The 975175-nt window shown below is 37.0% G+C and overlaps 7 protein-coding genes, 2 long non-coding RNA genes and 3 pseudogenes across 28 annotated transcripts; 4 read left to right on the top strand and 8 right to left on the bottom strand.

Annotated features, from left to right (window-relative positions):
- The first annotated feature begins 749 nt into the window (after window positions 1–749).
- FAP (fibroblast activation protein alpha) lies at window positions 750–74478 on the top strand. Of its 2 annotated transcripts, XM_015082759.3 has the most exons (26): window positions 750–952; window positions 1283–1367; window positions 18400–18498; window positions 19455–19549; window positions 20474–20548; window positions 22016–22068; window positions 25750–25822; window positions 26495–26615; window positions 27562–27716; window positions 29755–29858; window positions 32042–32177; window positions 36222–36266; window positions 42127–42231; window positions 42330–42400; window positions 45173–45226; window positions 46946–47070; window positions 50991–51038; window positions 56008–56106; window positions 56574–56643; window positions 57392–57586; window positions 62664–62718; window positions 70494–70593; window positions 71668–71732; window positions 72236–72308; window positions 72571–72644; window positions 74080–74478. In XM_015082759.3, exons 1-26 carry the CDS (start codon window positions 947–949, stop codon window positions 74179–74181), a joined length of 2283 nt encoding a protein of 760 aa, XP_014938245.1. In that variant the 5' UTR covers window positions 750–946; the 3' UTR covers window positions 74182–74478. The 2 variants fall into 2 exon arrangements, with proteins under 2 accessions (XP_014938245.1, XP_026911431.1); XM_027055630.1 differs by lacking the exons at window positions 750–952; window positions 19455–19549.
- LOC113598209 (uncharacterized) lies at window positions 50570–177524 on the bottom strand. Its single transcript, XR_003418847.2, has 10 exons — window positions 177070–177524; window positions 171232–171262; window positions 167080–167230; window positions 162925–162981; window positions 162003–162273; window positions 146935–147065; window positions 143425–143486; window positions 137026–137180; window positions 54546–54576; window positions 50570–50850 (listed from the first exon to the last, which is right to left on the bottom strand). It is a non-coding gene; the product is annotated as an uncharacterized LOC113598209 (long non-coding RNA).
- On the top strand, window positions 97105–107198 carry GCG (glucagon). 2 transcript variants are annotated; one of them, XM_015082771.3, is made up of 6 exons: window positions 97105–97255; window positions 100522–100622; window positions 102366–102527; window positions 104409–104546; window positions 105896–106039; window positions 106714–107198. In XM_015082771.3, exons 2-6 carry the CDS (start codon window positions 100531–100533, stop codon window positions 106718–106720), a joined length of 543 nt encoding a protein of 180 aa, XP_014938257.1. In that variant the 5' UTR covers window positions 97105–97255; window positions 100522–100530; the 3' UTR covers window positions 106721–107198. The 2 variants fall into 2 exon arrangements, with proteins under 2 accessions (XP_014938257.1, XP_026911432.1); XM_027055631.2 differs by lacking the exon at window positions 106714–107198 and having other exon boundaries at window positions 105896–106043.
- LOC106984551 (securin-like) lies at window positions 108828–109793 on the bottom strand (annotated as a pseudogene).
- Window positions 176582–252492, top strand: DPP4 (dipeptidyl peptidase 4). The gene is made up of 26 exons (XM_015082793.3): window positions 176582–176807; window positions 177334–177421; window positions 198626–198721; window positions 199128–199219; window positions 200571–200651; window positions 205379–205431; window positions 205543–205615; window positions 206415–206535; window positions 210746–210906; window positions 212586–212698; window positions 220481–220616; window positions 222672–222716; window positions 225134–225241; window positions 225507–225574; window positions 226483–226536; window positions 226922–227043; window positions 228849–228896; window positions 229382–229480; window positions 231901–231970; window positions 234300–234494; window positions 237232–237286; window positions 237876–237975; window positions 240366–240430; window positions 249460–249532; window positions 249795–249868; window positions 251382–252492. The coding sequence occupies exons 1-26, from the start codon at window positions 176802–176804 to the stop codon at window positions 251481–251483; spliced, it is 2298 nt and encodes a 765-aa protein (XP_014938279.1). The 5' UTR covers window positions 176582–176801; the 3' UTR covers window positions 251484–252492.
- Window positions 252493–257817: 5325 nt separating this feature from the next.
- SLC4A10 (solute carrier family 4 member 10) lies at window positions 257818–563790 on the bottom strand. 8 transcript variants are annotated; one of them, XM_027055637.2, is made up of 28 exons: window positions 546253–546508; window positions 466257–466392; window positions 441588–441669; window positions 413330–413476; window positions 391406–391544; window positions 384530–384690; window positions 369706–369894; window positions 360098–360189; window positions 359050–359139; window positions 353923–354080; window positions 350739–350826; window positions 342294–342440; window positions 333968–334068; window positions 330725–330899; window positions 330043–330176; window positions 329404–329649; window positions 305270–305375; window positions 299430–299591; window positions 297364–297477; window positions 296156–296317; window positions 287300–287551; window positions 284846–284914; window positions 279451–279624; window positions 278581–278703; window positions 269193–269260; window positions 265907–266023; window positions 265033–265049; window positions 257818–259936 (listed from the first exon to the last, which is right to left on the bottom strand). In XM_027055637.2, the coding sequence occupies exons 2-27, from the start codon at window positions 466335–466337 to the stop codon at window positions 265043–265045; spliced, it is 3384 nt and encodes a 1127-aa protein (XP_026911438.1). In that variant the 5' UTR covers window positions 466338–466392; window positions 546253–546508; the 3' UTR covers window positions 257818–259936; window positions 265033–265042. The 8 variants fall into 8 exon arrangements, with proteins under 8 accessions (XP_026911438.1, XP_026911437.1, XP_026911435.1 ...); XM_027055636.2 differs by having other exon boundaries at window positions 265033–265071; window positions 546253–546504; XM_027055634.2 differs by lacking the exon at window positions 265033–265049 and having other exon boundaries at window positions 360098–360186; window positions 546253–546521.
- A 98168-nt stretch (window positions 563791–661958) lies between these two features.
- TBR1 (T-box brain transcription factor 1) lies at window positions 661959–670310 on the bottom strand. Its single transcript, XM_027055643.2, has 6 exons — window positions 669465–670310; window positions 668720–668874; window positions 668221–668342; window positions 667477–667635; window positions 666222–666283; window positions 661959–662967 (listed from the first exon to the last, which is right to left on the bottom strand). Exons 1-6 carry the CDS (start codon window positions 670154–670156, stop codon window positions 662109–662111), a joined length of 2049 nt encoding a protein of 682 aa, XP_026911444.1. The 5' UTR covers window positions 670157–670310; the 3' UTR covers window positions 661959–662108.
- Window positions 670311–675084: 4774 nt separating this feature from the next.
- PSMD14 (proteasome 26S subunit, non-ATPase 14) lies at window positions 675085–772989 on the bottom strand. Of its 2 annotated transcripts, none has more exons than XM_015082816.3 (12): window positions 772864–772989; window positions 766562–766685; window positions 763770–763821; window positions 719578–719649; window positions 719236–719355; window positions 716469–716539; window positions 715330–715480; window positions 701310–701417; window positions 694661–694735; window positions 689587–689712; window positions 677984–678046; window positions 675085–675499 (listed from the first exon to the last, which is right to left on the bottom strand). In XM_015082816.3, the coding sequence occupies exons 3-12, from the start codon at window positions 763815–763817 to the stop codon at window positions 675401–675403; spliced, it is 933 nt and encodes a 310-aa protein (XP_014938302.1). In that variant the 5' UTR covers window positions 763818–763821; window positions 766562–766685; window positions 772864–772989; the 3' UTR covers window positions 675085–675400. The 2 variants fall into 2 exon arrangements, with proteins under 2 accessions (XP_014938302.1, XP_053071138.1); XM_053215163.1 differs by lacking the exon at window positions 772864–772989 and adding an exon at window positions 769076–769096.
- LOC113598389 (uncharacterized) lies at window positions 692061–692174 on the bottom strand (annotated as a pseudogene).
- Window positions 772990–802688: 29699 nt separating the features above from the next.
- On the bottom strand, window positions 802689–823231 carry LOC128312123 (uncharacterized). The gene is made up of 3 exons (XR_008291012.1): window positions 823030–823231; window positions 820287–820361; window positions 802689–802896 (listed from the first exon to the last, which is right to left on the bottom strand). It is a non-coding gene; the product is annotated as an uncharacterized LOC128312123 (long non-coding RNA).
- Window positions 823232–832876: 9645 nt separating this feature from the next.
- TANK (TRAF family member associated NFKB activator) lies at window positions 832877–926195 on the bottom strand. 10 transcript variants are annotated; one of them, XM_053215155.1, is made up of 9 exons: window positions 891359–891454; window positions 870566–870712; window positions 869190–869294; window positions 865972–866080; window positions 864747–864865; window positions 843519–843595; window positions 842963–843078; window positions 836834–837414; window positions 832877–833388 (listed from the first exon to the last, which is right to left on the bottom strand). In XM_053215155.1, the coding sequence occupies exons 3-9, from the start codon at window positions 869190–869192 to the stop codon at window positions 833209–833211; spliced, it is 1185 nt and encodes a 394-aa protein (XP_053071130.1). In that variant the 5' UTR covers window positions 869193–869294; window positions 870566–870712; window positions 891359–891454; the 3' UTR covers window positions 832877–833208. The 10 variants fall into 10 exon arrangements, with proteins under 10 accessions (XP_053071130.1, XP_014938322.1, XP_014938315.1 ...); XM_015082836.3 differs by lacking the exons at window positions 869190–869294; window positions 870566–870712 and adding an exon at window positions 925953–926195 and having other exon boundaries at window positions 891359–891506; XM_015082829.3 differs by lacking the exons at window positions 869190–869294; window positions 870566–870712 and adding an exon at window positions 911079–911230 and having other exon boundaries at window positions 891359–891506.
- LOC128312176 (60S ribosomal protein L37a-like) lies at window positions 853525–853812 on the top strand (annotated as a pseudogene).
- Window positions 926196–975175: the final 48980 nt, after the last annotated feature.

Genomic DNA, 975175 nt, shown 5'->3' with positions numbered 1-975175 from the left:
ACTTAAGACTTACTTCTATTTTCAAATGCTTTTTTATTTGTTTTAGAGGCTTTATAATTACTAAATGGTCTTTTCTCTCAGAATATATTCTGAGATAGGAGCAGAAATATCACTTTTGCAAAGCCATTTCCATTCTTCCAAAGGTCTGCTGGTAAATTATTCTTACTGATCTTTCCATCTTTCTGGCCTGTGCATACACACCTAACCCATACTAAATTTCACCAGATGGCATTTTATTTCTTTAAAGTAAAGCAGTCGTGGGTTTAGACAGTTGAATTTTTAAACTTCTGTATTTACTGAAAGTGCATATGGTGCTATATGGACAAAGAAATTGTGCTGAAAGAAAAACATTTCTGTCCGCAAGTACCTCAAAATCTCCCAGGGGAAGAAAAATGTGCAGTTATGTGGTGTATGTCTCATAAAATCTTATATGGCTTTAATTTTCTTTCTCTGCAAAAAAAAATAGACATATATATATTGTATGTACCTGGAAGTTCTACTATTTTAAATCATGTCGGTTGCAAATTAAAAGGTTATACCTGCCAAAGTGATCCATGAGCGATTTCTAAAAGAAAATGAAACATAAACCCAAACTTGTTAAAAAAAAAAAATAAAACTAAAACCTCTGTATGTCAACGTAAGCAGATGTTGGTGTAGAATTTACAAGGATGAGAAGGCTATAAAACCTCCCTTGAGCCACTCACAGTTCATTTTAAGGCCAAGAACGCCCCCAAAATCTGTTTCTAATTTTACAGAAATCTTTTGAAATTTGGCACGGTATTCAAAAGTCCGTGGAAAGAAAAAAAAAAAAAAAAAAAAAAAAAAAAAAACCTTGTCCTAGCTTCAGCTTCCAACTCTGAAGACAGACTTGCTGCTTTTCAACGGTTTTCACAGATCCAGTGACCCACGCTGTGAAGTCAGCTAACTTTCAAAAACATCTGGAAAAATGAAGGTTAGTAATATGCAGCCTCAGGTATTGCTAAAGAATGAGGACTAGCTCGGTTGAGTTTGATCAGAGTTTTCTATTGTTTAGAAGGTAAAGATTTATACATAAGTAGGCACTTCCTGGAGTGGGTTGGGAGGGAGAGATTATTCTGAATATATTGCAGAAACATTTGTTCTGGCCGAGCTGGAAGAATTCCAGCAATTATAGCCAGATCAGTGGAAAACAATCAAAAGCTTTGTGGGGAGGGAGAAATAGGATTAAGGCGTAAACAAAATCTTGTCATTTCTACTTCCTAGCAGAAACTGTGCATCTGTCAATTTTCTTTATTTTATGTAGATATGGTTAAAAATTGTATTTGGAATTGCCACCTCTGCTGTTCTTGCTTTGCTGGTGATGTGCATTGTCTTACGTCCTTCAAGAGGTAAGAATTTTCTCTGTTTTGCTCTCTCTCTGCTTAGGATAGCTTGGAAAGTGCACTAATGCATGGTCGCAAGTGATCGAACATTTCCTAAGTGTCTATTTCCCAAAGTAAGTCTGTTATTTCTAAGAAGACATAGAGGCTCACAGAGATGTTGTTGAGCAACCAGAAATACTGAGGAATTTAAGGCACAAGTAGGAAGGGATTTCCAGTATTACTTCAGCAATAGAAAAGCCTAAGCACTATTCCGTATCACTCCCCCCACACACACGCCAACAATATATGCTAAGTTACAAGTTTGGACAGGCCTTTAGAGAAAATATTTTTAACCAACATTGCTTTTCATTATCGGATTCGCTTATGGAAAATAAAGTAAGAATGGAAAAGTCAAAACAGAGCCTATGGGGTTTTGTATTACGAATCGTTCTAAAAATTTAAGAAGGCATTGGAAAATAGATATCGCAGGAATGGCTGTATAGAAAAGGTGAAATTGTTGCTCTGGATGCAGTAGCAATGAAAAATCAGATTAGAAGACTATCATCAAGTGAGCATTATGTCTAGTGATAAATTGATCCTTTTAAAAGATTAACATTGATCTCAATTTGCTGTAAGTTGGAAGATAGTGTGAACTGATATTGGGACTAGTCTGAATTTAAATTAAGACTGTCTACAAATAATCGAGTGATATTAGGGGAATAAGTTTTTATGAAACAGTTGATGACGAGAAGCTCAAATTCTAAAATAGAAAAAATATCACAACAATAACAGGTCTTGAGCGTTGGGATCTCAGGAAAGGAGAAAAGTTTGTACTAATAAATATTAAAAGCTTATGATAGCTAAGATGGGAAACATTTTTGGTTACAGGTTAACTGACAATAAATGCAGACCAGCGGTAAGCCTTTAGCTAAAAAAAATGATCTGTTGCTTTAAAAAAACAAAATGTAGAAAAATATTTTGAAAAATTCAAAATGTTACTGGGATTTTCACAGAATTATAAAATGAAGAAGTTAGTCAACAAGATGAAAGCAGTGTTCTTAGATCTTCAGTGTTAATCTTTAGTCCTTATTCCTGCTATCTTCTGGCACTGATTACTCTTAGGCTGCTGAGATGTATGTGCCCATCCATATTTTTCATATGTTTTTTCAAATTAAAATTGTTTTCAGACAAGTGTCTCACCTCAAAAGTTTTGGGCCATATTTCCCTCAAACTATTAATTGTCAGATGGTGGATTAGGTCTAAGTGACCTGTTGAATGCTAATCCGTTCAAAATTAACTCCTTATTTTGAGAGAAACTCACCAGTACTTGAAATCAACACTTTGCTCGCCCCAAAATTAATGTTCTGAGAACAAAAAGTGTGTGGATATTCTTCTGAGCTTGCCGCCATGTCCACAAGCAAGATTGGATTGCATTGGCACTTTGCAGTTTAACCCATAATTTTTAATAACAAACATACTATGGTTATACATTTATAAAAAGTATACAACACATAGACATTTGTGTAGTTGTATACGATCTCAATCCTTACCTTCTTCCCAAGGTTAGATATGTATATTACACACATAAATATATGTTATAATCTACATATATATTGAAGTCCTATCATTTGTAACATAGTTGTCCATTTCAACCAACAAGATTAGTCTCCGAGCAAAGTAATTTCTTGAAAGAGTGAAATAATCAAATTAAACTTTAGATAAAATTTTATTACTCCTCGAGCAACAGAAAAATCACCAAAAAAAAAGCTGAGAACTGTATCTTTTATATCCATGATACCATTCTTTTTCTATTCTAAGTTGGCTGAAGCACTTCTCAGAATTGCCACTTCAATAACTTGTACATGGGACTATTCGTTGCCTTGCTTTTCTGAGCAGGAACAGGTTTGAAGTTTTCCTTCCCTCAAGTCAGTGTATAGGAAGCCCTGATGCTAAGCACATCCTTCTGACCTCCCTCCTGTCTTCTCACCTCACTCCTTAATCATCCCAGATCCAGAACTTCGCTCTCACATCTGTCCGGTGCCTGGTCAGAATAGCATCTAAGGTAATAAGGCAGGAGGAGAAGGGAAGGAGGAACAGAGAATTCAATGCCAAGTAAGCTTCCAGTTAGCCTTCTCACACTTCCTCAGAAATACCATTACCTCACATTGGCCTCAAGTGCCCTCGTATTCTTAGCCCAGGGTTTCTGTGCCAGTATGAGGACAGTCTTCCTTTGAGAAACTTAAACACCCACTTAAGAAACATTGGCTTGCTTATTTATTAATTACCGAATTGAGTCCCACCAATGACCTGCCCATCATTGTGCCAGTTATTGGGGAAACAAAGATGCAGTGGTCTAGATTGCCTTCTTAAATGCAAGGTTAAAACCCACTGTGGATGCATAGTCATCACCACCAGAGGAGATTTCTGCCAATCCCCACCAGGTCTCAGTGACAGAAGGAGAGAGATGGGCTTTTCCACACAGGAGAAGGTCCCAGGAACACCAGCCTCAGTTCTAAAAGAGCTGTGGAGGAATTAGGCAGGATTTTAGGAAAAATAGAAAATGTAGTAGTGAAATGAAAAGATCCATTTACATTACTCACATAATAATAAAAACAAGGGACAACATTTTTGGATACTTCCAAAATTTCCCATTTTTATTTTCACCAAATGGGAAATTCATAGGGTTTTCTATCCCTTAGCCCAAGGCTATCCCCCTTGGCCTCAGCTGACTCTCCTTTCAGCGATGCCCTTTCTAGTCTCCTGACTCTATTCTTTTTCTCTCTTCTTCCCAAGCATCGCTCCACTTCTCTTGTGAAGATGCAATGAGGCCAAGAATGAAACTAACCTCCCCCCTGTTTTCGCCAACCCCAAAGACAAATGCACAGATCTTGTTACAAGAGATTTCAAGAGATAAACACAAACCCACAAAAAAAAACTAGAATTGGAAAGTGATAGAACTTCCAGAATTTCTTTTTTTTTTTAATGTTTTATTTATTTTTGAGACAGGGAGAGACAGAGCATGAACAGGGGAGGGTCAGAGAGAGGGAGACACAGAATCTGAAACAGGCTCCAGGCTCTGGGCTGTCAGCACAGAGCCCGACGCGGGGCCCGAACTCAGAGACCGCGAGATCATGACCTGAGCTGAAGTCGGCCGCTTAACCGACTGAGCCACCCAGGCGCCCCTAGAATTTCAAAAGTAAATTCTATATGGCCTTCCTTGCCTCATAATTTACACTCTCAGAATTCCTGGACCTGATTTGTATAAATTGTGTGTGAAAGGAAAGGTGGGCATGCACTGCCCCTCCCCTAAACTTCTACTGCGTGTTGAGTTCCCCACATGATAATGAGCAAATTCTCCACAAGTATTAGCTATTATTTTTGTTTATGATTTTAATATAGAGTAGCTACTGAAATAGTGACAGCCAGGATTTTATTGTGTTCTTCATCCTAACATACATGGCAAGTAGGCCGTTGATGTATTCCAATTTCAACAGTGTTCTCCCTTCTGAGAGTAGGGAGTCTTTACCCCTGGGTACCATCCCTGTTCTTATCCCTCACCTCCTTGAACGAAAAACAAGTATTTTTCAGAAACTTTTGTGCACAACGCACTCACATAGGACACTAGCAGCATTGGCGCAAAAGCAAGAAGAAAAAAGGAAGAAGATAAAGGAAATTGGAAAGGGAGGTGCAGAATAAAACTGAAGAAAAGAAAAAGAGAGGGAGAATGCAGTGTGGAGAAGTTGAAAGTTCTCCTGGGCAGTGCCTCCAGGATCTTTCAGTGGAAGAAGAACCATTGGAAGTGCAGCCTCAGATGTCCCTGAAATCCTCTGTCTACCTTTAAACATTTTGCCCCTTTTTGTCGTTTTGGGGTTGGCAGTGTTTTATACAAATTTGTATTAGTTGCCAATTTTTAAGAATCAGAAGATTTCACATAAAAATCTTAGATTTTTTACTCCACTTTAAATATTAGATCTGGCAACATTGGGCCCATGGTAACCGTTAGTTGAAAAGTAGGTGCTCTCTTTAGATGGGCAATGCATTCTCCAGTCTGCCACAGACCACACAACTTCCCATTTTATTGTGCACAGGACACCATATTCATTTACAATATCTGCCCGACTTCTGAAAACAGTTGGATTTTTAACCCTTGGACTGAATGAGGCATATGATTCCTCCTAGGATTAAAACTAGCAATCTACGGGGTTCCTGGGTGGCTCAGTCAGCTAAGTGTCTGACTCTTGGTTTCAGCTCAGGTCATGATCTCACGGTTTGAGTTCGAGCCCCACATTGAGCTTTGAGCTAACAATACAGAGCCTTCTTGGGATTCTCTCTCTCCTTCTCTCTCTGCCCCTCCCCTGCTCGTCCCCTGTTTCTCTCACAAAATAAATAAATAAACCTAAAAAATTTTTTAAAATAACAGTCTACTAAATATGAAAAACCTGAGATTAGCAGCCTAGAGTTATCCAATATCCACAACATCCAGTCCACTGTGGCTCCCTGACATGTCAATTATTTGTCCAACGATTATTTGTTAAACACCTTCCAAATAACTGCCACTAGTCTAGGGCATGGATGACAAGATCTCCATCCTTAAGAAAGAGCAGTCTGATGATAAGCAAATAAATATCGAAGATAGTTCAATTTCTTAAAAATGTTACCTAGAACAAGTAGAGTGAGGGTTGTATTGACATCTAGGACTGCCATAACAAAATACCACAGGCTGGGTGGCTTAAAAAACAAAACTTTATTTTGTCACAGTTCTGGTGGCTGGAAGTGCAGGATCAAGGTGCAGACAGGTTTGGTTTTTTTGGAAGCTTCCCTTCTTCACTTGTAGATGGCTGTGTCCTCACATGGCCTTTTCTCTATGCACACACACTCTTGGTGCCTCTTCCTCTTCTTATAAGGACACCAGTTATATTGGATTAGGGCTCCACCATTATGATTTTATGTAACCTTAATTATGTACCTCTTTAAGGGCCCTGTCTCCAAATACAATCACATCAAAGGTTAGAGCTTCAGTCTTTGAATTTTGGGGGACACAATCTGGTCTGTAAAGAAGGTCATCAATGAGCCTCCTCTGAGATGACAACTGAGCTGCGACCTTAAGGACAGGGGGGTTACAATCCTCAAGCCAGGGATAAATCCTCAATGCAGAGGGAAATGCAGGCACAAAGTCCCTGAAGCAGGAAAGTGTTTAAGAAGTTCAAGGAATCAAAAAGAGAATGATAGCTGTGAGGTCAAATTGTGTAAACCAGTTAGCACAGGAAAATATGTATATACACATATGTTTACAGTTATACACACACCTATATAAAATCTACAGTGATTGCTTCCTTAGCTAGGTAATGCCTTATATAATTCATTTCAGAAGATATCTGAAGCCATAGCCAATTTGGAAAGAACCGAAATCAGTATTTTGCAAGAAATAGAATTTAGGATGTCTGCATTTTAGGCAAAAATCCACAGTTGGTAATATTACTATTACTACTACTATAACCTCCGTCATCACTGTTTGTAAAATCAGATACATGTGAGACGAAATCATCTTCAAAGGAGATGTGAATATGTTTTTAGGGCTTGAAATTTTCCCAGTATCAACATTCAGAACTGTGAAACAGACTCCCTCAAACATCTAAGAGTTTTAAGCTTATTTTTTCACTGTTCTTTTGGAGGAAATATGGGCAAGTCTGAAGGATTGAGGAAAAGGTTCAGAAAGTTCATGGACATGAAAGAGCTTTTGAGTTGAGCATAAACAAATCAACTTTGCAGATTATATTTCTGTAATTTGCACTTGGATTTTTAAATCACAGAAGATGATTCTTGGCAAACTTTCAATGAGTTTTGCCAAATTTTAAATAATATAGAAAATAATCCGTGTTTGGATGAGTCCCATCATGCAGAGGAGTTTACCTGTCTCTGATTTCCAAAGGGAATTGTGTTACAACTTACACAAGAACTTCTAGTCACAGATATACTTGAAAAAAAAAAATCTCTAAAGCTCAAATCAGGTTTGTGTATTTGGGGATAAAAGTTTTTAAGAACCAGAGACAGTCAAACTGAGTCTTAAAATATATTGTAATAATTAGCACAGTAGGCACAAATTGAAATGATTTTCCATAGGATAATCAAACACGAGCCAATCTTTTGTTTAAAATTTATTCCCACGGGGCGCCTGGGTGGCTCAGTCGGTTAACCGGCCAACTTCGGCTCAGGTCATGATCTAGCAGTCGGTGAGTTCGAGCCCTGCGACGGGTTCTGTGCTGACAGCTCAGAGCCTGGAGCCTGTTTCAGATTCTGTGTCTCCCTCTCTCTGACCCTCCCCCGTTCATGCTCTCTCTCTGTCTCAAAAATAAATAAATGTTAAATAAATAAATAAATAAATAAATAAATAAATAAATTTATTCCTTATTTATATGCAAAGCAAAGAACTTATTTTTCATTTCAGTATCTTTGTGAATTAACAAAAATTATGTAGTAAAAACAGAATAACTGACAACTCTTATTAACCTGTATTCCTATTAATCATAAAAAGAATATGATTGCTTAGTATCTAAATTAAATTTTTTCATATAGGTTATGATTTTATACTTGGTAGAAAAACTGATGTAATAGAATATGTAAAATTAAAAAAAATTAATGTCTGTTTATTTGTTTATTTATTTATTTTGAGAGAGAGAGAGAGAGCACAAGCAGGGTAGAGGCAGAGAGAGAGGGACACACAGAGTCCGAAGCAACTCCAGGCTCTGAGCTGTCAGCACAGAGCCCGACGCGGCCCTGAACCCACAGACTGGGAGATCATGACCTGAGCTGAAGTCGGACACTCAACCAACTGAGCCACACAGGCACCCTTGATGTGATAGAATCTTTAAAGTAACAGGATGAAAAGACTGTATGCCAAAAAATCAGGTAACATATATAAAATGGAAAAATTTCTAGAAAGATGCAAACTCCCCAAATTTACTCAAGATTAAGTGCAAATCTGAATAGAACTATAAGAACTAAAGAGATTGACTTAGTGATTTTAAAACTTCCAACAAAGAAAACCCCAGGCCCAGATGGCTTCACTGGCAAATGCTACCAAACATTTAAAGAAGAATTATTACCAATCTTTCACAAACTTTTCCAAAAATAGAAAAGAATGCCTCTCAATTCATTCCACAGGCCGGTATTAGCATGACACCAAAACCCATAGAAAGATGTCACAAGAAAAAAAGTTACAGACTAATATCTCTCAGGAATATAGATAAAAAAAAATCCTCAACAAAATACTAGGAAACCAAATTCAGTTATGTTTGAAGGATTATATAGCATTACCAAGAGGAATTTATCCCAAGAATGTTGGTTTAACATCCAAAAATCAATTACTATAATAAACTGTATTAATGGAAAAAAAAGACAAAAACCACGTGATTATCTCAATGGACACAGGAAAAATTTAAGGAAATCTAACACTCTTTCATTGTAAAAGCACTAAGCAGACTAAAGATAGGAAGAATTTCCTCTATCTGATCAAGGTCATCTACAAAACATTCACAGCTAACATCACAGTGCTATAAGATTCAGTGCTTCCCCCCTAAGATCAAGAACAACACAACATGTCTTCTCTCATCACTTCTGTTCCATATTTTTTGATGGTTGTAACCAGGGCAATTAGGTAAGGAAAAGAAATAAAAAGGATTCAGACTGGAAAGGAAGAAATAAAATTATCTCTATCTGCAGATGATATAATATGGTTTATAGAAAATCTCAAGGAATTCACCAAAAGAAAATTATTCAAACAACTTAGAAAAGTTGCAACTTTAGAAAATAATAACAACTTTAGAAAAGTTGCAAGACACAAGATCAGTGTGAAACATCAATTGTACATTAGCAATAAACATACATTAGCCATAAACAGTACAAAAAGATCTAAATAAATGGAAATACATCCTACATAAACTTTATATAGATCAGAAAACTAAATATTTTTAAGATGGCGATACTCACTAAATTTATCTACAGATTAAAAGTAATTCTTATCCAAATCCCAGATAACTTGCAGAAATTGACAAGCTGAAAACTAAAATTCATATGGAAATGCAAAGGACCCAGAATAGTTATCTTGAAAAAGAACAAAGTTGGAGGAATCACACTTCCTTATTTCAAAACTTAGTACAAAACTTACATAGTCATAACAGTGTGCTGCCTGCATAAGGACGCACATATAGATCAATGGAATACAATTTCAAGTCCAAAATTAAAGCCTTATATATATGATTCATTGATTTTTTTGCAAGGGTGCCATAACAATTTAATGGGGAAAATGCTTCAACAAATGGTGTTGGGAGAACAGGATGTCCACATTAAAAACAGATATTGGACTTCTTACCTCTCACTATATGTAAAACTTAACTCACAATAGATCAGAGATTTAAATGTAAGAGACTTAAATGTAAGAGCTAAAGCTATGTGAGTCTTAAAACAAAACATAGGAATAAATCTTCATGTTCTTGGATTAGTCAATGGTTTCATAGATACAAGCAACAAAAGGCTAAGTACATAAATTGAACTTCGTTGAAACTTAATGCTTTGGGCTTACAAAGGATACCATCAAGAAAGTGAAAAGACTACCCACAAGATGGGGAAAAATATTTGCAAATCATATATCTGATTTGAATCCAGAACAAATAAAGAACTCTTAAAAGTCAATAATAAAAAGGCAAATAAACCAATTTAAACATAGACAAAAGATAGACATATCCCCCATCTAAAAAAAAAAAAAAGGTATGCAAATGACCAATAAATACATGAAGAGATGCTCAACATCATTAGTCATTAGAAAAACGTAAATCAAAATCTGAATGAAATACCAGGAATGAAGTTGCAGGTAGAGCAATTAGGTGTCCATTATAGTCTACCTAGTGAGAAATGGCTTGGTCTTGAAGCCATTGGTCTAGAAATGGAGAAAAGCAGACACGGTAGAGAGAGATTTTGGAGACAGGGTTGTCAGGTTTAGGTGCTGGAAAAAGGAAGAGGGGGAGGAGAGAAGTCAAGGATAACTCCCAGGTATTTGAATTGAGGAACTACATGGATGGTAGTGTCATTACTTGGAGGAGTCTGGAGGGGCAGCGTGGAATTCTTTTATTCTTAGCTTGTAACATACTGATTTTGAAATGCCTGAGAGATGTGCGAGTGGAGATGTTAAGGAGGGCTTTTTTTTTAAGTTTATTTATTTATTTTGAGAGAGAGAGAGAGAGAGAGAGAGTGCATGTACACACATGAACAGGGAAAGGGCCGAGACAGAGGGAAAGAGAGAGAATCCCAAGCAGGCTCTTCACTGTCAACACAGAGCCCCACATGGGGCTTGAACCCACAAACCGTGAGATCATGACCTGAGCCAAAACCAAGAGACAGATTCTTAACTGACTGAGCCACCCAGGCACCCCAAGGATAAGGTTTAATATACAGGTCTGGAATCTAAAGAACAAATCCAAGGGGGGTCAGGTGTGGCAATGGTGGTGGAGGTGAGTCAGGCCAACCATGTGTAATAGAAATCCTAAAATGAAATGGCTGAGGAAAGTGGCTCTCCTCAGACCCCAAGGAATACCAATAGAAGCCACTCCAAAATCTAAACCAGATATTAGAGGCAGATGAGCTGGCAACGTAGACTGAGTGAGCCTTCAAAAATAGACAAGGTATGCTTTTACCTTCAAGGTCACCCAAATGGCATTTACTGTTCCTGTTCTCATGCATTATGTTGACCATGTCCTCTGATCTTCAAAGCTTTAGAGATCATGGAAAAAAAATGCCCTAATTATAATAACATGGCACAATAATGACATAATACACAAACGGACTTGAAAAACTGACAATTCCTTTGACTTACGTTGTTTAGTGTTATTTGTAGAGAAAATTGTGGAAAATTGCTTTCAGAACTGCGAACTACTACATTCTTCAGTGAGACATTAAAAGGTTTCTTGCGACCTCTGCTTTGACGAAGCTCAAATTGCTTCGTTTTCTCTTCACCTACGTTTTGAGGTGTAATTATTCTATGCTCTTGTGTGTGGCTTGCTTCTTGACCTTATTTTTGTGTTTGTTTCGTTCTGTGGTTGTTTTAACGTGTGCTTTCACTTTAAATCACAGTATAGTAATAAAATGCGAGCCTCTAAGATCAGATAGAGCTGGATTTAAACTCCATCTCTGCTCTGTGTTAGGCAAGCTACTTTATCTCTCTAATTTCCATTTCCTAATCTGTAACATAGTGTTGATAATAGTACTTACACCCGAGAGTTGCTGTGAATATTTAATGGGACCAATACGTGTAGTGTACTTAGTACTTATAAGAACCTAATAAATTATTACTCGTCTAAGGCTGCCTCAGACCTATTTTTTTTTCAGAGTTGTAAGCCTTTGATCAAATATAATGTTAGTTTGTGAATAGTATACTTCGCACCCTAATACTTCCTACCCTAACCCTTGCGGTGTTCCCTCCAGAAACATGCATGACCTGGTGTGATGGTTGGAGGTGACGCTGCCTCACAGACAGCATCTCTGCAGACCCCACAGAAGCACAGGTGTGGTGTGTGTGGGGTCTCGGGTCACTTTCCCTGAGGTGGCTCATAAGCATTGCTTCCAAGTCAAGTTCAAAAGTGAGAGCAAAATGACCTAATAGCCATTTGTGTTCCCATTTAATAAACCGTATTTTCTCATTTAGTTTATGATGAATATTGCAGCTAACATCAGATGTCTCTGCTCCAACACTTACTCTCAGTTTTTCAGGACTGGAAAATTAAAGAGCAGAAATAGAAACAGAATCCTGATAAAGAATACACAAAGTTTTAAGAAAGAATTAAGAAAATAGTGAATCATTACTTGTGAATCATTTCTATGAATTGTAATTTCTTGGATTTGTAATTGAAGTAATTTTCAGCTTTGCTTTAATAGGTTGAAAATGAAGATAATTAAAGTATGGTTAATTAGAGTGTTTAAGCGGTGTATGAGTAACTTGTGCTAAAGACGGGCCAAATTGAATTTAAGGGCACTATCAGGAATTAGGTGTTAATCAAGTGAGTGTCAGCTATGTATAGAAGAGAGATGTGCTTTCAGAATTCATTTGTGCTTCTGTTCAACTATTTAAAGTTTAAGAATTATGGATGCCAAAACTAAACTTCCAAAATAATCAAAAGGTTATATTTCAAAATTAAAATGTTATTTGGAAAAGTGCATGAAAATCTATTTATTCATACAGTAACTATAGTGGAATATTTTTCAAGTGACTAGAAATTGTTTAGTGTGATTGATGCCACAGAGTTGCACTTTATACTGATTTACACACACACACACGTACGCGTGCACACACACACACACACTCAAACCACTAGAAAACAATGACTCCCATGCTTTCCCTGCAATCTTCCTTTAATCTAATCTGGGGCAGAATCAGCACACACACACACACATCCCTTGCCTTTTCTCCATTCTTCAAGGATCAGCAGAGGGAATGTACCTAAAGAGGAGTCCATGTAGACACAGCCTCAACAGATAATGAGCAGGAGGATTGCACAGGGGCATAAACATTAAGAGAGACCATCAACCTTTTGAAATCCACGATCAACACTTAGTTGTAGAGTGTCTTTATGTATGAGGTATGGATTGCGATGCAGACCAGGAATTTATAGGCAAAGAGCAAGTCCACTGATAGGCCCAGGAGTACATTGAATCAAGTAGATTCAACGAAATCACTAAATTTGGATTCTTTGAAGAAGCACCAACTTGGGGTGCTTGGTAAAAATAAAAGCTACCAGGGCCCCAGGGCCTAGAGATTCTAAATCAGTAGGTTTGAGACAAGGACTAGGAATCTGTTTTTCAAAAAGCACTCCCAGGGACTCCGAGGACTAAACTTTTATGCATTCTGTAAATGAAGATATGTCCAGGTAGAAGAGTGTATACATGAAATTCACAACATGGACAGGAGAGTAAAGAGTAAGGATATGCAAATCTTTGAGGGAGAATTGACAAAAATAAGTTAACACAAAATCTGTTTAGTTGATTTACTTTTTAATTCAACAATTATTTATCGTGCTCCCACTCTATGCCAAGTAGTCCTGGCTACTGGGCATATATGCATGAGAAAAATCAAATACAGACCCTACTCTCATGGGTAAACACCCACACCTTATCCAATTCACATAAATATAGAGATGAAAAGGGTATGTGTACAATAAATTTAGGTAAGTACTGAGATAGCAGTTAGCTAATGACAGTTTCATAGAACCCAGTGGAAGATCATTTTTGCTGGTAGCTGATACAGGGGTTTTAACACTGGTAGTGTAGTAAAACATAACTATGTTTATGGTCTTTCTAGATGTACAAACAACCAAAGCTTGGATTGGAAATTCTGAGTAAACTTCATGTTTCATAACTCATATTATGTGACCTAATGCAACTTCTCAGAACAGATATATTACTCCACTGCATTTATGAACATGTGGCCATTTTCAGCAGAAAGAAAAGAATGCCTAATTTAAATTCTTCCCATTTGATTTGGTACTCCTCTGAGCCCAGCCTGACTCTGGCATAATCACACCTTCTGAGCTCTGGCTACACCACACGTAAGGTTAAGAGCAGTGGCTTGCCCTAAATCTGTGCCATGAACCTTATTTCCACACCAACATAGCTGGCTCCTCTGGATATGTTTTTTGTGCATCCACTCATCACTTCTTGGGTGCTGGTGGGGCTTATTATCACTATACTAATTAGCAATCTAATTAATACATGTTTAAAATTGCTTTTCAGATATTTTGAGTCATAATAGGACATATGCTAAGTTCTCTATATAGATTGTTGGCATTTATAGCTACTATGCACCCATTTAAAAAAATGACTAACTAGGGAGTAGTATGAAATACACTTTCATGTAACTTTCCTGAATAATCTAAATTAGAGGTTCTAAAAGAGTAAATAACTAATCCTTAAAATCTTTTTGAAAAATCTGACAAGGATCAGTATGATTGTTAAGGATATGAAAAGGAAAATGGGTAGGTATTTTAAAAATAACTTGAAATTCTTGTTTTTTATAAACTTTATTTATCCATGTATGTGATATTAGTACTAACTGCATTTATGATCACAATTGTGATATTTCAGTTGTAAAGCTGTAAGGTGACCAAAATGTTCCAAACACAACTGATGAATTTTATTATATCAAAATAAAAGTGAACATTAATTATATACTAATGGTCTAATCTGAAACTGCATTTCCCATCTGTGGTTTTAGTAGATATTCAAAAACAAAACAAAACAAAAACGATGCCAGTGGTCAAATTAGTTTGGAAAACACTGATCAAGAATATTTATTTGGTTGGGCAAAATGGGTGAAAGGGAGTGGGAGATACAGGCTTCCAGTTAGAGAATGAATAAGTCACGGGAATAAAAGGCACAGCATAAGGAACATAGTCAGTGATATTGTAATAGCGATGTAACAGGACAGATGGTAGCTATGCTTGTGGAGAACATAGCATAATGACTGTATAAACTTGTTGAATCACTATGTTGTACACCTGAAACTAATGTAACATTGTGTGTCAACTATTCCCAAATTTTAAAAAAAGGAAAAAATATTTAAAGAATACAGATAAGTTAATAGCAAAAGCTAACATTTATTCACTGATTACCATGTTCCAAGCATAGAGCTCAATGTTTCATTTCAATTAGCTCACTTAATTTAACCTTCTACAGAAATGAAAATTAACTGTAGCTATGAATTTCTCGATTAAGCATAATTGCAAGTAAGGAAAATTATATGCAAGGATATTTAAATAGGAAAATCTATTATGTAAGTCATCAGCCAAAGTCAAAGCATTACTTATGCTAGACAAAAAAGTGAATAAATAAACCACCAATGTTATATTTATTTATTGAATTAATATCAAAACAAGTTTTTTACAAAGCAATTATCTAGGGCTTTTTTTGATATTCACAATAAAGGGATTCACTGAATTGAAAATTTCTTCATCTATAGGTTCAGGATTGTGTAGACAAAATTAAATGCATCTCAGAAAGGAAAGTAATTTCCACTGCAAATAGTATTAGAATTTCCCCTTGACTATATTAGAAACAGATTGTAATTTGCTTTTAGAAGAGTTAAGTAAAATTTATTTAAAATACTTAGCAAGTATTCTAATGTTATTGTAGTAAAAAGGTCTTTTATTCATTGAATAGGAATTATAAAAATCAGTGGTATATATCTTACACAAGAGCATTTAATTAAATAGAAGAACTTTTATTATGAATAACTATCTGGCTTAGAATTCAAGGAGAATTTAAGAAGATGAATATTTTAAAAAACCGAATAACTTAGCGTTATTATTTAGGGTCTACTTGCAAAAGGGTTCACCAGCCACCTGTTGTTCTTAAAGCCACCAGAATAATTTTTAGTAAATTAAGAAAAGAATTCAGTGTCCTAATTAAGCATATGGAGCATACATACATCAGTGTGAATCAGTTAAAATAACATAAGATGATATTATCCAGTTGGTCAATTAACTCTTATCACATGGCAGTACATTTATGTAATTACAAGGTTATAGAGCATGCTGATTCTCAAATTTCAAAAGCTAGTGTGGAAGTGCTGGAAGTATTATCATTTTCTAGTACAGTCCTTCATCATATTTCAGGTGAGTAAGCTATGATGCCAGAGATTGACTTACCAAAGCCATACGGGAAATTAGTAGTAGAATGATTCTGTAAAAAAAGAGGACATAGGTCTCATCCATCCATCCATCTTTCCATCCATCCATCCATCCATCCATCTGTCCATCCATCCATTCTTCATTTAAGGTATTCATCCATTGAACAAGCATTTATGAAATGCCTATTGTATTCTAGATACAAAGGATGTGATGGTGAGCAAAACTACACATGGTCCCTGAACTTATTGTGACTGAGAATATGGTAGAAGGTGGAGACATAATAATAAAATACTCAAATACATGCATGATTACAAATCAAGACAAATGCTTTCATGCAAAAGAACATGGTCTATGGCAATGTATAACAAGGGAACCAGATCTAAACCAGAGGGTCAGAAGGAGCTTCCCAGAGGAAGTAGCCGTTATATTAAGCATTCAAGCATGACTAGAAGATATGGGAGGGGAGAAGGTGGAAAGAAGGGCAGAAGCCCCAGAGAAAGAAATGAGAAAGCCCAGTATGTTTGGAATCTAAAAAGAAATGACAGAGAGGCAAGAAGGGACTGGAGGGCCATCCCAGACCATCCAGGGCCTATAGTTCAGACTAACATTTTCGGTCTTTATCCTAAGAGTTATGGAAAGCTATGAGACAGTTTAGCAGGAGGATAAAGTTACAGCTCTCATCTTCGACAGTTTTATTTTTACATGGGCAAATACCAGCTTCACGAATGCTGTTCAAGGTAGAGGACATTTTTCTAAGTTTTGGTTCTGTAAGTGATGGCCTGGAGAAGGGGTAGGGTGGGAGGGATGGAGAATGGCAATATGGACATGAAGGAGGACTGGAAGATGGCTGCCATACTATCCATCTGGCGTATCTGACTGTTTAGGAGCTCTGTAATGAATGTGTTCTGAGAATAGAGTCGTGTTTGAAAAACACAATTGTTTTGGAAGATTCAAACGTAGGTGAAATTTGCCTGTGGTCTGTCAGCTACCTTAGGTGAGGTTTTACATGGAAATCCTCTACTTCTGGAAATTTTAAGATCATTTGTGTAGATCATGTGGTTTCGGTTCTTTTTTTCTCCCCCTGTCCCACTTTCTCTTTATAAAAATCCCAGTCAGGATAAGAAATTATCTACTTTCATTGATACGTTCTCTCTTGAGATGTCTGAAGGTAAGGATTTTGGCTGATCTCTTCTGACCAAATGGGATGCTAAAATATGTCCTTGACAAACCAGTAGTCATCCAAGCCAAGCATCTATGACGAAGTACAAAGAACTGCTTAAAAGATAAGGTGTGGTTTTTTTTTTAAAGTTTATTTATTTATGTTGAGAAAGAGAGAGAGAGGGCTTTTCTCACATGAGCAGGGGAGGGGCAGAAAGAGAGGGAAAGAGAGAATCCCAAGCAGATTTTGCACTGTCAGCACAGAGCCCCATGCGGGGGCTCGAACCCACCAACCGTGAGATCATGACCTGAGCTGAAACTGAGAGTCAGACGCTTAACCCATCGAGCCCCACCCAGGCACACAAAGGACGAAGTTTTTAAGCTAGGTCTGCAATCCCAGCTTTGCAAGGTTTAGGGTTGTTGGAAGGTCACCTCATCTTTTAAAAATATATTTTGGTGGGGGGAGGGCCTCCGGGGTGGCACAGTCAGTTAAGCATCCGGCTTCAGCTCGGGCCATGATCTCCCAGTTCATGTGTTCAAGCCCCGCATTGGGTTCTGTGCTGACAGCTGGGAGCCTGAAGCCTGCTTTGGATTCTGTGTCTCCTTCTCTCTCTCTGCCCCTCCCCCACTCATGCTCTGTCACCCTTGTGGTTTGTCAGCTACCTTAGGTGAGGTTTTATATGGAAATCCTCTACTTCTAGAATTAAAAAAAATTTTTTTTAATATTTTTTTAATGTTTATTTTTGAGAGAGACAGATGGAGCGCGAGTGGGGGAGGGGCAGAGAGCAAGAAGGAGACCCAGAATCGGAAACAGGCTACAGGCTTCGAGCTGTCAGAGCCCTAGGAGGGGCTCAAACCCACAAACTGCGAGATCATGACCTGGGCTGAACTAGGAAGCTTAACGTCTGAGCTACCCAGGTGCCCCAGGTCATCTGTCATCTTATCTTTTATAAAAGACCTCTGACAACCCTGTGCTGCCTGAAGAGGGTTCCTACAACCCATCATGGCCTTCCTGAGTGCCCATCATACTCCTTCTGGTAAGCCAACTGTCTCTCTAGGCCTTGATTAGCCTCTCTATCAAGGCGATGACACTCACAACTCTTAACAGGGGTGAAAAGTTTAGCAATGGCAGTGTTTTCATTACAGGAGACAGGACAGATGAGAGACAGCCTCAGGATTTATTTGCGTTATTAATCATCTTTTTAGTAATACTGTTTCCATCTCCCCTAAAGTTCATGACTCTGAAGGAAGTACAACAAGAACACTCACATTGAAGGATATTTTAAATGGGACATTTTCCTATAAGACATTTTTTCCAAACTGGATTTCAGGTAAGTGGATTGTTTCTTTACCTTTTGAGGTTTTTGAAAATACGTGTTTTTGTTTTTATTTTTCGTGCCAATACATCTCAATGGTAACAGAGGCCATATCAATTGAAATAGAAAAAAAGAGCACTTACTTAGATAAGTCAAATGGCCACCAAAGCACCTTTGACAGAACCATTTGCCGAATAGTAATGATGCCAGTTGGATTTTCAGTAAAAAAGTGAAAGTTGAGAGTACACTGCTAGAACAATCTGAGCATATTGTATGACTCTTCTGAATATGCACCTATTTAGGAGAGGCCATAAGAATTTTACCAACAGAGAAATTCCATTGTTAATCTAGATAATCTGAGAAATGGACAAATCCCATCCTGGCCACAAAAAAAAAAAAAAAATCCTTCATAGACCATAAAATTGATATTTGCATATACGTTTTCAGAATAGGATATTGTCAAATAAGTCCAAACAAATAGTAAGGTCAACTAAATTATTTATGGTATTATAGTTTGTATCTAAAGTGGGACTAAACACATTTAAATATTTTCATTTTTCTCTTTAGAAAATAAAATGCACATCAAAAGAGTTTTAAACTAAATCAAACAAACCCAAATATAATGTATTTTTTAGTTCAAAACAAATACACCATTTTAACACCAGTTTTTAAACACACCAGTTTATCCTCTTTGTTGTATCACAGAGAAAACCCAATTTTATTCCCCAGCACCCTGAACTGGTCATGATAGGGCAGCCTACTAGCAAATGTGGCATTTTTGTGGAAAATAGAAAAGAGCATCCTTTCCTCCCTTCCACTGTCAGCTAATTATTTTAAGTCTGACGAAGCAATGTCCTGGACAGGGAAGAAAAGCAAAGCACATCTGTGAAATAAGGGAGGTTTCTCTTTCTTATAAATGCATTTCCTACTAAGGGGGATCATTTCAAGTTTGTTTTCCTTCTTGTTTAAAGGACAAGAATATCTTCATCAGTCTACAGATAATGATATAGTATATTACAATATTGAAACAGGAGAATCATATACCATTTTGAGTAATAACACCATGGTATGTATCCAGCATCATCTTCCTCCTCAAACCTTTGCCACCTACTCAATGACCAAGGAACAGAATCCAAACTCTCAGCACTTGACCTAGCCTTCTCGGATCCATCCCCCACTGAATTCTCCAGTTCTCTCTTCTAGTCACACTATACTACTGCCTTTGCCTCCTCTCAATCACCCAGCATCTTTCCTTCTCTGGGAAAAAAGTGTAGTAAGAGATAAGAGTTGAGAAAACATTCCTTATAACAGGCAAACTGAGGCTGAAATCCAGGTTCTGTCACTTCTTAGCTATGGAAAGTTAAATAAGGTTCCATACCACACCGGCCATGGTGTGCCTCATTTTCCCTCTCTGAAGAGTAGGAAGAATAATACCAGTCTGGGTTTCTAGAAGAGGTAAGTAGTGTAACATTTGAATGTGGGAGGACAGCACCTAACCTGGAATACACGCTCGACAAACAAGAACTATGAACTGTAGGCTTCTGCTGCTCTATGCTCCTAGGCTCTTCCCACTTTCTCCACCCTCAAAAGCCTACTAATGTTTTAAAGTCAAGCTCAGATGATACTCTCTTCCTCATGCAACCAATGATCCTCTGAATTTGATTTAATCAACTCTTTTTCAAATGCTTTCGCAATGCTATATTTGTATTTCTTCAATAGAACTTTCTAATTTGCAATACGCTACTTATTTTCAAGTTTAACATATTAAGCTTCCTGAAATCACAAAGTATATTCTATGTATCACATCTTCCTCTCATAGTGTTTAATAAATTTGTTTGTATACAGTAAGTACCATGTAAACGTTTTTTTAATTGCATAGACAGTATATGTACGTAAGAGTATGTCAATTATGCGATATCCTTTTAATACTTCACATTTACATGGATCTGGTTTTTCTTCTGTATTCTAATTGACTTATTTATGATTTCAGAAAAGTGTGAATGCTTCAAATTATGGCTTGTCACCTGATCGGCAATTTGCCTATCTAGAAAGTGATTATTCAAAGGTATTGACTATTTAATTTGGGTATATCCGTTTATATCTGCTACTAATCCACAGTTTGGTTTATAAAAGTAAGAGGAAGTGAGAGTATATTTTTATCTCTAAATATTCAAGAAGTTAATGTGAGTTCTAGATGAGCCTAAAAAACATAACTGAAGCACATACGCATAATTCAGAATTTGGTGCACTTGTCTGGCTATCCTCCAACGGTAGAAACTACTTTCCTCTGGGGTAGGGGACTTCATTTGGGGGCACTGATATTTATCAGAAATGGGACAATTACACTTCTATTTCTAAAACTAGTTGACTTCATAAGTCATTAGTTAATCCTCACATATTTTAACCTTGTGAAAGTTAATTGTTATGGAAAATGGAAATATCGAGGTGTAGCTTATTTAACTCACTTGCTCAAGGTGGATAATATATGGTCAGCGGTACACTAGGGTTTAAATCTGTGGCTTCAAAAAACTGGGGTAGGAATATCCCACCAAATCAGACCATTTACCTTTACTTCGTTTCCCCTTCTTGAATGAAGTTATAGAGGGAAGTTGATGATCTTATTTTTTCTACTTACACAACTTCGAGATAATTTTGCAAGAAGGCAAAAGAATTTATTATCAAATGAAACTTCTAGTGATTACCTTTAGAGAGAGAACCTTTTTACTGCCATTTTTCATATCCTATGTGAGATATAATACAGAATGAATAGTTAATCTTGCCCCCCGCCCCCAAGTTGTTCAGTCTGCTGATTATTTTCCAGTAGACCGGGTCCTGGTCGCTACCAGTCTTCAGGAAGACATGTTTTAACCAGTTGGAGTTTCTTTGCCAAGAGTTTGAAAGCTCTTTTAAGAAACAAAATCCAAAATAATATTTGTATTATTCACTAACCACAGAACAAATACACTTTATGAGAAAAAGAGCAGTTTTTTTCAGGAGGAATTATAAACTATGGAGCTTCTATTTCTTTTTCAATTTCTATTATTCTTAAAAAGTGTTATATTTTAAGAAAGGCAAACATGTTGTAACAAAACTCTGTGTTGAATAAAATTCTCTTTATCTAATTTTAGAGGGTATCATTGTAATGAACTACACAGGTTTGGGGTAATCCTTATGGCCAGGGAGATCATGGGGGTTTTACTTCAAATCAAGGTATAGCATAAAGGAAAAATTCTTAGGATAGAGTGTGTCAAAGAAAAGCTTTTTATATTAAGAAATGTCTTCGGATATGCTTTTTATGGAGTGAGGGTTGAATCACTGCTGAGATTAGTTCTGGAACTTAGACAAACATCACAAAAGTCCACAGTAAAACTCTTTAAATGAAGACTCTTTTGGAATTGAAACATATCCTTCCTAGTGCTTTATGAAAATAGTCCTTTTATAATTCTGAATCTTGAATCATTTGTTATTATACATTATTGATAGAAGCTTTTTAAGAATCATAATTTGTCTCTGTCTCTCTTCTTTCCGACAGCTTTGGAGATACTCTTACACAGCAACATATCACATCTATGACCTAAATACTGGGTAAAATTTCATATCTATGTATTGATACTACTTAAATCCATTATGATTTTTCACTCCATGCTCTGATTTAAAGTTAAGATTACATTATCTTGTTACTGATCTTAGTGTTTTACTTCTTTACCGTGTATGGGCACCCATAAAAATTAAGAAATTTAAGGAAATACTTTTATGAAACATTTACCTCTTTTTATTTGACAAATGTTCCGTATTTTTATTCACCAGGCAGTTTTATTCTCCCTACTTTGGAACACCAAATTATAAATATACCATTTATGGACATAAACCTACATACTGAATGCACAAACACGTGCATGGGAATGATACACTGCTTACAAGAGAGTGGCTGTTTCAATGGAAGGAAGCAGAAGGGCAGGAGATGCAAATCTCCTTCAGTTGTATCTAAACACAGACTCCATTAATTGATTTTAAATTAACTGTTACTAAAATTGCAAAACGTTAATATTTTTTAAATTGGGGCTGTAGATAAGTTGGCATCTGTCATACCATTTTCTTTCTTTCTTTGTATGCTTCACTATTTGAAATATTTCAATTTAATCAAAAAAAAAGAAAGAGAAAGAAAGAAAGAAAGAAAGAAAGAAAGAAAGAAAGAAAGAAAGAAAAAGGAACGAGTAGGTAGGCAGAACACCTAGTGAGGGAACTCCTGACAGAAGGAATAACCTGTAAAGGCCCCAAGAGAAGGGAGAGCACAGAGAGTTTCGGAAACTCAAAATAGGTCAGTTGAGTTGAAATTGGAGGAGGGCATGCTGACTAGTGAGAGGTGGTGTAAGGTTGGGAAGGAGTTGGGGCCAGGAAGCAAGGGCCAAATAATCATGAGGAAACCATTAAGAAGAGTTTAGATGTCGTTCTGATGACAATAGGGAATCAGATTTGCACTTTAGAAAAATCACTCTGACTCAGTATGGACAATGAATTGGTTTAGTTACTCATCTTAATGTGATATCCTATTTGCTGTTATATAAAAGGGAAAAATAATTATATGGCTTGAAGAGGTATTGAAAAATTTTATGGTCTATTTCCTCTTTTGTCCAGTAAGAACACAAAAATTCAAAACAAAATCTACTTGTTTTAAGAGTTCAGAAAAGAGTGATTCTGATCTTAAACTGTCAATTTAGGAAATATGAACTACTACATAAAGTAGAAACTGAACTCATCTAATATACTCTGGGTCTTTCTCTTCTCTGTATCCACATCATCACCAAATTCAAAAATAGGTTTTTTTCTTTTTTTAAGTTTATTTTTTTATTATTTTGAGAGAGAGAGAGAGAGAGAGAGAGTGTGTGTGTGTGTGTGTGTGTGTGCACATGTGTGCGGGGGAGAGGCAGAGAGAAATGGAGAGAAAGAATCCCAAAGAGGCTCCGCACTATCAGCTCAGAGCCCAACACAGGGCTTGAACTCACGAACCTTGAGATCATGACCAGACCTGAAATCAAGAGTCAGACACTTAACTGACTGAGCCACTCAGGAGCCCCTCAAAAAGAAATTATTGAACACCTATTATGTGAAAAGCATATATGGGGAGATACAAATGAACTCGAGGCACTGACCCTACTCTCAAGAAAACTTTAAATTGGTGAAGTAAAATCCTTACTCTTTCAGCACAATTTCTTAAGGCTTTAATCAATTCCTTATTTTTCTTTTAATTGTTTTGAAATTCTCCACATCCTACCTTAAGGTTCAGCAAATTAAACAGCATTCCAAAAGAAAGTGACAATACTAATATTTTAATTATGGCTTGTATAAGTTTTATGGCCTCGAATCATTTTAAATATTTAGCTTTTGTGCAGTGAACTTAGTCACTACTTGCCTGCTTGCTTTCTCTCTCTCTCTCTCTCTCTCTCTCTCTCTCTTTTCTTATCTGCACAACTTTCTAATTTGCCAAATTTGTCTTTTGTCAGGTAAATATAGCATAATTTAGGAAGTGAGGGATGACAAATTTGTTGAGATTCAAGGCAAGACCACATACCACTAATTCCAAATTTTCTATATGCTTCTGAAGAGTCTATAAAAATCTACCACAGAGAAAGTGAAGATAGTTCTGGTTTCAAGCATGGGAAGGAATACTGAGAGGAGACGACAGCCTTTGTGAGCAGCTTCCTCCACTTTCTCTCATAGTGTTAGTTATTTAGAAAACATAGAAAATGGCAGCTGTGGTGACTTGCCAGTCATGAAGAGACTCTGCGCTGAGATTTTCAGCTTGGCGCTGTCTGCATGCTTGCATAGATGATTCCACAGCATATGGAAACCTAAGACAGCGTTGCAATGTCAAAGGTAACATGAACGCTGGCCTGAGATAGAAATGCCTTCTCTTCTGGATCATTCCTTTGCCTGTGCCTTCACATGTGTTTCAATATATTGTGGACCTTCCCAGTGCCTGCTGCTCATATACTGCCCTCTGGCAGGCAGGATTCTCACTGCTTCACCAGCGGTCTCTCTCTTCCATGGCCATTATTCTTTCCCCAGTCAAAGCTGATCTGCCTGTGTTCCCTCACAGCTTGCTAGGCCTCAGGCTGCATGACCTAATAAGTTGTGTCAAAGTAACGTGGGTTACAATTCTTTGCAGGTTCCAGCTTTAAAAGAATGAGAAAAGTAGAAATGTCAGGCATGTTAGGTCCAGGCTGGAGTTAGTTTTTTGAGGGAGAGGACAAAGAGTCTTTCTTCAGGCTCCTCAATTTATACCTTGGAGGCAAGTCTTGTTTCGTTTATCTTCAAAAGCAGTCTTGATGAAACTATTAATATAATCTTCAAGAAGATAATAGTCAAAACTTAAGCATGGCATCCTATGACTCTTTAGCACTTACAAAAATCTGAACACATTCTCGTTGAAGAACTACAAAAGCCCCACAGTGCAAGTTAGTCAATTGAGTATTTGCAGGGTGAGTCTAGGCACCAAAGTGAGATTTTTGGCCAATAAGATATTTGAAATTTCCCCATGGGTGGAGAACTTTGCAAGCTTAAGGCATACTGCCCAGTGTATGATCTGTTTTTCAGTTTAGTTTGAGATCAGATGTTCCTTTCCTTTTCTGATTTCAAGTCAGATCCCTGGGGAGATTGTCAAATGGCATCTTATTTTCAAAAATTTGAAATGCATATGCATTCACAGAGATGGGGGTTGTAAATGAGAATGTGGAAGAGCACATATTAAACTTCAGCACAGCTATAGCATTTGAGAGCTGGAAGGCACTTCATCGACCATCTCAGCCTGATGTGTACAAATTTTACAGTCCTGAGGGTTAGGAGACTTGAGTTTAATTAGGGTCGGCCAAGAACCAGCGATGTGATTTTAAAAAGTCGTATCTCTCTAACCTCACGTTTATTTATTTATTTTTTAATGAGGGTGTTCCACCAGATAATTTCTAGAGATAGTCCCACTTTCACAGTCTATAAATCCTTAATAAATCTTTAATTCACTTCATTACAAAGGTCAGAAAACTGAGACCCAGAGAAATTAAGTGACTTAAGTAACTGGTAAAGAGCTGCTACCAGAACCCGATGCCTCCAGTGCCATTTTGTCACATTCTTTCCGTTAGGTTTGAGGAAGCCGAGGGCGATCCTTCATTTTTATTATTTACTTTTTTCTGTTTGTAAAGATGCTTTTTTTCCCCCTTGAACAGCAAGGTTTATTATTATTTTTTCTTCCTTTTTTTTTTTTTTTCCTTCTAGACAGTTTGTAAGAAGAAATGAGCTTCCTCGTCCAATTCAGTATTTATGCTGGTCGCCTGTTGGGAGTAAATTAGTAAGTGTTTAAATTATAGAAGTGTTTAATCATTTAAATAAAAGAGGAGCCATTTGATTTTGGCCTTTGTTAAATTTCCCTGCCTGAAAGGAAAAAAAAAATTCATGACTATTTTAGTGGTTAAAAACGGGAAGAGTTTTGATAAATTGAAACTCATCTGAGAATTCCGCAAAATCTCAAGCTCATGGATAGACTTCTTTAAATATCGCAGTCAAAAACTTTATCCTCATACTCAGCCAGAATGCGTTGTGCCAGAAAGCTGAGGAAAAATATGGTTTTCACAAGTTTCCCAGACTAGCTTCAGACAACATGAAATTTTGTCCAAGCTCTTATTTAAGGACTCTAAATAAAGATTAGATCTGGCTAGCTATTAATATTCAAAGATTTATTTGACTTTCTGTTAATATGTACAATTATTTATTTGAGTAATAAAACAACAAATATATGGTAAACTTTATGCTTTATTTGATAGACTTTAAAAATCATAACTGATGTTAATGTGAGCTGGTTGGTTTTTTGACCTATTAAAATGATACTTTAGTTGTGATTCCTTCTTGCATCTGGATTACCATGCATTTTGAAGGTATTAGGTAAATAATTAAAACAAGTTTACAGGCTTTATTGTATTTCTTATGGAATTCTCCTTATTAACTAACTTACCACCACTTCTAGGCATATGTCTATCAAAACAATATCTATTTGAAACAAAGACCAGAAGACCCACCTTTTCAAATAACATTTAATGGAAGAGAAAATAAAATATTCAATGGGATCCCAGACTGGGTTTATGAAGGTAAATCATATTCCTTTTCTACCGTTGCTGTTTTAGGCTTTTAATTGAAAATAATTGCATATATTTAGTAAAGTTTAGACAAGTGGTATGTTACCGAGATGAATGGTGGCATTTCTGAAAGCTGTTATCAGGTTATGAACAGGATGTACATGTTCTCAAAGAACAAAATCTAATAATCAGGCTGGTAAAGCTGATTTTCATGAGCATTATAAAGTGGTAGTAATAATTTACATTTCAAGAAGTTTATGGTCCTTAGATGCTGTGTTGGTACATTTCCTCAGGTTTCTTTTTTCTTGAGGAATAAATCTTACTTCCAAAACTAAACAACTGTCTACATAATTTTGCAGAGAAATATTCCTAGTTTTTGATACTTTTGTGAATTGTGTCCTCTTTGTAGGCCATGTAGGATCCAGGACCTAACTGGACTTTAAGAAGTCTTATAGTTCTTGCCTTTATTAAAAATTATATAACTGAACTGTTTTTGTTTTTTTGTGTTTTTTGGTTTTTTGGGTTTTTTTTGTTTGTTTGTTTTTTAAATATTCCTAGGAGAAAAAGTCAACATCTAACACTTATGTCACTCTTGTAGTGTAATTACAGTTCTCCTTGTTTGGGCTACATTAGGTGACTATAAAAACCAGAAGCTGCCCCAAGGGAAAAATCATTTATTGTTGAAATGCTTAATTAACTTACTTAAAGAATTACATTTCTGATTAATATCAATTCCTACGCAGACTGATTGATGTTTGAAATGAGGTATAAGTCAGGCTATGTCTTTAAACTCAGATTATTTATCTTTTTTAATAACCAAATTTTGGCATATGTCACACCCACATTAAATAAATTATTGCAGTCAGTAAATGGCTAATACAATATATTTTGAAGAATTTGCAATAATTTTAAGAGTAAGCCATAACGGTTGTTTGTATGCTTGTATTTTATTTTTCAGAGGAAATGCTTGCTACAAAATATGCTCTCTGGTGGTCTCCTAATGGAAAATTTTTGGCATATGCAGAATTTAATGATACCGAGATACCAGTTATCGCCTATTCCTATTATGGTGATGAACAATACCCTAGAACAATAAATATTCCATACCCCAAGGTATGTTGAGTACTTTCAACAGATGCTTCCGTTCCTCTGGTGTCAAAATGAGCAACCAACACCATGAATAGAGGTGGGATCAACAAGTTTGGAGAGCTTCTTATCCTTGTGCATTGTAAGGCAAACATTGTACTGTGCTCTATTATTTATGTGGACATCTGTTGCTTTGGACATCTGGTTGTGCTGGATGAAGTAGTCTTTGCAAAATCCATCGCAGAATCTTTGAAAAACATATGGTCTAGATTATGGAGGAAAAACAAGCTTAACTTAATTTTAATTTTTCATCTTTCATGCTCCAAATTCAGGGTAAAGTTCTGTTTTGCAATTCCTTCTTGAATTCTCATGTAAATGCGAACTAGAATGGAAAATACAAATGTTGAACTTGATGTTCCTGTCAGGTAGAAGCAGGCATGAGTTGTGATCTTTTCTGGACGTATAAGGTAGGTTAAGTGTGTGAATCTAATGTCTTCCTTGAGGAAATTAGACATGGAATGAACCCAATGTTTCTTGTATAACCATTCTAGAATTCTGAGTGAAACACTTTTCATTCAGTCCCATGTCTGAAGAGAGGGCTCCTGTATGTATAGTACGAGAACAGCAAGGTCACAGTGGAGAAGCACCGTATCCTAATTTGACTTGGGCAAAAAATCTGAAAAAGGATCAAATAATAAATTCTCCTCTTTTACAAGGAATGGAAGTGACTGTAGAAAATAGTTCTTTGTTCTTTGGTCCCTGTCGTGTTTACTTGCCAAAGAGAACACTGTTACAGATGGACCCAGTGGGTCCCTCTATGGATATGTGTACACACAAGTGGTTTCTGATGCGAGTCACAGTGGATATAGATAGAGAACTAGAAATTCTGGATAGTCTAAAATTTATGTTAAAAGTCATGTGATAAAAGATAATGGATAGGAGATGCATGTTTAGGTAGGAGACCCCTCAACAGCTGTATATAAAGTCTGAAAGACTGAAGACGTTTGGAAGTAAGAGAAGTGGCACTTGGGACCCAAGATGTAAAAGAATTTGGATCTTCAAGAAGGTGTAAGGCAGCAGGAAGAAATGGAGGAACCCAGAGCTGAGGACTAACTGACACCGACAGAGAAGTTGGGACCCAAATTTTCATGTTTTCCTTGAAGACTAGAGTTGTTGAAACATCTGACATCAAGCTGAGAGGTGAGGCAACTCAAAAGAAACCAGAAGTCCCAGCTAAGCTTCACAGTGAAACAGGAGGTCAGAGGAGAGCCTGGACAGTTCTTTAGATAAATCCAAACGGCATGGAGTCATTTAAGGCTGTGAACCTGAACTCTGTGGACTTAAATTGTTTGACAATTATAAGACTCTCTTTTTCTGTGTTAAAATAACAGGAACTCTAAGAAGCTGTCTGGGTGTGAACTACACTGTCATGTAAATTTAGGGTGTATAATAGCACAGAAAGTACAAAACAAGAAAAGTGCAAGTTCTACAGTCACTTTATTTGGAGGTGACATTTCCCTAATTTGGGGGGTATGATAACAGTAGTAATGTAACCAGCTAGGAGACCGACTGATGATTGTCCTAGACCAAATTATAGGGCAAAAAGCAAAAAATATCTTCTGTTATTTGTTGTTTATACTGTCTTCCCCCCTGCACTCCTTCCAGTACAGGGAGAAGTGATTATAATAATTATCCTAAGAAGAAGAAGAAGAAGAAGAAGAAGAAGAAGAAGAAGAAGAAGAAGAAATATCTGTCTTGAAAGTCAGAAAAGAGAATATCAATTATGGCACTGCATTTTCATATCCAAAATGTTTTCCCCTATGAATCAAAGCTCTCTCATTAATCACTTAAAATATGTGTCTTCACTCTGGTTGACATAATATTTGTAATTGCCCTACAAGTAAAATCGAAATGAAATTCCTGGTCATGTTATAATTCAAATGTTTTCAACAATGATATACTTAATATTGTAAACTTATAAAAAATGCCTAAACTCCTAAAGTGTCTTTAATATGCTAGTCATAATTAAAAATTTATGAGCATATAATCTCCATTTTTTCGGCAGGCTGGAGCTAAGAATCCTGTTGTTCGGTTATTTATTATTGATGCCACTCACCCTGAGCATATAGGTCCCATAGAAGTGCCAGTTCCAGCAATGATAGCATCAAGGTAGGGCAAGCCCAGATGCTCTCTTTCCACCTTAACCTGAATTTTAACACTTAAATTTCTTAGCTGAGATTTACACTTCTTTTCTAGTGAGTTTATGATATGTGTACTCTAAGCAGAAATAAATAAATAAAATTGGCATGTAAACCTAAATACGTAACCAAATTAAAAATGACATTTCTTAAATTGATTTTAAAGTGTCAGCCCCTTTCACACATGTAAGGATGATCAGAGCGATCAATCTAAGTGATACTCCCCTCAGATGTGTGAATGTCAACTTGGGATCAGCAGGCAAATAATAAAATTCATATATGTTCTCAGCCTGTCTTGTTTCAAGTCTGGTCTACGTTCTCTCAAGCCCAGGGTTTATAGATCATGTTTGATCACATATGCATGACTAACAAGAGGCCAACCCTCTCCAAATATTAGCAATTTTTACTAGGATGCAGTCTATTCACAATTATCTGGTTGTACAATTATCTGTTTGGGATTCACTGTAAGGAGACAAGGACATGAATCAGTCTCACTCCCCCAGCTTAGGGCCATATGTAGATCCTGTCTGATTAGTTCTGATTGTAGCAACCCTTCCAACCCTCCATCAGTCCTCTGTGGTCATTATGGTTGAAGCAGATCAAGGTAAGAGGCCGCCCACACCCAGCCTGGTGGGCCTCCTCACTACTTCCCAAACCCTAACAGGCCAGGGCATGCTGCCCCTTGCAGGAGAGTTGGCCAGGGCAGAATGATTGATCACTGACAGGAAAGAGAACCTCAGCAGAGGCCTCAGTGGGGTCTTGCCAGGGTGAATCTACTCTTGGATAATTTAAATGCTTTTTAATGTTTATTTATTTTTGAGAGAGAGAGAGAGAGTGAAAGAGAAAGAGCACGAGCAGGGGAGGAGCAGAGAGAGAGGGAGACACAGAATCCGAAACAGGCTCCAGGCTCCAAGCTGTCAGCACAGAGCCCGACGCGGGGCTCGAACTCAAAAACCGTGAGATCATGACCTGAGCCGAAGCCGGGCGCTCAACTGACTGAGCCACCCAGTCGCCCCTCTTGGATAATTTAAAATGGCTTTATTTGGGGAGATGATCCATTACTTCCCCCAACTACCACCAATCTAGTTGATGGAAACTTAGACTAAATACATCTTTCTTTTTCTTTCTTTCTTTCTTTCTTTCTTTCTTTCTTTCTTTCTTTCTTTCTTTCTTCTTTCTTTCTTTCTTTCTTTCTACTGTCGTTCTCCTTAGGAAGCAAATGGAATGATAGAAAGGGTACTGTATAAGGAGTCAAGAGGAGCATCTGTAAAATACTAACAATTTAATAGTAATAGCTAACATTTTCTCAGCACTTACCATGGAGCAGGCAGAATTCTCACGAACTTTAAGCACACTCAGCCAATTCTACAGCAAGCTCTATATTTGGTAATACTGTTATTCCCATTTGATAAAGAACCAGGGGCACAGATATGTCAAGTAAGTAGCCTTACGTAGTAGAACTACTAGGAGGTAAAACCAGAATCTGAGACAGAGACCCTTCCAGTTCTGTGATTTCTTTTATATCAATGTCCAGAATTCTGTGGTTTATTTACATTGATGTTCTCCATCTATAGGTTCATTCTCAGAGCCGAGTGATAGTTGCTGCCATTCATTGACACCAACTATGTGCCAAGCACTAATAGAGTTACTTAGTGTACATCATCTCTGATTATGATACTAAACCTGAATTTCAGCCCTTGACCCTGGTCACAGTTAAAACGAGGCCTCTAATACAAACTGCCTGGAGAGAAAGATGGGTATTTATCACACTTGGCTCTCTCTCAACCACTTAAAAAGTGAAAAATTGAGTCTACTCATGCAAAATAACCAGTTTAATGCTTTTCCCCCCTCTATATTGACCAATAGCTTTGGCCTCATGTCTTAAAATGTTTCCCAAGATATAAAAGTCCAAAATGAGGAGAAAGCTCGAATATAAAATAATTCCATAGATGAACCAACTCTCTTATAGATATTGTTTAAGGGTCAGCAAGTATATTTAAACTTTCTCTGAAGAGAAGGGAAAGTTCTACCTTCTTTATCTATGGAATAGATATTTCATAATAACAAAATACATCCTTGAGAAAAAAGAACTTGAGAAATTATTTGACATCATACTGGTCTATGGTAGTGACTTTTGTTTTGGTTTATTTGCAGTGATTATTATTTCAGTTGGCTCACATGGGTTACTGATGAACGAATATGTTTCCAGTGGCTGAAAAGAATCCAGAATGTTTCAGTTCTGTCTATATGTGATTTCAGAGAAGGCTGGCAGACATGGGATTGTCCAAAGGTAGGTCATATTAAACCCACAGAGGTGTATTTCTGAAGATGAAAGTGTATGAGGGAGGACTTATTTATAGCTAACATTTTGTATTATAAAGCCAGAATTACTGCATTCAACTCTTGATTGCTTTGCAAAACAAAACAAAACAAAACAAAACAAAACAAAACAAAAACAACCCTTTATTCACAGTCCATTATTTTTATTAAATAAGTAATAGACTCCTTGTTTTCTTGAATGACTTTAGCATTGAAACTGAATGGAGAAAAAGACTAAATGAAACAACGTAATATTGGAAAAATAAGGTATCTGGTTCTAAGTTAGGATGAAATTCCATCCTTTTGAGAATATAAGATTGGTAGTCAACAAAACCCAAAATAATGAAGATGAGAAGATAAGATGGGTCTTTAGGGAAATAGATATATTCTACTTAAAACAAAACAGAGGGGCACCTGGGTGGCTCAGTCGGCTTAGTGTCCAACTTCGGCTCCGGTCATGATCTCATGGTCCGTGGGTTCGAGCCCCGCGTCGGGCTCTGTGCTGACAGCTCAGAGCTTGGAGCCTGTTTCAGATTCTGTTGTCTCCCTCTCTCACTGCCCCAACCCACTCACATTATGTCTCTGTCTCTCTCAAAAATAAATAAACATTAAAAAAAAAAGAAATAGATAAAAAAATAAAACAGAAAAATGCCAACAGTGTTATGTCTATTCAATGTAAAAATACAAAAATAGAAATTATGAAGGAAATTGATGTCATCAAAAGAAAGCCAAACATTCCCATTGTAAAATTTAAAAGCAGATAATTGAGAATATGACATGAAATATCAGGTCAAACTACCCTGCTATCCTGTTATCTTGCAGTAATTCAGTGGGTTAATACAATAGAAATACTGTGCTAATTTTAGGAAGGGAAAACTTGAAAATTAAGCACAGATTTATTGTTGAGTTTTAATTGTTTCTATTGTTCAAATCCAAACATAATCTGTTAAATTAATGTGTTAGAAAAGTACTCCACCAATCTAAAAGCTTTAAAATGAGCCTGTTCATAAGTACTCCTATTAGAGACTCAGACACACAAAATGTTTTCTTTAAATAGGAAATTTGATGGATACATTTCATAAGACTTCTAATTATGAAGACATGTTTCATTAAACCAAATATAGAATAAACCTTTTTTTATCAAGCAAGAAAAAAAGCACAGAGGAATCAAAGTAAATCACTAAATTCCTTCTTGAAATTAGGACACTATGTTTTGCAAGAAAAGAGTCATATGAATCTATTTGGAAATATATCAGGACTATTATAGTCAACATTACTTGGGCTAAAAATATTTTTTTAAATCACTACTCTGTAAGAAGCTTGACTAATTTTGATGGAATATGCTAGAAGCTTTTTTTTATATCTTATTTATATTTTGCTATACAAAACAGAAAGATTTTGGCTTCAATGCAGTATCATAGGGGGAAAAAAAAGAATAAACTTGATTGTGGTAGTTAATTAGAAACCATTCATCTGATAAATCAGCTTGGGATGAATATATCTTCAATGTTTTTATTGAATCTAGGTATTAGGAATTGTTGATTTTACTTATTACTTTTAAACTGTAAGATCAGTCATTTAGACTAAGATTTTAGTTCTTAAAACTAGGCATTTAAAAACAGTAATCGCTTTGGAATCTGAAATTCTAATTTATAAAAATCAGGGTCAACTTTAATCTAAACTGACAGAATATAAAAGATGCTTATTCAAGGAGATGTGGAATTCCTTGGATATAAACTTTAACTTTACGGCCCAAAACAGTGATTAAATTTAGAATACCAGGTTTAATTAACCTTAGGATTTCAAAGCAACCTCTGTTTCAAAATAATTTGATAAATACATGGAACACATTTTCAGATAAGAACTGCAAAGTGTCGTGTTAGACAACAAAGCTGTGCCTTAAAATTTATTATTCCCTTGCTTTTTATGACAGTACCTTCTCTCATGGTTCCCTTTCTACTTCACTGACTTTTTGTTTTCAGCTCTTCTTTTTATGATTTCTCTATAAATCTTACTAATCTCCAAATTAATGTGTTTGTAAGGTAGGCTAACTGCTAGAACACCAATAAGACCCTTCTTATTATTACAACACAATACTACAATACAATACAATACAATACAATTAATACAATAGAAATTTTGGGGGGCGCCTGGGTGGCTCAGTCTGTTAAGCATCTGACTTTAACTCAGGTCATGATGTCATTATGGCTTGTGTGTTCAAGTCCCACATCCGGCTCTGCACTGACAGCTCAGAGCCTGGGGCCTGCTTCAGATTCTGTGTCTCCCTCTCTCTCTGCCCCTCCCCCACTTGTGTTTTCTCTCTCTCTCTCTCTCTCTCTCTCTCTCTCTCTCTTTCTCTCAAAAATAAATAAATAAATTTTTTAAAAAAGAAGAAAGAAAATTTTTACACATTCATGTAACCACCTAATACTGAGTCCAGGTTTGTGGGGAATTTTAATTGTTGGGATGCTCTGCTCTGCACAGTCACTCTAGGATCCAGGTTGATGGCATTTGTGCTGTCTTCATCTAGTGACTTCCAAAGCTAGTCCAAGGTTATTCAAACCTGATCACCAACATCCCACTGGGGGATGGAAAAGAGAATGGAAGATCACATATAATAGGTTTATATAGGTCAGGCCTAGACGTAGAATGAGTCACTTCTGCTCACACACCATTGGTTAGAATTTATCACATGACCACATCTTACTGGAAACAGGCCTGGGAAAAGTAGCCTAGCTATAGTCTTAGCAAACAGAGAAAATGATTGCTAATAATCTTCTAGTCTCTACCATAACTCTCAACTTACTCTTTAGGCAATTTTTATCTGTACCAGAGGTTTTGGTTACCATTTGCCCTCAAATTTATTCTGAAGATTTGAACTTTTAAATATCTCTGGCTACATCTTCTCTGATCCATATTTGCTGTCCATACCTAGATTAAGGCCTTTATCATCCTTTTTCCCAAACATTCCAGTAGCCTTCCAATTGATCTCTCTGCCTCTTTCTATCTTGCTGACTTATAATCCATTCTCTGTATCATGTTCACAATTATATTTTCCAAATTGTGACTTTGAACTCCTTCAAAGGGCTCGTCTAGAAGGGGAATCTAAACTTCCTAGGGTGGCATAAAAGTTTCTCCAAGATCATTCTGATACCCAAACATCTTCCTTCCTCTTGAACTCTTTTCCATAGTCACCTTCCACTCAGCCATATGGAACCATCCCTGTGGTCTACTAAGCTGGCCTGGTCTCTGTGCTGTTCATTTCACCTAGAATGATCTTTCTCTAATTATTTGTCTAGGAAAGCCTGTTCATCCTTTTATGCCCACTAAATTTTGGTCAACAAATGATTATACTGTCCTAAAATGTACACCAAAATAAGATTCTGTGCACATTTTAATATTCCTACCTACTTAATAAGATTAAGAAAAGAAAAAAAATTTAACCTAAACTCCACTATGAAATGCTTTTTAAAAAAAATGTTTATTTGTTTATTTTTGGAATAGGATAGAGTGAGAGTGGGCATGCGAGTGGAGGGAGGGGCAGAGAGAAAGGGAGAGAGAGAAATCCCAAGCCAGGTTCTGTGTTGTCAGCAGACCTGGGGGGCTCGAACCCACAAACCATGGGATCACAACTGAGCTGAAACCAAGAGTCAGATACTTAACTGACTGAGCCACCCAGACACCACTGAAATGGCTTTTTAAACTATATGACACCAAGTGCTTGGGTTGTGCTCAGCTTCCATAAATGAAATAATTCCAGGCACTGCCTCATGGAAAATTCAACCAGAATTATTAAAGGTTTTCAGTAAGATCCATCCCTTAGATTGCTCATGTATATGCAATAGTGTTGATGTATAAGATGTTGAATACGGTCATCTTAAATTCAAGTATGAAGTTAGGCTATTAGCAATGGTACACTCTGAGTGGGCAGCTTAACAGGTTCAAATGCCCAGATTTTGTTTAGGAAAAACTGTTCTCCTAATAGTGTGCTTGACGTGATCTTTCTTTCTTTTAGACCCAGGAGCATATAGAAGAAAGCAGAACTGGATGGGCTGGTGGAGTATGATTTTGCTATCTTTTCCTTATATTTTAATGACACTTCACAGATTCTTAGCCATCAAAGGACTTTTTTAAATGTATCCAAACTGACACTACTTGTGTCATAGAAAAAACACCAAGGTAAAAAAAACACAGAGGTAGGGATCCTTTCAGCAGTTTTGTGCCAGACAATTAATGTCTATATATTTAAAATTCTATTGAGAACAAATCATAGTCCTCATGTCACAACCTTAACTTTTTCAACTGACTCTCTGATATTCATAACTAATATTCTTATTAAACAAAATAAAGGCTCTTTTTCAAAAGCAATTACAATTCGTGATCGACTTAAAATAATACTTACTAGCCAGTTGAATCCAGAAAAACCAAATACATTGGGTATTCATAGTAATTTAAACACAATCTGCCTCTTATTCAATTTCATATAAACTGAAATGAATAAATGAATTATGTATTCGTTTCCAGTGTTTAAGTGGTATCAAATAGGAAATCGTATATTTTGTTATGGTTTGTGATCACTAGGTTTTTTGGATAGGCTTCTTCAGTGATTTGTAAGAATTTTTAGCGTAAAAAAAATCATGATTTACAAAGTTATCAATTGTGTACAATATTCTATTTGAAGAATATAAAATAGGACAGAGACCAAGTGAATGTTGCATGGATGCTGCCATTTATTACAAATACATGATTGAATTCAACTAGCATTTGGATTTAAAAAAACAAAACAAAACACAGTTTCTCTGAGTAGCACAAGCAAAGAAAAAGAAGACCCTTAGGACCTGGCTTAACACATTAACCCATGATACAAGGACAATAAAGACTTCAGAGTTAATTGTAAGATGATAACTCATAAAAATTCAAAGTTAAGATGGGTAGAAAGAAGGTAAATTGCAAAGTAAAAATCTTCAGATGTCAAAAACTCCTTGTACATTTTTCTGGAGTTAGCAATTTTAGCTTACATATATTTACTCTGTCTTTAGTTAAAGATATCTCAGTTCTAAATAACATAAGAACTCTTTGCCACTGTACTAAATAACATAAGAAAAATCAGCAGTATTCAGTGGAAGGACAGAATTTTCTAAATTTTTGGAATCTTGGTCAATCCATAGCTCATCTTCCAAAAAGACAACGCCTAGATCATTGTTTGAAAACTTGAGGAAAGGGGAAATTAATCTATGAGTTCACTCTCATTATAAAATTTCCAGTAAAGATTGGAGGCAAAGAATACTTTAAGACTTCCTTTGCTTGTATTCTCCGTGATGATAATATAGCTAGAGTTACTGCAGAATATTATGAGTGACATGATTTTACAAATACATAAACAAGGATACCAACAATCTTCTCAAAGACGTGATCTTTGGAATCCATGCACATTTATTCTGAAAATGCTGCATGCGTTCAAAACACTCTGAAATATTTTAGATTGCATCTTTTGAAATCTCTTATTTATAAGCAACTTGGAGTCAACATTTGTATCTTATCAATTTTTATAATCTGTATAGCACCAACCTTGTAATCTCAGCAAACATGAGCAGAGTGGATTAATTAATTAATTGGTTAATTGCCTTCTAAAGCTATAGAGCCTTGCTTTAAATACCCTCAGTGGAGGCACATACACATCCTTTGAGGGAAGATGAGATCCCTACATTAAATAAAAAATGATGCCAAAGTAAATCTAGTGAATAATGTATTATGTATCTGCAACATATGATTTTGTGCTAGATCATTTTAACATCTGTAGCTTTGGAATTCTATTGGAAAAAAATCATCTTTTAATGTATTCATCTCAATCTCTTAAAATTTAAAATAGTCAGTAAACTTTCTAAATACCCAAAGAGGTATTGTCAAAAATTCTTTGTAGTGATAGCTTTCAGGAGTAAGTTCACACTCTCCCAAGGCAGCTGCTTTGAAGAAGTCATTAGATTTTACAAGCTTTGACATGTCTTTTGAAAGTCAGGCCATAGCTTCATATGCTTATAAGTCATATGTCATAATGTGCTGGATAGCTTCCTTTGACCTATAATCAAATCAGTGACTTAATAAAATTACCCAGAAAAAAACCTAAGAGTATGAAATAACCTTTCAGACATTTGTTCAAGTAATATCTATGAACTTTTTAGAGAAAGTGTACAAGCTAGTCATATCAGTATAAAATTAAAGAGTGATATTGGAGAAGTTGTTCCTTTAGATTTTATTAAGGAGATTTGAACTGAAAAACACCTTTGGAAATCACCTGTGAATCAGAAAAGATTGAAGGACTTGCTAAAAGCAATGGACCTGTTACGGTGCAGGGCATGGAACTAGCAAATAGAACTTTACCTATCACTCTCTCTCCTCCAGCATGAGATAGTCAAGTGTCTTAATTTGGGGGATGTAGCCTAATATCTCCTTTGGTATTTGATCAGAAAAATAACAAACCATGAGTTCACTTTAAACAAATTTCTTTTTGCCCTGTAGGGAACCCACAAAAAGAACTATTTAATCAAAGAATGTAGTATTGAATCAGTAAAATTTGGAGAACAAACACTAAAAGCATAGACTACAATGCTGCATTTAAATTATTTTAAAATAATTAAGCAATACGGCCCCTCTCTTTGCTGTCAGTAAAACCCCTTTGTTCAGAAAAATGAGCTTGTGGGGTTTTTTTTGACTTTTAAGTAAGCCTTTATTTCCTTATTTCACAAATAAAGTTGGCTGAATTGGTTGCCGGAAAAACGAGTTTTCTGCTTGATGCTTGGAAGTCTGTGCTTTTCATCAAATGTGGACTCAGCTTAGGCATCAGCCTCTGATATCTAGGACCTTGGGTTGTTTACCAACCATGGCAAGAAATTATCAGGTGGTAAATAATCTCACCTTCCAAGTAAAACAGTTTAAATGGCTTTGCACATAGAGGTGAGTAATTTATCAGAAAATCTAAGCTGATAAAGAGACTGTGAAGAGGCCTTGTTAAAACTGAGGACCACCTAGTTACCTGTGCTTTCTAGGGTCCAGGTGTAACTTGATGCAAGACGCATTTAACTCAGGATGCATTATGGAGCTAGCTCTGGGAAAGTGAATGCGGAAATATTTCACACTCTCTTTAGCTCACCCAAGTTACCTGTTCATCTAAAGCAGCTGTCCTCAGTGTGCGCAATAAAAGGTGAGAAGATAACATTCTTTGCTTAGCGGAGATAGTCTTCCTGTTTGCCTGATTCTAAGATCTTCAAACACTCTGCCCTTTTTTTTTTTTCAATGAAAATGAAAGTTTTAAGTTTTAATCCAGAACAAAACCTTTTTTAAAGTTCCTTATTAACCAGAGGTGTGAGGAGACTATGTTTTTACTCTGGCATCTTAAAATATTTTGTGACCCTGGTTCCATTTTAGTGGTAAAAACAATGCACAGCCAGTTTTTTGTCTTCACCCTAAGGAGTGAGAGGGAGGCATTGGAAAGTGGTTACTAGTAAGTAAGGATATCATCATTTGTCTGAGAAGGCAAAGCTTCATTCTCAAATGAAACAATGGCTTGTCAGACTTATACTAACAAAATTCCATCCACAAAATTGCAAACCAGAATTTCTTTTCCCTGGGCCTCTTTTTCACTCAATTCACTCTTAATTTTATTTAGAGGCACAAGTCTCAATACACAGAATCCTACCAAGGCTGGTCTTATTATTAATGAAACTCATAAAGGAACCATGGAAGGAGACAGCAGTTTCTCCTTATCCCATTTTTTCATTTTGTGAAAGGCATCCATTCTGTGCCAAAGTGATAAGACTTAGGACAGGGTATTAGTTTCCTGGGATCAATGTGACAAATCACCACAAACTTGGTGGCTTAAAACAATAGAAATCCATTGTGTCGCCATCCTGGAGGCTGTAAGCCCAAAGTCAAGGTGTCAGCATGGTCCTGCTCCCTCTGAAGCCTCCAAGGAAGAATACTCCCTCTCCTCTTCCACCTCCTGGTGGCTCTTGGCAGGACTCCATTGGCTTGTAGCCATCTCCCCAATCTCTGCTCCCATCCATGAAGCCTTCTTCCCTGTGTCCCTCTGTGTTTCTTTGTACCCCCTCTTTTTATGAGGACACCATTCATTGGATTTGGGGCCCACTCAAATCCAATATGGTCACATCTCAATTCTTACTTTGATTATATCTGCAAATAAGGTCATTATCTTCCTTCATTTGAGCTGCTATGACAAAGTGCCATAGACTGAGTGGCTTAAAAACAACAGAAATTGATTTCTCACACTTCTGGAGGCTGAAGGTCTTAGACCAGGGTGCCAGCATGGTTGGGTTCTCGTGAGAGCTCTGTTCTGGGTTGGAGACCACCAACTTCTTGTATCCTCAAGTGATGTAGAGCAGAGCAAGGGAAGCAAGCTCTCTGGTGATTCGTAGAGGGCACTAATCCCATAAGGCTCTACCCTTACGACCTCATCTAATCCTAATTACCTGCCCAATGTCCCACTTCTAATACTAGCCCTAATTCATATTAGGGTTTCAAAATATGAGTTTTAAGGAGACACAAACAGTCCATAATAGTCACATTCTGAGGTTCTGGGTTCATGTAAATTTTGGAGAACCCTACCCAGATCACTACAGACACCGCATCGAATAAATTACATTTTAATAGCATGCAATCATAATCATCAATTTGGTCAAAAACCATCACTCAAAAGGCCTACAGCAACTAAAAGATACTGATAGTTTGGTTGTTGTTGCTTGGTCAATTCTGAAGGAGTTAAACATCTTGATTCCTTGTTGTGTGGAAACACTTCCAGCTAGAGAGAGCTGGCTTGGGATTATTTGTGGGAGTATCTACTGGCCGTGATGTAGAGTAGCTCTATCCTCACATAGCTATTTTACCATTTTACCTTCCTTTTATAACCCAACGGCCAGGAAAAAAGAAGCTGACAAATGTAAGATAAGGATATATAATTTTAATTTTTTATGTTTATTTGTTTTTGACACACACACACACACACACACAACACAAGCAAGTGAGGGGCACAGAGAGAGAGACGCACACACACAGGACCCGAGGTGGGCTCCACATTGACAGCAGGGAGCCGGACATGGGGCTCAAACTCATGAAAGAACTTGAGATCATGACCTGAGCCACCCAGGCGCCCCAAGGCTATTTTTTTTTATGGGAGAAACTACTAACTAAAATTTGGTCTGAGGACTTTTGCAGGATTTTAGTTATCTATACCATGAAGGATATGAAAGTGTGGTTTGCTGAGTGTCAGGGCCTCCTTAGGTCATTCACCAGTTCCCAGTAAATGACCAGTAGGGACCCTGGGAAGAGGTCAGAGATGGGTAATGAGGTCTGCTTTGCTCCCTGAGCTCAAGGAGCAAACCTCCTACTTGCTTGTCCTGGGTCTAGAAGTTTCTTTCCATCATGAAAAACTGTAACTAGCAGGGCATGATATTTTCATCTTTAAAATGTCTTCATTGAATCATTGGCATTAGGTGCCTGGCATCCAACGAATCAAAACTCAAAAAAACTATCAGCCTTAATGAGTCACGCTTTGGTCAAATACCACATTTTGAAGTTAGACTTGGCTACATGGCAACATTCATTTATGATTCTCTTAACTCTGTTCCAAACCACAGTGTCTCCAAGCATAGACATTCAATCAAATTAAACATTATAAACAGAGGGGCATGTAGTAGCAATTAAGCAGCAGTTGGAATGTGCAAATGCCTGTTAGAATTACTAGAAAAGCTGTCTAACTGAAAGAATGGCATTTCAGATGTGGTTGATGGACACTAGGGGAGGCAGGACATTCTGGTTCCGATAATCATGAACTATCCACTGCTTATAAAAAATTCTATAGTTTTAGTTTGGTTTGTCTTTTGAACATAACCTCTGTTCATTTCTTTCAGTTCTTTGTTTCAACACCAGTTTTCAGCTATGATGCCATTTCATACTACAAAATATTTAGCGACAAGGATGGCTACAAACATATTCACTATATCAAAGACACTGTGGTATGTTCCTTCCAAGATTTATCTCCTCAAAGATCATTCAGTTGAGGTTGCTCAAATAACGCTCAGCTTCACACAACATAATGTTTGTCTTTTTATAGGAAAATGCTATTCAAATTACAAGTGGCAAGTGGGAGGCCATAAATATATTCAGAGTAACACAGGATTCACTGTAAGTATTGCATGAAGCATGATGCACCATTCAGGTTTTAATTGGCACTGATGGACCCACAAATGATACTGTACCACCTCTTAGTTAAAAGCATTTTTTGTTACTTACTCTGTAGTGTAGTTCAGACAGCTGTGGTTTCATTAAAATTGTGTATTCTTTAATAGTTAACATGATTTCTTTTAGGAAAGAATATTTAGTCAGCAGTCACTTCTCTTCTGATACTTGGTAGATAATTACATTAAAAGTATAAAATTTTAGAAATAATAACGACTTTTAAACACAAATTTTACTCTTTAGCACTTGAAGAAATGAGCAAGCTTCAAAAGTCCATGAAGGGCAGCCCATAGATACAGAAAGTTTTTTGTAGTGATTCACTGTTAAAGAAGTTTAAGATTATTATCTACAACAGCTATCTTTAAAAAAAAGTTTATTTACTTCTTTTGAGAGAGAGAGAGAGAGAAGGAGGGAGAGAGAGCGCCAGGGGGGAGAGACAGAGAGAGAGGGAGAATCCCAAGCCGGATCTGTGCTCTCAACACAGAGTCCAACGTGGGGCTTGAACTCATGAACCATGAGATCCTGACCTGAGCCAAAGTCAGGAGTCAGATGCTTAATCAACTGAGCCACCCAGGCTCCCCAGCTATCGTTTTTTGAGCAATTACTTCATACCATGTACTGTAAAGTAGAAACAATTACCCTGGTTATACAGATGAGAAAGCTGATCCTTGGAAATTAACACGGCCAAGACTGCATATTTAATTAGTAGCAGAACTAGGATTCAAACCTAACACATATTAAATCTAAGGTTCTTATTGTGATCTCAACATGGGACTTCTTTCTTCCAGTTCTTTCCTCAGTCCATCCTGTGTGCTATCTAAATAAATCATCTTAAAATAATCATTTATGATCAAACTTCTCTAGTCAAGAATGTACAGTTTCTTTCCCTTGCTTCTAATAAAGTCCAAATCCAGGGTGCTTTCTTATAACCTGCCTGTCATTATCTGTAATTCTAAGAGCAAAGAAGGGGAATCATTAGTCCAGGCTCACTGGATAAAAACATGTCGGAAACCAATTGTCGATTTATGGGACTCTTGGAACATTTGACAAAGAGTTTGAACATTATATGGAGCAGTCATTACAATCACCAGCGTAAGAAGAGTGACGAGATAAACGTGGATGGCAAATTTCAGACATAACAGGGTTAGGGCTTCAGGGGAAACCAAAGTCAGGGAGACCCAGCTATGGTCATAATCCAGGCCTGCAATGATAGAGACCTAAATTAGAATAGAGGCAATAAAATATGGACTCTTTGAGGAAAAAGCTACGCCTCCTTTCTTTGTGTGTCCTTAGCACTTGACATAGTGCCTGACACATAGCCGGAATTCTGTAAATATTAGTTAAGTAAGTGAGAGGAAGGGTAGATAGACCATAAAGACAGATGGAGGTTGAACAAGACTGGTGACTTCGTGGCAGTGAAGGAAAAGGGAAAGGCAAGGCAAACTGGACTCTGCTGCAAGTGTCAGATGAAAGTAATCAATCGTGAAGCCTTTGACAGAACAAGAAAGCTGTGGGAGGGTGGGGGGAGGGTGGTGCTGTTTGGAAAAGATACTGAGTATTTTATTCACTAGTAGTTTGAGATGATGTGGGGGAAGGCAAGTGCAAGTGACCATCAGTCTATCAGAGTCTGTTGAAACCAGTAAAGTCATGTAGAAAAATGCTGGGTCAGAAGATACATTTAATCCTAGGAGTGATTGGCATTCTGTTACCTTTTCTTTTTACTTGCGGGTAACAAGGTTTTTATGACAGTGAACATATAGTAGTACCTGAGCCACTGAACAGCCTCAAGAATTAAAAATTGGTAATTAAACCTAACTTTCTACAGTCTATTATGCTCTTCTTGAAGGAAAAAAAAAAGGCGGTTTCTTCGTGATATTCAGATGAACTCAGAGGAGTGAAAATCATGCCACTAAATTGGATTTCCCACTTCATGGCTATATTAAGACAGGTTAGAACTGGGACCCAGATACTTAAGTAACAAGTATGTTCTCTTGTGACTTCTTTTGCATCTGGGTAAATCAACATGCCCCTTTGTGTTGTGTCCTAGTGTGGATACGTTTCTGGATTTATAACAAACTTCTCTGTCAGGGCTTCTATAAAACAAATCCAAAATATCTTCAGAATCACAAACAATTAAATAATACAACATAGAGAAACCAGTAAACTTTATCATGGTAAGGAAGGGGGTGATATTAATCAATATCCTAGCTTATTTTGTATAACTCATAAATAATGAATCAGAATATAATATACCTATAATAAAAAAAGAATATTTGGCACACTTTAATCCTCCTATGATTTGAAAGTCAGAGTAATTATATAAAATTCAGTGTTATAAACAGCAATGACTGGGGCACCTGGGTGGCTCAGTCACTTAAGCATCCAACTTTGGCTCAGGTCATGATCTCATCGTTCGTGAGTTCAAGCCCCACCTCAGGCTCTCTGCTGTCAGCACAAAGCCCACTTCAGATCCTCTATGCCCCCTCTGTCTGCCCCTCTCTCACTCATTCTCTCTCTCTCTCTCTCTCTCTGTCTCTCTGTCTCAAAAATAAATAGACATTTAAAAATAAGTTAATAACCAGCAATGATTTATCTACATAAGTGCCAATTAATATAGTTTCATTAGATGAACATTGGACTACATTGTTTATTAGTACTAAAAATTGTATCACCATTTAGTTATAAATATTTATCTAATAGCTTTTGAATGTATTTCAGGTTTTATTCTAGCAATGAATTTGAAGGCTACCCTGGAAGAAGAAATATCTATAGGTAATTTATGTCAATTCATTCTAGTATTTGTATACATTAATTTGAATGAAAATATGTCAGAGTCCTTTGGATACATAGAATATCTTTAAAGCATAAATGCAATAAAAATAATATATGAATTAAGGTAAAACATTTGGAGCATACTGTACCCCACATCAGTATAAAATATACACCCCCCAAATATTAGCTAACTCAAAATGTCTTCAGAAAGAAAAGCCAAGGAATTCTAATGCTGATAAAAACATGATACTAAATACTTCAACTAAATTTAGAGGTAATTGACGATGTTCATTCACTTAGCAGACACTAATTAAGTCCCTATTGTGTACCAGGTATGGCGTTGACTCCCATATTGTGTGATTTCTTTTAACATGGTTCACCTTGGCATAAGCCTATTAGGATTGGAGAAAATTCCTCTCTCTTCCCAAATTAGTGTTTAAGTTGGCCCAATTGTCCCCTTGGCAAATGGAATGGTGGCCTCGCCCCACTAAACATTTTTAGAAAGGGAGAAAAAATGAATGGTGCCCTCAACAGCCCTTTCTGATGTAGAAGTAAAAGGCATAGCTCATGGGCTGATAGTCTGCTATATGCCAGGCACGTTTTTATCTGCTTTACATATGTAATTCTGTTGAATCCCTACAACTTCAGGAGGCAGGCAATACTGTTATAGCCAGAATTTGTACCTGGGCATGCTGACCTAATCCCCTTACTGTTAACTGCCTACTTAATATTTCCAAGATTACACCAAAATGTGAACATGAATGCAGACTGTAACCAAGGGAATAAGAAATTTTCCCTCTGCTGCATTCCTCTGCTCCTTCCTGTATCATGACTTCTTATCTGTTGGGGAGAATCCTCTGTGGTGCCAGCAATGTCCCTGGCTCCCCTCTACCATGTCCAAGGCAAGATCAAGGGCAGCAGCAGAAAGAACACTGCAGCAGCCACAGATTATCTTACCAGTCACAACAGATTCTGACCCTGACCCATGTTGGCATCATACCATCTAGTCTGCCCCAAATGAGATTCTGATTCTGAATGTTTGGGGTAAGGTCTTGGAGTCTGTATATTAAAACCAACCACCTCCTTCAGGAGCCACGCAGAAGGTTCTACTGGGGAGAGGGTGTAGGTCCATGTTGGCTTATGTAAGAATGCCAGTAGGGAAGCATTCCCAGGAAGAGCTTCTCTGAACCAAAACTTCCTTCTGAAAAGAATGAAAGGCACAGGAGGCACTTAAAAACTGTGTTTTTTTTTTATTTCCAATTTGCTTATTACTAATTTCCCCTTCCAGATATATGATAAGAACAGCGACCCTTTTCTTGGTGAGACTGCCAGATTTCCTTGCATGTTTTACATGGGAGTACAAAAAGAGAGATGGAAAGATGAAGAACTATGCATTGCCAACCACTTTGTAAGATGTGAGAGATGAATGGCTATGGGAAGTGGTTACCTCACTTCCATTCAAGGTGTTAGGTATTTCTCCCACCCCAGAGAAACTGGGGGGGCTTCTTCCTCAAGTCTGGTGCCCCTTCAAGCAAAGATGATTGAAAATCAGGCTACATCAAAATACTGTAATTCCCCTTCACTTTAAATGATATTGGCAAGAGAAAAATAGAGTGGGTTTGATGTCAATATGTAAATTAGTCATTTTACATGGAGTAGTACATTTTGATAAATACAATCTCAAAATTTCAGCTTAGTTTTATTTTCATTTTCCTCTAGAATTAGCATTGGAAGCTATCCTCCAAGCAAAAAGTGCATTACTTGCCATCTAAGGAAAGAAAGGTGCCAATATTACACAGCAAGTTTCAGTGACTACGCCAAGTACTATGCACTTGTCTGCTATGGTAGGTAATGGACCCAACACGAACTCTACCACATCACTGCCAGTGTGGTCGCCTTCATCACCACTATCCTCTAGCCAATCTTAACTACGGGTTATCAAGTACCTTTATGGGAGGGGATCTTACCTATGTTATCTGACCTGATGCTTATGGCGGAAAAGAATGAAAAGAAGATAGGAGAGCATTATTATCTCTTTTTTTTTTTTCGCAGTTGAGGAAATAGAATAGCTTGCAAAAGGTCTGCTCTGCTGGCAAGCATCAGAGTTAGGATGGGACCAAGGATCTATTGACTGTAAATCCCAAGCTCTTACCCGCCACCTGCCACAGCACCATCTAGTTATATGCAAACACCATCTAGCAGCTATTGCAGCAAGACTCGAGCAATAGTATTAAGAGAAGCATTCTGTGTTAAAAATGGCTGCCGGACTTCGGCCCCATTTGCCTGGAAAATGTCAAACTCTTATAGCCAGGAGGAAGAATAACGTCCTAGAAACCTGAGCTCTTTCCCTTGGAGGCCAATACAGTTTCAGCGAGGATGGAAAATAAAGTTTGTCACCCAGAATGTCCTTTCTAAATTTGGGAAACATAAGAATTCATTCAAATGTTAAAAAGTCATGGGTAATTAAATACACTAAGTACTTCGTGGTTTTTTAGGTCGTGTGTACATTTAGCTAATCATTTCTATCCAAAATATTTTATTTTATGCATAACATCTTAGCTATATCTTGAACATATGAAAAGCAATGAAACAGGTCAGGTTGGGCATCAGTAGATCAATGAAATATGTTGGGGTCATGGAGATTTGGAAAATGGACTTGAGAAATACCTACTTTTCCATTCTCTGTCCCATCCCCATAATTAAATCCCTGAGTTTCTCTGGTGGGGAACAGCAAACAGAAGATGTTATTACAAAATGCACACCACTCAGCTCTTTCTGGTATCAACTCCCAGTGGAAGGCAGCTCAGAGAACAAAAGGAATCTTTGCCCGATGGAGATCCCTGAGCAGTTGCAGAAGACCCCAGGTTCTTTACTTCCCAGAAGGAAGGCTTCCCTGACATGCCATTCTCCTCACTCCAGTCATCTGGCCCCTGAACCAGAGCCCCAACTCATTTGACTGCGGAAATGAATAAGCATTTTACCCCAAATGCCCCCTGTAAGATGGCACAAGATGTCGGTTTGTTACAACTATTTTCACAAAATGTTGGGTCAATGACATCTTTGAAAAGCCAAGAGATTGTTGTTCATAATCGTATGTGCTGAATGTGGTTATGGTACTTAAAGGTATATATTAAATGTCCTTGTCAAATTATATGCAACATTTTTCAACCCAAGCTATGTATTCATGCAAAACATATTGAAAGCTTACATGCCAGGCATGTAGTATCATTGAATTAACTCTACTGAGTAATCTGTTTGTCTTTCTCTCCTGAAGGCAGAGGATGCTTTCCTTTAATCTTCACATTCATAAGGCCAAGAAAAATGGCTAATGCATAATAATTATGTATAATGTATAATGCATAATTGTTGAATGAACATAGGTACGAAAGAAGATCCAAGCATTACTGCCTTTTGTGAAGTCTAACAAAAAAACTTTTTCTTATACCGATATATTTACTGATAAAGACATCAGTGACCCTACACTTGCATACACTCATTTGTGTTTATGTGCGTTCTGCATTTGCATAATGCTTCAACCCTTTTTGAAAGCACTATGCCACTTTTTATAGCGGTTTGTCTTCCTAATGTTTGCTCGAGTCTGAGTGCCCACTGAAAAGATAAGGAAGCAAAGACTAAGCTCTCCTCAAAAGTTGGTGGAAGAGTCCTTTCTAGAACTTGAATCGCCTGACTTTTCCACACTCACTCTTGCTCGGCAGTATGGTAATTTCCCATTTAGCAAAAAATATACTGTGTGGGAAGCATCACATCGTCTGGTGTTTTTGAAGCTCCAGTAAAATGAGTCACTGAGCCATCATAAGAAAAACCTTGAAATCTTTCCCTTTAGGACTAAGAGTAAAGCCTCATTATGTAACTTCAAACTCTCCAAGAGAGATGGTGAGTAAATCCCAGAGAATAGGATTAAATAGGTGAAAACCCTCTTCGTGATGCCGATGGAACAAAAGTAATGCAAAGGGGGGATTCCAGACAATTGATGCTTTTATGTCATTTGTGCTCAGGTCTTTTGTATCTAGGGCAGTCAGTTATTATTTAGTGTCATAATTTGGCCAGAAAAGATATGCTAGTTGTCACTATTGGAACCGCATACCCGTGAAAATTCCATAGGATGGATGCTGGTTGACTAAAGTCAACAAATTCTGATTCATGTTTCATTTCCTTACATTCTGACCACAAATATAATATGCGTTTGTCCCTTCTAATACCTTTGAAGAAAAGCTGGCCAAAATGACAATCTCCGAAATTAAGTTCTATACAATTTTGGCACTCCACACAATAACGAATTGTTGTTTTTTTGAGGGAGTCTAATAAATAGTATCCCTTCTCCTCACTCTCAAGTTAGACTGAAGGGTCAAGAAGGAAATTAAACTATTTAGCTTTATTACTTGTAAATGTTAATTGGAAAATGTGGTTAAATGTGTCCAGCTTCCTAATATTGTACCTCAGAATTACAATTACACAAATATGGGTATGACTGGACAGCCACTGGCTGCCCCCACAGAGCCCGGCACTATCCTATTTGGAACACTGAGGACCCGACAAACGCAAGGAGAACGATGCCAGGAACAAGGTAGAAGAAGGAGTTACTTAAATCTAGGTCTTCTCAGAATTCATCAAAAGGTCACCCCCTCCTCTGCTTGCCTGGGATCCAGGGTGCTACCCGAATGATGTTCCAAAAAGAAGGCAGAAGCATCAGAAGTGCAACGAAGCTCTACCCCTAACCTCCATGTTGTTTCTTTTAACTCATTGACTGCCTGAGCAAATTTATCCTTTAAGAGGATATTATTTTATCTCTCAAGTGAGAGAAAATTAGTGCTTAATTATTTGTAGGTCTTGTTAAAATGGCCAGTTTCTGCACAGAGGCCCTGAGTTCCATGCTGGAATATGTAGTGGACACTGACGTGCCACCCAGAACCTCCCACCTCAGGACTGAACCCCTCATTCTGCCAGCTGCTGAGGGTGCCAGCGGCTGACACCTCACAGCTGAGCTCCCACCCTGGGACGTGCCTTGCCACAGCCAATGGCCACTCCATTCTGTGTAAAAGCCAGCCCGGCTGGTACATGAAGGCAACTCTGCAGGCCATCCAGCTCCGGAGCTCCCTGCGGGGGTCGGCTGAGTTTTGTGTTTTGACTGCACTGAAGCCCACCTTCCCTCACTGCCTCATCCCTCCTAATACTACCCCAGAAAAACCGCTCCCCCACAAAACTCCTGCTGGGTCTGTTTCCCAGGGAATGTGACCTGCCACAGCAAATCTGAACAGGCAACAGATTCTAGATAAATTTATTTCTTTATTTATTAATTACATAGAAAAAAGATGTTGAGTTCTACTGAGCATTGAACCAAGAAGCCAGACTGAAAGTATTATCTGGGTACTGGTGAAGGTTATTGGGTAATAGAGACTTAGCTAACGTAGCTCATACAGCATGGTGTCTTCTCAGAAGGCCATTTGCCACAGCAGTTTCTGGGGTCCATTTCTGTAACTAGATCCTGAACTATTCAGGATCCCTCCTGGTAAAGCGCACCGGTGACTCTTCTCTCACATCTCATCTCTGGGCTCTGATCTCTTGTGTAGGTTAAACTTAACTTACAAGGTGATGTTTTCTTCTCTCTGGGGGAAAAAAAATAGCTGTAGAATTAAAAGATGAAGTTGAGCCTGACATTAACCACAAAGATGACCAGCAGTTCTTATTGGAAACCCAGGGTTTATTTAAAAGCTAAAGCATGTGTTTGTTTTTATCCTGTGCACAGGCCCAGGCCTCCCCATTTCCACCCTTCATGACGGTCGCACTGATCAAGGTACGCTCTCTTGCATGCTGCTGTCTAAAGAAACCCTGAACTGTCGGTGACATCACACTAGAGGAAGCAAGACACTTTCCTCACACCAACACGGGGACTGTGATGGAGTCTTGTTATCATAAAGCCTATTGTTATGTAGATTTGGGTATTCTTTGAGTCAAACTGGACCCTATGAAATTTAACAATTATTTGCAGTAAGAACCTGGCATAACACGGATGGGTTGTTATCACAGGGATTCATACTGTCTTCCCCAATCGGCCCCCTAAAAAACACAGCAGCTTAGCACTAGAAGGACAGTTAGGATATTTAGCACAACCTCCTTCCCAAATCAGAATTCCTGCTTTTTTTGTAACATCCCAAACTGGAGACAAATTCCAGATATAAGTCCAGTTCAAAGCAGAGGGTGACTATCACGCTGGCTTTTTGTTTTAACAGCTACATCACAGTGTTGCTACGTATGAAAGCCCTGAAATTCAGAGGCTTTTCCCATCTTTAACTATGATCAAGATCGTCCTCCTCCATCCTGTATTTATGATATAGGTTAAAAAGGGTTCACAGACCAAAGATGACTGTCTTTGCCCTCAGCGGAGTTATCCAAGTGTGTCACTGCCCCGTGCTCTCTCAGCAATTCCCCGTTGTCTTCTGATTTACTATTAAAGGACATTTTAGGTCGAAGTTGATGGAGATAAGGGACAATGAGGGACTTGAGCACTTGTGCCTGTGATCCTGATCCCTGAACAGCTTTGATGACAAGTCAGGAGACTGTTTTGGGATTAGTTTGGCTGCCAGCACAATGGCTCAAGTATAATAGGTGAAAATATGGTAATGAGGAAAAACAGAGTCAATTCAGGAGCTCTGGACAGGACAGACATTGTAATACAGGGACTGTGAATTTAGTTTCATTTTGAAGTTTTTTTTTTTTTTTTTTAACCTTGTGGCTAATAATGAAATACTTTTAAGAATAAGTGATTGTATTTCTCAATATGGCTCAACCCAACCTCGAGTAAGAGACATTTTAAAGCAATACTACATTCAAATCTGTAATCTTTTGCTTTAATGGAAATTCCCATAAATGTATGATTTCCATTTTATCATGGCTCTTAAAGGTCAGCTTCCCTTTTCTCAGGGCATGAATTTCCACTCTCTTATTATCCTTCTCCTCTTCCTGCCAGGTATCGATTTCTGTACTGCATGCAAAAGTGTTACTACTTCTCCCAATACTTACAAAGCAGGCGCAGTGTTCATGTCATTTTCATTTGTCATATGTATTTATATGTTTTCTAACTCTCCTACAGAACGCAAATTTTTTTAGAGCATAGTTATGCAAACTTGCCTAGCGATGAAATTCTCCAGAGATATTTATCATAAAGGCCTGAGCTTTCAGGCGCGCCCCAGAAATTCCAGTTCAGTACCTCTTTGACTGGGCTAGAGAATTTGTATCTTTAATAAATTCCCAGATACGTCTTGGAGCTGCTTTTTGGAATTGATGCTGTGTCTTCTATTCATTTGTAGCTTTTGTTTTCTTTTGTTTTGTTTTTACCCATTTTCCATTGCATTTCATGCCAGAAATCTTTATTCAACATATGTTTATTAAGCACCTATCACAATAACCCAGGCACTGTGCTGGATACTAGATCTTAAAAATGAACAGATACTGGATTAGATATGACTGGATTAGATTAGGTAGATTTCCTTTCCTCAAGGAAATTATAGATCAATGGGGAATGCAGACATGTGAATGGACAATACTGTGGGGTAGAGAATTCAGATACGGGAAATAGAGCATGAAAGCACATAAGCAGGGCACCGCATCTGGGTTTCAGGGGTTTGGAAATGTCTCATAAGGATAGATACGTCAAACTGGAAACCCACAAATATGAAGGAGGTATTAATTCTGCTTGGATGTCTGGCTTGGTCAAGTGGATTGATATTGATGTTTTTTTACTGGAAGAGGGATTCACAACAGAGAGAATATTTTTGTGGAGATGATGAGTTTTATTTTTAACGTTGAGCTTGAGGCACTGCGACGATATCCAAGTGGAGCTGACTGGAGTGGCAAAGTTTTGAATCTGGACATCATGGGATCAGTTTGGACTGAAGATGAGGAACACGAAGTCATTACTTTACGAAATATATGGTTACTGAAGCCATGGAAGTGGATGAGACTGCAGAGTAGGAAAGATGAGGGTGGGCGGAGGTAGTAGAAAGTGAGCCTAGAATAAAACTGTGCAGAATACCAACATGAGAAATGGGAAGAGGAAAATGACCCTGTAAAGGAGACACAGAGGGACCAGAAGGAGGACAACCTTGCAGATATGGTATCAAAGAAGGCAGGGAGGAGGGCAAAGAAGGCAAAGAGGGAGTGCCCACCTGTGTCAAGTGCTGCAGAGAGTGAAGTGAGACCTGCTCTAAATCAATGAATTTAACAAGAGGGAATTAGCATTGTCTTGGTCGGAGCACTTTCAGAGAACAGTGCAGGTGGCAGCCAGAATAAAGCAAGTTTAGGCTTGCAGAGGAGGTAGATAAAAAGACAGTATTTTCAATAGGTCTGACTGAGGAGAGGAGGGAGAGGGGGGTGGATGATGGCTGGAAGCAGTTGATAGAAGTTCAATTTTGTTTTTGAAAGATAATAAACATTTGAGCGTGGTTAAATGCTGATGGAAGAAATGAAGAGACGAAAGGGGTTGAAGACATAAAGGAGGGGAGTCCCCAAGGAGTTGGGAAAATGGATGGAGTCCAGAGACAGGTGCAGAGATTCATCCCTGGCATTGTGCTGACCAAGAATGAAGAAATTACTAATGTGATTTAATACAATTTCATATAATGTATGCAAGTTTGTAGACGTTGCAGAAAATAGTACAGTGGCTTCATTTTATCTGCAAAGTGGGGTCGGGCCCTTTGAAAATAACATAGTACCTCAACCATGTGCTCTAGAAACCCAGAAGAGTTGGCCCTTGACGTAGCGCAGTTGAGGCTTCGTTGCTTCGGGCACAGCAGGTTACCCAACTGATTGAATGACCCCGTTTATCAGCTTTTCCACAGATTCCTCACATAATTTAATTCATGAGCAACATATAGTAGTTAATGCAACTGAAACAAAAGTTTCTTGCATGGTCCGTCCTTTTTCTTTTTTTATTTCATCATAATGAATAGTCCACAGAAAATACAGAGCACATCCTACGTACCTATCATGTACTAGGTACTGCGTATACAATGATGAGTGAAATAAGTTTGAAAGGTACAGTCTAGACTGCAGCACTCCTCCCACATTATTGGCTTTTAATGCAAAGCCACACAGAGAAGCCCAGTCGGCATCCCCCAACCACAGTCCTATGAAATCCCATTTTGCTCCAAGGGGTGGGCAAAATTGCCAAGTTACCGTATGTACAAATGCTTCTCTGCACTATAGAGCATTAATAAGCTTATAAATTAAACTTGGCATTCAATAAGTCTTGAATCAGTAAGTTCAACAGCTAGCCAAATGGAGAAGTGAAAGTCTAACCAACCTGCCAACACTTGGGTATGATCTTCCAGTACCTGTTGGTAAAATGATAAAAATAAATAAGCAAATAATAAATATAATAATAACTAAAATATAAAAAGAAATAATAAGCAATTATAACACACTCTGTGACTCCACACAGGATTCCCTTTATCCATAATAGCTCCACACACAGAACCCACACAAAGAGAATGAAGAATTGGCTCCATTGTACTTAGAATTGTATATTTGTTTTTTGTTTTTTGGGTTTTTTTCTAGTTTTAGCTTTTAAGATGCCACAAGTATCTCTTTCCTGATGGATTATCCAAAGTTAAAATGAAATTTATTATGTATCTTATACAACTCATACCAAAACATCTATACTTGTTCTAAGATTAAATATAACATGTTGGAACAAAATGCCATGAGTATATGAAAACTGAGAGTTACAAGGGAAGTGGTTTGGCAAACTTAGTGTAGTTACAAGTACTCCTCCAGTTCCCTATCTTCAAGGACCACTTTTTAAAAAGGCACAAAAACAAGAAGTTCGCAGGATGTCTTTTGTAAAACCTGCCATATCTCAGAAGTCATCCAGACCTTCTTTTAAAAAATAAATCTACAAATTCCACATGCCATATGAAAGTCTAACTTTTCTCTAGAAGATAGCCAGTATCAATTCCAGTTCAAAATGAAACTTGCAAAAAGCCCTCTATTGCTAGAAACCCATTTGCATAGATCACCAAACTACAGCCTCAGGAGATCAATGGATTGTTCAGTTTCGAAGATTAAAGTGTGAAACGGAATTAATTTCACATATAAACAGCAGTTTTTAAGAAGATCTTTTAAGGTGAAAGACAGAAAGAGAGCATAGTGTTATATATTGTTATTTTACTAAGGTATGTAACCACCTTGAGGGAAACGATCTGAAGGAATATAATGTGCAATAGTTCAATTACCAAAAAAAGGAAGAATATCGTGTATTACTTAAGCAGAGCAGGAAAGATTAAAAATAAACATGTATTTTAAAAAATCACAGAACTGATACTTGATTTTACACATTGAAAATTTTAAAAACAAACTTTGTAACTACATAATCAATTATTTTAATTGAGATTCCAGCAATATAGATTGTATTTCTTGTTTTTTTTCTTAGATGATACAAAAGTCACCTTCTCAGATCATACATAGTTTCACGTTAGAAAAGTTGGAGATGGGAAAATATGGGGAATAAACGTTACTGTCTCTGTGGTTCTGCTCAAAATGTGTTGCGATGCCATAAGGATCAGTACAGGAGACAATGATTGATGTCTTCATAAACTCATACCTGCTTTAAAGGCTGGGTTAAAAATATGCTTGGCAATATGAAACTTGCTACACAGTTCCTTATACCATTTCAGTTTTATCCATATTAAAACCAAAGGAATTTTAAGAAAGGAATTTTCTTGTGTTAATGCTATTAATTAAAAATGAGCATTTTATTTTTTAAGAAATTAAAATCCTGGAAGAAAACAAGGAATTGGAAAATGCTTTGAAAAATATCCAGCTGCCTAGAGAAGAAATTAAGAAACTTGAAGTGGATGAAATTAGTAAGATCTTATAAAAATTTCTCATTTACAAATATGAAGCTGAACACTTATCTTGCTTTTAAAAAAAATTACAGGGTAAATATTATAGTCCAAACACTACAATATTAAAATAACTTAATTCAAGCAATCTTACTACTATAATAGAGTTTCACAGAATGTCTTTAATATGCTTGTAAATAGAGTTGATCTGATACTTTTCTATAGCTCCGCTTCAACCCTGATATTTTTTAAAAGTTTATCTGATTTTAATTTTAGTATGTGTGCTTCTAGATAAACAATAACTCAAGATTTCTAGTAATTTATAAATTTGACAAAAATACACAGTAAAAATCAGCTTAAAACATATGCTCTATTCTTCACAATTAACTAGTTATAAATTTATTTTATGTTATATTGTAATTAAAGAAATACATGACATATAAATAATGACATATAGTGGAATAAAGATTTTTCTTTTTTTTCCCAAGCTTTATGGTACAAGATGATTCTTCCTCCTCAATTTGACAGATCAAAGAAGTATCCCTTGCTAATTCAAGTGTATGTAATATTTTCTTTGGTGTAAAAACTATTTACTGAAAATATGTTAAAAATTAAATACACATTTATGAGATAGAATGAACCATTCTCCTTGGTAACAGTTCCTATTGATGCTGTTTTTATATATTCCTCAACTAATCAGAGTAAATAAAATATGGCTATTTAAAATAGAATGAGGAAGTTTGGGGATTTTAGATGGACTGGCTTGCATTTGCTGTCTTGAATTTCCTTTGTATGGCAAATTGCCGAATGTGTCAGAATACCTTTGAGATAGAGAAATTGCAGCCAAAAAATATTGTAAATCATCTTAATGTCTTATGTAAGTGAGTTAGAAATGAAATAAGGGAATGGAATACATTTAGTGGAATCACACCCAAAATCAGTGCTGACCTACACACAATTTGCTTAAAACACCATGCATTTTTTTTAGTATATCTTATGCCTGCTTTTAGCAAGTGGCAGGTGGCAGAAATGACGAAAAACCCACACATATTCCTTGAAATGCCAACCCTAGATGTATCCGTTTTGGGGAATAGGAGAGGCTGTGTCCCAAAACAACTTCCTTGTAGCAAACCTCTGGGAAAAGCCTGGTCCTCTCTTGATTTTGAGCCAGTTCTAATGCCACTGTTATTGAAATTTTATCATACAAATGTACTGGAAATACTAAAGGCAATTCTTAGCTACAATGAGAAGTTGAGTTTTACAAAGGAATCCAAGGTTCTTTTTTTTTTTTTTTTTTTCCCTTTAGGTATGGTGGTCCTTGTAGTCAGAGCGTAAGGTCTGTATTCGCTATTAGTTGGATTTCTTATCTTGCAAGTAAGGAAGGGATAGTCATTGCCTTGGTGGATGGCCGAGGAACAGCCTTCCAAGGTGACAAACTCCTGTATGCAGTGTATCGAAAGCTGGGTGTTTATGAAGTTGAGGACCAGATCACAGCGGTCAGGTGAGCACCTCATTCAAACAAACTGGCGTGCAACAAAAGTCATGCAATCACTGTCGGGTTTCTCCATCTTTAATGATTTAATTCTTTTTGTCTGTTTTCCTAACTTCCTCTCAAGTTAACATTAATCTTAAAGAGATATTTTTGCCCAATATGAGAAAAAAAATAATGATAGACAAGAGCTAATAAATGTGTAGAAACAAGATTTATAGTGATAAATGACAAATACTCTCAGTGTTTCAGTCGTTCTGATATCCTTTTGTTGATTCACATGGCTCACAACTAGAAAAAAAAAATTGTGTAACTCTAGGGATGGTCTATAGGAAACCAAACATCTGAATTTGCTCAAGCATTGTGGATTCTATCTCATAGACTTAGAAATGTCTCAACATTTCCTCAACACCCTACACTTACAGATACTAAGCATTCTTTTGTAATTAAGCTAGCTGTGAAGTTTAGCTGTGTTAGCATGAAAGTGTTTTCCTGTTTTCATTTGACAAAACATGCATTTTACATAATACAAATTATATTATGAAAACATTCATGGGGAAGGCAGACCCATAACCTGAGTCCTTCCCAACCACATTCTCAACCATAATTTGCGTCTCCATCATCTTTTCTGAAACAAATAGAATATAGGCATCAAAATTGCTGTTTATTTGGAAACACTGTGCAGGATGCTTCAGGATATTTCTCTATAGTTGTTGGGTTTCTGTTATTATGTTGTGAGTATGTGAAGTCAGAGAACAGTAGTTTATAAATGTAAAAGCCAACACAGGCCAATTGCACCCTTAGTCGTGGATATATATATGTGTGTAACGGCTTAAGGTCAGACATTGTTGCACAACAAAGAGCAATTTAGAAAATTCATTAGCACATTCCTTTTATCATCTTAATGTCACTGATAGTTACTGATTTCAATATAGCATACACAATGAAGATTGTATTTAACAGCAAGGAGGTGGGCCCAGACAACACTTTTCTGTGTTTTTGTCTCTAATCAAAGCAGAAGAGTTTAGACTCACAAGTAATTATTTTTAAAAATAGAAAAGTAATCATAACCCATATGTTTTCAAATTTTCCTTCCATTCTGTGAACAGTAATATACACACACTTCTATAACACAAAATATTCAATTAAAAACAGTCTATTTGAATAAAATCTGACAAACGAATAAGTAGATTATTAAATAACACTATGAAATCTCTAGGTGTCATTCACACCTCATTTCTAGGAGGCTCCATCTTTCTTGCTAATCCAGATTATTTGGCCTGTCTGCTATTAACCTATTTAGGATAATCTTCTGCCCGATGGAGAGACACAGAAGAGATAGCTCAAAGAAAAATCCACCACGAGATCAGTTTCTCACATATGAACGCCATTGTGGAAATATGAACACCATTATCAGTAGTATAGACCTAATTCTTTAAGGATTATTATTTTTTTTTTGGCACTGCAGGTCACATCTATTTTTATTTAAACCATGCAATAAACATCAAGGGTACGCAATCCTGGGACCACATCAAAAGACAGATGTAGATTCTACCTCATTTGTAATTCAGTTACATCTTTTCCAAAGTTCCTAGCGCTAAACAGTGGTTTGTTCTGGCATTGGTTGAAAACCAAACTTAACAGAAGCAGCTCATCATCCCAATCTACCAATAACAACAAAGTGCATCATTATGTGTTTTGCACTTATTTACCACCAAAATTGCAGCATTTGTATTTAAGAATACCTCAAGAAACAGAGCAGATAGCTTCTTATCGTGTTTCTTGGATGGAATGAAAATCTAAACCTGAATCCCATGTACAGGCCTTAGCTAAAATTGTTATTTCTGCTGTTCAATATATAGGACATGAAGCCACAAATTGTACCAATTTTCACAATAATATAAATGTCTTTGGCATTTAGAATTGAAGATAGACCAGAGGCAGTTATTGGCTACCTTTACCTTCTCTGAGCCATTTTTAGGATGGAATCTAAAGAAAGTCTTCCTGCTATAGAGCAGGCATATGTTCACTCATTTGCTCAGCCATTCAACAACAGATCAAATATTAATGTATGCCATTGCAATCCACTCTGTATAAAACTGTGCAATTTTTATAATCTCTACTTTCAGTGCACTTACAATCTTTGTAAAATGGATAAACCCCTGGCACTCTGAAGGGACAGCATTGCCATTAGATGGAACTTTTACTAAACACCCTAGTGAACAAGGGGAGGCTGTGTGGCCTGTGCACAGCACAGCACGTATGCAACAGTGGAGATGCCAGTTGAGGCTGGTCTGGCTTTGCTTGAAACCGCCATTCTGCAAAAGTGAAAGGGAAGCCTTGGAACCGGATGCTTTGAGAAAACAAAAGCTAAAAAGGATAGATTTATAATGATGATCCTGGGAATAATTCAACCGCATGTCTGCCAAGAAGTGTTTTAGGAATCAGACACTGAATGTCTGACATGGGAATTGGGATTGTAATCCCTTTATGGTAGCCCTCAAATTACCTTCCCACGAAAGAATGAAATTTATCCCCTTCAATCTCATATAGAATGCAATCTGGGCAAACTGTAAGAGACTCTTAAATACAGAGAACAAACTGAGGGTTGATGGGGGGAGGGCAGTGGAAGAGAGGGGAAAATGGGTGATGGGCATTGAGGAGGGCACTTGTTGGGATGAGCACTGGGTGTTGTATGTAAGCGATGAACCACAGGAATCTACCCCCAAAACCAAGAGCACACTATACACACTGTATGTTAGCCAGTTTGACAATAAATTATATTTAAAAAAAATAAAAACTAAATTAAATGCAATCTGACTAAAATTTTTACATACCAAAAGAAAATCATGTGTACCTATTTGGAAATGAGAGTAAATGCTAGAGTCAATAAATAGATTTAAACAAAGCAAAGCAGTGTTAAAAAAAAAAAAAAGCCACACAAGCTCACTACTTTGACTACACAAAAGAGAATGCTTCCAAGGAGATGTTTGTGAGGTCAAAGCACACACAAAACTGAGACCTGCTTTCCCCAGACTCCTCTGCAAATGGTACATACATAGGTCCCATAAAACTTCGTTAGTTATAGGATCAGTTCTACTAATTTGGGGTATATTTGGCACTTTTGGCATTCCCACAATTTAAAATTTTTATATAACTTGAAGGTTAGTGGTGAGAAAAATCTATCATACTGTTATACCTGGCATCAACAAGAACATTTCCAAAATAGGATAATAATTGATCCCTAGGGTTCCAAATTGATCTTTGGAATAGGGTCATTTTTATGAGAGAAAAGTTGTGAAGTTCAGTTTAGCCTCCAAAATGCTTTTTCATTTGTTCCTAACATTTTTCTTCATTTAACCACACCATCAACAGTATTTCTGATAACTGTCTTTGGAAGCGCTTCAGAATTTGGAGGTAAATTTTATAGAGCTTTGGTGGCCTTAAAGTGCTCGGGTTATCTAGCTAACCTTTAACCTAGTCCTGCCACATTAAGTGTTAATGTTTCATTTCCATGTTAACTATTGCACTATCATTTCCTGTAAATGTCATCCTTTCGGAATAAACCGAGGAAGGGAGCTGTTAAGAATTTCCTGCTCCCATGTATCACCTGCTATTTGCTTTTACCCCAGATGCAAGGCAATATGATTGCTAGCTTCCGGGAGATCATAAAATCGAAATTGATTTTATGGCTCAGAACCGTCTTCCAGCACGAGTGGCAAGATTTTTTTTTTTTTTTTAACAAAGAGAGCGAACCTTCTCTTCTTTCATTTGGTTTGTGAAGTTTGTGGAAGAATTGCCGAAATGCCACAGTTTGCTGCACATTTTCTCTGTTTTATCATGAACAGCATCCACACAGGTAGCAACTTCCCGTTTGCTGCTGCATTTCTTCCCCGTAGACTCCTCAGTGTCCCTCAGAATCGGTGTAGGGTAAGCTGTGACTGACGGGGCTTCTTCCCATCTGTTTGTCCCGGGCATTTGCCCAACTCCTCTGTGCATTGGAAACGTGCATGTTGAATCAATGCAACGAGCAAAATGGTTGCTGTGAAATCCCCTTAAGAAACTCCATTATTCAACTAATGAAACCACTACATCTTACTTCCAGAGAAAAATGACAAAGGACATTAACATAACTATAGGGAACAAAAAAAAATGGTCTTTTTCTGGCGCTGCGTGTGCCACTTCGTTCTCCTCGCCTTCCCATTACTGTTGCATCCGGGTCTCTGCAATGGCTCATCCAGTTTGCTATTTTCTTCCACTGCTCCTGCTTCTCTGAGAGTTCCTGGAGTTCTTATCAAACCATCCCCCAAATAAATCACAATTGCTCTAGAACACCAATCCTCAAGGGGGCATGGGATAAATTAGCCTAAAATATTCCCATTTTCGCACCGACTTTGCAAAGTTATATTTCTGAAGGCTTCCCATGACTTTTATTTAAAAGTTGTCCTTCAGCACGGTCTCTTACTCCTAAGAAGACATTTATTTTCAAAATAGTTTTCAAACGATGGCTCTTCTGTGATGAAACGCAAACGAATTATGACCATATCCTAAAAGATACATATCCATGCTGTGACAAACCGAGGGTTCCTAAGTATGGAATGGGAGAGGGATGGATATTTTTTTGCCGATGAAAGCTACCGAAAATGAGATGGCCATTATCATTAACATCTAAGCATTTAACACTGATAAAATTTAAGGCAACAACAATGAAAATCTTTTTTTCCAAAATCTGAGGATTTGGATATTTGGTCCTAGTTATGGTGCTAGTATTTCTTGTGTTACTGTAAGACTAGGTCTTGACCTCTCTGAGTCTGCAGTAACTCACTCCCGCAATTAGGATACTAGACTTTCAGCCCGGAAAGTACGACTCAATAGATGTACAGTAGAGCCTAAAGGATCCTTTTTATGCTTTGCAGAAAACATGATCATATTCTTTTAATTATTTGTAAGTGCAGCATTATTATGCATGTGTTTAAACAAAGAAAATGAAGCGTTTCTATTAAATCTTTGGATTAAATATGCTTGTGTAATGAAGTAAATGTCATGTGTACACACTTAAAATTCTAAAAATTTGTTTCTTTTATTTTAGAAAATTCATAGAAATGGGTTTCATTGATGAAAAAAGAATAGCCATATGGGGCTGGGTGAGTTGTTTTATATGTTTTATGCCTGTTATTCAGTTCAGCAATCATAATTTTCTAAAGTGTTCGCTTATAAGGTTTCTCATGAAATGTTAATGTTGCAACATAATTTAATCTGTCAATGGAAACAGTCAGTTTGGGTAATCTAGGCTTCAAAGTGGTGGCTTTAAGTGTTCCTTTTTCCCAATCATTTAATTTCTTTCTTGTGTAGCAAATTAACTCATAATTGATACATTTTTACTTAATTTTTTGGTATTAGATTACAGTATCCTGAATTGAACTATGTTCATCAAAGGTTTCATTTCCTTTGTTATTTTGGAGTTAATAAAGATCTTTTAGAGTTCATAATTTCATTTTTTTAATGAAAAACTAAGCTAACATTTGCAATTATAGGAACTTTTAGAATACAAATTCCCTAGTACCTAGCCTATCCCAGTCATATCTTGGCTGTTTTGATTCTTTTTTTTTTTTTTTTGTAATCAAATTATTTTACCAGACCTAACATTAATTTGTGCTAACTGGAGAGGAGTATAATTTAGTTTCTGAGTTATAGGTCATGGAGATAACTGCCCACGTTTGAGGAGCTGTGCAGGTTCTCAAAATACACATTAAAAGGAAGAGGCAAAACTTCCCAATCATGGACAATGAAGTCACTGGAAAGTTTAGAGAAATATTGGAAAGAGTTTAGATTTGCCCATTATAAATTATGATAATTACCCTTCAAAGAAGATTTCCTGTTTCACTTTTTGGTCTGAATTTGTACATTTGCAAGTCAATTTGCAGCCGTTTGTGCTTGGGTTGTTTTTCTTGGCTGTTTTCTCTGAGAGCGGCCTGCACAAGATGGAGGGAATGAAACCCAATATTGAAGGGAATCTGCAGGCTCCGACTCAGCTCTCAGCTCAGTGACCAGATGAAGAGCTGTTATGAATTTGTGGAAAGTTGTTACTTCAAGCCATTTGGTCCTTCTTAAAACTATCAAATGTTAAATATCTAAACAGAATGGAATTCAAATGGGTGGAAATAAATGAAATATTTTTATAGTGAAATATTTCAGATAAAATCTCTCCATCCATTTTTATGAAATTTCTAAAGTAAATTTTCAAAAGATTCAAATTTCACGCAGAACACTTCCATGTAATCATTACCATTTCTCTTACACTTTTACTTTGCTTTTACTGCAAGCTCTGAAATAATCAGAAAGTGGAATTTTTAATTTCATTTCTACAACATCCTGGTATTAGTTTGGTAGAGAACCATCTATGTGGGATGATTTAAAGAACCCACTCATCACCTCAAAATACATCCATATCAGTCTGAAATTCTTCAATAAGGATTCTCACGATGTCTGGGCAAATGCTTCTAGAAGAAGTAGTATATTAGGTCCCCTTTATTGCTTACTTTCCAACATGGCAGTAATTGCAAGCTAAACCCTGAGAACATGCGCGGAAGAGGGAAATAAGTGAACAGCCACCGGATGCAACGCATGAGCAACCCCTGAATCAACAGGGCCCAGAAGATCCTGAAGGAAAAAGACCTTAATACTATACTGTTATTTAACAATTAGTTAAGAGTTATTTAACCCATCCATCCGATCACTGATTCAGGCGTTCTTTCATGCATGTAGTAAATTTTTATTGGATCTCAATTAGGTCTTATATTAGGTTCTTTAGAAGATGAAAAGATGAATAAGTTATAGCCCTGGCCCTCTGTTAGATAAAACAGAGAGCAAAAAAGCAATTGCTCAGCAACATTCCAAGTGTTAAGACAGACACAACTTACCGCGGAGAATACCAGGGAGAAGACTGGTTAATTCTGGCTATGAGAGCTAAGGGAAGATTCAGAAATGAGGTAGTGAAGATAGGTTAGTAGTGGGTCATGCCAGAGAATGGAGACAACATTGCCAGGGTCCGAAGGTAGCAATGAGTAGGGCACAGTTGGTCTGGATGCCTGAAACTTCAGAAGTGTAATCCATACATACTAAAGAAGGTGTAGGAAATTAGTTTGGATAGATAGGTAGCCAGACAACAGGAGGGCTTTTAGACTGCATAGAGAAGAATAGGCTCTCTCTGTGGCTTTGCAGACAATTCTCTTATTTTTCTATGTCTCCATCATCATTACACTCCATTCATTTTTTTTTTAAATGTTGGTGATTTTCAGGATCTGACCTTGGCTCTTATTGTTTTTCACTTCCTTGGTGACACCCAGGTAATTTCGAAAATGGTGATGACAGTCAGATCCCTGCCACTAGCCCCCACCTCTCTTCTCAGCTCCACATTTCAAATGCTCACTGGTCATCTATCCCAAATCAATGTCTTACAAGAGGCTCCGGCTTAACTCACACAAGCTAAACTTGTTATAGTCTGCTTAAAACAAGTCCTCATCTTTATTAAAGGACCTCACCACACACCTAGTCACCCAAATAGTAAGTTCAGAGCTATTTGCAACTTCTCCTGCTCCCCAGCTCCAACACTCCAGTGGTTAGTAAGATCTATCAGTTCTACCTTCAAACATTTAAATCTGTTCTCGTCATCCCCACAGCCAGTGCTTTAGTCCAAGTTTCTTCATATGTAATTTAGATCAGACCTTCCCAAACTTTAGCTTACATAAGCATCACCTGAAGAACTTATTGAAACAGGTTCTAGGGCCCTACCACCAGAGATTCTGATTCAGTACTCCCTGGGGAGGCCCGAGGATTTGCATTTCCCACAAGATCACAAGTGATGCTGATTCCTTTGGTCCAAGGACCATGGGTTGGGTAGTTCAGTTGCCTCTGAACTAGCCTTCCTGCTTTGACTTCACAAGGTGCAATGTTACTAATGAAGTTATTGTTCCGAAACAGGAATTTACCATGTTGCTTTTCTGCTTATATGCTCGCACATTTTCTAATGTACACATCAACCTTGACCTGGTGCCCAAATATATTTCCTAGCATGCAAAGCCCATGACAAGCTGGCTGAAACCTCCTTTTCCAGTCTCCTCTCTTTCCACTTTTCCCCATGCCTTATGAATAATTTGACTCATGTCTGTGCTTCCTCACTCCCATGTTTTTGTGAATCCTGCTCCTTGTACCTGCAATGTGTCTATCTTCTTCCATCCCCCTCCTCTTCCTCTGAAATGGAAAACTCACTTATTCTTTAAAACCCAACTCAGACATGACTTTCTTTGTCCTCCAATAGTTCTTTTTACTGCTCTTCTGGGAATTACCATGGTTTATCTTGTCTGTCTATTGGTTTCTCCCATGAAAATGTAAGCTCATCGAGGGAATGGACTTCATCTGTTTCTAGATTTGTTTCTCAAACGTTTGGCATAATACTTGGCTATCTCCTATATCGATGATGTTGTTTAAACTAAATTTAATCCTAGAAGTCAGTGTCCCCCCCACATGTATCTTATTAGTACCAAGGGATTTTTCAGGAAAAGTTTATCTGGTCTAATAATTTGGTAAATTATAAAGTCTACATAATAGTGTGTGCTGGCTCTGTGAAGGAGAGATTTCAATTAACAGTATTACCAAAAAGTATTTGATTCCACGGATACTTTTTTGAGATGCGCTCTTGAAGTCAGTAGGGAATAGAATTGGTGTCTTAGGAAGATCCTGTTGGCTGCAGAGCGAAGGAAGATATGAGGTAGGAGAGGGAGTGAGCCAAGGAGCTAGGTGAGCAGTAATATGGGCAACCAATGCCCACGGCCTGAATTTAGGCAGTGAAGTATGAGGTGGGAAGAGGTTCAAGTGCTCTTTTCTAGTATAATAAGCAGGAGCCTGCAAGACACTGAAGACTGGAAAGAGGAAGATATTGAGAATGACCATGAGCATTGCTTAGCTATTATTGTGTTTCATATCAAGGAAGGAAATATCTGTTTGCATGGAGTGTTAGGCGCCAGAGTGGTCTGAGAAACATACTGCAGCTAACCACATAAATTTTTGGTAGTCAGTGGGTGAATAAGATGAAAATCCTGCATTTCCCTCCATTATCCTGATTAAGAAGGGGAGAAGAGGCATTTTTATCTTACCCTTTTATTTTTCTGGCTCGCACAAATCAAAGTCCAGGAGCCCTGTTTTTAGTTTTATTAGATATCCACTGTGCACCCAACACTATGCCTAGGGAGTGTCTGTTATAACTGGTTCTTAACTAGGCAATTTTGTCCCTCAGGGGACATTTGGCAATGTCTGGAGTCACTTTTGGTTGTCACAACTGGGAGAGTGCTACTGGCATCTAGTGAGTAGGGGCCAGAGATGCTGTTAAATATCTCACAATGCACAGGACAGCTCCCCACAAAAAAGAATTACCCAGCCTAAAATGTCAGCAGTGCTGAGGTTGCAAAACACTGGTTTATTTGAAGAAAAATTGAAGTAATTATTCTGACAATTGAAGAGCAGCAGGGGTTTTGCCTAAATTATTAGAATAACAACCTCATTTATGGGCCTTGCTTTGTTAATATAGGCCTAGCCAGGTGGTGTTGAATAAGCATTAGTTCATGATTTAATCTTAGTTCCTTTCTCTTCCAGTGACTAATTATAAGCAATTTGAATTGCTATGTGCGATCAGCGATGTAAAAGTAGGACAAATGCACCTCTAATGAGACTACATTAGACTCCAAACTTAAAGTTCCCCAAAGAGGTTTGCCCTAGTGCAAGGACAGAGCGGAAAGTCATGGGTTGTAGAGGAAGGTGTCCTCGCTTTGAGTCCCAGCTCTGCTGTTTCATGACTCTATGTTCACTCTGAACCTCAATTTCCTCATCATGAAATGCAGCCCTGATTTCCTCACCAAGTCACTGTGAAGATTAGCTGAGTTAATAGGAAAGTCATATATTCGTCAAATATTTAGTCTATTCCCTTCTGTGTTCCAGGCCCTATTCTCAGGGTTGGGGATACCTTTGGTCACAAGACAGATGAAAATGTCGACCTTTGTGGAGTTAGGAATGGTTGGGAAGAAAAACAGCAAGCAAGATAAATAAGTAAAATGAATAAAATGTTAAATGATAAAATGCCCTGGTGAAAACCAAGCCAAAACAAGAAAGGAGCATGAAGCAGGGTTGGTGCAATTATAGATGAGAAGGACGGGTGAGATTCTTTGAGTTAAGACTTGAAGTGGGATATCCGGAGATATGTTCTAGGCAGTGTTCTAGGCAGAGTTCTAGAGTGTTCTAGGCAGAGGGCAGCAGCATTTGTGAAGGTCCTGGGACTAGATCATGCTTGGAGGCTCCAGAAAACATTAGGAGAGCCAACAAGCAGAGGGACATCTGAGGTGGGAGAAGGGAAGCAAAGTTGTGGGTCCTCAAAGAAGGTCACAACAGCCTTGGCCATACAAACATTAACTATCTATTATTATCGCCTGTAGGTAAAATGTTCCAATGTACATTATGGCTCACATAAGAGTGTTCTATAAACCCTTCAAAATTCTGTGCCCTTCTAAGAATGTTTTTAAAGATATCCTTCATTTAAACAAAATGGCAAGGCATCTAAGTGCAAAGGACAAAATTCTAGAATTCTCATGGCCAATCTGCTCCGTGGGTTCCTTTCTTGCGACAGCCACCCACTCTGCCTTGGAGCCCCACCCATGGGAGAGCAGAAAAAAGTCAACTCGGGTTTATTTTATTTCCTCTTCATTTCTACAATAGGAATAGCTTTTCTAAGCTGCCTGAGAATTTAAAGAACACCTACTTTTGTTGTGCTGCTGCTACACCAGTTTTGCTCTTACAAATTCCTAGAGACAATTTGTATTCATCCTGCAAACACGGAAATTTTATTTAGATACAGCATTATTATCTAATCACTGGGTAGATACAGATTCATAACTTGTAAGATTTCAAACAGAAATGTTCAAAACCCTTTTCACTATATAGAAGCGCCTTTGATTTCAAATCTTGTTTCATGCTATTTCAGCGGGACCCACTGTTGTTACTTGTAGTGAACACAGTTTTCCAATAAAACCACAAATGATAATATTTCTAACTCAGGCTTACTTTACTGTCTTTGAACCTAAAACTGAAAGAAAGAAGGAAAGAACTCCCGTTTCAGTATTAGTCATTGCTAACCTACTAATTAAAACAAATCATTTTTATAAATGAAAATTTTCACTTACCCAAAAGATTTTTAAACCCAATGTTATATTTTTAAAATATATTTCCCCTATTAAAACATGTTTTAGTCTTCTTTAAAGAGGCCATGATATAATTGGAGATGCTTCTATTCTGTGTTTTGTAGCCAAGGGTCCTCCATAAAATTCTTCAGAACTGGAAACCTACAACTGTAAACTAGTCAAAGAATTCTTCCTTGAACTCATCAATTCAGCAAGATTGTTTAGCTTACCGCCCCCCCCCCCCCCGCCCCATACCATGTATTTCACAGGTTAAGAATAGACCCTTGCTGGGGCGCCTGGGTAGCTCAGTCAAGTTAAGCAACTGAATATTGATTTCAACTCAGGTCATGATCTCACAGTTTGTGAGTTCGAGCCCCACATCGGGCTCCGGGCTGAGAGTCTGGATCCTGCTTGGGATTCTCTCTCTCCTTCTCTCTCTACCATCCCCCCTCTCAAAATAAATAACTAAGCTTTAAAAAAAAAAAAAAAGAGAGAATAGACCCTTGCTACTGACCTGCCCTCACTACCATGTCGGTCTGTCTGTCTGCCTGTTGTCTCTCACTCTATAAAGCTCTCCCACTCACTCTTTCACCCTCTTTCTAAAGACTGACTTTTCTGTGGCAACGGGTGATAAGATCTGCTGATCTAAGGGAATAGCTCCCAGAGGCTTGTGGTTATAAGGTCCTAAGTACAAGACACATTACATTCCTAGTTGGAAAGTCCCACTGTTCTCTTGTGACTTGTGGGAACCTTCCTGTGTTGGGGCAAGAATATGCACTGAGAATCACTTCTTAATCTAGCACACACATTTTGGAGGGCTCAGGACCCAGGGCACTGTTTAGTCCACATTCCCAGGAGAAGCATCTCTCTCAGGCATGTTTCTACCTTTGACTTCCAGGGAGAGATGCCAACTTATTGTGTTCTTTTCTTCAGTTTTAGGAAAAGGTTCAATATCCAGGTGACACAGGCAGACATCTCCTGTTGTCAGGGTCACATTTGATTCCTTGGGGAAGAAACTTGATGAGAGTTAACCCTACTCCTGACTGTGCCATTTGTATCCCCTTTTGCATGTCTTTGTTCTTCCATTAAATTTGTGGGGGCTATGTAAGACTTTACAATGGCTTTTCCTCCTTTGAACTGCTTTGCCAGAAATCTTCAGAGCAGAATATATAACACTACATTATACCCAAATTCTGGCCATTTCTCTAATATCCAGAAGATTCATATGTCCTTCCCTTATTGTTCTATTATGAAAACAAATAAGTTAATACACAGATGTGAGTTCTGCCTCCTGGGACTTTTGCAAGCTGTGAGAAGTATCTCGCTTTTCCATTTGGGCAATAATCTGCTTTCTTTGTGCATTTCTTTCAAGTAAAATCCTGGTTTTGCTCTGGCAAGGTCTTCATTGGAAAAATATGGAGGAAAAAATTTTGGCAGAAAAATTACAATTATAAATATCTCTTAAACTGCCCCTGCCATGCTCTGATTAGCACACCAAGTTATTTTTAGTTTACTAGGGGTGAAATTATGCTGTGTCAGGTGGAAGTCACTGCCAAGAGTGCAAGATAGACATTTAATCTACCCCATGCACATCCCCGGCGCCCATGAGTACTTATTGTGAGAGGAGTTGCTATAAAACTATCTTGGAGAGTTTCTAAAAGCAAATCTGGGACTGACTTGCAATGATGTCTCCACAGTCCTACGGAGGCTATGTTTCATCACTAGCCCTTGCTTCGGGAACCGGTCTTTTCAAATGTGGGATAGCAGTGGCTCCTGTCTCCAGCTGGGAATATTACGGTATGGAAACATTTCATAAATGTTGCTGCGAAAACATTTAACACATAATTACTCTATATTTGAGGTTGCTAGGAAAACAAATTATGCAGTAAAATTCACCCCAGCTTCACTGGGGAAAATATAATCTATAAACAAGGTTGCTTATATGATTCATTATAATCATGTTGCAGCAATCAAAGAAATCTTAAGAATGAGGAAGGACTCTTCTAAAACCCAGTATGTTAGTCTCTCCCCCAACACCTTGTGCCTCCTGCTAAACCAAACCTCTAGAACCAGAGCCAGCTCTTTGTTTTCGCAGGCACACAGGTGCAGCAGGTCTGGCTTTTAAGCACATTGTATGCAAAGTTAGGCAGAGCCACCGCTGTTCACCTCCACACCACAGTTTGCAGCTGCCAGTTCCTTTGCTCCAGAAATCAAAACAAAACAAACCAAAATTTGTTGAAAAGTACACCTCCCGTGTGTGCCTATTTTTATGATTAACATTAACGCAGGATGATCAGTCGGAATTAACTCTAATAATTGAACAAAAATTAGCTTTCATCAGATCCTCGTCCCTGTGCTGGGATAGAAATGAAGCCACTATAACTTGGAGGGAATCTTCATTCAGAAAAAAAAAAGTGTATGTGTGTGTGTGTGTGTGTGTGTGTGTGTTGGGAGAGGAGGATTTGGGGGACACAGTTTCACCCCACATTAAGACACCAATAAAAGTACTAGAGGCAGCTGCATTTGTGATTTCTTTTAAAATATAATGAGGTCATCCCATAAGGTCCTCCCTAGCTCAACATTTCCACCCCCCCTCCACCCCCACTGAAGGGCTTTGGGTAGAAGAGAAAAAACTTAAGAGCATCCTTTCTCGTGTTAGCTGTTCCTGTTTCCTCCTTTGCTTCGCCAGCCCTACTGAGGCAAATTGCAGAGCAAATGACTTGGGTGGAGCATTACAGTAAAGGAAAGCAAGAACCTTCCTCAGCAGCTCCACAGGGGAAAGTGGTGAGCAGTTCTCAAACTGAGGGGTCTTGCTGGTTAGTGAAATGAACCATTTCACATGCAAACAACATGTTCTTATATGTTTTACAGCATCTATCTACACGGAGCGATTCATGGGCCTCCCAACAAAGGACGATAATCTCGAGCACTATAAAGTAAGTATGTTCTGTTTAATTTAGGTCATTAACTGAGTTCCAGTATGTGCCACATACTTTTGAAGCAGTCATTCAGAGTTTACACTTTTGCTGGGGCCCCAGGCAAATGCGATGATCTTTTGTTAGCTGCAAAACACCTCCCTAGAGAGAAATTTACTCTCTTTGGATTCTCTTCTTTCTTTCCCCATCCTCCCTTCCCTCACCTCCCTTTTCCCCATCGTGCTGCCCACCCCCAACCCCCACACAGCTTGAGCGGGCATCATCTATGCCTAAGGTCTCACTCATATGTAACATATGACACATAAACTTTCCGTTTTTCAAACTAGGAATCAGATGGAAGTAATGCAAATGATGATGAAAATGTGTTGCTCTGACTCTTAAATATTTATCAACCAAAGCAATACATAATTTCAGTATTGGTGCTAAGTCCATCGCACAATGATTTAGCTAGTTTTCTATTAGAACTTGCAGCAACTAAAATGTTAATTTTTCCTCTTTTCCAGAATTCAACTGTGATGGCAAGAGCAGAATATTTCAGAAATGTAGACTATCTTCTCATCCACGGAACAGCAGATGGTGAGGTTTAAGCAAGACTCTTACACATAAAAATACTGAGCCAACATCACTTTGTTTAAGAAACATTAAGCATCCTCCTATGCCTATGCTCAGGGTCAGTACCTAAGAGTCAGGGACATTTCCATAAATGAGTGTGATTACTCACTGCTGACAATGTCAACTGCATGACTAGATAATTGTCGGTGTTCATTTCCAGGCGGTACATTGTCACTCTGTGCTTTCTGGTATTTAGCAGCACTTTAACTCTCTCTCTTTGTTGCAGATAATGTGCACTTTCAAAACTCAGCACAGATTGCTAAAGCTCTGGTTAATGCACAAGTGGATTTCCAGGCAATGGTACATAATTTCGTTTTACTCATGTTCACGGCCTTAGACCCGTAAGCTAAAAGGAAGAATCTTATTTTTTTGATTATAATTATTACTTTTTACTGAAACCTGGCAAACTGGCTGTAGGGTAGAGTGGGCAGAACATTAGCAGATGGGTCTCAGATCTTTCATGAACTCCCTGAAGGACACTAAGCAAGCCATGTCACCTCCGGGGATCCTAGTTGAGTCATATATGAAATAAAGGCATCCGTGAGATGAGCTGATCTTCTAGCTCGAAATCCAATAGTTCTGCGATCCTGCTTACATAAGTGTAGCTACATACTTAGAGTCCCCACAAAGGCCGGGAGACCCAAAGCAGCTAAAAGTCTCTGTTTACTCAGTAAGAAGCAATCATGGAATGTTACCAGAAGCCTCCGAGGCTCCCGGAAGTCAGGCGGCTCCGCTCAGAGAGCCCTTTCGTCTGTGTGTTCTCAGCACCTGACACATGCCTGGCCCAGCACACGAGCTGGTGTTTTCACCGAGCGAAGGAATGAATGAGCTAGCTGTAAAATCAAGGTTGCATGAGGAATAGGAAATGACAGCAGAGAGAAAAGTAAGGTGAAAACCACGGCAAGGGAGACAACCCCTGACAGCTGTTTCCCCCCTTCGGTGAGCATAAGTTCCCCCTCACTTGCTTTTCCTGAATAAGAACCTAGAAAAGGAAACCCTCATTTTGGAAATTTGGTTTTTAAAAATAATTTACAAAAGCGGACGTGAGGTTTTTCTGGTCTTTTTTATTGTGACCCCCCCCACCTTAAATTCACCTGATGAGTATATGGAGCATTCCATCACGACCACGATCTACCTTTATTCAGTGAAAACAATCATCTTACCAGCATCTCCCCAACAATGAAGTTTAAATTTATAATGCCGTCTCCCTGGGTGTTTTTAATGATACTATGTTTAACTCCTATAAAAGGTGTTTACAGTTATATGTGTTGTGGATTTCCTGCAGCAGACAGGAATTGGATTCAGAGGCTAAAAGCCTCGTGGAATTTTTGAGCTAGAAGGAGCCTCAGAGGAAATCAAATCCAACCTCCTCATTTTTCAAATGAAGAAACCAAGCTCCAGAGAAGCAAAGTAATAGACCCAACACACCAGCTCTGGAACCCATGCCTGCCTCCGGATCCCCCCCGGGATGCTGGCCACTGTTAAAGCTCAGCCACCAAGATCTAAAATCTCAGCTTAAAGAATGTGAGAGAATAGTGAGGGTTAATAGAAGGCTTTCATACCTTCCTGTTCTAAATGCTTACGTGTAAGCTAGTTTAGTTATTTAAGCGTGCTTAAGTAGAATTTCAACCACAATATTAGAAAAACTACCAGGACCTGAGAGCATGAGTAAGTCAAAGCTAGATGCATCATGTGCCTGTGGTTGTAACAGAGGCTTCTGTCTTTTGTGTTTCAGTGGTACTCTGACCAGAACCATGGCATTTCCGGCCTGTCCACGAAGCACTTATACACCCACATGACCCACTTCCTAAAGCAGTGTTTTTCTTTGTCCGACTAAAAATGATGCAGACGCAAGCCTGTATCGCAGTCTGAACACTTCATATAAATGCCTCCGACCATTTGCTTGTTTTACTCTTTCTGCTGTTAAATCCTGGTACAAACAAACAAATGAATGATGTTCTAAAGGCTGGCAGAAAATTAAAACTCAGAAGTTCAACCTCCTAAAGATTGTTTACATTTTCTGGCACTCTGTGAAAGAAGAGGAAAGGCAACCATGCCTTTTGCTTTGGACACAGACAATGTTTCATCACCTGTTTATTTGCGGAAAATAATAAAGTCAGAAGTTAAAGTGCTATTATTTTGTCTGTGTGAATTAATTTCAGACTCTGGTTTTATTACAGAAAAAAAATGCTTACACTAAGCAAGCACATGAATAATATTAGGTGGTTATGGAGGAGAAGAACCCAAGAGTTTGGGATTTTTGTAATTAGAATTCCAGATGCTGGAATGAGTAGCTCAGGGTATGCAAAAGCATTGTTCAGAAATCAAGTTTGAGATGCATTCTGCAGAGTCATCCTGATGTTTACACTCTATGCTGTCCCTCCAAGAAATGTTTCTTACATTTCTCCCAAATTTCTTCAATGTGGCCAAAAGCATTTGACAAGGATAAAGTCTGAATTTTAAATTCAAGCTCCTTTTAATAAATGCTTCAAATTTGGAAACATTTCTATTTTGTGTCTCTTCTAAGAATTAGTGATGCTAACTGCCTGCAGATTACTGAGCCACACAAAACTAAAACAGCAAAAAAATTAAATAAAATGGAGATTGACAGCCAGAAAGGAAAAGTGTTGTATCGATGAGATTTTTCTGGGGTTTGAATTCTACATTATCGATCTCCTTTTGAATAAAGAAAAAAAAAAGCCATAATGCTTGCAATCGCGAAGGTGATACTCCACCAGTAACAGTCCCCATCAATTAGAAACTTATGGGAGGCTTCCATCACTGTGGTTGCCACAGAATTAAAAAGATCCAGGTCACCGAAGATATTTCTTAAATGAATGTTGGAAGTGGCCATGAAGCCACTCCCTAGGGGACTTTTCATTGATGTGTTCCCTGGCACTAGATTGCTCTAGATGATTTCTCCCCACCTCTAGCTTGATTCTTCCTCATTGCAGGCAGAAGACCGTTGTCCCTTCTCTCATGTTCTATAACCAGAAGAACCAATCCAGGCATGGAGCATTACAGCAGGAAGGGGCCTCAGACCATAGACCACAGACTCTTCTAGAATTGTCACATATTTCTTTGTCCAGCTCTCTCTCCACTACTGCTTTCTGAAATCATGTCTCCCACGCAGGCCACATAGAGCCACCTCACCTTTCAGGAAGGGGTGCTTTGTCACGGGGCTTGGGTAACACCCACACAGATTCAGAATGGGCCATCGCCCCTCCTCCCCACATCTATGCAACTGCTGATGCCCTGCGGGGCAGAGAGAAGCTATTACCTCCCCGTTTTGTTCTGCGTGGAACAGCCTCTGAAGCAAGCCAAGATTTCCTCGTAATATTCTCATCATCCATTCTCCCCAACTGGGGGAAAAGAATAAGCAACGGTTCTTTCCTGATACCCTATCAAGGGAGACAACAGAGCAAGAGCAAAGAATAAGAAAATCTCGTTCCTTCAATGTCTTTTCTGCCTTTGTGGAATTTGCAAAGCTGTAATTTAATATCAACATGCAGTAAGTGGTCTCCCACCTCACGCCTTTGTCCCCACTGCCACAGAGGCCACTTCTAAAAGACAAACCGAACTGTGTCATTATTCCAGGTGGAAGCCTCCAGGATTCTCCACGGTCTACAAAATAATATTGTAGATATTAAATGTAGAATATTTCCCTCATCACAGAAAGTGCTATTGGATGATGCTATCCTCGGAATCTTCACAGACCATATCTGGGAACATAGCATATGGTGGAAGCTCACTGATTGATAAATGAGCGAATGCCTCTGTGTTCACGGAAGATTCATTTTTCTCCATCACTGTTGCTAAAGCCTTCCCTGACCTCCTCAGGTAGGGTCATCCAGGTGCTCCTCAGGACATTCAGCATATGTTTATGTATTCATTCATTCATTCAACAAGTATTTGTTGAGTCTATCTGTATACCAGTCACTGTGCAAGACTTTAAGGATACAGTGAAGAGCAAGGCAGTAATTTGCGAGGCAGGTGTTTTGTTTTTGTTTTGTTTTTAATGTTCACATTTTATACAGCTTTACTAGATTCTTCTTTTGAGGTAGAAGATAAAAGATACATAAATTACCAAAGGGAAAGATTTAATAGGAAATACCAAACCAAAAGGGAAAATTAAAAACATCTTTCCTTTTCTATTTGTAGGAAGCGAATTGTAGTAATAATTATCCTTTGACCACATTTTATTCCTATATATGAGATTTGGGGAGGAGGGTGTCCCAACACCCTAACTAATGCTGCAAACTATCATCATGCTTCATAGATCACAAACTTGAGATTTTCATTCATCCATTTGACACATATAATTGCAAGCCACTGTTTTAGGTACTAAAGTTGACCCTCCACCTCCCCAAAATACATGCATATTAAACAAAATGCAGGCTTATGGGCAAAACCTAAAGCCTTATAAAGGTGAAAAATGAATGTAACTACAATGCAAGTTCAAATGATATCAGTGCTATAGGGATGGGATTCTAACATGTGTAAAAAGGAAGCCGTAAAAAATTTCATCATCTCAAAATGACCTCAAATGTTAGCCCTCCAATGCTAGCCTTAGAGCTATTTTAAAAGGTTTCAAAATTCTAGGTGACTATCTCATATATCTTGACGTGAATGAGAAAGAACTAGTAAGAAAATGGGTATTTTGTTAAATTTAACATAAATGAGGGAACTTGCATTGAGGTTTAGAAAAAAAAAAATATGAAGTCTACCCAAAAGCATAAAATGTATGAATTATTTCCTTCCAGAAACACTTTTTGAATACTTATGCTTTGCATGACAGTACTCTAGGTACTGTAGGGCTTACAAAGAGGAATGTATGTACAATTTCTCCATTTCTAGACTGTTTCAGTAAAGGCGACTTAACGAATCTGATTTTCCCAACATTTGAGCATTTTTCAGAAACTGACAGATCTTTATGCAAATGTTGTTGCCAAGCTGTTTGTAATGGTGAAATTATACTTTGACAGTAACTCTTTAAAATATATTAAACCCAGCTAAGGTTTTTTTGGAAATGTTGCCAATTAAGTGACTTTAATGAGCTTCTTGATGGTAATGTAATTAAAATTCAGATGTTCTAATTGTAAAAAAAAAAAAAAAAAAAATTACAGTTCTGGGAAAGTTAACAGTAAAATAAGCAAATGTAAAATGAATTAGGACTAATTTAAATGGTGATTATGTGGTCTTCTGGGAAGATTTTACCAAAACAATGCTTTCAATTATGCTGTTTGTAAAGAAGAAAGAAGACACCTAACAGATATTTTAAATTTATCCAATAAAGCGGAGATTTTGAGTTTATCCAATCAAACAGATTAAAAAATTCTGATCATGGTGAATCATTCTCAGCCGTGAAAGAATTGCTAAAACACCCCTTGGCATTATGGACAGGCACCTTGACAATCTGAAGTAGAATGTGTAATTCAGGGAGAAGTAAGTGATTGGACCTTCCCAAGCTATTCATGGGGAAAACGTTCTGGCTCCTAGCAAAAGTCTCTAATGGCCACCTGCTCTGATTATTGGCATGCAATACTAACATGCTGGTCACAAACTCTTCTTTTTGACACACAGGTAATATATTTGGCAAGCTAGAGCAGCATAATTTCACCCTATTGGCCTCCAATTAATACCCCATTACTTACTCTACTTATTTAAAAAATTGCTTTGACAGACTGTGTTTTAACAAATATTTGTTGGTACAGCCTTACATACCTTGTTCTATGGTTCTACAGAATCTGTAACCTGTGAATAAGAAAGAGCAGCAATCTACCAAAGGGCATGCCACCATGGTTTGACAACTCATCCTCCTTCTTTCATAAGTAATGTCCATTGGCAAGCAAAGACAGGAGCATCGTTGCTAGCCATTAATTATTAGGGGCAGGAATTTTTCTCACTGCTAGAGAGGGTGAATTTCTGAAATGAATGTCTTAATGAAACATTTAAGATGATATATAAATCATTCATATGTTAAAATCTACTATCGATTCACACATATTCAGTTTGCTAATTGAAACATCCTTTCCAATATTCATGAACACAATCGAAATTTTAGATCTGTCATAGAATTTGCTTATATCACATCAGCATTAAGCTAAATTTTCAGTTTTGAGAGGTGATAAAAAGCAATGATGCTTTAATATACGTAAGCACTTCATATGGTGAAAGGAAGTAATGCCGCTGTCTGAAGATAAAAGTAATACTTCGCAGTGTTACAAATTCCCTCCTATCAAATAAAACACAAGGTAGCTCATATGTCAGTTCTTTGAAATATAATATGTTCATTATAACTTATTTTAGAGGTAACGGGCTTTAATAGGTAAGTGCACAGATATAAAAGTAGATTACCCAGTTTGCATCCCAACTCAGTAACATATTCGCTGTGTAACGTTGCTCAGTTTTCACGAGTTCTTTCTGCTTTGGTATCCTTATACATGAAGTTCCAGGGTAATAATAGTTCCTACCCCGTAGGGTTGTTTGGAGGTTTAACTTAGTTGTTATTCGTAGAGCTAACAGTGTCTGACATACAGTAAGCGTTCTGTTAGAGTTTGCTAGATACATAAGGTAAACCACTTTTTAGTTGGCATTTTCAATAAATTAATTTTAAAGGAATTAATAGTCTGATCTTTATTGCAGCATTGTTTGTAATAGCCAAATTATGGAAGCACACCAAATGTTCACTGACTGATAAATGGATAAAGATGTGGTGTGTGTAATGGAATATTACTCAACCATAAAAATGGATGAAATCTTGCCATTTGCAACACCATGGATGGATCTAGAGGCTATAATCCTAAGTGAAGTAAGTCAGTCAGGAAAAGACAAATACCGTATGATTTCACTCATATGTGGAATTTAAGAAACAAAATAAAAGGAAAAAGGAAAAAGAGACAAACCAAAAAACAGACTCTTAAATATGGAGAACAAACTGATGGTTACCAGAGGGGAGGTGGCTGGGGGTACGGAGGAAATAGGTGAAGGGGATTAAGAGTACATTTATCATGATGAACATGGAGTAGTGTATGGATTTGTTGAATCACTCAGTTGTATACCTGAAACTAATTAAATTAATAGTCTAAATAAGAAGCCAATAGTTTCTTTTCCATATCAGTGAATTTATTATAAGTGTGGGAATCATCAGTTCCTTATAAAGGAATCTCTATATTTTCTGAAACAATGTGACCCATGAGGAATAACTAATATAGAAATCATGAATGTCCAAGGAAGTTCATCGACTTTGGCACTTTCTCTTGAATGAGTCATTCAACCCCATATCTCAATACCTATCTGAGTATTTGCAAGCAGTGGCAAATACTATTGAATATTTGCCAGCAGTGATGGAAACACTGTTGGAGAAGACCTAGAGCCTGGGAAAAATGCAGTTGAAAGACATGAACAGTTTGTTTACCCAGGCTTCAGGCACAGCCCCCAAAGCACCACACAGATCTTCCACTCTGGTCCTATCTCTACCATGCTCCCATCATCATCCAAACTCCAGCCCCATGAGTCTCCTTTTCTATTTTTTTCTTTTTCTTTTTCTTTTTCTTTTTCTTTTTCTTTTTCTTTTCTTTTCTTTCTTTCTTTCTTTTTTTTTTTTAAATCCAACCTCATTTCTGTTTCAGGGACTGGAATGTGGTTTTCTCAAATTTTCACGTGGCTGTGTCCTTGTCACCTAGGTCTCAGCTCAGGTAATGTCACCTTAGACAGAATCTCTCTCATCACTGGATTTAATGTTGCTTCTCCCATAACCAGAGACTTCTAACTACATTATCTAAATTTGCTTTCTTGATAGCATTTATTAGCATCAGAAATTATTTTATTTATGTAAGTTCTCCTCTGGTACGTATTTTTCTCATTTGAATATAAGCTCCCTTTGAGCAGTGACCCTGTCCTTTTACCTCTCTGTATCCAGGGCCTAGACAGCCCTAGAATAAGGTAGGAGGAGCTTCGTAAATATTTGCTGAATGTATCCCCATATTCTGTGGATGGGAGGGCCCATGAAACTAGGATCCTTTTGTGTGACCTCACAGTGGAAACAGATCACATCCTTTCAGGAACTTAGCATGTGATAGGTACTTGCTGTTTCCCCCTCAAAGTGAAGAGAAAGTAAAATCCCTGAGCATCGAGTGGTCCAGAAGAATGAGATTAGGAAGAATATGAACCTTACCCAGAGATTCTGAAAGAGGGTGGTCTATGAAACAAAAATAATGTGGGTCAGGAAATGGAAGCACAGTCCACTGACTGCCCTACCCCTGATATCACTGCTTCTAGATCAATCACCAAGACACTGCAGACTAAGGAAATTTGACACAAAATCTTCAGACTAGAAACAGTCAAATAATTCTCTGGAATGCTATTGATTACTCTAGGAACTTTTATTTAAAAAAAAACAGTAGTTTTTAAAATATTTCTTACCTAATATGTTTGAAGTACTAATAATTTCTTTCATGTGATAAACAAGTATCCCGGTGCTTTATACTGTTTCTATCTCCTGGTTAGATAGGTCTTAAGTTCAAACCTTGGAAGCTTTGTTGGTTGATTCTTTTATTTTTTAATTTATTTATTTAAATTCAAGTTAGTTAACATACCGTGTAGTATTGGTTTCGGGAATACAACACAGTGATTCATCTCTTACACATAACACTCGGTGCTCATCCCAACAAGTGTCCTCCTCAATGCCCATCACCATTTATTTAGCCCATCCCTCACCCATCTCCCCTCCAACAGGTTGATTCTTTTAAATGCAGAATACAAACCTGCAGTCATCAAATATAAGCCAATGAAATATATCTTCCAAAAGTTGAGCATTTTAGATATTTGTCTAGCTGACAACTCAACATGGGTGAACTGAACTTTCTAGGGTCTCACTGATGGACCCAAGTGTAGCCCTTTGTATCTGCAAGATTGCCAAACAGAGTTCAAGAAAATTGAATTCTAATTCTTGCGATTTTGTAAAGCTCTGTATGTTCCTCAGATTCCATTACTCCCTCCATGTGCCACACTTACTGGACTAGATTCATGGCTTTGCAAGCCCTACGAATTCCTCTGTGCCCCAGTAGGTGATAATGCAAGGTAATTCCTAAGCCCTAAATCATCTTCCAAAAACTGAGACCTGTAGGTCAGATTATAGGAGCTAATCCCATGTTTTGATTCACTCTTCTCTCCTCTGTATCTCATAATCTTCTGGGATGATAGTGGTTATATACACTGAAGATTTCTTTCCTCTTCATATAGAGCTCTCTCTCATGAGTCTCTTAGGCACTATTTATAGAGATGGGGTGGAACAACAATCCTAGACCCCCTAGAAACACAGTGGCTGAAGTATTCCCCCTGACTCAGAAGGTAAAAGCAAGGCCAGGGATCCACCATGGTAGCTTGCTTGATGCTGGTATGAAAACATTCTCAAGGGAATTGTCATCAGCATCATTATGCATCATCTTTTTTGATGAGACTGATGTTATATGAATTAAATTGGTAGTTGAGAATCTTGTATGAGACAAATGTAAGGGATGCTTGGAGTAGAGTTCCCCATCTCAAGCAACTTTTGAGGCCAGCCAGGTCATCAGATGAATGGAACAGACCAAGGAGGGTGTTAGCAAGGTCTCCGGTGACCTAAGGGTGGGACTCTAGCGAGCTGGTGAGTATATTAGAAGGCATAACAACCACTGGCACAAGCTGTTGCCATGTGGAAATACAGGTGTATTATTTCTTAGCTTGATTTTTATCAAAAGAAAGTAGAAAAACGGATTTTTAAATGGAAACTCCCTCTCAATTTTGAACCTTTGACAACTAATTTCTAAGTAAAGAAAACTTATCTGTTTGGCCTATGGATATCAATTTCTATGTTAAGTAATAATTTAATGGCCTTTTTTTTGGGATTTCAATTATACACCCAGTACTCCATACGCATTATTCCATTTAAATCTCCAAACTCTATCTGGTTGGGAAAACGAGGTAAAACTGTGGAACTTGCCTAAGGTTCCATGGGTTCAACCATGGTCTTCCTACCACTACCATACCTCCCTGTAACACAGGCAATGCCATTCCAGAAGGAGTGTGTGGAATGCCTTTTCTTTTGTTCTATTACTGTCATTAATCACATGCTCAATATAGAGTATAAATAAACACAGCCCCAGTAGTAAGTAGGCTCTTATCAGTCATTATTAGAATTTAGGTACAGTTAATGAAGTAGCCATTAAGTGACTGTTTAAATAAATATTTCCAGGGTGGCTTTGAAAATGGAGTTTTGTGTCTCACTCCATAACTTGGTAACTTCCACCGGGTTCGCATCTTGCTTCTGGCCCTAGTGAAATTTTGTGTATGTACAGGCATACCATCCAATATGTAAATCTAATTCGTGTCTGGACTCAGAATGATGTTAGCTTTCCAATCTTCCCATCACCTCGTCTCCACTCGTCAGTATTTCTTCTAGATGACTTTTCTCTAATGTTACCCCTGCTCTGTATCTTCCCACACCTGTTCTCCTACCAACTCCTACATCACGGCCATGGAGCCACAGAAGGGGGCAGGATGGTAGGGAAGCTTCTAAAATATCACACAAGAATGGTCTCCAAGTTGGCATCGGTTGTGTCTTGCCAACAGTAAGGAGGCTGCCAAAGCAGAGGCTCCAGAAATAAAGAACAATGAAAGTGTAAACCTGAGGCTTTCTTCCTCCAGATTAGGTTTTTAGAAAATCAAAAAGTACAATTTGAAAGAGCCAAGGTAAAATAAGTATTTTGTATCTCTCCCCTGTGTTTAGCTAGTAGCTATCGGTGTCTGCTTTCAAAAAGTCATGTGTGCCTCCAGGTTGCCAAACGCTGTCAGGATGTCTGGAGTACTTCTATTATTTGCTTTTTCAAGATGCAGCATCAGGAACCATAAAATATTGTTTACATAATCTTTGGTGAAAAAGCCATGCCCAGTGAAACTCTACTATCAGTTCTTTGACGTAGACTCTTTTGCATGGTATTTCCTCTTAACAAATGTTAGGAATTTAACATTATCAAAGTGTTTAAAAATTGTGGAACACCTTATGAATAATATTCACGTCATCCATGTGCCATATTTCCCAGAAAATAAGTCATGGGAATCATGATGCAATTGTTAAAATGTGTAATTTATTAAATGTTTAATTTTCCATTAGAGTTTTACTCATTTTTAAAAAAGAATTTTATGCATATTTTATACATTTTCTATATATATGTTTTATATGTATACTGTACATGTTTACATATATATGTATATATTACATATGTATATCTAATGTGTACATGTATAACTATTTATAGGCCACAGTATCTACAATATATGAAGGACTCTTTTTTTTAAGTTTAGTTATTTATTTTGAGAGGGGAGAGAGAGAGAGCTGGAGTGAACAGGGGAGGGGCAGAGAGAGAGGGAGAGAGAGAGAATCCCAAACAGACTCCACACTGACAGTGCAGAGCAGAAGTCGAGAGTCAGATGCTTCACCGACTGAGCCTTCCAGGTGCCCTGAGAACTCTTAAAGTTCAGTAACGATTTAAAAATGGGCAAAGGACTTGAACAGACATTTCTCCAAAGAATATATACAAGCAGCCAACAAGCACATGAAAAGATGCTCAATATCCCTAGTCATTAGAGAAATGCAAATCAAAACCACAATGAAATACCATTTTACACCAACAAAGATGGCTATTAAAAAAAAAAGAAAGAAAAGAAGTATTGGCAAGGTTGTACTTTGCTGGTGGTTCAGTTGCTGTGGAAAACGGTTTAGCAGCTCTTCAAAATATTAAACACAGAACTGCCATACAACCCAGCAATTCCACTCCGAGGTGTACACCCAAAAGAACTGAAAACAGGTTCTCAAACAAATAGATGTACAAGCATACCCACAGCAGCACTATTCACAATAGTCAAAGGGGAAAACAACGCAAGTGTCCATCAGTGAATGAATGCAAGAACAGATTGTGGTAGATATATACCACGGAATAGTACTCGGTTATAAAAAGGAGTGAAGTACTAACACATGCTACAGCATGAATGAACCACAAAACCATGTTAAATGACAGAAGCCAGACACAAAAAGCTGTTGTATGATTCTATTTATGTGAAATATCCATGATGGATAAGTCCACAGAGGTAGAATGCAGACGGGTGGTTGCCAGAGGTTGGAGGAAGAGAGAAATGAGGAGTCACTGCTTAACAATAGAGAGTCTTATTTTGGAGTGATGGAAAAGTTTGGGTACTAGATGGAGGTAGTTGGATGCACATTGTGAATGTACTAAAATGCCACTAAATTACTCACTATAAAAGATTTGATTTTGTTATGTGAATTTCCTCTCCTTTAAATTCATTTATAATGGTTTTCAGTATAAGTAATCTATAAAAGTTATGGTACCATTTCTAGAATCAGTAGACTCAGGCATTTCATAGAAGAGTATATTCCAGGAAACTAGGCTCTTGGGTGTTTTATAAATATTTATTTTGATCCATCCTCATTGCTAATGAAAGGAATATTTTCATTCTCAATTAAAGAAAATTAAAATTTGTTGAGAGGGAGTCCCATGGAGGTCTCTGTACTGACAGTATGTAGCCTGCTTGGGATTCTCTCTCACCCTGTCTCTCCGCCCCTCCACCACTTGCATGCTCTCTCTCTCTCTCTCAAAATAAATAAACTTTTTAAAAAAAAATAGTCCAGACAAAATCTCATATTGAATGTTTACAACAGCATTATATATAACAGCCAAAAGTGGAAACAACTCAAATGGCCATCAACTGACAAATAGTTAAACAAAATGTAGTATATACATATAATAGAATATCGCTCAGTCCTATAAAGAAATAAAATATTGGAAAAAAAAGAAATGAAATATTGATACATACTACAACATTGATGAACCGTGAAAATACTATGCTAAGGAAGCCAGATGCAAAAGGCCACATACTGAGTGATTCTATTCATAGGAAATGTTCACAAAATGCAAATATCTAAATAGAAAGCAGATTAGTGGTCATCGAGGTTTGAGAAAGGGGCACTGGGGAGCAACTGCTAATGGGCACAGGGTTTCTTTTGGGGGTGATGAAAAAGTTCTGGAAGTAGACAGTGATGAGAGTTATACAACATCGTGAACTCACTAAAAACTACTGAATCATACACTTTAAAAGCTAAACTATAAGATAGCTGGAATTGCCAATCGTTTAATCTTTAGATGTCTTGCTATCATAGCCATCTGGCAGCTGTGAATGGATTCAGACAGCAGTCAAGGCAGATTCTGAGGAGGTTAGAAGATTATGCCTGGAATCCCACCACTTCTTTGCAGTCTTGCTCTAGAAAGGCTGCGTGGTCTGGATTCAGACCCAGAAGTGTGGCTTTAATTAACTTGACTGTTCTAAGCCCTCATCTCATCATTTGTAAAAACAGAGGCAAAAAAATAATAATAATAACTTACTGTGTCTTGTAAAAATTGGACAATAATATATTCAGAGAGCTTTGCCCTTAGTAGGCAGTCAGTAAATGTTCCATTATCTTAGGGGACTTGCTCCTCATTTCTGAAGTATAAAATAATCTGGCCTGAAACAACAGAAATATTTTCTATTTCATTCAATCTATTGTTATTTCTGAAACTGATTGCCTGTAATGAAGTCTCTAGATGAGTTCCAGGTGGAGTTTTTTAAAAAAGTAATCACCTAATAAAGCGCTAACCACTGGAATGAATGGCTGCCGCACTTTCGTTCAAGCACTCAGTTAAATGTAGCCCTGAAATTAATTTATACTGGATTGTTTTCATAAGCATCAACTGTCCTAAATGATACATTTATGTAGAACAAGTGCCCAAGAAAACATTAGATTTAAACTGGTGCTTAAGAAATCAAACCAAATGTTAAGATATTCATTGAATCACCTTTTTTGCTACACGTTGTGCCTAGTATTGAGAGGAAGAAGTGTCAAAAAAAAGGTGTAAGAGCCACAGGCTTTGACTTCCAGACTTTAGCCGATCAGTGTTTATGGAGGACACTAGTGATCACGGGCCAGATCTATGAGATGAGGAGAATCCGTCTTTCTCCATTATAAGGGGCTCACTATTAATACTCTGGTGGCTCTAGGAAGAGAAAAAATAATTTATTAAAGTAAAAGTGAAATATCAGTCTTTACTTCCTCTGATAATAGCCAACAAAAAAAATGATTGACTTTTAGCAAAAAAGAGTCAGAATTAGAACACAGTACTGATGCCTTGTGGGCTATAGGACTGTTTCTAGGCGCAGAAAGAAATTATTTTTGGTAATTTCTTACAAAATGAAATTGTGGATATTAATTCTCTGTGTTTGAAGAATAAAATAGCTAAACAATGAATTACAACAAAGTAAATAAAATTTTATTGTAAAGTAGGAAATAGTCTGGAGAGCTTTATAAATTATCCTCTACTCTATGATTTTATTATTTCAATATCACCAAAAATAGGCATATCTTTACAATACATCAGATAAATTGTGAATTGGCAGCATTGAGCAAGTTTCAGGCAGGGGCAAGTCTGATTATAAGGCATAATGTATAGAAAAAAAGTGTTTATAACTCCATTTCACATTTTCTGCGTTTTTTTTTTGGCATACAGATTTCAAATTTTAATATTCTAATGGCTGAAGTTACTTCCTTTTACAGAAGCCTTTGAAAAATTGCAATGTTTTAATTGGTTCACATTAAAAACTCTTAGAAGCTTGAAGAAAAAAGTCTTTCCAGATGAGCAAGAGGTTGGATAAATGTAATGACATATGGTTTGTTTTTTATAGCTACAATATGCGAAAAATAGAAGCATAACACATGTATTCAATGATATATATGTATTTATACATATAAATATATATTCTGCTTATAAATTATGAGATAAGATTATTTTGTACAAATGCAATTTTGTTTTCTTTCTCTTTCTTGTTCCCTTTATGAATAAAAATAACAACTGAAACTTAGAACAATTTTTAACATCTCATTATACCAGGGATCTAGCAAAAGATAAAATCAATGTATGCAAAGCCATGATGCCACACAGTCCCCTGCTCACGCTTGTGAGCCTCAGGCTTGTGAGACCCCTACAGGGTCTCAGAGCCTCGGGGCAGGAAGATGTCTGATGATCTTATTACTGAATATTTCCTGACCCAGCAGGCTTCCTCTGAATCATTCCAGATGGATGGGTCACAAACTGTTCCTTAAATGTTTCTCAGTAAGGGTACTTCTCACATCCTCTGGCAAACTCAGAACATCCCCTGGTAGTTCTTCCTTTATTGTCCCTGGATGCCTGAGCCCATCAGGTCACTCATAAACAGGTTTTTATACTTATAGCTCATAAACATTAGATTTTTACATTCTGTGTACTCAATTTTTAAATTTTCAAAGGCTATTGTTAAATGAATATACTTTCGTCATCAAAGCGTAAAAAAATCTCAAACTTTTCTCTCACATACTATTTATTTATTTATTTATTTATTTAGGAAGGCTCACACCTTTTCAGAAGGCTGTGGAAATGAGTGTTCTAATCTAGGAAGAACATGGCATATGGAGAGGATTATCTCTGAGAAACAAAAATGAACTTCAAACTCACAAGGCAATTTTACCTGTCACGCCCAAGTCACGTCTCCCGCCTCCGGAAGCACAGGCATACCCTCTGGAAGAATGTAGTGATGCAATCATGATTCCCTTACCCCTAAATGATGGCTCCCTCGCCCTGCTTTCACGGCAGTTGTTTCTCTATTGCCCAGGTGCTGTCCTGTGCTACCAATTCACCTCTAGACTTTGTTGCTCACCATGTGTCTCCAAACTACATTTATTTTACCTAGCTCATACTTAGTAACTAAAGGATCAATCTCGTTATATTTATTTACTTACTTACTTATTTATTTATTTGATGTTTTTATTTATTTTTGAGAGAGAGAGAGAGAGACAGTGTGAGCGGGGGAGGAGCAGAGAGAGAGAGGGAGACACAGAATCCAAAGCAGCCGCCAGTCTCTGAGCTGTCGGCACAGAGCCCACAAGGGGCTCCAGCCCACGGACTGTGAGATCATGACCTGAGCCTAAGTCAGAGGCTTAACCGAGTCACCCAGGCACCCTTTAAACTCCTTTTTTAAAAGGTAAAATTGGTATAATTATATGTTTCAAGCATACAACAGGGTAGTTTAATATTTATATATACCACACAGTGACCACAAGTCTGGTTACCATCCATTACCATAAAATTGAGCCCCGATACTCCTCCACTTACCTCCAACTCCCTCCACCTCTGTAAAACCACCAAATATATTCTCTGTATCTATGGGTTTGTTTTTGTTTTCTTTGTTCATTTGTTTTGTTTTTAAGATTTCACATATAAGTGGATTTCACATACAAGATTTTCTTCTTTTTTTATAGTTGAGTAGTATTTCATTGTGTATGTGTGTGTGTGTGTGTGTGTGTGTGTGTGTATTCCATCGTGTGTGTGGAACCCATTCACTTACAATGGACACTTAGTTGTTTCCATATCTTGGCTATTGCAAATAATAATCAACATAGGGGTGCATATATGTTTTCAAATTAGTGTTTGCATATTCTTTGGATAAATACTCATAAGTGGAATAGCTGTACTATATGGTGTTTCTATTTTTACTTTCTTGAGGAATCTCCATACTATTGTCCATAATGGCTGCACCAATTCACATTCTCACCAAAGTGGGTACTTTTCTCCACATTCTCTCCAACACTTATTGTTTCTTGTCTTTTTTATACTAGCCAGTCTAATAGATGTAAAGTGATATCTTATTATAGTTTTGATTTGCATTTTCATGATGATTAGTGATGTTAAACATCTTTTCATGTACCTGTTTTCCATCTATGTCTTTGGAAAAATGTTCAGACCTTCTGCCCATTTTTTAGAGTTGTTCTTTTGTTGTTGAGTTGTGTGAGTTGCTTACATATTTTAAATATTAGCCCCTTATCAGATACATGATTTGCAAATATCTTCTCCTATTTGGTAGTTGCTTTTTTGTTTTGGTGATGGTTTCTTTCAATGTGCAGAGGTTTTATAGTTCCATATAGTCCCATGCAGCCCTATTTGTTTATTTCTGCTTTTGTTTCCTTGGCCTTTAGAGTCAGATGCAAAAAAAACAAAAACAAAAAACAAAAAAACCCACATTGTTAAGACCAACATAAAGGAGCTTACCACCTGTATTTTTTCTAGGATATTCATGGTTTCAGGTCTTATATTCAAATCTTTAGTTCATTTTGAATTAATTTTTGTGTATGGTGTAAAACAGTGGTCCAGTTTTATTCTTTGCATGTGGCTGTCCAGTTTTCCAATACCCTTTTTTGAAGAGACTGTCTTTTCGTCACTATATATTCTTGCCTCCTTTGTCATAGATTAATTGACCATATACAAGTGATTGTATTTCTGGACTCTCTATTCTTTTTCACTGAGCTCTGTGTCTGTTTTTATGCCAATACTGTACTGTTTGATAGTTTTGTAGTTTAGTTTGAAATTAGGGAGTGTGATATCACCAGCTTTGTTCTTTCTCAAGATTTCTTTTGATATTCAGAATCTTTTATAGTTCCATACAAATTTCAAAACTATTTGATCTAAGTCTGTGAAAAATGCCACTGGAATGCTACAGGAATCTTAATAAGATTTCATTGAATCTGTAGATTACTTTGGATAGTATGAACATTTTAATAATATTAATTCTATCAGTCCATTAGCACAGATTATCTTTCCATTTATTTGTGTCTTAATTTTTTTTTACTACTTTACATCTCTTTCATTTCTGGTTTTATTTGAACTCTCTTTTTTTTCTTGATGAATCTACTTAAAGGTTTGTCAATTCTGTTTATCTTTTCAAAGACCAGCTCTTACCTATATTCAGCTTTTCTATTGTCTTTTTAGTCTCTATTTCATTTATTTCTTCTCTGATCTTTATTATTTCCTTCCTTCTACTAAATTTGTGCTTTGTTTATTCTTTTTTTTTTTTCCTAGTTCCTTGCAGTAGTAGAGCTGCATTGTTTATTTGAAAATTTTCTTATTTCTTCAGGTAGGCTTACATTTAAATTTCCCTCTTAAAACTTCTTTTCCTGCATTCCATAGATTTTGAACTGTTGTATTTCCGTTTTTATTTGTCTTCAGGTATTTCTTCATTTTCCTTTGGTTTCTTTGTTGAACCATTCAGTACCATGTTGTTTAATCTCCATATATTTGTGATCTTTCCTGTTTTGTTTCTGTAATTGATTTTTAGTTTTATATCATTGTGGTCTGACAGATATTTGATATAATTTCAATTAAGTTTATTGAGACTTGTTTTCTGGCCTAAAATGTTATCTATCCTGGGGAATGTTCCATGTGCACTAGAGAAGAATATATATTCTGCAAGTTTTGGATGGAATGTTCTGTATATATCTACTAAGTCCATCTGGTCTAATGTGTCTTTTAAGGCCAATGTTTCCTTATTGCTTTTCTGTCTGGGTGATCTATCTATTGTTATAAGTGGGGTATTAAAGTCCCATACTATTATTGCATTGCTGTCCATTTCTTCTTTCATGTCTGTTAATATTTTATTTATAGATTTAGATGCTCCTATACTGGGTGCATAAATGTTTACAAATGTTATACTCTTTTGTAGGATTGACTCCTTCATCATTATGCAATGCCCTTCTTTGTCTTTTATGATAGTCTTTATTTAAAAATTTTTTTTTTCTTTGAGAGAGAGACAGAGGACAGAGTGCAAGTGGGGAGGAACAGAGAGAAGGAGACACAGAATCCGAAGTGGGATCCAGGCTCTGAGCTGTCAGCACAGAGCCTGACGCAGAGCTTGAACTCATGAACCACGAGATCGTGACCTAAGTTGAAGTCGGGTGCTTAACCAACTGAGCCACCCTGATAGTCTTTATTTTAAAATCAATTTTGTCTAATATAAATATAGCTACACCAGTTTTCTTTTTGCTTCCATTTGTATGGACTATCTTTCTTCATCCCTTCACTTTTAGTTTGTGTGTGTTGTTAGATCTGAAGTGAGTGTTCTGTAGGCAACATATAGATGTTTATTTGTGTTTGTTTTTTTGTCCATTCAGCCACTCTAAGTCTTTTAATTGGAAAATTTAGTTCATTTACATTTAAAGTAATTATTGACTGGTATGTACTTAGTATCACTTTATTGATTGTTTTCTGGCTGTTTTTGTAGATCTTCTGTTTCTTTCTTCTTCTCTTGTTTTCTTTCCTTGTGGTTTGATTTTCTTTAGTGTTATGTTTGGATTCCTTTCTCATTGTCATTTGTGTATCCACTGTAAAGGTTTGCTTTGTATGTATGTATGCATGTATAGATTTTTATTTTGTCTCTTAACTAAGTATTATAATTTTACTACCTTCTGTAGCTTTATAAGTAGTGTAACTAATTTTATTATATATTTGTATTTGCCAGTGAGATTTTTAACTTCATATGCTTTGTTGTTACTAGTTTGTGCTTTTTCTTTTCAGCTTAATGGAGTCCTCCTAACATTTCTTGTAAGGTCATTTTAGTGATGATAAACTCTTTTATTTTTTGCTTACCTGGAAAACTCTTTATTTCTCCTTCAATTATGAGTGATAATCTTGTCAGGTAGAGTATTCTTGGTTGGAAGTTTATTCCTTTCAGCACTTCGAATATATCACTCCCTCTGACCTACAAAGTTTCTGCTGAAAAATCAGCTAATCATCTTATGGGGAAGTTCCCTTGTATATAACAAGTTGTTTTGTTTTGTTTTGTTTTTTTACCGTTTTTGATATTCTCTCTTTGTCTTTAACTTTTGACATTTTAATTATAATGTGTGTTGGTGTGGATCTCTTTGGGTTCATCTTATTTAGAACTCTCCACGACTTCTGGACCTGGATGTCTGTTTCCTTCCCCAGTTTAGGGAAGTGTTAAGCCATTATTTCTTCAAATAAGTTTTCTATCCCTTTTTCTCATCTTCTTCTGGGACCCCAATAATGTGGATATTATTTCACTTGATGTTGTCCTACAGGTTAAATGGTCAAGCTCTTTAGCTTTCAAAGTAACTGATTAATTGGTGCTAATGTCCTACCCTCACATTTATTTTATTATAGCTTTAATTTACCTTATTTTTTTTGGAAAATTTCAAACTTATACAGTACAAACAAAATCACATAATAAACCCTATTTACTCATCAGCCAGTTTCAACAATTATCAATAGTCAGCCATATTTGTATCATTTATACCTCCACCAACATGTCTTTTTAAATTTTATATATTTTTTCTTTTAGTTAAATTTTATATAAATTGAAATCACAAATCTTACCTGTACCATTTTGACAATTGGACAAACCTGGATACCACACACCCCTTTAACAAGATAGAATATTTCTATCTCCCGAGAAAGTTTCTTCCTAGACTATCTCCTCCCTTCCTCTTCCAAGGACAACCACAGTTCTGAATTTTTTTAACCTTAGCTTTGCCTGTTCTTGAACTTCTAAAAATGGATTCATACAGTATCCAGTGTTTCTGCGTATATAGCTTCTTTCACTCAGCATAATATCTGTGAAATTCATCCATATTGCTTCCAGTATCAGTTATTCATTCTTTTGTTGTTGTTGTTGTTATTGTTTAGAAGTATTTCATTGTATCAATTCCACGCTACAATTTGTCTAGTATTTTGCTTAGGTACAGACAATTCAGTTGTTTCCAGTTTTTAGTTATTATAAATAAAGCTGCTGTGAATGTTTTCATACATGTCTTTTTGTAGATAAATGTTTTCATTTCTTTTGGGTGAAATTACTAGGTAAAGGGTAGTTGTTTATTTAGTTTTAAGTTTAATCTTTTCCCAAAGTGGTTGCACTGTCACTTCTTTTTAAATTGAATCTTTTTTTGTTATTTTGAATAGGATCATTAAATCAAGTGAACAAAAAAACCCCACAGTATAACAAGTATATATTGAGAAGTATTCTTGGCATTGTATTTCAGTCTACCTGATTGTTCCATGCTGCCTCCTACGGGTAAGGGCTTCCATTAGTTTCTTGTGCATTCTTCCAGTTATTTTAATTTTTTTTAATTTTTTTTAACATTTATTCATTTTTGAGACAGAGAGAGACAGAGCATGAATAGGGGAAGGTCAGAGAGAGAGGGAGACACAGAATCCGAAATAGGCTCCAGGCTCCGAGCTGTCAGCACATAGCCCGACTTAGGGCTCGAACTCATAGACCACAAGATCACAACCTGAGCCAAAGTCGGATGCCCAACCGACTGAGCCACCCAGGCGCCCCCTTCCAGTTATTTTAAATGCAGTGATGAGTAAATAAACATATATTTGTCCCATTCCCTCTCCTAACACAAAAGCGGCCTGCTATGTATCCATAATGTACCTCCCTATTTCCACCTAACAACATATCTTAGAGTCTATATTGGTGAATAAAGAGCTTCTTCCTTGTTTTTTTTTCTAAATTCTGCTCTATTGATGGCTCCTTGGATTGTCTCTGACTTGTTACTGTTATACACAATGCCGCAATGAAGAATCTTGTACCCACATCATTATGTGTGTGTGTGTGTGTGTGTGTGTGTGTGTAGGAATAAAATTGGGACAAATTTTCAGAATGGTGCATGAGCCTCACTAGGCCAAGGGTTATAGGTATTTGTATTTTGTAATATTGTCAAATTTTGCCTACAAACATTTTGTAACATGATGTGCTCCCATCAGCAATGCAAGAGAATTCCCTTTGCCCATAGTCTTGCTACCAGGGTAATACCATGAACCTAGATCCTTTCCATTCCCAAACATTGCAACCCAACCATTCTGAACAGCTGAGGAAAATCAACATGCAAAATTCCCATACTCCATGATTTTGTCAGGTGAGGTCCTAAGAAGAATTCGATACATAATTTGTGAGGCCAAGTGCAAAATAAAAATGCAGAACCTTTGGGGTGCCTGAGTGGCTCAGTTGGTTGAGCCTCCGACTTCAGCTCAGGTCATGATCTTGCGGTCTGTGAGCTCGAGCCCGCCTCGGGCTCTGTGCTGACAGCTCGGAGCCTGGAGCCTGTTTCAGATTCTGTGTCTCCCTCTCTCTCTGCCCCTCCCTTGCTCATGCTCTGTCTCTCTGTCAAAAATAAAATAAACATTAAAAAAATGTTTTTTAAAGTGCAGAGCCCTTGATCAAAAGTCATTAAGAACTTCAAGATGTTGAGAGCAGAGTATTAAACCAAGCATGGGGCTCTCTAAACATATGGCTTCATGCAACAGCATAGGTTTTAGGCCCATAAAAGTTATCCCTGGTCTTAATCATCATAAAGAAAGCAAGAAATCTTTGAATAAATACCTTACTTTACTTTAAAACTTGATGCACATTTTTGTACTCTACTCCATACAATAATTATGTTTTATATTACATATACCAAGTCAAGTTGACCTTTCAGGAAAGTATATCATAGCTATTATGTGGCAATGCCCCCTGGCAGCCACCAGGCACCTCCCATATAGTCTGATGGGAGAACTCTAGATGGCATACCCCAGAATTTCCCTGCTCCTAGATAAGCTATTTAGCACTAGTCATATAAATACAAGGACACCGCTTTCTCTGCCTTACATGTGAATAACTGAATAACTGCAACAATGGGAATTGAAGGCCAAGTAGAGGCTGGCGTTGGGACAGTCATTGGAAGAAGATCCACAAGTCCACATTGCACTTGATGTTTGTCTTATTTTCTGATAATACAATGTCCATTAGGGAGCCTGCTCTGCCCCTGCTAGGTAGGAGAGCAGAGCCCTATACAATGAGGCTCATAACACTTCTGCATTTTCAGAATGCTTATTATTATGGTGTTGGGGACTGCCCAGAATCAGTGTTGGAGGGCTGGAGATGAAGCTAGAGGAAATTTCCTGAAAGAACTTGGCATAGGCGCTTCTGAAATAACAGAAAGCAAATGCGGTGGAGGGAAACAAGTTATGTAGTAAGATATTGAGAGATATTGGAAAAGAACAAAGCCAGGGACTGCGTTAAGGATTTTATATACATCATCCACAGAGCCCCCTTCTTAGGACTGCTCCACAAACAGGTAACACCTGAAAAGGAGGCCAACACAGAGGGATGAAGAGACATCTGTTCAAATAGGCAAAGACAAAAAATAGAACTGAATGTATAGTCAATGTACTCATGAGGACTGAGGTAAGAGAGGAGTAAACTGATCCACACTTTCAAGCCATTACTGTATTTATAAGTGTTAATCCACGTGTCCTGAGGAAGGCCACCTTTCTCTGCTCTTTCACCCCCTCTGCTGGTGGTGCTAAGAAGTAGTCCTCAGGTGAAAATACCAGCACACACCGAGAGGAAGGTGAAGAAAGTGAGATGGGTATTTTATACAACCAAGCTTCCCAAACTTTAATATGCATATTAATTGCCTGGGAATCTTGACAAAATGCAAATTCTTACTGGGTAAGTCTGGACTTGGGCCTGAGAGTCTGCATTTCTAGCCAGCTCGCTCCTAGGTGATGCTGGTTTTTGGACCACACTTTAATGAGCAAGGCTTTATACCATCGGTAATCACCAGTACAAACCCCTTTCCTGAGGTCTCCCAATTTCACATAGAACTGATCTCTGTGGCCTTTAACTGGCTTTACATCAAATAGTGGGTCCAAATCGTGATCAAACAGTTTAAGTTCCCTGGGAATGTTTCTCCAGCTGCTTCCACGATTTACTTCTGTAAAAGTCATTAGCTTTGGCATGCACTTGATGGTGTTCAAATATTGGAATCTAGCTAGGAAATGGTGCAATGATTTTGTCATATGGAATCACATTTTTATTTCACAACAGTCATTTAACCAACCCTCTCATTTTACAAATGAGGAAGCTGAGGCACAAAGAAAGGATGTGACTTGACCACAGTCACACAGCTTGTTGATAGCAGCCAGACTAAAATCTAATTACACTGACACTGTTCTCATGCCACCTGTCCAGGTCACTTCACATAACTCTCTTTCTCTAAAGTGACCAGACTCGTGTCTGCTAAATCCTGTATATCTTTAAAGTCCTAAGTGGTGGGTCACAAAGCTCAGGAAATGTGACAATATGCATCTCGTCTCAACAGTTTTCTTCACATTTTCTCTTTTGTGAATTAGTGTCTGGGTCTCTCATCAACAGTGAGTCTTTATATATCCATTAGAAGAAAAAAGAAATACTAGTTCCTGTCTTATTATCATTACCTATCTTGGATGTTTAATCCTCATTTTGCTGTATCCTTTCTGCCTGAATCCAATTTTCCACAACAGGACACATTAGGTCTTAATCGATATTTTTAAAAAATTCCTCTAGAAAATAGTACAAATAAATTTCGTAGGGTGGGGACGAGAAAATTCTGATTAAGTATGTGTTGAGCAAATGATTTATTACTTGGGTAGATGATAGAATGAACTGATTATTGCATTCAGATGAATGCATCATAATGAAACAACAAACGGGAGGACTTGTAAGACCCCCAAATGAGGCCCTGCTCAAAGTGAGGTTAGCCATAGTCTATGTAATTTCACGGGTTTTTTGTCTTCGGCATCAAAATTCACTTTAGAGTACTTAAGTGATTTTCATGCCTGACTGAGGGTGAAGGGTGAATTTCCAAACTGCCCTTTCCATTCCCAACAACAAAAAAAAAAGCAAGAGAGTAAATAAAAAGTTTCCTGGTCTCCGAGGTCCCACCCAATATAAGCTTAGAATGCAGATGAGCAAAGTGAGTAGGCGGGTGAAATCGTTTGTAACAAAAACTCATTATTTACAGATGAGAAATTTATACTGTCAGCGTAATATCTGTGAGTCTAAACAACGCTGAGAGTATATAAATACAGTGCACTGTGCTGCAGAAGTACAGGGCTCAGGACACACACATCCAAAGTTCTGAAAAGAGGGCTCGCTCTCTCTCCACCTGCTCTGTTCCAGTCAAGTGTCAGAAGGTAAGACGAATCGGGAGTGATTGCAAGATTGTAAATCTTGTTTGGGGTACAGTTAAGTATTTTTATGGGGCAAAGTATTATGAATTAAGTGCTGTTCTTTCATCTTATACTTTATTAATCATAATACAGGGGGCGGAATCGAGATGAAAAAGTGATATAAAACGCATTTACATATATTTATTTCAACATAATCAAGCTGAAAAGCGCATTGGATGAATAATTCAATTTAAAGATATAAAATAGAAAGAAAAAAAAAGATTCAAATCAATGCCCTTGTAAGATTTAACAGTTATGAGGACTGCATTTTAAAAGTAAATGGTTAACATTTTGAAAAATAAATATTTTGCTAGGGTTTGATAAATGTATATACTACTTTGAACAGAAGGCGCCTTTTAAATTCAGCAGAAATGTGTCCATTAGAGAAGCTATAGCAGCAATTGCTCCTTACCAATGAAAACTTATGGCTTTCCAAAAGAACAGAGTCAACATCATCCTTCAAATATTCAAATTTCTGATAAGTCTATCAAAAAATCAAAGTCCGTGAAATCAGTTCACTGTAAATGAGACATAGCATATTTGGTGCAGAAAAAAATATAGTCAGTTATTAAGAAGTCTTTGGATGGAACTGAATAAAACCACTGATGAATAATTACCTCCCAGGGATTGAAGACCAATAATAATAAATAATATATCTAAAATGTCCACATCCTGAAAGGAAATTTAGTAAGTCTCTTCAGAAAAAAGCAAGATGTTCTAAAGTACCCATTTAACTTCTTAAGGACAAAGAACAATTTTACAAAGATCCTCAAGGGAGAAAATGATCAAGGAGTGTGTTTTTGCCATGTGCACGAAGGACTTAGCAGAGGAAATGAGCCAACCGGTTTGAAAAGGACTTATTTGGCCTACAACACCAATATGTTTAGGGATATGATATAATGTCACCTTATCTACGTCTAAGGTTAATCTTTCTAAAAGGCTTCCTACACAGAGAATACTATCGTTACCATATTTTCCTTTAAATTTGAATGGCAATATGTGGTTCTTTAAAAAAACTGCAGATTCTCTCCCTAGACTGCCTAAAGGGGGGTAATTAAAATTCTTCTCTTATTGAGCAGGAGGTGGAGCTAAAATAACGTAAATATTTGCTTTCTCAGTAGTGGTATTCAAACAATTAATCTGATTCTTCAAATGTTCACAATTCCATAGGCTTCCACTAAATGAATAACTGACATCTTAAAAATCAGTTCCTTTTTCAGTAGAACTCATTTTGTTGACTGTAGAGGACTGAAGATACTCACTTCCCTACAGTTGCTTCTCTTTCAGTTCCCACAGTGGCAAAATCCCACCTGTTCTAAATCTGCCTCTGTAAAACATACTAGAAAATATCGTAAAATTTTTTGGATCTTTGCGTAGAAGGAATTATTTAGGACTAAACCGACTTTTTAAAAATATGTTTTAATGTTTATTTCTTTATCTTGAGAGAGAGAGAGCACGCATGAGCAGGAGAGGGGCAGAGAGAGGGAGAGAGAGAGAGAGAATTCCCAAGCAGGTTCCTCACTGTCAGCACAGAGCCTAAATGCAGGGCAGAAACTCATGAACCCTGAAATCATGACACGAGCTGAGATCAAGAGTCAGACACTTAACCACCTGAGCCACCCTGGCGTCCCTAGGACTACATTGACTTTTAACAGTGGGGCAATCCTAAAAAGAAATGCTTGCCACCATAATTTTTTTAAAAAATTCCCCAAAGCATGAATTTACAATTGAGAATTATAATCAGAAGACACACTTGCGTAGGTGACAAAGTTTCCTAAGTTTGCCAACTAGATGAACTGACCCAGAGCGAAATGCCAGATGAGGAACTTAATACTGATGAATGAAGAAGGATGAACCTGTAATTCCTAATGTGTTACTTTGTCTAATTGACTACTTAATCTAAAAAGACAGTATTTCAAAGAAAAAAAAAAGACCACTGCAGGTACTACAGTCTGCGTGTTTTAGTGCCAAAGACAGATAGTAAATATGGCTAGGATGTTCAAGAAAAGATTGATAGTTTAAAATGTTAATATTTATAAAATCCTTATTTCAAACCAAATGCCATTTGCCAAAAGTACTCATTCAAATCATTTACGGATAAGCATAATCAAACATGGATTGAAATCCCCACTTCTCAAAGTAAACACGGTCGGTCTTAAAGGTAGCAGGGAGAAGTCCATGACCAATACTGGACTCAAAGGTTCCATTCAGTAAACAGAGAAGCGTGCCCTGTGGGGTCATGCTGCTCACATTCATATTGATCCCCATCCCGTCCACACTGCATTATCAGGTCCTTGGCATCCAATGGCTTCACAGGGCATCTGCTTGAGATACGAAGACAAGCAACCAGGTGTATCCCACAACCAAGCCTAGGGTGTCAGTAGCGGTGAATGACGTATCCTGGACTAAGTCCAATTATAAAACAACCTGGGGACTTCCAAGACTTCAGAAGCAAGCGTTAATTTTCTTTATGACAGTGATCTCTTAGTTTCTTGGTTGTGATTGTTCAAGTTGCCAGAAGCATTAGTTTTTGTTGCAAATTGCTTGTCTTTAAAATGATTTTTCCCTTTAATTTAGAACAGGTCAAAGCACCCTAAAATACCTCAAATCTGTTGGCCGCTTTATAATTACAAAGTCTAGACCAAGTTACACTATTTAAAATATAAATGAATAATACATCTGAACCGACAGCTGGTATGCCAAGTTGTAGCCTGAGGCTGCTTTAAGATGGTTGAAATGCAGTATAATGTAAATGCTTGGAAGTGAAGGACTATTAATTGAAAGCCAGACTGATAGTGAAGGGGGTGGCATTATGGATAAAGTGCCATTCAGGCTAACCATATGTAGCATATCATCTACAGTAGATATTTTAAATGTTTATCATGGACATTTTTAATTTCAAATCTGGAAATGAGCCTTCTGATCATTAACACAAGTGTCCTACACTAATGAAAGAGCTTAGTTGGTGGTACATTGCTTTTTTTTTTTAATTGGGTGGAACATATCTTTTGTATCCTTTTTTGTCACCCCCAAAATCTGGGGAAAAATATCATCTACTATCTGAAATGAAGCAGGAAATATAATCAGAGTAAAGTTGATGACTAGCTTATACTTTCTATTTGTAATATTTACTTAGTCAAAATTGAACTAATCTAATTGGACAGGTTTAAATGTGGTTGCCTGTCTCCCCCCACCCGCACACCCCCCTCCCTGACTCTGTGTTCCCACAGGCAGCAAAAATGAAAAGCATTTACTTTGTGGCCGGATTGTTTGTAATGCTGGTACAAGGCAGCTGGCAACGTTCCCTTCAAGACACAGAGGAGAAATCCAGGTATTAAATCTCTAGACTTTAACTAACATGATATTATGGTTAGAATACAGCCTGTTAAAACTATGGTTCGTGAATAGGTCTCAGTAAAATACTCTGCACATTTTCCAAATGTTCAAGGTATCATTGTGATACAGGCTTTTCTGCAGTGTAGATCAGAGTATGTGCTGTTTCATACCCAAAGGGGTGGGCAATGTTGAAAATTTATTACACAGTAAATTATAGCTCTTTCGAATCTTCAGTTGATCCTATCTGTACATTCATTACATACTGTAGAATAGATTATTTTAACGATTCATACCAACTTTGTGTCCTTTTTAAAAATAATGGCTAGTTGTTAGCTATAAAAGTCATATGTGTTCATGATAGAAACTATTTTAAAAACATGCAATTTTGTTTTCAGTGCTCAAACTTCATTGTTCAGAGAAAACTGTTAATAATTTTGAAATTTGGTATATTACTTTCCTGTATCTTATGTGTATGGTGTATAAACGTATTCCAGATACGATGTTTTTTTTTTTCTCTTAGCATTATGTTGCTAGTTTTTTCTTATACCATTAAAAATACCTATTATATGTAGGACCTTTAATGCTTGCATTCTATTCCATCTCATAAATGTACAATATTTATTTAGCTATTCCTCCTTTATTGAACACTTAAGAATTCTTCAAATTTTCCCACAAAGAATACTGCAAATAACATTTTCCCCCTAGATTTCTTACTATTTTCTGAGGATAGATTTCTAGTAGTAGAATTACTATGTCAAAGGGTTTTGAATGAGTCTAATTTTTTTATATTATCTTGCCAACTTGCTTTCCAGAAAAGTCACACACATACACATTCCCATCAGCAGTATAGAAATACTTCTCTCACACTATCCTCCCCAGTATTTAATCTTCACTAATTTGACAGGTAAAAATAGTATCTCATTTCTATTTCTGAATATTAATCACATTGAATATTTCCCCATATTTACCATGCCAATGAACTGTTGATTTCTAGCATGCGTACTATCCACTATACAGTTTCAAATTATCAAGTGCACTTTTTCTTGTCTTTCTTTTTTTTTAAATGTTTTTAATCTATTTTAGAGAGAGAGAGAGAGAGAGAGAGAGAGAATGAGAGGGGGAGGGGCAGAGAGAGCATCTCAAGCAGGTTCTACCCTGTCAGTACAGAGCCCTATGTGGGGTTCAAACCCATGAACCATGAGATCATGACCTGAGTTGAAATCAAGAGTTTGATGCTTCATCAACCGAGCCACCTATACACCTCTTTTGTCTTTCTTTGAATGTTTGTCTTTCTTCCAGCATTAGCTATCATATACCCAGGTAACTAAACTTTTTTATATGAATATATGCAAAACAAAATTAGGAACATAAATCTGCTGCCCAGCAAATGATGTGGAATTTTTTACTCTTTTAAAATATTCAAGTCATTGATCTCTTCTGTCATTAGCACAATCATGAGTAGATGAATTAAGTGAAAAAAGATTTACTTAATCCCATTTCAGAAAAAAAGAAGCCAGGTGAAAAAATCTATTACTAGAATTCAGAATCAGAGTGTATTCAATTCCAATACAACTATGGAATTCCCATGGCAAGCCAAGGTGTCTCCGAACTACCCACTGAAATACTCAAGGCACCTGCCTTCCAGCGTCATACGGTGCAGTATTTTGTAGAGAGGTACTATTGAAGTGATTCTACTCTTGGGGAGAGATTTAGTTGCACCCATCACTGTTCTTTACAGATCATTCCCAGCTCCTCAGACAGACCCGCTCAATGATCCGGATCAGATGATTGAGGACAAACGCCATTCTCAAGGCACATTCACCAGTGACTATAGCAAGTATCTGGATTCCAGGCGTGCGCAGGATTTCGTGCAGTGGTTGATGAACACCAAGAGGAACAAGTAAGAGTCTGAACCTAGTCCAAAATTTGCACACAAATATATTACATAAATATGTCTAAAATTTCTCCTGTTTTTTTTTTATCATGTTCATCAGTTAGTGCACATAGGCTCTTCCAATTTCGGTGATTTTCAAGGTTGGTGATACTGTCTTTTGTATTATTCCTTGAACGTCCCACCCTCTCACCCCTTCAGTCCCCTTATCTACCCTCTAATGGGACTTAGACTTTATATTCTCACCCGTGGTCTTAGCGATATTTACCCTCTTGGGCCATTTTCCTTTAAAATCAGAAGTTGACTTTTGTGAACCTGCAAGATTAGGAATCTAATTTCTGACCAAAAGATACAGAGAATTCACCATTCCCTTGTAGGGTTCAAACTCATGATTGTGATCACATTCAAAGTATCCTCTAGCCAAGTTAATCATGGTAAGGAATGGAAACAGATGCAGTCTTTTTCTTGTAGAACACAATCCAAGATACACATTTAAAATTACAGCCTAGCTGCACAGCATAAAGAGAGAAGAAGGCAAATAAGAACACAAGCCTATCGTAAGGCATACATTTTAATGTTGGATTTTCTTTGACAGTGTTGGGTTTTTTGCTACATCTAGGCTACTGGAGGAAATCATCTGCAAGGGTTTCACAGAGATGGTGGAATTTCACAATTTCTTTGGAGGATGGCCCACAAGGGGAAGGGAGTTATGCATACAAAGTAGCTAAAGGAATCTAAAAATCAGGAAAGGGCATAGATTTGTCTGGATAGAATAGAGGTGTGCCTGGGTGGCTCAGTCGCTTAAGCATCCAGCTCGGGTCATGATCTCATTGTTCATGAGATCCAGCCCCACACTGGGCTCTTTGCTGACAGCGCGGAGCCTGCTTGGGATTCTCTCTCTCCCTCTCCCTGTGCCCCTTCCTTGCTCATGCGCTCTCTCTCTTAAAAATAAAAAGAAATAAACATTTTAAAAAAAAAAGAAAAGAGAAGGGAGAGAGGAAGGGAGAGCAACAGAGTAGACACAAGCCAACAGGAGAAACAGGAGAGACAGAGCGATTGACCAAAAGTTCTTAAGTGAAAGTTACAGCTACAGAAATGATGGTCATGGCCAGAAGAGACACTGGGAAAAGTTCCTGCCAAGGACTAGAGATGAGGCCTTTGGTAAAATGTGGAAAATCAGAAATTTGAAAAAAAAAATGGAAACAGCTGTCCTCATTTCTAGAAAAAGAATGCCACAACTTGGTAAACTAATGTGAGACAATTATTTTCTTAGGCAGTTTCTGTTGTGTGTTTCAGATAAACCTTCTGGGGTAACACACATCAGGGAAACTGAGGGTGGCTCGTCACCCACCTACACAGAGCACTCTGCACATGCTTGAGGGTGAAATGGAGCCCTCTTCTTCGCTTTCCTCGTTGCTGGCCCATCACATGTTTCCTTTAGTCCATTATCCTGTGGTCCTTTTGCTGGATTTTGAGATGGCCCTTGGCTTTCCCTAGAAGCATTGCATTAACTCTGACCCCATGTGGACTAACAACAAACAGCCGCCTTACCTGCAAGTAGCACAGCACGGTGCAGAACCCACTTATATTGAGACTGAAGTGAATGCAGCTTTAATAATCAATGGCACAGACAAGCAGGGGAGCCGAAAATGAGTAAGCCGATAGAGTGGAGGGGCTTTAGCCCACTTTCATTGTTACTAGCCCTGTCCCATCATCCTTCACTCCAGGTAATTGATGTAGCTTCAGGATGATCCCCCGGCTACCCTCATCTCCCAAATCTCCCTCAGCCCCTTCTACATAGGATCCTGAACCCCAGGCTGCACTGTTTAAAGGTGAGAACCATATTGCTAAAGAGACAGATCTTCAACTTAACTTTCACATTTCGTTCAGGAATAACATTGCCAAACGTCATGATGAATTTGAGAGACATGCTGAAGGGACCTTTACCAGTGATGTAAGTTCTTATTTGGAAGGCCAAGCTGCCAAGGAATTCATTGCTTGGCTGGTGAAAGGCCGGGGAAGGCGAGAGTAAGTCTGTACATTCTTATTTAACATTTTTTTTTTGCATGATGCTGAAAACTTAGACTACAGTTATCTATATATGGATCTGGATTACAGAAGCAATTAGTATAGTCTCACAAAGTGAGGAAATAACTCGTATTGGTGGGAGACAGTCTACAAAAGTCTAGTCTGTTTTACTTTTGATAGCAAGGGTTAATAATATTTGTAATTAATTATTATTCTCTATTAGAGTGGCATTGTAATTAGGGCATTCATTTGTCAATCCAGAACACTCTTGATAACAAGTAGAATGCTTTTTTGATAACTGTACGAAGACAACCGGCTTAAACGAGAACTGTCTTGGGAAAACTAGGTTTAAGGAAAAAGGAGACACAATGCTGAAAACAGAAAGTCCGACTGTAAATATTTACACGTGGGATCACATATATGTGTGTGTGTGTCAGGATTCAGGTAAAAATGTGATGAAGACTAAAAGGAAGACAATTTAAGATGTGTAATGAAATGACCCTCAAAGCACAGATACGTGGGAACAGTCATAGATTTAACGATATGCCCATTTTTTTAATAGGGCTGTCATATAGACAATCACCAAATTGTCAAAGTTGAAAATGAAGCTAGAGCCTTTTGGGACTTTCTTGGAACTTACCACAACCAAACAGATTCCTGAACCATCTCATTTTCTCCTGATCATTTTGATTGACATTTGAAATATGAGAGGCAGGAAATTCATGTTCAACTCTTTTTTTTTTCTTAAGTGAGATTTAAAACAAGTTCACTGAGCCTTAAAGAGAGCTTAAGGCAAAAGGAAACTAGTATTGTTACTGACTTAAAACATGATCAAACCGATGAAACTAATTGGTAAAATAGTCACTTACACTTGAGGATATTTTGTAGTGTTTTAACGTACTGCAAAAATTCCTGCTAGAGCAAACCATTCAAAGAGGAAATGTTATATGGACTAAACTTTAATCGGCTAATCCTGTACTTTGCCAGGCTGTTCAGACAGTCACTAGTTTTACGAGACATCATACATTTTTCTGATTTATAGACGAATTAGTCTCAGTAATAACATCTGTGCTGCCAATACACTAAAATATTCAAAGCAGCCTGGAATATTGAGAAGGGCATGAAGCTACTCCTTAGGTCTGGTTTCAGTTCCCAACTCTGCTCTTTCCTACCTAAATCATTCCCTTGCCCACATGCAGGTTTCTGTGAGGCTTTTCATAGCAGGCCCCTCCCGGGGAAATAGAAACTTACTGTTTTCTCAGTGACCCTCACACATGCTACCAGAGATAAGCAGTCAATAAGCACTTACTTAAAACCTTTAACCACTCATTTGGTCCTTATTCCTTCAGTTTCCCAGAAGAAGTCACCATTGTTGAAGAATTACGCCGCAGACACGCCGACGGCTCTTTCTCTGATGAGATGAACACAGTTCTTGACAATCTTGCCACCAGGGACTTTATCAACTGGCTGCTTCAGACCAAAATTACTGAGAGGTGACACCATTTTAGTTAATTCTGAAAACCATCAAAACTTTCATAACTATTATCATACAGGCTACAGGTGGTTCCCGGTGTGGGGGAGAGGGTCTTTATTTAGTCTCTTGGTATATAATCAAAATTATGAATCCTTTAAGAAAACATTATTATATTCACTTTTCATCAGTAAGATTTATTCATTTACCCCTCTATTGCAAAAAGCATTTCCTGAGTGTCAATAAGGGATAAGGCATTAGGAACACAGATATGAATGAAACATGCAGATGTTAAGGCATTTGCATATTAATGTCACATTAAAAATTGCTATTTATGGTGACATTTTAGCACATAGGAAAACACCAGTATACATGGTATTATGTCCTTACTGTAATAAGCATAGTAGTAAAAGTTTAAACACCAAAACTTAACCACTTATTTTCATAGGTTATAATTGCTTTTTATAATTTTTCATAAACTTTATATTTCATCATAGGGGAACTTTAGGATAAGTCGTCTCTGCAAATGTTTAAAGAGTTGAAAAGACTAAGGGATTTATAAGATGAAAAGATTGATGAACAAATTTTATCAAAGTAAATCACTGAAATATTTCCTGGATAAGTTAACTACTAAGTGTCATCTAAGTGTCATAGCTATTGTTAAATCACTACCTTTTTTTTTTTTTTAATTTCTAGGAAGTAAGTATGTCACTGTTCAAGATCACTTCACATCACCTGCCAGCCACATGGAATATTTGAAATTTTAAGTTCTGTAAATTTAAGAGATGTATCCTGAAGCCATATTGCTTTGCATGCCAATAAATAACTTTTCTTTTAATATTGTGTGACCAAAGATTGTAAATGGAATAAACCATGGTCAAAGAGTTGTTAAAATACCAGCTTTAAAATGTGGAAGTGCAGAATTCTCTCCTTTTCTTATCTTGGATGAAGTACCCTAACCTGCTTACATTTAGCAATGAAATTACTTTTCTGTGATGTAATTTGTACATATAAATTATTTCAATCACAGCATATCTGCACTGTAATGATAAGATAAGGGAAGGACTAGTAGCCACAGTGGTGAAACTGGAAAGAGAAATTCCTTCTTGAAACATTTGTCATAAAAATGCTCTGCTTTCAATATATAAATGGTAGATAAATAAAATTTTCAAGCTTCTTTACCATTGTCTGCCTTCTCTCTTCTTCATGACCCCACTCCTTCCAAACACCCCTTCTTCCTAAGCTCATAGCCCATGAGCCAAATCTGGTGACCAGACATGGCTTCATGATTTGAATGGCTGCACCGTGCTTTGTGGGCAACCCTGAAAAAATATATAAACGTATTGATTTCTGGCTTATCTTTAAAAATTAAATCATCAGTTGGGGCGCCTGGGTGGTTCAGTTGGTTGAGCGTCTGGCTTTGGCTCAGGTCATGATCTCGCTTTCCATGAGTTCTGGCTCCGCATCGGGCTCCGCATCAGGCTCTGTGCTGACAGCTTAGAGCCTGGAGCCTACTTCGAATTCTGGGTCTCCCTGTCTCTCTGCTCCTCCCCTGCTCATGCTCTCTCTCGCTCCTTCAAAATAAATAAAAACATTTAAAATTTTTTTAAAAAAATAAATAAAAATTAAATCATCAAGCAATATTAACCTGCAAAACAAATCTCATCTGGAGCTAAGTATCAGCTGTCTCCTGAAGAGTCACATGCTCATAGTCAATTTTGTTTATTTAAAAAAAAAAAAAGCTATTGTTTTTCTGGTCTATATTTCATTTATTTCCACTCTGATCTTTTTTATTTCCTACCTTCTGCTAACTTTCGGCTTAATTGTTCTTGTTTTTCTAGATCTTGAGATGTAAAGTTAGGTTGTTTGAGATCTTTTGATTTTCTCAATATACACATTTATCACTTTAAACTTCCCCCTGCTTTTGCAACATCCTCTGTATTTTGGTGTGCTATGTTTCCATTTTCATTTGTTTCAATATTTTTTTTTAATTTCCTTTTGGATTTCTTCTTTGATATATTGGTTGTTCATGAATGTGTGCCTAGAAACTTCTCAGGTCTCCTTTGTTGATTTCTAGTTTCATACCACTGCGGTAAGAAAAGATAGTTGGTAGTTGGTATGATTTCTATCTTCTTAAATTTGGTGAGACCAGCTTTGTGGCCTATCATATGATCTATTCTGGAAAGTGTTCTATATGCACTTGAGAATAATGTGTATGCTGCTGCTGTTGGGTGGAATGTTCTAGAAATGTCTGTTAGGTTAATTTAGTCTAATGTATGGTTCAAGTTCAACATTTCCTAGTTGGTTATTGGTTTGGATAATCTGTCCATTGTTGGAACTTGGGTATTACAGTCCCCTACTACGACTATGATTATATTGTTATCCATTTCTGCCTTTAGATATGTTAGTATTTGCTTAATATATTTAGGTGCTCTTATGTAGGGTGTGTCTATATTTATGACTGTTATATCTTTTTGATGAATTGACCCCTTTATCAACATATAATGACCTTCTCTTTTCCGTTACTGCTTTGGCTTAAAGTCTATTTTGTCATATGTAAATATAGCCACCCCTACTTTCTTTTGGATTCCACTTGTATGGAATATCTTTTTCCATCCCGTCAGTTTGAGCCTATGTGTGTCCTTAAAGCTAAAGTGAATCTTTTATAGGCAACATATAGTTAGGTCATGGTTTTTAATCCATTCAACTACTCCAGGCCTTTTGATTGGTGAATTCAATCAATTCACATTTAGAGTAATTTTTTTTAATGTTCATTTAATTTTGAGAGAGAGAGAGAGAGAGAGAGAGCACGAGCAGGAGAGGGACAGAGAGAGAGGGAGACACAGAATCTGAAGCAGGCTCCAAGCTCTGAGCTGTCAGCACAGAGCCTGACATGGGACTCGAACTCACAAACTGTGAGATTATGACCTGAGCCAAAGTCAGACACTTCACCAACTGATCCACCCAGGCGCCCCTAGAGTAATTATTGATATGGAATGCCATCTTATTCATTGTTTTCTGGCTGTTTTATAGTCCAATTGTTTTCTTCCTCTGTTTCTGCTTCCCTTTGTTAATTGGTGATTTTACATGTTTTTTTTTTTCTGTTAAACAATGGCTTTATTAACATAAAAACATACATACCCACAAACTATAAAGTGCTAAGAAACTTAAATATTTAAGTCATAGCAAGCAGGTGGCAATTCAACATCCAAGGCCCCCAGAATGCTTGAAGGAGACCACAGCAGATTATACTTCCAGAGTTAAGAGGTCATTTTTAGAGGGGAAAGGGAGCCACATGTAATAGTTTTTCAAGCTTCCACTTCTCATCCAGGCTCATGGGAAGCATTCTCTTCAAGAGGAGGTATGCCATTTCATATTCCTCAAGCAGGTCAAAACTCTTGAAGACTAGAGGATATAAAGGAAAGAATTTTTCTATTTCTAGATCAGCATCACTCAAGGCAGGAATGGAACTTTTTGCTTTAACAGTCTTCCCAGTCATCTGTTTCACAGGGAACTTTGTCTATTTCTATTTGAGGGCTCCATTAGTCTTTACTGACTTTTCTGTAGTTATGTTAACAGTTCTCAAAGCCTTTCTGGAAGCATTAGATAAGGCTGGTGGAGCACCAAACATTTTGCTAACATGTGGCATTGAAACCTGAGATTTCCCATTGAAGGCTCTGGCTTGAAGTCCAGATTCTAGCTTTAGCCCATCCTTAGGTGCTACACAGGTACCTGCATCACCATTTTTCCTTAACAACAAAGATCATAGCAGCCATTCTGGATTAGGCAAGGCTCAGCCTCTTTTTCTGCTTTTGATTCCCCTTTTTTTATCTTTTGTGAATCTTCTCTAGATTTTTGCTTTGTGGTTGCTCTAAGCTTACATAAAAACATCTTATAGATAAAGCAGTACATTTTAACTTGACGGTGACCTCACTTAATTCACATTCAAAAGCTCCACCAAAAGCCCCACAAAAGCTCTAAATATATATATATATAGAGAGAGAGAGAGAGAGAGAGAGAGCGCGCACAAGGGAGAGGGGCAGAGGAGAGAGAGAATCTTAAGCAGGCTCCAAGCTGAGCCTGCTGCGGGTCCAAGCTGCAGCTGCTCCAAGCAGGCTTGGAGCCTGATGCGGGTCTTGATCCCACAATCCTCAGATGACGATATAAGAGCTGAAATCAAGAGTCAGACGCTCAACTGACCGAGTCACCCAGGTGCCCCCCTTTATATTTTAGATGTCACAATCTACCTCTTTTTATATTTTGTATTCTGCAGATGCTTTCTATTGCATTTTTCATTTCATTCACTGAATTCTTCAGCTCTAGAATTCATTTGGTCCTTTTTATGATTTCTATCTCTTTGCTAAATTTCTCATTTTGTTCATGTATTGCTTTCCTGATTTTCTTTGAATTGTCTTTTTGTGTTCTCTTGTAGCTCATTGGGTTACCTAAAAATAGCAATTTAGAATTCTTTATCAACTAGATTGCAAAATTCTGTGTCTTTGAGTTCAGCAATTGGAAGATTATTGCTATCTTTTAGTGATGATATGTGTTCTTGATCCTTCGTGCTTCTAGAGTTTTGCATTGCTGCTTTCATATTCAAGGTAGTAGACACACTCTCAAATCTTTACTAGTTGCCTTCAAGTAGGATATATTGTTCATTGGTCCTATTATATGAGGGGCTTCTCTGACCTTTTATGGATACATCCACTCTACACTTCCTACTTCCTCTTGTGGAAGAATTCTTAAGCTTTTGTGTCTTCTCTGGTTCTTATGATTCACCAGGCTGGCTGCTGGAAACCTATCTTCTGTTTTCCAAAAGGTGGCACTACAGCTCAAGTTTGTGATTTCTCCCTTGCTCAAAGACCCTGATCTAATTTTATGAGTGTACTCCATTTACCAGAGCTGGCTCTCTCACCCACTGCACTGGGGAGCACACACCAAGGGACAGGCATAGAGTTGAGGGAGGTGTGGGTTCAGCATTTGGGGTATTGAGAGAGCCTACAGGCCTGATGGAGATGGGGAATGTCCACCATGCTTTCTTGTATGCAAATCGTTGCCTTTACCACTCCAAAACCAATGTACCCATGGGTGACTTAAAAGGCTCCATTTGGAACTAAAATTTGGTTTAGAAACTGTATCTTCATTGTACCAGAGTCAAAAGTGTGAGAACATCGCTGTGAATGTTCCAGTTCAGCAGCAGCCTTCAGAACCATGGGATGTCCTCATACAAAAGAGGAGAGGTAGTCAGCTAAGAAAACTGGCACATGGCTCCAATGAATGGAAAAGGGAAGGATAAAACAGAGTATGTGAATCAAGCCCAAAGGAATGACAAAAGTCAAAACCAGAGAAGATTAATCTTCCCTTAAGTAAAAGAAGCAAACTAAGGGACAACATTGGGAAATAAAGCTAAGGAAGGAGTCATGTAAGTGTAGAAATGAAGGTGAATTATTAGTTATATATTTGTTTAACTGTGTGTAATACAATCCCAATCACAGAGAGTTAACAATATAGGTGTTTGATTCTTACAATACAAGAAATCCAGACATAGGGGGTCCAAAGCTAAACATGTCAGTAATAGCACATGGTCTTTATCCTTCTGCTTTGCCATCGTTAACAAATGCCTTTCCTCCCATGGTCACCTTAAGATTGGAAGGTGACTGGCCCATCTCCCAGTTTCCTGTTCATCTTCCAGGGAAAGATGAAGAAGAAAAAAAGTGAAAGATGGGTAGGAAGAGAGAGAGGAAAAAGAGGAAGAAAACAAGAATAAGACGTATAGGAAGTGAGAATTAACAATCAGAAATACAATGAACTGATTTTGAGAAAGTGAAACACTCTCAGAAATCCTCAGATTTTCAATTTTGTCTTGCTGGCCAGAAACGTGCCCCATGACCACATCCTGGCTCTAAGGGAGGCTGGGAAATGCTGCCTTTCAGCAGCATACAAAATCAGGATCATATTTATTAGGAAAAGGGAAAAAATGAATATTATGTAGGGAACTAAAATCAAAAAGCGTATTACCACAGTCAGGGTTAGATGCCCAAGCTTTAGTTTAGTGAGTGTCATCTTTGTAGTTTGAGGTTTTGTTGGCCTAATGTAAGTCCAAACACACTTACAAAAACAAAAATTAAGACTGCCCCTGAACTCAATGTGAGAAAAGTAGAACACCCAACAAAGAAATTATTGGAGAATATTCAATGAGACTCATACAAGCATTTTATATCTTCAATTATAAAACTAAGTTTAAATAATGGGAATACAGGAGTAAAGGATTCAAGTTGAATTAACCAGGCAGATAGAAAAGAAAGCAGAATTGTGCTTTTGTCATCAGAAGGTAAAACTTAAGGAAAAACTATTACGGAAAGAAGAATACTTTAAGATCCTAAGTGTTATTGGGGACCCTGGGTGGCTCAGTCGGTTAAGCATCCAACTTCAGCTCAGGCCATGATCTTGCAGTTGGTGAGTTCGAGCCCTGCAACGGGCTCTGTGCTGACAGCTCAGAGCCTGGAGACTGTTTCAGATTCTGTGTCTCCCTCTCTCTCTGACCCTCCCCTGTTCATGCTCTGTCTCTCTCTGTCTCAGAAATAAATAAATGTTAAAAAATTTTTTTAAATAAATAAAGTTTATTTATTTATCTGGGAGAGACAGAGACAGCATGAGTGAGGGAGGGGCAGACAGAGAGGGAGAAAAAGAAAATCCCAAGCAGGCTCTGTGCTATAGCACAGAGCCTGATGTGGGGCTTGAACTCATAAAACCGTGAGATCATGACCTGATTGAAACCAAGAGTCAGACACTTAACTGACTGAGCCAACCAGGTATCCCTGAAAAACCTGTTTTTTTTAAAAAAGTGAAAACATACATACTATAAGAAATGTTAAAGAGTAAATAATTATCAAAGTAAAAAGAAAAATTTTTAATTAAGACTAATTTGAACAACTCTATGTTAATATATTTAAAAACAGATTTAAAAAATACCTGTATAAAAAATATAGCTCACCAAAATTGTCCTCAATATAGATGGACAATCTAGAGAGATCATTTTCCACTAAATAAGCAGAAAAAGGTTTTAAAGATGTCCCTACAAAAAAACAGGTGGAGCATATAATTTCGCAATGGATTTTTACTTAACCTTGAAACATCAGATAATGAATACTATTAAAACTATTCCAGAATACTGAAAACACAAAAACTTGTACATTCTTTTCCTGAGGTGAGCGAGTATAACATTGATACTAAAATATGAAAACAAATCGCACAAAATTTTACAGATGAATGTCACTTATAAACATAGATTCAAGTATCTTTTAAAGAGTCCAACTGTCCATTAAAAATACAATGTGGAGAAATTGGAACACTTGTGCACTGTTGCTGGGAATGTAAAATGATGTAGCTCCTGTGGGAAATAGTATGGCAGTTCCTTAAAAAGTTAAAAATAGAGTTATCATCAAACCCAACAATTCCACTTCTGGGTATATACCACAAATCATTGAAAGCATGATCTCAAAGAGATTATTTGTGCACCCCTATTCACAGCAGCATTATCCACAATAGCTAAAATACGGAGACAACCCAAGAGTTTAATGACTGATGAGTGGATAAACAAAATGTGTCATAGACATACAATGGGAAATAATTCACCCTTAAAAATGAAGGAAATTTGGGGGCGCCTGGGTGGCTCAGTTGGTTGAATATCCGACTTCAGCTCAGGTCATGTCTCACAGTTCGTGAGCTCAAGTCCTTCATCCGTCTCTGTGCTGACAGCTCAGAGCCTGGAGCCTGCTTCAGATTATGTGTCTCCCTTTCTCTCTGCCCCTCCCCTGCTTGCACTCTGTCTCTCTCTCTGTATCTCAAAAATGAATAAACACTAAAAATTTTTTTTAAAAAATGAAGGAAATTCTGCAACATGGTACAACATGGATGAACCTTGAGGACATTATGCTGAGTGAAATAAGTTAGTCACAAAAAGACAAATACTATATGACTCCACTTTTAGGATGTACTTAAAGTAGTTAAAATCATAAAGACAAAAATTATAATGGTGGTTACCAAGGACTGGGGGAAGGAGAGAATGGGAAGTTATTGTTTAATAAGTATAGAATTTCGGTTTTCAAAAAGTTATGGGGATGGAAGATGGTGATGATTGCAAAACAATGGGAATGAATTTATTATCACTAAACTGTATGTACACTTACAAATGGTTAAGATGGTAAATTTAATGTTACATGTATCTTACCACAATAAATGTGTGTGTGTGTGTGTGTGTTTGCGTGTGTGTAATGCCCAAGCTTTATTTTAGTGAGTGTCACCTTTGTGGTTTGGGGTTTTGTTGGCCTAACTTAGGTCCAAGCATGCTTATATAAACCCTACACTGCCTCTGAATTCAATGTGATAAAAGTAAAACATCCAACAAAGAAATTATTGGAGAATATTCAGATAAGACTCATTCAAGCATTTTATATATTTAATTATAAAACTAAGTTTATGGGCACCTGGGTGGCTCAGTCAGTTGAGAGCCCGACTTCGGCTCAGGTCATGATCTCACGGTCCGTGAGTTCGAGCCCCGCGTTGGGCTCTGTGCTGACAGCTCGGAGTCTGGAGCCTGCTTCAGATTCTGTGTCTCCCTCTCTCTCTGCCCCTCCCCTGCTCGTGCTCTGTCTCTCTCTCTGTCTCTCAAAAATAAATAAACATTAAAAAATAATTAAAAAAATAAAATAAATAAACTAAGTTTAAATGATGGGAATAAAGGAGTAAAGGATTCAGGTTGAATTAGCCAGACAGATATAAAAGAAGTGATGCGGATTATGCTTTGGATATGAAGTAGTTCAATATTAGAAAGTCCTTTAATACAATTCATCATACTGATAGGCATGAGAAAACCATAATCTCCTCTTCATAGATGCCAAAAAGGCACACCACAATATTGAATCCTCAATCATGATAAGATAGAAATTGACAGATACTTTTTAAATATGATAAAACATATACTGGCCCAAAAGTCTGCAGTTTACTTAATGCTATATATTGGAGAAATTCCCATTAGATTCAGAAACAAGGAAAAGACACCATTATTTTGGCTACTATTTAACACTGTCTTAAAGGTACTAAGAAATTGAAGAAGTTAAGGTAATTAAATAAGAGAAAGTGCACAGTGAAAAAGAATGTACTAAAACTATATCTACTTAAAGATGATGTTTATATATCATCTCAAAAGAATAACTCAAAAGAATAAATGGAAAAATACTACAAATAATAAGGTAATTTAGTATATTAGAAAGATACAGAATGAATATACAAAACCAATAACCTTCAGAAAGAAAAGAAAACAAAATGAATACATCAATTCTCATTAATTCATAGTAGTCATGTTACATAAAACCACGGTAAACACTGAATTAATGAACATTGGGCTGCTAGGGGAAATACAGAGCGAAGTTCCCACAAACCTCGATTTTTGTCAACATAAAGCCATATGCCTTATATAGGTTTGTTTGCCAATGTCCTTGTAAAACATACCAGTCTCATAAGCATTAAAAACCTCCTCTTCCACCTCGCTCTTTTCCTTGTAACACTTAGCAGGTATTTTAAAAATTCTTCTGTAGCTTCCTGATCTACATACACAACCTGCCTTGTTTACCTGCAAATGGACCATTTTCCACACCATATAACCTTCTGAAACAGAGCCAGCAGGCACTGCTGAGAAGGGTTTAACATTTTTTCTTCACCCTGGGTAACTTGACTGTGCAGCTCTTCAGCTTGTCCCCTATGGTTTTTTGTTTGTTTGTTTTTTGTTTTTTTAAAAGAGAAGTCACCAAAAAAAGTACAAAAATGTGGAAAGCATGACACTAAATAGACCATAAAAAAGACATTTATTTACAGTATGAGAGCTGAAAAAAGAAGGTAGAACATCACTTTTTTTTTTTTTATCTCAGCTGGGAATGTCCATAGAGCTACTCAATTTTTCACCGCTCTGTGAATGTCCATGAATGACCATGAAATTGCTGGATTGATTTTGGGATTACAAATAAAAGTTTGTAGGTGAATTTGCAAATATGGAATCAGCAAATAATGAGGATCACCTATAATAGAACCACAATAAGATGGCAGGTATAATCCCAAATATACTAGTTTTATACTAAATGTAAATAAACTAAATATTCATATTGAAGACTAAAGTTATCCAACCAGATAAAAAAAATGTCGAACCATTACCAGTGACATAGTCTGTACATAAAGACATAAGGAGTTAAAATAAAAAGACTATAAAAGTTGTAACATGCAAATGCTCACACAAGAAAGCTTGTGTTGATATATTAATAGCAGGAAGTAGACTCTAAAGAAACTAGCATTATTAGAGATAAAGAGGAGCATTAAGTATGATAAAGTAATTAATCCATTGGGGATATATAGTGGTTCATATATAGCTTAAAAAATAGATGAGGTCTAAAATGACAGAATTAAAAGTATAGAAAAGTTCAATCATAGTGAAAGACTTAAGCAACTTGGCCAATAGTTGGCAGAGCAATAGTTGAAAAATCAATAAAATCTGATAAACTCAATCAACAAAATAATTTTAATGTTTATGGAACAACGTACCCAGTAACAACAGATGAATATTCTTTCTAAGTGCATATAGAGTATTTATCAAGATTAACTTTACGCTGATCAAAAGTCTTCAACAAATTTCAAAGATTCTAACCACAGTAGAGTTAAGGTAGAAATCAAAAACAAAAGATATCTTTTTAAAAATGTTTTAAATGTTTTTATTTATTTTGGGGACAGAGAGAGAGGGAGAGAGAGAGAGAGAGAGAGAGAGAGCATGAGCAGGAGAGGGGCAGAGAGAGAGAGGGAGACACAGAATCCAAAGCAGGCTCCAGGCTCTGAGCTGTCAGCAAAAAGCCTGACACGGGGCTGGAACTCACGGACTGTGAGACTATGACCTGAGCTGAAGTCAGACCCTTAACCGACTGAGTCACCCAGGCGCCCCAAAAACAAAAGATATCTTAAAAATTTTTTGAAACTAGGTAATCACTTCTAAATAACCCGTAAGTTAAAGGGGAGCTCATAAAGGAAATTTAAAAATACTTTGAACCCTATGGTAATGAAGATACAATAAATACAAACCGGAGAGAGAACTAAAGCAGTGTTTAAAGTTAAAATATAGCTTTAGGGGCACCTGGGTGGCTCAGTCAGTTAAGCATCTGACTGGCTCAGGTCATGATCTCAAGGTTCATGAGTTTGAGACCCATGTCGGGATCTGTGCTGACAGTTCAGAGCCTGGAGCCTGCTTCGGAGTCTGTGTCTCCCTCTCTCGCTGCTCCTCCCCTGCTCGCGTTTCTGCCTCTCTCTCTCTCTCTCAAAAATAAATAAACATTTTAAAAAACATTTTTAATAAAGTTAAAATATAGCTTTAAATGGGTTTGTTAGGAAAGAACAAGTTTGAAATCACTAGCTTAAACTTTTACCTCAAAAAGCTGGAAAAAATTCAGAAATCCCAGAAAGTAAAAGAAAGGAGAATTTAAAAGATGGGAGAAAATAAATAAATAAAATTGGCAATAAAAAATAACAAAACCAGGGGCTCCTGGGCATCCAGCTTCAGCTCAGGTGATGATCTTGCAGTTCAAAACCAGCATGAGTTTGAGCCCTATGTCGGGCTCTGTGCTGACAGCTCAGAGCCTGGAGCCTGCTTCAAGTTCTGTTTCTCCCTCTCTCTGCTCTTCCCTCACTCACGCTCTGTCTCTCTCTCTCTTTCAAAAATAAATAAACATTAAAAAAAATTTAAAAAGCCAAACATTGGTTATTTGACTAGATTACTAAAATTAATAAATGCCTAGCAAACTAAGCAAGAAAAAAAAAGGAGAAAAATTACCTATAATAAAAGGGGACCTCGGTAAAAAGATGTTATAAACAATAAAAGGGTAATAAGAATATATTATGTAAAATTATATGCCTGATAATTTTGACAACCACATGAAATGGACAAATGCCTTCTAAAAATGTTACTAAAATAGACACAAATAATTGGAAAATCTTAATAGTTCTCTATTTTGGAAATTGGATCTATTATTTAAAAAAACTTTTCCATAAAAGAGATCCAGGACCAGATGGCTTAACAAGTGAGTTCTTCTAAACATTTAAGGAAGAAAATATACCAATATTATATAAACTCATCAAAATAAGGAAAAAATAAGTAATATTTCCCTGCTCATTTTATGAGACAAGGACAACCTTGACACAAAAATATGACAAAGATTCTGTAGCAAAGGAAAACAACAGACCAATCTGGTTCATAAACATAGGTGAAAAATCCTGTACAAAACATCAGTGATCAAATCTAGCAATATGTAAAAGGAATATTACAGTACAGAGAAACAAGGTATATTCTAGGAATTCCAGAGTGGTTTATTATTTGCAAAACAAACAGAAAAAATCACTGTACTTCACAACATTAACAAAAATAAATACAAAAAAATCACATGCTAGTCTCAATAAATGTAGCAAATACATCTGATAAAATTCAAAACACATTGGGGTGCCTGGGTGGCTCAGTCGGTGAGCGACTGACTTCAGCTCAGGTCATGATCTCGCAGTTTGTGGGTTCAAGTCCCGTGTCGGGCTCTGTGCTGACAGCTCAGAGCCTGGAGTCTGCTTTGGATTCTGTGTCTCCCTTGTTCTCTGCCCCTCCTCCACTCGCACTCTGTCTCTCTCTCAAAAATAAATAAACATTAGAATTTTTTTTAATTCAAAACACATTAACAATTTTTTTAAACTCTCAGAAGGAAATAAGGTTTAAGACAGTAAGAAACTGTACAGAAAACAAAACAAAAAAACATAGTAATATTAAATGAAAATCACCATTTTAAGAAAAGAAACAACAAAATAGAAAACCACTAACTACTCTAAGCAAGAAATAAAAGGAAACAATATTTAAAATAAAATGAATTGGGAAATAATCCACTGAAACAGATAAAATTAAAACAACTATGAGATTATTGAAAATGCTGAACAAATATATTTGAAAATATAGGAGAGGTAGATAAAATTTTAAAGAAAATATAATTTTAAACATTGACACTAGTAGAGATTTAAAAAGCTTAAATAAATCAATTTCCATAAAAGAAATGAAGAAAAGTATCAAAGAACCGCCTTGTAAAAAGGCACCAAGTCCAGATGGTTTCACATGGAATTTCTATCAAACTTTCAAAGAGTGGATAACCACAATATTTCAAAAATTATGGGGAATTATGAGTCTGGGGGAATAAAGGAAAAGAATGTCCTTTTTTTTTTTTATCTACATAGGAGGCGTACCATTGATATCTCAAGTTGTTAAAGATAGAACATAAATAAAAATTATGGACTAATTTCACTTTGAATATTGATTTAAAGACCCTAAAAATATATCAGTAAGTAGAATTCAAAAGCATATTAGAAATATTAATACACTGTGACCAAAGTTGACTTATCCCAAAATTGTCAAGAGTGGCTAAATATTAGGAAATCTATTCATGTAATACAGCATATTAAGATATCTAAAAACAAAGAAAATTATCATGATCTTAACACACCCTGCATAGGCTTTGAAAAAAAAATTAGCACCCATTCCTCAAATAAAAATTCAATAAAATGGAATTAATGCATTATACATTTATATCAAATGTGTAAAACCAGCAGGCTAAACGGTGGCAAAGACATAGCACAGCTAGAATTGTTACACGTTTCTGGCAGTAATATAAAATGGGGCAACCACTTAGGAAAACTGGCAATTCGTTATAAAGTTAAACATGCATTTACCTTATACATATTAATGAAAAAGAACAGATTATTATAAACAACCTAAATACCTATATATCTCTCCATAGGATAATGGTAGAATGAATCAAGTTACATTGACAAAATGGAGAACTACATAGCCATCAGAAAAAAAAAAATGTATGTATACGAATGAATATAATTTGAACAAGTATGTTCTTAGTGACTTTTTTAATAGTAAAAAAACTAGAAACAACCCAAATGTCCATCAACAGGAGAATGAACAGAAAAACTGGTGTTTTCATGCAATGGAATTTTACACAGCAATAAATAGGACAAGTTACTGAATACACGCAGCAACACAGGTAAGTCTTGCAAATAACATGTTACACAAAAGAAGCCAGATACATAATAGAACATACTACATGGTTCTATTTATATGACATTTAAGAAGAGAACAAAGCAAGCAATGGCGGTAGATGAGCTTAGTGGTTGCCTCTGGAGGAGATGGTGTGGGATTTGAATAGAATGGGCACAAGACTGCTTTCTGGAGTGATGAACATGTCCTATTTCTTGAATGAGATGAGGGTTACGTGGGTGTATACATTTATCAAAAATCAGCAAAATGCACGTTTAAGATCTGTGCATTTCACTGTATATAAATTTTGCCTGAATGAATTTAAACATGCAAAATGTGTGCAAATAAAACAAAATAAAACTCTATGGAGATATTATTTCTAATTCAAAAGCTTGACAGTACATTCTGTTGATGGGGATGTGGGTACAGAGTCTTTCAAACATTGCAGATGAGACTGCAAAATGTTATTACCCTTATGAAGAGAAACTTGACACTCTACCAAACCACTTGCACATTTGCCCTTTGACTCACCAGCCGTGGTTCTAGAAATTTACCCAAAGATACACACTCAAAAATTTTAAAGCTACGTGTAAATGAGATTATTCCTTGTGAATATTGATTGTTCATTGTAAACAATCAGAAACAGGGGCCCCTTGGGTGGCTCAGTCAGTTGAGCGACCGATTCTTGATTTTGGCTTGGGTCATGATCCTGGGGTTATGGGATCGAACCCCACTTCGGGCTCACACTGAGCATGGAGCCTGCTTAAGATCCTCTCTCCCTCTCTCTCTCTCTCTCTCTTTCTGCGCCTCTCCCCTGTTTGTGCTCTCTCTTTCTCTCTCAAATAAGTAAGTAAATAAATAAATAAATAAATAAATAAATAAAATAAAAACCATAAACAATCTGACTACCATCTGTAGGATACTGGGTGAATGGATTAAGATACAGCCATGCAATAGAGAACTATATAGCCATTTTAAAAAAGAAAGAATCTTAGGTCATAAAGCTAGGTTTGTTTTTAGTAGTGTTGTTAGTATAATAATTCTGACACTGTTAGCAATCAGGTTTCCAATGCATGAGAAAGGAGAAACAGATATGAAATCAGAAAGGGAAGGAAGCACTATGTGGACTCGAATTGGATGTATTAGTATGTATATGTGTGCATGAATATCTGTGTATTTTGTGCATAGGAAACACACAAGAATTAGATATAAGTATACGTGTACAGATATATTTGTTGAGAGTTTGGCTACACTACATAATATGCTAGGCCCTCCCTGGTGCACATGCCCAGATAGCAGCTGCAGAGTTACAGGTAAATGTAAATCCCTGCTCTGTGTCTTCTAAAAGCCCTCTTGATAAACATTATGCCCACTGCTCAGGGCGTTTCCCCTGGGACCAACTAAATAAGACCCCATGGTGGGGCACCTGGGTGACTCAGTCGGTTAACTGTCTGACTCTTGATTCTGGCTCAGGTTGTGATCTCACGGTTTCACGAGTTCACATTTCACATCAGGCTCTGCACTGGGTAGCATGGAGTCTGCTTGGGAATCTCTTTCTCCCTCGCTCTCTGCCCCTCTCCCACGTGCTCTCTCTCTCTCTCAAAATAAATAAACACTAAAACCAAACACCCCCTGGGGCTTACCAAAATCCTACTCTTTTGATTTGAATTGACCAATTCAGCCAGCAACCCCAAAGCACTCCACCCTCAAACGCTAATAAAGGCATGTGTCCCAGGTCCTCACGCTTTCTCTGCCTGCACTCTGCCTTGACCTCCTCCCGTGTGGCCTCTCACTTAAGACATGCTGCATACGTCCTCCAGGACCTGTGAGTAACTATTTGACTTTGTCTTGTGGTCTTTTCTTGAACTTTGGGTCACCATTCCACATCCCAGGGGTAACTTAACAAATGTTAATTTAACCGAGTCACAACACATACACACACATACACACACACACACACACACACACACACACGATTTCAAATACCATTTTCTACCAAAAAATCAGGAGCTCCTTGGAGAAATGTTTGATTCTCCTAAGGAATGTAAAGTACAAGATGAGCTTATGCCAGAAAATAAGGAAATGCTCAAAGGCTCGTGAAAGAGGTGGTACAAATGTGACAAAATGCTACACATTGACATACCTAGAAAGTGAAGAGTGTATCAGTGTTTGTTGCACTATTGTTTCACCTGTTTTGTAGTTTTAATATTTTTTCTATGTAAAAGATTTTTAAAATTTTATTATCTTTGAAGATACCAACATTACTCCAAAATAAATAAATAAATAAATAAATAAATAAATAAATGGAAAGAAGCAAGCATTTGTTATACTTTTTCTGCCCATTTAGTTATTTTAGAATAACATAATAGTTGGTAAAAGTTTTGTTTTTAATTTATTTTTGAGAGAGAAAGAGAGAGAGAGGGAGAGAGAGAGAGAACAAGCAGGGGAGGGACAGAGAGAGAGAGGGAGACACAGAATCCTAAGCAGGCTCCAGGCTCCGAGCTGTCAGCACAGAGCCCGACAAGGGGCTTGAACCCACAAACCGTGAGATCATGACCTGAGCCAAAGTTGGACACTCAACCAATTGAGCCACCCAGGCACCCCGGTGAAAGATTTTTTTTAATAGAATTCTTGTTAAAAAATAAAAAAGAAATTAGAGAATTAGAAAAATCACCATGTTGTGTTCCAAATTCCCAATTAAATACCCATGGGGACAAAATAGTGATAATAATGAATAGTAATAATAGTAATAGTAATCCATTATTTTGTAGCCATGGCTGGTGATTCTAGGTACATTTCTACCAACTCAGCTCCTCTCGCCACCGTAACAACTCTCACTGTGTTCATCTACTCCTGCTCAATTATACCAGATGCTCTGGGAGATGGAAAGTGTTCAGGAGCATGCCAGGCCCCTTGTATTTTAGAGCAGTCACTGTGACCCTCGCATTTTAGCCCCTTTCTTCTTTCCAGTTTCCGTTTCTCTTATCATTCTCTTTAACTCTCCCTTTGGCCATCTTATCGCTCTGGATGTCTTCTGCTTTGGACACAGACAGCTACGTCTCCTTCACCTGGGCATTCTCCTCTCTTTTCTCCTTTCACGTGGAACGAACTATTAATCTCATAAAACAACTTTAAAGATTGGAGGGAAGTGGCAATTTGGAAGAGCATTTCAGTTGAATGACACTGAAGATTTGAATTGAAATAATGAGAGTAAACAGAAAGGAAGAGGTAAGCATGGACACAAGTGACATGGCTAGAGAGTGGTAAAAGTATGCCTCCCAGAGCTCTGGTTTGGCATCTAGATGGTGTCACTCACTGAAGAGTTCATGCTGGATGAAGAGCAGGTTTGGGGAGCTGGAGGGAGATTTGTGGGTTTCGTTTAGGACATAGGAAAACTATCCAGTTGGCTTCTATACCACCCGTACCCCCAAAGAACCCACTAAAACCTATCCCACAAAGGAAGGATGCAACAGATCGAAGTACAGTGCATTAAGAAAAGACAGTAAAATGAGGCATACAGATAACAAGTGTAGACCACTGTGATCTCTCAAGTTCTGCCCAAAAGAAAGGGAGTAGAAGCAGCTACAAGGTCCCTGCATAAGGAGGACATAGCAGCAGTGTGGTTGGAAGGGCATTGGGATTGACACCATATCTGCATAATGGTTTATATCAAATTGAGACAATTTACTAGTTGTTCTGGTGAGAAAATAAGGGGGAAGAAGAGAGCCGATTAGTAGGAACAAGCGGTGGTTTCGGGTGACTGAACTGGTGGCTTTGTTAAGACGAGATGAGTTGCGAACACAAAGGTATCTCCCCCCAGCCTAGGCAGACCACACGATCAGCAGTTTGGGAAAGGTTGTCATTGAGGTGGAGTTGCACTTTCTTCTTTCCAAGGGAAGGACCTAGAGAAAAGAGGCCACGAGAGTGACAGCCTCAGTCCTCACCTGGCATGCCAGGTTACACAGGTAACAAAAATCGACTGAGGAACAACATGGCCTCAAAAACTTTCTGAAGGCAGAATAGGAGTTTAAACCATAACTTTGCTGGAAAGGAGTTCTGAAGTTTTGCTCTTTAGAAATGACATTTCCCCCAGGGCAATTACAGGTTCCTGCCAAGACAGAGAGAGTTCTTGCTATTTCCCCAATGTTTTTGAGTGATCCCTCTCACTTTTCCAAAAATTACCATTTCATTTTTGATGTTTGAAATCATTTCCATCTGACATCTGGAACAAATACATGGCATTTCTAGGAAACGAGCTTCTTTTTTCCCCCCAAGAAACTTACATTTATAGTAACACATCTTCCTTGAAAATTCATGGTGCTTCAGATTCTTAACAACTGTACACCCCAGCTAGAGAAACTGAGCGTAAACAGTGGTAGGTCAGTATGGTAGAATAGAGAGAAGATGGGCTTTAACATCAGGCAGAGTGGGACTTACATGCCAGCCCCATCAGTGACTAGTTGTACTGTTTTACCTCTCCAAACCCCAGTAAAGTAAGGAGAATGATCCCTACGTCATAATTTTGTGGTGCTATGGAAGTGACATAGCATATTCCAGGCTCGCAGCACTGTAGCGGGCACATAGAATCTTTCAAAATGGAATCCTCTACTACATAAATTATTTTATTTTATTTTTTAAATCTTTACTTATTTATTTTGAGGGAGAGTGCAAGCAGGGGAGAGGCAGAGAGAGAGGAAGAGACAGAATCCCAAGCAGGCTCCATGCTCAGCACAGAGACCAATGTTGGCCTCGATCTCACAACTGTGAGATCAGGACCCAAGCCAAAACCAAGAGACAGATGCTTGACTGACTAAGCCTCCCAGACGCCCCTACATAAATTATTGTAAAACACTTGATAAGCAGTTAATGTTATCAATGGTCTAGTAAATACACACTAGTTTTGTTATGGCTGTTGTGATGCGAACGTAACACTAAATAACTGTTATAAACCTAAAAATGGACGGTTAAATAAAGTCACGAAGTTCAAGACAAGCACAGACATGTTCACGAATGAGACTAGATTAGTTCCTTACTGCTGCCGACAAACCGCCACTAAGTCAGTTGCTTAAAACAACACACATCTAATTCCTTGCCGTTTTGCAGGTCAAAACCCCAAAATGAGTTTCGATGGGCCGAAATCAACGTGTTGGCAGGGCCACCCTCTCTCCAGGGCTCCAGGAAAGAATCTGTCCTCTTGCACTTTCCAAATTCTTGGAGGCTGCCTACATCCCTCAGCTGCTGGCCTCTTCCCCTACCTTCCCAGTGTGCCTCTCCAATCTCAGCTCCCAACCTTCTATCGCTTTGTTCTCCAACCCTAACCCTCCACCCCCTCCAAGGACACTGGCAACGACATTGGGTCTGCCTGGCTATCTCCCCGTCTCGAGATCTTTAACTTAACTACATCTGCAAAGTCCCCTTTTCCATGGACGGTAATATCTTCACAGGTTCTAGGCGTCCAGATGTGGGCACTTCTCAGGGGCCGTTATTTAGCCTGCCACAAAACCCAAGACTTATTACGCAGATGTGGCATGTAGAAAGTATCAATTTTGCGGTGAAAGGCTTGAGATTTATTCTGGGATGTAATATATGCCAGAAACAAAGAGGAAATGCTGTCATTTAAGATAAGAAACGTTGCTGTTTATTGACAGCTGATTAGAACTTGAGAAGAAATACCATTGCCAGTTTTGTATAGTGAGCTGTGGAATAGACTTACATGAGGAGCATTTTAAGTTACAAAAAACAATATTGTGGAGAGGGGAAAAAAAAGTCTTCTGAAAAATAAAGGAATTGCAACTGTGTAGCTTGGGGCGGGGGAGGGGAACAGCGTAAGTCTTAATAATTAATTGCAAGGGAGTGGAGTGTGGGCCAGAGATAATTAGCAGGAAGGTTTGCTCTTGTCTTTTCCATAGTCACAGAGAGCTGTAAAAAGAGGAAATGGGCCAAGCTGCAGTGAGAAGCTGGGTTTTTAAAAAAGGAAGTTCTTGACCATGAAGATCAGACTACCAAGGGAAGCTGTGTAATCTCCATCCTTAAAGAGCTTTAAAAATAGTATAAACAGCCATCTGCACAAGATGATTTATGCATTGACCTTCAGGAGGCGGGCCCAGATCATCTCATGAAGTCCCTTCCAAGTGTGGGATCCTATGATTTAATCAGTATGTGATTTTTCTCAGCTCCACATTTTGTGAGATAACCAGCAGATGGAAGCCACAAATCCCCCAACATCAAACCAGAATCATGGTTCCTCACACTGGTAGGGCCCGGTCAAGCTTGCCAAATTGGCATCAGTTGTAAAAATCATTGAAGGACCCACCTCAAACATTTATTTATCTCCTCGTGGGTGTCTGGACCACCCATGTCCACAAAATACAGATAATCCTTATACTGATTCATGTGCATTTAGCTTTGATTTAGCATAAGAGAAAGTTGCATACGTTAGAAGTATTTGTCTGTTTTTGAAACCCGAGGCAGTACCTCTCAAAAATGTTATTAGAAATTTCCAGACCCTCGTCTAAGCAGAAATGAGGCCAATTGGACACTTTGCTTTGAAAAGATTCACAGCTCACTTGGGCCTGAGTGCTTCTCACTTAGATGACAGATACGGTTCTCCGTGTACGTTCATTTGTTCACTGAACAAATATTTGAGTGCTGACTGCATTCTAGATTACGTACAAAGCATTGGGATGCAACAGTGAGTCAGACTCTGCCCTTCTCTCATGCAGCTTAGAGTCAACTGGGAGAGACAAACAAACAAACAGGGCATTTTGATGCAAAGGGATAAAAGCTGCAATGGAGTCAGGGACAAGGTGCTAACATCGAGGAGCAACCAACCCAGTTGGAGGGGACCCAAGACGATTTCTGGAGGAAGTGATGCCTAAGGCAGGGTGTCAAGCAAGGATGAATGGACATTGCAGGGGAAAGCAGGTGGTAGAAGGAGCATTTCATGGAGAGGGCACGGCCTGATTGAGGGCTGCATGGTCTGGGAAGTGAGAGTCTGTGGGTGTGGATGGAGCATGTCAGGCAGAGAAGGGTAAAAGGTGGCCGGGAGGAAGGGACTGAGGGAATGTCAGAAATGAGGCCTGAGAGATCAACAAGAGACCTCACAGGCTTGCGAAAAAAATTGGGACTTGGTGTGAGGATACTGAGCAGCCATTGAAAAATCTAGATCAGGTCTGTCCTTTTAAAAGGTATGTTAGTGCGAGTTTGAATTCAAGGGAATGAAAAACACTTACATGTGTCTCAGAAAAAGGAAGTGTGTACCGAAAATATAAGGAATCAAGGTAAGATCTGAATGTCCAAGCTGAGCGAAAGGGCAACAATATTTGCTGAGAGCTACAGTGCCAGGCCTGGGAGCATCATGGCGTCTCGTTCTTCTTTCACTGCTGCTCTTTCGTGCCTCATCCCTTCCATGTGCTCTTCCTGTTTTTCCAGTCCTGTTAGTGGTCACCAAAAGCTTCTGAACTTTAAGCGCTCAGGCTTGACAACTCAGAACAGACTGGTCCAGTTCTGTCATTCTTAGATCCAAAATGCCAATGAAAGGGACTTCCAGGCCTCGCTTCAGTCTAGGAGCTCATCTCTTGACTGAAGAGCCAGACGGGGGAGCAGAGATACAGGACAACAGGGCGGCCTTGCAGCAGCCAGTTGGATGGGGAAGGAGGGCTTCCTTCCAGAAATGGAAGGGGCTGCTTTGCAGCTTTGCCTGTGTGGCCTGGCTGCAACTTGAATTGATGGAAACCTGGAAGCAGAGCCCCTGTGGAGATGGTTGTATGTGCGGAGCTTATACCTGGGCTCAGTGAGGAGAGGTGAAGCCTCCATTCAGCCCAAGAACGACACAGGCGCACTAGCCACAAGCCCAGGGAAAGCTCTGGACCTCCGTTAGGCTCTACAATCCAGAGAACAGTTTTCTGGGAATGTGTTCTTATTCAAAACTGTAACTACTGGCAAGTTCTACTCTCATATATGAATTTCCAATCAGCATGCTTTTACTCAAATTGTTCTTTTGTTTCATCGTGTTACTAAAAAAAGTATGACAGGTTGGCATGCTTGTTTATGTGAATGTCTGCAACCATAATTCCTTACATGGTAATTTGGAATCATTATATAGGCTACCATTTATGAGATTCTCTGAAACAATAAAATCATCTTATCAGCATTAATAAAACATTCTTTAAATTTGTGAAGTGTGAGGTGTAAACCTTTTCATTAATGAATAATTTACTTCTCTAGAACTCCATCCGTTGTAAATTTTGACCAGCAGATGCTACATTAAGCTGTATGTATGCAGTTACCTATTTAACCACTAGATGGCACCATACATCTTTCCTTCTAATTTTCTCTCAAACTAGCTTCTCAGAAATGGGATTTGCTTTTTTTTGTTTTCATTGTTTTCCAAAGAGTTCATCGTATTTTTGCACCGTTTATTTAATAGTCATCAGTGTCACTACTTTTCTGTGATATTACCTTTAATCATGTATTACATTTCAATATATGCTACAACTGTGTTTCTAGGCAATTTTATTATTTTATCTGTCAATCGTTATGGCAAAACCATGCTGTTTTAATTATTTTAGTTTTACAATACATTTTAATATCTTCTATCACCATCATTTCTCCTCACTTGTATCTTCAATTTCAAAATCTTTCTCATCCGTTAATTTATCCGCGTGAAATTTCAGCTCATTTTATCACCTTAAAAAAATCTACTGGCAAAACAAAAAACAAAAAAAGGGGCGGGGGGCGCCTGGGTGGCTCAGTCGGTTGAGCGTCTGACTTTGGCTCAGGTCATGATCTCACGTTTGTGTGTTGGAGCCCCGCATCGGGCTCTGTGCTGGCAGCTCAGAGCCTGGAGGCTGCTTCGGATTCTGCGTCTCCTCTCTCTGCCCCTCCCCCCGCTCATGCTCTGTCTCTCTGTCTCAAAAATAAATAAATATTAAAAGACAAAAGATCTACTGGCACTATAATTGAAATTAGCAATAAATTTATCAGTTATTTTGGAGGAAAGTTACACCTTTGAAATATTCGTTTCCTTCAGCAGATTGAATGCTTCTGAACCAATGAATACAAGAATATACGCAAACTTCTTGGCATGTTACATGAGTGTGTGTGTGCTGGCGTACAGAATACATGAGTATATACAGAGGGACATAGTCAAATATTCCCTATAGAAGAGAAAAGTTGGGGAGAACTTCTCATGTCCTACTGTAACAGGTGGGCTAAATAAAGTACATAATCTCAACAGAATATTACTCCACTACATATAGTGATTTCAAATGAGAAAATACTCATAATAAAAGGCCAAGTAAATATATGTAAATATATATACAATGTGAGAACAATTTGGTTTAAAAAATAGATACCAAAAGCAATAGGTAATATGCTAACTCTTTCTCCCTGGGAGTAGCATTACAACAAATTTGTATTTTCTTTTTTTAATATAAAAAAAACTTAATGTTTATTCACTTTTGAGACAGAGAGAGACAGAGCATGAGTGAGGGAGGGACAGAAAGAGAGGGAGACACAGAATCTGAAGCAGGCTCCAGGTTCTGAGCTGTTAGCACAGAGCCCCATGCAGGGCTCAAACCTATGAACCATGAGATCACGACCTGAGCTGAAGTCGGATGCTTAACCGACTGAGCCACCCAGGCACACATAATTTGTATTTTCTTAACAATTTTTAGAATTTACTAGAGCGAGCATGTATTGCTTTCATAATTAGAAAAGCAAAACAAGCTTCTACATAAGTTTCAAGGAAATTGCAAAGATAAACCATTTTCTTATACACAGGTAGACATATACCTAGGCATTAGATTGATTTGTTGGTCAATTTTTTATAAAAATTACTTATTAAATGCATACATTTGTATTATTCAAATCAGAAAGTCTCCCGTGGTCAAAAAGTAACTTTCTGATACTTTTCCTACATATGTTCCCTATTCCTTATGACTTATCTCACGTTGCAAGTCACGGTCATCAGAAAGTGTATTGTTGTAATATTCTCCATTTTGACTTCTTTTGCACGATGTCTAATCTCTCAACTTTTTCCTGAGAACAAGTCTTCATCTTCCAGTAAGTAAGAAAATTCAGTGGGTCCCAAACTTTCTGGTCTCAGGGGCTTTCTTTCCTCCTACAAATTGTTGACTACTCCAAAGACCTTTGTTTATTTAGGTTATACTTATTAATATTTAACATACTTAAAATGAAAGCAGGGATTTCTAAACATTTATTTAATTCATTGAAAATAACAGAATAAGGACAGGTTGACCACAATGGATTTCTGAATTCCCCTCCCCCCAGGGACACAGAGAATGCACAGCTTCCTACAGAGAAATCGCCTCTGAAGAAAACCCAAGAACCAGCCAAGCAACTCTCACACATCAGATGAACAAGACAATACCTACCCTGAAACAGGTAGAAATGGCCAAGATACACTCTCGCCATAAGCCCCGTGCCTGGCACAGTGCATACAATCAAAAGGGTACTCTCAACTCCTAGCTTCTCCCTGAGGAATGAAGGGTTTGGACCCCACATTTAGTGCTACAACTTTTAAGACTCCCACTTTAGGGATGAGCCCCTAAACACTTAGCTCTGAAAGCCAATGAAGTTTTGCATCTGTGAGACTAAAGACTACAGCAAACAAAGTAATAGTTCTTAGCAGGAGTGACAAGCATTCACTGTAGCTATCTCCATAGGGCTCAGCACAGAGGGAGCAAGGAAAACTGCCCATCTCCCAGCCTTTCCCAATCAGGTCCATCTGTAAACTTTGAAAGCTGTGGATCAGTCTTCTAATTTAACATACATCTAAGGGCTGACTGTGTTCTTCTCCAGAGAATGCCCACTCTCACCACTTTTATTCAACATAGTACTGGAAGTCCTAGCCAGAGCAATTATGCAAGAAAAAGAAATAAAAGTCATCCAAATTGGATAGGAAGAAGTAAAATTGTCTCTATTTGCAGATGACTTGATATTATATATAGAAAATCTTAAAGATTCCACCAAAAAACTGTTGGAACTAGTAAAGAAATTCAGTAAAATTGCAAGATACAGAAATCAATATACAAAAATTGGTCACATTTCTGTACACTAACAACAAACTACCAGAAAGAGAAGTGAAGATAACAGTCCCATTTATAACAGCATCAAAAAGAATAGGATACTTAGGAATAAATCTAACCAAGGAGGTAAAAGATCTATACACTGAAACTATAAGATACTGATGAAAGAAACTGAAGAAAACAAAAATAAATGGAAAAATATTTTGTGCTTATAGATTGTAAGAATTGATATTGTTCAAATGTCTATCTATACTATTCAAAGCAATCTACAGATTTAATACAATACCTATAAAGTGACAATGGTATTTTTCACAGAAATTAAAAAAAAAAAAAGAGCAATCCTACAATTTGTATGGGACCACAAAAGACCTTGAATGACTAAAGCAATCTTAAGAACAAAGCTGGAGGCATCTCACTTTCTGATCTCAAACTCTATTACAAAGCTACAGTAATCAAAACTGTATAATATTGACATAACAACAGATACATAGATCGATGTAACAGAATAGAGAACCCAGAAATAAACTCATGCATATACAGACAATTGGTTTTTGAAAAATGAGTTAAATGAGCCCCTGAGACCAGAATATACGATGGAGAAAGGATAGTCTCTTCAATAAAGAGTGTTGGGAAAACAACATTGTCACATACCCGGGGTGAAACTGGACACTTATCTTGTACTAATCACAAAAGTCAACTCAAAATGGACTAAAAACTTGAATGTAAAACCTGAAGCAGTAAAAATTCTGGAAGAAAACTCCAAACGCTCCTTGACATTGGTCTTGGTGATGAGTTTTTGGATTTGACACCACAAGCAAAGGCAACAAAAGCAAAAATAAAGTGGGACTACATGAAATTGAAAAACTTCTGCTCAGTAGAGGAAACCATCGACAAAATGAAGGAAAAAAACCAATCTATGGAATGGGAAAAAATATTTGCAAGCCACATATCCAATAAGGGGTTAATATCTGAAATATACTGGAAACTCATACAACTCAATAGCAAAAAATTAAAATTAAAATTAAAAAAAAAAAAACGAAAACACATATAACCCAGTTAAAAATTGGGCAAAGGACCGAAATAGACATTTTTCCAAGAAGACATACAAATGGCCAACAGGTACATGAAGAGGTTCTCAATATCACTAATCATCAGGGAAATGCAAATCAAAAGCACAATGAGATATCACCTCATACCTCTTAGGATGGCTATTATTAAATAGACAAGAGATAAAAAATGTTGGCAAGGATGTGGAGGAAAGGGAACTCCTTTACACTGTTGATGGGAATATAAATTGCCATGGAAAACACTATGGAGGTTTAAAAGTAGAATGACCATGTGATCCACAAATCCCACTTCTGGTTATACATCCAAAGTAAATGAAACCATATCTCAAAGAGATGTCTATATCCCCATGCTCATTCAAGTTTTAGTCACAATAACCAAGTTATGGACACAATCTATATGTCCCATCAAGGGATAAATAGATCAAGAAAATATGATATATATACAATAAAATATATTCAGCCTTAAAAAAATGGGAATTCCTGTCATTTGTGGCATGTATGTACCTGGAGGACATTATGCTAAGTGAAATAAGCCAGACAAAGAAAGACAAATATTGCACACTATCACTTTTGTGTGTAATTAAAAAAGAAAAACAAGATCAAATTCTTAGAAACAGAAAGTACAGAAGTGGTTGCCAGGGGCTGGGGGTTGGGCAAAATAGAAGTTGGGAAAAAGGTACAGAGTTTCAGCTATAAAATTAATAAGGTCTAAGGATCTAATTTATATATAACATGGTTACTATAGCTGATAACACTGGCTTGTATAATTGAAATTTGCTAGGGGAAGAGAAATATTCTCTCACACACACATATACACAAAAGTAACATATGCGGTTATGTACATGTCAAGTAACTTCATGGGGGAATCCTTTTGCAATGTATATGGATGTCAAATCACGTTGTAGACATGTTTTATCGATTATACCTCAATAAAGCTGGAAAAGAAAGATTTTGTCTGAGACTTCAGCATCATTTGAACTTCTACTGGGGAAGGATATGCTTCCAATCTCATTCAGGTTGTTGACAGAACTCAATTTCTTGCAGTGGTCGGACTGAAGGATTTGGTTTCACCAAATTTGGTGGCTTCCAACTCTCAGTTCCTTGAGGCCACCTGTAGTTCCTTGCCACATAGGGTTCCCCAACATGGCTACTTACTTCCTAGGAGCCAGCAAGCGACTCCAGCAAAATGAGCACTACATTTTTTTGTAAAAAAATTACTAATCACACATACCCCAACACATTTGGCATATTCCATTGGTTAGTGTCTTCAGATGTGTTTATGGAGGGGGCTGGCTGTAGAAAACTTCAAATACTTTGTCTGACAGAATGAGAAAAGCCTTTCTGAGGAGGAAGTATTTTAGCTGAGACCTCAAATGAGAAGTAACCAGTTGTGAGAAGATGGGGGATGGAGGTGAGGAGCATTTTGAGGAAAAGGAACAAGAAGTTGGGAATGTAGCTATACCCATAGACAGAAAATACTATCATACTACTATAACAATGAGCTTTATTTATTTCTGTGTCTGTGTTCGCCATCATCCAGAAAGCTGTATAAATTACCTCAGCATCTTCAACTCTTGCATAGTATAGACACTCAGTAAATTTAATAAATGGGTGGATTTAAAAACAAACAAACCTATTGTAAGTTAACATTAGTAACCATTTTTTTTTGTGGAAAAAATGGTATTTTCCAAAACAAAAAGAAATAGCAAAAAATCGGCATTGTTTTACTTTTTTTAATCTCCTTAATTTCTAGCTTAATAGAAGACAGCTGGATTCTCATGTCTACTTCTGCAATCTGTTGTGCTATCATACATCACATACCCTCTGGAGAAAGCCATTGTACATTCACAAGACAAAAATTAAAAATGGAAAATGACATATTATTATTATTATTATTATTATGCAAATACTTGAGACCTGAAAAAGGTCTTGGGGAACTCCAGGGGTGCCCAAACCATACTTTGAGATTAATTACATAGCTGAATCAAACTAACTGAATTATCATTACTCCACATTTTTTCCTCTCTTTATTTTTTAATACTCATGTACTCAACTGAAACAAAAATAATTATAATGAGAAAAGAACACTAGCATAAAACAATGGTTCCTCATTATCCACTTGCCTACATGGAGAATACTTTAAGTCACACCAATGTGCCATTCTAGAAATTACTGGGTTTGTTGAAGTCATCTCACACCCCCACCTCATCACTGCCCCACCATTACTTGTCTACCCACCATACAGCCTACTTTCTGGCCAATAACTACTTTTATTTCCATCTCACTTCCTAAACCCCAATTCCAACAATGCTCCTACTGCATAAACACCTCCAATCCACTGAGCCCATATTTCCAGTGGTTCTCCTTATATCCTCACGCACTTCCCCCATTATCCAGCTTAAATTCCATGGTCACTTATTATAATCACTCCCTTAAATTTGTCCCCAATTTCTTTGCTTTGCTCTCACTTCACCAAACTCCCTTGGATAAAACCCAATCCTGGTTAAATTCAACATTCTGCCTACTCTGTGCCTACACCCACACCGATGAACATGTCTAGAGAAAAATCCACTGATGACATCAATCTAGATTCATGATCGCCAACATTATGTGGGTGATTAACCCTGTCCAGCAATTACATTGTATTTCCTTAGATCATTTACTCTTCTAAGTAACTATGTCTTACTTTTGTTCTTCTCAAACCCCAACGCCTCCTCCATCCTCATTCTCAGATAACTTTCCCTCCTATGTAACTAAGAAAACTAATGCAATCAGAAAAGCCCTTCCACATCTATCTATCTGCATGTGTGCTCATACCACACTTCCCTTCTTGCACTAGAGTGGAGTCATTCATATGCCTACAGACCAGCCCCTCCAACGGTATGCTAGATCCATCACCTCCTATCTACTCAAGCCATTGCTCTAGCAATTTTCCCTCTCTCTCCTGTCCAATTTATTCCTCTCTACTGGGTCTAGCCCATCAGCCTACAAACATACTTTTATTATGTATTCATTGATAAAAACTCTTCATCCTATATTTCTCTTCAGCTATTGCCCGTTCTTCTCCTTCCCTTAACAACAAACTCCTTGAAAGAGCTGTCTATACTTGCTGTTTCGATTTTGCTCCTTCTGTTCTTTGTTGAACTTACTCCAATCAAACTTTTACTATGATTACTTCCCCAAATTTGTTCTTATAAAGCCCATCAGTAACTTACATATTGCTAAATCCAACGATCAATTCTCTGGCTTCATCTTCCTTGATTGTTAGCACTTGACAGACTTGTACAAGCCTTCCTTTTTACAACACTTTTTTCACAGGACTTCCAGAACACTTTGCTCTCCTAGTTTTCCTCTATAGGACTGTTATGAAGGCAGAAGGGAGAAGAGTGCTATTTGAACCAGAATTGTACAAGTCTCTGTAGTCATTAGGAGATTGGGTTAGAGACAATAGTCAAATATAGAAGGCTTAGGAACCTTACCTGGGATTGAAGGAAAGAGAGTAATTGACCTTTGCATGATGCAATACCAGGGCATTGACCCTAGAAAGATAGTCCGGGGAGGAAAGTAGATATTGGCATTCAGGACATCAGCTCTTGGGGATCAGAGATCCAGGCAAATGGCCAACGGATGTAGTAATGACAGGCAAGGGGAAAGATAAGGTAACCATATTGAAAATCCCAACTCCAGCCCAGTAACCAAATTGTATTGATATTAATACTATTCATACATTTACTACCTAACTCATACAAAGTGGCTATTGTTCATGGCTATTCTTTCTGCCCAATATCTCTGAGCAATGTAGCTATTTTTACCCAACTGTATGGATGAAGAGACTGAGGTTAAATGGAGGTGTCCTGCAGGTTAAAACAACTGAGTAAAATTATACTGAGTTATTAACAGAGTTGAGACTAGAGCTCAGATCCAAGAAAGCCAATAAATAGTGCCATGGCATCAGCAACCAGTGCTTTACACACAGAATTCTGGGCGAGAGAATCAGAAGCTTCAGATGGCATGGTCCAGAAAGACCAGTAAATCAACATCAGATCTTGAGACTGGGTGCCAGATATGGGTGAGTGTAAGGATGGGGTGGGAATAAGTAGCAATACTGACAAGCCAGCAGGAAGTGGTACTTCCTGTGTGCCAGTACATGCAGATGAATTGAACTGAGTACAGGTAGAAGAAACAGGTGGGATCACCTGACTGAAGGAATGGAGTGGAGGTGTAGAAAGCTGAGTCATCTCTGACAATCATCCCAGAGCAGAAATAAACCTACAGTTCCCTGTGGAAGATCTGATGTTTACTTCGTGGAATCCCTTGGCATCTGTCCTGAGAAGAAGCAAACATGTGGCATCTAGTGGATTGGCCATTGGGTGCTATAAGGGCTGAGCAAGGGGTGGGAAGAGTGGAATTTTTCCCTATATTTAACTAGATCATCATCCAAAGGATTTTAAACAGTTCATGGAAAATGCATAATGCTCAAAAAATGGAGTGAAAACTTGACAAAATATTTTTCTGACATGCAATTTGTTACTTCTTCTTAGAGCAGGAGTTTTGAAATTTCAGGTGTAACAGTATATTAAACAAGTGTGACCCATAATGAAATCACAGCACCTGCTTTTATGATCCATTCCCCCTACACATGGGTTCAATGGAGTTAACCTTCCCTTGCCCTTGGATGAACACTCAGGCATATTCTAATGACTTTTTTAGACATTCTCAGATGTCTATGTCAGGAAAACGGTCACTTTAGTAACAAAGAGAGTTAAATCCACTAACTGGAGTATCTTACATAGTCCAAAACTGGAACTGATTTATTCTAAACCTCTTGCCTCCTTGCTTGGGCTGCTGCCCTGTGGAGGGTTATCCATGATTTCTTCACTCTGTGCTCTTCCTCTTCCCTTCTGATGTTCTTCCTGCAGCTTACTAGCCAGTTCCTGGGTGGAGCTAGAGTCAGGAGAAGAACAAGAAATAGTAAGGGGACAAGCAATGTCCTTCATGAACTAGTTTTGTCTAAATGTTTTAAATGTTTACAAATGAGTCTTTCTTTTATGAGTACTGTCATAAGCATCCTGTCAGGTCTCTCCTAGACCTCCCTGCAGTTCCCTTGTCCTGGACAGATGCATCCTATTATGGGTTGTCAAGGGTAGGATGACCAACCATCCCAGTTTTATCAAGGTGTATCCATCCCTGTTTTAGCATTGGCAGTCCCATGACCCAGGAAACTTATCAGTCTGGTTAAACTGGAAGAGTGGGTCACCCTAGTCATGCCTCTATAGCCCTTAATTAATCTGGTTATCAACTACAACTTCTGGATTCTGGTCCTTCACCCACCTAGACCCCTATTAGACAAAGACAATAATAAATTCACACTGCCTCACTCAAATCACCCTCATGCCTATTCCACATAGACTATTCCTTCGCTCCTTAGAAATTTGGAGGTATAAACCCTTCATCTTTATTGAATCCAAGTATTTGTAGCAATTATCTCCAAATGTACAAGGGAAGCAGCTCCCGGAACCTCCCTTCCTCTTTCTTGGAGGGAATCAAGTATACCGTGGGCCCATCAGAATAGATTCCTTTCCATTTACCTCTGAGAGGGTCTGGTGACATCCAGTGGGCCTCAAGGGGTGTCTAATTTGAGCTTCTTCTTGGGAAGATACATGTTCCTCATGGGTGTGGTCAAGCCTGCTTGTAACCCCTATGAGGTGGATAGTGAGCCTGTAAATAACCCTGACCTGGAGCTGCCTATCTTGTCTATTCTATGAGGTAGGATAATAAAGACATTATTAATTAAATCACATTAAAAATATAAGAATAATTTTAATAAAATAATAAAATAAAACTGTTATTTGAAATAAAATAGCAGTGATAAATAATACATTTTAATAAAATTTGATTTAAAAAATAAAGGTAGCACTTAACCCTGTTGCCATTGCCCTGTTTGGTTGACTTTCTTTCTTTCTTTCTTTCTTTCTTTCTTTCTTTCTTTCTTTCTTTCTTTCTTTCTTTTTAATGAAGTATAGTTGACACAGTATTACATTAGTTTCAGGTGTATAACAGTGATTCAACAAGTCTATACATGATGCTATGTTCACTGCAAATACAGCTATCATTTGTCTCCATACAATGTTATTACAATACCATTGACTATATTCCCCAGGCTATGCCTTTTATTCTTATGGCTTGTTCATTTCATAACTGGAAGCCTGTTCCCATATTCGGCTTTCTAAGGTGTAAGCTAGGCACTAATCTTCTGAGAATCCCAACCGCAAGAAACATCGTTCAAAATGCTCCCAATGAACCCACAGAAGTCTCCTCTTTCTAAAGTTGGAACAAAGGAGATAATACCCACACCATTCCCTAAGTTGGAGCAGCTTTTCTTTCCAAAGATGTCACTTCAAAATTCTCCATATCAACTCGGCATTTTAAAGTGGTTGAGGGGATTCAAGTCACGGAATGTAGATGTTGCATACTGTGATCTGGCTAAAAAATATCAGATCAAGTCTATCTTGGTGTCTCAGGCTCTAACTTTAATTTTAACACTCTATTACACAAGATTATAAAACACACACACACACACACACACACACACACACACACACACACCAAAACACTCTACCCAGTAGGTGGCACCTGCAGAAATACATGCAGAGCATTTGTAGCAGATTGTATTTTCCAAAAATTGCCACAGCAATGTTTATGTTCCCACATACTCTCCCAGAACCTTGACATCCTTCCCTCAAGCAATGGAACCTATTCTCTTCTGTCTGAATATGGAACACTTCAGTGACTTTCTTCTAACAAACACAATGTAGTGGAAGTCTGACTTCCTAGATTAGATCCAAACAGGTAATATAGCTTCTAACTAGTTTTCTTTTTCCTTCTTCCTCCCCTTCTCCCTCCTTGCTCTATGCTCTCTCTCAAGCAGCACTAGCTACATCATTTGTGGGACCTGAGGCAAAATGAAAATGAGCTGCTTGTTATTCAAAAATTTTAAATTTCAAGACAATGGTGACAGTGCAATAAACCAAGCATGGGCTCTTTTTGAGTGTGGGGCTTTGTGTGACTGCACATATCACAAGCCCAGGAAATCAGCCCTGCTGGAGATGCTGACCCTTGAAAGCCAGCCACCATGCGGAGAGGAAGCCCATGCTACATGGAGAAGCCACATGTAGCTCTTCCAGTTGAAAGCCCTAGGAAGACCCTCAGCCAACAGCCACACCAACCACCAGACATGTGACTGAACGAGCATTCAGATGATTCTAGTACTCAGCTTTCCAGTCTCCTGGATGAGGTCCCAGATGTTGTAGAAACAAGCTGCTGTCATTGTGCCCTGTCCGAACAGTCCATGTAAATAATAAAAGGTTCCTTTATGCCGTCATATTTTGGAGTTGTTACAAAGCCATCTTAATACAACAGTATGATTTATAGACACAATTTATGAAAGACTTCAGCCCAGTCACACCTGCCCACTACTATACCCTCAGACACCAGAGCCCTACAGTGTTGCTGAAAAAGTTCCAATGTTCTGGACTGCAACCAATACAACACCATAGTGACCAGACCACAAAACTTCCCATCTGCACCCTACTGCTGCCTAAAACAGCCCCTGCTTTTGGCATCTTGGCCAGCATCGAACCTTAACCATTCCCCAGATAAGGTTCTGCAGCTCCCTTTAGAGCTTTAGCCTTAGGACCTTTGAGACCATGCAACCCTGATATCATGGGCAACCCTCTAGGTACACTCGCCAATAAGACCGAACCCCCTCATCCCAAATTCAGACTTAGGTTTACTCTTCCAGCAACGTTGTACATTAAATTGACCTGAGGGAGTGGCTTCAGAACTTATGCATCATTTATATCAGGATTTCTATGAAAATGAGGGTCTGAAATCCAAATCTCAAAGTTTTGAAACCCAACCTTTTCATTAAGAACCACAATCTACTCCCTAAAAATGTACAATCCATTTGACTTAAATAGTTACTGGAGGCTGATGGCTCTGTCTTTCCGCCTGCTTATTTGAGTGACTTTGGGAGTCATATCTCTTGGAATCTAAAACACTCAACCCAAAGCAATGTAATATGTCATAGCAGTCTAGAAAAGAAATACAAAAACAAAAACTCTAACTAGAAGGTTAGACATTTTTTAGGTTTTACAAATTATGAAACCATGACCACTGAAAGAAACTCATCCATTATACAAAATGATGTTATGAGTTATTTTGAAAAATATAGGAATGTTCTCAAAGTAAATGGGGATTTTACTATAGTAAATTTATTCCATGCAACAACTTACTAAATTATCTATCTGTTCCACTCTTGTTAGTTCCCAAATTTAGCTGTTCCTAAGCAAAGATGCCTTTTTTTTCTGACTCTTCCTTTCAGTCATATATCAATGCTTGTACCATTTCAAAACCATGTAAACAATTAACTTACATGATACGCACTTTTAAAAAATCTAAATATTCTCAAATCTTGAAAATATTTCTCACATTCCTTTTTGGTATCCAGTTACCAAACAAAGTTAAATTCAGATTGTTATCAAACTTGTTTTCCATACCCAAACTGCATTCTGCTTATTTGGAACTCACCAAGCATAAGAAAAATTTAATAGAAAATTAAAATAAAATGGCATTGTACCCTTAAAGGGTTATATTTAATATTAAAAAACAAATCTGTGACTTTTTTTTTCTGTTTTCTTTTCTTTTTCCTGAACTATATCCAAATGAAACCAAGCAAGATCATAAAGAAAGGTTATCAAAATATGCAGTTCAGATTCCCTACAGGACCATTCCTATTGCCATAGTACTACAAAGTCGTAATAGCAGTAAACTATGAGGAAATGTGAATTCCTAGTTGAAAATCTGAAAACAGGATGTTAGAGAACAATGGCAAGCCACCCTGCCTAGTGGTGTATGTACAGTTAGAGAAATTGGCCAAATTTTATTATGAAATAAATGGAAACATTTTTAAGCACTTTGGAATGTTTTCATACTATTTAACTCCAAGTAGACATTCAATTATAAGCTCGTTAAATAAAATAATATGGTTTATCTCATTTTTCTCTCATCAACGACTGTGCAAGATGGGTAACACTATCACTGTTGCACGGGGAACACCTTGGGATTACTCAGCCACTAGCTGCATTCAACCCTCTTCCAACATCACACATCTGATGCTGCATTCACTCATTCATTCATTTTCTCATTTGTTTATTCCTTCACTCTTCACACCCAAAGATGTGCTTAACACATTTGAAGAGTACCCAGTTCAGTGGGGAACAGAGACACGGGAACTCAGACGTTCCATTATGGAGTAAGCTATGCGATAGAGGTAAACTGTTTGGAGCAGGCAGTACTCCCCAGAGGAGGTCATACTCAGTAGCATCCTAAAATAGAGATAATCGAATGAACTTGTTTTAATGCATATTGTCTAACTCAACACTTCTCAAACTATGCTGGAAGGAACACTAGCATTTGGCTTACTCTCAATATTCTGTGGATAACAGAATATCCCAATTAACAAGAGTTGCTCTGTGGTAGGACCAAGCACTTCATTCACTGTAAATAATTTAAGCTGGCTCCCTGTTTCATCAATAAGCCTGCTGAGTTTGATTATTCAGAATTAGTCCGACATAATCTGGCTCACTTATGCAATAAGACGCAAGAAATGATCTCACAGCTGAATATTCTGACCTGGGAGGATCAAGGCACAAGACCCCAGAACAGAGAAGACAACTGCTAAACATTGCATCATACCACAATTTTCAGCGTTCCTGTGGCTAATACTCTGCATGGCTTTTCTTAATTGCTTGAGAATAAATTGGACAGTCTTTGGATGAATTTAGTGGGTGTGATAAAAAGTGAATTCATTTTAAAAACAAACTAGAGGTGCTAATAAGCTGGATTTGTCAGTATTTAAGCAAGAAACCAAAACTGAGTTATCAAAGGAGCTTTTTGAAGTTGTACAAGGCAAAACCTCTCTACGCCAGGGTGAGACCAAGCAGCACCAACCACGAGAAGTCACTGAGCACCCACGTTTCCTGGGAGGACAGAGAAGGGAGCTGGGTGGATAATCTGAGCAGCACAATGTTGAAAGCTGAAATTAGAATTAGTTAGAAAAAATACAAAGTGCGAAGGAGCCTCTCCACACATCTTCAATTGTACGCAGCAAGTAGCCAGGTCTCAGTAACAACGTTGAGAAAAGCACACCCTTTTGTGAATTAGAAACTCGGCTGCAACCGAAGTAGCCCCACCTCTTGTGTGTTTCCTGCCATTGGAAGTCTCAAATGTGTGCTGGTAATTTCTACTACAATTTTCCCTCAGGATACAACTTGCAGCCATGGAATACATGGTAGGCGTTCTAAGGTTTGTTTACGTTTGCCATGGTTTTAAATGTCTGAAGCAAGACAGCACAAGTTCAGGGTGAAAGGGTGCCCTCTAGAACATGACAGGGCCCATCTCAGGGCTCACTATTTTAATATCTAAAGGGGCTTTGATTTTCAGCGGCACAGAATGCTTCTTACCTTAGCTGATACATCACACTTGCAAATAAGCCCCTTGGACACTTTGCAGCTTGATTATGTTAGCACCGAGGCTCCCCCGTGCTGCAATCAGAGCAACTAGGGGTAACAGAAATTTGTTGAGCGTTTGCCCTGTGCTGGCCTCTTTGCATTATTTCCTTTCTTGGCAGGGAATTGGGACTCACTGATTCTGAAGTACCCACACCTTGATTGCCATGCCGATAAAGTTGTCCCCACAGCACCTGGCTCAAGACACAGCAGGAACACACGTCTGTCCCTCAGCCAAGGTTCTTTCTACAACTCGTGGGAAGGCTAATGTCCTTTCTTATTCTGCCAAACTTCACGTGAAGTATATTCTGTACTTTGGTTACAGAGGGAGGGAGGGTGTGGGAGAAAAGAAGAACAGAGAAAACAATGCTCTGCTTCTCATGTAAAGCTGCAATTCTTTTTCGGAGGAAGTACAAACTGCATGAAAGTGCCCTGTTCCTCCTCTTTCTACATCTAGCTCCCTCCACCCTTATTTTCTTGGCTCTTCTAAGACCCATCTTTTGCTATAAGAGGGTAAATATTGGGGAGGGGCAAAGAATGTTTGAAAACAATTCTAGTTCTTCTTTGGAATCCCAGAAAGCATGTAAAACCATACTTTTACCCATATGCAATGTACTCACCTGCCATAGTTGCACTGGCTTCCTGACACCCCCACTGTCATTTGTCACCTGTCCTACCTATACTGTGATAGAAACATAAGAAAAGATGCAACATCATTTCCACAACCTTGTAAATGCTCAAATCTTTTTTTTTTTAAATTCTGGAGTTTCAGAGCAAAACCAAATGGCGCTAATTACTAAAAAGCAAGTTTTCCAAACCAAATAATAAATCATTTTGAAAGGAAATCTTCGAATCAGCCATTTACGGCATTTGGCTTTACTCTGTTTTACAAATACCAAGTCAGTCTTCACTGATCTAGTCCAATGAAAAATTAGGCTGAAAAAAAAAAAGAAGAAAAAAAAAACAAGAAATAACAAAATTAAGACTGACTCTTTTTTAGCATTGTAATTATAAGGAAATTTCACAATTACACATACATGTGTGTAAGTAATCTTGTGAATTTATATACTCATTTAACAGATGTTTTCCAATCATCTACAATATACTAAGTATGCCACCCCCAACCTTAAAGCCTTAACACTATAATTCATTATGTTCTCTCATAGGTCATTGGGCGGACTGGGCTCCGTTGGGTCATTCTTATGCAGGGTAGCTCATGTAGTTGCAATCAGATAGTGGTTTAAGCCTTCAACTGATGGCTTGACTGGTCGGGACTTCCAAGTTGGCTTGTTTCACAGCTAGGATGGCTGGAACAACTGGGCAGGCTAGCTGCCTTTCCTCCCCCTCTCCCTCCCTCTGTCTCTCTCACCACGTAGTCTATGACAAAGCCAAGTTAGATGTCCTTAGAGCCAGGAAATCCACAGCAGTCACACTTATGAATGCTGCCAGAGCACAGAGACTGAGGCAGAAATGCCACGCTTCTTATGGCCTCAGAAGTCACCAGCTTCTCTTCCACTGATTTATTGATTATTTATCCTATTGATTATTTATAATAATATTGATTATTATCCTGTGTAGCCAATTATTTATTGACTACACAGGACAAGCCTACATTTGCTGTGGGAAAAAATTACCCAAGGCATGAATACAGGGAGGTTTGGTTTGTTGGGGAGACCATTGTTAGCAACTAGCCAAGATACATAAGCACAGTTCTAACCTCAAGAAGCTAATAGTAGCTAAATAAACACTGAATTAAGTTTTAAGTCCCGACTACTAACTTTGGTTTTTCCATATGGTTGTCAAAGTCATTTCATCTTTAAAAACCAAACAACAAAAAACTGGACTGAAATACCTACCGAAATGAATTTTTAATGGTGAATTTTTAAGTATTATGCAGAAATTAACAAATCATGCTGTCAAGAATATTTATGGATGTTGCTCATATGGAAAGCAGGACACAGATATACATATATATATGGAAAGCAGGACACAGATATACATATATATATACAATATATATATATTGTATATTTGTAGACTATTCCTAATTTTGCTTAAAACACACATGTTAATACATGCACATGTACATACACATATAAATTCACAGAAATAAGACTAAAAAAAATCCCACGAACATATTTAAGATGGTTAGGATATAAGTGTTTGTTTTTGCTTTCTTTGTACTTTTCTAATTTCCACAATGAACATCTATTTCTTCTAAAACAGAATCAGTGTTATAATATAGTATATTTAAACTAATATCCTGAGAGGGAAGGAAAGTGAACAGTCTTTCTGGAATTTGGGCTTCCCAAGATAACATAATAAGATGGCAAATTAGCATTGAATCCTAATATGATACTTGGTAAAAGTGAAGTGAAGACTTCAGGGTAGCTGAGGTGAGGTTCACAGGACTTCAACATTAATCACCTTATATAGGAGGAGTTAGACAACAGAGTATTTCTTAAATGTCCTATGAGCAGAAACCACATCTTGACATAGGAAAGAGTACAAGGTCTCTGGGTTCTGTCCTCAAACACTGAGGTTCTTAAAAGAGAAGTGCTTTTGACCATGATATTTGTGTGATGCCATTTGACCTATTTCATAAGTTTCCAAAAAAGAGAATAAGAATAAAAACAGGTAAAAGAGGAAACATAAATATATATGTATGTCTCCACAGTGTATGAGGTCATCCATCAAGGCCATCCATTGGGGAATCCAGTAAATTGGAATTATGGTGGGAAGAATGCCCTTTCCTCTCCTATAGGAAGATTATATGGAGAGGAATAGGAAGAAATTTCAGTGGGAGGAGCCCATGAGTGATAAGAAGAAAGAAGAACTTAGTGGTGATAGAGTGGCTAGTTGAGCACTAAGCCACTGTCACAGGTAACGAAATGTAGGGCATAAACCACAGTTTAATTTAAAAATAACTCAGGGATGTTTGGATAGTTCAGTCAGTTGAGTGTCTCACTCTTCATTTCAACTCAGGTCATGATCCCAGGGTTATAGGATAGAGCCCCAAGTCAGGCTCTGTGCTGAGCGTGGAGCCTGCTTAAGATTCTCTTTCTCTCTCTCTCTCTCTCTCTCTCTCTGCCCTCTCCCCGACTTGTGCTCTCCCTCTCTCTCTCTTTCAAATATAAATAAATAAATAAATAAATAAATAAATAAATCACTCAAGTTCTTCATTTTTCAAGGACTGTTAAAAATGTTGAAGTACATAGTTCACAATGCTACCCTAAAAGTTTCTTTCCCCTTTATGGAATGTCTGCTAGTCACCTGCCCCAATATCCATTTTCCTTTTCTTCCTTTGAAGTAGAACCCGTGATTTGGCTGGACAGCTAGAATAAAGTAAAAACATCTCCCAGGTGTGGCCATGTGACTAAATTCTCGGCAATGAGTTTAAGTGGAAGTGTTGAGTGCAGCTCCTGAGAAATCTTCTCAAAGGGTGTCGGCAGGCCTTCCCTCTTCCTTCCTCCTTTATGCTGGCAATAATACAGATGATTTCACTAGAACTGAAGCTCCTATTTGGACCATGGGAGAGCCCGCTAAAGACAGTGGAATAAGAAGGGAGAAAGACCCTGAGTCCTTGATGCTTATGGAACTTCCATGACGGTGATGAACTACCTATGTTTGGACTTTTTATTTTTTATAATTTTTTAAGTGTTTATTTATTTTTGAGAGAGAGACAGACAGACAGAGCACGAGTGGTGGAGGGGGCAGAGAGAGAGGGAGACACAGAATCCAAAGCAGGCTCCAGGCTCTGAGCTGTCAGCCCAGAGCTCAACGCAGTGCTCAAACTCATGAATTGCGAGACCATGACCTGAGCCGAGGTCAGACGTTCAACCGACTGAGCCACCCAGGCACCACTATGTTTGGACTTTTTAAAGTGACTGAGGAAGAGGAACAATCTTCTATGGTAGGTAAGCTACCATTCTTCAGAGGATTTTCTGTTGCTTGCAGCTAAATGTAATCTTTGCTGATTCAAAGTCAAATCCCTTAGATTCTAAATCTCTATATCTTCCTTTTCTAAAATCCCCTAGAAAAACTCCTCCATACTTGCAGTCTCCAGGATCCCAGCCTCAGTCAGACCCCAAGAGGTTTTTCTTTCATTTCCCAAGAGAAGAACATCTCACCTCCCCAGTAACCAGGTTCCTGTCATTCCATCCACTCATTCATCCTCCTGATTTCAGGCTGTAGCTACCTGTCCTCATTCTCAATTCTTCACCACAGATTTCACATGGCTGGTGGCAATGGCAGGACCACTCTGGAAGTCAGGATGGGAAGAAAATAAGCAATCACAGCCTAATCTTTCTTAGAGGAAGGGAAAGGGAGTTGTGGGGAGATCCATACATTAATTAAAATTAATAAATTTTACTGTATCACACAACTTTGGGGAAGCGAAATAATTAAGGGAAAATTTCAATGTTGAAAAGATACATTTTTCACACGTGCAAATAGCTTTGTAGAAAATGCATATTTTTTCCTGTGATTATTTCTTGTATTGAATAAGATAAATTGAAAAAATGAAAAATCATACAGCTCTTTGAGATGATATTTGAGAAAGAGCAATTCTGGAGCAGCATTTTAATTATTTTAGATCTTACACTTACATGGCATTTAAATGCATTACTTCTTTTTACATCCTAAACAACTCTAAAAGGTGAATATTATTATGACCCTCTATACACAGGAGAAAGCTGAGGCTCAGAGAAGTCAAATCCCTCACCTACGTTCATATAATAGTTAAGCTAATATTACTGTTCTCAAATATTGCCTGTCCCACACTATGGGAGGATTAGACCCTGTCACATCTTTGGCATCAGGCTTGGCAATGTGACTTGCTTGGGCCAATGAAATGTGAGTAGAGGTCCAGTGTCAGTTCCAAACATAAGTTTTGAGAGTGATTCTTCTACCTTCCTTTCCTTGCTATGAGGCCCGCCTGCCTGGGTAGAAACTAATTCACTGAAAAAATATGTAGAATTGAGCCACAACTGGTGGACACTTAATCCGACCAAGAAATACCACTCTGTTTATTTACTCCTGTCAGACAGTTTAGACTAAGGTGATGCGCAACGTGAGTGAATGGAAAGCCTGGGTCTGAAAGCCCAGTGCACTCCATGCAGCATCTGCTTAGTGTTCCCTGGCATTTCAGCACAATCTAAAGAGCCAAAGGAATGGCCATAACTTTCCATTTCCTCCCTCCCCCATGGTGGGAATTTCTTCAGTCTACTTGAACCTGGCAACCTATTATCCCAGGCCGGTATTGATGTTTTCCCAAAGGGCCTGTTGTCAGGCCATTTAAGTGCAATTCAACACACAGGACTATTCTTGACTGGTGCCCAGGGCCCCTGAGGGCCCGGCTGCTACAGAACTCAGCTGGACAGTGGCTCTTCTGCCCACCAACGGGCTCTCACTCTCACTGCCATCAAACCCCAGCTCCCCACTCCACCATGGTCAAATGCACTAGGAGAGTTTCCCTGGACACTTCCCTCTTCCCCTCTTCCCTGTTCGAATCCCTCAGCTTTGTAAGAGGAATAAAAGCTTTGAGATTAGGGGTGTCACTGTAGTTCCAAGACAGAAGGCTTTAGGCAAGCCACAAGAAAAGGCTACTCATAGCTCACCTTTATTAAAAAAAGGGAGATCAATAGGTATCTTGTCAAGGTCCAACAAGGAAGGACAGCAATCATCACAGAGAAAGCTAACATTTAGGCCGGAGCTGTACCAGGACATCAACTGTGGCTGACATGGCTGCCAAGGAAACCCTGAGTTCCCCAGATTTCATGGCAAGGTTAAGAATCAGCTTGGTAGCTATGTGACAGGACCTTGGCGGCAGGAGGGGGGGGGTCCCAGAAATCTGCTGGGTAGAACACAACTTGGTCATCCTCTCCAAGGCTGGTGTGGCTTGAGAAATGTGCATAATAGTTTGATTATATTTGTCACAGCAAATGCTTTCTTACCAAAAGTGTTTATCCACCACTACCAAATACATGGATACGACAACTTGTGATGAGTTGAAACTGTGTAAGTTTTCCCATATCTTATTGTCAGTAGTAGTGTTTTTCATTGATATGAAAGAATATGGGGAAGTTTTAAATATCTACAAGGAAAAAATCGTACTGGTTACAGTGCTTTTTAAGGAAACCTTCTTACTTTTTGGATTTTTTGGAGCCATTATGATTTTAGTAACCATCTTTAAAGTTTATTTAAAATCCCATTCCTTATAAGACCTATTATCAAAGTTTTAAGAGGAAACTCAGTGGAAAAAATATCTTTGCCACAGGGCAGATGATGTGAGGAAATGTGGATATATATTTCTGATATATTTTGTGGACCAGAAAGGATTTGTAAACTCACTAAGCACCTGTTCAACTAAGCGGAAGTCCCACCATTTTATTTGCCCCAATCCTACATCTGAAGAGGGTAAAGCTTGAGGGAAAATGAGGAGGAATAGAAATTAGAACAGGGGATTACCCAAAGATTCAAAGGAGGAACCTTCAAACAGTTTGCCAGATAGGTTTGACTTGCAGTAAGAGAAGTGATTCCAAGGTCAGTTAGGGCTGTATTTTACTGTCTTTAGAACAAATATAATGTGTCTTGTAAATGGATCCATTTCTATGTTTACATATTCTGGTAAAGTCCTACATGTGTTTATGTGTGTGTGGGTGTGTGTTTCCCAAAAGCTAAGGGGAAAGGGGATTTTCCTCACTCTGGTGAAGCTAGCGGAAGAGATCTGTTTCTAGGGCCCATAAATCCCGCTGGCAACAGCTGTTCCAAATGGACAGAGGAGGAGCTCAAAAGGAAGGAAGAATGGGAACAGCTGTTATAACTGATGCTATGCTCCTCCTCTCTCCCCACAGATTCCTTTTGCTAGCTGTTCAAGTCTTCTTTTTCACTTTTTTACATGACATCTATCTTTTTTTTTTTATTTTTATTTATTTTTGAGACAGAGACAGAGCATGAATGGGGGAGGGTCAGAGAGAGAGGGAGACACAGAATCTGAAACAGGCTCCAGGCTCTGAGCTGTCAGCACAGAGCCTGACCCGGGGCTCGAACCCACGAACCGTGAGATCATGACCCGAGCCGAAGTCGGACGCCCAACCGACTGAGCCACCCAGGCGCCCCTACATGACATCTATCTTAATACTCTTTCCCCAAATTCCTCATGGCTACTCCCTTACCTTCATCAGGTCTTGCCCAAATGTCAGCTTCTCATTGAGACTTCTCTGCCCCTCCATTTATAATTTTTTACAAGTATTTATTTATTTATTTATTTAGTGTGTGTGTGTGTGTGTGTGTGTGTGTGTGTGTGAGAGAGAGAGAGAGAGAGAGAGAGAGCGAGAGAGAGAGAGAGAGACAGTGAGAGGGAGAGGCAGAGTGAGAGAGAGAGAGAGAGAGAGAGAAAGAGAGAGAGAGAGAATCTCAAAGAGGCTCCACTCTGCCAGCACAGAGCCCAACCCAGGACTCGATCCCATGAATGAAACTGTGAAATCATGACCTGAGCCAAAATCAAGAGTTGGATGCTCAACCAACTGATCCACCCAGGCAGCCCTCTGCCCCTCCACTTAAAAGTGCAGCCCTTCCCTCTCTAAACTAACATTCCCCATTCTCCCTTTCCACTTATTTTCTTGGTAGCACGATTTTATTCCTTTAAAATATAATATGTCATGCATACAAAGAGTATATAAAAGATATTTGTATATTATAAATCACACTAACAGAACAAACACCTACGGAGTTTACCACAACACAAGAATTTAAACCATTTTAAATTCCCTGTTGTCTTCCTCACCATATTCCTGATGTGTAACCAGGAGAATGTTCATAGTAGTACACATCATTTAAACCAAAACTGAAAACATCACAAATACCCATCAAAGAATGGATAAATGAACTATGATATATTCACCCAATAGAATACTCATCAGTGGAAATGAATGAACTATAGTTAAACACAACTGAGCATGGATAAATCTTAGAAACATAATGAGTGGAATAATTAAGTCCCAGAAGACCAAACAGAATATAAAATACCATTTATATAAAGCTCTAAAACAAGCAAAACAATGTTATTAACATGAATCTCCATAAATGTTAACACTATGGGACATATTCATCATCTTTATCTTAGCTAATTATTCAGATAAGACTCTTCCAACTTCAACATACATGTAAAATAATGTCTTCTCAATTCATGCCAATTTTAAACAATTTTAGTTCCCCAAATACAAAACTATATTTAACCTTCCAAGTTGGAAAATAGGAGTCAATCTTGACATCTTTTGTTTCTTGCCCACCATATAAAACTGATCACTTAAGGAAATTTTGCCTCTTCAATCTGGCCCCAATCTCCATCCAATTTCCCAGCTACCATCTCCTTAAATCAGATCTTCAGCTTTGAATTCTAGATATTTAAGTTTCCTAACTCACGTACCCATTTCAGCCTATTCACAGTTTTTCTGTGAGTTATCCAGATGATTAATTTTTTTTGGTTTTTATTTCAATAAATCTCAAGTTAATTTAATATGAACACAATTGATTTATCAAACAGTCTGAAATTGGTGAGAGCTTAAACTTGACACTTTTATTTTTGTCTTCAATTGCCACATTCATTTGTGCCAGGATAAATTCTCCTTTTCAGTTACTTTCAAATGACTTCCAGGCCAGTCCATTTTTATCCAGTTAAAACTTCCTTTTCATAGAGTTCCCCACTCCCCTTTGCCCCCAGCTCATGCTGCTTTACCCCTGGCCTTAAGCCTGTAGGGCACAAAAGGTGGGATCCTCACCTTTATTTGAGTATGTCCACTACTTGGGTGAGAGTGGGTGGGTGGGGAAATCGGAGTTATGAAGAGATACTATTGGGTCCTATGAAAGGGTGATGTTGTGGTTTTCACTTGATTATACTAATGACCCACTCCCTCAACATGGCTGCAGTGCAGCTGATGCCTCTTTGGGGGACACAATGTATGTTCCCTTCAGGGCACAGTGTTCTTGCAGGAGGGCTCATCTCACCATTCAGTTCTGGGTGCAGGAGATCTGATCCAGCTCAGTGTATTGCAATCTCTTATTCAGTTATACCTGAAGCCAGCTCATACTGGCCAATTGTTAAACTTTCAGAAATTTTGGGAGCTGTTTATTAATCCATTGGTAGCTTGAAACCAGCCCTGGTGGGAGAACTCACACTACACTAATTGGTGAAAACTATAAACCAGTTCTATTTTCTTTTCTTTTGAAAAGTGAGCAGTCAAACATTTACTAGAATTTACTAAAATGTCCACAGCTTTCATCTCTCCCCAGTAATCTACTCCACAGCCTCTTGCTGCTGGAACCTCTTCATCCCAATCCTTTTGGGCGGGGTACTGACAACATGGTTAAAGCCTGCTATCGCGCATAGTGTTCAAGTGACTCAGAGGAAAATCATGCACCCTTGCCACACCAAAGGGTGTGAGTGCCAACAATTGCACTGCTGGATGTTCACTCTTCCCCATCATCTCTCTCCAAATGTTTGCTCTTTCTGCTCAAACTAGGATAGGAGCAGTCTGAGCAATCAACTGCCTAAGGAGGCTTACAGCTCAGGAGAGAAATACTGATCCTCCCTTCTTAGAGCATTTACAATGTCTAGAAGCAATTCTCTTGGAGTCTCCTTTCCACTCGGAGAGGGGAGGGACTAACTTATCATACAAATAGCACTCCCAAGGTCTTGTCTCCCTGATGATTTTCCTGGGGCAGCAGTCCTCAAACCTTCTATCTCAGGATTCTTTTACCCTCTTGAAAAATAGTGAGGACTCCAAAGAGGTTTTGGTGGGTTATGTTTTGTGGGTTCCTAAAATGGAGGAATTTTTAAAACACATAAACACAGAAGCATACATTCTATTAGCCATCAGAGTGATGACATCATCTCGTTTCATGTAGCCTCTAGAAATCTCTACTGTGTACATGAAAGAATAAGAGTGGAAAAGGCAAATAATGTCATGTATATACATATATATATATACCTGTAAATGCTTTGGCGTTATTGACCCCTCAAATAAAGGTCTCCCCTCAACGGTTTCCCCTCAATGGTTGGGAGAAAATTCTCTATGAGCCTCTTGTGTTTCTGCAGGCCTTGCTAGCACAGGCACCAACTACCTTTGCTCACTACCTTTTTAAAGATGTTTGTATTGTGAACAACCTAGGAAAACTAAAGACTTTGTGTCCCTCCCAGTGTTTGCTCAGAAAAAAAGGGCACGTTTGATTTCTGTCAATTGTAATAAGGGTAATGTCTCTTTCTGGACTGTATACTGCTCTAGGCTATATATTTAGGAATTTTTATCCATAACCACAGTCTAATTTTAGAACATATTCACCACTCCACAAAGAATTAGCATTACCCTCTATTCTTCCTTACTCCTCTTCAGCCCTGAATAAGGTTTTTTAAATGATTATATCCTCACATTTTTGGAATTTGACATCAACAAAAACTTCACTCACTTAAGAAGATGATAGGAAATTTAAAATCATTTATTTGCAACTAACAGAATAGGGGCGTCTGGGTAGCTAGTGGGTTAGGTGTCAGGCTTTGGCTCAGGTCATGATCTCACAGTTCGTGGGTCCTAGCCCCGCATCGGGCTCTGTGCTGACAGCTCAGAGCCTGGAGCCTGCTTCGGATTCTGTGTCTCCCTCTCTCTCCGCCCCTCCCCCACTCACACTCTCTTGCTCTGAAAAGTAAATAAAACATTTAAAAAATTTTTAAAGGCATTTTAGATACTATTGAACCTTTTCATTTTCCATTAATTATCTATTGCTAAGTAACAAATTATCCCTAAATTTGGTAGCTTACAACAATAATAAAAATATATAATCTCACATGACTGTGGCTCAGGAATTTAGGAATGGTTTGGCTGAGCATTTCTGCCTCAGGTCTTCCACGAGGTTGCAGTCAAGTTGTGAGTAAAGGCTATGATCATCTGAAGACTTGATCGGGGATGGAAGATGTTCTTCCAAAGTGGTTCAATCACATAGTTACTATGGTGGGCTGGAAAATGGCCCCCCAGAGGTGTCCATGTCCTAAAACTCAGGATTTGTAAATATATTACCTTACATGGAAAAAAAGGACTTTACAGATGTGATTAAATTAAAAATCTTAAAATGGAGAGGTGACACTGGATTATCCACGTGGCCCCAGTGTGATCACAGAATCTATGTAAAATGGAGGTAAAAGTATTAGGATGAATAGTAGAGGGGTGCCTGGCTGGCCCAGTTGGTAGAGCATGTGACTCTCGATCTCAGGGTGAGTTTGAGCCCCACACTGAGCACAGAGATTATCGTAAAGAAAAAAAAAGATGAATAATAGAAGATGTGAAGACACAAGCAAGAGGCTGGAGCAATGCAAGAAAGGACTCATAAACCAAGGAATGTGGGGGGTCTTGAGAAGCCAAAAGAGGCAGGGAAAGATTTTTCCCCTTTGAACCTCCTGAAGGAACCAGCCTTGCTAACACCTTGACTTTAGCCCGGAAGGACTGATTTTGGATTCATGACTTCTGCAACTGTAAGATAATAAATCTGTACTGTTTTAAGCCACTACATTAATAGTAATTTGTTATGGTAGCAATAGGAAATTAATTCAATTGGAAAGTTGGTGCTGGTTATTGGCAGGAAGCCTCATTTTTTTGCCACAAGGACATCTTCTTAGAGCTTCTTAAGTGCCCTCATGACATGGTAACCAGTTTCTCCTAGAGCAAGTGATCCAAGCAAGAACAAGATGGAAGCCACAATGCCTTTCACTATCCAGCTTCAAATATCACACTTTAATTTACATAAAATCCTACTGGTTACATAGGTGAGCCCTATCCAAGATGGGAGGGGAGACTATGTAGGGCATGAATTTGAGAAGCAAGAGTTACTAGGGTCCACCTTGGAAGCTGGCTAGCACACACAAGTATTTTAGATGATAATAAAACTCTAATTTAGAGAACCTTAAAAGAGAAGTCACCTTTGTCTAGTTGCTATGCCACTAAAGAGCACATCAGCCAGCAATGGCCAGATGACCAACATAGGTAAAGACAGAGATTGGGGGTGGGGGGCACCTGAGTGGCTCAGTCGGTTAAGTGTCCCACTTCAGCTCAGGTCATAATCTCGCAATTTGTGATCTCAAGCCCTGTGTCATGCTCCATGCGGTATGGAGCCTGCTTTAGATTCTCTCTCTCTCCGTTTCTCTCTGCCCCTCCCCCACTTGTGTGCGTGCTCTCTCTCTCTCTCTCTCTCTCTCTCTCAATAATAAATTAATTAAATAAATAATGACAGAGATTGGGGCTTTTGGCTCACAGAGACATAGGCTGGCTTCTCTGACACTCCTCCTTCCCCTTCAACACTGGCCTGGGCAATGATACTGTTGGGGAAATACTCCTTGGACACCCTCAATATGAATTCATCCAGCAATTCAGCGGACCTTGTCACAGTCTGGATCTCTGAAAGCAGAGCCTGAAACAAAGACTTACATTCAGATAGTTGATTTGGGGAATGAGTTCAGGTCAGGGCTTGGAAGAGTAAAAGCAAAAAAAGGAGAGAAAATCAATAAAAAGATGTCCTTAGACATTAGCCACCATTATGGTGAATGAAGTTCAATCCCACAGAATCTTCTGGGGACCCTTTTGAAATGCATTCAGAACGATGCCGGGTGATAAACATTGTAAGCATTGAACCATCAGTTCCCATGCCCTTGGTCAAAAACTACTTCATGGGCATTTATTTCCCACACCTCCAGGTTGCACATGTGGAGGTGTCAAGGTGATATTTACAGAACCCCAAAGCCATAGCAGCTGAGAAGCCCTGGGGCAGTAAGCCAGAGGCACACTGAAAAGTTGCAAGAAAGGTGCTGCTGGGTGTACTTGGGGAGGCTGGTAAGTCTGTGTGGAAATTGGTCACCACAACAGAGACTGACAAAGTGGACTGAGAAGATTTGTAGTGCTCCACTAATGGTGCTCCATATTCACTCTTTGTCTAGGATGGAAAATCTGCAATTGGCTAGGGAAATAGAAAAGTATATGCCTAGATGGCAAAGAGCCACCTTGGCCATTCTGAACACGCAATATGGTGGCAGAGTAACACATGCTATATGTTTCTTCCTGGGAACCTTATGGCACTCTGTCTTCCATGGGAAAGGAGAAAGCAAAGTCTTTTTGCCATTTCCTAAGTCCCAAATGGTGTACCTGATGCCTAACAGGAAGCCCTCTAAAATGGGAGTTCCTTACCATAGATTTATCCTCAGCTTGGAAACCTAATTGCCAATTTTAAAGCCTAAGAAAAACCATCTCAATCGTTATTCTATTGATAAGCATATTCTAGATCACCCAGATGACTACCATATAAACAAACAAGAAAAAGATTCTTTTTTAGTGTTCACTGTGTTGCGTTTAATAAGATCAATTATCGTAACCTGTGGTAAGTTTAAAAAGTAGCTAAAAAAACTCTTCAACATTCTTCCCATCAAGACATCAAGACATGGGATCAATGTCCCCTCCCCCTGAATCTGAGAGGACTTGTGGTTCATTGTAACCATAGAACACAGTGGAAATGACCCTTGTGTGACTCCTGAAGCTTGGTCAGAAAATGTGAGGCAAGTTCTACTCTGTGAGCTGGGACACTTGGGAGCCCTGGGCTGCCACGTAAGAAGCCTGACTCTCCCGAGGGTCCCATGCTGTGAGGAAGTTGAGACTGCCTGCAAACGCCTATGTTGAAGCTCCAGTCAACCACCAGGCATCAACTACCAGAGTGAACACATTGAGTTACCTCCGCCCTTGAGTCTTCTCAGCTGAGCCCCAGATACCATGTGGATAAGACAAGTCATTCCCACCGTGTTCAGCCTGAATTCCTGACTCACAAAATCCACAAAGCATAATAAAATGGTTACTTCAGCAGCTCAGTCTTGAGGGAGACTTAATACATTAAAAGGAGGTCAAATAACTTCACAGCATGTTGTATAGATGAAAGACACACAACAGTTTGAGCAGCAAAAAGAGGTAAAAGAACTGAATCATCTTAAAACACAAGGTATTATAGGGTGCGTCTGGGTGGCTCAGCCAGTTAAGCGTCCCACTGTGGCTCAAGTCATGATCTCACAGTTCATGAGTTCAAGCCCCGCATCAGGCTCCATGCTGACAGCTCAGAGCCTGGAGCCTGCTTTGGGTTCTGTGTCTCCCTCTCTCTCTGCCCCTCTCCTTCTCACAATCTTTTTCTCTCGCTCTCTCTCAAAAATAAATAAACATTAAAAATTTGTTTTTTAAATAAAAAAAAACAAGAGGTATTATAGGCATAAGGAACTCTTTCATGATTATTAAAATTCATTCTTTTCATGAATTTATTTCAGCAAAACATAATCTTTCACATTAAGTTAATGTTAATTTGAATTTTAGAATTCATACGGTTTTGTTTTTATTTAATATGTAAATTCATTTGGGTTCTTTAGTTGTTTAATAAACTATAAGCAAAAGGAATTTATATATAACTAGTTAAAGTTGGTATATTATAGGATACATATTATAATAAAAATAATTTAAGTCAACTCTGAAAAATTTTCATTAAAAGGATTCATGTAATAATCAGATTTGCAAAAGATTGCTTTATATTGTTATCAGCTACCTTCTACTTAAAAACCACCAAAACAACCTATTGCCTGTTGCCTTTGGATTAAATACAAACCCCTTCATTAAAAAAACACAAGATCCTTCCCAATCCACCTCAAAAATCTGTCTTTATCTCTTCCCTCCCTTCATTCATTTGCCCTATGTTGCAGCCACCTCCAACTTCTCCCCAGTCTCCTCAGGAACTCCTACCCTTCCTTAAAGACTCACTTCAACTGCCACTTCCTCTGTGATCTTTAGAGATTCAGAGGATTCCTTTCTCTATGTTCCCACAATGTATCAGTCCAGGCCTGGCAGAAAACAGGTGGTACATTCAAATGGGTAACGTTTCCTGACAGAAACAAAACATTTCTTGAATTGACACAAGAAAACCTTACCATTAGCTCTGACTTTTGGTCAACAGATGCAGGCAGCCCACTGTGGAAGGAGCAAGAGATTCAATGCCTCACCTCATGTTTATCCTTTCCTCTGATCTGCTGCCAGGGTCCTGTTGGCTGAACCCAATAAGAAGCCAAAGGACAAAGAAACCCGCTGATACAGTAGTCTATCCAGATCAACCTCCCCAGGGAAAGGCAAGGTGGAGAAGGATGGAGGGTGGCAATGGGCGAGAAGGGAACACAAGACATCCAAGCTCTTTATTTATATGTGAATGATGTTCTGTTGCAATAACCTGTTTTCATGAGTGCTTTCCCACTGGACTCTGACCATGACATCATTACCTCCATATTCTCTGCACTTGGCAAAGGATGTGGACAGAGCAGTCTCTTAATAAGTGTTTATTGAATAATGAATTGATAAGGGAATGACATAGCTGAGAACACTGAGAGCATAACTGGTGTTCTTGAATATTTTTCAATTTTTATTTAAAAAATTTTTCTCTACAGTTGTTTTATTCCTATCATTTGGAATACACCCTCCCTCTTTTTTCTGTAATAAGCTCTTGTGTTATTTTTTTCCTAAGCAAAGCAGCTATTTGTATTGTATTTTCGTTTATTTGCATTTTGTTACTGAGATTTTAGTTCTTTAAGCCAGTTAGGATTATATCTTATAATAAAGCTCATTTTAATCTGTTTTATTTGTGTGTATATGATTGTAGAGCAATTTAATTTATAAAATAGGACACATTTATGGCACATGGCTTAAAATTTTCCCTTCAGTTTTGTTCTGATTTCCTAAATTTCTTTACACTATTTGTATGGATCTTGTCAATCAAATTTTATTCCGTATAAGAGATTAATAGAGGAATGCTACATTATAAGCCTTCCAGTTTCCTTGAATGATTTTTAGTATTCTGTAACACTTTTTTGTAATTAAGATTTAAATACCCAATCCCTCAAGACTTGCCATACAGAGAGCTGTCAATCAAAGAATTGGCAGGCTCTATGATCCGCATGATGAAGTCTTTATCCCTACTCTCTGATGCCTTCAAGACCAGCTTTTGCGAGCTGATCCTTCATTTCACATGTCTTAGAACTCACTCACACTTCTTATGCTTGGAAATGTAACACACAAAGTGACAACGTAATCCACAGCTAATAAGTTAGCGGCTATAAAAATGAACATTCACATAAACTTGCCAAGCATGGAGGATGGAGGTGTTACACCGTACTCGTGTATATATGTCTGCCAGGGCAATAGTACATATGCCTTTGGAGATGCTTCTAAGTTATGCAGAGAAGCCGACAATAATTCTTGAACTTTGTCGTCAGGATCCAGTTTCATTTAAGAGCCAAACCAACAGCATCAAAACACTTGGCCATGATCAGCCACAATCCAGCCGGTGAAGAACACATATAAAACTAGCCCTTGGGTTGCAAATTTTGTGGAAATAAGGCTATCTGAGCTGACTCTGTTGTGTCTTAGTTTGGGATACACGCTTTCACTGAAAAAATAATAGCAACGAGGGAGTTCTTGGATCTATTTTCTGCATATCTTTTAACTCCTTTCAGAGTCAAGTAAAATGAATAATCACTATTATTGCTTAGAGAAAGATTTTGATATTAAATTTATATCATTATTCTGAGTATAAAAATATAATTCTAGTGTTTTAAATTTTACATTCAAAATTTAAATGTTTAGGTTTATTCCGTTACAATTAATACTTAAATTAATGCATAATAAAATTTAACAGTGGCCTAAGATTTGAACCCCACACCATAAAACTGAGTTTTGCCCATTGAAATCTAATTTTAAATTTACCTATCCTACACAATAAGATAGGGTATTTGATGTATGATGCTTTAAACATTTATAAATTCTTGATTATATACATCTTGTTTTAATGTATTATATTTCTGAATATTGGTTTTTTAAAAAAATTTAATGCTTATTTATCTTTGAGAGACAGACAGGCAGACAGACAGAGTGTGGGCAGGGGAGGGGCAGAGAGAGGGAGACACAGAATCCGAAGCAGGCTCCACGCTCTGAGACGTCAGTACAGAGCCTTACATGGGGCTTGAACTCACGAACTGTGAGATCTTGACCTGAGCCAAAGCCAGCCAGTTTAAATGACTGAGCCACCCTGGTGCCCCATTGCGAATTTGTTTTTAATAAATGAATAAACTCTCTTAATGTCTTCTCAATAGGACTTTTTAATTTTTATCATTTTTATTTTTTATGTTTATTTGTTTTTTGAGAAAGAGAGAGAAAGAGAGAGAGAATTAGTGGGGGAAGGGCAGAGAGAGAGGGAGACGCAGAATCTGAAGCAGGCTCCAGGCTCTGAGCTGTCAGCACAGAGCCCGCTGACATGGGGCTTGAACTCATAAACTGTGAGATCATAACCTGAGCCAAAGTCAGAGGCTTAACCGATGGAGCCACCCAGGTGCCCCTCTCAATATGACTTTTTAAAATTGTGTGAACTTGTAATCACATATGTGAGGGAAGAGCATCTTGAGTCCACTGGAAAGGTGAGCAGAGATTTGTGTTAAGTGGAAGCAGAGTTGCTTATTGGCAGAGGAAGGAAGCCAACACATGCCTGTTATAGCACATGTTTAATGGATCTTATTTTAGAACTTACAAGAACCCTAAGAGGTAGACATCTCTTATCCCTATACTGATTCATATAGTAAATCTCAGGAGAGTTGGATAAATCACCCTAATGCACGGGGCTGGGAAATTGTAAAGGCGGGATACAAATTCAGATGATTTTAAAGGTTTGTTCTTTTTATTATCCCGCCTAGTCTTCCAATGCACAGAAAATAAAATAGACTATAAGTTTCTCAAGAATAGGAGCTCTGCCCAAAGCAGCATGTATGCGTGCACTCACCAAGCATACATTCGGGGTCTACTCTGAACCAAGTTTTGTGCTAGGCCCTGAGAATACAAGGGTGAAGAAGAGAAGCAAGGACAGTCCCCATCCTTGAGGAGCTTACAGACTAGAGAGGGTTTCAGAAGAACAAAGAGACTATGATAATCAGTATGATCAGAGCCATAGGGAGAGAAAAGTGAAGGTGCTCTATAAATTCAGATTTTCAGGATTTGGCAAGGTGAGTTGGAGGAAACAGCCTCCAAGCAGAGACTTTGCAAACAAGCATTGTTTGTTTGGGTGCAGGAAACCAGGGACGCTACTGGAAAGAGTTCCTGGAAGGGGATACTGAGTGAGAAAAGGCCTGAAACAAAGAACAAGGTCACACTGAGAAGGTGGCAAGAATGGTAGAGATGAAAGGAGATATTGCAAAGGAATTTACAGACAATGCTCAAAGGATTGGAAACAATAGGACCACACTCACAATTGAGGACAATGTCTCTGGGCAGAGTATAGAGATCCAACAGAGGGGTAAGGAGAACAAGGAGCAGGGAGGGCACTAGAAGTCAGAAAGCCACTAGGAGAAGTGGTGGTGGCCTTCACTAAGAAGTGGTCTTGGGGACTGGGAGGTGGGAGAGCTGAGTCTGGAGACTGATGTGAGGGAGGAAAAGCACACCGGGACTGTCCACAAGCTTTGTTAAGTTTCTTAAGAATATTGAGAGAAAGCCCTAAAACAATACAGCTCAAATCCCAACACACAGAATTTCATAGGAAACAACTATAAATTGATACTCCCTATTGACGTAAATGGAGACTTCCATGGAATATTACTCAGCCATAAAAATAATGAGATCTTGCCATTTGCAACAACATGGGTGGACCTAGAGACTACGATGCTAAGTGAAATAAGGCAGGCAGAGAAAAACAAATACCACATGATTTTGCTCATATGTGGAATTTAAGACACAAAACAAATGAGCAAACAAAGAAAAAAAAGAGACAAACAAAAAACAGACTCTTAAATACAGAGCATATACTGGTGGTTGCGGTGGGGGGGGAGATAAATAAAGAGGATTAAGACTACATTTAACTTGATGAGCACTGGAAATGTATAGAATTGTGGAATCATTATATGGTACACCTGAAACTGACATAACATTGTATATTAATTAGACTTGAATTAAAAATAAATTTTTTAAAAAGACAGTTCTCCTGAGCTCTAAAGTATAACTCTTCCTTTAAAAATCTTAAATTGCAGCATCCAGAGGGAAACTCTCTGATAATAAAGTACTCAAGCATTTTAAGGCATTTATCTTTAATGGGATTAGAAGTCTTAATCTACCTTCTTGGAATTAATAAGAGAGCAGGAATTCTTTTCCTCTAGTCCAGGTGCAGTCGTTCTATGATTTTGCATTTTCTGGTTGTCCACAGAAAAAGATTTGTTCCATGATTAGTGAGCCTGTTAGGTTCCTCCTTATGTTTACGCTGCACGGTGTTATCAGATACTCATTAGCTTCTTTATTAAGACCGTCTATTAGATGCACACAAACTGAAGAAGAGCATCAGCTCTTTTGCATAATTTTGAGTTGTGAATTATTCCTGTATTCTGTGTACTGGGACAAAAATATAATGGAGAGGCGTTACGTTCGGACAGAATTTTTTCAACCCAAAAATGTTTCTTGGAATTCTCATCATAACGGTAAATTAAAATTTTTACTGGTCATTTTTTATTAATTTTGTGTTAGCACTATTTATTCATACAGAGCAGTTTAAAAATGTAAAGCATTTCTTATTGAAATACATAGTCTTCAGTGAGGTAAAGGAAGATTTCTTACATCTCCCAACACAGTTCACCTCTGACTCAAACAACACAATAGTCATTTCATAAAATGTATTGACATTAGGGTTGAGAGTAAATTAATATATTTTTATAAGTTATGAGACTGATATTTAATTAGTGGGCTCAAAATAAAACAATTGTGTCTTCTTTCATCAAGTCCTGGTATATTATAGTATGGAACATGGTATCATGTTTCCACTTTGCAGCAGTATTTAAAATGATATTTGAACTTATCTTAAGTTTTTCTTAATAGCAATATGTTACTATTCCAATATCAATTTTATATTTGACACACGTATAAAATGTATTATTTTATGAATAAACCTTAAACATATCAGGTTGTACTATATTAAATTGTCATGCATAGGTCAAAAATAGTCAAGGATCAGGATTACCACATGGTTCAAATCTAACCTTTACATACCTGTTTTCGTATCCCTTTGCATTATTAGCAATGGCCACCCAGTCATTAAGTGAATGCCTAAAAGAAATAACATTTATATGACATATATTCCATTAACCACTAGTTAAAAGTACTTGACCCATACATAAGCCTTAACTGCCCACAAGGATGACTGGGTAGAAAAAAGGTCCAGAAATCTGATCCTATGTATATTTGAGTTAAGCTTATGATTTTCACTAAAATAATAAAGAGTTGTTTGTTTTTTAGTAAATTCTGTGCTCGAATAAAACTTCAAAGGGAAATTTCTAAACATAAATGACCTACTTACTAAGCATTGCCTTTCAAAACAATAGAGAGGATGGATAGTTACTGAAGACTGCCTACCAGCTATGCTTTCAATAGAGAATAGGAAAAAACAGAGGCTCTTCTTGGGAAAACAGGAAGATCGTGGACTTTAATTGGAAAACCTGGTTTGTCTGAGCAGTTTTATTTCACGTCCCTCAAAAGTGAGAATGCCTTGGTCATTCCTCTCTCAAAGAAGCTGTATGGCCTAGAGAGGACAGCAGGACGTTCGGGGAAGAGGTGAGGCATGTTGCATTCTAGAGCCTCTGAGATCCAGGAAGGAACTTAGAGCTGTCAGGTGGAGGTCTCTGTAGGGCCGAGGGCTGTCATGTTTCACCACTAGAGATAGCATATCAGGAGTTGCACAAAATTATTGGGTAGAAAGAAATTCTTGCCATTTATACCTTTTATGAATTATATTTATATAAAATTCTACTTGTGTTTCGCAATATAAGTATCTTAAATTTTTGCATTTGCTCTTCCATATGTGCATTCTTAGTTCCTGAAAACCCTGAGAAAGAAAAAAAAAGGTTATAAATAGGAATTAGAAGATCTGATACCTGCCCATGAAGTGTGTACATTCGTGGGTGGAAAAGATGAACCTACATGAAAGAGTTAGAGTATACACCTTAGTACACAGTTGTCCTCCTCCCTCAGGGCATTAGTCATGACAATACATTTCTGTAGCGCCTCCCTTCCCAGGAGCCCAAGCAACGGCCTGCAGGACAAACTGCCAAACAAGATACTCCTCATGATCCTTGGAAGCCAGTGACTCCATCTGGGAAACCAATTCAGTCTCTTCTTTCTAATCATAAGCCCCTCGGACTTGGGTCCTACCGAACCTTTGTCACGGTGGGGCAATACCTCAGGAGTCCTGGCAGGAAAATTAAATAATGCTGGTAAAAAAAGAATACCAATGACAACTCCACTCCCATTTATGGAGACTACCCCCTGCTCTTTAGAAGTGTTTTACTTAACTCGCCACACCTCTTAAATCTTTAAATACTCTTGTAAAGCACTGCTCCAAAAAGACAATGAGGCAGAGCCTGAGTAGGCAACTCGCCCACACTCTGTCTACTGTACCAATGTGCGTCTGTCCAGTGTTAGCTACCAAATAAGCCAGAGAGTGGAACAAAGAATGTTTGTTTGCATGACCGCAAAATTCTAACCCGCCCCCTACCCCCACCCTACCCAAAGTTTTCAAAGTTTCTAGAGAGATTCTGCAATGCAGTTTAAAAATCTACTGGGACTTTAAATCTATGGAAAAAGAAAATTGCCCAAATGTACCACCTCCTACCAGGAAACATCCCCATTACTTGTGCACCCCCTTCCCCTCTGGCTGGGTTACGCACCACTCGAGGGTACTGTTTTATAACAGTCTGCTGCAGCCCAGGCTGTCTTTCCCCTAGATAAGTTGTCTTCTCCCCACTGTCTCAGCTTAAGATTATTGCATGTACATTCCTTTCCTCCTGTGAACATCTGTTCAACATCCTTCAGACTGGAACCCATTCATGCACAGACCTTCGGGGCACTGGAATATTGACCCACAGCTTTTTCCTCTCACAACTATTTTTAGCCTTATAGTTTGTATTTTTCAACACTCCAGTCATTTTCATGCCTCTACTTAGTCTCCTCATTTCTCCATGTTGTGTAATATTCCTTTGAGTTATCTTTTTCCAAGGAACTCAAAGAACTCGATGATTCAGCCCTCTGCCCACATACCCACATGAGGAAGGAGGCTCTCCTCCCTGCTTATCTGAGGCACAAAATTGTTTTGGCTCCAGTGCAGCTCTGTTTTTCCAGCTGTCAAGCAGCAGCTGACCAGATTTTTTTTTTATCCACACTGAAAACTGACATGCAGCAAAGTGCGTTATGGCTGGTGGGGTGGATACAGGGTCTCAAAAAAGCACAGAAGCAAAATAGAATCTTGGAACTCAGAGTGGCAATGAACCTATGCAGAGAGGCAAGCTTGACAATTTTATTATGTGCTAGGTACCAGGCCAGCTGCTAGGAATAAACAGAATAAAACCCAGCCCTTGGCCCCGCAGAAGGGAAGGACACAAATGAATTAGCATTTATTCATTCAGTGTGTCTGTAAACACATTATGAGCAGCTATTACATGCCAGAATTTATTCTAGGCCCTGAGAGTACATCAGTGAATAACATAGACAAAATCCTTGGAGATGACTGGATGCAAAAAAAAAGCATCGGATATAATTATATGGACTGGAGTCAGACCTCTTGGGTTCGAATCCTGGCTGTGTAACACTGGGAGGAATGTTTGCCTTTCTGTGTGTCGTCTGTGCGGTAGGAACGGTAACAGTACCCACCGCATAGAATTATTAGGAAGATCACAGGAGCTAATACATGTCAAGAACTTAGCAGAATGTCTAGTACCTAGCATGGGGTCCATAGTCTTACATATTATTACATTAGATAATATGAACATTAATAAAAGGAAGTCTTATTTAGAATGGAGTCAGAAAGCTGGCAGGGGTAGTTTTCATGCTCCACCACTCCTCCGCAACTGCAGACCCAACAGGAAAGGATGCGCTTTGCACGTACGTGGTTACTACTTTACTACCCCAGCAAGCCCAAGATAGGCTCCCACCCCACTCCCCTCGACAGCCCAGCCAATGAGACACTGCCGCAACTCAGCCAATGAAGAGCCACTATACTTTGAACTCCTGGTTTACGCCAATAGGTTTTTTGTATGTAAAAGCCCCTCCCAACACCTCCCCCTTACTCTACGAGAGAGCCTGTCTCTCCTTGGTTCTACAGATTTGCCTATGCTTTTGCCATAGTTTGCCTGTCTCCAATTGCAATTCTTTGCTATTCCCAAATAAACCCATTTTTGCTGGTAAATTAACAGGCAGGGCATTTTTTTTTTTTTTAGATTAACGGTAATTACATTACAGAGTGAGAGAATTTTGTTAAAAAGAGGTGAGGCATGAAGCGCTCAGGGAGCATAGAAGCAAAGTACCTCACTTAGGAGGGGGGTTCGGTGGACAAACTTAGAGGAGCTCCCACCGAAGTCCAGTCCATAAGGTTAAGAGCTAATCCAATGAAAAACAGGGGGAGTGGAGTACAAGGCAGAGGAAACATTGTGCTTGATGATTTGGAAGCGAAGGAGAGAGCAGCGATGCTTGGAAGTGCACCTAATTTAGCATAGGTGGGGGAGGTTGGGAGAAGTGGTTAAGAGCGGAGATCAGATCATGACAAGGAACTCCAGCTTTCAGCAGGAGAAGCCATTAACTGTAAACAGGAAAGTGACAGAGCTGCACTGAGCGAAAGCACAAGAGAAGCCAGTCAGAGGAGACAGCTGCAGTGAACTGGATGGGAAGAGAGGAAGGCCCGAACTCACGTGAAGGTTTTGAGCTTAGAGGGGTGTGGACAAATAGCAGAGACAGGGAAGAGGCTGATGTGTAGCGTCCGAATGAGGGGACATCAAAGGAAGACTTGTGGCTTTCTGGCTTGGGCAGTGTGGCAGGTGACGCCTCTCCCTGAGGTGGCGCCTGATGGAGAAGGATCAAACTTGGTGTGTGGGGGCCCACGGGGGAGTGAGTGTGGCTAGCGCCAGCAATAATTAATAATTAACTTACTGTTGGCTAAATTGCCTCTGATATGCTTCTGAGTGATCCAGGCTGAGCCATCCAGGAGCTCAGATCCAGCAGAGAGATCCCTGCTAAAGAGATATGTGGAGAAATCATCAACATTTTGGAAAGCTTCTGGGAGTAGCTGAAGTTACTCATTTATTATCTCATTAAATCTCCACAACTCTGTGAAGTAGGTTAGAAAAAGACCCACGGGCATATAATAATTGGATGACAGACCCAGGCTTGTCTGACTTTAAAATCTTCACTCTCCTCTTCTCCACACTGCCTTCTGGGTGGTATGTCGAACGTCTGGAAGAAGCAGTTGTTTCTGTGTTTCATGGTTTTGGTACGTTGCTGATTTCACTCCAGCCCAACCCTGCTGTAGTTTCTGGAAATACAAATATTAATAAAACTTGTCTGCCACAGCCAAAGCAAGGTACAAGAGACAGAAAGACAACAGGTCGTTTCAATATAATATGGTAAGGGCAGTGGGAGAGGTATGCACAGAGCACATTTGCCACAACTTTCGAGAATCAGGAAGAGTTCTGGCCTCAAAAGTCCTAATAAAAGTGCACGTCCAATCAAATCCATTCCTTGGAATAGATGGAGTATGAGAGTGGAGAAAGGGGTGGAGAGGTGGGACCTTTGCCCGAGAGAATTTGTTTAGAGGAGTTATTACGCCAGGGGATACTTGGCATAGACGGGATCGTGAAAAGAGAAAAGAGCAAGACCTGAGTGGGAAATGGAAGGAAGAGCCCCTAGGGGACTCTCACACACTAAACATCAGATCCACAGCTCAGTGCATTCACGTGGCCTCTGGGAATTCTAATATCCTCCCTCAGCCTCCCCCCCCCAAAAAAAAATGCTTTGGGGGGACCAGTAAAGCCGTCGTCTCTGGAATTTGGTCTTGGATTTTGCTAGCAAGCTTGGATGGATTAGCAATGTAAACTCCATTTGTAAACACTGTGATCTCCATGATGGGCCTGACTTGTTCACTATGATATTCCCAGTACACTGCCTGACAAGGTAGCAGGCAGTAAGTATGAACCTTGATTGGATTAAAGCTAAATGTAAATTAACAGTTAGTTACACTCAGAAAATTAAAAAGGTTTTTTAAAATATATATTGCATTTTACATAATAGATTTACCGTGTTGAAATTTTTTGTTCTTCCTAGTAGAAGCCAGAGCCCTGAGTTGCCCATTGAAGAACATCTGATTAAGTTATTTTCTCATTATTCATGGCCATCATCTAGTTTCCACCAAAAGACTTTGGGTGGTCTTTGCAACGTTACTCATAACCACATGACCTGATTTAGAATCAATCTTCTGTTAAAAAGGACACCACAAACTCAAAATGGAGCCACATAGGCCAAATCACCAAACCAAGGCTTCATACCTAATCTAATTGCAATTCCAAACTCCCCAGAAATGTAGTCTTCATGGGACAATCAGGAATGTTCTGGTCAGCACCAATCAGGTAATCTGTCTCATGGACTCACCATCACCAAAAGGAAATTGAGGTGATCCACCTAATAAGATCCCCTGCCATTGCCCCAAGGAAAGGTTACCTTACCTGGAACAATCCTCTTCTTCTTTTGCGAATAACTTCCTTATCCCTTATCCGTCTCCCTACAAAGATCTTCCATTATGTACAACTTCTTAGAGCTCCCTTTTACCTACTAGACAGGATGCTGCCCGATTGATGAATTGTTTAATAAAGCCAATTGGATCCTCCACTTTACTCAATTAATTCCAACCAAATTAATAATCCACTGTTTCTTGTGAAATCTCTTATAGTTTATCTGCCAACATGTTAATGCTAATACATTGGTGGATATGACAGAAAATCTTAACTAGAAAGAGATAAACATTTGTAATGAAATCCTCAAGGAGTCACTTGAACACTGAGCCTTTTCCTAGGCCCCAGCAAAGTCAAAGTTAACATGTAAGTATTCAACAAACTCAGTAATCATGTATTTTTCTATATAAGACTCCTACTGAATGACTTATCTTAATTTTTTAGCACTTGCTTCTATTTCCAAGCATCTTTGAATATTATAACTGCTATCGTCAAATGGCCACAAAATGTGGACACATCATTTAAATTATTAAGATACTGATGCTAATAAAGGACACGAGAATGATGTATAACTGCCTTTGGGGTGGTCGAAGAAAACAAACATCAAGATGTGCATGCTGCTGAGATGCTGGAATAGAACAGTGAGAGAATTATTATTTATGGTATCTTTTTATTCATGTAATGTCTTCCATGGCTATATCTTCATTCCATATTATGGAAATAAAACAAAGACCATCCAAATAGGAACAATCAAAAGCTATGTTTTCAGAGCTTAATAGTGTAAGGGAGTCAGCCACCATCACTTGGCATTTGGGCCCAAGGCAGGCAGGGGAGTGGGAGTGTGTTATAGCTTAAAAAAAAAAAAAAAAGCAGGAGGTCTTCAAGTGTGCCCTGATTGGAGAATATTAGCATGGGAAAACAGGAAGAAGTCTGACTAGAAATAGAATATCTTGTAAGATTAGGTTGGGGAGCATATTAATCTTTTTCTAGTTAGTTCCAAGTTAGCGGGGGAAGCTGGCAGTCATTGACCAAGCCCTGACCAAGGTTGCTGTAGAGGCTGTAAGTCGGAATCCAATTGTCATATATGATCTGGTCATTATCTACCTGCATATGGAGTTTCTCAGCATTAAGATTTCAGAGGTTAGCTTTCCTAGAATGAACTCAGTATATCTATCATATGCTGGAACCAGTGCTCCAAAGGAGTAAATATATCCTGCTGATACTGAGTAATTGCCACATTGGTGTTGAAACTGTGTTAAATATACACGAAGCATTCTCACTGAGGACAATTTTGTTCCAAGGGAATGATTCTTGGGGGGCTATATATATATATACATATATATATTTGTATGTATGTATGTATATTTATATATTTATATTTATATTTATTGCTATTTCTTTCCTTACATTATAGCAACCACTACCTACCCAGCCCATCCACTCCACCACTAACTCCAGCCTCATAAACATGTATCAACAGCATCACATCTACCACATGTTTAAAGCTTGAAAAACACTAAGAAGGAGATGTCATCATAGCCACAGCCGCTTTGTGAGAATATGGTTCTAATGATCTTGAACACATTTTCCCATAAAGTCTTAAGTCAGTCTTCTTAGTAACTTAATAGAAGCAAATTCTCCCAATTAAAAAAACCTACAGAATATCCAGAAGGCACCAGTGAAAGAAAAACACAGAAGTCTTCTCCCCCTTGGGCTGGTGTCTGGTCTAAAAAGTAGCAAAAGGCCTTTCCCGAGCACTAAGTGTGACAAGAACTCCTTATTTGGTATTACTCATAATTGGGGCAAAGCAAACGCCCCAAACCACAGCTGGGAAACAGTTTTTAGAGAGTTATAGTTAAGTAAAAATCAATGTGATTAAATTCTTTTATGATAAGCTTCACAAAGAGAAGCACCTTCCCAATTAATTTTGCAACATCAAGTGTATTGCCCCTCATCCTGTCTCTGATTCTTCTTTCTCTCATCCATCCAGCACATACTACTGCCTGATTCTCACAGCTGAAGTTAAAATATTAACTTTTCCCCAGCAAAAACTTTCAGTTTCCCCAGCTGAACTTTCAGTTCAGCTCCCTAGTATATGCTGAATATTGAATTTAAGACCAAAGAATATTCGACAACTGACCTTTATTTCCCAGTACTCTCTAGAATACCCTATATCCTGGTGAAACTACACTAATAGATTTTGCCTGAAGATCCTCCAACTTTCTCATTCAGCCTTTGCGTGCAGTTGTTCTTTGGCCTAAAATTTCTTTCCATATATCTGAATCCACAGAATTATCCAGTCAGCTTTCTATCTTTTATATATCTTTTGGTAGGATTGAATTTTGTTGTAAATAGGTTCTATTTAGGATACAACCAGAATAATCTTCCAAACTATGGTTGGTAGGAAAAACAGAAACAGATGGGATCAATGTTGAAGGTAACCTGTAAAGTGAGTTGTGATCTGGATTTTAAAGGAGGTGAGGTGTGAGGTTTGGTTTGGGCAGCAGGAGTCCATTCCCAGATAAGTGGGGCAGATCACATGGGGGATAGGTATCCACTGAGCAAAAGAACAAATAAAAACCTTTGTACTTACTTTACTTATCCTCTAAAGCCAAGACCAAGGAGGAGAATCTGTTCAGCTCCCTCACCACTCCCTCTGTCCTGGCCCAGCCTCTCTCTTTCCCTTCTTTCTACTTGTGAGATCCCCCTTCTTCCATGCCTCTGGTTCCAACCCCCAAGAACACAGAGAGAGATTTTAGATATTTTTTCTTCATTTATCATTTCACATTTTCATTTTTTCAATACTTACTATGCATGTGTTCTGAGCATTTCACGAGACCCTGGAAAATGAAGGACCAAAGAATATTATAAAAGCATAAATGGAACATTTCCAATCTTTATGAGAAGATGATTAGCAAATAATACACACTATCACCATGTTGGGTTGTTTATTTCGTTATTTTTCATTTGGGCCCTCCCATTTACTCTTTGCCTTATCTTCCCTGCCCATTGCCTTATGAGTCTGACCCCTACAGATTGCATGCTCTATTATCCAGGTTTCTTTGCCCTCTGGCATTAGTTGCTTTCAGCCAGTAGGAGGTACCAGCAAGATATTAAAGAGAAGTAGGAGAAAGTTACCAAAATATTTATTCCTTCTGCTTTTCATCTATGTTGTGCTGTAATCTCACATTGGTTCCATCTTTGCAGGGCAACAGCTCACTCTAGGTGACCCCACCTCCAAGACTGAGGGTTCTTAAAAGGGGTTGTTCCCATAAACAGCTACAAGGATAACATGGTAACCAGAGTTTCACCTGCAATGATGGTGGTTCATTTATCATGAGGTACTTAAGAATGAAGTAGATGGACAGCATTCTAAACTATGGCTTGATTTAAGCAATCAGAAAAATTCTAGGTCTGTGGCAGAAATCTCACTTAAGTTGCCGTAATAGAAATTCATAGCCTCTTAAGTTTCCAGACTCAAACTATTTCATTCTCAAACCAGAATGCCATGTTTAAAATGAAGGCCAGGGGCGCTTGGGTGGCTCAGTCAGTTAAGCACCTGACTTTGGGTCAGGTCATAATCTCAAGGTTTGTGGGTTCAAGCCCCATGTCAGACTCTGTGCTGACAGCTCAGAGCCTGCAGCCTGCTTTGGACTTTGTGTCTTCCTCTCTCTCTGCCCCTCCCCCCACTCATGCTCTGTCTCTCTCTCTCTCTCTCTCTCTCTCTCTCTCTCTCTCTCAAAAATAAATAAAAATGTTTAAAATTTAAAAAAATAAATAAAATAAACATTAAAAAATAAAACAAAATAAAATAAAATGAAAGCCAGATCTTTTTGAGGAAGGAGCCTGCAGTTGCCACACTAACTTAAATCTTCTTCCAAGTTTCCCTCAGGAAGACACGTGACATAAAGTTAAGTTGGAAAGTGACCTGTGAAAAGGGACATGCTCAGACCTCCCGGGAGTTATTAAATACTAGCCCTAGGTTTATACTCATTTCTATAGGGTTAAAACACCATTATGGTCCAGTGGTATATTAATTTCCTATTGCTGCTGTAAGAAATGACTACAGGGGCACCTGGGTGGCTCAGTTGGTTAATCATCAGACTCCTGATTTTGACTCAGTCATGATCTCTCTGTTTGTGAGTTCAAACCCTGCATCAAGCTCTGTGCTGACCGCTGGGAGTCCGCTTGGATTCTCTCTTTCCTTTTCTCCCTGCCCTCCCCCCCAATAAACAAATAAACATTAAAAAAAAAAAGAAATCACTAGAAACCTGGTGATGTGAAACAACAGAAATATATCAGCTTATAGTTCTGGAGGTCAGAAGTCTGAAATAGGTCCTACTGGGCTAAAATCAAGGTGCTGTCAGGTGGTGTATTCCTTCTAGGCTCTAGGGAAGAATTCTTCTCCTGCCTTTTTCAGCTTCTAGCCTGCATCCCTGACTGGTGAAGAGACATTATGGTAAGAAAGGCCAATGGGAAGCCCCTGGAACTGTCCCTCCCCCACAGCTATAGAGTAAAATCAAAAGTAATACCACATCCCTGGTGGTATTATCACAAGATAAGAACCCAAAAAATGCAAGAATGCTGGTTTTCTATCCTACACTCAATTTCCCCATTCATTCAGTCAGTGCAAAAGTAAGATGAATTGTGGAAAATGTTTATGAATCAACCTCAGCAGCCATTTCCAGTGTGGTAACTTTACTGGGTCAAACAATATCGACCTAGTACCTGGGGGCTATTAACCTGAAGAATACTTTTTTCTTGATCTAATTAATAGGACGATCCAAAAGAGTTTTTCTTAACTTAGAAGGGTCAGCAGCATAGTTTCACCATCTTACTTCAGGGCTACGTCAACTCTCTTGCTCTCTGTCATAATATGGTCTCCCAGGACCTTGGTCGTATCCCATAGAATATCACACTGATCCATCACCTGGGTAACATTATGCCAATTGGACCTCAAGAACCATAAGTAGCGATTTCGTTATGTGCTTTAGTAAGACAAATATGGCCACAGAGTAGAGGGTAAATCCCATGAAAATCATGCAAAGTTTCAAGGAATTCAGTAGTCTAGAGTATGCCAGGATATCTCCTCTAAAGTGAAAGATAAGTCACTATACCTTGTATGCCCACCACGAAGAGGAACAGTGTTTGCCAGAACTCTTCAGATTTTGGAGAAATGATATACCACAACTGGAAGTGCTTCTCCAACCCATTTGCCAAGCGCTTCTAAGTCTGTCTGTCTCAAATGGGGCCTGGAGCAAGAGAGGGCTTCCAAGTTGAGGCTGCCCTGATACTTGTATCTTAATGATCTAGCAGATGCAGTACTTTTAGACATGTCTGTGGCAGCCAGAGATACCGTACAAGGCCTCTGGCAAACCCCAATAAGAGAATCACAGAGGGTATGCCTAAGGACTCATGTCCTTTTTGCCAATTTATTAGCTACCTATTGATGTATAATAAAATACCCCCAAAACTCTGGGGCCCATCTTAGATTTTGGCTACAACAGTCAATAATTATTCACTATACGAAAACCAACTCCTCTCTTTCTCCAGGGCCCTGGTAGAGACAGAAAGCATGATCCCGGAACCAAGACTACCAAGCATAGTAGTCTTCTAGGGCTGCTGTAATAAAATACCACAAACCAGCAGCTTACGCTTCTGGAGGCTGGGAGTCCCAAACCAAGGGATCGGCAAGGTTGGTTCCTTCTGAGGGCTGTGAAGGATGAACCTGTGCCAAGTTTCTCTCCTTGGCTTGTAGATGGTCATCTTCTCCTTGTGTCTTTTTACATCATCTTCTTTCTGTGCATATCTGTCTCTGTGTCTAATTTCCCCTTTTTATAACCACTCAGATTAGAGCCCACCCTAATGACTTCTTTTTAACCTGACTACTTCTGTAAAGATCCTATTTTCAAAACACCTGTAGCTTCATGGGGAGTTCTCGATAGCCAGGTAACAGAGGAAAGGTCAGCTTTATGCCAAGTAAGCTGGCAGCAGTCCTAACTGGATGGCTGCTGCATCACAGCCCCTCTCAGGGATGTCTTGGAATAGAGTAGGAAGAGAAATCTTCCTAAGGGGCAGAACTTTTATTACAGCTGTTTTTTTCCTTTTTCATGGAAAGAGAAATGGCCTGATATAAGATCAACACTGACTCATAGGTGGCAGCTAATGTGTTGGCCAGCTGGTATCTTAGGGACTTGGAAAAAACAAGCTTGAAAGACTGGTGATAAAGAAGTTGGGGTAGGGGAGATTTGGGAAAAGAATATCTTGAAGAGGGAAGGGTTTGAAGATATTTGTGTCTCATGGAATGCCCTCCAGAGAACAAGATTATCTGTCCCATGGATGTCAGCCAACCTCCCCCCAGCTTCCCCTTGCTGGATGTATGGTGCCATGATACCGGCATGGAGGCTAAGCGTGGGCTCAGCTGTATTGCCTTCCCTCTCCAAGGCTAATGTGACTTGTGGCTTCCTTCCTCCATTGCTTTGTGCACAAACTGATAAGAGCAGAGGCCTACACTGAGCCCCCAGTATGGCACCATTCCCTGTAGTCCTTGTTGGTTGGCTCTTTTCATAGCTCCAGCTCACAGGCTCCAGTAACACTATTGACTCACCTTCTGAGCAGTTGGAAAAGGGAGGAGCAGATGGAATTTAAATATATGACTAAAGGCAGAGTTGAGAGGAATTGGTAGCCAAGTGAATGTAGTAGGAGAATGGCAAAGAAAACCTGAGATGAGTGAAGTTTTCAGTTTTTGTGAATGGTGAATGGGAACACTTTGAATGAAGACAGGGATGATCAGAGAAGGGTAGGGAGAGACTGATGGAGGAGATGAAGAGTTCAGTTTGAGCCTCTGGAAGTAGGTGAGGGTGAGCATATGTATGCATCGTGAGCAACCAGTGGTTAAGGAGGGGGAAAGATCCTGAGTTTAGAAGCAAAGTCAGCACTTGAGATAAAGGATGAAAACTTGATTTTATTCATAACTATGTTAATGTCCCACAGGACTTTGCATGTTTGATCTTTTACCTCTAACTATGGACACGGAGACTTTGCTTTTCAGCTGCAGTGAACAAGCTGAAGAGGCCTTTAAGAAATGGTGGGGCGGGGACACTTACCCTCAGAGGAAGTAAGCATAGGGAGACCCTAAAGGCAAATGTTTACCACAGCATTTTATACTGAAAGTGCCAAATGCACAGACCTCACCTGTCTTGTCCCACTTCTCTATCTCCAGCAACTAGAAGAGGGTCTGGCACCTTGTAGCCACCCAAATATTTAGGGAGTGGTCAGAATAAATGGGAGGATGTGGCAATGAGGGAAGGAAGGAAGGAAGGAAGGAAGGAAGGAAGGAAGGAAGGAAGGAAGGAAGGAAGGAAGGGAGGGAGGAAGGAAGGGGGGAAGGAAGGGAGGGAGGGAGAGAGGAAGGAAGGAAAGGAGGGGGGAAGGAAGAAAAGGAGAAAGGAACCAACCTTCAGAGCATAATGGGGACGTGGGGAAGGGAAAAGCCAAAAAGACCTCCTTTTCCCTCACCCTCTGTAAGACCGAAAGATGAGAGGCCATGTGGAGTAATGGTTAAGAACATGGACTCTGAATTCAGGCTCCAAGACATCCTAGCTGAGCGGCTTGGACAAGTGACTTAACTTTTCTGTGCCTAGGCTTCCTCCCTGCAAAATAAACACAGTAAATGCTTACAGAAGCTCCTGGGGAAAAAGTAAGTTCCACATAAGTGTTATTGTTATTATTTTTGGCAACTTGATGAGAAGGTAAAACAAGCTGGAAATTCCCTGCGGAGGGTGAATTCAGATATTTAGCCTTTAAGCGCCATTCACAAATTGAATAATCCCATTCTCTCACTTTGCCTTCCAGAAGCTTTAAACACCCCCCTGCTTCCCAACATACTTTCACTAGCAAAAGACAGAGGCCTGGGTTTTAGCACAGCTGCCAGCAATGAGCCGTGAGTCCGCAGACCCCACGGGAGCCGAGCGCCCAGATCCCTTATTAGCCAAGGCCGACCGCCGTCTGTGCGTGGGGTGCGGCTCGCAGGCTCACTCCGGTTCCAGCTCTCGCCACCCCGCCCGCGCGTCCCGGGGCCCCCGTGCCCTGCGCGCCCCGGCTGCCGCCCCGCGCCCAGCACACGGGGGAGGCGCCTCTCGGGCGCCCCCCGGCCGGGATGCCAGTGCCCGGCGCAGGGCGCGCCTTCGCCCGCAGCCTGCCCGCGGCCTTTATACCGAGCCGGCCGGGTGCTCACTAATGTTTAACTCGGGGCCGAAACTTGGGAGCGCCCAGTGACTCTGCGCGCCGAGCAGCGGAGCTGGAAGCGCGTCTCGGCGGCTTGCCTGACTTCTGCCTGCGCTCCTGCTCCGAACGCTCAGTTCCGGGCACACGCCGACCATGAAGGTGAGTGAGGAGCGCCTTTCCCTAACCCCAGGGGCGAATTGTAGGTGCTTCTTCACCAGACTCTCCCCCAAGTGACCCCGAAGCTCGCGGAACGGAACCAGGGGCTCCTGTTCGGCGGAAGTTCCAGGGCCACCCTCGACAGGTGAAGGGACCTCCCCGAGTTCCCGCCAGGCGCTCGCCCCCCGGGGTTTCTGCTAGAAAGAGGTGCCAAGCCTTGGAGGACGCAGAGAGCCATCCATAAAACGCTCGCTCGAACCCTCACCTGGCTTCTCCCTCACTTGGCTTCTGACGTTCAGGAGGCGTAGAGAAGCAAACGCTAGTGTGCTTGGAGGCCAAAAGTTCAAGGGCGACCGCTCTTGGCAACCTCCGCGCTCCAAACCCTCCCAGCCCACTGTGCCCCCTTTCCAATGCACGACCATCGGCAAACCCCGCTGCCTAGGGTGCAGGGCGGGCCCCGACCCTCTACCTCTACTGCGCTGGGGCTCGACGGCTCGCTCTAACCGGACACGATCTGACCCGCCTGCAGACACCGTGGAAGGTGCTCCTGGGACTGCTGGGGCTTGCTGCGCTCATCACCATCATCACCGTGCCGGTGGTTCTGCTGAACAAAGGCAGTAAGTTCGAAACATATGAAAAAGATAAGACAACTGGAGACCGGGATCGGGTTCTACCTTACCACACCGAGAGCTAAGGATCTTGCTGGGGGCTTGGACCAGTGCACCAGGTTGTAGCTGAGGCTTCCCTGGTCGTGGCTAGATGCCCTTCCCGGGGTCTCCAGCGGTCAGGCTGCAAAAGGTTGGCAGCGGCCACATTTTATGTATCATAAATACACACTTCCTGAAATTAAGGAGAAGCCTTAGGATTTCTTTTTATTAAATTCCAAGTTAAATGTTTAATATGATTTCAACTTAAAAAAAAAATAGCCTCCCTAGTAGGGATCTTCAAAGGAGAAGATGTGGTGTTTGAAGGTCCCGAACAGTAGTAAGGCTGTCATAAAAGGAGGGGAAAAATGAGAGAAAGAAAACTCCCAAGATACAGTTTTGAGAAAAGACTGTATGGGGAACCCAGGTTCTTTTCCTTCCAGGGCGATGGAAAGTCATTAATTGGAGAGTTGAGATGCAGGGAAATAACTATTGACCACTTATAGCAGTATTTCAGAGTAAATCATAAAACTGGTGTACGTGGTAATATTCGGAAGGGGATGGGATCAGTAATGTGTGGTGGATTCTTTCATTGAAAGCCACCTTCATTTCTTTTAGCTTTCCTGACCCAGTGCAGCTATAGTTCCTGATATAAAATGTTCATGTAATGGAATACACATTATTGGGTGCAAACAAGTGAGAACAACTAGTTTGGGTCTCTTGTGGCCTTACTTTCCTTCTAAGTAAATATTTACTTTCATTTCAGTAAGACACATTCTAGTCAGCCAACTGAAGCATTCTCTCTGGATGCTCTATCTAACCAGGAAATGTGCAGGCAGTGCTCATGTACTGAGGGGTCTTCTCCAGAATTCAAGGTGACAGCTCAGAATTAGTTTGTGAAGCTATCAAGAACTATGTTTGCCTGGCAATTCCAGGACTGGGGCAGAGGTCCCAAAGGTTAAGTAACTGAGTGTGCTGACCTATTGATAATGACTTTTAGTTAAGAAAGCAATGGTTACCATCGTTTTAAACAATTAAATGGCAGACATCAGTTCACTTATATTTGACTCTTGTTTTTTTGAAATGATACTTTGTATGTTTAAACAACCACACACACAAAGCCTGGCTGTAAGAAAAGAATGGATCATCCATACGATCAATAAATATTCACGTGGCTTACATTATGTCCCAGGCACAGTGCTACTTGCTGCAAATACAAGGCTTGAAATTTTTAAAGATCTCTGACCTCAAGAACTTTATAGCTAGTGGGAAACAAATATGCAAAAAGTCATGCATTTTTTTTTTTAAAAACGGATAGCTCATTTGTCTCCAGAACATCACTGAAGCACACCACAGCATCACTGGAAGAATGGGTATAAAGCTGTAACTATCAGAACTTTCCTTGAGGAAACTTGGAAGGAACACCAAACTTTGATGAAGCCACTTGAAATGGGCAGTGAGATGGTCTAGGAGACTGGGTCAGCCAAGTGCCTTCTAGGGGTTAGTCGGGTTAACTACAGGGATTTTGCTTTGCCGGGGGAGCATGCAGACTAGAGAGGGGCTGTCTTGCCATTTCCTGAAAACCACACCTCGTCTCTTCCCCCGCATGAAATTTGGACAAATATTTCAAGAACATTCTTTTGGTGGGGACTTCTCCAGAGATTCCTGTGTCTCCATCTAAGTATTATGATTTGATAAGATAATTTAGAGAGGCTTGAGCAGAACAGACTTGCCTGTGGATTAGAAGGAGTACTTCTGGGAAGGTCTTCTCATAAGAAGTTTCTTCTGTGGGAATGCTTGAATGGTTACTATCAGTTTCTGGGGATAAGGTTTTCCAGAAAACATAAATGCCTTATGAGTCAATACAGAGACACAAGGGCACATCCTCTAACTGGATTATAAAAGGGCTCCTAGCAGAAGAGGAGAGTGGGAAGCAGCGAAAGAAGTTTGATTTTTAACCATAGATGATGAAGAACTCCAGGAGAATTGTGAGCATGCCTGGACTGTTGGGCAGGGCAGTGGGTACAGGGGTTGAGCAGGGCAAGGCTAGAGAGGAAGCAGGGAAGTGTCCTAGAAGACTGATGGTGCACAGCAGAATTTGGAGACTATAGGGCTACTCAGAAATGTGACCAATTAGACTTTGGTAATTGATTAAACATACAAGGAAGAGGAGGGTGGCTAAGGATGTTGCCCTTGGGCAACTGGGTGGATATGTGGTATCATGGGGTGCTTTGTTTATGCTTACACACTCAAGTTCTCTTCTCATATTTCTTAGTTGGAATGTATGTATATTTGAGGAGGAAAGGGAAATCCTCTTGTTTCAACTCCTGCTTTAAAGGGGCAGAAATGAAAACTAAGGAATGTGGCATTATCATTAAGTCCACGATATCATTCCTGGGCTGTGCCACAATGAAGAGCAGCATTCTTACAAAGAATCCAGAGTCATCACCCAAGAAGTGATGTCAATCTAAGTTTAAAGTTAAAAAAAAAAAAAGTACTAGGAAGGAAAAGGGGATAGGAAGTGGGAGAGAGCAAAGATAAATGGAAATAAAAGGAAGGGAGGGAGGAAGGAAGGAAGGAAAGGAGAGGGAAGGGGAGGGAGGAAGATTTTGATAGATCATGCAGAAAGCTAAGAAATAAACAACCAAAAGAAAGGAGGAAGAAATGAGCGAACCCAAGTTCATCCTCTGAGAGGTTGGTTTAAGAGAAGGTTAAGTGTTTCCATATGAAACACTGACTTTAGCGGAACTAAACACACCCAGAGGAGAGAGAGAGTGAAAGAGAGGCGTAAGCGTAATACTTCTGTATTTTTTTGTAGAATAAAAACTCCCTGAGGTCAGGAATTATGCATGTCATCAAGCAAAATTAAAAGCTCACCTCCTTCTGTATGTATAATAAATGATTGTATTTTGTTTTAAACCCTTCATATATCCTATTATAGAAGGATATTACATTTAAACGTTCAGTTTCCCAGAGAATCCTCAGTAAAATATATAAATATAATGAAAGTATAGAAATCCTCATGGCTTAGTGGTAATAAAATCTCTGACTCAATATTGGTGAGCCCTTTATTTCCCCTTTCACATTGTATTATAGGCTGGGCTTTTGAAAGATTTATCAAATAGTTTTATTATTGTATTTGTTATTTGTCAAATAGTTTTATTGTTGAGTTTTATTATGGGATAGAAACGTACCTGTTTTTCTCTTGTTCTTTTCACTGCTTTAGCAGTAAATTTCCTCAGTATCCTCTTTCAGTGCATGGGAAATTTGACTGCTCACCCATCCATCAGTAATAAAAGGAAACCCAGATGTGAAGGAGACAGGAATACTCAAAGAAAAGATAATATCTATGAAGTTTGCCTGAGGAAGTCCAGTATCTATTCCAGGTTTAAAAGCACATAAATGAGGCTGAATGAAAGCTTTGTATATTTCAGGGGACAGTTTCTAAACAGTGAGCTCTGTAAAAGGTCTGGTTGACTCCAGCTAGCTCAGTTAACTATTGTCAACCTTTGTCAAGTGCTCAGGAGGTCAGTGGGTTGGTCTTTTTCAGGCCAGCTATTGTGGCTCCCTAGCCACAGTATGTGCCTTAAATTTCTCTTATACATCTTGCCTCTCATCCCAAAGTGGATCAGAGAGAAAAAGGCAAGACTGTTTGCCCAGTTGATGGCTAGAGAAAAACAACATAAAATGACTGATTAGAGCTGGATCAGTGTAAAGTGCTGATGCCCATGGGAAATGTGGCCATAAATACACACAGGACCACCTTGCTTATGGAAGAGAAAGTATGCAAACATGTAATAATAGCTAACGTGTTCACTCTGTGCCAGGTATTGGGCAGAGGGCTCTCAATATGCTTTTCCTCTGATCCTTAGGACAACCCTTTGAGAGACTATTATCATCTCCATTTTTACAGAAATGTAAATTTTACTTTGAGAGAGTGCTTTAGTTACTTATTACTGCATAATGAATTACCTTGAAACTTAAAACCACAAACACTTGTTATCTCACAACTTCTGTGGGTCAGGAATTTGGCAGTGGTTTAGGTGGGAGGTTCTAGCTAAAGATCTCTTACGAGATTTTGATCAAGATGTCATCTGAAAGCTTGACTGAGGCTGGTGGTTCCACTTCTAAGCTCTCTCATGTGGCTCTTGGCTAAGACATCTCAGTTCCCCACCATGTGGGCCTTTCCATGGCATGTTAGGGTAGCTGGCTGCCCGTAGAATGAAAGATCCAAGAGAGCAGCCAAATAGGAAGCCACAGAGCCTTTTATGACCTTGCTTCAGAAGTGATATGCCAGCACTTCTGCTGTATTATATTGCTCGCACAAACCAGCCCTGATACAGTGTGAGAGGGCATTACACAAGGGCATGAATACTAGCAGCAGAGATCATTGGGGACCATCTTAGAAGCTGGCTACCAAAGAAGTTAAGAAACTTGCTCAGAGTTCCACAGAGTTGAAATTCACACTCAGACAACACAACTCCAGAGCTGATGCTCTTAAACTCCAAATCATTCTTCTGGTTTTGATCAAGTATAAAATTAATGTGGCCATATTAGCATAAAGTTACAATTTCCCACGTATATGCCTATATTATAATTTCATGGCTGCTAATCCCTGATGCCAAGTGTTCTGAGGAAACACACCTGCCTCTGGTACCTCCATTCCTATATAAAGCCGTGGACAATGACGTCCAGCTTGGGCTGATATCCTACCCTGTGGACTGGTCTTATTAAGTATCTTTACTAGTAGTAGGTCCAGATTTGTTCTTTGCACTCAATTACACTTACTTTGTTTCTAATGCATGTTATGGTATTTGATTTGATCTTCCCAGAACAATCCATTAAGGTATTATTATCTTGACTTGTTACACTGAAGTTTAGGGCTTTGTGAATAAGTACTAGAATTTGGAAATCCAAACCTTTTGACTTTTAGCCTTCCCTGAGTCTGCTGATTTCCATCTGTAGCTGTTTTAAAGAAATGCTTTGGTGGGAATTTTTGTAAGTGAATGATTAATCATTGCTTTATGGTTTGATACCAATTCCCTTTCATTGTTGTAAATCAATTATCTTATAAATATTTTTACCTTTAGTCTTCATAGCTTCAGCGTGACCTCTAAAAAAGGGTGTGTCTCTCAATTTCAGAGTAAACTAAAACCACAAAATCAGAACTTCTGAGTTAGCTGTGTTCTTTTTTGCCATGTACTATATTTGCAGCTTCATATTTCACTTCAAAATTACAGCTTTCTATGAAGTTTTCTGAACTCAATTATAAAGCATTTGGTTTAGTTACCTGTATACATTAAGTGTACATTTCTTCATTATTTGGTTCACTGGGGAAGCAAGTAGACCCGTGATCTTAGGTCACATATTTCAGCATCTAAGGGCCAAGAAGCAGAGGTAATTCCAAGCAGAGCCAAAGCCAGCAGGGACTTTGTTCTTGGCCCCCTGAGGACTAGGGTGGCTCAGGGTGTATAATGAAGGAAGAGGAAGCAGGAGGGGTATTAAGTGGGGACTACCTCATTCCCCTTCCCTGACTTCACACTGGGTACCTCCAGAACTGGCTGGGTGGCCCCTGTGGCCTTAACATGGTCTCTGTGGGGCTGAGAACCTCTTCTTATTTTCCTCAGTTGTTGTAAAGCTCCATCTACTCAAGCTTAAGGTCACAAATTTCATGGATGGCTCTTATTCTCTGCTGTTTTCCTTTATTCTTTTATTTTCAGGCAGGAAACTTATAAGATTTAAAACCTCCTGAGGGCTAGATGAGGACTACTGTTTAGGGCCAGATGCAGGATTTGTTAACTCACCAACATGTATCGAATACTTATGCATGTCAGGTGTTATTGTGGGTATAGGGCATCTGGCCCTAAACAGTAGAGATGAGGAGCCTGCTCCCACGGACCTGTATTTTTTTTTAAACATTTATTCATTTTTGAGAGTGAGAGAGACAGAACATGAGTAGGGGAGGGGCTGAAAGAGAGGGAGACACAGAATCCAAAGCAAGCTCCAGGCTCTGAGCTGTCAGCACAGAGCCCAACGCGGGGCTCGAACTCACAGACTGGGAGATCATGACCTGAGCTGAAGTCAGAAGCTTAACCGACTGAGCCACCCAGGCGCCCCCCATGGACCTTTAATATCTACAGGCAAGTAGTCGGCAAGCACATGAGTAATTTCAGATCATAATGGTGCTAGGACAAAAATTAAGTGTGCTAGAGAAGGTGGAGGGACACAGAAAAGGGGTTTCTTTTTATTCCAAGCATGAATGTGGATGATCTTAATTCCATTTTAAAAATATGTCTCTCACTCTGAGTAGATAATGGAGGTGAGTGGGGGCATTTGTGAGAGATGATGGCAGATTGGACAGGGTGGTAGTATTGGAGATAAAAAAAAAAGGAAAGCAGAATATACTTTGGAGGTAAAACAATGTATGGTGAAGAGCAAAGTGAAGAGTGAGGGAAGGAGCAGAGATAAGGATGACTCCTTGAATGGCTGTCTTCATAGTTAAAGTGGGGAACTTTTTATTGCTCTCGTGGCTCTATCTTTCCCACAAGAACTAATCTACAATGGTTCCTCTGAACTAATGCCTTTGTCCTACTGTGTCGCTTCAGGGATCAGGAGGCAGGACTCAGAAATGCCTTCTACACTGTGCACGTAGCACATACTTGTCAACAGATGGTAATTCTCCAATTCAGCAAATATTTATGGAGCATCTTCTAGATGCCAGGAACTTTCTTATCCACTGGAGATATAAAAATGATAGATATGGCCCTTGTCCTAGAACAATTCACCATATAAAAGGAAGCATAAACATTAACTATGGTAAAAAGGGCTAAGTGTCCTTCTAGTAAATGATCCAAGTGCTATAGATGCAGGAAAGGGCAATGATAAATGCCACCCAGGGAAGTCTGTACAGAAACCAACCAGGCATGAAGGATTAATCATTAATGGACTTAAAGACAATCCTTCCAATACTGGAGCCACTAGACTGGCTTCCAGGCATACAGTTCACCTACAAGTTTAGTCCTCAATGGTTTATGGCCCCTGATTCTGTATCAAACAGAATGTTTCTGGTGGCAGGTAACAGAGTACCCAACCAAAACTTGTTTAAAGTATGGAGTGTTACTATTGTACTGTTATTAGCATCTTACATAACTGGAAGTGTAGAAATAATGCCACTCTAGAGTCTGTTAATGCAGTGGTTTAACAGCATCCTCAAGGGCCTGGCATCTTCCTGTCTTTTCAGCTGCACCCTTCTCAGACTGTTGGCTTGTGTTCTCAAGTGTGTCCTTTTGGGGTCAAGCACATCATTGCTCACACAGCTGTTTTGCAAGGGAGAAGATGATGCTGTTTTTCATTCATAGTCTGTTCTATCAGGGAGGAAAAGCTTTTCCAGAAGTCCCTCAGCCCAAGGCAGACTTTCTCTCACGTCTCATTGGCCAGATTTGAGTCACTTGTCCATTCTAAACTAATCACTAGTGGGGGGTGGGGTATGAATTTGTGTTCTGGATTTTCTTTGGAACTGGAGTAATCAAGACTCATCTTTCTGGGATGAGGAGGAAACTTCTTCCTGAACACATGGCAGGGGAAGGGTAATTACCTAAATTGAATTGGGAATTCCAAAAGAAAGAAATAGCCGGGCACAGGGTGTCTGTGTAGGCATATCATAGATTTTTTCATTCCTTTATTTTTGTTACATTGAAAGATTTAATTTGCTAGCAAAAGAAAGTAGATGTCAACTACTTTGACCAGCTCTGAACTCCAAAGAATCTGATCATATAACTCTCCTTCCCCTCTTCTCATCTTCTTTCCTAACTGCCTGAGTTTATTGCAGAGCAGGGTATTATTATCCTGAATGTATTTTGACCCTAGTACTTGCTTTTATCATGGTATCCAAAGTGACTAAGGATGGGGAGGAATTGTATTTGAAATATTTAAGATACAAATCTGAGACAGCAGAGCGGGTCAGAAACATCTGAGGAGAATTACTCTCATTTTTTTCATTAAAAAGCCCATACAAATTGTCATATTTTATTCAATTCACAATGTGAAAAGGTAGCAGAGTCAACAGAAATTTTAAAAAGTAATGTTTAAAAAAATTTTTTTAACGTTTATTTATTTTTGAGACAGAGACAGAGCATGAACGGGGGAGGGTCAGAGAGAGGGAGACACAGAATCTGAAACAGGCTCCAGGCTCTGAGCTGTTAGCACAGAGCCCGACGTGGGGCTCGAACTCATGGACCGTGAGATCATGACCTGAGCTGAAGTCGGCCGCTTAACCGACTAAGCCACCCAGGCGCCCCAAAAAGTAATGTTTTAAATTACACAGTAAACATTAGACCTGCAAAAGTTGACCCAGGAAGGTAGGATTTGAAATAACTAGTGGCCATAAAAACAAAATACAATAAGTAAATAAAAGCAAACAAGATAGCCTCATAGTGTCTGGATTTGATGACTCAAATCTTTGTTGTTAAATCTCCAGAGGGGGCAATTAATCTACATGGTAATGATTTGATGAAAATGAAAATGGTTTGTACTGAAAAGCACATCTAGAACCCAACATCAGTGGCTTCTTGTAAAGCCTGGAAATCCCCATGCTCCCCACCTGCTCCCTTGCCTACCTTCCTAGTGGACTCTGTAATGTGTCTCCTCTCTCCCAGGCCCTAATATCCCCTCAGCTGATAACCTGGCTTCCTATTTTAATGAGAAAACGGGGCCATCAGAAGAGACTGCCCTCCATTCCCACCAGCCCCTCTGAGCATTCACCCACACTTGTCCCTCCCAGGGTGCTGGGTGAACTTTCCTGGCACCTGCCTGAGGCCAGATCCTCCTTTGGGCACTGATTCTGCCCTTTTTTCTTTGCCTAGAAGTAGGGCTTCAGTTCTTTCTTCTGCCCTCTGCATCCTCATTTTCTTCTCTCCATCTAATTGTGTTATAACCTCTCACATGAGAAGAGAAGTGAAGGGAAGGCAAGGGAAGGGAAAAATCTTTTCTGGATCCCACATCCCTGCCAATCACCAGCCCTTCCCCCCACTCCCCCCGCCACCGGCCCTTTCCCTTTCCCTGCTCTCTTTACCACAAAACTCCTCAAACAGCTTTGTGTTATCTCTGTCCACAGTTCCTCTCCCCACGCTGTCTTAAACCCACTGCAACAAGGCTTACCCTTACTCCACCACTAACACAGCTCAGTTCTCCTCAAGGTCTCTAACCTGTGTGCTGCTAACAGCAGAGGGCTGTTCTCTATGTGTCTCACTGCCCTATCAGTTAATCATCCTTTCCACCTCTCCCTGGGTTTCCACTCTTCTCCTGGTGTGTTCCTTCTACTTCACCACATGCCCCCTCCATTCTCCTTAGAAGTTTCTCTTCCTGTCTGACTTCTAACCTTTGACCAACCAGGGCTCCATCCTGGAACTCCCTTCCTTCCTTCCTTCCTTCCTTCCTTCCTTCCTTCCTTCCTTCCTTCCTTCCTCCCTCCCTCCCTCCCTCCCTCCCTCCCTCCCTCCCTCCCACTAGGTGATTTCATACACTCTCATGGCCTTAAACACCATCTGTAACCTGACATGCCCCAATTGCCAGACCAGATGTCTTTTGGGACCTCTGTGTACATATGTATGAGCAGGCATCTCCATTTGGATGTTATTGGCATCTGAAAGCAACATTTCTCTGAACTCCCCCTAAACCTGTTCCTCCCTTAGTGGACCTCTTCTCGGCAGATAGCAATTCCGTTTCTCCAGTTGCTGAGGCCAAAATCCATGCAGTTTCCACTCCACAGACCCACTTATATTCAACCTCCAATTGGTTAGCAAATCCTGTCATTTCTGTCATGTTCTTTCAGAATTTGACCATATCTCACCACCTCCACTGCCACCACCCTGGTCCACAATGCCATCACCTTTCACCTGAATTTTTACCAAAAAATCTTCCTATTTCTTTTTCTTTAACTTTTCTACAGTGCATTTTCATCACAACAGATAAGGTGACTGTGGTAGGCAGAACTCTAAAATGACTCCTTAAATTTCCTCCCTTCTCCCATGCACTAGCCTCTAAGATACATTACGATGGATTTAGTTCTCGCGATTAGGTTGTTCTGTGGCACGGCCCACTTCAAGAGAGGGAGATTACCTAGGTGGGCCTGACCTGATCATATGAGCCCTTAAAAAAAAAAAAAAAAAAAAAGCAGAGTTTTTCTGGCTGTTCACAGAAGGGGTAGTCGGAGGTTTGAGGCACAAAAAGGATTTTTCACGCCATTGCTGATTTGGAGGGCCCACGTGACAAGGGATGTGAGAGGACTCTACGAGGTGAAAGCAATCCTTGGCTGAGAGCCAGCAAGGGAACAGTGACATCACTCCTACACCCATGCAAAACTGAATTCTGCCAACAACCTGCATGATCTTGGAAGCAGCTTCCTCCCCTCTCTCCCCGAAAGCCTCCAGATGAGGGCTCAGCCTGGCTAATGCCTGGATCTCTGCTTTGCTAGACTGTGGGCAGGGAATCCAGCCATGCCAGGCTGGAATTTGACCCACAGAACCTTGAGCTAATACACAGGTGTTGTATTAAGCCACTATGTTTGTGTCATTTGTTATCCACCAATAGAAAACTGATACAGTGACCATTTTTAAACAGAGGCCTGATCACATTCTCCTCTGTTCAGACCAGTTGGTTGAGTCTCCATCTTTCAGAGTAAACACTGGAAATCTGGACAGCCAGAGAGCCTATGTGATCTGAGCCTCACTGCCTCTGTGAGTTCCTCCCCTGTTCCCTCCTCATCATTTAAGTACCTGTCCTCAGAGGTTCTGTATTTGCAGATCTTTTTGCCAGGATTCTTCTTCCCTGGGACTGTCTGTTGCTTATCCCCTCACTTCATTTAGGTCTCTGCTAAAATGCCACTTTATCCCTGGGGCCTACCCTCACCAAATTACTGGACACAGTCCTCTCCCCAAACCTGACCCTCCATTTCCCCTTCCCTGCTTTATTTTCAATGTGGCACCTATCACCACCTCACATATGGCATATGGCATTATGTACTTACTATTTGTTCCTATGTCCCCCCATTTGAATGTAAGCTTCCTGGGAGTAAGAGTTTTTCATGTTTTGTTCACTCTTATGTCTCTAGTGCCCATGACATCAAGGAACAGCATGTTTGTATTAGTTTCTGAGGGCTGCTGTAACAAATCAGCACAAGGTGCATGACTTAAAACAACAGAAACTTATCATCTTATGGTTATGAAGTCTAGATGTCTGAAAGCAAGGTGTCAGTAGGGCCATGCTCACTCTGAAGGCTCATGGGAAGAAGTCTCCTTTGTCTTTCTCCTGCTTCCGGTGGTTATTGGCAGCCATTGGTGTTCCCTGGTTTGTAGCTAGATCACTCTGATTTCTGCTTGCATCTTCACATGGCCTTCTTCCATCTGTCTCCACATGGCCCTCTCTGTCTTCCAGGTCAGCAATAATATGTCTTCACATGGCCTTCTTATAAGGACACCAGTCATTGGATTTAGGGCCTGCCCTCGTCTAGTACGACCTCGTTTCAACTAACTGCATCTGCAAAGACCCTATTTCCAAATAGTTACATTCTGAGGTTCCAGGTGGACATGAATTTAAGGGGAACATGTTTCAGCTCAGTACAGCCTGGCAAATATTTGGCGAATTGAAGGAATCATCTTGAAGCTCATGCAAAAAACATATTTTTTGATTAACATTTTAATGTTGCTCTAATTCTGATTAAAATACTTACATTCATAAATATGGAGTCAAGCCATCCATTTGTAGAGTACAGTGCTAGCAGCTGTTTGATGAAGATAAAATAATCCTTCCAGCTTACTTATAGTCTAGTTAAGACAAGACTGTTCAGATTACATATTTAAATAATGGTATAAAATTACTTGATTAGCTGGAAAAACATCGGGTGCAGAAAATAAGCACCAAGGAAGACGAGGAGGGAGAAATGAGTGCCATGTAAGTAGTAAGGGACAGATCCAGAGGCGTGAGGAGGGACAGTGAGAAAATGAAGGCCACCCGTGTGGATTGTTTACTTGAGACGTTTGCTAATAAATACAGGGAGAGAAATAAAGAGATAGCTGCAAGGTCAGGTAAATATTTTTTATGATGGCTACATCCTGTGCATGCTTAAGGACAGGGCAGAAGTAACCACTGACCGTGGAGATGCTGAAGGAGAAGAGGTGAAAACAAAGTCCCTTGGGATAAAGAAGGCAAGGACTGGAGACACAGGGCGGGCTGGCTTCTTCCTCCAAGTGCTGAGGAAAGGGTCGGTGGAGGGTGGTAGGAGGGGCATAGCACAGAAGTGGGAAGCATCGTGGGGAAGAGGCCCCTTAGAGTCGCTTTTGCTATAAAGGAAGAATTGTTGGATATTTCATTGGATAAATCCGTATTCTTTTGAAAATGGGTACTGCAGGACCTGATATATTTAGGGTTGTGCTATGTTCTAAATCTAGGGAACATGAAAAGAAAGGAAGAAAAGAAACTTGTTAAGTTCCTAGTTTTCTGATTCCTTTTTATGAGTTCAGGGAAAAGATAATGAGTTTCTGGATGCACCAGGCAAGAATGAATGACGGTGGTATGACCTCCTTTCCAGGAAGTCACAAAGTTTCCACTTTTAGTAACAGTCCGTAGAGAAAATTCTGGGGTTTTCAGAAAGAATTGGCACCCCTTTGACTTTGGAGCACTAGGACAAATTATGTTCTAATGCAACCTACCAACTCCTCAAGTCCAAATGATATTACCAACCTATCTATCTGGATTCAATGCAAACGTTGAATTTGAACACTTCCATAAAGTCTAATGTATCCATCTATACCAATTCACAAAAACTGCCAGCATGGAATCTACCATATGCGACCACCCTCCCAAATATTTAAGGTGTTTAGAAGGGTGGTAATAACCATAGGCTTCAGAGCCATATTGCCTGGTTCAAGTGTAGCTTCGGCACTTAGTAGCCATGGGACTTGAATCCACTTACTATCTATGCCTGTCTTCACCTCAGTTTCCTTACCTGTAAAACTGCGATGAGAATAAGTTATTAAATGTACGATGCCTAGAATAGCCCAGCACACTGGAGGAACTCTGTAAACATTTGTAGTTGTTATTCTTTATGTATTTTTAACTCGTATGTTCTTTTAACAGTCCCAGAGGCAGGTGCTATAATACTAACACTTGTCTCACAGAATGCTGGGAAGGGGAATGTTTGTGGCAGTTTTGTTTTCTGGTGATCATTTTTCCTTATATCCTGGCAGACAAACACTTATCACAGAGTGGCCTTGTTGATTATACCCATAAATCTTTCTGGAAAATTCTTCAGCAATTCAGTATTAGAGCTTTCAGCTTCACCAAATGCTGATGTTCTCCAACACCTTCTGTTGATATCTGACTGCAACTACTTTTGAGTATTTCTCAAGAGAAACCAGCTCTTTGCTAAAATAGCTGCATGTTTCATGGGCCTGTGAGCCATTTATCCATATAATTTATACATTTCCACCTTTCAGTTGTTTCTTGTCACCTGGAATTACACTGGTTTAATGTCAGTCAACATCGTGGGCGTAAAAGCCTTTATTTATAAATATGAATTTGGGCTATTATTGTGCCAGTGTTTATTCCCAGAAGGGTCCTAACAAGAGAAGAGGAAGTGACTATGAAAATGAATGAATGAATGAATGAAAGAATGAATGAATCACTTTTCATTTCAAAAAGGAATAAAGCAGCCCTGATGCCCTGTTTAGTGCAGGTTTCCTGTGTGGGCTTCCTGGGGTGAAGGCAGAGTGAGTAAACCCAGTGCAGACTGGGTTTAGATCAGGAAGTCCTCTGGCCTTGCACTTATTTGCCAGTGGCTATAAATACCTTCATCTTGACCCGAATTTTGAGGCATGAATATTCTGCCTACTGTCACTTTTCTGCATATATATTGGAGTCTTATGCTGATATTGTTTCAAGGCAATTAGAGTTTCAATTCAATATCTGTCTTTCAAAACTGATCTTGGGAGCAGTTTTGTTTCTGTTTTTTTTGTTGCTTACAGTTTTGAGGAATGTATACACAGTGTGGTCAAAGGAAAGCTAAGTCTGGCCACCTGTTTTTATAAATAAAGTTTTATTGGAGCACAGCCACATCCATTTGTTTACGTGTTGTCTGTGGCTGCTTTCAGGCTACAGGCAGACTCAAGTAGTTGCAACAAAGAGGCCTGACCCACAAAGCCTGAAATATTTACCATCTGGCCCCTTAAGAAGTTGCCAACCCCAGGCCTAGATATTGGATTCTTAGAGACTATCAAGACCTTATTTAAAAGGCAAAATGTGTTAGTCCTTATATTGTAAAAATCCAATGGCATGAAAAACACAGAAATTGCACTCAGTGTTTCAGCAGCGAGATTTAATATGAAAATTGGTTGCACAGATTAAAGATTAAAAGAGAAATTCTGAAGTAACCCAGAGACAGTAGCTGCAAGAATGTGCCATCTTTAGGGGTTGGAAACAAAGAGGAAGAAAAAGGACACAGAAGAAGGCTCTAATGGGTGTAAGGCACCCAGCTACTTCTGGCACCGTGGGGAGCCACAATGAGGCAGGACTGGGCATTCCAAAGGTGCTAGAGGCTGGACCAGGTGCTACTTCTGGGCGCATACCGACAGGATCAACAAGAAAACGGAAGTCCTTCCTCTTCTCCTACTGGCCAACCTACTAACTAGACCCATCTGGCGAAGTGCACTGCAGTTTGTGCTCCCACTGTCACTTGGAGTTCATTGTGCTGGTATTTGAAACCGTGTTACTATGTTTGTATTGTCCGTTTGTACTGTGTTTGTATTCATTCAACAAATACTTAGGGACAGTCTATTATATGCCAGGCACTGTTCTAGGCTTGTGGTGATGTGATAGTAAACAAAACCAAACACAAAAAAATCAGTGCCCCTATGGAGTTAACATTCAGTCAAATAAGGCAGAGAGTAAACAAGATAAGTAAAACATATGATATGGTAGATGGTGTCATTGTGAAGGAAAATAAATAAACAAGAAGGCCCATAGAGAATGCCATGAAGGGGGTGGGAGGTCAGGTCTTAAATAAAGACCTGTGGGGGGTGAGGAAGGAAGTCTTGGGGATATTTGAGGGTAGGAACATTCCAGGCAGAGTGTACCACAAATTCAAAGTCTTTGAGGTGATAGTGGACTGAATCTGTCTAGGGAACAGCCAGGAGGCCAGTGCAGATAGAGAGAAATGATATGGGAGGTGGGGGGGGGGGGAGGAGGTGAGACTGGAGTCATGACAGACAGCCTCCTACTAAGTTGTTCCCTTTATCCCAAACTGTTGCTATTCTGGGAAATATGAATTGTGACATTTGGTTGGCCTTTCAGAGCGGACTTTTGAAACTACGGTGATTATATACCTAACAAAACTTTGGTCATCTGACACTCTGATCTTACAGTAAATGCGTGGAGGGTATACTCAAAGGTTCTACAGGCTCCAGCTCAGTGGCCATGCATTTATCAGATATCACTTGGTGTACCTGGGATGTTTCTCTTATGAAGTGAATCTGGCAATTATGACGATAGTCTAATGCTTCTTGTGTTTAGTAATCAGAGAAACATCACGCTTCAAAAATTCTCCAAGTCACCAAGTTGAGTGTTTTTCCTCCCTGCTATAAAGTGCTGACTCCCACTATGGATGCTAGGGATGGCATGAGACATGTTAAAGGGAGAAAGTGATGTTCACTAGCACTACGCAAATAATTACATTGTGCTATCCTAGATGTTTTCTCAATGTGTCGCTCTTAGGCTGTCTTACTAGGATCATTTGGGATATGAACATAATGAAACTTATTACTGTAACTATTATTTTACTGCAGATAAAGTCCTAATCTCTGCACTACTGCAAGGTACTTGAGAGGAAAGACTCCTCTATTTGTGTTTGTGTCCTTGTTGCCTAGCACATGCTTGAAACAAAACAATAAATAGTGTCGCATACTCTAAGAGACTCTTAAATAGAGAGAACAAACTGAGGGTTGATGGGGGGGAATGTGTGATGGGCATTGAGGAGGGCACTTGTTGGGATGAGCACTGGTGTTATATGTAAGCGATGAATCACGGGAATCTACCCCCAAAATCAAGAGCACACTGTACACACTGTATGTTAGCTAACTTGACAATAAGTTTTATATATAATTTATATAAACACAGACACACACACACCACACAATGGTGTAGCACATCTGGAGGGATCCCTAAATTCTAAATCCTAAGCTAAGCATTTTGCATACATTATCTCATTTAATCACGGCACCTCCCCATGAGCTATGTAATGGTATATTCTTGTTTTCTAATAGATTAAAAAGTTGAGGTCTTGAAAGATTCAGTAATTTTCCCAACACCTCAGTGCAAGAATTGGACCTAGGCTGGCATCCAAGCTCTCTGATTTCAAAGCCACCAGGGATCCAACACTTTATTGGTATTTGTTGGATTTATTCAGATGGGTGGTAGCCTGCATATGCTACTGGATAATACAGGGTCTGAAGGGCCTTCCAGTCAATTTCTTCTTCTGCTTCTTGATTTTGCTTCCTCTGTCCCTATGTCAGGGCTGCTATTTTGCTGTGGCAAATTCTAAAGTAACACTCATTTTATTTCTTTAGCATCAATACAAAATGTTAACTGATTACCATATGGAACACAAGAACTCCATAACCAGATATCTTTTTCCTGTGTTTTAACAACTTAATGAGTTTATGATCCGTGAAGAGCACATTTCTTTTTAGTTGCATTGCATTAGCCACTTATTTACCAAAACAGTTTGTCTTTGTGAAGTAGAAATATTCACATCACAGTCTAATACAGACAGATAATTTATTATTCATAAATATAAAATATTCAAAATATTCTGTAATCATAAGGTAATGATTGGTCAAAGCAAGTCTATTCCATGGAACTAAACTACTTCCTCACATGGATCTTACCATTTTGGAAATACTTTCATTCTGAAATGATTTTGATCCTACTGCAAGACTTCATTAAGATACCACACACTTTGATGAGAATTTACTATTAGGTTGAATCACTTTACCGCTATTTTGTCATTTTTGACTGATAAGAGTGACATTTTCATTTGGTTCAACCTAATAGTTGTTCTCACCAAGAAAGTAAAATCTAAACTTGCTAACCTTGATTTTGGTTTTTAAATTAAACAAGACATGAATCTAAGAGTTTCTCTATAAGCTGATGGGTAACATATGATTAACCGCTTTGCTTGGCTAGCACGATGATTTGAACTGATAAGTCAAGTGAACGGCATGTCCCAGGCCCACCAGGAAAACCACACAAGCAGCCAAAGAGCTTCATCTGTTGCCACAGCAGTGCCCTGTGAGTGAGCAAGTAGACAAGGGAAAAGAAACATGAGCGTGTCCTGTAAGCATTTGACAGAAGAGGTTGTAACTTGGCAACAAATTATGAACTTGCTAAAGGTCAAAACTTGGACTTGGCACTCATGCCTTACAGAACTCGCTTATCTAGATGTTTCAAAAGTATCTTCCAATGTGCACTGCTTATCAAATGGCAAGGCAAAAAACAAGGAACATTTGTTGCTCTATTTGCTCCAGTTTAGCAGTGCTGTTCTGGGACTGGGTAGCCAGGATATGGGAGGCAGCTCGCAGGGTCATGGTAAAGTGACTGAGTGAGCCTAACATAAACCTAGGGAAGCCTGGTCCTTCACATATGTCCTGGGCCATAGCAGAAGTATGGCATCAGTGTTGATATTTGGAACATCAGCAGATGGATTAAAATCATACTGGGCCCATTGTGAGCAAAAAGGAGCCCAAACATGGTAGAGATGATGGGTTTGGGAAAGCTATGGCCTGATGAGAGAATGAGCTCAGCATTGTCTGAGACAGGAGAGAGGTGAGTGCTCAGTGAGTCATCCATCATGAATGTGAAGAATAACACCCTGGGGGGCAGGTGACATCACAGGGAATTTTGCTCAATTATTTTAATATTCCAGATTTAAGCATGCTACCCTAAAAAGCCAGGACAAATACCATTCTGTGAGATAAGATAACATTGTATGTAGTCTGTTCTAAGTACTCAGTCAATTCTCTTCTTACAAAGTCAAGAGTCAGTGAGAGATGCTCTATGTTGATACGTCTGTTTTATTATATATATATATATATATATATATATATATATATATCTTAGGTTGTTCAGGCTGCATTAACAAAAATACCATAGACTGGGTGTCTTACACAACAAATACTTATTTCTCATAGTTTTGGAGGCTGAGAAGTCCAAGGCAATGGCAGATTAAGTCTCTGGTGTCTAGTGAGGGTCTGTTTCCTGTGTGGAAATGTGGAAGAAGTGGCAAGAGAGCACTCTGGAGTCATTTTTATAAGGGCACTAATTTCATTCATGAGAGCTCTACCCCCATGACCTAATCACCTCTCAAAAGCCCCATCTCCTAATACCACCACATTGGGAGTTAGGATTTCAACATGTGCATTTTAGAAGACACAAACATTCAGTGTTCTCCACTGTAAACGTGTGTGTGTGTGTGTGTGTGTGTGTGTGTGTGTGTGTGTGTAAATTGTTCTATAGCAATAGGTCTACCTAGATATCGGCGGGTAATATAGGACTGTGAATGTCTATAACTGTTTATACCTTGAGCTGTACTAACTTTGGAATGTCTTTTGTGTCCATTTTAAACTAATAGCTCTTGCTAGGGTATATATCCTCAATGGTATTTTCAAATAGTACTTGCTTTATAGCTATTTGATGTGTCAGAGAATGATAAGTTGAATACAAACAATTCAGGGTATTTAGTGAATAAATCTATAGATTTGTGGTTTTGCAATCCAATATGAGTTTCAAATATTTTCTGTAACACAAGGCTTTACTTCCTGTTTGAAAGTTTGCATGTCCAAGCACTGGTTTTACCCATTTGCTATATCTCTGCTAATTTTCAGGGGTGAAATGCAAGACTGAATTGAAAAAAAACACATTAAAAAATCTTTAACATATTTAGCAAACTAGGCTTAAAAATATCAATGAAGTAATAAAGTTTAACTATTGAAACTGAAAGTTTTGTATGCAGAAACAAGGCAATGTTATCAGATAAGATCCAAATAAATAAAATCTTAAGAAGATCCAAATAAAGTCTTAAGAACATCTTTTAAAAGAGCATTTTGTGTAAGAGAATTGCCTTTCCACAGACTTTAAAAAAAAAAAATAACATGAGAAGCTGCTACTGGCTTTTCAGTCCCCAAAAGAGTAAGAAGAGTTATAGGAAAGTTATGATGGTGGCTGCTTTTGTGACTGACTTATGTTTGCATGTATGTGGAAAGAACAGAGAATATGGAAAAACTCTGTCATCACTGGAGGCTCTGTGGTTGGGGAAGGAGCATTACACTGGATTTGTTAGGCTTGTAGAATGATATCCTACATGTGCCTACTATGGTATAGAACTGTGCTAGGTACTAAGGTTGATGAAAAACAAAAATCCAAGGCCCTGTCTTCAACAAGTACATGGCCTCGCTAAGTATACAACACTGGTAGGCATGGAAAAATTGTTATCAGCAGAAGTTATTAAATGAGTAGTGTTGGGGCAAAAGTCAGAGGAGACAGCACTGAAGTCTTGATGAGAGAGGAGGGCGTTGGCAGGTGGAGGACTGTGCCAGCCTGGGAAACAGTTGGAGATGTTGTAGGGAGGAGGCTCAGGAGAAGGGGCAAAGTCAGAAAAGCCAAAGAAGGTTTACTGGGTTCAGTAGGCAATCAGCATGACGAGGTTAGAGGCTTAATGCACAGAGTGAGTAGAAATGACCCTGGAGAGTCTCATGCCAGACCGTGGAGGTCACGAGTGCCAGGCTAAGGAGTTGGAATCTTCCTGTGGGCATTGGGGAATCCGTGAAGGCTTTTGAAGAAAAAGTCACCAGGATGAAAGTGGATTTTGGGAAAACCATGCCAGAAGTGGTGCAGTGGAAGAATTGGACTGGGGAAAATTCAGGGCAGGATACCTGGAAGAAAGATTTCGCAGGAAGAATCAACAGGGTTAATAGGATGCAGGTGATGGTAAGAGAGAGCGACATCACAAATGATTTTCAGACTTTGAAGTGGGGTCTCCAGTAACAGAATCTAAAACCACACACACACATTCCCTAGGGAAAATTATTTTCGAAGGAAGACAATTATCTTATACAAGGTAGGTCTGGGGTTAGCATGGGACAAGTCACTAAGAAGGCCCCACACAGCACTGGAAATGTGAGTTTAGGGTGTGGAAGACTAAGGTAGTGAGTACACGTGTTGTTATGTATTTAAATGGGAAATATGCCTGAAGCCCAGGAAGTCCCATTCTCCAGAGTCCTCTGGAAGGAGAAATGTAGAAAGCGAAGAGGAAAAAGCTGAAGATTGAACATCAGGGCGTTTCTGCCTTTGAGGTGAATGAAGAAAAATAGAGTCAAGGAGGAGATGGAAAAATAAAGGCTAGAGACTGAGAAGGAGAAGCGAGGAGGTATCACAGAATCCAAGACAGGGTTTCATAAAAACCTCCCCCAAGTTCCAGGAAAGATGATAGAAACAAAGGTCACTGAATTGGGTACTCAGCAGGTCTTAAAGGTCTGTGCAAAGCAAGAGAGCTTGGAAGTGAACCTTCAGGCCTCAAAGAAGGACAGTCTGGCCTTGTGCCCATCTACTGTGCAGCCACATGTAGCTACTGACCAGAAGTGTGCCTAGTCAGCCTGGATATGCTGTAATCATAGACGACATGCCGGTTTCAAAGAAGTGGTATAAAAAAGAAGAATGTGAAGGATCTCATTAATAAAATTTAAATATTGATTGCATGTTGAAATGATAATATTTTGAATATTTGGGGTAAATAAAATATGCTGCTGAAATTATTTTCACCTTAAAATCTTTAAATATGGTTACTAGAAAATGTACTTAAGTTATATTTCCATTGGATTTTGCGGATCTAGACCTTATAGGGAAGCTCGCTAATATAGGCACTAACATAGCTCCGGGAGGTACACCAATCATATACGCTTTAACAGTTAAGTGCATTCACCCAGCCTGAAGTCTTTCAGAATGTGTTTTCCATTTTGTGAGTGTATTCCTGTATATTGTGACCAGTGTATATTACAGTGATCCATTTGTTTATTTTATCCAAAAGTTAGGTTATTCCATCTTACTGAACATTTGGCTCTTTTTTTCAACCAACAGATGATGCTGCAGCTGACAGTCGCAGAACTTACACTCTAACTGATTATTTAAAAAATACTTTTAGGGTGAAATTCTACTCCTTGCGGTGGGTTTCAGGTAAGGACTTTTTTTGGGAGGGGACAGATTTTTATGCTTGTGCTCATTCCAGTTAAGTTGTGGGGCACTTTGTGGCCCTGAGAAGATATCCTTGTTTGGTTAAACAACATAGGAGAGTTGTTTTGTTTTGTTTTTTTTCTCCTTAAGCGTGCAAAGAGAAATAAAACCTTAGTATTTCTTTGATACATACTATAAAAAGTTAAAAGTGAATTGAAACCTTGACAGTAACGATGGGGAAATGGATGCATACTAGTGTCATATCCATCATTTAATGTTTCTCTGACTTACAAATGCTTATTGAGTACTTGCGTGAATGTAAACATTAAGTTTTTACTGGATAATTTTTAGCTGATGAAGATATTTAATCATAACTTGAAATACTGATCTGACCATTTTCTTTCTTTAGATCACGATTATCTCTACAAACAAGATAATAATATCTTGCTATTCAATGCTGAATATGGAAACAGCTCCATTTTCTTGGAGAACAGTACATTTGTATGTTTAATCGCATAATTCATTCCTACTTTAAGGATAAATTCTGGGGATTTTTTTTTCATAACCTTTCAAATCATGAGTACTATCATTTCTCATCTGTTGAACTCTCTCTGCAGCATATGGCACAGTGGATCTTTCTCTTCTTCTTGGAATGCTCCCTGCCTTGGCTACTTTTTAGTCTCCCTTGACGATTCTTCCTCCTCTGCCCATACTCCTCAGTGTAAGTGCCCCTCAGGGCTCTGTCTTCACTTGCTGGCCTCTGTCCCCACTTGGCATGCTCTCCTTCTGTGAACTTCATACACTTCCACAGTATCAGGGCTCTCTTTTTCACCTTGACTCTTGAATGCACACCTTCAACACTAACCTCCTGCCAAGATCGAAATCTTTTATTTCTAGTAGCTTGCTTGCTCCTGTCCACCCATGGCCTCAAGATATTTTAAATTCAGTATCCCAAGTTAAACTAGTTATTTTCCCTTGACTCTCCCAGCAAACTGAAAGCACCCTATTCCTCTTCCTGAGTTCCCCATCTTGGTACGTAATGCTCTCCTCTGAGTCACTTAGGCTAGAAAATGAAATTCTACTCTTTAAATCCTCAGAATCCTCTTTGATTCCTGTGTGACCCCACCCCCATATTTAGCTATTCAACAAACCCTATCATTTCTCCCTCTGCAATGTCAAGTACCCCTCAGATTTCTGTTTCCACTGTAGAGTCCTGGTTCAAGGTCTTTTTAATCTGTGTGAGTGAGTATTCTAGCTTGTGTCCCTATCTCCATTCTGTAGATGAGACCATTGTATTGCCCAAGTCTAGGGCTGATGCAACCCTACTCATCTCATGTCAGATATCGTGTCAACCAGAGCATCTTTGTAAAGACAGATCTAAGATTCTATCACATCCATGTGCAAAAAGTCATTTATAGTTCCACTTTTTATATTTCAGTCCAAGCTATTTTTTGAATTTTACATCCTTCCACCTTATATATTTTCTGATGTACCCTATACTGTGTTCAGGTTATGCCTAATCTCTGGATAGTCTCTTAATACGCATGCCCTTTCACGCATCTGGTGTTTTGCTCATGCTCTTCCCCCTACTGGGAAATTTCTCTCTCTTTCCCTGATCCCTACCCTCATGGTGGTCTTCCGTTGGTTGGAATTAATCCTTCCCTCTCTGGTTCTCTAACCCGGATCACCATACACCTTGCACAATGGTCATTTGTGTCGGGGGATGTGCCATTTCTGGGAGCTCCCAAGGCATGAGCCACATGTCTAGAACCATACCTTGTACATAGTAATTACTCAATAATGACTGTTAAATGAAGCTGTTCAATTGTTCTTTTTTCTATCTGCTTGACAGGATGAATTTGAACATTCCATAAATGATTATTCGGTATCTCCTGATGGACAGTTTATTCTCTTGGAGTACAACTATGTGAAGGTAAAAGAAATGCTGTCTTACTATGACATTTAAAGAACCCTATGAACCCTAAGAGTATGTTACTTTATAACTGATTTCAAGTTCACGAATATTTAAGATTGACACCTAAGTAATATAATAGGCACTAAAATCTCATTAATCCAGCATCAAAAGGAGCAATAGCCATTCTCATTCATAAAGGGTAAGTCCAACAACTGTTTTCAAAGCAGTCTATTTTTTGGTGTTTTCAAATACTAAAAAGTACAAGTAATACATTATAGATATAAAATACAAGTTAAAATAGAACTTATAATTTAAATTGTTTGACTTGCACATCCAGTAACAGAACCCCTTATTTCCTTTGTCTCAGCTTTATATATAGTAAACTCTCAGTAAGTATTTGCTTTAGAAAGAGTCATACTTCCTCTCCTCCAGAAGAGACTCTGCAGGGTGGTTCAGATCACCTCCCAGCTTCCAGGTCCTACCATATACAAACCATTCTAAAGGGGGAGCCTCAGCTCAAAATCAGAGTCTCACACACTCAGGAAAGCTTAATCACATATTCTCTTCACGTTTAGAATGGCTACAAATTGCCAGTAACTTTAACTGCAGCTTTTTATTTACTTTTATTTTTTCTAATTCTTATTTATTTTGAGAGAGCGAGATGGTGAGTGGAGGAGGGGCAGGAAGCAAGAGAGAGAGAGAGAGAGAGAATCCTAAACAGGCTCAGCACTGTCAGCACAAAGCCCAATGCGGGGCTCAAATCCATGGACCATGAGAGGTCAAGGTGCTAGCAGATTCAGTGTCTGGTGAGGACCTGCTTCATGGAACACAGTTGGCCATCTTCTTTGTGTCCTCAAATGGAGAATGCGGCATGGAATCTCTCTGGAGTCTCTATTTCAACAAAACAAAACACGCCTTATTTATTCTTGAGGGAGAGAGAGAGAGCATAAGCTGGGGAGGGACAGAGACAGAGGGGGACAGAGGATCCTAAGTGAGCCCTGTGCTGACACCAGAGAGCTCCATGCAGGGTTCAAACTCACAAACCATGACCTCAGCTGCTCAACCAGCTGAGCCACCCAAATGCCCCTGGAATTTCTTTTATAAGGGAACTAATCCAATTCAAGAGGGTTCCACCCTCATGACCTAGTTACCTCCCAAAGGCCCACCTCCAATACCATCACACAGGGGGATAGGATTTCAAGGTATGAATAACAGAGGGTGGGCGACAAACATTATAGCCAAACTTGAATCCAGGTTAGAAGACTCCAAAGCCTGTGCTTTTCACAATAATCTTTCCCATCTTTGGCCTTCGGCTTCTCTTTGCTATGATGCTTTTGTAACCGCTTCTCTGTGTGGCAGTTTTCTGCCATCGAGACTTGGTCTAACAATCACTTTTTCATAGGCCTCTCTCCCTCTCCAGGCCCTAATTTATGATGCCTGCCTCTATTATATCTCTTGAGATTCTTTTCTCATATTTACTTGTCCATATCCCCCATTCAACTATGAGCTCCTCAAGGACAGTGAGCCTTTCTCAGCCAGTAATGCCTGACAGAGGATAGCCGCTAATGTTTATAACCTAAATAGGGGGATGAGTCTGTTTCAACGATGAAGTGAACACCCCAGACATTTTAGGTTTCCTTTTGCAACTCATGATGGATCTGTCATCCTGAGTGATCTCAAACCTTCTTAAACCTCTTTTTTTAGCCTGTAGCACACCGTTTGTCTCTTGCAGATAGAGCATTCAGAGGTTTCCCAGAAACAAGCATGGATTGTGTCAAAATAATCCAAGATTTAAAAAAAAAAAGTATGACTCACAAAAGTTAGAGACTAAATACATAATTGTTGGCATGAGAGGATAGGAGGGTGATAAATGATAAGTGGGAAATATTCTTCAAGGTTGGAAACTCTGGCTTGTGTCTCAGCTCTGCCATTATACAAACTGGGTATCCTTGAGCTACCCATTTTGTTTATTTCATTCTCACAGGTAAAATTTGATTTTTATATCAGTTTGGTTTATTTATTTTTTTAGTTTGATTTATTTACTTTCAGAGAGAGAGAAAGAGAGCAGGGGAAGGGCAGAGAGGGGGGGAGAGAGAGAGAATCCCAAGCAGGCTCCACACTGTCAGTGCAGAGCCTGATGTGGGACTCAAACCCACAAATCATGAGATCATGACCTGAGCCAAAACCAAAAATTGGATGCTTAACCCACGGAGCCACCCAGGTACCCCTGGTTTGGTTTATTTCTTGAACACAGACTATGTGGCTTGTGCTAGACAAGACTCCAGGTATTTAAAGATGAATAAAACACAATTTCTTTCATCTAGGAATATGGTAGGGAAGACAGACATAAAGACATGTTTTAATGTGTACATGCATTCACATAAAACATAATTTTCCATAAATTCAAATCTGTGTATATATATGTTATCTTCAGTCTTACCTTTTTTTCCTCTTATGCCTGGTTCTCTACTTCTCTCCACCCCCATCTTTTCCCCAGGTATCACATGTTAAGAATCGTGTGTGTGTGTGTATTATACTATCCAATCATTCTGTGAAGATAGATATTTTTTAGTTATTGCTTATTCCATAAAAAATAAAATCCTACTTTCCATACTTTTCTGTAAATTGCATTTCTCACTCAATGATACCACGTGGAACTTCTTCCAAGGATTCTGGTATAGTTCTACTTCGTTTATTTTTAAATTAACAGACTTAATTTTTTTTTAGAATAGCTTTAGATTTATAGAATATGAGTGGAAAACACAGAGTTCCCATATACTCCCTCATCATCCCCCACTTCTGTCCCACTTTCCCCTATTATCAACATTTTGCATTAGTATGGCACATTTGTTGCAATTGATGAGCCATTATTGATACATTATTATTAACTAAAATCCACCGTCTACATTAGGGTTCATTCTTTATGTCGTACATTCTATGGGTTTTGGTAAATCTATAAAGTATAATGACATGTATCCACCATTACAGGATTATATGGAATATTTCACTGTCCTAAAAATCCTCTGTGCTCCAGCTCTTCGTCCCTTCCTTCCTCCAAACTCCTGGCAACAACTGATCTTTTTACTGTATCCATTAGTTTGCCTTTTCCAAAATATCATGTGGTGGAATTATACAGTATGTAGCCTTTTCAGATTGGCTTCTCTCACTTAGCAATAGGCATGTGAGGGTCCCTCCATGTCTTTTTGTGATGTCATAGCTCATTTCTTTTTACTGCTAAATAATATTCCAGTGTCTGCATGGACCACAGTTTGCTCACCCATCCCCTACTGAAAGACATCTTGGTTCTTCTAAGTTTTGGCAATTATGAATGACACTACAAATTTGTAGGGTTTTTAGATATGTGTGAGTTTTCAACTCATTTGGTTAATAACACGGAGTTTGCTGGTAAAGTTATTTGGGTTTGGAGTTTCCTTTGTGCAAATATTTTTATTGATTGATTCAATGTGTTTATTAGATATGAGACTTTACAGATTTTCCATTTTTTCTTGTCTCAGTTTTGATAACTTAATTTTCAAGGAATTTGCCCCTTTTTTAACTTTTATATTTATTGGCCCCCCCAAAAATGTTTGTAATATGGTCTTGAAATCTTAAATTTTTTTAATGTTTATTCATTTTTGAGAGACACAGAGTGTGGGGCGGGGGGGGGGGGGGGCAGAGAGAGAGGGAGACACAGAATCTGAAGCAGGCTCCAGTCTCCGAGCTGTCTGCACAGAGCCTGATGCGGGGCTCTAACTCACGAACCATGAGATCATGACCTGAGCTGAAGTCGGACACTCAACCGACTGAGCCACCCAGGTCCCAAACAAGATGGCTTTTTTCATTTCTTTTCTTTTCTTTTTAGATTTTTATTTTATCTTATATTTAGTAGGCTCCATGCCCAACATGTGGCTTGAACTCAGGACCCCAAGATCAAGAGTCTGTGCTCTACTACTGACTGAACCAGCCAGGTGCCCAGGTCTTAAAATCTTTTAATCCCATTTTAATCCCATTTTTCATTTCTAATACTGGTCATTCACTGGTCTTTTTTTTCCCCCCTTACTTTTACTGTGTTAGCAATTTTATTCATCTTTTCAAAGAACCAGTTTTGGGCTTTGTTGATTTTTTTTTTCTCTACTGTTCATTTTCTGTGTGATTACTGATTTTACCTTTATTGTTTCTTTCCTTCTCATTTATTTGGATTTGGTTCGCTTTTCATATTTTAGATATTTGATACCATTGTTTAAAATATTGATGATATATATTCCAGGTGGCTTTCAAAAAAGTCTGTAACACTTTGTGTTTTCGTGGTCAATGTAGGAGAGTATTCCTCCACATCACCACCAGCGATAAAACTATAGATCTTTGAAATATTTTGTAAATAAGATGGTTGAAAAGTGAAAATCTTTATTTTCTTAAACAGGTGGACTTAACATGCTATGGTAAATGCTAGGAGTAATGTTTACCAGGGAGTAGCATGTGGGGAGCACTGTGATCCCAAGAAGTTTCCTTGGCAGGGGTGAAGCCAGAGCTAGGTTACAGGTGAGGTCCTGAGGAGTTTGTAGCAGATGGTCTCTGAGAATCTCTTCCTAATTCTCAAATTCTAAGGATTGAGATAGGGAACCAGAAAACGTGACACAGAATTATGCAATTTGTTATATTACTTTACATCTTCTTTTATGTGCCTGTATCAAGTGGCTGAACTATCAAGGATCACAGGAGCCTGAAATGTCTGTTTTCTTTTACAGCAATGGAGACATTCTTACACAGCTTCATATGACATTTATGATTTAAATAAAAGGTCAGTGACTTCCTCATAAAAGCTATTAAGCTTTTTTAGTGTAATAATACTTTTTTGAAAAGAAGAAATCCCACTGTGATTTATTCATTTTTCTTTTATCTTTTTTTTCAGGCAGCTGATTACAGAAGAGAAAATTCCAAACAACACACAGTGGATCACATGGTCACCAGAGGGTCATAAATTGGTTAGTGAGTCTCTTCTGTTTTCAGAGAAACATAGTGGCTCAAAGTTCTGACATGCAGAAGCTACTTTCCCTGATACAGAACAGACACTTAGGAAGCAAATACTTCACTATCAAATAGAGTGTTATTGCCTAAAATAGCATTTTTCTGGTCTTACACAGTAAATACGGTTCCTAAAAGTTTCTGAACTGCTACTGGGGAATTGTCTACATACTGGAAAAATGCGCTTAAACTCCTCAATTCTATTTTCTGTTGTACTGAGTTTGTTGTTTTGTTCGTTTGTTGAGGTGTACCTGCTTCTTGCTCGTTCTGTGGCCTTCTCTCTGTCACTATAGATATACCTCCATGTTCTATGGTGCTAGGAGAATGGCAGAAGTCCAAAAGAAACTGACCAGGAGGCGGGATGTTCATTTGTAGATGGGACTCTCCATTCTGACATGCATGTCAGCCCCCAGAAAGCAATGCGAAGCAGGCATCATTGTGTGAGAGTGGTCAGCCTCCTGGGTCTTTCTCATGTACTTCATTCAGCATGCACATGGTGGTGGTTGTAAGCTGTTTCTAATATGTGAAGAGTGTCTTTAGAATTATTTGGAGGTTATAGCTGTATACTTAGCATCTTTAAAATGTGAGGAGGATAGAAAAGGACTCTTTATCTTGCTCAAATTGAATAACCCAAGGTAGTCATCACATTTGCATACTTTATTGTTTGAGGATAAAATAGTTGATAGATATTTTTTAACTCTAGGATAAGATATATTATAGCAGGTTATTACTTATTAATCTCTTTTTCAATATTTCTAGGCATACGTTTGGAAAAATGATGTTTATGTTAAAAATGAACCAAATTCATCAAGTCATAGGATCACCTGGACCGGGGAAGAAAATGCAATATATAATGGAATAGCAGACTGGGTTTATGAAGGTAGAGACTTTAAAGCTTTTTCAAATTCGAAAGTCTGTAAGGTTTTTTTTTTAATAGTTAAACATTTCTTTTAAAATGGAGAAATTCAATGGTATTCAAAATAAGTTGCATTTCTTTTAAATGTCATCAAATCTCTTTAGCACTGACAATGCCAGGTGTCCCACAGCACAAGGATTTCTTAGCAGTAGCTAGTTTTGCCTGTGTCCTCATTGTCTCTCAATGCCCCTATTGTCTTCTGTCTCCTCCTACAAAGGGCCTTTCTGTATAGGTAGTTTTTCTGCTTTACTGGGGCATAAAAGCTTCCAGATTAACATCAGATGTTTCTCTAACTGGGCCTACCTAACCCAGAGTTACTGAGGAAAGCTAAATACTCCCACAGCATTCCAAGAGCTGACAAAATATTGTCTGGAGGTTGGAGACTAGAGGAGGAAGAAAGCATCTGTTTTACAGAGGATTTGTGTTCATTTGAACTTGGACAAATCATAATTTCCTGTTTTTAAAGAAGGAAAAAAATAATTAGAAAGGCTTAGGGGACAAAATGGGCAAAAAAAAAAAAAAACAGAACTAAAAATATTAAAAAAGGATTAGTCTTCCTTTTAGGGTAGAGTTTTAGAAAATATTAACAAGACATTTTTCATGTCTATAGTTGCCAAGGTACAAGGCCATTTTGAGACTGTTCCAAACTGTTTGCGAGGTTGCCTCATGCTTATTAAGTGCCCATCCTTAGTTCATCCTATGAGTTTTTCCTCATAGTTAAAAAAAAATAAAATAGTTTTTTTTCATGACGTAATATTGGTTCTTACCCAGTTCAAGTCCAGTTCCACTAAACGGCTAATGTTACAACAACAAAAATCACTTTAAAAGAAAGATAAATCCCCATGGCCCATAAATAAGATTTGATTAAAACTGATAATGAAATTTACTTAGCGATTGAAAAACATCTTTAACACCTGTTGGACAGCTTGGCATAATCTGAAGGACTGCCAGAGTGGACACTAGGTAAAGCCTCTTCCCAAAGCTGCGACTCGACGCTTCCTTATAACATCGGAGTATATCTCTAAGATAAGAACACACCTAATACTAATGTCCTTTCTAACCTAGAGAATAGCTGGAAATATCTCATTTTGCATTTTTATGACAAGCAAAGGAATGGCTTCCCGGTTCCACTGTGGGCCTATCTCTAGAAAATGGGACTTACGAGTTCCTACAGGGAAATTCCTACAATTGGTTTTGTATATTTATGAATGATCCGTACTTGGAAAGGGCACACTTGCTTCTCCGTATATTGGATCCACCCTCCCATTAGAGCCCCGGTCTCCACTGCAGCCATGATGACTTGTGGAGTATAAGATTGAAAGAGTATGTTCTGAGAGTCTATAGGTTCATAAGGAAAAGAACAAACAAAGCTGCAAGGTGTAGACAGGGCCACGTGCTGTATCATGGAGGGACACTCACAGAGTAGCTGATCATCTGGAACATGTGTCCCTTGCCCCACCCCCTGTTCCCAAATGGCTTCCTCTCTCAATTTCCCTGTGTTTTCACTTTGCCTTATTTCATGATTCTCCAATTGATTATTACCATAGTTAATAGGTGTCTTCTTTTGTAAAAATGATAATAATACTTTATCTCCTAGTATGAAGTTAATTGCATGACATTGACTCTGAAGTATGAGTGTAGTTTACCTAACCTCAGGGTGAGAATGAGAATTTTGAGAGCAAGGATGAAAAGGGACAGAGAAAGAAATAAATTTGGAAGATGGAGCACTCCTTACCCCTCAAGTAGTCGTGCTGACAGTGGGGGTGTGGGTAATTGAGTGCAATTCACGCTGAGTGCCAGTCACCTGTGAGGTGCTGCGTCAGGTTCTAGAGACGCAGGGACAGATGCTAACCAACTACTGCTGTCAAGGAACTCTGCCCAGAGAGGAAGACAAAGTTGCCAGGGGATAATCATCACAGAGTGAATTGACTGACCTATTCAGGGGAGGGCACTAGGTTCAGAGAGTACATAAGGAAGGTTGGAGAGGCTGGACAGGAGGTATCACGGGATAGTTGAGGGAAGTCGTGGGGGGGAGAGGTTGCCATAGACACTTGTGCTCACAGCCAGCTTTGTATCAGGAAGGGCTGGAAATCTGTTCCTTCCTTTGTTATTCTCCCTTCTTCCTACTATTCATTCTCAGCTCTTTGAGTTTGACCAGAAGTAGTTTTATAATAATGGTTTTAATACATCACGATATGGAAAAATATGTTCTGTATTACAAATAACTACCAATTCAAAACACAGAACACTCCCTGCTATCTGTACTTAAAAACATTTTTAAAAACCATAGCCTTGCTGTAATTGTATTCATTTTATGTAATTGCATCTTGATCTTAGACTAGAACCAATGGGTAGAAGCACAAGGAAGGAGACATCAACTCAGTATATGAAGAAGTTCTCAGTAGAAACCCCTTGACCTGGACTCACAAGTCCTGTACCCTTATTCTTGTCTCTGGCAATTATTTCAGTCTAACCCCTCAGTTGCCTTCTCTGTACAATGGGATATGAATAGACTCACCTAAAGATCTTCGTCATGACTGTATCAGATAAGTGTTTCTTAAATTCTAAACTGCTATGCAAAAGTAACTTAATGACATAGGTATAAAACAAAGTGCGGCAGGCTGCCTTACCGAGGAGGATGTCTCTTCCTTGGAAGAGCTGGAATAGGCATGGGTGGACATAGAGCATGAAGGTGAAAAGCATGGATTCAAACCAGACAAGTCTGGATTCATTCTTGATTCTCTCAGTTATTGGCCACATGACCCTGGGCAAATTACGTATTCTCTTGAAGCCTGTCTATCTCTTTGTTCATCTGCACAGGAAGCTACTGTGAGGATTAACTGAAATAATAGATGTCGGTTGCTTATCAGTGTCTGGCACATGGTTAGCACACACTGGATGCTAGTGGCTCATCATGATAATTATTACATTTTGTTATGACTGTTGTTGTTTCTGTCACTGGTACTACTATTAACCGTTATTATTATTGAAAACAAGCATTGGGAAGAAACTTGTAAAGAGGCTTCAGGAATCAGAAAAGTGATTGGGGCATGTGCTAACTCTGAGATTCAAGTCTCTATGCTTTTGCTTTTACCTTTACACCCACAGCAGAACATGAGATTTGTGGGTTAAATCTACATAAAGAGGAGCGCCTGGGAGGCTCAGTCAGTTAAGTGTCTGACTCTTGATTTTGGCTCAGGTCATGATCTCAAAGGTGGTGAGATAGAGCCCCTTCTGGGATCCCACTTGCGATTCTCACTGCCTCTTACTCTGCCCCTCCCCACTGCGTGCGCACGTGCACATGCTCAGTCTCTCTCAAATAAATTTTTAAAAAATCTACATAAAAGACTAGGAGTCTCCATCTCTTCTACCTGAGCCCTCTGTAAAAGAGGTTTTGGCATTTTAAGAGCCAGAGATTGTAAGTCCCAAGAATAGACTCCACAATCAACATAGGAAGGAACTACATTTGCCAGAGAATGAGTCCAATAGTGTTCTGGAGAGCAAGACCTTTCCTTTCATTTGCCTCCCTCTTTGACCCTCTTCTCTCACCATCAATGGATACACCAGAGGAGTGTGTTAATCCATGGGAGTCTTTAGTTTCTAGCCTAAGTGAAGGAGGTATTTCTTGATAGGGGTCTCACAGAGCTCCTTGTCATTCTAAATTCATCCTTCCCACACCTTGTTTGTGCCAAGAGTAGTAAAGTGTGGGCACCATATTAGTTTGATAGTCTGGAGCCACACACCACCCACCAGTACCCTGCGGGCTCAGTACAAACTGAGCCCAGTTGGGGAGAGTATGCTGGCATGTTGACTGTTTGAAAATTAGAAAGGAGAATCAGCCCCTTGTGTGAAATTTACTTTTAGTACGTTTTGCGGCATAAATTTAGAGGATTATAAGATAAAGAAAAAAAATGCAGAGCTTATATTAAATATTGTGTGCTAAAATATTCTAAAATGGTCCAACGGGTTACTTATTTTCACAATCCAGATCTATCCTTGAAGATTTTATTTTTATTCATTTGTATTACTCTGAATTTGGAAGCCCAGCAAATGCAAAATGGTTCATTAGTTGAACTCTACTGTAATTACTAAAGCTAATGAGAACAATATTTTGAATGCCAAAGCCAATTTATCAGCTACTTCTTGTAACAGAACAATTTATGTCTTTTTTCAGAGGAAATCTTCAGTGCCTACTCTGCTCTGTGGTGGTCTCCAAAAGGCACTTTTTTAGCATATGCCCAATTTAACGACACACAAGTCCCACTTATTGAATACTCTTTCTACTCTGATGAGTCACTGCAGTACCCAATGACTATGCGGATTCCATATCCAAAGGTCTGTACTCCCATTCGCATGGTGGTTCCGTGATTTGATGGGAAGAGAATGGTTTCATTTAATCCTTTCCTGCTAATGAAAATATTGTCAGTCTCTCTTCAACAGCTTGCTGTGATTACTCTTGCTGAAGTCAACAGCATCTGGCAATTTTAAAGTATTTTTATTATCCCAGGAAAGAGTGTGATTTAAGGTTTTGTAATTTCTCCAAAAACTTTGAGGAATGACAAGCCGAAAAAGATGGGGGAAATGCTTTTGAAAGAGGTAGGGGGAATAAAAACGTTTCAGTGGAGGAAAAGAGAGGCTGTCACTGAATCACAAACTCATCTTATTTGTAGAAGTTGGAGTGTGCCCTCGATGAAGTTGAAAAGCTCGGTTTGTGCATCAGGTTGTATTGCTAATTAACAGACACATGACTAGTTTCGGTGATTCTAGTATAGATTTGGCCCTAATGTAAATTTCACACGTCCTGCATTTGGAATAATAGTGTCACATCTTGATTTTCAAGGCTGTTCTCTCCCCTCCGGGATGCATGCTTATGATAATTGAACAGCTCTGTTAAGCAGTGTAAGCTGAGGAAGAGGAGGATTTAGAAGGGAACCAGGATTCTTCACCAGTATCATAATATTAATGGCCACAGTATCATCCATAGGAAAATCTAATAGTAAATGTTTTTGCTGTAAGCAACTTGGGAAAAGGGATTTTTATTTTTACCAACTCACTCAATTTGCTTCATGAAGAGCTGCCATTTTAGGAAGACAGAGGAAGTTAAAAGAAAAAAAAAGATCAGAGACTAAATATAGAGATGTATTTTCAGTGGAATGTTATTTTTTGATGAGTGAAACTGGCAAAAAAAACACATAAAATGCTCTCACTAAAAATATATTATTTCTAACTAATTTGTCAATTGAAGATCTATGTGTATATATTAAAAAGTTTTGTAGATTTCTGTCATCATATTGATTGCAAAGCTCAAATGTGATGAACCTGAATTTGGAGTGCAAATGATTGCTTCCTAATTAGCATTATTGGCTCTTGACTCAGGTAAACTCATTTTCTTGGTGGGTTGTGTCTTTGGCTGAACCCAAGGTATTCTTCCTAGCTGTCAGCCATTAGACTTCTTGTCTTTTGGAGTCAAAGTATATTTGCAAAATAATAGAATTGATTTTTCAAAAGCTTATCTTTGCACAAAATACATAAATTATGAACATCCATGATTTAAACAGGAGTGCTTTGGGCTGTCAGCATATGTTTCTGCCTGAATGTGAATAAGTTGCATTTCATGACTTTCTTTTATGTTCGTTTTATCTATATTAAATCTTCTATATTAAATTTTTTGAATTTTTTAAATGTTTATTTTTGAGAGAGAGAAAGACAGAGCGTGAGTGGGGGAGGGGCAGAGAGAGAGAGGGAGACACAGAATCTGAAGCAGGCTCCAGGCTTTGAGCTGTGTGTACAGAGCCCTACCTGGGGCTTAAACTCATGAACCACAAGATCATGACCTGAGCCAAAGTCAGATGCCTAACTGACTGAGCCACCCAGGTGCCCCTATATTAAATTTTTTAATGTGTCTTATTACTATAATTTTATGGCTGTAATGCAGACATTTTTATATCATTTTAAACCTGTGTAATGATGTTATGTTTTTTGCCACTACCGGTTCTGTTATTGTTTTTTCCTAGGCAGGAGCTGCAAATCCAACCGTAAAGCTCTTTGTTATAAAAACCGACAATCTCAACCCAAACACCAATGCAACTTCGGTGGAAATCACTCCTCCCGCTGCTATGTTGACAGGGTAAGACTCTTGACCAGAATGTGCGGGTTGTAAACAGTTTCGCACTTCTCAGGGAGGACATTTTAATGACGTGTGTGTTGAGAACCTGCTTTATGTCTTCACGCTGGGCACAGTTCTAATGATGGGGTTGCACAGTGAATAGAGAGAGCAGCCAGGGCCCCAGGTATCATGGAGCCTACCCTCGAGATGAGGGAGGCAGACAACAACCAGGTAAACAGAATCCAGCTGTGACAAATGTGAAGCCAATCAAAGCAGGGCAAGGTGATGGTGATGGTGGGGGGGAAGTTAAGGAAGCTCTCTCTAATGAGATAACCTGTGAGCAGTGACATGAGAAGGAGGGGGCGGCTAACCACCTGAATACCTGAGGGTGCAGTATCCAGGCAGGGGAAGAGCAGGTGCCGAGACCTCGTAGAGGGGACGTGTGGGGTGCACAGAGGCCCTGGGAGGAGGCCAAATGACCAGAGCTGTATGAGTGGAGAGGAGAGTGATAGGAGTGAGGTCAGATCATGAGGGCTTTGCAGGTCTACATGAGAACTAGAGGAATTCAGGGAAACTGTTACATTTAGGGATCCTCATGATGCTGATGTGCCTCAGGATGTCATTTGTCTAAATAATCCTTGATGGTTTGAAATTCTGCCACTGAGTACCCCCAGCCTCCTGTGCTTTTCCTATAAAGATGACCATGGTATTGCCTGCAGTTTAGGCCTGCAAGTTGCCTTCTATTCGTTTCTGTTAATCATGTTGGTTTTCTTGTTGCTTTTAAATAATAACCTGTATATACTGAATGAACACTCACTATTTGCCATACACAGGGCATTATTGCATGCTTTATTGTATTAATCTCTAACTCTCTCAGACAACTATTGTCATATGCCTGTTTTACACATAAGAAAATGAGGCTTAGAAGTTAAGAAAATGACCAAGTATGAGTCTATATTCAAACCTGTTTTTCTGACTTAGAAGAAGGAGCTTTTAAGTGCCCTTCTAGGTGCCTCCTTCTGTGTGAATTCAGCTGATGCTCTCAGATTCCTGGAGTCATCATCAAAGCAACATGGAAGCATCCTTATCAGGGTGGAATTGACCACATCAGGCATGCTGTAGGCTCTGCTCTGTAGTCATTAATTCATTGACTTGATTAGAAATGTCTATATTAACCTATTCATTTGAGGGGGGGAAGGAAATTGATTATCAGTAAATTTAAAAAATTGTTCTTCCTGAGTTTGTCTAAAGGTATAAAAATTTGCCTGGAGGTTCTAACATCTACTAGGTGGCCCCATCCAGTCATCTCTTCTATCAGCATTGCTTGAGCACCCAGTATTTATACTCACAAGTGTCCATAGGGCTGGATTCTGCCTTTCCAGCATTTATGATCAAGCAGAGGATATAACACATTGCAATAAGTGACTTCAAAAGCAGATATGACAGAGGTATAAGCAGAAGGCCAGAGGCATTCCAAGGAGGAGGAGATGAGTTTTCCATGATCCCAGCAATCAAAGAAAGCATCCTAAGGAAGGTGTGGGTTGAAGAGGTAGGGTTCCAGAGGGCACAGTTGAGGGAGGTGGCACTGAAGGAGAAGGTGACCCATGAGCAGGGAAGCACGGGGCTGTCCAGGGAAAGAGCAGCAGGTCCTGTGACCTAATGGTCTACAGCCAGCATCTGTCTGCAGGGAGGGTGAGCCACAGTCTCCTGCTCTAAAAGACACTAGATCCTGGAAGGGGCTTTAGATCTCACTCATGGTTTACAAACATTTTTAAGGACCTGGAAGCCCCCTCTTTTTTTTTTTTTCCAAGTGAGCTGCAACACAGAAGTACAGTACCAGAAAACAAATGAAGATTACTGCTCAGGTTGCAGGCATGGGCCCTGTCCCCTCAGCTTCCCCCCGGAGTCAGGATATTAGGCAGAACCTGCAGGGGTTCCAGAACACACTCAGGACAACACTGTAGAACACAGATGAGAGAACCGAGGTTCAGAGAGAGAAACTCATTTGCTCAAGGTCACATAGCGTGTTAGCATGGGAGCTGGGAAGAGAACAGAGGCCTGCACTTGCCAGACCAGATTCATCGAATAATGGAGTTTAAATGTATTGAGTATTTCTGTGGGCAGGGACTGTGCTTGGTTCTCCGCTCACATCTCACTTGAAACACTCCCTACAGTGTTATTGTCACGGCCATTTCACAGATGAAGAGATGGGATCTTCCCCACTTAGAAACCATGTTCCAGGACCTGAGATCAGGAAACCTATGCAGGTCTAAGGACTTAGTTTTTGCCCTGTAGGAATGAACCATTGCATCTTTGTTCTTTGTAGTTGTTTATGCTACATTCCTGGTGGGGACTGCCTCACTCACTGGGGATATTTTGTGTGAGACACATTTTACCAACAAATCATTTCTGGAAATGCCTCAGGAATGTGTTATATAGGGAATGTTACAGCTCTGGTCTCTGTTAACACCAGTGAGGCCACAGCTTATCTAAAACCATGCTGGAGGTCCTCTCTGGGGAAAACATTCCAATAGGTGGTGATGCCCCATTTTCTAGCCTTATGCAAACAACTGGCAGGGCCAGGTCAATCCAGGCAAGTTGGTAAGTTGCCCAGCACCCTCTGCTATGTTTTCTAGCAATCCACTACTTCCTGGAGTTGTAGGATCACTGGGAGTGTAGCCCTGTGAGGGTCCTCATGTCTCCTCCCTCCTCTGCCTAGGCACCCATCACTGATTTTCCCTCTGGGCCATATCCTTGCACCATGGAGCTTCCAGCAGGAGAAATCCTTGTGGAGGCTAAGGCTGGTTTGTTGTTATGTTAGGAATGGGCTCCTCTGCTGACAAATGAGAAGCGCATCCTGGCCACCCTTCCAGCAACCTGAGCCTGAACCTGAATCAGGGAGAACCTCCCTGCCAACCCTCATTGATTGAGAGGTCAGGTTGATTAGATTCATTAGGCTGCCCATTTGTATTGATGACTCATAATGGGGGGTTGTGACTCAAAATATTTGAGAGAAAACCACACATACTGAAAAACCGTAAACCCCCTAACTGCTTTATTTAGAGCCCTGTTTCACCTTGCTGGATTGAAGTAATAAGAAAGGGAGCAATCTTAACAGTAGTATCTCCAGTGCCTTCCAGGGTGCCTGGGATACAGCAAGTGTCCAATCAGTATTTGCAGCATAAATTGAATAAGCTGATGTGTGGATGAATGAGATATGCTATGTGTCTGACTTTATGTGTGTGCAGTAGTTTATACAGCCAGCACCAAAGATGACCTGCACAGTGACCCTGCATAGCAAATCCCTCTTTCCACCTCCTCCCAGCCATCTGCAAATTCTGTGGCCTGAGCTAGAGAATTGGGACGGACATGTTCTATTGAGGTGACCCCACCCCACATCTGGCCAATTGGCTCCAGGGACCAGTCACACCCAACTCATGATCTGCCTGCCCCTACCCTGTTTTTCTGCTCCTGCGTGATTCAATAGATAAATGTTTTCCTCTGAACGGCTGGCGATCCTTGGTCTATAAAGTAAGGATATTGGGGTCTAGGGTCGCCACCCGGGAGATAAATGAACTGGACTGAAATACCCTGGAAGCTAGCGACACCTCCAGAAACGAGGCCGAACAGCAGCTCACATGCTGTGGGTGCCGCCCCCTGGGATGGGCTCCCTCTCACCCTACCCCTCCTCAGCGATCTGTCAGCAGCCCCAGGAGGGCTGGCATCCATCTCAGAGCAGAGGGTGGCAGGGAGCCCGGGGCCAGCACTGGCAGAACGCCCACTTCCTTGGGTGATTCACCGAATTAATCACTCTACCGTCTGCAGTTGCTCTTAGGAGCAATTGCTCTCCAATATTCTTTCCAGTTAGTAATGCCTACCTGATGTTAAGTATCCTGAATATACCAAAAGAAACATTTACACAAATTAGGGGAATTAATGTAACTCAACAGACATTTATTAAATGCCTACTCTTCACAAGCCAACACTTTACAAGTATGACCTTCAAAAGCAAGTCTCTCCCAGTAGATTCAAATACAATTTGCTTTATAAAATTCAGCTGTTTAGTTTACACACACTCTGTAGGAATAAATAGATCTCATAGAGTGAGGAGTTCGATCCTGAAGAAAATGCAAGCAGGTCGAAGCTAGCCAACAATATTCACCAGAGGGATGGGTAGAGGTTCTACAGAGGGAATGACTGGGAACAGAAAATCTGAAGCCAACTGCTTGGTTTGAATCATGGCTCCAACACTTCCCAGTGTGTGACCTTGAGCAAGTTACTTAACTTCTCTACATTTCCCTTTCCTTGTCTGTAAAACATGAACTCTAGCGTTCCTAGCTCATAGGGTGCCACGAGCTTTATGTCGAGCCCCTGGAACAGTTCCAGGCACAAGTAGACTCCCCTTGGGTTTGAACTCCTACTGTTATGTCCAGGAATTACTCCACTGCTTTAATATTAAAGTCAGCCATATTCTCCTTGGTCTAATACCGTCCCAGAAGTCAGAAGAGCTTGTTGAATCACTCTGCCTAACCTGGGATAGGCAGCCACTGGCTCAAGGGAAGGCCGTCTTCTGCTCCTACCCACCATTTCATAACCAGTCTCCTCAGTACATGCCTCCCTGTTTTTACAGAATAAAATCAGCAAATAGCACACAAGATAGTTGATAATCCTGCTTGTTGGATTTTTTTGGTCTTAAGTGGGACTTAAACCTTTCAATAAAAAGTGCAGTTGGGTCATTGGTTCCCTTACTTTTTTTTTTTTTTTTTTTGAGTCATTGACATCTCAGACTGGCATGATCTTGGCTCAGGGCTGGGTTATGGGAGACAGACAGGGTTCTGTCTCCCCTTAATTGCAAATCCTGAAGAGAATCTGTGATTAAGCGGAAGTATGTTTATATGACAATTCAAAATGTACCGTCCCCTTGCTGGTGAAAGGCCACTCTGGAGGCATCACAGGGTACAGAGTACACCTCGGGCTACAGTGAGTGACAGAGGGAGTGGAGGATACAGGTTCATGAACCTTTGATCTAGAAATGGGCAGGGAAGGTGCCAGATGCATGTGAGTTTCCTGGCAGACTTCCTAAATTCCATTACTCCATGTTTTCAAATGGGGAAAAGTTATTTCTCTACTGCTGATTTCCAAACCTGGAGCATAATTTATGGTTTTTAGTAGATAAAAGGACTTTGTACCAGGTGATCCACTAATCATGTTAGAGAGTTTTCTGCCTGCCCCCCTCCGGCCCCTTCCCCCTACTAGGCCACTTTAGAAAAGGGAAGGCTCTTTTTAGAGCCCATGGTCCTAATCGATGCCCCGGAAGCCCTGAGATAATGTGTGCAAGTATGTGAAGAGGCTTTTTTTTCCCTTAGAGAGAGGTACATGATTTTCATCCAGTTTATAAAGGGATTTGATCTATGAGTAAGAACCACTAGCATAGAGCAGGGATAAGCACACCAGGCCCACTGGCAAATCCAGCCCCATGCCCATTTTTGTATGATCTGCAAGTAAGAAAGGTTTTTTACAATTTTGAGTGATGGGGAAGGAATTTACAATTTGAGTAATTGGGGAGGAAAATCACGAGAAGAATAATACTTCATGATGTGTGAAAATTATATGAACTTCAAATCTCAGCATTTCACTGGAACACAGCTACAGTCGTTTGTTTGTATATTGTCTGTAGCTGCTCTGGTGCCGCAAAGGCAGAGATAAGTAGTTGTGACAGAGCACATGTGGGCTGCAAAGCTTAAAAGATCTACTGTCTGGCTCTATACTAAGAAAACCTTCAGACCCCTGGTCTAGAAAGTTAATTTCAAAAGTTTTCCTTTCTCCCTTGCATTTCATTATTGCAGTCCCCTCTGTAAGTATTTATTCCTTATTCCCGGGAAGATTTATTTGCCTTACCATGTTCTCATTTAATGCCTGAGGACTGGGCACAGGGCAGAAGAGTTGGATCCAGTGAGGCGCCCTTGCTCCTGTGCGTGCAAAGAGGGGCTCACACTCTCACACCCTGCAGCCTGGCAGTCGTTAGTGGTAAGCACTTTAAGACTGGTTATATCAGTGTAGAAAAAGAGGGTTTCTAAGAAAGCATAGTGGATATTTGAAGAAGACCTAAGGAAGTCAGAGCACTGCAGTGGTTTCAGACTGAAGGTTGAACCAAGAGGGCAGCTAGGACCTAGCTCATAGGGTGTTCATGAGACACCAGCCATGCAGACTGATGGTGTACCGGTTCTTAATAAGCAAAAGAAAGGGCTGAAATGGAGAGGAGTCCCTATATGTGGGAAGGTGGTGCTTTGCTGCTGGGTGAAGGGGTGTGATCTTTCAGTACCTGCCACCAGCAGCGGAGACAATGAGGAGGTACCCCTGGGGACATTAACACAGGAGGTGTCCCCAGCAATAAAAGGGGGATAGCGAAGTGGTGATCCATCCTAAGTGCTCAATAAACAGTGGTTGTTTGCTTTAGTGTCCGTGAGGGGAGTGGAGATAGGTAGGACACGGTCTGTGAATTCTGAGTAAGGACAGAGCTATTTAAGCCACAAAGAATAGGATGGGATTTTTCCCTTCAGTGCTGCCTTCCAAGAATTTCGGTGAGTGTCTGTTTTGTGCCAGGTATTCTGCTAGGGCCTGGGGACACCCTGTGAACAAGACAGCTGTGGTCCTGCCTCAGAGAGCTTGCAGTCAAGTAAGGAGAGCAAAAAGATGCGAGGAGGGGGTGGTCACAGCCTGGGAAGGGAAGAGCAAAGGAGCATTTTAGCGCGTTCAGGGTGAGGAAGAGGATATGGCCATGGGCCAGAGGGGAAGAGAGGGAAGGAAAAAATTCTTTGGGAATTTTTCTGAAAAGGGGATAAGGCTTTGATCAGACAGCGGAAAGGAGTGATTTAAGAATCATTGTTCAAAATCACACTGGGGGCTAGGAAGAGTAAATAAAATAAAATATAAATGATCCAGAGCAAATATTTAGGGAGGCTAGCAGAAAATTAAATTGTGAATTCTATGCATCTCACTACAAATCAAAAGGTAGTTCCAAAACTGCTTAAAGGTATGTGTTGGAGGAAGACACAATGCTGGAGATCTCTCCAGTTGTATAAATTTTATGTTAAGGTTCCTTATTTTTTTTTCCACAAGTTCATGTTTTGAGTCTTGAGAAAAGATTTTTTACAGTATAATTATTTGATTTTCAAAGTTTGTAGAGATGTGGGTCAATTTTTTCCCCTTTGAAAATGAAGTTGAGAAAAAGGTCAGTTGTAATTTCACCCTAAAAGCAAGAATTTTCTAGAGAAGCACGTCAAATTACCAGAAAATATTCGAATCTCAGCCAGTGTCTCTGGCCTCCCTGTAATTTTCTCTCAAGACAGCAGAAAAGAGATGGGAAAATGTCACCCTTGACTTCCTGGCACCACCAAAGGCCAAGCTGAGGACTTGAAAAATCCCGAGCTGTGGTGTGAGTCACGTTTGCCAAGCCACTACTTGATGTTAGCTACTGTTTTTCCTGTCAGATATATTTTAATTTCCATTCAAAACTAAATTACACTTTAAGCTTTCAGAAAAAGTAAAATATTGTGTTATTAAATGCTTTCAACAATGATTTTAAATTATATGCCTATTAAGATTGATTTCAGTGAGTAAAATGTCTGTCTGTACCAAGGTCTGGAAATAGTTATTCTCTCTCCCCTCCCTTCCTTCCTCCCTCCCTCCTTGCTTCCTTCCTTCCTCACTCCCTCCCTCCCTTCCTCCCTTGCTCCCTCTCTTCCTTCCTTCCTCCCTTCCTCCCTCCACCCCTCCATTTTTTCCTTCCTTTCTTCCTTCCAGGGATTACTATTTGTGTGATGTAACGTGGGCAAATGAAGAAAGAATTTCTTTGCAATGGCTCCGAAGGATTCAGAACTATTCAGTCATGGATATACGTGACTATAATAACTCCACCGGCAAATGGATTTCCTCAGCGGTAAGGTTTAATGGGGATGTTCTGCTTCTAAAGCTACATGTGAGCCAAGGACAGTATGAAAACAGGCAAAGTGAGTGATTGGGAATCAGGAAATAAACTCTGAGTTTCTATTCTTTCTGACTGTCAGATCCTGAGGCAGTGGGTAAGTTTTGACTTTTAGAGAATCTGATATCTGGTGGTACTTCCGTTTCACCTTTACTCACTAGTCATACTGTTTTAGTTATGGATATTATCACTCGGGGAGGAGATGGTAATTGGAAACCCAGAAGACAGAATTTGATGTCAAAATTCAAAAAGCTCAAGAGGGCCAGTGGCTGCAAGGGCCATGAAGTGTGTTTCCATAGAGAAAATATGGGCAGTGGCAAATGACTGGCTGAGTATGTGTGAAAGAAAACAAGATTCAAAAGGCCACAAATCTGCTACCATACTGTGATTATCATTAAGCAGTAAACAGCTTTAGAACATACATAGATACCTACCCGGCTGAAAGGGTGGTAACATTAAGACAAAGGCAAGTGTTAATTCAAATCTGAGGTGCTTGGGGTGTTGGGGGGTTTCCCACAAGAAACTTCAAGGTTTGGCCAAGCTGGTGAATCAGAATTAAAGCCCCTTTGGGGACCAGCAGCCTCAGGAGGGACAAAGCCCAGGGAAGGTTTGCTGGAATATGTCAAGCACACCTCTACAAGCCATTTCCTGGTAATAGGCTCTGTGCTTACACACCTCCCCTCCCTGTTCCCATCCTGGTTGGACACAGTGAAGATTCTTGCCTCAGAAAGCTTGGGCACCCTGTATCTTGATGTGCTCATTTTGTTCATTTATACAGCAAACATTGAATACCTAATGTGTCCCAAGTTCTGTGCACAGCTCTGGATTCAAAACAAAACAAAACAAAAACAACAACAACAAATTAGACAACATGCTGTCCCCAAAATGTTGATGTTTTAGTAGGGATTATCATTATGATAATGAATAATAGTAGATACCATTTCTTGAAGACTCACAGTGGAGTCAGAGATTCAGTGAGGTTAAGGGGCTTGCTTCGGTCACATGACAGCCAGAATTCAAACTAAAAAAATCTCAAGCTTTTTGTTTCCTGTAAAACATATCATCCTACTATCAAGATATTGTGACCTAAAAGAGTATAAGCAAGGTACAGAGGTAATGTAGGGCACAAGAAGGCGATCCACTCAACTGGGGACAGGGGATGGGAGATGACAAGGAAGAACTAAAGCAGCCTGGGCAGATAAGGGCACAAGGACCCTGTGAGCAGAGGCTGTGCAAAGGCATCCAGTGAATGGCTTGGAGTGTGCAGGGTCTGGGGCTCCCAGAGGACCAGGGGTTGGGTTGAGGCACAATGATGAGAACTGAGGGTGGGGGTAGACTGAGTCTCAGGCACCATTCCCAGGAGTTTGGACTGACTAGTAAGACACAGGGCGCTATTTCCAGGTGTTAAATAGAAGAGGATCATGAGATAGAACCATCTGTTGCCAAGTGAGGTCAGCCAGGGGTTGAGCAGGGTGGAGGGCAGACTAGAAGAAGAAAAGAGCCACAGGGTCTCAGCCAGGAGGTCATGACAACAAACCAGGGGAAATCAGACAAGAACCTGAGCTAAGGCAGTAACCGTGGAGAAGGAAGAGAGGAGTCAAAGAACCAGGAGACAGGGGCTGAGGAGGTGGCTGTGAGTAGTGGAGGCATCTAGAGCGACTCCCACATCTCTGGCTTGGGTGAGTGGTGGCACTAGGCAGAAGAATAAAGGTGTAGGAACAAGCCGGTGGGGATGGAGGCAAGATAAATGACATCATCTTCTGTTCTGCACCTGTTGAATTGAAAATGCTGATGGACCTTCCAGGGCCACATATGGAGACAGAGCCCTAGGCAAGAGAGGTAAATGTTCTAATGCAACAGTCCTAACATAAATACAAATATATAAATGGAGACAGTTTTCAACTATTTTAAGTACCATTTCATTTGTATTACCATGATTTGCAGCTAAAGAATTAGAATGCATAGCTTACTTCTCTCTGGAACACTGTCCCTGTATTTTTCTCTCCCTAGGCACAAGAACACATTGAAATGAGTACCACTGGCTGGGTTGGAAGAGTAAGTGGTTAAGAGTCATGGTTTTTTTTTTTTTTTTCATATGGATCAGATACGCAGAGCTATTTAATATGTAGATATACCGGGGTGTCTGGGTGCCTCAGGAGGTTAGGCATCCAACTCCTGGTTTTGGCTCAGGTCATGATCTCATGGTCGTGGGATGGAGCCCCACAATGGATTGCACGCTGGCCATGGAGCCTGATTGAGATTCTCTCTCTTCTTCTTCCTCTGCCCCTCCCCCACTTGCACTCACGTGCTCTTTCTCTTTCTTTCTCAAAAAAAAAAAAAAAAAGTAAATATACCAAATGAGGGCCCTATGTTATTTGCTATTAACAGAAATATTACTTGACCTATTTCTCAAAATACTTAAATGCCCCCCGCAGAGATATCTTTTTATACAGAATATAGAACATGCTCAGCTGGAAGAAGTAAAAGGACAAGTTAAAACTTAATAGCAGACAAAACAGAAGACATACTCGAGGCAAACTGTAGGTCCTGGAAAGTAAAAAGCAAACCTATGCTGAAAAGCCTCTAAGATGCCAAATATGCTCATTGACCTCATCTTCAAAGTCCTGTGCTTTGGAGGCAGAAAACATGGCTTCCATCCACAGCCTACACCAATGTGTAAGGAGATGGGACTATATCCAGTAGCAACGCAGCGGCAAACACACCACACTGCTGTGTACCTCCCTCTGGAGGAAACAGTACTCGTGTGGCTTCACGCTTTCCTAGGCCCCAGATGCAGAGTTTCATCCAAGAAAGCACGGTGACCCGCAGGGACTTGTCACGCTTCTCGCTCCTGCTGCGCTCCGCCTTGGGCAGAATCACCAGCCGTGTTGCCACCAGACCATGGAATGAAACAAGTTAACAAAGGAAGTGCAGCCATTGCGGCACCTCATAGAAAGACGATGAACAAATCTCACCTAATTTTTATGACCACTTCTATTAAGTCTCCTTTAAGACAGAAACAAAGGAACAAAATGTGTAAAGATTTCACTCATATCTCTCAGGGCATAGAGGGGAGGCCCCTGGTCCAGGAACAGGACCCCTTCCAGCTGGGCTCAGAGTTCCGATAGCATTCGCACGTCCCTTTTCTTCAGGCATTGATTGGGCAGAGGGGAGAGGTTTGCCAACATGAAAAGTGGTTTCCTCCATGGCAAGAGACACGCTACACTTCCTCACGACTCTTTGAAAAAAATATGTTTTTTCCTCTCTGTATTTAACCAGACAGATGCCACTTTTCACACATTTCTACTAGGCACAACTCCATCCAGGGGAAACAGGGAAATGTATTAAAAAGATAAGGCTGTGAACACAGGTCTAGAGAGGGGAATGTGTTTCAGAGCTCTGTAATGAGAACACCAAGTGTATTGCACGCCTCAGCTTGCTCCATAAATGAATCCACTTTGAATCACTAAATAGAAGAGGGAAGCATTTTTCTTCCTTCCCAAAATGGGAGCTGATGAAAGAGGAAACATCTAGGGTAAAGTGAACCAACAATTTTAAAAGACCATCTCCTACCTGCTCTCAAATGTAGTCGTAAGGCGACATATTCCTTTCAGGCTGGGATAGATACTCTTCTGCTTAAACTACATTATGTTCTGAGAACTATCTTTTATTGAACTGTGAAAAATGGAAATTTTATAGTATATTTCCATACAACTACTTTTTTGGTAAATTGTTGATCCTATTTAGCAAAATGAAAAGACTTACCATAAAAATGGTAACTATAAAAATGTTTCCATGTGAAATATACGACAGACATTCCTTATAGCACCCAGTCCAGAAATGGTTAAAGACTTCCTGGCTTTCAAAAGGAAATATGTATTTTAAAAAGAGGGAATAAATCCCTCAAATTACAAACCACTTCTTATCTGAAACAGTAAAGATAATAGTCTGTTTCAAACCAACAAACAAAACAGTAAGCAATCAACTCATGGTTGTGGGAAGGGACGGGGTGTGGGGAGATGGGTGAAATAGGTGAAGGGGATTAAGAGGTACAAACTTCCAGTTACGATAGTAATAATAGTGTGTTTCAAGAAAGCACACCTGTGACATTGAGAAAATTTACCTCATAAAACTGAACAGATTTTTGCCCATTTGTAGCCAGAAGTCCTTGAGTTATCATCCACAGAGAGATGTCCAAAGATAACAATACCACTGCTCTGTGTTGAGTGTCCTGTGTAAGCCTTTTTATGTGCTTTCTCTCATTTACTGTGCACAAAAAATTCCCTGAGAGAGATCTTTTTGTCTGCATTTTCTAGAAGGAGAATTTTCTTTTGAGACACTGTGGTTTCATTTGGCAAGTAAATGAAGCATGGGTTTTGGGCAGAGATGTTGAGAGGACTTTCAAAATTAAAGTTGGTGCTGAGATGAGACTAATGTGCTCTAATGTGTTTTTTGTTTCTATTTTATTCTAGTTTAGGCCTGCGGAACCTCATTTTACCTCTGACGGGAGGAACTTCTACAAGATCATCAGCAACGAAGATGGCTACAAACACATTTGCCGTTTCCAAATAGATAAGAAAGTGAGTATTCCTACGTAATTTACTTCAGGTTGATCTCTTTTTTAATGCAACTAACTTGACGTGGAAATCATTTGGTAAAGTCGATCAAGGTGTACTAATAATCTGATTAATTCAAATTCCAAAGCAGTATCTAGAGTACAGTGGGATGGGGTGGGGACACCCAAAAAGGCCTAAGATCATCTGAACTGTTGCTATAAATGATTTAACCCTCCACTTAACTTTGGCGAGAGAGTTCCATAAACCTCTTTTTAAAAAATTCCGTTAGGATTGCACATTTATTACAAAAGGAGCTTGGGAAGTCATCGGGATAGAAGCTCTTACCACTGATTACCTGTGAGTATTCTAATAATCGATCGGATGGATGTAAATATAGTTGTTGTAATCACACCCTCTCTGCCCAGAAATAGGGGAAAATCTCCTACAAATAAAGAATAGTCTATTTGGAATGTGTTCAGTACTTTTTTCTTTTTAACATACGGAAGCCTTAATGATTTTCACATATGCTCAGCAGATTTGATACCCTGCCACCAAGTGGCTCTACCTCTTGCTCTTACCTGCTTTACATTAGAAGAGCTGTAGCCTCTTTTTCTTAAACATCTTAGAACACTGAACCAGAATCAGGGGCGTTTCGTGAAATGTTAACTGTCACCGAATTCTGGAAGGCTTGCAAAGGCTATTTTATATCTGTCCACGTTTCGGCCTCGCTTTTTGGAAAATGGAAAGCTTTGCAGAGGCTGTCAGCTACCATGCACGAATTGTGGCATGAATTGAGGAGTGTTATTTTTCATTAGAATCTAAGGCACTTTTATAATTCGTTATCGGGTGTCACCATGGAGGATTTTTGCCCCTGCCCAAAGCAGTCTTTGAAGGTCCTCTTTAGAAGTGGCTCTGTGGCCCTCAGGAAGATGGTAGTTTGTGTTCTAGAACAGAAAATATGGGAAAAAATAGGTACACACGGGCTCTCAACTTCAGGCTACTTGTCCAGTCACATTTTTCTTATAAGAGACTTTTTTTCTTTTTTTTTGTTTTGTTTTGAGTTTTTACTTGTCACTGTAATGAAGGGAGCAATTCCTGCATTCAGATATTAGAGATAATGGGGGAAAATGGCCTCTGGGGGAGAGGGAGCAGGGAAGAATGATACAAGAAGGGCCAGAACTAATGCTTGGTGTTGAGTTAAACAAAGTGTGCTTGACTTTCTTTAAAAACATAATTAATATACATCTCATTTGTTTTCTTCCCAGATACTACATTAGTAATGAATATAAAGGAATGCCAGGAGGAAGAAATCTTTATAAGTAAGAGCTCCACCAAGTTGTTGACTTGAGTCTTTTTAGCTGAAGAACAATTTCTGGGTTGTTGTTGTTGTTGTTGTTTTTCCTTGTCTTAACCAGAATTGTAAGTTCTAGTTTCTGTTCTAGAAGAACTTTGGTTCCTTTATAAATCAAACCTCCACATGTCACCAAAAGAGAATGGCTTTATTAGATGCTTTATGTTATTTCCAAACAGTAGGAGGTTTGAGGTTATTACGAATTAATTCATGTATCTATCTCACACTAAAAAGAAGTTTTTGAGCATTGCTTTGACATTCTGATAGCTTTGAAACCAGAATATGGCATAATTCAATTCCATCTTTTCATTTCTTCTTTCGTCAAGCACTTAATTTCCACCATTGGTTCACAGAATCCAACTTAATGACTACACGAAAGTGGCATGCCTGAGTTGTGAGCTGAAACCAGAGAGGTGTCAGTACTATTCTGTATCATTTAGTAAAGAGGCAAAGTACTATCAACTTAGATGTTCAGGTAAGTGTGAATGGACATGGGGAGGGAAGACAGCATCACCATGTCTGTCTGTCTACCCAAAGCGGTTCCTAACATTCCCTTAGGCTGCACGTTTTTCCAGCCTTCCACTCGCCAGCTGACGTTCCCTCTTCTCTTCGGACATCATTCACCACCCTCCTGGCTCAGTCTGCCCATTTGTCCCTTTCTCTGTCCCATCTGGGAAACATTCTTGCTGCCCTGCTCAGTTTTCTTCTCTTGAATCTGAGGTGCTCTTGAAATCACTGAAGTCCCCTTCTCTTCAAGCTCTAAGTGGTGAGTTAACCACCTTTCCTCCCCTTCTGGCCAAGAGACTTGCATGGCTTGCTTTTGAACACACACAAGTACACACACACAGTGGAGCCTATGTATAATAGAGGTAGTTCATTGTTTTAGACAGACAGATAGAGATAGATATATATTAGATTTTTTGTTGTAGGTTTTTTTAGTGTCGACTTTTTATTATTTTATGCACTTGCCCCTCTAAATGAGAAAATACATGCGGGTAGTGCCTGTCACCCAACCTGCTCACTGTTCCATCTTCTGTTGCTGTTTTATTTTCATTTTCTTTATGATAAATGAAGAAACTTGGCAAGGACGGGCAACAGGACTTCCACAGGTGGCACAGCTAATAAGAGGTGGCACCGGTAGAACAACAGGATCCAAGCCCAGGTCTCCACCTCCCAAGCACTCGGATAAGCACTATGCTAGGTTACTTCTCAAAATGAAAGAATCTGGATACTCTGGAAAGAATCCTCCCCTCACCGAAGAGACCTCCAAACCAGCTAACTGAATCTTTCTTTACCAGCACAGTTTCTTTATTATTACATTTTAGTTTCTGTGACTGTTTTTAGTCACCACTTCTTGGGCATGCATTTCATACTGGGAACTATGCTAGAAGTTTTATATTTGTGGTCTTGTTTGATTCCTAAGAAAACTCTATAAAGTAGATATTGCCCTCATTTTGTATGTAAAGAGATGGAAGCATAGATATGTTGTCCTAAGTCACACAGCAGGTAAGTCAGGGTTCAAACCCAGGTCTGTATAATGCCATCACTGTGGTTCTGATCACCAGTAAAACATTAATATTATCTAAATGCATGAAAATTAAATAGCTCACCAAATAGCTTTCTTATACATTACCTTCTAGTCTGCATCTACTACAGTTGGGATAAATAGTGAAGATATGTTCATGTGAGAAAAACACTTTTGCATGCCAGAAAGGAATAGCTTATCCAAGTCAGGCACTGTGCAGATGTGCCCCCTGGCTCGGGATTCCGTACGGGGGGGGGGGGGGGGGGGGTGGGGTGCGGGAGGGGGGGGAGAATCTGCCCCTTCCACGGGGAAGGGGGGGGGCTGGTTCCAGAGCTCCACCCTGAGGGGGCGGGGCCTGAGAGTGGGCGTGGTCATCGCAGGACTGTGGACTTAGGGTGGGGAAGGAAAGATAGCAGCTGTCAGGGGTCTGCTGGTTTAGTTCACAGATGAGGAAATTGAAAGCAACATGCCCAAGGTACCCAGTAGGGCCAGAGGTTCATTTTCTGCTTCATTCTCCTGATCCTCCTGCCTTTCCGGTAATACTTATTACAATCAAATTGCATTTATTTCAAAGAAAAAACCAGCTACCACTTAGTAAGCCCCTTATACGACTATGATAGTTATTCTGTCAAAGCTAAGTGGTATCAAAATGATGTCAAAGTTAAATGGTAACAAATGCCGTTTTTGAAAACTATGCTATCTCCTTTTCTTAAAAAAATCTCACCTAAAACATTTTTCCCTGATTATGTTAACAGGCCCTGGTCTGCCCCTCTATACTCTACACCGAAGTAGCAACGATGAAGGTACTTTCTAAGATTTCACCTTTTGTTTGCTCATTAGAAAAGTGCGTGTGAATAGGACCAACATGTACTTAGCATAGTGGGATTTTTTTTGGCTTTAGAGTGTTTGAACCATGATTTGAACTCAAGGTTTCTAATCTAAAGAATGCATAGTCCCTTGGAGTGCCTGAGTGGCTCAGTAGGTTAAGTGCCTGACTTCCGCTAAGGTCATGATCTCAAGGTCTGTGGGTTTGAGCCCCATGTGGGGCTCTGTGCTGACAGCTCACAGCCTGGAGCCTGCTTTTGATTCTGTCTCCATCTCTCTCTGCCTATCCCCAGTTTGTGCTCGCTCTCTCTCTCTCTCTCTCTCAATAATAACTAAATAAACTTTAAAAATTATTTTAAAAAAGAATGCATAGTCCATCAGTGAATTGCCACTTATTACAGCCTTGCACAATCCATATTCTTCACATTGTAATGAATGACTGCTGTCTCGAATATTTATTTAGAACTGAGGGTCCTGGAAGACAATTCAGCTTTGGATAAAATGCTGCAGGAGGTCCAGATGCCCTCAAAAAAACTGGACTTCATTATTTTGAATGAAACAAGTAAGTTGAATTTCTTTCAGAACAGAACTGCTCACGGAAACACCAATAAAAATCCCTCCAAACGTGACAACTTGATCTGAAAATACACATTTTATATTATATGTAAATCTAACCTAAGTTTATTTTGTCTATGAAATAGTCTGTCACGAGAACTGCTGGTTTTACTTTTTGTTTTGTTTTCAAATACAGCACCCTTCTATGTGAAATTTAATTCTGTTAAGAGGAAGCCTTTGGAAAAAAACCAGTATTGCTACCCCATACCCCAGCTTCATTTTGTTAGGAACTCTGTTCTATAAAGTATTAATTGCCCGTTTAATTTAATGATATCCTGATATATTTTGCCTTTAACCCAAAGAAGTAAAAAATATATCTGAGATGACTATAAAAAAATTAGGGTTGGCTGTAAAATGCTGAAACTTCAGACTCGGAAGAGAAATCTTGGATTTTTCTAACCTTCTCCCTGCCACAGTTAGCCTAGTCCCCGTGCCGGGAGCCTGGATGATGTGCAGAAACCACTAAGAATGGGGGGGGTGGGGGGTGGGGAGAGGTCTTTAAGCAGGAAATGCAGTCGGGTCGTTTTTATTTGGTTGCTCGTTTTTTCCATTAAGAGCTAATTACTCGTGGGGGATGGGGGAATCCACCAGGACTGATTTATTTCACATTTTAAAAAATATATAGGGTAATAATAGAAAATATTCAAAAAGATTCAATAGAAAAGATTCATCCAAGATTCATCCAAGATTAAATGGCAGGAAAAGCACCAGAAAACAGAGGGTGCTTCTGAAGAACTCCTCAGCATGGGGCTACTCAAAAATGAAATGTGCATAGAATCACCCGGAACCTTGCTAATGTGGCTCTGTGATCCAGCAAGGAGGGGTGAGCCCAGGGTTCAGAGTTTGGAATTAGCCCCTAGGTGATGCCAGTGTTGCTGGCCCCTGAATCAGGCATGGTGGGCAAGAATTTAGAGTTCTGGAGAGCCACCTCGACTGTTGGTGCAGAAGGCACTGCATACTGGAGACTTGACAAAAAGTGGGGGACCCTGAAAGTTTTTGACTCAGAGAAGCCATAGGATTGGATGGACAACCTGCTGGGGAGGTTGGAGCTTCCAGAACCACCTTCCACAGCCACCTCATCTGGGAGGTGGTTGTACATTCAAACTCCAGGAAAGGAGGGCTGGGGGGAAGTGGGGGTTGAGGTCTTGGAGGAGGGGCAGAAGGAGGTGGGACTGGTGACTTCAAAGAACCCCCCCAAAAGAAAACACTCCATCTTCAGAATGATGGAGCTAAAACACTTCTAATCAACTAGTACCCATTCAAACAAAGGAGAGATGAAATGGTGGGTTTGGCATACTTACTGAAAACAATATGGTCAACACATAGCTTGACATTCTATGGAAAAATAATAAAGACTTAAATTTAGAAGGCATAAAATAATCAGCAAAAGACAAATTAAAGAGAAATCTATTTATATAAAGATTTTACTCCTAAACCTTTCTTTTTACATCAACTGAAATAACTGTGAAAGAAAGAAAGAAAAGAAAAGAAAGAAAGAAAGAAAGAAAGAAAGAAAGAAAGAAAGAAAGAGAAAGAAAGAAAGAAAGAAGCAGCTCTAGAGATAATGGATTTTTTTCGTCTTCAAGCTAAATCTACTGAAGCTGGAAATAATCTGATTAAAATATGAAACATCTCTCTCTCTCTGTCTGTCTCTGTCTCTGTGTGTGTGTCTTTAACATTTATTAGTCTAACTCATCATCTTGAATTTGGGAGCAAAGGAAACCAATTCATTACTTAGGGCAAATTTTATTAAACTGATGCTAAATCAAGCACAGAGAATAAAACAGATCTGCAGACCATACAGAACGTTCACAACAGTCTGCGCCGTGTAAACCTGATTTCGTTCTGTGAAACACAGAGCTGAAAATGGGAACTCAGCTTTGCGGTCTGGGATGGCAATAAGAATTACAAAAATGTTATTAAATCAGAATTTTAAAATAAAGTTGGGGCCAACTAAAAATCCTAAACATCTTCAAGGAAATTCAAGAAGAGGAAAACATTTTGGAGGAAAGCTTAGAACATAAGCCATAAACAAACTAGATAAGTAGATCAGATGCCAAAGAACAGAATCATAAAAACAAAACATTAGCAATTCTAAGATGCACTTTTATTTTACAAGGCACCAATGTATTTAATAGATACATTAGAAAAGACTATGGCTTTAATCTTAACTAGTATCCTAACCTGAAAGAGAATATTTTTATATCTTAAAAACATGCTGAATCCAAGCAGTTCATTTTCTTTCTCAATTCTAATTTAACAAATTGTTGACTACTAGCTATGATTTATCACTGACAGGGATAAGAGACCTAGATCATGTGCTAATAATTATTCTTAATTTACTAATTAATCTTTCTGTTTGTTTAGAATTTTGGTATCAGATGATTTTGCCTCCTCATTTTGATACATCCAAGAAATATCCTCTCCTAATAGACGTGTAAGTATTCAAGAGGAAGGAACAATTTGGAAGTTAACCACTGTACATGTTTTTACCCAAGGGCAGTTTACAGAAAATTAACGTTTAAAAAATGTTAAAAAAAAAAATCCTTCCTCTCTTCCTGAATCATTGTAAAGCAGTTTTACTGTTTCCTTCTCCCATTTTGCAATCACAACCCCAAATTTTCGTTTTCTACCATCTTTCTAATGGAGAGAGTAGACACCCTTCTGTCATAATTTTGTTTTGATCTGTTTCTCTGCACTACAAGAGAATTTCAAAGAATTTTCAGGTCCCAGTTTTATCCTTACCTCTTGCCCATTTTAACATGTAAGAGATAGGTATTAATAGTATTAACAATTTCTTTACCCCCAAGTTTCCCCAAACATCTTGAATGGTGGCCTTTGATTCACTAGGACATCAGGTTTCTTTTCCATTAGTTTCTAACATATCACTGCCTGGTATTTTCCACTTGCATCTTTGGTGAAGAGACGATGTGATACAGGAAATTATTCATTATAATCCAAACGTCTTCAGGTGTTAGAGAAAGTTCTGAAACACAAATCTTTGAGCAGTAAATGTAAACTCATGCAAATTCTAAATATGGCATCTTTGTAAAATATTTTTGATAATTACTGGGAATATATTTTACTTTAGTCCTTCTAAAATTGCCCTGAACTCACATATGATGCCACAATGCCACTCTTCCTGTCCTTGCTTGTCTCATTTCCTTTATTAAAAACAAAACAAAACAAACCAACAAATGTGCTGGGGACCTGCTGCACACCAGGTGATTTGCAAACCTATATGAGTTCTATTGCGCCCATTGTATGGGGAGGGGGAAGGGAGGGACGTTAATATCCAACACAGCCTGTTGCACTGTATTTACAGTTCCATGTAAACAAAAAAAAGCTCAAAGAAAGAGAAAAAAGGTACTTTAAACTTCAAAAGATGCTGTTTGATTTTCAGTAAGCCTTATTACTTTGACTACAGTGACACTAGTTTGCTTTAGGTTTCAAACCCCCTACTGAAAACAGATCCTTTAGAAAACAGTGATATTTTTATCTTCTTTGACTACCTAGTAAGGAATGATTAGACCTCTCTTTTATAAGGAAAGTTTTAAAAAACAGAGTAAATTTACTGCCTGTTTTTTTCAGTTATTTTCCTCTTCCCATCCTAACATGTCTAAATCTTTGCTTTCTATTTCTTAAAATAATGTTGTTTAATCTTAGTGGGTTAGGTAACTTGACACATAACTAATATTAAGGGAAGCTATTACTCTACCATATCTAATATCATTGAATCTAATATCATTTCACATGTTGTTAAAAAATGTTTGCTCACCCAAGAAATGCATGAGAGCATTTGTCTCTTTAAAGTTAGAATGTTACAATATTTAGTTTAAAATTAAAGTACTATAATGTTTGTTTAAAATCAAACTTCTTTTGACTTCTTTCACTAGGAAGAGAAAAGGCATGTTGTGGAGGGGACAGTGAACAGATCAGTAGGAGAAATGGGCTTGGAGGGAGAGGTATAGGAGAAGGTCTGGGTCCAGGAGTCTCGTAGATCGTGCAAAGATGACATATTTAAATGTGATGCAAGGAGCTATCGGGAGCTTGTCTTGATTAACAAATGGAAATGAGAGGGCTTGATGGAAAGTGTGCATCCAGCTGTTTGGGAGTGGGAGTTAAACACGTTAATAAGTAGAATGCTGAACAACAACATGCCCATTTTTCAATACAGTCTACTTCTTTCTCCTTTGAAGTTTTAAGGAGTAGCATCCATTCATACTTTGGCCCATTCCACAATGACTCGTGCACATTTGTGGCCTTAGTGTGCAACCCCATCTGGGGTTGCGGGGAAAACAGTGCATATTATACACCAAAGTGGTCCTTAAGGAAGTTCCAGCCTAGGAAATACATTTGTAGTCGAGAAGTGTTGGTAAGCCAGGGAGGAAGGATATATTCAAAGCTGCCTTTATTGTCATTCTCATTAATTTTTCCTAACACAACTTCCCTGTCCCAACTGTTAAGTCTTTATTTCTTTGATTTCCAAGAAACATACGACTTAGAAAATGTTGGCCTGTGAAGTCTGTGTTTGATACCAGTCTTCAAAGATAATACTGATGGGCATCTTTGAAGGAAACACACAGCCATTATAGTCATGTTGCCAAGTTTTAGAGGGACCATTGTGGGCACCCTGGTGGCTGGCACAATTTCAGGCTCATGATCTGGAAAGATGCATACTTATTGTCCACAGGGAGTAGAAATATAAGCACTCCTCATTTGATTCAGAAAAACCACAAAGGCTAACAATTTGGGATTTTTCACAGATATGCAGGCCCGTGTAGTCAAAAAGCAGACGCTATCTTCAGACTCAACTGGGCTACTTACCTTGCAAGCACAGAAAACATTATCGTAGCTAGCTTTGATGGCAGAGGAAGTGGTTACCAAGGAGATAAGATCATGCACGCAGTCAACAGAAGACTGGGAACATTTGAAGTTGAAGATCAAATTGAAGCAGCCAGGTGAGTGACTAGGAGATGAATTCTAAGATCATCTGATTTTCCTCCCCCAATTTATATTTCCAAGTTGTAAAGCGTAAAGAATGTGGAGTGTTTTGGGATGCACCTTTCATCTTTGGGGTGTATTTTCATGAAGATAATCACATTTATGTAAAAATGTATGTCATTATAGACGTATATAAAGGTTAAAGAAGACACAGCTCTTAAATTCCTCTGTGTGACTCTAGAAAGATAGTTGGTATATGTGCTACCACCCTCTAGGAACAGAGACTCAAAATTCAATTAATACATGGACAAACTGAGGGATAAATGCACTCCTGAGGAAACACCTAACTCAACAAGTGAGCCATCCCTGTAGTCAAGTACAAGTGAAGGAGTTCAGTGTTCCTTTAGAATGTAGGAAGCTACACTACACGTGACAGCTATGAAGTCCTAGGAGTGGCTCTTACAGTCCGGATGAGGGTCACTTCGCCATTTGGGGGAAATTGTGGAGCAAAAGCCATCTTCACTAACAATTATAAGGGTTTCATTAAGTATGAACCACATCTCATTCTCGTGCTTTCCTGTCACGGGACCATAGATAGACATGATCTGGCTTAAGAGAGATTTTAATCATGAATAATGGTCACCATGTAATGCACATGTAACATGGGCAGTGTTTTGCCTGCATTGTCATGAGAACCGCACAGCAGCCCTGCAAGGTAGGCGTCTGTACCCCATATTTCAGGTATAAAAAAATTGCAGCACCTTAGGTAATTTGCCAGGGGAAGTCAGGATTCGAATCCAGTCTCCCAACTCACATACAGCTGCATTCAACTGGTAAATGGGAAATGTAGTCTTTTGAGGTTCTATAACCAACTGCATGGATGTCTAGGGAGACATTATAAGTGGTTGATTTAAAACAATGTTGTGGAATCATAAACTAGCAAATGCAGCAAAACTGTGAATGAATAAGTGGGTGGAAGAAAATGCTTTTAAAAACAAGGAACAACCAAAGAGAAGATAACAGAAAATTTAATAAGTATCCGTAAGTCTCTTACACCAAAGTTAATGATTTGCTATTTTCCTTTAAAGTAAAAAAGAGAGAAAGGGAGGTTTAGATTAGAAAGAGGATGAACTGGTTCAGGAGTAATGCTGTGATATTTTAAATCTAAATGTTTACCCAAATTGATCCTCTGTGAGAGAGGGCAGAGTTTCCATGGCTTCTCAAATCCAACATTACAGAATTGGGTGTCCACAATGTACATCTCCAGTTTAAAAAAATTAATGAGGGGCATTTGGGCCACTCGGTCAGTTAAGCGGCCAGCTCTTGATCACAGCTTAGGTCATGGTCTCACAGTTCAGTGAACTCCAGCCCTGCCTCTGGCTCTGAGTTGATGGTACCGCCTACTTGAGATTCTGTCTCTCCTCTTTGCCCCTTCCCCGCTTTTGTGCGCGCGCTCTCTCTCTCTCTCTCTCAAAATAAATGAACTTTAAACAAATAAAAAGTAAAAACTTAATGAGAATGTATTTATACAACAGAATACTATTTCAGTGACTGAAAAGAACAGCATACATAGATGAATCTCACAGGCTTTTGAATGAAAGAAGCCAGGCAAAAAGGTGTATATCCTGCATGACCCATTTTATATAAAGTTCAAAAACAGGTACAGATTGGAATCCTGAACATGAAATGAAATGTTTTCTTTTTGCAAAGGGAGAAATGTCCCAGAGGCTTCCAGGGGATAGTAATGCACTATATTTTAGTTTAAGGATATACTAATTTCCGTAAATGCTTATCAACTTGTACACTCATGATTTGGTGGACATTTCCATACATATATGTGGTCTAAGCTTTAAAAGTTTACAGGGAGAATATAATGAGTTGAAAACTACTTACTTTTAATTTTTGCTAATAATGCTTAACTCGGCATCCTAAGGCATATATCTACAATTGAAAACACAAAAATTCTCCCAAGTCACATACAGGTCAATGTAAGGGTCCCCAACCCACATCAATACTACAAAGTTAAAAGAGTCCCACTCGCTAGATTTCTCCTTAAAGGAAACAAATTACCTTTTGATATAAGGCTAAGATTAAGAAGAGGGTGCATAAAACATTTTTCTCATTTCTTTACCTCGATACCAATTCTGAACACAATTTAGTGGCAAAAAGACTTCTTACTTCATCAAGGAAAAATTGCTTCCTATTTAATGGGTGCTGAGCTAACTAATCAACACCCACCATAAGAAGGAATTTATTTAGAGAATGGTGTTTAAGTTCTCAGGTAGGGGGCCCAGAGACATTTCTAAGCCCCACCCAGATGTTCTCCATGCCTCTATATCTCTCCATGGTGGGGGCATCCTCTCTTAAACTGAAAAACATCTGGAGAGATTTAAATTCAATTATGTAAAGAAAAGTGCATCTGGGCTGCAAATTTTTATACAAAGCTGTGAAAAAAACTGCCAGGATTTGTTTTCTGTGAATCATACATACACACACACACACACACACACACACACACACACACACACAAAATTTTTGTGGACCCCCAACAAAAGTAAACCTTGTTCGTCTGGCCCTTGAGTTTAAAATGACAGACATCCTTCTCAGGTGTTTATTTGATTGCTGGCAGTGATTAATCTTAGATTCCAATAGGATGAAACAGAGAACAAATGGCAGGGTTTCCTATCTGTGCACTTATCTTAGTTTCTACACACAAAGCCGTGCTAATTCATGGACTTCTTCCATGTATTTTAGACAATTTTCAAAAATGGGATTTGTGGACGACAAACGGATTGCAATTTGGGGCTGGGTGAGTAGTTGTTTGGTTAATGAATCCGTATGCATATAGTTGGTGAATATAATCCAGAGCATGATAATTTACCTTTGGCATGTAAATATTTAGAGATGGAAATCATGTATTTTTAATCTAAGAAGATCCAAATAAAATGTCTTCAATCTCTAGGCAGTGAGTCCCTGTTGGTCAGGCATACAGCTTTGTTTATTCTGATCAAGGAGGGAGGTGAGGGAGGTAAGGAAAAGAGAGAAAGAAGTAGAATGGTGAGGAAGGGAGAGTAGGAGACAGGGAAGGAGGGAGATTTTCCTCACGAGTCAAAGTCAGTAAAGACCTAGTGTGTATTGATTTTGTTTTCTTTAATTAGTATCCAGCAAACTTTTGATGCCTTTCCCCCTTAGGCCTATCAAGAAACGGGATGAGGGCTCTGAAAGTGTAGTCTTTAGATATTGTCCAATTAAGGCCAATTTAAGCCCTTCTCTACCATGCTTTCTATCTCTGAAGAGGAACAGTATATAAAGATGTGAGAAATATGGAAACTGTGACTTGCTTACCATATGTCCTGAATTCCTTTACCTCCATAAAAATAACCGTTTCCATTCCTTAGTCATATGGAGGGTACGTAACCTCAATGGTCCTGGGAGCAGGCAGTGGTGTGTTCAAGTGTGGAATAGCCGTGGCGCCTGTCTCACGGTGGGAGTATTATGGTATGTAATTACTATCAGGTACCAAAAGATACGGAATGTTGACCTTAAAATTTTGATGACAAAACCATTCTTTTTTGAGTTTCAATGTTTCTACAGGAAATAAGCTGATTCATCGTAGATGTACTTTATGGATATCTAAAATCAAATGGTCTCCCTTATTCTGCTATTAATATCAAAAGCCTGGGTGATATTATTTGATATCTACACATTTACTTATCAATAAATACTGTTTTCCAAATTTCAAAACATCCCTAATGCTACATTTCTGCAGATAAACCCTTCCTTATCTTTATTCTGCTTTGAATTTGGGGGCTTCACATAATAGCAGAATAAAAGAAGCATGTATTTCTTTTTCTTCCAGGAAAGGTCAGATATAAGTAGGGCTCTTTAGGTGGGAAAAGGAGAACAGGGACAGGGAAATTCCTAGGGGGTTTGTCTTTTTCCCACTGTCTCTAAGTTAATGAAAGCCACTCTAGGATCTCCTTTTCATCATTCAGAAAATAATTATATAAGGCATCATAATTCCCAAGGGGGAGGGAGTGAGCACTGGAACACTAGGTAGGTGGTGAGAAGATGAATTATTTTCCTCACCTCTTCAGACCCCATCTCAAATCCTTTATGTGATAGACTCATTGGTAACAAATATGCTTATTAAATATTTTTGGCCCCAATATATGGTAGTACCAATCTTGTGGAAAGCCCTTTTTTAAAGCCCAAGTCAAGAGATTTATCTTATTAAAGATAAATAAATAATAAATACATAAATAAATAAAATATTGCTATCTTTATGTTAAAAAAATGGAAAGCATAGTTACAACTTAGTCCATATACAAATGGTTTTGTTTTCGTAGAAACCTTTCCTATTTGATGCTAATTGTTCTGTTGCTTAGCCTGTTTTTGGAGACCTCTGGTGGCCAATAAAATAATAGAAGCAATCTTTATGAGTTTAGAAGTCTAATAAGAAGAGAGCTTCATTAAACGTATATGGACCAACCCAACTTTCTAGACATAGGAACATTCTAGAATTCTTACATATGTATTAATTTGAACAATTTTATTGAAAGATCAGATAGAAGGAATACATAAATGGTATTTCAAAGATGTATTTGTAGAAGTTTACAACTGTATTATGCATTTAAAATATACTCATTAAAATTTCAGAACTTTTCACACATGTAAACCTGATTAACATAATAAAAAAGGGTTATTATGTTCTAGGACAAGAAGAACTGAAGTCCTCTGCTGTTTGAGGAAAAATTTATTTTGTTCTTAAAGACTTTTCCCCTCCATCACATGTACAACCTAAATTATTCATATTTAAATGTTAAAATATATGAGCATTTTATGAAGATCTTATATTTTAAAACATCTTTAAAATATTATATTTTCTATATTAGTGTCCTCTAGATATGTAAAATTACGTATAGCCTGTATTCCTTTTAATCAAAATGATAAAATATTGCCATTATTTATTTTGGAGGACAATACTTTGATCTCCATAGGAAAAACATAAAGAACACATGTGGAGTAACTAACACTCATTATCAATATAGTTTTTAAATCTACAGTGCCAGTCATTTAAAAAAGGTTAGAATGTTACCTGAGGTAGTTGTTGTCGTGTGTGTGTGTGTGTGTGTGGGTGTGTGTGTGTTGAGTGTCGTGTATATATTTATGCACCCTGTTTTCAACCATATTTATAGATAAAAGAGCTTACATCATTTCAGCAGATATTAATGTAATCTATTTCACAGTACACAACTGTTACAATACCAAAATTGAGGGCTCACCACAAAATGAGAGAAAACAAATGTTTGACGTGCATTGTGTTGGAGTAACTGACATAATACAGGGAAATCTAGCAAATAAATGATACCTGAATTCTTTGTTTTCATTATAGTGAATTTTAACCTGCCAAAAAAAAATATGATTTAAGTAAGCAACTAGTAAGTGAACATTATAAGCGGTTTCCAAAAGGAAATTAAGGTATATGCTTGTGTCAAGATCAAAAACTCCAGACAGTTGAGGCATTAAGCGACTTTCTAACTTAGATTCTTTGAGAGGATCAGATGATAATGTAAAGAGCCCTTACCTTGTAGCACTTCACATCTGATTTTTCTGCAGATGGATTATTGGTTGGGTTTTAGATCATCTAGTTTGATCTCCCTCTGCCCTCATTGGTTCTGGCTAAGTGTGGAAAAACGTGAGTCTGAGCAGGTGTGTCTGGTTGTATTAACACACCCAATAAAAATGATCTCAAGGAGACACTCCTGAGGGGGATACTGTAGACCTGTGCACAAGTTAAGACATGTGAAAGCACATAAAGTAACTCAATAAAAGGAAGAAACGTTTTATTGCGTGAATTAAGCATTTTGAATTCTTTTTCATCACAGATTCAGTGTATACAGAACGTTACATGGGTTTGCCGACTCCACAAGACAACCTTGACTATTACAAGGTAAGAGATGAGAAACCGGATCCATTTTATAACCTATTTATAAGTTGTTTAAGAACATTTTTAAGTGTATCTATTCTAGAAAATATATATTTTTTATTTCCAACAAAATTCTTGTTAAAAAGAAATAACACAGGTGGTTTAGAGATACTCCAATAGCTTCCCCTACTATATTCTGCATAATTACAGTCTTTATCGTATGCTATATAGGTCACAATATGCATTCATTTGGAAATACAAAGCAACACCAGATAATTACTTTAATTATAAAAATTTCATTTAGAAAACATGTCAAATTCAACATATTCCTTTAGAGCCCAGAAGACTCTCTAAACCTTTAGCTATATATTAAAATGTCTATGGTATTATCATAATTAAGATGTATGTACAAGCCTATGATTTTCTTCTTCATACCAACTATGTACAGTTTGTTCGAACCAGGTTTGGGTAAAACAGGTGATGAGTAGGTACAGTTGGGCAACGCCCTGCAAAGCCCTTGAACCCACATTACTGAATAGCATCCAACATGGCTGGCTGATGGGAGACAAGTGGGCAGGTTGCTCTTCAGACAAGCTGTAGCATTTAGAACGTGGCCCGGAAGCAATGCTCATTGGCAGCGGCCTGTGCTAGTGTGGATGCCATGGCGGAGCCAGAGCACCGTCTCTGGTGCCACACTGGTGTCGCCGGGAGTGCTAGCCTAAGTCTAGGGACCTGTGTGGCACTTGGGCCCTTCCAAAACTTTCCTGAGTCTATCTGTCACGTTTGTTGAAAACGCCAAAACTTGCAGATGACAAAGTAAATCATCTCGTGTTTACATTCTCTGAGGGAAATTCAAAACTCTTCTCAGGACAGTGAATTAAAAAGCAAGAAAAACAAAAAGAGGAGTAAGTTACCAAGATTTCTCATCTGTGCCACAAGTCTCTGTACACGGGCTTCTGAGCAGTATTTGTACGTTTCTGTAAGGTGCCGCCATTGCTATAGATTCTGAATCCGTGTGGTCAAAACACAATAAAACTAAAATGTTGAGTTTTGCAACTTAAGTATACACAGTTTAGTTTTCTCCCTTTGTGCTTTATTTGTGAAGGCTCAAGGCAGAGGCCGTGCAGGGAGGAGCGTGTGGCTGTGTCTGGGCCTGCGTGTGTGTTTTCATCTGTTTTTCGGTCGAGATAGGAAAGTGACGACCTGTAATGTGACATGCACAAATCATCTTCCACTGCAAAGCGGTCCCATTGTCAAGTTGTCCCCATTTCCACTGGTTGTCCCCCCTAATACTTTGGACTCAATTCTTCCCATTCTGTCTCCTCCACATCCGATAAGCTGCTGTAGACATCCTTTCCTTTCTTTGGCACCACTTTGCTGCTGTCACATGACTACCTGCTTTTGTAATAATAACCCAATTGGTGTCCCCTTTGCTTGTCTTTCTACACTCCAGTCTATACCACAAAGAGGTGTGAGATTAATCCTCACATTCTTACATACAACACTTTCATGGATCTTTTGTGTGACTCAACTGAATCCAACCCTCAGTCTTTAACCACGTGGTCAGCCTCCTTCTCACAGTGGTCTAGTTCGCTTGCAATGGTCACTGCTCTCTGAATATTTCTGGACTTTTCCCTGTTCTGTTCTTATGCCTGGAATGTCGTTGCCCCTATATATCCATTTACTAGGAAATCTGTACTCCTCTTCCAGTGGACTGACATCCCCTTTGGCTCTTAGGACGTTTTCTCGTATATCTCGTACTCTTCAGGTTATCTTGAATTCATGGTTATTTTGTAGTCCCTTTTCCCCTCAGCACTATTATTAACTGTTCAAGTCTTTACTGGACATTGTGTTCTTTAGATTACCCAATATGAGCCTGAAAACCTTGCCTGATTTAATGTAAGAACTTTTTGAAGGAAAAAATTCTTACAAAAATTGCATGTCTCCATCACTTCTCTCATTTTCCATCTGGAGTTTTCTTGTCCGTAACTTGACCAGGACGCTTACGGTATGGCGTATTTGCTGGGTTGCTGAAGGGTTTTCCAAAATATCCCAAAGTACTAAAAACTCCTGGAACCGAGGTGTACTGTCCAGGACCCTAACCCTGGCTCTAGAATCTGCTGGATGTTAAGTCAAAAGTTCATTTAAAAAATCCCGTTCTGAACAGTCTTTGAACCTAGAAGCACAGGGTCAAGTCCAAACCCTGACGTCTAGGGAAGTCCACGCCACCTACCCTAACTTCCCTCGACGAACATCAGCCACCAGGGCGTTTCCTCTTGGGCCAGCCCTCCCCCGATAGGATGATGGATTTTAATCTACCATTTCGTCCTGCATCGTTCTCCGGATTTTCCTGTACGCTCCTCGTTCCCACATCGATCCCGCTCTTCCTCACCTCTGCTTGCCCCGAGGTGACCACGTTCATCTCTCCCCTTAGGTGTTCGCTGCATGAGGTCGTCATGTAAATAGAAGTCCCTTCCCACTGCCAATGGCAACACGCGCACACTGGGTGCACAGAGTCACTCTTACACTTCACTGTACAGATGGCACCCGAGGACTGTTTAATCCTTCCACGCCAGGAGTCGAGTTTTCTTGGCACAAAATTCAGTGCTGGCAATGGACACATTAAAACTGCCAGTACCAGGGCGCTAAAGGTTCCCAATGTGTTACTCAGAGGAATGATTTGGGCGGGTGAGAGTTAAGGTGTGTAGGGAAAGTGAGGCAAACGCGTTCACTGAATTGTTTCCACCCTGGTAAGTTGCTTCCTCAGAGTGTGGAGAGCTGAATCTAAGTGCCTATATTTGGTGCACAGCAGGCTTTAGAATAAAGCTGCCCTCCTTTGTTTTTTAAATAAGCCTGTGCTTTTGTCTCTGGCAAGAATACATTCAAAGATTCTATTTTCCTCCGAGGCCCCAGCTGCCCCTCTGGACCCCATCTTTTACTTTTCTTTCCCAGGTTGTTTTTATTTCTCTCTCTCTGCTTCTCTCCCTCCCTCCCTCCTCCCACCCTTTTGGAAAAGACAAAGAAGACAATTCCTTAGAGGCTTTCAGTACCCTGTGCATGTCTGTGGGTCAGAAGGAGATATTTTGAAAATGGTTCCCATTTAGTCTGACCCACGGACTCTCTTCAATACATCCAGGACAGGGAGGACCAAAGTGTGTAATAAGCAAGTCCCTGATCTTTGTTTACATTTGCAGCTAATGAATCATCAATCAGTAGCCAGGATTATTATAGCCTTTATAAGAGAAGACGATTTTTAATTTAAAAAGAATGAGAAAAAGAATTCATTATTAGGTCATTGATAACCCGGATTTGGAAGAATTTAGAGAAATCCACATCACCAAGAGAAGCACATTGTATGAAGTAAAGGTCCTACTTATGATTTAGGAAAGGGAATTTGAGAAACCATTTGTGTACACAAATGGAACAGGTAGGGATGCCATGTATAGTTGTTCAGCTTGTGCACTGCTAAAAGCAGTCTACGCTCCGTTCACTAAGACAGGCACCTCTGGGGCTGCATAGAACCAGAAGGAATTCCTTTTCCTATTCTTACAAAGCTGCCATATAGATTAGCAGACCCTAGGACTAAGGCTCAGACCCAAAGCAGTGATACGAACAGTGACTCCCTAAGACCCTTTGTAGATAATCACCCACCTACTGCCAAGTGGCAAGGCAGGAGCACTTTTAAAGGCAGTGAAGCCTGTGGAGACATCTTTTCACTGAAACAGTTTCAGTCCACAGCAGACCAAAATGGCGACAGATTTGAGCAAAGGACTCAGATAGGCAATGAGAAAACCCTCAGCCCCACTGGCAAAAAAGCAAATCGCAGCTGCAGCCATACCTTGAGGAGTATGTTTCTCACTAACACTGATGAGTGGTCTTTCATATGGTCAGTCATAGGTCTTTTAATCACACCTATTAAAAAAATAACATGTGGTAGACTTTCACTCACCCATTCAAGGTGCCTGGTATTTTAATTGTTCAGAAGTTTATTAACTTGTTGGTGAGATAAAGCATGCACACAAAATTTTCAAAGAGAATTAAAAGAGAGTAGGTAATAAACTATGAACTCAAACATGACAGAGTACCCCCTATGTGTGGAAAAGACCAGCGGCTTCCAAATTGTGATGAGCCCCAGGAATTTTGTAGCTTCCGAGCATATAGGGCAGGGAAAGGAAGTGGCCAAGAAGTTAGGATTTCACCTTTCCCTCCCAAGCCCTCTCAAATGGTGTGCGTTTATGGGGGCGTCCAGTTTCATTTATTTCATTCATTGTTTTCACTCATTCATTCAGTGCTTGCTTCTATGGCCGGACACCCTTCTAAGGTCTTTACGTGGATTATTCTGTTCAGTTCTCCCTCACGTTCTCTGAGATAAGTGCTCTAATTATCTTCCTTTTACTGACACTGAACCTGAGGCACAAAAACGTTACATACATATAGAGACTGAGGGGTGGGAAAGGGTGGGGCACTTATGTGAAGCCAATAAAGAAAGATTTCGGAAATAAAGAGGGAGGCCGCAGACACTCTCCGTAGGTTGCAGAGAGGGACGAGGCAGACAGGGCAGCACACACATGAGTAGCAGGTACAGCTGGTTTCCTGGGGATTTGTGAAGCAGGTTGGAGGAACTGACAGATACCATGGAGGCAGGGCTGTGGGAAGAGCAGGCCAAATGGTGGCCTGTAAGGCAGGACATAGACTAGGGCGGGAATGGATTTATGAGTACGCACAGAGAGAGGCAGAAGATCAAGGGCAAGAGAAATGGGGCCCAAGTCCTGAGCCTTGTTGCCAAGAGAAGAGGGCAGCCTGGAACACACAGAAGGGACTGATTTAACTTGTAGAGGAGATTTATTTTGCATTTTGCTCAAAATTTGATAGGCTTTTGGCAAGTGTATGAAACAGTCATAGATTTGGCAGTCTTCTGCTAGCAGATTTGAAATGTTCAATCCTTAAGAACTGCTGCATCGTTAGGTTATGCAAAACAGGGTGCAATTTTGTAAATATGCCATCTTGTACTGATTTGACATTTGTTCTATTATCCCAGAATATGCCAAAGGGAGAGAGACCTTCAGATTTAAGCCAAACCTTAACTTGTTTGTTGAGTGCTGATAAAATGTTGACTGCTGTGTGATCTTTAAAGAAGCCAGTGTTGCTTGGTGAGGCCTGAGGTAGGGCCCCCTGTCGGGTTGATGGGTTCTCTTTCCTTGGCATCTCATGGATACAGTTGTTTGATAGACGTAAACAACTAAAACATCCGACAGAGCGGGTTGAATTCATTTTTTTTTCTTAACACATTTCTGTGGCCTCTGTTTTCTGTGGCGTTAATGGTGCTTCCCAACTTCCCAAATTAGCATTAGTTCATGCTCTTTACGAGGTTTTGGTTGCAAGCTGGGGAATGCATCGAGGAAGTCGGTATGCCCGTAATAGCTCACCGAGTTGCTGGCTGGCCGTTAGACTAGTGGCTGTTTGCTTTTTCTACAGAAATCTGGAAATGGTGATGAGTTGCTGGCTGGGATGCGAAGGGACATTGGGACATAATGCTAAGGGGAGAGACTTTGGAGTTAGACCTGTACTCAGATTTGACTTCCACCGTTACTAGCAGTATGAGCTTGGAGAGATTACTTGACTTCTCTGAGCCTCAGTTTCCTCATCTGGATAATGGGGATAGTCAAGCCTACCCCACAGGGTTATTGACAGGATTGAATGATACACCTGCACCTGCCGCGAAGTCAGCTTTCAAAATGTGGCAAGTGCCACCGTCATCCTCAGGAAGCAGACTGTCCTTCTGGTTCCTCGATGGCACAAAGGGTAGCTTCAAATTGTCAGAACTTCTGTTTCTTACACTCCTTCCCCGTTCTCATCAGCTCTCTCTTTATTTCAAAAATACAAAGATGTATTTGTTGGAAGGTGACTGAGGAACCAGCATGATCCAACAAGCAGCTACAGATGGTTCTTCTTAGGGCTGAAGGAAAAGCTCCTCACAGAGATGCTGTGGAATCGGCACAGCCACTGGACCAATCCTTCCCACTTCGTTTTGCCAGACTGTTGCTGACAGCGGGGCTCTCCGGAAGTTTCTAGCCTCGGGAGAGTGCCAACCGCACCACCATTGCATCCTCGCCCGTTTATCACTCTGAGCTTCCTTTTTAGTAGCTGGTGATAGACTATTCGGCTTCTAACTTAGTCATCCATTTCCTTTGCTATTTCTGTTGCCATCGATAGGCAAATGGGGATTATCCTATCCCAGTGGGTTAAAATAGCACAATGATATTATTTCTGATCATTAACCACATGTTCAGTGAACATGTCCTCTCTTTCTCTGGCTTGGGGCGAGGCCTTCCACAGGTTCAAGTGTCCCACACAGGGGACAGCCCAGGGTCTGTCTTGATTGAGAAGCCAGGATTCTTGGGTCTAGTAGCGGATGATCCGTGGTGCCAGAGGCGAGGGTGACGCGGCCACGTCCTTGGGGGGGGGGGGGGGAGGGGGAGAAAGGCTCTCTGCAGCCTGAGGGCCTGAAAGCGGGTGTGGGCCTCCAGGCCGCCCGCTCCTGCCCAGCCATCCACCTGGAGCAGGGAGGCCCCTCTTGAGGCTTGTCCCTGGGAGCAGGGGGACCGTGCATGGAAAAGGCACACCTACCTCCCAGTTGCAGGGGAAGCTTTTGTTTTATTTTTCTCTTGCCGCATTAAAGTATTTGTCTTTCTTTCTTTGTAGTGTAATATTGTTAATGTAAAACAATTTGCATCATGACACTTTTATCACAGTTTTCGTCTTTTTCTCAGTATGTTGCATTTCTCACCATGTCTAGTTCATCACAGCTACAGTGTGTACATCACAACATTTATCTTAGGCTCAGGGTTTTACTTGTTTATAAAAATTGTCTTCTTTCAGCCTGTATTCACTCCATTTAAGAAAAAAAAAAAAAAGGCAGCCAGAAACTGTTTTGGTCCAAACTCCAGTAGTTATCACATTCCTTGCTAACTGTCCTGCGTATTTATATGTCTCCTAACTATTACTCCGTGTTTCAATGACATTTCTCAGTTTTATGGCTCGTGGAGGTTGTGGGAGCAGCTTTTGCTGTTCACGCTGCCAAGCCAGGAAGGCCCTGTGGGGGCTCTGGGAGGTGAGGTGAAGTGCCGGGGCTGTCCCTGTGGGTCAGGTCTCGGCGGCGAAGTTGAGCGCGGTGGGTGAGCAGAGCGCTGGATTTCATGGGGGGCTGCTCGAGGTGGAGGCAGCCGCCAGGCATGAGCAGGGCTGGCAGCAAGGATTGCTCAGGGGGACGCCGACGGGAGCGCCAGGGCCTGGGGCTCCCGTTACCGACGGCCGTTCCCTGTTCGCGGGCAGTGTTCAAGTCCCAGCCTCCAGCTCCTCAAGCTTTGAATCCTACTCTGTGCTTCGTTCGGGGAGAGTGATTTCAACCCTTCCCTCTCTGGCGAGAAGAAACCTCTCAGGGCTCCGCATCAGCGGCCTCGTGGGAAAACACGCCTGCCGAGTCTCGCAGGGCTGTGCAGACCAGCTCCCTCTCGCTCAGTTCAGCCTGAGAAGGCGTGGGAACCCAGCGCGAAGGATACCCGTTGTCCTTGCGCGTTACAGATTCCACGACCGTCACTTAACAGCCTGTTTCTCCCTGCTCCTCTGCTGGAAGACCACATCATGAGCTGCTGGGAATTTTAGTGGCCTCAGCCCGGCAAGGCAAGCGAAAGCCTCCGCTGTCAGACCCCGTGCCCAGCGGACACTTCCTACAGGTGTAACCTAGTGCAAGTTGCTCACTTCTGAATTTGGGAGCCTCCATGGAGAAAGGAGGGTTTCTACAGACCTCTTTCACAGGAATGTTGGCAGGATTGAGCAGAGCAGTGTTTTTACAAATATTCCCATTTCACAGAAAACAGGATTCAGGGAGCAGCATGCCTCCAGGTGCACAGCTCACCGATGTTGAAACGGGATAGAACACAAAGCCTCTCACATTAGCCCCATCCCCTTCCTGCCAGACCATCGGGGTTCCCATCAAAAAATACGAAGCTGGTGTTAGCTACAAAGATGTCTGTGGAATACAAACCTTGGCACTCATAACGTTGACTTTGACCTCCCGAGATGCTGAAGACATCGCTGGATGATTTTTGAAGCTACGGGAAGACGACTGGCCCTTCCTCTGTCCGAACCATAAGGAGACAATAGAAGCCAACTCCAGCTCACCCCCCTCCCAAAGGCACTAGGATGTCTGTGTGACACTTGTACCTTCATCCCAGCTTTGTAAACGTCCCCAAACCAAGACGAGATGACCATGAAGGCCCCGCCCCCACCCTAGAAGTCCTGCCTGCCTGAGGCCAGTCTTCAAAAAGCTAACCTCTCAATGTTTTGCCCTCTTTCTCTGGCTGATTTGGGAATGGCTTGATCCAATAGCAGGATTTTCCCTAATACAGAATGAGGCAGATAACAACAACCCACTGATTTTCTGAGGCCACTCTTGATCTTTTTCACCCCTTTCCCCTCCCATATGTTACATTTGCCTAGGCTTGAAACATCTGTTCCAAAAGAGGTAATACTTGCTCCTCATTCATTGCCTAGCAATGTGGACCAAAGTTCATGTGACATATTGCAGAGTATGTTCAGTTGCAAATGCTATGTACAGGCTCTTTGAAATGTAGCATGTATGGCACCATGTGACACATGGTTGCCATGGCAATACACTTTTTGGCTGAACTACAGCATAAGCCCATGGAACATACATTGCTAATATGAGACTCTGCCCTGTGCTAATGCATAGGACACAGCCAATCTGGGATCTGGGACTCAAGGGGTTTTGCCTGCAGCCCTGGTGGCAGGTGCCCTCTGCCTGCGTGTGCAGGGAAGATGTGACATCCTCCCTTTCCAGTCCTGTCTCCCAGGCACAGGGCATGCTGTGCATTCTGCCATGCATGGAGACAGCATTTGCTTAAATATCGGTTTGCTATATTTTGTATCAAAGGGGGCCCCAGCTGAAAACATTTTATTTTGTAAACTGAAGTGAAAAATCAGTTTATGGCAGATCTTTTTTTGAATAATGACATTCTTTTTCCCAATTCCAGAATTCAACAGTCATGAGCAGAGCTGAAAATTTTAAACAAGTTGAGTACCTCCTTATTCATGGAACAGCAGATGGTGAGTTTCAGTTAATTAGACTTTTTAGTATCACAGACAGGTTTGCAATTTCACTACTGACAAAACAAAAGCATGAGGGGCAAGACTGTTACATTTACTTCAATAAAACAGTGTTGCTTTCCACAACTCACTTGTCTTGGGCTAAATGGGATGCTAAGTCCTAGAACTTCAAATAGTCCCTTTCTTCTTGTGCCTTTCCCACCCTTCCTATCAGAAAAGGAGCTGCTATTAGTTACTTTATGATTCCTTTCTCTCTCTGCAGATAACGTTCACTTTCAGCAGTCAGCTCAGATCTCCAAAGCCCTGGTGGATGCCGGAGTGGATTTCCAAGCAATGGTACAGCAAAACTTGGTGGAAACGGAGGGAACTTGCTGGTGGGGTCTAGTTGCCCCTCTCTGGGCTCCTTCTCCTCAAGCAGCCCCAGGACACAGGGACAGAATTAAAAGGGTTTTTATTTTTCCAATAAGAAGCTGGAAGTGATATCCTTAAAGCCATAGGCAGAGTAGTGTTCGATACTATTAGAGACTTGGGGGTTGAGAAGCACAATATTGCATATCTGGGGAGTGTCAAAACACTGCTCTCCTATCCATGTGGTTGTTCAGTCTCTCCCTGTTTTGATTCAAAAGTAATCACTTAGTAAATGTGTGGCAGACTAATTCTAAAGTGGAACCAGCATGATAATAGCTCAGCTCCAGTATGGAAATCCACTTCTGTCTAGGATGTATTACTAGCCATTCTAACACCAGTGGGACATTAATAATCAGCACGGCTGCGTTACCTTTTGTTGAACAGCCACAGGTGATGAACAGTTAGGCTTGTTTTGTGGAGTTGGAAATGGCTAGGGCTGTTGTTGCCTATATAGAAGGATGCTTCTAGATATTAAGTGAAATTCATTTTCTGCAATAGACCTTTTCAGGTCAAGAAGGAAAAAGAGACTGTGTGTGTATATAACCAACGTATAAATATGTATGTATGTGTGTATATTTATATGTACGTGTATGTGTGTGTTACACTAAATATTTTTGTGCAAATCACTTTCTTGCCTGCATCCACTAGAAAACCTGCTTTCCCTCACTGTCTTCTCACACACACACCCTTTGCTCTGTGATCAGTTCAAAGGGTGCCCACCATATGGGAGTGGAGCAGTTATTTGATACCAAAAACAAACAAATGAAAAAAACAAACCCCAAACCTGGTATATATCTTTTGGGTCAGATTCTTTTAGGAGGTCGAGGTTTATTTGTCTACTATTCAAAGAAGAGACACGATGCTTTAATTAGGCAATTTTTTAAAGTTCATTTATGTCTCCATACTCTATGGTTGCCCAGTAGTGACTTCCCACTTATTTAATGTAGGATGAATTGATAAATTTTTGCCTCGGGTCAGCTCTTTCATAAATAGCAGACACACAGATAGAAAATTCCAGTGAAAAATCAAAGTGTGTTTGCAGATAATACATTTGACTTCTGACCTCCTGTTAAACATATATGAAATATTGAAATAGATTTTCTAGCTCCTTGGTAACATAGGAGTGCATACGAGTGCTTTTAACAAACTCATTTATTCTAATATCGTTTCTCTCACTACAGTGTAGGAGTAATCTGACACTTGATAACAATTAAAACTAGTGTGCTTAGTGGGGTAAACATTCTTTCCTATGCATGAGGTGGTTCTGGGGCCTTTGAGCCAGATCTTAAAATGGACTTGGATAGTTTCATTAGAACATGTGTATATCCTTAAAATAATGTTTTAATTCTATGTATGCTTGTTGAGAGCTTATTTGAATTATTTTTTTTACAAAAAAGGAGACAACTGGCTTCCTACTTCTGACCTTTTTCTTCCTCCGCAGTGGTATACGGACGAAGACCATGGAATTGCCAGCGGCCCAGCCCACCAACACATATACACTCACATGAGCCACTTCATAAAACAATGCTTCTCTTTACCTTAGCACCTCAAACGGCTTGCCAAACCTCATTGAAAGCCATTTTTGTTCTGTCTCAAAGCTGCACTGTTATGATGATCGTGGAAAAAAAAGTACACGCAAATCGAGAAATTCAGCGTTACTCTTGTTCCCAAATCTCATATCTATAACCCTAAGAAGGGACTTCTGTCTTCACGACAGATTATTACCTTCCGCAAGTTTGAAGTATTCCGTCTGTTTCTGTTTATTATTTAAAATCATTACCACATCAGTTGCTGAAACAACTAGGAGTTGTTCGTATGGGAGCTCTGCATAGGTTCCCTGGGAAGCGTTCATCTTTTTCTAACTGGACCAGCCCATGCGTGCTCTCTTCTTTAAAGGGAACGCAGTGATGTCCCTGAAGCGGGGGTGAGAGAGGGAGGGTTAGGGAAAGAAGTGAGGAGGCATGGCTGGGAAGTCAAGTCTGAGCCCAATGACCCGACCAGACTACGGTCAGCAACTCTTGGAGGAGAGCTGTTCACAGCTAGATGGGCACGGTTTTCTGAGAAAGATTATTTAACCAGTCTCAGGAAATCATAAATGCAAGCACCGACTTCTAAGTAAAACCACAGCAGTTGAATAGACTCCAAAGAAATGAGAAGGAAACTGGCAACAAAGCAAGGCCCGCAGGTGCTGGTTATGGCTACAGGTGCTACGAAAGCACAGCAAGGGTGAGGGGAAAGTACTGCCAACGGGCTTCATAAAATACTGATGTTTCCTGCTGAGGGAGGCAGCCTGGAACTGAGATGTGAGCACATCAGCTTGCCCTGTTAAAAGATGAAAATATTTGTATCACATATTCTAACTTGAAGGAGTCCTTGCATCAGTTTTTCTCATGTCATTTCTCTGAGTGTCTTAATTAAAAGGGGATTTTAACTTCCTTGGACTTGTTTTTAAAAACCGAAAATAAACCGCAAAGTGATGTATTATTATTCCCGTTCTACATCCTGTGGAATTTCTCCTGGTCGTCGAATAAATGTTCCTTCATTTTTTCAGAGGTAATGCATTTTGTGTCTTGAATGAGACCTAAACCACACTGGCATATGGACACGCTTATCCAGAAAGGCTCTTGTTTATTTTGCTTGTTATCCCAGACTGCCTTGTAAACATGGAGAGAGTTCAGTTTTTGTTAAAAAAAAAAAAAAGCCAGATACATAAAAATGTGTTAAATTAAGCAGTTCATAGGGTTTTTATGTAATACATATATAATTTCTGTTATCACACACACATATATAGCATTTGAAAAACCCAAATAATTTTTATTTTTTATGTAATTTATAATTTTATTCCAGGAAACTACGATGACGCTCATATTATAGAAACAAATAACATCAACAATATCATCTCAGTATAGGTTAAGAAAAAATTCAGTTACTTAAGGGTTGAATTATTTGTGGCTGACACATCTATATTAATGAAAGCATAGATTTCAGATGCTGAATTTAGCCTAACAGATAACTGAGGAAATGTGATTTTTGTTCCGTTACCTGCAAAATGGCCTCATTTTAAAAAAATTGATTTTATGAACTCAGACTTAGCTTCAGACCATTTGCTGGAAAAAGTTATCTCAGAGTGAGCTCCAGCATAAAAATCTAAAAGTAGAAGAAATGGAAAAAATCTATCAATTCAACATAAGACCAGTGAGTCACACATAGGAATGGACAGAGGGTTGTGAAATTCAGCTTCAGTTGTACTTCGGGACCATGTCATTGAAGAGCTTCACCTTAAGTCTCAAACCCCACTCACCCATTAGAGACATAAATTGACCTTCAAACCTATAAAGCCCCTGTCATAATTCTATTTCTTAATAGAGTTCAATCATCATGAGTGGGCCAATCCCTGCAGAGTTCTATATCTAGAAACAGTAGTCATAGATCATATGTCCACACCCTGTACTGAATTAATAGTCACAAAAACAAGTAGAAATTCTTTTAATTGAAACCAAATATTGTGCAAGATCAGATGTTGTACAGATATTCAGACCATTTGGCAATATCAGATGTTAACATCAGATATTGCACAATCTCAGATATTTTACAGAAATCAGTAAGACTATTTTATACAATAGGTGTTATATAGTATCAGATACTACACAGATATTAAGACCCCTGTGTAACATCTGATATAGTACAACAGTAGTTTCTAAACATGTTAAATGTTTTCTCTGGCGCTCAGAAGGAATAAAAAACTCTAGCATGTATCTTTCATATAATGAGGGTTACAAAAGTTTAAGTAGATTTCATTTGGCCCTCCTAGGGCAAGAGTTACTCTCCAATAAGAGTTTTAAATTGGCTTATGGGAAAAGAAGGTAAAGACGTTGACAAAGAACTTAGAGATAAACTTCATCTGAGGCTAAGCTGGAGACACACAGAAACGAAGTGCAGTACCAAAATGTGAAGACTTGCCTGCCATTGACAGTTGCGGCCTCAGCAGGTGCACGGATGCTAAGATTCCTATCACACACAACCTGTTGGAGCTCAGCAGTGCCCAGGAGCAGCACATACACCAAAGGAAAGGAGCGATAGTCACATCTCTTCTACAGATCCAGAGTTTGCTTTTACTTTTTGCTCAAGATTTTTAGGAAGTCACTTGAAAATTATGGACATTTTTGGAAACCTTGCTAAAAAGGATGATATACCTCCATGCCTTCGCAAACAGAAGGCATAGATCAGTTCATCCTCTAAAGCCACCACCATAAAGATCAATTATCACGTCAGGCTGTATGTTATGTCATTCCAGGCATTTTCGGCTGTATGTCATTCCAGGCATTTTCTTTCTTATTCACAGGTGGTCACTGAAGCTACCAATGCTACTACTTGGTATTTGCTGCTTTTGAGCTAAGTTGACATGAGAATTGCAATTTATAAAACTACTAGATTTGCACAATATTTAAGATGCACTAAGTTCTAAATGAAAAACATACCAAAACACAATGATGGCTTTTTTCATAAAGAGAATTTTGTTGTCAACTTTGTGGTTCTTTCAGCAGTGTCCGAGATCCTTTTTACACACATCCTCAATGGTCTGCAGTGTGTATTCAGTATGTCTGAGGTATATAGGTGATTGAGAATGAGAGACGAAAGTAAGTAATAAAGCATACCATCACTGCCCATAAGAAAAGCTCAGAGCAAGGTATTAGTAAGACCAATGTCGTGCTCAGTATAAATTTATCATCTTTCCGCATGTCACCTGTGACAATACTAACATTTAAACCTGAGAACTGGAATTAATAGAAAAAAGTAATTTCCCCACTGCTAAATTGAGAAGGGTATCTTCTCTAGTGTTACGGACTTTAAACTTCCACAAGCTCAACGAAATTTGTTATTCTTCATAATCTTTCAGCTGAACAGTTCATCCCAATTTTGTCAGATTATTTGAAACACGTATCTGGTGAGAAGCTGACCCATCAAATAACCAAAACCCTGATTATTTCATGAAGCTTCTCCTCTCCAAGTCATGATACTTGTGACTTGTGAGCAAAGAATTTCATCGGGCAAGTTTTGTTTCCAGTGTTAATCACAAAAATATGAGTCACAAAGAAAGTGTAACATACTGAGAAGAAATATTACTCATCTTAACTTGATTCTGGTTGCGTGACCTGGAAGGAGTACCTTGTTAAGGAGGGCGGCAGTCGCTCCTCGCCTCCTGCTGGAGACTCAGTGCACTGCAGCCTGGATAAGGTGGACATGGGTTAGAATCTCCGCAGCACCACTCAAGCGAGAAACATTTTCAAGAGCGCTAGTCTCTTTGAACCCCAGTTTCTTAATTTGAAAGAAGTACAAAAACACCTACTTCACAGAATTTTTGCCTTGCTGTGAAGATTTGTGCATACACTATGCCGGCATTGTATCCATGCGGGCACCCTCAACCCCCACCCTTCCCCTCCTCCTATTCACGGCTATTGAGCTTTTTATCTTGGTTTATGACTCCACGGATGACTCCATAGATTACACAGTTCCCCACCTTAGGTGTCTGTGTCTACAGGTGCTGGGTATACAAAGATGTTCAGTAAGCATTCGCTTTTGCTTCTTTCTATACTGCCATACCGGCGAGAGTCTTTTCTTGGATCTTTAATGCATTCTTAATAAGATGAGCAGCAGCATTTTGTGATATATTTTACTTAGGATTCTGTCCGCAGCCTTTCCCAGCTGGAGAAAAATCCGAACACAGACCTAGGCTCTGGAAAGTTACAAAGAAGGGATAAAACGCTATTCCTAATTTTTAAGGAACTTATAAACAAATGGAAAGAATAAGTCACATGGCAGAAATCTAGAACTACACACACCAGAAGCAAGAGAATCTACGTACAAAGCTAAGACCGTGGTAAGAACTATGAGATGAGCGGAATGAAAATGTGGGCGGGGAAAGGTGGTTTCTGGATTCATACGGGCTGCCATTGGCTGAATTTTGTACTACACCTACATTTCTTTCATAGTCTCAAGATTACTATTGATACCTTTTCAGAACTTTTTTTTTTTCAGATACAACACAAAACATATCATATAAAGGAATGTTCTACATGAAAACATTTATAGTAAAACTATTGTATTTGGAGTTACCTGCATACCTAAGGAGTATGCTTCAGCCTGTTGGGTTTCAGTCACAATAAAAGTTTAGAGACTACTCACAGAGCGGTTGCTTCGAGCCTCGCAGTCATCCTGGATCCCTAAGGAAATGACTCCACTTTGTCCCCCACTATAGTCGACTTCCACTGCGCTGCTAGACTCATCTTTCCAAAAATCCATGCCTCTCCATTACTCAAAACTTTTAATGGACAGCGGGCAAAGATCATAATATACAATTTAACATCATTTTATAATAGAAGTGATCAACATCTATTTCTACCTTTTCTCACAGGTCTTCATTACTCTCCTAACACTCCACCATCCTGGGCTGTTTGCTTGGTTCCAAATATGCCACACATCAAATATGTCAGGCTCCGGTTACACCGTATAGCTTTACTTTTTTATTTCATTTTTATTTCAATACTGGCATGTGTTTGAGAATCTTTGCAGCTCTTGGAGTAGGTTTCCTTCCCTATTTCCATCCTAATTCATATGCTACCTCTTATATAACATTTTCCTCAAACTCTGCCCTACTCAAAGTTCCATCTTTAAGTTATTCTCTGCTTTCATTATGCAGCCAACTCAGTACATACCGCATTGTGCTCTAGCTATGTGTCTACCGTGCCCTTGGAAGCAAGGACCACAGTTCTCTTTTCAAAGTTCCAGGTCAAAAGTAGTGGCCAGTACACCAACAGAAGCTGAACTGGAGTTGTATCAGTGAGCTGCAGCTTTCTGAGGAAAACAACCAAAGAGATCTCAAAAATAAAGTAAGCAATCCTTGAACACTGGGCTTCTTCGAGGGGACTGATTACAAGTAATCTTTCCCAATGGAAATTTAGACAATCATATATCCAAATCGCTCTCACACAATTTTCAAATGCTTGTAAATCTCATTTCCTTTCACCTGATGAATATATGAGATAGTTTATTAGAACATTTGGGTAGCAATCTTGAAACAATAGTAAAATAATCAGGTGACCAGGAGTGAACAGCTACCGCTAAGCAGGAACAGAGGTAGATCAGTACAGATAGAAAAAAAAAAAAAAAATGAGCCACACTTTTAAGAGCCAAGAAAAATCCTAAAAGATCTAGATCTAGGGATTGTGTTGAAATAGAAGTGGCTTGTGAATTGTCAGTGGAGAGTTTCTATCAAGCTATGAATTTAAACTACACACCAAGGAGATATTCAGATTAAATTTAGGGAAAAACTTCCCAGTATCAAAGGCTGTTAAATGGTAGCAATTATAAAGTATACTCACGAGTCAAGAGAAAAATACTAAAGTACATTCGAGTTCTGAATGTAATTACTTCTATAACATACTGGCAGACGGCTACAAAAGAAAAATAGTCCCATCTGACCCATTGTAACAGGGAGGAGAGAAATTTTAGGAAATGCTTTTCCCATGGTGTGTGTGTGTGTGTGTGTGTGTGTGTGAGGGGGGTAAAAACCAAAGTTTATGGAGTTCTAATAATGGGAAAGCCTACCAAAGACCTTGGAAGGTTTTACTAGTCTGGGAGCAATGCCATTTGCACCCAATTCATTGCTTTCTGGAAAAATGAAGAGATATATCCTACTATAGCTCTCATAATATTCTGTTCATAAGGTTCAAATTGAACACTCTTGAAATATCTGCATCACCAAATTTTCTTCACAGGGGTGTTTAAACTTAAATATTACGTTCAAACAATCAAAATGTTCTACATCGATTTACTGACTAACACTAAGGAGAAAAAAGACAAGACACTTTGCATCACAATTTAAAATGTGCAAGGAAATTAATTAGGATAAATATTTATTTCCACATAACATTTCTTAGTTGTGAAAAACACAATATCCTAGTCACATTTACACATTACTTGAACTTTGCAATAAATTACATTCAAGATATTCAGTAATTTTGACCAGGAATCTGAGGAGATTAGGAGGAAATATATAACACTACATTTTTTTCTTATATTTTATATGATTTCAAAATATTAGGATTGACATAGAGCATTAAAATTCACACGAGAACAAAATAACTATAAAAATACTCAGAAATACAGAATTTCATTGGATATGATTGCTTATTCAAATAAGTGATCATGTGAAGGTCTAAATTCACTATGATCATTTGTAACAGAATGGTTATTAATGTATTAAAACACTAGGAGGCTGCTTTTAGGACTGACTGGCATGCACAGCTAGTCTAAATCATAAAACAATGGGAATGTTTACAATGTAGTATCTGTATTATAAAACACACAAAGGCAACACATTTGGAATGGAAAATTTCTGTGTTTTTCCTTGGCATTTATAAACACAGATTTTATTAACTGCAAATTATCTGTATATGTTTTTAGGTTTATGTTCCGTAAAAGAGATGGCTCCTCAAAAGACTGTGAGAGGAATTTTCAGAAAGTATCAAAATGTTGAACCTAATGGAAGCTTTGTTGGGTTTTTTAAATTTCCCTCACAAGCTTAATCACAAGAGGATTTTTTTTTCACTGTTCATATGCAGTTATACACAAAATATGTAATTAATAGTTTGGAAAAGCCACAGGGCTCTGAATTATTGTAAAATAGAACACCGCAGATTATAAGGTTGGTGATCACTGGTGATTCTTAGGAAACAAGAGCACTATAAGACTCCATCTTTATTAACTTCACATTCATCTAAAAAGAAATGAAATACTGTATTTTTAGTAATGCTCGGAAATTCTTAACTTTGCTTCCTCTTGTACAAGCTCAGTAAAAATGGATTCTTTCAGACGGACTGAAATATCTACAGAACCCTCTCAAACAGAATCTGAAATTTTCATTTAAAAGATTATTTTTCTACAACATGCATTCAATTAAAAAGTGGAAAAGAGCTTTGCAGAAGGAAAAAATTACAGTTGGAGACCTGTCAGCCTAACATTAGAACATGATTCAGAAGCAGCATTAAGCAGTACGTGACCTTTAGCAGCAGAGTAACTGGGGAGTGAAATTTCACGTACGAGGATTCACCATGTGGCCTTCCACGAGTGTGTATAATAGATTTATTTGGAAAACATTTGTTTTTAATGGGAGAGAAATTTAACAGCATATTTCTGATAAAGATTTATACTGAAAATCTCACAAAACTTACAAAGTTTTCCGGAAGTATTTGACACAAGCCTAGTATTTGATGGTGTAATCACAACTTGAATCACTAACCGACCACTACTTGACTCCTTGCATTAGTTTCTGATTCTTTTAAACAAGTTGTGAACAGGTTCTATGTATTTTTTCAAATGACTTTAAGTGTTAGTTAGATATATAAACTCTTATGTATTAAATGTATCGTAATAAATCAAGGAAATGCATAAATACAATTATTAAAAAATGTTTCCAAACAAACTTTTTGATTGGGGTCTTCTGAAAGAAGTCACTAACGCTAAGCTATAAAAAAATAAAAAGAAGTAAGACTACCTTTCAAAATTCTTCTGAATGAAATGACCAGGTAGCTTCAGGTCACTAAAGTAGGAAAATACAAACTAGGTAAATATGACATCTCTTTAAGAAAGCTATTGCTCTCATAAAACCAACGATGAGAATCCAGTGTTTACAAATGTCTAACATACAGCAAGGAGCACACAGATTCTTGCATTAGCTATTGTATATGCTCACAAGGGTATCTCACTGTTCAGAAGTTTAAACACAGAAATGAAACAAATTATTGCACTACTTACAGTGTGAAGGTGGATTTGGGATGAGAGACAGAATTTACAATACATGATCAAAGCAGTTTTATTAATAATTGTGGTGCTCTTCTCATATATATGTAAAAAATAAATTGAAGATCAAGTCATAGACAAGTCTCCCTGTCAACACCTTTCCCTGAGTCCGCTTTCTTCTCTTTTCGGCTTTCAGTGCTACAGGGGGAAGAAAAGGAGAGATGTATTACTGCGATCCAGCACGGAGACTGTGAGGTCTGCTTGCTCAGACACAAAACCCATCAGCCCCAAAGTACCACATGGGCCCTTAGCATTGCTCTTTCATGCTGCGAAGCATAGCTAGATAGCAACAATTACAACCCCCTGCACTCAGTGAGATGGAAACCAAGAACTGCAGAAAGGGAGAAATTCAAACAACAGTAACTAAAACACAAAAATCAGACATTTTTAAACAGGTCCAAAAGCATGCAAGATTAATACCATGGTCCTCATTTGGGCAAAGGAATTACTGCTAATTGTTGAAAATGCCAGTCCTGCCCCCGTCTGAAGAAAGCACTGACATCATAATGACACCAAAGGGATGTCACGGTAGGTATTTCAGGGCTCGCTCGAGTGGCTCATCCTTTGTGCACAGACTGGATCCTGATTTTTGGTGAGAACTATGTCATGGTCTGTTGGAAAGACACATCTCCGCTGTCGTCGGGGAGGCAGTCACCCCACACGCTGCCCTCCACACACCTGCGCAGACTGACCGTCACCCTGTCCATCAGAGGAACAATATTTTACCTCACTGCTTCTGTAATGAACTCATTCCCAAGTGACTTCTGTTCTTTTGTCTGCTATCCAATTAACCTTATCAGCGGGCAAGCTGGTAACAAAACTCTACCACTTCTGTCTTCGTGGGGTATTTTTTTGGTATTTTCCCAAAGATCACTTTTCCTACTCTCATGTTGACAGTTTTCATGGAAAACTCAAACAGTGTGCTCACGTGCGAGAAGCTCACAGCAAGAATACAGGCTTCGGGGCAGGGGCGGGGGGTGCACAGAATGGCTTACTCCCCAGTGACCCCCAGCACAGGGCAGCGTCACCCCCACCTGGGGCCTCTCCTGTCCCTCCCTGCCACTGATACAAGGGGTGAGTGGCAACTGGCCTCTGGGGCCCCGAGCTGGAAGAACCCACACACTTTCACTGGCCACTTCTTCCCTTAACCTAAATTTATGAGACAGTTGACAGTGGGGAAACCCTTGGTTTTAGAACTCTTCTCCAAGTAATAAAGCGACAGTTAAAGCCTCCTCCCCACCCCACCCCCCCTTTCTATGCGGCCTCCTGCGCAGCTCTCTTAGTGGTCAACAACTTAGACACATTCTACGAGTGTGTTTTTCAAATTGCTTTTCCTCCAATTCAAGCTCGAAACAGCCCTTCTCAGTTGTCACCACCACCCGGCACCATCAGGTAAGAAGTGCTGCAGCTTCTGCCGTCCGTGGCACGCTGCCAGCCCTGCGAGCTGGTGTGAGCGAGCGTCTATGGCACCCGGGTTTATGCCTGCCACACTTCTCAGCACGCACTACTTACAGGTCAGAGCAAAGCAACTTTTCTCCCTTGTCTTTTCTCCTTCCACAAGAAGAGATGACAGTGTGCACATGATGTGTTGAGAGCCTTAACTCTGTATTTTTAACTCCTCTATCTGCATGACTCACTTCCTTCTACTTTAAGTGCCTTTCATATGACAAGTGGCTGCTATCCTACTTTTCAAATTAACTTTTCCTTGGGCTTTACCTGGCTCCTCGTCTCTTCTCTTCTGCCAGACAAAGCCAGTGAAAAAGGGAAGGCATGGGGCAGCGGAGGAAGCCTGGACTTGGAACTGGAAGGTTAGGTTCAGTTTCCGGAAGCCAAGAAGGAACTCTGTGACCTCGGACTAGTTGTTTAATCTCTCTGCGGCTTGGTTTCCTCATCTGTAAATTTGAACTATATGAGTCCCCAAATTCTCTGGTAGTTCGAAGGCCAGGATTCTGAAGCTGGCATTCTCAATCGCAGTGGGGCCCTATCTTTTGAAAGATAGACTACAAGAGCCCATCTGTAGGAGACCCTAGGGATGCAGACACACTGGCACGGTTCCTGTGTGCATAATGCTAAGTTCCATAAGATTTTTATAAATGAGCACATTCCCAGTGGCACTATTAGTCACAAAGTGGTGAGAAAAGATTCAGAATGTTGACTTAATTCACAGATAATGCTTCTTCCTGATGTCCTGCTTTGGTCCTACTGGTTGTTTGGTTACAAAACAATAACCGATTAAATGATCAGGGCTTTTTTCCCTCTCTAAAACTGGTGGTTTTGGTGTCAGATTTCAACAAACTTATAAAGCAGAAATTTTATAACCAGCTCAAAACTTCTATGAAAAATATTATTGACTTGAACCCATCTTCTTACTGTATGCCTATTACTGTCTTTATTTCCTTGTTACATTCATTTTTCACAATTCCAATAAGTTCTAAACTTTCATTGTAATAAATATACATATTTACTAAATATGTAGCACATCTATGATGTGCTATTGCAATAGATACATATTACATAGCTGTTGGGTACCAGGTACTCTGCAAAGACCAAGGGATACAAGAGAGATGAGACAGTGCCCTGCCCCTGGAGGAGTCACATTTTAAAATCTAAAGAAATAATATTTCAGGAGAGAGCAGAACATGACCAGCTACCTTCATGCTGCCAACTAGTGATCTATGAAACTGTTATGTTTCGATCACACCAAAATAGTTGTTGCAAACAACATTTACCAAGAAGTCATGACAGGGCACAGGCCTAGGAAATCACAGCAAAGGAGGAGAATCCAGGATAGAAGAAGGTGGTGGAAGTGGGCGGCCAGAGGGGAGCAGAGAAGATGGTCCCAGAGCCTAGCCTCTGCCACCAAGGCAACACCAAGCACTGTTTTTCCTAATGTTGCCAGGTACCTTCCCAAGAAACGTCAATCTCGGTGTCAGTTGTTCGCCTATTCTGATGCAATGTGTGGTTTTTAATGAGACCTATTTCTGCCAATCCAGTTCAAGAAGCCACAGAGGACCTTGTCACATGTATGCACAGCACTGTTGAACAAGGATCAAATTAGACATCCTGCAGATGTGGTCAAATTTTCAGTGAGTTCTGATATCCTTCTTTCAATCAGGCAAGATAAAATATTGTTGACAACGAACAGTGGATGAAATGATGGATAAAATACAAGTGCTATTCCCAACTGCACTGTGGAAAAGTATCTAAGCTTCTCTAATAGGCATACAGGACCAATAGCAAGGGACAGGATGGAGAATAAGGAGAGGGGCCGTGTCAAAAACTGCAAGGAAGCCAACTTAGGCCTCAAGAGATACAGACCCTGGTAAATGGGTCTTTAGGTTTGGGTTTAGTTTAGTTTAGTTTTATGCACCAAGAGATACTCTAGTAGGAACAACACTGTTAGAGTTCTTGATCATCAGATTTCAATACCTTCAACAGACACACCATGAAAAAGCAATGGCTTTGGGAGGGTATTGTTGTTATTAGTGTTGGTGGTTTTTGGATTTCTGGAAGCCACACACTCTGCCAAGTTTCACTGTTATAAAGATGAAAGACATTAACCATTAACCAAGAGGAATTTTTCACATGGAAAGCTACAGACAATCCATCTAAAGGTAAACTTTCATTGCACAATAGTTTGAATCTCATGTTAGGAGGAAGGTATGTTCAAAGAGTAAGAAACAGGGGTGCCTGCCTGGGTGGCTCAGTTGGTTAAGCATCCAACTTTGGCTCAGGTCATGATCTCATGGTTTGGGAGTTCGAGCCCCACATCGGGCTCTGTGCTGACAGTTCAGAGTCTGGAGCCTGCTTCAGATTCTGTGTCTCATTCTCTCTCTGCCTCTCCCCCCACTTGTACTCTGTCTCTTGAAAATAAATAAATGTAAACAAAAATAAAAATAAAAACAAAGAGTAAGAAACAAGTGGTTGTATCAAAATATAAAGGATGGTCCTAATTAAAACCGAACCTGCTTAAAGCACACTACATTGTTTTACAACAACTAGTTTTTTTTGTGGTGAAAAGCATCACCTGACTATACTATTTACTTTAAGGAGTACCTAAAATACTATGACATAAAATTTTTTGCTTGAACCAAAGAAAAGCAGAGAAGGAGTTTGTACTATGGCTCCATTTAGTACAGGAAGAAAAGCAATCTATAAGTTGGTTGTCTCAAATTTTCTACATATTCTCATGGCTGGCATTTTATTTTGAGCTCATAAACCTGGAGTTCCCATTTTTTTTTAAAAAATCAGAGAAATGCCATATTTTTAATGTGAACGAGTCCATAAGCACATATTTCAATGGGTTTAAGAAATTACCCTTCTCATAATTCTGATTTTCTTCCAAGACCAAAACAGAATTACTGTGAGGATGACTCTATCAGACTGTAGCGGGGATCTTTGGGGAAGGAAGATAAAGCATGTTTTAGAATAAAATATGACTTCTGTTTGAGCCAAGCAAAGAAATACATGAAGATTTTAAAGCCCTGTTACAAGACAGAAAACATCAATCAGAAGTCTTTGAGGGAGCCTACTGAGTAACTTATATTAACCTCCTTTGGACTAAGTGTTAGAAGTAGTTGTTAAGAATGGAGAGAGGGAGAGGGGGAGGGAGGGAGGGAGGGAGAGAGAAAGAGAGAGAGAGAGAGAGAGAGGTGACTAATTCCAGATTTCTGGGATGAGAAGACTGTGCACATCCACTGTTTGTCTTTTTGGGATAGAGATGACATTGAAGCAGCATGCCATTTTGGGGTGACAAAAACCAGCAACAAGAGATATTCTGTAAGTCTAATGTATCATCTTTTCTGAGCCCATGTTTCCAAATATTTCTCATGAAGCCAGATAAAGCTTGCAGGTTTGGAAGCATGTGGTGCATAAATGGAAGCTCCCAGCTTTGCAATTTCTTAATTCAAGGATAAATTTTCTTTTTTTCCAATATAGAAATTTGATGTCATCACTAAATATGGTGCTGTGCGATTTGTTGATTTATATATGATGTATTCGTGTAAGTCATGTAGGAAAAAAAGTTCGCTCAAGCTTCCAACCTTCTTAAAGAGCTGAGTAGTTATAGGAACACCATAAACACTCAGTCCGATACTGGATCTAAGCCCAAGCCTTTCCATGCCTTTTGCCTCCCCAAAACTCACACAGAGAACATAGGCTGACCAGGTTTCTAGAAGACACCATTTAACACAGGAAATACAACCAAGGAATAGGTTTGAGGGAGAGGGTCTTACCTTTGGGGAATCAGCTTCTAGAGTGATTAGGAAGGGGAGCTTATGACAAAAATGTAATATAAAAATTAAGTAGAAAAAGTTAATTTAAGGTCATGAAAATAAAGGAACTTAATAACTAAACACTGTCCCAAATCCCTCAATCACTCTTTAATAAGAAGAGCTATTAGCATAACACAGAGATTTTTCTTCAGATCAGTATCTAAGAAGACTGGATGGTTTGAACGCTTATAAATTCTGGAAAATTCAGTTGGAAATCCTGTGATGACTCTTCATATTTAAGGACACACTCTTCCCCAGCATGCATTTACAACTTAGCATCCACAACTATAGGAGTGGTTTGTAATGTTTGCATACAGAGAAATATGAATGCATAGAACTTTCTGGAGCTGAAAGTTTTGGAGTAAGGAAGTTAGGGAAGATTTTCAGGGAGTTGGAACAGGAACCTGGAAATATACTAAGTGCAAAATCACCATTACATGTGCATATGGGGCTTAAGAAAGGACAATGGGGGAGTGCAAAATGTGGGCAGATATCTAAGAGGGTTCTGGGAAGTGGGTGATGAGTGAATATAATGGAACTTTATTGCAAAAGAGTAGGCCAAATGAATGTCCGAAAGTGGCCTGCATTGGGACTCATTTACAGCACCATTCTCCCCACTGTCATAGTTTTGGAATAAGCTTTTAATCTGAAAGGGAGATGTTGAAAAAAATACCAACAAATGTGCCAATTACAATTTCTGCCTACTTTTAAAAAGAGTTTTCTGAAATATTTTAGACCTAAATTCAATGGAAGCCAATACTATTCTTTCCCTAATAGATTCATGTCATAAAATGATTGGAATCAGTACAAATTCACATTATTTTGGAATTCAAACCTTTTAGAAGGAAAGCTTGACTCCTTATCTTTTGAGTTATCGGCAGTCATCAGAAGGTTCCTCCACAAGGCAGTCTTTGACATTTCATCGGAGATATTGATCACAGATGGATCATCTCTAGATAGAAGTTTACCCAAAATGAAATTTAAAAAAATTAAGTAATTGCAGTTATCTAGTGATAGAAACTACATATAGGACAGTCTTATACCTTTGTACAGTATTTTTCACAGTTAAAAATTAAGAAGTAAATAGTTCTCTCAATTATTTTTTTAAAATCTATGAAAAACAAACATCTCAACAAAAGATTCTAGTTATATAGACACTGGTTTTGGCTAGAGTTCTCCTAATTCATTTCAAATTACAGAGATGAGTTTCTGTGTGTTTATTGCTTGGGCTCTTGCCCCTACATTTGTAGCCGAGCAAATCAACTTCAGTCTCCTGCTCAGATTCTACAGTGGCTCTCACACACTCAGAAAAAAAAGCCTGGCAGGGGTGCCTGGGTGGCTCAGTCAGTTAAGCATCTGACTCCTGGTTTCAGCTCAGGTCACTTGCCGTTTGTGAGTTCGAGCCCTTCATTGTGCTCTATGCTGACAGCATGGAGCCTGCTTGGGATTCTCTGTCTCTCTTTCTGCCTCTCCCCTGCTTTCTGTCTGTCTGTCTCTCTCTCTCTCAAAATAAACAAACAAACAAACAAACATTAAAAAGACAGAGAAAGCCTGGTAGGTGGACCATAGGTTCTGTCCCTGCCCTCACCCTCCAAGTTCATCTCCTGCCATTACAGCCCTGCTCCTTCTACTCTGGCCACAAGCAGTGGTCTCCCGACTATTCTGGAACACTCTGGGCTTGCTGCCTCAGGGCCTCGTATTTGTCCTGCCTTCTGCCTATGATGTTCCTTTACATGGTACAACTCTTTCCCTCCTTTGTTTAAATGTCACCTACTCAGGCCTTTGCTGACTACTGTATTTAAAACTTCTGGGCCACCTGAGTGGCTCAGCCAGTTAAGCGTCCAACTCTTGGTTTCAGCTCAGGTATAATCTGTTTGTGAATTCAAGCCCCACGTCAGGTCTGCACTGACAATGTGGAGTCTGCTTGGGATTCTCTCTCTCTTTGCCCCTCCCCCTCTCTCTCTCTCTCTCCCCCCCCTCAAAATAAATAAACTTAAAAAAATAAAATAAAATTTCTATTTCCATCCACTCAGAGTACCCTCATCCTCTTTTGCTTCTTGTTTTTATTGCACTTTTCACCATCTAAAACACTATCCCATATTACTTGTGCCTTTATTTTTTGCCCCCCCCCCACCTCTATTCTACTTGAATATAAGTTTTATGAGGATGCCGATTCTTGACCATTCATCTGCTACTGTTTCCCCAAGAGTCAAGCAGGGCCTGACACTTGGTGCCCACTCAATAAATACTGGTTGAATAAATGAAGGCAGTCTGTGTATTTGGCAGATATCTTTCCAAATGACTAGAAAGGCCTTCAATATCAGGGCGCGTACAATGCTGGGTGCTTTGTTTGCATTTTAAAATGGCACCAATTTTAAGTGATGTCCAGAATTCTCTAAAATATTCCCAGGGCTAGAAACACAACCAAATAGAAGCAGAGATAAATTATAGGCCAAGTCAAAGAAAGTTTCAAGTGAGAAAACAGCACTCTCCTTACTGCACGAGGAAAAGATACTCTGCTGTGAAAAAAAAAAAAAACCACCTTCTATAGAAATCCTAGGCTGACCTCACATGACCCTCATCAGTGGTTGTTCACAGACGGCAACAAATTAGACTTTTTTAGAGAGACACCAAAGGTCTGGAGCAAAACCTTGGGTCTCACAGGGTCCCTCCCTTCCCAGTCTGGACATGTGTTCTTTTTAGTTCCTCAAATCCAGCAGCCCCTAGTAACTCAAAGCATGAAATCAACCAGTTTCCAAAAGAATGTCATATGGAATACATGTTTTTCACAATATTATGTGACAAAGAGCCTTGTAAGCTGAAGAGTTTAGAAAATACTGGATTGGGGAGCCTGGCTGGCTCAGTCAGTTAAGCGCCTGATTCTTGACTTCAGCTCAGGTCATGATCTCAGGGTTCATGAGTTTGAACCCCCACTGGGCTCTGTGCTCACAGAGTGAAGTGTGCTTGGGATTCTGTCTCCCTCTCTCTCTGCCCCTCCCCCATATGCGCTGTCTCTCTCTCTCTGTCTCTCTCTCTCTCTCTCAAAATAAATAAAAATAAACTTTAAAAAAAAAGGAAAAGAAAATTCTGATTAAAGAAAATTAAACTTTAAAAAAAAACATACAGCACTACTTAGATTCTTTAATATGCCAATATACACTATGAATCTCCAAATGGAAATGTGGTATGGAAATTTATTTAGCCAAAGAATCCTTTTGAGACGGGTACCACATGAGACCAAGTATCTATCTACAAAACACACGTGGGAATTTATTGATTCAATGAAACAATCAACAGGATTTTAAAACTTACATACAGTTTAAAAAAAGATAAAATGTCTTCGCATGTTTAGGTGGTAGATAATTATATTTTAAAAACCTAGGTAATGTGATTTTACAGTCAGACCCTGAAGATCTAGAAGATTTTTCCAATTTTTTTGGTAAATACTATGATAAATTCTTTCCAGAGGGAAAAGTTTTCTCTGCTTTTTTATTGGCATGGTCTTAAATTATCCTTAAGTGCTTCAATATCTATATATCTGTATGTAATTTTTGGCCAGATACGTTTTTAAGTTTTTATTATAACTCACAGGCATTTGAATTCTTTTGTTATGTCTTTGTGCATAAAGAAGATAGGCATATTTTGGAAGAGTTACATAAATACTTCCTAAAATGGCTGGTAGATGTGAATCCTTGAACTCAGGAAATAGATCATCTCTTTGGAAGTGCCATTTTTTAGGGGCAACTTCCCAGAGTTCAAACATTTACCAGTGATCAATTTAGTGAATACCTAGCTCATTTATCCTGGAATTGAATCTTGACCAGTCTTCAACTGATACTTTTAGAGCTTTTGTATACATTATAAAATATGAGAATAAAAGACTTCAGACAACAGTCCCCTGCCCCCCTTCATTTTCAGCCACTTGCCCCTACTCACGCAGCTACCAGTGTCAGAACTTAGTTCTAGGACAGGGTAATCTAAGTCCTACTTCCATTTCTTTCTATTCTAACACAGCTTCAACAAACCTTTGTAGGAATGCACACAGTTCACAATTCTTAAGTAAAGTATACAACAACACGTTTCATGACTCCAAGTGGTGTGCTTTTCCACGCGTATCTTACCTATAGTGCCCTTCCAATGGGAGCTGTACTGTGCCCTCATCTTCCATAGCTAGCATACTTTGTTCTTCCTGGAAAGACAAATGTAAAACATACAAAGTGAACCTGATGAATCTCCATTTTACATTAAAGAAGAAACACAGATTAATGTTTCACTATCTCATTAACCTCAGGACCTTCCACTTTGTTTGCATTTATTAATGCTAGCACAGGTCCTTTCGATAAAGTATCAGCTACCAAGAACATAAGTAATTAATGAGAGTCTCCTACCACAAAGTAGTTTAAATGCTAACAACAATCTCCTTCATGTCACTCAATGTAAAACGTGGTTAATTTCCAAGCAGATTTTAAAAAATAATCTACATTTTAAAAGGAAAAGAGTACGGGTAATGTAATTGTTTTCATTGTTATAAAGTGTACATTACATTCCCCGAATGCTCTGTTAGAAGGGAATGAGGATGTATTTAGAGAGGTGGTTCTCAAACTTTATTTTACATCAGAATCACGAAGAGGGCTTTAAAAAATATACAGATTACCAGGCCCCACCTCCAGAGTCTCTGATTCAGTGGGTCTGGAGTAGGGCCCAAGAATTTACCTTTTCCAGTGACTTTCCAGGTGATGCTGATTATGCTGGTCTAAGGACTACACTTTGAGAACTCCTGCTCTAGAGATTTGGAAAGAGACAGGAGAAGATGCCTTCCTGTATGGACCAAACACAGGTGTGTTTTCCACTAGGCACATCTTAGGCTTTAGTTTTGACTCAGATTTCTTCTTACAATGACAATATCCTACCCTTCCCCAACAAGTAGGGATATTTCATATAATCATTTCTTCATCTATAACACTTTAAAAGCATATCTTTATGATAAAGATAACCTTATGCTACCATATTAAAATGTCCTGGTTTAGGGGAGCCTGGGTGGCTCAGTCAGTTAAGTATCCAACTTCGGCTCTGGTCATAATCTCATGGTTCGTGAATTCAAGCCCCGTGTCAGGCTCTGTGCTGACGGCTCAGAGCCTGGAGCCTGCTAGGGATTCTGTATCTCCCCCTCTCTCTGCCCCTCCCCTGCTCGTGCTCCGTCTCTCTCTGTCTCAAAAATAAATAAACAATACAAAAACAATAAAATAAAATATCCTGGTTTAGTTTTCAATAATGTTATCAACCTTTTTCTATCCACCAAAATATTTTACTTATCTGTAGATTGCAGCTTCTATTTAATGCATTTATTCTTCAAATGAGTCAATTACCAATGCTTAAGTTCAGAGAACAATGTGGGTTCATTTAAAGATGTTAGAATCATTGGTTCTAAGTCCAAAAATGGAATTTTATTTATTCTATTGTATTTATTGTTTTATTTGAGTCCAGTTGAGACACGAGGCTACTAGTTTCAAGTGTACACGTAGTGACTCAACATCCCTACATCCCTATATGTTATGCTGTGCTCACAAATGTACCTACCATCTGTCACCATACAACACTATTATAGGATCATTGACTATATTCCCTGAGCTGTGCCTTTTATCCTGTGACTTGTTCATTCCGTAATTGGAAATCTGTATCTCCCATTCCCCTTCACTTATTTTGCCCATCCCCTACCCCTTCCCTCTGGCAACCATCAGTTTGTTCTCTGTATTTATAGTTGATCCTGCTTTTTGTTTGTTTATTCATTTGTTCTGTGTTCGAGATTCCACATATGAATTAAATCATATGGTATTTGTCTGTCTTAGTCTGACTTTTTTCACTTAGTATACTACCCTCTAGGTCTATCCATGTTGTCCCAAATAGCAAGATTTTATTCCTTTTTTGTGGCTGCGTAATATAGAAATGGAATTTTTAAGTTAGAGGTGAAGAGCTAGATGATTTCTTGACCAAATGGGAACTGAAGAGAGAAAATAGGGTGGGCCTGGAGGCTTAGCAGTAGGTTGCCTGATCTAAGTCAGCTTCCAGAAAGACTTGATCTTTGGCTGATGTCATTTCTTGCAGGCACGGCTGTTCCTAACATTATCCTCAATATACGGACCCTGGCCTCAAGTTGAATGCTGCCTCATCTGAAGAACCCTTGTCATATTTCTCATTACTTAAAGATACAGTGTTTTCCATCTAGAGTCTATTCAGCTAACCTATGACTATGAAATGTAATGTGGGGGCAGGTCTCATTTTCACTCTTGGAATGCTCTCTGTACACATCCAATCTACTGACCAAAGGCACGCTCCCCTCCGCTGGGACCTTATCCACCCTGCATACAGATATCTATGCCCAGTCTCTGTGGTGTACTAATGGAGAGGCCAGAGAGTACATGTCTCTGCTACTTCTCTACTTTTAAGTTCCCACCCACACCCCCAACCAAAAACCCTATGCTACATTTATACTCTGTGGTACTAATGCACGTGTCTGTTTCTCCCTTGCATTACAGGAACTAATCCTATTCTCTTTCTCTCTTGTTCCTCAGGGACATTTGTTCTTTTAAGATTCATCTGATATACTTTACTACTTGTGTATTATGCCTATTTCTCTTGTCAATGGAAGGACTATTAAAACTAATTCGAAATGAGTAGACAGCAACCATTGGTTGGAAATTACACATTTTAGCATTTGAGCAGAGTTAATCTGCTGCCTGGAAGAAGGCATGCCTTGCAAATGGGTTAGTCACTATATATGGAACATAATACATATGTCATATTAACTTATATGCACAACACTGAGGCCATGGACAGAGCATATGTATTCTTGCAGGTAAAAAAGTTTACTTCTGCTATAGAAAACATTACCTTAATGCACATGGAAGGACATACAGAGAAAACAGTCAGTGATCCCAAATGCTATTTAAGTAAAACCAAGATACAAACAAAATGCAATTCTCTCCTTGTCCACTGAAAGGTAAGCTTGGCATATCGTATGTTTTCTGACTAACTCGGAATCAAATGTCAGGAAGGCGTGTCGAAAGGTTTAATAAAGAGTACCATTCAAAAAGCAGAAGAGAGGAACAGCGTCACCAGCGCTTGGGTTACCTGGCAGCAGAAAACGAGGGCTCAAGATTGAACGTAACAGCCAAAAATTGGACCAAAGCTTTGGGAACAATTTTGTTTTTTCCTCAGATGATTTTCCACTTTTCTCTCCAATTGCTTTCAATAATTATTTTGCACTCTGTGGCTTGTTAGCATGTGTGGGCTTTATACTAGTCATAATTCTATCCAAACAAAAACTCATCACCTCTAAAGATAGCATTTCCAAGCCATGCTTATCTGAAGAAAAGGGGTGGCAGAGCAGCCGCTGCCTTGGGTGCCAGAAGGAAGCTGGGTGGGCCCCCGAGCCCAGGGACAGAGGGCCGGCTGCATCCCAGGCAGCGCTGTGAGGAAGCCAAAAATCTGAGACTTTCTGGGGAGGAACAGTCAAATCAGGCATTGGCCGTCACGACAATGACAACCTAGTTTATCTCAATCGTACAGGAACAGAGAGTGAGAGCACCCAGCTAAGTGCTACTTGTAAGTCAGAAGAACCTTGAAATGAGTTCCATTCAGCACTCCGCTCATACGGGGTCCCTCAAAAAATATGCTGAATTCTACAACATGGTGAAGATAGTAAAGGGTGATGATCAAAGTTGACCCAAAGACATCTGAAGGGTTTTGCCAGTTTGACTAAAGGGCTACTCATGCTGTGATTTGAATGGTCTCTTTTCACTAAGATAGTCAAAGCATTTGTCAGATACTGAATTGCTGAAAGATAGTCAATGCTATATCCAGTAAAAGGCAGGAAAATTGAGGGTTAAAACAATGAATCTAATTTATAGCACTCAAACATTTACTGAGCATGTATTATGTGCAAGGCACACAGTGGAAAATCCGGGAGCCATTCACGAATCCATTTGTCAAATATGTATTAAGCATAACCTACATGACAGCAGTCTGCTAGGTGCCCGTGATACAGCAACAAAGAGACAGACACTCTACTCTCAGAGGATGAGAAGGGTCATTGTAAAAAAATACAAGAAGAGGGGCGCCTGGGTGGCGCAGTTGGTTAAGCGTCTGACTTCAGCCTGGTCACGATCTCGTGGTCTGTGAGTTCAAGCCCTGCGTCAGGCTCTGGGCTGATGGCTCAGAGCCTGGAGCCTGTTTCCGATTCTGTGTCTCCCTCTCTCTCTGCCCCTCCCCCGTTCATGCTCTGTCTCTCTCTGTCCCAAAAAATAAATAAATGTTGAAAAAAAAAAATTTTTTTAAAAGATACAAGAAGAGAGGAAGTAGTATCTGAGCCAGTCTTATTTGATCAGTTTAGTAGAAGAAAGGAAGAAACTCTAGAAACAGTGCAGGCCAAGAATAAAAAGTAGAAATAAATAAGATGTGTTTGTATGACAATGAACAACCAGACTGGCCTGAGCCAAAGGCCTGTGCCGAGTGAAAAACAATATTGGAGTTAAAATGTGGTATGTTTTGATTAGTAGGATGTATGAATCGGAGTTATATTTTGTGATAGCATAAAAAATAATTTGTGTATCATGACAAAATGCTCTATGCTACCTTTAGTGAAATAGGTAGCATCTTCACTATATCCACTTCTCATGCAAAGTCTGTATCTATGTAGGAACCCCCAAGAAGCTCAAAGTACAAACAAAGCAGAGAGCCAGTGTTCACAAAGATGGCTAGAATATTAGAGAAAATCTTCATTAATTTTAGAATTCATAGATCTCAAAAAATGGAAGCGACTTTAGTGATCAAGTCTGACCCCTTTAGTTTATCCAAAAGGAAAACAAAGTCTACAGGACATAAGAAGTGTCAGACCATTTTCTTCTTTGATTACTAATAGAATAGAAAATGCTGCAAACATTACACACACACACACACACACACACACAAACTCTGAAAACCATAAAACTTGACATTTCTAAGAGCTATGTATTAAAATTTCCAACAGATAGAAGAGCCATTACATACAACTACTCACTTCAACAATGAAAGCTAAAGGTATAGTCTATATAGAATTTTACATAAATAATTGGATGCAACATATATTTTTCATCAGAATATTTGCTTCAGTATCTCTAAGTGACTTACCTAAATTATTACAAAATTCAGAAATTTTGATAGTGGAACCTTGGATTTAGAAGATTATATTCTGGAGAACCAGATACTGTGGTTTTAGAAAAGGCCTTATCTCAAATTTTAGCATGCAGCAGAATGACCCGGATGTCTGGTTAATACAGATTTTTGGACCGATCTGCAGAGTTTTGATTCAATAGGTCTGGAGTATGGTCCAAGAATGTGCATTTCTAAGAAGTTGCCTGGTGTTGGCTGATGCAGCAGAGGTCCTAGGACAACACTTTGAAAAAATCACTGCTTGAGGAAGAAGAATATGCTTGCCTCACTCTAAGACTCAATTACAAATAACACTTGCCTGTGTAATAATTAGGCCATGTTTCCCAAATCCACAACCAATTCTCATCTTTCTTAGCAGTAAGATCTGCTCTGTAATTTGTTTAACTGCACTTGTTCTTAGTTTGTTTTTTGCATCTTCTTGGCCTTGCTCATGATCCTTCTTCATACAGATCACAATTCTCACTTGCCTCCTGTTTTATTCCCATAGCATATATGTTAGAGTGAACCTCCCATAAACCAAGAAGTGTCAATATCATGATCACTGCCCAGAGCTGGATTTCCAGGATTTATCTAACATTAACTGCCTTCTGCCCCCACCCAGGAGCAAACATTCTGCTGGGGCTTTCTGCTTTTAACAGCAGCCCTTTTGTCAAATGTGTACAATGTCCTAGAGAATATTTAAGTAGAAAGGAAGGCATGTTGGTACTCTGAGCACATTTGGACATCCAGAATTTGATTCTGCAGTCTTCCCTTTACACAGAGCAATGTGCAAAATGTCAGGGTTCCAATATTCATTTCTATCCTGATTATAATCCTTTCTTTCTAAAAACTGAAGCATATGCATATGCATATGCATGAAGTACATGAAAATTTGGAACAGAAGCTCTGCGACCTTGGACTGGCCTGTGTAGCTATTTATTCTGCTTAACTCATTATTGAATTTTAAGGTCAAACTAATGTTTTCTCAATGCCATAAGACCAGAAGCGGGCTACTGATAAGAAAACCCTAGAGTATAAAGGTACAAGCTTGTAACTATCATCAGAAGGACAAAAGGTGAGCCTACTTTAAATTCAAGTCTCAGGGAGCTGAACATTTTCTGCTATTTACCATCTTTCCAGATCACAATCAAAGTTACTCAATTAATTTGAGCAATTGCAGAAATGCAGCATTTCTGGAGAACTTGTCCGTTTACCACCTGAATGCACAATTTCTTGGAAGACTGGGCCTTGGTATAAGATGCCACAGTAAGAAGATGAGATCCTTCAGTGGAGTCCATAGCCTCAAGAAAATGAAATACCGAGATCTGGGTGATCAAATAGAAAATCAACCAGAATTTAAGTTGGTTAAATCCTTCTTAAATCCTTCTTAAAATCTTCCCGTTCTCTATACTAATCATACATGTTTAATAACTAATTCCAAGTTAGAAAGTGAACATCTTTAAACTTCCTTTTCTCTCTCCACTTGTTGGATGGAGAATTACCTTTCTTTGCATTGGTCAGAACTATATTTTAATATAATTAAATTATGAATTATTTCTTCACTGTATTACTGATTCTCTTGTTTCTTTCCATGCACTGAGATTCGCATGAAAGCATCATTATATTAATCTATTTGAGACTTTAAAGGTCTGTAAATCTGCCTGATTAATGTATTATTGCAAGGCATTTCCCCCACTTTTTCTCATACTCTGATCTGAAGGATACAAGGACAAATTTGCCTCAATAAATCTTTAATCTATTTTTGTATCCTTTTGGAAGACATGGAGTCTGAGAAATTTAGTAATATTTGATTACTTCTAAAATATTTATCTTCATAATCAAAAAATAGTAAACACCCATTGGAATACAGTGGGCCTATAATGTAAAAAGGTTGGAAGCTTATTAAATAGGGTCTCTTTCTAGCTGAGATTAATAAATTCCAAAATGGTATCTGGCACACATTTATACCACACCATATATATGCAGCTTCAGGAGAGGTTCTGAGCAGTGGAAATAAGGGAGAATCTAAACTTTTCTTTAAATGACAAAAGGAGAGAAAATTAAATATAATATATGTGATATATACATTATACAACTTTTCATTTTACAAAGTTCTAGAACAGCAAGGATGCTCCATGGTATGGTAAGGCCTAAGGAGTGCGCTCTGAAAGAGATGATTATATGGCTGGGGCTGTTGCTAACTTTCTCTATGGAGGTAGTGGAGACATTCGAAATCAAAGCAAGAAAGTAAAGCAAAACTACATTTAGAAGTTACTGCTTTAATATACTTAATATCATTCTCATTATCAGAAAGACTCAGAAAAAGCTCATGGTCAAAGGGTTTTATATTCAAAATCATCTTCTTTGGAATTTAAACCTTTTTGGGTATTGTTTTCAAGAATAATTGCTGGATAATTTTAATTACATCAAGTATGGATAATTTAAGCCTTTTGAATGTTTATATTCCAGTGTCCATCTTATTTACATTTAATTTATACCAAATTCTGTCATATTTTTCTTGAATCCTATCTGAGGAGGAGGCCAAACCTTTACTTAAGCCCTAAAATGCAATATCATACTTAAGGCATTGTTGTTAAAAACCTTTCATAGTTAGGGGCACCTGGGTAGCTCAGTAGGTTAAGCACCTCTTAATCTCAGTTCAGTCAGGTCATGATCTCATGGTTTGTGAGATCAAGCCCCCCATCTGGCTCTGTGCTAACAGTGCAGAGCCTGCTGGGGATTCTCTCTCTCCCTCTCTCTCTGCCCCTCCCTTGTTTGCACTCTTGTCTCTCTCTCTCTCAAAACAAATAAATACATTTAAAAAACAAATCTCTTATAATTAGGGGCACCTGGGTGGCTCAGTCGGTTAAGTATCCCAGGTCAGCTCAGATCATGATCTCACCCCACTTCAGACTCTGTGCTGACAGCTCAGAGCCTGGAGCCTGCTTCAGATTCTGTGTCTCCCTCTTTCTCTGCCCCTCCCCTTCTCATGCTCTGTCTCTCAAAAACAAATAAATGTTTAAAAAACTTTTTTTAAATCTCTCATAAATAAGAATATATCAAAGAGAAAACTTAAGAAAAATGATAATTTTATAATATGATATTTCAATGTTGTATTAATATTACTAGAAGTATGATTTTAAGTATTCATTCTACATTACTTGGAAAAATTAAAATAATCATTCAAAATTAAGGTACATCATTATGATCAATCTCTAAAGCGGGGATCCATTGTCAGCAATGGGAGACCATGGAAAAGCAGCCCATATTTGTAAAAACATCTGAGCAGAAATTTCACTAGACTTTGGGGCCTAGTCTGACTTTAACTAATGACTGAGGAAAAATTAAAACCATTGAAATGTTTGCAAACAAATTCCCCAAAGGAGAGAGGAATAAAACCTTGGCTTGAGAAATTATGCTGTAGATAGGAAACTGAGTACATTTACTGACTGCCTAGTAGAAGAAATGGTGGAAAAAATAATGCACAATTCTTACCAAATATTTTCTTTCCAGATGAAAGAAATGGAAATTTTGTTCTTATGTTTTATAATCTATGGGCTCAATCATTTTGGTAGATAGTATACTGGTCATTTTTTTTTCATTTATACTTTGTAGTTTTTATAGAAAATATTTTTAATGTTATGATTACTAGCCTTCAAAAGAGACCCAGACTTACATATGAACTTCAAATATGCCATAAAACTTAAAACAAATGGTCTTAACACATGAAACAGAATAGGATAAATCAGTAGTCCAAGGAAGTAATTAAATCCCAAACTCTCTCAAATCACATTTACTCAATCTTAAATCACTTTGAAAGCAGGTCAGATCAGTGTAAGCATTTAATCTATTTCAAAAAAAAACACCCTAATTATATATTTTAATTAGAATTAGGATCTTTCCATTAAAACTTAGTTCCTTAGAAAAATACCAAGAGGACTAATATCTCTTTTTTTCCTTCTCACATATTCAACCAAAAAGCAGTCATTGCGGGACCATAACTTGGAAATAGTTAAGCATCAGTAAGGTTCTACCATCCACAAGGGAGGGAATAGAAAAGCAAAGCTTACAATTTGGAGGATAATGAAGTACAAAGTGTTTGCTTATTTCACTAGGGTTTGGTTTTCTCATGTAAGGTCTGTGATCAAGTTTCAAGTTTATGATTTTAAACATTAACCCTCCAAACATTAATAATCCACCTGTGGTTGTTAGTAACTGCTAACTATCTAAATATAAACATGGGATTGATTTTGCAAAGAGCTGTTACTATGCAAGTGCTCCTTTTTTGTCTCTTTATAAGATACTGATTTTGCTCAGACTTACTTCTTTTTCAGCATCTTCTAGTTTCTTTTTCTTACTCTCGGGCATTAAATCATCCAACCAGCTGAGTTCCCGTTTTGTAAACAGAAAGTCCATCAATTTTCTCACAAATACCAGAGCTAACACCTGAAGTAAACAATAAGATAGTTTAAAACAGGGAAAAAATTAAAATGGGAGATGTAGCTTTGGTTCTTGATGGAAACAAGTCAATTTCAATTAAGACTGAGATTAAAGTGGCACTTGAAGTCATGTGTGTATGAGACACTGTACCTTTGCATCCTTCAGTTCCTTTTCTTACCACATCCCCAGAATAACAGCTCTGATTTTGCCCAGTAAAGGAGTCTCTTAAAGAGGCCATTAAAAAAAAAAAAAAAAGCCCTACAAAATATATTGGATTGTTTCCTTTGATAGATGTAATTAATAATTTGCATTATTTTAATGAACATTAAACCATTCTTATCTGTGATATTTTAAATTATTTATAGTCACTCAAATTCAGTATTGGAATGCAGTATTTGAAATTTATATGAAATATTTCATAAAATTTAATTTTAAAATCCCCCTAGTTTTTCAGATTTGCTAGTGCTACATCTTCAATGCTACATTTTCAAAGTTTACATTTTTCTACCTAACTTCAATTAATTCAAACCACTGTGAATATTCAGAATGATAGAGACAAAACTAATATGAATCACTGAAATTCATACATAATCTCAAACTCTATCTTAGTCACTAGTGTTAGTAACTCAAGTTTATGCCATGGTTTCCAATAATAGTTCAAAATGACTCTATTGTTCCAATTTCAGTTTTATGTGTTTCCAAAGCAGAAAACCAGAGGAGGAGAAAAAAAAAGTGGACTTAAAAGTTTCTTACCATCATGGGAAAGACAATAGCAGCTCTTGAAACTTTTATTATCCACAAAAGGCCAAGGCAACTCATCTGAATAACTGTGAAGAGATGGACTTTTCGAAGTGGTACATGCCTTAGGTATATAAAATCTGGCTGATGTTTTGCAGGCATCCAGAAGAGCTTTATTCTATCAAAGAACTAAAAGATAAACAGACTAAATTTCTTTTTACAGACAACAATACAAGTAGGACAAGTAGATGTTCAATATGGTCCAAAATATGGTACATCTGGATCACACTTAAGTTGACCTCTGGGCATCAGGACAATGGGATTGCCATGCGTACACTCTGAAATGCACAATTTCAGTTTCATAGCATTCCACATTTTCTTGAATATGGAGACAGGCCATAACTTAGAAGAGTTTAAAAATATTAAAGTCAATGCTAAATGTTGCTACTTGGAAGAGTATAGCCTTGAGAGAAAAAAGAAAATCATCATCCTCTTTCTCATTATCACATCACAATTAGCTTGGGGATTCCTTGGCTCCCATACTCTCTCCTCTCCTGAAAGAGCTCATCCATACCCAAGGTTCAAATTTCACATGCTTGTTAGAGACTTCTAGACCTAGGTCTCTACTTCAGCACTCTCGGTCTTGCTCTCTCTCTCTCTCCTGAACTCTCGACCCAGATCCTGCTGCTGAGTAGGATGTTTTGATTCTGCTGTTTTGGCCCTGACACTTCGACCCCCAACAAGGTTTTGAGGTTGTCTTTAGAAACACAAACACCTTAGCCACAAAGACTTAACCTAGATGAATTACTGTTAATAAAGTATTTTCCAGAGCAAACTTTGTTAATTTGATTTCTTGATCAATTTCCTATAGTGCACGGTCAAATCATTTACAATTTTTTCAACTGTATTCTATCATTAGTTCTGTTTAAGTCTTACCATGAAGGTAGTCCAATTATTTTTGACTATATATTATTGTTACAATTTTGATTTTGAGACCATTTTTATGTACCAACGCAAAATTTCCCAATTCAAATTTTATATATGAAATTTTCACAAGAAGTTTAAATCTTCAATCACATTCTACTTACTAACATATTTTACTGCAGGTTAGTTTTATTCTATGTGGAGCGTTTTGTTTAATATTTCTCAGGCCGATTTTTGCAGTTTCCAATGTTTCCAACAAGAAGTGATTATTTAGAAAATGATGGTTTCAATCACTGTCAGTTCTTTCATACCATTTCTACAGTAATATCTATTATGCATCTTCAAAAGACTGATATTTGATCTTATCTTTTAGCTAATTTATGAAAAATTGCAAGCAATTCTCATCAGGTATTCCAAAATTAATATGCCAAGCGACAAATACCCATGGAGTAAAATGTCAGGGCCAAACATCCTTTTTTTTTTTAACCAAAACTTGCTATATATATATATAATAAGAATCTCAAACTCAACATAAACCCATCTTTTCTTCTGTGTTCCTTGACTTATGGCACAGCATGACCTTTCTTCCCTCAGTCATCTAAACCAGAATCATATGTAGGTTAGTTCATCCACTGTTCAGGTATTTATTTATATTCATTAATACCTTCTAAAATCATTTATTGAAAACCTTCTATGCCAAGTACCAAGTGCTGAATTTCTTTTTCTTGGTTTATCCTTCTCCATATTGTCCCCAAACATTTCATTAGCTCTTATTTCTATCTCTTAAATATCTCTTTAAATTACATGTCATTAAAGAAAATTTGGTGATTGGTGGAGGTGGGAATAGGGAGGAAATAAAGTAAAATCTCTGGCTTATAACTGAATGTTTCCGTTTCGATAGAACTTGTTTTTCCCAGCTATCATTTCTCCATTTGTGAAGCTGTTATTGCATAAGTGTTCTTCAGTGTGTGGGTGCTTCCATTGTTATTGCTTAAATGGCACATTTGCTTTACTTTGGATTCCTGAAGTGTTGGAATGAATATAGATGTGGTTATATATCTGAGTATAGAAACAGCATTCATAAGAACACTGTGATCTGTTTTTTCTGCCATGTTGCACAGTGAGAAGCCTAGATAATATGTTTCATAATATTGCCAAACAGGTAGCATACAGGTTCCTTCAGCATATAGGGTAACTAAGTAACCTGCTCCTGGAACTGTTGGTACCCAGCACATGCTTATTACTACTCAAGTAACGATAATCATGACACATGTATCCTGAGTTTTGCATTTGGCTTTTATCTTGCCCTAATCTCAATATTCCACTCCCCCACCCAGTTAGCCCAAATAGGAATTTCAACTTCCTGAGTTCGCGGTTCACTTAAATTTTCACTAACCCTGTTCTCAGTGTGAGACCCTGCTTGCTGTTTCATTCGTGCTATTTAAAACTCATTTTACTTTTCTCATGGGCCTTTAATAAAGTTTTCCTCAATTTTCAATTCACACCCCAAATAATTCCAAAACCTGACATTCTTGTTTAGTTCTAAACCTCATGGGTATAAAATCATGTGAGCGGAATTAGGAGGAAAAATCTGTTGAAACCTATCAAAATGATTTTACTTTGTTTCTTAAATTTCTGCTGCTGTATTTATGTGAGCCTGGGGCCTAATAATAAATACTTTTCACTTACAGATGAAATTAGTGCTCGTGGAACTTTTGCCAAAGGCAAAAAACAAACAAAAAAGCCCACAAAAAACAGTAAAACAAATAAAACCTCTTCGGTACTCTTCCCTATCTGCATTATCAAACCAATTCTTTCAAAATACATTTTTCATACATGAAATTATAAATGAGCAAGTTAAATCCAATTTGAGTAAAATTTAAATGCATAACACTTCTCAACCATTTCCCTCTCCCAGGTAAATTTCACCCAGTGTCAGGAAAAAACAGTTGTAGTATCTATTTGGGATGTCCAGTGATCTTTCAATGACTTTGTATTGAAGTTTTGCCTCAGTTCTGACATCCAGTACTTTCCTAAGGCTGAAGTGCTTTTTCTTCTCCCAAAGTCAGAAACTGGTTAGTTGTTCATTCAGGAAGAGATTTCTGTGCCGCCTGTCCCTCAGTGTCAAGAATTTAGCGAAGCTATCCCCCATGGTATTATTGCCTTGGTATCCGTTCTGTTTGGCTAAGCAGCCTGTGGTCACCTGATTTGACAACTAGCCCCTCATGTAAACACATGCCCTGGACTACAGCTGGCAGACTAACAAGCAAATGTAAGTTTCTGAGATGGCTCCCCGAAATGTCCTTACAATAAGCACTCTCCCCTAACTCCCACAGCCTTCCCCTTGTGTGCTCCTTAGAAAAGACCCCCATGGGGCTTCCCAAAACCCTGCTCTTTTTATTTAAATTGATCAATCAGCCTTAGACCAGGAACCCCAAAGCACTTTATCCACATATCCAAATAAAGGCACGTGGCCCAGGTCTTGATTCTTTCTCTGTCTGTACTCTGCCTTGACTTCCTCATGTGGTCCCTTCAGGTGTGCCAGGTACTTCCTCCAGGACCTGTGAGTGATGAATTACCTATTTCAATTTCTCCTGTAGTCTACCGTTGAACCACGGCTTGCCATCCAGCACCCTGTGCTCCATTAACATGTGTGAAATTTGACAAAATCATAATAACCAGGTGACCTTTCTTTCATGTATTTGAACAGCAATGCGACTAGTAGTGTCATAGGAAAAGCAGCAATTTATGTATTCCTTTTGGCCAAAAAAAATAAATTTATTTTCAATAAATAGCCCTCAGAATTCGTCCCCTTTCAAGAAAACTTTAGTGCTTCAGATCAATAATGTTAAGTTATAAGACAAGATTATTCAAAGGTAAATTTAAGTAGAAATCTGCCTCTGTCCTTGTGTGGCATTCTTCCCTGTGTCTCTCTGTGTCCTCTCTTCTTAGAAGGCTGCCAGTCACTGGATTTAGGGTGAAGATGAGCTCATTTTGAGTTCCAAAACTAATCTATCTCCAAGACTCTATCTTTAAATAAGGTCACATCCTGAGTTTCCAAGCGGGCGTGAATTTGGGGGAAGCACTATTCAAACCATTATAGTATCATAAGCACGAATAATTTGCTAAGCACCTCTGCAAAGATTTACAATACAGTTGTGGTCATTTTAAAATGTGTCCACAAATTCTTCCACACTAGTCTCTTCAAGAGATGGGGTCTAATTTCCCTCCATGTGTGCAAGCTGGATATAATGACTCACCCCTAACATATAAGAAAAAAATGGAAGTGACCATGTGTGACTTTGGCAACTAAGCCAAAAGGCACAGTGACTCCACCCTCCCTCTCTTTCGGGTTGCTCACGCTGATGGAAGTTAGCTTCCGGGTCATGAGGGCACTTGAGTCTCCTGTGGAGAGGCCTGTGTGGCAAAACAACAACAACAAACAAACAAACAAACAAACAAACCTGGGGCATCCTGCCAAAAGCCAGGGAGAGGCTGATGCCTTTTCCCACAGCCGTGTGATCAGCCATCTCAGACCCTGGTCCTCCAGTCCTATTCAAGCTTTCAGATGCCTGCAGACCTTGTCCACGTTCTGACAGGAACCACATGAGACACCTGGAGCTAGAACCACCCGGCTAATCTACTCCCAAATTCATAACCCGCACAAAATGTGAGATAGTAAGTGTTTAAAGCCACTAATTGAACTGTAATCTGTTGTGCAGCAATAGAAAATTCGTATAATTATATTGATTTAACCAATACTTAAACAACTAAGTTTTCCTTTGTACCTTGAAATTGCCTCACCCTGTACCTTTACTTTTAATTTTTTAAAAAAAGAATCCTATAACTATAATTGTAACAATGATAGAAACACAAGCATAAAAGGAAAAGAATCACCCAGGGTCTCACTACCCTAATAAATTGTTTTTATTTATCTGCCTTCCTTTTTGGTCCATTCACACTCACAGCTTTATAAACCTATGGTAGGTACAGCTTGTTTTCCTACTTTTTTGCTTTGGATTATTAAGCCATAAGCATTTTTATCATGTTCCTTTTATGGCCATCATAATTACCAATTTTAAATGACTGTACCATAGACCACTTAATTATTTTACTGCTGATGGATAGTTGGGTTATTTCCAATATTTTGATAGTATGTGTTACAATGAACATCTTTGTGCATACAGTTCTTTTCTGTTCCATACACACGATTACAGTAGCAAGGATTAAAAGCTTTTGGATATATTTTGAAATATACTGTCATTACTTTTCTAAGAGGGTTGTAAAGTCTAAACCTTATACAGTTTTAACATAACTTATGGTAAACAAAAGTACCTTAAAGTTAGGAACCAGGTTGAAGAAATTTAATTGTGGTCTGAAAGCTGATCGTCAGATGATGTCATTTTCTTAGCTATCACATGATTTAGCATGAATTGACCCAAGATAAGTCATCACAGATGTGCATCATTTACTGAAAGCAATTTACCTGAATTCCCTTTAGAGATGAAGCACCCATATAAAGAAACACCCCATATAGCACGGGCATGGGAATAAACTGTGAAAGAACAATTAGAAAAAAGATACAAGTTATTTTCAAATAACTGCTCATGCTGTTTTTCACCTACCAAAGAAAAACACAGAAAAATATTTTAGAAGCAATAGTGGGCCAAGTCAGAAGACTCAGGTTCAAATCCCCACTCTAGCACTTTTTTAGCTGCATAATCTTAGGTCAGTTACTTAAGCTCTCTGTGCCTTAGCTTCCCCACATATATCTAAAGAGGGATGGGGATAATAGGGTTGTTATGAGTATTTAATAGGCCAAAGCCTAAAAAAGTACATTTATAGTACATAATAAACAACAAATATTAACTATTATTATTGTACTACTATAGGGAAATTTGAATTTTGCCTCACAATGATAAGATAATGATTTTTATGTGACCACATGAATATAACTATACAAACAGGACAAAATAAAACAGATGACAGTTGTTTTTAATCTACCTGGAGGGGAAAAAAAGGTATGTGTTCAATGAAAACTTTGATATTTTCTGTACCAGAGTGCTGAGACTATTTCAGGCACAGGAATATTTAAGATGGTGAAAATTTTTGTTAGCATTTGAAGAGAAAAAACAAGACTAAATTTACTGAAAAGAGAACTACATTTATCTGGAAATAATTTAGGTGAATATTAGATATATTTTATAAAGTTATATTTATTTTTATAAAGTTTGTTTATATTATGTAACTTTATTGGTTTCTTAATTGGTCATAAACATGAAGCAATCTTGATATAAGCCTATTCTATTTATAACTGTCTAATTTTCTGTCACAGAGATAGTGAAATTTGGTATCAACAGTGTGTAGTGAAATTTGCTATAGTTTTTTTTCAATTTTTACCATTGTTTTAAATAAATACAAGTGTTACTTTAGTCTTTACCAGTTCTGAGCTGGAGTAGCACTTCCAAATGAATCTGATGCAGGTTATTATAGTAGTTTAGAAAAATGTAATTATTTATGCCATTGAAATGTTTTCTCCAGGGGCACCTGGGTAGCTCAGTCAGTTAAGCATTGGACTTTGGTTCAGGTCATGATTTAGCAAAGATTCGTGAGTTCAAGCCCTGCGTCGGGCTCTGTGCTGGCCGCTCAGAGTCTGGAGTCTGCCTCAGATTCTGTGTCTTCCTCTTTCTCTGTCCCTCCCCTGCTCTCACTCACTTACTCGCTCTCTCTCAAAAATAAGTAAACATTAAAATAATTGAAATGTGTTCTCCAATTACATAGTTTTAAATGAGGAAACTTTTTTTAAAGTAATTTCTATGTAAAAGTTAAGATATGTGTTAACCAGGCTAATACAGATATTTATTTATAAATAAATATAGTAGCTTTGGAAACTATGACTCAGAATATGCTTTTAAAATAATGTAATTTAATTCCCTTCCTCATCTTTTCTACATTTAATTTTTGGGTTGGTTAAGGTTATTTGATAAAGCTTATCTGTAACTATACACTGAAGTGTTCAATGGATGGTTTATGTTCACAGTATTGAAAGATTTAGGCTTCAAACATTCTCTTACACTGATTTCTAAATATGACAACTAAAATGAAGTTTTATTTGCATAATAAAGTAATAAGAAAGAAAAAAGATATTGGGATTAAAGATGAAGAATGGAGCTAACATCTAGATGTTCTTACATTATGCCAGATATTTGCAAACATGTGAACTGTTCAATTTTTCTCTTTTTACTGGACTAGCTCAGCATAATTCTAGCTCTATAGTTACTTATATAACATAGAAATGAATTCTTACAAATGTACTTGCAAAAAATGATAAATATAAGTAAACTTGTATAAATGACTGAAGAATTCCATCAAAATTTTCAAAGTACAGGCAAATAAAATGAGCTATAATTTAAAATATAATTGACATACCTTGGTAATATCTGTCAAAATTCTGTGACAAAATAATTACTCTTTAACGCTTTTCAAAATGGATTCAATTATTTTAAATGTGAAAAAATAAGTATATACAATAGTGATGTCCATGTAGCAGTTTCATGTAACATTTAATACACAAAACTGCATATGTGGCCATGACCATTACATTGCTCATCTCTGTACCTCTATTTTGCACTAGGTAATGTTAATTGCAAATACATCGGACAAGAAAATAGAGACTTTATTTCATGTAGGCCTACAGTGAACTCAAGTCAAAAATTAGCTAAAAATGAGTGACCTGTCCCCATAACTTGGTAACTGTTTCAAAATTATGATAATAATTTACACATCAAACTTTACTTTGCCAGACTAAATTTCTCATGTATTTAAGGATTCTGAAATATAGCCCATAACTTCCCGTTAAGAAGTTGTATAAACATGGTAAAGAAATTTATCATTTGTATCACATGCCCTCTCTCAACTTCATAAAGGTAGATTTAATTACCTTCAGAATACTGGTCATGAAGACTGATGAACCCATAAGAATAAAAATCATAAGCCCAGTAACCCTTTGCTCCCGAATGCCAAGAAACTTGGGCTGTTCTCCTGGAGCTGAACATTCTGATTCCAGTTTTAAGCTGTTGACATGAGTGATGGACAGGACAGTGGCAGCCACAAACCACGGCAGGCCCATGATGGAGCACACCCCTAGCATGACAGCCACCATCAATAGATCCAGATGGTACCCGCAACCTTTCTGTGGAAAGAAAAGACGATTCTCACAGAAACTGAACTTAGCATGGAGACAAATGATACCGCCACCATGAAACCATGAGAATAGAAAAGAGAGATTACCTTGAGTCTTAGACAACTGATTCTAAAATGCAAAACAAGTTAAAGATAAAAAGGTAACAGTGTGAAAACATATAATCCACTTAAAGAAAAGCTGCAAATGTTCCTTTTACAATTATGATTACAGTGACTTCTATCTACTTTAATAGGTTTAATGTATTACTGGGTTAATATTATGTTAGTTTCCATTCTATTTCTGTTGGATAATTGAAGTCATTATTAAATACAGTCACTTCTCTTAGTTTCCTTAAGTAGGCAAGTTGAATCACAATTCGTGTATCTACTCATTTGTGATTAATTCATACCAAAAACTTACTGAACACCATATACCAGGCATCAGGTAGAAAACAGAAAACAAAGTAAGGATTGTATCAACAACAAAACTCAGAATGGCCTGTGAATAGAAATTACTTCCTGACAATGCTTTAGAAGCCCTTCACATCAGATCTCCTAAAGAGAAACTCTTCTCAAACATTCTGTGTCCAATTGCCTTCTTTTGTCTCAATGGGACGGTGTCTCAATGTCTTACTGGGAAAAATAATATCATGGAATATAAGCTTCCTTATATTTACCTATTTTTATTCTAATACAGCTTTTATTCTCTATCTTATTCTCATCTGTTTCAGTTTCAGCACCAGAAATATTTGGCCCCTCCCTAAAATGAAAGTTTTTGTGTTTTCTACCTCTCTGTGATCCTGCTCCACTCTCACTGACCTCCAGGTGTTGCAAACTTCCATGCTTTCTAGGACCAGGCAGGAAACATAACTGAGGAAACAGGTGCAGGAGGCATGTGGAGTGGAGATGCAGGGAAGTGAGACAGCTCTCTAGGAGAGGGTGAGTGGCTGAGGGCAGGTGGGGAAGAGCAAGCAGCATTTCCCTCGCCTTCCCCCCACCATAGGAAATCATCAGCAAAAAGCCTCAGAGGTAGCAAATGGCTTGGCCTACTTTACACTCCAACTATTAATGACTACTTCATGAAAGGTAGTATGATAAAGTGGTTAACAGCTTAGGTTCTGGAGAAAGGTGGCCCGGGATCAAATTCTGGCTCAACCAATGTCCCTGGACAAATCATTTAACCTCTTGTGCCTCTGTTTCCCTATCTGAAAAAGGATGATGGTGATAACAGGAGGCACCCCTTTGGGTTGTTGTGAGAATTAAATTATTTAACTTTGAAAATCATTTAGAACAATGTCTAATATGCACTAAGCATTCAGTAAATGTTAGGGACTATTATATTCTGGCAATTGAACAATAATTTTTTATTTGTACTCATTTGTTTCAAGGCTCCTCAATAAAATTACATGTTTCTTAAGGGCAGGTAACTTATATAATTTCTCAATATTTCCTGTAGTTTTTTTTTAAGATTTATTTATTTTTGAGAGAGAGAGCACAAGCGGGTTAGGGGCAGAGAGGGAGAGGGACAGAAGATCCAAAGTGAGCTCTGCACTGACAGCAGCAAGCTCGAAGTGATACAGGGCTGGAACTCATGAGCTAGAGCCTTGAGATCATGACCTGAGCCAAAGTCAGACACTCAACAGACTCAGCCACCCAGGTGCCCCTTTCCTGTAGTTTTTAACACAATCATTGGCACACAAGAAGCAATCAATAAGGAACAGATTGGCTTTTTTAGAGGGAAATATGCATACTTCAACCATTATAGAATTGGGTTTAATAAGTATAATTTAAAATAAATATAGCCATTAAATTTGTTATTATGAATATGAGCAGAAATTACAAATTCTTCTAGAGGAATAATTTTGGCCTTTTTTTTTTTTTTTAACCAGGCAGTTTTACCAAACTACAAGCAGTTTCTAGTTAATATGAAAGCTCCTATAGTCAGGAGTGTGAAATATGCTGAGTATTTGTTGCATACTCGTCCTGGTGGTGTTTTCTTTCTGCTATTTTGTTTTGTTAATCATTCTATTAAGAGAAACACTCTTTTTTTTTTTAATTTTTTTTCAACGTTTTTTTATTTATTTTTGGGACAGAGAGAGACAGAGCATGAACGGGGAGGGGCAGAGAGAGAGGGAGACACAGAATCGGAAACAGGCTCCAGGCTCTGAGCCATCAGCCCAGAGCCTGACGCGGGGCTCGAACTCACGGACCGCGAGATGGTGACCTGGCTGAAGTCGGACGCTTAACCGACTGCGCCACCCAGGCGCCCCTGAGAAACACTCTTAAAGTCAATTGTACTTCCTTTTCTTTCTGTCTACCCCTACGAAATTATAAAAGTGCAGGAGACGACAGTGAGGAGAAAATGGCAGATATCCACATAAGGACATTTTCCTCCTGTGTTGTCACCACGACAGTGGCAACCTTCCTTGGGTTGGCTTAGCTGTAGCAATGTTCCAGCTCACGAGAATGCCTAAATTCAAATTCTCTCGTGAATAGGAATCTAGAAACTTTTTTTTTTTGCAAGTAACTCAGGAAAGATTTTTATTCCTAAGAGCTGGGACACCAGAAGAGAAACACTCTGGTGTCAGCTTAACCAAAACAGCATTGGAAGAAGCTTCACCAGAGCCACACTATGGTCTTCTAGTCCAATGAACAATTTGGAAGATGTAGCCACATAGAATAGAACTCAAATTTTGGTCCCTTTAAAGGACCATGTCTTAACCAGTTAGAGGAGTGTTTTGTCCTAGGGACTCTGGAGTGAGAAGGATGTAGAAAGCAAAGGACCTAGCTCTGCGTCTGAGGGAGTATAGTGTGAATGGTGCCCCCTGGGCTGTTTTGCAAAGTTAAGGTACTGCTAAGAGAGAATGGAAGAAGTGCTAACAGCCATGAGATAAATATCAGAGGAGGGCAGGGGACAGGGGCTTTGAGATTCTCACTTGCGCATGCGTTTTTTGGCACATCCTAGGCTTTCCCAGGGTTCATGTTCACTATGGCTTAATGATACAAGGAAGGCCTTCTTCATGATAGTGATTTCCTATAGCTCTTACTTAGGGTTTTACAAATACGATACAAATATAAACAGTGCAATTCTGGATTGCAGGAAGCAGACAAAATAATGGTTTCAGAGTGAATAATTTCATTTTTAAATTTAGAAAGCTAGTTTTGTAAAACACAAGTATCTAATAAACACAAAATACAATCCCCTCCCGATTTTGTTGTACAGTAATGGGAGCATCTTAATTTCATGTGAATCAAAGGAAATAAAGCAGGGCTGGCACTTCTACTAATTAATCATCATCCTTCTTGCGTTTCATTAAATATCTTAAAACTTGGTCTTTGTACCCAAATTATTAGCTGATAGGCATGACAGCCAAAGAGAAGTATCCCTTTGTCAGAGAGAGAACTCTGTACCTTCTAACATATTTCTGTAGATTTTTCTGAAATAAAGACAGAATCGGAGCTTTTATTCTCACTTTCATCCATGAATCACAGGAAATGGACATATGGGAGGAAAAGGGAGCATAGCAACAGGTGATGCTACACCAGACCCCACTAAAACCAACATGCAGCAAGACAAGAGGCCAGCCAAGAGGACCATCTGATACCCAGATGCCACTGCTGAAAAAATTCATTTCAAAGCTTGGCAGCAATTTCCTGCATCTGTCAAGTTAACCACATAAAAGACTATAGATTGACATGAAGAACCAGGCTGACAAAGAGGGCAAAAAAGAACATATCAAATGCCATAATCATCAAGAGAATGTGGTGCCAAATGAATGTTGCAAATGCATTCATTTACTCAAGTGATCTGAGATTGTATTGCTGTTTATTAAAAATGATGTCAAAAGAAGACTGAACTGTCTACAGAAACATGTAGAAAAGCCCACAGTTGTATCTTAACAGAAACTTTCTTTTCTGTAACATAGTGTCTTTCTTTCCACTTTTAGAGAATGTACTTTTAAAAAAGGCAGTTACTTCTAATGCTTTTCAAAGGGATTCAGCTAACCTATGCCTAGCCCACTTCTCTAGGTAAAAGACAAGAAGTGCTAGAGAGAGTATGGATTTGTATCTATATAGAATATAGATAATAATTTGCCTTCTCAAATTTTTACACTTGCATTTTGCAGCTTCTATCACTCCTGAATGACCCCAAAGACCATGAGGTGCAGTGAGTTGAAATTTTGCTAATTTGAGCCTCTTCATTCTGAGGGAGGAGGAAGTCACGTAGTGAGTTGGGCCAACTTCTTCAGCTCAACACAGCTTTACTCTGTATGTAGTAACACTCTCAAAATGATATAAACATTTTTAATGGCATGAAAAAATGCCCTATAAGAAAACTACTTTGGTAATGGAAGTGAAGAAAAGGTGAAAAGATCTAAAATGTAAGTTTGGGAGACATACAAATGATGAATTCCAAGGTGACTTGGATATATGATGTGGACTGAAATACACACTGTGGGGTCAACCAGGTGTTTGTTACAGAAACTAGAAAACATGATTCATTAAGCTTTTGGGGGGCATAATTCAACCAAGGCAAAAATGGGTTTTCAAGTGATAAAAAAAAAATTAGCAAAAGCTGAAAATGTGGTTAACTTGTGGTCTGGGGATATACTCAAGAAACACGTATCTTTTCCTGACAGTGTGGTTCAAGTCAAAGCCAAGAGACTGTGCAAACATTTTAGTGAAGCAACAGGTGGGGAGAGTAGCTATGGAACAAACCGTTACTCTGACTCAAGAATGTTCTGAGAATGTGATTTTTTTTTATTGTTATTAACAGGAAAATCAGCAGCAGCAGACCACACTATACTGAAGCTTATAATGGTTAGAGGTTAAAAAAAAAAGTGTTCAGCGTACGTAAAATATATCTTCACTGGAAGGAACTTGCTTTGCAAACATCCACATCTAAGGAGGAGGATGGGGTGTTCAGACTTACAGGGACCAAGAAAAGATTAATTCTTCTACTCATGGCAACATAGCAGAGCTTATGATGAAGTCAGACTTGCTCTATTATTTACTAAATCCAGGCTATGAAGGGATAAAATATAAAAATTTGATTGCATAGTCACTTATTTGTATAATAAAAAATTAATTATAAATAATGTAATATATTTTAGTAATTCAGCCTCAAGTTTATTTCAGGCTTTGGGGAGCCTGGGTGGCTCAGTCGGTTAAGCATCTGACTCTTGATTTTGGCTCAAGTCATGATCTCGCAGTTGTGAGTTCAAGCCCCATGTCGGACTCTGTGCTGACAGTGAGAAGACTGCTTGGGATTCTCTGTCTCCCTCTCTTTCTGCCTCTCCCTGGACCCCACAAAATAAATAAATAAAATTTAAAAAAATGAAATGTTTTAATGCTACATTTAATTCTACAAATGCAAGTACTTGAAAAGCCCACTTAAAAATGTTACATGATATTTTAGCTATTCCGCATAATATTTAAAGGGGAAATATAGTGTATGTGCTGAGTTGGAGCTTTGGAAAGACTGTGTATATCAAGGGCCTACCACAGGCTCATGAAGAAGGAGGAGCAGGTGTTATGTAATTTATAAGGTTTGGAGACCTAGAAAGAACAAGGAAATGGAATGGCCAAAAAAGGTTATATTACCCTCAGCAATCTTCACTTACTTCTATATTTTGTTTCAATACGGTTCCATTAATATATAGGAAAAAATACTGCCTGTACTAGTTTAGCTGGTAGTCTTTACAAAGAATAATTTTTTAGTGAGATCAGTGGGATTTCTGCCTAATTATAAAGGCTAAAAACAAAAACAAAAAAACCTAACTTACTTGAAAGGCTTACTTTCTTCCTAAAATAGGAGTCTTTTAGCTCATTTTAAAATGTGTAATATAATGAAATATATATACAGCCATCAAAAATGATAATGCAGATATATATTGGCATGGGATGACTACCATGTTAATGCTCTTACATGAAAAATAATACAAGTAACATAGGTCATATGAAAATATATATTTGGGTATATATCAAAATTTTAACAATATAATCTCTAAGAAATGAAATTATGTTTTTCACTTGTGTCTTTTAACTTTTTATATTGTCTATTTTTTTTTCATTTATTCTTTTTAAAGTTTACTTATTTTTGAGAGAGACACAGAGAGCACACACACACAAGTGGGGGAGGGGTAGAAAGACAGGGAGAGAGAAAATCCCAAGCAGACTCTGTGCTGTCAGCTCAGAGTCCGATGTGGGGCTCAATTCCACAAACTAGGAGATCATGACCTGAGCCGAAATCAAGAGTTGGACACTTAACCGACTGAGCCACCTAGGTGCCTCTATTGTCTAATTTTTTTTTAATTTTTTAATGTTTATTTATTTTTGAGAGAGAGAGACAGACAGACAGACAGACAGACAGAGTGTGGACAGGGAAGGAGCAGAGAGAGAGGTAGACACAGAATCTGAAGCAGGCTCCAGGCTCTGATCTGTCAGCACAGAACCCAACGCGGATCTCAAACTCAAAAACTGCGAAATCAGGACCTGAGCCGAAGTCAGACGCTTAACCGACTGAGTCATCCAGGCGCCCCCCTATTGTCTAATTTTTACACCAAAAGCATATGTGACTTTACAATGAAAAATATAAAGATGCTTTCAGTTTTAAAAAATAAATCAGTGTCTGGGAAAAATGTTTTCCTACTTCTTAACAGAGTTAACAGACTAACAATATTCAACCTAAAGTACTTACACATGTTTTATAGATCTATTTGATCAACTATGTAACTTTCCTAATTAAGTTGTGGCAGTATTTGCTTTTGCAGATGACAGATATCTTAAAAGCAAATAATATTTTTGAATAATTGTTATTAAATAAGTAGTCTATTAGACTTGGAAATCTGAATTCCTTGTTTTGAGGCCTGCACATCACTCAAAGTTTCCAATATTGAATGGTGTAGTTCAGTGGTATTTTGGATCCAGCTCGTATAGGCTTATGGGAACCAATAGTTTAATTTCCTAAATTTCTTCCTGCCAATTGATGTCACATTGGTAACTTGAAATGGGTCACGGTGGGAGTATTCACACCATGAAAATCAGCAAACATTATAAACCAGGGTCTCTCTTTTGTAAATGCAGAGAACTGGCTGTTAACCATGTACCAGCATACCACTTGTCTAGTTTCCAAGACTTTTCTGACATATTTTTGTAAAATTATCTTTCTAAAAAAAGTTTTTATTTAAATTCCAGTTAATTAACATGCAGTGTAATATTAGTTTCAGGTGTACAATACAGTGATTCAACACTTCCATGCATCACCCAGAGATCATCACAAGGGCCCTCGTTAATCCCCATCACCTATTTCACCCATCCCCCACCCACCTCCCCTCTGGTAACCATCAGTGTGTTCTCTATAGTTAAGAGTCTGTTTCTTGTTTGTCTCTCTCTTTTTCCCTCCGCTCATTTGTTTTGTTTCTTAAATTCCACATAATTAAGAATTTTGTCTGACAAAAACAAAAAGTGAAATTGAACACACTCCTTTTAAAAAAGGTTTGGAGCACTAGAGTTAGTTTCTACAAAGAGAATGAAGAACGCTCTTTGTTTTCAAATAGACACACATTTTCTCCAAAATATACACCAAATTTCTTCTTAGTAAGATTTATTGCAAATAATTGTGCTTTCTTACATTAATGCCATTACTATTTTCCATCAAATAGTTCAATCACAGATTGTTTAATCCTTCTAACAAACATACTTATGAAATCCTGTAAAGTAAGATTTCTGTTGCTCTGACAAGGAAACTTTCCCTAGAGTTTAAAGAGTATGTGAAGATAGCAGGGAATTATCCCCACTATATCTGATACCAGAACAAAACAATTTGATTAATTGTGCATGTTCTGCTTTTATAAGTTTTGATTTAGATTATTTTTGACCATTCATTGGTTTTGTTGATTTTATATAACATATTCCTAGAAGTGATAGTGCTTACATTAAATATCTCAGAAATACTGCACACCAGTGAACAACTTTGATTATTCACGGTTGCAAAATGACGGAGTCAGAATATAATAAATAAGATATATCCATATTTATTCTCTTTGTATATAAAAAAGTCATTGAAATGTGCAATAAAACTCAGCAAGGAGATCACTTACAAACTATAACATTTATGGCTGGGTTTTCCATAATGTCATAGACATTATGGAAAGATGAATAACTAAAGCAAATGAGAAATACCTTAATATGTAATTTGTTCCAATAATGAAGGCAACCTAATAGATAATACTTAGGGTCAAATAGAGAAGTAGAAGAATGGCATATACAAGACAAACTGGTAAAGCTGCACGTCGCCAGAATAGATGGTTATTTCACTAAATTGTTTTAAACATGGTAAAGGTACAGCCTTGGCAATGTGTATTTTAAGTTCTGGAAGTAAGGTTTCAGAGTGTAGGCTCAGCCAAGCGCTATAAATACATTAAAAAATTAAAAATTAATTAATTTTAAGCTCATTGTAAAACAAAGTGTCATGAATACAGACAATAAACATTGCAAACCTGAAAACATTATCTTAATATTTCACTATACAAATGAACAGGCAAAGTATTAAATATCAGTCGACATCCATTAAGTCATGAGCATTTGCATTAAAATGGATGCTAAAATATACCTTTAGCTTATGCTCTTTTCTGTTGATGATGACAGCTGTAATCTGTTGGTCCATAAAAATTAGAATAGTACAGAGCAAAGCTGGAATGATGGCAGCTATTACTGTCCACCATGGATTTGGACCTAAAGGTGTAACAAACCAGCCACGATCATCTCTGGTAGGCTACAGGAAATAAAAGAATGTATATAGTTAGTTACTGGATTAATGAATACCTAATCAAATTAAGTCTTACAGATGCTACCAGGAAAGCACCAATTATACACTGATATGCTGTGTGAGCTACCTTTAATAATAATAGTAATATCCACAAAGCATTTATAAGGTACAAGGCACTAGTCTAAGTGCTTTAAATATTTTAACTCTTTTTTTGTTCAGAACATTCTAAAGAAGATACAGAGAATAAAATTGAGGCATAGAAGGGCCTAGTAAGTTGTCCAAGATCCCAAAGGTAGTAAGTGGTGGAGACAGAATTTAAACTCTGACTGGCTCAAAAATCTATGTTCTTAATCAACACCTACAGTAAATAAAATAATATTAATATTTATAATTTGCAGTTGACAAATTTATTTACATTTATAAATAGCACATTGACAAATGTGTATAATTCTTATATGTGTGCACAGGCCATTATTTGAAAATAGCATACAGACACTTGGTCCTTTCCGGAGTTCAGGGAATGCTTCTGAACATTGCTGGTGCCTGAGACGAGTCCCAAAGGAATTCATTTTGACAATTCTTTGAGGACCTCCCCATCCCTGTCTGACAGGTGAGAAAACTGAGGCTCACAGAGGTTAAGTAACTGGCCCAAGAATTGCTTACTTATTAACATGGTCAGAATTCCAGTCCAGACCTAATTTTATCTCTTTCCCAAGGCCTATCCACTGCGCAATTTTGCATCAAAATAACGCATTTTTCCCTTAGTTTCAAAACATGTCCTTATCTTTCAGGAGTGTTGCATATAGATATTCCTACTAGAATAATTGACAGAAAAATTTTTCAATTAGCCTCTAGATAACACTTCTGGTTTTTTTTTTTCTTTTTAATATTAAACCAAAATTTTTACTCATGCAGTGGGCATTTTATTGGATGTTCTATTACCCTCTATTCCTTATATTTTCATGAAAATCTCAAGTACTAGGGTTACAGCTATCATCTAAATGAACATGCAGAGATGGAGACATAGATAGTAAATGCTATGATAACTTCACCTTGAAAACACTTGGTACTTGTAGTTTTGGAGATGGAATCCCAATGGCATAGTCAATTAAAACCATACACAGAATTGTAAGAAAGACAGCAAAGTCACTCACTATGGATCGAACCTAAAAATGATGAAAACACTTGTCACTTAAAGAACTAAAAATAGTAAGGAATACTCAAGAACACAATTCAGAATCACAATTTATAAACACTTTATGACATAATATCACAAAATTATATTTGATGCATATTATAATATTACAATTAGCTCTGTCAGAGCCTGAGTATATATTTATGTATTCTGTCATTAAGATGGATATGCACTCGGGGCATCTGGGTGGCTCAGTCGGTTAAGCGGCCGACTTCAGCTCAGGTCACGATCTCGCGGTCCGGGAGTTCGAGCCCGCGTCAGGCTCTGGGCTGATGGCTCAGAGCCTGGAGCCTGTTTCCGATTCTGTGTCTCCCTCTCTCTCTGCCCCTCCCCCGTTTATGCTCTGTCTCTCTCTGTCTCAAAAAAAATAAACAAACATTAAAAAAAAATTAAAAAAAAAAAAGATGGATATGCACTCAACCTTTCTAGAATCAGGCATTCTGTAATAGCTACATGGTGATTGTGCTGTTTTCAGAATTCATTTAAAATCTAAGTTTATTAAGTGCATCAATATTTAATACACAGAATAAGATTGCATGGCCAGCATTAGGCTGAATTTTAGGATTCTTTCTACCGAGGGTACCATTTTAATATGATAATCTAAAGCACAATAAAAGAATCTATTTATATTGAAGAAGCAGAATACTTTAGTTAGTTTATCTGGATTGTTAAGTATGGAAGCAGGGAATGTGTACAACAGAGCAGAAAAAATTTAAAGTTGTTCTGTATAAGCTAGTTCTTTTTCCTTTTTTTAAAAAAATTAATTCCAGTGTAGTTAACATACAGTGTTATAGTCATTTCAGGTGTGCAATACAGTGATTCAACAATTCCACACATCACCCAGTCCTCATCAAGATAAGTGTATACCAGTTTTTAAAGCCATTTTCCATTTATTTAAAAGAATTTTTTTGAAGTTTATTTATTTTTCAGAGACAGAGAGGGACAGGGTGTGAATGGTGAGGGGCAGAGAAAGGAGACACAGAATCTGAAGCAGGCTCCAGGCAAGGAGCTGTCAGCATACAGCCCGACACAGGGCTCAAACCATAGACACGGAGATCATGAACTCAGTCGAAGTTGGCTGCTTAACCGACTGAGCTACCCAGAGGCCTCAAGCCATTTCTCATTTATAAAGCCACCGTGGATTAATTAAATTGAGCTCTGGGGAGGGGAAAGGAATTAATCTTCCACCTTAGGGAAGGAAGAGGTGACAAAAACAGAAGTTTTACCTGGAAGAAACAGTTCTTAAAACATTTTCCTAGAGTGGAATTTTGATCATAATCTTTAGCTCATCCCTAAAAAGCTTGTTTTCTTGTTTCTTTTCTTTTTTTTTCTTTTTTTTTTTTCTTTTTGGCTGAGTCAGACATTATAGGTGTTACTTTGCAGTGTTAAATATTGAACTAAGCTGTTTCTCTGTTTACTTTCCTCTCCAAATATGCAGATGCAAACGTGGTGGGTTAGGGGGAGGGACTGACACTTTAAAAATGAAAAAGAGAATAGTGTTCCAATGAGTCTTGCAGGGGCTTTCCCAATTAGAGAATGTAACAGTGGCTCCTATGAGGTATCTGTCAGGCTGGAATAGTTCCCACTGTTCACTGGGCAAGAAAGTGACAATCAGTAATGCAGTGTGTGCTTTTGATTTCCAAAAGCGTAAGTGGCAAAGTGGGAGCTTATCTTTGGGATCTGAAGTTAGAATAAAAGCCCAGAGGGAACATGCAGTCCCAGCACCTGAATCACAAAGGATCCTAGCACCTCTCTCATCGCACCTGACTCCTAACCTGGCAAGCTCCTTCACATTAAAAAAAAAAAAAAAAAAAAAGCTTTTTAGTGGCTCCTTTTAGGACAGCAATTGCTATTTCTTTTGTCTTAAAACCCATATGACTATAACATACTTCGTGTTGATCAGGAAAATTGTAGTCGAAGTACCTTGGTTGGAAAATAGCGGCTGGTCTTGAACTGCTTCAGGGTGGCTGACAGAGTAACTGTGGAAAAGAACAGGATCACTGACCAAAACAGAACATCTGGGACATATGGGTGATCATGGCCACAGGCTCGTCCAACATATTCTCCATGCAACGATTTGCATTCCTGCCAGAGGAAGTAAAACAAATGGAGCAAATAAGGGGAAAAAAGGACGCATTTCTTTCAGAAAACTAACATCTTAAGATCAATCTCAAGGATTGAACAGAGTAAGCTTCATGAATTCTATTTGAATAGGTAGTGAGCAATTTTAGAGATTTAGATTATGTTAAAATTGAACACGAACCACTTACAACATTTTTTGCTTTTTAAAAATTATATTTAAATCTACAAAATTAATTGATTACCAATCAATGTATATTTAACCTAATCTCCACGAAGTTCCTAACACTAGATTTATTGAAAGTATGACAGACTTGATGAGTGGTAACTAGGGTGAACACTATGCCAAACCATTTAAATATATGATCTTAATTGATTTCTACATCCACCCTATAAAATGGGGAGATGTCATTATTTCTATTTATGTCTGAGGAATCTGAGACATAGAGAAACTAAGTAATTTGCCATGGCCTCACTGCTGCTGGGTAGCAGAGCTTTGAGACAAACATGGTGCCTGTGGTGGGAATATTATTGCACAGTGAAGAAGAACAGTGATTTTGTAGAATTATCTAGTCCAAAAGCTACCAAGAAAAATGAGAAAGGCAACAAGAAAACTATGATATATTGCTACTTAAAATAAAATTGGGAATCAAAGATGGAGCTCAAAATTAGGTTACAGAACAAAAGAGAAAGAGTTACTATGTGAATAAGGCAAAGTTCATATTTATTATGACTTGTCCTTGATCCAATATTGTTTTTTTCCTGGTATGTATTTTTATAAGCCCCTGAAGGATCATTCTAATTACTACCTTAGCCAGGAGGTGGCAGCAAAGTCAAAAAAATTTCTTTTCTCCAAGAAAAACAGCATTTTGAAAATTAATAATTTGAATTGAAATAAAAAATTATTTTAAACTCATTTTGATTTCTCTTATTTTATATTAAAGATCCTATTACTGAAGTATTTTTTTTCCAACACAGAGAAAATAGTGCTTTACGTGATCCAGTGACCTTATTAGTACTTGAGATATTCTGGACCTACACAGAAATTGAATTGCACCAGGGTACAGAAAGATCTTAGAGAAAAATATGGACTGAGGACTGATCAGCAGCAGACTCTGCCCAGTCCAGAGTCTGGACTCCTTGTATAGCAGAAAATGAATACCTTTAAAAGATTTTGGAATAGGTCACAGATAATCACATTTTCCAAAAACAAACCAACAGCCAATAAAATCTATTTGGGACAGCTACCCCTAAGGCTAGAATTCTTGAGAAATATTGTTAGCTTACCTTATAATTCTTTTTAAAAAGTTGTGTCCCCTTTTCTAATTTAGCTGCAAATATCTTCCTTGCTAGCTAAAGTTGAAATTCTAATTATCCATATTAAGCTAATACAGAGCACAATAATTTGGATAATTAAAAGACCAAAGAAACCACACCCTCCCAGCCTTACTTATGGTTTTAATTTTCCTTCTGTCAAAACTCTTAAAAAATATACAAAGTACCAAAAGTGAATTGTTGCTTTTTTAGTCTCTTCTCTTGCTCCTCTCCAGAGATGCTGGTAGAGCAATTATTAAGCAAAGTCATGATTACACAGAATGGCTAAATACAAACAGGAGCTAGGAGATGAGTTGCAAACACATCATCTATAGATTTGTGGCCATCTTCAGTCTTTTGTGCCAATATAAAAGTCTTCTAAATATTCCTTGGACTTGGCTGGGTCTTCTTCTCGACTCTTAAGAACATAGATGCCATTTAAAGGAGCATTCAGTGCTCATATAATCTATAATAAATTGCCAATAGCTTGCCTTGTTACTTTAATTCAAAGCAAATTTGAAAAGGGTGGGTTTTTTTTCTTCCTTTGTAGAGGGCAGTATGCTATTTAAAAATAAAAATCGTGACCTACAAAATTCTACATTAATTTTCTGGTTTATACTAACTATACCCCAAACACAAACACACACACACGAACCACTTATTTTATTAATAAGAAATTAAAGTTGGCATTATCATCTTCCTCTTTATATACATACAAGCTAATGTAATTCTAGCACTGAGACAATTCTTAGCCAATTTTGAGTCAATTGTTCATGAATATTTTAAACCTTGCCTAGGAATGACTGATTTTGAGATACTGTTAATATATATGTATATTATCATATATATATATATATATATATATATATATATATATATATATACATATATATGAAACCTACGTATCCTAACTTGCCATAAAAGACCTGAGTTAAACATTATACATGATAGCCAAGATATGAAAATAACCTATATGTCTGTTGATGGATAAATGGATGAAGAAAATGTGGTATAAATATACAGTGGAATATCATTCACCCTTAACAAAGAAGGAAATCCTGTCATTTGCAAAAAACATGGATGAACCTGAAAGAGACTATGCTAAGTGAAATAAGCCAGACATGGAATGACAAATACTTTATGACTTCGCTTATATATGGAATCTAAAAAGTCAACCTCATAGAAGCAAAGAGTAAAGTGGTGATTACCAAGGACTATGGGGGATGAAGAAAGGAAAATAGGGAAATATTGGTCAGAGGGTCTAAAGCTTCAGTTGTGTGGGATGAATAAATTCTGAAGATCTAATATATAACATGGTGAATATGATTAATAATACTGTATCATATAGTTCAAAATTGCTAGGACAGTAGACCTTAATAATTCTCACCAAAGGGAAATAAAAAGGAAGAGAAAGGAAAAGAAAAAAAAAGAAAAAGGAAAAGAAAAGAAAAGAAAAGAAAAGAAAAAAGGTAGCTATGTCAGGAGACAAGTATGTTAACCAGCTTAATTGTGGTCATCCTTTCACAATGTATACGTATATGAACACATCATGTTGTACATTTCAAATAGATACAATTTTTATTTGTCAAACATACCTCAATAAAGCTGAAAACCAAACTGAACCAAAATAAAACACTTGCATTAAGTAGTAAATTTGTGACATGGAACTAGTTTTCAAAACAATCATTGAGGGGCGCCTGGGTGGCTCAGCCAGTTAAGCGTCCGACTTCGGCTCAGGTCATGATCTCAGGGTTTGTGAGTGCGAACCCTGCGTCGGGCTCTGTGCTGACAGCTCGGAGTCTGGAGCCTGCTTTGGATTCTGTGTCTCCTTCTCTCTATGCCCCTCCCCCACTTGGGCTCTATCTCTATCAAAAATAAGTAACTGTAAAAAAAAATTTAAAAAACAATCATTGAATGTTTATTGAATACTTACTATGCATATAGCAGTTTGGGAGAATCAAAGAAAGCTCAAATTCTTCACCCTTGCAGAGTTAGCAAGGCATAAATTACAATTCATGAGATATGTAACAATTCAATAAAAACTTTTCAAATGAATAACGTATAAAGTAAATGTTATATCACTGTTTTTATAAAACCAGTTATGATAGCCATTAGCACAGTGTTTTATTAATAAAATGCTTTTGGTGATGCTGGGGATTACACTGAAAAAAACCCCAGCAATTATAATCAAGACAAAAAAATTTAATCGTTTTCATTGACTTAAAAATTACAAGATTTTTTCATTGTATAGCATTCCCTTTGGTGATAAAGGCTATTTCTGGTCAAGATTAGCAATTACCCATTGCAAAAACTGCTTTTAACTAATGAAAAATAATATGAAAATTTCTGCCATAATGTTAACACCTAGTACAGAACTAAAAAAAAAAAAAAAAGTGCAAGATTTGCTTTGATTGCAAAATATTTCTTTACTGTACTCTGCTTGACCCTAAAACTTTAATATATAAAATTAACTCATTGCCAGCCAGATCAATTGTGCTATGAGTCTCTTAGAAGGTTATTAAGGATTTTCCATTACATAGAATGAATATTATTATTTAACATTAAATTATTAAGAGAATATATATTACACATAGAGTAAATTATCATGTTAAATAATCTAGAGATTAAGTTACTGGGTGTCTGTACTGAAGAGGACACCAAGATGAGTACATAAGGGACGCTTTAGATGTAATATCTTTATAGTCTACCAAAGGGAATATAAATGGAAGATACATTGCTGACTAGATCAACCACAATCCCATGTCTAAATTCTAAGTAACTGTAGCATTCTTTCTTGTTCAACATTTCTTTTATTGGTCCATTTAAATGGCTCTCCGAAAGGAAACAGTTTGGTAATGTTATTTTTCTAGGGACAAGTAGATGGAACAGAATTAAATGTTAATTGTAACAGAAAGAAACAAGAATAAGTGAAAGTTTATTCTAGAGAAAATAACTAGCATAAGAAAAAATATAGGTCATAAAATAAATATAGGTCATAAAATATAGGTCAAGATAGAATTTTAAACTGAGTAAGCAATTTGATTTTGATTCTGAAAGAAAACATTTCATGGGGGAAATTTGCAGAACTAGGCAATAGGTCAAATGTTCCTATAGGTATCATACTTAGAGTTTTACAATATTTGAAAAACAAAAAAATGATTTCTAGGAGCACCTGGGTGGCTCAGTCAGTTAAGCATCTGACTCTTTCTTTCAGCTTAGGTCATGATCTCATGGTTTGTGAGATTGAGCACCCCCCCCAACCCCCGCTCCCAGTCAGGCTCTACACAGAGCACTCACGGCACAGAACCTGCTTGGAATTCTCTCTCTTCCTCTCTCTCTGCCCTTCCCCTGCTCATGTATGCGTGCATGCACACATACTTTCTCTCTTTCTCAAAATAAATAAATGAACTTAAAAAAAAAAAGATTTCTATGTTCCACTAACGGGCTCACTTGCTAAAATAGGTGTTTCATGCAATGAATTAGTATTCATATAGTATTATGCTGATGGTTATAATGGAATTTGAGCTTATACAGGTTAGTAAAGTGACAGGAGCTATGGATTATAATGTTTGTAACTAGAATAATTCAGATTCTATTTAACATTTAGTAAAAGCAGAACACTCAATTTCTCCAGTTATGATTAGATTGAACAGAAGAATACAAATACAGATGGAAAAAGAGGTGTACAGACATTATAAGAGATTAGGAAGAAATGAGAAATGCAGTTATGGGGTGGGGGAGGGGCAGAATCACAAAACAGAGGAAAGACAAAATTTTCCTTTCTTTTAAGTACAGGATTTAACCCTGATAGGGAAAAAAATCATTGCCATTCCTTTCCTTGAGTGAGAGATAAGAAGAAAATGTAAGTAAGAAAGCCCTTCCTGAGGAAGGTGCCAGAATTTTGTTAATAGTGATTTTGTTCTTCCTAAGACTTCAATATTTATACTAAAATATTAACAAACATCCCCTCCCCCTCAGCATATTCTGAACAGCTGGAGCAGGATTACAGAGTGAAATAAAAGCATTCGGGGTTCTTTACACAGAAGGACGACTTACTTCTGCCATATGGTTTCATTTAGGTCAACACCACTCTTATTTAATGTGCCTTCAGTTAATCTGGCCATATTATGATTGCTCTTAGAGTAACTCAGGCCTACTAACTATTAGTAAAACTTAATAATGAAGGAAAACCCCAGTTTGCTAATGAAAACCTAAAAATGAAATTAAAATTAACACAAAACTATTACTTGTATAATAGTTATGCATTCAAAATAATTCACCTTAGTGGCAATAATTCATTCAAAATATCAACAAAAGCCCTTACAGTAGTAAGATCCAATATATGATTTATTTTTCAGTGTTTAACTTACCGACACAGTTAGGTTCTCCCAAATTATGTCAGAAGCAGAAATATTGGACTCCCTCCATTCCTTCAATGTATCATTGCTAGGATTATGCGGTTCTACACAGTTACACCTGAAAAGGCAAAATAAGTGTCTTTTGTGAACTAAGTGCCTTTTGTCACTGTACTTGAAACAAATGTGTGATGGATCCTTCTTCTCCAGTGATAACTTTCCTCTATCTGAGAGAAAAGTAGTTAGGTCATCCTAAACTCCAAGACAGAAAGCATGACAGATATATTGTTATCTAGACATTAGACTACTGTATAGTACTTCCTCAAATGAGAGAGGTCATTTCCTCTCTGTCCCAGTGACAGGAAATCCCTAAATGTATTGGTTAGAACACAAGGCTTTTGGGGGCTTTTGAAACCAGGATGCCTCCTAGCCTTTACCATGACAATTTGCTCCTAAATTGTAAGTCATGTGGTAAAAATGATAAATATACAAATCTATTATTATAAATTAATTATTTTTATTAATATTATATAACCATATCAATTAAAGTTATAGTTAATTTATATTCTAAAAGTCATTTATAGTTTTTGCTAATTAGGCTGAAGCAAGTACTCTAGGTATCAAAAAAATCAATCAGTACACGAAAGCTTTTTTAATACCTACTATATAGAAGGTAACATAATGAATGCCAGGTGGGGATAAGAGAAGAGGGAAAATGCAAGATTTGGGCATAGTACTGTTATTATGTCATAGAAAACAGTTTTTGACTTCACGATTCTTTATAACTTTATAAATAAATCAGAAGAAGACACAAGCAAAAATTACCAAGAGATTAATGGTCTCAGATGTTAGTTTCAATTTACAAATTGTTTGTTTCCAAAAATTCATTCATAAGCTGACTATTTGTCCTTCAGAAAACAGTTTCTTACAGAAGCATTTTATAAAAATGGTGGTTGGACTCCCCGATTAACCCATATATATATATTGCATAACTTAAAAGTTATTTGGACTGCTGTATTAGTGGTATTAATCAAACTGTAGAACCTGACTACCATTACTAACATTATTTCTGTAGAAAAATATCGTATAGTTTCTACTTGGCAAATCCCTCTGCCTAATTAAACAATAGTCTCTCTTATGTCTTCTACTTCAGACACTTATTCGTTCACTTATTCTTCAAAGAATATCGGGTGTCTATTTATTATTGCAAGACACTCTACTTGACACACAAAAAGCATGCTTCCTGCTCTCACTAAGGAAGATTAGAAGATTCCTCGGCTGGGCTCACTTGGGGTTGGACCTCTAAGAGGGTAAAGTGTTCCAGTGAGAAAATTGGTGACAAAGGTTTTAAGGGACTGGGATATAGAAGCATTGGCTACTATGGGCAGCTGCAGTGACCCCCATGGTAGCAGAGGGAGAGCTATAGCAAAAGGGAAACAAAGGAGCCTGAGATGCAGTAGTAGACATACATTAATGCAATCTATTTAAAACTATAGGTTACTAAGTCCCAGGCACAGGCTGGCTGTTCATAAAGCTCTATTCTTTGCTGGCTGCATGGCCATGGGAAGACCACTCAAACACTCTAAATCTTGGTTTCCAACTGCAATAAAGTCTTGCTCAGGAGAATCCCAAAGAAAGTCTGGACTAAGAGAAGGGCTCATACTAAGCAAAGAAGTACAGTAAGAGGTAAAGCTGAAGATGTTGAAACTAATTGAGAGTCTAACTATACACTTGATTCCAGATATCCTCCCTCTACAACTGTACACTAATACTTCCCTTCTCCAGAAAAGTTATATTCCCCCCCAACAAAAGAAAGGTTAGAGTTTCCCAGAATCTTTAGTCAAGCTGATTAGTAAGGTCTTCTGCTGTACAAATCCAGTCCATAAGGAGTAGGAGATATGGCTGTTATTTCAAATGTGCCAATCCCATCACAAAGTAATGAGACACATGAAATAGGCCTAAAGAAAAGAAAAAATGAATCTGTAAAAACTCTATGAATTACCTGTCATAGAATTAAAATAACCATGATAAGGACTCTCCATGAACTCAAGAAAACAATGAACAAACAAAATGAGAATATCTGCAAAGAGACAGAAAATACTAAAAAGAACCAAACAGAAATTTTGGAGCTAAAAAATATGATGACTAGACTGAAAAATTATCTAGAGCAATTCAACATTAAGCTCAATCCAGCAGAAGACTCAGTGAACTCAAAGATAAGCCATTTGAAATTTTCTAGTCAGAAAAAACAGAATGAAAAACAAAATGAAGAAAGCCTAAGAATTATATGAAATACTATTAAGCAGACCAATATATACATTATGGAAGTCCCAGAAGAAAAAGAAAGAGAATAAGGAACAAAAAGCTTACTTAAAGAAAGCTTTCCAAATCTGAAGGGAAACTGACATCCAGATTTAAGAAGCCCATAGAACTTCAATCACAGTGAATTCAAAGAAATCCACACTGAGACACATTATAATTAAACTGTCAAAAGTCAAAGAGATAGAATTCAGAAAGCAGCAAGAGAAAAGCAATTCACATGTAAGAGAACCTCCATAAGACTTTCAGTGGATTTTTCAGCAAGAACTTTGTAGAAGGGAGTAGGATGATATAGTCAAAGTGCTGAAAGGGAATCTATCAACCAAGAATGCTATGTCTGGCAAAACTGTTCTTCAAAAATGAAGGAGAGATAAAAATATTCCAGAACTGGGGGCAGGGGAGTGGGGTGGGGGAAAGCTGAGGGAGTTCATCACCACTAGACCTACTTTGCAAAAATGGTAAAGGAAATTCTTCAGTGTGAAGCAAATAGACCCTGAAAAGCAACACAAAAGTATATGAAAGTATACAGACACAAAAGATTACTGTAATGGAGGGGTGTCAAAAATCGCTTTTTAAACTTTATTTATTTCGAGAGAGACAGTGAGAGAGAGAGGAGGAGGGGTGCAAGGAGAGGGAGAAGGAGAGAGAATCCCAAGCAGGCTCCACATTAAGTGAGGAGCCTGACACAAGTCTTGAACCCACGAGCCATGAGATCATGACCTGAGCCTAAGTCCAACACCCAACTGACTGAGCCACCCATGTGCCCCCCAAATCACTTTTAATCCTGATCTAAAAGTTAAAGAACAAAAGACTAAGAAATCACCTATTTTACCCATCCTCCCATCCACCTCCCCTCTGGTAACCATTAGTGTGTTCTCTATAGTCAAGAATCTGCTTCTTGGTTTCTCTCTCTCTCTCTCTCTCTCTCTCTCTCTCTCTCTCTCTCTCGTTTCCCCTTTGCTCATTTGTTTTTTTCTTAAGTTCTCAACACCTCACTTTAAACAATGCATAGCATCCTGACAGAAGAGAAATAAGGAAACAGAAGACTTAAACAACACTATAGACCAAATGAACCTAACAGCGTATATAGAATATTTCAGCCAACAGCAGCAGAATACAGTTTTCTCAAGTACATACAAAATATGCTCCAGAACAGATCACATGTTATGTCACAAAGCTATGCCTAACAAATTTAAAAAGACTGAAATCATACTAAATATATTTTCTAACCACAAGGTAATAAAACCAGAAAACAGTAAGAGAAAGAAAACCAGAAAATTCACAAATACATGGAAATGAAACAACACACTCTTGAACAATGAATGAATCAAAGAAGATATCAAAAGAAAAGTTAGGAAATATCTTGATACAAATGAAAATGAAAATACAATATAATGAAACTTATGGTATACAGCAAAAGCAGTATTGAGAAGGAAGTTTATAGCAGTAAATGCCTACATTAAAAATGAGGACAAATCTCAAACAACCTAACTTTAAATCACAAGGAACTAGAAAAAGAAGAACAGACTAAGCCTAAAGTTAGCAGAGGAAAGGAAATAATAAAAATCAGAGCAGAAATAAATGAAAGGGATTAGAAAAAGAGAAAAGATCAATGAAACAGTTTGTGTTATGAAAAGAGCAATGAAAGTGACAAATTTTTAGCTAGACTAAGGCAAAAAATAGAGAAGACTCAAGACTGGAAATGAAGGAGGAGGCATTAAAACTGATGGCTCTGAAATTAAAAGCTATTAAGAGACTACTATGAGCAATTATATGTCAACAAATTGAATAACCTAGAAGAAATGGACAAATTCCTAGAAACAGGCAATCTACCAAAACAGAATCATGAAGAAATAGAAATTTTGAACAGACCTATAACTCGTAAGGAGACTGATTCAGTAATAAAAAATCTCCCAACAAAGAAAAGCCCATGACCAGATGGCTTCACTGGTGAATTCTACCAAACATTTAGAGAAGAAGCGATGTTAATCCTTTTCAAACTCTTTCACAAAGCTGGCAAAGAAGGAGCACTTCTAAGTTCGTTTTATGAGGTCAGCATTACCCTAATACCAATGCCAGGAAAACATTCTATAAGACAAGAAAACTGTAAGGCCATATCTCTGATGTATATTTAAGCAAAAATCCCCAATAAAATACCAGCAAACCAAATTCAACAGTACATTAAAAGGATCATACATCATGAGCAAGTGAAATTTATCCTTGGATTGCAAGGGTGGTTCAACATAGAGACATTCATCAGTATGATATACCACATTAATAGAATAAAATATAAAAATCATATGATCATCTTATTAAATGCATAAAATGCACTTGACAAACTCAACATCCTTTCATGATAAAAACACTCATCAAAGAAGTAATAAATGAATTAAGCAATATTGCAGGATAAAAAATCAACATAAAAAATTCAGTTGAGTTTCTATAAACTAACAATCCATAAAGAAAATGAAGAAAACAATTGTATTTACAACAGCTTCAAAAAGAATAAAATACTTAGGAAAACATGTAACTAAAAGCATGAAAGATCTGCACTTAAAACTACAAAACACTGCTGAAAGAAATTAAAGACATGAATGAAATCATGTCTATCTAATCATAAAAATCTATCCATGTATTCATAGATCAGAAGACTTAATGTTGTTCAGATGTCCATATTACCTACCCAGTGATCTACAAATTCAATAAAATCCCTATCAAAATACTAATGGCATTTTTTAAAGAAATATAAAAATATAATCCTAAAATTCATATGGAACCACAAAAGACCCTGAACAGGTAAAACAATCTTGAGAAAAAAAGAATAAAGTTGGAAGTCTTACACTTCTTCATTTCAAAACACATTACAAAGCTAGAATAATCAAACAGTATGATACTGGCATGAAGACAGATATATAGACCAACAGAACTGAATAGAGACCCTAGAAATAAATCCTCATTTATGCAAGCAAAAGATCTTCAGTAAGGATGGCAAAACTACAAATGGGGAAAGGATAGTCTCTTCAAAAAATGGTGCTGGGAAAACTGGATATCCACATACAAATGAATGAAACTGGACCTTTATCATACACTGTATATAAAAACCAATTCAAAATAGAGAACGACTTAAAAATAAGACCTGAGACTATAAAATTTCTAGAAGAAAACAGGGGGAAAGCTTTATGACTCTGGCATTAGCAATGATTTCTTGAATGTAACAGCAAAATCACAGGCAACAAAACCAAAAATATTCAGTGGACTATATCAACCTAAAAAGCTTCTACATATCAAAGGAAACAACAGAAAGAACAAACTATGGAATGGGAGAAAATGTTTACAAACTGTATTTGATGAGGTGTTAATATCCAAAATATATAAAGAGTTCCTATAACTCAATTGCAATAAAATAACCTGATTAAAAATGGGCAAAAGACTTGAATAGACATTTCCTCAAAGAAAACCTACAAATGGCCAACAGCCACATAAAAAAAAATATTCAACATCACTAATCATCAGGGAAATGCAAATCAAAACTACAATGAAGTGTCACCTCACACCTGTTAGGATGACCATGATAAACAAAATCAACAAAACAAGAGGGAAGAACAGGTGTTGGTGGGGAAATTGGAACCCTTGTGCACTGCTGTCAGGAATGTAAATTGTGCAGCCACTACAGAAAATAGTATGTAGGTTCCTCAAAAAAATTAAAAATAGAACTACCATATAATCCAGCAACTCCATTTCTGAGTATTTATACAAAAGAGTTGAAGCCAGGATCAGGATAATGAAGATATATTTGCATTCCCATATTCATTGCAGCAGTGTTCATAATAGAGGTAGAAATAATCTAAATGTCCATCTACAGATGAATAGATACATAAAATGTGGTATACATATATAATGGAATATTATTCAGCCATTGAAAAAAGAAGGAAATCCTGTCATATGCTACAACATGGATAAACACTGAAAAAAATATGCTAAGTGGCTTATTAGCCAGTCAGAGTAGAACAAATACCTTATGATTCCAGTTATTTGAGGTACCTAAAGTAGTGAAACTTATAGAAACAAAGTAGAATAGTGGTTTTTAGGGGTGGAGGAGGGGAAAATGGGGAATTGTTCAATGGATATAGAGTTTTAGTCAAGCAATATGAAAATGTTTAGAGATCTGCTATGTAACATCTGCTGTACTGTACACTTAAAATTTTAATAAAGAGCCAATAGGATAGAATTACTGAATTCTTGGAAAAGATTGAAGACATTGAAGCACAGAAGGCAGGAGAAAAAGAAGGCAGTCAGCAATTCCAAGAAAGATACAAGGTTTTACAAGAAAAGCATATTCCAAAGAGGAAGAAACTAAAACATGGAATGATTTTGAGCAGCTCATGAAATGTTAAAAAGGAGAATTCATTTGACCACGATGTTAAGAACATTGCTGGTTTTGATTCTTCACTATACTGTATATTTATTGTTTTTGTGGTTGCTGTAGGGCTTGCCACATACATCCAGCTATTGGGCTCTACTAATTGCTGGCTAATTGCTCTATTGTTTTTGACAATAACCTTGGCATAAATTGCTCTGGTGATCTGATCCTATTAAATTGTAGCTCCTCTGCCGTTGAGGTCATTGAAGTTTTTCTGATCCTGGAAGGGCTCTTCTTAACTGTCTCATCCCCTGGTTCTCTCTGGTACACTAGCTAGCCTATTGTTCAATCTGTATCTCTCATACAGCTACCTACCACGTCTTAACTGCTTTCCACCAAAACTTCTATTATTTTTGAGACCATGTTTAGGCTCCACTTCAAAGAAAACCAATCTCTTTGGAGAGAATTTTGGGGCTCCCCTTGGGTAAAATCTCTTCTTTTTAGAATCATTTTTTTAAAAAAGTATTTAATCTGCTACAGAGGTTAATTATATTTGCCTAGGTAATATATAAGCTATGATTCAGGTTTCATCTGAACATGCAGAAGAATTGCCTCAAATCCTTACCAAGCTTTGTCATAAATTCAAATAATAACATAGATGACTATGGCATAGTAATACTGCTGAAATGAAAACTCTTAATATTCATTAGGAGCAATAGTCTCTTTCTTGTTAAAGTAAATTAGTACTATATTGTCTGAATTTGTTATAGCAAGTGGCAAACATTCTACTTTTTTAGGTAGCTAACAATTAGAATTCTCCATGTTGGTCATTCTGCTAATTTACCTCAAGAGAACAAAAGGGTCCAACACCATATAGTTTAATAGGAAATGATCTGAATACTCTGAAAATTTGGTGAAAGTAAATTTATATATGATAAAAGGAAAACAAACTGTAAAATAAAGAATACACGGCAAGTTTCTTGCAGAAGTAACGTAACAAGGGAGAAAGGTAGCACTACAACAGATGAATGGATACATCTATGTATAAATTTGTGTGTATACATACATGGATATGCTTTCTCCAGCTACCGTATATTATGATGCATGTAGATATGGTATGCATATAGCTACACTTGCATGGCAGAAGACACTTTGTTTCCTACTTTAATAGTTTGATTTCTACATTTTGTAGATGGAGGAAATGGAGTGGTAACTTATTCAAGGCCATACTGATTAGATTTGAATGCAGGTCCGCTTGACTCTGACCTCTGCTCTTTTAGCTACAGTATGCTTCCTCCAGCTGTTAACTTTGTGCCATTTCCATCAGCACAGCCAAGAAAGTGAGATGGCTCCAGAATAAATTAAGTAATCTATACCACACTGTATGCCAGGTATCACACCTCCATTCAGTATGCTTGCCCTGTGTACCATTCCCTCAGGGTTATGGTCTCTGTTTTCCAAAGTGAGTAGACTGTGTTAGTGAGGACAGTGGCATAATGTATTACTCCATTCCATTGTTCTTTCCTGTGCCTGCACCTCTCATGTTTGAAATCTCAGCAGTCCGTTCTCAGAGGCTGCACGCTGGTAAAGGAAGTCTAAAAAAGCTATCTGTATGAACCCTTAAGAGTTCAAAGAAGGCTCTGGGAACTAAGATTTTATGCTCTTAAATTTCAAAAGCAGATATTTCAGATAAGTAAATCAAGATAAAATGAGAAAACATCTCACTTTCCTGTTATTCACCTGTACTAATGAACTTAGTCCAAATAATTCTAATTCAAAACTCCCAAAAGAAAAGAAAAAGAAAGAAAAGAAAACTAGAGACAGCAAATGTGAAGAGATGAAATATGAGTTTGGAATAAGCTCTGTTGTTAATTTCATCCCAAATAATTTTTAGTAACTCTGGCCATAGATGGAAGGATTAATGAAAAAAAATTCTTCAGGTGCATAAATGGCCGGGTGCCTAGGACACTGGACTTTGGATTCTCCAGCCAGAATTCCTGTTTCATTCAATTCCACACATTTAGTTGAGTGACCTCAGACAAGTTGCTTAACCTCTATGTTGTCTTCTTAAAGTGGGGATAAGGATAGCAACCACATGGGGGTATTATGAAGGTAAAATGAGTTAATTTAGGTAAAAGCAGCTAGAAGAGGGTCCAGCATAAGCAAATCTTAACTAGGTATGAGGTATCATCACTGTTATTGTTATACAATTGTCACCACGACCAGCTCATAGACTGGGATGTTCAACAATCCAAAGGCAAGAGAATGACGGTATCTGCACTTTTTTACATTTTTAAAAACACCGCTTATAAAATGCCAATAATTTTGACTGGTGGTATTAGATTGTTTGGCTTAAAATATACTCTTCACCAAACACATCCTCTACTTACTCTGCCCAAAACAAAGCATGTGCTCTATGCCATCTTATTTATATAAATGGCTACAGAGTGATTAGATAAACATTATAATTAAATGCCCTCATCCAGAAGTCTTTGCTTTTGTTTCAGGGCTAATGGAGGTGATCAGTCTTCCTTACATGAGAAGAGCCTGTGGCTGTCTTCTGGAAAACATAATTTGGTAGAACTCCCTTCAACATTATTACTAATTTTAGTTTCTAGGTTGCAGATGCTCTCCCTTTGCCTTTGTAGTTATTATTAGTACCTTCCTGTGTGTGCTGAACAATAATGGTTTGTGATTCATTTTTTTGAAGTCTCTTTATTGACTAAATTAGCCCCCAGTGTGCTATATAGTAAGTTAAGTATTGATTTAAGGCATAAAATCAGAGAAACTATGATCTATCTGCAGAAGTCAAACACATTTTTATGCCTGTTCTTTTTTCTTTTTCAAAAAGTATTTTGAGTTAAAAAAAAATAATAAAATCACACTACAGAATATTTACAGAATAAAAAATGAAAAAGAAGTCTCTCATATTATTTCCACCAGTCATGGTAGTTTTTTTTTTAACATATTTCTTTTAGTTCTTCTTACGTATATTTTCAACATATTTATAAGCATACAATGTCTTTAATCTTTTTTATATAACACTATAATGAAAGCATTTTCCACATTGCTACATTACTCTTCATAATTATAATTTTTAGTGGATGTGACATAGTTTACTTATTCATTATTACTAACCATTAAATCTGTTTCTATTAAGATGACTATTTAAATAACACAGTGATAAGTCTTTTCTGAACATTTATTTCCACATTTTGGAATTTGTTCTTAGAAGAGATTGTCTAAGTGCTTATACTTATCTCTCTAGGAAGTCATTTAAATTTATAGCTATATCATGAAAAAAATAGCTTTTCAAAAATATGCAGAATAACTCCCTAAAACACCAGGACTACTAGCTAATACTAAAAATGTAAATACTCTCTCCATTAAATTCTTAAACTTTTTCTCATCTGAATTTCATTTCCATTCAAATAGCAACATCCTCTCCTTGGCCTCTAAGTACATAACTTTGGAAGTATTTCTCACTCTCATGACATTCTGCACCTTTATGTGTTAGCATTTACGTCAGCTGTAATTAAGCACTTATTTGTGTAATGTTTAATGTCTAACTTTTTCAATAGATAATATGCTACATAAGAGCAGAGACCCCATCTATGCTGTCATTTTTACATCCCAATGTCTAGCACATAGCAGGCAATGTTGCTTATTCATTCATTCATTTAATGGTTTAAAATTATTTTGTGCTGAGTACTTTGCTAAGTGCTATGGGGAAATACATAGAAATATATGACAGTCCTTGCCTTTTAGGAGTTGTAATAATAATAATAATCCTTTACTATTATTATTATTTTAATATATTGTAGGAGAAAGTTCGTGGGCTTTAAAACTGGATAGATTTGAATTTGGCTCTCATTTACCATTTATTGGCTATATGATATTGGGCAAATATTATATTTTATTATTAGTCTGTTGAAGCCTCATATTGATCATCTGTAAAGCAGGGTTAATACTTATTCTACAGGTTATTGTGAGGTGAAGTTATGTATGCAAAGTTTTGTTATAGTTCATATAAATTAGAAAGTATTTCATAATTTTTTTTGTTGAGTGAATGAATAAAGTCCTGCTAATTTGGATTTGCTTCCTTCCCCTCCCCCTCCCCCCATCCACTTTATTCACTTTCTTCCCATTACCATTGTCTGAGTCAATAGAAGTTAAACATTTCACACCTAGGTTATTGATCCTTTCTCTACTTTATATTATCACCTTCTAATCTATTATCACATAATTCTTCCCAGAGCTTTGTCATCATCCCCAAGTTTTTACCATATAAAACTTATTACAACACTTAAGGATCCATGCCAACTGGTCCAAGGAGTCCATTCTGTCTACCTCAGGGCCCTTGACTTTAATTATGACATGCTCATGTGAAACTTACAACAAAGAAAGAGAAAAACATAGACATGCCATATATAATAAACTCAAGGGTTTCTTCCATGAATATTTGTTCTATGAATATTTCCCAACTTCCCAGAGTAGTTTGTTACTTCTTCCTCCAGGATTTTATACACATATCTAGTATAAATACTGCGCTAAGCTGCAATTATTTGAGTATGCATTGCCTCTAGCTCCCTTCTCATTGATTCAACAAATACTTGATGTGCAGCACAATGTACAAAGGGCATCTGTAGGCTCTTCTTGATAATCACTGAGCTCCTTGAGAGTGGAGACCACATCTTGCTTATTTTCATACTACCAGCACTAACACAATACAGAGAAGACAAATGGGCACTGAAGGAATGAGAAGAGAATGTGTGACGAAAATGGAAAATCTACTTATTATACCTTAAAAGTTTTGCTCTATTCTATCTTTATAGGTTGCTCTTTTCCTGAAATGAGAAGTCAATTTGGTTATGGGGAACTGATTTGATGAGCACCACCTGGCCCTAATTAGCTAATCCTGTAACTTGCCATAGGATGAATTTCCCAGACTCCAGTTGAACACTTTGAAATATACAGAGAAAACAAGGCTTTCTTTCTCATAATCTTATCTCCTTTATCCCAAATATTATAGGTCTGATAGGCATCCTTCCAGATCCCTTATTTCCTATGTATTTAAAATATACTTCCTATGCATTTTTGAGAGTTAAAACATTGTCTCTAGAAGGCTGCTCTCAGGGGCTTACCTAAGGCCACAAAACAAGATATTGGTGCAGATTTCTATCCCCAAACTTTTAAGCCAAGTTGTTATCAAGCTTCTTAAAAATAACAAGCTGATGTAGGGCTTCAACACGATGTAGTAAAACTCATCTCTAGCCAAGATTTTTTTTCCCTCCTTGTCAAATGCCTATTTATGGGTAATAGAAATAAGTACTTTATGTTCTAATAAGCTCTAAAATAAGAATCCATTTTACCTCCATTATTCAAATATTTACGTTTCTTATCCCTCTATTTTTATATTTTTTTACTCCTGCTAGAAATTAAAAACTGCTTGAAGGTAATATAAAAAGACCTAAATACAATACAAATTTATCCAAATGCTTCTATATTCTAAATATTAATAATAAAAATTACTTTGGCAAACCAGTGGCCTATAATGTAGTACAGCATCAACAGGGTTCAACTAGATGTTAGATGGCTAAGGTTTTAGCCCCAGTTCTTCCACTTGGGTCAGCCATAAACCCTTCTGAGCCTCTGCTTTTGGGTTTTTTTTTCTTGTTTCAAGTTTTTTTTAGCCCTCAAAAGAGGTAATATTCATTCAACACTTACTCATTTATGCAACAAATATTGAGTATCTACTTTGTGCCAGGGACTGATTCAGACATCGGAAAAGCAGGGATCAAAACAGACTAAATTCCCTCCCCTCATGGACCATTTACTCTAGGAATGGAACAGACAATAAAATAGATTGACAGGCAAAGGTACCACTCTAAATAAGCACAAAACTACATGTTGGTGAGGATGTAGATCAATGGGAACTCTCATACATTGCTGGTGAGAATGAAAAATGGTACAACCACCTTGGCAGTTTCTTACAGAGTTAAGATACACCCTTTCATAAATCCCAGCAATCCTGATTCTAGGTATTTACCCAAGATAAAATGAAAACATAGCCCAAATAAAGTCCTGCAGGTGAAGCAATATAGCCCCAAAGCAGAAACAACCCAAATGACAATCAATTTGTGATTGGATAGACAATTTGTGGTACGATCATACAGTGGAGTACTACCCAATTAAAAAAAAAAAAAAGGAATAAATTGATGCATGCAACAAAATGAGTAAATCTCAACAGTATTTAAAATAAATGAAAAAACGCTAGACACAAAAGACTCCATACTCTATAATTCTATTTATATGAAATTCTAGAAAAGGCAAAACTTTGGAGACAGAAGTCTTATCAGTGATTATCAGAAGATGTGGGTTGGGTGAGGGATTCACTGCCAAGGGGCGTAAGGAAACATTTTGGGAAATGCTCTACATTTCAACTGTGGTGCTATTCATTTGTCAAGACTCATTTAAGGATTACTTAAAAGGGGGTATATTCTATTGTATGTAAATGATACCTCAATAAATCTTACATTTAAAAATATAAGTCAATTATATAATATTTTAGATAAGAAAGGGAGAGAGAGGAGGACATTGAAATTTTAGATAGAAAGTCCTCAAGTAGCAAATTTTGAAGAAAGTAAAGGAACAAGCCACATAGATATCTGGAGAAGGGCATTCAGGCAAAAGGAAGACCAAGTATGCAGATGGAGAGGCAGAAACATGACCAGTGTGTTTCAGGAAGGGCAAGCATATCAGGGTGACTGGAGCAGAGCGGTGAAGAAGTAGGAGATGAGAGAGAACAGATCACACAACAGCTGCAAGATAATGGCAAACCATCAGGAGGCTTTGAGGTGCAGAGTGACATGAGGTGACTTACGTCGTAAGAGAATAATCCCAGCAGCTTCATGGAGAACAGTCTATGAGAGACCAAGTGTAAAATCAGGAACACTAGTTGGAGGACAACTGTAATAATTTACACAAGAGATTATGGAGGTAGAGAAAGTGGTAAAGGGTGTTCAGATTCTATACAAAGCCATTTGATTTGCTGAGAAATCTAGGTGTGTGAGAAGGAGAGTCAAGAATAAAGCACTTTTTTTTTTTTAGTCTACACAGTTGAAAGGACGGGGATGCCATTGGCAGGAGGAGAGACTTGAGAGAGCTTCCTCTTACAACCTAACACAAATAGGACTAAACTATAAGCATCTACCCAGTATGTTAGTTTGCTAGAGCTGCCATACGAAAATACCACAGACTGGGGGGCTTAAACATCAGAAAGTTATTCTCTCACAGTTCTGGAGGCTGGGAGTCCAAGATCCAATGCCAGCAGGGTTGGTTTCCTCTGAGGCCTCTCTCTTTGTGCAGATGGCTGCCCTCTTGTTGTGTCTTCACAGGATCTTTTTGCTGTGTAAGTACATCCCAGTGTCTCCGTGTGTCCAAATTTTTCTCTTATAAGGACACCAGTCAAATTTCATTAGGACTCACCCATATGACCTCACTTAACCTAAATCATTTTAAAAAATTTTTTTTAATGTTTATTCATTTTTGAGAGACAGAATGCAAGCCGGGGTGGAGGGGGCGGGGAGGGGGCTGGTGACAGAGAAAGAGAGGGTGACAGAACGTGAAGCAGGCTTCAGGCTCTGGGCTGTCAGCTCCGAGCCCGAGGCGGGGCTCAAACCCATGAACCGTGAGATCCTGACCTGAGCAGAAGTTGGATGCTTAAGTGACCGAGCCACCTAGGCACCCCATAAATCACTTCTTTTAAAAGCCCTGTCTCCAAATGTAGCCACATTCTGAGTTCCTGGCTTCCACATACAAATTTTGAGGAAACACAATTCAGCCCATAACATCCAGTAATATGATTTCAGAGTGAGTAGGACCATCTTCCTTATCCTCCAAAAACTTGATTTTAGAATTTAAAAAAATTATGTGTTGGGTGCTTTATTCTTTTAGATATCAAAATTTTAAAAACTTAGAATATATAAAACTGGACTCCTACAAATCATCTTTAGAGCAAGTTCTAACAGACCAGGTACCTATGCAATGAAGACATGAGCAACACTGGAGTAAATGGAAGCAACAGAACTGGCCTGGACACAACCTCACAGAGACTAGCAATGAGTGTTCACTATACAACATAGTTTGCTACCCTTCACATACAATGCAAACAGGCTTGCCAAGAGATTGTTTATAAAGATAGGTTTTGGGGTGGTATACCGTTCTGCCTGCTACTGAGAACTGTAACCATAGAATGTTTTTATGAAGTGAATGCCTTCCTTTCCCGAGTTGTATATACATACTTCTTCACTTGACGTTTTCCTGTTTGTTAAAAAATAAATGTGAAGTGCATAAGCTGAACACCTTATATCGTCAAGAAATTCATTTATTAAAAAATAGGCTAAGCTAACTGAATTTGGTTAGTTTTATAAATATCTAGTAAGGAATAGTGTTCAGAGCAATTAGCATATTAATTTCAATAGTTAAAGGGAAGTGTTTCTTCCTCCCAAACAAGTTATTAGCAACGTCTCTAAGCATTCATTCAGCGTGACTAATACTATAAAGAACATAGCAGTTACACTTAAAATATCCAGCAAAAGTGACATGAATGAATAAATAACGTAGCAACCTTTTACATGAACAACAATAATTTTCCATCCCAATAGGAATGGCAGATACCCTGAGTAAAATTATCAAATCACATACAAAGTGCCAACACTGGCATTATACTCATCTCATAAAGAATTCATGGCGATGTGCCCAGCAGGTGAAATATTCCAAAAGCAGGATACTGGTACTGTTTTAGCCTATCATCAGGTACCAAAAATGGCTGGACAGTGAATCAGTTAGGAATTAAGCCTCATGTGCCATCTCCAGGAGTTGAGGCTATATGATTCACTTGACAGATTTAACTTTTAAAAAGACTTTATTTTTAGAGTATTAGGTTCACAGCAATATTGAGCAAAAGATACATATACCATATACCCCCTACCTGAATGCATTTATCACTTCCCCCGTTATCAACCAGAGTGGAACATTTGCTGTAATTGATTAACCAAATTAACATACCATTATGATTGAAAGTCCACAGTTCACGTTAGGATTCACTCTTGGTGTTGGACATTCCATGGGATTGGAGACATTTACAATAAGATGTATCCACCATTATGGTATCATACAGAGTAGTTTTACTGTCCTAAAAATCCTGTTTTATTAATGTTAAGTTTTACAAGTTCTGTGTAGGTTTTAGATAACAGTTCTTTACTAGACATGTCTTTTGCAAATATATTCTCCCAGTCTGTGACTTGTCTTTTCAATCTCTTGACATTATCTTTCGCCAAGCAGAAAATTTTAATTTTAATAAGGCCCATCTTTTATTTTTTCTTTCATGAATCATACCTTTGGTGTTGTATGTGAAGAGTCATAGCTTTAGTCATAGCTAAACCCAAGGCCATCTAGATTTTCTCCTACATTATATTCTAGGATTTTTATAATTTTGCATTTTACAGTTAGGGATATGATCCATTTTGAGTTAATTTTTGTGAAGAGTATACAGTCTGTGTCTAGATTCATCTTTTTTTTTTCATGTGGATTTTTAGCTGTTCCAGCACCATTAGTTGAAAGACTAGCTTTGCTCCATTGTATTTGTTTTTGCTTCTTTGTCAAAGATTAGTTGCCTATATTTATGGGGGTATATTTCTGGGCTCTCTATTCTGTTCCATTGGTCTATTTGTCCATTCTTTTGTCAATACCTCACTGTCTGGATTACTTAGCTTTATAGTAAGTGTTGAAGTCAGGTAGTGCCATATTCTCCAACTTTGTTCCCCTTCATTACTGTGTTGGCTATTCTGAGTCTTTTGCCTTTCCATATAAACTCTAGAATCAGTTTGTAGATGTCCATAGAATAACTTTCTGGGGTTCTACTTGGGATTGTGTTGCATCTATAGATCAAATTGGGAAGAAATGACACCTTGACAATATTGAGTTTTCCTGTCAATGATCATGTACTATCTCTCCATTTATTTAGTTTTTCTTTTATTTGTTTCTTCAGAGTTTTGTTGTTTTCCTCATATAAATGTTGTACAAATTGTGTTAGATTTATATCTAACTATTTTTTTGGAGTGCTAATGTAAATGGTATTGTGTTTTTAATTTGAAATTCCATTTGTTCCTTGCTAGTATATAGGAAAGTGATTGACTTTTGTACATCAACCTTGTGTTCTGAAGCCTTGCTATAATCACTTATTGCCTCTAGGAGTGTTTTGTCGATTCTTCCAGATTTTCTATATAAACAATCATGTCATTTATAAACAAAGACAGCTTTCTTTCTTTCTTTTCAATCTGTATACCTTTCATTTTCTTGTCTTGTCTTATTACTTTTGCCAGAACTTCCAGTATGATGTTGAAAAGGAGTGGTGAGAGGGACATTCTTAACCTATTCCTGACCTCAGGGGGAAAACTTCCTAGTTTCTCACCATGAAGTATGTTACCTTAAGGTTTTTCTGTATTATTTACCATGTTGAGGAAGTTCCCCTCTATTCCTAATTTACTGAGAGTTTTATCATGAATGGGTGTTGGATTTTGTCAAATGCTTTTAGTGCTGTTATTGATACGATCATGTAATTTATCATCTTTAGCCTATTGATGGAATGCTTTGTATTAATTGATTTTGGAATGTTGAACCAGCCTTGCATACTTAAAATAAATCCCACTTGGTTGTGGTGTGTAATTTTTTAAACATTGTTGGAGTTGATTTGCTAGTATTTTATTGAGGATTTTTGCATATTTGGTCATAAGAGCTATTGGTCTGTAGTTTCCTTTTCTTATATCTCTGTCTGGTGTTGATATTAGGGTAAACTAGCCTTATAGAATGAGTTAGGGAATATTCTCATGGTTTCTATTGTAGAAAATTGGTATAATAGTTTCTTTAAATGTTTGGTAGAATTCAACGAGCCTGGTGCTTTCTTTTTTGGAAGGTTATTAATTATTGATTCAATTTCCTTAATAGATACAGGCCTATTTAGATTATCTATTTCTTGTGTGAGTTTTGGCAGATTTTCTCTTTCAAGGAATTGGTCCATTTTATCTAGATTATCAAATTTGTGGGCATACAGATGTTCATGGTATTACTTTATATTCTTTTTAGTTCCCACGGCATCTTTAGTGATGTCCCTGCTTTCATTTCTGATATTAGCAATTTGTATACTCTTTTTTTTTTTCTTAGTTACCCTGATGAGAGGCTTATCAATTTTATTGATCTTTTCAAAGAACAAGACTTTGGTCCTCTGATTTTTTTTTCTCTGTTGATTTCCCTTTTTAAAAAAATTTTTTTAATGTTTATTTTATTTTTTTAATATGAAATTTATTGTCAAATTGGTTTCCTTACAACACCCAGTGTGATTTCCCATTTTTAATTTCATTGCTTTCTGCTTTTTTATTATTTCTTTTCTTTTGCTAATTTTTAAATTAATTTGCTTTTCTTTTTCTAGTTTTCTAAGGTTGAAGCTTAATTTCTTTTTTAATCTATGCATTCAATGCTATAAATTTCCATATAAGCACTGCTTTTATTGCATCCCACAAATTTTTATAAGCTGTGTTTTCATTTTAATTTAGTTCAAAATGATTACTTTTAATCTTACCAGTACAGTTCCTTACACTGATTAACAAGTCAGTACTTTCACCAATGAAAATCTATTTCCGATATTCAGCAAAGCCTTAGTGTTGATTGAAATGTGACTCACAGGCTTGTGATAACCTTTTCTGGTGTTTAGGCTCTCTGCTTTAATGTTAGCTGACTACTCCTGGAGTTTGGACTCCTGACTAAAATACCAGCTACCTATGGCTGTAAGTTAACCTACATACACATATTACCACAGTGTCTGTGCTGAGATATTTTAATATAAATTGAAACATCATTATATTCCACTTTAAATATTTCAGAATATACCCTTAAATCTAGGTCAGTTCAGGAAGTGAAGAGAAATGAGGTCAGTACTTCAAAGACTGTAAGCCTTCTGAGAATGGTCATCATATCTCAACAAAGTGAAATGATGAATTGTGGCCATGCAATGCATCTTAGAGAAGAAACCACCAATTTTTGCTTATCACTCTCCCTCTAATCTTGGATGCTTATGTAAATTTCTGCCCCTTCATAGCTATTTAACAACAAAGCATGAAAGATAATTCTATATAATGTCTGTAAATCTATAGTTACAGAGAAGGAAAATAGTAGCTAAAGGTGCATCTGAGAAGTAACATTATTGCAAGACAGTTAAGAAAGGTTTACTCATATCTACCAACCCCCTTGGCCTCTAGAGATAGAAAGATGAAGAGATTCTAATCTTGTACACATAGGCTCATAATCCATTAGGAACAATGAGGATAACACAGGCAAATAATAAAGTTATATTGGATATTATTGCTAGTGGAGATAAGACTTTATCATTGAAATAAGAATTTAATTCAGAGCAAAAGGGAAAGCAAAGATATCAAGGGTTTGGATTAAAAATCAAGAATGAGATGGGTTGCCAGAAGTGTATTTATTGAATAATCATTTATTGAGTGCCTACTATTATATTTATTAGATTCTAAAATGTCAGATAATCTACTTGCTTAATGTCAGTTGTAAGGGGCATTTCCAGAAATGTAAAGATATGAACATGCTCATTTTATGCACGTGCCAAGCACTTTGCTAGGACAATGGGCTCAAAGGGGTGTCTAATAGTCATGGACGTAGCATTACAGAGATTAACCTGGTGGAGCTACACATACATTACACAAATAAATACATAGAATATAATTACAAATTTATTTTGCAAGAAATCTGGATAAATTTTTCAAGTGTATATGTAGTAAAAATCTGATTTAAAAAGTGGAAACACAGGGGTTTCCCTAAATCTGAGTTTTATTCTTTATTTTTTGATGAGTGAGTACTATAAGGTCATTGAGCTATGAGAACTACCCTTTCATCTTCTTTTCCCCTGAATCTCAGAGCAACTTTTGAATCTCTGCTATAGTTTGCAGTCCTGCCTCTCATTTCTTCCAGATGACTTCTACACCATATTGGCACCCTGTCTAAATCTTCAGTCAGAACTAGTTTTATGGATCCAGATTTGTACATATGTAAGTACATTAAGACTCTCTTAACATCTCAAGTTTATTCAAAACTTCCTGTTGAAATTTTTAAGAGTCAGGTTAAATATACTGTAAAAGAGTACACTTGCCTTTACTTGCCAAACAAGCTTGGCCAGGTGACGTCAATTATTTTACAACACATTCAGTTAATCAATATGTATTAAGTATCACTTACTATAGTTACAGTATTATGCTGAGACTGGAGGGATACAATTATTACATGTTTTCTATCTTAAAAGAGGCTCAACTCTAGTTGAGGAGATGAGAAAAATAATACCCTTCTATGAGTATAAGGTCGGTCAATAAATAACATTTATCCAGAACAGCCCTGGGTTATGTGGAGGGCTGAGAGTTGGATAAAAACAACAAAGATAGGAAAAAAACAAAAAACAAAACCAACCAAACAAACAAAAAAAACCTTTCAAGAACCTAATAGTAAAATCAGTCCTCCTAATGGCTTGGTAATTGTTGATATTATTTAACTCTAGTCTGCTAGTATATTGAAAACTAGAGTAACAGACCCTGGTCTCTGCTTTGACCCAACCAACTGCAAAGAATTCATATCACCCCAATCTTTCTTTAGCTAGCCATCTTTGAAAGCTTTAGATTATTACTATATATTGAAGGAATATTTCATGTTACATAGCAGAATGCTTTATTCTATTTTTGCTGTTTCTTAAAATCAAAGCAACCTAGAAAAAGTTATTCCCACAAACTCATTACTTATTGCTAACTTGACATATTCAGCTTGATCATCTGGTATAATGTATATATTCTTGAAACTAAATTGATTATCTTGACACTTGCTCTTGGCACAATGAAAAGAAACTTATAGCTTCAAATATAAGGTCTACATATTACCACATTATAAGGTTAGGATGCCAAAGGAACTAGGAAAGTCTTTAAAAAAATCAAAGACATTTTGTTATTTCACTGGTAAAATTATGGGTTTAGGAAAATCTGAATACAGGAGGCCCAAGTATAAAGAATATCTGAAACGCACATCCTAAATATGATGCCTTTTTCAATATCTTACACCTAAACCAACTATGTGAAAGCATGGGCATATTAATTTTGCAAAGATTGCAATCTCAGATATGCTGCATCCTAGCTATGACATTTTTTGAAAAATTTTTCTTATAAAAACTGTGAAAGCATGAGGCCGGCAAACATCAGGAGAAAATTTTAGGTGACCATGAGCATGATGACACTTACAGACTGATTAGTGTGAAAAGGTCATGGTGGCAAGAACAAGAAAAACCACAAGTATCATATGGAGCTCACGAAACAGAAAATGCTTTGGGCACAAGCATGATATTACACTGTGCATTAGCCATTATTGTTAGCAATACTTTTCTTTACCTTTTTTAAATGCACATGACCGAAAGTACGCTAATAAATATATTCATCATACGCATAGCGAAATATTTGTTTTGCTTCTCCAAGACCAGGTAATAGCAATACCTGATCAGATTCATGCACACACTGTGAGTGGTACTGAGAGCCAGGGAATCATGGCGTGAACATCAAAGTGAAGATGGTTCAGTAAAGATGTCTGGTCAGCACATTTCCCAGGGAGACTACCAGTCTCCAACCATTTCACCTCACCACCCAGCAGGATGAACCCATCTTTCCATCTCTGCTGCCTTCCTTATTACGGCTGAGAAGGGCACATGGGCAATGGAAAACAGTGATTAGCACACATTTCTGCTCAGCCTTCACATAATTAGGTTTTAGATGTGTACACTGTGATAAAGCGTCACTTGAACCTAAACTCGTGGGGATCCTTTTTTAGAAAAGCGGAGATGGAAACATTAAGAAAGTCAGGACCCATGCAACTCTCCTCCTGATTGCCATGAAAAGCAGGAATCATGGGCAAACAAAGCTATTTTTGCTTTCAAATTATCCTCTGAGCATTTGTCTTACTGAACCCCACAATTTGTCTTGATCTCATCACTTTTGGGGAGGTTGAAATCCCATGTTTACCCACTCCCTTACCATCATCTCTAATCTCTCTCTTTCCTCTGCCTCTCTGTCTTCATTTTCAAACACACATAGCTCTTTTCTGTCACAAATTACCATTCTCAGGATCTCGCTGCCCTCTCCAGCAGGCACTGTTTTTCACTTTCTTTGACCAAATCGGCCTCTGCATACTTTCTCCCTTTCTTTACCGCCTACTCTCATCTTCATTTTTTGCAAACTAGCTTGTAGTCCTGCCCCCCCCCCCACCCAGTGCTGTTTCTTACGTTAACAATGATCTCTCTCCCTTGTCCTGTTTGATCTCTACACCACTGTCCTCTAAAGACTTCTTGACCCAGCTTTGTCCCATGCCTTTTACAACCTGACACCATCCATGTTTGTTTGTTTTTTGTTTCTTTTTCTGATTCTTCTTACTTTTTACCTATTGCTTGCATGCTCCCATTCTTCTATCTTTAAGCTATGACCATTATCCAGGGCACAGTCTTTGCTTCTCTGATCTTTTTCCTTTTTACACCTGGAGATTTTCGATGGTATTCCTCAGTCTGAGGTACTTTGATGCTGCCACTGAAGGTTCGGGAACAAATGGAAGGGTGGGTGGACAGCTGGCGCCTCCCCACCACTGCACATGGAATAGTTCTGCTTTTACCTGTTTTACTTGGGCCATATTTTGTCTTTAGGAGAGCTTATTTGTATTCATCAGTGTACTGATGTAATTTGAAAATTACATCAAACCCATAAAACCTGGATCCAGCTTCTTGTTTTACCACTATCTATTTGACTTTCAACAAATATTTCAAAGCATCCATGCATTTCTTACGTCCAGACCTGCACCATTCCTTCCATCTGGACTACTCTCCTGCCCCCTTCCTCAGCACTTTCCTAACTCCTACTGGTATTTTGGTCTTCTTCTTCGTCGTCTTCTTTTTTTTTTTTTTTTTTCTAAGTAGGCTCCACATCCAGCATGGATCCCAATGCGGGGCTTGAGCTCATGACTCTGAGATCCAGACTTGAGCTGAGATCAAGAGTTGGACCCTTAACTGACTGAGCCACCCAGGCACCCTGATGTTCTGGTCTTCTATGTTCCTTCCTCCAAGAAGTCTTCCATGAACCCTAAATCTGGGTTGGGTATTCTTCTAATGTGGTACCATTGCATTCTGCACCAATCTCTTAACACAGCACTTCTTTCATTGTGTTGCCTGTTTGTCTGCATCCCCTATTAAACTGGAAGTTCACTGAGGTCAGAATGTATTATTCATGTCTATAGCATAGTGCTTGGCATGTAATAAGTGTGAAAATCCAGGCAGAGATAATTATACATCCCTAGTACCTAGCATAGTGCCTGGCATGTAATAGGTTTGAAGATTCAAACAGATAACATACATCCCAGCAAGGAGATCCAAATTGGGTGACACTGTTCTCTAAAGAGAAACAAAAGGGCACGTGTCCATGTTATCCTTCATTCTGATCAAACTATTCTTCCCATTTGCCTGCTTCCTGAGTGTCCCTGACACCTCCTTCATCTGCTTCTGGATCCTGTTCACAACACCCTTGCTATTTGCTTTTATTGGGAAAGTTACTTTATGTTTCCACTCTGATTTTTCTTATCTGAGACAGAGGTAGAAAGACCAGGAAAAATTTGAAGTACTAAAAATCATTCTATTTTCAACACTGTATCATTACATCATTCTTAACAAAATCAGAACATGATACTATTTTGGCCTAATTTCAACAATTCTGATGTATGTCAATGGTAAATAAAGATAATAAATCTTCAAAGGATTTGGGGTCATATCTAAGCAGTTTATAAGAAGACCATTGGTGATTGATGGAGAGGTTATAACGGCCTTGTAAAGAACATATTGGTTCAAATATTTGCTGTACAAAAATGTACATACAAATGCAACAAAAAAAATCCTAAAATTAAATCAAAGAAAGGAATAATGTAATGTTTGTGTACTCCACAAACACAGTCGTAGAGAAATTCCAAACTCCTGGCATACTAAAACTGGAAAGTACAATAGGTACAGTCCCATCTTTAATCCTGAACTGCTAACATCACCTTCAACTGGCAAAGCCTGAGCACCTCCACCATTAATATCGTGCATTCTAAAAAGCAAAATCACATTTCAATTCGGTGAGTTTTGCTTTTGTTTTTATAATGAGAACTCAAGTATCAGATGAGTAGCTGATGAGGTGGCTTTTAAAATCCTGTTCCCCTCTGAGAGTCTGATCAGGGATTTAGATCCTGAATCAATGTAAGACACTTGATCTGCAATGGAAGTTCATCCTATTTTTTTTAAACAATAGCAATTTGTAAAAAGACAAGCCCTATGGCCACTAGGGGAAACGTTACTTACGAGTATTGGGTCAGCAGTTCCAAATCATTATGCATGTTGATTGGATATGCTTCACTGAGTTCAAACAACTTCTCTAGGGCCTCATAGATGAAGATGATGCAAATAAGAGAGGCGAAAGCTTCTTCGGTGAACCGGGTGATGTAGCAGACGAGGGAGCTTGCATCGGTCGCCACAAGTATGATACAAAGGGTTGCCGTCCAAAGTCCAATACTAGCTCTTAAAGACAGGTATGACAGCCCATATTCTCTAGGAGGAGGAAAGAACAGCGGAAATAAGGTCATTTAACAGCTCGCCACCATTTTAAATAGATGGGAATAAGTCTAATTCAGGAAGTGAAAGTAAAGAACCTTCACATCCCATGATTTTCTAAACTCAAAACGTTTGTCGAAAGGGGACATCTAAGAGGACAAAACTAAAAGAGGTTTCTCATGCTTAGAACAGAATATCATTTTTTATAAATTTTACATAGCAAATCGCACACATATTTTACTTTTCCTTTATTTCCATGGAGAGACAAAAATGGCAAACTGAATCAAATCCATTACGTCCACCTCTCCCAGCAGACCCCAAACATGATGTTGGGAGAAGTATAAATACGGTGGAGAAAGGGAGGAAGGGCCAAAAGTGTTTAACACTTACTTGCAAAATTTAAACAAAATCTTTTCAAACACCAAAACTGGTCCTGTACTGCCCAATATGGTAAGAGGCTGTCCACCAAAGAGGGAATAGGCTATCCCAGTCATAGATGCTCCAAAGAGAGATTCGATTGCACTCTGTGTAGAGATATAAATAATTCCATTACCTAAGCTACACAGGCAACCATTATACCTAGGAAGTACATGTTTAAAATACAGGAGGATACTCTTTTTCATTTGCTGTGAAAAACCTAGTGACCTTGGGCAGGATGTGGAGTAAGGGAATAAGAAAAGGGACAAGCAGTCAGGAGAATATGAATGGTACTGAATGGGGATGTGTTCTCTCCACATTCCTCATCTTGCTTTTCTTTGGACTATTAAAAGTTTACATGTATTTGCGGCCAGTGTCAGGACAGAAGCGTGGGCTGTGTAAGTGGGAAATGGATTCCTCGTGTCCATCTCTCTCTCCTTGTGCGAATGGGAGCCAAAGCCAGACAAGGACTGGGGTTGGGGCGGGGCCAGGGACGAGAGCAGAACCTTGTGTAAAACTAAGAATTAACAGTTCTGAGACATTCCACTTCCAGATTACCAGTTATAAAGGAATCCAAAACTAAATGTTGACTTATCTAACTATCATTCCTAAAACTGATTAGGTTTTAAAATTCCAGGGAAAGCACAATACATACTATACGACCTTCCGTTGCTTCTCCCAGCAGTCCTCCAAACGTGATGACTGGAGACATACACGCGCAGTAGAGAAATAGAAAAGATGCTAAGCACTGCAGGCTGAAAGCATCTCTGAAGTCACTCCAGAAGTATGGAGCTTTTCTTTTGATATCTAAAATAAGTCCCCCAAAAATCCTAAGGCGGGTGGAGGAGGGAAACACAAGAGTGAAATCCAAATATAAAAACACACACCCACAAAGCAAAATCCTCATTTCCTTTTTGCCAGGTCACAGTATACGTTTTCCATCAGCGGAGATGAGACCCATTTTAACCTGCTACATTGTATTAGCATGATCTACAGCGATGGCTTTGTACCACTGTGTCTCTTCAATTCCTAACTAAATATTATGCCAGCAACCAGAAAACCCCGTGTTCTCTCAAACAAGGTGCAGAGCTGTCCTTCAATCAAAATTCAAATAATGAGATTTAAGGATCACTCTAGTCTCCGTGCCATTTCTGTATCAATCTACCCCTCCTAAACTCAGGCCTACTACCCTCAGTCGTTGGCAGTATTTTCTAATTGTTTACATTTCATTTAGCATAGCAGAAAGTGAAGTTTGGGAGGATAAGGTGGCTTTTGCGTTCTGCAACGGTGAACATTACCCTGGAGAGAAGAAGTAGTGTTTAACCATGGCTCCAGTTACCTACTTTCTCTGCCAAAATATTCCTCACCACGTATTGTTTCAAGCAGGCATCTAAATGGCCTTATGGATGACAGTAATACCTAGTAAAGACAGATAGATTCCATAGTTGTTTTCATTTTTAGGAAATTAAGAAGGGGACCTTATAATAACCAACCCAGACAAATGTAATTTTGATCCATTATTGTCTAAACATATCCCAACATCTACCATTCACAAGACAATAATGGCCTTACTTAGTATAGATTCACTTATTCTAAAGATATCCCAAAACCACACCAAAACACTTGAAAGAGGATTTGGGGGGTGGAGGGGAGAAGAATAGCAGTAAATTGTGAAATGCTCCCTAAAATGTGAGGTCTAAAATATTTTTAATCTACTAGGAATGAGAATATTAATGAACAGGTATTCTCATTCTTTGAATATTTAATAATAATATATGGATTTAACACTTGGCTACTGAAAGCTCTTTGTGCTCCATGGAATAAAGATGTCATATTAAAATGAATAAGACTATGATTAAGTTCCTACACAAAGGTTAAAAAAAACCATTATGTTCCAATCTACTGCCAGTATGCTAGATATATTTGGATTATGCAAAGATATCAAATTTTTATTTATTTTCTGGATAGAAATGTTCACAGACAATCTAAGAACTGCCTCAAAAATTATTGTTCTCTTGAGACGCTAATTCTGGTTTGCCTTGAAAAAAGTGTATCTTCAGAATAACTGAAAATTTTGACTCTTACTTGTAATCACCCTGACCTGACTGACATAGACACAATAGTAACCTGTTAGTAACTATCTCACTATTACATAAGTGAGAGACTCCTTATGTTTTCCTGGTGATTGCTTCCATCAGAGGGATGTGGACTAGGAGAAAGTGAGAAGGATGAAATTCTAATTGAAAAACAGGACATTTAAACTCAAAGAAGCTTACAGAGAACCCATGAAACTCATACACACAAAGATCATCTTAGAGTCCCCTTTGTGCGTTTGATAAACATGTGCATATTTTTTTATTTGGGGAGGATCATTTCTGAGTGATCTGTTAACTTATCAAAGTCACAATTCAAAATAGATTTAATCCAGTATTTATTTATTCATTTATCATTTACATCCCACCTAATCCCCAAAATATTTTGAGGTGGTTATGAACTATTACTCAGTAGTTAATATTTGTAGGTTTGATAGCACTTTCTGGTAGACCACTGTTTTCTAATTAATTACTTATTAGGGCATAAAATAGTGTCAATAGCTATGATATTACTGTGTAATAAACGTGCTTTTAGCAGCAAAAATCTAAATCCGGAAGTGGGAGGTCATTGCAGAGAACAGTGCAAGAGCAGCCCAGATGTACACCAGCAACTCTCGGAGAGCAGATGAGTAATGGATACTTCAAGTCATGTCAGCAACAGAATCTGTGGAAGAACTCTGGAGAAGCGAAGATACCGGATATTGGTGACCTGGGAGGATTTAGGAAGCAGTAAGGAAAAGTGAACTTCCAAAAAAATCTAAGCTATGTGGCATGTTACACCTGAGAGAGAGAGAGAGAGAGAGAGAGAGAGAGAGAGAGAGAAACCACCCAAAATAAAAAGACAGCATTTGAAAATATGAAAGCAAACAGAAGGAGTAACCACGCTTCCAGTAAAGGGAGAAGGAAAAAATTGTTTGAATCATCTCAAATTATGTATGGAGGCTGAGGAAGACATTAAAGGACCTTTCCTCAGAGACAAAACATAGATAAAGGGAAAGAACAGAGGAGAATTAAAATGCATAGAGTTGTCAGAAACTCGAAAGTCAGCTTAAAGGACACAGCGCAAGCATTCCAGGAAATGGCCTTGAGAGGAAGGGGTACCAATCCTGCAAAGCCTTTGCCCTTGCCTTCAATTATAATGGAGGCTGTGTGCACATATTCCCTGAAGACAGACCCTCCCAAGGTTTTCTGATTTTCTGCTCACACATTGCTTGGAGAGAGACAAGCTGTCAAAAAATGATAAAGAACCATTTTGAGAAATAAATTGAAGCTTTCATCTCTTCAAAGATGTGTGATTAGAAAAAATAAATCATATGGCTCTTTCAAATTACAACCATAAAAATAAAAAATACTATTATATACATCCTACTTGCATGTAATGAGATAGGTTCTATAAGACTGAGTTCTTGGTATTTATTTTTATTTCCATCTGAACTTGAAGCTTTCAACAGGCCCTTTTAGAAGGGGCCACTGACAGTTTTCTTATTCATTCTACGAATCTGTGAACACATTTTATGCACAGCAAAATGAAAGACTAGGTAAGATAAAATGGAATGATGTAGTCACTGTGCTGGTTTAATAGTAACAAAAATGATTAGTAAATACTGGGAAATCAAATTTATTGGCATTACATAGGTGTTCACAGAATAGATATTCAAATAAATAAATACATACATACTCAAATAGGTATTTATTAACAGGTATTCAAAGTATAAAAAAAATTACATCTCTAAACAGCAATTCCTGACACAAAGGACAGTATATCATTTGGTCTTTGAAGTCCCATACAAGTACTTTTCACTGACCTTCCAGTTCGCTGGAGTTCAGGTCCACTGTGTCCTCCGTGGGGCTCTGCTTCCCCATGAGCGGCTGTTCCATTTGGTACAGCAGGAATCTTCCTCTTCTCCTGCAGGAAGTTTTTTGTTTTTGTTTTTTAATTTCAGGTGCTAGTTGTAAATAACAAAAACAATTTTTTTCCCTTGAGGCAATATGCAGAGTGGCCAAGAACCCAGGCTCTGTTACTTATTTGCTACATGAACTCTAATTAAAGTTATCTAATCTCCTAATGCTTCAGTTCCCTCCTCCATTCACGAGTGGTAGTAACAATACCTATCAGCGTGGTTGAGAAAATTAAATGAAGTGATGGACATCTACTCAGTCTTTCGATTAATCTTTATTGGTGCCTTGTGTGCCATCCCTTGTTACGGATGTTAGAAATGCAAAGGTGAGTGAGAAAAGGCATTCTATTAGTGGAGACAAGCAAGTCTCTAGTGTCAGGTAGACATTCAGCTAGGAAGACAATGAAGGAAAGGAAGGGGACGAAGAGAGACCAGGGTTGGCTAGGTTGGAATGAGGAGGCACTAGTTATGGTGGTGTTGTATGCCTGGCATAGTTCAACTGTTCAATCAACTTCAACTATTATCGCTAGCTATTTTTAAGGGTGGTTCCCTGTTATTCTGGCAGATATCTTCCTACCTAAGGAATGATTTACAACATGGTTCTTTCTGACTCATGGAGATCCCAGACTCTTACAAATGGAAACTTCCATTCAGTCATTGACAAATTAACTGAGGCTTATGGAAGTGCTGTCTTATCACAAGCCTGTTCCACCCACTTTTGTCGGTGACAGAGATTTTTAAAAATCATAAAATCCTCCCTATTGGTTATCCTAGAGGATGCCAATGTGTTCAAAAGGGCTGAAAAGTATCATAAAAATTTTTTAGGTGGTGCAGTTAAAATATTTACTTCACTGCCATTCCAAAATAGTCTAAGCATGTGAATTAGCAAATGATCTTATGTATAATGGGACATTTAGGTAAAGTGGCACAGGTTTAAAACATGAGAAAAACAGGTTTTGAAATGCACAAAATAGAGAAAAGTTCATTGCTTGATATTTTTACAACTTCCCAGGTATATGAATAGGTACAATGAACAAAAATACAAAGATAAAAGAGAGGATGTCTGTCAGCTGATGGAAGAACTGCCTTTACACATAAATAGCTATTATATACAGTAAAGGGCTTTAAGGGTGGCCTCGGTACCCTAAATACCCAACAGTCACCCAGGGAAATACTTCTTAGCTTCCATAAATCTCAGAAAGCAAGTGATATTATTTGGTCTCGTGGGTAATTATCCCTTACTGGCTATGTCTCATTGTCTTACAATGGAAAAAGCTATACATTGATAAGGCAAATGATAAACCATGAAATATATTAGCCATTCTAAAGTACCTGTTTCATCAAGGAGTGTTCATCTTACAGTAAGGGGGAAAGGTGTGTGAAAAGAGATGTATGAACAGTACCGATGAATATTCTGAGGAAAATATAGGAAATATTTTTTGTTCACAAACACAGGAATTTTGTTTTTTTAAAACAAATTAAAGAGTGTATATATATTTGACTACTCAACTTATGCAATCTACTAATTCAACCAACCAATACTTATTGAAAGCCAATTTGTGTCAGGTACTCAACCCCACCACTAAGACACCAGTGGACAAATCAGGCCTGTGGAACTCACCTTCTAATGGGGAACCCAAACAATAAACAAATAAGCACATAAGTAAATTAGTTCTACAATGTGTTAGATTAAAACCTATGTAAAAATGAAAATTTAGAGCAGAGTTAAGAGGGGGATCTGAGGTATGGGGTGGGTGGGTAGGGAGGAAGGAGTGGCAATTATAAACAAAGCAGTCAGGTAGGATCAGTGAGAAAGTGTCATTTGAGAAAAGCCTAAGGGAGCTGAGAGAATAAGCCATGAGAATAACTGGGGGATATCCAGACAGAAAGAACAGCAAGTGAGACAGTGTCAAGGCAGGGATATGGCTGTAGGGTTTAAAGAACAAAGAACAAAGAAGCCGACATTCTTGGAAAAGAGTTCACAAGGAAGAAAGTCATAGGAGTTTACTTTGAAGAAATAAAGGGAAGCCAGATTGTATAGATTTAGTAGACCATTGTACGTATTTGGCTTTTATTCTCAGTGAATTGAGAAAATGTAGGGTTTTGAGGAAAGAAGTAGCATGGTCTCACTTGGAGTCACTCTGGCTGCTGTGCTGATAACAGATGTTGGGGGCCAAGGACAGAAACAAGGAGAGTGATTAAAAAAAACTATTTTAATAATCTAGGAGGAAAAAATGATGGTAGCTTGAACTAGGATGGCAGCAGTAGAAACAATGAGAAATGGTGTAATTCTGGATAAATATTAAAGGAAAATCCAAGAGTATTTCCTGGAAGAATGGAAATCTAAGAATAAATTTAAAAATGAGTGTTTTTGGCTTGACCAACTATAAGTATGGAGTTAAGACCTACCAATAGAGGCAGGTGCAAATGCAACAGACTTTGAGAAAAGATCGGAGTTTCTTGTATACTTCAGGAAGTATTATATTGCCTTTTCTAATATAAATGCAAAGATGAATACAGATATAGAAATGAAACAATCTACAATTCAGTTCAAACTTTGGATATGTCAGGTTTTAGATATCTATAAGACATCCAAGGGGAGACATTGGCATGTAGATAAATAACTCTCAAGTTCAAGGTAAATAGTAAATTTGGGAAAGGATTTAAAGCTATAACATTGGATGATATTACCAAGAGAATGAGTGTAGGTAGAAAAGAAAAGATGAGCAAAGACTGAGCCCTGTATCATCTCAACATAAAGAAATAAGGGGAAAAAAGAAGAAACCAGCATAGGAGATTGAGGAGTGACCAGTGAGCTAAGAGAAAAACCAAGAGTGTGGTGTCTTGGGAACCAAGCAAAGAGAGTACAGGGAAAGGGGAGCCATCAACTCTGTCAAATGCTGTTGACTGGCAGGCAAATAGAATGCAGACTAAGAACTATGGGATTGAACAGTGTAGAGATCCTCGGTGACCTTCATGTACGTAGTCTTAGTGAAGTGATGGGGCAAAAGTCTTATTGGAGAAGAGGAATTGGAGGCAGGTAGTTCAGAGAACCCTTGTGCCATTTGGTTGCAGAGGGGAAAATAAGGAATGGATGAGTAGCTGATGGTGATAGCAGTATTGAGAGGTTTTTTTTTTAAAGATTTGCAAATTAGTAAGGTTTTATGCTAACAATAATGACATAGTAGAGAACAAAAGAATTGATGATATAGGAAAGAAAGAGAATTGGTGTAATGTCTTTGAGTAGGTTTGAACAGATGGGATCTAATGCAAAGGTAGAATGCTGACTTTGGATAATTCAATAATAATATATAGGAAAGCAGAGTATGTGGGAGTAGATGCCTGCAGGCAGGTAGATGTGGTGGTGGGAGTCTATGGAAGTTCCCTTTAAGTTATTTCACATTTCTCAGAGAAGTAGGAAGCAAATCTGAAAGTGAGGGTCAGAAGGATGTGCTGAAGATGTGAGGAGAGAAAACAGGTGTGAAATAGTCATCTAGAGAAACTTATTGGACCAGGGGAGATAGGATGATGAACCGGCAACATTAAGGGCCCACTTGAGGTATGTGGTCATGAACTAACGAGATTAGTCAGTGTAGCTGTTTTCCTTCAGCTACATCCAACTGCATCAATGCAGGTACAGATTAAAGAGTTGGATTCACACAGGGCTGTGGTTTTAACAAGCAAGTAACTGGCGTGAGAGAAAAGCAAAGAAGTTTATGGTATACACAAGGGAGTGATTATAAGGACCCACACAAAGTTCTAATTTTCAGGGTTATCCCTTGAAGTGGACAAGTTCTTCTTCTCTTAACTGATAGAAAAAAAGTATTAAAAATTCTGTGACTTATACATTTCAAAAGAACATAAAAACCACGGAAATTATCCCATGGAGGAAAACAGTATTTAAATAGTATAAAGTCAGAGTGCTTAATATCTTTTAATTTATCTTGCTCTGTCAGAGTGCTTAATATCTTTTAATTTATCTTGCTCCATTTAGTGAAAGAAAACATAGCTCATAGCATCTATTATTCAATTACAACATACATTTAAAAAATACTAATGTTGTAAAGAAGCATAGCAGAACCCAAGTGCCTTGATTCTTAATTCGATGTTCTTTCTACTATTGCCTCTTAATATTCTGAGTCCAGTAATTAATCCTGATTTTAAAGAGTCTCATAAAAACAATTTTAAAAATACAGAGCTCCCAGTCCTCCACTTGCCTCAAAAATATCATTTCTCAAAGGCAAGATGTTTTCAAAAATGCTTGACTTCAGTCTTAATGTTCAAAAAACTAAACGGTATTAACAAGTGACTTTTGAAGTCTCACTCATTTTCAAATGTATTAATATTTTCACAGAATTTTTCCCAAATAAAATCAATTAAAGAGTTTCTTTCTTACCACTTCAGAAAGCATTATATTGTCTTTTTCTAATATCATAAGTGCAAAGATGTTTACAAGTACAAAAAATAAGTCAATCTATAACCCCAAAAATTACACTTTCAGCAACTTCTTTTATTTTAGTAGATCAACTGAAACAATATGGCTGCAGGTACAGAATCACAAAATTGTAATTGTTGAGAAAAGGAAATCAAATAGTCTTTAATAATTATGAAATGACTTCAGAAATAAGACATCAGTGTGTATTTCTTAAATCGATAGGGAGATTGAGATTTTTTTCCCACCTCTGGCTAACCAGGAGAACATTCTATGTCCGGGTCTTAGTCAACTAGAGCAGTAAGGTCAGGCAAGTTGGACTCCACAGGGACAAAAGCCCTAGGGAAGGCTGAGTAGATGACATCTGTGGGGGCTGCAGGGGGCATAGTCAGTAGGAACAGACGTGGCAATATGAGTGGCCTTAACAAACATTTGGCTACAAATCTCAACAAAGTCAGGCCTGTAATTTAAAAATGACCCCAAATAATAGCAAAATAATAGTCTTTATTTTTACCTCTCTGGATTATATAATAAGTGAAATGCACACTGGAGTTTTAATTTTTACAATTTTTATATCATACATCCACACAAAGGTAACATGAACATAAGAATTCTAATTTAAAAATTCTGGGGTGCCTGGGTGGCTCAGTCGGTTAAGCATCTGACTTCGGCTCAGGTCATGATCTCGCAGTTTGTGAGTTCAAGCCCCACATTGGGCTCTTTGCTGACAGCTCAGAGCCTGGAGCCTGCTTCAGATTCTGTGCGTGTGTGTGTGTGTGTGTGTGTGTGTGTCTGCCCCTCCCCCACTTGCACTCTGTCTCTAAGATAAATAAACATTAAAAAAAAAAGTTAAAAAATAATTCTTCCCAATCAGAAATAAGATTAGCAGTAAGGGGGAATTTTCTATTTGATATGATTAAGCCATGCCTTTAAATTTCCTTTTTTTTTGTAATGCTTTCATTGCTTTATTTTTAAAAATACTGATCCACCTGGAACTTGTAAATGTTCCAATTTAATGCAAGACAACATTAAATAAATCTTGACATTAAGTAAAGAGTACATACTTATCAAAAAGAATATTATTTTTTTACTTTTTTTTAAGTTTTTATTTTAATCATCTGGTGCCCATCTTCACAAGGGCCCTCCTTAATCCCCATCAACTATTTCAGCCATTCTTCCACCCACCACCCCTCTGGTAACCATCAGGTTGTTCTCTATAGTTAAGAGTCTGTTTCTTTGTCTGTCTCACTTTCTTTTTTTTTTCTTTGCTCATTTGTTTTGTTTCTTAAATTTCACATGAGTGAAATCATATGGTATTTGTCTTTCTCTGACTGACATATTTTGCTTAGCATTATACTTTCTAGCTTGTTCCATGCTGTTGTAAATGGCAAGATTTCGTTCTTTTCTATGGCTGAGTAATAGACCATTTTATATTCACCTCTTCTTTATCCATTCATCTATCGATGGACACTCGGGCTGCCTCCATAATTTGACTATTGTAAATAATGCTACTATAAACATAGAAGTGCATGTATCCCTTTGAATTAGTGTTTTTGTATTCTCTGGGTAAGTAGCTAGTGGAGTGACTACTGGATCATAGAATAGCTCTATGTTTAACTTTTCAAGGAACCTCGATACTGTTTTCCATAGTGCCGCACCAGTTAGCATTCCCACCAACAATGCAAGAGGTTCATTTTTCTCTACATCCTTGCCAACATCTGTTGTCTCTTGTTTTTAATTTTAGCTATTCTGACAGGTATGAGGTGATACCTCATCATAGTTTGAATGGCATTTTCCCGATGGTGAGTGATATTAAAAATCTTTTCATATGCCTATTGGCCATCTGAATGTCTTCTCTGGAGAAATGTCTGTTGCCTTCTGCCCATTTTTAATTGGATTATTTGTTTTGGGGTATTGAGTTTTATAAGCTATTTATATAATTTTGATACTGACCCTTTATCAGATATCAAAAAGAACTTTAAAGCATTAAAGAGCTTTGAAGTGTCATTAAAGTTTAATTTCTAGAAATACAGCAGAATAAACATTCCTACTTAATAGACTTCAAAAAGTCTGAACTGTGAAATGTTCAGTGTGGCAAGGTGGATTGAATAGGCAGAAAACAAGATCATGTGACTTTATTTTTCAACAGGGTGATAGATGATGTCACCTAGGAAAAATATAAATTATTGAAAGCCTTACTGTATACATTTTTATCTAGTTTCCACTTGGTACATTATAAAATGGCAAGAACAGGCAGTAAGAAAATCCAGACACACAGCAAAATTCGATCTTTAATTCTTTGATCAGGTTTCCCTCACCAAGCTCCATACACAAAAGGAGGAGAGAGGAGGAAAATGCCAATGACCCCAGAGAAGCCATGGTGATGGGAGTGTTGTGTCTGGGCTGGAGGCTGAATTTTCTTTCCTTTTTAAAAAAAAAAAAAGTTTATTTATTTTGAGAGAGAGAGAGAGAGAGAGAGTGGGATAAAGGCAGAGAGAGAGGGAGAGAATCCCAAGCAGTCTCTGCACTGTCAGCACAGAGCCCAATGCAGGGCTTGATCTAAGGAACTGTGAGATCATGACCTGAGATGAAATCAAGAGTCAGATGGTTAACCGACTGAGCCACCCAGGCAGCCCAGGCTGAATTTTCTTAATATTCACCAATTTCAAAGTAATATATCAAAATATGGAAAGATAGCAATGGGCTTTTCTCAGGCCATATTTTACATGTTTATTAAAATTTTAATTTTCCTCCAGTATAATATGTTTTAAGGTGGGTTTAAAATCTTTCCAGGCATATGGGACCATTTGATTTGGTAGCATATCATCAATATATCAAATTTCTCAGTGAAGTGTGTTGGATAGCATTAAGACTCTGTAACTTCATATCCCTACCTTCTTAGCTGCTATATAGGTTCTGGTACCAATTCCAATGTGTTCCCCATTGAACCAGGGGGTTCTCCACACCAACAAGCAATGCTACAGATACTAGCTGGGTATCCTACAATCCAGCTCAACTCTGACACTATTTAATGGGACACAGCATCAGATTCCATTATTAAGGGTTTACACCTGCAAGATTGCCCCCGTCTCACCCCAAGTTGCCACCTGAGCTTCTGACTGAGTGGCTATAAATCAAAGATTCCCATGACCCTCTCCTCAGGTTCAATTAATTTGCTAGAGCAGCTCACAGAACTCAGGGAAACATTTTGCATACAGATCACTGGCTTATGATGAAAGGATATAACTCAGGAACACAGCCAGGTAGAAAAGATGCACAGGGCAAGGTATGGAGAAAGGGTGAGGAGCTTCCTTGCCCTCTCCAGACATGCTTCTCTCCCCAGTCTCCACATGTTCACCAACCTGGAAGCTCTCTGCTCCCTGTCCTTTTGGGGTTTCATGGAGGGTTCATTACATAGGCATGATTGATTAAAACATTGGCAATTGGTGACTGAATGCAATCTCCAGCTCCTTCCACTTCCTGGAGGTGGGAGGGTGGGACTGAAAGTTCTAACCCTCTAATCACACAGTTGGCTCCAGTGGCCAGCAGCCCATCCTGTGGTGAGTTCCAAAAGTCACCTCATTAACATCTTGCTCCTCACTTAGGAAATTTGAAGGGGTTTAGGAGCTCCATGCCACAAAAGGGAATGAACACCAAATATATATATATATGTTATTAAAAATCACAATAACACAATTTAAATCATTTTGAATCTTTTCAATGAGTTATACTTTTTTAGTACATGTATTTAAAAGACAAAAAAATGATGGGATTTTTAAGAGTGTTTTCAAATATACATACCTGGGAAGGAACATTTTTGGGAGGCTCTATACGAATGCTTGGATCCCATTCTCCAGGAGGAAGAACAGTAACCTGATCTAGAAATTCATCGATTCCTGATACCAAGTCATTGCGATCTTTAGCTTTGTAGGCAACATCATGAAATACCTACAGGAGGAAAAGATAAAAATAATAAATAAAGATAAAAAGTAATCATAAAATCTTAATGTGTTCAGTGTTTTCATTTCCCAGTTATCTTACATGTGATTATAACAATTTGAAGAACTAGGCAGCTCTAACTAAAAAAAGTTTTTAAACTATTATAATTTATTCTACGAATGCACACAGATATAGATTTTTCTTAGAGTGCTAGAATGAATGTTGAAATTTCTGAAACAAAAGTAAGAAAAAGAGAAAGGAGTATGAAAGGAATCTCATTCAGTTAGAATTAAGGATTCAAGCTTGGCAAAGGTTATTTTTGTGTGGCGAAATCAAACTTTCAGAAAGAAGCCCTTGCTTAAAAACAGAGATAAGATTTATAGAATATATTGAAAATTTTAGCAATACTTATACCCTGAAACATAAATTAAACTAATTTAAAAGGTTATTTTAATTTTTAAATAATAATAAAGTTATAAATGAGTGTTTTCTGAATATATATCACATCATCTATACAGTATAACAAGCATATTTCCATTCACAATGAGTTACATTTACACACACGCACACGCTGTGGTAGTCATTTATGCTATTGACAGACATCACAGTTCTTCTCGACATAGGGTAAGATGTCATTCCTTGCCTTCTTTGATAGTGGGATTAGGTGTACCCCATTTAGGTGCACATATGTCAATTTCAAATGGAAGTTATGACAATCTGCATGTAATTTAACGCATTGTCTTTTGTCTGCCGTAGTGACTGAGAAAAAGCAGGGTGAGGGGGAGCTTCTATGGGCCTGGGTACCTGAGCGACGATAATCTGCAGAACCCCTCTGCTAACTTAGGACAGACACAGGCCATGATAGAAATAAATGCTCACTGTTTTAAACCACTGAGATTGTAGGTGGTTATTCCTGCAGCATAACACAGAGACAAATGGTGTATTTAACATAACAAATGAAGAAAGTAAAAATAAAGATACATGGGATAATTTAGTCTATATTAAACATAATATGAATATTTCTGATACTTTTTGTATTTCATATAATATGAAATGGAGCAGACATTTGAGGCTTGGGGTTACTAAATTATTCTTATGCTGAGTTACATATTACACTGACCACCTTTTCTAAAATTTCCAGGGAAATTGTGTTTTCAAATATTCTACTTTTAGAACATTTGTTTTAGTTTCTGGTTTGATACTCAATCTAAACTGCTGAAGAAGAGATTATGATTATTTTCAAAGGCTTTTGCTTTACTTTCCAACCAAGAACTTTTCACAGATGATCATTGGTATGATAAACATACAGTCTTGTTTTAGGATAATTTGAAGACACCAAAAACATATTAATGGTTTAGTTGTATTTTGGGAAAGATATTTTTTCTAAATATTGACAACACTGATTTCCTACCATAAGCCACTGAGTTTATAGCTCAGAATATCTCTCCTCTTCTACAGAGTTTTATATGATCATGAGACCCAATCTAAACATTTAAGAGTTGCAAATGTTCTTAATCCCAACAAGAGTTTAACTACTGTTTCCCTGCTAGTAGCAGCTCTCTTGAAATCTTTCTTGATTTGACCTCTTAATTAAAAAACTGTTTCGGGGCGCCTGGGTGGCTCAATCGGTTGGGCCCCCGACTTCGGTTCAGGTCGTGATCTCACGGTTTGTGGGTTCAAGCCCCACATTGGGCTCTGTGCTGACAGCTTGGAGCCTCGAGCCTGCTTTGGATTCTGTGTCTCCCTCTCTCTCTGCCCTTCCCCCACTCACAGTCTGTCTCTCTCTCCTTCAAAAATAAACATTGGGGTGCCTGGGTGGCTCAGTGGGCTGAGCCTCCAACTTCGGCTCAGGTCATGATCTCGCGGTTGACAAGTTTGAGCCCCGCCTGGGGCCTGCCATGGATTCTGTGTCTCCCTCTCTCTCTGCCCCTCCCCCACTCATGCTCTGTCTCCCTTTGTCTCAAAAATAAATATAAACATTAAAAAAAATAAATATTTAAAAAAAATTTTAATTGCTTCAAAGGATCACATGATCTTATACCTGCTTTAGATATATGAATGTCCAAATTCATTCAGGGCAGCTGATTTCCTATTGTCTTCAAACTCCTCAGATACCACAATTTGTTTGATTTTAAATTAAAAACATTCTTTACTATTGATTTCCTATCACCAATTTCCCCAATAGCTTTATTTTAAAGGGCTCTTCTCCCTTCTCTTTGTTTAGCTACCCTAACATTCTGATTTCAACATACATTTGACTTTTAAGAGAAGCCTTCCCTGATCCCCTCTCAAACAAGATTAGACATCCTGTTAATACGTTCCTAACACCTTGTCCTTTTTTTGATAGCTTTCACTGTAATTATAATTATTGTATTGTTAATTATATAATTAGTTGTTTAATGCTTATTTTTCCTGCTAACACATGAGCTCTGAACATTCATTTAATATTTATCAAACTATTTATATGCTAAGGATACATCAGTGAATAAAACCAACAAAAATCCATTCCCTCATGGAGCTTACATTCTAGTGGGAGGGTAGAGATGGAAAATAAACAATATAAGGAGTGTATATATTTTGTTGGAGGGTGGAAAGTCCAATACAGAAAAATGAGGTAGGAAAAGAGAATAAGGGTATGACTGGGGGGTGCTATAATTTTAAGTAAGGTGATTAAGGAAGACCTCAGTGAGACATTTCAGCAAAAACCAAGGTATTGGAAGCAAGAGCTCTCCAGGCAGAGGGTATATCCAGTGCAAAGATTCTCGGGTGAAAGCATGCATGTCATATTTGAGAAGTAGCTAGGTGGCCAAATGCTGGGAAGGAATGAGCTAGAGGGAGAGCAGCAGGAAAGGTCAAAAGGGCAGAAAGTCATCCTGGGATTGTTTAGATCTTCATAAGAATTTTCACTTTTACTCTGAATGAGATAAGAAGCTATTAGAGGGCCTTGAGCAGAAGCCTAGCTCCTGCTGTTGTCTCGAGAACAGAAGGAAGTAGGCAAGGGCAGAGAGAGCAGTAGGAGTTCTATTGCGATGGTAGAATAATAATGGTGGCATGGGCCAGGTGACGGGGGTAAGAACCAGGTGATAGCAGTTCAGAAAGTCAGAAGTAGTAGGATTCTGCACATATTGTGAAAGTAGAGGCAGGCAGATTTACAGATAGATTGGACTTGAGTGTGAAAGAGGAGTCAAGGATGACTTCAGGATGTTCCATGAGGCCAGTGCCCAAAGCTTTCATTTCTACCACTTTATCTCCAATATGTAGTAGGCAATAAATATATATTCTTCACAATAATAACATGAAATATTTACAATTATTGTCATTCCCAGTTTGAAGATGAGGAAACTGAGGCAGAGAGAGTGGAAGTTAACTTGCTCAAGACCACACAATGAGGAAGTACCCTTTCCTTCTTTCTTTCTTCTTTCCTTTTTTCCTCCCCCCGCCCACCTCTCTTCCTCTCTTTGTTTCTTTCTCTTCTTTTAAAATATAGGAGAGTCTAGACCATCTTTATAAGGAGATAGAAATGATAGAGTAGGGAAGGAGAAACTGATAATGTAGGAACCATAATTAAGGAGCAAGTTTCAATGCAGTGGAAGGGAAGAAGGAAGGATACAGAAAAGGAAGCTGAAAAAAAGCAGCAGTGAATTAGGAAGAAACCTCAATAAATGTGTTTGTTTCATTCAAGCCTGCTTTTAATATTTTTGGACCTTCATTCTTCTATGTTTTTCTTAGAATAAGTTTATCAAGCTCCTTGATAAATCCTATTGGAATTTTGATTGGAATTGCATTGATTTCTCTCTCACCACCACTGCTTGCCCAAATTGTTGCAATGCCTCTCAAGTGGTCTCTCTGCTTTTTCCCTTGCTCCTCCACAAGATAAATCATGTCATTTCTTTTCTCAAAGTCTTTCATTTGCTTCCCAACTCCAAGTCCCTACAGAGACTGGCCTGTTGCCTCTTTGACCTCATTGCCTACTGCACTCTCCCTTTCTCCCTCCTGCCCAGCCATGTTGTCCTCTTTGCTGTTCCTCAGATATTCCTGGCAAGCTCCTGTCTCAAAGCATTTTCCCTCATTTATTCTTTTGTTTGGAAAGTATTCCCTCAGATATCTGAATAGCTTGCTCTTTCTGTTTTAGGTTCCTGATTTTAACTTGCAACTGTCTCCATTCCATTCCTATCTTCCTTCCCTGCTTTGGCGGTTTCCTCCAAAGCACTTACCACCACATATCATACATTTTACTTTTATGTATTAGTCTGTCTTTTCACTAGACTATTAGCTCAATGAAAGAAAAGGCTTTTGTCTCTTTTGTTCACTCATATATCCCCATCAACTGCAAAAGTGCCTGATAAATAGTTCACATTCAATAAATATTTATTGAACGAATTAATAAAGAACAAAGTGAAGAAGGAATTCGACCTAATAGAGACCAAGACTCATTATAGTAAGAATACTATAATTAAAATAGTGATGGCGCAGAGATGGATGGGGGTTTTTTTGAAAAGCACTTATTACCCACCATTGAGTAAATGATGGACTAACCAATAAATGGTACTAAGCCAAGTGATTATATAAAAATGAAATTGGATCTTTACCCATCTCCCATGCAAAAAGCAATTCTAGGTATATTAAAAACTTGTATATGAGAGATAAAGTAAAAAACTCATTGTACATAAAAGAATGTATTTAAGCAATAGTTCTTATTTCAAAATTTAGTTTCAAAACAAAGCACACAATTAATTTTAGCTGTTCTTCATGAAAAAAAAAGGAAAGAACAGGTATTCAACAATGTCAAATGCCAATAGGAGATCAAGTGACACTAAGTACAGAACATGGAATAGTATATCTGGTAAATAAGGACCTTACTGAAAGCAGTTTTAGCACAGTGGTGCCAACAAAATTCAGACTGTAACACATTGAGATGAATGAAGCTAAGATATCGAGAACTAGGTGAACACTACTCCTACAAAGCTGTTGAGATTCAGATTCAGTCAACAGTTCTTCAATGGTAGATGCTATATGAAGCAGTAGGTATTTCATTTTCAGGATGGAGGAAACCTGGACATGTATTTGATATGTATTTCTTAAATAGCTACTGTATTTGGGCATGTTCTCTGATTGAACAGAAAAGTCAGTACTGACTCAAAATCTGGGTAACAGAGAAAACTGTTGGCTCAAAAGCCAAGAACAAGAAAAAGAAAAATGATGTCACTCTCAGGAAATTTTTTGTTTTTGTCTTTCCTTTTGTTTTCATAAACGTTATTTCATTATTTATGTTAACATATATTGATTTTATTTCATAAACATTATTTCAGTATGTTAATATATATTGATTTTATTATTATTTTTAAATGAATTTCATAAATACAGATTTTTAAAAATTCTCAGTTTTAAGTTCTATTATGATAAATATTGGCATGCTAGTTATATAAACAAAAAGTCTTTGGTGTGCTTAATAATGTTTAAGAATGGAAAGGGGTTAATACAATGGTCGTAGTGCCAATAAGCAAAATCATATGATTTATCTCTAGCAATGCTTAACGGAAAGGAACAAAATAGATTACTCAATTGATTCAAGATCAGGTATTGCTAAGAGGACTAGCACATTCAGTCATTAACTCATTAAAAAAAAATTATTAAACCCTGACTGAAGACCAGATGCCAGGCTAGCTAAGTCTAAAGATACAAAAGGAAAAGACAGACTATGTATGTACAAGAAGTTTCCAGTATGGAGAGGAGAAAAACAAACAGAGCTCAGGCAACAAAAAGTTTTTTTGAGCACCTGACAAAACCAGGGCACAAAAATGAATAATAAGTGGTAACAGCTGTCACAGAATTTACAGGTTGATACTGTAATCCGATTCATCAGTTCCTTAACTAAACTTTATGAATCAAACTAAATTTTGTTCTTAATGAGTGTAATTATTCATTGCCTTCAAAGCAATTAGATAAGCAGAACAACTTGTCTACCTGTGTTTTGAACAACAAAAAAAAGTGCTTTCTCTTTTAAAAGAGAAAACATTTAAATATTTCTTGATATTCAATTAATGCACTATTATAATTAACATGCCCTTTATCGTTAATCGCCCTCGTCTTCTATAGTAACTTTCTGGCTGAGTTTCTGCTTCTCTATCCCACTGGTGAGAGTTACAAATTACTCTAAAACTAAGCTCTAAACTTTCAAATCTAAGGGATTTATGTTTGAGCCCTCACTAGATGGCCAATGCTTGTTCTCAAATTGGGTAGTTCTCTTTAATCAGGGAAATAGATGGAAATCCTTTCTTTCTCTGCTATCACTCTCACCCTAAAATTTAAAAAACATGGATGTTTCTCTGTTGTTCCACACCCAGTGGATTAGTTTTTAAAAACTTTGGAATTGAAATCTTTCTGTTGAGAAAGTCTTGACGCCTAATTGGGGAAAGGAAGAATTAGGAAGAGAGATACGTTGAGTATATATGTACCTCCCATGACCCAACGTGTCCCTCTTATCGTATAACCTATCCCATGCCCCAGAAACAGCTTAATGTAATGTCCTAATGTCTTAAGATGTGGAAACATAACACAAAATACATGTGCATAAAAGTGACAGTACTTAAATTGTGGACTACAAATCACAGTGGCATATATTTTGCAATGCTGTAAAAATTGTAAAATATTAATCATTATGGAACCACTTAAAGCAAAGATACTGTGTCTTCTCATGAGAGTTCTACTAGAGCAAGTGGGTGGTCCTCCTGAAGCCCTTTTTTTAACTCCCCTGTCTTCTCTCAGATGTCCTCAATAAAATGACATTCACTGTAGTGGACCGAGTAGTGTCCTCTCAAAACATAAATCCACCTGAACCTCAGAATGTGACCTTATTTGGAATAAGGGTCTTTGCAGATATAATGGAGGTAAAGATCTCAGGATAAAATCATCCTAAATTAGAGTGAGCCCTAAATTCAATGACAGGTGTTCTTGTAAGAGACAGAAAAGAAGAAAACACAGAGGCACAGGGGAGAAGGCCACATGAAGATGGAGGTGAAGACTGGAATTTTGCCACCACAAGGCAAGAAATGCCAGGAGCCACCAGGAGCTGGAGAGACAAGGAAACATTCTCCCCTAGAGCCTTCAGAGAGAATGTGGTCCTACTGACACCTTGAGTTCACACTTCTAGCTCCCCAAAATGTGAGAAAATAAATTATTCTTGTCTTAATCACCTAGTTTGTGATAATTTTTATGGCAGCCATAGAAAACTAATACACTCGTTGATTCTCAAACTGATGAAAAATATGTTTTTCTTCCGGTTTTTGGTTTCCTATGTGTAAATATCAATAACAAATCCATACAAAACCATAAAACATAATTTGGACAGATATAATAGAATTTATATCAAACCCTAAAGTTCAAAATTTCAGATTTCATAAACCTAAGGAAAAGTTATATAACAATACTAATTTGTTTTTTTTTCAAATTTTCAATCCAAAGCCATGTATTTCAATAAATACCTTAAATTCTTTTGATGAGATTCTAGAAAACGTATAGCCTGTTTATTATTTACTACTAAATTTTGAATGTATGACCCTTCTGTGGTCTTTTGTACTTGCTCTTCTTTAACAATCAAAAACAATAAAAAATAGATTTCCACAAGGTGCTGGGGATACAAGAAACCAGTTATATATTAGCACTTATGTTCTTATTTTCATGATCATACATTTTTGAGACATATACCTCTTTGAGAAGCTGCTAAAAACTTTTCTCCAGTCCCAAAAAAAGTACATACAAATTTTTTACACAGAAAAATTTGTGTGCTGTATCATAAAGATCACAGCCCCCTTGAAATCCATCTGTAGCTCCTCTAATGGTTCAAAGACTCTCAGGTTAAGAACATTCAGGCAAAACTGTAAAGAGAGTTGATAGATGTTGCATAGCTGTTGGTGTCATATATACTATTCAGATACACTGTCATTGTTTTCTCTTGAGGTCCTAAAATTATTTTGCCCAAAATAATTACAAGATTTGTAATGATATTAACAATGGCACTCACTTTAGCAGGACATACACTATAAGGGAATATTAATAAATATCTTCTAAATGTCACTAAATAAAGAATTTTCTCTAGAGTATGAGGTTTTAAAGCATTATAGTCATGTGTGTGAATTTATTACCCCTTTCAAACAAATTTTTTCGAAGGAAATTTTATACTGGAAACATAGAAGAAGGGGGATTTAATAGAGAGAAATCTGATTCACAACAAATAGTCATGAATACAGGAACTCCAAAAGTTAAGTGTACCTAATGGGGAAAATGTTCCCAATGAACTTGAATAAATACCTCATCTGTCATTAGGGTTGCAATTGATCTGCCAATCTCATGGTACTGTTGACCCTTTCCCAGGGGTCCCAGAAGAATGAACAAAAATCTGTAATTAAGAAGAAAAAAAAACAAAAAGTTTCAAGGTAGAAATATAAAAAATAACTTTAATAGTTACAGAATCACTCAGCTTAAAGGACTTATTTAAGATGGGGGATTTGATGTAAAATACTTACATATTTTTTCACAGTTTATTATTGTTTGGAAACATTTTAAGATGATTTCCACTTATGCTTAAGATCCCTAAGCAATGGGAACCCATGGTTATTTTGATCTCAGTATTTTCCCATATAGTTACCCTTAGAGTCTACATGATAGTGAGAATCTTAAGGATTATATAATCCTTAGAGGAGGAAGGTGAGAAAACTAAAATATGATTAAGCTTTTCTGAATTACAAGGAAGAGAACTCACTAATATTCAAGTTGTAGCATTGGGTAAAGAGGAAAAAGGTAACATAATAGTATGAACAAAGAAAGAACATGGTCAAAAAAATAGCAGTTATATGTGCAATTTGCATTAAATAAAAAAAACTGTCAGGAATCAAAAGATAAATTAGGCAGAAGAAACAGGGAGTTAATGATCTATTAATTCCAATTATGGAGGAGTATAAATACTAGCTACATTGTGATATTCCATCTAAATTAGACTGAAAGTCTAGCAAACTCATCGTCACAACTGGAGCTTTTGAAGAAATCTATACACGCTCTAGTTTTGGAGGACTCTGGCAATTATCTCTGAAAAAGGTCAATGCTGCAGAGAAATTGAGAAAATTTTAAAATGCCCTATATTCTGCAATATAATTCAGTGGTATTAATTTGCTAAATGGTTTATGTTCTTACGTGTGAAGACTAAATAGCTTTATAAGGTATACCAAATCAGATACTATACTCCTACCTTTCATTTAACTATAAACTTTAAAGATTGTACATGTTTTTACACGAAGCATATATTGCACAGTCTTAGAGAGTCTGACATCGATTCTTTTGTGTTAGTTTTACCTGAACCCAAGTCAATTTCTACTATACAGAAATGTCTACTACACATTTAAAAGAGGACCAGTTTACTGTGGTGGCAGGTGCTTTATCAACTATAATACTTTTAAGAAATTTTATAACCTATGTACATCTTGCTGTTTTTCAGGTTTCCACTTCATGGGCTATTTATAAAGTCCTAAAAAATTATTTTCTGACATTTTTACTATGTGTGCTATTATATTCATGGTGTGCCCTTTGTCCTCCGAAGAAAGAATAATTAGGAACCTTGAACAGCTTTCTTTATTCTACTTGTCTAACTAATCTTCTTCCATTTTTCACCTTTCCAAACTAAACAGTCTAGTCTTTTTAATCTCTCCCTTACACAGTGGCTCTACTGTGCCCCTAATTTTTCCTCCATTGTTCTCTACACATATTTTGCTATGTCAGTATGAAATGAGGTCACCTAAACCTTGACAGTTTTCAAAGTGAGGGTATGTAACCCCATTAAGGCTTTTCTCTACTCCTGGGAATTTTTCTTTTCTCTCCTTTGAAATACAGGAACTATCATTGTCATAAATAGCCATCATTGACGCAGAATTTCATCAGACACCTTCCTAAATGGTGGAACAAGAATTCACTGCTTGGAGGACTGAAAAGGAATTTTAAACTACTAAAATAATACCTCTACAATTAGTAAGTCTGATATCTGACACCTGAAGTCCAAATTCCCAGAAACTCTGAATAGGTTGCAAGTTGTATATAGAAAAAATGCGGTCTAATCAGAGAGTCAGATGCCACGTGAATGTGCTCAAGTTTTCTTCCCTCTTTTTAATAAAAGTTGGCATGTATCAGAAGTCTTGGGAACCCTCCCACAAGATGAACGGACACTTCTTCCTACAACCTGAATGGTAACCAGGTTCCTGCCTCAAATCTGTTCCTGTCACAGATTCAGGGATGGGGTCACCAGATCCCACTTCCCTTTGCTGAGCTCTTATGGAATGAGGCCTCTCCTGGCTAAACTAGTCCACATTTTTGGAATATTTTATCCACCAGCAAAGCACAGAGTGATATAATATGCTATGTTTTTAGTTAAGGCCAAAGATCCATGGCGGAAACGTATTTTACAAACCAAGAACCTGAACTTTTCATCATTTTTAAATTGGCTGAGGCATTCAGTGTTTGGAAGTGGAAGGATACTAAAGCATCTGGAACAGTTGCATCAATCAGAGGGCACCAATCATGGGGGAAAGGGGCCCTCCTTAAGTATGTTTTGCTATATGAATGCAGATGGAGTAAATAGCTGTCTGTATGCAGGAATCACATTTAATGGGAGGGAAAGGGAAGAAAACAAGGTCCACTGAATGAATCGCTAGGAACCTAACATGCTGAAGTTAATGTTCTTTTCTTTTTTCCACAGTTTTGCCCATGGACATATATTTTATTTATAAAATAGAGATAAACTATGAACAATGTAATTCAGTTCGTATTATCCTTAAGTTGTTAGTTTCTATGTATAGTTGAATGAAAAATATGTTTAGGTAATCAAATTAAATTTGCACTTTTGATTTGACTTCAACAACAGTACCATGATGCTACTACCAATAATTCTTCAGACTCTGCATGGGAAACACATATATGCCTGGGATGGAAATACACACTACATTAGATAGAGCAAGGCCTCTCTTAATGATGGCACTTGCATGTATTTGGAAGGCATACTAATTCAAGCATAAGCTATGAAACTTTTACTTTTCTGAGTCTGACCACACTCATATACAGGATCCTCTCTTCAGCCCACAATCAATTTTTAGCCACATTGCAATCCTTGAGGACAGCCCAACACTTTACCCTTTTTATCAACATTATAAGAAAGGATTTGTATGGTGATATTGACCTGGGTATTCAGAGATGAGGAGCATGCCTAACAGAAAACATCGGAGTTTGAGAGAAAGGAGGAAAGAACAGAATAATTTTTAAAGTATTTTTCTCCTCTTCCACAAACAAGAAGGGACAATTTTGTGCATTTCACATTCGTTTCTAGGAGAACTTTCAGAGGAAATTATACTTATTTACTCTTTGTTTTCTTGTTTTGGTTTTGGACAATTTCTTTTACCAAAAAAAAAAAAAAATGGTTTCAGAAAAATGCAAAAGATGCTCTTATACTTTTTACCTGGTTGGAATTGGGACTTCAGCCAGGCCTTGAAGCAATACAGCAGGAGACAACCTCACAAACGCAACCACAGTTCGATCCAAGAATTCCAATTCCCCAACTAAGATGTTTGAAGCTTCAGCACCTGGAGGAATCTTTTTCATAAAATGCAGATCAACCTGAGAGCATCACAAAGTAAAATAAGATAAACCAAAATTTGCTAAGTCATATCCCAGCACAGTGCTTCACAAGTGGTAACCCATCAATAAACATAGGTGAAATAAATAAAACTTATATAAATAATACGTAAATCAAGTTTTAACATAGTTAAACATCTCATTTGCCCTTTAAAAATAATAACTTTCTTCTTGTGTGTTTTTCGAAGTTCTCATATAGAAGGTGAATACTCTAGTTTCTCTATTCAATGTTTTTAAAAGAAGCTTCTTCAGCATCAGCAATCTTGAAATTTTCAGGGAGAAAAGCATATGTGCTCAATTAGATGAATATATTTTAATCATAATTTAATTAGTATTTGCCAATAGGCTTAAATATTTTTATATTACATCATCTTAATTTTGTGACACAATATTTCAACTAATACTCAAAATATGCCTATTTCAAAAGAAATATAATCATGTTTCTCTTTACAGTATAAATTATGATTTTAGTCTATCTTTCTTCTAGGTTTTCTATATCCTTCACATTCTATACTTGGCCTGACCACTCTTCAATTTTCATTTCTCATCAGACATTAGAATTTAAATATAGCAAAGTAAAGAAAACAATAAATGTATTAACATTTGACGTTGCTGAACGGGCAGAGTTGAATTTCTGATATGAGATGTCTGTGGTTGAAATGAATGAACACAAAACAAAAGCGATCATTTACAAGAAAAAAATGCTTAAAAGGTGAAGTCTGAAAAATGATTGTAAAACACTCTCAAAAGTAAATATCAATTTTTAATGGTCAGGGCCTCAGTGAAAACTAAGCAATGACTTTAAAGTCAATTTCACAAGGCCTATTTCTTGTTTCTAATTCATTTGAGTTGTTTTTATAGATACCTTTTTGTAGGGAGAGTAAGAGTATATCTGCTATAGTAACTGGTTTATGCTCTCATGTGAATGAAATGGGGGCCCAAGATCAAAGTCGGAATAGGTGCGAAGAGAGAAAAGAGCTTCAGTAAATATAGGTGAGGCTTGGATTTTTTTCTTTTGCAAATTTAATGATTTGAAAAGATTTTTTCTGAGAAGTTTACAATGAAAAAAATTAAAACTTTTGGATGAGGACCTTAGGAAGTCCACCACCAGACTGTAGTGACGACATTTAATATGTTGCTTTCAGAAATCAAGACCTCAGCATAGCTATTTGGAAGGATTATAACTACTTAATTTTTCTGTAAGATATGAGTGTCATAAAACATAAATACTATTATGTGACGTATATATTTTATCACAAGGATTAAACATAAAAATAATCTTCAGTACTCCACTAAAAATAGTAAACAGAACCAATGTTCTATTTTAAAGAAAAAGAAAAATGATTTAACAAACCAAAACTGCCTATAAAAAATTATGACAAGTATTATAAATTGCAAAATTTTCAAACTACAAATATACTTCCAAATATAAATCTGTAAGCTCATAAAACATATACATTGGGATATCATATGGTAAATATTTTCCTTTTATAGAATCCTTAATTTATAGATACAAAGTATTTATTTATCTTAATACTGGAAGGTTAAATTTCATGGAAATTTTTATCATATTTTTGTATTTATTTTTCAAGCTAGAAGAAATGCACACTTTGAAAATGCTTTAAATTGGTAATGCTTTACAATTTTATGATAATGCATACATTTTCAAGAAGGGACTAAAAGATACACTATTAGCCCTGTGAGAAAAACATAGTATATTTTCATCTTCATAAGTCTTTTAGAGCCTAACAAACAACAAAGTTTTTTTCTCCCAATGGAAATAACAATTACACAATGTTAATACACTGGAACAAAATTTAAACTAAGAAAAAAGCTCTTTAAGAAAATCTACAAATGATAAATAGGAATTATATTGGTAATAGCCATCATAACTTTACTGAGAAATTTAAATTCCACCCAAAACTTTCTATAAGTTTATTTATTGTTTGGCAAATGTCATAGGCTTCACTATTGAAGTCTGTGCCTCAGACTGGTGGCAATCATACAAATAAATGCCTTAAGATGCAATTTAATTAATTAATGAGTACATAGTGTGCTAAAAATAGTCAAATTTATAAAAGGAAATATACGGTCCTAGCATTTGAATTATTTTTGTATTACATAATACCTAATATATCTTGATTTACATCTGTTGTTTAGAAAAAACATTAAAATACACAGAATTTGAGGTTTAGCAAATTTACCTTTTGCTTTGAAATGTAATAATTTATAGCTTATCTGGAGTAGCCATTATATTATACTCATTACATTCTATTATTCTTGGAGTAGTCATATATTTGGGGGTAAGAGATTATATAACACATCATCTAATTATATTATTGCATTATACAATTACATATTATATTGTTCCTGGATTAGCCCTATATTTTTGTATTTGTGCTAATATACTGTTCATAAGAACCTTATCTGACAATCAAACCTTTTAATATAACAATGGTCTCCAAGACAATCCTCAAGTGGACTCAAACACTTGGAATGAGCATAAAGAAACCCTGGGATTTTCTTGTTCTCTGAACAGGACCTTGAAGAAATCAAGCTATACTCTTATGAATATGGATGTACACTCAGGCTTCTGGGCTCTCCAGACCTTTATGCTGAGAAGGGAAAGATGCTTTATGCTGGGCATTTTGTACTTAAGCCGTGGGTGAGAAACAGGTATATCTCTAGGGAACAAGGTTAGACAGAAGATCATGGTGAAACAAGAAGTGTCTGGACAAGCCACATGCTGAGACGGGAAGGAAATGCTGCTGGGACTTCAGGGAGAAAGCTTAAGTCTTAAGGCCATTATAGAAAGCACAAGAAAATTAATAGGGATTCTCTGGGGGAGAAATGGTGTTGTGATACTAACCAGCCAGTGATCTTGAGCAGCTCTCTTACTCTCTCTGGGATTCAGCTTTCTCACTTTCTAAATGAGAAGATTTCCAAGGTTTTCTACTGTTCAGGGATTTAATAATCCAACTCACTGTAGTACGTTTCACATACTAAAGACAGATGCAGAGGAAAGTTCTCTCTACATAGAAAATAATATGAAGTCCTCTTTGGATCTTTTGAAATAAAAGAAACATTACCAACATCTGAGAAACACTAAAATAGTCATCTCCATGTCAGTTTAAAAAACAAAGAGATATGGAGTGTTTTCACACATCTGCTTTTTAAAAGCATTATGGGAAGCAAAAACCTGATAACTCAGATTATGTTCAAAAACATTCCTTAAGTTAATGAATTTAGTGAGCTTATCCATTGGAAGGGTTAAAAATATGTAGATTGAGGACACTTGAATGGCTTAGTTGGTTAAGCGTCTGACTTCGGCTCAGGTCATGATCTTGCAGTTCATGAGTTCGAGCCCCGTGTCAGGCTCTGTGCTGACAGCTCAGAGCCTGGAGCCTGCTTCAGATTCTGTGTATCCCTCTCTCTCTGGCCCTCCCCTGCTCACACTCTGTCTCTTTCTCTCTCAAAAATAAACATTAAAAAAAATTTTTTTAATGTAGATGGAATATACCAAAGATATAGGATCAAGTCACATGTCCTTAACATCTCAAAATTCTAATGGGTTTTGGAATCTAAACATTAAAGCTTAAATATTTACGTAGACACAGTAACCTGGAGACTAGCCGAGCTTTGAGCAAATTCACTATCAAAGTGAAGTCATTAGAGCTAAAAATAACAACAAACAAAACAAAACAAAAACAAAAAAAACTTTACCTCATGTACCTATAAAATCTGGCATGAAAATTTATTTCCATAATGATGGATCACATGTGATTTTCCCCAACCCTATTACTCCGCCCTCCCAGTTTATAAGGTAAAAATTATTACTTGGAAAAAAGTTCCAGAACTAAAGGCTTAAATTCTATTAAATCTCATAGGATTTATTCAACAAATACATTTCAAGCACTGTTCAAGGCATGAGACATCCAGAGAAGACCAAAATATATTATATTCTGGTCTAGTATTTATTTTTGATACTACTATTTCCACTAATATTAACAACAACAACAACAACTACAGCAGCCACATTTTACTGAACATCTACTATATGCTCAGCACTCTGCCAGGCTCTGTGTATATATTCTCATTTAATCTTTACAACAAAATTATAAATACGTATTGTTATTCTTATTTTACAAATAAGGAAGCTGAAGTTCAGAGAACTTCTCCAAGATCAGATCGCTTATAAACGCTGGAGTTAGAATTCATGAACTGATTCTCTTCCTCAAAAGCCACGTTCTTTCCAGTGCCCCATGATATGCACGAAACACTGAGGAATATAGATGGTTGGCACTGAGTAGAGGGCTATAAAAATTTCACTTGCCTGTTAAAAGATGAAATGGACCAGCGATTGGAAATGTAATAAGGAAGAAAAGGGTTAAAGGAAAGAATGTATATCTTTTCTCTCTTCTGTAGTTCTAATTGTTTTGGGGGACCTGAACATAAGACTACCGTCTCCAACGGGCAGTATTCATTTGCTTTCAAATGTGATAAAGCATTGGTGAAGGCTGCAAAGATAGGTCAGAGAACTAAAAGCAAAATGATATGGAGATATAAAATTCAGTGTCAAGGGGTTATATCCTTTAAACAAGTTAAAAGGTAGTTTATTTGAAGGGATGTGATTTATTATCCTTGTTTTTGAGAATGTTAAATATGCCCTTGTTATACTGTTAGTGCCTGCATAAATAGGTAAGCAACTTTTTATGTCACTGCTTTTAAGATATTGTTTCAAATGAAGAATTTCAGAAATTAAATATATGGCAGTTTCTGACAATTTTGTTCCAACTTGCAGATGAATGAAGATGTGATGCTTTAAAAAGATGTGTTTTTTGGAGCGGCAAATGGAATACATTTGAACTGGCTTAATATTTGAATCACATGCCTCCATACGGTGAAATGAGCTTTGAACCACTGGAGAAACATAGCCCGAGTGTGCCCTCACCTCTCTCTCTTGCTGGTGTGGAGGTCCTTTTTCATGCCTTTGTTTCATCCCACAGGGACTAGTATGCCCCTTTTGTTGGCCTCCCAGTCCCTGCACGCATAATTAACAGACTTAAGCTGGTACACCATGCTCCCACGGAGACTTCGCCAGGCACCAGAGGGAGAACATGCACATGACTAGACCTAGGCCACTTGGGCATTGGCAGAGGCATTCTGAAACAGCAACAAGGAGCTGATGGCCATTAATCTTCAGAAGCTTGATGCAGGCAACTTCCTCTGCTCTGCCTCCCTTTCCCACCTCCTCCCACTGTTAAAGTGATTGCCAGTGCTAAGCATTTTAGGGGGAAAAGAAATCACTCTGGGTTAGGACTGTTTCAGCCACTCAGATAAAGAGGATTGTTGACTCTCTTTAGTTTTCGTTAACAGGGAAACGCCTCTTTCCTGTTCAAGCGTTAGTTTGCCATAACCTACAATAGCACATATACAATGTCAAGAATTTGCTGACCAAAATCACATGTATTCTATTTTCTTAGAATACGTTCAGGTAAATGATTTCATTTGAATTGTCTCTACTTAGATGTATCCCCCAACAGAGTCAGTTTTTATCATGTTTTTATTCAAAATTCTGTTGCCTTATTATATTCTAGTGTTTCCCTACACTAATGCCTTGCTATATTACCATGATGAATCTTCATATGATTTGTTTTTCCACAGAGGAAAAATGATTTTGAAAAAGAATAACCAGCAAAATTCTTCATCAATAAACTTCTGTGATATTGTCTGTGAAGTCATCTTTCTTTCTACAGGAGATACATTATACCAAGTGGCTGAAACCTGAAGACGGTACATAAAACTTACACATTTGGTTTTGTGAATAAGCAAAATGTTACATGTGAACTTAAATGCTAACATCATCTATTACAGGATCAAGCTTTGGCTAAGAAACCAAAACAGCGCATGCAAAAAGTTGTGTCAACACCTCTTAAAATGGGTAGTAATGTCTAGTAATAATTCAGCAGCTTACTTAAATGAGAGAGAGAAAAGCTTACCTTGCTAAAGTCAACAGTGCTGTTTTCTCTGCTCACATCATTTTTATTTTCAACACAGGCTGGAGCAGACTGAGGAGAAACAACCTGACCTGCTAAAAGAAATTGTTATTACAGAATACAAACAATTACTTACAGAATTCTAGACAGATTGAGTGAAAAAATGAATTAATCTAGGCTAACAGAGGTTTCTTAATGAGTTTATGAGGTAAGCATGAAAGGTCAATATAAATAGATCTATATCAATACAAAACTCTTATTTATTAGTTACAGATAGAAATGGGAGAATTCAGTCAAGAAAAAGAAAGCCAATCCTTAGATTAAAACTCAATAACTAAAAGTTATTCTCTATAAGAAAATCAGCTACAAAATATTTAAATCTAATCCTGGTTTGGAAACATCACTGATTTCTAAATTTCATCCAAAACTAATGACAGGTATAGATGACATATATTCATGAAAGGATAGATATCTATTACGACTTAAGCTCAGCCTGAAGAATTTTAAATGTAAAGATTTTTTTTAAGGGAAATATCTGAAAAGTACACAACTTATTGATGACTTCTAGTGCATCTGAAAAAAACGAGAAAAAATTCTTTGACAATAACACTTAGAGATTTCTATATGAGAGGTCTAATTAGAAATACCCTTCCCTTACTCAGTACTAACACTTTGAATATGATTTTATCCTTGTTACTACACAATTATATAAGCGTACTGATATTGGTCTGCATGGGAAAAGATCAATAACCTTGAATTGCATTAGTCTTCCATTAACACCAACCAGCAACCTCATTACTTTGTAGTCTTTTTCCCATTAGGAAGATTATGACATTAGTTAAATAAATGGACAGTAGAGGAGGGGATGTGACAATGTGTATTTAAATTCCAGTTCACTAAATATGAAACATCTTTTTTCAATCACAACTTATCTGAAATCTGCCCAAACTCTGCAATTAAATGATAAAAATTAACTAACTCTGCTTAATTTCACTTGTGTCTTTCTTCTTCTTCCAAAATCTCTCCCTATCCTCACTTGTTACTTTTGCTGGGAAATCAGTAATGACGAACCAGCTTTGAAGCCTTGACCATATTTATGACCATAACTCATGACTCCAAATTACTGCTCTTATTCTCCTCAGTCTTAGGAGTACTCTCTCCTCTCTGCCCGCCTCTTCTCTGTATCTACCTAAATCCCAATTTTATTCAAAGTTCACCTTTACTGTCATCTTTTCTAGTTACTAGAGTCTGTGCTTATCTGGACTTCTCTAAACTCCTAGTATATATACAAATAGGACCTTTTCTTTAAACTCTCTCCTGAAATCCCACTTACTCCTCGTTACCTAGAAATTACCAAGTGTGACTTAAAATACTAATAATTTACTTTCAAATATTACTATAATTTTGTTTTGGGAACTGTTAAGGCTCTCAGGCAGTGGTCATTTATTAATAGGTACAATTTGTTTTTATTTTAAAATTGTTATATTGCCAGAAAGTAATGGACTTAAGGTTCTTCCAAAACTTAAATATTTCTCTGCTTTCGCTAAACAAAGTAAAATAATATGGTGAAGATTTTAAAAATGAATTTTCAAGTGAATTTACCTCAAACTATGTGTGCACATTCTGATTATATCATATTCCAAGAAAAATAGGAACTTCAGAGAAACAACAGACTTAAGCTGCATCAGTTATTTTCATTCTCCCATTTCTAACTGCACTGTGCAGCTATGACTGTGACTTTTCATTAGCAGCCATTTCATTTATCATTCTCAAAATAATAACCGTAATCTTAAAAAACCTTTTACATAATGCATTTGTGCGAACAGATGTCTTCAATCACCAGTTTCACATCATTTCTCCATATTTTCATGAATTAGAACATTAGATGTATTTAAACCTAAATTTACTGAATGTTGTATAAAATTGAGTGGTGACATTCAAGGCATGGAAAAATTAAATAAACATATATCAGCTTTCTTATAATAATTTATTTCATGTGGTTTAAAACTACATGGAGGGACAATTATTTAATTCGATCAGTAAATACATGCAAAAAGAGAGTCAACCCAATGCGAAGTCACCAACTTCAAAGAGATTTTATGGGATAGACAGTGCGCTGTAACTTAATATCTGAATCAACTGGATAGCCTATGTTTTCACATATATACTTTAAAAGCAGAATATTTTATAAATTAACTCCAGCTCATGTGATATCTTTTAAACACGGGCACTAGTATTTCCTCTTATAAATATTAACATTTTGAGATTCATTGTTCTCTATGCTATTCTTGTTCTAAGGTGATGAAAATTTTACAAAATATTATCTCATAAAGGTGGTAATCAGGAAGAGATTCGAGTTCTATTTCTATGACTATTTGAAGTGATATGGATAATGACCTAGTGGACAGTTTTAATTAGCAGGAGACAGAGTAGATGATGACAGGAAATTTCTTGCAAGTTCTAGATTCTATAGATGTGTACAGAATGTATGCTGACACAGGAAAAAGGCATAGAAACTACTGGCCTATGATATACAAATATAAACCACAAATTTGATATATTTTACATTTCAGAGGTAATAGTTAAATAATAGTAGTAAATATTAGTAATAAATAGATTTAATCACATCATCAATCCTGCAAAGTTTAAAGAGAACTCCAAATTTTTTTCTTAATATGTATGTTAATTTGTTAAACTGAAACAATAGACATTAAATATGTTTATCTTCAAGGCAGCATCTGAAAACTTGGCAGGATGCAAAAAAAGTATATAGATATTATTATTTAAAAATTAAAATGACAAGTTTAGTTTGGGTTATTTTGAAAAGAGAGAAGCCTTCAAGGGGCTTAAAATATTGTTCTATATCTAGATCCATCTATATTCCCCAATATATATATATATATATATATATATATATATATATATATATATAACAAATTATGAATCATAGTCTATTGGATGACCAAAAATTCCATAAATCAAAATAAATTCTATAACTATAGTCTTTATCTTTGTAAACAATGATCTCTTTACTTTATTCCAACAATTATTGACTTTCAGAAGAAGGGGGAGGGCTTGGATTTCAAGACAACTTTTATTAACTTAAATACTGTTATATAAGAAAAATCAGAGGTTTTGAAAGGGCATTCCTTATTTTCTCTGTGATGTTTCAAACAATAGTAATTCACAGAATGACAATTTTCAGGTAGAGGACTGTACCTTCAACCAAAAGTGAAAATGTTTTCTAAAAAAATAACAAAGAATTTGCTAGGATATTTTCACTGCCAGGAAAAAATCGTATAAAGTTAGGATTAGCACTCACATATGTGTGTGGAAGCTTTATGAATGCTGTTTTTTTACGATACTTTTTCTAATCACAATACCACAATGCTTGCGAACATACACGTTTTTGTCTATTTCTTAATATTACCTTCATTTTGCCCATTGACCACTATCCACATTAATGTATCCTATAAATAAATGTCATTGCCATATTTAATCACATCTGTTATTATAATTACGTCAATAGTTTTGAGGCATGAAGATGACTATCCAAAAAAAAGAGACATTTATTGACTCATAACCTAATTATATTTAGAGTAAATTATCCAAAAACTAATGAAAAGTGGACACCATTAACTAGGAAATGGTCATGACTATTTCAATGTAAACATTTCAGACACCTAACTTCATCCTATATATGTATATTTTTCTAGGCTTTTAAACTCAACTAGTTCACCACTTAAATCCAAAATTTTAATATTTGTCATACATCTTATTAATTAAAGTGCATAGTACGTAGTACTCATTTTAGCAACTGCTTGAATTAATTTTCCTTTGAGTCATGAATTCATTTTTTCCTCTGGGCTTCCATGAAGGAGCATATATCAGCCAGATAACAAGTGGTTATAGACCATGAATTTTTCCAAGATAAAGTGTAAAAGATGTGGGACAAGCTTAGGAGAAAACTGAGAGTAATTCAAGTAACTACTAATTAGAAAATGAAAGCTCTGCCTTTCTACTTGTTACTTCATAAATTTTTCAGTAAGTCCATTGTGAGACTGGCATAGTCATTTCCCTCTTCATAAAGTTGTGAGGAAGGAACATGAAATTATATCAAAAGTACCATTTTTTTTAAACTTCAAGTGATGTCACTGTCATTAAACTATCTCATTATGGAAACACAACTGTAAAATACATTCTCAAAATATCTGTTAAGCATTATATTAATTCAGTTAATCCCTTACCTATAGTTTTCTTCTTCTTTAAATAAATTATGTATGTAAGTATTGTCAAACAGCAACTTTTACATTTCTATGTGGCCAAATTCAAATCAAGAGGAGAATAATACATTGCTCAAGTATACCATTATCTGCTACTGCTTAATCCACTGAAACTCATGTGTATTGAAGGAAACTGGGATGAAGACATAAAGGTACGTTACTATTAACCTAGAGACCAAGCTGATTTACACTACCTCAGAAACCTTCAACGCATTTAGAGTACCCAAGGGGTAGGAGATGAGGGAGGTACAGAGATGAGATGAGCCTGTTAGAGACAGACACAAGACAGAGCAAAATAAAGAAATATAAAGATGAATGACAAAGTTACATACATGTGTAACAATACATTTATTCATGGGAATAGAAAACATGAAGAAAGAAAGGCTAAATATTTAGAAAATGTTGATTAGGTGAGCTACATTTCAAAAACATAAAAAGTATGCACATAATTAAACTTCGAGAAATATTAGTATGCCTGAAAATAATTAACATAAGAAAGAACAAATTTAAACACATCATATTAGATATATTTTTGCTGTTAATATCAACTCTCGATATTTCAAAACTCAGTAGCAATATAGCCTCTTAACAGAACCATCACTGTGTCCAGTCACCTTGATTTTTTTTTGGAACAATGGAAAATATCTTTATTATACAATGTTTACTTCTGTCACCTACATATATCTTCAACATGTTTTCTCTCAAGTAATTCTAAGAATTATAAGTCTATCGCTTCTTGGTCTTTTGGCTAAGATCAAGTGTAAGAATGATAGGTCTAGTTTTTTTTTTCTTCAAAGATAGAACGTTATGAGATATAATTTAAAAATTTTTGGTATCTTACTTATGAGACCACAGTATTTAAAAAACATGAAAGCATATAAATATCTAAACACATAATAGCATTATATGTATGAAAATAAAAAGTACAGCATTTGGAAAAAGAAGAGATTATAAGGCAATAAAACTGGTTTCCAAAAGCCATAAATAAAAATCATTCACAATACACATGTGTACATTATTTTAAGAGCTGGAATCTATGCAGGCCTAAAGAATCAACTCATATCCCATCCTTCCAAATCTAAATGTTCTCCAGTCATTTATGGTTTTGAAAGTAAGTCAGAGACCCTCTGCTCTGTAACTCCTTTTGAGATCCTAAATAAAAGATACAACTGGAAAGTATTCATAATGGGGGGGGGGGGAGAAAAGATATATTAAGGAAAAGAAATAGATTATTAGTAAACACAGTGGAATGAGAAAAGCCTACACCTGAGCAAACTAAGAGTCTCAAATTATTTTTAAAAATGTAAATGTTATCAGTAGGGTAATAATACTCGATATTAAATTTGTAATCCAAATGTCTCAAAATGTAACCAAATGCATGACCTAAATGATAAAATATATATCCTGATATTTTTACTTTGCAGATCATTTTAATACAAAAGTCTTATTTTTATTTTTAGAAAGTCCTTCTGGTTTCAAGGAATTCTTTGAGTATTCTTGATATATTTACTCTGAGTACTTTCTACCCATATCTTTTTCAGGCTTTTAATGTTAAAGAAGATATTATTTTTCTATTATTTTTTGCTGTTGTTTTGCCAAATGTAACTGTCACTTTTTATTGAAACATCAGAATCAGACATTTAATTCTCACAGTTTTGATGCTTAATGAAAAGTGAAAGTTAAACACAGCATGGTGGCATTAAAATGCATGGTGGATCCATAGAATCCTGTATCTTGGCCCTTAAGAGAATGTGCAAAACACCAAGAAAAAAATTACACAAAAAAGTAAAGCTAACATATTTAGAGGTGAGACCGACAAATTATCACAAATCTCTAAAAAAAAGTTATGAACAAAATAGTGCAGACTTGGGGAAGAGAGGAGCTGGGAAATCACTATCTTGCAAATTAAATCTATGACATGGGGAAGATCCACACATGAAACTCAGACTGAAATACTGAATTTAATTAACCCTTGGGATTACTACCAAGGTAATATGCTCAAGGAAAAGTCAATTAAGGCAGCAGAAACCTTATCTAATATGACTCGTTTAGACTTCTTTACATAAATATCAGCTCATTTTTGAGGGAATTTCAACTGTTTTGCCTCAAAAGTGAAAGTATATTAAATAAGAGGGGGCTTATTTCTATCCCTATTATGGCGAAGGAAAACGTTAGTTTTCAAGTTTCTATAAAACCCGCTTTCCATTTACTTCCTATTCTATAATCTTAAAAAGAAAAAAGTCAATCTTTTTACAAGCAATTCCCTGCTGAAGAGATTTTTTTCTTAATAATAAGAATATTATTTTCACCCTTTTGGATTTCTTGAAATCGTTTTGCATCTCTCTGTACTACTGCACAAAAAAATAAATCCCTTTTGCATATGTTGAAATAATGTCAAATCTATATTTATGGCTATGAATTTCGATTTGTTTATCTAGAATTTGTCAGTTTTTAGAGTTCCTAAGTAGATTGAGAACCTTAGTAATAAAGGTCTTTCACACTTTTTTTCACTTCTGGATAGGAGACTTATTTCTAAATTGGTGAAGTCTATACATATTTTCAGAATTCTCAACACACATAATTATGCAAAGTGTATGAAGAAGCAAAACAGAGTCACAAGGAGGTGTTATAAGCCCAGGCTTAGAAAACCATTTCTGACAGCATACTTTACAACAATACTTAATTGGGTATATGAATCTTATTAGAAATGTTTCAAAAAAAAAAAAAAAAGAAATGTTTCTAAGTTTTTATTACCCTAATGTGTGCCTCAGAGAGATCTCTATGTGTTTTAGATAAAGGCTGATTATACAGACTGTGACAGAATCACTTCAGAACTACTCATATTTTAGTTTTCAGAAAAACTAAGCATTTGCCTCAGTAAGGCAAAAAGTAGGCTTTCAGAAAACTTTGTATTCCTTTGTGTCTATACTTGGACTTGTGATTCAAGGCTATAATTCTTGATTATAATTCTATCATTATAGAACTATTACAGAATTCTATATATCTATATATATCTATAGATCTATCTATCTATATCATATCCCATCCTTCCAAATCTATCTATCTAGGTAGATAGATCTATAGATATATATAGATATGTCTATAGATAGATTATAGAATTATAGAGAATTATAGTTTAAAGCCGTAACAAGGAGTGTATCTAGTCTACATGATATTACAATAAATTAATCATCCAGTAAATTCATTACCTTCTTCCCTCCAAGAACAAATGCAATAAAATTATTTTATAGTAAACATTATCCCCAGGAAAATTTCAAATATGAATTATGGCTAGTTCACAGCCCACAAGCCTTGAATTTTTAAATAAGCACATGTCCTTCTTATAGACATAGGTTTTATGGTATGATTTCTATTAAAAGTAATGAAATGAAGGCAGAATTTTTAAAATGTGCTTATATTGGTAGAGAATTAGTTCACAGAAATATTTTAATAAGATCTTTAGAATCATGTAGATATAAGCCCAATGTGAAAATTAGTAAATATCTGAGTCTGTGTTTTTTATATCATCACACCGAAATAAGTACTAGTATTATAAGCATAATAAAAGTACTACATTTAGATTGCCTCAGAATATAAAAGCTTCATTTCGTCACTTTTATGTATAACATATTTTAAAGCAAATTATGATTTAGAATATGAATATATTTTAAATATGCGCTATGATTCAAAGTAAGTTATAAATTCTCAAAATGCCCAGTGAAATCTACAAATACAAGCTGGTATATGTCATAAAGAGCTTTACTGAACTTTTTACAGGTTTCCATCACTATGCAAAAGTAAAGTGTTCCTATGAAACCTTTTATAAGCTAAAATGCATGAAGAGCATCCCCCACTTTGTGGAAGTTTGCCTTATGCCACTTCACTTTTAAGACCTACATTAGTACAGTAATAGCTTTTTTCATAAAAACAAAATCCTTTTCGGATTTCTCTTGGTTAGTGAAAACAGGCACTAATGTAAGTCTTTCATAAAAGTCAAGTGGCATAATGGGAACTTTTAGAAAGCAGGGGATACCTGTATATGCACAACTACAGACTGCTCTATAATGACAATGACCTACATTGTTATTGAAGCGTCTTTTAAAAAGCAAATAAGTATTTCAAAAATCATTTTGCCATTAAGAACTGGTTCTATGCTCTGAAACAACAGTACATCTAACCATCTTCAGTGATTTATTACAGCATTTTTTATAAGTATATGTTTGATTCAGTAGTAGGAAAATTGGTTTAAAAATCCTATTTAAAGCAAAATGTGGAGAGAACTCATTCTCATGCATTTGTATTTAAGGCATCACTAACGCTTTTGAAAGTAGAAGTGAAATGACATAAAATAGTCCATGCAGTAATATACGTGCTTTAGTGCATTTGTAGCAATCAGTCTGTCTAGTAAAGCATTTGAAATTACTTTTCATTAATTTTTTATCTTTTAAAGCTGGAAACTTTTATAGCTGATGAAAATTTAACAAATTTGTATCATCCTCATGATAACTTTATTTTCCTTCACAAGACTAATGTCCAGGATGGATGCAACAAGAGATTCCTAAGCAACTTCCTTAGTGCAAATGATGAAGGTTTCAAATAGATGCAAGAAGAGAACAAACCACACAAGAAGGAGAAAACAGTTTCAAGCATAAACTACTAGGAATAAGGCATGATTGCTAAAAAAAACAGTGGTTGGTGTCATCTCTGTGGTGTGAGTGGATAGTAAGTACATGTGGCTCCATGGACAGTGTGGACATAGCACAGCAAACAGCAATGAGCCTACGAGCTGGAAATCAGGCTTCATATATGCAGAGCCACCAGCTGGTCTTTTCAATCATAATCTCTCATGGAATTTGCCGACTATGAACAACATGAAATCAATATCTTTTTTCCACAAACAATAACTGGTGATCATTCTTCATTTTAACCAAAACAACCATAACTTAAAGCATTACATTACGTTCTCAAGTTGTGGAACAAGGACTAAGACTTTGATTGGGATACAACTGATGCTTGGTTTAACGTTCACTGCATTTGAGTACGTAACTTCTCATTAGACAAAAGTTCTTTTGCGTTCTTTCATGAGCATTTCAGGAAACTTAAATTCTTTGTTAAAATTTCTATAGTTTGATGCTTGATAATCAGACTATATATATATATATATGTATAGAGATATATGTATATATCTCTATACATACATAAAAGAAATAATTCTACAATAATTGAAAACTATGTTTTCAAATAAAATACGTTTTAAAGAATTTAGAGACACTTTGAAATTTCAGATACCTATAATAAACATAAAGAGTACAATAAAGAAACATTTACCATTTTTATCCATGGAATTGGGTTCTGATTGTTTCTTGCCAATATCAGCAAAGGAACGAACAATGGGAATTCTGTTGGTGAGTTTTTTCTGATTCTGGTGGTGATGCTGTTTCATCAGTGCCTCATGGACCCTGTGACGTATGTCTTCATTGAGCTGACCTGAGCTTACTTGTTGGTCAAGGACCATGTCTGAAGAGGAAAGGCAAGAAAAGATTAGCACTGCATAGTATGCAAGCAGCAAATCACTGAGTCCAAATATGCACACCCTAGATAATATTATTCATCTTAAAATAGAATGAACTCCTTTAAGAATCTCTAGATATGGTCTTACAAACAGAAACTTGCCTCTTTTTGTTGAAATGTTGCACAAAAAGACTTGGGAAAAAATTTTAATATAAACCGTTCAATTTAAATATGTAATAATTCAATGGAGTATTATTGTTTAAATGGACATAGTTGTATTGAGAACAAAGCACTTTATATTCTCCATTATTCACACTGATGGGAGGAAACAGTAGCAGTGGTAGTATCAATATAATTACTATGTTTAAAATTGTAGGGGCGCCTGGGTGGCTCAGTCGCTTAAGCATCTGATCTCGGCTCGTGTCATGATCTCATGGCTCGTGAGTTCAAGCCCCATGCCGGGCTCTGTGCTGACAGCTCAGAGCCTGGAGCCTGCTTCGGATTCTGTGTCTCCCTCTCTGTCCCTCTCCTGTTCATGCTCTGTCTCTGTCTCAAAAATAAATAAACACAAAAAAATTATAAAATTGTAAGGTGGCTTTATACTTATATTTTAATATGGTTTTTCTCCCTTTTTCTAGCAGAAAATGACTTCTGTATTTCCTCTTTAGGTAAACAAAAGTCCATCTGTAAAAATCTGAGACAGGGAGGCTTAGGCAGCTATCTAGTCATTGCATTTGGAGAGTAAACAACTCTTTCACATGGATATTAAGTCAACCCTGGCACACCTTCCTTGAAAATGTGTTTATATTTAAAAGGTCTTCTATAAACATAAAACAAAGAATAAAGGTGAGATTTCGGAGGCTATAATTAAGCAGACTGATATTTATCACAGTAGCGTCAGAAACACCTATAAAATAAGTAGATGAGTAACAGAATTTTAAGTTTTTTGGTAATATACCAAGATCACTTCAGTGAGCCTCATTGTAGGAAGGAGAGTAGATGGTGGAGTAGGAGGATCAGAGCTACATTTACAGAACTGAAAATGGCCTGAAGGCAGGCAGAACAGGCCTTCCACAGCTAGTCAGAGAGAGAACGCCATATACAAAAAGGTAAGAAAGGCAGCGATGTGATTGGAAACCAAACCCCTAGCAGCACTAATCACAGATAGGACTGGATATCACAAACATGGAAATGCAAGAGGATCAGACCCCCCACCCCCCAGGCAGTCCTGGCAATGAGGACCCACACTGGTAAGAAAAGTTCCCTTAAAATCTCTGCCTCTGAAAACCAGCAGGGCTTAATTCCAGGAGCTTCATAATTAACAGGCTTAATTCCAGGGGAGCCTTAAGGCAATAGGAAACTGTAGTCCCTACTCTTAAAGGGCCAGCTTACTAAATAATTCCGCTGAAAACACAGCACAGAAGCAGCAGTTTGAAAACTGTCTGGTGTGTACGTGAAGATTTATCGACGTACCAGAGGCACAGGGATCTACAGGAGATTTCACTGGAAGCGAAAGTTCTGGCAGGTGCCATTTCTCTTTCACTCCCCCCACCCCCATCTAGACAGCAGGACATTTGTGGGAGCCAGCTCTACACTCTCCATCTACCTTGTTAGCCCGTGTGCCCCACTCAACACACCTGCCTCTGCAGGCACCCCTCCAAAGCAGCTCTTGACTGGATCTGACTCCAGAAGCAATGGCAACAAATGCAAAAATAAACAAATGGGACTATATCAAATGAAAAAGCTTCTGCGCAGCAAAGGAAATCAATAAAAAGAGACATTCCTGAATGGTAGAAAATATATGCAAATCATATATCTGAGAAGGCGCTAATATCCAAAATATGTTACAATCTCACACAACTCAACACCAAAAAAATAAACAACCTGATTAAAAAATGGGCAGAGCACCTGAATAGACATTTTTTTAAAAGAAGACTAAAGGTAGCCAACGGGCACGTGAAAAGATGCTCAACATCAACAATCATCGGGAGATGTAACTCAAAACCAAAATAAATTATCACCTTATACCGGTAAGAACTGCTAGTATCAAAAATGACAGGAAGTTACAAGTGTTGGAGAGAACGTGGAGAAAAGGGAACCCTTGTGCACCGCTGGAGGGAATGGAAGTTGGTGCAACCACTGTGGAAAATTATATGGAGTTCCTCAAAAAATTAAAAATGCAATTACCATATGATCCAGTAAGTCCACTACTGGGTATTCACCCAAAGAAAATGTACACATTAATTTAAGAAGATAAATGCCCCCGGGGTCACCTGGGTGGCCCAGTCAGTTAAGCTACAGACTTTGGCTCAGGTCATGATCCTGTGGTTTGTGAGTTGAAGCCCTGCCTCAGGCTCTGTGCTGACAGCTCAGAGCCTGGAGTCTGCTTTGGATTCCCTCTCTCTGCCCCTCACCTGCTCACACTCTGTCTTTCTCTCTCTCAAAAAGTAAATAAACATTAAAAAAAAAAAGATAAATGCTCCCCCATGTCTATTGCAGCACTAGTGTCCATTAATAGATGAGTGGATAAAGATGTGGCATATACATACATATATACAACAGAATGTTAGCAATAAAAACAAATGGGATCCTAACATTTGTGATAACATGGATGGACCTAGAGGATACTATGCTAAGTGAGATAAGTCAGACAAAGACAAATACCATATGATTTCACTTACACGTGAAATCTAAAAAACAAAAGAAATGAACAAACAAACAGAAAAACAGACTCTTAAATATAGAGAAAAAACTGGTGGTTGCCAGAAGGGAGAGAGGTAGGAGGAGGAATGAAATAGATAAAGGAAATTAAGAGGTACAGAATTCCACTTATAAAATAAATAACTCATGGAGGAGGTCCCTGTGTGGCTCAGCTGGTTAAACATCTGACTTCAGCTCCGGTTATGATCTCATGGTTTGTGAGTTCGAGCCCTGCGTCAGGCTCTGTGCTGACAGCTCAGAGCCTGGAGCCTGTTTTGGATTCTGTATCTCCCTCTCTCTCTGCCCCTCCCCTGCTCATGCTCTATCTCTCTGTCTCTCTCTCTCAAAAATAAACATTAAAAAAATTAACACAAAAAATAAGTCATGGAGATGAAAAGTACAGCATAGGGAATATAGTCAGTACTAGTGTAATATTGTACAGGCACAGATGGTGAGTCATTTATTGGGGTGAGCATTGAGTAATGTATAGAACTGCAGAATCAAGTTCTATACCTGAAGCTAATATAACATTATATGCCAATTATACTTCAATAACAATTTTTTACACTTCAATAATAATTTTAAATGTTTTAATTTAAAAAAAAACATAGTCAATTCTGTTTTTAAAGAAACAACCAAAGTCGCAAACGAACTGATATTGTATGATTCTATTTATGGTACATACACACATACAGAGAAAGGATATTGTAATGATACACACCAAATTGAGTGAGAGTGGGTAGGAGTAGGAATAAATAGAAACTTCAAGGTTTTACCTTAGCATCAGAGTGACTCATATAAAACTGCCATTTTGTAAGTCAAAAACAGATATCAGCAATTTCATAACTTTTTCATTTTTTGCAGGAGGAGTTTTAGGTAATAAAAAATACTAAAGAACACTGATTAATCACATAATAACAACAAAAGAACAAGTATCTCCTTTTTCAAAACTAGGGGATTTGGAAGGGATAAATACATGAAACAGGAGGATTTTTAGGGCAGTGAAAATATTCTGTATGATATCATAATACTGGATACATGTCATTATACTTTTGTCCAAATCCATTCAGAATGTATAACATTCAGAGTGAATTCCAGTGTTAAGCATGGACTTTATGTGATAATGACGTGTCCATGTAGGTTGATCAGTTGTAACAAACGTAACATTCTGGTGAGGGATATTGCTAGTGAGGGAGGCTATGCATGTGTGAGTTCAGGGGGTTATGGGAAATCTCTGTATCTTCCCCTCAATTTTTCTGTGAACCTAAAACTGCTCTAAAAACTAAATTCATAATTTAACAACAACTTCAGTATAATTAATCTGCTCCCAGATTATCAAATATTAACTATTTAATTTTTTGAGGCACTCTTTATAAAAGGAGTAAAGCAAGCATATCACAATGAATTGCCTTCCACAATCCTACTGAGTACAACGAAAAATTCAATATTAGCATAATTCTCCCCTACAAACAATGTTTACTTCGGTGTAAAAGGGAAATGGACTAAGGAAACAGATTTGGGTCACTGTAGCACATTCTAGCTATGTGATCTTATAAAGTTGGATAACCTCAGGGTTCTTATTTGTAACATAGAGATAATATCTATCTCATATGCTGTAGGCCCAAATATATAAGGCACCTAATGGACTGATTAGAATATTGAGACACTCAGTAAATATTTTCCAGTGTAAGATTTCCTTTAAGTAAGTTATGGGTCCCAGGTTTGGATTTTGGGTGGTTTTAATACATTCATAATTATTTTATAATGGTATATCAAGTGAAGGCAGAGTTGGGTTTATCAATAACAGAAAACTCAAAGGAGGAGATTCAAGATGACAGGGTAGGAAGACCCGAACTCACCTCTTCGAATGGACAAAACAAATATACAGCTACATGTGGAAAATAGTCTGTGAAAAAACCTGAGAACTAGCCGAACACCTGTTCCACAACAAAGGATAAAAGCACCACATCAAGACCGATAGGAGATGCAGAGACATGCTCTCACCAAACACCCCACCCCCAGAGGGGCAACCCACAATCAGGAGTGATCTAAATACACACACACACACACACGTGCGCGTGCACACACGCACACACACCAAATAAGCTAATGTTACCACATATGTTAACTAACTAGAATTTAAATAAAAACTTGAAATAAAAGAAAACATCTAAAAGATCTATGGAATGCAACAAAGGCAGTTATGAGACAAGTTCACAGGGATACAAGTCTACTTCAAGACACAAGAAAAATCTCGAATAAGTAACTTTACATCTAAAGGCACTAGAAAAGAAGACCAAATGAAGCCCAAGTTAGTAGAAGGAAAGAAATAATAAAAATCAGAGCAAAGATAAATGAAATAGAGACTAAAAAGACAATAGAAAAGATAAATGAAATTAAAAGCTGGTTCTTTGAAAAGATAAACAAAAATGACAAATCCTTAACCAGACACATCAAATTTTTTTTAAAAAAAGGAAAATGCAAATAAAACCAGAAATAAAAGAGAAGTTACAACTGATACCACAGAAATACAAAAGATCATAAGCAACTACTATGAATCTACACCAACAAATTCAACAATCTAGAAGAATTGGATAAATTCCTAGAAACCCACAACCTTTCAAGACTGAATCATGAGGAAATAGATAATCTAAATATACTGATTACTAGTAAGGACAGTGAATCAGTATTAAAAAGAAAACTTCTAGTGAACAAAAGTTCAGGATCAAATGACTTCACTGATGAATTCTACTAAACATTCAAAGAAGATTTAATACCTATACTTCTCAAACTATTCCAAAAAATTGAAAGAAGGGAACACTTCCAAATTCATTTTATGATGCCATCATTATGTTTATACCAACCAGACAAAAACACCACAAAAAAAAAAAAAAAAGAGAGAAAGAAAGAAAGAAAGAAAGAAAAAGAAAATTACAAGCTGGTATCCCTGATGAACATAGATGCAAAAATCATCCACAAGATATTAGCAAACCAATTTCAACAATATGTTAAAAGAATCATACACCAAGATCAACCGGAATTTATTCCAGGAATGCAAGAATTGTTGAAATCAATCAATGTGATATACATTAACAAAATGAAAGATAAAAATCATATGATCATCTCAATAGATGCAGAAAAAGTATTTGACAAAATACAACACCCATTTGTGATAAAAACTCTCAACAAAGTAGGTGTAAAGAAAATGTACCTCAACATAATAGAGACCATATATGACAAACTCAGCGAACATCATACTCAATGGCGAGAAGCTGAAAGCTTTTCCTCAAAGATCAGGAACAGGACAAGGAGGCTCATTCTCACCACTCTTTGTCAACATAGTATTGGAAGTTCTAGCCATAGCAATTAGGCAATAAAATGAAATAAAAGACATTTTCCAATTAGTAAGGAAAAAGTAAAACTGTCACTACTTGCTGAAAACCCTGAAGATGCCACCAAAAAACTATTATAACAAATGAATTCAATAATGTTCTAGCATACAAAATTAATATATAGAAATCTGTTGCATTTCTATAAATTAATAATGTACTATCAGAAAGAGAAATTAAGTGAAAAAATCCCATTCACAATTGCATCCAAAAGAATAAAATACCTAGGAATAAATTTAACCAAGAAAGTAAAAGACCTATACTCTGAAAACTATACAACATTGATGAAAAAAATTGAAGAAGACACAGATAAATGGGAGGATATACCACACTCATGGATGAAGGAATTAATATTGTTAAAATGTCTATTCTATCCAAAACAATCTATACATTCAATGTAATAATCCCTATCAAAATAAAATGACATTTTTCACAGACAAGTAGCTTAAAATTTATATGGACCCACAAAAGACCCCAAATAGCCAACACAGTCTTGAGAATGAAGAATAAAGCTGAAGGTATCATCATCCCTGACTTCAAACAGCACTTCAAAGCTATAGTAGTCAAAACAGTATGGTACTGGCACAAAAACAGACACACAGATCAATGAAACCGAATAGAGCCCAGAAATAAACCCATGCATATATGGTCAATTAATCTACAACAAATGAGGCAAGAACATACAATGGGGAAAAACAATCTCCTCAAATAAATGGTGTTAGGAAAACTAGATACAGAATGAAACTAGACTATCTTACAGCACACACAAAAATTAACTTATAATAGATTAAAGACTTGATGGCAAGGTCAGAAACCTTAAAACTTCTAGAAGAAAACTTAGACAGTAATTTCTTTGACATCATACATAGTAGCATTTTCCTGATATGTCTTCTCAGATAAGGGCAACAAAAGCAAAAATTAACAAATGGGACCACATCAAACTAAAAAGTTTTTGCACAGCAAAGGAAACTCAACAAAACAAAAAGGCAATCTACTGAGTGAGAGAAAATATTTGCAAACCAAATATCTGATAAGGGGCTAATATCCAAAATATATAAAGAACTACTACAACTGAATAGCCAAAAGCAAAAACTGGACAAAAGATCTGAATCTAAAGACACATAAATGGCCAACAGGCACATGAAAAGATGCTCATCACCAATCATCAGGAAATGCAAAACAGAACCACACCAAGACCTCACATCTGTCAGAATGACTAGTATCAAAAAGACAAGTAATAACAAGTGTTGGTGAGGATGTGGAGAAAAGGGAACCCTCATGCACTGTTGGTAGAAATGCAAATTGGTGCAGCCACTAGGAAAACAGTATGGATGCTCCTCAAAAATTTAAAAATAGAACAATTGGGGTACCTGGGTGGCTCATTCGGTTAGTGTCCAACTCCTGATTTTGGCTCAGGTCATGATCTCACAGTTGGGAGTTGGAGCCCCATGTCAGGCTCTGCACTGGCAGAGGGATTCTCTGTCTCCCTCTCTCTCTGCCCTTCCCTTGCTTCTGTATGCTCGCTCTCTCTCTCTCTCTCTCTCTCTCTCAAAATAAATAAAGAAACATTAAAAAAAAAATACAACTACCATTTGATCCAGCAATTCCTCTTCTGGGTATTTATCTAAAGAAAATGAAAATACTGACTCAAAAATATATATGCAGCCTTATGTTTATTGCAGCATAATTTACAATAGCCAAGATATAGAAGCAACCTAAGTATTCATTGACAGATGAATGAATAAAGAAGATATTGTATTTATACACACACACACACACACACACACACACGAATAAACTCTTGCCATTTGTGACAATACAGATGGACCTGGAGGGTATTATGTTAAGTGAAATAAGTCAGAGAAAGACAAATACTGTAAGTTTTCACTTATGTGTATAATGTAAAAGATAAAATAAGTGAACACACAAAACAAAACCAGACTCACAGATACAGAGAACAGACTTATGGTTCCCTAGGAAAGGCAGGTTGAGGGAGAGCAAAAATGGTGAAGGGGATCAAGAGATATAAACTTCCAGTTATAAAATAAGTCATGGAGATGTAATATACAGGACAGGGAACATAGATAATACAGAGAGACACAGATGGTAACCAGAGTCATATGGTGAGCATTTCAAAATGCACATAAATGTCAAATTACTATGCTGTACACCTGAAAATAGTATAATATGTGTGCCAATTATACTTCAATTTAAAAAACCAAAAATTCCAATCAAACTATAAAACAATGAATTTCATTGGCTCACATAATGGAAAATCAATGTTAGGCTGAATTTAATTCTGTTTTTCTGACTCTGTCAGTTTCTCCCTCCTCTAGGTGTGAGTTCAACCTTAAGGCTGATTTTCTTTATGGTCATAAGGTAGCTGCCAACAGCAAAAAAGAAATATATATCTTTGTTGATATCCACATATTCTTTGACTTTTGTGACTTTCTCTTAAAAGACAAATTCTCTTAAGTCCTACTGACATAGCCCTGTCCATGCTGAGACAATCCCTGGCTAAGGAAATATTGTCCCCATGACTGGCTTAGGCTGATTAAGAACTAACCTTCACTCTGGAGTCAGTTTTCTAAACTATCGGTAGACAAACTTTTTCTGTAATGGGTCAGATAAAAAATTTTAGGCTCTGTAAACCATGCAATCTCTGTAACCACTGTTCAACTTTGCCTGCCTTTAGAGCATGAAAGTAGCCATAAAGAACATGTACACAAATGAGCATAGTTGTGCGTCAATAAAACCTTTTAATGGACACTGAAATTTAAATCCCATATGATTTTCATGTTGTAAAATATTAATCTTCTTTTCATTATTTTTCAATCATGTGAAATATAATACCATTCTTAGCCCACAGGACTAAAAAAATAAGGCAGTGGTGCATATTTGCACATAGAGTGTAATTTGCCAAACTTTGCTCTATTACTTTTCTGTTTACAATGTAAAGAGGTAGGATGTATGTGCAGGAATCAGCCATAATATTCACTCTAGTTACCTCTGAAGTCCCTTTCAATTCTGAAAATGTATGATAGTGTAGAATATTTAAATCTATATCTCACTTCTTTGGAGATAAGTAGTTATAATTAATTTGAAATAAAGTAAATGATAAATTACCAACATATGTGACTTTACACTGAAATCTTGCTAAGATGGAAAAATGTATATAAATATAAAATATGTAGCATAAACTTCATAATGAGAGTTGTAAAGTAGGTTATTAAAACACCAAAAGGATACCATTGTATCACAGCTTCATCTGTAAGCTGTGATGTGTATCCTCAGTTCAATATTCTAATCAAAATCAAATGAATCACATAAAACCCCATGTACATAATTACAATTTTTAGTTCTTACCAAAGTACAGTCTTTCCAGGCTTGAGCACTTCAAAAACCTTTAAGTCACTAGCTTCACAGTTTTTCAGAAATAAGGGCTTATTTGAAACAGTTACATAAGAGAAAGTAAATAGAAAAAAATGCTCATCTGCTCATTAGCCACACAGAAATACACAGTAAACTCCTCTGAGGTATAACTGCATCAAATAGATCCTAATGAACTAGAAAAGTTAATCATCTTGCTTAAGAACATAACTTATACTGAGGTGAGATTTAAGTACCAATGGGAATCTGATTCACTAATCACTTTCATTGTTCTCTTCACCACTATAACATACATTAGTGTTAACCTTGAAAAGTAGGAAAGGATAATGAGCCATAATGGCTTTGGGCCCAGCATCAAGTCCTACAATCTCAGCAGGCTATGATGTCTAAATAATACAGTCTAGCCTGCCAAAGCACAATGCCAAGATCTGGGTGATATCGGAAGAAGCAAGAACGAAAAGGATAAATAAGTCACATGCTTCTAGCACCAAGCAGGCTCTAGGAACACTCGTACCCTTTGTGGAAAAAGCCTCAGAAAATGAAAATTAAGTTTCATTTTAACTGGGCAATTATTTTATTGTGATCAATCCATCTTGACCAGTGAATGAAAACCTCCAGAGATCATGAGATGTTACCAATTCTATATAAATCTCTGCCTCTTAAAAGATAGTCATAATCATTAAAAGCCCATTGTTTTACAACTTCAAAAGATGTGAGGGGTAGGAGTGAGAAATAGAAAGAATCTAAATTCAACAGTTTGCTTGACCCCATTCACAGGAGTGTGTACACTAAAAATGTAAACTACCCTAAGAACACTTACTTTCCACATCAAGGATGGTAATAGTATAGACATATTTTAAAATGTGGCTATTTCCATACTCCCAAATCTGCAGATTACATTCAGTGGAGCAAAATATTGATTTTTCCTCCAATAGTCTATTTTTAACAACAAAAGTTTTTTTTAATGAGTTGAGAGCTATGACTGATAGTCTGATCATGGTACTAACTTTAATTTGGTTTTCATTTCTTACTCCCATTGACAGAATTAGGTTAAAGCATACACACGCAGACAGAATACTTCCATTATTAATCTTTACGGTGCTGAATTTCAAAGAGATTAACACAGCCCATAAAATCACGTGTAATTTATATGAATATAATTAAGAAGCATTTTAAATACAATTAATCTCCATATCAGAATAAATCATGGTAAGAAATTACATATGGAGAATTTAGGATTTGAAAAGGTTAAATAATATTTTGAAGGAAGACATTTAAGTTTATTCTGAGTTTCCTGAAACATTGGGAAATAGACATTTTTAAATTAACTTTGTCCAAAAGAAAATCCTACTTTAATTATACTAGACATTCTTGACAGACCTGCCAGATACAAATGGGATTTCCTCCTGTTAAGACTACAAAAATCTCTTTAAAGAATGATCTAAGACTCTATTAAATCAGAACATTGATATAAAAATCCTTGATTATTCTAAAACAATATCTGGGTCATATTTCTCTATTAGAAAATGTCTAGAAAATATTAATGCTGCAAAGCCTGCACACTCACAAAATGGAAGCGTTTAGAGCCCTTAAAGATACATATTATATCCAGCTTTTGGAAAATTGAAACTAGTGATTCATATGTTAGTAAGTGCTTACCATATAGGAAAACATGACAAATAAGAGGTGAAAATAAGTTCCAGTCTTATTATTAACCACTAAGTTCACAAATTATCATGAAATAGAATAAAACCAAACTTATGATTATAGGTTAATAAAAGAAATTATTCCCATGTCTGCAGGTATTACCTATGATACATCATTTTCTGTTTATCTGTTTATAAAATAGGGCATATATCCTCCTCCCTATCTCATAAAGGTTACCATGATACTAAAATATAATGTGAAAATATAAAGTTAGAAGTCTTAAAAATATGAAGCATACTTATTACGCTTAGCAATAGGGCTCAATTGCCACAAAGTAAAAATAGCAATAAGTAAACAGTAAGAAAATCATTATATGCTAAAGGGAGAAAATGTTCTAATAAGATTTTATTGAAGGCAGAAATAAATACCTTTGGATTAAAGAAGTCAAATTACAATTACTCAAAAAGAGGGAATCTCTTCTCATTAATGAGTGAAAAGGAATCTAAGGTAATAGTGATCAACAAGTATTTTTAATTATATGTTTGTAATGTGGTATTAGCTCTAAACTAATGACATCTTCTGGATGGTATTTTACAGAGTGCTCTACACTGTAAATGGGACATTCAAGATGAGCTACTTTAGAGACAGAAAGATACAGACTAATTAAACAAGAAGAATAAAAGCTATTTGGGGTATCAAGTCTTCCATTGAACTACTTTCCTTTGTAAGGATAGACTTAGAAAATGTAATTTGCTTTCAAGAGCGAGAATTAGCACAGCTAACAACCTTCCCACAGCTTGGGGAAAGGAGCAGTGGTAGGGAAAGGAAGCATAAATTTAGACAATAAAACGGAACTAAGGTGATGAAATGAACAGAGGTTTAGTCAAATTCATGGGAGAAGATTTCCTGGTAGAAATAAATTTCTAAAGAAAGCATTAGAAATTATATGCTTTAAGAAATTTAAAACCTGGTAAAACTATGAAGGGTATTTTCTGAGGTTAATTTTGCCAGGTTGAGGAATTTGACAGCCTCATTAGATATAGCCAATCCAAAAGTATTTTGGATTACTCCATTTCTCGAAGGTAATGTCATCACTGACATAAACAGCAGGAACAAACTCCTTATTTTGGGCAAGATCTTTAACTTTCAGAATCTCAGTTTATTTATAAAGAAAGGATAACAATAATACTACTGAGGCCCAATTTTGTTTTGAGTATCAAAAAGATAGTATAGAATTACTTAAAAGAGCTTCCTACATTGCAAAGTACCATGAAGAACCCAGCCATTTGGTTCCTAATTAAAACATAAAAATGTTTAGGGGCTACCGGCAGGACCCCATAATGTAAAGCTAAGAAATTAAGTTGGATAACTACTGTTCCAGCATTCACAAGAAGTTTGCTAATTCCTAAGTTAACCCTTTTCTTTAAGTCTTGATTTAGAGTGATCCATTACTGCATCCTGTGTTCCTCTGAAAAGTATACTGTATTTAACTTCATATAGCCTATTTGGCTCTAGTTATTTATTTTATTTTATTTTATTTTATTTTATTTTATTTTATTTTATTTTTTCTAGTTAGGTATTATATTTATTTTTTAATGTTTGTTTATTTTTGAGAGAGAGCAGGCATGAGTGGAGGAGGGGCAGATATAGAGACACAAAATCTGAAGCAGGCTCCAGCAGTATTGACAGCTCAGAACCTGACTCGGGGTTTAAACTCACAGACTGTGAGATCATGACCTGAGCTGAAGTCTGATGCTTAACCAACGGAGCCACCCAGGACCCCCTCTGGTTCATTCATTTAAAGGAAAAGCTATTTGGGGCGCCTGGGTGGCTCCGTCAGTTAAGCATCTGACTTCAGCTCAGGTCATGATCTCACGGTTGTGAGTTTGAGCCGAGCAGGGCTCTGTGCTGATAGCTCAGAGCCTGGAGCCTCCTTCAAATTCTGCATCTCCTTCTATCTGCCCCTCCCCCATTCTCTCTCTCAAAAGTAAATGAACATTAAAAAAAGTTTTTAAAAATAAAGGGAAAGCTCTTCATAGGTGTAGTATGAAACTCAGAAGGAAGGCTTCTCTTTCCTGTTTGCTTTTTTTTTTAATATGAAATTTATTGTCAAATTGGTTTCCATACAACACCCAGTGCTCATTCCAACAGGTGCCCTTCTCAATACCCATCACCCACCCCCCCCCACCCTTCCCATCAACCCTCCTTTTGTTCTCAGTTTTTAAGAGTCTCTTATGTTTTGGCTCCCTCCCTCTCTAACCTTTTTTATCCTAAGCCAGGATATCCTTCTTTTCACACTTATCACAATGTATGCATGCCTATCTGCATCAATGTCCAAATAAATAATTTTTAAAGTAATTAAACAATCATTAAAATCTGGGCAACATCTACTTCAAGTCATTCTCTTTCTTCAGCCAGTGGTTGTAGTATAATATAAGGAACACACAACTTACAGGGGCCCTTAGATGGAACAAGCACCATGAAAATCTCAGAATTTCTATTTTCTTACTGAAAATTGGGAATGACACTTCATGAGGCTATTCTGAAGATTAAATTATGTACAGAATTTTTTAATATAATATTCTCTCACTTATGGAATCAAAAAACATTTACAGAGTTTTGGGGTGTTTTTTCCTCCTCTGTAATATAATGCAGACATTAAAGTTTCCCTTAATCCTTTCTACTTTGCAAAAAAATTCTACATGGAACTGCTTTTATTTATTTTTTCCAAACTAGAAATTTTTTAAAACTGCCCAAGTCCTTGCTTTGTTTTTATTTTTAAAATCTCCATTAACTATTTTATTTATACTCTTTCAAAGCGTTTTGTATTATTTTGCTTTTATGAAAACACATTTATCATGTTTGTCATGTTTAATATCTTTTATCAAAAGATACAGGAGTTCTTTGTCCCTATTTCTAGAGTAACAGTAAGATGTTTCCTACATATAACTGCCTGTGTTCTATAGCCATAATAGGCTTCTAATACAAATCTCTCATCCCAGGGGCTAGTCATAGTATTAAATTACAAACTAATTTCAAATGCATTGCTTGCCATCCTCTGGAATTAATGAGTTTTATTTTAAGTTTAAAATAAATGGTCATACCTTTCTGTTCTATTCTAAATTAACAATTTTTGTATCTACTGAATTTTTAATATGATTATTTCAGGTATTTGAATATTGAAAAAATCATTTTCTAGTTTTATGGGTTTTTTTTCCTTCAAATTTCTAATGGTGACAGCTTAATTAAGCATGATAGTGGAAACAGTATATCCTAAATGGGAGTCAGGATTAGTTCTTTGTTCTAGACTTGCCATTAACAAATTAGACCATATTTCTCCAAATTTCAACTTCTTTTATCTAAAACAAGGGGGTAGGAGAAAGTCATTTTTAAGGTATCATCTGCTGACCATAAGAACTAATTTTCCAAGAGTCACAGAGTTATAAGGAAAAGAAAATAACAAACCTCAGCTATACCCATAAGAGTGAAACAAACTAAGGGGAAAAAAGATATACCTGCAATTTCCTCTAAAGTGTTGGCATGCATGTCCAGTAACACAGTTCCATTCAGAATACAACTTCTCAGTTCAAACAAGCTGTGCAACGACAGAGTGGCCACATAAGGCTTGCTCCATCTTTCTCCTCCGTCTTCCACATCTTCTTCAAACTTCAGCCACCTACACAAATAAATATTATCAGCACATTGAATATCATATTGTAGATGAATGATCCTTTATCCCAAGAATAAAAAGCAGAAACAGAAAAACAGTCACATTGCTTCTAGATTTTGTGGGCTTGGGAAGTAAAACCTAGCCCAAGTTATTTGGTTTATTTCATTTTAATTCCACTTAACAAGCATTCTTTTTGTCACTGAAAGATGTATAGAAAGCCAAGAAAAACTCAAATGTTATTTTTGTTAGTTTGTCAAGTTCTGAAAAAATATTTACTGTGTTTATTCAGTGGTCACTGTGAGTCTGCTGTAAAATTAATAGAGTATACTTCATAGAAGGATAACAGCAATTGAAACAGATGCAAAAGAAAAAGAAAGAATACTCATTTTTCTGTAGTAGGAGGTCTTAAAATAGAATATTTGATCTCCTGATAATTTTTCCATTCGATTTTTAGGGAGACTAGTATAACTTGGGCCCTCTTCTGTAAGAAAAATAAATATTAGGCATGCTTGGATGAAATGTAGTACAGTCATTTCCTGGGGACTATAGGAACCTGTAAGCACTGAGCTCAGTCTCTAATCCCTGGGCCTTCCTTCCAGGGATGGAGAACAGAGGAACCTGGATATCAAGGCGACAAATGGGAGACCACTGCCTTTTTGGAGTGAAATGAATTGTAATATTTAAGTTTCTTCAAGTAAGGTAAGTGGAAGGAATGAAGAGAAGAAATGGAAGAAATAAAGAGAAACCAGAGATTCTACTGCTATGGCACAAGCACTAAATTTCTCTCATTCTTTTAGGGACTTGTTGTCTAATCCTAATAGATGACCAACTTAATTCCACCATTTGTAATATGTCCTAAATAAAGCCTAAATTGCCTTTCCTCCCCTTCTCTTCACCATTTTTCTTATTTCTTCTCTCCTTAGCCATTTTGCCCAAACTTCCTCTTTCTGTGCAATATCACTCAAATTCTCTATAAAATATTGTATTATTGTTTTATGTAGTCAAATGATCCAGCTCCAGGGGAGGAGAAATATGTTGCAGTAACTAGTTAGGGAATCAGTGGATCAGCCAGAAAATAACCAACCACAAGGGCTAGTCAGAATGATTAATGTGCAGAGTTCTAAGAAAGATAAAGAAAGCTATTGATCTGTCCTCACTGTTCAGGGAGTAAAACATTGTCAGGAAATGAAAATGAAACCAATAGGGAAGAATAGTTGTGCCTACCAAAAGTTTATAGACAGGGAATACCTAATACCTACCATAAGTTTATAAGATATTTGAAGGTTGCAAAAATTTACATTTAAGCCACAAGTCACTGACTGTATTTCTTCAATGCTGGAATTTTATAGAATTTTTTTGTCAACACTGCTGGGAATTTTTCATATTATCAGTTTTAATGATTTTCAGGCCTTGATAGGGACATAATATTTCATAAATCATTTGATAGTTATTAGTACTGTTCATCAACTAATTCTCCCTCTCTACCTAGTAAAGAATAGGATATCACCACCTGGCTCCCCTTTTACTGGGTGAGATGATAGGACTACTGACTACCTCTGGATAATGAATTGTAAGCAGAAATTATGTGCATCACTTCCAGACTATATTTTTTGCCCATTCTTCTAATTGATTTGTGTTCATACTATTGAAATTTGGGAGTTCTTTACATATTCTACATATAATATTTTTGTCAAATATATGGTTTGCAAATATTTTCTCCTTATGTGCAGCTTGTCTTCATCCCCTTAACAGGATCTTTCATAGGACAAAATGTATTAATTTGGGTGAAGTCCAATTTATGAATATTTTCTTTTATAGATTGTGCTTTCAATATCATGTCTAGAAATTCATCATAGACGCCCTAAGTCCTCAGGTTTTTCTCCTGTTTTTTTTCTCACATTTGTATAGCTTTATGTTTCACATTTAGATTTGTGATTTATTTTGAATTAAGTTTGTATACACTCTGAGGTTTAGATTGAAATATTATTAATTTTTAACCTATAGCTGTCTAATTATTCAAGTACGCTGTTGAAAAGACCATCCTTTTTCCATTTAATAGCTTTTGCCCTTTGTCAGAATCCAGGTAGCTATACATGGTTTGGTCTTTCTCAGTCCTCTATTCTCCTATATTTTTTCTCTCAAATTTGTATAGCTTTATGTTTTACATTTAGATTTATGTGTTCCATTGATCTATGTGTCTATCTGAAAAGAAATTTTAAAAACAAATCTATCTAAAAGGTATATTCCTTCTTTTAGAATAATTTCCTTCAAACTGGAGGCTTGGTCTTTTAGAAAAGAAGAATGGAGTCTCTGGGAATTCCAGTTTGGTAGTTAAGAAAAAAAAAATAAATGGATGGACAATTTGATATGGCCATAGATTCTATGAATATAAAATAGGAAGAAGCATAAGATACTTCCCATAAAAGAAACTCACAAGTGATAAGTGTCGAGTTTCTAAACATTTCAAGATTCAGTGCTTTAGGCCAACTCCAGAATGATGTCAAAAGCTTTAAGAACTATTTAAATAATGTTTTTTAAAAGACTATGTTAAAAATTATATTTTATATTATATACATATATTCTCTACACACACACACACACACACACACACACACACACACACACACCCCTAAGTGTATTTCTCTTTTCTGTTTCTTTATTCCATTTCATATTTCAAAGATAGGAATTAAGAGGTCTGGGAACACACCAAATCCTGTTTAAAGATTTGTAGATTTGTAGTCAGTTGCAAAATGCCTGATTGCAGTTAATGACCTAAAGTGCTGCAATTTATTCCAGTTTTCAAATAAACTCAGCTGACATTTGTTTGAATAGCAAACTACAGCAAACAAGAGTCTCACAGGCATGAATGAGACGTAATGAACAATGAAAAAAAATCAAAATTGTAGGCCAATTGCATGACATTTTCTGTGGAGGGGGTGGACTTAAACCCTTTGAGATTATGTGATTTTCCTACGGTGTGTCTGGATCTGTTCTCATCCATGATTAACACATTGGAATCTCTTTCTACTAAACAACAATATAAAATAGGTGTTTCATGAATTCTTTGAAGATTAAGTTGATGATAATCTCTTCTGTAACACTCATATTAAAAATCTACAAAACAAAATTCTTCTGCAAATTAGAAATAGATGTTCTCCTTAGAAATTAACTCCCATTTATTCTATTCCCGCTAATTCCTTTTAACTTTCCTAAGAATTTTTATTCTCTGATTCTACGCAAATAGAAAATAAAATACCAACCAAAATTGTAGCCTGGAGAGAAGTTACGAACTCTTAAGAGAAAACATCCTCTTTTGGGTAGGGCTAAGGCTACAGATGGTGGAAGAGGGACAAGGTTAGGGTGGAGGCTAGATATTAACATAACAACAACCATAAAGTGCCTATTTTAAGGGGAAAGGGGAAGTGAAAGATATCCAAACCTAGAAATATTAGCTATTCTTCTTTTTTTTAATTTTTTTAACGTTTATTTATTTTTGAGACAGGGACAGAGCATGAACGGGGGAGGGTCAGAGAGAGAGGGAGACACAGAATCTGAAACAGGCTCCAGGCTCTGAGCAGTCAGCACAGAGCCCAACGCGGGACTTGAACTCAGGGACCGCGAGATCCTAACCTGAGCCGAAGTCGGACGCTTAACCGACTGAGCCACCCAGGCGCCCCAATATTAGCTATTCTTAATCCATATTATCTTCACATCTCATAACTCATGGAAAAATCTTGATGATTTAAACCTTTACTAATTTTGAATATCAAATGCTTTCAGAGCATCAGTAAAATTGTTTTGATGAAATAATCCGTTTTGACACTGCCATGTCTGTCTCAGAGGCCAACTGCTACCCCCTGCTTTGCCTCTTCTGAGCACATTTGTGGGAAGCATTTTTAAAGGGCAACTACAGTGAGTCAAGCATGTTGTCTTCATAATTGCACATCTGTGGTATCTTTGTGGGCTTTTCTATTAATAACATTATATGTTATCTATAAGCAGGACATTGGAATTGTGCTGATTTCATTAGCCCTTGTCATATGGCTTCTTTTAGGGTTTTTAAAAGTGAACAGCTGTTTTTCACAAACATTTATTAAATAATTATGATTCAAAAATTTAGCTTCAAAATCTAAAACTTTGCTTAAGTTTTACTTGGCAACAGCAGTGGGCATGAATTATTCAAGATGTGATATGTGACAGGTGCAATGTGCTGATAAAATGTCCTTTTTATTTCTACTATTAGTAGGTAGAAAATTATTAATCCCCCCAGAATACTAATCAAAAGAAAGAAGGGCTTCAAATATTTATGCTAATGACTTATTAGAATTAAATTGCATTTTCAAAATTAGATGGAATCCTAAATTAACTAAAATTAGTCCTTTTAGATGAACTAGGGCAAACAGAACAAAATTACTTCTGTTACTTTAAAACCCACTACATTTCTAAGCCCTCAATAAATACACTCTGTACTTCCCTGATGTATTGTGTCTCCGCCAAAATTCATCTACCCTCCTCTTCAATGTCTGTTGCTATTTTGATTGCTCATCAGATGTCTCCTTGAACCTCAAATAGCTGCACCATACGTAAGGTTCTAGAAGGATAGCTAAGAACACAGGTCCTATTGAATAACATTAGAGAATACTAATAACTAACTGGATCAACTCTTTTGTTCTTTATCCATGAACAACAATACATTTTGGTGGTTTAGGATAAACATGTCGTTCAGGTTAATCCACGAGAGTAAAAGGAACAGATCACTATTTTATCTGGAAGGTGAAAAATCACCAATCATTTTAAGAATAAGCGAGTTACTCCTGACAAAACACACATTCCAATCTTACTTCTCAGCTCTATCATGTAGGATGAGAGTAAAGAAAAGAATATAAAAGAAATGCTTCCAAAAAGTACTTCCCAGCAATAAAGAGACTCAAACTAACAACAGCTTCCTAGTCATCATACCCAACAGATCGCCCTTCTTCCTGCCATCCAGGAATAGCTAGCATTTCTTATAACCAGGTCAAGACAGATGTGTCTAGCCTTAAACAGGGATGTTTGCATTTTATTTTCTATATTTTAACGTTTATTTACTTTTTAGAGAGAGACTAGAGTGTGAGCAGGGGAGGGACAGAGAGAGAGGGAGACACAGAATCTGAAGCAGGCTCCAGGCTCTGGGCTGTCAGCACAGAGCCCGATGTGGGGCTCAAACACACGAACTGTGAGATTATGACCTGAGCCACAGTCAGATGACTGAGCCACCCAGGCACCTCCGCATTTTAAATTCCTTTTCAACAACTCTTTAGTCATGAGAGAGTAAAATTTATAATGCTAATTGGTGCATAAGATTATCATATATTGTTTTTCTGTCACCAAATAACAAAGATGAGCATTCATATTATATATTTGAAAAAGTCCAAAGCACTTAGTTTTTGATGCAGTTGGAAGAAAACAATAAGATGGATGGTTTTTAATCTTAAAATTTACCATGTCATATAAAAACTACTTCAAATTTAGTCCTATATTTAAAATATATAATAAAGCTTCAGAAAGAAAATGATTACATGATTTTTTTCATTAAAAAAGGTAATTCATACAGAATAACATACCACTAAACATTAAAAAAGGTAAATAAATAATACAATGGTTTGACATAAAATATGAACAGTTAGCTCACAGGAAAAAAATTAAAACATATGCAAAGATGTTCCATTTCACCAATAATTTTAAAAATGTAAATTAAAATAAGATTTATTTTTCGTCTATAAAATTAGCAAAAAAAAAAAAATCTAAAAGCTTAATGATTTACTCCAGCAAGGGTTTGAGGGAAATAAGCACTCTCATATACCGTTCATAAAAGTATGAATTACCAAAACATTTTATAAAGTCAATTTTACAATCTCTATCAAAATTTAAAAGCCTGCTGTTCTTGGTACATAAGTTCCGCTGCTAGAAATTCACCTTACTTAGGGGTGCCTGGGTGGCTTTGATGGTTAAGCGTCCAACACTTGGTTTCCGCTCAGAACATGATCTCAAGATTAGTGAGTTGGAGCCCAGCATCAGGCTCTGCACTGACAGTGTGGAGCCTGCTTGGGATTCTTTCTCTTCCTCTCTCTCTGCCCCTCCCCTGTTCATGCGCTCGCTCGCGCTCGCTCTCTCTCTCTCTCTCTCTCTCTCCAAATAAATAAATACACTTTTCAAATAAAATTGTAAAAAGTTATTTTGAAAAAACACCTATGTTGAAATGTACACATATCCTAGAAACACATTACAAAATATTTTTATCCTCACCAAATAGTACATAAATCCAGTATACCTACAGCCTCTTAGAATGCTTTCCCTTTCTTTAAAAAAAAAAAAAAAAAAAAAAAAAGCCCCACACTCAAATTATCATATAATATGCCTAGTTTGGGCACAGGCCAGCAGTTGAAAAGACAGAAATAAATTACTTTTAGATGCTTATTGTTTTCCTGATGACACACAAATTATGCTGCTGTTTATCTTTCAGGCTGCAGCTGTTGCTGGCTCTGCATCACTGTTTACTGTAATTGCTGTCTTCAGATCTCATTCTGACCCATATCCCATTATAGGATATGCCCAGGCCAGATGAGCCATTTCAGAAATCGACAGCACTCACGAATGTTTGCAAAACCGTGGCTTTACAAATCTCTTTTCCAATAGCATGAAAATTATTTCCTATACCTTTCCGCTCAGCAAAAATCCTCACCTGGCTGTTTCTCGCCATTCAGCATCCTCACCTTCACGCCAGCAAATCTCATCCAGTTCTGTGAAAAGGTCATGAGGAATGTGTTCCTCATCATCATCCTCAGTTCCAAGAATAAACTGTACTCGTTGTGATGGCGTGTCTAGAGAAAACCAGAGATGTGAGTATGCATTACCACGACTTCAAGCTTAAAATTTCCTGGTCACCCAACTCCAACACCACTCCAGACACACCTCCCTGCCCGCCCCCTGCAACACTCATCCATGGTAGATTTGGTAAATTAAAACTAAATTTAGCATTACCTGAAGTCTAGTATAATTTGGGAGCAAAAATATGTAAAATGTAGATACATTATATATATATATATATATATATACATATATATATATATATATATATATGTGTGTGTGTATTCAAAATAATATTATATATATTCAATATATATTCAATATATTCAATATATATTCAATATATATATTCAAAATAATATTAAATGTTATGATTATTTTTGGATTGTTTACAGCATTAATCATAGAAACTGTTTCTATATTTCCCTCACACACACATACATGCATTTTCTCTCATCATATATGCTATACTTTATGGGAATATTTAGAACAGGCTATGATAAAATTCACTTATACTAAAACTATGCTGAATGTAATTCACCATGAACTCCTCTGTGAGGCTCTTTTTTAGTCACACCTTTGTCCCTTCCCGAACCCTGACAACCACTAATCTGGTCTCCACTGCTATGGTTTTACCATTTCCAGAATGCTATCTAAACAGAAACTAAATCCAAAATCATCTGAGTACGATATCATCTACTGGTGGTGTTTGCTTAAACATTCAAAGATCTCTCAACCATGACTACAATGCGAGTCACTATGTTCTTGGTACGGGAGTAAAATAATGCGTGGTTTGGACACAAGACACACAGTCTCAAAGGTGTACATGGTGTTCCCGGAAAGAACATGTTGTTCACAATTTGAGGGTCTCTGGAGAAGGCACCTACATCAGTTGGCAGACATAGATTGACGGTGTTTTCTACAAGGCTTCCAGTCCTGCTAGTTGGCCTTAGAGTTTCCAGTTCGGTTAAGATAACTGGATCTAGACCCTGTTTCTAGACGCACTGCATGAGGACAGTTAGTCCAATCTCATCTGTTTGCCCACGCTACCCACGAAGTGGCATTTACTCATTCCACTGTGCGACCGCTACAGAAAAGGGGGTAGGGAAGACATCCAAAGGTGTTATTAGGGTTTTTGTGTGGGAGATGAAGGCACTGAGAACATCCTTGCATTTCTGATAAACTTCTTAAGTTCAAAAGCAATGATAATACAAACAATGGGCAGAGTCACCTAGCAGAGAATGGCAGGACAGCAGTCAATTATATTTATGGATCTTGTCACAGATTGGGAAAGACACATGAAAGTATCTTTCTTTATGAGGAATACTCCAGGAGAAGTTCTGGAAGATCATTAAATTCACTTCCACGCGGTACCATTAAGCGTGTTCATCTCCAGAAGCTATACCTTCACCTTCTTTCCACCCTACTCACACCCAGACCTTTTGCTGGAAAGGGTAAGAAGTAAAAATGAAAAGGGAATTTTCACAAAATTTATAAAAATTTATGCCTTCCACTTGAATTCATTTGGGCCACTGCAGGGAGACTTGGCAAGCAGTATACTTAACCAAGTGGTGATTATACTTATTATTTAGGACCGTGTCAAACCGACAAGAATATCTAAGTGCCTAAAACAGAATTAAGTACTGAATTCCCGAGGCCCCCTGTTAGCTGGACTACCACTCAGAGAGTGTACCAATCAGGATGGACTAAGGTTGCTATAAGGGAAAAGGGATGATATATCACATCCAGAAATGGTCTTGGTGGAATCTTGGATAGTCAAAGCAAGGTTATTAATCCCTTTCTTCCTGATCACTATCCACAAAGTGGCTGAGAGTAAATTATCCCTTTCTGGGGGGAGCCACATTCAGTGACCAAACTGCCTTCGCTAATATGTAGTACGTGGACTAGGAGGAAAGGAGGAAGGCAGAGTCAGAAGTCTTTTCATTTTGATTCTTGAAGATGTCCTTCCAACATTTAACAATAACAGATGCCGGTGGGTAATAGGGACTGTGGAAGGTCCACTGGATTTTTGAGTGAATTTGGGGGCAAAATAAAGCATGTTATCTAACTTCAAATGATTCAAAAAGCTGAAAACATAACACAGTTTAGTTTCAAGGGCCACAATGGCGTATCTAGAATCAACTGATCAGAGTGGAAGAGCAACACGATAACCTCAGATGAAAGACATCTGCTGACCTCTTATCAAGATAACATCTCCTAAATTCTAGCCCGGTTTCCATGTAAGGGCTACAGGACTTTCCCAGGGCTGCAGGCTGACTACAAGAATTTACCTAAAATTCTTTGGTGAGTGTTTCATTCTTTAGCAGGTCATTTATATCAGCCTGATAAACCCAATCCAGTACGGTAGGAGTCCAATATTAATTGGTGCCTAATCTGTGGTTTCCCCTTGAATTTGTCTCTTTTAGGGAAATCTTCATGACAGGGTCAAAGCTCTCTTGTAGCAGACAAGATCTACTGCAGAAAATTCCAAGAACTCTTACTTCCATCTCCAAATGATCTGAAGTTGGCATGGCAGACCATAAGAGGAATCTGAGCTAAACAACAGCTCAACTATTGCCATTCTCCTGTAACCAGCATTGCATGACCCACTTTACCCATTTCCCAAGAAAGCCAGCCAACATTCTCATGATTTGCCTGATTTGTGTACATAGGGCTGATGAATTTCCCTCTCATGCTCAGTGTAAGTACATATCTCTGAAACTATTGTCTGAAAGGAAATGCAAATTTGTTGTGCCAATTGCCACAATTGGACAGACCTGAGACTGACTAGAAGATTGTCAAGGAAGTCCCCTTGCCTAAAGGAGGGTTGGTACCAACCATTTAGGCAGCTGTTTTAAAATTTATTCCCTGGTTCTCAGCCTACAACTATCCTCTCACACTGCCCCAATTCCTCCTTTAAACAGTCAATAAAGTAAAGGAATATTTATTGCTCCACTGATTTACAATTTGATCAGCAAGTTTGCTACCAATCCCAATGGACTTCTCTCAACCCATTAGTCATCCCATGAATCAGCTCTGATGTGCTCCTCCTTCGTCCTCCAAACATCCATGTCTCTGTCAGCATCCCTTCCTCATTGCCAAAACTGTCAAGAACTGTGAAGGGTGTCAGCATTTACCCTGACATTTTATGGATGCTGGCAAAAGACAGGAGACTCCTAGAGACAAAACATAGTTTATCACTCACAACAATAGCATTCATCAGATTAAAATCATTTGTACTGGTACTCCAACCACAATTCCCATAGGAGAATGTGCAAAGAGCCAAGAGATGCTGCATAAACAATGGGTTGTGTTACAAGAGGGGGCCCATGTTATGGGACCCAACTCTTTCCTAAGGGACAGTAAGCCTCCCTGACCTCTGTCTCATAGGAAGACATAATGTTTACTAAACTGGACAGTAAACAGAGATACTATCTCTATCTTCCAAGTCTGTTCACTATACTGACATCCTTGAAAAGAAAGGCACAAAGGCAGTCAATGCCTCTGCTCACAAGATATAAAGGAACATGGCCACGAATATGGTTGTGGGGAGACAATTCTCCAAGGATGTGTCACTCTCAGAAAACATCTTTGGAGTCTGTCTTGCTAAATTGAAACTAGGCCTTATAAACCTTCTTACCATCTTTATACCTCTTAATATTCCCAACTTTATTTATCCATTCTTTAATTTACTCTCTAAGGATTATATATAAAAAAAAAAAAAAAGGATGCCTAGGGATTTTGCCTTCATCATTTCCTCTTTGGTTTATATTTTTAAAAGATTATCTGATTATTTACCTAGAGATCTTTACTAGGTTGCTGGACACAAAATCAAAATATAAAAACCACTCTATTCCTATATTGCAGTAAAAATTATTTAAAAATCTAGTAGAAAAAAATTCCATTTACTTTAGAAGCAAAATACAAGGCTATCTAGGAATGAATTAAAAAATATGTAATACATTCATAATGAAAACTATAAAACTTTATTAAATGATATAAAAGTAGACCTAAATAAATGAATGAATATATACTAATGAGAAGCCTCAATAGTGGAAAACTATCTCATAAATTCAATGTTATTCCAACAAAACATTTGGTATTTTCAAATATTTTTGTAAAACACAAAAGAACGAGTAAATCTGTAACAAACGCATAGTAATTACTGAATTCTATAATATTAAATATTTCACTTGTGAAAGTAAACCAACTAATCAGTTATTTAAAAGATTAGGTTACAATGATCACAATTGAGAGGATTTCAGAAGTCAGAAGTGAAAATATACATATAATACAAAAGATAGCATCATACTTTCTGAGTAATAAATAAATGTTTGTGGTGAGGAATTGCCTATCTCATTAGCTTTGTCTTCTGCCACTCTTTCCCTTGTTATTCCATTCAGAGTACATTAGCTTTCTTTCAGATTCTTAAAAATACCATGCTCCTTTCCATGACGGGGTCATTGCACACACTGTTTCCTCTAGCTCTCCTATGTATCGTTCAGCATCTACTTCGATGTGATATACTTCAGCAAGCCTACCTAAACAGCTTTGCAAAATACACGCAGAAACGCGCATATAAGCACATTCGTATGCAAACAATTAAGTTAGTCATCTGTTTTCCGAATTCATAGCACTCTGTACTTCTAGTTACACTTATCTTGATCGTAATTTTAAATTTGTTGCACAATAATAAATTAAATATTTTAAATTGTCAAAATTAGTCTCTTGGAAAAAAGTAGGAACAAGTCCTAAGAGAGAAAATTATGCATGCAAAAATGCTTTTCAAACTATAAAGTATTATATGAGTATTATTGATGATGATTGATGCTAGTGGTGTGTTATAATGATAATATAGGTCTATCAACATAGATTTAGAGTTTAAAACAGGAAGAATGAGAAAATAGTAGTGCCATTGATTAAAAGAGCTAAACATGGATGGACCTTGAACGCATTATGCTAAGTGAAATAAGTCAGAGAGAGAAAGATAAATCCTGTATGCTCTCACTTGTGGAATCAAAACAAAAAACAAACACACACACACACACACACACACACACACACACACACAAAGAGATTTGTGGTTACCAGGGGCAGGGGGGTGGGGACTAGGGGAACTGGAAGAAGGTGGTTGAAAGGTATAAACTTCCAGTTATAAGATGAATAAGTACCAGGCATGTAATGTACAACATGATGACTATAGTTAACACTCCTGTATGATGTTTAGGAAAGTTGTTATGAGAGTAGATCCTAAGTGTTCTTAGCACAAGGGGAATTTTTTTTTCTCTTTTTATTGTTATCTGCATGAGATGATGGAGGGTGGGTGTTGATTAACCTATGGTGGTAATCATTTCACAATATATGTAAGTCAAACCATCATGTTATATACATTAAACTTACACAGTGATGTATGTCAATTATTTCTAAAAAAAAAAAAAAAACGGAAAAAGAGGGTTGTCAAAATGAGAACCTGTATTACAAGCAGAGAGCTCAAAAAAAAAAAAACTTTCAGATACGCTGAATTTGAAGGGACTCTGGGACAAACACACAAAGATGGTCATAGGGCAGTTGGAGGTTTGATTGTGGAAAAAAGGGCAGGGTCAGTGGTAGAGACATGGGTGGCATTCAACCAGAGAAGTCATATGATTATAATGAATGAGTACTCAAAAATGAAAGAAGAATAGGGACAGAAAGAGACTCAACATCAGGGGAGTAATCAGCTTAAAAATTTGGAAGAAGGAAAAGGAGTTAACAAAAAAAATCAGAAAAGGAATAGACAGATATGTAAAAGAATTGACACATTAAGCAAATATATTTAATGGATACCTTCCATAGGTCAGGTACTATTTAAGGAGTGAATTACACTGATATAAACAGAAAAAAAATCTCTGCCCTCATAGAGAGTAGAGCTGATGGAGAGATAATATAACATAAGCCATGTTTGAAAAGGATTTCAAAAGAATAAGAAGTCAATAATGTCAGATGCTATAGAATCAATGATGAGAACTAAGTAGCAGCTACAGGATTTGGCTAGTTGAATGTTCAATAGCACTGCAATTCCAGAGAACATATATTATCAGAAATAAACAGGTTGTTTCCATTTGGAATAGAGATTATATTTTCAACAAAGGGTTAGTTAAGGAAATCAAACTTACATAGTTACACTTCCAGAGGAAAACCACTAATAGAATAGTAATTGTAAACAAGCAAGTTCCCTAGCAAAGTTTCATCTTTTTATTATTACCTATGTTACTTATATTGTTTTAATTACTCACATATTAATACCAGGTTCTAAAGTACAGTTTTCCTAATAATGAATGAAAATATTCTCCTTTCTGTAGGCTTTGTTTCCAAGTTCACTATTTTTCAGGCACTTTCTGGAGAATAGTCAACAGATATGTCAAGAAATATACTTTTCATAACAATATAACAAGTAAAATGACAGAAGTGAATTGTAAAATTTGCATTTTACATACATGACCTTAATGTCATGAAGACTGCAAGCTTCTTGAACTATGACATTTAGCTCAAGGGAGCAGATTCACAATATGAAATGTTTACCATTATGCATTTCTGAATTACTTTATCCTTGTTTTTTCCTCTTTATCCTTGTGTACTTTAGGTAAATCAATATTCAGATAATCTATCTTATTAAATTATGAAATAATGACCACTTTGATGTTTCTGTTTCAAATTCATGTCCAGTCTCTGCAGATCAATATTTTCCTTCATTTGAACTTTAAAATTTTGCTCATGTTTTTTAATATTAATTAAAATATTAATATTAATATTAAAATATTAATGTTTTTTAATATTGTCTGATTCCTGCTCATTTAGATTCCTACATTTACTATATTTACATAATTGAAATAATGTATTTATTGCTATTAATGATAATTCGCTCATTCTGTTATAGGGTAACAGATTAATAAAATAATATTTCAGCTGAAGCACCAAGAGCCAATATGTATTTCTCTCCAAAGAGGATATAAGAATACATGCAGAATTTATAAACCATGTTCCTGAAAACCTACTTATCTAACTCCTCACCCACAGTAAGGCTACAAAAGGTCATAAGTTGAAAATAGTAGACATGTTTTGGAGAGGACTTTTTCAGAGAAAGCTGTAATGTGAGTTCCAAGTCTCCTTGCTCCCCTACAAAGGCAGGGAAGAGGGGTGTCTACCCCTTCCTCGAGCAAAGTGAGTAGACCTCCAAGGGCATCAGAAGGGCTTGATATATCCCCTGCAGTGAACTGGGGTATAATTTCTGCCTGAGAAACACAGTCTGCCTAGCTGCTGATGGCTGAGATTGCTGCTTTAGTAACATACTCTTCCAGTATTATCAAGGCAATGGGAGTATGTATATTTTCTGTGAATCATATATGGGCCACACATGAGAGAGACAGAGAGACAGAAGGAGAGAGAGAGAGAATGTGGAATGTGGACTTATCTTTGATCCTGTCCAAGAGGCTGCCATGAAGCAGAGACAAGACTTTAGCAGAGAGGATCTGTTACTATAGCTGAATGCCTAGGGGATTAGGAGGAATAAGCAATAAGGCAGAAGAGAGTGCAGGTGAGAGACCCTCCAGGGGACAATGAGTAAATTCAAATCCTTATTAAGCCTAGAGTGTGTGAAATCAGCTTGCAATAGTACGAGTTAAGTAAGAACTTTCCTGCCCAACCCCCTTAGGTTTTCTCATTTCCTATGATCCAAATCTGAAAGGATCAGAAACCAAAGTCAGGACTATGAATGAACATCTGAAAGAAGAAGTTCAAGGTAGGAGAAAAGAAAAAAGCAACTACATCCTCTTTCCTCAACTGCAGCAGGCCTGGGCAAGACAAGGGGGAAAAGCCTTAGGGTTAAAGCAAGTTCAAATTTTTCACTATTACATGAGACTAAATATTTTAATTACTGATTAGAGGACTTTGAGTTACCTAAAAGTGACTAGAAAAGCTGAGAAGTCCACCAGAGTTTTCACTGGAGAGCAGAATAACAATCAGACCCACTGAATAAATATAAAGAGATGGTGCAAGATAGAAGTACTTTATGATTAAATCTGACATGTAGTATTCATTCAATGTAACAGTTACAAAAATCATACAAATGATCATACTTCTTTCATATTCATAAATGGGTCATTAACCTTTAAACCCTATGTTTTACTGACACAGTTGACTACGTTGAGATTATAAAGAGAGAGAAAAAAAAACAGATTTTTAATTTATTAGTATCTTCTATGGGCCTGCCATTTTCATTTACTATCTCTTCTATGTCTTACAATAACCCAGTTGAAAGGGCACTGGTATTAATCTTAAAATACAGCGCAGGGGCGCCTGGGTGGCTCAGTCAGTTAAGCGTCCAACTTTGGTTCATGTCATGATCTCACAGTTCAAGTCCTGCATTGGGCTCTGTGCTGACAGCTCAAGTCTGGAGCCTGCTTTGGATTCTGTGCCTCCCTCTCTCTCTGTCCCTCCCCCACTTGCTCACATGCACATGCTCTCTCTCTCAAAAATACAATCATTAAAAAAATTTTTTAGGTGCACCTTGGTGGCTTAGAAGGTTAAGGGTCCAACTTGGGCCAGGTCATGATCTCACGGTTCATGAGTTCGAGCCCTGCATCAGGCTCTGTGCTGACAGCTCAGAACCTCAAGCCTGCTTCAGATTCTGTCTCTCTCTCTTTCTGTCTGTCTGTCTCTCTTTCTCTCCCCTCCCCCACTCACCCTCTGTCTCTTTCTCTGTCTCTCAAAAAATGAGTAAACATTAATAAAAATTTTAAAAATAATCAGTGCAAATAATGAAGGAGGTTGAAAACCAGTGCATTCACGTTCATGAATAGGATTCAATATTGTCAAGATGTCAGTTCTTCCCAACATGATCGATACATTCAAAGCAATCCCAATTGAAATCCCAGAAAGCTATTGTATGGACATCATCAAACTGATTCTAAAGTTTATATGAAGAGGCAAATGATATTAGCCAACATAACACTGAAAAATAAGAATAGTTGGAGGATTGACGCTACCTGACTTCCATGCTTACAAAGAAGCGACAGTAATCAGACAGTGTGATATTGGCAAAAGAATAGACAAATAGATCAATGGAAAAGAATAGAGAGCCCAGAGATAAACCCCCATATATATAGTCAACTAATCTTTGACAAAAAAGCAAAGGCAATATAATGGAGCAAAGATAGCCTCTTCAACAAATGGTTGCTAGCACAACTGGATATCGCATGCAAAAACATGAATCTAGACATAGACCTTATGTCCTTCATAAAAATTAACTAAAAATGGATCATATTCCTAAATGTAAAACACAAATCTGTAAAATTCCTAGAAGACAACACAGGAGAAAACCTAGATGACGTCTGGTATGATGGTGCCTTTTTAAGATACAACACCAAAGACTATCCGTGCAATAAAGAATTGATAAGCTGGAATTCATTAAAATTAAACATTTCCAGCTTTGTAGGAGAGGCTAAAGTCTGGGATTGTGATGGCTCCCGCTTTGGTTTTCTTCTTCAACATTACTTTGGCTCTTTGGGGTCTTTTATGGTTCCACACAAATTTTAGAATTGTTCGTTCTAGCTTTGAGAAGAATGCTGGTACAATATTGATTGGGATTGCACTGAATGTGTAGACTGCTCGGGTAGTGTTAACATTTTAACAATATTTATTCTTCCAATCCATGAGCATGGAATGTTTTTCCATTTCTTTATATCTTCTTCAATTTCCTTCATAAGCTTTCTATAGTTTTCAGCATACAGATCTTTTACATCTTTGGTTAGGTTTATTCCTAGGTATTTTATGGTTCTTGGTGCATTTGTAAATGGGATAAGTTTCTTTATTTCTCTTTCTGTTGCTTCATTATTGGTGTATAAAAATGCAACCGATTTCTGTACACTGATTTTGTACCCTGCGACTTTGCTGAATTCATGTATCAGTTCTAGCAGACTTTTTGTGGAGTCTGCTGGGTTTTCCATGTAGAGTATCATGCCCTCTGTGAAAAGTGAAAGTTTGACTTCACCTTTGCCAATTTTGATGCCTTTGATTTCATTTTGTTGTCTGATTCCTGATGCTAGGACTTCCAACACTGTGTTAAACAACAGCAGTGAGAGTGGACATCCCTGTCGTGTTCCTGATCTCAGAGGGAAAGCTCTCAGGTTTTCCTCATTGAAGATGATATCAGCTGTGGGCTTTTCATAAATGGTTTTTATGATATTTAAGTATGTTCCTTCTATCCCGAATTTCTTGAGGGTTGTTATTAAGAAAGGATACTGTATTTTGTCTTTTTCTGCATCGATTGACAGGATTATATGGTTCTTAAACTTTCTTTTATTAATGTGATATATAACATTGATTTGCAAATATTGAACCAGCCCTGCAGCCCAGGAATGAATCTCACTTGATCATGGTGAATAATTCAGTAAGTTTTGATGCTTAAGTCATAAGTATTCAGGAATAAAATATGCTATTTTGCCAACTTCCTTCTTCCAGAGTAGCTTACTGGGGAGACGACCATCTCTTTCCTTCATCTCTTTTTATGTGATTTAACCAGGGGATTCTTCAGTGTGTACTTGAAGAAAATGTGTATTCTATTTTTCTTGGATGGAATGTTTTATATATATCTTTTAGAACCAAGTATTCTGAAGTATGCTTCAAGTAAAAAAAAAAAAAACTGTCCTTGTTAAAAAAAAAAAGAAAAAATAATTAAATAAATAAATAAAAATTAAATTAAAAAGTTCCAAAAAAATATTTTAAAATTAAATTAAATTTAAAATTTCTGCTCTATGAAAGATAATGTCAAGAGGAAAACAAGACAAGCTGCAGATTATGAGAAAATATTTGCAAAAGACACATCTGATAAAGGGCTGTGATCCAAACTACACAAAGAACATTTAAAATTAAACAATAAAAAAATAAACAGCCCACTTTTTAAAATGGGCCAAAGACAGAAGACATGAACAGATATTTCTCCAAAGAAGACATCCAGATGGCCAACAGACACATGAAAAGATGTTCAACATCACTCATTATCAGGAAAATGCCAATTAAAACTATAATGAGATATCACTTCACACCTGTCAGAATGGCTAAAGTAAAACACACGAGAAACAACAGGTGTTGGTGAGGATGTGGTGGAAAAAAAGAACCCTCTTACACTGTTGGTGGGAATGCAAACTGGTGCAGACACTCTGCACCTTTGGAGGGTCCTCAGAGAGTTAAAAATAGAACAACCCTATGATCCAGCAATCACACTACTAGGTATTTACTCAAAACACACAAAAAACACTAATTCAAAGGGATACATGAGCCCCTATGTTCATAGCAGCATTGTTTACAATAGCCAATTTACGGGAGAAACTCAAGTATCAAACAACAGATGAATAGATAAAGACAAAGTGATATCTCTACAATGGAATATTATTCATCGATAAAAAGGAATGAAGTCTTGCCATTTGCAATGACATGGATAAAGCTTGAAAGTATAGTGTCAAGCAAATAAGTCAGAGAAAGAAAAATCCCATATGATTTCAGTCATATGTGGAATTTAAGAAACAAAACAATGGGCAAAGGCCAAAGAGAGAGAGAGAGAGACCAAGAAACAGACTCTTAACTATGGAAAACAAACTGATGTCTCCCAGAGGGGAGGCAGGTGGAGAGATGGGTGAAATAGGGGATGGGGATTAAGGAGGGTACTTGTGATGAGCACTGGGTGATGTACGGAATTGTTAAAATACTGTATCATACACTTGAAACTAATTTAACACTGTATGTTAACTTTACTGGAATTTACGTATTTTGTTTTGTTTTGTTTTTTTTAATATGAAATTTATTGTTAAATTGGATTCCATACAACACCCAGTGCTCATCCCAACAGGTGCCCTCCTCAATACCCATCACCCACCCTCACCTCCCTCCCACCCCCCATCAACCCTCAGTTTGTTCTCAGTCTTTAAGAATCTCTTATGTTTTGGCTCCCTCCCTCTCTAACCTTTTTTTTTCCTTCCCCTCCCCCATGGTCTTCTGTTAAGTTTCTTAGGATCCACATAAGAGTGAAAACATATGGTATCTGTCTTTCTCTGTATGACTTATTTCACTTAGCATAACACTCTCCAGTTCCATCCACGTTGCTACAAAAGGCCATATTTCATTCTTTCTCATTGCCATGTAATATTCCATTGTGTATATAAACCACAATTTCTTTATCCATTCATCAGTTGATGGACATTTAAGCTCTTTCCATAATTTGGCTATTGTTGAAAGTGCTGCTGTAAACATTGGGGTACAAGTGCCCCTATGCATGAAACTTAATTTAAAAAGAATATAAATGAATGAATGAATAAACAAATAAACATAGGCAAAGACCTTAACATAAGCCTCACCAAATAAGATAAACAGATAGCAAATAAGCAGATACAAAGACTCTCCACATCATATGTCATCAGGGAAATGCAAACTAAAACAAGATACCATTATGCATCTATTAAAATGGCCAAAACACTGAATGGTGCTTGGGACCAACACCAAATGTTGGCAACAATGTGAAGCAATCAGAACTCTCACACATTGCTGGTGGGAATGCAGAATGGTGCTGCCACTTAGAAGACAGTTTGGTGGTTTCCTAGAAAACGAAACATATTTTTACCATATTATCCAGCAATCACACTCCTTAGCATTCACTCAAAGGAAGTGGAAACACGTCCACACAAAAACCTGTACACAGATGTTTTTAGCAGCTTTGTTCATTAAGTGCCCAAACTTTGAAGAAACCAAGATGTTCTTCAGTAGGTGAATGGATAAATAAACTGTAGTACATCCAGACAATGAAATATGATTCAGTGCTAAAAAGAAATAATCTATCAAGATATGAAAAGACATGAAGGAAATGCAAATGTATATGATTAAATGAAAGATGCCCAGGGGTGTCTAGGTGGCTCAGCCAGCTGGGTGTCCAACTTCAGCTCAGATCATGATCTCACGGTCTGTGAGTTCAAGCCCCATATTAGGCTCTGTGCCATCAGCTCAGAGCCTGGAGCCTGCTTAGGGTTCTGTGTCTCCCTCTCTCTCTGACCCTCCCCTGCTCATGCTGTCTTTCTCTCTCAAAAATAAATAAACATTAAAAACATTTTAATAATAAAATAAATGAAAGAAGCCCATCTGAAAAGACTACATTAGTGTCTAATTCCAACTACATGACATTCTGGAAAAAGCAAAAACTATGGAGAGAATAAAATATTCAATGGTTGGCACAGGATAGGAGGGGGGGAATGAATAGGTTGAGCACAGAGGATTTTTAGGGCATTAAAAATACTCTGCATGATATTATAATGATGGATATATGTCATTATGCATTTGTCCAAACCCACAGAATTTACAACACCAAGAGTGAGCCCTAAAGTAAACTATTGGACTTAGGGCAATTATGATATGTTTATGTAGGCCCATCCTTGGTAAAAAAAAAAAATATGTATATATATATACCATTCTTGTGGGTGATGTTGTTAGTGAGGGAGGCTATACACGTGTAGGGGTAGGGGATATATGGAAAATCTCTATAACTTCCTCTCCATTTTGTTCTAAACCTAAGACTGCTCTAAAAAATAAAGTCTTAAAAACTAGGGCACCTCAGTTTTTAAATGTTATTGTTCACACCAGTCTGCAGCCTATATCTTATGCATGATTTTATGTATTCAAGAAGAAGGAGAAAAAAGAAATTACGTTTATATAGCATATTTGCTTCAGGCATTATTTCTTTTTTACAATGTTAATAATGTGAGGTTTGGTTTTGTTACCAAATATTTTAGGAAGTTTGTCAAACTAAATTTTACAGCAAAATGAACAATAATTGAGTCAATAGCCAAGTCTGGTGCTTCACTACCTCTTCAAAGGAAGATGCCAATTTCCTGGATGGAACATGAATATTTATTTTGAAATGAGACTGATGAATTCCTATAAATATCAAATGTACTTAGGAAAATCAACAGTGTAACATATACATTTCCAATCCAGTGTATCTTAAAAAAGAACCTGGTACTGCCTTTTTCTTAAAAGTGTACTATCTGGGTGATAGTTTCTAACATCTACTAAACCAAATCTTATCAATATCAAATGAAATACTTCTAATCTGCCGGTTATCTTAGTGGCTGGTTGTTTTGGACCAAAAAAAAAAAAATCAGTACTTTGAATAGCCATTAAAAAAATGCATAAATTTCAATTTTAGAGTTACACTAAGAAATCAATTAAGTCTTTCTGTTAGACCCACCCAGTGTGAGCAGAGACAGCCATTTTGTATTGCATGACACCTGTTCTAACTACTCACTCACTTGTCAGCAATCACATCCCAGAGTAGCCATGCCTCAACATTGGTACTATGTTCCTCTTGTTTTTGAATCATTTTTGTCTCATCACTGTTTTCAATGACTTTTTTCAGTTTACTCTGCATCAGTAATCTGGGGATCTATAGTATCATGCATCCAGCCCCAAAACTCAATTGTTGTGCACATGAACTGTACATCTTTCCCCTCATAAATCATCAGGATCACTCACCACACACTTTAAAACACTAGTCATAAAAAAAAACACGAGGACAGTTATGAATAAAGAAAATTTGGAAGTCTGAGGTTGGGTACCAAGTATTTAAAAGACTTCTCTAAGACACAATGGTAACAGCAATAGTATAGAAAATGATGATTTATTAAAGTAAGATCATCTACTCAAGGACAAGAAGTATTTTATTTGGGTTCAAAATAACCTATAACTTCCTGTAGCCCGTTTTTCATTCTTTAAAGTATAAGTGATTGTACAGGTATTAGGGAATTCTCACAAAAGTCTTTTCATGATTATCCTACCAACATATTTTTAACACCTTAAAGAGGGGCTCAGGTTATGTTTCAATATGGCAAACGTTCAAATGTTTTAAGGACTATTCTTTTAATGTCTATGTACCTTACAATTGCATGACATAAATCATGGAAATTACAGTACTATAAAAATCAGAAAGATGTTTCTAGGCATAAATATTTGTCCTATGTTGATAGTTATTTTATTTATTTTTAAGATGGTAACTGAGGACACAGAGCATTATGATACAAACTGTAGCCAAGAATATGGTGGATCAAAATAAGGGGCTATTTCTATAGTTACTAAAATATATAATGGATATAAATAATAGCATAGATAAAGTTGCACTAAGGAATAATGGTCTTAGTAGTGTTTCTGGAATCTGCAAGACAGATCAAAAGACACCATTAGAACAATGAAAAGGTAAGCCATAAATGTGAAAAGGTATTTGAGGTACCACAGGACTTACATTGCTAATATATAAAGAAACTCTACAAATCAATGGGAAAAAAAATCCAGTAAAAAAATTCTCAATTAAATTTAAAATTTATTAATTTAATTTTAATTAAGTTTAAAAAATTTAAAGCACTAAAGTTGGATAGGCACTTCACAGAAGAGGCTATCCAAATGCCAAAGAGCATATGCAAAGTTGTTCAATCATATCAGTATTCAAGAAATGTGAATTAAAACAACATGGTATTATACACCTTACCAGAATGGCTAATGTTAAGATAATGCCAAGTGTTGACAAGAATGGAAAATGACATAAACCCTCATACTTTTCCGGTGGAAGTATAAATATGCACCCCACTTTGGAAAATTATTTGGCATTATCTACTCAAATTGAAAATACGCATACCAGGGCACCTGGGTGGCTCAGTTGGTTAAGTGTCTGACTTCAGCTCAGGTCATGTCTAATGGTTCATGAGTTTGAGCCCTACATCGGGCTCTGTGCTGACAGCTCAGAGCCTGGAACCTTTGGATTCTGTATCTCCCTCTCTCTCTGCCCCTCCCCTGCTCACGCTCTCTCTCTCTCAAAAACAAATAAACATTAAAAAAAGTTTTAAGAAAGAAAGTATACATACCCTACAGTTCAACAATAAGTTCTAGGTATGAGAAATACATGTGTGTACCAAGAGATATATAAAAATGTTCAAAGCAACAAAAGTAGCTTCAAAATGTAAATGATCCAAATGTCAATCAGTAGAATGCACAGCATATACAAGTAAACAGATACTACACAAAAATGAAAATTAATAAACTAAAACTATGGCCAAAAACATTGGTGAATCCCACAAAAACAATATTGAGCAATAGAGAAAGACAGAAACAAATATCTCCTATATGACTTCATTTATATGAAGTTCAAAAACTGCCAAAACACCCAGTATAACAAGACAAGCTCGTGATCCTTTTGGGGAGGAGAGGTAGATAGTGACTGGAGGGATCACTAAGAGAGGTTTGCGGAATGCTAGCCAAGATGGCAGTTACAGACATGTTGATGATCATTCACTGAGTTGGACATTTATGTGTCCACACTTTAACACTCTTAAATACTTGTTATACATTATAATAAAATGATTTTTCAAATATTAATACTGTTATATAACAGCTGAGAGTTAAATAGGAACAGAAAGTCATTACCCATCACAAAATAGCTTTCTGAAGTCATGTTTTCTATATTTGCTTTCTTATTTCCTGAAGCATATGCACAATTTACTATATAAAACTAGAAAAATCCTAGGCTTAATTCCATGGTTGTGCTAATTTCTATAGTACATTTGTGTCCCTTATTTTACCCAAGCATTTTATACAGTCTATGGTTTTTAGATGTATTTCTACTGCTTATAGATTAACTAATTATAATTGATCTACCTCCTATCATCTTTCCTGTTATGTTCTTTGTTGGGAGGCTAAGAAACAAATCAACATTAAAGTGTTCTGAATTTCCCTTGTTGTCTTCATTCTTTCACTGACTTCAGGTTTATGCTTCAAATTTATCATTTTTAAACAACCCATTCATGTTCCCGGTTGAAAATATAATTTCAAGGCACCCGGGTGGTTCAGCTGGTTAAGCAGCTGATTTTGGCTCAGGTCATGATCTCACTGTTTGTGAGTTCAAGCCCAGCGTCAGGCTCTGCGCTGAGAGCCTGGAGCCTGTTTCGAATTCTGTGTCTCCCTCTCTCTCTGCTCCTCCCCAACTCACGCTCTGTCTCTGTCTCTCTCTCAAAACTAAACACTAAAAATTGAAATATATATATATATTTTCTAATATCAGTTTTCTAATATCAGAATTGATTGTAATAGGAAGGAGAATAATCATCACATTCTTACACAAACTATCATGTTTATTACGTGCAGTAACAAAAGTAGGTTGAACTTATTTGCCAGCATCAAAAGTGTTTTCTATAATCAAAGCATCACCACCACCACTACCACAAAGCTGAAAAGATGGGTCTATCTTTGGACTCACCTAGGAATCACAATTCAATCATCAGATTTGGCAGACTAGAACGAACCATTGCAGGTCTGTGATATATGCATAATCTCTTTTGGCGACAGTAAAGGCCTGTTCACTTGTATCTGGATGCAGCACTAACACAACCGGGTCCCTAACAACACTGCCTTACACAACTAGGTCATATAATAAAGTGGGATCTGGCTGATGTTTCTCGTACAGTTTGGTGACAAAAATTTCTTAAGAGTGCCAAAATTCAAACATTTACCCCAAAATCTTTTTATTAAATTGATGTTTGCTCCAGAAATATGAGATAAATTATCACATATCTCCACAGATCCATACTCCAATTTACAACCTAAACTTCCAGGTTCCTAGCAGAGGGGGACCTATGCTCCCTCGTATTCTCCTTTATCCTATATCACTTTGGAAACTGAATTCTGAAGAATTTTCAGGCACCTGTAAGAATGTCTTCAAAATATTTTCTTTGAAATCCTTTCAAGTAAAATAAATATTTTTTAATGTTTATTTTTATTTTTATTTTTGAGAGAAAGAGACAGAGATGAAGAGAGAGTGGGAGCACGGGAGGGACAGAAAGAGAGGGAGACACAGAATCCGAAGCAGGCTCCAGGCTCTGAGCTGCCATTACAGAGCCCGATGCGGGGCTTGAACTCACAGACTGAAAGATCATGACCTGAGCTGAAGTCAGATGCTTAACTGACTGAGCCACCCAGATGCCCCTAAAATAAATATTCTTAATAAATATTCTCAGAAATTTTCTATGAAGCCTTCAGCATAGTAATCTCATATATGCTCACAGATATATCAAAGCAGAATATCAAAGCCCAAATCAAGTGGGATAGTGTTTATAACATGGATATGACTGGGTACTTGATTATCAAGGCACCTGAACTGACTGTGGGTTAGGAATAAAGACAGATGATTGGTCCTGAAGAAGCTGAAAAAAAAAGTGGAATCTAGGAAGTTCTACTGCTTAGAGACCACCAGGGTGCCAAACATTTGTCCCTGATAAAACAGATCTTAGGTCTAAATGTCAACAGAGATACTCAGATGGTTGGGGGAGGAAGGAAGTAGGTGGCATCCAAAAATAGTGGCTGACACATCAGAGGGAGAATCTGGGCCACCTGACTAATTTCCAGTTTTACCAAATAAAGAGGCAGAAGCTTCTTCAGATCAATGGTTCTTGATCCTAGCTGGATATTAAATCACCTGGGATACTTTTTAAAGAATAACAGTGCCTAAGGAAATATCCAATATTAATTGAAGTCTTTGAGGGTGGGGCCCAGCATCAATATTTTTTAAAGCTCCTCAGATGATTCTACTGTATAACAGGGTTTGACAAGGAACACTCTAGAGCTTTATTTGTCAACTTGTAGTGTGTATATCAGTTATCTAAGTATATTATTAATGTACAGATTCTGATTCGAAAGGTCTGGGGTAGGGCCTGAGATTCTGCATTTCTAACAAGCTCCCATGTGATGCTAATATCACTAGTTCATGGGCCACACTTGAAATAGCAAAATTTCTAGAACAGTGGATCTGAAGCTTGGCTGCACATTAGAATTATCTGGGGGTACTTCAACCAAATACCTACATTTAGGCCCCACCCCCAGAGATCCTGATGGGTATGGGGCTTGACCATCAATATGTTCTGAAAACTCCTAAGTGTAGTCAATGTTGAGAACAACTGTTGTGAAAAACTGACATACTGCATTAAGCCCTATGAAAAAAAAATGATGTCAGAAGCAGGGGGAACAAGTTTATTTATGTTTATTTAGTAAGCATTTCTCAGGTGATGTGAATATATTGTCTCAAATACTAGAAGATGAAAGCTCGAAGTAACCATTAAAGTTCAGCCCAACATATATAATCCATTCTCAGAATCTAAGAGAGAATCTGTATATAAGCAGGTGGAGGATTGAATAAGAAAAATCTACCTAATTTTCACTTTGTTACATTCCCAGACTCCACCTCAGAAAACAAAACAAAACAAAACAAAACAAAACAAAAAAACACCTGAAAATGACGGGGACCCTTATATACCTCTGAGCCCACTGACTCAGAGATCCTTATATCATGCAGGTGAAGATTCCCAGAATACGTTCCCTTACACACTCCAGACAACAGTCATTCTAACTCTGGCAGAAGTACATGCTACTGGGGGAAGGTTAATGCTCTAACTATACACACTGATTGAAACAAGGAGCATACTGATGCCAGTGCCTCTCTAAGAAAAACAACTGGGAAACTATACAAATACTACAAATTAATATATAGTCAAAATAATCTGAATGGCCCAAAGGAAGATCATACCTCTGAAAATTATCCACTTCAGGATCAAAAGAAAATGCCCAGCAATAGCTGGGAATCATCAATAGACTATAAATTATAAACAGAGACTCTATCAAGCAGAACAACAAAAACTAGTTAGGAATGGACAAGAGGAAATGTAAAGAAAATAGTACATGATAAGAAAAAATTTTAAGAAAACTAAAAATGCAACCACAAAATAAACCAATAACAGAAATAGTAAAATGCAAAACTGATATTGCAGATAATCAAATGGATAATATGAGAGACTAACTTTAAACTTCAGAGGAAAATGACAAAGAGCAGATATAACTAATCCAACAGGCAGATAATTAATATTCACAAAGAAGATAACAAAGGAAGTGGAACAGAATCAGATAAAATAGGAAAATGTGCTCTAAGTGGAAAAATATCAGTACGTGCACATCGGAAAGGCTTTTTAATATACCCACCATTAGGCCTGTCTTAGCAAATTTCTTAATTAAAGGGACACAGAAAAATGTCTATAAGCATTCAGGGTTAAAAGATACAATGTTAAAAAATGAAAGAAAAAAAAACACCCATAGAGACCATAGACTTCTCTGCAACACTTACTGAAAACATATTGAATAAAGCAATATTTATAGAATATTAAGAACAAAATTGTTACCCCAAACGTTATATGCCACTAACTTCATATCTGAATACAAGATAATGACTAGAGTGGTATTGTGGGTTTGAGCGGGGGTCAGGGATTATCTAAAATGGGAGTCTCTCTCATGTTTAAAAGATGCTGAGCATAATCCAGTTGCAAGGAAGAGATCAACCAGATTATAAATTGTGTACATTTCCAGGTAGGAGGAAACAGGAAATATAACTGAAAAGAAAACTCCCTTGTTACATCAAAAGAAAGTTTCAGATACAGGCACATAGGAGAGAATTGGAATGAGTTGGTTCTGATGACACATTTTCCCTCCAAAGTAGAAAGCATCCACTAAGTGATAGTGAAAAAACGGATGTTGAAGAATGATGAAAAAGTTTGAAAAATAGTCAATTTGAAAATCAAAGAAATGCAATAGAACTGGGAGGCACTGTTGAAGGTTGATTGTGTCAGGAATTTAAACAGTTACAATCTGCCCTGCTGAATGATTATGGTCAGCACAGTGGGCCCATTGTGGAGTCAGGGAGAAAGCAAGAACATGGAGGGACCCCCAACATAAGTATGGTTAAGTGGGAGTAATCGTATGAATAAAATTAAAACAATAAACCTATGATATTCAGAATATTAGCAAAAGTATTAGTAAAATTATAGGCTATGAAATCATAGCCTATCAATGCAAGAGAGATGGCAGCATGGATAGAAAAAAGTAGAGTGGTCAAGGAGTTGCACAGGTAGACAAGAAGGAGAGACACATGTTCTGAAAGCATTGACGATCTCAGAGCAAAGTAATTATGGTTGAGTAGGGGAACTAGGTGCAGTGAAGGAGAGGGTCATAAGAGATGGGAAAGCCAGGTTCTTGGTTATGTCATGAACACAGGCATTCATGGCACTCAGAAATTGTTAATAGTTACCGTATCACTATAGTTTGATATTCTGTATCTACTTCGAAAGGAAGAACATTCAAAATAGTAGAATGTCCATGTCTTAAGAGGGAAATTTGGGCAGCATCAGCAATGGTGTATGTGGGAACTTAATAAAGGCATTCCCCTCTGGATTTTTAACTACTTCCAGCAATGACTATTATTTGAATGTGTGTGTGTGTGTGTGTGTGTGTGTGTGTGTGTGTGTATACAATAAAGGGTTTATACAACTAAGTTTTACTACTTATGTGTATTTCCTCAATCACAAGGCTATATATATATATATATATGTAATTATATATTATATACATTATACATTATATATATATAATATATATATACAATAAAAGGTTTACACAACTAAGTTTTACTACTTATGTGTATTTCCTCAATCACAAGGCTAAGCCAATTCTCAACTTCACAAAGCACAAGTTGTGTTCAATCAAGTTTTTTTTATCTCTCACTTCTCCCCTATCTGCCCAACCAACATCTTTTGTAAAAGTATAAACAATTTTATGAGTATGAGGCATTATTGCTAATTATGGATTTAGCAAGTATATTATTACCATCGTAAATTTAATAAAAAACAAGGAGAAAGAGTCTTACCAAAGGAAGGTGACTCCCTTCCATCCTCTAATCCCGAATCTCTCTCTCTGTCTCTCTTTCTGTGTTTATGACCACGATGTCTGTGACGTCGATGGCTTTTTCTTCCTCCCAGGGGCACATGAACTCCAATAAACAGTGTCCGATGACCTTCATCAGAAGCAAATGCACAAATTAAACTCTGAATTATTCCAGAGTACAGAGGATAATGATTTACATATTAATAGAACTCCATTCAATTCAATCCAGCAAGTCGTTTTAGAATGTTTATGATATGTACATGTTGGGGCTTAGCACTGTATTTTTGCATTTATACCTATTTGAGTATACCACAAATCTATCACAAACACTTATAATACTAATTATTTGGTTGTATATTTTATAATCACCTTTAATTTATTGTCTTAATCTCTCTGTGTCTATTCTCCATAGTTTATAATTATACTCGTCTCATTAAAAAAAATAAAAAAAGCAATTGTTCTATTTTCTCCCTACCTCCAACTAATGGTGTTATCTTGCCAGTTCCCTTCCCTTCACAGTTAAGTATGTGAAAAAATCACTATCTAATAAAATAGATTCCACCAAGGTCCCCATTAATGCCAAATCCCATGAAATTTTTTCAGGTCTGTTATTTCTATCTGTGGCACTTGATACTTGACCACTCTCTTCTCTATGACCCCTTTCTCCTGGTACTCCTCCTCCTCTTTTGTTTTGCTCCTATTAGTTTTCTTTGCTGGTTCCTCTTCTATTCACCCACTCAAGGTTGGATATCCCCAGATTCTATCTTTGACCTTATGATTTCAGCTGATACATACATATTATGGGCTTTGAGATCTAAAATTTGATGCCAGATTGCTCTCTTGAACTGTAGGCCTATGTATCTATCCACCTATCAGACATATTACTGTGATATCCTTTTCACAGGCACATCAGACTCAACATGCCCGTGGAATTAGTCCTTTTCTTTGTCTCCCAAGAATCTACTATCATCTATCTTAGTAAGTGCACCATCTATCCAGTCATCTCAAAACCCATCTAAGTTATCATCAGGTCCTCCTTTACATCTCTTAAATCCATTCCTTCTTCAGTATCCCTAGTGCTATTCTCTTAGTTGGACTCTGATCCTGTCTTACCATGACTCTTAGAACATTCTCCTTACTGCTTTTTTTTTTTCTTTCCTAGCTGCATTCTTGTCCCACCTCTTATCAATCTTGAATGCTGATGGCTTTTTTTTTCTTTCAAAAAAGCAAATCTGACTAATTATTCCCCTGCTTTAAACTCACTGATTATTCGCTGTTGCCTGTAAGATAAAGCTTTTAGTACTCTATAAGACCAAACAGTATCTTGCCTCTGCCTATTTCTCCGGCCAGGCTTCTAAACACACTCTGCTTCACAAACTATGAGCCAGTATGAGCCCCTTCATCCCTTGATAGCCAGATGTTCTCAAGTCTCTGTTTTTATTTAATATTGTTCTTATTCTTCCAACTGTAGGAAATGTCTTTACCTTGTCTCTCCTGACTATCTGATAAATACCTACTCATCTTTCAAGTCTAGTGTAAGGATTATGCCACCTATAAAATTTTCTATACCCTCTCACTCTAAATACAGTTGACTACTCTCTCCCTTAAGGACCCTCTAGTGCTTAATCAATAACTCTTAATTGTAATTATTTACCTATAAGTAGTTTTCTTCCTAGGGAAGGCCAATATGTTAGTCAATTTGTATCGTTAGCACCTGACACAGTGCCTGGCATACAGCAGATGCCTAACAAATGTTTGCTGAGATAACAAATATTTTATTGAGTGGTATTGTGCTAGGTATCAAGAATACAAATATAAACAAGATATTATTTTATTCTTATAAGTCAGCAGTTTCAGCCCTTCCCAACTTGTATAAAAAGTGGAACTCACAAGTGTGATATATTGCCCTGGGTATCCCTGCCTTGAACAAATATATCAAAATCAATGAAGAGATATGAACCCCAAAACAGACATACATTAACCTGTGCATTCAATACAATCACAAATTTCTTCCTTTTATTTTAGTTAACATACAGTACAATATTGGTTTCAGTAATAGAAATTAGCGATTCATAACTTACATATGACACCAAGTGCTCATCACAAGTGCCCTCCTTAATACCCATCAATACCCGTCACCTGACATTATTTCAATGTTAACTAGAACAAATAATCTAAAATGTATAGGGAAAAACTGAAAGAAAAATAATCAACAACATTTTGATGAAGCTTAGGGAGGGAGAATTTACCTTATCAAATATCAAAATATACCACAAAGTTGTATACTTAAAATAATTCCCAAATGTTGGCACCTTAAGTGTTAGTAATTTCAAATTACTTGGACCATTGCTACATTCTTATCCTCTAATATGTTGAAGATTATTAATCAGGGAGAATGTGCAAAACAAGAAAGAATTCAGATGGAGTCTTGTATAAAACTAGCATTTAAGAATCAGAAAAAAGAGGGCGTCTGGGTGGCTCAGTCCGTTAAGCGTCCAGAGCCTGGTGTTGTCTCAAAGTCATGATCTCACAGTTTGAGTTCGAGCCCCACGTCTGGCCCTGTGCTGACAGCATGGAGCCTGTTTGCAATTCTCTCTCTGCTCTTCTCCCACTCATTCTCTCTCTCAAAATAAAGAGATAAGCTTTTTAAAAAAGAATCAGAAAAAGAGAAAACAAAGTTTAAAATTTAAAAACATGAAGTCACAGGCTTTCAATTCAATATGGGAGATTAGGGGCACCTGGGTGGCTCAGTTGGTTAAGTGTCTGACTTCAGCTCAGGTCATGTCTAATGGTTCATGAGTTTGAGCCTCACACTGGGCTTGCTGCAATCAGCACAGTGCCCACTTTGGATCCTCTGTCCTACTCTCTATCTCTCTGCCCCTCTCCCCCTCTCATAAATAAAGGAGATTAGATACCTGCTTTTTATCTCTATTTTCTCTGTTAACTATCTTCTTAATGCCAAGTTAGGAAACAGTTTCCTTTTTCTCGTTTTAAAGTTTATGAATTTATTTTGGAAGGGCAGGGTGGGGTAGAAACAGGGAGAGAGGGAGAATCCCAAGAAGACTCCACACTGTCAGTGCAGAGCCTGACAGAGGACTCAAACCCACAAACAATGAGATCATGACCTCAGCCAATCAAGAGTCAGAGGCTCAACCCACAGAGTCACCCTGGTGCCTCTAGGAAACAATTTCTTAAAGAGAGCCATAAAAAAATTATTAATAAGTTCTATTACATTTAAATCAGGAACTTGTCTTCATTACAAGAGTTGGGGAGGGGGGCAAAAACATAAAAATATATTTCTAACACATATAACTGATAAAGGACTAATAAACCAGATATAAAAAGAAATCCTACAAATCCTAAGAAAAAGATAAAAAATGAATAGGAGCACAGGCAAAAATTTTAAATAGACACTTAAGAGACAAGAAAATACAAATTGCTAATATGGGTAGGAAAAGGTGCTCTACTCCACTAGCTCTCAGGGAAATGGAAATTGAAACCATAATTAGATACCTCTATACTCCCACCATCTTGGCAAAAATTGAAATGGTTGACAATTCTATGTTTTGTTGTGGTACAGACCAGTTTCTCATCTAGTACCAGTAGTATTATACAGAACTACTTTGAAAGAATATAGCATTTTTATTGAAAATGACAATATGCATTCTTTATAATCCAACAATTTCCCTAGACCCTAGAGAATTGCATGAAGATGTAAAAATGTATAAGAAACATGTATAAGAATCTCTATAGCTGCACTGGTTATAAAGACAAAGTGCTGGAAACAACCCCAAAATACATTAACTGAATGCATAATAAAGTAGGGAGGTATCCACACCATGGGATATATACAATAATAGTGAACAAACCACAGATATGCACAACGTAGAGGAATCTCACAAACAGTACTGTGCAAAAAATGTATATATAATTTGCTTTATAAAGCTTTAAAAATGGAAAAACTAAAATATTTTGTTCAGAGATGCATATATAAGAAAAGATTAATACAAAAATCAGAATAGTTGTTTACGTCTACAATAAAAGTGAATAGAAGCTGTGACTAGGGACAGGCACATGAGGAGCTTCTGGGGCATTAGAAATGTTCTGTTTCTTGATACAAGTTTTTGCTTCAATAATGTTATGAAAATTTATGCATAAGCTTTCTGCTCTTTTCTGTATATATGTTTCATTTCAAAATTTAAAAAATCAGGGGTGCCTGGGTAGCTCCGTAGGTTAAGTGTCTGACTTCAGTTCAGGTCATGATCTCATGGTTTGTGGGTTCAGGCCCCACGTTGAGCTCTGTGCTGACAGTTCAGAGCCTGGAGCCTGCTTCAGATTCTGTGTCTCCTTCTCTCTCTCTGCCCCTCCTCTGCTCATGGTCTCTCTCTCTCTCTCTCTCTCTCTCTCTCTCTCTCTCTCTCAAAAATAAACACACATTAAAATTTTTTTAATTTTTTTTTAAATTTTTAAAATTAAAGAAACCAATAGGGGAGAGTTGCAAGAAGGGGACAGTTAACCAGTTTACATGCTATAAAGAAGTCATATAAGATTAAGACTAAAAATTAGTCGTTAGGTTGGAAATTAATGTTTACTGTTACCTTCTTAAGAGCAATTTCAGTGAATGAGGAAATGAGTAAACTTGAGGAAGTTTAGGGCTTTACAGACAGTGGTAGTTGAAGTAAACCTTAAGATCACAAAGGTTTCTAATAATTACTGGTTAAGATAACCATTCCCTGATGGATAAAGATAAAGGATAACATGGACCCAAGGGGCAAGTCTAGAGGCCTGGCTGGGTCTAGTGAATATTGTCTTTGTCTGTGAAATGTAGATTTGATGGGTATTTGCCCAAAGTAACATCCTAAAAAGTTGCCAAGCCAAGACTTAAAAAAACATCTGAAACCATATCCAAGCATAATCAGATAAGAGGATGCCAAGACACACAGCTGAACTGATGTCTTCAGAACATTAAATGCAAGGAAGACCAAGCTGAAGGAGTTTCCTGAGACACAATCTTGCAAGGCTGGTGAAAATATCAAAACTCACTTGGGTAAACAACTATGATTGACTTGCTGGATCACATGGTAAGCTTATGCTTACCTATATAAGAAAGTGCCAGACTGTCTTCCAAAATGGCTGCATCATTTATATTCCAACCAGCAATGAATGAAAGTTCCTGTTGCTCCACATTCTTGCCGACATTTGATATTGTCAGTATTTTGGATTTTAGCTATTCTAATGGGTGTGTAGCGATATCTCATTATTTTAATTTCCAATTCCCTAATGACAAATGATATTGAGCATATTTTCATATGGTTATTTACTGTCTGTATTTCTTCTTTGGTGAGGTGTCTGCTCAGATCTTTTCTTATTTTATACTTGGATTTTTGTTTTCTTATTGTTGGGTTTTAAGAGTTATTTATATATTTTGGATATAAGTCCTTTTCAAAACAAGTTTATGTATTTATTTTGAGAGAAACAGAGACAGTGCAAGCAGGGGGTAGGCAGAGAGAGTGGGGGGGGTGGGGAGAGAGAATCCCAAGCAGACGCCACACTGACAGTGCAGAGCCCAATGCGGTGCTCAAACTCATGAAAGTATGAGATCAGGACCTGAGCTGAAACAAAGAGTTGGATACTTAACCAGCTGAGCCCCCCAGGTGCCCCTTGATATAAGTCCTTTATCAGATATGCATTTTGCAAGAATTTTCTCTTTAGCTTGTCTTTTCATTCTTCTAAGTGTCTTTCATAGAGCATATGTTTTAATTTTAAAGAAGTCCAGTTTATCAATTTTTCCATAATAGATTGTGTTTTGGTGTTGTATCTAAAAAGTCATCACCAGGGGCACCTGGGGGCTCAGTTGGTTGGGCGTCTGACTTTGGCTCAGGTCATGACCTCACAGTCTGTGAGTTCAAGCCCCACATCAGGCTTGCTATTGTCAGCCTGTCAGTGCAGAGCCCGCTTCATAGCCTCTGTCCCCCTCACTCTCTGCCCTTCCCTCCATCTCTCTCTCAAAAAATAAATAAGAAACATTTTTAAAAATTAAATATTAAAATAAAAAGTCATCACCAGGCTCAAGGTCACCTAGATTTTCTCCTATGTTATCTTCTGCACTCTGCACAAGTTCCTGTTTTACTTTTAGGTCTATGATCCACTTTGAGCTATTTTTTGTGAATAGGTGTAAGGTCTAGACTCTAATCTAAATACTGAATTCACTCATTAGGTATTTGCTCCAATGAGTTGAAAGCTAAAACATAAAAACATGCACACAAATGTTTATAGCAGCTTTGTTCATAATTGTCAAAAAAAAACAGGAAACTAAGATGTCCTTTAAATGAATAAACAGTGGTACAGACATTAAATGGAGTATTATTAAACAATCAAAAGAAATGAACTATCAACCATGAAAATATAGCTTTTTCTTTAAGGTGTCTCGAATGAAGAAACCCTAAATTCATATTGCTAAGTGAGGAAGTCAGTGGAAAAGCTATGTACTGTAGGATTCCAACTATATGAAATTCTGGAAAGAGTGAAACTATAGAGACAGTAAAACTATCAAAGATTTTCAGGGGTTCAGGGAGAGGCGGTAAGAGTGTTTAAGTAAAGCACAGGGCATTTTTAGAGAAGTGATATTGTCCTGTATGATACTGTAATAGTGGATATGTAATCTTATAGATTTGTCAAAACTCATTGAAATGTAAAAAACAAAGAGTGAACCCTAATATACACTATGTAATTCAGTTACATTCCACTAATGTAAAATATTAGTAATAAGAGGAAATTGTGTGCAGGGAGGAGAGGGGCATCTGTACTTCCTGTGCAATCTCTACAGACCTAAAACTGCTCTAAAAAATAAAGTCTTTTAATTAAAAAAAAAAGTCAAAACTCATAGCTCATGGTAGATTACATGTAAGGGTGGAGAGGACTAATACTGTGTTCTCATGGTCACATATTTTATGAACATTTATTAGTGTAAGATTCCTTCATGATGGAATCTGGAATCTTGAGTGTCTGAAAATTTTGAGAAACTAAGAGGAAATAGAAGTGGGGTGGGTTAAATGGGTGGTGGGCATTAAGGAGGGCACTTGCTGGGATGAGCATTGGGTGTCATATGTAAGAGATGAATCACTGGGTTCTACTCCTGAAGCCAAGACTATGCTGTATGTTAACTTGAGAATAAAAAATACATAAATATAAATACATACAAACATAGGAAATAGAGGTGGAGATATACTTGGGTTGGCTTTAATGGAACATATTTATGTGATTTGCCATCACGTCCATATATGAATAAGTCATTGCTAGGTATCCTGGAGTTGGAATAGCTTCCAGGAATACTCCTCATACCCACTGTGCCAAACTCATCTGAAGTTGTGACACAAAGGTTCAGGGCTGCAGTAGTATCATAATGTGCAGGGACATCACAATGTGCCTTGCATTGGGAGCATGTGGGTAGCGGAGACGAAGCAAAGTATAGAGCCAGAGTTAGTCTCTGGAAAACTCCTCTAAATCTTACAGGTTATATATGCAAGAAGCTTGATAAGTTTTCGTAAATTTTAAGACAACCCTGAAAATTTTTATGAAATTATAAATAAGTTGTAAAGATGAAAGAAACTTTTCTAGACTACTATAAATGTTAATTAATAATAAAGAGTGAGTTAATTTTCCATATCCTCAACAGAAAATGATACTTAAAAATCCTTGACACTAGAGACCAAAAATTGGTGGGAAAAAGTATTACAGAGGTATGTCAGTTCCTTTTAAAAAGTATCCTATTTCTCCAAATGTTACAATTTTGTGCTATTATTCAGTTTCCCAATAAGTATTTGTTGAGATTTTTTCATTCTAAATAGATATCCACCTCTGATTTATATTCAAATTTTGATTTTTTTTCCCTAGAGAACCTTCAAAAATGCATGTTTCAGGCCCCACAAAACCTAGATCTGCCCACCTGTATGTGGGTAGCCCCCAATTCTGTGTCTCCATCTCAAACCTCTCTCAATCCCAGATGACAGTCTCACCTGACACCTCCACTACATGTCTAAAGTACTTCTTAAAATCAAGATGTACAGGACTAAACTCCAAGTCTTCTCCATCCCAACTCCCTCCTAAAAAAACGCTCCTCCACAATCCTGTCCATCTCAGTCGATGACAAAACAATTTTCTGGCTGCTCAGAACAAATACCTTGCAGTCACTGTAGACTCCTCTCTTTCTCTTAAGCGCACAACCAATCGAAGAAGAAACGTGTTGGAACACCTGGCAAAACATATCCAGAATCTGCCCACTTATTATTTCACTTCACTACTCTAGTCAGGGCAACATCATACCCAACCTGGATGACTGCAACAGTCTCCCAGCCGGCCTTTGTAGGTCCACCTTTAGCCCCACTGTCTATGCCAAACACAGTAGCAAGTGTAGTCCTCTTAAAATGCAAGTTAGATCCCATCATTCTTCATTTTATCCTTCCAGTGTTACCCTATTTTACTCAGAGAAGAGGCCACGATTATTCTAGGGCTTTCCAAGGCTCTTTGTGATCTGCACACCCTATTCCTTTTAGCTCTCTGATCCTCTCTGCTGCTGACCTCCTCCTCACTTACTCCTCACTCACTGATCTCCACTTCGCTTAAGCCACACTGGCCTCCTTGCTGTTCTCACTGCCACCCGGGGGGCTTGCCTCTGTCTTTTTTTACCTCCTGAAATATTCTGGCTACTTGGAAAATTCCTCACCTCTTTCAAGTCTTTGCTCATATTTCACCTTCTCAGCAAAGCCTGCACTAACCATCTACTTAATATTACACTCTACTCTTTCTGACCCTTTATGCTCCTCATTCTCCTCTATTTTTATTTTTTCTATAGCACTTACATACCATGTCATTAATTTATTATGTTTAGTGCTTCCTTTCTAGTTTCCCTCAAAAGTTTTTGAACTTAAGAAGCGCAGGGATTTTTTCTTTGTTCGCTGATGTGTCCCAAGTATCTGCAGCAGTACTTGATACTTCTTGGTGCTCAATACATTTTTATTGAGTATATAAATCTTTTGTATAAATTGAGATGATGGGGCGCCTTGGTGGCTCAGTTGGTTGGGCGGCCGACTACAGCTCAGATCATGATCTCACGGTCTGTGAGTTCGAGCCCCGCATCGGGCTCTGTTCTGACAGCTCAGAGCCTGAAGCCTGCTTTGGATTCTGTGTCTCCCTCTCTCTCTGCCCCTTCCCTGCTTGCGCTCTGTCTCTATCTCAAAAATAATAAACATTAAAAAAAATTTTAATAAAAAAAATAAATTGAGATGATAACTTTAAGTAAAATATATAGGTAATAGACACAATAATGCATTGGCTACTAAACACATTAAGAAATGTAAGAATGGGGGAAAAAAAGGTATGACCACAAATTTCAAAGCAACAGTGATAAAAAGGTCACAATTTATGCTTATGGAACTAAGGAGAAAGTATTTCATGTTTCTGCATGACTAGAAACTTCTAAAGCAGAGAAAACTGGAATCTGAGTTAAAGGACAAGCTTTGGGGGTTAAAGGTGGACAAAAAGACAGAAACCTTCAAAGAGAGGTAGACATTTATTTCTCAGATTTATGTCTTTACATTTCAAAAGATAATAAATCCCCATAGCTACCAGTTTATATCCGAAGGGTTTAAACTAGGGGATCTTCCTCTTCTCTTCCTTGAGATTTGGTTACATAAGGGAGATAAGATTTCCCTCCCTCTCTCAGGAGGGGAAAAGGGGGCTGTAGAAAAATTCCCATATAAACTTAATTCATAATCTTAGGGCTCCCCTCCTGTGCCTATAACCGTCTAGTTCTCATCATATCACCTGAAAGGGAAAGAATGGGGCATGGAGAACCAACGTGGTTATTGCTACAATAGTAAGAATCTGCCTCATCCAGACCACCTCATGTTTGCTTTTAGAACAAAATAAAGAAACGTAGATATTAAAAACATCAACAGATTTAAGAGAATTTCTACAAAGATTACATGAGAATAGAATAGATATAAAATATTAGACATGAGGCCTATGATATAGCAGACACACTTGTTACCTCCCTTTCCCTTCATCCTGCTCACCCTCAGTGGCTGAAAGGAATAAGAAAGCAGAATGAAGTTTTCCTGTCCTATTTCATCGTCTTTCTGTTTCCCTCTATATTGCCAAATTTTCTAACCCCAACTATAATAACCCTGGTTTCAGCAACTAGAGAATCATATTAGATCCTGTGGAAAACAGTATGTAAATAAAATTTCCAGGTTAATATTACCATAAATTTTTCCTCAAACATCATATTCAAAATTGAATTTTCCATCCTAGCAGAGATCACTTCAAAGAAGAAAAAGCATTCAAAATAATGAAAAATGTCATGGTTCAAATATAACTTGAATATTATTAAACCTAATCTATTTTTTAAGATTATATAGAGAACAATTTTATTTTATGATATATAAAGTCCAAAAATTTAGTTAAAAGAGGGAATCTTCTCAAATGAGCATTTTTTAAGTTAATCAAAATAGTCAATAATTACTTTTATGCCATGTTAAAAACCCCCAAATTAATAAAAATCTGGAATCATTTAGATACAAATGTATTTCCAAAATATTAGTAAAAATGGAACAGTGCTATTAAAAGCAAAGATTTTTTTCAAGGTAAGCACAGAACACTAGAATTCACTCAGAATTGACTCTATGTCACTTGACAGAAAATACAGTTTCCCCATTAGAAAAGCAAAGTTTCATTAAAGGTAACAAACACTGCTTTCTGAGTAAAATGTTGCTAACAAATCCTGGAATTTTGACACTCAAATTGTGTGGATACAGTCTCATGGAGCAGATACAGAACTACTGTAAAAATTTTCAGTATGTAAGAGGGACCAGTACTGAAACACCACTTGATGTGACTGTGGTCAAAGCATTCTGAATGTTTACCAAATGCAGTGAGATTAGAGGTGTATTTGGGGATGGAAAGAAATCCTACTATAATTAATAATAATACTAATACACTATTCTTTATTTCGCTGGGAGGAAAGAAGTCAAGCTACCTACTCTTGAAGAGAACTGTGTTTTTTCTGTGAAATGAATATAACACAGCTGGTGCATAGTTACTGAGTTGCTACAGCCATTCAGACGTATCATAGGAAAAGGTCAAGTACATTAAGCTGAATAAGCATGTGATCTTTAATTCCATGGAGACTCTAACAGAGTCAGAAAACACAACAAGCCATCATTTATCATAATATATCAAAGAATTCTAAATCCAACAGAAATTCTCTGCTGAGGGACAGCAACAGAGAGAAAGAAAAGAGACCACGAGGGTGTGAGTGTGTGTATGTAGACGCTCCCGCACTGTTGTTTCTTGGAGTGTTTCACTGAGAAAAAAAAAAAAAGTATCAAACCAGTCTGGTCACAGTCACCCAATCTCAGGGCTAGATTTGTAATGATTACAAAGCAAAGTGTCACATGACTATGATTATTCTATCAAAAAAATAGAAATCTTGTAGGTGCTAATGTTACTCATCAAAACAGCCATAGTCTGGGATTTACTAGTTTAGAAGGTACTGTGGTATATTTAAAAAAAAAAAAAAAAAAACTACTTCTTTTTACAAGTTTATGACACTGTTTGAGAAAAACAAAGCAACTAAATTACTTTGTATCTTGAGATTCAAGCAGTGTTATTTTTTCATCTTGGAACCTAAAAACCCTCAACATGTAAGGGTCAGCATTTGTCAAATAAATGAATGAAGCCTAATAATATCATATTTTCTAAGAGGAAAAAAAAAGCCAGGGAATTCCCAATTCTGGTAGGTTGTAAAACAGTTTGATATCGGATGTTTCCAGAGCTCTATGAGAGGCTAGAATTCAAATCAGGCAAGAAATGGGATAATAAGGAATGTTTATAGCATATGATCTCTGTACTTAAAAGATAACCATCCATTTTGTGAGGACTCAAGTCCAACAAAGAAAACAGCAGCCAATATACAAATTAGAATACAAATAAAAAGCAGTAAACAATTACAATCTGCATTAAAGCTAATGTTCTTATGTGGTATCAGCCATCAAATGCTGTAGGAATTCATATTAGAGCGAAATCAAGAATAACTTGAACAATCGAGGAAAGTTTCACGGAGAAGGTAGAACTTAACTTGAGTCGTAAACAATAAGTAGGTTTTGCATTAGCAGAGGAATGGGATAATGTGTGCAAAAACCAAGGAGCATTTTGGGGGGATAGTGTGAGATGCATGCTAGAGCAGGGGCAAAATAAGGAAAGATATAATATGTACTTTTATAATCACAGAAGCTCGCAATTTCACCATTGTTTTAAAACATTTATGTTTGTTGTTTTATGTTGCAAGGAAGAGGGAGAAAATAAATCAACATCTGTTCTGGGATACTTTAAAAAATGAACGCAAAAGAGAAGGTGGTACCCTCCACCTCCCCAACGCATTTTAATTAATTTATGATTTTTCAACAGCTCTGCCACTTTGCTTTAGGGAAATAGCTTAGGAAATGAGCAAAAAATGTAAAACTGTAAACTATTCCAGATTTAGTTTTGTATTGTGTTAATCCAAAAGACATGTGCACATGTAGAAAGTGGCTCATTCTGGGAATTACGGTAATTAAGGACAAAGAGAGAGACTCGTTTGGGAAAATGGAAGAGTCATTGAGAAGAAAAAGATTTCCATGAAGAAAGTGGGTGGGATTCAACTATAGAACCAAAAGAATAAAACAAAACATTGGAAAGTAAAGATGAAAAAACACGGCCTTTCTGTATAGTTATATACAAATAAGAGATAATGTGGTAGATTTTTTCTAATGGCCCCAAATATTTTATCAGTTTCTCCCAGCTGTGGTGAAATCTCTTCCTCCAACCCTTGACTCTTGGCTTGGCCAGATGACTTGTGTGGACCTCCGGGACATCAGCAAGTGTGACACAAAGGCTTGGAGAGGACTTGTGCGCCGGTTTCCTGCTGTTGCTTCCAGGAGCTCTTACGGTACCATGTGACCAGATCTATCACATCTGTCTAACATATAACTGCCAGGCCAGCATACGCTCTCTTAGCACCTTATACTTCCTTATAAAACTTTTCAAAGTTTCAAGTAAGTAACTAAGTGTATAATCAGATACATAAGGGTGCATTACTTCACTTCGGATTGTTTTCTTCCTCAAGAAAGGTGTAAAATAAGTTTCTGTGGTGTTAAATAACTTATAGGACATTTCTAACCCCTTCATTTATATGGAGTCAGCATTCCGTTTCAGATTTAAAATTTCTTTCAGTCAGAAAACTTAAAAACCTCCAGGTATTTAAATATTAAGCAAAGTTAACAAGGAATTTATATATTAAAGCATAGTCTAAATTTCACTCTCAAGATCACAGAATTTACAACCGGAAAATTCTTCAGAGACCGTCTGATTAAATACCTCTCATTTTAACATGTGAAATAAATAGGAGTTAACATTTCTAATACTAAACTAAATAAATAGAAGTTAACTCAACATTTCTTTATTTTCTTTTTTTTTTAATATGAAATTTATTGTCAAATTGGTTTCCATACAACACTCAGGGCTCATCCCAACAGGTGCCCTCCTCACTGGACTCAACATTTCTAAAACTAAGCATATTGCTAAGTAACCATAGCCAATAGGGCAATTTTAACAACTTAATATGGTTTTTTTTCCTTATATGAAACTCTACTATTTCCATGTTAAAATGATAGTATATTTTGTCATCTATATAACAATCTTCCAAATATCTTAATTTAGCAGTCATGTTTTTTTAATTATTCCCTTAGCATTTTCCTCAACTAATATTTGTATGAGATGACCTCTCCTGAGGTCATATCCACCTTCTCCAATATGTCTACCCTAGTTAGATATAATCAATATATGAAGATCCACAGGACACATCTGGAGCATTTTGGTTATGCCCATATAGACACCTACAGCACCTATTGGTGGAAATAATATTCCAGGAAGTGAAACATCCAGGGAAAATATGAAGAGTAAGAAGGAAAAAAGAATCAATGTGGAGAGAAATAAACATTTCAAAGATAGATGAGAATTGTAATTGTCAAAGTTTTGAAGAAATAGATGGAACCTCTCACATATTAATGGGAGTGTATTTCAGTATAATCATTCTGGAAGCCAATATAAAAACATGTATAGGGGCACCTGGGTGACTTGGTTAAGCGTCTGACTTCAGCTCAGGTCATTATCTCACAGTTCATGAATTTGAGCCCCATGGCTCTGTGCTGACAGCTCAGAGCCTGGAGCCTGCTTCAGATTCTGTATCTCTCTCTCTCTGCCCCTCCCCTGCTCACCCTCTGTCTCTCCCTGTCTTTCAGAAATAAACATTAAAAAAATTTTTTTTAAACCTGTATCAAAATTTTAATTTAATAACCTTTTGAGGTAGTGAATCTGTTTCTGAGATTATGTAGGGAGGGTCAAATGCACAGAGATACATATACAATAATGTGCAAAGCTGCTTTGTTTAAAAGACAAAAATGAGAAATAATCAAAACTTCCATTGACAAGGGATTAGTAAAATAAAGCATGGTATAACCATGCAATAAAATGCCAATTAGAAATTTAAAAGAATAGTATCTATACTAACATGGAAAGATGCTGATGTTTTGGGTTTTTTTTTAATTTTTTTAATGTTTATTTATTTTTGAGAGAGACACATACAGAGTGCAAGCAAGGAAGGGGCAGAGAGAGAGGGAGACACAGAATCCGAAGCAGGCTCCAGGTTCTGAGCTGTCAGCACAGAGCCCAATGCGGGGCTCAAACTCACAAACCACGAGATCATGACCAAGCAGAAGTCAGATGTTTAGCCGACTGAGCCACCCAGGCGCCCTGATGTTTTTTAATGAAAAGAGAGTAATTTAAAAGTTAAAAGGGTACCATAAATCCACTTATATATAGTTTAGTTATAATCATGTATATGTTTATGACACATAATTAATGTTTTGTTCATAATATTAATTCCATTATTAATCTGCTCAGAATATTAATATATTACTTTTAGGAGGTGCATTTTCAGGATTGTTGTTTTGCTTGTCTTCTTTATACTTATTGTATTTCTTGGATTTTTCTAATGGAATGCATATTATTTTAATAATTTTTAAAACACTAAAACTAATGTTATTTTGAAAAAATACAGAAATGTCAGGCAGAAGAAGAGAGGTTAAAGGGTAAAATAGAAAAATACCAAGGAAGACAGGATCTGAGAAAAGTATCAGCCAAGGAAAGAAAGAGAAGAGAAGAGAGGTCTAAAAGCTAAGGCATTGTCAAAGTTCTAAAAGCAACAGAGAATTCAAAAAGGATGAGGACAGAGAGCCACTGTATTTGGCAATTAAGAGCACTTTTTAATAGTCAAATAGGATACACACTAAGAAATAAGCTATTCACATAAACAGTCCATGCCTCAACTTACTAACATGACTTTTGTTTTTGCGATCACTGTTAACAACTGCATTGGTGTTGCTGACACTGTAATTTTGTATTAATAGCTGTGATGTCATAAAATGCTTTGGCACTATGTCATCTAATTAAATCATGGCAATTATCATTACAAGGAAAAAACTGAGTTATGCAAAGGATAACATAGGCATATTTTAAACAATTTAGCTAGAAATTAGATATCCTTTTGTTAATAAGACTTTAATACTTTTATTACAAATGCTCCCAAGCTAATTTAGAAGCAGTTTCGAAAGTGGTCAAAAGGAATATTTATAATCTTCCTGTCTCAGAGACAAAAGCTTAATTTACCATCAGAAAATTAAAATTTTACCTTCTTCTAATCACAAATTCAATTATTTTGTTTCCTTTATTGGCATCCCACCTGAACCTCATTAAGGGGTAGAAATGATAGAGAAAGGAAGCAAAGAGAATCCAATTTTTTTCATTGTGCTTTTCAGCAGTTCTGTCTAAAGGCAATAGGGACGAGTAGGCTGCCAGGAAAGCAGGAAAATAGAATGGGAAGTAAAAAGGTTCCTTGGAGAAAATATAAGACAGCATTCAGAAAAATAATCTCAGAATACTGGTACGCAAAGTGAAATTAATTCTATTGAGGTTCCAGTGCTACCAGTACTGCTAAATTATAGGTGTGCATTATCCAAAAAATCAAAATGACCTCTTTCAATTATTATATCAATTTATATTTTAATGTAAACATTTATGTGCAAAGTGGCGAGTGACATTTTTTTCCAAAGGGATGTAGGACTGAAGTGCCCTATCGTCAGCACCAGTATCTAAACCTCCTTAGAGAATGCAGGGTATGAAATAGAAAAGGGCCCGGTGCTTCTATGCCATTAGCACTTAATTAAATATTGGTGAATGATGACAACTTCCCTAGAAAGGTCCTACCTGAGTGGTAGCCTAGCCCCGCGTGTACTACTGTGAGACCGACCCTCTAGAAAGGCAACAACCTGAGGAGGCTACGCTCACACATAACAGAGGAGCTTTGAAGTAGGATCACACCAGGAGGAAAGATTAGCAGCTGACATAGAGATTTAGAATTAATCAAGAAGTAGACTAAGTTGATCTACTTCACAATGTCACCTTCATGGTCCTACTCTCTCATTATTAAACTGTGTCACTAAATAATGAATACCCTTAAGTCTCAGATGCCTGGAAAACGCAAAACTAAAGGGTAATATTAATATAAACCTATATGGTATATATTAAGAAGCTTTGGTCATTTGTGGTCTGTCTTCAAAGTTTTCAATATTTAAGGATTCAAATATTTAAGGATTAAAGGGATACTTTCTATGCTGTAAAATTCCTTCTTTTAATATTTATAGGATTATATTTAATGTAATGAAAAGGAATTTCTTTTCATCTATATCTCTGAAATAGTGATTGAAAATGTTACACACACACACACAGAGTCCTATTCAATTCACAAATGATATATTTAAGTCACATTAGAAAGCAGATACCCTCCTCCATCCAAAAAAAAAAAAAAAAAAAAAAAAAAAGAAAGCAAATACCCTAAATGCTATACCATACCTTTGATGGGTAGAAATATTATTAAACACAGTTTGACTTATAAAGAATAATGAAAAGTGATTAACAGTAAGGGCTTTATCCTAAGACCGGCTACCTAAAAACTATCATCCTAAGCAAGGGATACAAAATGTATATCCAGGACCCTGAAATTATGAAACCATAAATTTGCAGGATTTCATAATTACATATACACACTACAATATATGTTACTGTCCTCAAGCAAATACATGTCTATAACTATTTACAAATGGCCTAATAAGCCATAACCAAAGTTATAAAAATACTTTAAGATCTTTCAAATTTTCTTGGAATTACCATATACCATAAAAACAGATTATAAATAACTATCAAGTTGTTGCTCACTTCAAATAGGTAAAGCATCATGAATAAATTATATATATATCAAAATATATTGATGTGTGTCACATACACAAATTATGTGAAATGACTAAAATGAAGAAATACGGAACATGATGTATAGCTCACATGATAATTTTAGAAATAAAAGTATTTAAAACAATACTCTCTCATTTGTTTTTTATTCTTAGGATACCCATGGTAAAATACAAGAGTTCATTATGAAATGTGCTCAGGTGGCAAAGATTGCTCAAGAAGGAAATGAAATTTAATATTGACTATTCTTCAGTATTAGTCTATGTGCCTAATTCCCATTCTCAAATATTCAAAGTATTTGGCAGGCAAAATGTACAATTTCATATGGGTCCTATGTAATTAACTAATTTCACTACTCATTACCAATGGACCAACTACCACTTAGAACTGCCCCATTAATTGACATTGAGCCAATATCAACAATACTAAAGGCACAAAAGCTAATCAACCAATAATGGCAGGGAAAAATGAACCCTTTTCAAAGAAAAGACATGTGGAATAAGGAAACAATAAGATTATTCATTTTGTGGTGCAGCAGAGGCGAGAATTTAAAATAGGAGAACATGAGATTATGATCTCACTGGTTTTCAGTTAGAGAGAGGTTCTCTTATTTATGGAAATGAATCTCTCTAATGGTAATTTATTAACTATAAAACTCAAATTTTTGCAAAATTATTCAGAAAACTATTGTGATATGGGTATTAGTTATTGAATCCTTTATTTCTTTATAACAGGACATGAAAATCTTAACTTTTTTTTAAATAGTCACGATCAAATGCCCAAGTCCTCCAATCACCTTGCCCCATTCAGTCCTCTACAACACAAGACTCAGTATTATCTTTAATTCTGCAATACAGTTGTGAAAAGCCCAGACCCTTGTGATTTTTGAATCCCTGCTCTACCACTTGCTAGTCCTTTGGCCTGGCCTATTAGTCTTCTGTGCTTTAGTTTCTTTAACTGTAAAATGGAGATTACAATAGTACTCTCCTCATTTAGTAATTTCAAGAATTAAGTCATTGTCTACTACCTCATGCAAATATTGAAACTTCATCTACAGTCATTCTTTGCCCCATGCAGAAATTCCAGTGCTTTGGCCATACCATATTAACTATTCCAGAATATAACAAATGCTTCCTTCTTTGCCTTCAGAACACCCTTCCTCCTTCAAAGCCCACCTCTGTCTTTGTGAAGCCAAACTTGGTTTCTCCCAACAGAATCCACTTTTTCCTTCTCTTGGAGATAAAAGTTTAGAAATAAAATTCATAGGCCTAATTTTGGCTCTTTCTTGCCTTCCTTTTTTTTCAATTATTTTTTACTTTGATTGCAAAATACTGTGTCATAAATACAAGATCTGCACTCATTATCTTTAGTTTTTTGGTGGAAACCACTTTTGACATTATGATGATCATAATCAGAAAACCATTTCAGTTACCATAAGAGCTCAGGAATGGGGTGAAAGGAAGAAAGTGGGAGGATACTACCATTGATAGAACTATATTGTATGATCATTTTGTGCTAGGTGCACTTTGGGTGCACCATCTAGTAAGTGATCCCCAAAGGAAATAAACTAGTAAACCATTTTTCTCCTCAAGTGGGATGAACAAAAGAATATCAATATAGGGGTATACTTTTCTTTATTAAATCCGTGACTTAAAAGTATGTTACTGTCTGCTGTCTCTTTTATTTAATGTTGTAGGCCAAGATTTAAAGGTAAGTTTAATTTTTCCATTACAGTTCTACACTTATGAATTCCTGAAAATCAGATTGAAATATAACTAGATTGATTTATCTCAGTGCAGTGCAACATAATCAGAAACTTCTGTATTTACATGTAAAATAATTTCATGGGTAATTATTTGATGAACATTAATTGTGTACCTAATTACATTATATAAATTCACTCTTATGTGATTAGGGATATGTTATTGAATGACATATAAATGAGATTCAATGCAACATATTTTAAGTACCTACCTAATTCAAGAAAAAGTGCTAGATAACACAGGAGAATGTAAATATGTGTAAGATGATGATTTGTCCCTAAACAAGCTTATAAACAAAAAAGAAAGATAAGAAATAATGTACATAACATTAATATAAAAAAGATATAAACTCAGAAAGAGACGTGTGAAGGAAGAAAATAATTATTCTTCTCAGAGGAGTCAGGTAACACTAATGGATGGGAAAAGTGGGCATTCTATTCCTGTGTGCAGGGAAATCACTAGCAAACGGCGGAGATGGGAAGGCACCAATTTGGGCCAAACTAAAAGGCTTTAAACAGAAGTCTTGAATAATATTCCTGGGGTTTACTGTGTCTTCTATATTCTCAGACTGTAAAAAATACAAACATTTGCTAAAAATATGGAAAACAATAGTCTCTCACTAAATAGGTTCTTTATACATCAGTGATTTGGGGAAATATTTAACCTGTGAGGGGAGATGTGAGCTATAATGTTAGGCAACAAAGAAACATGAAAGGTAAAAGTGCAAGCATTCTACACCATATACAGACTTAACTCAAAATGGACCAGAGATCTAAACGTATGACCCAAAACTATAAATTAGAAGGAAATATAGGGAAAAGTTTTATGACATTGGATTTGGCAAGGATTTCCCAGATATGATACCAAAAGCATAGGCAACTAAAGAATAAGTAGACAAATTGGACTACATAAAAACTAAAATTTTCTCTGTATCAAAGGACACAATCAACAGAGTCAAAAGGCAACCAATGAAATGGGAGAAAATATTTCCAAATCATATATCTGATAGGAGGTTAATATCTAGAATATATAAAGAATTCATACAACTCAACAACAAAACACCTAATTAAACAAGGAGCTAAGGACTTGAACAATCATTTTTCTAAAGATGATGAACAAGTAGCCAACAAGCATATGAGAAGATGCTCAATATCACGAATTATTAGGAAAATGCAAGTCAAAAACCACAGTGAGATATCACCTCACACCCATTAGGATGGCTTCTATCAAAAACAAATAACCAAAGAGAAAATCACAAGTAGGGACGGGGCACCTGTGTGGATCTGACTTCGGCTCAGGTGATGATCTCACAGTCTGTGATTTTAAGCCCCACATCAGGCTCTGTGCTGACAGCTCAGAGCATGAAGCCTGCTTTGGATTCTATGTCTCCATCTCTCTCTGCCCGTCCCTGCTGACTCTCTCTCTCTCTCTCTCTCTCTCTCTCTCTCTCTCTCTCTCTCTCTCTCTCTTCTCTGTCTCTGTCTCTCTCTCTCTGCCCCTCCCCTGCTTGTGCTCTCTGTCACTCTCAAAAATAAATAAACATTAAAAAAAACCCTACATCTGAGAAAATCACAAGTATTGGCAAGGATGTGGAGAAATTGGAACCCTTGTGCACTCTTGATGGGAATGTAAAATTATGAATTGCTATGGAAAACAATATGGCAGTTCTTCTAAAAACTAAAAACTGGAATTACTGTATGACCCAGCAATCCCACTTATGGCTATATATTCATAAGTACTGAAGGTAGATTTCAAAGAAATATTTGCATTCCCATGCTCATAACAGTGCCCTTCACCATAGCCATGAGATGAAAGCAATCATTTGATCAACAGATGAATGGATAAACAAAATGTAGTATATACATACAATGGAGTATTATTTAGCCTTAAAAAGGAAAGGAAGTCTAACACATGCTACAACATGGGTAAACCTTGAGGACATTATGCTATGAAATAAACTAGTCACAAAGACAAATACTGCATGACTTCACTTATATAAGGGATCTAGAGTATCCAAATTCACAGAAATAGAAGATAGAATGGTGCTTGCTCCAGGATAGGGTAGGGAGCAAATGTGGAGTTGCTTAATGTGTATAGAGTTTCCACTTTCCAAGATGAAAAAGTTTTGAAGATTGGTTACACAACAATGGGAATATACTTAACACTACTGAACTGTATACTTAGAAATGGTTAAGATGGTAAATTCCATATCATGATTTCTTTAGCACAAAAGAAGCATTTTTTAAAAAATTGGCAAAAAACAACCCAGTTGCCCTGATTGGAAATCAATCTGTTCAGTCAAAATTAATAAAATAATAGCTGTCATCTTTACTAAATTTTCTTATCTTTATTATCATCTAGTTATTACTAGGACATACGACAGTTGCCATTAATTTATTCTTATGCCTGCAGAAGATATAACATGGTCATATCTGGAAAAAATTATTAAATTCTTTAAAAAGTACAGGCATCAATTGTGAAAAAGTGGGACCAGGGTAGACAATGAAGAGAGAATCTAAGTGAGTAAGGGTAACTGAAGGGGCACTTGGTTATTTTTATTGGGCCTGTGGAAACTGACCAGACCTATCTATCCATCCATCATAGAGTTTCAGACTCAGTACAGTGTTGGCACTCTCATACTATCCTTTTAACAGATTCACAAGTAAACAGGATCTGAAACCCATCTGGGTTTTTTTATGTTTATTTCTTTTGAGAGAGAGACAGAGACAGAGATGGGGAAGGGCACAGAGAGAGAGAGAGAGAGAGAGAGAGAGAGAGAGAGAGAGAATCCCAAGCAGGCTCCACACTATCAAAGCAAAGCCCAATGTGGCACTTGAACTCATGAACCCATGAGATCAAGACCTGATCGGAAACCCAGAGTCATATGCTTGAACGACTGAGCCACCCAGGCACTCCTGGAACCCATCTATCTTATCAAGGCCTCCAACATACTTGCCACTTCATGTTCATATGTTCAGTATAGTGAAACAACTTAAATGTTTTGCAGAAAATCCACTCAGTTCAAGTCTTTTTGGACTCTCTTATGACAATTGGTAGGAGATTTAACACAGCCCTGGAGCAAGACCATAAATGTATATTGTTATACTTTCCAAGGGTATGTTTACTTCTGGTAATCCTTCTTGATAGTAATAGATACAAATGCACTTTCCCCATCAATAGTTGTATACCACATGCCTGAGGTCATGTTAACCTGCTCTAAGAAGATTCCATTTCTGACAAAGCAGTGGCAATGGATGCCACCATTTGGCTGAGTCTGTAATCATCCACAACTGTCCTCTATGATTTGACAATTTCTGCAAAGATGGCACTAATCTCTGCCATTTCCATCCAGTATCGCATGCAATACTGATTTTCATTTACTCTCATGGCCAAGACAAGTAGTTTGAGAGCTTTCTCACCCACTACAACTGTTCTTAGCCCCACAAAGACACCAATGTGAAGGTCCTGCTAATTACCAAGTATATATGTCTCTTGGTACTGTTCAGGGAGCAGGAAAATGATGAATGAGTGAGTCAGGTTCCTCAGCAACAGACTCTGAGACAGAGATTTGTGTTCAGGGAGGTTATTGAGGAAAACTGTCAGAAATAACACCCTTGCAGAAATATGGGCAGCAGCATTTGGTAAAGGAAGAAGTTTAATTATGGTACAGTTGCAGTAAAGGCCTTCATTGATTCCAGAAGGAGCTTTGAAGCTGAGACCACCCTTCAGAGTTGAAAGAAACTGAAGCAAAGGGGCTAGGCCTTTATACTCCTTCACTGATGGTTCATTGAATGCAAGATGCCACAGAGGAGGTGGCTGCCTCAGCAAGAAACAGTTACTTTCAGGGAAGGTAATTTCTGGGGAAGAATTCAGCTGTGGGACAATAGCAGGCAACACCGACAGCAACCAGAGAAATAAGCACCTCAATCCTTAAGAGGGGATGTTAGTGTTCGTGGTAATATCCACTACTAAGGTTATCAGATTTGGCAAGTAAAAAGCAATAAATAAACATATTGCATGGCATACCTATACTAAAAAGTTACTCATTCCTCATCTAAAATTCAAATATAACTGAGCACTGTATATTTTATCTGTCCACCACACAGGTATTAAAGGGAAAGTAGAAGAAGGAATTTCAAGGATATTAATGTATTTCTCCTTTTGTAACCTGATACTTTGTACAGTACTAATCTCACATGGATGTGGGAGACCAAAAATAAAAACTGGTAAACCCCAACAATTTTTGCTCTACCTGCAATCCTGATTTGGTCTAATTACAGGGAATCAGTTGCTGCTCACTACATTTTGCTACTGGAATCAGAAATAAGCTTAGAAAGAACACTAGCAGTTTTAAGGAGGGTGGATTGTGGGAAAGAGAGCACCCAGTATACAGAGAGGGAAAGAAAAAGAGCAGTGGGAGTGAAAAAGAAGAAATGAGAAGAGACACCCCGAAGATAGATTCAAAGAATTTACTAACTGTCTGATGTAGAAAAACAGGAGGTGAACAGAATCTAATAAAATTGTATGCTCTTGATTTTAGGTAATAGGAAATAAGAGGAAAAATGGTACAAGATACACATAAAACAAAAACATATTTGGAGGGAGAAATTATACATTTGACATAACATTCATCAAAATGTATAATATATGTGAATACATTAGCTAATATACTATACCAAGCTGCTAATATGGTCAAGTGATCATTTCCATTAAACATATTTCACCTGAGACTTTATAGATATTTTTAACCACCTGGCATTTCTACAAGCTGTGCACAGGATGTTACATTATACTGGTAATTCTATTAGCTATTAATAACTCTTACATACATATAAATCCGATAAACACTAATTTTCAAATTTAAAATCTTAATTGAATGAAGAGTTTATAAATTGTGTATTTTTCTTCAATAGTAATTCCAAACTCGATTTTATTTAAAATAAATATCTATTTGTGTTTTATCTACATTACTAAAGAAGTTCTTTTTTTAATGTTTATTTATTTTTGAGAGAAACAGAGACAGAGACAGAGAGCACGAGAGGGGAAGGGACAGAGAGAGAGGGAGACACAGAATCTGAAATGGACTCCAAGCTCTGAGCATCATCGCTGAGTCCGAAGCGGGGCTCGAACTCAACAGCTGTGAGATCATGTCCTGAGCCAAAGTTAGACGCTTAATCGACTGAGCCACCCAGGCGCCCCGCTAAAGAAGCTCTTAAAATGTGGAGCTCTGGCTGTTTCCTTTAATTACACCAAAGGAGAAACTACTACCCACATTACCTGCAGCAATGCTATCTTTATAACTGGCACTCTCCCCTTACCCATTTTATATTATGCTGCCAGTCGATTTTTCCTGAACCATGACATCCAACACACTATACCTGCATTATTTTCTAATTCAGAATAATCAGTCCAGGAACCATTGATAGATCTATTGATTCTTTGTGTGCATCACAGCAGAATCCTGTATAGCACCCTCAGATGCTAGGATGTCTATCTACTTAGTATGGTCTGGGAGCAGAACAAATATTTAGAAAGTCAAAATAAGTAAGTTTTTTCTATTTTATTTCAAGATTCTAAAATGCAATGTTACATTTACACTCTGTGATGTTAATTTTAATCACCAGTGACTTAGCCACAATTATTCTCTTCTGGGATTAAAATGGCCACTATAGATATCAGTAAAGAGAAGAAAATCTGACTTATCCAGTTGTGTTCACCAATCAGAAATCTCTTAATCACACTGTCCTGAATACCATGCCAAGTAAGAAAATATGTATATAATACACATTGATAAAATAATTAAAATAAACTTATTAAATTCTGTTTTTGTAGTATGTATTTTCCATCCAAAGGGAACATTCAGTCTGTCACTGCAATTTTTTAATTGTTTTTTTTTAATGTTTATTCATTTGTGAGAGAGAGAGAGAGAGAGAGCACAAGCGGGGGAGGACAGAGACAGAGGCCCATGAGCCACAGAATCCGAAGCAGGCTCCAGACTCTGAGCTGTCAGCACAGAGCCTGGAGTGGGGCTTGAACTCACGAGCCATGGGATCATGACATGAGCCGAAGTTGAAAGCTCAACCGACTAAGCCACCCAAGGCGCCCCAGTATGTCACTGCAATTTTTATAAATTATTAAACTGTTAACTTTCAATTATCTGTGTGTAGATTATCACAATCTTTAAACCCAAGATGGTTTTTTCCTGCAATGAGTATACTTTTAGGCCAACTTCTTGCTTTACTGAGTTTTCTTAAATATGCTTAGTGAATACAAGTGTAGTTTAATTCATGACAGGACATTAGTAGCTGGTAAATATTCTACTGGGGAAAAAATGTAATATAATGGCATTTCAAATCCAAGGAGAAATTATCTTTATATTCTCCTTTATCAATTTAGATTTTTCAAGTTTGCGCTCCCTTCAATTTGTGTAATGAAAATAGATTGCATAGCAAATCACTACACCCACTCAGGAAGTATAACCTTCCCAGACCTGCATATTTTCTGTGCACCACACAAAATGTCAGGCACTGAGTAGGTATACTTGCTGAAAGTTTACTCTAAATATTATGTCAATTCTCCTGTTATTCAATTGTTGTAGCTAAATATAAGATCTAAGAACTATGAATTCCATTGTAATTTAGTTACCTGACAATTCCTAGGAGGAATATTCCTTACTTCTCAGCTGTGGTGGATTATTAAGAATTATCTCTGATTATTTTTACTTAAGATTACTTTTTTAACCAAAAGGTGAAAAATATCATATACCTGTGTCTCACTAATAATAATTTCTGGTTAAAAATGAAAATGAAGTAATAAGGAGTGTACATTAAATTGTGGTGTAAAATCAAAACCACAATAAGATACCACCTCACACCTGTCAGAATGGCTCACATTAACAACTCAGGCAACAACAGATGTTGGCGAGGATGCGGAGAAAGAGGATCTCTTTTGCACTGTTGGTGGGAATGCAAGCTGGTGCAGCCACTCCGGAAAACAGTATGGAGATTCCTTAAAAAAAACTAAAATTAGAACTACCCTATGACCCAGCAATTGCACTACTAGGCACTTACCCACAGGATATAGGTGTGCTGTTTCAAAGGAACACATGCACCCCCATGTTTATAGCAGCACTATCAACAATAGCCAAGGTATGGGAAAAGCCCAAATGTCCATCGGTGGATGAATGGATAAAGAAAATGTGGTGTATATATATACAATGGAGTATTGGCAATCAAAAAGAATGAAATCTTGCCATTTGCAACTACATGGATGGAACTGGAGGGTATTATGCTAAGTGAAATTAGGCAGAGAAAGACAACAATCATATGACTTCACTCATATGAGGACTTTAAGAGAAAAAACAGATGAACATAAGGGAAAGGAAACAAAAATAATATATAAACAGGGAGGAGGACAAAACAGAAGAGACTCATAAATATGGAGAACAAACTGAGGGTTACAGGAGGGGTTGTAGGAGGGGGGGATGGGCTAAATGGGTAAGGGGCACTAAGGAATCTACTCCTGAAATCATTGCTGCACTACATGCTAACTAATTTGGATGTAAACTAAAAACAAACAAACAAAAATCCTTGGAAAAAAAATTGTGGTGTAGTAATAACTATCAAGACTTAATGTAAATCTTATGCCAGGCACTATTCTAAGTATTTTTCCCTTAATTCTCATAAGAACTTTATGAAATATATTCTAATGTTACCCTTACTTTATTTTTTAAATTTTATATTTTTTAAATTTGAGTATAGTTGACACACCATGTTACATGAGTTTCAGTAGTGTATAACATAGTGATTGGACAAATTTATACATTATGCTATGTTCACACGTATACCTACCATCTATCACCATACAACACTGTGATGATATCATTGACTATATTCCCTATTCTATTCTGCACCTTTTATTCCTGTGACTTATTCCGTAATTGGAAGCATAGGTCTACCACCCCCTTTACCCATTTTGCCCATCCCTCCACCCATCTCTGCAGACATCGGTTTGTTCTCTGTACTTACAGTTCTGATTCTGTTTTTTGTTTGTTTATTCATTTATTTTTTTAGATTACACATATAAGAATTCTTTATTGGTCTGACTGAATTCATTTAGCATAATACCCTCTAGGTCCATCCATGTCATGACAAACGGCACGATCCCATTCTTTTTTATCACTGAGTAATATTCGTATGTGCGTGTGTATGTGTACGTGTGTGACCTCTTCCTTATCCATTTGTGTATTATAGATAGTAAGGTTGCTTCCATATCTTGGCCGTTATCCCTATCTTCTGTTTAAACGTTTATTTATTTATTTTGAGAGAGAGAGTGAGCAGGGGAGGGGCAGAGAGAGAGAGGGAGAGCAAGAGAATCACAAGCAGGCTCCACACTGCCAGCACAGAGTGCAATCATTGTTATCCTAATCTTAACAGTTGAGAAAACTGAGGTGCAGAGAAGTTAACTGGCTGAAGTTTTCATAGCAAATAAGGGGCAGAACTCGTATTTAATCCAGTGCTGTTTGGTTTCAGAGTCCATCCACTGAACTGTCAGACCATACTACCTCCCTGCTGACTTATTTGATCTTCTTCCTATTGATGCCTCCACCTCTCACACATATCTGAGTGAAACTAGAATGCCAGTTGTCTTTAACTTTCTTTCAGTGACAGCTTACTCTGACAACATAGGCTGGACTAGCTGCCCTTCCTGTCCTATTGTCCCCTCTCATGTAACACCTAATGTGCTGGACTGTCGTAACTTTTTTTTCTTCGTTCCCCAATTGATAGGAATTCCTGAAGCAATAATTACTGAAAGACTGGCATACAACACAATGTCTGGAATATGTATAGTAGAGATTCATTACATGTATGTTGGATGAATGGATACTTCTCATTGTTTTTAGGTCTGCCTGGTGGCATTTCAGGCTGCGTTAAAGCAATCATATCCACAACCCACCACCGCCACCATGACTCTGATATCTACTTTTACAATTCTCCAAATTGTGACAAACTTCATATTTCTCTTTGAAATACTTTAAGAAAGCATAAAAAAAACTATCCCAAAGGGGGAAAAGGGTCTTACCTTCTAAATCTTCTTTCTCAAAGTGTGTTTTGAGAATAGAACGAGTTCCACCTCTATCCACAACTGCCTCTTCATCATTTCTCTGTAGAATGGGAAGAAAGAAGATTAAATGACATTTCATTTGTCTTTATCCACAGGGATACTTTCCAAGACCCACTGTAGATGCCTGAAATCACACTAATACCAAACCCTATATAAACTATGTTTTTTGCTATGCATACATACCTATGATAAAGTGTAATTTATAAGTAAGGCACAGTAAGAGATTAACAATAAGAATGAAATAGAGCAATTATAACAATACCCTATAATAAAAGTTATGTGAACATGGTCTCTCTCTCTCAGAATATCTTCTTGCACTATACTTACCCTTTTTGTGATGACATGATATGATAAAATGCCTATGTGATGGGATGAAGCAAGGTGAATCATGTATGTAGGCACTATGACATAGCATTAGCCTACTATTGAACTTCTGATGGTATCTCAGAAGGCAGATCATATGCTTCCTGGCCATAGTAGACCTCAGGTCAATCACAGATAAAAGTGGACTAGTGTACATATATTCCCATAATTCCCTTAATTTCAGAAAATAAACTATAATTTAAATCCAATATTTTAGGGGTTTAAGTCAATCACTCAAATGTAAACAACTTTCTATTTGATTATCGAGTGTTAGTTTAAAAAGGAGATTAAATTTAAGTTAACCACATATTCAGAGAAGAATGTCATTTGACTTTCCATGAAATCGAAGGTAGTCAAACATTCCAGTTGCCATCATTTGTTAGTGAAATGAAAAACAGAAAACAGTTATCCTGTCAATTTCGTAACATGCATTTTTTTATCTCTGATAAAGAATTCTTGTTAACAAGAATGACATTTGGACTATACAAGGAAAATATGGAAATCATTAGTATTAACGCCACTAATGCTATGGCAAGGTGAAATAATTTCACTGCCATTTAAAATGGGGTTGGGGGAGGGGAGGGTGGGTGATGGGTATTGAGGAGGGCACCTTTTGGGATGAGCACTGGGTGTTGTATGGAAACCAATTTGACAATAAATTTCATATATTGAAAAAATAAAATAAAAATAAAATGGGGTTGGGGGATCTAATCTCTTGAAAGCAATTACCAGCAATTATTAGGTAAACTACAACTCTAATTACTTTGCTTCAGTCTAATGCATTTTATTCAAACTAAACTTTTAATTATAATCCTATACATTACACTTTCTCTACACAGATAGGGTTTTTTCTATTTTGTTTTGGGGTTTTTGGGTTTTTTTTGTTTTGGGGGAGTTTCTTTTATCTAGAATGGCTGGATGGAGGTTCTCTCTTCTGAGCAGTGTACATACACTGAAAACAATATACTCACTGATTTGGTATTCAATAAAATAATGGGGGGGGAGGGGAAAGTATAATCCATTAAACCATGCAGGAATGACCGAAATACAAAATAGTGAATGAAGTGAAAGACAGTATTTCCAAATTTTATTTGATTGTGAATATCTGTATAAAAATTGCTTTAAAAGTGAACATTGAACACAAGGAAAAAAGGTAGGAAGGGAAAGGAAAGAAAACGAAAAGGTAGGCTAAAGATGAATAAATCTTCCAACATGTATTTCTAAGCCTGTTCTAGTATATGACTATTAGAAAAAATTAAAGATTTCTGTTTCTTCTTCGAAAGCTTTAAATTCCCATGCATAATCTTGATAAAGATTTGGCCTCCATGTTTTAGAAATCAGTATTGTAAACTGTAGGGTTACAGAGTAAGGACCTATTCAACGTAGAAAGATCAGCTCTCCTATGCTTCACACGCAGCAAGACACACAGTAGAAAAACATGGTTTATAGCCTGTAGTCCTGTGTCTTTCAGACAACATGGGCTGAGACAGGTCAGGGCAGTGCCTGAAATCAGAACGAAAGAAACCTATACCACAAATGAGAGAAAACACGAAAATTAAGATATGATTCAGAGCCTACTGTTATTGTATTTGGCAAAGTTTTAAAAATCTGTTGGTTTGAGCAAAATAGCAATAGAAAAACTAAAGACTTATATATTTATATAATTTTCCTGAACTAGACAAATGCAAATTTCAGCCTCTCTAGAATCTATTCCTGATATGTTTACAAATTGCATTTATCCTCTGTACAAGACATATTCAAATATATGTCACATTGGAATATATCTCTGCCCTCCAGGGTGTTAGGAAGAATGCCAAAAGCTAAGTCATGCATCTGTGTTCAGAGGTCAGAAGAAGCATTATTCCACCATACATTACAGTGGCAGCCTTTTAAAACAATTGCATAATGGGAAGTTTTATACAGATGTTTGCCCCTGTATATAAAATATTTAATTCTTATTTCAAGGGCCTGAATCAATTTTCAACTTATACAAAACAGTTTTCTCCTTACTTATATACATTACATATACTATTCACGTACAAAAGATAATTCTACTGAACAGTTAATGTTAGGATATTGAGATAAAATAAAATTTTGCAGACGTAGAAGTGGAATATAAATAGGAAATAATTGGTTATTTAATTACAATATGAATTACAAGCTGCAGTGCCCTAATTTTAACGTTTCATTGATGGAAAGAAAAGAACTTGAAGCTAGAATATGAATGTAACTCAATGTAAGTGACTCATTTTGCAGTTTCATAGAACTTTAAATACTCTCCAGATAGACCATAGAAACATCAAATGTCAAATGTCTGGTCTTTTAGGTTGAAAATTCCCAAGATACAACTTAATACTAATACATATAGTGAAATTCCTCTACTGTGGAGATAGTTCAAAAGATTATTTCAATATTACTGAAGACTTTTTAACAGAGTACTCCCCTTCCTCCCTCTGACCAAGAGCAAGTAAGCAAGGGTGTGATGAATGAAGACAATGCAGGGACATGTGACACTGGGCACCAGACTATGTGGTAATCCCAAATACACCAGTAAGAACATTTCTAATTCATTTTGTATTGCTACCCTTTTTAGATTTGCTGAACATCAAATACATTAATGTACCCTAATATCCATATGTATTTACTTACTTAGAACAAAGTCTAGCACCAAGAGAAAACACATAAATCTATTGCATTGCCTCTCAATACAATTTACCCTTGCTACACTATTGGGTAAACATTTATTCCAGTATATAGTATAAGACAATGTTTTAAAATTTGGGGGTGGGGGGCATGACCCATAGTGAGAAATATATATTCAACACAGTCACATATTCATATATACGTTATCAAAACAAAGTTTCACAAACCAACATTTACCCTTACTATAAACAATGTGGTATGATATTTTCTATTCCAGGATATTCTGTTTCATTTAAAAATACTAGTCACTACCCATTAAATTTATTTCAGTACTTAAAAATTAGTGGTACGGATGCCTGGATGGCTCAGTCAGTTAAGGGTCCGACTCTTGATTTCAGCTCAGGTCAGGGCCTCGCGATTCATGAGTTTGAGCCCCTCGTCACCTCTGGCTGACAACGTGGAACCTGCTTGAGGTTCTCTCTCTTCTTCTCTCTCTGCCCCTCCCTGTTTGCACTCTCTCTTTCTCTCTCTCTCCCAAAATAAATAAATAAACTTTTAAAAAATAAGTTATGACCTGTTATTTGAAAAACACTGGGATAGACTATGACCCTGGGACAGAGTAACAGCAATTAGTTCACACAGAAATCACATCTTAAATCCATTTACATAGGCCTCTAACTAAATGAACAAATAGCAATACTATATTTTTCAAATCAATATTTTAATTTTTGAAGTTTCTGTCATGTTAAGTGTAGGGACACATTATGTAATTACATATATATCTTTTGATGAACTATTTTCATTTTTTTTCCCAACAAGAGAGTAATGGTTTGCTTTTCCTAGTTCCACTTAAGTACTTTTCTCCATGCCTTCCCAAGAAAGAAGGAACAAATAGTATTATCTAAGATCCTCTCCAGTTAAACTCTGCTTATGACTAAACTGAATTTGTATTCAACTATTTTAAGAGCAAACATATAACTGACATAACCAAATATAATTTATAATTTATATGTAGAAAATTATAATTTTCTACAATTTGATTACTTCTAAACCTTAATGTTAGAAGTGTCTTAATACACTTGTGTTGAATCCAAATGTATGTAAATGTAAATTGGGAATATTTCTACCTCCAAAGAAAGTCTTTAAAGGGAATAGTTTGCTGTTATTATTTTTACTGAACAATTACTAGAGAGCAATAACGGAAAAAAGAGCTTTCTAGCTCAGCTCTCATATTTGAAGTGACCTTGAACCAGTACAGTCTCTCATGAAAGAGCAATTAACATGGGCTAGCACATTTAGGTGTTAAAATATTTAGGAAAATATATCAACAATTTCTTCTATAATTGTTTGTAAATATCATGAAGCTCTCTATGAGTGTACAAAAATGCATTTTTTTCCTGATTTACCATAACTCTTGAGCACAATATCCACAGAAACTTTTCTAATTTATCAAAATCTAACAGTTAATCCCATGAGCAGAACAACTCAAACTTTTCATGTCCTTTTGATAATTCTCATCTCATTTGAGAATGAGTTAATAAAAGACAGAGCAGTTCATTTTCATTTCATTATTCTTCCCTGGACTATTTATCACATTAATTTTTTTAAAGCAACCTATCCTTCAATAAATGGGGCTGGGAAAACTGAACAGCTACATGCAAAAGAATGAAACTGGACCACCTTTTAACACTACACACAAAAATAAATTGAAAATGGATTAAAGATCTAAATGTGAGACATGAAAACATAGAAATTCTAGAAGAGAACACAGGCAGTAATTTCTCCAACATTAGCCATTATAATCTGTTGGTCTTGAATTTGCTCACCACGTTCTCAAAAAATGTTATTTATTTTCATTGTTATTTATATTATTATTTGTATCACTGGGGCCACAGAAATAAATGAGACATGGCTGCTTCCCTCAAAGAGCTTACAGACTTCACCTTCAGTACAACACACAATGGCATTATTAAATTCATACAGGGGATGTTCAGCCGTAACAGTTATTATTTTTCTCCAAGAAAGTAAAGACTCCATTAAAAAAGACATGTGAGCTGATGTTTAAAAGATCAATGTATCTTTTCCAGGCAGACAAGGGGACAAAGTAGAAGTTCAGTTGCAAGTATCAAGACAAGAGACTACTTATTTGAATAAGGGTGAAAGACATTAGTTGAACCCAGAGCAAGACTGACTAGATAATAAATTACAGAACTACTGTTCTCCTAACAATCCAAATGTCTGGAAAGAAAACCTCTAAAACCCAGGATGAGATTGAAAATCTTTTTTTTTTATTTTTTAAATGTTTATTTATTTTTGAGAGAGAGAGAGAGAAAGAGAGAGCGGGAGGGGCAAAGAGAGACAGAGACATAGAATCAGAAGCAGGCTCCAGGCTCCAAGCTGTCAGCACAGAGCCAGAGGAGGGGCTCAAACCCACAAACCATGAAATCATGACCTGAGCCAAAGTCGGATGCTTAACAAAATGAGCCACTCAGACACCCCAAGTTTGAAAATCTTGATGTAAAAAAGGAGGACTTCTAGAAATTAGAAATTTATATATATATATACACATATAAACTATATATATTTATATATATACATTTATATTTATACTTATATGTACTTACATATATAATCCTTAAAAACTCCACATATATTTATATAAAACTCTCTCTCTCTCTCTCTCTCTCTCTCTCTCTCTCTCTATATATATATATATATATATATATATACAGTACATATATATATATCTCTCTCCATATATATTCCTTAAGGTTAAAAATTCCAAAGATGGGCAAAGCAGTAGACTGGACAAAGGATATAAGAACTAGGGAACAGGCAAAAAGATCTGAAAAAAATCACACAGAACATAGCATAAAATGACAAGGATATGAAAAAAACATGAAATAGGTAAGTTTTAAAATGAGGATAATACGATGAAGTCTAACATATACCTAAATGGATTTCTAGAAGATAAGAATAGAGAAAATGAGGAAGAAGTACTATTTGAAAATAATAGGTAAAAAATTTCCAGAATTGATAAAACAGGATTCAGGAAACACAATGAATCACAAACAGGATAATTAAAGAACAATTAACACCTCTGAATATCATGTGAAACTGCAGAATGACACATTGTTACAGCAAGAAGAGAAAAAAAAAATGATTACCTACAAATGAATGACAAACTAATAAAAATAGACCCCAGAAGACAGTAAAATAAAATCTTCAGAATATTAAGGAAAAATCATTATAAATCTAGAGGTGGATACCCAGTAAAATTATCAATCAAGAAACACCCTTCTGACAAACAGAAAGAGAATTTATCACCAAGGCATCCTTTGTAATGGAATTTCAAAGTATATACTTTAGGAAGAAAACCAATGACCCCAGAAAAAAGGTCTCAGATGCAAGAAGGAATCCCAAGCCAAGAAACTAAAGGACATAAAGAAATATAAAGAAAATAAAAATAAGATGAGTTTAAAAATCAACTTCATGATTTCTAAGACCATTTCTAATTAAATTTTTAAAAATTGTTTTAATGTTTATTTATATTTGAGAGAGAGAGAGAGAGAGAGAGACAGTGCATGAGCAGGGGAGGGGCAGACAGGGAGGGAGACAGAATCCGAAGCAGGCTCCAGGCTCTGAGTAGTCAGCACAGAGCCAGACGTGGGGCTCGAACCCACGAGCTGTGAGATCATGACCTGAGCTGAAGTTGGATGCTCAACTGACTGAGCCACCCAAGCGCCCCTCTAGCTGATTTTTTTAATACATATTAAGTTGTTTTCTACTTTAGTGTAAGTAAGGGTCATTTTTGGTCTCTATTCATGTAGTTATCTGTGCTTTATCCTAAGATAATAACATTTATAACTCTTCATCAATACCCTTCTCCACTCCTGCAACCCCAAATCCTGATAGTTTCACTGACATACTAGAGAGTTGTGATATCAATTAGTATTAATTCTAAGAAGAGGATAAACACCTACATATACACTTTAAAATACAATTAGCAATTTTTAGTCTCTCCGTAGTGAGTAAAGACTTGTTCCTTACAACTTTGTAAGAATTATGAAATTAGAGCACTACATAAATATTAGCCTTCTCATCACAAATTAGGACAGTTCTGAGTTGGCCTATATACACAAAAGTTAATTATATGAATTATTTAAAGAGAAATAAGCTCATAGTACCTGACTTATACCTGAATTAGACTTGAATACTGAAAAATTTGCAATCTGAAGATAGAAAGAAAGTTTCCTAATAGAAGCAAAATCAACAAATCAAGGCAGAGAATGGGGATAGTAAAATAATATTTATAAGCAACATGGAATAATTCAAAGATATTTTTAGATAACTAAAAGGGTACTGAGGAGTAAGAAACAAAACATTAGAAGATGAACTTTAGTGATAAGAAAACAAGCAGTGCAAGGAGATACTTCATATACACTTGAGTTATAAAAGTATAGTGTTTAAATACTTAAAAAGCAAAGTAAGCAAGTCTAACCAGTTTGGTGTTTTTTTTCTTTAACTCCAGTGATTGTTTTTTAGTGGTATGCTTTACAATGTCATAGGCAAAGTGGTAATAATCTGAGTAGTGATGTAGTTTTAAAAAAAAATGGCTTTTGCTATATTTAGTACCCATTTTAAGCAAATTGATTTTCCTATACAAATGTCAAAAATGTGGGAAAGCCAATGGAGAGGGCCACTTTATTTACTTCCCACTTTAGATCTAAAAAACCAACCAACCAAAAACACTTGTGCTCTTAAATTTTCTAATTATCTAAAAATTCAAGGGATATATAGAAAGAAAATATAAATACCCTAGACATGGGGAAAATGTAATTACATTAAAAATGGGAAATGACATAAAGGCAAAGGATGAGTAAAAATGTGTACAGCTGACCACTGAACAACAGAAGTTTGAGCTGTGTAAGGCCACTTATACGCAGATTTTTTCAATAAATACAGTAAATGCATTTTCTCTTCTTTATGTTTTCTTACTAACATTTTATTTTCTCTAGCTTACTTTATTGTAAGAATACAGCATATAATATATATAACATACAAAATATGTGTTAATTGACTGCCTATGTTATCAAGTAAGGTTTGCAGTCAATAGTAAGCTATTAGTAGTTAAGTTTTGGGGGAGTTAAAAGTTATACGTGCATTTTCAACTGTGTGCGGAGGCTGGCGCCCCAACCTCTGCTTTGCTCAACTCTCTTACGAAGATGGATTATTCTTATGTTTCCTCAACTACTTATTCCCTTCACAAGACCAAAGACTATTATTTGAATTAAACTGATTTTTGATTGAGATGTGAGAATTTATTCTACTACATAGAAGAACCAAACTCCAATTATTAGAAATATATATGAATTATCTGTCCCTCTATGTATTATATAATAGAAACAGCCAAAACTGATTTATAGCTAGTATTATACCTATAAATGTTTATTGTTTATTAAACTTATGGTAACAATAGGCACCTAGAAAAGGTCCAGAAGAGGAAGCAGCATAGCAGCTAAGAAAATCTCTAAAACCAGACCACCAGGATTCATATCCAGTTCTGGTACTTCTACTTACTTGGCCATGTGACTTTAAGCAAGTTCTTTCTGCCTCAATTTCCTCAAATGCAAAATGGGGATTATAGTGTTTACTTTATACGATTTTTATGAAGATTAATATAAAGCATGCTAACATGCTTAGAACAGTACCAGGGAGTTCTATATTAGTGTTAGGTAAATACACTTTATCTTATATAATCCTCCCAACAGTTCTAGAAGATAGATATTTTTATCCCTATTTCAAAGATGAGAAATCTGAAGCTCAGTTAAGACAGGTTAAATAATTTGCCCAAGAGTAGTTTGTTCAACTAATATGAGGTAGGGTTAGGATTTGAATCAAATTTTATATGGCTTTAAAATTCATGTTCCTTCTACTGTGTCACATACTGATCCATTTTCTTAAAGCTTAGCCATTTTTCTCCCAATTTTTACATACCACATAAATAACATTAACAATAACAAATTTTGGGTAGAAAAAAATTAAATAACATTCAAGCCTTCTTTCTGAAATCTTATAATTTTCTACATTCTCCTCTAATCTATAGAAAACAAATATGCAAAAGCAGTTATATATTTTGATTTTTTAATCTTAAAGTATGGTTATTACTAGTGTTCACAATATCATGTTGTCCTCTTTCTCTTCCTGGACTACAAGAAGAGTATTATACATATCCCAGGCCCTTGTAGAACTAGTGTTGCCCAAAGGGACATAATCAAAGTGATGGTGTATCATGTCTGGACCAAAGTACAGAAAAGTGAGTGTGATTTCTCCATTTTCTCTCTTCCCAGGTGTAGAGACCAAGCAGATCAGGTGATCCGGTGGTGCAGTTATCTGTAAAATCACTGAGCCTCTGTCAGTCTGAATTCCTGAGCAACTGAGTGGAAGAGAAGTTCCCAGTCTCAGCCCTGACCCACATTTATTGTATTTATTGCATGAAGCCACTGAGATTTTAGAGCTGTTACTGCAGCATAGCTTGATCTATCCTAACAAGAAAACAAACATTTTTTTAATGTTTATTTATTTTTGAGACAGAGAGAGAGAGGAAGAGAAAGAGCATGAGCGAGCATGAGCGGGGGAGGGGCAGAGAGAGGGGGACAGAGGATCTGAAATGGGCTTAGTGCTGACACCAGATGCAGGCTTCAAACTCACGAACCGTGGTATCATGGCATGACCTGAGCCAAAGTCAGACACTCAACCAACTGAGCCACGCAGGAACCCCAAGAAAACATTTTTATATTTATACTTCCTCAAATTTGTACTTTCTAGTGATTACATATTTTATTGTTGATGTCATATAGTTTAGTGTTTAGTTAAGCCTTCCTGTAGTATTGGTCACTTAGATTTTTATCTATTTTCTCACTAATGTAAATAATTTTTCATTATTCGTATTTATAGAGATTAAATGATGGAAAACTTAAGCATAGAGATAAATTACTGTATTTACATCAAAACAGTGAGCACAACTGGGTAGTTATTTAAAAGTACGCCTTTAAAATGCAACAGAATGGTAGAATTGCTTTTTTATGAAATAAAGAAAGGTCTTAAAGGAAGAATTTAAGAAAAAAGTAGTAAAGAAGATATTCGTTGGTGCCAAAATAGCTAAGTGAGAGCAGAGATTTAAACATGAAAAGGGATGACAATAATGGAACTGTGAGAAAAACCAATGAAAAACATCCAAGAGAAAGGGTCAACATTATGGGGACAGAAAGAATGGGAAAAAATGTAGATGCAAAGTTTATATAAGAATTTATGTTTATTTTCTTAATAGTAATTTGGAAAAAATGATAGTAACTTGGAAAATAATACTTTAAAATGCGTTGTATATGTACCTTATTTATGTTTATGTATCTCTAACTTTCCTCAGAATTTTCAAGGAAGGAAGGGGAATTAGGAGAACAAAGAAAGACATAAGACTTCAAATTCTACAGAAAGATTATAGCTCATAACTGAGTCAATCAAATAATTGGCAAGCAGCCAGATATATTTAGCTATCACTATCCTAACATCAAGTAACTGAGAAGTACTGATTGCCATTATGTTTTGAAGAAGATACATCTTTATGGCAAAAATCTATAATTTATATGTGAAACAATGTCTTGTAGCCAGATATTTAGTGTTTAGGGTTTATCCCAGCTTAATTTTATTGTCCTTGTTCCTAATTTTGTCATAGAGGTTATTTTACAGAACAATTTCAATTGTGTAATTTTAAAATAGACATATGGTAAGCCTTCCAATCAGAAGCCAAATCTGTCAACAGGTCTATTTCATAGTCCCTGAGATTAAACCAGAGGGCGTACAATTTAGAAATAGACAATGGAACTCAAGAGTTCAGCAAAATAAACTGTTAAAGATAGGAGGACTTTAAACATTTTAATGTTTATTTATTTTTGAGACAGAGAGACAGAGTAGGAGCAGGGGAGGGTCAGAGAGAGGGAGACACAGAATCTGAAACAGGCTCCAGGCTCTGAGCGGTCAGCACAGAGCCTGACTCAGGGCTCTAACCCGCAGGGCTCAAACCCAGCAGCTACAAGATCATGACGTGAGCTGAAGTCCGACACTTAACTGACTAAGCCACCCAGGCTCCCCAAATATGGGAGGACTTTAAAATGTCATGATACGACTGATTTTATAAGGAGCTATAGAGTTTTATGAAAGAACCCCTGTCTATAATTTATATAGAGATTTATGTAGTTTATAGAAGTGAAATAACCAGGAAAGTTCAATCATTCCTTTATCAATCATTTGTTCATCAACAGTTAAGACTCATATGACTACTGCTATAGACTATACGTTTGTGTCTACCACTAAATTCATATTTTGAAACCCAACCCCCATTGTAAGAATATCTGAGGGTGGGGTCTTCGGGAGGTAATTAGGTCATTAAGGCAGAGCCCTCATAAAAGGGATTAATGCACTTACTAAAAACACCCCAACAAGCTCCCTTAACGCCTCATACTGTATGAGGACACAGACAGAATATGGCATCTATGAATGAGGAAGTAGGCCCTCACCAGTCACTGAATCTACAGAAGCCTTAACCTTAAACTTCTCAGCCTCCAGAATTGTGAGAAATAAATTCCTGTTTATAAACCACATAGTTAATAGTATTCTTTGTTACAGCAGCCTGAATGAACTACGACAATTGCTAATAATGGCCACAGACAATATTCGATGCTTTTCAAACATCATCTCACTAAACTCTATAGGATATTATCCCCAGTTTGCAAATGGGAAGCTGAGGCTCACAGTAATAAAGTAAGTTTTGCAAGATTACAGAGCTAGTGTCAGAAGCAGGATTTGAACTTTGATCTAACTCCCAAACCCATGTTCTTTGCCTCAGCAAAAATTCAGAAAAGAAGTTGAGCCAATTTAAACTTTGAAGAATAGTTTTTGAAATAGTGTGGAGGACAGGAAATGAGGCAGTAAGATTAGCACATACAAAGACATAGGAAAAAATTACACTTAATTAGAAAAGCCCAATTGTTTGATATGATTATCATAGTACAAGATACCCAAAAAAGCATAAAAATGAAGCTGGAAAGTGAGGGTGTATCTACATAATAAAGATCTTGGTGTGACTCACATTATTTCCCATCATATAAGCAAAGATTATGAATTATTTTATAATTTAACGCCTTTTAAAATAATTCTTTCTCTGCACAGGAGAAATACTTTAAGCACGGACTCATACATATGGTTCAGAAATGAGAAGCCATCTGATTTCAAACTACTGTGAATTATCTTATGGAGGATATAATATGGCTTTCTAAATCTTAGCTTTTCAGCACAAGTGTCTCTTGCTCCTGACCTCTTCTTCAAGAGAACATTAGACAACGCAAATAATAGGTCCTTAGTAGGACCTATTCAAGAAGAATAATTATTGAGATAGTGTGGAGGACAGGAAATGAGGCAGTAAGATTAGCACATACAAAGACATAGGAACCTATGCTTAGGTTCCAAAGCAGAGGAAGCTTAGGAAGCTTAGGTTCCTATGCATAGGAACCAAAAGCTTAGGACCTATTGCTATTGCCAGATAGCAATAAATTATTGAAGGTATATATAAAACTTATTGAAGTGACATAAATTAACCCTTAATATATTGTATCCTTCTTTCTTGAAAATCAGTATTTCTTTTGAAAAAGACCAACAATTAGGATCAGAAATAGAAAATGTAAACACAGGGCACTCAGTTGGTTAAGTATCTGACTCTAGATATCAACTCAGGTCATGATCTCAAGGTCCTAGGATCTAGCCCCGTGTGGGGCTCTGCGCTAAACCTGGAGTCTGCTTGGGATTCTCTCTCTCCCTTTCTCCCCGCCCCCCTCAAGCTCTCTCTCAAAATGAATAAAAATTAAAAAGAAAAAGAAAATGTGAACACTAATACAGATCTCCTTTTCCTTAGCAGCAAAAAAAAGTTTTTAGCTCAAGAAGTGATTGAGAAAAGCAAATTTAAAAAAGAAAAGAAAAAGTGAATACATCTCATGTATCAAAAGCTAAGCCCTCTATCTAACCAAGTCATACAATTTATTGAGAAAAAAGAGTGCAACATGGGAAGGTTAGGAGTAGATACACATGTGAATGAAGAAACTGGATTTGTATTTAATATAACAGAATTTCATATTTTAAAAAATCTAATTTATCTATTCTTTCATATAATCTGTGACAGCTGGTTCTTCATATAATAGAAGCAATGAGAGACATTTTTTTGGACAATCAAAAGAGAAGATTCAATTGAAGAAAGGCATTTGTAATGAAATAAAAACAATGCTTTCTATTTTCATCAGTTGTTGATGGTTTGATCAAACAACTAACAAGCACAATTTCTTTTTTGTTTTACAAGCACAATTTCAATTCATAATACCATTTATTAAGTGACTAGAAATGTATGTCTTCATGATACATCAACTGTCATTGTATTTAGGATCTCATTATTGTTACCTAATCATAACTACTATATGTCAACATACAGAAGAAAAATAAAAATATCAGCGCTTTCCTATGTGGTAAGCTTCACGGCTTTTTTGCCATTTGTTATGAATATAGTTTAAAATCAAGTTCAATAGTATAACAGATTATCTATGAAAAAACAAAAAGCATGCCTTAAGATGTGATTCTAATTCTATTTTGTTGGCATTAGCTCTTCCCACTCTTCCAGTGAGAAGTTCCAATCTTATGCTTCCCAGGCATAATCATAGAGGTCATCTGATGCAATATCTCCCCAACATAGGAATACCATTTACAATATCACAATATGTCTGATTTTTGCTTGAACAAATCTAGTAATAGACAGCTAAGTATGACATAAGTAAAGCCACTCCATTTTTGGAAAGTGATAATGTTTAGAGATATTGTAAGATTATAAGACCACCTTTGTATTCTCAGGATCGATCTACCTATCATCTATGTATCTAAAACAAATGGGATGAAATCATGGCAAGGCAGACTTTGATCTCATTCATTCACTGATTCATTCACTCACAAAATTATATATATAATTATATACTAATATAATATTAATTGACAATTACTTAATAAATTAATGATGCCTCATATAATTATATATATAATTTAGTGAATGACTGAATGAGACCAAAACTGCCTCCCTATGATTTCAACCCATTTGTTTCATTTTTGTTCCCATTTTGGAGCTATGTTACTATTGGTAAGAATGCAATAATACCACTAATGCTTAAACTGAATCTTAAAAGGACAAATGGGATTATCAAGGTGAATAAAAAGAGCATTCCAGGCAAATGGCACAACTTGTACAAAAGCAGGTGGTATCAGGGACTTCAAAAGATATACATCCCCAGTCTTTTTCATGACAGGTTTTTTTCTTTAGATATCCCATGATTATAACATCCTGATGAAGAAAGCATTAATACTGCGACTTTTACTGTAATTTTTTGTATGAGGAAAATAAGATACATTCAAGTTTTCCAGCAAGGCAATTGTAGAGCTAGAACTAGAACTAAAATTTTGGCTTTTCTGATGGCCATTTGAATGGTCAGTCACTAGATAATTCTAACTCTACATTCTGAAACTGTTAGTCCCTAGCTGTCCAACTTTTCTCAGCACTGCTTATAATTACAGTAATAATGAGAACTAACAACAACAACAACAAAGGTTTTGTAAGGTTTGCAATGTGCCAGACACAGTGCTAGAACTTTACAGACATTTATTCATTAGGAATCTTTAAACCAATGAGTATTCTGAGACTTAAAGAGGCCCTGAAACTTTCCCAGAACCCTCAGCAATTAAGGGCCATAGACCGGTTTGAAGCCAGGTCAATACTCTTAACCAATATGCTACACCGCAAAGGCATTATATTAGTTATTCATAAAATCTAAAATTCCTTAATTTTACTTTAAAATACTTAAGTCTGGTTCAACCTATTTATGGTACCTATTTATGTATCTCAGGTAATATAAATTCCTAATGGTGCCCAAAGTAACATAAGCCTTATTTTTCCATGAACTTGTCATACTAATTCCCTATTTTGTTATTCAACAAAAATGTATTAAGTAGTTACCATGTGCCAGGCAATGTATTTGTATTAGCTTTAAAGAAAAAAGAGGGGCGCCTAGGTGGTTCAGTTGGCCAAGAGTCCAACTTCAGTTCAGGTCATGATCTCACAGTCTGTGAGTTCAAGTCCACAGTGCAGAGCCCACTTCAGATCCTCTGTCCACCCCTCTCCCTACCCCTCCCCTGCTTGTGTTCTAAATAAATAAATTAATAAATAAATAAAAATAAAAGAAATGAGACACTGCTTTTGCCCTTAAACTGTTCATAGTCGAGATAGGAAAATCAATGACTACAATGTAGAATGCATTGTGTTTCAATTAAGGTAAATACTGGGATCCAGAGGAACATTAGGGAAAATCACCTAATTCACTCTAAAGGAATAGGGAATATTTCAGTTGCAGGCAATGCTTAATCTAAGTAAATCTTGTGGCATAATAGTTAGCCAGGCAAAAACAAAGAGAAATGAGGGGCCAAATATATTATAGGCAAAAAGGAGAGCATTTTAAAGGTTTGAGAGAGTCTGTCTCTAGCTAACTAATAGAATTTAGACTGAGTTTAATTAAAGATGGTTAAGTTTAAATGTCACTTCCTCATAGGGGCGCCTGGGTGACTCAGTCCGTTAAGCGTCTGACTTCGGCTCAGGTCATGATCTCACGGATTGTTGGTTCGAGCCCCGCATCAGGCCCTGTGCTGTCAGCTCAGAACCTGGAGCCTGCTTCAGATCCTGTGTCTCCCTCTGTCTCTGCCCCTCCCCCACTTGCTCTCTCTGTCTCTCAGAAATAAACGCTAAAAAGAAATTTTTAAATAAATAAAAATAAATAAATAAATGTCACTTCCTCATTCCTCAAAAAATTACAAATAGAACTACCATATGTTGCAGTAATTCCACTTCCGGATATATATATATCCAAAAGAAATAAAATCATGATCTCGAAGAAATACCTGCACTCCTATGTTCATTGTCACATTATTCATAATATCCAAGATAGGGAAATAATCTAAGAGTCCAATATAGGTAAGTGGGTAAAATAAATATAATGGAATATTATTAAGTCATGAGAAAGAAGGAAATCTTGCCATTTGTGACAGCAAATGTGATTGGATGGACTGAGGGCATTATGCAGTCAAATGCTCTACCACTGAGCTATACCCCTGGGACTGAGGGCATTATGCTAAGTGAAATAAGTCAGACAGAGAAAGACAAATACTCTCACTTTTCTGAACCCTGAAAATTATCTTGAAGGTAATGGGGAGTTTTAGAATGAATGTAAGTAAGCAAATGCCAGTCGCTGCTTTACATTCTGGAAAGAGTACTAAGGCAGCTGAATGATGATGCGTAGGTTACTTTGGGGATGGGTAACAGGAAGAAAAAGAAATATCAGTTAAGAAATGATTACAATAGTCCCAGTGAAAAAAGAATATGAAGTCACACTAAGGTCAAGACTATGGAAAGAAGGGGTAAACTTTAGACTCCCTAAGAGAAAGAATCTACATAACTTAGTAACTGGATGTAAGGTTAGGATTAAAAAAAAAAGTGGAAACAAAATTATCAGGTCATCATGCTATGGAAGACAAAGAGGTTTTGAAGAGAAAATAGTAAGTTAGTTTGGGACATACCAAGTTTGAGGTGTTTGTGAGATAAATGAGCAGAGATGTCTAATAAGATGCGATGTCTAGAACACTAGACAGAGATCAGGATGCAGACACAAACTATAGGTTTGGAATTCTATTTATTCTACTCTATTCCATTCGATTCTAAATTTGTTTTAATTTTTTTAAATGTTTATTTATTTTTGAGAGAGAGAGACAGAGAGACAGAGTGTGAGCAGAGCAGGAGCAGAGAGAAGGAGATACAGCATCTTAAGCAAGCTCCAGACTCTGAGCTGTCAGCACAGAGCCCAATGCAGGGCTCAAACCCATGAACCATGAGATCACATCCCGAGCTGAAGTCAGACACTTAACCAACTGAGCCACCGAGGGACCCCTTCCATTCTATTCTACAATCACCACGTACAGCAGCGGTTCTCAATTTTGGCTGTTCATGATATTCACTTGGAAAAGTTTTTGTAAATTAAGAAGCTGGGTTCCATCTCCATAGACTTTAGTATTTCTGAGATACGCTTGGGGCCTCAATGTTTTTAAAAAGCGAAACATTTGATTCTGATGTATAGTCACAATTAAGAATCACTGGTGGGTAATTTCAGTCATGAGTATAGATTAGCTCATGATTTTCAAACAGTACATTGCACCAATTAGGGAAGATAGAGAAGAAACTATCAGAAAGATTATGGCAATAATAACTATAATTTATTGAGCACTATGGCAGGAACTGTGCTAATGACTCTACATGTATTATTTGTAGTGGAAGAGAAACCCAAAAAAGGGTGTAATGAAAGTCAGTTAACACCTCTGCCAAGAAGTCTTCCCTAGAAGTTTCAGTTTGCCTTGACATCTCTTATCTCAATTCAGCATTTAGAATATACTAACTTATACATGGCTATCTAACTCACATTTACAGAACCCTAGGCAGTAAAACAAAGTGGTTAAGAGCAGGAGTTCTAGAGCTAGACTTTCCAGTTTGGATCTTATATCACGATATCCTTTGCTGGTAATTTTAATCTTAGGCAAACTACTTAGTTTCTTACTTAGTATACTATATATAATTAAAGTATAATGTGTATGTATGTATACACACCTATGTCCTAAATTTGTGTGTATGTGTGTGTATATACATAAGATCTTTGACGAGACAGATTTGTTTTATATCTTTTGTAGGTTTTATAACTTTCTCCTCAACTTTACCTAGTCCAGTGGGAAGTAATTATAGTGACTAGCACTTGGTAAGCTAAGCACTGTTTCAGGTTACCTTACTTTTATTAATTGATTAATTCAATTGACTTCATCAGAAATCTAGACATTAGTACATCAGCATCCCAACTTTACAGCTGGCAATCCTGAGGAGAATAGAGCTCAAGTAATGTTCCTAAAATAAACATTGCCAGTAAAGTGGAAGATATGGGATCCGACAAAGGGAATCCAGCCTGATAACTCTAGCTGTTAAGTATTATGCCGTATTGCCTCCCTTTATACTATGCAATAGACTCAAATTCTTATGAGATTGAATAATTTTTTTTTAGAAAAAAGAAATGGATACGAATAGATGTACACCTTTAAGTGCAGCACATTTTGCAATGTGCTTCATTGAAACCAGGCCCTTTTTGCCTTTTAGAAAGAAGAGTTTGATAAAGACATTCAATTATCTTTAATTCTTATTTACATTCTGTATTATCATTTTTGAAATGCTTGGGGTGGGGGAAGGATCACATCACTAAATGTCTTTTATCTACTTTTTTTTTGAGAAAAAATGTTTAAATGTTTTAAAGTTTTAAAGCAACCCAAAGCCCAATGATCTCCAAGTTTCTCCCAGAAATGAATCTATGATTCTAAAACAAGCACTGAAATTTTATTGGATCCCTACTAGAAGTATTACCCTTTCCCAGGCAATGTGAAGTCATAAGGATTAATAAGAACCTCACAAGAACGAGAAAATGAGGTTTTAAAGTAATTCAGACTTCTATAGAAAGAAACAGAATATTCTCAATTATATGGGTCTGTTAAAAATAGAGCCAGAAGAGCTACTGTGTCTGGTTTCATTTTTACTCACACTGGTGGTATTCCATGCGTTTCACTTCTGACATACTTTATATGGATTATGTGCTAAGTAAGAGTATTCAATTCCAATCTTTTCACAATTCCCAGGCACAAGTATCATCTTCCTGGGTCTGATAACAAAGTCACACCCCAGCTGTCACATTTAAAGGAAATCTGCTCTTGGATGTTACCCAGCTTTTTTACTAACCACAGGCAATACTGAAATGCTTCTGGTGTATGGAGGAGATTTAAAGGCAATATTAAAAGTATTTAGCAATGATGATTTATATTATCGTTTCTAAATGAACAATGAGTAAACCTAAAATATCCCTGAAACTTCCATGATTATAAACAGCATTTCTAGTTCCAATTTTCCCTAAGACAAAGTCTTTATTATCCAAATATTCACCATAGTGACATGTATATTCATTGTATTAAAATGATCCCTCTAGATTGTCCTTGGTCTAGTAAATGTCAAAAATAAAACCAAAGCTAAATCAGATTACCTACCAATAAAATAGAGTTTACATCAGGGACAAGCAGGAGGTCTCTTAGGATCTGAAATCTAGGACTTTTGAGTGGTTGTGGATAGACAGAAATGCTCTCACGTGCAATTTTGATAGAGAATTTTATTAAAATCCTTCATTTTGCTTCTACCCCCTACCTTGTCTACTAACTACTAAATCTACTCAGGAATTTAATTTTCATTTTCAAAGTCTCAAGAGGGTTAGAGCTCTAAGAATGACTGTAAAATATAGGTGCTGCTCTTTTGGTTTTTTATTTTATTTTCTCCCAATAAGTAAATCAACATAGACATATTCTCGGTTTAGAAATCATAATCTAACAGTCAAGACTGTGTACTATCTGGTCCCAACACACCTTCCTGTGTTAGCCTGAATTCTCCTACTGGGCTATAGCCAAAATGAACTAGTCAATACTAGTCAAACATACTATTTGCTTTCTGCTTCCATGTCTTTGTTCATGTTGTTTCCTCTGCCCCAAAGGACCTTTCCCATCTTGGCCAGTCTTGGTCTACCTCAGATGCTACCTTTTCAGACTTCCCTACCTTCTCATCTAGCCTCTCCTCTCCTGTCCCCATTCAGCTTGAAATATTCTGCCCACTGAATTCACAGCATCATGATTTACGCTTCTTTCTTCTCTCTTTTGAATCTCTAAGGCACTTACTACTTTCTACATTCTGTTGTAGTGCCTTGTATTTAGTGTTTATGACTCACTACCTGTGACTTCCTGAAGCAGGGACCTATTGGTCTTTATATCTCTCCCCAGTACTGTGCTTACTAGAACATCATAGTATTTTGTATGTTTGTTTGAAGAAATTGCACGGTGCTGAGATTTGATTGACCCTGTGCCAATTTGAAAGAAATAGCTGCACATTGAGAAAATTGCTCAAGAGAAGAGAACTAAAAGGCAAAGAGATCATAACACTTAAGCATGTATATTTCATCCAACTATCAAATTACTCACTTGGACTCTGGGGCTTGACAGAACAGCATGAGTTTGAAGTGCCCAGGTACACTTATATGTGGATTTTTTTAAATATAAATACAGTACACAGTACTGTAAATGTATTTTCTCTTCCTCATGATTATCCTAACATTTTCTTTTCTCTAGCTTACTTTATTATAAGAATACAGAATGTAATACATATAACATACAAAATAGGTGTTAATTGACTGTTTATGCTATCAGTTAAGGCTTCCAGTCAACAGCAGGCTCTTAGTAGTTGAGTTTTAAGGAAATCAAAGTTATGCACAGATTTTCAGCCGTGCAAGGGGTCAGCACCCCTCCCCTCCACATTGTTCAGGGGTCAACTGTAGATATTTTTACATTAAATAAACACCAGCAATTCAAAATAGCATACTCTATCAAATAGGAACTTGAATAGGTCTATTCACATACAGTATTGGATTTATAACACATATCATTTTAGTCTTTCACCTACAATAAAAACATTAACCAATAAAACTAAAATGAAACAAATAAAACAAGTGTGTTTAACTGTCAGTGAACGTTTTTGTACTGGACATTTTTTTAATGCTTATTTTTGAGAAAGAGAGAGAGCACAAACAGGGTAGGAGCAGAGAGAGAGAGAGAGAGAGAGAGAGAGAGAGTGAGAGAGAGAGAGAATCCCAAATTGGGTTCTGTGCTGACAGCAGAGAGCCTGATGCCAGGTTCCAACTCATGAACCACAAGATCATGACCTGAGCCGAAGTTGGACGCTTAATTGACTGAGCCACCCAGGGACCTCTTGGACATTTTTAATGATTAAAAAAATAACTCAGATCATTAAGTCTAAGCTATATAACTTCTCTATTTTTCCCTTAAACCTGGATATTTACTCCTGAATTTTAATATTCAACTACAATTAAGGAAGACCTGCAAAGCCCCCATAATCTTTTTTTTGTCATGAATGAAGTAGTTGGTGTAATATAAGAAAGCGAAGAATCTTTACACAGAATACAAACAGAAACTTAAGTCAGCCTATAAGCAGATGCAAAAAAAAACTTTAAACACAACATTTTTCATCAAATCACAATTCTTATAGTTAATAAATGTTATAATGCAATCAGATGTAGGATGTTTTTCCTTGTTTGCATTTTTATAGCCATCTTTATTTCAGTATACCATATGTTTTTGACTCAATTTCTTATTTGATAAGGAAAATGAAGGAAAGGTAACAAAACTAAACTACATGACTACTATTACTAACACCTGCTGATAGCTCATCCTAGCTCAGAGAATGTACATACTAATGTCTGTCAACATATAATTTTGGCAATAATGTGTTTGTTATAAATACCAGGTAGTTTTACAAATGTTTTATATATATCACCTCATTTCATCTTCACAACCACTCTTAGAGATAGGTACCATTATTATTTCTATATTACAAATGAGGAAACGGATACCCAGAAAGGTTAAGTAACTGGCCCAAGATCACATAGCTGGTAAGTGGTATAGCTAAGATCTGAACCCAGTGAACACGGCAGTCCAGATACTCAACCACCATACTTACCACATCTTACTGCAGCCAGCTAGCTGTTACAAACCAGGAGAATTTGAAGTCAATTTTCTCTTGCTCTGATACAAGAGAACAGGCACTTTGTAGGCACTACGGGGCAGTGTGCCCCACTTTAGGATTCTGGGAGAAACCAGGGTTTTGTATCCACTCTACCCACCTCCTTGCTACTTTTAGCCAGCATACTGGTATGAAAGTGAAAAGAAGTGGTGCCTGGATGTACAACAGCCAGCTGGCTAAGGCCTACATCCATATAAGTTTCTCTCAGTCCCCTTTCTCAAATCCTAAAGTGAGTCTCATTTGCCCCCATTTTATTGAAAAAAACTCCCTAATGACCTAGTTAGCATCAAACGCTCCCAAACTTGCGAGTCTTGATTTCCAAAGTTTAATCCCTATGAAGTCAAAGTCCCCTTCCATAATACACAATAAGACTAGACTGGTCACATCCCTCTTTTGAGCTAATTCGTAAGGTCCCTGCTTCTGTTTCCTGCCAATGGGTTACATCCACCTTTACTCTCAACATAAATTGCCAACTATGGCTCATAAAACACACAAAAATATTTTACAATGCCTTGATACAATAAATTATGCATTATAGAGTTACATGTAACTCATCCAAGGATTCATTAGTTTATAAATCAAGTTAAAACTGATCGTAGCATACCGTCTTTGAAAAGTCAATTCAAAACATGAGCATGGCTCATTGCATATACTTTCTCAGAATCTCCTTGAAAGCAAAACACAACTTTTTCTTTGCTGTACTTCTCACAACACCAAATGCAGTATTGTGCAAATTCAGTCCACATAATGTTGACTAAACGGAACAATTACTCAAATCGTTGCTTATAGACAGCTTACCTTTAGAAAACCTTTATGATGTAAAATGTTTGTGTAAAATAGTAAAGACAGAGGCAGCCATTGTAAAAAGCAGATGACCAATCATTGCTGGGCAGACTTACAATCAAATCCATTCAAAAGGTCAAGATCATCTGGCCACACAGGAAAAAGGGTTGACATTAAATTTAACTGTCCGTGACATTCTAACCAATCTTTACTTTTTAAGGTAATGCATTTTGACATAGCAACAGAGAGAACTTTTTCTCCAACATGTAAAAGAAATGACAACTCTAAGGCAGTAGCTTTTTTACCTTACAAAATTACTGAGATATCCTGTAAATGCCACTAAAGGAAAATAACCAAAAATCTTTATGGTTTAGTTCTTTTGAAAGGTCATGAATACAGTGAAAAATAGCAGAATGCTGTAAAACCAATACCTAGAAGAATCCCAGAGCAATGCCAAGAAACAGAATGTACTCATAGCGACTAATACATGCAAATACTGGAAATAAATTCTAACAGATTAAACAGGTTTTGTAGCAACTAAAAGGTATATCCAAATCATTCCAAAACTAATCAAGCTTAAGAATATGGCAATCTTCCCTACTAATAAGAATATAAGCTGGCTAAGTAGCCTGAATAACATATAAATTATAGCCAATATCAGTAGGTATAATTTTTAATGTGTTTTTAATTAAAAAGGAGAAACCAACCCCTTAACTGAAGTAAATCACTGTTTCAGACTCCCACTTCTGTCTTTTGATAAACATACTCCTTTTCATTACTATAGCATCACCCTGATGAGGCATTAAATCCTAATCATGCTACAAAATCATGAAAACAAAGCCATCTTTCTGTTGAGAAATGCTGCAACATTCTTTTTGCTTATTTAAAATGGAATACCTGGTCAAATATCTAACAAGCCCTCTAAAACTAAGGAAGAAATATGTGTAATGTAAAAAAATAAAATATCCTTTTCTTCAAAATTGGAATGTCAAACACGGGCACAGTGTCTTATCCAATTCTGAAGATATGTTATAACAAAACCAAGTTAAATTCATTATACTTTAATAAAAATAGTTTAAGATAACCAGCAGAGTTTCAAGATAAAATGGACACATAAATCCAAATTCTTTGCTGTGATGATTCCCTACTCTTTGTAATTAACATGTTTAATGTAGTCAAGTCTTTTAATTTTGAAAATGAAACTAAGCTAATGCGGAGTATCTTTGTATCAAAAAATCTGAAACAAGCTTAAATGTCACAAGCATTCTTTGTAAAAAAACAACAACAACACAAAGCAAAAACAAAAAATAGATTTATCATCTGCTTTCAGCTACAAGCAATGCCTTCAGCAGACATCTACATTAAGAGGAGTAAGAGCATCATTATTTCAATAGATCTGGGAAATAATTTAAACTTATGCCTTTTAAAACAGTTCAGATACTGCAATATAAATTTTAGGAAATTAGCTTAGATGTGGGCAAACACGATTCTACTCATCAAAGTTGTATTCCTGTGTGGTTGTACAATGGTAGCAACATCTATTTCTATGCTTAAGAAATTCCAGATAAAAAAATTTTTAATATTTCACTATCTATAAGCAGCCAGCTATGACGTATCCTTATCATACTGAACAAATTGTGCTATTTTTATCATTCGAAATAAGAGATGCACATGACTGTATTCGGGCTTAATCTGAAAAAATCTGGAGAGCCCCAAACCTTGCTTTTAATTACAAATAAAGGATCTCTTTCCTTACTCCTCACTTGCCCCCCTCAAAAGAAACCTAAAGTAAACATGAACTCAAACACACACATACGCATTTCTAAAATTCATATTGTTCACAGCTGGTGTCTATTACTATAAATATCACTTGTTCAAATCTCCTAAGAAAAATCTGATAATAAACAATTACATTGATTAATATATTCTACATGACTAAGAGCTAGAAAAAGCAAGAACTCAACAATCTAATAGTATCATCATAATTCATGAGAGCATACCTGATGACTTAGAGATTGAAAAGGCTCACAGGTTCCAGACTGCATGACCTTTCTATTTCCAGAAACCCCTAAAGATTGCATTTCCTGTCTTATAAAAGATAATCACAGCCATCTCTATGTCTCAGCATCTTCAGGGCTAGTGAAGAAAACATCAAACAGCAGATCTGTCCATCAGTATCTGTTTAAGCCATCAAGAAGATATCAAATCTCATATATTGTTTATCGTCTCCCCTTTGCAGTTACAAACACCCCCGTATTAAGGGACGATGACACAGTTGTATTTGCTGAAGCTGTTAATGCTGTCTGAAAACAGTAAGCTTACTGCTTGGAGCAATTCTGCATCATCCAAACAGAGAATGAGCCACATCCTTTAGATTTCCCACTTCTGCTACTATAAAAATTTCACTTGCCAAGAAGAGTTTGATTTTGTCAATCCTTTAAAAAAAATAAGCAATGTTCTACTTAATTAAGTATCCAATGTGTCTGCTGCAAATACCATGTTAAAATATCAACTCTTAATTATTAGGCAGTTTTCTTCGTACATGACTAAGCTTTAGATAATGATTTAATAAGCAAATTGTACTCCCATTTTAAAGGAATCTTCCCTCCAAACCATATGTATCATCACTCATCCAACCCATCAGAATTAGAAGTCCTTAAAAATGAAGAATTTTTATTCTAGTAATCTTTGAAAATTGTGTTTAACAGTCGATAAATAAATAGGTAAGCACATATTCACTTTTAATTCCTAGGAACTTCATTTTTATCTCATATTATTTAGACCAACATGCTTCAAATCAAACTACCTTTTATATTTTAAGATCTTCTTGTAAAGAGTTTAACATGCAAAATACAATGTGCTTTTATCAAATTCCAAAATTTCATGGTTAAACCTAGGAAAGAAATTTATGTAAGCTATTAGCATTTTTACTGTGATTTTTCACTGAATTTTATTTGTGTTCAACAAGGTTTTTATAATGCTTTCTTTCACCACAACATCATGGAATCAGGAATTTTAAGACTGATAAAGCAATCTGATAACAGAAAAACAATATCCTCTAAAATTATAAATGAAAAGATTTTCTTTTGTGGGGGGCTCTAAACACTAAATTCCAGTTAGTTAATACACAGTGTAATATTGAAAATATTTTCTTTACCATGTGGCAAAAGATTGTGTTTTAGAAATGACACAAAAAATAGACTAAAATTATAATCAATTTAACTGAATTCAAAGTTAGGACACTAAGTACAACATACTATCCTAAAACAGCCTTCACATTATGTATAGCCTGAGTTAATGAACACTTCATTTATATACTTGTGAACATTTTGTGTATAAACCTGTGAAATAAACTAAATAAAATTTAATGATAGCTAAAGTGCTTACAGAAAATGTTTTATATATAGACTAATAACTCATTATACTTTCCCTTCACCCACTCATGACATTTGATGAGCATAATATGTATTATCAGGGAGACTAGTCAAAATGAATCTTAAAGATTGGGCTTCTTTAAGAGGCTGAGGGGTGAGGGACAGGAAATAGGGAAGAAAGGGGAGATGTTGGTCAAAGAGTACAAAATTCCAGTTAGAAGATAAATAGGTTCTGGGGATCTAATGTATAGCATAGTGATTGTAGTTAATAATATAGTATTATAGACTTGAAAGTTATAATATGGTGATAATTATTTTGTTATATATAAATGTATCAAATCAACATGTTATACACCTTAAACTTACACAACGTTGGATGTCAATTATATCTCAATATATCTGGGAAAAACAGTTATTACACCTTAAATATATACAGTTTGTTTTTTGTAAAACAATAAAGACATCGGGCTTCTTCAATAGCCTGATTCACACTATCCCTTTAGAGAAGTTACTACCTCTAACTAAACTTGTGCAGTATTTCTATTTCCACTATATGTATACAATCACACACCTAGATGAAAAAAGTATGTAGGGAAACAGTATTTAATCTCTTATTGTATCTATGCAATATTTACTCTCTTACTGTAATCAAAATAGGACTCATTCTTGAAGACCTATCTTCTGAATAATACCCTCCTAAACTATATCATCTCCCTTTATATATTCATTCTTTCATGTATGAAATATCAAACATCTTCTATGTGTCAGACACTATATAGGTGCTAGAGACTTCAAGACAACAAATAATATGCCATCACAAAAGCCAGTTAATTAAACATGTTTTAAATATATTTTGTTATAACAGAAGAAATAGGAAGCAATGTAAGAGCAGTAACAAGGCGTCTGACCTTAGTCTAGGGATCAGAGAGTATCTCCTTAAGGAAGTACTGCTAAAACTGAGGAGCAGGTCACATTCAAGGAATGGTAAATACAGCGTGTTTGGACTATGAAGTGTAAGTCGGACAGGAGGGAGAGACAAGACTAGAAGTTTGAACCAAAGTCCAATCACAGAAAGCCTTAGAAGCCATTGAAGGCTTAGAAGCCATGGGGCTTTATCCTTAGGGAAATGAGAAGCCATCAAACATAAGCAGTTTTGCAATTTTACAAGACCCTGGTTGTGGCACAGAATCAAGTGTGTAAAACAAAACTGGAAGCAGAGAGACAAGCTAGATAATTTTGGTCAAGGGATAATGATGGCCTGAACAAAAGTGGTAACAGTAGAAATGGAAAGAAATTGATAGATTCTAGATACACTTTTTAGTTAAAAGGGATAGAATCTGGGGATCAACTGTGAAAAATAAGGGAGAAGGAAATGTAAGATTAGTTCCTAACCTTCTATGTTATTAGAGATTTCATCTTGACAAGCAATATACTTTCATCACATGCTCTGTTGTATTTATTTATCCTTATGTGCATATGTTTAGTTTTTATAAAATAGCCAGAAAATTGTGAGAAGACTCATTTTATCTTCCTTCTGTGTCTTCTTATAACGCACTTAACAAAGTTACTATAAATGACTAAATAAATGAGAAATAAATAGAACATTGAGATTTTCTTTCATATATTTTGTCATAACATGGATATAAACTTTGTTTTCATGGACACTATTATTATATAAAATCTAATTTTCTTCAGTAGTTACACAATCTCTGCAATAAAAATATGAAATCTGGAATACAAAGCTTTTAATTTCTCTACCATCTAGTTGACAAAATCACTTAAATGGAACAGTTATTTATAATTCATTACTTGACCCACTTAATAGTAATTCAACATAGACTAACCAACTACAATTAATAGATATCCATTTTTTAGATGACCATTGCACTGTGAAAAACTTATTCATACAAGGTGCTACTTACAGCAATGTTATTTAGATATTCTTGTATTAGTAAAGCACAATGCTTCTACATTTTTCTTAACAAATCTCTCTAACAAAGATTTGATAAAAGGGATGAGGAACAGCCAAAGCATAGCAAAGGAACTCCTTGGCCTGAATTAAGAAAGAACCAAAAGGGTGAAAAGCATAAATCAAAAGTAATTTTACATATTTAGTGATTTATTGAATATCAGACCACCTCAAATAATAAAGGATCAGCATCTTAAAAGCAGCAAGAGCTTTACAATAATTAACATATATTTAGCTTCTGTTTTTCACCTTTCAGGAACTTTGTGATCTAATGCCCTCATTTTCCACATAAGGTAACTGAAATTTAGAGAAGTGGAGGGACTTGTCCAAGGTCAGTTAGTAGCAGAACCAAGGCTAGAATTCAGAATTCCTGTTTCATTTTCCACAATAAAATCACTATGTCTTTTAATTTTATCTTTGTAATATGTACTTTATCTTCAGCAAAGTAACTTCCATTTTAATGTTGTTTCATATGTTTTTGATAGGCTGAGAAACATAGTAAATACTTCAGAAACATATTCATAGAGTCAAAAGTTTTTTATATTAAAGTTTACTTTTATCATAAAGCATCCATTTTTTATTTTTACTTAAAGATAACTGATTTCAGAGAATACCTCTGAAAAACCTAAGTAATTCACTTTGTTTTATATACTGCTGCTTTAGAAAGTGTATATTAGTTCAACTTTTCAAAGTAATTTGGGAAAGTGTATTAAGACCCTTAAAAATATTTCATTCTTGGGGAGCTCAGTCGGTTAAGCATCCGACTTTGGCTCAGGTCATGATCTCACAGCTCATGAGTTCGAGCCCCACATGGGGCTCTGTGCTGACAGCTCAGAGCCTGGAGCCTGCTGCGGATTCTGTGTCTGCATCTCTCTCTGCCCTTCCCCCTCTCGCACTCTCTTTCACAAAAATAAACATTAAAAACATTTTCATAATATTTCATCTTTCCAGTATATCCAGTTTCAGAGAATCTGTCCAAAGGAAATAATGGAGATTACAGTTTATGCACAAAGACGTTTGGTGCCACATTACAAGAAGAGAAAAAATAGGAACACAAGAAAAGGTTAATTAAATTATAACAAAAATGAAATGCCATGTGAACCACTGAATATTATGAATGAAAGATGTTAATGACAAAGAAAAGTGTACATTACAGAATATTAAGTGAAAACCAAAATCTCAAATATACTTCTGTGGTACAAAATCAACTATGTAAAACATACATTGAAAAAATAGATGAAATAATGAATTTTAAAAGATATCCCCCAATATGACTCATTTTACAAATATATACATCAGAGTCCATATTTTTACAATAAAAAGAGGAAAAAGTTTCTGAGAAGTATTTTATTTTTTTTTTAATTTTTTTAATGTTTATTTATTTTTGAGACAGGGAGAGACAGCATGAACGGGGGAGGGTCAGAGAGAGAGGGAGACACAGAATGTGAAACAGGCTCCAGGCTCTGAGCTGTCAGCACAAAGCCTGACGCGGGGCTCGAACTCACGGACCATGAGATCATGACCTGAGCCGAAGTCGGACGCTTAACCGACTGAGCCACCCAGGCACCCCTCTGAGAAGTATTTTAAAGTTGAACAACTGCTCTTGTTTCTATGTGCTTCCTCTTTCCACTAAAACCTATGCCTCAAATTTCAGTCTTTCTGATGTTGTATTCATATTTCTGCTCTAATTTAATAAAAATATTCAAATCTACTTCTATTAGATTATCAATACTTTAAAAATCATTCTGGATGTGCCTTGCATATCGTTTATTAATATACGTGTGTGTGACTATTTTCATGCTATTTCTATTGGGTTAATGGTGGTACAGACTGTTTCTGGCAAATCAGCTCTCACACCTACTTCAATGTTATATGAAAAAAAAATTTCTATAACAATGCTTAATGGTTAAATGGTATTCTGTCAAATAGAGGTACCATACTTTATTTAACCAAATCCCTAATCTTAGACATTTCGGGGTGTTCTTTTTCATTTTTCAATACTATAAATAATAGCATGATAAACATCTTTCCAGAAACAGTCTTATACATATCCTCTATTTCCTTAGGATAAATTACAATAAGTAAACTTACTGGATCAAAGAGTATAAACGTTTTTGTAGTTTTAGATAAAAACTGCCAAATTACCCTCCAGAAGTGTTATATCCACTTACATTCTCCAAGAAAAATATCTGATTTCCTCACTGCCTTGCCAGAACTGGGTATTATCATATAAATTTTATGTAAAATAATAGTCTCAATATGTGAATATGAAAATAAAGGAAAACTGGGCATACATTAAGACAAAGACTTAAGTTAAGGATAATTAAACCAAATATGACTATATTTATACATTTTCTAACAACAATAACAAAAACCTAGAAAAAATAAGCTTCCCTGTTTCTGTACACATACACAAAGATATAACACTGGTCTCTAAGGAATATGCCCTAAGATTGGAAAGCAAAACAGCAACCTTGGAATAAATGGTACTAAAATATGGCACAGCTAACTAATTAAAAACCAATGCAGCATCGGGAATATAGTCGATAATACCATAATAACGTGTATGGTGACAGATGGTAACTACACTTCTCGTGCTGTGCACGAACAGAATTCTATTCTAACACATAGAATTGTCAAATCACTACGTTGTACAACTAAAACTAATATAACATTGTGTTGACTATACCTCAATTAAAAAATGCAATTATAAATATGAAATTAGTCTTTATATTTTCTCTGTGACATCTATGGTATGAATCGATCTAGAAAGGAAGAATCATTCACCCAGTGCAATGCTATTTAACTCTTACAAAATATGAAACACAAAAACATACAAACAGAAAGATGAATTTTTGTGGTCTTAGGAAATCTTTCAAATGGTTATCAAACACACCTTTAGCCAAGAAACCACACAGGAGAACCATTAAATCTCCAAAATACCATATGTAAAAACAAATATTTTTGTGTGTAAATTTATTCTCTCCAGGCCCCACTTATTCCAGTGCCAAGTACATGGGGGGAAAACATAAATAAAAATTCACAATGTGTTTGGTCTTTAAAGATTTCACTGTTTTAAAAAAAATCAATAAAATCAACAAATCTTTTGAGTGAATTTTTCTAATAGATTTACCCATTATTAAAATGTCATCTTGGCAATACTAACATCGTACTTAAAGTGATAGTTATGGTGAATTGAAGACAGGACTGTCCTTTTTAATTCTAATGTAGACTGGGTCACAGGTCATAAATAAATATAATTTTTAACGGCAACAAAAAAAACACTGAGAAAAGTTAAAACACCTCATAGCCCACCCTTTATATGCCAAAAGGACACAGAGGTCTGTGGGTTGAAAGCACAGGCTATAGAGACAGACTATGATGTCCAATCCTGCTTCTATGACCTTGGGACCTCTATGTACTCTCTGCCTCATTCCTTACATATCAAGTAATAACAATCCTACTAGGGTTATTGCAAGAATTGTGATTAACATATGTGAGGCAGTTAAAATAGTGCCTGGCACAGAGTAATTGCTGAATAAATCTTTGCTCTTATTCCAAGAAGGCTGGCTTGTTTTAGTATTTCCTTCCTGTCCCCCAAAAAAAGACAAAAAGAAAAGTGGTATAAGATTATGAAACAATCAGAAGTACATACATAATTGAGTACAGTTTTCAAGAGCTGAAGATGGCAATGTAGCCACTCCAGATAACCAACTGTGTGGAGCGATTTTTTTAAATTCGAGGATATAACACAATTTTTATAGCTTGGGAGTCAGGCAAATTTTGATTAAATCTTTGATTCATCAATCAGAGTCCATGAGCAACTTGCTTAAGTTCCTAACCTCAGTTTTCTCATCAATAAATTATAGTTAATAATTTATTGCATAGAATATGGAATATTCTATTCCATAAAATTGATTGTAAAGTTAAACAAAAGAATATATATAAGACAATTAGCATAGTCTACCAATATAAAAGATCAAGAAAGTGGAAAGAAGAATCAATGAATCATGTAAAACTTGATAAGCTAAAGTTAGGGGGGAAAGTACATAGTAGAATAAAACCATTTCCTTTCCCCTTACTATATCCAGTGGCCATTTCTCTACCCTCATTATTCTCAATTTTGGAAACATTTATCTCTCAATCCTGGCAGAGGGTAATTACTAAATAAATGTAATTGATATGTTAATGATCAGCTAGCTAACCAAATCCAGCAATTTTTTTTAGTCTTTATTATTTCATCCTATCTAAAATTACTGTGTTACTAGTCAAAAACTCCCCATAAATGCCCTAGTCTAGCATTTGATGACCTCCAGAGTCTCACCCTGATAGACCTTTCCAATCTTAGTGATCCTCTGTGTTAGTTGTCTGATCCCACCTACATCCTATAGCTCACCATTCCCAATAATCTTTCGGTACTTGAAAGCCTTCAGCATTGCTCATGCTATACATGCAGATCTTGGTGCCATAATTTTTTAAGTGTAGCATATTTTACAAGTCATAAAACTTATATGGATCTCTGTTTCCTATTGGTAAAGTAGAGATAACAACAGTACCTATCTACACAGTGTTCTTTGGGGATTAAAGGAATTAGAAATATATAGTGCTTAATTCACCCAGTCTACCTACAACATAATAAGTATTTAACAACTGCTGCTGTTGTTGGAATGCATGCTTCTCCCTTTTTCCATAGACCTGGATCCTATCTTTTGACCCAAATTTAGGAAGACACAGTGGTCCGTGAAGCCTTCCCTGATCACATGAGAGGTCTTACCTCTCTCTCTCTCAGCTCTTGATCCTCAACTTTCCTTCCTGACTTCCCTGAAACCCCTATGCTTTCTTTTAGAGTTACATATGGCCTTATCTTCACTCTCATTCTCAATTACTAAGCTCTTTAAAACAGAAATTTATGTATGATTCATTTTCATATAAAACTTCATACAGTTCCCTGAACTTAATATATACTTGAAAATATTTATAGAATCAATGAAAGAATGAAGTCCAATGGTAATTTTTCAGACCACTATAATACACCTGTTTGGGGATGGCTGTTTCAAAACTGGTATTCTTACGGCAAACAGAGGAGCGGTTTCAAAGATAATTCAACTGAAGTAAAAACTATAAATGTCTGCCATGATATTTGCTGTCACCAAATATTTGTTCTGTTAAACAAATATTTCTTTATATAGTTCTCTTTAGTGCTTATGGGTTGTAGAAGACAGTAATTAGTCTTTTAAGAAGCTCCTTTTTTTTAATTTAATGAAAGAATGCTCCTTAAGCCTAACTGTAAATACAGCCATAATAATATTTTAAATTTTAATTATTGGGAACATATTCTATAAAAATATCCTAATGAATGAGAGCACAAAGATAGAAGGGCAATGATGTTTATGCAGTATTTGTAATAGCAAAATATTTGGAAAACTCTATTAACCAGTAAGTGTTTTGTTAAACATAAGTAGTATTAAATATATACCTAAAAGTCTTCAAGGAATCCCATTAAATTTCTAACAGCTATTATCACTGGGATTTTAGAGTGAGAGGATGACCAAGAAGGACTTGTCTCCAGGGGCACCAGGGTGGCTCAGTCAGTTAAGCATCTGGCTTCGCTCAGGTCATGATCTCACGGTCTGTGAGTTCAGGCCCTGCATCAGGCTCTGTGCTGACAGCTCAGAGCCTGGAGCCTCCTTCAGATTCTCTGTCTCCCTCTCTCTCTGCCTCTCCCCAACTCATGCTCTCTCTCTCAAAAATAAGTAAAACTTGAAAAATTTTTTAAAAAAAGAAGGACTTGTCTCCAAAATCATACCTCCTAAGTGATGAAAATGAAAGTAAACACAAAACATCAAGAAAATGAAATTTAAAAATCATCAACATTACTTTTCTCTCTTTCCCTCCAAAAGCAATCATGGTTGGGTAAATAAGAGTAAATAAATCAGTGTAAATAAAACAGCAAGAGTCACTTTGTAAATAACAGTCAAAATAAATACTGATTACAGGTATGCTAGTAGTCAATTTCAGACTGTGGCACATATCAGAAAACTTCAGAAACACAGAAATAGGGAAGAAAAACAAACTCTTCATTCAACTGACCTTAGGATTCTTAATTTCTCTGTATTTGAAAGTTATAATATTTATTCAGTCTCCATTTTACTGAACTCCAGATATCTTACTGTTATCACACTGAGGACAAAAAGTAATTGCTACATCATATTCACATACACAAATATTTTTGCTTAGTTAAAATTTCACATTTGATCCTTTTGTGTATAGATACATGGAGATTTAAACAGATTACTGAAATCTAGACTAAAGGCCATAATTACTTTGAATACAGGACACAGAAATACAAAAAAAAAGTATTCAGAGGTGACAAACTAAGGTTTTTAAATAAGCTGTTTCAATATCATTTACATCCAACAGTAACTTTAAACTAAAACAATTACCTGTATAAAGAGAAATTCTGCAAATTTATTTTCTGTTGATTGATGGTTGCTTTTAAGTTTCAAATTGGGTTAAGAAGGTTTTAAATCCTGTTTCAAATTAATTAAGTGAAGTAGCAAGCTCAGATCAAACAAGAATCTGAATTATTCTGGTCACAGTCAAACAAAACAGTTTGCTGTGTTTCCATGTTTCTCTGTTAAGTTCTTTGTCCTTACAATGTTTGGTTTTCCTTTCCCTTCTAACATAAATCTCTTCCTATAAAAAAGTATACACAGAAATAGAAAGGCTCTATTCCTTTTATTCTTCTATTTTTTTAAACAATCTGCTATACTTTCTGAATTTCACTCATTTTATGGTGTGCTGCTTTTAACACCATGAGGTCTATATAAAGTAAAATATGGGTCTGGCCTTAGGCAACTTGAAATATATTTGGGGGGGGTATGTGGGGGGGGGTGCAAAATTGTGCACAGACAAGAACAGTGCAAACATATGAGTTGTCCATACAAGTTTTATGGGAGTTGAGGGGTCTGAACGCCTGTGAAGATTTTCATGGTTAATTTCGAAGTTCAAATTATTGATTCCCCTGACCCCACAGATTGATTTATGCTAAGCAGCTATATCATCAAGTCATATGCAATAAATGTGTCTCAAGGTCAAACGTGTTCTAAACAAAATTATTAGAGAATGTAGGAAAGATGAGTAATAAAAGGAAAGAAGGTGGGGTGCCTGGGTGACTCAGTCGGTTGAGTGTTGGACTCTTGATTTCGGCTCAGGTCATGATCTCACAGTTTGTGAGATTGAACCTCATGGAGGACTCTGTGCTGACAGTGCAGAGCCTGCTTGGGATCCTCTCTCTCCCTCTCTCTCTGCCTCTTCCTTGCTCACTCTCTCTCTCTCAAAATAAATAAACAAACTTAAAAAAAATTTAGAAAAAGAAAAGAAAGTATCGCCTAGAAAAGACAGCTCTCAGAAGTCCTCAAAATTGGCATTACCTTAGTAAATGTGTCAAGTTTTGAGTATTTCCCTTAAATGTGCACCCTTAGGAATACAATTTTGTTTACTTGCCAAGATTTATTAATATATATGACTACTGAGGTACTGTCTCTCTAGTATATCACCATGAAAAGCTAAATTGTAATGAGTTGTTTAGCAAGTATAGCATCAAACCTAGATGAGTTAGCTATAATATTCAAATACTTGTTGTGTAAAGTAAAGATATCCCATCTACATGTAGGTAGGTCATTGGATAGGTAAAGCACTGAATTGCCTATATTGGACTTGATGGAGACTATCAACATTTGCCCCAGTAGCCTTCCCTTTGTCCATGCTCTCCTAGCTGCCGACTATTCTCCCTTCAGATTGAATAGTCTTTCGTTAGCAATGTTAATACTCAACCTGGTTTTAATCAACTTTTTTAGGGGCACCTGGGTGGCTCCATCAGTTAAGTGTCTGACTTTCATTCAGGTCATGATCTCACAGCTCATGAGTTTGAGCCCCACATCAGGCTCTCTGTTGTCCACACAGAGCCCACTTTGGATCCTCTGTCCCCGCCCCCCCCGCCCCTCCTCTACTCATTCTCTTCCTCTCTCTTTCTCTCTCTCTCAAAATAAATAACTTCAAAAAACAAAAAATAAAAAAAATAAACTTTTTTTAGATTTGGGAGTCATTTGGTCACTTTAAAGCAATGTTTCATATCTTTACGTATTAAATGTTGGCTTTACGATTTAATTCTCACAAGTCACTGTGACTACCTTATATTCAACACTTGGGGTGCAAGTCGCTACAACAATATTTCATGCACACAAGAAATATTTTTCTCACAATGAAATGAGTCAAATATGTTCAACATTCAAAATTTCAGCCTATAGGAAAATGTACCACAATTATTATCTATATGTATTTTTCTGAGTAATTACATAATTTTATATTTCTGCATACCTGCATAAAATTTGTTAAAGTATCTGGAAAATGCTGATTTAAAAAGGCAAGAGGTCAGATTCCAATGTGTGAAACCACATGTTTACAAGTCTTTCTTCTGGAGTAAATGTAGGCTCCACTTAGCCTACATTATTTTAAGGAGAATTTAAGTCTTACCTCATAAGTGAAATTTTCCTCAACTGCCCTTTACTTAGGTGACTACTCCTGTCTCTAAAACTCTGTGTCATTAACTTTACTTATTTGGCATTTAGTCTATACATGTGGCCTCCAAAACACATTACATTTTATTCGAATTTCTATTATGCCAGTTTACCATTGATAAACTTGTTTAATAACATTTATGTATATACTTTATTTCTTAGCCTATAAGCTCCTCAAGAGAGAGGACTTTTTTTTTTGAGAAAGGATTTTTAATTTGCATAACTAAACAATCAATCAATGTTTCCTGAGAAAGAATGAAAGGCTATCTCCTCAATGAGATTATAAACCCCCTGAGAGCAGGAAATATATTTTGGAATTCTCTAAAATCATAGAATTGAGTACATAAAAGTTCAATAATATTTATTGTTTCTTAATGACTACAATGTTAATTACATATCCATAGTAACATGGACTCTAATTTTTTAATTCAATTCAATTTTTTTTCTTTTTTTAGGGAATAAACTAAATTTGTAGAAATGTACTTATTTTCTCTATGTACAATGACAGTTTATACTTGTATCTCACTGCATCATATCTGCAGAAAATGAAGCACAATATAAAATATATGCAGTCTGTACATATATATACACACACACACACACACACAGTTTATATTCACATGGAAATAAAATTAATATCTATATTCAAATGGTCATCAGCTCTTTCAAATTCCAGTTTAAGAAAATTCATTCTATGGTGCTGATCTTAGACTGTTTAGTATACAAATGGCACCTGCCATAAGTATAAAAAAAACAAATAAGCAAGGTTCTGTATTAGTCGTTTGGGGACAACAGAGATGGATTGGATAGGCTCACACGCTATGATTTAAGACACAGGAAAAAGGCCAATGTGCCTGAAAGTCTCAGCATCAGCTGTCATTGTATATTTTACTGGATTAAGAACTTATGTTGCTTAGATTGAACTTTTAAATTTATTTTGAAGATTAGTATATGCCATATCCACTGCTTTCTTTGGAGACAAAGTTTTAAGTAGCCTGGGCACATTGGGTGCTCACAGCAGATCATGGCAGAAAGAACCAGATAAGAATGGGAATGGGAATGCACCAAAAGAAAAGGTGAAAGGTGCAAAGATGTATTTGTTTTACTTCACAATTCTGCCAACAGCCTGCCGCACTTAAATTGCATAGTTTACTTGCCCACTACAGTATTGATTTTACTAGCAGAAAAATTTGGTGCCCCAAAGCACTGATAAAAAAATATACTATAACCTGGAAAGATCTTGCTTTTAGTCTACGATATTTAATCTTAATTACCAGAAAATCAATAATCTCTGGTAGGGCAGCACTTTACTTGTTTTCATAATTTTCCCTAATTAAGGAAGCCACCCACTAAATTCCATTCATCCATTGTGAATGTAAGTTATTCTTTAGCTGTGAGTGGAAGACTAAAGAAAGGACACAAAAGTGCCAAGAGATATTTTAGTCAACAAAATATATATATATATATATATATATATATATACATATATATGTGTGTGTGTGTGTATATATATATATATACACATATATATATGTATATATATGTGTATATATATATATACACACACACACACACATATATATATGTGTGTATATATATTTTTTTTCCTTAACATTAAAAAGATAGTTCCAAAACAATTTTTAAAATATAGTTTGATTATAAAACAGTTTTATCTAATAAATTTAGGAAAATAAGTGGAATGTAACAGTTGTGGTCTTAGCTATTAAACCTCAGTGAGTACTAATACATTTCCAACTTCACATAAGAGATATATTTAGAGATTCTTTTTGGGTCGATAACTTTATAATCATTATTCAAATATATACTTTTTATTATTCTAGATACAAAAAAATGAAGAAAATATTCTTTATTCAAGGCTTTAAAATGACAAAATTATAAGCAGTTGCAAGAGATCATTAAGCCAAATGATCCTACCTTAGTGAAAATTAACAGCTAAGCCTTCTAAGGCAGACAATTTTTCTATCCTATGTTTAGACAGGATAGAGAATGGAGAGTTTTTCCTTGGTAACAGTATTTAGTGTTTACTTCCAGAACAAAAATGTTTTAAACTTTCTTTATAAGTAATTTTCTTACTATAATTAAGCCCATTTCATTTCATCCTTATCACTAAACAAAATATAATTATACTGTTGTTTTTATGAATAAAAAAATAATTACATTGGGAGAAAGATGAACATTGCTTACTGTTTCTTAACATGAAAACATTGCTTAACAAATATCTACATTTCCTATGGGAAAAGTATATGTTTTGGAGTAAAACTAGTGAAATTAGGAAAGGCTATATTAAAGTTTTAAATTATTATAATTCATTTAATTACATAAATGAACTAGCACTTGCTAAATTGGCTTGTATGATCATTCTAATTTATAAGATATTATTTTAAAATCATATCTATTCCTTTCTTCCTAATTACTAAAATACACTTCTTTATTACAGAAAACATAGAAAACAAAGAGCACAAAGAAGAAAAACATACCTGCAGTTCTAACACATTAAGAGAGCCACTGCAAATATTTTGATATATGTCCCTCCAATATTTAAATACACAGAATTTATATATAGATAGATAGATAGATAGATACATTTCTTTTCACTTAGGAATTCATCACGCATACTTTCTGATATTTTCTGTAAAAGTCTTCTCCAGCCTAAAACTAATGGCAGGACATTAATCTATCACAAGGACATACCTAATTAACCATGATTTCCGATTATTTTGTTGGTGTAAACAGTGCTATGATATATATAGCCCTTACTCAAAATTTTGCTCATACTTCTAATTATTTTTTCCTTTATTTTTTATAATTTTTAATGTTTATTTATTTTTGAGAGACAGAGTACGAGTGGAAAAGGGGCAGAGAGGAATACACAGAATCTGAAGCAGGCTCCAGGCTCTGAGCTATCAGCACAGAGCCCTACACAGGGCTCGAATCCACAAACCAAGAGATCATGACCTGAGCTGAAGTCAGATGCTTAACCGACTGAGCCACCCAGGTGCCCCTAATTTTCTCCTTCAAATAAACTACTGGAAGTAAAATTTCTCTGACAGAAGAAATTAATGCTTCCAGTACATGTTGCCAAAGCATCTTCTAAAGAAGAATGAAACTAATTGGTACCTGTAAGTAAGTAAATGGTAGCGTCCCTTTCTCTTATCCTTGCCTCAATACTAGTTATTTTCAATCTTTTAATCTTTAATAAATTGGTACTTGAAAAAATATATCTCAATTTTGTACTCATTTACCATTTCTATTACTATTGAGGTTATTTGTAATTTTTTGATAACTGCTTGTTCTCTTGATTTTTTTTTTTTGCTTGTTCTTTTTATTCTTCCACAAGCACATTGACAGTGTGCTTTATAAACTTCTCTGAAGTCCCAGGCTAAGGGATTTAAGATTGATTACAAAAGTGGTTTTTATACTAAAAATATCAACTTTTGATAGCACATATGCTGTAAATATTTTTCCAAATTTGTTACTTAATTTTTAATCTTATTTCTTCTATTTTTTATAATTTCCTCCCTGAGCTACCTCAGGTAACTCAGCTTCCTCTACCTTTCCTTTTTATATATTCTTGTTGGGACCTACCTCCTGTGCCCCCAGGACCTTGTACTTTATTATAGTATTTGCTTACCCATTCTCACCACCTGACTATGACCTCCATGAAGTAAGATTGTGCCTTTGTTAATACCACAAACTTCTATAGTGCATAATCTCTAGTAGATGTTTGATAAATATATCCCGGATCAATGAACTCAAAGATTATGCCTTCGCTCTAGTGTTCACATTTCCAGAGGAAAAATACTTCTTAATAATAACAATATTACTTGAAAAATATAATATTTAGTGACTTCAGAACATCTTTTCAAGTCTCAAACTACATCTTTCACCTTGAATCATTTTGATACATAGTGCCTCTCTACTTAGAAATGTAGGAAGTTCTTTAAATTAGTTTTTCTAATAAAAGGGAAAATTAACATTAAGTACAATACTGATTCTTTTTTCAATTAAAGAATAATTGCACATGCAATACTGTATTAGTTTCAGGTGTATAACAGTGTTTCAATATCTGTTTACATTACAAAATGGTCACCACAATAAGTCTCATCACCCTCTGTCACTATTCTTTTCTCATTCTAACCTTCTTGATTACACCTTTTATAACTTGAGTATATTGAGTAACTTCTCGATAAAGTAGCTGAGAAACTTCATGAAAATTTTTGGGTACATACGATTTGAATTAAACCAAATAAACTTGGATCATAATTATCAGGACATAAAAGAAAGGAGAAAATTCATTTTTGTATAGTAGTTAAAAGCCCAGTTAAGTCAAAGTGCTCAAGATCAAATACCAACCTCACCACTTACTAGTGTGTAATACTAGACAAATTACTTACTCTGGGATTGGTAATGGGACACACTTACAGAATGATTGAGAGGATTATATGAGATAACATAGGTAATGCACTTAACACAACGTCCAGATCATGATAAACACTCAATAAATGGTAGTTATTAGTTTTTAAATGATCTACCTATGTTGCTTTAAAGAATCATTAACCATAAATAAATAAATAAATCCCTGCTGGAAATAACCATGGATTTAGCAAAATTGAGTTTCCCAGGTGACAAGAAGCTCAGCTGCAAGTCAATGCCTGCACCTGTTTCTCTATGGAGTCCATGTGCGAACCTGTTGCTTATCTTCTCTCCCTAAAGAATCTTAACATGCATAATATATGACTCCTGAACTGTCCCTTTTTGGAACTCATAATCAGCAATTCTGGAAGATGACAACCTGTTTCTGCTATCCCCTCTCCAGCATCCTGAATGATGATGTAACAAACCTGTATTTTAAGTTATATCATCCCAAGCCTTTAGCCTATATTTGTGAAAAAGCCACCATGCATGATGCAAGAACAAAGACACACATGCAGAAACTTCATTTTATTTACTAACATCCTCTGAGCATTTAATCCCAGCATTAAACCTGTGAGATGGATATTATTTCTATATTTTACAGTTGAGAAAACCAAGGCTCAGACAGATCAAGTATATTTTCCAAGATCACACAGCTACCCAAGTGGCAAAATTCTTTCCTTTTCTTTTTATAAAACCCTATCCCCAGACAAACATCATCTTCTTCTCTTGAGCCCTTATTCAAGCCCTTCTCCAAGATGGCCCTGTTTTCTAGCTACATCTGGGAACATATTTTTTATTATTCTCTCCAGGGCACTCTTCCAGAAAATTTTCTGAATGAGCAGAACTAAAAAAAGGAATATGGAGAACTCAAATAGATTGCAAGGAGGGGGAAAATGCAAAATTACTATGCTCCTGCAAGAAAAGAAATGGCCACAATAGCCAAAAGGTAGAAACAATCCAAAATCTATCAATAGGTGAATGGATAAACAAATTGTGATATATTCATACAATAGAATACTATTCCACCTTATAAAGGAATAGAATTCTGATACATGTTTGAACATGGGTAAACCTTGAAAATATGTTAAGTAAAATAAGCCAAACACAATAGAAAAAAACACTATGATTCCACTTATATGAAGAACCTAGAGTAGTAAAATTTATAGAGAAATAAAGCAGAAGAGTGATTACCAAAGTTTGTGGGGGAAAGAAAATTGGGGGAGTTAATGTTTAATGGCTACAGAACTTCAGAATGTGATTATGGAAAAGTTCTAAAAGTCAATAGTGGCAACGGCTACACAACAATGTGAATGTACTTAATGTCACTGAGTTGTACACCCACATAGTGAATTTTATCCTTTTTTTGAAGTATAGTTGACATACAATATTATGTTAATTTCAGGTATACAACATAGTGACTTGACATTTATATACATTATGAATTGACCATCACAATGAGTCTAGTGACCATCTATCACCAACAAAGCTATTACAATATTATTGACTATATTCCCTATGCCGTACTTTATATCCCCATGACTTATTTTTTTTATACCTGGAAGTTTGTACCTATTAATCCCCTTCACCTAGTCACCTATCTTCCAACTTTCCTTCCCTCTAGCAACTACCAGGTTATTCACTGTATTTATAAGTCTATTTCTGTTTTATTTTGTTCATTTGTTTTACCTTTTTAGATTCTATATATAAGTGAATTCCTACAGTCTTTGTCTTTCTCTGTCTGACTTATTTCACTTAGCGTAATACCTTATAGGTCTGTCCATGTTGTCACAAATGGCAAGAATTCATCCTTTTATATGGTTGGTAATATTCCATAATATATATATAAAGTTTTCTTTATCCATTCATGTATTGATGGACACTTTGGTTGCTTCCATATCTTGGCTATTATAAATAATGCTGCAATGAATATATGGGTGCCTATTATCTTTTTAAATTAGCATTCTCATTTTCCTCAGAAAAATACCCAGAAGTGGAATCTCTAGATCATATGGTAGTTCTATTTTTAATTTTCTGAGGAGCCTCCATATTGTTTTCCATAGTGACTACACCAATTTACATTCCCACCAACAGTGTACAAGTGTTCCCTCTTCCCCACATCCTCACCAACACTTGTCACACTTATCTTCTTTATAATAGCAATTCTGACAGGTGTGAGGTTATATGGTAAATCATATATTAAGTAAACTTTATCACAATAAGAAAAATTGAGGAAGTTTGTCTAAGATGGCTATAGAGTAAGACCTTGAACTTACCTCCTCCCATAGACACAAAAAAATCTACAGCTACATATGGTAAATTGCCCCTAAGAAAAACTACCTAAACAAGCTCCTCCACAAAAAAGAATAAAAGGGCCACAATGAAACAGGTAGAAGAGGCAGAGACACTGTCGCCAAAACCTCCACCCTTGGCACTACAACCTATAGTCAGAGGGATATCACAATTATGGATATTCTCCCTGATGAGGAAGGGAGTTTGTGCCCCATGTCAGGCACCCCAACTCTTGGGATATGCACTGTAAAGATGAGTCCCCAAAACATCTGATTTTAAAGACCAGTGGGGCTGTAGCGAATGGAGACATCTCACCATGAGACCCAGCAGAAGTATCAGTTTGAATACTGCCTAGATCATAAGTGAAGGAGATTCATTTGCTAATAATAAAACATCTGCTGGAAAGGGAGGGCCTGTTGGAACTCTCTCTGGGGATGAAAATGCTGATGGGTGCCATTTTTGGTGTTCTCCCTCTACCCTATTAGCTCTGGCACAGCAGACACCATTTTTGCTTTCTCTCTGACCTGTTAGCCCTAGTGTCCACAACTCATACCCATGTGCCATTCCCTGCAGTACTGCATAAACCAGGTGAGTGAGCACCTCATCCTTGCACAACCCCACCAAAGACTGTCAAGCTATGCAACACACAGAGGACATCCCTTGATTGCCTGGCTGTGATGGCCAAGGTGATTGCATTTCTGGGCCATTTAAATCTAAAACAATGGCAGAAACAGTTCTTGGCAGGCTACCACCCCCAAGGCAATAAACAGCAGACTGAAACACACTCACAGTCTTCCTGTGGAAAGGCCTATCTACTTGACTTGGGACTTCAGCCTGAGAGGCAGTCTTTAGGTTTACCACACATCAAGAGGACACAAAAGTGCTCTCAGGGAATATACGCTGGGGGACACTATCTTTGAGCTCTCACTTGGCCTCAGTACAGTTCACTGGTACCTCCCAGAGAGGAGCTCATAAAACAATCAAAAGCCTGGATTTTGCAACTGTTGTTAAGGGGATATCTCTAGATCACTTGGTCTGGATGCCAGCAGGGTCTATGATTGTATTCCCACAGGACTATATATATTTGCATACCTTAAAAGCTGCTGCCTGAGGGTCTAGCTTCTAATCAGCCTCAAATTAGGTGCTGACTGAGATCCTCCCTCTGGACATTCACAGATCTTATCAAACCCTCAACAACTCTGACCTACCAAGAAAAAATCAGGCTGCTTAGACAATCACAAATATTTGAGAGATGACCAAGAGCCAAGGCAAGGTTGAATGATAGGCTCACCTCTTACACAAAGCGACACCTACAAGGTTGGGAGAAACACTCTTTTTGCCTAGTACACAGAAACAAACACAGGAAGTCAAGCAAAATGAGGAGACAGAGCAACAGATTGCAAATGAAAGAATAAGATAAAACCTCTGAAATAAAAACCTTAATGAAAAAAGATAAATCATTATCTGATAAAGAGTTCAAAGTCATGGTCATAAAGATGGTCACTATACTAGAGAAAGGAATTCATGAATACAGCAAGGACTTCAACAAAGATAGAAAATATAAGAAAGTACCAAAGAGAAGTTACAGAGTTAAAGAATAAAATAACTGAACTGAAAAATACACTAGAGGGATTCAACAGCCAACTAGATGAAGCAGAAGACAGAACTGGTGAGCTGGAAGACAGAAAAGTGGAACTCACCCAAACAGAGGAAGGAATAAAAAGTAAAAAGAATTTTTAAAAATGAAGTAGCTTTTCAGGGACTTTTAGACAACATCAAGCAAATAACATTTGCATTATAGGGGTCCCAAAAGGAGAAGAAAGAGATTTAGGGAAGAAAACTTATTTGAAGAAATAATGGCTGAAAACTTCCCTAACCCAATGAAGAAAACAGACATCTAGATCCAGGAATCCCAGAGAGTTACAAACAAGATGAGACCCACACCAAGATGCATTATAGGTAAAATGTCAAAACTTAAGGATAAAGAGAGAATCTTAAAAGCAGCAGAGAAACAACTTGTTATGTATAAGAGAACCCCCATAAGGGGTGCCTGGGTGGTTCAGTCAGTTAAGCATCTGACTCTTGGTCTTGGCTCAGGTCATGGTCTCACTGTTTGTGCATTCAAGCCCCATGTTGGGCTCCACACTGCCAGTGCAGAGTCTGCTTTGGATTCTTTCTCCCTGTCCCTCCCTCGTTCCCTCTTTCTCTTTCAAAATAGAGAAATAAAACTTAAAAAAGAAAGAGAGAGAATCCCTGTAAGATTATCAGCAGATTTCTCAGCAGAAATTTTGCAGGCCAGAAAGGAATGGCTTGAAATATTCAAAGTGCTGAATGGCAAAAATTTCCAACTAAGAATATGCTACCAGGCAAGGTTATCATTTAGAATTGAAGGAAAGATCAAGATCTTTCCAGAGAGACGAAAGCTAAAGGTGTTCATCCACACTAAACTAGCTTTACAAGAGATAATTAAAGGAACGTCTTTAACCTGAAAAGAAAGGACACTAATTAATAACAAGGAAAAATATATATAAAAAAAATCTTATTGATAAAGGTAAAAATCTTACCAATAAAAACAATGGATTGATCACTTATCAGTCAGTATGAAGGTTAGAAGAAAACAGTAGTAAAGATAACTATAAGCACAATAATTAGTTAAGGAATACACAAAATAAAAATATATGAAATGTGACATTGAACACATAAAACATAAAACATTGAGAGGGTGTGGATAAAAATGTAGTTTTAGAATGCATTCAAACTTAACTTGCTATCAACTTAAAATAGATTTTTATATATATAGGCTGTTATACATAAGTCCCATGGTAACCACAAACAAAAACCCACAGTAGATGCACAAAAGATAATGAGGAAAAAAATCTAAGCATAACAGTTACAAATTCATCAAACGTCAAGGGAATAAACCAAGACAAGAAAGGAACAGAGAGGAACTACCAACAAGACAAAAAAACAATTACTTTATCAACAATTACTTTAAATGTAAATGGACTTAATTTTCTAAAGACATAGAGTGGCTGAATATATTTAAAAAAAAAAAAAAAAGGACCCACCTACATGCTAGTTATAAAAGACTCACTTCAGATGTAAGGACACACACGACTGAAAGTGAAAGGATGGAAAATGTTCCATGCAAATGGAAAGCAAAAGAAAGCAGGGGTACCTATACTGATGTCAGACATACAAAGACTGTAATAAAAGACAAAGACAGGCACCACATAATGATAGAAAAGATCAATGAAACTTAGAGATGGTTCTTTGAAAATATTTAAAAAATTGATAAACCTCTGGCTAGACTCACTAAGAGAGAGAAGGCTCAAATAAATAGAATCAGAAATAAAAGAGAAGTTACAACCGATACGAAGAAAATACAAAGGATCATAAGAGACTACTGTAAACAATTAGGCACCAACAAATTGGCCAACTTAAAAGAAATGGATAAATTCCTAGAAACATACAATATTCCAAGATCAAATCATAAATAAATAAAAAATCTGAATAAATCAATTACTGGTAAGGTGATAAAATCAGTAATCAAAAAACTCTCAATAAATAAAAGTGTAGGACCAGATGGCCTCACTGGTGAATTCTATAAAACATTCAAATATTTAATACCTATGCTTCTCAAGCTCTTCCCAAAAAAACTAAAGAGGAGGATATGCTTCCAAATTCATTTTATGAAACCAACAATACCCTAATATCAAAAAGACAAGGATACCACACAAAAAATTATAGGCCAATATCCCTGATGAATACAAATGCAAAAATCCTCAATAAAGTATTAGCAAACCAAAATGGACAATACACTATAAGGATCATATAGCATGATTGAATGGGGATTTAATCCAGAAATGCAAGGATGGTTCAACAACTGCAAATGAATCAGTGTTACACATTAACAAACAAGGGGAAAAAATCATATGATCGTATCAATAGATGCAGAAAAAACATTTGATAAAATTCGATATCCATTTACAATAAAAAAAGAGAGCTCTCAAAATGTGAGCATAGAGGGTACATGCCTCATCATAACAAAAGCCATATATGACAAGCCCACAGCTAATATACTCAAAAGCAAAAAGCTGATTTTTCATTAAGATCAGGTATAAGAAAGGATGCCTTCTCTCACCACTTTTCTTCAACATAGTTATTGGAAGTCCTACCCAGAGCAATTAGGCCAGGAAAAAAAAAATCAAAAGGCATCCAAATCGGAAAAAAAGAAATAAAACTGTCACTATTTGCAGATGACATGATTTTACATATAGAAAACCTTAAAGACTCTACCAAAAAACTGTTAGAATAAATATATTCTATAGAGTTGCAGGGTACAAAATTAATATATAAAAATTTGACACATTTTTATACACTAAAAACAGAAACAGAAAATAATCCCCTTTACAATTACATCAAAAAGATAAAATACCTAAGAATAAGTTTAACCAAGGAGGTGAAAGACTTGTACACTGAAAACTGTAAGATACTGATGAAAGAAATTGAAGAAGACACAACTAAATGGAAAGATTTTCCATGTTCATGGATTAGACCTAATACTGCTAAAATGTCCATGTTACTCAAAGCAATCTACAGATTCAATACAATCTTTACCAAAATTACAATAGCATTTTTCACAGAACTAGAACAAACAATCCTAAAATCTGTATGGAACCACAAAGATCTGAAATGATCGCCAAAGCGATCATGATAAAGAAGAACAAAGCTGGAAGCATCACACTACCTAATTTCAAACTACAGTACTAAGCTATAGTAATCAAAACAGAATGGATCTGGTACAAAAACAGACACAAAGATCAATGAAACAGAATAGAGAGCCCATGAATAAACCCACACATATATGGTCAAGCAATTTACATAAAGGAGGCAAGAATATATAATAGGGAAAGAATAATCTCTTCAATAAATGGTGATGGGAAAACTGGACAGTCAATGCAAAAGAATGAAACAGGACCACTATTTTGCACAGTACACAAAAATGCAAAATGAATTAAAGACTTCAATTAAGACCATTACAAACTCCTAGAAAAAAACATAGATTGTAAGCTCCTTGACATTGGTCTTAGTGATACTTTTTTTGGATCTGACTCTAGAAGCAATGGCAACAAAAGCAAAAATAAACAAACATGATTACATCAAACTAAAAATTTTCTATACAACAAAAGAAGCCATCAAAAAATAAAAAGGCAACATACTGAATGGGAGAAGATACTTGCAAATCATATATCCAATAAGGAATTAATATCCCAAATAGATAAAGAACTTGCACAACTCAATAGCAAAAAGGCAAACAATCCAATTTAAAAAGGGGGCAGATGATCTGAATAGACATTTTTCCAAGGAAGACATACAGATGACCAACAGGACATGAAATGATGTTCAACATCACTAATCATCAGGGAAATGCAAGTCAAAACCACAATGAGATATCACATCACACCTGTCAGAATGGCTAGGATCAAAGAGACAAAAAATATCAGGTATCATAAGGAAGTAGAGAAAAGAGAACCCTCATGCACTGTTGGTAGGAATGTAAATTGGTGCAGCCAGTAGGAAAAATATTACAGAGGTTCCTCAAAAATATAAAAATAGAACTGTCCTATGATACAGCAATTCCACTTCTGGGTAGTTACCGAAAAAGTAAAAACATTAATTTGAAAGGATATATGCACCCTTATGTTCACTGCAGCATTATTTACAATAGCCAAGATATAAAAACAACGTAAAAGATGTGGGGTGTGTGTGTGTGTGTGTGTGTGTGTGTGTGTGTGTGTGTGTGTGTGTGTGTATTCAATACAATGTATTCAATACAATGTTAAATTCAATATATATGTATATATATAATGGAATACTACTTAGCTATAAAAAAAAAGAATGAAATCTTATCATTTGCCTCAACATGATGGGTCTAGAGGGTATTAATGCTAAGTGAAATAAGTCAGACACAGAAAGACAAATACCACAACTTCACTCATATGCAGAATCTAAAACCAAAACAAAACAAAAGCCAGTCCATAGACAGAGACCAGATTAGCGGTTGCCAGGGTAGAGGGGAGTTAAGCAAAATGGGCAAAGGGGATCAAGAGGTGCAAACTTCCAGCTGTAAAATAAATATCACAGGAATGTAAAGTACAGCATGAGAGGTGTAGTCAATAATATTGTATCAAGGGGTGCCTGGGTGGCTTAGTCGGTTGAGCATCTGACTTCAGCTCAAGTCATGATCTCCCAGTTCGTGAGTTTGAGCCGCACATTGGGCTCTGTGCTGACAGCCTGGAGCCTGTGTCTCCCTCTATCTCTGCTCTTCCCCCACTTGCGCTCTGTCTCTCTCAAAAATAAATAAACGTTAAAATTTTTTTAATAATATTGTATCAAAAACTTGAAAGTTGCTAAGCAAGTAAATTTAGAAGTTCTTATCACAAGAAAAAAATGCTGCAACTTTGTATGGTAACAGTAAATACACTTCATGTAGTGATCATTTTGCAAGTCTACCAATGTCAAATCATTATGTTGTACACCTGAAACTAATACAATGTCTCTCAATTATACTTCAGTTCTAAAAAATGGATATGATTTCTACTTCTGATTGTAACTCTAGAGTCTACTGTCTATTATAATCTTATTAGTTTTTATTTTCCCTACATATTTAGATCTTACAAAAGGATAACATTTTATGAAAGTGTTTTAGTTATTTGTCAAGCATTATACTTCTTTCACTCCAATTACCGTAATACCGAATCAGTGGAGCCATTACACTTCAAAATGCCTCTCTTTGGCTAGACATTTAAAAACTTCATCTCTAAAAACATTTCCACCAACCAACAAAGGAAGACAAAATAAAGAATGATAGTTGTAGCTTCAAGAACTCTAATAAAAGCCCCTAGGCTTTTCTCTACCTTAATTCTCCTGAACTTTTCTGTTACAATGAATATTATCATCCACCATCCTTTCCTTTGAAATTCTCCCTTTGGTTGGTTCTCTGTTCCCTATATACCTCACTGTGTGAATAATTTCTGTAGGTTCAGGACTTAACCTTCTGATCTTCTCTTTATATATATTCATTATTCAATAAAAGTTTATGGAATTCCTCCTAAGTACCTCACACCCTTGCAAAGGGCTAGGAATATAATAGTAAACCAAATATGGTCCTTGTCTCAATGGTCTAGTGTGAAAAACATAATTAAATAGGAAATTTTAAAACCTCTTTTTCAAGCCAATCTACTCTCTGTTCCATTGCTATATGGCATCTGTGGTAGTCTGTTATAGGGTGGCCCCAAATAAACCATGCTATCCTGTATTCACAACCTTCTGTAGAAATTCACTGTGAATCTCAGCTAGGCCTGCAACTTGCTTTGAAGGAATAAAATGTGCCAAGTGTGAGCCAACACCTTCAGGAATCCTGACAGCTTCCACTTTTGCACTGCTGGAAACCATGCACTAACATGTAAAAAGTCTGTCTACCCTACAGCAAACACCATTAGGAGACACCACGTGGAGGACACAGAGACCCAAAAAAAGCCAGCTACCAAGCACTTTCGCTTCGTCCAGGCAGGCCCCAGCCAACTCCAGATGAGAACCTTCAAGAACAGCGAAAGAGCCATACAGGTAAGCAACCCAGGTTACAGCCATACAGATAAGCATACAGATAAGCCACACAGATAAACAGCCCAGGTTACAGAATCATGAGCATATAAAATGATTGTTTACTAATTTGAGGGTGGTTTGTTCTGCAGAATTAGATCAACAAAAGAGCAGCTCACTGGACTTAAATCTATAAACTTCCATGAATATGTCATCATCTCATCTTAGAACTAAAAACTGAATTTGTTTGTCTTCCCATTCGAGTCCCATCCAACCAACTTTCTTTCCCCTGAAGTAACCACCATTCTTACAGAACTCTAAAAACATCATCTACACTCACTGACTTTATGGTATATTAGTACTGATGGATATTAATGAATGTTAGAATAAAAATGGTTGCATAGACAAGTAAATTTGAAAAACACTGGATTAAGTAAAATTATAAAACTCTTGACTATTAAATTTCTTAGAGACTTTGCAATCAAGCTTGTTCAATTCAAGAAAGGAATATAAAATGAATATTTTTAAAATATATTTGACATGGATTTCTGTTTTCCATAAAGTAAGACAAGTCTTTTACAAAATATGTTTTGGGAAAATGGACAAAGTAAGGGCAAAGTGACATATTAAAGAAAAAAAAAAAGAAGACAACAAGTCTGATAGTTCCTAAGGGTCTTCATTTTCTCAAAAGTCAAAAGTCCATTTTTCTATATATATACTACAGTTAAACAAAAATAAGAGAAAAATAGAAATATTAGCTCAATGTAGAGATAAGGAAGTATGATAATACTAAGAACCAATAGCATGGAACTGTAGTGGTTTGTGTCAACATAAATGCATGATTTTTTTTCTCATTAGGTCTGCATTCTAGGGAAGAAACATAGAAATTGTGAAGAAGAAAAGGAGTCGCAGTGATCACATCAAAGTTATAAAAAAGATAAGAAAGCTTGGTATATTAGTAAGAAGAGCATTAAAATAGCTATAAATGGGGGGGTGTCTGCCTGGCTCAGTTCAAGGAGCAAGAGACTCTTGAGCTCAGGGTCATCGGTTTGAGCCCCACATTGCATGCAGAAATTACTAAAAAACAAATAAACTTGAATAAATAAATTAATTAAATAATAATAATACAGTTTTTAAAAGGGGGCACCTGGGTGGCTCAGTCAGTTGAATGTCAGACTCTTGATTTTGGCTCAGGTCATAATCCCATGGTTCAAGGAATCAAGCCCTGCATGTGCTGACAGCACAGAGCCTGCTTGGGATCCTGTCTCTTTCCCTATCTCTCTGCCCCTCCCCCACTTGTGCACACACATACTCTCTCTCACTCTCTTTCTCTCAAAATAAATAAATGAACTTTAAAATAGCTATAAATGTCCTATAGACCAAACAACCAGTCATATGTAGTCCTAAGTTGTTTAATGGAGTAAAGTAGCTCCTGAAGATAGGAATCCTGGTAAAGACAAGGAGCTTGTTCAGTAAGTACAGGAAGAGAAGGAGCAGTTACTAAATTTTTGATCTAAGAAAAAGCTAATCAGGTTTGTAACATAAAAATTCAGGATTACAAAATATATGATGATATAATTAGGGGAAAGCATTCTGGACTAAAATTCAGAAGACTCAGAACTAACTAGCTATGCTACATTAGATAAGTCACTTAATATTTCTGGCTTCAGATTCTCATTTCCAAAATGAATATGAACTATATATGTAGTCCTTCCTGGTTTCAGAATTCAGTGAGCCTCTAATTCTAGGTGGATTTATGCCACATGATGATTAAGTCTTTAACAGTGCATGCCTGATGTGAAGTGCTGACAGCGAGGAATTATATGAGTCATGAGCATTAATGTTAGCAGCCAACTGCAGGGAAAGGAAGATTGTGAGTCTGTTATGTCCTCTATGATAGTTATAAATGGATTTGGGTGGATAGTAAATGATAATAAGTATTTGAAGTAAGTGACATCAACTTCACACAAGATCAAGAGGAGAGAAGGCTGCAATTTTATATTCTTTAAGTAAAACTGGGTAAGCCAATACTGCTGGCTTCTTCCAGAACTGAGGAGATTTTAAAAAAAAAGAAGAAGAAGAAGAAGTCATATTCCAGTCTATTGGTAAGTCATATAAATAGAGCCTTTAAAATATTATGGGCATCTATCTCTTCATCTGTGTGGAACACAGCCATTACCATTGTCTAAAGTCTCATCATCTCACCTACCTTATCTTGAAATTCTTCCATTTCATCTGACTCTAACCCTTCCTCTAAAATCCACTCTGCAGATTGCCATTAAAATAATATGCCTTTAAACTTGCTTTCATCACATCATTCTCCTATTCAAAAACTTATAATGGTGACCTCTTGCTATCCATATCAAGTCTAACCATGTCTATCAGATTCTTAAGGCCCTCCATAATCTGACCTCATCCATCAGTCTCTATTACTGTATTCTTCAACAAAAACTAACCATTCTAGTCAAGTATTTGCAACACAGGTCACCCTTCTCAACACCCTTCCACTAATTTCTCCTATTCCCCATACACACAACATTAATTCCCACCTCCATGCTTTTGCTATAGGCTCTACCTCTTAGAAACAAATATATTATCCCATCCTGCTCATTTATAAAAATCCTATACGGTGATTGGCTGAAATTCCAGCTAATTTACATATTTATTGGCCATCTATTTATAAATGACAACAGCTCTGCCTGCAAGAAGGTCATAGTCTAATAGAGGAAATAAATGTATGAACCAACAATTACAACACTCTCTGAGCAGAATGCAGAGTTCTGAATACATAGAGCACAGGCATAAATGGTAGATCAAAAATGGCTTCCTAAGAGAAGTAAATCTTCATCCAGTCTTTAATGAAGAGAAACATAAAGAGATATACCAAATGCAAAAGTATGAAGTGTCACATTGGGTTCAGAAAAAATGGAAGTAATTCAGGGTATATGGAAAATTGTATGTATTCCTGTGAAAGGGGGCAAAATATGAAGCTAGAAATACTGGCCAGGGTTAGAGTATGATAAAGTCTCAGTGACATGCTGAAGTGTTTTGATCTTGCCCCAAAACAATTGGAAATGACTGTCTAAGTAGGGGAACAGATTTAAGTGATGAGACCTAGCTTTTAGGAAGAACATTCTGATAGGAGAATGGATAAAAGAAGACCGAAAATGAAAGCAGAGACACCACTTACAAGGAGATTTTCATATACCACAAACAAACAAACGAATAAAAAATGCTGACTTGCAGTTGCAGTACAAGCAGCAAAGAGATTCTGGATATTTAGAAAGTAAAACTGATAGCACTTAGGGATTTGATTAATTCAATATGTGAAGCTGAAATAGAGAGCTTCTGAGGGTAACTTAACACCAATTTCTTCTTCCCATACTAATTACAGCCTATCACATGCAATTTGGCATTTAGATGCTATCATGTCATTTTGGATATTTCATTTTAGATGCATTGTTTTTACCTCCCTATGATGACACATCCACTGAGGACAAGGACTAGGCCTCTACTTTTACTTTTTGCATTCTTCTCAGCACTAAGCACACTAAGTGCTTAGCAAGTATTAGTAAACATTTACAGGATAACTTGTTTTATGCTCGATCGAGCAAAACATGACTTACTTTAGACTACAAGCTTGGACTAGATACATTTGAGCACCTTGAACATAAGTTCAAAACAAAAACTTGCAAACTGAAAAATAAACTAAAGACACAGAAGTCTCAACCTCCCCACTGTGCATGAAATATTTGTATCACTAAACAATCACCAGAATGACTAAAACTTAAGACTGACAATAGCAAGAATTAGTAAGTATGTGAAGAAATTTGAACTCTCATGTGTTATTGGTTGGAAGAAAATTTTTTGGAAAACTCTTGAGCAAAAGGTACTAAAGCAAAATGTATGTACATGCTACAACCCAACAATTTCACTCCTAGGTATACATCCAAGAGAGAGTTCATATGTCTATAAAAAAAAATATGTAGGAATGTTCATATCAGTTTTATTCATAATAGCTGAAAATTAAACTAATCAAATACCCATCAGTAGTAAGTGTAGATAAGTTAGTAAGTTGTAGTATATATTCACATAATGGAATACTACATATAAAAAAGAATGAAATACTGCCACACGCAAGACCATGTATGAATGAATCTCAGATAATGATAATCAAAAGGAATCAGACACTAAAAAGTTAATAGTGAATGATTTCAATGTATATGAAGCTCAGAAACAGGTAAAACTAATCTATGGTGTTGAACATTAGAATAATTTTTACCTCTGTGTAAGAGAAGGCGTTGACTGGGAATGGGCATGAGGGATCCTTCCTAAGTGTTGAAAAGTTACACAGGTATATACATATATAAACGTTCACTGATTACACAACTAAGATTCATGCACTTTATTGTGTGTATTATTCATTAAAACATTTTAAATACCTGTGTAATCCCTCATTTTGGCATTTATACAAACAACTTGTCACATCTTAGGGCAACTCATGAACATCCGGTTTCATGTACTCCAGTACATCCTCTCTATAAATGGCAAAAATGAGCAAGATTTTAAGGAGGGAAAACACTTTCCCCATCTCTTTGGAGTATTTACAGCTTGAATACCATTCTCTATTCCCATTTTGTATACAAACACTTCCTGACACCCCCTCTCTGAGTCATCTAAACCAATCATCCCAACTGGGTCCTCAAAGGAATTCAGCTGGGCCTAAAGGAAGTCAGGTGGTAAGGAAAGATGCATCTGTCTAAAGTTAACATCTTAAAATGCATAGTGAGGGGGTGCCTGGACGGCTCAGTCGGTTGAGCATCCAACTTCAGCTTAGGTCGTGATCTGGCAGTTTGTGAGTTTGAGCCCCTGATTCGGCCCTCTGCTGTCAGCGCAGAACCCACTTTAGATCCTCTGTCTCCCTCTCTCTCTGTCCTTCCCCCATTCATGCTCTCTTTCTCAAAAATAAATAAATATTAAAAATAAATAAAATGCACAGTGAAAAAGAGAAAAACAAGAAAATGAGATGGGTGAAGATAATAAGTAAAGAGTCCTCCCATCTAAGCCTTTGGAAATTGAAAGACCCCATAAGTAGGGCAAATGGGGAAAGGGAAGACCATGTTATTTCAGGGCATACCCTTTGCCTTCCATGCATCCATGACCTCTTGTAAAAGTAGCATTCTATTGCTATAAGAATTAGACATTTGGGGAGAAAACAAATGGATTATGTTCCATGTGTAATAGTGAAACCATTCATATTCATTTCTGCCTCTACCATTGGTTAACTGAGCCAAATCTTATCAAGTCACCTGATTTATCCATATATCAGTTTTGTCATATATAAAATAAACAATAGCAATAGCATCTATCATATAACTAGGATTGTGACTTGTACATCATAATTGCTTGATAAATATTACCTACCACTATTTGACCAAAAATTTGAAGTGATTCTGGTAAAACTGTCTGGTATTTGCCCAATCCATTAAACTGAATTGAACAATTCAAGGTATATAGCATTCTATACTCAAGAGTAAGATACCTGGTTAAATCCACTTGTAATAATTGTCTGGTGTTCTGCAGAGCACTAGCATCACAAAATTTTAATAGATACACTTTTTTAAGTTGTGTAATCAATAAACAAAATTAAATTGTTATTGTAAGGCTTCTCAGAGCCTTTAATGGGCTAAAAGAGATGGATACAGCATTTACCCATAGTCACCACACAACACAACTCCAGAGGGTACCATTTACATAGAACTACAAACATCAGTGCAAAAACAGCAGCCTAGCATTTTCCAAATATCTGAGTATCTTTTTCTGGAGCAACTCAATGTAAAAGTAATCCCCAGCAATACTGAATTAAGGTCAATTTCTCATATCAATATTTTTCAACATATTTAACATCATATTTCAAGATCATTTTTTTGCTTGTGTGCTTTTTCGGTTTTTTTTTTTTTCTTTTTTGGTTCCAAGGCCCAGTATTTATATACAATTAAACTCTCCAAAGTACAGGGAGAGATCATTCCATTTTGTAATACTTAGTCACACTCAATTTATTTTAATAGCATTCTCAAAACTTAAATGCCTTAACCTCTGAAATACACAACTTCTATAAGAGTATTAAAAGTGTACTGACTACAAAGTGAATTTCTTGGTTAGCAAAGATAATCAAACATTACTACATGTCGAAATTTCATGCAAGACATGAGGTAGAAAGGAAAGGGGAAAAAATGAGAAGTTTAACATACCAACACCAACAAAAGAACAACAAAAAAGGCACTGAATTACCTTTATTTCATTTAAAATGACATTTCAGCATTTGCATCTGTGGTCCATGACAGAACCCATACTCTTCTCAAAAGGGATGTATCCTGATCATTCCTATCCACCCTGATCCCATGGTTGTGTTATAAATGCTACCAAGAATTTCTCAAAGTAACACTGTTTTGTTGATCTTCCTGAAGTAGCAAGTTGTTCTTAAATCTGGGGGGATTACAGGGTCTTAAGATAATCTGATGATAGCTCTCTGCCCATATAAGTATACAAGGCAGAGCCACTGAATGTTATACCTACAATTTCAAGTGATTCATGCAACCTTTGAAACCTACCCATGATCTCTGGCCCTCAGGTTCTAGTCTACAGGTTTAGCACAAAGCGTATTTTCCCAGACTGCTTAGGTCAAAAACAGAATTCTAATTTTGAATAAAAATTTTAAAAAATACGTTAATTAAAGGACTCAAACATTTGTGACAGAATAATAAAAAAAAAATAAGCATAGAAGAGCAAAGCCAAGATATACGGCGTTTATTTCAAAATAAATCTTTTAACTAAGCAGCATATACTTTACACATTATTCACGAGTTTTTGGTAGAAGCGAATTGGAGCAGAAAAATAACCATTTTATATTTAAATAAACAAAATGTAGGGATAAGAAAGAAAATTTAAGAAGAATTCATGGAATTATAGAAGTGTAAAATTGAGGGGAATTAAAAGGAGCTTAGAAAAGATCTAGGTGAGTCCTTTTATTTTGTGAATGAGGAAAGGGAAAGCCTAACAGATTAAGAGCCTTGCCTAAAGTCACGTAGCTAACACGTGTAGGATAGATTAGGGTTTCTTTACTTTTACGTCTAGTTTTTAAAATCCTATAACACTCTTCCAAAATAAAATATAAAAACAAACTGCAATGAAACTGATTTTTTTTTAATTTGGGGAAAGATTATTGGGAAAAGCTACTAGAGCAAGACATGAGTCTTGGGAACCCTTGTGTGCCATGTCTGTGCTATCTGATATTCAGAGCCCTCTAAACTGGCTGGACACTGTGTGGCCAGGACCTAGGTGCACTTTCTTCTGTCAGAAAGATATTCACCGTGATGAAGGGTATCTTTGGCATATGGTAAAGAAAACCAAATCTGAAAATAGAACAAAAGGAAACTCATGAGGTTTCAAGAAGGGCTCAAAGGCACAATTAAGTCAGTGGGCAAGTGGGAGTTACTCCCTCATCACATAATACAGGCTGTGGCCTTACAGGCCACTGTCACACAAAGTTAATTACAGCTACAATAAGCTGGTCCGATTGCAACTTCTCAATTCTAATCTTGAAATGGATTTTATTTTCTTAAGATCATTGAAATGAGATAGGTCTGCTGTGTTAAGAGCTTTTTATTAAAAGTCTCAGTAAGCTGCTATAACTTGGAAGGAGAAACAAGTACTAAATGTTTGCCCGTTTTGAGAAATGTCATGCTTGAAAGGTGTTTGGTTTTTTGGGTTTTTTTAATGTTTGAATTAACTTAATAAAGTTAGTTCCCTTAGTTCTTTACGTCTGTCTGTCTCACTGGGATAGGCTTTTAAACAGCAGGAGTCATTTCTGTTTTGTTCACTGCTAGACCCCCAGGACAGAACACTTGCATCCAGCTCCTGTGGAGTAGGTGCTCAACAAAACTATTTACGTCTTTATAGAAAGAGCGAGGGTGCAAGGAAGGGTGAAAGACTATTTTCTTTCCAAATTGGGCTATATATGAATATATACATTGGGCGTGTGTGTGTGTGTGTGTGTGTGTGTGTATAGATATATAGAGATATAGAGATATATAGACATATAGATATAGACACACACACACATACACACACATATATATAAACAGGCTATGTATACATTTCTTCTCTTGATCACAACACTATCTATGTACAATATTATAAAAATTAAAACATTTTGTAATATAATTTTAGGTGATCAACCAGCTATATACATCTTGTTGAAATGTATCTATTTTAAAATACAGATTCTATTTTTTCAAATATTCCTGGTAAACAAACTTCTAATTCTTTTTTTTTTAATGCATTACTACTCAATGCTTTATACCCAAGATTCTCATGTTTCAAGGCAGTTTTAAAAATTCTTTGTATAGCATTTTAGTGAAATATAGAAGCAAAGTTGCATTATTTGTTTAATCTGTTTGTCAAAGTAGATCATATTCACCACTGCTAGGAAAATCTTACCAAGTTGCACCTTTTATATAATTTTCAAAAAAAACCATTTCTTCTTCTCTTCCTCCCTCCCAACTACCCACATTCGAAACAGTGATTATAATTTCACTAATGTACATTTATCAAATATTTCAAAGTACACCTTAACCTGATGAAACTGACCCTCACAACAAACCCATAATCAGCTGAAATTGAGGCAACGCATTGTGTGCTTTATTTTAAAGACAGAAAACTAAAATCTCGGGGTCATAGAGTGAATTAGGGAGAGTCCAGATACAACCTTGGACTCTTTCAACATCCATCCAAGAGTGCTATCGCTAATTGTTAGTTAACTCCATTCTTAGTTATTCCATGGCTTCCTCGACTTTACCTGGGAAGTATAGGGTATAATTAGTATACAATTCATTGCTCAGCTCCCTGCCCAAGGCAGTTTCCCAGTGCAATAACACTACACTAACACACCCAGGTGATAGAAGCATTGGCCTGAGATAGAAAACTCCAGAGTGGTTTGCTCTTTTTTTTTTTTTTTTTGATGACCTAAAATAACTGGCCTCCTTTCCTGAATTGCACCATCCCAAGATGTTTTCCTTTTACCTTATACCTCTGAGCACATATTTTTAAAATAACCAAAAAAACTACAGTTAAGCAAAAAATCCCTTCACAGAATTCTTTACATTTAAAGAAGCATAAAATTACATATTCATTTTGGTATAATTTAGCATGAGGATTTAATTCTGACTGAGAAGTAGATCAATAATTTGAATAAGATTAATTAACGCCTATTAACGTCAATTGTTAGTGCCACAACTCATTTTGTTGCATTGTGAACTGTTTGTTTATATATAATCATGAAATGACACAAACCTATATGCAAAAAGCTAAGTAATAAGTCATAAAATGTTTCCATATTTCTAACACACCTCAAAATAAAAGATGATGCAGAAAATCAAAAAGGCAAAGAACTCAGTGAATCAGAAAGACTGCTGTCTCTAATTTGAAAACAAGTGGGGGAGTAGATATTTGTTACTTCATTTCTTGTTAGAAATCCTGGGTTTTGAGGGAGCCAGGGTGGCTCACTCAGTTAAGCCTCCGACGTTTGATTTCGGCTCAGGTCATGGGACTCACAGTTCGTGGGACTGAGCCCTGCATCTAGCTCCACGCTAACAGTGCAGAACCTGCTTGGGATTCTCTCTCTCCTTCTCTCTCTGCCCCTCCTCCTCTCAAACTTTCTCTCTCTCTCTCTCTCTCTCTCTCTCTCTCTCTCTCAGAATAAATATATAAACTTTAAAAAAAAGAAATTCTGGGTGTTTTACAACAATGAATTTTGAAAGGCACTCCAGATATCTCTCAAGTTTCTAAAAATGCATAAAGCAGAAAAACTTATTATAAAATTAAAGTCTCCTTTTCAAATAATTCAAATATCATTTATCTCTAAAGAGGCCACCAGGGCTATCCTGCTTAAACAGTTTGGCCCATGCTATTTTCACTTCTCAAAAGCCATCAAGTCTTTAATGAACTGATTCCAAACTTTATCAGCAGTCTCCCTTCTTGGCACATCCCACCCACTAAACACCCTGTCTGCCGCTCATGACAGTTTGTCCACACACCCATTCTCTTTCTACCAAATTCCTTTCTGGAGTCAAAGCTCAGTTCACCTTTCCTGCTCAAGCATTCTCTAATTCACCCAAGCAAAATTAAATAGTCCCACACCACCAAACTCATTTCCACTTCTTAAGAACATATTACCTTCTACCTGGATTTATGTATTTTTACTCTTTCTGAATTGCAAGTACCTTGATGTCAGAGACCATTTTTATCTATCTACATGTCTCACCCCCCAGTTCCTAGCACTATGGTTGTAATTTAAAAAGCTAAAGTTTCCCTAACCACTGAAATGCTAGGAAAATACTTCACACAGTCCAATAATTTTCAGGCAATTTTTAAATTTATGTGATGCATTATATTGGGATATGTAAGATAAAGAAACAAATCAAAATCAAATCAATTGATATTTACTGAAAACTTATTATTACTGTACCTATTCAGTACAAAGGCTGTGAGGAAGCATACAAGCGTTATTAAAAGGGTTCCTTCATTCAAAGGATACTCAACAAGGACCATAAAGAGATTCAGACAAATACAACAGGCTCTCAGCGGAAGAAAAGACATCTTACACGTAGTGTGGTCTGAGAAAGCTTTACAGAGGAATGAGGTTTAATCTTGACTCTGGAGAATTTAATTTCCTGATTATAGGAAATGCTATACTCAAGTAGAAGGAACTAAGGAAGCAACGGCACAGAGACAAACATGCTCAAGAGAAATAATTTTCAGAAAACTAAGGAAGAGAAATTGGGTTGGACCAGACTGTAAAAACCCTTGTAGACAGAGTTAATCTTAAGACCTCGACTATTATCTAAAATCAAGGTAAATGGGGGAGTAAATTATGTGGACATAAGACAAAATCTAACCAAGAACAGAAAGGACTCAGGAAGAGTTGGGGGATCAAAGATTCCAATACCCTTGCTTCATTGATTTTCAATGTGCTGAACAACTCAAAACAGGTTACCTTCGAGAACAGCAAATTGTTCAATCTAACAAACAGGGTAAGTAAAAATTTCGTCTTCCCATATTCAATGCCTAAAGCACAGTAAATGCTCAATAAATGCTTGTGGAAGGCAGAAAAGAAGGAAGGAAGGAAGGAAAAATAAGGCGAAAATGAAGGAAGGAAGGAAGGAAGGAAGGAAGGAAGGAAGGAAGGAAGGAAGGAAGGAAGGAAGGGAGGGAGGGAGGAGGGAGGGAGGGAAAAAAGGAAGAAAATTGGTAATAAGGGAACTAGGGAGGTCTCTAAATACTAGCAACTTAGAAGGCTGCTTTTCAGACAACTAGATACTGTAAAAGACCTTGGAGTATGAAACAGTAATGATAATATTATTTATTACTGTGTGCCAGGCACTGCTACACTTTATATGCATTAATTCATTTAATCCTCACCACAACCCAAGAATTATTATAACAAATTTATGGATACCTAAACTTTGGCTAAGAGAGACCACAAAATAGGCACAGCCAGTGCAAGCAGTAAAACCAGGATTTTAACTCAGACCATCTGACTCCAGACCCTGCACTTATAACCATGGCTTTCCTCAGTTTATGGAAAAGACATCTGACCATGGCTTCAGAATGAGTCTAGTCGGTTTCAATGAGCCACCCACCCAGTTGGAGGCCTAGATTGGCTATCTAAATTATGATTCACCACACTACTATTTTACAGTGACAGCGACGATAACAATCTGTTGCCTTTTCTTTAAGATAAAAATAAGAGTAACATACTTTCCTCTGCCTACTTTAGGTGAATAGTGAGGGTTAATCATATTTTAAAATGTCAACTGTGCCCTATATTTATATATCACATTTATCTGATTGTTATCTGATATTCTTATTACCAACTTAATAGTATAAAAAGTATTATTATAAAATGATCTCTAAATCCAAGTGTGTTACTCACATTCACATTGTATGTAAGAGTACCTGTATGCCAAATTAATAGCACCAAAAGTAACCATGGCACATTTAATTACCAAATTAATCTGCTTAGACTTGAAAGGGCAGTCAAAAAAAAAAAAAAACACACGCTAATCTGTATTTTTTAAATATATAACCTCAAATAAGTGAAAAAGATCAAGTACCTTTCCAATGGATACATCCTTTAGTGTTCCTGAATAAGAAATGTTCGTCTTCAAAGGCCACAAACCCTACCCAGTCTCATAATCAGAATTTGGCAGCAAAGACATTGAATTCAGCTTGTTTCCAACAACAACAACAAAAACAAAACAAAACAAAACAAAAAGATAAGTCCACCTACTGGGCTAAAACCAAATTGTTGCATCTGATAAAATGGAAATTGTTTTACAGTCATAAAGCTTGTATCAAGGATTTCAAGGGATATTCAGAAGCTAATTTATCACAAATACTGACAGAAGGCAAGCTTCAACGTGAAGCAGATACAAACTAATTCATGCAAAAGGGGGAAAAGTCCTTCTACACAAAATTCTCAGCATAAAGCTTGAAACGCTAGAACTTGATAGCATGACACAATGCTTTCATTTAATAATGAAAGGTGCCACTTGTAGAACATTCAAAGTGAAATAAACTGAAAGGTGAAAATGCAGTCTATTTCTCCATGCACAAACTAGATGTAGAAAAGCAGGAATAAGGATAAATTAATCCATTTAGAAATCTTGTATATATTAAAAAAAAATTCTAAAAAGGAAAAAAATAGACATATCCATGTTCACTGTGGATAAAAACAAATCAAGTGATGTGTTCCAAAAGACTATATTATAACAAGGTATGAGAATTGAAATTTATATAAAGAAGGTCATGGATTTTTTGCACCAGTAAAATCTATTTTGGAAAGGAAAATCTTCAGCTGTCAAAGACAGAATCACAGAGTTGATAAAACACTATCATCTAATATTCAATTCTCTTTTCAGAATAATCAAGTGATCATGTGTTCACTACTTGAATACCTCCAGTATGAGGAACTCATTGTTTCTGAAGCCACCTATTCCATTTAGGGATAAACTGTCTCTGTAGCACCACTCAAAGCTCTGGCATTGTTCTCTTGTGACACAGAATAAACCTAATTCTCTAGGTGAAAGCCCTTCAGATAATTTCAAACAGCTATCGTATCCTTTCTAAATTCTCTCTTCTCAAGACTAAACTTTCTTGATCTCTTCACCCATTCCCCAGTGGCATAGTCAAGTCTTTACCTTCCTCCTCCACCCCAGCTGCCCTGCTCTTAAATGTAAAAGTCCAGGTATATACTCAGACCGGAACAGAGCTCATGAAACTCCTTCTGCTAGTCAGTGGAGTATTTTTTTTAATATAATTTATTGTCAAATTGGTTTCCATTCAACACCCAGTGGTCATCCCAACAAGCACCCTCCTCCATTCCCATCACCAACTTTCCCCTACCCACCCCCCATCAACCCTCAGTTTGTTCTCAGTCCTTAAGAGTGTCTTATGGTTTGGCTCCCTCCCTCTCTGTAACTTTTTTTTTCCCCCTTCCCCTCCCCCATGGTCTTCTGTTAAGTTTTTCAAGATCTACATATAAGTGAAAACATATGGTATCTGTCCTCTATATGACTTATTTCACTTAGAATAATACTTTCCAGTTGCATCCATGTTGCTGCAAATGGCCAGATTTCATTTTCTCACTGCCAAGTAGTATTCCATTGTATATATAAACCACATCTTCTCTTTATCCATTCGTCAGTTGATAGACATTTAGGCTCTTTCCATAATTTGGCTATTGTTGAAAGCGCTGCTATAAACATTGGGGTACATGTGCCCCAATGCATCAGCACTCCTGTATCCCTTGGGTAAATTCCTAGCAGTGCTATTGCTGGGTCATAGGGTAGGTCTATTTTTAATTTTTTGAGGAACCTCCACACTGTTTTCCAGAGCGGCTGCACCAGTTTGCATTCCCACCAACAGTGCAAGAGGGTTCCCGTTTATCAGTGGAGTATTTTAAAACTTGTAGTTAGAGTTACTTATTAGTCAACTAACATATATGTACCTCAACTATAAAGTATCTATTACTAAAGTAACTTATATCAGTAATGCTGCTACAGTGCAACATACGCCCATAACACCTTTGGCAAAACTGCCTTTAGTGTCATTTGACCTGTAGTGAAAAAAAATTAGACTCACTGCCTCATAGTTACACATTCTTGTTTGATTGTTGTAGCTATTATTATATTTTATTATCCTATTGTTATTCTATTATTTTTTTTAAAAAACAAAAATTATTTTGCACTATAATGCAACTACTATATATGACATATTTTGTTCTGGATAACCTCTGGTTTCTTAAAGAACTAAATCTACCCTCAAAGCATGAAAATCTGCTACTGCAGTCAGAACAGTTTGCCATACAAGTTCAAATACAAATTCAAGAGAAGAACAAAAATATTTTTAATGATCCAGTATTACTGGAATATATTTTTTTTCTCAAAGTAACTGACACCAAGTCATTGTGATAGGTATATTTTGACATGTTAAAAACTTCACTTTAGCTTACGGTTATAGATTATACTGAAGATATGGCTGAAAAGGTAAGTAGGGATGTCACAATGTCTTCCTATTCTCCTTTGTGCAAGGTCAAACTAGACCTTTCTTCTTGTTGCTGAATTATAAATGATAAAGTGTTTGTACATAATAACCTCCGTAGGTCCTGTCATACTGTGTTCCAATTATTTGTTAACTTGTCTTCCATATTAAAGTCCAAGCTCCTTGAGGGCAGAGAAGTTGATTTTCATCTGTTTCATCAGCTCCTAGAACAGAACCTGGAACTCAATAATAATACTTGCTAATATTTTTAATATTTGCCAATATATCATAAAATTAGGCAATTTATCCAGACTTCTCAGTCTCTTTTTCAGTAGGATGAAGAAAATGAGGGGAAAGAGATTATAACATCCAGATGTTACCTTAAGATGGGAGCTTAAAATGCTCAGACCTGTTATACCCCCAAATATACTGGCAAATGAAATGCTGCACATAGATATGAATACACAAACTGCATGTCAATAAAAATCAATAAAAAATTATCAGTGGCATTATGAATACTCTTTCCAATTTCAATAGTTCAAAAGTAATTTTTTATGAAAGACATGTTTATTGTTCACATCATAAAACTAAAAGCCTTTGCAGACCAACCCAATAGTGTCAAAGTAACCAAGTCTATTTATAGAATATAACTTATAAGCAGTGAATTTTATTAAATGGTTCATTGCATTTTACAAATCATTAGCATGAACAGAAATATATTTACATAAATTATATTGTTTCTTTCAAGCTATTATTAACTAGAACATGCATTTCAGTAGATGCTGGAATTATACTATGTTCAAGTAAGTATACAGCTAATCTTTAAGAACTCCTTCCATATTAAATGTTTCATATTCTTTATTATTTGTTATTTGAGAAATACTAGCTTATGAATTATTCATAATATCTAGCCAGATCTGTTACATCAGGTGTCAGATTAATCTAGGAGGTAGAAAGTGCTGAGTTTTACATGAAGTATTCATTAAACTTAGTGAACTCATTAAAGTATGTTAATTAGGTAATAGACAAAGGAACTTGGTATTTGGTAGAGATTGGGCACTGTTAATACCTTGCTTTGTGCTAATACCTTGGCTGCAGTTTTTTCCCCTTTAATGAGCACAGGGAAAAGCTGATTATTCCAAATGCAGAAAAAAACATCACATGTGTTACGTGTTGGAAAAATTGCCCCAGGTGACAAAAGGAAACACATACCAAAAGGAACTGGCACTCTAACAAAGAGAGTATCATTTCAAAGCTTCTAAAATTTTCTTTGGTACAATATTCTGTCATGAGAAAACTACGTGTTAATTTTGATATTCTCAAAAATATTTCATTATTACCAATTCCTGTTGGTAATACAGCTTTTTTTTAATCTCAATTAAGATCTGCCTATGTCACAAGTATATGATGCTTGTCCTTCCTTGTTTACTATTTGGGCTTTTTCTTTCTTTTTTTACACTGCAAATGGAAATACCTGAGAGCATGAAGGCTTATTTGTAGGTAAAGAAAAAAATCACAAATCGTGTCATTTCAATAAAATAATTTTCATAAACAAAGTAGCTTTCCAAAGGCTATACTAAGAATTTTCCACAGAAAGATCTGAACTTGAACAAAGAAAAAGCAAGCATTTGGATGCTCATGACAAACCACCACAAAAACTGCATTACAAAAATGGCCTCTGGGCTCCTAGTTTTATCTAGTCACCTCAAAGCTGACTGCTTAAATTCAATGAACCAATTTTCTATGGCTCAGTGTTACATGTGCAAGTTTGCTTATGCAAAACCCTTAATTTTCATACTAAAATGGAGTTGATTCATGAAAATAAAAATAAGTGTTTCTCTCCCTCTGTTAAATACCTTAGGATTTGGTCTTTCTTTGAAAATTAAGTATCTACTACTATACATTCAGTCCTTGATTGGAATCCCCTAGAATCCAACATGAAAGTTGAAACTAATATTTAAACATGCTTCCTTTCTCAGAGGACTTCACCCCTCTTGTTTTCCCCCATTTCCTCTTCTTTCTGTGGAAATAATTGCCACTTTACACACAGAATTTAACTACATAAACAAAATGATTCCACCAATATTAGAATGTATATGTCCTACTTAGCGATACAGAACACCACAGCCAGCTCCATTTAAAATATGACTGTATCAGGGGCGCCTGGGTGACTCAGTCGGTTGAGCGTCCGACTTCAGCTCAGGTCATGATCTCACGGTCCATGAGTTTGAGCCCCGCATCGGGCTCTGTGCTGACGGCTCAGAGCCTGGAGCCTGCTTCAGATTCTGTGTCTCCTTCTCTCCCTGCACCTCCCCTGCTCACACTCTGTCTCTCGCTCTCAAAAATAAATAAACATTAAAAAAAAATTTTAAATAATAAAAATAAAATAAAATATGACTGTATCAGTGCCATAGACCAGGCTAAAATATTGATCTTTAGCCTTTGTCATCAGATACATAGTCCTGATAGGTAAAGTAAAATAAAGTAAAATAGAGTACATAAAATAACCTCTTTTGAAAAGTTAAAGTGCAAGACTACTTCCTGTATCATCAATTCCAAGTGAAAAATGTACTCATTCTAAGTAGCATTTACCAAAAGCTGTTGCTATTTTTGGATTAAACCTGTCTTTCATGGGATGATTTCAGTTATGCTCCTACATTTCTGCCTATAGAAATATATTCTTAAGTTTCTGAAATAATTTGCATATTAAATGTCATACAAACTTTTCTAGGAATATATTTCAAATTTTAATTGTAGTATATTCATTAAAGTAAATTAAATGTCAAAATATTAAATGCAATGTTTTGGTATTGCCGCTGCTTCTTTGACTGTTTCTCAAAACTTCAAAAACTCACAAGCAAAAAAATGTTTCTGCTAAGAAAACCATGTGTGTATATAAGGCCACATGAATATGAAATACAGGTCAGCTAAAGGACATAACTTTGCCTATAAAAGCAACTATGGTACTACATAATTTTCTGACATTATATCAACTCACTCCCCTAAAAAATTAGAAAGCCCAAAGGAGAAAAAAATCCTTCTGAATTTAGACAATAAGAAGTCAATGTTTCCCATTTATATTTTCATTTTCTTTCTAAATCCTTCATGTTCTATACAGTACATTTCAAAAGAGCAATATTTTAGGAAAAGTTTCAAATGCAAACTACACATCCAAATGATCTAATGTGGTCTAGCAATGGATATCATAGTCTCTAAATATACTAGGGAGAGTTTATTTACACAAAGTCACTGTAATGGAATCTATAAGACCTTCTGTATGAATCATCTCTGATTACAGATTCTAAAAATGTCTTCCCGCTGGTTTACTCATTAGATATCAAATATCCCATTTTACCTTATATCAACATTCTATAATTTGCCAAGATCTAAACACAAATGCTATTCTGATAATCTGCCGGCCCAGGTAGCTTTTAGGCATTACGCCCATAACTACAGAAAACTATCAACTCTTCTGTTTATAGCTTCATATTAACTTTCGTGATACAGTCACTACAACAGACTGAATCAGACTGAATATTTATGTCCCCCACCAACACCACCAAATTCATATGTTGAAACCTAATCCTCAATCTGAGGGCATTTGGAGGTGGGACTGTGGGAGGTCATTTGGTCATGAGGATGGAACCCTCTTGAATGGGATTTAGGGCCCTTATAAAAGACACTCCAGAGAGCAACTTGCCCCCTTGCCAAGTGAGAACATAGCAAAAAGATGGTTCTCCAGGAACCAGGAAGCAGGCCTTCACCAGACACTGACTATGGCATTGTGATCTTGAACTTCCCAGCTTCCAGAATTGTGAGAAATGAATTTGTGTTGTTTATAAACCATACCCAGTCTATGGTATTTTTGTTACAGCAGCTCAAACAGACGAAGACAGTCATAGAGAGAGCCAAAATTTTCATGTATTTTATTAAGAAAACAGTATTCCATGCAAGATCAAAAAAGAAGAATTGAAGTTAGAATCTCAAAGCTTCTTGTTTCCACTTTTTCTCTGTCCAGTAGGCTACCGCCACTATTAAAAATATTTCCTAAATGAAGCTAACATTTCACTAGTGCAACAGAGCAAATCTAAGAAATGTTCCTTAAGATCATGTTTCGTTGCCTCAAAAAATTTCTTGGTAGTTGAAAAAAAATGTTATAAATATCTGTTAACAAAAAACACACAATAATGGAATGTATAGCCTATACATTTCTACATAATATCAAGGCCTTTTACTAAACCAGCAGTTGTTAAAATAAATTCATATTATGTTATAGCAATAATTTGGCAAGACTTAATTGTTTTATCAGCATTTCTAGAAACAAACAAACTGAAACAAAAATAATGTACAGATAAAACAAATTTTTATTACTGCTCCAACTCCGTAATACTTTGCAACGGAGATAACGCAATCAAATGTTCAAAGAGTTTCCTGCTTCTTCCATACTACCAAGTTTCCTGGCCTCTGTCTCCTTCAACTAGTTTTATAACTTATATTTTCTTCCACTTTATATCATCTCGCTCCATTAATAAGGATTTAGTCTATATTCAACTATGTGAAAAGGGAGTGTTGGATTTTACATTCTAATGAGATGCAATAATCACAATATTATATCACAACTTAAGAGGTAAAGCAAGAATCCAGAAAGAACAAAAATAGTGGAAAATAGTCCCTTAAAATACTTGTAGAAAACAATGGAATTCTAACACCAAGCCACCAAAGAAAAAAGGTGAGTGATTGTAAACACGAAATAAGCAGAGATAAACACTTCATTCTTTACTTCAGTTTTTTGGGGTTGGTTTTGTTTTGTTTGGTGATTATTTTCAGGGGAGGGGGGCAGAGTACTGCTATTTCTCTGAAATTGGTTTACTAAGTGGCTGCTTTCCTCTGGAAAATGTCGCTCCAGTATTTTAAAAATTGTTTTAGTCCCTTCAGAAATGAAACAGGATATAAGTGGTTAAAATAAACTGACTGGTATAAGGGGATCCCTAAGAGGCAAGTTGAGACACTGTGAGCAACAACATGAACGATATTGTCATTCTCATCAAACTTGCAAAAGCAGATTATGAGATTAGCAAGAGGGGCCCCCACAAGGACACATAGCTGAGCAGAGGGAGCAACACACTACCAAAAGTACCAGGTTCACACCCATCTTTCCTCTAAATTGGAAGTTAAAGGAGAAACATTTTGTCAACCTCACAATCATCCTCATTAACTACTTACTCTTTCATTAAAAGCCACTTCAAAACACAATAGACACTTCCAAGAAGCTTTAATGAGGATATACACATAACAATGGCTTGTCATGTGGGGACCAATAGGTAACTGTTCAGCGCCTGGGTAAAGAAACTGTATTATGGAGGCACCTGGGTGGCTCAGTCAGTTAAGCATCTGACTTCAGCTCAGGTCATGATCTCTTGATCAGTTGAGCTGGAGCCCCACATGGGGCTCTGTGCTGACAGCTCAGAGCCTGGAGCCTGTCTTGGATTCTGTGTCTCCCCCTCTCATTCTGCCCCTCCCCCATTCATGCTCTGTCTCTCCCTGTCTCTCAAAAACAAATCAACATTAAAAAATTTTATTAAAAAAAAAGAAACTGGATTATGGATTTAATACGACCAAGAGCTAAATTTTAAAATATGTATATGGCTTTGAAAGATCTACAGTGGCCAAGTCTGAAACGTACTCATTTCAATTTGAACTATACAAGCCTCCACTTGACAAGCAAATCATATGGGAATCTGATTAGCCATGGGTCAAGATATCTGAAGGGAACACTGTAGGGAAACAAGGGAATTAGGAACAAGTGGAAAGTAGTTGGTTTTTATTATTACTATCGTTGTATCATGTTTGTAACACAGCATACCTATTTTGACAGGGAAGAGTAGCTTCTAGTCACGTGGATTATTGGCAGATAATGTTAAAAAAAAAAACAAAACAACTTCCATCTCCTTAGAGAAAAATCGCTTTTAAATACAAACTAATTATAATAAATTAGAATTTTAAGGAGGCTAGAGAGTCACTCTGTATTTGTCTCCTCAAAACAATCAATAAAGAGGTTTGGTTATTTTATATACAGTTTTAAACCATGAACACTTAAGCAATATTTTTTTACCATAGGAAAAAAAAACAGTCTCTAAAAACAAATGGGATTTAATGACTAGATGGCCTCTTAGGGTCTCTTTAGCAACTATCAAGAATGAACACACCATTTAACACACTCATATTAGATCAAAGCAGTGGGAAGAAATTAAAGAGTCTATAGAGTCAGGATATTATTCACTTTAAAAATAATTATTAATGAATAGACTATCTCTTAAAACTTCTATATTTACTTTTTAAAAGTAACGTATGAGGTCCTGTGTTTGGCTTATGAAAATTGCAAGTTTAAATAAAATTCTGTTGTCTGGGACGCCTGGGTGGCTCAGTCGGTTAAGCAGCCGACTTCGACTTCGGCTCAGCTCATGATCTCGCGGTCCGTGAGTTCGAGCCCCGCGTCAGGCTCTGTGCTGACAGCTCAGAGCCTGGAGCCTGTTTCAGATTCTTTGTCTCCCTCTCTCTGACCCTCCCCTGTTCATGCTCTGTCTCTCCCTGTCTCAAAAATAAATAAACGTTAACATAAATAAATAAATAAATAAATAAATAAATAAATAAATAAAATTCTGTTGCCTGAAGTAAAGTATCCTAATGTCCTAAAATATTCAGTTATAGTGAAAAAAAAATACCATTTGTTGCTGAAAGCTTAAGTTTCAACACTTCTCCCTATTCAGTTTTGGATAAATCATGTTAGCTATGCAGTTTGAGTAATTCAATCTGCAAAATGGGAATGAAACCAGCCAATAGAAAGCCTAAAAATATTAATGAACTCCTCAGAGATCCATAAATAATGTTAAAAGACAAAGCAGTGCATTTTGAGGGGCATTCTAAGAAAATCTCCAAGAAAATTCCAGAAAGCATTTAACAGAAGCTAAGTATTCAGACTATCATAAAGATTTCTACTCTGAATCTAGTCAGAAGAAAAGACCTCCACCCATTCAGCTCATCAACATTGTCATTAAATATTATTTGCCTTTCTATGCTTATACTAGAAGAGAAATTAAATTAGAAGTTCCTAATGAGCAGCAGTAAGAAAACTATACAGTATAAATTAAAAATTGTTAAGGCTACAATTTTGAATTGACAACACGTGATCTGGGGTGTTCGGGAAATCTTATTCATGTAATCAGAGTTTATATCTAAATTTAACTTAATAGATGCTGACGTATTTAATATACAATGTACTTTTGTCCTTACTTTCATCCCAGACGATTGTATAATCCTTTTGACCAAATAAGATAAAAGCCCTGGATAACAATTATGTTCTCACACACTTCCACTCATCCTCACTGAAAATTCATCAATATATCATTACACTTTCAATTTTGGATAATCATACTTTAGCAGATGGAACATGCCACATAATAAAATACTCACAACAAAGTTAGGAGAGGTAAGGAGAGCAGTAAATACACTGGCTGCACCAAAATGCTAGAATGCCAAACAATTCCGTGCTTTTTAGTTTTTCTAACACACGACTCACATACCATACCCATGCAATGCACTCCTTTAAAGTGTAAAATTCAACAGTCTTTACTCTGTTCACAGAGTTGTGCAACCATCACCACAATTAACTGCAAACATTTTCATCACCCCAAAAAGAAACCCCTGTGCCCGTTAGCAGTCAATTTCCTTCCCCTGCCAACCTTCCTCCCCTCACCAGCCCTAGGCAACCACTAATCTACTTTCTGTCTCTATGGATTTGCCTAATCGGGACATTTCATATAAATAGAATCAAACAATATGTGGTGTTTGGTGATTTCCTTCAATTAGCATAATATTTTCAAAGTTCATTCATGTTGTAACCTCCACCAGCCCTTCATTCCTCTTTATCACCACATCATATTCCATTGTATGTATAAACTACATGTTTTTACCCATTCATCAATAGACAAGCATCTGGCAGGGCACCTGGGTGGCCTAGTTGGTTGAAGGTCTGACTTCGGCTCAAGTCATGATCTCACAGTTTGTGAGTTTGAGCCTCACGTCAGGCTCTGTGCAGCTCAGAGCCTGGAGCTTGCTTCACATTCTGTGTCTCCCTCTCTCTCTGCCCCTCCCTCATTTGCTCGCTCTCTCTCTCTCTCTCTCTCAAAAATAAACATTAAAATAAATTTAAAATAAATTTAAAAAACAAGAAAAATGAAATCAAGACAGGATCACTAAATTAAAACTTAGATTTTCGGGGCGCTGGGTGGCTCAGTTGGTTAAGCGTCTGACTTCAGCTCAGGTCATCATCTTGCAGTTTGTGAGTTCAAGCCCCACGTCAGGCTCTGTGCTGACAGCTCAGAGCCTGGAGCCTGCTTCACATTCTGTGTCTCCCTCTTTCTCTGCCCCTCCCCAGCGCTCTCTCTCTCTCTCAAACATAAATAAACATTAAAAAATTAAAAAAAGAAAGAAAGAAAAGCATTTGGCTCTTTCCACTTTTAATCTATTATGTGTAATGTTCCCATGATCATTCTTGTACAAGCTTTTCTGTGGGTATATGTTTTCCTTTGCAATTCATTTGTGAATACTCATTTTAAAAAGATACATAAAAGTATTTTCTTAAATACATAGTGAAAAAAAGAGGTTAGAGTGGGAGAGAGACAAAGCATAAGAGACTCTTAAAAACAGAACAAACTGAGGGTTGATGGGGGGTGGGAGGGAGGGGAGGGTAGGTGATGGGTATTGAAGAGAGCATCTTTTGGGATGAGCACTGGGTGTTGTATGGAAACCAATTTGACAACAAATTTCATTAAAAAATACATAGTTAAAACATTGTGTAATTGCCCCAGTACCTTCTCTTGGTGGGTGTGATTCTCAGTAAAATAATGTTCACCATGCTATGTGCAATTCCGGTTCCCCTTCTAGTTTGCTATTTGACATCAATCAGAATTACTATCCATTAAAATGATCACCAGAGCAAAAGAGCAAAACCAGGAATTTTTTAAAAGCCCTTATCTCATGCTCTCTAAAATAAACCAAAAAGGCATGAACCTATTGAGCAACAGGGAAAACACTACCATTTGTTTTACTCTAAATGTTTTATGCATCTGAATATTTCTTTAGATTGATTTGTTTTTTGCTTCTGGTTCAAGGTTCTATGTTGCATCTAAAAGGTAATGGATTCCGTCTAAGTAATTCTAATGCAAAATATAGTGCATTCACAAAGTAGAACTTCTCAAGTCATGGAAGTTCTTATTTGTTGATATTATTTGCAACTGGAGACAAATTACATCAGTACTGTGGTAAGCAGAATTCTAAGATGGCCCTCATGATTCCCACCCCCTGCTATTCATATCTTTGTGTAAGACCATCCCCTTGAGTGTGGGGAGAACCTGTAACTGCTTCTAGCCAAAAAAAAAAAAAAAAAAGGCAAAAGTGAAGGAATATAAATCCCATGATTATGTAATGTCATGTGACCAAGGTGAACGGATTTTGTACAATTAAAGTCCCTAATTAATAACAAGTTAATCAAAAGCAATTATCCTGGGAAGGCCTGACCTGATCAAGTGAAGCCTTTAAAAGAGGATCTGTAGGGGTGCTTGGGTGGCTCAGTTGGTTAAGCATCCGGCTCTTGATTTCAGCTCAGGTCATGATCTCACGGTTGGTGAGTCTGAGCCCCACATCCAGGCTCTATGCTGACAGTGCAGAGCCTGCTTGGGATTCTCTCTCTCTGTCTCTCTCTCTCTCACTCTCTCTCTCTCTCTCTGCCCCACCCTTGCTCACATGCACACACATACACACTCTCACTCTCTCAAAAATGAATAAATGAGCTTTAAAATAAATAAATAAGAGGATCTAGAGAGTAAAGACTCAAAGCAGTAACACTACAAAAAGGCCCAGGGCCCTACTCTGTCCCTTGAAGACACTGCTTACATGTACACACATGAGGACAAAATCCAAAAGTGGATGTATAAATAAATGTTTGAATTTCTAAATAATCATCCATAATGTATTAAAGATGTTACCCATTCTTTAGCATCAAACTGAAGATACTACCAGGCACAGAAGCTTCATTCAGAACCTAATTGGTGATCCTTCTGATATAGTGAATACTTATTGACAAACTGCCTATGATTTACATATGATGGAGAATATAAGGTTAGCACCCTTCAGCAGCCTAGCATTTATTGGCGGAGTCAGACATAAACAAATAACAACATTTAATGTCATATAAGCTACAAGGAACATAAAAACAACCTACATTACAGTGCAAATGAGGTAGGTATATATAATGAGTACAGAAATGGATCCACACAAATCAACTAAGGTTCGTGGAGCAGACTTCTGATGTCACTATGTAAAGGAAGGGGCTCACATTCATCACCCTCTAAGTGGTCCACTAAATCCTTCACATACAGTGCCATATTTAATTCTCATAATTCAGTCAGGTGGAGTTATTGTTACCTTTATTTTATAAATAAGAGTATTTCTAACCAGAGCCAGTAAATAACTAGACCTAAGTGTAGAGGGGAATGCCAGGATTTACACTTAGATCTCTAAAACTCTATAACATAATGCTTCTCATAAGTAGTTAACAAAATAAAACTTTACATTTGGTATACTTCTCAAAGCACTTTCAAAAATATTTCTGCTTATACTAAAACATCTCATAGGAATATAGCTGTTGTTATTATTATTTCCACTATATACTATGGAAACTACCATTCAGAGGTTCTTATCACGCAGTTAGTGAAGGAGGACTAGAACCTGCCCTTTGGATTGCTGGTCTCTTACCTTTTCCACAATACTCTTCAGCAACACTTTAGAGAGAACAGGAAGGGGGTGGGGTGGTGGTGGGGAGAAAAAGGAAAAGAAAACATAGCTGTGGCTCTGACCTCTAGCTGTTCTTTAACAGTGATTAAACCCCATTTTCTATGATCAAGCATCTATTTACTTCCATCAGTCACTAATTTTTGTCTATTTAAGTCCATGCTGTCCTTTCTTTTTTGGTAATCCTGAAAAAGTAGATGCAATTCACTGATACCATGTCACCTAAACATCTACTAGCATATTCTTTTGCCTTGGTTATTCTTTATTCCTCTCCAGCTTTCTGCAAAAATGACACACAAATCTGCTTGCCCCAATTTCTCTAATCTTCTTGCTCTTTCATACGCTTTTGCTAATTACTGCACTACCCGCAGCTGTTTTTCAACATTCCTCCTTCCTATTTGCCACACATTCTCCTCTCACTCCTCCTTTAAACCTCTTACACCATCACCTTCTCTTTTTTCCCTATAGAGATTCAGATTTCTCCGTTATAGTGCTTGTCTCTGGGAGCCCTCCTCAGTTCCCCAGGAATCCTATTATCTGTAAGACAGCACTAAAATGTTTTTAACGGAGTATTTTTTCTGAGCAAAATAAAAAGGAAAAAGAAACCCAAAAAAGGCAAATGTTTTGTCATTAAAGGGCAAAAGTATTTTAGAATGGTTAAAAAGGTAAATATTTCCTAAATGCCCAAATATTTACCAACTAAGCTTTTATCAAATTAATACCACTTGCTAATCTTTTCTTTGTATGCCCTAGTGGTTTCCTACTCACAGGTCCCCAATGTAAGTATATAATGTACAAAAGTACTCTGAGCAAGGCAATGAGCGGTATTGAAACCCCATCCTGCCTGAAATACTTTTCACTGACTTGCCTCTGCCCTAGGTGATCATCAACAGAATCACTTCTGCTAGTGAAGATAAGTAGCATGGTTGCACAAAACTCTGTTAAAATCTAAATATATAGTAACCATGTGACCCAGGAGAAGGAACAAAGGAGCACAAGCCTTGGCAATAAATGATGAAGTTATTTTAAAGACACTCTCCCTCTAAAGCTAATGTACAGGACTCTCTCAAACACCACGTAAGGAACTATTTCCTTCACTCTTACTGCTCCTATACCTATACAAATTATAAAGTAAATTATAATTTTTTTTACTTCAAAAGCTTAAATGCATCATTTTATGGTAGTTTATCATGACTTTGACATTTTCCCTACAACGCACATGGATGATTGCTGTCAAATGAAAGATGTAAAAGCAAATTTTATACCTTAGACAAAAACTAACCTTTTAAATCCTCTTATTATACATAATAATTACTGTAATGCTATTTTATGACACTTATTATTTCGTCTTTAAAAAAGTTTCAGAGCAAAGGAGGGTTCAAATCTACCTCTAATTTTTAACTATAAGTGTTATAAGTTTTATTTCTATCAGAACAGCATGGCCATCTATATACTCACTAATGCTCTGCCTTAGAAGTTAACTATCAGAAAGATTCTTGTAAAGCTTTAAATTTACATAGAATCATCTACTCAGACATTCTCAGTAAGAATAGATCTTAATTCAACCTAACAAAAATAGCCATGGGGACTTGTTTTTAATTTTCAATACAGAATAAAATTTTATCTGTATATCCATGTTTTCCTGCAAGGAACCACCTAGAAATTATTTTCATTTCAATGTAAACAGACATTGTAAGGGGACTTGCATTTCTTTCCGGTAATGGGGCACTAGGTAATTCAGACCAACCCTCCCACTGATAACTTTAAATTCCTTTATGTGAACTTAAAAACGCTCTGGATGAACTATAACATCTTTCTGAAAGCACAGAAGAACTAATTAAAAAGTAAGGAATTACTGGGCAAAAACAGAATGAAAACCAAACAGGCAAGTGCAGATTTGAGGCCACTCGCAACTCTGAGCTGCTCTGATCTGATTGAGAGACGCAACTGTACTCCTGACTGCCTCTTGGAATTACAGAGCAAGATCTGGAGGACTTGTGGGAGTGACTGAGATGTCAAAAGGCTGGAATCTCCATGTAAGGATAAACTGGAAGTGAAACAGCCTTCACTTCATGGACTTCAGTCAAGCACTGAATTACCTGAATGGCACAGAAAATTTCACATACTGAAATTGGATAAGATAATCCAGAATTGCTGGTACGTTGGACGCCTGGCAATAACAGAGGAAAAAAAAAATCACCTGAAAAGGATGACAACATCATCGTAGACCTTAAATTATTTCTATGAATAATTTTATACACACATTATTTAGCACATGATCAAACCGAACCAGACAAAGAAGAGCTATATAATAACATGAATAATAACCACCATAAATAACAGACAACAGAAATGGACCCACCAGTCCTCTATGGAAAGGAATTATCAGAGAATGTTTTTTAAAAAAACTATAATTACTACTACGATATGTCAATAAAAGTAAAACGTGATATTTTCATCAAGGAACTAGAACTATAAAAAGTAACATAAAGAATCAACTAGATAGAACTAAATATGAAACTAAAACCTATCATGACTGAAACTAGGGATAAATCAAAGAAATTATCTAGAAAACAGGATAAAGAGGCAATCTATAGAAAATGCAGGAGAAAGAGTAAGGAGATAATCAGATCTGGTGAGATAGTATAACTTGAATTGGAATTCCAGAAGGACAAACATTTGTTTGAAAATATAATTATTAAGAATTTCCCAAAACTAATGAAAAACATAAAATCACAGATTCAAAAAGCCCAAACAGGCCCTGAATAAGAAAAAAAGACCAAACAACTGAGAAACTTGTTGTGGAGATGGCAAAGGAATCAGTAAACATATGTTGAGACCAGAAACACAATAGAAAAGATCAACAATACTGAGTAAGATCTGGTTTTTCAAAAACATAAACAAAACTGACAAACCTTTAGCTAGACTAAGAAAAGAGAGAAGACTCCAATAAAATCAGAAATGGAGTAAGAGCGGACATTACAAATGATACTATAAAAATACATAGGATCATAAGAGACTACTATAAACATTGTAGGCCAACAAATTGGAATAACTCAGAAGAAATGTAAATATCTGTTGAGCAGAGTGATTGTCTCCTAAATTAACAAGTCAGCTAACATCTAAAAACAGGCATTGCTTGAAGGGAAAGAAAAAACATATAAGAAATTATGGCACAATCTCACCATAAACGGTGGGGGTGGGGGTGGGGGTGGGGGGAGAAGCCATGTTATTAACAAGTCAGATACTCTCTCATTTATTTCAATTGCCTGAGCATTTCATCTTGGCCCCATGTCTATTATAATTACCTATTTTAGTTTTTTTTAAGATAGCTCTTTAATTTCACAGAAAGATCTTATTTGTTGCCCCATATTAATGCGTTTATTTTTGTCAATAACAATTGTTAGATTGTATTCTAGCAATCTAAGTAGATCAAATAAGGGGAATATATTATAATTAACTTTACTCAACTAATAGCTTAATTCTAGAAAAAACGTGGGTCAAGAGACTATGAAATATTTTTATTTTTATGAATTTTATGGTGTAACAGCAAAGGGAGAAATTAACAATTGTGGATCTATTTTTTTTTTAATTTTTCTTCTTAAGGTTTATTTATTTTTGAGACAATGTGAGAGACAGAGTGCAAGCAGCAGAGGGGCAGACAGAGGGAGAAACATAATCCGAAGCGGGGTCCAGGCTCCAAGCTGTCAGCCCAGAGCCTGAGGCAGGGCTCGAACTCATGAACTGTGATATCATGACCTGGGCCAAAGTCGGACGCTCAACCGACTGAGCCACCCAGGCGCCCTGTGGATCTATTTTTATGTGCCATATAAAATGCCTACAAAAACCATGCAAAATAGGTATTATTAGATCTCTATTTTTCAGATAGATAAACTGAGGTTCAGAGTAACCTAGTTAACAGTTAGAGTCCTTTATCTTTCTACCACATATCCATATAGATTACCTAATAAAAAAGTATTCAGAGGGGATCATTTATTCTACAATGCTTCAAATTTATTGTTTTTGTTATCATAGCTTACTACACTTAGACAACATTTTAATGATAATAGATTAACTGAAGTAGAAAGCAAATCATCAGACATCTCAAATATCATCGGAAATGTTGTATGTTAAAATCCAGCAAGTTATAAATTTTGTAAATTTCACAATGTAACATATATTCCCCATTTTCAGGACATCACTTTTAAGCCCATAACATTCCAAATTTTTATTTTAAATGAGTTTTGGTTTTCATCACGTGAAAATAAAGAAACATCTATATTAACTAAGAATACATATGCGTTTCAAATATAGCTATATATTTATAAAGCAAAGCACATTTTTAAAAAACTCTTACAAAACAATGTTCTATGAGCACCTGGGTGGCTCGGTTGGTTGAGCAGCTGACTCTTGATTTCGCCTCAGGTCATGATCCCAGGGCTGTGGGATCAAGTCCAGGTCAGGCTCTGTGCTGTGTGGAGTCGGCTTGGGGTTCTCTCTCTGTCTCCATCTCTCCCTCACACACTCTCTTTCTCCCTCCCTCTCACTCTGCCCCTCTCCCCCACTCTCACACTCTAAAATAAATTTTAAAAATTAAAATTAAAAAAAGAATGTTCTAATTCTGAGGCCAAACATTTACTGGCTTGAATATTTAGCATCAGGTCAGGGATTTTTGAATGACAGGTGACTCATGCACCAAACAGTATTTCAAGTTATCATTTTAATGCGAAAATGGTATTCAATTTTACATCACTTATATTCTTACACATATTATTAGAATGCAATCTCAAAGGTGAGAGATTTTCAAAAATTCTGACTCAATTATTAGGTAGTGGTCACATTTGTTTTCATAGATTCTACACACCCTCACTTGTTTAAATACAAATAATTAGGGCACCTGGTGGCTCAGTCAGTTCAGCATCCGACTCTTGATTTCAGCTCAGGTCATGATCTCATGGTTTGTGGGATCAGGCCAATATTCTCTCTTTCCTTCTCTCTCTGCCTCTCCCCTGCTCACACTTGTGCATGTACATGCACGTGCCCTCTCTCTCCCTCTCTCTCAAAATAAATAAACTTTAAAAAATAATTTAAAAAGTAAAAACCAATAATTGTATAACTAATAAGTAACATTGTTTTCTATATTTCTTGTTTGTAAATATTTTTATTTCATTTACCAACTTTTATAAATAAATAGTGGACAAGTCATTCAATATTTAATACTCTGCCACTAAAATATAATTAGACAGTAATAAGTTGAAACAACTTTACAAAGGGGCTTGTCAAAATACGAAAGAATCCCGAAGAAATGAAATATCCTATATCACTTATAGCTCTAAGTATTTTTAAAGCAAAATATCAATATGTTAGGAAATAGGTATATTTGTATATGTTATTACCGTTGAGTTAATACATGACATACATATATATCTGTATATATGTATGTATCTTTTCCCTTAATTCAACATGATCCCTCAAAACAACAACAACAAAAAGTTATCGGGAACCAACCTAAAAGTTCCCAGTGGCAAAAGCTAGAACAATTTGAGCAACAAAATAAATAATACAGTATTGTATTATAACCCAATGTACAAAATAAATATGCATGAGTCCATGTTGATATAAATAAATGTTTGGATAAATACATAAATGGGAAAGAGAAGGTAAGTCTCTCTTACAGAATAATTTCATATAATGTATATAATAAATACTTCCCCCATTCCAGGAGTTCTATACAACCTCTTCTCGCAAGTGTAGCCTAATGACTTGCTACCAAAAAACAGAGTATGGAAAGAATAAAATAACAACTTTATAGTGGAGAAACGTGGCAAACCTTACTCTAATCAAGTGATCAAGGTTAACATCACCAGTGATAAGTCATATTGATATCATATACAACCTGATAGGACGTAATAAGAAAAGCATTTCAACTCTGTGATGTTCTTTCCAAAACCACATAACCCGTCTAATCATGAGAAAAACATCAGACAAATCCAAAGCAAGGAACATTCTAAAAAATACCTGACTCATACTTTGCAAAACTACCAAGGTCATAAAAAAGCAAGGAAAGAGAGAAACTAGCACAGATCAGTGGAGACTAAGAAGACATGAATACTAAATGCAATATGGTATCCTGGATGAGATCCCAGGACAGAAAAAGGGCATATGTGGATAAACTGGTAAAACTTGAATAGAGTTTGCGATATAGTTGAAATTAATGTACAAAGTTAGTTTATTAGTTTTGACAAATATACCAGGTATGATGTTAATATTAGAGAAAACTCAGTGAAGGATATATGGAGATGCTGTATCTTTGCATCTTTCCTGTAAATCTCAATTTATTCCAAAACAAGAAGGTTAGTTTTTTTTTTAACTCATTAGGCTTGAATAATAATAAAGACAATTATCTGTCTCGGTACACCTGGGTGGCTCAGTAAGTTAAGTGTCTGACTTAGTTTTGGCTCACGTCACGATCTCAGGGTTCATGAGTTCAAGCCCTGCATCTGAGAGTGCGGAGCTTGCTTGGGATTCTCACTCTCCCTCTCTCTCTCTGTCCCTCCCCCACTCGCTCTGTCTCTCAAAATAAATAAATGAACCTTAAAATACTGGCACAAATTTTGTACATACTACCACATTTGGGGGAAGTCATAGGTTAACAAAAAATTTCATAGAATGTATAAAAATTGGATTAGCCAATCTGAAACATAATTTTCTCAGCATTTATTAAAATTTGTAATGCAAATAGACATCTCAGTACCTACTCCAGAGAACATTCATAAATTTTTTACTGAGGCATTATTTAAAAAGGGAACAGATTTTGAAAACAACCTAAATGCCCATAATATGAAAGAGTTACCATAGACTATGGAATATGCAACAAACAATGAGATAGAGCAATCATCTAACATGCATAGATCTCCAAAACATTGCTTAAATAAAAAAGCAATTTGTAAAGGCAATAGTATGATGTCATTTTCAGAAACACTCACAATGTCATATATTATCCATGGGTATATGCCAGGTCTGGAAGCATACTCACCAAACTGAAAACAAAGGTTACTTCTGTGGAGAATGGAGGAGGCCAGCAGTCAAGATGGTGATCCATTGACACCTTAGAGTCTATGTGTTTTAGAAGTAAGTTACATTAATTATTTTAAAGTTTTAAGTATTTGTTTTTAAGAACATTTTAGTCCTACTAAGCACCAAGCTTATATGCAAAACTGAAGTCCACTGAGCCAAGTCCTTAACACCCAATGGCACATACTATATGTCTTCAATAAATATCTGAATGAGTAACTGAATGAGTGAGCGAAGAGACTACATCAGATACTTGTTTTGGAAAATACAGTTGCAACCTCACCTGAGAAACTTATAAGGTAACTCTGCCATTTCAGAGTATCAGAAGAAATGTTGATCAAATTAAGATGTGAGACATTGGAGTTTAGTTCTGGTTCTGCCATTAACTTATTTCATAATGGTCAAATATCCAACTGAACCTGAATTTGTTGATCATAGTTTCTAAAAAATAATGTTGCCTGTGCTAATGACTGCAGAGAGAGATGGAGGGAGGAAACAGAAAGGTGATTGTAATAGAAATCCCAGAAATTGACCCACAGCTGTATGATCAACTAATCATCAACAAAGCAGGACAGAATATCCAATGGAAAAAAGACAGCCTCTTCGGTAAATGGTGTTGGGAAAACTGGACAGCAACATGCAGAGAAATTAAACTGGACCACTTTCTTATATCATACAAAATGGATGAAAGAAATGTGAGACAGGAAACCATCAAAATCCTAGAGGAGAACACGGGCAGCAACCTCTTTGACATCAGCCATAGCAACTTACTAGACACATCTCAAAAGGCAAGGGAAAGAAAAGCAAAAATGAACTATTGGGATTTCAAGATAAAAAGCTTCTGCACAGTGAAAGAAACAATCAACAAAACTAAAAGGCAACCTATGGAAGATATTTGCAAATGACATATCAGATAAAGAGTTAGTATCCAAAATCTATAAAGATCTTATCAAACTCAACACCCAAAAAACAAATAACCCAGTGAAAAATGAGAAGACATGAATTGACATTTTTCCAAAGAAGACATCCAGACGGCTAACAGACACATGAAAAGATGTTCAACATCACTCAATATCAGGGAAATACAAATCAAAACCACAATGAAATACCACCTCACACCCATCAGAATGGCTAAATTTACACAGGAAACAACAGATGTTGACAAGGATGCAGAGAAAGGGGAATCCTTTACACTGTTGGTGGGAATGCAAACTGGTGCAGCCACTCTGGAGGACAGTACAGAGGTTCCTCAGAAAGTTAAAAATAGAACTACCCTAAGACACAGCAGTTGCACTAGTAGGTATTCACCCAAAGAATACAAAAATACTGATATGGCGGGGTACCTGCACCCCAATGTTTATAGTAGCATTTTCAACAATAGCCAAATTATGGAAAAAGCCCAGTGTCCACTGACTGATGAATGGATAAAGAAGATGTGGGGTATATATACATAATGTAATACTACTCAGCCATCAAAAAGAAAAATCTTGCCATTGGCAATGATGGATAGAGCTAGAGTGTATTATGCTAAGTGAAATAAGTCAGTCAGAGAAAGCCAAATACCATATGATTTCATTCATATGTGGAATTTAAGAAACAAAACAGATGAAGGGGGAAAAAGAGAGGGAGGCAAATAACAAGAGACTCTTATTTAAGTCTAGAGAATAAACTGATGGTTGCTGGAGGGACAGTGGGCAGGGAATGCGCTAAATGGGTGATGGGTATAAAGAAGGGCACTTGTGGTGAATCACTGAATTCTATTCCTGAAACCAATATACATTACATGCTAACTAGAATTTAAATAAAATCTTTTTAAAAAGACATAAGATCATATATGTAATATTTTGAAAAATGCATGGATGCTATTGTAAAAGAACCGAAGAGCTTTTAAAAATAAGTCATAATACTGTTTAACTAGGCTCATATCATCATTGCTCTGCCCCAAGTACCATTAGTGAACTGGTCCATGGCACTAGACCCAATGCTCTAACCCAACTCGTCTAACCTATATGACATCTGGACAATGGAAAGAAGTTTTACAATGTATGAAATCCAGAAATAGAAATTACCTATATTCAAATTTTAAAGAAACTAAATCTAAAAAAAAAATAGTTTAAAAGAGAATTATTATAAAAGTCAGTAATGTCACACTAATACTTTCATTTTTAGCTCAATCAACCTAGGTTTCCCTTTTTTCTCTAACAGGAATACATTAGATAACTAATCATTCCCATAACTATGTTGTTCTTTTCTAGTTCTTTTCTTAGAAAAATTAATTTATACATTTATTCTAAACTGGCTTTGAAATTAATGTTATATTTTGAGGAATACCTATCTAGTTCAAAATACAAATTAGTCTGTGTTAAATGTTCTCAAATACTGATTAAACAACATCCAGAAGTTCCTTTTATTATAATCATGTACATAAAAATGAGACTTGTACACTGATTTAGACATATCATCTTGATTATCAATATTTCAAATTCTTCATGGTTTAATCACCTCTAATTTGCACATGAAAATAAGTATGTTCCTTGACAATAATCCTAACAGATGTTGAAATAACTGAAATTAGTTTGTTTAATTGTTTGAAGAATTATAACACTATTAAACATGATAGGCATGTAAATGTTGCTAACTACTTGGTTACAAGGACATTTAAAGAACTACCTAGTTTCAAAGTTAAATCAGAGTAATTTGATTTCTGGTACAGAATGAAAGAACAAACCATAATAGATTTTGGTAACAGTCTTCAATTAAGAAAATCCTGTATAATCATTCCAGAAAAAGAAAAAGTTGATTTTTAAAAAGCTGTTCTAAAATCTCTGAGCATAAAAGACATGTAAGCCCTAAAAGAATAGTACCTATTTTAGAACTGTGAATAAGTGAGGAAGAAGTTAGAAATTATGCTGTCATAAAACTCGTTACCTAAGATACTGAAAATTCCAAAAACAATACTTATAAAAACCAGGCAAAAGGAAGAATTTCAACAAATGTAAAAAGTTTTTATATCATAGTAGCTAGGCTTTCCGTAAGCTTTTGTCAATATACCAAAGATAAAAATATCCGCTTACTTCTAATTTTGAAGCAACTAATTTACAAAGAAGAAAGCATTTGTTAGATAAAATTTTACAGCATTATCAGCAATGCTGATTATAAAATATATATTTACTTATTTAGACATTTGAAAACATATCTTCCAATCTCTTCTGATTCCCACATAGAACTTCAAAATCAGTTAATGATCCTTAAAAGTATGATTTTGAGCTCCAATAGGTAGCTATAGACTTCCACACAACCTGGAATTATAATGTGAAAACTATTAATTTAGCCTAATTTAGCTTTACAGCAGATATATTTCCCATATATTTTTGATGCAAAATTCAAACTGATAAAAACATGTTGAAGAGAAACGTCTGAATTTTTCATTTTTAGCATCCTAGGAGTCAATTTGGTTTAAAGGAATTATTAAATTTTAACTGCTAAAATGGAAGAACATCACAAAGAAATGCAACTAGTATTTAATGGGATTAAGCCAACCTAAACAGAGAGTACTCCAAATTTTCATTGTAAGCCATACAATTGAAAAACATACATGTTTTTAAACTCAACACACCTTTTTATAGAGTATCTCTACTGTATTCCAGCTCCTGTACCAGGCACTGGGGATATAGACATGATGCAGACACAGTCTAGTTTGGGAGATAGACTCATGTCCAACTAATTATAAAACGCATTGCTGGGAATGCAAGCTGGTGCAGCCACTCTGGAAAACAGCATGGAGGTTCCTCAAAAAACTAAAAATAGAACCACCCTATGACCCAGCCATTGCACTACTAGGTATTTATCCAAGGGATACAGGTGTGCCATTTTGAAGGGACACATGCACCCCAATATTTATAGCAGCACTATCAACAATAGCTAAAGTTTGGAAAGAGCCCAAATGTCCATCGATGGATGACTGGATAAAGAAGATGTGGTGTATATATACACAATGGAGTGTTACTTGGCAATCAAAAAGAATGAAATCTTGCCTTTTGCAACTACGTGGATGGAACTGGAGGGTATTATGCTAAGTGAGATTAGTCAGTCAGAGAAAGACAAATATCATATGACTTCACTCATATGAGAACTTTAAGAGACAAAACAGATGAACATAAGGGAAGGGAAACAAAAATAATATAAAAACAGGGAGGGGGACAAAGCATACAAGACTCATAAATATGGAGAACAAACAGAGGGTTACTGGAGGGGATGTGGGAGGGGGGGATGGGCTAAACAGGTAAGGGACATTAAGGAATCTACTCCTGAAATCATTGGTGCACTATACACTAACTAATTTGGATGTAAATTTAAAAAATAAATTTAAAAAAATAAATTAAAATTAAAAATTAAAATTAAAAAAATGCATTGCTACCCTGATTATGAACCTCTTATGGAAACGTAATCAGTTTATCTGTTTAGCCACCAGCTGTGATTATAAACAGATCACAGAATTACATACACTTTTCAAAAAAGCCACTAGCACTAGAAACTAGTTTATAAAACTATAACTTTTACAAAATATGGGGCAATCTGTAAATTTTACATATAGTTAACTATTACACTCAGTGGAACTTTAAGCTTCTGTTAAACTTTTTAAAACTTTGATTCAATTCACAGAATAGTCAGGTACATTAATAGAAGTTATCTCTATTGAATTATATCATCACCTTTTCCTTAGGCTATTTTCTTTCCCTCTTCCAAAGGTAAATCCTTCCTAATATTAAAGGGAATTTTGCATATAATTCAAGTGAACAAAAATGAGTAAGATTTTAAAAGTTTCCAAACACATTCTCTGCATTTGATAAATGTTCACTGCTCTTTATTTTGACTGGCTCTCAGATTTATGTAAAATTCCCTTACTTGGTTTTCAACTTGAATGTTCAGCCAAAACTAAATTCTTTGGGAATATTACATTTTATAAAAATCTTAACTTCTTGAAAATATAACAAAGTCCAAACAATACTGTGTTTTCTTGTACAGGCTTTATCCAAAATAATCAAAGGTGAACACTTGTATCTTTATTCATATAATATAAAACCACGGCAGTGGCTTATCAGAAAGGATTCTGTAAATGGAAAGTCAGACCAACATACAATAATTTCAAATATACTTGTAAATGGCTGGGGAGAAAAATCAGGGGGAGGCTAATAAGAATTACATGTTTTTGGAGCGCCTGGGTGGCCCAGTCAGTTGAGCATCTGATTTCAGCTCAGGTCATGATCTCACCATTTGTGAGTTGGTGCCCCACATCCACTGTTGTCAGCACAGAGCCCCCTTCAGACCCTCTGTCCCCCTCTCTGCCCCTCCCCCGCTCACACACATGCACTCTCCCTCAAAAATAAAAACTTAAAAAAAAAATTTTTTAATGTTTATTCAATTTTTTGAGAGACACAGAAAGAGTGAGTGTGAGTGGGGCAGAAAGAGTGAGTGTGAGTGGGGCAGAAAGAGTGAGTGTGAGTGGGGCAGAAAGAGTGAGTGTGAGTGGGGCAGAGAGAGTGAGACACACAGAATCTGAAGCAGGCTCCAGGCTCTAAGCTGTCAGCACAGAGCCCAATGGGGGGCTCGAACTCATAAACCGTGAAATCATAACCTGAGGCAAAGTCGGCCACTTAACCAACTGAGCCACCCAGGTGCCCCCAAAATAAATAAAACATTAAAAAAAAGAATTATATGTTGTCTTCCCTATACATATTCTCATTATTATATTTTGTTTAACAGCTATATGTTAGCTATGGGCAAATATTATCACAAGAGGTTGTGTGTTATAAAAAATAGTATAGGTATATCTACAATTTTTAATAAAATTTCCATTAAAGCCCATAGTTTCATGGGAGCATGTAAAACTATGAGAGAAAAAGTTACAGGGAATTGCCAAAATCCTTCCTATACATGGACACAGATAAAGTGGGTGGTCACATCTAGCCCAACAGGGATTCTTTCTCCATTTCCTTTTTAAAGAGAATTTATAGATTGATACAGGATATCCATTTGTTCTATCTTTTTGTAGATTCTACTTTTATCTACTTGGCATCCATTCATCACAGAACCAAGTATAGTAACTATATTTTCCTATTTTCTATATTACTGGTGCTTTGGCATTTGGGGCCTTATAGACCCAGGGAGAGATTGCCCCTTTCAGGACTAGCTAAATCCCAAAGATAATTAACACCTTGCCTACAAACATACTCTTCACATGCAAACTAACCAACCCCAAATCTATACCACCAACTTCCTCCTCATCTAAGTCACCAACCAAACCTAAATCATCTCAGAGCCAGGTACCAGGCGACCAGAGACCGCTTCCAAAAGCCCACAGGAATTATTCAAATTAGACAATTCTAAAGTGTTCACCCTGCCTTGCCTTTCCCAATAAAGGCTCCGGCCTAAACCTGTCCTTGCTCTTCTTCACCTTCCGAAACCTGTCTTCTGCCATCTGACCAAAAGCTATAGCTTCCCCTTGATCCTGCACAGCACTAGCAACTTCCTCTCCAGAGACCTGTCAGTATAATGAGGCTTTCCTGGGCTCCCCTGTGTTATTTTGCGTAACTAAAACTTTTGTACCTTTGAGCCACACCTCCAGACGCCCTCTCCTCCCCACCCTCTAGCAACACTCTCTTACTCTCTGCTTCTTGGTGTTTGACTATTTTATTTATTTATTTTTAAATATTTATTTTTGAAAGAGAGACAGACAGACAGAGCACAAGTGGGAGAGGCGAGGAGAGAGAGACACAGAATCCGAAGCAGGCTCCAGGCTCTGAGCTGTCAGCAAAGAGCACTATGCCAGGCTCAAACCCACAAATCGTGAGATCATGACCTGAGCCGAAGTCAGACACTTAAACAACTGAGCCACCCAGGCGCCCCAGTGTTCAACTATTTTAGATTCCACATACAAGTGAGATCATGCAGTATTTGTCTTCCTGTGTCTGGCTTATTTCACTTAGCATTATGTCCTCCTCAATTGTTTCTGAGTATTCAATTATTACTTCTGAAAATCAAATGGTCTCTAACTCTCTCAGGCCTAAATCACTCACTATGAAACGTTAGATGGATTAAGATCCATCTATTCTGATCTTATTGTAACCTCATTGTTATTTCAAACCGTAGTCCAAAAAGTCCCCAAAATCTTTAATAAATTTTATTTTGTTTAGTTTGTGTCTTTGTTTTTTCTTTGAAGAATGGTCAATACGAATGGACATTTTTGTTTTCCCCAGGCCCTCCTGTGTCTCCTCTTGTGGCCACACCTGACTGACCATCTCCTAAAAGGGCAATACTGAAACTATTGACTTAAAAAGATAATCTGAATTACCTTTGAGTCTTATTTATTTGTACTGATCCCTTTTACATGGACTGTCTGCACAGACATTATTATCAAAACAGTGCAAAATGTTTCCTAAGCCCATGATTGGCACAGTTTACTATACCTTCCCATGTGGATGGAATCTTTGCTGCATTTCTTAAAAGACAGGAAAGCCTTCTTTACCTCCTCCATTCTCATCTAATAGGGAGGTTGCCATTAAGGTAATTAATGTAACTGAATTAATTAAAATTTTAGATTCATTAAAATATGAGCCATTCATATATTAATGTTTGTATTAAAGTTCAATTGCATTTTGTTAAGCACTCTTGCTTCTTGTTTTCTAAAGATGCAGGTTATTTTTTGAGATAAATATAAATATGTGTTTATAAATTATTGAAACACAATCACCAAATTATTGTTTAATGGAACAATCAGAGATTCAATAAACTTTTAAAGTCTTTTCATTCCCTCTTCAAGATACTTTCTGAACCAAGAGAAACACCAGGAAAGTATATTTTTTCCAAGAAAAACTGATTTTAATGTCAAAAGTTTCAATGTAACCGTGAAAGGTGGTAGAATTCATTCTAAAATATTTGACCTACTGGAAATCAAGAGAACTGAGATTACTACATATTTTGCATTGAGATATATCACTAGCCTAAGGAATCAAAGATATAAGCCCTTTTATAACTTATACCAGATCATGCAACCATCTCTAAAGATGGGAGAAATCTGTTTAGATGAGAAAGTTGTATAATTCAGTATTCCTAGTCTGCGAGAGATAATGAAGTTTAAGTATGTTAAAAAGAAATGGTTTTTAAATCATAAAAGGGAACAAGTGAAATTATAAGCTACTTAATGTAATTTCATGAAAGGTTGATCTTTTTAAAGCTGTGTTCAAGATTGAGAATGTTTTAAATGAATACAGTTAGAATTTCCTGAATTATGAGAAAGCTTCATTGATTTTTTAAATGGACAAGGCGATATTAAGTTCACCGTTTCTGCATTTTTGTCCTCACAAAGATTTGGCAAAATATATTACCTTACATCACAGAAATGGTCTGTACTGGAGGTTCCAGCTCCTTTTGTTACACTAGCACTGGTATCTGAAAATTTTCTAATATCGGGCTAAGAGAGTGGATGTTCAGGATTTGTTGTTGTTTAGCTCTTATGATAACCACTTAAATGGATATTTATGTCAAAGACTAAATAGAAAGTACCACTTTACAATACCAAGACAAACATAAAACAATTACTGTTGTATAACTGTTACCAGATTATTTGATTTAAAAGTAGATTAACCTAATCTCCATTCTTAAGAACTAATTATATTTTTCAAGCCACGTAAGGAGAAAAAAAAATATTAAATCAGACTTATGAGCCCAGTTCAAACTACCATGCTTTACGTAAGTGACAACCTATTGGAAGGTCTAGAATTCTACTTTTGTCAAGTTTGTCATCTACCAGGATCTTCAGTTACTTCTTGAACATGACTCTGATGACATGAAAGGTCCTAGATGGTTCAAATAAGAATGACAGTTCTCTTCTTACAGGGTGATAAAGATGAAAGTGCTGTACATAAGAATCATCTTAATACACCAAATGTAACCTGTGCCTATTATAAACTAATAAACAGGAGCACCTGGGTGGCTCAGTCAGCTAGGAATCCAACTTCAGCTCAAGTCATGATCTCACAGTCAGTGAGTTCGAGCCCCACATCGGGCTCTGTGCTGATAGCTCAGAGCCTGGAGCCTGCTTCAGATTCTGTGTCTCCCTCTCTCTCTCTCTCTGCCCCTCCCCTGCTCATGCTCTATTCTCTCTGTCTCTCAAAAATCAATAAATATTAAAAAATTAAAAAAAAACTAATAAACAGAGCTGAGAAGAAGGATAAAAACATTGAAACACCTTGTGAATTGGACCTCTCCAAACTTCATTCTTAAAAAAAAAAAAACGTTTAAAGAATGTCTGTGGTTTTTGAAGAGGAACGATTTCATGCATTCGAAGATGACTGAAAATTTTCACGGCCAAAAAGGTATCTAGTATGGGTCTGTAATGATGGGGCCAGAGGTTCATATCTTCACTGTATAAAGAAGCCATGCATAAATATAAAAAAGATAGGCTAGTAACCACAACCAGCATTTTGGTAATAATTTGATAATTTTCCAAATCATTCGACATTCTTCTGAACTGTGATTTAAAAAAAAAACAAAACACCCCACTTCATAGAGAAACACTACCTATAGCAAAGTTGGAAATGGAATACAAAAGAAAGTGTTAGCAAAATGTTTCCAATTGCCAACATTTTAAAAATACCTGTGAGGCTTCTAGTGAAAATCTAACCTAGTTATACAATCATTCTGGAAAGAATTTTGACAATATTTATAAATAGCCTCAAAAATTAGCCTAGTAGTTCCTTAAAGAAATGACCCATCCCAGGGCTGAGGCAGAGAAAATACAAGATGACCCTGGAAAATCTTGTGGGGTCAGATACTAAGGAAGTGCTCAAAAACAAATGAAAACATGTTGAAAGGACGAGAACCAGTTGAAGGAACTCCTAATATCCAAAGATGAAACCATCTGAACAATAAAACTGGAATTGAGAGTGCTGGGATATGGCCCATAGAGTAAAATAAATATCTCTGAGTCCATACTGAAATAGGCAATTGAATAAATAAATGGAAGAGAAGTGACAGCTCTTCCCTATAGAAAAATCCTAATTTCTGAATGCAGAAAGAATGAAAGAAACAGAAAATCACCATTAGGCAAATACCACAGTAATAAATACATAATAAACAGGAAATAGTAACTGATGAATGCTATAATTTGTGGGCAAACGATTGAGGAAAAATAGGATATTTGCTATAGTTTCGAGTATCTCCTCCAAGATATTCATTACTACAAAAGGGAAATTTTTAATTTTACAGGTAGAAAACCTAGCAGACACCTCCATAATCAAGGTTAACATACCCAGAAATGACATCATCTATCCCCTGATATAACTCACTGAGAAGGAAACATCACTTCAGTGGTATTCTTGACAATAAATGCATAACCTCAATCTCATTGAGAAGCTTGGAAACACAAATGGAGAGATAATCTACAAAAAAAAAAAAAAATGCCCTGTACACTTCAAGAGTGTCAAGGTCATGAAAGATAGGGGAAGACTGAATAACTCACAAAATGGAGATGATTAAAAAGACATTGGGACACCTGAGTAGCTCAATCAGTTAAGCATCAGACTCAATTTCAGCTCAGGTCATGATCTCACAGTTTATGGGTTTGAACCCCACAGCAGGCTCTGCACTGACAGCATGGAGCCTGCTTGGGATTCTTCCTCTCCCTGTCTCTCTGCCCTCCCCTGCTCATGCTCTCTTTCTAAAAATAAATAAACAAACTTAAAAAAATAAATAAAAGAAAAAGAAGTGATATCTAAACACAAAATGGGATCCTGTAACAGAAAAATGACATATGATACCCTAATAAATACGGTGGTTTATTTAATAGAATTGTACTAATGTTCATTTCCTAGTTTTGATTGTTAACTCTAATTATGTAAGATGTTAATATTATGGCAAAGCAAATGAAAGGTATATGGGAACTCTTTGTACTATTTTTGCAATCACTGTGTTAAGTGCAAAATTTATCTCAAAATAAAAAGCCAAAAAATAACAAAATGAATGTTTTCTTTTATATGTCCTTTTCTATGCTTCTAAACTATGCTAAAAAATAAGTATTAATTTTATAATTAGGAAAAATGAACGTATTATATTTACCAGATATATTATTGGCTTGCATCTTATTACTGTCAAATGAATAAATCAAGTTATTACATAAGAGTTATTAAATCAATAATTCATTATCAAATTAATTATGCATATTGGGTATAAAAATCTTTGGTGAAACTATTTTCAATCAAAGAGAAATATTATGCCAATAGTAATAACAATGATAGCTATAATTTTTGAGGAATTACTCCAAACACTATAACTCATATATAAAGGTATGTACATAATTATATACATAATTGATTCTCACAAGCCTGCAAGGTAGATGTTACTATTATTGTCATCATTCTTATTTTATAGATAAGAAGAGTGAGGCTTTGAACAGCTGGGAAACTTGCCAAAGCTGGCATACATACTTAATTGGAACAGTTAGAACTGTCTGACTCTAAAGTTTAAGCTCTTGACAACTGAGGTCGACTAGTGTTGCTGCTTAATGTATTACCCATGATATGTTTAAGAAGGACTTGCATGCACTTAGCTCTGTTAGAAAGCAGTACAAAATTCTGTGAAACAATAGACTCTGCTTTTGAGAATCTAGCACTCTAATCAAGGAAACAAGTCATATCTATGTGTATTTATATATGAGTAAAAATAATTTTATATACACATATAAATTACAAGTGATATGTAATATGTAATCAATGCTAAATGAGTAAAATGAGCACTCAGCAATTTTGTAATCCATTATGATCTATAAAAAATATCCCCATTTTTTTTTTGCAAGATTTGGTCTTCTAGCATTCCCACAGCTAAAATAACTCAGACATACTATAATTTTTCAGTTAATTTTTTAAGGTAAATATTCTCAAACTTTAGTGTACATGAGAATCACCTAGAGAGTTCTTTATATTGCTTGTTTATTGGCTCCATCCCCTTGATATTCTTCATACTTGAGTAGCAAGGCCCAGAACCTGCATTTTTAATGAGCCCTCCTGATGATTCTGATACAGGTGCTTCTTGAGTGTGAAGTTTCAATAATAATCCCTTTATTTGTAAATAATAATAATAATATCTCCTAGAAATGCTGTGTAAAATTATATAATATCAGTTTTTATAGGTATTTATATCACAACATTATTCATTAATAAAACACAAAGTACATTATATACACTTAAATAACAAATTATACATTAGGTCTAGGTCCTGATGTCTGCATGTTTTTCCATTTTATTACCACAGTCTTATTTCTGAACAAATCAGAAGACTTTTGATAGGCTTATTCCAAAAGCAGCTTAAATATCAACAGGAAATCACCTCTGTATTTATGAAAGGAGCAGAGTGAATCTAACAAAAATGAAATGTGCTTCATAAGCAGAGCTATGTTTTGATTCCATCCAGTAGTTATTATATACCTAACTACTTTTTATGGCACCTGTTTTCTGGAATGTGACTAGGTTATCACCTTTGATATCAAAGCCTCATTAGTCAAAAAAAAGTCATTAGGAAGCAATTGTCTTCTCTAAATAATTTTGGTTTCTCAGAATAAGCAAGAATAAGCATTGGTAAAAATAAATGTTGGAGGCACTCCAGCAACCTAACACATTCAATATGCAACGGGAAAATTCTTCTAAAAAATACTTGCTTATTAAATCCTTAGAGCATAATTTTCATGATAAATGATCAAGTATTGATGATACTCTTATGAGGACTTCATCATTAGACCAAAACCATACCAAGTCCTTGGCTGTAATACATTCTCACTCTACCCCCACTAAGTCTGTAGATTAATCTCTATTTCCATTTTCTTGGAAGACTTCTGGAGTCCTAAACTCTTTGAAAATGGCCTAAGTTTAACATAGGAACGCATATATACATGGCATCCAGAAATTTTTGTGTCATTTTGTATACATAGAAGTCCTCACTAAAAAAAAAAAAAAAACAAACTACAAAACATTGCCATAAGAAATTAAAGATCTAAATACGTCGAGAGACAGTCCACGTACATGTTTTGGAAGACTCAGTATTGCCAAGATGGCAATTCTACCCAAATTGATCTGTAAATTTAAAACAATCCTTATCAAAATTTTTTCAGGGTTTTTGTAGAAATCAATAAGTAGATCCTAAAATTCAAAGGACCTAAAATAGCCAAAACAATTTAGAAAAAGAATAAAGTGGAAGGACTTATAATACTTGATACCAAATTTTACTATAAAGTCTCAATAATAAGACAATGTAGTATTAGGGTAAAGAAACACACATAGATTAACAGAACAGAACTTAGAGCCCAGAAAAAGTGACCTTCTACTGATAATCAATTTACTTTCAACAAAGCTGCCAAGAAAATCCACTGGAAAAAAAGGTGGCCTTTTTCACAAATGGTGCTTGAGCAATTAGATATCTATATGCAAAGAATTTAGACTCTTACTCACACCATACACAAAAATTAACTCAAAATAGATCATTGATCTACATGTAAGAACCAAAACTATAAAACTCCTAGGAAAAAACATACGAAGAAAACTCTTCATGAGCTTGGTTTAGGCAGAGTTCTTAGATTCAACACCAAAAGCACAATTGATAAAAGAAAAAATTGATAAATTGCACTTTGTCAAAATTAAAAACTTCTGTATTCCAAAAGTCGTCAAGAAAGTTAAGGCCAGACAGAAAATATTTGCAAATCATATTTATGACAAAAAAGTTATATCCAATATATGTACTATATATATATATATATATATATATATAACTCTTACAAGACAACAAATATCAATTTGAAAATGGACAAAATATTTTAATCAACATTTCGTAAAAGAATATATACAAATGGCTAATAAGCACATAAAAAGATGTCCAACATCATTAGTGCTATAGACCAAATGTGTTTCCCCAAACACATACTCCAAATTAGTAGATTGAAACCTAACCCCCAAAGTGATGGTATTAGAAGATGGGGCCTTTCTGGGGCACCTGGGTGTCTCAGCTGGTTAAGTGGTCGACTCCTGGGATAGGCTCAGGTCATGATCTCACAGTTTGTGAGATCAAGCCCAGCACTGGGCTCCTTACTGACAGTGTGGAGCCCCCTTGGAATTCTCTTTCTCCCTCTCTCTCTGTCCCTCCCTGACTCACACATGCACAAGCTCTCTCTCACTCTCTCTCAAAATAAATAAACAAACTTAAAAAGAAGAAGAAGAAGAAGAAGAAGAAGGAGGAAGAGGAGGAGGAGGAGGAGGAGGAGGAGGAGGGCCTTTGGGAAATGATTGGGGCTTTTATAAAAGAGGGCCCCAGGTAGCTCCCCTTTCCATCTGCCATCTGAGAACATAGCTGAAAGATGGCTATCTATTAACCGGAAATGGGCTCTCATCAGATACCAAACATACCACTCATTGATTTTGTACTTCCCAGCTTCCAAAGATGCACAAAATAAATTTTTGTTGTTAATAAGCCATCCAGTCTATGATATCTTGTTATAGTAACACAAATGGACTAAGAAAATAAGTCATTATGAGATTGCAAATCAAAATCACAACAGCATACCATTTTATACTCATTAAAATGACTATTCAAAAAGACAATATCAAGTGTTGGCAAAAATGTGGAGAAACCTAAACCCTTCTATTATGGTAGAGCTGGTACCTGTGAAATGGCACAGTCTCACTGAAAAAGAGTCCATTTCTTTGAACATTATATATAAACTTACTATATGATCCAATAATTCCACTCATAGGACTCTACCCAAGAGAAGTGTAAATATATGCCCACATGGAAACAATTATAAATGAAAATTTATAATAGCACCATATATAAGAACCAAAAGTTAGAAACTATACAAATGACTAAAGTCTCAATAAACAAAAGAAGGTCTGCTAGCCATATAATGTAATACTTTCCAGCAATAAAAAGGAACAAACTTCTAATAAATGCTACAATATGAATGGATCTCAAAAATGTTTCACTTAAGTGAAAACAGCCAGATGCAAAAGACTGTCTATTGTACAATTCTACTTATATTAAATGTCCAGAAAAGGCAAATTTACAGAGACGAAAAGGAAATCAGCAAAATGTAGATTAATTATTGCCTAGGGTCAAAAGTGGATATTGACTACACGTGGACTGGAGAAAGCTTTTTGGGACAATGAAATGTTCTAAAACTGGATTGCAGTGATGGTTGCTCAGTTCTATAAATTTACTGAAAATCACTGAATTGTACACTTGCAACAGAATTTTATGACATGTAAATTATATATATATATATATATGGTGCATTTATTATGATATGTAAAAAATCTCCTTAAGCATCATAAGATCTTACAAGAAACATACTTTGAAAATCAGTATAATATGATTGATAATTAATCTGTTTCCTTTGGATTTTGACTTACTATACAGTAACATAATACTGTATGAGGCTAAACCAACAATGACCTTTAAAAAATGTTGGTCACACAAAATGAGGTATAATGGAGAAAAAAGTATTTTCCTAGAAATTTAGTTGTTTTGATGTTCCTTATGCTAAAATTTAATGTATAACAAGAGAAAGTTCAGAAAAATGATCTGGAGAAAAAAAATAACGATTTGACCCAAGTGAAATAGTTCTCTTCCTCTCTCGTACATAGGATATGCTATATACTCTCTTAACTCAGCTTTGAGGATATATTCCCAAAGACCTCTAGGTCTGCAAATAGTTCAGTGAAACCCTGACTAGCCTTAGCACTGTCTTCACAAAAAGAATACATTTTGTTGTAGACATGATCTAGGGTGTGTGTGTGTTTGTGTGTGTGTTGTGAATCTTCATGAATTTTTCATTTGCTCTTTTCTTGATTTATATAAATAGGACTGATATAAGAATTGTTTAGATCCTCAATTTTTTCCCTGTTAGTGATAAAGGTTAAATAACTTGCCTATTTTTTTGCAATACTTTTTAGGTAAAATTCACCATTTTGCAGTATACAATTTAGTATAATTCACAATGTTATGTAACCATCACACCACTATGTAACTCCAAAATATTTCCATCACTGAAAACAAACAAACAAAAAAACAATAGATGTTAACAATCACTCCCCCAATTCTGCCCCAGGCCTTGGCAACCACTAATCTACTTTAGTCTCTAAGGATTTTCCTATTCTGAACTTTTCATATAAGTGGAATCATGTAAGATGTGGCCTGCAGTGCCTTACATTTTATAACATCTTATATCATAGTACTTTCATTTTTGAAGAGGTAGATGAAAAAGTCCATATTATAACGGTATTCCTTTTTTTATATTGGCTCTAATTAAAAAGAGTCACTTTTTAATTAGATGTAATATTTTCAAATGCTAGCTCAGTACTTATTAGCTATGGGAACCTGGGTAACTTACTTGACCTTCTCAGCCTTAGTTTCTTTATCTGTAAGGCTGGATAACATTAGCAACCTTTCAGGATTATCATGAAGACTAAAGATGTGTGTGCTTAGAGTGAGCCTGAGACAATACCTATTATTACTTCATAAAACTTGTCTAATTACCATCATCATATTTAACTTAGCACTCAGATGTTGACTCTATGCTAGAAGCGGGACTACACAATGATGGAAAGAATAAAGAGGTTTGGACTCTAGGCCAAGCTCTGCCATTAACTAATGTAAGCAGCATACCCTTAAATACATCTTCTTATCTCTTGGTTGTTCAGTTTCATCATGCATTTAAGTAAATTAATGAGTTAGTCCAAAACCTGCAATTGAGTTCAGTAGTCCTTTTCAGGCCAAAACATTTATGATTCCACAAAACAGATGCATTAAATACTAGTTACTCCCCTTTTCCAAATAAGAGCAACATAACCTCAAAGAGTATCTGAGACAACTCTTTTAAGTGGAACAATATATTAGAACTTTAATTTACACTTATTTTAACTACAATAAATAAAAATTAACTAATATTACTATATAGATGGAGAGTGGTATCCTCACAGAAAGACAAATGATCACGTGTCATGTATCCTATGAGGTAGGAGAAGGGAAGAGTGGAGTTTCTCTACAAAGCAGTGTTAAGAGTGGCACCCACATTTCTCCATTCACTTGAAGTATCTTGCAATGCACTATGGTCTATGCCCAATTTATACTTCTGAATTAATCATCATCCCAAGGTTATTAGGATACATTGGAAGTGTGATTATTTTGGGCCATGTTCACTAACTCTATTTGAGTTCCAGACCTTTACCCAGATATTTTCTAAGCCTCCATCAAAGACTATCTCACTTCCTCATCTGCCTTCAATATTTTTACCATAAACAATACTTGTAGGCTTTAGATTCTACCACTCATTAGCAACCTTGGCATCCCATATATACATTTTATTTTTATAGTCACTCACCATTGTAGAGTAAAAATTCAAGTCATAAAGGGGAAAATGAGGATTTCTTATACTGCATTTTGCTTCCTACATATTACTATGTGAGTATGTTTTTTTAAATTAGTACTATAATCTAAATCACCATTTAAATAAAATATAAATACCAATATTACTTAGCCAACTTACATATTCTTTTCATTACTTTGACATTTTAGTCCCCCTTTCCCTCATTTAATAACATAGAAGATTTTTCATAAGGTTCTTTTCACAAATAAAGCAATAAACTGGGCCATTTGGGAATCTAGAATTACCATTTTAAAAGGAGCTCTATTCCACCAATAAATTACCTTTAAAAAGTGATCTTTACTCTAGTTCCATACCTCAGGGCAGTTTTACAAGCAAGTTCAACTTAAAATTAGCTCCTTTTAGGACATCAGAATTTTATAAGGGATCCAACATGGAACCACTAAAATATCACCCAAGATTAAATGGCATGAGATAGAAATACTTGTTATAAAACTACTCTCCTAGAAGTCTCTTCCGTGGTCTAGTAATTTACTCCTAGAAGCAACTCAACACTCAGTGTCAAGGACAAATTTGAAGTCCTATGCAGTCCTAAATTCCTGGCTTCATGCTTTCAAAAGATTAATTCCATCTTTACTAAAAGGATACCACCCTCATTACTATCACAAATAGTCTTCATATTTACCCATCTCAAACAACTTATGACAATGATTATTTGAGGAGAAAATAGCAGTTTTTCTCTAAAAGCTAGATTGAGCTCTATCTCTAGACTAGCTAGAGACTGTGAGCACCATGTGGACAGGGTTTTTGTCTATCTTGTTCATTGCTATATTCTCAGCCCCACGAACATGTTTGGCCAAAAGTAGGCTTTTAATAAATGAAGGAATCTTCTGAACACGGCTTGATCCATAGCTTCAGATGTATCGGTCAGGTACTATCAAAGCCAGACTATACTCTGAGCCTAGAAGAGCTGAATGTCCTAACCCTTAGAGTGATGAGGGCCAATAAATGCTATGATGCCTTGTTCAGCAAAAGAAAATTATCTGTAAAGCTCCCTAAGGAGGACTGAGAAAAAAAGGAAACATGTCAGGACCTCCTTCACTCACACCCTTAAAATGTACTTTACATACACTAAAATGAAGGTAAACCTTGGAAGCTTAAAAAGAAACTTTTACTCCCTTTCCTCCCTATTAGCAGCTAACTTTTATTGAGCACTTACTAAATGACAGATATTTCACATAAGTTATTTGATTCACTCTTCTCAAAACCCAAGACATACGTACCATTCCCTTCCCGTTTTTCAGTTGAAGAAACTGAGGCTTATCACTTCCCCGGGATCATAAAGCATGTAAATAGCAGTGCTGTGACCTACCAGACTGTGTTTTTAAATATTATGCCATATTTCCATTTACATAATTATTTGCAAAGTCATCTGATTAATTTTCTAAAGCAGAGTCAAAAGCTATTTCTTCCTCCCTCTTCCAAGTATAAAAGCTCCAGTCCAGGATCTGATTATGATAAGCCTGATTAATAATATAATGTAAAAAAAAAAAAAATAGTGCTTTTCTTTCTGAACTAGTTTTAGAAGACCTATATTCCAGTGCTGGCTTCAATACTCTGTGACCCTAGACAAGTTATTCCAAGTCCCTATGCCTCAATTTCTCGTTTATAAAATTAAAATAATAAAATCTGCTTTACTTAAAATGACTGCTTTGAAACTAAAAAACAAGTCATAAAAGCAATTGAAGCTGAAAATACTATAGAAGTATAAAAGTAGGCCAGTAATTCAGCATCCATTCTAGCCTCTCAAGTTTATTTTTCATATAATCAACTGCTAACATGATCTTCTTTTGCCATTAAACTATGTAACTATGTAACTATTCTGTACTGGTCATTATCCACATAAAATGCAACCTTTGACTCCTCAAAAATTTCCATCAGACTGATGATAGACCTTGTTTTCTAGCCAAACTTTTATTTTCTCTGCTCCTTTAAGCCATACACTGATTGCCCATCTAACCCAGTAATGCTATCCTCTTTTAAAGTCTTCCAGTTAATTCTCACTTGGTCCTAAACCCTGTAAGTGTTCCCAGAAGTGACAACTCATATGCCACATCAAACTGACTTCAGCGTGCTTTTCTAGGCCAACTTCCAAACCCCTTCCCCCTAAAAAAAGGGGTTTTTCCATATAACTTAACCTTTCCTAAATCTCCATCCTTCAATTCCTATGTATAGTCCCTTCCTTTCATCCAAGGAATGATAGCTCTCTCTGACATTCTTGACATCCTTTATTCTGAGTACCCACAGAATCCTAATTTATATATCTATTCAAGTTAGGGAAGAGAGACAAATATTTTATTCTCATTTTTATAAAATAACTCCACTTTGATCCACAGAGAAATGTTTCTACTTTTAAGCAGGCAGGCTAATTGATATGCTTCCTTTTTTCCCCTCACAGCCCCCGCCCTTTATTTAGGCTCCATTCTTGGTAGTGACGCCTGCGTTCTTCCCATCCTCCTGCTCCCTCCCAGCCCAAATCTAGCGTCCTGAGGAGAACTGAGCATGCTCAGTAGCCACAGCCAATTCCGGGATGCAAACTGGCATCTTTTGCAGATTTTGAGCCCAGCAGGAGAGGTAAGGCCCTAAAAATACAGTGGCCCAGAATTTGCCCACTCCCCGAGGTATCATTTGATTTAAAGATGTGTTCACAGCCTAGAAATGGACGTGGAAGTGGACAGCTTGCTCTCAGTCCCTATTCTGCAAGGTGGGTCACCAACCTGAGTAACAGAGAGCTGAGAGCAGCCCCTCTTCCTGGTTTGGAGCAGGGAGGAGATTTCTGCTGTTCTGAGCTGTGATAGTGCTGATAGACAGCTGGAAGCTTGCATTTGGCATCTCTGTTGCATCAAGAAAATACTGTTGTTGTTGTTGTTGTTGTTGTTATTGTTATTGTTATTTTTCTTTTTTTCCTTGAACACAGCAACATCAGCTGCTCCAGGCTGAGAAAGATGTTGCCTGAAGAGCTACAAAGTCTGTAAGCCACCCAGAGACTGTGGAGAGGATAGGGAAACCAACTACTTACCCAAGATTTAGATCTGGCTTAAGACCCAGAAATAAGCAGGACATTTCTAAATGACAACTCATGAACCTTTCAGATATTCAAAGCTGAATTGTCAGCCTGTCCCCCCAAAATGCATACCTTCTTTGTATGTGAACCATGACATATTTCCTTTTAAGAGAGATTGACAAAATACACACACACACACACACACACACACACACACACACACACACACACAATCCTCCTGTTCTCCTTTCCCCTGGTTTCTGCAGATACTAAATCTCTAGAGCTGCAACAGCAGCAGATCCCCTTACCTCACTGCCAGGGGGATGAGGCATAGGGAGGAAATTTATCATGAATGGAATATGATAAAAAGGGAGGGGGGCTTCTCTGCAGGGTCTTCAGCCACCACTGCACAGCCTAAGAAACAGAGATAGGCAGAAACGGGCTGGAAGAGAGACACACAGCTGTCCCTGCTGCTAAAACCTAGCCATCTCTTCAAACAGCAGCAAACATGAGACATTTCATCACCGTAGTGCATCCATATTGAGAAGGGGGAAAAAAAATCATGTGCTTTGCGTTATGCATTTCAGTCACCCGAGATGGGAGGAGACCCCTGTCCATATGTCGTGGGAGCTATCCACCACCCCAAAAGTACGTTCACTGCATCTAGCCAGCCGACCGCTTGCCTGACAGGATTTGCAGCAAACGCGGTTAATCTGTGACAGCAGGTTGTCTCTTACCGTAGGCAGCAGCGGCTCCATTTGAGCTCCCTGGTCTTTAATCTCCATGTTTTGTAACGCCTCTGGAATAAGCACCTTTCTCTGCAGTGTCTTCAATGTCCTACACTCAGCCCGGCACTCGCTCTGCTTAGTATTCGGATCAGGTAGCTCTGAAGCAGGAGGCAATTGCACACTCCAACTCACCAGAGTCACATGGCTCCTACTCGCTCGGGCTGCTGGCCAGGTTTTGCACTGAATGCCTTGGATCCCTGGGCCGGTAAGAGAGATCTCCCCAGCCCTGTGTCACTGCCCACACCTGGCTGCTGATATAAAATACAGCCTGCAGTGCTGCAAGTCTAATGGACATTAAGAATCTCACCTAAGATGCTAACTTCTTATCAGACTAGTCCAAGGTGGACTCCAACCAACTCAGCCAGATTTTAACACTTCGAGGCAATTCACTTCATTCCCAGATCCCCATGGGAGACATAAGTCAAACAAGAAGATGTTAATAAGGTGTCCTAGATGTCCTGCTGTGAGTACATGGGGTCTTTAAAAACAGGTAACATGACATTGAAACTGATATGCCTTAGTGAGATTGAACTACGCATTAACAAAATCAGACATTAAAGTCATTGTTGACTCACTAAGAATTGGTCATACAGATACATTCAATATTTTAATTCTGAGAAACTTAGGCAAAGCACACGCTATCACAAATTAAAATATATTTTTCTCTGATTTCCCAACAAATAATAGGGAAAGAAAGTATTTTGATAGTAGCAATTATTAAAATACTAAAGCATTCTGAAGAGACAATGAATCTGACAAAAAGCATATACCCTTTTGCCTTAAAAGTATCAACAAAAAAGGGGTAGAAAATTCTCTAACTAATCCATGGGAGAAGATGTGTCAGTGAGAGGAGCTCTTTTGTAGGGAAAAGAAGTTGATAATGGTTGTTGAGTGACTACATATTTCCTAGAATTGATTATAAATCTAGAACATTTTAAGTAATGAAGCCCACGTATCACTGAATCCCAGACTGAGTACAAAGGTTACAAATGCAGAGGGGTTAGTAGAGTATGAGTGACAATTACTGAGATAGCTTATCTGAGATAAAAAATTTTTCACCGGATTTAAAAAGCATTCATCAGCAGGAGTGAATATTAAATTATTTTCAGCAACACACCAAAATTTTCCACAACATTCCTGATAGGTGGAATTATTATTACCTTTTATCTGTTTACCATCTCAATACAAATCTTTATAATAAACTCTTACCTTGATAAGAAAATATTTTGTTTTATAAACTAGAATGATTAATATATTTGAGTGGCAGTTTTGTGCACACGTAGAGATGATTCTAAGGACTTAAATAACAAGACATTGACTGGCAAGTTGCTAATTTGGGGCCCAACTTGACTTTCTACCATGGACTGATAAATAAAAGCTCCCTTTCCACTCACATAACCATAATAAAGCATCAAAACAACTTATTAGGATAAAAGTGGTGACCTCTCTAGACAGATAATTTCTATCTCATTAGGAAATTCTAAGTCATCCAGTTCATATTTGTTCAAAAAGAATTCAAATATAACTAGGAAAACATCTGACTCTTTATTCCAAGAGCCAAAATAAAAATAAGATAGTATGTATTTTAAATGACTTTTAAGCAATACTTTCCTATAATGTATATTGATAAACCATATAGCTACTTTGCTGGAACAACTATTCCTGAGTGTTCACTATATGCTAGAACTACTATTCCTATCGGTGTAACAGGACTTAGCCAGAGTTTCAACAGACTACGTTCTACTTCTAGAGTGCAAGGAAGCCCATATCTCTGAAGTTCTCTGATCCAAGATAATGAAATGAATGCTAGCTTAGTAAAAAGGAAAGTGGGGAAAGAAAGGGATCCTCAGTTAATCCACACTACTTCTATTTTACAATTCTAAAGACTTCAGAATTAAGGCCCATATCATAGGAAAATACAGCCACATCCCTAAGTGTTAATGAAGAAGTACTGATAACTTCTAGGGAAAAAAATCATCACTAGGGAGTAGACTTTTCACTAACAAAACCATAGAATTTTACAGATAGGCCCATGGAGACCAACTTCTCCATTCATCTTCAAACTCAGAAAGTGAAAAGAACAGAAGTTAGGGAACAGAAAATCCAACCTGTATGAGCAGCTTGTTTTTCCAACTACGTATTGTCCACCTTGGAGATCCTGATATGTCCTTGGTGGAGGCTAGGAGAGGAAGTAGCTGGTATATACATTTTGAAAAACACCCCAGGTAACTTTTCTCTTTCTCCAAGTCCAGAGCCCTTCCACTACAGTCAAGTTTCCTTGGATCCTAGATGATTAAAAATGAGTTCCTCCTCAGCCTGTTTTTATTTAGAAATCCGGTGAGATTTCATTAGCACAATTTGACAGCCATAATTTCAAACATAACATTAAGTATTGCAAAGGCTATATTTGTCCAAGGAACTGAATGTTTCAGACATCTAACTGGAATGAGACAATAGTCCAGTTTTCATTCAGTCAGTCCTACTATGTGTGCGGCACTGTGTTACTGATGCTGTTTCCCGTCAAACTGAGCAATATCAATGTGGAATTTTCCTCTCTGAAGAATGAAATAAAAGGAGCAATCGGCCACAAGCCAACCATACAAAGGGGAATTACAGAAAGCACTAAACAGAAGAGCCACCTTCCTTTCCAGCTGCCCATGTAGCGGCCAATAGAAAAGGAACACAGCCACCATGGTGTGCTTCCTTCCTTGATCTGTCCTGCATCCTGGGACTCTTGCTGACCTCAAATTTTACTAATCCCCCAAGTATGCAAGTCAGCATGGAGCCAATGTCCTTTCAGTTCCTACCTCCTTTTGCTATTTTAAGCCCTGGGGGTTAAGATATGCACATTAATGCAATGTTTATCTTAGAGAAGAGGCCATCTAATATTATATTTGATACATCTAATTGTACCTGAAGAAGGCACTGGACTCTAAAGGTTATTGCCAACACTATTATTTCAAGAAAACACTTTTTCATCCTGGTAATATTGGGTTCTGGCTTAGATCTGAAAGTCTTTTGCACTGACTCTTTTCAGTATAAAAGCGCTGAATTTTCGTTAGGCAACAAGATCAGAAATATATTCTGAACATTAATACTATGTTGTTGATAATATTAACTCAAGATTAATATTTTCAAACCGTCATTTTTCACATATGTAAATGTGTCAGTACTGTTCATATCATTTACTTAAATGTTATCTCCTTTTACTTCTATCCTTTGGGATCTATACAAATGTTCTAAACAATTTAAAGTACCTTATGTATATTTAATAAATTTGTCAAATCTAAAAGTGTTTAGTTGAATTTGACAAATTCAAGAAATATCAAAACTGTTATTTCTTGACAACTTAAAAAATGATGACATCTGACCATTTAGGAAAGGGAGAAAAACACCCACTCCCAAATGTGGCCTATCAGAAGGAAACTCATTGTAGAATAGATTTGAAAGGTGGCAAATCTTACTCCTTTTTATAGATGCTTTTGGCTACCAACCTGATAGGCATGATTCTGGTCATCAACTATCAAAAAAAGTCCCATTTCTCTTAGTTCATGATTGTTTCAATTTTCAGGATTAGAAAAACCGAAGACTTGATCTTCACTCTTTGCTCCAATTTACCCATACAGGGATACCCAAAAAAGGCCTACTCTGTAGATTGAGAACTAGAATACAGCATCTTAACCCAATCCAACTCAATTCAATAAACACTGGGGGGAGAGGGGAGTGAAACTGGTGAAGGGGATCAAGAAGTGTACATTTCCAGTTATAAAATACATAAGCCATGGGGATGTAATCTGTACAGCATGGTGACTATAGTCAATAATACTGTATTGCAAATTTGTAAGATGTTAAGCAAGGAAGTCTTAAAAGTTCCCATCACAAGAAAAAAAAATTATAGCTTTGTATAGTGACAGTTGGTAACTAGACTTATTGTAATGATCATATACAAATGTTAAATCATTATACTGTATGCCTGAAACATGGGACACTGCAAATAATGATTATTTTGTTGCAATTCTTCATGAGATGGTGTAGAAAAAGGACAAATTAAGGATTATTTAGCTACAAGATTAACTCTGTAATAAGTGTGACATTGATTATTTTCAGGTTAGGAATAGAGATGATACATTCAAGACCATTTAACAAAGACAGTGATTACTAGTCTTAAATGCTGATAATTGAAGACGCAGTAAATTGAAGCATGCATATACTTCCAGCTTACATAACAAGTAAAGGAAAATTTGCTTTTCTTCCACAAAAATAAATAACCTAAAGATTCTAGATCTCTAGATCTCTATCGTAAGGGGGAGAGAAGTGCTATTAGAAATTAATCATTTGGGGGTGCCTGGGTGGCTCAGTCAGTTAAGCTTCTGACTTCAGCTCAGGTCATGACCTCGTAGTCCATGAGTTTGAGCCCCATGTTGGGCCATGTGCTGGCAGCTCGGAGCCTGGAGCCTGCTTCAGATTCTGTGTCTTCCTCTCTTTGCCCCTCCCCTGCTCATGTTCTGTCTCTCTCACTCTCAAAAATGAATAAATGTTAAAAAAGAAAAATGTTTAAAAAAATGAAAAAGAAATTAATCATTTCGAGGGGGTGCCTAGTTGGCTCATTTGGTTGAGTGGCCGACTTCGGCTCAGGACATGATCTCCTGGTTCACGAGTTCAAGCCCCTCATCTGGCTCTGTTCTAACAGCTCAGAGCCTGAGCCTGCTTCAGATTCTGTGTCTCCTTCTCTCTTTGCCTCTCCCTGCTTGCATTCTGTCTCTGTCAAAAATAAAAGCACGTTAAAAGAAATTAATCATTTTGTCTTCTGGTCTACCTCTGTTTTTTGGACATATTTTTACTTAAGCACTTATCATACGATTACTATATTTCTTCTCTTCTAAACTATGGTCTCTTTAAGTGTAGGGTTCATGTCTTATTTGTTCCTGTATAACTTCTAGTACATGGTCAATTCTTTATATGTTTAGTTAATTAATTTTTATTAAGGTATAATTGACATATAACATTAAATATAATTATCTGAATTATTTATCATTTTTCTCTCTCCCTCAACCTCAAACTAGACCACAATTAATGGAGAAAGAACACACAGCCCTTTCTCAAGGGTGCACACTGGCAACTAAAGCCTTGTTCCTTCCCCCATCTTCCCCTCCTCCATTCCAGAGAATCTTTTGCTAAGGACAGACTAGTTTTTCATCTTTCCTTACAATGCTATTATTTAGATACTGTATACACCATGGGGTTAGACTTCTGAAACTTAAAACTGGCTTTTCTATTGCATCATCCATTCCTGAGACATTAAATCCCAATGACTACATTAAGAAATATACGGCAGTTAAGTAAATATAGGTGGGAAAACTTGATTAAGATAAAAAAAATTATCTTACTTCAACATTAATAAAATAGGGCAAAACTGAACAACTGAACATTGTTCTTCTATTTCTGGTATGAAAATTAATTTTTATTTAGGTGTTTGAATTCAATGCCTCCTCTCAAGAACAGAATTATCTCATAAATCAAGAAAGATACATAAAATTCATTCATTTAATAGACACTTACTAAATACCTCCTGTGGGCCCAATATTGTGCTAGACACTGGAAACCCAAAGTCTCTACCCCAAGGAGCTCAAAGTTTGGAAGACAGACAAATAATCAGACATTCCAAATCAGATACATGAAAGAAATAGAAAGAACACCAAATTCTTTCAGCAGCCCACGTGTCCATCGATAGATGAATGGATAAAGAAGATGTGGCGCATATATATATATATATATATATATATATATATATATATATATACACATACATACATATACACAGTGGAATATTATTCAGCCATAAAGAGGAATGAAATCTTGCCATTTGCAACAACATGGATGGAGCTAGAGAGTATAACACTAAGCAAAATAAGTCAGAGAAAGACAAATACTATATGATTTCATTCATATGTAGCATTTAAGAAACAAATGAGCAAAGGAAAAAAAAGAGGCAAACCAAGACACAGACTCTTAACTATAAAGAACAAACTGATGGGGACATGGCGGGGGGTGGGGGCAGGCAATGAGTAAAATAAGTGACTTGGATTAAGGAGTGCACTTGTGATGAACACCTAGTGTTGTATGGAAGTGTTGAATCACTATATTGTATACGTGAAATTAATATAGCACTGTATGTTAACTACAATGGAATGAAAATAAAGTAAAAAAAAAAAAAGAATGACTTTCCTATGATCTTCAAATACTACCTAGAAAATACAGATCCTATAACTTCAGGTACTTACAAACAAAGTAAGAAATTTTCCGTTTACTGCATCATCAGTGTTGGTTTAAATGAAATATTTAAATCGGTTAACAATTCTCAAGAAAACACATACCTTGTAAATAAATATTTCTTAAAGTTTATCTATGGGCAATTTACATCAAAATAGCCTTCCTGGGGTGCTTCTGAAAGTATTTGATGCCTAGGTCCCATCTCCAAAGATTCTTAACCGCAAATTCAGTTGAGAACATGGCACCTGTATTTTTAACAAGAAATTCTGATACAGATGCCTGTACACCACCTATTCCAAATTTTATTTCCATACTTTGTTACTCTAACTATAGCCCTTTTTTAAAAAAAATGATTTAAATGTCTGTAATTATTTAGCAAACAACACATAGCACTATAGAGTATTAGGATAGGTCTTAAATGAGCTAATGTGATATCCACCATTAAAAAATAAACATCTACCATTGTATGGAAGTGTTGAATCACTACATTGTACATCTGAATCTAATATTACACTGTATTTTAACTAACAGGAATTAAAATAAAAACTTTAAAAAAACACCTACCATTCATTAATGTTTACTGCATGTCGGGTACTATGCCAAGTATTTTGTACAATTATTTAATTTACTCCTCATATTAACACCAAGATGCATGCGTTAAACTCTTTACATATGGGAAGACTGAAGCTGAGTGAAGTTAAATAACTTGCTGAAATTCACACAGTGATTAAGCATCTGTATTAGAAATGCAACCCAGGCTATTTGTCCCCAGAGCACTTACTTTTGGTATCATGCTGTAACTGATCTCTAATTTGTCCACCTGGCCAGATAAAATATTTGCTCCCAAACAAAAAGAAGACCACCAGTTCCAAACTCAAAGTTGGTACTATAGTCAGCAAATTTTAAAAGAATGAACCTGGTCAAGCCAAAAATGAAATATTTCTATGCATACTTCGCATACAAGTGATGCTTTATAGTTAGGCTTCGCCATGGTTATTCGGGAAAGCATGTGATCCTAGGTCTTGACAAAAAATAACTGAGGTGGTAACTATTGCATCAGGATGAGAAGACCTACAGTGGGGATGCCCCTAACCAGGTAGTTTAAGTATTTCTTTGGCCAAAGAACATATACTTTCTCCATGTTTTCCACTATCTTTTCTATAGACAGGACAATTCAAAATTTTTCAATGAATTCCAGTTTAGAGGGAGATGCAAGCATGAGACAATACAGCATGATAGATTCTACTATGTAAACTCAGTGGGAACACAGGGGAGGGGAAAGCATTGTTGCCCTTTTTATCAAAAAATGATGAGTCTCTCTACAGAAGACTTATGTGGCAGCTACTATCTAAGGGCTTTACTATATTATTTAACCTTCACATTAACTCCATGATGTGGATACTTTCCCCCATATTACAGATAAGATAACTGAATTTTCCCAAACCAAGCTGGCAAATGGCAGGACTGAGATTTAAGTCCAGGCAGGCTGGTTTTACTGAGCTTCTTGACCTCCACACCACACTGCTTCTTACAGTGGGGAAAGCACGGGATTAGAAATCTCTGGCCCTAAGTAGCTCTGCAACCATGGACAGATTACTGCCCTAGTACTTTCCTTACTGGTTAAATAAGAGGGTTGGACTAAATGTAGTATATATTCTGCACCTACAGATACTAAAATAGGTAAAATTGAAGACTCTGACTCAAATGCAAGCCTGGCAACTAACTGGTTGTAAAACCTTAAGCAAATCAATCAACACTCCAAGCCTCAGGATCCAAACCATTTAGCATGTTATTACTAAAAATAATTTCTAGGGTTTCTAAATATGCCATACACTCATAAATCTTCAAACATCAAAAAGGAAACTTATGGGGTGCCTGGGTGTCTCAGTTGGTTAAGTGTCCCACTTTGGCTCAGGTCATGATCTCACAGTTCGTGAGCTCAAGCCTTACCTCAGAATCTGTGCTGACAGCTCAGAGCTTGGATCCTGCTTCGGATTCTGTGTCTCCCTCTCTCTCTGCCCCTCTCCTGCTTGCACTCTGTCTCTCTCCCTCTCAAAAATAAACATTAAAAAAAAATTTTAATACAAAAAAAGGAAGCTCTTCCAACTCCATGCTGCTATGTTAACCAATCCAATCAGACAGCCATCTCTCCTACTTTCCTCAACTACTCAGTCTTTAAAGAGTGTTCCCTCACTTGAGAAACAAAACATAAATGGTGTTTATTTGTGTATCCAACCATCCATCCATTTGTTGTATGATTCAGGGCTTAAAATCAATAAGTACATTATGTACCATAAATTATAAAATACATTATGTGCTAAGTAAATAAGACTATATAAAGATAACTGAAATATAAATCAAACTCTCAGAAAGCTTATGGTGTACTTGGAAATGGGGAAAGATAAACATTTGTTTAGCATCCCATATGATAACCTCTACAATAAACGTATGAAATGGGCTCTAGGGGAGAGGAGAGTAAAAGTATTCCACATAGGAGGAATAGTATGTGTTCAAGACTCTAACAAGTCCTATATGGCTAAAACATGGAATGTATAAAAGGAAGGGGCAGGAAAAAAGGACATAAGTGAAGACAAAGACCAAATTATGAAAGGTCTTGTTTGTCATACACAAGAGATTGGACTTTATATCACATGTGATAGAAAGATATCTAAGGATCCTGAGCAGAAGAGTGATATGATAATACAACCAGTTAGAAAAATCACTTAAGGGGCACCTGGGTGGTTCAGCTGGTTGGACCTCGAACTCTTGATCTCGGCTCAGGTCATGATCTCCTGGTTCGTTGTGTCAGGCCCGGGGTCAGGGTCTGTGCTGATAGCACAGAGTCTGCTTGGGATTCTCTCACTCCCTCTCTCTCTGCACCTCCCCCACTCACACACACATGTACACGCTTTCTCTCTCTCAAAATAAATAAACATTAAAAAAAAAAATCACTTAAGCTATAACATGGAAGATGTCGGGGCAAGACTAGTGGCAAAGAGACCAGTTAGTAAGCTGATAAGAGAGGATAAGAACCCAAACTATGATACCTCCAGTAATGATGAATAAAAGGAAAGAGTTCCAAGAGATGTGCAAAAGGAAAAATAGATATGACTTACAACATATTCAGATGCAGGAAATGAAGAATAGAAACATGCCTAGCATTCTGGCTGGCTGGATAGTGATAATATTCCACAATATATAGAAAACAGTAAAAGATGTAGTTTGCAGGAATGACTAAGGAATTCTATTTGGAAAGTAATGGGGTGCCTGGGGTGGCTCAGTCAATTAAGCATCTGACTTCGGCTTAGGTCATGATCTTGTGAATTCGAGCCCTGTGTTGGGCTCTGCACTGACAGTGCAGAACCTACTTCAGATTCTGTCTCCCTCTCTCTGCCCCCTCCCCCATGTTCTCTCAAGCACTCGCTCTTTCTCTCAAAACTAAATAAACATTAAAAAAAAATTTTTTTAAGTTTGTAAGTAATAACAGTGGTTAAGAACATAGGCTTTCTGGGGCGCCTGGGTGGCTCAGTGGGTTAAGCGTCCAACTTCGGCTCAGGTCATGATCTCACCGTCTGTGGGTTCGAGCCCCGTGTCACTCTGTGCTGACTGCTCAGAGCCTGGAGTCTGCTTTGGATTCTGTGTCTCTGCCCTTCCCCAGCTTGGGCTCTGTCTATCTCTTGCTGTATCCAAAATAAATAAACATTAAAAAAAATTAAAAAAAAAAAAAAGAACATAGGCTTTCTACTCAGGAGTGTCATTTAATATCTGTGTGACCTTGGGCAAGTTTCTTAAACTCCTAAAGTCTCAGTTTCCTCATCTATAAAACTAAGGTAATAAAAGAACGAGCTCAGAATTGTTCTGAAGATTAAATCAGCTAACACATATGAAGCACTTAGAATATTAGCAAGCAAATGGTCGTTTCTCAAACAAATAGTAGCTATTACCATTATTCCATTGACTTTGAGGTGGTTAGACATTGTGTAAAGGCAAATGATAAGAAAAGAGTTGGAAATATGGGTTTGGGACCATGAAAAAGTCTGAGTATGGATTATGTTTATTTTTTTTAATATAATTTATTGTCAAGTTGGCTAACATACAGTGTGTAAAGCGTGCTCTTGGTTTTTGGGGTAGATTCCCGTGGTTCATCGCTTACATACAACACCCAGTGCTCATCCCAACAAGTGCCCTCCTCAATGCCCATCACCCATTTCCCCCTCCCCTAACCAGATTAGGTTTCTTTAAAAGGTTATGTGGACTTAGGAAAACTCAGTGAATGGATGGCTGAGTAAACACCAATATTTAAAAGCCTTCCAGATGTTTCACTGATCCATTCATTATCCTAAATATTTATTTCAAAACTACTACTGAGTCCCAGTGTATAACTCTAGAAACTTTTCCAATAAATCAAACCATTTCCCGACCCTTCAGAAGTATTTTTGTACTCAATCTATTCTTCAAATTATTGTTTTTATTTGTATAAATCTGTGTTGATGTTCTATTTGCCCATTTCAGTTCCCCTAGAAAACTGTAATATCCTAGAAGACCCTCTGGAGCTATATATATATACTAAAGCATTTCTTCACTGACACACAAATAGCACCCACATATGATGGAAAAAATCATATTAATGATTTGTATGTTCATGTACAATTTTGACTCCTGTTTAAGAGCTAGTGGGACCCATGAGCAGTGTTAGTGTCAGGAAAAAAAAAAAAAAAGTGACCAAAAGTGGGTTTTAAAGGTCCTTGTCCATTAGCGTCAGTCTGGTGGCACTGCCACAATCTCAGAGTTCTACATGCTAATCTAGTAGCCTGCGTTTCAATTTTAATGTCTTAAATTACTTAAATTCTCAAGAAGTCTTTATTTTATTAATATTTCCTTTCTTCTTTATACAGAATAAGAGAGGATTCCAGAGCTTCCTGAGGAAATATAATGATGTTTTCTAGACCTGAGGAAATGGCAATCACAAAGATGGGGATGCTTACTCTCAAAATAATAATAATAATAATAACAACAATAATAATGATGCTGTAATATTCAACAAATGAGACAATGAAAATAATGAGAAAAGGCCAGGGAACCGTTGGGTTAAAAAGTGATTAGTTATCATACCCCAAGAGGTCAATGTTCTACTTACTTAGATGCCTGCCAAAATGTTTATGAGATCAGGAGCTTATTTGCACTGTGCCATTCTAGAACAATTCTCACATTAGTAAAAAGAAAGATCTGTAAGGTGACACATGGTAGCTGCACTTGTGGTGGAGGTACATTTGTCAAATCCCTAATGTGTACAGCTGAAACTAACGTCACATTGTATGCCAACTATGCTTGAATAAAAAAATGATCTAAAAACCAACCTGGAGGGGCTCCTGGGTGACTCAGTCAGTTAAGCAGCTCACTCTTGATTTCGGCTCAGGTCATGATCTCATGATTTGTGGGTTCATACCCCTCATCAGGCTCTGTGCTGACAGTGAAGAACCTGCTTGGGATTCTCACTCTCTCCTTCTCTCTCTGCCCCTTCCCCATTCACACGCACCCACTCTCTTGCTCTCTCTTGCTCTCAAAATAAACAAATATACCTTTAAAAAAAGTAAAAATAAAAATGAACCTTGAACTATGCAAAGCCAAGTTAAAATCACACAAACCAATGAAGAGTGCTTATACAATACTTCACTGTTTTAATGAATATTTTTTATTTTAAAAATTAGATTTAATATAAAAGCTTAATATTCTCCCTTTCAGTAAACTGTGTCTATAGAAAACAAGGCTTTTCAGACTATCACTGACCCAGTGGAAAGTTATCCTAGTTATAACGAAATTTATCCCTATTCAACAAATAATTGAGTACTTTTATGTGCAGATTCTTAATACTCACTGTCCTAAGAACTGGGGATATGGCAGGGAAATAAAACATTCAAAAATACGGGTTGATGGAAAGGGAAAGAATAAGGCAAAGAATAACTAGATATACAAGGAAAACATATAATTTGCGAGATGATGATGAGCACAATTCAGAAATGGAAAGAAAGTAAGGAGAATGAGGGTCTGGATCTCCAATGTTAATTAATGGTAACCACAGAAGACCTGACTGAGAATGTGACATTTGAATAGAGACCTGAATGAAGTGAGGTACTGGACCATGAAGCTGTTTGGGTGAATCCGTTTTCTAGAGAAAGAGAACAAGTGCAAAGAATAGATAGGAAATGAGCAGGGAAGGAAGCAGAGAAACCAGATAAGAAGTTTTTGCAGTGAGTCAAGCGAAAGAGGATAATAGCTTGAACCAGACGAAACATGGTGGATTTCTGAAGGCAGAGCCAACAGTATTTGCTGAAGAATGAAATGTGGATGAAAGAGAAAAAGAGAAGTCGAGGATGCCACCAAGGTTTTCAACCTGAACAAGTAGGACCAGCATTTTCTTTACCTATGACAGATGAGGACTGAGAATTTCACTTGTATTTAGTAACGAGGAAGTTATTGGAGACTTTCACAAGAGCCATTCATGAAGTGGTAGGAGGCAACTTAATAAACAAAAGGGGAAGAAAAATTGGAGTAGAGACAATAAACAATAACTCCAGAAGATTCGAAAAGAAAGGCAAAGGACAAAGGCAAGAGCTGGAGGGAGAAGTAAGCTCAACAGAGGAAATCAGTTATTATTTACCTTGCAAACCAGACCAGCAAAGTGAAAGTAAACACCACGTCTTTTCAAAGCATTTCACCATATCCCATTCGTGGCTTTTTTGTTTTTTGGTTTTTGTTTTGCCTCCTTCCTTGTGAGCAGCAAGTTAGTAAAACAGTGAAGTAATTGGACTTATTCTAGTCAAATTACAACAGTATAACAATGTCTGAAACAAGTTGACTGCAAAAACACGTACAAAATAGGTAGGCAACAAATCTTTTTTATCAGAAAGGGAGGTGGAACATTCAGTGGGAAGAGAGCTTGGCAGTTTGATCAGCAATAAATAAGGGCTATTTCCTTTCTTAAAATCCCTGATTACATAAGAAGAGCACAAATATTTTTAAAGTGTATCATAGTATCAGTTCTCTCACCATGAAATTTTAATTCCTGTTGTCTGGTAGACATAGATCTGCTGGAGACAGGAAGCAAAGAATGCCATTCAGCTGAATGAATGAATGAATCATTGAGGTAAACTATAATTTCCAGAGTCAGGTCAGGACATCAGGGATAACAACAATGTGGCTCTCTTCATAAGGGCATGGACGTTTTTTGTTTTTGTTTTTTTGAAATGAGTGAAAAAAGATACTGATTTAGGGCTTCATTCAAAAGATTCCACCAGAGTCTACACTCCATAACAGTATGGACTAAGTCTGTCTTGTTCCCTGTTGTTTTCTCGAGGTCTGTTTTGGTGCTGGATGCATAATAAGAATTCAATAAATATTTCTGAGTGAACAAGTGAATGAATGAAATCATGAAAGAATTAATTAAATGAATAAATGAATGAACAGCACCCAAACCGTACGTTAGACAATGTATTACAATTAGGGTCTTATCTAATAAAACCCACCACACCTAACTCTAACCACACATATAGAACATTTTAAAGACTACACATGTTATCTTTATTGATTAACCAAACAAAATACTATTCCTAACTTCACAGGGGTGTCAGTTAAAAAAACTTAATTTGGCTTTGTTTGTTTTAGAAGCACTAGAAGTTTCTAACAGGTAATATTCCTAAAAGTAAGACTACCTTTATTTTGAGAGAAACGCCAAAAAAAAAAAAAAAAATCTGTGAAGTCACCATAAATATGAATGCTGGTGTGGAGAATTCAGAAGCATGCTGTTTAAACAATATGAGTTGGAATAATCCTTAGCCTGACTGTGGCCTTCTAGAACAAAAGAAAGATTTCTTATATCTTAAGATTTCCTATATATTAATGTCTCCCACTTAGCATATTGATATCATTTATGACTAAATTACACTTTTAGAAATATACTGTTCAATATTTTTATTTTCTTGTCTGAGTAATAGAGACTAGACCATACCTGTGGGTGGGGGTAAGCATTCGCCTAAAAGAAACATGATTCTTTCTGTCAGTCACCCTGGGGCATATCTTAGACTGGGCATGAAAAAGGCTCTGAGTCCGGGATTCCTACAGACTTCTCTTTGGTGGGGATCAAGCCTGCTGCACAACATGATGCCATTTGGGAGCAAATTGATATGGGGAAAAATAGCTTAGAGAACTACAATACTGTCTTTATTCATCAGTACATCCCTAGAATAAAATCATTCAGAGTATGAACAACTGGTGGAGGGCATAAAGTGCCACCAAGACAGACTAGCAAAACAGAAAACTTCCTTTGGTAGTCCCAGACATTAATTGGGTAAAAGAAACTAGTAAGGAAAAAATTTCAACTACCCTATGTATGCAATGGATGTTTATAGTCGTGTTTTTCAATATTGTGTTGGGAATTTTTTGTTTTGCCTATCATGAAAGGTACCCTTCCCCTTCATCTGGAAAATGTCCTATTTAAGCTTTTGGCTAGAATTGATTGGTCCTATTGATATTGGTCCAATAGGAGCCAATCAGTATCAGTATGCTTTCCCTGGATTCTTAAACTTAATATGAGACAGACCTGGCCTGCATGCATGTCTGGTGGAGGAAATGTGAGGCTATAGGGCTGACAGAGACCATGCTTCTCACCATAAGAAAAAACCTGGGGGAGAATGACTCCAAATCATAAAAATTTATCAAGGAGATATGTAATGAGTGACAATAATTATCCTTTACCCTAGATGTAGTCCAACCCTTCCTGTGGTTTGATTACTAAAGCAAATAACCCTTTTTTTCCAAAGCTAGTTTAAACTAGGTTTCTGTCTCTTACAATTCTAAAACCAGTGTCCCTTCACTAAACACTATGCTGAAATCACTATATCATGGACATCTTGACATTTACTGTAATATTTATGAAATATACTCAAAACACTTGATAACTGATGGGTTAAGAGTTTGCAGAACTACTTTACCTAGCAAATGGACTAATCTTACCTAACATTCAGTGTCTATTTAACATAATTTGTTAATAATGGACTGGCAGCACACTTCATACTTGACCTGGAAGCTTTTAATTCACTCAAGAAGTACTTAAGTGTGACAACTGTTGGGGGGTTGGAGGGGGAACAAAAAAACACTAAGCCAGTGCTCTGTGCCAATGAATCACTTGGGGATCTTGTTAAAATACAGATTCGGGTCCAGTAGGTCTGAAGTGCCATCCAAGATTCTGCACTTCTCCAAGATCCCAGGTGACATCAATGTTGCTGATCTACAAACCATATTTTGAGTACCAAAGTGCTAAATTCTCTGGGAGATGAAACAATTAATGCATATTAACCATGCTTGAGAAGCTTTTAAAGTAAAATGAAATAAATGTTGTCAAACGAAATTTTAGTTTAAAACAAGATTTTATAACAACCAAGGAATGTGTGCAAAAGATATTTTTTACCCCATTGCTAAGCCTAGCAAAGCATAATTTTGAAATAATGTTTAGTAGCAAGGTGAAGGATTGGTTAGGGGTCAGGAATTGGATGGAAGAAAACCACAGGTAAGATTCAGGGATGGATAAAAGTCAGTCTCATTGCAGAATTAATTCTAAAAAGTATTTTTACAATATACATATACCAAAATAGTTACCTCAGATTGACTATATCCAAATGTGCTGATTCGGAGAAAAACATACACACAAGTATAACATACCATTCACCCAACAAACATTTATTAATTTTTTACTCTATACCAGTAGCTTTTCTAGGCTCTGACAATACAGGAGAAAACAAAATACAAAAAAAAAAAAAAAAAAGAAGACTATAATAAGTACCAATTTTCATACTTATTTAAGATTTAGGGCCCTGGGCACCCCAAAAAAGTGTGGTATAGAAATGCAGAGGAAAAAAATATCATTTCTGACTAAGATTATCAGAGAAGATTCAGTAAAGAAGATTGCAATTGGGGGCACCTGGGTGGCTCAGTCAGTGAAGCGTCTGACTCTTGGTTTCAGCTCAGGTCATGATCTCTTGGTTTGTGAAACCAAGCCCCACGTCAGACTCTGCACTGGCAACACAGATCTGCTTTGGATTCTCCCCGTTCCCCTCCACCCTGTCTCTCTCAAAATAAATACATAAACTTAAAAAAAAAAAAAAAAAAAGGTTGAATTGGCCTCAACTAGCAAGAGAATAAGATTTCCAGAGGTAGAAATAGAAGAACACAGAATTTTAAGTTGAAGAGATGGCATGAGAAGGAAAATCATCCGTGTGATAGGGGATTGAAAAGAGCTCAGACTGGCTGAATAAGAGAGTAATTGGGCACTTGCAAGTGATAAGGTTTAAAAAGGTAGGTTTTGTTTTTTGGTGTTTTTTTTTTTAAGTTTATTTACTTTTTAAGAATGAACGGGAGGGGCAGAGAGAGAGGCAGACAGAATACCTGAAGCAGGCTCCAGGCTCTGAACTGTCAGCACAGACCCTGAGGTAGGTCTTGAACTCAAGCACCAGGAGATCATGACCTAAGCCAAAGTGCCCCTCAGGCGTCCCCTAAAAGGCAGGGTTAAGTAAAATCATTTGTTCCAGTTTCAGAGCATTTTCACTAGCCAGATATTTACCCTAAGCCAGAATTCTTTTCCCCCAGATCTTTGTGGGTTTTTTTTTAATGTTTGTTTATTTTTGAGAGAGAGAGAGGGAGGGAGGGAGGGGCAGAGAGAGGGAGATAGAATCTGAAGTAGGCTCTAGGCTCTGAGCTGTTAGCACAGAGCCCGAGGTGGGGGGACTGGTAACGTGAGATCATGACCTGAGGCAAAGTCAGACACTTAACTGACTGAGCCACCCTGGCGCCCATTCCCCCAGGTCTTTGAGTGGCTTGCTCCTTCTCAAAACTCAGGTCGCAAGCTAAAATCCACCCTCAGAGGTGTTTTCCCTGAACAGTCCTTCTAAAGAGCTTAAATCTGAATTTCCCATAATCATCTTCTTGTTAACTTATTAGCTGTTTTCCCTACTGAAATAGAAGCTCCACTTTCCCTTCTAACCTTTATAGAATACGAGTGATCAGATTTACTCTTCTGCATGGAAATACATAAAACCTGGACAAAATATGTGAAACCATAGTTCTCAGACACTTGACATCAGGCAATGCAGGACAGGGATCCCAGAGAGATAGAAACAAAATGAGCCCCCTGAATACCCCAGCTTACCGTTTCGAGAACGGCTGTACCACAGGAAGGGGAGAACCCAGGCAGAGCTTGATGGTCTCCTTACGTTGAAGAGATGAGGCTGGAAGTCAAGACAGGTCAAGGTGGTCAGAGTGGGCAAGGCAGATACCTCAGAGGAAAGAGCTACACAGAGAGGGAGACCCAAAGAAGGCCTCCTCAAGTCTTCAGCTGGATAATGATTTAGCACGTGTGTGAAGAAACTACCTGAGGCACGTGGGAAAGGGAACCAACAGCAACACCTGAAAGGAGTAGAGGGATAATCCTCCGAAGTCAAACAGAGCCAGGGATACTACATTTTCCCATCAGAGTGGGAAACATCAAAACTCACAGGGCATTGGATAGAGTATTCAGAAATGTATTGCTTCAGGTGTGAGGCAAAATTAGCCCTAGTTAAAAGGCTAGTCTGTTCCTTAACAGCAAAGCTTGGAAGGATCAAAGTGTTTCCAAATAACTTAATTGTGTCCTGGAAAAGAAAAGCTCTAGAACATTTACAGGAATAAAAGCATATCCAGAAGTCCACAAGGTAAAATGCACAATATTTAGCAACTAGTAAAAAATTGTCAGGCATGCATAAAGAAGGAAAACACAGCCCTAAAGAGGATTAAAAAGTCAACCAAGAAAAAACAGACCTAGAAATAGGCAGATAAATAGAACTAGTAGACAAAGCAAAACAATTACTATAATTATATTCCATTATTCAAAAGGGTAGAGAAACAAGTAATCATTTTAGTTAGAGATATGGACCTCATGACTGACTTCCCAAAAATTTTAAGAATTATAAAGGGTTATTATGAATATTATGTCTGAATAATATGCCAACATATTAGATACTTTACATTAAATGGATATATTTCAAGAAAGACAAACTACTAAAACTGAAATCAGAAGAAATAGAAAATCTGAACAGATCTAAAACAAATAAAATATGAAATTAGTAATTTAAAACTTTTCCACAAAGAAAAACCCAGACCCAGAAAGCTTCACTGGTGAATTCTACCAAACATTTACAAAGGCATTTAAGGGGCACCTGGGTGGCTCAGTCGGTTGAGCGTCCGACTTCGGCTGAGGTCACGATTTTACAGTTTGTGGGCTCGAGCCCAGTGTCAGGCTCTGTGCTGACAGCTCAGGGCCTGGAGCCTGCTTCAGATTCTGTCTCCTTCTCTCTCTGCCCCTCCCCCACTTGCTCTGTCTCTCAAAAATAAATAAATGTAAAAAAAAATTTTTTTTTAAATAAAAAGGCATTTAAAAGAATTAATATGATAACATCACAAGCTCTTCCAGAAAACAGAAGAGAACTCTTTGCTGCCATTATGGGTAAAATAAACAAACAAAAACCCTATGGAGTTTCCCCAAAAATTATAAATAGAATTACCAGGGGTACCTGGATGGCTTAGTCAGTTGAGCACCCTCAGTGGCTTGTGGGTGTGGACCCTGCTTAGAGGATTCTCTCTCTCTCCTTCTGCCCCTCTCCTCAGCTTGCTGTAAAAATTAAAAAAAAAAAAAAAGAATTACCAGATGATCCAGCAGTCCCACTTCTAGGTATACATCTTAACCTGGGTATACATCTTCTGGATATATAGCTTATCTTAGTGAAATCATGAACTCAAAGAGATACCTGCACCCCCACATTCACTGCAGCATTATTCACCATAACCAAGACACAGAAACAACCTAATTATCAATGAATGAGTGGATAAAGAAAATGTGGGATATATAGACAACGGACTATTATTCAGCTATTAAAAAAAGAAGAAGGAAATGCTGCTATTTGCAATAACACAGATGGAGCTCAAGGGAATGACGCTAAGTAATAAGTCAGACAAAGACAAATACTATATGATCTCACTTACAAATGAAATCTAAAAAAGCCGAACTTACAGAAAGAGAGTAGAATGGCATTTACCAGGGACTGCAGGAAGGGGATAATGGGGTGATATTGATTAAAGGGTACAACCTTCCAGTTATAAGGTTAATAAATTCTGAAGATGTAATGTACACCATGGTAACTATACTGCACTATATACTTGAAAGTTGCTAGTAAACTTTCAAGAAAGTAAATCTGTTTTTATTTTTTTTAACGTTTTTATTTACTATTGAGAGACAGACACAGAGCGTGAGCAGGAGAGGGGTAGAGAGAGGGGGAGACACAGAATCCGAAGTAGGCTCCAGGCTCTGAGCTGTCAGCACAGAGCCGATGCGGGCTCGACCTCACCAACCGTGAGATCATGACCTGAGCCAAAGTCGGACGCTTAACCAACTGAGCCACCCAGGTGCCCCGAAAGTAAATCTGTTTTTAATTTTAGTTCCAGTATGGTTAACATACAGTGTTATATTAGTTTCAAGTATACAACATGGTGATTCAACAATTCTATACGTTCAAGAGAATAAATCTTAAATGTTTTTACTACAAAAAAAAAGAAATTATGCCAGGTGATGGTGATGGAAGTGTTAACTAACCTTACTGTGGTGACCATTTTGCAATATATACATACATGTATCACATTATCACATTATAAAATTTAAATTTACACAATCTTATATGTCAATTATATCTCAGTAAAGCTGGAAAACATTAAAATGTTTAAAACATAAAGAGGTTTCGTGGCGCCTGGACGGCTCGGTCGTTTGGTGTCAGACTTCGGCTCAGGTCATGATCGCGCCGGTCAATTTGAGCCCCATGTCAGGCTCTATTCTAACAGCTCAGAGTCTGAAGCCTATTTCAGATTCTCTCTTTCTCTCTCTTTTTCTCTCTCTCTCTCTCTCTGCCTCTCCCCTCCCTCTCTCTCAAAAGTAAACATTAAAAAAAATTTTTTTAAAGAAGTTTCAAAAAAGAAAATGTCTAGCCAGTTGTCTCACTAGCCAGATTTTTACTTTACACCAGAATTCTCTTCCCCCAGATCTTTGAATGGCTTGCCCCTTCTCATTATTCACGTTCTCGAAATGTGATCCCTGTACCCACATCATTACTATCACCTGGGAACACATTAGAAAAGGTGGTGCCCTACAATTTATAGCTCATTAAGACTTCCAGGTGATTCCGATGCACATTTTCAAACAAAAGTATGAGAACTGCTGCTTATTCTAATTATGGAATAGTTAGCATGGTGATTAAAACAGCTCAGGCTTGGATTTCAGTGTTGACTTCAACCAGTTACTGCCTTAGGCAAATCTGTAATTCTCTTTGAACGTCTGTTTCTTCACTTTAAATGGGGATACAAATTGTACCTACCTCATTTAACAGTTGAGAATTAAATAATAAAGCTCTTAGAGTATTGCTTGGAAAATAGTTTCACAGCCATTTATTATTGTTATCACTTGTGAGCTTACTAGAAATACAAATTCTTTTTCTTGTTAAGTTTATTTATTTATTTTGAGAGAGCACAGGGGAGGGGCGGAGAAAGAGAGAGAGAGAGAGAGAGAGAGAGAGAGAGAATCTCAAGCAAGGTCCACGCTGTCCGTGCAGAGCCCTAGGTGGGGCTCAAACTCACCAACCACAAGATCATGACCTGAGCTGAAATCAAGAGTCTTAACCAACTGAACCACCAAAGTGCCCCTTGAAATGCAAATTCTTAAAATGCAAATTATAAGACCTGAGATCTTTCAGTGTATATTAAGGCTTAGGGAACCTGACACAGGTTGTTCCTATTGTTAAGTCTCAGGTGAGAATCCTTTAAGGGTGTTATCTCAGCAATAGCCCTCAGCTGCACCTACATGGGGTTATGGTTGCTCTGCTCTGATTTTCCCCTTTCCTGATCCCATTAGCTTTTGACCTCCAAACCTCAAATGTTCTCACCCAGTCATGGCTCCTTTCCAGTTTTCTAGCAAGGTTATGGGTCTTTTTTTTTCTTACCAAAAATTAATGAGATGTAGCAAAAGCAGTTCTAAAAGGAAAGTTTATAGTGATAAATACCAACATAAAAAAAAGAAGATCTCAAATAAATTAATTTTATACCTGAAGGAAGTAGGAAAAAAAATAAGTCCAAGGTTAGCTGAGGAAGATGATAACAAGGATCTGAGCAGAAATAAATGAAATAGAGACCAGAAAAGCAATAGAAAAAAATCAACCAGGTTTTTTAAAAATATAAAATTTGCAAACCTGATAGCTTCACTGGTGAATTCTACCAAACACTTAAAGAAGAACAAATAGCAATCCTTCTCAAATTTTTCAAAAAATTAAAAGAGGAGGGGAAATTTCCTACCTCATTCCATAAGGCCATAACTATGGCCATAGTTATAAGGGTATAACTATGAGACCAAACTCAGACAAAGACATTATAAGAAAACTACAGACCAGTGTCCCTTATGAATATTGAAGCAAAAATCCCCACATTCCTTATGAATATAGATGGAAAAATCCCCAATAAAATACTAGCAAACAGAATTAGCAAGGTAGCAGGGCAATAGGCAAGAAAAAGAAATAAAAGCCATCCAAATTGGAAAGGAAGAAATAAAATTATCTGTTTGCAGACAATATAATCTTATAGGTAAAACAAAACAAAAAAACCCTCTAGAGTGTCCACAAAAAAAAATGTTAGATTTAATAAATGTATTCATCAAAGTAGCAGGCTACAAAGTCAATGTGTCAAATATATATACAAAGTCAATGTGTCAAAAAATTCCATTTCTATACAGCGAATGATCTGAAAACGAAATTATAAAAACAATTCCAGTACTGATGCATAGGGGCACTTGTACCCCAATGTTTATAGCAGCACTCTTAACAATAGCCAAATTATGGAAAGAGCCTAAATGTCCATCAACTGAATGGATAAAGAAATTGTGGTTTATATACACAATGGAGTACTACGTGGCAATGAGAAAGAATGAAATATGGCCATTTGTAGCAACATGGATGGAACTGGAGAGTGTGATGCTAAGTGAAATAAGCCATATAGAGAAAGACAGATACCATATGGTTTCACTCTTATGTGGATCCTGATAAACTTAACAGAAACCCATGGGGGAGGGGAAGGGGAAAAAAAAAAAAGAGGTTAGAGTGGAAGAGAGCCAAAGCATAAGAGACTCTTAAAAACTGAGAACAAACTGAGGGTTGATGAGGGGTGGTGGGAGGGAGGGGAGGGTGGGTGATGGGTATTGAGGAGGGCACCTGTTGGGATGAGCACTGAGTATTGTATGGAAACCAATTTGACAATAAATTTCATATATTGAAAACAAAACAAAACAATTCCATTTACAATAACATTAAAAAGAATAAAATACTTAGGAAATAACCAAAGAGATTAAAGACTTGTACAATAAAACTACAAAACATTGCTACAAGAAATTATTAAAGACATAAATAACTGGAAACACATCCCATGTTTATTAATCAGAAGATTTAATATTGTTAAAATGTCAATATTACCCAAAACAATCTAAAGATTCAATGCAATCCCTTTTAAAATACCAATGATTTCTTTTGCAGAAATATAAAAACCCATTCTAAAATGTATATAGAGTATCAAGGGAGCCTGAATAACAAAAACAATCCTGAAAAAGAACAAAACTAGAGGTCTCACACTTCCTGATTTCAAAAAACTTACTACAAAGCTGTAGTAATCACAACAGTGTGGTATCAGCATAAAGACAGACATATAGACCACTGGAATAGAGAGCCCAAAATAAATCCTCATGTGTAAAGTCAAATGATTTTTGTCATTGGTGCCAAGATACGTTCAATGGGGGAAAGAATAGTCTTTTCAACAAATGGTGCTGGGAAAACTAGATATCTATGCACAAAAGAATGGAGTTGGACACTAACCTTAATACTATACACAAAACTCAACTCAAAATGAATCAAAGATCTACATTTAAGATCTACAGCAATAAAACTTTTAGAAGTAAATGCAGGGCAAAAGCTTCATTACATTCGATTTAGCAGTGATTTCCTGCATAGGGCACTAAAGGCACAGGTAACAAAAGAAAAAATGGACAAATTGAACTACATAAAAATTTTTAAAAATTGTATATCAAAAGACTATTCACAGAATAAAAAGGTAGCTGACACAATGGGAGAAAATATTTGAAAATCATGTATCTGATAAGAGATCAACATTCAGATTATATACAGAACTCCTAAAATTCAACAACAACAGCAACAAAAACCCAATTCAAAAATGGGTGAAGGACTTATTTAAGATACAAAACAGATAAACATAAGGGAAGGGAAGCAAAAATAATATAAAAACAAGGAGGGGGCAAAACATAAGAGACTCAAATACAGAGAACAAATTGAGGGTTGCTGGAGGGGTTGTGGGTGAGGGGATGGGCTAAATGGGTAAGGGACATCAAGGAAGACACTTGTTGGGATGAGCACTGGGTGTTCATAGGGGATGAATCACTGGAATCTACCCCTTAAATCATTACTGCACTATATGCTAACTAACTTCGATGTAAATACATGCATACATACATACATACATACATAAATGTGGGTGAAGGACTTGAATAGGCATTTCTCCAAAGAAGATCTACAAATAGCCAATAAGCACTTTGCAAACAATATAGAGGTTCCTCAAAAAGTTAAAAATAGAACTACTCTGGGGTGCCTGTGTGGCTCATTTGGTTAAGTGTCCAACTCTTGGTCTCGACTCAGGTCATGATCTTTTAGTTTATGAAACTGAGATTGCACCCTGTCTAAGGCTTTGTGTTGACAGCATGGAGCCTGCTTGGGATTCTCTCTCTCCCTCTCTCTCTGCAACCTTCTCCATTCATGCTCTCTCTGTCTCTCAAAATAAAAAAAAATACTTAAAAACAAATAGAACTACCCTACAATCCAGCAATTTAACTATTAGGTATTTACCCAAAGAATACAAAAACACTAATTCAAAGGGATACATTCACCCCAATGCTTATAGTGGCACTAGCTACCATAGCCAAATTATGGAAACAGCCCAAATGTCCACTGTTGATGAATGGATAAAGAAGAAATGGTGTATATATATATAATAGAATATTACTCAGCCATAAAAAATAATGAAATCTTGCCACTTACAACAAAGTGGATGGTGTTAAGCAGTAGTATGCTAAGCAAAATAAGTCAGTCAGAGAAAGACAAATACCGTATTTCACTCATATGTGGAACTTAAGAAACAAAACAAATGGGCATAAGGAAAGAAATAGAGAGGCAAACCAAGAAACAGACTTGATTATAGAGAGCAATCTGATAGTTACCAGATGGGAGTTGGGTGGGCAGATGAGTTAACTTGGTGATAGAGATTAAGGAGTTCACTTGCTGGGATGAGCATCGGGTGTTGTATGTAAGTGTTAAATCACTATATTGTACACCTGAAACTAATATTACACTGTATGTTAACTACCTGGAATTTAAATAAAAATGGGAAAAAAAAACTTGAAAGATGCTCAACATCACTAATCATTTAGGAAATGCAAATCAAAACTACAATGAGACACCACCTCACACCCAATGGGATGGCCTGTCAAAACAAAAACAAAAACAAACAGAAAACAAGTGTTGGTAAAGATGTGAAGAAATTGGAACCCTCATACACAGTTGGTGGGAATATAAAATGGTACAACCACTGTGGAAAACAGGATGCAGGTTTCTCAAAAAATTAAAAGTAGAATTACCATATGAACCAGCAATTCCACTGCTGGGTACATGCTCAAAAGATTTGAAAGCAAAGTCTCAAAAAGATATTTGTATGCCCACGTTCATGGTAGCATTATTCACAATGCCAAGCTGTGGAAGCAATCCAAATGTCCATCAAGGGATGTATAGATAAGCAAAATATGGTACACACATACAGTGGAATATGACTCAGCCTTAATAAGGAAGGAAAGTCTGCAATATACCACAACATGGATGAACCTTGACAACGTTACACTAAAGGAAATAAGCTAGTCACAAAAAGACAAATATTGTATGATTCCATTTATAAGAGGTGTTTAGTCAAAACTATATAAATAGAAAGCATAATGGTGATCTCCAGAGGATGGGAGGAAAGGGGTGAAGAGGAAATTATAAGTATAAAGTTTCAGTTTTACAAGATGAAAAGAGTTATGGGAATGGATGGTAGTGATGACTGCACAGCAATGTGAATATATTTAATACCTCTGAAGGGTACACCTAAAAAATGGTTAAGATGGTGTATTTTATGTCATGTGTATTTTAACACAACAAAAAATGTAAAAAGAACATAAATAAATAGCTGAAAAAACTCAATGTCATTAAGTTATAGAAAATATTAAAAAGAATATTATCTATGTACTTAGAGATTAATATATATGAACATTTTTATACTTGTTTTTTACCAAGGTATTGTTTTGCTATAGTACAATTAGTAGAACTCTAAGTCAGAACACACAGAACACTAATTAAAATATAATTAGAATATATATACAAGGAAATTTCACTAGTTTTCTTAATTCAAAATTATTTATTATGCTACATCCCATATCTGCTAAAACTTCAAATTAGACAATTCTTGGTTAAAGTAGCACAAAATCAAGCTGGACAGATGGATATATACAATTAACTAGCTCTATAAATATTACAATGCACAAATTATAATAGAAGCACAGAAGAGAGAAAAATACTTCTACTACAGAGTAAATGATATGTTAACTGGTCCTTGAAGACTAGGTAAGAACTTGATGACCAGATAGAAAGGTATATTAACATCCTTATAGCATTGGAAGCTGTAAGAAAAAGACAGGGAACTGGAAAAAAAAAAAAGCATGTTGAGGTGACAATAAGAAATTTTTTTGTTGTAGCTAATTCATAGAATAGGTAAATGGATGTGACACTAGGGAGAGAAGGCAGAATTATGTGGGTGAAAAAACAGTTATACTAAGAAAATCCAACAATGCCAGGATAAGGAGGTAGGACTTTTTCTTCTGGAGTTAACAGAGTTCAACTGGTGATTTCTGAGTCAAGAGTGATATGAAACTTCTGATTCCAGCATGGCAAATAAACTCAGACTAGGATGGCCCTCACACAGAGAACAACAATAACTTCTGGAAAATTTACAAACCAAAACCAAAAACAATCTTGAAGCACTGGAGAATAAACAAAAGAATACAGTTTATGGAAGGAAATCAAAACCTGGAGAAGGTGAATAGCGCAGAATGAATTTCTTCATTTGTGTGGCCTTTAGCCCATAACCTTTCTGAAGGTCTTAAGAGTCAGAGGACAAAGATCAGGACCATCACTTCTACTAGGCAATGCAGTGGAAATCTCCAAAAATAGAGATGGAAAGGCCCAGCTTCTGTGTGTAAAATCTGCCCAGATCTCTGAGGGCTCACCGCATCTCGCATGCATGAGCAGACACAAAGCAGCCCATCAAAGATTTTAACAACTAACCTGAGACTGGAGCTGCCACTCAGGAAACACAGTACTTTGAATTCAACCAGGAAAATTGCCTCCTAAAGCCAAAAAAAAAAAAAAAAACAGCACTCCGTGTAGTAAAAGAAATGATCTACAATGTAATATTCACAATTTCCAGAAATTAATTCAAAATTATTCAACATGTGAAGAATCAGGAAAAAAAAATAACCCATTCTCAAGTGAATAAATAATCTATGAAGCCCAATTCCAATATGACAAAGATGTTAGAACTGGCACACAAAGAATTTGATGCAGTCATTACAAATGTACTCAATGAAATAATTGGAAATATGCTCTCAGTGAATGAAAAGATAAGAAATCTCTATTAACAAATGGAAAGTATAAAAAAATCTAAATTGCAGAAACAAAAACTATAAATCCTGAAGCAGAAGTTAATTGTATGGTCTTAACAGCAGAGTGGTGTTAATGGAGGAAAGAGTCAATGAAATTGCAGGTAAACAATGGAAGTTATCCAATCTTATGAATAGGCAGATTTTAAAAAAAGATTAAAACAATGAACAGAGCCTCAGACATCCATAGAAAAATATAAAAAAGACTAACATGTGTAACTGGAATCCAGGAATCAGAGAAGAGAAAGAATATGCGGGGGGGGGGGGGGGGGGAATGGAAGAAATAATGGTGAAAGATGTAAATGTATAATTTCAATTATTTGGCAAAATCCAAGCAATATAAATCTAAGCACATCATCGTCCAAATTCTGAAAGCCAAATATAAAGAGAAGAGTCTTAAAAACAACCCCTGCCCCCAAGTAACATAAACAAAAACAAAAAAAAACTTACAAAGTACTTACAGGGAAATAAGGATTCACAGGGATACTGCCTTTTCATCAGAAATGATAGTGATAAGAAGATAGTAGAACAATACAGAAAAGTTCTAAAAGGGAAAAAAAAAGGCAACCCAAAATTCTATACCCAGTGAAAATATTCTTCAAGAATGAATTCAAAGAGAAGACATTTTCAGATGAAAGAAAACTAAGCAAGTTTGTTGTCAAGATGCCTGGACTATAAGAAATGATAAAGGAAAGTCTTCAGGCTGAAAAAAAAAGGATGCCAGAGTAAAAGTCAGACATTTGGAAAGAAATTGACAGCATTAGAAATAGTAAATGTCTGAATAAATGCAAAGATTACCCTTTCTTTTTAATTCTATAAAAGATGACAACTATAGTAATAATTATAGAAGGCAGGTAAATGGAATATTATGGTTGCAAATGCTTATGTTTTAAATGAAGTAGTATAATATTAACTCTAAATAGATTGTAAAGTTGAGGATGTGTGCTACAACCCTAGAGAAAATAATTTAAGAGAAAAATAATTTTAAAATAATCCAAAGAAGAATAGCTAAAACTCCAATAGATGTTAGAAGAAAGTAAGCTATAAGAATATGCCTTTTCTCAAATATAAGAATATACCAATGGAATACTCGCAGAAGAAAATAAAGAATTTAAAGTTTAGAGAAGGAAGAGAAGTAAGAATCACTTTCTTCCTCCACCAAAATAACCAAATTCTAATTTTTTTTCAAACTGGAATGACACTGATATTTTCTAAATTCGGTCAAATGTATGAACAAACACACATTTACAGGTATAAATAAATAGTCTCTACAGATGCTTGAGTTCAGAAGTAGTGTTTCCTATGGGTCTTGCAACCTGTGTGGGCACAGGAGCTTAACAACATATGAGTGCACTCTGTCTGCGAACGTTCTTCTAAGTATGAATTCCTCCTTCTCTGCAAAGAAAAGGGGAAAGATTTCAAGAATAGGTTGCAGTGAGGTTAGGCATCTTTGGTATTTTAACAGCAGTTTATTTCTTGTTTTCAAATAATTTACAAATAACAGCAACAGAGTTTGGTTAAACTTCCAGCTCCCAATATAACTTATTGTCAAACTAACTTTCCTTTCTTTTCTTAAGCTCAGAGTATCTTTTACCAATCCTTTTTGCACTTTCTCAAAGACATACCCATCAATAGACCCCTGAATCTTAGAATTTGAATCAGCAATATTTTGTCTGTGACCTAGGCTTTAGTGCCACTCAGTGTTCAAATCACAGAATTGCAGCAAATCAAACCACCAAGTCTATCCTAGCAACCTCAAAACATTTACTCTGGATTTAAAGACATCAATTCAAGGTCTCAAATCCCTGCCTGCTTCACACTGCCCGATACATATGAGCAAGATGAAAATTCCAGCATATAAAAGATACCCGTTGGAACTTTGACGAGGAGAAAGTGGAAAATGAGTGCCAGAGATCTTAGCTTCTCCTTTCTCTGCTTGAATCATCTAGTACTGTGCCATGTTTCCAAATATAAATGGACTTACTGAAAGCATAGAAGAGAGAGATCACTTGCTCAGAAGGAAAAAAAGCATCCAGCCATTCAGGAATAAGACCTAACTAACAGCCCCACATTAACAGAAAATAGAAACACTGACGGAAGTTTATAAACAAATGCTGAAATTAAACCACCGATTATTGGGAACTAGGTTATATAATCTAAATTCTGTTAAGTAACATGAGATAAAATAAGCAAGCAGGCAATCTTCCACTTCTCACAACAAATTCCACACCAATTTTTCAAAATTTTCACTGTGTGGGAAAAAGATTTGAAGAATGAAGACTGAAATTGTGTTACAAAAGAAGAAATATCAAAATAAGAAAAGCATTATTAAGTAGAAAATAATTAGAAAAATAAGGAATAGGAAAGCAAATATAAATGTGGAGAGGTTAAAGAAAATAAAATAAAAATTTGGCCAGCAAGTGAGGCTAAGAAAAATTCACCTGGAAATTATGCATAAAATTACCTCATTAGAGTTCAGCTGGGAATAACATTACTGACAACTATCCATTTTAAAATCAAAATAATGATCCACATGTATTCCTTGGAAATTTTAAAAGGATGGAGAGATCAAAATTTCCTTTCTGCAAACCTGTGACTAGCCTTTCAAATATCTTACATGCAACAAGAGGTAATTTAAAGGAAATTTCATAGTAACCTTTTCTTCTTAAACAATTAAAATGTCTATTTATTGTAGAAAATTTTTTTTAATTAAAAGAACACAAATTATAGTCACACTATTGGGACTACTAAAATGATCCCTGTTAATATTATGGTGTAAACTTTTCCAGTCTTTCATCAATACAAAAATTTACAAGTTCTAAATGAAATCATAGTGATTTAATGACCTGATTTATTCTTTTAATATACAGTGTATATATTAAAATGTCATTAGTCTTTTAAAATATCATATTAAACATCTATCGTCTTCTATTTTATAGATGTACACTAATTTTTTTAACCAATGTTGGCTGTTTCCTGATTTTAGCTATCATAAACAGACACTGAGTTCTGAAACTAACTTGTAACTAAATCCCATATATATACATATATACATATGTATACGTATACACATATGTATACATATACATATATACATATATGTATATATATGGGATTTTTATATATATGCATATTTATATATATAAATCCCATATATATCCCATTTATATATATATATATAAATGACTATTTTCTCAGAAAAAAAAGCTGAAAATTGAATTACAGTGTGAAAACCATACAAAGTTTAGGGACTTCAAAGATGATTTTCTAAAAGAAAGGATTTATCAATTGTCTGGTTTTCTGTATCTTGCCAATTATGAACATGACCACTCTTTTTACATCTCTATCAGTTTGATAAACAAAAATGTTTTCTCATTATTTTCATTTGGATTTATTTGATTTCTGAAAAGAGTAAGTAAGTTGGTATATGTCTATCGTCTATTGTACAGCTTTCTTTGTGAATTGCCTGTTCCTATCTGTGGAATGGAGGGTAGTGTCTCACAGTGGTTAAGAGGAAAGAAAGAAAGAAAGAAAGAAAGAAAGAAAGAAAGAAAGAAAGAAAGAAAGAAAGAAAGAAAGAAAGAAAGGAAGAAAGAGAAAAAAGAAAGAAAGAAAGCATGGGCTCTGAGGTCAGACCATCTCAGTTTGAATTCCTAATCCATCACTAACACTAAGACCTCTCCAAGTCCTAATTTCTGCATCTGTAAAATAAAGATAACAGTACCTAGCTCACCAGATGAAATGATGGCCACTCTTTTATTTTTCAAGAGCTCTTTATAAGAAGGATTTTCACCCTTTGTTCACCATATGTGTTGCAGCCATTGTTCCCAGTTGTCACTTGCCTTTCAATCTTGTTTATAGTAGATTTTGGCAGACGGAAGCTTTAAATTTTCTGTAGTAAAATCTATCACTCTTTCCTTCAGGATATTTGCCTTTGGTATCATGCTTAGAAAGGCAACAGATTTAGAGAAGGAGTAAAGATAGTACAACTTTTTCAGGAAAGCAAAATATATCTGGCATGTGTATTGTGAATCAGATCAAAATCCAGCATTCTTCTCATGCACCTCTACTAAGCATGTACAATTTTTAAATAACTTCACTCTGAAAAAGAAATGCACAAAATTCACAATGTCAGTCACCATACACAAAACTTCCAATAATCACGGCCTGTCTAGTTCCCTGGTTTGGCTGAATCTTGGTTTTCAGCCTCAAAAAAAAAAAGGTACATAGAGACATACTGTAGTAATTAAATTAAGTTCCTCTTTTTAATCCATTTCCCAGATGATTGAAAAATTTGTAATAAAATTATTTCAAAAATCAAACAACTTCCCCAAATCACTCATATCTGAGGGTTTCGGCTTGTAAGTTTCTTCATCCTAGCCTCAGCAAATGTAACACAAAGACTTTCAAAGTTTAAGCAAAATAAATCCGTAGTAAGACAGCAAGGTGCTGTGCCTTTGAACTAGGATGACGTTTTCTATCCAGCAGAGGACAGTACACACAAGCTGAAATACCAAACTATAAATTGGTTCTTAGACATCTCTAACACAATAGCGTGATTTATCATGGTCTCATTACAGAGATAGTGTTTTATCAGTTAGTATCTCTGAAATAAAAGGGTAACCAGTAAAACATAATTGAAATTTAATAACAATTTTTCAAATTTAGATTAATACTAATTCAGTTCTAATATCTAAAAGACTTGAAAATCTAAAGAATTTCTGTAACAAGTAGAAGTACAATTCACTATTTATATTTTCATTTATAATTCACATAGAAGTTCAAACGAAAAAGTTATCACTAGCCTTACAAAAGGCTTGTCTTTAGCCATTGAAGAAACCGCATTTAAGTCAGCCACTTTGAAACCATTAACAGTAGCAAAGCATTATGCCAGGTTTAAAAAAAAAAACAAAAAACAGACTTGTGTTTAAAATCTCAGTCTTCCTATTTTGCAGATATTTTGGGCAATTTTTGCCTTTTTTACAATATAAAATTGTGGTTAATAAATCAGACCCATAGGAAAAGCTACTGGTTTCTCCCAGATTGCAAATAAGTAAACAATTGCATATCAGTGATAAATTTTTCTTAGTCTGCTACTCTATCCACCACAGTATGTAATTTTTTCTATAAACATCTTAAAATATGTAAGAAGTCATAAGAATTGCTAATACTACTTTTCAGCACTGTCATATTTTGTCCGCTGAGCCAAACGTACCAGATGTCTTTAAATAAAAGATTTAGACAGCATAAAAATAAAGTGTTATTGTATATGGGATTTTTAAAAATATACCAATACATTAGAAATACCATAAGGTTTGAATATATGTTATTACGGAAGAGGAAAAGAGTTTATAGATACTAACAGAATATACCTAAAGACATGAAGAGATAGTGACTGTAAATGTAGATAGTTAAGAAGAAAACAATAAAAAAATCAATGTAACACTCTGCATGATAAAGAATATTTTATCTATTTTAACATAATGAGCTAGAATCATACATTCTCATTTCTTGAAGAAAATGTGGATTTTTCATTTCCTAAAAGTAAGATAGCCCCATCAGTGTACAATTCTACTAGATCCTGTGAAGAAACCACTGTTGTCAAGTAGGTTGAAATGACTATGAGGGGGGTGAGGGGCTGTGAGGTGACCACTGGGATTAACTGGTGCTACTATATTTAAACCCATGCACTCACACTCACAACTAGTGAAAATGGAACTATCTGGGAGAACAGATTTGAAACAATAGCTTCATCCTGAGCTGCTCTTGTGCATCTGTTACATTTACACATTTCTATCTAGTAACTCTAGATGTTTAAGTGAACATTTCTATCCCCCCACCCCCATTTCTGTCCACAGATGATTATATAGGGAAAGGTAGACGCAGAAAGAAAGGAAGATGAAGACAGAATGGCAAATCTTATATCCAGACATGTAAAAAGATATAAAAGGATACATATGGACATAGTTATAAACATAACAAAAATAATGTTTAAATGCTCAAATAGTTTAAAGATTACCCTCCTTTGCCTGCAGAAAGTGTCAAACTTCTTTAGCATTACATAACATATTAAAGCCCTCCACAATCTGACCCAACCTGTATTTTCAGCCTAATCTCCCACCACGCACTGATATGAGCCCCTTACTCCTCACGTCAATGCTTGCCATTCTCCTAGGACCACAAAATGTTGTGCTTTTGAGCCTTTAAACAAGCCATGTCTTCTGCCTAGATCATCATCTTCCAGTTCATCTAAAGAACTTCTACTCATCTCTCAGGAGTCAGTTCACTTACCATGAGATAGTATTACTTTTTATTTGGATGTCAAGCTCCAATAGACTAGATTTTGAGCTCCTAATAGGCAAAAATAATCTTACTTATTTTTGTATTCCTAGCACCAATCACACTGCCAGGCATCAGTGTTGATTTATAAATGTTTGCAGAATGATGAATAAATGAATGAATGAACACATTCAATCAGGACTCATAGATCTTTTTTAGGAATGACAGAATCTGTTTTCCCTTCCTCTCCTGAAACACTCAACAACACTATAAATTAACTAAAATGGAATTTTCTTCCTTTGCCCAAAACCGCCCCATTCTTGTTCATAGCAACTACTAACCTCAGCAGCAAATAAAAGATTTTCTCTATTTTGAGACATTAAAAGACACATTATTCAGAAAGATAAAGTAGATAAATTTTTCCATATTCCCCCCACTAGGTACAACTAAATATCCTAGACATTATATATAAAATAAGTTCCTAGACTCTGGAAGGTGGAGAGAAGAAGGCAGACTGATTAGGGACATCAAAACCCAAGGAACAACATGGTGGTGTGCCCTTGCGTTTTCTTGCCTCATACAACCCAGACTTACTGCTGAAGAAGCCGATAACCTGGAAACACCAACAGGCATAAAAATAGCCCCAACAAAGGCTTGATCTATCTAACCAAAGGACCAAGGAAAAGTCAACCTAGTGAGACAGAAAACTTTTAGACAATAGTTGTTCAACTCTAGTCAAACACCACAAGAAAAACTGTGGCTCCACTCCCAACCATACCAGCAAAGGCCAAGTGAGGAGTCTAGACATCCACCCTCACAAGACAGTAATGAGGTGTTCCAACACCCTCACCAGAATGGTTGCAAAGGCATCCAAATAGGAAACTGGGACTTCTATCCCTGCTGGCCAGTAATATGATCTCCCCCTCCCTGCAGCGTCAGTGGAGGACACAAAGGAGCCAGGACTTCTTCCCTACCCAGCAACAAGGCACCCTTCCCATGAGGGGAGTGTCAGAGGAAGCCTAATGCAGAATAGGACTCTCACTATCACCCAGTGGTATTTAAGGTCATACCTACCACAGGGTCAATAGAGACAGTCCCCACTGCCACCCAGCAGCAATAAGGAGTCCCTTCCACTCAAGTGCCAACAATGTACTTAATATTCTTACTCCACTTAATATTAACATGGTGATACCTCTTCCCCTCCTTCCACTGCCAGAGTGGTGTCAGATAAACTCAATCAAAAAGGAAAGTTTAAGTAAAATGCAAAATCTCATAATATAGTAAGAACATGTCCACATTGCTAATAAAATATCACTCGCCACACTGACAACCAGAAAAGTCTCAAACTGAATGAAAAAGACAATCAATGGATGCCAAGAAGAGATGACAAAAGAGCTAGAATTAAGTGACAGAGATTTTTGTAAAACCCATTATAAAAATGCTTCAGTAAGCAATTACAAACACACTTGAAACAAATAAAAATTAGAAAGCCTCAGCAAAGAAAGAGAAGATATAGAGAAGAACCAAATGGAAATCTTGGAACTGAACTGAAAAAGACAATAATCAAAATTTAAAAGGCTTAGTGGACGGGCTCAATAGCAGAATGGAGAAGATAGAGGAAAGGAAAGGTGAACTGGAAGAGAACACAATAGAAATTACCGAATCTAAATGTACGTAATAGAGATTGAAAAAAAGAAGAATAAAAAGAATAGTGCTTCAGGGACCTGTGGGACTATAACAAAAGATCTAATATTTGTGTCCTTGGAATCCTAGAAAGAGAGGAGAAACAGGGCAGAGATGAAAAACATTTAAAGAAATAGTGGTGAAAACTTTCCAAATTCAGTAAAAGATATAAACCTACAGAATCACAAAGTTGAACACGACCCAAACAAAATAAACCCAAAGAAATCTACACCAAGACATACTATAATTAAAATCCTGAAAAGTAAAGCCAAAGAAAAAGTCTTGAGGGCAGCTATGACATCTTACCTATAGAGGGGAAAGTATTTGAATGACATGAATATCTCATGAGAATTCTTGGAGGCCAGACAAGAAGTGGCACAATATATCTCAAGTCCTGAAATAAAAGAAATGTCAACCAAGAACCCAGGACCCTACATCCAGTGAAAGTATTTGTCAGAAATTAAGAAGAAATAAAGACATTCTCAGATGAAGAGAAACTGAGAGAATTTAATACTAGTAAGCCAAAGGAAGCTCCCTAAACAGAAAAGGAATGATAAGAGAAAGAACGCCTGGGACATCAGAAATACAAAAAGAACAAGTAAGCAAAAAGTATTGCTAAGGACAATAGGCTGTCCTTCTGGAGTTTCCCAACTTCCATTACACAATTCAAGCAAATTTACAATACTGTCCTGTGTGGTACTAAATGTATGTAGAGGAAATATTTATGACAATTATATTATAAACAGAGGAAGGTAAATGGACATCAAAGGAAGTAAGGTTTCTAAACTTCGTACAAACTGCTAAAATGATAACACCAATTATTGTGATAAGATATATATTGAAATCTCTTGCAATAAAACAAAAAGGGAAACAAAAGACATACAGATTGAAAAAAAGAAGAAATAAAATGGTCCAGTTTGCAAACAGCATGACTATCTACATAGAGAATTCCAAAGAATACACACACACACACACAAAACCAACCTCCTAGAACTAATTGACTTCAGCAAGGTCATAAGATACAAGATGAACATACAAAAATTAATTGCATTTCTGTACAGTAGCAATGAAAACATAAACACTGAAATTTAAAATATAATGTCATTTATAATCACTCAAAATGAAATACAGTACTTAATGTAATTCTAGCAAAACATATTCATGATTTGCATGCTGAAACCTATACAAAGCTGATGAAAGAAATCAACAGAAATATAAATAAATGGAAATATATACCCTGTTCATTGGTTGGTAGGCACAATATATTAAAGATGCCAATTCTCTCCAAATTGGTATACACTTTTAATGCAATTCCTATCAAAATCCCAGAAAGATTAGATAAATAGATAGATAGATAGATAGATAGATAGATAGATAGATAGATGATAATAGGAAGGAAGGAAGGAAGGAAGGAAGGAAGGAAGGAAGGAAGGAAGGAAGGAAGGAAGGAAGGAAAACTCTAAAACCACATATCCAAGAAAGGACTATTGTCTAGAATATATAAAGGACTCTCAAAACTTAACAGTTTTTGAACAAGTCAATTAGAAAATAGACAAAAGGCATGAATAGAAATTCGCAAAGAAGATACACAGATGGCAAATCAGCACATGAAAAGGTGTTCAACATCATTAGTCATTAGTGAAATACAAATTAAAAGTACAATGAAATGCCGCTATACACCTAACAGAATGGCTAAAATTATTAAAAAGTGACAAAACCATATGCTGGTGAGGATGCACAGAAACTGGATCACTCATATATCACTGGTAGGAATGTAAAATGGCGCATCCACTCTGGAAAACAATTTGTCAGTTTCTTTAAAAATCTTAACATGCAACTACCATATGACACAACAATTGCACTCCGGAGCATTTGTCTCAAAGACATAGTCACAAAAAAAAAACCTGAATACAAATGTTTATGACACAAAAGTTTATTCATAATAGCCAAAAACTGGAAACAATCCAGATGCCCTTTCATAGGTGAATAATTAGATAAACTGTGGTACATCCATACCACAGACTACTACCCAGCAATAAAAAAGAATGAATTCCTGATACATGCAATAACCTGGATAAATCTCCAGAGAATGATATTTTAAAAAGTCAATCCCAAAAGATTACATACTACATGATTCAATGGAAAAGGGGAACATGTTAGGGTTATCAGGGCAGAAGGAAACGGGGGCAGAAGGAAACTGATATGGGTATAAAAGGGCAACATGAGGACCTTTGTGGTGATGGAAATGTACTGTCTCTTGACTATATCAATGTCAATATCCTGATTGTAATATTATACTATAATTTTACAAAATGTTACCATTGGGTAAAGGGCACATGGGATCTCTCTGTACTATTTCTTACAACTGTAAGCAAATCTATAATGATACCAAAATTAAAAGTTTTTTTTTCAGAAAGCTTTTTATTTGTTTAAAGAACTAAAAGAAGGAAATAGAATTATCTCCCTGCTCAACAAAATACATATGTTGAACATCTGTATTAAATCAAAGAATGAATGAGTAACTAGGCAATCCCTATTGGCCTATGCTTCATCTAGTGAACAGCTCTGTCTTGACCTCTAGGTAATTAAAATTAAACTCAACATGTTTGTTTTGTGTCCTGATGAGTTATGCAAGCTTAGTATAAAAGGTCAGAAGGAGTCTTAGAGGTCACCCAATCCAACCCTCCCATTTTGTAAAAGAAGAAATTGAGGACCAGAAAGATTAAATTGCAAGGTCAAGGTTAAATACAGAGTTAGTAGTGAACAAGGCCTAAGTTCCCATTCACCAGTCCAAAAGTCTTTCCATCACAGACTTTAATTTACACATCTCCAAGAGTGAAGACAGTCTCCTTGACAGGTATATATGGAGAATTATTAAAGGAATCTGCTATACACCATCTGAAACTGAACTCCCACTGCATACTCTCTGGAACAGAATGGCATCTTTTATACAAGATGGCTGATCACCAAACCCTTCCCTGCAAACTATCAGGAAAGAGAAAGCACAGCAAAGAAAAACATCCATAGCCTAGAAGCTCATCATCCCTCCTGGACAAGCACAGAAGAGATCCTCACCAATAAGGAGTTCCCTTGACCCCTAGAGACCAGGGAAGAACTTTACTTTGCATCTTCCTTCTAGCTGTATTCCAGCATTCTGGAACCTAAAAACATTAAATATTGATTGAGTAACTATTAAATGCCAGGTATTATGCTAGATGCTAGAGGCAGTGAACAAGAGGCACAATCCGAATCCTCAAGGAGTTTGCCATCTGTGAGAAACAATCACAAGTAATTACAATACAGTATGTTAAAGGTTAAGAGTACATCCGTAATACCCTGAGAGCACAAGAGGGAGATTGCCTCCTACTGGGAAGGGAGAGAAGGTAGGAAGGTGGTGGGGAGTGGGGGGTAGTAAGCATTCAAAATAACCAGACTGGGGCACCTGGGGAGCTCAGTTGGTTGAGCTTCAGACTCTTGATTTCGGCTCAGCTCATGATCCCAGTGTCAAGGGATTAAGCCTGGTGTCAGGCTCCTCGATGAGCATGGAACCTACTTGGGATTCTCTCTCCCTCTCTCTCTCTCTCTCTCTCCTTCTGTCTCTCTCTCTCTCTCCCTCTGCCCCTCTCCCCTGCTCATGCTTTCTCTCTAAAATAAAAAAATAAATGGAATAATCAGATAGTGAAGAATTGAGTTTTTTATGCAATTTACTCAACTGAGAAAGTATTTTAAGTTTATTTAGAGAGAGAGAGACAGAAAGAGCGCGCGTGCATGTGCCTGTAAGTGGGAGAGGGGCAGAAAGGGAGGGAGAAAGAGAGAGAATCCCAAGCAGGCCCTGCGCTGTCAGTGTGCAGCCCAACCCAGGGATCAAACTCACCAACTGCGAAATCGTGACCTGAGCGGAAATCAAGAGTCGGACACAACCCACAGGGCTACCCAGGTGCCCCAAGAAAGTAACTAAATAAAACAATTATTTTGGCCCTCCCATGGTTTACATTGAAGCTTTGGTAAATGCTTCTATAAATTTCATAATTACATTCTAATTTATCTGTTTTGTAAAATCAGCTTTTTATATAGATTTACTTTTAAAAGACTTTTCACTATTTGTAAAAGACTACTGTATCACCTCCCCCTACTCCCACTCCCTAAATCAGTTCTGTCAAAAGAATTTTTTATTGTATTTGTTTTGATACTTAAAAACCCAATATGTAACTCAAGCGACATGGTTTACATTTTTTTCCACGACTGGCATGCCATATTTTGTCACACCCACTAATCAGATATTTTCCACTCATCTCTCTGTTGTATATGAAGCTGGCAGAAGACAATATTCTAAATTGCTTTCCAATCACAGCACCTCAAGAGACTTAAAAACACATTAACCTCAGGCAAGATAGCATGCTTTCATTTTGCAGAAAAATAAAACACTAATTATTGTCCCCAAACCTTCCTTAAAGGTCAAAAATAAATCCATAAATGCAATAAAACTGAGAGAAAACTTAACCTAGACCTTAAGGGGATAAACTCTTGATCTTGGAGTAAACTTTTGAAAAACTCACTCTCGTTTAACTTCTTCCATGCCACAGTACCAAAACAAAGGGGGTTAATTAAGGACACAGTAATCTTTTGTCTGGTTTGCTTTTTTCTCATTCTCACAGGTAGAAGTGTAAATTACTTGTCTAGCTTAAGATACTTGTTCACGTTTCAGGTCAATGGATATCTGCTTAGAAGAAGGCAAGCACTGTGAACGGTGTTCTTAATTAATAATATCTTCACTGCATTGTTACATATTCTGGTAAATTGAAATCAACAGCAAAAATGCCTCATTTATTTCAGTAGGACTAAAGAAAATTTTAAAATTTATGTAGTACAAACAATATGTGTGAGCCACCTGTTTGCTTTTTAACTAAATGGATTGGTATGGAATGACAGCTGCTGCAAAACCAACAACACTTCAAATACTATATATTACTTTGCCAAGAAGATGAAATTTTGGTATCATTTACTTTATTACCATGGGACGTGTTAATGGAGATTCCTACAGAAGAGCACTGTAATGAATATTTCTAGCCACTAAGTGTCACTGTTCAGTTAAATATTTTAACTCTGCACTGACAGGGGCATGATGACTGTAGAGTCTTTTGAATGGGGTCAATCAGAAACAAACGAAATAGATTATATTATATAATACACTCAAAGTAACGCACAGGCGTTATACCAGTGCAAATTGCAGAAAGAGGAATTCCTAGAGATAGAGGTGTTGCTCTCAGTGGAATGCCAAGTGATCAAATCAGACATTTTGCAAGCTTAAATAAGGTTTGAGCTGCACTAAGCCTTGTAATCTGTTTTTACCAATATAAATGCCAAAACTGAATTGCCACTATAAAGTCTGCCAAGTTTCTTTGTATTGTATGTCAGTATGCTGTTTTCCTTGATAGTGCCATCAATAAACATGTCTGGGGATCAACCGTTTGTGATCAGATATGCTACTTTCATTGTTTCAAGCTGAGCTGATACTGTATAAAAAGCTAATGCCAGAGAAGTTCCATTCAGGCTTGAGCATTTGAGAGAAAGGATAGGGCAAATTCCCTGCACCCTGCATAGAAGGGTCTAGGTTAATGTTGGAAATCTCCCAATGCTCACAAGTCATAGACCTCATTTCTGAGACATGCATACATTGTAGACAACAGCATAATGCTCTGCCCCTTCTAGGTATTTTCCAAATAATTCAACAGATAAATATTCCAAGTTTCAAAGAACAGGATTTTCAGCCATACCACTCATCATTATGTAAGAGTCTTGTTATCTCAAGATAGCAATATTATTGTATATTTTTCTGGTTATGTCACCATACAGGATAAAAATATATGTTGTTGCTGGAGTTTCTTTGCAATTAAAGGATCCCTTCAAATGTTTTTCCTCAAAATAAAAAATCTATACACAGAGTTACTCAAATCTCTATCTTTTCTTGCAAGGCAGACTGCTTCCATTTTGAAACCACAGTTTCCTAGGTTCTCCTAAGTTTTGGGGGGCTTGCTTGTTTCATTTGGATTGTTTTTTGTTTGTTCAATCTTCGGCATTTCATGCTGGACAATCTTTCATAGTTATAATACAAGTCAGAAAAATTAATGATGGTAAAAAAATAACACAAAGAAATAAGCATGTTAAAAATTCAGAGCTGAGAAAAGTAAATGTGTAAGGGTAGGAGTGAGCAAGTAAAACTGTATAAAAATAGTATGTTCCATTACTATATGGATAGAATCTCCTTAGACCTAAAAGTGGAGACAGGACATTCATATAGCTAGAATGGTGTGAGCAAAGATGTTGAAGCAGTGTATTTTGGAGACAGTGAGTACAGCAATTTGGATTGAGTAAAGATTTCACATAAGAAAGTGGTAATTGACTAGGATTAAAAGAATTTTTGGAACCAGACTGGAATGGAAAACAAAGTCAAAAAGTTTTAGCTCATATACAGTAAGAGACAATGGGAACCATTAAAACTTGATATGAAAAAAAATGTATCCATAAGATTAATCAGACAGAGAGGCACAGAAAGTTTAAAGGTGGCAGATGACAATTTTAAAATATTTTTTTAAGAAGGTATACTGCAGGGGCACCTGGGTGGCTGAGTCAATTGAGCGTCCAACTTTGGCTCAGGTCATGATCTCGTGGTTCATGGGTTCGAGCTCTGCATCAGGCGCCATGCCCAGTGCAAAGCCTGTTTGGGATTCTCTCTCTCTCTCCCTCTCTGCCCTCCCACTTGTGCTCCCTCTCAAAATAAGCTTTTTTAAAAAAGGATGTGTATTGCAGATATAGTTCAAGATTCTTAAAAATGTCTAAACATTTACACCAATAAATTCTTCTGCTGAATAAACCCACAAAAAAATTATTTTTTTTAATTTTTATTTATTTTTGAAAGAAAGAGACAGAGCCCGAGTGGGGAAGAGGCAGAGAGAGAGAGAGAGAGAGAGAGTATCCAAAACAGGCTCCAGCCTCTGAGCTGTCTCACAGTTCGTGAGTTTGAGCCCCGCGTCTGGCTCTGGGCTGACGGCTCAGAGCCTGGAGGCTGCTTCAGATTCTGTGTCTCCCTCTGTCTGCTCTGCCCCTCCGCTGTTTGCACTCTGTCTCTCGCATTGTCTCAAAAATAAATAAACATTAAAAAAATTTTTTTAATAAGAAAACTATAAAACCTCTTCTTCTTTGTATACCCAAAGGTCCCCAAGATTTTCATGAAAAGAGTCTAGGGGGTCCATCCCAAACCAGTACACTGGCTGTAACAGAGGGGTGTTACTACTGGGGAAAAGCTGGCCGTGGCAGGTGGGGACCAAAGCCAGAATCTAAAGCAAGGGCTCTTGCTTCTAGCAACCATTCGTGCTGAGGCAGCACCTTGAACTGGTAGTAGCAATTATTCTAGAATCTCAGTTCCATTGTTCTAGTCAAGAAGAGAACTCCCAATCAAGTTGAACAGGGCCCACTCTGGATTATAGTGCTTTTCATTCCCTCTCTCAACCACTTTCACACAGTGCTTCAGGTCAAGACAGAAAAGGTTCTGGTGACAGTCAACTCACAGGCTTGAATCAAGAGGGGTTTTGGCTTTTATGTAACAGTGACTTTCATGGAGCACATAGGGCTAGGCAGCTCCAGAATGGAGAACAGTCTGACCCACATAGAATATAGGCCTTAAAGGGTTTTATATTTCTCCGATCACCACCTTCAGCTGTACTGGCTCAAGTCTCCCTCTCTTATCCCTTACAAACGTTTCAGAAAAAGTACAGAACTTTCTAGATCACTTTTAAGGTATAAAATAGCCCAATCTGAAATGAAACTTCCAACTTAGAGATCATTGCATCCTTTCCTCTGCAGTGCTGTCCAGGCCTTAAAGACAGAGTGACAAAGAAAACGGTGTGATCTTTCACTCCTCCTCCCCAGCCAGCCTTATTTTGGAGCTCCTTTCCCCCGGCTTGTGGCAAGAAGGGAAGAGTTTTCAATGAGACAAGTGGCTCTTTCTTATCTAATCCCTGTTGTTATCCTTTCTTGGCCAAAGCTGGTATTGATGAGGTCTGTGTGGCAGGTATCCAAATGTTGGCTCTTTCGTTAAGCAATGTGGTTCCATGGGATAGAAAATCTGCCTCCAGCTTGTCCTCTTCCAATGCCCCTCAGTTTGCACTCTTGGAGGTCCCTTCACTTCACATCTTCTTTCTGCCAGGACATACTTGCCTGGAGGCAAGTTGTCTTGAGTAGGCTTCTGTCAAGATGGCTGAGGCCCAGCTACCTTCCCAGCTGACTCTCCAAAAACTCACACATCCCTGATAGGCCTAACATGGGAGTGCAAGCTGTCCACATGGCCCCTCCTCCATCACACACTCTCCATTCTCTATTTTCCTGGTGAACAGGCACTGGACAGATTGGCAAGTCTATAGCATAAGCGGACATCAAACCAGAACTCAAATATCTTACAAGTAAATCCCCATCTCTTGGCTTGGGGGTGTTGAGCACCCCCTCTTCTTCCCCTCAATAAAAGAAGAAAAACCACAGCCCTCTCCCCTTAGGCTAACGATGACCTTCCCAGTGCTTTTTCTTCCTTTCACCCGAGTCTTCTGGTCTTTTGCTTATATAGCTGGGAGCAGGGAGAGGGGGGAGAGTGATATGGGTGGTGCTAGGGTGGGGATTAGGAGTAGCAGAGCCTGTTTACCTCTTAAGAAATCCTAATCAGGTGCAGGGTCTAGTCCCTAACTGTTTCATGCTTTCTTAGCTACTTGATGCCTCTTTGTCTCCAGCTTTGCGTTCTAGACAACAGGAAAAGTTCAACTCAATATCCTGTTACAAGAAAGGCTGTAGGAAGTCTCTGAACTGAGAAACACAGATTTCAAGGAAGCAAAATGCTGCCTAAATTAAGAAATTTTTTCCTGAAGTTGAAAACCTATCCCTGAAGGACAAGCCTGAAACACAGAAATGGAGCCCAAGTCCTCTTTCGGAATGCTAGAATGGTGCCCCTCCAGTTGTGCTCTGTAGAGGGAAAGTCATCTCTTAATAAGCCTAACTGCCAAACATTTTCTTTCTTTGGGCCCAGCTCTGGATTCATACATACAATCTCTTCTTAAAACTGGTTTCAAAAGGGGCACCTGGGTGGCTCAGTCAGTTGAGCATCCAACTCTTGATTTCAGCTCAGGTCATGATCCCAGGGTCGTGGGATCAAGCTCTGCACTGAGTGTTCAGGATTCCCTCTCTCTCTCTCTCTCTCTCTCTCTCTCTCTCTCTGTGTGCTCCTCTTTCCTGCTCTCTTCTCTCTCATGCACGCATGTGCACACATTCTCTCTCTAAAATAAAAAAAAAGTATTAAAACTAGTCCCCAAAGAATTGGAATCAGGTGCAGAACCGACTTCCTCAAAGATTCAGAACTACTGTTGGGATAAGCACTGGGGGTTGTATGGAAACCAGTTTGACAATAAATTTAGATAGATAGATTCAGAAATACTACTACCACTTGCACTGTCTACCCACTTCCCGTCTCACTCTGTCCACCTGTCCCATTTCCCTCTCTAACCTGCCCCATCAGAGTCCTTGCCCAGCCCCGAAAGATTTCCCAGAGTTCAAACCACAGGGAATAAGGTTAGAAGCTTTTTGTTCCTCATCTCCTTCTTGACATCACCACTGGTCTTCAGATGCATAACAAATGTGATCCAAGTATAGTACAGTTTTCTTAAACAAAACAGACTTTCTTTGGTCACCTTCCACCCCAAACTCAGAAATGGCTACTGTTTAAAACGGCACTTCATTGGGGTTTTTTTTTTTTGGTGTTGTTTTATCTTAATACATAACCATAAGATCTTTTTCTAGTCAAAATAAAAATGATTGGTAAGTCTCTCCAGTTTCTTTATAGAAGAAGCAGTAAGTCCCTAAGCCATATATGTGAATCCATATATGTGAATCTACTCCAATGATAGCAACTTCACACACAAAATTATTTTCCTTTTGAAAAAGTTGTCACCACAATCAGTTATAACTCTTGTGATTTGCCCCATAAACCATATAGAGACCACAGAATTAAAGTAAATTTAAAACCTGCCATTTTCCCTTTCCTCCCATCCCCAATTTCAATTAAATGAAAGACCAGAAAGCTGTATTTATGAAATGCTTAGAGCTCCTCAACCAGAAATGACTGCAGAAGACCACGTGTTGCTGCAAAGCTTCTAGTATCACTGACTATGAAACCGTGGTGATGGGGTGAGCTTCTGTCTTCCAGGGTTGAGTAGAATAGAATTTGAGAAATGTGGAGGCCAATAGGAAGAAAAATCTTAGGAACACACCCTCAAACAAAATAGGAAAAAGAAACCAAAACACATTTTTCATAAGCATGGCAGCACTATTTGGATACAATCCTGAGCCCAATTCAGCTTCCATAAGACCACTACCACAGACTAATAGCACATATCATTAGATTCTAACTTTAACAGCACAGCCTCATGGAACATATGTGCTGTCTGCATGGGAGGTCTGAGGGCTAAAGCTAGATCATGCAGCAAAAAAAAATGTGAGAAAAGCAGTGCACTTCTGAAAGATTTTACCGAATATTAACATCCATTAAAAACTTTCTTTGTGTTGCACACAACTCATAACCTTTACCCATCTTTCCCCTGCCTCACTCTGTAGTATCTGTATATAAACAATTGAGATAACTAAATAATTCTCAGGTTACTCACTAAAAATAAACCTAACTACAATTCCTTAGCAAGATGCAGTCTAAGTACTTATGAGCCACTAAGGCTTCTCACAGGAATCTAAAAAATTAGAGAAATGAAGATCCTCCTGTGAATGTCAAACTCTGAAAGCCTAATACACAAGAGTAAAGATGCAAAGTCACCTTAAAAGACAAAAGGAAAACCTTGCCTGTAAGACTTGGCTGCTATTTGATTAATTATATGATGATGCTTTATTAAATATGTCAATCAAAAGGGGAACTGACCAATCAAATACATACAGATAAAGAAGCCTCAGAAAGCTACATGTTGGCAGCATTCACCCAAGCACTTGTACATGAGAAAATCAGTGTGGGCCAAAATAAAGCCCACTGAAAAGACCATTAAATTAATCTAATTCTCTTTGTCTTAATTAATGCTCAAAAAAAAGAGTATTATGATTTTACTTCCCAGGTACATACACCTACAAGGAAAAGGTGGGCCAGCCTACATAAATTTGAGTATACTGGTTCTAATGGCAATTATATTTATTTTTATAAATCAATAATATTGGCTTCCCAAGTAACCTAACTACAAGTATCCTGAGCTCATCAGGATGACTAGAGTTTCTCACTACCTGTTCCAGTTAAAGTTCTCAGCATAAATTAACAAATCTACTTTATGAGCTTGATTGTTATGAGTCACCCACGACATATGGATTGAATTTACCATCAAAATTAACTTTCTAAATCTGCTGAGCTCAGGGCTTGATCCCAAGATAATAAATGTCAATTTGTGAACTCTGAGTAATAGCTTTCCATCATTTCCATTTAACAGAGATCAGCTACACTATCCTCCATAGGAATCACTTACTGGAACACATCCCATATACCTAAAGTTTTGAAATATAGATAAGATATTTCAAATAGGCCTTTAGGCCACTATTTCTCCACCCCTACCCTTGGCAGACTTCACAACACTCTTTCCTTGAAACCCAGATGCAACCTCAGAACCATTCTTAACATAATCTTCTAAACAGCCAGTCCATTAAAACTGGCATGAGATGAGACCTATTTGCCATCTCCGATATAGACTTTATGTGGTTTGGAATTGATATTTCACATTCTTCCATGTGTCAAAAGTTTAATTGTGTCAAATATATATGGCCATATTGTATTGTGATAAACCTTCACGGTAAAAAAATATTTTCTTTGGAAAAATCGCTAAAGAATAAAAACAGTTATGCTATTCCCATTAGGCTTAAGGTTAAACATTTAAAAGAGAAAATTAAATTTCGATCTTAAATTATTTGAGTTTCCCAATAGTAAAAGTCATTTTTCCATTTTTCTTCAAACTTCGTAGGACTGGGGCACCTGGGTGGCTTAGTCAGTTAAGTGTCTGACTTCGGTTCAAGCCATGATCTCACAGTTCACAAGTTCAAACCCAGCGTCAGGTTCTGTACTGACAGCTTAGAGCCGAAAGCCTGCTTCAGATTCTGTGTCCCCCTGTCTCTACACCTCCCTACTCCCGCTCTCTCTCCCTCAAAAATAAACATAAAAAAAACTTCATAGGATTTGTCCCATAGCTTTGCATATTGTTCAATCTTCTATATAGTAAAGAAGTTAATACCAATAAGACAGAGTGGCTACTTCAGAGATTAAAGGCACATACCAGCTGGCATAAAGCTTGGGACAAAACAGAAGACAGTGAGAAAAGATTAGCCAAAAGCCATCAGAGATAGCAATCATGATTTGTTAATTTTATCATAACTGCGCACAGAAAACATACATCATCTTACTCTATATGCTAGGACAGAGTGATAGTCTAACAGCAATATTAAAACGTGAGAAAAATTTTCATACTTAGTAGGACTATTCCTTTGTCCACTTCTACTAAAAAACTAACAGTAGGAATTAGGTTTAAGCTGTCTGATGAAGGACTAAAATTGAACACAAGGGAATTTTCCTCATTACGAAATTGTGAATGAGAAGGGAAAACAGGGCCCTCATTAAGTGTGCCAAAGGAAAGCATACTTTGATTGGGATAAATGCTAAGAAGTTGGGTGAGAAAGACCTTGTTGAAGCAAAGAGGATATCTAGACCTGGTGGGATACAGGAGTCTTAGGGAAGCTGAAAAAGAACGGTAATTATATTCTAACTAAAGTCACAAATAAAGCTTTGCTACTACATAAGCTGTATGGGAAATTTTTGCCAACTTAAATAAAAAATAACAAAATAAAATTAGAAAGGAAGAGGGAAATTATTTCCAGGTGACATAGTGATGTAAGTGGAAAAACCCAGAAAAATCAATGGAAAAACTACAATAAGATAATTCAGTGAAGTAGCAGAATAGAAAATTAAATAAATCAATAGTTTCATGTACAAATTATTACCAATTGGAAAATAATAGAAAACCCCTAAATTGGAAAAGAAATGTGCAAACCTACATGCCAAAAGCTATAAAACTCTCATTAAATACATAAAAGTAGATGTGAACAACAGAAAAATCATGCTGTTGATATAATCAATTCTCCTAAAATTTATTTTAACACATCTCAAAAAGGGGAAAAAAGTAGCAAGAAGTTCTTGGATCTAGATATGTAGATTCTAAAGTTTATATATAAAGGGGTGTCTGGGTGGCTCAGTCAGTTAAGCATCTGACTCTAGATTTTGGCTCAGGTAATGATCTCATGGTTCACAGGACTATGGGGTTCTGTGCTGACAGCATGGAGCCTGTTTGGGATTCTTTCTCTCTCCCTCTCTGGCCCTGCCCCACCTCAAAATAAATAAATTAACATTTAAAAGTAAGTAAATAAATAAGGTTTACATATAAAGAAGAGTAATGGGGGTGGGGGTGGCTAGGCCTATCAGATCTTAAAAACCCTACAAAGCCTCTATCACTTATTTTTAAAAGGTATTTTTTTAAGTTTATTTATTTATTTTGAGAGAGAGAACACAAGCAGGGAAGGAACAGAGAGAGGGGGCAGGGTGAGAGAGAATCCAAGCAGGCTGTGGCACAGCCTGATGCAGGCCTCAAACTCACAAACTGTGAGATCATGACCTGAGCCAAAACCGAGTTGGACGCTTAACCAACTGAGTCACCCAGGCACCCCGTCTCCATAATTTATTGACACATAAATGGACCAATGGAACTGACTATAAAGTCTAGATATAGAGCCAGTACATATCAAATGTTAGTTTATCATTAAAATGACATCTTAAATGATTGGGGGAAAATAATTTTTTACCAAATAATGCTGGGACAATTGGATAACCATCTGGAAGAAGACAGAATTGGAGCAGTACAGAATAAATAAACTCCAAATGGTTCAGAGGTCTAATATAAAAATATTACACAGCCATAAAAAAGGATGAGAGATCTTGCCATTTGAAACAACATGGATGGGCCTAGAGGGTATTACACTAAGTGAACTAAGTCAGACTGAGAATGACAAATACAATATGATTCCACTCATAAATGGAATCTTCAAAAAAATGACTAACCAAATGAAAAGCAGAATCAGAATTATTAATACAGTGAACAAATTAATGGTTGCCAGAAGGGAGAGTAGTGGGAGGATAGGCAAAACAGGTGAAGGGAAGAGGGAGATACAGGCCTCCAGCTATGGAATGACTAAGTCATGCGAATAAAAAACAGAGCATAATGAATACAGTCAATGATACTGTAATAATGATGTAATGGGACAGATGGTAGCTATACTTGTAGTGAACACAGCATAATGTATAAAACTTGTCAAATCACTAATTATACACCTGAGACTAATATAACATTGTTTGTCAACTATACTCAAAAAACAATTGATGCGGACCTGTCTGTCTCAATCTGTAGAGCATGCAACCCTTGATATCAGGGTTGTGAGTTCAAGCCCCAAGTTGGGGGTGGAGTTTACTTAAATGAAAAAAATTGAAACTTTATAAATACTAGAAGAATTTATACCTTTATTACACGGAATGAGGAAGCCTTTTTCATGACTTAAAATCCAGAATCTATAAAATAAAGATTGACAAATTTGACTTTATAAACATAAATAGATTTGCACGACAAAAATATACACATACAGAGATGTGTGCATACAGGTATAGATATATATAAAGAACCTAGAACAAATGATGAAAATGACCAAAAATCTAACAGAAATATAGGAAAGTAACAGTTCACGCAAATAGAAATACTAATAACCCTGAAACAAATTAAAATGTGTTCTACCTGCAGCACCTGGGTGGTTCAGTTGGTCAAGGGGCCTTGACTCTTGATTTCCTCTCAGGTTATGATCTTATGGTTCGTAAGATCCAGCCCTGCATCAGGCTCTGCACGGACAGCACAGAGCCTGCTTGGGATGCTCTCTCTTCCTCACTCTCTGTCCCTTCCCTGCTTGTGCGTGCACACACTTGCTCTCTCTCAAAATAAATAAATAAACATTTTTCTAATGTGGTCTATTTATCTCATAAGAGAAATGCATATTGCACTACACTGAGATCCATTTTTTACCTATCAGACTGGCAAAACTCCAAAAGTTTAAAAACATACTCTGTTGTTCAAGGCTGTAGAGAAACAGGCACTCTCAAACATTTGTGGTTGGAATACAAAATGATGTGATCCCTATTCAGAAGGAAGTCGATATCATAAAAAAAAAAATACAAATGTGTTTACTCTTTACCCCAAAATCCCACTTCCAGCAATCTTCTCTGAAGATATACTTCAAGAAATACAAAACTGCATGTATACAAGGTTGTCCAATGTAGCATTATTAGTCATACCAAACAATTGAAAACAACTCAAATGTCAGGTTAACTGAACAGGTCAACAGGTTACATCCACAAAATTGATAAATACCATCCAACCATAGAAAAGAATAAGAAAAATCTCTCTGTACTATGATGGTGTGATCTCCAGAATATACTATGTGAAGAAAGCAAGACATAAAACATGCTACCCTTTTTGTAAGAAAGGAGACACAAGAGTGTGTGTGTGTGTGTGTGTGTGCATTTATGTATTTGACTAATTTGCAAAGAAACATTGGAAGAATTAACCATAAACTAACACAAATTGTAAACAAACTTTAAAGACAGATTAGGGGTGAGAAAAATGGAATAATCATGTAACACTCAAGACAAATATGCCTACTCTACAATTTTGCCTAGAGCCAGCACACCTGTGTGCAGGCATACACACACAGAGAATTTCTCTATCCTTTTTTTATTTTGGATAATCTAATATTACGCAGTACCCTGACACAATTAGAAATTGAGAGCCACCACAAAATCTAAACTATCTTTTTGGCTCATATTTTGTGGTAATGCATAATTCACATCTAGTCATAAATGAAAGAATGAGTACCATATAAAAATTTGGTGGCTGCTTCTCTGAGCTGTGTTTTATATTAAATCAACGGAATTTACACAGTTTTTATATAAGGGGTAGGTCAGTTTTGAACATTTTTATAATAATTCTAGGTCTGTATATTATAGAAGGAAAAAAACTTCTTCATCGTATCTTGGGATTTTATTCACATAACTTATAAAATAACACACTTCTAAAATATAAGTCAAATGTAAAAACCTTTTATGAAACAGTAATAAAGGACTAAAAAAAAATACTCTCACTATTACCTCCTACATAAATTTTATCCTAAGGTATTATATAATGAATTTTAAGGTACTATATAAAATGAAACAAAATTTATACCAAGGTTCACTTCAATGACCATTAAGACATTTAAATCAGATGTGGAATCTCAGAGGCAATGCTATTTTAGAATGGCTTGGGGAAAAAATTAGGAAATGCTCATTAGGCTATCCAGATGGAGAAACAGAACTAACACCTTTTCTTTTCCCCAATGAAAGACCTATTAAAAATTGTGCCATATCAACAATTTAACAATTAAACTACTTTCAACATCAAAGAAAAGCAATTTAAAGGTAAGAATATTATTTTTCATTCTTATCAGTGAATAAACATTCATACAAAAGAATGCAGTCTAGTATTCACTAGAAATATTTTATAATTGAATTTACTGTAAAATATTTGATACATGATACATATAAAACAATATGAGTCCACCATTTATCTTAATGAGAACATTACCAATAGCATTAAAACTATCTCTGTGTTCCACTCTGATTCTATTTCATTCAGAGTAATCACTATCCTGAATGTTATCATTCCCACATGTATATAAATCCCTAAACTACATATTCTTTAGTTTTTCCTTTTTGAAAGTATTATTTTAAAATGGTATCATACTGTATGTAGTCATCTATGACTTGATTTCTTCACTAACTCTCTGTTTCCAAGATCCATCCATATTACTGTGTGAAAGTGTATTACATTCACTCTTACGTCCCTATGACAATTTCTTAATCCATTCTCCTGTCAAATAACAAGTGGCTAATTTTAGGTCTTTTGCTAATACAAACAATGTTATGTAAATATTTTTGTTCACATATGCTAATATATTTGTGCAAGAGTATATCTAAAACATATACCTAGATGGAATAGGTGGGAGGTAGGATATGCATATGCTCAATTTTGAATCTAAAATTTGTTTCAAAAGGGAATATATCGATGTATACTCCCATCAGCCGAATATAAAATTTCTTATTCTTCCATACACTTACCAACATTTTGGGCTGCAAGACTTGATTGCACCAAACTAATTGGTATAAAATAGTATCTCATTGTAATCAATAACATATTGTTATGATATTTACATAATATTATAATAAATGGACATAATCTAATCAGTTTTAGCATCTTTTCCATAGGTTTACTTGCCTCTGAAATGTTCACCATCTATTTTTTTAAGTTTATCTTTTCTTATTAAATTATAAAAAGTATTTGCATACTCTAGATACTAACACTATGCCAATTTTATGTCTTGTCAATTTCTACTCCCAGGATATTTTTTGTTTTTTCAGTTTCTTTTTATGCTCTTAATCTTTTATTTTATATATAGTTCACATTTTTTAGTTATGTTTAAGAAATTCTTCCTTATACAAAAGTCATAAAGGCACTCTTTTACATTCTATTTTAAAGTTTCAAAGTTATGCCTTTCACATTTGTTTTTTATGCACCTGTTATTGATTTCTATATATTATATGACATACAGACCCAATTTCATTTTACTGTATGATTGATCAATTGTTTTGAACCATTCAGTGGATAGGTCATTTTTTCCTAATGATCTGCAATGCCATATTAGTTCTATATCAAGTTTCCACATATGATTCAGTATGTTTCTGGATTCTCTAATCTAGTCTATCAGTCAACCTGTCTATCTTTGTGCACGCTATCTTAATATAGACTTTTCTATATAGCCAAGATAACATTTTCACAATATAACAGAAATTCTTTAGTATCATCTAATATTCAGTTCATAAACCATCACCCCTAACTTGCTCTCAAAATGTCTTATAGTTGGTTTTTTTCAAACAGGATCCAACCCAGGACCTCACATTACATCTAGTTGTTCAGCCAGTAAGGCTTTTTTACATACCATTTTTCATGACACCAACTGGTTGAAGTAATTGGGACACCAGTCCCACACAATATCTCATCTTCTAGATTTACCTGATTGCTCCCTTGTGGTATTATTTAGTTTATTACCTATAGCCTGAATTTCCTGAAAAAAATCAACTGGAAGTTATATCTAAAGATTTGTCGGTGGGGGCACCTGGGTTGCTCAATCAGTTAAGCTTCTAACTTCAGCTTAGGTCATGATCTCGTGGTCCATGAGTTCGGGCCCAGCATTGGGCTGCGGGTCTGACAGTTCACAGCCTGGAGACTGCTTTGGATTCTGTGTCTCCCTCTCTCTCTCTGCCTGTCCCCTATTCACACTCCATCTCTCAACAATAAATCAACATTAAAAATTTTTTTTTATTTAAAAAAACAAAGATTTGTCTGGATTAAAATTAAACATTTTTTGGCATAAAAAAAAGTATAAATGAGACCCGGTGGTTCATACTGCATCACAATGGAGATATATAATATCTGATTTCCCACCAATTACCACTGCATTCAGGTGATAACAATGCCATCCCTCCATTGCATATTTCCCCTTCCTATTTTTCAAAGGGGAAATCTATGTAGTATTATTTTAGCACCATTCAAGTGTTCAGCTCAGTTTCAACCATTCATCCAATAGTTTTAACACCAATTAATTGTCTAAAACAATAATGTCATTAAGGATTGTGAAATAGTAATTTTCTGATTCTAACGATTTTTCTAAATTCATGTCATTATTTTGTAACGATAGAGATTTCTCTTTTGTTTACCCTGAATTATAGTTCCTACTGGAAAGACAGTACAGATGCTTAAAGTCTTTCCCTCCATTAACAATTTTCAAAACAAATTTCTTTGGTTTAGTAATAATCTATGTCCTTTTTTAAAATAAACTTCTTTAGACCAGGTTTAGTTTTATAGAAGAAGTGTCATTCCAGGATTCTTTACTCGGTTAGAATATCCTTGAAGAATAAAGGAAAATAAAGACATTCTCAAAGAAAAGAAAGCAAGAGAAGGTGTCACCAGCAGACATACTCAATAAGAATGGCTAAAAAAAGCTTTTCAAACAAAGGAAATTAAGAAAGATGAAAATTTTGAATATCAGGAATTAAGAAAGAATGACAAACATTAAAAAAGAAAGAAGAACAAAAACATGGGTACACATAATAGCATATCCTCCTGAGTTTTCTAAATTATGTTAGACAATTGAGGTAAAAATTATAACATCATTTGATGTAGTTCTCAATGTATACAAAGGAAAATATTTAAGACAACTATATTATAAAGGAGGAGTATAAAAGGACGTAAATGAGAGCAAATGTTAGCACCAGTAAAGACTGGATTAAGTTATGTATATATAGCATAATGCCTAGAACAACCACAAAAAATATATACAAAGAAAAACATTTTAAATTCTAAAGATAAGTCAAAATGGAATTCTAAATAATTTCAAATAACAAACATGAAAGCAATGAGCGTGAAACAGAAGAATGAAAACAGGAAGTAAAAGCAATAAAATAGCAGATCATATCAATAATTATCTTAAATATAAATGAACTATATATACTAATTAAGAGAAAATTAGCATAATGGATTTAAAAAACATGGCCCAGGGTGATGTGACAGAAGATGGATGAGTAGGAAGCTCCAGGAATCAGCACCTCCATGGAGACAACTATTAAGTTGGCAAAAGAAGTCAAACCAACTATTTGGGAACTCCAGAATGTAGTCAAATACTTGAAATATTCAAGGAAATACTTCATGAAGAAGAGGCTGGTAAGTTTTTTATAAATTTCAATGTTTTGCATAGCAGCTGCTATTACCTATCCCTCTATCATATGTCAAGCAACCATGGGGATAATAGCCCATGTTCTTGATGCAGCTGGATGTTGCCAAGGTGATCAACAGGGACCCTCTACTTCAAAACTCATAACACGTATTTTTATCTGCCTGGCAGTACACTACCAAAGGACTGGCACAGAAGCTAGCTACTGTTTCAACCCCATCAACCTACAGTAGCTTCCCAAGAAATCTCTGTCAAAAAAAGTTAAGGTGAGAACGCATTTGTTGTTGTTCTTGTTCTTTTTGTTGTAGCACATTGGTAAGAAAAAAGAGAAGACACAAATAACCAAAATCAGAAATGAAACTGTACACTAACTGCAAAATTATAAAAGTTAAAATGATAGTAAGAGAATTCTATGAACAACTGTGTATCAATAAATCAAATAATCTAGAGAAAATGGATAAATTTCTATAAACACACAAACTACCAAAACTGTCTCAAGAAAAAACAGAAAATCTGAACAAACCTATAACAAGTAACCAGATTGAATCAACAATAAAAATTTTCCAAACAAGAAAAGCTCTGGATCAGATGGCTTCTCTGATGAATTCTACCAAACACTTGAAGAAGAATTAACACCAATACTATTCAAATTCTTTCAAGAAAAAGAAAGCAATTCTTCCTAACACATTCCTTGTGGCCAGTATTACCAAAGCCAGACAAAGATACCATGAGAAAACTACAGGACAATATCTTTTATGAGTATGGATGCAAAAATCTTCAATAAAAACTAGCAAACCAAATCCAGCAGCACATTAAAGGATTATATACCATAACTAACTAGGATTTATTCCAAGAATACAATAGTAGTTTCACATAAGAAAATTAACCAATATAATTTATCATAGTCAATAACAATGGAAGAAAAATGTTCATGATCATCTCATTCAACAAAAGTCATTTGACAAATTTCAACACATTTTCAACGTAAAAAATGTTCAGAAAACTAGGAATAGGAGGGACCTTATTCAACACAATAAAAGAAATTTATTTTAAAAAACACATAGCTAACATCACACTCAATGGTGAAGGACTGAAAGCTTTCTCCCTAAGATTGGGAACAAGACAAGGACGCACATTTTCACCACTTGTTATTTAACATTGTACTGGAATTCTAGCCAGAGCAATAAGGTAAGATTAAAGACATCCAAATAGGAAAAAAAAATAAGTAAAACAATCCCTATTTGCAAATGATATGATCTTGTATATAGAAAACCCTAAAGCACCCACAAAATGAACTAATAAACTAATTTAGCAAAATTGCGGGATACAAGATCAACACTCAAAAATCAGTTGTATTTCCATACACTAGCAATAAACAATCCAAACAGAAAACTAAAAAACAATTCCATTTACAACAGCAACAAAAAGTATAAAACACATAGGAATAAATGTAACTAGGCAGGTGCAAGACTTGCACACTTAAAACTGAAAGATTAAGAATCATTGAAAGATATTAGAGAATACCTAATAAATGGAAAAAATATACGACTGAAAGACTTAATATGGTTAAAATGGCAATACTCTCCCAAGATGATCTACAGATTCAATGTGATCCCTATCAAAATCCCCAAAACCATTTTTGCAGAAGTAAAAGAGCTTAGCCTAAAATTCATATGGAATTGTAAGGACTTCAAGTAGGCAAAACAGTGTGGTACAGGAATACAGATAAACATACATCAACACAACTGAACTGATGTCGCTAAATATAAATCAATCTGTCTGCAGTCAACTGATTATCAACAATGGTGACTGGACCACTCAATGGGAAAAAAATACTCTCTTCAAAAAATCATGGTATGGGGCACCTGGGTGACTCAGTCAGTTAAGCATCCAACTTCAGCTCAGGTCATGATCTTGTGGTCCGTGGGTTCAAGCCCAGCATCAGGCTCTGTGCTGAGAGCTCAAAGCCTGGAGCCTGCTTCAGATTCTGTGTCTCCTTCTCTATCTGCCCCTCCCCCACTCGTGCGCTGTCTCTCTCCTCTCTCAAAAAATGAATAAACATTAAAAAAAAATTTTAAACAAAAAATGATGCTACGAACATTGGGTATGCACAAGCAAAAGAATGAAGCTAGACCCTAACCTTACACTATACACAAAAATTAATTCCAAATGGATCAAAGACCTAAAACTATAAAACTCTTAGAAGAAAACAAAGGGGTAAATCTTCATGGCCTTTGATTAGCAATGGGTTCTTATAGCTGACGACAAAAGCACAAGCAATAAAAAAATAGGTATAATTAACTTTAGCAAAATTAAAAATTATTTGCACATTAAAGGATATTATCAACAGAATTAAAAAGCGACCCACAGAATGGGGGGAAATATATGTAGATCATATAGCGAAAAACGGTCTAGTACCCAGAAGATCTTTAAATGGGCAAAAGACTTGGATAGACATTTCTCCAAAGAAGATATACAAATGGCCAAAAGCACATGAAAGGATGCTCAACTAGTAATCACAGAAATGTCAACCAAAATCACAATGAGATACCACTTCAAATACACTGGGATGGCTAAAACAAAAAACAAAACCTAAGACAGATTAGAAAATAAGTATTGACAAGGACGTAGAGAAGTGAAACACTCATATTGCTGGTGAGAATGTCAAATGGTACACCTGCTGTAGAAAACAGTTTGGCAGTTCCTCAAATATTTAAACATAAAATTATCATCTGAACCTGTAATTCCACTCCTAGGTATATATCCAGAAAAACTGAAAACAGACATTCCAATAAATCTTGTAATGAATGCCCTTAGGAACATTATCCACAATAGCCAAAAGGAAGAAACAACCCAAATTGCCATCAAAGATGAATGGATAAACAAAATATGACAGGGTCATACAAAACAATATTATTCAGCTGTAAGAAAGAATGAAGTACTAATACATACTCCATGAATGAACCTTGAAAATATTGTGCTAAGTGAAAAAAGTCAGACACAAAAGCCACATATTGTATGGTTTCGTTTATATGAAATATCCAGAATAGGCAAATCCATAGAGACAGCAAATTTGTGGCTGCAGAATTTACGGGGAGAAGAGAAAGGGGAGTGACTATTTAAAGGGTACACAGTTTCCTTTTGATGATAAAATGTCCTGGAACTACAGTGATGGCGGTTGTACAACATTGTCAATGTACTAATACATGTAACTAAATTAGACACTAAAATGGTTTCAATCCTGAATTTTATGTTATATGTATTTTGCCATAATAAAATATATAAGGAGAAAAAAGTTCAATGACCATGTTCAAGTGGTAATAACATCTACTTTGCTTATAAATATTTGCTTATAAAAATATTTCCAGAAATAAGTCAGTTGATACAAAAGATTTCAAAATTAGGACAAAGTACTAAACTTACTACCAAGACTCAGAGAGAGGGCAAAGTATAAGATAATCTGGATCTTTTCTTTCATGGTAACGAAGATTTTTTAAAAGAACAATTTACAGTAATAAGACGTAGCAAAATACACAGAATTTATTACACCCCGAAGAAGTGCAAACCGATAAATAACCTCAAAATGATTTAAAGTAAAATACGATAGTCATAATGACTTAAGGAAATATGCAATGTTTTAAGCCTAGCCTTCTGAAACTAATAAAAAGAAGGGAAAGCCTTCCTTCCTACAACATATCCCTTGGTTCTACTAGTGGAAACTAAATTTGGGGCAGGAAAAATAGTGGCCCAACTCCATACAGCAGTTTTTATATTCGTAACTCAATACACTTTTACAAGTTCAGTCTGAGTCTTCACAACCTACTTTCTCCTAAACCTGTCTACAAAACATTTCATTGACAGATGTGGCTGGTGGTAGGTTTCCATTTTTAACAAAAGTTGGTTTCTTGTCTTGAGGATGGAGTTTGCTTAAAAATCTTTCTGTATTTTTTTTCTAATTATGTTGGTGCATCCACTAAAATTCTGTTTTCATAACAACTACTATTCACGGATGTCTATTTTTATTTTATATGAAAGGAAAACTGTAATTTGGAAACACAATGGCACATTTTTTAAATATTCATTTATAAATGGGCTACCTTTGGACCAATGAGCTAGCTTTGGGAAAAAATGTTTACATTTTTGTTTCTTTTTAAAATTATACTAAAATTATTCAAAACCATTTATTTACTGTTAGATTCAGAAAGCTTGCATCTGGTGGTGATACAGGTATCATGCCAATGATTAAGCTCTTAGATTAGCAGTGCTAATAATAATTTGTACACAGATGTTATAAAAAAAAACTCCTCTTATTCTAGTTATGCTTATTTTTATGTAACACAATATTTGAGGGTGTTTTTTTTTTTGTCAAGTAAACAAATGACATCGACATTTTAAATCCAAATAAGTTTCTGGCTCAACTCCTACAAGTTGAAATCTACCCTCTATAGTTATATCTCCTTTTTAAAAATATTACTACAATTCGGGATAGAAGGGACATACTTAAAGATCATAAAAGCCATTTATGAAAAGCCCACAGCTAACATCATCCTCAATGGGGAAAAACTGAGAGCTTTTTCCCTGAGATCAGGAACACGACAGGGATGTCCACTCTCACTGCTGTTGTTTAACATAGTGTTGGAAGTTCTAGCATCAGCAATCAGACAACAAAAGGAAATCAAAGGCATCAAAATTGGCAAAGATGAAGTTAAACTTTCACTTTTTGCAGATGACATGATATTATACATGGAAAATATGATAGACTCCACCAGAAGTCTGCTAGAACTGATACATGAATTTAGCAAAGTTGCAGGATACAAAATCAATGTACAGAAATCAGTTGCATTCTTATACACTAATAATGAAGCAACAGAAAGACAAATAAAGAAACTGATCCCATTCACAATTGCACCAAGAAGCATAAAATACCGAGGAATAAATCTAACCAAAGATGTAAAAGATCTGTATGCTGAAAACTATAGAAAGCTTATGAAGGAAATTGAAGAAGATATAAATAAATGGAAAAAAATTCCGTGCTCATGGATTGGAAGAATAAATATTGTCAAAATGTCAATACTACCCAAAGCTATCTACACATTCAATGCAATCCCAATCAAAATTGCACCAGCATTCTTCTTGAAACTAGAACAAACAATCCTAAAATTCATATGGAACCACAAAAGGCCCCGAATAGTCAAAGTAACTTTGAAGAAAAAGACCAAAGCAGGAGGCATCACAATCCCAGACTTTAGCTTCTACTACAAAGCTGTAATCATCAAGACAGCATGGTATTGGCACAAAAACAGACACGTAGGCCAATGGAATAGAATAGAAACCCCAGAACTAGACCCACAAACGTATGGCCAACTCATCTTTGACAAAGCAGGAAAGAACATCCAATGGAAAAAAGACAGCCTCTTGAACAAATGGTGCTGGGAGAACTGGACAGCAACATGCAGAAGATTGAAAGTAGACCACTTTCTCACACCATTCACAAAAATAAACTCAAAATGGATAAAGGACCTGAATGTGAGACAGGAAACCATCAAAACCCTAGAGGAGAAAGCAGGAAAAGACCTCTCTGACCTCAGCCGTAGCAATTTCTTACTTGACACATCCCCAAAGGCAAGGGAATTAAAAGCAAAAATGAACTACTGGGACCTTATGAAGATAAAAAGCTTCCGCACAGCAAAGGAAACAACCAACAAAACTAAAAGGGAACCAACGGAATGGGAAAAGATATTTGCAAATGACATATTGGACAAAGGGCTAGTATCCAAAATCTATAAAGAGCTCACCAAACTCCACACCCGAGAAACAAATAATCCAGTGAAGAAATGGGCAGAAAACATGAATAGACACTTCTCTAAAGAAGACATCCAGATGGCCAACAGGCACATGAAAAGATGCTCAACATCACTCCTCATCAGGGAAATACAAATCAAAACCACACTCGGATATCACCTCATGCCAGTCAGAGTGACCAAAATGAACAAATCAGGAGACTATAGATGCTGGAGAGGATGTGGAGAAACGGGAACCCTCTTGCACTGTTGGTGGGAATGCAAATTGGTGCAGCCACTCTGGAAAACAGTGTGGAGGTTCCTCAAAAAATTAAAAATAGACCTACCCTATGACCCAGCAATAGCACTGCTAGGAATTGACCCAAGGGATACAGGAGTACTGATGCATAGGGGCCCTTGTACCCCAATGTTTATAGCAGCACTCTCAACAATAGCCAAATTATGGAAAGAGCCTAAATGTCCATCAACTGATGAATGGATAAAGAAATTGTGGTTTATATACACAATGGAGTACTACGTGGCAATGAGAAAGAATGAAATATGGCCATTTGTAGCAACGTGGATGGAACTGGAGAGTGTGATGTTAAGTGAAATAAGCCATACAGAGAAAGACAGATACCATATGTTTTCACTCTTATGTGGATCCTGAGAAACTTGGTGGAAACCCATGGGGGACGGGAAGGAAAAAAAAAAAAAGAGATTAGAGTGGGAGAGAGCCAAAGCATAGGAGACTCTTAAAAACTGAGAACAAAGTGAGGGTTGACGGGGGGTGGGAGGGAGGGGAGAGTGGGTGATGGGTATTGAGGAGGGCACCTTTTGGGATGAGCACTGGGTGTTGTATGGAAACCAATTTGACAATAAATTTCATATATTAAAAAAAAATTAAAAAATAAAAATAAATGAAAATAAAAATATTACTACATTAATTGTAAAGAAGTTTTGTGCCAAAATTATCAGAATACCAAAGGGGAAAAAAGGTCATAGTCTCTCTACACAAATTAAACAGCACAAATGAAGTATTGATATACAACAACTCACTCATGTTTTTTAATGTAAGAGATGCTGCACTTCCTGTTTGTCAGGCACCAAGCAAGTTACTAGTAATACAGCAGAGAATAAATACAGATCCTGTTCATAACGAGGTTACCCTGTTGTCAGAGTATTGAATATACAGTAAAACCTTGGTCTGAGAGCATAATTCGTTCCAGAAACATGCTTGTAATCCAAAGCACTTGTATATCAAAGAGAATCTCCCCATAAGGAATAATGGAAACTCAGATGATTCGTGCCACAAGCCAAAAATATTCATATAAAATGATATAAAATGATATGATATAATGATATAACGATGTAAAAATAGTAAAGGAAACACAAAATATAAGGGAAAATAAACAAATTAACCTGCACTTACCTTTGAAAACCTTCGTGGCTGGTGTGAGGGAGATGAGATAGGAGCATTATTGTGTAGGACAACTTTCACTATCACTAATGGCATCACTGCTATCTATTGGCTCGATGGAATATTTTTCTGCATGGGGGCCATCATATACGCTCACATGTTGACTACAGTACAGTATTAATAAACTCTTGTCATATGCTATATTTAATGTAACTGACAATAAGACAACAAAGGAAAGGGCCTATATTTGCAGGCAGCCTAACCTAGAATGAAACAGAACATTCCTAAGCTTATTCTTATATGGAAAAGCAAAGGACTGTCCACAGGTGCTTTGAAGTAACAAAAAATACACTAATGCCAGTTGTGGGCATTCCAACGTTCTGAAAAATCACCGATTACTGCCAAGCACTGTGACCTGAAACCAAGCATCTGAGCATGGGAGACGATCACCCACAATCCCACAGCAAGAGAGAGAGACAGAAGAACCATTGGCTTAGTTGTGATCATGTGATAGTTGGCATCACCTACTACTCATATTACAAGGCATCATTCATTTATCAAGTTAAAATTTATTAGAAATGTTTGCTCGTCTTGCAGAATACTCGCAAAATAAGTTACTCACAATCCCATGTTTTACTGTACAACTATTCAAATAACGAAATATTTTTTTAAAGGTCATGGCATCCCTCTTTTCAAGTGCTTTTTTTTTAAATTTCAAACATTTTAAATTTTTCTTTGTAAAACCACTATTAAGACATGAAAAATTAGGATTAAACTGAGCTACCAGAGTTTTTTTTAAGGTTAAGCTTAATTTTTGATAAATGCTGCTAAGACTTTGGATTAAGCATTATAAATATCAGTAATATTTATGTGAACCTGGGGAGTGCTCAGCAAAACTTTATTAGGGCCTTTCATGTTGTAAGGAATATAGACAGACCAAGGTGATGCCAATTTACTGGAAGAACACATGGAGAAGAAATTATCTGCAGAAACTGACTCAGCTGCTACACAACCAGACAACACTGAGAAATATAAAGATAGTTTCTTGTTGGTGAGGATACAACGGTTTTAAAACACAAATAGCAGCTATAGTAACCAACTAGTGGCTCTGATGACGTGCTCATCTAATGATCTCCTCTGTCTCAAACATGTTATTACCTGTCTCATAGTCATTGCCATTTGAAGTCATCATGCAGGGGTGCATGACTGACTCAGTCAGTAGAGCATGTGACTCTTAATTTCAGGGTTGTGAGTTCAAGCCCCACACTGGGTGTGGAGCCTACTTGAAAAGGAACGGAGGGAAGGAGGGAAGAAAGAAGAAGGAAGGGAGGGAAGAAGGAAGGGAGGGAGGAAATGAAATAATGATTCAGTCTTCTCTTTCTCACATGTCACAACAAAACCACTGGCAAATCTTGACTGCTCTAGATTCAAAATATAACCCGAATCCAACCACTTCTTATGAGTTCCACAGCTAATACCATTTCAAGCCACCATCATCTCTCTCCTGGACTTATCATCCTGCAATGCCCTCCCTCCTAACTTAACATCCTGTTTCTGCTCTCTCCCTCAGTCCATTCTCTCACAGCCCAAGTTGCTATTAAGGTGCACATCATGTCCCATCACTTTCCTGTTCAAAATCCTGCAATGACTTCCCAGCACACTTGAAACAAAAGTGCCTCACCATAATTTGTAAGATTTTATATAATTTGATCCCTGGATACGTCCCATTCTCATTAGCTACCAGTCTCGTTACCTATCTCCCACTGCTCCAACATTGGCCTTCTCCCTGTTCCTTAAAATACGCAGGCATACTCCTGCCTCAAAGCTTTTCCACATGCTATTTTCTCTGCCAATAAGCACTCTTCCCCCACCTGCTCTCTCCCTCATGTCTTCTAGATCTCTCTCAGTTCAACTACTTCTTCCTAAGAAAGGCCTTCTTTGACCACCGAATCCAAAACAAAAACAAAAACAAAAAACTCTATTCCCATCTCTGATTTATTTTTCTTTGTGTACTTATCACTACCTGAAATAATATTATATAATTATTCTTTACTTAATGCAAGTCTCCCCAATTAGAATTTAAGCTCATGAAGGCAAACTTTTGTTCACTACTGCATCTTCCACACCTTAAAATAGTGCCTGACACAGAGATCCAATATTTCTTTAATAACGAATTACTTCTTGTGACTCCATGTCCCTCTGTCTGCCTCTCTCTACTGACTCTGTTTTTGTGTGCCTAGAATTAAGAAACCCTCCCTTTACCTGAGTTAATCATCATTCAACAGTGAGTGTCTAATTAGATAGGTTACCCAATAAGCAGCCAGACGGGTGTCTTGGCTAGAGCACCAATCCTTGGTCCCCAGTCTCTTTTGGCTAGAGCATCAAGTCACGTGGCATAAAACATGTAGCCTTATGGGGTGTCTGGTGGCTCAGTCAGCTAAGCATGCGACTCTTGGCTTCAGCTCAGGTCATGATCTCACAGTTCATGGCTTTAAGCCCTGCATCGGGCTCTATGAGTGCGGAGCCTGCTTGGGATTTGCTCTCTTGCTCTCTCGCTCTCTCCCCCTCTCTTTCTGCCCTCCCCTGCTCACACTGCTCATACTCTCTCTCAAAATAAATAAATAAACTTAAAAAAGAACATGAAGTCTTACATTCAAAAAATCACCTGTGGCCATTTTCCTTATGTTCTGTGAAAACATAATAGGCACTTAAGTTACTGGACTCTCCTCTAATATAAAAATAACAAAAGAGAGCTTTCTCTTTAGTTATTTTTCTTCACTTCTTCTATTTCCGTTATGGGCTACAAATTTTCATGCCTCCTATCTAAGATAATAAATGGAGCCAAACTTCAAAGGGAATTTCTTTCTTCTACCCACCAAAATGCTTATTCTATCTTTCCTTCTAAGCAAACCCGTAACCCCACCCACATGACTTTCCTTCAGTCTTTATGGGGAAAATTTTCTAATGTGTAAATCTGAGAGCCAGATATATTTATTACCTTTTTCTGAAGATTTTTTTTCATTTTAGTGAGGAATCTTACAGAAAGCAGTGCTTTAACCCAGCAGCAAGAATTGTTAATATGCAATTTGGGGCAGTAGGACAATGATTATGGAGATAATGGCCTTCTTAAAATCCCTCAAATGACTTCACTTGCATGACTATTGCTACCCTATTTATGAAATTACCCGGTTATGTGCAATTCTCATTCATTCACACATTCATTCAGCAAATGTTTGAGTGTCTATTTTGTTAAGGAACCATACAGTGCTCTTGGGTCACAAGAGTGGACTTTAAGCAGAAAGTTATCTTTTTTAATACTTTATTATGAAATATTTCTGGGAATAAATATACTTCTGAAGCATGTTTTATCAGCAACAATCAGTGTGGATCATTTAGGCTTCTTTTTTATGGATCACTTGTTTGTAGACAGTATAGGTATATTCTGAAATCATTAAATCTATGGGGGAAATTTTCTAATGTATAAACCCCAGTGATATGGTGTCACTGCCAATTTAGTTAAGAAAATTGCATTTTCGGGGCGCCTGGGTGGCGCAGTCGGTTAAGCGTCCGACTTCAGCCAGGTCACCATCTCGCGGTCCGTGAGTTCGAGCCCCGCGTCAGGCTCTGGGCTGATGGCTCAGAGCCTGGAGCCTGTTTCCGATTCTGTGTCTCCCTCTCTCTCTGCCCCTCCCCCGTTCATGCTCTGTCTCTCTCTGTCCCAAAAAATAAATAAACGTTGAAAAAAAAAATTTAATAAAAAAAAGAAAATTGCATTTTCTTCTGCACGGTACTCAATTACCTCAACAATCTGTTTTACCTTTTTTTTTTTAGGGCACACAAGCAATATTTACTAAAAGATGAGTACCATGCTTAGGTATGTACTATTTACACAGATTTACTCACAAGTGTAAACACTTTATGTAGGCTTCCATAAATGTCCATTACATCCATTCATTTTGCTAATATGGTCAAAATGTGTTTTATTTTATAAATGGGTCAACCATTTCTATTTTGATAAAAAGGTAATATCTATTCTTTATAAAGATTTGGAAAATGTTCATTTTCACCAGCTTTAAAACCATCTCTAGCCAATTTAATGTGCCCTACAATATAGCCACAATACATTGCATTGCCATCTGTACTAAATGCTATCCTCCCACTCTGCCTTGTTATTCTTACACCTAATCCTCTCTGTAACCCTTACACCTCCCACACTATCCTAACTTCATAATTGTCACAAAGGAAATGATCATTTCATCTCACACACCATCGTTTTCAGGAGATTTTCTTATCCTGGCGATGTGGCCTTTAATTCCACCCATCTGACTGTATAAGACCTTTCTTATCAGGCCATCAGTGGGATGACATTGATAAACTCTGTACCTCTACTCCTCTAAATAGATGGCTGCTATATTTTGCTTTGACTCTTAGACATATTGAACACATATATAACATTCTAATAGCCTGATGTTCAAAGACTTTTTCATATCTCCACAACATTTTTATGTTCTCCTACAATGCCATTTTAAGATCAAATATCTAAGCCACTTAACTTAATTGGGAAACATTATGCTAATTAAACTAAGGGTGTTGGTTCATGTGCCATAATAACCAACTAGCCAGAAAAAAAGCAAATATAAAAAAGACTATATCTCAACATTGGGTAAAGGGATCACCAGTTCATCAATATCAGAAGAGGTTACCAAAGTATAGAGATTACCAAATGGTATAGCACCATATTTGAAAAGCAATTGACATCCTACACTCACTAGGTTAGCCATATCAGCTCCACAGGCTCTGGACAACATATTACATGCATATAATTGCTATGGAATATAAATTATATATGCATAATTAATTTGTGCAACATTCTTATCCACAGATAGCTATATTGAAGGTGATGGGACAGAGAGTTATGAGACCCAACCTGGTCCCTGACTCTTTTTTCGATCCTAAATAATAACTGTTTAAACCAGATTGTACCAGAGGGTGGAAAAGGCGAGAAATGTGAACAGTTATCTAAAATTCTTCTGTTGGTGGGTAGACAATAAATCTCCTATGTCTAAATAGCGGAGAGAAAGAACACTGGAAAACACTCACAGTCCAAAATGAACTGACAGAAAATAAGCAGGATTGCAAGGAAGTTAGCAATCAGCATTAACAAAGGTAACCACAAAGGGATATAGTCCTTCATAACTACAGAGCATTTACTGATTCAGATATGCCAGACTGAAGTGACAGAAATGAACAGACCAGTATCTCTCAACTGGGTCTATGGCCTCAGGGAGTCTAAACAGGTATTTTCTATAAGATTTTTTTTTAACGTGTATCTTCATTCCCATGTTAATTTTTTTGTTTATTTATTTTTATTTTTATTTATTTATTTATTTATTTATTTTTAAATATATGAAATTTATTGTCAAATTGGTTTCCATACAACACCTAGTGCTCATCCCAAAAGATGCCCTCTTCAATACCCATCACCCACCCTCCCCTCCCTCCCACCCCCCATCAGCCCTCAGTTTGTTAATTTTTAAAATTATTTTCAGCATTTTGCTTTTCATCTGAATGCTTGCCTTCCAATTATACTACAAGGTAATTTTGGCGTCCATGTTTGTTTTTCTCTTTACAATTACATTAACCCCAAATAATCATCTAATATAACAACATTAAACTTATAATGCGCTCTCCAACAAGGAATGCTTCAAATCTGAATATGAATCAGTTTTCCAGATACATTTACCTTACACTGTCTAAAATTCTTCTTCTCCTGCTCCACCCAATTTATTCACTGCCTTAAGTCTATTTGAGGATTTCTAGCTTTTGCCATATTACTGGTACCCACCATGAAATGACTGCCAAATGCCTGCCAAAGGTACTACCATCCAATGACTCTAGAGCTACCAATTTTTAAGTTGTCGGACAAGTGTCATGTTCCCACTTTGTGCCATGCTTGGACACCTGGGCCCAAGTAGTGCCTGCCACTTGTGCCCATACACTCAGTCCCTCACGGAAGCTTTTTCACCTACCATCTGCAGCCTTTCTCTCCCCAGAATTGGATATGGATCCATCGAGCCAGGTCATGGAGGCAATACCTGAGACAGACAAACACTATTCCATTACATCGTTGCTTTGCAGCAGGTCAAAATCTTCCTTTCTTAGGGGCGCCTGGGTGGCGCAATCGGTTAAGCGTCCGACTTCAGCCAGGTCACCATCTCGCGGTCCGTGAGTTCGAGCCCCGCGTCGGGCTCTGGGCTGATGGCTCAGATTCAGATGTTTCCGATTCTGTGTCTCCCTCTCTCTCTGCCCCTCCCCTGTTCATGCTCTGTCTCTCCCTGTCCCAAAAATAAATAAACGTTGAAAAAAAAATTAAAAAAAAAATCTTCCTTTCTTTGGGAAAAAAAAATTTAAAGCAAAATGACTTCCAGTGATGCTCTGATCCAGTTCATAAGACATCCTGGAACATATCTGAATCCTCATTAAAGTTCTAGCTGGCATATTTTCCCTCAGTCCACTCCCTACTGCCCAGAATCCCATTATGAGGCAATAAGGACCATTCTGGATTCTGGGCGTAAAATGCAACCTAAAGGAAGAAATAAAGACGCAGAAAGAACTAAAAACAAAAACGAGAATTAAAAAACTTAGAGTTCAAAGGAAAAGGATAATTCTCAATACACCACATTTCCAAACTTACTCTCCATATATCTAGAATTCCTATGGTGAGTAACAGCCTCTAAGCAAAATTTGAAAAGGTCAGTGTGGTTTCCTGTAAGATACTGGAACTCAGATGACACTCTTTGATGGTTTTCTAGTGTAATATATCACTAAGGAAAGGGAGGGATTCTCCACCAGTTCACCAAAACTACCATTCAGCTCTGGGGATGCCAGGAAAGGGTACCTGAAAGTGTAGCAGCAATGCCCAATAGGAGACTGAGGAACCTGGCAAGAAATAGTAGGTTTCTCTTTTAAGAACACATGTGAAAGATCATCTGGAAAGTTTGAGGGTACCCAGGTAGGGACAAAAGCCAAGAAACTGTGGTCATTATTCTTAATTTGACCCTTGGAGAAAGGTCATAATGATCAGGGGCACCATTTATTCAGTGCCTACAAAACAATATATGGGATAGACTTACACTAGAAAAAATTATTAATTTTTTACCTAGAATTCAGAGCCTATAAAACAATATATGGGACAGACTTATACTAGAAAAAATTATTAATTATTTATCCAGAATTCAGATTTAACTGGGATCATGTATTTTTTATTTTTCTTAATGTTTTTTATTTATTTTTTGAGAGAGACAGAGCGTGAGGAGGGGCAGAGAGGGAGACACAGAATCTGAAGCAGACTCCAGGTTCTGAGCTGTCAGCACAGAACCCGATGCCAGGCTCAAACCCACAAACTGTGAAATCAAAACCTGAGCCAAAGTCAGACACTTAACTGACTGAGACACCCAGGTGCCCGGATCATGTATTTTTATTTGCTAAATCTGGCAACCCTAATTCTAGAAGCTTAGGATAAACATGGAGATGCACCACCCAGATCCCCCTTCTAAGAAAGACTTGCTAAACAGTAACAAGGAAAATGGCCAGTGCACAGATGTCTCCTGCTGTCAGCCCCAGCAAGGTCTGCCTCAACTGCAGAGAACTGTGTTCAAGAAGTCATACGTTTTCTAGGGTGGCCTACATCCAGTGACTGAGCAAGGAAGGAATTCAAAGGCCCAGCAACTGTGGCCTCACATGGGATAACTCTAGAGCTGCCCGGTGAGCTGGCCAAGGTTTTGTCAGGTCTACTTCACAGTTCAACTTTTTACTCTATTCTGTACTGCCTCTTCCCGTTGCCTTTAATAGGAATCCATTCTTAACAAACACCTTACATCCCCAGTTCAATTTTCGTTCTGATTTCCAGAGAACCCAACCTGCAAAAGTTGGGCAGTGCCTACAAACAATATATAGCAGAGACTTATACTAAAAAAAGTATTGTTTGTCCAGAATGGACATAATGTCTCAAAAAATTGGCAAGAAGATGGAGCTGTGCAACAAGAGCACTCACTACCTGACAATGAGGACCCTATTACTGATGGGCAGGTGGAACACGGCACTAAATGGTAATCTGTTGTTAAACCTTTCTTAGTGGTGAATTAGGAGAATGTACTAGCATGGAGGAAATAGTGACCATGAGGGTAATGAGGTTAAATTAGTATTTCCTAAACCCCACAGGTGTTCTACAAGAGAAAACGGACAAATGAAAGTCAGATGTAAAAGCCAGAAGACCTTCTCAGTTGCATACCAAAAGGTTCTCATTTCCCACAAGAAGAAGGCAGAGAAAGAGAAGACCAAGCCCAGAATTTAACTGTCACAGTAACTGAACCAAAGCAGGTCTGTGTGTAAAGGTCAGGAACTTGGCTGGGAAAACTTTTGACTGGGACAGAAGTAATGTGAACATATTGGTGAATATCTCCAAAGATTTTGACTCCCTACTAAATCTAAAGAGAATTGGCCTCTACCCTACTAAGAGCTAATACCCCCAACCTCTGTCCTCCCACCCACCTCTGACCCATTTCTACCCGTCACTGCCCATCTCCGATCCAGGTGCTAAAAGACAATTCAGAGCCCTCAGTGACAGAGACTGCACCTTGTCCTACTAACCTTCTTCTTCTAAGATTCCCTCAGGGAAAGAGCACCATCAGAAACCTGATAGAGCGACTTCCCAAACATATATGGAGAGGTGGATCTAAACAATGCTAAAGAGGAGATAGGGCAGATGTAGGTCCCCACAGTTTGGCTAAGGCTTTACTGGGTCTGCACAACAGTTTGGCTTCTTCCTCTGCACATTCCTGCTCCCCCCTTCCCTTTCACGCGTGTTATCCCCTAGTGAATATTTTATATTTACTCTACTTTATATATACTCTACTTTCAGAGAACCCAACTCCAACAAAGCTTAGCCTAAAGTCTATTGTTTCTGTTCCCCCAGTAATTTTGTGAGCTTCGTAATTTTTATCCTACTTAAACCCTCTAGAGTGGACTCCATCACATGCAACTTTGAAGTCTGACCAATATCAACATCAAGATGTTATTCAAATACAAAGAAAACATTCAGAGATCTTCAAATTTTAAAGAATACAGAGATGACAAAAGACATTACTGCATCTTGCCAATCAGCCATTTAAGAGATTATCCAAACTAAAGAATTGGAAGATGAAAAAGCCACAGTATAAAAACAAATAAAAACAAAAACAAAACACAAGATTGGTGGCAAAGAGTGAACTCATTTATATACATTACTAATAAAGAACAACTGCAGGAATTATGGTTACTTGATCACGGATATTATAAACATAGAAAATGTAACAATAATCATATAACTTAAGAAGTTGGAGGGTGGTTAGGCAGGAGGATGTATAAGAGAGCTAATATTCTCACTTTTCACAGCAGAGTGTCAATCAATTCTATTTAAAATTAAAACAGTCATTTAATAAGACATAATGCTCCAACTTCTTAGTTTTTCATAATCTTTTAAAATCAGAATCAGAATCTTACAAGAAATAAATCCTGTGGTAAAGAGGCACTTATTTGAAGTTCAACGTTGTTTTAACTGGTCTCTTTCACCTCTATTTAATTTACATAAAATAAAATATAATATTTCATTTAAAATAGAATCTGTAATATGATCCACTTTTATAAAACTAAAAATATTTTTATGTTTTCCATCGGTACAATTTCTTTATGTCTACAGTTCTGCCTATACATACATATACTTTGTGTGTGTGTGTGTGTGTGTGTGCGCACTTGCGCACGCACACAGTTCTGCATTTAGAAAGAAAGTTCTATGTAGACAAAGATACCTGGAATAATATTCTCCTAATTGATAACAGTAATTTCTGAATGGTAAAATAGATGCTATTTTTTTATTTAATTTTTGTATTTTCCACATTGTTTGAATTACTGATAGTCAGCATATATAATTTTTCCCCAAAGGAATGAAAATAAGCAAAGGCCAGATATTTAAAATTCTGTGTGCTATGCTAAAGCTGCAGATTTTTTATAAATTTGTAAGGATCGAAGCTCTTGAACTATTTTGAGACGAAAATTAAAGCCATATGAATAGGTGTGATCTCCTGAGAAGATCAGAAAAAGAAAAGAAGATAACCAAATATATATAATTTTTATGCCTGAGGAGCAGGAACAAAGAGAAAAGAAATACATGAAGAAAATTCAAAAGTCAGGGCAGTAAGATGAAAATCAGGATCCTATGCTATCATGAAAACCAAGAAAGGACACAGTGGTCAGCATTGTCGAACGCTACAGAGAGGCCATGTAAGACATTAACTGAAAATCACAAGCAAGAAATTACTAGTAATCGTGGAAAGATAGCTTTCAATACTTGACTGAAAGTGGAAGACAGATTGTGGTGGTTCATGAGTGAATGACTTATAAGGAAGCATTATACTATTCATTTCTAGAGTTTGGATAAGGAGGAAAGAAAAGATCTCAAGCTGGTGTAGTTTAGAGAGAACAAGAATCTTTTGTTATTTTTTAAGATGACAAAGACTTCAGAATATGCATATAATGAAAGACAACTGTCTATAGAAAAGGAGATGTTGAAGATGAAGAATAAAAAATAATGGGTTGGTATCTAAGAAAAATAAAGAAGCATGGATTTGACGCACAGAGGAAAAAGAATAGACAGTACTTTGAAATGAAAGAACCTAAAAATAAATCCAAAAAGAAGTACGTTTCATGGAGAAGAGGAAGTTGGGAGAATTGTTATGTTCACCAATTGCGTCATTTATAATAATTGGATTCAAAGGATATCTTTTTAAGGTGATACATGACAAGTTAAGTATAAGTGTATTTAATAGTACAACAGTAACCCTTACAAAAGATTATATAATTAACTAAAATAAGATAGTAAAGGAGTGTGAAGGAAAATAAAGGAAACACACTAATGTTATTGCTCAGAGTAGAGAAACAATTGTCACTGTCTAAAGTAAGACTACTAAACATATTACATAAAGATGCAGTTCTAAAAGGAACTATTAGGATAAAAACAAAACTTCTATAATAATAGATTTATGTAAAAAAAGGAAAAGGGAAAAAGACAAGACTCTTTGAAAAAGTGGAAAACAATATAAAAATTATTATGAATTAAAAACTAAAATTAAAAGCATTCAAATTAAAAGCAAAGAATTAAAAGCAAACATCTGTTATATTAGTAAGTGCAAATGAGTTTAATTCAATCATTAGAAGAAAAATATTCTTAGAATGGATCACAAAGCAAAACCCAATTCTGTAGTGCAACAGTTATCAAACATTTTTGGCCCTAGGACCCACACCCTCTAACCTCTTAAAAATTTTAGAGGACCCCAAAGAGTGTCTGTTTGTGTAGATTATATCTATTGATACTTACTGTTACTGAAATTAAAACTGAAATTTTTATTTGTTATTTATTATATAAATAAATTATTATTTTTTTAATTTATTTAAAAATAACAAGCCATTAAATGTTACCATAAATAATGTATCTTATGGGGAAAAACTATATTTTCCAAAACAAACAAAAATTTAGTAAAAAAAGTAGAATTATGTTACATATTTTGCAAATATTGTTAATATCTGGCATGATATAGGACAACTGGATTGTCTTAAATGACTCTATATTTACCTGTAAATTCCAGAAAACAGAAATAAAACAGGCTACAACATGACCACTATGTAATAACATTGGAAATTAACAAACTCATAAAATGAAAAGGCTTTTACATCTGGAAATTTTAAAACTGCAAAATAACTGCCAGGTCAAAAAATATATATAAACCAAAATAGAGAAAATAGCATTATTTTCAATAATGATAACAATATGTATTCAAATACAGTTGGCTCTTGAACAATAATGGGAGCCAGAGGCACCAACCCCTGCACCATCAAAACTTGTGACTCCCTAAAAATTTAACTACTAATAGCCTGCCGTCGAGCCTTATCAATAACACAAACAGCCAATTAACACATATTTTGTATATTATAGGCATTATATACTGTATTCTTACAGTAAAGTAAGCTAGAGAAAAGGAAATATTATTAAGAAAATCATAAGAAAGAGAAAATACATTCACAGTACTACTGTGTTTACTGGGAAAAAAAAAAAAAAAAACATGTATAAGTGCACCCATGCTGAACAAACCCTTGTTGTTCAAGGGTCAACTGTATAATTTACCAAAACTGAACACAAAAAATACAGAAAATGTTAACAGACTAAGTTCCAAAGAAGCACTTGAAAAATTGCTAAAGAGCAAGACACCCATTCCCACCCCCAAAAAAGAACAGTTTCCAAGAAGTTTATGAAACTTTAAAGAAAGATTGCCCAGTGCTACTTAAACTTCCCAATTACAGAGAGATAGAAAGAAAATTTGCATATATTTGTATGAAATAACATTAATACCAAGTCTGACAAAGACTGTACAAAAAAGAAAACCATAAATCAGTATCACTTAGGAAAATTTATGCAAAAATCTTAAGTAAAATATTGCTAAATATATTTGAGCAATACATTAAAAGATAAATATGTAAAAACCTAATAAGATTTGTTCCAGAAAGCAAGGATGGTTGGAAATTATTAAGTGGGATTCATTTCATAAATGCAATTGTTCAAAGCTTTAGAAAATATAAACATTTTATTAGTTCTAATAACAGAAAATGTTTATCTCTAATGTGCTGAATATTTCTTTATTTTTTTTTCTGTTTTATTTATTTTTGAGAGAGACAGAGACAGAGTGTGAGCAGAGAGGGACAAAGAGAGAGGGAAACACAGAATCCAAAGCAGGCTCCAGGCTCCAAGCTGTCAGCCCAGAGCCTGACACGGGGCTTAAACTCACAAACTGTGAGATCATGACCTGAGCTGAAGTCAGATGTTTAACTGACTGAGCCGCCCAGGCACCCCAAAATCTATTTTTGATTAAAGAAAACGACTGAATGAAATAGAAATACCGAGATACTTCCTAACTGTGATAAAATATTTCTGTTATGGCCCCAAAGCCCACATCATATTTTATAGGAAACATTATAAGTATTGACACTACAGTCAGGAAGAAATAAGCTACTATCACCACTATTCTTTAACGTGGAATGAATGCTGATGATTTGACTGAATACTTAGGGGGAAAAATACACATACACACACATGGAAACAGAATAGTTGGAAAACACAATAGATGATAGACAGATAGATAGATAGATAGATAGAGATTAGATAGAGAGATAGAGAGATAAAAAGATGGAGTGGAGATATGACATGACTAATTCTTACCAATGAATGTAAGCAGTAGTGCTATGTGTCACTTCCCAGACAAGACTTTTAAAATGCAGGGTTTGTTTTTTTTATACTGTATCCTTCTCTGACTAAATGCAGATGACAGTAAGGCTCCAATAGATGGTGAAACCAAAAGATGAAAGGAGCCTGAGTCTCTGAATGTAAGCTCTGAATAGAGGAAAGCCATACACTGGACAGGACTAGATTTATTAGCATCTAAGGCTAGAAGGGACAAGATGAACTACTCAATAGTCTTGGGAGAGGGTGATCACCTGAAAAAATATGATATCCATACCTCAGACTGTATATGGCATAAATTTAAATTTCATCAGATTTAAAACCATAAGCTACAATAGTATTATCATTCAAAATCCAGAATTCATAAGAGAAATCAAAATAAAAATAAATATTCTAAATGGTACAAAAAATACCATAAACAAAGTAATTAGACAGTAACAAACTGGTCAAAAAATAGTTGTAACTCATATCACAAACAAAGGGTTAATCTCACAAATTTATAAAGCCTTCAAAAAAATTGATAAGAAAAAGACCAATATCCAATAGCAAAAAAAAAAAAGAGAGAGTAAAAGGTAAGATCAGATAAGTCCCAAAGAAAGGAAATATAAATGGTTTTTAAATACACAACAAGATTCCCAACCTAACTCAAGGCAAAATAAACCAATTAAATAAAACTATATTCAGATACCATTTTTACCAATCAGATTTGAAAAAATTCAAAATTATGATAAAATCATTGCTGGAGAGTCCGTAGGAAAATAGGGGATCTCATATAACTGGTGGAAGGACTAATCAGTATCATTTAGCAATATTTATAAGAATTACAAATGCATATATCTTCTGACTCAATGATTCCACTTCTGGGTATAGAGCCTACATATAAACTTAAACGTATGCCAAATAATTTATATACAAGTTGACTTATTACAGGATTGTATTTAACAGCAAAATGTAGGGAACGATTCAAATCTCCTTCAAAAGAGGACTAGAGTTTTGAAAATGATAGGGAGTGCCTGTGTGGTTCAATTATAAAGCATGCAACTCTTGATCTCAGGGTCATGAGTTCAAGCCGTACATTGGGTATGGAGCTTTAAAAAATAAGATAAAAATAAAAGTTATGGTATATCTATATAATGAAATGTTATTTAAAAGAAAAGAACAAGAAAATTTCTTACTTGTATGAAAGGATCTCCAATATCTATTATTAAGTTTCAAAAAAAGAACAGAAAAGCAAAAATAGTATGCTACTTCTGTGTTTTTAAACAGAGGGTAAACAAAACTACATATACATATTTGCTTATGCTTGCATAAGTGTAACTCTAGAAGTAAATACAAAAACTAATTTAAGTGGTCAACTACGGTGTAGAAATCACTGAACAGATGAGTGAGAGATTTCATATTCCATCCCATTTTGAACCATGTGACCATATTCTCTATTCAGTATAAAATTTTAACATAAACTTTTTCATATTCATATTTTTCAAAAGAAATAATTTCATGAAGTTTTCTTCTATTTTATTTTACTTTTTTTAATGTTTATTTATTTATTTTGAGAGAGAGAGAGAGAGAGAGAAGCAGATAGAGGGGAAGAAAGAAGATTCCAAGCAAGCTCCACACTCAGCGCAGAGCCTGATGTGGGGCTCAAACCCACGAACTGCAAGACCATGCCCTGAGCCAAAATCAAGATTCAGACACTTAACCGAATGAGCCATACAGGCATCCCCACCCCTGTTGTTGTTTTTTGGTTTTGGAGTTTGTTTCTGTTTTTGCTTTTGAGAGAGAGGGGGCTCTTTCACAAGCGGGGGAGGGGCAGAGGGAGAGGGGGAGAGAGAGAATCAAGCAGGCTCTATGCTTAGCACAGAGTCAGAGGCAGGGCTCAATTTCAAAACCCTGAGATCATGACCTGAGCTAAAATCAAGAGTTGGTTGCTTAACCAACTGAGCCATCCAGGCACCCCAAAAGTTTCCTCTTTTAGTTATCCTGGAGTATATTTCTCAGATATCTTATTTTGAAAAGGGTATAGATAGTAGCAATTCTCTAGCAATTTTCAAAGCTAGGCATTCTCTTCTGTGGGATTTTTACTGAATTTTTTTTCATGGCTAAGGAGGCATCGGTTACACATTTCTTAAAATATTCCAAGCTAATATTATCATGGTTTTGCTACATGTAACATAAATGTTCTCTTTGTACATTAGAGCAAATCATAACCATTTTTAAAAGTGGACTCTTGGCCATGCCTATAAGTACTCCCACAGCTTCTCTTGCACCGGGGGTGGCCTCCTAGTCAGCCGTGTGTCTATATTAGGCAACTCAATCTTCACAAGAGGATATCAATCCTACTCCCAATTCAACTGTCTGTTAAAGCATATGGGTCTTTATTTAATTGGCAACATAGACTAGCAGCACTCCAGGTAGTTGTCAGCAAATACAATCTTGAACTCATGCTGTCCAATACCGATCAAAATCTTGGCCAAGATAAACAATATTTAGAGGACTGCTTCAAGGATAGAGTGGACATTTGCTATCTTTGTCAGCTCAACTTCCAAATACCATTCCTACGTTGGGAAAATCCCAAGATAGAGGAGAGGCAGAGTCCTGCTTCTACTTACAAATACCAGAGGACTCTCTAGAAACTAGAAGTCCACATGCAATCTAGTGCTAATCAATTGGATGATCTATTATTCTGGGACTTTGTATCATGAGAAGGTGAAGCAAGATGCAAGGACAATCAGATTATCTACCACAGTGGTAGCAACAGAAATGAGGTCAGCAGAATAGGTGGGAGAGTCTATAGTCCAAGGGCAGCAGTGTGATAAGTGTCCTTTGCAGACTACTCCTGTGATAGGATCTTTCCTGAGGATTGCCTCTTGATTCCCACCTTTTCTGTAAGCCTGGTTCTCCAAGTTTTTGGGCACTCTGTGTGAAATCCTTACAACAACAACAAAAATTTTTTGCTTCTAAGTTAGAGTTGATTTTCTCTTACTTGCAAGCAAGAAAGGTGAATGACGAAAGATTGTTCCATGGATTAAATTAGGTAAATTTACTACCTGAATGTGCTTAGATCATATTATGCACACTCCCTACAAGTGTCTTTATGGAGACAAACTGTCACATGATGTCATTGATTGTATGTTGTATAAAGCTCTGAAATACTCACTATTTTGTTTACAGTATATCCAATATATTATATGTTATTCTCTTTATGTAAACTTTGGGAGTAATTTTTGCCTTAATGTAGCATCATAAACACTTGGGTTTCCCTAAAGAATTGATTGGGTTTATATTATGAATAAAAATAAGTGTGTCTTACTATTATTAATGGAAATAACATGCATGTTTCCATTATTTTTAATGCTAATATTCATGGTTGTGATTGTTTTTTCCAGTATCCCATATGTTGGAATAGAGAAGACAGGTTTTTGGATTGCTTCTGATTTGAAGTTGTGAAGATTGGATGCAGTGAAATGACAAATGGTAGGAAAGCTGAGAGCACTGACAAGAGAGTAGTTGAATTTATACACCCTGATGCCTGGGCTGGACAATAATACAACCAGAAGGGTGTTGATACTTTGAAAGAAGATAGAGTTTCAGGGACTCTCAAGTGTCCATGACAGCTAAAAAAAAAAAAAAAAAAAAAATACAATCTGTAGAGATGTATAAGAACTACTAAGATAGAAAAGTATTGTAAAAGAATAATAAGATTGGAAGTTTAAGATGTCAAATCTGGGCAATTCAAGTTTCATATATGACTACGGAAATATTTTTGGATCTAGAGGGTGGATGAACATCACTGAAGTTGAGAATATTTGGATGGGTCTTTGTTTCTAGAATGATGACAAATTCCTAGAATGATGATAAGACTTGGAATGCAGAGAAAACTCTGAGTCTGGTATTAACATCACGAGGCGTGTGTGAAGTGGGGAACCAGGACAGAAGGAAGAACCACGTCGTCTTTCTCTTCTACACTCCTGCCTTGGCCCATGAAATGAAACTTCTGGCCTCTCGGAAGTATTCGACAAAAAGCTTCTGCCCTTTCTCCAGTTCTCACTAGCACTTATTTGGAAATACGGTAAGAGACTTATATTCCAGGGTCTGTATTTCTCTTTTGAGGAAGATAAATATAATGCACATACATAGCACAGACACTATTTGACTATCTACTTTGGAATTACTGCCCAAGGAGTGTTCTTCTATCTAATCCTGCCTCACCAATGTGATCAGCCCATTAGGGTAATACCCTACCCCCCTTAAGGGTAAAAGTCTTACTCGGCTGAATCTCAAAGTATGAATAAAAAAGACTATACTGGGAATATAAAAGTATACCAGGTGTGAGAAAGAGTAATTACAAAAGCACAAATACTTAAAGAAGATGGGTTGTATGTAAAATCCTAAACAGAATGTCTTGAGCAAAGCATGCATTTGGGAAGATGACAAGAGGAGCTAGTGAAATGACAGGGACATTAAATGCTAGGCTAAAAATTTATCTTGGCAGAACAAAAGTCTGGCAGATTATCAGCTGATACATCAATAACCCACAGGAGGAAACACTCTTGTCCTTGCTTCTATTCAGGAGTTTGCTACTACTAGTCAAGGTTCGTCAAAAGCTGTGAGCCCTGACAGTAAATATGAATAAATTTTTTTAATGTATGTAAGGGAATTCAAATACCTCCTGAAAAATAACAAAAAATTAAGAAAAAGAAGCTGCTACTGAAACAGAAATACTGAAGAAGATAAATAACAACTTTAACACAAGAATTAAAAGAACACACGAGAATCAATTGTGGCATGAAAAGAACTTTTTAGAACTAAGCATGATTTTCTGATTCTAAAATTCAGCAGCTGAATTGAAAAGGATAATCACTACTGGAAATCAAATGAGACGCCCAAGAGGAAATATCTCAAAACACAGAGCAAAACCTAAAGAGAGGGACTTCTGCTTCTATCCACAAGAGTAACTGCTCTAGGACTTACCCTCCTTCTATAAAGAAGTAAAAGAAAGGACAAAATGTGTAAAAGAACTAACTTCAGGTATCAGACAGCAAGCAGGGCAGGACTATAATCCCTGACAGAAGAGCAGCAACTGAAGCGACCCCTGGAGGCATCCACGAGTAGCCCAAGCATTGCCACTGAGAAGAGGTGGCCAACTGGAGTTAGGTAAACTGAGATAAATGTGTATGGTGGGATTGTACCATAGAGCAGGAAGCCACACAGAGAAAGAGCTCCAGGGGCGCCTGGGTGTCTCAGTCGGTTGAGCGTCCGACTTTAGCTCAGGTCATGAGCCCCCAGTTCATGGGTTCAAGCCCCGCAGCTGGCTGTGTTGATAGCTCAGAGCCTGGAGCCTGCTTCAGATTCTGGGTTTCCCTCTCTCTCTGCCCCTCCCCCTCTTGCACTTTGACTCGCTCTTTCTCTCTCTCTCTAAAAAATAAATATTTTTTTAATTTAAAAAAAAAAACAGAAAGGAGGAGCTCCAGAAACCTTTACAGGGTCCCTTTGAGTTTACACTGAATACGAATTTGTGTGCCCCAAGGGTGAAACTCCACAATATCAGGAAAAGAACAGCTGCCCAAAAAAGAACAATTCCCAGGTAACTGTATGCAAAATGATTCAGAGTTCACCCAGGACTGGGAGCTTTTCAAGTTCCCATCAGCCAGAGATGCCGAAAACATGGGGCATTCAGTAAAGATGCTGAGAAGGGTAGGCCTCAGCATGGGGCTAAACTAGCCCTAGAGTAAAGGCTACTCAAGACCCACCCTACAAAGATTTAAAAACCAGCCCTCCAAATTCAAGATGATCCCTAAATAATCTAACTGCCTGCCAGAACAAGGCCCAACACTTTTTCGATGTAACAAAATCTACCACTTGAAACATGAAATTCACAACTAAAAATTATTAGTTGTGGTTCTGCTGTGATGTGTTTAGTCCCCTAAAGCTTATCTCTCCCACTGATTACAATTTTAAAAAAACTAGACAATATACCAAAATAATAATAATAATAATAATCTATCAACTATGCAAAGTGAACAAAAGTTGGCAGATTGTCATTAGGGAAATGCAAAACCAGAACCACAATGAGGTACCACCTTATACTCAACAGGATGGCTCCTATCCAAAAACATACCACATGTTGGTGAGGACATAGAAAAATTGAAATACTTGTACACTGTTAGTAGGAATATAAAATCGTGCAGCCACTATGGAAAACAGTATGGTGGTTTCTCAAAAAATAAACATAAAAATAGAATTGCCATCTGATCCAACAATTCCACTTCTGTGTGTGCACATACATATATAATATTTAATATATATGTGTGTTCAAAAGATTCAAAAGCGTGATCTCAAACAGACATTTACACACCTGTGATCACAGCAGCACTATTCACAATAACCAAAAGGTGGAAGCAATCCAAGTATTCATCAGTGGACAAATGGATAAACAAAACGTGGTATATACACACAATGGAATAGTATTCGGCCTTAGAAAGGAAGGAAATTGTGACACTTGCTACAACATGGATGAAACCTGAAGACATGATGCTAAGTGAAAGAAGCCAGTCATAACACATGATCCTGCATGACTCCACTTGGATGAGGTACCTAGAGTAGTCAAATTCATAGAAACAAAAAGTAGAATGGTAGCTGATGGGGGGTGGGGAGATGGCAAAATGGAGAGCTGTTGTTTCATGGGTATAGAGTTTCTGTTTTCCAAGCTGAAAAAGTTCTGGAGATTGGTTACACAACAATGTGGATATATTTAACACTGTTAAACTGTACACTTAGAAATAGTTAAGATGGTAAATTTGTGTTAAGCATTTTTCTTTCACAGTAAAAATTGTTTCTAATTTTTAAAAAGTTGGAAAAGTGTAAAAAGTGATTAAAACTGGAACAAGCAACCTGCAAGAAGGTGAGCTTCCTGACCACAATCCAAAATAAATTCCATCTTTGGAACTAGAATAATAAGGAACAGGGACCCCTTTAGAGCAGAGAGAATGAGGAAACTCCCAGAGGAAACAAAGCTAAAGAAGGTGATCCTCAAATACCATACATGAACCCACAAAATCATAGGTTTACATTTAAGGTGTGCACATACAGGAGAGAACCAAAGGCAGCATAGCAAAGGCTTTGAGAACTGAACTAAGATTTATGCCACTACTCAAATCTCCAACTAATCCTGAATGATGCACATACAAGACAGACTAAATCAGCATTTGAAAATTGAACTTAAATTGAAAAATATATCTTTCTCAGTAAGAGAATCCAGACAATGTCATTCACTTTACATGAAGTTCTAGTGTAGGCAAAACTAATCTCAGGGAAGGAAATCAGAAGAGTGCCTGCCTGGTCAGGGGCTTAGAAATGTGTAAGAAGGGACATGAGGGCTATTTCTGGAATGGTAAAGATATTCTGTATCTTGATAAGTTATGGATTACATGGTTGTGTATATTTGTCAAAAACTTATAAATCTGTACACTTAAAATCTGTGCATTTCCCTGTATTTAAATTATGTCTCAATTTATTTTTAAAATTTTTAAAGAGTTTATTGTTTGGCTTGGGTGAGGGGTGGGTTACAAAAAAGTAGAAATCATGAAGGAACAGTTTAGAAACTTGGAAAACACATCAAAGAGACCTAAAATATGAATAATAGAAACTCCAGAAGAAATTAGAGCACGTAAGAGGGGTAATTATTCAAGAAATAAAAGAAGCAACATTCCTTAGGATAAGGGAAGATTCAAACCTACAATAAAAAGAGTTCATTGATTAAGGAAGGAATAGAGGGAGTGAGGGAATATACTGAGGTATATCCTAGTAAAAATCCCAAGTTTCAAAGATAAAAAGAACTGTATACAAAGCTTCAGAGCTAAAGAAGTTATTTATAAAGGAAAAAATCAGATTGGCATCAGCAACATTGGGAAATAGAAAGAATACAACATTGACAGAATACTGAGAGAGAATGCAATTCAAAAATCCTATACCTAGCCAAGATATCATTCAAAAACAAGTTATTTACAATGGAAAAAAATTATATCATTCACTTGCCAAGCATAATAAAGATGCCTGCAGATATATAAGAATACAGAGAATATATCATCAACATAAGCCATCCAAGGAAAAAATATATGCAAGATAAGTACTCTAACAAAACAACACATGCATCAGAATAACGACCTTAAGATATGAGAAAATGAAGAGGAGAGGAACAGAGGTAAGCAATGAATCTTGTAATACATACAAGCTCAGGGTTTCTCAATTTTGGCATATGGATCAGATTATTGTTTGTCCAGTGAGTGAAAGTGACCTGTGCATTGTGGGATGTTTAGCACAACTCTGGCTTCTATCCACTTAGATTCCAGGAGTATTTCCTCTCCCTAGTCGTGAAAAATCAAAAATGTCTTCAGACATTGCCAAATGTTCCCTAGGGGACAAAACTGGTCCCAAGTTGAGAATCACCAATATAGTTTATAATTATTCATTTAGATAACAAATTGACACAAATTTATAATGTACATGCAAAATAAGAGTTTTTGAAATACAAGAGGCATACTACTATGAAAAATTTAATAATCTGAAACTAAATTAAAAACTATCTCAGCAAAACTTGGGCATTGGTGCAGATTGTATATGCAATAAGAGAAAATAAATAATCCGTAAGGACAAGATAAAACAATCCTATTGCTGTTGATATAATTATATATCTAAAAGCACAAGAGTTTCAGAACACTTGTGTGGCTCAGTTGGTTAAGCGTCCGACTTTGGCTCAGGTCATGATCTCACAGTTAGTGAGTTTGAGCCCCACATACGGCCGGCCCTCTGCTGTCAGAGAGAAGCCTGCTTCTGATCCTCTGCCCCTCTCTCTCTCTGCCCCTCCCCCGCTTGCACACTCTATCTCTCTCAAAAATACATAAACATTTTAAAAATAAATAAAATAAAGCATAAGAGTTTCTAGTGAAAATAAAATACAGTAAAACCTTGGATTGTAACTTGTTCTTCAAGTGTTCCACAAGACAAGCAGCAAACATTTTTAATAAATTTTAGCTTGATGAACAATGTCTTGCAATATGAGTAGCACGTGATGCTGAATGTCACATGATCACAACTGAGTCAACGGTTCTTCTTTCTCTTTCTCTCTCTCTCTCTCTCTCTCTCTCTCTCTCTCTCTCTCTCTGCAGGATTGTGGGAGATCATCTCCCATGCTCAGTTGCTTGGTCTCAGGCTGCAGTGTTTGGCAGAAATCAGTGATTTTTCAGAACGTTGGAAGGTGCCCACAACTAGCATCCACCTGTTGCATTTGAAGCAACAGCAAGAGTTTATGGAGGAGATCTTGCCTGCAGAAGAGGAGGAGAAAAAGGCAGAGGAATCCCTCACTTCAAATGAGGTTAGGGAGATGTATAAAATGTGGGAAACAGTGCAAAATTTTGTAGAAAAGCACCACCTAAATAAGGCTGTAGCCCTGTGAGTGGTGAATCTGTTTAATGACAATGCAATGTCACATTTCCAGGAAATCCTCAAAAGGAGGCAAAAGCAAGTGTCATTGGATAGGTTCCTGTTAAAGTTGCATGAAAAGAAAAAGATTCCTTTAAGCCAATAGATAACAGTGATTCCGTTAGTGACAGTGAAAATCATCCCACATAATAACCCCCCTCTCTCTTCCTACACCAGTCACGAAGGTTTTCAAAGGTAAGTGCAGGTTAATTTGTTTATTTTTCTTTATATTTTGTATTTATTATTTTGTATCATATTACAGTACTGTAATCATTTTTATATGAATATTTTTGGGTTGTGGAACGAATCATCTGAGTTTCCATTTTTTCTTATGGGGAAATTCGCTTTCATATACAAGTGCTTTGGATTATAAGCATGTTTCTGGAACGAATTATGCTCACAAACCGAGGTTTTCCTGTACTAGAATGAATTATGAAATGTGGTATGTTTTTTAATACCACATTTAAGGAGGAACATATAAAACTCAATTTTTCTCCATAATACCATAACTATCTAGAAATGGAAATGGAAAGTTTTATAATTATAACAATAAAGCATAAAACATTTAAAAGTACATTTAACAAGGACCTTTTAGGTGCTATATGAAGAAAACTTTAGTCTTGCTAAAAGAACAGATTTATTATGAAACTAAACTCTGCACTTGCCTGTGGCAGGCTGTGGTGGGCTGTGGGGGGGGGGGGGACAGGCCCCCTAAAGATGTCCATGCCCTAATCCCCAGAATGTGTGCATGTGTTACTTTATGTAGTAAAAGGGACGCTGCAGGTGTGATTAAATTAAGGGTGCTGAGATGGTGGATTATCTTGGGGCCTGTTGTAATTGCAAGCATCCTTTTATAAAAGAGACAGGAGGATGAGTGTCAGAAAGTCTTGAAGATGCTATTTTGCTGGCTTTGAAGATGGAAAAAGGGGGCCAGGAATCAAGAATGTAGACAGCCTCTAGAAGCTAAAAAAGGCAAAAAAAAAAAAAAAAAAGAATCTCCTCTAGAGCCTCCAGAAGAAATGCAATCCTGCTGACACCTTGAAATGCTAGACCAGTGATGAAACCCATTTCGAACTTCTAATCTCCAGAACTGTACGATAATAAATTTGTGTTGGTTTAAGCAACCAAGTTTGTGGTAGTCTGTTACTATAAGGAAATGAACACAAACCCCTTCCAAATTCCTGGAAGAGGTTTTAGCAATGCATTCACATGGTAATACGATTTTATAAAACTTGCAAAAGTGCTGTTTTGACCACAATCGGTTAACACCACTGTTTCTTTTCACCCCAACTTCTCTTCTCCTCCACCACTCTTCTCACACTGGGTCGTGCTGATGTGGTTACAGGAATATTGAGGATCAGGATCCTGCTAAAGGGAAGTTGCATCAACGACATATGTGGTCATTTTCACAGTTATTGCTAGCCATCCCACTATTGGAATGGCTTTAAGAAATATTTCCACCCAGCATGTTCTGACTCACCCAATGAAGGTACAGAGGAAGAAGTCACACTGCATGAAGAATATGGCCTATGGCACCCGCATGGAAATATCTGGGGAATAGAGGAAGAGAAGGTTCAAAGCTATATGTGGAGTCTGAAGTCAGTCTGATGGAAAGTCTAATTGTCACAAATGTAAAACTTCAAGAGAAGAAATCAGTACCTATTGATTACTAGTGAAAACCATCAATTTTTTTAAATGGCCAATTAACCATGCTAAAGATGAAAAGTCAGGTGCCTTCTTCTGATGAACCATCCTTCCTTGTTTCAAACCCTGGATTATAAACAAGATTAGTAAAACATTTGCAAATGGATCGTTACATTGTGCAACAAGCACAAGGCTCACATTCAAGCCTGTGGTTACCAGACCTGTGTATTCTAGTCATGAAAAAACAATACCATATATTGTTACTGATCCCCTTCCATCTTCAAAGCCAGCAATGGTATGTGAATTCCTTTTCACCCTGCATCACTCCAACCTCCTGTACTGATTCTTATACTTTTAAGGACCCTTGTGATTACATTGGGTCCACCCAGATAACCAGGAAAATCTTCCCTCCTGAAGACCTTAACTTAATCACATCTACAAAGTCTCTCTTGCCATGTTAGGTAACACATTCACAGGTTCCAGTGTTTAGGACATGTTAAGGGGGCCATTATTCTGGCTACCATACCACTTGGTGGACAACCACCAAGAAAAGAACATTCCATATAACTTTAAAACATGGTGATTTGACTTTACACACTTAATGGGATATATCCTAAGGATGAAAAGAACCTTAAAATCTTAAACTGTTTTCAGTTAACCATATCACTAGTAGTACAGTTTGTATTTAAAAAAATTTTTTTTAATTTTTATTTTTGAGAGAGGCAGAGACAGAGGACAACTGGGAGAGGGGCAGAGAGAGAGAGGGAGACACAGAATCTGAAGCAGGCTCCAGGCTCTGAGCCGCCAGCACAGAGCCCAATATGGGGCTCAAACCCACAAACTGTGAGATCATGACCTGAGCCGAAACCAAGAGTCAGACACTTAACCCCCTGAGCCACCCAGGCACCCCAGTACAGTTTGTATTTTTATTGTGAAACTCTCATGAGTACATTGTGAAGATAAAGCAAATAATTAGATTTCTGAGATAGGAAACAGACTTTCAGTATGAGGCAGAACAGAGCTTTTCAGCATGAGAAAAAGCCAATACAAATTTAAGATTGAAAATAGTTAAAAACTCTAGAGTCCTGCATTGAAATTGGAAGTATTAGTACAAACTCATGATGTACATTATTTTATAATCTTCTTACATGTGTGTGTGTGTGTGTGTGTGTGTGTCTGTGTGTGTGTGTGTAAAACTCCCCAGCACAATTCCCTGAAGGGACCAATCCATTAGTAATAATCCTTTAGCATCCAGACTGGTTTCTAATTTCCATCTCACACTAAAATGAACTAGAGCTCCTTAGAGAACTAACTGATTCCATGTAAGGAGTGGAAAGTGGAATTTAAATAAGCCATTTAGAATTCAAGATGAGGCTGAAATATCTTATAATACAAGAAAGGAAAACATGCTATCTCAGGCTACAGGAGTCTTGTCAAAAGGACTCAAGATTTAGACTGAATAGGCCATCATGGGCCCAAAGATGGAACAATTTGCTAACAACTACAGTGGATTTTAACACATCAAATAAGTTTAGATCCATGTGTTCATAATGATAAAAGAAAACAGCTCATTGGTCACTTTTGGAAAATTCAGGGGCAACAGCTCATTTATTTTAAAACTTGCAAATAAAAGGAAAAGATTCATTTACCTTGTTATAAACCAACAGGGAAGAATAATGCTTACATATAAGTATTCTAGGTAATAAATGAAGGAATGATGGAATTTTAAAATCCTATTTTATAAACTCGAATTTAATGGTTCTAGGTGATAATCCTTCTGGTTCATAAAGATAGATAAAAGAGACATCTCTTTTGGCTGACAAAAGAGAGATAATCAGATATGTTAGAAGTACACAATACCACATTTAAAGTAGTCTTTTAAAAATTTTAAAAATAGTCTTAACATAAGACTCCAACCTGAATCTGAGAAGGTCCCTAGCTCTATCAATGGATGGATAAATGGGAGTTTGTTACACCATTATGAAATATTTGAAATTTGTCTAATTTAGGGGGCACCCGGCTGGCTCAGTCAGAAGAGCATGTGATTCTTGATCCCAGGGTCATGAGCCCCACATTGAGTGTAGAGATTATAAATAAATAAATAAATAAATAAATAAATAAATAAAATGTTTTTTCAATTTTTTGAATACTTTTTTTAAAGGAGGGAGAAGATAAAAGCAAAACAGTTCATGACAAATAATGTGTAATCCTTTCCTTTTAAACCTTTGGGACTGTTTAAAATATATTTTTTTTAATTTTTTTAACGTTTATTTATTTTTGAGACAGAGAGAGACAGAGCATGAACGGGGGAGGGTCAGAGAGAGGGAGACACAGAATCTGAAACAGGCTCCAGGCTCTGAGCTGTCAGCACAGAGCCCAACGCGGGGCTTGAACTCACTGACCGTGAGATCATGACCTGAGCCGGAGTCGGCCGCTTAACCGACTGAGCCACCCAGGCGCCCCGGGACTGTTTAAAATATATATTTAAAAAATATATATTGGGGTGCCTGGGTGGCTCAGTCAGTCAAGTGTCTGACTTCAACTCAGGTCATAATCTCATGGCTCATGAGTTCGAGCCCCACGTCAGGCTCTGTGCTGACAGCTCAGAGCCTGGAGCCTGCTTCGGATTCTGTGTCTCCCTCTCTCTCTCTGCCTCTCCCTTGATCATGCTTTGTCTCTCTCTGTCTCAAAAATAAATAAACATCTAAAAAAATTAAAAATATATATATGCATATATGTGTGTGTGTGTGTGTGTGTGTGTATATACACACACACACACACACACACAGTTTGTTTGTTTGTTTTACCATATGAGACGGTTTCCCATAAAGTCTCCAAAGTAAGCACTGCCACACAGAATCAAAACCGTATACCCATACTATATAGAGTACTGGGGCAGCTTCCCTGCCTGCCAGAAAACCACATGAGTTCAAAGCAGGACCTTTGTTTTTAGCTTACCATTATGATTCTCAAAATACATCTATCTTCATAATCAGAAAACTGTGTATTTCAGTAGGTAAACAAGGAAATGGAGCGGAAATGGAGTTAAGGAAGTAATAGAGTAGACACGGAAGAATACTTAAAACTTTCTCTCTAGTTTCTAAATCTTTGCAATAACTAAAATAAATGAGAACGACGGTATCGAGCTCTTCGGATACAATGTCTGGACAAAAGTCGTCCTGCACCCTTAGGTTTCTGCAGTGCTGCTTTAATTTTACAAAAAGGATAAGATGGTATAACAGAAAAGGAATGAAATAATGATGAACTCTCCAGAGTCTCTTAAATACATAAGAGGTAAGCAGCGAGGATGCAATGAAAGGATATGAGTGGGAAGTTTGTGACCCATGAAGTTGATACTGCTGGTAGCTTGAATGAAAAGTTGAAAGGCTTTATGATTAGGCTAGACTAGATAGATAGTGAGGCAATTAGAATCATTCATTGCTGCCAAGGCATCAGGCCAACGTGAATTACAACCCAAACTGAATGAAGCAGAATAGAAAATAGAAAAGCCTTTAATGAAAATGTTGGAGAACTCACAAGGGATGGGGAAAGTGCCAAATAACTGGAAGATGGCTAAGTAAACTAAAAGGTCTATTCTCCCATCAATGCATAAGGGATTTACAAGTTTAACTCTCATTGCTGTTAATAGGAATTCTATGTGTGATCCAAGGGTGTACTCATGGAGAAAATGCATCTATTAGTGTCTCGATTGGCCTCTCTTGAGCCAACACTGGCAAATGCTCCAAATTGTGTGGTATTTTGGTGACAGGGACTAACAGAGGCTAGAATGAAAGCCACCAGCTTGGCTTCACCTTGTAATCCTCTGATAGTACAAGATCCCTTAGGAGCAAAGAGCAAAATATACTCTATGCAATCTTTCATAATGTTTAATTTGGAAATTAACTTCCAGCGAATTAAAGTAAAAGTGAAAAGGCAGGAATTTATATTCAATTGAAAAGTCTATCTCTGAAAAAGAAAAGCACATCTTTAAATCATTTTCTACCTGAAAAGAATCCTTTTGCTAACTTCTCTTATAATAGCAGCTATCACAGCCTCTAACATGTCCAGACATTGTATCAGATGCTTTACTAAGGAGTCTACTTAATCATTACCATGAGTCGATGACGTAAGCACTATTATGCTTATTTCATAGATAAGGAAATTGAAACTGAGACATTAAGAAATTTCCCCAAGATCACCCATCTTGAAAGTGGCACATTCAGATCCCAGTCAATTTAGCTACAAAGCTCATGACCCTCCCTCCGTACCTCATTGCTTGCCCATTATAAACAGCAAATGCAGTGCTCCACCATGGCACTCGGACTTAATTTAATTCATTTTCCAATCCAATTCGAATTTTGAAAAGTACTAAACCTCCTCTTAAATGTATATTTGTACTTTCAGAGACAGTAAAATTATCTTTTCTAATAGTATCCCCCCCAAAAAGAAAAAAAAGTGATATAATGATTTTAAAGTAATTAACATTTTCATCCTAGATACATTTTTTTAAAATACCTCACTGAGCAAATATTTATTTAATCTCTTATATGCCAAGGTCTATAATAGACTCAATACAAAGACAAATACAGTCCTAGTCTGACACGATACCAAAAAAGTAAGTACAAAGTGCTGTGGGAGCACACTACACCATTTGTAACTGTTAATTTGTTAATAATATTAGCAATGTGTATTTATCTAATTCACAATTTTAACACATTTTTTTAAGTAGGCTCCATGCCCAGCATGGAGCTCAATTCGGGGCTTGAACTCATGACCCTGAGATCAAGACCTGAGCTGAGATCAAGAATCGGACATTCAACTGACGAGCCACTGAGGCGCCCCCATAACACATTTTATTAAAAGATGTCAACAAAGCTTTACTGAAGGCTCAACAGTATTTTAATTTGTTTGTAGCAAAATCTTCCAGCTCCAAATCCCTCTGAAGCATAACAAGGCAATCATTATTATATCCAAATTGCTGGTGGATAAATAGTGGCTCAACAAAATTAAGTGACTGACAGAACTCAGAAGTCATTCCCAATGATAAACCCTACTTTCCCCAATATAAAATCCATTTCTCTACAAAAATCTTACTTACCCCAAATATAGACTTTAAAGACTTCTCAAATGAGCTGATTCCTCAAGAATCAGTATGAACAAGTTCCATCAAATAATCTGAACAATCTTAGTTCAACCAAACAGCAAAACAATTTCCAAAACCATCGGTAGATGCTGGATACTGCTTTCATTTGAGTTAATTAAAAGTATTTGATCCACTATGGTGCATCTCCATGTAAGATCTTTAAAAGAAAAGAATCAATTAATCTATACAAGTTTCAGATAACACCCAATCTAAATGCCAGAGCTTGTGACCAGATTTAATCAAGCTCTGGACATTATTTATTGACTTATCCAAAAACAGTTATGGGTTGTTTTTTTTTCTTATATGAATGTACTTGAATAACAGATAAGCTATCAAAACCACCATCAATTCCCATTATATTCTGTATTGAAATTCTTGTGAATACTAGGTAGGAATAGATTAAGTCAGAATAATGTTATTCAAAATGCCAAACATTAAGAGAATTAGCAATGCAGGTTCTTGGGGAAGGGGATGGATAAATTTTACCTCTTATTTTCTTAATGTCAGCTACTTGGAAATAATAAACACTGATAAAGCAAACTCTACAGGCTTTTAATACATATGCTTTTCTACTCAGGCTCTCCTTCCTGGGTTGCCAGCAATATCCTGGTTAGTCTTATAAAAAAAACTAAGGAGGCATTACCTATGTAATGTGAGCTTTAAGATACCAGAAATGCTCCAGGCCCAAACTATTTTCTTCTCACCCTATCTGCTGATTCCTGAAGCAAGCATTTCATTATTTATCTTAATGGTTCACAGCCCTGGCTAATCATTAGAATTATCTGGAGCACTTCTTTAAAACACTGATGCCCTAGATTCAGTCCAGAGATTATTACTTTCACCTGGCCATCTGTTTCCTTCCTTCCTTCCTCCCTTCCTCCCTTCCTCCCTTCCTTCCTTCCTTCCTTCCTTCCTTCCTTCCTTCCTTCCTTCCTTCCTTCCCTTTCTCTCCTTTCTCTCCTTCTTTTCCTTCCGTTCTTTCCTTCCTTCATTTCAAATGACAGGTGATTCTAATGGGTAGCCATGATTCCAAGTCACTGGTAGGATATTCAAGCAAATCTGAACAGACAGGAGAAAGCAAAAGGATGTGAGGTAACTGAGATAAGAGAGAAGCAGTATAAAGCAGAGACACAGTATGGAGAGACTAATGCAGTCAAAAACAAGGGTTACAGTTTTGCCCTTGGCCAACCATGTAAATCTAGGACAGAGGGACACTGTTGGAACTGGAGGAGCAGGAGTAATTCTGCTGGGGAAAAAATGCATGAAGATCTGGCTTCAGATCATGGATATAGAAATGAATTCAGCTTAGTTTAGACCACAAACTAAAAGGCCATTCATAAAAGTACACAAATAAACATTTTTAAAGTACAGGAAAAAGAACATTTCTCAATTTGCACATAGAAATACTTAACTGAAACTCAAAATAAGCCATATAGGTAAAAAAGAAATACTATCATTATTATTTTTTTCTTTTTTACATGTCTTGTTTCCTTTTTTGGTAGAAATTGCTCCACTTTAAGAAAAAGACAAGTAGATTTACATTTTGAAATCAACAATAATACAAAGCATTTAAAATAGGGGATTTCTGTAATACTGGGTGGCTCAGTCAGTTGAGAGTCTGACTCTTGATTTCAGCTCAGATCATGATCCCAGGATTGTGGGATTGAGTCCCACATCGGGCTTTATGCTGACAGCACAGAGCCTGCTTGAGATTCTCTCCCTCTCTCTCTCTACCACTCCTCAAAAATAAATAAATAAACAATGAAAAAATAATATGCCGAATAGCCAAAGTAATGTTGAGAGAGAAAACCAAAGCTGGAGCCATCACAATTCTGGACTTCAAGCTGTATTACAAAGCTATAATCATCAAAACAGGATGGTACAGGCACAAAAACAGACACATAGATCAATGGAATAGAATAGAGAATCCAGAAATGGACTTACAAACGTATGGCCAACTAATCTTTGACAAAGCAGAAAAGAATATCCAATGGAAAAAAGACAGTCTCTTCACCAAATGGTGTTGGGAAAACTGGACAGTGACATGCAGAAGAATGAACCTGGACCACTTTCTTACACCATACACAAAAATAAACTCAAAATGGATGAAAGAACTAAATTTAAGAAAGGAAACCATCAAAATCCTAGAAGAGAAAACAGGCAACAACTTCTTTGATCTCAGCCACAGCAACTTCTAACTAGACATGTCTTCAGAGGCAGGGAAATAAAAGCAAAATGAACTACTGGGACCTCATCAGGGTAAAAAACTTCTGCACAGTGAAGGAAACATCAACAAAACTAAAAGGAAACCAACAGAATGGGAGAAAATATTTGCAAATGACATATCAGTTAAAGGGTTAGTATCCAAAATCTATAAAGAACTTATCAAACTCAACACCCAAAAAAACAAATAATCCAGTGAAGAAATGGGCAGAAGACATGAACAGATACTTTTCCAAAGAAGACATCCACATGGCTAACAGACACATGAAAAGATGCTCAATATCACTCATCATCAGGGAAATACAAATCAAAACCACAATGAGATACCACCCCACACCTGTCAGAGTGGCTAAAATGAACAATTCAGGCAACAATAGATGTTGGTGAGGATGCAGAGAAAGGGGAACACCTTTGCACTATTGGTGGGAATGCAAACTGGTGCAGCCACTCTGGAAAACAGTATGGAGGTACCTCAAAAAATTAAAAGTAGAACCTCCCTACAACCCAGAAATTGCACTACTAAATACTTATCCAAAGGATACAAAAATGCTGATTTGAAGGGGCACATGCACCCCAATGTTTATGGCAGTGGTATCAACAATAGCCAAATTAGGGAAAGAGCCCAAATGCCCATTGACCAACGAATGGATGAAGAGGAAGTGATACATTTGTGTGTGTATGTATGTGTGTGTGTATCACAATGGAATATTACTCAGTGATTAAAAAAAGAATGAAATCTTTCCATTTGCAACAATGTGGACAAAACTAGAATGTGTTATGCCAAGCAAAAGTAGTCAGTCAGAGAAAAACAAGTATCATATGCTTTCATTCATGTGGAATTTAAGAAACAAAACAGATGTACATAGGGGAAGGGAAGAAAAATAAGATAAAAACTGAGAGGGAGGCAAACCATAAGAGATCCTTAAATACAGAGAAAAAACTGAGGGTTGCTGGAGGGGTGTTTGGTGGGGGGTTGGGCTAAATGGGAGATGGGCATTAAGGAGGGCACTTGTTGGAATGGGCACTGGGTGTTATATGTAAGTGATAAATCACTAAATTCTCCTCCTGAAATCATTATTACACTATATGTTAACTAACTTGGATTTAATTAAAATTTAAAAATCTAAAATAATAATAATACTAAAAAATAAAATAGAGGATTTCCAACTTTAGAACAAAAACTGTTACCAAAAAAAAAAAAATCTTACTCTCTAAGTTTAAATACCCCAATGATTAGGCCTACTATGTGTTCTGTACAAGTATTTTAGTAGATCTTGTATTTCAGTAAAACATCAAAGTAGTATTGAAACTTTTCATTTAGTAATCTCATTCAAAATTCTGGCCTTTACTATTGGCCAAATGAGGGACTAGATGATTCTGCATGAATTTAACAAGCTTCTAATAAATTCTACAAATATTGTCTTGTCTTTAAAAATGTGCAATTTTATTGGTGAAAATGCTTCTTTCTAATTCAAAATAATAACTTTATTTTACCAGATATAGTTTTATTCAGTAGTACAAAGGAAGTTATATAACAAAAACACCACTGATGAATGAAAGTGGAAGCTCTTTCAGTTAGTGATTTATAAAATAAGGTCACATAGCTTAAACTGTTTTTAATTCTACTTATTAGAAACTATAAAGAACCACTAAAGAACAATAAAGGGGAAATATTTGGCAGACTCACAAGCAACATACTCTCCTATTGTTCCATTCGGAAAAAATAATGATTATTGTATACCTGAAATAAAGTCCTAATTCTTTTTTGAAAAATGTAAATTGTCCATTTGTTTTGTTCGTATTTCCATCCGTAAGTAAACTAAAGTTCTAAAAGATCCACTGCAGATTTAGTTTCTTTCTTGACTTGGTAACTCCTACTTCATTCAATGTTTTTCTTCACACTGCTGTCTGTAGTACCAGTCTTGACAGAAATCAGTTAACATCTCATTTATCTTAATACTATTGTTAATAATAGTCATTTCTCTGAAACCAGATTGCCTGAGTTCAAATGCTGATTCAATTACTATTTTGTGTTCCTAGACAAGGTACTTAACGTCTCAATCCTTCATCTGGAAACTGGGAATAATAGTCTCTATCTCATAAGATTGTTATGAGAATTAAATTAGTTAATATACATTTAACAACATCTTAGGAAAATGTCATAAAGCATTCAATAAATATTTGTTATCATTATTATCAATTTAACACTTGTGGCATTTCCAAAAAAAAAAAAAAATCAGCTTTCTTCCAGAGTTGCCATGGTGTCTGAGATACTATTTTTGCTTGTTTTTTTTTAAATCTGAATATTAGTTGATTCTTGAATACTTCATTTGAATTTCTAATCCATTTTATAACAAAGTCCAAGTACATTAGTTTGAGGTAAGAGTTGGAGGCATATATAATAATTTCAACAGAAACAGATTTTAGACCTATAAAATCAAAGTGCTGGCTGGATTCTGCAAGGTCATCTCCATTTCTTTCCTCTCTTCCCAATCTCCACACCTACCATCTCACACCTGTACCAAGAATTTTCATCCTTCCAATGACACTATGGTGGACTTTCAAATACTTCAATAAAAGTGGGTTCTGTGTCCTCCTAATTAAAAGCTTAAGACAATAATGTGTTAAAGAGAGCATGGGTCTCCGGCAAGGCAAATCTGAGGTTAAATTCTTACTCTAACATTTACTAGTTGTATACCCATTGGAAAGATAACTTAAACTTTTTGTGCAATTTCTTTATCTGGAAGCCAGTGCCCACCTGGCAGGATTGTTATAAAGAGTAGGTTATAAGCCTTATAAAGCATCAGGAACAATGTAGCTTAACATCACAGCTGTAAATAAAGACAGGCACAGACAATATTTCTCAGAATTATGTTATATAATCATAACAGTGAGATACACATTCTGTTGGGAAACAAATGATAAGGACAACTGACTTAAGTTTAAAATGTAATTTAGAATAAACTAAAAAGTTGGGGCACTTGGGTTGCCCAGTCCATTAAGCCTCCGACTCTTGATTTTGGCTCAGGTCATGATCTCAAGGTTCGTGAGACTGAGCCCACATCGGGCTCTGTGCTGACAGCGCAGATCCTGCTTGGGTTCTCTCTCTCTCCCTCTCTCTTCCTGCCCCTGCCTCGCTCACGAGCTCTCTCTCTCTCCCTATCTCTCTCTCTCTCTCTCTCTCTCTCTCTCACAATAAATAAATAAATAATTTTTTTTAAAAAGTAACCGGTGATTTGATACATTTACAGAAACATTTTTAAGATACACCTGTACTTTAATTTCTAAATCCAGTAGAAAAAAAAATATGGAGCACCTGAGTGGCTCAGTCAGTTAAGCATTAGACTTCGGCTCAGGTCATGATCTCACGGTTCGTGGGTTCGAGCCCCGCGTCCGGCTCTGGGCTTGACCGCTCAGAGCCTGAAGCCCACTTCGGATTCTGTGTCTCGTTCTGTCTGCCCCTCCACTGCCTGCACTCTGTCTCTCACATTGTCTCAAAAATAAATAAACATTAAAAAAAATTTTTTTTTAAGAAAAAAATATATGGCTTTGAGGTTGATCCTGACTTCAAATCAAAGATTTTGTGATGAGGAATATATTTGTTAAAGTCAATATTTGCAATTTGCTTACCAAACCTCTTCATTATAGATACGCAAATGGCAATTAATATGCAGAGGTAGTCCATGAAATTTTACAAAGATTCCTAGATTATTACCAGCTAAGAAAGAATGCATTAAAACAAAACTAAATAGGAAATTATCTATTTGCTTGTTTTGTGTGAAGTCCCTGAGATTTATTCCAGTGAGAACAATAAGCAGAGAGAATGAAATAAAAAAGGCAGAAGGCCAAAGTGTCATAAATGCTGTTAAAGTATTCGATAAAAGCTATCCACTTGAGGTTCATTGCAACACACTGGAAAAAAAAATAATCTTCCCATATTTAGACACATGCGAGAGCAAGCCAAACACTCTGAGAAGATGTGATGCTGTTACACAACACACAGAACCATATTTATTTTATTACTGCTACCTATGTGGCCCATAGTGTTCGTAGGAAACCTGATTTGATGTACATGATATAATGTTTGGAAGCTGCTCTGATTATTCTACCCTAATTAGCAGGATGTCTGGTAAAAGTCAGCAAACAACGCAATGCCTGGGTTTGGTACTAAAAACTAACTCTTAAATCTCCATAATATTTTTAAAACAAACAAACTAGGACATGAATGGTGTTTTTTTTTCCTGGATTCATCTTTTTAAAAATTTTCCAAGATCCTTCCCAGTCGATACATAAGATAGGGCACATATTGTCAAGGATAAGTTGTTAAAGTGAATATGAAATGTGCTTCTCAAAATATCGTTTACACATTTACCAGATGGTAAAATAAACATGTAAATTGTTATCAAGTATACACTAAGTTTGTATTAAAATTTTACGCACTGTGGAAAGAGTGCAAAAAATTATCACATATTGTATTACTTGTTCACTTAATAGTATATTAGCATTCTATAAATATTCCCTTTAAGAAAAATGACAGTTAAATGCTCAGAAGACTCAGTGATGCTGACTGGAACTAAAAAAGCTACGAACATCACCAGAAGAGGCAGAATAACCAATTTTCTCTCAGCCATTCATTAGTCGCAGGTGAAAAGAATGTTTTCCTAAAACTCCAATTAAATCCAGAAGTTAACAGAGTTAATGTAATACCTTTGCAAAATATGACATTAAGTAAGAGAACTGATTTCATGGACATGTCCACTTTTACACTGAGGATTATCCAGAACATTCCCAGAACATACACAGTCTTCTGCTCATCACTGTTAACTACTACGATGATTTTTTTAAGTTCATTTATTTATTTTGAGAGAGAGAGAGGAGAGAGAGAGAGAGAGCATGTCTGAGGGATGGAGGGGCAGAGAGAGAGGAAGAGAGAATCCCAAACAGGATCTGCACTGTCAGCCGTGCATAGGGCTCCATGTCATGAAACCTGAGCTTGCGACCTGAGCAGAAACAAAGAGCTGGACGCTTAACCGGCTGAGCCACCCAGGAGCCCCAACTACTACAATATTTTAAAGTATTTATTTAAACATGTTGAGCAAAAAATTAAAAGAAAAGTAAATCTCTGTAAAGTTACCATCTTTTCAATTCAATCTAGGTTCATACTTCATGAAGAAAGTTTTTGAATGTCAATAGGAGCATTTTATGGCATCTCCAATCTCCTTTTGGATTTAGTCACAAGTTTTAATGCACAGCACTGGCATTAGTGACTTCAGTCATCTGCCACATGTCATCGCTCTCCTGCTACGTGGCCAGATTTATATGCAGCATGTTGATAAAAATGTGGTATTATTATAACGCAATATTTAAGGCAGAATTTCTAGAGTAAATCTACAGGAATGAATCAATGAGCCAATCATCAAAGCTTATTTAACATACCTCAGAAATACATGATTATTATAAAAGAGAATGTTATCATAAAATTTAATGAAGTTATCTTTTAACTTTTCCACCAGAATAACTATCTTGGTTTAGGAGATCCTAGAGGTCAGGAGCAGACCCCAAGACATCTAGCCCTAAACTTTGCCTCAAGACTCATGTTTTAGAAGACATCCATAAAGAAAAGATCAATGAATCACAACAGAGAAGTTTTTTTGAGGTCACAGAGGTAGCTTAATGTATTATTATGCTCTCCAGCTCATAGAAATCAATAAACAATATGAAAAACTGAAGTTCAAATACCTGCCTGCTTCAGCCAAGACACCTGAAACCTAAAACTTCAGGCCTTAAGAATTTAATATATCAAATTCAGGATGTCATGTCTTCCAAGAATAAAGTAGAAGAGTATGGAGTAACTTATCATGCAATCTGGGAGTTTTCACCTGGTGTTTCCTAAAAATCAGGAACACCAAAATCTCCTAGAAGACTATTGTTCCTAAACTGTGTTCCCCACAACCTAGATATTGTTGGAGGCACCTTAGGAGTCACTGGGGGAACTAAGGGAGAGAGGCCTGGTGACCAGAAGTCCACAGGTCCACCCTGCTTCAACAGAGCCCTCCCACAATTACATGTTTCGTATTCTGCATATCAGTGCATTTTGAAAAGCAATTCTGTTACTAAATATTTTTAAAATATGAAGACCATAGTCCTTCTAATGAAACAGACTGAAAAGTAATGAATTTTTTGTTAGTGCTTCTTTCCATTGGATGTGTTATCTTAAATATGAATTAGCCTCTGTTCCCTTCAGTTCATCTACCAGTCAAGAAAGTAGTGCAGATTATGTGAACTATAAAAAATATAAAACAAAAAAAACCAAAAAACTGATGTCTGCCAGTTTAAAAAAGTGGCTTTTTTAAATGTTTATTTATTTTTGAGAGAGACGGGGAGAGTGTGATCGGTGGAGGGGCAGAGAAAGAGGAGACAGATGATCTGAAGCGGGCTCTGCACTGACTGCAGAGAGCCCTATGTGGGACTCGAACTCACGAACCATGAGATCATGACCTGAGCTGAGGTCGGTCACTTAACCAACTGAGACGCCCAGGTGCTTCCAAAGAGTGACCTTTGCATTAAAAGTAAAATGTATAAGAAATAAGTTAAAGTTGTTTAAGGCAGTAACTTGCTCACAGCCTGAACAGAAAAAAGAGAAATAGGTATTAACTAAATTCTACTTTACAATGCTTTTTGATTTGTGTATGTGACAATTCTATCAGAACATTTTAATAAATATTTAAGGAACAGTTTGACATTCCTTTTTTCTTATATACTCATGGTTTTGTTGAACAATGAAGAAAGATTTTATGTCTTGTAATAGGTTGTTGGCTAACACAGTAATAAAATTTGTATAGCACTTCCCAATAATGCAAAGTGCTATCACAAACAATATTTAATAATGAAACAGAAAAAATGTTCATTTTATTAATAAAAATCATATTAATTCCACATTCTATCTTCACATTTTTCAGCTAGTTTTAAAATGAAAATAACATGTATTCTCCCAAATCTTTAAAACTTAACAATCTAGAAAGGCATGTAACGTTATTCCTATAAGTTTTCTTATACTGTCACACCATCCCATACCACAGGATATGTTTTCTAGTTAGTGGATACCTTCCTATTTTAGATGCCAATTTCTAATTTCATCAATACGATCAAACTTTTAATTATGTCAAGACTGACACAGTTGGAACCGGTAAGAGGGTGAGGAAACAAATTCTCATATACTTATAGAGTAACTGTAAATTGATACAGCCTTTAGCCCAGAAATTCCACTTTTAGGAACTTATCCAATAGACATCTAACACAAGTATACAGAGAGAAATGTACAATGTAGCATTTTTTTACAATAGCAAAAACCTATAAACAATTATATGTACATTTGTAGGACTAGTTAAATTAGCTGTAGTTTATCCATACAACGTTAACAGTAAAGATGTTAAAAAGAATAAGATAAATATGTTCTGAGTTAGAAATATAGCCTAAGTATAATGTTAAATAAAAAATATAAGTTGCACAACAGTACATATGGTTTCTTCTAATGGAATTCATAGTAAAAGTCAGTTATATTTAATCAGATTGAGTTATTTCCATTTAATCAGAGGCCCAGTCTGTCTAAACCTACCACTCAAAGTGTCCCATTACTTGGCACCCAGCCTTTCTGTACTTACCTTCCCATTGCCTCCTCTACACGCTCCATTTCCCAAGCATAAAACTTTGCCAGCAGACCTCTGCTTCTCTACCTCCCAGACTTCGCTTATGCTTTTTTTTTTTTTAATCCCGTTCAAACGCCTCTGCAAGTCCAGGCTCAACAAGTATCACATTCATAAAGCCTTCCATGATTCCCTCGGCTAGGTGTAATCACACCGCCCCTATGGTCCCAAAGGATTTTACCCATGCTTCCCTTCTAGAATTCATCCTCACTACTTTTTACCTTGTAATACAGTCTTTTCATAAATCACCAAGAATCCATACCGAATTCATCCTACAGTCTCCATGGTGCCTTCTATAAACCTTAATTAAAGGCAGCAATCTCAACAAAGCCTTGGTAAATTAAAATAATCAGATCAATAGAGAAAGTTCTTGTTACATCAGTTTATCTAGATAAAGAATCCCCAGGGGCACCTGGGTGGCTCAGTCGGTTGAGTCTGACTTTGGCTCAGGTCATGATCTCACCACTCAGTTCCTGAGTTTGAGCCCCACGTAGGGCTCTGTGCTGACGGCTCAGAGCCTGGAGCCTGCTTTAGATTCTATGTCTCCTTTTCTCTCTGCCCCTCCCCTGCTCTCTTTCTCTCTCTCTCATAATAAACATTAAAAATTTAAAAAAAAAAAAAGAATCCCCAATCTTTCTGCAAAGAGGAGTGTCTTTTCACTCCTCAAAGCTGTGAATGCAACAGAGGAGTAGGAGAGAAAAGAAATTCATCTAAACTACAATAATCCTACACAGGGACATGAAATGGGGGGATACCACTGCCCATCACTACTCTTCTCTCAACCTTCAATCCGCAGGAAAAAAAAGAGAAGTGATCAAACAATCACTTTTGAGATCTATCTGGGAGGCTTTCAGAACAATGGCAGGGAAATCCTAAGGTTTGGGTCAGGAATTCCTATCTTTGTTCACCTTGCTAAGTCCATAGTCACTAAGATTTATATGAAATGAATAACTATAATGCTGTTTTCAGTTTGCAATAGAAATAAACTAAAACCTTTCATTTAATTGTACTTTAAGACTGCAAAAAGAGCAAGGATAAATTAAATCCATTAGTCTAAAGATTTCATTTTAGAAATATTTGTATCCTCCTTCCTGCCAAATTGCATTCACTGATAAACAGATTTCATTTTTACCATAAACTTCCCTTTTTTGTTATCCAGTAAAAATAAGGAGTAAAAGTAATCAAAAGATTGGCAGATGGAAGCAAGTGAGAAGCAATTCACACAGATAATTCGGAAATAGGAAACGTCTGATTTTGTTAAAAATTGACTACCATCTAGAAAGTATGCTAATTGGACAAACAAAAGAGGTATAACTTATACAAATAAAACTTACGGACCTCAGAGAATTCTAACACAATCTTACTTCACTCTCTTAAAAGGCTTAACACAGCACGATTAGGAAGGATCATGAAATCTAGTTTCAAAAAATATGTAAAATTTAAAACAAGGAGTAAACTAAAAACTGTGCATTTGTTCTCCATTCCCTTTACCATTTTTCAATCTGGGAACACTTCTAAATTTAGGAGTGAGCTATAATAAGCCATGGTCAGATGACTGCCTAGTTTCTTGAACATTAATAAATACTTAATTCCAGCACAGATGAAATATTGCATTTGGAGAGGTGGGTAGTAGGCAGTGTAAAAATAAGGAGAATCAATAACTTTAACTTTTCTTCTTGTTGTTTCTCTTTTATTTTTAAATCCCAGAACTTGGAAATTTCTGAAGACTGGACAAGCTGAATTGTTTCTATGGGACAAATACTCCATCAATTTTAAGCTCAGCAAATCCTCAAATACATTTATCCAAGGTTTTTCCTTTTAACCTTTCAAGCTTTAACCATTTTGATTCCTAGAGCTGGTGAATTTTTGCATTCTAAGTGATGTTTCTCAGCAAATAAACAGATCTCACTTCATCCTATCCTCTAGTTATGGTAAAATGTTTCTATATGTAAATATTATGTAAAACACAAGCGCAGATCAATTTATGCTAACTGATTGTTCTTAGGGATAATAATAGCAAATAATAACTCTCCACACTTTAGTGGATTCCGAATTTAAATGAAACAAAATGCAAAGTTTCTACGATATTTCTATTGCAATATGCTTAATACAACAAACTCTCAAATACACAAATTAATTGTGACTCAGTTTTGATGGGTGATGTTCATATCATGACTCAAATGGATGTAACCACTTAAAAATGAATGACTTGGGAGGTTGCCATGGACTATCTGAGTAAGTAAGCTGCTTATATCTGGCCTATATTAAGGGGAAGAAATCTTTCCATCTGATACATTTTGGAGGTAATCCCTCCATATCTGAATTGAAATATGATATATGGCTGGCATTGCTAAACTGAATTCCCACCTTATAATTCTGTATTTATTCCGTGGAATTAGGACTATTCTGAATACTCTGGCATTTATTGTTTTGAGAATGATATCAGATGTCAAATATGCAATGCTTCCGGACAACCTTCCAATTTCAGTCTCTCTAGATAAAGGCTACCTTATGGATGACTATAGAGTTTCCAGAGACAGTACTAATCACCATGTTTTAATCATAATTAAGCTGGAGGAGGAATACAAATGCTTGTTCTATACAGAAAGTAAGAAGACAGTGTTCTTCAGGTCGCTTTTCTCTTATAGTCAAGGGCATAAACTGCTTGTTCTAAAACATGACCATACCGTCACAATGTTTTTTAAAAATGGAAAGTTATTTGAAAATAGTTATTTTCAAATCCATGTACTTATTTTTAAGAAAGTTGCCATTACCAGAGTTCCTAGGCACAAAATTTTAATGAATAGATAGTTTGCCACCATGGTTAATAGCCAGGAAACTGAAAAACAAACAAACCCTCTGCCTTTTTTTTTTCTCATTACAAAAACAACAACAACAAAAGTCAAACAAACAAAAAACCTAGGGGAGTGGTTCCCAGATTTTTTTTACTTTTTTTAATGTTTATTTTTTTATTTATTTTTGAGAGTGAGAGCATGAGCAGGGGAGGGGCAGACAGAGAAGGAGACACAGAATCCAAAGCAGGCTCTAAGCTATCGGTTCAGAGCCCCATTCGGGGCTCAAACCCACGAACCCGTGAGATCATGACCTGAGCTGAAGTCAGATGCTTAACGGACTGCACCACCCAGACACCCCTATCCCAGATTTTGCTGCATGTTGTAATCACACAGCAATCTTTAAAAAGTACTGATGCCTGGCTCTCACTACCAAATACATTCTTACTTATTTGGGATGGAGTGTGAATCTGAGCATTAAAAACTTTTAATTTTTAAAAGCTCCCTTGGTGATTCTAATGTGAAGCCACTGACCTAAAGGCTATAAGAGCTGTTGCTATCCTCTTTTGCCCCTTTCCAGCTGTGCCTTAGTGTCAAGAGAGGGAAAGAAGCAATTCATGCAAGGAGCCACAACAGCAAGTACGCACCTGCTTATCTCCAAGACTAGAAGTGACCCTAATTCCAATAAATCAGTACACTTGAAGCATGAGTGTATGCATGAAAGAAAAAAAGAATGAGGGGTGCCTGGCTGGCCTAGTGGGTAGACCAAGCAACTTTTGATCTCAGGATTGTAAGTTTGAGCCCTACATTGGGTATAGAGATTACTTAAAAATAAAATCTTTTTTAATGTTCATTTATTTATTTTGAGAGAGAGAGCACTCTTGCACACTCTAGTGAGGGAAGGGGGGGCAGGGAATCACAAGCAGGCTCCATGCTGTCAGCACATAGCCTGATGGAGGCTCAACCCCAGGAACCATGAAATCATGACCTGAGCTAAAATCAAGAGTCAGACACTTAACCAACTGAGCTACCCAGGCACCCCTACAAATAAAATCTTTTTTAAATTTTTTTTAAAAGAAAGAGAAAAGAATATGAAATGCCCAAAAAATATAAATTAGGTTAAGTCTTAAAATTAGCAATCTCAAAGAGACAGAATTTAAAGATTTTTTTTAAATGTGCAGATCATAATGGAAAGAACATTGTAAGGGACAGTCTCTCAATCTTATATTTTCATGCCATACCTTCAAGTAGGTTATAAAATAAAAAGTGACGCACTCTAGTTTGCTAAGATGTATAGTCTGCCATTTCAGAAAATAAATATTAAAACACAGAAATACAACAGTAAACTGATGACATTCTATGCTAGTCTAGTTAACATCACCACTGTGACAATGTTTCTCACTTTGAGGCACTGCCCATCAGAGAACCCTGAAATAAATTTACTAGGTCATAACCAGAATGAAATTAAACAAAAGAAAAAAACCACCAGAGTGCATCAAATGTGGTAAAGGTAAATATTTTGTGAAACGTGTGTGTGTGTGTGTGTGTGTGTGTGTGTTTATTTATCACTGTGCATTTCAGTTAAAAACTTTGAAAGCCTACCCTAACTCAAAACATTTGAATTCAAACTGCAGAGAAACTCAGAGGTCCACAAAGTTCTTTAAAGCTGAAAGATACCTGAAAGATTTGGTTTATAATTTCATCTTACAAGTGATTATATTGAAGATCATAGAAATAAAGTGTCTTATTTGTCTCCAGCGTTTTCTGCTAAAACTTGGGCGTCAGGTTCCTTTGAGACTTAGATTTTCAAAATAAATTTAATGCAGGTATGTTGCATACTAAATTGCCATGGCACCAACCCGGAGTTTTCGGTCATATCACATGAACATTTCTTTGACGTGGTGGCATTTTCACCAATTTCTTACTCAAGTGGAAATTATACTGTGTGCAAATTAAGTGATACATGTAAAAGCTCTTGATTCTAGTGCTTAGAAGTAGAGAATTATTTTCATAGATAAGAGATTGTTAAAAGGGTATTTTTTCAGGACAGGAGGTCCTCACAAAGCACACAATCATGACGGTACCTAGGGCAGCACTGTGTGTGCAAGGAATGTCCAAAATTCTCCACTTGCTTTAGTTTATATTCTTATTCTCCCAACGCATCATGGTGTTGTATACACACACACATGCGCGTACGCACGCACACGCACACACTCACACTCACATGCACACACATACACACACACACACACATTTGCTGTAGAGCACAAAGAATTGAAAATGAAATTTAAAATCTGTGTAATTTTAAACTCAGAAACAAAGAGTTTCCTAAAGAAGTAGTGATGCAAGTAGAACTGTTTCTCAGGATCTGATATCTGCCAGGTTTGGAATCTCCTAGGTTTGGAACTTTATTTTTTGAAGCTATGTAGAGAAAGGGCTAATAATGACGTCATTAATAAGGTATAGTACACACGATTGCATAGCCATTAAAAAAAATTCCTTCCTAATGGTGTTGGCATATATACTTCATATTGCAATCTCCTTAAGGGGTTAAGCTAACATTAACTAAGAAAAGTTAACTTTTAAAAAATTCATTTTAATCTTCATCATGCTAAACTTAAGACCAAGGAGAACATGTGTCAGTATCAGAAGGTTCAAGGAAGGATAATAGAAAAATTCAGAATGTCAAGTAAAATGTATCGGGCTACAAAAAAATAAGAAACCATTCAATAGGTAAAGCTATTAGGCAGTGGGTGGAAGATACATATTAAGAAAACTGGTACCAGATCTTTCTCCCACCCCGTTCTTCCCTAGCACATGTATACCAAGTTTTCTTAGAAGAATATGAGGACACACCCTGGGCAAACAATCCTATAGAAACCTATAAATGCATAGATAAATAAGCAGAGAGACCCATGAAAAAGCTGGAAGAAGGGGGGGAAAGTGAAGGACTTGCAGAATCAGTGGTTCTGAATCACCCGAAGGGCTAATTATGACTTTAAACAGCTAAAAGAATGAAGATTAGTCTGTAATAAGGCCATTACATTCAGTCAAGAGCACACTGACAAATGTAATAAGAAAGATTTTAATGTCTGTGCAAATGAGGAAGCTGAACTGAAAAGGATCAAAGAAAGCATTGAAAGATGGGTCCCAAGTACAAAAGGGAGCGGGGGTAAATGGAGTGCCTCACAGAGCTAAAAATGTTAGGGGTAAAGAAGAACACAGAAATACCAATAAGAGACAAAAATATTAAGTTGGCCCTTCACAAACACATACAAAAAAAGATAATAAAGTGAATGTCGAGAGATGAAAGGATTATAGAAGTATACAGGGGGAAAAAAACACAAAATCTTAAAAAACAATGTGGGAGAGGTTAAATAGAAAGACATATCGTATCTGATGTTTGCCCTGAAAATTATACAATTGCTTTTGGGGAAAGCATAAAAATTCTGACCTGAAATAAACAAACTGATGAATCAGGCATAGATTTTATAAAGATTCAGGTTCAGTGTGGTAGCATGAGAAAAAAAAAAAAGAGGAGGTTAAAAAAAAGTTGTTGGCAAGAGAGTCAACAAGGGCAAAATGAGTGTCAGAAAGACAGCAGAGTTGGAGGAGGAAAGTACAAATTTGTTGAGGAGGAAGTCAGTATGTTTCTTTGACTTTCTCCACAGGAACAAAGCAGAATGTGAGCATAAATTAAGAGAGTGAATCCCAAAGGTGAGTGAGCTCTAAGGATTATTTAGAACGCAGTCAATTTTTTAAAAAATATATAGCAAATTAAGACAGAGGTAGAAAAAAAAGATTTTATTGGAACAAAATATATAGCATTCAGTGGTAAGTAAACTGTGAAAGGAATAAGTCCTCATTATAGCTTCTCAAAAGAAGGTACTGAATAGTAAACATTGCTATTATTTGGTAAAATTATATCCAAAATCATAAACTTTAAATTAAAAAACATAGCAATTTATAAAAGTACTAACCACCTTTGAAACATTTTTAATTGGAAATAATGGTTTGGTCTTTAGTAAATTTCCACTTGAGCAAAAGCTATTCAAAATAGAAACCACTATGATAACTGAAAAGTTCTCATAAAATATCATTGTTGATTGCAGATGGCCTACACTGAATCTACATAACATGTATGCATATTTTGTTAACTGAAGTTCAAGGATGTTAAAGTTTAAAAACATAAATGTGGTAGCTCAATATTGTAAACACAAAGATGAAACTATTAAGAAAGTTATAATTCCACAAAGTAGTCTATAATTCAACTGTATTACAAAACGGGAGAGATGATTTTGCTAATTCATGTTTTAAATACAATCAAAGATACTCTTCCAATGCAGAGGAAGGCAAACACCCCCCAGACTAAAGAGAATAACCTTTTGTTGATAGAAGAGAGCAAATGTTTGAATGTTCATGGATGGGCATATCACTATTCTATTCAGAGAGGAGGTTTCAAACACACACACAATTTAAGCACATGTGTCTGTAATGGTCGTGACTTCTATCGACTTTCAAAGGCAGACTTACTTGTGCCCACAAATGGCAGCCCAGCAGGCAGTGACATCAGACCTAGAAATGATGTGGCCTGTAGAGTATGCAGTGAAGTGCAGTGCTCCACTTGTTTGCAATGGTTTTATTTTTCGACTAGTTTTTATCACACTTGGCATGAACAAGGGAACATGTGCTTTGCTAAATTTGAACTTTTAAGATGAAACTGAATTAACTGAGAACCAAAAAATTGCTTCTGAATTATCCTAAGATTGAAAAATGCCTTCCCTTTCATACTAGGAATGACAAAATAAAAGACAAATACATCTTGAAAGTTGAAATGTGAGCTAGGAAGATACTGTGGTTTGAGAACAACACTGTTGACTTTCTCTTTTTTTAGGAACCTGAAATAAGATTGTAATGAAAAGGCTTTTTCCCATCCAGTACACTTTTGCTAACGTGAAGATACGAACTAAACTGAAACCTACATAAATCTAATATAAGCACTAACCCTAATATAAGCAAGATTTGTTTTATTTTTCAACCAGAAAGTTTAATTAATGTGGCATTTCTTAAAACTTAGTATTATCACATACATATGATAAAACATATATATAACCAATATATAAGAAATCAGTATAACCCTTGCCCTAAAACTTAATCTTATATTCTTTTTTCTTCCTGCTAGTATTAGAACAAAGTAACTGTATTGTCTAAAATGACCAGAGACATAACCGTGGAGATGCTCACCCCTCCTAAATCCCCTCTTCCTCCTCATAAAAGATATGCCAAGACACCCAAGTATAAATGCTTTGTATATAAAATGAGTGCCATCATACAGATATTTTTAAAGAGTTGAAATCCAAAACAATGTTAATATAAAATTCAAGTTATAAATCACAAGATATGTTTTAAGGAATCTAGTGATAAGTAATAGGTCAAACAACCTGAAAGAATCAGCTTGTGGTACAAGCTTCATTGCATTAATAATGTCACAGTTAGTATGTTTATTAAATTAAATATTACCAGCAAGGGTCTTCTAAATGCCATGTGCCTAACACTAGATTACATATTTATTTCAGAGTTAGCATAGTAAGAAGGGGAGCTATCACTAGAAGGTCTATTAAGCCATGGGTTTTTTTTCATTGCTTTAATGGAACTATTCAAATCAAATTTTTCACGCCATGCCTTGAACACTGCTGCAAACCATACTGTGGGTGTAAAATACATGCAAGGCGGATATAATCAGCTCAGATGCGACCAGTGACTTGTACACCATCAAGTTTACTTTATTGTGAAAGCAGTGGGGTTTTCTTTCAAGTGAATATATTTTTAAATATGTTGCAACCTGACTTAACAACCTGAAGACGGGAACCAGACAGGCCCACAAATCTCAAGGCACCTGAATTAAACCAAGTACAATGCAATGCCTGAAATCTTGTCTAATTTGTCTCGGTCTTCCCTGTGAGACTCTTATCTTGTTCTGGCAAAAGAAAATCTGATTGTCCAAACGTAAATCTTGCATTCATATTGTAACTTAAATAAATCATGTAGACTCATCTTGCTTAAAAAGCCTCAGCTGACCTTTTAAAAGCCTCATTTTAGTGATTTACACTAAAATTTTATTCTTTCAAATATTAAAATTAGCCAAGTAATTGCCCACATAGCAGAGCAAAGTAAATATTTTTTTTAATTGAATTCTTATCACTGGTCATTAAAGATGCTGACTTTTGTGGCACCTGGCTGACTCAGTCCATGGAGCATTAGACTCTTGATCTCAGGGTTGTGAGTTTGAGCCCCAGGTTGGGTGTAGAGATTCCTTGAAAATAAAATCTTAAAAAAAAAAAAAAAAGATGCTGACTTCCTCATAAGTAACTTTGTCTAAAAATAAGAATAGTTGCTTTTCCTTTGGAGGACCTATTTTGGTTTGTTTTCACACAGGTTCTACTTTTTTCCTATCCCCATGGCTAAAATGCCTACATGATAAAGTAACTAATATACACACACAAAAAAAGTGCTGTACCCGAGCACAGGCCGAACGTTTTATAAAATCAGTTACGAACACAAACACGCTGCCCAAATATTGCTATAGAGCGTTTTAAGTTCTCCAGGAATATAAATGGCCTCTATGCAACAAGGCTTTTGTTCCTAGCCTGCACCCACAACAGAAGGTAGAACATCCTTGAACGCCTCAGTGCTAAAAAGATAAATACTTCGCCAAAACGGTGGGTCAGAGAGTTTTAGCAGTAGGATTTGTAAGAAAATGTAACTGCAGGAGGTAAGAGGGTTCAGAAAGTTCTCTATAGCCCCTAAATTACTGCATTTTAAGAGCTCGGGTGACGTCAGTCCTAAAGACACAGAAACAACCTGGCTTTGGAAACAAACTGATCAGTAAGCTTCTGCTAGGCCTAAAAAGGCTGTCCGCCCTAAATCCCAGTCGTTCGCCTGGCCGTGGCCGTCGAGGAGCTACAAGCTGGAAAGGGCGCCCTCCGACACAGCCAAGGTTTCGGCCTGGCTCGAACGGACTCCCGAGAGCACAGAGCGAGCCTCCTGGGCTGCGGGCCTGCAGCTGGGCCCGGGTTGCCAGCCTGGACCTCCGCCCCGAATCCCTGTCTGGACTGGGACAGGACAGCCAGGGTGCAGCCTCCGGCCCGCAGACGAAGCAGGGAAGCCTCGGCCCAGGCTCAGCGTCGGGGAGCAGGCCTCCCGCACGGCCTCACTCGGCCGAGTTCCTGCAGACGCCCGCCCGCCCTCACCGGCCTGGGCTCGAGGGCGCCCGCTCGGACGGCACTAGGCCCGGGCCAAGCGCAGCCTCGCCCGCCGAAGCAGCACGCACCGGCCGCCCGCGGCCGCAGCGCGTTCTGGCCACGCCTCTCGTCTACTCTGACCCGCGGCGTCCGCCACGAGAGGTACCAACCGAGGGCACAGCTCCCCTGGCTAGAGCGGCGCCCGCAGGCGACCGCACTCGGCCCCGAGCGGGTGGTTGCAAGTGAGTTAAGATGGCGCGGAATGTGAATGGCGGGAAGGCGTGAGCCAGAATGCAGTGCTCGCCGCACGCTCGCCTTTTTTCTTCCTGCCTCTTTTAGAAAATACACCGTTGAAAACACACTTTTAAAAACTGAGGATATCTGCAGGTTGCGGGGAGGATTCCGTCCTCGCCTGACCCTTACCCTCACGGAGAAAAGGCAACTCGAAATCTAACCCGGGACGCGAACTTTGGTTGCTACAGGCCCTCCCAAATCCAAACTCTGATTTCCTTGGAACAGCAGCAGCTTCTCTGACACAGCGACGGTGTCCCTTCACTAGACACCCAAGACACTGAAAGCCAGTAAAACTGATCATGCTTGAAAGGGACCCGAAAGCACACTGCCTCCGAGAGGAGCGCGGAGCTGCAAATTTACCTCACGCTGACTCAGTCCACACAGCAGATGGTGGAGATGGTGGCAGAGCTGCAAGGGAAACGACCTCCCCAATTTTTTGAAGTACTTCCTAATAGCAGCTAAAGTGCGTCTTTCGGTACAAGGCACTACGTTCCTGTGAAATCTATCCTCGGCTGCTGAGAGCTTCGTTTCCACACATGACAGCAGCTCCTTTGCTCGCCGTGACTGTGGCCCGAGGGCGGCGGGGCCGAGCGCGGCCCCCGCACCCCGCGCCCTCGGGACCTTGACCGCTTGTGCGCCTCCTCCCCGGCGGCATTGGGCGGCCGGGTCACAGGAGCGCAGACCCAGTGGGGTGTTACAAGAGTACACTGCTCAACTTCTCTGGCTACACAGGCACCGTGTTTTGTACTTTTGGTCCTCTCGTTCAGGTCTTAGGTGTGGGAAGGGTGAAAGAAACACAAAGGAAAATCAGCCATCTCCTCTCGGTGTGGCAGACAAAACTCCGCGGAACGCCGTCTAGTGGCGAAATTGCCCAGGGACAACAAATCGGGTTTGCTCCCCCCTCTCAATTTTCATTTTAATTGGAACTTTGAAGCCCCTTTGCATCTCTCAAATTGCAAAGGGGTTACGGGACAATCTCTAGGTGGTGGTACGTTTAGTCCCATAACCTGAGACTGACCCAGACTAAGCAAGAATGTTGAACCATTTTCAACCTCTTTCCTGGATCTCCTTTCTCTGGAGGCAAAAGTACAAAAATCGCTCCTGCACGAAATAAAGTCAGCGCTCTGCGGACTCCTTGACTAAGACGCAGCGGACCTCCCTCCCCTCCCCGCCCCACCCCCCACCCCCCACACGCTGGGATAGCCACATCTCTGCATTCGTTCTCAAGGCATAGGGATCTGGCTTGGGTAGGGCTGGACCAGGAATTCCACTGTAGAAGAGATGGAGTGGTAACCGTCCAGATACCTCCCAAAGCAAGTTTTAAACTCAGTGCCTGAATACCGACCGTTCCGAGTTTGTTCAATGAGTCCTTACCCCGCTCCAGCCCCGCCCAATCCCCCCGAAACAATCCACTCAAGAAATGTAGGCCATTCTGTGTTTGCATTTACAGATTCGCCACCCATCTCCAAGGCCTCGTATTTAAAGATCGGGATTTTCGACATCTGCCTAAAGCTGTGGTCAACAGCCTATTTTGACATGCATTTCAATCACACCCTACTCTTGCCCAAAGCCTCCCGCCTGTGAAATTGAAAGAAATTTTCTTAACTCCTTATTTAAGACCCTCCTTTTCCTGCTCGCATTATTCCCTACTTCAGAGAAAATCAGATAGCTATGATGAGGAACTGCCTACGTTTTCCTGGGGAAAAAAAAAAGTGCAACAAAGTGAAACTTGACTCATAGGGAACTAAGTACTTTGTAAGTAAGAAGGAAAAAGTAATTACTGGTACTGCTATAAAACAAATTTAAGTGGGAAATGGGAGGTGATTCCCATTAAACAGACTGCCCCATCCTGGAGTGGGAACAGGCTATTCTTCCTTAACCCTTAAAAGTAATCACCTATAATAAATTATTTTCAAACTGTAAACTGCTTTCAAACACCATAGCGTTTTACCAGATTTATTTACTTGTTATACACAGACGATACAAACGAGCAAAAAACAAAACGTTTCTCAATGGAGTGTGTACTTGTATAAATTATTCAGTTCACAGACAAAACGAAACAAATATAAAAATCACAACATTAGATTTACAGAAGAGCCAAAATATACACACGTTTAGACCCTGAATTCCTATTAGGAAAAATCCCCCCATGGACTGGAATCTAGATTGAATATTGTGTATGATGCATATTTCACATTAATTTTAAAATACAAAAAAAAAAAGTATAGGTTTGCTACACAACATTAGAAATCCTACTAATCTATTTCCAGGGGGATTAATGCTCCTTATCAAATATAACAAGACTTAAGAGGGGAAAAACCAGTCTTACTTGCATTAATGCTAGTGTTTTCCCAAGGAAGTCAAATTTCAGCTGTTTCTAGGTGGCAGGGAAATCATTTTCAAAACTAAAATGCAGTAAAATATACAACTCACACAATTTATCTTCACTAGACTACACTATAGTTACCAACAATTCAGTCATCTATATCATTAGTAGATATTCATTACAAAGATTTACAGCATATAAAGGTGGAGGGGGGGACTGAAAAGATATTCAGAAACAGTTTGTCAGCATATTTGGCACCTGCACAGACCAGTAATGGATTTGGCACTTTGGGGAAAAACAAATAAGGCAAAATAATATTGCTGATGTCGAGCTATTCTATTTAGAAGGGGGGGGGGGTGGGGAGTGGGGAGGGACATACAACTCCAGTTAACTTTGCTTTGCAGGCATCATGCCACTTAATCGACTTGCCTATGAACAAGACACCTATCCTTTACAGGTGTTTGGTCGGATTCTCCTTAGCTATGTGTGTGCATTAGAGCACAGAGCAATTATTTCATGCAACGGATTGAGGGAAAGTGAGAAGCCCATCATTATCTATCAAGTATTTCACGTTTCCAGAGCCTCTTAGAATATTGTTAATTATCTCACAAGAAAAAATTTTAAAGTGGAGGGGGGTGGAGAAAATGGCAAAGAAAGGAAAAGAAACGAATGAAAAGGTTAAGCGTGAACTGGTTTTGTGCCTTGACGATGAAAATAAAAACTAGCCATTCGTTACAGTAAATTAACACTATATACAGTCATTTTCACAGGCTTTGTTCCACTAAAATTATTAACATCCCTACCATCCATCCATCCATCCACTCGGGGATAAGAAAGGACGCGCTGGGTGGGTCCGGGTTCTAGAGTCAACATCCTACGGTTAATGGGGAGGCCGAGACTTGGAGGGTCGGAATCGCTGCTGCCTGACAGGACTGCCCAGGTCTCCTAAAGGTGAAGAGTTTCATTACAAGAAAGAGAAGGAGAGGGTGAGAAAAAGACGAGAGGGAGGAGGCTTGTTAGGAGTGTAACTTCACAGAAGAAGAGTTAGGAGGAAAACCAAAAGGTTTACAGCAAAGTTGAAGGTCGGTGTGCTAACTGCAGAAACTGCTGTGCAAAAAAAGGTTAAAATCGCACTCGGAGACCTGTACTTATTCGTCGCAGACGGTATTCGAGGGCCAAGTGAAATGAGGGGGTGCGCGAGGTGGGGCGTGGGGAGGAGGAGCTGGGGAGAGCTGCGAGGGGCTGGCTGGGGGCGGGAGGCGGGAGGGGGCCGGGCCGCGGCGGGGCGCGGAGCCGGGCGGGCAGGGCCGGCCTAGCTGTGCGAGTAGAAGCCGTAGTAGCCGCCTATGTCCTTGGCGCAGTTCTTCTCGCAGTCCCGCTGGGCCAGCACCTCGCTCTTGAGCGGCGACGAGCTCTCGGACACCGGCGTGTCGGCGGGTGAGATCCGCCTCCGCTTGGCCTGCTCGTAAATCCCCGAGTCGCTCGAGTCGATGGACTTGATGGAGGAGGGCGTCTCGATCCAGCTGGAGTCGGACAGGTCCTTGGGCTTGGCGTCCTCGGCGGCGCCGGGCGGCAGCGGCGAGCGCTCGGCGGCCAGGCCCTCGGCCTCCTCGCCCAAATAGGGGTTGGCGCCCGCCATGCGGGCGGCGGCCGCGGCGCTGTTGGGCCAGCAGGGCAGCACCGAGCCCGACTTGGCGCCGCAGTACTGCGGGGGGCTGCGCGCGCCCCAGCCGGACGGGTCGGCGTAGTAGCCGAGCGGACGGCCGGTGCAGCCCGCCGCCTGCAGCGGCAGCGCTTTCACGCCCGCGGCCGCGTACGAGAGCAGCGTGGCCGCGTTGCCCGCGAAGTCCGTGGCTGTGTCGTAGGCCGAAGCGGCGAAGTCCAGCCGGTTGTTGGCCGGTGTCACAAACCAGCGCTGCGGCGACGGCGCGCCCGGGTCCTCGGCCTGCTGCGGCGACAGCAGCCCGTTGGTGTGCGGCACACTGCGGTCCGTGCCCGGCCCGGGGCCCGCGCCCGCACCGGGGTGGAAGCGGGCCTTGGCGTAGTTGCTCACGAACTGGTCCTGCAGGAAAGAACCGGCCATAGCGTAGCGGGCCCCGGGCACAATCTGCGAGCGCGGGGAGTCGTTGGGCGAGGGGGTCAGGCGGTCCATGTCGCAGCCAGTGTAGATCCTGCGAGGGAAGGAGAGAGAGAGAGAACCGAGGGGTGGCCGAGAGGTCCCCTCGGGAGGCAGAAGGGAAGGTCACCTCCACTTGTGGCCCACCCCCACACTGTCCATCTGTAACTTGCCGTCCAGGATGGAGAGAGACGAAAGGTCACAGACCTGCGTCCTCCCCCAAACAAAATAAATCGTGAAATTGTAGAGGGATCAATGTACTTATACAGGAACCTAAGCAAAATGCAGACCAAGAGGAAGTCTTCCCTCTCCCTCGCTCTCTCTCACCGACTGCACGGGGGATCAGAGAGCAGAGCGCAGCAGGGGATACTCATCCCACTTCTCCAATGTATTTATAAACATGAGGGCAGATTCGCCCAGGGACTACGGTGTTATTTGCCCTGTGGGCCTTTCCTGTGTAGTGAGAGTTTCTGCGCAAAATTTCTAAACAAGATATCCATTTCTTCACTCTTTTAAGAACACTTTCTTCCATTTGACACACACTCGGGCTGTCCAGGTAGTAATCATGGAAGCCTGGCCTTCACCAGTCTTCTGAGACTTGAAGACTTGCTGCTGGAAGCCTCTACTGTACTTGCTGTCCATTGTTTCCCCCAGGTGATCCTTTACCCCCCACCTCTACCAATACTAACAAGAATTACTACTTAGAGACAAAGTCATCAATCAATACAATTCTTTTACAGAGAAAAGGTGCACTTTTTTTTTTTTAAGTAAGCTCTACACCCAAGGTAGGTCTTGAACTCAGGACCCTGAGATCAAGAGTCGCATGCTCTACTGACTGAGCCAGCCAGGAGCTCCAAGAAAACATGTTTTTTACTCTGATCTGTCCCTAGCTTTTGACCTTTATTGGTAAAAAACAAACAAACAAACAAACAACAACAACAAAAAAAAACCACAACAACAAAAAACACCAAAAAACACCTAAGGGGCAAACTCAACAGTGGTTACCGACCTCCTCTAAGCAATCTCCCACTAATAATAGCTAACCGTTACACAACTTGACTATGTGCCAGGCACCATTATCTAGGACTGTACAGATAGTAATTTAGTTGACCATCACAACAATCCTCCCAGTTAGGTAGCATTATTATCCCACTTTACAGATGAGAAAACTGAGGCAAAGGGAAGTTAAATAATTGCCCACAGACAGAAATTGTGTTCCTGGGAATCACCTTAGGTAAAATAATGAAAGATTCACTGTAGGCCCTGGGCCTAGAAAATCCCATTAGAATTGAGGGAGAACCAGAGATTGGATCAAGATTGGTAGAAGTGTTTTCTCCTACACATAGACACATGTCTCCCTTTCTATTTAGCTCACACATAAACATTTTAATCTTTGATCAACACGCTGTTTTGAGAGAGAGCCTCAGTTTTGTCAGACCTTAATCCCTTGGGGAGGAGATTCCCTGGTGAGTGGCCAAGCAATCCTCTAGTCCCCCCTGAACCCTCATTGCTCTCCCTGTTTCTCCAAAAGTGAGCCATGCCCAAAAATTCAACATAAAAGGGGAAAGGGTGGGTGTCATAAGCCATTCTGCTCTCCCCTACCCCCTAAAAACCTGTCCGTTTGTATAGATGAAGACGTTTTTATGAAAAATACACAGTTTAAGAATCAAAAGGAAGTGACTTTTCCAACAGAAGTCAGCCAGAGGAGGGCAGATGAGGGTAATGTTGTTGCTGCTCAAGTCCATTCTGCTCACTCTACAAAATTTCCCTCCTGAAATTTAATCCCAGGTTCAAATAAGAGAAGCAGAGGGAGGCAGGAAGGGAATGTAACCAGCAAGGTGCAAATATCTTCTGTTTACCACCACAATATTTTAAGAAGAAAAAAGCAGCCTGCAAAAGATACAGTTTAGATGCCCATCCAGGTCCCAACCCACATGGGATTACCGAACTGATTTGTGCAAAATAAAATGCTTTGGAACAGATGTTCACAACAGAATTAAAAGCTCAAAATCTACAAGACCCCCTAGTACAGAGACCAATATCTCTGGTCTCCTGGGCCACACACTTTCCACAGTGCCGGGTCCACATTTTTAGGTTGTGAGGACTAGAGTAGCTGAGTTTTTATTCTAGGGAATCATCTTGACAAGGCTTGCTTCCTCAGAAGTACTTTTGGGGGAGGCACATGACAGATATAGACAGAAATATCAATGACTCTCCTTTCAATTTGTTATAAAAATACCAGGAGGGAAGTTTGCAATCTACCTGGAGATGGAATAGAAGCAGCCACTTGTCTAATTCTCCACAAATTTCATCTATTGCTGGTCAAAGAGAACTTCAAGTTTGTAGCTCTATCCCAGGCACTTAATGCAAGCCATGAAATTCACAATTTATGTACCCCTCTCTTTTGTGGCCAGAAAAAAGTGGGGGATTCCTATAATCCAGATTTATATTTTGATATATATATATATATATATTGATATATATATATTTTTTTCTATATAACAGTATTTGAACTCTTGGGCACTGTATCTGAACTCTGAGCAAGAATGCAAGAACAAACCCAGAAAGCACTAAGTTTACATCTACCGTTGCCCCCAGAGAACAGCATTTTGATAGAAAAGAAATGGAGATAGGTAAGGGAAGCCTGGAGAAAAGGGTACCAACACATTTAATTAAAACACGCCTAGATGCAAAGGATAAAAGGAAATATTTTTCTTTTGAAGCTTATAAATAATACACAGCAACAGCACCTGGGTCCTTCCCAAAGCCTTAAATAACTGCAACAGTGGCTCTGCTCATGACCTTGCCTATGGTGGGTGCACATTTTTATTCAGTCCATAGTAAACTTGCACAGGAAAAGCTATTACACAAAACTTGAAAACGGGTAAATAAAAGCCACATATGCCAAGGAGACTGTAACAACTGCCAGAGCCACATGCACTTTCCGGCAGGATCGGGCGGTTTCAGACACAGACAATCTGAGCTGAGCACCTGCAGCGCCACATACAGCTCGTGCATCCGGGAACCAGGGCAGCTCCCCCAGCCAGCCAGCCCCAGAGGCCCACCACCAACTTTGTAACCCATAAGAAAGACAGAAATAAGTGGAGGAAATCTTTGACCAAAACTACAGAAGTACCAAGCCAGAAGGTCAGCAGAGAGAAGGGGAGCCCATGAAAAGGAAAGGGAAAACCTTAAAGACACCTTGTCTTCACACACTCCAGCTTCCAAAAGCCTTGTACACGACCATCCACCTTTGACCTAAAGCCCAATTCCACAACTACTTGAGAAGGAAGGTGCAAGATTACTTACGTGTCATAATTATCCCGAAATCCTTTTGCAAAGGGGTTGTGATCTATTTTCAATTGTGTAATCTGGATAAGACAAAAAAAAGAGAAAAGATGAATAAGATCTCACCTTCTATACAGGTGGATTAGGTGTTGCAAATAAATCACCACTTTTTTTTTACAAGGGCTTAAGGCCTGCAATTTCATTAAGTAGCCAGGTTTCCCTACCCAAAGATTTTGAGGGAATGAATGGAAAGGAGAAAAGAGAGAGCATCATGAAAGTTATGAGGAACATGTTTAAGTTAATGATGCCTAACACTAAAGCTTTGCTTTCAACTAGCTCTCCTATGTGTTCTAAGTCACTTCAAATGCACATTTTAAAAATGCTCGTTATAAAAATCTTTGAGGGGCACTTGAATTCATCACCAAACGTTGCCTATTTTAAACATTTCACCACATTTTTAAAAGTTGGTCATTTCTAATTCATAACCCCAAGAACTCCTAGCTGCATCTTAAAAAACCAGCTTTAAATTAAAATAAATGCATATTTTCATTTCTGATACTTTCATTTAAGTTAAAAAAAAAAACCACCATCACTCCTAGCAGTGAAATCAACAGAAGTAAAATAAGTTTTCGTGAACTTACAAATTCTGAAGTTCAAGTGCTAAAAAAAAAACTCATTCCAAGGCTTCCGGGAATTTGATTTATTGTACTTTCCAGATATATGAATGTGTCTGTTCTTTTGCTCCCCCCAAAAGTGATGTTTTTATTTCGGATACTTTAATTTTTTGTTTAAGATAATGTCAAAGCTTGCCAAGAATAAAATGCAGGGGAAAGTCGGCTTGTTTCCTACAGGCAAGAAGGATTCGAAAGGAAAAGCAGGAAGGGGAGGAAGGAAGGAAGGAAGGAAGGAAGGAAGGAAGGAAGGAAGGAAAGAAGGAAGGAAGGAAGGAAGGGAGGGAGGGAGGGAGGGAGGGAGGAGATTTAAACCTGTTCTAGTTTGAGAACTGACTTAAAATTCCCAAGAGAAGAGGCCCTCGAAATCCTGGGCCCCTCAAAGGTGGCCCGTGTGACCCGCGATGGAGACGAACAAGAAGCGTTTTCCCACCGGCAAGGGATTCAGGGAAGGCGCCCGGCAGGCCCCTCGCCCTCCGCCCGAAAGGCACCGCGGAGCCAGCTGTTGCTGCTGTCAGTGCGAGCGGGGCACCGCCGGGGACGCGGGCCGCTGCCGGGGGAAGCGGGAGCCGCCCGCCGCGCGCCCAGCCCCCAGGCCTGCTTACATCGGTGTTCTGGTAGGCGGTGACGGCGATGAACTGAGTCTCGGGGAAAGTGAACGTCTGCACGCGGCCGGGCTGGCTGGTGTCCTCCGTGCCGTCCTCGTTCACTTCCACCACATGCAGGCGGGGCTGGTACTTATGCAAGGACTGTAAAACCACCATCTGTCCGGCGAAGAGAAAAGGGAGCGCGGGGTGGCGCGTTAGCGCGGTCAACGTGCGCGGGGCTGGGGCCGCGGGCCGCGCGGGGTCTGGCTGGAGCCCGCCGCCCCGGCTACCTGACCGCGGGACTCCCCTGGCTGGTGACTGGCTGGCTGGGGCAAGACCAGCCCTCGTTCCTCCCGGAGCCTCGAGCACCGGAGCACGGGAGGAAAACCGAACCCGACTGCCTGATCCTCGGGTCCTCCCGATCCGCCTAGCCCTCCTTATTTAGGAGGAACAAAGATTTTTACAACAAGCAGGTCCTGTGGGGGTTCCTTCTCAAAATCAATCAAGTATTTGGACAGTACTAGGGAAGGCCGGGAACTCGGGAATTGGGCAGAGGGCAAGAGCAACTTTATAGGAGGATAGAAATAGAATTTTTAAAAAGTCTTTTTAATGAAGCAAAGAAACGTATGCCCAGTTTCTCATGCTAATGTAAACTAATGGACTGAACGTTAGTGAGGGACATGTGTGGGAGAGAAGGAAAGAGAAAGAGAGAGAGAGAGAGAGAGAGAGAGAGAGAGAGAGAGGAGCGCTTGAGCCACTGACCTGCCCATTGTTGTTTGAAGCTCCTTTGTTGTTTGTAAGTTTTAATTTTCCAAAAGAGATTTCTTGGCGCATCCAATGAGCCCCCGTGTTGGGGGAATCCGGATGCATATAGACCCGATTTCCTAGAGAAAGAAATACGTTGTTTACATATGCCCGGGGCACTGCCCAGTCCCAACTCCTCACCACGTAGGACGTGCACACACACACACACACATACACACACACACACACACACACACACCTTATACCACAGTGAGGCCCATTAGCTGGGTTTTTTTTTAGGCCTCGCTTTCTCCTTATTAACTGGAGATGATTAAAATAGCTTTTGCATAATCCTCCCCCTTCTCGCTGCTCAGTCTGTCCCCCTATCCCCCTCGTTTCCTTTTAGAAGTCATTGGCCGATCGTTTTAAAAGTCTCTCGAGCCAGTCCACAAAGGCTTTAATTAATCATTCTCACCTAAATAAGTGTCAGGAAAATGTGTTAATTGGAAGGACTTGCCTTGCACATTGGTGTCCGCTTTGCCGCAAGGAACCCATTTGCCTCCTTGAAACCTCCAGTGATTGGGATCCGCCAAAATCACATCCACAAAAATATTGTAATGAGCCGTGGGATCGAGACCAGAAATGTTAAAACTTAAAAAAGGAAACATGCGCCTATTTAAATTAAGGGGGGGGGGGGAGAAAACAAGAGAAAAAAAAAAACATAAATGTTAAAGATTAAATGCAAGACGCGCGGCGCCAGATAGCAAAGCAAAACTTGTTCTCCCAGCGTCGATGAGCGAATGTTTGCTGGGTTAGAGAAGGGGCGGTGGGGGAGGAAAAGAAGTGGGGCTGAAGTCGGGGAGACCGGCGGGCGAGCTGGCGTGGGGAGTCGGCAGGTGTCACTGCCCAGGTGGAGAGTGAGGTTGGCGACACGCAACTCTCTACCTGTCCTCGGTTCCGGCCGTTATTGCGTCCCTCCGATTTCCCAGCCGCAGGCCGGGACTCTCCCTCTCTTTCTCCTTTCTCCCGCCCCTGACTGGCTCTCAGACCACCTCTCTAGCGCGGGAATCCCCTTACCAACCTCACCGCAGCGGTTATACCTTCCACCTTCCCTTTTTCCAAAACCAGCCAACTCCAGGGCGCACCAGAGCGCCTTCCACTCCGCTCCCGACCCCAAATCATCGCTACCGGCGCGGTCACAACCCGGCGCACTTGCCCCCGGGCCGTGCCCGGAACAGCAACTGCCAAGAATGTAGCATTACCTTCCTTGTTTGGTGATGATCATCTCCGTTTGGTGGCGGTGAAATTTCAGCCAGAGGGGCCTGTTGCACAGGTACACCTGAGCTTTGCCGGGTACCAGTCCGGGCTGTGTGGAAGAGAACTGGTAGAAAGGGGCTCCTTGGTAGGAGTGGCTGTACTGCTGTGGGTAGGGGTAGCCGGCCGCGGGGTAGCCCTGCGGTGAGGAGTTGGACAGGAGGCTGTTGTAGGCTCCGTTGGTGATGACCGGGTGGTGGGCCATGTAGCGGCTGGGGCTGCCGATGGAGAAGGCGGGGTGCGCCGGTCCGTGCTGGCCGGGGTACGGGAACATGGCACTGGGAGCAGTGGCCGCAGACTGTGGCTGGCTGGACTGAGAGAGGAGGTAGCGATCTGCAGCAGAGCCATCGAAACTGTGACGAAGCTCAGAGACCCCGTCCAAGACAGGAGAGAGTTTACTTCTCTGGACGTCCCCTGGTGAGTCCTTGGAGTCAGGAAAATTGTCTGTATCTGACTGATTCGTCATCCCCCTGGTAATTTTTTTCAAAGGTGAACTTCTCTCCAGGTTGTCAGTGGTCGAGATAATGGGATGATCGTGCAAGACAAGCTCAGATCCGCCTGAATGTGGGTAGCTGCTGCTCACATTGAGAAATTTCTTGGAGAGCATGATAGAAGGAGAAAGGCAGTGCTCCAGCTGCATAGCTCTAGAACCTGAACACTCGCCCTCCTGTCCCTGGTTTTTAAAGTCCTATTTATCATAAACTAGAAATCCACAGACCCCCTCACTAGACAGAAAGCACTTCAACCAGCAAATGCTTCTCAAAGGTTTGATTTACTTTTTTTTTTCCCTGGGAGAAGAGATTGGCCAATTGACACTATGCAGCAATCAGAAAAGGCTCACTTTTGATCTTGCTGCTTGTGCAGCCGATGAAACGGCTCCTGCCATTGGTTAACTGCTGACAGTAATTTAATTAGATAGACATTAATTAGGATAATCACCTGGCTCCTGGTCGCGACGATCATGGCAAATTGAAGGGGATGATTTTATTGTTGGCTTGGGGGGTGGGGAATGTGTGTTGGCTTTACGTGAGCACTGTTGTGTCACCTTTAAGCTTTGTGACCACTGCTTTAGGAAGATTCAAAGATGTGCAATTTACTAAACATTTTCCTACCTTCCCCCCCCCCCCACCTCCCTCCTTTCAGCTGAGGGGCGGAGGAGGGAATTCGATGATGCTAGGAGACTTTTCGGATCTGAATGAGCCAAATATTCAGTTGAATGTAACGATTTCAAGTGCAAAGTATACAAAGCGCGAGCCGGTGGCCTCTTCTCGCCCTGTAAAAGTTCCAGAGTCTGTCTTTTCCAGTTAATACAGAAGCACATAACACCTGAGCCAGTCCTTTGTGAGAAGGTCCTGCGTGTCCTCGACGAACCGTCCCCCCTCCCGCACACCTTTTTAACTACATACATAAATAAATAAATCACTGCCGCTGAGAGCCACAGCGATGAAAGTGAGGGGGAGGGGGAGAAGTGGGGGCGAAAAGCAGCTACTCACCCACCCATCCACCCACCTCGGGAAGGTTCGGTTTCTTGCTCCAGCACAGAAACAGTGACAATCTATGATCACCTTTTTAAGTTTTGAAATAATCATAAGCTGTCGGGCTGAAGTGCCTTAATGTATTTGCAGTGATATTTACGAGGTCTTTACTAAATATTTTATCAGCGAGCTTGGTTGCAGATTATCTGAAGAGCATCTAACTGGGGGCAGGCGCCATGCACGCGCGTCCCACTGCACTTCCTTCTCTCTGAGGTACTGGCTTGGCGACAAGGTTCAAAAGCCTCGCCAGGAACAGAGAGGGCCGAGTCCTCGCGCAAATGGGTTCGCTGGAAGCGCTGATCTGGGGAGACAGAGTGGAAGTGGTGTCAACGCAGTGATCGATGCTGAAAACTGGTCGTGTGTGTGTGTGTGTGTGTGTGTGTGTGTGTGTGTGTGTGTGTAATGTTTATATAATCTGAAGGGGAGAGGGAAAAAAGAAACATGCCAGTAAGTTTAAAATGAGGAAGAACTTACGGAGGAATAGAGAAAATAACCAATTTAAAAGGATGTTGGCACGAATGAATAGCACGAGGCCCAAAGCGACCCTGGGATGTCGGAAGAAATCTCCCAGCACTGGCTCTCCAGAGGAACCCAGCCCTGCGCCCGGACCAGAGGGCCAAGAGCAGCAGCGGCTTTACCCGGCCCAAGTTGCTTCCCGTGGCCCGGCACCCGCCAGCCTGCCCTCCTGAGGCTTTCCACGGGGCGCGGAGCCGCGCGGGAAGAAGGAGGAGGCGCGCGGCGGGAGCTGAGCTCGGCCCCGCGGGCTGGCGGACGGGCGGGCGGGCCCTGCGCCGAGCACCGCTAGGGCTGGCAGCCTGAGCGGCCATCCCCGAGCCCGGCGGCCCACCCGGCTTTGGTGCATTGTCTAACGTCCCCGAGCGGCCTGAGCGTAGGCTGCCCAGCTCCCCGGCGGCCCCGAGGGGGAGCCGCCGCCCGGGAGACGCAGGGGAGCGTGGGGAGAGCCGCGCGTGGCGCGGACGCCGGGGGCGCACACTCTTCCAGTGCCGGAGGCACGGCCTCGGCACCTCCGACCCGTGCAGCCGAAGTCTTCGAGAAGCGCGTCAGCCCTCCTCGGGCCTCGGCACTTCCCTGATGGAGAGCGGCGCTGAGGACACTGGGTGGGTCCCGGGCTTGGGCAGAGAGGGGTTAACCAGACCCGACTTCCGCCTAGGCGGGCGCGATTTTAGAGCGCTGCCTTGGTGGGCCGAGCGGTCAGCGAGGAGCCCAGCCCGAGCCCCCGAGGCGGGCTGGGCGCCTTGGCTGCAGAGGGCACCAGCTGTGGCCTCCAGCAGGGCGCCGCGAGCAAGGCCCAGGGCGGACGGCCCTGGGCTGGACAAGTTGATGACCAGATGTCCCAGACTCAAGCCGAGACAGCTTTCTGATAGAAAAATACAGCCAGACCCATTTTTTTTTTTTCCCCCTTTCGGAAGCAAATCTCAGCTCCTGGCCATGAAGCTTCATAAACAAGCAGGGCCTTGGTGTTGAGGCATCGGGTTGCGGGGGAGGAGACAGTGGCTATGACACTTTTTGACACTTGGTTTTTCTGCCCTTCCCTTTACCTTCCACCACCATTTCTCCCCGAGGTTTTTGCCCAATTTTGGTTACTCTGGTTTTTCTCATTTCTTCGATTAACTTCTTTGTCCCTGAGCGCCTCTCTGTCCACTGCTTCCAAGATTACCCCCCTCCTTTTTCAGTGGGGTACAAAGCCTTAAGTATGTAGCAAAAAGGCGAGACTGCACCTGGGCTCCTTTCGAGCGAGGCTCATTCCTTTTGGGCTCATTCCCAGCACCCTGACTTGGCTTTTTCTTTTTTAAAGAATGGAGAATGATGAAATGTTAAAGTATAGAAGAGGGATAGAAAAGGGATAAATTCCTCAGTTTTTTTAAGGAACTGGAATAGATTAATGTGCATTCTGACTTTATCAGTACTAAATTCAGTGATTCCTCACTACAGGCTATGCCTTGAACTTACATATGTTCAAAAAGGAAAACTCTAGACTTTCTTCAAAATCAGCACACCTGCTCTTGAGCCATACTTGTGTGCAGCAAGTATGTGCAGACTTGAAAGTGCATACGAACCATGCCAGGATTCTTGATTCAGGTCTGTATATATAATGTATATTCTGTATATATAATGAGCTCCCAGAAGACCCAGGGGCTCCTGGTCCAGGAAGATCACTGAATTGTTGAGGCTGGAGCTTCCAATGTCCCCATGTCAGTCTGAGAGGAAAACAGGGACAGCTCAATGCTAGAGGCAAGCAGTTTGGGTTCTTGTGCTGCTTTAACACTGCATAATAGATGGGTAAAGATGCTCACATAAGCGCGCGCGCGCACACACACACACACACACACACACACACACACACCTTATTGAGCCTGTGATTAAATAAGTCGTTTCAATGCCTAACTGGACCTGAGCCACCAGGCTGCTGCTGAAATAGCTGCACATTCCAGGACAAAAGTGTTCATTGAGACTCAGGGCATCCTCATTTCGATCCATTCCAAATCTCCAAAGAAAATGCAGGGTTTTGCTAGGAGGGATCTGATAAGGTTTTGAAATTGGGAATGTCTCTAACATGAACCAAGTAGAAGAAAGTGGTACTGGCCGTGGGAAGTCCAAGGTGAGGTGATCAAATGAGAGCAAAAGGCAGGCACTGTGTAAACCTTCTCAGGAGACATTTTCAGGAGAGTAAAATGAAAAACAAAAAACTATTTTCAAATGGAATGTTGAGAATAGCCCTTGAATTATTGAGGCCTTCTTCTAGGGGCATACATACTGTATGAAAAAAAAAATCCTGACTAGCTCTAATGAACAGTATCTGCGAAACAAATCACAGATAGAACCCTATTTATGTAAAGGGAAAAACCATGTATCCAAAAAGTCTGCACACAAGATTAAATTAGGCAAAAGGAAAACTTCTAACTTCCACTTATATTTTAATTGTAAATGGTTAGCTGTTGTAATTTCAACAATTATTAATACATGTTACATGTCCTACATAAAACATACTATGTGTAAAAGAAAAAGCCACAGGACAAGCAAATGCTCAGAATACCTCTTATTCCACCAAAAAAGTCTATGAAACACAGTGGGAATTTAAGCCATTTCTACTTTTAGTTTCTGGTAACTGTTCATTAGGCAACCAATAAGAGCCTAGAATTGTTCAAGTAGGACAGTAATGTGGTCTACCACGTCATTCCTACCACTTCTAGTAGAGGTTAAGTCTAAATTCCAAGCCCCCAAGTAAAACCCTCTTTTTAATGAAGCCTCAGAAACAAACATTTTTACCATATTTTCACAAAGGGTACAGACAAGAATGAAATCTGTCTCCATATGTTTTCCCATACTCCTTGGTGTACCCAGTATGGTGCTGTGCCATGAGGATTAATGGGGCAGTTATTTATGTAAATTAGGTTAGGAACAGGTTGAGGGGTAAGCTCATCTATAAAACCTGCCATTAGTCAAATTTTTGTCTTTATCTGAAAACTGAGTATTTTTAATTTAGAAAAGATGAGAGAAAGCAGAATTATTTGTGTGTTCATATTAAACTCACATTATGGTGACTTTTCTCATTTTGCTTTCAAGATTATATACCTTCTATTGCTGTCTTAGCTAAAAGTCTAATGGGAGTCGCAGCCGGCCACTCCCAAATAATCTCAACACTGTTGGTAGAATGTACTCTTTAAGAAAATGAAAAAGTCTAAATTAACATTGTCACCTTTTTCTTCTTAAATGTACTCCTCTGGAACCCTGAAAAGTATAATACATTAAGAAACTGAATATACAATATTAATTTGTGACAGATACTTCAAATAAAACATGTCAACATTTTTTCCTGGGTTACTCACTAATGGGGCAGCAACTCCTTAATGGCAGTCATTTTACATTTGTCAAGTTTTGTTATCACATTGATGTTTTATGTATTATAAGATCTTAAATTGCAAAGAGAAACATATCTTTGTGTGAGATTTCTAGAGCACTGTCAAATGTTACTCTGTCAATTCCACCCAGTGCCAAAAAACCTCAGGAGACATAGATTGTAAATGTATTTTATTTTGTAAGCAACAATCAAAATATATTTGTTACTGTTTTCTTCAAATATTAAATGGGATCTTAACAAAATTTGTCCACTTTGATGTATTCTTATACAACTTTGGAATCTGCAAAGACCCTGACCAAAGAAACAGAAGTAATTGCACAACTGAGACTGAAGGTGTTACAGTGCTGCAAATGATGCCAGATGTCTTACATTGAACCAAACACACCTTCAGAGGTCCCTTGATTTTGAGCATTAGGAACAATAGAGGAATATACGCTGAAAAGTATCACTAATAGCCTTTTGCATTGTTTTATTTAAATACGACAGTATCCAACATAGCTGCTAAACACTGGACGATATTTGAAGTCATAAGTACATCCACATGTTCCTCCAAATGACGTTTGGGGTCCTAAATAAAAAAAAAATGGGGAAAGAAAAAGAAAAAAGAACGATGTTACTGATAGAACAGTTACTTAAAGTAGCTGATGAAACTGGTAAAGAAAGCCAAACCTAAATTTATATATATATGTACAATTTAACTTTCCTAATATATCGCTACATTCTTAGGATTTCTAAATTAATTAAAAATTAAGTACCTGATAAAATAATAAGATTTACCACGAAAGACTGATTTACACAATTGATGCTATGACTCTGTACCAGAAATTACAAAGAGTAACAAGGAATTCTATAAAGCAGCATCTGATTTTTTAAAAAACAAAGTTTAAGCATTTATATGTGTGCATAAGCCCAAGTATGTGTGCGTATTTTGTGTCTTTCATATTTATTGACCGAGCGGGCTCTTTACTCAAAGCAGACATACCAATAGGTAAGAGTTGAATGTGAATTCTCATTACTTCCTCTGTAATTTTAATTTAAATTTAATTCATGTATAATTTTTAGTATTTCAGGAAAGGTGCTTTAAATGATTCAGGAAATATTCTTGGATCAAAAGTCAATGTTAGTTGTTTAAACATTTAAATACAATTTGGATCAATTCTACATTGTTAAGAATATATATTTTATACACTTATTTTGAAAAAAAACTATCATAGTAAAAGTATATAGGTATAGTCTTTTAACTGAAACCTAATTAAATCCATATATAAAATGTCTTAGTTAAAAATGAGGCTTAAAATAACATTATAATAAATGAAGTCAAATTAAAATGCTTAATTTATATTCATGTCTAAGGCTGAGCTGAATGAAATCTATCAGCTAAATATGAAAGCTTTAAAATAATATATATGTGTGTGTGTGTGTGTGTGTGTATACATATATATATTGCACACATTAAAAAAACTCTCAATTAAAGCATTATTTTCGTTTGGGTATTGCTAAAATACCCAAGACTCCTAACTTTAAACAAATGTTCATCACTGGAATTATTTCTTGGCTGTTCTTTCCTAAATTACAATTTCAATATATGCTTGATTTCCTTAAACAAACCCAGGGATGCAACATGATACAAATAATTTTAAGTAACTAGACCACATATTAAATTTTCTTTATTTCAGAAATACACCTTAGGACATTTTAGTGAAAGTGACTTTTTGAAAGCCCGGGAGGAGAAAAAGATAGTGATCTGATTCCATTCTAGACAGGTTTGCTTTTGCCATGCGATAGGTTAAACCAGTGAAATGCTGTATTTTGAAAAATGATTCTGATCATTATTCAACTTTGCCCATTACATATTTTTCAGCTTTGCCTTTAATTTAGACCTTTTACTTGTTGCTAACTGTTACCACAATCTACATCGTAGCTTCAGATTCATTTAGTCAAAAAATCCTAAATTCTCTAAAGTGTAAGGCTCCAAGCTGGTGATCTAATAATAAATATGAGACTACAATAAATAGTGGGAAAAGACAACGAGAGTAACTGTATCACACAGGATGAGAGATTAAGATGAACTATACTTCATTTTGTTTTGGGAGAGTTCTTGTTGTTTTTAAATTATAATATTCAGACTGCAGTTGAGATTTAATTTCCCTGATTATGATATTTAAGTCAGACCTTTGCCCCTCCTGCTTTGTTGGAGTAACTGGTTTTGTAGTGAATTGGTAACACACTTCCCTCAGTTATCTACATTACTTCTTGTGGCAGCTGGGTGATTCTTAGAGATTTCCCATCCAAGAATGGTCCTGGCCCAAACCTACATAGCTTGTGAGATGTGATGGGATCAGAGCATATGGTAGGATGGCTGAAAGCAAAGACAGCTTAGTGTCTTGCATCTGAAATATCAAGATTCTGCCAACATCAGCAATATGATAACCATGTTCCATGAAATGAAAAAAAATGTAATCAACATTCTTTAAAAAACAGTTTAATTAATCTGTAGATTCTTTTAATTGGTTGGTGTGTTCCCCCAACCCTCAGAAACTAGGAACTAAAATATAGATTTCATCTTGGAAAAGTGAAAGAGCAAATACTTAAAACCCTTCTTCACTCACTATACTCCAATGGGGCTCTAAGCCTTCTCAGGAACATTACCTACATATTGAAACCTAGAAATTGACAAACTGTATCATTTAAAAAACTGTTACATATGAAATAAATCTACCATTCTATTATTCACTGATGATGTTATTTCCAGTAAAAATAATACTTGAAAAATTAATACAACTCAGGACCTAAGTTTCCTAATTTATTTCTAGTAAATTATTTTCACTAAAGATAGTATCTCACAGGTATATTTGTGACTTCACTATATATGGCAAAGAGAATTTGACATCAAGTAATTCAGTGACCTTTAAAATTAGCATCGTATTTACATGACAGAAGAAAAATGTAGAGTGAACAGACAGGAAAAAAAATCATGCAGGCCCTAAAACAGTTTTAACTCTACAAGAGCATGTTATTATGCGACTGCATAACCTATTACGGTATACCTCACCTGCTTGCCAACATTCTTTATTGCCAGCTGTTCAGGTGTCATCTTATCTTCTTCTTCTACAGCCTGTGAACGAAACACAAAGGACAGAGTTTCAAATTCTAAATTTACTTTTCCCACTGTAGAATATTCAAAGACAATGGTGACCATAATTTTCATTCACAGAATCTTTGATTCAAGTGACTTATTAAACAAAAACGTGATTACTCTTTAGTAATCTTTACTCTTTAGAATAACCTTCAATTGTAGTAAAAACGACTACCACCATCATTTTGAAAACAGACTTAAGAAATATGTAAAAGACACTGAATATGTTAAACTGGACCACCAAATGATAGTATTAACTCTCTGGAAGCTGTTACAGAATTCTTTGAGGGATGGCTAAACTGGAGGACAGAAGCCCCCGAGGCAGCTGTTTATGGCACCATGATGCTAACTAGTCCTATTCTGTGTTCTTTCCCTTTTCTTACTCCCATCACACCTCTGCCCCAACTTCCCATTTCTTTGTCTCCTTTTTCTTGTCAACTGAATCTTTATATACCCAGTATCTATTTAACTACCAGTATCTCTTCAGATCAAAGGAGCTGCTGGCTTTTTTTTAAGGTTTATTTATTTATTTTTGAGAGAGAGAGAGAGAGAGACAGAGAGAGAGAGAGTCAGAGAGACAGGAGACACAGAACGTGAGAGAGAGAGGGGCAGAGAGAAAGGAAGACACAGAATCCGAAGCAGGCTCCAGGCTCTGAGCTGTCAGCACAGAGCCCGATGTGGGGCTTGAACTCATGAACGGTGAGATCATGACCTGAACTGAAGTTGGATGCTCAACTGACTGAGTCATCCAGACGCCCCAAGGAGCTGCTCACTTTTGATCCACTTAACAAATCATATAGTTTTCTCCCTTCACAACTCTACACATTTAAAATCTCTAAAAGTAGTACATGTATTCAGAAAAAAAATCTCACTTCTCCATGACTGGTCTTTAGTAATCATGAAGAAACAGAGTAATGTGAAGTTTTCAGCATGAAAAACGTACTTGAATTAAAATCCAAATCAAGTAAAAATGAAATCAACCAAAATATACATAAACCATTTTCTAGTATTATCAGTTAGCTACAAACACTTAGGTGCATGACCACAAATTTTCTAGCAAGTAATTATGAAAAATTACAGAATTTAGATTAGCTACCATCACTGTCACCCTCTCTCAACAACAGCACCACCATAAAACCTCTTTATTGAGAAGCAACCTCCTTAAGAGTTTGGGTATGTTTCTGTCTGAATGAAGCCAGGACTCTGTATCAGGTGAACTCCTTGTCTTTAGTGCCTGATAAACGGAAAACAAAGAAAACTGAAGGGTCACCAACCTTAAGAAATAACACCACAGCACCTACCACAAAGATGGTTACAAAAGAGGGTGAGATGGTGGGGGTAGAAAGCAGGAAACCAAAATCCCAGTGAGGGTTAGATTTGGATACTCTAAACTTAATAATCTTGCAGCTGCCAAATTTCTTCATGTGTGAACAATGAACATGTAGGAAACGCAATCATCAGACATTTCCCATAAACTGGGAAGTTTGGCTGCATTTCACACCTTCTTAATAGTTTTGTAAACAGAGAACTTGAAAATGAGCAAAGATGGCAAGTGTCTAATTTTATAAATGGACAAACTATCTAGAGAATTTTCCCCAGTAGAACCTGCCTAAAGAGAAAAAAAGATGGTGAATAAGTACTGTATCTAGTGATTATTAGAGGATACTTATTTACAACACATCATCAAGAAAATACATTTATGACTCATAAAACTGAAAGAAGGAAAAATAAAAGTTAATAACACTCCAAATCTAGAATTCCCTAGATAGAGAGTATGTTCATTTTCAGAGTCAGATGTCACTCCTATTATTCTCAGCTAGTTAAAAAAGTATTACCTAAGTGGGAAATTGCTTCCCCGCTATCCCAACGATTTACATATATAGAAACAAAGACAACACATAAAAAAGTTTCTTTTCCTCAATTACTTTGACAAATCCTGACACTATACCTTACCTACTTGAAAACATTATTGATGAATGGAACAATTCACTTAAGTTGTATTCTGCATTCATTCAGTGTTAGCTGCTCCATGCACATGTCGAAAACAGTACAGTATTGGAAGGAGGTAAGAGTTTTGGAATTTGGCTCAAAATACCAGTCAATGTACAAAATAGTTATTACAAAGTATTATGGAGTATCACAAATATCAAAGATGGCGGGTACGCAAAGATGAAAGTCAAAAAGCATTTTTTCACTTTTTCTCTTCACTGGTCCTTTTCTAAAAAGGTTAAACAGAACATAAAAAGTTCTAACTTAATTTTTAAAATCTTTTACATCATTTAACCACTTTACCAATTAGTTTTTCCATTTCCAATAATTAAAAGAGAGAGTTCACAAACTCTTTGAGAAGTGCAGATGGTAAAAAGTACTCCCAGCCATAGATGCCATCTGGAAAATGAGGAGCAGCTGTAGATTTAGGCATATACTAAGGTTGCAAACCCCCATGACAAAGAATAAGCACATCTCTTTCATTCTAAGATACACCAGATCAGACCAGATCATCACATCAAAACCTTGAATGTTTTCTCCACTTACCTAAGTTACCTAGATCTCATCTGCCATCTGGGCATGACCAGTTTGTCTTCATTCATAGTTCTAATCTGGCTAGTCACCAGGAAAAATTAAGAAATGGTAGCAGCAGAAACAAATGAAATTCAGGCACAGGCAGTGTCCTCACTAGGGGAACTTCTGTGTTTATGGCAACTTCTGTGATTTGGCATCAAATTTTGCTTTTGCATTCATGCTCTTCGGTTTACTCAACCAACAAAAAAGCACTGAAAATGTTTGTGGCTATTCACACTAGAAACGTTTTTAACAGTTTATCAACAAAGACCCCCAGATGGCTATCCCATCATGCACGGTCTGCACAGTTCTAAGAAATTCCTAGAATTTGGTCTGTTATGTTATCATAATCCCCTCAGACGTACCCCCATGTTAAACAGGCTTTTACTAAACCCATTAACTTCATTCTCCTTTTTCTGGTAATGGTCAAATTTCTTAAATGGAAAACAGGCATCTCAGATTCCACCATTTTATTTACCCTTTAAAAAATATGGACTGGATCTTTTGCACTTCATTTACACTGTTTTAAGGATCTCCACCAGGTAAAATCCAATGAACTCAGTTTTCTTGAACTTTCTGAACGCCTTAAAGAGCTTCTTCAATCGCTGTTTTCTCTTCTAACCCTTTAACCTCTCTGTTTTTATAACACCATGTCTCCTATTCCACTCCATACTTCTCTGGTCCTTGGGCTTCTTTTCTTCCCTTTGAAACATTAACTTTCTTTACTCTATAACATTCCCTGATCCCATTTAATAAGCACGTGCTTTCTAAAATCACATAGATGGTAATTTTTTTCACCATCAATCTCTGCATAACTGCTAGTGAATTTCAAGATATTGTCTTTTCCTTCTTTCTTGATTTTATATGAAGTTAATGTATTGACTATGTAACTGAAAATCACATTACTGGGTTAAGGGTAAAGAACAAGTTTAAAGAAATGGCTTTTATAAAACATACTTGAGAAAGCAAAATTAGCACACCTCAAACAATTAGAAATCTGAGACAGGAGAAGAGGTGTGAGTTTGGAGAACATAAAATTGGGTTTCCTACAACTATCAGTAATTACATATTACCAGACACTTGCTTTTACAAATATTGATTTACTGACTCCTTAAAACATCCCAGTGAAGTAAGTTAATATACATTTTATATGTAAAGGAATTAGGCACTATCTCCTTGGGAGAACCATATGTTAATTCCAGCAATACTCCTATTATATATTAAAAAAATGTATTTCTAACTCTCCTTTTGAAATAGCTTGTAACACTTTAGGTACATTCTATGCATGTCCTCGACAGCAGAATTTTCATTTACATATTCAATAATCACTACTAAGTACTCCCTCTGAATAAGATAGTTCTCTCTTCAAGGAGCTCACATTTGGGCTTTACTTGCCTGGAAATCTCAAACTGCAATGCAGTATGAAATATACAAAAATGGAATGTGCACAAAGAACAATGGGGCCACATATAGAATATAGCCAACAAGCAATGCAACTGTGACTTCAACAGTACTATCTATCTCCAAAGACCTTGAAGCAATATTCATGACAATTCAGGAAATAATTACTTTATAATGACATATCCTGGATAATAATAAAGCCAAACCCATGATTTAATAAGCAGCCTGAACAGCATAAATTCTAAAAATCTTACAGGGAATCCAATTTAAAAGTGTAACTACATGAAATAGGGATATACAATAAACATCATAGGTGTATGTGTATGCACCCATAACAGAAATTATAGTTCAGCCTGTTGAAAACTTTCTATGACAGAATCTACTAGATGCCTACCCAACATGTATCCTCCCTTTCTTCTTTTGTAATACCACCCTAATTTCCTTAAAGACAGTGCTGCTCCCAGGTAAAAGACCACACTATATATATAGCCTTTCTCAAAGTAAGATGTGTCCACTTGAGTTCTGCCAACGAGACTATAATCAGAAGTGCTATTGGGTAGGGTTTACGAAAAGGACTGTGAAACGGAGCAGATTTAGCTGGGGCGCATCCCTCTCTTTTGCCCCTCCTTTTTAACCAGTTACTGGGAACTCAGATGGGATGGCTAAAGCTCTAGCAATCACCCTGAATCATGAGGATATCTAGAGGATGGAAGCCAATATGAGGAAAGTGGAGCAAAATATAGGAGGAATCTAGGTTCATGAAGACTTCAAAGTGTCATACTGGCCTTGACTTGCAAGACACCTACATTTCTTTCTTTTTCTTTTTCTTTTTTATTAAGAGACCTACATTTCTATCTTGTTGAAACCATTGCTACTTTGAGCTAACACAATCTTAGATATAAGCAATATCTGGTTAATGCAAAAACTGAAAATAATTCAGGATTTACATGAAGTATATTATTCCTCTACTTTCCACCTTTGAGGTGACACTATTCATAACATAATATGTTGAGATAAATGTGAGATAGGTACCTTTGAAAAAGAAAAGGAAGGTAACATAGTAGGAACTTTTCAAATTGTTATACAATTCAATTTCTACACATAAGAGCAGGTTGTAAATACTTCTATAAGTTGGTACTTATAGAATTTTTCTTCAAAATAAACCTTAAAAGAGAACATGTTAGTTTTAAGAGATATATGCATTTATAATTGAAACATAGCCCCTCTGCAAAGTGCTGTAACTCTTTACTTACCCACTAGTGATGCATTTTCCCAAATCATTTCTTAAATTTGAAAATAAAATTTTTCTTTGACTACTTAATAAGGTTGAACTTGTCTTTTCATGTTTATATGCCATTTGTCTTCAGTGAGTTTTCCAGCTGTTTTGTCCAAAATTATTGTTTTTTAAAACTACGTTATAGGGATTCTTATGGATACTATACAATTTTTTTGGATGCTAGTCTTTTCTGTGTTACCAGTACAAATATTTTCTCCCAGTCTGACTCCTAACAAGCAGTCAATAAATGTTAATTTATTATTCTTGTTGCAGATAAACCATACTGTCAAGTTATCAAAACTGTAAATTACCTCATTGATATTCTTACTAGCATTAAAGTAATCTTCCCTATAATAGTATATATTCCCTATATAGTAATTTTTCCTATAATCTAGAATTAATGATAATTTCCAGCTGGAACACTACATATAAATCAGGGCACGTTCTTCAAAGCCAGACCTAATTAGGCTGGAATTTAGTTTGTACGGGCCCATCAACTTTTTTCAAAGCTAAATTCTCTCCAAAGACTTCTTGCTACATGTGGCAAGCTTTACAATATTGACAACAATATTTACAATACTGAATCTTCCTATGTGAAAACAAAGGAATCTATTTTATAAATGTTTTTAGTATTATTGAAATAAGCCATATACATTTAAACATGTATTTCTTATGGTAATTATTTCTAAGTATTTTATAAGTTTGGATACTATGAACTGACTTGCCTATTACAGTTTTCACCTGGTTTCAGCTTATGTAATTGCATGGTTACCACATACATAATTCTCTATTTTAACAGTTCTGATGGTCTTCTAGTTTAGTCTCTTAGATTACTGTTTGATTGTAAACATATCCTATCATACTTAAATAATGATAATCTGTCTTGGTCTTCCCAATATTTATTTATTATTTTGTTTTTCTTATCTTATTGCACTAGCATAAACCAACATTTTCCCAGTTAAAATAGCTACTGTAGTAAACCAAATGTAATCATATAATTACATGTTTTATATCTAATCACATAAAAAATATACCTGAATTTTCTTTCAGGTTATAGAGTAGGTACTATTTCTACCTGAAAGGTAAAGTGTCAGATCTCAGAATTTATAGGGCTGTATGTTTGAAAACAAGGTAAATTTTTATGTCTCTGTTATTTTTTTCTAAGTTTTATTTATTTAATTGATCTCTACATCCAACGTGGGGCTCGAACTCATGACCCTGAGATCAAGAGTTTGATGCTCTACCATCTGAGCCAGCCAGGTTCCCCTCTTTATGCTTTTTTTTTTTTTTTTTTTTTTTTTGAGAGAGAGGGAGGGAAAGAGAGAGAGAGATTGTGTGGGTTTGTACAGGGGCGAGTGTCAGAGGGAGAGAGAGAGTGAATCTTAAGCAAGCTCTAGGCTCAGCAAGGAGCCCACTATAGGGCTCAATCCCACGCCCCTGAAATCATGACCTGAGCCAAAATCAAGAGACGCTCATCCGACTAAGCCACCAAGCACCCCTTATTTTATTCTTAAAATGCTCCTTTTATAATTCACTTTTCACTTGCACATTCATTTACAAGTATCCAATCAAATATTATCAGTATTTTAAAACCTGATACATCTTAGCATGAATAAATTAGAGGAGATTTAGAATAACAGAGTGTGGTGGTTGTAGTTCAGTAATTAGAGAAATCAATGACTAGAAATCAAGCAGAATCTTTGTGTGGAATTCAGACTTGAAATAGAAAAGTTGGGACAAAGGAATTTAATTATTTTCTAATCTTCTTTCACTTTAGGAGCTAACTGGCACCTAACAGTAATTACCTTAGTTTAAAACACCAACCAATTAAAAAGAATACTATGAAGAATTGGTAGCATGGGCATTTCTTTTTATATTTTAAGTGTTACTAAAAACTCCACCACATTCTCTTTCAATCACAGAGGGAATTACATTCTCAAATTTGGACTCCTTCATATCACAGCTTACACATTGTTTTCATTTTATAACCAAACCTTACAAGTTTTTGAGTACTACAGAGATTTTTTAAAACTGTAAAATAGGAAAAACTTCTGTGGATGGGCAGCAGTAACCATAAATAGGTTATTTCCTGGCAGTGGTACCAATATGAATTTACTTAAAACTTGCAATGTTACAGAGAAATGAAAACCATTCCTACAGTCTGCTGAATAATATTACTTAAGTCACTAATGTATAAAAGGTTAACTGTTTTAAGTATGATAAACTATTTCTTTCTCTTTAATCTTCACAGCATGAAAAACATATACTAGAAAGATAAAAAAAATTTTCCCTATAATCGAGAATCAATGATGATTTCCAGCTGGAACACTACATATAAATCAGGGCATGCTCTTCAAAGCCAGACCTAATTCTGCTGGAATTTAGTTTGTATAGGCCCATCAACTTTTTTCAAAGTTAAATTCTCTCCAAAGACTTCTTGCTACATGCAGCAAATTTTATACACTCTCCGTTGGCTAGTATTTATTTGGTAGGTTAATGTAAAAAGAAAAATATTACTTTCTTTTTAAACTTTGAGAGAGAGCCTGTGAGCACATGAGCGAGAGAGGGGCAGAGAGAGGGAGAGAGAATACCAACCAGGCTCCATCATGTCAGCACAGAGCCCAATATGCGGCTCCATCTCAGAAACCGTGAGATCATGACCTAAGCTGAAATCAAGAGTCGGATGCTTAACCAACTGAGCCATCCAAGAGCCCTGAGAAATACTACTTTTTGGTGTGACAACCAAAAAAAATTTTAGCTGTCTCCAAAATCTTAAGCTCTAGCTCCTATCATTAAATTTTAGTCCTGTATTTCTACCTGCTTGTTTAAAATACAACTCGATCTCCTTTCTCAATCCTTCTACTTCAAAATTGGAAAATTTTCATGGCACTAACATACTTTTAGTCACCTAGGTAGGAAACCCTGAATTCATCTCTGATTCCTCCTTCTTCTTTCATTCCATCTATCCAGGTGCCATGTTTTCTTTATTTGTCTGCTGATGCCTCTGTTCCCAATGCTACTCTGGTAAACCAAAATACCTAGTACCTTTTGTTTGGGTAACAGCAAGCTCCTCCTGAACAGAACCTCCATGTCAAATCTCCTCTTCCGGCACAGCCCTTCTTCTACACTGTCGTCAAATTACATTTCTAAAATTAGGTTCTGGGATATCATACTCCTAGTCAAAAATAACTCTCTCCTGGGACACCTGGGTGGCTCAGCTGGTTAAACGTCAGACTTCAGCTCAGGTCATAATCTCATGGTTCATGAGTTCAAGCCCCGTGTCGGGCTCTGTGATGACAGCTCAGAACCTGGAGCCTGCTTTGGATTCTGTCTCTCTCTTTCTCTCTGTCCCTCCCCCACTTGCCCTCTGTCTCTTTCTCTCTCTCAAATATAAACAAACATTAAAAAAATTAAAAAAAAAAAACCCAACAACTCTATCCTGGTATTCTAAATCCTGTTACTTGAATTCAATAACTTTAAAAAACTCTTCCCGGGGTGCCTGGGTGGCTCAGTTGGTTAGGCGGCCGGCCGACTTTGGCTCAGGTCATGATCTCGCGGTCTGTGAGTTCGAGCCCCGCATCGGGCTCTGTGCTGACAGCTCAGAGCCTGGAGCCTGTTTCAGATTCTGTGTCTCCCTCTCTCTGACCCTCCCCCGTTCATGCTCTGTCTCTCTCCGTCTCAAAAATAAATAAACGTTAAAAAAAAAAATTAAAAAACAAAACAAACAAACAAAAAAAAACTCTTCCCCACTCACCCTCATATAGTATATACTCTAGCCAAACACAGTTTCCTAAAGGTGTCTTTGCCTTTCTGTCTCCTGGTCTTTGCCTGTGATGTTTATTTTGCCTAGGGTAACATTTCTCTGTATGTCCAAATCTTATTCATGCTTTAAGGTCTAGTTCAAATCCTGTATTCTCTAAGATAGCATCCTGGGTCTCCCACAACTGAAAGCAAGGGCCTCTGAATCTCTATAGGACTTCACTATATTCTCTATGGTAGTGTTCTCTAACTTCCAACTTGAATGAGTACACAAATCTCCTGGAAATCTTGATAAACTATAGATTTTCATTCGGTAGGTCTGAGAGTCTGTATTTCTAACATGATCCCAGGTGACACTGATACAGCTGGTTTGTGGACTATTTGAATACTGACGTGTTATGGAACACACCAATTTTAGCCTACAACTCTGATTATTTGTAAACTTTTTTTACTGCCTCTGTTTTCCTAAAAATGAAGGAAGGATCCCTGTTTTCTACTGCAACTTGTACAGGAGATGTGCAATTGATATTTGTAAACAAAACCCTGCAAAACTTGTATGTTTTACAAATTACAGGTTTTCAATCCATTAATGGGTTGCAAGCTATATGTACGTGTATATAATATGTATGTATATAACTGAAACAATAAAATTAAGTCAAATGAGAAAAAATATATCACATGTAATAAGGGGAAATATTGTTTTATAAAACTTTTGTTGCAACTACATATACACACATATACATTTGCATGTACTTGGTTAAAAACGTAAAATCTGTTTTCTAATTTTTTTAATGTTCATGTATTTTTGAGAGAGAGAGAGAAAGACAGAACATGAGCAGGGGAGGGGCAGAGACACAGGGAGACACAGAATCCAAAGCAGGCTCCAGGCTCTGAGCTGTCAGCACAGAGCCCGATGCAGGGGCTCAAACCCACGAACCATGAGATCATGACCTGAGCCAAAGTCAGACGCTTAACTGACTGAGCCACCCAGGTGCCCCCAAAATCTGTTTTTCATGTGAGTTTTAGTCAAAAAAGCTATAAAATACATGTTATGGGTGGAATCATGTCCCCAAAAAAGATATGTTGAACCCTTAACCATGGTTAGAGATTAAAGTTGCCACAACCTAAGAAAACCTGGGACTGAAGAATGTGGAAAAGGAAAGGAAAGATATTCCCCTGGAGGCTTCAGAGGGAGCATGGCCCTGCCAATACCTTGATTTGGGACTTTTAGCCTCCATAATCATGAGGGAATGTATTTGTTTTAAGACACCCAGGTTATGGCAGTTTGTTATGGCAGTCCTTGGAAACTAATAGAACACAGAAGAAACATTTTATTTTATTTTTTAGTTTGTTTGTTTGTGTATGTGTGTGTATGCATGGTTGTATATACTGACTAAATAATTGACAGAGAGGTAGGGGCAGAGAGAGAAGGAAAGAGAGAATCCCAAGCAGGTTCCACACTGTCAATGTGGGCCCAATGTGGGGCTCAAACTCACGAACTGTGAGATCATGACTTGAGCCAAAATCTAGAGTGGACGCTGAACTGACTGAGCCACCCAGGCACCCCCAGATATACTTTAGTCACAGCTCAAGTATTTTCTTAATTTCAGAATTATAAAAAATATATAAATATATGAACAAGAATATTATGGCCACATATATTTTAGTATACAATAAACATTTTCAGGAGATTCTACAAAATATAACTTTTAAACATACTCATATAAGTAATCTCCCCTATTCTTTTTTTTTTTTAAGTTTACTTATACATTTTGAGAGAGAGAGACCACAGGGAAGGGGCTGAAAGGGAGAGACAGAATCCCAAGCAGGCTCCACAGTCAGTGCAGAGCATGACGCAGAGCTTGATCGCACGAACTGTGAGATCATGACCAGAGTCAAAATCAAAAGTTGGATGCTTAAATGACAGAGCCACCCTGCTAGTTATTTTTCCTTACATCATCATCACTTATTTTCTTATAGCACTAATCCTAATATATTATATTGTGTTTCTTTGTGTTTTTCCTACCAGAAAATAAGTTCTGTGTGGACAAGTATTGCTTCTTACCATACCCCCTGTGCCTGGTGCATAGCCGGTTTTCAAGAGACACTTATTAAATGGAAAAAAGAAAAGCTCGTAAACTAAACTGTAGGTAGAGGTATTAAATGCTGTTGTTATTATCCTACATCTACTTGTTTCCCATTCCCTCCCAAGAAAAAGCCCTTTGGATAATCAAAAAATTTCAAATGTAAAATCTAGCCAGCTGTCTGTTTTATTAAAGTTGTACTGAAACATGGCCTCACTCACTCCTTTACATACTGTCTGTGGCTACTTTTCTACTACGACAGCAGAGTTGAGTACCTACAACAGACTGGATGGCTTTCAAAGTCCAAAATATTTACTATTTGATCTATAAAATAGGCCACTCTATTTTTTAACTATGTATATATTTATACAATACTTGCCATCTAATCATATGTATTCTAAAGATTATAAGAAATAAATGTGGGAAGTAACCTTCACCTTATTGTAATTCTTGGCTAATTCCAACATCTCTTTTACCACTGATTCATTGTGTTTACAGTGTTCACTGTAGTCCTGAAGTGTCAAACCTTCCATCCAACTCTTCTTATGCAAATTTAGCAACATCTGAAAAATATAAAGAGTGATTATTTTCCTGTATTGAGGATACCTCTTCACTTGTCCTGAGAAACAACTTCACAAAATTTGGAATTAATGAATTTAAAATTTAATTTTATTAACTTAAATTCTAGTAAGAATTCTCCTAAATTTATATTAATATAACCTAAGGAGTATTCCAACCTCATGGCCTTTGTACTTGCTGTCCTTCTGTCACAAAGACTATTTTCCTTATCTTTGCATGGCTTACCTTTCTCATTTCCTTAAAAATAGGTGGCTTTCCTCATCACATTATATAAAAAAGCCACCTCACACTATCTCAAACATCTTTCTTCCCTTATCATTATTTTTAGAACATTATCAACACTTGAAAATTTTATTATTGCATTTCTCGCTCACTAAAATATCAAAAGAGTAGAAACTTTCCCAGTTGATTTCAAGATCACCAGGATGTAGATTCTAGAACAATATCTAATCATAACAAACATTCAATAAACACCTGTTGAATGCATAAATGAATGGATGGATGGATGAAACTGCTATGTTACACACAAGGTCTCTAATAGTTCATACAGTCCAGCTTTCAAATACCAAGGTAAGGAGGTAAATGCCCCATTTACTGAATGACTTCATGTAAATCTTACTGTGCCTCAGTTTACATATTTATGAATTGGGGGCTTATATTAGATAATAAATTTCTTTTCAATTCTAATATTCCATCCATAATTTTTAAAATGAAAACTTCCTTACTGTCTAGATGAAAAGTCATGAAACTGGGCAGGAAATCACAGATTTATCCAGTGTGCAATCAAATCAGCAAACTAGGATCAAATTCTATTAGTGATCGTGGAACTAAATACCTTAGTTCACTGTTTCTCAAACTGGACTCCTAGTTCTGAGTATGTAATTCCTGGAAGTTCCTAAATTTTCAAGTTTAGAGTATTTAAGACAGTTTTTCTTAGTCTTATTCTACAAATGTTCTTTAGTTGAACTTACAATTGAGTAACTTTTTAAAATGACTGCTAAAATCACTGTGAAAAAAATCTGGTTGCCATTACAGCCAGTCTATTTTGTGAGATCCATGAGCTGTAATCGGAAGACGTAGCTAGAATAGTTTAGAAAAACGATTCTACTTGCTCAGAGATTTGCAGTTACATGTGGTACAAAGGTTTTCTTATGCTAGAAAAAAAGGTGCATGTCAAAAATCACCTATGAGACTTTGCCAGACACAAAGCTCCAAATTCCTCCATTCCCATTCAAGGGCCCAGGGAGAGACAAGAGTAACCTGAAAAAAATCCTACACAACTAACTCCAATTTTTTTGACTGTTTCCCATCTTCTCCACTGATAAGTGTTCTAGATAATATATCTTCAGGAAATTTTGGTGCAGCTACAATTATATGTATTATAAAACTACCTATAATTAAGTGTGGAGAACTGGATTTTTCTACCACTTCCAAAGCAAAGTTTCCACAGAGCGTGAGGATATCTCTACCATGCCTGAACAAGGATTCCACTGGGACCCCTGAGGAAGTTTAAAGTTAATTATACAGGTTGGTGGGTAAGAGTAAAGGTAGGGCTTTTGTTACCATAAAAGCTCCTGAACTAAGTTATTAGGAGCATAAGCATAACATTAATTAACTTATGTAGGTATTTGCACATGTGTCCTTAATGTCAAGGATAGTGGCTAAATTTTGGGGGGTACCAAAAAGGGGGAAAGCTGATGTAATTATATGGATATTTCTAACCAGTTGGGTGTTAGGTATCAGACTAAAAAAATATTCACATATACGAAATTTTCAGTTTGTATCTGACAGGTGCTCTTTTTCATGGCCAGTATCTATTCTGTAAAAATTAAAAATAGGTGTTGAAAATATACTCCAAGCTATCAACTAAATGTATCACAGCGGATGTAAACTTTGGGACACAGGCAAGCAGCTGCAAAAGAGCTCAATGGCTCTATGTCTCCCCTCAGGACAGCAAAGAACTGGCCCCTGCAGCCCCTCACTCATCACCATGCTCAAAGCACACAGGAACTTTGGGTGAGTTTACTGGTAGCTTTGACCTTTTATTTATATTTATTTATTTATTTATTTATTTATTTATTTATTTATTATTTATTATTTATTTTTTACGTCAGACGGGTAATGTGCCAACGTCATAACAAGGTTTTTTTTTTTTTTTAAACATTTTTAACGTTTATTTATTTTTGAGACAGAGAGAGACAGAGCATGAATGGGGGAGGGTCAGAGAGAGAGTGAGACACAGAATCCGAAACAGGCTTCAGGCTCTGAGCTGTCAGCACAGAGCCCGACGTGGGCTCGAACTCACGGACTGCGAGATCATGACCTGAGCCGAAGTCGGCCGCTTAACCGACTGAGCCACCCAGGCGCCCCCATAACAAGGTTTAAGGGTGGCACATGTCACACAACGGTGTGAACACCCAATCACGCTTATGAACTATAAAAGGATATAGCTTTGACCTTTTAAAATATGTATTATAAAACTTAAAAAAAAAAAGTCTCCTTTTAATGAAAGCCTTATACAGCACATCCTCCCCACAATATATGAATGAGATTAAAACTAGGGGTCATCTGGTTGAAAAGAGGCAGCATTGAGAGATGAATGGATAAAGAAGGTGTGGTGTGTGTGTGTGTATATATATATATATATATATATATACACATACGTATACATATATACATATACACACACACATACATACACAATGGAATATTACTTGGCAATCAAAAAGAATGAAACCTTGCCATTTGCAACTATGTGAATGGAACCAGAGTATATTATGCTAAGCGAAATTAGTCAGGGAAGGACAAGTATCATATGACTTCACTCACATGTGGAATTTAAGATACAAAAGAGATGAACATAAGGGAAGGGAAGCAAAAATAATATACAAACAAGGAGGGGGACAAAACATAAGAGACTCGAATACAGAGAACAAACTGAGGGCTGCTGGAGGGGTTGTGGGTGGGAGGATAGGTAAGGGGTAAGGGGGGATGGGTAAATAGGTAGGGCATTAAGGAAGACACTTATTGGGATGAGCACTGGTTGTTATACATAAGGGATTCCATACTGGAATCTACTCCTGAAATCATTATTGCATTATATGCTAACTAACTAGGATGTAAATTAAAAAAATCAAACAAATAAATAAAAGTAAAAAATAATTTTAAAAAAATGAAAGAGGGGGCACTATGAACAGCCCAATTTATCCCACTTCTCATTCACCTCATGTGCTACAGGTGAATACCCTTCTAAGGTACCTTTGTGGGAAACAGTTTCAACCAGTTAAGAAACGTCTTGTTTACTACTGATTACTCGTCACATTTGGACCAGTCACATGGGAATCAAAATGTATTGGCTATCAATAGTACTTACTGCTCTTAAAAATTATGTTAAGTCTCTCTCAGAGAGAAATACAAGAAACTAATTTGGAAGATGACTAATTGTAATAGTAAAGAAAGAAAAAAGCAGTTCTGATTATAATTTCAAAGAGCAATAGGCAGACTTAAATATTTGGCATTAGGTGAAATAATCCTAAAATAGTAGAAACAAAAGAATGTTATAACCAAGATGTGAGGTAATTGTTAAGGTAATCAAAATTTAAAATTGCCTAGTATAACTTGTACCCCAATGTTTATAGCAGCACTCTCAACAATAGCCAAATTATGGAAAGAGCCTAAATGTCCATCAACTGATGAATGGATAAAGAAATTGTGGTTTATATACACAATGGAATACTACGTGGCAATGAGAAAAAATGAAATATGGCCTTTTGTAGCAACGTGGATGGAACTGGAGAGTGTGATGCTAAGTGAAATAAGCCATACAGAGAAAGACAGATACCATATGGTTTCACTCTTATGTGGATCCTGAGAAATTTAACAGAAACCCATGGGGGAGGGGAAGGAAAAAAAAAAAAAGAGGTTAGAGTGGGAGACAGCCAAAGCATAAGAGACTGTTAAAAACTGAGAACAAACTGAGGGTTGATTGGGGGTGGGAGGGAGGGGGGGGTGGGTGATGGGTATTGAGGAGGGCACCTTTTGGGATGAGCACTGGGTGTTGTATGGAAACCAATTTGACAATAAATTTCATATATTAAAAAAAATAAAAATAAAAAAATTAAAAAAAATAAAAACATAATTAAAGAGAATTAAAATTAAAAAAATAAAATAAAATAAAATTGCCTAGTATAAAAAGGGTAAGAATGTAGCTGTAAATATCTGAAAACACTACTGCATTTCCCTTTTTAATTTTTTTTTAAGTTTATTTATTTATTTTGAGAGACAGAGAGAGCAAGCAGAGGAGGGGCCGAGAGAGAGAGAGAGAGAGAGAGAGAGAGAGAGAGAGGGAGAGAGGGAGAGAGAGGGAGAGAGAGGGGGAGAGAAGGGGAGAGAAGGGGAGAGAGGGGGAGGGAGAGAGAGAGAGGGAGAGAGAGAGAGAGAGAGAGAGAGAGAGAGAGAGAGACGGAGAGAGAGAGAGAGAGAGGGAGAGAGAGAGAGAATCCCAAGCAAGCTCCACACTGCTTGAAGTGTGTGAAGTGTGAAGCCTGATGCGGGGCCTGAAAGCGTGAGCTGTGAGATCATGACCTGAGCCAAAACCAAGAGTTGGACGCTCAATTGACTGAGCCACCCAGGCACACCTCGAATAACCAGGCGCCCAGGTTATTTTATTAGAAAAGATACATTAATCAGAAACATCACAGAATGAGGAGAAAGATTTTTATAGTAACTCATACAACCAAACATAAACGTTTATTTCCTACTTATTCTCTATTTTAGCACCTACCAATAAGGTAAATGTCTTTAATATGTCCAATAAAATATTCCTTTATGTTCCTGAAATTCATTTGGAATGAAAAAATATTCGAACACATCAAATTCAAACATACTAGGTAATAGTTTAAATGGCTTTCTAAGATAAAAATTTTAACTTACCTTCTGTTCCAGTTCATTTTTTCGGTAGTTAATAGTAATGGAGTAGTAGTGTCTGTTTAGTCCGTGAATTAACGCCTATATATATAAATTATTAGAAAAGGACAAATTAATATTTTGCATGTAAAAGTTCAAAACTGCTGACATATCCTGTAAATAGTATCTTTACCATCTTCTAAAAAAAGTCTTTTAACCTAAATAAATGAAAATGTATTTTTTTTTTCAGCTATAAGTTTAGAAGGTTTAGAAGTACAGGTCACACATTCTTCAAAATATCATACACAGCAGCACAAATTCAACACTTTCAGTAGCCTTGCTCAGAGTCAGAGACAGGGTCTGACCTCACTGTAATTTAAGTTACAAACTAACTATTCATAATCTATAAATAATACTTAATTTGTTAAGTCTGATTTTATGATATCTAGGGGCTCTTTGTTATTTCAAAAGAAAAGCCTAAAATTTAGTCATAATAATACACTTATCTTTTCACACACAACATTAATCTGGGGTTTCCCTGTTTCTTGATTCAGTTCTACAGAGTCATATATAGAATCAAATAATTGTGTCTACACATGTCTCCAAATTAACAAAGTCCATTTCTTACCTCATGATCTTAACCAGTGAGAGCAATCTCACTAACCAGAATTTTTTCCACTGCACTTGTCTTCTAAGACAAACAGGAAGGTCATAATAAAAATTTAAGCTAATGACATGGCTTTATTAAGAAACAATGAAATCTGTCTGTGATGAAATCCACGTGCAACTGCTCAAATAATGGAACGCTAGCAACAGACGTTCAAATGGGGTTCAGAATGGTACTCTGGGAGACTCTCTATCTGCCTAGTAAGACATTAAAGTACAGAAATACACCTTGGATTTATGTTCAACAAGTATAAAAACAAAAAGCGTTCGGGGCGTAACTCAAATATAAAGCTAAAGCTGACCAAAACCACCACCACACTCTCTAATTGTTGGAATTTTACAGTTAAGGTCTTAAGGTATTGAGGTAGAGGAGGAAGGGGTAGAAAGGAAACATTAAATGAATACTCAGCCTCTGTCTTGCACATTAAGTCTTCTATTCTTCACAACAACCCAGTAAGGTAGACTGGTTCTATTTGTATTTTGACAGATGAAGAAAATATAACACAATTCTTAATCTGTACCAGTTTTATATCAAGGCAAAGATGGGATTTGAACCTGAGTATTTCTGGCTCCAAAGCCCATGTTTTTTCTACCATACTATGCCACAACGTATCTTAGGAAATTCTTGGATTCATAAGTCTTTACACTTTAAAGGACCAGGATAAAAACAAAGCATAGCCAGTCTTATTTTAAAACTTTGCTACTAGCAAAAATCATTCCACCAAGTACTAAAACATTTTAATATGTACTATAACAATCCATTCTTATCCTAACATCTGCTATAATAAAATGGTTGATGTGCAAAATTAAAGTACTAAATGTATCTATTAAATCCTTATTCATCTCAATAATCATCAGTAGTGAGTCAAATTTCAGTGCTCACAAATGCTGTGCTATGCAGATCAAAAAGTGGAATTAGGGGCGCCTGGGTGGCTCAGTCGGTTAAGCCTCCGACTTCAGCTCAGGTCATGATCTCGCGGTCTGTGAGTTCGAGCCCCGCACCGGGCTCTGTGCTGACCGCTCAGAGCCTGGAACCTGTTTCGGATTCTGTGTCTCCCTCTTTCTCTGACCCTCCCCCATTCATGCTCTGTCTCTGTCTCAAAAATAAATAAACGTTAAAAAAAAATTTTTAAAAAAAGTGGAATTAATCAGGGCCTCCCTTAATATGTACTAGTATTTATGTAAATTAGGAAGTGTATCCTCTGGGTAGAAGAATCAGAAAAAGGTACTAGTCCTTCCCGTGGATAAAGCCCAAGTGGAGAGTGGAACTTAACACTAGATTTCAGTTGCCAATTGTCCCCTCATTGAAGTGCCTTTGTACAATGCCCTAACTACATACCTCTACATAGCAGGCATAAAGCTAGTAACACCTACAGCCAATAAACGCAAAAATCAGCCAGTGTGCCCACAGTCTACATTTTGGAGGGTAATTATACTGCTAAAATATACAGTTTGGGATTTGAAGGCACTACCTACTTTTCACTTAACATTATTTAGGTAAAAGAGGTAAAACTAACACAGCATGAAAGAGTAGTAGTTATCATAATAAAAAATATTTAAGCTTAAATAAAATGATATCCCCAAGCAGTCTTCCAGTTTCACTTACTCACTGCGTAAGTGAGCACTGTGTAACACCAGCACATTCCAAATCACAATAATTCGGCCAGGTACAGTCCTCCTTCCACATAAGCCCCCCAAACTCAGCCTCAGTGAATATTAAATTCTCTCAAATTAACCAATTTAGGGGTGCCTGGGTGGGTCAGTCGGTTAAGCGTCCGACTTCAGCTCAGGTCACAATCTCGCGGTCCGTGAGTTCAAGCCCTGCGTCGGGCTCTGGGCTGATGGCTCAGAGCCTGGAGCCTGCTTCCGATTCTGTGTCTCCCTCTCTCTCTGCCCCTCCCCCGTTCATGCTCTGTCTCTCTCCGTCTCAAAAATAAATAAACATTAAAAAAAAAAATTAACCAATTTAGTTGACAAGTTGAGGCAGCATATACCAAACATAAGATTAGTTTTATCAAGAGGGAGAACTAACCATTTGGAAGGGTCAAATTACAAATTAAACAGAATATACAAAAAAGGCCACAGTATGTCAGAGAGATAAAGAAGAAAGTTATACAGCTAGGAAAGTTCCTAAAACATCACTACATAACTTTTTGATTTACACTTAACAAACATATGATGGACTTAGGAAAATTTAGGAAAATCTTCATTAAAACAGGGTTCATTCCCAAAGCTCATTCATTAATTGGCTACTTAAAATCTGCAACAGTTTTGGGGCATCTGGGTGGCTCAGTCGGTTGAACATCCGACTTCAGCTCAGGTCATGATCTCATGGTTTGTGAGTATGAGCCCCACATCGGGCTCTGTGCTGGCAGCTCAGAGCCTGGAGTCTGCTTCCGATTCTGTCTCCCTCTCTCGCTGTCCCTCTCCCCCTCATGCTCTCTTTCTCTCAAAAATAAATAAACATTAAAAATTTTTTTTCTTTCAAATCCATAGCAGTTTCTCAGAGAAGCACTGTTATAAAAGTCTGATTCTATTCTATAATATTGTATACTATGGGCTAAATAAGCTTTCAGTGGCTGGCCTGGGAAACCAGCCACCTTTTACAACACTGTTTCTATGATAGTATATTTTGGATTTACTAACAGCATTTAGCTTATTTATGTGCTTCCTGTATATCCTGATCCTGGTTTTCTATGCTCAAATCCTGTAACCTTTCAAGAAGAAAATTCTGCCTAGGTTGGTACTCATTATCAGAGTAAGGTGCTATCTGTTCTAGATTAAGAATGGTTTGGAGGACCATAGACAAAGGGGAGTTTTGAGATATGTTGATTAACTTCCAGGTTACTTCTATGCTGTTTTAGTTCATCTTTAGAGTAGAGCTTCATAATTTTATTGGCATGACAAATTCAAAACAAGTATACAAGTAATCATTACAGTGAAATAAACTTCAAAATCAATCACCATTTGAGTTATTCAAATATTTATTCAAATTCTGCTAACTACCTTTTTGTACCTTTTAAATTTTGAACTGTATAAATATATTATCTGTGCTAAAATTCATTATGTAATTAAATTCCAAGTGCAGTATAAAGAACCAGGAGCACAGGTTATAAATATCAGTTCCTACGTTATTTCACTATGAAACCTGGGCAAATTTTGAACTTTCTGGGCCTCAGTGGTTCCTTCCAGGGCAATAGTTTTATAACTCCTCCAAAAAAAAAAAAAAAAAAAAGTTTTTCAAACAGCTTAAAACTCTGTTAGACAATGCAATTGTATTCAGGGCTACACTTAAGAGGCTCACGGTCCTTGCACAATGCATCTGTGCATCAAAAGTTACCAAATTTCCATGCAGTTCACAACCCAAGCTTCACTTATACTATGGTTCTCAAAGATTTGAAATGCTCTTAACAGTTTAAGTGGAATATAGTTTAAAATTTTTAGTTACTAAAATAAAATGCTTGTTAACTCTCAATCCTATTACCTTTGACAATAATGGTCAAATATTCCAAGGACAAAATAATACAAAGTCTCATATATTAAAACAAAAGTCCATAGGGTGGGCACTATACTTCTGCCTATCAGGATTAAAATGGCTTCCCTTATTTAAAACATGGAAGTTAACACAAACTTTGTCTATTGGCTTTGTTTTATGGTACCTATTTCAACCCTGTTTTAGTGTTTTAAAAATAATGTTTTCTTTAAGTAATAAACGTTTCACAGTAGTAAGTTTAGGAACCACGGAAAAGGAAAAACAGGAAAAAAATTCCATAATGCCACCACCAAAAGTAATCAATGCTAATATCTTGGTATAGATACATAGGCACAGTTTATAAAATATGGATTTGCTAAGAGAACCTCTATATCCTATTTTATAACCTTTTTCTTAACATATTTTGAATTTTCCTCAAATTATTAAACAGTAATCTATAAAATAATCATAATTTTCCCCACTACTGTAAGTATAACAGAAAAAAAATCAATGTTAGAGAAGCATTAGTAACCACCAGCATAAGTGGTTTCTATCCCCAGTTACAAAGAAGTTGGTTTAGGAGGAAGGCCCCTCTTAACATGAACTAATTTTCCTTCAAAATAAAAGCCTTTTGGAAAGGCTCCTGATCCCCAAGTCAAAGATTCTGCTAACATATATTAAAAGTCCATTATAAATATTACCATTCATTTCAGATTCTTCTGGGTTGCTTTCTTTCTAGCTTGTCTTAGAAAACTAAGAAATAGTTTTGTCTATGGCCATACCACCCTGAACGCGCCCGATCTCGTCTGATCTCGGAAGCTAAGCAGAGTTGGGCCTGGTTAGTACTTGGATGGGAGAAATAGTTTTAAGGTGTGGCTTTGTTCTGTCACTTGTTGGCTTAATCCCATTTGAGTGTTTTAGTACTGAAATTGTCTTAAAACTATTAAGCACTCAGATAGATGACATTCTGATGGGCGCTATTTAAACTGTGAAATAAATATATTTACAGATTTTAATTACAAGGCAAAACAAACTAAAATGAAAGGAAAAACAATGATGTTGCAGCTATTATATACACAGGTCTTTCTAACTTGGGTTTGGAACTTGCTTTATTTATAAGGTCTACCTTAAATGACAGACGGTAAGGTAGCACCGAAAAACAAAAACTGGACTGCTGTAGAAAAAAACAGATTTTAATATTGATTTTACTCAATTTATAAAGTTAAAAAGCAGTGTTTACATTTAAGACATGAAATTGGCAACAGGTGGTTGCTGACTTGCAATTAGTAAAAACTTCTGGCAGAAATATACCATGTAGTAATCACAATGATCTTGGATTGTGAGATGCTACTTAACCTTTTGCAAAAAAATAATGAAGCAGTATGATACTATGGGGGTTTATGAGAAAGGTCATTATCACAGGCTAAACAGGTCCAATAATATATTCTCCTGGAACATACAAGCATGGGCTTGTCTGTACCCAATCAAAAACACTGGTAGCTTATTTCATACTCATTAAACTCTGCAGTTTTCCCGGACTTGTAAAAAAATTTTATGCAAAAGCAACACACCTCAATTCTTTGAAACAAAACATTTCACTTCGGAAAATTTCAGATGAGCGACTGCTACAAAAGTAAGCATCTAAAGGTATAAAGTTATCAGAGTGTAACCCAGGCTTAACCATGGTTAACTATCAAAGCCACAACTCCCCAAAGACAATCATATGACAGAGCAAGGTTTCAGAAGGCAAGAAGTAATAGCTACTATAATGTCTTTGTCCTATGTGTTCTATTAAACCAAACTGGTATTTCTGTCCATTTAATTAATCTTCAGAGAAGCAATTAACTATATAGACACAGTTTGTGGTGCATTTAAAAACACATTTAAAATAATCTTTGCAAACAATAAAGATTTGTGTAAAAACAATGAGACACGTGAATGATACACAGAAAACATTAATCACTCAGGAGGATATTAAATGCCCACATAACTGTGAGAATGACGGTTGACATTATTAGAACAAGACATGAATGAATCAAAAGTAATACACAGATATGTTTTGTAGAATTTGTTTTAAATGTGGAGAATAAACAAAGAAAAGGTAGAAAACTTTAAGTACCATTTAGGAATTCTGTCTCAAGGTGTATCAATTTTCCCATTTTTAATGCTATGAGAAATGTCTACTAACCAATCAATAGTGATACCTAACGCAGTCTACCTGAAACTTGTGTTGGTCCTTGACTACAATGTTAACCATGCAAAGCCATAAGGTACTCTCAAGATAAAGGCTCCCCTATGCTCCCAAAAAGGGTATCCTCAAACTATGTTAGGAAAGTTTAAAGACTCCACAAAAAATGGACTCATAAATGAGCAAATCTAACTTTTGCAACAGAATTTCCATAATCATCTTCTCAAGCACAAGAAAAACTAATTGCAAACAAATTAAAATGTTAAGTATCAGATTTTAATATGACCATTGATAATAGGCTTTTAAAATGTAAAACAGAGTTTTAACACATTATCAAATACAGGCATTACCTGGATAGATGGCTTGTTTAAATGACCCAGATTTGAGGTTGTTTGTCTTGGTTCATGTCCTAAGACCATCATATTAGCATTGATCAATCTGAAGGCATCGATAACAACCTGTAAAAATAAGGTGTCCGGTCAATTCTTTTTTAAAAAGCAAGTGATGATGCCAAGCAACAGTGGACAAGGCATGATCAACTTGCATCTGTTTCTGGCCTATTTCCAGAAAATCATTTAATTATAATATTAATAAAAAAGAACCTCCTGCTGACTGTGCCATCAGCACACCACCCTCTATCTTGTAATGTAAGGTGACACCAATTATTGCAATTTTCATGAAGCAGTAAAGAAAAACATTAACTTTGCATCTTTAGTATTGAAATACATCATTACTAAACTTACACAACCAAACAGCCTTCACTGGTGTGCATGTTTGTCACCTAAATTTTACCTAATCAAAATGAATGACAAAGAGAAACTAAAACTGAAAGTGAGCACAAGCTAAGGGACCACATGTAAAGCCCAGCCCTGTCACATCAATTATACTACCACAGTACTTGAAATGACAACAAAATTACAGCCAGCAAGGCACTTGCTCCACGTATTCTCTTCTAGTCAGATACCTTTTACTTCTTGTGACTATAAAAGACTTTATACCTTGTCTGATGGCCTTAAATATCCAAGCCACTGTCAAGAATAGGAGGCAAATACGAAAAAACCAAGGTCATCTGTGCTTTAAGCCAGGAACATGGTATAGAATGATATGGCCCTAAGTTCATAGTACAGAAATAACAGTAGGTATCATCTTTTTCTAAGTGTATTCAATATTTCCATAAAAAAAGAGTACATAGTCTTACATGATACAGTATTATCTGTTCTTTTATATTAAGAAATTTAACAACCATCACATAGTATCCTAACATTTTTCTTTTCTGTTCATTGTCATGGATTTGATAGAACTCGTTTAAGTTTTATGTAAAGCACTGGGACTTAAGACAGATACTTCTTTCTGGGAATTTAAATCAATTACCTAGATAATAAACTCAATACTGCTGTCACATAAAAAAAATTTTAAGCAAGATAATGTATTTTTCTATATTTGCCTTAAAGGTGCTTTAACTGAGATTTATTAATGTTATAAAAGCAGCCATCAACTAGACTGTTTCCCATCTGTATTAGTTTGAGTATAGTTGAGTAAGTTTAGTTGAGTAAGAGGTAGAAAATAAAATTTATTTTTAAGTTAAGCCACATGAAATCTAATCACATCTGAAAAATCTGTTCAGAGTTATGTATGCACGCTGTACACTAAAGAACAAAATCTAAAGAAAGAAAAAGAAAATCACCCTTTCTAAAAGGCTACCATGAAGGGTCAACAAACAGTATCAAAGAATACAAACTTAGACCGAAGCATTACAAGAAGTATCCACTCCAGCAGGCCAAAAAAAAAAAAAAAAAAAAAAAAAAAATCAACTTTGAATTTTGCTTTTATTTCTAACAGTCTGAATTTCCCCAAAGAGTCCTCCTGCCTCAAAATAAAACCAAGTATCCCCAGAACATACATGATTTAATAGTTTTGGAAACTTTTTTCTTTCCTCTACAATAACTGAAATTCAGACTCAACTTTCACATTTATATATAAATGAATATGGCCTAGGTTTATACCTCCTGCTTATACTTAAAATTTTTTAATCATTTATTTTCATATAGCAATAATAAAAATAGGTACTAATATCAGGCATGCTTTAGTAAAACATCATAAATAATTTCAATCACTTGTTTAAAAAACAAAGAAGTAAAATTTTCTACTAAAAAACACATAAGGTAAAATTAAAATGTAAGCAAAAGGAGAAAAATGACCATTTTAATAGACAGATGTACTTAAATAAATGCAGGATTAAGAACTTCCACCATTTAAGTGTTGTGGTAAACTTAAGAGCAAAGCATCATCTTGGCCCAACTGTTCTTAGAAACCTTTGATTCCATTTTAAAATTTTAGTAAAATCATTTGTAGGAAAAAAACAATCCTACAGAACTACTATGAAAATTCCATCATATATCACAATAAAATGTCTATGTATTTTTTTTATACTGAACACTTTTAAACAAACAGCAGGCAGCTATTTTACATGCGAAAATCTCTGTAATATTTCTCTGGAATATTATAAGCAGGTGTGAAACTTCATAAAAAGGAAATGAAAATACCAGCTAAGTAGGTATTATGATCAGTTAGAAACAAATCTAAAATAGAAAAAATTAAATTATATTAAATAAAACATTTTAAAGGTGATACACTGCTCAATAAATGATGGCCTGTGTGAAATTACATGCTTAGATTGACAATTCCTGAACAGCAATATCATAGCCAATAGAAAATAATACTTTAACTACACCAAGATTAAAGGAATTTGCTGCCATCGCTATAGCAACTGTCTTAAGGAAACTAACATGTTCAACAACCTGCAGACCAAAATTAGATTTAGTACGCAATAAAAATATAAATATGGCAATATAGTCTACATTTTAATTTCTGTACAATTTTATAATTGCCTTCTGCGCTGTGAGAATAAGTGGGTTTCTCCTTTAGAGCAACCTATCAAAATAGACTCATTAATGTCCAGTGCACTAATGAGCAATGGGTGAAGAAGGTGTTAATTATGCCACAGTAAGATTCAAGAAAAAGCCCTGGTGAGTACTTGGAGGTGTGTATAAGCTGAAGGCATTTCTCCATGTTTATGTATTTACAGCATGATGCAACACAATGACAGCAAAGTGGTCACTCCATGGATAAGAACGGTATCTTAGATACAATATACTGCACAAAGAACCCCCAAAGATTAATTAAGGTTTGGGGGAGGGGACAAGGGAAAGAATCCATTTTTGGAGCTATATGAATTTTCTAAACAGTTTGTTTTAAAATATACATACATTAAACCAGTTCAGTTTATATCTTATAAATCCAAATAGTAATTTAGCCAAAACTCTTTGCATAAAAACTACCTCATTAATATGTACTAACAAAAACTTCCAAACTAAACTATAAAGAAGATTTTCAGGAATATGATGCTAGACTTTTATAATTCCTTCCCATGCTGAAATCCTATATACCACATTGAATCTATCCACCAGCCTGACCATTTAATTTTTTCTGGTACAAGTGCCTTGAGACTTTTCAGAGGTCACTGCAACAGTAGACAGCTTATAACAAAACCATTAGCAGTTTGGCTAGCTTAGGGAAACCTCTTACTTTCCTTTTTTGTTTATTATCACTGCATGAATCTGCAGCATATGATAGTTTATAATTTCTCAGGCTTGTTAAATTCATGTTAAAGGTCTGTTTTCTTGTTGAATAAATTTTGTTCATATAATGCTGCCTATTTCATACACTCAGTCTTTAATAGCACCTTTGGTCTATGCGCAACTCACAGATCAAAACAGAGGACTAAAATAGGGGTTGATGATGCTATTTACATGTGTGATTCCTGCTGTCTTCTTGTTAGTAGCTTTAATATAATAGAAGACCTTGTCTGTTTTGTAATTAACACATCTTTACTGGAGAGATATTTGGAAGTGATTGCTGTGAATATACTGGTTAGTAAAATAAACACAATCACACACCACTTTCTGTTATCAGACAAATTTGTGAATTGTACACATTATACTCCAGATCAACAAACTGTGATATAACAGCCAAGTAGAAGACACATATTTATATAACCCTTTATTTTTCTGAAAATATGTATTCACTCTGACCTTGCAAATATAATTAGCTTGTGGGATGTGCAGATTTCAGTACCATGGTTGCTTTACTAATTGCAACTCTTGGAAATAGATACTAAATATTTGGAAGCTGCCAATACAAAATAAAAACTGCATCTTTTTTGTACATCTGTCTTAGCTTATAAAAGCAAAATAGTTTTAAAAACAATACTGTGTTCCATATTTATTCCAAGCACACCCAAGGGTCAAGGACCTATCATTTCATTTTAATAACGAATCTGGTTTACGACTCAAAACTGTAATTATTTCCAAATTCAGCTTAATCCATAATTTTTTGGCTTCTTTCATAAGTATAGTACAGTTTATCCAATATGCTATTTATTTTCAAATTCATATTTTCATATCAACTGCTAGGTCACTGAGAGACTAAATTTCTAAAGCATCAACCTATGTAAACCCAATGTTTACTTTCAAAGGAGGCTCTCTTCTTAAGCAAAGCTTTTAAAATTAGTTTAATACAAAGGTTTCTGAAAGAAAAATGCATAAGCACTTTTGGCAGTAGTTACTAGAATTATAATCTCTACGTCTCCGTGTCTCTCTTATAACAGTAGCTGCCTTTGGCATTTCCAATTGCATTTATATTGAAGTCAATGACTATGGAAAGTGTTTACATAAAAATAAACAGAAGCAGAGTTTTTTTAAGGCTTGAAAGAAAACTTTTAAGACCTCAAAATCAATGTCAAATGTCAAAAAAAAGAAAAAAGGTTGTAATTCAGTTACCAATTACATTACATACTTAAAAGTACATACACCTACTACTGTATCTAATGACTATAAAAATGCTAGTGTAGCAGCACTCCATATCAAATACTCTTTATCACCTAGAAATGACCTGTTATCAACTGCTTAGGTTGTCTCTAGATTCTTTAAAAATTAAGGGTGCATGTGACCTGGGAGTACTGCTGGGGTTTGTGACCCTTTCGTTACTTCTGCTGCCATGCACTGCCAGACATCTATAAGAGAAAAACATCTTCTGTCTCTTGTAAGCCCACAGCATAAAAAATTCAAAGAAATCTTACTTTTTATGCCATTTCCAATGAAAAGCACTAAGAACTAAAACTGACTCATGCCAAATGCATATCACTGAATTGCTGTGATTTCTTAGTCTCAAGTTTGCAACACGGAAATTATTTATAAAATGTCAATTTTAGCTCTGGAAAAGAAATTCCTATGTGTATGTACATTTTCTTTCTTCATCCTTGGAGAACTGCTTACTGTAGCTAGAGATCTGTAGTACAACTTCAATATACTGGGAGAAAAGGGGGATGGGGTGGAACTAGCATAATGTATTTTTTTTGACAAGTGAAGACATGCATCAAAAAATGCAAACAGTAAGTTCAGCAGGATTTTTTCTGGTATGCACGTAGTCGGTCTGGTATAGGTATCTAAACGCTTGAGACACAGGAGTCAGAATCCTGCCTAAGTTACAATTGTGGTTCTTCAATGGCTAGCTCAGCGATCCAGGGGTAAGTTATTTACGCTCTCAATGTCTCCATTTACTCATGAACGACACCTCACAGAGTTGGTGATAAGATTAAATAAAACGTATGTGTACTTGCCACTGTAGTTCTTAGTGTTATTAACTGTGGCAGTCACAGAGTAGCCAGCTCAGACCTCCTTTCAGACAGAACCTGCTTCAGAGAGCATCGCTGACTCACCACCTCCACATGCTACACCTTTGGATCTTCTGGGAGTTCACCCTAAGTCATGTTTTCCTTGGGCTACTCCCAGCCAATGAATGAGTACCGTGGCGGTACTAGAACCTAGGATTACTCTAAAGGCAATTTTATCTCAAGGACTCCCCATCAGTCTGGCTGAAACTTTCTCAGAAACATGTTGTAGTCTGGTATTTTTCCTACCCAATTCTACCTTTCCTTTTTCCTTCTACAGGGTCAGACCTGTACTGCTGTCTGAAGGGTCTCCCCTTTATCCATCACAGGTGCTTACCATAATAAATCTCTTGCACAACTAATCCCATTTTGGTACCTGCTTCTTGGAACACCCAAACTGACCTGGTAAACAAGGTAGAATACTGCTACTACAACAGTGTTAAAGTTAGAAGAAAGCTACTCCAAAACCAAATCAGAATTATAAATTTGGCATCCGCAGGCACTTGACATATGAAAACATCAACAGAAAATGAGGGAGAAATATTGAAAAAAAAAATTGAATGTTTATTATTTATTTTTGAGAGAGAGAGAGGGAGGGAGGGAAGGAGAGAAAATCTGAAGCAGACTCCAGGCTCTGAGCTGTCAGCACAGAGCCCGATGCAGGGTTCGACCTCATGAACCACAAGATTCATAATCTCAGCCGCAGTCGGATGCTTCACCAACTAAGACACGCAGGTACCCCAAGGGAGAAACATTTAAAGACCTCTATTTCCTTAGGAAAATTCCTAATTAAAGTTTTTTAAAAAGTATACAGTTATGCTAAATATTATTATCTCTTTTTAAAAATGACAATATGCCTGGAATCTTGACACTCCGGTATAACAGATATTTCTAGATTGTGACAAATAAACACTAAACTTAAAGACTGAACTTCTCAGAGGACTATTAATGATACAAGAGACTATCATCTCTGGGTCACTGGTCTGATATCAACTCAGAGTACCAATTCTATCTGGTGGCTACTCACCCACAGTCTATATTAAATGAACAAGTGACTTCAGATTCCTTTCTGGTATCTGAAACTAAAGCAAACTAAAGCAAACTAACAAACTAAAGCAATATAGTCAATATGCTTCTTGACAGTTCCACAAAAAGGAGAGAAAGAAAAGACTTTAGAGACTAAAGGCTGAAGCTCAACCATGTTAACAAGACGGTAGGGCAGGTGGATATGAGGAATAAAGGACTTACATACACTTCTTGTGCTGTACTATCACCTTCAAAGAAAAATGCAAACATATCCTTCACACTGCCATCTCTCAATAGGAAAGGTCATTTTTGTAAGAAAAATATGTAATGGTTAATACTTTGTTGTGTATCATTTTCGTATTTTTATTGAGCTTATTAATTAAATACTGTATAGAAATTATCTTGTTTAAATCTCTCAACAACCAAGAGGTAAGTATTAATATTCTCAATTTATGGATGAGAAAATGGAGGCTCAGAGAACTTGGATAAATTAAATGAGGTGACACAACCAGCAAGTGATACCACTATGATCTGTACATACACAACACGCCAAAGTCAGTACTCTTCACCACGAGGCTATTTGATATAACACTTTCTCCTATCACAAAACAGGAAAAGACTACTCTGAGATCAGTTACGACAGCAGCTTTGTGTGCTACTCACCATCAAATAAATATCCATTCCCCAGGAGAGTACCTGGCATACATAATATGGTATAGAATAAACACCTATTAAAACCAAGAGCTCCAAGGAAAGCATTTTATATAAAGTTTTATCATTCATGTTCATTCTTCCTCAAAAAAGGGTCATTATCTATAAATATCTAATCACTATCTTTACAAAATATATACTTCCCACCTCCTATCACTGATCAGTTTTGAAATTCATAAAGTACTCTTCCATGACATACTGAACCAAAAAACCCAAACATCACCAAGTACTGACCTACGTTTGGAATAAAAACTGCATACAGTAAAGCAATTTGGAATGTAAGAAGTGGCACTGGGCATCTATTAATTAGCTTCCTAGTCATCTAAGAATAATCATTCAGGAATCAACTATGACCTACAAAAGTATCTACCCCCAATGATAAGAACATATTAAATCTATTAAAACTAAGTCCCGGGTACAGAAACATCCTCACAATTAACAAGGGCTAATGTCAAATCATTTCAGTATGATCTTAAACAATTACTATATATATGGGTTATGGAAAAGCTTCCCCTACAAAGTTATGATTTCCATTTGCTGGCACAATACTGGAATTAATAACGGGATAGATCTTGTTCTTCTCTATGTCTCCAGTGTATGCCTGGGACACAGTAGTGATCAGGAAGTACCTGTTAAATCAATGACCAAGGATCTTTAGAGTGGGGGAAGAAAAGTATTCAAGAATCAAAAGTCAATAAATAATATTCTTACAGATAATGGAAAGAGTTTTAAAGGTTGTCCTATACCTTTACTGAAACAGCTTAATTTCAAGTGGATTTATATCATCCAAAATGCATAATAAGTACTAAACAATAATAAAGTAGGTCAGAGACTACATTATTAATACAGGAACTATAAATTAAAAGAACTATACTAAGAACTGTTAGTTCTATATAAGATTTATGTTTCTTAGAATTTTAAACATAAAACTGCCTTAACATTCGTAGCTGACAATTTCTGATTATATCAGCTAAATAAATATTGTAAACTATTAAGCTTGTCTATCGGGAATACTGTAGGCACATTAGCACCTATAATTTCTTAGGTAGCCTCACAAATTAAATCTGAGAATTTTATAAAACTTCAAATTGATAATAAGAGTGTAAAACAGGAAGCAAACAAAAGATAATATAGTAACTAAACTTGTTCCAAGAGTTGGATGGGTATGCTCACAGAGCTATATTAGGAGTAGAAATAGAATTTTTATGTGTCCTATTTTCTATTTTTCTCTTGCAATCTGGAAAACTAGATGAAGGTGTGTGTGTGTGTGTGTGTGTGTGTGTGTGTGTGTATACAATCTGAGATTAGGACTATCCAGCCCAAACTGACCCTTATGGGATACCGATGAAAAACAAACAAACAAACAAACAACTTATGAATAACAGGTATTCTGCGTATCTTTCACTATCTTTAGACGGCAAATAGCATGTTACACATGAACTCTAGCTCTGATTACATTACACAAAGTTCATACTCATCAAGGCTAATATCTATGAACTGGCTCACTGACCTTATCAATCCCACATTTCACTTATTTAATAAATGACTCTGTAACCAATAACATAAAAATTACTAAACCTCATAAAATTAACCAGTTTTTTGTATGCTAAAAGCCAAAACTGGTAATGGCTGGCTGACCACTGACACATTCATTCTTTGATTTTATTTTATAAACATTTATGAAGAAAATGATTTTTTTTTCCAAGATACTACATAAATTCCCAGATATGAAAACATTTCCCCATTGAAAGAGGCCCCAATCTTGTAGGGAAGATAATACGTAGGCAGATGAACAAAACAATTTTGGGTGCAATACATTAATCACTTGAAAGTTTGACTGCATTTCAAAGGCCAGAATTTTAATGTAATTATTTTTCTCTTCATCAGAATGTCTTAGAGAAATATGTCAGAAAAATAGTAACTGCTCAATAAAAGAATCAGCTGATTAAGTATTCTTAAATTAAGAAATACAAAATACAGGGGAAGTTTCCATTTCTTTTGTAGTCATTGCCTTCATCTTCTTAAAATGAGCAAGTCAGTTAATGTATAGACTTGTTCTTAAAAGATTGTCAGAAATATTCACATTCCATATTTTTAAATATGCTAGTTGTAAATCTCTTTAAAAAGTACCAATTATTTTAACCTTCAGAATATAATGTCACTTACTGCACATCTCCTGTATGGCATGCACACCCTACTCATTACATAGATCATTTCATAATACTATGAGACAGGTACCAAAACCCCTGTTTTATAGATGAGACAACTGAAGTTCTAGATTCGGCAACTTGCTCAAAGTCATACTACAGAGAGGAGATAAAGAGATAAAAATGGGATTCGAATGCAGGCCTGATCCCAAAGCCCATGCTCTTCATTACTCTATGCCCTGCCTTTATGACAATAAGAAGAAAACGCTAAAACAAAACTATTTTTGAGTAGTTTAAAATCTCCACCATCTTAAAACTTCTAATACAAAATTTCTGGATAAGTAAAATATTTGCCCTCCTTACCCTGAAAAAGACAAAACCTTCTAAATCTCTTGAAAATAAAAGGTAAGCTCTTATGTTCATTCCTTAATTCTTTCCTCCAATATTTGCATTTATTCTTCAAAGTCCTATCTTTTTTATAAAATGCTGACTAAAAACAACATCATCAAAAACTGTTCATTTTACATTCTAACGTATCCGTGAAAAAGCATGAACAAAGAGGCTAGGTATACAATCTGGAATAGAACTGTTTCTACATTCTCCTCCAGAAGGTACAAACTTATCTTTTCTGAGTAATGTGCTATCAAGACTCAGTCCAAGCTTCATTTACTTTGTGCAGCCATACCAATTTCTTTCTAATTTAATTTCCATTTACTATGTTTGCTATGCAAGTACTACTTTATTGCATATTGGCACATATAAGGTTCCAAATAAGTATCTGCTGGATTATTTCTCTCTAGCAACCACCTTAATACTTAGTTACAGAAACAAAGCAGTATCAGTATAATTTGTATTCTACCAGTATGCAACATAGGGTTATCAAGCATATAATTGGCAGAATGTTATCTGGCTCACTAGTGACACTAAATGTATAGGACTTATCTTCACAAAAAGACATTTTTTAGAATCATTAGCACACAGGCACATCAGATGTACTTAAGAAATCCCTGCTGATAAACAGGATTTCTGATCAGAGTAAACAGAAATTTCTCAAGAAAACCCAGCCAGTGTGAAGATTTATATGGACTAAAGGGTTATGAGGGTTTTTTTTTCTCTTTTACTGTTTTCAAAATAGGAAACAAAACATGGAGATTGTTAACAGCAGGTAACATCTGAACATTTTTACTGATAGGAATTGTGATAAGGAAATAGGTTCTCAAAAGAAGTAATAGTTGCATGGTAGTTTTATGATTTTGTACAGTCATCATTCTTTTTGCCCTAAGGACGCAGTATAATCATGTTACAACTTCGAAATTTGCTGCTGGATCAAGTCCAGTTGTGGGCTATATATTCAAGACAACAAAACTTTAAGCAAGAGGCTGTCACTTTATTACTTGAGAACTGAAGTTTAGAATATCTGAATATGCGTATTTTACAAATAAACTAAAACAGATTTTTAACTATTTCACTGAGAAGTTTAGAGTGAGACTCACCAATAATTTCTATAGCTTACTCTCCATTTAAATTATGCATGTTATTAACATTTTCTACCTGTATCATTTTTAAACACTTACAGGATTACATAATATACAGAATACTGTGGATTCTTTATCATATAGTGTATTTTATTATTTACGTAGGTCTCAATGTTTGGCCCTAGGGATGTCGCAAAAGCTGACAGGAACAGGTCTGTCTAAATTGTCTTTTTTTTTTTAATTAACAGAATACTGTATAAGAAAAATCAATTAATAAATAACTACTATAAATAGTACAGGGAACTGTTGAGAACTTAGACAAAATGTGTAGCCCCTTACCCTGACTTACACTGAGGGAAGTGATACCTATCCAAATAAGTTAAGAAAGGGTGTGGTAATGACCTCTGGTACTCAGTTTCCAATTCTGTGTTACTCTAATTATATAGTCCGTAACTGTCTAATATTAAAGAGCCATTAAAACAGTTTGAGCTCTGAAATTTTATAGACCTGATTTGTATCCTTGTTCTGCTGCTTAATAATGCTATGATTTTGGGGGCGCCTGGGTGGCTCAGTTGGTTAAGTATCTGACTTCAGCTCAGGTCATGAACTCACAGTTCGTGAGTTCGAGCCCTGTGTTAGGCTCTGTGCTAACAGCTCAGAGCTGTGCTGACAGCTATTTTGGATTCTGTATCTCCCTCTCTCTCTCTCTGCCCCCACCCCCCCACTTGCACTCTCTCTCTCTCTCTCAAAAATAAACATTACAAAATAAAAATTAAACAATAATGCTATGATTTTGGGTAATCTCTTTGACCCTAATTTTTTTTTTTTACCTTTTCATTGATAAAATGGAGTAATAATACTGCCTGTATCCCCAGAATTACTAAAGAATACATGAGACAAGTTGAAAATTTATCACCACAATACCTGGCACACAGCAATAATTCCATAAATAAATATACAGTCAAGTCACTATAAAAGGAAATCAAACATTATGAATTAATGAGACTACAAAGAATTAGTAATTACCTCATCACTCAAAAACAGATATTGGGATTTATGAAAATGAAAATATAAAATATACAGGAAAGAGGTATTAAGTGAACAGAGACTCAATGTGAATAATTTATATATAGATTGTCATTTTAACTCTTGATCTAATCATTGTTTTGCTAAATATTTTGACAGCTTTGATAAATCACATGCAGGGAAGGGGAGAGGGAGAATCCTATGTTACTCTTGTTTTTTTTTAAGTTTATATACGTAAGTTTGGCTTACAGTTTTGAGAAGTCTTGACACTAAAAGAACCATAAATTATAACCAAACTCAGACATCCTACAGATGAAGTTACACTATTGAGAAAGAACTGGATCCTTATTTCAGGTAATATTAACTATACGAATCTATGTTGGGTGCAAGAAGTGATGTGAATCATCGATGACAGATACTTATACTCTATTTTTCAAAAATATTTTTTATGACATGTAAAACTAGACAATGATACATATGATTTTATAAAGTAATTTTAGATATATTATTTTGAAAAAATAACTACATTTACCATATGACAACAGTCCTGTCATGCAAGTGTTTTAATGAAAGTCATTCTTTTAACATGAATTATGATTAATCAGAAATAAACAATGCAAATACCAATGTTATATAATACCTAAACTAGGTTTAGAAACTAAAACTGACATCAAGATACTATAAACAAGACAGAACTCTAATTATACTTAAAATTAAGCTTCAATTATCTTTTGTAAATATTGTGGTGGGGGTACTTAACTGGATAACTGTTATATTTCTAAAATAATAATTATTACTTAAATGAGTTAATTGTGAGTTATTAAAAAGGTACCGTATCAGAGAATTAAACTTAGGGAAGTATCATACTGTATTTTAATTCATAAAACTAACAAAATTCAAGGATTTAACTCCTTTTATCTGTATTAGTTAAATAAACTGAAATACAGGTATACAGCAAGCATCAGAAGTGATCCTCTTTGAATTATCTACTACATTGGTTTCTATTATTATTGTTTTTGTGGCTAGTTTCCACCTCTGAAAAACTAAATCACATCTAATAGGATCATGCTTTAGGGAAGACCTCAATTTTTATTCGTCATAATGATAGGATGTCAGAAAGTGTTCAACTTCAAATTCAAAACAGATAAAAACTCCACGTTTAATAGCCATATTTAGTTTGTTTGAGCTGGTGAGCAGATATAAATGTAATCTGCAATACTAGCAAATTCCAGGTCTGACAGATAGCAAGCTAATATTTATTTTTAAGTGCTCTAAAAATTATTTGTAAAAGCTGCATAAAAAGGATTCCATAAATGTATTGTGATTTTAACAATTATTCTACACTACAATGGAAGTACATGCTCAAACAAGACACCTCAGCAGTATTTTAAAGCAGTAACCACCTAGCCAATTTCTGTATGTTCTGTAGTTTTTCTAATCCACTCTCCCTGTGGTTGAGCAAAATCGAATTGCCTCTCACATTTGCAGACAGCTCTGTGAAGGTGATAATAGAGCTGCTCCCTGCTGTCATGAGGCAGGAAATAGGAAAATGGCATATGGGGCTAGAAAGAAAGAAATAAAAAAAAGAAAGAAAGAGAGAGAGAACGAAGGGGGGAAAAAAGAACTAAACAAGAACAAAAGATTTCAACAAAGAACAACTATAACCCAATATGCTTTGCAAGTTAATCTCTTTTCTGAATCATTTAGCATATTTAATCATTCATCTGCGTCCTCACTCCAAAAATGCGAATGGCTGATACCAAGTCTTTGGGTCAAGTTTTCATTGTCTAAAACATTTGGAACATCCAACTCCAGAATATGTTCTATACAATGTCTGCAAAACAGAGAGTCTTTAACTAGAGACATAAAATGTTGTGCCAATCCCAAATTCACCATTTTAAAATAAAGGAAGATAAAACAATGTTTACTAAAATAATAATAAAATGTGCATAGCAGGCTTTTATGTGGTTTAATGTTCCTAAATCTATGAAATAAAATTAAATTTAAAAATAAACATGTATGATTAGACAATTTTAGCTGATTAAAGTAGAAACAAATCTCCAAATAGTTATATTGTTAATTATACCAAGACACATTTTTCGACTTGTACAGTTTTTTGTTTGTGTTTTTAAATACACAGGTTTTTTTTTTTTTCTGTGTGTGTACAAATCCTGCTCTAAACAAAAGAAATTTTAATCTAATGTATCTGTAAACAGAATGTGGCAGTAGGTGCTAATAAAGATAGAATCTACTCTACCTTTCCTTTTACACTCTGAATGGGATCCACAACCACTGCCACAGCTCTCTCCGACAAGGCTTCAAAGCTCTGCTGAGTGTTGATATCCACACCAGAAAGCCAACAACCAAAGCCAGGGTGACTGTGATACCAACCAACAACCATCTCAGGCCTGAAACAAAGAGGGCATTCAGCAGTTCAGAACAGAACAAGTAATACACATGTATGCTATGAAAAGAAACAACACACTAACAGGGTATAAATGAAGAAGAGATGAAAAACACACAGGTGTGAAAAAGCACCATTAGAAACATTGAAATCATACACCATATTATCCAGAAAACATGGAAATGAATAAGCATGACAAAGGAGTGCTATCATTAAGAGATGCACATTAGCAGTGGTAGATACGGCTTTCAGTTTTTCACCTTGTTACCACACTTTCTCTGAGCCAGTTTTTACCCTTTCAGCATTCAAGTAAATATCTACTCTTTAACTCCTTAGCTCTAGGAATAGGATTTTCCAGGCAGAGTACATTGTTAACAATGGACACCAGGATCCACTGTTGTGAAAGGATTAAATATCAATTAAACCAGCAGTAGAACTAGGAACTCAGTCAAAAACCAATTTGCACTGTTCTGCTCAGCTGCTGAGCCTTTTGCTAACATTAATTTTGAAGTTTCTTCCACAGTAGAAGAATTTGAGCAAGAGAATGACAACTATTGAGAGATTTAATCTGGGGAAAAACTTGAAAAATATCTAAATTCTACTTTCTCTGTCTTTAAAAATCATATGCCTAATATAATTAAATAGCCAGAATCTTATTTAGTCCCAACTCTCCAATATATGGAACATACAAGCTCTTTCAATTATAAATGACCAGACAGTAACTCCATACGCTGAACAGGGAAGCTGCAGCCCAAGCTTACTATGTGATGGTTGAGAATTTTAACATGAGGCAGTTTTCTCATTGGCAAATTTCTCTGATTCTAAAAGAAAGAGATACTAGATAGGTAGTACACAGGACTGACAGTGATAATTTACATTAAGTACATGGCTTTTTTTTTCCAGGTATGATAGTCATAAACATCCAGATTTTTGAAACACATTTCTAAAACTACTTCCCATTATTCCTTTATAAAATTAGTTAGAATACTTACCTTCCTGTCTGCTTCAACATATCTAACATTTTGGCTTGGAACACTGGATCAACTGCCTCCACACTGACACCCTGGGTTAGACAAAAAGAAAAATAACTAGCTTTTAGAACTGTGAATAAATACCCAGAAACCTTTTTTTTTTTTTAACAATCTAAATGAACAAAAAGCTACCAAAAAAAAAAAAAAAAAAAAACAACCAAAAAAACAAAAACCCAAAAACCCCTATGTATATTATTTTGGGATGCCAAAATAATTTTATAGGCTTGGATACTCATAATTGATTCCCATTTATGTCATTCAATTATCAGCCATACTTTAATAAAGCTTCTAAAATTGCCATTTACCAAACTGCTGTTAGCTAATGAGTTAAGTTTTGGGGATCCTTTAAGAGTTTATGGCCATGGCTATGCGCGCGCGCACACACACACACAAAAAAGACCTATCTTGGCAAGCATAGTTCCAAATGCCATCTCTGATACCTGATTAGCATTATATTCCTTCCATCCCATCCAAAGTTCTACAACTATTCAGCTATTATAATAATCAATAACCTAAAGACTTTTTGTTCCTCAGCAATATAAATACTCTGAAGAAGGATAACAGTTTATGAATTTACCAGAGTTGTTTTTGTTTGTTTTGCAGGGTGGGCTGGGAGAGGAGGAAGCTGAGTGAGTGCTTCAGTAAGAACTACTTGGTAGATTAAGTGCTTGGAGGCAAATATATACTTTTGAATATCATCTCAAATATAAAAGCAATCACAAATAATTCTTCATTAGAGATCTAAAACCAAGTCTTTTAAATGCTGCATTGTCTTGCTAGTTCAAAAGATTTTTAGAACATGGAAGAATTAAAGGCAATCATGCCATCTCTCCAGTGATAGATCAGTGCCATTATAACTCCTACAAGGTTTTCTTCTAACATCAGGAATTTAATCTATCTCAATAAAGCAGTTAATATTTAAGCACTTCCTTCCCACCAAAACAAATGATATTTTGAATCTTTTTTTTTTAATTTTTTTAACGTTTATTTATTTTTGAGACAGAGAGAGACAGAGCATGAATGGGGGAGGGTCAGACAGAGAGTGGGAGACACAGAATCCGAAACAGGCTCCAGGCTCTGAGTTGTCAGCACAAAGCCCGACGCGGGGCTCGAACTCACGGACTGCGAGATCATGACTTGAGCCGAAATCGGACACCCAACCGACTGAGCCACCCAGGCGCCCCGATATTTTGAATCTTAATAGAGAAAGCATCCTCAAGAACAGGGGTATGCCTATAGGCATAGGTTGCCTATAGGTGTTTTTTGTTGTTGTAGTAGTTGTTTTGTTTTGAACATTTTTAAAGGGGGTTTAAAAATTAAAAAAAAAAAATCATAAGAGTAGGAGACAGAAACATGTTTTTACAGAAAGTTTGTTAACTCTTGGGCCAGAAGAAAACCTTTGTAATCTACTACATAGAATGAACACAAAGATCAAAATCTTCTATTTCAAACTGTCAAACAAACATTTAGAAGGAAATGATATTAAAACTTAAGAACTCTTTATTATAATTGATAAAGACCACATATAACAGAAATACTAGTTAATTTTGTTATGCTTTTCAAATTCTGACATGAAAAGATAAATACAAGTAACAACAGCCTAAGACATAAATCTAAATTTTTAGTTAACATGCAGCATATCTCTCTATATCCAATTGTACAAAATAAAGACAAGGGATAGCCAGGTGGACAAAATCAGCAGATCTAAATTTTGGAGAAGAACTTGTGTATTTTTCTATATTTTGCATCATTTACAAACACACTACTATCTGTAATAACTACTCTAAACAGTCTATAAAATGTATATATTACACTATTTAAAAATAGAACTTGGTTTTCTCTATTATCTACTTTGTTGAAGAATACTTACAGTTAAGAGTCTCAAACAGAGCAAACAGCTGTATGACAACAATCTCTTTAATCCAGATATTTTACAAAGCTCGATAAGAGAAATGTTGAATATTAGGGGAAAAAATCCATCAGAAAAATATATATGTTATATTTTTCTAGGCAAACAGATAAGAATATGTGTACAGTTTTTTGTATGAAAGGTAGAAGAGTTACTGTTTTTTGGCCACACAAATCCAATGCATTACATAAAATACCAAAACAAAATAAAAAGCTTCCAGAGAGAATAATACAATGTATTCTAAAAAGATAAAGTAGATGACTTCCAAAGTTTGTATGTAGTATATGCTTCCTCTATAAAGAAATTACCATACCTGGGCAAAAGAACTAAAGTTTGCCATAGTTTTTTGGTTTCATTAAATTTAACATTTTGAATAGGAAAAGCTTAAGAGTCATTTATCACCATCTATAATAAAAGGGACCATATTTCAAAACAATAGGAACAAAACATGAGGACTAGATAATGTATCTGAATTAAGTCTAAGAGAGTCTCTAAAATCTGCTGAAGTGTTCAATTAATACCCTACTATTTTAGCAATTAACATAAATCTAGGATGCTATGCTAGTTAAAGCTGAAAGTATGAGTAAAGGGATTTAATGCTAGCATCCTTCAGTTTGTGGACCTACAGGGAATTCATGATGCATTCAAAAGATGAATGACTTAATTCAATGCAATCTAGATATTTCTATCATTAATCTTATGATGGATTTTTCCTATCAGGAAGAGAAAATATAATATGATGAAAGTGATTTTGCATAGGAAAAGGAAAGAGAAAAGAAACACATTTACTTACAGCAGGCAACCATAAAAAGTACTCACTGTTCCTGACTGTGGCATAGCAAACACATCAATCACTCTGACGGTGTAATCATCAACAAATTCTCCAAGCATAAGACCCATAACTTCCATTGGAACTCCAGCACGACCATGCTTTAACATCTGTAAAGAGAACATAGGTAGATACGAAGCTTTAAAATCTTTGGTCCTTTTTATTTTTTTAATAACCTAATTTTGCTTTAGTAGAAATAAAAACACTCTTATTATAGATGTACCTAGAACAACAGCTTCCGTTTGAGGATTAACATTAACAAATATTCCCAACTAAAAGACAGAGAGTGAAAGCAATAAAACTCTCTAAAGCAAGTAACTTTCAATACTTACTTTTAACAGTGCAAGGGAAGAAATATATACTTGCTCTGCTGTGTCCACTGCAGGAGCATCTGTGGGTGGCCCCTAGAAATAAGCACATCAATTATTATAAACACACAGTTTATGAGTTTAAAATTAGTTACATGTTATATAAACTTGATTGTTTTTAAGAGTTTTGGGAAAATATGTCAAGTATCCTTTTAGTCGGGTACAACACAAATAATCAAAACAACTTTGCAAATATCAAACCTGCTGGCAAAATAAAACAAACTTAGTACTCAGGCAAGTGTCCAATGGACATAAAGCTTAAATCTTCCAGCAATGCTTATCTACCTCTGCTACAAAATGACTACCATGCACCAATTAGCCATGTTTCTTACCACAATCTGAGACTGATTTTCAGCTACGGACAGCATGTACATTTAGGGCTACGGGATCTCTGCAGATACGTAGATGTAGTTGGGGATAGGGGACAGAAGATTTCTAATCCCTAGGTGAAAGAGCTGTGAACAACATACTATGCACTCCACCTGATGAAGTTATTCCCCTCCCCAATACAAATTTAACACAAGTGCACCAGGTGTGAACAAACTGGTTGAGACTGCTGTAGCTAATATGAAAATACTTTTAAAGGGAGACTACTATCTTTAAAACAAATGTTACCATTAATCTTACCACAGGTTAAGGGACACATTATGCTCTCCCTAAGGATTGTGTCTTCTTCATCAAAAGTAACAAGCCTCTTTTGACTCTAACATTCGGAGACATAAGGTAATTTATATAGGGTCATTACCCTCAAGATGACTACAATCTTATACATGTATTTCTGCACACAGAAAGCTTTATTGTTTTTTAAAACTGGCACTTGGAGAAATTAAAATGAGATGTGTCCTATAATTGTCAGGTTCTGTGTTGCTTAAAGTTTCCTTTCCTTGACAATAACTCTATTACAAATTGTAAAACAAACATGTTAGCTACCCAATTATAAATCAATATTCTATCTTGCTTTTATGGGTTTACTTACTAAAATTAAACAATTACTTCACTTGTTACATTTCAGACTTGTAGGTCTATGTGTATTTTGTGCTTCTTGTCTATTTGCTAAATGCTCTGATTTTTCAATTTTTATTTTTTGGTTTTGTTTAAAAGCTCATAATATTTGCCAGAAGCATAAAGTTCTATGTATATTTTCTCTAAGTATAAAAACCACATACAAAAATTATTTGTTTCTTTATGTAGAAAAGGGTGAGAAAAATCAAATGCCTCTAATTTTATTTAAAATATTTATTTGAAAGAGAGACCTCATGTGCATGTGTGTGCATGCGAGCGGAGGAGGGGGGGCGGGGGGGGAGAGATGGAGAGGGAGAGGGAGAGGGAGAGGGAGAGGGAGAGGGAGAGGGAGAGGGAGAGGGAGAGGGAGAATCCCAAACAGGTACCACGCAGTCAGTGAGGAGCCCAGTCAGTGAGGAGCCACTCACTGGTCTCATAATGAGATCATGATCTGAGCTGAAATCAAGAGTCAGACACTTAACTGTTTTAATAATAAAATTATTAAAAATCTTATTTTTGGGGCACCTGGGTGGCTCAGTCGGTTAGGCGTCCGACTTCGGCTCAGGTCATGATCTCGCGGTTCATGAGTTCAAGCTCCACGTCAGGCTCTGTGCTGACAGCTCAGAGCCTGGAGCCTGTTTCAGATTCTGTGTCTCCCTCTCTCTCTCTGACCCTTCCCCGTTCATGCTCTCTCTCTGTCTCAAAAATAAATAAACGTTAAAAAAAATTTTTTAAACCTTATTTTTAATAATAAATGTCAGAAAATAAACTTAAAACCCAAAATGAATTCATCTATTATCACCTAATGCAGGTTTACTGCTTGCCTTTCAAATAGATAGGAGTCTCTTTCAGAATGAAAACTCTTAAGCTGAAGTGCTGTCATGCCAAAACATTTGTTGAGATCATCATATAAAACATGATAATTTTGTTGATATGATTCATTCATCTAAGAAAGTAAAGAAAGTTTAAGAAAAAAAAGCGAGAACAGTAGTAAGTTAGCCATGATGAGAAGTCTTAGGGAAGTATTCATCGAAATTGTATTCACAGAAATTATTTCCTGAATCCAGAGCAACTTAAAATTTCATATGGAAAAAAAGAATTTAAACTGGTATCTAGGCTACAGTTTTTCTGTTTAATGTTTGTTTGTTTGTTTATTCATTTATTTATCTGATGTGGGAGACACAGGGTGTGAGCAGGGGAAAGGCAGAGAGGAGGGAGAGAGAATCCCAAGCAGGCTCCACGCTGTCCGCTGTCAGCCCAGAGGTGGATATGGGGTTGAATCCCACAAATAGTGAGATCACGACCTGAGCCAAAAATCAAGAGTCAGGCACTTAACGGACTGAGCCACCCAGGGATCACTTTTTTTTTTTTTTTCCTTTTAATACAGTCCTTCTTAACTTGCCAGAGATGATTAAGAAAAAAAGGAACAGGGAAATAAAACATCACACCATCACCAAAATATATTATTGACAAAACCCAGAAACTACCCCTGCTATCAATTAAAAAACCAACTTTAATTTGTTTAACATTTATATAACCAGTACACAGCAGAGGGCCTAGCACATCATAAGAACTTAGTAAGTACTGGTTGAAAAAAATGAATGAATAAATAAACTAAGGTACTGCAAGCCAATGCAACAGAAATGAAAAATACCCACTAATTACTCTCTGAAAGAGCACAGCCATAAGCAAGTAGATATAAAGACCATTACCTCCTCTTTCACTGTTTTCTTCTGGTTCAGAAACATACTAACAGAAAACCATGCAGCTTTTTCTCTACTGGATGGGAGCTATTTTTTGAGACTGTAGTCAGTGATTATTTCCTGTTACTCTTCTCACTCCGCTACTATTCTGTTTCTTGATCTAGTCAGTGACTAAATTTCTTAGAAAAAAAAAACCTGGCAAGAAGTAGAAAAGAAGTAGTGGTGAACCGCTTTTTTTTTTTTTTTAAGTAATCTCTACACCCAACATAGAGCTTGAACTCACCATCCTGAGATCAAGAGTCAAGATCAAGAGTTATGTGCTCTTCCCACTGAGCAAGCCAGGCACCCCTAAACTGCATTCTTAAACAAAAAAAAAAAAAAGAGTAACCCATGGAATATACTGTCTATGAGACAGCCGTTAAGGATCTCCGGCAGCTGTGAATATCTGAGGCTATCATTTTCCCACATGCTCACCTGTCCAGAAGAATGTACAATCAGGCAAAGAAGAAAACCCAATTCAAGACCCTGGAAACTGAGCTAAGAGATTTGTATAAGGACCTGTACAACGGTAGATCAAAGATGACCCAAGTTAAGAAAAATGTGGGGCTATGGACAATATACGTACATTGTCTTTTAGCAAACACTCCCAAGGAATAGCATCCTCGCTATTCAAAGAGAGGAAAGACATCTAAAAATAGGACTCCTAAACAAAATTTTAGAAAATTATTTGGCATCAGTAGAATACAAGAAGCTTTCCTAACTTTGAAATAGAAAGTTCAAGGACATCCAAGATGAAAAGGTGAAAAATAATTAAGAACTAAAATTGCACTGGAGGAAACAAGGGTAAAAATAAACATGACAAGTTTAACTCACTGATACAGAACACAAAAAAGATAGCTCAGAATGTAAAATAAAAAGTAAGAGATGAAAACTACAAGAAATATAATGATAAGAGAGGACAAAGGAGCTGTAAGCTAAGAAATACGGTTGTTCCTGAGGCTAAAACAAGAAATAGAAAAGATCAATAAGTAACAGTAAGGCTGAAAAATTTTCCTGAATGAAAAAAAAAAATTTCAACTTTTAGATCACTAAATGTCAGGCAATAATCAGCGAAGAAACTATTATACCTTGAAAAGTCTTAGGTAAATCTTAACTACAAGGATAAAAACAAAATATCTAAAAACATGAAGGTAGAAAAACTAACCTTATGAAAAAATGCAACTCAGGTTGACTTTGGATATTTCTCTGCAACATTAAGTAGCAGAAAACAATGAAAGGAAGTTCCCAAGTTTTAATAGAAAAACAATGTGAGTCAGAAATTTTATATTTCAAAAATGTCTTTAGACCCACAAATATGTTACTAAATACACAAAGACTCGGAAAATATAATTCCATGTATCCTTCTTCAAAGAATTTCTTGAATAAATCATCCACTTCAGGCACCACAAATTAAAATTAAAACCTTAAAAATGGAAAAGCCATTACATTAAAAAAATCTGTTAAGATTACTGAGAGTAGTTAAAAATACATATAAACGTAAAAACAAAAACAAAAACAAAAAACAGGTTCCAAACCACAGATACTGTCCAAGTAACTATACAGGGCAGTGGAAAGAAATGAAATGTACAAAATTCTCTGTTTCACATATATGAGGGGAAAAAGAAAAAGGAATCTGTTTAAGTGATTTTGACTACTAAAGAAATATGGATTAAAAAGTCTTCTGAACAACCTTAAAATAACCACAATAAACATTAAAACTGAATGTACACCTTATAAAATCACTGGAGGAAGAAAAGCAGATATAACACTGACAATAAAATAAAACAAAACAGTAGGGAACCAAGAAGGGAACAAAATAAAAACAGTAAATATAAGATCAAATATACTGGCTATGAAAAAATATAAATGAATTAAAGTCCCTTGTCAAAAGCCTCTCATAACGTTTAAATTGGAAATTCATGGATATACTACTTACAAATAAAAATTAAAACGAAACAAAGGACTGGAAAGATTTGTTAGTCAGTGACATATCTGTATTTCTTTTTGTAAACACAGCCATAATGGCCACTATGTTTTACTCAGCTTGCCTTTATCCAGCAATGCACTACAGTAATAGATTTCCCAGTATTAAATCAACTTTCTACTCCTGGGATAAACGGTTGACGTGATTTACATTTTTTTTTTTTTTTAGTTTTTGTTTCCCTGTTTATAAGTGAGACTAGAGACCAGTTGGGCATTTTCCTTCTATTTTTTTAAAGTTTATTTCTTTATTTTGAGAGAGAAAGAGTGAGCAGGGGAGGGACAGGGAGAGGGAGATCCCAACCAGGCTCTACTGACAGCATGGAGCCAGAGATGGGGCTCAACACCACAAACCGTGAGACTATGACCTGAGCTGAAATCAAGAGTTGGATGCTTAACTGAGCCACCCATGTGACCTGGGAATTTTCTTTTTTTCTGTTAAATTTGTCAGCTTTTGATATCATTATGTTAGATTTATAAAATACTTGTGAAATTTTACACTTTCCTACTTTCTGTGTTCTGGTAATATTAATACAGTTGACTCTTGAACATAGGGGGTTAAGGGTACCAATTTCCCATGCACTCAAAAATCCACATATAATTTTTTTACTCCCCCCCCAAACTTAATATCCCACTGTTGACCAGAAGCCTTATTGATAATATAAACAATTAATTAACCCATATCTTGTATGTTATATGGACTATATACTTTACTCTTATAATAGAGAAAAGGTTATTGAGAAAATATATTTACACTACTGTACTGTATTTATTGGAAAAACTCTGTGTATGTAAGTGGACCCGTGTAAGTTCAAACCCATACTGTTCAAGGATCAACTGTATATCCTAAATTGTCTATGTCTTAAAATTTTGGAAGAGTTCACTATTAAATATTTGGCTCTAAAGCTGATTTTGAAGCCAATTGTTGTAACTTTTTCAGTGGTATTAATAAATTTACGTTATCTATGTCTGGTATTATATTGCTCCAGTTAGATTACAAAATTATCGCCACAGAACTGAACATACTGTATTTTACTTTTTAATTATTTAATATTGAAAACATTTTTTTTAAAGTTTATTTTGAGAGCGAGCAGGGGTGGGGCGGGGGGGGGAGAGAGAGAGGAAGACAGAGAGGGAGGGAGGGGGGAGGGAGAGAGAGACAGAGAGAGAGAGAGACAGAGAGAGAGAGAGACAGAGAGAGAGAGAGACAGAGAGAGACAGAGAGAGAGAGAGAAAATCCCAAGCAGGCTCTGTACCAGCATCACAGAGCCTGATGCAGGGCTTGAACCCATGATCCATGAGATCATAACCTGAACCAAAACCAAGAGTCAGACAATTAACCGACTGAGCATCCCACTACTGAAAACACTTAGAACTAAATGTATTTCTCCATATCACATTACATCACCACCCAGATAGATTATTTACATTAAAAAAATCAAATTATAAAATCTGGATAAAAATATTGGTGAAGGGATCTTCCTAATTCATTCTATGAGGTCAGCATTACCTGCTACCAAAGCCAAAGACACTACAAGAAAACTACAGGGGCTTCTGGATGGGTCAGTCAATTGAGCACCAGGCTCTCAATTTTAGCTCAGATCATGATCTCACGGTTCATGGGATGGAGCTGCACATCAGGCTCTGCACTGACAGCCCAGAGTCTGCTTGGAATTCTCTCTCTCCCCGCCTCTCTCTGCCTCTTTCCCACTCCCTCATTCGTGCTCTCTCTCGAAATAAACTATAAAAAACCAAAACCAAAACCAAAAACCTACAGACCAATATTTCTTACAAACACTGGTAAAAACTCCTCTACAAAATACTAGCAAACAAAACTTAGCTGTATATGTAAAGGATTATTCTACACATGACCAAGTGGGATTTATTCCTGCAATGCTAGGATTGTTCAACAAATGAAAACTGACCAATATACCACATGAACAGAATAAAGGGGAAAAAAGCCCACACAATCATTTCAATTGATGAAGAAAAAGCATCTAACAAAATTCAACACCGTTTCATAATAAAAACACTGAACAAACAAGGAATAGAAGGAAACTACCTCAACATGATAAAAGCCGTATCTGAAAGCCCACAGTGAACATAGTACTCCAAGGCAAAAGACAAAAAGTGCTTCCTTTAAAATCAGGAACAAGATAAGAATGCCTATTTTCACCACTTATTCAACATGGCACTGGAAGTTCTAGCCAAAGAAATTAGGCAAGAAATAACAGGCATCTAAACTAGAAAGGAAGAAGTAAAATTGTCCCTGTTTGGAGATAAGATGCTCTTACATGTAGAAAATGCTAACAATTACACACACACATGAAAAACTATTAGAACTAATAAATGAATTCACAAAATAGCAGGCTACAGTCAACACACAAAAATCAGTTGCATTGATTTTTATCATGAACAATGAACAATCTGAAAAAGAAATTCTAAAAGCAGGACGCCTGGCGGGCTCAGTCAATAGAGCATGGGACTCTTGATCTTGGGGTTGAGTTAAAGCCCCACATTGGGTGTGGAGCCTATTTAAAAAACAAAACAAAACGAAACAAGAAATTCTAAAAGCAATTCCATTTACAGTAACATCAAAAAGAATAAAATACTTAGCAATCAACCAAGGACATCAAAGAGTTTACGAAGAAACCTATAAAACACTGTTGCAAGAAATTAAAGAACATAAATAATGTGAAATGGGAAACACAGCCCATGATCTAAAGACTTCATATTAAAATGTCAAGACTATCCAAAGCAATCTACAGATTCAATGTAATCTCTATCAAAATTCCAATGGTGACTGTTGCAGAAATAGAAAACCCAACCTAAAATTCATATGGAATCTCAAGGGATGGTAAGTAGCCAAGTCAATCTTGAAAAAGAACAAAACCTTCTGAAGGACTCAAACTTCGTGACTGCAAAACTTATTACAAAGCTACAGTAATCAAAAGTGTGGTACTGGCACAAAAAATAGACATACAGACCAATGAAGAGCCGAGAGAGCCCAGAAATAAACCCTTACATATATGGTCAAATAATTTTTAACAAGGGTGCTAAGACAATTCAATGGGAAAGGACAGTGTTTTCAACAAATGGTGCTAGGAAAACTGAATATCCACATTCAAATGAATGAAACTGGAACTTTACCTAACACCTTAAAAATTTTAACTCAAAAATGGATCAAGGACCTAATATAAGATCTAACAATGAAAGAAGAAAACAAAGGACAAAAGCTTCACAATGTTGATTTGGCAATGATTTCTTGGATATGACACCAAAGGCACAGGTAAAAGAAAAAACAGATAAATGGACTTCATGCAAAATTTAAAAATTTGTGCATCACAAGATACTATCAACAGTGTAAAAAGACAACCTACAGAATGGGAGAAAATACCGCAGTTCAATATCTAGATTATATGAGAACTCCTAAAACTCATCAACAAAAAACCCTGATTCATAAGTGGGCAAACAACTTGAACAGACATTCATCCAAAGAAGATATATGAATGGCCAGTAAGCACATGAAAAGATGCTCGACATCACTAATCATAAGGGAAATGCAAATCAAAACTATGAGATACCATCTTATACCCATTAGGATGGCTATTATCAAAAGAAAGAAAGAAAGGGAGAGAAGAAAAAAACCCAGAAACAACAATTCGAACCTTTGTGCACTGCTGACAGGAATGTAAGATAGTAAAGTCACTATGGAAAACAGTTATGACAGTTCCTCAAATAATTAAAAATAGAATACTATAAGATCTAGCAATTCCATTTCTGGATATACACCCAAAAACATTGAAAGCAGGTTCTCAAAGAAATATCTGTATACCAATGTTCACAGCAACATTATTTACAATAGCTAAAATGTGGAAACAACCCAAATATCCATCAAGAGATTAAAAGATAAGCAAAATGGGGGCACCGCTGCTTAAGCATCTGATTTGCATTTCGGCTCAGGTCATGATCTCGTGGTCGTGGGATCAAGCCCCATGTCAGGCTCCACTCTGAGTGTGGATCTTGCTTGGGATTCTCCCCCCCAACCCCTCTCACTGCCCCTCCCCTGCTCACACACTCTCTCTTTCAAAATAAATAAATAAATAAACATTAAAAATAATAAAAGATAAGCAAAATGTGGTATATACATACAATAGAATATTATTCAGCCTTAAAAAGGCAGGAAATTGTGCCAATCACAAAAAAACAAAGTATAATTCCACTTATATGATGAGGTACTTAGAGTAGTAAAATCAAAAAGACAGAAAGTGTAATGGTGATTGCCAGAGGCTGGCAGAAGAGGAGTGTGAAGAGTTTTATATACATATATATATGGGTATTTGTGTGTGTGTGTTTATACATGAATATCTGATCTGGGTGAGGAAACACATTCTAATTTGCACATATAAAATATAAAACTGACAACATAATCTAAAATTTTTTCTAAAAAGAAAAAATCTGAAAAAATAGTTGCCCCATTTATGACAAAAAGTCAATATATAAATTAACAAACAAAATATGAAAACTGTAATGGAAACATGGGCAAAGAATATAAAGCAAGTAATTACATAAATACATGATGAAATAAATATGAAAATGTTCAACCTCACTAGCTGACCTTCTTTAATTAAGAAATACCAATTAACACATTAAGATGTTGTTGTTTTCTATCACATGAGCTTTATAATACCCAATTGTGGAGATGGTATTATAAAAGAAATACTCTGAGCACTGTTGGTGAGAATGTAAACTGGTATAATCCATCAGAAAATCTGTGTATCAAGAGCTTTACAACTGCACAAACTTTTTGACCCTACTTTTGCACTCCTAGAAATTATTTAAGTAAATAAGCTGAGATGTTTGCATGAACCAGAATGTTCATGACACTTCTTTTAATAACAAATAAATCTAGAAAAAAAAACCCCAATAATTAAAGAATATTGTTGAATATCCCTTTCTCTGAAAGACAAATACCATGCAATTTCACTCATGTGGAATTTAGGAAACAAAACAACTGGACAAAGAAAAACAGACAAAAAAGACTTTTTACTTTTTAAACTTTTTTTTTTTTTTAGCAAAGTTTATTTATTTTGAGAGAAAGAGAATCCCAAGTAGGCTCCGCGCTGCCAGTGCAAAGCCCAGCATGGGCCTCAATCCCATGAACCATAAGATCATGACCTGAGCTGAAATCAAAAGTCGGATGCTTGACCAACTAAGCCACCCAGGGCTCTCCCCTTTTTTCATAAAGCTTATTTATTTTGAGAGAGAGAGAGAGAGAGAGAGAGAGAGAGAGAGAGAGGAGAGACTCTTAAATACAGAGAACAAACTGGTGGCTGCCAGAGGGGAGGTGGATTGGGGGATGGGTGAAATAGATAATGGGGATGAAGAATACACTTACTTTTTTTTTTTTTAGTTTATTTTTATTTATTTTGAGAGAGAGATGGAGAGCGAGCAAGGGAGGGGCAGAAAGAAAGGGAGACAGAATCCCAAGCAGGCTCCACACTGTCAGCACAGAGCCCGATGCAGGGCTCACACTCACAAACTGTGAGATCATGACCTGAGCCAAAACCAGGAGTCAGACACTTAACTGACTGAGTCACCCAGTTGTCCCCAAGACTACGCTTATTTGGATGACTACTGAGAAATGTAAAGAATTGTTGAATCATTATATTGTACACCTGAAACTAATAACACAGTATGTTAATTAACTTGAATAAAAATTTTTTTAAAAGTTCCCTATGATGAGATCTCAAAATACTTCAGGTGCTAGATGGCTATACCCTAGGCAAAGATATCAAGGTATAGCTGTATTTCAAATAACTTAAGAAAAACAAAATGCATGAGTCAGAGACTTCAAGAAGGGGAAATGTATAGAGCAGGAGTGATCAGGGTAATGAGGTAGTAATGAGAATCCTAGGACTGTGAGGCACTATCCAGCAAACACAGACATAATGGTTTTTTCCCTTATCCACTGACGTTTCCAAGTCCCTTTAACTAGCCCTGCCCTCACATCTCACATATGCAATCCTGTGACTTTAATGAGAAACAAAGGATTTCACAAGTAGAAATTGATACAAATTGTTTTAAGTTAGGCTTAACTATTTTTAGCCTCTGTTTACATTCAACTAAAATGGACATGTGGTGATCACAACAAATCATCCATGTCCCACTTGTAGGATGAAAAAAAACTGAATAAATGCACAGAATTGGAATTACTTCAATCATCTTTCACTTTTTGAGAACTTACTATATTTAAGAAACTAAGCTAAATGCTGGGTAAATCAAAGTGAAAAATTATACAATGATTAAAGCAAATGAAAACCTGAACCCAAATATTTTTTGAATTTTTAAACTCGGCTATTACTACTATAAAAAATAAGTAATAGAGAAAATGTTTTCTTTCTGGTGCTTAATCAAACAGCATAGCTCTAAAATAATCAGCTTATAAAGTGTGTGAACTATTCAGGTTCTCTGCTGACCTTATAATGATTCTACTACCACGATAAACAAGTACAGAAGGTCATTTTTTGGAGACTGAACATGATGTAACTTAAATTTCAAGGTTCTTTAAAAGCAATAGAATAACTGAAGGCACTGGTATTACTAACGTGGTATTAAGCAAAAGAAAAACTAAAATAAAAAACTAAAGAAAACTGGTCTGTATGTCACACAATGCCACTACAAAATAGAAACACATGTATCATTGATAACAGGTAAGTAAAATAAGAAACATCTATGGGGCCCTTGGCTGGCTCAGTCTGTGGTAGAGCATGTGACTCCTGATCTCAGGGTCTTGAGTTCAAGCCCCATATTGGGGGTAGAGTTTACTTTAAAAAAAGAAAAAAACCTAAATGTTCTGCAGCTTTATAGTCTATTGTTAAAAATTTAAATTAATGTTACAATTTAAAAAGTGAAATATGATTTAGTTATATATTGCTGTATAAGACACATAACGAAAATATACCCCTAGGATAAACAAGGAATTGAAATGCAATAGTTAAATTTTCTACACAACTCCTCAATATTCAATTCCTACAGGCAACTTTAAAATCACTTACATAAGTCTGACTCTTCAAAACTAAGTTTATTTTAAAAGGAGAGAAAATCTCTACCTTTAATCTAAGAGTATAAAATCAGAGAAAATAGGTGAACCATACGCACAAACAGCGCCTTTATACATACCATGAAAATCTACCCAACCAGTGTTATAATACCTATGATGGACTCCACAAAGGCATTAAACTAACCTCTGTACAGTAAGTTTTCATCTGCCACATTTAGTAAAACAAAAATTAACTTCTAGATCCACAAATTTTAAATGTGGTTCATTTAAATGAGACATGGTTCCCCACACCCCACCCCCATTTAGAAGGTTAAAATCTGATCCAGCATAAAAAGCTGTGACTTTTACTTGGGCAGCCCTTGTTGACTAAGTGTTAAAAAAAAAGGCATTTGCCATTATAACAGGATAAAACTAACGCCTCAAAGTGTTACCTACTCAGGCCTTTTAACAAATTTGTTAACACTATTAGTTATATTACTCCACCTTTCTCTTAGTGTGAACTGGTATCAATTATTTAGCCAATTTTATTATGTTATTAAAATACCTGCTGATTAAACATGAACCAAAGTGTCACTTAAAAGAAATGTAAAATAAATAGTATCACTGAACTGCAACGTTCTAAAACTATCTAAAAATATAAAGTTATTTTGGGAAACGACATAAAACATTTCAAAATTTGTTAAAAAGTTGCTCTAGGGTTAAAATATCACACAGGCTTTATTTTTACAATGGTTGTTTAAAGGTGTATATTTGGTCCTGCATCACAGAATTATTTTTAAAAGTGTGTTAAAATATGTATTTTTCAAGAAAGAGAAAACAAATTTTATTAACAAATACAGGTGACTACATTTGAAAAACAAAATAAGACCTAAACATATACTAAATAGTTGACAGAAAATATTTTCTAATTTATAGTATCCAATATAACTGAAATTTAACAAATTTTGTCAAATATTTAAAAATTTGATGAACGACCTTCAGTTTCTGCAATTAAAACATCCTTAAAAAAACCAACTGACTACAAGAGGCAAATTCAAACACCTACAAATAACCACGATGGTATTGTTTATCTCCTATCTAGCAAGGTAAGAAACAACCTTTTAATACTTTAATTTTGTGAGTATTAAACAACTAGTGTGAAAAACAAGCTGCATGTAAACTATTTCTACTGCCTGAGCTTCAATGACTAGCTGAGGCAACCTGTTATAGGAGGTGTTAATTGGCAATAGGAGTACAAGTCAGAAGCATGTTCCCCATCGTCCTAACCCAGCAAGGCTAGGTCATTAAAGTGGAAATGAATTCTTTCATGTCGACTTAACCCCTTCAATGCATGATTTCAGCTGTTTTCTCTCAATTAATTTAAAAAACTTGTTACTTTTTAGAGTTAAAAAAAAAAAGTGTTCCCCCCAAAAAGGTCCTTTGGCTAACAGTTCCAATGACTATATTATTCAGAAGAGAAGAATAGAGCAAGTTAACTGCAATGTAAAATAGCAACTCTCCCTTCTAAAAAACATATAAACTAGTTATATGTGCTTATTTTAACACTGTAAAGAAGATATAGGACATAGTGTTTAGAAATAGCTTGGAACCACTTAATCATATAAGGTTTTGATTTACATTTCCATTTAAGGATCCAACTGTCCTATGGTGATGACTTAATCACCTTACCGTTAGGATAGGGTAATATTAATTTTCTCACTCCCATAATGTCCATACACGAATCCTCAATTTAAAAATATTTTGAAATATATATGAGTTAAGCACCTTTCTAATTATGTTTTATTATTCTGATAAGGTGCGTAGTCACAGCATATCCTAAGGACTGGTTGCCAAAAAGCCTAAATTCCTTTTATGGCATGATCTCAGAGGTTTCCAGATGGCACATTAATTCTTAAGAAAAAAAAAAAATACAAAAAGAAGGAAAGAAAAATAAGAATGAAAATATCAAAATAATGATGCATTGCTTTTCAAATGCTGTATTCATAAATACTAATATTCTTATATATTCTTCAGCATTACAGGCATTTTAAATAAAATTCAACTATATAAATAACATTTTAAATATTATAATTAAATTAACATATTTATGTCTTTCATCTCTGAGTCACCCTGAAAATACTTCCTTTAATAAAAAGAGTAAGAGTAAGAACATCAGAAAACTTATACTACCTAAAATTAAGTAACTTGTGATCAATAAAAAATTACCAACATGACAATACAGACATAATTTCATCAACTGTTGTAATATAGCTGGACTCTTGAGTAACTACAACTAAAAATATGCTTATTAAAAACTTGGTTAGCAAGGGCTAAGATAACAATGGGCAATATAATGGTTCAAGGATATAAAAAATAGAAATTATACTACACCCAATTCTATATTCCTTTCCCTACCTCACCCTACTCTTCTTCCAAGTCTTCCAATTTGACAAACTCAGTTCCTCTATGCAAACAGATTTTCTTTCCTTAGGTCTACTGACCTCCTCCAATACAGCAAACCTAAATAGCTACCATGGAACCAATACTTTGAGAATATAAAAATTTCAGTGGGGAAAAAGGCAGTAGGGTGGGGCTACAGAATAGTAAGGGAGAGGGTAAGATGACAGCATTTACCTGGTTATAAAGACAACTAATCTAAGTAACAAAGGATCTGGAGGCCTAATGCACACTGCCCAACGTTACATTTCTCTTTTAAGACACTCACTTTGAAATAATTTTTATGTACTTAAAAATATGTGTGTGAAATATACTGTAAGCATCAATCACTTTAGATATCTAAGAAATGTGTCCCTCCGGAATAGGGATCTACTATCTCCCCACTCTGGGTTACGTTTACTCTGCCCCACAGCAATGAGGAAGGAGCAAGCACAATGCTTGACTACCTTTGTTATACAGAAGCATCATTCACAGAAGATCAGGTAGTCAAACTTCAGAAACCGTAAGATAACTACAAATGTTTGAGTAGCTAAAACATGCTGTCTTTTATAACTGGAAATCAATTCCCAGAATCAAGCAGAACCTTCCATGTCCTACAACAGAACATGAAGTTTTATCCAAACTGTTCCACAAGAGACCCTCTACTACTAACTAGCTCAGACTTTAAAATTATTGTAGTCATGGGTGCCCCTTTTTTCTTTTACAATGTTCAATGTTACTATTTATCTCTGAATTTAAATCACAAAACATGTAAAATATAAGTCAGCCACAAACTGGTTATTTTGGGAAGCACTCATAATCTATTGGCCCACCTTCTGAATTAGTACACAATACACGTATGGTATGTTACTCACACATACACAGAATGTATGTTTTTATTTATTCACTGAACAACCACAAACTGGAGCCTACTTGCTGGCTGTACAAAGGCAGACATGCCCCCCCCGCAAAAGGTTTATGAACTAGGAGGTAGGCAAGAAAGAGACAAAACTGTAAATGCAACACAGTAGATTAAGTGCAAAAATAGAGGCATATATAAGGGACACAAAAGTCAGAGCAATCTACTTGATAAAATCTTTCCATAGGCTAAGAATTAAAGAATATGCAGAACTTTTCCAAACAAAAACGGGAGAGGAATGTTGGGAAAAGGTATTCCAAGAAAAAAAAAAAAGACACACTGAAAGACACAGAGATATGAAACAGTTATCATCCTGCATATTACTGTTCAAAGCTTTTTAAACAATAAAATGGGCTGCTAAAGCATGAGTTCTTAAGTTAAATATAAGTTAATAGTGCTTCAATTTCAATGGGTGTTTTTCTGAAGATATGACTTTTTTTAAAAGGCCATCTGTAGGGGCACCTGGGTGGCTCAGTCGGTTAAGCGTCCGACTTCAGCTCAGGTCATGATCTCGCGGTCCGTGGGTTCGAGCCCCACATCGGGCTCTGGGCTGATGGCTCAGAGCCTAGATGGAGCCTGCTTCCGATTCTGTGTCTCCCTCTCTCTCTGCCCCTCCCCTGTTCATGCTCTGTCTCTGTCTCAAAAATAAATAAACGTTAAAAAAAATTAAAAAAAAAAAAGGCCACCTTTAAAAGATGCTTTTTCTTTCTATCCTTACTTTTCCCTTTACAAAAAATATTTAGCACTTTAGAATACACATCAAACAGTCTGGAATTCTCTGACATGTTTTAAAATAATATACAGTTATAAAACAGTAAAGAAGATGTGTTTTTCTATACAAAATGTTATAATAATATGTAATATTTCTTTAATTTATAGAATTTGTACAAATATTAAATCTAAGGCTAAGAACAATTTCCCTTTCACATATAGTTCTCAGAACTGAATATTGTTGTAACCAACAGTATTCTAAAAATACTGTTTACCCGACATTCAAGCAATGGGTACCGCTGGAAAAGAAGACACAGAGTTCAAGGCTGGGATTAGCTGAATCACTAATCAAAGGAGCTGAAGAGTAAGTGGATGCTACTGTGATCAGCTGTTAGAGCCACTAAATGTTCAGCCATAAAAGCAGGCCCTAGAGTTGTTAACACAGAATACTAATAACCTGGCCTGCGTGGGTGTATCTTATCTTGTTTTGTATTTTTCAAATATGCTATTTATATCACCTCATGGAAAAAAATAAAGACGAAGAACAATATAGGAAAGCACCATACACAGGGGAGGAAATCCAAAAACATGGGTGAATATAGGCATGGTTAGGAGGAAAAGAAAAAAGACAGGAAAGCTCTGTGCGTGACACACCATGTATGACATGTACCAGGTATATGATGAATAAATTAGGTGTGGTGCTAGTCCTTAAAATGTATGTTGGAGACAGACAATACACAAGTAAAAATAAAAATGAGCATATAATTGTAACTTGAGTTATCAAAGGATAACTCAAAATAATAGGAAAGAGAACAAGCTTTGGAGATGTAATAAAAACAAGGCCTATTTTCAAAGAGCCTTCCCCTTTATTTCAAAGAAATAAACATGTAAGCCAGTGGTTTCTAACCTTGTTTTATTCCTCAGAATCCCCTGGAGGACTTAAAAAATCCTGATGTCTAGGCCCACCCTCAGAGACTGATTTAAATTACTCTGGAGTGAGGCTCAGTAATCTTTTTTATTTTTTAGCATTCCAAGTGATTCTAAAATACAGCCAAGGTTGAGAACCACTGATACAAACTTGTAAACCAAAGGATTTCATTATTTTGAGGTTAATGAAAGGACTGGAGTAAGTCTGTCTGGCTAATTGACGAGGAATTTCAGAGATCTACAGCCAATCCCCAAACAAATCACATACACAAATCACATTACAATAGGATTTTATTATAATCTCAACTCAGTGAAATGCAATGGTTTTACAAAGTGCTACAGTAGGAAGTAAGAGATTAATCAGGTTTGAAGACATCATAAGTGATAATTACTGTTATCTACCAAATTATTTCTGGTCCTTCTCTCCAGCACATAATAGGACTACACCTCCTTGACCTCTTGAATTTAGGTGGGAACATGTGACTTCCTTTAGCCAATGAAATATAAATAGAGGTGACCTGTCATTTCCAGTCAAAGCTTTTTAAGAGCCAGAGCTCAATGACAGCATTCTGTCAGCTTGAGTCCCAGAGTAAGGATGACACCGCCAAATGGCACCTAACTGATCCATGACATACAGCGTAAGTGAAAAGGAAAACTTTGTAGTTTTAAGTCATTGTAACCAACATATTCTAAAAAGCTGATTACCCGACATTCAAGCAATGGGTACCGCTGGAAAAGAAGACACAGAGTTCAAGGCTAGGATTAGCTGAATCACTAATCAAAGGAGCTGAGATTTACAGGTTGTTCTTGAAGTTTTTAGAACTCACTGAGTTCTAAAAATTTAAGTCACTGAGATTTACGGGTTGTTCTTGAAGCATAACCCAGCCTTCCTGACTGACACACCATAGAAGATGTCCAGAGGAAGAAGATTATTTAAGCAGTCCAGAAGGAAAGTTAAGAAGTATAATTCAGGAGTGTCTAGCTGGCTCAGTTGGAAGAGCATGAAACATTCGATCCTGGAGTCGTGAATTCAAGCACCACATGAGGTGTAAAAATTACTTAAAAAAAAAAAAAAAAAAAAAAGAAAAAGTACAATTCATTAGACAAACAATGGCGGCAAGGGGCATTTGTTTCAAGAGAATGAGTCATGAATGAATAGAAGCAGAATGACCTGGGACTCCTGAGGAATTACCGAATAGTATAATAGGGCTAGTTTAAGATATGAGAAGGTTTGAACAAGAGAAAGCTGGAAAAAGACAACTTACAAAGAACTAAATATCTAGACAAGAGATCAACTCAAAAAAGGATCAAAGCAGCCATTCCACAAAGTGGTTCACATACTAGTCTTCAATCTTCTCTCTGCCCTGTTACACCTAAGTGAGAAGATGCGTTTTCACCAGTAACAATGACATACTATTTTACATATCATTTTAGAAAGTTTCCAGTTGATTCTGATCCACTTTTAGGAGAGATGGCACTCCCCTTTCCCTAAATCCTCAAGAATCACTAGAGTTTGGCTTGAGGACTGTAATTTTTACCCTACAGTGAAGATGACTAAAGCCTTACAAAGAATGTTTAAGCAAATGAATAAAATAATAAGCTCTGCATCTTAAAAAGGACTTGTATTGCTGGTAGTAGCAAGATTTACTACGGGATACTGTGAGAAGAAGGGTACAGATAAAAATTATGTAAAGGTCTGAATTAAGCAGATGCAATGACAGAAGAAATACATTCAAGAGACTTTTAGAAAACAGACCCCATACTACAAATCTTGAGGATTAACTATGTAGAGGAAATGGATTAGCACACTGTGACTGCGTGTTTTTCCTGGGGAAGCGGGGCAAATATCAATACCATTAATCAAGATAGGAAATACCTTCAAGCCATATCCAAAATCTCCAGAATCTAACTATTTCCTACCAACAGAATCTTACTGCTTACCACCATAGCATTCTGATAATTATAAATATTACAGGGACATGAAATCCATCCATATCTCATTATAACTGTTTTTGTTTTTACTCTTATTAGAAATGATCTGAGTTCTCTGTTCCTTTCTATCACACTGATTAATCAAGACCTGGCATTACAAAGTTCAAATTTAATTCAATGCAGGGGTACCTGGGTGGCTCCATCAGTTAAGCATCCAATTCTTGATTTAGGCCCAGGTCCTGATCTCACAGTTCATGAGCTTGAGCCCCATGTGGGGCTCTGTGCTGACAGCACAGAGCCTGCTTGGGATTCTCTCTCTTCCTGTCTCTCTGCCCCTTTCCTGCTCATGCATACTCTCTCTCTTAAAATAAACTTTAAAAAAATTTAATCCAATGCAACTTTAATAGCATTATATACAGTATACAAACAATGGTTTAGGCCTGCCTAAAGAGGAACAATTTAAGACTACCAAAAATCATGATAACAATCAGTTATTCACTCAAAATTAAACACACTAACATCTATTCTTAATAACACTAGTTTTCTTCCCTCTTGATGTAAACCACTAAAGTTCTTCATCCCCAAGCAGAGTTGATAGATAAAAAAATTCATAATACTCAGTTAAATTTGAATTTCGATAAATGAATATTTTAAATATGTACATTCCATGAAATATTTGGGACATATCTATATTTTAAAAATACTCATTGTTCAAATAGAATTCAAATTTAACTGGGCATCCCATATTTTTATTTGCTAAATATGGTAACTCTATTATACCCAAGTAACTATTAAGTACAGTACTTTCTAATTTAAGTCCATATTGGAAGTCTCTTTCCCATTTTATTTGTTATGCCTAGCTTAAGCTAGTCAGAGGCAACTTTATACTACTACATATAACAGTAACTTTTTCAAAACCTAATGCTACTTCTTTATCTTTCTTTTTTAAGTTTATTTATTTATTTTGAGAGAGACAGCACAAGTGGGGGAGGGGCAGAGAGAGAGGGAGAGAAAATCCCAAGCAGGCTCTGCACTGTCAGCACGGAGCCTGAAGCAGGGATGGATCCCACAAACTGTGAAATCATGACCTCAGCCAAAGTCAGATGCTTAACTAAGCCACCCAGGTACCCCCTGCCTTTTTTTTTTTTTACTTCTTTATCTTTAAATAAGTAATACTTTTAAGACTAAAGCACCTGACTAAAAGGTCCCGCAGTTCCCTCTAATAAAAAGAATACAAATGAAATTTACATTTTATGATATACACATGATACTTTTGTTCTTGTCGTAAAACAGCATCTACTTTGAAATGTCTTCTCTTACCAAATGCTAAAATAATCTTTCATTAACCAAGAAATATGTCTTTTACTTTAGGCAAGAAAACATTCACTATTCATATTATACTGTCTCTAGTGTAGGTTAACAGTGGACTCTCCACGCAGGCCCTAAGCGGTGCGCCTTAGCACCACTAGATTTTCTTTACTACAAACTCTTCTTATGTCATTAAGTCTCCATTAAGTAAAACACTCTGTAAGGGCTTTGCATTCACTTGTTTGTAACTCCACACAGCATCTGGTGCATGCTCTGCATAATACTATTGCTCCCTGTAGGAATACCTTTTTTTTTTAATGTTTATTTATTTTTGCAGAGTGAGAGAGACAGAGACAGAGAGCGAGCATGAGTGGGGGAGGGGCAGAGAAGGAGACACAGAATCCAAAGCAGGCTCCAGGCTCCGAACTGTCAGCACAGGGCCCAAGGCAGGGCTAGAACTCACGAACTGTAAGATCATGACCTGAGCTGAAGTCGGGACGCTCAGCTCAACCGACTAAGCCACCCACACACCCCTCCCTGTTGGAGTATCTTTATAGAAAAATCAAAACGTTAAGAGAAGGTTATGGACGTAATTGAAAGAATTCCACACTAGATAAAGATTACCCAACACCCACAAAAAAGATGCTCAATAAATAACTCTTCAATCTCTTTATAAATAAATGCAGTTTTAGCTTTTATTTTTGATCACTATCTCACCCACAAACATGCCAGCAGGCATTCTGATGCCTCTGTGAGCCAAGCATACATGAAAATGCCAAAGGCAATCCTTTGCTTGTGTGGTCTCCATTAAGAACTTTAGATCCCTTCTCCCAGAAGCATAAATATATCCAAAAGGCAGAATAAATGAGAGGCTACAGAAAAGGAAATTAAGGTGCTTGAAGCATACTAGAAAGAGAACAAGGGACTGAGACAGTAAACCAAGTTGGCAGCAGACTACGCACAGGGGTTATTCATACTGAGAGCTGATCTTAGGACTAAGAGTAGAGAGTTGCTTTCTTGGGTGTAAAAGAGGCAAATGATACTCCTAAGTCAGCAACGAGAGGAAGAATCAAGTGACAAACATCCAAAGTGTGAACAACTAATGTTTTTTCTAACTAATCATTGTTATTTTGTTATTTTTAAACTTTGTTTCTTTTAAAACTTATATAAAATATTTAAGAGGTCCAAAAAGATGTAATAAATAATGTAATACACTCATTACCCAGCTTATGAAATAAAACATCACTAAATAGTTGGGCTGAAGCTCTTGTGTGATCCTTTCTAACTGCATCCTCTCCATACCCTTGGTATAGCCACTACTCTAATTTTGGTGATTATCATGCATTTCTTTATACTTTCACTATACAAATATAAATATACATAGATAAAATATAGATTAGCATTTTCATGTTTTAAATTGTATACAAAAACTTCATATAGAATGTAATATTCCTCCACTTGCTTTTTCCATTATATAAGTATGGATTAATCATGTTGGTATGTGAAGATCACCTACTTTACAAAATTCCACTGTTAAGCAAAATTATGTACACATTCTCCTACTGATGGACAATAGGCTGTTTTCAATTTCTGGATATTATGAAATAGAGATCAGCAAACTACAGCCTGTGGGTGAGCCAGCTGACTGTTTTTGAAAATGAAGTTTTACTGGAACAGAGCCAGGCCCATTCATTTTTTTTTTTTTTTTTTTTTTTTTTTTTTATTACATATGGCTGCTTTAACACTACAGTGGCAGGGTGGAATTGAATAATTGCAACAAAGACGATTTGGTCCACAAGCCTAAAATATTTACTATCTGGCCCTTTAAGAAAAGGGTACCAACCCCTGATATAAACAATGCTGTTATGAATGTTCCTGTCTCCATGTGGGAGACTTTCACCAGGGAACATAATTAGGAAAAGATCTACTAGGTTGTAGAGCAGGCAAATCTTTATCATTACTAGATTTTAGCAAGGTGATTATACACTTTTACAGTTTTTTTATAGTTCATATTCATGTCTCTTCTAATGTTTGTATCTTTTGCCCACCTAAAAATGGGTATCTTTCTGGTTTCTTAAATATATATATTGATAACCAGTGCTTTCTCCACTATATGTTAGATATCTCTTTCCAATCTGTGGCTCACCATTTTGCTTTGTAACCTTCTTCATGTCTCAGCTACATCTGAAAAATGAGGATTACAACATAACCCAACTTCATACAGTTGTTGTAAAGAGTATATGAGTTAATGTATATAAAGTACTTAGAACAGTGTCTGGTACAAGTGCTCCACAAATACTAACTGTTTATTCTATAATGGTGTTTTTGGAGGAAAATGAATTTTAAATTCCAATGTAAATTAACTTATCAACCTATCCTGTTAGTATTCATGCTATCTTGTTTAAGAAATCCAGCCCTATACATTCAATTTTATGTGTCCATAAAGTAATATTGGTCTCAACCTATCTTGTTTATTACTCCCTCTGAATGCTAAGAATGGCACTTTCAGTTAACATGATTTCAATTAATTATTCAATTTCAGCATTTTTTCTTCAGTATAATTTTAATATTGATCTCTCTAAAGTTCAAGTAGAAAATAGAACCACATCTAGAATATCTAGTCCCAGACAAATTTTACCCTTTAAAAAGTAAATAAAAGAGAGATCTGCTTATGTCCAAGATATAATAACAGAGACTAAATTTACATTCCCACTTAAAACAAATAAAAAGATAAAATTATATAAAACAATAGTTTATAAGACATGGTTGATCAGGTAATAAAGGACTATGATTTCTGAGAACAGGGAAACACAGAGATGAACCTTACTACCACCCAAGCTGACTGCCTTAAGATAGTTTCCAGGCTACAGTGCAGGGGAAAGGAAAACAGGTAGAATCTAGTGGACCCTCTGAGTTGAGGTGATGGAACTGAGATTACTGCGAGACCAAAGCAGCCAGAGCTATCAGGGCAGAGTACTGATAATAGCTGAGAAAATAGCTGCTAAGAGAGAAAACCCTAGAGACCTTGAGGTTCCTTCTTGGGTATTCAGCTGAGTACTGATAAGCGCATGTATGAAGAAACTACCAGGAGCTGAGGAAAGAACCACCCAAAAGGATTAGAGAGAAGAATACTTACCTCTCCTATAGCACTGGAAATAGTGCCTGTTCCCACCAACAAAACTGAAAAATCTCCAAATGCAAAGGCATTAATTAGACAGAAGGGTCTTGCCTCAATAGTGGAAAATAATGAGCCCCAAACTAGGCACTGCTCCAAATTCACCTAATAATTTTTAAAAGCAAAACTAGAAAGAATCAAACAGATTGAAGTAACTTACTGCATTCCATAATAAATATCAAGAATATTTATGAGAATAAAAAACAGCCAGCATACAAGGCAAAATTCACAATGTTAGGCACTAGTGAAAAATGACCAGGCATGCAAAGATCAATCAATCGAAACCAATTCAGAACTGACAAAGATAATAAAATTAGCAGACAAGGATACTAAAATGTTGTTATAATTGTTAAAAAGTGGAGACATGGAAGACATAAAACAACCCAAATAAAAGTTCCTGAGGTGAAAACTGTAATTTTATCAGTGGTAATAGGATGAAGTAGGGGTGAATTTTGAGAGGCATGGTAGCGCTTTAACCCTAGGGTGCCCATGGGTGACCAAAAGGTGAAAAAATATTAAGATAAAAAATACACTAGATGGGATAAATGGAAGATTAAATCATACACACACACACACAAATGAGTTAACCTGAAGACACAGCAATAGAAAATGAAACACAGAGACCAAAAAGATAGGGAAAAAAATTAACAGAAGCCATAAATGAACTATAGGTCAACTACAATGAGAAAAAATATACATGTCTTTGGGATCCTTGAATGGTGGATAGGTGGTAGGAGAACAGAAAAATATTTAAAGAAGTAATTCAAAATTTGTTGAAACGATGAAAATAATAAGCCTACAGATACAGGAATCTCAAAGAATCACAAGCACAAGAACAAGAAACAGGAATCTCAAAGAATCACAAGCACAAGAAACATGAACAACATCAACATAGAGTATACCATAACTAAAAACCAGTGATAAAGAGAAAAATCTTAAAAGTACTACAGTACAGTAAGGACAAATACAGAGATCAATAAAACAGAATTAAAATTTCAGAAATAAATCCTAACATTAGAAGTGAATAGGTCTCTGACAAAGGGACCAACACAATTCAATGGGAAGAGTTTTTTCAATGGTGCTAAGAATATTTACATGCAAAAGCATGATCCCTACCTCACAACATGCACAAAGTAGATAACAAAAATAAATTTAAGAGCTAAAATCATAAAACTCTTAGAAGAAAACTGAGGAGTAATTTTTCCTGAACTTTGGTTAGACAGTGATTTCTTGGTACAACATCAAAGGCACAAGTTATAAAAGAGAAAACTGATACACTGGACTTCAAATAAGTATGAAAAATTTTAGTGTTTCAAAAGTTACCATCAAGAAAGTGAAAAGATAACCCATGGATTCGAAGAAAATATTTGCAAACTATATAAAGGAGCATATATACATAATATATAAAGATATTTACATCTTTAATATAAAATATATAAAATATAATATTTACAACACAATATTAAAAAGAAAAATAACTCAATTGTTTAAATGGGCAATAGACCAGCATGTAAAAAATGTTATGTCCTGGGGTGCCTGGGTGGCTCAGTCAGTTTAGCATTGATTTCAGCTCAGGTCATGATCTCAAGTTCGTGGAGCCTGCTTGGGATTCTCTCACCATTCTCTCTGCCCCTCTCCTGCTGCATGCCAAGGACTTGGGAGTGAGGGGAATGAGGAATTATTGTTTAATAAGTACAGAGTTTCTGTCTGGGAAGATAAAGAAGTTCTGGACATGGATGGTGGTGACTGTACAACAATGAAAATATGCCTAATGCCACTGAACTGTATACTTAAGAATGGTTAAAGTGGTAAATTTTATGTCATGTATATTTGAGAAAAATAGGTAAATTGTAATATGAGAAAAACAGGTAAACAGTAATATCATAGATTTAAATGTAACCATATCAACAATTACATTAAATATAAATGACCTAAATATCTCAATTAAAAAGCCAAGATTGGGGCACCTGGGTGGCTCAGACGGTTAAGCATTCAACTTGATTTCAGCTCAGACATGATCTCAGTTCATGAATTTGAGCCCTGCATCAGGCTCTGTGCTGACAGTGCAGAGTCTACATGGGACTCTCCCTCTCTCTCTGTCCCTCCCCCACTCATTCTCTCTCTCTCTCTCAAAATAAATAAACTTAAAAAGGAAGGAAGGAAGGAAGGAAGGAAGGAAGGAAGGAAGGAAGGAAGGAAGGAACAAAGAAATAAATAAAAGAAAAAATAAAAGAAATAAAACATAAAGCCAAGATTAGCAAACTAGATTGAAGACAAACAAGACCCACCTATATGCTGCTTACAAGAAAGGTACTGAAAGTAGGTTAAATAAAGACCCAAATAAATTCACTGGAAAAAATGTACATTACCACTAAATAAAAAGAAAACTGGAATCTGTGTTAATAACAAACAATTTAAAGAAGCTCATTATATAATGATAAAGGGTCAATGTGATCATCTCAACAAAAGCAAAAGAAGAATCTAACAAAATCCAATATCCATTCTAGATGAAAGCTAAATAAAGTAAAACTAAAGAGCAACTTCTGTAACCTGATAAAAACCACCTATTTAAAAACACATAGCTAATACACTTGATGGTAAAAGAATGAATGCTTTCTCTGAGATCAGGAACAAGACAGGAAAGCCCACTTTTACATCTATTCACCATTTAACTGCAGGTTCCAGTCAGTTCAGCAAAAAAAAGATATAAAAGGCATCCAGATTAGAAAGAAAGAAGTAAAACTGTTTAACAGACAACATAATCAATGAAATAAAATTACTTATTATAATAGCATCAAAAATATGAAATATAACATAAATATGATATAACATGAAAATTCTGTACATTTAACAACTACAAAAAATTGCTGAGAAAAATTTAAAACCTTAATAAAGAGATATACACTGTGCTCAAAAAAGTTTACTTCTTCAATATAACTCTAAAGGTTTTATTTCAAATAAGCAACAGCATTGAAAATACTAAAGAAAAAAAATTATAACAAAACTCATAATATGCTTCCATAATCCATACAATTTTAGGATCTACAGCTGCTTCTAAATAGTGTTACCGCCTTTTTATATCCCTGTTATTCACCAATATTCCAATATACCATAAAATATTCAAATACAGTGTTATATTAACAGAGTGACCTGCTTTAATTCAATACATTATAAGTCCTAGCCACAGCAATCAGAAGAAAAAGAAATAAAAGGCATCCAAATCAGAAAAGTTGTCACTATTTGTAGGTAACAAGATACTACATATAGAAAAACTTAAAGACTCCACCAAAAACTATTAGAATAAATTCAATAAAGCTGTAAGATACAAAATTAAAGTGTTCTCTTTCTATGAACTATTAATGAACTGTCAGAAAGAGAAATTAAGAAAACAATCCCATTTACAATTGCACCATAAGAATAAAATATCTAGAAGTAGATTTAACCAAGGTGGTGAAAAACCTGTACTCTGAAAACTATAAAACATTGATGAAAGAAATTAAAGATGACACAAATAAATCGAAAGATATACCATGCTCATGGATTAGAAGAATATTGTTAAAATGTCCATACTATCCAAAGCAATCTACAGATTCAATTCAATCCCTACCAAAATACCAATGACATTTTTCACAGGACTAGAACAAATACATAATCCTAAAATTTGTAAGGAACCATAAAAACCCTGAATAGCCAAAGCAATCTTGAGAAAGAACAAAAAAGCTGGAGGTATATAATGTTCCAAATGTAAACAATACTACAAAGCTATAGTAGTCAAAGCTATATGGTACTGGCACAAAAACGGCCACACATATCAATGGAACAGAATAAAGAGCCCTGAAATAAGCCCATGATTATACGATCAATTAATCTACAACAAAGAAGGCAAGAAACAATGGAGAAAGAACAGTCTCTTCAATAAAAAATATTGGGAAAATTGGACAACTACATGCAAAACAATGAAACAAGACAACTTTCTTACACCATATACAAAAATAAACTCAGAATAGATGAAAGACTTAAATGTAAGGCCGCAAACCATAAAACTAGAATAAAATATAGGCAATAAGCTTTTGGACATCAGTCTGAGCAATATTTTTTTTTGGATGTCTCTTCAGGCAAGGGCAACAAAAGCAAAAATAAACACATGGTACTACATCAAAATAAAAAAGCTTGTGCACAGCAACAAAAACAACAAAAAATCAAAAAACAAAAAGGCAACATACTGAATGGAAGATATTTACAAATGATATAAATGATAAGGGGATATATATCCAAAATATATAAAGAACGCACACAACTCAATATCAAAAAACAATCTAATTTAAAAATGGGCAGAGCACATGAATAGATATTTCTCCAAAGAAAACATACAGATGGCCAAGAGACACATGAAACATCACTAATCATCAAGGAAATGTAAATCAAAATCACAATGAGATATCATCTCACACCTGTCAGAATGGCTATTATGAAAAAGACAAGAAATAACAAATGTTGGCAAAGATGTGGAGGAAAAGGAACCCTTGTGCATTGTTGGTGGGAATGTAAATTAGTGCAGCTACTATGAAAAACAGTATGGAGGTTCCCTCTGAAATTAAAAATACAATTGCCATATGATCCAGCAATTCCATCCCTTGATATGTATCTGAAGAAAACAAAAACACTAATTAAAAAAGATATATGCACCCCTATGTTCACTGCAGCATTATTTACAATAGCCAAGATATGGAATCAACCTAAGCATTCATCCACAGATGAATGGATAAAGCTGTAGTATATATACAATGGAAAATTACTCAACCACAAAAAAGAATCAAATCTTGTCATTTGCAACAACATGGATGGACCTAGAGGGTATTATACTAAGTGAAATAAGTCAGAGAAATACATATAATCTCACTTACATGTGGAATCTAAAAACAAAACAAATGAATAAAACAAGATAGAACAGACTCTTAGATACAGAGAACAGTCTGGTGGTTGCCAAGGAAGAGGGGTGGAGGGTGAAATAGGGGAAGGAGATTAAAAGGTACAAACTTCTAGTTATAAGATAAATAATATGTGAGGAAGCAATGTATAGCACAGGGAACAGAGTTAATAACATTATGAAAACTTCATATGGTGACAGATGGCAGCTACATCACTTTGTAATGCAAAGAAATGCTAAATCACTATGTTGTACACCTGAAATTAATATAATGTTGAATGTCAACTACCAAAAAAAAAAAAAAAAATCAGTGACCCTGCTTAAATTTAACCATTGTCTGACAAAGAAGGCACTATGTAAGAGCTTGAAATGTACAATTTGCCAGCTGATATAAAAAAGTTCTAGATTAGCAAATGAAAAGTAATCTACAGATGGCTATATACAATTCAGAGAAGTCGGCTGAATAAAAGGTGGAAACTATCTGCACTTACAAACCTAAATTAGGCTAACTGAAGCCTTTTGAATGTTCTGCCATAATTCAACATTAAATACAGTCCTAAGTTGTTATGGTTTCATTATTAAAAAAAGTTAACAGTAAGGCTATCATTATCTACCACTCCTAATATGGGTTTCTAGCACCATTCTGGAGGTCCATTACCTAACATTACTTCTAATAATCACATAATCCTGCAAAATAAGGACTATAGTGCCTGTAATATAAATGAGGAAGCTTGGGGCGCCTGGGTGGCGCAGTCGGTTAAGCGTCCGACTTCAGCCAGGTCACGATCTCGCGGTCCGTGAGTTCGAGCCCCACGTCAGGTTCTGGGCTGATGGCTCGGAGTCTGGAGCCTGTTTCCGATTCTGTGTCTCCCTCTCTCTCTGCCCCTCCCCCATTCATGCTCTGTCTCTCTCTGTCCCCAAAATAAATAAAAACGTTGAAAAAAAATTAAAAAAAAAATAAATGAGGAAGCTGGGGCTCAAAGAAGTTAACCAATGTGTGCAAAGTGATCAAGGTAAGTGGTGACACCTAAATTCAAAGCTGCCAATGTTGTAGTAAATATCTTTTCATAAACATTAATACGAGAAACAAACTAGGAGCGCCTAGGTGGCTCAGTCGATTAAGCATCCAACTTTGGCTCAGGTCATGATCTCACCAGTTCGTGGGTTTGAGACCCATGTCAGGCTCTGTGCTGACAGCTCAGAGCCTGGAGCTTGCTTCAGATTCTGTGTCTCCTCTCTCTGTCTTTCCCCTGCTCATGCTCTGTCTCTCTCGCTCTCTCAAAAATAAATAAATACTAAAAAAAAGAAACAACCTAAGTGTGCATCAACAGAAGACTGGTTTCATGGTTCATCCATAAAAGGGGACAGCAAACAATCACTTAAAGAAAAATGAGGTAGCTTTATAGGTACTGAATATGGGAGGGGACAATATCCAGGATATACTATTAAGTATGTATATTCCCACTGTCCAATACAGTACCCACTGCCTAAACTGTAGTTATTTAAACTTAAATTATTGAGGGGCCCCTGGGTGGCTCAGTCAGTTAAGCGTCCAACTTTGGCTCAGGTCATGATCTTATCGGTTATGAGTTCAAGTCCCATATTTAGCTCTCTGCATTCAGCACAGAGCCTGCTTCAGATCCTCTGTCTTCCTCTCTCTCTGCCCCTCCCCTGCTGGTTCATTTTTTCTCTCTCTAATAAACTTTTAAACTTAAATTATTTAAAATTAAATTTAAAAATTTAGTTCTTCAGTCATACCACCCATATTTCAAGGGCTCAACAGCCACATGTGGCTAGTGGATACCATATTGCACAGCTGTGTATAACATGTTTCTTTGTTACGGAAGGTGCTCCTTGGACAGCACTAATACAGAGTATCTCTAAAAGGACAGAAACTGCTAACAGTGGTTGTTTCTAGAGAAGATGACAGAAATGGCAAGGTACTTATTCAACTTATAAACAGTTCTAACTTCTGAACTCTGTAAGAAGTCATACTACCTATTTAAAAGTAACTACCTATTTAAAACTACTTTGTTCAGTTCTCAAAAAAACTCCTTGATTTATGCTGTTTAGAAGCATAAAAATCTCAAAAGTTCTGAGGCATAACAGGTAAGAGATTAAGAGATAGGAAACATCTCTCCAAGATTTCCTAGAAATACTACTGACCTCTGCCTTAACGTCATTAAACATTCATCTATGCCCAATACAATTTGGGATACCAACCAAAAGATTACAGAGTTCTTATTTCAGAGGAATTAAAGGAACGGGGACAGTAAAAAAAATAAAAAGTCAACCAAAACTTATTACAGAGCATTAAAGCTATGGTCAAAACGCCCAGGGGAAAATTCTATTCTTTTGGGAAGGAAGGCAAAGATCACACTGTCACATCCATTTATACTGTTGTTTAAGGCTCTACATAGGAACACCTAAAAGCAAGTCATTCAGTTCCACTCTGAAATCATTATTTTTTCCTTCAAATGTCATAGTTACTTAATTGCCATATGCCTCAAAAATGGAAACCTGTTGCTTAATCAATGCTATTTATGAACTCCTGGACATTTTTGCCTAGGAGAGGGAAGAAAAGCCAAACCTAAGAATAAAAAGGGCACAGTGGTTAGGTAATCCAAAATAACAAACAACAAAACATTTGAATTGATACTTTTTTCTCACTGGGACAAAGTCCACTCAGAGAGGTTGAAGGGACCGAGGATGATATTAACATATGAAAACAAACCCTGGAAGAAAAATGAATAGGAACAAGACCCCAGACATCTGTTTTCCTGCATATGGATACTGTATTGTCATTTTCTCTAGTCTCTCTAGGCCATTCAGATCTAGTCTAGTTCCAGAATGTGGGCTTTCATCGTTGCCTACTGCCTTTCTCAGGGAGTTTAGACAGATCAGAGATCTGTGCCAAGGCAGAGAGAAAGCCAGGCTGGTGTCCACAAAATGACAAAGGCATGAATATGTCCCTACACAAATTGAGGACCAGAGAGGGACTCCATAATCTAACCATATCCACAAGCATTCGAAGAAGTCAACTTACTAAGGAAAACATCCTATAAAATATAAGACCAAGCAGGCACCTGGGTGGCTCAATCGGTTAAGTATCTGACATCGGCTCATGTCATGATCTCATAGTTTGTGGGTTCAAGCCCTGCATCGGGCTCTGTGCTGGCAGCTCAGAGCCTGGAACCTGCTTTGGATTCTGTGTCTCCCTATCTGTTCCTCCCCTGCTCGCACTCTGTCTCTCTCTCTCTCAAAAACAAAGATTAAAAAAAATTTTTTTAATTATAAGACCAAGCAAGGAAGATATGGCACAGTGAGAAAAAAACATATGACAATTATTCCAGAAATCTGTATTTCCAAATTACTAAACAAATCTTAAAATGTAATAATTACCAATAAGTAATTTAAATCCTAAAAAATATACAAGACAGATGTTCAATTCATTCCATACAACTGCTACATGTAGAAATCTCAACACTTAAGTGGCCTCAGACTACTCTACATTTATTTAAGGGAGGGAGACATTTGAAAATGAATGTTACCAGGAAAGTACAAAGAAACTTGCCAGTGTGTGCCAGCTTCATGGCCCATGGGCAATGAGCATCGCCTGCTTGTGCCAGTCAGATCTCCAACCAACGTTACTGTGCAGGCCATTAAAGAAGCTGTTAATACTCTGGTTTAAAAACCAATCTCAGCACAGGGCAGAGCAGCAGATTAAGCAGAACTTTACATCAGTGGCAGGTCTCCCAAGTTCTCTTGATGCCACAGAATTCATAAGTGGGATCAGTATGTTCTAAAAAAACATGGTACTGCAAAAGAAAAAAAAAAGGTTCCACAGCATCAAGCAGCGTAATACTTGAAACCTCATCATCAAAGTGACAGTTTTCAAGTGCCATTTATGATGCCCTAGTCTGGAAACATCCCAGCTAACCCATCTGATCAAAAATTTCACAGATGGAAGCACTTGATGGCTAATTGGCAAGTCTATTATTCAAATAAAACAGCTCTCTGTACCTCTTCTTTCATTATTACAAGTCAAGGTACAACAAGACTGGTCATTCAAATTTGCTTAGTAAAGAGCATCTTTCCAAAAGTAATTTTTTTAATATAACAACTTTATTTTGGCAGTTAATTTAGAGCACTAATCAATTTCTGAATAGTAAGGAAAATGTTTTATAAACTAAAAGGAGAAAGGAACATAAACCTTCTTTAAAAAGTTGTCCTATTTGTATACTCTGCTTTTGCCAATATATCAAGGTATACATTATCATAGGGAATAAAATGAAATAAGCAGTCAATCCCTAAATATTCTTAAAACATGAAATTGATATTACATGTCACAATAAAGAAAAATCCTCTCAAATATTTTAGGTTTCCTAAAAATTTAAAAAGCAAGCATCTTACTCTTCACCTACATTTTGCAATAAATATTTCCAGACTAATTAAGATTTTTTAATTTATGAAGCAAGTAGCCAATGACAACACTATAAGATTATCTACCTGATATAGATGTTGTTGATATAGAATAGACTTTGGCATCAGACTTGTGTTCCAAGTCTAACTTCACTTCTTAGTTTTGTGACTCAACCCTATAATACAGGAATAATTATCCCTATTCATATAGGATTGTTATGAGGATTAAATGAGGAGATTAAGTACATAGAACAGCTCACATCAAAACATGGGAAGCATTCGGCATTTGTCCATATTCGGTATAAGACCACTTCTATAAATTCTAGGGGAATCCTGATAACTGTAAAAATATGTGGTTTCTCTTTATGGATCCATACACTTGCCCTAGACCCCAGTGACAATTACATTCCCTCTTCGGAGTATTTGGCTATCTCCCTATATTGCTACAATTTTCACAGCCCTCAAGGAAACCCCTAAGGAAGAGCCTTGTTGAAAGACTGAACTATAAAATGTTCAAAGATCTCATTTAGTCTATAACACAAATTAGGGGAGTGCCTAGGTGGCTCAGTAGGTTGAGCATCCATCCAACTGTTGATTTTGGCTCAGGTCACGATCCCAGGGTTGTAGGATCAAGCCCTGCTCAGTGTGGAGCCTGCTTAATATATTCTCTCTCTCTCTCTCTCTCTCTCTCTCTCTCTCTCTCTCTCTCTCTTGCCCCCTTCCCCATTTCACATTCTCTCTCACTCTCTCTAAAATAAAAAATTAAAAATTAAAAAAATTTAAATAGAAATCAGAGGGTAAAACGGGAAGGAAATAATAGCCTGAAACTGTGGAACCAGGTGCAAACTAAAGTAAAATCAAAATGGTCTCCCTACACTGATATGGCTATTTAAAGATAACAAAAATATATTCTACTAGGTAATGAAATAAGCAGTTTCCATGAAGTAAAAGAACACCTTTTCTATAAAACATTAAAGGGTGCCTTACCAAAACTAGATTTTGTTAGTTTATCTACTTTTGATTGGCATTTTGCTTTCAATTAATTACTTAGGCTCTGGTGTTTAGAATGCTAGAGAACAAAGAACTCATTAACAGAGAGCTACCATAGGCAGGTAAGAATGTATTTGGGTGAAAAGAGGGAAAATGTACACAGGAGTAAGAGAAAAGTGTATCTATCAAAATCATTAATTTATTCTTTATTGTCCCTAAGCCTTCCCATTGTGCTCAACATAGGCATTCAGTGTCCCGGCAGGAAGAGCCTGTGAAACCACCATCAGTGTGAAGAGCAGCGCTGGGAAGCTGCCTGAGGGAGACTATTGCCCTGCTCTGGTGGCATATGCTTCCCCGGCACTCAACCCAGATAACATCCCACAAAGAACCACCTTGAATGTGTTGTGGGAGAGAACACTAACCATATCTGTCCAGATTTTAAACGAGTATTAGTATTTTATCTAGAGAACTGTCCAAATGGTAATATGATCTGAAAAGTTACAAGTTACATCACAAAAGTTTAAAACTGGAAACCCAAAGATCAGTGCTCCAAATGAGCAAGACGGCCAATAAATCAAATATGCAAAACAATGTTGAGGGTAGGGAAGAAAACGACATACACCAGATTTTCAAGATCGTAACATCCCACACATTTGGCATATTGAGATTACATTGCAATATCTTAGTTTCCTATATTAAACAGGGGTATCTTCTCTTATTTCTCATCCCATATACTTTTTCTACCAAAAATGGTATCAAATGTCTTGGTCCGTCATATATTTGACTTCAAATTTAAAATTTTAATGTTTCATTTTTCCTAATTTTGATGCTCTATTTCATCAGAATGTAAGTTTGGAAGATAATCTCACTGTAATTGAAAATAACTGCTCCCCGGGCCACCTGGGTGGCTCAGTCGGTTTGAGCATCCAACTCTTAATTTCGGCTAAGGTCATCATCTCACGGTTGTGGGGTTCAAGCCCCACATCGGGCTCTGTGCTGACAGTGTGAAGCCTGCCTAGGATTCTCTCTCTCTGTCCCTCCCCGCTCGCACTGTCTCCTATCTCTCTCAAAATAAATAAATAAACTTAAAAAAATGGAAAAAAAATTTTAATTAAAAGAAAAAGAAAAAAGAAAGAAGAAAATAACTGCTCCCCTTAAAGAACTCAAACAAAACCATTTATAGTAATTTCACATCAAATTAGAAGTTTAACATTCACAAGTGTCAAAGATCTTTCCCCTTGAAAGACCACTCACTAGAAAGTTCAAACAAGATGACAGAGAGTAACCACAATGCACCCTCCAGGAATTTGTTTTCCTTTTACTTGAGAACTCTCAAGAGTAGATTTGAGACCTCTCAAGAGCACCACATTTTTCATGGGGCTTAATATGTATTCAGCAGAATTACATTACAATGACAACTAGAAAGAGTATGCTCTAATTAGCTTGCTATTGACCTCACCTTTCCTAATTTTCTACAGTAGAAACACCAGCTCAAGTACATGAATAATTAGGAACTATACTTTAAAAATAATAGAATTATTACCTGGCAAGCACAGCAAATAAAAAAGAATAAAGGCATATTATATTTTTGCTTTGTTTCTAAAGCAAAATCACTATTTGTAGTTAAGCAAAGAAAACAAATACAATTTCTTGACCCTTCCCTACTTCTTAATAGGCAGAAAAATGGCCAAATTAATCTACCAACGTTTAGAAGGGCTCTTTGTAAGTGTTCAGAGGATCACCTAAGGATAGAATACTCAAAGAATCAAAGAAAAAAAAAGGTAACCAGAAGCATCCATCAGTATATAAAAGTTGTCAAAACAAGCTAAAGAGCTCAAGGAACATATAAAAAAAAAGCCTTTTATGAAAATCTGTAATTTATCTTAAAATAGTGCTGTAGTAGCCTTTTTGTCTCTGCTTCCATTCTTGCCATCTTACCTCTCCTCTCCAGAGTACCCAGGTTTTTAAAAAATGTTTCAAGCATTAACTCCTTTGCTGAAAAATCTCTAATGATTTCCCAACTCAGTTGGAAAAGCATCTTCTACAAGGCCCTACATAGTCTAGCCTCTGGCAACCTCTCTAGATTTATATGGAATGCCTAAGCAAGGCATGAAAAAGAAGTACTGAAAAATAAATTAAGATGCATTTCTGGTTTTGTTTTACATGGTGACTTTTTAAAAAAAGTACTAAAGGAGGGGTGCCTGGGTGGCTCAGTCAGTTAAGCGTCCGACTTCGGCTCAGGTCATGATCTCACAGTTTGTGGGTCCAAGCCTCGAGTCAGGCTCTGTGCTGACAGCTCGGAGCCTAGTGCCTGCTTTGGATTCTGTGTCTCCCTCTCAAAAATAAATCAGCATTTAAAAAAGTACAAGAAAATGTTATTTAACGTCATTTAGTGGTACTCACTGACTTGTTCTTTTGCTTATTTTTTGTTTGTACATTTGTCTATTAAGAAGAGAGAACAGAGGCACCTGGGTGGCTCAGTCGGTTAAGTTTCTGACTTTTGGTTTCTGCTCAGGTCATGACTGATCTCACAGTTCGTGAGATCGAGCCCCACATCGGGCTCTTCTGCACTGTCAGAGCTTGGGATTCTCTCCCTCTCTCTGGCTCTCCCCCACTTTCACTTCTCTCTCTCAAAACAAACAAATAACTTTAAAAATTAAAAAAAATAAAAGTAAAAATAAAAAACAGTATATATGAAGTAAAAGTTCCTTTTACCTCCCTCCCTTCTCATGAATTTGTGTTGGTTTATCTAGGCCTAAGGTAGTTGCTAGCTACATGTAACAATAAATTTAATTAAAATTAAAAATTCAGATCACACTGGGCATACTTCATGGACTGAACAGCTACATGAGGCTACTAAATTTAAATTAATTGAAATTAAAATTAAGTAAAATTTAAAATTCAGTTCTTCAGTTGTTCTACTCACATTTCAAGTGCTTAACAGCCAAATACAGCTAGTGGCTATTGTACTAGAGTCCATATAGAATACTTCCATCATTGCAGAAAGCTCTACTCGATAGTGTTGCTGTAGAATTTGTTATACTTTTACTTAAGTTACGTACCCTTTAAAAAAGTATTGTGTTTTAAATTAACATTAATGCTTTCATATTGTATATGTCTCTACAACCTGACTTTTTCCCTTAATATGTTTATAAGTCTAAGAATCTAGTCCATTTTAACTGGAGTATAATAATTCCATTCCATTATATTCCAGTAACACATTTTCCCACAGACAGAAATTTAGGTGTTTTGCAATTTTTCAATAATCTAAACAATGTCACAATAAATATCCTTAAACATGTGTCCTGACACACGTGTGTGAGAATTTCTCTAAAGTGAATAAATGGAATTGCTGAGTCACAGAAGTCAGGGCATTTTCAATTTTACTACATACCCGTCAAATTAATTTCCAAAGTGACTTCAAGCATTTACACTCCATACACAGTGTGTTCATTCAACGTATATTTACGGTTCTCTATTTGCCACGTAATGTTCTAAAACACTGATATACAATCCTTAACCAATTCCCACACCCATACTGCACACCCACACCTAACCAAAGGGAAAAAACTTACGTGAAAATCTTTGCTTTCCAAAATCTTAACGCTTAACAGACTTTTGTTTTTAAAAAACTCTAATACTTGTTCTAATTTTCATTTCTGTGATGTACAGTGAAGCTGAGTATCTTTTCCTACTTGCTGGCAGTTCTTGTTCTACAAATTGCCATTACATGTTCTTTCTTCTGAGGTTGTCTTTTATTGTCTTACTGATTTATGGTTCTGCTAAATGTGTTGCAGACAAATGTGTTACAAACATCTTCTCTATCCCTTGTCTTTTAAGTTTGTTTCTACAGTCTTTGTTGGGGCAAGAGATAGTAATGTACTGAAGCAGTCAAATTAGCAACCTTATGAGTTTTGCTTTCCTATTCTGAGGTCATAAAGGCAAAATTTTCTTCTAAAAAATTTTATGGGGTCTGTCTACTGTGTGACTGACACGTTAGTTTATTTAATCCTTTTAAGAAACATCTACGGTAGGTATTAATCTCATTATAAAAATACAGTAATTGAAAATTTTATTGTGGTAAAAAACACACAACACAAAATTTATCATTTAAACATTTTTAAGTATACAGTTCTATGGCTTTAAGTACATTCACACATTCACATTATTGTGCCACCAACACTACTATCCATTTCCAGAATTTTTTCATCTTCCCAAATTGAAACCCTGTACCCATTAAACACTAACAACCACATCACTAGGTCTCCCAACCCCTTACAACAACCACTCTACCTTCTGTCTCAGTGAATTTGACTAGTACTTCATATAAGCAGAATCACTCAATATTTGTCCTTTTGTGACTGGCTTATTTCACCTAGCATCATGTCTTCAAGGTTTATCCATGTGGAATTTGGTATGTCAGATTTCCCCTTCCTTTTTAAGGCTGAATAATATTCCATAGCATGTACATATCACATTTTGTTTATCTACTCATCTATCAGTAAGATACAAGTTGTTTCCACCTTTTGGCCACTGTGAATAATGCTATGACCATCAGTGTACAAAAATCTTTGAGTCCCAGCTTTCAATTCTTTGGGATATATAAGCAGAAATAGAATTACTGTGTCATATGGTAATGCTACATTTAATTTTTTGAGGAACCACCATACTGTTTTCCACAGAGGTAACATAATTTTATATTCCTACCAGTAATGCACAGGGTTCCAAATTATCTACATCCCAATCAACAATTGTGATTTTCTAGTTGTGTTTGTTGTTGTTGTTGTTGTTGTTGTTTTGGGATAACAGCCATCCTAATTGGTGTGTCTTCCAAACTTATAAAGTTTGATTTTCACAGTCATGTCTTCAATCCATGTACTATACATCTTTGTATATAGAATAAAGTAGGAATCTACTATTAGTTTTCCCCCAATATAGAAAGCCACTTGTTCCAGCATCACTTAATGAACAGGCCTCTCCTTCCTACTTTTTAGTACAATTTCTATCACAAATCAAGTTCCCATATATGCATAATTCTACTTCTGGACTTCTTAATTGATTGCACTGATCTATCTACATACCAATATTATACTACTTGAGGCATATAATATTAAAATATATTTTGATTTTTGGTAGAGCAAGTTTCCTTTTCCTTTCTAACAATTTCTTTGCTATTTTTGGATTATTTTTTTCCTATATGAATTTCATACTTTTTAAAATGTTTATTTTTGAGAGAGATAAAGAGCACCCTTGGGGGGTGGGGAGGGGGAAACAGAGGGGGAGACAGAGGATCCAAAGCAGGCTCTGTGCTGACAGCAGAGGGCCCAATGCAGAGCTCGAACCCATGAACCACAAGATCATGACCTGAACAGAAGCCGGACGCTTAACCAGCTGAACCACCCAGGTACCCCACCTATATGAATTTTAGAATCAGTTTTCTAATTCCATGAAAATGCTGGTTGATATTTTTACTGGAACTGCACTGGATTTATGATTAAATTGGAAAACTGGCATCTGATATTAAAACTCCTTATCTATGAAAATGGTATTATTTCTTCATTTATTCCAAGTATTTTTTCCCATTACTATGTTAAGTTAATCCTTTCTATAAAACATTAGACCAAAATTCAAAATACAAACAACTGAACAAACATTTCTACTCAAAGAGCCATGGAAACAGAAAACTCGTTATTAGTTATGTATACAAAAGCCATACACTGCATGGATTTGAGAGTTATAACAAATACACTAGAACACATCCAATTCAGGAACTTATTTTGTTTAAATCACGCCACCTGAAATACTCCTTCAAAATTCAGCTTACATCTCACCACTTTCAGAAAGCCTCCTCTGATCATTCATCTATAGTATTGTCCATTATTTTTGCATCTGGAAATCACTAAGGGCCTGTATCAGAAAAGATACCGACTGATAACTTACTTATAGGCAACACAGGTCTGCATACGTGCTTAGTTTGGCCTACATCATGTTTCTTAAAACAAAAACCAGAGACCAAAATAATTAGGACATTTCACACAAAAGTCCAGGATTTCTGACTTGCAGGTTTTTCATTCCCTCTCAGGGACCCAGCTAACAAAGATCTCCATGCTTCCTTGATTACCAGGACAGGCGAATCATACTTAAAACTTCCACATAAAAGTGACCTATTAATTTCCAACTCACATTCCATTGGTCAAAGCAAAATCACGTTCAGGCTAACTTAAAACATGATGGAGAAGTAAAATCCTACTATGTGCCTGAAAGGTTAAAAGTCAGAAGTATTTCATATAATTGAGGACTCTGACTTCAATCTCTTCCTTTCTATCTATTCTGCAAACTACCACTAGAATTACTTTTCAAGAATACAGATTGAATTACCTCGTAACTCTGCTACAAAAAAAAAAAAAAGTTTATAAACTATAATGCCTATGGGGAGAAAAAGCAAGAATCAACAGGAATGGCATTCAAACCTTTCACAATCTACTCCAAATTCATTTACCAGATTCTTTCCTCATTGTTTTCCCTTATATCACTTATTCTCTAACATTTTGAATATGTGTTGCCATATACTCATTCCAAAGTTTAGCTCAAACATCATCTTCTCAACTCAGTCTTATTTACCTTTATTGTGTAAAAAGTTAGAAACCCCACATCCACTCTACTTACAAATCATACTGTTTTTAATGAGCACCAGTATCCACTCAAAGTAGTTAATATGTGCCAAGCACTTAAACATAATTGCTATGCGTCTACTAAAATGTAAGATACCTAGGTTAAGTAACAATGTTCTTAGAAAATCAATATACTGGCCTAACAATTTCAAATACAAGACAAGCCAACAGATGCTACCGACATTTTACTTAAGAATTCATTTACTTTTGGGGTGCCTGGGTGGCTCAGCTGGTCAAGCATCCCACTCTTCATTTTGGCTCAGGTCATAATCTCATGGTTTGGTTGTTCAAGCCCCACATCAGGCTCTGCACTGACGGTGCGGAGCCTGCTTGGGATTTTCTGTCTCTCTCTCTCTCTCTCCCCCAAAATAAATAAATTATAAAAGAAAAAAAAGAATTCATTTACTTTTAAGCTTGAGAAGACTAAAATCTGAAAAGACTGCCCTGTTTCTAAAGCTAAAATAGACCCAAAGACTTAAACTAAAACTTTAAGAGACTGGAGATTATGCTTTAGCTATACCTATCTCTTGAGTTTTGTCCTCACAGCTTGCAGAAAGGTTAGTAGTCAAGACCTAAGTTGGGATAGTTATAAAGACAATCAAGTAGCCAAATTTACAACAGTACATGCATTTAATAAATCATCTCACGTCTTACAGTAATTTCATGTTTGTAAGCACGTTAGCAAATAAAAAAATACATTTGAAATTTAAAGCCACTAGTTTACAAAGTTTAATAGTTCTAATAAAACATCGGCTTGTTTCTACTTCAAATTACTGATAGGTTTATATAGGAGACTGTGGATAGATTTAATGATGTTAGCCTATCACTGTTCAAGTATTAACATTTAAAAATGTAATATTTAGGGGTGCCTGGGTGGCTCAGTTGGTTAAGCATCTGACTTCGGCTCAGGTCATGATCTCAGTTCGTGGGTTCGAGCCCCGCATTGGGCTCTGTGCTGACAGCCCAGAGCCTGGAGCCTGTTTCAGATTCTGTGTCTCCCTCTCTCTCTGCCCCTCCCCTGTTCACGCTCTGTCTCTGTCTCAAGAATAAATAAACATTTAAAAAAAAGTTTTTTTAAATGTAATATTTAAAAAAAATAAAGCTTCTAGTTGTTTTGTAGGTATGGACACAATAATGAAGAACTAGGAAAAAGTACCAAGGTAAAGTTTTAATAAAGACATTGTGAACAGTTTTAAAATAATGAAGCCCAGTGAAAAGGGAACTAAAGTAGGCCAATAGATTTGGCAATTTGAGCAATTCCAAAATAGTAATGCAAGAGGCCAGTATATAACCTCACAAGAGTCGATAAAGGAAGTAGAATCTTTGAGTATAAGCTGTTGCTTTAGAAATTTTAGAAATAAATGTAAGAAAAGGCTTAATGGCAGAATGCAGTGAAGTTTTGTTGTTTCTGGATACAGAAGACAAACATTTTTGTAGGCAGAGAAAGGGGTCAATTGAAAAGAGCAAAGTTTCAAGAGGATGGGATCAGAGAATAAGTGGAAAGATTAGCCACGGAGAAAAGAAAATCACTTAATTTCAGGGACAGTTAAGAGTTGTTAAGATGAAGAACTCTGTTCTGTTCGTAGTCTCATGTTTTAAAAGGGCCATCTGCAAACTTACCAGCAAGTATTCTGCCCCTATTTATAACGACATTATGACTTTTCTGTTAAATAGTAAGAAAGTAACATTCCCCATTTATTTTTGGAGGGATAAAGCAGCTTATGTCTCCTTTTTTACTTTTATTGGCTACTATCCATTATTGAATGGAAAGAGTAGTTATTACCAATCCAAATATCTTTGTCTTTATTAAAAATAAACAATACACAACATTTTATTCCTGTTTATTGAAAAGTAACACACATTTGTTATGATAACATTATTTGTTATTATAACACTTGTTGCAAAAGTAACACTTAAGTATTTGTCAAATAAGTCTAGAACAAGAGTAAAATAAAATGTTAAGAAAAAAATTAATCATTGCACACTAGTATTAGATAAAGGAGATATCACAGAAATTAGCACTCCACAAATTCTCCCTTAAGAGTTTGTCATCTAACTGGGAAGATGAAATACATACATGAAATAACAGATTCTCAAACAACATATTTTTAAGTTCAAAAAAGAATACAGAGGACACATGAGGCGATTAAGTATCAGAAACCAAGGAGAAGTTATTGAACCAAACTTAAGTTTTTCACTTACTGCAAAGGTTTGCAGTGGTCACTGAGATACAATATAGCTCAATCTGTGGTCAATAAAACCTTATTTCACGTCCAGAAATTTCCCAGCATGGATTTGGATTTCCAGCATGGATATATAATTTATTGCATCTAATGCTTAAGAAAAATTACTTTGGTATTTAAATTTGCTGCAACTTCCACTAAGGCAAAAAAAGAAAAAGAATTCTACTAAGGCAATTACCATTGCCTACATTTTGCAGGTAAAATTGCAGTACCTACATACTACCTCAGCTCACTTCTGACACTTTCATATGCCTTAATGTTGTTATTGCTCATTTCAGAATACATTAGGGAATTCTAGAAGTTATCTAGAATACTTATAAAAGTATGGACACAGCTTTGGAAGGGTCAAATTCAGAGAGGCTCAGGCCTCTTAGAATGGATTACACAGCTCTTACAAAAATGAAGAATCATAAAGAAACATGCTGACAGTAAATGAACCTGAGAAATATTCAACACTAATAAAAGTAAAAACAGCTGCTGTCTACACAAGGATGCAATACAGAATCACAAAATGATTCCAGTTTTCTAACAGGAGAAAGTTTATTAGTAGAAGCCGTAATAGATCTACTCAAGGAATTTGGGTAAAAGTGTCTCCACACTGAAAATACCATGAAATCCCAAACAAAACTTTCTTTCACCAAATACAGACTACTTTAAATGAAGGAAGACAAACTCACTGCCAGTGATACGGAAATGAGGGAAAGCTGGTAACTAAAAAAAAGGGTTATAAAGATAGGTTATAAAAATATTCTCGGGTCTACAAACCAGCCCCAACAGAAGACAAAAATAATAATAATAATAATAATAATAAATAAAAATAATAAAAAAAATATTCCCAGGGGTGCCTGGCTGGCTCAGTCAGAAGAGCATGCAAGTCTTGATCTCAGGGTTGTGGGTTCAAGCCCCACACTGGGTGTAGAGATTACTAAGAAAATAAATAAACTTTAGGAAAAAAAAATTCCCAAAATTTGGTCATTAAACAACATATTACATAAAAGTCTCAGGAAAAGAATAACACATAGTTATCACTTTTGTGAATGGAGGACTGGAAAGATAATCAGTGCAGAACTCAAAAAATGGCAAAAGTTTCTTCTTCAGATAAAAGCAGAATAAATACTTTGAGACAAAAAAAAAAAAAAATCTATCTACAGACTGTTTGCCCAACAGCATGAAGGTAAATATAGTATTAAAAGTGAAAACAAATTTAGTTTTAATAGGAATGTAAGAAACCGTATATACCAAATTTAAAAAACAAGAGATATTACATATTAATTCACCCATGTATCACAACTACTATAAGGAATCCATCAGTTTTAAAATTGTACATACAAACATTCTATGGGTCAGTTTTCTCAATGTTGCCAAGAGGATGCCATGTTTACTTTTTCATGTGCTACTTCTAAAATCTACATTGTAAACCCAGAAATAAGATATTTTGAGTCCTTTTTTTTTTTACTAAAAGGCAAGATTGACAATTCTCACATACACTCAAATTTTAAATTAAAAAGTAGAAAATTCTTATTCCTAGGAGAAAATAATTAAGATAATAGAAAATGTTCTCCACATGTTATTTACTGTTGCAATACAACAACCAGCAATAAGGTAAGCTTCTTACCATAAGGTTATCTGTGAGACAATTTCTTGGGAGTGATTTCTTTCTCTTTGGGTAACTAGAGAAAGACATGTAGTTTACACACAAAAAAAATACTAAAGGTCTATATATACTAACCTGGCCCAGTCCAGGCATACCTCCTCCAAGTCTAAGAAGTCTGTCCATATTTCTAGGAAACAGAAACAAAGGAAAACGTTCCTAAGCACAAAAGTGTTTACTCAATTGCTATCTATATAATTCACCTTCAGTCACTCAGTATGTCAAAAATATTGGTGGTAATTACAACACAACATCAGACTTCCTGTTAATTAACACCACATATTAATTCAAGAAGCTGTCTTCCATGCTAATTAACAGACCTTACTTTACTTGCTTTGGTTTTGGGTTATCCCCGATTTTAAAGACAAGCAATCTTAGCATACTTTCAAAACTTTGCTATCATTAAGTTAATTATATTTTCTCATTGTTATCTAATAAAGTACCCGAATGAGGAAAAAGTGCCTGAAATGCTTATCATATGTATGATTGAATTTCCTTCAATTTGTCCAGAGTATACAAATAAAAATCCTCACTTTTAAATTAAATTTTAACATCCTCATTAGTAAGTTCTGTGCTAATTAACTTACAGCTTGTCAGTTATCATCAAAACTACATGTGAAAGACATTGTGAGCAGATTATGGATCTCTGAATTAGCATCAAAGCCTTTTTTAAAATGAACTCATTATACTAAAAGAAATATTATAAAGTAAACATTAAAAGCATGAAGATAGTGTTCTAGAACCTACGCAGACATTTTGCATTATTTCAGATGTTGTGTAGACATATACCTTTTTCACTGAGGAAATTCAACTGCTGTCTCAATTATAATTTTAGAGTTAATCAACACAAAGATTAATTTTATCAATCTAGAATAACTATAGAAGACATTCTTATAAGCTTGAAAAACTCAGAAGAAAAATCAAAGAAATAGCAAGAGTACCAATATGGCCTCAAATGAAAAAAAAGAGTAACCAAATGATAAAAAATTAATATCAGTACAGCTAAATGTTGTTAAATGTTAAACATGGCAGTGAAGCACTTCTTCTACTTGAAAATCACTAGTGCCTTAAAATTTCCTTTTCTTTCTAAATATATGCTTTAGTGGGGCGCCTGGGTGGCTCAGTCGGTTAAGCGTCCGACTTCAACTCAGGTCACGATATCGCGGTCCAGGAGTTCGAGCCCCGTGTTGGGCTCTGGGCTGATGGCTTGGAGCCTGGAGCCTGCTTCAAATTCTGTCTCCCTCTCTCTCTGCCCCTCCCCTGTTCACGCTCTGTCTCTCTCTGTCTCAAAAATAAATAAACATTAAAAAAAAATTTTTTTTAATAAAAAAATTTAAAAAAATAAATGTATGCTTTAGAAAATGGTATTACAATTTATATTCTATATTAAATGCTAACAAATTAGTCATCTGTTCATGTTATTTTACTAGTTAGAACTGCTATACAAACTAAAACTTAATAATATACTCAAGATCATTACAGCCTAATCATTTTTGCTGAATCTTGCTAACAATTTACTTCTATATTTAACAATGTTAATACTCTAAACTTTACTCAAGTCCACATATAGGAAACTTGCACAAATGATATAGGCATGGAATCTTCACAAAGTGAATACTCTCCCGTAACCACCACCTAGATAAAGAAACAACATTATCAGCACCTAAAAACACCTGTCATGCCCCTTTTTCCAGTCCCTACCACCACGCAAAGATAGAATTCCAACTTCTAATGGCATAAACTAGTTGTTTTTGAATTTTATATAAACAATTTATAAACAACTTTATATCAACAAGTCTGTGAGATTCACAATGGATAAATTCACTTTAAAAAAAGAAAGGCACACAAGAAAACTTGATAGTCCAGATAAAATTTCTGCTTTACAACGTTAACACATCCTCCTAATAGCAACATTTACAAACAAAACCTCCATCAAATTCTCATTAAAATTCCTCAACTCAAATATAGCATTCAATACATGGCACTTTTTAAAGTCTATAAATGGGGGGTGGGGGGAACCTGAATATTTTAAAATATTAAAGACATTTCTCTAGAATATATTACCAAAGGAAAAAATTCTTTTGTACCATTTCTAGCTTATAAACTTAAAGAAGAAATGATAAGAAAACTAATAACATACAGTATACTTTAGACATTATATACATTCCAGGCCAAAGTCGATTCCCAACTGTGTTCAGTTTATCTATTTCCCCTGTGTTGTTTCTGATGACTTTACACAGACTCCAGATGCTGTGAATATACATGAGCGATGTGGGGAGCAGAGGGAAAGAAAATCTGGCAGGTCAAATTTGTGTTTTTAGCAAAATTAGATGTCTCAGCAAACAGGAAAAAATATTTAACTAAAACAGTTTAGATAACATAATGAGGTTTAACAAAAATATTAACATTTAGAAATGAAATACATTGATAAAGGTTCTAAATCACACTACTTTTTAAAAAAATTTTAATGTTTATGTACTTATCTTTTGAGATAGAGTGAGAGAAAGCAAGCCAGGGAGGGGCAGAGAGAAATCCCAAGCAGGCTCTGCGCGATCAGCATAGAGCCTGACGTGGGGCTCAAACTCATGAACTGTGAGATCATGACCCCAGACGAAACCTAGAGTCGGAGTCACCCAGGCATCCTAAATCACACTACTTTTTAAAAGAGTTTATAGAAAGCAAATAAGAACAAAAATGCTAGTTATCTAAATGACTTTCATGAGCTCTTAAATCTGGTCATCTATCACTTATTTATAATTTGATGTATGTTAAAAAAAAGGATACATTTTCTGTTTTTTTTAAAAGATACATTTTCATATATCATATCCTAAAAACAGTAGGCAAAAATTATATACATTCTTAATTCTCACCTGGTCAGTAACTACAACTCTTGTGGTGTTAAGCTTCAATTCGTTGTTTGACAAATTTCTTCTTAAGCTCCTGCTAATACTGACAGGTATAACTTTTCCCAAGTACTTTTTTTCTCTCTCTCTCCTAGAAAAGTAAATAAGATAAGATATGATTACTTTGAGAACTATGGAGGAAAATATGCCAAGAGCTTTAAACGAAGCAAAATTCCTAAAATTGAAATAGAACTCAAAATTGATTTTTAATCACCAACTTCAGAAGAATATGGAAGAAATAGCATCCCAGAGAGCAACAGAGCAAAGGATTGACCCCACATCCAAATTTTGTTCCTAAGTTTCTCTTTTGAGCAGTTTTAGTTATATGTAAGGACTGACATTTTATGACTTTTAGTCTTTCTAGAGGTGTTTCAAAGACCAGAGAAAACTTACTCATATTTTTAAATAGAACATTCTATTGTGCAATTACTATATAGGTCCACTGCACATTACATACAAACCTATGATGTACTATGGAATCTTAGTAATGTTATTTTTCCTATATTTCAAAGTTTGCTATTTCATTATCATAGGAATTTGTTTGTCATTTCTTAGTCAATTATTCCCAACTACACCAAAAAGACTAAAAAAAAAAAAACCAAGAAAATGGAAGAATAAGAATTATCCAAAATGATGCAATAGTGAAATACATTATTGCTATTGCTTCATCCTTCACTTCTTATTGTGCTGTCCAAAGCATTTACCACTTTTCAAAAACACATAAAGGACAAGAGACATCACCTTTGTAGTCTTTTTAGCTTTCATTTGAGCACAGCTAAGAATTCAGAACTTTGCATATTATACTCATAATGTCCAAGAGAAAACTGACAGAGAAAAAAAGTTTCGCAATTATTAGAGAATCACAAGGTGAATGTAAAAACAGGTAACATTCTAGTCTCTAACAATAACAATAAAATTGGTGGTATAAGCCAGGGTTTCTTCAGCACTATTGACATTTAGAACCAAATTTCTTGTTACAGGGGGCTGTCTTGTGCATTACAGGATGTTTTGCAGCATCCCTGGCCTCTACCCATTAGGTACCGTTAATACATACCAAGTCGTGATAATCAAAAATGTCCCCAGACATTGCCAAATGTCTGCTGGAAGGGCAAAAATCACTCCCAGTTCAGAACCACTGATATAAACAAAATCTCAGGCTATACATCTTCAAATGACAATACCCTAGATCTTCTCGATCTTAAGAACTTCTTAAGATCTTAAGATCTTCTCGAACTTAAGAACCAATCATCGCTGGAAACAGTTTGGGAACTCTTCAAAAAGTTCAACAAAGAATGATCATATGACCCAGCAATTCCACTCCTAGGTATATATCCAAAAGAACTGAAAATAGGTATTCAAAACAAACTCTTGTACATGCAGATTTATAGCATCACTATTCACAACAGCCCAACGATGGAATCAACCCAAATGTCCATCAAAAGATGGAAGGATAAACAAATTCACATGATGGAATATATGGAATATTATTAAGCTATAAAAAGGAATGTAGTACCATCACGTTATATTATGAATGAACCTCAAAACATTATGCTATATAAAAGAAGCCATGCACAAAGGTCACAAACTGTATGATTTCATTTACATTAAATATCCCAAATATATGAATCCATAGAAAAGGAATGCAGATTAGTGATTGCCAGAGGTTGCAGGAAAGGTGTAAAATGGACAAACTGCTCAAGGGGTAAGAGATTTTACTTCAGAATGATGGAATCGTTTTGGAACTAGATAGAGATGGGGTAGTTACACAACACTGTGAATGATTTTGGCTCAGGTCATGATCTCACGGTTGCTAAGTTCCAGCCCCGCATCAGGCTCTGTGCTGATAGTGCTGAGCCAGCTTGGGATTCTCTCTTGCCCTCTGTCTCTGCCCTCCCCTGCTCACTCTCTCTCTCAAAAATAAATAAACATTAAAAAAAATTTTTTTTAAGTGGATCAATGAGTGAACAATATTTCTAAGACTAAAAAAGAAAAATTTTCTCATCCGGTTGGGAATTCAACAAGAAGGACTTCATTACACACTATTTTACAACAAGAACCTGTTTTGCTAAGAGATGTATAATGATGTTGATGAAGCTCGTATGTGGACAAATGCTGAAGTGTCCACAAAGATGAACAAAAGTAAACAGATAATGTAGAATGAAAAAAAAATCACTGGACTAACTCTATTGGTGTTTATAAATCTTAAAGCAAAAAACATTTTGTGAGCAGAGATGATAGCCATCCTCTCTTCAATAAAATTATGAGCTATCAATGTTTTCAAAAGTATTGCAATTGGGAAATGGAAAAGTTCCAGAAATGGATGGTGGTGACAGCTGCACAACGTGAATGTACTTAAAGCCACTATACATCTAAAAATTATTAAAATGATAAATTTTATGTCATGCATACTTTATATGAGGGTTAACATCTATGACTCTGTGTTACAAGTGCCAGGACTCAAATCTTGTTTCTAATACTTACTAGCTCTGTGTCCTGGGGTCAGTTACCTCCCTGAGACTTAGTTTCCTTATCTGCAAAATGGGAATAAGGACAGCATCCACCTTATACAGTTGTTTGGATTAAAGAAGACAATGGACATAAACAACACTTAACATAATGCTTGACATATAGTGAGTAAACAAGGAGTGCTAGCAGCTCTCCTCAGCACCACTTTCCTTAGTATGGCTACAGTTCATACAACAAAGATTTTTCTTCCCACATGCTTTGCCACTTACTGAATTTCAAAACAATAGGTACATTTCACAGTACTAAATGAATTACACTGGAGAAGAGGGACTTGAATTTTGCAGATTTTAGCAAAAGGGTTTATAAAATTAAAGTGTTAAACTATAACATAAAAGACAATACTTCCAATTCTTCAAAATAAAAGCCATACAGGGGCGCCTGGATGGCTTAGTTAAGCGTCGGACTTCTGTGCTGATAGCTCAGAGCCTGGAGCCTGCTTCAGATTCTGTGTCTCCCTCTCTCTGCGAAGGAAGGACGGAAGGAAGGACGGAAGGACGGAAGGAAGGAAGGAAGGAAGGGCAGGCCGGCCATAGAAAACTCCTATGGATCTAAACCAAGTTTTTACACCTACCAAAAAGCAGAGGACCCCAAGAGCTCATTCACGATATGATTAACTTTACTTAAAACATTATCAGATAATATGAACAAAGCGTTTAGCTGTAACTAATATGTCATATATAATGTTTACAATCCAAATTGGTAACAATACAAAATAAGTATCAGTACTTTCAAAAGGTCGTACATCAAAAGTTGATGATTTTCGGGGCACCTAGGTGGCTCAGTCGGTTGGGCATACAACTGTGGCTCAGGTCATGATCTCAGTTAGTGGGTTCAAGCCCCACATCGGGCTCTGAGCTGACAGCTCAGAGCCTGGCGAATGCTTCAGATTCTGTGTCTCCCTCTCTCTCTGCCCCCACCCTCTGCTCATGTTCTGTCTCTCTCGCTCTCAAAAATAAATAAACATTTAAAAAAATTTTTAAATTTTTTTAAAAAGTTGATGATTTTCTACTTCTTCATCTCCCTAAGTTAGTATCTGGTTAGAACCTGATACAGTTAGATTGTTTTCCTGATGGAATTAAAATAAATCAATTCTCAAATACTTATAGGAAATGTATGGAACTATGAATAACTCTAAAAACAGATCCTTCAAAACTATCTTAATCCGGATTTGGAATGTGGCAATTTTTTAACTCTTCAATCTTTCACAAGGGACAAGGGACACCGTTTTCCTAGTAATTCATAAAATTCAACAAATCATGAAGGCCTTAGTTGTTCGAGTTTATCATTGCTTCTTAGTTCAATTTTCATTTTTTACTCCCCAATCCATGCTACAGTTACATTACTTTTCAGACTGATGCTAAATCCTTTACTCCATATTTGTGATCTCACTGTATTTCTAATTCCTCTACTCTGATTTGTGGAAAGTAATTGGAAATGTTTTTTACTTTCTTAAAGGCTTTCTTCAGTGGAAGAAACAGTCGATATTAAACTTTTAATTATATAAATAGGATTTTGAAAGCAAGATTTTTCCATTTTAGAACACTAAAGATGGAACTGTTACAAATATCTTTTCTTGTGCTGTCTCCTAATTACAACTTTCAATTAAACATTCATTAAATACAAGTTTCCCTCTCTTATCCAAAAGCAGAATGTTCCTATGAAAATCTTCCTAAGTGGAAATGGTATAAATCGAAGAAAACAGTTACCATTTAGTAAAAGCGAAAATCCTCTTCAGATTTCTATCTGTTAGCAAAAATGGGTATAATGCAGGTCTTCTGTAAAAGTGAAGTGGGGTAAAGCTAACTTTCAGATAGCAGGGAAAACCTGTACTACTTTGTGCATAAGGTGATACAGAAATAGAGCCACTAAGAAACTCAGTTAACTTTCACTGAAAGAATTTATACTCTATCTGGGGAGGCATGATATAAACCCATAAAAAAATACATATAGTGAAAGGCAGCAGGGTAGAGCCAGAAAGGCTCTGAAGGCTATCATACCTCAATTTGAATCTGGGCTTTATGACCTACTCTCCGTACGATGTGTAAAAAGTTACCTTCTTCTCGTCTCTAGACTTCATCCATAAAATGGGATAATAATCTACCTCTTGCAAATCAGTGTAAGAAAAAATACAAAGCACCTCTTATAGTGCCTGGAACATTTATAAGGTACTCAATAATTACTGCTATTGTTATGATCATCTTAGAGCCAGAAGCGATTTTTTAATCCAATTCTCATTTTACAGATGGGGACACCAAAATATCACAAAGCAGGATATGAATGTCAAAGGAGTGCAACAAACTGGGTATACGACAAGTTCATTAGTAATAAATCATGTGAATTTTCAGGTCAGACTTTCAGAAGTGGACACTGAATTATGAAATGAACACTCTATATAATGGAAAACAAAAGCACAATCTCTTGTTACTGATAATCAAACATAGGTTGTCAACCTACATACTAAAAACAAGGTTTACATCACAAGCATAAAAATAAACGCAAAAATAAGCTTTACATTAAAACAGCAAAATATTATTTACCAAGCAACCCTGAGGAGAAAAAACAATCTCCCAAAGTCAACAGGTGAGGCTTCATTGAAAGATGACTTCAAAACTGTTTTCTGACAATATCCAGGGTTTTCACTAAATATCACTTCACTGAACACAACACAACTGTAGTTAATGTCCCACTTCTGTTAAATTTGTTTAAAACATATAAACTTTAAATGAGCCAGTTGCTAGCCTTACTGGACAAAACAAGAAAGCCACCATTGTGTTAATTATCTCCACTAACATTGTATTCAGTTCTTTTTTGTTATTTCGACATTATAGTGACTGACTTATTCCTTTACTCATAAACATTAACTTAGTAATAAAAAACATTTTTGTAGCAATAAAAAAAAAAACTTACACCTTAGAACTGCATTTCTATGCTAATTTTTAAGGCTTCTTCCCTGCCTTTCCCATGAATCTTTATCAACTTTTAAGTTACCATTTTTTATTTCAAGACTTTTTCATTCGGTCACCAAATTTACATTCCAACTCTTCCGAAAAGTTTACATTTTTTTCTTCTCTTGACAGACACAAAAGTACGTCCCAAGGAAAAGTTCCAAGAGGTAACACAGAGCAGATTTCTACTTTACTGAAAACAGGAAATGCTACCTATTCACCAACAACTACTCAATTAGGACAAATTGAAAGTAAGCTAAAAAGCATAGCTGAAAAACCACACTTTGCTTTGGAAAGTTTCAAGGCTAAACACCAGTGCATCTCTGGGGTTTTTGTCCGGTTTTTGAAGGGAGCTGAAATCTTAACACTAAGAAAAAAAGGGGTCAAGGCCCATGGGTAGCACAAGTGATAAAGCAAGCATGCCTTCACTGAAAAAGTGAATTTAATTCTCTCTCCCTTGTTTCCTCTGCCTTCTTTGAAGTTTTTCAACACCGGAGTAACTATCAATAGAGCACACACACACAGAGGCCATACACAAGGATCCTCCTGGTGTCGGGAGAAGAGGGTCCCCCAAATGTGATGAATTCAGCGAAGCAGAAACTCCTGGAAGAAGGAGACTACATCCAGAGAGGCCCGAATAACCGGCGAGGAGTACGAAGGAGCCTGGACTCCTCCCTCAGGGCCCAGGCCTCCAGCGGCAACCCGGCTGGGCAACGTGACTCAGGAAGGCGCGGGGCCGGCGGCGGCCTAGCTCGGCTGCCTCCACGGACCTCCGTGGCCCTGCCTTCCCCGTCTTACCTGAAAGCGGGCGGGGACGGGAGGCCGCGGTCTGGATTCTCGTCTCCCACCTGCGGTGACGCGGAGACGGCGAAGACGGCAGCAGCTGCAGCGGCGACTCAGACTCCGCCGGGCTCTGGCTCCGCGAACCGGCGATGAATCAGCCCGATTCCATTCAAAAGAGTCGCCCGGGCCTCCGCGGCGAAGCACTTCCGGGTTCACTCCTCTGCTTCGGCTTCCGTTCCCCCGACGGCCAATTGGAGACGGCTCGGGAGTTCGGCGGGCGTCCCGGAGGCCTGCGCCACCCGGACGGCGCGGGCAACCCCGCTTCTCCAGGCGAGGCTGGGAGGGCGGGACGGAAGTTAGCGCCGGCGCAGCTCCCGCCCCTCAGACATTCACCCTTTTCTCCCCCCGCACCTTTTTCTCCCCTTCTCTTCGGGTCCAGGCCGCGGTCGAGCTCTGGGACGCCCGCCTACCGGGCCCAGGAGGTGACGGGCTAGGAAATGTAACTACAGGGTTGCAGAAACCAGAACCCCTTTCGTTTGGGTGTTCACCACGGTCCTACTCAAAAACTGAAAGGTTCGTTTGAACTCGGTCATCTGAGAAGCAGAAAAGGGAGGGGTGTAAAGAGAGGGGAAATCGGTCAGGGGTTCTTTTCCACACTGCAGTCTACCCGCCTCCTTGTTTTCGCCGCTTTCCAGGGATTGGATTTCAAGGAAAACCAACGTTTCCCAAATGTTAAATCCACCTATTTTAAGCCCAATTTACAGGGCTCAAAAAAAAAAACACTTACTGACGTTTCTCCATAGAATTAGCATCAATAACGTTTCACCCATTATCTGCTCTGTGCTAGGTTTTCAGATAGCAAAACCACCCAAGAAATGACTGATTACTGACGAATTTATATCATACTTCGCAACAGGCTCTGTTTAGGGCAACATGTTCACCAAGTCCCTCTCACTTTATCAAATATATTCCAAATAATGAGCATCTTTAAAGCATTCCTAAATCAAAAATGATGAATCCCCTGGATAGAGGGAAAGGAGGGATTACAGCATCTGAATCCAAAGCTACTTGAGTAGGCATAATTATACTGAATTTCCCTCTTAAAGATAGTCCATTTCTATCTAAACAAAACAAAACAAAAACAAAAACATGGGTTATTTTAACCATAGGTAATACTATATTTGGATCAACATCTTTATGTTTACCCCCAAACCTGTTCCTCTTCTATTTGCTTTTTTTCAGTGAATGAGCCTATCCTTCAGCTGGTTTCCCTAATCAGCCCTACGAGTTGACATTTCCCTCTTATTCACCTATTCCCACTGGCCTCCCAACTAATAACCCTAGAAATCATGAAGGATTTAAATCTATAAAAGACCTTTTCCCATCCACCACTCACCTTTTACCATTCCCTCTGCTTCAACCTTAACTCAAACCTTCATTACTTTTTTCCTAGAATGCAGCAATAATTTTAATCTCCCTGCCTTCAGTTTGTCCCCCTTCAATGCATTCTCCATTTAATTAACAGATTTTTTTTCAGCTACATAAGTACAGTCATGCCCCTTTGCTTAAAATTTCACCAGTGACTCCCCCAACAATCAATACAAAGGTCAAAAATCTCTCAACTTTGTTTAGAACACTCTTGCTTCCAGCCATACTAAAGTATTTAGCTAAGGAATGAGATGTCCATAGGGTCTATGAAAAACTGAGTCATTCCTGGGAATCTAGAAGGTAATATGCATGCTTAGGGCATGTGCCTACCTAGGGCCCTGTGAATGCTGGGAAAGACCTGAGAAGGCCCCGAGCTCTCACTTCTGTCTGACCTTGAGGCTCTACAAAAGCAAGAAGTGAAAACTAAAACAGAGGAGTAAACTCCCTGGCTCAGTGTTGAAGGCCTGCCCCAACACATTTACTAAGCCCCTCAACAAAGACTAGGAGAATTATTGGTTGAAGACATTTAAGGAAATCTCTGTCCAGTCATCAGATGATCACTAAGCTAACTGCAAAGACTTCACTGGTTACACACAACAAAGAATATAGACTTTAAGGAATGCATTCAAAAAAGTCACTAAATCAACAACTACTCTAACAGACAAAAGCCCTGGGGAGAGAGAGTCTGATTTCCAAAGTTCTCACATTATATTATTTGAAATGTCCAGTTTTCTTTTTTTTTTTTAATAAAGACTTTATTATTTTTTTTTAAATGTTTATTTATTTTTGAGAGAGACAGAGACAGAATGTGAGTGGGTTAGGGGCAGAGAGAGAGGGAGACACAGAAGCAGAAGCAGGCTCCAGGCTCTGGGCTGTCAGCACAGAGCCCGACGCGGGGCTCAAACTCACGAGCTGTGAGATCATGACCTGAGCCGAAGTTGGACACTCAACCGACTAAGCCACCCAGGGGCCCCGAAATGTCCAGTTTTCAAAATAAAAAAAAATTTTCAATACAATACATGCAAATAAGTAATAATGTATGGCCCATACACAGAGAAATAAGCAATTAATAGAAACTATCCCTGAGAAAGCCTATGTGTTGAACTTCCTACATAAAGACTTTATATAAGATATTTTAGGGGCTCCTGGGTGGCTCAGTCAATTGAGTGTCTGACTCTTGATTTTGGCTCAGGTCATGATCCCAGGGTCATGGTATCAAGCCCTGTGTTGTGCTCCACGTTGAATGTGGAGCCTGTTTAAGATTCTCTCTGTCTCAGCCTGCAGCCTATTTCAGATTCTGGCTCTGGCTCTCCCTGCCCCTCCCCCACTTGTGCTCTGTCTCTCTGTCTCTGAAATAATTAAACATTAAAAAAAAAAAAAAGATTCTCTCTGCCTCTTCCTTGCACGGCCTCTCTCTCTCAAAAAAAAAAAAATTACATACATTCACAAAGCTAAAAGAAACCATGTCTAAAGAACTAAAGGAAAGTATGAGGAGACTATTTCACCAAATAGATAAAATCAATAAACAGGAATTATTTTTTTAAAAATTGTCAAGTAGAAAAGTATAATAACTGAAGTAAAAATTTTATTACAGGAGCTCAAAAGCAGATTTGAGCAGATGGAAAAAAGAATCAGCAAATTCGAATATAGATTTAGTTAAGATGATCAAGTTTGGGGAACAAATAGAAAAGAAAATGAAGAAACATGAATAGAGTCATGGAAGTCTGTAGAATATAATCAGGCATACCAACGTATGTATAATGGGAGTCTTAGCAGAAAAAGAGAAAAAGGCAGAAATATTTGAAGAAATAATGGTCTAAAACTTCCTAAATTTGATAAAAAACATTAATCTATACATCCAAGAAGATTAATAAATTCCAAATGGGATAAACTCAAAGAAATCCACACCTGGACACATTATAATCAACCTACTGAGAGCTAAAGCCAAGGAGAAAATCTTGAGAGTGTCAAGAGAAAAGCCACTCATCACATAATCCTCAATAAATTTTACAACCAAGGCTGTGGAAGCAGAAAGCAGTGGGATGACGTTCAAAATGCTGAAAGAAAAAAAATATCAACCAAGAATTCTATATCTAGGAAAATTATTCTTTAGAAATGAAGGAGAAATTAATATATTCCCAAAATATACATATAAACAAAAATAGAGATAATTAATTACTAGAAAATGTGCCCTGCAAGAAATATTTAAGGGAGTCCTTCAGGTTGAAATGAAAGGACACTAGACAATAACGCAAAGCCACATGAAGAAATAGAGGACACTTGAAAAGACAGCTACATAAGTAAATGTACAAGACAGTTTAAACATATTTTTTGTTGTAATTAAGTTTTTACTACATGACTTAAAAAATAACTGCATAAAGCAATAATAATAATTCTGTGTTGGCATATTATGTATAAAGACATAATTTGTATCACAATAACACAAAGGAGGGGGGAGGGAAGGAAGCTATATAGTAATAAAGTTTTTGTATACTATTAAAATTAAGTTGGTATTGGGGCACCGGGGTGGCTCAGTTGGTTAGGCATCCTATTCTTGGTCTTGGCTCAGGTAATGATCTCAAGGTTTCCTGAGTTTGAGCCCTGACTCAGGCTCTGCACTGACAGCATGGAGCCTGCCTGGGATCCTCTCTCTCCCTCACTCTCTGCCCCACCCCCACTTGCTCTGTGTCTGTCTCTCTCAAAATAAATAAACTTTAAAAAATAAATGAATAAATAAATAAATAAAAATAAAAGTAGCCATTAATCTGAACTATATGGTTATAACTTGGGAAGTAATTGTAATCCCCAAAGCAACTACTAAGAAAATAGTTAAATGATATATAATAAAAGAAATGACAAGGGAATCAAAATGGTACACTAGATTTTATGTATTTAACAGAAAAGGCAGCAAAAGGAATAGAACAACAGCAAAAAAAAAAAAAAAACAGATGACATGAAGAAAATATATAGCAAAATGTCAGGTGTAAATACTACATTAACAGTAATTACATTAAATATAAATGGATTAAACATTCTGATTAAAAGGCAGAAATCTGCAGAATGTATTTTTATTATGTTTTACTTTTTCCTAAATGTTTGTTAATTTTTGAGAGAGACAGAGCATAAGCAGAGGAGGGGCAGAGAGGGAGAGGGAGACACAGAATCTGAAGCAAGCTCCAGGGTCTGGTCCATCAGCACAGAGCCCAACATGGGTTCGAGTCCACGAACCATGAGATCATGACCTGGGCCTAAGTCTGATACTCAACTGACGGAGCCACTCAGGCACCCCTGCAGAATGTATTTTTAAAAAGATACAACTATCTGCAGTACAAGAGACACATTCTAGATTCAAAGACACAAAAAATATGGAAACTAAAAAGATGAAAAACATATATACTATGCAAACAGAAACTAAAATGGTACAACCACTTTGGACATTGTCCTATTTTTTTTTTATATGAAGTTAAAAATACAACTACCATTTGCCCTAGCAACTCCACTGTATGTATTTACCAAAAAATAAATAAATAAATAAAAACATAAATCCACACCAAGACTTCCATGTGGCAGTTTATAGCAGTTTTATTAATAATAGCCCTAAACTGGAAATAATCCAAATGTTTCCCAAATGGTAAATGGATAAAGTGTAATATGTCCTTATAATGCAATAATACTCAGCAATAAAAAGGAAACTAATGCTAGGTGCAGCAACAAAGATGACTTTCAAAAACATCATGCCGAGGAAAAGAAGTGAGACCAAAAGAGTACATACTGTATAACATCATTTTAATCAAACTCTAAACAAATGAAATCAAATATATAGTAACAGAAAGCAGATCAGTGGTTATCTTGGGGCTTTGAAGTGGAGTTAGATGGGAGAATTGATTGCATGGAGTGTAAAAGAACTTTTGGGGTTCTTGGAAAAGATATATATATATATATATGTGTGTATATATATATATATATATATATGTGTGTGTATATATATATATATATATATATATATATATATATATATGCATGTATCTTTTTTGTGGTGTTGGTTTGTCAAAACTCATCAAACAGTACACTTAAAATGGGTACATTTGATTGCATATTATTTACACTACCAAAAGCTTATTTATTTTTATTTTTAATTTTTTTTCAACATATGAAGTTTATTGTCAAATTGGTTTCCATACAACACCCAGTGCTCATCCCAACAGGTGCCCTCCTCAATACCCATCACCCACCCTCCCCTCCCTCCCACCCCCCATCAACCCTCAGTTTGTTCTCCGTTTTTAAGAGTCTCTTATGCCCAAAAGTTTATTTGAAAGAAGAAAAAAATCCTTGGCGGATCTGGGTGGCTCAGTTGGCTAAGCATCCAACTCTTGATTTTGATTCAAATCATGATCTCACAGTTTGTGAGAATGGAGCCCCATGTCAGGCTCTGTGCTGACAGCGTAAAGCCTGCTTGGGATTCTCTCTCCCTCTCTCTCTCTCTATACCTCCTCCCCCTCTCAAAATAAATAAATAAACATTAAAAATAAATAAAAGAAGAAAAAATCCTCAAATTTGTTATTTTATCCCTTTCCTTGGTTATACCAAAGTATTTGTAGTTAAATCATGGTGTTTTATGCCTCAAGAATATTCAAACCTATTGTTTCTCCTACCTGAAATTTCCTTTCTCCCATCTGCTATCCCCACACTCCACCCCATCGTTTTGGAGAGATACTCATGTATCTTACCCTATAACCCTACTCTATCATCTCTTTTTGTACTTGCCTGCCTTCCCGTCTAAACTTTAAATTTCTTCAGAGTAGAGAACATGGCCTCATCAAAAATAGGTATTCAAAATTGTTATTAAATATTGAAGTATTACTTATCAAAGTACTTTGCTTCCTAACTATACTCAAAAGGATTGGAAACATTTTAAATCCAGATACAGCTCCTCTTGAAATAATCAATTCTTTAAAAATAAACAATTAAATTTATGGAATTTAAATGGCCACATATCTGATAAAAAATATTACAGGCTAATGCTTAAAGCATTCATTGTTTGGATTAATCCCAATGTGGCTTTAGAGAACACACTACAGTGAACAGAACTGTGAAATGTTTAACATGTTTCCTAAAATGATAAATTGCCAAAGTTCACTTTATTAAATATGTAATGTACACTGTGTCAGAGACAAAGTTTCCTGCTCATTTGGTATCTTCTGAACCTGAGAGTTTTGTTAAATGAATGGATAACTCTGGCTAGTAGTAGCATTATTACATAGCTGTTCAAAATGTCTCATCCTTATTATAAAAATGTCTTCTTATTTGTAAAGGGCACTATGTACATATACATATAACTCCTTTCATATGCAAAGTCTGACCATGTGTCTAATAAGAAATTATAACAGTAAATTTTCAGATAGCCAAGCTTTACAATTATGAATATCAGAAAAAAGCTGTTGCCATTTGAATTTTAAAGAAATGTTTGGAAGGAATTTAAGAAACACATTGTTTTCTGCTCAAAATTTAAAATCAATTTGATTGTTATACCTAATTATAGTTTTTAAGTTATGCAGCTTTTGAGTATTATAAATAAATATAGATCTAGCACAAGAAAAAGGAAAAATAGGAAAATATTTACTCTTTAAAGTACAGTGAATTAATTTAATGTATAAGGCCAATAAAATAATTGTTACTTCTGCCAGATGGTATTTTACATTTTGATAAAAAGATATATTCTTAATCATATATGTCAAGGAAAAGCGACCATATGTTGTTAAACACTTCCAATTTGTCATTTAATTTAAAAGGCACTACTGATGTTGCCATAATTTTTTTTGGTGATGTGGCCTAAGTATCCTTGGTGTCAATAAAATGTAATCTTCTCAAGTAATTTCCATATTTCTCTTTGACTGTTTGAGTGAATAATTCAAAAAGAATTTTCTTAACATCTACAAAGAAAGGATATCATAAAGGGGATAAATCAGAATCAAGAGTCTATATTCAAGTTACTACTGGGTAAAAAGCATAACCTGTGTCTTCAAGAAACCTCTAAAATTTAATTTACTATATTCTAGCAAAATAAATAAAAAGAATAAAATGATTCCAAATTGATGTGTCTTAAGTTTAGAAACCCAATATGTTCTTTTTTTTTTTTAAGTTTATTTACTTATTTTGAGATAGATAGAACACAAGCAGATAAGTGGCAGAGAGGAGAGACAGAAGAATTCCAAGCAGGTTCCCCACCATCAGCACAGAGCCAGATGCGGGGCTCAAACCCAGGAACTGTGAGATCATGACCTGAGCCAAGATCAAGGGTCAGATGCCTAACTGACTGAGCCACCCAGAGGCCCCAAACCCAATACATTCTGAAAGGAAAAAAAGATGGTGACTAATTATAAAATAATTTTGCACATTACAAAAGGACTTCTGATGAAAGACACCTTACAAAAGACACAGAAAATAGCATTTTATCTATAATGGAAAAAGGAAATTGATACTAGATAATTATTAAAACAAAGGTTTAGGGGCGCCTGGGTGGCTCAGTCGGTTGAGTGTCTGACTTCAGCTCAGGTCATGATCTTGAGGTCTGTGAGTTCGAGCCCCGCGTGGGGCTCTGTGCTGACAGCTCAGAGCCTGAAGCCTGCCTTGGATTCTCTGTCTCTCTCTCTCTCTCTGCCCCTCCCCTGCTCATGCTCTGTCTCTCTCTCTGTCAAAAATAAATAAACATTAAAAAAAATTGTAAAAAACACAAAGGTTTAATTTTTTAATGTATATTTATTATTTTAAAAAAATTTTTTACATTTATTTATTTTTTGAGAGACATAGAGAGACAGAGCACAAATTGGGGAAGGGCAGAGAGAGAAGGAGACACAGAATCCAAAGCTGGCTCCAGGCTCTGAGCTGTCACCACAGAGCCTGACACAGGGCTCGAACTCACAGACTGTGAGATCATGACCTGAGCCGAAGTCGGACGCTTAACCGACTGAGTCACCCAGGCGCCCCTAATGTATATTTATTTTTGAGAGAGAGAGAGAGAGAGAGAGAGAGAGAGAGCATGAACAGGGAGGGGCAGAGAGAGAGGGAGACACAGATTCTGAAGCAGGCTCCAGGCTCTGAGCTGTCATCACAGAGTCTGACGCGGGGCTTGAACTCATGATCCATGAGATCATGACCTGAGCTGAAGTTGGACCCTTAACAACTGAGCCACCCAGGCACCCCTAAAACAAAGGTTTATATGTCTTTGTTTCCTTTGCCTTTTTCAAAAGGGAATTTTTTGGTCCCTCTTCCTTGTCATTTTCCACCCATTTCTCTTTTCACTGTACAGGGCTTTATGTATGATTTTATTCAGGCCTAAAGTTTAAATTACTATGTACATTCTGAAGACTTGCAAATTTCTAATAACTGTGCCTATCTCTTCTCCAGGTTTTTCATTGTTGTATGGCTATATTATTCTTTATCGATTCTCCAGTTGACATTTGGGTTGTTTCCAGTTTTTTTTGTATCACAAACAATGCTACTATAAATATTCTGTTTTTCTTCTCTATTTGACTGAGAGATTCTCAACAATATATACCTAGAAGTAAAATGGCTGGGTTATAAGTTATGCATGTTGTCAATTTCAAACTGTATTACAATATAATCTTCAAATTTTCTCATTATCTTAATTGTCACCAACATATAATTTTGTTAGACTTCTTATTTTTTGCCAATCTAATGGGAAAAATGATATATTATTTTGCTTTAATTTGCATGTTCCTGATTGCTAGTGAGTTGAACATATCTATCATGTTTGTTGGCCATTTATATTTTCTCTTTTCTGAAATGCCAATTCATGACTTTGGCACATTCTTTACTATGGAGTTACGTGTCCTTTTCTGCATACTTTCAAACTCTTCATTTTGCACTTCAGTAAAATGAAACCCAAAGAGGATATATCACATAGGAAAGGTCGTGTTGTTAGTAGCAGAGTCAAAATTCACAGTAACCAATGACATATATATGTGTGTGTGTGTGTGTGTGTGTGTGTGTGTGTGTATGTGTGTGTGTGTATATATATATAATATATATACATTATTTAGGTGGAAGATATATATATATGTTTTCCATATATATATGTGTGTATATATATGTATATATATACACACATATATATATGGAAAAGCAACTCATGTGCAACTACTGTCATTTCCTTCTGTTATAATTTTATTTTTCTAAAATGGAAAGAAATATAATATTAAATTTCCATGACACTTGAGATTGCATTCTGTATTATAGATTGCATTTGACCACCTCCTTTCTGAGCTAGGCAGATGTATATGGGCTTAGATTGCACTCAGATTGCAATGCTGCTCCAGGGAGGCTACACTCAATAGTGAACACTGGGAAGTCATAGGTTTGTCCATTACGTTTGCAAATAACAGAGGAAATGTATTAACAACTATTCTGGAAACTCAAATTTTGAGGACAGAGTGAGGGACGTATGTAGTGTAATAAAGACCCACAAATGAGTCTGATCTTTCTATTCATCTATGTACTCATTATCTAAAGTGATTGGGAGGCAAAATCAAAGCGAGGTGTATTTCTTTTTGTTTATTATGAGTTCCACAGCTAGTACACAAGATAATCTTTTAATTTTTTTATTACTTTTTTAATGTTCATTTATTTTCAGAAAGAGAGAGAGTAGGGGAGGGGCAGAGAGAGAGAATACCAAGCAGGCTCCACACGGTCAGAGCCCAATGTGGAGCTCAAACCCGCAAACATGAGATCATGAAACTTGAGCTGAAACCAAAAGTTGAGTCATATGCTTAACTTTGAGCCACCCAGGCGCCCCTCCCCATTATTTTTTACTTCAAAATAGGCATGTCCTGTTTCGTGTTATTAAGTTTATGTAAATATTCTCAAATTCTGACTTTTTCCCAATGATGTTGAAACTGATAATATCATTCTCCTGGAATACTCAGGAGTAAAATGCCAGTGGTGATCCACAGTTAAAGCTGACTTGCTATGAGTAAGAGTTGATAAACAATACACTTAATCTTTAAAGAAAGTCTAATTTCCATTTTTATGGATTAATCATCCATCATATTTTCTCTGCTCATTCCAAAGAGTTGCCCTTTTCCATATAATGTTCTACTTCTGGTCATTTTCATGGTTAGATTTGGTGTTCAGGATGCATTTCCCTCCACTTACACCTACCTATCATTGGAAGCTCACCAAAATCTCCATCTTTTTCATTTGTATACTTCCATTCTCATTTTAATAAGCACATGCAAGAAAGTAATCTCTTCCTATTTTTGGCATTGACAAGGCCCCTTTTGGAATCCTACGTCTAAGTTTTATCAACACATTTTAAGAAAAAGAAAAAGCAACAGTAATAATTGTTTTAATAATAGAAAACATGAATAAAGATGAGAATAATTTGAGTTTTTTAACCTAGAAAAAAACTAAGGGATGAATTCAAATGAATGCTAAGCTATTTAAAGAAAAATGCTGAATGTCCTCTATTCCATAAAGTTGAAGAGCTTTATAACAATAAATAAAGAAGACTTTATCAACTGTAAGGATAGCATAAAGCATTTTCATTCTTAATAGCTTTGAAATAAGGTGTACAGGGAGGTAATCAAATTTTTGAGCAAATCAAATGTCCTATCTTCCATTTACTACTTGAGGAGTTTGTAGATGAAAGAAGCTAAAGTACCTCCCTAAAATTGTTAGGGTCCAGAGTAGCCAAAAATGTAGAAGAGTGAAGGCCTAGTGGCTCAGTATTTTGACACTATAATTTTTTTCCCTTTTCTAAAAACTTTAATTCCAGTATAGTTAACACACAGTGTTATATCAGTTTCAGGCGTACAATATGGTGATTCCACACTATGTTTTTTTCTACGTTTATTTATTTATTTTGAGAGAGACAGAGAAAGCGTGAGCAGGAGAGGGGCAGAGAGAGAGAGGGAGAGATGGTGAATCTTAAGTGGCTCAGAGTCCGATGCAGGACTCAAACCCATGAAACTGTGAGATCATCACCTGAGTCGAAATCAAGAGTCAAATACTTAACCAACTGAGCCACCCAGGTGCCCCTACCATGATTTTTTTTTTTAATTGGCTTAAGTGATCATTTGGAGATATTATGTGTATTCTTGCTTAAGAAATTGCCTGTATCAGATCACTATGGAAGACTCTTAACTGGGTTTCAAAAAAGTATAATACTATCATTTATTATTTGTTTCAATATGCAGAATACTGTTTGCATAAAGTTGTACTGTCTCCATAAGAATTAGAGTAAAATACTTTTCTTAATTTCATAAAATCCTCAAACTGACACTAAGCTTCTTTTTTAAGAGTAAAAATATTAGTGACTCATTGGTTAGGACTTAGATAAAGCTCTGAACCTATTATAAAATGGACCTGATCCTCTTACAAATATGAAAATTAAATCAAAATGTGTGAAATATCAGAAAATGTTGATCCAGTTAAACTTCAAAAGCTTTCTTAGCCTCTAATGAGGTAGCTTAAACAAGATCATCTTTGTTGGGTGTTATTAATTGGGTCTATAAAGAGTCCTATTATTAGAGTATAACTACTTTTGTAATAAACTTATTTGATTTGTAGATTAGTTCACTATAAACCCGTTTAATCTTTGTATTAGTTTTCCTGGCATTTCATGATTTCTTTCTATAATTACTATGTTTAGTAAATTAAGTAATAACCTTAATGCTGTAAAATGTTAGCATGATAGATAAATTTTGTAACAATTTGGGTGAAAATGAACTCATTCATGGAGAGGATTTAATATTTATTCACAAAATGACAAGAGTTCTTTACAGAAAGATGGTAACATTTTAAATAAATCTCAGCCATTGAGTGAAAAGTTCGAAAGTGTTAACTCTGAGACTACAGATACCTTGATTAAGGATTAAATAAAGGGCAGATTATTTTTCCTTACTGTGAGATAATTTTTTGTTTTATTTGTCAAAACATAATTGGGCTATTAATGCTTAACAAGAGCAACTGAACTATTAATCATTCTGACAAAAAAAAACATTTAAAAATAATACTCACATACCAAACACCAAATCATACGCCTGAATATACAGAGATATACAGATTTTTTTTCATGAAGTAACTTTATGAGACTAGCATGCAAAAAGGCTTTCTGGAGTCGTAATAATAACCATGATAGCTGTGCTACAGAATTGCCTCAAAGGTGACATCTCCTTATGATAAGATATTTTTGATATAGTTATAAAATGTTTCTAATAAATTTTTAAATGTTTGGAGTAATTTTTAAATAACGTAAACACAGGGGCGCCTGGGTAGCTCAGCTGGTTAAGTGTCTGACTTTTGCTCTGGTCATGATCTCGTGGATGGTGAGTTCAAGCCCCAAGTCAGGCTCTGTGCTGACAGCTCAGAGCCTGGATCCTGCTTCAGATTCTGTGTCTCCCTCTCTCTTTGCCCCTCCCCTGCTCATGCTCTGTCTCTCTCAAAAATAAACAACATTTAAAAAAACTTAAAATGACCTAAACACACACACATGCACGTGCAAACACACACACTGTACCTTTCTTTGAAAAGTCTACTCCATTTTTTCTAACCTGCACATTTTTAGACTCTGTAGTGCTATAAATAATTAATAATAATGGGACACATGAGAAAGGTTTAAAACCATCAAAACTACTGAGAACTAAAGAGACAGAAAAAGTCAATAGACTATTCAATTACTGCAAAAGTGGATTTATTTCAAGGGCTTTGTAGTGTTTCATTTAATCTTAACAAAGGGATAGTGAAAACAAAAACAAAAACAAAAACAGAATAGCATAAGTTTGGACCAGATTATGCTGCTAACTTTGTGACCATATCGATTAACTGCCCTGTGCTTCAGTGTACATGAGGAGAGAGTGCTTTTCAACTTCCTCCTCTTTCTCTTCTTCTTCTTCTTCTAGCAATAGAACATTTTGTTAAATGGAATCTTGCATGGAACACCAATATATAAAACAGATACATGCAGAACTGCTCGTTGAGGTGGTGGGTGGGAAAACTGGAGCCCTCTGCAGATTTGTTTATGCTATTTTTCGCTGTATAAAAGTTTCAGAAAAAAAGTTGGATGACTTTGCTTTTGCTTCTGTGTTGTACACAATCAGAAGAAGATTTCACAGCATAAAAATGTGTAAACAATCCTATCTTCCTTTTTCAAAGACTTTACACTTAAATCCTTGATCTATCTGGATTTTATTTTTGTGTAAGGAGTAAGTTAGGTCTCCAAAATCATATTTCTCAAGGTTACTATCTAATTGTTCCTCCATTTATTAAGTAATTTGTCTTTATCCTACTGATTTGCAATGTCATCCTTCTCCTATAATCAATTCTCACCTATCATCGAAGCCATTTCTAGTTTCTGGTACTTTAGTTCTAGGGATGCTTCTGTCTCTCCCTATCCCTTACTGATTGCCAAGAAGAAATATTATTTTATTACAGTCCTGTTATTTTTTTTTTAGCTATGAAGATTCCGTTTTGTATATTAATTGTTAGCGTTTTGTGTATCTTTTCATGTCACATTTACCATTCTTTATTGCCAACTGTGTAATAATTATTGACATCCACTGCAACTGTAATCAAACAAGAGATATAGAAAACATTAGCAAAGTGGTTAAGAGTCTGAATACTGGAGCCAGAATGGGGACAATTATGCTACTTAGTCAATAAAATTGTTGTAAGGATTAAATGACTTACTATTTGTAAAGCACTTAGCAAATGTTATGTGTTAGTTATTATAATTATTGCCTATGAGCTTGACACCAATTGATTTAGTTTGTATATTATACGTTTCATCTTTTAAAAAATTGCTACCCTTACATTTACATGAATATTCTAAATACTATCAGCATCTAAGTTTAGTCAATCTCTCTCTCATTCCTCCCAAACCAAAGATCTTAAGATGCTTGAATGCCAATAAACTCCTCTTCTGTCTACCGTGTTATTATTGTTCGGTTCCATCTTGCTTTCAAGATTAAACATTATACTTATTTTTTCCAATTCAATATTAGGTTTACTCACATGGTTATACATTTTTTATTTACTATTGCTTTTGCATGTGGGGTTATTGCTTTCTTATGGGAATACATCTTTCACTATTTCTTTCAGTGAAAATCTGAGTGGTGAACACTCTGACTTTGAAAATATATTCTGGTCTCACTCTGGAATGATAATGTAACTAGCTATTACATTCTATATCATCAGTTATTTTTCCACAGAATATTAAAAAGTTATTCTATTACCTAGTTATTTATTTTTGCTGTCTATTGTGGGTTCTGTGTGTTTTGGTTGTTATCATTTGGTTGGGTTGGTTTGGTTTTACTTTTACATTTAAAAAAATTTTTAAACGTTTATTTTATTTTTGAGAGAGAGAGAGAGAGAGAGCATGAGCGGGGAGGGGCAGAAAGAGAGAATCCAAAGCAGGCTTCAGGCTCTGAGCTGTCAGCACAGAGCCCGATGCAGAGGGTGAGCCCAATGCGGGGCTCGAGCCCACGAACTGTGAGATCATGACCTGAGCTGAAGTCAGATGCTTAACTGACTGACCACCAGGCGCCCCTGCTTTTACTTTTAAGATTCTCTCCTTGAGCTTCGTCTTTGCAGTTACATTTTGGTATCTCTACTAATGGACTCATTTTTATCTAACTCTTCAGTTCTCAGTGCCCTTGTTCAATATGAAGACTCAAGTTATTATTTCACTAGTTCCAAAAAAATCTCTCAGCCATTTTCTTTTCCTGGCCTCTCCCCACTTCTCTCCAATACTTTCATCTTGGAACTTTTGTTGATTATATGCTGTATTTCTCATTTATTCTCAAATCGCTTAATCTTGTGTTTTCCATGTTTTTATCCCTCTGTGCTAGACTCTAGCTCATTTTCTCATACCTATCTTTCAGGTCACTAATTGCTTCTTCAGAATCTAATCTTTCGGATCTATTAGTTTTCTTTTTTCATGGGATCTGGCACTATGCCAGTCATGTAAATTCAAACTCTATCACTGTGCATGGTTCATGAGTGGGCAGCAATTCTGGTCCCTGCTGCAAGTCATGGTTTCAGGTCTTGCTTCTTTCTTCACAGGGGGTCAGGATGAAGTCTTCTGTTTCTGCCTGGGAGTTAGATTCCTATTTCCTGCCCAATTTGATCCATAGCCATGTCTGATAACCTTGGTTGCCTTGGCACCTGTATTAGTTTCCTATTGCTGCTGTGACAAATTACTACAAATTCGGTGGTTTGAAACAACACATATTTATTTTCTTATAGTTCTGGAGGTGAGAAGTCTGAAATGAACTTTACAGGCTAAATTTACGGGCTGATGCCTCCTGGAGATTCCAAGAGAAAATTGATGCCTTCCCTCTTCTAGCTTCTAGAGGTGGCCAGCATTCACTGGTTGTAGTGAATCTCTCCAAGCTAACTTCATCTCAGCACTTCCTCCATTCTCTGACCTCCCTCCCTTTTACAGGAACCACATGATTATATTGGGCGTACCCAGATAATCCAGCATAATCTCCTCATCTTCAGATCCTGAATTTAATCACATCTGTCAAATCCCTCTTATCATGTAAAGTAACATATTCACAGATTCAGGAGAATAGGATGTGGACATCTTTGGGGGCCATTATTCAGCCCACCCACAGCATTTGTTCATAGACTTATTGCTATGGCTGGGAGTTCCCTTTTTACTTCTAGTACCTCTGGATTCTCCTCTTTTTCTTTCAAGCAAAGTTATGTATTTAAGAAATGTTTTGCTCATATTTAATTAGAAATATCTATATATGTATTTTGTAGATGGTATGGAGGATGAGGGACAGGTCTTTCTCACGCTGTCAGAAGAGGGGTATTATAAACAACCATAAATAAATAGTCATAACTAAAATTATCCTATTGATTGATTGATTGATTGATTTTGAACAAGAGAGAGAGACAGAAGGACAGGGGCAGAGAGAGAGGGAAAGAGAGAATCCCAAACAGGCTCTACACTGTTAGCGCAGAGCCCAATGCAGAACTTGAACTCAGGAACCATGAGATCATGACCTGAGCCAAAGTCAGTCACTTAACTGACTGAGCCATCCAGGTGCCACTAAAATTATCATTTTTTAATTACAGGGATTTGAAATACCTCAGGGTGATGAAAAATAAATCAAATATATATGAACACAGGTTTTTAAATGCCAGAATAGTCTACTTCTTAAATCGAGGGACACCGTAGTCAGGGACTGCTTCCTTTCCTTGCCTTTAGGTTCAGTGCTACTTGCTTATTGGTGGCAGAGGATATGCGACTTTAGGTCAATAATTTCTTTGTGACTATTCCAATTCTTTTGGTTTACTCACCCTACTTCCCATCACTGTGAACAGTATTTTCAGAGGGCCCTGACCTTTGAATTTCTTCATGTGCAGCTACCTTGCTGAAAAAAGGGAATCCTAAAATGTCAGAGGATTTAGGGACAGAACCACATCATCTGTTCTTGGCAGGGTGAGAAATAGCGAGACTTGCATGAGATTACCTAGAACTCTTAATCATAAAGTTTCATCAGTCATATTACTCAGAACAAACAGTTCTTTGTGGTTCAAGGGGTCTTCCCCTGACACCAAATACATGGTGTCTTTTCCAACACCACTCTCTAACTCTGTGATTCTCTCTTACCATCTGGGTATCCTACAATTTAATCCTATCGTGACACTAAGAGTTGGACTCCACGGCCTCAGTCTCATAAGGCTGCCCCCAATGCAAGTATCAGTTCCTAGTAACAGGTCCCCAGGTACCTAAACTTCTGTCCACTTGACCACAAGTTCCAGGGTTTCTACAACTTCTTCTCCCCACTCCAAGGTTTAGTAATTTGCTAGAATGACTTACAGAACTCAAAAAGATACTATGTTTACCATTACAATTTATTATGAAGGATTCGAATGAATGGCCAGATGAAGAAGTACATAGGATAGGGAGGGCACAGAGCTCCCACACCTTCCCAGGTGTGTGCCCGCCCATCATCTTGATGTGTTCATCAATCTGGAAGCTCCCTGAGTCTGTTTTTAGCAGAGCTCCATCTTCAGGCCCCCTCCCCTCCCTGGAAGTTAGTAAGTGGGACCAAGAGTTCCCACCCTCTAACCACTTGGTATTTCTGGTGACCAGCCCCATCCTGAGGCCATCTAGGGTCCCTAGTTAGTTATCTCATTAGCAAAACCCAGACGTGATCAAAGGGGGCGTACTGAAAATAACAAAAGTCACACTTAGCACTCAAAAAATTACCAAGGGTTTTAGGGTCCTTGTGCTAGGAACAAGGGACAAAGGCCAAATATATTTTTTTATTATGCCACAATAATATTCTATGTCCATTTTCCTTACTCGGCTCACAGAAGACCACACTTCCTAGCCCTCAGGAGTTGGCCAGGGCCATATATTTCCAGTCAATAGATTGTGAGAGGAAGTGATATATGGGCTGAGGTAGTAAGAAGCCACCATGCAAACTTCCAGTTTCTTTTTCCCCCTCCAGCAGCAAATGGAGATGTCTTGTGATAAGAAGTTGGAGCCAGAAGATCAAAGTAGATCTGATGGCCAAGTGACACATGAATGACTGCTGCCCTGGAGAACTGCATGGACTATAGTGACCTTGGATTGACAAAGAAGTAAACTTTTATGTTTTAAACCACTAAGATTTTAGAGCTTGTTATCACAACATAAAGCTAGCTAGCCTCTTCTGCCTGTCTCTCCTGCTTAGTCTATATATTTTTTCTATAATCTTCTTGCTGAAACTCTGATGAGAAGCCATCTATCAGTCAGAATCCCAGCAAGAAAGAGAAACACATTCAAAAGATGTCATCAAAAGACAGATAAATGAGGACCTTGTTTAAGACATGTGAGCAAGTTTAATGGAACTCAACCAAAGCACCTGCCAACAGGAAGCCATTACTATTCCTAGACTTGAAGGGAAAAGGGGAAGGAGTAGTTACCAGAATCTGAAAGGGGAGTTGTAGCTGTGGGGGATGGGCTAAGAACTATGTCCTTAATGGAATTCAGACATTCTCAAAATGAGACTGGCTTCCAAATGAGTCAGTCCTTAGGGGCTAGTCTCGCAGAGCACAGAGCAGGGTGAAGAGCAAAAACTATCCAGCAAAGCCTCATGTCCTTGAATATCCTGCTCTAGAACAATGACTCAATAAATGGTATCTAAGGAGAAATTTCATGGCCAAACCACATCTTGACAATCACCTTGAAAGTTATAAGAATCAGGAAAAATGCACTGGTCTCAGAGGACCACCCGGGGATATTCATCCAAAAGAGCCATGAGCACCTTCCCTGTGATTAATGCATGTGAATCTGAAAAATTAAAACTTGAGAAATAAAAACATGGGGCACCTGGGTGGCTCAGTCAGTTAAGTGTCCGACTCTTAACTTTGGCTCAGGTCATTATCTCATGATTCCTGGGTTCGAGCCCTTCGTCGGGCTCTGTGCTGACAACATGGAGCCTGCTTGGGATTCTCTCTCTCCCTTTCTCTCTGCCCCCACCCACCCCCTGCATGTCTCTCTCTCTCTTTTTCTCAAAAATAAATAAACTTTAAAAAAGGAAATAAAAACATGAAATGAATATATTTACATATAACTGAATAAAATTAAAAAAAACAATCAATGTATTTCCTCTTAAAAATCATCTTCCTATTAATACCATAACCTGTAATTTTGGATACCAAGCAAACTATTCACCCTAGTTATTTTGAGCTCCTTCAGTACAGGGACCTAATCTTATCAGTCTTTATAATTCAAATATCTAGCACATTTTTCATAGTAGAATGAATGAATGAGTAACTGTTAAGTACAAAACAACTATGAAGGATGGATAGTGACAGGAATTTATTTCATATACTGCTTGGATAGTTTATATCTGTGCTATAACAATGCCAGCTCTACCCTGAAGGATGTAGATTCATGGGAATTGGAACAGAAATGTACTCTAGCTCTTTCTTTTGCTTTAAAGAATAATCTACGGGGTGTCTGGGTGGCTCAGTTGGTTAAGTGTCCAACTCTTGGTTTTGGCTCAGGTCATGATCTTACAGTTTGTGGGTTTGAGCTCTGCCAGGCCCTGCATTGGCAGCATGGAGCCTACTTGGGATTCTCTCTCTCCTCTCTTTCTTCCCCTCCCCTGCTCACACACACACACACTCTCCCTCTCTCTCTCTCTCTCTCTCTCCCTCTCAAAATAAATAAATGAACTTAAAAAAAAGAAAGAAAAATCTGTGAATTCATCCTATATCCTTGAGGTGGGGGGTGAGGTGGGAAGCCCTGGGCACCTGTGGGGTGAAAAAGAAAATTTAAAAGAATTATCTATAAATTCAAATGAGTGAGAGGTATGTCATTATACAGAGAAATATGGATGCCCTATAGCCTTATAAAAAATTATTTGCCAACTTTGCTGCTTTATTTTTTATTAATGACATATGTTACTTTTGGCAGATCTCACAGTTCATTGTGGCACTCAAACCAATGGACCTCAACATGGAGGTTAAGAAGCACACTCTGCTTGGGGGTGCCTGGCTGGCCTAGTTGGTGGAGCACGTGACTCTTGATCTCGGGGTTGTGAGTTTAAGCCCCATGTTGGGTGGAGGGATTACTTAAAACAAAAGAAAGGAAGAGAAAGAGAGAAAGAGAGAAAGAAAGAAAGAAAGAAAGAAGAAAAGAACAAAGAAAAGAGAAAAGAGAAGAGAAGAAAAAGAAGCAGTATGCTTTGGGGTATAAATAATTTAGCTAATTATGTATTTCATTTAAAAATTGGATTGTGAAGTTTGCAAACATGAGAACCCATGGACCTAGTTTACAAGAGGTAGGCAAAGATTATGTATGATCAATTATGTCTGTGTTCTGCTGAGGACAAACTATAATCTAATACTTCTTGACAGGAGCTACTGTGGTTTTTAATAATTAAAGATTAATTTATAAAACATTATAAAAATAGCTTTTTATCTTTTTTTTAATGTTTATTTATTTTGAGAAAGAGAGAGATAGAGTATGAGCGGGGGAGGGGAAAAGAGAAAGGGAGACAAAGAATCCCAAGCAGGCTCTAAGCTGTCAGTGCAGAGCCTGATGTGGGGCTTGAACTCACAACGAACTGTGAGATCATGACCTGAGCTGAAATCAAGAGTTGGATACTTAACCAACTGAGCCACCCAGGTGCCCCCAAAATAGATTTTTTTCTTCTATTTAAGTTCTTTTTCTTTTTTTTTTTTTTAATTTTTTTTCAATGTTTTTTTATTTTTGGGACAGAGAGAGACAGAGCATGAACGGGGGAGGGGCAGAGAGAGAGGGAGACACAGAATCGGAAACAGGCTCCAGGCTCCGAGCCATCAGCCCAGAGCCTGACGCGGGGCTCGAACTCACGGACCGCGAGATCGTGACCTGGCTGAAGTCGGACGCTTAACCGACTGCGCCACCCAGGCGCCCCTATTTAAGTTATTTTTCTAAGGCAAGTCCCATTCAAGTAGAATGGCTTAAAGAATTTTAAGATGATATGTATATTTGATATAGAAATTTTTAACAGCAGAGTTTAGAAAGATATAGATGGATTCATGGTTTTGATAGTTTAGGAAGATTAGTGTATTAAATACTTTGTTTCCAGATATCAGAAGTAAGTAAAGCTGAAGAAGTTCTTTAATTATTTCCCTAAGAATTTTAACATAGATGTTCATCAAAACTAAAATGTAATTATCTTGGATTTTTTTTTTAACTATCAAGATAAAAAGAAAGGAAGAAAGAAAAGAAAGAAGGGAGGGAAGGAGAAAGAAAGAAGAAAAAAAATGTAAAAGAAAGAGATGGAAAATGCCATGATTGTATGTTGAGTACTATGGGTGCCAAGGGAAAAACAAAAAACCTGTTTTAGGAAATTTTTTTCTTAATTTTTTTTAACGTTTATTTATTATTGAGAGACAGAGGGAGACAAAGCATGAGTATGGGAGGGGCAGAGAGAGGGGAAGGCACAGAATCAGAAGCAGGCTCCAGGTTCTGAGCTGTCTGCACAGAGCCCGACTTGGGGCTGGAACTCACAAACCGTGAGATCATGACCTGAGCCAAGGTCGGATGCTTAACCGACTGAGCCACCCAGAGGCCCCTGTTTTAGGAAATTTTTCACAAAGATTTTCCTTCGAGGTTTCTGACCACATGCAGACATGGAAGTAACTGATCCTCTAACTTTTTTTCCTTCCTTAGAAAGACTCACAAATAAATCGCTGTGCATTTAGATCGAGTCAATTTAATAGCAAAATAAAGTGGTAAATCTGCTCCTTAAATGATGTATTTCACTGTTTTGCAAGAAAATATTATGGTTCCCTATTGCTTCACATAAATCTTTAAAAGATAATTCCCTGCATGACTCTAGTCTTTCTTTTTTACTTTTCACATTGATCTCTATATCAATACAGCATGTTAATTTCCATTTTTATACTCCTAGTTTATATGCCTTTTTGTTCCCTCTTTGTCATTGTATACCTATCACTCTGTTCAAGATCTTCTCAAAATATCTTAAATCCTCCCTTGTCTAATCATGCTCCATTTAAAATATTTCCCTTCAGTACTTGTTCAGTTTTTACTATCAACGAGTAGTATAACTCGTTGATAACTTAACTTGTCTATATTAATGAAAGGGTCAAAGGGTTAGTAACTAAATACCTTCCATAGCCAGGCAATGTCACATATGGTTTCACATAATTGACATTATTAATTCTTTATAGATGATCATGATGTAGCTCTGAGAGTTTGAATACTTTGCAAACAGTCTCAAAATTAAAAACGAACAGAACTGGTATTTGACCCCAGAGCCATGTATCTCCAAACCCTATCTACTCTCCATCCAAAGACTGCCTCCTATTGCCTCCTAATCCAAAATGGTGGCTGATTCAAAAAGAATTCTTATTTAGCTTTGGAAAAAGTTGGTTTTGTACTTACATTTGAATGTGGCAGTGTCAGAAATTATAGAAATATATGTCAAACCAAATTATGAAGCACACACAATATACTTTTAAGAAAGATGTTTTCTCCTAGGCTGGCACAAAGCACCAGGATAAGCAGAATGGTCTTTCTTGAGCTTTGGGCAGTAGTTTTAGGTTTGGAATGACTTTTAAATTATTTTCCCTACCAAATATTTTCTGTTGTAGGTAATCTGTTGTCACATCAGCTGCATTTTGTTAGATTATAAACAGAAACTATGTGTTTTTTCAATCTTATTCGTTTCCTGGAACTTGTTGAGTTATGAAGAGTACTTATTTCATAAATATTTGTTGGTTAACTATAACTAATCAGAAAACCCAGTTTTCTTCACAACTGGCTAATTTTTGAATGTATAATAATGTTGCTTGTAACTACCTTTATCAGAGAAGAGAGAATTCCACCACAACCACAAAAAAAATTCCCTATGAAATCCACATATATAATTAATAATATATCTATGATCAATGCTTAATAACGTTTTTTCTTAAGCCCTATCTGTATTGATTTTCCCTTTTAAACTTCCCATATCTCCACTATTTGTTGACACGACTTTCATCATTTCCAGCTTCTTCCTCACTTTGTGATGTTCATTAGTCTCAGTTATTTTGAAATTTAATAAATATTTTTCGTTTTAATCTATACAACTTAAAATTGGCATTTTAAAAACTTTAACAAAACCTCTGGGTATAGCCAGTTCCTCGTTGTCCTAATTCACTGATAAAACAATTACCCTGAAACTATTGCTTTTTGCCAGTAGATGGCGCCTATGTCTAAGTAACACGCTCCCTATTTATTTATTTATTTTTTTTAAGTTAAACTATTTGGAAAAAGCCTGGTCTTCCTTTGAGGTAAATCCTACTAGTGAATTTTCATGATAGGCACAATTTATCTCTTTAAGATTTAAGTAATTGTTAATTCTAAGCAATCTGGATTAAGACTTTTCTAAATGGAGCTATACATTTCCTTCTTAAACTAGAGCATACAAGCCTGTTTCCTGATGATTGATAATGATCATCATAAACATCAATTACAGTACTACATAAGCATATACAGATTATTCTAGTGTTTGACTGTCCATTAAGGGGCCCCAGATACTATGTTTTTTGAGATTAAGCTTTACAGTATTTTAGTATATAGTCTAGTATTTGGGGGCTTGTTTTTGAATAAACACTTTTTCTCTTTTTTCCAGATATTACTTCTTAAAAGTAACTGCTAACAGCAAATGTTTTCTTTACCCAAACCTTGCTTTGAAATATAACTACCTCTAATGTACCATAATCAAATAAACCAGATAAATAAAGTTATTAGAACTGGGTCAAATACAAATTCTATTGATGAATTACATAGACTTTAGTATGTTTTATGGCATCTGTTTTGAGTACTGAGACACTCTGATAGTTCTATTTCTTAATAAGTGACCTATTTTAATTTATTGATTAATTTATAATTAATAATTGAATGCTAGAGCATTCAAAAATTTGAGTGCTATTCACCATATCCTTTTGACTTCCTTCTCCTTTTAATTTTAGTATTAATAATATTATTGATCCCATTAAGATGACTCCTGGTCTGAGAACTTATTTATTATAAAAAATTTCAGGTCTATTTTTTACACTATGCAAAAGTATTTTCATATGTCTATTGAAAAATAATTTTGTTTATAAAAGGAAATATTTGAAGAAATATGTGATAAACATAGATATTAATAAAAAAAGCTATTCTGAAACTTTACCGTGTTTCAAAATCAAGTAAAGATTTTTGTTACAACTGCATACAGATTCCAGGGTCTCACTTCCAGAGACTGTATTTCAATTGGTATGAGGTAGAGACCAGGACTCTGTATTTTAAATAAATATCCCTATTGATTGTTTTATCTCTCTGTACTTCTCAGAGTTCTTAACTAACATTATAGTAGGAAATCTCACTTGAATGGATGTAAAGTTGAGTGTTTTATTTTGGATTCAAAATTAAGGGGTGTAAAATCTTAAAGAAAATAATAAAGTAGGGGGCACTGTCTGGCTCAGTCGGTAGAACACATGACTCTTGGGCTTGGGATTGTAAATTCGAGCCCCATGTTGGGTATAAACATTACTTCAAAATAGAATCTTTAAAAAAAAAACACAAAAACAAAAACAAAATTAAAATGTGTTATACAATCATAACTTACATGAAGGAAATTAGTTTTCGTATCAAATCTGCTTCCAAAGTAGGGCAACACTGAAAATCCCACTTAATACTTACTTTCTCGATAATGTTTTGGGACATCTCATCATTACCCAAGTCACATTCAAAGACGGTAAACTAAAACCACTTCAGATTATTATTAAGACTTTCTAATATGCAATTATAAGAAATTAATTAAAATTAAGATAACTATCTCAGTTTTTAAAATACTGATCCTGACTTTTTTAAAAAAAATGCTCTTTCTAAAAATCAACTTTTGCCCTCCTTATCTTGTAGTAACGCTTTTCCACGCCTTTTAAGTGACCCTGTTTTGAGCAGTGTTAACACTTCAGAAAAATCTCTAGATATGTGTCATGTATCTTTTGGTCTACTTTAATAACAAAACGTAGTCTCCTTGTTATCCTCACTTGCTCAACCAATGCATGTTCTTGCCCCTGTGTTTATACAGTATATTCATTAGTGGTTTTTACTTGTCTAGTCTTTTGGGCCATAAAAACTAGAGTTTATTATCCTCCAGGTGATGAATCTTATTTACAAATTAATTGCAGATCATGTGTGGGCAGCATGATTGCTGATCCTGCCTAACGAATACATTTAGTGTTTAATCTTTTTTTTTTTCTGTTGCTATTTTCTAATTTGAAGTGGGTAGACCAAAACCAATTAATTCTATTCCAGTTTTTCAGTACTTTGCTGCATGCTTCTTCTGTCACTACAGATGCTTATGACTCTTAATGTATGGCTTTAAATAACATCGATATTAGAGATGTGCTGATAGTAAACCCCACGCTCCTGATAACTGCAGTTTTCAGGTAAACCAGAGCTGCTAATTACATTAAGACATTTTGGGTCACATACTCATAATCTGAATTAATGTATCTTGAACAAAACTACTTACATTCAGATTGCCTTAATAATCATCATAATCACAGAACTAGAAATCCTTAAGAATGTTTTAAAAAAATAGCTTAAAGATTATAATACCTAGCTGAATGTGATTTTACCAAAGGGAAGTTTTGTGGGGGGGGGGGGGGGGGAGGGTTATATCTGAATATAGAATTAAGAAGTAGACATGTGGGGTATTTTAGATGTAGAACTTAGTAGGTTTGTGTACTCCCCAACATCTAGTCAATCAAGACGTTTGAATGAAGTAGAAAGGCAACTTTGCACCTGTGAAGACATACATTTACTGAGACTATCATAAGATTCTATGATTTCTGGTGATTTTTATCATTTGTGACCAAGATTTTAGCAACAGTTAGTTAGTGGAAAGGTAAATTAAATAACAGGTAAATATTGATGTAACTCTATCATGACATATAACTCTATTATGTTAGCCATAACCCGAAGACTATAAGAATCTGGAACATAATAGAAGTATCTTTATTTTTTCCAAGTTAAAAAATTGTGAACTGGTTCTATTTCATAATATTAAATTGATGACATTCCAACAATTCTAACCTTCACATAATAACAGACAAGCAGGTACCAAAAAACTAGGTGATGTAATGAGTGTGATATAAATGAATTTAAATATGACTATTGTTTAGTATGTATTATATTTCTAACACTGTGCTAGGCATGACCAAATAGGTTATTTCATTGAATCCTCAGTCTTATAGATATTGTGCAGATGCATAAATAGTAATTTATTCCTAGTTTATTAGTTCTCCTGTTCTCAATTATATATGCTCCAGCAGAAGTAAGCATTACCATCACTAGAATTATTAACTCTAACTCTGTGTAAGTACTTGAAGAGATTAAAGCATCAGATAGGTGCTTGAACTTGATGAAGTTAAAATTCATCCAACCCTAAGATTCTATAAATTTATGTAACACTGCTCTGTTTTAGATTGTGGAGAAGCCTTAAAAACCATTCGGCTAAAGCACAAAACCAGCAGGATACTATGAATATGAGGCAGAAACCATGTCCTAGTGCTCCTAGATAGGCCACCTTCATGGCAGTCTGTCCAAGAGAGTTGGGAGTTAATTATGTATACAAAATTAACTGTTTGTCCCTAATTGTCCACATCATAGTAAAATAATCACCTAATACATAAAACATGAGAAAAAAATTAGCTAGAAAGGACTCTCCCTCCCCAATTTTTAAAGCAGTCAGCTTTATACTCTCACCTACAGAATGAGCAGAGGTTAGAACATTCTAATTCTATTTCTCTGTAGGACACCAAAAATAGAAGCAGCTTGCATTGAAATAGTACTGTGACTAAGCCTAGCCTCACTGTTGCATGTTTCTAATTGCATGCACTTCAAGGTTTGAGTTTTTTTAGAAAGCTATTAAAAAGTAGGAAAGTAGGCCCTACAGTATGACTTAGAGTTTACTTTTTAAAAATCCAACTACTTAAAATTCATTAGTATTTAAGGCAGTGTTATTTTTCACTTCTTTTTACTTTATTCCTTTTCATTTTTATAAATAGTTACGCAGACAATTATATGCTCATGTGCCTGGGCTTTAAAAAAAAATAACAACCCAGAAAAAAAGATAGCCAGTTGGGAAAATATAGAGGAGAGACTAAAAGATATGTAATAAACTTTGTCTTGCTTTAATATTCCCTTTTGGCCACTTTACATGATAATCTGTGTTTGCATAAACTCCAAGAGCAAAGAATTCGGAAGTGTGTGCTCCAATGAACTGGGAAAAAAGTTTAGTTTTTCTGCTTCATCTCTCAGATGTGTCTGCATCCGTTCTGTATAGAATTGCTTTTTTGTGGGCCAAGTACATTCTTAGAGTCAGTCCCTAATTTCTCACTCAAGTTCATCTTAACCTCTGCGTTTCTATTGTGGTAACAAATAGGTAACATAAAATTTACCATTTTAACCATTTGAAGTGTACAGTTCAGTGGGATTAAGGACATTCACACTGTGCAATCATCCCACTACCATCCACCTCTAGCCATCTGTTTTGGGTTTTTTTCGCCTTTGTTGTTAAAAATGTAGGATTGGGCCATTGTTGCAGCTTCCTGAGTCCCACTTGACTTTTCTTAGCTGGTTTCCAGAAGGTAAATTTGCCATAGGCCTTCTCATCTAAAAGGCTACATTTGTTTATCTGTATTTGCTGCCAACAGACACTAACAGGATAAGGGAGATAAGAAGTGATGGCATTAGAAAGTGGATGAGTTGAAGTGAATTATGAGAAGTAATAAGGATGTTTGCAAGCTCAAAGATGTTTTGAACTTTCTGTAAAATTACAATCATGTATTTGAAATGAAGAGTTTAAAAAAAATCTTTAAAACTAAAAGCTAAAGTTTAAAGCTATGGAATACTGCAGCATGGAAGCTTTCCCTCCAGAATATGAAATATGGCACACAAGATATGAATTTATATGATATTGGGGATAAAACCTGTGAAAATGTCAATTCTTTGTACATTAACTATTTGTATCGCTGAAAATATTACCATAGATATTCAATCTCCAAAATAGCTTCATTCACTTGTTCTCAAAATGTGTATGTAAGATAAGGCCAAACTCACTCTTCCAGTAAATATTCATTCCATAATTTAGTTTTCAATTGAGACTGAACATATATCAGGTGAAAATAAGATGATCCAGATCTGTTGGTATTGACGTACATGTAGGTGGTTCTTTTATTACAATTTGTGAAATGCTTGCAAGCTGTCTTGGTGAGGGATCTCACACGGAGAGAGATAATCGAGATACAAGACGGCAAAAGTAAGTCAAGTTGCGCAGTTTTGTGAAGTGACCAAGTCCGATATGTTTTAAACAAACAAGGCAAATTATTGGCCTATTCAAAGGCGAGGTGCTACAGTACAGCATTTTAGTGCAAATTATTTGATATCCTAAAAGCTGTTTCTTGTTATTTTTTTTCAGTCTAAAGTGACTGACAACACTTCTGAAATCACTTGCTCCCATTTGAGTGACATTTCATTAAAAATCCCAAGCTAAGGCCCCTCCTATTCCTTTATTAAGTACTGCAGTCTACATCAAAACTGTCTACAACCATGAGTTGTTTGTGTTTATGTCTTTACATTAGCTGCTTTTCAATTGTATTGAGAAAACCACTTTTGTTTTTCAATTATTTATTGGATTCTAAGAGAAACAGTTGTCAGAAGTAAGTTTACGGTGGCGAATGGCTGCCTCAGTAGGTGTAAAATCAATTTGTAATTTCTATTTAAGAAAAGGGATATGCCAACTACCCCACTGTTCCTTTAGTTACTGACTTTTGGTAGTGATGATATACCTAATTCTGAAGGGAAAATTCTGTTTTTGAAAAACAAGGCAATGTACTTTATCATGAAGTCAAGCATACCATGAGCTATGTAGGCTGACATTTTCTAGGAAATAATTTTTTTTTCAACTTTCCTTCTTTATGTGTCTTAATTTTCTTCCTGAAATGACAGAATCATGTATTCATCCTACAAGTAAATCTATTTCGGAAGCAAAGTTCACAGTGGTGAGCCAACAACTGAACGTATTTAGTGTTAAGATGAAAAAATGACAAAAGACTTCAGAGAAAACTAAAGATCCAACTATGCAACTAGAGGTTATGCTACCATAGAGCCTATAATTTTAGGTTTTTTACCTTTAACATTTCTCTTGAGGTCAACCTCTGCATTTCAGAATCAATGACTAAAATAGCACAAGCAGGAACAGCAGGTAGATATGTTGTCTAATAGGGTTATATTGATGCCAACCTCATTTGAGGTAAAGGAACTATTGGTAATTGGCAAATAATCTAACAAGGCCACATGAGGCATTCAGGTTCTCGCTTACACACATCAAACATTGCAATGAATTTGCCACGTGGACGATTTTGATTCAAGTAATAACTAGAGAAGGACAGTACTTGTAAACATTCAGAAAATAATTTAATTTTACCAAAGGCAAAGTATTAACGGCCTGCATTTGAAAACAAAACTGTTGGGTTGAAGTGTAGCCAACTAAGCAAAAACAAATTGTTGCGAGGGACGCCCATCAAGTGGGTGAGTTATTCTGGGTCTACCTGAAGGGGGACAAAGATGAGAGAAGCCATTTAAGAGCAGTTCTGCTTTCTGCCTCTTTTGTTCTTGCCAGGGTGCCCATTTTTAAAGTATTCAAACAAAGAACCACAGACCGCCAGTCACACCATAATACCAGCTTGTGTTTACATTTTCAGCTCTCCGGATCGTGATCCTATTCAGTGCACACAGAGCGAGAGCTCGTGTACACGCGCCCGTCCGCCATCAGGAGGACTGAAACTGTAAACACAAGCTGGTATTTTGGTGTGATCACGCTAATATGGCGGTTTGTGAGGTCGAGGGGTGGAAGGTGAATTATGGATCCAGAATTTCCTTGCTTTTGTCAGTTTAAGTCAGGCTGCTGACGCAGTCGCTGCTTTTCAAACTTGAATAACTCAGCTATTTTAAAGAAATGAGGACCTACCTTAAATAATTAGAGGGACTACACGGGAGAATTGTCTTCCGGGGAAAGAAGTGAAAGTTTCGTTCTTCAGAACCTACAAAGTTAGACCATGAAAGGCATGTTAACAGTCTAGTTCAGAACAGAACCATGTGTTGTTAATGTCAAAAAATGTTGGGTAAAATAACCCAATGTCTCTATAGTACTTCTCATTTCAAAGGAAAACCATTTAGGGGGCTTGTTTTACCATTAAAAGTCCATTTAACCAAGAAAATAGGGGGAAAATTATTTAATTGTTCGGTGCACTCTAAAGAGAAATGGACCAAGCTTGAGAAGTAACTCAGAATACTCTCCCCATTTTGCTGTTGAACAACAATTGGTATTTGCCCTTTAGTTACAGGTAGGAAATATATCTTTAATGGAAGTTGTGCTAGATGAGATCTTCAAGAGTATCTGGATTTTGAAGTTTTATGGAAGTATCCTCACTCAGTACAAAAAAATCTCAGAAATGGTATCTCAACTCATGCCAACAAGGTCAAGAAAAAGATCATTAGAAGTGGATTTATTAAAGCACAATTCCTATTGAAACATAGGCTAGCAAATAAATAGATAAAATTAGTTTTATAGTCTCATTTATACCTTCATGCAGATACTGGTAAATACAATACTTTCAGTCTGTTAACTTTTAAAAAATATAATCTTACTAAAATTATCGATGTTAGAAAAATAAATGGGTGATTTCAGTATATGGGATACACTTATCTTGCTTTTTGGCTCTTTTGAGTGAAAGTTACACGAGGACTATTTATATTTCTAGTAAAGTAATTTAAATTTTCCATTCCTGCTGACAACACAGACATTTCTTTCAATGTGTATTCTTTAGATTTGTGTGAAAAATAGTTCTAAATAAAAATTGGTCATCAAACTGTGTGTGTTTGTTGTTCTATGTACAAAAATGGAAAACAGGAAGAACATTTTCTTCATATATTCAATTATTTCCAATTCATCAGTACTCAGTATGAAACAAATCTCAAAGACACGAAGTTTTTCATCTTCAGGCAGAGAGGCCAATAATAATTGTGCATAATAATATAAATATAAATGTATATTTAGTTGTCCCACAGACAGCAATTATTCCTGTGACAGGATTGCAATTTCTAGAGTAAAAAGTTCAGACAGTCCTTTGGTCCATTATAATCTTAAAGCTGATTACAAATGTGGAATTATCAGCCCTCCATATGTTGAGATTTGTGGAGTCCCCTTCTCTTAGAAGCCTTCTCTCATTAATATAAGCAATTAACCACTTTGTCCCCTACATGTGACTGTATTCACAGGCAACAATATATTCAAGGAATGCATATAAATATTATATAATAAGCAAACCTACAAATACATAACATGAGTAACTGAATACCCATATTAGCTAATTTTAAGTGAGCTCATTTCAAGCTTTTCTCGTCTCTCCTCCTAGACCATCAGCTATTTAAAAATTGAACTATATTTAAGTGAAAGTTGTAGCTCCCACTACATCATTACTAAGATCTGCTGGTCTTAGTAATGATGATAGTACCGATTAAAAATGGAGGTGGTGAAAGATGAAAAAATAGAATGTAAGGAGAGGCCAAAATCCTGAACAACTGTTAAGACCTCAAAATTTTCTACATTTTGACCAAGCATTAATGCATCTTCTATTACTTGGTATGCAACAATGTCTTCATTTTCCATTGACTTTAGAAATACAACTCTTTTATTTTTTTATTATTTTTTTTTAAATATGAAATTTATTGTCAAGTTGGTTTCCATACAACACCCAGTGCTCATCCCAAAAGGTGCCCTCCTCAATACCCATCGCCCACCCCTCCCTCCTACCCTCCATCAACCCTCAGTTTGTTCTCAGTTTTTAAGAGTCTCTTATGCTTTGGCTCCCTCCCTCTCTAACCTCATTTTTTTTTTTTTTTAGAAATACAACTCTTTTAGAAGGAAGAGGGAAGCATATTTAAAGAATAAAGAAAATAATATAAATGATTAAAAACAAACAAAAAACATTATTTCTTGCTGTATTTTTCTGCTTTAAAGTTTTACCTGCCTCTTTTTTCCTTGCAACACTATAATAGAAAAATATATGAAACTAGTTTTGTTTTCTACTTGTTTAGTTACAAATCTTCCTTTCTTGGGGAAAATGGTGGCTACTTCTGGATTTGAAAAGAGCAGAAAGAGTTGACTGTCATTAGATTTTGTTTCATCTTATTAGATTAATGCTTTTTCACTTAGAAAGTACCAATATGTTTTAGGAACGGATTATTTTGTCATTAGTTGTACTGACCAGATCAGATTCTGTGGAGGATAATGAGGCAGGTGATGCCCAAATTTTCTTCTTAATCGTCTTATGTTATAAGTTAGCTCAAAATGGCATTAAATGAGACAATTGACAACCTCAGGCCTCAATCTTTAAAAATGTTCCTCTTTTTGGGGGCACCTGGGTGGCTCAGTAGGTTAAGAATCTGATTCTCGATTTCAGCTCAGGTCACATTCTTATGGTTTGTGGGATCAAAACCAAGGTTGGGCTCTGTGCTGACAGCGTGGAGACCGCCTGGGATTCTCTGTCTCCTTCTCTCTCGGCCCCTCCCCCACTCACTCACATGTGTGCTCTCCCTCTCTCAAAACAAACTTAAAAAATTGTTTTCCTCTTTTCAAGAATGACATCTGTTCAGATTAAGTTAGGCTTCAGAGGAAATAATGAAAGACATGGTTTAGATATTCAGTTTTGAAAAATGGAGATCAAAACCTGTAGGGAAATCTAAGTGAGAGTTTACATAGAGAAAGTAAGTTTAAACATTTGTAACATTTAAAAAATTTACCTTTTTTTGAAAGCAACTTCTCATACATGAGCATTTTCCTCCCTATTCATTATTTAAAATATATCTTGAGGCACTTAGGTCCCTCAGTCAATTAAGTTCAACTCTTGATTTTAGCTCCGGTCACAATCTCAGGTCATGATCTCAGGATGGAGATTGAACCCTATGTTTGGCTCCATGCTGAGTGTGGAGTCTGCTTAAGATTGTCTCTCTCTCAGGGCGCCTGGGTGGCTCAGTCGGTTGAGTGTCTGACCTCGACTCAGGTAATGATCTCATGGTTTGTGAGTTCAAGCCCAGTGTCGGGCTCTGTGCTGACAGCTCTGTGCTGACAGCTCTGTGCTGACAGCTCGGAGCTCGGAGCCTGGAGCCTGCTTCAGATTCTGGGTCTCCCTCTCTCTCTGACCCTCCCCTGTTCACGCTCTTTCTCTGTCTCCAAAAAATAAATGTTAAAAACAAAATTAAAGAAAAAAAAAAGATTGTCTCCCTCTCTCACTAAATAAATAAATAAAAATATTTCTCATATGATAACACAGAACAGGAAATAATTTTATAACCACATGTTAGATTGTATACAAGTATATGTAAAAGTAGAGAGTAAGAAGTGACAAGAGCTAAGTAGTGCTTTTCTACTTATTTTTATTTTTTTATTTATTTTTTTAATCTATCCATCTATCTATTTGAAAGAGAGAGCGAGAGCATGTGTGAGTGAGGGAGAGAGAGAGGGAGAGGAAGAGAGAGAGACAGAGAGAAGGAAGAAAGAATTTTAAGCGGGCTCCTTGCTGAGTGTGGAGCCAGATGCAGGCCTTGACTTGGTCCTCGATCCCATGACCCTGGGATCATAACCTGAGCCAAATAAAGAGTCAGATACTCAGCTGACTGAGCCACCCAAGTACCCCTAAAAAGCTTTTTTTAAAAATTAAACTCTACCCCCAACATGGGGCTCAAACTCAGGACCCCAAGATCAAAAGTCACATGTTCTACTGACTGAGCCAGCCAGGCACCCCTCTTTCGTTTACAAAGGCATAGACAAGACTTAGTCTCAACCATCAATAATGTCATGTGTGAGGTAGACAACTAGGCAATAGAACACACATTATCACAACAGAACATACATTAATAAATATTAATACCTAGTAGGATTAAAGCAATGTAACCTGTACTTAAAGAAAAACATTAACACCAGTCTGATATTATTCAATATAAGACAATCAGATAAAATGCTAACAGGATGTATCTACTGATTCAAAAGCATTTAAGAACTGTTCTGTCTTTAACTTTTGGTAGAAATGATCAGCTGAAGATCCCTGGAAATTTACCAAGAGGGACCAACATGCCAGGTTCTGGTGCTCTTAATACCATGTGTATGAATGGTATTCACCAGGTTAAATAGAAATTTGGTTTTTTGCCACTGAACAAAGAGATGGATATAATCTAAATGAGGCATTATCTAGGCATATCTTTATTTCTTTTTTTCTGTTTTTAAAGAGGTTTTGGCTTTTTGTAGCTTTGTAATGGGTAGAGTGTGTGAAGAGAGGAACGGCAGAAAAGACGGAGATGTGGAGAATAATTATAAATGTTTAAACTTATACTTTAACAATTATTTACCAGGGAAAAGTTTCTCTGCATAAAATAGTATTGTTTAAAAAACTCACAGGTTTATTTAATTATCTCATTCATAAATGCATGCTGTTGTTAAAAATTAAAACACAATACCAATACATTAGAGTATAAAAGCCCATGTCAGAACCTTCAAACACATGATTTTATCAGTGTACCTCTGTATTCTAAAGGTAAATAATATTAAAACTGTTCTGGGGCGCCTGGGTGGTTCAGTCAGTTGAGCTCCTGGCTTCGGCTCAGGTCATGATCTCACAGTTTGTGAGTTCGAGCCCCGCGTCAGGCTCTGTGCTGACAGTTCAGAGCCTGGAGCCTGCTTCGGATTCTGTGTCTCCCTCTCTCTCTGCTCCTCCCGTGCTTGTGCTCTGTCTCTCTCTCTCTCAAAAATAAATTTAAAAAAATGAACATTAAAAAAAAATAAAAAGAAAGTGTTGTGCCTATCATTTTAGAATATGTTCTCATTCATTTACATCACATAAATTATTTGGAGAGTTTTTTTTTTAACTCTCAACAATACATCTTGGAGATCTTTCCATGTACTAATGCATACACCTACCTCCTTCTGTCAAAACTGCTGTATAGTATTGATGTACCTCAATTTATGTAACTATCTGCCAATGATGAGCATTTAATTACTTTCAAATATTTCTGTTGAAAGCAATAATGCAGTGAGTGGCTTTGTATACCAACCTCTGTATGTTTGAGTACTTTATGGGATAGGTTTAAAAACTGGAATCACTGGGCCAAATGTGTATGTATTAAATTTTGATGAACACTACCAAATTGCCAACTACAAGGAATGAAAATGCCAGCTAACTACTTTTAAACTGTAGCTTTAAAAACAGCAAAGTTGTGTCCAAGTTCAAAGAACCTACCAAAGGGCCAGTTTGGATACCACCAAACTGAGAAACAGTATGGAGTGTGGTCATGCCTCAGGTGTTGTTTGGTGGTGGGACAGTCGGTCAGCTACAAGGCAGAATAAACACTATTCTCATCCTTAAGAGCATAGTCCTGATAGCAGAGTCTTAGGATGCAATTTTCCTTTTGTTTTACAAAAAAAAGGAATAAATGAATAAAAGACAAAATAATATAAAACTAAATTGATTTTAGGGGCACCTGGGTGGCTCAGTCGGGTAAGTGTCTGACTTCAGCTCAGGTCATGATCTCGTGGTTCGTGAGTTCAAGCCCCGTGTCGGGCTCTGTGCTGACAGCTCAGAGCTTGGAGCCTGTTTCAGATTCTGTGTCTCCCTCTCTCTCTGCCCCTCTGCTGCTCACTCTCTCTCTCTCTCAAAAATAAATAAACATTTAAAAAGTTATAAAAATAAATAAAAATAAATTGATTTTTGAAACTGAAGTAGACATCCTATCTATTTAATTTGCAACCTGTGCATATATGTGCATGCATTGGTGATTCCATCACCAAGAGAGCAGGGCTATCACTTTTGATCACACTCTTCTCCAAATGGTTTGATCTCTCTAGACCCAATGCAAAGAAAACATTAAAGGATTTTCAAAACTAATGCAGACATCAATATGCTTTGACAGTCTATTAATAATACAAACATGAAATTATCAATAGTTGGAATAATGCAATTTAAAAAAGTGGAACCCGTGGGAAGCTTTCAAGCAACAAAGGCTATTTAACCACATAATGATGAGTAAGCCATCAAAAAGTGAGAATAGGCCTTCACTTGGTTCAAAAGGCAATCAGGGCTAATCATATTAGCAGTTCAAAAAGAATATTTATAAAAAAATTGGGCAGAATTAACTGACCTATTTATAATATGCAAATGCACTGCTTTCTTACCCAAAGTTTCCTCCACTGAGCTGAGATCTGGGAATAAACTAATGTGTTTTCCACACACACACACACACACACACACACACACACACACATTTCTCAGAACCATTGGCAGGTGATTAAATAAAAACAAAATCACCATACCTCATTCTTGCTTTCTACCAAAACACATTTCTTGTGACTAGATCTAAATTAATTGACAGGTTTGCATTATATTTTTGAAAGCTGACATTTACTCTTTCTTAAAAATTCTCATCTCACACACACACACACACACACACACACACACACACACACACACAAGAAACAGCCAGTGCCTCATAAGACTGAAAGCAAAGGATGTCTCAGCTCCTCCCAATTGCCCTTTTACTGAGAATTTCTTGGTTTTTATGTTACAGACCCCTTTTTAAATGCATTAAAGATGCCCTCTTTGAGAAATCAGTTTACAGCACTAACAAATAACATTTAAAAGGGCATTTTAGTTCTAAAACCTGGGTCTTTGGAGGACAACCTGAAATATCCGACTCTAAAATTAAGCCTTAAAGTATCACTTAAAAATACAGTTTAAACTCTGAACTTCTGTTATAATCAAGAATAAATGGGTATAGTTTTGGCAACATTTTGTTGGATGCATGTGAATAATAGCCTAAAATGATCCACAGAGCATAACTAACCAAATGCATTTCTAATATATCTATTGCTATTTATTAGGAAGAAATAAGAGTCAATTAGGCAACTATGCTATTTTGGTTCATGTTCAAAATGCATATAAATATGTCAATATATTGCTATGATTAAACTACACAATAAATATTTGAGTTAATTTATTAATGAATAATACAGATTAATGTGTTACACATCTTGAGACAAACTCATAGGCTAACACTGTTGGAAGGGTTCATCTGGTCTGTCACTGACCTTCAAATGACAGTTTTAGCCAACTGATAATTGTCTATTCTCTTAGTTAAAAAAAAATTCTCTTTCTACATATAGAAATTTGATTTCTATATTTACTTATCTCTAGTGTTTCTGTGACCTAACAATCAATGCTTCCTTATAAACGTCACATCAGGGGTGCCTGGCTGGCTCAGTCAGTGGAGCATGAGACTCTTGATCTCAAGTTCAAGCCCCATGTTGGGTTTAGAGGTTACTTAGAAATAAAATCTTTAAAAAAACAAAAAAAGTCACATCAAACTGTTTTAATGAAAATTTCTGTTCTTATTTAGACAAAGAGGTCCCTTGCTCAGTATCTTTTCTCTGACAATAAATTCTACATTTGAATACTAGTCAAGTCACACTTTATCCTTTTACAACTAAATAATACAAATTCCTTTAGCTTTCCCCCAATTGAGGACCTAAATTAGATCTCTTTAGCTATTTTCCTGTTCTTTGAACTCGCATCAATTTCTTCACATCCTTTAAAAATGTGATCCTAAACTGGGAGTGATTTTCAAGCAAATTAACATATGTATGATACAGAGGAGAAATTGTCCCTTGTCTGTTTAAGAATATTTAGGAAATCATAAAAATTATGCTTGTGTTCTCCCATATCATTAACTATTTGTACTTTGTAGATTGTACTTTGTAGATCTTAAAGTCTTTTTCTTCTGTCCTTTTGCCCTGACACTAATTACGATCCTATATTGCACTGAATAATTATGAATGTGCCTTGTATTTATTTCTTTTGAGCATAGTTTTAAAAAATATGATTATTATCCTAAATTGAATTATAGTTTATTTTTTTCAAGATACCAAGCACCTCAGTTGATTTAATATCATTTGAAAACTAGTGCAGTATTGTTTTGACTTTTTTGAATACACAGAAAAAAACATTGATTATTATGGGTCTTACAAGTAATCCCTCAATCCCTTTTTGGTAAGGCCTTGAAACAACTTGCTCATCATTCTAAAAGTAGCATGACTGAGAAGATTTTTTTTTTCAGCTATTAATGAGATGAACATATGTGATGGAATCAAAAGTTTGTTTATTTACCTGGAAAAAAACGGTATAGTTAGAAAAATGATGTGAAGAAAGAGTGATGGGGTAGGAGCTAATCTGTCCTTTCACATATTAAAGTAGGTTGTAAATCTGTCGTATATGGTAAGGAAGCAAATACACATTTATTGAATTACTAGATGCCAGGTGTTTTACATTTATTATTTATATTATTGAATCTTTACAATTATATTTAATCATTAAAAACCTGAGGCTTTAAAAAAATAACTGGTTCAGTGAGGTAGATCGTATTATTTGTTTATAAGTTTTCATCGTTTTAACATGCTTTTCCTGGCAAGGCAATATACTTTCCTTTGCCATTCACCTAGGGCATGGCCAGAGCAACGGAATGTGGATGGAAAAGAGAATGTGCTGAGTTGAGATTTAGGAAGTATGGCCAAAATGTTGCCAGCCCTCTTGAATTCCTGCCACTTATTGTAAGAAGAGTATGTTTTAAGGAGCTATTGTTACTGAAAACAAAAGAGGCCTGTGGAACATTCATAAGCCTGACCTGGAGCCTGGAGTTAAGTCCATTTATATCTAGCAGAACCCAGCAATGTCACAGTTGACCCCGATACCCATGAGAAAGAAGAAGAATAAAAAAGGTTTGTTGCTGTAATCCATTGAGATTTGGGGGAGTCTTTGTTACACAGCACTATTGCCGTAAACCCTGAACAATATTCTCAGAATCTCACTAATACAGATCATGCTAATACAGATAAGTGAAATAGAAGATAAAAATAAAGTCTGGAACTAGATTACAACATATCTAAGAACTTAGGGAAAATTATGGATTGCTCAAAAATGGTGTGGTAACATTAATGGTGTGGAAAAAATATGGTTAGATCTCTATTTTGTGTTAGAAAAGAAAATCTAGATAAGTTAAAGATATAAATGCAAAATAAGAAAACATAAATATAGTTAGCATAAAACATATGAGGATCTTTTCTTAGTAATCTTGTCATAGAGAATGTCTAAGAATGATGCCAAAGATATTAAATTAAGTGATAATTTGCAAATCTGATCACATAAAAATTTGTATGGTAAATGACACAAACAAGGTAAGAAGACCAAAGATACACTGCAATATATGGATATAACAAACAAAGGATTAACATTCTTAATCCTTAAAGAGCCATTTTCAGGTCAATAACAACAAGATATATAATCCAGAAGAAAAACTGGAAAGGATAGAATAGCTAACTCACAAATATGGAAATAACAATAGACCATAAACATGCAAAAACACAAAAAACCTTGGTAATCAAGTTCTGGAAATTAAAAAAACAGTGAAATACCATTTGTCACCTGTCAGATTACAGATTTAAGAAATAATGTCAATGCTCAATACTGGAAAGGTTTGAGAGAAAAGTCACTATGGAGTTTTGGGGGGCCAGTTTGGTTGTATGTATACAAAGTCTTAAAATTATTCAAACTTGTTGCTCCAGCATTTGCATTTCTTAAGGAAAGTATGTGTCAAATGTGAAAAGATGTTTTAGAATATTCATTGTAAAATACTGGAAAGTACCTAAAAGAACTTGGAAGACTGATCAAATTGTGAAACATCATAAAAATAAACATTTTAATGGTAGCCATTAAGAAGTATGAAGATCTGCATTTATGAAAATTAAAAGACAGTACCGATTACCCACTAAAAGAAAAAGAAAGCCATTAAACAGTATGCATAGTATGGTCTCATTTTATAAATATGTGAAATACAGGGGCATTTGGGTAGTTCAGTTGGATTTCGGCTCACGTCATCATCTCACAGTTATGAGATCAAGCCCCGCATTGGGCCTCCTTGAGATTCTGTCCCTCCCCCTCTCTCTACCTCTCCCCTGCTCATACTCTCTCTCAAAATAAATAAACTAAATAAATAAATAAAGAAATAACAAAAAAATTAATTCTTGAAGAATAGGCAAAATACTATTAACAGTATTTTTTTTTTCTGAATGATAGGGTTGTGGTTGAACTTCATATAAGGAAGTCCTTTTTTTCTATAATATTTGAATGCTTTTTACAATGAGAATATTACATATTTATAGTCAGGAATAAGAGCAATAAAACACTTTCCTTTTTGAAAAGAACATTTAAAATAGCAGTATCTTCTACTACAAATATGGAAACAAGTCCACAGGATTCAAAATAGGTCATATCTATTATTTCTTCCTTGTCTAGGTCCTCATAAATTATTCATGGAAATCCTGTCTATACTAATAATTATTTTTGTTCATTACTCCTTTGCATTTCTTTTCAAAAAATGACAGGTATTGTCTTCTACAGTCATTTATATTTCAGAATATTCCTCATAATTGCTACTTTCTTAAGGCATATTTACATGATTCCAAAAAGAAGCATATAAATAAAAACAATTACATTGGGTAAAATTAGAGTATTTTTCTACATAAGCCAATAATTTTAGCCTGAACTTAAATTGACCAACTTGAGCTGACCAATTATTTTAGGATTATTGTTGAAGTTAAAGTCAAGAAAACTAAAAAATCAATTTTTTAAAGGAAAAAAAACAACTAGGAAATAGTCTTCAATGAGACAAATTAACTTTACAAACAATAGCAGTTATGCAATATATATATTTATGATGTTGTATGTCTTTATATTTCTGTATATCCATATATAGATATAGATATATAATTCACATATTTATAGATAGTTAAAATCTAGGTATAAAAAACTGCACAGCTTGTGTAAGACCCATCTGAGAACAATTAAAAATCTTTATTAGGAACACAAAAATTTTTATAAACTGTTCCCATACGGGAAAATTACAGTATTATAAAGAGGTATCCCAATTCATTTATAAATTGAATCCAATTCTGTTTAGAATTTCAGGTGAGTTTTTAAATCCAATCTGCCTAAAAGGCTACTTTATAGTAAAAAGGAGAAGTCCCTCTTCCCCACAATGTCCATTCCCACTCTCCAAAGGTAACCGTTGTTAACAATTTTTCTTCTTTATTCCTTCAGTAAGTTTTCATGTGTCTATAAGGCACATGCTCACATATACAGGGGCATGCACACACATTTCTAGCTTTTTTTTCTGACTTTTTTAATTATAGGAGAGATAATATCATACATACTGTTCTACGACTTGATTTTTCCACTTAATATATCTTGGGCATTTTTCCATAGCAAAACATATGTTCTCAAGTGAATTTTTTAACTTGATAAAGTAATTCTGAAACATACAAAGAATAAGTACTCAAGAATGACAAAGATGACCTTGGGGGGGAAAAACTACTAAAGAGAGATTTGCAACATCGGATGTAAGAATGTATAATTAATATATCGTGATTAAGGTGGAAGAATAGAGAAATCAGAGGGGCAGAAGTTAATCACAGGAGTGAACTCTGGAATGTAAAGTCTTTTGGCTTGATTCAAAAGTCTTTTTACATCAATAGGAAAGAAGTATAGCATTCAATAAATATTCAGGGACAATTGCTGAACAACTGGAAAGAAAAGATCAAATCCTCGCCTCACATGATAAGCTGAAATAAACTGCAGATTGCTTAAAACATTAAATGCATGAAATGAAAACAAAAAATAAAAATAAACCAAAGTTGTCAAATATGTAGGAGGAAATATAAGTGAATATCTGATCTTCATAAAAAGTATTTTTTAAATGTATAAGCAGGGGTAGAAGTTTTAATGAAAACATTTGAGAAACTGGTCATTTAAAAATGAAAATGTTGGCGTGCCTGGCTGGCTCAGTCGGTGGAGCATGTGACTCTCGATCTCTGGGTCATGAGTTTGAGCCCCATGTTACGTGTAGAGTTCACTTAAAAAAATTTTTAAAAATGAGAAAGTCAAGATAAAATATCATATTACCTTGGAAAAATACTCTATAATGTATGGCACAGTGTTACTATCACTATTATATAAAAAATGTCATAAATTAATTAAAAAATAAAAACATCTCAATAGAAAAAATGGATGATGTAGAGAAAAAAGGAAGCCACTCTGAAACAACATAAGTGGCAAATAAACATATGAAATACATTAAAAATTTTAAGCCAAAATAACAACTAGAAGAACAGAATTGTTTTTTAAACATCAGAGTAGATTAAAACCTGGCAACATTTAGTGTTGGTGTAGAATGGACAAATGAACACCTTCATATCCTTCCATTTTGAAAGACACTTTGTCCTTATGTATTAAAGCTCATAAAGAAATTTTCTGAGCTGAAATTCCCCTTTTGGGAATTTGTATGGAGGATATCATTATAGATGTATGCAAATTTTGTCTACAGAGATGTTCATCTTAGTGTTGTTTATAATGTAGGAAAATTAGAAACCACCAGATAGTGTTAAAGGATTTGTTAAACTATGGTGTACTATATAGTCATCCAAAATAATGTTGATGACAAACATTTAATGACATGAGGAAATATTTGTGATATATTCTAAATGAAAAGGGTAGCTCACAAATAAGATGCCATGTATTCTAATTATTTTTTAAGTGTTTTTTTATTTTTGAGAGAGAGAGAGAGTGTGAGCAGGGGAGGGGCAGAGAGAGGGAGACCAAGGATCCAAAGAGGGTTCCGAACCGACAGCAAAGAGCCCTATGTGGGGCTTGAACTCACAAACTGTGAGATCATGACTGAGCTGAAGTCAGATGCTCAACCAACTGACCCACCCAGGCACCCTTCTAATTATTTTTAATATGTATTAGTACACAGAAAAATGTGCTGTAACAATATACATTAAAACATTAACAGTGACTGGGTGCCTGGGTGGCTCAGTTGGTTAAGTGCCCAACTCTTGATTTCAACTCAGGTCATGATCTCATGGTTGTGGAATCCAGCCCCATGTGGGGATCTGTGCTAATAGCACAGAGACTGCTTGGGGTTTTCTCTCTCCCTCTCCTTCTGCTACTCCCCTGCACGTGCTCTCTCCCTCTGAAAATAAATAAATATTAAAAAAAAATATTAACAGTGACTATCTCTAACTGGTTGGACTATGGATGATGTTTATTATATTATTATTTATTTAATTATTATGTATTATATATAATATATATAATATATTATTATATATTATTTCCATAATTTTAAAGAACATTTATTAGCTTTATAATCAGCAATAATGTTATAAAAATAAAATACTTTAAACAAATGTTTATGATGCAGACATTGAAATTTATGTTTTTTCTCAAGTGACTTGTTGCTTTGGGTCACTTTGTTTAAGCATAAGCCCAGGTCAGCTTGTTGGCATTTTATTGAAAAAATATATCAAGTAAATCATGAGAATAACATTAGAGGTTGATTTTGCAAAAAATCGTGATCTTTGTTAGACAAAATCACAGTTTATATATGTTATATTTTTATTTTTAAGTGAAACAAACAACTATCATAATTAAAAGAATTCAATTAGCATTATATGCCTTTAAATAAAGATTAAATGGCTTCTCCCTAAATTTTGTTATGTAATCTAACCTCATTTTTTAATTAATGGGAACACAAAAAAGCATAATTTTAAAATTTGATACTTAGCAACAGATTTTTTTTTTACATTTTTAAAAAATTTATTTTTGAGAGACAGAGAGAGAGAGAGAGCACGTGCACAAGTGGGGGAGGGGCAGAGAGAGAGAGAGAGAGAGAGAGAGAGAGAGAGAGAGAGACACACAGAATCTGAAGCAGGCTGTAGGCTCTGAGCTGTCAGCACAGAGCCCCAAGCAGGGCTTAAACTCACAAACCATGAGATCATGACCTGAGCCAAAGTCAAAGCCTTAACCGACGGAGCCACCCAGGGGCCCCCAGATCATTTTTTTAATAAAAAATTTGTAAATATTTTTCCATATACTTTCCCTAGGGAACAAATCATACCACAGAATATGGCAAAATAAACTCTAGGGAAAATTCTTCATTTCTTCTTTCTGGAATATGCTAATTTGTTGATTTGGTGATAAATATATGTATACATATTGTATTAAAAATAAAATTAGGGGCCCTGCTGGATTTCACCTCAAGTCATGATCTCATGGTTTATGAGTTGGAGCCCTGCACTGAGCTCTGCGCTGGGGTTCTGCGCTCAGAGCACAGAGCAGGCGTGGGGTTCTCTGTCTTCCATTCTCTCTGCCCCTCCCCTGCATGCACCCACACTCTCTCTCTCAAAAATAACATTTGAAAAGAAAAAAATTAATGTAAACTTAATATTAAAATTGTGAAGCACAAAGCAGCTAGTTAAAACTACCCATTCTTGCTCATGTATCCTTTCATTTGCTATTTAAATTCATAGAACACACTTTGCACACTCCTCAAACGGTTAATTAATACAAACCTTTAAAAGACTCCCAAGTAGCAAATATTACACATAGTATTATTTTAGGATCTGATTTTAGGTCTGACTAATTCCGCCAGCAGTATGATAAGCAGCAACCTGAATGACATAGAGGGGTAAGCTCTAAGCACAGCCTGAATGAGAAGTGCAACTCTGTTTCCATGAGCCAGATGCCTTTTTAATTTATCTGTGCAGTTTCCATCTGAAACCAGGTGCTATTCCCAAAGGAGAAAATACTGCCCTCCAGTGGTCTTCCCTGGAGAAATGGAAATAGTTTCAGGTACCATGACTGCAGCACTTCTATAAATCATTGTGTATATATCTAGTCTCATTTCTGGCTATATTTCTTAAGCTGAAGCCTATGTCTACAACTGAGCATAAGGACAAAACCTCTGAAGTAAATTCTAGTTTACAAGTAGCGATTCCAGTTAAATAGTCCTATTAGATAGGGGGAATGATTATGGCTGTCTGACCCCCAAAGCTGACCATTCATTTGACAGTCACAATTGGATTATGTTAGCCACCTATGCTTCTCACTTCCCAGATAAGGAAAAAGAGATTTCATCTCTATGTTTCCCTTGTTGGCCAATTTTTTAGCTAAAAGACATTTAAAATTGTACAGCAGGCAGAACCCCAGGGGACTGAACAGTGTTCCAACATCCTTAAAGGCTTCCCATCACTTGAAAAACCAAATTCTTCCTCCTGTTTCTTAAACTAACCAAAGTAGGCAAAAGCAATTTTAAAAAGTCTTTGTGTCTAGCATTGGAAGTTTCTCATATTTCACACCATTATATAAATGTCACTCTAACCTATATGTATCACAAATGCTACGCTAAATTAGGGCCAAATTTGCAACCTAGTTTAACTGGGTTTCCTCTTTTTGCAAATGCAGTTTTTGTGTCTGCATTTAGCAATGCATACAAAACTGTCCGTGTAGCTAACTGCTTCGAATTGCTAAATTTGAAGATGGATGTGTAGATCGCCTGAGTCTTTATGCCTGTGCCAAAGCAATCCTGTTTCTAGTCATATAGAGTCTTCCTAATCAAATGGACCTCAATTACACTGCTAAATTTTTGGACTACTTCATTGAGTCTTTTGGATTTAGAAAAGCAAAAATGGAATTTTAAGAGGAGAGAGGTGGTATCCTAACCTCCCATGTGTCTATCCTTCAGACACCAGAATGTTAGTACCTTGCATAAGAGCAAGGGCTAGAGTCCCACAGCCCTAGGGGCTCATCCGTTACCAGCTCTGTGACTTAAACTTAGCCTCATTTTCCTCATCAGTGGATAAAGTTAATAATGACCGTCACAATCACCATCACTGCTTAGACTATTAAACCAATGGGCAAGTAAATGTCCTAGAGGCATGATTTTCTAAAATTATTACTCTTGTACCATTTTAAGTAAAGTCCCCTCATTCAGTTTAATATACAGAAGCTGTCCTGAGTCCTCCCAAAAACTTCTCCAAAACAAATGCCCTGCGCTAAGATAAAATATATTAATGTCATACGGCTCAAATATAGCATCTTTATATGAATAAAGTTTTTCTTCGTTTCAATCCCACAGAAGATGGTATCTATTATATTTTCACCTGGATTCACAAAGAACTTCAGAATTTTAAAATTGACAAACATAAGAATTATAATTATGATGAAAGTGGTAGAGGATTTAGACATAGTTGGGTACACTGGCCTGAATCGTGAAGTCTTTGGTCTTGAGAGTATACCCGTGTTCTGGCTATTTACTCAACTCAGAAAATATACACTTCAGAAAGAAATACTGCCTCCTTTAGGAGATTAATGTGCTCCCCTTTCAGATGAAGAAAACCCTACAAACACATTTTAATAAGACACATTGTTTCCCCTGATTGCTAGCTGTGGTAATGAGTTTTTACTGAGCCATGGTCCCACATCTTCACCTGCTCCCACTGTGGAAGCCGACAGCATTCCAAAACATAGTTTCTCTCTAGATATATTAATCCAGTGTTGTCTTCACTGTCCATGACATCTCACCAATCACCTCATTATGATACTTTGTGTCATATGACACAGAATCTTTCATGAATCAAAACGGTTCTTATAACACCACAAACTGTTTATGACTAAAACAGTAGGATATCCTGAATTGAGACTAAAACAATGATTTGATAAATATGCTATATTAGAAATTTTTGAGACGAATTTTTTAAATGAACTTCCATTTAAAGATGGAGCAAAGTAAGTACAGCTAAATATTCCAATAGTGTATATATGTTACAATGAACCCCTATGTAAACATTATCTATGCATCAATAAATACCAAGAAAATAAACTATGTTATAAGTGTTATAGTTAATCTAAGTTAATCTCAAAATCTGACAATGAAACATATAAACTTGTGACTTTCTGAATTTTGAAAAATGCATCATATTTATAACAGCATCAAAATAATCTAAAGTCAGAACACCTTCCTTGGATATAATTATATTATTATAATTCTCTACCTTGACAGATGACAATTTTAGAAAAAAACCTAAATAGAACTTCTAGTATATGCACTAAAATAAAATGTTAACAGATAGACAACTCACCATAGTATAAGTAACACATTCAAATTTAGTAATTTATTTTCCAGGTGGAAACCAGGCTTCTTGGAAGACTTCAAACTATGCCAAATGGTCTGATTTTACCATAGAGGTAGGCACTAAAGGACTAAATTTACTTCTGTGTAATTTTTGTTAACTACATTTTGCATGCAAATGTCTATACAACCATGTTAATGAAGTTATAGAGAAGGAAAGTTGGCGTTCCCATTTTTCTGTTTTATTCAAAAGCAACTTTTCAGTTGACTCACTATGTCATTTTAAATCACTTTTCATTCAGTCATAAGAAAACAGAAAAGCCTAACAATGCATTCAAATTGGATCACAAGTCAAGAAAAATAATACCTTGCTTATGAACAGAATACAGGCTTGACAGTTTTTCTCCTGTACCTCAAATCTTCAACACATAGGATACCCCTACTGGAATCAGACAAAAAAAAGTTCAGTTAATCATAAATATTTAGAAAGTACAACCTACTGGTCCAGAGTCAATCACTAATGGAAAAAAATTTTGTCCTTATTAGGAGCTCAAAATTTTTTGAACTTAACATGGGATTGGATGCTTAATAGATAGCTATCAAAAATTTTCTTTTCCAAGAAATATGAACAAATACATTTAAATTGTATGTGGGTGAATTTTCTATTAAAATTTTGATCTTCAAGCTTCAAAGCCCATGTTGGCAATGAAAGTACTGCTTTCAAGTGGGATGTTAATCCCAAATTTATCTCAGATTATAACAGCGGTTTCCCTATGGGTGTAGGAAAACGAATATTTTTAAAATAAAGGCACACTTGATTTGCAATAAAACTGAAAGTAATAACGTCAGAAGTGTTGGTGATAAAAGGAGAAAAAGGCAGAGGTAACGGTCACAACTCTCTATCGATGGTCTATGTTACAGCCAGGACCAATACAATCTCACCCCAAAACATCCAGAAAAATAAAGCAAAATAAAACCTCTTTCACTTTCACACATTGAAGGCAATCAGGATCCTCACCCAAATTTCAAACTCCTGGAACTTGGAAATATCTGTAAAAACCCCAACACCAAGGTTTCTGAAACCTGCCACATCCCAGAAGTAGGCAGCTCTTCAACCATGGAGATATGACTATTAAGAATTCACAGATTATCTGAAACATTTGCTAATCACCCCACCCTCCCTAGGCTAGAGGGAGAGGAAGACTCCAAGCATTGGTGAAGAAGACCTGCTGTGAAAATGCCAGGCCCTTCTTAGGGCCTCAGGTTGTCCACCTAAGTCCAGCCATAGCTATTACATGACCTTATCAGAGAAAACAGTGTACTCGTGTGTGTGAGAACTGGGGTGGGGCCAGGATGTCAAGACATTTAACAAATTCATATGATTTTTTTTCTTTCATCATTTGAGTGCGTTGTGTTTATACACGCTGGGCAACGTAAATCATAAATCTTGCTAGATTTCTGCTACTGCTGCTTGAAGCCTACAAACGGCATTCCTGTCAATGGGAGGAAGAGACAAACAGAAATCAAGACAGAGACAGGCAGCACCCCCAGGATGTGAAGCTTGTTCCTACTGCAGGCTGTAGTGGAAGGAGATGATGACATCCAGAACAAAATGTTTTTGCCCCGAGCATGCTAGAGCTCTTGCTTTGTGATCTCTGTGTATAAGAAAGAATGATCAATGGAGAGGACTTAATTTTCCCCCTTTTCTGGAATCAAACTATAAGGGCTTTTTAGTTATTTTTAAACTTCTTCCTGTAGAGTCCATTGCTGTGTTCCATGAAACAGACAAAACTCAGCAAGACAACAAAGACTTGATCTGCAGGAGAGAAGGTAATAAAGAGCAAGTCCTCTCCAGAGGGTAATTAATCCTTAGTCATTCATCCTAGAAGTCCCAGTTACAGTGGAGGTTAATGTTCAGGTAGCTTCTTTCTATTTTCTTTAAAATTTTTTTAAACATTTTTTTTTTTTTACAGAATGTTATACTATTAATTGCCAATTTGCATATGTGTGCAGCTGCTGTTTTGGCTCTGAACTCAATCCGATAAGCTTGCTGGAGGTATCGCAGAGCACTTGGCAGCTTTCCTATTTGAAAAGAAAGCCTCTCCCCACTACAGAACAGCTGATCGTCTATCAGCCATAGACCCTGATGGCGTGAATTACAATTACACTACTTTTCACACTAAATCTGGGTGATAGCTACTTGGAAAGAAGTTTCATCATTTTTTACCACAAACTGGAAAAAGAATTACATGGTCATGCTGTGCTTTTAAAGGCAGTTTGGTTCACTTTTGTCTATTTAACACCTAATTCCAAGAAGTCCATAGGCATCCAGAGATCTGAATGGCGCGTAATGAATTCACTGTTTAGATTGAAGATTTTAAAAATCTACCTCAAATTACATTTATTAACAAGGCGACCAGGAAGTGTTAAAGTTGTTAGACGCTTCATTTATTAAATAATTTGTGGGTATTTTCAGTTGTCATATCTAGAGTCATGGGGTTTGCTTATTTTTTTTAATTAGCAATCCAAAACAATGCTACTGCAATTTAACAATTCATCACGTAATCTTGGGCTCTTCAGTTCAGCTGTTAATGTTAGATAATTCAGATTGTTATTTTGATCTGTTTATGAATGATTTAGGTTGCATTGTGCTGGGAGGCGAACTGCAGCCGCCGAGGCAGAAGATCTTCCTCGTCTTTACTGCGGTGCGCAGGACGGCTGAGGGCACTTCCCAAAATGCATTTGGGAAGCTTCGGGTCTAGCAGGAGGGAACACGTGACGGGGGCGAGGGCCACTAATCATGCCTTGATTTATTATGAGTCCTTGGTTTACTTCGTTATTGATTTACACTTCCTGTCTGCTTGGAACACAGAGGAAGGCCCTCGTCGCCAAAGTGCGTCTTCATAGAATCCTACACCTCTCGCAGCTTTTCTGGGACATTAGAAAGTCCCTTCCTTCCTCTTCTTGCAAGAACCCACCAATCATGAGAAAAACGTTATGAGGCCCCTAAACACCCCTCTTCTCCACACGCTCCCCTCCCGCCTTGACATTTTTATCCATTTGCTTAAAAAACAGCAACAAAACAAAACAAGAACAAGAGGTAAACCCACCTCAAGCAGCAGAAGTGGAACACACCCATCCTGACGTAGTTCACCTAAGAGGAAAATAGATTGTTTTCCTTTTTTAGTCGCTAGCTTTATTAGATTTCTCACTATCACAGATTATCCGAAGACTACCCATTGATTGATCGCCCGTAGAGCTGCATTTGGTGTAAAGAAAAAACTCACAGCTTTATTGGCTCCCAGGAGACAAAACAAACAGAACAAGATATTCATATTAATGCAAACAATGCAACAAATGAGGGGAAGAACCGCCCGGCTGGAGCGAGGAGCCGAGCGGCGCGGCCGGGCGGGGAAGGGCCTGGGCGCGTCCCGCCCCGGAGCCGGGCTCCCCGGCCGCCCCGACACCGGGCCCGCAGCGGCCGGCCCCCCGCGCCGCTCCCCGGCCTCCCTGACCCCGGGCCCAGCGACGGGCCTCCAGGCCTCTTGGGCCCTCGCGGCTATGCAGGCCTCCAGTGCAGGCCTCGGGGAAGGGCCTGCCTAGGCCCTCCACCCTTCGCAGTGCTGGGCTGCAGGGATCGAAAAGCCCTCCTGGCTCTCTCCTTTCCCTTTCGGTCCGCTCCGACGAGGGCCCTGGCCTAGAGCTTCCGGCTCTGGGTCAGCGGCGAAAGTGGAGCCCTCCACTGTGCCTCCGGACCCACCTGACCCACCTGGAGGGAGAGGCTAGAAAGGCGCCTGCGGCCTCTGGGAGGGAGGAAGCTACCTGACACGGATTCTCTCTCTTGGAGAAGCTCACAGCATCATGGGGGAGGCTTTATAAACACATTTAAACACAACACAAAACACTGTATAATCGAAAACGAGGGGAGCAGTATGTACAACAAATGCTGAGAGAGATTTAAGAGGCACTGAGATTTTCCTTGAGGAGTGAGAAAGGAAGACCTTTCCAATCACAAAAAAGGGGTAATTGCCTCAAACCTAATCACCCACCTCCAAATCCGCAAAAAGCAAAAAAAACCAAAAAACAAAAAACCAAACCAAAACAAAACAAAACCAAAAAAAAAAAAAACCAAGAGGAAAATCTGTTAAGACCTGATTTCACATTTTTATATTCAATGAAATATTAAAAATAGGATTCCCAGATATTGCATAGGGCATACTTACAGTAAAAAATTATTTGTTGTTTATCTGAAATTTAATTGGGCATCCTGTATTTTTGTTTGCCAAGTCTGGCAATACTAACTGAACCACCCCCCCCTCCACCTTTTTTTGGAAGAAACCATACAAGAAGCAAGGCTCATTCTCTGATGTATATATTAATCAGAATATTTCAGACTTTTCAATAGGACTTTGCCTTTCAGAGGAAATGAGTTACTTTCACAGGATACTTTTCCAAGCACATTGTAGGGTGGAGGAAGAAGAAATGATGAAAACACTTGGAAATGTTCTTATATTTTAGAGGAAGTGGCAGTGTCATTGACTTGAACAGAAAATGGGCCAGGGTTCCTTCACTGAGATTGGGTCCTTTCCAGGCCAGTACAGGGTAACCATAGCATGTCTGAAGGTAGAGTGTCAGTTACAGTGGTGTTCCCATGTCAGGATTATATACGTTTTCTAATCTCTTACTATAGAGCCACACTACTCTTTGATATTTATTTTACTTTGAAAGAGACAAAGTTGGGACTTGAAAACGTTAAAGGTGGAAGGGAAGAGCAAAATCTGCTTTGAAATTTATCAAGTGGTCTAAACCAATAAAACAGATCTCATCCAGGCCATACAGATGCTGAAAGAAAAGACTTTCAGAATGCCAGTGGTAAAACCTCAGGAGAAACTAAACAGTGAGTCTTTGCATATTGGAATGTGTGTGTGTCTGTGTGTGTGTGTGTGTGTGTGTGTCTGTGTGTGTGTGTGTGTGTGTGTGTGTGTGTGTGAGAGAGAGAGAGAGAGAGAGAGAGAGAGAGAGAGAGAGAGAAACCAAAAGCTGAACGGTAGAAGCCTGCTGGTTGAGTTTCTCCCTCAGTTCTGGTTAGTGAGAGCTTTTTCAAGGGAGCTTTATCACCCTCACTGATACTTTGGATTCCCAGGGAGCGTGCCTTCCTTTTAAGCCAATTGCTTGAAGTTGTCTGAATACACCCACACAGGATGCCCCTTTAACAACTGCGAAGGGAGAAACTATTTGTCTAATGAGAGCTGTTTTCAGAGCTGATTCACCAACATGTAAGGGAAGATAATATAATGCCAAGACCTCCTCACGAGCCTCAGGGCCATCTTGAGACAAGTGAAGGCAAACTCTTGAACCAATGGAACATTTGTTTGGTTTAGAGAATGTTTTAGTTCCAGTTTGATAGTTTTAGAAAATATATATGCTCACTTCCAGTTCATACTGGTTTACTTTTTTTTTTAAGTTTATTTATTTTGAGAGAGAGAAAGAGAGAGAGAGAGAGCAGGCATGCAAGTCAGGAAGGGGCAGAGAGAGGGAGAGAGAGAGAATCTCAGACAGGCTCTGCACTGTCGGTGCAGAACCTGATGCAGGGCTTGAACCCATAAACCATGAGATCATGACCTGAGCCGAAGTCAGACACTTAACCCACTGAACTACCCAGGTGCCTCTGGTTCACTTTTTTCCCTTTACCATGCAAACTATAGCCTTTGGTTTAGAATTTAGATGATTAAAGGTAGTGTAGTGGTGTGGGTGTTACAGTGAGGTTTAACTCTAAGCTTTAGAGGTACAAATCTTTTTAACCTTTTCTCCTACCTTAGTTTGTGTCTCAAGCTATAAAAATACATCCCAACACTTGCTGCCTGGAGCAAGGCAAGAGAAATTCTTGACACTCAGTGCACGGAGGTGCTTCTTCCTCCCAGTAGAAATGTTTTGAGGCCTGTGTTAGGGGGGTGATTAATGGATAATCCCTAAATAATACATCCCACCCCTGGTCAGGTTAATGTCAGGCTCCCCACTGTCCCTGTGGTTTAATATAATGGTTAGTCTCTGTGTATAAAAGACTTCTGATAGAATGATTAAAGCTTTCTATGAAGCCAAGTACAAAGCCAGTGAAAAAGTATACCTGTTTTGAGGTAAAGGATTATAATGGAAAAAATAGTGGATTGAAAGACAGGAGAGCTTGAGTTAGGTTCTAACTATTTGAGTGGGTTTGAAGAACTCATTCATTCTCTTTAGCTGCATTTTTCTTTTTGGTTTGTTTTTTATTTTTGTTTTTCATCCAAACAAAAAGAAAGTTGGATTAGGCAATCTTTAAGATTTTGTTATTTCAAAAACAATTATTCCTTGAATTAATTAGTAAGTGGTAACTTATCTTTGGTACACTGCTTCCAAAAGATATAAGTAAGATATTTAAAGAATTTATTCATGCTATAGCTCTAAACAACAAAGGAAGCATGGGCACACTTCAGGTTATCCAGGCATTCCAGATTCCCAGGGGATCTTCAAACAAGGGAGACCAGTTCACCATCAAGATATACCAGAAACAGGTGCAAAAAGTCTGGAGACGTGTGAGCCACTTAACCCTATATACCCAGGACAAGGGTATAACATGTTCTAGAACTTATGGTTGAGTCCTATTCGGGGATTGAGACCTCAAAAAGAAGACTGCAGTAAAGAGAAAGCTAAAATTATTTACTAAATATACATGGTATCACTATCGTGAATATTCTAGCATTTGCTGCATTTTAAGTATGAAGTGCTCTTCACCCATGAAGAGCTCTGAGGCTGGAGGAAGTTAGCAATCTAGTTGTAACTGATTCTTGAAAAGACCCAAGGAACTCACCTCCTTACATCGTATCAGGGTTATAAAGTGATAGGTCTTTTAATTTGAGGCCCTCCTGGTACCGTAAGCTCCAACACGCTTTCGCTAAACAGACTTCATTCACATTCTGAATCTGGTTTTTGTCTCACACATATTAAATTTTACAAAACAGAAAGAAACAATAGAGCTTATTAGGAAAAACTTGTTTTGAATAGTAAATTAAGCATAATGGAAATAGGCACATGTTTTAGCACGGTCCCCCCCCCACCCTTTTTTTTTTTTTTTTACCAATTGAACATTTACATCTTTTTCAAAGTGCTGTGATTTTCCCCTTAAGTCTTAAGCTGGCACCACACACTTTCAATAAATGAGACTTACATCACTTGTATCTACTGAGAGGAATCGTTGTGATACTGTAGATTACAAATGCGCAGCCTCTGTATAAAGGGTTTTAAGCAGTCTCCCCTAAACTGTATTAATCAAATCATTGTGGCATTCTAAGAATCCAAAGAACTACCTAATTTCAAAGACAGTGTAAATTAACTATCAGTTCTGACTGGTTTCAAATTGTACCCTGTTCTTGGACACTGGAAACCTGTACATTCAGAGGCCCACTTGACTAGATGGTTTGTTAAGGAGAGATATGCCCCAGGTGGAGGCATCTCCAAAGCCAATATATTTTCTTTATAACTGGTGTCAAATTGATGTATATATTAAAAAATCTTGGAAATGATCTCAAAAAGGAAGTAACAGCCCAATGAGCCATATGTTCAGGGAACCTAACAGGTTTCCGTTGGGACCAAATTTCACTTCACCTTTTTGTCCTTATGTGCAAATAAAAACTTATCTGTAAATACACCATTAGAACAACCATGCAAATTTGTGAAGTCTGTAGACTGAGAAGAAATTGCGTTAAAGTCATCCCAACCAAGATATTGGAAGGTAAAGAATTTGATTAGATATTAGATACTAGAAATAAATAATGCAACACGGAACTGAACTAAATGTATGTTTGAACTCTGATGGTTTACCACTTCAGGGAGAGAGGTTTTGGTTCTATAGAGTTGGTTAATGAAGAAAAGACTGATGAATAGATAATGAATTGATTAATTTTGATGCTGATGAAGCGTCTGAACCTCCAAATTTACATTAATAAACGTAAGGTTAATTTTTTTTTCTGTGAGATATTTTAATAGATTCAGATGCTAGGGAGTTTCCAAATACCAGATAGTACTTTAGCACTGAAAAGTCTGTGTCGCCTTAAGTGCAGAGAGTGCTGCTTAGTGGTTTTCCAAGGAGTAGAAACCACACACACACACACACAAAACCAAACCAAAAAACAAAAAACCCCAAAACCCCCAAACCAAACAAAAAACAACAAAAAACCCCATTATTTATATACAAAATTATTGATGTAACGCCTTTAAAAAATTCTCAATTTTAAAACTTTTAAACATTCTCTATTATTTTAGTAGATCCCAACAATTTTGCACTCACCTATTGTATTGGTATGTCTGGGCATCTTCTAAAAGGAAAAATGATTCACTCTGTGTTTGTGTAGGTTTTCATATGACTAGATCAATGATGGTATAAAATCGCAAAATTTACTCAAGTCATTTTTATTTTATTTTTTCATATTGTACTTTTGTTATGAAACATTACAAACAGATAAAGGTAGAGAGGTTAATATAAATGAAATTCTTATGTATAAATGACAGCTTTATCAAGCCTTCACGTTTTAAATTGATCTTTTTTAAATGAACAGTTGTGTGTGTAAATTAATGCAATGGTAAAGGTCAGCAGAAAAAAAATTATAATGGCTGGATTATCTTTCAGGGGCTTTCCTTTTCCATCTATGTTTTGGGGGAAGGAAGTTTTATGATGTTAATTTAGACACCTGCTTAGCTAAATAGCACGGAACTCGTTGGAAGGAATTGCATTTTCATTCAGTCCAAATTCCTACCAGTTCTCTGAAGCTATGTTTCGGTTAACCCTCTCAAGGTACAAGTACGTCAGTCAGTGTTTCAATGTTTTAATACATATGCAAATATAAAAGTGTTGGGTATGGGTAAAAGTGTATTTTAAGCAAAAGCTTCAAGCTCAACAATCAGCTTTTAAACTCAAAAAGTAGGAGGAAATTGATGCAAAACCTCAGGTCCTAGGCCTGCCTGCCTCAACAGGTATAGACCTTTTCCAGCGGACTCTGGTTCTGGTGGATTCTCTGTCGAGAGACCAAATTCACTCAGGTCAGAGTACTGAGAGGAGCAACCAAGCAGAGACCTGTCCTTCCGGAAATGCCCGGCCCCCTCTTGCCTCCCAGGCTATGCGGCAGAGGGTGGGGTGGCCGTTTTTTTAATGGCTTTCTCTCACCAGCAACAGTGTAATGGTGTGTCTCTGGGGATCCGGTCTAGCCTTTGGGTCAGGAGGTCAGGCCTTGGAAACGCAACTAATGCCAAGGTCCTTTATTTGTCCTCCTCACTCTGATTATTAAGTCGTGAGCGCTGCTCTGGCTTGGTGGGGTGTGGAAGGTGCTGGGGCGGGGAGGGGGGGGGAGGGCGGTCTGCGGGGCACAATGAGGGAGCCTTCGCTAGGGTGTGCCCTCGCTCGCTGCGCGGCTGCCCCGGGGCAGGCTGCGGGCCGCCGGAGGCCTTTGGGGGTGGCGGCTGCCCTAGGGCCGGTTATCAGATCTGCAGGTTGTCCCGGGGCCGTCTTTGCCTTTCTGATCTCAACTCTCTTCCCACTCCTGTCTGCCCCTCCTGGCCCTTGCCCTTCATGAATTCGCTTGGGTTCCCACTCGCTGCCCAACGCGTTCAGTCCACCAGCCGAAAGCAAGGCGGGCAGGAGAGTGCAGACTCCTCGGCCTCTTCTCCAAGAGGTGGGTGCGAGAGCGCGGGCGCTTGCCCCACCCCCAGGAGGCGCCCAGGGGTGGGCGCTGGGCGCGGGCCGGTCCTGGGCTCTCTGGCGCCGGGTGGCTCTGGCCCTCGGCGAGCTTGCGGCCGGGCCCAGCGGAGGATGCCCGCGGCGGGCTGCGAGGGGGCTCCCGGCCCGCGAGGGACGCGATAGCTGTGGCTGAGTTCCACTTGCCAGCGGCGGGAAGGACGCGCGGGAAAGCGAGGGAGCAGGAAGCGGGTGGCGACGGCGGCGGCGGCGGCGGCGGCGGGCCCGCTGGAAAGGAGGGAGCGCCGCAGGCGGGAGGAGGGAGCGCGGAGGAGGGAGGCTGGGAGGAAGGAGGGAGCGCGGCAGGCAGGCGGAGGGAGGGCTGATTAGCATGCAGCAGCGCTCGCGCGCCCGGCTCCATTGTTTTAACACCTCCCCTCTCCTCCGCGCCAATCTGTCACCGTTCAGCAGGCGAACGCTGCTGCCTCAAATGCTGCTCTTCTCAAATGAGACGGATAATTAGTTGCCCCGCACGAATGCCGCACTCTTCTCACCCCTGATTGCTATCACCTTCTTGCTCCTGGCAGTTTTGACACCTCGTAATCAGCCTGCTGCTTTTCTCTTTTCTTCCCGACTTCTGCTTCCCTCCCCACCCCCATTTATTTATTTATTTATTTATTTATTTATTATTTTAAATGCAATCCTGGTTCCTATTTGGACCCGGCCCCCGTGGAGTTCACCTCACGCGTATACGTGTGCGCATATATGCGTATATGTAAAACAGGGTGTCTGTGCGAGTGTCGCGGGCGGCCCTGCAGCTTTGCGGGAATCACTGCTTCCACGGGGAGAGAATTCTTTTCTCCTGAAGATATTTTGGGGAAGGGAGGAGTTGGGGAGAGGGACCGGAGGGGAGACTTGGGGAGACCTCAATTAATGCTTTAAAGATCTCTCAGAAATTAACAAACTGGGGAGTCTCGGAATCTGCTGTCAGAAGCGTGTTCTCCCCGCTCTCCTCTAACAAGCACTGACAGTCTAATTACTGTAGCTACAAGCAGCTGTCGAGGCAGCAGCCCGGGAGAGAAGGCGCCACAGGCGGAGCGCACCAGGCCGGCCCCTGCGCCCGGCCCAACCGCCCAAACCGGCCCGGCTCCGGGGAGGATGCCGGATGGAGAGGACAAGGCCCCGCACCCGAGAGCCCCGCGAGCAGAAGGCGGGCCTGGGAGCCAGCGGACGCGTTTATCCGTTTCATATTTATAAAGTCTTTACCTTGAAGGTTAAAAGATGTGAAAAAAAAGGAGGGGACGTGGGGGAGTGGGAAGAACATCTCCTGAGCTCCCATCCACCCCTTTTCTACCTCCTCGAGCTCTCCCTCCCTCCGTGTTGGTAAAATAACCACGCAACCCGGGCTGAGGGGGCGGGGTGAGCCAGGCTGGAGTGTAAGAAAGCAGATGTCCCCGCTGGCAGCAGCCTCAGCCTCCGGGGAAAGCTGCACCGGGGGGGCCCTCCCGAGGACATTCACCTCCCACTTCTCAGGCATCCCGCTCACAACTGCCTCGTCTCGGCGGGGGTGGTTTTTTCAGACTCAGCGTTTCGCGTGTGCAGCTTTTTTACCTGGGAGCTGTTCTTACCCGGCCACGCTTAGCAGATGCCAAGATGCGGCCCCTGCACGACTCCGTAATAAGAGACAGAGGGAGAGACCTGGCGGGTGCCCATTCCACCTTGAAAGCTGCAGTCAGCGCCACCTCTGCGGCGCGGGGCTGGAGCTTGCTCCCCAGGCTGCATTTCCTGTGGCCCAAGAGGGCCTTTGTCCCTCGGAAGTTGGAGCCCTGGAACCCAAAAGCAAAGGAGAGTTTCCCGCTCTTACTAACGGTGGTGGAGGTGGGAAAAGGGAGGACTGGGGAAGAGTCTGTGATAACACTTTAATTCGAGTCACTTTGTGGGCTATAATTTCCTTTGGCTGTCAGCAGGCTAGTAGATGTCAACTGTGTGAGAGGGGCTCTTTCTCTTCTAGAAAAGGAGAAGGAAAAAGAAACCCCGTTTATGAGATAGGTACAGTGGTATATTCTGGCTGGTACAGGCTGAGAAGTTTTTATTTTTAATTGTGTGTGTGCGTGTGTGCGTGTGAGAGAGACAGAGAGAGAGAGAGAAAGAGAGAGAAGTGAGTGAGAGGGGAGGCTGGGTGGGTGGGAGGTAGGGAGGAGAGACATGGGTAATTGTCTAGGTATTTCCATTCAGCCCCAGTGGCAGTGGAGGAAAGATGTACACGTCTCAGAAACCTTCACAGTGAATACCTAATAATCGCTATGTCACCTTGGTGAGGAAGATGTCAACCTGACGTGCTTGGCACCCTGAGCAGTCGAGGCACCATTCTCATGCTTCCACCAGTTAAGGCTCCTCACTGCAGCACAGAGGCCTCTCAAATTCCCCCATCCTAAAACCTTCCAATTTTTAAAAACACTTCCTCCAAAGAAGGCTTAAATTTCTGTTTTGAGAGTTGCAAATCAGTGTTCACTTTATAAAACGGAAGCCATGCCTCATTTTAAAAATTGGAGGGCAAAGGGAAACCTAAAAAACAAGCAGCATAGGGAAGAAAAATGAAAGGGAAGTCTCATTTTAAACAAAATTTTGCAGCATTCTTATTTGGTAGCCTTTCTCGCAAATGTCTTCCAGTGGCCATCAGTCAGGCTGTTGACAATGAATAACAAATTTCTCAACAACAATGTAAACATTTCTAATACAAATCAATAAATGTGGATAGTTCCTACAGGGTTTTAGGTTTGCTCCCAATAAATACAAATACATTTCTTTAGCAAGTTTACTTTGAAAATAATTTTTAAATTCAAAGTGATCGACTACTTGTAATTAAATGTCACCAGATCTGATATCACCCTTCTATCATTAGAAAACATGAATGTTTTAAACTTCCCCCATATGTGATTTATTCCTTTTTTTTTTTTTTAACTCAGGAACAGAGAACATATTTAATGATCATGACATAAGTAACTTTTTAAATATTTAACTCATTTCATCATGTAGCTATACACATAGTAAAATTTAAAACCATGTATATTATTAAAAGAAAAAACAATCTGAAGTGTCTGAATAATCCTACCAGTGATTTTATCACTGGGTAACAAATCTTAGGTTTTGGTATTTACTTAGACATTTATGTTGTCTGCTGTTCTGTATTACAGGTTTATTAAAAAAAAAATCACCGATAGCATAAATAATCTAGTTTTTAAGTGAAACACCCTATAAACATTTGACATCACCAAATTTAATAAATTTAACTAGAAATCCAAGCAATAAGCTTAGACATTTGAAACAAACATAAATTAAGGTAATAAACACTGTAAACATGAGTGCAATGAATTACAGTTTTATACAGAATGATCCATAAAAGTTAATAAAAGAAAGTTACAATATAAGTTTAGGAAAAAATTCAAATAGCTGTGACATAGCTATTTTTCAATGAACGATCTTGAACTAAGTTTTCAATCAAGTATTTATAGTATTACAAACCCAAGATCATCACATAGAACCTGATGATCACATAGAATCATTACACGGAGCTGTTTTCAAATGCATCTTAAGTCTCCCCATTAAAGTGTGAATTAAGATGCCGGAGGAAATCCCCCCTGGATGTAATGGATGGTGGGAAAACTGCTTGACAGAATTCACAGACTCGAGGTATATGCAGTTCTGAGCCTGTGCCACTTAGTACCGATGATGTATCACTGTCTTGATTAGGAAAGGGCTTCCAAACGGGCTATGGGAAACAAACAAAAATATCTTCTGTTATTTGTAGGTAAAATCAACTTAGAATAAATTTCAAATTCAAATTTTTTGAGTGGGTTTTGTGCATAAGTACAAAATTCCTTTCTATGAAAGCAAATTACCCTTCTACAGAGTTAGCATGAAGACCTAACTCAATTTTCCTTTCATTAAGGGCCCAGCTAAACTTTGATTAAGTCACTTAAAATACATACATGCACTTTATCTTCACATATTTAAAATTTTTCCAGTTTTACCACCAGCAAATTTTAATACTCGTTATCATAACAGCAGTAGTTTTGGCACAACAGTCAATCATTAAGACTTTTTAAAAATCGAATTCTATCTTTTCTGTCTTACAACAGAAACCTTAAGTTATAGGGCTCTGATTAATACAAAGTGCACTAGACATGATGTGTGTACACATGCAGTTTGATCAAGAGCAATTTAAATTTCACTATTTATAAGGAAATATACAATGAATAAAACACATAGGAATAAGTTGTTCTGGTTTTCGAAACGAAATTTTTTAAGTACTAAACAAATTCCACTGATCAGTTGTTTCTTTGAAACCTCAAATATTTAATCATTCAACAAAATCTAACATGGGATGCATTCTTTTGGCTTATTTTGCTCCTGCTATATAGCGCGTAGTTTTGCCTTCTTTCCCCTTTCTTGTGACTGAATAGTGTCAACAGTTGCCCAATTAAATAATTATGGAAAATCACAATTCAACAGAACTACCTCCATTATAAGCAGCACATAAATACGTGAAAATACTGCATTTATTCTTTCTAAAAAAATATCTAACAGGGCAGAAAAAGCATTTAGTTCAATAGTAGGTGCTCAATAAATATTTTTTGATTGGAATATCTTATTTTCCTGAACTGCATACCAAATTATTTTTAAAATTTGCTTTCTGGTATACCTTGACATAGGTAAATTACCTTGACACAGTTAATTTCTGATACTTTGAGGAAAATCACTTAAAAAGTCAATTTAAAGAGACCTTTTTGGGCTCTTATTACTAATGTGTTTTTATTAGTCCAACACCTGATACAGTGTTAAGTTTTCATTCCCTTAACCAATCTCTTTCATTCTAGTTAACCAATCATTTACAATAAACAGTGTATTACTAATTGAAGCATTTAAGTTTCACGACATCACTGTCTTACAAACATTTTACTGGACAGCTGCGTACAGCTGGTGTAAATATACAAAGTCTGTCTAGACCGAGATACATTCAGATATCAGAACAGAGGGTTTATGATAACATTGACTCAATTGCTTTTTAGAGAAGTGACAATTGTATCACAAAAAATAGTAATATTTAACATGTGTATTTTAAAATCTGGGGTAAGATAATTTTCTTCAGAAAAGGTATGATTAAAAAGCAGTGGTAATAAATGTGAGTATATAAGCCAAAATAAGTTAGAGTCAGCCAGATCTAAATTTTACTGTTTGCAGTTTAAACAAAAAGTACAAGCGATTAATATGCATCTCTTTAATGGGAAACTGATATGGATATAAATAAAAGATTATTTATAAATAAAGATGATTCTTATTAAGATCTATAAAACAGTAAGAAATAGATTTAGAAGCAATTTAGCTTCTAAATTTGGTGAGCCAATCTTCCACTGCCAGTTTATCTTCAAAGTCCATCCTTATCCTTCTCTATTAGGAGTTATTAGTTCAGATTGGATCTTTTCAGAGAATTCAGTTGGGACCCCACTCACTGACTCAGCAAAACTATGAAGAAAATAAAATCACACACAGCAAAAATAAGCAGATACATTTTAATTTTAGGCTTTGTTATGATAGCTGAATGTTTAAAAAGGTGTTAAGTAGTGGTAATCGATATAGCATAAAAATCGGAAACATGAAACCCCAAATTTTCACTTCTCTTTGTCATTACCAACAATTCAAGAATTTTGTATTTATCATACTAGCTTTATTAATACAAATCAAACAGCAAAATGTTTTTAAAAATTAAGAAATATTCTTTCAATCCTAAACTGCAACATGGCCTTCAAACAAACTAATTTCTTTGCCTTTTCTGCCAAAATATCAATTATCTAACCTTATGCCCCATGTCTTGTGACAGCTCAACACCAATTCTCCTGCATTTTTTAAGCTGAATACTTTTCCATCAAGTTGTAATCACATACCAGCTGTTTCCCTTGCTGTAGCATAGAAAGCAAATGCACAATGCAGGGTGCCATCTACTGAAACATGAATGCACACAGACTAACTAGTAAAAGAACAAGCAGGAGATATAATGGAGAAAAAAGTAACAAGCATTAGAACTGATGCACTTCACAGCTCCACAGGAATTCTACTTGTAATAAATGAAATTGTTTAATTTGTTTCATTTAGTAGTAACTATAACTGAGACTATGATGTGAAATAAGGCACAATGTAGAACATAAGTGAGTTTATAATTAAAGCTGATTGTCAGAGATGCCTAGTTTTTCCCCACTACTAAAATATGCCACAGCTTGACTACTGCCTCCTTTGTATGCTGATGTAAGTCTGTAACCTATACAGCACTTATAAAGCCAAAAGGTATCCATCAAGGTGTTGGATTTTTTTAAAATAAGTATCTCAAGGCAAAAAGAAATTAAACAAATGTTTGCAAATTATATAGATATTTACACCAGTCAGTATTTTCACAAGCTTTTGCTTATTGTAACAATGATATATTTTTCATTTGCCTTCAGGCATTAATTTTTTTTTTTTTTTTAAATAAAAGCACCATTCTCTGATAGAACCTGAATAAATGGGAGGGTAGTAGTGGACTGGGGGGCTGCAAGCTTTAAAAACATCGAAGTGTTTGATTAAAATCATACATATGCAGAGGCCATTTAAAAAATGTATTAGGCTGCATATTCATTGCCAGATTAGAAACCAAACCCTACAGATCTGCGTACTGTATAACTGAGAATGTAACAGAGTATTAGACGAAAGACAGTTCACTTATTTTCATATATAAAAATATGCAATGCAATTATTTACTTATGAAAAGCATTCTTTTAAAGATGAGTATGATATACACAAACTTTTTAATTTAAAAAATGCCATTTGTTTCCCAGTATGAAATTTAACAAAGAATCCTATTGTAACACTGGTGCTGAGTAAAAAGCTTTGAATAAGGGACTAAGAAAGTGACACATACTAGCTATGGATTAGGCTGACATGTATTTTTTAAAAATGTTCCCTAAATTTTAAGGTACTTTATAATAGAGCTGTATTATAGAAGACGAGTATCTTCTATAATTTCATGTCATTTATTATAGGACTTGGATTTTTTTTTTAAGTCTTAACTTTAACCAGTCATTAGTTTAAAAGGAATATCTGATAACCTAAAAAAGATGCATATCTGTGCATGTATGGTAAAATATGTGTTCATGCATAATACATTTTTAATGCAAAACAGTTACCTGCTGTGGTCCTCGGATAGCTTTTCCCGGGGAATCAAGTGAAGGAAAAGGTGCATCGGATGGGTCCTGAAGTGGTAATGTATTTACATATAATGTGTTATGGTTTCCAGGTGGCAAACACGTAGCTCTATCCAGAGTTGTCCTGATACAAGTGTTTACAAGATTGGAGGGTTTTGTTTTGTCAGTTGTTTTAAGGTTTTGTATAGCTGATGCTATGGGGTCAATTCCCTGAATTTCAAATAAAGTTTCTTCTGTTTTAACAAAGTTTCCCGGGTTGTCTCTGAACTCCATATTAAATTTATCCTGGCACACTGCCTCAGATGTGGCAGGACCAAGGATGTTGGGTCTTTCTGGAGTGCTATGTAAGAAAGTAGAGTCATTGTCCATAGGTGGAAACTTGACATTGAATTTAGAAAGTGATTCGAAAGAGGTATCTTCCTCATCTCGGGCCAGTCCTCTCGGTGTGACAGATGTGATGCATGGTGCACCTCTATTTATATCATCTTTAGCCTGAGGCTTAAACAGCTCTTCTTGTTTATCTGTTGTATCCGTACACTGTACAGGAAGAGAGCACTGTGTTTCTGCAGGGAAAAGAACACAAAAGGAAAATGGTTGCATTCCAATCATTCTTAAAAATGATGAATATTATTTTTACAATTCCTTTTTATAGCAACTGAAGACAACTGGCACTTTTTACCTTTGCTACCACCTTCCACGGACTATTAGCAGTCTCCAGTGGGTGAACTGGAACGTAGCTTATTAGTTGCAGTGAAACTACTTTGTCTTTTCCTAGGTCTTTTGCTGTAAGCTTTGCATCTTGTTCACAGTTATACTGCTCTATGCTTAAAAAACATTTGCTTGTAGTGTATACATTTAAACATTTTGTCAGTAATGGAAGCTACAACTGTGAGCTTGCTTAGACAAATAAGTTGTTAAAAAGAAAATTCCTTACTAGGCATATATAACACTATACAGGTTAAGAATCGACATGAATTCGGCCATTTATTAGCCTTAATATCACTGTGTCACAAAATATATCAGCAATCAGTCTAGCCCTTGGGTATTTTCAATAATTCATGTGAGGGAGTGGTAGTGGTGGGGGTTGGAGAGAAAGAAGACAGTAAAGGCAAAAGAAGGATGAAATTTTGGGATGCATGTTCAGAAAACTGTATATGAATATGTAATTCTCCCGTTATACACACACACACACACACACACACACACACACACACACACACACACACATATATATATAAAAGGCCTATGAAGATAGCAGGTGGATATCAGGTAGATACCATGGCCCCTGCAGCTCATTTATCTGGAAGCTGCTCATCCAACAAATTCAGCTCCAGAACAAATTCAGCTCTCTAGGACACAGGCAAAAGCTAGAAAGTAAGTAAACAGAGCTTCTGAGGAGTCAGAATTAGAGCCAAAAGGCCCACAGATATATGTATTTTGCTCTTACTCTCATTTTAGATTTATTCTAACAAGCTTGATGATATTTCCCTTAGCTCAGAGCTGGTTAGAAGCAGCAAATTAAAAGGTAGGGATAGGAGTTGCTGAAGACAGATATAGATATCAACAAGAGCTGAAAGCATGAGAGGAGACGAGAAAAACAAAATAGCAGATATAAGAACTCACAAAACACTACAGTCTGGTGTAGGGCCAATAAGGGCTACATTTCTCAATGCAAAAACACAATGATCAAAGCATTCTCTATGCTGATAATCCTGAGACATTAGAAAACACTAAATTATGCTCCACAATCTTACCTAAGAAGACAGTAGGTTGGAGATTGGTAATGTGTGATTTTCATTAAGCGGACAGAAGGTAGAGATTAAAAAAGAAATCAGCACTTTAAAAAGGTAGTCATCAGAGAAGTTTTATCCTCACAAAAGGAGACTTGCCCAAGGATGCCGATTTAAGCAGACGGGGTACACAGAACACCTTGTGTAGTGTCTGTCAAAGTTAGTAAGCACTTAACAAACGTCAGTTCCTTTCCTTCTGGTCCTTGCAGTCTCATGACACCTTCCTATCTTTTGCCACAGCACATTCCAACACAAGGTATTTTCTGTTTGGACACAACTGCAGTATATTGCAACCAAATCCTCAAGTTTACCTTCTTACATATCTACTGCCTCTCTTTAGTACACACCACCTTATCTTGTTGGATTATTACAATAGCCTTTGAACTGCTGCTCTGCCCTTTAAATTTAGCTCATAGCCAATCCATTCTCTACATTGCTCCTTATTTCTTTTCTAAAGCACAAATCTGATCATGTTACCTTCCTCATAGAACCTTTTCATGGCTCTCCAAAGCCTCATCCCTCAGAAAAGTCATATAAAACTGTTCATGACTGGTCCCTGGTTACCTGTCCATACTCTCATCTTTCCCAACCGTTGCACTTCTTATTCCAGCTATAATGGGCTTCGCACAGTTCTCCAAAACAGCCAGGCTCTCCTGTCTTTGGGCCTTTGCACAAGCTGTGCAGGCTGCCTGAATGTCCTCTCCAAGTACTCTTTACCAAAGTCTTACTTGTCCTTCATTCCTTAATGTAGACTTAATTTCTCTGGATAGTTCTCTCTAGCTCCCCAAGACCGGGTTAGGCATGACTCACAGGTGTCCCGAGGCTTACACATGTTGCACTGTATTTGTTCTTTCTCCCACTGAAGTACATTTTTTAAGGTCTTAAACCATGCTTTGTTTCCCACTTAACCCCAGTACCCTGCCCAGTGCCTGACACATAGTATGCCCTCAATAAATGTATTCTGAATGCATTTGTATTCTGTTCCCAAGACAGCCCAGTATAATAATCTACATTCACTAGATAATCTGTCTGTGACTAGAAGTAGTACAGTAACAAAGACCGAGCTCAATTGTCTGGTAGGATTTCTTTGTCCTTGCAGGTTTCTCAAAGTCCTTTAACTCTCAAGTAGTCGTTTTTCCTGACAGTAGACTTAACAGTAGCAGGAATTCTAGGCAACGGTACTTTCTTTGCAGATTACATTTGCTAACTGCAGGTAACAAATCAGGAAAATCAACTGCTGAGGTAACTACATTTTGTAACACCTGAGGAGGAAATGCTTATCAAAATGATCTTCACAAGGAGAACAGGGAGAACGATGAAGAATCTGCTGCTGCTGCTGCTAATGACAACTATTAACATCAATAGCACTTCTATGTGTCATGCACTACTATAATCATTTTATGTGTCTTAATTCATTTCATACTCAAAATAATCATGTGGTAGGCATTAGATTATCCCCACTTTACATGCGAAGAAACTGAGACATGGAGCAGTTACTTCCAAGGCTACACAGCTAATGAATGAGTGGTACATCTGGCATTGGAACCCAGGCAACCTAATCTAGATCCTGTGCTCTGAACCATTATGTTAAATCAAACATACTGTATGCTGTACATATACACACATACACGTAGAAGACACAGAAGACAAACATACTGTATGTGTGTGTATATGTATGTACACACATGTACACACACACACACACACACACACACACAAAGAGTCCCCGAAATGATTTTCTTTTCCAATAGATGACCTATCTCCCTTGTGAACAAAACCTGGGAAACTCAAAACACCTATAATAAAGCAGATATTTTCTTTTTTATAGCTAGCAGGCATACCTCAGCCACATTAAAATAATTTTTGGAATTAATCTGTTCAAGTGATGAGTTAGTATAAAAAAAAAGATTTGGGGTGCCTGGGTGACTCAATCAATTGAGCGTCCAACTTCAGCCCAGGTCATGATCCTGTGCTTCGTGGGTTTGAGCCCTGCATCAGGCTCTGTGCGGACAGCTCAGAGCCTGGAGCCTGCTTCAGATTCTGTGTCTCCCTGTCTCTCTGCCCCTCCCCCAACCCTGTCTGTCTCCCACAAATAAATAAACATTAAAAAAAAAATTTTAAATGAGGTGCATAAAAGCACTTGTGATCCTGACACTATACTGAGAAACATGATCAGGTGGAGCAAATTGCCTTTCTATTTTGTTTATTTTCAGAACACTTCTTTTCGCAAGGACACAAAAAACACAATGAGAAACATTTTTAGGTTTCTAAATTTTAAGTACAGGCTGTCCATTTAGATTACTTCTTAGTCTAATTACCTCGTATATTGACAAAAGAAAAAGATCTGATGGTTGTTTGTAAGTTGCGATCCTATATTCTACTCTCTTCATCTTCCCTGAAATAGGACTCTCCTTTATGGACCAAATAGCACTTTTTATGAAGCCACATTTGCTTAAACATACATTTTATCTTTATCCCTTCTCAAGGCTACTGCCATAAGTGGATGAGAAGAAAAAAGAAAAAGGAAATGTACAATTCTACTAACTCAGCAGTTTTTCATGAATTATATGTTTATCTAAAGGTAAAAGTCAAATTTTAACAAAAAAAATAACATGGGGACAATACTGCTAAATACGTTCTTTCCAGATGTATTATGCAAACCACATTTAAAATATTTTCCTTATATTTTTATTCAATGTAATGTTCATCCTTAAAAGGCCTGAATAGGGATCTTTTCCCAAAACATTTTTCTTTCTTTCCCTTTTTGATCTACTACTACCAGAATAATATTTAATATTTTGAGTTTTGTCTAGACCCAGCAAAACTTCACTGCAGTCTATGGCACAACAGATCTAAAACATTTCAAGAATATGCTGTACTTATTATTTGTGACACATTTACTATAAAACATAAGAATAACATTAGGAAGCGGTTTTAGTGGGGAAGAAAATGAAGCTAAACACTCAGTGTCCTAGTTGACAGATACATACTCAGATTTAGACCTGCACAATTTAAAAATGGTCAAAGTATTAAGCCACTGATAATGGGGTAGGTTCTCTGTATAACGATGAATATATCACCATTACAATGTTTTGATAAGATGCTGATGTTAAAAAAAATCATGTTTATGAGTTCTATGTACTACATCTCTTTAGCTAGTAGATTTTAAATAAAAATAATTCTTTTACTCCAGAGGTACTTAGTGTCTTTAGCCTACACAAAAGATCAATTTCTCATGAAAAAGACAAAAATTCAGGTGAAAGAATTAGCATTCTTTCTGGGTAGCTGGAGGGGGAAAAGGGGAAGAAATAAATTATGTCTGTCTACAAAGACTGTTTTGTTTCCCCACCATATTGTGTACCTTTTCTGAAGATAAAACAGGAGTAGTATGCAAAAAGTGAATTTACACTATAAAATGATTTTTAAATAGTCTAGATATAAGAGATGGAAGAGATGGAAAGTGATCTTTAATTAAAGGGGCATTAGCACTGCCGCAACATCTTTCAGAGTGAAAACTGTAAATCACATCTCTAGGGAACCATATGCAGAATATCTCAAATCACAAGGGTAAAGGAGAATTTATCATTTTAAATGATCAGTTTACCTTCCTTTTGTTATGGAAGTGCTTGGTAGCCAGATTCAATCTCTGGTGTTTTGCTATTCATATGGAACGGCTGAAGCAAACCCTGGTCTGGGGTTTTAGGAAAGGGTATAGGCTTTAAAAAACACACGGCAACACATGTGTAAAAACAGATGTTCCTTTTAAGTTATATTTTATACTAAATTTGTACTTTGTATCTCCAACAGGCTAGCCTCATGAAATGTGAAATGTTTATTTCTTGAACCAAATTATAAAAATCCATAGTGTCCAACGAACTTTCAAGCAGAAGTTAAAAACAAACCTGATGTTCTAATTTTACTTAGCTTATATATATATGGTAGTGCAGCTTCAAGGCTGCTTACTAATACAGGAGTTAATGTTTAATTAACCCTCCCAAATAGCAACTGAAAACTTTGAGACATATTTCCCATATTTATTTTGTACCCTTTGCAAGGTGGGACTTCTCATTAAGATGATTAGTAATTACATCACTCAAGTCACTCTACATAGCCCCACACACAATAAAGAAAGAAAAAAGCCAATCATTAGATAATGTAATACAGTACAGAACTTTAACAGCACGTACCCATTATAAGTGGTAGGAGGCGCAAATTGCAGATCCTTAGCACTTAACAAGCATTTAGAAATATTTTTACGATCAAAAAGAAATACACTTAAATCAATCAAGCTAATAGTACTGTGTGTTAAATCAAACCTTACCAGTTGCAGTGGCTGGTACATTAAGTTTGCTTAAGTGGTCTTTCTGTGCTTTTGCTAGCATGCATATTCTGTGAAATTCTTCTTTTAGATCCTGGAAAGTCTTCTCTATATAAGCCCTAGAAATGAATATTTTAAAATATGAAGCTTTATGTTTAAATATTTTCTATTGTCATTAAATTTACATAGCACCATTTTATGTACCACAAAATAATTACTGAAAGGTTAAAGTTAAAAAATTATTTTAAAATCCTAGAAAATGTCCCAGAGAACTACTCTAATGTTTGGAGAGCCAGGCACAAAGGCACAAAGTAATCAGTAAGTTAAAAGTTCTAATACATAGATGTAGCACAGACTAGCATATCTACTTATTTATAAATCACACTTTTGCTGGCTGTCTCATTCTCACATTACAAATTTTAATACATGGATTTTTGTTCTCAGTAAACATCTTAAATAGAAGAAAATGAAATGTTCCTCATTTCGATAATGTTTACGTTAAGATCTGTCCATATAACATAATATGGCCATAATATTTGGTCTATTGAAATATTAATACCTTTCATGGAATAAAGGAATGCCAAGACTCCTTGGTGAAGTTTCTTTTCTAGGAGAAGAAACCTCTTGTCTTCTTACCTTAAAGATACAAAATAATCACCAATTTAAATTGCTTCTAAACTCAAATGAGAATAGGTTAACAGAAAATACAATGGAAAATTCACCTCCGTCATTGAAACATATATGTAGGTAGCTTACATATACATATCTTTCTTTTCTTTAAATAAGAATCATCAGGGAAAAAGGAAAACTGAGGCAGAAAAATAGGATGGAGACAAGAAGTATTTCAGGCAACTTCTGTAATTACTATTTCCAGTACTGACAATTTAAGAAGCACCTGATATGACCAGAAACCAGGAAAAAAAAATCTGTGTATGTGTGTGTATTTACTTCTTTTCCATTATTGGTCTATAGGTTTAAATTAATGTCTTTGTATTTTGTTATAGATTCTTTGCTGAGGAATGCAGCTATGTAGAGAGGAAGAAAGAAAACCAGGCTACAGCACCTTAGCATTTAACAAGCATTTTACAGATAGTGCAATGATGTATTTAAGCTACTTTCTGAAGCTAAGTTCTTGCCTTTCACTCCCACCCTGTGGCTTATTCTGGTATTACATTCATTCTGACATTTAAAAGTCATCATTAAAAAACATGTAATACATCCACTGTATGGTTTAGATTTTTAAAAAATCTTTAATCATACCTAGAAAACTCTGTGTATGTTCTAAAGTCACAAATTGACAAATACAAAGATTTGAAGAAGTCTTAATATTATACAATCATAAATTATAATTCTACCAAACCTGCATAGGTCTTGTTTAAGTTCAAATGAAACCAGTGGTCATTTATATTTAGTGACTTTTTAAGATTTAAGGTCATTGTAGCCATTATTAAAGTGGATGATTTTACTTCATTGTTTCTTGTCATCTGAGTATAACTCTTTTAATCTTGCTTTTCGAAAAGTTCCTTCAGTTTCTTAGGAGTCTCATTTGTTCTTTAAGAAAAAGACTTGATTCCAGTTTGTTTTTTTAAATTAGTATCTTCTCCAATTTATTTCAGTTTATTGCTCTACTTCTCCAGCTTTTTCTAAATACCAGTGTTGGCTTAACATTTCTAAAATAGAGTATTCCTTTAATTAGTAAAATGAAATCTCAGCAACCCAAACAATTTGTGATTTTATATATTACGTTGTCAGACTGAGGTAACAAAAAGATCATTTGCTGCTGCATACTTTTTGTCTGGCAAACACTTAGGCCAGGTCTTCTTCTGGATGAAAAGTGTTTTACTGAGCTTACAAAGCAGTCACATCAGAAGACATTTTCACATTCACAGTTTGTTTTTAAAAGCAGTAGACAAGGTTTTTCTTTAGTGTTATGTGCAATTAAAAAACACTCAGTGGATTTTAGTGTGTACTAGGAAGAGAGGCGACATTTTAAAGATAGCCAATCATTCAGGATGCTATAAGTAGGAAAGCAAACTTTTAAAAGATACTATATTAAGGGGTGCCTGGCTGGCTCAGTCAGTAGAGCATGTAGACTCTTGATCATGGGGATCATGAGTTCAAGCCCCATGTTGGGTGTAGAGTTTACTTAAAAAAATAAAATAAAATAAAGATATTATATTAAATCTGTATCAACAAAATCAGAGAAGAGGTAATATTAAGAGAATAGAAACACTTGGCAATTTAATGTTAAACAAATCATAATATGTGATTAAATAAAATGACTAATCTTCTTTTAAAATTTACTACTAGAAATCCTGAATATGAAACAAAATTATTTTATCACAAGCCAGAAAGAACCAAAAAGAAGCACAGTTGACCCTTGAACTATGGGGTTAGAAGTGCCAACCCCCATGTATAAAACCCATGTATAACTTCTGACTCCCCCAAAACTTAATTACTAATAGCCTACTATTGACCAGAAGCCTTACAATAACATAAATAGTCAACACATATTTTGTATGTTATATATATTACATACTGTATTCTTACAATAAAGTTAGAGAAAAGAAAATGTTATTACAAGAATCACGAAGAAGAGAAAATTACATTTACAGTAGTGTAGTGTGTTTATGGGGAAAAATCCACATATAAGTGGACCCAATCAGTTCAAACTTGTGTTGTTCAAGGATTAACTATACTCTAATTTTAAACCTAAAAATGAAGATATTTACATAAAGTAGTGAAGACTATTCCAGTTCCAAAATACTGATTTTGGAATCAGTACTTGGAATGATTGCTTCTTATGTTAAAAAGAAACCTTAAAAATTGAGGGGGTGGGGGTGGAGATGAGAAGAAGGTGAAGGAAAAGACAGGAAAAGAATGATAAACTTGTGTATGGTTTGGTAAATAACCTGTGACAACCTACTTGTTTGTCGTTTAGATTTGATAACTGGTGTGGGTGAATTAATTTATCCAGAAAAGACTCCTCAGGTGTATTGGTAGGGGGTAAAGGGAGGACTCTCTTATTAAGAAATTTCCACAAAGTATGTAAATTTAAGGTCTTCAGCTTCTTTGGGATTAGGAATACAGCCCTGCTTACTGTTATCTTTGTTACTATTATTGAAGAAAAATACTACGATTGTACTACACAATACACTGCATCTTCTATCATTCACACCAAATACATCTCTTGATATAGTTCAAATGAAAATTTTAGGTTTCCAGCATCCTAAGAAAAAATTTTAAAAGGGGCCTTTTAACATGTTAGCTCTGCAAACAAACAACAAAATTGGCAAACAGTTCTCCGACACTGTGAAGCAGGGTTTTATCTAGAATGGGTGTAGCATGTCAATGCTATTTTCCATTGTAGCTATCTGACACAACTTTCTGAAAACAATCATTTATACCTCAAAGGATGTAGAATTAGTGTAGTCAATGGCAGCTCCAACATTTCTCCCAGAAACTCAAGACTTGCTTTTCAATGCCAAGTTAATTTACTTAATAAAGACTATGCAGTTTGTTGAACATCCCAGAGAGTAAATAAACATTAAAGGAGGTAACTTGTAGTTTTCTTTCTATTCTCAAATATTATCCAGGCGGACCCTGCACTGCAGGAAGCTGAAGTTACTGCGACTTCAAATAAGAAAGCAAGGGAACTTTGAACATTATATTTTAGGAGATTTTAAACGTTAAATCATTCAACAAATGAGTTTATTTTGAGGTACTAAAACTTAAAATACTTAACATTATAAACTGTTCCAAGTACTAGTTTGGAAATGCCGAAGTTGTGGAATGAATACTGAAATAAGAGCTTTACACGTCGTACTTTTCATTTACACTTCCACTATGGCGCTGGAGAAGTCATTCAACTAAATCATTACGATAAACCCATTTGAAACAGTTGAAAGATGTTGTGAAATGATTCCTTAAATTGCCTCTTATGTGAATTGGGAGAATTTTGTTTTAGTGTAAATCAATTTAAGTTTCTCATAGATGGGTATCATATTAAAAATATATGCTCCAGGGCCAGCTGAATATGCAATGATACTTAAGAAGGAAAAAGAAAAAGTGGCTAATATTTTTGTTAGTCGAAAACCAGGTTTATTCTTAATGCACAGATAATGGAAAACATTTTTGTGTTGGTCTGGGATCTGGCAGATATCAGCATCTTAAAGAAAGAAATGTATGCTTTCCCTAATTCTTGCCTTTATAAAATATTTAGCACAAAAGTGAAAGTATTTTATTCCTTTTATAAACTGATTTGAAAAATAAAGAAATGACTCACAATAACCAAAATATGGATTTAACTTAAGTGTCTGTAAATGGATGAATGCTAAAGAAAATGTAGTGTGTGTGTGTGTGTGTGTGTGTGTGTGTGTGTGTGTGTGTATGTGTGTGTATACATATATATATAGTACAGTTGAGTCTTGAACCATATCAGTTTGAACTGTGCAGGCCCACTTCTATGCAGATTTTTTCAACAAATACAGGGCAGTACTGTAAATGTATTTTCCTTACGATTTTCTTAATATTTTCTTTGTCTAGCTTATTTTATTATAAGAATACAATATATAATACATATGCAAAATATGTGTTAGTCAACTGATAACAGTAAGGCTTCTGGTCAATAGTAGGCTATTAGTAGCTATGATTTGGGGAAGCCAAAAGTTAGATGTGAATTTTCAACTATGTGGGGAGTCAGTGTCCCTAACTATATATCTATATATATCTATATCTATATCTATATCCACACAGATACATAATGAATAGATCAACCTTAAAAAAGGAAGGAAATCAGGTCATTTGAGAAAACATGGGTGAATCTGGAGGACATCACGCTGAATGACATAAGGCAGGCACAGAAAGACAAATTTGCACGATCTCACTTATATATGGAATCTAAAGAAGCCAAAATCATTGAAGTGGGGAGCAGAATGGTGGTTGCCAGGGTTTCGGGGTGGGGGAAATGGGGGGGATGTTGGTCAAAGAGTAGAAAGTTTCAGTTATGCAGGATAAGTTCTGAAGATCTAATATATAGCATGATGATTATAGTTAATACTATTACATTGTACACTTGAAACTTGCTAATAAAATAAATCTTATATGTATTCATCACAATGGAAAAAAAGACAACCACGTAAAATGATAGATATGTTGGCTTGACTATGGTAATCATTTCATAATGTATATATGTATCAAAGCACCATATATACTAAAAACATATACAATGAAAATTTTTTAAATGTTTACTTATTTTTGAGAGAGAGAGAGAGACAGAGAGAGAGATAGAGTGTGAGCGAGGGAGGAGCAGAGAGAGAGGTAGACACAGAATCTGAACCAGGCTCTAGGCTCCAAGCTGTCAGCAGAGTCCGATGTGGGCTCGGACCCATGAACCATGAGATCATGACCTGAACTGAAATTGCATGCTTAACTGACTGAGCCACCCAGGCGCCCCTATGCAACTTTTATTTGTCAATTATACCTCTATAAAGCTGGGGGGAAAATGCAATAAAATTTAGACTCAAAATCATTTTTTTTTCTTAAAAATTTTAAGCAACTGAAGTCAGCAGAATTAAATTGTTATGAAACTTTTAAAGATAATACTAAATTCATTAATACAATGTATACTTTCTCATACGAAATTTAAACTTTAAAAGGCTAATATTGAATAAAGGTGGTAAGTTTGCAATGATACATATTTGAACTACAGCAATGACTATCATTCTATTCCAGTGTTCCTATCAAAGATGTCCTCTAAAATTTAGTTAAGATGCAGAAGGAATATTTATTTTTAGGTGGCTCAAGCAACTGTATGTAGCCACTATTGGATTTTGTTTCTGGATGAGGCTTAATAGAATTATTCTTTTATTTTACTTTATTTTTTTAACTTAAAAATGTTATATATATATATATATATATATATATATATATATATACATACACACACACATACATATACATACATACACACACACACACTTTTTTTTTTTTGAGAGGGAGAGACAGAGTGTGAGCAGGGGGGTGGCAAAGAGAGGGAGACACAAAATTTAAAGCAGGCTCCAAGCTCTCAGCACAGAGCCCCACGCCGGGCTCGAAATCACGAACTGTGAGATCATGACCCGAGCTGAAGTCGGATGCTTAACCTACTGAGCCACCCAGGTGCCCCAATAGAATTATGCTTTTAAAACAGAAAAGAGAACTACGCTCTTACTTGGAACAATATAATTCAAGAAATGAGCCAAGGTGAGATAGGATGGATTAGTAAAGGAAATATAAACTGTGGAATAGTTATAAATACTAGCTTGATAAAGTTTTCTACAGAAAAAGGAGAAATAAATGAGCAGTGTAAAAAGAAACTGAAAATAATTTACTTATCACTTAGGTTACTGAAAGAAAGAATGAAATGAAAGGAGAAACTAAGGTTGAGTATTTTCTTACCAGTTTTAGATATATTTAGAGAAAGATATGGTAAAGTCAAGCACTGAATATGATCTAAATAGGGAGAAAGTGAGAATAGGGCTATGACAAAAGAGATTAAGGTGGAAACGCGAACAAAAAATTACAAAAAAAGAGATCTGATGAGAGTACAAAAGCATAGTAAAAGGTAAACAAAAAATACAAGAAAATTGTATTTATGAGTATTTGCGGCCGTGTGAAATCTATGGTTCTCTCACCCTCATTAATATTATTGAAAATCTAGCAAAGCAAGAGGAACACAAATCCTATGAGTCTCATCTGCTTGGCATGGCAGAGTATGCCAGGTAAACCCACTGCCAGTGCAGGAACAATTTCAAGGCAAAATGGGATCCATTCCAGAGTTCTGAAGGAAGCAGCAAGAAAATAAACAATATAAGCATGAAGTTAAATACCCCAATTACTTCCAAGATCTTTACAGGATTCTGGTTTAATATAAATACCCCCAAATCACTATCGATTCTACAGTATTCTTTTAAAAAAGTTAAAATCCTTTACTAGTAGTAACACAACGACTATGGTTTCAATTCTATTATGTTAATTTGAAGCAGAGTGAGATTAATACTTTCCTATCATCTGCCTTTGGAGTCTTCACTGTGTATTAGGTTCCTTCTGCACACATCTTTCTGAATTTCTTGGAGAGCCCGACGCAGGGCTCGATCCCACGAACCGTGAGATCTCAACCTGAGCTGAAATCAAGAGTCAGATGTTTAACTAACTGAGTCACCCAGGCACCCCTGAATTTATTTTCTTAATAGGAAGAAATATTGAATTGTGGGGATGCCTTTTTATGAAAAATAGAAAATGAATACCTTAAACGACCAATTAAAAAAAAAGTAAGATAACCCATTCCCCTCACCCCTTCTCCAAACACTACATTTAAAACAAACTGATTTGGGAAAACCCTCTTCATTAGCCACAAATTTAATGTTACAGCATTGTCATGGTAAACAGAAAATACCTTCATGAAAGTAGCTGTTACTTAAGCAACTTGTATATATTAATTATTTAACTTAATCCACATAATCTTGTAAATTAGGTACTTTAATTTTAAAGTTTGCTGTAGCAAATAAGGCTTTGGAGAGGTAAATGATTTGCCTACAGTTCGGTACGTGGGGTAGCTGCAGTTGGAACCCTTATCACTGTATGATCTTAACTTCTCCAGTTGAGAGAGGGCTTGGCTGCCAGAGAAGTTCAGTAGTGGGTATCTAGCATGGTGAGGTAGATATAGAATGGTGACATTTACACACTGTACCAATGCAAACTAATTTTAAGCTTCTAAAACTTGTCATACAACAAATACATTTTTCACTGAGTAGTGATAAGCCAAGTTTTGATGTTTAAATTTTGCCTGGGAAAAAACCTTTGGTATGGCTTGTGTGTGTGTGTGTGTGTGTGTGTGTGCACTCAAGAATGTCCAAGTAGAAATTTACATTTAAAAATAACCCAGATAGATTTACCCACGTTCTGTCAAACCAGTTCACTTGCTGACAGAAGTAATCTGGCAATAGTTTTTCTTAACCAAAACTTCACAGTTCAAATATTTCTCAAACTTACTATTAGAAGTTAGCCATTTGACAAAGAATGACAATGAGGTATCTTCTTGTTAATTCTATCCTCTCAAAACCTGAACTCTCTTCCTGACTTCTCATCTCCCAGTAGAGGACTAGGCATAGTTTTAGTAGCTGATTTAAAACCCTTGCCTGATAATTTCACTATCTAGATCTACTCAGAGTTGGTGTGTTCCCTTGAAACTGGGTCACGTTTTACTGACTCTCCACATGTTGAGTAATTTTGGACTGTACCCTGAACACTGAATACGTTGTGGAGACATTATGCTACATGGTGCCAAAAGTGGTGATGATTTTGTTTTTGCAGGCACTTGGTTAGGCTTAGATTCCAAACTGTCACTCCTTTCAAGAAGGGTAGTTCAGATTTCAGATCAGTCCTTTTTAAGCTTTAGCTGCAAACTGCTTTATTTGCTCAGCACATCCATGGGCTCTGGGAACAGCCAGAAACTTGAGCTGAATCTAAACACAGAGCTTATGGTTCTCCTTCCTTCTCTGGCTCTCTCCTCTTTGGGGCTCCTTCCCTCTCCCTGGTGGCTATGCTTCTTCTGAACTCATTCTCTTTCCTGATTCTTCCAGCCTGAAGGATGGTGGGCTTTCTATTGGAATTTCAGCCACTGCAACTATGGCCATTCTCAGGACAAAACTATAGAAAACTGGGAATTTACTCTGAACTGATTACTTGCTCCACATTTTGACTCCTCTCTAAAATATGCAAAGTTCAGTGTCCAGTTTCTCAGGGAGTTGTTCTTGTATATGTTGCTAGAGTTAATACTGTTATTTGTAGAGGGATGGTTAAGTACTCATTCTTCTGTAACAGAAGCTCCAACTAGCAAACTCAGGGTTTGTTTTTTTTTAATCCCTTCATTCTTCTGAGATTTACCATGGTTTTCCAGAGATGTCTTCATCACTAATCCAATGGCTTCTCTTAAAACTCTCATTTTGTTCACTGCTCATTTGACAGTATTTCACACTACTGACCATATCCTCCTCCTTGAAACATTTTTTGGCTACCAGTATAACATGCTATTTAGGTTTTCTACTTAAATTTTGATATTTTCATTGGCTTCTCTTCCTAGGCCATAAATGTGGACATTCTCTAAGGTTCAGACATGGGTACACTGTTCTTCTCTCATTATATACTTTTCTTATCATTCATTCTCATGTCAATTCTATTGAGTATTCATTTCCTACAGTCTGTATTTTCAGGCCTATCCTCTCTCTTGATAACCACTCTCATCTCTTTTGAGCCAATGGATTTTCACTTGTTCTGTTATCTACTGTAGACCGAGTTTTAAAACCTAACCTAATTACCTTTTCCTCAAATATAGTTCCTATTTCTAATCTTCATTCCCCCCCCCCTTTTTTTTTAATATAAGGCTGTTCTCCTTAGCATCAAAAATCTTAGGGCAAGATAAAATCTTAAAGAAAGTGAGGTAAGGCTTTCCTGACATAGCAAAATCCAAAACAAAACTGTAGGTCTGACAAAGAGCAATAAAATGCCAAGATCTATTATCTTTCTTATGTCAAAAAAGAATAGACATTTATCAAAAAAGTAGGAAGGAGAGAGTTTTAGATTCAGCTTTAGAAAAAAAGTTATTACCACTTTGTCCTTAGGACAAGAGGCGAAGCAAGAGCTAGGGGTAGGACTTGGGACTCCAAGGCTGCAGCATGGAAAAAGAGGAGGAGAGAATGTTTAAACAGCTACAGCAAGAAGGAAAGCAAGAGTTATCATGGCTATTTGGCCATCCAGCATAAATTAATTTCAAATGACACTTCTGGGGAATATGGACAAGTCAGTGAGCAAAATTATGTGGATGCAACGTATAGGGAAACACACTGTCCTTAATGTTAAATAGTGAAGAGCAATTAGGGATAGAAGAACTGAGTAAACCCATCCAATATGGCCGTTATGGAATTACTCAGAGGAAAACTGAGTTGGAATACAAAAATCACACCACTGCTGACAAAATGGGAGAGAGAAAATAAAAGACACCCATCTTTGATAGAAAAATTTTTCAGAGAAAACATCAGGTTTCATAACATAGCAAGTAAGCAGCAGAGTTCAGAGAGTATAACATATTAGGTACAAATGAAAAATTGGGTGAGCCTTCCCTGCCTCTCCCCCACCAAATTCTAGAAATATCTTAAAGGGGACTACAAATCTGGTAAGAAGTTGTTAAAATACAATACTGGGGAAAATGCTAGCTAGAGATTCTGCGGTTAAATGAAGCGAAGTGGTTTTCTTACTGCTGATTTCAGATCCTATAATACATTCTTATGCCTCTAAAATTCATCAGAAAGAGTACACAGTATGCAGCACTTTACAGGTCTGGGGTTCTGTGGAACACTTCAGGAAATGTATCAGGTACCACACTATCTTTTAACAGATGAGAGTCAAAATTCAGTTTGCTCCAGACTTAATATATTAGGTATAGCTAAGTAACTGGGAGCAGTTTACAGATATCATGACTTAGTGTATAAAGATGTAGCTCTCTGGGCTCAGACCTAGTTTGCAGTGACATGGCTAAACACACCAAGGTCGGAATCACCGGTAAATATGGGACCCATTATGGTTCCTCCCTTGGGAAAATGGTGAAGAAGACTGAAATAAACCAGCATGCCAAATACACGTGCTCCTTCTGTGGCAAAACCAAGATGAAAAGATGAGCTGTGGGGATCTGGCACTGTGGTTCTTACATAAAAACAGTAGCTGGTGGAGTTTGGACCAACATCACTTCTGCCATTACAGGAAAGTCAGCCATCAAAAGACTACGGAGTTGGAAGACCGGTAGAAGCTCCACCATTTGAAACATTGTTAGCCTATAATAAATGGGTAATGTATGTAACAACAACAACAAAATAAAGTATAAAGATGTAAAACAATTAGTTATCTAATAAATGTGAAAATGATGAACAAGCAGTATGACTTCCATACATAAATAAGGGTTCCTGAGGGGATGTTAAGAGTATTCTTAAAGTATGACGTTTTTTCAATAGAAGGAAAAGTAAGTAACTTACTGAGAAAAAGGCAATATTTTTCTAACAGAAAATTATAATCTAGTAAAACAGTGGTTCTCAAAATAAGGTCTAGGATCCCTGGAAGTCCTGAGATTCTTTCAAGGGATCTACCTTTGGGAAAGAAATCTGCCTGGGCCCTGAGTGTCCCTACATTTTTGCTGTGTATGCCAAGAATATAAGGCTCTGATTGTTCTTTACCTGGGATATTTCTGAGGACTGTGTTTGCAGAGGGCAAACATGAAAGCTAATGTCTCTCTTGGACAATGAGCATGCTACTTACTGCTTGCTGTAAAATGACCCATCTCCCAAGCTCAGTGTTCCTCACTTTTAATGCAACCCATTACATACGTAGGCATCCATCTGGGTCTTACCACGTTACCCTTCCCTCTTCCCTGGAGGGACCAACACAAACAATAATGCTCTTGCTGCTTATGTGCTGTGTATAACAAAGATTTTTTTCTGATTCAAGAGCCTTGTGTCTTATTACAGCATCTCTGAAGCAGTAACTGGCTAACTTACTAGCTCGTGGGTAGTGTAAAATCAAATCCCTGACCCTGACATATATGGCGTCAACTATTATCACCGTACTATTAGATGTTATTTGTTTTTTTTACTCTTTTGATATTTATATTGATGATGCAAAAGCAATGGTGAGTAAAACTGCTAGTGCCTGAACATATCAAGGCCATGACACAAAACTGGAGTTACCGTTCTCTTTAATGCCACATACTCAGTAAAAAAAAAAAAAAAAAAAAAAAAAAAAAAAAAAAAAATCCTTGGGGTCCTGAAATGTCTCCTTGATGAGATAGTAAAAATTATTAATTTTATTAAATTTTGATCCCAAGTTAATAGCTTTTAAATACTGTGTGAGACAAAATAGGAAATACACACAAAGGACTTCTATCTCATACCAAACTACAAGGGTTGTCTTGGGGAAAAGCACTGGTTCAACTTGCAACTTTGAGAGTTGCAAGCTGAACTAGTCACTTTTTTAATGGAACACCATTTTCACTTGAAAGAATGACTGACATGCATGCTATGGTTATTCAGACATTCTCAAAAGCAAATGAAGTTAGCCTCTCACTTTATAGAAAACTGACAAGATTTGTTGTCCATGAAAAAAATTTTAGAAAGTGAAAATTAAAATCCTGGGAACTGTGTACCCCTTATAGTAAGCTTGACAATTGCCCAATACTTAAAAAGACTTTTATGATGAGATCAGTGATGATGTTAAATGTGATTTTTAAATATCATAAGTCAACATTTGCAAGATCTGCATAGCACAGTGAACCAGTATTTTTCAAATGACCGATTTATAATGCTACAAAATCATATAGGTAAAAGATAGATCTAAAGATAGACAAGATAGACCTCTGGCTTTTAACGCAGTAGAAAAGTTCATTGGTTTCAGCTTTTATATTGCAATTGACACTTAAACTACTACTTACTGAATTTTGGTATAGTATCAAAGGAGAACAGCCACAATTTCTAAAAAGGTTATTAAAATATTATTCTCTTTCCTAACTACGTATCTATATGAAACAAGATTTTCTTCAGATAATTCAACCAAAAAAAACCAAAACAATAAAAAAACACAACAAATCACACCAGGTCCAATGCAGAAGCATTTTATAATGTTGAAAAACAAATGTCTTCAAAACAGATTTTGAAATTAGGATGACAGATAATAATATGAGAGAAACTAGATTGTTTTGGGGGGCTAGTCCTAACCTACTGAGGCTGAGAGAATAGACTTTCATGCTTGGGTCAAGAGAAATCAGGGCTGAACAGAATATACTAACTCTTGGTTTGTGGCCTCTGGAGAAGAGTAGAGAAAAGAAAAATGGGAAATGGGAGGAAGAGCTTAATAGGGGGAAATGAGGGGAGAAAAACCATACCAGAAATAATCAAATCTGCTTAGAAGCCTGGGAAGAGAATTTAAGAAGTGATATGCCACTTCTCATTTTTTTCTCCCCTTAAAAATTATTTCCAGTATTATAAAAACAAAAACTCTAAAATCATGTATTGAATTAAAAAAGAGACCCAGAACAGGAAAGGGTTAGGATGGATTAATAACTCAGATTTGGAAACAATCAAAACTGCAACAGAAGTTTCAATATATTGAAATATTCAAAATATTGAAATGTTTTGGATATTAATATATATTTTTTTGTTTCTTAAAATCTGTGATACATTTATTATAACACTTTGGGAAAAAACTCTGAACTTTGATGAATGAGCTGACTCAAGAGGATTTTTCTGCCTTCTAATTATTATTCTACCAGATAATCTATAAACCAAAGCCGGTCTCCAAAGAGGAGTAATACAGAAATGTAATACTTTGAAAGAAGGTATATTCAATCCAGTCTCTAGAAACAACTTAGAGGGAATAGGACATTTGCTGTGACTGAGAAGACAGGGTGCTCACATACATTTCTCCAATACTACATAAGCCTCAGCTTAGGCTGGCACGTGCCATTGTATAGAGGGTACATCCCTATTTTTATCTAATAAAAGATGATAAAAAGAGAAGCTTGAGCATTAAAATATAGTCATTTTTTTAACAAAGTTGAGTAATGAACATTAAGTGAATTTATTTCAAGTTCCTCTCTTAGAAAAGGTAGTGTTTAGACAATGTAACCAAATTTGACTTTTCCCACAGAAATCACTTGATGGTTACATAGCTTGACTAATGGTCTAATTTCTAACTTCCATTCAAATGATGAAAAAATATTTATCATATACCTGTATATCACAGTCTATTTTTTTCCAATAAATATGTATATTTTAAATCAGTTTGGTACATGATACAGATTGGTTTTACAGTTTTTAATGGACTAAAATAAACATTTCTAAATATAGTAGTGTCTGCTTATGTAACAAATATCTGTACGGTAAAATAAGGTATTTGAATAGAACTACATCCACATGAGCAAATAAGAGAAGAAAAAGCTGAAAAGGTTCCTATATACCTTCTGGATTAAAAAAACACAAATTATTAATGGCTGAAGATAGTAAACTGCTAAAGGAAGGGGGAAACAGTATGCAAGTTCTATTGTAAGAGCTCTTCGTGCAAAACTTAACTGGTTTCATATTATGGTTTTGTTGTTAGAGCAGTATTCAAAATTATAGATGAGAGGCTTTATCAGCTACACTTTCACAAAAACTGCTATATGCATTGACAGAAACGTGTGGCAAGGTATTATTCATAATATGACAGTCTATTATAAAGCTTTTATAATGCTTATAAAACCAGGTACTTGGACAATATATGGCAAGTTGGCCAACAAACTTAGTTGAAAAGACCTGCAATAGAAAAAAGGAGAAGCTGGGGCACCTGGGTGGCTCAGTTGATTCAGCATCTGACTCCTGATCTCAGCTCAGGTCATGATCTCACGGGTTTGTGAGATCAAGCCTTGCATCTCTGCGCTGACAGCATGGAGCCTGCTTGGGATTCTCTCCCTCTTTTGTCCACCCCCCCCCCCCCGCCCCGCACTTGTGCAAGCTTGTGTGTGCACTCTCTCTCAAAATAAATAAACATTAAAAAAAAAAGGGAGAAACTATAGGGGGCCTAAACTCAGATACAGATCCCTAAGTGGGAGCTGCATCTGAAATCCATAGTATATGACAAATGAACACTGCAAGGATGGGGATATCATCTAAGACCTAGACTTGTGAGGCCAGTTTTATAAGTTACAAAAGTTCAGAAAGTAAAGCAGCATTAAAGTTCATACACTGTCTGTTGAAACTGTCATGCATAACAACTGGAGGAACACACCAATGCCTCTCAAGGACCATCTATAGAATAAGGTAACAAAATAGTAGGGAGCATTCTGTCTTCTGAAGCCATGATTATGTCATTTTAAAAAGGTTATAGTAGGGGCACCTACTATAGTCAGGTAAGTGTCTGACTCTTGATTTGGGCTCAGGTCATGATCTCACAGTTTGTGAATTCGAGCCCCGTGTTGGACTCTGCGCTGACAGCATGGGACCTGCTTGGGATTCTCTGTCTCCCTGTCTCTCTCTGTCCCTCCTCTCTTTGTGTGTGCTCTCTCTCAAAATAAATAAATAAACTTAAAAAAAAAAGCTTACAGTAAATGAAGTTGATCTTTCAAAATCATCAGTTTTACCTTTCAGTTATGTATGTATTATGTATGTATGTATGTAATCCTGCACCCAGTGTGGGGCATGAATGAACTCATGACCCTAAGATCAAAAGTTACACACTTTACTGACTAAGCCACCCAGGCACCCAGATTCAGTTTACATAATGTTCTCCAAAGTGGTCTTGAATAATCTGAGCTCGTATCTAGAAATTATTCTTTTCCCATTAAAATCTTGCAGAAAATTAGGTTTTCATATCTATGCACACAGTACCAAAACATAGGCACATAAGAATATGTTTTCTTTTCTCTCCTTGAACTAAATGTTGATCCCCTGCTCAAGCCTACCTTTTAGCTCACTGGGAATTTTATTTTTAAATTAAGGTCCTATATGTTTTATCTGTACCATAAAATTATAATTAGCATTTCATTTTATCATATAATTAAGACTTCACATTGACTTACAATGTTTGCTAATTGCTTTGGGGTCCAAATCTTTGTTTCTCCAATCAGACTACATGGCTCCTTAAAGTTAGAGACGGATCATGTCTCATTCTTTTTTTGTACTCCTGTCAATGATTAGCAAGACTAGGCAAATAGAAGGAGTTCAACAAATACTTCTTGTCTAAGTGATTGACAAGTGAATTTTTAGACATCAGCTCTCTTCAAACATGTCACAGCCTCTATATTCACTAGAATTACCAGGTACAGCACATCTTATTTCCTTAATGTTAGCACTAATGGCAGCTCCACGGCTACATCACTGTTTTACTCTTCAAAACCCACAAAATCTTTGCTGCTCCTTGATGCTACCGTCTATCTACTGATCTAATCACAAGAATGGCGACATGAGGGATGGGCCAACTGTCTAACTGGCATCTTTCCGTAATAACTGCATTCTTTGTATTTTTACACTTTTGCTTAAAGCATGTAACTCAGATGAAAAAAGACATGTATAAAGAACAAATGAGAAATACATACATAAAATCAGAAACAAAGCAGAAAATCAGCTCTTTGGACACATGATCTCTATGTTAAAAAACAGAAGTTCAAATAAACTCATATTACACTTTGTATCCTGGATCCTAGACTCTGAAATGACCTTACAATATTCAGTAACGTTGATTTTGGTTATTAAATCAAAACTTTAAGCCAGCATCGACAATATTTCTTTGTTCTTCCAGTGGCTGGCAGTGTCAGGCACATAGCAGTTCAGTCACTGGACGAGTGAGCGAAGAAAATTTACCAGTATCATCAAATTCTTCTATGTATTCAATATCATCACTCCCTATACATTTTCTTGCATCCCAACATTCTATCTAGACTCTTGTGTAACTTCCAAAAAAAATACTGTAGGATAGAAAGATGAGGGCAAACAATTTTTGTCAAACCCTGGACACCTAGAATAGTATTCAGTTTGGCAACTGAAGTGCCTCTCAGAAGCAGTATTATAAAAATCTCTTATTTCCAAGATCTTAAAAATGATCCAGTATATTACAATCCTAGTTTTTAAAAAAGTGAATTAAACAATGCCAATTTATATCTACATTAAGAAACACAATTTGTTATTTAAATAACTGCTCTCATGACATATGCTACTGTGTCTGACAATGGTGTTCTATAAACAAGAGATAGTTTTGTCAAGAATAAGTGTGTGCATTTTTGTGTTGATTTTCTACATATAAATATTTTCAATTTTCAAAACTGGTTATAAAAAAAGAAAACGTAACAACAGGCAATAGTTTCTTGGTTCTCTAAAACACTGCTCAGCTGTTCTCTGGAAAGTCTACATTCACGTCAGAATTTTTGAAATTGTTTTTTTTTTTTAATTTTTTTTAACATTTATTTATTATTGAGAGACAAAGAGAGACAGAGCACGAGCATGGGAGGGGCAGAGAGAGGATGAGACACTGAATCTGAAGCAGGCTCCAGGCTCTGAGCTGTCAGCACAGAGCCCGACGTGGGGCTCAAATCCACAAACCGCGAGATCATGACCTGAGCCAAAGTCGGATGCTTAACCGACTGAGCCACTCAGGCGCCCCAGAATTTTTCAAATTGTTAAGATGAGAAGCTATGATATTTGTTTCTTCTGAGGTTAACACTGATAGGATTCAGGAAGCTGAATTTACTATTAAATTCTGCCAAGGTCCTTGACTTTTCATTAGTATTTATCATATAAATCAAATACTACACACCACACCCTGATCTATGGTACCCTCTCTGTATGCCACAATCTACCATCCCGTGATGCTTTTAAAATACATGTACAAAATCTCTGGTACTCCTCCTTTCAAGAAGGGGAGCGTATTTCCTTGCCTCTGAAGCACTTTGTGACTTATTTCTAATGAGCAGAATAAAGTGGAAGTAAAGGTATGTGATTTTTAGAAACTAGGTCATGTAAAGCACTGTGGCTTTCTTGTTGCTCTCTTCTCTTGGATCTCTTACTCTCTTACTTTGAGGAAATTATTGGCCAGGTTGTGAGAAAAGGCCATGGAGATGTCTCCTGCCAACAGTCATTTGAGTGACCCATCTTGGACGTGGATCCTCCAACCACGCCAAGCCTTCAGATGACTGAAGCCCTTGCCCACATCCTAACTTCAATCAAATGAGATCTTGAACCAGAACTACCCAGCTAAGTCACTTCCAAATTTCTGACCCACAGAAACTGAAATAATAAATATTTGTTGTTTTAAGTTGTTAAGTTTGGGCATAAAATTTGGGGTACTTTGTTGTATGATAGATAACGCAATGACCCCTTTGCCAAAACCGTATCTCCTCAAGAAAGACTGTGCAAACTATGGTGGTATATGAGAAGTAAAATTCAGGTTTTCCACTAAACTGAGTACTTTTTCTCTAATGTCTCTAAACTAAAGCAGAGTATTAAGGGCCACCCAATTATACAAGCTCTGCTGTCGTGACTTCCTTATGTCCTTTTAGAAGTCGAAGAATTCTTGCATGTTCTTTGTGGAGGAGTACCATGAACAGAGGCCGATCTACAAATTTCATGTTTCTCAAATAAAATTTTCTAAAAGGGCTTTTTTCCCCTCAAATACCCTTTTCCTCTGCTTTTTGTCTCATTTTCCAGGGCAGCCTGGCATTATGGCATTATGTCCTCAAAGTAAGAAAGTAAGAGATCCAAGAGAAGAGAGCAACAAGAAAGCCACATCATTTGTCATAATGCCATAATGTCATTTGTTGCTGTCAAATATCCTAACCAAATCCTGAACAAAATAAATAGTCAAAAGAAAACAAATCCTCAAACAACTCACCAAACAGAAGGAGGAAAGGACTGTGAGCAGTTAGCAGTAGCTTCCTTGTGTTATTGGTTCAAAGCATTTCTATTAACTTATTCTTTACAGAGGCTAGGCCAACTGATTGGGAACGTGATTTCTAGAAATTGTTTAGTTTTTAAAAAGACTAATTACATAAAATTATATTGGAAACAGAAAAAAAGTGAACTGTACCATTCTCTTAGCCATTTGTACACGCTGCCTTTCAGTTTCTACATGTACATGCACACTTTTACAAAGCTGCAACTGACAACCAATATGCAATTTTTCATTTTGGAAAAACCCTGATACATCCAAAATCAAAATTCTTTAGGAAAGGATTTCACTTGTATTAACTAAAACTGAATTGAGTTTCAACTGCTTAATTGGCCAGTATTTTTCTAAATGAGGCCTATTTTTTTTACAATATACAGCCAGCTCTCAAATATTCAATAAATCCAATTCCTTCCTTCTTTTGGAATATATTTCTTCCTTTTAATCTGTTGCATATTTAGTGCTCATTAGCACTTTGACTCTAGATAAAGATGAGAAACCGGAAATATAAGAGTTAATTTTATTTTTATTAAATAGTTACAGTATAAGAAGACTGAGTTGATGAGCTATTCCAAGTATTAAATATGTGGCTGTCACATAAATGTTTCCCCTATTAGTAAAGATCATTAAGAGAACTCACTAGATTTATATTTCTCACTTTATTTTTTCCTCTATTGTCTGTTTACAAATAAAGTTACAATTGTGCAACATTATTAATTCTTTGGAAATAAGCCATCTCTGACATAATTTCTATTACTTACACTTAATGTAAGCCAGATATCCAGATAGTATATATTTTATAGACAAAAGACATCTTATAAAAATAAAACGAATGTAATTTAAAAAATAATTCAGAGGAAGGTTCCCACTGAACACTTACTGACTGAAAAATAAACCCTAAACCTTTCATAAACAATGACAAATTACCCAAATATAAAATAAATTAAATTACTAACATATCTAAGAGCCTTTTACACCATCCTGTTTGTTCTAACCAAGATTAATATTTTCAAAAATGCCTTCTGTATATTTTGAACTAGAGATATTTTATTATCTTCAAAGAAATGTTATAACTGGAATATATGTAGGAATTTTGATTAAAAATTGATGGTAAATAATCACATTTCAAAGTCTTCAAAACAAGGGGCACCTGGGTGGCTCAGTTGGTTAAGCAACCAACTTCGGCTCAGGTCATGATCTTCTAGTTCCTGAGTTCAAGCCCTGCACCAGGCTCTGTGCTGGCAGCTCAGAGCCTGGAGCCTGCTTTAGATGCTGTGTCTCCCTTTCTCTCTGCCCCTTCTCTGCTCACACTGTATCTCTCTCAAAAATAAATACTAAAAAAAATTTTTTTAAGTAAAAAAAAGAAGTCCCCAAAACATGAAAATGGAATGTAAATATTGTTTACTTAAGCACTAAGTTTATGTGCTGCCATTTCACAGTAATTCAATTATTTTATAATGCACTATAATAGACCCAATCATAAAATTGTATTTCAGAAGTCACAATCACTGTTTCTGAATTTTGTCTTTTGCAAAATAAACTGAAACATATTCCAGTGCCAGAGTTTCTTGTGTTTATCAGCATTTTTAGATAAATGGAAATTGGAGTGAGGGTGAAGAGAGCTGAATGATTCAAATAAAAAAACAAGATTGATTTTTAAAAAATGAAAGGGGAGATACATTAGAGAACTTCTCATTCTATTTTTTATATATATATATATTTTATATAATTTTATATATAGAAAAGTATTTAAACTGGGTTTCTCATATTTCATGTTAAATAAAAACAAATTACAACAGTCTTAGTTATGGGATCGATAAATGAATAACCTTGGCACACAAAGCTAAAATCTTCTACCATATTTAGAAGAAAAGAAATAAATATAGCATTCTTGACTTAATTGGTCTTGTGGATGTTAAGAGTCCTCATTAGTTAGGAAATCCTATTTTATTGAAAAGCTATTTCATCCTTCTAAAACCTAACTCATTAAAAAATTCCTTTTTAAACACACATTTCAAGGATTCATAAAAACATGGAAAATAATATACATCTATGTATCTAGTACCCTGATTTAACAAGTGTTAACATTTCACTTCAGTAGTTTTCTTTAAAAAAAGAAAAGTTATAGATACAACTGATCTTTTATTTTATTCCCTTCCCAGAATCAGAGACTCTTCTCTCCCCAACTATGGAGGTGATCATTTTTCTAAGAAAGTTGTGGAACGTTCTTGTCCATGTTTTTATACTTTTACTACATACTTGTGTTTTTAGAAACAGTGTCATAATATTTTATATCTGAAAAAATTTACATAAGTCATTCCCATTTTATCATTTTGTAATTTCCACTTTTTGTTCAATACTGTTTCTGAAATCTAGGCATACTAATATATAAATGTTTGGTTAATTTTAATTTTTCTAAAGTGTTTCCTGTAAAGGTGTACTGTTCTGCCACTGATGGATGTTTAATTTGTTTCTAACCAACATCCTTATACATGTCTCCTTGCAGAGATATGGAACGTTCCTTCTTATATTGTTTCAGTGAAGACTTTTGCTGAACTGGTTAGGTGGATTTTTTAAAAAATTAAGCACAGGAAATTTAAGAACAAACTAGAATGTTATTTTCTAATCCAGAATCATCTGTGCCTTACTACCTACCTTAGTTAAATGTTTTATTTCTTTGTGATATAGAAAAGAGAATACTAGGAAACATGAACCCTAAGCCTTTATTTTACCTGGAAATAGTGCTTGTATTTGAAATATGTAAGTCATTTGTTTGTGTACATCTACAATTTGTTTAGAATTCCAGTGGTGGATCTACCGCAGGAGAACAAAACAAAGAAGCACATGTGTTATGTGTCAGCATTTGAATGTTGCTTTTTGAAGCAATGGTAGGAGTGAAAAAAATCTCCTCCACCTTCTCCCTTGCTCTCGCCCACCCAAATTCGATAGAATACTGACTGAATAATTCAGTAAGTCTGTGGAACCCAATTTCTCATTTCTTATTTTCTTTAAAAAAATTTTTTTTCAATGTTTATTTTTGACAGAGAGAGAGAGAGAGAGAGAGAGAGAGAGACCAAGCACAAGTGGGAGAGGGGCAGAGAGAGAAGGAGACATAAAATCTAATAATGAAAGCAGGCTCCCAGCTCTGAGCTGTCAGCACAGAGCCCGATGCGGGGTCTGAACCCACGAACCGCGAGATCATGACCCGCGCAAAAGTTGGGTGCTCAACAGACTGAGCCACCCAGGCATCCCATCACTTCTTATTTCCTTTAGGGAATAAACCAGCAGTGCAGTCTACCTTTAATTCTTTTTCTCTTGGTATTCCTGATTTTACTTTATCATGTGGCTGATCAAGAGGCAAATTATTCTTTCTTGCTTCACTGTCTTCAAGCAGAGGAACATAGCCAAAACTGTTATCTGCAAGACAAAAACCTCTTGGATATAAGTAGGATATCCCTGTTTTTGGTACCAGCTGAAAAAATAAAAACAAATCAGAAACCTAATTTTAAAGAAATTTTAAACTATGAGTTTCAGAAATTCTTAAGATAAAACTTACCTTGACAACTTAAATTTGCCCATTTAGATTTTTTTCCATTCCCACAAAACTACACTCCCCAAATCAGTGGTATAAAAACTATGTAGAATTTAGAAAACTAGAAGCTCTTTGCGGCCTACCATCAACAATAGCAGTGAAACTTGTAATAAGCAGTATTTTCAGGTGTGCACTTCTTGTTTAAGACAATCATTTGCGTAACTACTCCATACTTATTATAGGAAAATTAGAAAATGCAGACATACCAAAAATAAATAAATAAATAAAAGCTGCTCACAACCTTTATGACCTGTGAATTATTCCTGTCAAAATTTTAGTTTATATTTTATCACAGTTTTTCTTTTCCAATACATATAAATTCATACAAGAATCTTTTTTGTTGCACACAAAAAATAAAATTATATATATATATGTGTGTGTATATATATATATATATATATATATATATAAAATCTTGTTTTGTTCTTTCCTATATATAATGAACATGTCTCATGTTACTAAGTTAACATCTATTATCATCGCTTTTTCTACACAGCTGATGATTATATGTAAGACTATAATTTAACTGTTGAACATTTCATTATATCTGATTTTTCATTATTAGAAGTTATACTGTGATAAGCATCCTTACATACGTATCTTTGAGTATCTGAACAAACATTTTCTTATGGCATATGGTTAGGACTTGAATTTTTTGTTTAAAAGGCACAGACATTTAAGAAAGCTTTCACTACTTACTGGCAAATTGCCCTCTAAGAAGTTTTATCAACACAGAGTTCTACAAGAATGTTCATTTTCCCACACCCTGGCAAGTACTCATTTCGTAAATGAAAACATGTAACTGCACCGCAATCATTAAAATATCAAAACTACTGAGAAACAATGGAGAAATAAAATAGAAAAACTTGATTTCCATCTTTCTGTTCTTCAAGAGGTTTAAGAAATACGTAAAAAATAAATATGAAGATACCTTGACTGGAATTCATAAGAAGTAACTGTGATTTCAGCTTGTCAATAATAGTTTGTTGAAGTGACAGCTGTTCCTGTTGCTCACGTATTCTCTGCTCATAGTTTTCAGTCTGTGGACATAAAAACCATTCAGCCTTATATTTACTGACAGATGTGTGTACATACATCTACTGTCCATTAAGAATTACATATAGATATGGTTTGCCCTATTGCCATTTCCCAGGTAGTGAGCATGTTATTTGTGAGCCAAAAACCAGATCCAATAATACAGTAATAATCATTATAAATATCACTGACATAAAACACTGTAAAATTTAAAAAGTCACTTTAATTAGAGAAATTTCAGTTAATAGTTCAACTCTTGGTCTTTCAGTTAGGATAAAAACTGTAATTTAGAATTCAGTTCTTAATGGCAGCAACAAAAAAAGCATGAATGACAAAATGGATTCATTCTATCATTCTATGCTACTGTATAAAAATACCTGTAACTTAAAAAATGTTAACATTTCACGTCTCTTAAGTAAAAACACTTTTGAATTTATACTTAGGGTATAAAATCACAAAGAAAGTAGCTCTGACTAAAACCCTATGAAAATTAAAGGGATGAGTACAAATTACAAAATTATACTGACCAAAAACTTATTTTCTCAGATTAAGTTTTAAGAAGTCAAGAGAATATGTGCTTAATCCTTACTGGATATCTTAAATATCATAATTTCCCTTATATTTTTAATCCATTCATCTTGCTATTTTATTGCAGTGGCTGTGAAAATTACGCAATGAAAAAAGACAGCAGTTTGTATTAGAGAATACAGATGTTAACAAACCTTCAAGCAAATTTGAAAATGCTACATTACAATTACCAAATTAGTACAAAGTCTTAAAAAATATCACCAACAAATAACAGAGAATTCTTTATCAATTTTTATCACTGGTGCAACAATTCCCTGAATATAAAAGAAGGTCCTAATAATCTTGGAATGTCCTTCAGTACATACTAAGTATTTGATTTTGAATTTTTTTTTAATTCAGAGTTCAAAATTAATGAAATTATTCTTTGCAGAGACCAGTAAGCTTAAAGTTCTTTATAAATTATATAGCGGTTCCTAGATTCCCAAAATACATTAGCTTAGGAAATTACAGCAAAATACCACATTTTGCCAAACAAAAGGTGAAATTCTATAAGTAATACACTTCAAAGAAGAGTAACTGACAGAGCTGATAAGTAACTTAAGTGGTTCATTTTCTTTGCATGTTGCCTGAGGGTAGTGTTATAGGACTTGATACTCCCATTAAACTTTGCAAAGTAACTTATACATAGGAGATATTCAGTACATGCTTGTTGAAAAAAAAATAATGGAAATAAAGAATCCAAGTTAAAAAAAAAAGGAATCCAAACTTTATTATTGCAAATAGAAGAATGTATCTTGTTAATCCATATGGGTCACATATCCTACGATTATGAGTCTCAGAACTAAACCTTAAATACCAAAATCCAGTCTAGGGCCATGCCTCTCAGGACAAGACATCTCTTTCCTAGATAAATTTATACCCAAGTCCCTAGAAAGAGTGAGTTGGCTGACTGAAAGGAGGATTTAAATGTCTATAGCAAATTCTGTAATACCTAAATTTACCTGGGCTGCACAGAGCTACCAGGATGAGGAATCAGCAAACATGCTGATGTTACTTCCTCACTATCTACTTCTGTGTATTTACGGCTTTTTCCAAAGAACTCAAAGCTCTTCATAAATACTAACCAATAATTGCCCATTCTTTCATCACTATGTTTTGATAGGTAAAAATATTCTATTATCCAGACACTAAGTAACCAGTATAAAAAACTTAGCAAGTTAGAGATAGGCCCAGAATGAGTGTGTAAGTGATTCAAACTTCAGCCTATTCTCTTTCTACTATATATTTTTTCCCCACCTGCATGGAAAACCAAAGGACTCATATTTTCTTTTGGAACCAAGTCAGAAGGTTCTGCCAGGTAATATTCATCTTTTATCTCTGGCTTAAAAACATACTTTAGCATACCTGCATATAAAATATTATAATAAACGAATAATGCTGAAAATGTAGTCACTGGATGGGAAAAATCAACAATTCTTTCAAGTTAAAGTTTTGAATTATTTCTTAAACCACTTAATAAAGTACTTTGTAAACTCAAGAAAATTCTGTAATAAATTAAAAACTGATATTCTGGAAATACAGCGGGGGAAAAGAAGAGCAATGGCCCTTGTTCTCTTACTGCTTTTTCCACATACTTAAAAGCAATTGTAGTATTCTAGTCTCATTATCTATACTTCTGATTTCACTTTAGACTATGATCTCTTCAAGAGCAGAGACTATTTTCTTCTGGTATCTCTAGAGTATAGCAGAGTGGCACATTTTGAGATGCTAAGTATTAGTTGAATAAATAGACCTTAAGTTGTTAATTAAGTTGTTAATTATCAGAGAAATAGACTTCAGAAATAAGAAGCTACCTGAAAGAATGGAGAAAGGCTTTGCTTATATTTTATAAGGGAAACAGGAAAAATAGGAGACAGGTCACTAGGTGAGTAAGAGAAAAGGAAATTAAGTTTGAGAAAATGGGTGCAAAAGATAGGCAATGTCTGAAGATCTTTTCTTTCTCTTTTTTTTGGGGGGGGGCGGGGAAAGAAAAAGGGAAGCTTTTACTGTCAGAAAAAAAGGTACCATTTCAAGAAAAGAAAATACATACTCAGAAAATAGTATAAAGATTTTGACCACAAGGCTATAAGATGGAGAGTCCACAAGAAGATATTGATTCAAATTCAGAAATAACCAGTAGAATTCAGTTTATTTGTTATATTTGGAAACTGAAACAAGAAGGTTTCTTTCCTTTTTATTAAATGCTTTTTGTTCACTGAACAGATCTGAATAAACTTATAACCTGAAAAGTCCTTTTAAAAGGTCAGATAATTGTTGCACTGTCACAGTATTTTTTAAAAAACAACACAATTACAAACCAAGTACATTCCAGCCTGATCAAAGATCCCACAAAACAGAAAAATCACTAACAACCACATTGAAAATGTACAACAGCAATGTCTTGTCAACACGTCTGTACAGAGCACAGACATGACAGCTAAAACAGACAGAAGAGAAGATGCTTTTGACAGCCAGTGTGTGTGAATGATTCTTTGAGTCAGATGGCAGCAACAAGTTACCAACTAGGAGATCTGCATGACAACTAACCATCCATCTGTATCAAACACCATCTGGCCAAGATGACTCTGGCTTCTGTGTATTTGACACTCCTTCCAATTCCAAAGACTAGCAAAACAAGTGGTCTACCAGTATCTGAAAGAGGTAAACAGGTACTTAGGTATTTGTGCCATAATGCACTTGTATTCTTTCTTAGGGTTCAAAAGCAAAGCTGAAAACAATGCTGATCAAGTATGGTATACATTTTAAATTTATTAAAAATGGTTGTCCATACATGCCTTCCTTGATTATCATAAACAAAGCAAAAAGATTATCTTTAGAACTGTCCCTTTATCCCGGGAAATTTCAATCCACCTTTAAAGCTAAGGCAGCATAGTCTCTATAATTTTGGATATACAGCTGCTCAAGTTTTCATGTGTTTTATAAATATTAAAAGAGTTCTATAAATTGTTTTTTTCCCTATTGCTGACACTGAAAATTCTCATTTTTTAAATATCTTTCAAAGCACTTATTTCCTAGATGAGGGAAAAAAAGTTCAAGTACCCTTACGTCATTGATGATACTTGCTAAGGGTCAAACATTATCTCTTTTCATCCTTAAAAACTAATCTCAATATTCTGAAAAATACCACTGTTTTCCTCCAGGTATAAGAAGAATAGGAATTTAATAAATTGAATGGATTAAAAAAAAAAGAATCTCAATGTAAAAATCTTTCAGACTGTTCCAAGATTAACAGAGAGAACAAAAGCTTTGTAGAATGCTACCACAAATGTTCTCAATACGGAAGCTCCACAGTTCTTGAAGGAAGACAATTAAATAATAACTGTCTCATTACACAGCACTTTGATCACAAACTGTTTTATCTTGAAACTCTGGTAAACTAAACATCAACTTCAAGTTAAAAAAAAAAAAGATTGTATAGGATTAGCAACTCAGAGATCCTATTTATACAGCCTATTCTTCAACCATTCTCTGCTATATTTTCTTATTATAACTAGGTTATAAACCCTGCCCTCCCCCATCCTCCTGGCATCAAGTCTTACCTAGACCTGCAATCTGACAGACCAAATTATCAATGTGAATTATCTACTACTCAGTGCTGCCACCAATTTCTCAGCATGCCAAATGGTAAACTATGACAAGCTATTTTTATTTTGCAATCTTGTGTTTTGGTTCTGATTACTTATTAGCCTTTTTGAGGTTTGGTTTCTCTCTTCCTGAAATGAAAATGGTATTTACTTGAAGGACTGAAGGAAATGACATGTATAAATTATGTGGTACATACTAAGCTCTTTGCAAATGTTAGTTCTTTCTTTTAATAATGAGCAAGGTATCTACATAATACCTGTTACCATAGCATGTAGCTCTATTACCCCTGAACATGGACAATTTGTCACCAGACTTACCACACAACTTCCCCATGCTCTAAGCCAGTTTTCTCAGTCTTTCTTCTAGTTCATTGTAACCCAGGATTCAGAAGTTTCTTTTTGAGAAAGCAGTATGGTACCTCCATTGAATCAAAAACATTCTGTCAAGCAAAAAAACTAAGAGCCCTGGTTGTTCAAAGTTTACAAAGAGAAAAAATAGTCAAAAATGATTATGGAACCATTAATGGCTGTTAAAAATTACAAAAGTGGCACATTTGTTGAGAAAATGCACAAAACAACAAAATGTCTACTATCACTACCACCACAAAACCCCACATGTACAAGGTAAAGAGTAAGTCTTTCCCTTTACTATGCCTTTCATTCCTCCTCAGAGGTAACTACTGATACTTTGGTCTATATCCTTTGGGAACTTCTGTGCACATGTATATGTATTCTACTTCTTAAAAACTGTGAACTGTTCCGCAATCAAAATTTTCAACAATACACGATCATCATATGATCATTTCACCGAATACTTACTATGCACCAAAATCAGAGACCTTTATTTCATTTTAGCTGTTAAACTGACTAATCTTCTGAGGCAGTTATTTCCTACATTTTACAGGTGAGAAAACTGAAGCACAAAGAGGTACAAAAAAACCTGGCCAAAGTTTCTTAGTAGGCAGTGGAGCTGGGATTTTAATCCAGGTTTTGTTTTGCCTGACCACCAAAGCCCAAGACCCTAAATAACCACCATGGCAGATCACGTGAGTATATTTAGCAAGGTATATTCTAGTACATTGTGCTAGTATATTCTAGCAAGGTCCTCTTTTTGCTATATAGGCTCCCCTTAAGCAATATCATTCCAAGTGGCAGGTTATACTCCAGACTCTCAAATATCTCCTTCTAACCCAGACTTCTCTGGGACTTCTAGGTCTCTCTTCTAGATCTATGTGGCCAAGTGCTGCCGGGAAAGCATTTTAAATTTTACATATTCAAAATTGACGATCTTTTCCCTCCAACATCTCCTTCTCCCTCCTACCACCCCAGCCCCTGGGAAAATCAGGTCCTTTGCATTCCTTCTTTCAGTACAGGGCACCACTATCCATCTGGAAAGCTATAACCATCCTTGACATCTACTTGTTCTATAGCCAATCCATTACCAAGTGTCAATTTTAATACTGAATATCTCTCAAATTTGTCCACTTTTTTATCTTCAATGTAGCCATCACCATTCAAGCCATCACATCCTTAATAGACTACTGCAACAGACTTACTGCTCTCCCTAAGTGTAGCAGCCAATCCATTGTCTAAACTGTAGCCATTATGTATTTTGCAAAATGCAAATATAATCATAACACCCACTGGGTTCTCTCACCCTTCCCTCATAAATGTCTTAAATGGTTTCCTACTGTTTTCAAAATAAAGAATCAAAAATCCTCAACATGGCCTCTAAAGAGCCTACATAGTTTTGCCCCTGATTCTTATTGCACTTTTCTCTTATACTTTCAATTCTTCAGGCCAATGAGTCATTGTAACACAGTTTGTTTACTTGGAAAGTACCTCAAACCTGTCCTTTCAAAAATCACTTCATAAATATTATCTTCTCTGATCTCCTAGATTAGGTCAACTCCCTAACAGATGTTCTATCAACAGTTTACTTTTCTTCCTAATACTTACCAGAGTTTGAAATTTCACATTTATTTAAAAATAATTTTTTAAATGTTTAGTTATTTTTGAGAGAGGCTCTGAGCTGTTGGCACAGACCCCGAGGCAGGGCTCGAACCCACAAACTGCAGTATTATGACCTGACTGAAGTCGGCTGCTTAGCCAACTGAGCCACCCAGGCACCACGAAAATTCACATTTATGAGATTATTTGACTAGTCTATTCTTTACTAGATGTGCCACCATTCCACGAAGCAGACAGCGTGTATGCTTATCATGGTGGACCCAGTACTTAGAACAGTTCCTGACACAATATACTGAGTAGGTGCTCACAGTATCTTTGAATGGATATCATAATTTAAACATTCCTAATTATTAACATAACTTCTTGAACTTCTACCTTAGCATGCCTGTCTAGAAGTTTTGACAGAACGTATTTCTGGAAATAAAAACCTGGAACAAAGGATACAAATATTTTAAATTTTGATAGGTAGAAAATGAGTCTATGGCAACGTACTGACGATGTACAATAGAAGAAATAAAACTTCAGTCAGAAACAGCAGAAGCACCTTTATTCTAATACCAGTAGCTTCTGTAGAAAGAAAGAAGAGTAAATTGCTCCATTTCCACTGACACTTTACAGAGATTTTGGGGAACAAAGAAAGGAAAAAAAGAAGGGTGGTAAACAATGAGGCCATTCACATCTTAAGTGAAAATAAAGGATTTTTAAATAAAGTACTACCTATAATAAAGGCACATTATGCTTTAGTAAACATAGTCTACCAGCTTTTACAGGTAACATAAGTCTGACACTTTACATTTCAGATGGGTCAAGACTAGCTCTAGAATAAAGCAATCTGACAACACAGTCTTTAATGGTTTAACATTGTTGTTGGAAAAATGTTTGGCTCTATAATTTATGACAAAAAGTGCACAGTCAAATTTAGTCTTATTTGAGGCCTTCATCATAGACTCACTGGTTAGTTAGTGAGGATCTTTACTTAGCAAACAGGATGGTTTTAAGTATTCTGTATCCTTCACCTTTCTTAGCAGTACAAAGAAAGGAAATTTTGTTTGTAAGCACCTGAACTATCTTATAATTAAGGAGATTTTTACCTTCCCACATAAGACATTGTTGATTTTTCACTTTTAACCAAGAACTGGCAAGAAAAGACAAATACATTTTTTTCCACATTTCTCTTTCAACAAAGGAGATTTATATTTTCTTTTTACATAATGCAAAGATCTTGGGAAAAGCAGGAGACCCGCTCTAGGAAGTTTTCTGAAACTTAATCATTTATGAATACTGTAATCTGATTTTTAAATGGCAATCAGTTTTAAAATTTTCAGATTTTTAAATTACTTATTACTGATACTTCTCTTGGAAAGATGGTCAAATAAGCAATAGAGGGTACTTAAGTCTTTATTAAATATATTTGGTTTCTTCCACAGAACAGTGGCAGAAATGGATCAGAAGCAACTTGGTATAAGTAATACAGCTGATTAAATATTTAAGTCCACATCATAGACTCTTGTGATATTTGAAACCTTAGCCTAGTTAGTCAAAATGTGTGGCAAAGACTGCTAGTTATTCCCCCATATACATTCTCGGTTTTTCTTTTAGTAATATAGACTTTTACCTGTGCACATGGTCATCCAGCTAGAGAATACATTTACTAGCCATATGACCATATGATTAAGTTCTGGCTAACAGGATGTGAACAGAAATGACCTGTACAAATTTTGGACCACATTATTAAAAGACAGCTGTCTGCTTTTCACTGCTTCTTTCTGTTCTCACTGGCAGGGAAATGTTAACAAGTAGAATGGCCGCTGTGATTCCAGAGGGGGAAACCGTATTTTAAGGATGGTAGAGCTGCCCCACTATCCCTGGCTACTCTGGACTGTTGCACGAGAGGACAAACTTTTATCTTATTTAAACACAGTACTTCCTGGTCTCTTGAATTAGTTACCCTGTACAGTAACTGATTCAAGGACCAAGCCAACTCTACCACTGTTCTATTTAATAGTTTCTTCTCTTATTCTGTAAGCATATTAAAAGTTGCCCATGTTAGGGGCTACTATGATTAAAATATCACTCTACTTTGGAAAAAATCAGAAGACCTTTTAGCATGGGTACATATGAATGCTTATACAGGCAACAAACAGAAGAAGCAATATCAGATTGTGAACCCTTTAAGTGAATGATCTGTTTTACTTATCTTGTAATCCCTAGCATTTATTATGTACCTGGCACATCATAAATTGTAGAATGAATGAAAGAAATACGAACAGTAAGCCTTATACTCCCCAGCTTCTTTTCGTAAGAGATGTATAAAACACAAAGTAAGGATTTATCCAAGAAAATAGGAAGCCAAATTAGATTATTCACAGTAATGGGAAGAACACTTTGAGTACCTGGAATGGGCTGTGATTTGCTAGGTTAGTAAAATAAATGTGACCTCTGGATTCAGATAAACCTAGTTTCAGTACACATTCTGCCACTTTGCATAAAAAAATTAACTTATTTCTGAGTCTCAATTTCTTCATTTGAAAATGGGCTAACAATGCTTAACTTTGCAGAGCTAGGGGGATTTACATACAAAGTTATTTGATACTTGTAAAATTTATGGTCAAATTACAGTTCTACCACCTTTATTACTCATTAGATGTGTGGTTGTGGGCAAGCTACTTCACCTCTCTGCACTTTCTTTTCCTCATCTGAAAAAATGAAAATAATACTTCCTCACCAGATTTGTACAATGATTAAATTAGATGACTGTATAAAGCACTCTGGTAAACATAGCTTTGATAAATCTTAGTGATGATGATGGTGAAGATAAAGACATTTTTGAAAAATTTTAACCTTTTTCAGATCAGCACCATTCCATTTAAAAAAATATGATTCACATGTTCTGGAAGAATATATATCACATTACTAACAATGCTTACCCTTGGAGAGTAAGGGAAAAGACAATCACTTTACGTTCTGTATATCCTGAATTACTTGCATTTTTTTCAATAAGCATGTGCTGCTTTTGTAATTTCAGCCAGTAATATTTTAAAAATCACTGACTTGCCCTTATTTGTCTTTGTTTCCTTCATTAATTTGTAATAGTTGGATGTCTTTGCTTGACCGAATACTTTTTTTTTTTGACCGAATGCTCTTAAATGGATGTAGCACACTGACTTCTTAAAGAGGAGTCTTTAAAATTTTATTATTTTTTAATGTAAGAGACAGAGAGGGAGAGAGAGCACACATGCATGAGCAGGGGAGAGGGAGAGAGAGAATCTTAAGCAGGGTCCACACTCAGCATGGAGCCTGATGTGGGGTTTGATCCCACGACTTTGCGATCATGATCTGGGCCAAACTCAAGAGTCAGATGCTCAACCAATGGAACCACCTAGGCCCTGAGAAGAGCCCTAAAGTGTACTTCTTCACAGAAACACTATGAGAAAAACTGGCTTGGAGTATGGACAACTAAGTGGTAAAAGGCTGGTGAGTTTGTATAGATGAATAGCATAGCAATAAAACATATCTAGTAAGAAAATCTAGGCCACACCAATTCTTTTCTTTTTTTGCAACAGATTTTTTAAAGTTGTGGTAAAATATATATGTACAATTTGCCATTTTAACTATTTTTCAGTGTACAGTTCTGTGACATTAAGTAACACTCACAATGTGGTGTAATCATCACCACAAACTATTTCCAGAACTTTTTCATCTTCCTCAACTGAAACTCTGTATCTTTTAAACACTAATTCCCCATTCCCTTCCCTCAGCTTCTAGGAACCACCCTACTACTTTCTATCTCTATAATCTGACTAGGTAACTCATGTAAGTAGAATCATACATAAACATGTCCTTTTGTGACTAGCTTATTTCACTTAGCATATCTTCAAGGTTAATTCATGTTATACTATGTGTCAGAATTTCCTTCTTTTTAAAGGCTGAATAAATTCCATTATATGTATATACTGCATTTTGTTTATCCATTCATCCATCCATGGACATCTGGGTTGCTTCCACCTTCTGGCTTACAAAGATTGCTATGAACATGGATGTTAGGATGTACAAATATCCCTTTGAGTCCCTGCTTTCAATTCTTTGGGGTACATAGCCAGAAGTGGAACTACTAGGTCATATGGTAATCCTATGTTTATTTTTTTGAGGAAATACTATACATTTCCCACAGTGGTTACACCATTTTACATTCCCATCAGCAATGTATAAGAATTCTAACTTCTCCACATCTTTGAAGGAAGTTGGGTATGAAGTTGTATCTCATTGTGGTTTTGATTTGCATTTCCCTAACTGCTAATGATGTTGAGGATCACTTCATGTGCTTATAGGTCATTTTATAATTTCTTTGGAGAATGTCTATTCATATCCTTGCTTACTTTTTATTCAGATTATTTTGTTATTGTTGTTGTTCAGTTGTAGGAGTTCTTTATATATTCTAGATATCAACTCCTTATCAGATATACAATTTGCAAACACCTTATTTTTTTAATGTTTATTCATTTTTTTTTTTTTTTGAGAGCAAGCGAGCAAGTGCTAGTGGGGTAGGCGCAGAGAGCGAGGGAGACACAGAATCTGAAGCAGGCTCCAGGCTCTGTGCTGTAAGCACAGAGCCTGATGCAGGGCCTGAACCCATGAACTGTGGGATCTTGACCAGAGCCAAAGTTGGATGCTTAACTGACTGAGCCATCCAAGCACGCCTGTTCTCTCACCTTCCTTGGGTTGCCTTCTCACTCTGTTGATAGTATCCTTTGATACACAAAAGTTTCAATTTTGATGAAGTTCAAGTTACCTAATTTCCTTTTGTTGCCTGATCTTTTGGGGTCATATCTAAGAAATCACTGCCAAATTCAATGTTATGAAGCTTTCCCCCTATGATTTCTTCTAAGAGTTTTATAGTATTAGCTCTTGCATTTAGTTCCTGGTTTGAGATCATTTTTGTATATGGTAAAGGTAAATCCAATCCATGAGCATGGAATTTTCCACCATATGCTGATGTCTTATTTTTCCCAGTAATGTTTTGTAAAAGTCCGTCACCTACTTGGTTAAGTTTATTCCAAAGTATATTATTTACTTTGATGATATTGCAAATGAAGCTTTCTTAATTTTTTTCACACTGTTTAATGTCAATGTATAGAAATGTTATTAATTTTTGTGTGATTTTGTATCCTACAATTTTGCTGAATTCATTAGTTCTAACAGTTTTGGTGAAATCTTTAGAGTTTTCTACATATAAGATTAAGTTGTCTGCAAACAAATACTTTTACTTCTTCCTTTCCAATTTGGATAGTTTTTCTTGTCTAATAGCTCTGGGTAGTACTGGAAACAGTACTATGTTGAACAAAAGTGGCAAAAGTGGATATCCTTGTCTTATTCCTGATCTTAAAAGCCTTCAGTCTTTTACTACGGATTATTATGTTAGTTGTGGGATTTTCATAAATGGCCTTTATTATGTTGAAATACTTCCTTCTATTCTTGGTTTATTGAGTGTTTTTATCATAAAAGGATGCTGAATTTTGTCAACTGCTTCTTCTGCATCAATTGAAATGATCATGTGGTAACCCCCCTTCATTCTGTTAAAGTGATGTACTACGCTGATTTTGTATGCTGCACCTTTCTTGCATTGCAAGAATAAATCTCACTTGGTCAAGGTGTAAAATCATTTTAATATGCTGTTGAAGTTGGTTTCCTAGTATTTTGTTGAGGATTTTTATATCAATGTTCTTAAGAAAATTTGTCTGCAGTCTTCTTGCAGTGTCTGTGTATATAGCTTTGGTATGAGGGTAATGCTGGCCTCATAGAGTGCATCAGGAAATGTTCCATCCTGTTCAATTTTTGGAAGAATATGAGAAGGACTGATGTTAATTCCTCTTTGAATGTTTGGCAGAATTCACTATGAAGCCACTGGGTACTAGGCATTCTTGGGAGCTTTTTAATTACTATTAATCACTACTATTAATCACTTCTTTCTGCTAGCTTTTGATTTAGTTTGTGCTTTCTTGTCTAGTTTCCTATGGTGTAAAGTTAGGTTATTGATTTGAGATCTCTCTTCTAAGGTAAGTATTTACAGTTAAAAACCTTCCTCTTGGCAGAGCTTTCACTGCATCCCATAAATTTTGGTATTTTGTTTTCATTTTCATTGGTCTCAAGATATTTTCTAATTTCCCCTGTGATTTCTTCTTTGACCCACTAGCTGTTTAAGACTGTGCTATTTAATTTCTACATATTTTTAGTTTCCCAGTTTTCCTTCTGTCGTTGACTTCTAGTTTCATTCTATTGTGATTAGAAAAGATGCTTTGTATGATTCCAATCTTTTAGTATTTATTGAGTCTTTTTTAATGGCCCAACATATGGGCTATCCTGGATACTGTTCCATATGAACTTGAGAAAAAATACGAATTCTACTATTGTTGAGTAGGGTATTCTGTATATGTTCCAACTGGCCTACAATGCTGTTCAAGACCTCATTTTCCTTATTAATCTTCTAATCTGGTTGTTCTATCCATTACTGAAAGTGTTGAAAATAGAGTACTAAAGTCTCTGATGGCTGCTGTAGAGCTATAATTTCTTCTTTTAATACTGTCAATGTTTGTATCATATGTTTTAGAGCTCTGATGATTAGTGCATAATTACTGTATCTTCTTGACAAATTAATAACTTTGCCATTATGAAATGCCCCTCTTTATCTTCTATAAAAATCTCTGATGTAAAGTCTGTTTTGTCTGATGTCAATACAGACACCCTTGTTCTATTTTGGTAACTACTTGCATAGAATCTTCTCTCATCCTTTCATTTTCAACCTATTATGTATGTACTTAAATCTAAAGTGAGGCTTGTAGATAACACACAGTGTTATCTGTGTAGGATAACACAGTGGGATTCCATTTCTTAATCCATTCTGCTAACCCATTTTTAAAAAAATTCATTTATTATTTAATTTACATCCAAGTTAGTTAGCATATGGTGCAACAATGATATTAGGAGTAGATTCCTTAATGCCCCTTACCCATTTAGACCATCCCCCCTCCCACATCCCCTCCAGCAACCCTGTTTGTTCTCTATATTTAAGAATCTTTTATGTTTTGTCCCCCTCCCTGTTTTTGTATTATTTTTGCTTCCCTTCCCTTATGTTCATCTGTTTTGTATCTTAAATTCCTCATATGATAAGGTCATATATTTGTCTTTCTCTGACTAATTTCACTTAGCATAATACCCTCCAGTTCCAACCATATAGTTGCAAATGGCAAGATTTCATTCTTTTTGACTGCTGCATAATACTCCATTGTGTGTGTGTGTGTGTGTGTGTGTGTGTGTGTGTACACATATACCGCATCTTCTTTATCCATTCATCCATCGATGGACATTTGGGCTCTTTCCATACTTTGGTTATTGTCGATAGCACTGCTATAAACATTGGGGTGCATGTGCCCCTTTGAAACAGCATACCTGTGTCCCTTGGATAAATACCTAGTAGTACAATTGCTGGGCTGTAGGGTAGTTCTATTTTTAATTTTTTGAGGAACCTCCATACTGTTTTCCAGAGGGGCTATACCAGTTTGCATTCCCACCAGCAGTGCAAAAGAGATCTTCTTTCTCTGCATCCTTGCCAACATCTGTTGCTGCCTGAGTTGTCAATGTTAGCCATTCTGACAGGTGTGAGGTGGTATCTCCTTATAGTTTTGATTTGTATTTCCCTGATGATGAGTGATGTTGAGCATCTCTTCATGAGTCTGTTTGCCATCTGGATGTCTTCTTTGGAGAAGTGTCTATTCATGTCTTTTGCCCATTTCTTCACTGGATTATTTGTTTTTTTGGGGTGCTGAGTTTGATAAGTTCTTTATAGATTTTGGATACTAACCCTTTATCTATGTCATTTAGCAAATATCTTGTCCCATTCTGTTGGTTGCCTTTTAGTTTTGCTGATTGTTTCCTTTGAGGTGCAGAAGCTTTTTACCCTGATTAGGTCTCAATAGTTCATTTTTGCTTTTGTTTCCCTTGCCTCTGGAGAGGTGTTGAGTAAGAAGCTGCTGCAGCTGAGGTCAAAGAGGTTTTTAACTACTTTCTCCTTGAGGAGTTTGATGGCTTCCTGTCTTACATTTAAGTCCTTCTTCCATTTTGAGGGGGTTTTTTGGTGTATGGTGCAAGAAAGTGGTCCCGGTTCATTCTTCTGCATGTTGCTGTCCGGTTTTCCCAGCACCATTTGCTGAAGAGACTGTCTTTATTCCACTGGATACTCTTTCCTGCTTTGTCAAAGATTAGTTGGCCATACCTTTATGGGTCCATTTACGTTCTCTACTCTGTTCCACTGATCTGAGTGTCTGTTCTTGTGCCAGTACCATACTGTCTTGATGATTACAGCTTTGTAATATGTCTTGAAGTCCGGGAGTGTGATGCCTCCAGCTTCAGTTTTCTTTTTCACGATGGCTTTAGCTATTCGGGGTCTTTTCTGGTTCCATACAAATTATAGGATTGTTTGTTCTAGTTCTGTGAAGAATGCTGGTGTTATTTTGATAGGGGTTGCATTGAATATGCAGATTGCTTTGGGTAGTATCAACATTTTAACAATGTTTGTTCTTCCAATCCAGGAGCATGGAATATTTTTCCATTTTTGTGCATCTTCTTCAATTTCTTTCGTAAGCTTTCTATAGTTTTCAGTGTAGAGATTTTTCACCTCTTTGGTTATGTTTATTCCTAGGTATTTTATGGTTTTTGGAAATCGATGTTTTTTGATTAGGGTGTTTTATTCATTTACACTTAAAGTAATTACCAATAGGGAAGTACTTACTTTTGCATTTTGTTATTTGTTTTCTGTATATGTTACAGCTTTTTGTTCTTCATTTGCTCCATTATTCTGTGTTTAGCTGGTTTTTTGTAGTGACACATTTTGATGTCTTCTCCTTTCCATTTGTGCATATTCTGTAGATATCTTCTTTGTGGTTACCACTGAGACTACATACAACATCCTGAAGTTATGACAGTATCTTAAGTTGATACCAAACTAACTTCAACTGCATACAACAAACCCTCCAACACTATAGCTCCACCTCCCTACTTTGTTACTGATATCACAAATTACATCTTTATATATTGTTCACCCATTAATAAAGATTTAAAGTAATTTTTATACATTTGTCTTTTAAATCCTGTAGAAAATAAAAAGGGGAGTTACAATCTAAAATTACAATAATGCTAGCTTTTATATTTGTATATTTACTTTTACAGAAAACCCATTTTCATATGGCTTCAATTTACTATGCAGCATCCTTTCATTTCAACTTGAAGGCATTTCAATTCTTTAGCATTTCTTCTACGTCAGGTCTAGTGGTCAGGTCTTCTAGGTCAGGTAGTTTTACCAGATATACAGAATTCTTGTTAACAGGTTTTCTACTTACAGCACTTTATTTTTTTTTTTAATTTTTTTTTAACGTTTATTTATTATTGAGAGACAGAGAGAGACAGAGCATGAGCAGGTGAAAGGCAGAGACAGGAGGAGACACAGAATCCAAAGCAGGCTCCAGGCTCTAAGCCGTCAGCACAGAGCCTGATGCAGGGCTCGAACTCACAAACTGTGAGATCATGACCTGAGCCGAAGTCGGATGCTCAACCAACTGAGCCACCCAGGCGCCCCTTACAGCACTTTAAATATGTCATCCCATTGCCTTCTAGCCTGTAAGACTTCTGCTGAGAAATCCACTGACAGTCTTATTTGGACTCCCTTGAATATAATGAGTTAGTTCCTTTTCTCTTGCTGCTTTCTAGATTGTTTTTGTTGACAGTTGGTTATAATGGAGTTTGACATGGGACTCTCTGAATTTATCCTACATAGAATTTGTTGAGCTTCTTGGATATGTGTATCTATGTTGTTCCCCAAATTTGGGAAGTCATCATTTAATATTTCTTTAAATCACCTATTTCTTTTTTTCTATTTTTAAAAAATAATTTGTCTCTCTTCACCTTCTTCTATAATGTGTATATTGCCCCACTTGATAGTGTCCCCTAAGTCTCTTAGGCTCTGCTCACTTTTCTTACTTTTTTCTTTTTGCTCTTCAGACTCCATTATTTCAAATGGCCTGTCTTGGAGTTCACTGATTTTTTTTTTTTAACATTTATTTATTTTTTAGAGACAGAGTGAGACAGAGCACGAGTGGGGGAGGGGCAGAGAGACGGGGAGAGAGACAATCCCAAGCAGTTTCCAAACTGTCAGCAAAGAGCCTGATGCAGGGCCTGAGCTCACGAACCATGAGATCATGACCTGAGCTGAAGTCAGACATTTAACAACTGAGTCACACAGGCATCCCTCCTTTGTTTATTTTGTATGCTCTCTGAGCATATTTATGACAGTGTTTTAAAGTCCTTGTCTAGTAAGTCTGATGCATGTTTATCAGCAACTGTTTCTGGAAATTTATTTTATTCTTTGAAAGGGCCACATTTCCCTGTTTCTTCATAGACCTTGTAATTTATTGAAAACTGGGGCATGTGAATAAACTCATCCAGTCTCTAAAGCCTGGTGTGGAAGATCTTCACTAATTAGCAGGCCCTTAATGAGAAAGAATGAAATCTGGCCATTTGTAGCAATGTGGATGGAACTGGAGAGTATTATGCTAAGCGAAATAAATCAGGCAGAGAAAGACAGATACCATATGTTTTCATTCATATGTGGATCCTGTGAAACTTAACAGAAGACTGTGGGGGAGGGAGGGGGGGAATAAGTTACAGAGAGGGAAGGAGGCAAACCATAAGAGACTCTTAAATACTGAGAACAAACTGAGGGCTGATGGGGGTTGGGGGAGAGGGGACAGTGGGTGATGGGCATTGAGGAGGGCACCTGTTGGGATGAGCACTGGGTGTTATATGGAAACCAATTTGACAGTAAATTATATTTAGTAATAATAATAAAGAAGAAGTCAGAGGAAAAGAAAAGAAAACTAACAAAAACTAATTAGCAGGCCCCTTAGCCTTGAGACTGGCTCAGGGTAAAGCCTTAAGGTCTTCCTCGGTATTTGCCGAGTGTGTATCCTGTTTGGGCCAGTGGGTGTAGGTTTCTGTTTGTTTCTGATTTTCCCTGGCTGGCTGGAAGTATCTTAGCTTCTCAAAAGGTCTTACCCCAGCTTCTTAGGATCTTAGATGTTCTATTATAGTCTTCTTCCTTCAATCTCTTGCACTCAGCTGTCCATTGCAGTCCCCCTGCAGTTTCCACAGGCTAAACTGCCCGCCACTGCCTTCCATGACTTTTAGCCTGAGACCCAAACTTATGCTACCATTCCCAACTCTGAGCTCCAAGTCAGATGAGACAGAACACACTCCCTTGGATAGTCCACAGACAGGTCAGGATGTTTCAAACAAGTTTCACTCTTCTCCTTCCTTCCTGAGGGAGGGAACCAGGAATTGGGCTATTTCCTCCCAAATGCACCATACCACACTGGGCAGGTAGTGGGTCAAGGGCAAGTAGAAATGCCATGAAATTTCCTACAGTTTTGAATATGGCTGTTCCTTGACTAGGCGTTTGCTTGGTTGCTGATAATCACTGATTTCCAGAACTCCTATAAAATTATTTCAATCAATCTGTAGTTGTTTATTTGACGTTTTCATGGAAGAACAAGGCCTGGAACTTCCTAGTTTGCCATCTTGCTGATGTCACTCAATAGACCAATTCTTCAAGCACAGTGTTAGGAAGGGTGCTAGGCTTACTGACAGCACATCCCTTGCAGCCCTTCTGACATCAGGATGCCAGGCAACTTCTGCAAGGCTGTCCTCTTGCTTCTCTTCTCTCACCCGATTCTCTTCCCCATTTTTAGCTCCTTCTCCTATTGCTCCAAATATCTCTCTGAAGATGATTTCCAAATTTGTGTTTTCAACTGATGCTTTACTTCAAAGATGCACACTTCAATTGCCTGCTGATCATCTTCGCCTAATCTTCTAACACTTGAACTCAAAATATCCAGATCAAATCAAGTAATAATTTCCTTTACCAAAATCAGCATTCAGAACCTTTGCTCTTATCTTCATACTATAATTTTGAGAACTTGTATGTATCATCTTATTACTAAAGATTCTAAATGAGGAATATTTAGCTGGTTTTACTTCAAAGTTCAATTTCACTTCTGGGAGTAGTTAGATGAGAACAAATTAGTGATTTACACTTGGTATGTTTGAGTCTGTAATTCAAAAAACAATAAATATTCCATAAAATAAAATCCCAAGAAATGTCAAGAGGAAGTATACAGGTCTTCCCACAAAAATATTTTAGAAAATTGTTAACTTAAAAAAGCATAACAAATGAGATCGAAGCATAAAACCTAATGTCAGAACTATTTCGTTATACTATAGGGAAGTGTAATGGCTAAAAACAATTGAATTTCAAAAAGACTGTATCTCACTTAATTATTTATTTTTTTTGAAGTTTATTTATTTATTTATTTTGAGCAGAGAGAGACAGAGTGTGAGCAGGGGAGGGGTAGAGAGACAGAGAGGGAGACACAGAATCTGAAGCAGGCTCCAGGCTCTGGGCTGTCAGCACAGAGCCCGATGTGGGGCTCAAACTCATGAACTTGAAAGATCATGACCTGAGTCAAAGTTGGACACTTAACCGACTGAGTAACCTAGGCACACCTCACTTTAAAATGGGAATTATTATGTTGTCTCTGGAGGATACAAATACCTCTGCAGTCCCCTCATATGAAGCTGTCTAATGTCCTTTCAAACCACAGGGGTTGGGCAATGAAATAGGAAGCTGGAGAACAAGAAGATAAACACTATCTCGCCTCATCATTGCCACTTTTGAGCCATATTCCTTTAAACTTAAGCAAAAGGCCATCCACAAGGCATGCAATTAATACCAGTCTCTCCTCAAAACTATTTATCTTACAACATACTAGTCATTCTCTCACATTCAAGAATTTCAGCTCTTCCTCTCACACAGTCTTTCTAAATGCTCCTAATCTTGTCACCACTTTAAGGAGAAGTGCTCTAATCTGAGTTTCTTAAAATTTCTCAATCCCACTCCGGCTACCCACTTTCATGACTCATTATGAAAACAGAAAATCCTAAACATCAATTCAAACTCATTGCGAACAGTCAATTCTTTCACTTCTCACATTCTTTTACTCCTTCTGGATCTGTTCTTTCACTTCATGGAAACTTCGGACATAAACCCTCTTTTTTTGTTTTAGTCTATTAGACTGCTAGATTAACTTCTTCTTGATGTTAGTTTGTATCTCAAAGCACACAATTTCAATTGCTTTTGTACCCACTTTCTGGCCACCACTATCCACATTCTTCTACTCTTAACTCTGCAATCTCCTAATCCTGGATTTGGCCATCTGCTCATTCCACTTCTATACGAAGAAAGCTGCTGAAAAAAATGACCAACAAACATGGATTGATACCACCAAAAATTCATGGTAAATGTTGGATGCAACATATTTCTTCTCCCATTTTTTAATTGAAGCTATTTCAATTCTTTACTACCACTCTCAGAATATCCTAAAATCACTTCACTCAGATGACCTCACCATGTATTTCACAGAAAAAAATAGACTCTTACATTATAACCCTATTTTTCTTTTATTGAATAAATTTGACATGTAACATTGTGTAAGTTTGAGGTGTACAGTGTGTTACTTTGATACATTTATATATTGTAATATGACTGCCCCTGTAGCAGTATTTACACATTATATAATTATAGTATGATATTATTTTCTATATTCATTATACTGTGCATTAGATCTCTTTGGCTTATTCACTAATCATTACCTCATTACAAGTTTAAACCCTTAAACACCATCAATATTATGCCCACCTCCTAATCCCTGGTAACCACCATTTTACTGTTTTCAATAGGTTTGACTTTTTTAGATTCCACATATAAGCGATACATGATAACCCTGCTAACTTCCTGCCACCACCAACTCCTATCTGCAAACTTATCTTCGTGTGAACCTGTTTTTTTTTTTTTTCTCATCCCTTCCAGTTCTGAGGAATAGGTGTTTCTCCTGTTTCATAGTCAATTCTTTAGTTTTAAATCTCCAATGACCAACTGGTTGGTCTTATTTCCATCCTCTCACCCTCTTATCCTTCAAATACTCCTTTGCTCTATACACTCTAACTTGGAAATGCTATTTTATACAACGCTATAATAAAATTTGTTATTCTATAATCTATAACTATAATCTCTTCTTCACAATTCTACCTAGGCTTCTAAATCCATATTTGTAACCATCCATTATACAATTTCACCTGCATGTCCCACAGGTAACTAAATTCGATAGCTAAAACCTAATTACACATCTTATTTCCCCATCTGTAAATCTGCATCTTCTCTACTGTTCCTTTCAGTCATCAGTACCACCATCAATCCAGTCTTCTATTCCAGATACTTAGTTATCATCTAGAATCTGTGTTATCACACTCAGAAGTGGCCTGCATTCAGGTGCCACCTACTTTCCATTCTGTTTTCTAAATAAACATTAGACTGCTTCCCTAATTCATCCCTAATGCTTAAGTCTGCATGCTGACTGCTTAAAATGATTCATTTTTTCTTTTTTACATTGAAGTATAATATATGCACAGTTGACCCCTGAACAGCACAGGTCCACTTATATGTGGATTTTTCCCCCCAATAAATACAGTACAGTACTATATATAAATGTATTTTCTCTTCCTTATAATTTTCTTAATAACATTTTTTCTCTAGCTCACTTTATTGAAAGAATACAGTATATAATACATATAACATACAAAATATGTGTTAATCGATTGTTTTATGTTATTGGTAAGGTTTCCAGTCAACAGTAGACTAACAGTAGTTATGTTTTTGGAGAATCAAAAGTTACATGCAGATTTCTGACAGCGCGGGGGGGGGGGGGGGCGGGGCAGGCGGGGATGGTGGTCAGCACCCCTAACCCCCTGAGTTATTCAAGGTCAACTGTATATATATAAAACATATGCATATTAATGGATACTTATATATAATCATACCATTTATATATGTATGCCTTTACATACACATAATACATGAAACATATATGCATATATGTATATATTAAAGTTGATAAAGTGCCTTGATGATTACCACTTATTTTTATATTCCTAGCTCTTAGAACACTGTTTATCATCAATATGTTTGTTGAGCTGAATTCTACATTGTCCTCTATCCTATATCCTAATATCAGGAAGCCTTTTCTGAAGCATGTATATTAATCCTTCAGTACATTTTGATTAAGAATGTAGTATGAACTACTTAGTCCTATTCCTCATGATAGGCCCCTAATCTACCTCCACAGCTTCTTTTCCTGTACTGCTCTATTGTTCTTGTTGGAGCCACAGAATCACCTTATTGTATGTGGAACGTACCATATATTCCCTTCCTTTTGTGTTTTTATTACATACACTGCTCCCCCTGCTTGTAGGACTCTTGTTCCTTAATTTACCCAACTCCTAATCTTAGCCTAAGTGAGGGGTCTGAGAGTTGGTTTATTACCTGATCCTCCCAGACTGACTGAGGTGCCTCTTCTCTTTGCTCCTATGTTATCCTCCACAGATTTCCACTTTAGCACTTAGCATCCTATGATAAGAACTATTACTCTTCCTTTTTAGCTTCTAATTGGAAAGTTCCTTAAAGGTATAAACTATGTTTTGTTTCAGCATTCTCAGAACCTCATCAAGGGCCTAGTATATGGCAGGCATACAATAATATTTTAAAATAGATCAGGATATTTTGAGTTTAGTACATAAGAATATATAGTATACATGTTTTCTTTTATTCTTGAGTACTTGACAAATATTAAAAAAAAAATTCCCTATACCCTCCTTGAAATAATTGCTGACGTGAACAAAGGCTTCTTCCATGACAGTTAAAAGGTTAAATTACAAGAGTTTCTTACCATTACAAGAGTAAATATAAGAGTTGCTTACCATTGGCTAGTGCAGGCAGAGGAGCAGTTAGAGAAATTTCTGTCTCTGCCTTAACCTAAGAATATGTCAATACTGCTCTTCCCTAATTCTGTGTTTCCTAACTTTCCTAGAACAAGTATAGGATTGTTGAAATTTCTTAATGAACCTAATAGGAAAATAAGAAGAATAAAAGTTGGGAATTTTGGTTTTGTTTTTCTTTTTCCTGTTTTGTTTTTTAAAAAGTGATTATGCCTTATACCTGAACTAGAAAGGAAAAATCCAAATTCTAAACTTCAATAATTTTAGAAAACTCCCTGTCATTGTTATGTGTCTGTTTCTCCTCTGCGCACCCCAAGGAAGAACTTAGTCCATAAGTCTGCCTATACAAATGGAAGTATTCTTTTATAAACCAACAGGAGAATCACAAATGATTTCTGAGGAATGCAGGGAAATATGTAAAACAGCTAGTTTTATAGATGTTTAAAGTAGGATGAAGAGAATTGTGTAGTTCCTAAAGTTATGGAAGAAACTAAGAACTGCATGGCTAGCATATTTCTTAGACTTCAGAATTTCAAGGCTAATATATTTTTTTCTTAAATGAGGGAACCAATGTAAGATCTCCCACGTTCTTTTTTTTTTTTTCAACGTTTATTTATTTTTGGGACAGAGAGAGACAGAGCATGAACGAGGGAGGGGCAGAGAGAGAGGGAGACACAGAATCGGAAACAGGCTCCAGGCTCTGAGCCATCAGCCCAGAGCCTGACGCGGGGCTCGAACTCCCGGACTGCGAGATCGTGACCTGGCTGAAGTGGGACGCTTAACCGACTGCGCCACCCAGGCGCCCCTAGATCTCCCACTTTCAACTGCCTGTTGAAACTAATGAAGGTTAGCCCTTGTCTGGCATCTGGGAGCCTAACTTTGGGAACATTTCCTAAGTGATAAAGTTGACTGCTATGACAGCTTACTTAGACTATACCAAGAGACTATGAGATTTATGATGAAGACCTACTTTCCTTCTGAGTCTGAAATTTTGGTTGACATAGGGTATCTATGGGACTAGTTCTTTTTTTTTTTTTGTCTTTACCTTTATTATTTTTTTAATATGAAATTTATTGTCAAATTGGTTTCCATCCAACACCCAGTGCTCATCTCAACAGATGCCCTCCTCAATGCCCATCACCCACTTTCCCCTCCCTCGCACCCCCCATCAACCCTCAGTTTGTTCTCAGTTTTTAAGAGTCTCTTATGTTTTGGCTTCCTCCCACTCTAACTTTTTTTTGTCCCTTCCCCTCCCCCACGGTCTTCTGTTAAAGTTCTCAGGATCCGCATAAGAGTGAAAACATATGGTATCTTTCTCTGTATGACTTCTTTCACTTAGCATCACACTCTCCAGTTCCATCCACGTTGCTACAAAAGGCCATATTTCATTCTTTGTCATTGCCAAGTAGTATTCCATTGTGTATGTAAACCACAATTTCTTTATCCATTCATCAGTTGATGGACATTCAGCTCTTTCCATAATTTGGCTATTGTTGAGAGTGCTGCTATAAACATTGGGGTACAAGTGCCCCTATGCATCAGTACTCCTGTATCCCTTGGGTAAATTCCTAGCAGTGCTATTGCTGGGTCATAGGGTAGATCTATTTATAATTTTTTGAGGAACCTCCACACTGTTTTCCAGAGTGGCTGCACCAGTTTGCATTCCCACCAACAGTGCAAGAGGGTTCTCGTTTCTCCACATCCTCTCCAGCATCTATAGTCTCCTGATTTGTTCATTTTAGCCACTCTGACTAGCATGAGGTGGTATCTCAGTGTGGTTTTGATTTGTATTTCCCTGATGAGGAGTGACATGGAGCATCTTTTCATGTGCCTCTTGACCATCTGGATGTCTTCTTTAGAGAAGTGTCTATTCATGTTTTCTGCCCATTTCTTCACTGGATTATTTGTTTTTCAGGTGGGCAGTTTGGTGAGCTCTTTATAGATTTTGAATACTAGCCCTTTGTGCGATATGTCATTTGCAAATATCTTTTCCCATTCTGTTGGTTGCCTTTTAGTTTTGTTGATTGTTTCCTTTGCAGTGCAGAAGCTTTTTATCTTCATGAGGTCCCAATAGTTCATTTTTGCTTTTAATTACTTTGCCTTTGTAGATGTTCTATGGGACTAGTTCTTAATAAAAACCCTTAACTCTTGCGTCTCAAATGGAGTTCCCTATGTAGAAGCACTGCACATGTGTGACTAAATTTTTGACTGGAGGCAGGGTGCACTCTGTGTGACTCCTCACAGGTGGGAAAGAGCATAGGAGGCCTGCATGTGGATCCTTCTAGAATCTGCCTGATGGTTTTTTTATATTAATGATCTGGCTGTGTATCTTTATCATGACACTGTAATAAATCTTGGCTGTGAGCATTACTGTATGCTAAGTAGTCCTGTGAGTCCCTTTAGAAACACAGAATGTATATATGCTATTGGGGACCCCCAAGACACTACTAAATAGTGATATTAAATAAATAAACAAAAACTCTATCATTATCATCTCACAAAAGTGGGGGGCGGATTTTTTTGTTGTTTTTGGTTTGTTTTTTTTTTAGATAGAAAAAGAGAAGAGAACCCACAAGCAGGGGGGAGTGGCAGAGGGAAAGAGAGAGAATCTTAAGGAGGCTCCATCCTCAGCATGGAGCCCAATGCAGGGCTTGATCTTCTGGGAAGGGATCATGACCTGAGCTGAAGTCAAGAGATGGATGCTCAACCGACTGAACCATCCAGGTGCCCCACAAAAGTGTGTGTTAATACAATTCTGCCCTATACTCTGATAGTGTGGAAACATGGAAACATCATATGAGAATAAAGGACAGACTTTTGAATTGGATAAATTTAGCATTACAAGAAGTTCATTACATTCTTATTTTTCTCATTTTGCTACAGATCAGTGAAGACCTAATTATGGGCCAATAGCAGACATGTGCCTAGGAACTACTAAGGTAAATTTATCCTCCAACTTACCCTCTTTTGCAACTGAAAATTAAAAATTATTCATGGAAGATAATACTCTTTGTGAACTCTTCCCTCTGGTCACAATGTTTTTTTTTAAAAAAACAATAACAATCTTAAATTCCATCCATTAATATAAATCTCCGTGTTTTAGTTATAGTTCTTCAAGAAAGTTTCAAACAGTACAATATTTTTTAGTTGCAAAAGACTCTCAAATTCCATTTACCAGAAGAAATAACTTTCAAAACCAAAACCATATACCTTTTGCTGTAGCTCTTTTACTGCAGAATCTCTATCCATACATGCCTGTCGAAAGGCTTCATAAGCTTTATTGAGTTGCTCGCCAATATTTTTATCCATTCCTTTCTGTTCTGTAGCATCACTATAAAGGATGGAGTAAATGACAGGTCTGGAAAATAAAACAATTTAGATAGCTATGAAGTTACACAAATCTCATTTTTAAGACACATCTTAAAAACAGTTCCATACAGTTTATCATGAACATTATAGCACCAAGTACTATAAAGGTTTATAAAGGCATATGGGTCCCATCTAAAATCCTGATTAGAAATGTTAAGAAACCTTAACTTCTACAATTTTTAATATTCTTTACTAATGTTCAAGGAGCAAGTGGGGTTCCCATTCACAAAGATGCTACTTTGAAAACAGTAATCTATAAATGCAACCTTAAAATGGAGAAATATAAAAGGCCATTTGTTATTAATACTTTATCATAGAAATGCACAACAGGATTAACAACGTGGGAAGGGATTTCTTTTTACTAAACGGACAGTTATTCCCACTTACAAGGTGAATTCTTGCTACCCTGAAATTAGAGCAAAGTTAAATAGATAATAAATGTTTGTGGATGGAGTTCACACTGCTGTTATCGCAGAGCAATTAAAATGTGTGAAAATGCTCTTATTTTAGCACAAAATCTAGGGAGAGTTGCTGTTGGATTGTACATTAAAAAAGAAAAAATCACATCCCTTCAGTCCTACCCACACTCTCTATTAGTTTTCCAAACTCCCTGCTGTTTTTGAACTACAGGTGATCTACTGAGTGGAGGTAATTTGGCTTTATCATCTCAATTTGCATAACATCTCTAACCACATTCCTTGGCTCTGAGCAGAGGACCATATAATGCTTCTGATTCCTCCTGTCCAGCTGTAAAAAACAACACCACAGGACTTTTCTCTTAATCCTCTGAAAGCCAGAGAATAGATAAAATTCTCTATCAGTCCTAGGGGGCTTGAGGGTATTAAATTATTTCACTTCTTAATGATTGGAAATCCTTAATCTTACACTTTAAGCTTTCATAACATCTTTCATTTTATTTTGGGTACATAATGCTTTAAAAAAAATTTTTTTTTCAGTATTTTACATTAAAACACAATCACATAGGGGAGCCTGGGTGGCTCAGTCAGTTAAGATTCCGACTCTTGATTTCGGCTCAGTTCATGATCTCATGGTTTGGGGGATCAAATCTTGTTTCGAGCTTGGTGCTGACAGTGTGGAGCCTGCTTGGGATTCTCTCTCTTCCTCTCTCTCTGCAACCCACCCCCCTGCTCATGCCTGCCCGCTCTTTCTCTCTCAATAAATAAACATAAAAAAATTAAATTAAAAATACAATTTATATAACATAAAATCCACCACATTAAAGCATACACTTCTGTGGCTTTTTGTTGTACAATCATCACCATTACCTAATTCCAGAACATTTTTTTACAATGTTTATTTTTGAGAGAGAGAGAAAGCGTGCAAGCGGGGAAGGGGCAGAGAGAGGGGGACAGAGGATCTGAAGCAGGCTTCACGCTGACAGCAGTGAGTATGATGCAGGGCTCGAACTCACGAACCACAAGATCACGACCAGAGCCGAAGTCAGACACTCGACGACCTGAGCCACTCAGGAGCCCCTAGTTGCAGAATATTTTTATCACTACACAAAGAAGGTAATGTTAGCAGTTAATCCCAACTCCCCCCTCCCATCAATCCCCTAGCAATCACTAATCTTTCTGACTCTATGGATTTGCCTATTTTGGACATTTCATATAAATGGAAACATGCAATATATGGCTTTTGTGTCTGGCTTTTTTCACATGGCATACAATTTCTGAGGTTTACCCATGTTGTAGCACGTAATAGTACTTCACTGCTTTTGATGTCTAATATTCCGTTGTATGAATTTACCACATTTGTTTATATGTTCCTCGGTTAATGGACATTTGAGTTTTTTCCATTTCTTGATTATCCTGAAGGAAGTTACTATTTGTGAATGCATACTTGTGTGAATATATGTTTTCAATTCTCTTGGTTACATACCTAGGAGCAGAATTGCTAGGTTAGATGATAATCCTCTTTAACTTTTTAAGGAGCTGCCAAAGCTGTTTCTACAGAATGTGTACAAATTTCTATTTCTACTAGTAATATATAAGAGCCCTAATTTCTCTACATCTTCACCAACGTTCATTGTTCATTTTTTAAATGGACACCCATCCTAGTGGGTGTGAAGTGGTACCTCAACAATTTTGATTTGCATTTCCCTGATGATGTTGAACATCTTTCCAGTGCATACCGGTCATTTGTGTATCTTCTTTAGAGAAATGCCTATCTATCAAATCCTTTGTCCACTTTTTAATTTGGTTATTTGTCTTCATATTGTTGAGAGCGTGCAAGTGGGGGGAAGGGGATGAGGGAGAAGGGAGAGAATCTCCAGCAGGCTCCACACTCAGCACGGAGCCCAACATAGGGCTTGATCCCATGACCCCAGGTCCAAGACCCAAGCCGAAATCAAGAGTCAGATGCTCAAAATGACTGTCACCCAGGTGGCCCTTCACATTGCTGAGTTGTAAGAGTTCTTTATATATTCTGGAAACTAGAGATTTATCAGATATATGTAATTTACAAATTGTTCTCCCATTCTGTAGATTGTCTTTCTACTCCTTGATTTTAATTTTGATGATGTCTGATTTATCTATTTTTCATTTTGTTGCTTGCTTTTTTTCATGTCATATCTAAAAAACTGTTGCCTAATACAAGGCCATGCAGATTTTCATCTATGTTTCCCTACAAGAATTTTATACTTTTAGCCTTATATTTGGATCTTTGATCCACACAGAGTTTATCTGTATATGGCATGAGGTAGGGGTCCAAACTCTTTCTTTGGCATGTGGCTATCCAGCTGCCCCGCCTTTTCCTAATGAATGGCCTTGGCATTCTTATCAAAATTAGTTGACCGTAAATCACAATGCTTTTTTAAATACCTAGGTAATATTTCAATCCTATCAGATGGTCTTTTCATTTTAAGATACTAAATACACTAAGTCATTTTCAGGTTTAATAAAAACAATTTTGAGGGTTTTGTTATGGGAATCAGAATGTTACTGTTTTCTGAATAAATAAAAGAATGGTAATTTTTTTTGGCATTCCACTCAGGAAGTTTGTTTCTACTGCCACCTCTGATAGATATAAAGGACAAAATACCGTTAGGATAACTAACACTGCCAGGATCTCTGACATGCCATAGACACTACAGAAAAATAAATAATATTAACACACAAAGTATCACTTTGAGTACTTTGGACACCATATCATTCAAAGAAGGATTTAAGGCAGCTTATAAAAATACAAGCAAGATAAAAATAAGTATACAAGAAGCGAAAGAAAACAAGGATAGGCAGCTATAGAGACTATAATATACTGTAATATGCTAATGCAGAAATTAGAGGTTTTAAGTAACTAAGTGACTAAGTTACCTATCACTGTCTTAAAAACCTGCATATCATAACAAATTGTCAACATACAACACATTTATATTTTAAAATCTGAGACAAACAGGAGCCTTGAATTGGGAATCCATCTAGTTTCTTATTTTGTTCTATCATTGAATAAGTCTGTGACCTGAGTTCAGGGCAACTAAATCTTTTATTTTTTTTTAGGTTTTATTTATTTTGAGAGTGAGAGAGAGCGAGAGAGAGAGAGAGAGAGCATGCACACAAATGGAGGAGGGGCAGAGAGAGGGAGAGAATCTTAAGCAGGTCCTATGCTGTCAGCACATAGCTCTAGAATTTATAGGGCTTGGACTCACAAACTGTGAGCGAGATCATGACCTGAGCTGAAATCAAGAGTTGGTTGCTTAACCGACTGAACCACCCAGGAGCCCTTAAATCTTTCTCAACCCAAGTTTATTTCTCTCCAATACAAAAAAAGATGTTTGGACTTGATGTCTAAGAAACTTATATGTTCTACAGTTCTTGAGTCTGTGAGTCTAAAAATGCAGGTCTGCTCCATCAAGAAGGTGCATTCTTGTTTTTAAAAATGTAAATGCAGTACTAGAAATAGCTGCATCATATGCAAGTAAATAGTGTGGAGGCTTTACTTCAGGTCCTTGAATTAGATCACACAAATGTCACTAAGAAGAGTTACTGAGTAAATTCCACATGGATGCATCCTATTTCCTGAAATAAGAATGTGTGGTGGAGAGATACAATTCAGGTCAATACAACTAAATAAATGATACATTTAATTTCTATCTCACAACCAAGAAGAGAATTGGGTGTTAGATCAGTGACACTGACCACAGAAAAAGTCGCTGGGACCCAACTAATTAAATTGGACAGATTTCAAATATTAACACCCTGAACTTTAAAGCCACTTGTTCCTCAATTTTTTTAAAGCATTTGTTAAGTGTAAAATTAATTTCACAATTTAAGAGGCAGTCACATTTCAATTACATTTTGGTATGCCTTCTGCAAAACTTGCCGGGCTCCAGGGAAATGGTTTTATTTATAGTAAACATGCTCAAACGCAAATCTCATCACCTAAACCCAGGAGATCCAAGCTAGAGCAACCTCTGCCTTGGAAACATTCTTACAGTTATGGTTTTTCTCTCTCTTTTTTTTTTTTTAATTTTTTTTTACATTTATTTATTTTTGAGAGACAGAGAGAGACAGAGCACAAGTGGGGGAGGGGCAGAGAGAGAAGGAGACACAGAAGCCGAAGCAGGCTCCAGGCTCCGAGCTGTCAGCACAGAGTCCGATGCAGGGCTCGAACTCACAAACCATGAGATCATGACCTGAGCTGAAGTCGGACGCTCAACCAACTGAGCCATCCAGGCGCCCCTGGTTTTTCTCTCTTAAGTGTATTTTTAGGAAAGCCATCCATGGTCTGGTTTGCTGGCTCCCCTCCATTCTATGAGGAAAAGATTAAGTCACTGATGCCCTAGAATGCATCTGGGCAAGGAGAAGGCAAAGCACCCCTACTCACTCAGGGCAATCCCCTGAAGCTAGGATAGTCCCTACCCACCCACATCTGCCCCTCTGGCAGTAGTTCCTTTTTTCCCCTGGGTGGTTCGTGTGAGAAGGAAAATGAAGGACAGCAAGTTCCTGTTCTGCCTCCTGGGTCCATTGTGTGCCCACTAGGAGGAGGCACCAAGAAAATCCCTGGGCAGCAGGCTGCTTCCTCTTTCATGAATCCCTTGGTTCAATAATGAAACTGTTCAATAATAAAGAGGTAGCCTACGTAAGGGAGATAATTTTATCTTTCCTTGGAAAAGTTTCCAAGCTCCAACAAAAGTTTGCCAACTGCTAGGGTCAAACTTAGATTTTAATAAAACATATCCCATTACTATTCAATTCAATTAAAAAAAAAAGTTTACTTATTAGCAAGGGGCTTCAGAGAGTACCACATTAGAGTTGTGTTCCTTTTACAAAGTTTTTCCACCAATTCTTTATTTCTTATTATTCACATTGCCATTTGACTGATTAAGAGCTCAGAGACATTAAATGACTTGCCTAGAGCTACAAAGCTGTAAGTGTGCGAACTGGGAATAAAGATTTGAAACTCTTAGTTCAAGAACTGTTTATTAAAGGCAACTGCAAAGTATTCTCCCAGGGTGCCATGGTGGATATGTTCATTTGATGAAACATTGCCAAGGAGGAGCAAAGCCTGTACTGGGCACCACTGACACAGTGAGAACAAAACATACACAAAACCTGTCCTAACGACGACATCATTAGCTGTAACTTAAAGTGCGTGTGCACACGGACGCACGCGCGCACACACACACACTCCCTGAGGTATCTAAAGGCCACAAAATTTGGAGAGGAAAGTGGTCACATCTATTTTTGAGGTTTAGGAAAGGCTTTGAGAGGTAGGTAACATTTGCACAGGGTTTTGAATTATGGATAGGAATGACCTCACCCATTCCTTTTATTTGATTATCAAACAGCAGTCATCCTTTCTAAAGTGGGTTCCCAAGGGCTATAAAGAGGTTTTTAGTGTTAGGTAATATTTATTCTTCACTAAAAAAGGCTAGGATAACAAGCATTTCTTTGTGCATTGTTCAGCTTGATTTTTCTGCTCATACAACTCTGCAAACCTGAGATAATTCTTCAGTATAACAATGATGGTTACTTACAGAAAGGGTTGATTAGGCTAGTGCTCTTCCCATGATACTTGAAAAGAAGTAACAGTGGGAACGAAATAAAAGGCAAGTCTTGTACCTTCACTGGACCTCAATTTTCCTTGCTTTTAAAATGAAGGAGCTAAACAATTTAATCTCCTTCAACTTTATGATTATATAGCATTTCCAAGCAAAAAGAGTACAGAAGCGATTGCTTGGCAAGTACAGTGATATATTTTTCCTCATATGATATAGATTTAAAAGAAGTATTCATTTTGTTTTAATTTTTATTATAAACTAGGCCTTGGTTACAAACCAGCTGATATGGCATTTAATTTTAGGATGGCAAGAAGCATGGAGTCAAGTTACATAGGGTGTCCTGGAAGTAAAGAAATGATATGATACTGTGAAAGTATGTGATATAAAAAATGTGAAATAACACTGTAAAGACTACTTTTATTTACTTAATAACATTTAAGTATGCCCTCCTAACATTGTACCGGATAGAAGGAAGAAAAGTAAAGGTTCTGGATTCAGATCCCAGATCTGCAATTTTCTAGCCATTTACTTAGCTTCTTTGTGTATTAGTTTTCTTATGATACACAGTTTGTAGTGTTATTGTGCAGATTAAATATGAAGTATGTATATTATCTGTTCCTCAACATCTGTTCTCTTCTCTAGTATTCCTGACTTATAGCCGGTATGGTCATGTGACTATGTTATGGTCATTGGCAAGTAAGTGCAACTTCCAAAAGGAGCTCTTCTCCTCACTTTTTTTTCCCTTCCCCAACTGGACAGGATGTTGTGGTTAGTCACCTAGAACACCATGGTGAGGACAACACTTCATAAGGCTGGAACAACAAGAATGAAGATGTCTATGTCCTTGATACCCTGGAGCTGCCAGATCAGCCCTGGACATCTTATACTTTAAATTGTAGTATGCGGAAGAAATAAAATTTCTGTCTTATTTAAGCCACTGTCTTTGAGGGTCCCTTAAGAGAGGAGGTGAGCTGTATGTTAACTGGTACAACAGTCAACACTAGTTCAGTGCTGAATGCATCGTACATGTTCCTTTTTTCCATGGGAAAGAGACAAAGTCATCGTCTTTGCCTTTTTCTCTAATTAGAGCTTGTAATTTAGTAAGGCAGGCATGCATGAAAATGATTAACCACACTAGCAGGCCAATTATAAATGTGTAAAAAGGTATGATCATATCATATCTTGATAGGGGTCTGGGAAGCACAGGTGGAAACATTTGTGGGAATTCACCCAACAGTTCACTGAAGATTTATTGCATGTAAGTTTTACCTCAAAAGAAGAAAAAAGAACTGCTAAATAAAAGGTGTAAGCAGGATAACAGCTCAACAGGAAGAACAATTAAAATGAGAGGGATTGTGGAAAGCTTCACACAGGATCTGACACATGAGGATTTCAACTAGTGGAGAATTGAGAGGGAGGAAAGAATATTCACTCTGAAAGAGCAGAGGAATTGAGAAGCCACTAGTACAGTGCATTTAGGGACTGTAGGTATTTTATTTATGAAGTCTAGGATGTGTACAGAGAGGAAGGAGAGGTGAGGGTGTTAAGACAGAAGTCAAGGCTACCAGGTATGATTGTGCTGCACTGTAAAAGCCCTAGGGGATTCACGCAGACCATAATTGGAACCCCCTAGAGTTATAGAGTGTGCTAACTGCATTAACTATATGCAGCAGACTCAGTTATGGCCGGATTGCAGTGGACCCTGAATGTTACTATAAGAAATTTAGGTTTTAACCTGCTGACATTAAGAAGTAATGGAGGACTAGGGTGCCTGGGTGGCTCAGTTGATCGAGTGTCCAACTTTGACTCCGGTCATGATCTCACAGTTCATGAGTTCAAGCCCTGCATTCAGCTCTCTACTGACAGCACGGAGCCTGCTGTGGATTCTCTGTCTCCCTCTCTCTCTGCCCTTCCCCTGGTCATGCTCTCTCTCTCAAAAATAAATAAACATTAGAAAAAAATTTTATAAAAAAAAGAAGTAACGGAGGATTTTCAAGCAGGAGACGAACACATTTTAGAAAGGTAAACTGGATACACCGTGGAATACAAACCTGGAGACAAAGTGAGGATATCTATAGGAAGCTACTGCTGTATTCTGGGTGAAAGATGGGCTTGAACTAGAGCAGGGGAAATGAAAGATGAATGGATTCAAGAGACATTTCAAAGTCAGAATCAACAGGATTTGTTGGCCAAATGGATGTCCACAATACACAGGAATGCAGCATTCAGGTCCCTGCAATTCTAAATCAGCTGGCCTGGGATGGGAATATGCATTTCGATAAGCAAAGCAACCCAGGTGACTTTGTTGAAGATGGTTCACCAGCGATATTTTTCAAAATACCAGGACTTTTGAAAGTCCTCTGATACTGGTAAGTCCTTTGACAGTCAACCAAGCCCAAATCTTTTTACCAAAAACAAACAAACCAACAAACAAAACCCTACATTTTTGTAAAGAAAATAATGGAAAGAGAAAGAAGCACTATCCATTATCGTATCATTTCATGTCACAAAATGTACACTCTTTTCCTTCCAAATATAAAGCAAAAAAGATAGGACCACTTATTATCTGGACAAGGTCATGTCAGAAGGTAAATAAACTAGGGAATGCATAAAATAGTAAGGCATTTTAGCAGAAGTCTGTTATCTTATACAAAGGCAAATAGGTAGGAATGTTATCCAAAGGGTCTGTTAACCCTTACATGCTGCTGAGTAACAGGAAAAATAATTCTGTCTGATTGTGTGATCTTTTTTTAAGTCTCCTCCCTTCTACTCTGCCAAATCTGTGACAATAAAGTAGCATTACTAATGATCTTTCACAAGAGTAGGATGGTTTGTACCTATCTTCTGGTGCTAACCAGAAGAGTCGGGGAAAAAAAATATTTTCAGTAATCTTAAAAAAGTCCCCCTACACAGACCACAATAATATAAGAGATGTCACAGGCTGCACAAGATTCATAAAAGGCAAAGTTGTTTTTGAAAAAGAAGTAGCTAAAATCTCATGAGTTAACAGATTAGGGACCCCTCCAGCATCTCTGAGTCATTTACTGTATCAGAACAAAATAAAACCACTATGAAAGGAAAGAGCTCTTCTATGAAGATAGTGAAACTTCAGGAGACAGGGGACCTTTTCACAAAAAGGCCTGTTTTCTCTTAAATCACAGTTTAAATTGCTGAGCAGTCATTTAGTGTTGAGAATATTACCAATGATAAATGGAAAAAGGCAAAAGCTTACATAATTATAAAGCTGTACTCTGTGCTCTTAACCACGGGCACAGGACTGCTCAGCTCTTCATAACCTTGTTTTTAATTTCCCTGAGGAACACCTAAAGGCTGCTGGGCAAATGTTTGCAAGTCACAACTTGTTTTATTAGAAGTAATTGTGAGAACTCCAATGGGAAAATAAATAAGGTTTCAGAGATTTCCAGATCTCTATTTCCAGTCATTCCCAAGACGTTTAGGGTGTGACTTTAAATGTATAATATGATAAAAGTTTAAAATCAGATACAATACCATGCAACACACTCTCTCACTCCAACTGTTGGATACTCCTGAAGACAAAACCCCCAAATCCCTGGATATCCTGACAAACCAACCTCTCAAACCGGCATTTGTGCCCAAATTACCCAAGTCTCCACTCTCCTCAAGGCCAGTTTTTCTCAAATGTGAATATTCAGACCAAGTAACACTTGCTGTGCTATCCTACTGTGAGGAAACAAGAGCTTATTAAAAATTTTCACTTTTTTCACTTTCACTTCTTTTTGTATCTGGAAAAAAAAAGATGCTATAAAATACAGATTCCAAAGTTAATTTTTAACTGAGACAACATCTTGTGTAAAATATATTAATTTCTTTATTGAGACAATTTGAACATTATAGATCAAAATTAAAAAGCCTAGTCAACCACAGATAAAATCAGATTTAGGAGTACAGAGTACAAACTTGTTGACAGGTAAGAGTAAACAAGTCATTTAACCTTTCTGTGGACCTCAGTTCCCTCATCTGCCCCAGTTTAGGATGTTTGGGGTAGAACATACTGTAGGACATGGGTTAACAGAATCATCCAGGGTGATTAAAAAAAAAAACAAAAAACAGACCAGTAAACACTGTCCAAGACCTCTTGGATAATTTGGGGGGCGGGGGAGAGGGGGAAAAGCGGATGTAAGACAAATTTAGGATCACTGCCACAGGGGGTCAATTCATAACTAGGAAAGCCCTGTATTCTGTATAACACTGTACAAATACGCACCATGGCAGGGAAACAGACTATTGATAAAGTGTCTTTGTGTTCCACAATGATCTGCTTTTTGAACTGTTTCAGAAGAAGCATATAGAATTTGGAAACAAAAATAGCAGTTGCTAAGGTAGAAGATGTTCTTTAAAAGAAAGAAAAAGAAAGAAAGAAAGAAAGAAAGAAAGAAAGAAAGAAAGAAAGAAAGAAAGAAAGAAAGAAAGAAAAAAGGTATTTTGATACTTTGGCAGATGGCCCACAGCAATAGCACTCTAATGATAATCTTGGTTCTGTGAAAATTCCACAACTCATCAGTTTATATGACAAGTGTTTCCTCTTGGAAACACTATTAATGGAAGAGACTCCATTGATAGCATTTGCACTGAGGTTCATGTTGAGAGAGAAATTTGAGTGGGACCAAGTCTTCTCCCACCAAGCAGCAATGGCCCTTTCCACTCGATGCTCCCCCTACCAATACCCTAATCATTTCAATTCTATCTAAATTCTCAAACTATCTACAGATAGTTGAGAAAGGACATAGATCTCAATGACATGACTTCATTCCAAAAAGGCACACAGCCATGGACCAAAAAGACAATTTTAGATTTCTGTTTGAATGACAACAATTCCAACAATGAAGGAGGTATTTCCTCACAGAGAACATCAGGGATGGGGGTAAGGATCGATACCTACTGAGGTAATATTACTTGCCTCAGGTGCTTTATATAAAGTACCTTATTTTAATTTTTCTATTGCAGGATCACAAATTGCCTTCCCTTTCTACATAAGGATACTGAGCCTCAAATTTATGTAAGTTGACTAAGGTCAAAGAATTAGAAAATGGAAGACCCAGATAACTCCAGGTCTCTCCAATATGAAAGTCCAATCTCTAGCTCATTTTATTCTAATTTAGTCTTTATTTTTAACCACAGAGATACATATCTATGTTTTAATGAGTCAAAGAGCTTCACAAGGCTTAAGAAAAACATTAAGTCCCTTGCTCTCTTCTTTCCCCTCCCCATTTCCTGCTTCACCTTGGCAACAATTTTCAGTTCTTTTGGTTCTTTTTGGTATTTATCTCTGTATCTCTAAACATGCTAATGTTGCTACTATTGATTTTTCAGTTTTACTTTTCTTCCCACTATGCAAAGTAAGGATTCAGCTCTTTTTAACCCCCCACTCCCTGGCCCTGACCTGCAACTTTATACTCTCCCCATTCTCCCAAAGTAGTTATATCTTCTAAAAAGAGGATAGTTAGATAAACATTCAGCTTTTACTTTCTTATAACTATGCAATGTTATTCACTGGTAAGCCATACTATGACTCCTTTCCCTTCCCTGAAACACCTTTCCCTGAAAAAACTTTATTTGCTTTATTTCCCATCATACTAATTCAATCCATTCAGACACTTCAGTTACCCTACCATTTTCATCTTCTTAGAGGAACTCCCCTTGAGCTTTGTGACTTCAGTCTAGATTTGTTGATCTCTATGCCTGAAGGTAAACCTTCATCTCAAGACCTTCTTTCACCTTGATTTTGAGGATTCCCTTTGTTCATCTCTCTCTCTAGCTGAATCCCTCATTTTCAGTATCCCAAATTTTCATCTTTCTTGTTTTACTCATCCCATTTGGTGGACTAAACCCTCCAACAGCTTCCTGAGACAGTGTTTGCAAAGAAAAATTTTTGAGACCTTGCATCACTGAAAATACCTTTACTCTACCCTCAGATTTAACTGATAGTTTGCCAGGTTAAAAATTCTAAGTTGGAAGCAATTTTTCCACAGAATTTTGAAAGCTTTGCTATGCTCTCTTCTAGTTTCCATTTGTTTTTGTTGAAGTCTAGAGCCATTTTGATTCCTGATCTTATACTTAACTCACCTGGAAGTTCATCCTTCAGTTCTGGGAAATTTTCTTCAAATATTTTTTGGCCAATTTCATTCTTTCTGTATTCCCTTGTGGGACTCCTCTATCAGGATGTTGATTCTTCTTAAGTGTTATTCTAATTCCTCCCACCCACCTTCTTTTTAAATGAACTTTTCTTACTTCATAGATAAAATATCTTAAGCTTGCTGTCTTAGGTAACCAATATTATTCTCTAAGTGACAGTTAACCAATCCTGAAGAAAATCAAATAGTAATCAAAGTGGTAGTGCTTCCAGAGCTCTACTGAGGCTGGGCGTATGTGAACCAAACAACATTCCACCACCAATTGCCCAGCTCAACCAGAATAACTTAACTTTGATTAGTTATATATTTTGGGATTTCAAGTTTGAAAAGAATCACCGGCTTATAGGTATCAGATTCCCACCGCCTCCACCCAGAATGATTTATAATGCTTTAATAAGGTCTATTTTTTGTGGAGTAGTAGAGACAATATGGGTGATTTGGAAGGTGGGAAAGGCCCCTCTGCTGGGTTTCCCCTACTGCTGAGACTATTCTACTTCTATGTAAGTGTTCTGCCAGGGTTCACACTTGTGGTAAGAAGGCACTTCAAATCCATTGCAGTTTCGGGACAGGGGGAGGAAATCACCTTGAGTTACCTCTTCCACTCTGTCCTAGAAAAGAAAGTCGCCTGCTTTTCCAACCCTCTGAGGTACGAATAGTAATAAGCATTCACATTCTATTTCAGAAAAGTTGCCACCTTAGCAAAAGAGATAAATAAATTAGTGAGAGATACACCCTGTCTTTTCTGTATTTTAGTTCTGTATTAGCCTCCTTACCCACAATTAGTATCAGAAACAAAAGTACGAGTCAATAACGGGAGTACATACCCTTAAATAAAAGGACATCCTCTGTCTTACATAGTTAGGGTAAAATTTTAAAGACACGCAAAAGTATGTGTGTTTTCCCTACTTGAAGAAGGGAAATGGATAAGAACTGTCACTCCTAACATTTAGTTATAATCATTTCCCACTTTTAAGAGAGTTCCCTAACATAAGCAGCCAATTTCCCAAAATGACAGTTTGCATTTGTAGTCTCACTTTCCAATATACCCATAGCACGCTGTACCTCAACTGTTAGTGTGTTACAGTCAGGCAGCTGAAATAATAGAAACTTAAATATCATTGAGCCAGCAGTGTTAGAAGTTAGATTTTGTATTTTTTCCATAAGCTGGTAGTTAGCTAAATGCATCACGATAAACAAGGTAAGACAACTCCCTACTCATCAAACCAAAAGCTCCCCAGACCAGGTTTCCATTTTGCTGGATGTTAAAACTTCGTGAAACTTTTTGTGCTATCTTTTAAGAGTTGAAAGATTTCACAGCCAAAGACCACACCCATGTATTTCAGCTTTGCTTTACTTCCTTTTTTTCTCCAGTAGTACTTCTTTCTCTCAGGCTGTTTATCAAATTTTGTGAGTTGAAGTGTACAATCAGTGTAACACCAAAAGAAAACGGGACATGACATGTGGTATTCCACCCCAATGTGAACAGAAACATGGCACTGCTCAGTTAGCTTGCTCAGCTTCCTAAGGGGTATCCTCTCCTGCATTAGGGCCATGTTAAAATCTGGAAATGGTGGGTGGGGGTGAGGTTTATGCAGTTTAAAATGACTGTTTAATATTAAAAATCTGTTTTCTTAAGTCATATAAAGCAGTGCTCTGCAGAATATTCTTGGATGGGGGAACTACAAGAGAAAGAAGACTGTGTGGGAAAGAGGAGCAAATATGAAATGTCCTAGGATCTGTGAGATTTAAACGTTAATCAAAAAGGAGATAAGGATTCTAAACAACCAAGAAACATCAATATCAATGGAAAGATATTTCTAGTTTAGAGACAGCAAATATATGAAATCATGAAATTATATTATAGTAAATGCTACATAACAAATGGCCATGAACAGTAAATGCATTTAAATATCCCACAATAGTTCATTTTATTCAAGCAATTTGAAATATTTTCTTAAACAGATCTGAGTCCCTGATTTCTGTCCTTTTAACAAGTCACTCTCCCTAGCAAATTACCTAGTTGTGTTTGTTCTGCTGTTCCAGAGAATAATTTTCTATAACTCATTCTACGCAAATGTTTCAAAGATTCTTATAACTTCAACTTCTTGAGTAACAATCAAAATGGAACTTACATTATTTTTCTTAGTCCACTCAATTCCCAGTTAGTGCCTTACTGAAATGACTTGAAAAGATAGACCTTGTGTTCACAATCTACTTTCAACACTTTTCTTTTTCTTTGCAAAGCAAAACTGTTGGTAGTAAGTGAAAGCAACTTCAGATTACCACTGCTCAGTTTATTCTCATAATTTAGTATTGATAATTACTATCAAAGAGAGTATCCCTGCGTAAAAGAAAGAAAACTCAGGTTACTATCAAGTTACTATACAGGACATCTCCCTTGTGAGATAAATGATTATCATTATTTACTTCCCAGACTCTTTTTCTTAAAAGAGTAAGTCCCTTAAATGTTTTTCTTGGTTGCACAACAATGCAAATGCATTAAACCCTACCAAACTGTACTTAAAAATAGTTATGATGGTAATTTCATGTAATATGTATCTTGCCATAATTTAAAAAAATGTTTTTATAGACTGGGGATTGAAAAACTATGACATATGTATTACACAGGTCTCAAAGGCTTGTTTTCAGTTTCAAAGAACCTAGTTCCAGTCCTTCTCAATTTTTTTGAACAGTGTCAAATATTGCACCTAGTTCAAAAGACTGTACACTAATTAGCCATCCACCCACAAGGCAGTTCATTTTATATTCTCTGCTAGCCTTTTCTGAAGATGACTCAGAATCTTGGTCCCAGACTATAAAGAGATTTTTGTTACCTATTCTAGATAATAGCCTCCTCTTTCCCTCTACCCATGACTGAAAACCACAGCAGCAAGCATAGAAGATTGGGGGGTGGGGGGGGGGTGGGGACACAAGTAAAAGGGAATGGCAGCCACAACATAAATCCTACAGGAACCAGAAACCCAAACTTGTCTTGATATAATGAAACACAAACTAGGTGAAATTAAACAGTAATACAGATGTTTCTAAGGTGTTAGAAAACAAAAAACCAAACAGTAGTTAACAGCTAATCAGTTAATGCATCACATCAGAACAGTTAGAATAGTGAAGTTTTATATCACAGGCTATCTATTTTTATTTACCATTTACTTTTAGATAATGAGCACAATTTTAAAAAGCATGCAAAGTCTTTCGTTGTTATAAGGCACACTCCCAAATCATGTCAATAATTATTTTTTTCTAGATTGATACAAAGTCAGTTAAAATACTCAAATATGCAAGCATTCAGATAATGACTGCATCTCTCCGTAAACAGCACTTATGAGTGTCTTAAAGTCCTCCATAGTTTACAGATGTATACTGTTATATGACATTACCCGCCTAAGGTCATATTCTTGACAGTGATCAAAAAGTGTCTGGAACAATCATTTATAAAAGGTAATAACTCGGGGCGCCTGGTGGCTCAGTCGGTTGAGTGTCAGACTCTTGATCTGAGCTCAGGTCTTAATTGTAGGGGCAGGAGTTCAAGCCTCGCGTTGGATTCTGCACTGGGCGTGAAGCCTATTTAAAAAAAAAAAAAAAGGTAATAACTCTACCAAAGAGTACAAAATACACTATTATCCACATATAAACAGTAAACTATTAGTCTAGAAAAAAGGTGGCCTTTGGTGGTTTGTACTTGTTAAAAGCCATCCCTGTTCTATGTGTGTGCACGTGTCACACACATATCTGGACTGTGTTAATAATTTTCACTTCATATTAAATAAGTACAGGCATGCTGAGCTTGTATGTTTTTTTTACCAACTCATTTTGAAACCCTCTTATGGGATTTGGCTACAGTAGCATGTAAGCTTGGTTATTACCTCTAAAGAAAGAAATTTCCCAACAAAATTGGGAAGCTAATGACAACAAAGTGAAACTGATGCTTTCCCAGTTGAGTGTCATTCCTGGTTTCCTTCAAGGCATAGAAGAACTTGCCCATGTAGAAGCAACACCCTTTACTTTCTTTATAGTATAACTGGAATAGAGGAAAGGACAGCAATACCTTTTATTATCAGCCTCAGCCTACCTATAGCATTTTCTCTGACCATGGAAAAAAAAAAAAAGAGGTGGGGGAGAGAAAGGACTAGGATAAACACAGAATTCTTCTTTGTTCTCAACATACGGGTATTTTAGACTCTTTCATTTATTTGGATTTACTCTGAGGAGTTTCTGATTGTTAGCTTTTTTAAGTTCTGAGCCTTTTTCTGTGGATGTTGCTATTTTAAGAACAATAGTACTTTCAGGCCAAGATGGTTTCATGAGTTAATTCTTTCAGATCTTCAAAGAATAGAGAGCTCTTATGCTCTTTAAACTACTTCAGAGCAGAGAAAGAAGGAACTCTTCTCAGTTCTTTAGGAAACCATCATAACCCTGATATCAAACTCTAGCAAAGATAATACAGAAGAAGAGGACAATAGATGACACCCAATTACTGATTTTAAGTAAAAATGTTACCAAAAAGGAACCTTCAAAGAATAGAGAGCTCTTATGCTCTTTAAACTACTTCAGAGCAGAGAAAGAAGGAACTCTTCTCAGTTCTTTTCAGGAAACCATCATAACCCTGATATCAAACTCTAGCAAAGATAATACAGAAGAAGAGGACTATAGATGACACCCAATTACTGATTTTAAGTAAAAATGTTACCAAAAAGGAACCTATATGCTTAAATATTACACCATGATCAACTGTAAGGTTGGTTCACAAACTGGAAATCAACTAAAATAACCCATCATCCTAATAGGTCAAAGAAAAGCACACAATAGGTCACGACAGATGCCTAAAAGCCATATGACAAAACTCAACTTTCACTCCTCATAAAAATGTTTAGTTAAGTAGTAATGAGAAGACATCATCTTAACAACAAGAAATACACAGCCCAAATGAACACTCAACATCTATTATTCAAAATTGCTCGCAATATGCTAGCCAATGCAAACACACACACACACACACACACACACACACACACACACACACACCTTGATCCAAAATCCACTCTTTCGAAAAATCCTAGTAAGCTAGAAATATTAAAGACACTTCCTTGACAAACAGAACTTATTGGAAATTAATAGTAAATGCCATATTTAATGATGACATGGTAAAAGTATCCAAAAACTAAGAAATAAGAAAAGGACGGCCAGAATCACTGTTATTACATATCACTAGGCTGGATTACATAGCACTAGGCTGAAGAAACTAGCAATTCATTAAACCAAAGAAAGAAAAAAAGTATAAAGAAAGATAAGACTATGTTTAAATGATTGTTTTCCTAGAAAATTCAAGGGGGACAATTTATTAAAACTAATAAATTTAGAAAATCGGCCAGATGTATAATCACTCACCTACATACCAGCCACAAAGTATTAGTGAATATTTTAGCTAAAACAGACCAAAGGATTATTTTAATGAAACATAAACAGTTTACTTTAAATTTTATGTCAAAATGAGTGCAATAATATTCAAGAAAATTTGAAAAAGATAAATGAAGAAGGACTTGCTGTAGGAATTACTTAAAAAATGCCAGAATCAAAGAGATTGGTATTTGTATAGGGAGAGACAAATAGAACAAAGCGACAGAATAATAATAATAATAATAATAATAATAATAATAAAAGACCCATGTAAATTTATTATACTAAGGTAGTATTTCTAGTCAGGAAGAATTGATCTTAACAAATGAGTTCAGAAAAAAAAGGCTAAATCCCTATCTTATATAATGTACAAAAATAATTTTCAGATGTTTTAAAGAGTAGAGCATAAAAAACTATAAAATAATTAACAGGCAATATAGGAAAATATTTTAATAATTTTTGAGTAGGAACTGCCTTAAGTGATAAAAAACAAAAACAAAACCTGGGCATTTTAAACCAAAAGACTGACAGTTCTTGAAAATATCTGCCATATATTTCATTAAGGATTAATATATCTGTACTCTAATCAAATACAGATAAATAATTTTGAATAATAATGGGCAAAATATAGGGACAAGCCACATTAAGAGATGGTTAACTATGTTATGGTGTATGCTCTTAGAGGAATACCATGCTGACATTAAGATAAAATAGAGCTATGCATGGCAAGACTTGCACCATATAGTTTTTGGTCTGAAAACTCAGAAAACAGAATAGTATGTATATACAATCTCACTTTCACAAGAGAACGAAATAACATGTTTTGTGCATGTAAGAGAGATGTAGACGGTCTTGGAGTACCTACGACTGGAGAAAGACCTGAGAACGTTTCATTTTCTTTAGAAATTGATGGCTTTATACATGGTTGTATCATTTTGGGGTTTTCCACCCCTTCCAAATGATGAGAAAATAATTTTTCAACAGAATATAGTACTTGCTTCTCTGCTACATTTGAAATGTGTATTCCAACCATGGTAAGCAGGAAGATCATTTTATTTTCCTACATTTTCATATCACTTCACTTCTGTTACTACCCTTTTTCCCTTAGGATAACTTGTCAAAAGCATCGGTGAGATAAATGACACTTTACATAGCAAGGCTGCTCTACTTTTGCTTGTTACAGTGTAACAAGGGACACACCCACTCCTTGGTTTGAGTATCTTTCCCCTACGTTCTTCGCTTGACAAGCACAGCTTTTTACACCTGTAACTCGTTGTTTCTGTTCACACGAGAGTGGAGACCCTAAGTAACGCCTGGTTCCCACAGCGGGTAGGGTATGCTTTTGCTTTTTCCGCCTCGCCCACCCATTCTCTCCGTCACCCTCGGGGAAGTTACCCCACTTCTCATTGACACGGCTATGATGACACCCCACAGGAAAGCAGAGAGCGGAATTATGCAACAACCTTGGGAAGAACAGAAAGACCTATTTAAAAGTTTTCGAAAGAATAACCACGATAATACTAGCTTCCGGAAGACAACCCTTGTCCCGAAGGGAGTCTGGGACACTCGTGCCAGGACCCACTGCTCACCCAGACATCGCAAGCCCTGCCTCCCCTGTCTCCCGGCGAATAGGTCAAGTCGGCGCGAGCGCTGGACGCGGAGTTGGGCAGGATCCCTCCCCACGGAGCGTCACGGCGGGGACAGCGTTGCAGTGCTGACGTCGCGGGCCCGGAAAACCCCTCCCGGGTCGGCTCTGGGACGTACACCCGGGTGGTTTCTCTCGCCCAACGTCCCTCTCCACTCTTGAGAGCTGGTTGTCTCCGCAGCTCTTCGGCTTCTTTCCCTGCGGCACCAGTACTACCAGCGCACCGCCCTCGCTCACACACACAAGTTCCCCGCCATTGTGTTCGACGGGTTCCGAAAGACGAACTCGCTCGCGAAGTTTCTTACTCACAGTTCAAGGATTCCGCGCCCGGGATCCGCGGCGCCCGGCCGAATGAACCGACCGGAAGTTGCTTTCCGTTCCTGTTCAGAGGGCAGCGCCTGCGCGCGGAGCTTTTAACCCTTCACCCTCCACCCGGCCAGGCCGAACCAGACCCCTCTCGCCCCACCCACACTCGCCCCGCCCGTCCAAGCCCCGCCCCGTCCCGTCTCTCCGGGGAAAGGAAAAAGGACGGCAGCCAAAAACCATCAATGTCAAGGTTAAAGGTCACCTGCCGGCCTTGGTTAGAATTTTTCCTAAAGAGAAAATAACCAGGTTTAACATCACCCTGTAAGTGGGTTAGCATACACGTGATCATCTGACAGACTTGTTAAAGACGTAGATTTACCAATTCACCCCTAGAGATCTTAAAGTTCAGAGCAAACTGGGTTGTGGGCGGAAGCCTGGAACCTGCATTTTTATCGAATCCTCATGTGAATGTGATTAAGGTGGTTAAGGTCCACACTGAGAAACACTACACACACACACACACACACACACACACACACCCATTTGGCTTTTTCCTAACTGTAACACCTTTCACTAAATATACTTGCTAAAGTTGGATAGTTGGTAAATACAAGCAGAACTTCATAGAAAATTCTCATGAATTAAGACTTCCCCATTATTCCATTTCCTCGGCATGCCTGAATATTCTCCAAGATAGAAATTTTAGACATTACATCTAGAAATGTTGGAACTCCCAGTTTTAGCTCTGATACCTACTGGTTCAGGCAAGTTGCTTAGCCTAATGAACCTTAATATCTTATCTGACAAATGGAGACAGTGATAACCTCCTTCGCTGGATGGTCAATCCAATAATGTAAGCAAAAGCACATGGTAAATTTTAGAATGTTCTGCAAATGAAAGATATTGTCCTGACAGCCTCATGTCAGGCTGGCTTCTTGCCACCATCAAGGTTTTCCCTGGGATTCTTTGCATGAAACTACTGCACATGTGGAAGCTTCCTGACAGCATTGAAGTCTAGGACTTTCCACATTGACTGGAGCATAACTGCATCTGACTGAATGCATATAGCACTCTCAGTAGCTTCCATATTAATTACCTATTTATTTATTTAATTTAAAAAATATTTATATTATATAAATATTTATTTTTGAGAGAGAGAGAGAGAGAGAGAGAGAGACAGAGCATGAGCGGGGGAGGGGCAGAGAGAGAGGGAGACAACAGAATCTGAAGCAGGCTCCAGGCTCCTATCAGCACACAGCCCGACACAGGGCTCGAACCCACAAACTGAAAGATCATGACCTGAGCCAAAGTTGGGTGCTTAATCGACTGAGCCATCCAGGTGCCCCTAAAAATATTTTTAGAACTCTCACTGCTTTTGTACATATCTTACATGGGTTGATGCTGTTTGAAAAAGACGTCATCACCAAGCACAAGCATACTAAGGACATTGAAGTAACAGTTTGATAGACAGGATTAAAATGAGCAGTTGTGGCTCAGTGGGATGAGTATCTTACTCTAGATTTCAGCTCAGGTCATGATCCCAGGGTCATGGGATAGGGCCCTGCGTTGGGCTCTGTTCTGACAATGTCAAGCCTGCTTGAGATTCTCTCTCTCTCTCTCTCTACTCCCCTCCCCTGCTCACACTCTTTCTCTCTCTCTCAAAATAAATAAATAAAAATTAAAAACAAATAAATAAATAAATAAAATGACTGTGAATACTATAGGCTGTTATCAGGTACAGCCTGCTCTAGAACATAGGTTCTCTATCCATAGACTTGGCAAAATCTTCTGCAATTGAGAACTTTCTTGTCCTAGGGATCTTGGCCAAGCCATGCCTGAACAGGTCTTCAGTCAGTGATTCTTTCTTCATTCTGAAGATTCAAGCCCAGCCCTGGAATTCTTGAGCTCCCTTTTTTCTGGTCACATGGTCCCATATAACTTAGAAGGTGGTATCTTCTCATGGGAACTCAGCATCTTGCTCCCTGGGATTGTAGTTTTTCTTTGTTAGAGCAGGAGGATCAGGTTCTGGTTGCCTCACTTTCTTCTTACACTTCTGAGCCATGGTTATTTGCATTACTTTCCTTAAGCCTGCAAGTCCAAGGGTTTAAAAGCCTGCCAAGTTGCAGTGCATTTTTAAATATTGAGCTTATTTTAAAAGTTAAAGCCAAAATATATTGCAAAAAACATTTAAACAAACAGAAACATCTTGTATATAACATTGTGATCAGTTGAAAAGTTTCTATAGTAAGTAGTAATTGAGTTAAACATGACAGTAAAACACTGTTTTTTAAAAGAATTTATTTTTTATGGCAGTTTTGGGTTTATAGCAAAATTGAGTGGAAAGTACAATATATGCATAAGCCTCTTCCATTATCAACATCTCCCACCAAGTGGTACATTTGTCACAACTGATGAGTCTACATCAACGTAATATTATCATCCAAAGTCCATAGTTTATTTTAGGGGTCAGTCTTCATGTTGTACATTCTATGAGTTTGGACAGATAGATAATGACATGTATCCATCATTATAGTATCATACTATAGTATAGTAGTTTCACTGCCCTAAAAATCCTCTGTGCTCCACCTATTCATCCATTCCACCCCCAGTCCCAGGCAACCACTAATCTTTTTACTGTCTCCATAGTTTTGCCTTTTCTATAATGTCATATGGTTGGAATAAAAAGGTATGTAGCCTTTTCAGATGGACTCCTTTCATTTAGTAATAAACATTTCAGTTTCTTCCATGTCTTTTCATGGCTTGGCAGTTTATTTCTTTTTAGCACTGAATAGTATTACAGTGCTTGGGCGTGCCAGTTTATTTATCCAATAACCTACTGAAGGACATCTTGGTTGCTTTCAATTTTTGGTGATTACAAATAAAGCTGCTATAACATAGTATGCAGGTTTTTGTGTGGACATAAGTTTTCAACGCCTTTAGGTAAATACAAAGGAGTGGAATTGCTGGATCATATATATTTTTAGTATGTTTTTTTAAAATGTTTACTTACTTATGGGGGGGGCAGAGAGAGAGGGAGAGAGAGAATCCCAAGCAGGCTCCATGCTGTCAGCACAGAGCCCAACCAGTGGCTCGGTCTCAAGAACCATGAGATCATGACCTCAGCTGAAACCAAGAGTAGGATGCTTGACCAACTGAGCCACCCAGGCACCCTTAGTATGTTTAGTTTTGTTGGAAGCTATCAAACTATGTTCCAAAGTGACTGGACCACCAGCAATGTATGCCCACCAGCAATGAATGAGAGTTCCTGTTGCTCCACATCCCTGTCAACATTTCGTGTTGTCAGCGTTCTGGATTTCAGCCATTCTAACAAGCATGTAGTATATCTCACTGTGTTTTAATTTTCACTTCCTTGATGACATATGATGTGGAGCATCTTTTCATATGCTTATTTGCCATCCATACATACATCTTCTCTGGTGAGATATCTGTTAGGGTCTTTGACCCATTTAAAATTTGGGTTTTTATAAGCCATACAGAGAAAGATACCATATGGTTTCACTCTTATGTGGATCCTGAGAAACTTAACAGAAACCCATGGGGGAGGGGCAGGAAAAAAAAAAGAGGTTAGAGTGGGAGAGAGCCAAAGCATAAGAGACTCTTAAAAACTGAGAACAAACTGAGGGTTGATGGGGGGTGGGAGGGCGGGGAGGGTGGGTGATGGGTATTGAGGAGGGCACCTTTTGGGATGAGCACTGGGTGTTGTATGGAAACCAATTTGACAATAAATTTCATATATTGAAAAAATAAAAATAAAATAAAATAAAATAAAATAAAATAATATAAAATTTGGGTTTTTAGTTTTCTTGTTGTTGAACTTAGAGTTCTTTGTGTATTTTGTCTAACAGTCCTTTATCAGATGTATCTTTTGCAAGCATTTTCTCCCAGTCTGTGGCTTGTGTTTTTATTCTCTTCACATTATCTTTTGCAGAGCAGAAATTTTTAATTTTAATGAAGTCCAACTCATCCAACTTTTTAGTAAATTGAAAGAGCTGCTTGTTGACTTCTAATTGAAATGGTGGAGTGTAATAATACACCTAGAATGCATAAGCATTTTGAACATGGAGATGCTAAAAAATTTGAATAAGGAAGAAAAAATTAAACATACACATTTCTTAAATATACTTTTTCCTCTCTTTTCAATTCCATGATATTGTAGTCATAAAGAGAAATGGCTACATATTTCTCCAGTGTGTGAAACATGCATGCATGCTGGGATAGATAGAGGAATTTCATGCTAAAACAGTTTCAAACATTTTCCTTTTTCTATAATGATGATTAATTTTTTAGAATTGACATACAGTATGTTTTACTGAGGTTAAGACTTGAGTTGAGACATTTATTTGAGGATTAATCCTTTAAAAGGTTGACGTAATTTCCCTACAATTTTCCTTTATTCATATTATGTTTATATACCTTAGGTTAGCAAGCAGGACTTTGAGGTGGAGTGGGATGAAAATGAGAACTGAAAAAAGGGGGGCACCTGGGTGGCTCAGCAGGGTAAGGACCTGACTCTTGATATCAGCTCAGGTCATGATGTCATGGTTCATGAGTTTGAGTCCCACTCTCTGCCCTCTGTCTCCCTCTCTCTCTGCCCCTCTCCTGCTCTCTCTCTCTCTCTCTCCCTCTCTATCAAAAATAAGTAAATAAAATTTAAAAAAAAAGGAAAATGAGAACTGCATACTCATTGAATATATTTTAGGTTCTATTTTCAAACTGCTTAATATTTTATTGAGAGTTCTGAATATAAATCTAGGGAAAGGAAAGCTGCCAGTATAAACACCTACTACAACTTGGAATGCCAGGTATGCATCAATGATCTCAGCCAAATCTTTGATGTGAAATATCACTATTAATAGAATATGGTTGACTTCTGATTTAGGATGACATCTGGACTAGCTGTTTGTGCCTTAGACTCTAAATTAAATTACTAAAGAAAAATTAGAGAAATACGAAAACTCATAATAGTTTTGAAAGGAAGAACTGGTGGCCAGATCCAGCATGTATGGATGGCTGAGCAGGCTCTCCCCTGTACAGAGCACCCAGCTGACAGAGGTGGTCACTTGCCAAACCTTGCCCCCTTGGGCTTGAGTATACCCCAAAGGGGTGCCTTTTTCTAAGTCAGAAAAAGATGTCAAAAGAGAAACTGTAACCCTGTTGACAAGCATCCTAGTAACAAAATGTGACAGGATTTCCAATCATTTGCAAGACCCGTGGGATTGAAATGGACATAACCTTTGTTGCTTGAAGATAAAGAATAGTAATGGTTATAATTGGCCTGAAGAATAGTAATAAACTATCTGCCTCATGACACCTACTAGTCAATTAAACAATAACCCCACTACTATGTGGGACCTGCACATAGTATTTGACAATTCTTTGCCCAAATATCACCCAATAATACTTCTCTCTGTTGTCCATTTTGGAGCTGTGGTTTGGACCACATACCAACATGATCCCAATGAGAATGGATAAATGTTCCATATTTAAGGGTATGTGAAGCCAATAATGAAAAGGGATGAGCAGACAGAGCTGTGTGTTGGGCTCTCTCTGAGACTTCGATTTTTAATCTATGGTTCCTATCAAGGAAAAGACCAGTGATTGCTGCTGATTAACCAGGAATTCTCCTCTTCATAGTGAAATAACTAGGCAATAAGGGTAAGGGATTTGGGCTCAGGTAAATACCTATAGTGACAAAATTGATAAATGTCAGCTTCAGGCAAAAGTGTAGCTGTGACCTGTGCATGTCTACTTGTCTCTCAGCTCTATATCTGTGCTGAGGAACTAATAGAAATCGAGCAGATAATGAGAAGAACCAAGAAAAATCCATGCATCTGGTTAGTAAGGGCTATAGAATGCTGGGAATAAGAAAATACAAGACAAAGCATCCATTTTGAAAGATTATGCTGTATAAAGGAAGAAAATAGAGTTCTCAAAATGCAAAGAAAATGAACTCTTTGGAAAATGGTTTACCAGAAGCATAAGTAAATGGAAAAAATCTGCTTTGCATTTTCTATGAAAAAAGAGATGTCATATTAGACAGGATATTAGACAAAGAAAAGGAAGGACCTAGCTAAGAGAAAGGGAGAAATAACAACAAAGTTGGATAAGTTAAGATTATAGAAACATGCAATGGCAAAATTCAGATATTATTTGAACATAATCAAGGATGGAATCAATACTACAGAATATTAATCAATGATTAGAGTAAAAGCTTGAAAAACTCTCTCAGATGTCAATGGAAAGGTCAAACAGAAGAAAACCATGAAATGGAATAGTGGAAAGATAGTTCTCTACCTTCTTCCTGGAGAAAAGATCAGAGTAAATGGAACAGAAATACCAACTATAGATACATCAGAAGATGTATCCAAAGCAATTGGAGATGAAAAGGACTCTAAGTTTTGAAACATAATTAATGGAATGAGACAAACACTTGGACATATCCTGATAAAATTTTGATATTAAATGATCTATCAATTTATTTATTCAGCAAATATTTTGTGAGTGCTTGCTATGTGCTAAAAGTTGGGGCTACAAAGATGACTAAGACACAGTCCTACTTTAAAAGAACTTCCTGTCTGTTGTGGGTAACACACATAGAAGAAGCAGGCAATTGCTCCACAATGTGGTATTACAATATTACAATACGGGTTAAGTATAGGGTACTTTGAAAACACACTGGAGAGGCTTGAGTTCAGGCTTGAGAGATGAGGGAAGTTTTCTTATATCTAAAGTATGGCAAAAATTCAACAAGAATACAGAGAGAAAAAAATAAATTACTTGCAAAGAAAGAAAAATAGAAAAAAATAGACTATCTTCAACATTAAGCTTCAGAAGCTGAACAGAATAACATCTATAATTGCATGGGAAAGGTTTAACTTTTAAAGTCTATACCCACCCAAGTTGTCATTCACATAGGAAATGAAAACAAAGATATTCTTTGATACTTCAAGTCTCACAAATATACCACCCATTTCCTGAAATAGTTGAAGATACACTTGTGTTGGTCAAGAAGGGAATCAAACTTTTAAAAAGAAGGAAAGGTAAAATTCTGAGGTAAAAGAAATATTTCTAAATATTGGAAATAATTTAATTATTGGATTAAGTAAAAATCTGTAGCAAATATAATGAGGCTATTAAAAGTAACTTTGAAGACATAAGGTGGGAGTATAAATAAATAGCTTAATAAGAATGTATTCTAAAATTCTTGTTTATAGAAACAAAAACTCAAGTGGGTGGAAGAGAAGTGGCAGGAAGTAAAATGTTCTAATTTACTAATTTTCTTATCTTCTACATGTAGGAATAAGAAATAATAAATAGGATGTCCTTTTAACAATAATAATTGAACATATATTGTTTTAGGTTCTTTTTTAATGTGAAGGTAAGTAGCTATAAGTAGAATTCAAATTTTTATGGTTATTTTTTCACATTAAGAGAGGAAGAATGAAAAGCAAACATTGCCCATATAACAAAGCTATAAAACTCTTACTTCCTGACATTTAATCAGTCCCCCAATAAGGTAACTCATATGAGTACTCCTCTGCAACATTTCTTGCATGCATATACTTTCTGTCCTCATTGTTAAACACTGTTTTCATAGCCATTTTCTGTCTCTATTGCCACTCTTTGTTCAAGACATCATCAATTCTAATGTATCATACTAGCCTCCTAATGGTTCGCCTCCCTTTCTCTCTTGTCAAACTCTGAATGTTATACTCAGTGAACTCCAGAAGGATAAACTCAAAGAGATCTATACCAAAGCATATTATAAGCAAACCATGGAGAGCCACAGATGAAAGAATCTTGAAAATAGTAAGACAGAAGTGACTCATTATGCACAAGGGAGCCTCAGTAAGATTAACAACCAATTTCACTTTGAAATCATGGAATTCAGAAGGCAGTGGGATGACATATTTAAAGTGCTAAAAAAAAAAAAAATAGATGTCAACCAAGAATTCTCTATCTAGAAAAACTATTCTTCAAAAATGAAGGAAAATTTAAGATGTTCTGAGATAATCAAAAGCTGAAGGAGTTCAGTGCTAGTAGACTGAAGGAGTTCAGTGTTAGTAGATAAAGGGAGTCTTGAAGGCTCAGATAAAAGGCTACCAGACAATAATTCAAAGCATTACAAAAAATAAACTTTGACAGAGGCAATTACATTGGTGAATATGAAAGCCAGCATGATTATAACTCCTCTTTTTATTTCCTACATGATTTAAAAAAGATGAATGCTTTTAAAAATCATAAATCTATGTTAATGTGTACATAGTGTATAAAGATAAAAATCTGTTATTACAACAACATAAGAGAGAAGCTAAGCTGTATAGGAGTAAAGGTTTTGTATATTATTGAAGTTAAGTTGGTATTAATTCAAATTGGATAGTTACAAATTAAGTTGCTAATTGTAATCCTTATGGTAAGCGCTAAGACAACATTGAAAAAAATACATAAAATAAAATGAGAAGGAATAAGGTGGTACAAAGCCAAGAACCAATTAAACACAAAAGAAGACATTAATGTAAGAAGTGAGGAACAGAAAAATGGTATAAAGCATACAGAAATCAAATAGCAAAATGGCAGAAATAAGTTCTTCCTTATCAGTGATTTCTTTAAATATGAATGAATTAACCTTTATAATCCAAAGGCAAAACTTAGCAGAATGGATAATGTAACATGATCAAATGATATGGTTCCTACCAGAGACTTACTTTAGATCCAAAGACATAAGTTGAAAGTAAAATGATGGAAAAAAGATTTTCCATGCAAACAGTAACTAAAAGAAAGATGGGGGTGGTTATATTAACATCAGACAAAATAGCTTTCAAATCAAAAACTGTTACAAGAGACAAAGAAGGACATTATACACTGACAAAAGGGCCATTAATCAAAAAGATACAGCAATTATGCACATATACACACCAAACAATAGATCCCCCAAATGTATGAAGCAAATATTGATAGAATTGAGGGGAGAAACAGACAGTACTCAATAACAGTTGGAGACTTTACTACTTACCGCTTTTTTTTACTTTACCACTTTCAATAATGGGTAGAAAACAGAAGATGAAAAAAGAGAGAACTTGATAAATAGTATTAATCAACTAGACTTAACAGACATATATAGATCACTCCACCCGACAACAACAAAAGACACATTACTCTCAATGGAAACTTCTTCAGGATAAATCAAATGGTAGGCCACACACACACACAAAAGCCTCAATATATTTAAAAAGATTGAAGCCATACAAAGTATCTTTTCTAACCAGAATGAAATGAAGCTAGATGCCAATTAACAGAAGGAAAACTGGAAAATTCAAATATGTGCAAAGTAAGCAGCACATTCTTAAACAACCAATCAAAAGAGGAAATCACTAGGGAAATGAGATTTACTTAGAGATTAATGAAAACAAAATTGTACTATACCAAAACTTATGGAATGAGTGAAAGCAGTGCTCAGAGAGAAATTAATAGTAGTAAACATCTACAATAGAAGAGAAGAAAGATCTGTAATCAATAACCTAACTTCACACTTCAAGGAACTAGAAAAAGAAGCAAACTAAACCCAAAGCTAGCAGAAGGGAGGAAAGAATAAAGATTAGAGCAGAGATAAATGAAATAGAGAATAGAAAAACAAAAGAATCAATGAAGGCTAAGTCAGTTCTTTGAAAAGACCGCAAAATTGACAAAACTTTTTCAGAGAATAATAAGTAACTAAAGTCAGATATGAAAGTGGAGACGTTGTTACCAACCAAATAGAAATAACAAGGATTATAAGACAATACTATAAACAACTATCTGTTAACAAATAAGATGATCTAGCTGAAATGTAGAAATTCCTAGAAACACACAAACAATGAAAACTAAATCTACAAGAAACAGAAAACCTGAACAGACCTATAACAAAGAGATTGAATCAGTAATCAAAAACTTCCCAACAAAGAAAAGTCCAGAACCAGATGGCTTCACTGGAGAAGTCTATCAAACACTTTTAAAAGAATTAGCATCTATCCTTCTTAAATGCTTTAAAAAAATATAAGAGGAGAGAATGCTTCCCAACTCATTTTATGAAGCCAGCATTACTGTGATATCAAAGTCAGACAAAAACACCAGAAAAAGAGAAAACTAAAAACCAACATGATTTATGAATAAAGATTTAAGATTCCACAAAATGCTAGTAAACTGAATTCTATAGCATATTAAATAGATTATGCATCATGACAAAATGTGATTTTTCCCTGGAATGCAAAGATGGTTAAAGAAAAAAAAAATCAATGAAATACACTACATTATCAAATAAAGGAAAAACACCCTACATGATGCTCTCTACTGATGCAGAAAAGGCATTTAACAAAACTAATATCCTTTCATGAATAAAAAAAAAGACTTAGAAAACTAGGAATAGAAGGGAACTTCTACAACACAAAAAAGAGAATTTATGAAAACCCATAGCTAACATCATACTCAATGATGAAAGACCAGAAGTTTTCCCCCTGAGATCAGGAAAAGACAAGGATGTTTTCTTTCACCACTACTATTCAACATTGTCCTGAAAGTTTCAGCTAGAGGGATTAAACAAGAAAAAGAAATAAAAGGCATGTAAATTAGAAAGAAGTAAAAATATTTATATTTACAGATGGCATTATTTTATATACAGAAAATATCCTGAGGAATCCACAAGAAAGCTACTAGAGCTAATAAGTGAGTTTGGTTGCTCCTTAAAAAGTTAAAGAGAATTACCATATGACTGCACAATTTCACTGCTTGGTATATACCCAGGAAGAATTGAAAACAGGTACTCAAACATATACATGTAAATGCATAGTCATAGCAGCACTATTTACAATAGCCATAAAGTGAAAGTAGCCCTACTATCCTACTCAACAATAGACGAATGGATAAACAAATTGAGGTATATACATATGATAGAATATTGCTTGGCCATAAAAGGAATGAAGTACTGACACATGCTACAGCATGGATGAATCTTGAAAACATTATGTTAAATGAAAGAAGCCAGTCAGAAAAAGTCACATGTTACATGATTTCACTCACACGAAATATCCAGAACAGGTCCATCCATAGAGACAGAACATGGATTGCCAGAGGTTGAGAGGAGCAAGAAAAGCAGAGCACTGCTTCATGGACAACAGAGTTTTCTTTTGGGGTAATAAAAATGTTTTAACACTGGATAGAAGTGGTTGGTTGCACAACTTTGTGAATGTAGTCAATGCCACTGAATTTTTCACTTTGTAAAGTTTAATTTTATGTTATGTGGCTTTTACCTCAATTTTTCAAAAAGGGAGAAAATAAGAAAATCTGAATAAACTATGCATTGAGTTAAGAAAAATGTACGAATACTGGTTCTTTAATGTATCATACTAATGTAAGATGTTAATAACCGGGGACACTGGGTGATGGGGTGGTGTATGGAAACTGTTGTGTTTGCTCAACATTTCTCTAAATCGAAAACTGTTCTAAACAAACAAAATCTATTAACTAAAAAAAGACTTCGTTGTCCTAAATAATTCTTGGATCAAAGAGGACACAAAACTGCAAACTTATTTTGAAAACTTAAAATAATGAGGGGCCTGGGTGGCTCAGTCATTTAAGCATCTGACTTCGGCTTAAGTAATGATCTCACAGTTTACGAGTTTGAGCCATGCATCAGGCTCTCTGCTGTCAGCTCGGAGCCTGCTTTGGATCCTCTGTCTCCCTCTCTCTCTCTGTCCCTCTCCCGCTCATGCCCATGTATTGTCTCTCTTAAATAAACATTAAAAAAAAAAAACCTTTGAAATCATAAATAAACAAAATTGGTAATGAAAAAGGGTTGTCTACATGATTGTGGAGATTATGAAAAAGTACGAGAATACTGTGTATGGTAATACCTTTGAAAAATTTGGTGACAAGGATCATTTATAAGCAACCTAAACTGCGTGAAAAAAAACAGCATAAAATCCAACAATATCAATAACGATAGAAAATATCAGAAAGCTTTTAAAGAACTACATCCAAAAGTGGGTGCCAAAGATAAACAGTGTGAAGATTTGCTCTTTAAATATTTCAAGGAACAGAAAACTCTCATTAAACCTTTTTAGAACATAGAAAACTTTGGTATTTTTTTCAGAAAATAAAAATACAGATTCATTTCACTTGTGAAAATGAAAGCAAAAGTTCTCAGTAAATTACAGATATTTCTTTTTTTTTAATTTCTATTAAAAAAATTTTTTTATGCTTATTTTTTAAGAGAGAGAAACAGAGCACGAGTTGGGGAAGGGCAGAGAGAGGGAGACACAGAATTCAAAGCAGTCTCCAAGCTCTGAGCTGTTAGCACAGAGCCCTGTGTGGGGCTCGAGCCCATGAACCACGAGATCGTGACCTAAGCCAAAGCAGACACTTAACCACCTGAGCCACCCAGGCGCCCCCAGATAATTCTCTTTTGGCATACATTTTCTTAATATAAATTGGCATAAAATTAATTTGGTTTTTTTTTAACATTTATTTATTTTGAGAAACAGAGACAGAGCATGAGTGGGGGAGAAACAGAGAGAGAGGGAGACACAGAATCCAAAGCAGTCATAAAATTAATTAATTTGGACACATACTTTGCACACCACTGTTGGTTATAACAGAGTTGTGGCTTACAACTAGCACAGTCATAATAAGGAGAAAGCTTTTTTGCACAAAGCTGTAGGAACAGCTGCTTTGTTTGAGTATCTGGTTACTCTGCCTGGATAGGGTTCCTTGGCTATGCTACATTGTTTTCATTCTTTTCTGTTAATTTGAGCTGCGAACTAAATTGTGAAGCCAAAATAATAGAGGAGAGGCATCTAAGCATGTGGATAAAGAGAAAATGAGGAAATGTGTAGGTTTGGTTTGGTTCATTTTGATCAACTAATTTATTATTTTAACTAAAGCAATAACTAAATATGCTTTATATTATAAATCTACCTTTATGATGGAGGCATGATTTTTTATAACATGTTTTTTTTTAAGTTTATTTATTCATTTTGAGAGACAGAGTGCAAGCAGGGGAGGGGCAGGGAGAGAGGGAGAGAGAGAGAGAGAGAGAGAATCTCAAGCAGGGATTCACACTGTCAGCACAGAGCCTGATGTGGGGCTTGAACTCACGAACCATGAGATCACAACCTGAGCTGAAATCAAGAATCAGAAGCTTGACTGACTGAGCCACCCAGGTGCTCTGATAACATAGAAATTTTAAATAATGCAATTACCGTATTGTGTAACAGCAGAGCACTATATACTTTAAAGTAGACAAACCATAGAGTTGTCCATAATAATACCAAAATTACACTGAATTTGTTTAACATGAAGTACTGATACACCTTTACTAAAATAGAATCAGAAGTAGATTTGGTAGTTACTTGGTTTTCATGATAAATGTATTTATCTCAAACCAACAGCCATCGTCATTCTTAATGTTAACCACTAGGGAAATTCCCACTGAGATCAGAACAAGACATGGTTAGCTGCTATCTCCTCTGTTATTAAACACTGTTCTAGAAGTTTTGGAGAGAAGTAAAAAAAAAAAAAAAAGAGGAGAAAAAATTATATTTTTCCTAAACAGGCATCACATATGAATTACCTAACTAATTTAGAACAAATAGAAGAACAATATAATAGCTGGATACAAGATAAAAATACAAAATAAAGAGCTCTCCTAAATGATAGCAGTAATTAGTTAGAAAATACAGAGGAAAGAACATCCCTCTCCAATAGCGTCCCTAACTCTACACACAAAAAAGATAAAATATATTGGAATACATTTGATAATAAACAAAGAACCTATATGTTTCCCAAGGCCTTAATATACAGAAAGAAAAATAATGTGTGCAGACAGGAAGGTTCTGTATTGTAAGGATGATCTTTTCCTTCAATTAGTGCCTAAGTTTCATGAAATTCCAGCTAGAACTGTTTTTTCTTGGCAAAATTTAACGAATGTATTTAAAAATTTTCACTTGGCCATGTCTTTTGCTGTCACAAATGTTTAAGGAAATAACTGGATGTTGGCCACAGGGCCCTACTAGCTGCTTGCAGGAACCTCAGTCAGGTTCAGCCCTGAACCTCAGGGCTCAGGTTTGAGCCCTGGGTCTGCCACTTACTAGCTGGAAGATCCTGTAACTTTTTCTCTAGCAGACATTCAATAAATGGCAGCTATTGATGCTAATAATGATTTCTGATGTTTAATCTGTCCAAACTATCAACTTTTCCTAGGACTATCCTTAAGAAAAAAGTTAGAGAAATAGTACACAATCCTTAAATATTCATTTTTGATAGTGAATATAACAGCCAATTGGTAATCAAATAAGCCTGGAATTACCATAATGGTGAACTCTTAAATGTTTTAAGATAGGAAATGCAAAGTTGTCTATAAGGTTAATATTTTACTGTAAAAAAATATTCATTAGCATATGTTTCTTAGGAGATGAAAAAATACTAAACTTGAGTTAATTTTTGAATGGACACACTGGATCAGGCCAGAAGTGATCTTTAAGAATTTAGCTCCCCAGAAGTACAAATATATACAGTATTATTTTACTTTTAAATCTAGTAAGCTAATTATACCTTAACATATGCCAAATACATATCTTTCAAGTCTTACATTATGTTATAAAAACCACTCATTGGAGAAGATCTATATTCCAGATATAAACTTAAAAAATTTATTTCAAGTAGAGACATGCATTTGCTCTTAAAAGTTGAGAGGAATGTAAAAAGAGCACAGTATTTTCAAAAATTTTCTTTGGTCTCGGCTAGGGGCTCTATTTTTTAAAGGCCAAATTTCCAGTTATGACAATGAATACAAGGCATTATCGAATCATGTCATAAATTACTCACTTTGCAGAAGCAAGAGCGGAACAAATCTGCAACGCTTCAGTCTAAGACATCCAGTCCACCTTGCTAGTTGAGAATTGGTAGGAACAACCCAAGTTTGGCTTATGTCTTTTCCAAGTTAGAAGTCTTCCTTCACAGAGTAGTGCTCTTGAAAGATGTAGGCAGTTACAGAGTCTGGAAACTTTATCTGCAGACTCTAGCAATGCCGCCCAAACTGTCCTGAGCTCTCCCTTGTGTTGAACTGGGAACTTCCACTGAGAAATCCCCTAAATTGAAGACTTCCTTATTTGTAGCTCTCAACAGCCAATCGTGGCAAGATATTGAAATGAAGTAAAGACGACCAGAAAATGTTCTGTAAACCACCCATGACTATAGCCCTGACTTCCTTCTGAATCAAAGATACTTTTTCTTGAATAGTTAGGGCATTTTAACAAAAATCCGGAAATTGTAAACACAAAAATATTTTTGTATGAAACACATTTTCATGCAAGAGAATTTTAAAGTTCATTTGATAAATGGTGCTTTTTTTTTTTTTTTGGCTTTTAAGAAGGCATTCTTCAACCTAAGCGGCATATTTATAAACAGCAGGTAATGACTAGACTTGAGGGTGGTTGTCTTTGCTTCAAGGCCTACAGAGGTCACATGGATGAAACCTGGTAGTAATAAAGTTTATGCTGCATGCCAGAGCATCATCTCAGGGACTAATGAAAAAGGTGAAGCAAAAAAGGCTCTTAAGACAGCTTTCTTCTTGGGAGCTGAGGTGCCCTGTTCATATGGATGAGTGCATGTTCTAGCACACTGGGGAAATGCTCCACAAATGCGTGTATTCTTCTCAGGCCACTTGGAGCAAAACATCGAGTTTTACATGCAAATGGAAGGCAGCATAGGCACCACAGACATTTTTCTTTGTTATAAAATTTTAGAGCTGGAAATGTCCTGAGACACCATATGTTCCATTTCCTTTTTATTACAGATGAGGAAACAGGAGAGGGTAAATCCTCAAAGTCACAAAGAAAGTTAGAGGCATCTGAGGCTTTGAATCCAAGTGCACTTTTTTTTTTTTTTTTTTTTTTTTTTTTTTTTTTTTTGCTGTACTATGCTCTCAGCACAGCAAGTTATTGAGCAGGAAAATGACCGTAATCACAACAACAACAAAAGGTGGAGAGTCTCTGTTCAATTTCCGCATTTTGCAGATGAGGAATTTGAGACTTTACCAGAAGTTCCACGGTCAGAAGAATGACTAGAATTTAGAACTTTTGATTGTCAGTCTAGTTTCTTTTCTTCTCTCTCTTTTTTTTAAGGACTTTTATTTTTTAAATTATTTTATTTTATTTACTTTTTGAGAGAGAAGGTGTGAGTGTGCGAGGGACAGAGAGAGAGGGCGAGAGAGAATCCTATGAGGAGAGAGAGGAGAGAGAAAGAGAGAGAGAGAGAGAGAGAGAGAGAGAGAGAGAGAATCCCACGCAGGCTCTGCACTGTCAACGTGAAGTCCCAAGTGGGGCTCGAACTCACAAACTGTGAGATTAGGACCTGAACCAAAGTCAGATGCTTAACTGATTGAGCCACCCAGGCGCCCCTAGTTTCTTTTCTACTTTAAAACATTGCCTTCTCTTAAATTAGATGTTAAATAAGTCTGAGATATTTCTACCCATGATGACATTATTCTATGAAAAGGAAATACTTAAAAATTTTTTAAAATGTTTATTTATTTTTGAGAGAGAGAGATACAGAGAGTGTGAGTGGGGGAGGGGTAGAGAGAGAGGGAGGCACAGAATCTGAAACAGGCTACAGGCTCCGAGCTGTCAGCACAGAGCCTGATGGCTCCGAACCAGTGCTCAAACCCACCAACTGGGAGACAGGACCTGAGCTGAAGTCGGACACTTAACTGACTGAGCCATCTAGGTGCCCCTGTAAAGGAAATACTTTTTAAAATGTCTAAAATGATGAGTTAGCTTGTAATGAAAAACATTCCGTTTACTCATCTAACATACAGTGAAATATTAATTTCTTCCAGCAAGGTAATTTGTGTTTTACAAATTATCTTACTGATATCAAACATTAAACTCTCTTGTATACAACGGAAAAATAAAACCTATCTAATACTGTAAGTACCACAAAATAAAGCAGTGGAAGGAGAATTTTCTTCTCAAAAATTTATATTTTCCCATGAGCAGAATTTTAAAAATACACCTTAAAAAAAAAGTGGTGCTGATGTCTTAACTGGGAAATGCCCTTTTGATCTCTCTATTCTGTGCCCTTTCCCTTTTCTATTTGCTTTGGCATGTGAGCTTGGCTGATGTCCAAGCGCCTGCAGAGCAGGCTAGTCCTGAGTACTTGGCCTCAACCTGGAGGGGCACTGGCTGCAAGAGGGTCTTGAGGCAAGACAGAGAAGCTGTAGTTAGAGATTTTTGAAAATCTTTTTGAGTGCATGGTACTTAAAACCTGTGCCACAGACTGGTTCTGGCTCTAGGCAGAACATGTGAGGCAGATGTAAGTTCTTAACTCTGTTGTCTTTATCAGTTCCTTTTCCTATTCCCTCCCCCTCCTTTTTTCCTCTCAGAGTCATAAACCCCGTGACCAGGCTGATAGAAATGTGGAGATTACTGCAGGGGAGGAAGGAGCAAAATGGCACCAAGCCAATATGGCAAAGGTTAGGGTACGATGACCGGGGCAGGAGGAGATGGGAGGGTGCTCCAAGCCCAAATTAGAGATTGAGAGGCAAAAGTCAGGTTCCCATTCAGGCAGAGGAGAGTGGCCAAGGAGTTTCTAATCAAATAATGAACATATAATGAACAAATAATGCCACCTTGGGGTGGCAGGGTTCTCAGGGCAGATCTGGGTGAAAGGTCTTCCTAAGAAGAATTCTAGGAAAGCAAGAGTCTTCCCTGGGAAAAGTGGAGGGCAGGAAGGCCAGTGTCCTTCATTGCTGACTGGGATTCAGGGATAGGTTCTCTCCTCCATGAGGGGATGCCACGTACCTGCAACTCTGGCCAAGAAGCTAGTTAAACAGCTGGGCTGCATGGGATAGGTATCTGATTGAGCAACTTGGTTCAGATGATGGATCACATGGGAAACTTTAGGGTGGATCCTTGTTCCAGGCATGGTATTTGTAGAAGCAGTAGAATTTTCTAGCCTCCACTTGCTGGCAGGCTGATGTCCATTATAGGGCACATTATTTAATACAGATCTTCTCACTCGCTGATACTATGGAATTTTAGAGGAGGTGAAAAGAAGTTCAGATGTTTTCCCTACCAATTTTTATTTCTTCTTATGCCTAGTTTTGAAAGCTGCCAGACTGACAAGAAGTTAATGAACAGAGAGTATATCACCTCCAATCCCTGCTCGATATGCACTAGTTTGGCTTTAGGATGGGCATGTAAGAATGGTGTAATCAGAGACAAGAAGATGGGGAAGGAAAAGGAGGGTGATGCAGAAGGGGGTTTTTGCTGAGACTGGAAGAGTGAATTAGACTTCATGCCTTTTCTAAAATATGAATTTAGGAAAATAGGGCAGACTGGGAGCAGATTCAGTGTCATTAGTTAAGGAAAATGACAGTGCACCTTTTGATTGTGAAGATTTAATTATCCTTCAATTTTTTCCTTTCTAATCTGTTATGTATAATTTAGTAAGTCACACACAAAAGCAAAACCCATGGTACTTTCTTCAGGGTACAACGTGAACTATCTAACTTTCCATTAAAAATCTTATAAGTTGACAAAATTTCATCAAGGAATAAATGCACCTCACTATAGAAATGTCTGCGTCTGATGTTATGCACCCTACTTTCTCTTTTAGTGGCCAAGGTAGTGATACATTTAGTTTATTGCCAAACAGCCTTTTTATTTTGATCTATATACTGGGATTTCTCCTGTCCAAGGTTAATGAGAACCACCGACCAAAAGAATGAGTCTCACAGGCATTTTCTTTCTAAACTGAGAAACCCTGAAAAATGGTTTAGATATTGGAACAAAGAAAATAAAAATTACTTGGCTCCTTCACAGAGATCCAGAATTTATAAATGGTAGAAAACAAATTTGCATTACTGGAAACATATTTCTTTTGGATTTATGAATTCATGAAATTGAAATTCCTGCGAGATGCTTAAAGTCATTAAGGTCGTCAATAATTTTCTATGCAAACACATACAGTACGGTAATTTAGTCCTGATATAGTTTCTAATATTAGCAGGATTAATAGTTCATACTTGTAATTTTCTACAAATGAGGAGATTAAAAAAAACCCATGTTAACCCATCTGTAACCTCTAAGACGCAATGACAATGAGATAGAAATTAGAGAGAAGAGAAAAGAGGGAGAGACAAAAAGGATAATCCATAAACTCTGGGTTTTTTTTATGGCTTTAATAAAATAAGTCAAACTTTCAAAGACATCTGCCCTTTGGAAACTGTTTAGCTTGATTCCGGGGGAGGCGGGGGGACACTGGAAGGCTTAACTAGTTGAAGCTCACAGAAAGATTTCAGGGCTCTTTGTGTGTTATTTGTTCTTTGGTTTACCAGTTGCCTTTGAATTTGTTCATATTTGGAGGGATGCCAGAGCCATGATGAAAGAGTCAATAAACATGGTTCTAAGTAAAATCACAAGCTATTGTTTGAGGAGGAAAGATTGAAGTAGTGCTGGAAGTGTAAGAGCAATTGTGTATGTGTGCATGCGTGTGTGCGTGTGTGTGTGTGTATGTGTGCATGTTGTTTTTCATATAACCTGGTTGAATCCCTTCACTTCAAAGAAGGAGAAACAGACTCCAAGAGGTTGATTTTGTCAATATCAAGCAGCTGATTGATGGTGTTGACAGATTTCCACTGGCATTAGACAACCTAGTTCCAAAGTACTTGATCATCTCTGACTTTATAATTTGAGGATGCTGTAAAGGTTTGAAAGCTGAGTGGGATGTGATTAGAGAACTTTTTCTAATTACCCTATTGGTGTTGTGTTTTGCCTCTTGTCATTGGGTTTCAAGTTTTAAAATATTGTTTGGATGGGGAAAAAAATCCTAGAAGCACTGCTTTTCCATGCCATTCATTTATTCATTAGTCCTTCATTCACCAGTTGCTCTATGCTGATCACCGCTGGGGAGAGGGTACCATAGAACCGAGCTTTTTGTTTAACACATCAGAGGAATTGAAAATCACCTCTTTGTTAAGAGGCATTGTAGCAGAAGCATTAAGCGCATAGATACCTGAGCCATATTGCCTATATTCCAGATCCTGATTCCATTCTTGAATAGCTTCTTGTCTAAATCTTATGGTACTTTTGAGGATCAAATTGGTGAGTATATGCAAAACATTTAAAACACTGAGCACATGGTAAGACTATATAAAAGGTTTTTTGTTATGTTCTTTATTCCTTGTCATATTTTTATTTACTGTCTCTGTAAAAATCATAATGTGAATATGTACAAGGACTGCAGGAAAACCTGACAGAGGAAATTAAATTATTTAGCAAGATATTTTGGTTCATCTATGCAGCATCCATATTGACTTTTCTTATTCCCCCTTATAGCCTATGTACTGTTTGGGAAGCTAATTCCATTCCTGATACATGGGTAAGCAATGATCTTGGTGAATCCCAGTACTCTTGTTTGGAATACAGGGGTCACTTTCTCACTGAGAGTAAACAAGGATGCACAAAGCTTGTTATGTCTGACAGCCAGCCTAACTGTACAAAAAGCTTCAGCCTTAGGATAAGCCACCACTGGGTGGCCAGAAAGAGCGATAGACAAAAATGAATCTTTAATGGTATCTCTGAGTCTCTGAATCAATCAACTTTGAAGTTCCTGACTTTGTTATTATGTAATCCCCAAAGTCTTTTTTTATTGTTTAAGGTAGTTTGAGTTGGGTTTTCTGTTACTCATAATTGAAATCTTGACATAATACTCATATAGTAAAAAAGAAGTCATGAATAACAGCAATAACCACACACACACAAAAATAGCCTTTTGGAGAATTTGCTACTTGGCAAGCACTGTCCTAGGTACTGATCTTTACAACAACTCCCTGAGACAGGTATTCTCTTTCTCTGTCTCTCAAAGTTTGGAAGTCTGAATACCATGTGCAAAATATTATGACTGCAGTTCTTATATTTCCAATATGGCCTGTTTGTGGCCTACTTTGTGCTAATATTTTTGCAGAAACAGATGTATAAAGTCCAATTAAATCACAAAACTCCCAGAAGAAAACATAGGTGGCAAGTTCCTCGATATAGGTCTTGATGATTTTTTAGATTTGACACCAAAAGCAAAGGCAACAAAAGCAAAAATAAACAAGTGGAACTACATTATACTAAAAAGCTTCTGCACAGCAAAGGAAACCATCAATACAATGAAAAGACAACTTGCTGAATAGAAGAAATATTTGTACATTATATATCTGGGAAGAGGTTAATATCCAAAATATATAAAACACTCATAAAATTCAGTGACAAAAACAAAACAAAACAAAAAACAAAAAACTCTGATTAAAGAAGTGGGCAGAGTATCTGAATAGTCATTTTTCCAAAGAAAACATACAGATGGCCAATAGACACATGAAAAGAGGCTCAACATTACTAATTATCAGGGAAATGCAAATAAAAATCACTTCATACCTGTTAGAAAAGCTATTATCAAAAGACAACAAGTGTTGGTGAGGATGTGGGGAAAAGGGAACCCTTGTGTAACTAGTGGGGATTTAAACTGGTGAAAAAATTTCCCCCCAAAAGTTAAAAGTTAAACTACCATGTGATCAGCAATTCAATTTTTGGGTGTTTATAGATAAAAGAGAAAGCACTAACTCAAAAAGATACCTGCACCTCCATATCCATTGCAGCATTATTTACAATAGCCAAGATATAGAAATGATCTAAGTAGTCATCAATAGATAAATGGGTAAAGAAGATGTGGTGTATATATACAACAGAATATAGTTGAGCCATCAAAAAGAATGAAATTTTGCCATCTGCAACAACATGGATTGATTGACTTCAAGGGCATTACGCTAAGTAAAGTAAGCCAGACAGAAAAAAGCAAATACCGTATGATCTCACTTATATGTGGAACCTAAAAACAAACAAACAAAGAAACAAACAAAAACTGAGCTTATTGATATAGAGAACAGATTGGTGGCTGCCAGAAGTGGGGGGTCAAGGGTGGGTGAAGTGGGTGAATAGAGTCAAAAAGTAAAAACTTCTAGTTATAAAATCAATCAGTCACGGAGATGTAATGTACAACATGGTGACTATAGTTAATACTGTATTGCATACTTGAAAGTTGCTAAGAGAGTAGCTCCTAAAAATTCTCATCATTGAAAAAAACTGTAACTATATATGGTGATGGGTATTAACTAAACTTATTGTGGTGGTCATTTTGCAATATATACAAATCTTGAATCATTATGTTGTACACCTGAATCTAGTATAATGTTATATGTCAATTATACCTCAATTTAGAAACCTAATTGGCCAGGGTCCCTCTTCCCTATTCCCATAGATAAATTTTTAAAAATGTTTGTTTGTTTATTTATTTATTTTGAGAGAGTGTGAAGGTGAGCAGAGGTGGGGCAGATAGAGAGGGAGAGAGAGAGAGAGAATCCCAAACACCAGTAGTGCAGTACTGGTACAGAGCCTGACAAAGGGCTTGAAACCCCCGAACCATGAGATCATGATCTGAGCTGAAAACAAGAGTCAGATGTTCAGTTGACTGAGCCATCCAGGTGACCCTTAAACAAATTCTTTGAACCGTTATTTTTTAGGGACAAACATCTCTTATCCTCCCTCTTATATCAATCAAGGTCCAATCAGGAAACAGAAAACATACAGTAGTTTGAATAGGAAAAGTTTAATATAAAGAATTATTAACTATAGCAGCTGATGATCTATAAAGAGGTAAAGACAACTAAAACCAAAACAAAACCCTAGGACTCAGAGTACCTAAGGAAGGAACAACGTGGAAAAGAGCCTTCCTCTCCAAGGCTGAAATTCTGGCCACATTGGAAAGGATGTGGCTTCACATCACTGGATTACAGAGAATTTTGCTTGGTTGCCTGGCCAGAACTGATCCACAGATGCTGAGGAAAGAGGTTGAAACACTCCTCCTAAATGTAGGTGGGCCAAGACTGGGATGCTGACTTCTGACACAAATGAGACTCATTGGGAAACTGTCAGTAGAGATGTTACTGAAACTTGATGGGAAGCCATCCATATGTTTGCCACTGAAACTCAGTGGGGGTGTGTGCCACTGGGTGAACCCCAAACGTAAAGCTGGAAGCAGTGAGATAGGAACCAGAAGAAGCAAATAGGAAACACCAGACTCAGAAAGTGAAGCCCTATTTCTCTCATAATGTCTCTCCAGATCTCTGTACTGACAAAGGTTACCATCATCTTCACTGAAAAGGAGAATTGTTTCAATATTTTAGCTCCATTTTTTCAGAGTAGACAATAAAGCGTGGCTTTGGAACTGGGAGACAAAATATTTTTAGCTGGCACACTTTTGAATGTAAGGGATTTGTTTTCATTATATTCTGTTATGTCAATATTTAACAGTAGCTTTTACTAAGCATATTATTTATATTACTTGAAGGTAGGTAAAACAATGTTAACTACAAAATGTCTCTTCAGGCGTGGTCCCCACCACAATCTTGGGGCTCACCAAATCGTCCTTGACTGATGTCTGAAATAGGTTTGACCTTTATTTACAATACAAGACTTTGAACCCAATTAAATCTATCCATTAAGGAGAACCATTATACTGTTGTGGGCCATTAAACCTCAAGGTGACTGAGACTCTAATGCTAACTATTGGTAAGGACAATGAGAAATATTTGAGAAACTAGGTTGGAGGTGGTCACTGAAGAGGAACATGGCGAAGAATGAGGAGTCTATGAGTACAAAAGACAGTTTTACCCATTTCTCGATTTTGTCTAAACTGATTACATGGAAATGAGGCAGAGGATATGATTTTTAAGAATAAGGGAAATTTGGCAGAAATACAGTTACTGGGAACTTTGTATATGATAGGGTGGCTTGTATCCTCTTAAGTGAAAGAATAAATGACTGAATGATACCAGAAGATGGAAAGTCCTTGGCTGCATACAGTGAATGAAGGGAAGAGTAACTCTCCAGTGCCTCAAATGTCAATCAACTCTAACATACCAATACTTCCTGATTCTATCCCCTGGCAGGATTGAGTTTCTTACACAGAGCTTGTTTATTAGGGGATAGGACACGGGAGATAATAGAGAAGAAAAGCAGGTAGAGTGAGGGTGAGGGCGTGAGAAGGAAGAATGTGAAGAAGGATGGCTGTGTTCAGGATGGCTGCACAGAGAGGGTTCCTTGCTTTCTTGCAGTATGCAAGGAGGAGGTAGGGTTTTTAAGAAGAAAAAAATGAAGCTATCCAGAAACAAATACAATGTATTTAGTGTTTGATGGCACATTCATTTGGGATGTTCTATTTAATTGAATTAGCTGTCCTTTTTGCCCCAAGGTGAAACTTTCCCCTACCATTAGTCAGAAAACTTTCCTTTCTCTTCTGAACTTTTCTAGCACTGAGATTCTGAGGCATATAGGTTAGCTTATTTTATACATTCCTTCATTGTTATAACTGTCCTATGTATTTTGAGAGCAGAGGCCATGACTTGTGTGTATTTTGTACCCTCACAAACAGCTAGAAGTGCTATGCCTTTGCTAGGCACTTGATAGTCCATGATATATCTGGGGCATAAAGAAATATAAGACTGGCTTTGCAACCTGACATTCTTTATTACTGCTGAATGGGTGGTCACACAGAATGAGTTTATATTACTGAAGGAAGAATTTCCTCTTTGGCATTATACATTAAGAAAAACTTTTTATGGTAGCAACACTCTTATTCAGAGAAATAAGAAGTTAACGGATTTCATTTACTCCTTTCTTGAGTTGATTTCTACCCAGAAACTTGAGGAAACTACCCAATCGAATACCTTGGCCCAACCCACTTATAAGAATTATAGTACAAGACATTAAACAAAGAAATTTATGACAATACTTAGTATAAGGTGAAGTCATTGCTGGCAGGACTCCAGGCTTTCTTCCAAGATCCTCAATGTAATTTAAGGTATATGATGAGAGAGCCAAAAATAAATTAATAAAGAATATAAATAAACATATTTATTAAGTAACTTTAGTATGCCAGCTACCACATTGGTGGCAATATACAAATACATTACCTTACTGAGTCATCTCAACCACACCATGAAGTAAATTTTATTCTCATTCTGCAGATGAGAAAACAGAGGTACAAGAGTCATATAGCTACTAATCTGGAACCAGGATTAGAATCAAGTCTGGTCCAACTCTGGAACCTATGCTGTTACCACCACATGACGCGGTGTCTCTTAAGAAGAGAATCTATAATAATCAGAATCAGTAGAAAATGGACATACGTTAGGCCCATGACATGGGTATCCTCTAAAAGCAGGTAACAGGGGTGTCTGGGTGGCTCAGTTGCTTAAATGTCGGACTCTTGATTTTGACTCAGGTCATGATCTCATGGTTCGTGAGTTCGAGCCCTGCATCAAGCTCTGCGCTGACAGTACAGAGCCTGCTTGGGATTCTCTTTCTCTCCCTCTGTTTCTGCCCCTCCCCTACTCTCTCTCTCAAAATAAATAAATAGGCATTTTTTAAATTAAATTTTATTTTTTTAATTTACATCCAAATTAGTTAGCATATAGTGCAACAATGATTTCAGGAGTAGATTCTTTAATGCCCCCTACCATTTAGCCCATCCCCCCTCCCACAACCCCTCCAGTAACCCTCAGTTTGTTCTCCATATTTAAGAGTCTCTTATGTTTTGTCCCCCTCCCTGTTTTTCTATTATTTTTGCTTCCCTTCTCTTGTGTTCATCTGTTCTGTGTCTTAAAGTCCTTGTATGAGTGAAGTCATATGATATTTGTCTTTCTCTGACTAACAAATTTCACTTAGCATAATACCCTCTAGTTCCATCCACATAGTTGCAAATGGCAAGATTTCATTCTTTTTGATTGTGGAGTAATACTCCACACACACGCATACACACACACACACACACAGGAATATACCACATCTTCTTTATCCATTCATCCATCGATGGACATTTGGGCTCTTTCCATACTTTGGCTATTGTTCATAGTGCTGCTATAAACATGGGGGGTGCATGTGCCCCTTTGAAACAGCATACCTATATCCCTTGGATAAATACCCAGTAGTGCAATTGCTAGGTCGTAGGGTAGTTCTATTTTTAATGTTTTGAGGAAACTTCATACTGTTTTCCAGAGTGGCTGCACCAGTTTGCATTCCCACCAGCAGTGCAAAAGAGATCCTCTTTCTCCGTATCCTCGCCAACATCTGTTGTTGCCTGAGTTGTTAATGTCAGCCATTCTGATAGGTGTGAAGTGGTATCACATTGTGGTTTTGATTTCCCTGATGATGTTGAGCATTTTTTCATGTGTCGGTTGGCCATCTGTATGTCTTCTTTGGAGAAGTGTCTATTCATGTCTTTTGCCCATTTTTTTCACTGGATTATTTGTTTTTTGGGTGTTGAGTTTGATAAGTTCTTTATAGATTTTGGATATTAACCCTTTATCTGATATGCCATTTGCAAATATCTTCTCCAATTCCATTGGTTGCCTTTTAGTTTTGTTGATTGTTTCCTTCACTGTGAAGAAGCTTTTTATTTTGATGAGGTTCTAGTAATTCATTTTTGTTTTTGTTTCCCTTGTCTCTGGAGACATGTTTAGTAAGAAGTTGCTGCCACCAAGATCAAAGAGGTTTTTGCTTGCTTTCTTTGAGGATTTTGGAGGCTTCCTGTCTTGCATTGAGGTCTTTCATCCATTTTGAGTTTATTTTTGTATATGGTGTAAGAAAGTGGTCCAGGTTCATTCTTCTGCATGTCGCTGTCCAGTTTTCCCAGCACCATTTGCTGAAGAGACTGTCTTTATTCCATTGGATATTCTTTCCTGCTTTTTCAAAGATTAGTTGACCATACGTTTGTGGGTCCATTTCTGGGTTCTCTATTCTGTTCCATTGATCTGAGTGTCTGTTCTTGTGCCAGTACTATACTGTCTTGATGATTACAGCTTTGTAGTACAGCTTGAAGTCTGGGATTGTGATGCCTCCTGCTTTGGTTTTCTTTTTCAAGATGGCTTTGACTATTTGGGGTCTTTTCTAGTTCCATACAAATTTTAGGATTAATTCTAGCTCTGTGAAGAATGCTGGTGTTATTTTGATACATATTGCATTGAATATGTAGATTGCTTTGGGTAGTATCATCATTTTAACAATAATTTGTTCTTCCTATCCAGGTGCATGGAATATTTTTCCATTTTTTTGTGTCTTCAATTTCTTTCATAAGCTTTCTATAGTTTTTGGTGTATAGATTTTTCACCTCTTTGGTTAGATTTATTCATAGGTATTTTATGGTTTTTGGTGCAATTGTAAATGGGATCAATTCCTTGATTTCTCTTTCTGTTGCTTCATTGTTGGTATATATGAATGCAACCAATTTCTGTGCCTTGATTTTATATCCTGCAACTTTGCTGAATTCATGAATCAGTTCTAGCAGTTTTTTGGTGGAATCTTTTGGGTTTTCCATATAGAATATCATGTCATCTGCGAAGAGTGAAAGTTTGATCTCCTCCTGGCCGATTTGGATGCCTTTTATATCTTTGTCTGATTGTAGAGGCTAAGACTTCTAATACTATGTTGGAAAACAGTGGCAAGAGTGGACATCCCTGTCTTGCTCCTGACCTTAGGGGGAAAGCTCCCAGTTTTTCCCCATTGAGGATGACATTAGTGTTGGGTCTTTCACATATGGCTTTTATGATCTTAAGGTGTGATCCTTCTATCCCTACTTTCTTGAGGGTTTTTATCAAGAAAGGGTGCTGTATTTTGTCAAATGCTTTCTCTGCGTCTACCGAGAGGATCATATGGTTCTTGTCCTTTCTTTTATTGATGTGGTGAATCACACTGATTGTTTTGCAGATATTGAACCAGCCCTGCATCCCAGGTATAAATCCCATTTGGTTGTGGTGGATAATTTTTTTAATGTATTGTTGGATCCGGTTGGCTAATATCTTGTTGAGGATTTTTGCATCCATGTTCCTCAAGGAAATTGGTCTATAGTTCTCCTTTTTAGTGGGGTTTCTGTCTGGTTTTGGAATCAAGGTAATGCTGGCTTCATAGAAAGAGTTTGGAAATTTTCCTTCCACTTCTATTTTTTGGAACAGCTCAAGAGAATAGGTGTTAACCCTTCTTTAAATGTTTGGTAGAATTCCCCTGGAAAGCCATCTGGCCCTGGACTCTTGTTTTTTGGCAGATTTTTGATTGCTAATTCAATTTCTTTACTGGTTATGGGTCTGTTCAAATTTTCTATTTCTTCCTATTTCAGTTTTGGTAGTGTATATATTTCTAGGAACTTGTCAATTTCTTCCAGATTGTCCATTTTATTGACATATAATTGCTCATAATATTATTTTATTATTGTTGTTATTTCTGCTGTGTTGGTTGTGATCTCTATTCTTTCATTCTTAATTTTATTTACTTGGGTCCTTTCCTTTTTCTTTTTGATCAAACTGGCTAGTGGTTTATCAATTTTGTTAATTCTTTTTTTTTAATGTTTTATTTATTTTTGAGACAGAGAGAGACAGAGCATGAACAGGGGAGGGTCAGAGAGAGATGGAGACACAGAATCTGAAGCAGGCTCCAGGCTCTGAGCTGTCAGCACAGAGCCCGACGCGGGGCTTGAACTCATGGACCGTGAGATCATGACCTGAGCTGAAGTCAGACACTTAACCGACTGAGCCACCCAGGCGCCCCTCAATTTTGTTAATTCTCTCAAAGAACCAGCTTCTGGTTTCATTGATCTGTTCTACTGTTTTTTTTGTTTTTGGTTTTTTTTTTTTGATAGCATTAATTTCTCCTCTAATCTTTATAATTTCCTGTCTTCTGCTGGGTTTGGGTTTTATTTGCTGTTCTTTTTCCAGCTCTTTAAGGTGTAAGGTTAGGTTGTATATCTGAGATCTTTCTTCCTTCTTTAGCAAGGCCTGGATTGCTATATAGTTTCCTCTTATGACTGCCTTTGCTGTGTCCCAGAGGTTTTGGGTTGTGGTGTTATCATTTTCATTGGCTTCCATGAACTTTTTAATTTCCTCTTTAACTTCTTGGTTAGCCCATTCATTCTTCAGTAAGATGTTCTTTAGTCTCCAAGTATTTGTTACCTTTCCAAATTTTTTCTTGTGGTTGATTTCGAGTTTCATAGCGTTGTGGTCTGAAAATATGCACAGTATGATCTCAATCTTTTTGTACTTGTTGAGGGCTGATTTGTGTCCCAGTATGTGGTCTATTGTGGAGAATGTTCCATGTGCACTGGAGAATGCATATTCCGCTGCTTTAGGATGAAATGTTCTGAATATATCTGTTTAGTCCATCTGGTCCAGTGTGTCATTCATAGTCATTGTTTCCTTGTTGATTTTTTGATTAGATGATCTGTCCACTGCTCTAAGTGGGGTGTTGGAGTCCCCTACTATCATGGTATTATTATCAATGAGTTTCTTTATATTAATTGATTTATATATTTGGGTGCTTCTAAATTTGGCACATGAATGTTTACAATTGTTAGGTCTTGGTGGATAGACTCCTTGATTATGATATAATGCCCTTCTTCATTTCTTGATACAGTCTTTATTTTAAAGTCTAGATTGTCTGATATAAGTATGGCTACTCTGGCTTTCTTTTGTTGACCATAAGCATGATAGATGGTTCTCCATCCCCTTACTTTCAATCTGAAGGTGTCTTTAGGTCTAAAGTGGGTCTCTTGTAAATAGCATACAGATGGATTGTGTTTTCTTATCCATTCTGTTACCCTATGTCTTTTGATTGGAGCATTTAGTTCATTGACGTTTAGAGTGAGTACTGAAAGATAGGAATTTATTGCCATTATGTTGCTTGTAGAGTTGAAGTTTCTGGTGGTGTTCTATGGTCCTTTCTAGTCTTTGTTGCTTTTGGTCTTTATTTATTTGTTGTTGTTGTTGTTGTTGTTGTTGTTGTTTTTATCTTTCCTCCTCTCAGAGAGTCCCTCTTAAAATTTCTTGCAGGTCTGGTTTAATGGTCACAAACTCCCTTAATTTTTTTTTGTCTGGGAAACTTTTTATCTCTCCTTCTGTTTTGAATGACAGCCTTGCTGGATAAAGAATTCTTGGCTGCATATTTTTCTGATTCAGCACATTGAATATATCCTGCCACTCCTTTCTGGCCTGCCAAGTTTCTGTGGATAGGTCTGCTACAAACCTGATCTGTCTTCCCTTGTAGGTTAGGGACTTTTTTTCCCTTGCTGCTTTCATGATTCTTTCCTTGCCTGAGTATTTTATGAATTTGACTATGGTATGCCTTGTCGATGGTCAATTTTTGTTGAATCTTGTGGGAGTCCTCTGAGCTTCCTGGATCTGTGTCTGTGTCTGTGTCTGTGTCTGTGTCTGTGTCTCTCCCCAGGTTAGGAAAGTTTTTCACTATGATTTGCTCACATAATCCTTTTCCCCATATTTCTCTCTCTTTTCTTCTGGGACCCCTATGATTCTGATGTTGTTCCTTTTTAATGAGTCACTGATTTCTCAAATTCTTAAATTGTGCTCTTTTGCCTTAATCTCCCTCTTTTTTTTCTGCTTCATTATTCTCCATAAGTTTGTCCTCTATATCACTGATTCTCTGTTCTGCCTCATCCATCCTTGCTGCCCTGGCACCCATTCGAGATTGCAGCTCAGTTATAGCATTTTTTTATTTCATTCTGGCTAGCTTTTACTTCTTTTATCTCCACAGCAAGGGATCCTAATCTATTTTCGACTCCAGCTAGTATTCTTGTTATCATGATTCTAAATTCTGGCTCAGACATCTTGCTTGTATCTGTGTTGGTTAAGTTCCTGGCAGTCGTTTCTTCCTGCTCTTTCTTTTGGGGTAAATTCCTTCATTTCATCATTTTGAAGGGAGAAAAGGAATTAATGAGGTAAAAACCTTAAAATTAAAAAAAATTACAATTAAAAAAAATTACAATTAAAAAATTAAAAACAAACACACACACAAAATTGAATAAATGATGCTGGATCCTAGATGTGTGTTGGCTTGGGTGTTGAAAGGGGCTTGATAGATTAGAGAAAAAAGGGGAAAGAGAGAAAAAAAAGGAAATCATTTGAAAATTTGAAAAAGTGAATACACTGAAATAGATTAAAATCAAATGATGGAAGTAAAATAGACTTTGAAAAAAATTACACAAAAGTAAAAAATATGGTAGAAAAAAATTAAAGAAAATATTTTTAATAAAAGTTGAAAATAAAAATGAATTTTTTCTCTTTCTGTATTCAAGAAAGAGAAAAGAAACAAAAAAGAGAAAAAAGAAAAAAATAAAGAAAATTGAATAGATGGACTGGTGAACAGACTGAAATACGACTGAAATTACTTCGTTTTCCTCTAGAAGTCAAACTTTGAAGCTCGTTATAGTCCATCAACTAAGCAAGCGGAGAGACTTGTGTTCCTGAAGAGCAAGGTTGGCCCAGTTGCGCGGGGCTTAGTGTAATGGCTCCATTCTCCACTAGATGGCTCTGCTTAGCTTACTGGGGTGGATTGTTCTGGTACCTGTAGATGTGTGCGCATGCGCAGGAGTGATGAAAATGGAGTTACCCATCGATTCAGTCTCTAGTATCAGGACTCTGATCTGCCCCATCAGCAACCGCGAACCTGTCCTTTGTATTCAGCTTCCGTCCACTCCCTGCTTTTACACTGTCTGTGACCAAGCCCCAGGCAGAACCTCCCTCCTGGGCTTTATCTCAGATGCAGCTGTTTTTCCTGACCTCCTATTTCTGAGGTACTGTGGCTTTGACCCGTTTAGCCCCTCTGCGGAAGGGTCTCACGGAGCAATGGCTGGGTGCTGGCCTCACCCCGTAATGTGTGCGGAAACATGCTGGTGCCTACTCCCAGAGACTGCGGCCGGGTGCCAGCCTGCTCCAGAAAAAGTTCACGCGATCGAGTAGCAGCAGTGTTTCAGGAATTATGGAAAATCGCAACACACATCTGGCACCAGGCTTCACCCCCAGCGACCTTGTTCCAGCACCAGCAAAAGTGATTGTTCTCCTGGGTCTACTAGGGCCTTGCCTTTGGGGGACCCACACAGCCTCTACCAGGTGTCCTCCCAGCAGGGGAACCAGCTCTCCCCGCGTGGTCCAAAGACCTCCGGATTTCACTCTGCTCCTGGGGATTCGCCCTTCTCACCAGAGCACTGCCAGGTATGGAGCCGCGGAGTTTCAGACTCTGCACTCTCCCTGTTTATAGAGTCTTAATGGAATTTAAACCCTCTCCTTTCTCCTTTCTCCTTTTTAGTTCAGTCCCTGCAGCTTGTCCACTTTCTCTCCAGCTGCTTTTGGGGGGGGGTGCTTTTCCTGTATTCTTCCCCCTACCCCTGTCTCCGTTCTCTCTCTGCATGCAAAAATGGTTCCTTGCCCTCCGTGGCTTCTCCCTCCCCCAGTTCACTTCTCCGCCCCACCTACCTGCTGAATTCTGTGGTTCAGGTTGTGCAGATTGTTGTGTTAATCCTCAGGTCAGTTTTCTAGGTGTGCAGGATGGTTAGTGTCGGTCTGGCTGTATTTCATGCATGCGAGACACAAAAAAACTTTCATGCTGTTCCTCCATCTTGGCTCCTCCCTCAATAAATAGGCATTAAAAAAAAATAAAAGCAGGTAACATTTCTGTGGGGATTGGGTTTGTAGCTTTGAATGAGATTGGCTGGAGTAGAGTGGGAACTTGTCAAGGAAACTGCCTAGGTAAGAGCCACAGTCTTAGTCCTGTTGGTGGCCCAGCAGGTTTTGGGGGCAGTGAGCTGGTAAAGACTTTCTCCAGTGGGGCGCTCCTTGCCAGAGGGAGGGGGTGTGGTTTGGAAACAGGTAGTGTCACAGCTCGTCTAGCTCTGGAGCTTTGTACATTTTTGAAGATAAAAGTAACTTAAATATTTATTTCTTGGAATTTCCCATTATATTTTTATATTTGTCAACTAGAGGAGGCACCTTGTGTAGACAATGCTATTTCTGAGGCTTTAGCGCGAATGGTTTGTTAATAGCTGAAAGCTCTAATTGAATAGAGCAAATCATGTTGTACTACTATGTGAGATACAGAGAGGAATAACATAATTGAATCTAGTGGAGAGGAGACAGATTAGAGGCAAGATCAGTTAGGAATAATTAGCTGACTGTAAAATTGGCAGAGTATGGGGACTGACTAAATGTGGGAAACCAGGGAAAGGGAGTCGTTGATAAGGCTACTGGATTTCCAGCAGGGTGATTGGGAAGTTGGTAATGCCCGTGACTGTGAGTGTAGCTGCTGCCCAAGCACCATTTTAGCTGCCACACACAAATATGTCATTTTGCAGAACCTTCCCAACCATGCTAGAACCCAGATGAAAAGATGTAGAGAGAACAGGATCATGGTGGCAGAGAAGAGATGTTCAGTTTTATAGACATGGCTATTCAGCAGTGAGTAGAGCATTTGTGTGGAGATATCCAGTAAGTAGTAGGGCATGAGATCTATCAGGATTTCCATCCACCCACTGAGTATTAACGAGGTAAGTCCTACCAAGAGGCTGAGGAGGAGACTTTAACTGAAGCTCTGTATCTTTAATCACCATTCTCTTTTGCAACTTTTCTACAAATGGTATGAGGCTGAGCTTTCAATAGTCTCTCTTCTTCTCTAGCTTCAGAAACACAATTAAAGCCTCAAAAGTAGTACTCCTTTCTAAACATGCACTTATGTTAATGAGAAAAGTTCACTTATTTTATGTGGGGGTAAGTGTTTATTTTTCTGACACATGATAAGAAGCAGTATGAGGCTGCAATATTTCAGATATTATGGAATGTGAAGATTTGAAGATAGAGAATTTTATTTCCTTTTTCTAGCAAGATGGTAAAATTTCTTAAAAAGATAGGGAACTGGATTTTAACTTGATTTTTTCGGTTAATTTTAAATTTGATCAGAGGTGTGGTTCAGAAGTTTTGTGTGGCTACAAGACCTACAGCATTTAAGTTAGTAAGCAGAAGAACTTTTTCCCTCCACCAGCTGGTATTTTAGAGATGTTAATCTACTAGGACTGCCAAAACAAAATACCAGAGGCTAGGTGGCTTAAATAATAAAGTTATTTTCTCATAGTTCTGGAGAAAACCTGAAAGATGGAGATCTAGATGCTGGCAGAGATGGTTTCCTCTGAGGGCCATAAGGGAGAAAACTGTTCTAGATTTCTCTTCTTGGCTTGTAGATGGCTGCCCTCTTGCTTCCTCTTCCCACAGTGGTCTCTCTATGCAGACATGCCCCTGACTTGTCTCCAAATGTCCTCTTTTTATAAAAATACCAGTCTGGTTGACTTAGGGTTTTCCCAAAGAGCCTCATATTAACTTAGTCGCCTCTTTAAAGTCCCTCTCTCCAAATACAGTTACATTTTGAGGTACTGGGGATGAGGGCTTCAACATATGAATTTGATGGGACATAATATAGCTAATAACATTATATGAACTGAACTTAATTTCTTTTCCCACCACTGCTTTTTATCTGTACTTATTTGAGTTTTTCCCTGACCCTTGATGAAGTCTGGGTAAGTCCTAAAATGTATCCAGTCCCCTTGCCATATTTAATGCAAAGTCTTCTTTTAGGTTTTAAAAGTTCTTTTTCTAGGGGGTGCCTGGATGGCTCAGTTGGTTGAGCATCTGACTCTTGATTTCAGCTTATATCATGATCCCAGGGTTATGGGATCAAGTCCTGCATCTGGCTCCATGCTCAGCATTCTCTTACCCTTTGGCCTTCTCCCTAACTTGTGCTCTCTCTCAAAAATAAAAATAAAAATAAAAAAATAAATAAATAGTATTATTCTATATAAACAACAACAACAAAAAACTTTTCTCCCAGCTTTACTTCAGGACCTACAGTAAGAAAAGGGGCAAAAGAGGACATGTAGACCTCTTCATTATTTTCTTGTCTTGCTCTTTCATTTCCCAGTCTCCTGTCTATGTTACCTCTGCATCTTCCAGACATGGGTGCAAGGTTGTGAGCAGGGAGGAGAGGTATGGGACAGAAGATGTACTACTGGTTGGCTGGAGTGATCATTTGACTCTGGGTGCCTCTTGTAAGACAGATATCCAGTTGTCTCGAGACATTTGTCATGTCCCAGGTGTGAAAAATACAATCTCTATCTGCCTTGTTACTACGACTCCTCAGTCCCTGCTTGAACAGTACATCCTACAGAGACTCTGTTTTGGGACCTTGACTTAACCTCATTACCTCCCACAGTGTCCACTTGGACCATCATTGCTCTGCTCAACTCTAGGATCCACAATGATCCTCTCTCCTTGCTCTGTTTTCAAGGCCAGGTCCAGGTTGGCCTCTTGCTTCTAAACTTTTCCAGGTAAGAGTCTCTGTACCCCATTAACTTTGGTTGACACAGCCAGGCCCCTGACAGATTCTCTGGAAGCTCTCCTCCTTATCTGGCTTGAAGGGTTGTGTGTTTGTGAATACTTTTCTGAATTCTACCATGAGATGGGTAGAGAGAATGCACTACGTGCTGACTACTCTCTCCGAACAACTCTCTGCTATTCATCACTTTGCCTCCTTTTATTTTTGGGATTGAGTTTCTAGATCAACTTTTTTGGGTGACCCCAGAGCAAAATTATAGGTAATGTGGCTCTTCATAGTGTTCTCTGCTCTGGGGCTTTAGAGGAGAATCAGAGGCAACAGGAACAAGCCTACTTATACTGCTATATAGGTCAGTAATTTTACTATTGAGATCACTTAAACACAAAGTTTAGACGTAGTGTATATCTAAAACAGAACAAGATGGCTCAATTTCCAGACCTGTCTTCTCAGAGTATTGCTCCCGTCAATATGGTTGGACCAGTTTAGGGTGTGGATTAGTCTCAGATCCTTTCATCATTCTTTCAGGGTGGTTCCCTCCATACAGGCAAATGGATAGACTGAGCACATTGGAGTTATTTTGCAGGCTACAGTTCACAAGGAGACCATTTTCAGAAGCCCTGTTTAAGGTCTCTTAGGCATCTTTCCCAGAAAGCTGGAATGAAGAGGCTTCACTTAGCATCCATTGATGTCTGATCTTTTGTGTTCCTGATCCTCAACTAATGGCCTAATTCTGATCTACTGTATTCTGAATTTTGGCATGACCACCAGACTCAAACAACCTGTGTTCCTGTGCTATTTCTGCTTTACTCTTGATTACAACCTGGGCCTGATTTCTGCTTCTCCTTTGCTTGGGATCTGGTGTCTGGAGCCTTGAATTTGCTTCACTATGATTCATCTCGTTGTCACGATGCAGAAAGAAAGATCCTGCCAGTGCTTTCACAGTTTGCTAACTAATAAAGATTTCAAAGGTTAATATATCTAATTCCAAAAGTCTTTTCTTCGATTTCATCTTTATTATTATTGAAGTCATTTTTAAAACATGGGAGAAGACATAGGTTTGCCTTCTCTTCAAAGACAATACAAGTTTTGAAAAATGATGAGAAAATTAAATCCTGACAGAGACTCAGAATGTTGTCCCTCTTCTAGGTACTTATACTGTGTGAGCTGCTCATAAATGGGCTCATAAATGCAGCCCAAAAGTGTAAAACAGTCTGCAGCAAGTTAATGGAAATCAGAGATTCTACTCCTGGAAAAACTGAAAAAAGGAAAAAGCTCTTTTTGTCCATAACCTGGCATTTCCTCAATAGTTAGAAGATTGCCATGGCTTGGATGTGATGGAACTTATCAATATGGACAAGCAGATGGGAGAAGGAAGTGGAGTTGGGAAAAACATAGAAAGTGGACCTCCAGGACCAGCTTGGTGTCGACCACACAGAGCACAAAAAGCACGATATGCACATGAGTGGTTTGGGCAGGTATTTATTTTCAAACCTGGTTCAGAAAGAGCCTACTCATGCCTTGAGCAAAGACCCTAGTCTGTGTCATTGATGAGAAAAACATTACCTGATGTCAAAAGTTCCAGTCACTTAGGACTATAGTACCCAAAGGACAGTTGTCTATAATAAAGTTTTGACCAGGCCACATGAAATGAGAAGGATAATGTAGTGATTTTTCTTTAAACCTAAATGTATTTATTTTAAGGAACTGCTTTTTATTCTGAGATTTGTTCTCTCTTAGTTTATTTTTTTGGTATCAATATGTGTTTTTTTAAAAATAAAACAACAGTGTTAGTGAATAGCAGTTCTTTGTTTTTATATCTTTGCTTAGCAAATTAAAGATTAACAACCTTATATTGGTCCCCAAAATGTTTTTGAAAATATTACTAGTTTATAAAATTGAAACATTCTGGAAGTTTTGAGATAAGCCACCACACTATCTAGTGAAATACCCTTGACAAAGAAACAGGAAACCTAATCAGGAAGAGACCATGTTCTTTGGATGGTGGCAAACAGAGTGTGGGACAAAAATGGCATCAAATTTCAGACCCAATTCCCTAAGTCAGCAGCAGGTGCTGAGCCTGTCATAAATGTCACCTATGGGTTTCCTATCAATGCTATTTCTGAATACCATTTGAAAATGTTGTTTTCTTATTATTAACAGTAAATCAGGAAGACAACAATCAAAGATTTTATAAGAAGTATTGATAAAGTACAAATTATGATTTTATGGTTACAGATAAAATGAATAGTTAATGTTATCATAAGTGTGTGAGCACTTAAAAACACTAGTTTATCATCACTGATTGGTTAGTGTCACAAAGAAAGAGATGCTACTGAATTATCTGGCAAGGCTGAACAAAATCAGCTCCCTTTAGGAAATGCCCCTACTTGGAGCCCATGGTTTCCTCCTCTGAACTCCCATTATGTTATATCCCTATCAGGGATGCCAATATTGGATATTGGGTAGGTCACTGCTCTGGAACAATTCTAAGGCTAAACATGGGCTCAAAGAAATAGAATGTTATGAATGGTCATTGATATCTGCCAAGGAATCTGAAAGAGAAGTAGTGGACATATTTGTGGTGGAGATGTATTTGGTATATTTGCCATTTCAGGTCAATGCTCCATAGCATATACTGCTCCAGATTGTACTTACCTGTGTATTTATACAGAAAACTGTTTCTCATCATAATGCCTCCTGTGAATCGAAGATAAAAGTAGGTTTTTGTAAAATGGATTGTGCTTTTCCATTTGAGCCATGCTTTAATCAACAAAGAATGTCTCGCAAAAGAAAATGGTCTTGGAACAATAGAATTGTGCTCCGCCCTAGAATTTAGAGATGAAAAAAGCGTTGATGTCTTTGCCACGTAAGTGTGGTTGGCTGATCATCAGCAGCAGCACCATTAGACTAGTCAAACTACAGAATTTCAGGGCCCTGCCTCTCCATTTCTCAACCAGAACCTGCATTTTGACAATATCCCCAGGCGATTCTCGTTCTGTTGAGGAAAACAGGACCCGAGGACTAGCAGACGGAACCTTGTCTATTATGGCAAGATGGGGGCATTATTAGCACAAGGTTAGGAGAGGAGCCGAGTGTGGCTGGGACGCGGGGCAGGCCAATTTGTCAGGAGGGTTGAAAGGAACAGCTGCATCATAGGAAATGCTGCCAGGGTGTGCCTTGGAAAGTCATTGCAAACTCACAGGGTTCCTTCCTGGGAGGAGATGAGACTCCTGTAAGTTCCCAACCAGCTTTTGGCTGGAGTTGGGACTCAAAGATTAATCAGTGGGGAGCAGGGCTCTGAGGTCTCATAAACAAAAGGGGAGAGAAGTAGTTTTGCCCCTCCATTCCACTTCCCTCAGGCTGCTCATTAAAATCATCTGGGGAGCCTCAGAAACCCTCCAGTGCCTGGGTACCATCCCCAGAGATTCTGATTTAATTGGTTTGAGGTCTGTCCCAAGTCGATTGTTGATGGTTATGTGCAAACAGCATGGTGAAGTCTGTAATATTTTACTTCTTCAAGGATTTTTTAAATAAAGACCTGCAGGGGAAAAACTAATAAGTATTTATACTCCATAGAAAAAGCAGCTCTACCACAGCATAAGTATATGCTATATAAATTAATACAAAAAATAGTGTAAACATTTAATTAGAAATATCTTTTTTAAGGGTGCCTGGGTTGCTCAGTCAGTTAAGCGTCTGACTCATGGTTTCAACTCAGGTAATGATCTCATGGTTCCTGAGTTCAAGCCCCACATCAGACTCTATGGAGCCTGCTTAGGATTCTCTCACTCACCCTCTCTCTCTACCCTGCCCCGCTCGTGTGCTCTCTCTCTCTCTCTCTCAAAATAAATAAACAAACTTAAAAAATAAGTAAAAAATTAGAAAAAAAAAGAATTGCGAGGCTTGGATGTGCCCTATGACCTCGTGCCAGTGATTAACCTGATCATGCATGGATGAAGGTGAAGAATGGGTGTCAATTAGACCATCTTAAAGTGGATCATCTCCGCAAAAGTCTAATCTTGGAAATGTGGAAATTCTTTTAATTAACACCTAGTTTGTAAATTCCTGGAAAGAAAAGGAGCAAAAGACTAAGTTTTATTGGGTACGCATTCTGTGCTGGGCAAGACTTTCTCACTTTGTTTTCATAACAACCTTGTGAATTAGATATTTTTCTGAGGATAAAGGAGGCTCAGAGAGACTAAGTAACTTGGACATAGATAATAAATGCCAGATCAGGATTTGAAGTCAGGTATGCTTTATGTCTGTAATGATGTTTCTTAAACATGATATATGGCTGACAATTGTTTCTTTAAGAATCAACAACTGGGGCGCCTGGGTGGCTCAGTTAAGCATATGACTTCTGCTCAGGTCGTGATCTTACGGCTCATGAGTTGGAGCCCTGAATCGGGCTCTGTGCTGACAGCTCAGAGCCTGAAGCCTGCTTCGAATTCTGCATCTCCCTCTCTCTCTGCTCCTCACCTGCTTGCACTCTGTCTCTGTCTCTCTCAAAAATAAATAAACATTAAAAAAAAATAAAAAAAGAATCAACAACTAAATTTCATGTGAAACACAGGTAGATGTGTACAGCTGTGATCAGACTCCCCTCACTTCACATCACCTCCTGTCATTCTCTTTCTGGTAAACTTTTGATTCGCATCCTATGGTGGGAAGGGATTCCCATCTTTCTCTCCCTGTGGAGCTGAAGAGTCAAATGCCAGCTTAACTCCCAGACTCTCTATCAATGCTATAACTGCTGATTCTGGCCTGGCAGTCTTTGCAAGTTTAGGTGGAGGGTCGTATTGTCCTAAGCCTGAAGACGTTCAAGAGAATTCAGTGAGCTACATGGTGTTTGAGCATTGATTTGAGTTAGACCCAGGTGGAATTGGAATAGAATTGTAGCCTGAAATACTCTCAGAAATTAGTTCAGATTTAACACTCAATGTAAATGTTATGAGTTTCTGAGAAACTTGTATATCTCTAAAAACTGGTGGGACTAACTCTTCTTAAAAGTTCATTTTGGGGTTGTTTCTTCACTATAATTTAATATTTCAAGACTGCTTGCTTAAATCACTAAGGCTGAACTCATGAGAACATTCTTTTGATGAATTTCACAAAATGGAAAGGGGAGCCTGGGTGGCTTAGTTGGTTAAGCATTTGACTTCAGCTCAGGCCATAATCTCATAGTTTGTGAGTTCAAACCCCACATCAGGCTGGCTGTTGTCAGCGCAGAACCTGCTTCCGATCCTCTCTGTCCCTCCCCTGCTAGTGCATGCACGTTCTCTCTCAAAAGTAAATAAATATTAAAAAAACAAAAACAAAAATGGACACTAAATATTGAATAACTGAAATCAACGCTGTGGTTTTTATTGGATTTGAACTAGAGGAAGTTTTAAAAATGAGTGATTCTATAAAAAATACCAATGATTAAAAAAATCAGTAATACTTGTAAGATGGGTTTGACTATAGAAGCAGTCTTTTATTTATTTATTTATTTTTATTTTATTTTTTATTAAAAAAATTTTTTTAAACGTTTATTTATTATTGAGAGACAGAGAGACACAGATTGTGAGCAGGGGAGGGGTAGAGAGAGGGGGAGACATAGAATCTGCAGTATGCTTCAGGCTCTGAGCTGTCAGCACAGAGCCTGACACGGGGCTCGAACTCACAAACGGCAAGATCATGACCTGAGCCGAAGTCGGTTGCTTAACCAACTGAGCCACCCAGGTGCCCCATTTTTATTTTTTTAATATGAAATTTATTGTCAAATTGGTTTCCATACAACACCCAGTGCTCATCCCATTGAGGAGGTGCCCTCCTCAATGCCCATCACCCTCCCTCCCCTCCCTCCCCCCCCCATCAACCCGCAGTTTATTCTCAGTTTTTAAGGGTCTCTTATGGTTTGGCTCCCTCCTTCTCTAACTTTTTTTTCCCCTTTCCCTCCCCCATGGTCTTCTGTTAAGTTTCTCAGGATCCATTTAAGAGTGAAAACATATGGTATCTGTCTTACTCTGTATGACTTATCTCACTTCTCCAGTTCCATCCACGTTGCTACAAAAGGCCATATTTCATTCTTTCTCATTGCCAAGTAGTATTCCATTGTGTATATAAACCACAATTTCTTTATCCACACTGAGATACCACCTCATGCCAGTCAGAGTGGCTAAAATGAACAAATCAGGAGACTATAGATGCTGGAGAGGATGTGGAGAAACGGGAACCCTCTTGCACTGTTGGTGGGAGTGCAAACTGGTGCAGCCACTCAGAAGCAGTCTTATGGTGGTCTGGGACAGCTGTATGGGCACATGATTGTCACAAGTTATGGTTTCAATACTAAGTCTGGTGTGAACATTCACTAATCTGGATAAGGGTTAGCCAAGTGGAAAATACAGTTTTGTAGCTAGTCTGAAGCTTACCCAGGGCATTACTTTGGGATATCCCCACCTCCAATTTAATGTTTGACTAATTTCCTCTTTATTTAGAGTGTAGTTGAGAGATACAAGCCTGATGATAATAATATGTACGATTCTTTAGGTAGATGACTGTCCTAGGTAGTGTGTGTTAGGCACATGTATATATATTACAGTTTATGAATTTAAAAGTTCATAAATATACTTATTATAAGTATTATTATAATTATATAAGTATACATTACTTATTATAAGTATCATAGCACTTATAGTGCTAGCTTACATCTTATGCTCTGTATCCAGAAGGAGCTATGCCATTTTCAGGGACACCAGCATCATTATACTGAGTTTCTCTGGAATTGTGCTTGGTTAGGACAGATACTGGAATTGAGGATTATTTCCCTTAAGTCCAGGGAATCCAAGTCTTACTCTGTTCCAGAGTCTGTGTGCCCTGAAGAAGCTGAGCACCAGGAGTAGCCTTGGCAGGGTTTGATCCAGCTCTTTTGTTTCCCAGTACAATTAGAAGAGCAGGGGCGGGGTGGGGAGGGAAGCTCTGAGAAAGGGAACACTTTTGTATTCACAGGTTGTCTGTTATATTAAAGCTCTTCCTGGACAGGCATTTTTGATGGAGTGAAAATCATGCAATCAAGGAGCTTTAAAAATAGACAAACATATAGCAGATTTCTTCTCTCAGCAGAGAATGTACACTCCCTTCCAGGTGTTACCTCAACAAAAGAACAGAACTGATGCTCAGAGTTCTGGCTGGATGTTGGCTGCCATTCAACCTCTTGCCTGAGCTCTTTTGTACTGCAACTCGTGAACAAACTTTTGTGTCGTCCTGGTATAAGATTTCTTTTTATTTATATTGTTTTACCGCGTATAAAATAAGGGGCTGGTTTAAGAAGAGTATTTCATCCTGAGATTCTTAATATCATATGTTTCAACTTAAAAGTAGAGGGAAAAAAATTCTCCCTTCTTAGGTTGAAATTCTAAGAACAACTACAAAAAACCCCCCAAACGTCCAATTTTGATGGGTCAATCAGTCACTTCTACACTGCAGAGAAAAATTGTTGTGAATTCGAAGTTTGGACAGATGACCTGTGGATTTCTAGAAAGCAGAAATGCAAGTATTTTCTGGAGGGTGAGTCTTTATGCTATTCTTTGAGTAACAGTGAACAGATGCAGATACTGGAGGCCATTGGGGGCGGGGGAGAAGAGGGAGAGAATTTCTATTTCTAGTTTGAGAAGAAGTCTTGATGGTATATGGTTTGATATTAGTGAGAAGATGATGGGCAATAAAAAGATTTTAATATGTTAGAGTGAAACCTGACTCCATCAGAAATCAAGGTGAGCAGAATTCGTCATTGTCACCTAGTCCCTTGTTTCATAATGCCTGCCAAATAGTGTTGTTAATCTAGTTGGTAGAATTGTCAGAAGATTTAAATCGCAATTTGGATTTCCAAGTTCTATCACAATCTATTTCTTTAGCTTAAATTCTAGGAAAAATGTAACATTAAATGTATTTTTGAAAACAAATAGAGAGTCACATATAATTTTTATAACTCTGACCTTTCCTAGTTTTTTCCCTAATACCTACATATATTTAGTTATAGTAATTATGTGCATGCAGTTTGTGCTCCACATTTTTGTTTATTTTCTCAGAGATATTTTTTATATATGGTTTTCATAATGATTACTTCTAACAACTGCAAAATATTCCATTAAGTGAATGCACTACATTGTAGTTAACTGTTTTCCTATTGTTGGATATTTAATCTTGTAGACTCTTCCTTTTAATGAAAGTAATCAGGCTATTATTCATGTATATACATTATTAAAATACATTTGGTCTTTAGAAATCATTCTATTTAATTAAAAATATTTTTGCCTTGGAGTGCCTGGGTGGCTCAGTCAGTTGGGCATCCAACTCTGGGTTTCAACTCAGGTCATGATCTTGCATTTCGTGAGTTCAAGCCCTGCATCGGGCTCCATGCTGACAATGCAGAGCCTGCTTGGGATTCTCTCTCTCTCTCTCTCTCTCTCTCTTTCTTCTTCTCTCTCTTTCCCTCTCTCTCAAAATAAATAAATAAACCTTAAAAATATTTTTGCCTCTTGTATTTTTTTTTTTTTTTTTGCCTTTCAGTGAATGGCTCATGCTTCTGTCTTTCATTCTACAATTTGGAAGAAAAGTATAATTATTGAAGTTATTGGTGATTGTTTTAAAGGAGTTCTCAAACTTTAGTGGCTGTCGGAATCACCTGTGATGCTTGTTAAAATGCACACTTCTGGCTCTATTTTCAGATGCTCTGATTAACTAGATCAGGGATGTGGGCCTAAGCATTTTTGTGCAAGGGTTATAGAGCACATGGATAAACACTGACTTCAGGGAAAGGTAGGACATCTTTTAAGACATGTGGTATTAGAATTGGCCAGAGAGTGTTGGAGATTCTATATCTGAATTTAGGTAAACTTCTAAAGATAATATGTGCAGTCTAATGATTGTTGTATCTATAAGTGTAAAATCTAGTTTTGACTTTATGTGAAAACTAGGTAGGCAGCAGAAAGGAAGTTAAGACTAGGAGAATGAAGAGGAGATCAGCTACCCCCCAACTGGAAGACAGACAAGGAGGCAGTCCTGTCAGCTGTGTGTGTGGATGATGAAAAGTGTGGGGAAGACAGTATAAGGTGGACTCAGGGATCACAGATCAGTTGTCTTTTCCAGCTACAAAGTGATGTGGTACAGACATCGCAAATGTATTTGATTTTTTTCCCCAGAAATCTGAACAGTGATTTCTATTGGAACAGAGCATTTAAACATATCTGGTCAGCTTTGCAGTTTGATAATATTAATGGCTTACACACACATTCAGCATAAAAAAAAATCAGTATCTCTACCTTATCAGAATGAAATATCTTTATGTTTATCACATTTCCTCCAAGGGCATCAGAAAATAAAGTGTGATTAGAAACCAGTATGTTCTTTATATGATGTTTTTCTATTTTAGAGTGTCCATCATGAAACTCAAAGCACTGTCAGACTGTTTCTTTTCCTTTATTTCTCAAAATAAGCAGTGAGTGGGCAGATATCGCTCCTATTTTATAATCACAGAAAGAGAAACACTGAAAAGTGAAGTTCTTTGCTTATAGTCCCATACCAACTAATTGATCTCTTTTACTGGATTCTTTGAGGGTTGATGTCATGCTTCTTTAGCCTTTACAAGTGCTACAGAAAGTGACTTAACACTGCCAGGAGATAATTTTCCATGTGTCTGTCATATTTCTGCATGTCTTGGGAACAGAGACATGGACTGGCCTTTGCTCTAGAATGTCTTTTCAAGGAGGTTTATACAGCAGGCAGCCTTTGAAGACAGAGATAGTGTTTTCCCTAGAGCAAAAGGCAGGCATGCTTGGGGCACCTGGGTGGCTAAGTCAGATGACTTCAGCTCAGGTCACGATCTCATGGTTCATGAGTTTGAGCCTTGTGCTCGACTTGCTGCTGTCAGTGTAGAACCTGCTTTGGATCCTCTGTCACCCTGTCTTGCTGCCCCTCCCCCGCTTATGTTTTCTCTCTCAAAAATGAATATATATATATATATATATAATATGTAAAATATATAAAAAATATTAAAAAAATATATGTAATAAGTTATGCTTGCTGTCCAGTATGAAAGATTCAAGTTCCCTAAGTTCAAGTTTTCTTTCCTGAAATGCAACTCATGCCATGTGCAAGCACCGATCTAGGCCCATCTGTGTAGCCACTGTGGGACTTGAAGACAAGGAAGAATGATAAAATATGCTACTCGTGCTGCCTGCTGTGCTATGAGTAATAAAACCCTTGTCTCTGACCCAAGAGTCTCATGTCATCAGCCAACAATCATGAAACTGTGGCAGGCTAACTTGTTATTTAATCAATAGAGTAATATCTCACAACCTGCACGGTTCTTGGTAACCACAAAACAGTGTTCAATTAAAGTTTGTGGAATAGAATCAACAGCCAAATAATAGACTTTAGGTCTTCTGACCACAAATTTATGGCACTTGGAGAAGTCAGCATTGCTCTACCAACTATAGCCAAGGAAGAAATAACAGCAGCCACACATACCCTGGGAGAAAAAGACACCTAAGTAGAATTCTCTCTCTCTCTCATCTATCTATCTATCTATCTATCTATCTATCTCTCTCTCTATCTTTAGAGAGAGAGTGGGTGTGTGTGTGTGAGTGGGGGAGATCGGCAAAGGGGGGGGGAGGGGGAGGGAGGGAGGGAGAGAGGGAGAGAGAGAGAGAGAGAGAGAGAGAGAGAGAGAATCTTAAGCAGACTCCACACTCAGTATGGAGTTGGACACGAGGCTTGATCCCACGATCCTGGGATCATGACCTGAACCGAAATCAAGAGTCAGAAACTCAACCAACTGAGCCACACAGGCACCCCTAAGTAGAATTAACTGCCAACAAATGTGGTTAGTTTATTTTGTTTTTATTTGAAATTACTGAATTTGGAATAACAAACTTGTGTGACCAACAAGTGTCATATTACTTTATTCTCTATAAGTTGCTGAGCAAATAGGAAACCAAATCTTTGTCATTGTTGTGCTCCTTTTTCTTCCTCCCGGAGGTTTAAATTTTGCCCAGAAAATGGGGCAAAGCCAGTATCATCCATTATGGTCACCACTGAAATGCCTTTTGTTTAAGCCAGTGAGGTCCCCTTGAAGCAGCTTACCCTTCTGCTTCTGTGACACCTTCTGCATGGACATCCCTGCTGAAGCTCTATCTAGGGAAGAAGGTGCAGGTTTTAGGCTCCTCACTTTCTTTCTGGATGTGGGGAAACCTTTTCTCTCTGTCAGGCCAACTTTTTTTTCTCATCATCCTCATAACTTAATACCTTCAAGGAATTCACAATTTTTGAAAAACAAAGCCAAGAAGAAAACATGTGGACTCCTGGAGCAAAGGAGTCCAAAGGGCATGGCTCTTTTTCTCAAAAGGGGCTGAGGGGGGAAAAGTAATTTCAGAATAAAGCCTGTTTTAATATCTGAATGAATTACCCTGCCACAATGTATTTTATATCTTTTCTTTTTTTATATTCTCCTTGGATCCTTTCCCCTGATAAAAGTGGATGACCATTTTTACCTTAGGGCATGGACTACTTAAGAGTATAAGCTCCAGGATGGTAGCCCCGGGGGTAGAAGTGGGGTTTAAGAAAGGACATGGGATATACACAGAGCAAGCAAAATGAATGGGAAGCCTGCAGATTGGTGCCTTTGGCTCCTGCTCTCTTTGTTCTCTTCATCTAGTAAATTTTCCTCTCTCTATCAGGCTCTCAAGGTAAAACCAACCAGCGAAATGCCTGCTTAACCAACACTTTTGCATTTGAAGACTATGTAAATGACAATAAAACACTGGCAGTATGTGCAGATTCTCTTGCATACTAGATTCAGAAAGGAAAATATGGTCTGTCTTGACTCTCACTGCTGTCAAGTGTTTAAATTGTCCTTCCAGCATATATTTAAAACACATTGTCATCGCAATGTTACCAAACAGTGAGTAAGTCAATGTATCTGAGACCACACAATGATTGACATTTTATAAGTCAAACAGAGAGACATGGAACCTCATACTGTGACTGCTGTTTCCAGCTCTGAGGTCTGCTGATGCAGTTTCTGACAGTGTGGAGAGATGTGTAATGCTGGTTTGCAACCACAAGCTGTAGAGTCAGAAGGTGGCCTTAACTCCTGGGTGGTGTGGCACATGTTGCCTTCTTGAGTGAGAGAGAACCGAGACAAGGGGCGGTGATGCTGCTAACTTGCTTTCAAGCAGTTGTTCTTTTTTTGTGTGAAAGTTGGGGGTGAGGATGGTTTCTTATTTTACTGTTTTGGGTCTTATTTTGCTCTTTTACTTTATTCGGGTTTGGAAATGGTGAGCATATCTGGGTTGGGTGCTCATGTAGGATCACTTACACACCCACAAAGCAAGCCGAGGGGGAACGTGGGCCTTCTGGGTCGCATGGTCACATCTGAGCAAGGTCCTTGCCCTCAGTTCAAATCAAGTGCTGGGTTTCTCACAAATCATCAGAAGAATTCAACTAAGATTCAACTTTTAAGAGTGCAATTTGCACCTGAAATGAAAGGTCAGACTAACCTTCACAAATAGAAGGAAGTTCTATCTAAGTGACCGCCCCAACCACCAGCTCGGCTGAAGGGGAGAAGTGCTTTTTCAACCTCAGATTGTGAGCCACTGCAGAAGGCAGAAAACACATTTTTCCTCTTTTTGGTGTCTAAACGTGTATCTCAGGGTCTGGCACAAAATACGTATTTGATAAATTTCTGTCAAATGAGTGAAGGAATGAATGCCAACAGTTAACTAACAGTGCAAATGAAAAAAGAGCCTTTGAGGTTTCCTGGGTGTTGTTTCCCGAGGTTACTCTTTCTATGCCATTTTTTTTTTTTAGCTTTAATGACTACATCTCATTTTATTACATCTTTTATTTTTTCTAATTAAGCTTGCCATGGTTCACAACCCCTGAGAAAATAGCAAGGTTATCCACTAAAGAGTGTTTCTTGACCCTCATTCCCTTAATAGGCATCCCTGGCAATGTTTTTGACTTCCCAAAAGAGTTGTTACATAGATTTTATATTATTTAGACGGAGAAAGAAGAGAACAACAGGATCAATGGAATTAAGGCTTTTGCATAATTAGGGAAAAAACACCCTTTGCCTGGCACAATTTCAATCTTCTTTTTCACCAGCTGCTAAGTCGTTTTCATATCCCTCGCTGCTTCCTCCAAGCGCAAACACACCTGTTCTCCCAGCTCAGTACCCATTTTCTGCTGGCTCCTTGTGAGCAGAAGATGTGAGTGTTTTGACTTGTATCAGAGAACTGAATAATCATCTCTTTATTCTGGGATAACAACAGGCCTCTTTGGCAGAGGTAGGCAGCTGAGTATGGGTCATCCTCAGAAATATTCTCCTGAGACCATGAGCAGGATAAGCTCACTTAAGTAAACCAATTTAGGTGTAACTACAAGCTTGAATTTCTTTGTCTGGGCAACTTGTTGCTCTATCAATCTGTGAAAGCCTCTCTGGCCCGGTTGTACTTATGCAATGGCCAGGGCTTGGTGTCTGGTGGCCAGTCCAGAAACAACCAGTCTTGTACTTTCACGTCTGCTGCCGCTAAAGTCACCAACGCTTTGGGGAATGGGCAGCCAGTATGGCACCTCTTACTCTGGCACGCACGAAGGAACTTTAACGTGTAAAGGCTGCACAGCTTATGTGTAAATGGGAGCAAAGCAACAGCCAGTGTCAGAGATGAAATTAAGGAGGTCAAAGGTAGAGCAATCGGTGTGCTGACTGGCAGTGATATCTGGCAAAAGTAGGGGCTATTCCCACCTCTGCTATTCCTATTATATTCCCATCAGGTACAGATGAATTACACGGGATTCAGGAGTTTTAGTCCTCAGCATCTTTAATGTTTGTTACCACAGACTATTCAAGAGTGACTGACTCGTTTTTTTGTTTTTGTTTTTTTTTTTACCTGGAATTGCTTATAGGTTCCCAACCCCTTCTGATTTATAATAATTTCCGAAATAATGGTGTCATTTTGAGGATTTCTTTCCATTGTTCCCTTCTGTATTCCTCCCATCTGGCTAGCGTACCACTCATCTCGATTAGTGAAATGCCATCCCGTCTGGTTCTGCTTTGCCAGCAAGTCGTTCAGTTCTCAAACCACTTCTTCACCTCCATCATATAGTTTAGTATTTTGCAGCAGGAAAACTGTAACATAGCACATTCTTCTCCTAACAGGGAAAAATGAAATCCGTTACAGCAATGCTAATTAAGCAGAGTATAACATTAGCTTTAATGTAAAACATCCCTCCTGAGACTTCCTATCGCATACCCAGAGTGTCATGCAATATGAAGCCACGCTCCCTCTCAATTAGCATCCATTGATTTGGGAACAACACCAAACAGCAATAAACAGGCACAACCTGTTCCTTTCTCTCAATTCAGCAGCCTGTTCGGCTGGAGACTTCCTTCCCCCAGCTGCAGCAACTTTTAAGTGGCTGGGTTAAACGAAATGGGGGCCAAATAGTGTCTTTGTTGGGCATCATCTCCCTCTGAAATCTTGGATGTGTGTTTTTCAGTTTAAAGTGACATCATGGCAGTGAGTTAACTGTTGAAATAACTTGTATTAAAATGAAGACTAAATCGTACTCAAAATGGAATTGGTTTAGTCAGAAGTGGCTTTAAGCAGAAAGCAAGGTGGTGGGGGAGGCTACCGGACATGAGATTTGTCTGTCAGGCCCATGAATCAGGCTGCTTTTTAAACCTTTAGTATCTGTGCTGTTATACCTCCATCTGCCAGATGTAATCCTTTGCCCCTCTTCTCTTATCTCCTAGTGAGTGGCCAGTGCACCCATTAGTAAGTCTTCCTGATTCCCTCCTTGGGGAACTGTAAAAGATCAGTATGTCTCTGGTTAATAGTTCATGCTACTTTATCAGTTTAGTCGAAAGGGTTCGCATTAGAACTCCCAGATAGGTGTTTTGAGTATAGGTAGGGCTTAAAATTTTTTTCTTTTTTTCTTATCTCATAAACATCAAACACCAAAAAAGAATGTTTTAAAAGAAATGAAAGTAACTCATAATCCATCCACTCGACTGCATTAAATCCTAGTAGCTCTGTAGCTGCTCAATCCAGTTCTGTCAGTTGTTCCGCTGCTAAGACCCCAGTGCACTTACAGATGCATAGCCCTGATAGATTTGTAACTGTCTGGGTAGGGTGATCTTCACAAATTCAGTCCAAACACAGAAGCCTTCTGTGTGTTTTGTTTTTTTTTTCTGGTTATGTAGATCAGAGCTAGAATTTTAATAAATAATAAATAGGAGAGGTGGGAAAAAGAAAAAATCCAAGGGAAATATCAATATCAAACGTTGTCTAGGCCCCATCTGTTGCACAGTCCATTAGCTGAGAAATTGCAGAAAGCCCTAATAATAGTACGTGGGATTGAAATAGCACCTTTCAAACAAAGAGCTTTGCCATCACTAATCTCATCCATCTTTACAACATCCTTATAGGGGGAGCACCTGGGACAGGTATTATCTTCTATGTTCTGTAAATGGGAAACACCACAGCACAGGGTTTAGTGATTTAAGCAAGGTCATACTGTTAGTGGGGGCAGATATAGGACATGTACCAAGTGCTATAACTATGGTGTACCTTTGCAGGAGCTACACCATGCAGGCCTATGTAGACCCTGGCCCAGATGTCATATGATGACATGAGTGGTACTGTTTGCAAACTAATTGTGGGCAAAGATCAGATTCTCTGCCTAGGGAATGCTGGTTGCATACATGGTGCTATATGTTCTTTGTGATAAATAACAAGTGTCCTTACCTGGGTGAAAGCACTTAAAGTCCTTTAGCACCCGTCTGTTCTTTTTTTTTTCTTTTTTCTTTTTTCTTTTTCTTTCTTTCTTTCTTTTTTTTTTTTTTACCTTTTTAAAAATGTTTATTTATTTGTGTGAGAGAGAGGGAGAGTGTGAGTGAGGGAGGGGCAGAGAGAGGGAGACCGCACAGAGCCCAATGTGAGGTTCAAACTCACGGACCATGAGATCATGACCTGAGCCGAAGTTGGATGCTTAACCAACTGAGCCACCCAGGTGTTCTTTTGGTAGAAATTTATGTTTAGCATAGCCTGTGTTCAGGTCTTTCTCTCTCTCTCTCTCTCTGTATGTGTGTGTGGTGTGTGTGTGTACGTGTTTAGGTGTGGAGCTTTTTGATATGCTGGTCAAATCTGAGCTACTGTTATTAGAACAAATTAGGCAAAAAGCAGCAAGTGGTAAATCTAGTCAGAGGTAAATATATAACAAAAGTTCTGTTAGTCTCAGAGGCACTCCAGCAGGTTTCCTAGCGATATGCCATTGGGTGCCATCTTCCACTAACAGAAAGTATTTCTGGTTGGAGGTCTGAGTAGACTTGGCTATAGGCAAGACCACAGTGCTTCACAAGAATAACTATAGGGAAAACAGCAGCTCCTTTAATATTTTAAGAAGCATTTGCTAATTCAGAAAAGAAGAGCAAATATCACATTTAAAAATGTTCTCTGGATTTCTCAGTTTTTCCTCATTTGAAAAAAAGTTTATTTAGAGAGAGAGAGAGAGAGATTAAAAAACACAAGTGGGGGAGGGGCAGAGAGAGAGAGGGAGAGAGAATCCCAAGCAGGCTCTGCACTGCCAGCACAGAGCCCCATGCAGGGCTGGAACCCACAAACCATGAGATCATGACCTGAGCCAAAACCAAGTCAGATGCTTAACCAACTGAGCCACCCAGGCGCCCCAGTTTTTCCTCATTTCATAGCTCTGGAAGTGAGTATTTAATAGATTTAGTCAGTTCATTCAGTCAATCAACAAATATTATTTAAACTCCTACTGTGTCGGATCTTTACTCAGATATTGGAACAGAGGATTGAACAAGACATCCAGGGTCTGCATGGGACTGATGTTCGAAGGGAGAGATAGATAAATAAGCAAGAAAAGAGTGGGAACTACAGAAAATAAACACGTAGAAAACCAAAGAAAGAAATAAGATCATTAGACATTTTGAAAAAGTGCTCTAAAGGAAATAGGGTAAAGACACCACACATACAGAAAGAGAGAGAACGAGAGAGAGACAGAGAGGGAGACAGAGACCAGGGAAGGCTTCTTTGGACAGGGTGATCAGGGAAGCCTTTTCTAAGAGGCTGACATTAAAGTTGAGACTTAAAGCCACTGTTAATGTGGCATCTGCACTATTTGTGTGTTCCTTAATCTCTACTGGATCCTCCATTCTATAAAAGTAGAACGATATTTCATTATTGATTCCTTTGGAATAAAGCTGGCTACCTAACATTCACCTTGCTTCTCACAGACCTTGCTTCTCCCTTTACACTCTTAACAATTGTTGAGATCCCAAAGAATTTTGGTTAATGTGGGTTATGTTAATATTTTTCATAATTAGAAAAATTTAAACATATTTATTAATTTAAAGTAATGTGATAGGTTTATGCTGTTAACATAAGTAACAATTTGTATTATAATACATTCATATATAAATATAGTTATTTATTAAAAATTTTTTTTAATGTTTATTTATTTTTGAGAGAGGGAGAGACAGAGCATGAGCAGGGGAGGGGCAGAGAGAGAGGGAGACACACAATCTGAAGCAGGCTCCAGGCTCTGAGCTGTCAGCACAGAGTCCGATGCCAGGCTCGAACCCACAAGTTGTGAGATCATGACCTGAGCTGAAGTCAGATGCTTAACCAACTGAACCACCCAGGCGCTCCTAAATATAGTTTTTTAAAAAAAAATTAGTGAGGAGAGTGGCTTTGTTACAGTTTTGCAAATCTCCATCTTTTTTTGGCTTAATAGAAGACAGCTGGATTCGCATGTCTGCTCCTGCATTCAATCTGTTGTGAAATGTTGTTTTGGTTGAAGTGTATATTTAAAAAAATCCAGTCTCAGACAGCTTTGTAGTTGGAAAGGGGAGGACCTCATGCACCCTTTGAGAATCCACTGTCATAGAGTAGCTTTTAGCTCAGCTATCTATACCACAATTCCAGGAAAAGTGAAAAATATTCATAGGAAGTGGATACCAGGTGATCTTAACTACCCTCGCATTTATTACTTTCAAATGGTTTACATCCCTCATTGTTATGGGCATGCATTGGGTTAAAGTCAGCAATACAACTCAAATCCGACTTCCAGCAGCTTATTCCTTTTTGAGCAATTTACAAAGTGACTTTTAAGTCTCTGAACATAGAAGATGTAGTAGGTGGTGGAAATTTATACACTAGGATGCATATTTTCACTTTATTTTCTACGACTGATTTTATTGTACTCTGGACACCTCACTCCCACTGATGGCAGAGTGCATTGGCTCTTTCATCTTTGCGGATTCAAAACAGTCTCTTTTTGATAATTGCTCAGTTTTTCAGGGTTTCTTCCCAGAAGTGAATTTAAAGGAAGCTTATGCTTCAGGGCCCCTCACTTGTCTGTGATTCCCCCCTCCCCCAGCCCCGCCCACCTTGAAATTCTTGGGAATGGCCCTAGCAATTCTCCATTTACAAATTTGTATTCTTTTTCTGAAAGATGAGTCCTTAAATTGTATAAGCCTCGGGCGCTGCAAAACCTGGATTTGCTCCTCCTTTCTCCTCTCAAGTTTCTTCTCTTTTTGTCTTCTCAAGAAGGCATCTAGGCGAGAGGTGATTCTAATTATCCTTTAGACAATGGGAGGGGTAGGGTGTCTACCCTGTGCTGCACTCTGTATTCTTGCTGATGAGCTGCTGAAGTGCCCTTGGCCCCAGTAACTATCGTGTAACATAGTTGTTTGCTGACTTGGCCTTCACCTTATTTACAGTGAGACAAAACCTCTGGCTTCTGGCTGTGATCCCTGGCTTAGTATTGGCTCTGCTAGAGTCTCTTCACCCATAATCTTTGTGAACTTCTCACAGGCGTGACAACCAACACCCTGAACAATCTTCTGTGACCACTGCAGCCACGTGCAGGCCCTGGGGAACAAAGTACTCTCCTAGGCCCATCTGGTCAGGCACCTTGTTCAGTAACTTCTCTATTGTTCAGGTACCGTGTCGGTCGAGGCTCCATGTGACTTTGGGGCTTCTCCTATCCACTATCTATTGCACAACCCATCCAAAGTTTACCCCTGAGGAGGTGGGGGTGGGGGGCGGTGGGGGAAGTGGGTGCATCTGCTCTGATCTCTTGTTTTCTTCTTCATCTCCCCCTTCTCCTCCTCCTCCTTCTTCCTCTTTTTTTTTTTTTTTTTACCATCTTGATCATTTTTAAGTGTATAGTTCAGTAGTGTTAACACATCTCCAGAACAGTTTTTTTCCACAAATCTGAAACTCTGTATCCACGAACAACTTTCCTTTCCCCCAAATCCCTCTCAACCACCATTCTATTTTCTGTCTCTATGAATTTGATTACTCCAGGTACCTCATATAAATGGAAGTATACAGTATATATCTTTCCTTTTTTTTTTTTTTAATGTTTATTTATTTTTGAGACAGGGAGAGACAGAGCATGAACGGGGGAGGGTCAGAGAGAGAGGGAGACACAGAATCTGAAACAGGCTCCAGGCTCTGAGCTGTCAGCACAGAGCCCGACGCAGGGCTCGAACTCACAGAGTGCAAGATCATGACCTGAGCCGAAGTCGGCCGCTTAACCGACTGAGCCACCCAGGCGCCCCAGTATATATCTTTCTATGACTGACTGATTTCACTTAGTGTAATGTTCTCAAGGTTCATCCGTGTTGTAACATGAGGCAGTATTTCCTTCCTTTTTAGAGCTGAACAATATTCCACTGTATATCTAGACCACATTTTGTTTATTCATTCATCCATTGTTGGACATTTGGGTCGCATTCACATTTTGGCTGTTCACTATTGTGAATAGTGCTGCTATGACCATGGGAGTGCAAATGTCTTTGAGACCTTGCTTTCAGTTCTTTTGGATATATACCCAGAAGTGAGATTGCTGGATTATATGGTAGTTCTATTTTTAATTTTTCTTTTTAAAATTTTTTCTTTTTATTTATTATTATTTTTTTGAGATCCTCAGGAATTTTATTTGTGTCTGATTAAACAGCACCACAGAGCCCGATGCATTTCTCCATATTATTGCCAACACTTGTTATTTTTTGTTTTTGTATTGTTTTGTTTTGTTTTTGATAGTGGCCATCTTAATGGGTGTGAGGTGATACCTCATTGTAGTCTTGGTTTGCATTTCTCTGATGATTAGTGATGTTGCACATTTTTCATGTGCACGTTGGCTATTTGTATATCTTCTTTGGAGAAATGTCTAGTTAAGTCCTTTGTCCATATTTCTTTTTCCTGACATCTCCTTCTACCTTGTAGAAGAAGTCTCTTTTCTTGGGTAAGGAAATTCCCATAGTTAATAGTCTTATCTCCTCTAAAGTATGGTTGTAAAAAATGTTTAATAGGGTACCTTAATGGCACACATTTCCTTCTCTCTACTCTACCCCCGCTTAACTTCCATCTTGGACTCTGGTTCAAGCCCTGATCATGTTTTCTGTGAGCTCTGCAGTAGTCTTTTATGCGGTTTCCCTATCTCTGGTCGTAATCCTTTCAAGCTACGCTGTTCCCCATTACTGGAGTGTTGCTATTTACAAAACATTATTTTAACAATCACTCGCTGTTTAAAACTTTTCCATGGTTCTCCTTGCCCATCATAAAAAGTCTAGATTCCTTAGGGGGGAATATAAGGTTATTTATCACCTGAGTTTTGATTACTGGTTTGTGTTTCTCTACTATATCCTGAATACATTTTTTTCTCATAGCCTTGAAAGCTTCTCCTCTTATAGTAAACCTTTCAAGGGCAGGGGGTCTTGTATTCCTCATCTTTGCATCCTTATGTCTTATGTAGTATTTGACAGGATAGGTACTTAGTAAATATATATTTAATTAATGTAGGCAAATAATCATTAATAATTATCCATTTAATAATTTTGAATTTTATTGCTTGCATTGGCCTTTCCTTAAGCTGGAGCTAGAATATATTCCATATGTAATTATATATAATTATTAATATATTATTATATATTCCATATATAATTATTAATTTTATATCAAATATATTAATTATATATAGAGAATATATATATATCAATTATATATGTTGATTTTTTCCTAAAACATATATATCCCATTAAGGAGTATTCATATAAGGATATGTAACATTTTGAGTTAATTCCTCCATCCTAAAAATCAACACTGAAAATTAACAAAATTTGGAGGGTAAAAAGAAATAAGAAATTTTCAATCTACTAATAATTTTATAGCAGTGTTCTCAACAAAATATCCTAAATAACAAGGAATTAGATAGGAAGAGGGAATCATTGCATACCTCATTTCATCCCTTCAACATTTTAATAGAGGGCGCTGCTGTTTTCACTGTCAATTTCCTCTTGTCTCAGATGAATGATCCAAGGGTTTAATCGTTTAGGGCATTAAAATCTTGAGTTTTAAGAGACATTCTTCCTCATTTTCCCATGACTTAACTTTGCTTGCTCAATCAGATATGACAGAACCAAGTAATGCATTATGTCTTGTGTTTTCAAACTATCTGTCTTGAATCTCCATTCCACCCCTACCACGGTTGGGCACCAGGAAGCACTGTCATGGCTGAGGCTCAAAAAGCCCTTCCAGCTGCACTTTGCATCTTCTTTCCCAAAATGTCCCTGTGCCTCTACATTCCTCAGCCAGTGTTTACATGGCAGGGAAATGCGCCTCACTTCTTCCATGTCACTGTATAAAGTGCCGTACAACCATAAGGTGGTGTCATTCTTCTCTTCTCTGCCCTGAGTCTGTGCCCTTGACCACTGGCTCCTGAAGGGCTGGGGACTGGCTGCAGATGTTTACATCACCAGTAGTTCCTTAGGGCTTGGTTTTAAAACTGACGTATCTCCTTGGCAGCCAGGGATAGAGGTTGTTTTACAATTCCTTTTTTTTATTTTTTTTACTGCATTTCTTCCTATTTGGTCACATGTTTTCCAGAATTATGGTTAGGTTTACGTTAGTTAACAATTTTGCCATTTTTTAAAGCTTCTTTTTATAATGTAAAATCTGCAGGCCCTCAGAACTTGAGCACGGCCTTACATTTAGGAAATCTGGGAATTGTGCAGGCTCTGATTCTAACTGACTAAACTTAAGTAAGTCATTTCACCGGAGTCTCTGTTTGTTTATTGATAGCATGGGTTTATCATCACCTGACAAAAGGATTTTTTTAAAGTTTCAAAGAGATTCTCTGTAAGCAAGTGCTCTGAAAGGTATAAAGTATTATATACAGTATATTTCTACTTGGTATTATGATGATGTCTTTTTGGACCTTCTGTTATCAAATTTCTGCTAACAATCATATGGATGAATCTTTGTTACATTATAATAATCAGCCATTTCAGTTAATTCACCTGAACATCTGGTCAAATCCACTGTAATGTTTTGGTCGACTTGGTGAATAGGCCTGTGTAGAGAAAGTCCAAAATAGCCTGGAAATTTAACTTTGCGATTTAACAAAGAAGCTTCCTGTTTGTCTTGTTAATGGCACCTGTATGACTCACTTCTCAGACAGATGTTGTACTTCATCATTTCATAACGTGTCATTTCTGTGCACTGACTTTCTTTTCATAGTTTCTGAAGCAAAATCTATTTCATCCCATCACCAGGATATCATTGATGACAGCTGCAACACCTGAATAGGTAACTTTAGCTTTCACATGGACACAGAGATGGAAAATTTTCTCAGAATGGAGCCAGCGGGGAACGAAACATATGGCAGGAAGTGGAAGAAGTAAAGACTAGCTTCTATAACAAACCCCTGCAAGTTTTGACAAGGCTCTCTGATATACTGTCAAGCTACTCCAGGGCTGAGGCAGGTAACTTCTCTGTCTCTAGTCTGAACACTAAGATTTGCCCGAGGAGAGAATTTTCTTAAGTTCTTCTCCAAAAACCTGTTGGGAAGCAGTGAGTTCTTTATTACTAAATATAATCAAGAAATGGTTTGTAACCCTGGCTGTTCATCAGATTCACCTGCACTGATGGTCAGGAACCTCCTCCTGCCCCCCACTTCCATCCTTGGATATTTTAATTCAGTATATCAGGGAGGGGGCTCAGGCATCTATGTTTGTTAGAGGTTCTGGTGTTTCTGACATGCAAAAAACTAGGCAGAAATGTGTTAGAGAATCCAATAATCTAATGGATGATTGTTTCAGCCTAAATCCCCTGCCAATGCTGAGTTTATGTGAGTGTATGAGGATAAATCTTCATTTGCAAGGGTCAAAATCTGAGATGTATACAGGGACTAATATGTAAGGTGAATGTATGAAGTGACTCTGAAATATAATAAGCAGTGGTGGGGATTGTGGCAAATTGGAGAGTGAAACTCGACTGAAAGTCACTCTGGTTAACTAAACACATCTGTGGACATATGTGAACTTGAGCCTGCAGTTTTAACTGAGTATAAATCTTGGGGATTGAGGGAGTTGGGGAGATTCTTCTCATGCCTGGGGTTTTCTCCAGCTTTTCCAGTGTGGAGTACTCAGTACTATTGTCTTTTGAAGTTTTAAAAACAAGGTTAAAATATTAAATGTAAGAGGCATATGTTACAGATTGCCTTTTACAAAGATGGAGGAGAGGGATATGATTAAAATGGATCCATCTTCCGCGTCCATTTCATCGCCCAGTCGATCCCATTTGACTACATATTGGAGCAAGTTTGAATTAGATGTGGATAAGCAGAGTATGGGAATTTGACATCCAGTTTATCTTGATTTCTTCTGCTCCTGGGTCCACTCCTAATCCTGTAGGACAGTGGTAAGAAAATGTCAATAAAATAAGAGCAATATAAAAGGGTAGGAAGTACTTCAAGAAGATTTAAAAAACTATTTTGAAGTTAGAAGTATTTTAAGGGCATCTGCTGAAAATGTTGCCTAACTGTGGTATCTGTTTTTTCACTTTGGGGCAATGAAATTTTATGAGTCACTAAATACATATTTTGACATCTGGCTTCACTGCTTTTTTTTTTTTTTTCTTGAATGCTGTAAATTCTTATCATAAGAATTTCCTTCTTGTCAGTCTTCTGATACTACACTTTGAGTCATTTTCTGGGTGATTTACAGATGGTTGTACTTAATTGCCTTAAACTCTTGGTTTCTTATGAATTCTGGGCTAGGATAAGGTGTGAGGGCAAGGAAGAGAAATGTCAAAATGTATGTGAGGATGGGCTAAGTCTTGGACCTCTTTAGCTGTGTAATTTTTATCCTTGTGCCTACATAATATAATGTAAATTTTTATATCTAGCATTATTCAGTCATGATTCTTACAGACTTGAAGACTCTCTTGCCTTAAAATTTCATTCTGACACCTAGTCATAATTATAGCTACCAATTTTGGAACTCCAATCCATGTGAGACTCTGAGATGTTTTAATTTTGAATTTGTCTGGTGATTTTGTTTTGTGGAGAAATTAATTTTACATTGACATAAGATAATGAAGGATCTTTTTATGAATAAATTTAAAAAATTCTAAACTGAATATTTATGACCAAAAAATATTAAAAAAAAGTTTATTAATTTTGAGAGAGAGAGAGAGAGAGAGAGAGAGCATTGGGGAGAGGCAGAGAGAGAGAATCCCAAGCAGGCCCTGCACTGTCAGCACAGAGCCCAATGCGCAGCTTGAACTCATGAACTGAGAGATCATGACCTGAGGTGAAATCAAGAGTCAGGCTCTTAACCGACTGAGCCACCCAGGTGCTCCCCCCAAAACGGTTTTAATTTCTATAGCCAAGGAAATATGTCTATGTTGTTTGGTATATGGGGACCTGTGAAGAGGTAACCCATAATCCTCTCGATTAGACAACCCTGTGGGGAGGTACATAGGGAAGGGTGAGTTTGTAATTATATGTGGTGAGAAATTTAGGACAAGGTGAAGTCTAAGAACCACCTTGATTAGTGAAGCTGAGAAAATGTGATGGGATCCCTGCATATTATATGTATACTACTTTTAAGAAATTAACTCAGGATCCCTCCAGAAAATCTTTACACCTGATATGTCAACATGGAGCCCTGGCTGGTCATATTAATTCCTTAACTGATAATTGCCTGATCTTAGAAACTGCTGCCAGAGTGTGAAAGAATGTGCTTTGGGTGACTTACTCGTTGATTTTGCCAGCAATACTCCTTGGGGTGCCTAGAGGCAGAGTTAACTGCTGAAGCAAACTGCAAGAACTCTTGACGACTGTCATGTTCTTCAGCCTGCAGTAAGAAGCTTGGAATGGGAGATCACCCAGTAAGTCCTATTCCTAGTTGAGAACAGCTAGGTATTTATTTTAGAATCTGGGGAATGGCTTTCACCTTTTGTTTTCTTTGGTTTGCTTTCACTTTTGACTTTGGAATTCGTGTGGAAGATTTTACAGCCATGGACAGGATCCCAACAGCCTATGTTAGTTAGGTCTTCAACCTGTTTGCCTGAGGTCAAATGACCAGTTTTGTTTTCCTGTCTTTCTTAAAGAGAACTGCTTTTTCATGTAGCGTGGCTTTGGCCAGGGCCAGTTGATAAAACTGAGGTTCATCTTTGATGGGTAATGCTTGAGTTACTTGAAGTAAGTTACATTTTTTGTTTGTTTGTTTCATAGGTGGCTTCCACACCACTCACTGATTTGTACTCTTGCTAACATCACATACATTAATTTCATAAAATTTAATTAAAATATTAGAACATGCATTTATTTTACTGCCACTTGCATCTGATCAGAGCTTACCCAGACAGCCACATCACGATAAGCACATTATTGATTATTTTGAAGACACCCTAGGCATTGTAAGTACTAGTTTTTCTTCAAATCAAAGAGGCCTAGTCATAGAACTGAAGAGATTAATATGAGCAGGGGCAGCAAGTGAAAAAAACCGAGAAGACCAATGTTAAATCTGATTAAAATGTCTACTATACTGAAATTGAGGAGAAGATGTAAAATTAAGAAAGTTACAAGCAGGAAATGGCAAACACCAGCTGAGGCGATAGGGAATGCCATATGTTATATGTTCTTCGTGCTTTTTTTCCCCTCTTGCTTTTTTCAAAAAAGACTATATATAAAATACACACATTATATATATACATGCATACATTACCCTGGCACATGTATCATTAAGGATCTCCTTGGAAAGGCAAGTTGATATATTTATTTTTTGGAATAAAAAATCCCAAGTTATTTTCTGCAGCATCAGGTTTGCATTTATACCCATGACTCTATTCATTGTTAAAGATTTAAAATTCTAGTCAGTTTCCTTTTGGTTTTCCTGTTGGATTTTATCTGTCCAAGTTCTGAGCTCTGCTGTCTCTCTGTGTTTCTGTTGATGAGAATCCAAGGAATAGTTTTGGAGCCTGTTCCCATTTATTCTTTCCACAATATTTGTTTAACACGGGATAAACAACTGATCACAAAGGATAAACACTGATAGAATATTCTTAATCCTTTTATTAGGGCCATAAAAATCTGGGCAGCATTTACTACGTGGAGGCAAATGTGCATTTTATTTTATTTTATAATGTGGAATTAGTTTTGGATGTCAAAATGAATGATCCCATGTATGTTCCCTGTTCAGATTTATTTTAAAAATTTGACATCTTCCTCCCGCAAGTCCCTTTTAGAACCCGTCCATGTATTTATATTCTTTCATTGTATGCTGCTATAAACAACAATCAATAAAGCATCCAACAGCAAGCCTAGAATTGCTAGTTAAGGAAATCAACAGCTTTTGCAAAAGGAGCAGCCATTCATTCTATCAGTTTATCTGCATTTCTCCAGGCCTGAGATGTCTTTGACCTCCCTAGTGTGCCTTCCAGATAGTGACAGCAACCACATTTTCTCTACAGGTCCTATATTCATGATTTCATAGAGCATATCTTTCAAAAACAAGCAAAAAAAAAATCCCTTAGTCCTGACTAACAATGCATTACCAGTTCACAGATTTTCAAACTTTACATTAAGAATGCTCTTCATCCTTATTACAAAACAAATAACAACGATGCCTTCTATTTTAGAAAGGAGCCTTCAGCTTCAATGACTTAGCCTTATTCTATATCTTGGTGCTCGGTCACGGTGCTCTTCTAGACTCTGTGGGGACTGTTCTCCTTTAGGGGAGACAATGGAAGTGGGCTCTATTAAAACAAAGAAATATGTTTCATGAGCATTGAACACTTTGCTCTGGATAATGCCATTCTCTTCCAGAAGACCCGTTTACTAGAAAGCGTTCTTAGTTCAGTCAGAAATTGGCAGTGACCTACTTTGTTAGCGTATCATAAAAATAGACTGTAATAAGGGCTCTTTTTATTTTTATTATTATTTATTTATTTATCTCTCTATCTATCTATTTATTTATTTATTTATTTATTTATATTTTCAGAGAGAGAATGAGTGTGAACAGGGGAGAAGGGTGAGGAAGAGAGAAATTCAAGCAGGCTTCACACTCCCTGGCAGAACTCCATCTCACCACTGTTAAGATCACGACAAAGCTGAAATCAAGAAGGAGTCTGTTGCTCAACCAACTGAGCCATCCATACGCCCTTCAAAGACTCTTTTTAAAATATTTTCTAGACAATGATAACTTTAGCACAGTTGCCTAGACCAACGTTTTAAAGGGAATTTAATGGTATGGATGCAAACATTGTAATAACTCCTAATTCAGAAAGTCAAAAAGGGGGTGGCTGGGTGGCTCAGTCGGTTAAGTATCCAACTTTGGCTCAGGTCATGATCTCCCGGTTTGTGAGTTTAAGCCCCGCGTGGGGCTCTCTGCTGTCAGCTCAGATAAACAACAACAACAACAACAAAAGAAAGTAAAAAAAGTTCTAAGAACTGAAGACTATAAAGGGTTGGGGCTTATAAAAGCTACATCTACAAAGACATCCATAGTCTTTGGATTATTTTACAAAGCCTTGAGTTATTAAAGGTTTCAAGCAAATATCTCTTCCTCCTGCTCCTTTTCTTCCTCCTCTTTCTTTTTAAAAAATAAGTGCATTATCCACCTATGTTTAATGTTGTCTATTGTATTTTATAAATAAGAATCTAGTTTAGGAAAATTGAAGCTGGAAGTAGGGAAATAAAGCTTGCTCTTTTTATATTATAAATAGAACAGTAGTTATAAAGTACACAATCCCAGGATAATTTGACTGATAAATGTATCAGACCTAGCTAATTCCTTGTCTTAGTTTTTACAAAAAGAGATGCAGAATAGCTTCCAGGAATCCATGCAGCCGATGGTTCTCAGATGAGAAAGAAGAAAAACTAAAGGAAATTAAGGACTTGTGCCAAGACAAATGATTAAGAAATGACAACATTGTGTTTAGAAGAATCATAGTGTCAGGATAATTGAATGAGAAAATGAATTACCGACAGCAAAGCACTCAGTAGATTTTGGAAGTGGGGAGGTGAGAAAGAAAAAAGACGTTCTGGAACCTTAATGTAAGATGCATAGTGAGACAGAAATATTTCTTTCTTTCATTCTGTCTCTTTGTTTCTTTCCTCCCCACCAAATCATCATGTTGAAGGTCAATGAAACCAGTCAGTCTGGGCGGTTTCTCATGAAGGTATACATTAATCATCCAGAATGTCAGTAGCTCTTATTCGGAGTGATTTTATAACTGATAAATAGTGTTTCTATTACCGGTTTTGTTTTTTTTTACAATGGTATTTGCATTCTGTGTGATGTTCAGGTCTGAATACTCCAGGGAAAGAAAGATAAATGAGAAGGCAGGCAAGAAGAGGGAAACAAAGGAGAAATATTTTAGAACTTTGTAACTTTTCCAGAGAACTGATGCTTACTTTAAAAAAAAGAAA

Source organism: Acinonyx jubatus, chromosome C1 (genome assembly GCF_027475565.1).
Source record: "Acinonyx jubatus isolate Ajub_Pintada_27869175 chromosome C1, VMU_Ajub_asm_v1.0, whole genome shotgun sequence".
Taxonomy (NCBI): domain Eukaryota; kingdom Metazoa; phylum Chordata; class Mammalia; order Carnivora; family Felidae; genus Acinonyx; species Acinonyx jubatus.
Note: the sequence above shows the minus strand (reverse complement) of the source record. Positions and strands in the feature narration are given on the sequence as shown.

Coding starts and splice junctions, on each gene's coding strand:
- TBR1 (XM_027055643.2), bottom strand. CDS start 670,156: ATGCAGCTGGAGCACTGCCTTTCTCCTTCTATCATGCTCTCCAAGAAA. Junction 668,343..668,719: donor AGCGGACACCAATGTGCAAG/GCAAGTCCTTCC, acceptor TTCTTTCTCTAG/GAAATCGGGTCTATATGCAT. Junction 662,968..666,221: donor TTTCGGGATAATTATGACAC/GTAAGTAATCTT, acceptor CTTCCCTCGCAG/GATCTACACTGGCTGCGACA.
- PSMD14 (XM_015082816.3), bottom strand. CDS start 763,817: ATGGACAGACTTCTTAGACTTGGAGGAGGTATGCCTGGACTGGGCCAG. Junction 701,418..715,329: donor TTCAGAGTGTAAAAGGAAAG/GTAGAGTAGATT, acceptor TTATTTTTACAG/GTTGTTATCGATGCCTTCAG. Junction 678,047..689,586: donor TAGCCAAGAATTACAATAAG/GTGAAGGTTACT, acceptor TTTCGTTCACAG/GCTGTAGAAGAAGAAGATAA.
- FAP (XM_015082759.3), top strand. Junction 27,717..29,754: donor TAAATATTCCATACCCCAAG/GTATGTTGAGTA, acceptor TTTTTTCGGCAG/GCTGGAGCTAAGAATCCTGT. Junction 57,587..62,663: donor GACCAGATCACAGCGGTCAG/GTGAGCACCTCA, acceptor CTTTTATTTTAG/AAAATTCATAGAAATGGGTT.
- DPP4 (XM_015082793.3), top strand. Junction 212,699..220,480: donor CCCGCTGCTATGTTGACAGG/GTAAGACTCTTG, acceptor TCTTCCTTCCAG/GGATTACTATTTGTGTGATG. Junction 220,617..222,671: donor GCAAATGGATTTCCTCAGCG/GTAAGGTTTAAT, acceptor TTCTCTCCCTAG/GCACAAGAACACATTGAAAT.
- SLC4A10 (XM_053215160.1), bottom strand. CDS start 466,337: ATGCAATCTTTAGGGGTTTCTGGAAATAGAAAGGTCATGCAGTCTGGA. Junction 441,670..466,256: donor TTCAATCTCTAAGTCATCAG/GTATGCTCTCAT, acceptor CCCATTCTACAG/AGAAATGATGAAGAGGCAGT. Junction 297,478..299,429: donor GCCGCTATTTTCCAACCAAG/GTACTTCGACTA, acceptor CATCATTTTTAG/GTTCGATCCATAGTGAGTGA.
- TANK (XM_015082823.3), bottom strand. Junction 866,081..891,358: donor TAAAAGAGCTACAGCAAAAG/GTATATGGTTTT, acceptor TTATGTCCACAG/ACTGAAAACTATGAGCAGAG. Junction 833,389..836,833: donor CTATCCGAGGACCACAGCAG/GTAACTGTTTTG, acceptor TGTTTCCCATAG/CCCGTTTGGAAGCCCTTTCC.
- GCG (XM_015082771.3), top strand. CDS start 100,531: ATGAAAAGCATTTACTTTGTGGCCGGATTGTTTGTAATGCTGGTACAA. Junction 100,623..102,365: donor GACACAGAGGAGAAATCCAG/GTATTAAATCTC, acceptor TGTTCTTTACAG/ATCATTCCCAGCTCCTCAGA. Junction 104,547..105,895: donor AAAGGCCGGGGAAGGCGAGA/GTAAGTCTGTAC, acceptor TTATTCCTTCAG/TTTCCCAGAAGAAGTCACCA.